The sequence below is a fragment of the Manis pentadactyla genome, chromosome 8 (genome assembly GCF_030020395.1).
Source record: "Manis pentadactyla isolate mManPen7 chromosome 8, mManPen7.hap1, whole genome shotgun sequence".
In the NCBI taxonomy this organism is placed as follows: domain Eukaryota; kingdom Metazoa; phylum Chordata; class Mammalia; order Pholidota; family Manidae; genus Manis; species Manis pentadactyla.
In genome coordinates, this window is record NC_080026.1 from 1090382 (window position 1) to 2243814 (window position 1153433).

At 45.3% G+C, this 1153433-nt stretch overlaps 1 protein-coding gene across 5 annotated transcripts; it reads left to right on the forward strand.

The window, feature by feature from the left end:
• The first annotated feature begins 221843 nt into the window (after positions 1–221843).
• Positions 221844–850824, forward strand: CNTNAP5 (contactin associated protein family member 5). 5 transcript variants are annotated; one of them, XM_036884000.2, is made up of 25 exons: positions 221844–222136; positions 368081–368185; positions 392678–392871; positions 512920–513067; positions 520378–520581; positions 524987–525171; positions 541545–541688; positions 563317–563581; positions 578320–578469; positions 581230–581401; positions 609138–609244; positions 639842–639961; positions 658388–658588; positions 723946–724102; positions 731395–731436; positions 735380–735507; positions 735686–735856; positions 744342–744560; positions 756834–757073; positions 764355–764576; positions 803371–803501; positions 814115–814202; positions 839778–839996; positions 841505–841576; positions 844000–850824. In XM_036884000.2, the coding sequence occupies exons 1-25, from the start codon at positions 222055–222057 to the stop codon at positions 844194–844196; spliced, it is 3963 nt and encodes a 1320-aa protein (XP_036739895.2). In that variant the 5' UTR covers positions 221844–222054; the 3' UTR covers positions 844197–850824. The 5 variants fall into 5 exon arrangements, with proteins under 5 accessions (XP_036739895.2, XP_036739898.2, XP_036739896.2 ...); XM_036884003.2 differs by lacking the exon at positions 744342–744560; XM_036884001.2 differs by lacking the exon at positions 731395–731436.
• Positions 850825–1153433: the final 302609 nt, after the last annotated feature.

The window sequence follows — 1153433 nt, forward strand, 5'->3', positions numbered from 1 at the left end:
TACTTTCTTTTCTGAAACCAAATGATCTTAAATCCTAACCTACCCCTCTCTTATCTACAGATGGAAGGAAATGAAATTGTCTTAAGTGATACACAAAAGATTTGTAAAATGAAATATGCAGAATATTTCCCAAATTCTGGACAGTTTTGGTAAAACAGCAAATGTATTATGAATAGCATCTTACTTTTAAATATTTTGAGCAAACTGATGAAATCTTCAAAATGGGGGAGGCTTATTCTCAAAGGGCCATTGGAGTTCTTTTCTTTGGACACCCAAGTCTGAAGAGTGTCAGAGGTGCCACCAACCACATGACATGCCTTAGACAGAAACGGTGGACGAACTGGACAGGGCAGCAAGCCAAACTGTCCTCTGCTCAGGACAGGCTGCATCTGAGGCCGTGCAGACAGACGGCATGATAAAGGGATGAGCAGCCACTGCTTTCACTAACCTGAGTGGACATAGACAAAGAATTTGCATGCACGGACACTGTGCCATGTAAAGTTACACGATTAGACATCAAGATGGTTGGAGAGCATACAGTCACATGCCCCCACAGTATCTTACATAGCAGAATCCACCAGAAAATCATCTGAAGCAGAATTCAAGCTACCTACCTCATCAGCTCATATCCCAAGTTCTTCCCTAAAGGGTTCTTCAGGAGATAGCTTGTCTACAAAAACGCATTTCATTCAAAGATGAGTAATAACCATAAGAGAACCAGGAGGAAGTCTATGGCTACAACTCAAGGAAAAAGAGAATCAATACAAGTCAAGGCATAAGGTAGATAAAGATCAAAAGAAATATCATATCATGAGGTAGATGTCAAAGAAACATTTCTATAGAATATCAGATAAAGTATGCCTTTTAAAAAGCAACTCAATGATAGAGCAGAATAATATAAATAGCAGTAGATGCAATGCAGAAAGTAATTGAATAGAAAAAAATAATCCAGTGATATGTATATCTGCCTTACAAACAAAAACCAGAAAAACCCAATGCTGGAAATAGCATTAAGGATATGAAAAAAAAAAAAAAACCTCATTAATATCTAGTAGGATACATTAGGAAAAAAAGTGTACTAAAAACAATAAGGGTGACAAATGATTGGTATTAAAAACAAAAGATGTTAACCCAAAACATATTTGTTATCCTTGAAACAGAAGAATGGAAAAAATAAAACATGGAACTATAAAAAATACACTAGAAGAAAACTTCTTGAAAAAAAACTATTTGAATCTATAGATTGAAAGCATATAACACATCAGGAAAAAAATTAGTGAACAATTACCCAAGGTATATTTATTAGAAACTATAAAAATTATGATAAGAAGATATTTTTTTCAATCCAGGTCAAAAATATATACTCTAGATAACTTAGAAGAGGGAACAATTCAGGTTGGCTATAGACTTTCCAGCACAGAAAACAATAGAAAAGTCCATAAAATTTTCATGGGAAGAAAGTGTGAGCCAAGAATTTGATACTTAAAACTTTCATGTTTAAAAGTAAAGGCAAAATAAGCATTGTCCATATGTTTGAGATTTGTTTAAAAAATGCAAGAATTCAAGAAACAGTGAATCCATGGGTCTTTTCTTAAAATTGGCTTTTTTATCTTTAAATCTAGACAATTAGGTTTTACCTAAAAAAGTGTGTGGAAAATTTAATGAATTTAAATATGTAATTAAAATACAATAAAAAGCTGAGGAAATTCTGTTGATAGAACACAATGTATTTCTTTTTAAAAACCAGTCAGACCAAGAAGGAAAAAGACAGAAGATAGACCTAGTGTAAGTTTCCTTATTTCCTCATTTTTCATTCCAAAGTCAATAAATATGACTTCAATGTAAATCAACAAAGATATGCTGAAGCATATACTTCAAAGTTATAACAGAATCAACTAAATAAGTGAAAGGAATAGATTATAAATGTTCCAAAGTTTAAAAATATGACAAAGTTTAAAGAGAAAAAAATTAAAGTATGAATAAAAATATTTAAAATACAACTGGAAATAAGGGAAGATCATTATGCAAATGAAATACAATTATGTCTTGACTGAAGCCCTGTGTTGGGCGATTGTGGAGATAGCATATAGCCCAAAGAGCCAAAAATACTTACTATCTGGCCCTTCACAGAAAATGCTAATGGCTATTACTTTACACTTGATTTCTGGTAAAACATATTATAACTATTAAAATCTAAGTGCCATGAATCTTCATTTCTCAAATATGATTGCATCAAGATGTATAAGTAAAAAGTGTTCATAAATTAAATAAAATATAGTAAAAAATACACCTCTATAATGACTAATTAGCCTACCTGTCTAACTCCATGATGGATCAAGTAGAAGAGCATAAGTGAATAGTTGATCTAAATAACATAGCTAACAATGTAAATCTAACAGTCCACCTCTAACAGGACATGAGTGCAGACACATCTTGTATTGATTGTGAATATAGGTAAAGACTCAATGGGGAGACTTTGGCATCCCATGAGCATCCTCTGCCTTCCATTGTTAAGAATCTATCCCAAATATACACCTTCATGTGATACAAAAATGTGTGTACAAGAATATCTATCTTTGAAGCATTGCTCATAATAGCAAATAAAACAAACAAAATTTAAATATAGATATAACTAGAAATAACCAAAATGTTAACCCAGGAAAAAATAGTTAATACATAAATTTCATGATAGGATTAATGTAGTCATTAAAAAGAATGAGGAGAGTCTATATACTTTTAAGAAATCTTAAGTGAGAAGTACAAGTAAGAAGAACAATAAAATATAAACAAGCACTCATATATATGTTAGTATAGGCACAGAAAATTTCTGAGAAATTGCATTAAAGATACTACATGAGCTTATCTTTCAGAATTAGACTTAGGGATCAGAGTTGGGAGGGAGACGAATTCATTCAGGTTTTTTTTATTATATGTTGATCATTTCTTATAATAATGAATATTTAATATAACATTAAAAATGTAGGTGTCCAAGAGAGGTGGTAATGGTATTGGGCTGGTTTCTATTTTTAGAAAGACATAGAATGCCTTAGAACCGAGAGTGTGACCGAGGCAAACTCTAGGATTTCACATGCCTAACCGTGGATACAGCCCCTCTTCCTAAGAATGTCTGTTTGCCATCATGAATATTAGTATAAAGGTATAAAGGAAATTTATCATCCACTGTTCTTGGAGAAGTTATGTGGACATAGTTGAAAGCTTCAATTTCCTGTTTTGCTCCTGGGATGTCATAACCAAGAACCAGAACTGCCTGCTTGTATCATTTTGCTAATATCTGAACAATTCACGCCCAGAAACAGTGGGCTGCAGGCCCTCACTGCCCTGTAATGAGATATCCAATGTTTCCCTGTAATGAGATATCCAATTTGGTATCTCATTTCACACTTGTTTTATCTCACTGCAGGTGATATGGCTCATCACATACTCATATTCCTAAATGTAAACACATCGGTACCTTCTGACTGTTCTTAAAATATTTTCTGGGTACTGATTCAATAAGAGTTTTTCATGTGTTGAGGAATTTCTTTTTTCTCTCAACTACTCCCAATTCTGCAATTCAATTTTCCCTTTTTGTCAATCTTAAAAGAACCTATAATTAGGGAAGCAAAGCCTATACTTAAAAGTCTAATGAAGAAACTACTTATTTAGTTCTCATTAAAAAGCAAAATACAGATGGAGTGTTACACCTTTTGACATATATGAAAACTCAACATTTAGAAATTATAATTTTGAAAGGTTTCTTGTGTCTCTGCACATTAGATTTCAGTACTAAAGGCATGTAGGCCACAAGTGGAATGACTTCAATCTCCTATGAGCAACTAGAGCAACGTACAAGATTAGAGCAGAAAAGACTGTTCAGTACGACTTCCCCCCCACTTGGCAGATGATGAGGGCAATCAGCACGGTGGCTTCCTGGCGTTCTGGGGTTTCTTTCCCACTCAGGCTAAAGCTTGTCCAGCAACAGGGCTAATACCGCAGAAGGGTAACTTTTTCTGGCTTTCCAGCTCGAAGCCAGGTGGACTACTGAATTAATGATATCTAATGAGATTTCATATATAGGACACTGGCAGTTGGGACTCTGAGGTTTGGGGCAGGTGGTCACTGGTTTGGAGTGTGCACGTGCTGTGAAGTCCATTTTCCAATGAGTGCATGAGAGAGCTCATAAGTTGGTGTGCAGAGAAAAGAATAAAGTGGGGTACAGTAAATAAGGAAAGAGAGAGATTGCACATCCCAGGAGAGAGAGGTTTCCTGGGGGCTTTCTCTGTAAGTATACTTCCTCAAGCCGAAGTGAGAATTACCTCCTCATGGGATGAGAGCAGCAGGGGAAGTGCTGGCATCCAGAACCCACGTAGTGTGCAGCACCATTTCGCTGTGTTTTCCTTTCTCAGCCTCTCCTTCCCTAAGATCTACTCCTCCATTCTGATACGACTCATCCCGAGTGTCACGTGGTTGCCAGTATTTCCTGATGACAAATTCAGATTAAATTCATAAGGAAATGGAGAAAATTCCTTTTTGCAGAAGTCCACTGCAATCCTCCTTGTGTCCACCAGCTCACAATGAGCCCCCAAACCCAAATTCTGCATCCAGGTCTGTTAAGCACTGAATTGTGTCCCCCACAAGTTTATATGTTGAAGCCCGAATCTCAGGTGTGATGGCACTGGGAGATGGCCTTTCGGGGGGGTGGGGGTGAGGACAGCTAGGTTAAAGGTCCTAAGGGCAGGGCCCTGACTTGGTACAACTGGCAACCTTATAAGGGGAGGAAGTGGCCCCGGATGCCATTTTCCCCTCCCCCCTCCCCATCCTCCCTCTCTCTGTGTGCACAGAGAACATGCCACACAAGGACAAGGTGGGGAGGTGGCAGTCTGCACACCGAGGACGGGCTTGAAACCACCCTGACGGCACTTTGGTCTCAGACTCCCGGCCTCCGGAACCGAGGAGGTCATTTCGGTCACTGCCCCTCCCCGCCTGCGGTGCTGTGCTACGGCGCCTGCGCAGACTAACCGGCGTATTCTGAGTCTCTGATGGAAGTAGTTCTGATTTGTGGGTTTCCTAAGATGTCATTGCATGAGTTTCAGCTTTTCATGAACTCCTGGATGTTGAATGTAATGTGGTTATTTCCTGAAGTAGTCTGACCCTGTCCTCAAGAAAGTGTATGGCTTTGGTCAAAATATCTGTGACCCCCAAATGTGCCGTAACTCGGGAGTTCTCACGCTTTCGTGTGCATCGGCGCCTCCCAGAGGGCTCACTGAGGCAGGGGTGCTGGGCTCCGCTCCGCGTCTCTGGTGCAGTGGGTCTGGGCGGGGGACAAGCACTTGCGTTTCTAACGAGACCCGGGGGCTGAGGCTGGTCCAGGCCCGCAGTGTGAGAGCCCGTTTCGTGTGTAATTTTCACACTCTCTGAATGAACGGACTGTCTCACATGATCTCCGATGTTCCAAAGACTCACGACCCGCAGATCCACCTCCGCTCCGCCCTTTCCCTAGAATCCCACCTGGCTTCCAAGCGCTCTGCGAGGCGCCCCAGATGAGCCACAGACCATGTCCGCAGTCAGGGTCACCGTGTCCCCACCCCTTCTCTATGTCCTCCCGTGCCCACCTTCCCGCCCATCTCCCAAGCCTGGTGTCTGGAGAGCAGCCCTGAGGTCTCTTTGAGGTCACACCGTCCTACCTCCTAAGTATAGTTTGACCCGATTGGTATGATCTTTATCGTCTCTGACACCATTTAAGTCCCGGTCCTCACCTGCCCACCTGGGAGCCTGTAGGACTGCAGAGGCTGCTCTCAGAGTCGGCATCAGGTGTCCAGGGACGCCCACTGCACCACTTCCCTGCCGAGAACTCCACGGTCCCTCACTGACGGCCCAAGGCGGGTCCCTGGCAGGCAGGTCGGCTCCAGAGGACGGTGTCCAGGGTGGCCTTCGGCCTCCTGCCCTGGCGCCGTTCCCGCCCCGCGCTCTGCCAGGCTGCCACGACCTCAGGACCGCTCCCCAGGACACGCGTGGCTTCCTTCTGGAGGCTTCCTTCCCGGCAGGGGTGAGTCGGCCAGGCCTCTGCTGCGCAGACACTGCTGGGGGCGCCGCGTGTCCTGCAGCAGCTGGTTCCCTTTGCCTCGCCTCCTCCGTGGATCGCAGGGCCCCAGGCCCATGACGGCTTTGGTGGCAGTTGCTGTCATTGGCATTTCAAATTTTTGTGTCCCTAGTAAATGGCGCAGAGTTTCAGGAAGAAAGGCCTCTTCCCCTCTGTCCTCAGGCTGGGATAGGGCCAGACTGTCCTGCCTGGCGGAGGCTCTGCTGCCTGCTAGCATCACGCCGCGGAGTGGGCCTGTCCTAGACGCAGGTGTGCCCGACCTGTGGCCCCCATCTCCCTGCAGCTCCCCTTCACGGCTCCCAGGGTGAACTGAGATATTCTGTGTCTAGGTCAAGTTCAGACACCAGTTTTCAAGAGAATCCAACTGAATGCGCTTAAGATCTTGCTACTGTATAATATAGAATACTTGTAACACATGCAAATTGATGACTTCCAAGTGTAAAAAAATAACCTGAATTTATGCATACTTAGTTCAATTATAGCAGCTTATTCTTGAGGCTAGTTTAGGAAGAAAGATAATCATCTGTAGACAAATGCAATTTTGCCGTGAATTAGCCTCTTAAGATTAGAGAATTAAGACTGACATTAATTATATATAAGTCATTATTGTATTTCACTTGTTGGCTAGGGAGAAAAAGACATATATAATGATGGTGAAAATTACCAGTATTTATTCAGGTTACAGTTAGAAATCTCCTTTCTCACATCCTTGAGGAATACCATCTGGCTTGAAATATTGGAGCTTGCTAAATGCTCTCTAATTACAAAAGCACATTGAATGGATTTGAAGAGTTTTTTTTCCCTGAAAACAGGAATGAAAGTGATGCCTGTGATTCTTATTGTCATATTACATTTTTGTAAAGGGACAATTGTCCTTCAGTTCTCTCTCTGGAGCCCCTGAGAACACATATTCCAGCCCTAGTGGACATTTGGCGTTGCTGCCCAAATCGCCCTTTGCCTGCCAATTTTTGTTCAGTGCTCCTGATACTTTGTCATATTTGATGTTGACACACTGATATGCCACAATCATTCCAAAATATCCACATAATTAATGGGTTAAAGGTCAGCTTCTTTCTCCAGAAGTGGTTGCAATGCAGCGGCGGAGCGTGAAGGGACTGAACGAAGAACGAAGACGTTCTCGGCATGTGTCCGTCGCTGCTGACAAGCCCCTGAGCCCCCAGGCAGGGGGGCCTCCTCGTTAGCCACAAAACAATGCAAATATTTTCCATGGCAAATTATGAACTTCGGGAAATGAAATGCACTGCATGAAATATCTCTGTTTTCCCTTCTGGGAACTTGGAACATTTTCACGTATTACATTTATGCTGTGGTTTTTCTGTACAGATGTGCGCCCCCTGCTGGCCGTGGTCCTCACGGCAGCGCCCACGTCGCGCACACGGAGCTCCCGCGTTTTGAGATAAAATGAATATTTGTTGAACAGTTGAAGGGAAATTACAATGTTAATCAACGGTCATAGACCAATGTTTGGCTCCATCAGCAGATGGAGAAAATGCCTTTAAAGTTTTCTGAGTACAGACAGTGGGAGAAATAGTGTGGTTTTGGATGAGTTCAGTAGTTATCGATGGCAGGATGCACAAATATATTAATATTTATAAGGAAAAATAGTCATTCACACTCATGGCATAGCTCAGTGCAGTAGTGTTTACTGCCTGGGAACTTCTTGAAGTAAAACCAACAGAAACGGAGCTTACTTATCCTTAAGTTGTCCTACACTGCTGTCTTTGCAATGCTGGAATATCAGACTTTTCTGTAAATGAGGTGAACTTGCGATGTTATCTGATTGAACTCTCTCCTCTCAGAGAACATTCACCCGAAGGGCTAATCCATGGAAAGATTTGCTTATTACAAAGGAGTGACTGAGACGGGCCCGGTGGTCCCAGACGCTTGGCTTCCCCAGACAGCGCTCCCTGAGACCGTCGGTCGATTCGAAATGATGTTTGAAACAGAGGAACCATGCTAAGCTGAAGTGCCAAACTGGCAGAATAAGGGGCATAGATGACACTTGCAAGGTTTCTCTGGACATAAATGTGACACCTTAACCTTGAATATCTAGCATTTTCCCCCACATTCCCTTAAAATAAAAATTAAAATAGTCTCCTCAGCTGCACAGTTCTTTATACAAACTTCTGACCCAGGACCCAGCATATAATTTTGAAAAGCTCATTCAGAATAGAGTAAAAATTTCTGAAATTTTAAAATTTTGTTTTTGGATTAAAAAGAAAAACAACAGTAAAATGTAGCTCTCTGTGGTATAGATTTCTACAAATTTTAACAGGCGTATAGCTTCTTGCAGCAGCATCATAAGCAGGGTACGGAGTGGCCCCATCACCCCAAGCCCCCGCTTGCCCCACCTCATCGTCACACCCCCACACACCCCTCTGCTGCCAACACTGGAAGCACTGATATGCTCTCTCCCACTGTAGCTTAGCTTCATGAGAATCATAAATAGCTTTATACAGTGTGCAGCCTTTTAAGCCGGCTTCTTTCACTTCCTGTAAAGCCAATGAAAATGTCTTGGAGAGGCACCCAGCTCACTCTGTAGATCAAGAATTTGCTCATGTTTATTGCTGCATAGTATTCCTGGCTGTGAATGTACCACAGTTTGCTTGTTGAATGGATTTTGCTTTTTGTTTTTTTCCAGTTTGAGCAATTATGAATCAAGCTGATGTATACTTTGATGTATACTTTTATACACAGATATTTCTGTGAACATAAATGTTCATTTCTCTAGAACAGAGATCAGAAAACTAAGGCCCAAGGGCCATATCCAGCCCATTGCCAGATGTTGTAGAAAAAAATTTTACTGGCACAAAGCCATCCTCATTGCTGTACATAGTAAATAAAATTTTATCAGAGTAAAGCCATGCTCACTGGTTTACATAGTGTCTATGGCTGCCTTCATGTACAGTGAGAATTGTAGTAGAGGCCTCGTGTCCTCAAAACCTAAAGCCTAAATTATTCACCACATGTTCTAAGGTTTTCAGTCTTGGCTCTAAGATTAATGCCCTGGGGTGGGCTTGCCAGGTCCTCTGGTGCAGTGGACAACTGTGAGGCGGGTCTGCGTGGGGCTTTCATGCCGTTGCTCAATCCCCTTGATTATCAGCACCTCTGACTTGCTTCTAACTCAGAAAATGGCAGAGATAGCACCCTGTGCCTCAGTCATGCTGAGATTCTCCTTGCTTCCTGAATGAGGGAAACAGCCATGAATGGAGATGCCAGTGGCAAGGAGGTGCCCCAGGAACCTCCAGGACCGTAGGAGGCCTTCTGCTGGTCATGAGCCACAAGCTGATCCCACTGCTTTGAGGAAATGACTTCTGCCAACAACCTTAGGGAGCTCGGCAATAAATTCTCCCCCAGGTAAACCTCCAGATCAGAACACAGTCTAATTTCAGCCTTGTAAGACACTAAGCCAAAGAACCAGTTAATTTTGTTTAGACCCTTGACCCACAGAAACTATGAGATAATGTGTGTGATTTTAAGCCAATAAGTTTGGGGTGATATGCTTTGCACCAATAGATACATATAATAAATGTATATTAGATTTCATAAGAGTCAGTCAAACTGTTTTCCAGAGCGGCAGTGCCACTTTGCATTACCATCAGTAATGCGTGGGATCTCCTTCCCTTATATGCTGTGTGTGTGTGTGTGTGTGTGTGTGTGTGTGTGTGTGTGTGCGCGTGTGCACGCGCGAGTGTGCATTTAAAGACACCCTTAATTGGTAGGTATGGATATCTAATTGTGGCAATAATTTGTTACCTTGATTCCCATCATTTCATTTGTGTATTTGACATACACATATTCTATTGATGAAATGTCCAAGTATTTTGTTCATTTTTGAATTGTGTTTTTTGTTTTTTTATAACTGAGTTTTGAGTTCTTGATACAGGCCAGATGCAAGTCTCTTAACAGATATGTGTTTTGCAAATATTTTTTCCAGTCTGAAGATTATTCTTTCTTTCTCTGAATAGTTTATTCTGTCGAGCAAACATTTGTAATTTAATGAAATATTGATTTTTTCTTTTTATATCTTACTTTGGTATTATGTTGAAAAGTTCTTTACCTAAACCCAGATGACAAAAAGTTTCTCCTATTTTCTTTTATGCATTATAATTAGATCTGTGGTCAATTCTGAGTTGGTATTTTTATGAGGTGTGGTACATACCAAAGGTTTTTGTTATTGTTTTGTGTTTGGATGTCTAATTATTCCAACACCATTTGTTAAAAGATCCCAGTGCCCCAGTGACCGGCTGTGCACCTTTGTTAAAGCCAATCGACTATATTATGCAGGACTTACTTCAATTTTTTCATTCATTTCCATCAATCCGTGTCTCTCTCTGCAAATACCACAATATCCTGATTGCTGTACTTTTATAGTAAGCCTTAAAATCCTGCAGGATAATTGCTACAATTTTATTCTTCTTTTTCAAATTTAATTTAGCTATTCTATTTGCTTTGCCATTCTGCATAAATTTAAGAACAAGCTTCTCTATATTTACAATAAATCCTTCAAGAATTTTGATTGGTATTACATTAAATGCATAGATAAATTTGGACAAAACTGACATCTTTAAAAGATTGTCTTCTAAGATATGAACATAATGTGTTCTCCAATTATTTAAGTCTCCTTTTATTTCTTCATTAGCATTTTGTAGTTTTCAGCACAAAGAATCTGAACATGTTTTCTCAGATTTATTAAGCTAGTATAAATTTTACCTTAGATTTAAAAAATACAATATTTATCAGTCTTTAAAGATATTATTTCCTCTTACCTAGCTCTTAGTGTTTATTATTAGTAAATATTAATACAATAGATTTTTGTCTATTGACTTTGAATCCTGCTGAATATTGTTTTAAGCTTTCATGAGCTATCCCATAAAATGACGTTATTGTTCACGAACAGAAACAGTTGTTTTAGTCCTTGTTGCAATCTGTATGTCTCTTGTTTTCTTTTCTTGCCTTATTTCATTGGCCAGAACTTCCTGTATCATGCCAAATGGCAGTCATAAGAGTGATCATCTTTGCCTTGCTATCTGACATGGCATAGGCAGAAGACTCTAAGCATTTGTGCTTTCTATTCATGTGTAAGTGTCAGATTCAAAATCTTTATATTATTTGCTGCTGTGGCAAATTTGACCAAGAAGCTTGGTATCTTCCTCTGCCCTCTGGAGCCAAGCCCATGGCCGGGTAACTGCTGACCCCATCTCACTCCCTTTGGGGTTGTTAGCATGACTTCTCTGAGTCATGCTCGGTTGAAGGAACAAAGACCCTTCATTAGTGCAGCAACCAGAACAGGAGAAAGATCCACCGTGAGGACCTGCTGCCTTGCCTCTTCCAGGAGGTGATCTCTAGGCGGTGATGAGGCTGTGGAGGTGGGCGCGGCGAGGACCCAGACCCTCTGAGGTGAGAGTCAGGAGGGTGGGGCATGTGACCAGCAAGCGCAGTCAACAGCCGGCAGCTCTTGCTCAGATGTCATTTTTTCTATCTGGAGCTACTTCATCTCTTTTCTTCAGTTCATTTTAGCTTTGTTGGCCATTACAGAGAATTGGTTCCTGTCTCAGCCAGCTCTACAGTTTCTTGTGAATCATTCTCCTACTGAACAAATCAATAGATAATCACTGACCAGCACTAGACCACGGCTGCACACTGGGTCACCGAGGGCTCATGGGGCCCCACTGCATGGATTCTGACTTCATGGTCATGAATGGGGCCCAAGCACTGGTATATGCTGGGAGCTTCCCAGAGGCATTTACCACGTGGACAGGGCTGGACAGCAGAGGTCCACATCATGCCTGATTCAGGTTGGCCTGCACACAGGCTCTATAATACCCACTTACGGGGTATTACCAGCTCTGTGACTGCATAGACATCCCAGAAACGCTTGCCAGCCTACAGGTTTCATGTCCCAAATGAAGCCCCTACAGTTGGTGGGGAAGGCTGCTCAGACATGAAGAGCCTGCTGGGCACAGGGCCAAATGTATTTGATTGTTTTCTGTTCTTTCCTAACAAGGTTTTCATCTGTATTTATAGTAAGATTGAGGTGATTCCTCTGATCTGACAAGTGTGTGGAGACCTGACAACTGACTTGGTAAATGTATTATAAATGCAGACTCAAGGCGCCCCAGGTGGGAGGGAGGGCTGAGGCCCTACATGGGGGAGGCTTGTCGGAGGCGGGGGCTTAGCCAGATTGGATGTGTCGGGGAGCACCTGAGAGGCAGGCGGCACAGACGTTCGGACAGCACAAGCCATTTTCCAGCGACAGAAACCCCTGGTTACCTTTGGGCTCTACCAGCCTCACGCTGGCACGGAGGACAGGAAGGCCTCCCTCTTGGTCCAGGAGCATGCTTACCACTTACAGAAGATGGAAGTTCTCCTTTCATTCTTGACATTCTCTCTAAAAAATGTACATTGAAATCTCAGTGACTCATCTTTTCTTTTTTCCAAAAGAATATGTTTGAATACCTTTATGTCAAGGTACTGTCTGGTGTTTTAACTCATCAGGTACTTTCATCTCTATTTCAAATCTATGAATTTAATATTCTTATTTCCATTTTACAAGTAAGAAAACCAGAACCCGGAAAACATATATAAATAGCTCAATACTTTGCGTTAGATTATAAGCTAAGTGAAGGTGCAGATCTTCACGTGAGTGATTCTGAAGTCAAAGGAAAGCCCCGTGCGTCCTTTAGGTGGAGAACAGCCACCTGATCACCTCCTTGGAATGTAAATGAGGTGCCAGGAGCCGATGATCCTCTTTGCATTGAAAGAACATCTTAGATTAACTTAGCAAAATGCAATTATATCAAAATACAGGAATGTGCTTAAAAATATGAATGGAGGATGTGATGAACGATGAACACATGGGGGACAAAGAGATTCTGGACTGGTAGCCCTTCCCTCCTTTTACTGCCACGGCTTGAGGCTTCACTGACCCGGTGATTCTACGAAAGAAATAGCAGCTCACTAACAGCAACAGCAAAGAACGGCTGTGCGGCTCTGTGCCCGCAGTCTGAGGAGGCCGTTAATGATGTACCCCAGGAACAAGAGACCGTAGCACAGTGGGGCTGCCACACAGGGTTAGCAAAGTTAGGGTACATGGGTACAACACTGAAGATGCCCTTTTAATATTAATGCAAGAAAATGAGCAGCCCACTTCCCACGTTTTGTTCAGGTTTTTTTCCCTCCAACTCCATGCCTTTAAGCTGTCTGACGTGCCCACTGAGGGGTTCTGCCCCCCTGCTTGGGGGCTGTGTCATTCCTGTGGACATAAAGGGCCGTGGGGTGACTGGTCCATCCAGCCTTGAAGTTTGTGGGAGGAAGTTCCCACCCTTAGGAAAGATGCCCGGTCTCCATACAGCCCCCGGGACTCAGCCCAGAGCAGACCCCGCCGAGGAGAGCACCACGGCGATCTGATGCTCAGCTTCGCGTCCATTCACGGCAGGCCTGATGGGCAGCGAGAGCAGCTGCAGCTCAGACTCCCCCCGAGGAGACTCCGGGGCCAGGAAGGACCCGCTGTGCTGGCTGTAGCTGATTTCCGACAGCCGGGTGGCTGCTATTCCACGACAAGCCTGCCCAGGGGCATTGGCCCCCCACGCCCCTCATCCTCCTAAATGAACGAAATGCCACCGTCGTCTTCAGGTCACACTCATCGGCGTCCCGTGACTGGTGACCCTGCTGGGGGACTTGTAACATGACAATTAGCTGTACATCAGGGAGAGGTCTTCTCCTCCCTGCAGAACACGCAATTCAGGTGTAATAACACTTCCAGCAACACTGCAGGGCTCCCACCCGACGCCGCTTCACCACCGTTACTTAGCGCGTCCCCTCAAGGGTGGGCGTCTTCACTCCTCAAAGTTCCCTCCGTGTCACCGTCTCCTGCAGTTGAAAGAAAATCCCTCAGCAGCGCCGTCCCCCTCGGTGCAAATGCCCTGACTCTAAACATGGGCTTGGGGTCAGTTGTTCCTGCCAGTACCGGCCACAGACCTCACAGTCGCTGTTGAATACACAGCTTAGGTCAGAACTTTTTCCCCAAATCTATCTTTGGTAGCTTGCTTTCAGTTGCAGGATAGAAGTCGATGAGGAGATGAAGTTTAATCCCACTCAGATGAGCAGCTGCTCGCTCGGGCGGCTCGCCTGCTGGGTTCTTGTGTCCCAGGCTAGGTGCACTTTTAGCAAATCCACTTTATTTGTAGTTCCTGTTTTATGCTCTGAGATACTGTAATGCAGCCCCAGAATAAAAGCTGCCCAGAATATATAAAATGTTTCCTCACCTCCAACAAAGTACTTGGGTGTGCAAACCTCTTCGGAGCTTTAGTCTCACACTGAGCTGGATCTACTGAGGTCAGGCAGTGATTCGGGGAAGGAAAATATTGTGTAAGACTTCAGAAAATGGTACGGTAACGAGATGAAAACAATAAAAAGGTTCTTGTGAATTGAAGAGTATACTTAATCTTATATAAAAAATGGAATGCTGCTAATCACTTACTAATACATTGATATTGAGAATATAGGATATCAGGATACGTTTCCTCATATCTAATATTCCTCAAGGACCCGCTCTGTCCAACACTCTGGGGGGTACTACAGAGCTAATGACCCCAAATCCTGATGAGCATTAAAATCACTCATGCCTTTAGGATTTTTTTTTGTCTGTTTGTTTCTTGGAAGAGCAGATGTCCCGGCTCCCTTCAGCCCTCATAAATCAGAACCTAAGTTCGGAGGGGTGGCAGAGATAGAACTTGTCAATATAATAATCTAGGTGATTCTGAGCAACCCACTGGGTCCTTAGAAACTCACGCTGTGCATCTGGAAGCTGGAGGCTGATAATATAAAGGCATCTTATTTTATTTATCATTTCATGAATGGGGAATAAGGATCCAGCCTAGAGCTGAGCAAAGTAAAACCTGGCTCCGTTCCCTGCTTTTTTATGTCCTGAGAATTAAGATGTTTTTACAATTTTACATGTTAACAAAAATCAACAGAAAAGCAATTATCTCACGACATATAAAATGTATGTGGATTTCAAATGTCAGTGTCTGTCAATAAAATTTTATTGGAACATAGACACACCCGTTTATTACATGTTGTCAATGGCCGATTTCACATCATGATGACTGAGTTAAATATTTTCAACAGAAACAGTTTGTAAACACAAAGTCTAAAGTAATTAATATCCAATCCTTCACAGAAAAAGTTTACCACCCTTATTTATCCTTTATTCCGAACAAAAAAAAATTTCAAATCACAGGCTTCATCAAACTATTTTAGTGAGAGACAGGAAGTGCAAATGCACCAAAAATCCAGTATGGAATTGCTGTCTTTTGAAAGAGGAAACTTGAGCACATCATCTTCTGTTTCCAGAAATCCATAGCAAGAAAGATCTGCTCCGGGACAGTGGTTCTCAGAATGTCGTCCTGGAATAACAGCAGCATTGCTCCGGAACACACGGCAAATGCACATTCTCAGGCTGCACCCCAGACCCGCCGAGTCAGACATTCAGGGCTTGAGGTCCGGCAATCTATGTTTTCAGAAGCCTTCAGGAATCTGAAACACCCTCAGGGTGGCTGAGGACCATTGTTTGAGAGCCAGTGTGCTAAGGAACATTTAGAAACAACTCAGAAAATAGTTATCGACAGGTAGAGAAAATCCTGTGCAATGAAGTGCCCACGCCTACTGTTCTGGTCATTACTCGATGTTGGCTGAATAAAGACATTGCTAGACAAATATGTGAAAAAAATGAAAAAGGGAGAAAAGTCTATTCTATGTATGGGACACAAACTTAGGAAGCCCCTTAGCTGACATTGCAGGATAACAGTGTTCCTATGGTATCAGGCAGTCCTGATAGAGATCCGACATTGACTGAAACTGAACATTTCTGACATCTGACATAATAAGTCAATTCATGGGATGTGAACTACGCTCATTCTATGTACAAAAGACAAGACAGAATTAATCTAATCATTCCTCCTCAACTGTTCTCTTATCTCACATGCTGAAGAAATTTAAATAATTCATAGTGAAGATTCTCACTTCTTCAAAGCACATTCTTAACACATCATCCTATCTCCCTTTCATAAATACAATCCTGAAAAAGATTCAAATGGGAAAAAAGTTCTGAAATATAAGATCATAACACTGAAGAGACTCTCCAGATGCCTTACAAACATTTCCAGGCAGTGACAGACCACATTTTTCCTCTGGGTTCTCGACTCTGTTATATTTTAGCTTCTCATTAAAAAGCAAAACAAATCAGGAACCAAAGAAACCCCCAGATGTGTTTCTTGGTGGCAATGATGTCACTAATCATAATGACACGAATGTATCTCACATTTGGTGAGCACGCTCTCTGGGCCACACACGTTTCCAGAAACTCTTGCAGTGTCACATTTTATCTGAACAGAAATCCAGCGAGGTGGGTACTAACAAGTCCCTCTTAGAGGTAAGAAATCTGCATTGATTTCGAGCTCCTTGGTGAAAGAGGGGATTGGAGGACGTATTCAGGAGAAGTAAGAAAGGCTCTGCTGATAAAGACATTCTTCTGGAAACCAGAGACGAACTCTGCCCCCGGTCACCCACCCCTCAAGCCCTCCAGCAGAGAGGACAGCAGGACTTCGCCCGGAGCCCCTTCTCCACCTCCATCTCCCTCTGAGGCTTGGAGAGGAAGGATCAGCAACTTGTTCTTGGCACAGATATTTCAGTGCTTGTGAACAGTTTCAGACTATACATGCATTTTCAGTGAAGAACCTACTCTGTGCCCTGTACATAAATCATTGTATTTAATCTGCAACTCAGCCCAGGAAGTATTACTGTCACTGCTTTTCACAGGAGGAAATCAAGTTCACAAAGTCAAAGCAATTTGCTCAAAATCACACCAAGGTTTGACTCTTGAGCGATGCTTATATGCTCATTATCAAAGGCCTCCTGGCTCCGATGTGTCTCTTGAAGTTGCTACTGAAATACGTGTAGCCGCCACTTCTTACTTCCACCTCACCAAATGGTGTTCCCAAAATGTCCCCAACCCGGGCCTGGCATTTGAAATGTTAAAATAAATTCCTCTGTAAGCAGACCACAGATCCAAATTATATCCAAATCAGAATGAACCACCAACACATTTTCTTGTAAGACTTTGTTGTCGTTGGGCTTTTAACTATATTATTGATTCTGGTGTTTCAAAGAAAGAAAACTCTTTAGGATTGCACCGAAATTTGAACTCTGAATGCCTAGAAATGTGCTCCTTCTCCAGACCCTCTGCAGCTACGGAGGAGGAACTCATCTTGTCTCAAGACTCATCATTTCTGCCCCAGGGCACCTTTTGGAAACAGCTATTTCATCAAAGAAATATTTGACAGACTGATTATTTAAATAAATCCAATAAAATTTTGTTGACTTTTGACCAGAGGCAAACACCGGGGCAGAGCGGCCTCGGACGAGGGTGGGGCCGTGCTGACTGCCGGTCCCGGGCCACAGCCTCCTCCAGGGTTCTGGCTTCAAAGTGGAGCTACGTTTTGTGTTATTGTGCATTAATCTCTTAAGTTAATGTTAATGTCCTCAAGATGTAAATGTTTTACAATGTGGAGATGAACTAATATAAAATATTCATTGGTTCTGAATGGAACTGGACAATTTCAGCTCCGTCCTACAAGCTTTTACAAATGAAGGATAATCTCCATGAAGAATTTAGATGCCAGTCTGAGTTATGGCTCTTGAAACAAAATAACCTCATGCATATTTAGACCTTGTATATTCATGACGGGTTTTTTTTTTTAGGAACATTTATTATTGGTTACAATAGTTTTTGGCTAACAAATCAGCTCTGAAGGGTGACTTACCAGACCCCTTGCTGTCAGTGGAAATGTTAATCTTGTGGAAGTCTTTCAGTCTTCGAGAGGCTTTAAATAGATAAGCCCTTTAGTTTAATTGTATGGTGTATACTGACTCATTGATGTTTTTGCCAAGAAATGGATCAGAAATAACATTGCTTTTTACCAATAGAAGAAAAGATCTGTAATTTTTACATATCTTTCTGTAAAATATATAATTTAGCTTATTTTCAGAACTTAAGGCCAGAAGCATCTAGTGAAATCCTTGAATCATCTTAAACTCCATTTACAGTGGTATTTTACATATATTATCATAATTATTCCCCCAAATACCTCTATGGATTAAGTAATATTGCACCTATTTTACAAAGAAGAATCTAAACCTCCAGCTCTCCTCTGCCCAGTACAGGGTTTCACACTATGGTTTCTCTAAATATCCTAGCCCCCAAAGGTGATCTTTGTGTATTTCATTTTCTAAAAGACAACCTTTTTCTTGGGTCTGTATGTCCCAGAAAGAACCCTCAGACCCAGTGGGAGGACCACAACCAGTCCTCTTTCCTAAAATGAGCCTGTTCTGTGGCTGGAGACACGTCATTCTTTCTTTTTTTTTTTTTTGTCTTAAAAAAAGTAATTATTATTTATTTTTTTAACTGAAGTATCATTGATACACAATATTATATTGGTTTCGAGTATGCAACACAGTGTTTCAACAGTCACCCATATTATTAAATCCTCACCCCCACTAGTGCAGTTACTATCTGTTAACACAGGAAGATGTTACAGAGCCACTGGCTACATCCTCTGTGCTGCACTTCCTTCCCCATGACCAGCTTATATTATATTGAGATTTTTGTGCCCTTTTATTCTCTCACCCTCCCCACTCACCCATCCCAACCCCTCCCCCATGGTAACCACCAGTCACTTCTCAGTGTCTTATGAGTCTACTGCTGTTTTGTTCATTTTTTGTTTTGTTTTGTTTTGTTTTTATATTCCACAAATAAATGAAATCATATGGTTGTTTTCCTCCACCTGGCTTATTTCACTGAGCATAATACCCTCTAGGTCTATCCATGTTATTGAAAATGGTAAGATTTCTTTTTTTATGGCTGAATAATATTCCATTGTGTATATGTACCACATCTTCTTAACCCATTTATCTACTGATGGACACTTAGGTTGCTTCCATATCTTGGCTATTGTAAATTATGTGATAAACATAGGGGTGCACATATAGTAAAGGATACCATCAACAGAAAAAAAAAGGCATCCTACATAATGGGAGAATATATTTGTAAACAATTTATCCGATAAGGGGCTAACATCCAAAATATATAAAGAACTCATATGACTCAACACCAGAAAACAAATTTCGTGATTAAAAAAATGGGTGGAGGACTGAACAGACTTTTCTCCAAAGAAGAAAGTCAGATGGCCAACAGGCACATGACAAGATGCTCCACATCGCTAGTTATCAGGGAAATGCAAATCAAAACCACACAGATATCACCTCACACACCAGTTAGGATGGCCCACTATCCATAAGGCAAGAAATAACAAGCGTTGGTGAGGATGTGGAGAAAAGGGGGGCCCTCCCACACTGTTGGTAGGGATGCAAATTGGTGCAGTCACTGTGGAAAGCAGTATGGGGGTTCTTCAGAAAACCAAATATAGAAATACCATTCAACCCAGTAACTACACTTCCAGGAATTTACCCAAAAGCAGACATGTCATTCTTAACGAAGCATCTCCAAGAGATACATGGTCATCCAAATCCTGCTAGTCACAGACCCCTCTGTCCAGCACAACTCCTATCAGACTTCAGAACACAGCCTCACTCTGTGAGCCTGTGAGAGAATCGCCAGGGAGGCTGAAAAAAACACATGATTTCCGGCAATTCGGGTTCCTTTAAAAATATTTATATGTCCTTTAAAAACAAGCGTAGTTTTCTTTTTATCTTTCATTTCTTGAAAAATGTTGAGTGAGGACATTGCCTCAATATTTAGCAAGGGATTAGCTGTCTAAATTAGTTTTAGGGTTTTATGAGGATCACTCGGCCGCTATTGATGTTTTCCAATAATCATGACTACTTATCCCAAAGAAACTGATCTAGATGCTTTTAAAAAATGAACCAAACACTTAGATTTCATGTTCCTCCTACATAACTCTGAATGATTTGACTACAGTCCCTGACAACTCGTCTGCCTCCTCATTGGTCATCGCGTAGAAATATCTCAACAGACTTTAAACAGAATCAGTGCCTCTTTATAGTTCATCGAATCTGTCTGTCTGGAAGGGACAGAAGTCCAGCTGTCATCCTTAGGCGATACTCACAGCCTGTTTCAATGGTCAGTGTGTTTAAAAAGAAAGAAAGTAGAAAAAAGAGATGGTGATAAAAATAACGAAAGACAGACTTCACAGAGTATAGAAATAGGATCCAAATATCTTCTGGAACCAGTTCCCTAATCTTAACACGAGCAGTGGCTCTGCGACTTCCCCTGGTCATGGCCTGTGAATCACACTCTCTGGTGTTGACACTCTTCAAACGCCATATGTTGGTCTCATTACTGTGGCTTGCCTGGGGCTGTTACGACAAGTGCCAGATACATGCAGAAATGGAAAGGAATAAGAATACTTAAGGATAGTTCCCCCCTAGCTATTGCTAGGTCATAATAAACATGTTAATTCTTTCCAATTTTGCTTCATAAATTATATCCTTCCAGCTTCCCCTCCATCATTTTTTGGTGTGAGTGATCATCAATGTCATTCTCACTGGATACAGACATGAGACTGCAGTTTGCTATTCAAAGGAAATTATTCATCCCACATGCATTCACCGTTCACTGTGCATTCCCACTTTGGGGGAAGCTAAGGGCAAAGCGTGCCTCTCCCAGCTGCCCTTCTCTATAAGAGAAAGACAGGCCTCCAGGGTGCAGTACAAGGCTTGGTGATGGACATGCAGCTCACTTTCTGGCCTTTAGAGTCATAGCTGGGTGGCACGGATGTGCAGGGAAACCCTTGCAACTTCCCACAGGGATTGCATTGGCTACGTCAAGTACTCAGACGTTTATTGAGCATTCACTTTTTGACTTAGAACTGCAGCTACACTACAAATGGCAAAGAGGAACTTCTCCTTCCCTAGAAGATGACACATGAGTAAAATGTGAAGCGAACCTGTGAACACTCCGATAAAAACTACACCACTTAGACATCACCCATGTTTAACTCATGATTTCGCCATTTTGGAGATGAAAAACTTAGGCTTAGAATGCTAATTAGAATGCAGCAAGTATCTCATGGTGTTAAATTATGTTTCCTCTTCATTGCTCCTGTGTGGATGACAGTTCAAGATGGTCAATAAATTAATCTTTAAAGGAGTAGAGCAGACTTTACAAATGATGTTGAAAACCAGAGGAGGGAGAAATCATAGATGGACAGAAGTTGTAAAAAGAGGAGAAAGAACCTACAGCTACCTTGAGGATACAGGGCTTAGCTCCAGAGGACGCCGGACCACAGGAGCAGCCACACAAATACGACAAGGACGAGGGCCGCACGGGAGGGGTGTGTGGTGTGATCTTTGCCGTCTGCAGAAAAGTGGCAAGGATGGGCACATAGGCCTGCTTTCCAGGTGCAAACAAGCCCTCGAGGCCGGCTCCCCTTCACAGCTGGAGAGTGTGTGTGGCTGCTGTCAGCAAAGCCTGCTGGGCAGAAAGTGGGTGATGGGATTCCACGCGTCCTGATCATTTTAGGCTTGACGTCGGTAGCTTCCCCTCTGCTTTTCAGCATCTTCAAAATTAGAAAGTAGTTTGCAGCAAATCGGTTACCCCCAAATGCCATCACACTTTGTGTGTGACCCAACTATCCCCTGCTCACCTACAAGCTCCAGAGTTCTGTGTGTGTTTCTGAGTTTGACTGGAAGCGGAGCTGGAAGACAATGAAGGTCCCTTTGTGGATCAGGACAATAAAGTAAGAACGATGCACTGAGCTGACTGCAGGCCACAAAGACGAAGTCTGCACACTGGCCGCCAGAGACCAAATCCTGAGTCTCCACAGGTGCCCACCCTCTGCCTTTCAGCCTTATGCCGCACTTTAGGTTGTCACCTGTTTGCTAAAACATTAAAGGGCTAACTCAGCTAAAATCTAGGCAGACTGAGCACTATTTCAGGAAGAGAGTAAATACTGAGGTTCTGTTGGTGAAATCGTTTATTGACCCCTCCTCCATTTGGCTAATAAGTTATCTGTGGGCCCAGGAACATAACACTCCAGGCAGTGTGATAAGGAGAGAGTGGGGGTTCTATCTTCTGAAGTCAGTGCCTACAAGTCACCTGTGACCTGTCATCACCGGCCGCTGCTCAGACAGACTCCAGTCCTGTGGGCTTAACGTTTGATATTAAAAGTCCTCCTTACTCACAGGCTAAACCTTCCTGTGGTTTCGTTCACTGACTTTGAGACGACAGAGCATAAGCGAGGAGCCCCGCTAAGGAGTAACGGTCTGGGCACCAGGATTTCCTCTAACTCCCAAGTCCTCCGTGGGTCTCTGTTTCTTCCCCTGTAAGATCTGCTCAGTTTTGAGATCCCATGGAACCCAACTTCAGTCTCAAACCACTGGAGGATGAGAGTGTACAGATGGCACATTCAGACTTACAGATAAGAAAGGAGACATTTAGTATCAAAGACTATGTTAAACTCAGTTTCTGTTTTATCCCCAACCAATCTTTTTTCTCTTCCAAAGTGTTAATTAGCAGAAACAATGACAAGTCTGAGTAATGTCTTTCTCTTCACTGCCTACACGATTTTGAAAAACTACTAGGATACCAGATTAGCCAGACTGGAAAAAAGAGAAAGAGAAAGGAGAGAGGAGCAAATAGCTACCCATCCATGAGCACCTCCTATGGGCCAGGTGTTTTACTGTATTATCACCAAACCCCACAAGGTAGCCAGGTTCCTCATTTTCTAAGAAACTGTTCAAAAGCAGCAACAGGTCTTATTTGAGTCTGGAATCTTAGTGCCCTAATGCTGGCATGTGCTGGTGCCCAAGAATGTTTTGGAATAAGGGAAGAAAGGGAGATGGATGAGTCATTAATAACTTTTCCATGACTTATTCATAAATAACAGGGTCCTAGGCTACCAAGGAGCAGAGTAGGGTACATAATCCATCCCCCACCCAGTCACCATAGCCCTCTAGCCATAGGGAGTATCTTCAGATCCATACAGAGTCAGCCAAGCAGAGCTAAGCATCGGCCTCAAACAGAGAAAGACAAAACTGTAGTGTTTAAACTTTGAGCATATTCTGTAAGCAAATGTCCCATCACGGGACAGCAGCCGAGACCACCTTTGTGCTGACAGCGGACCACGTGAAAACATGACCCGGGAAGAGCTCACACCCCGTTCCTGTTGTCCCAGCTCCATGTAGTTCTCTTGACCTATTTTTCAGTGAATTCTGCTGAAATTAAAACTCAGTTATTTAAAATGCACTGCATTTAAATGATGATAGCTGTTCTACAGGGTATGTGGGGAGACCAGTCACGGCGCTGGCGGCTGTAGGTAGCAGAGTCCCGTTGACACCAGCTGCCCATTCATCCTAAAGAAATATCTTCTGAGACCCAGTACTTGCTAATACAAGCCACTTAAAAAATGTAAACACGCAGATGCTTCAGGGCCTTGCTGGTACGTTTACGTGTGTATATGGGACAGTGGAGTGGGCAGCATATTGATGAGCCCGTTTTAAACTCTGGCAAAATTAACATCGTCCACAGGGCTGGAGAAGTGTGGGGCCGTGGCAACCGTTGCAGACACTATTACATCCCTGCAGCCAGAGAGAAAATCACAGGTTATAGTGAACCATTCACTTACTCATTATTCACCCCTATGCTTTTCCGCTTCCCCCTTCACGATGAACACCCTTTAAATATCATCACCTGTTTGTAAAACTGTGCTTATGCAAAGATGAGAAAGGTATAATCATTTTCCTTAAAAACTTAGTCTGGACACAGAAAAAAATATAAGATGCAGTGCAGCAAATGCATTGACAGAGAATATACATACAATTCTAAAGGGTCCTGAATAGATACAGCGACCCTAGACTCAGCTGGGCTTCTAGGTGTGGAGGAGTGTGCAGGCTGGGGAGGAATGGAGTGAGTGGCTGATTCGTTCAGTGTTCCATCTGGGCAGCCTTACTGGAAGCACTGATATCTGGATAAGCCTTAAATATGTGCCCAAGTTTTGAAGACAAAGGAAAATGAGAGTTAAGTTTGGCAGTGTGTGATACCACATTAGAAATATAAGGCCTGAACTTATACAAGGGAATATAAGAGGTTTCACGCTGCTTGAGCATAAACTTCAAAGCAAGGATTAATCAAAGAATTCTGGCTTCATAAGATGGAGTCAGAGGGTAGATAATCTTTTGTACAGTTTTAGGAGTTTTTATATTTATCATGTAGTAATTAGCTACCAGCTGAAGGATCAGAATCAGGGGAGGGGCAGAGCACACTAGGTTTACAGGAAAACAGATCTATAATCCCTTCAATATGCATGTTTACAAAATCAAAGAACAGTGATGTTTAAAAATCTGAAAAACATTTGCCATGAACTCATTTTAGATAATGTCTGACCTGAAATGATGCAAGTGAATCATAATCCTTATTTATCTCAGGTAGAATGCATATTAATCTGTTTTGCTGGAGAAATATGAGTAAGCCTGAATATGAGATGCTCCCCCAGACCTTATTGACTTGCCAAGAAAAAAGTGATAAACGCTCTTTCTTAAACTACTAAAATTCTGAATTCTGAAATGAGCTGGCCTATGAGTATTGGATAAAGGTAAGCATAGTCGGTTCACCTTAGAAGTTGCGCAGTTGGTGGGGGGAAACAAAATAGTCAGCTGTTAATAATATTTAAGAGGATCTTCCTCTCTTGAAAAGATTCAGAAAGGTATGGACCATACGTTACGGAATACAAAATGAATGGAGAAACAAGAAGCTTGACCTCAAGAAAGTTGGAGTATCTGGGGGGTGGGACGTCTTTCATTCCCAGACATGCACCCTCGCGTGGTGAGCGCGTCTGGGGAACTGTAGGTAGCGGAGGTCTTTTTGTAAGTCTTCTTGTCCCAAGTGAGAGAATCCTATCAGAGAACTGCCCATAGTTCAAAAATTCCAAAGTCTGCTCAAGCTATGCAGGCAAAAGGTTCTGCTTTATTATTTGTTCATATTGTGGCTTCTGAAAAGTGAACTTGAGCACCTGGCAGATGTGAATCCAAATCTTACGCACATAATTACTGAAAAACGAAGGCAGACAGCAGTGACCTGGGCTGATGGATCCACTCCTACTGCCAGCACCCCAATTGAGGGTGGCTCCAGGCCATTCCGTCTGCCTCCGAAGTGGGCTTTTCGCCTCCAGTGCCCCTCTCGACACAGCTGTTTTAGTTACAGGCAATTTGGCGACACAGTCCCGTGTGTACTGTGTCTGCTTTGATTTGATTGTGTGATTTTATCTTGCTTGCTTCTTGTGGCCTTTTTGCTCAACCCCCTTTTTTGTGATATCTTTACGTGGGTCTCACGTTGATGCATTTATGTTTCCTGTACAGTCGGGCCTTTGGGGCCTCACTCACTCGACGACAGGGACTGGTGGATTCCCGTCCAGCGTCTCTGCGCTGATCGCCAAGACTCAACCCCGTGAGCGTGGCCCCTGCTGGGCCCGCAGGAAGCCACGTGGGAGCAGGGATGCCTTAGACGTCACACGTCCTTTAGGAGGCGGTGTGGCACTCAGCTTGCTTGAGCAAAATAAGATGCTCAGCTGAACAGCTGCGCTCTGTTCTCTGTCCTGACAACATTTTCTTGAGCAAAGGGGGCTCTTGCTGGTTCCTTTACTCAGCCGCGCCTTCCGTGCTGCTCTGCAGAGTCGAGGGGGAGCTGCAGGAGCCTCTGGCCGCGCCCTCTCTTCCTGGGAACCTGTGCATCCTCACGGCCGGCGCTCCAGGACCTCTGACCCCTGGGGTCTGTCGTCAGGGCCCCTGTGACGTGTGTGTCTCCGACCTCCTTGGGTGACCAGTTTTCACGACAGCAGGCGGGATGTGAAAGATGTGGGTGCAGCTGGGCGCTTTGCCACATATTTCAAATTTTCAAGTTTTCTATTTCTCATTTTTTGTTTTTGTTTGATTTTAGGGAGAAGAGTACCTATGCAGCTACCTTTTGCTTGGAGCCCTGAGTGCCTCCTTTACTGACTCTTCTGCCTGAACCGAGCTCCTCGGGGTGGCTGTGGGTGCCCCCCGGGGTCCGAGCCCTGCCCAATGTCCAGCAGGATCGCCCAGCAGTGCTTTCATATTCTAAGCTCGAGACACCCCATGTCACAGCCACTCACAATTCCCTGCACACACCCAAATTCTGTTCAGCCTACTTCTGGGCCTCTGCCATCTGTCTGAAATTTCCTTTAAAGTGAAACAAGACAATTTCAAGTTTCTTGTGGGTAGAATGTTGAGATAATTACTCTAAATAGTAATTTCTATTTATAATGGATACGTGGTGAAATGAAAGTCATATTTTTATTCTCCAGGGACTTAGCTTCAAAAATTAATTTCCTTTTCAAAAGAAAAAGAAGATATAAAAAGAAATAAGGTCCATCTACTTTCTTCTCCCAGTAATGTTTTAATAATATAATGAACGGTGATATTTAGGAATCACTGGTGTATAAATTATTCCATCTCCATTTGATTAGCAGCTCAGTGATTAAACCCACAGGTATCAGAAGCTCACTTCTCCCTTGTGTAACAGTCCACAGCGGTGTTTCTGATCGGCGTGACTCACCACCACGGGTCTTTTAGTGACTCAGCTTTTTCCCCGTCCAGATGCAGGGTAAGAAACAGAGAGCAGAGACAGCAGGGTCTCTTCCCAGCCCCGAGACTGCAGGAGCACATGTCACTTGGGCCGTGTTCCACAGGTGAGATCTAGGTGTGGGCCAAACCCACACGCCAGGAGAGAGCTGGGAAATGGATGCCTTGACAGAACCTCCTCAGGGGTGACTCAGCCCTACAGGAGAGTCGACTTTCCAGCAGAGCTGCACATGCGGCCAAAGGTTTCCTGGGACTTCCTCTTTCAATCAGTTTTTTTCTTTGAAAATTTGTGTCCCCAAGTGAATCCTTTGTTTTATCCATCAATGTTAAAAGTTAGTCAAAAAGGAGATACATGTGTGGTGGTAAGAGCAATGCCTGCTTTTCAGCCTAGCCAAGCAGTGAGGGTGCCTGCCTCTCCAGAGCCGGGGTGCAGAGCCCTTTGCAGGCTGCAGTGTGGTGCTGGCTGTCCTGAGGCTGTCCACACACCCCGTCCTGTGATCTCTGGGCCAAAAAAGGCCAAATACCTCATCTTGGACCAATAAGGGGCAGCCATGGACTTTCATTTGACTTTGGTGAGCAGTGAGAGCTTGCTTTTTGTTGTTGTTGATCTTGAAAATGAGTAGCTCTGTGGTGTGGGACAGATGTGCATTTTCCTCTCAAAAAGGGAGACTGTATCTGAATGCCTAGGCAACACATAGAAGGTAGGGCCACAGGAAAGAGAATGAGGAAGGGAAATTGGATTCTACAGATATTTGGGGGACATGCAGATCAATTGCTCCTGAAGTCCACTCACCACTAGGACGTTTTGGGGCTGGAGAAAATGAATTTCAGTTTGCTTCTGCTAGTTCTTGGTCCTCTTATTCTATCCCTGGAAATGGAATTTTGGTGCTACACATACCAAATCAGTGTTCTGGGGTTAAAAATTCTGGCTCATATTCTGAAGTCTAATTAGGAAAAGCAAGTTACCTGCAGAACCCAAAGTAGCTCTGGGAAGCTATCAACCCTCCAGGGAGGATTCCTTAGGGACTTTGAGTCACTGACAAAGATCTTTCACTTAAGGCACTGATCAAGTTGTCCAACATCTGATTTAAAAAATGGGTATAAAGAAAACAGTGGATTGTAAGCTATTTGGATTTGAACGAAGTAAAGAAAGTATTTGATCAGTGTTTTCTGGGGTCAGAAAAATATGGCTAGATGAAACCTAGAAATTTCTTAATCCAGATTTGAAGGTGCACAGTTTGAAAAGATTAAATAAGGAATTGCACTGCTATTATGGAAGATAACAAGATATTGATTGTGTAAGTGTGCATGGATATGTGTAAATGTGCAAGGATACATTACATATTACACATACAATATAATATATATATTCCTCTCCCTCCTCTCTATATGGAGAGAGAGAGCAGGTGAGAGCAGGTGAGAGCAGGTGAGAGAGCCTCCCATGCCCATACATGCTGTCATGTCACAGTCTTTATTGACTCACATCTGGCATGGATAAAAGTTGACAGAGAAAATAAAACATTTTCTTATACTATAAAGTTTTAAAAACAAGTATTACTATGGCTATGATTATGCAAGAAAAAATTACCATCCACCAAAATTCAAGTGTGGGAATTATAACAACATTTTAAATAGACTAGGAAAAAGCAGTCATTTATAAAAAAGCACTGAAACTAACACCCAATTCCTTTTAAAAATGAAATCGTTTGTATTACATGCAAATCAAAGCTTTCAAAAGGCTCTTATGCCTGTAAAAGAAATTTGCCGAGAAGCATTGTCTTGCAGATACTGAGAAATGTAAATGTGAATATATAATAACATCATTAACATCATAATGTCTTTATTTTTAAAAAATCACCAAGCATTTATGCAAAATGCAAAAAAAAAAAAAAAGCCCTAAAACCATGCAGAAGACATGGTGCTGCCTACTCACTGCAGAAATCAGAATCAGATACCGAGAAACACCCTTTAAGAAGTATATACATTTCAACCAACTAAGGCGGAAGAAAACTGTTAGAGGGTCTCGGATTGCCTCCGTGTGATTCATATTATGTGTGAGCCCTTCAGTCATCTTGGTTTAGCACAGTTTCTGAATTTCTTTTATCTCAAACCGTTATGCTGTGCATAAGGCAATTTGGCAAGCAATTTTAGGGGTGGTTGCAACAATATCCTGCTAAATTGTCTTGTTTTTACCCACAAAACACTCAAATAGCACAAATACTTGGTCAGATCAATAGTAAAATACTCTCTAAGTGAAAGACTGAAAACCATTAATCAAACCTAAATCAAAGTGAACAACTTAAGTTTACTCCACTTGGAGATTAAACCTAAGCACTTAAATATACACACCGTAAAAATATACAGTTTATAATACTTTCCATCCATTCACTCTCTACATGACAGCAATATTGTCAAATTTGAAGCTTTATTTTATGCAAGGGCTGTCTTACAAATTCCTATATAAAGTATTTTATATACTTACAGTATACTATGAAGCAATGCCATCGACATTACAAATAATTCTAGAAGAGGTAAGGATTGAAATCTAGAGACCCGAGGGATGGAAGTCACAACCCAACTGAGGTATGTGTCTGTGGCTTCAGGAACTCCCTGGCTTCTAGGCCCCACCTTTCTGCTTAATTCAGTGACCCCGCCCTACTCCTAGGACCCCCCCACCGAGGACCAGGTCCTCTTCAGATAAGAAGCCAAGAAGGAAAACCGTGGCTCAGAAAGGCACCGTTGTTTTTGCTCGCTTGGGCCCTGCCTTCCTCTCCCTCCTGAGCAGTTTGAGACCATTACCTGCACTCCACTCTCCCTTCAGTGTTTACAGCCTTCGGCTCATCACCCTTTTCTAGCATATTCCATTTTTAGCTGATAAAGAACAGATGGCTCCTCCGCTGCCTGGACTTTCCCTCTAGCTCTGACTTGGCAAGTTGTATCTTTCTCTCTATGAACCCGTCTACTTGGGGCCAATCCACAGCCTGACCTGCTGAGCTCACTACAGGGTTCCTGCTCCAGCTTCCTTGTATTTAAAAACTACAGCTTAGAAAGAGCTCCTCGGAGTAAACCATCCCCAAGAGCATATGGGAATCATTACCTTCTACTAAAGATTCAGGCACATCCTCCCATTTCTTATTTTTTCAAATTAAAAGACCAAAAAACAGACCTCCTTTACTCAAAAATAAAGTAAAATGATAATACCTACCATCATACCATTAAAAGAAGTACCTCTATTACCAAAAATTTGTGTTGCAGACTTCCCAAATGATGTTGCTAATCATTACATAAAAGGTCTCAGCCTGAAACTATGCCTTAGGTTTTAATTGAAATATGTGTTGGCAGATTATGGTGGAGGGAAAATAGTGCCTAATAACTTTGACCAGTTTCTCTTTAGTAAGCCATAAAATTATATTTTCTCTGAGGAATTTTCCTTTATCTAGGATTGCAGCAAACTTGAAATGGATCTTTTGGTAACAAAAATGTCAAACAAGTATTTAACTACTCACTGGTATTGAGGAAAAAGATGAAGTAACCCTGAGCCCCTGCTGTTGACTGACGTGTCCAGTGTGGTCTGATAAGGAACATGGTTTTATGTGTGTCTGCTGTCACAGCTAAGTCTTGGTCTGCTTGGCAGGGATTTTTCTTCCTTTGGCCTGATGGATACACAGGGTGCAGTGTGACCTATACCCTATGCCAGGGTCTCGACACGTTTGTATGTTCTTGTTTGAGCTGTTACTCCAGGAAAGTGGAAACTGGGATGGAAATTGCTGAGCATTTTGATGAAGCTTAAAAGGCACTTCATCCCCTCTGTGACAGAAGAGGTTGTAAAGAGGAGCTCTGAAGACTTTGCCACAATTCAGCCAAGACTGAAATTTGAAGGTCCCGCACGTGGCATTGCTTAGGAAAGTAATGCTGTTGGACTGTGCATTTCAATGCTGTTGTGTTAGGTTGGTGTGGGAGGGCATGGCTTATGGACAGGGTTTTCCCTGAAGGAAAACAGTATTTGCAATATAAATACCCTAAGATGAGACTTAACTTTGGATGGGAGATGAGAAAAAAGGAAGCTGGCTTTAGATTGATGGAGGGGGAAAAACCTCCTTCTCTTGGGAATTAAAGACAGTTGGGCTCCTAGAGTGCAAGTATTTTTTAAAAAGATCCAAATTGGTGGGTATTAGTTGATTCTCCAAAAAACGGAAGTAACTTGGCCAAAAGAATTCCAGGGTTTTCCTGCTCCACCAAGTACTGAGGGTCAGTGGCAACTCGTTCCTATGATCGCTCAGGCCAAAAGTCTCAGAGGCACCCTGCATCCCTTTGGCTCACATCACACATACAATCTTCAGGGAGCTGTTTTGGCTTTAATATACCCAAAGTTAAACACTCCACACTTTCACTGACAACACGTGGGCTTCATTGCATGAACTATTACAATGGTTTGTTAACTGTTCCCACCTTACTCACCTATGGTCCATCATATCCATACGTCAGTGAGTGCATTACTGTTATTATAAGTCAGTTCATATGGTTGCACTGCTTCTGTATCCTGATGCTTTTCCATTTGTCTCAAAGTAAAAGTCACGCCCCTTATAATAGTCTAAAAAAAGACCTATATTATCTGGATCCTCATTCCCTTTATAAATTTAAATCACATTGTTCTCTTCTTCATTCATTCTATTTTTACCACTTTTGTCTGTTTGCTTTAAAAAAAAAAGTGCTAGGCCAGGAATGATGTATTCAAACAGGTAGACTAAGAAACTCCAGGCCCTTCTTCCCCTATAGAAACACTAAACAAGAAACTAGAGATTTACTAAAATACAGTAATAGGGGATTTAAGAAATTGATCAAAGAACTACAGAATGCCCAATTTAACAAATTCTAATGGCAGGAACTTTTGTCGTATTTTTACTCACTCTTGTTCTATCTCCTTCCAGGCATAGCACAGCACACTTTAAGGGGGCAGTGGGCTGATCCCCACTGCCCAGTTGTGAAGCACATAGAGCAGAAGAGATGGAATTTACAACTTTGTGACCTGTGTGCAGACTGCCTGAGAGATGTGTCTCTGTATCGCCTAACTCAGAGCTCAAGTGGCCAGAAGCCGTAGGGAGCAGTGGGTATGGGTTGTGAAAACCTGAAGGGAGCTACAGACCTGCACACAGGAGGGAAAGAGATTATACTTAACCCACAACTGCAGAATAGATATTTGTCTCAAGCAAACATGGACTATTGTTCAGTATAGACCAAATTGTAAATCCAAATTAAATGTATAAGGATTGAAGTCATACAAAATGTTTTTTCCCATCATAATAAAATGAAACTAGAAATCAGTAACAGCAGGAAAACTATGAAACCCACAAATATGTAGAAATAGACAACATACTCTTAACCAATGGTTCAAGAAGAAATCATAAAGGAAATTTAAAATATCTTGAAAAAAAGAAATGAAACATGACATATCAAAACTTAAGGAATGCAGTTAAGAAATTGTAGCTGTAAATGTTTACATTAAAAAAGAAGAAAGGTGACTTAAATCAACAACTTGACTTTACATTTTAAAGAACTAGAAAAAGAATAACAATTAAACCCAAAGCAAGTAGCAAAAAGAAAATAAAAACTAGGATAGAGGTAAATAAAATGGAGCATATGATACAGAGAAAATCATTGGAATCAAATTGGTTCTTCGAAAAGTTCAACAAACCTTTAGCTAGACTGACAAAAATACAAAAATAAAAGACTGAAGCAAATAACATCAGAAATGAGAGAGGGACATTATTATCAACTGTACAGAAATTTAAAGGATTACAGAAGAGTATTATAAACAAGTGTATGACATAAATTGTATAACTTCAATGAAATGGAAAAATTCCTTTAAAAATATATAATTCACTAAGTCTGAATCATAAAATATAAATAGATTTATAACTAGTAGATTGAATCAGTGATAAATAATCTCATAACAAAGAATAGTCTGACTTTACTGCAAATTAGGACCAGCTGGCTTTACTGGTGAGTTTCATCAAACATTTAAATAATTAACACCAATCCTCCTCAAACTCTTCTAAAAAACCATAGAGGGAATACTTACAAACACATTCTATGAAGCTAATATTATCCTGATACCAAAACCAGACGAAGTTACTGCACGAAATGAAAATTACAGACCAATCAATACCCATTATAAATACTGATGCAGAAATTCTCTGAGATAATTCTAGCAAACTGAATTCAAAACATTTTCAAAGGATCGCACACTGACAAGTGGGATTCATTCCTAGAAGGCAAGGCTAGTTCAACAAATGAAAATCAGTGTAACACGCTACATTAAAAGATTAAAGACAAAAAGAAACATGGTCATGACAACTGATGAAAAGAAGCATTTTATTGAATTCAACAGCCTTTCACGATAAAAAAAAAAAAAAACCTCCCCCATAAGAAACTACTTCAACACGCTACGGGCCACAGAAGAAAAACCCACAGCTAAAGATAATACTCGATGTTGAAAGACTGTTACTCCTTTAAGATCAGGAACAAGGAAAGGATACCTACTTTCACCACATCTAATTAACATAATACTAAAAGTCCTGACCAAAATAATTAGTCAAGAAAAAGAAATAAAAGGTATTCAAATAGGAAAAGAACAAATGAAACTATCTCTGTTCACAGATGACGTAATCTTACATCTAAAGAATCCTAAAGATTCCACTAAGAAAGAAAAATTAGATTGAATAAACAAATTCAATAAAGTCACCGGATAAAAAATCAGTTGTATTCCTTACTAAAAAAGAAAAATCTGAACAGAAGATTATGAAAGTAGTTAAACTCACAATAACATCAAAAAGTGTAAAATAGGAATAAACTTAACAAAGGAGGTAAAAACCTGTATACTAAAACTATAAAATATTATCAGAAGAAATTCAAGAAGACAAAAGTAATGGAAAAATATCTTTTATTCATAGATTGAAAGACTTTACATTATTAAGATGTCTAAACTACTCAAAGTGATCTACAAGTTTAATCCAATCTCTGTTAATACCCCAATAGTATTTTTTACAGTAATAGAAAAATTTACTCTAAAATTCAGATGGAATATCAAGGGTTCCCAAGTAGCCAAAAATGTTAAAAAAGAAGAATGTTGGATTCTAGCACTTTCTGAATTCAAAGCTTACCTCAAAGCTACAGTAATAAAAACAAAGCGGTGCTGTCATAAAGGTATGCATAGAAACCAAAGGAATAGTATAGGCAGCCAAGAAATAAGCCCTTTCATGTAGGGTCATTTTTCAACAATGGAGCCCAACCATTCAAAGAGGAAAGGATGGTCTTTTTAACAAATGGTGATGGGAAACTGAAATTTTCAAAAAAAAGAAGTCAGATGCTTATCTTGCACTATATGCAAAAATTAAATCAGAATTGAGTCAAAGAGCCTAAGACAAGAACTAACGCTGTAATAGTCTGAAAAGCAAACATATGCAAAAGATTCACCAATTAGATTTGGCAGTGATTTCTTGGATATGACACCAGAAGCATAGGCAACAAAAATAAAATATAAGTTGAATTACATGAAAATTTAAAATTTTGTGCTTCAGAAGACACTGTCAACAAGAATTCCTATGACACAGAAACCAAAGACAAACAACCTAATTAAAAAACAGGCAAAGGACTGCAGTAGTGTTTCTCAAAAAAATATATACAAATAGCCAAAGAAAACACAGGAAGATGTTTAACGTCACTGATTGTTATGGGAAAGAGATCAAAACCAAACTGAAATACTACTTTATATCCATTAGGATCACTGTTACCAAAAGAGAAGAAAACAGAAAAAAAGCAAGTGTTGGTGAGGTTGTATAAAAGTTGGAACCTTTGTGCACTGCTGGTAGAAACATAAAGTGGTGAAGCATCTATGGAAATACTATGTCCTTCCTCCAAATAATTAGAAATATAGAATTACCATATGATCCAGCAATTGCAATTCTGAGCATATCCCGAAAGAAATGAAAGCAGGTCTCGCATGGGTATCTGTGCATCCATGTTTATAATAGCAGGATTCCTCACAACGGCCAAAAGTTGGAGGCAATTCAAAAATCCATCAGCAGATGAACAATTAAACAAAACACGGTGAATACACACAATGGAACATTATTCAGTCTTAAAAAGGAAAGAAACTGACAAATGCTATAACATGGATAAGGATGGAAGACATGTTGATGAAATATAATCACAAAAGGACAGACACTGTGTGATTCCACTTACATGACTGCCTAGAGTCACCAAATTCAGAGACAAAGTAGAGTCGTGGCTCCCAGGGGCCGAGTGGAGGGGAGAGTGGGCCTGTGTTTCATGGGTGATGAGTCTCAGTTTGAGAGGATGACACGTATTCAGGAGATGGACAGTGGGGGTGGCTGCATGACAACGTGCATGTCCTTAGTTACACCCTTAAAGATATTTACAGTGGCCAGCTTAATGTTATGTGTATTTTACCACAATTTTTTCAAAAGCCAGCAAGATCCCACTTCAATGTCTGTGAGCTGTCTGTGTTTTCTGCCTGGAGCACTCTTGCCCCAATTTATCTACATGATTAATTCTCTTAGCTCTTCTGGCCTTGACTCAAATATAGTTTATCAATGAATCTAACCCTGAGCACCCATTTAAAATTACAGCACCCTACTCAGAAGTGCCCAAACTACCCGAACCCAAACTTTTTAAAAAATAATACTTATCACATTACACTGAACTAATTATTTATGTATTACATCTGCTATCTTTGTCTAGTTCCCCTCTAGAAGGTAGTCTTCATGAAACTGGGGATTCTTCCCTGTTTTCTTACACATGTATCTCCAGCATTTATGACAACACCTAGCCCATTGTAGATGCTTCATAAACCTTAATGCTGAGCGCTGAATTTGCTGCCTGGTTAACTACACGTGTAACATCATGCTGGGCCACTGGGCACTGATACACGCCAACTCTAATTATGAGCTGCCATCAAAAGGTCCACTATGATCTCAGCTGATACTTTGGGGAGATAAGCAAACAATATCCATGGAAACTTGGAAATAGTAGAGGAAAAAACAGTATCCGACAGGAAGTTCAGTACAGGAACTTGCAGATGTGACCACAATACAGCAAAATGCATTTCCAAGAGGAAATCTATCAGTGCAGAGAGATGGTCAAAGTGCACGCAAGGTCTCCCCATCTCGGGGGTGTGTTCTGAAGTGTCTGGTGTTGTGGAACCTCGTAGAAAATTGGTTTCCAGAAGTCAAAAAGGATGGGCTCCCCAAGCCACAGTGCTTTATAATATTGCCAGAAATACTCCCTCACATTCTGGTGAAGGGCAAGGTGGTTCACTTAGTCCATGCTGACGCTACTCTAAGGTATTAATGTAGTTTAACTTTATAAATAGGAAAGCTTGAGCCCAGAAATGCCCTTCAGCTTTCTTACTTATGTTGAACTCCCATCGATCAGATTCAACATAAAACCCTCCAAGAAACAAAAGAATGGCTGCTTCCATTTTTAACCATTTTTAATTTTCAAAGAGAGCACAACATTTAGTTCTTGAATTTAATTTTAAGGTGGCCAAGAATTAAAGAGGAAATTATGGGATTAATCACAACTTTCCTGGTGAATTAGTTTATATACTCTTCTGTACTGTGAATGCAAATGTTGTAACAAAACAGTTAAGAAAAGAAAAAATATATGTAAAAATAAGCAAAGATATAAAAAAAGACATAGACAGCAGGTAACATAGTTCATGACTTATATCTTTCTAATTATGAAATATTTTAATGAGCACCTTTTGAATGCAGTGAAGTAATTTTTCTAAAGCATTTCCCTTTGAAATTGCAATAAAATGCTGGTGATAACTTCAACAAATATCTATGTCTGTTGCAGAATGCAATGCATCTGGGTATAACTTAATGGTTTACATATTAATTTTCTCATCTCACTCTGATGAGCAGAAAAATGCTTTAGTATAAATGCAGTTAAGTTTGTCAATTTGTGTCTCCTCAGCATAGTTCCCCAAATTTATTATTGGTATCATCAAATTGTTCTTAGCCATTTCAAAGCATTAGGGAAAGGAAAATGTATCAAGTTGAAGAGGAAATAAAACTTTTCTCAACATAATTAATGTCCATTTTTATCTTTATTGTCTGATCAATTATTTTAAAAGATTGCAAGATAATGCAGTCAAATTTTGATTAATACACATAGCCAAGATCTTAGCACTTCAGGAGGTAAAACAAATTTCAATAAAAGCAATTATAATAAATTCTACCAGAAAGGGGAAACGAACTAGTTCCACTGAGGTTTCTCCCTGGGCTTAAAAAGCTATGAAATTAAGGGCAGAGTGAAAAGTGTTATAATCTACGGCTACAGGAGGCCCCTGATGTGAATGATTTACTTTGTTTCAGGACAGATTTTCAAGGTGACTACTTCTCGTTGTGCCACCAAAAATCATTTTATGGGAGGGTTTCTGCTGATCGTTGTAAATGGTTGTATGGAAATGTGTCTCTTCTGCCTGAAGGCTCACCCTGGACTCCTGTGTGGAAACCATCGCCTTATATTAACTTAATGCTAATTCTACTACTTGTTTGTAGTTCTGCTCTAGAATCAGGACATTGCTGTCTCATCTGAGCCCTGGGCCTTCCTAGATACAGTCATTTTTTTAAATCCTGAGTTGTTTTAAACCATTAGATGTGTGGACACATATATATACATACTCCAAGTAAATATCCCTTACAGTCAACCAAACCAGATTTGAGTAGTAAAAGGATTTCTGTTTTAAAACTTTTTAAACAACAACTACATACCATTAATTACAAAAAGTAATAAATAAATAGTCCCTGAATACTTTAGGCCCTTTTCTGGTCTCTGCAAATGTGAACGCCATCTCTGATATCAAGCTGCGATAACTAGGAGTGTCAGCAAAGTTTCCTATGGGGTCAGCCTTGCATATTAAAGGGGCAATTGGAGTTAATTGGCAAAGGGCAGGGCTACAGGGCAGTGGGTACAATTTCCCAGCAAAGCCGTCAAGAAGAGAAATGGTACAGGAGAAAGTATACACCAGGAGCTAGTTAAGTGGTTTTGAGTTGCTCACCAATAAAATGTGAGGCAGGAGATGTTCAGACAGGAGAGGCAGGAAGGAACCAGAGAATCGGACCTACAGAGAAAGCTTGAATTACATCCTGTGGGTGATGCAGACCATGAAAGGCTCTAGCCAGGGAAGTTACATCATTGGACATAGAGAATGAATTGGTTAGATGAAGCAAAACTATACCTAAGGACCAAAGCTTCCTAAAATGGCCAGTAGGGAATATCAGGGACATGTTTTATACCTTCACTTTATAATTCTTAGGATTTTTTCCTTCATGTACCTTTTGTTCAGATCATATGAATAGATTTTATAGCTGTCAACGAAATCCGCACAGAATCAGGAGAAGCTCTGTGCAGTAGGCAAGATCTCAGCTGTACCTTAAAATATGCATGGGATAAAAAGGAAGCCTACCAAGCAGTTTACCTGAGTGCATTCCTTCAGCTACTCATTTCAAACTCCCGTGAATCCATCCACCCACATACCTCCCGTCTGTCCATTGCTGAGTTCACTTAAATACCCAGCTCCTCCCATTGTCCTACCTTCAGCACGCTTCTCCTGCCATCACGTTGACAGGCACTGTCATTTTGAGGCGTAAAGGGCATTGCGTGCTCATCCAGTGCATTTCTTGCTCCAGACCTGGAACTGGCCATTAATCTGGAGGTCTTGGGAGAATGTATGTTATCTGGGTGCAAAGGATGCTCATTGCTACTGACTTCTCCTTCTGTTCAGGCCTTGTAAGTGGGCAGAGCTTATCAATATCTAGTACTTTTAGAGATAAAATACATTATAAGTCCTTCATGATATTTTAAAATGTAAATATACTTGCAGCATGACTACATTTATATAAAACTCAAGAACTTGCAAAACTAAGGAGTTTCATTTGTGGGGCCTCTTCCGGCAGTGAGCCTTTAAAAGAAAGCAAAGAGGGGTTTCCATTGCAGGCAGGATAGGGCCACCCCCAGAGGACAGGAGTCGAGACCCAGAAGGGGTTCCCAAGGCATCTGCGGGCACTGACGACGCTCCTTCCCATGGGAGGTGTCTGTTCATCTCAGTCACTTCCCATGTCACACATGTGTTCATACAATTTTCTGTATGTGTCTAAGTTCACAGTATGAAGTTGACTTGAGAGAATTGCTGTGACCTGCTCTTCCCAACTTTTCTTAAGCACCTTTGATTTTACTCTCCCCAAATTTCTTTTCCGAGCTGCTTCGGTATGGTGCTTGAATATTTCATGCTCAAAACATACAGACTCTGCAGCATGTTCGAAAGTTGGCACCAAGCTCTTCAAATAAACAAATATGTGTTGGCTTCTTAGATTAGCTGGGCTAGGACTTTTATTTTTGTTTTTTGTTTGTTTTCTGTCTGGCACCATTGGTCTACACATGGGCAATAAACAGTTCCATTTTTTCTCATTAGCTGAATGATCAAAGTCTGCTTTGCTGGCTCTATGTGTTTATGCGCAATTTATTTTAAACCAAAAATATTTGTTGTGTATTTCACAGGTGCCCAGACTGTACCTCATGCCTGAGCAGCACCACCCCATCCTTGAGGACATGATTATGTTGATGAAATATATTGGGAAGTTGCATTATTGACCCTTTTTGCTCTCAAAGTCTACAGCCAGCTAAAAGGCAAATGCTCTCTTTTTTTAATTCTCACTTGAAATGATAAGAAATGAATCTGGTTGGATATATGCCTCATTTATAATAGGTACTTGGCCCTTGAAAGTAAAGGTAATTACTTTTTATTCACATAAAATCTCAGGGGAGCAGATCTCTTTTATGTGTTTGGTTTTTGTTTGTTTTGTTGTTTAGAAATAACTAATAAATTTGTTGTTTAGAAATAACTGGTAAATTATTCAGGACTTGAACCCAGGACATGGTTCTCTTATTTAAACCCTTAAATCAATGAATTTATAAATCTCTTAAATTAATTCCAGGATTTCATTCTACCTGCCTCTGTCAGCCATGCCCGATGCACCAGCCCTGCTCATAGCACAAACACGACCCAGCCCTGTCTGCAAGCCTAGCTTTCCTGGGCATTTGCTGCCTCAGAACCTTGTGAGCACACAGCCCTGGGCAGGAGCCACGTGCAGAGGCAGGGAACGTCACTTATCTAGAAGAACGGGCAGCTCTGATGGAATTCTGTTACCACAAAAGGCAGGAGAGATGCTCACTTCAACAGTTCATGAGACAGTACAGAGTAGCAGAAAGAATCTTGATTCAAAGGTTGGAAAGTAGGGCTCTGAGTCCTGGTGCTGCCTACGTGGGTCGTAAGAGGGCCGACACGCTCTGACGCTTCCATGGTCCTAGTGTCTGGAGTGTCTGCACACCGGGTCTCGCCTGGCTTCGCAGGCTGTCCCGTCTTTCCTGTCCAACCGTTTCAGTGTTTTCTTCTTCCTTCCAGAACTCATCCTTTCTGTGCAGTGCACACGTGCACACACACACAAATACTGACAGAAACTTCTAAAACTATAAAGCAAGAGAAAAAGAGACTGAAGAAACAGAAACTTCATCAACTGAGGGCCAACTACAAAAGGTGTAATATGTACGTGATGGAAATACCAGAAGAAAAAGAAAGGCAAACCGAAGTGGTGGGAATTTGCAGCAGGTAGACCTACCCTGCATAAAATGTTAAAAATCGGTTCTACAGAGAGAAAGAAATTAATATAGGTCAGAAACTTGGAACTACATAAAGAAATGGAGAGCATGGGGAGGCAATATGTAATTTTCTTAATCTGACAGATAATAATTTGTTTGAAACAATAATAGAAACAATGTATTTGTTTATATATGCTTCAGTGTATGTTTACTTACATGGCATACAAGCATACATACAGGTGTATATATTTGTACATATTCACATAAGTGCAAAGTAAATGAATGGCAACAATGATAGAAGGGATGGGAAAGAAAAATGAGGGCTATTTTGTTATTACAAGGTACCTGAACTGCCCATGTTGGTATCGTGTTACCTGGAAGTGCGTGAAGAGGCAGAGCGCAGAGGACTTTCAGGGCAGAGAAGTCATTCTGCACGATGGTGGGGGGTGCTGATATGGTGAGAGCGGGGAAGGCTGTGCCTGTTGGGGGGGCAGGGGGTAGGGGGAACTCTGTAGTTTCTTCTCAAGTTTGCTCAGAACCTAAAACTGTCCTAAAGATGTTCTGCAGCTGCCGCCAGACATTTGGCTGGGAGCTAATCTGATTTGAGCTGCTCTAATCACAGGGGCTGTAATCAGTGCTGACATTTTAAGTTTAGACTATTTAGTTAGTCTCTTTCACAGAAAGAACAGTGACAAAGATCAGTCCCACCAGGGCCCCTGCAGAGGGTGCTGGACGGGCAGAACTGCAGCAGGAGGGCCCCCTGAGCCCAGGCCCAGCGAGGAGGCCTTGCAGCCACATTTAACAATTGGTGAGGCAGCCGGGTCGCCTCCCCACCCCCACTGTGGAGATGCTGTTAGGCTTCCTGGCCACAAACCAGACCCCAAGAAACTATGGAGATCTTTGAATAAGCTCTGTGCCTTGCTTATGGCCGCAGCCATCCCTGCAGAGACCGCAGTGCTGAGGACAGGAAATAACCTGGAAAACATGAGTGCCTGGGAAGTTCTCCCAGGGACTGCGGCCCAGGGGAAAGCTGGCTCTGTGGGATGAACACTGCTACTGACAAGTGGGACGTGGAAAAGAGCGGTTGCTGGAAGGTCCAAGGGATGCACTTCAGGAGTTGGAAATGAAGGAGAATGACCAAGAAAATCGGGAAGCCTCCACATCTCTGACCACAGACAGCTCAGAGAACTCACAGAGCTGGAAAGACCTCACTAAGGGTCTCACAGTCATTGGACAGGAGATGAGAACAGAGATGCACTGAGTTCCACCTGCATATTCATATTCCTCAGAGCACAAATATTTCTACAGACACATTCAGACACCCCCAGCTTCTGCTCGTCCTCACCAGATGTCTGCGGACCGTCCCAGACCCCCACGGGAGGACCACCAGCCAGCTGACACACGGCCACCTTTCGGGCAGACTGGGAGACTGGGGCTCAGGTGAGCATGACACTTGGGTAAACCCCAGAAGAAAGGGTCTGCAGGTGAGAGCAGGGCGCACACCTCCCCCCGTGGGGAGATCTGCAGGACACCAGGGGTAATCGCACGTCCTCTGCTTTGATTGGCAAGGACTGAGACCGGTGGTCTCCAAAGAGAAAGACCAAAGGCTACTCCCAGTGGACAGAGCAAAGGAGAAACTGCCTGTCATGATGTCAAGAAAGAGAAGCAATAGGAGGCGGCAGCATCACGCTTTCCCCACCTCGGAGGTGGCTCCAGACAAGCACCTGAAAAGCCAAGCAAATCCAGAGATCGTGGACACAGCGAAGGGGGCAGGAGAGCTGCCGTCTGGGGAGAAAAAGGTTTATAACAGCATGAAGACTCCAGACAGGATCTAAAAGTGTCTACTCTGGATAAAAAATCAGTGGGACCTGCCTGTGCAGTTGAGGAAGCAGATACGGACGACGGATGCAAGCCACTCACGGGGTCTTTTGAGTCACGCCTTGGCAGGACCAGCCCTAGAAGAAAACTAGATGGTGAAAACTGCACTCAGAGAAAAAACACCCCCCAAAAAGATTATAAAACAACTAGTGAAAACATGGACTCCAATCAGAAATTGCCTGCAGGGAAGGATGACAAGTCAGGGAAGCTACGTCCAACAGGAGCCATTTCTGCCATGCTGGGCAGCACCCCCCATCCACCAGCACACATGCAGTTGCTGACCTTTCCTGCCCCAGATTAGAGGTCGACTATTGTCTACATCCTGCCCTCAACTGATATCCCCCTTCCAGCTCAGGTAAAAGGCAACCTCTTAGCCCCAGGAAGCAGCAGCCGGACACACTGGACTCACAGTGGATTCTAAGACAGAGGGTGCTCTGGACCCACGGGGCACTCATCTCCCCAAAGTACGTAATAGCTGAAAATGGAAATGAAGTTGAATTCAGCAGATGCATAAAGAAAGCTATACTCCTGTGTATCTGAATTAGAGAAATAAGATTCATGCCAGTCACAAATAGCTGTGGGTGACCTTTCTGTGTCCTCTGTGACAGCCAGAGAGTCAACCTTCATGGGGCTCCCGTTTTTAATGAACATGGTATCGGCACCTCCAAAATGAGATGCCACATTTCCTTCAAACCTGGGAATCTATTCAGGAAGATGGTTTACATGCTAATGAAAGAACTTAACAAGTGTGATTCTTCAGTCATAACTTTTCAAAGATGTTTTGGAAAAAGTGCTTTTGGGTCCAAATTTACTTTTAATTAACAATTTTCTTTAACACCATCACTTTAAATGGCATTTCCCACACATCACTTTTAGCTTCAGCAGCACATATAGGAAATGAGCAGTAAGTGATCTTGAATTATTTTAAGGTCATATCCCATGTGTTTTCCATTTAAGGAACCCTAGATATTTTTTAGCTTAGTTATAAAGAACAGAGGTTCTAAAATTTCTAAAGCTTCAAGACATTTATTTAGACAAAAAGTCAAAGTACTTTGATCAAACCCGGATAAGAATAAAAATGTTAAGAATGTCCACACTTACTACTGATAACCCACCTGAGTTTGGAAACAGTCTGAAAATAATACACATTATAATAGGCTTTGAAAAAAATAGGTTTGAAAAGTGGTTTTTGAATGAAGAAATATATATTAATAAAAATGGTTAATATTAGGAAATGTGTTTGAGAATTGAAGTGTTGTGAGATTTAATAAATGGACTTTCCTCAGAATCAGTATTAGGAAAATGCAAATAACTCCCTACTTGCTAGTGGTGGCACACATGGCTTCCTCAAGCCTGATATTTGAATATATATTAAAATAAAAACTGGAGAAAACAGGATAGAAGAAAAGACATGAAAAAGTTATATATGGGGAGTATAGAAAAGTATGTGGCACATAACAGGTATTTTATGTTCCAGTTATTGCTATTGTTACTGCTCCTAATACTTTGAATAATTCTAAATCTTCAGATATAATAAAAATGTGGAATACCAACAACTTAAAATTGGAAGTGCTAAAACTTACTTGGAGTGTTTATTTCAATATGACATGACTATCCAAAGAATCTACAGAAACGTTACTGGGTAAGAATAGCAGGTTGCAGTATTCTTACAAGGGGAGTGTACAAAATTCAATTACTTTGCTGTATACCAGCAATGGAATTCCGGTATTTTAAATGGAATTTTTAAAAATTACAACTTACAATGGTACCAAACATTGGAGAACATTGCAAAATATGTACAGAATCTCCATGCGGAAAACTACAAGACCCTGATAGGAGATCAAAGATTTAAAGAAACGGGAACATTTTGTTCTCAGAGAGAGGAAGAGTCTGTATGACTGACTCTTCCAAATTCCAGTAGAGGACGTGCTAAAAAAATGCCTGACCATTACTGCTCAGAACTACTCGTCAGGAACAGGTGTGAGAGCCTGTCAGGGCTGGGAGGAGTCCGCGGAGCCAGGTGCCCTACAGAGCGGGGTCCTGGGGAGGACAGGGCGGCGGGTGCCCACCGAGTGAGCCTGACGGAAGCACAGACTCGCTAATAACGAGTCAATATAGTTTATCATCTGTCGCACATCTACTGCAGTGATGAAAGATAATAACTGGGTTATATGGGAACTCTCTTCACATCTCCTAAAAATCTAAACTACTCTAAAAAATGAAAAAGAGTTTACAACAACAACAAAATGCTAGAAATTGGGCTAAGTCATTTTGTGTAAACAGCCAATTCATGCACAAATATAAAAGCAGGAAAGAAAAGAAGGAAACTGAGCATTGCAGACTCTCAGTACATCCGAGGCTGGGCTCCTGGCGTGTGCAGTGTGACTTATGTACTTCATGTCTCATGATCACACAGAAGGAGAACATTGTTTCCAATTTTTAAATTAATAAACTAAGAGAAGGTCAATGACCTGTCTAATATCAAAACTGAAACAATGAATATCAAGAGTTCAAATCCAGGCTTGTTTATTTATTTAAATTTTTATTGTGATATATCTATATATCTATATAAATCACAATAAAATACATATTTTTGTCTTAGTCTACGAGGTCCCACATGATAAGATGATGAACTCCTAAGGGAATTCCTGTGTGTTCCTATTTTGCTAAAATTAATTATCAAGGAAGTGTATGTGTGCACATATGTGTATGTGTGTGTGTACACGTGTGTGTGTGTTTGTGTGCATATAATGTCAGTGCATCCTGACTTGATCTATAGATTCAATGTGATCTCAATGAATGAGCTGCTGCTGAGGATGAGTGTTGAGAATAACTGTCATTCTTTGCTGGTGAACGTGCAGGATGCATAGCCCCTTCAAAGAAACTTTTAAAGTTTCTTACAAGGTGAACCATAGTCTTACCGTATGAACCAGCAATCATGCTCCCGGGCACATACCCAAATGATTTGAAAATGCATGTCCATATAAAAACCTACATGCAAAATTTTATAACACTATTATTCATAATAGCCAAAACCTGGAAGCAATGAAGATGTCATTCAATAGTTGAATATGTAACCAAACGGTCATATCTACACAAGAGAATAATATTCAGCAATAAAAATGAATATCAATTAAGTCATACAAATACATGGATGAATTTTAAATGCATATTCTTAAATATCAATATATTTACATGAATATAACCTTTCAGTCCAACCTCATGAAATCAGTCTCCCACCATCTCTCATACATTTACCTTAAATGTAATTTCTGATGGAGGACTTATTACTCCATTGAAAATTTTTTAATATGTTTTTTTCTGTGGATAAGATTTTTGTCTCTCTTATTTACTCCAGTACTACTTTGTTTTGTGTTTTTTATTTCTTTTAGGAACCCTTTGGTTCCCCTCTCAGAGTCCCCACATATTTTTAAGATATCTTCTCTATGGTTGTCATGGGGTTATGCTTAATATCTTAAATTTATAACAATCTAGTTCAATTTGGTATCAATTTTACATCTGCAGCATACAAACCTCTCTGCCCTCCACTACAAATACTGTCGTCACACATCACATCTTTAAATTTTGTGTACCCAATTACATATTTAAAATTATTTTTATGCATTTGACTTTTAAGTCCTGTAGGAAATAAAAAGTGTAGTTATGAGCCAAAAATGAAATACTGGCTTTCATGTTTGACCATGTTTTGCCTTTCCTGGAGACATTTATTCTTCCTGTGACTCTGAATTACTATCTAGGATCACTCATTTTGATCTAAAGGACTTATAATTTATAGGGCAAGTGTAGGGGTAACTAATTCCCTTATATTTTGTTCATATGTGAATATCTTAACTTCTCACTCATTTTTGAAGATAGCTTTTGCAGGATATAGACTTCTTGGTTGCTTGTTTTTCCCTGTAGTGCTATACATATTTGATGCCACTCAAATGTACCTTCCTTGGTCTCTGATGAGAAATCAGGTGTTAATCTCATCGAGGATCCTTTGTGCCTGATGAGTTTCTTCTCTTTGTTGCTTTCAAAGATTTCTGTAAAATCCCAAAATATTGGAAACTAAATAAAATATTTCTAACTTACCCATAGGACAAACAAAAATCTAAAGGGATGTTAAAGTATGTTTTGAATAATTGAATCAAAATGAAAAGGCATGATCTCAAAAATTGTGAGCCACAGTTGAAGCAATTCATAGGAGAACTTCACATCATTAAATGACAACATATAAAGGAAGAAAGTAGAGTCAGTGTGCAGTTCATAGTGCTAAGTATACTGACGTTGTTACGGGACCAACCTCCAGAACTTTGTTATTGTACGAAATTGAAATGCTATAAAACGACTCCCAGATCCCTGCTCCCCTCAGCCTCTGGCAACCACGATCTGCCTTCTGTCTCCATGAGTTTGGCACCTCCAGACACCCCATATAAACGGAATTCTGTAGCGTTTGTCTTTCTGCAGCTGACTTATTCACTAAGCATAATGTCCTCAGGTTTCATCCACGCCATAGCATGTATCAGAATTCCCTTCTTTTTTATTACTGAATAATATTCCACTATATGTATATCCCACATTATTTTATCCATTCAGTGTTAGATGGACAACTGGCTTGCTTTTGTCTCTTGGATATTGTGAATAGTGCTGCTATGAACATGGTCATGCAAATACCCCTTTGAGGTCCTGCTTCATTTCTTCTGGCTGTGTGTATTATCAGAAGTGGAATTACTATGTCGTATTGTAGTCCCATTTTTAATTTTTTGAGTAATATACACACTGTTTTCCAGAGCAGCTGCACCACTTACATCCCCACAACAGGGAACAAGTGTTCCAATTTCTCCACATTCTCACTAACACTTGTTATTTTTTTTTTTGAAAGTAGCACTCCCTAATGCTTTTTGAGTTTTTATTTTCTTAAGCATTGAGGAGTGGTTTCTGTTTGTTTTTGTATAACACAATCTTAAGTAAATATTCAGCCTAAAACAACTATAGTCATTGATAGAAAATTATACTGGTGGAAAAAAACCTCCCTTTGCTGAAAATAATTTCTACAAAAATATTGAAACACATAATGTAAAATTTAAAAGGACATTCTCCTCTTTATATAAACATATTGGGAGTTCCATGCAGGACCATAATTTTATATCATCTACATATGACCAGGGAACTATGGAGAAAGCTCTCTGATGCATTATTCATCCATTATGGATGGATTCTTGCTTTTCTTGGCTGATCCATAAACACATGAGTCTTTAATTTAATCTGACATCACTCCCCAGAGGCAGGGCAGAGCCCTACCATTCCTGCTGTCACAGTTGGGGGGGGAGGTGGCATCCACAAGGGACGCACGAACACGAGATATATTTATGACTCAGACACAATTACCATGGTGTAGTCAAACTAATATTAGATTTATAAAAGCTATGTTCTCTAAATAAACTGTTTATTATTAAAGGAATCCCTGGGTTCTCTCAAGCCAGGAGTGCTGCTGTGGCAGGGCTGAGACATGCCAGGAAGAGAAAGCAGACAAATTGTTCAGTGAGGTTTAAATTTTTATGCATGTTTTATACATAAGTAAATTGGAACATGGAGATTAGATCACACTCCAGCTGTTTCCTTTAAAACTGTACTGTTCCTGTCACGCTCCTCTGAGATAATAGTGTGCATTTTCTTCTCTCTGGGGTTACACACGGACAGAGCACGGAGGGCATGCGCAGACATTGCCCAGGCCTCCTGCAGGCAATGGTCACCACAAACGCATCCCTTTGCTGGTGCCATCAAATGTCCTTTGGGTTTTTATGGAGACTTTATAAACGGGAGCATGAGTGAGGGTGAACCAACAACCAAAGTCACCCATGTGGTGGCATGTGAGGTGACACTGGGTCACCAAACAAGCATTTTATTCTCCTCTGCTCTTAACTAGGCCATGGTGAATGTAGTCAAAAAGGTTTTTCTCCCGGACAAATCTTTATTTTAGCTCATTAACACAGAGCCTGTCTCTTCCATGCACTTTCTGCAGATGAAATACATACTGAAAGAGATGGACGTAGAAATGTATCAGTCTCACTACAACAACTTTTTACATATTATTTCTGGAGACTGATTTATACAGGCTAAACAAACTAAATCATGTGCCAGGTGATCATTCATTGATGATTTGCTAAGGCACTGTTTGGGCAATCCTGGAGATTAAAAATATTAAGCAAATGAATGGTTTCTGGGCAGAAGGAACGTATGGTTATAGTGAGAAGACATAAAACAGCCCACATCCTCCACACACGCTAGCATCCTGTGTGAAATGTGCCTCCTTGAATATACTGTCCTTTTGAGGACCCCAAAGAGCATGCCTGGCTCGTCTTAGCTCCTGATTGCTTCTGCTTCCAGCACGTCAGCTCTGAACATGCATCCCGTTCTCACAGTGGGGGCCAGCCCAGAGAAGACGGATTGGTGCCTGACTCTGGGGTGGGGTTTCCATGTGATGCAAAAATTGCAGACTATCTCAGTTGCAGAGAGCCAGTGAGATGCAGGAACTGGATGAGCGCTGAACCGAGCTCCAGGGATGGATGGGATTCGGGATGTTTTGACATGTTATCAAAACCCAGTGAAGTGACTGTTATATGAATAATGTAGAACATTTGCATAATTTACGACTGCTCATTAGGAGGCTAACGATCGCACCCCTTACGAGAGTGAGGCAGCAGCTTAAATCCGTTCCTTCAATTTCCCTGGCATGCACAATAGTAGGCTGGCATCTTACAGGACTTTTTTCCTCTTGAAGTATTAATAGATATCTGTGTCCTCTACTTACTAAGACACTTAGTTACAGCACCTTTAATAAAGCTGCTCTATAAATAAAAGGTCATGCTTTTCTCTATTTGTAAATGCTGCTTACCCCACTCCCCACCCCCAACATCCTACCTGGTGCTTTTCACTTTGTAATCTTAATTTGTGTGGGGTTCCCTCTTTGAGTATCAGGTAATATTTGGGATATATATCCTTAAGAAATTGACATTATTACTAGACATACACTAAATTAGATATTTATCCAACACTTCTGTTCAAAGATATAAGGAATCCTCTGAAAAATGTTAGTTTTTACCTTTCAAATTGGACTTGATAAGGAGTAAAATACTTTTGAATTATTCCTGCCCTCATCCAGAAATCTTTAAATAAAGTTATTTAATTTGTCTGTGTACATTACATAGAAATAAAATATTTTCCATCATCTTTAAGTCTCTGTTACTTTAGTGGGAGAATCAAAGTATTTAAGTCACTTAGAAAAAAACTGCAAGTAGTAATAACAGTAAACAAATAACCAATAAATGTTGTAGGAAGTTCAAATTAAAGTAAGATTATTTTATATAAATGTAAAATAAATTATATTTATAAGTAATAAAAACATGTAAACCAATTATTTTATACAAACAGCTGGCTTATGTCACACTTAAATAATAAAGTAGTTAATTTTACCAAAAGTAATTACTGGGAAGCTTTCCATAATCTGGTAAGCAGTGTGCAGTGTGATGGCAATAAAATGATGGTCAGAGTCAGCCCCTGACGTCAAACTGCTCAACAGAGGTAACTGACCTACCAACAAGTAACATCAAACTTGGTAAAAAGTTAAAACTAAGACATGACCCAAACATGGGGTGATTGAAGGAGAGATTGATTAAGATTTGTCTGTGACAGTCGGGACACAGAAATGTGTGCTATTGGCTGCATTGACTAGGACCATGTCAGGAAGGACCAGCAAGTAATAGGGTGGCATAAACTGCCAAAATAAGGCAAATGAGTTTGCTATTGGTGCTGTAACAAGTTACCACAACTTTAGGGGCTTCCAACAGCAGCGATTCATTGTCTGGCCTCCGGGAGAAGGACAACACCGGTGCTGGGCTAACGCCACAGTGCAGTCAGGACTGTATTCCTTTCTGGACGTTTTGGAAAACTTTTGATCTTCCTGCCGATTCCAGCTCCTGGAAGCCGCCTGGACTCCTCGGCTCACAGTGACATCCATCCTCCATCTTCAAAGCCACCAAAGATTTTTTTTTTTCTCTGTTCTCAGCCAGGGGAAGTTCCCTACTTTCAAGGATTGGAGTGATTAAGTTGATTTATGCTGATCTCTTCATCTCAAGGTCCTAATTTTAATTACATTTGCCAAATCCCTTTTGCCATGTAAGGTGAAATATTCACAGATTCCTGGTCATCTTTGGAGAACCAGCATTGTGCTTGCCAGAGAAAATTACATGTGTGCAGAAATTTTGTTTTCTTTCTTTTATTTTATCAATCAATGTTTTCCTATTGATCATTATGTGAAAAGCTTTTTTAAAAAAAATATCTATTTTAAAGGGTAGACAAGTAGATAAATATACAAAATCAAGAAGAGACATAATCACAGATAAAGTAATGGTACAAATGTGTGTAGGTAATTTACATATACAGATGACCCTGAACATGAGGGTTAGGGTCATTAACCCTACCATAAAGTTGAAAATCCATGTATACATTTTGACTCCCCAACAACCTACTAATAGCTTACTGTTGACTGGAAGCCTAACCATAACATGAATAGTTAATTAATGCATATTTTGTATGTTCTATGTATTATATACTGCATTCTTACAATAAAGTAAGCTAGTGAAGCAAAAATGCTATTAAGAAAATCATAAGGAAGAGAAAATACTTTTATAGTAGTGTTTAGTATTTATTGAACAATATCCATGTATAAGCGGGTCCATGAGCTCAAGCCCATGCTGTTCAAGAGTCAAGTGCTCATACAGTCTTTGCACATATCTCCTTCCGCATTTCCTACAGTGTTTACAACAGGACTGTGCAAAAAAGAGATATTTGGCAAATATCTACTGATGAATAAAATGGCAGTTTCCTCTTGTTTTGCTGTTTATATTTTTTGAACTCCTAAAACTTTAGAAAGTGGCCACTGTGGGCACCCAAGCCTGTAATGAAGAGCCGGGACGGTCCTGTTTCACTGGTAGAATCAGACGGGGCCCAAAGCCACCGCTGTCCCATTACATGTCCTTCCCTCTGGTCCGCGGTGCAGGTGACTCCGTCTGCTCTTCCTGGCTGCTCGCGGGGCTGCCCCTGAGCGAAGACATTCTCCTGGCGCACCAAGGACCTCAACGGCCTGTGTCCCACCCCGACGCGGCGCGTGCATGTAGACACACGTGCTTACGTCCTCGCATCTGTAACCGTGTGGACAGCCAGTGGTTTTGGCAGTGACCCTCCCAGGCAAGAGCCCATGGAAAGGGAGGTGGCTCTGAGTGAGCAGCGTGCCACAGGGCCACCAAGGGCATCAGACCCTGCAGAGGAAAACCGGCGGAACAGATGGCTGCGGGTGGGACAGAAGGCATGATGGTCACTCGAGTCTCTCCCACTGCGGACTTACTCTCTGGAACTGTCCACAGGACGTAAAATGACCAGAGGAAGTCTGGGGACAAGTTACGGGGCTGCACTGAGTTCAGGGCCCCTCCACTGTGCAGACCCTCGGGGCAGTCGCGGCGCCAGGCCCTGTGAGCCCAGCATCAGGTGAGGCCTCAGGTGGGACTGTCCACGGAGGGCGGTGGCCCAGGCAGTGCCAGGACATGGAGGCGTGCAGTTCGCCAGCATGTGGACAGGGCATCAAGAGGGCGACAAGGAGACCCACACCCGCGGCTCTGAGAGGCCCCACGAAGGACAGGCTTCACGGGTGACTCTTATCAGATCCTGTATATCTTCACTGTTTGTCTCCTTTTGTTGTTGTCTCAAGACCCCATTTATATACTCTCTAAGTTTTATTAAGGATCCTGAAGGGTGTTTATGGGAATTGTAGCCATCAATATTATTATTATAAATTAAAAATTAAAAATTTAAATGCTTATTTAACTCATTTGAAAGTAACAGCTGTGTTTATACAGAGGATCAAAGCCTAATTGGGCTACCCCAAAAATGAACTAAGATACGATATGAAAAAGAACTTCCAACATCAGCACTCTCGGGAAGACTCATGCCAGAAGATGATCATCAAAAAACCCCAACAAAGATCCACGCACTGCTACAGCTGTAGATGCACTCATCCCACCAGCTCCTGGACTTGCCATGGGAATGAAGGAGATATCTAAGCTGGCCTGTGCATACAGTAAAACAACAAATTTGACTGGATCTATACTGTTGGAACTCAACCAAGAATTAGGAGAAATGCAAATTGTAGCGCTCCAAAATCTTACAACTACAGACTATTTACTCTTCAAAGAACATATGGGATGTGAACATTCCCCAGGAATGGGTTGCTTTAATTTGTCTGATTTCTCTCAGACTGTTCAAGTTCAGTTGGACAATATCCACCATATCATAGATAAGTTTTCACAAATGCCTAAGGTGCCTAACTGGTTTTCTTGGTTTCACTGGAGATGGCTGGTAATTACAGGTATGCTTTGGTTATGTAACTATACTCCTATTATGTTAATGTGTGTGCGCAATTTAATTAGTAGCTTAAAACCTATCCATGCTGAAGTTACTCTACAAGAAGATATGTCAAAGAAATAATCAATCTTCCCATGTTTTCTTCCGCCTGCTACTTCTATAGCTTTTCTTCTTCCTTCCTAATTACAACCCTTAAATAGAATTCGTGCCTCATATCAAATTTACCGAGTATCATAACTCCTCCAAGTGGTAAAGATACCTCAAGACAAATGCTGGGCATAGAAGCCACAGGGCATAAATCTGCAAAGAAATAAAAAGCTAACCTTTTCAAACAATAAGGCTTCTCTCTCACTTACCAACTTTACATTTCCCTGTATGGCCCCGGAAGATGACTGGTTAGCCAGAGACGGGTAAGATTCCTCAAGGGAGGAACAACCTAAGACAGGCACAGTCACAGGGGGGCCATCAGGTGAGAAATTGGGGATCAACAGAGGTGAGGCTTAGAACCTCACCCCACCGTTCTCAGAGAAATCTTCTGCATACGTGGATGTTTTATTGCCCTGGTCTAGCTTGGATTAACACATAGTCTACAGGCACACACCTGATCATCTACATTTGCTCTCTTACAACACTAAACTATGTTTTCTACCTTTATCTTGTATCTACCTACCACTTTAGCATTTTATTAAAAATAATAATAATAAAGAGAGAAATGTGGTATCCACATATAAATCAAGTATAATAATCAAATGAGTATTCATATTTGAACTGTTTATAGTTCATAATGCATGAGCAAAACCGAAGGTTTCTGTGATGACTGCCCTTGTACTGTTCACTATGTAAGAACTTGTTCGTTATGCTTCAGAAGATTGGAGACTGACGAAAATTAGGCTTGGGGTGGATTAATGATTGTGCATTGAGCATTGACTCCCCTATACAGAATTTTATCGTTGTTAACAACCATTTGATCAATAAATATGAGAGATGCCCTCACAAACAAACAAAAAAAAAAGAAAGTAACAGCTAACATATATATTATTATTTTCAGGAAAAACAGGTATGTTTTTTTTAAAAAAAGGAACCATGTATTAAAGAGTGCATCATTGCCTTACATTTTTATATCTCTTCAATGTTTGATTGTAAAAGAAGACGGTATACTGCATATATGCATTCAGCCAATGCAATATGTTCTTTGTTTAAGTATCTGAAGGAAATGATAAATATGTAGTTGGTTAATTTGACTAGGCCTCAGGTCATTGTGGATTACCTTCTTTGATACTAATTAGAACTCAATAAATGTTACTTTCTTAAGATTAGTTACAATGTACTGTTTGAAAATACTTGGAAGAACTTTTGAACTGTTACACTGAAATTAATTGGTCTGTCCTGTATTTTGAATAAATCTTTTATCCATGCATAATTTTGTTACACTGTGATGTGGGCTGTTTTATATCTTCTTCTCATAACCAGTAAATATGTTTTTTCTGCACAGAGACCATGCATTTGCTTAATATTTTTAATCTCTGCGATTGCTTTTAAACACTGCCTTAGGTATAGTAAATAATCAATGAATGATTACCTGTCACATAACTTAGTTTGTTTAGCCTATATAAATGAATCTCCAGAAATGATCCATAAAAAGTTGTAGTGAGACTCCTGGGGAAGATGCTATGAAGCTTGTTGAAAGGGCCACAGAGGATTCAGGATATTCCATAAACCTAGCTGATGGAGCAGTGGCGGGTCTGAGAGGACAGACCCCAAACGGGAAGCAAGTTCTGTGGGTGAAATGCTATCAAACAGCATCGCAAGCTGCAGAGAAATCACTCATGCCAAGAAGTCAGCCGAGGCAGCAGATTTCACTGTTGTCTTATTTAGGAAATTGCCACAGCCACCCAGCCTTCCGTCAACAGCCGTCACACGGAGCAACACCCTCCACCAGCAAAAAGGTTACCACTCACTCAAAGCTCAGGTGATGGTGAGCATTTTCTAGCAATAGAGTCTTTTCACTTTTCAGTTAAGGTATGTGCCTTGTTTTTTAGACATAATGCCAATGCACACTTAAGAGACTATGGTTATAATGTACACAAGCTTTGCATGGGAAATGTTTCAAATGTCCCCAAGGGAAATGTTAATTTTGGGAAACCAAAAAACCCATTTGACTCTTGTTATTGCAATACCATATTTTGTGGTGGTCTGGAACTGAACCCGGGCACCTCCAACGGGCCTGCCCCTTGACCACATGTACAGAAGCCTGTGTTGGCAGCTCACGGGTCCTCACCACCCTCCTGCAGCCCATGTTCTTCTGACTTTTACCCCAGTGTTGTGGAATGGTCGGTGTTTAGTGGGAGTCCTTACTGTGTGCCACATGCTGGTCCTCAGCTAGCCACAGGAGAAGGCTGAGCTTTCAGTGACATACTTCTGTTAAGGTTGAAAATATCCTCAAACTCCTTGAATGATGTCGGTCAGAGAACACGAATGCACTATTCTCTTTATTTTAGTCAAACCTAATTTTGACCCTGCATGATACACCTCAGCTGATGGTTTCCCATATCTCGCAGGCTTGTCCCCTGGGGCGGGGGCTGGAATGAAGAGATTTGCCAGAGCAATGAATCTGTCCAATCTGATGAAACATCCAGGATAGCTTCCCGCATGTGGATATTTTAAAAATTGGCCACACTCCTAAAGTCAGTGGCTTTCAAATACACACTTCCTTGGATTAGTGAAAAATATTGATTTCATGTCTCAGGATTGGTTAGAAAGGCATGTGGTTTATTCAGCATAGTTTCCCTCCAAACTGCTGAAAGAGCAAGTGGCCAGCTACCAGAACACATAACTTAAATGCTAGCTAATATTTTACTGTTTTAACACATGCTCAGTGGTATCTCTGATTCTGAAAAGAAAGTGTGTGTAACTTTATTCTCCCCGCTTTGCAACTGTCCAGGTCAAACTGATGTTTGTGTCTTCCCCAGCCTCAGCCCTTGTTTTGATGTGAAGAGCATCAGGAGAGGAGAATTAAACCAGAATGTACTGTGCGTCTATGCCAACCAAGCACTATGCTTCTGGCATTCAGGCCACGTGCCAATACTCACGAAAACATTTGAAGATTTGCACGAACATTACCATTTCACAGGAAAGAAAGAAAACCATATAGTAAATCACTTGCTCCCTACTGATGTTCCCTCCCCATCGATTACCCATTGCTAACTTGCAATTGGGAGTAGTTCTGGGGACATAACTGATATGCTTTGACTTTTCTGAGTACAAGCACCACTGGTTTCCTACCAGATGGAAGAAATGACCTTGATAACTGCAGGTGATTTTTCACATGGACTGAATATCTACCCTGGTATTGCTGCAGCAAAGCCCTGCAAGGAGAAAACCACTGTCATTATCGTATAAGCCATACCCTCTCCAAAGGAACTAGTATCTGAGAAGCACTAAAGTAGCGTCAGAGCAAAGTGATGAGTTAATGTCAGGTTGCTGAGGATAAACAAGGGAGCAAGCAGGTGAGGGTGCAGGCAGGGGGTCTCTCTGAGGTCACACTAGGGGGCCACACAGAAGGATTATGACAGGACACCTCGTGAATCCAGAATCTTAGTCAGCCAAGCTTCTCACAAAGTCAGGCAAGCTCAGGACTCCTTCCTTAACGTGGGAGAAACAATGCTAGACTTGTGCAATATCTGCATAATTGAGTCAATTTTCATTTGTGAAATATGAATAAATGTTCCAATATAACACCTTAAAGTAACAGAGAGGAATAAAATGGGTTTTTTTCTCTAAACATTGTAGAGTCATTAAGTATCATTTTAGAGCACAGTAAATCATTTGTATATTAATCAGTACTTCAGGATTTTTTTAAATTGCAATTATTAGAAAAATGGAATTTTGCATTTGTAAAAAGGTATCTTTTGACCTTTGCAAATCTTTGTTCTTTAGTTAACTAATTGTATGCAAATGAAAAATCAGCGTGATATTTAAATGTAAATTTTACATCTTTTACCATTTTACGATGTCCTGTCATTTAGCTCTAGCTCTTTCCTTCGTTGTGTGCCAAGAGCTCAAGAATGTGGTTTATTTATGTTTCTATTTCTGCCACATGCCTAAGATGTGAAAACAGTTTGCGCCATCATTAAAAAGTCATTTTAACGAATGACCAAAGAAAGCCTCCCCGTATCCACTGCCCTCCCCTCTCTCTCCGAAGGAGCCAGAGGCACCTGAGTTCACACCCCATGGAGGCCGAGTGCTAACAGCCCAGTCTTTATCACACCTCCATGGTAAAAAATGTGTAAGCCCCCCTCCTGCTGACACTGTGAGCTCAGCCGGTTTCCCCACCAGTCGAGCAGCTCTTGGGGAAGTCGGGTACTGGGCTGATGCCATGCGGTGGGCAAGAGGGCCTCTGGGAGGAAAAAATATGGACAATGCCCACTGAACAAGGGCTCTGTGCCCCCACACTGTGATGGCCTTTTCCTCTCCCATGTCATTAAATACTCATGACCCTGCAGAGTAAGCCACACTGTACTCATTTCCCAGTGACAAATATTAGCGTCAAATTGGAAGAAAAATATAGCCTGAGGTTAAACAACTAGGAAGCACAAGAGTTAGAGTTAAATCTAGGCTTTTTTTTGAGTCCAAACTCCTTGAGGTTCTATGAGTTATTTTTTTCTGTTGCATATTTGTCTCCACTTGCTCCACGTCCCCTCGTCTCTCCAAACACAGACACATGCAGCGGACCTGGAGGTTGGCTCAGCTGCCTCTCCTGTGAACTCAGGAATCACCGCTCTGGCTATGGCGGAAGCTGAGGCTCTTACCAAGTACCAAGCCACCGAGGTGTCTCTTCATGACTCTGAGATTCGGCCATCTGACATTGGAGGAGTAGAGGTGTCAGCTCTCTAACTGCCCACTCGGTCAGTCATTCCTCAGAGGCATTTGCAGGACCCTGGTTGTATGTCCTGTTCTAATGATAATCCTGAACTAGATGAACAAGAGGCATTGTGTGTGAATCACTGGACCAAACTAGTGACCTGACTTCCAATGTCACACCCAACCTAGAAGGTGGGCACAGACACACAGGGACCCGTCTCTCAGCAGGACGCAGAGGGCTGTCGGCCACACAGAGCCTCTCATCCACATGTCCCTCCCTGGTCACCTCTAGCCCTGCAGAGCTATAAGCCTCCTCACCTGGCCCAGGCCTTACCCCGGTGGGAGAACAGAGGCACAGAGTCGTGGAAAGACTGACCTGTTCCCTTCATCATTCCAAGATTCCACAAACCTGTCAATTAAGAGAAATAATACTCACCTTGGAGTGTTGTGACAATTACATAGAAAATACTTCTCTTAGAGCTCAGGGTGCATTCATGCAGTTCAGGCACTATATGGCCATTTGGGAGCAGATTCCATTCCGCTCTTAAAACCTGGCTCCCCCAGAGCTAGTAAATATCCATTGGATTCCTCAGATAATGAAAGACAGTCCCCAGGCACACGGACAGACGTCTAAAGGTTTTGGTGGTGCTTCCCATGAAGAAACCACTTTATATATACACACATATTTTTAAATAAACAGTCTACCAAAGTATCTAATTATTTACCTGTAATCTATCCATTAGACTATTTTCTGTTTCATTATACATTTATCTGTGTGGAGAGAAAAAAGAGCAAACCTATTCTGTGTGAGGTAGTTGTGAGTGACCATCAAGGAAAATGTAAACGGGTTCACGAATATGAATAAGAACTGATATTAAAATCGATATATACGAAAGGTTCAACAAATACTCAAGGGAAGAAAAAGAGAGACAGAACCAAATTTGCAATGCTGTTGAAACATGTTCCTTGTGCCCAGAAAAGGCTGAATTTCTGGGGAGGGACATCAGAATGCAGTTGGAATACGAACTTGGAAGATAAACAAGGGTGACTGAGGCTCTTAGTTGGGCGCTAAAGGCAGCTGTGGGTATTTGTACAACTTCTCTCCATTTTCCTAGCACTGTAAGGTGGGTATTATGTCGTCACTGCAAAGAGGAGGAATGTAAGGTGAAGGTCACATAGCTAGTATGAAACACCAGGTTTGGCTTTTTTTTATAATCCTTTAATCTTCATAAAAGACTGCCTCTTCGAAGAAGAAAGGAGTCCTGGGCTATTTCAGATGGAGGGAAGGATGGACCCAAGACATGGTCCACAAGGACAGGGCCAAGAAGAAGACATTTTATTAAAGTAAAAAGGAAGTTAAAGGATGCTGGGTTTTTTAAATGCTTATTTCAAAATAAAGGAAGAAAAGAAACAATAAAATCCTTATAGACTGTAGCACAATTCAGCATTCTTTGAAGTGTTTTGCACATAAGTTTTTGCTAAAACACAAATCTGATTGGCCTGGTATTTATCCTGGTTCAACTGCATCTGTGACTCACCAGCACGTGGAAGCCGTGGCCCCCACTCCTAAGCAGCATCACGAATGGGCCACGGAACACACACCACACGCACACCTGCCGTGTCTGGGCCTCTGTGGCCTCATCCATTCAGTTCCTGCGCTGACCCTGGTTCTCCAGCAAACCCTAGGAAGCTTGGAGGGTTTTCCTCTTAGAGTCTCTGTCCACACCTGTGTTCTCACACCCAAGGTTTGCCCGCCCCCCTCTCTCTGAATATGTACAGAGACCTGAAAATGAATCCTCCTCTTACTCTGCAGCTCCCGCTCGGTGCCCGTCCTTCCACAAAGTGCCCCCTGGCCCCTGTAGCCCCAGGCACGCACCCCGAGTCACTCTGGAAGCTTTCCTCCTGGCTTTTTGGTGCCTGCTTTTGTCCCAGCACTTTTGCTGCAATGTTACAATAATCTATTTCTGTAGCTTTTCTCCATCTAAGCCGTGGATGTCTGGAAGGTAAAAACCATGTGTTTTACTCATCTCTGTGTTTCCAATACGTGTCAGCAGGCTGGTCAAGAAAAGCCTTTGAAGGAGTTAATAAAAAAATTCATACCTCTCAGATTATTAGGATTTCAAAAGCCAGAGCATTTTCCACTGCTTCTCTTTGAAAGGGACACGGCTGGTGGCTGGCAGCTTCGGACGCGGCTCCCGATGGCCCCTGCTCTTCCTGCCCTCGAGCGACCTCCTCCTCTGGGGCCAGGCCGCGCCCTGCGCCTCATCTCTGCGGCCCAAGGAGCAAGGCCATGGCGACACGGCGTCCTACCGAGGACAGGCGCGGCTGGGGCCGAGAGCTGCCCGAGTCCCTCCGGCCTCCTGGCTCACTGGTCCTCAAGGACTTGGCCGCCCCAGGAGGGGCCCGTTTGGCCAGGATCCGAGGGTGCTCTTCAGCCCCAGGCAGACGAACGGGCCTCTGCCCAGGAGCCCACGAGCCCGGGCCTCCCGGCCGTCACCACCTGGGCAGGCGTGGATGTGGTCCTGGCCGGGCCCCGGGGGATGGAAGCAGCCAGGAGGCCTCTGGATCGCAGCCTGGGAGACCCTGGAACGGAGGGTCCCGGCTCAGCTGCACTGGGCCCCGACACACAGGAACCGCGGCAGGAAACGCTGGCCTCAGACCCCCGCGTTGTGGGAAATTGTAGCCGTACAGGGATGACCAACACATTGCAGCAGGGGCATAGGCTAGATTGAGCTTGCATCGCAGATGTGCACGCACAGCACACACACACAGAACACATGCACACACACACACACACACAGAACACATGCACACACACACACAGAACACATGCACACACACACAGAACACATGCACACACACAAACACACAGAACACACGTACACACACACACACACACAGAGAACACACGTACACACACACACACACACACAGAGAACACACACGCACACCCCTTAGCAGCCTCACCACTTTCCGTGGGTTGGCAGACCCAGTCCAGTCTAGGTACATCCTGCTGAAATAAGACATCCTTCATTGTTAAAATGAGCTGAATACTCTCAGGAATTAGAATGGAGCCTGGATTTAAAGTAACCCTCATTTCTCACCAGCATCGGAGACAGATGTTCATGAAATTATAATTCTCACTAGAGAGAGAACTCCTGAAAATCAGACAAATAACAAATTTTTAAAGGTGTCAGTTGACATTTAAGCAGGGACGCTGTGACCCTGTGCGGTAGCCGGTCTTGCATCCTGTCGGGGACCCCGTCAGGGTCGCCTGGTCCCAGCACCGGAAGCGAGGGAGCTTCTGAGGACAGTACGAGGCACAGTCCTGATGTCTTTTAATAACAGCGCCGCAGGCCTGGTCCATCTATCCCAGAAGGATCTGCAGGTGGTCACTCTGACTGTCCCCACCCACGGGGCGCAGGGTTGTCCTGTTTTCCTCTCAGAACGCCCAGGGAAAACATTCATTCTCTTCAATGAAGGATATTCGAGAACTACCAACTTGGCATTCCTGAAAAGTCATAAAAAGTAAGAAAAGAAACAGTAGAAAATAGTCCCACAAGACAAAGGAAGGTCAAGTGTCAGGGAAACTTCCCAACACAATATGCTGTAAACACGTTTATTTTAGCAGCCCTGACTGTTACCTCTGATTCAAGGTCCTGAGTCGAAGAGCTGAGAAAGGGACCTTGAAACCTTATAAAATACTTCAACCCGCTGATTTCTTTCCAGGCCGTGAAGCAGAGAAGGTACGAGGTGAGCTGCCCCCGTCGCACAGCAATAGCAGGGCCGCCACACAGGGATTTCCTCGCCAAAAGACAAAGGAGATGGAATTGCCGAAGCCAGGCCAGTACCTTGGAGGCATCACTCAAAAAACAGCGCATCTTCTTTGAATTTATCGGCAACTTATCGGCACAGACCAAAGTGCATCCTTCGCTCGGCTCTCAGCAAATGTGAGAAGAGGCCGTCCCCCCACGCGAGCAGCAGCACCAGGGGCGTGGAAGCAAACACGGCGGGGAGAGACCATGACGGCAGTGCCGGAGCGCGTGTGCGTGTGTGTGTGCACGCGTGTGTGCGCGTGTGTGCATGTGTGCGTGTGTGTGCGTGTGTGTGCATGCGTGTGCATGTGTGTGCGTGTGTGCATGTGTGCGTGTGTGCATGTGTGTGCTTGTGTGTGCTTGTGTGTGCATGCGTGTGCGTGTGTGTGCGTGTGTGCATGTGCACAGTGGGCTGCTGCTTTCCCTTCGGAGGGAACCACAGACACACGGCGGGGAGGCCGGAAGGGCTTCAGGAGCTCTGAGTGGAAGGAAAGGAGGGGATGCGAACCCGACGGTCCCCGCAGGCTTACGGATAAACCTGGGGGGACCCCTGTTCCGCGAGCAGAACAGAGAAGGCGTCTCTTACAGGCTGAGAGGCTTTTCATGGCCAGGAATTTTTTGGGCTTTTGAGGGGAGGAGACAGGGAGCAGGTGGGCCTGTGGCCTGCGGACGTGTCCTCTGGAGGATGCTGGTAGCCTAGGGAAGACGACACCGGGTCTCTCCGAGGTGGTGGCTGGGCTTATCCAAAAGGCGGTATCCCGTCCGGGTGTATCACTGGGCATCCCTCCCTAAAGGCCCTGCGGCGGCAGGAGGCGGGGAAGCGCCGGGCCCCAGGCTCACAGGGGCGGGTGCCATTCCCAGCACAGCCGTTTGGATGAAGTGAGCGCGGCCTGAGGAAGAGGAGGAGGCAGACAGCGTGGGCCCCCAGGTGGCCTGGCCACCCTTTGCTGCAAGGGGCTTCTGTTACCAGATCTCCTCACTTTTAAGAGAAGCTGGAAAGCTAGTTAAGGGGAATTTCCCTGATTTTTATTGGTAGTTAATTCAAATGTAAAATCCTTTTGCAAACTAAAATTCTCAAGGAAAACAAAACACATCTGCGGGCCAGGTTCAGCGGGGAAGGACTGGGTCAGTCATCCATCCCGGTGGCGACCCAACAGGCTTGGCTGGAAACAGGCTGCGGGACAAGGACGCAGGCAGGAGGGGAGGTGCAACGCTGATAGCCCGTCAGTGAAAAGCATCTGGGAAATAAATGTAGAGGCAGGGCAGGAATAAACAACACCGAAGGGTGTTGCCAAGGCCAGGAAAGTGAGATTAGAGAGATGCCAAAGCAAACAGTTGGTGTGAAGAGGAAGAATGACAAAACAGAGAACTCAAGGGTAAGGCTAAGGTCACAAAATATGAAATTAACCTTTAAATAGGGCAGGGTGCCCTTATCCAGCCTCCTGAGAAAGACTCTTAGACCGAGTAACTCACACACTCAGAGCTGCTGTTTGAACAGAAGTCTTGTGAAATCACTTTCGGATCCCTTGTTTGTGACTGACAGTTTTTCAAAAGGATGAATATTCTATGAGATGAAACAAACTTGTTAAAATCATTCTATTGTTTCTGCTTCATATGTATATCACCTATTAGTGGAATAGTTAGTGAGGTAGAGCAAAGAGAAATATTTTTAATTAAATATTTTTTCAATTAATTTTAATTTAATTCAAATAGTGATTTGAATCATGTACATTACAAAATGCTCACAGGGATAAGACTCATTATCATCTGTCCCCATACGAAGTTTTCACAATATTACTGACTACATCCCCTATGCTGTGCCTTTCATCCCATGATTTATTTATTTAATAACTGGAGGTTTGTACCTCTTTATCCCCTCACCTCTTTCGCCCATCCCCCCATACCCTTCCCCTCCGGCAACCACCAGTTTCCTTTCTGTTTTTATGAGTCTGCTTCTGTGTTTTTATTTGTTCATTTGTTTTCTTTCCAAAGAGAAAGATTTTAATCTCTCCCAAACATCTGCTACAAATGCCATTGAGATTTTGATAGGGATTGCATGGAATCCAGAGTTGGCTTTGATAGTGCCATCGTTTTAGCAATAGTAAATCTTCTGATCCATGAACATGAACTGCTTCCCCTATTATTTATGTCTTCTTTAATTTCTATGAGCAAAATTTCTTTCTTTTTTGTAATTTTCAGTGTGCAAGTTTTTCATCTGCTTGGCCAAGTTTGTTTCTGAGTATTTGATTTTTATTATTCTATTTTACAAGTATTGCTCTCTTACCCTCTGTTTTGGTTTGTTTATTTGTAGTGTATAGAAGTCCAGTGGCTTTTTCTGTGTTGATTTTGTGTCTTGCAAGTTTGCTGAACACATTTAATAGTTCTAAGAGCTTTTCTCTTCTTTGTTCACTTTGATGTGGAATCTTTAGGGTTTTCTGTGTATAAGATCATGTTGCCTGTGAACAGGGGCAGTGTTACTTCTTCCTTTCCCACTCGCCATACAGCTCTGGCCAGCACTTCCAGTCCTAGAACAGAGGTTGGAGAAGCAGGGGACAGTGGCCATCAGCAGCCACCACTGAAGTCACAGAGCAAGGATGGGGGCAGGGCCCAGGCGAGTGAAAATGCCACAAAACTTCCTGTTTTGAAAAGGCTTTTACTTGATTGGGCATTTGCTTCTATTTTCCAGACATTGAGCAAAGTTGGTTCACATGGCTTCTGCTTATTCCTTTGATGTTTCTGCTGGGGAACAAGAGCATGGAGTTTTTTAGTGTCCCATTTTGCTGACACCATTCCCCATTGCATCCATTTTTAAATCTATTATTTTTCAAAATGCTTGATTTTATTAGTGGATAATAACATGTCAAAATTACTAGTTTTTGATTGCCAGTGACCCTCCACATGTTCCATAACTTTATCAAGGAGATATAGTTTCCATTTTATAAGTATTTTTTAATTTAATTTGCCACTTTAAATACTGAAAATTTTCTATTAAATTTGGATATGCTTTATAGGGTAAAAATATGACTCATTCTTACTGTGTTTTCTTTTATTGTCTTAAATTTTCATGAGTGAGAGTGGTTTTATTGTCTGAAATTTATGCTATGGAATTTATGATTAATAGCTGATGAGAACATCACAGAAATTTGTTATCCTGAGAGTCTTTATTTTTAGGCAACAGGCTCAGACTATAATATATAGATTTTCAAGTTTTCTTCTTTCCTCCTAGAGAATATTACACTTACTCTTGTCTCTGTTTCTATTTCCTCCATTCTTCTATGGAATAAGTACACAAATCTATTTTTAAGAGTGGGAGTACATTTGCATGTTTATTGTTTCTTCGTCTCCTTTCCCTGCAAGCAGATGTGGGAGAGCAGCAGCCTCCCACCAGGGCTGGGAACTCACGTCCCTCAGAGGATTGTTCTGGGCCAGTCTGGCTGCCTAGGAGACTCACCGGATCGGACTGCCCTTCCTGACATCCTGACCTGTTTGTTGTGTTAGGGAATGTTGAAACTTCAACCCCCAAACATTAATGCATTCGGATAATGCTTGCGTGATTATACATGAACTCCTAAAGAGATCATTCCTACTGCTATTTGGATAAACAAAGGACATTTTGAGGATCCTTAGGAATTTGAAATTTGTAATTTCAAAATCTTTGTGAATCCGATTTGGGAATGAAGGAGGAAAGAAGCGTCGGAATGCTTTTACCCAGTCGGTGCTGCACAGATGCAGCGCCCGCAGAGACGGAAGGCTCGGAGAGAGGGGACAGGCAGAGGGGCTGGGGTGCTCAGGCCGCGGCCTCCGCGTGTTCCTGCAATTGCCTTATTTGCATGAATGTTTGCCGACTTATACTTTATTCATTCCCTGTGTCTGTGAGAAGGTCTCTCACTGTCACCAATGTACCCTTCTACATAATCTACTCCCCAAGACCTAGATTTTAAACAACTTCAACAAAAATGGTCTCTTCTCTCACCTACTGGAGAGACTGTGACACTAGAAATTGAACTTGTGTTACATAAATAATAATTTTTGAATTGAAGTACAGATGGGTGTGAACAGATGGGCAACTAAGGCTATGGTAGATTCTTCAACAATGCTGTACTAGTAATTACATACATGTGTTAAAATAATTTCCAGTTTACAACACATTTTAATATATATCATTTTCATCTGCATAATAGTCCTGTGGAATAGATGCTGCTAATGTTTCTGTTGTCATTCTCACTTACGACTAGGATCAGTGAATTCAGGGATTTGATCAAGATTTAGCGGCAGACCTCAAACCATACCTTCTAACTCTGAAGCTGGATTTTCTTTCTTCAAAGTAGCATAAGTCATAAGTGCCTGACAGAAGACAGGAATTACACAGGCAATCTGAGATGGGAAATACATTGTAGCTACGATAATCAACGATTTCTATAAAAATTCCTGTTCTATGTCCCTGCCTTCCTTTGATGGGTTTTGAGTAGCAAAGCTTTTTGCCATAAGCAAAAATAGGGGAGGGCAGTGAGCTGGATAAATTAAAGAAAAATTGAACTCTACTGTTCTGATTAAAATTTTCATAACCAGGATGTGTGTCATTTCTGATATATATGAAAATGTACTTTGTAATGAGGTAAATGACATGTAGGATAAAACTGGTGCCCACTTGGAGGTGGCAGTAGATTTTGTGACCTAGCTGGGAAAGTGACAAATTTCTTCTAACCACATATTCTCTGTAAATGACAAGAGTGCATAAACACACAGGAAAAACAGTGTTTAAAAAGCCAGAGTAAAATATTTGTCAGATACAGTTCACTGCAATCAATGAAATATTTATATGCAGAATGTGTTTTACTATTTGACCCTTAAGTACATATTTGTAGTGTGTATTATTTTTAATGCTCTTATTTCCTTTATTACAATTTAGGACATGCTATGCTGTTCAAAATGGCAATGTTGTGTTCTCGAATTTTTCTCTTCATCATCACTTCAAAAAATAAAATATAGAGTTTCTGATATGATATCCCTCAGGCCTTCATTTATAAATTTTCTTTAAGGAAAGAAAAGAAAAAAAATGGAGTCAAATTTTACAGAAGTGAGTACTTTTGCCCCCTAAAACCTAATTAAACAATACCGGCAATATGCATATATGAGATAATTTCTGATCTCTTAAGATGCCGTTATTCACACACTTGTTTACTATTTAAATAGATTCGTTATTCTGATTTCCAACTCCTAAAACTTGTAGACCCCTCACAGTTATATCTAACACCTTCCAATTCAGATGCTGGCACATGTTAAGAATATTTATTCATTCTGGATTAAATAAAAACCTGATAAGATATGATAACTCATGTCAAACCTCCCACTTCCCATCTCCACAAGATCACAAACCTCAACCGACATGTTTAAAGGTTAATCATTGACATTCCTTCTACCTTCAAACGAGAATTGAATGCTACAATACAAATGATTTTCATGAAAATAAGAATATTTCATATGCATATTTTATCCTTTTTCAAATGATTGTGTATCTATCTAATTCAACTCCACAATCCACTGCCTAGGAACTAGGAAATTATCTCATTTCCCATTGACACGTATGGGGACAGAGGCTCTGCAGGGAAGGGAGCCAGGTTCATGGCAAAGCAGGTGGCAAGACCCTGGTATCATGCGTTATCTATGGCATTTAGCTCATGTGTAACCTGCTAGATTGGAGAAAAAGAAGGAAGAAGAGGGAAATATTGATAGTACCAAAGGCTGGAATGGATGAAATGGTGACAATTAGTTGGAACCCTCATAAATTACTGAAGAGAAAGTAAAGCATTATAACTACCGGAAAATAGATGCCCGTTCATATAATGTGTGACTAGCAGCTAACGAGAACTCAGCAAACCCACTCTGGGTATTTACCAGGAGAAATGACCACTCACATTCACACAAAAACTTGTTGAATGAATGCTCAGAGCAGCTCTACTCATAATCATGCTGAGGTGGAAAAAAACCTAACAGGCTTTCCATGGTTCAGAAGATAAACTATGCATCTAAGCAATGGGATACTACCAAGGGATAGCATAAGAACAAACTACTGATCATACAACTTAGTTGAATCTTAAAGACAGGCTTAGCAATGTCAGTTCCAAAATGTTACATATTGTATGTTTTTAATGCTCTTATTTCCTTGATTACAAGTTAGAACATGCTCTGCCAGATCAAAATGGCAGCGTTGTGTCCTTGAATCTTTCTCTTCTGCATCATCACCTCAGAAGGACACTACCAGTGGAACGGAGACCAGACCAGTAGTCGTCAGGTCACGAGTGGGGGGGACACTGAGGCATTATGGGGATGCCGTGGAGATTTTTGAGGTGATGAAAATGGGTTGTTTCTTGATTGTGATAGTAGCTGTTTAGATAGGTGTACTGACAGTTAAGATAGGTGTACTGACACTTATCAAAGTATACAAAATAATTCAGTTTTACCCTAAGATAATTTTAAAGCTAAAATTGTAAAATAAATACACTTTTAAAAGCTATGTATAGGTCATATAGGTCAAGGCAAACTTAATTGACTTGCTAGTAGCCTTTACCAGAGTAAAATAACATCTACAATATAAATAACAAAAAAATTAAAGATTTTTGTCACATTTGGATTTTTAAAAAATGTAAAAGATTACCTGAATGGCACACTCACAGGAATATTGTTTTCAATCACAGCCAGTATTTCCCAATACCTTACATGACTCCAAAGGTGTCTTGTTCACTTAGATAGCTGTCAAAGCAGGCGTTCCACATTCAAAATATCCCACATTTGGAGGAACTATGTCTTTCACCTTTTGAAAATCCATAACTGATCAGTTTTAAGGGAATTTTATATTGTCATTGATGCCAGGGGACAAACTAGAAATGATATTCTTGAAGAAGCTGACTCAAAATAATAGTAGAAATGCTTTGAAAGATCAGGGACTGATTAGAAAGGAATTCTGTTCTCCCCTCTAGGATTCTGAAATTTGCAGCAGGTGCCCATAAATATTGAAGACAGATTCATGAATTCCTCAGGGGCTTGCATTCACAGTCCTGTATTATTTCTGATTAACATGCTAATGAAGAGTGATCTAATTCAATAGTAATATGTTAACATTCAGAAAGCAAGCTGATAATATTCTAGGGATAAATTCAGATTTCATTTACACCATTTCGTTTCTATCAGATTATTTTGGGTCAACAATTTCGGTAGAAGTTCTTTCATTTGTGGCTTTTAAATAAAAGTTTTTAAATGCACAAATAATTGGAGTGAAAAAAACCTGCATAATAATATTGGGGATTCAACAAGATAGGTGTTTAATGGATAGATTTACTAATGAATGCTAGAAAGGAGTTCTCCACCAAAGAGAAAACCTCTGGATTTAACAGTTTTATTAAAATGTAATTTATATGCCATGCAATTTACCTGTTTTAAGTGTACAATGGATCTTAGCATATTTAAGGACCACTGCTGTGGCCTAACTTTAGAACATTTTCAATACTGGTGTCACGCTGTTTTGCAATTAAGGTCCAGTCCCCACTCGAACCCCCACCTGGAGGCAATAATCGATTTACTTTCTCTACAGAGTTGCCTCTTCTGGACATTTCTTAGAAATGACTCATACAGTGTGTGGCCTTTCACAAGCGCTTCTCTTGATCATCACAGTGTATTTGAAGCTCAACCATGTTGCAGAATGTATCAGTGCCGCACTCCTGCTTAGCACTCAATAGTAAAACATTTGGGTGTCTCCACCTTTTGGCTGCACGGAATAGGGCTGCAGTGAACTCATGCACATGCGTCCTCTGTGAACACATTTTTTCATCCCAGTAGGTGGATACTTAGGAGTGGAATCACTAGGTCATATTCTAACTTCATGTTTAACATTTTAGGAAAATATCAAAGTGCTTTTCAATGTACCATTGAAAACGGTAACATCTTACCTATCTAACAGCAAATTCAGAGAATAATATTGCTCTGCATCCTGTCAACATTTACTATTTTCTTTTTCTTTTTTTTTTTAAGTTTATAGCCATCCTAGTGGGTACAAGGTGGCATCTCATTGTGGGTTTGATTTGCATTTCTCTGATAACTAGTCATGTTGAATATCATTTCATGTACTTATTGGCCATTCATTTTTGAAGTCCTTTGTCCACTTTTAAATTGTTTCCATGTTTTCATATTATTAAGTTGTAAGCATTCTTAATATATTCTGGATATAAGTCCCTTGTCAGATACATGAGGTCCAATTATTTCCTCCCAGTCTGTGGACAGACTTTTTACTTTCTCATGGTGTACTTTGGAGCACAAAAGTTTTGAATTTTTATGATCAGGAAACTTAAGATGTACACAAAAGTGCACATTTTCAGGTCAAGGGAATCTGGTAGTTACTGTAAATTCATGCGAGATTGAGTTGCAGCCACAGGCCTCTTCCGTAGCGTGAGCTGTGTGGCGAGCATGGGAATGACGGGGGTCTAGCCTAGCTTGTGGCACCTGTGATTCCGTCAGCCCGTCCCACGGCGACTCCTGAGATCAGGGCAGGGAGGAGAACAGGTGTGGAAATGTTTGCAGCCCCTCCACCAGCCCGGGCTCGCCCTCCCCGGCACATGGCGAGAATTGGCTCTCTCGTCCTCCTGAGCTTTGCCCATGCCCTGTGAGCAGAAGTGACAGCAGCATTTCAACTGTTTGCAGGGGGTAACTGTCATTTCCTTTTCCTTTAGGCACCAAGCTGGTGATGTTCTGAAGAGGGACTGCCCCGGGGGACTGGGTTCCAGGAAAAAGGAGACATGGAGCTGAGCCCAGCTCACTCTCTGGGGATGACACACGGGAAAATGACACAGGGGGAAACACACGGCCCCTGGTTATTTCAAGAAGCTGAGGTTCCATAGTTGCAAGTTTCTGCAGCAGAACCTCACCTTCCTGACTTGGCAATTGCAAAATGTTGAAGCATGCACCTCCTGTGGCCATAGATCACAGGTTGTCTTACTGTGAAATTGGCATTTCATCTCTATTTTTCCAAATAAGAAAATTGACATCCTATAGGTACAATAATTTGGGAGCTTCAGTAAATTCTCTTATGCCTCAGAATTGGGATCCAGACCCATTTCTGTCTGAACGCAAAGCTTATAGTTACTCCACAAAACTCTGCTTCCTGGACTCATGAGAACTCATGAAAAAAAGCAAGAATTATCAGAATTGCAAATTCAAGTGATATTACTAGATTTTGTTTTATCTATTTCTATCTCCTAAAATAAAACCTCTCTTACAAATTATGTAATTGACTTAGATCTAGAAGGAAAGAAAAACGATCTCACAAACAATATACTGGAGTTACGATGCTCTATTCAGAAAACAAAGCAAGAAGCAACCGAGTCGAACAGAAATTGTATTTTGCTAACTCTTAATGAGAAATATTTGTTTTAAATTCCAAACACATGAAGGCAAGAAGCTGAATATTCGTCACACTTCTGTCTCACACACATTTTTTGAAACAACAAATTCAGAAGTCAGAGGCTCCCGCGAGGAATCGGAGACGCGGAGCTTCGTAGGACGCAGGAAGCAAAGCAGAGCCGGAAATCCTGTGCGCGGGGGGCCCGGAGGCAAAACCTGAGACAAACCGCAGGAGGTTGATTGCAGGGCCTCTGGCAGCCGTGCGGTCATGCCCTGTGGTCGGAGGGAGGCAGGTTTATCGTCAGAGTAATTGTGTTACCTGGGCCATGACACTTCACTGCATCAAGAAACAATTGAAAGGCTTGTGTTCCTTGTGTGTTTTTGCTTCTTCATTTTACATTAATTGGAAGGAGAAGCTGTGTGGCTCAGATAATTGTAAATTAAATGCTCATGCCGTGCGGGAGAAAAGGAAAGCACATGTGTGCGTACATGCGTGTGCGTGTGTGTATTAGACATACTTCTGCATGCAGAAAGCGAGCATGTAAATCAGCAACTATATTTTAAGGTTTAGGGGCAGGATAGACGTGGGAAGTTTGGTGGGAGCAGCACGGAGTGCGGAAGAACACGGGTTTGGGAATCCCACTTCCTCATTTCCAACACTTTTTTTTTTGGTTTTTAATTCATTGGCAAAGTATTTAACCTCCTTTGCAAGATTGTTGTGCAAATTCAAGGTCCCTCTTGTGAGATGCCTAGAATGATGCCTGCAGGGCGCCTGGGCCCCAGAGGTTATTCTTGGAGGTGAGAGGTCAGCCGTACTCCAAGCTGGATTTCCACCTGTGGAATAGTGGTAGAAATACGCTGGTTGTAATGAGTACTTCGACTAATGCGTGTGAAGTCGCAGAGAGTTAATTTCCCGTTAGGAGAGCGTGCACGCGCGCGCGCGCGCACACACACACACACACACACACACACAGTGGTTTGTGTTTTTTCATATAGCTTGATAATTGAATTTATGCTTATCTCACTGATAGCCGCAAAGGTTTCTCATCCAATTTATGTAAAACAAATGTTTCTTTCCTAAAACAAGGAAAACTCATTTCCAAGGGTCATATTAAAATTAACATTAGAGGAAAATAAAGTTAGGTCTTCTTGGTTTATTGTTAAATTCAAAACTACTGGCAAAAACAAAACAACACAAAAACTGTGTGCCTTCTTAGAAAAATCCTGGCACGGAGGTTTTTATTCGAAATTCAGCCTTCACACTGTAGCCCCCTCACTGCACGCCGACCTCGGCCCTGAACCTTGATCCCGGGGGTGAGTCTCTCTGCCTGTTGGGTGTGAACCGCACGCTGGGCCCCTGGGGGCAAGACCTCCTGTGCCACCCTCTGCGGTCGGGAGGCTCTCGCGTGTCTGGGGCGGGTTGGGCGACCGCACCTCATCTGCCTGCAGACGGGGCACCAGCGTCGGTGCGGACCCAGCCCATGTGCCCTCAAGGAACACGACAGGGCGGCTGGCATGACCTGTGTGGCACAGGCCAGCTTTGGGGTGGCTCAGTTGCACTTCTTGGTGGGATTCCTACAGACGGGAAAGAACGAGCAACTGGTGATCAGGAAGAACCGGACCTGAGCCCCGACTCTGGCTTGTATCAGATGCGGGAGTGAAGAGACGTGTGCAAGCCCCGTGCACCCATCTGTAAGATGGGTGCTAGCGTGCGGCTCGGCAGGCTGTTACAGGATTAAACCGTGGTATTTTAAAGCGCCTTCTATGGAAACTGCCGCTCAGTGATTCAGATTTTACATCCCAGATGAAGGAACAAGGCTCAGGTGAAGCATCTGGCCAGTCACGCTCGCCAACCCCAGACCCAGGAGGGACACCGGACCTCGCTGACCAGGGTGCGTCTTGCTCTTCAGCTCTCCTCTTGTGAAGGCCAATCTGTTTTGTGCTGCAGATTCAATTTTTTATAGTCCGACCTAAAGAACCCTTATTTTAAGGTGGTTATTTACACATTCCATTCATAATATTTAGTTAATAGCATAGGCGCCAGACTCTGTGGCTGGGATTCCGCCTCATTGCCGCAGGGCGGCCTTGAACCCGTGGCCCAAAGCAGGACAGTTCTCACAGTGAAAGGCGGCGGCACTGACAGCGAGAAGCCAGGAAGCAGGACACGTGTGAGATGGAACCGTCCCCAGAAGGGGACATCGCTGCCCTGTTCGCAGAGTAAGGACCCGAGGGAGGCACCTGCCTCAGGTGATTTACCCTGGCTTAAAGTAATGTGCGTGGAAGATGTGAGAAAAAGAGACGACATGGGGGTCATTAATTAGCAGCTAAGATGATTATTCTGAGACTTGTGAAATTTCCTAACTAAAATATTTGAAAACATGGACGATTATTGCAGAACAATGTGTCAGTTTCTCAGTAACAGATGGGCAAGCTCCTTCTTCAAAATGCGTACGCGAGTCCTGCGATGTCACAAGCTCGTGCGGGTGAATTGTCTGACGTCAGTGTCGGGAGCCTGTGTCTGTGGCTTGGGGAAATCCAGCCGTGTTTGATAGGTCGGTAGAAAACTCATCTTTGTCTTTGATTATCTTCCGTTTTCCAAATCTTACAAGGTGCTTATAAAATAACCCAATCTCTCATTATTTTTCTTTCATTAAAGGAAAAACAGATCCATGCCTCTCATTGTTTGGCTTTTACAGGGCAGATGTGCCCCTGGGATCCACATCACGGGCACACCAATTGGTGTGAGAGTGAGTTTTCTGGCCCTTTCAGGGACCATATGTGGCTATTACTGACTTTGCAAAGGCTCCACACACAAAACTTTAAGTCCAATAATCAATTCAGATTTAAATCTTTGAGATTTAAAAGCTCCAAGCCTGTGCATAGTAAATTCAGCATTAATCAGGGTGATCTAAAATTCTATTAATAAGTTTAATTAACTACTACACTCACATCCACCATTGTGTGTCTTCTATCTTTTCATAGAGATTAAGTGCATCTAGATTTCTGCTTATGTTTCCAATGAGGACTGGCCCAAAGTCTATCATTCAGTGTTAACCGAGGCCTTAAGTCTTGAGGACACTTAGATGTTTGTGAATGTGTGAAGAATGAATAAAAGAGCGAGTGAAATACACAGAGGCGCACTTGGAATGGCTCAGCTGCAAGCCGGTTCCCCTCCCTGTACTCACCGCCTGCAGGGGGCCCTTCTCTGTGTCAGGCATGATGGTGTACTCACCGCCTGAAAAACCCACTAAACACAGGTTTTTATTCTCTTGAATGAGTTATACCCTGACTGTAACTATTCCCTGGCTTCTCAAGCATGATCTTCTACAGTTGGTACTGGTAACTAAGCAAAAGTACATACATACATATATGTGTGTGTGTGTAATCTGCATTCTAGATGTATTTAATTGATCATTGTTCAAGGGAAGGAGAAAAAAGGACAAAGCATTTTATGACAGTAGCTCTGTATGTGTTATTTCACGTAATCCTCACAAAATATTGTATACTCTTATAATCCTATTTCTATATTAAATATCAATATAAACTATGTGTAATAAAATAGTATTAAAATATTATAACTGTCTTTATATTACACATGAGAAAACAGGGACTCAGAAATGGCAAGTGATTTGCCTAACAAGGTTACATATGTAGTTGCATTCATCTCATTGGAAGTTTATGCTCCTGTCAAAACACCACTCTTTTTTAGGAAAGCTAGTTGTGGATTCAAAGTACTGGAAACTTTGAAAAGCAGATGTTACACTGAAACAGCGGAAGAGCAGTGTAGATTCACTGATCTGGGCCACCTGGTTCCTTACCTTGTCCCTGACAGCACAAAACTGGGAAGGTCTAAGCAAGACCACAAGAAACAATGAAAGAAAACATACACCCTCATCTAATTCTGGAAAGCAGTCTTTATAATTCTATTTCACACACATGCTTTGACAAGGTGTTTGTAGCGTCAACAGCTACAGTAATTCTAAGCTTTCACAAGTTTTGTCCCTTGGAATTGTCCATTCCTTTTCACCTTTATTGCCCTGATATTATTTGCCAGATCACCTTTTCATTAGGATATTTTTATTAAAAATTTCTATTCTGTACAATTCTTTAAAAACAGAGTTGTTGCAAGAAAGAAAGAAGAGAAAGAAAAGAAACGAAGAGAGAGAGAGAGGGAGGGAAGGAGGAAAAGAGAATGTTTTTCCTGATATTCTGTGGTTTTTTTTCCAGAGCTTGAAAGTATTTCTTTTTAGCATCTCACGAAAGATCTATATTCTTTATTTGTAAAGTGTCTAAGAACATTTGCTTATATAGAGCGTGACTTAAAGTATTAGATATTAAATATTTGCCTGGTTTAGAGAAACATGGATCTTTTACGATAAGTAGATATGCCAACAGCAAAAAACATATTGAATAATAAAAGTTCATGGGGCCTAGTATTTTTTTGTAACTCTAAATTTATTTATAGATTTTGGCTTTCTAATAGTAGTCAGTGTATCTCTGTTTTATGGCATGCAGAGGCACCCGGAGGGAGAATTCATTCTAATCATATTTAGCATCTCAGACATAACTGCACAAACAAATCAGCCAGCCCCTCACATTGTGAGCACCGGCAGACAGGGGATTACATTGCTGAGCTACTTTACCTTGAAAACAATTCTCACTGGTTGAAATGTTGATTTCTTTCCTATAAACTGCATTTCTTTCAGTGTAGAGTAAATTTTAAGAATCTACTAACTTTGAGACAAAGTTTAAATACCTTTCTGTACTTTTTACATTATTGAGTAACCTATACAATTTGTCCGAAGAAAGAACCAGAGATCTTACAATATAATTTCAGGTAAATCCAGAAAATAATACTGCAAGTAAAAATAAAAAAAATAATAAGGGAGTAGAGAAGAAAATTACACATGTATACATATATATACATATGTACTATGAATGTATATACTGTGGAAATATAAATATAATGAAAATTATATATCATGTGAAAAAATATACACATTTATATTTGCATATATTTGTATATGTGTGTGTGTGTATACATACATTTTTACATATTTTCCACGTCAAAAAAGAAACCACTGGACTACATTGCTTTGTATTAAAAATTAGATAAGCTGATGAACGGAAACCCTCACCATCTTCTCTATTTCAATATCATTTTTTATTTTGTTTTCCAAACACCTGTATTATAATCTTATTTACAATATCCAAAATTCATCATCTATTTTTTTTTTGCCTTTCTGCTCATAGATACTGTTCCCTCACCTTCCTGCTTGTCCTGAAACTTCCCACCACCTATTTATAAATAACTAATGTTCCTCTATGATTTTTCTGTTCCTCATACGGTAATAAACACTTGCATGTGTATACAGTTCATGACAAATGTGGAATTGAAGACCACAAACACACACAAAAATAGGGCAAACTTTATTTTTAGTGGTGTTAGGACCATTGGATATAATGTAAAAACTAATGAACTTGAGTCCTACCTCACACAATTCCCTGAAATCAATTTTACATGTTACTATAGATCTAAATAAAAAGGCCAAACAATAAAATTTTCTTGAACATGACTCATAAAGAAAAAGGAAGATAGTATATTTATTAATTTATGTATGTGTTTCTACTACCCCAGGTAAGGCTGAGGCTATGACCTTTTTATATGCTATTGTTATCACACTGCCAGTAAAGTTTCTTGAAGCGTGGAAACTATTACGAACCAACCCTGGAGAAGGAAATTACAGGAGAGAACTGTCTCATATAATTAGAAACTGAGGCCATAAGTAGAGTAAAGGTAAATCATGAAAACCTACAAAAGAGGAAGACAGTGAAATAAATAACCCACCTTCACTCAGCAGCTGAATTTTTACTGGCTTTGCCTACAGGTAATTAAACCTAGCGAGAAGCGGGATGGCATGGACGCTTTGGCTCTAGACCGTGGACATCAGCTCTCCAGGGTACAGAGCAGCACGACCGAGGGTGGAGGGTGGACCTGGCACAAGATGAAAATGCAAAGTTGCAAGAATAGTCAAAACGTTCACCAAGAATATCTAAGTGAAAATAGTTGTCCTATCACATATAAAGCTTTCTTATAAAGCTACAGTAATAAGACAGAATGACATTGGTATAAGTTGGCAATTAGGCAGTTGAACAGAATGAAGAGATTAAAAACAGATCCATGAATATGTAGACAAATTAAAATGAAGGTGGCTTTTCAGAGCAGAAAAAGAGCATAATCTTTTCAACAAATGGTGTTGGGATCATTGAATATAATATGGTGGAAATGGAAAGTTTATCATTACCTCACACTGTTCCCTCATGTTGAGTTGGTATTAGATTTACCTTATAAAGGCAAAACAATAAAAATTTTGAAAATAAGATACCAAAAACATGAATCATAAAACAGAAACCATATAATTTTTTATACAAATTTTTTTACATCATACTTCTGTTTATCCAAAGATACCATTTAGTGAAGTTCAATGCATAGTGTGAAAGGCCAGAAAGGCTGAAAAAATATTCATACTCATGTAAAGAACATCTATATAGCAATATTTTTTCTTTTTAATTCAAGTGAATTGCATTAAATGTATTTGCTATCTAAAAACAGATTTGCATTCTTAAGAAGACCTCAAAATCCTTAATATTAAACCAATTTTAATAATGTTTAAAATTGTTGACTAAAAAACAATTTAGTGACATTAGCAAAATGGTGGAGTGGGAACTCTAAGAGCCGGTCCCACCACAAAGGCAGAGAATAAATCAGCAAAAGCTGTCAGAATTAACTTTATCAGAACCCTGCAAACTCATAAACAAGTCTTACCAAACAAGCAAATGTCTACTCAAGAAAAACTGAAACTTGGTAAGAGATCTCTGTGGCTTTTTGATTAGCTCCAGTCCGTGGCCAGCTCCCCGTGCTGGCAGAGACCCTGCAGACAGTGGCCTGCATCTCCGGCACAGGTTTCAGGAGTAGATGTAACAGAAGGCACCCTAGCCTCAGAGGATTCTGGCCGGTTGTTTTGACGTGTGCAGTGGCTCATGGAAGGAGCCGTCAAAGAGCTCACATGATTTCACCAAGCTCACAGATGACCCAGAGAAGAGGCCGCTTCCCATGTGGTTTCTGACAGAACCACTAGAAATCAGATATGTTGGTAGCTGCTATTTGGGCAAAAGACAACTGTTGGCACATGCAGTAAACAAACTGAAATATTGGGAAGAAAAACTGGCTAATAAGATAGTTTGGAAAGTAAGGAATTTGAAAAGCTCAGCCATATCTACAGCAATCTAAAAGGATATGTGCATGTCCAGGGCTGGGAATGTGTCTGAGAACATCCCAGTCCCTCACCTCTGGATGAGCTTCTGGCTCTGCACATGCAGGAAGTGAAGGCTGATTTGAAATCGTAGAGCCTGAAGGAGTGTGGCAGGCACATCTCAGTACAAACACCTAAACTCCAGAGACTGGGGGGTTATTCTCCCTTACCTCCCTCCCTCCCTCCCTCCCTCCCTCCCTCCCTTTACTGGCCTAAGATTTTAAGGACATCTCTATCAAGTTCACTGGCCCACCACTTACCAATGGAACAGAGACTTCATTGGTCACACATGACAAAGAATATGGACTTTACTGAACTGGTTCACAGTCAACAAGCTACAACTAAAACAAGTAGCAACAATAAACCTTGACGAGTTACAAGAATCTTATTTCCAGAGTTGCATGTTATAATATTTGAAGTGTACAGTTTTCAACAGCATATTGAGGGACATGCAAAGGAACAAGGGATTATGGCCCAAAAATGGGGAAAAATAGAAACTAATAGAAACCATCCCATAGTGAACTCTGCTTTAGACTTAGCTAGACAAAGGGTTTAAGCTAACTGCTTAAAATTTGCTCTAAGAACCAGAGAAAATGAAGTACAAATAACTAAAGGAAACTATGAAAATGATGCCTCACCAAATAAAGAAAAACAAAGGGAAATAGAAATCACAAAAAAGAACCAAACATAAATTCTGCTTTTGAAAGTATAACTGAAATGAAAAATAATCACAGGAGTTGTTCAACATCAGATTCGGGCAAGCAGAAGAAAGAATCGATGAGTTTAAAGAGATATCACTTGAGGATAAGAAAGAAAAAGGAATGGAAAAAGAACAACAGAACCTAAAAGATCTATAGGACACCATCAAGCATACAAAATTCACATAAATTGGAGTCCCAGAAGAAAAAAAGGAGAAGAATTTTTGAAAAAAATAATAGCAAAAAGCTTATCACATGAAAAATATGAATCTAAACATCCAAGAAACTCAGTGAATCCTGTAAGATTAACTTAAAGAGACACACATTGCAATACTCTGTAAAATCTTAAAAACACTGGAGAAAGAGAAAATTCAGCAATAACAGTACAGACTTCAATACTGCATTTTCAATAATGTATAGAACAATTAGACAAAAAATAAGATAAAGAAGATTTGAACAACACTATAAATCAATTTGACTATAAATCAATAAACTACAGAAAGCTTCAACCAATAAAAAAATGAAGAAAACACTCTCATTTACAATAACAGCAAAAAATAAAATAATTAGGAGTGAACTTAACCAAGGAAGTGAAAGATTTGTATAGTGAAAATGTCCAAACATTATCGACATAAGTCGAAGATGACCTGAATAAGTGGGAAGACACCTCATGAGAAGTCCATGGGTCAGAAGGCATTAGATATTGTCATGATGACAACACTACTCAAATTGATCTACAGATTCAATAAAGTCCTTATAAAATGATAATGGACATTTCATAGAAATGGACAAGTTCTTCCTAAAATTCAAATGAAATTGTTAGAGTGGTGAATATTAGAAAAATTCTTTAAAAAGAAAAACAGAGTTGGAGGACTCACCCTTCTCAATTTCAAAACTTTCTAGAAAGCAACAGCAATCACAAAAGAGTGTGCCGGCCTGAGGACAGATACAGGAACAGGGGGCACGGAAGTGACTGTCCATAGACAAGCCCACACACCTATGCGCCACTGATTTCAAGTGTGCCAAGTTCATCCAACGGGGAATAAACAGTCTTTTCAACAAATCTGCTGGTATAAATGGGTGATTCTCATGAAAAAGAACCAACACCACCATCTTTTTCCAAAATGAACTTGGACCATGGCCTTATACTATATACAACAATTAACTCAAAACGTACTAGTGTCCTAAATGTAAGTTCTAAAACTATAAAACACGAGAAGAAAACATGTGGCGGTTGTCTAACATTGTAAATGTACTAAAAGTCACAAATTTGTGCAATTTTAAATAGCTAAAATGTTGTACTTTATATTGTATGAATAGTACCTCAATAAAAAGTAATATTTTCTACATAATACCCTTATTTATTTGTTATATCTGTTTCTTTGCATAATATTTTTGTATATACAATTATAAATAAGATTTGCTTTTCACTATTCCTATAGAATTTTGGTATTAAGATTATGCTAGTCTCATTGTATGAGTTGATGAATGGTCTTTCATTTTTCTACTCTCTGATGTGTGCATGATTGGAATTATTTTTTCCTTGAATATTACATGGAATTGGCCATGGCAGTCATTTGATCAAGGAGGTTGTTTGTCTGGAAATTTCTGACTATGGAATAAGGATATTTAATGGTTATGAGAAAGTTAATTTATCATAATTTTTTGTCTAATTTAATAGCTTTCATTGCTATGATTATATCTATTTTATCTGTATTTTCAAATCAAGTTAAAAATACTTATAATACGTTCTTTTTGATATTCACAGCATCTTTGTCTATGTCTTTTTTTAAAATTTCTGGCATTGCTTATTTCTGCCTAATTTTTTCTTTATTGAACAATCTTGGAATTAATGTCCCTTTTAAATATTTCTACTCTTGGCTTTGTTGATTCACTCCATTGTAGTATATTTGCTTTCTATATCATTAATTTATGTTTTTAACTTTATTAATCTCTTCTGTATAGTTTGTGTTTATATCACAATTCTTTTTATAACTTCTAGAAATGAATATTTAGTTCATTAATTTCCTTATTTCTTTTACCAATAAATACACTTGAGGCTAATTATTTTCTTTAATTATTTTTAGCTGTAACCCATGTTTCATTCATAATATTTTTCTTATTATTCACTTGAAAATACTTCCAAAACATGTTTGATGCATCATTTATTTTAAATTATGTTCTAAAATTTCCATATATATGAATCTTTTTTGTTATCTTTTAGGTTTTTTATTTCTGTGTTAATTATATTGTGACTAAACAACATGTTCTTTATGATTTAAATTAGTTGAAATTTACTAAGACTTCTTTTATGACCCAATATAATAATCAATTTTTATAAATGTTTAGTATATGCTTGAAAATAATGTGTTTTCTTCACATTTTGAACTAACAGGGCCAGTGAGAAAGCATTTAGGCCCAGCAGCAGCAAAGTGCAAATATGCAGAATTCTCTGTTACCCACCAAACTCTGGGGCCAGTTCACAGGGATTGAGTCAGATTCCAGGAAAGGAAATGCATAGTTTGTGGCGCTTTTAAGTGTTGCAGCTGATGAAGAATCAAGGCAGGGGGTCCAAAGTAACAGACCTTCAGCATAAGACAGCTAACTTTGTCCACCAATTCTGTGCCACCATGTGAGCATTCACATTCATGATCTCTCACAGGGTCAGCAGGGTGGGGGTAAAGTCATGCTTCTGTAATGCTTTGATGTGTTGAACCACTGGCTCAAAACTCTACCGGGACTGATCGCTTTAGCATTTCAGCTCTAAGTGATTTGCATGGAGCTCTGGGAAGATTAAGTACATCTCCGGAAGGCCAGCCTAAAGGGCTCAGGTTCGAATAGTCTCACCCACACGGATGCACGTACAGTAGGTCAAATTTAAACCTGTCTTCTATGTTGATTTCCATGTACTGCTAGCTGATATTTTGTCTGCTTGTTCTGTGTGTTACCCAAAGGAGTTTAACGAACTCCATTATGATAAAAGATTTGTCTTTCTCCTTTTAGTTTTGTTAAGTATTAGATTAAAATTTCCTCACTACATTATTAAGTACACACAAACTGGTATTATTTTTTACTGCTTTATCCACTCAATGTTCATTAAGATTTCATCCTAAGTTTAGCTCTTTCCCAAACCATTATTTATTTTTCTATCACGTGCATTGCATTTAGGATCACATCATATTCCTTCTGCCTAAAGGGTCTTCTTGAGCATTTCCTTCAGTGAAGGCCTGCTGTTCTCAGACTCTCCAGGTGTCTTGGTTTGAAATTGTCTTCAATTCATCACTTCCCCTAAGGACTATTTCCCCAGGAAATCCTATGTTGGCCATTCTCAGTAAGACAGTACAGGACTTTTTCTACCATTTTCTAGCTCCTGTCCAGCTGAAATTCCATGATCACCTTGAAATGCATGTGTCTTTTTATCTCCAGCTCCTTTAAGGTTTTCTCTGTCCTTACTGTTGTATCTTTATTGTTCTATTTTTGTTTCCTAGATGTTCCTCATCTGCTTTTCCTCAAATTTTTCATGGTTGGAGCATGCCATTATAACTGAAGCTCTAGACTGATTTCCTCTATTACTTCTAGAAATTTCCACCCATTGCACCTTCAGCTACTCCTCCTCCTATTCTTTCTCTGCTTCAGCCATTGTCACTTTCTCTTCCATATTCCTTCTTCCTCCCAGTGTTTTATTTTCTCTCCTTCATTCTGGAGGAATTAGAGCCCTGTGATTCATCCTCAGAAACTCTCTCAAGCAGTATTCATTCTGCTCTCCAACCCATCTATTGAGTTTTTAATATTCGCTCTTGTATTCTTCAGAAGATCAATTGGAGTTTTTTTGTGTTTTGAGTCTACCTGGTCACTTTTATAGTTTCCAGTGCCCTGAGGACAATTTCAAACTAGATTTCTATTTTTTTCTTCTCTTCTTTGAACACAGTAAGCACAGCTGGTATACAACCTGTGTCTCTGCAACACCCCTTCTACCGTCTGTTTGTGCGCAGCGACTGGTTGTCATTCTCTCTCACAGGACCTTTCCTTTGTCTGCTTAGAATTTCCCCTCATGTGTGTCCTTATCACCGAAGGATCATTTGTGTGGACCAAGGCCTAGGATGAAAGTCCCTTCCTCTAAAAATTATCTATAATTTTTAAAATACCTGAGGTTCCTGAAACTAAATTCACTGTCCGAGTTTTCGTCTCACCAGCACCTGGTGGAACGACCACATGGAATATTTTTAAATAAATTCGTGGCTTGACTTTGTTCTTTGGCTTTGGATTGTTTTGTTGTTTTTGGAGCACATGGGGTCAGGTTGGTTATAAACCCAGGGTCTCTGCTTCCCTCCTGCTCAGCACCAGGCTCAGCGTTCACACTTCCCAGTCCTCGCGGGGTGGTGCCGGGAGGCTTCCTCCTCCTCTGTGCCCGGGTGCCACCGTCTGCGGTGCCCTCAGCCTACGTGGGAGGGTCTCCCCTGCCTACCTTCCTTGGGGCTGCCCGAGATGTTTGACTTCTGGTTTTGTAAGTTTTCTGACAATCAGAAACAAATTCAGTTTGTGAAAAATGCCCTCAGAGCAGCAGTTTCCCAGGATTCTTTCTCACTCCGGATTCCACCCTATTTGTCTCCAGGCAAATCACCTAAACTATCTTTTAATCCTTTGGTGCTTTGAGTATAAATTTTAAAAATTTATCATTTAGAAAAGTTTAGCTGCTTTTTGCCTGAAGGATTGGTGCACATAGCCTGGCCTGCGTTACTACAAGGAGAGTATCGACATGACTCATTATATTCACATATTAATACCACAACGGCATTCCACGTTAGAACTGCTGTGTCTTACTTATTCTTTCTCATAAAGGGATGTAGTACATTATTTGGATTATCATAGTGTATTTAATAGGTGGAGTGGCCATGGCCAAAACCCCAGCTATTTGAAAAAGGTAAACAAAAAGAAATTCGAAGTAATTTATTTCAAGCAAACAGGAAATTAAAACTAAAAATACAGAATATGTAGAACCTAAACTAAAGCATTATATATTAAGAATCATGGAAACATCTTTCCTTAAGCGTTGAGCCAGCGCCCCAAAAACAGTGTTAGTTAAAAAAAAGTGGGGGTGGGCAGGACTTGCACTTCTGGGAAGATAGGATAGATGTACTTTTCTCTATTCCTACCCTTAAGTAACATAATCCCTTGGCTTTATAAATACATATTTTTAAAAATAGATGGAGGGAAGGCCAATTATTTAGAGATTCTGGGAGCTAAGTAACAACATAAGGTGAGTTCCCTTGTTTTTTCCTCACCCTGATGTATGGCAGGTAGGATTCTGGAGACAGTAGAAACCAAGAAACACTAGTCACAGAGGAAAAAAAAAAATCCCTCCAAAGTCTGTTCTTTGCAGCCAAAGGACCAGGAGAAATTGAAGGACGGCAGGACAGAGAGCCTTCAGACCATGACCGCTCCACCCCGAGCACTCACACTCACACACACATACACACACACACAATGTGGCCTCCGTTCCCACCCACACTGCCAAACTCAAGCAGGGAGCCCAGCCTCCCCTGGTCCCCCGGCCCAGCCTCCCTGCCGGCCTCCTGCTGTGTGTGCGGGAACCCCGCGGGGAGTCTGACGCTGATGCTGATGAGAAGCCCCCACACGTCCCTGCAGGGGTCAGCCCAGCGCAGGCCTCAGGGACACCCATGTCTTCACCACCACTCAGAGTGAGACCGACCCACCGCGCTGCCAGGAGAGGCCAGGGGAGCCCTGTGTGTCCACATCCACCCGCAGCAGCGAGGTGGCCATGCTTCCCCGCCAGGGGTGTGAGAGGGCCTGGCGGGAAGCAAGGACTTGTGCCCCTGCCTGGTGTCAAGGCTGCCCACAAACAAGGTTGGTGAGAGTCGGGGACGCAGCAGCAGGACATGGAGCCCCCACCCCGCTGAGCAGGACAGGAGCCCGCGGGAGCCAGACTCCTGCTCTGATGAGCGATGATAAGGGGCCCACCTCCTGGAGCCAGCAGAGCTGACTGGGGAGCCCGCGTTTCCACCCTCCCGTGGGAATGCCACGGTGACGTTCCGAACTCGCCTGGACGCTGCTGCGGGACACCTGCTGACACATGTGATTTGTAAAGGTGCAGCCTCAAACAATAATTCCAAAACTGTCCAGGTTTCAATGAACTACTACATTATGCAGAGAACCAGGAAAATCTTACTCTGAAGAAAAAAGAGAATCTGAAATTCTGTCACGGATGCATAGACATTAGGATTATCTAACAATATGTTAAACCAGCCACTGTAGAGTGCTACAGTGAGACATTCCAATCATGCTGGAAACAAATGAAAAACTAGGAAGTGTCAGCAACTAAATAGAATGTTTTGGGAAATAAATAGAAGGTATAAAGAAAACCACATGGACAATTGATAATCAAAAAGTAAAATGAGCAAAAAATAGTTAAATAGATAAGCTCAACAGCGAATTGGAGAAGGAAAAGGAAAGAGTCAGTGAAGTTGAGGATAATACTATAGAAACTACACAATCCAAAATAAAAACGGACTGAAAAACAAAATAAACGAAGCCTCAGGGACTGTGAGCCTACAAGAAAAGAGCTCCCACCTTAGTCCTCAGAGTGCCGGAAGTGGAGGATCAAGAAGGGACGCTGCACAAGAACTCGAAGACATAATGTCTGAAAACTTCCTAAATTTGGCAAGAGATATAAACCTACAAATACAAGATGCTGAGAAAACTCTAAACATGATAAGCTCAAATAAATATACACTAAGACACTTCATAGTCAAATTTTTGAAAACTAAAGGTGAAAATAAAAATTTGAAAGTGACCACATAAACAACACACAACCCACAGGAAAAGCAATTTCAATGACAGCAGCTTTTTACCAGAAACCATGGAGGCGAGACTGAAGTGGCATATTTTTTAATTGATGAAAGAAGAGAGCTGTCAACCCCAAATTCTGTATTCAGTGAAAATATTCCAAGGAATGTAGAAGAAATCAAGATACCTTCAAAATGAAGGAAAGCTAAGAGAATTTGTCACCTAAGTCACCCTAAAATAATGGCAAGAAGAAATTCTCTATACAGGAAGGAAGGAAATGACAGAATGAAAAATCAGAAAGAAAAAAGAGCATGGGCAAAACTGTAGGTAAATACAATAGACTTTTCTTCTCCTATTGAGTATTATAAATCGTATTTGATGATTTAAGCAAGAATTATAGCACTCTCTAATATGGTTGTCAAAAGTGTAAAGGAAATAAGACAATTGTATTATCACAGGGGGAGGGCAGATGGTCAAGTGTCAAGATTTATTATAAATCCATTCTAGGTTGAAAAATGACCTCTTCCCCACAAATATATCCATGTCCTAATTCTTGGAAATCTGTCAATTTTAGCTTAATTGGAAAAAGGTTCTTTTCAGATGTGATTAAAGGAAGGATCTTGAGAAGAGGAGATTATTCTAGATCATCTAATGGCTGGTAAATACCCCACATGTATCCTTACAAGGTCAGGCAAAGGCAGAAATAATGTAATTCTGTAGCAGTGTATGGAAACAGTGTTTCAGGATGAAGCTACAAGTCAAGGCATGCTGGCGGCCACCAGAAGGCAGGGGAGGCAAGGAGCAGATTCTCCCCTAGAGCTTCTGAAGGGAGAGTAACTTGCCTAACCTTGATTTCAGCTCAGAGATACGGACTTCTGGCCCAGAGCTGTGAGAGAATAAACTTCCGTTACTTTAAGCCATGAAGTGTGTAGTAATTTGTTACAGCAGCTGCAGAAAAGTAATTCAAAAGCTGTAGTAATCAAGATCGTGGTCTTGGCAGAGGACAGACACATAGATCAATACAACAGAAGAAAACAACTCAAAAATAGACTCACACAAATATACCCAACAAGTTGTTGACAAAAGTGCAAAAGCAAAATGTGATATACTGAGACATAAGAAATACATATTTGATCGTTCAGATGACCAAATATGTATTTCCCAGGTACATTTGTTCTGCACCCACAGTCCCTGAAAACACTGCAGAGTCTTAAAGATGAAATGGGTGTTTTGTCATGTTAATGAGAGACTTCTGGACCCCACCCAAGGGTGGGGAGCTGGAGGAGGATCAGCCAATGAGCAGTGATTTAGTCCATCATGACTGCAATGAAGCCTTCACAAAACCTGTGGTACTTGACATATTTGAAGGATTATTCTGGATAATGTGCAGAGAGAAAAATAGAAGCTCAGGTCATCATGCTCTCAATTCAAGTCACAGAGAATGAGAATTCCAAGGAAACCTTTAATTGTCCTTTTTTGTTTTTGTTGCCACAGAGATGATATTTCTGAAAATCAAAACCAAAATTTAATTAATTCTATGTGGGTTATAGAATTACATTATTTTCTGACTTTGCATCCTTCCCAGTCTTTCATGGAGAAGCAAAGTATGCTTATAATTTGGAAAAGACACTTGCGGTACGATTCAGATAAAACAAAGAATCTCGGCGCACAAGTCACTCGGAGCTTCCACTGCACATAGAAGTGCCTTTCCTGCCAAGTCTGAAAATATTAATCGTTCTTTTCTATAAAACCCTATAGTCAGTTTATCTGGGGCAGCTGGGTTATAGGGTTCTCAGTTATCGCCAAGATCGCCCTCAACCACCCGGAGTTGCTGCTGGGTCCTCACCTGTGGTCAGGCATCTGCACGATCCAGGGGTCAAGCACGAAGTCTGATCCACTAGAGGTAATTTACAAATAGCCAATGTCCTGCCAGGCTGTATTAATTTAACAGAAACCTGAGGAATATGTGCATTCATATCCAGAGGATGTTAGACCAGGGACAGAATACAACACTGGATCAGGGGTGTTTTTCTCGTCATTTTTTGTGGATATGGGCACCCTTACTGGAATCTGGAAACAGCTCCTCCATTTAATTTTGTTAGTTGATTGAACTTGAGCTTATCAATGACCATGACTTAGTTAGGTTGAGATGTCAGAACCTGTTTTTGCAAACAGAGAAACAGAGAGAAAGATATCCCACAGCTTGTGCAGAGGATTTAACACAGGCATTCTTCACCCCCCAGGACAGCCCAGCACCGCTCTTCTGTGAGGCGCTGAGAAATCTGTGAGGGAGACAGGGACGCTATGTGGCCGGCGTGAGGATGGCCAAGGCCTACGTTAACCTTCCTGATTTCAGTGGGAATGGTAGGATCCCAGAGTAGCAGAGGCCAAGTAACAGTGTTTAATTATTAAAGAAGAGGCATTTTGTTAGTCAGCTGGGACTAAATGTTTATCAGAAGGTTTGGAACTTCAGGGTCTTGATCAGTAGCTCACTTACTATAGTGCACTCAGGAATGACACAGATGGATGTTTCCTTCTGTGACAGTGAAACGCCTATCTGATGGCCTGAAACATGAGCTGATCATCACGATGGAGAGTCACACCTTCTCAGACTCTTCTCAAATTTAAGCCAATCTGCAGATGGGAGCATTCTGATTGATGGAAAGGTGGAGTTCCCTTGAACAAAAAGTCTGCATTTCTGTCACTGTGAATCATCCACCAAGCTTATGTCTAAGGAACATGTGACCAATCACTTGAGTAATATTTAGATTTTTCAGAGATTGCTAGATGCTGGTCCTATGTCGCTAATCCCTGGGTCCCAAGTCCTGGCCACTACGCAGTTAAAAATGGGGCTTATGGTGTGGTTTTGATCCAAACTCAAATAAGAGCATGGCTGGTAGGTTGGTGGGTTCACCCACCCCTCCTGTGACTATTTCCCCACTTAGAGTATGTATACTTAGAAAGGCCATTCTGAGAAGATGGCAGAATGCTCCCGTTTAATCACAAGATTTTCACACCGGGCTCATGTTCTCTTTGATAATCTATTTCCCTTAGGAGCGATGTAAGCTTCTGATCTATTTGCATCCAATCTGTTCGAAGTCCCAGGAACCTCATTAAAAGTTTACTACTCAGACCTAAACAAAGTTTTCAGAGCCCCTGGCTTTATGGAGCTTAATTAACTTAATAGGTGCTATCAGAGGGTCATCTAAAAGAAACAGGCTTTAATGAGAAAGCAGTATCCTTAATATAATCTGCCTTCCCAGTTATAATAGGCAAATATTTTACCAAATAATTTGCCTGTTTATTATAACAGGCCTGTAACCTTGACATACGTAATGCTTTTCTCCCTGAGGAGAGGGTCTGAGAAGCATTGACTTTGGGACACAACGCTTCCATTACCTCGGGCTCCTGGCTATGCTGTCGCTGCCTGGGTCAAGAGAAGAAAACGTGTAGTTTCCAAAAGCCAGAGAAAGCTGTGGCCTGCAGGAACTTAGAACTGAAGGGGGGTGTGCAGGGCAGAAAGAAGTGTGCTCTGCAGCAGCCATGTGTGAGAGTTACTTTAGAACTATGAAGAGGAATCCCTTCCCTCTTCTAGCTTCCCTCCTCTGCTTTCTGCCCCATGGCTCAACACCGTGCCACCAGCAGAGGGAAATACCTGCAGAGCCCAGCCTGGTCAGCAACCAGCAGGCACAGGTATGAGTTTATAGTTGAGAGGCAGTAAGTTGATAACTGGCACAGTGGTCATGCATCACCTGTGTTCACATAACGTTTGCAAAACCTAGTCACGTGGTAGCACTCAGATAGGTAGGTGCCAGGAAAATGTCGTTCCTGGATGGATGTCCAGCTCTCAGTAAATGCCATGTCATGGGCCTGAGAAATGGAATTTTAGTGGAAGAAATCATTTCTGCTATAGCTCAAGTTATCCACGTATTCATTAACTTGTTTGGGAATTGAGAGGGCTCTGAGGTGTGGAGGTCTTTGTTTACGTTCACTCTCCTGCAATATGGTGGAGCAGCCGTGGGTCAGCTTTTCTGATATGAAAGAGCATCAGAATCCCCTGGTATGGACGCCTGCCTGTGGTGCGAGCCAGTCATGTTGGTGAGAAGCTGAGTGAGGAAGATTCAGACTCTCCTGCCTTTCTGGTTTGAGGAGAGCATGTGTTATCCACATGCAGTGACTGTTCCTGCAAACTGAGTTGTGAATGGAGACAAAGCGGGGTTCTCACTGACAACTGGAGCGTGCTGGATGGAGTCGGGGGCATCAGGGGATGGGTTTGTGTGTGTCCCGTTCTGTGAACCGGACATGCTGGAAAGAACATTTAACTTTGTCTTTTGTCAAACCATAAACATCCTGGGCAAACACCTGCTGCCTGTGGCACAGTGGACTTCTTGGTGAATTGCCATAGCAACCCATTGTCTTTGGCTAGATGTGGGTCACAGTACCTTTGGGCAACTGTGACTTTTTCAAAACGAACTCATGTAAGTCCCTTGGCTTCACCGTTTTGCCTTTAAAGCCTAGGGTCCTCTCCCTTCTCTGGAGCACGCATTCCCGTTTTCTCCCAAATCTCCCAATTGTCTTGATTCCTAGATTGCAATCATTAAGACCCTAAAAAATACATTTATTTTTTTTCAATACAAGAATTATGATAGTGTCCTTTTAATGGAACCATCACCAGTGCCACAGCACATCTTTAATGTCCACGTGCTTGAGCTGATGTGGGCTTTGTGATATACTTTGTGCCCAGTATCAATCTGAACACCTGGTGTCAGAATTTTCTATCACGTGACATTGCAGTTGTATATCTCAGAGAGCCCCCATCTGCCGCCTTATTCGGGGGGTCACCTCATATCTGTCCTCTCATGTGCTCACTGGTATTTTTATTCCTCTCTGAGAAGTAACCAGGAAAATCAAACTTGTACTTCTGACACTGGGTGTTACTTGACTTGTTCCCTTACATGTAAGAACTTTCTGACATTTATGTAGATGCCAACGCTTCCTTTATGAAACCCTATGTAAGAACAGAACTTGCTGTGTCCTGAAAACACATAGGATACAGGGTAACCACACTGAGCTTTGTAAGCACTCATTTGCCAAGTACTCGGCAGAAATGATGACATCCAAGTATTAAAATAACCTTGAAACAGTATTAATTCAGGTATTACGGATGCTGCCTTCATACAGATGCTAACACCCAGTGGCCACAGGATAGCATAGGAACCACCAGCGTCTTTCTCCATCCCTGGGTCAGCTCCCCTGCCTGTCATTTCACTCATTAGGAATTTCTCTTGTAACCCTAGCAATTTCAGTGAGGGAATATCACCTTCTTCAGGTAGTACTGTCTCCCCAGTAAAACAAAACAACGCAAAAAAACAGTCTTAAAATTGTGTCAGTGGCTGGGTGGGCCGCCTGTGGGTTTCTCCAGGCTTTTGCTCCTGCAGCTACCTGAGGGGAAGTCTGGAAAGATGACCTCACTCAGATACCCGAAAGTCGGCATGGCTGCTGACTGGGAAGTCTTGGTTTCTCCTTCGTGGGGCCTGAGAGTCTGTGGCCTTTCATCCTCAATAGGCTAGACTGGCTTCTGTTTGTGGGCATCCAAAAACCTGAGAACAGAAGATGCTTGCAAGGCCACCTAAGTCCAAGAAATTGTGTGATCTCACTTCTGCTTTGGTTCAGTAAATCAAAATGAGACACAAGCAGCCCACACCCAAGGAATGGGGAACTTACTCCACCTCTGGAGTGGGGGGGAGGCAGCGTGAGGACCTGTCATTCAGACCTCATTGGAAAGAATCCTGGCCATATTTTGAAATCTACCTCAAACCCTCTCTGGTAACAATTATTCTTATTCCTCCTTCATTATAAACTCACTCACCCACTGGCACGTCCCCAAGAGTTAGACTCAGTCACAGCATCAGGCTCAAAATCCAGTGATCTCCTGGTCGGAATCTGGGTCCTGTCCAGACGAGGCTTCCCAGGTGTGGCTCCTCTTGACCCAGAGACTTATAACTTAGAAAATCAAGTCACCTACCCCGTCCCCCTCCCCAGCACACAGCTGTGGGAAGGGTGCAAGAAAATCATTAGACACCAGAATTAAAAAGGGGGAGGAGTATAAGAACATAGTAAACACTGGTTCGTAGCAATTCTGAAATCCCACCAGGAGCATGTTGCCACCTCCCCCTGCGGGAGCAGGGTATGGTCCTTTATAAAGAGCTGGTTTTTGTTCTCTTTGAGTGCTTTTCTAATGCAATTTTCAGAATAGCTCTTGGCTCTTTCCTCTTGCATCTTGGCTATACCTTAAAGACAGATTTCTTTTTAAACATGAAAAATAGCCTAAGTTAATCATTGCATTGTTCTCTCAGCCCACTATCTGACTATGTGAATTTGGTAAGAAAAGATCTCTTTTTATAGTGAACTATGTCTGTTTCTTTTAATCTAAATTCACACCGTTTTCACTAATGCATCTCTGCTTTAAAGTGAGTAGGTTTCCTAGGAATCTGATTATAGTTCCCTCATGCCTAAGTAGATACATCCATAACTGTGTTGGAAGGAATCATCTGTCAGTCATGTGTGATGTTGCTATGGGGTGAAACAGTGTTTCCAGTATTCTATTATTATTAGCATTCTTTAATTTTTTTTTTTTTAGCTCTATAGTCATACTAGGAATTTCTTAAATCTTTCAATGGTCTTAACAACAGCTTTTTGCTTTTTAAAATTTTTCTCAGGGGCTAATTCTTTGGGAATCTCTCCTGGGCTGACTGGAGATGAAAAAGTTTTATTTCCAATTGAAGCATATGCCAGATCTTCTTGATTTCTTTTCTACATTCTGCTTGAAAACTAAACATTTCCATCATAAGTTTGTTTCTGCTTCACATGCCTTATAATAGACATCCAAAGAAAGCCAACTGCCACATTCAGTCATCTGCCTGGAAATCTCTTTAGCTAGCTTCACATGTTCATTAAATACATGTTGATCTTGCAGTTTCTACCAATTTTCTTCCAGCCTTCCACCGCAGGAGATAATTTGCCAATTGTTCTGACGCTATTACACCCCAGTTGCCCTTTTTTCAGCCTCAGGTAAGTTTCTCGCCATCCTCTAGCCTCTCTCACCTCCTGGTCCCAACGCCAACCCTAAACATTTTAGGTTTGTTAAGACAGCACCCATCTCCAGATACCAAGTACTGGGAAAGTGTTTAAAAATACCTCAAAACTCCGTGGCATAAAACTACAACTGCCATCTACCTCTTTACAGTTTCCAGTTCACACTCAGGCTTGGCTGGGGGCTTGCCCCTCCCATTCGGCTCACTCACACATTTCATTTCTAGGAGCGGCTGGAGCATCGTGGTGGCACCGCTCACGTCCCACTCCCTCTGCCGGGAAGACCGGCACGGTCAGCACCAGGCTGCTCCTGCCTCTGCTCTGCGCCCATCCACCCTGCAGGGCCTCCCTCCGCAGGTGGCCTCCCATCCTCAGCGAGACCCCCTTCGGTGGAATCTCAGAGCAAGAGACAGAAGCAGAAGCTCCCGCCCCTCTTCACACCAAGGCTTGGAGTCCTCATAATGACATGGTTACTTTCTACTGTCCTGGGAAGGCGGGGGTCGGCCCATCTTCCCTGTGACAGGACGGCACTAGGTGGTGAATTCCGCAAGATGTGAGCCACTGATGGCGGTTTTATAACAATCCATCACATCGCCCCAGAGCAAGGGACGTTGTATGGCTCTTTAGCAAATACACAGCTTTAAATAGCTTTCTGGAGATTACTAGGAAATAAATAGCTTTACATCTTTCCAGAGTTACATAAATAGCAATGATGTCATTATAACCAATTCCCATGTACTTGGTTAAGAATGTTAACAAGTTTTCAAGTGTTTGTGGAGAAGCACAGCACAGCAGTTACAGTCACAGGCTTTAGGGACAGAAGACCGGGGTCCACACCCTGGGTTGGCTGCTTATCTGCTACACGATTATGGGTATTGCTCTTTGAGTCTGATTTTTTTATTGCACATTGGCTGGGGGAGCTGATATGGAGACCTATCTTGTAGATTAAGTGACATGCTTGTAAAGTGGTTTCTGGCACATGGTAACCTTCGGTAGCTGTACGTGTGCAGTTGCATGAATGAAACTGGAGGTAGAATGGAAAGAGTGAAAACACAGTTATGCCTGAATATTTAAGTATTTAGATAAAGGCATTTTCAACTTCTAGGTAAGCCCAGAAATAGGACGTGCAAACAGGACTGAGACGACAAGAAATACGAGTAATCGGTGGAGAAGTGGTACCACGGAATCACGGAGAAAGCCAGGCCCATGGAAAGATACGACGGGGGACGCTGACGGGGGGCCGGGTCCAGCTGCAGGGCAGGACGCGAGGCGAGGCCAAGGGCCCAAGGGGTCCTGTGCTCCAGAAGGGGTGCTGGCCCCCATTTGGATTTATGGACTTATTTTATGTGGTTGTTCCGCGCACAGATTTGTTTCCAAAGAGCACTGTCAGCAAAGTGGCGACAGTTTTAAAAGACGTTCAGAGACAGAATCACTGTAACCTGGGCCTGGTTGCGTGATGGTGTTTGCAAGAGGGAAGAAGGAGTTGACGTTTTAATGTGTAAGAAAATATTTTTATATACATACTATTTCTTAGTAACATGGCTGCTGCATAAAATGAGGTGTGTGTGCATCATGAACGCGAGAGAGTTTTCCGAGTGGTAATACAGGCCTACAACCGTCTATACAAAACTCTGAAATCCGTACAGCTCAGAAAACAACTTTTTGTTTATTTGTTTATTTGTTTGTTGGGTTTTGGCAACAGATGGACACCCTACTTGGATTCATTTGTGATAAAACTGACTGGAACTGAATGAAGTATTTTTTAAGTCTTCCCACTTAGGCAATATTTGTATTTTTTGTGATTTGGTTTTTAAAACAGGGTGGATATATTATGAAATGTATCATATATACACTGTATTACCATTCTACAACACTATATAACTATATATAACTGTGTATATATGAATTCTGAAATACTCTGGTCCCAGAAGTTTCAGATAAAAGATTATGTCTCTGTGGTATATAATTATAGGAATTTAATAACATTATTATCCAAGTCAGAGCAAGGAAAGCAGTCAAAATATCTAATTAAATGCATTTCAAATGAAGAAAAGGAATTATTTCTATACACCTTATATCATGTAGAGCCAGATACTGTTAACTTCCAGTCTGGCTGACGACACCCAGTTCTGCCTAACCTTGTTACACTCAATCACGACTCCGATGAGGCAGTTTGAATAAACAAGTTTGTTGTGACTGTCGTGTCTTGTTAAAAGGAGATAAAAGCAGCGAGCTGGGGGAGACCACCGCACACGGTCAGGAGGCTGTGAAAGCCGACGCTCCAGCCATCTGCTGACAGACTGGCCCTCCGGAATTTGGAAAGAGCCCTGTGGATTTTCACATAATTTAAAACATTAAATGTCATTAATACAGGAAAGCATTTGCCACAATTATAAGCAGAAGATCTCAGGAGAATGGATCAGAGCTGCCTTTAACTTATTTTATATTTTTCATGGCCTTCAGCACAGTATAATTTGCAATTTGGCGTCAGCAAACCTCTGTGTGGTGCATTAATCCTGAGGCCTTCTCCTAGGTCTTCTATTGATGGTTAAAGTCACATATCAGTCGACTATAAATGACATATGCTGCTCACCATCTTCATCCCTCAGTCAGCCCCGTCCCTGTGCACCCACTGTTGTCCAGTTTTCCTTGGTCCACAGGGAACATGAGGCCCACGGGTCCCTCTTGTGAGGCGCCGGAACTCCCCCACCGTCACCACCACCACAGCATAGACCGAGTCCCACCGCATCTGTGATTTCATCCAGGCACATGAAGTCTCTCTTGGGTTGTCTGGAAGAAGTTGCTCATATCTTTCACAGAGATCATTCAAACCCAAAAATCTCCTCATGCGACTTTGTCATACGAATGGCTTCCCTATGTATAACATTTTTGAGACATATCACTTTCCTCTCAAAATTTATAGATGGAATCATTGCTTTCCTGGAAATGATGCTATAAAGAAGTTTAATATCTCTGTGCTATTTTCCTGTCTCTGTTTTTTGTGTCTGAGGCTTAGAGAACCCATGAGAGTTACTCTCAGAGTCCATGGTTTGTTCCAGGATATGTGTTTTAGCATCGGGGGATGTGTACAGTGCAACAATACTCCCAAAAGATGTATTTGAAAAAAGTTGCCATGGCCCAATAATTTGGTAACATTATGTGTCACCATTCCTGAAGGACCAGAGTGGCCACAGGTATGATGAGGCTCTGAGAAGCCCCGAAGTCAAGCCATTCCCGGTGCTCCCCAGGCTCATTCACACATTCAAATACTTATTTTTCTATCACTCTACCCACCTCCACGCCAAACCATTCTTCCAGGAGATGTTTTATAAGTATTGATACCTTTTAAGTATTTTTATATGGCATCTTTTTCAATATATAAATTCCCATATTATGTTTCATTAAGAAAGCTTTGTTACATTGTGTTATCCATTACTGCTTCTATTTTGTTTTTTGTCTCTTCAGAAACATGATATCCATTTCCTTTCCTTTACTTCTGACATCATTTCCTCTTTGTATGTTGCTGTAAATTTCTGAAGACGTTATTCCCCCAATAACATGAATAGTCAAATGTTTTGATTTTAGACAACAAACTTTTACAGAATTCTTCAGAAAAGGCATTTGTAGAAAGCATATTCAGATACTCACAGTGGGAACCGCTGCCAGTGGACACTCCTGGTCTCCTCTGGGGCTCTGTTCTCCAGGCCTCTCACCGCCAGGATGCTGGATGCTGGATCTGGTAGAAATCTCTCCAAAACTCCCTGACTTTTCTGTGGAATAGCATCTCACTCGTATCTCTGAGCTGTGTGTGCTCCCTAGTGGGCCAGCTTTAGGCCATCCGACCCTAGTACATGTCAGAGAGACAAAGGGTTCGTCTGGACCCTTCCTCAAGAGGAGGAGAGCTTTGCCTCCCCCTTTTTGAGATATCCCCAAATGTAAAGGGCACTTTCTGGCTCGACAACCAAATGCACACACTCAAATACCCATTGTATCACTAACTGGCTTTTTGAATGATCCTTTTTCCTCATGTTTAATGTATATTGTTTATAATTATGTTGGTGCATATTGGCTTTTACAGCATTCTTTTTTATATTGTCTAGCTTCTTTGTTTTAAATTTCTGCTTGCCTTTCAATTAACTTTTCACCTCACACTATTATCTTATCTCTCATGTTGTAGAATCCATGCTCCATAAATTTGACTAAGATAACAGCACAGGCTGTTGAAAGTTTACTTCTCTTCCCTACAGTGAATCTGTTGGAAAATATGTGCTTCTGCCTTTTATTGTTGTGCTTTGTTTCTTTGACATAATAGAAGATTTCCTTGGGTGGAATATTATTGTTTCTCATCTTAGTTTATACTTTGAAATGATATATTGTAGATTTAGTGTCAGTTCCTAAAACAAAGTAAGAATCATCATCTTTGATACCTCGTGTTTACCACTTGGACGTGTCTTCTTGGCTCTGCAGCTGGAGTGCTGAGCCAGCGTCCCAGGACGTGTGCGAAGGGCCAGGGTCACAGGGAACGATGCAGGGGGAGCTCATGGACCCTGCCAGACGCCAAATCTCATGAGGCTTATGTGCTTCTTTCTACTGTCACCTCGGTGTCAGGGATTAACCTGCCACCTTCATGAAGAAGCTCCTGTCATTTCTTCACCCGCCCTGCCATCACATTTGTTTGGTAGCTTCCACCCTATGCCAAGACCTGTCTCAACAAGGAGGAGCCCTGTGGTGCCTACCCAGCTGCACGGCAGCCACTCCGCGGCAAAGCCTTACTGGGTCCTGGATTTCCTGGGTCATTCCACCCATGTTTTCCCAGTCCTACTCTTGATACTCCCCCGACATGTAAGGGGCAAGTACATTTCACTTCGTCTTTATCAAGAACCATAGCTGATACCTTCCTTTTAGGTGTAGCCCATTCTTGTAACTCCCAGGTACAATCCCCCTCAAATCTGATTGGCTTTGGTCCACACCCCACTGCCTGATCACCAGGGCAGCCCATTTCTGCTGGGGGGAAAATGCCCCCCTTGCTGTCATCACCCACCACTCCTGTGGCTACTTCATGCACTGGAGCCAAGTGGCAGCCTCTCCAGGTATCTCAGTTGCCTCTGCTCACTCCAGACTGGGCAGAACTCAGGAAACCCAGAATTTCTTTCAGTTACTTTCTGCCTTTGTAGAGAGGGAATTCGCTCAAAGGCAGTGGCGTCTGAGCATCCCCCTCCCTAGATGCCAGGGGTGAGCAGGACTTTGCTGGCACTGCAGAGACAGAAGGAAAGGGGGCCATCGACTCCTAGCCAAGCTCTCCCCAAGTCTGGGTCTCTGTGAACTTCTCTGTTTTCTTTGGATCTCATGACACTCTATTTCCTGACTTGTAAATTAATTGCAATTTTCAGACCTTTGCTTCTTAACTTTACCAGTTTTATACACTTAAGATAAATGTATTTGTTGATTTCTACTCCAATTTTATACCAAAGCAAATAATTACTTTCTCATTGTTGGACTTAATTATGATTCAAAGTACTTCATTGAGTTGACTTAGCTCAATCTTAAAGCTGTTGTGATATTTTTCACTCTTTATTTTGATTGCACTGATACTTGTATAAAAACCTTACCCCTGTGTTTTGCTCTTCAGACTTTCTGTACATCCTTCTAGATTTTTGATGAAAGTGTTAACGGTATGAAACTGACAAAGTGCAGACCATGTCAGAGCCTTTCTCCCGTTACTACATCTCCACTCATCGTTGTTGCAGCCTTTCTTCACCGTATTTCTAAGATTAATTTGTGAAGTGATAGGTTTTGGTTTTTAATAACTCAGGTTAAAGTGTGATAGGATTTTCCAAAAATCTCCCTAATCTAAATAAAGAATCTTCTCGTAAAGGAAAAATTTTGATGTATCTATGGTTTTCTTTTGTTAGTGTGTATAAAATTCAGTGTCAGTAATTTGTCTAGAGCTCTTTTCCAGATCTTCTCACTTTGACTATGTTTTCTTAAAAGATAGTTCTATAATGCACTCATTTCCTTGTGCTGGAACTTTATGTGAAGTAACGTAGTACAAAAATGAGTTCATACATTGAACCTGTTGCAATATGCTGTCTAGATTATTGGTTGGTTTTAATTGAACAAAACCTGATAGAGATTGGTTGGTTTTAATAGAACAAAAATCTTCCCTGAACAAAAATTTCTTCACCTAGAAATAAACATTTTTTCCCAAGAACACAATAATGATGATGAGAAGTAAATTCAGTAGTTGCTTTTCATGGCAAAATGGGGTAAATTCCAATAATTCCATATTTTAGGCTGATCACTCTGCACATACTTATATAATCAGAGATCAGTTTTTGACATTTTAGAAAATGTACAAAATGTTCTTATTCTAATAACCTTTTGTCCTTGTGTCCCAAGGCACCATTTCTATTTGGGCAGAAAGCTTCTCCCATTTTAAGTAGATGCATTCTAAAGAAATGAGCCTTTGAAAAAACCTAGTTAATTCTAGGTCACACTGGGAAGAAGGTAGAGAAATATGAGGACTGGAGAAGGCAGGTTAAGAATGGCATCATTTTTGCATAAGGAAAAATAAGCTTATACATTTGCTCATGTGGTTGATTATTCCTGCTCATTTTAAATTGTCCAGGTAAATTATTATGAGGTTTGTTATGAACCACAGGAAAACTTCATTAAACTTTGGGAGTATTCATTTTGAAAAATTATTTTTTATTGTATTTTCAGTGGAAGGGAGCCTGGAAATAGGCATGGTCACAAGAAGCAGGGACCTAGCATCAGACACCTCTGGTGCGACTTAAAGGCAGTCTGTGCTTGTCCTGCTCTCTGCAATGTCCCGAACGAAGATTGTGTTGTCTCACTGTACACAAAAGTGAGGCCTATCTCACCTTCTCATTCTTATAGAAAATTGAACATTTTAACCTATTTTGGAAAGTGCATGAGCTCTTCTAGGTTACTAGATCCATTTTCAGGTAGATGATAAATACAACTCTATGTTCTTGACCCTATACATGAAAGGGATCTAGCATGTCAGTAACAAAAGCTCAAGTATCTAAACAAAATGCTTAAAATATAAACTATGGAAAACAATTATGGAATGCAGACCATCCATCAAAACCATGGCTGAACTACTGACCACCAAATAATCAAACCTGAAAACATCTTTGGGGTCAACCTTAGCCATTAAGTGATACATATTACTGGAAACACAGCTATGGGTTTGAAGTGAGAAAGGGACAGGATGCCACACATCTGTAAGAGTGGGCTTCTCTTACAGAGGGGGCAGCGTGTGGAGGGAATGACGCAGGGCAAGGAAATGATTTTGAAGAGAGGAGAGTCCTATCTCCAGCTTTTTCACTGGTTCCAGCAGGAGGAGTCCACAACCTAAGTCAACACATCCCCAGAAAAGGATGTTTTGATATGCTATGTTCATGCACATAAATATATTTATTCAGATCAACAAATATGTGTTTAAGTCTTTTTTAAAAAATCTCACAAATATCGACAATATTTTTGGTAATAGCACAAAATTAGAAATAACCTAAATATCTAACAACAATACATGACAGCATAGACACACAATGAACTATTAGGCTGTTGACTCAAGTGACCGCTCGCCCAGGATAATAACGACATGTGGAAGTAGTTATGATGTATGATTATAAAGGTAAAGTGATTGTCATTGGATGTCAAACTACTATTATCTTTCCTGTTTTTTTGAGGGCACTTATCCAATTATTTTGACAAATATTTAATAAGGTCTATAAGAGCAATAAGAACAACATAACATATTAAGTGTACATCACTAAGTGAAAGAATTGAGTCTGAAAGGCTGCCCACTGCATGATTCCCAACATAGGACTTTCTGGAAAAAGCTCAACTGTGGAGATTGTCAAAGATCAATAGGTGTCAGGGACTCGGGGCTGGTGGGAAAGGAAGGGCGAGGAGTCGGAGCACAGAGAAGTTTGAGGGCAGTGAACCCCTGTACGATACCATGATAAACGCATGCCACAGTGGGTTTGCCCAAACCCGTAGATTGTACAACACCAAGAGGGAGCTGTGATGTGGTCGCTTTGGGTGATTCCGATGTGCCAGTGCGTAGGTTCATCAGGTGTATCAGGTGAACCTCTCTGGTGGGCAGTGTTGATAACAGAAGAGTCTGAGCATGAGGGAAGGCAGAGCATGAGTGGGAAATCATTGCACCCTGCTCCCCATTTTACTGTGAACCTAAAACTTCTCTAAAAGAAATGAAGTTTTAATTAAAAAACATAGCAAATGTTAATAAGGGTTTCATTAAAGCATGTTAAAGAAATAACTACAGGTGCTGTTCAAATAAGCCCCAAGCCCTAAGGTTTTAATATGGTAGAACTTTGTAGCAATTTCAGACTTTATTGCAATAAATAACATCATTTAAAAGACTGGTAGCACTCAACTCTATCATGTACTTAGAGCCCAACATATTACAAATGCTTTATATATATACTCTGCTTCCAGTTTCAGAAATGCATGCAGATGGATATACATCATTACATGTTCTTTGCAAATGTGGAAGCTAAGGGTTGGAAAAGTTAAGTAACTTCCCCGAGATCACACTGTAACTAAGTTGCAAAGCCTGGATTTAAATCTGATCTGCGTGACTTCAGACCCACTTCCCTCTCCCCCTGGTAGGCCTGGTTTACTGTCCACCAGTCCGTGAGCCACGGTCACCACAGTAACCACGAGGAGATGCAAAGCGACATTGATCAAGGTTTCATCCTTGAGGCTTTAGAAGGAAGACCATCCATCTTCACTTGGGCTGGTGCTGGGAACTGTTTTCAGAGAAGTTTAAGACCCTGCTGTGGGAAGGCCTCCATCTGATTAGCCATCACCATCCTTGATTTACAACAGCCATTAGTTGGGGCTAGTCACTTCCACGGGCTCCCATGTTCCAAGGAAGTGATTTGTCCATGGCCATATATAATTATAGTCCAGTTGGTTCAAGCAGGGACCATCCAATTGCTCAGACATTTGTTTTATCATCAGCCTTGATTTGAGCTTTAATTAAATAATAATTTATTCAGGACCTCCTTCAAAGAAGCTTGCTGCGATTAATACCCACACATCACTTCAAGCGCCTATACATCCCGCGGAAGCTCAATAAATGGTGCTGACTAACTTCACGCCTGGCAGGAAGAGAAATATCATTGAGGCAGACGAGGCGGAGACTAAGCTGGGTGGGCGGCGTGAGATGGGGCCAGCTTATCCCCCTCTGGTTGATGCTGGGCATCAGATGAGAGATGGGAGTTCAAAGCCTTGTGACTTCAGAGGCAGCTGCATAGCCTCAACTGTTGTGCCCACTGGCTTATGCCTCTTGTCATTTGGAAGATCAGCCACGACATTCTCACGAACATGCTGGCCCTGGCAGGGCAGTCTCCCCCAGGGGTCAGTCGTGCAGGGACCCTGAGCTGAAGCCCCCACAGCTGCTCCCAGTAGCGTTTCTTCCCCTGAAGCCTGGGCTGCATGCAGGAAAAGAAGAGTGTGTGCTGCTGTCACGAGTAACACCCACTGTTCGTTTCTAGGGAGAAGATGCATCTGCACGGACGGCGAGCACTAGCTCAGTGCACACCATCTGCATCCCACAGATAAGAATATAAACACCCAGTTATAAATAAAAGATAAATAAAACAAATGAGGTGGTCAGATCGCAAGCACACCGTGCATACGAAGGCACAAAGCATTAGCCATTATAATTGAGAAGTCTAAACGGCCATGAATATTTAAGAAGGGACTAACCTATATCACTGGGTCAGATAGACAAAGAGCCTGTGATTTATCACCAGCATTATTCTTAGGTAAATATAAAACACATAGGGTTGTATTAAAACTCTTGGGAATGGGTCATGTGCACTTTTGAATCCTTCACTTCTTGGGGACGCTGGGGTGTTTCTGCCCCCTCACTCTGCATTCCCAAGCCCTCCCTTACCCTGTAGGATTCCTCTGCCTGTGGACACACGTCTCACATGCCTTCTACTCAGGTGAGCTCCCAGCCTTCTGCAGTCACAGAGCTCCATGAACCTGAGCAGCTAAGCAAGGACAGGGGTGGCAGGGAGCACCACCGGGTTCCTTTCTTGGGTGAGGCTAGAGATCCCTGGAAAATCAGGGACTCCAGGGCCTCATCTGTGTCCTGGGTTGTCTGTTTCCACAACCTTCTCTGTGAGGATTGCCAACCATATTCCGTTCAGGATCTGCCTGGTTTCAAGTTTATCCCATAGCCTTTGCCTGGCCAACAGTCCCGGTCACCTGCGGTCACAGCTCGCTGGCACTCGCGTCCTACCAGGTGTCTGTGTCTGGCCTGCATAGGTAGTCGCATCTCATGGTCCAGCTGCACACAGGGCCTCCTCGGGACTTACATGGGCACCTCGAAAGCGACAGAAGGGCCACCCGGGCTAGTCACTTGGCACAGCTACGTGATCGTGAGCTCTCTTCTGGACTGAGCATATTCATATATGTGTGCGTGCAGTAGTTCTTCCAGAAAAGGATCCAGGTCCTGCCCACTTAGCAGCTTTTACAAGGCTCACCAGGAAGTATAAACATGACACACCCTGCCCCTTGCTCTGCCGTTTACACAGGAGCTGGGATGAGCACCAGGAGATGACACTGCCGTTGGGGGATTCTCCATACATTCTCCTTTACCAATGTTCCCCGATCTGGTAAAGGACAACTGGTTTTTTTTACCCATTGTACAAACTCACAAGCCTGGAGTCCCTTGGGTTCCTTTCCTTCTTTCGCCCCGTACATCAAAACCACAGCAAGTCCTGCCAGCTTCACTGGCACACCATGTCCGTCTGAGGGCTCTGCCCTGTCTCCTTGGCTACCAGCCTAATCGGAGCCTGTCATCCTTGCCTGGACTATTGGCAGTAACGTTCGAATTTACCCCTGTGCCCAGCACAGCGCCCTATACTCTCTTCTCGAATGTCACCTAGCACTGTTCTCTAAACTACGACTTACCATGCGGTCCATTTGCTTAAGACCCTTTGAGAACTTGTGTGGACACGAAGGCCATGGGATGGTCTAACAGACCCTGACAGAGCCGGCCCTGCCCTCCTCTCTGATGGCACTCAGGGCACTCACTCCTCCACACCGTCCTGCTCACACTGGCCTCCTGTCCCAGGCACCGTCTCACCCCAGGGCACTTTTGAATTTTATTTTCTCTATCTGGAGCTTTTCTGCAAGGGAGGTCCACATGCTCACCGTGCTGTGCAGCCCTCACTGCTGTTCCCAGTATGACCACCTCCAGGGGACGCCCTGCACTGGTTAAGCAGTGCCGTCCCACCCCCTCCCCAAGGACCACATAACATCCACTCTGCTTCCTGTCTGTGAACTTACCTCTTCTAGAAATGCCATATACCTATCCATCCTTTTCTGTCTAGCTTTTTTCACTTAGCAAATGTTTCCTAGTTCATATATGTTATTGCATGTATCAGAATTATACTCCTTTCTAAGGCTGAATACTGTCCACTTTGTGGATAGACACATTTTGTCTGTACATTCATCTGTTGATGAACGTTTGGTTATATCTGACCTTTGGCTTCGGTGAACAGCAACATGCGGGCATCTCACCACATCCCCACTTCAAGTCCCTCTGGGTAAAGGCCTACGAGTGGAGCTGTGAATCATGTAGTAATTTGACGTTTAACTTTTTGAGGAGCATCTAACCTGCTACTGAACAGAGGTGCCAATTTCTTAACATGTGCACTAGCACTTTAACTAGTTTGTGTTTTGTTGATAATAGTCATCCTAATGGTTATCACAAGGTACTGTGTTGTGATTTTTATTTGGATTTCCCTAATGATCAGTGAAGTTAAGCTTACTGGTGATTTGCATACTTTCTTTGGAGAAATGCCTTTTTAATTTCTTTGCCCATTTTTAATTTGGGTTCTTTGTTTTTTGTTGCTGAGTTTTAGGAGGTTTTGTAAAGTGTGGATAATAACCTTTATCATATATTGTCCCGTTCTGTGGATGTCTTTTCCCAATATCATCACGTCTTTGACGCACCAGAGTCTTACATTTCGGTGAGCGCCTGTCTTCTCTGTGGCTGTTGCTTGTGCTTCTGGTATCACACCAAGTCCAGTTCCAGGAACACTTTCCTCTAAGTTTGTGCAAAAGTCTTTTATACTTTAAGCTCTTCAGTTTGATCTAAGTTAGGCTGTACTGCGTTTTCATTTTCATTTGTTTCCAGGCGTATTCCAATTTTTGCTGTGGTTTCCTCTTTGACCGATTGGTTGTTTAAGGTGTGCTGTTTAATTTCCACACACTTGTGAATCATGCAGTTTCCTTCTGTTACTGAGTCGTAGTTTCATTCCATTGTGATCACAAAAGATACCTTGTAATATTTAAATATTTAAAAAATTTTTGAGACTTGTTTTCTGGCTAACATACCATCTATCTGGAGAATGTTTAATGTACACTTGAAAAAAATGTATTCTGTTGTTGGATGGAATGTTCTAGATACATCTGCTAGGGTTACTTTGCTCATAGCTTGTTCAGTTCCCTGTTTCCTTATTGGTTGTCTGCCTAGATGGCTTGTCCATTAGTCAAATCGCTGTATTGAAATTTCTGCTATTGCTGTAGAACTGCCTATTTTTCCCTTGTATTCTGCCAGTTTTGGCTTCATATGTTTTGGGGCTTCAATGTCTAATGCATATAGGCTCAAAATTGCTGTGTCTCCTTGGTGAATCGACCCTTTTTTCAAAACATAATGCTTTTTTTGTCTCTTAAAAATATATGATGTAAGGTTTACTTTGTCTGATTTTAGTATAACCATCACAACTGTTTTTTATGGTTACTGTGGGCATGGAATATCTTTTTCTCTTTTTTCACTTTTAGTTCATTTGACCTAGTCTAATCTATTTTTACCTATGTAGATCTAAAGAAGTTGCTTGCGCACAGCATATATTTAGATTATGAGTGTTTATCTTTTCTACCAATCTTTGCATTTCCATTGCAAAAATTACATTTCATTTTCAAGTAGTTACTGATATGGAATAGCTTCTGTTATTTTGCTGTTTGTTTTGTGTGCCTTTTATAGTTTCTACCCTTCATCTGCTCCATCATGACTCCTCACATTCAGTGTTTTTTAATATCGACACACTTCGATTCTGTTCTCATTTCATTCTAAGGATATTCTATAGATTTATTTCCTTTCTGGCTACTAGGGGGATTATATATAATGTTCTAATCTACTTAGATTTTTTTGTTTTTTTATTGGAATATAGTTGATATACAATAGTATATTGGTATCTCGTGTACAACAGTGATTTGACAATTATGTACATTACTAAATGCTCATCGCAGTAATTGTAGTTATCCTCTGTCACTATACCAAGATATTATAGTATTGGCTATGTTCCCTATGATGTACTTCATTCTTCTAATTTATTGTGTAATTTTAAGTTTTTACTTTTTTACACCTTTCTCCTATTGCACCTGTCTCCCCAATCCCCCCCATGTGGCAACCACCACACCAGTTTGTTCTCTGTTTATGAGTCTGTTCCTGTTGCGTTTGATTGTTCTATTTTTTTCTTAGATTTCACATGTAAATTAAATCAAATGGTATTTGTCTTTCTCTGTCTGACTTGTTTCATTTCACATACCTTCTAGGTCCATCCATGTTGTCACAAATGGCAAGATTTTATTCTTTTTTATGGCTGAGTAATATTGTGCTTATATACCACATCTGTTTTATTCATTCTCCTGTCAATGGACACTTAGGTTGCTTCCTTATATGACTATTTTAAATAATGCTGCAATCAACATAGAGGTAATACATCTTTTTGAATTAGGGATTTTGTTTTCTTTGGCTAAATTCCCAGAAGTAGGATTGCTGGGCCATATGGTATTTCTATCTTTAGTGTTTTTAGGAACCTCCATGCTGCTCTCCACAGTGGCTGCACCAGTTCACATCCCACAACAGTGTAGGAGGGTCACATTTTTCTCCACATCCTCGCCAACACTTGTTATTTCTTGTCTTGCTGATATTAGCCACATAACAATCTATTTTGAATTGATGCCAACTTAATTGCATACAAAAACTACTATTAATTCAACTATACCCTCCAAGTCTTTGCACTGTTAGAATCACAAATTACATTTTTTATATGTGAGAGCCCAGTAACAGATTTATAACTTTTTACCTATTTGTATTTAAAGTTCTATTGTAAATAAAAAGTGGAGTTATAAAATTGCAATAATATTCACATTTTTAATTTGCTCATGTATTTATTTTTACCATAGATTTTAATTTCTTCCTATAGGTTTGACTAATTGTCTAGCATCTTCTCATTTTAAGCTAAAGGACTCCCTTTAGCATTTTGATGGGGAAGTTTAGTGGTAATGAAATCACTCAACTTATGTTTACCTGGAATCATCTTAATTTCTCCTTCAGTTTTGAAGGGCAGTTTTGCTTTATATAGAATTCTCAGTGACAGCTTTTTTTTCTTTTAGCACTTCTAATACTTCATCCCATTTCCTTCTTGTTTCCCAAGTTTTTGGTGAGAAATTGACTGGAAAAAAATATTGACAATCCCACTTATGTGAGTCACTTTTCTCTTGGTGTTTTTAAGATTCTCTTTGTGTTTGACAGTTGGGTTGTAGCATGTCTTGGTGTGAGTATCTATGAGTTTGTTCTACTTTTAGTTTGTTGAGTGTGTTGAATTTATAGAATTGCATCTTTTATAAAATTTCGGAAGTTTTCAGCATTATTTTTTTGCATATTCTTCTGCCACTTTCTCTCTCTTCTTCTCCCTGGAGTCCCGCGGTGAGTATGTTGGTTGGCTTTGTAAGGTTCCTCTATTAGACCAGCGTCACTTCTCATCATTCTTTTTTCTTTCTGTTCCTCGCTTTTGTGGTTCCAGTTGCCATCCTGCCTGCACACTTGCCGTCCCTTCTCCTCCCGGCTCCGGCCTCTCCGCAACTCCTCTCAGACACCTTCCGTCGCAGTCATTGTATTTTTCAGCTCCAGAATTACCTTGTGGCTCCTTTTTAAATTTCTCTTTATTGACATTACCATTTTGTTCATACCGTCTTCTGTCTTTGTCTGTGTCTTCCTTTAGTTCTTTGAATATCTCTACAAAAGCCACTTTGAAGTCTGTGTTGAGCAAGTCCAATATCTCAGTTTCTTCAGGTACATTTTCTGTGGATTTATTCTGTTCCCTTGAATGAACCAAACTTTCTTGTTTCTTCGGCTGCATAATGATTTTACATTGAAAAGTGGACCTTTGAATCTTACACTGTGGTAACTCTATAAATCAGATTCTCTCTGTTCCTAAGGGTTTGCTGTTAGTTGATTGTTGTAGGGATCAGTCTCAGGTAAAGGCTTAAGGTCTTCACAGGCTTTTTGTGAAGCTGTATCTTTTCCTTGCCATTTTCAGTGCCTTTCTGAAACCCCTATATACATGATTGTCATGTTTGAATGTCCACTAAAGCAGGTCTGGCTCCTTGAAATCTCCTGGAAGCCACGTGGTTGGGGTAGGTGGGAGCAGTGGCAGCCAGCCTCTGTCCCTGCACCTTCATGATCAAAGGCAGGAATCTGCAGTCCAAACATGGAACTCCAATATTTAGAGGACAGCATCCCTATTGTTCACACTGGCTCCAGCAAGCCATAAAGAGACATGAGGTCCATCCCCACAGCTCCTGCCAAAAGGCTGTGGAAAAAGGGCTGGAGAACTGCTACCCCTCTGGAGATGGAAACTCACCAATATCAATCACAGTTCCCCATCGAAGATTTTCTTTCAGAAGCTGCAAGTGTTCAAATAAACTCCTGAGTTTCAAATAAACTCCTGAGAGTCACTTTGGAAAATCTCAGGTGGTACATGGATATTTTCTCATTGTTTCTGTATGAGATGAAAACTTGAAGATTTCTGGTCTGCCATTTGCTCTTTGCTTACTCCTGAGGTCCTTCAGATCTCTGCTGTAACGCCTCCTCACCAGGTACATCTCCGAGAGTCCCCCCTGCAGTGGCACGTGCCCTCCTTGACATGCACACTCACGCCGCCTTACTTTGTCCCCTCTCACTCGCCTGTCTGCTTGCGTGTGCACCGTGGCTGTGTCCTCTTGGATGGAAATCTCACGCACAGGGACATCCTCTCTTTCTTTCAACACCATGAGCACAAAACCCAGAAGAGTGGCCGACTCTCCCTGGGCCCTTAGGGAAGATTCGCTGAATAAATTTCAGGGTTTACATGTGACACATACCCTTGCCTTTTTAAAATATTTATCTTTTTAATTGCATGTGCTCAGATGAAATAAGTGATTTCCTCTTCTCTTCCCCCATTTGTTAGGCAACATATTTCACTCTTTCTTTGTCAACTGGCTCACCTATATATTGATAGGTAAGTTCAATTTGAGGGTATTAGAGGCAGAGTTTAAGCTGCTTTTAAAAATCTTGTTTGTGAGAGTTATCAGCTGTTTGCTAGTAAGTGAGTTAAGTTGTCATTGTAAACCTTATTTGGCTTGACAAAACTTAGTCTGAAACACACTAAATTTATACTAAACCAAAAGACATTAGAAACCCAAGGAAAAGATAAGGAAGATATTAAGATAGAAATACAATATTATTTGGCAGCACTAGCCAAAATAATTAGGGAAAAGGGAAATGAGGTTTGAATGTTGTAAGAGAGGCTATCAGAATGAATAGCCATCTATAAATATTCAGGACAATAAACTTTAAGCTACTTGAACTAATGGCTACTTCCTGAATTACATGGAAATAAATCTTATGAAAATCCAAAGCTCTCTACTGAAGAAATCAATAATTTTTAATTTCCAAAATTACAATTTATTGTAAATTTAAAATTAGCAAATGTTAAATGTTGCAAATTGCCTATAAATAAAATTGAAAAAGGAAATCTAAGAAACTACTAAATATTATAAAGACAAAAAATAGAAAAATAATCATGTTTGTATATGAAAACACTCAACATTAAAATATGTTAAATATCCCCAAATAATCTACGTTTATGCAATTCACATTAAAATCGTTATAGTGTTCATTTATGAAATTTGCATGATTATTTATGAAAGAATACACAAGTTTTCTTAGTAGAAGAAAAATAAAGAGACTTGCTTTTCCAAATATTACCACACAGTGTAAAGTTACATAAATTAAAATTGTGGGATATGGCTCAAATATTGATGCATGTATCATTAAAACAGTTTAAATCATCTAAAATATGCAGAATTAGTTACATGATAATGGAAGCGTTCTACGAATCAATGGAAAATAGATATATTTTCAATACTGACATTGGGATATTTGGCTAAACATTTAGAAAAAAAATTTTAATTCCTATTACTCATACTGAGAATAAATGATGGATGAATTAAAAATCTAATACAGAAAACAGAATCATAATAGCATTGAGAAAAAATTTAGTAAATTGTGCTGAGCTTCTGAATGATGAAGGCCTTAGAAAACAGGATGAAAACTCAGAAGACATACAGAGAAGATGACGATATTTGACTATAGAAAAACTACAAAATCTGATAAGCAAAAAGTACCATAAGTAAAATAAAAAGACAAGCCACAGACTACATGAAAATTATTCAGCTAACAGATATTAGACTTAGCAGCTAAAATTTATAGTACAGTTCTGCAAATAAAAAAAGAAGACAACCCAAAGATAAGCCAAAAAGAATAAAAACTGACAATTCACAAAACAAGATACACATGTACCCAAAGATGTGAAGAGGCCCAAATTTACTAGCAACTGAAGCAAAGCAAATTGAAATAATAAAGTCTACTCAGATCAGTAGAATTTTTCAGTGTTTGGTAGTACTGAGGCCTGTCATGGGAATGTGGAGATAGGGTGGCTATTTTCATAAATTATAGATGTAGAATAAAAATTAGTTCAGCCACCATGGATTTTAAATATGCATAGCCTTTAACTTGGAAATTGCATTTTTCAGAATTCACATTAGGGAAATACATATGCAGGGAACATGAGTATATGTGTATGTCGAATCACTGTTTGTTAAGAGTGAAATTGGAAATAATCTGAGTGAGAATTAACTGAGCATAGTAAAATAAATTATAGCTATTGTTAGGCGTGATGCAAACTCATTAAAAAGAAGGCATTAAGTCTGAATGTGAGGTAAGCTTTATGCTAAAGAAAAAGCAGAAGGGTAGTGCCATACAAACACCTCCATCCCACACCCGCCTAGAACAAAAACACTTGGGAAGATGCAGTGCTTTTACAATGAAAAAGCTCAATGACTGTAACTATATTACCTGATGACAGGCATGTACTGAGTATTACGAAAGGACAGAAAGAATTTCAAGCCAGCAGGGAAGAAGGTCCCAGAAAACTTGGTTTTGAGCTAAAGAGCGGAGGAAAACCTTTGTGGACGGTCTGTGTTCAGCAGTCTTAGGTCATTTTTCTATTACTGTGGTTACAAAATACACCCGGCGCAGTGTACCCTAAGCTCCTGCTTGCCTGTATCCTCACATTTTACCAGAAATTTCTGTGTGACAATCAGAATTTGTCTCTGGCAGTGTGTACATGTGTGTTCATGAATTTAAGAATTAAAGACTTAGGAAGATGTATCGCTTATTCACTGGGTGTTGTCTTAAGTCACTGATTGGGCAGAACCTGAAAGTATTGCCTCTTACCCTGTGCCTCTCCCCCTTACTATTGCCTGCGGCCTGGTGATACTTATTTGCAACTTGAATTGTGGCTATAAAACAACAAAGGAATGATGTTGTCCCTAAATATGTAGCAATTGAAAAGGCAGCTTTTTATCATTTTGGAGAAACTGAAATTTTTCAGCCTCTATTAGGTGTGTACTTTTTCTCCTCGAAGGCCTTTTACTATGTGGTTGTATGATTGACTACCAGTAACTCTCCCCAGGTGAATTTATTGCATTTAGTAGTTTTATTTTGTTGCCAGAAATGTTGTCATTGTGAAGAACGGTGAGAGATAATAAAATAGAAGCAGCCTGACCCTGTCACTCCTGGGAATGTTTCTCATGGGCCTTAAATTTGGATCCTGGCTCCATTTCGATCTGCTCAGTGTTGATGGAACGATGAAATGCAGACCTTACTAGCCGAAGAAAACACGACCTGAGCCATCAGTAGGTGTGTGGCAGGCGGCCATATAGGAATTTAAACTCAGTAAATCTGAAAGTGCATGTAAACGGTGAGGCAGGCATCCGCAGGACACTATTGCCTCAGACAGCATCTGTTCATCTTACCCACCCTCCAAAGTCAGGTTCAGAGCCCCGCCGCTCTCAAGATAGTGAATACACAAGATTTTTCATTTATATCAAATAGATCTGGCACCGAAGGGCTATTTGTCTCTTAAACTCAGTTTCTAACCAAAACTGCTGCTCTGTGGTTGGAAAAGTAATTGGTTATAGTGACGCTTTCCAGCTAAATATTTCTCAGAGTGCTAGCCTATCACAGCAGTGTGGTGTCTGGAAAGATCAATAATTTGTCTTCTTCTCCTTGGAGACGGGGACCCCAGCACACAGCACACAGCACGGCTCGGGCTTCGGGGCCCGAGCTGGGACGCACCCGGGGCGCGCGGTCTCACAGTCCAGGCCATTTTTGGAACCACACGAGGTGCTGTGATGAAGTGCGGTCCAGACACAAGTGGTAAATGGGGAGGAAGTAGGTTTTATATGAAAGGAAGGAATGAGAGCAACTCAGAGGAAAAAACAAAACCAAATCGAATACATCCACCATTAGATGCCATTAAATTAATGGATAGAATAAAAAGCTCAGGCACCATTCTGCGATCCATGATTCACCCCAGAGGCTGTACTGAGGGCCTACCTTGGTGGGTAAGAGAGATTCCAAAGAAGACAGAAAACAGTAAGACCGAGATACAAGCCACCCAGCACGAAAGACAATGATTTTCTGCCAAATCAAGGTCATTAGGCCTTTCCAAACAATTCAACCTAGTTTTTGTCATATTAAAAACTAAAAAGAAAGCAGAGAGAGAGAGGGAGAAATACAAAAGGAAAGAAAGACCTCTGCTTCTTATTGCACCTCTTTGAAATTAGTTCATGGAATGTTAATTTAAATTATGTAAAACACAAGCCCTTTGGAAGCAAGCGCATTCAGCAGGAGAAGGATGCACCAGGCGAGCAGGAGCAGGCGAGCAGGAGCAGGAGGCCCCCGGGGTTCCATCAGCCTCCACGTGTAAGGTTTATGGGGTGTGGATTAATTCGGGGCATTATGAAGTGGAAGTCAGCTCAGAGAGCCGCTACTGTAAATGACCAATAACAATATGCTAGCTTCTGGAACTGTTTTGGAAATGAATTTAGCCGGGAAGAATTCTCCTAAGTGATTTTAAAACAACAGAGCTAGAAGCCTCAGTGTATGCCAACCGTGGAGAAACCCTGGGTCCAGAGAGGATGATTTTCTCCTTCAGATAAGATTCCTGAGGGGGCACCATCTCCACCAACTGTCTGGCATCATGGGCGCACAGCTAGGGCTGCTGGCTCTGAGAACAGCAGGCTGCCGACGCTCTCTCTGAGACTGAGCTCAGCTGCCTGTGAGTCCGTCCAAGCTTAAGGCAAAGTAGCTTAGTCAGATGCAAGATAAGTTGTCCAAAATTATTTGAATCATGGTCATTCTCAGTGGTAGGACACATAGTTTCGATAGAAATTAGCTAAGAGTTTCTGAAAAAGCAGGTGAAAACCAGCATTTTTCAGAAGGTGATTATCATGGCTAAATACAAATGCATCTGTGTCCACACCCATATGTGTGCACATGTGGGTGGGTGGACACCATGTCTTCATAAAATCCCACTGCGCAACATCCCACAAAAGCTAAGCAGTAATTAGGGAAATACACATTTTACAAAAAATATCCGTTAAATATTTGCTGAAATAAAATGCTCCATATGTATACTTGCCGTTTAATGGGAACATAGCTTTCTAGGACATTAGTTTAAATAATTTGGGATTGATGCCCACCATTAATCTTGCCCAGCCAACCACAGAGAACATAATTGAAGGACAATAAAGCTGACAAGGACACGGCTCTATACAAGTATTGGCCTGGGACCCTTCCGATTTCGCTTCTAATATTTTTTCTCCTGCCGGGTTTGAATGGATCATTCAACTGTCAATCACTGAATTCCTACTATGTGTCAAATGCTCTATTGAGTACTTGAACAATACATGTGCTTTTTAAATTTTAAAGTATTTTTGAGACACACCTCATTTTCTAGATGAGAGAGAAAACAACTTCACTGGAAACACGACAAACATGACTGGAACTGATATCTACTGACTCCAGAATCCACGGTTTCCAGACCGGTCATCCAGGGACTTGGGATTTCATTCATTATTTATCTTCCCTACTGTAGATGGATATGAGTAACTTAGCTTAGTGCCAGTGTTCTGGGAAAGAAAAGCCTGGGTCTGTCTATCTTTCTTGATCTAAAAGGCCCCATCCCTGCAGAACTAGGTAGTAATGTACAGAATACATCTGCAATTTAAAAAAAAAAGACAGCACTATGCACATTTTGAGATTTCCTTAAATTCTCCACTTTTGGTGACCTTACTGTGTGTAGGAATGTGGCTTTGAAAGGCCACATCACACTGCTTGCTTGGAACAGAAGTTGCTGAGGGCTGTGCACTGGAAGGAACACCTCAGTGGTAATTTCACTGAATTGCTGGAGGCTGAGTGTGGGTTCATCTGAGAGTGAGGAACCCCTGGGGGATCCGTCTTAGGGGTCTCTACATTTCACATGTTCCCCCAGACGTCCCACCATATCTCATAGTGAACAGCTAAAGATGACATCCTCACTGGGGGAGGGGAGTGGGGAAGCCATCCCAAAACACACACACACACAACCTTCACCCCAAAAACACATGCTCTTCACTTGGAAAAGACATTGTCAGAGCCTTAGGACTCAGGTGAAGACCATTGCCCCCAACCACTAGCCCTTGTAGTCTTCCTGTCTTGCCTAGAAGAGTCAGGGGGGATGCTATCAGCAGGGGTTTGAGATTTAAGAGCCTAGACTGGAGCTGCTGCAGCAGGTAAGGGAGTACAAGGCTGGGGAGAAGTACTCTAACCCGGGGGAAAACGTGCAGCTTGTATGGCCCTGAGACACAAGCCCACTGAAAGACTAGGATTTAGTTATAGCTGGACAGAGGCCTTCTCCTCCTCCAAACAACAGCCCCTAGAACCCCAGTAAAACAACCATGGTGCAAATTGCCAAGGGACAGTGCTTAGGGAGACCAGTAAAGAGGGGAGATGCAATGAAGGGCGTTACAGGGAGTGAAGTTGCTGGCCCCTGTGAGCGTGGCAACAGCCCAGCCTAGCTTCTCGCCCATCAGCACATTGTCACCCTAAGGGCCTCAGCTCACTTCCCTTGAGATCACATGTCTGGCTTTTAACAAGAAATTGCAAGTTCTAGAGAAAGACAAGACAAATGCAGTGCAAAGAGAAAGAAGCCTGAGCATGGCAGCCGCATCATCAGACAGGATCCCAGGTGACCAACCAGTGTGCTGAGGGCTGTGCCGGTGAGAAACAGGGACTGGTGGGCAACGGACGCGGAGAGGTGGGGGCTCTAAGGGAGGGACGAAAAGAAGCTTGGGAATCAGAGCATCACCATAGAGATAAAGATGCCCTTGAGGGGGTTAGCAGGCCAAGGAAAGTCTCAGCAAACTTAAAGATCGGCCAACAGAAACTTCCCAAACTCAAATGGAAACAAATAAGCAAAAAGAGAATAGAATAAAACAAGATAACATCTAAGAACTCTGACAACCTCAAAAAGTGTAATAAGTGCTTAATTGGCTACCACAAAGTAGGGAAGAGGAAAAATAGAATAAATACTTAAATGATATTAGAGAAAAATTTTCCAAAATTAACTACAGACACCAAACCATGGGATCCAGAAATCTCTGAGAAAAAGACACAGAAAATCCTGAAAGATGCTGGTGGGGGATAGCAAGCACCTTACCTCCAGGAACAATGGTAAGGATTACAGCAGGCTTTTCGCCAAAAATATGCAAACTAGAAGAAAGGGAAGTGGGGGAACGGAATGTAGAAACAGTGAAGAAAAGCAACAATGTAGCAACCTAGTATATCCTATATCCAGCAAAAAAATGGAGGGGAAATGCATTCCCACTCTCTTCCCCTCTCACACACATACAACACATCCCAAGGAAGTAATTCGTCAGCGCCAGACCTTCCTTTCAAAATGCCAATAGGTTTTCTTCAGTCAGAGATGTTATATGAACCAGAAATTTGAATCTATATAAAGAAGAGCATCAAAGAAGAAATAAAGGGAAAATAAATCTTTTACTTTTCATATTTTTTAATTGATGCCAAAGAATTAGAAATAATGATAGTGAAAATAAACCAAATGATTACAGCTATCACTGACATGGGACTCCTTTCCCAGGGCGGCCGCCACACAACCCCACAAGACTGACTGGCTGACCGGAGGCCTGAGATCGGGGTGTCAAGGTGAGTCCCTCTGAGGCCTCCCTGGCTGGCCCCCCACGTCCTCAGGAGCCCCCCACTGTGGGTGTGCATGCCCAATATCTCTCTGTGCCCCCAAGTTACCTATTTCCATTTCTTACAAAGGACACCAGTGGGATTGGATGATGGCCCATTCTAACCACCTCATTTTAAGTCACTTACCCCTTTAATGGAACTCTCTCCAAATAGACTCACGTTCTGAGCAGTACCGAGGGTGAAGCATGGAACATATGAATTTGGGGAAATACAAGTCAGTCCAGAGCAGATGTGTGGGGTAAATGAAATCAGTAACAGGAATAAAAGGGGTGGGTGGGAGCAAGTGAGAATACTCCATTATAAGATGCTTCCACTACATGTGAAATTACTTGGTGTTGTTTGAAGACATGTTAGAGCAGCAGGTAAATGTGAGCAGGTCGGGGAGGGCAGGGGGCGGGCCGCCCAGTCTCCCCCAGGGCCGCCCAGGGCCCCTCAGACCCGCCCCTTTTGTGGTTCAGCGCAAACTGATAAGCAGAAGACACAGGTCCCTGGGACGGTCCCAGTTTGGGGCCTGCATGCTTAAGGGAAAGCTTACCGCTAATGACCCTGAGGCCATCGTAATGTCACTGTCATAGTGTCCACACTGGCGGTCGGCCCCAGCCTGGGTGCTCATGGGAAACGGCCCACACAAAGCTGCACCAAGAGGCCGAAGGGCAGGAACCCAGGTGGACCCTAGGGGCGAAGTAAGGATGACAAGGTGGGGGGAGCCAGACCAACCCCCGTGAAGACGCACTGCGACCCCAGGGCAGCTGCCCACCCTCGGGGTCACCCGCTGCTCCGTGTCTGTGGCGGTTTCCCCCCGCTTTGCTCAATTAAAAACCCTCAAACCCTCTGCGGCTTCGACTCTACTGCGCCTTCCGACTCTGCCCCTGGAGACGAGCACCGAGCGCACCCCGTCCCACTTTGAGGGTTTCCATGTGAGAAGGACACGCAGAAGGTGGGAGTGGGGGAGGGAGAGGCCGTCCTGCCGTCCGGTGATCCGGGGAGGAGCCGCAGCAGGGCGGCCGTGCAGCCCGGTCCGAGGCATGACGGCCCAGAACGGGCAGGGCCCGCGGGGCAGAGCCGGGCGGCCGCCCCTCCGGATCCGGGGGCTCGGCGTCCGCAGGGCTTGGGTTTGGTGGCTGTGGGTCACGGACCCGGCTCGGGGGTGGGGGGGGAAGGGAGCAGCAGGAGAGCCAAGCACCCAGCCTGAGAGCCAAGCACCCAGCCTGAGAGCCAAGTACCCAGCCTGAGAGCCAAGCACCCAGCCTGAGAGCCAAGCACCCAGCCTGAGAGCCAAGTACCCAGCCTGAGAGCCGAGCACCCAGCCTGAGAGCCGAGCACCCAGCCTGAGAGCCAAGCACCCAGCCTGAGAGCCAAGTACCCAGCCTGAGAACCAAGCACCCAGCCTGAGAGCCAAGCACCCGGCCTGATGAAGTTCACAGTCTATCTGAACGAGGACGTGAGGGCTGACGAGGGGCCCTCCTGGGCGGTCGGGACGCACATTGCCGAGGGTGCAGCTCTGACCGACGTCCTGCACAAAGGGAGTGGGTGGGTGAGCCGCGCGGGGGTCCGGGGGCAGGTGACCACTGCGGTGCCGCCACCACCAGCTCTGCAGGCAAAGGGCATGTGGTCCGGTCCATTCAAGGAACGGCACACATTCTAGTGCGTCTAAAATAGAGAGAAAGTGGGAGAAGGTGAGATCTCTGGGCGGGCAGATCATGCGGCACACCGCGGGCCCTGGTGAGGTTTTTGGTGTAAGTCTGGGAGGAGTGGATAACTGTGCCTGAGCTCCACAGGATGGAACAGGAGGTCGGCGGGGAGAGTGAAGGATGGGGGGTCAGGTAGAGCCTGCCCAGCAAAGGCCAGGCAGCCCGTAGTTACTCTGAATGTACACGGAAACATCTACATGGTATGATTTAGTCTCAGAAATGTCATACGGAAGGCACATGGGAGCAAGTGGGTCAGCCAGCAAGATACGTGTATGTTCTATCTCTATCTACAGACATATAGGTATATAATCATATCGATATTTATATACATATATATACATATATGTAAATAAAGTTTTAGCCTCCCAAATCTCTGAGCATTCCAAAACTATCTCTTATCAAGACAATAACGGTGGTGTTGCTACATAATTTAGCTTCAAAGCAAATATCTAGCTGCACCATCCGACTAGATGTCCACCCACTAAACTCCCCAGAAGTCCATGGGCTGGCATTGTCCTCCCGTGATTCTGAGAAATGCCACTGACTTCAAATACAGAGCAGTGTGGATAATCCATTGTCATCCGGGCACAGATGTGGGGGACCTGCTGAGGGGCACCGAAGAAATGAGGCTTCTGTCATGAGAACATCTGGGAAGACATGCTATCTTAATTTGTATTAGTCTTATTTCTATATGTTTGGATATTTGGGGTGGGCGGGCGATGCGGGGGAGGAGAGCAGGCAGGGTACCAGTCTTTTTGGCACTTGTAGCATCTACAGTTTGTCCACTGATCCAACGTGGCAACAATTGGGACGTGGAGGAACAGACTTGAGTGATAACACAAAGTGGACAAGACTCGTGTTTGAAATAAAGTGTTTTGAAGAATAGAAGGCAAAGGAGCACATTCCTCAGCATGCCAGACGGAAGGAAGAGGAAATGCCTGCTGGACCAGAAAGAGGGGTCAACCCAAGGCAGTGGGCTCAGCCGATGTCCCTGCCAGCGTCAGGATTGCTCAGGAGAATACTAAAAGCGTGTCTGAAGAAAACATTTAAAAACACATTCCCATTCGTTTGAGACATACCGAATAAAACAGAGTTATTCGGCTTTATCTCCTGCTGCTGAGGCGTCTCCGCGCTTCGGATCTGCCCATTGTCTGACCAGCAGGCTGGCTGAGGCATCTCTGGAGACCCTCACCTGATGATCGTTTCTTTTTTGAGTGTAAGAACATCTAAGTTGCTGCTCCCTCAGCAAACCTCAAGTTTATTATATGGCTTTGTAATGAAAATAATATGACATAAGTGAGTTTTCATTCCCTAAAATATATAACGAAGGGATCAATGGACCTGGAGTGTTTTCCTGGCCTTAGAAGGGCCAGCCACCAATAAAAGAAAAAAGAAAGAAAAGAAAACTGGTCAAGAGCCACTGATTCACACCTGCCACACGTGAGGCTGTAAGTCTGGGTCATTTCCAAAACGGAAGCAGCTCTTTCCCAACTGTACTAACTGTAAAACAGCCTCATCCATTTCTTCTGTCCCATCTATGTTTTTACCCCCCTTTTTTTCTTCAAAGCATGTGTCAGTGCCTGAAATTTGTTTATTTGGTTTTTGAACTAATTTATTGACTCATTTATCAGCTGTTATTTCCCTTAAGAAGGTAAACTCTGTAAGGACAAGGATGTCTGAGCTTGTTGACCACTAACTTCCCAGGGTCTGAGACAGGGGGTGAGAGAGGGCAGAAAATAATGAGGGACTGACGAGCTAGTCAGAGAGCTGGTAGATGAGAACGGTGACAGATGGATGACAGACAGACAGGGAAATAGATACATAGATAGATAGATAGATGATAGATAGATAGAGAGATTGAGATAGATAGATGATGGATAAATGTTAGATAGACAAAGAGATAGTTGGTAGACATAGATACATAGATGATTGACATATCAGGAAAGAGGAAAGAAAGGAAAAAAGAAAGAAAGAAAAGTGAGAGAAAGACAAGGAGGGAAATTAGAAGGAAGGAAGGATAGAAGGAAGGGAAGGAGAAAAGATTGAAGGGAGACAGGGACAGACATGGGAAGGACAGAGGGAAGGACAGCCTCAATCTGAGCGCCTTTTCTCCTGCACACCTGCCGCTTTCTAACTTGGTGTTTAGCGCAGGACTTTTCGTATCGAGGCCAGTGACCTGAAGACAGTCTGAAAGCAAGTCCTCAGGGCAGTGCCCTTCCAGCTCTCCTGCATCCTGTATTCATTACGTGCCAGGCCTTCAGGGCCACCAGCCCTGTGATGTCCCTGCCCTCCACCCCACTGTCACCTTCCCCAGCCCTGTTTGCACGGGGCCAGCCCTAGAGAAACAGCCTTCCAACGAGCATCCCTTCTTTGTCAAATTCCTGTCAGACTAATCTTCCTAAGCACAGGCCAATTCATGCCCACTCAAAACAATTGAAAGTCTTCAATTACATATAGAATAAGTTTGAATATTCTTATCCTCACTTTCAAATGGATTTGTCGCATAAAAGTACCCACCAGTTTTCTGACCAAAGCCATGTGGGGTTTGAATACAGACCAAAATAGTCCCACTCTGAGGCCATGTGGTTTGGGGAAAGTTAATTAGGTTGCCTCAACTTTCATATAGTAGAAATTTGTATAAGAAGAGTGCCTGTTATAGAGGTGTTCCAATAATTATATGCCATGAGGTACCTGCCTCTGTGGGTTCAGATGCCAGCCTTCCCTTGTTTATTTTGGCCAGTCGTTGAGCATCTCTGTGCCTCAATTTTTCAAATGCAAAATTAAGATACTACCTATTTCACAGTAGTCCTATTAGAATTAAATGAGTTAAAAGGTTTTCAGACTCCTAGCGCACACAAAAATGTTCATGTATGCATTTCATAATACCCTTATGCTCTTAGCTCAATTCTCCCTTTTGAAAAAGAGTTTCTTCTGGACTCTTTCTTCGCTGGCAATTTTTTTTTAAACTGAGGACCTCCTTGAAACTCGGCCAGGAAATCCTTCGTTCTTCAAGGCTTCTCCCTGAAACCTCCTCTGGTCCCTTATTAAAGTCCTAACCTACTTACCACTCCTAATTCCTCTATTCTTTAGGACTTCAGCAACGTATCACTTTCTCACAGTATTGCTCTTCATTCACTGACCTATTTAAAAATTGTTGCTAATTAATTGAGACCTACTTTTTGCAGGTACTATACTTTACTATATAGGTAAATAATTTTTTTTAAATGTAGTTACAGTGGGATATCAGCAAGGTGGTACACTTGGAAGTGCCAGGCACTCAACCCCCAGAGGAAACATAAAAACAAACAAATAACAACAAAAATGCTGACGACTGCCTCAGATAACTTCACAGTGACTCTGAAATCGGTCACAGTTCACAGCCGTACAGATAGGGCACTTTGTGACATTGCTTCTCTCTTTAACCACAAGCTGTCTGTGATGTGACATGACACAGAACAAACCGCACAGTCCCTGGTTCCCTGCCTTGCAAAGGTACCACTGTTGCTGTGACCCCCTTCACGGTACATGTAGAAATAAAGATTGCAGAGCTGGAAGGTGAAACTGCAGCTGCCAGGCCCCTGAGGAAGGCGTGGGTTCTCATGCTCTGTGGCAGCAGAGCTGCAGTTAGCGAAGCTGAAGAAGCTCTGGAGACGGATGGTGGTGACGTTGCTCGATGCTGTGAGTGTTCTTAATGCCGCTGAACAGTACATTTAAAAACTGCAAACGGGGTACACGTAACATCATGACCCAAATGTGTGACTACTGTAAAAGAGTTTACATTCTATTGGGAGGCGCCGCCCACACGCCTTGGTCAGGGACGGGGTGATGGAAGGCAACGGGATAGTAAGGGTCACGTTATAGATGAGCAGTGGGTTCCTCGCCTACGAGCACTCACACTGAAGCCAGCAAACACGGGAGCGGTCAAACAAAATAAGTCAGTGGGCTTGATTTACCTCACAAGTCTTAAATCTAAGCCCCCGTGTTCAGGCTTACATTTTTTAAAAAGGCAGAAAGGAAAAGAGATGTGAAAAATGTGTTTGTGATTAGTAACAGAAGAAAAACCGTGACAAAAATGGAATGCATTCAGAGGAGGGAAGGGAGTCCCCTGCAGGCTGGGCGCCACCACCGGGTCCTGCTGGGCGGCCCGTCCAGCACTGAGCCCGACACACCGCACAGCAGTCTTCAGCTGGGGGACCAGCGGCAGGCACTGGGTCGTCATACCAGGTCCCATCTGTGCAGTCACTTCTTGGCATCCATGCCCGATTCAGTTCCTTGACAGGTCATCCTGCTTCTCAACAGCTAAACACCTAAGCTCTAAACTGACAATTCCCCAAATCATTCTGAAATCCTTTAATGTGAAAAAGCTCAACATAAACCCTGTTCTCTCTTGCAAGCATTCTGGACTCACATGGGCAGCTCTGTGAGGTTAATAATATAACATAAAGACACATTTTTTTCCCCGTGTTTAGAGTTTAAAGGGTCATTGTGTAAAAGTATAAAAATTAAACTCATAGGGATAAAGCTCAGGCATGAACGAAGTTGTACCATTGTTCATTCAGTCCTACCATCCTTTAAGCAAAGATTTTAGACGTACATTCTGCCTATTTCTTTGTCTGTTAATAAAGGAAATTAAAGAACTCCCTCTACAGCTGAAACTTCACAATAATGACCTGTGAAATGTGCTGATCAGGCCACTGTGGGAGAGACCTTAGCAGTCCTGCCTCCCATCTGGTCCCAGAAAAAGTCAAGGCCACTGATAGGGCTGTTGGCAGTGATCTCCATGAGGTATACACAACAGTTTTCTGTTTCTTGCTCTTATTTATTTTCAGTTTAGAAATAACTTTCAGAGAAGCAGCATGCCCCCTATCCTTCCCACCCCATTTTCCCCACCAGAATTAATATAAATGCATGTTTTATTAGCTCCACACCTGTCTGGGCTCTTTTGTGTAACTTGTTGCTGTAGAAAAAGTCCTTCTTCCTCAACTCTGTGCTTTACCCCCTTCCGTCTCACGTGCCGAAACTGGGACATAAGCAGATGGTGGTTTGAGCCTGTCCACACTGCTGTGTTTGCCCCGAGTCCCTGGGCAGTTTTACAGTATCATTTGTCATCCTTCCTGTACTCTCGAGATCTAATTTGCTGATTCATAGAAATATAGGTCTTGCCAATATGATCATATTTTAAGAAGAGAAAAGGTATAGGAAATACAATCACTGAGTGTTTATGATTAAAGGCAGCATAGATTTGAAGGGGCTGAAAAGCCTTAACAAAGAAATTCTTTCCCAAAATAGTCAACACGGCTTGAGTATTAGTTCTGGAGTCAGACTCTTCGGGATCAACTACCCGAGTCAACATTTCCAGTCGGGAAGTCATTTGCTTTCTCTCCCCCTTATTTTCTTCATCTATAAACGAGGTTCATAATAATAGTAATTAGACCAAATGAATCATTACAAGAGGCAAATGAGTAATTCACATAAAATACTTAAAAGGTGTTTGATGGAAAAGCACTAAGAAAATGTCTAAGAGCAGTAATTATACTTACTTTGGAATCAGGCAGACATGCTTCAAATCCCAAGTCCACCTCCTACCTTCCTCCTGATTTAAGCCCACAGAGCCTTCGTCTCCTCACCTGTGAAACACAGACAAAAGTTCACATAAGGAGCCATGAGACAGCGCCCATGAGCATCTTATTCCCATGGTGGGTGTCCATACTTGATAAACATGATGGTCATGTCTTTAAAATAACAGGTTGATACAGTCATTTTTGAATAAATGTTCATTTTCTGTCTCTAATATTCTAACCTGCAACTCTGCAAATACCTTCAGACGGTGTAAAAGACGTTTTAGAAAACAAAAGAAGGAAAAACAAATCACTTGACCCAAAACAGCTAAAATCTTGAACTTCCAGATCAGCCCATGGTGGTAATTAACAATAATACAGTCCCCATTTCCTGATCATCATCTAAGCGCTTCACACACCCACTTGGTGCTCCCTGGGGCACTTAAACTCCATATTCCATAATAACTGTCAGTCCTGTTGTCCTGAGGGATAAACTAAGGCTCAAACAATGAACCAACCTATGCGCAGACAGTATATAGCTACATACGTGGCAGAAATTGTCTTTGAAATACAAGTGTCCAAACTCTTTTTTGGACTCCTGCCTCAGAACAAAAGTAAATGGCCTCTGACATAGATTTAAGGTTTTATAAATTCAGTGTTTGTTTTCAGGCCCCACAGCCTCTTTCTATGAATTGTTCCCTTTATTAAAAATAAAAATAGAGGCCAATTCCCTCCTGAAATACAAGCAGAATATCTAGGGAGCAGATGAGCCAGTTTAATGAAATGGCGACAGAGAAAAGATCACATAAGCACCCCAGCTGATGATAGTGTCTGGAACAGCCAGCTTCCTTTAACCGAAAGACTGGCTGGAGATTATAAAACGATGGCCAGCTCGAAGAAAATCACACCTGTCGAACAGTTAAAAGAGACCCTTTGTCAGCTCCTGTGACCGTCTGAAATGTCTGAGGGACTGGAGGAAATAGCAGTGTGGATATAGCGTCCTTGTCTTTCAATACGGAGATCTGATGATGGAGTGAGTCGTGCACGAATTGCCGACAACCCCCGTCATACACTAAGGGCTAGGCTGTGAAATGTTTAAAGTCACAAAGGATACCTGGAAACAACTGTAATCTTTTATTAAAAGTAAATTCAAAGAAAATTGAAAAACAACAGCAAAAACCAGCTTTGAGGAACGGAGTGTAGCCTGCATTTGAATAAGCTTCAAAATGGTCCTTTGAATAGAAGTGCCGGAAGAGATCAGGTGCTGGGTGTTCACACCTGGTTAAATCAAAAGGAATTTAATTCCTTTTATCACAACTGCCCTTTACATTTGTTCACTTGGCCAGTTCTACCCAATGCCAACATAATTCACTTCAACCACCATTCAGTGCCTGGTGAATGCCACCCTTCCTGGCAGTGGGGATTCCGCAGCACCCAAGGGAGCAGACAGCCTATCAGATGCAGACAGCCTGGTCTGGCAGAGTCTCTAGTCAGAGCTGAGGTGACCTACAATTCCATATTGTGTTAATAATAATATTCATTTTCTTCTAGTGCTATGGTTTTGAGACACTTGGCAGGGTGACGGGCAACTAAAGAACTTAATTCGTCTGATAAGCATTTCAAATTCATTATAGAATTTATGGAACATATTGTCAAGGTTAGAGTGAAACAGGGTAAGTCTGATGTCAAATCAATGTAGTCAACAGAACACTGTTCCTACTACCGTTCCATTCCCTGCAATGTGTTCCTAATTTGTACATGTTCCCAGCAATGTTATGTTTCCACCTTCATCCAGGTTACAGCTTATTATTTTTTCTGCTGGACCCACAACTGTGTGTCAGTGCAAGGTCATATTCCCAATGGCCCTTTCCAATCAGCCCTGCTTTGGGACTGTTTTTCTTGATTGCCACCAGACTCTACTATGTATTGGGGTGTCTGGAAAGACTATATTGCAGCAACGCAAACTTTAAGTTTAATATTAGACATTTCTACAGTTGAAAATTCAATCTTGGAGGTGGTATGAGATGGCAGCAGAGGAAGATACTGAACTCATCTCCTTCCACAGACACAAAAAATGTACAGCTACTTATGAAACAAACAAAAACCTCTGAGAACTAGCTGAGCACCTGCTTCACAACAAAAGAAAGAAAGACCTAAGATAACTAGGAGAGGTGGAGAGAGACGCCCGCCAAAATCCCACTCCTGGTGTGTCAACCCATCATCAGGAGGAATCTCAAGAACAAAACACGATGAAGCATGTAAGTGGGGCCTCTCCCTCAGGGGCAAGGGGTGCACCCCACACCAGGCACCCCGACCCTTGGAAAACCAATGGGGATTATATTCAGGGAAAATATATGAAAGAAAAGTCTAATTGGTAAAGACAAATATATAATAAAGATAGCAGATCAATCACCTATAAAGTACTTTGAAGATTAAAAGGCAAAAGTAGTAAAACCAACTATAACTCAAATAATTAGGTGAGGTATACACAAAATAAAAAGATGTAAAGTATGATGTCAAAAGCAAAACATTGGCAGGGGAAGTAAAAATATAATGCTTTTAGAATGTGGACAACTTGAGTATCAAGTTAAAATTGAACTGCTATATACAGGTTATTATATATGAACCTCATGGTACTGACATGGTACAAATGAAAAACCTATAATAGACACACACACACACAAAAGAGAAAGAGATTTAAACATAACACTAAAGAAAGCCATCAAACCAGAAAAGAGAGCAAGAGGAGAAAGGAATAGAGAAGAACTACAACACAAACAGAACTCAATTAATAAAATGGCAAAAAATATTTACCTATCAGTAATTACTTTAATGCACTAAATCCTCCAATCAAAAGACATAGGGTGGTTGAATGAATTAAAAAGCAAGATGCATTCATATGCTGCCTATGAGAGATTCATTTCAGATCTAAAGACACACACACTGAAAGTGAGGGGGTGGGTGAAGATGTTCCATGCAAAGGAAACTTTACCCATTTTTTAATTGGATTCTTTGTCTTTCTGGTGTTGAGTTGTATGAGTTCTTTATATATTTTGGATATTACCTCATGTTGGATATGTCATTGCAAATATATTCTCCCATCAGTAAGTTGTGTTTTCATTTGGTTGATGGTTTTCTTTGATGCAAAGAAACTTTTTAATTTGATGTAATTCTGCTTGTTTATTTTCACTTTGTTTCCCTTTCTTGGGGAGACATATCTAGAAAAAAATTACTGATGTTGGTGTTTAAGAGTTTACTGCCTATGTTTTCTTCTATCCAGGAATAAACTTAACCAAGGAGTTAAAAGACCTGTACTCTGAAAATTGTATTTCATTGATGGAAGAAACTGAACACAAATAAATAGAAGGATACATTATGCTCAAGGTCAGAAGAATTGACATTGTTAAAATGTTCATACTACCCAATGTCCATAAAGTGTTCATACTTAATGGATGTAATCCCTGTCAAAAAGAAAAATCCTAAAATTTTTATGGAACCCCAAAAGACATCAAATGGCCAAAGCAATCTTGAGAAAGATGAGCAAAGCTGGGGGTATCATGCTCCCTGAGCTCAAAGTACACTGCAAAGATACAGTAATAAGAATAATATGGTACTGGCACAAAAACAGACAGAGATCAGTGCAAATGAATAGAGAGCCCAGAAACAGATACCCTCATATGTTATCAGTTAATCTGTAACAAAGGAGGCAAGCATATACAATGGGGAAAATGCAGTCTCTTCAATAAAAAATGTTGGGAAAATTGGACAGCTGCATGCAAATGAATGAAACTGGACCACTATCTTATACAATATGCAAAAATTAGCTCAAAATGGATTAAGGATTTGAATGTAAGACCTGAAACCATGAAATTCCTGGAAGAAAATATAGGTGGTAATCTCTTTAACATCAGTCTAAGTGATTTTTTTTTAGACCGAAGTCCACAAGAAAGAGCAACAAAAGCAAAAATAAACAAGTGGGACTGGGTCAAACTAAAAAGCTTTTTAAAAGCAAAGAAAACTACAACAAATTGAATAAGCAACTTACTGAATGATGGAAAATACTTTCAAATAATATATTTAAGGGGCTAATATATAAAAATATAAAAAGAACTCATATAACTCAATAGCATAAAAACAAACATTCTGACTAAAAAAATTGGCAGAAGATCTGAATAGACATTTTGCCAAAGAAGACAAAGACGGACGACAGGCACGTATAAAGGCGCTCAGCGCCACTGATCATCAGGGAAATGCACACCAAGCCGCAATGAGCTGTCACCTCACACCTGCCAGAGCGGCTGATCCAAAACACAAGGTAAAGTGAACAGTGTTGGTGAGAATGTGGAGGAAAGGGGGCCCTTGTGCACCGTAGGTGGGAAGGCAAATTAGAGCAGCTGCTGCGGAAAACAGTATGGGGGTTCCTCGGAATTTTAAAATAAAACTACCATACAATCCAGCAGTTCCACTTCAGGGTATTTTTCCAAAGAAGAAAACACTAACTTAGAAAATATATGAGCCCCTCTGGTCTTTGCAGAATTATTTTCAATAGCCAAGATATGGAGACAACATGGGTGTTCACCACTAGTTGAATGGATAAAAAGGTGTGTTATATATACACCACACACACGCACACACACACGCACACACACACACACACACACACATATTTGTATACAAACACCTGTATATGAATTACATGAAATATTGCCATTTGTGACAACATTGATCTTAGGGGGTATTAGGTTGAGTGAAATAAGTCAAACAGAAAAAGGCAAATACCATATGATTTCACTGACATGTGGAATCTTAAACTCAAAACATATAAATAAACAAAACAAAACAAACCCAGGCTCATAGATACAGAGAACAGACTTGGTTGCCAGAGGAAAGAGGGGTTGGGGGATAGGCCAAATGTGTGAAAGAGGTCAAATGTACGAACTCCCAGTTATGAAGTGAGTCTTGGGGATGTAATGTCCAGCAGGCGGGTGTAGACAGTAACAGTGTGTTCACTTTGCAGGTGGTAGAAAGAACTAGACTTATCGTGGTGCTCATTCTGTGATGATATAAATATTGAATCACCACGCTGAACACTTGGAGTGAATATAATATCATGTGCACATTACACTTCAATGAGAAATAATCACTCATGCTTCCCAGATTCAGACTATATGTCCTCTTCTTTACTTCCACATTTTAATCTTCTCTCTTAAAGTCCATGCCTCAGTATCTGTTCATTTCTAATGCACATGATTTATTCTTATATTCATCTTGTTTGTTCCTTTGTCTAGACCAGAGATAATTTAGTCTCCTGGAGTTGCGCCCCCTCCTAAACACGATTTAATGATATTTCTAAAAGAAAGAAAAATTATGTGCACTAATTTCAAAATGATATATGGTTTTATTCTTCTACAATATGTGAATAAACAGATAATTTAACAATAAATGTCACATATATACCTCGCCTACCAGATGGACTCTACGTTCTTTCTGATTGAGATTCATATTTTAAACTCCTTGGAATCCTCTCTTTCAGTTAACACAGCTCTCTGAACACACTGCTCGTGGAAGGCAGAGAAAGTTCTGCACGCTAAGAGAGCATATGGTGCCCTTTGTTACAACAGCAGAATGTAGGAGGTAGAAAGCTAGGGGAAAAGACAGTGCAGGGAGGCTCTATTAACTGCTTGCTCTGTGAATTGGGGGTAATTCACTTATCTATTCTTAGCTTCAGTGTCATCATTTGCCAAATTGATTTCATATGTCACAGAAATGTTGTGAGAATTAAATAAGGTAAGAAATCAAAACACAATTGTTTCTTTCTTCTCTTCCTGGTACATAGTTTTCTGGAAAAAAAAATGCTGCCCTCATGTAGCCCGTGGTCAGTAAATACTTGAACAAAAATGAGCCAACTTTCCTGATGGCCTCTCTGCATCACTGTACTGTAACAGGCACTTCACAGACATGACTTCATTTAACGTTTGAAGGGTTTTGAGGCATTGTTTTATTGTTAGGGAAAATTTGAGACTCTAAGTGATTTGTCTACACTTGCCACTGAAATTACACGTGACCTCTGGCCTCTGAAGCGTATGCTCTTATTACTAAAATACATTCCAGATCTATAAAACCAGAATTTCTTATTTCGAGCCCTAAGACCTTGAATTCTTAACAAGGATATATGATGGCCCTAATAGACCCTAAAATCGTAGAATCACTATTTCAAAGCATAACCGGCTAGTTGCAAAGGAGTAGGAGGTGGAGTAGGCAGGTCCCCCATGGTCACCCCTGCCCTCCATCACTGCCGTGATCCTGACTGTTATTTTATTTGTATTTCAAGTACTTGGTTGTGGTCGTGTCTATAGAGCATATCTTCATATTGCTCATTACCTCACCACTAAAGAGTTGTGTCAATATAGGTAAGTCACAATCGTTCTCTGAATAAGAAAAATTATATATTCTAGATTTATTAAGATAATTATATGCAAAGTTCCCAAACACCTCTATGTATAGGTTGGTAAAAATAATTGACTTAACAAATGATACATTCATTTTGGAGGAAAAACACTTAAGTGTACAAGTCATGTCTGGTTTTGATATCCTTCCATAATAAAAAGTATTGGAGGAAAATAATATTCTGACTAATTTCAATCCAAGAATAAGAATATATTTTCATTTTTAAAAATATTAGAATTAAGGATTAACTTATAGAGAAACAAGTTCTTTTTTTTTGATGATGAGATGAGAAACAGAAGGTAATTATTACTTAAAACAGAGGAAATATATTTAGTGTTTTTATTCAAACTGCTTTGTTAATCGCTGCCTGTCTAGCACCCACTTTGCTGACTCACTGTTTGAATTAGAAAACCACGGGCCTATCTTGGCTTTAGATTTCTCTCAGCAAACAATTCAGGTAGTTTTGATAAAGTTAAGAACTTAATGAATGTCCTTTTATTATGGCCACTGATGGCAGCCCTATATTGGAGGACTGAGTGCAGTTTGTACCTGGAACCTATTCTTTAGGGTCAGTTCAAGCCTCATAAATGATCTAAGTCCTTCCCTGCACCTTATAGTTTCCACTGAGCTAGACCTTTGTTTATGTGCTGAAGTGGACTTGCCTGATCTGTGTTTTCAGGGACAATAGTTCCAGATAATGCCCTGAAGTCAAAATAATATAGGAAATATGTTTTCTCCCAGAGCATACCTCACGCTTTAGTCTGAGACATCCTGCAGTTCAACCCAATGTCACCAAACTCATTATATCATGGAACCATTTTTCACCCAACACCACTGTGAAAATAAGTATCATGAAACCCCTATGGAAAACATTGGTGCTCTCAGTGCAGTTTGTGTGCAACTCTGACCGTCAGTGTCAGCAGTGTTGCCTGAGGACACACAGCTGCCATATTGCTTCACAATTCCAGGCATGTCCTGATATTTGTTCTCAAGATTATCTTCGCCCTCCTATTCTCACTGAGCCCACTGGGTTCCAGCCACGCCGGTGGTGGGCCCTTGGAATGCAGGGGCTCTCTGAGCACCTCCCTGCACTGGGGGCTGAGCAGACATTAACAACCAAAGATCGGCCGTGGCACAGCTCCAGGGTCAACGTCTCCCCTCCCTCCCTCCCCAGGATTGGGATGTGGCCCTGCGGGGAGGTGAGCGACGGAGGCTGAGCGTGGGCCTTGCTGGAGCTCAGTACCCGCTTTCAGAAGTCTGTCTCTGGAAAATAAGCAGAGAAGAGCTCGAGCCCAGTGGTGTGCAGCATGGACTCCGGAGCGTGGATATGGGCATGCAGATTCAGCCCCCCAGAGGGTGGGAAGGGATCCCTGTGGTCCCCACCCCTGCCCACAGCGTTAGAGAAATGAGATGGCCAGTCAAGTAAATTAGTAATAACTGAAAACAGATAAGTAATTTTGTTAAAATGCAGCAATGTCCATGGGCTTAAGAACCAGGAAAGGTACTCTCCCATTCACTGAAGCAGGAGAAGATGATCCGCCTGGGTATGACCTGCCACTTTCTGAGGACAGGACTCCAAGCAGGGGGCCGAAGAGGCCCAGAAATCTCCAGGTCTCTTTCTCCAAGGCCGTCCTACTGATACTGATTTGCTAAGCATATCAGTGGCTCCAAGATCCATGTCTGTCTGGAAGAAAAAGAAAGTCAATCTGAGCCCAGAGCAATGGGCTTCAACCTTTCAGACTCTAAGCCTGACGTGGGGGTGGTGAAGGTTGTGGAGGAGTCAGGAATAAAAGCAGATGCTGTAGCCCCAGGACAGCTGCTTGGGGCTGCTCTCTGCTCTCTCTGCCTGAAGTTTATAGGCATACAGACACACAGACACATACACACACGTGCTTATGCACACAAACACACAGACATATGAACACACACACATGCTCACACACACAGACACACGGACACACACAGTCAAACACACATATCCCAAGACAAGCCTGGAGCCCACCCCTTTCCCCTGGCCAGCCTCTCTCGGCAGCCTTGAAGTGACCTGCCCCAAGCTCCCCTACATGCAGTGTCCAGCATTCGTGACCTAGTCGTGTGAAGAATCAATAGATTTTTGGCAAATTGTGTGCCTTCCACCAGAACAGAGGACCAGGCACCTCTTGATTTTCTTTTCTTCAGGACAAGTTTCTCTATCACCCAGAAGTGACCAGTAGAGAACTCTGCTAGGTTGGCGAAATAATGGTATTTGACCCTGATGCATTTCTATTATTTACTTGTCTGGCGGTTTGCTATATCCCCAGTTCAGCTTGAGGGGGTACCTAGCTGCCCCCAGCTCCCTGAATCCATCTACTTTGCTGGTCTACTCAGACGTCTTATTTTTACTGATGCGTCTGTTTTAAAAATTCTCTTCTCTTTTTCCTGTCTCAAATGTTCATTTCTTTGGTAAGGTGCTCTAAAGAAATATGGCTGATTAAACTAGTTTGTGTTAAGGTGTGAATGACTCATAACTCATTTGATGCACCAATGGATATTGCATCTTAATGAACACCGTTCTGGCAATGATAATGAAGGTAAAGAACTTCATATGAAAATACCTGCCTAGAATTTTCTAAGTGTATTAATGAACTCTATTATTTTTAAAAAAGTGTTCATCTTTACTGTAGGTCTTTACAGCTGATATGAAATTTGAAGTAACTTTAAAGGAAAAAGAGGGAGGGTAGGAAGGAAAAGAGAGAGAGGAATTTGAGTTCAGGATGATCTATGTAATTGCTTCAATTCTGTTTTATTGGCGCTCTCATAGCTGGGTTTACCAAGAAAAACTTTGGCAAGAAGCAAAAATTAACAGTTCCAATAGAGCAGTGGGACTCTAAATGGAGAAGCCACACAAGAGTAGTGAGCTCTGAGTTTCTATCCTTGTCAAGCCAATACTGCATCCTCATGACAGAAACACTCATCGGCTTGAGAACGTCCAATTCATTTCCAATTTTTTCCTGAAGTAACCAAATTAGTCACCCATACGATACTAAATCTCTTGTTCATTATCCATACAATGTTTTGTTCTATTTTGGGATAGAAGTTGCTGAAATTAAACAGAAAGTGACACATCTAGCTGTAACTAGTTTTCCTGAAATGGGTGTCTTAGAGGGGCATGTATTTTCCCTTTCTTAAATGCAGCTGGCCTCACGCACATCATAATTCCTACAGCAAATTCAATTTTGATACTGAAAACAGAAACATTCCTAAAAATTTTATTGTTTCAGATTATCTAGTATAATTATCTATCTTGCTGAAGGTTCAGTTGCTCTGCTAAAAAAGGGACCAACTGAACTGGTTATCCTCTCAGCATAAGCGTGAGTGTGCGTGTGTGTGCTGGACATGTGACGGAAGGTCAGGGTTAGGGCGGGTGCGAGTCAGGCCTGTGCATCCTCATCGCTGGAGCTGAATCAGGATAAACTTCTTTGGGCTGTTGCTGAGCAGACCAGAGATGAAGGGAAGGAGGCACAGCGGATAGCAGAGCAGGAAACCGTGTTTTTGTAATACAGGCTTTGGACAGATGAGGGAAGTTTGTAAGTCAACCTGTGCTGTGAGCAGAGAGCAGGACACTGACCCTGTCAGGGCAGGGACGCGGTGAAGGGAGGGCGCCTGCTCCGCACCCTCATGCCCTGGGCAGCTGTCCTGGAAGGATGAGAGGCCAGGTATCCATGCATGGCAGGTGGCAGGACTAAATTGCTGCCGAGTCTATGCTTCATGTTCATTTGTGAGTAAGACAAGCAAAAGAATGATACACATGCACACTGCATACCTCTGATGAGTTTCTGAGGCTGGGTTTCTGAGAGGAAGGAATCGTTAGTTGTAAGGAGAATTTCACACAGTCTGTTGTCCCAGGTCCCATCACACCTGCCTGTAGACTGGGATGCTCACACCGGCCATGTTCGGATCTCTCTTGCTCAGTATGAGACGTGCTGCTCTTGGCTTAGTTTTAATGTTTCATGCCCCTATCAGATACGTCTTTCTTTAGTTATTTCAGGTCACCATTTAAGCTCCAGCCACATAGCTGTTTCTGCCTTTCAGGGAAGCCTCTGACTTCCTGGGTACCAGGGATTTACTCTGGGGAGATGGCGACAGCATTTCCTTTACCTCCAAGAGCTTGGAAAGCACCTGCTTCCATCCCCAAATGTGGCCTCCAGTGGCCCGAAGCCTCTAGTTTCTAAACAAATTGCAGACGCTCAGATTCCCTGCACCGTCAGAGCTGCCAAATCCAGGCACAGACTAGAGGGTGGGCCGCTTTCTGGGTACCAAGGTGGAACAAGGGGTGCCAGCCGCTGCCCACTGACGATGTTAGGCTCTCACTCGGCAGCCCCTGGGCCAGGGTTGTCGCCGTGAGCAGCTCACGGAGAACCTCGGGCTGTCAGGTTGTGCGAGAACGTGTGCCCACAACTGGGCACCGCAGGACTGCACCAGCTGCGGCTGGCCCGCCCCGCCCCGCGCCCTCTGGTCATTTCCAGGCGACCTGTCACGGTGCCTCTGCCAAGGGTGGCGACCCTCCCCGCCGAGACCCTCCCAGCCCCAGCGCCTCCCCGAGGCTGCCCGGGCCTTCCTGCGTCACCTCCTACTGGGGCCCTTCGTCTTCCCCACCTCACCCTTCCTCCAGTCATTGCTTCCTTTCCCACCCTCTGCTCTCCTCCACTGTGTTCTAACAGAGAGAGATTTTAAAGTTTATTGAAAAACCTGAAAAACCTTTATTTTTTCCCTTTATTTTGTTTTATGTTTTAATATGGAATTATTAATTTTTTTGCTTCATTCCACTTTAAGTTAAATTTAGTAAGCACCTACTCTGTGCTTATTAATCCAGGGATTTATGATCTAATGCACATTTGCTCTGAGAGGAAAATGTTCCTTCTCCCTGCAGTGAGGCTTAGTGACACAGATCTGGTGTGATTTCCCCCAGGAAGTGTTCCCTGAACTCTCTAGGCTGGAACTGGGATCTCCCTCCCTAAGCGGGGGGTGGGTGGCGATCTCCGCCGGCCTCTCCCCTGGCAGCCATGCCTGTGGCCACCTCGCTCTCCGTGGCCTCTTGGAGGCCACTGTCTCTGGTCGGTCTATGCATCTCATGGCATCAGGCCCAAAGGAAGTTCTCAACAAATATTTGTCAGATCACTAAACGCACACATAGACAAAAAACATGCATTTTTGATCCACCTCTGTGCTTGTTCATGAACGATCACACCCTGCCTTGGCCTGAAATGCCATGTCCTCTTACCATCTTTTTCCTTTCAGCTTACACATGTTTAATCTTCGCCTGTGAAAAAATACTTCCTTGGCCTTCCTGAAAACTCAAAATATTCTTCCTTTCTTGGGAGAATAATTTGCATTTGTTGTCTCCAATTGATCACCTCTAAGTCACCATTCTACTACTGTGGTTCCTCAAACACCAGTGGACCCCCCGGAAACCTGTTGCATGTGCAAAATCCTGGCCTCCATCCCTGAACCACTGGATCAGAAGCCCGAGGCGGCGCCCGCCCAGGTGTGTTCAGTAGGTGCCCCCTCTGGTCCCAGTGGTGCTCATGTCCGAGGGCCACCGCTCTTGAACTGTCTGCCTGTGAGATGAGACTTGGTTGCCACATTAAAGGCCACTTCCTAGTTCTCCTCCTCACAGATATTTAGAGAATATTCCTGGAGCTCCTTAATAAGGAACATGCTGCAATGATTATGATACACAGATAAAAGAGTGCTCAGAAAAAAATGTATGTCATTAATTGAAATTATTAAAAGAAAGACTGATTTTTACTTTTCTCCATAAGTATTTAGAGTGACTTTGAGTCTCTAAAGAGTTGAAGAAAGTTGAATCATTATGATCAGAAACAAAGTATGTACAGTATTGATTCTACATCATTTTTTATATTTTCTCTGTGACCTTGAGCATAATCATTGCTCCTTTTGTGCTTGAGAAGTGTGTCTCTGTAATTGTTGGCCTCTGTGCTGTGCAAGCTCGATGGCGGAGTTGCTCAGATCTTCTGTAGCCTCACTAGTCTGTTGTCATATGGAAATTAATATTACTGAAAATAATATTAATTTCGCATTTGTTCCTTTCTATTTCAAATTCTGTCAGTCTTTGCTTTGTATATTTTGATGTTATATTATCCTGTATATGCAAGTTTAGAACGTTTATGTTATTTGGCACATGTGTTTTCATTATGTAGTCCCCCCCTTTATCTGTCATACATCTTGCCTTGCTATGTTGTCAATGTGGCTATACTGGGATCTTGGTTATTACTGGCCTGCTATATATTTGTTCATCTTGTATTTGTGTGTGTGCTTTAGAAGAAATTTTGGCAACATGAATTCAGTAAACAAGTGTTTAACATCAAAAAAATTGCATACTAAGTTTAAAAAAAGGCAGTTTCTTTTTGGTGAAGGTGATAGAAAGTGGAAAATGAACGTTATTATTTTGGGAAAAATAAAAGTGAAAAACCGTAAAGGAAGAAACGTGTGCTAAAAATGGAAATGCTGAAATAGAAGAGGCTTGAGATGATGAAAGTAAACTCAGAGGAAACGGCACAGAGGTCAATGGTAACGGGGCGCTGGTGGAGGGCAGGGAGGGGCCCGGCTCCGCATCCCGGCATCTGCTCCTCAACACAGCGAACGCGGAGAATACCTGGGGGAGGGGGGTGTCGGGGTCCGAGCTGCTCCTCTGGAGGAGGGGGTGGAGGCGGCCCTGAGGGTGGCCGTCCTGGGAGAGCAAGAAAGACGGAGACGACCTTAGTGAAATGCTGACCTTGCCAAATAGTGAAAAAAGGGTTCAAGTCATTCAGCCATAAAAGTCAGGTCACTTATAGGGAAAGCACAAGGATGTTGGTCAGAAGAAAGTGGGGTGGCAAAGAAGAGAGAAGATCATGGTGGGCAAGCAATGCTCCCAAGCTTCTACTAATGGTGAAGGACATGAAAGATATAACCAAGGTCTAAGAACTTGGAAATACAGGCTATGTGCATGCCATCTTCCCAAAACAAAATTACAAAATCCAAACCACCCACATAGTTGTGCTGATAAATGCTGTCTGAACCCCAAAAGATGTGGAGCCTCCTCTCCAAGTACCCGTGCCATTTTAAGTGACCCCAAAAGTTGTATTTAGCCAAGGTTCCTTTTTATATGAAAACAGCCTGTAGACAATCCCCACAACACAGGAGCCCAGAACACCCCGGATATGACCTGTTCTTATAAGAGCTGAATCACGCTGGCCCGGGAAACCTATGCACCACGTGAGAGAATGAGGGGGGGACGGCCTGTGCGTGCGACCACACAGTGAGTTCTTACTTCTCTGAGGCACTGAAATAAGATTAGAAGCATCTGGCAGTCACACTTTGGAAAAGAATATACATGGGCTGAATTCTAACAGAGTCATTTTTTTAATAAAAAATTGCAGACGTCAGAGGATGGGGAAAGATGAGAAATCTTATGGTGGCAAGTTCTCCAAGTTGTGAAGTAGGGAGAAACTTGCTGTATGTAAAATTGAAATGCATAGTTGACATAAAAGTGTTGTGAATGCAAAATAGTAATGTTTTTCATAATAATTTTCTTGAGTTGAAGGGATACTTTAGAAAGCTGTAGTTCTTGTTTAGATGAATATTTATGTTATGTTTATCAATTTTTGGAATTTCACCTTTATTTTCTTCTATTATTTTCAAGTTAAAATAAATGTGATTTATTTGAAGTAATATAATTTTATTTTCTTATAAAATTTTTTCTAAATATCTAGTAAACTATTTATATATATTTATAAGTCTCTTTCAGTATATACCCAAAAAAGGTTTTGGAGTATCAATAGTAATTTATGTTAGATAATGAGGATTTTTTCTCCTCTCGTTTTTGTACTTTTCAATACTGTTGAGTTCTTTTGTTGTTAATAAGAAACAGAAGTCACCTTCATAAAATTAGTCTCTTAATTAAGAAAATAATACATGTATTAAATGATAAAATTTGAAAACACAAGCAAAAGAGTGGAGGCCTATTGTAGTCGTCCCAGCCGGTCCCTGATGGATGGATGCCCCGAGCAGTCTCAGCTCCCACCCACCACCCTCAGCGTGGAGCTAAGGTGACCCTGCAGGTGAAAGCAGGGCTGGCAGGCCCACCTCATCTCTCCTGATACTGAAACGTGTCAATCTGCAGTAAGGTGTATTTATTTGTGTGCATGCATAGCTGCCTTGCTCTCTTCCACACATTTCTTTGAAAGAAAGTGGGAATTCCCTGCCATAAGACAGTCGGGAGTGGAGCTCACCTTGGCAGAGCAGAAAGAAGGATGACGTAGTTTCTGGTGCAGCGAAGCTGAAGTAGTGGTAGGGAAGTAAGGGTGTCGTGCAGGCAGTGGAAATGCAGGACTGTGTGGGAGTTCCGGGCTGGCCCTGTAAGTTGAAGACTGTGAGAGCAGTGGACTCTCCAAAGGTGTCCAAGGGGTGTGGGGTCCACAGGGGTGGGAGGAGCCCCCAAAGGCCTCCAGGATGGGCCAGTATCACGGGTGCTATTTCCTGTCAGGAGCTTCTCCCCACTGCCCTGCGAGGGCTGCACCATAGGTGTGTGCTTGCGACAGTCTGACCAAGGCTGTGATCCAGTCTTTTGTGCAACATGATAATGAGGGAGAAAGCAAATACACTGTGTAGTTACCACCTGTAAGTAAACAACAGTGTGAAACAGTTGTATTTTTACAGGAATTTTAATATTAGGGCATTCATTTCTGTTTTGTAAGGTGTATGTACAATGGTTAAATATTTCAAGTTTTGTAGATCTGTGTCAAGAGAGTAAAAGGAAAAAGCATGAATGTATTTCTTCCCAGTAAATATGCATATGGGAGTCTGAGGCATTCCTGGGTGTTGACCGTAAGTCTGTGTTTACTGCAACATCAGAACAATGGAATGAGAATCTGCAGCGGGAGTTTCCCAGATGACGCTCTTATGGGCGGGAATGTCACTAAAAATAAGGACTAGAATAAAGCACTGGTGTTGTTCGCACGTCTTCTTTTATCAGTCCCGCTTGACAGTTTGCTATACTTCACAGTGTTTGGTAATTTGGACCTCAAAATAAAGGCAGCAAATGGCAACACCATCGGTGGAGCAGACATGGACTTTGCGGGGTGTATGGGGTTCCGATTCCTCACCTAAAGGCTGCATGTCGAGCAGCAAACTCACCTTTTGTGTTACAGTTTCCTGTACAGCAGAACGGGGGTTGTGCCCACCCGCAGCATGAGGACGGCGTGGCACAATGAGGGCAAAGAGCCCGGACGCGTGGGCTGGGTGAGCAGCAGCTCTGGTGCAAACCCACAGAAGACGACACTTCCAAAGTTTGCCTCCATAAGGGGTGCATAGTTTGACATTCCAAAATCCTTACAAATTTCAACATTTTTAAAATTAGCATCCTCATTTCATTAGCAGATGTACTGTTACTGGCATATGCTGCTCTTTCTCAGGGAGGAACACTTGCTCCAGCTTACTTGGCTGGCATTCTCAGCCACGTCCCGCCTGTGCTCTCACGCTCTGTCCCTGGAGCACCAAGCACTCAAAAGCACACTCATTTATTTTTTATTTTTTTGCATGAAACTGATACGAATATGATGGCAGAGTTGTTGATGACATACAATGGCCATCAATATGGTTTGCTGATGTAACCCAAAGAAGTTACGAGGGCTGGATCAGACTCCACTAGGCACATCTCCCTTTCACGCCCAAAGCCCTCACACAGTGGGGATAGAGAATACGGCCCGGGTGGGACCATGTCCCCTGCTTGCAGTTTTCCCCCAGTTTAACTCGGCTGACACCCCAGTGTGGATGTGTCCATCCCATGATATTTTAAAATATTTATACACAGCTGTGCTTGAGGCACTGGTTACATGATTTATATGCATTAGCCTATTCAATCCTCACAATAGCCTTGAAGGATTGGTGTAAGTGTGTCTACTTATAATGAGAAAACGGAGGCTCAAAATGTTTATGTAATTTGTTAGAATTTGCAAGGCTGGAGGCCGGCAGAGCTGGACCTTAAGGTCAGGCCTTCCTCCCTCGCAGACCCCGAGGTTCCACGGCACAAAGAGCAGGACGATTACAGTTCCTACGTTGTGGTTTCTTTCCCCTATCTCTTCCCCATCAAACGCCCTTCACCGACTCCCCGCTGCTTACTGAGGAAAGGTCACATACTGAGGTCGCTAATGACCGTGACTCGCACTCTGGCTCAGCTCACCTGCCTGCCTCTGAGCCCGCCTGTCTCCCGCCCCCGCCCCAGAGGGAAGCCCTTGTGTCAGATGCATCCCAGCCAGGACGACTCAGATGGTCTCCCAAGGAAAAGGGAAGTGCTCCGGAGAGGACGCGGGGAGGCTCACAAGAAGACGACCTTAGAACGCCCATCTTCCTTTGCCTCAGGTGCCCGTCGATGTGCTTTACATCTGCAGCAGGTGGAATACCTTCTTGATAAGGAACAAGATAGAGTACAGAAAGCAAAATCTTTGGGCCTTCTTAGTTTTGATTCATTTCAAATTTTGGCAAATCACACAGGGTAGATGCCTGCCTGCTCTGGCAATGTGTGTGGGGGCATGAAATATTCCCTTCTGCTGTGTTTAAATGGCATGGCAATGCTACCACGCAGAAACACAAGCTCTTCTCTCCTTTCTCAAGCATGACCCACCCTGCTCGGTGTTAGACGCCGCGCTGAGCGACCGTGAGAGGAGGGGACACTGACCATCTGAAAGGCGGACTGGCCATGCAGACGTGGGCTTGCTTCCCGTCACCCCCTGGTGGGGCCCTACTTCCAGCGATGGGCTTCAATCTTACGATTTCATGAACTGGCTTTGTCAGATCGACTTGTGCTTGGATCCAACTGTGCTTCTGTGACCCAAATTTGCTAGGTTTTGCTTTGTAAATGGCACATGAGGGACCCTTATGACTGGGGCTGTTCCTTTCCTATGACTTAAATATCTGTCTCCGTATTAAGGCCCTTCGCTTTTGAGGTCAGGGATCCTGGACATCGAGTTCACAAGCAAAATGCTGGACAAACGTCATGTATTGGTCACTGAACTTCAGGTAGGCTTTGGTGGGAAGCCCGCCCCACTACAGGATATGCCACCACAGGGATCGGAAGCCCCAGGTCGGAGCTGTCCCCCCTTTACTCTTAGACATCATGACCTGTGTAACGGTTACACTACTTGAGAACCGTTTTATCATTTGCTTGTCATTAACATTCTTCCAAAACTTGGTTTTGAGAGCCAGATCTTGGGGGTTTGGGCCTTTCTTTCCAGATAACTTCTGCAGCTGACTGGCTCCATCCCTGTGATAGACATGTGGACGCACAAGGTGCGGGCCAACGTGGTGCCATGCCATGCAGCCGAGGCTGCCCCCAGCCTCCCCTAGGGGGCACCCAGGTAGTTCTGCCTCAGTCTCTTCCCTTTCTCCCGTCTCCGAGGTAGCTCCCTCTCCATCAAATTGACTTTAGACCTTTTGCAGTGGAGAACAGAGTGAAAATGCAGAAAGAAGCAGGTCTGTGAGGGGCACCAGAGCTGGGCTGGGAGCTGTACATGGACTTGGAGGAAAGCAGCCCAGGTGAAGGTGTATCACCTGTTCAAGCTGCTTCCTTGGCGTTTAGTATGGTTCAGATTGATGCTCAGAGGAAAGTAGTTGGAGTTTTAAAAGCTTACAAAAGAGGGTCTGGGGTGGTTGTGCAAGTATGCATCTTTTCTAGGAAGAAATATATTAGAACACATAACTTTGAAGTTGCATTTTATTGCATAGAATGCAGCAAAACTGGAGATTTATCCTCTGTTACCTTTTACCCAAAATGGCATTACCACTGCACCCCCCCCACTACAGCCTACTTTTTCAGTATGTTTAATATATATTTTGGTTTTTATGTATCGTTGCAAAATGTATACCTTGCTTGCAAACATTTTAATGCATATAAATAGTATATCGATATATAGAACACTTTTTCTTAGATGGTTTTATTAATCACTTGGATTTTAAGGTGCATCCTCATTCCCATGTGTATGCCTAATGTAATGCTTTTGCAACTCAATGCTGATGAAATGCTGCCCCAGTCTCCCCGTGTGCACCAATCTCCCTGCTGGCCACACAGGTTGTCCCTAGTTGTCAGCCTCTGTACATAATACTGAGATTAATATTTTTGTATAGATTCCTTTATGGACCTGTGTGAAAATGTATTTGAGGTATGTATGTGTATATATACATACATCATATATATATACACAGGGATATATTTGGGATACATACCCAGGAGTGGAATTGCTAAGTCAAAATATGTGCATATATTTAACATGACCAGCAGCACCTCCAGCTCACAGGCCCTGCAGCAGTGCAGGAGGGTTTCTGGATCTCCCACCACTGGAAACACCGCTTTACCCGTCTTTCTAGCTTTGTCACATTAACAGGTGTAACTTAGTGTTTCAGTAGGTATTTTAATTCTAGGTGCTTTACTTAAACTGTCTTGTTATTTTTTAACTTAATTATGTTGGCTTTAGCTTTATATGTACTGCAAACCTATACTTCCCATTTAGAGTAGAACAAAGACTATACCAGTCAAGGGGAGAATAGAAGTCTGCACTTTGCTTGCTTTGATCTGGAAGATGAAATGAAGGTAAAACTCAAAGAACTCATGCAGGCTGGGCAGCCCCCTGATGACTCTCGACCTGTAATGACCAACATACCATTTTGTGTAAATATTTCATAATTTCCCTTTACTATTTGAAATGGAATTAACAGGTAATATAACTTACCAGGACAATATTATTTTTTTTAATGTATTTCTCTAAGACTAAGTAAAGGAGAAATGAAAGGAATGTATAGTGAAACGATATGCATTTCAATGTTCAAGTGACCTGGAGGGTCTGGTAAAGAAGACGTAAAGCATGAATGCTTGTATCTGTCATAGAATCATGACGGGAGCCGCCTGAAGAGGATGTATTTTATCATCAGTTCAAATATTACCACATTGTTGCTTATGATGTGCTTTTCCAAGACAGTGAACAATTCTTGGCAGTATTAGTAACAAAAAAAGTTAAAATCTTGCCTCAATTTATAAGTTAGATGCACTCCTGGAAAATTTAGTGATATTAAAACCATGAAAAAAAAACCAAGATTTTAAAACGTGAAATGGAGTTAGATTCCAGGCTCAAAAATTTTGAACAAGTTTTTTCCCCTGTGTTAATGTCTATTAAGATATTTGAAAGTGATGCGGAAGGCAGGGCAATTCATTTGGGGGCCCTGCCTGGCTCTAATGTCTGCCTCTGCCCAGGAGACACCAGGAACACCCTAGAAGAACCCCAATATTTCCTGGATGTGCAAAACTGCTGTCTGGCTGCACAACTCTCGAAACCAAATTAAACATGCTATTGCCATTGTAAGTGTGGCAGAACCTCCTTGACCTACTAAGCCTCTAGCCAGTTACTGGTCGAGCTGAGCAAATACCAGCGTCTAAGTGCTCAGTTTAATTAAATCACACACATGAAAGAATGATGGGCATACGTAGGAGAAAGACTGAATCTGGTGAGTTTGGGGTCACTATCTCTCTCGTTATTTGTGGAAGAAGTAGCCACCAAGCATAGAGAATTCAGGTTTTTAATCTAGTCAGGCTTGGGTTCTAATCCCGATTCTCTTGCTGGGATATGAGCTCAATCAAGTCACTGTCCTCCCTGACCTGCTGACCCAGCTTAGAAGTCAGGGCTGCTGATAGTTGCCACACAGAATTGCCTGTTTAGTACAAACCAAACAATGTGGGCACCACAAACGCAAGATAGACCGTCTGTGAAGTCAGTGTCCTCCAACAGAACCTCTACAACCTCCCGTTGTAGACCAGAGAACTGTGTTTGCATGGCTTCATCTCAATTCATGCACAGTAAGTTCTGTGCATTGATCAACTTCTAACTACGGACCAACAGAATCATCCAAAGTAAAATCTGCTGCAGAATCTTAAGCTTGTGCAGAAACACACAAGAGACAAAGAGTGGTGAGAGGAAATATTTAGCAATAAGGAGACCTGATGAAACTTTCTGGTCTTTGCTCCCTGATTCTCTGCAGCATTTCTTCACCTGCAGAAGGCAGAGCCCCTGGAATTTCACCCTGGATGCTTAACACTCCTGACTCACCTCACGAGAAGGATTCTTGGAGTTGTTCTTCAGCCTCTGAAATGTCCAATGTGTGTGTGTGTGTGTGTGTGTGTGTGTGTGTGTGTGTGTGTGTAGGGGGGTGGATGTGTTTAAAGTGCATCTCTCTATTCATTAGGATGAGCTTTAGATTCTTAATGTACTCAGGTCTATGACTCCCTAATGTAGATTCTGTCATGGTGCGCTATCTTAGAATCGATTTTTTAAATAAATCACTCTATCTGTCATATATCATTTATCATGGAGAGCTGGTCCTAAAGATAATTTTCCAAATTCATTCTGAGAGACCACTTTTGCACAGAAATGACATTTTAATATTTACTCAGATGCCCTTTATCAATTAGTTCCTTTTGGAGAAGCAGGAGCCACTCTGGGGGCACGCGGGCCCTTTAAATGAACCTGCCATCCAGCGGGGCTGGTGAGACGCAGTAGCAGGAAGAGAATGCCTTGCACTCGATTTTCCCTCTGGGAATGAAGGACAACAGCAAGTTTGTAAAGCGTTTGCATGGGGGTGAAGGTGCCCAGATGGCACATGCACTAGGTGAGCGAGGCATTATAAATGGAGCACACTGGCTTTTATCTCTTGTAAGTGCAGTCTGGCCTTGGCCTTTTGCATCTCTCCAGCAGGCACAAGGGGACGGAGGAGGGCACTGGGCATGAGCGTGGGGAAGGGAGGTGGGGGCGGAGAGAGGAAAGGACAGGGGGCTCAAAAGCTTCCTCCCAAAGTAAGAAACAGGAGGCTCAGTGCCAGTGGACACAGTTTGGAATAGATTTGATGTGCTTTATCTTGCTATTGCTTTTTAACAGTTGAAAGTGTTTGGGGGCAGACACAGCTGTCTGCATGGAGACCGTCTGTTTGTTTGCACAGAGAACTGCATTCAGAGCCTGCCCAGCAGCAAGAGTTCAGGTGATCCTCCGCCTTCACCTGGAGCAGAAAACAAGGCATCTCGCGCTGCCAGGGCTGCCACAGCATGTGACTGATTGTGGCTGAGAGCTCTGAGGAGAGGCCACACATCACTCACCATGCAGAGACGTGGTATTAAGAGCCTGGAAGCTGGAAAAAGGTGCCAAGTTGCCAAAGAAATGGACTGCAGCAGGGCCAGATGGGTCTTGGGGTGAAGAATAAAAAGGGAATAGGGTTTTAGACCGGAAAAGGGGAATGTCAAATATTTAGAGGAATCCAGGTGGGCACACCTTGGACAAGGAAATTTCCACGGATCTATTCAAATAATAAGTACCATAAGCATCAGTCACACAAGGAAGGAAGAGAGAGAATCACACCCGGACTCCCTGCAGACAGCTCCACCCTCTGCTAAGCTCTCTGTGTTCACCAGACGGCGGTCCCTGGACAGGCCACATCAGCAGGGCCTGGGGCCCTGGGGGCAGCACCCTCTCTCTGGATCCTTCTGGGGATCCAGTCCGCACACAGACTCAGAAACCCCGGAGGAGGCCTGGGAATCCCGAGCTTCAGCAGGCCCCCCTGGAGTTCTGATGGGTCGCTGGACTTGAGAACCGCAGTCTGAAGGTGTGCGATCCCCTCAAGCACATCTCTGCAAGCTGGATATTATTTAGGTTGGATATCTTTTTAAGATAAGGAAGCAACCCAGTGAATTAGGGAACGTGGGAAATGTAAACACCAAGGGTCTTCTCACCCAAAAGCCCTCTGACTCCAGAACCTGCTTGTCTGATTTTTCTACTTTCCCAAAAGGAAGGAACTATTATACCAGTAGCCAAGTGGTATGAAGTAAGGGGAGGACAGGCCTTGTATATATAATCAGCCAAGGTGTGGGTCTGGGGATAGGCAGCAGTAAGGCATAGGGTTAGAAAGGTCCGGGCTGCAAGGATTTTAGATCCTGACGACAGGTTCAGCTGGAATTGGTTACCTACAGCAAACAGCTCGATACTGAGCCCAAGACGGGACCAGGTCACCCACAGCAAACAGCTGCACACTGAACCGAAAGCCCTTCTCTGGCTGGAGATATGGCTTTTAAGCGTGCCCTGGGCCACAGAGTCACTTAGAAACTTGTTATAAATGCAAATTCTGGCCCCAAGAATCAGAAACTCTAGTGGGGCCAGCAACCTTTCCTTCTGCAAACTCCCCAGGTGACTGGGATGCGCACTACAGCTAAACCACTGGCTAAAAGCAAAATTGGCCTGAGTGAGGTCATGATGGGAAGTTAGTAAGTAGCTGGCCTTAGTGTGGGCTGCAAGGCTGCGTGTACCTCAGAGCTGCAGTAAAGAAGAACAAGAACACAGAACAGCAAGAGAGGCCCGGGGAAGATGGTTGGAAGCAGATCAGTGTTTTATTCTAGATCTTTCTGCTTGATCAGTGCAATCTGTGCCCAGGGGTGATTTATTCACTGCTAGTGAAGCAGGTAACAGTCAGTGGAATTTTATTCCAAATAAGATATTATACACTTATTATTCCGTGCATTTAACAGAGCTTGAAATTACCAAGGCAGCAAACACAGAGGCTGGTGCCCCTCCAGCGCCGGGGGGAGCGTCTCCTGCAGACGGAGTAGCCTCATGTGCTTCCTCCAGGGTGAAACTCCCAGACGAGCTGTGAGGCAGACTCGGAAATCACGAGGTTCCTGGAGCCGCGACCATGTTTGCTTTCAGTGCTTATCGCCAAGGGGCACAGTGATCGTGCTTCACCATATGGGTCCATTTGCTGGTTCATGAGGTAGTTTTAGGAAAGCAGCCATGTGCCTGGCCCATCCTGCAGCAAAATGAGTTTAGAGCCCCACCTGGGAAACTTTTCTGACTTGCACCCGGGCCACTCCCCCTACAGGCCCTGGGCACACTCTTCCGCCAGGGGAGGAGACGTGAAATGTAAGGCCAGGGATGCGGCATCAGACACAGGTCGTCAGCCCACCTGGGAACCAGATGCCCTGCAAAGCTTCTGGAGCCTCTGAGCCTTTCTTTCTCATATGCAGGCTGGGAGTACTGAGCCCTAATACAGCCTTTACCTGCGGAGTCAAGCCAGATAAGCATGAAGAGCACAGAACCAGGGGACAGTCAGCTCTCCCTGAGCACCTGCTCCACATGATACACACTCACTCACGGCATCCTCTGTGCTTTACCCTACAGCTTCTCCAACGTTACCACTGTAACAGCTTTAAGACTGGAGAGGAATAAATGATGCCACAACACTGCAGAGCCCAGTGTGGCCCTCAGACAGCACTGTTCGTATGAATGCATGCATTTGTTAGTTTTTATGTGAGTTCTAAATGTAACTCTGGACTTCATTACATTTGCTTCTTCTTCTTGAGATGTTTATTTTCAATTACTTCACTCAAGTAAATAAGGAATCAGAGCTGTGCTACCTTTGTGCCATGGGTTCAATAATCACACAGTTGAAGCTAAATGCCAGCTGGGAGCCGAGCGGGCCTTCCCTGCCAGGATCGGCTCACTGCTTCATTTACATTATCCTGTTCAGTGGTCACCGTGGTCTCGTGCAGGAAGTCCTGTTATTATTTCCACTTGCTAGTTAAAAGCCACTGCATGCTAAGAGGTTAAGTAAACTTCTCAAGATTGCAGACATGACAGAGGTTAGAATTTGAATGCAGGGTGTCTGCCTGCAGCCTCAAGCTCTACTCTACATCCCAGTGGAGGTTTTCTGCTCCCTTGGTTTCTTTCCTCTCCCACATACGAGTTTTTATCACTTGACTTCTAAGTAGTTTTTCAAGTCTCTGTTTCATTTACTTCTGTGCCATCTTGCTATTCCCTTTCTTCTGCTACCATTGAGCTTAGTTTGTTTATTTTTTCTAGTTCTTTGAGGTTTAAAGTTAGGTCACTTATTTGAGATCTTTCTTATCTCTTAATAGAGGTGTTTATATAAACAAACTTCCCTCTGAGAATTGCTTTGTTGCATTTTTCGTATGACTTCTGGTATGTTATGATATGTTATGTTTCCATTTTCATTTGTCTTAAGATTTTATTTAATTTCAAAAAGACCACATTGCTTAGCTTCCACATATTTGTGCATTTTCTGATTTTTGCAAAGTTAAAGAAAATTGACAAACTCTTAGCTACACTAAGAAAAAAAGGACTCAAATAAATAAAATTACAAGTGAATAGTAGACATTACAACTGATATCACAGAAATACAAAAGGTGATGAGAGATTACTGTGAGCAATTTCACACCACAAATTGTATAACCTAGAGAAATAGATACTTTCCTGGAAACACACAACCTACCAAGATGAAAGCATAAAGAAATAGAGAATCTGAAACACCGATAACAAGTGAGATTATCAAACAAAGAAGAACCAAGGACCTGATGGCTTTCCTGGTGAATTCTAAGAAACATTTTGAAGGAATGAACACCAATCCTTCTCAAATTACTACCAAAAAATGAGCAGAGAATACTTCCAAACTCATTTTTTGAGCCCAGAATTACCAAACACAGATAAGGACATAACAAGAAGACTACATGTCAATATCTCTGGTGAATATAGGTGCAGAAGTCCTCAAAAAAAGTCCTTGCGAGCTGAACTGAACCCATTACTGTGATCATACATTATGAACCAGGGGATTTACCCCTGGGATGCAAAGATGATACAACATGCACAAATAAATGTGATATGCTACGTTAACAGAATGAGGGATAAAAACTACATGATCATCTCAATAGATGCAGAAAAAAAAATGTTTTGATAAAATTCAATACCCTTTCATGATAAAAACTCTCAAACTATTAGGTACAGGAACAATGCACCTCAACATAATAAAGGCCATATATGACAACTATAACTAACATTGTAGACAAAAGTGAAAAGCTCAGAGACTTTCCTGTAAGATCAGAAACAAGCCAATGGTGCTCAGCAACACTGCTTCTATTCAGTATAGTTCTGGAAGTCCTAGCCAGAGCAATTAGGCAATAAAAATAAATAAAGGGTATCCAAAATGGAAAGGAAGTAAAATTGTTACTGTTTGTAGATGACATGATCTTATATATAGAAAACCCTAAAGACTCCACCAAGAACTCTTAGCACTAATGAACAATTCTGGTAGTTGCAGAGTACAAAATCAACATGCAAAAGTCAGTTGCATTTCTGTATACCAACAAGAAAGTATCCAAATAAGAAATGTGGAAAATATTCCCATTTATAACAACATCAAAAATAATAAAACTAGGAGTAAATTTAACCAAGGAGGTGAAAAATCTGTGCACCAAAAACTATCAAACATTGATGGAAGAAACTGAAGATACAAATACATGGAGAGACACCTGCATTCATGTAATGGAAGAGTTAATACTATCAGAATGTCTACTACTGAGCAGTATCTACAAACTCAGAGCAATCCACATGAAAATTCTTATGGTATTTTTTACAAAAACAGAGAAATTAAACAAATTAATGTGGAACTATAAAAGATGTGGAATAACCAAAACAAATTCAAACAAAAAGAACAAAATTTGAGGCATCAGGCTACCTGATTTCAACATATACCACAAAGCCATAGTAATCAAACCAGCACAATACTGTCGTGGAAAAACATAGGCCAACAGACAGAAGAGAGAACCCAGAAACTAATTTCATACTTTCATAGTAGACTAATCTTTGGTAAACATGCCAAGAACACCCAATGGGGAAATAACAGCCTCTTCAATAAACGGTGCTGGGAAAACTGGACAGCCACAAAGAGCAGAATGAAATTGACCCTTATCTCACACCCTATACACAAATCAACTCAAAATGGATTAAAGAGTTAAAATGTAAAGACCTGAAATTTAAAATTATTAGAAGAAAACATGGGGGAAAAGCTTCATGACATTGGTCTGGGCAAAGAAAGCAAAAATAGACAAATGATGGCATTAAACTAAAATGCTTCTGCGCAGCCAAGAAAACAATAAACAGTGTGAAGAGACAACCTGTGGAATGTGGGAAATATTTGCAAACTATGCATCTGATAAGAAGTTAATACCCAAAATATATAAGGAACTCAGGCAACTCAATAGTCATAAAACAATCCAAATGAGCAAAGAAGCAAAAAAGGTATTTCTCAAAGAAGACGTGCAAATGGCCAACAGGCATGTGAAAAAGTCTTCAACATCATTAAGTCTCAGGGAAATGCAAGTTGAAACCACAATAAGATATCGCCTCATATACAGCATGATGGCTATAGTTTAATAACGCTACTTCGTATACTAAGAATTTGCCAAGAGAGTAGATCTTATATGTTCTCACCACACACAAAAATCACTGTGAAGTGGCAGATATGTTAATTAGCTTGATTGTGGTAATCATTTCATAATGTATACATATATCAAAATATCACATTTTACAGAGTAAATATAATTTTTGTCAGTTATATGTAAATAAAGCTAATAGAAAATAAACCGTTTTTCAAAACCTTTCCCTAATTCTCCATTGCACCATCCCAGCTCTGGTTTAGAATATTTTACTATGCAATGAATTACAAGTAAGCCTTCCATTATTATAAAGTCGTTATTTCTATAATTGAAGAAGGTAGAATTTGCCCTTGAATTAATAACAAATAACTTGATAATTGTACAATCCACCACCACGATAAACACTTTATGCATACAAAGAGCTCCAATATATGTTTGTTGAATTTAATAAAAGCTTGTAAGGAAAGTAAGTTAGTAAACTGATGTAGTCATCTTAGCAGAATCTACCGATAGAAATTTTGTAGTAACGTACTATAATACAAATACATTTTTTAAGATAAGATCCTAAAGTGCCTTAAATTCTTCCACTTTAATTCAAGTGTCCATTCATTTCACTGGTTCATTTGTTCAACAAACATTTGTCTTGTGCTGTTACTGACACAGACCATGCCAGGTCCGGAAAATACAAAGAAAAATCAAATATTGTCATTGCCTTTCAGGAACCACAACTTGGTGAGATTACCAATATGTTCACTTGATGCTTGCATTGTTTGAAATTACTGGAACTGCTTATCTTTACAATCATTCCACACAATGTTTTTACCAATTCAGATTGGCCAATGACCAGGTCAGTTAAATAGGCAGGATTTGATGAGTGTTGCCGGAAGTAGCAAATAAAAACAAGCATACAATTAAATTTGAATTTCCATAAAAAATGACTTTTTTTTAGTGTAAGTATGCCCCATGGGATACTTGGGATCTACTTACATATGAAATATTATTTTACATTTACCTGGAAATCAAAGGTACCTGTGCATCCTGTATTTTATTGGTGACCCTAGTCTGGGGGCTCTTAGAAGTCCGTCCCTCTTGTAGCTTGCATGGAGCTATACCAGTGAGAGGGCACAGCCTCTGGGGCCCCCTGCCCATGGGGTTCACACCACAGAGCCTCAGCACTTTAAATAAAACTAATGAGGATTCAACACCCTTGCATGAAAGGCATTTTTCTCAAGAGAAATTATATACCGCATCAGATGTATTTTTCGCTCAGAGCAATGGTTTCCTCATTTAAGTCTGCCTGTCAGGGTATATTTCCAGGGAAATGATAGTTTAACATCATATTTCACTCGAGGATTTCAAAGCACTTTAGAAATAATTGCATTATTACTGCCTTTGTGACCCCCATGAAGTAGGCAGGGGCATGTATTACTTATAATCACATTACAGGTGGGGAAACTGAGATAAAGAAAGGGTGAGCCGTTTGGTGCAGGTCACAGAGTGAATCACCAGAGAAGCTGGTGAGTTGCACAGGTGTGTGCACAGGGGCGTGGGGGGCTTCACGAGGCATGAAGCTGGAGGCGGCTGTGCCACAGAGGGGACATGATAGCCACATGCTGGAGTTGTCCTTGTCGTCTTTTCCCGCCCTGCTCATCTCCCCTGCCCACTCCTGGGGCAGCGCCCTGTGGGCAAGACAGCTGACAGCTGACTTAGGGATGAAGCACCACTGCAGGTCATGGCATGATCTGTGCTCTGGTCCTAACTCTATTCAGATGGGGTGTAAATTAGAACCAGACAAAGTCACCCCAACCCTGGGCTTGCCCTGCACTAGGTGTGCGACCTGAGCGAGCCACGCAGTCCCCACCCCAGGCTCCTGACCTCTGTGATAATGATATTTCTGTCGGTCTCACCATGTGGGACCATAAATGCTACTCCTAAAAGACTCAGCCAATGTCAGTATGCATTCTGATGAAACAGGTTACTATCTGATATTCTGTGTAATTTATTCTTTTCTCTGGTTCTCGGTTTCATCAGCAGGACAAACGATGGCATTAGGATGAGATGACCTCAGGGTGTTCTCTGGCTGTAAGGAGACATGATTTTATGAACTGAGGGCTTGGAAGCAATCACTGGAGCCCACCCTAACACAGGGCCAGGCTGATAAGGCGTCTTAAGCAGCCTGCAGCTCCGTTCTATCTTTGCTCAGCGCCGTGCTGCTGATGCGCTCACAGGGCGTGGGTACCGCTCTTACACGCAAGCACCTCTCATAGCTGAACAGGACGTTTTTCCTCTGTCTCAGAAGCCCTCAAGTTACGCTGTTTACATTCCATCCGTGGCTGTGAGAAGCAGGGCATCTCCGCCTACCGCCAATTTCTCTGCACGCTGGGTAACAGGCACAGCCCCGGACTTGGGAGTGAGACATGTATCCGACCTTGGGCAAGGCAGTGAAATTCTCTGGCTTCTCTCAGTCACTTTACATATGGAATACATGCAGTAAGGTTAAAATGATAAGTTTGTATAGGAACAAAATGACACAGTAAAATGTGTCCTCTTAGGTGACTTTCCAGCTTATTTTCCAAAAGGTTAAAGAATGCAAAGTCTCATCATGTGCCCCCTTCTCACAGGCACGTCTTTTCAGGGCACTCCACAATAAAATAAATAGAGAAGCATATTTTTAAAAAATTCATTCATTCATTCATTCACTCATTCACTCATTTGTAAGAATGCTTTCCTTTTCATTTAAAAACAATAGCAAATTGTTACAAAAGAGGACGTTATTCTCTATTCGTAACAATTCAGCATTTGAAAACATACTTACAAGATAAAGTATCCTTTATCTTCAGATACAAAAGAATTATCAGCCCACTAATCTTCCTCCCCAAATCGGAAATATCTGCTCAACATATAGCAATATGCCAAATGGAAAAAGGCAAAATGTATAAAACCGTACAAAACCGGCGGCAAGTCTGCACACACCCTCACATGCTCACACTCACGCACACACACGGGACACACTCCCCGTTAAGAGCAAACCTTCTTCTGAGCAATGGCTTCCTGGTGCGCGAGGAACGCCTCACCATCCGAACCCCGCGTCTGTGGCCGGACTGTGCCGTCGGTCATCGTCACGTCATCCCCGCACCGCCCGCTCCCGCGGAGCTCCGGCCTCTGGGGTGGGAGCCCTGCAGTCCGCAGGGGCCACAGGCGGCGTCCTCGCGCAGCACGGGGTCCCCGCCCCGCACCCTGCCCTGCCAGCTCCCCGGCCCCGCCGCCCTCCTTCCCCACGCGTGGCCCGGCACCCGCCAGCACTGCTGTCCGCTCAGGGCCCTGCTCAGCCGCTGCGGCTTCCCGGCCGCCCCCCAAAGCCTTCCGGGGCCCCTCCAGGCCGGCCTGATGCAGCTCCGCCGGTGGCCTGGGGTCGGAGCGCCTGTCCTCACGCCCACTGCCTCTGAGCTCAAGACCACCCTGCCTGTCAGGGACCGATTTTTAATTTCTGAATTCCCACTGCCTGGAAGATGGAAGACAAATATATGGGAAATGAGTGAAAAATGGGTAAATGAGAGAGCATATTCACTGATGTCTCTCTCCCACAGAGACCTCTGCTGCCGGTCTTCAGGACGAGCGGGGCTTGTGAAGAGGACCCGCATGAAGGCCGTGGCCCAAGAAAAGGCAAATCCTGTTTAAGCGAACCAAAAACCTCCTGGGAGTCTGGCTGTGAGATGCACAGTGAGGTCGAGTATTCAGTGTTGGAAGCAGAAGCCAGGAAAAAAGGAACGTGGGGAAAAAAACAAATGTGTGTCGCGGCTTATGAGAAATCATCCGTGGTGCAGATATGATAGATGCGCCGCCTCATGGGATTGTTGCAAAAAATTAGGTGCATATAAAGCACTGAGAATGGTGCCTGCTCCAGAGACCAGGCCGAGGGTGCTGATAACCGCAGTCAGTATTATATTTTCTACTTAGAGTGACGGAGAACGCAGTGTCCCCTGAGCACGACCTGCCTTTGTCTCTGAGCTTCGGGGTGCTCTGTGACCCCCCTCCTGTGTCCTTCGTGAGTGACTCACTGGTCTATTCATTAAGGAAACCTGTTCACCACGTGCATATTGGGGCCCATGATATGCCGAGCACCCTTATGGCATCTATTTCAGCCTCAGGGAGTAAGCTTCTGGTGACAGTACTTTTTAACCTCTCTAGTCTCAGGCTATGAGAGCAAGTAGGGAACATTCATCACAATTAACACATTTTTTTCCATCACATATACAGACATTATAGCTTAAATAAGGCGCAGGTTCCTTATGAGATTCTCTACGTCACTAAGACTTTCTGACACCCCCGGGTTCCTCTCTAAGAGGGAATCCAAACTTTCCCCTGCGTAGACTCAGGATCAAACTGGGTCAGAGGTGTGTGACCTTTCTTGAATATTAATTCACAAAACTTGTATTTGTAAGTGTCTACTCTCCCATTCCCAGGCATTTCCTAGGCAGAAGGGGTGAAAAGATCAATAAGAAAGAATCCCAGGCTTTCAGAGATTCAGTGACAAACATCAGTCATGGCAAAACAGTTTGCAAACGTCCCCCGCACAGCCAAGCCCGAGCTGCGAGAGAAGGGGCGGGGCTCCCCAGGCAGGGCTCCTCCCCAGGGGCCAGAAGGAATCTTGAGAAAGAGCGTTGATGAGAGTAAGAGAGAAGCTACAGGGAAAAGAACAGTGCTCTGAAAACAGGAGACAGGGATCAGCAAAAGGCACCCAGGGGGTCACATGTGCCTATTTCCAACATGTCTAACAGAGTGTGTGGCATGATGAGCTACATGCATCCACACACTTCATACGAGTCCATCTACAAGAGGTGGACTTCAGAAGAGCGCATTGTGATGCATGGAGCCCAGATTCATTCCTTGACGAAGCACGTGGCCTGTTGTGACTCGACTCCGCCACCCTCTCCAGCCTCCTAGCTCCTCTTTCCTGTTGCTAGTTGCTAATTTAGTGTTGGGATATTTTTTCCATCAAGGGCCAGGTAGAAAATCTACAAAAACCTACTGTGTTTTTCCTAACATCTTCTAAAAATACACTCTGTTTCTCATTTCAAATTACAGGTCAGCTGTATATAACGGCCTTGCAAGAACCCCGAGTGACAGGAAGGGATCCAGGCCTGTGGCCTGCAGGTGGAAAAGCTTTTGTGCAACGTTTTTTTTACCAGGAACACTGCTTCCTTTGGTGATACGGTATCTCGGTCCCCGACGTGCTTCCAAATGAATAATGGAGATTGGTTTCTACAAGTCAGCTTTATCTGTGGCAGCCGTGATTAATAGCCTCATGGACAGCCTTGCTTATAAAAAGAGAGAAAACTTGTGAGGACAATTTTGTATCTGAGTGAGATGAATCCAAATTTTGCAAATAGGATTAAAGTCAACAGAAGTAGATGCCATTGAGTTTTGAGCTGTTCTTTATTGTGCCCTATATGAGAAAGAGTGTGGGCACTGGAGTCTGAACGTCTTGGGTTAGAAACCAGGTTCCAAAATAGGCCTTTTTTTGTGGTCTCTGTCCAAGCACTGAATAGCTCTGAGCCTTCACTTCACCTCCTTGAAGTGAGCTGGGGACTTGGACAAACACCCCTCACTTGGCACGCACAGCGTCCAGAACATGGTGACGGTACACAGCATTCAATCATTTTTGTAATGATGTCTGTGGGGAAGTGTAGGTATGCATGTGTGTGTTAGAACACCCCTAAACCCAGCCCAATCCAAAAAGCTCTCATGCTTCCAAATTAGTTCTTCATTGTTGTCTAATTACCTCCGTCTCCCTGCAGCAGATTTTTTCCTTCATTTTTTACCTTACTTAACTTCCAAGCACTACCCATTATTTAAAAAATTCTCCTCCCTTGGCCTCTTGAACACCACATTTTTTGCGTCATTTCTACCTCTCTGAAGCCTTCTTTCTCTCCTTTTTTCCTTCAATAAAAGGACATTAAATGTTGGACCTTTTAGGTCCCAGTCCTAAGGTCTTATTTTCTTTTACTTTATGTTCTAACCCTCTGATAAATTATTTGTGCTCATAATTTCAAATATCACATAGTTCCAGGTGACTCAAAACATATGTCTGTAATCAGAATTCCCCTTTGTGCTCCCAAGCTAACTAACCCAAGTGATCACATGACACCTCTGCTTGGATGCCTAATCCGGCAGTTTATCCTTCAAACCAGTGCTTTTCCTGTGTCCCCCATATCCAGTCTTTTCTGTGATACAATATTCCTGACACCTGACCTCTCATCCATCATGCCCCATCCACCATCAATTGTTGATCAACTTTCCTCCTGAACTATTTCTTTGCACCAGGGTTTCTTGACCTTGACACCAGTGGCCCTTAGGGCCGGATAGTCCTCGTCCGGGAGGAAGGTGCTGTCCTGTGACTGCAGGATGCCTAGCCTCCCGCTGGGCTCTGCTCGCCAGACACCAGCTGCCTGGTACACTCCTCCCAAATTCTGACAGCCAAAAATTACTGCAGACATGGCCATATATGCTGGCGTGGGTGACAGCGAAAAATCACCCCAGTTGGAAACCATAGTCCATCCATTTCTGTGCATCTCACTTCGATCACATAGACCAAGCTGGCATCTCCTTCCTCTGGATGGGGAACAGCCTCTCCTACCGATCATCCGCCTCTCTCAGCGTCTCTCTCCCTCCTACACTGTGGGTACAGTGTTTGCTGGGGGCCGACAGTGTGAGTGCTGGGGGCAGACAGCGGGGGGCAGACAGCTGGGGTCTGCTCAGCCCCAGAGACGCTGTGTGACCTTGGGCGAGGAGCTGGCTCCTTTCCGGTGTCCACCCTCCTGCAGGAGGGAGGCAATGCCGACCTCACAGGGCTGTTGGGAGCACCCGGGGGGCATGGGCACTGTGCTCAGAACTGGGCCTGGCACAGGGTAAGCTCCACAGGTCTTTGCTGTGGTTATTGGAATGCCTTTTGGAAAGAGAAATACGAAAATGCCCACTTTTTTGCCAAAAAATGTGCTTTAATCGATGTCATGACTCTTGAAATAAGGAGAAGAGGTTACTAGCGTTGCCCGCAGGATCGCCCTCATTGTCGCTGCCCGTCTCCCAGTCTCCGATTGCAGAAGGCTCCCCCTGAGACCCTGCTGCAGAAACTTTGCTTTTGCTCAGCCCTTGGCTGATGGTGAGATGCGTCTCACGGATGCTTCCACCCACACGTCTTAGCGCCTGTTGTTTTCTGGACTTACTTTCTTCCCTAACCCTCTACTCGTCGGCTGCAAAACGTCCTCTCTTCTCAGGACTCTGTCCCATCACCACTTTTCCAGAGAAACCTCCCCTGATCTCTATGACTAGACCTGTTGTCTTCATTTTACCAGTCTATAGCCCCTTATACTTGTTTTTAGCATTTCATTCATACATTCTGTGTGGCGCTTTCTCCCTCAGGCTGTACAGCCTCGGAAAGCAGGGTCTCATGGCTTTGTTTTCCGGTTTGCACACTACCCGACTCACGCCTTGCATAATTCCGGACTTACAATAGGGCATCCTACAAATATTTCCTGTTGAATGGAGGTATACTGATCATTTTATAGTGTGCTAAATGACTTTGTAAATATGAAATGAACGTGTGTTGCTTTGTAATAAGACAGATGCCTTAGCTAAGTTCCCTGAAGGAACAAAGACTGACAACAGAGCTTATGTGCAGGGAGCTTATCCAAGGATATGTTACCCCACTGATCGGCACTGGGGTGACTGTGGCGGGATCCCACTGGGGAACACAGAGGAGGCGTTTGTAGAGAATGAAGCTCAGAATCACCTGCCCAGTTAAAGGAAAAGGGTGGACCATTTATCCACCAGTTCCGGCCCTTCATGTTTGAGTGTCCACCACATGGGTACCAACCTCTTTATTCTCCGCTTCTCACAGGCAGCAAGACGCTGAGGGATGCCTGCAGTTTTGCCACATAGCAAAATCAAAGAACCCGCAGACAGGAAGCGAAAGAGCTTAAGAGCAAATATTCATGTCTCACCACTGTCATTTGTGTTTTCAGGACTTCTAGTGAAGTGAGTCATATTCTCATATGTTATTGGTTATTTTCTTGTTCATAAAATGTGCCCACTTTTCCGGCTAAGTCACTGGTCTTGTTTATTCATGACTTAAAGGGATCTTTCACAAGGCAATAAGTAATATGTCTCTCATCTTGTTTTAGTACAATCATGTCTGGGCTTTATACTCTTTGGTACCTTGTCTGGCTCCCTGATCCCAAAGGAACAAAATAATTAGAATTGTTCTAATAACTTTATACAAGACTAGGTCTTGCATAAGGTTTTTCCCAGTCTATCCTTCTTTTCCAAGATTGTTTTAGTTACTTTAGTGACTTTCCATACGAATTTTAGAATGAACTTGTTTTGTCTACAAAAGAAAAACATCTTTTTGGGATTTTAGTATGAATTGTATTACAGATAATGCTGGGGAGAATTGTCATCTTTCAGTCCATGAACTTTGATTTGTCTTCTTTTATTTCTTTCATCAGCATTTCATGATGTTCAGCACATGAATTCTATACACGTTCTGTTAAGCATATACCTAACTATTCAATTTCCTTTGTAATAATTGTGTTCTTATTTTTGATTTCCACAAGTTTATTTTTTGTGTATAGAAATGTGACTGGTTTTTATGTGGTACTTAGATGCTGTGACCGAACCACCTCATGTATTAATTTTAAGAGTTTATGTTTGTTTCATAGATTCTTTTGGATTCTCCTGTGGACATTTATGTCGTCTGTAAATAGAAGCTGTTTGACCTTTTCCTTTCTGAACCATATGCTTTTATTTTTTACCTTAATGCAGTGCCAAGAAATGCCAGAACCATCTTGAGTAAAAGTGGTGAAAGCTGACCTCCTGCCTTTGTTCCCAGTCCCAGAGGAAAATTATTCAGTCTTTTGCTATTAAGTAGGATATTAAGAATTTTTGCAGAAACTCTTCAGAAAGTTGAGGTAATTCCTCTCTGTTCCTAATTTGTAGAGAGTTTTTAATAATAATTAGGTTTTGGAGTTTGTCAAATGCTTTTTCTGCATGAATTGATATGATCATATGAGTTGTCATCTTTGACTTGAAAATTAGTTTACTAGGCTTTTGTCTGTCATAAAATGACTTTTTATCACCTTGATTTTTGAAAGATATTCTCATGGGCTACAAAAGTATTCATTGACTGATTCTTTCCTCAAGTAAAAATTCCATCCCTTTGCGTTTTGGCTTCCAATGTTTCTAATTAGTAGTCAGACATCTTTATTTTTATTCTCCTGAATGTAATGTGTCCGGCTGGTTTTTAGATTTTACTTACATCTTTGAGTTTTGGAATTCATCTCCAATGTGCCTCAGAGTAGCTTTAATTCTATATGTCTTGTTTAGAGTTTGTTGTGGCTCTTGTATCTATGGATTTACTTCCTTCATAAAAAAAATTGTCTACCTCTATTCCTTTCACATCTCCTACTGGGACTCCAATTACATGTGTGTTAGACAATTTAACATTCTCCCCCAAGTCTTAGATGACCTCCAGTTTTCTGTTAGTTATGTCTTTGCATGCCAGTTATCTGATCCTTCTTTTTGTAACCAGTCCACTGTGAAGTCTGTCAAATAACTGCTTCTTTTTGCAGTTTCCCTTATGTTCCTGAAATTCCCCATTGATGATATATATCACTTCCTTTTGCATTTCCACTTAGTTCCTCTACATATTTGCCATGGTTATTTTAAAATCCTTTGTCAGGCTGCTGCCTGCTTACCCCCAAGGCTTTGCTGTCCAGCTGCCCAGTGACAAAGGCCCACGGAAAAGACAATGCTGATGGATTTGGACTCACTCCGTGATCGGGGAGCCTGGGGACTGATTCCTCATGCCGGGCCTCCCATGATCTGTAAGTTTGACTTAAGTTGTGCCTTTTTCCTGCGTCTTCTTTTATGATTGCTCCTTCTAGCTCTGGACTCAGTGGCAAAAGCATGCCTGCATCTCCAGACTCCTAGCAACAGCCATTCCTCTCAGCAACTGAGCTCATGTACGTTTCTCTGTGTCTTTTGCTTTCTGATTAGGTCTCTTTCTGTTTTTATAAGTGCACCAGTCTTTTGAAACTTCCTTCAAACTAATTAGAATAAAGGTCAAGAAGATCTTTTTAAACAAAAGGCTTATCACTATCCTCCTTGAAGTCTTCTACTGGTTTATCTTCCCTAAGCCAAAGCCAAAATCTTTCCAACAGCCTGGAAGAGCTGACCTGGTAACCTGGAGCCGTTTGCCCCGGTCTCCTCCCCACTCACTCATTCTGCCCCTGGCGTTAGGCACCTTCCCACCTGTGCACCTGCTGTCACTCCACTGAGAGCTGTTCCTTCCCAAGCTCAGCACGGATCACTCCTTAGCCTCCCCTTGATGTCACGAACAGGCAAAACAAACAAACAATACCAACAATAAAAAAGCAAGAGCCATTCCAATCACACTACTTAAAACCTTGCGTCTCCTCCTCAGTATAAACTTGCTCCCCTCCTTCCTTGCCTTCATTTTCTCCATCACATGTGTCACCTTCACAGCTGAGGTGGTGCATGTGTGTGTGCATGTGTGTAATTTACTAGTTCGCCATCTTGCCCCCCATAGAAAGTAAGCTACACATGTGCCGGGATTGTTGCCAATTTTCTCCACTGTTCTATCTGCAACACGTGCAACCATGTTTGATACACAACTGTGAAACGAGTAATTAAGTAGCACAAAGCTTGAAAACATGACAGTCTCTTCCATGTCCACCCTTCTCATGATAGTCTGTGTAATGGTTAGTCATTTATGGCCACTGCAGGCCTGAGTCTTAGATAAGGTGTGTGAACAAAGAAATGCCTTTGTCGACCTCACAAATCTTTTAGTAATACCACTGTTACTGAATCCATATACCTGATTTATATGTACAGCCAAATGCTGCCTTAGAGATTCTAAAAGTACTAAGGAGATTAATGAGGTAGAGTATGGAGTATTTTATTTTCTCTTAAGAAAATGTGCCATGTGTATGTCTGTGCAAACTCACATAGCAGATACTGTAACCACGTAAGCAAGCCCCATGTGGTCAAACAGAGGCATACGGTTGATTCATGGGGAGAATGTAAACAGACGTTTTTAAAAATCTGAGTAGGTAAACAGGAAAATAATCTTTCATAGTTTTTCCCCCACTTCACATTAAATCTACAGGACAACACGAACTTTTTGGGTTCAGTAGGAGAAACACCTGCCTCCACGTGTTGCTGGCTTCAATTCAATCGGTTCTGCCTCAGTTGCCCGGCCTCCCAGGCCCTCTGTGTGAGACAGGGAAGAGCTGCCCTTGATTTCAGAACTCCGTGGCGGCAGGGGGTGCTCAGAGACAGGCTGACAGGAAGTCCCGGCTCATGACCCAAGGTCCATGTGCTACCTGAGGAGCTTCCTCAAGCCTCTATTGCCTTATCTGAAAGTGAGATTGCTGACGTCATATGACTGATTCAAGGACTAGACGTAGCAGGTGTAAAGACTTGTGCACATAACAGGGGCTCGGCTGAAGGCAGAAAATGTGCTGAGTGCCTCCTAGGAAGACATGTGCTCAGACTTTGTCTCAGAGTGGTCTGTGGAGGCTGAATGTGCAAAGACTGGCTGCAAAACTTCAACTTTTGAAGGACCTCTGAGCCATGCGGGGCATGCCAGAGAGACTGTAGAGGGCAGAAGAACAAGTACCTCATGTATATTTGTTAAACAATTAAAATATGAGCTAACAACATGGGCGGAGATAATATACTTTCTTTGAGCATCTACCAGAACCCTGGACACGGTGCCCTTTGATGATACCTTGGGAAGGGCGACTTGAGGTCATTCTCAAATCAGGACCCAAGGGCGATGCTGGGAAATTTCCTCCTACGGGAAGATGCAGCATACTAATTAGCTTTGTGGCACCGGGTGATGCCTTCATTAACTTCAGACTTTCCTTGGCACGATTTCTGACATAGCCTTGATGAACATATCACTTTTTTGTGTGTTTCTTTTTTCCCAACATTGGTCAAACTAAGGAGCTTTAACTTGCATACTTTTGGTGTTATGGTAAAGTATTTCCCATTAAGTAAACCAGCTCCAGGCATTTATCAAACAGAAGTTTCCAGAAAAGATGCCAAATTAAAGCTTTACTCTTTGACATGTTTTAAGATTTCCAGTTGAAATTTTACAAAAGTAAACTTGAGCTCAAAGATAAGAAGGCTTATTTTCTAATGTGGAACAAGTGGGGTGTTTGAGGCACAGTCCAAGCTAAGTCAACAGCTTCTTTTTTCATCTTTGGACGAGTCACTTTACATCTTGGAGTGTGACTTTCTCTATGGAAGGAGACTTGAAATTCTTTAAATAGCAAGGCAGGTTCTATCGCTTTTATTTGCTGATTCTATGTCCAGCTTTATAGTTTGTTCTAGAGAACCCTTTATCTACGCATATGCCCTAATTCCTTCCAAAGATTTTTAGGCAACTTACCAAAAATACAGATAATTAAGATAAAATAAACTTTAAAAATCAAGGAAAAATCAAGATAAAGTATTAAGATGAGATGACAGCTAAAGTAAGCACGTAGAAGAGCATGTGGCAGGGATGTATATAATTCTTAAAGATGGGCTATTGGTTTAGCTCAGAACCGCTTAGAATCTAATGCCAAAGGAGAAAAAAGTAGAGGTCACAAGTGTCATACTATGCAAAGGGAGCGCTCTCTGGTGTTGACAAGCACAAAGGTGTTTTTGGTGAAGGTGGGTGAAATAAACACGGTGCGAGCACGGTCCTGACTCACACTCGTGTGGATGGGACTCCCGCCTGTGCTCTTCTACAATGTCATAAACGTATGTGGCAGCTTTGATGCATCCTCACTACTAATACCCTAGAGATGAGGCTTTCAGAACGGCTGTTTCTAATAACGTCAGTCAAAGAAGGCAGGTCTACTTTTGGTCATGATGGTTTTTCAGGGCTTCATGTCTTCGGCATGAGCCCCCTGAGCTTGTGTTAGTTGCTCAAATAAATGCACTCAGCATAGCCACTGCCAGAAAAATGCTTCTGATTTGGAGGAAAATAAATGATTGGATCTTAAACACCATTATCTGCATTTGCTGCTTGGTATGCTCTTTATTACCCTTGCTCAGTGGGGAATGCACTTTCTCCACTCCCCGTTTTAGGAGGTAATCAATCCGTAGGAGAAGGGATATTCCACCTGCTGGCCTTGGGCCTGACCTTCGCTGCTGCCATCATGGGAGGCTGACCTGTGTGGAAAGGACAATGGTGTCTGTTTGGTATATGTAGTGATAACTAATACTGAATGATTTTATCCATTTAAGAAATATTCACTGGATGGTTAAGATTCCAGTTACCAGCCCAGCCACCAAACTGGAAATGAGAAGAACACGGTAATTATCTAGTGAAAATGTACATGAAACCTGAGAAGTAGATTTTAAATGTTATTTATGCTGTCATTGTTCATGGACAATGCTTACGTTTTAACCAGAAAAGGGATATAGGAGATACTAGGTCTGAGAATGAGTAAGAGTTATGGTGATCACTAAAGTAATGTAGCCTCATCTTCCCAGCTTTGCTTATCTGCTCACTGCTATTTGGAAGATTAGAAAGCAGAGTCTCGGCCTCTACAGTTTGCTTGAAATGTAGGAATCTGTGTCAGGGACGCCTCAGAGATTTCATTTCTTGGTAAGATCTATCTGAATGGTGCACATATATTCATAAAAAATTCATGTGGCACTGTGCTACGTGATCTGATGTATACAAAAATCTACAAAACATAATCCCTATCCTAATTTGACACAACAGAAAGAATCCCTTAAAATGCTAATAATAAAGGATTATAAAATTATTCACTTATCAGAGCACTGTGTGGAATACAAGAGCTACACATTCTGGAAAGACTGTAATTGCAATGTGACTTTCTCTATGGAAGGATACTTTAAAAAAAAAGGTTGTCCCACCCTCTGGGCAGATGCAGCTTTGTGCCAGTGCACACAGCTTGGGGAGCCAGCAGGTGCCGAATGTCAGCCCCAGTCAGCCCTATGGCTGGGCAGCTTTGGACCGGTCCCCAAACAGGCGAGTATGTGCGATCCTGAGTTAGTACCACTAGAATGAATGCTGGAGTAGTAAAACATTAATTACAAAATTACTAAAGCACTATTCTCCTTAAGATATTCAAATAAGAAAAGCTCCCTTAGGCTATTTTTTCCCCCTGGAATAGGAAAGTTGAAGAAAGAGTCACTGCGTTTTGAAGAATAGTCAGGGTTTGCATAGGCAGAAAAAGTCATAGAGATACCATCACGTGGGCACCTGAAACAGACTGAAGAAAAGTACAGAATGGGAGAGGACAATTTGTGGGAACAGCTGGTGAAAGCATTTGGCTGGAACTGATGTCCTGAGATGGAGAATTAGGACAGAAGAGTGGAAATGTAGGTTGCTTCTGGCTGATAGAGGGCTTTGAATATTAGAAAAAGGAATTCAAACTCTGTCCTTTAGGCAATAGCAAATTGTTGAAGCATTTTAAGAAAATGATTGATATAGTTAAAGGAATCATTTTAGAAGGCACTAGTACAATGCATAGGAATTCTATTTCCATTTAAAAGGAATCCAAGTACTACCTGACTGTTACAGAGTCATGCAAAATTGCAGATAAGGTAAATAAAATCACCTCTAATTCAACTACAGAGCAGTAATGGTTACTAATGCTTTTGTGTAATTAAATCTAGATTCATTATATGCATATAAGTGACTTTGCACTTCCACAATATATAAGTGTCTATTATGAAATCTTGTCACACTTGTACAATATTTTAAAATATTTTGTCATTTAACATGGTATGGATTTATAATTAATATGGAGAAGTAGGCTTAAGCTTTAACACATACCTTCTACCTTCTGTTCCAACTCCATAGAAATTATATACTCAAAAATGCATGTGTCTGTGTTCAATTTAAACATAAATAATATAAACATAAACTGTCATTTGGGCCCAAGAGAGACGTGCAAGGCAAGGCAGAAAGTGAGTCACAGACTCAGGCAAACGTCTATCAGGACTGATAAAAGAAAGAAGGTAAATTAACTGCCCCAAAATAGTGTATTTAAACAATTGAAAATAATGATGGGTATAACTGATATTTAAAAATCAAAAGAAGAAATTATAAAAAACTTCAGATCAATACATAAGTAAAAAGATGAAGGGGACAGTTTCTATCAATATGTAAGCTAATTAACTTCACACACAAGAAAAGATAAAATCTGGATATATTAAAAAATAATCAAAGGTATTAGGTCAGCAAATATAAGTTAACACAAAATGTTATCAGTTCAAGATGTTATGTAAGTAAGTATTAGAAAACCTTCTAGGAAGAAATAAGTCCTACATTATATAATTCTTTTTTCAGAGAACCAAAGTATGAATATTTGTTTAATAAAATAAGGGAAATAGCTAATAAACTTTATAAAGTTAGAATAAGGTTGAAACCAAATTACAAACTTCCTGAAAAAATAATATTAGTAATAATGAATTATAATAACATCAAATAGAGAACATTTCATCTACATTAATTTATTTAGTTTTCAAAAATCCACTAAGAATTAGAGGCCATTATTTTACATTTTATAAAGGAAAGACCTGAGTCACAAGATTATATACTTCTGTTCACAGTTCAATCTATGTGTGACAGAATCAGGTAGTGTAGTCAAAAGCATCTGTTCTCTTACTCATTCCATTATAATTAACCTCCATATCGAATAAAATATTATAAATCAAACACAATAGTATATTTTAAAAAAATATTCTGTGACCATATAGAATCTATTCCAAGTGTATGATTTTGTCAAGAAAAGATAATCTCTTCATGTAACACATATTATTAATAAATTAGAGGAAAATTTAACTGTATCAACACAGGGAGATAAGCCACATGATAAAACCCAAAGCTAACACCATGCTTAATGGTGAAAGACTAAAAGTTTTCTCCGTAAAGTAAAAAACAACACCAAGGTGGCCACTCTGGCCTCTCCTATTAATATTTTACTGAAGTGCCTGGCTAATGCAGTCATTCAACAAAAGGAAAAAAATATATATTGAAATTGGAAAGGAAGAAATAAAACTATCTCTATTTTCATATTTCATGATCTTATGTATAGAAAATTCTCAGAAACATGCAGAAATATATATGAAGATTTAGAGCTAATAAATAATTAGCTCAATATACAAAAATCAATTTTAATTCCATACACTAGCATTGAATAATCTGAAAATGAAATTAAGAAAACAATTTAATTTATAATGGAAAAAAATACATAGAAATAAACTTAAAAGAAGTCCATGATTGTACAATGAAAGTACAATGAAAACTATAAAACATCATTGAAAGAAATAAAGGAAAGATTAAGTAAATGGAAAGATATACCATATTCATGGAGTAGAAGATTTAATAATGTTAAAATGGCAATTCTGTCCAAACTAATCTACAGATACAATGCAATTTCTATCAAAATCAGCTCGACTCTTTTTTTAGAAATTGACAAGCTATACAGAAATGCAAGGAATCTACAATAGCCAAAAAAATAATGAAGAAGAACAAAATTGGAAGACTCATACCTCCTGAACTCAAAATGTTGATCGCAGTGCTACAAAAATAAATTCTGCATGCTATTGGAATAAGAATAGACAAATATATTAATGAAATAGAACTGAGTGCTCTGAAATAAAACCATTCCTAAATGGGAAATTTATTTTTGACAAGATTGCCAAAACAGTTCAATAGAAGCATGAAGAGCTTTTTCAACAACTTGTGCTGGACAACCAGTGTCCTTGTGCAAAAGAATGAAGTTGGACTGCTATCAAAACTCACACCATATACAAAAATTAACTCAAAAAGTATAAAAACCTGTAAGAGCTAAAACTACAAAACTCTTGGCATAAAATACTTGTAAATATTTGTGACTTTGAATTAGATAATGATTTATTAGATATGACTCCTAAAGTCCAAGCATACAAAGAAAAAAATAGATAAATCAGATTTCTATTTGCTACTATGGAGCAGAAATAATATATTGCTGTAAAGGACATTATTGAGACAACTGGAAAAACTTGAATAAAACCTGTACTTCAGACAATAGTATTTTATCAACACTAAATTAGTTTTGCAATAATGTGGAGAGTGGCTTTCAAGCACCTAATGGGAAGGAGGTTCAGTCCTTGCTGCTTGTCTTTAACGATTCAGAGGGAAAAATTAACTAAATGTGGCAAAATGTCAGCAATTGCTGAATCTAGGTGAAATGAGTAAAGGAATTGGTATTAATTTCTTGTCATTTTTATGTAAGTTTAAGATGGTTTCAAAATTAAAATGCTTACTGTAAAGTCAAAAAACAAAACAAACAGACAGAAATAAAGAAAGAAAAGAAATCCCAGTCTATCCAGCAACCTGTTGACATGGTCCTTTCTAAAGAGGAGACATTAAATTCAAGAAGTCTTTGAGATTGCTTGAAGCTTTCTCAGCCTGCCAATGACAGTCAGTTTATAATACATCATACTAGCTGTTGGGAAAAGAATTCCCGCTATCCTGTAAGGGAAAAGAAAAGCAACACATTGACATTTATATGATGGAGTTACAAAATTAATTTTACTCTCAATATTTGAATTTATTTGTTTACATTAATAAAATTTATAAAAGGGGGGTGATGACTTTGTGATTCAGATGAACTTCAATCAAAATGCAAGATAAATTATGATAAATATAAAATATTATGATTAAATATTAATACAGAGATTATGTTTACATTTCCTGACCTTGTTTCATTTTACCTATTATTGTGGTGTTCCTACATTACCAAACATTAATATTTTATTTTCAAGTCTCAGGTTTTGTTTTTTGCTTTCCTACCTCTATGATTTATTGGATGATTGTTGACATCACTTTACATTTGAATTGTTCACTGCTAAATTATAGTAGCTGTCCTGATGGTGAACTTGTATTAAGGCTGAGAAAGAAAAAGGTGTAATGATTAAAATAATTCATTTTTATCCATCCTCAGACAAAAATAAAACCTGATCATCATTTCTCCCCATTAGTTATAGAAATGTCTAACATCAGAGGAGTGTATCAACACTAAAATGTAGGAGACTAGCATTGGCCAGCCTGCCTGGCACTTGTAAGTCCAGACCTACACTTTCTGGGTATCTGGTGCCTCAGCACGAGGCCTCTGTGACCTCACCTGTCACAGCTTCAACCTGCGCCACGCACCCCGCCTTCCTCAAACCCCACTGCCCCCATTTCTGCGCCTGTCTTTCTTGCTCCTGCACTTGTTTCTCACTGAAGGCCTTAGGAGACCATAACTGCCAACCCTCTGTGTGGCAATATGCCAGACAGTGGGGTAAGCATTACATCATCAATCCTCACAAATATCATCTTGTTTTACTCTCACCAAAAAATGGTGAGACAGGTGGGTTTCCCGTTCTTTGAGGTGGAGTAGCCACATTGCTCACAGATGTCCCCCCACACAGCTGAAAGGTCTGAACGTAAACGACACACAGAGGGAGTCCCTGAAGGGCAGGAGAGGGAGGCTCCGCACGTGGACCAGGGCACTTGAGGAAGGACAGGGCGGCAGGGCCCTGGGCGTCTTTATTCCCTGGCAGGGCAGCACAGAAGCTGCCAATTCTGACCCACCAACCCACAAACCAGGGAAGCTCCAAGAATGCCTGTTACCCACCGACAGACTCATCTGAGCCACAGCAACATAAGGGAAGCACAGAAGAAAAACCAGAAGAAACAATCAAAGACAAATGGTAACAGGCCGAATTAAGCCCTAATATGTCAATAATTACCTTTAAATACACACACACACCCTCCAAATACATAGGTTGGTAGAGGATTTTTAAAAAATACAAAAATACACTCTCTATAAAAGACTAACGTCAAATAGAGATGTTAGAGCAAAAGTAAAAGAATGGGGAATGATATACCATAAAAACTTTAATTTAAAAGAAGCAGAAATGCTGTATGTTAATTCCAGATACAGCAGACTTTAGAACAAGGAAAATTATTACAAAGAGAGACATTACATAATGATAACATTCTCAACTCACCAGGAAGACATAAAAATCATAAATACGCACCAAAATCACTCCTAAGCCTCAAAGTACATTCAGGGAAAATTGAAAGATCTGAAAAATCTAGACAAATTGACAATTATATTTGAACTTCAGCTTCTCAGTCTCAACAACTGATAAACTATGAGATAGGAAATTAGGAATGTATAAAAGAATTGAGCAATATAATAAAACAATACTATCTGAGACACGTATATAGATCATTCCACCCAAAAACAACAGAATACTCTTTTTTTTAAGGTCTTATGGAACAGTAACCAAGATAAAACATATCCCAGGCCATAAAATGGACCTTAACAATTTAAATTAATTGAAATTATACAGAATATGATATCTGGCTTACATGGAACCGAACTGGAAATGAATATGAAACCCAACAGAAAAACCTCTAAACATGAAAATTGGGCAATGCATTTCTAAATAACCCATTTATCAAAGAGGAAGTCAGTCTCAAAGCAATGCAAAATACAAAAATACATAGCATTGAATGTCAAATGAAAATACAATTAATCAAAATATGTTGGATTAGCTAGAAAGCAGTAAGAGAAAATTTTATAGCAATAAAAAAAATCACACTAGGAGATAAAACATTCTCAAATCAATAATCTAAGTTCCTACTGCAAGAAAGTAGAAAAAGAATAGAAAAACAGCAGTCATAAACAAAGTAATAAAGGTAAGAACAGAAATCAGTGAAAATTGTTCTGAAGAAATTCAATAAAAATAAACCTTTAGAAAAACTGAGAAAAGAAAATACAAATCACCAATATCAAGAATGAATTAGGGGATATCACTACAGATCTTTCAGCCACTAAAAGGAGAATAACAGAATACTATGAACAACATGCTCATAAATTCAACAACTGAGAGAAATGAACCAATTCTACAAAAACCTCAAACAACCAAAATATGACAGATACCCTGAATGGTCCTACACACATTTGAGGAATTGATATGTAATTTAAAGTTACCAAAAAAGAAATATTTAGGCCCAGATTCTTTCCCTAGAGAATTTTACCAAACATTTAAATAAGAATGAATGCCTGCACATTTTATACAATCTCTTCCAGGAAATAGAAGAGGAGGAAAACCATTTTATGAAGGTAGTATTAGTTTGGTAACAAAACCAGACTAAGACAGTACAGAAAGCAAAGGAGAACTAAACACCCTGCAGATGATATCTCTCATAAGTGCAAATCAATGGAGCAGAGACTTTTCAACAAATGGTACTGGAGTAGTTGAACACTCAAATGCAAATTTTTTCAAAGAATCTCAACCAAAACGTATACTATATTGTACATAAATTAGCTCAACATGGAGCCTGAATTTAAAAGTGACACATAAAGGTAAAAAACTCTTTTTAGAAAACTAGAAAGGTATCTTAGGATGCAAAGTCTAGGCAAAGACCTCTTCGACTTAACACCAACAGCATGATCCATTACAGTAAATACTGATCAATCATACTTCATCAAATTAAAAACATTCATTCTGTGGATGATCCTATTGACAGAAAAAGAGACAAGCTAGAGCATGGAACAAACTATTTGAAAAATCACACGTCTAACAAAGGGCTTGGCCCTAAAACACATAAAGAATTTTCAAAACTCACAATATTGAAACAAACAATCCAGTTAGAAATTGGAACACAAGAATAGACATTTCACCAAAGAAGTTACACAAGTGTAAAATAAGCACATGAATACATTCAACATCATTACCACTCATGGAAATGTAAGTGAAAATCACAATGAATTCTCACTACATGCTTATTAGCATGGCTGAAATGAAAATTGTCAGAGCAACAAATTGGTGGGGATGAAGGGAATGAGGATCGTTCATACGCTGTTGGTGGGATTATGCAAGGGGACAGCCTTTCTGGAAAACAGTTTGTCTCTTATAAAATGAGTCGTGCATACACCAATTGCACACTCGGGCATTTATCCCCAAGAAATAAAAATTTATGTTCACACAAAGAGCCTGTGCAAAACTATTCATAGATTTATTCAGAATTGCCAAACACTGGAAAAACTACAGGCATTCTTTAATGGGCTCAACCCACGGGCTGCAGCCCTGGGAGTGTCAGGGGCGGACTGTCGGTGCACACGGCAATGTGGACGCATTTCCATGTAGGCACTCTGAGTGGATGCCAATCCCAAAAGGTCATCTACCATATGATTCACGTCTAGGAGACTCTTGAAATGATAAAAGAGTAGGAATGGAGAACAGGTCAGCGGTCGCACATCTGCTGCTTCTTGCCATCAGACTCAGGCTGAAGCACGGGCTCGTCCTGCGTCTGGACCTGAGCCTTCAGACTGGAACCGTATTGTCAGCTCTCCTGGGCCTCCAGCTAGCTGATCCGCCCTGCAGGTCTGGGGACTTATCAGCCTTTACGATTCTCAGTCAAATTCTTGTAAGAAATCTATACACACACATACACACATGCTCATGTTCCACGGGCTCTGTTTGTCTAAGGGACTCTGATTAATTCAGTAGCTATAATATTCCCTCCAATGAGGAAGACCCATGTTCACATCCCGTGTCTTTGCGGTTACCCCCGTCTCACCTAAGCACGCCTGGGAACTCCAGTTCTGGAAGTCTCCCAAGCTTTGGCTGACAGGAAGTTTCTGCTGCTCTGGGGTGTCTGGCCTCCTCGGGCCCACTGTCCTCTTGGCCTTGGCATCATTTGGGCTAAAAAGCAGAACTGCCCCCACTGTTGGGCGATATCTTTGCTGTCTCCTGGATTGTCCCACTTGCTGGCTGGAATGATCATTACTGGAAATGGGTGGTTGCAGCAGAATTCCCCCCAGTCCGAGCCTTGTTTGAATGAAGTCCCCTGAGAGGAGAGAGACAGTGAACAGGTTCATGCTGCATCACCAGCGCCTAGAACAGAATCCAGCATGCGTTTAGAGGTTATTGACTAGATAGATGATAGATAGGTAGATTAGATAATAGATAGATAGATAGATAGATAGATAGATAGATAATAGATATATAGATAGATAGATAGATAGATGATAGATAGATGATAGATAGATAGATGATAGATAGATAGATAGATGATAGATAGATAGATGATATATATAGATAGATAGATGATAGATGATAGATGATAGAAAGATAGATAGATGATAGATAGATGATAGATAGATGATAGATAGATAGATGATAGATAGATGATAGATAGATAGATGATATAGATAGATGATAGATAGATGATAGATAGATAGATGATATAGATAGATAGATGATAGATAGATGATATATATAGATAGATAGATGATAGATGATAGATGATAGAAAGATAAATAGATAGATGATAGATAGAAAGATAGATAGATGATAGATAGATGATAGATAGATGATAGATAGATAGATAGATGATATAGATAGATAGATGATAGATAGATGATATATATAGATAGATAGATGATAGATGATAGATGATAGAAAGATAAATAGATAGATGATAGATAGAAAGATAGATAGATGATAGATAGATGATAGATAGATGATAGATAGATAGATGATATAGATAGATAGATGATAGATAGATGATATATATAGATAGATAGATGATAGATGATAGATGATAGAAAGATAAATAGATAGATGATAGATAGAAAGATAGATAGATGATAGATAGATGATAGATAGATGATAGATAGATAGATGATAGATAGATAGATAGATAGATGATAGATAGATGATAGATAGATAGATGATATAGATAGATAGATGATAGATAGATAGATGATAGATAGATGATAGATAGATGATAGATGATAGAAAGATAAATAGATAGATGATAGATAGAAAGATAGATAGATGATAGATAGATAGATAGGTAATGGATACATACATACATACATACATACACATCTTGGATGAATGAATAAATGTTTTTGCTTTTATAAAAAAACTCATTTCTGGAATGAGCTCATGAGTCTTATCAAACCTTGTCTAGAAGTAGACGAATCTACTTCTAGTTCGGGAAGTATACTAGCTATGAAAATAGGGCAAGGTGGCACAGGCACAGGCCACCTTGGTACTTGATGGACGCTCTCCTTCCTTAGAGATTGTTCAAGCTGACCTTTCCGGAAGTGAGCTGCCAGTATCAGCAGGCCTACGAGGAATGAGTCAGAGGCAGGGGTAGGGCCTGTGCTGGCTTCACACCCCAAAACCCAGCCCCCCATGGGGACACACGTGTGAGGTGGGGGCAGCACACACGGCCTCCCATGGTGGCTTTGGGTCACATTCCTGAGGGAGCCCCTCAATCGCCATGAGCACGTTCACATCACCCTTATGACCTTCCCCGACAAGGAGACCCACGGGCTTGCCTGCCCCGAGTTGCCACTTTCTCTTTGTTGTCCAAGCCCTAGGGGCAGAACAGCCCAGCTCTCGGGGCTGAAGGAACTGCTCGCTTTGATACTCATCTAACAAACCCAGTCAGCAATACCATTTAGGAATCTCCTGAGGCAGACAGGCAGCCTGTCAGTTGATACTTTGCTTTCCCTTAGTGATCAAAATAGCCATCATTCAAGAATTCCTTGCAACAGGGTGAGCAAATCAATATTATTGTTGCTATGGTGTCACTCCATTATTAATAATCACGTGCTGGGCACTGGGTATGGCCAAGCATGAAATCTATAAGCCGTTGTGACAGGGACACAAAATGAGGGTGGGATGAGGAGACTGTCATTTGCTTAGGAAGTGTGACTGTGCATGGTGGAGTCCTGATTATAGATTAGGAGCACAGGTTAGGATCTGGAATGGGGAGCTGTTAGGCTGTGGGAAGTGCTGGCCTTTCTCGCAGGGAGGAAGTGCGGGGAGACACTGTGTCTTCATTCCTCCTTCTGCCGAGAACGGTTAACTCCTGCAATGGCCTCCTGCTCAGTTTCTGCTCTTCAAATCTCATTGTCTCAGCCTGTAAACCTAGTGTGACCTCTACCCTCCCTGATATGGTGGCTTCCTTTAAAAAAAATGGAATTAGCCAATTACTTCAGACTCACTGTTGCAGGAAGTATTCTCACAGACACGTGTCAGGCAGGTGTAACACATGTTTGCATTTAGTGATCTTCGCCTGGGGTTCTACTTTTAAAGAACCCTTGAAAGCCTCTTCCCAGTACCCTGAATTGACGCTTCCCTATGTTGTCTACACCTAGCTTCTGACGTTGGCGTTGGCAATTCTCTGCATGCTTGACAGTTTTACTCTGTACACAGGTTTTTATAGTCAGTATCATACTGTTTGGTGCATTTTGAAACTTACAGTAGTGAGAACTTTCTATACATGTCCATTTGTCTCTTCCTTTATTTTTATAGGTGTTTACATTTTCATTTTTCTAAAATGCTAGCCCTTTCATGTAAATTCCTGGAGAAATGTTTTTGATTGTCTCCTTTCTCTCAACATAAAAATAAGTCTCTCTAACATGACATAAAATGCAAGGACAGAAATTACATAATTTATATCTACATCCTTGGTGCAGGTCTCAGAAAGTGTAAAAAGACATTGTGTAAATGGATAAATGGTCTTCTGTATCCAGTTTACATGGTTAAGTCAAAGAGTACATGAAGCAAGGGAAGTAGAATTTCTTTGAAAGGCACAGAGTTCAGTGTAAACAGGAAGTCATTCTCTTATCATCAGTGGCCAAATTAATAATATTGCCTGTTATTATTGCAGCCAAACCATCTATGGTGCTACAAAAGTGCCTCCAGGATGAGTAGCACGTCCACGATGATGGTACATAGCCGAACTGCGGTGTCTCATTCACTCTCTGATCTTGAGGGGATGCCTGGTACAGTCGGCACTGTTTTCTTGTAGTTTAAGTTAAAAAAGGTGCTAGACATCATGTAATACTGTCTAGATACAAATATATAGAACGAAGGTCCAATATTGCCTCTCACTCTGACTGGTTACAATCTTGTGGTATTCCCGTAATATTCTCATTCACTACAAAAAACAGAAGAAGAGGAAAAGCCCTTAAAGTCACAAGCTACAAACCTACCTCTGGTTATGGGCTCGTGAGAGAGCCCACACTTGCTCCATCTAATTTTATAGCTGAACCATGTTTTGAGTACTGGCAGTTTGGAAACAATCCCCTTGCAAACAACCCCTCTCCTTCGGCAGACACACCTTATTTTCCCAAAGCTTACTTTTCATTTCATACGGTTTCATTTCATTTGTTAATGATGAAGGCTTAAAGTGTGTGTTTCCTGGCCACTGCAGCCCTTTTTTCAGAGACGAGGCTGTACTTTGAATCTCTGCTTCTTTGCCCATTGGCACCTCTCCTCCAGCTCAGCCTTGAAAGGCGCTGTGCCAGTGGTTAAGCTCTTGTCTCTCAGCGTTAAACCTGCACTTTTATCCTCTGCTGTGTGATGCGGCAGCTGAGAACCCAAACCGTGCGTCCACTCTGCCCAGGGAGATCGCAGGGGAGCCAGTCAGGCCGGCGCACGGGGAGGACGTGCCCCTTCTGTCTGCCTCCCGCTCCTGCGGGGGTCGCACCAGTCTTGCTTCTTCACCTGGGAGGCTGCAGTTCACACCGGGAATGGTAGTTTAATTCAATGTTCAGGTTTTCCAACATCTGTCGGTCTAGTGTCAAAGACGTCCCCCCTCAGAGGACTCAGCCCCCCGGGAAGCTCCAGACACCAGCCCAGCCTCACCCATTCTTAGAAATCTGAGTTTCAGCCCCACAGAGCTCCACTCGGTTTAAGTTCAAATAATTCCAGCGTCACTCACTTTGTTTAGCCAGTCCTGGAGGTGCAACTACTCATTGATTCTTTATACCTAGTTAATTCTTTATATTCATTTTTTTTCTCTGCTGAAATATCCAATATTCTGTCTCCTGCCTAGACCCTACTTCACAGGGAAACTGGTAACAGGAGTTATTTCCAGTGACAGACCCACAACAATGAGGTTCAGGAAATGGTTTAATGCAGACCTAGGTAAACTATTTCTGTAAAAAGCCAGATAGTAAATTTTTTTAGCCTCATGGGCCATAAAACCAGTGTCACAATGACTCAATTCTGTCGTTATCTCATGGAAGAGGTATGACACAATATGGAAACTTCTCCACAGACTGTCATTGGGAAAACTTTGCTTAAAGGAAAAAGGTGCAGGTGGATTCCGGACACAGCGGTCCCGGACCTGGAGGTTCTGACGATGGAGAAGTTACACAGGGTCCCTTACCTCAAGCTCTTTGCACAGACCCTTAGGATCAGATACCTTAAAGCTCTTCTCCGTCTCTGCATCACCATGAATCTATGAATCATTCATGTGCCTTAAGTATGTATCCATGAGCAAAATTTGGCACAAAGAATAGCTGTGGTAATTGACTTGCAGAATGACAGCATGAGGTGCTCCATGGACCTGCCCCCCAGGAAAACTGAGAAAAGCATTGAACATCTCTGGAAATGGTCCTAAGGGCACGCGGAAAGTGAAAAGCATATCTTTTCAAGCAAACCTACTAAAATTCAGTAAGAAGAGCAAGAGTCCTGTGGTATTTGAGCCAAGACTACAAGGGCAAATTTGAGAAACTCATAAATATGTGGAAACTGAAAAACACACTCCTAAGTAGCCATGTAATTTGGAGCCTCCTGACCAACGTACGCATTTATAATGAACATTTACTCTGGACCTCCGTGAGGCAGGCAGGCAAGAGAAAGAGAAGCCCCCTTCCAAGCCAGTTTACTCACTGTATGGAAGTGGTTCTCAGTCAGCCCCACCTCAGGCTAAACGGCCACACATGCGAGTGTCTGCCACTAACAGAGAGAGCTACTCAGGGCAGACCTCATTCAGGTGATTTCGCACTCACTAGGATGGCCACAGAGTCATGTGATAACCTTCCAACTGGCAAGGGTGTGGAGGAGTCAAAACCCTTGCCCACGGCTGGTGGAGATGTGAAACGATGTAGCCTTTTGTAAGTCCTTGTCATCTCCCCAAATAATTAAACATAGAGTTACCCTGTGACCCAGTGACTCCACCCCCAGAGAAATCTACTCCCAAAAGAAATGTCTGCACAACAACTTTTATACAAGCAATTATAGCATCATGATGAATAATATCCAAAAGATGGGAACAATCAAAATGTCTGCTAACTAATGAATGGATTCTTAAAGTGTGGTGTATCCACATTGAGGAATATTATTCAGTCAGGAAAAGGAGTGGAGTGCTGATGGGCGTCATGGCATCGATGGACCTTGAAAACATCGTGCTGAGTGGAAGAAGTCAGTCACAAAAGACCATTAATGTGTGATTCCATTTATGTGAAAAGTCCAGAATAGGAAAATCCTCAAGGAAAGTACATTAGTGGTTATTTAGGACTAGGGTTGGGTGAGGTGAGGGAGGTGAACAGCTGAAGGGTAGGGCTTCTTTCTGAGGTGATGAAAAGCTTCTAAAATTGACTGTAGTGACAGCCGAACATCTCTGTGAAAAAAACAAAAATCAATGAATTGCATACTTCTAATGTGTGAATTTTATGACATGTGAATTACATCTTGATAAAGCTGTTAAAATGTAGCTGTGATGGGAATCTGGGCAGAGGCCTAGGCAGATGGAGTAACTGTAAATCCCTGCACGTCAGCTGGTGCGTGTGGCTGGTGCAGTGTGCACACAGATGGCGTCTGCAGCTCAGGAGAGCCCAGGGGAGAAGGCTGAGGGTGTCTAGAGGTGCCATTTTGATCCGCTTCGTGGGTGTTTAATATTCTTGGTGAATGACAGGGTCAGAGGTTGGGGATGGGCAAACGGTCTTCTTAACCTTAGAAGAGCTGACAGCAAGGGCTTCTCAAACTCTGCTGAGGGGAATGAAGAACCCGTGGCCCATCCGCGTGGGTCCCACTGAGACCCAGGATCAGGGGCTCTTCCCAGGGGCCTGAACACGAGGCTCTCGGAACTGCCAGAGGGCAAGCTGGCTGCTGCCCTTCAGCTTTTCTTTGTATTCAGAAAACCACCCACTGCCCCTTCCTGGAGTTACATCCTGTCAGGTTTTAATAGGCTGCAGTATTTGTGCAGGCTTGTGAATCGAGTCTTATTTCTCCCCAAGAGTTAAATAAACAGACTGTCCACTTGGCTTCCTCCCTGTTTGTGTCTCCACTGCACTGGACATTTCCATTAGCTTTGACTTACAAGACATCACCTGCTTTGCTCCAGGCTTACATCTTCCTCTGATTAGTAATGTTGGGCAGCAGCTCTTCACGGAGCCGTAGCTGGTGCATCAGATGCACTCTGAGACGCATTAACCAGAGCAGCCTGTGAGGGGGGCTGACGGGGACAGGGACTTAGCCTTAATGGTCGGCTCTGCCTCATGGCAGGGTTTGCTGAGTATCTGAGGAGCAGAACTGAGGTGGTATCAAGGGCCTGACACAAAACGTGGGGCCGCTGCTTATCCGTGCAGCAGGCATGGCCAGAGCAGGCAGGATGGTCAAGGGCCACGTCCCACATCTGTCACTGCATCACCGCCTGTGGTGTCCCTGGGTGTGAGTACAGAACAACTCCTAGGCTAAACTGTCTGCTGTGTTAATTTTTTACTCAATGTTGCATTATCTGCAACTGCAGGAATCTGTACATGAGACATTTTACTTTGTGTTATTCCTGAGCATTAATTTCTTTTCCTGTTGTGGAGTCTTGGATCACATAGCTACAGGCATTCTGAAAAATCAATCCATCAATGAATAAAAATGCTGACATTTTTTTTGTTTTTTTTTTTACCAAAATTGCTTTTATAATTAAAGGATGTGTGTTTGTCTCAAGTGTTTGCAAACTAAGGAAATAGCCTGTGGGGTAAATGGGGACATGGATTGCTTTTTCTCTACCAAATAAATGAGTATAAATGAGAAATTGATAAAGTGATTCATTAAGATTCAACTCTAAAAGTCCAAATTTCCTTGGTCTATGAATCCAAATGCTCACAGCCTATTTTCTCAGCTCGAATTTAGGCAGGGTGATTAAATTACCTCCTCTAAGCTCTGGCCCTCCAGGTCTTATGATCGTGGCTGGACAGGCAGGGCTATTTAGTGGCAAAGAGTACCCACTCTGCAATCTGACACACTTTGAGTGAAGTCCTGGCTACACTATGCTATTTATTTGTCAAGGGAACTTGAGAAGTTATCTAACTTTTCTGGATCTCAGCACCTTAGCCTGTCATACAGGAAGAATGAATAGAATCCTGGGTATAAGGCAACTATATGAATGAAACAGAGAACAAACGTGAACCACTTAGCACAAGCCCCAGCACATGTAAAGTGCTCATTAAACATTGGCTGCCATCCTTATCGTTCCTTGGAAAATGTCATGAAGGGTCCTCTCCTTAGCGCATAAGATGTCATCATATGACTAGTGTGAGAAGTGGGGCCAGAAGAGGCCAGTTCACCTGGTCTCCCTTGCTTTGGTTTTAAATACTAATTTTGATTATGAAACATATTAATTTCTTATTAAACTGCTGAATACACAAATGCAGAAGGAAATATATAGATAAACTTTTTAAAGAGCTTAACCACACAATTTGAAGACCATCACTGTTGCCATTTTGGTATGTAACTCCTTTCAGCCTTTCTCTATGTGTGCGCATGTTTTAGTTTTGTTTTGGCTTAATTTAAGACATAATTATTTTAGAGTGGTTTCAGGCTGAGAACAGCATTGAGAGAATGGTACGGAGACTTCCCAAAGAGCCCGCTCCCCACACAGGCCTCTTCCATTGCCAACATTCCCCACCAGAACAGCACTGTCGTCGTGATCGGTGAGCCTGCACTGACGCACAGTCATCACCCAAAATCCAGGGTTTCCATTAAGGGTCATTCTTCGTGCTTTACACCCCATGGGTTTGGACAAATGTATAATGGTGCGTATCCATCATCACAAAATCATAGAGTAAATACACTCTGTGCTCTGCTAGTTGCCCCTCCCGACCCACTTCCAACCCCTGGCAACCACTGATCCTTTTACTATTTTGATAGTTTTATTTTTACAGAACATCATATAGCTGGAATCATACAGTATGTAGCCTTTTCAAATTAGCTTCTTTTACCTAATAATAGGCATTTTAGGTTCCTCCATGTCTTTTCATGGCCTGACAGCTCATTTGCTTTTAGCACTGAACGAACAGCATTCCATTGTCTGGGTGAAGCACCTGTTCACCTACCACAGAGTATCTTGGTTGCTTCCCAGTTTGGGCGATTATAAATAAAGCTACTATAAACATCATTTGCAGGTTTTTATGAGGACCTAAGTTTTCAGCTCTGTTGGGCAAGTAACAAGAAGTGTGATTACTAGATTATGCAATAAGGGGATGTTCAATTTTGCAAGAAACCACAAAACTGTCCTCCAAAGCGGCAGTGCCATTTTGCATCCCCATGGCCACGAAAGACAGTTTCTGTGGCCCCGCATTGTTGTGGTGTTTGCCATTGTCCGGGTTCTGGATTTCGGCCGTTCTAAATAGGTGTGGAGTGGTATTTCACCTTTGCTCTGATTTGCGTTTTCCTGATGACATATGACGTGGACATTTTAAAGTTTTATTATATGTTATATGTTATTTTTTTATCCTGTGTTTTCCAATTGATTTCTCAGGATTTTTGCAAAGTGTTCCCTAATGCCTTTATGAACAGCTTGTGATTAGAATGGTGGGAGGGCACAGACCATTGTGACAACACTGTGATTAGGATGCTGACTTCAGAACAAGGCAAGCCTGAGGTCACACCCTGGCTCTTGAAACTTCCAGGGAACAAAGATATGTTACTGTTCATTTCTCTTACCAGTCTCCTCAGGTTAAAATTGAGTAGTATATAATTCTAAGTTTGCAGGGTTCATGGGAAAGTCAGATGAAAGTGTGCATTTCAAGCTTGTGGCATGATGTCTGATTCATAGCATGTTCCCAATAAATAGCAGTCATTACAATTATTACAGTAATTTAAAGATCTGAGCCCTGTCTCCACATCCATTGCCTCCTCCTCCTCTCCTGAGGCTTCTGCATTCTTGGATTAGCAAAGACCAGACAAGTAAGTGGTTTTATTCTTGGGGCCAGTGTGACACACAGAAATGGTAAGATATAGTCTAGAACCTGGGCCTCCAGTCTTGTATTTCTTAGCTTTTTCCACTAAACTCATTCTGTGGACCCCTTGCAGAAGGACAGGTCATTTTCCCCCCTTCTTGTATGATTCATAATAGCCAAAGTAATTCATTTTGGGGAGAATGTATTCACACATGCACACAAATATCTCACACCCACATCGATGAGTGAATAATGTAAACACTTGCCAGCTCCATTCAGAGTAAAAACACCATAATGTTGAGATTTTCGGGAGAATTCAGTGCTAATGCTGAGCTGCCCTTCCTGGTCTCCATCATGAGAATATGACTCCCTGGCTTTGTTTTGTTAGAGGCCCAGTAACAGCAGAGAACAAAACCAAAGGCAAGTCGATGAGGAAGAGAGAGGTTTCACGTTGAGAGAGAGAAGACGGTGGGAAGAGCCCAGCCTCAGGGTCCGACCACTGAGTGGGTTTTTACATTCCTAGGTGAACAACTGTTCCTCTTAGTGAAAGAACAAGTCAATTCATCTAGATTTATAACAGAAATGGTTTGGTTTTGTTTGCTTAGCAGGCAGATTGGCAGTGTGTAGTTAGAAGAGTCTCCAAAGGTGCTGGTACATCCTGAGGACCAGAGATGCGGAGTCATGGGGAGGAATCCACTGGAGAAAAACGGGGTCCTGGAACACAGACCCTACCCTGCGGGGACTGGCCAAGGTTGGACATTTATCTAACTTTTCAGTGATGAGGACTCTGCATGGGCCACATTTGATGAGCTGGTTATTTCTTCTGGAAGAGAAGCCAAGTTGGAAAACTAAAGCTCATAATTTCAAGTTCAGTTGAGCTAAGCTGTTAATCCAGTTTAAAGTGGAATTCTTATCAGAATGGCCATGAGACCTGTGTTGCTCCAACAGCTTCGACACTCAGCCTGCAGACAGGGTGGGGCAGAGACGGGCTGGACTGTGGTGTGGAGAAGACTGGCTGGTGCCCTCATGCTGAATGGGCATTTGTTCTGTCGACCAATAAATGAGAAACACGATCACCCCCTCCCAAAGGCTGCAAAAGTTAAACAGCATGCAATATATAGGTATTCCTGATGTGCAGTGTATTTTTACAAATTCTGAAGTGCAAAGTAAATTCCTTTCAGGAAATAAAAACAAAAAATGTTTTTTGAAACCTCTGTAAGGTAATTGTTTTTATACCATGGAGGCAAATTGATTTGATTTAAAACTATATTAGTAATAATAGTAATGAAATTTTTGAAGACATACTAGGTGCTTGGCACTGCTTTGAGGGTTTTACATGTATTAACACAGTTAATGTTCACAACAATCCCAAGAGGCAGATATTTTCCTCAACGTCACTTTTCATATGAGAAAGTCACCAATGTAAATTGGTGGAAAGCAATATGGAGGTTTCTTAAAAAACTAAAAATAGGAAAACCATATGACCCAGCAATTCCACTCCTGGGAATTTACCCAAAGAAAACAAAATCACTGATCTGAAAAGATATATGCACCCTATGTTCACTGCAGCATTGTTTACAATCTAGCCAAGATATGGAAGCAACCTGAGTGCCCATCAATGGGTGAGCAGGTAAAGAAGGAGTGGTGTGCACGCAAATGGGATTGTACTCAGCCATAGAAGGAATGGAATCTTGCCATTTGCAACAACATGGATGGACCTAGAGGCTGTGATGTTAAGCAAAACAAGTCAGATAAAGACAAACACCATATGATTTCACTTATATTTGGACTCTAAACAAAAACAAAAACTAAAAATCTAAAAGAAATGACCCATAAATACTGACAATACACTAGATTACCATGGGGGTGGAAATGGGTGAAATAGATGAAGTGGAGAAAAACATACAAATTTCAAATCGTAAAATAAATTAGCCATAGGAATGGAAGTACAACACAGAGAATACAGACAATTTCTTTTACTATTTTAGTGTGGTTTTGGGAGATACAGTTACTGTGATGAGCATTTAGTAATGTATGTAATTCCTGACTCACTAGCTGTACCTCTGAACCCAATGTAATACTGTATGTCAGCTATGGTCCCATAAAAACTAAGGCCTCCCAGAAGTGACCAATACTCACATTCACTGGCCAAATCAAGCCCCATGGCTGTCCCGACTTCAAAGCAGTGGCAAATGCAAATTAACCGTGCCTGTGGAGAGTAACTAAGCTTCCGTCACACAGCACACAGACCGGATGGCTTAAACAGCAGACAGCTATTCCTCACTGCTCGGACACCTGAAGTCAAAGATCAAGGGGTCACAGGTTTGGCTTCTCCTGAGGCTCCTCTCTGTGGCCAGCTGCCTCTGTGCTGCGTCCTCACATGGCCTTTTCTCTGGCAAACATCCCTGTGGGCTTTCCCACTTCTAAGAAGGACACATGTCCTCTTGGACAAGGGCCCCACCCTCATGGCCTCACTGACCCTTACTCATCTCCTCAGAGGCCCTGCTCCAAATGCCGTCAAGCAAGTAGATCAGGCCATAGCAAGTGGATCTTAGAGGCGATACAATCACATTTACACCCTGTCACCTGTCACTCCACGAGACACAGGCATGTCCTACACGCCTGCCAGAAACATGGGAAAAATGAAGAGTCTGTACATTATGGCCCCTTCAGAAAATGACACCATCTTATTTTCATTGGATTTTTGGTTTGGGTTTTGTTTCCTGCACTGAGAACAGAGCTCATGAAAAACAAACACTTATAACCAAATCTGAGACATTTAGACATTGGGTTCTTGGAAATTTCTCAGCCAGTCTTACCAGTGTGAGTTCTTGCTGGTCATATCGGCGTGCCTGGCCCTGACTGCTGCCATGTCACCTGCTTCCTTTTCTTTTCCCCCCTCCCAGTCTAGCTGTAGGTCTCCTACCTCCCTCTGTCCCTTCGTGGGCCCTGTATCTGAAGAGGAAAAACGGGGCTTCATCTTGACTTCAGCGTCTCCATCCAGGCCTTACGCTGATGAATCTCCATCTTCCATTCACTACACGGTTTCTTAGTTTCCTAAACACAGAACCAAATACTTGGGAAAAGGAATTGGCTCCTGCCCTAGCAGAGAAGAGTATAGTCCATTTTGATTTTATATAGACTTTAAATAGATAAATTGGTGATTGAAGATAATACCACTGAGGCTTAGGGCACTGTTTTATAAAAAATTGAGGAAGTCAGAAACTGAGGAATGTATCATGTTGTGTAGAAGTAAAACAGAAGCTTAGTTCTTAAAACATGTGATGAACTCTGATATATTCTATTCTGTTGCACAAGTTGCTATGAACATTAAATTGATTTCACAACCAATTTGTGACCTGCAGTTTGGAAAGCACTGGCTTAAGGAGGTTGAATTAACTCACCAAAATCCAAGAGCAACTTGGTGCTGGAAACAGAATTCTAACACTAACTTTCCAAACCACAACCTTCCACGGGCACTATTAAAGCCGTGAGAAGTTTATGTCTTCTCCCAGCAACAAACATATTCATGAGTCTGCAGGAACTCTCGGTGAAAGCCGTTCACAGGGAAGGAGAGAGTGGCTTCAGCCTCCCCCCAGAATGGCGCCCGCCCGCCTGTGCCGAGACTGGATTCCCCTGGACGTGGAAATGCAGGCTCTGGTAGGCAGCCAGATTTGAAGATGTGATCACAGCTGCTGCGTAAAGCATTCTCATGCACCTCAACACTGTCATTAAAACTGAGATCCATGCACAGTGGTGGCATGGCAGCTCATTAGGGCCGTGCAAATTTTACAAAGAGGGGAAGAGCTGTGGGGCATGCCTGGCACAGCACGTTGATGCCAGGGCACACATGTGGAGTAGACCTTTTCTTTCTATCAGAACTGCACCAATCTTGCACTAAGTACACACAGGAAACTGCCACACAGCCCATGAAATAAAAAGAAATTTTATCTCCATTATCCAAAAGCCAAATGTGAAGTAGGTGAGACAATTCAGTACTGTGAGAGAGAGGAGGCAGAGGCACAGTGGGGAGAGCGTTCAGGAAGAAAGCAGCAAACGGAAGGCGGAGGGGGCTCCTGGTTGCATCCATGCCATCAGGCTGGGCGCGGCTTCCCCGGGCCCTTCCCTCCCCGGCCGAGGAGGTGCCCACCCATGGGGGTAAACAGGCAGGAGGGCGCTGCCTCCCCCAGCTCCAGCAGCCACGTCACCAGCGCAGGAGGACCGCCTGCCCCACCTCCCCTCCTGGGTTAGACCCTGACGCGGGGTGAGATGGTGCTGAGGCCACAGGGGGCTCCAGCAGGCACGGACACTATGGCAAGAATGGGGTAACAGAGGGGTAGGCGGGGGGCATGAAGAAAAACATAGATATATAAATATTTAATACATATTTATCATGTATGATTTAATATACATTAATGTGTGTTGCAGATAATATAGAATATGACACAATTTAGTATATTATAATAAAAATGTTATATCATATTTCACATATATATATTTGTAATATTTTCAATGTCAAGAATAGACTTTTCTGTTTTCTCCTTCCTCTTCAGCAGGTCATCCCACATGACCCCTGCAGTGACGTTTGAACTTATTCCACCACATCATCCCAAGGCAACCGTCACACCGTGAGGGGGAAGGGACCCCAGCTGCTGAGAGAAGATGACTTCTGACCCTTGTGGATGGGCGCTTGTGTGTGTGTGTGTGTAAAACATAGAGCAGCAGGGACGATACATTCATTTCTATTTCTAAGAAGCATCCACACATTCGCCTCCCCTCCTGGGCTCGTCTCACCTTGAACGGGACGTGCAAGGTCACTGGCCCCACCGCTGCCGGGTGCCTGCAGCAGCCCGAGGTTTGGAGACGAGAAGGGAAGGGCTGCAGAAGGGAGGGTCCGGAGCAGACTGCAGGGAAGAACAGGGACCGGCCACGGGTACCCGGACAACACAGGCCGTTCTGAGCGGAGCGAGCAGCTGACTGCGCCCGTGCAGATATGGGTGAGTTCTCAGAGACCCGTGAGCGGTGTGGCGCGGGCAGGAGCTCCAAGTCCCCCCCCATCTCCTTCCCATCTGTCTCTCTGCAGCCTCTGCTCGCTGGTCCTGCTTCTACCTGTGGGGACCAGCTCTCAGGGACCTTAGCACCCCTACTGGCTCAGAGAGGGGAACAGAGAGGGAGGGAGGGCGGCATGGCAAATCGAATTCGCTCTAACAAGCAGAGGCCATTGCTTCAGATCCCCCACAACATGCGCTGTTCTCCAGCCCCGGAGCCCCCAGCCAGCTTCTCCTTGGTCTGACCCCACGGTGATGGGGCTCATGGAATGCGTGCTTCTCGGGTCACCGAAATGCCGTGGCTGCTAATCAGGAAAGGGTGAATGGTGGGGGCATCAGGGCCGACCGGGGCCCTTCTAACAAGGGGCAGGATTGCTAATATTTGAAGTGTTCTTTGTATTCCTTAGGGTTAAACAGACACAATTTCCTTAAACATGCCCCACATTTCAGGTTCATTCACTATCTTGGCAACAAAATCTGGGGAGAGAGAGAAACCAAAATATTTCATTTAAGGAAATGAGAGGCGAAAATTCCTCAAGCTCTTCCCAGTCGCTATTACAATCAAGTTCAGAGGGTCCGAGGTGACCCCAGAAGCACCACTGGAAGAGCTCCTGCCCCCAGGCCCAGGCTTCCTCTGCACCCAGAACGACCCGCTGCGCTGACCTCCCTGTCCCTCCCCTGCCCGGGCCTTTGCACGAGTCTCTCTCAGCTTGCAGCGCCCCTCCACCTGCCCCGGCCCTGACGCCCCACCCGGCTCGTCCTTGAGGTCCCAGAGTCATCAGCATTGTCATCAGCAGAGGGCCTCTCTCCTCAGTGTCGCTCAAGTCCTCCAGCACCGTCCTGTCCTTCCTGGGGTCCTGTCACAGAGCGGTCGGTGGGCCTGGGACTGTGTGATGGCCGCTGTCTTCCTTCCTCACCGGAGCGACAGCTGTGACAACAGGGAGCGGGTCTGTTCTGTCTTGCTGGGCGTATGTGATGCCTCCACATATTAGGTGTTTAATGAATATTTGCATGTGAGCCTGTGAATTATTCTGCTGATATTAATAATAGGAAGAACTTGCCGAGTACCTACTATGCAATGTTTAGAAACTCCTAGGAAAGAAGGAGAGCTTGGCTGACTTGTCCAAGGGGACGTGCCTGGGAAGTGGCAGAGCTGGGGGTTGACTCTTGACCCGTGGCCAAGCCCCTCCGACCCTCCGCGAGTCACTGCAGGGAGCCCCGGGCGGAGGGAAGGACGCTGTCGGAGACCCGGGGCTCTGTCCTTCTGCCCAGCCGGGGGTGCGTCCGCCCCCCACTCTGCTCCAACGCGCTTCGATCTCCCAGAGCTTTTGCCAAGAGGGGAAGGGGGTTTGCGTCCGAAGCTGGAAGCCTCTGTCCTGGGCATCTCGGTGGGGGTTCCCTGTGCAAGCAGCGGAGTCCACAGCCGCCTGGGGCCGGAGCCCGACGTCGGTGATGGAGCCCGTGAGAAAGGCCGGCTCTGTGCCAATCTGCGGGCAGGGAGGGCAGCGGGGGCGAGGCCTGCAATGTCTGGGCTGAGAGTGCAGAACCCCAAGCGTCTCATGAGGTGGAGGGGAGGAACAACAATTCCTTTAAGGTTAGTGACATTAGCCAAGAATGCTATGCTGCCACCCTCTATTCATTTTAACACAGAAAGATTTCTGAAATATTCAGATCATTGCGTAATTTTTTTTTAATTTGACAGTTTGAAGCCTATCTAACTTCTGTTTTAAAAGGCTTTGATTGTTGTGTTAAAGGGGAACAAGGTCAGAAGAACTGAGTCCGGTGCGGACGATCAGGTGGCGGCCCAGGCGGCAGCTGCTGGTGGCCCGGGGCGGAGGGAAGCCGTGGGCATGCAGCCCCGGGTGTGGGATCTGGGTACACCGTGAGGACAATCCGCAGGGTGTGTGAGGGTGGGTGTGGCACTAAGGACAGGGATGCTGGCCGAGCAGAGAGGAGCCCCGCTCACAGCTGACCCCAGCTTCTCTCCCTGGGGGCTCCCGGGCCTGAGCCCTTGTTAGCCAAGGAGCCAGATCTACACGAGGCACAGAGATCACAGAACATCACGAACAGGCCCGTAGGGACGACTTGCGCCCTTTGGCTTTAGAGATACGGCCCCTGAGGCCCAGAGAGGCCCACCCGCTCCGGGGTCCCTCCTGCCCCTTCCTCTCCGTCTGCACAGGTGTGGGCTCGAGCCGGGAGGACCGACACACAGCGGGCCTGGGCAGCAGGTGGCGTCCCCACCTGCACCCGTTCCTGTCCCAGCCCCAGACCAGGACGTCCTCTCAACCTGCTCCTGGTGACTCTCTTCCCTCGGGAGTAATGACCAACCTCACCAGTCTCCTAAAACCATGGCTTTGGCCTGACTTTTCAACTTGAATAAAATCACGTGGTATATATTTTCATTCAACATTATTTCATAAGATTCATGTGTGAAGTATGATTGTAGTTTACTTGTTCTCATTGTAACAGGCCTCCCCATAAATACCAAATGCATTAATCCAGTTGGCTGTGAACAGACGCTAGCACTGCTTCCCTCCCTCCCCCCCCAGCCCCTCTCTCTCTCCCCCACCCCCCCACCCCCTCTCTCTTTCTCTGCTATTCTGCCCACTGCTGCTGTAAACAGCTTTGCATATGTTTGGTGAACTATTTCATCCTCACCTGGATTTATAGGACATTACCAATTACAGCTTCATCTCTCTCTTTCGGTAGCACATGGCTTCTGAAATCCATTATTATTTGATGATTTGGCTTTAGCATATGATTCCCCAGAAAAATTATCAGCTACGTTTCATGAAAACAAAAGTTTGTGTCCTTCTCAAAGATGTGATTTCTGCCAACGCTCTGTTCTTACAGATGCTCTGAAAGGTGGCAGATTGCTGTTCTTACATAAGGGTAATTGGCAGCTAAAGAGCATTAAGAAAGATCTGAGTCTCATAATGAGTGATTTAGCTACTCAGGCTTGGCTACAAATTAAAGAGCATGAAAGAGTGGATACTATTATTCTGAAGGGAGATGCTGCTAGAAATAACAGAGATAATGTGATGATAAAAAACACATAATAATAAAAATAATGCAAGCTATAATTTATTGAAGTAACTAGCATAGCATACTGGTTAAAAGAATGGGATCTGGACCCAAACTGCTTGGTTAGAATCTCAACTTTGTCACTTTCTAGCTACATGAATGCATCTGCCTCAGTTCTGTCATCTGTCAAGTAGGAAGAACAATAGTACCTATTTCAGAAAGCGTTGCTTAAATGTGGTAGTGTGTGTAAAGGGCTGAAAGCTATGTTTGAATTACAGTAAATATTCAGGTATTAAGAGTTAATATTGTCATCATTTTGAGCATGTATACACATTATTTCTAATTCTTTTTATAACCTCTCAAGATAGCAATACCCATTTCTAAACCAACATGAAGTGCTTTCTTCTGATGTCATATTTAATTTTCTAGTTTTCTGTGCTTAATGTGGCTTCTTAAGTGTGTATATTGTATCATATGTCATGAACTCAGCTTTTCTGAGTGTCTCTCTTTCCTGGACACTTGCCACCTGTCTTGTCTCAGTGAATCAAGGGCAGACCTAGGTGGGATATTCTCCAGCCCATTTTACAGATCTGGTTGTGAAGGCACATGCACATCGCACAACTTACCCAAGGTTCTGCAGTTTAGTAAGCAGCCAGATTGGTGTGCTCTTTTTTGCAAGCCCTGAGGCTTAATGGAAAAATTAAGTTTTCAGTGGGTTTGGCTATGCTTAGTTCTAACACTCAGTGGGACACCAGGGTCCTCGATCACCATGTCTGGACTACATCAATGTTAAGGCTTTCCCAAACTGTCTGACCAAAGTTTGGTATCTCACCTTGGTGATCTGGAAATGCCATAACTAGTAGAGGAAAAAGAAAGAACCGAAACAAAACAAAAGGGATGCATGTAATGACATGAGTATTTCTGTCTTTTCTTGAAGGAGTTTTAGCTATATTGAAACTTATTTCATTTGTAACTTCGAAATAGCTAATAATAAATGAAGAGGCTCCAGTGCCAGCAAAGGCTGAGTAAATGAGATGCCAGTGTGTCTCCACTAGATGTAACCAAAAACCTCAACAGAATGCACCGAGAAATGCTCTGAGGACTCCAGGAGCAGGTGACAGCAGAAAGATTGGGGTTGCAAATGAGATTGTTGAGCTACTACTGGACTGGCAGCAAGTTTCTTTTTTCCTTTGGTATTTCCTAGCCTGGAATCAAAGACAGCATGAGGCTTTGAGTGTGCACAGACTGTGGGCAGAAAGAACTATAAAAAAAGTCTGTTTCTGGTACAAGCAAAGGGACGGGAGGCCCTTGTGGGGCTGAGAAAGTAGGAGAAAGCCACTCACTTGCTGTCGTCACTACTGTTCTCTCCTAACCTGGACCCCATTTCACTGGTGCACAGATGCAGCAGCGACTGGGAAGACACCTGCAATTCCTAGGGAAGAATGCCTGGGGTCTCCAGAGTGTGAGGGGATCCCTATGATTTTCTTTTCCTCTTACCTTCTTGTTTCTTAGCCCTGCAGACAGATAGAGTCATGACAGAAAGTTTATGATGGAATGGAAAGAGTAAGTTCTGGTTGTGATGTCAGAGGCTCAGAATGAGGACCCCTGATCATGAAAGTTTCAGGCAACCACAGAGGGGAAAGGTCCAAGAAAATGATCTCATAAAGCTGTGTATTAACTTCTGAGCTCATGGAAAACCTGCATCATCAGTGTATACAGCGTACCAAACACTTTGAGAATTGAAGCGTTGACAATTACTCAGGTCCTTGCCTGGCCGCTGAGTGGAGCACATGGCAAAGGTCTGGACAGAAGTGCAGGGGTTCTGAAAGCAGACTTGAGGCTGGACCTGGAGTCACTAGGGGGTGTAGAACTTTGGCCGCCGAATATGGCATGCCAATCGTCTGTTAAAGCATGGAGATCAACAATGTCCATAGGACAAGACTCACAATGTGATATCCAAACTTGCAGTTATAACCCATAACTTCTCATATGATGGAGCAGAAACCTTGACAGCTTGCAAAGAGAAAAAGTCCATTGATCTCAACTGTGAGATGGCATAGATGTTGGAATTATCAGATAATGATTTGGAAGTAGCTACTATTAACATGATCCGATAAGCAAGGTTGAATACTTAAAAACAACTGAAAAGATGAAGGTCTCAGAAGAGTAGATAGAAATATAAAAAGAAAGATAATGGAAAATTTACAAATGAAAAACATAATAGCAATTTTTTTAATCACTGGATGGGCTCAATAGCAAATGAAGATAACAGAGGAAAGAACCATAAATTTGAAGATACATCAATAGGAATTATCAAATATGAAAAGCAAAAGGAAAAAAGAATAAAATAATAAACAGAGCCTCAGGGACCTGTGAGATAAAACCAAAGATCTTACATCAATGTCCTTAACCTCCTAGAGGCAGGGTAGAAAAAGCACGGGGCTTTGGTGGCTGATGCAAAAATGCTAAGAGCACAGACACTGCTATTTCTGGGAGAAGGAGATAGTCTTTTATCTCTAACCAATATTTTTTGGGGTGTTATCGACATCTATGGAATTTTGGGAGGCTACTGTTAGCTTGTAAGAAGAATAAAGTCTCAGATACCCATGGATCTTGAGGTGAAGTGGCTATATTAGTGTTAAACAAAGTATGCTTCAGAACAAAAAAAATTATGGGTAAACAGCATAGTACATAATCACAAAGGTGTTGGTTCACCAAGAAGACATTCCAATTCTAAATGGCTAGGCTCCAAATAACAGAGCCACAAAACACATAAACAAAAACTGATAAAACTTACAGGGAAAATAGGCAGATAATGCAAGTATAGTAGGAGATATCAATATTCTTCTATAATTAATAGAACAGTAGATAAAATATTAGAAAGGATATAGAAGAACTGAAAAACACTATCAATCAGATGGAACTTAATTGTCATTCACAGAATACTTCATATAACAATGGCAACACCAATTATTTTCAAGTGTACATGGAATCTTCACAAAGATAAACCATATCCTAGGCTATAAATTATCCTTAATACACTTAAAATCATATTTCAAGTAACTTGTCTGATTATAATAAACAAGTACAACTTTTAAAAAACTAAGCTAGAAATTAATAACAAAATGAAATCCAGATGTTCTCCAAACATTTGGAAATGGAAAAACACACTTCTGAATAATCCATCAGCCTAAGGGACAGAGCTGGGGAAGGATGTGCCTAGAACCACACAGCCAAAAATATAATCAGTTTTGGTGTATAGAAACTTAAAAATGTATATTGAGAAGCTTAAAGAATGCAAATGTAAATTATCATAAACAAAGAGGCAAAAATACCTGCATTGCTGACAAATTTAGTTTTTGCTAGTAGCTGTACCATCTTGTGTGGGATTTTGTATCTCTGGAGCCCAGTATAAAGATACCAACCTCTGGGAGGTGGCCTCAGGGGCACTTCTCTGAGGGCTGGGGTGCAGCATCAGCCGATAGAAGGGCCTGAGGCCTTAGGGAAATTGAAAAGCACAATGCTAATCATAAAAATATTGGTCCACTGAAGCTCTTATGAAAGCTCCCAGAATTCCCACTGCAAAGACCTTGTTTATATATAGAATAAATAGACCAGAGGCTGGAGACAAGGGAACCCACTGCTTCCTAGCTTATGATCCTGAACTGTTACACAAAACCCCCAAACCTTAGTAACTCTTTCATGGAGTTGTACAGAAGAGGACATTAAATCTAAGTAAAGTGCTTAGAACAGTGCCTGGAACATAGTAAGAACTCAACACCCGTTAGCTGTTATGGTGATATGAATGATGGCCCCTCAAATACGCCCACATCCTTACCTCTGGTTCCTATGGATAATGCTACCTTGCAGGGCAAAAGGGGCTCTGCACATGCAGTTAAGCTAAGGACCCTGAGACTGTCCTGCATGACCAGATTGGCCCAACAGAGGGGCGACGGTCCCTCCAGATAAATAAAGAGTCAGGTGTGAGGGGGTCGGAGAGTTTGAAGGTGCTATGCTTGGCTTGAGGATAAAGCCCTCAGGTGGCCTTTCTCTGCAAGAAATGGCAAGGAAATGGAATTTCCCGCCACCTCCACAAGGCGCACAGCCTGGCTGACACCTTGACCTGAGACCGTTGAGACCCATTTCAGCCTTATGAATGGCAGACTGTAAAATAATAAAAATTTGTGCTGTTTTAAGCCCTGGTTTGTGGAAATTTGTTGCAGTGTCACCAGGAAACTCATACAATCATTTAAAGCAAATAAGGCTCTTTCTAGTTTCATTTCAATTTATGAAATTGCTCCTTTACCACTTTCCAAATACTTTCAAATTCCCTATTATTTTTGTTATAGAAAACAGATGTTTAGAGATCATCACAGGTGCATTCTATGTGGTGGATGGAAACTCATATGTGGAGCTGGTCAAATCCAGATTCAAACCCTGACTCCAGTATGCCCCAGCCCAGCGACAGAGACACATGGCCTGTGTGCCTGTTTCCCCATAACCGGAACAGGGGAGACACGCTTGCCTGCCCATAGGGTTGTTGTTGTGAAAAGTAAGCAAAATATCGTCATGAATCATTTGGCAGAACCTGGCTCTTAGTTAGTGGTTGTTAACGGGAAATAGCGACATTAGTGGTTATCCAACCTCCTCTCTTCCTAGATGAGAAAACAGAAGCCCAGAGAGGCAGGGGGCTGAACAAGTCACACAGCCGATGCCTCGCACATGCAGGACTGGGTCCCACATCTTTTTGTTTGACGACCCCTGCAAGCTCCTGGTGGGGTTGACTTGGGGAGTGTCTTCTTCCTGCTTTCTCCTTTAGGACATGCTGAAGATAAGCAGCAAGGAGGAGGCTATGGATGTTCTCAACATCTCGTGAAAGTCATGGAAAGTCTCATGGAAACTGACATTTCCCCCTTTCAATCTCCTTTACTAAGTGACAAAGCATTCCTTTCAAAGTCCCCTTTCAAATCTCAGAGACCAGCTCCGAGAAAAGCTGCTTCCTTTACACTCGTGAGAATAAAGCTGCTCTCTTTCATTCCCTTCAACTGTCTTCTTCCTAAATAAAATGAGACCCGTGGCAAATGACAGGCTCATAACCCCCCGGAATGGAGTGGCGCTGCCCCAGACCTTTCTCAGGAAAGAGGCAATAACAGCATGACAGCTCCGCCAGAGTGGACTTGGATTCTCTGCCGTTTGCCACCTGGTGGATATTTGCTTTCACTGCAAATCATGTCAAATCCCTGCTCTGAGAGGCGTCTGACTGACAACCTCAGCTCCCTGGCCGTGCTTCCTGCCAGGGAGCAGAGATCTACTGATAGGAGGGCGGCGATAAGTGTACCGCGTTATCCTCACTCTGGAAGAAAAAAGATCTCTGTTCCCAGCAGTTACACGTGTCACGGGTTGTCAGACAGGCCCCAGAGACCCCCCCCGGCACCGCTGTGTTGAAACCTGCCTTTCTCAGGGCTTCAGTGGAAATGCTACCGCTGGTCATTTTTTTCAAAAACTGCTTCACATCCTCCAGTGGTTCCATCGCCTTCAGGGTGTTTGTATTTATTTCCTCAGACAGACGCAAACAAGCCTCCCGACCTCTGTCTGCCCTCATCTTTGACCACCTGTCATACCCCAGCACACGCACCCTCCATCCTAGCCGCGGACACAACCCAGACTCACCTGCTCTGGACTGAGGCTTACAATCCCCCAAATTCATGTGCTGAAGCTCAGGCCCTGGTGGGGGGGCCCTGGGAGGTATGCGGGGCGCTGGTGACGGACTCGTGCCCTGGGAACAGCCGTGGGGGTCCCTCTGCACTCAGCCTTGCGGGGTCCGGCAGCTTGCCCACCTGCAAACCAGGACGGAGGCCCCTGGAACCTAACTGCCGGCTCTGATACGGGCCTTCCTGGTGCCCAGAGCGGCGAGGAGATTTCCCTCACTTAAGGCCCCAGCATCTTCCTGCAATGGCCCCAGACGCCTGAGACGGTGCCTGCACATGCCACGCTCTCCCCCTTCCTTGGCACGACCCGCTTCCTCTTCGCGGGGGGACCTTCCCGTCTGTCTTCAATGTCATCTTCCGTTTAGCTCAGTATGTCCTTCACACGTCATCACTAGACTGAAGAAAAAATGGGGGGGAGATACTTTACATTTGCTTTTTCAGACTAAGTTTTCAAAATTCAATGTGTATTTTATACTTACAGCATATTTTGACTCAGTTAAAATGCAGTTTCTTAGTCATCTGAGCCACATTTCAAATGCTCGATAGCTGCCCGTGGCAGGAGGCTCCCACGTGGGACAGCGGCTCTGTAGGACCCTGGGCAGGGTCCCTGGCACCGTGGGACAAGGATGGTGTTTTGTTGTCCTAAAGCAATTGGCAGTATCGGTCTCAGGGTCACCAGAATGATCACATCAGTTGAACATTTACCAGGCATTTTGGCGGACGGAGAGGCCCCCCGTCTGTGCTGAGCGGCCTGTTGCCCGGCAGCGTTCCCCACCCGAGGTCACGCTCCCCGAGGCCCGGTCCGGGCTTCCCTTCTCTGCATCTCCAGAGCCCCGGCCATTCCCGGCACAGTCGTGCTGATTCCCTAAGTGAATGGGTATGAGTCCCTCTTAATAGGTCTACATAGGTAACGGCCGGAAAAGTGTCCAACTGAATATGATTTGAGTTCGAATCACTGGGGAGAAAATAATTCTGCCTTGCCCTATCTGAAACTCTACCTCAGTCCATTTATCCACGTTTATTGTAAATACACTTTTGGAACTTTATTTTCCAATATATTTTTCAAGACATTTGCTATTTCCCCAGGTGCTTATGGATGGTAACAAACAGCTGGAGGTGAGGTGCTTTGGGATTAGAACATGGAGAGGAGGGACCCAGATATCTTAGAAAGGACAGGACATGCAAAGACAAGCAGCAGTAGGAAAGCAGGGAAAAATAAGTGTTTCTAACATCACGGCTTTGCCCGTCAATAGATCTTCCTCCTGCTCAAGGATGTGGAAAGGCTATTTTGTCAAAATACAGACATAGAGTCCATTAGATCTGAATTCAAATCCAACTTAGTGTATATCTCAAATCCGTGACTGAGGGAAAGTTATTTATTCTGTCTGAGTATCAATTTGCATAACAGAAGGTCGACACAATGTGTATCTCGTAGAGGTACCCATGCCATACTGCACGTGTGGCGCATGCCTTACATGACGCTGAAGTCACAGCAGGAGCTCATCAAATGATACAGTATAAACCCTTCTGCCTGTGCTCAAGGCTGTCCATGGTGTGTCGGCGTCTGTCCAGTATTTTGTCCAACTTCTTGCCGACAGTAGATTCCAGCAACCATTCTTACATGAGCTCCATGCATTGGCCACTGTAACTTTCCACACATGCCACGTCCAGGTCAACAGCATTGTGCAGATGAGTCCCAAGCTTCCCAGCTAACACGGGACTGGATGGATTTTAGCAAAAGCATGTACTTTGGGGTGTTCATTGAGTTTTGGGGTGAAGAAACAGGACATTTCCTTATCGACTGGATTTGGGGAACCATTTACTCTGCCGGCTAAAATGTCTGCCTAAATACATTCACAAGAAGGTAGGTGTGTTTCACACTGACTGGGTCTTCTCTATACTAGGCTCAAAGTTGCTCCATCATCTTTAACAATTCAAGGAGGGAAGCTGGTTAAAAATTATGCTATGTTTCTGATAATACCTTTCAACATCACCTGATTTAATGTCTGAATACACTTGATAGGTGCAGCCTCAGCGTGGGGTCTATCTGTTGCCTGAAAGACGCAGACCACACTCTGTGGAACTCGGACATCAACTTGCAGGAAGAAAATGTCTCAGAGCTTGAATTACAGCTGCTGGATGTAAGGCCGAAACGTGGGGATCCTGCAGGCCAGGCTTTTTTATTAAGAAATCTGCTAGTGGGGTTTGGCTTGGCCTGAGCTTGAGCTCAGAGCTCATAATATCCTGTTCCACCTCAAAATCAAATACAAGTCAATCAAAACTTATTTCGGGCCTGTGCTGTGCGCACCTGCTAGGCAGGCACGAGGGGATGCAGTTAAGTGTAATAACGTGTCTGCCAGGCCGCCTCCATCTCCACCGCACAGCTGGGAAGACGGCTCCACGCACGGTGTCTCTCTAGCCCCATGTGGGGCACTTGCCTCCTCGGGGCTGTGCACCCCAGCTGTGGGCACCACCATGTGAAATGAGGCTCTTTATTTCCCACCACCAGTTATAGTAATTAAATCAATAGTCCACTAGCAACACCGGTTTCCTAACTTCCATAGGATTTTGGCTACTACTGTCATTAGAAAAATACATTTTCAGGATTTACTGAAAGAATTTTCTAGCTTCTGATTTAATATTTCAGTGCCTTTAAGAACATCTTACAAATAGACAAATAAAACAGATGAGGAAATAATCAGTTGGGTCACACAATCTCTCTTAAAGTGTTCTGAGTTCACACAAAAAGAGATATCTACTCCCCAAACTCCAGCACATACATGTAAACACAACACCCACACACACACTCACACATTCAGAGAAATGTATGTGGAAACCCTACATGTGAGACAGTGTGGCAGTACTGGATTCATCTCTAGAAAGCGTCCCACGTCTCCTAAGTGAGCTGTTTTTATGCCAGTCCTTCCTTGGTATTATATCCTTGGTCTGTCAAAAACATCCCATTTAATATATTATTTGTTTTAGTGTAAATCTACAGAAACTCTAGGTTTTTGAGAACAGGGTTGTGTGTTATTCAGCTGAAGTTTCCCTCAGCACCTCATCCAGTATTTGGCATATAGGTTGTGCTCAAGAAATATAAGTAAAAACGTTAAGTTAAAAACACTGAGGTTGAGTAGATATTAGAGACATTAATCGCTCACAAAATTTTGAGCATGAGAGAATAGCCGTGGAGTAATGTTAGAAAGGTTTCTAGAAGCCCATGACAATAGTTTAGCTATTTAATATTGGTGAGGGATTATATTTATCCATTTTCAGTTTCAATGGCACCTGAGCTGTTTCTAAGTCCTAATTCATTCATTCACTCAAGCTCACATGGTCTGTTCCATAGCCCATCTCACAGTGAATCTTTGGGTTACATAGAGTAAATCTTTAAGGAATGTGCAATGTGACAATTCTATCTGCTAGACAAAGATGTGCTAATATAAGTGAATTCCTATAAAAGGCAAAGAATAAAAAGTGTTCTTTTCAGTGGGCAGGTGAACACATAAGGCTCAGGGATTTTAAGTAAGAAGTCATGTATCTGAAGGTCAGTCTGGCATTCACACCCAAGAACGTCCCACCCACCAGGAAGCTCTTTGTTTTTTCTCTGCACCATAGTCTTCAGAAACAGGGAGTCTCGGGCAGGTGCAGGGCGGGGGCTGTGTGTGGTGGGAACATGCCCTTCCCACGAGGAGGGGCGTGAGAGCAAGCCCCGCGTGGGCTCAGGTGCCATGCATCAGGAGTCTACTTATTGACCACTGTGCACAGGACCCCACCCGAGCAGCCAATTTAGGCGCCAACGCAGTTAAAAATAGGCTCTCTAGACATTTTCCTTTGCTCTTGCTTCAGGAGCTGACCACATTACCTCGCCTCACCCCCAATTAGTTTTTGATTCAAAAGCACTTTGGCCATCAGCCTATTTCTAGAACTCCGGAATCAAACTTCAGACCTGGCCAGAGCCAATTCCAGAAGCAGCAGCCTATGCGGAATGATGAGGCGTGGAGGGCCCGCAGCGGGGAGAGGGGCCATCTGAGGCATCCTGCCCAGCCGCCTGCATTAGTATGGAGGCCACCTGCCTTCCCGGGCCTGCTCCGACCTGCCTGCGGAGAGGAGCTCTCTGAGGACGGGGCGCCCCTCCTCCCTGCCGGGGCGGCCTCTGCAGAGGCATCTCGGGGACTGAAAGGCGGCGTCTCCCAGCAGGACCCTGCAGAGCTCCAACCCCCCACTCACACGAAGAGCCCGGCCTCCTGGCCCTCTCCTCTTCTGAATCCCTCATTAATGAGGGCATTTAATCTGTCAGCCTAGTTCTGTTCTGTTTTCCATTAAAACACTCCCTTTATTAGAGGCACAAGCAATTGATTTAATTAAAAGGTTAACACCAGAGCAATCTAATCTTTACTCCCCACCCTCCTCCTCTGATTTATCTGGGGTTGTAGCATATATTAGAACTCACAGGCGAGGAAAAGGGGAAAAGCATCAGGCTGGCTTTATAACAAGATAAATCAAAGGACAGCTGGGGAGGGCTGAGCGCAGTGAAAACACGCTGCATTTTGAATTGAGATGTTCAGATTTTTAACTCAGCAAGACCCTCATCACTAGATTATTTGGGGCAAGTCCTTTCCATTTTCTAGGGCATTTCTTCTGTTCTTGTCAATGACTGGGGTTTCCCAAGTTTGCCTAATTACACGAGATTCTTGTCAAAAATACAGGCTTCCAGGACCCACTCCAGGTGAACCAAACCTGCATCTTCAAAGATGAAGAGGTCACCAGGTGTTGCTTATGACTGGACATGTTCAGAACTCTGAGCAAGTTGGCTGTGCAGTCCTGTCCAGCTCTGACCCAATACCCACATCTGGATTCAAAGGCTTCCTTATCTTTGGGTTATAAATAGAAATAAAGTTATGGGGTCAGGATTTTCCCAAAACTCCTTTGAGGGCGCTGAAAGAGTGAGGACGCTCACCCAGGTCAGAGCAGCCCTAGGAGGATTCAGAAGCCAGAAAAGCCTATTTTCTCTCTTGTCCAAATTGTCCTTTGGACAGAGAACAGCAGGGACTCTGTCTCTGATTCTCTCCCCTTTCCTGGGATATGGCTGGCCCGGCGCCGGACCCTGTCTCGTGTAGACAGACTGCTCGTCACGTCTGCTCAAAGCACGGGTGCCCTGTTCTCCCAGGCATCTCTCCTGTTCTGTTCCCTACATGACTATTCTCAACTCTGTCTCACTGGACAGTGCCTGAGAGCCAATCAATAGGAATGTGTTAATAACTGATTTGAACATAAATGTATTTCCTCAGGCAAAGTATTTGCATTTTAACTACAGATACCACATAAACTTGAAAGAACTACTCTCTTTTGGAATTTTGAACAACATGCACAGTCTAGTACAGAGATATTGGGGGATGCTAGGTGGCTTCTGACCCACTAAATCGTATCAGACCAAGGGGAAGAAAGTGCATTAATGGGCTTTGTTTTTTAACACTTCGATGTATATAGAAGATTTACCTACCTGGCTAAAAATCTCTCTGCCTCAACCACAGGAAAAGGAAATTTGAAAACTTAATCAAAAATCCATTTAGCCCTTTCTGATGTTACCAATCAAGTCATTCTTTTCCCCAGTTAGGAGCACCCTTGCCTCTCAGCTTTTACCGACAATGAGGCCTGATTTCCCCCAGTGCAAATCTAAGAGTAAATTAGAACCTTACAAAATACTTGCATCCTTGAAAGGTTTGGGAAGGAAATATGATTGTAAGTGTCAAAACCACAGGAAACTGCGTTTGAAAATAATGTAGCACACCTCTTTTCTATAAAGCTAAGTGGACACACTTGATTTTTAAAATAATGTTTGCAACATTAAAACCAAATGCCTGAGGATTTCCCTGAGTGCAGAACAGACAACAACTGGAGGATAATGTTACCGGAAGAAAAACACTGAAAGGGAAATATTTCCATCAGTAATTCAGCTTACTCAGTGCAAATAAACCTGAATAGGAAGGCCGAGCAGTTTTGGGGTAGGGTCTCTGGTTCTGTGAAGAGACACAGGAAGGCCAGCACCCAGGGTCCCCACGTGGACTTCCTGGCCAGTGGTGGTGGTCCTGCCGCCTTTCAGTTCTGAGTCTTTGGGCAAGTGGATTAATCCCCTGTGCCTTAGTTTCTCCAAGTAAAAGTACTGAAATTTTACCTACTGAAGAGGTTTCTGTGAAAAGCACTTGAGATCATGAATACGAGCTTAGAATGGTGCCCTGGCATCCAGTTTTCACGTAATGTTAGTGGTAAGTGTCGTAATTGTTACCCGAAAGGGTTCTTACCCAGAAGGCTTATTAACTGCAGACAATCTGCAACTACAAGTCCTTACTTCTCACTGCTGTGGTCCAGATCATAGCCAACTTCCTTGTAAGTTGCTGAATAGTAAAGGCGGCCTCAGCCCCCCTTTCCACCCTAAGCATCAGACCCGCCAGAGGCTTGCCCCAAGCCACCTGCTCCAGGCTTCTCCTCACCTTAGCCTCCACCCAGGCTGGCAGGACACTTCCTGAGCCTCCTGCACCATTGCCCTGCAAGGTGAGGGGAGGCGCCCCACGGTGGGCAAGAAGTCCCTGGCTCCTCGCCCACCACACCTGCTCTCAGTGAGAGGGACAGATACTTTCATCAGTGGTACAGGTGTGACTTTCCCTCTCTGTGTGTACATTTTAATTAATTCCCTATTGCTTCTAATATGAGCAAACTACTGTGTCCCTTGATAAGTCAATAACTATTTATTGAGAGCCAGCTTTACGGCGAGCACCACCCTGGGGGCTAGAGACACACTGAGGAGAAAGATAAATGGGGTTCTTGCTCATGTAGCCCTTATGGTCTTGATATATATATATTACAATAGATTAAACAATTAAAATTATAAATACCATGGAAAGAAAGTAGTAGGAAAGGAGGCTGGGAAAGGATGTATAAATGGGACACATGGAACATGAGTGGCAGTTAAATTAATAAAAAGGAAAGGCACTCCATTCAGAAGAGAGGGCCCCTGAGAAGGAGGGTGAACAAGTAGAAGCACAGTGGGTGGGGGAGCGGGGGGTGGGCACACAGATCGCAAAGAGAAGCAGGGCCAGCTGCCTTCTAGACTGGGGACTGGGTTCAAGGTTTGAATATTTTTTGAAAGCAATGGAAAATCGTTGAAAAGTTTTTACTGGAGTGATTAAAAGTTCAGAATTATTTTTAAGAGGTCGCTTTGGTGCAATATAAAGAAGTGTCTGGCAAGACGACAGGTGCAAGTGAGTTTCCAGGAGGCTACTTAAGCAGAACATGTAAAATATCACGGTGGGTCAGGCTAAGCGGTATAGGACATGAAAAAGTCAGTAGTCTCTGACAATATACAGGGATTAGAACTGATGAGATGTGTGTGAGGAAGTGACAGAGGGAAGGAAGGTGGCGTTCCCTGCAGTGGACAGCCTCAGAGCGGGTCGCTGGGGCACGCGGAGCTGCAGGGCTCGCTAGGGCATCTCAGAGGAGGCGCCAGGAAGGTGGCTGGTCGCATGGACCTGGAGCTCAGGGCCGTGGTCTTGGCTTAGCATATAATTTTCAGCATTGAAACCATGGGAGTTCAAGAGTTCACGTAGGGAAAGATCATACAGTGAAAAAATAAAACAAGCTAAGACTGAACCTTGAGGAATCCCAAACTCAAAGACTCAACAGAAGAAAGTAAACTATACAGACACTGTCAGGGAGGCAGAAGACAGTGGATAAGCTGAAGACGCTGAGAAGGAAGAATGCTTCGAAGTGAGGAGATGGTACCGTGGGAGGTGCTCCCAAGAGGCCACGGGTGCTGAGCGGCGGCCGCGCCGAATGGTTCTCCCAAGTGGGGTCGCTGGTGACCACGCCCAGCGCCACTGTGGTGGCCGTCGCGACGGGCCGGGGACTGGGGGGTGGAGAGACCTAGATGGTAAAGGCAGGGGTTTTCCACATTCTCTGAAGAAGAGAACAAGTGTGACAGTTCGATGGAGAATCGAGGTCAAGATAATGCATGTGTAAGATTGTCCGTTTAAAAGATGAAAGAGAAGTTCTAGAATAAAGGGAAAGGAAAGAGGTTAATTTGTATCTCAGAAACCCTGGGGAAGTTTAATGAACTGGAGAAGTGGATCTTTAGCTTTAAACTGGGGAGAAAGATATCCTCAAATCCTCCAGCTAACCAGGAGGTGAGAGGATGGAGGGATACATGAAAGTCCTACTAAAATTCACACCATCCCCAGGTTCTCCACTCTCAGTTCCACTACGGTGGTTGAGGGAGCGTGCAGCACATGGCTGTCTGTCCTCCTCCTTGGCCTCTGACATGCGATGACCTGTCTAGAAGCAGCAAAGAGACAGCGCGCCTGAGACCCCAGAGTCTGACCCTGATGCTCTGGTTGGGGGTGTTCTGTGTTGTTTCATTTAATGGAGAATTGGGTGTGGTCTCTTCTGGAAAAGAGCAGCAAGGGAAAGAATTTCTGAAAGCAACACCCTCTATTTCCTAATCCTTGTGCCAGGAATTCTCTATAACATTCAGAATGGGCTAGGTTTATGTTACAAAAGCAGACAACCCCAAAAGTTTATTTCTTGCTTTTGGCATGTGTCTACTTCAGGTTGTAAGTGAGAAAGAAGTCCCAGGAACAACCTGCTGTTTTAGAGCTACACGATTTTAAACAACAGCCCCTTCATCTATGGGGTAGGGGAGAGATAAGGCTGAAACAGTTGTATGTCGGCTGTGCATGCTTGCATCCAGAAGGGAAACCTGCTATTCCTCCCACAGCAAAGGTGGTCACAGCACGGTGTTTCCCTGCCTAACTAGAGGTCAGCTGGGGCAGATGGGGACCCAGAAAACCCTGGTGAGCAACACTGCTGGCCCCACACTCCTCTCCCTTGGCCACTGAACATTTCTTTCTCTTTTTCCCACACAGGTAATATGTTCTCCCCAGAGAGTGAGACAACCCACAGTGTCATCTATCCAGGATATTAAGTTCAAAGTCTGAGATCTGGGGATGATGTTCTGCAGGGTTTGTTTTGTTTTTTACTGGTTCCAAAGATAACTCAGTTTAGACTGCAGACCTAAGAATCAAAAGACAAATCCCATCCACCAACCAAGCTCAAATCATAATATGGACCAGAGACAGGATGGCCCCAGTCAGCACTCATCTCATTCAGAAAGGAAGCAAATGAGACAGGCCACAGACGTGGACCCATGGGCACCTGAGCTCTCATTGGGCAAATACTGGGAAGGCTTCCTGCTCTGGGCCAGAGAGCATTTGTAGACAAAACCTGATTCTGTGTCCAGAACTCTGGGCCCCTAGTTCAACCCTCTGGAGTGTTCTTGCTCTTCCATTATCCTTCTTGGACACATCTGAAGTTGGTATAGAAACCTTTCTTGGGAGCTATGTAGCTCTGAGAGAAAATTGAAAGTCCTAAAAGTCTCCAAAAATCTATGATTTAGCTCAGGTTCTTTGCAATGCAATTCTCTCAGTAAATGAGTAGGTTTCTTGTCTATCTAATATCAACCAGTTTAAAGTCAGTGTCAATACTTGCTTTCTTTTCTTCCTCCCCCGTTTCCACTTGAAGAGGATATCCTGAGACTAAAGATGGTCCATTGAAAAGCTGAAGCTCTGACCATCCTGGCCAGCCAGCTAATCAATGGGAAGAGTGTGCTGTGGGACACTCCCCCCTCAGCGTTGCCCTGCAGGACCTTTCTCACTTGAGGAGTCTGACAGCAGCTGTGAATGCCATACCTGTCTGATACTTGCTGAGAAGTTGAGTCCAAATTACTTCTGTCTTTCAAAGATATCTCAATTTAATTTCCTGGTCTTTACTATCTCAAAGACATCTGCTCTTCCGGATACTTCTGGAATCCTCTGTTCTCTTTCCTTCCTGCTGTCACCTGACCAATGTTTTCCTGAGCTTTTGTCTTCCTTGTAACACCTTCCCAGATGCACTCAGTAAATAAGAGTTCCCTCTGGTGTTTATTAGCTCATAGAACAGTCATTAAAAAGGCCTCTTAACTTTTCTCCTAGCAAAAATCCCTCCTATTGTAATGCAGCTTCTATTTCCCTACCAGGCACAATTCTGATCCCAATTACTTTTTTAAAAAAGTATCTTCATATGTAACAGGAAGAGTATTTGTGTCTGAGTACTCACTCTATGCCAGACACATTTTCATGAGTTATCCCATGTAATTCTTACAGCAAAAAAATCCATAATCACCCCATTCCATGCACACTTGGTGAAGGTAAGCAACTTTTTTCCCCATCAGGTGGTATTAATTGGCAGAGCTAACCTCTCGGCTGTGGACGGCCTTGATTGCACACCGTTACGTCTCATTCCCTCCCACTCTAACCCATGAAGGAGTTCAAATGATGGATGCAATCTGTAAACTAAGCAATTACACCAGTCTGAGACCTGTGAATGGCTCAGATTTTGCACACCACAGATAACGTCTGCAGAATTAAAATGTCTGAGTCCCAGGCACCTTGATGTCCTTAAGAAGTCACTGCAATTTAACACATCTTCTAGATATATTTAGAATGTCAAATTGCAACCTTTTTTTTTTTTCACTAACATTTTTTTCATTTTCTCCTAAATAGAAATCTGGCAAGGATAAGTGTGGGTGAAATGAGGGGAACCTCTTTCGAGTGCAAAAATGACAAGGACACCTCGTCTCCAGCTTGGGGACCACTTTATCAAAAGACTTAATTTAAGGACCTGGTAGAAAGAGCACTTGGATTTTTTTTTTAATACATCAATTTTGTCTCACTCCTTTTCTCATTTCTTAATTCACACTGTGATACTTTCAGATTTTTTTTTAACAGGCAGTGCTGTTGTTTGGAGGTTCAGTTCACACTCTCTCTTTTCCAGTTCTTTTACACTTCCAGAAAAATATTGCTTAAAACTGTCATTATATGCCTTAGCTCTTATTGTGCTCCATCTTGTCTTCTGAATTTTAATTCCTTACTAGCTAACTTTCTTAAGAAGGAATAGTCTTAAATAAAAATAAAAATATATCCATTAAACTGTGCTTACAGTGTCTTAAATATAGGAGGCACATGTGATGTTTATAAATAGAACAAATGAAATAATATGAGCTCATTATTTTAGTGATCATACCATTCAACCATTCAGTCTTTTTTTTTGTTGCAACTAGTGACACTTGGTCTTTTCAGATTTTTAAAAGATTATTTTCCAGTTTAAAAATAATACATAATTATAGACAATGGGGAAAATTCAGAAAACTAGAAAATCCCATCACCAGAAGATAAATATTTTCTTATTTTTCTCAAGTTCATATATTACATACAGCTGTTCACATATACTGTGCATATAAAGTATCTTGATTTTCTTAACAATACAAAGGCATTTCTAATATCTTTGTAAATATTATAAATAAATACTGTGTTCCAATCTATCAGGCCTAAATTTATTTAATCAATCTGCTGTGGTGAAGCATTTCTCTGCCTTTTATATTCTTTGGGGACAAATACAACTCTGCCATGGACATCTTTCTAGTTCTATTTTCTTGGAACAGGACCCCAAATTCGGGATTGCTGGGTCAAAGTTCAGTGAAGTTTTCAAGACTCCAAATACACCTTATGAGGTTGTTTTCCAAAATGATCGTACAATTATTGAATTTCAAAAGCAAATGACTGGTGATCATCTCCCTCCAAAAATGACAGGATTGATTAGAGCAAAGAACATCTCTCACTGATAATGAGTTTATATTAAGCATCGCTTTATGTATTTAGCGCTTCATCAACGCTGGTATTTTTAAGTGTTTACAGGTACAATATTTCATTCAGGAAGCCTTGCAAAAAAGGTGGGATAGCTATTACTAAATTCTTTTACAGGTGGAGTATTTGAGGCCAATGACAGTCAAATAAATTGCCTAAGGTCATCAGTGGAGGAGCTGAGACTCTAGGTCACATCCGGCTCCCCTCAGCTGGTCTTGTCCTTCTGTCCTTGCCCACTTAGGCTTGTCTGAACGGTGAACCCCTCTGTACACTCGTGCAGACAGATTGGTGCCCCTACAGCACTGACGCAGGCCCAGGGCCCTGGTTACCTGCATGTCTTCTGGAAAACCCCCACTGTGATGGGTCCTTTCAGAATATGACTGGAGCCACATTGAGGTAAGTATTGCTAAAAGCTGAGATAACCCTTTAAATGAAGGTGTCATCCCTTCATTTTATAGAAGAAGAGAACTGAGGCAGGGATATGGGACAGATTCATGGTCCCCAGAAAAGCGGTTCATGCACATCACAGCTGTCAAGACAGGAAGTGTGCGAAGGCGGAATCGCTCAGGCCCTCGGGTGCGCCTGCCTGGCGCTCAGCGGAAAGCCAGCCCTATTGGTTGTCTCGGTTTTCCTCCCTCCCTTTCTGTCTCCCTTGGCCACGCACTGTTAGGGTGAGATTCTTCATCAGAAACGCATAATGAAATCTCATTCCAGCTCTCACTTCTCACAAGAGTTTATCTAATTTTCAGATTGATTTTATGTCATTAATAATGTTAATTAGAATGCTAACGTTTTAATTAATTTAGTCATCAGTGGTTTTCTTCTGTTCTCCAATGTCCATTGCTACATTTTGAAATTATCTGCTTAAACCATCAGTGGATGTAACAACACTCAAGAAAATGTTCTAAAAGGCAAGTCCTGCAGCGTTTTCATTCTAGCGTATCTGTTTAAATGTTTGCATATTCCATTATATGATTTGTCCATATCTAGATAGAATACACAGATGTTCATTAAATTTTGAATCCACATCGCACGCTAATTTCCCCTTAGTATGCTATGCAATTTTTAGGTGCACATTTTTTAAGTATGATTTGTTGAGGTTGTGCAAGATTTCATTGTACATATATACAAAGTTTATTTGCCAACCTATCATGCTGAATAGGCAGACTATATATTTTCACTCTTAAAAAGAAAGCTGCAGCAAGCATCCTTGTGCGTTTTCATGATTCCATGTTTGGGAAAACTTTCTTATAAAAAGTTCTACACTAGAGAATCATCCAGAGCAAAAAATAAGCATTTGGCAGTCCTAAGGCATGTGTTACAATCACCTTCCCAGAGGATGAGTTATTTCCACAGATTCTCAGAGAGATGGCTGGAGGTGGGGACCAGGTTAATCCACTTTATTGTATTTTAAAGTTGTGAGCTTCCTAGCATCAGAGTAATGTTGATTGAGCTCTGACCAACACCCAAGCCCAGAAGTGGTTTGGGGGAATCAGGACAGCGTGTGCTTGTTCTCCTCAGGAGGTTCTTAAGGAGGGCAGGTGAGCCAATATTCCATCTCCTTTTTCCAGGTGTAGATGCCAAAGTGGGAAAGAATCAAGTAGACCAGAGCTGTCAGTCTACACCAAGCCTCACAGACATCCCTGGTTCTCTCCCATCCCCGCTCACCCTAGACTTTCTCCAAGCTGGTTGTGACTCAGAGGAGAAAGCTGTTTCCAACAGTATGTTTCCCTAACCTCTCATGTTCTGAGCAAAATGGGAGGAGAGGATGCCTGATAAGCATGTGACTATCTTCTGAAACCATAGACACCCTCTTTATAAAGATGCTAGGAGCCAGAGCTGACCTCAGATCTTGCCAGTTTGTTCAGGGCTATGCACACGCCGCCGTTCCCTGCAGTCGGTGGTGAAGGAGACCCCCTGTGGATAGGGTCCCACTCACAAGACCCTTTAACGTTTCTATATCCAGTCTCTTTACAATTCCATGAATGTGTTAAGTCTCACAGGGCTTTAGGGACAGGAAGTGTTTTATGAGTTCTTATATTAAAGATCATGTGCTGAGTCACTTCTGGTCAAAAGAATGTTTTATGTAGATGTAAACAAAGTGAAAAGATCTATACATTATTCTTTCATTAGAGTTTAAAATCTCATCAAAATAGTGACTTGGTTGTTGGCAGAATTGTTCTCATCTTTGGCCAGTATTTCTACCTCTGATGCTTTAGGACTTTAAGAAGTTGGGGGAAACATGGCTGGGATTAGCTTGTTTTCTGGATAACTTGCTCATTAGGTCAGCAGCTCTTTTCTTTTCTCAGCTAAAACATCCATAAGCATGTTTGAAAGGGAGGAAACCAAAAATGTAATTGCACATAATTAGATGTTAGGGTATTTTTCTTCCATTTCTGTAAAAAAGGCCACTGGAATTGGATAGGGATTGACTTGAATTTGTAGATTGCTTTGAATAGTGCCTGAAAAGGGGTTAATTTCCAAAATATATAGGGAATTCCTACACTCCATAGCAAAAAAATCTAATAGCCCAGCTTTTAAAACAAGCTAAAGACCTGCTAGACATTTCTCTAAGGAAGACATACAAACGGCCAACAAGTACACGAAAAACTGCTCAGTGTCACTAATCATGAGGGAAAAGCAAATCTAAACCACAATGAGATGTCGTGTCACACCTGTAGGGGGGCTGTTTTCATAAAGAACCCCAAAGACAGTGAGTGTTGATAAGGACATAAACTGGGACCCCTGTGCAGTGTTTGTGGAAATGTCAAATGGTGAAGCCTCTATGGAAATCAGTATGGAGATTCCTCAAAAAACTAAGCAAAGAACTACCCTATGATCTAGCAACCCCGCTTCTGGGTATTTATCCCAAAGGATTTAAATTGAAATCTTGAAGAAATACTAGCACTCCCATGTTCATTGAGGTACTATTCACAATAGCCAAGATGTGGAAATAATGTAAATGTCCATGTATGGATGAATGGATAAAGAAAATGAGATATATCCATACAAGGGGATATTATTCAGCTTGAAAAAAAGCAAGAACCTTGCAAGGTGTGACAATATGGATGAACCTTACAGGACACCCTTAGAGGACATTATAAGTAAAATGAGCCAGTCACACAAGGACAGTGCTACATGATTGAACTTCTATGAGGTACTCAAAACGAACTCCAAGAATGAGACAGTGGATAACAGGGCTGGGAGGAGGGGTAGGTGGGGAGTTGTTGCTCAGTCGGCACTAGTTGTCTGTCACGCAAGATGAATAATTTCTGGAGATCTGCTGTCCAACACTGTGCCTGTGTTTAACACTAGGCTGTATTTTGCTGTGACTACAGATCTTCAAAGTGTTGTTAAAACAGCAGACCTCATGTTGAATGTTCCTACCACAATAATGTAAAAGAAAATTTTATAATTTGAAAGTACTGTCATATCTTATACTCCTGCATTCTAATAGTAATATTTATACTCTTTTCTAAACTTAAACATGAAAATGGTACTTTGGCTGACATTTTGTCTTCTGTGGACATTCTCCTTTCTTACTGACCTGAAATGCGGACTGTATTGACCCATTCGCTGTTCTTCTCGACGTGACTGTATGCAGTCCAGGTGGGTGACGATCATTCTAGGGCACTGCAGCGGTTCAAGTGTCCCCAGCACGTGGCACACAGACTCCCTCCTTGGAGCCTCTGCCTCCTCCTGGAAGTCCCTCTTGCTTCCATAACAGATGAACTTGGTAAGCAGGTGAGCAGATGAACCTCTCAACTCTGGGTTCAAAAAACTAGTCCTGCTGAGATCCGAGAAGGCCGAGTCCATTTGTTCCTGCTTCCGTGTCCTTACTTCATCCAACTTCACATGTTCAGTGGATTCGGTGTCTTCCTTACTGTCTACATGTGGAAACATTATGAAGACAGGGAGAATATAGCTGGTGCAACTGTCATGGGGCCTGGCACCTGGTAGGTGTTCAAAACGTTTGCTGAATCATAAGCTGTCCAAACTGTCTGACTCCTCTTATCCACAGACTAAACCCCACGGAAAAGGCTGTAGAATTGAAAGAGTCCAGAAAGGAAATGTGTGTGATGCTCTATCAGTCTCTTCATGATGTACTGTTGTTCAGAATTAACCCACATGGGCAGAAAAGGCTGTAATTTCATGCCAGGATTATAAGTCTTGAACACAGTAGCCACATAACCTGCATTCCTTAGCTAATCTGAGTAAGGGAATGTGATCTTTTGTGAATTAAACCAACGTTACTAAAGTCTTTAATTTTCTTCTCAGTTACAACACATTATTATGTAATGTTATCATCTTCGCTTGTTTCCCTCTGACACATCTGGTCTGATTTTGCTTTATTTTCTCTTTAAGAGCAGAACAAATGTCATATGGAGTTTTATGCAAATTGTTCAAAGACAGCTGAAATAATTAAAATTTCCCATATGAAAAGCTTGATCAAGATTAAAGTGTTTATACACTTTATTCATGTTCAGTTCTTCCCAAAAATCTAATTGAATTTTCCTCATTCTTATAAATCTAAAATCTCATACTGGTAATTCATAGGCCCAGACTGAATCTAGTTCTCATCTTCATCCCATGAAAAATTGCTAGAAAAATCAAGATGTGGATTTTGAAATCCACTAATCAGGTTTTCTGATAAATAAGGAAAAACATGGAAATAGTTTTATATAGAATTTCAAGAATTTGGCAAGAACATTCCTAAGGAATGACTGGACGTTTCTCCTTTCTCGGTGCTGCTATGGAAAATTGCTTTTCTTATAAAAGTGGCATGTCTCCTCCCTAAACTAGGAAATAGCATCTCACCAAATCAGGAGACTCGCGCACTGCGAGGTATGGGTAGAGTCCGTGAATTCTGAACATTGGAATTTCCTAGAGAAGCATTTGTCTAGTAAATTAAGCACCAAACTTTCAAATTTCAGGACCTACAAATCTGGTCTTCCCCAGTTTCTAATGTTTTTGACCATAATCACTGAGCTACAATTCTTTGCTTTTACTCAAAAGGCCTCTTTAGATAAATTGCATTCTATCTGCCTTTTTCCTGTTACAAATTTTTAAGACAGGCTTTATTATGCCAATTCCTTTTGGCTGTAGTGGAAGCAAATTCTCTTTGGGGGTGAGGTGTCATCATTCAGATTCTGAAACTGCTATTAATGCTTCAGAAATTAAGTCATTGCCCACAGAAAACAAATCACCAAACAAATGTCAAATACCTAGAAAATCTGCATCGGCCACATTCTGCAGCCTCATTTCCCCAGGGAAACAGGATTATCTCTGATAATGACACTAGCTGTGATCTTACTGCCCTGTGAAGATTTGCTGTGGCAAACACAGCACATAGTCTGAAACAGGACTCGCTGGAAGTTGAAGTGTCAGCTTTAATGACACCCAATTATGAATATCAATAACCATTTAATGGGTGCTCCAAGCACTAAGCACTGCATTTCATTTGCTTCACCTCTGATCCTCACAACCATCTTGTTATTTGGGACCGTCCCATTTTGCAGATAAAAATAATTTAAGTCATTTACCCTCTGTGCCATATTCCTGAAGTGAGATGACAATGTAATATGTGCCCAATAGCCTGAACGCCGAATCTCAAATCCATAAACTGATAATTATCTGAGTAAGGTGTCAGGGACACCTGCCAGTGAAGGGAAGTGTGCCTGCCATCTCCTCGTGGCTGCGATGCGTCGAGCAGGAATGAGCCGACGACGCATGCAGCTGTGACAGGGATGCACGTGTCAGTCCCCTCCTTAAAAAAGTAAGAAGTCCCTGCCATGCCTTTTGCTTTCTCCTAAAATAAGTATCAAATGTAAAAGTTTTCCTATAGTCTGACTCTCAGCTAAATCACCTTCCCACTGGGGGCCACTACATCGGCATCCCCTTGACTACAGTTCCTTCATTCCGGCCGTTCTGTGCCCCCCACCCATGCTCCAGGAACAGCCCATCCTCCCCACCATCTCTCTCAGCTCACCACGGAGGTACTTGCCCCAGGAACACATCCCAGCCCAAGAGGAGCTCAAGTCCTCTTCCAGGAGTGCGTCTCCAGTGCCTCGGATTTGTTTTTCCTGACGTGGAACACAATTGTAAACAGCTGTAGGATGGGAAGAAAGCAGAGCTTTTACAACTTAGGGTGGGGTTATGTCCCCGTAAACCACAAGTTGAAAATGTCATAAATATATTTCATATCCCTAACCCACCTTATCAGAGCTTAGCCTAGCCCACCTTATACATGCTCAGAACACTTACATTAGCCTACAGTTGGGCAAAATCATCTCACACAAAGCCAATTTTATAATAAAGTGTTGACTTCCTCATGCAATTTACTGAATCCTGTGCTGAAAGTGAAAACCAGAACTGCCATATGGGTGCTGAATGGTGGACAATGTACTAGGTGTCTGTCCTGGTGACCACGTGGCTGACTGGGAGCTGTGCTCACTGCCCTGCCCAGCCTCACAAGAAAGGGTGATACCACATATAAATGGCCCAGAAAAATATCAAAATTAAAAAATTCCAAAATACGGTTACTACTAAACATGTATCACTTTCCTACCATCATAAGGTAAAGAAACCAAGTCAAACTTGGTGAGTCGGGACGTGTGGGCATCATATCTGAGTGTTCAAGGGCCTCCCGGGCTGCTCTTCTCCGCCTGCCCACTTCTGGACCTTCGCTTGCATTGATCCAGGTGTCAGGTGAGTCAGAGAACTCAAGGAACTGTGGGGTGGTCTGGCCAAAGAGAGGGATCCATGAGAGAGGGGGGGAAATAAATCAGTAAGCTGGTCAAATGTGAAGGAAATGCCAAAAGTAAAAGGTATACAGGAGTCTTTAATGCCACTTTTGCAATTTTTTCTATAAGTTTGAGTGTTTTCCACAACAAATATTAAAATGTAAGCATGCATGAAAAGTGCAGTCAATAAACAGGAGTTGGTTGGAAGACAATCAGAATTGTTCAACAACATTCAAAGATCGAACAAATGAGAACCATTCAATGATATTTTATGTTTTCAGGGGTAGTGAAATGTGTAATAATGTGAAGACCCAAAGTCAGCTCATCTAGCGTCCTTGATGTTAACCATTCTGATTAGCAGCAGTGAATCTACATATCCAGTCTGTGCCTTCCAAGACTGGAGAGATTATTTAGGAAATCAACTTATCCCATGGATTCTAGCATATCAAAGGGTCTTAATAAAAGCACTGTAAGTGGGTGAGTGGGCCATGCTGTGTCCTGTTACTACTCCTGTGCCTTTAGTCTGCGTCTGAGCAGCAGGTAGCAGGGGGTCAGTGAGGGGCTATCCAGTAGATAATCTAGGCTTTGCAGTTCACACAGCTCCTGTGGGGACTTCTCAGCTCCACAGCTCTGATGCACGGGCAGCCATAGACACCATGTATGCAAATTAGCATGGCTGCATCAAAAAATAGCAAGGAGAACTGTATGGACACTGACATTTGAATTTCATGTAGTTTGCATGTATCACGATATATTAGTCTTTGATTCTTTTCAGCAATTAGAGAAGGTAGAAAACATTCATAGCTGTGTACTCCTCACACACAACAGCAGACTTGATTCAACCTATTGGCCATGGTTTTCCAACCTCTTGTCTGTATTATTATTGTTTGCTCTTTTATATCAATCGTCTTTCTTAAGGTTGTAAGATGATCCAGAGCAGGCGTAGCATCTAGTTATACATTAGCTGACTCATCGCAGGTCCCGAATAGAGATCTCGCGTGAACGGCACCAGAACACATCCCACCTAATGAGCTCACATAACTAGCTCTCACTGCGAACTTTTCTATTTAAAAATTTTTTAATTTAAATTTTCTTGTCATATTTACATATAATTTTGACTTTTTGACTTCATAACATTTCTTTTATGCTGAAACAAAGGGAAAAGTGTATTTATCATAGAGAAAATTTCCCTGACACTCAAAGGCATTTCATCTTCAGCACTATCTCACCATCTTCTTAAGAATCACAGATCAGTCCTAACTGAGCTGGTACCTATTGGCAGTGACCCACACAGGGCTAGGACAGAGAAGGTACTTACTAGATAGTGACTGAAGTGACTTATAAAGACCATGGAAATGAAGATGGAGCTGTAAAGAAAAAGTATAGAGTCAAAATGTCTCTATCATGCTATAAAAAAACCTGAAAATATTTTTATCTAAATCGTACAGCTTCAAATAATTAAAAACACTAAGTTTTCCATTGGAATAGGTAGGTGGCACATTTAATTTTTAATAAAAATGGAAACAAGATAATGGATTTGATTCATATGTTGGATTATGAATTTTTATTATTCTGGTCTAGCATGATTTCTTACTAGACACAATGTCAGGGATGTAAGGAAGAATTCAAAGTAAGTTATCAACAGATTTGTTTCTCTGTTTTGTCACCTTCTTTCACTTCTTCCCTCCACTTTCTCCCAAATGAACAATAACTCAGCCCCCCAGCAAGGTTCCCACACTGCTGCTTTCAATCTGCTCCATTTCTCCCCTTCCTGCTAGTCACACACCCCCTGCTGGCCCTAGGCTAACACTCATTCGACCTTATTAAAAATGCAAATAAAAAGCAAATCATAGATTTTTTCCCTGTGTTTTCTGTGCTGATTTAAGGCAGAAGGGTAAAAGGACATAAATGCTAAGGGTTAGGTTACATAATGAAATAATCCTTTGAAATCAACTCTTTCTCCTTTCAAGTAGTTTATCTCCTGAAAAACACACATTTGGCAAATGTTAGTATTTTGTGGGAGTTTTCATGGTAGTGGTTGTCACACACCTTCCATCCCAAGGTCAGCCTTACTGACTTCCAGGTCAGCGGTGCACCCGGAGCTGCAGAGACCCCTGGCACTGGTCATGAGTTCTCTTTCGGAAACTCACTAATAGCAGGGTGACCTCAGAGGCCACTCTTCCCCCAGAGACAGAGCAGGATCACAGTGACCCCGCAGAGGTTCTTTCTCACAGTGGGAATCCCATCAGTGTCGGTCATGTTTGAGCTCAAATGAGCAGGTAAACTTGCCCACGAGTTAGTGGATTTATCTCACACCCGTGCCTGTGGGTGCCCAGCAGTGGCGCGACGAACCGCGAGTCCAGCGTCAGAGCCTCTGCTCTTCCATGGAACACCGTGGGCTTTGAGCCCCGTCACTCACATTCCACGAGTCTCAGCATCCTTGGCTGCCAAATGCAGCTAACAATCCTTGCCTCAGAATTTCACTATGAATTCTGAAAGAGAAAACCAAGTCAAATTGCTACTGCAGTTGATATTTAAAACATGTTCCTTTTTCCTCCAGAGAGCCTGCCCAGCCATGGCTTAAACAATACGGACAGCCATTGCTCTGGAGAAGAAGTGACTTGGTATCATAAGCCCCACGAAGTGTGTCTCTTTGCTTTTCACCGTCCGCTTTGCCCCCCAGTCGGCTATGGCAAAGGTGAACTTCATGCCCCTGTGGGACGCTGCCCCAGCTGTGGGGAAATCTGTGGGGGCAACAGGACCTTACCCACACTCTTCTCCCTTTTCCCAGAGAAGAAAGTCTCTCTTGTGCCTGAGTCTATACTGGTGGGAACTGGGCCACATGGCCAGCACCAGGAGCCATCCTCGCAGGAAGTGGACGATGGAGACAGGCCAGTCACGCCGTGACTCCTCGGTTTCACAGTCAGCAAGAAGCTGGAGACGCTGTGGATCGAGGGACCAAGAATGGTGGCCAGTGTCTTGGGTATCATAGGATCGGTTGTTTCCCATACACACTCACCACCTGTGTCATGCATGCTCTGTCTGCACCTGCAGGTGGTGGGGAGTGTAAGAACCTTGACCCCAGGAGCAGGTCATCTCATCAATGGACCTATTTAACCAAAAGTAAATGGTGGGAATCCCAGCACATGAGTGTTGGTCAATAAATTAATGTTGGTTGGTTGAATTATTGTGGTACTTTTCAGTAATGAATAATGCATATTTCCCATAGAATCGGTAATCTCTTTAGGTATTTGCATGTATTTTTACTCCAGGGATGAATTGGCAAGTGAAATATATGAGAATTCCAGGGGATAGGGGCCAAATAAATTTTCTTCTTTGGGCCAGGATGTAGTATTTATAACCATGTCTGTATAACAAAAATATTTTTACATGTATAATTCTATTCACTAGGTAAAAATACCTAAGCCAGGAATTATCACAATTCATAAATTTACAGTTGTGGAAACTGAATCTCAAAGACACCAAATTATATACCCAAGGTCTGATACCTAGTAAGCTCAGAAATCCTTTCATTAAACCTCTCCAAACAGGCTTCTTCTGACACATGGCGTATATCACAAATGACTTCTCAGGGGTTGTAGGCAGTGCTTCCTTCAGAGAGCCAGAAATAAGTGGAGAAGAATGATCCTTTTTTGACATGTTTCTGGATGTAGCATGGCTGGATTTATGCTAATATAATTATATGGATACTCTGTGGGTGGACTTGCAAAAAATACAGCCACATATTTGAGAAATATAAGGCTAGAAGAATGAACTATCAAGATGTTATCCTAAATTGTATTCCCATGGATTTTCCATCTAATTAACATCTAGATTTCCAAGGTAAATAAGGATAAATACTCTCAAATGGACCTTTTCATATCTACCATTATTCATTCATCAAACATTTCTTGAAAGCTTCCATGTATGCTGAAGACTCAGAGATGCACACTAACTGATAAATTCCTCTTGAGAATCTACTCAAGAGTTAGGAAAATGTATGTGAACAGAAACGTTACACAGTTAACAATGAAGACTGCCAGACAGCGGTGCTGGCTGATTGGACTTGAATGGCAAGTGAAAAGTAGCCGAATGAAAAGCAGCTGTGTACAAGGAAGGACGAGGAGAGGTGTAAATAGCACGGCAGAGTACCAGCTAAGAAACACACATTTCACATAGAGGTACTCCAAGGTTTGCCCTGTTGGCGGGAGAGGGATGATAGAAGATAACATGTTTGGTTGCCAAGGATCACTATTGTGGTGGACAAGTTCGATGCTGAGACAGAAGGAGGTGGGGGGAGGAGTGGGAGAGGTACAAGGGAATTTTTCTGGATGTTTAGCTGAAGTCCATGTGCCTTAATAAAAACGCCCACTCTGTTGCAGGAGTAGAATCTGCCTTCATTATTTATCCTAAGATTTGGCTTTCCTGTGAAGGCGAGTACACTGACTGAACCTGACTTGAATAACAAGCTTCATGGCCCAGGTTGACTCAGATCCCTTCACCCCCAGAGACAACTTCGAGTTTTCCTTCCCAGAGGAAGCAATCTTTGCCCACTTAAAAACTCCTGTCGCGCTTATTACCTAAGCCATTTGGCACTTGGTCACATACCAATTTGTTATCTTAACTTTTTAATGTGTTTCCATCATATTTTCCCAAATCATTTTTAGTTCCATGAGGGAATGATTCCCCCCAACCCCCCCCATCCCCTACACCTACAGGTGTAGCATATCTGGCCATAAACTGGAAGGAGGGGAAGCAAAAAAGAAAATAAAAACATTTTAAACAAGAAATATAAAAAAAAAGAAAACAAACTTTCTGACACGTCAATATTTTTAAGAACTGTTTTGAAGATATGATAGACAGAAGTTTACATCCTTCAGTCATTACAACAAATTATGATATGTGAAATCGAAATGACCAGAAAGAACTGAGACACAAAACAGAGCAGCCTCCAAGGGCCCCTGTAGACTTTGCTCCTATACGTCCCGAGGGTCTGCATGTCTCAGTGACCGACTGGCTTTCTAAAGGCAAAGGCAACAGAATGGAAGGTGTTCATTTCCATGGGGCCACTCTTTCTGCAGATACTGACTGTCAAAATCTGTCTCCTCTTCGGCTCCCACGCCTCTGCACGCCTCCCAGGACGATCGCAAAACCAACGGGACGCTTGTTGACTACTGGAGGGCTGAGACTCCAGCTGATGAATGATTTTCTCCCTCGGGCTCATCAAAGGGAAGGACTTGGGAGACTTCAGGGGAGATGAAACACACCTGAAACTCAGCACTGTGCGCTTCATTCCTTTTTTAAGATCTCAGACACAACGCTGTCTAGAGCAGATGTTCGGATCCATCATGTCAACATGTAGACATTTGAGGATTTCAATCACTCCTTTCCCCTCCGCACTGTCCGTGCATCGTTTCTAAGCCTCTTCAAAGCAAGTGCTCTGGGGATATGAGTTACTTTCACTATCAAGTGAGATGGTGGGGTGGAGGGGGTGACTCAGCTTCTCCTTCAGCATTCCGAAGGTGGATTTATCAAACTGAAAGGTTTACTGAAGGATCTCAATAGGTAAATATCAGTCTGGCTGAAAACCATTTTAATAGTGATTAATATTCTACAGCTAATAAAAACTCGAGGGCAAACATGCCCCAGAAGATGGCATTGTTTACACTGTTCTCTAAGAGGAACAGCTGTTTACCCCTCGCTACATTCAGAGCAGCCATATTCTTACTGAAATGTTAGCAAATCTTAGACAAATGTCTGCTGTTTAAGGCTCAAAGTTGCTGAGAACAGGTGTGTTGGAGAGAGAATAAAAAGCTACAACTGTAAATAGGACTTTAAATTAGGTGCAATTTATATACCATACACTAGGTCTGCATACGGACATCTAAATGCAGAGTTCCAATGTTTACTAATAACTTGAAGATCATTCACAGTTCGGGGGCTTCATGTAACACATTTCCCTGATTGCCTTTCAAGATATATTCCAAGCACATCTTACTGATACAGATACATTCATTTTAAGTCATTCTGCCAGAAAATAAAGCCAACATCTTCCATAATTTTTGAAATATTCTATGTAAATATCTCTGGAGCAGTGTAGGTGGAATGATGCGGTGGAGCTGTGACCTCCGTGAACAAGGCCTGTGTTCTCAGGGAGCCGTTTTCCTGTTTGTAGGAAAAGCCTTCTAGGACTGTTGGGAAGGATGAGGAGCGAGGGGGCAGGATTTTACAGCAGGATTGGCTATAAATACCTCCTAGAGCTGAAGATAAGCATTTCCTACCATCAAGAATTCTACTCCTAAGTACGTATTTGAGAAAAACTAGGACAGGTACATGATTGTACAGTTTATACTGAGGAAAAATAAACCTGGAAATAATCTATAGATCCATAAGGGGAATAATTAATGAATACATTGTGGCATATTCATAAGGTGAAATATAATGCAGCAGTTAAAAGGAAAGTCAGGACTAAAGTATCCAAATGCATAAATTCAAAACATTGAATGCTGAATAAATTGAAAGTGTAAACTCTTATACATTGGTTAAAGACAATCTAAGCAATTCTATACATTGTTTGGGGATGTATCTATGTGTGGTAAAAGTATAAAAAATATATATGGATGAAAAGTATTTACTTGTATGTATGATGTGAGATGAACAGGTAAGCATGCAAAAGGGTCTTCAACTATATTTCTTTCTTTGAAGAATGTCTAAGTGTTAAAGAATACCCAAAGCTGGATAATGGTTCCTATTTTTTCCAAATGCTCTAGGATGACTGAACTGGCCACACTGGTGCTTTTTAAAGTTGGGCTCCTTGAAGCCCACAGCAGGCAGACGCCCCTCATGGTGGCGCCTGTCAGCACAGCAGCTTTGGTATTTTGTGATTCTCCACCTCCTGGGCGTGGCCTTTCTCTTCCATCCATCGGGTTGCACGACCATCTATTAACTAACGATTATTTTTCAGTTAGAAGCTTAGAAACAAGAGGGCCATTTATTTACAAGTGAGAGGACCCTCAGAATCCTTTCCTTTCCAGTAAAATAATGGTGTCACTGGTCCACTTGCCATTGAACTGTTGGGATCCCAAAGACGTGAGCCCAGTGCAGACGACCCCCCCCTCCCCCGAGGTGAACCTCAGGATTCATGCGGGAGCTTCCTGAGCGCCAGCTCGGCCTGAGGACCAGGGCGCGTCAGGGCCTGTAGTGCAAAGTGGGTCTGCCTGTTGGCCACCTCGGGGAAGCAGGGAGGGAAAAGGGGGCACAGCTCCCTCCGAGGTGGCTCTACCCCCATTGTAAGCTTCCCCGGAGAGAGACCAGCAGGCCCCTTCTTTCGTTTGGTTAAGGTTTGGCATCTTTCTGACGGCTTTCCAATAAAACAGAGGAAGCTGATTTACGGCAAAGCAGGGGAGCCCCCAGATGTGAACGAGAAGCCAAGGACAGAAGCGGGGTTTCCAGCAGAGCGCCTCCCCGAGGAAAGCCGACTTACTCTTCCCTCCCTTTGCAACTGAATTCCTCCTGCGGAGCCCTCAGACTTCCCATTCTAGAGGCACCGGCACCTGCCCGGCCTCTCATTCCCACCAGGCCCAGTTTGTGGGACTCTCGCTCCGGCACCGGGGACCCTCCTGGGCTCCGCAGCTGGAGCGCGGAACGCCTGACCGGACCTGCCCGCAGCCCGAGCCCGGAGCCGGGAGGGAGGCGCGGGCGTGGGGCCGGGCCTGTGCGCGCGGGGAGCAGGGGAGCGGGCAGAACGGGGCCGCTCAGTCGGAAGCCCCCGTCCCACACTGGGGGCCGCCATACGGGGGGGCAGGCGCGGGCGGTGCGATGCCCTCATTCAGGAACTCGTGCTCCGTGTCTTCTCCCCCAGCTCGTTGCAAGGCGGCCCCCCGCGAATTCCTCCTGCCAGCTCGTGGTCGCCCGACTCCGGTTAGCAGTCCCCGGCGGCGCTCTCGGCACCCTGCGGTGCCTGCCGGTATCTCCTCCGGTCCCCCAAAGCAGGGCGACGGGGGGGAGGCGGAGGGGGGCTCCCGGCCCCAGGGGCCCGGCGCGGCGCTGGGCTGGAGGTAGACGCCCGCCAGCAGGACCCGCCCAGGCCGCTACCCGAGGAGGCCGGGGGAGGGGAGGGCGCGGGGGGCGGGGCCGCGAGGCCAGGCGGGCGCGGGGAGAAGCGTGCGGGCGGCGGGCGCGGGGAGGCCCGGCCGGGGGAGGAGCGCGGGGCGGGCCTGGCCGGGGGCGGTGCCGCGCGCCCGCCGCCTATAAGGAGCCGCCCGCCGCCCGGAGTCGCGTCCAGCTCCGGCGTCCGACGCGGAGGGAGGTTCCCGCCGAGCCCGGCGCCCGCGGCCGCAGCAGCCGGGTCGGCTTCGCACCTGGGGAAGCTCGCGGGGACGGCGGGCGCGGCTGCGGGGACCGAGGCTCCGGGCGGGACGGGCCGCGGCGCGGGATGGAGTGAGGCGGCGGCGGGCGCCTGCGGAGTCGGCCTTCCGCCGGGGGAACCGCGTCCTCGGGGGCGATGGGTCCCGGGGCGCGGCCGGCCAGCGTCCTCGCCCTGCTGCTCTCCGGCCTGTGGCACCTGGCGCTCGTCGCGACGAGCTGTGAGTACCGGCGCCGGGGACGGGGTCCGCGCTGGGCACCGCGGTGCAGCCCGTGCCCGTCCCAGAAGTTAGCGGGGCCCTGCCGAGCCGGCGCGCCGGGTGTCCGCCCGCCCGCGGCCCCGGAGCTCGGCCGGGTGTTTGCCCCGCTGGCCCCGCCGGCTCCGGAGCGCCCGGCCGGGTGTTTGTCCGGGGGCCGAGCGCGCAGGGAGGGTCCGGCCTCCGCGGCGGGGGCCGCGCTGGTCCGGACGCGGCTGCCGGCTTGTGCGGCGCGCCGGAGCCTGGGGCGCGCGGCCTTCCCGCTCCCGCGGCGGACGGCTCCCGTGGGGGTGTCTCGTAGCCGGTGGGTGTCGGTTCATAGGGTTGCGAGTTTCTGGCCCGAGCGCCGTGGCCCAGGGTGGTCCAGCCACGAGATCCACGGCTGTCCGTGTTTCGGGAGGACGCTCCGATGCGCACCCCCACCCCCCGAAATCCGCCTGCCGAGACACACGGGGGATGTGCCCTCTGCCCGGTCGTCCAAGCCCTGGGCTCGGCACGGACAGGGCATTTAATTTAGAGGCAGGAAGGCTGGACACCTGGGGGTCCGCCACCTGCACTGGGATTTGAGGAGTCCGGTTCGTCAAACTTGAATCCATCGCAGGAGCCATCCGAGCTTCAAGCTCAGCTGCTCGGCTTTCTCTCTAGGCAGGGAAATGGAAGTTTTTTTCCAGCCCTGGAAACTCCCAAATGAGAAAGGATGCCATTAAGCCATCTGTGTTGTTTCCAGAGATGGTTTGTCCAGGTTCCCCAAGCTCCCGGGGTCGCCGCCCTGCCGTGTCGTGTGTGCCTTTGCCCCATCCTGCACCTGCCGGGTCCGAGGGGACCCCGAGGGAGGGAGGCGCAAGCAGGGTGAAGTCACTCAGGCAGACGGTATTTCCTGAAAACGGTGCGTGGCCAGTGTTTCTGGGATGGGAGTTTTGGAGATCCGGACTTCTAGTTGGCGGCTCGGCCTTGCAAAGATTCCCGGGTTCTGAAGGAGAGGCGGAGAGGGCAGCCTCTCTGAGGCCGGAGCCGAGGACCCCGGTGTGGAGGTATTTCAGAGGCTTTGAACCCGCCGTTCCTCTCCCCGCTCCCGCTCCCCTCCTCCTCTTTCGGAAGTGAAATCGCTCCCACGGTGCTTTAGAAAAACATCTCGGTGTTTTTGGTTGACGGAAGTTGGGCTCGGGCTGCGCTCGGCTGTTCCCGGCCGCTAGAGGTCAGTGTTGCCCAGTGATGCGCAGGTTAGCTGGGGCCCGAGCCCTCCTTTTCATTTAGCACATTTACCTCTGAAAGAAGTGTATATTTTGAAGACCCACCGGGGTGAAAGAGGGAATAAGGATGAAATAGAGCATATTCTATCACAGTAGGATTTGGGCTTCCTTATGTAGTGCCTTTTCTTAAGAGCAAGGAAAAAATATAAATTGTAGAATGGCATTTTCTGTAAATTACTTGAATTATGGTTGATACGTTATAATGTTCCTCATAAAACGTAAATGGCATGGATTTAAGGCTCACGCTTACCATTACTGATGCAGCAAAAAAGCTAATTCTGAACACTGAAAATAAAACTTTGTGATAATGAGGTTTACTATTTCATCAGGGGCAGTTGAATGTCCCTGTTTCCAATCACCGTTTCAATGGTAGGGACACTGCTTGCTGAATAATTTGGGGTCAGTGGTCTTAAAGAATAGCAGGGAATGTTTTTATTATGCTGAATAAAATGTGTTAATTCATTGAACAATAGACTAGCTGCAGAGATTACTTCTGTACTTGGTGCATCTTGCTGGGCTTCAGACCTGTGAGAAGAGCCTCTAAGGAAAAAAACCCATTAATGTTGCACAAGTCCCCCAGCTTTCCATTTTCTGCACACTTTATCCTTTAAATGTAGGGCTCTGATTTATCATTTATCTAACATACATTAGCATTTATATGCATATATAAAGAGAAACCTCCTTTCCTGTAACAAAGTTGCTTAAGTTTCTGGATTATCTGGAGAGTTTCCTTTCGAGATTGTTCTTGCTGTATTTTGAAATAAGATTTCATGTGATTTGAGACTGTGGCCTTGAACATGGATTATTTACCAGCGATGCTCCGTGGTATTTAGTATATATATCCCATGTATACCTATGAACTTGGTCAAGAAAAAAGTTATTTCCATCTTCTGATAACACTTGGTTACTGTTGTGTGTACGGTGTGTGTGTGTAAATTTTCTCATAATCTGATCAACATGGGAACAAGAGAAAAAATGAATGCTTATCCAATTACAGGTTTTAAAATTTGTAATTAAACAAAATTAAAATTAAGTCAGGTTAGAAGGCCAGCTACGTACAGCATAGATATTATGAATCTGTGCAGAGAACGTAATTAGCCACCAGTAATAAAAACTCTGCAAATCCCCACATTCCAGATTTTCAGGATATTAAACAGCTACACTTCCTTTGGGTTTATGCTGAGGGGGTTAGTTAATTTCAAATGTAGATATGATAGGCCAGTGTTAAATGAAAAACCCATTTTACATGTAATATCAACTCCTTTGACACGAGGAGAACACGTGACTTGATAGTTGGTTAAAGTGAAGCCAGGAGTTTGCAGTGCCCGGGAGCACTGGCCTAGATATGCTACAGCTGGGGAGTCAGATGCCCGTCAAGCTGTGCAACCCTCAGGGCCGCAGGTGTGGGGCTAACGCGGCCGGTGAGGTTTGTGTCTGCTCCCAAACAGATCAGCCCCCCTACCCCCACCCCATAGGTTACCAAAGGGCATCTTCAAGTACTAGCTATGGTGGAAGACTATTATCGTGGCAGAACTTGCATTCCGAAGAAAGAGGGATGCCTGGGATACTAATAGGTCACGATTCATTATTTTTAACAATAATCAGGTGTTACGTGATCATGAAGAGCCTTTATTCTGACAAGTAAGTCACTTTGAATGGTCTCCAAGCTTCTTATCTGATTTTTGCTTCATGTTAGGTTCTAACAGCAGCCTTGGGGAAGAAATCAAAGACTCCTTTTTCTGGTCCCTCATTAGAGGCAGAACTTCCCCTAAAATATACGAGCATGCCAATCATATTCATAAAAATGGTCACGTAATGAGATGTAATATACCTTGACATACCCAAGCTTATGCACAAAACTGATCAATAGATCGGCAGCATTATAAATACAGATGGGCTGGCTTCCGAGCCGGACGTGTTTGTGGCACACTGCCTTACAGCTGCAGGGGGTGTTGGCACAGCTGGATGGGTTTCTCAGGGACAGTCCCTATGACCTCCCTTCCCTTTCTCTTCATATAGACTCCGTGTACAAACCAGATTCGTTATGTCCACACATGGAAAACGTAAATAAAAACTGAGACGAGCAATTTCCAACACGGGACAGAATTGAGAAAATTGGGTTTCATAAGAGTGACCTCACCCCCATTCTAAACTGAAGTTTTCTTGTTTTGCTGATCCTCTTTCCCAAACCCTTTTCCTTCTTAGTGGGACTCCGTTTTCCTTCACCACATTGCTCTACTCTTCAGTGCCCATTCGTTACAAAACAAAGTAATGTGACGTCGTTTGAGGTGGTCTTAGCTGAACCTTCAGTTGGTGGTCAGTTAGCTTATATGCCAGAAATCAGCTGAAGCCTGGCCATGTGTCTTTGCATATGGGAGGGAAGGGAGAGGGCCGCGTTACTTGGCAGGCCAGAATGCAAGGGTCATTCATGCAACAGGGTTTTACATTTGGGGCCAATGATGACCTTTTTAATTCAAAAGGAAAGCTGTCATCATTCATCAAAACTGATGCGTCTGGCCGGGGCTCTTGGGAAGGTTGTTGATGCACTGTGACGATCTCGGTGTCTGAAATGAAGGAGTCGGATCAAACAACTGTTAAGTCCTACCAGTCCTGATACATGTTTGCCTTTTGCTGCACATGTTGCCTGCAGGTCCCTCTATTCGGATACTTTCAATGGAGGACTGGGCTCAAAATTGTTAAGCAATTCTATTTAGAATAACAGTGTAACGGGGCTTTAATTCCTCCTAAGTGTTCCGCACTTTGTCTGCCTTACTTCACATGCTATGTTTGCACACTCTGGCGAGGCCGCACAGCCAGGGAGACATTACTAAAACCAGTTTACACATGAGCAAATTTAAGGTTAATAGAAGTTAATAATTTCCCCAGGATCATAAAGCTAAGCAATGAGAAAATCAGGATCTGGACCTGGTCTACGTGTCTCCTGAAGTCAGAGTCTTTGCAGTGCATAAAAATTAGTTCTCCTGAAATCAGGTCGGGCCTGTGTGTGAGCATCTGTGGAAAGCTGCCTGGGGATCCCCATCGTTAACCTCTCCATAGCAAAGGGTGTGGATATAGCAGCTTCTGCCAGAGCCAACTCCTGGGCCACACCTTAAAAAAACCACCGAACATTTGAAATCTAGATTGGGTGCAAGATGCCAGTTATCACAAGGGTCAGAGTTGAGAGGCCTCATGTCTGGATGAGCACCAGATGCTTTAAATGTTTTCTTTCACATGTTGTGTCAGAAAGCTTGGTAAGGGTAGGACATAGACTTGATGAGGACTGTGATCCACCCCCCACCCCCCACCCCTCTGTTGGGATGACGTCTCGGAAGTCCGTAGATGTCAGATCAAATGTGCATTAAATGGCAGGTCGGAGCTCCTTTTCCCAGCACAGGCCTAACCCTCTAGATCCTAACTCCATCACCTTTCCCTTGTTCTCTGACTTCTGACTTGGGGAGCCCCACGTTCCGCGAACAAGCTGTGCTGACTCCCATCTCCCTGCATGGATCTGCATGCGCTGTCTGCCTGGTCTAGAGGACCCACTACCAGTTTTATTTTCCCGACTGCGTCCTCCCCCGCTCCCCCCATCTATTCCCCACCCCTCTACCACGTCTAGATTCAATATCTAAAACCCTGGGCTCATGTTGGATGAGAAAGTAAATGAGTGAGTTCCAGCTAAGAATTTTTATTTCTGAATTAAAATCCTTTTATGCTAGAGTTTTATTTTATTTATTGGTTTTATATTTATTTTTTAAGCTAACAAGTATTACTTAGTATTGTTTTGGAAAAGCCAGGAAGATGCTTCCTTGGGGGGCTGGTCACCTGATTGAATTCGGCAGTGCAGGGTGGGCCCCTGTGGGTACTCAGGCCTGCACGTTTCCATGACTTCATTGGTGACATTGTATTCATGTGTCAGATGACATTTGTTCTTGAAGGAGAAAGCCTCTTCATCTGTCTGACCTCAGTACCAAGTTGGAGCTAATTTTACGAACCTGCTTTTGCAATTTTGATGAGTGCTTCCTATACAGTCATATCTATACAAATACATCGTTATGGAATCCTTCATAGCTCAGTTCAGTACCAAAAGGGGAAGTGTGCATGCTGTTTGATGGGGTTTTAGTAGCAAGTTACTGGAAAGGTCTTATTTTATGGCACCTAACAGCATTGCCCTGGTAACTTCGCCCTGACTCTCTGATGTTATCTTTTTGACCTGTGATTAGGACAAGACTTAAGTATAACTAGTCTCTGTATGTTACTCATTTGAAAAACTTTTTGAAGAAATGAGTCGCAACTGAAGGTTCTCTTTCCCAAACTCAAGTTTTTCTGTGAAGCTGAAGAAGTAAAGATGAATACAAAGATACAGTGCACGACTTCACGAAGCTTTGAACAGGGACCGCCAGAAAAATACATCTTCAGTCTTGTCAAAGTAATAAAGGCTGTAATGAAGCTAAGCACAAGGTATAACATAAGGCCTAAGATGAGCGTCTCCAACTGGCTGGGGCTGCTAAGACCCGAGCAGTCAGACTCCCACTGGAGACACGCAGGGAGGGTACGCGGCGGGAATGGGCTGGCGCTGCCCACTTACAGAGGGACGACGCTAGTAGGTAAGCCTGCAAGTCTTCTGTTCTTACTGCTAATGCAGTAGAGCGTCATTGAAGGGTTTTGTATGTATAATTAGAAAATACGTAATCAGATGTTTGTTTAAAAGAAAGTCACTGATGGACAGACTAGAATGGGTCAAGATTAGTAGTAGGAAAGCCAGTGAAGAGATGTTTACAGAAGCTCAGGTGATGACTAATAAGGGCCTTAAGAAGGAAGTTTCAGAGTTGGCAACGGTTTCATACAATCAGAAAATGATGGTCAAGTCAATTCAGAACAGAAATATAGGAACCTGTGAATGCACAGAAGGTACAGCTTTGTGGTTAAAATGTATTCTATAGCTGCTCCCATTGTTTCTGACAAATGAGCGCCATAGATGCTGGGAAAGGCGCTCTGTGCTCGGAAATGAGGCTCTTCCCTGGGAATGCCAGACGACCGAGCTCCCGGTGGAGCGTATTTCATGTCGGTGTGACAGCACAGAGCACATGTCGCCTGTATCCATCATCCCGACGCATCTCCTAGTCTGTAAATCATGCTGGATTTTGTCAGCAGAGTGAGGACTAGTCATTAAGGAGGGTGTAATTAAACCTCAGCACCCCATTCTCAGCCCCTCTGGTGGGGGTGAACCCGGGGTCCCCCTGCCATCGTGGTCCTCAGTGGAAAGGGGGACCCTGGGAGGCTGGGTGCACATTGACCTGCCCTCATCGGCAGCTGATTAGCTGGTATATCCCACGCCCCTACGTGCCTAGCTGCTGTTGTGCGTGTTGCTGGGGGTTGATTAATGCCATCTGTTCACTGATGAGCGTCAGAGGATGGCAGGAATGTTGAAGACAGGAAAGCAGGGAAGGAAATGCCAGAGCACTGCTCATGGTGTGTATTATTTTTAACCAGCTACCTTTGGAAGTGAAACTGCCCCTGTGGAGACAGTCCAAGGCAGACAGTCTGCAGACACGCGCCTGAGGGACGCCTGTAGGTGTCGGTCCACCCGTTGCTGGAGGTGTTTGCTGGGCTCTCCCCGACCCTCTGACCTGTGGCTGGGTGTGTCGGGTCTGGTCATTGGCTTTTCCCAGAGCTCATGACTGTGAAGATGTGAAAGGTGGGAGAGACAAGCCAGTGGACTCCAGGGCCGCACGGGCCTGGTGTCCCAGTGTGAAGCCCTCCACATGGCTTGTCCCCAGAGCAGACCCGACGGGCTCTGCCATCCTGGGGCACTCGGCAAAAGACCACTGGATGCCAGCACCCCCACCCACCTGTCCCCAAACAGCTCTTCAGCTCTCTCGGTCCCCGACTCTGCCAATATGGGGAAAATGTATCAATTCCAACACAGCCTCACTGGGGGAGCAAAGGGCTAGATGTCGGTCTGTCCTGAACGCTGCTGGACTGAGAGACACCAGCCTTTTCCGGAAGAAGCATTTATGGAGGAGGCAGAGCCTGCTCTGGGGAGGGGAACAGGATGTTCTGAGCTGGGCAAGGGCAGAGAACGGGGGCGTTCAGGGCGTCCAGGATGAGGGCCGCCTGCATCTGCCTGCATCCGGGTTTGCCAGGCTGACTCTAGAGGGCAGAGGGCACGAGGCCAAGGGTGGTGGGAAGGCTGCATGTCTGGTTCCGGGTGGATCAATCCTCCCTCCCTCAGCAATTGTTTCCTGTGGATGCCAACTGGGACCTTATCGGGTCAGTGTAAGAGTAACACGAGTTACCCTGTAGAAAACACATGGACGTGGGGATCCACTGATTACTTCTGTTACTGTAATTACACGAGCCTCAACCTGGATCCTTAACGTCAGCTGCGATACAAATTATGATGACCACTCTCTCCCTTCGGAGGCGAAGGTGGCTTGGAGAGGGTCACGCTCCCCTGCGGGTGCAGAGAGCTGAGAGGTTTCCCAGGCGAACAGAAGCTTGTTGCCGCTTTGACTCTGATGGCCGAGGGACTGTGGGCAGAGCTGGTCTCCGCCTGGATTCCTGCCAGGGTTCCTGGGCCCCGGCAGGGTCTGACCTGCTTCCGGGCCTCGGCCGGGGAGCCGCTAGGAAGCACACACAGGGAGCCTCATAACAGCGGAAAGGGGCTCCATCTGGAATAGTGGGCACGTCCCCTCCAGAAGCCAGGCAGGCCCTGTCATTGTGGAGGGAGCGTTCCTGGACATGCCTGGAGGACGTCAGTGAGCCTGGGCAGGGGTGTGTACAAGGTGCCCATGTGTGCGGGGTCCTCAGGAGGGTGGGGTGGGACTGGGAGGTTGGGAGAACCACTCCTTCCTTGGGGTGCCTCCAGGCTGGCCATCAGTGAGGGAGCCGGATGCTCTGTGCTCCACTCTTGTCCACGTTGGGTCGGAAGTCAGGTGTTGGGCAGTGGTTGACGAGTCACAGATGCAGTTCCACCGCCAGGTGCATCATACATTTGTTCAAAGACGTTTACAGCGTGTGCACTGTGCGTCCACGTGCCTGTCCAGTCATGGAGCGCGCTGTTCCTTGAAAATCAGTGATGAGCTGAGGGGACGGGATGGCCGTGCACAGGGTGCTGGGAGCAGCGACAGGGCTGCCGGCCTCTCTCCACAAGGACGCCTGGCCCTGGGGCCCTCGTCCGTGCTCACCCCGCCGGTCAGGCCCTCTTCTTTTCTGCCTGTCCCCCTGTCCGCTCAGAGTTCCCTGAATGCCTCTGCCTTTTCTGCCCCACCCTCCCTTCCCCTGCTCTCAGACTCTCTCCCTCTGCTGTCTCCCCGTGTCTCCTTTCCATCTCCCCTGTGCCCCCTCTGTCACTCTGCCTGTTTCAATCAACATTTACTTAACGACTTGTTTTCCTGTTTATGGCCAAAGCTAAGGCTTTGCAAACTTTCCCTTTGAAGCTCTGCTCTCGGGGAACGAGAGTCCCTGAGAGCCCAGGGGAGTCCTGATTCAGCTTCTGGTGGCCGCCGAAGCGTGTAATTTCTTGAATTTTGTTTTAAACTCACAGGCGTGTTTGTATTCTGCTCCATATTATGTCCATGTTTATATAACGATAGCAAACATTTTCCCCAAATCTCCAATTAAAAGTTGATGAGCAAAGTTGATTCACTTAAGCCATGGCAGGAGGCCACCTGTCCCCGGGGGACAGGTGCTTGCACCCTACACGTGCCCTGCAGGGTCTGTGCGTGGAGGAGAACGACCTCCCCATCTGTCCTCTGGTCCTGGAACAACAGGGGCATCGTCTCCCGCCAGCTGGGATTGGCCGTGGCTGCCCCTGATGACCATCAGTGAGGGCGGGCGCCAGGGCTGCTCGGTTTGAGGGGGAAGGGAGCCCACAGGCCCCCTGTGCGCAGAAGCAAGCCTGCGAGGGCCTGTGGGTGGGAAGCCACCCGGCACCCCCCGTGCCCACCTGGCAGCTCACTGCCGCCTGCGTGAGGTTTTCCGCGGAGGGGTGAGCTCCTCCCGGGACAGGATTGGGGTTAGCCAAGGCTGGTTCCCTCTGATCGGAGACAGGCTGAGCTCACCAGGATATTAAAAGGGAGATTAATGCCTCACATTCTATGACAATCAGAAACCTCTTGACACAGTCAGAAGAAATGAAACCAGCAGCCGGCAAGCTGGAACATCAGGGATCAGAGATAGTCAAGTCCCGTGTTTTTCCTAGGTGGGGCTTCCGGACCCACGCCCGGGGTTGGGGGTGGTGCCGTGGGGTCCCCGCCTGCCCCCCCGCAGGCCGGGGACAGCCGTTCCCTCCCCGTTCTGCAGTGAGGGCGAGCCGATCCACCCGGGATCAAAGGGCCCGTAGGTGGTCACACTGGGATTAAAATTCACATTTGACTCCTTGACTCCAAAGTCTTTACTTTTGTCCCTTGACTTGCTGTTTGCTCAAAACCAAAGCTAAGACTGAGCTTAAACTAGAGATGCTCAGAGCCCTCTCTCTGACCCAGACCCAGAAACCCTCCTCAGTCTAGACCTGCAGACCCCACCCTGGGCGCCGGTCACCCTATTCTGACCTAGCAGGCAGTCCTTCCCGCATCCCCGGGTCTCGGTGGCAGACAGACCCTGTAGGCCTAACCACGTGTGCACGTCGGTGGGATGGCTCCGTGGAGCGCGTGCTGCCCGCTCTCTGGCCAGCCCTGCACCTTGGGGCCCCTGCTCAGTGTCCCCTGTTGGTGTGTCTGCTTGTTTCATGTTCTTCAGCAACCTCCCCACTTAGTACAGTGTTCTCATCATGACATCATACTGCGTCACTCCTAGACTTTGTTAGGTGGACGTCCTTTATTTTTTTTAAGGTTTACACTGATAAGAAAAACCCTATTTGTGGTATTTAGATGGTAGGTCCAAAGGGACCAAGGATTGATGGCGTTTAGATCTGCTCTCTGTCTTTAGACTGCAGAGTCCATCCCACGCCCAGCCGGTAGCCTCCCTGCGCCCAGTGGGGGTAGGCTGGAGGGCGGGCGTAGGGGGCACACACCCACCACCCTTGGCCTTCACTGCAGACCGGCGCATTGAGCTCCTGTCCTGCCAGCTTGGGGCCTCTGGTAGAGGCAGACCGGCCGCCTGCAGACTTCCTGGCATCACAAGCCACCGCAGCCGGGCCGTGGACGTCAGCCGCAGGCCCCAGCCGCCCGGCCCTTGTCCTTCAGCTTCGTCATGAGGTGGGCCGTTCTCTCTCCTCTGCGTCGTCAGCCGAGCTCCTGTCCCTGGGGACGGCTGGCTTCCCTTAGGGGCTGGGGTGCTGACGCCGCCCGCTCAGGGCTGCCTCTCCCGGGCCCCGCCCACAGCAGAGGGTCCCGGGAGGCGCACAGGGAGGCAGCCAAGTGCTGGGTTGGCTCCCGAAGAGCTGGTGTTTCCAGGAACACGGCCATAGGCATTAAAACTCATTTGAGCAGAGTTTTGGCCTCCAAAATGGAACCTTGCAAAGACTTGGTAGATAAGACGAATCACAAACCCCCTGCCTCTGGGACCACGGGGAGACGAGGGTCAGAGTCCCACCCCTCGGCCTGCGCGCGGCTGTCTGATCTGTGCGGAGGCACCATGTGAAGACTTCTGCCGTATCCGTAACTGCGGAGTCTCCACGTGCGTAGTTTCCTGCTGAAGTGACTAGACGTGACAGCCTGAGGAAGGGTTGGTGGGCGCTTGGTCTGATGCAGCAGCCAGGCCATCCCCGTGCCCGCCACCTGGGCCTGTGTCAGCCAAGACCTGCCGCTGGGTTTATTGACTATCACCTCTGACCCGGTGGTGCCCGCTTGAACGCTTTGAAAACTTTTTTATGCTTCTCTTTTTCCTAAGTCTCATTGTGCTTAATGATTCTATAAGAGAGTGGCTTGTCAACGTCTCCTCATCTCAATCTCCTTAGTTAAGTCAACAGCTATTCTTATTCTAAAGGAAAAGGATCCACTTCTACCCCGGCTGGTCCCTTGAGGCCTCCCGAGACGCGGGGATTTCATGTCAGCCACACAGTGCGTGACAAAATCAGTACTTGATCAGCCGAGTTAACACAGACGGGTCAGGTGCAGCCAAGGTGCAGGCAGAAAGCCTGGCCCAGGGACGCAGCAGGGACCTGGAATGCCTGCTACGGGCCTCAGGCCTCTAGCTGCTGGCCTCTGAGGTCCCGTCAGCGAGGCGCTGTGAGTGCCCCCCGCCCGGTGCTAGGCGCTGTGCCCAGACGTGGTGGAGGCATGCACATGAAACAGGACCTGCACATCTGGGTGCAGCCTTGGTTTCTGAGTCTGGTGTGGCTGCTCATTGTCATCGCAAGCTTGCTTGTTTGCTTATAGTGCCATCCGTCAGGACACTGGCCGCCCGAGTGGATTCAGATGCTCCTGCCTGCATTCTTAAATGAATTTAATATAACCAGTAAGTTTATCCACACACACGTATGTACACACACGCATGCATGTATACATTCTACATTTGAGTTACTAGTTTACTTTCATGACTTAATATACCAGGTAGAATTTTACACATGTATATACTCTATGCAAATGGCTTCTTCCTGTGAATGTCAAGATTTATTATCCCCCAAGGTCAATATTGACTTGGGTGTCAACTTTGTGAATATTTACCTCTCCAGATAATGAATTGAGATGGGCATTTGGATGGAAATTAATATCTGTTTATTTTCTGAAATCGAATGTGTTTTGGCAGGACGATGGATAAACACCGGTGGGAGGGGCACACGTCCCTCTGGCGGCCGTGTGTTGAGGTGGCCGTCAGCAAGCACGCTTCATGTTTTCAGTGACTGTGGTCGTTTGTTTATGGCTCTTTTACCTGATGGACAGGATGACGACTTGGAATCTGTTCAGCTTGACATTTCAGGGACCTAAGCAGGAGGTAATGGCCATGGAGCAGGTGGACAGGGTTACGTGGGGTCAAACTTACGTGTGATTGTATAAACTTAGGAGACCATACAGTGAACGCCTGGCTTGGAATTTAGTCGGGCAAACATACTGTTACCTGAGAAGCACAAGTTCCTTCTACAATGATCCAGTTAAACGAGGAATATAGGGAGACACATAAAATTACAAAGTGGACTCTTTGGCTTTGAGGTATTGATTTTTGTCTTGAAGTGATCTCTGTGGCCTGCCATGTGTTTTGGGGACGTGGTGTGGTGTCTGCGTGAGCCCGTGTGTGCCTGTGTGTATGTAGTAGTAATAGTGCACACTTCTTCATTAACAGAAGTTAACACCTCACTTTGGTCATCTTGTAGTATATCTAGCCAGGTTGAACTCCCTTCTAAAATTGTGAATCTATTGTAGAAATATTTCCTGTTCTATTTGTTGCTGTTTGATCATTTTTGAATACTAAGTTCACACACACACACACACACACACATGTACACACACACACGCACGTGCAAACTCTCTCTAAATGTATATATATAGAGAGACAGGGAGAATGCTGCACCTTAAAAATAGCTGGTAAGACTGAAGAGATGTTTAAGTGATGGTGCAGTTGTGATGGGTGCTGTGGCCGGGATGTGCACATGTAACGTGGATCTGCTTTTCCGTGTGAGTTTGCACGCACCCCACGTTCTTGGTTTTGTCCTTTGTAAACGAGGATCGCTTTAGCTGTCATGTCAGCAGATCTTTCCCAGCCGTTAGTGGTCTGATGGAAGAGCTGGTCTTGGGAACGGATGTCATAATTAAGCAGACTGTGGCTTAGTACTCAGGGGAATAAACCATTGTGAGAAGTCATTAGTGAAGTTAATCCAAGAAACATCTGAGAGGCTGAAACAAAATCAATTCAAGGGGAGGATGTGTAGCTCTACTGATGTTCTCACCCTTGTGGAAACATTGGGGTAAAGATTTCTACGTCTTCTGCATGAACATCTGTTTTTGTTGGGAAATTCTATTTGGCTCAGAGGGTTCCGGTAGCTAAGTGTTCTCTGTGTTCCTCGGGGAAAGGATGTCTTGGGATGTGGGAATACCTCACGTGATGGCCAGTGTCTTGTTGACACAGCAGCCGAGTCTCGGCCCAGGTCAGAAACCAAGGACAAGATGCCACCTCTGTGCAGGAGAGCTCGGTCCCCAGAAGCCATGGTGCTGGGAGGGTAACACATGCTGGCACACAGCACACGTGTGCTTGCTGTCGGTGAATTTGGTTGGTGCCTCTCTTTTAGGAGGTACCGACCCTGGAGGAGCTCTGCCAGTAGTTCTCAGCTGCCAGCGATTTTGCCCTGGAGGAAGTTGGCAATCACTGGAGACATTTTCAGTTGTCACAACTGGGGGCTTGCTCCTAGCATGTAGTGGGTGGGGGCCAGGATGTTAGCCAGCAACCAGAAATGCACAGGGACGCACCCAACGGGTTAGTATCTGGCCCAAAATGTCAAGATTGCCGAAGCTTGAGAAACTGTTTAGATCTGTCAGTCATTTGTGGATAATCATGTGTTACTTGGAAACACAAAGACAAACACCAAAACACCAAAAGGGCCTTTCTTCCAACATCCACTCCTGTGGAAAGATCCTTACAATGAAGAAACCAAGTCTGGTCCTGATTTTGCCACATTTCCCCCAATAAAGGTATTGATGTCTGCACTGACCACTATTGTGAGTAATCAGTGAGAGAGAGAGTGTCCCGGAGAGGCAGAGCCTTTTGATGAGGTCGCAGATGGTGTGATTTTTACTATTAGGGGGAGTAACGGCCTGGCTGTAGTGTCCTCGTGACTTTAGACGGCCAAGGGACAATGGGTGCCGCGGGCGCAGTCTGACTAGGGCCAAGGGGACATGTCTCGGACTGGGACCGGCCAAGGTGTGTTTCACACCATCGTTCAGTTCTTCTAGGCACCTTGTGTTCACTGCTCCGTCTGGGACATTATCCAGCAGGCCCCCTTGGGCAGACGCCACGTGCTGTCAGGCAGTATGTAAAGTCTTTTATAGTAAAGTATTTTCTAACTCTTTTGTCCCCATTTTATAAGCCCCCCTCTGCTGTGCATGAATGTTTGAGAAGTTCTGAGTATTTGAGAAGCTGCAGGTGCCACAGAGCCCTGTGAGAGAGCTTGCCGGCGTTCAGGAACAGCCAGGGACCAGTCTGTCCAGAAGACGTTCCTACCTCATTAGGAGCTCTGAGATGGACTGCTTATCTGCTCCAACACAGTCTTCCATTTTTAAATCCAGTTAATGCAGCAATGCAGTCTTTATTTTGTCTTTTAGGTGGAAATGGAATGGCAGGCCTTACTGGGTTTCTGCTTTTTGCAAAAGGCAGGCTACTATGAAAGTCAGAGGCTGAAGGATTGGCAAAAGGTTTGAAATCTGGCGGTCCAACCATAACTGACCGGCATAACCCATGTGGTCCTCCGCTTTCCCCACAAGCATCCCCGACAGCTGGCTGCTCTAGCCTGCTTCCTACAAGTGGAGACGTGTGACTTCGTAGGACATGTCACTTTCCTCCAGAACAATTGTAGTGGGAGGTCTTCCTTGTGCCCAGGTCTGTGTCCACGTTCCACCACCCACTGCCCTTAGCTCTGCCCCCTCCATCCTCATCATGACTTTGCTACGGGTACCTAATCCCACTGCAGACAGCAACCCCATTTCTTGGGGCTTTTCTGTCTTCTTTTTCTTTAATTATCCTACTACGTGTTCTTCCCTCTGCTTGCCACCATGGTGTTCCCTGATACTGTATGTATTCTGCTTCGTCAAAGCTGTGTTTAGAATAGAATGTCCAGAACAGGAGGTGATCACTCCTCCGGGCATGTCCTTCCTGGTCTGAGGGGCCATGGCGGGTGGCCATGGGAAGCCAGGGCTGCAGCGGGGATTCAAGAAGGTTTTACAACATCATCAACCTTCACGTGTAAAGTGAGTCCAGCTGCAAAGCACTGACGCTGCCTTGTCTGAAGGCCACTGTTGTCTCTTTTGCACACACTGTTTGCACATAACTGTGCTCCACTGGTACCAGCCGTTCTCCTCTGCCCAGGACAGCTCACAGAATTCTGCATTGCAGTTTCTCCTAACTGGACTGGGCTGGGCCCTTGCGTCTCACCGCTGTCTACACAGACCCACCCATGGTCCAGTTCTAGCAGGTTCTTCTCTGGGCTTGATCATTTCTGCTTTCCTCTGAACCCACAAAGCCTGTGTAATGTATCTAGTACATCTTTAAACTCTTAATTACATGTGACATTCATTAGCCTCTATTTTTTCCTTTCATTCAGGATTTGCCTGTTGCAATTCCGTGTGAGGAGTTACATTTTACAGTCTCTGTTCCTAGTAGCTGCCTGCTGTGTGCCGACCTCCTTGTTAACATGCACCCATCAACCTGCCCATCCCTGGGTGGTCTACATTTGTCAGGAAACGTAGCTTTAGGGAGGCTAAGAAATCCCCCCAAGCCCATCCAACCATTAGCCGTTGACCTGAAACCCAGCGCTGGGCTCTGATTCTGAGCACCGTGTTCTTCCCACCAAGGAGAGGATTCTAGATGCTGGTGGAGGTGAGCTGACAGGTTCTCAGGACATCATTCTGGTTGCTTGGAGGGAACCAGGCACTTCACACATGTTTTTGGGGTACAGTTCCGAGCTAGGGATTGATTTTAGCATTTGGTAAGGAAACACATTGAACTTCTGAGTATGAACTGTGGTCACCTTCATCCTGGGAAGTGGGGGGTCCCAGCAGCTGGGGCCCCCTTCTCAGGGCTGATCTCGGAGGGGATGGTGTATCTTGGCCCCTAGGGAGCAGTTCCCCCTGTGCTTTTGCTCTTATGTTTTCCACAAAGCCCCAGGATTATTCATGGCTCCTCAGCTGTCCTTTGGGTGCTTCCACACATCACAGCGGCTGGGGACACAGATTCAGGTGGCCATAGACAGGGAAGTGACTGGCGGTCACCAACAGGGGTGGCGAAACAGGTGAGGCGGATGAAGAGGAGCAAAATCTCAATCATAATGTAAATTAGTCACGGGGATGAAAGTACAGCATAGAGAATGTGGTCAGTACTTCCGTAACATCCTTCTGTGCTGACGGTAGCTGCACTAGTTGGGGTGAGGATTTAATAGCGTAGCTAACTGTTGAATCACTGTTATATACTTGGAACCAGTATAATATTGTATGTCAACTGTACTTCAATAAGAAAAATCCTGAAAGTGAATGAAAATTTTGAAAAGTAAAATCTGCTACACATCTGTAGTGCTTGAATTTTTACATATACATGTTAATTTTGCTGTTGGGTTAGGGGAGGAGTATTTTAAATAAAGTAAGCTACCAAAAAAAACTAATTAATGAAAGACAAGGACAGAGTAGGGGCTTGGGGATCTCAGTCAGCAGCGGCCATATATGCACACCCCGGCTGGAGTCAGTGTGGACGGGCACTGTCATCAAGGAGAATAGAGTTTTAAATAGAAATGTTCAGAGCTTGTCCTTTGTCCTCCTAACACTTATCCCGGCCTCAGATTCACAAAAGAAAAAAAGACAAGAAGAGCTTAATATCTAAAATTTGCAAGTCTCTGAATAACCACCTGGAAATGGCACCCCCCACTGAGAACCCCTGAACCCAAATCACTTCCCATTCTTCAGAGGAGGCGTCTCTTTGTTCCTTCACATGTCAGGGGCCTGCAGCAATTAGCGGATCACACCCCTGCCAGTCCAGGTCCAGGTGAGGGGCAGGACAATCGCATCTTAGGGGGCTTTGCAGACAGATGGAAAGGACTTCTCAGAGGCAGAGGCCCCGCCCGAGTGCCTTGTCAGCCTGAGCCTCTGTGCCCTGTGTAGATAGAGGGAGCGGGACAGGAAGGGGGGCTGGCTGGGGTTGGGTGCCTCTGGCCCTGGACTCACACCTGCTGTTAAGTTAATACTGCAGTGAATGGCCTTCAAGCCTGACAGGGGAGATTTCTCTGGTGCTCAAGTCTCAAAAATCCCTAATACTGGGCTGGGAGGGCAGCTGGGTCCAACACCCCTCCTCACTGTCTGCTGTGGTCTGAGAATTCAGGGTGACAGTGTGACGATGGCAATCAGTATGCGTGGGCAGAATGATGGGGAAGACCTGACGCTGTGGACGCTCACTAGAGCAGGGGCAGTTCCGTCACCGCATCTGTCGGCACCCTGACCACCTGCAGTTGTCCTGCTCCCCAGCAGAGGTGGGCCTGTTTCAGATGCCACAATGTGTGCCCAGGCAGTCAGCCGTGAGCCGTCGGGTGAGAGAGCCAGGCTCCGTCCTCGGAGCGTGCCGTCTCCACACGCCAGCCCCGTCCCTTGTGGCCTCGTGTTCCCGCGTGCGCTGGGTGTGTTTATTCAGGGCCTGTTGTGGGCAGTCGGCATGTACTAGTGGCAAAGAGCCAGTCCTCACCTTAGGACACTGTAAGGGGAGGAAAAATAATTTCCCTGTACCCTTCTCGGTTCATGGCTTAGACTCCCCTGAAATAAAAGATTAACAGGAGAAACACAACAATTTATTAACATGTCTACTCCTGTATACACGGGGGAGACCCAGGAAAACTTAGTACCTCCTCAAAGACCTAAGCCTTCACCACAAGTACTTTCTTCAGCTAAAGACAGAAGGCAGGGGCTGAGGCGAGGAGGCCCTCCTGGAGGCCAGCAGGAGGGGCACAGTGAACAGGAGAAGGTTGCCGTGGGGGTGAGTGTGCCCCTCTGTGCTGGTCACAGTCCCCAGGGTCAGTCACCCTCCTCTTCCTGACAGGTGGGAGGCGCCCTCACAAGTGGAGATTTCCCTTGTACCTGTGAACGCCGCCTTCGGGAGGTGGAGGGCGGCCACTCCCGTCAGTTTTCTGAGCTGCTCCTGTGTCTGCAGTTCTTAAAATTAACTAGCTCAAGATTACCCTTATGCCAAAGATTTTGAGGTGGCTAATTCCCCCCTTCAACACGGAGAGGCCGGGCCCGTGGAGCCGTTTCTGGTCCTCTCAGGGATTGTCACTGTCCCCTCCCTGCCTCCAGGACCCAGGGCTTCTGCACTCCCCCAGCCATGCTCGAGCCTGCGCCTGAGCCCTCGTTCCTCTGGCACACGGGGCAGTTCCTCTGGCACGAATGCGCTCTTCGGTCTGATTACTGGTTTCTCTGGGGCATGTTTTTAATCCTCCCCCAGTAGACCGTTCCTTGAGGCTAGAGCCACTTACTTATCTTACTATCTGGTGGTGGTAATTTGTTCCCCTTAAACTGGCGACATGATGGTATGAAGGCGTACTAGAGTCAGAACTGGGGTGCGCTCCTACCCCGCCCCAGAAATGCAGCCTCCCACAGCCTGTTCTCCACCCTTCGCCTACCAGGAAAATGAGAATTCTTTTCTTTTTTTTTTTTAACCCTTTTATTTATTGAGCACATTCCCGCCAGATACAAACTCATACATAATTTAAGAGTTGTCTTTTTCTCTTTATCTAGTAAGTGCTTAATAACATTTTATTGGTTTTTCCTGAGATATTAAGTGAGAGTTAGAGTCATAATACTGTTTAGGGGCTTGTTAGCTGGGTCGGAGGAGAGGGGTCCGTGGGCATCTGGGGATAACAGTATAATTCCTCAAATAATTTGCAGAATTACCTGTGTGTCCTGTTGCATTCATCATACTTTCAAATGAAAGTTAGAAAATGGCAAGGTTAATAAGCTTTATCAGTTTTGTTTATAAAGAAATAAAGTTTCTTTCTAGGCCCCGTTCTATTTCCCTTTAACCCGATTCACTTAGACACAAGCGTCGGCAGAGAGAGGCCCCAGCCGGGAGGCGACGGGGTGCAGAGCCATGGTTGTCAAGGACCCCCGACAGTCTGAGTCGGTCAGAATGGCCCAGTGAGCCTACAGCAAAGACTGAACACAGTGTTCTTAGAGCACATCACTAAGGCAGATATTTATGTGTATTTATTGTGTTAACCTTAAAATCAGAACGGTCATCTAACCAGCTAAAAGGAGGTTTATTTGGGAGCAGCATAGACTTGCAACCTGGGATGTGCAAGGGACAGCGGATCTTATCCCTGGAACAAAGAAGGGGGACACTCTTCCAGGGACGGTCCTAAGCAGAGGGCTGTTTCTGGGCAGAAAGTCCATTGGGGGAAATGGGGGTCCCACGTGTTGTGGCTGCTCGTGGGCTGGGCTCTGGGGCAGGCGGCCACTGGGTGGGGAAGGCGCTAAAACTGTGTGAGCTGCAAAGCGTCTTCTGCCACGGGACTGGGGTTCACAGAGGGGTGGGGCTCCCCAGGCCGTGCCTGTGAGGCTGTGCATCATTACTTGTCACTGTTGTGAAGAGTGTTTTGCAAGGTGTTGCTTTACATCAAATAAAAACATGGTTGTTTTTCTGTAATAGGGCTTCTCCAGCTCTTGATATGCTGACATGCCAGGGAGGGTCTCTAAACAGAGGCAGACCAGCTCTGCGCCCGCGTGCTCAGCCATGCTCCCCGTTCTGCTCTGCAGGGGCCACTGGGGAACATGGTGTGAGGGCTCCCCGATCACCACTGTTCCCGTGATCACCTTTCCCTGGTGCTCCCACAGGCCTCTGGGCTCTGTCTTCTCGTTCCCTTTGAATGACACGCAGCGACACAGACAGGCATGTGATGGACCCTCGTCTTGTCCTTCGCTCTTTGGAGACAAGGCCCAGGGGTCAAGAAGGTCGGATGTTCATTCACATGTTCGCCCTCAAGCTGGTGTCCTTGGGAAGAACAGCTTTGGTGTTTAGTCTCAACCTGAGAAGTAAGGCAGAACTTTGGAGTGTCACTTCACTTTTCAGCATACAGACCTATAGTTTTTGAGCCAGAATAAAACTTTCCAACCTGCTGTACTTTAAATTATAAAAAATACCAGCTGAGGGAGGAAGCGCATCTGTTCAAATGCAGGCTCCGTCTCTCTCAGCCTGGGACCTGCCTGAGCTTCAGTTTCCTCCTCTGTAAGACGCCAGGACTGACGTCTGTGTCTGTGGTTAAGGAGAGCACTCAAGGGCATGGCTTTTAGGTTGTGGCTGAAGTATGTTGACAGCCAGCTGTTGCACCCTCACGAGATATTCCGGCCTCCAGTCTGTGGGCTCGACCAGCCGCCTGCACTGCCTCGTGTGGTAGACACTCCTAACATCCCAACAGCACCCTCCCCACACGTGTGGTGCCCCATCTGCCCCCGACCAGGGTGTCGCTCTTCCCCGAAGGGGCCTCAGATGCTCTGCTGAGGATGTTGGGCCATTTGAGGCTGCAGGTGCCCTGGATTTCAGGGCCCAGCCCTGCTCTCAGATGGAGGCCACGTTCAGCCGAATTGCAGTTTCTCTGAAATACCCACCTCCCAGATCGTCCGCTGCGAGGCAGGGGCAGGTGCTGAAGTCCCACCGCAGGAGGGACCCACTCAGACGCAGCGCTCTTACAGGTGTGTGCTTTCTGAATGATGGGCATGGGGAGAGTGCCAGGACCTCCATCTTGGGCGGGTGGCAGGTCTCCTGGACTGTAGCGTGTCAGACGCCCGCAGCTGAAACCTGAGAACAAATGCACGCACCTGTGTGTCAGTCCAGCAGCCCAGGTCATCTGTGTGCTGTCGGGGTAGATAAAATACATGTGACAAAATGCTTCCTGGTGACGCAGTGGCCTAGGTACATGTCCACAGGGCCACGAGGCCTTAGCAATTACAAAACCTTACCATCTCTGGCCTCTTCTCAAACACACACACAGAAACACCATTCTCATAGGTAAAAACAAAATGTGCCAGAAGACATGGAGAGGTGGTCTGAAGTTGATCTATTTCTGGATAAAGATATGGTGCAAAGACCCTCCCTTTGGAAGCCCCAGCCTGCTTCTGAGAGGCCTTTGCCTGCCCTTCCAGAGGCCTGTGACCTCCATGGAAGCATGGGCCTTCATCTGCAGGGGTGACAGCAGCGAGGCAGGTGAGGGGCCTTTCTTATTTCCTGTGTGATCCAGGCTATGTAAGGTAGCACCTGCAGCCAGTTACCCAGAATCTGTTGGAAATCAGCCGCCTCTCCGGCCATGCTGTGGGCTAGGGACCCTTAAAGTGGCACGTCACGTGGCCCTGGTCTCGATGCATGCTCCGTCCCTTAAAGAAGCTAAGCCTGGTTTCAGCAATAAGTTTACATGCTTTGTACCAGGAGCAAAGCAGTATTGGAAAGGTGTTGATTCGGGGATGACACAGGTTTGCGGTTGAGTTCCTCCCTGCGTGATCTGCATACACAGCCCCAGCTCTGGCTTTCTCATTTGCAAAATGACTGTAATGATGTCCATCTCACAGAGCTGTGGGAAAGGCTGGGTGAGACACCCAGTCCACCTGCCTGGCATAGGGCCGTGACTGCCGTGCGGGGCTGTTTGTTTTGTTTCCATGTGGCATTCATTTTGCCACGCAGAGTAGAACAGGGTCCCTCAAGTGGTCCGCGAGGAAGGACCAGCCCCACCCCCGCACCACCACATACCCCTCTCCCTGGCCCCGTCCATCACAGACTAATGCTTTTATAAGCCACAGCCGAAAGCACTGGGAGAAAAGCAGAATGAAGAAGATACCAGAGATACAGAAAACACCAGCTGCAGTTCCGCACTGACTCCTTGCAGCTAGAACTGTGCAGCCGCGTCGCTCTGGTTTCTAGGTGTTCACTCCCAAGTCCCACCCCACGTTGCCCCGGCTGGTGACTGGGGCCCCCTGGGCCATGGGGGGGGTGGCCCACACCCGAGACAGCATGTGGCCATGAGAGTTAGTGTGATTAAGGGTAGAGATCACTGTTCCTCTGTGTGAAGCCTTTACCTCTTGACAGTATCTATGGAGAGACCAACCTTCCTTTGCAGGTGATAATAAAAAAATGTGGCCCAAGAAAGTGATCACACACACGTGGTGTTAAGGTCCCTAGGAGTCCGTGAGGCCCAGCACGAGGGAGGCAGCAACGAAAGGCAGATTGGACACCCACCTTCCTCCCCTTCCAACAAGGTCCTGGGGTTCATAGTAAAGAGGAAGCGCAAATTCACACATTTTGCACTATAGAACTTCAAGTGTTTATTGTAGATTTCCACTCCAAAGCGTTCATTCAATAATTACTAATAATCCTTTGTTTTCTTGAGAGGGGATCACTGGGCTGTGGTGAGCTCCCACCTCCTGCCCTCTCCGGGGTGCCCTACACATTAATTCCATTGTGTCTGCATCGTGCACACCTGCCTGGTCACTTCTATGCAGTGCCGCTCCAAGACTGACTGCCTGGTGCTGGCCAGCGTCTGAGCTCAGCTCCTCTTCCCAGCTCTGCAGTTCATGTCCTGATTGCTCTGAACTCCTGCCAGCTCCTGCCCGCACCTCACCTTGCATCCTTCATGCCCCTTGTTCACGTGTTTCCCTCCCAGCCCAGCGCCTGCCCTCCTTGCCTGGCTGACTTCTGGTTGTCCTTCCAGAAAGTCTTCCCCGACCCCGCCTTCTCCGCGTGGGTTAGCAGGCCCTGCTTTGGTGCACCATGCTTTCCTCTGCTGAAGTGCATTGTCTGGACCGCTGCACCGACCTGTGTTATTCTGAAACCATCTGCTTGTCTCATTTCTTATTCACCAGCAAATGCACAATAAATGTTTGAGAGGTGACCATAACTGAGGTGGCTGTCACAGCCTCGTGGAGAGGCACTGGAGGAGAGACCTGCATACTGATGAGCAAAAATATAACAATTATCACACAAATTTGGCTGAGGCAAAGCAGAACCAAAGATCATCAGATTCACCCATCAGTTAAACAAGAGCTATATAATCATGCAGTCTCTGTATGCAGCCCTTCTGTGTCTTTGCCCTGGTTCTCCTTTGATATAAACTAAATGCAGGGCCAATCCATCGAGCACCACCAGCCACCAGGATAAAAGTCTCCACTTTGGGGAGGCGGAGAGCGTGAGAGTCTCAAGGGCTGGTCTAGAGTCATGGACAGAGCCCCTGGTTTTGACTGAATCGTGGTCTTGCATTACGAGCTCAACAAGGTGTCGACCTTTCTGAATCTGTTCCCCCAACTGATAATAAAACATGGTAATGACTCATGTCATCAGATTATTGTGAGGGTTAAAAGGCACGATTTACATAAATACCTGGTGCAGTGTCAGGCACGATAGATGGTAGCTGTTACGATTAGAGGAAGCTATTTATATTCTGTGTAAAAGCTCGCTGTGTGTCACTCTGCTCTGTAATTTCTCACAGACTAATGTTGCCTTACCTGCAAGTTAAATCTGGGGCATAAATTCTAAGCCCACCACATGAACATACCTTTACTCATTTTAAAACTTCCATAGAAATTGTAACAAACATCTAATCTACGGATTTCCCACTTTCCCCTTTCATGATGTGGGCAGATCTGAGCTTTTCCAAATTGTGGGACCCCCCAGAACGACCGGCTAGAGGGAGGCGACTTCACATGGGCCTCAGAGGAGAGTGTCCATTAGATAGGGACCCACTCGCTGGTCGCAGACACACGGCTCGCTGGCTTGGAGGAGGCCCTGGAGGCCAGGCAGAGGGCCAGCAGGACTCCCTGTGAGCACAAGGAGGCCTGGCCCCGAGCTGCCGGAGAAGCGGCGGGTTTGGCTTTTTGTCGTGATGTGGGTCTGTGTAAGCTCTGTGCCCGGGCGAGGAGGGGCGGGCATTTGGGCATTTCCCACCGCCTTTGGCAGGGGAAGTTGCTTTGGGTCTTGGCAGGTATGATGGGGAAGAATATCAACTGGTGTCAGAGACATGAAGAACCCACCGTAGCTGATGCGCTTGGGCTCGGTGCCCAGACCCCGTCCTCCTGCCCCAGTGAAGGAGAACAGATCGTGCTTGGGGGGAGCAAGGCCTGGAGGGACCTGCCCACCTAGAGCAGCACCTGTCATCCCTCCACCTGCAGAGCCTGGTGGGAGGCTGCTGGCTACCGGGCTTGGGGAAAGGGAGGGGCAGAAAGCGCAAGGGGGCAAGGATGCAGGACGGACATGGGGTGCCGTGGGGTGGCATTGCTGCTCAAGCCCAGATTCCCCAAAGCGGGTCCTGCCCGGGTGCTTCGGCCCCACACCAGCCCCTCGCAGCCCCAGGGCCATGCAGGCGGCGGACACACAGCCTTGTACCCAGCCTTTGTCTGCCCCTGATGACACAAATGCTTGATTTGTCTGCTTTCGTCCCTGCCACTCCCTCACAACTTCTCCCTTTGTTTCCAAAAGTCATTCCTGCCGTCAGGCCAGGCAGCTCTTCCTGTTTGGGCAGAAGGGCTGTCGTTAGGAAATGAACGTCCGCGTGGTCCCCTGGTTGTGTACCTAGTCTGTGGATCGGAGCTCTCTGCTTCCCACCTGTGAGGCCTTGGCCAACATGGGCATAATCGCTGCCACATGGAGATGGGGCACGGCGTGTGGCAAGCGCCTTTCCTGCTCAGGGAGGGAGCCGACCAGCCTTCGACCTTTTCCCCTGCCATCTGAGATGCGGCTGAGTATGGGCATCTGTGACCCCGAGGAAGGTCGCTCAGTGAGCCAGTGGTGGCTTTCTGCTCTGAAAACACTTGACGAAGGATGAAGCTCACCTTCCTCAGCTAGAGGGGAGACCTTTCCAGAAACTAAGCCTCACCTGCTTCCACCTCTGACGTCTTCCAGGTGTCCCTCTCCTCCTCCAGGCAGCCCTCGGGAATGCTCTGCCTCGCTTTCTGTTGCTCGTTCCTCCTGGACCATCTTCTCTCCTCCGCCCACACTCAGCTCAGCTCCCACAGCTCGTCTCCCACCTCACGTCCTTCAAGGACCCTCCCCGGCATGTCCTAATGCCGCTGGGCCCAGCCAGTGGCGCGTGACCCTCCTGGGGTCACGGGCTGTCTCAAGTGGACATGGGCTTCTCTGTAAGTCTCTGGCGGTTCCCTGGCCCTGGGGATTGAGGCATCCCGGTCCTTTGTCCCCAGCCTCTGCCGGACCGTGTAAAGTGGCCCTGTTTCCACAGGTCCCGGTGACCCACCCCCGCTAGGGATACCCCAGCTTCATCGTACGGCATTCAACCCCCTGCTCTTACCCTCATATCTACTATTTCTGCAAACGTCTCCCACATCAGTGAGAAAATAGGAAAACAGAGGCCACCTGCCCGAGGACCGCCCTGAGCCTCCCTCTCGCCGGCGGCAGCCGCCTCCGCCCCTCGCGTGTCCGCGGCCCTGGCTGTGGGGTCACCCCGTGGCCGTGGAGAGCCCCGCACGCCTGTTTCCTCTGCACTCGGTCTTGTTCCCTCTCTGAGCTCTTTAACTTGAATCATGCTTTTTTTTTTCTTTCTCCGTTTCATGCCACCTCCTCTCGTGTCAACTTCCCTGTTTTCAGCTGTGGGGTGTGACAGGCCTGTCCTGCCTGCAGCCCGGCTCTGGGTGCGCGCCTTTCCTGGGCAAGAGCCGCCGGAACCCTCGTTCTCTCCAGCTCCTGGGGGGCAGCGTGTGAGGGAGGAAGGGGCGTCCGGGCCGGGGGGCAGTGGGCTGAGCACCTCCGCCTCTCACTAGTGTGACCCGGCAGTGTAACGGGTCTCCTTCGTGTCTCAGCATCTTCTGTGGAGCACGAGCAACTGCCGCGTGGTCGTGGTGACAGCGCAAATGACAGCGGCAGGAGGGTCACGGGCCACTGGCCCTTGGAGCCCTTGGGCACCTGGCGTCCCAGCAGGAGTTCCACGTGTGGGCCAGTCTCTGTCTTAGAATCCGTCATGCCTCACCTCGGGGCAAGTCTCCGGGCTTCCTCCTGTCTTCTTGTTGCCCTGCCTTTTCCAGCGTCTGTCTGCTCCCCGGTGCTGAGCTCTCTGGACGCCGCGGCTGCCTTTGTGTCCTTGCCTTTCTACTCTCGACTCACCCACGTTCTGGCCGTGGCTGGCCCTGACGGCTGCGAGAACTCAGTCCCCGTGCCCAGTGCTGGGCTCCTGAGCGTGCTGTGTGGCGGACACCGGTTTGGAGGGGGCCCATGTCGGCCGTTCGGAGCTCTCCTGCCCGAGTGAGCCCCCGCAGTGCCCCGTCTCCCCACACTACCCAGCTGTACCAGTTCCCGGGACTCACCCTGATCCTTTCCTCATCCTGCTGTGTCTGGGGAATCCACAAGCTCAGCTTTAATTCACACTCGTGTCCTCTGTTACCTGGGTCACCCCCAGTAACACAGCGAGCAGTCCCTCTGCTGCCTGCGTGCTTTATGCCTCGGGTTGTCGAGCACCCAGCCTGATCGATCTATTTTACCTGAGTGACTTTACAGGGACAGACATGGCCATCTCTCCCAGTTAAACCTTTCAGCAGGGCCTGCTCACCAGCGTCTGTTAGGATTGTGACCCTGGAGTAGCCAGAGTACGGGAGGTAAAATAGCCCAGAGAGTGTTTCAAAGGCTGATTCCCAGACGTCAGCTCAAACTCTGAATCGCATCTGCTGGCTGGGTGATGTGTACGCACACTCCGATTTGGGAACAACTGACTCCAGAATAAAGACCAAAGTCCATAGATTGTTGAATAATCCTTGCAAAATGTGGCTTCTGACTGCCTCTCCAACCTCATAGTCGGCCGTCCTGCCATGTGACTTACAGGCCCCGCTTCCTGGTCTGACCCTTCCTACCGCTGTGTCTGCACAGTGTCAGAGCCCTTCCACGCCTGGCTCACCCCCTGCTCACTCTTCTGAGACGAGTTCACACCGTCCCCTCTCCCTTAGGGAGGCTTCCCAGACCCACTTCTTCCACCACTCGTTCATCTGAGGTAACTGTCCATCTTCCATGTTTCTGTAAGTCCAGGGGCATCCTTAACTCATAATTCTTCTCCTCCGTGTGCTATCTGAGAATCAGCTATTTTTTGTGTATCTCTCACTGTCTGTAATTGTTTATTTTCCTGTAAGCTTTCTGGCACTTAAAAAAGATGTATCAGTGTTAAAATATTATGGCAATTGAAGAATTTTAGCTCTTTAAATCACCATGTCTACCAGCTATCTCCTGCCAGTCCTATGGGCTCAAGCCTGCCATTCAGTGGCCTTTTGAAATTCAAGTAGTGGCCTTGTATGGGTCTCATCCTGTCTGGTCCTGCTACTTCTAAGCGAGTGATTTTGCAATCTACTCCCTGCTGATGCAGTCTGCCAGGGGTATTTAATTGCCTTATGCCTATTCCCCCAGTATTGTATAAGGTGAATTATGGCCCCACCTATTCTGGTGATGGAATCACTTCTTTCTCTGCAGGGTTTTTTTTAAAGTTAAGTAAGTCACATTGTTATCAATAGTAGTATTGCCAACAATGCTACTGAAATATTAGCTGCTATTGTATTTATTGTTCCTTATTTATGTTGTAAGTTATGGAAATAAAATGCATTTTCAATAACACTGGAGCATTTTTTATTTCTTCTTTGCTCCTACCTTAAGCAGTAAAAGTGGCTCTTAGCAGTGTTATTAAAATTTTCAAAAACGAATGAACTCATTAGATTTGTTTGTATTTTAAATCCGTACCTGTAAAATGGATTCAATGCTTACTGAGGGTGTGTGCCCATCGCGTGTGTGTGAGCAGTGAGGGACATACTGAACACCTCGTGTCACATGAGCGTCCCCAGGAAACGGCTTTTGCTTTCTCTCTGCAGAGGGAGCCCTGTGCCCTCGCGTCACGCCAAGCGGGTTGGTCCTGCTGTGTGGGCATCAGTGCCGTCCTCAGGGCACCTGGGATGAGTGGCAATAGTGAGGGGAACTCTGGGATGAGGTTGTGGATGTAGAAATAACCAGGGATGCCTGCTTTGATACCTGGCACCTATTAGGCGCTCAGTTACTACATTTCCTGTCATTTCATGTGTTCTCTATCAATGCAGGAAATAGATTAGTTTCCCATAGAGCTGTTAAGGAGTTGAGAAACCCCTGTTCTATGTCTCTGCATTTTTGTCAGCCTTGATTATCTTCTGTCTGACATCACCGTAAAGTTATTCAGGATGCGTGTGACGCTGGGCTCCCAACAGGACAGCGAGGTCCTAAAGGATGAGGCCATGGAGGCCAGCACATCACTATGCTCAGGGAGAGAAAGATTTGGTGGCTGACATGCAGGCAGGGCATGTGTGAGGCAAGCAACACGCTGCTTGGAAAAGTAATTCTTGCAAACATGGCTTCCCTAAAATGAGGGAGTTACAAATGCAATGCTTCACCTCTTTCTAGTGGCCAGTGAGTTGTGAGATTTTTCTGGGATTGAGTGACGGACATCTAAGACGCAACATGTTGGAGTTGAAGAAGCCTTGTACGTTATTGCACACGGTGGCCCCTTTCCCTTTTGAACTTGGGCACAAAGTGGCATTAAGGGCTGAGAGATGCCATGCCCACATGCTGTGCCAGAATCCCCCCACCATGCAGACGTCTGTCACATTGATCGGGCTAAGCTTTCGCCAGGCGGAGAGCGTGCGTGAGTTTATGCGGCTGAGGAGGCCTGCGCTGATGCCATTAATTTGGGGGGCAGCTGGAGGTGGCTGTTTACCAGACAAAAATAGTTGGGGGACCCAGGAAATTGTTCAGATGCTCATGGGCGTCTCCTCCTGTAGGACACAGGGAAGCCGAGGCTTACGTCTGAGAGGCAAAGTTGCAGAGAAGTCCTGTTGGGAGCCGAAACCTCCCATGGTCCCAAATGTGGGAACTATAGTTGAGGACACTCCTGTGTGCAGGCCTACCCCGGGGGCCTACACGGGGGTGGAGGGCCTGCCGGGGCGGGTGAAGTGGGCAGTTGGCATGGGGCAGAATCCCTCTCTGCCAGTTCCTGGCTGTGTGAGGAGCTGCGAGTCTGGAGTTTGAAGATCTGCGTCTGTGAAACAGGAATGCGAAGCCGTTCTGGAGGTACCGTCAGGACAGAGGCCAGGTTCTCCCACATGTAGTCACTGAAAATAAAAGTCTTCACCCTACTGACTCCTATTTCTCAGTTCTTAATTTAATACACACCGAGAAGTTCTTTACAGAATTACGTCCCCCATAATCTTACAAAGTACCAGAAGTTTTCACCAGGATCGTTTTGTTCTTATAGTTAAAATAAGGAAACTCCCGTTACACAAACACTCCCCACAGAGGAGGGACGGCCTCAGGTGTCATCACGGACATTACAGTCGGATAAGCATTTTGGGGCACCCTCTACGTGCCACCTGCTGTGTTTCTGTAAATGGGCCTCTAGACATGCAGTGAGCTGCTCAGAGGCTGGACCTCAGAAGGCGAGTCTGGTGATGGGGACATAGAGGCACACAGTGGCCCAGACCTCAGAGCCACTCACCCTCGAGGCATTGGGCGCCGTGAGACTGGTCTCGGCCTCTCCGGGAGCCCCCCAGGGTGTGTGTCAGAGTCATCTCTCTATTCCGAATCCAAAGTTCATCAAGAAAACACATTTCGTCTGCGGCTTGGTATTGCCAGTGCCCAGAAGAGGACCTGACAGTAAGTTCTCAGTAAATATTTGTTTAATTTGGTCAGAGTGAGACTGAACCCAGCAGAAACCCCAGGACCTTTACCCCAGGAAATGAAAACCACCGCTGAGCACAGCAGTCCTAAGAGGTCACAGCCACAGGTTCCCAAGCAGAAATGGTGGACTTTTTCTGGTTCCTTCATGGTCTGGCTTTCTCTCATATTATTGTCATAGGGCTTCCTAATGCCTGGGGCTTAAGGTCCAAATTTTTTTCCTTGAGACTCAAGACCTTTAAATCTGCCATCCCCCACCCCGCTTGGGCAGCTCTACCTGCAGACTTGGCTCCCCTCACCCTCATGTTCCCAGGGTGCCCAGAATGGCCTTCTGCCCCTACCCTGCCCCACCTGAGCCAGCTCCTCCCCTCTGGCCATAGCGCAGCCCAGTCCCTGAGGGAGCAGCCGCCTGGCCCCACTGTCCTGACTGAGCAGGCCCCAGGCCCCCTTGCATCTCCACAGCTGCTGCAGAGTCCCACAGACCCTTCAGAGCCCCACAGCGTACCCCAGCCGCTGCTTATAAAATTCAGGTCCCAGACCTCTTACCTCCCGGGTCATTCTCTCCTCGGTGTTTACTGTATACACAGCTTTTTCATCTCAATCAGATAGCAATTTTTTTCCTAAATATAAGCAATTATTACATTGTCCAGGAGTGAATTTGGCGCTATGGTAATTCCTGACTGGTCACAGTTAATGAGCACGATGACCATTAGCGCAGACTTGGGAGCTTGGATCAGTACAAATTCGTTTTCTTTCAGTTCTGCTGTTCAGAAGCCTGAAATGAGCCTCTCAGGGCTAAAACCAAGGTGTCTGGAGGCCTGGGGTCTGTTAGGAGGCAGCAGCAGAGACTGTCTCCTCTGGAGGCCGACCACTGTCCTTTGCTCCTGGCTGTTCGCCCCAGTGTCCAGGCCGGTCATCTCACTCCTGCCATCCCTCGGTTCTCTCTCCTCCTGTGTAAAAAAGGCTCAGCACAGCGCTTAGTAAGTAAGTACTTAATAAATATAGCTTTATAATCAAGGCGATTTTATGTCATTGGTCAGCTTCAGCATTACAAGCAGACGTGCAGGATGCCCCCTCCCGTGGTCTCCAGCGTGCATGGTGCTCACTGAGCATGAATTGGGACGGAGGTCAGCTGGAGCTGGAGCACGCACAGTCGTCACTGAGGTCCACTGGGTGGTTTTCATGATCTAGGGACTGTTGGAGCACCACCTATTTGTTAACTGTTCCAATCCCCTCTATAATCTATGACATAGGAAATGTTGGTATTGTCAGTGAGCAGGTGAGAAAGACGTGGCACAGGGAGGCTAAGTAATTGACCCCAAGTTTCACACCTGATTTCCAGGCAGTGCAGGTTGTCTCTTAGATACAACTGGATGGACGCATGTGCTCATAAATGAAAGAGCGAGTGGGTGCAGGCATAAATAAAGGCACGGAAGGAGCTGTGTGCCAGGTGGCGGCCCCCGAAGTAACCTGGTGTCTTCCCGGGATGAGTGATGATTAGGACTGGGCCCGGACACTGCCAGGCACATTTGCATAACAAGCTAAACAGGCATGTCTTACAAAATAAAAAGTCCAAACTGCAGATTCACAAATAGTCTTCAGATAAAATGGGACTTTCCAGTCAAATCTCTCAGTGACGCTGGGAGTCCATGAGGCTCTCAGAGCTGTGATTTCTCACCTGACTCCGTTTCATCTACAACCTCAAGGTAGGCTCAGAAGTGTTCTCTTCATGCGTCTGTCTCTGTGTCTGATCCATGAGTGAACTGTGTGGCTCTCTTCTGTGATTCCCTGAAACTGTCTTCTGTGTGAGTCCCTCTTAAACCATCACCTTGCTGAAATCTGGGACTCTGTTTTATTCATTATTTTTCACTTGAGGTCTTAGGAGCTCCAGCACATAGTAGATGCCCAGTAAATGCTTTCTGGGTACAATTAGAAGACTTCTCGTGGTGTATGATACAACCAAGGGCAGGGTGGCCACCAGTTTAGAGTTGGAGGTGGAGAAAGTTCAGGTTGTCTCTGTGGGGAAATTCTATTGCTTAATTAGGGCCTAGTCAAGTAGGACACAAAAATATGGAGGCCCCTTTCTTCTCGGAGATTTTGGTTTTGCTTTTTTTAAGAAAGACACCGAAGATTCTTCTGGCATTTTTCCATGGGGAGCCTGCATTCATTTATATCTCTGCATTGTCAGAAAGGTCTCTGGGGGGATGTATCACATTTATCCACTTGTGAATTCATCTAATTAATGAACAAAAGTACTCTAATCTTAGGAGATGTAGGTTGTTACTGGGAATTTTTTCTTACTGTGCTTTCTTTTTCTAGGTGCTAATGAATTTCTCTTGGCAACTGTGTCATTGTAGCAAAATGATCGAGGGAAACATGGGGTCAGTACGATTGTCTTTTAAATTCCACATACTACCCACAGAAATGATAGAGCCAAATTATGCTCAGAAGTGCAAATTTATGAACTGGGAGAAATCACAACACATAATCATTTAACGCTGACTTGAAGTTCAAAGATCAGGCTATGTTGTTTGGCTCCATGATGTTCAGTCGCATCACCTTAGCCTCATTAGTGCTCATCTCCCAGGGTAACTTCCTGCTTCCATAAAATAGGACTATTTATTTAGATAACTTCTGAGATTCTTTACAACTTTGGTATCCCGTGTATCTAAGCCAACTTAAGTGATCCCAAAGGCACTTACTGGAAGTTTGTAAAGCACAAGAAGCAGTCAGGGAGAATCATGAAAGCACTTAGATTCTGTGTGACATAGAGTGCTTGACACATTTCTTACCTTCAGAAAACCCATTTTAAGCCCTTTTGTATGCCAGGCACTGCAATTAAGTGCCTGGAAAACAAGGAAAAGGCAAAATCCTTCCCGAGAGCTTAGGAGGGCAAGCAGTGACTTACCCAAGTAATTGCTAATTTCAATTTAAGCTATTTAAGTATATAATATTCATATAATATAAGGACATCATAGGATTATGAAGAAGTAGGCTTTCAGAGTTGTGCCCTATTTATGCTATAGACAGGATGGCTTCCCTTCAGAAAGATGAACTAAAAATTGCAAAAGTAATCAATTTATAACCTGTATCCCATTGACTGGCAGTTGGTCTGATGGTCACTTATAGCTCTAACGAGTATAGGAAGGGTAGACTTTAGTCGATAAGCCATGAGCCCAGATGGAGCTTGGAAGGAATCTGTTAGAGGGCTGGGGGGTCAGTCGTCTGACTGACACAGAATGCATGAGCTCGGGGGCCCCAGGATTAAAGCAGTGAGTAACTGGCAGTTCTTTGCCTCATCGGTTGGTTGTGGGCAGAGGTGGGAGATGTGCCGAGGGGTGAGTCGGAGGACAGTGTGCTAGTTAGGCCGCCCCCAAACCATCAAGCTGAGAGATGAGGGCCTTTGCTGGTATGAAGGACATTAGGTTAGAGAGCAAGGTCAAGATGCAGATTCTGCTCCAGGAAGGAGACTGAGTGGACCCAAAGAGGTTGGGCTGCGAAGGTGTGGGGGAGCCTTCATTTTCAGACTCAGTAATGGACATGGAGCCGGAGTAAGGCTCAGGTGTTGGACATGGAGCCGGAGTAAGGCTGGCAAAGCAGTGGGTACTTCCAGGCATGGGACATCCCACCTGGATGGGTGGTTTCAGGCAAGCATAGTATTTCTGTGCAAAGTGCTAGAGATTTGCTCAGGGGTGGGTAGACCTGTGCCCCTTTGGACCAAAGAGACACAAAGCAACGTCCGCCATGTCTTCTGGGAAGGAGAAGCCAGGTGCCTCCTCCTGCTGGAGGTAAGAGCCTGTGCAGCCCCACTGCTGCCGGAAACTCCTGTGAACACCTGCAGAACCAGACTGAGCCTGAAGCTGCTGTTTACACAAGGAACCACCCAACCATCGGACCAGTCGGCCTTGGGACTGTTGCCCCTTCAGACGTTGGGCACCTTGTGTAGGTGCATCTGAGTTGGGGGTATACCTGCTTAGGGCTGGAAGAAGATGCCTAATGCTGTGATGGGCCCCTACTTGATATTAACAGTCAAGAATGAAGTTGTAGGGTCACTGTAACGTGTTTCCCAGGCACGGGAGGAAGGATCAGGCAGGGATGCACAGGCCTCGCCATCCCTCACAAACCCCACAGCCCCGCTGCCTTCCTGAGCCCGCCAGTGACGCCGCCCCCGAGCGAGCTGCCATCTGTGCAGACCAGGATCTTCCCGGCCAGGCTTCCTGCTGTCTCCGACCTCCATCCACTTTGCTCCTCTATCTTGTTCTTTACTGTATGATCTGATGCTGTTCAGTTGGCTTAAGGAACATTTTCAGTGGTCCTTGATACAATCAAACTGATAAAATCAAAGCTTTCAAATCGCCTATGAAGGTGTCGGTCCTCAGGTCCCTGTGCACCCCTCCTCCCCCTCTCCGTGCCCAACGCTGCGTTCCAGCCATTCTGATTCTCTTCCTATTGGAGTAGAGCTGATACGCAACATCATACTTGTTTCAGGTGGACAACATAGTGACTTAACAACACGTGTGTTGTGAAATGCTCACCGTAAGGTGTGGGGGGCCTTGGTGGGTGTAGCCTGGACATGGGCAGAAGGTCCTGTGGTAGTCGGGAGAGAAAGGTTTTCCTTAGAAAACGTGCGGCAAGAGCCCGTGACGAGTCGGAGGAGCAGGGGTGAGGGCGTCGGGTGTGCCATTTGTTACCTAGGGCCATCTGGACTCCAAACATAAAATATTAGAAGATGTAGGGAAAAATAAAGAAAATGCCAAACAGAATCCAGAATTCTACCCTTGAGAGGGCAGCTGTTCTTTGAGTCGTGGTACAAAGCCCTCGCCTTCTATTTCCTTAGGACGATGCCCCCTGCCTCCTGCAGGCAAGAAGCTCACAGGCAGGCTCAGGGTCGTCCGCGGGAGCCGCAGCCTGTTATTTTTGTTTACCAGTATTGTGTGGACACATTTTCTGTATCTGTAAACATATTTTTATGAGGTCAACAGAGTTATTGTACATAGGCACCGTGATTTTATTTGAACACATCCTTCATTATAACATTCAGATGAACTAGAAAAAAAATGGCTGAGTTAAATTCTACAAAATTAGTCTAAGCAGCAACTGGTTATGGACTGGCCTGGGTTTGAATCTCAGTCCTCCCACTTGCTAGCAGTATGAAACTAGTTGCTAATTTCAAATTATTTTTGGCCCAAACACATGGTTTTCCGCCAGTAGATTGTGAGAATGTTCACCTAGGAGCACTTTATAATTTTTGATCATCTCTTAAATGCCAGGCATCCCACTAAAGACAGAATATACTCTGTCACTCAATCCTCAAAACCACTATTAAATCCATTTTTGTTTTAGTTCATGTTACTCTGATGGCAGAGACTGAGACAAGGGGTGAGTTTATTTATAATGTAGTTTATTTGTGAGGTGATCCCAGGGAATAATAGGACTGAGGAAATGGGGAGAGTGACCTGGAGAAGGGGGTGTCAGTGAAAAGGGCCGTTAAGCAGCCTGGTGTCTCTGCAGGCCACTGGAACTCAGCTCTGTGGGGTCTCTGGGAAGAAGAGAGAATAGCTTCCCGTTTGCTCCAAGGACAGGAAGTCGGGGATTTTCTCACTGTTGAGGGCCGCCTCCTCGGGCCTTCATTCCTCCAAACAGCTGAGGCGCCCAGAGGCCCCAGAAACGACTCGAGGCTGGGCCTGGAAATGGGATTCCTGCTCTAAGAATCTGAGCTGATGAGCCTGGACCAACCAGCAGGGTAAGGGTGTGAGATTTTCAGCAGCAAGAACAATCGCTATGTTTTCCACTACAACAAATGACTTGTTATCTCAGAGGTGCTGGTCAATTGCCTGAGGTCCCTGTACAGTGACTGGCAGCAGGCTCCGGTGTGTGGGGCTCCTGCCCTGGCACACGTGTTCTTACCCTTGCATCACGTCACCTCCAGGAGGGACAAGCACTTGATGCTTGTGTGGAAGCCCTGGTGCTCCGCTCACTGGCGTTGGACCTGCCAGAGGGGTGCCCTGCTGGCCCCCAGCCAGCCTCGGAGTCCTCTGCACCCGCCGTGCTCGCACACTTCTGCAGCCTCTCTTGCTGATGCACCCCCTGCTCCCCTTAGTGAAGATTGCGCACGTGAACATCTTGTTTCAGACAGTGGATTGCAGTATATTGGTGGTTGCAAAATCAGTTTAGGGCTCTTGATTAGAATTTTAAAAATGAAGTAGATGAGAAAGATACTGAACATGCACAGCTTCTGTAATCTCAGAAGTGCTTGTTTCTCGTGTGTATGTGTGTTGGGCATCTATGAGGAGCCTATTTTATGTAACTGGTCTTGGATAAGAAACTTTAAAAGTCACCTACTTAAGTGTTCAATAGTGTTCAAAATGCCTGGGGACAAATTCCCAATTCCACGGCCTATTAGCCAGACCTTGGTCCTCCTGTCCACAAATATTCCTGCCCCCAAGGGCTGTTGAAAAGAAATAGATTACTGTGTATCAACTGTTGAGAGCCGTATCTGGCACATGAAGATTTAATAACTGTTACTCACTATTCTTGCAAATGTTTAATCAACCCATGAAGTATAAAGCTTACATGTAATTTTTGTTCACTAGGAGATGAAAATCACCAACATTTTCAAGTGCTTGGAAAGACTTATCTTGGGACTGAGTTAAAATGAAAATGTCCTGCAATTTTCTTTGTGTTCTCACCCAACTGCTCCTCATTAGCAGATAGCTCTATATATGCAGCATATCTTCATTTAAAATGAAGGTTTAGGAAAATTAATGTAAACATTTTACATTAGTAAGGTAAACTCCATTCAAAATATGCATTTTCCAATGTCTTGGAGGATATATGATTTACATAATATGGTCTGTGCCATAAACAGCCCTGCCTTCCAACCAAATGACCCATAAAGGGCCATAAACCCAAACAGAATTTTTGTACTTTTAGCTCAGAGAGAACACTGGAATGTGGGCTTTGTGACTCTGGCAGTGCCCTTGAAATGGGCCGACCGTGTGTGTGTCCTGCCTCTGTGACCTGGAGTAGCTGTTCTGAATAAAGTGCAAGCCTGACCCATCTGGGGGGTGTTGGAAGTTGCTTTCCAATCCTGATGGACCAGGTGCATAGGAAGCCCTGGCAAGTGCCCCCAGATCCGTTCTGTGAAATGGAAAGTGACACTGGGTCCAGAGATAAGCAGTTCTAGATTGAATGTGCTGACTACTCCTTCTTTCTTGGAAATAATGTCATTACAGTTATTTTCAGTACATCTGCAATAATTACACGATAGTTGATTTCCACCGCTTCTCCAGAACCGAGCTCAGAAACAGCCAGAGACTCTAAGATGCTGACATGTGAGGAAGGCTTCTAAGACCTCGCTTTCCCAGAATGTCCACTGTGACAAGAACCCTTCTCCAGCACCTCTGATGCATTTTGTTGGATCCAACTGAAGACTTTTAGAGAGAAGTAGGCATTTGTCTCCTGAACACCCGGTTGCATTCCTATACAGGCTTCGGAGTCGGTGTGCTGCTCCTCCAGTGTTCTTCAAAAGCTAGCTGTCTTTTAAAAATTAAGCATATTTTTAATAGACAATGTGTTTACTCTAAGTGAAAATTTTGCATAAGTAGATGTACTATTTTTATTTTTTCTAATACACATTTAAATGACAGTGTAACATTTAACACAAAATGTGTTCTATGCTATCTAAGATCGTCCATGTGAACCACGCTTCGGGAAACACTCTTCATGAGTAACAGGAAATCAGCACCTTTTTGCCTCACCTACCAGCCTTTCAAGTCCACGTACCTGCTAATATTTGTCTTCTCCCGCCTCTATTTCCATAACTTAACTACTCATGTGAAATGATTTCCTGACTGCTCTCCAACCTAGAAACTTTATATGAGATGCTCTCTGGTTTGTCAAAGTAGCTTTTAAAATGTGGAAGCTTCTCTAAGGTGTTAATTTATGACCTGTCTCTGGGAAGTGTAAGCATTCCACCTACAGCTTTTTATCTTGATCCACAAACCTAAGGGACTCTCTCTAGAAGGCGCAAACGAATCAGCGATAGAATGGGGAATTTCTTACAATGAGTTAAAGGTCTCTGCAGTTCTTTGATAGGGGCCTGGGTACTGAGAATTTGTCTTTATATGAGGACTCTGGGCAAAATTTCAAACACACTTTTTTCCAAGGAGAACTAGCAGAAGACAAATGTACCAGTCACCCCCATTTTAATTAAACTTTTCATTTTGAGAGCTCGTAGATGCACATGCAGTTGTGAGAAATAACACAGAGATCCTATAAAACTTTTGCAGGTTCCCCTAATGGTAGCATCTTGCTAAATGACACTAAACATCACAACCAGGATTATGACATTAATACAGTCAAAATACAGAAAATTTTTCTCACCAGATTTCCCCAATAATGTCCTTTTATAGTCAGATTCCTCCCAAGCTCAATTACTCCTTGATCCCAGGCAACCACTGAAATGTTCCCCATTTCCATAACTTTTGCTGTATCAACAATGTTGTATAAGTGGAATCTATGCATACAACATGGCAGGGCTGGCCTTTGTCAGTCACTGTGATTCTCTGGAGATTCATCCAGGTTGTTCCGTGTATGAATAATTCCTTCCTTTTATTGCTGAGGAGACTTCCATGGTAGATACATACCTGACAACTCCACCCTGACAATCTCTTAATTGGTACATTTAAACCATTCCTATTTTATTTTAACATTGACATATTAGGGCTCAACATTTAGTATTTTGTTTTCTGTGTGTTAGCTCTGTTTTTCACTTGCTTTCCTTTGTCTTGTCTTCCTGTGGTTACTTGAACACTTTCTAGAATTCCATTTTGATTTATCTCCAGTACTTGGAGTGCATTTCTTTGTATGCCTGTTAGTGCATCTTCTGGGTATCACGTCATCTCTAAGTAATTTATCTTATTCCACTGCTGGTCTCTTTCCGGTTGCAGGGAAGTAGGGAAAGCCTACTTCCTCTTAAGCCCCTTTGTCCTCCCACAGTTATAACACCGTTGTTCTCAATATTCCCTCTGCAAACATCTAGAGCCACATCAGCCGTGTCCTGCTTTTTGTCTCGACTCTCCGCGATGATTCAGAAAACTCAGCAGAAGGAAAGCCGACTGAATCGACTCGCATTTTTGCTGACCGAGTTCTCGTCTCCATGATGTTCCCCGTGACTCTCTCCATTCTTTTCTTTGTGTTTAGACACATAATCTAGCCATTCTTTCAGGGCAGGTCTGCTGGTGACAAATCCTGGTTTTCTTTTATTTCTTCCCTCTCTGTTCTTGAATGATATTTTGCTGGGTAAAGGATTGTGGTTGAAAGTTCTTTTCTTAAGCATGTGAAAAATATTGTGCCACTTATTTCTGGCCTCTGTGGTTTCTGTCGAGAAAAACACTGTCACTCAAATGTGTGTGTGTGTGTGTGTGTGTGTTTTCCCTTAATGGCTAAGGTGCCATTTTTCTCTGGATGCTCCCAATAACTTCCCTTTGCCCTTAGTTTTCAGACACTTAGTTATGATGTGTCCGGGCATGATTCTCTGGCTCCGTCCTACCTGCGGTGTACCGACTTCTGGAATCTGTACATTTACGTCTCAGCGAATGTGTGAACTTCTCATCCATTATTTTTTTGAGTCCTTTTTCAGCCCAACCACTTCCTCCCCTTCCGAGACTCTGATTACACAAATGTTATATATTTTTTAATAGACTTTAGGCCCTCAAGCTCTCTTCCTTTTTTTTCAGTTTTTTCTCATCTGTTTTTTGGATTGGGTAATTTTTACTGTCCTCTCTTTCAATTTTCTGATCCTTTCTTCTCTCTCTTCCTTTTTTGCTTTTGAAAGCTATCCACACAGATTTTTATTCCAGTTATTGTATTTTTATATTTGCAACTTCTTCTTCTATGTCTTCTATTTACTTTTTGATCCATGTTTCTTTGCTGAGGCTCCCTTGTTTTTCATTTGTTTTAAGAGTTTTGTGATTGATCATTGAAGGACTTTTATCAGAGCTGTTTTAAAATTTTGTCAGATGATTCTAATATATTTCATCTATTAATTTTTTAAAATTTATTTTGTGTCATTAAGGTTAAGATCTTGGTATGGTGAGTGATTTTCAATTCAGACTTGGATGTTTTCATGCTATGTTATGAGACTCTGGGTCTTATTTAACTATTCTGTTTGGACTGGCTTTCTGCGACTGTTCTGCCAGTCAGAGGGAAGAGAACCACCTCATGGGATGTGGGAATCAAGATTCCCTGCCCAGCTTTCTTTGGCACTTGCCTTGAGGGCCCCTATGGCTGCTGGGCAGGGGTGAGTGAGGATCGCTCCCTATGTGCCTTGGGTGGGGGGCTCAGTGCTGCCAGGGGCTCCCTGCTTGGTCTTTTCTGATACCACCCCAGCTCCTCATTATAGTCTCATGAAGGTGGGAGAATAGGTTCTGCCCCAGCCATTGCATAGGTAGAAATGGGGCCACAATTTTTTCTGCGGTGTTTGGCATGAATGAAGCAGTTGTCTATAACTTTTCTGACTTGCTAAGTTGCTCTTTTCCTGGTCTTTTGCCAAGAGAAACAGGCTTCCTGTAGGGGCATCATTTTGTCTGTCCCCATTGACATGTCCAGGTTTCTGGCTTTTTTAGCTCTGAGATATATGAGGCAAAAAGAAAGCTCTGGTCCTGAGCCCCCTAGCCTGTCTGCCTTTCTGTCCAGCCTGCAGAGTCTTCCTGGGCTGTTTTCAGTTATAATGTCCTGGGTTTTCAGTTCTACTTGGTGGGAGATGTGAAAACATATGTCTTCCCCCTCACCTTGGAAGCTTAAGACCCCAGACTATTTTCAAGTACAAGAGGAGAAAGCAAGCCCCTTGCTGGGTCACCCAGCCCCAGGCATTTCACTGGCGGTATCTCATTCTACCTTTCCCTTCTCTCCTCATGTTTTCCCAATTCCACGTGTGAAGTATTCAGGTTCCAGACAGCTTAAGAATCTTGCTCTGGGTCACACAGATGGAATGTGAAATAGCTGGAATTCGGGGCCCTCATGTGCCGGTCCTTTGTCCACTGTGTTTGGTGCCCTCCTTCAATGCTCTCTTAATATTTTCACAGCAGCAAAGTTTTGCAAAGCAGTTGAACACAAATTGTTCTCAAATGTTGACACAACTGTATGAAGTCAGTTATAGGAGGACGTATTTATAAAAATTATGGAATTTGACAATAAAAAATGCAAAAGGTCATTTGATTTGCAGTTTGGGTTCATTGTTTAGGTTCAAAATGTAAGTCTCCTAGTCCAGATCTCCTCACTTTACAGAACAGCTTCTGCTCTGCTAAGGGTGGTGCATTAATACGTTTATTATTGAGTTGAATACAGCCTGGCTGAGCACAGTCTAAGGAGATAGTAGTGTTTACAAGGGCCTGGGTTCCTTGCATGGCCTGGGTCCTCCATTATCACAGCCTTCCTAGTCTGTCCCTGGTCATTCTTCAAACCTCAGCCTCCAGCCACAAAGCCTTCTCAGAGCTGGCTTGGCACATACGCCTTATGAAGGTCACCTCATACCGCTGTGGCTTCTCTGTAAGCCTGTCCTCCTGACGGTGGAGTTGATGAGAGAGGGACCTACATCTTTCATCTTTACAATCCGGGCACCTGTATGTCCATTACAATATAGGGCTGCAGGGGACACCATCGAGCAGTTGATGGATAAGGAAAGTGGAATCAGCCAGATCATCTTCTGTTTGTGAGAAGGTACTTGCTGATCAAGTAGAGCTTCATTTAGTGAAAGTGGACTTTCTACTTGAAAAAGAACTGGAGCTTGTTATGAAATTACAAAAGTCATCAGTCCAATCATGGATCTTTCTTACTGGATCTTTCTAAAAAAAAAAACCAAACCAAAACAAAAAAACAGCCAATTGCTTTTTGTGAGTGTATTTGTTTTCTTCCAATAAAAATATGAGTAAGAAAACCTCCTCAGGGGGCTCTATCAATTATCTTACCTTGGGAAGATAAAGACAGTGATTTCCTCCATTATCTAGGAGGCTCTACTTAATCAATATTGAATATTTATTGATTGGTTCCTTTGTGTTCAACAGAATCCTAATGATTGAGGTGACTGAGGAAGAAATACAACGTGTGGCCCTTTCTCTTGCATGATTCACACTGTGACTGAAAGAATGAGAAAACTATTAGACAGTGGAAATCAGCAGTGGTGTGTCGGGCAAATATATAAACACAATGGCAGCTTACAAAGGGAAAAAAGGCTAAAATGCATTAACTGCCTACTCTGTATTAGCTGTCATCCATGATGCTCATATGTAACCCCTCAGAAAAACCCTTCCAAATAGATGTTATCAGGGTCCTTTTATGCATAGGAGAAATCTGAGGTTTTTGGAGGCTGAATTCCTTAATGCTGAACATTATATGAAAGAACTAGGATTCAAATTAAGTTTGAGCTAAAATCTGCACTCTATAAAATGCATCAGCCCATTGAGCTGAATAACCGGTAAGAGTTTAATGAATAGTATGTGTTTTAGGAATTAGGAGCAAGTGGAGATTAAGGCCGCATGGGGTTTGGAAGCACGGAGAAAGGGTGTGGGGCCTTGCTGGGGGCACCAAGAGGCTCCCGGCAGGGAAGGGAGGGCCAGGCCCGGGAGCACAGAGATGCGGCCGGGGCTGAAGAAGGGCCCACACTTCAGGGCGAAGTGGTGAACAGAGTTGGACCTGATGTGAGAGGAGTTACAAGACCATGAGGGGCTTTGCATGGAACAGCCGTGTAGTGCCCTGTGACTTGGAGGCCCCGTGCAGCTGGGCGGGAGCCTCAGCAGAAAGGTAGTTTCCGTGAAGCCGAGCCATGGGGCAGGGGAGTGTGTCTGGGCCTGGATGCCATGAGGCTAGTGCAGTGCAGCTCAAATCGTGCCGTTGAGGGGGCACTGGATGCCCTGTGGTGGAGAAGCCTGCGCCTCCCAGGAGCCTGTGATCTGGGCACATTATGCTACCACTCTGAACCTCAGCTTCTTTATCAGTTCTTCATCATTAAAGTGGGAATGTAAGACCCATTCCAGGGTGCTAGAAAAATAAAATAAAATATGTAAAGCACCTGGCCCCTAACACGCTCTCCACAACTGCACGGCCCACTCCTCGCCCCTCTGCTCTGTGCCCCAGCCTGTCCTGCCTTCCCTTGGCGTCAGCCGCACGGCTTTGTGTGCCAGGCCATGCCCACCAGCTCCCCAGGAGGAAGGGGGAGGGTAAACCTGGGCGGAGGAGGGGCCTTCCGCAGAACAGTCCTGCCACTGGCAGAGGCCGCCCCCCGGCCTGTTAGTCCCCTTACCAAAGCTCCGTGTACACCAGCGATTGGGTTCTCACCCACTCTGCCCTGATGCGTGTCACTGCCCACTCCGGCTGAGGGTCTCCAACATTTTAGGACACTTATTGCAGAATTGAATCTGGGAGAGTCTTTCCTTCAGAGGATATTCAGTGAGCACCCTTGGGGTTCTGGGGAGAAAGCGGCCATCAAGCATGAACTGCAGCCTCTTCCCATCATGGAGGCCCCATGCCCTGAGGTCCCCGGGGGCCTGTGTGTGCAGGCACCCACCCTCCCGCCTAGTGACAAGGTGGGAATGTGACCCTCACCACTTCACCAGTCTGCTCGCCCCTCTTTGTAGGCGAGACCCCTCTGTTCCCATTAAACACCTGCTCGCCCAGCAGCCCGCTGTTGTCCTCCAGGGACAGGTGCCTGCAGCTTGGTGCCCACTCACAGCATGGAAGGCGGCATCTCTGGCTGAGTGAATCCTTGTCATCAAGGGGTGGGGGCCAGGACGAGGGAAATGGTGCCTCAGCTCAGTTCAAGTCTGGCTTATCCAGTGGCTGGATTTCACAAAGGCTTCTTCATTTGATTCATCTCTTTTATTTCATAATTATTGTCACATAAGAGGCTGAGATTTTCTACTGCCGGACCACTGCCTGGGGAACCAGGCAAGCCTGTGTTGGAACCTGGCTATGTGTCTCTGGCAGGTTCTGCGACCTTTCTGACCCTCGTGGCCTTATGGGCGGAATGGGAAGCAAGGGTAGCTACCTGAGGGCTTTTGGAGAGAAGCAGTAAGAGTATGAATTCCTCCAGGCAGGGCTGGCATTGACCAATGTTCAGTAAATGGCACCTGTTATGATTGTCTCCTTAGACTCTGACTTGCCTTTTGAAGAAGTGATGATTATTTAAGCCTCAGCAGCTCAGGGCTGCTTTGGCCTCAGACGGACCATGGTGGTTCCCTGTAGATGCCTGAGTGTAAATGGTTAGACACTAGGTGTTTCAGGTGAGTGTCGGAGATGACGGGCCTTTTCTTTTGGGGTGGGTGTGTGTCCACCTCCCCACTGAATGTTGAAGGACAGTCGTCATTGTGCATGCAGAGCCCAGCAGGCCACGGCTGACATTCACCCTGCAAATAGCCAGTGTGAGCTTCTTGTGTCCACACTCGGGTGTAAGGCAGGGAAAACGATCACGGGATTGGGCGACAATGATAAGTGCATGGTATTTGCACATCAGCCTGATGGGGGTGGACATAGATGCTTATTGCAACCGAGCAGTGTTGTCAGCATGATGCGCACCACCTGCCGCCGTGTGAGAACCACTCACCAGTGGGGGTGCCTCTGGGTTATGGGAAAAGCAAGTCACGAGGCACATTGCCTTTGATGGAGAAGTTTGCTCCTTCAGGCACCTTGGGCTCATAGCTAAGGGGTGGCAAATGTGGCTTGGAGTGGATACTCGTTGAATAATGAGTTTGAAGCACAGACTAGAGTCTGGGAAGGAAGGGAAGCCTGAAGAACCGGGAGGGCTTCGGCACAGCGAGCCAGAGAGCCCTGGGGAGGTATCAAGGGAGTGATCTGATCGTGGACACTCACGTCGTCCCTCTGCAGCGAGCGGCAGGAGCTGCCCCGGGGGGAGCGGCACTGACAGTCCAGAGACCAGGGACCTCGAGTCAGGCCTGCGTGAGTTTAACGGCTGCTACACTGTTTCCCCGCCTGCCTCATGGCTCCTCCAGGGAGTACGCCTCTACCTTTTTCAGTAGACCTGGTGTCCAGCTCAGTGCCTGGCACACAGTGGTAAATTATGCTCACATTAGACCATATTTAATATTGTTGTCAGGAGGTGAGACACCACATGGGGGATGACAGCAAAGTCTCGTTTCTGTTGTTTTTAGTTGCAGGAAGCCCTCGCGAATGTCTGGGCTGCAAGGCCACATTTAAGCTGAAAGTCAGAAAAGACAGGGCTGTGTGTATTTCCTCTGGTATAGAAAGAGAAGCTACAATTTTACCATCATCAACCCTAGAAGATCAGAAAAAAAAAATTTATATATACTCATTTGCTCCTTTATTCTCTCTAAAACTTGTTGCATAGATTCAAACTCATCAAATTGTACACATTAAGTATGTGCAGTTTTCGTGTGTCAATCACACCTTGATAACGCTGTTTAAAAAATAAGGGAACTGAAAAAGCTCTGGTTTGTATAGAAAAACCCATTAATTGCTATGAAAAATGCAAGTAAAATTTTCTCCTTCACCCAAAGAGATTTATAAACCTCTTTTAAAAGGAGAGGTTTGTGTAAATAGGACCATACGCGGAAAGGGCCCTAAGTTGAATGCAGAGAGTGACAGGTGTCTCCACTGAGCAGTAGTTAGCAGATGTGGAAATTGGGGAGGTGTGTGTGGACCAGCTTTCAGCAGGGGGATCGACATCCACATGCAGAAATTGGAAAGATGGGTGTGTGTGTGAGACTCCGTGTATGGGCCACAGAGTGAGAGGCGCGTGCATGCGAGGAGGCAGGTGTGTGTCTCTGGACAGGTGGGGCTGAGGGTCCATGGGACATAGTGACATCCAGCCAGATGCAGAGGTGGCCTGGGCTGCAGGTGGCCTCGAGGACTACATGGGGTGCATGCAGCCGGAGGACATGGAATGCCAAGGTCGTGCTGTGCACAGTGGCTGATGTGTGAGAATTCTGTGCACACATCTGCAGGTGTACAGGGGACAGCTCTGGGGGAGTGGTGGGAGGCTGGCTGGCCGCGTGCCTCTTCACAGGCTTTCAACTGTGATGACTCTGCATCAGCCTCCCCGCCCGGCAGGCCGGCTGGGCTCCGGGAGCTGGCGTCCAGGTGGCCCTGGGAGTAGCGGTTGCCCGTTACCTTCTCGTTACGCATAGTTGTTTATCATACTGGTGGCTTCATTTTGGTGGGAGCAGGGTTACTGTTGGCCTTAGTCTTACTTATTTTTAGGAAATTAATGCAATCACATCACACACAGATAGAAACATACATGAAGATATGCTGATAGAGCCTCCTGACATACGTGTCTCCTAGAAAACCAGGTCCCCTCCCTGGGCGGAATCGGTCTCCTGTCCTCTGGGTGTTTGTCAGGCATTCGGCATGTACACAAGCACATGGAGGCATTTCCTCCTTTGCAGTGCACACGTGCTGACGCACGGACTGTTCTGCACCTTTTTTTCCCACCCGCATCCCTCAGTGACCCCTCAAACCAGCTCACAGAGATTTTCATTCTTTTGAGATGCACCACATATGCTGCTGGGTGGACCATAACTCCTTAACTTACCATCTTCCACAAGTGGGCATTTAGATGGTGGCTTATCACTGCCCTGGTAGGCAGCGTCGCAGTGAAAAACCGTGCCTGCTCGACTGTTTGAGAATGTTTAAGTATGCATGTTGAGAAAGTCTAGACTGGAATTTCTGAGCCAAGACATAAAACACATTGTTTTTAGAGATAGTGTCAAACTGTCCCTGGAGAATTTGTACCAATGTGTGTTCCACTCAGCATTTGGAAGTGGCTTTTTCCAAACTCTTCTTGTGAAAATTGTTTAATCTTTCTGAGCTATTTAAGTCTAATTAATGAAAAATTTTGCTGGTTAAGTAGCATTTTCTATCAGCTTTGCTTTATCTGGATCCTTTAAAATTGAATTTTTTTTGTGTACATCATTGTCAGTTTCTGGATATTCTATTTTTTTAGTATTATTTTTCTTCCAGGAGTTTTTACAGTGTCTTCCCTTGTTTAATTTCTCAGTGGACGAGTCGATTGATTTTCTGGCATTCATACTAATTCTAGGTAGGTGCCCCATTGTGATCAGGTAATACTGTCTGCATCATTTCTGTGTTGGAGAGCACGCTGATACTTCCCTAGGTCCTTTATTTAGAATGCTTTAGAGGCATCTGATGCATGTTTACTCATGGTTACCAGGCTGCAGATCTAGGCCATCTACTTTCTAATTACATTGCTTAAGCAACCGACACACCGCCTTTATCCACTTGATCTTCATGGACCGGAAGAGATTTACACTGTATCATTTGTTTCTGTGCATTTTCCCACACACCCTCTTTTTTTTTCTATATGCATCTTACTGTTACAGTAATTAGGCCTATACGGGGTGGGAGGGGTGGGAGGTGAGGCCTGGAAGGGGGAGCATTGGAAGGTTGGGCCGTGTTTCCAGCTGTCCTGAGCCCTCTGCGTGGTGCATGTGGGGACCTGGAGACTTTCCCGGAAGCCAGTGCAGCACCTGGGCCGCCGACGGGGGGCTGTGCGGCGGGAGGTCCTGGAGCCTGGGATCGGGAGCTCGCATGTGTCCAGCACCTCGAGTCCAGGCTCTGGCCGTGGGCTGGGGCCCCCGAGGGTGAGGAGGAAGGGCTGGATGTGGGCAGGAGGAGGCCACGGAGCCACGGCGTCTGTCTTCATGTCTGACCGTGCCCACCTTCCAGGGGAGTCTGGGCCACCCAGGTCTGCCTCAGGACCCTTTTGCCCCTTGGAGCCACAGAGCAAGGGACGTCCCAGGCACAGACTTGCCGGCCCCGCAGCCGCCGCAGGGCAGCCGCCCGCCTCTGCTCCCGGTGTCGCTGCCGCCCCTGTACGCGGTTGTTCCGGGCACGTCTGTCTGGCACCCTGTGCAGCTGGCTTTGCTCTTGCCCAGTCTTGGAATGTTTTTTTCTTGTACTAAGTGAGTCCAGCTACATAGATTTTTGAGTGGCAGAGATGTTTTTTCTTAGTTCTCCAAATATTTTGTTATAATTTTGTTTCTCGTGGCTTTATGAAAGTATTTCTCCAAGAAATCTGTATTTTCTTGGTTTTGTTCTAGTGATACGTGTCTGTTATTTTGAACAATCTGGAAGGCTGAGATCTTTACCCTGCTAGCTAACGTTAGACCTGTGGCTTCACATAATGCCTTTAATCCTGTTTCCGTTACGGAGAGAGCGCCGATCATGACCTCCGGTTACCTCAGTGATCATGCTCAATTTCCTCTAACCTGCGCTTTCCTGTCACCGCCTGGTCTTAGTTTATTGTGTTCTCGCTTGGCTTGCTTTCGTGACACTAAATACTTCTTGCCTTAAATGTTAGTGTCAATGGCTGTCAATAGAGGGTGGGAGGTAACTCCTTCCCACCTGCTTTCCCCTTGGCCGCCCCCCACCTCCTGTGGCCTCCCCCTTTGACATCGACTCTGTAAGGTGGCATGGCCAGAAAGTCTGCATTTCTTATACTGTCCTTTCTGTACTTTTGTGCCATTTCTCAGAAAGGAAGGGAAAATACCTACTTGATTCTGTCACAGGCACATTTGAAATACATGGATGATTTCAATATGCTCAAAATACATGATCCCCAGTTTAATCCCTTGGAGGATGTTAAGAACAGCAGGTTGTCACATTGCATGATGCATTTACTCCCATGGCAGTGTGTGGAAAGTCCAGCGTAATAGCAATTTCCTTAATATGTTTATAAACCAAAACATAATCAGCTGTTTTCTCCAAGTTGCGATCATATAGGTCGTGCATGCACCTCACAGATGTAGTCACTCACTGAGCCTGTGCCCTCTTCACGTACTCACATTTAACAGACCTGACTGTTACCAAGCCACCATCACATTCAAAGCACAAAATCAGAATTTCTAGAAGTATTAGGTAATAGCTTATATCCTGGCAGCAGCAAGGAGACCCCAGAACACAGAGGGATATAAGGTCATTAGGGCCAGAATCTTCATGTGGGCCCCATGCTCAGGGGGCCTCTGCTTAGACACCCTTGAAATTTCTAGTTACTTTTATTTTTGAGTGTGTACTTTGTACTCACCATGGACTCTAATGGGACAGAACACATGCAGGCTGCTTACAGCCCCAGCTCTCAGATGGGTTTGAGGCCTCCAGTTTCTCCATCTGCTGCTGCCCAGGCTCCCTGTACAGGCATCCACTGAGGACAGTGCCCCCCCAGCACTCACGGCAGCAACACGGACAAGCATGGGAGCCCTGGGGTGAACGTGCTCTACGGCATCTCGGGGTGGGATATGATAGAGCTGTGCTGGCTGCAGGCACGTGACACCAGGGAGGTGACTCGGGGACCCGCCTCTTGCCCACTCTGTGCAGACACCAAGGATGTCCTGGAACAGGTGTTGCGACCCTTAGGGGTGGCCCATCCTCCACAGGCCTGGTGCAGGTCCCCGGAAGAGGAGGCTGACTTCCCATGGGTGCCTGGGCCTGGGGCATCTGTTGGGCAGCTGGCAGGCGGTAAACTGACAGCTGTGAGCCAGTGGGTCCACTGGCCAAGTTATAGGGTGGGCCCGTGAGCCTCTGAGAGTCCATGCTCCCACAGGTGGCCCCTTCTCTGTCACAGCGGGACACGGGGCAAAATCACTGCCAGGCCAGACGCACTGGGAAGCCAGGGAAGTAGGTGCGTGTGCAGGTTCGCGCTTCTCACGGAACGTTATTCTGTTAGATTTTTAAGCAGGGGCCCAGGTTTTCCCTTGACAATGGCTTCATGCAGTCCACCCCCGTGAGCACTTTCAAGTGCAAGACAGACGGCCCTCCCAGTGGCCTGGCGCTGAGGGTATGATCGCAGACTTAGAGCAGTGTGCACGTACCCTGGCGGGCCTGCAGCCTGCGCGCCGGGCCCGTGCGGGGCCGGGATCCATCCGCGTGATCTGCCTGGTGTCTGTGGCCTCCGCAGGGCAGTCAGTGCCTCCTGCTCTGGGTTCTGACTGCTGTCAGCCGCACCCCGATGTGGAGCACCGCGTGTACAGAGGCGTGGCTGCCTCCCTCACACTGAGCGCAGGGCTCCTCCGAGGGTGGGGAGAACAGGAAGAGCCGAGTCAAGCGCCCGGAAGAGATTCCATGTTTCCCCACCGACTCTTGCAGTCGCTGCGTTGAGCACGTGTGTGTCGCACTGTGTTGGGCCCTGGGAGGGGACGAGGCCAAACAGCAAAGAAGCTCGTCATGTTTCAGGGGCTGAGAATCGGAAGGGCAGCTAAGCCCACGTGCACATTAAAGGAAACAACGGACAAGCGGTCCTAACGGTCTCGATGCTGCCATGCGAACGACGCCATCGAGAGGCCACGGGAAGGGCCCCGCTGGAGGCCCGCAGGCGGGCACACTGTCCGCGTTTTACGAATGCGGCTTTGTTTCTTCCTTCCACCCGTCCTGAGGGACGGCTGCAGGCACCCTCATTCTGCAGACGTGAGCCTGGGGCTCCCGGAGCTCCGGCGGCCCCAAGTCACTCCACGGGCGGCGTTCCCAGGCAGGTCGAGGTGACCCAGCATTCTACTTCCAGGGGGTGCGTCCCAGGGACAGGCGTCTCTGCTCATTCCGTACGTCTGCCATTCACAGAGCTTCCACTCCATTGCCTCACGGGGCCTTCCCGAAGCCCCGGACAGGGGGCTCAGCACCGCTGTTCAGGGTCAGCACGAGTCTGTCCCAGCATGTTTGAGAATTGGTGGAACAGAAGTTATCAGTGTCTCCTTGCAGCTCAGACCGTGGTGCCCTCTCCTCAGGCCCTGTGACTGATGCGGTGACTGGAAGCCTTCCTCTCAGACACACTAGAGGATGGCGGGGACACCCCCGAGGGGCAGTGCCATGCTGGGTCCTGAGGGGCCGGCGACACAGAGAGGGCACCACCGGATCTCCATGGTGCATGGCCTTCTCCCCCGGCCCCCCTCGCCCCGGGATAGCAGCTCTCACCTCCAGCTTCACAGTCTCTCCAGAACTGGAGCCCTGAGTGACCGGGCTGTCTGTTCAGGCTCTCACTGCCACGTGCCCGGGGCTGCCCAGCTCCCTCCCACAGCCATCCTGTCCCCAGGGACATCCCCGGTTTGCCCCGGTGCCTACAGTGCTGTGTCCCTCATGGGACACGAGTCTGCTGGGGGCATCACTGGAATCTCATGCTATTGGGGTTCCAGCCAGAGTGTCCGAGGTGTCTTCCCAAGGAAATTGCAGACTTTCTGAAGGCTCACAGAGAGCATTTCTTTCCCACTCAGGCTTTTGTACCCAAACCAGGCTTGTCCCATTGTCAAGGTAAGTGAACAAATTTAGGCTGTCACTGGCTGGCTTCTTTAATATTTACAAGGGTCACCTGCCGTCCACTCATTTTGATTTGCCATTCCTGGATGTGATTTTCTGTGGTTCTCGAAGATTTGGGTCCTGCTCCCTGCTGAGCATCCCCAGGAGTTGACGATTTGGGCGTGGGGGCTCAGCTTGGACCCAGGGCTCGGTCTCAGATGAGGGCCACTGTTCCCTTCTGACCACAAGCCTGACGATGTCATCTAAGACGTGTTCTGACCACCTGCCTTGCTCGGAGGACGTGTGCCGGCTGTCACTCCACCTTAGAAAGGCGGATTTGGTGGGCTTCCTCTGTTTCCCATCCACTGTATCTAGTCCAGTTAGATACCATCCTCTTCCGCAAAACAAAAAGGCTTGGTATGATGAGGTATTACATGGCCATCACCCCGTGGGCACCATTCCTGTCAAGACAAAAGCATTGCCACACCTGTAAACCCCTGACGGGGCCCCCAGGCCCTCCATCTCTCTCCCAGTAGATGACAGCCGCCTCCCTCTCTGTCTCGGTGATTGTTCTCATGCTTTCCATTGCAGGTTCACCACTTCAGCAAGCAGTCCCAAACACCATGTATTTTTAACACTATATGTACACTTGTGCTTGGCTCTTTTTTTTTTTTTTTTTTTTTTAGTTTATTTCCTTTGAGATTCTTTCAACTCATTGTTTGTGACTGTAGTTCATTAATTTCCAGTTGCACTTAGGAAAACACACATTAAACAAGATTCCATACAGAACCGACAGCATGCGTAACATTTTAAAATACTGACAGTATCACGACCAATCCTGTCAGGTGTCAGCGGGCAGCTGATGCACTGTTGTTGGGAATGTAAATATATATACAGACACTTTGGGAGCCAGTTTGTTCTTATCTGCTAAAGTTTAAGATGTGCACATGTCCTGTGACCCAGCAGTTCTAGCTCATATATATGGGCAGAAAGGTAAGTACAATTTATGCTCAGAGGCACGTACAGGAATGATCATAGCAGCATTATTCACAGTATCCAAAAGCTAGAGACACGACAGTTGAATATTAACAGTAAAAAGATAAATTATTACGTTCTTACAATGAATTATAATGTGTGAGAGACCTTTGAGTTTTACTTTTTTGTGTGCATTTTTCTGTACATGTGTTAAATTTCTCGCTCAAAGGAAAAGGTTGAAAAGACCTTTATGTAACAAATTTAAATAGAAGAATATGCTGCACCCCCCTGCCGGGAGAATTAGCTGTTAGGTTGGTTCAAATCCTTAGCCTGTTTTTCTCTGGATTCCAGACCTTTTTTTTTATTTGTAGAAATTCTTCTCACGCTCTCGACTGGAGCCTTGGTTTATCATGTGTACCGAATACCCCCTCCCGTCCTGTTTGTTCACTCTCCTAATTAAGTTCAAGCTGAAGTGCTTAATTTTAATGCTTTAATTTGGCAACGTTCATCTTTATAGCATCTTGCATCTTGTTTAAGAAATCATAAAATATTCTGTTATCTAGAGGCATTATTTTATTTTTCACTTCCTATCTATAATCCTTCTGGAATTTGTTTCTGTAGATGATGTGAAATGCAGTAAGGTCACAGTTTATTTCTTCCGGTCATCCTGGTGCCACTTGAAAGGTCGTCATGTCCCCACTGCTGTTCGGCGTCACCTTGTGAATGAAGTGTCTGTCTCTCTGTCTCTGTCTGTCTGTGTCTCTCATATTTGGGTCTATTCCAGATTTCCGAATCTGTACCATTGACCTACTTGCGTAACCTTCAACCAAAATCACGTGGTTCTAATTTCTGTAGTTATAATAATTCTTGATGAGAGAAAGAGTTCCCCTTTATTTAAGAGGACCATTAGCTCTTGCTGCCTTTTGGTTTAAATTTCCATATAGATCTTAGAATGAGCTTGTCAAGCTTCAAGAGAACCGTTCTGGGGTGCCCATCAGGACCACGCTGACTCAGACCAGCCTGGGAGCCGTGGCACCGTGTGGCGCTCAGTCGTCATCAGTGGATCTGGTCTCTCCCTCTCTCCACTTGTTTAAGTCTTACTGTATATTTCTCTCAACAGTATTTCAGTTTTCCGCATAGAAAACTGTGTTTCTTCTGTTAAATTCATTCTTATCTATTTTAAATTTTGAGATTGTTAGAAATTTTACCTAATTTTCAAATATAAAGTCTTAAATCTTTGTTGCCAGTATGTAAAAGTGAATTAGTAAATTTATATTACAACGTTGATCCTGAGTCTAGCAGGCCTGCTAACAACTTCATTAATCCTAGTAGTTTATCTATGGATTCCTTCAGATTTCCTGTGTATGTAATCAGAGCATCTGTGATTGATGGTGGCTGCATTTGCCCCTTTCTGGCCCTAATGTTCGAATCCTCTTCTGCCTTCCCACATGGCATCGGCAGGCCCTTTAGTGTGGCCTTCAGGGGAATTGAGGGTAATGGGCATCCATTCCTGACCTCAGATAATATCTTTCAAAACTTCATCAGTAGATATGGCATCTGTTTAGATATGTTTGTAGATACCTTTTATTAGATAAGTTCCCTTCTTATATGCAGTAATCACTCTTTTGCTCTATAAGTATCAACTGATTTTTCTTCATCTATTTTTATTTTGCTCATATAATTACACTGATTAATATTCAAATATTAAACCAACCTTGCATTTTAAAATCCAAATTGTTCATTTTATGAATACATATTTTATTATAATTTATATTACATATTTTATATATGTAAATGGCATGTATATGTAGGAATAGCATATATATAGCATATGTATATAATGAAATAACATGTCAGTAGTATATGATTATCATGGTATGTCATGACATAAAATCAAAGATTCTGTGTATTTTGATATATTGCTAGATTCAGTTTTTAATATCTTTTAATGCTTTATCGAAGCATGTCAAATATACAGAGAGATGTGAAAATCGTAGGTGTACAACTCAGTGGGTGATCAGAGCACAGACACTCCTTGCAGCTCAGGGTGCTCACGCTTACGCCATGGGCACATTAAGACTTAAGTAATTTTTAAAAATCACCACACTTACGAATTTTAAAGCCAGAAGGTTAGGAGTAAAGATCTTTGTCATAAAGATAATCTTTCTGACATTCTAACCAGTTAAGAGTGAGCAGGCCCTCAGCCTTTGCATGGAATTGAAAAGGGCAGTGACAATTCGGAAACAAAATGCGCTAATCCTGGCCGACCCATGGGCGATGCTTCCAGAAGGAAAAGCCGAAAGGCTGACGGCAGGCAAGCCTGGGCCGATCGTGGCACTGCTATGATTTACTAACTAAGTCACCCACTTGGACACTTTATTTACCTTCTCCGGAGCTCAGATTCCTCATTGATCAAAGAAAGACAGTGCCACCTTCCTTGCAAGTCTTCAGCGACCACCCTGTGTGGTCTGTAAGGCACAGTGCTGGGTGCGGATGGATGCCAGCTGGTCACCCCCTCCGTCTGTGTCGCCCTCCATTGACAGAACCCTAAACAAGACCAAACGGGAAAGGATTTAGAGGGCCAGGATGTCATTAGGTTTAAACACCTGGGCATTCAGTTCAGTGCGGGATGGAAGGGCACCGGGTTCAAACTGGCCCACGCAGGGCAGCAGGCGGGGGCCCGTGGGGGTGAGTCCTGCCCCTCAGGTCACCGAGCGGGAGCAGAGGACCTGCCCCTTTCCAAGGGGACAGTGGGTGAGGGTCTCCTCTGCTCGACTGTCGACACGAAGGCATCAGGAGGGGACGGTGCCTGGGGCAGCGCTGTGGCTGGGCGTCAGCTCGTGTCCTCGTGTCCGTGTGCTCAGCAGCTGGACGAGCCCGCCGGTCCCTCCGCCCCGGTGCTCGGCCTGGCTCAGCACCCACGTGGGGCACCAGCGCCTGGGGCCGTCTCCTGCTGACGCAGTCTTGGAGAGGACAGGCTCCTTTGGTACACGTGCTAGAATGTGCAGCCCAGAACTACATGTCTTGGGTTGTTTCTGTGAAGAATTTTGTATCTATTAGTGACCTCCAAACTACCTACAAAAGGATGCCCTTAATGGCCAGTGCCCTCCGCGACCTCCTTCCTGCGTAGCCTTCGTAGTCTTGTACTTCAGGGAGGCCTAGTTTCACCGCCAGCCCTGGCCCTTCACTCCAGAATGGGCGACTGCCACTGAATGGGGCCGAGGTGGAATAAGACAAGCCAGGACTTTTAAGAAAATAAAACCTGGTTACAGTTTTACATGCAAGTCTGTGGCATGTTTTGCCAGTGTTCATTTTATTGCCCTTTAAACTTGAAGAGCCCTTGAATTACCTCCCCTCTTACCTCTCCCCAAAAGAGCGCTGCCAGTGAATAGTGTCCACGTAATTTTCAAAGTGCTATTTCAGCTCAAATTTTCCTTATTTCCATTTGATTTTCTGGTTTGGGTTTCAGAGGAGGCGCAGCAAATCAACAATTTCAGTCTTCCTCGGGCAGAAATCTGAGGTTTGCTCTGGCAGCCTTATCTAAACCTTCCTCTCTGCTCGGGACTTCCTCTTTGCACTTTCCCACTTGATGTTTTCCTATCGATATTTAACATACTGCATATGTTATTTAATTGACTTGTCTCTTACTGGTCTCCCTCCCAGAATATTAACTCCCTGGAGGCAGAGAATTGACTAGGTGTGTTCCCAGCACCTAGGAGATTGCATGTACTCAGTGAAGCTTTGTCGAAATCATTACCTCAGTTTATAAAATAATGAATTGAATTCTAGATTATCCAGGCCAGTCTGGGGTAAGGGAATAGGGTGGAGGGTGAGGGAAAGGACTATTCAAACCCTCAGAACCTAAGTACACTAATGCACTGGACACCTAACACGACCCTTCTGCTCATCACGTCATCCTTGCATCCAGACAGGATGCGTTCTGCAGAAGTAATCCTTCCTCTGTTAACAGCTGTTCCTTCACAAGCCCTTCCTGTTCTGCATTCAAGCACAAAACTGGGTCTTTTAGAGCTGGGCTTCTCCAATGCAAATTCCAAGGCCCCATGCAGGGCAGGTAAATCGGAAACTGGAGTGGGGTGTGACAGCATGAGTTGTAACAAGTTCTCCAAGGGATTCTGAGGTATAGCCAAGTTTGGGAACCACTGGTCTATGTCTTCTTTAAAAAAAAAAGAGACCATGGTTTTATCTTACAATCACTCTTTTTCAGTTGTGAGATAAGATGAAGAAAATGAAGTTCATGATCAGGCAACAATTCAAAACCTCTCTCCCTCTTTGTATAAATATACACACATATGTGCATGTGTAAACTGTGCATATGTGAAGTACATGTGCATACACATGTACACATGCATTTTGAAGCCAGTGAGTATCCTTCAATGTTTTGGTCACCAAGGAGCCTTGAAAGCCATAGTATCTGCCTCAGGTTGTCTTTCGGCATAAGCTCCACATCTGGTGTTCAACTTATAACACGTCACTCTGAGGCTTGTCCCTTCAGGGGAACCTCTGTCCCTGGGTTGACCGAGGGATAGTGAGGAGGATGCAGAGATAATGAGACGCATTTCCAGTGAGGCGGTGATGTGACAGGAAGCTGTTTGCTGCTTAAACCAGCAGGACCCGGTCTGCTCATGGGAAGTTTGCTTTACAGGGAACATGGAGGAGCATTTGGAGAGGAATAAAGCTAGAGGGAGGTCAGGAAAAATAGCCGTGAGGGCAGCTCATGACTCATGGTGATCTGGCATGTGCCACTTGGGGAGACTGTGAGGTGGGGAGAGCTGCCATCTGTGGGGAGCCTGCGGTGGGCTGGGGTTTTGCACACAGGGCGCACTTGGTCTTCACCATACCCCACATCCTGAAATTGCATCCCTGATTTAGAAAAGGGAATTGAACTTTGGAGAGGCCGTGACATTTGTCCAGGACTGTGTGTCGGGTGTGTGTGGGGTCATTTGTTAACAGTTACTGGGTGCTTAGTGCTGGGTGCTCTAAGGCATAGTGCTCTCAGACTTGGAGCCCCCTGGGGATCCCAAACACTCATGGCTGGGGTCCACCCCAGGGTTTCTGATTCACTCGTCCCGCAGAGGGCCTGGTACTGGGATACAGAAAGGCTCTGTGGTCACAGGCTAGGGAATCTGCTCTGGAGCAGAGCACCAGCCTTACTGGGTGTCAGCGTCTGGGGAAAGTGACCCATGCAGGGATTGTGGTTCAGGGCAAGAAGTGCCATCTGATAATGTGGTATGGGTGCACCGCAGGAGCTCTGAAGGGTGCTCCTCGGCTGGGCTACTGGCCACTCCCAGAACCCACGCAGAGCCACAAAGAACAGAGGCAAATGAGGGAGAGGACATTTGAGGAGCAGCAGAGAATGGCACAGAGGTGAGCTGCAAAGACCTGGGCTGCATCCTTGGAGTGTGAGGGGGGCAGGCGAGGGAGAGGAGGAGTTTCCACACCTGCACAAGTGTCCTTGGGTGTGAGACGTGAGCTGCACCTTAGCAGACGGACAGACAAGGAGAGAGAGAGGGTGGGTAGGGAGAAATGGAGTTGTCAGCCTGGGAGTCATCTGGACTGCCTGGCTAATTTTGCAGGGGAGGGTATTGAAGTGCAGAAGCATTGCTCAGCCTGCCCCAAACCAGTTACCAGATCGTGTCAGGGGTGGGTCTGGTCTGCAGTAGAGGCATGGAAACTCCCAGACGCCTTCATCCATTGACGTGCATTGGCAGAAGTCACGTTAACTGAAGCAAAATGAGCCTTGCATGTTTGAAAGCGTCAGAATACTGGGCTGACATGAGAGCAAAGCAGACACCAAATGAATGGAGATGAATGTCCCCCCATTCGTCTTGTTACATGACCTTGAATAGTGCCTGAGCATGCAGTCACCCACATTCAGTCTTGTTCCTAACTTTGCGCATCCTCTAAGCCAGGTGTATGTGGGTGGGAGGTTATGTGTTGTGTCGGATCTGCTCGCTGTTAAGTGGGTCCATTTTGGAGTGAGGAATGCATGGGGATCCGTCACAGTGCCACCGTGGATCTGGGCCATTCAGGCCATCCAGTGTGCCCTGGTCTCGGTCACCCCCATTGCACCAGCATCATTTCTTTTCCTGGACAGTATGGCCACTTTCAGTGTTAATGCTCCTGTCACCCCCCACCACACACACACACACACACACACACACACACACAGGTGTGCACACCCGTCGGGGGCCTTTGCTTTGAACTAAGGGTTAAAACCTTCCTTGAGCTCCTGTGATGGTCTCTTCTCAGTCTGCATGAGGCACAGGCTGACCATCTAAATCACGTTTCATCCATGCAAACCGCTGATGGAGAAGCACAACACTTCCTGCCCAGCTGGCCCTCTAGCACATGTTTTTACACTTCCTTCCCTGCTTTCCATATTATTTCCTTTCCTGAAATATCTCAGAGCCTTTCTCTGTGCTCTGATTTTGGCTCCACAGAGTCAACACTATTATTATTTATGTCTGGCTTCCAGGATGTTTATCATCCAGGAGAGATGCAAAACTGAAAGAAAGTGCATGCCTCTGTGGTCACTGCTGCATTCGCTCGCGAAGACGGGCAGCTGGGAATTTGGGCATATTTTGACTTGTGGGATGAACCATGGGAGACGAGCTGAGAAAGTCCTCGCTGCCGCCCCCCACGCCTCCGAGTTGCCCGGCGCGCTCACTGTCCCAGCCCCGCCATGACCTGGAGCCTTCCTACCACGCAAACCATTGATCTTTCCCTCCTGTGAACATCAGCTGGGTTTATAGTGTGTACCAAACAATTTAGCACTTAGTGCTAATTAAATGAGGTTAAATAAAATCACTTCCACAGAAGTGCCTGCTCTGAACTGTAGGAGACAGATGCACGGCACCATTACCACCATTAATTAGATTAATTGGCTTTCGTATGCTCGCTTTTTTCTCCTCGACGCTTTCGTAGGCTTTCTACTGGAGGTTCCATAGCAGCTACTTCCCGATGGGGAGGGAGGAGCCGCTAAACAGCTTGGATTTGTTAAAGGTGGAGTTGCTCCTGCCTGACACACACGCCTGGCGTGTCTTCTGCCGCCATTTTCTCCTTGAGATTTCTCACCCATCCCTGCAAAGGGAGCACTTGCAGAATGCCGTCCAGCTGTGTTTAGACAGCCAGGAGAGAAGTAAGTGTAACGTGATTGATAACCTTAAGTTCAGGGAAATGATATTACTAATTAAATCGTGAAACAGGCAGACTGTCAAGCAGGGATATATTTAAAGTCGTAACAGCTCTTCCTTGTTTTTAAAGTATTTGCATATTGAATGATTCTGGTAAAATTGTTCCTATTTATCAGACCAGGTATAAAGTGCTCACTCACCTCCATAGGACCTGCAAACCAAACAGCCATTCAAGATGAATCCAGGTCCGAGAGGGCAGCGTCCCCCCATCTCATGTACTCTCTCCCTCTGTGCTCCTTAGAGGGCACCTGAGCCCCACCCGGTTTTGGAAGTATTGTATTTAAAACTTTACAACCTCCAGAAGCTAAAGTGTGTGGCGAGGTAACGGTGGAAGGAAAAGACAAAGTAACGGCTATGGTCCACTGAACCCCTGTTTCGTGTCGGACTCATCTATGGATTCCTAACCTTGCTGGTCCCATTTCACAGATGAGAAAACCAAAACTCAGAGATGTGAAACAGGACCAGCCTTCCCCTGAAGGGCCCAGCTAACGAGGCGCGGACCCTGTTCTGAGCCAAGGGCCCAGGCCCACCGAGGCCGGGGTCCTGCCCTTCGAGGGCCAGTCCCCTTCCTCTAGGCCGCTTTTCCCCTGTGCTTTCTACCTTTGTATCTATCAGAACCCTCAAGTCAGCTGATAAGGAAGGCTAAGAAAACACTCCTGCGTTAAGTAGAAGGAGGTGTGGTTCTTTGGAGTGCACACATTCACAGGCTAAACACTGTCAAGGGAAAAGTCCCTAAAGCCAGAGAAGAGCCCAGAGAACCCAGTGGGCTTCGGGGGTCCTGCAGATCTTTTGTTCCCCTGGCAGGTCAGACAGAGAGCTGTGAGGCCAGGAGCACGCCACTCCTCGGCTCTAGGTGCCACCTCTGCAGGGGACCTTGATGCCCACTTGGACTTGTCGAAGATTAAATGGAGGCGATTGTAAGACATCTACAAGAAGACAGAGGCAAGGGGAGGAGGGGGCAGCAGGACCCCCCAGTATTCCCAGAACCGCATTCATGCGGTGTTTGCTTCGCCTCTGAAGATGGCCTCACACACTGCATGGTGCACACATTCTGGCAAACATAAGAGGCACCTCCTGCTCCAGCCCAAGGCATTAGACTGAGTGTAATGAAATTGTGGTTTAAGATGAAAGGCCTAAAAACCATGTCAAATAGGACAAAGAAGCCTTAATTGAAGCTCCAGAATGATTGCTTTAAAATCTCCTTATCTTGGTTTGTTATTTCCCTATCTGATTGCAGAGGGAAGGATGCCCCCAGCTGACCTGTCTTACATTCCAAAAGGCTTTCTGCCCCTGCTGCAAATGAGGGGACCGATACTGCCCCCCATCCCCAGTGGGCTGCGGGATCGGGGTCAGTTATGCGCACTGGGGTCACAGGGTCTCTGGCCTTAGACCTCAGTCCGGGGCCTCGTCTCCAATCCGTGCAGATTGTCAACTTGCCAAATTCAAGGTGACAAGCTACTGTTATAATTAGAATTTGAAAACCTTTCTCTGATTTCTGTATTTCCGTGACAAGGATTTGCTACTTAAAATTATAAATTGCAAATATATTGCCTGGATCTGTATCTGATCATCTTTCATTTCCTCCCTACACTCCAAGAAATTGCTTTTGTTTTCAGCGCTGACCTCGGGTGGCCTCAGACGGCCAGCGCTGGTGCGCACGGACAGGCGAGGGAAGAGGAACTGAGCACACACAGTGCTGTCCTTCGGCAGCCAGGGTGGCCCCTGCTCAGCACCGTGCCGCCAGCTCCCCGTGCCCACCGGACACGAGCCGCGCCCCACAGCCCTGCCCTCGGGCCTCCCACTCAGCTCCCTGTCCCCTCCTCCCATCCAAGCTGATGCTTTCAGTGAGATGACTGCCCTTTGGCCTGTCTGGGGAGTGACCACGTAGCTTTGGAGAGTGAAAGGGATGCAATTAATTATTATTCCCGGAAAAGAAGCAAAATGAGACCTACCTGAGCCGAGCAGGTTATCTGGTCCCCCACCTCTGCAAGCGCCCCCCCAATCTGTACTCTCTAAGCAATTCCAGCAATAATATGAGCCCCAGATTCTTTTTTGATATTTAATCCTTGTCATTTTGAGTGGTCCTATTTCTCTATACTTTGAATCTATGCCTTTTCTCACCAGCTGGACTTCTGCCCGGAATAGTGCGCTCTGGGGGTGCGTGGGATGGACAGACACCGTATCAACCCGGATTATGTACATCAGTTATGCCTTATGCGGCTGGCTGTTGCCCTTTCATAAATGGGAAAGAAGATAGAGGGCATTGTTATAATTGTAGCCATCTCCAGAAGTGCAAATATTCTAAGGATAATATTCCCATAAACATTAGAAGCTACAGCTGCTTTTGGAGTTCAATTTCTTCAGGAAAACCCAAAATGTAAGATACCATTTCGGTTCAGCTGAGTGGGTGTGTTTCAGTGAAAGGGGCGTCTGCCCAAGAGCGTCAGGTGGCGAGGCTGCAGTCCTGGCCCCGGCGGGGGAGCTGTGTGGTCGCGTTACCTGCAGTCGGTGGGGCCCTGCTTCTCTGATCTGTGTGTTGGGTTAAAAAAGCAGATTTGTCTGTGACTCACACTGTGACTGCACGTTTGGTCCCATGACCTCATTAGAATCCCATCACGTGGGGGTCTCCGCTGTCCGTACTGCAGAGGAGAGCTGGGAGTGCTTCCCGCATGGGGCAGCTGGGTCCTCAGCAGGGTCCTGCTGTTAGGGGCCAGCACCTGCACCGGCAGTGGATGTGGCGATGAATAGGGCCACTCACTGGGCAAGTTCCCACCTGCCAGAGCAGGGAGCCCATCTCAGGGTCACTGACTCGGTGACTGGGAAACGGGTGGTGGTGTTGCTGGGCCGATCCCACGATGTCGTGCTGGGCAGGGGACTGTGATGCGGAAGGTCGGGCATTGATCTGGGCATCTCCTGGCTGGGGTTCCACGCAGACCCAGGGCATGTGTGGCTTGCTGGTGCCTCTGTAGGACAGTGGCGTGTTTCTCCACTGAGGAGAGCAGGCGGTTCCTATGTGGGAGCCAATGAAAGGTTAGTGTGTGCAGCCCTGTGTTGATGTGCATATGTGCAGATGTGTGCATTCATATGTGTGTGGGTATGTACACCCCACAGGTATGTTATAAGCATTCCCTTGCCTGCTTTTTCCTCCCATGACATAAGTTCTGGGAGGAAATAGACCCCTCCTCTTAGGAACCTCTCTGATTAGCAAGGACAGAACAGTGTCTGGCTTCCCTGCTAGCACTGCATGTCCCGTGTAAGCACGCCGAGGCTGCATGTACGGAAGGAAGGTCAAGGGTCTGGCTGTGTCCGGGGAGGGCCATCACAGAGGCATAAGCACAAGTGTTCTTAAATATCTGTTTAGCCTACTGGATGTGTGCACGTTGTGTTCAGAGGAAAGAAGGACGCAGAGATGGTCTCTGTTACCTTGGCGGGACGCAGGAGAATATCTAAATGTGCTATACAGGCAGTGCCATTAGTGTAAACGGAGCTGGTTTTCAGATCACACCAGAGCGGGAACGATGATGCACAGTGCAGGGCACTTGGCTCTCCCGTGGCTGCTGCGGGGAAGATGCTGCCAGAGGGCTGAGGCCCGAGAGAAGACACCACCCGGTGGGTGAGGCTAAGGGACGCAGAGCAGCCGGGGTCCGCCGGAAGGACCTGGGAACTGTCCGTGATCGACCCTCAGGACCCGGGAAGGATCAGTGGTGGACCGTCAGGACTGAAGGAGGAGGTGGGCAGCCTAACTGGAGGAGCCCACAGACTGAACCTCAAGTGTGCCTTCGCTCAGACTGCTTCGCAGTCACCCCGCGCCTTGGTGGGAGGGCCTGGAGGGCTGAGCAGAGCCCGCTGTTTCTCTGCAGCTTGCTGACTGGAGAAGCCCCCACGTCTCAGGCGGTGTCCACCACAGGAGCCGGCATGGCCGCTCCCAGTACATCCTTCTGCTGGCTTCGGGAAGCCCGGAGTCCTTGGCTTGTTTTAACATAGTCACATGTGTGAGCAGATTTTCCTGCGCAGATAAGCACACCCCCCACCCCATGGAACATGCCTTCATTGTTGCTTTTGTTTGTCTAGTCATTTTACATAATATACTTCCCAGCAGGTCACCTGACTTTACCATTAGAATAATTCTGAGAGGTAAATAGAATCAACCCTGTAGCCCTATTTTATAGAGGATCAACTTGGTTAATTATTATTGCTCAAATACTCAACCTGTATGAACATCAGGTCATTGTGATAAGGTGGTAATAATGGGACGGTGGCAGTGGCAGCAGCAACTAATGTCTGATAAGCACTCACTATGTGCTAGGCACGCAGCCCAACCTCATCTCAGGTTCTCACCTGTAAATTGGAGATATGGTGACTGGCTGGCCAGTCCTGGGGTCAGTGAGGAGTGGGGGGCACTGACACATGGCCAGGACTCTGGTGTGTTAACACCGTTCAGCAGAAGTGCCTGTGTGCCAGCTGCCCACTGTGTCCACAGATGCCCGTGTGCAGCTCCGGGACCAGCCAGCCTGGCGCCCCGTCCTGTTGTTTTGCAGGCAGCCCTACTCACAGGTCTCTGCTTCATTCCTTAAAAACAATGCCCGTAACAAGCGGTGACAGCAGTGCACGTCCCCCGTTGCCCAGGCCTGGAGCGTCCTGAGAGCTCAGTCCGCAGACGCCCCTTGGAGAGGCTGGACGCACGCTGTCATCTCCTTTCCCAGAGGAGTGGCTGGGATTCAGCTCGGCCCGGCAGCAGAGTGACTCAGCCCCGAGGCCGTCGCTCTCCTGGCCGGCTGTCCACCTCCAGGCGTGGGTCTCTCCGTCTCCCGAGCTCGGGACTTCCTCAAAGGTGCCCTAGTGCTGGGAGAGGGTGCCCCCCGCAGGGACCCTCGTGGAAGCCTGGCCCTCACCTTCCCTGCCACGGCTCGCTGTGTCCTTCTGGTGCCCGGTACCCACTGTCGGTGGAGCTCCGATGCCTCCTGCCCCCAAGGCCTTCCTCTGTCCCACCCCATTGCCGGGGGTCCTGCAGAGCCGGGACCATCCCTGGCCGGCTGTGGGTCCTGTTCCAGCACCCCACAGGCTCACCCTGCCCTTCGAAATGGATAAATTGGAAAGAGCACAAGAAAAAAGAAATGAAACCCATTGCCCGGTTGGAGGGCAGAGCTCCCGTCGTCCCTGGAGGGCGGCTGTGCTCTGAGGGGCAGAGCAGCCTCGTTACTACTCGTCCGCAGCGTCACCAGGTCTCGTGCTGCCGTCACCTCCTGCCCCGACATGTTCGCTGCTGCACGTGGACCCCGATTGCAGCTCCCCTCGCTTGTCAAGGCTGAAGCCGAGGTGTCTGGGAAGTGCCACCTCGTGACAGTTCCTTTAGGGTTCATCTTATGGGGCCATTAGTCACCTGGTCCTCACCCTCATTCTCCTGGAGTGAAAAGAAGGACATTACAGGGACAGGGAGCGTCTCCACTGGAGGAAAGAGGGCTGGAATGATCGAATGGTTCCCAGGCTTATTAGCCCTGGAAAAGAGAAAAACATGGGTAAGCCTTGGTTGGCATTTGTGTTAATGAACCTGGGCTCCAGACAGAAACCAAGGGGTCTATTAGTAAGAATTCATTTGGAACAACACAGCGGTACTTTTATAGGGTGATCTCTGCTTCAGAGATGCTGTCACTGAAGTGCCCCCCTGCCCCCACCCCCGCAAGGGGCCGGCATAACGCTCTTTCTACCTCAAAAATCCATACTGTCTACTTCTAGTTAATAAAACTCAATGGCACGTGCTCCTGGGACCCGGAAATCATGCGGGTGACGGAAAGGAAAGCCACAGATACAGATAACTGGCTGCGGTCGGCCGGCCTAAGCCCTGCTCCTCAGCTGCTGCCCCTCAGTGCCCCCCTCTGGGCCTGGACCCACCCCCAAACACTGTCCCCCCGGAAGGAGGGTCCACTTACAGAGACACCCCTGAGTCTTTAATCGCACACACGAGGCTTCAGATCACGACTCCTCCTCCTGGTGGTGCGAGCTGGGGTTTTACGCCAGCATTTCAGTTTCCTTGTTTGTATAATGGGGATCAAGGTGTCTGCTGTGCAGATTATTGGGAGAAGGAAATTACAGGACCAGGACAAGGCTCACCAGGCATGACCAGCAACCCCCCCAAACTCCCATGAACCCCACTCGCTTGCCTCTGAAGCAGTGAGGTCCGCAGCAGGAAGGTAGGAGGAACAAGAGGGCAGAGCCTGAAAACCCAGAACTTGTATAATTGTTTTCTGCACAAGCAAATGCACAGCCAGGTTTTTAGCCTCTCCTGAAGGCTTATCATTGCAGGTTCTGGGAATTCACATCTGCTGGAGAGCGGGATTTCCCAAGCCGGCTCCAGGTGAATGCGGACGTGAGTGCCGGGGGCTGAGGACTCGGCTCCCCCCCAAGGCTCAGCGTTCCCACCTGTCCACGGAGGATGCCTGTGTGGTGCCCCACTTCCTGTGTCTGTTACACCTGGATGACTGGACTAGTTGAGAGGGTCTTGAAGAGAGAAGACAAACTGGGCAGCTCAAATGCTCACAAGAAGAACTTAGGTCTATCAGAGCGGTGTCTGACTCCCCCGGAAGCCTCAAGTGCTGTTTCCCCTTGTGGAGACTAAGTGTGTCTCACTGTGGGGCTGCTTCTGCTGCCTTTCCCTGCCGGGCACCAATGCGTGCGCCCAGATCCACGTCGCCTCTTCCCTGGACCAGAGATTCAGTGCAGGGACCTAGGGTTCACTTTTTGTTTTTTTCTAGGCTGTTTCCAGAGGCCGTATGTCTTGCCAGTGGGTTTCAGCCCTGGGCAAGTTCAGTGTGGATTCAGTGAGACTGAGGAATGACAATGGAACATTCTTGGGGTGAAAGGGTTTATTACCTGGCTTGTTCTTCCGGCGATAGGTCGAGCACTAGAATTACGTCTGCATCCAACAGTCTGCAGGTCGGTGATCCTCCCTTGTCTCTGCCTCTGGGCCTGTCCACCCCGCAGCCATCTCAGTCTCTGTCCTCGGTGCTGCCACCACTCCAGTCTCTGCTCTCCTCCTGCAGCCTTGCTGCTCTGCCCTGTGTCACCCAGAACCCCAGGCGGAGCTCTTTATATAGAGTGAATAGCAATATATTGCCCACGTGTCTAGTGAGCAAGCCTACCAGGGCCAGGTGAGAATCCTGGCCCAGGAACCTTCACTTTATCCACACCATGACTCCTGTGTATGTTTCATCACTCATGCTCTTTGCCACTGAGCTGTGTGGATGCCTGTTTGTTTCACCCTCCGGTGCTGGGAAGCCTGGTGATGGCCTGGACCCTGGCTGTGCGGGTGGTCCTCTGAGCTGCATAAGCTGTGGCAGCAGGGGACCCCACATCTGTAGGGACTTCCAGCCTCAGATGAGCAGCGTCGAGATGGTGCCCTCCATGCCATCTAGGGTGTGTGTCTTCACACCTGAAGACTGGGACGCCCATGTTCACTTACACGCAGCCGGCCAGTGTCTCTAAGGGAATAGCATTGTCTTGCCGTCCTCCGGGCTCCCAAGATGGGGCGATGGCTGTTCGTCACAGAGCACGCCAGAGCTGCGGCCAAATCAGAGAGGCTCAGAAAGTGACCCCAAGGCTTGTTTCGAGCTTTCCTGTCACTGCAGCCATAGAGGGACTGGAATGGGAAGAGGGACTAGCAATCAAAGAAAAGTGAGCCAGCCAGTACTGGCCGTAGGATGAAGATGTGTGTGTGTGTGTGTGTGCAGCACATGAAGGCCAGTGTACATGGAACTGGCTGGCAGGGAGCAGTGGACCCCTTTGCACACGTTGCTTAGATTGTCCTGTCCTGTAGGAAGTGTCCCTTCGTCAGGAGAGCTCTGGCCATTGTACACAGTGTGCTCCCCTTGGAACCTGCTGGATGCCCCCTTGCCATTGTGTGTGCAGTTTGACCTTTTGGGAGTGCCTGTTCCAGCTTTTTTAGGGCCTTAGGTATGATGTCCTCAGAAAGGGGTGGCCCTGGAAATGCAGGCTGAGGTGTCCTCCCCGGGCCTCCTGGCCATCACTGCTGCGTTGTACCTGACCCGTGTTGTGTGTGTTCCGTGTACACAGCTGTCTTTCCTGGCCCTGAGTTCCTCCAGGAATCCATTGCCCTTGCTGTCCGTTCACCCCCTGCCCAGTAGTGTCTGACTCAGTGCTGGGATTCCTTGGTACTGTTTGAATGTGGGGCCAAAGGGATGAATATGGGGGTAAGTCAAGCTGTATGTGATGCTGTCATGTCGTTACTTTTCCTTTGTATTTTCAAATGCTCACACATTGATTTTAACCAGATTTTACTTGTATATAAATGAAAAAGGAAAGGGAAGACAGAAAAAGCTCGATCGAGCTAGACGCACACACAGCAGGTGCACAGAAGGCCACAGAGAACCTGCAGTCCTGGCGTGGTTGCCTGACAAACAGAGCCCTTTCACTGATCGTGTAGCTTTAATATCTTAGAACCAAAGCCCACGAGTGAAGTCTAGTTCCGGAGAAATTTTCCATCCCTCAGGCTCACACTTTCCGTGCACACAAGGTATTGCTCTTAGGTCGGCTAGCGGAGAATGGAGGGTGGGGTCAGAGCTGGTGTCTGACTTTTGGGGGCTTGTGCTCTCGTGAGGGCAGTGTGACTGTGTGCAAGTAACTCCCATTGGCTGGTGGGGACAGTGTGGGGGCGGCGCAGCAGGGCGAGCTTGCACTTGCCTTGGAGAGATGGCAGGATCGCGGTGAACAGCAGGTTCTAGCCTGGGGTCTAATGTTGCTGTGGAAATAAATAGCATGTGGAGCGGGACCCTGCCCCCCAAGCCAGAAGGTGAGCTGAGGGGGTGCCCCATCTGGCCTTCTGTACCCCACTTTATCTGTATCTGGGGTAGTTTGATTTTGCTGGATTCCACAGAAAACTTCTGCAGTGAGCAGAGATTTTGTCTTGCCAATGGTTTCAGCCTTGGGCAAGTTCACTATGGATTCACTGTGACCAAAGTAGAACATTATTGGGGTGAAAGGTTTATACCCAACTTTATTTCCACGGTGGCAGGTCAGTCACTAAAATCCCATCCACTCAGAGCGAGTCTGCAGGCAGCAAGGCGGTCTCTGCCTCTGGGCCTCTGGGCCTGCACAGCCATCCTCTGGGCCTCTGTCCTTGGTGCTGCCACCACTCCAGCCTCTGCTCTGCTCTCCTGCAGCCTTGCAGCCCTGCCACCGTGTCGTGCCCAGAGCACTGGGCGGAGCTCTTTATACAGAGCCAATAGCAATGTATTGCTGACACGTGTGTAGTGAGCTAGCCAACTAGGGCCAGGTGAGAATCCTGGCCACAGGAACCTTAATTTTTGTCCACAGATTTCCTCTCTGAAAAATGAAGAATTCAAATGTGATAAATCAAAGAAAAAAAGCTAGAGGTTGCTCATTACAGATGAGGAAGATTAGGGTAAAACCCTGGGAAGTGGAGGTGTCCCCCCTCCCTCCTCCGACCCTGTGTCAGCCCAGGGCAGTTGTGATCCACGGTGGGGAAACCACACCTCTCCCCTCGTCCCGTCCATCCCCTGCCTACGCCTGCGTCTTGTCCTGTACACACAGGCAAGCAGCCTGCACACGCCCGGCCGGCTGGTCACACGGGGCCACCTTCCACCCTGGCTTCACCCAGGGCCCTCACCGCGCCCCCGCCTCCTGCCCACAGGCCCCGCAGCCCTCAAGGGGACAGGCTGGAACGAGGCCTAAGTCAGACGCTGTGGGACGACTGCTCAGGGAGGAGCTCATGGGCCTCTTCATAAAGACCTTCCACTTCCTCACCTGCGGATTTCTCCAGGATTCGCCGCTCTATCCCTCGGCTGCCAGATGCTGACGCTGCCAGGGTGCCGGCCTTGCCATCGTGTCTGGAGCCAGTGGGGAAGCTGTACTCTGCTCTCAAAACCCAATTGAAGAACTAGTCCCTGCGGTTGAAGAAAACCTATTTAACCTGATTATTGACAGAGAATAAGTGGATCTATTTCTCCTCTGTGGTCTCCTTGATATGGCGTGGAAGCGCCCACGTGACCTGTGCTCCTGGCTGACTCCCTCCAGCCTCCCTCTCTCCCCGTCTCTCTGCCTCCATCTTTCTCCTGTGTGCATACACACACACACATGCATGTGCATGCACAGAGCTGAGTGTCAGCCCTCAGGATCACACGCACTCCAGCAGCTGTGCTCTGCACACTCAGTGCTTCTCTCTGCAGCACATTTTCCCTGACTGACTAGCCCTTCAGCACCTGCTATATATGGTGTCCTGAGACCAGAATGGGCTCCCTTCCACTTACTCAACAGCTGCTCAGATTTCCTTTCATCCTGGAAATGAACCTCTTATGGTGATTATCCACTTACTTGCTGTATTTTGTTTTCTTTTCCCATAAGACTCTGAGCCACTTAGGCAAAGGCCATGATTTTTATCTTTAGTCAAGAAGTCCTAGTATATTTTAATATAATAACTGTATAGAATATTTAATGCAAAAGGTCCCTATTTGCAGATACTGCACCACCTGTGTGTATGCATACACACAGCTCCAAGAGCTGCAAACATTGTCCAAGTGCCATTTGCTCACCTTTATGCCATTGAGTAAAGAATCATTCATTCCCATTTGAAAGATACCAAAGATAAGGGCTGCAGTGCATGTGCATCTCCTAAGGTTGGCAGCAGGGGGCTGGTCTGCACGTGACACTGACCTGCTTTGGGCAGCCTCTGACCGCCCTCCACCTCCTCAAAGGAAAGAGACAGAACCTCCGAGTTAACACTTGCAACACGTGGACACTTGTGCATTTTGGAGGCTTCCATTTGCTCATGTTCACTGTCCTCCCGAGCGTGGCGGAGGGGACTCTGGTCTGTAATTATCTGCACCCTTTGGCTTCTCGTCAGCATCTTGCTGAATAGAGACAAGTCTATTTTTGAGCATTCCGGGCCCAATCATTGCTATTAATTATAGGGGGAACTTGATGTTTAAAGTATACTTAATAGGATTTTGAGCTTTGAATTTCATGGGAAGAATTGTAACGGATACGTGTCAATCGAGACTGTAAACAGTAGCCAGCTGGTGCACGTGCCAGTTGCTGGTTGTGGAATTAGTGACACCTTGCAGTTCTACGGCAGTTCTCACTGCAAAGGCCTTTCATGAGCAATACTTAACCTTCAGACCAGCCCATTCAAAGCAGGTGGGGCAGAGGCCACCATGCCCATTAACAAAGGGGCAGGGAAGTTGAGGTGCAGAGAGGAATGAGCCGGTACTGGAGGCCGGGAGGCTGGTGCCAGCTCTTCTGAGATCTGACTGGATGTCTTTTACCCGGGAAACTGCCATTTCAGTTCGGATCCCAGATACTAGATGCCCAGATTCCTGACATGCCAAAATCACTCAGATTGCAAAGTTTTGTTCCAGAATGGGACACAGGAATGCTAGACATTTTCAAGTCAAACTCAGTTTACTTCCTTTGCATTGCTGACGACTTTGACATCCTTGCCCTGCCCCCGGGGCTCTCCTCCCAGACATCTGCTCTGAATGGAGGGCTCGGTGGAGATGTGGATGCTCAGCACAGAACCCGGGAAGTAGAGATCTGAAGATGAACTCCAACGTTAGGATACTTAAATAATTTATATTGTATCCACATGCTAGGCTCTTATAAGCTTTTAAATTCCATACGTGCAAAGGATATTTCACAGGATGGGGAATGCTTGCAACTTAACCTTAAGTAAATAATAAATACGAATAAAAGAGGAGAGGCCTTTCTGTTCCTTCCTGGTAGCTCCACAGCCTCGGGGCACCTGATCTTTCTCTCTACCCTCTCTCTCCTTGTTCTTGGATCAACAAGCAGCCTGTGGGCACATTGGCAACCTGAAAAAAGAAAAGAAAAAATAAGAATAACAGGATAGATCAAACTGTTTGGCATCATGTATCATAGACTGATGGATGATCTTATTTTTTTCTTTGTTAGTTGTAAGATTCTAAAATGAACTTGAGTAATAAGGAAAACATTTTCATTTCTATTTGTAAAAAACAAGAAAAAAAAACGAATGGATTCTCACCCAGTGTGATGTGTGGCGCTCCTCTCATGGTTGGACACTCTCCTAAGGGCTGCGATACCCCCGCCTCGGTCCGGGGAGGTCACATTTGGGAGAGTGGAAGGCTGGGTATAAGACAGGTAATCAACACTAAGCATCACATAAATGACACCGCATTCCTTTAAGAGACATGCTGTCTTTCTCTGTGTCAGTTGCTACTCTTAAGTGAGATGAAAAGGGGGGAAAATGGTACCGGATACAGAGCCTGGACGGGGAGGGAGAGTCGCGATTTTAAGTAAGATGATGGGAGTGGGGCCTGCGGCCAGGAGGGACGTCTGAGCAGAGCCACGGAGGAGACCGCAGCCTTCACCAAAACACGGCCCCTTATGCAAACCCTTGCAGTCAGGTTTGTTTCCAGAATTTTTCAAAATTTAGAGAATAATTCCATGCATGTACCACTTCTTAGCACCCCGGTGAGGTCTGAGGGAGGACTTCTCATTGAACACAGTAATATTTCTGCAGGGAAACGTGGATATTCACACAAAGTGGAATAAATAAAGAGCATATGAGTCCACGTTAGTGCAGGTTGGGTTTCGCACCAAGTGAGTCCCGGGATAAAAGCTGTTTACTTTTAGCTCTTTTTGGATTTCAGAATTGCAGATGGGGCCGTAAAATGGTGAAAGGGTGCCCACCTGGCTGCTGATGCCGTCTGATAGCAGAGCGGCCCTTGGGTAGGCTTCCTACGTTTCAGATGACAGTAAAGGGGGTGGGCTGCACACAGCCTGTGCGGGTGAACTCCCCACCAGTAGAGGACTGGGGTCCAGGCTTTCCATGGGAGGGAACCCCTGCTCTGCAGAGAGGCCTGGCCCGGCGTACCCCTGAGGTCTCCTCCACTTTAAGATGGTGGCAGTCCATAAAGATACATATGTTGCATCATCTCCTGGTGGCCGTCTTAATGAGTGACTATCCCAAAGGGAGGGACTATAGCACAGATACACTGAGAGGTGTTGGGTCAGACTAGCTATTTGCATTTGTGGCCATGACTGGTAGGTGTGATGGGGTCGACGAGTAGGACCTGAAGGAATGTGTGAATCAGTGCAGGCGCCATGCTGTGCCCTGCTTACCCCCATTGCCCACGTCCTGCCCTGCTCCAGGGTCCCCCAGATAAGCCGTCTCATATTTCCAAGGGTTATAAGCTACTCTGTTAACTAAGTCACTGATAAACAGACTTTCCAAAATTCCCAGGCCATCGCATGATTTTAAATATTCTCATTTAGTGGCATGCATGTCCCAAAAGCTAGTTCAGAAAGTATTTCACCATAGAAATGCCAGACTTCCATGAAGCAGGGACTTGTGTTTCATATGTATTTATGTACACATATAATTGTGTGTGTGTGTTTACTAATAAATGGATATTAGTTTTTCTTAAACATGTTGAATTCCTGTATAATTGAAGTCAAATATGCCTTTTTAATTTTTGTATTCCAGGTTAATCATACGTATTATGTGTTTCCTTATTCCCTTTCAAGGCTGTGAGCATTTTGTTAAATTCTTCTTGATTTCCAGCTGGACCACCCGAAGCTCCTCCACTCAGTCTGCTCGGGTCTCCCTCCCCACTCCACCACTCCCCCAGTCATTATGTTATATGGGGTTCTTATGTATTCCACTTAATCTTGATAAATGAAGAAAGAACGTGGCCTGTTTAGACATTCAGTCTTGATACTTGTCCTTACAAAGAACTGAACGCAGCAAAGAGATGAGCTGGAAACTCACCATGTGATCCTAGATAGTGCCTGTCCCAGAGGAAATGAGCCCAGAACATGATGGACTCGATTCCGATGGCAGTGAAAATGGGGGTTCATGTCCCAAACAAGCTGGTGTTATGGTTGCATCATTTGGGTTCAGAGCTCTCTACAACAGGGCAAATAGCATGATTTTCTGCATTCCTTCTCCTTGGCTAAAACATTTTCTTCAAACAGAAGGAAATAGAAACAAAGAAACCGAACCCTTTTTAAGGGCCATTGTGAGTTCCGGGAGCAGGTACGGCATGAGCAGTGAGGGTCCACGGGAGAGGGTGGTGTCCAGGCTGCCGGCCCTCCTTCCCCTCCTGCGGCCCTGACTGTAAAATAAAACCCTAGAGCTTTTATGGAGCCAGCAAACCCCTGGCAGCAGACATCTGGCCAGGCCACCCGGGCCTCTCCGCTGCGGCCTGGACTCCGTGCGCAGCAAGGGGCAGCTTCCTGACTCCCTGACCGGTCGCCCCGGCGACTTAGGGTCCTGGCTCCTGGCCTTCGGGCAGGTTCTGCCGGTGTTCAGCACCCTCGGTCCCGGCAGGTGGAAAGCTAAGCTCCGTCCCTCAGGATTCCCGAGCATTACCCTAGGAAGTCTTGGGAGGAGCAGAGTGCAGAAGAAAATCCTCGATTCTGTCTACCTAAAAAAAATGTGACGGAAGCAAAGGATGGAACTGCCAGTTAGAATAACTTTTCATTCTTTCCATACAAGGGCCTATTTCAATCAGAAATTCATTTCTGAGAAAAAAAGAAAATTAGAAAGCATATGTCTGTGTTATATCAAAACTTTACAAGTTTTTGGTCTTTTTTATATTTAAGTCAGTGTGTTAAACTGAGGTTTGAAATGCAGTGACACATAATTCCAAACATGCCAGAATGCACTTCAGCTTCCGGTTATTAATGTCATGCCTTCAGTAGCTCGTGTACTCAATGGAGACACAGTCACGGCTCCGCCGGGCACTCATTCCCTGGCCCGAGGTATAGATCGTGGGGTCAGGTGATCAGGAGACCCTGCGTAAGGGGCAGCTGTGACCCGGGGCCCCTTCCTGCTCTGTGGAGCCTTCCCTCCCTTTGATACGTCCAGACTTACTCAGTCACTTCTTGAAACCCATGTGACACATCCACATGCACTACTGAGACGTGTGCTGGGGATACACGTGTGGTGACAGAGACTGGGCTGCAGGGGGTGTCCCGGCGCAGCGCCCAGGGTGGTCCGAGGAGGGGAGCTCCTCACGGTGACCGTCCCCCCGCCTGCTCTCCCTGCAGTGACCGTCCCCCACCCGGCCTCCCTCCCGCACCTCCTTTCAGGACTCGGTCAGCACGGCTCACCTTGCCAGGAGGACCTGGAAGTGTGCTGAGCCAGGTCTGGAACTCCGCTCAGGGGCCGTGTGATCTCAGACACTGCGTTCCACGCGCTTCCTCACTTGGACCCCCTAATGGGCCGCTCGTTAAGTCTGGTTTCAACACCTTAAAAGTGTTCTCCTCTGTTGTCCTTGTCATACGAAATTCAACAAAACATCCTCACCTGCTGGCCTCGGGCCCTGAAGTGGATTGGTAAGGGGAACTTAAAATATTTAAATTCGTGTACGTGCATTTCGAGAGGGCTGTGTCCTCGCCCTCTGAAGGAGCCTGTGCAGAAGACGGTGCACCTTCACCACCTCGGTCTGAGCGACGGAGGTCCATCTCCTTCTGGGGGCAAGGATGCCAGCCCCAGGGACCAGCAGCAGCCACTCTCGGTTTCACCTGAATGTGTGCACGTGTGTTTGCACTGATGCATGTGTTCCCTCAGTCATCTAACAACGATGAATCACCTGCTGAACAGCAGACCTGTACTAAGGTCATGACACCTCCTGCAGGGAGGGCTGAGAGGATGCGCAGGGCTGGGGGTAAAGGTACCGGGCACAGCGGTTCCATGCGGTGATTCATTAAGCGAAACACGACTGAAGCTGTCAGGCGGATCAAATGCTTCTTACAGATGACGCAGCGCCCAGGGGGAGCGTGGCCGCTTGGCGAACGGGCTCAGCTCGTGTGTGCCAGCGCGCATTCAGACGGCTGTGAAAGGGCCCGGACTGTGCCAGCCCTGCTCCTGACGTGGGTCCCCCCAGGACGCAACTGGCCGCAAATGTCGCTGGCTCGGCCACTCCTCCCTGAGTCCGCGCTACATGCCGGCACCGTGCTGTGTGTGTTACGGCCGTTTCCCCGAGGAATCCCCTACGAAGTGTGTGTGCAGTTTGTTATGTGGATTTTGCAGGTGAAAACCTCAGACTCTGATGGGTGGACAAGCAGCCCAAGGCCTCAGCAAGCAGGTGGCCGAGCTGATCACAGGCCTGCCCCTCGCCAACACCTTTGTTCCCGACCATTCCCTGTGTGCACGATAATCACATGCATTGTGTGAACTTAAACACTGATACATCATTCGGAGCTGATACCAGTCAATGAGGATGGAGGGAGGTTTTGTGGAGGGATGGGGACAGCAGACAGGAGATGGGCAGCTGGAGAGAATCCAGGAGGTAGAAGGTAGGGAGGAAACCGTCTGCGCCCCTCACAAGGGACAGAGCGGGTCAGAGTGCCGGACAGGAGTGTGATGGATTTGAGGGACCTCGGTGAGAACAGACAAGGGGATCTGAACTTCAGTTCTGAAGAAGAAAGCTGGCAATCCTGTCTTCTTTGAGCACAAACCCCTCTGCTTGGAAATCACATTTCTCCTCTAGTTTCCTATTCAGAGAAGGTTGTGACTCAAAGACAGGCAAACAAATGTCACCCACATTCATCAACTTGGTTTGCTATGGAAACCATTGATGGGGCTCTGTGTGGAACCCTGGAGTCCAGGTCACTTAGGCCATCCCTGGGGTTAATTCTGCTCAGAATATTCCAGAAGTGTTTAGCCAACCTCAAGCTACCCTTAGGCTAAGGCTAGAAGTTGAGGTCAGGATTATTGGCAGATTTATAAAAACTTAACCTTTCATAAAATAATGGCACAATTTAGATAATTCGTGTCACCCATTGATTTTCTGAAGAGGGGAGCAAGGATACTGACACAGATCCCAAAATAGAACAACCATAGACATAAAATGTGCGGAGGCTATGGACAATAAATGATGCTTAATAAATACTTAGAATGCTGGTCCCGAGGGAGCACCTAGGATGCTGGCTGGGAGTGTGACCCAGGCAAGAGTCTATGCAGATTCCAGCTTGGCTTCCTGACACCTGAGTGCAGTGGGGCAGATACACAAACTCTCTGACCTTCCAACCCATCTGAATGTTTGGGATACGGTCCCCTCATTACAAGCTTTGCTGTCTTGCTGCTTTCCTCATTACGGTGTGGACCCTAAGTCTGAATGAGCCAATTACACTATTGGCTGCATTTGGATTTCCTGGGACGAGACTGAGATGACTGTTCAACAGCAAGGAGTTTGTCTTGAGATAAAGGGAACAGCAGGAAGGAGGTGGAGCATGAGATACGGTATCCCGGGACGGGTGTCATCAGCTAATGGGGGTGGCCGAGGTGGGATTGGCGTCTAATTCCACTGGAGAAGCTCCCGTCCAGTGTAGAGCATGAACACCAGGTGTTAATCTTACAGAGTAAGTGAGGGCCACCCATCCTGGGGGAGGGACACTTCCAGGGAGCAGTGGTTTGTGGGCACTCCTGTCCTGCTGTGTGACGGGCAGAGGGGCTTCCCAGGGGGCAGAACACCCTGCTTCTGCCATAGCAAGTCTGCTGTGTTGGTGTTAGAGGTGAGGGGATGTGGTGGTTGGCCCGCGGGCTTCTGCCCTGCACTCTCGCTCGCAGCCGAGGATCCGGCTCCCGGGATTTGCTCCATAAATATCTGTCAAAAAGAAGCCCTGCGGGATGAGAGCATCTTCTAGCCCTGTGTCTCCTTCTGCATTTGCACATGAGAATCAGATGGGGAGCTTTCAGACATCCTGATGTCAAGGATCCAGTGCAGACCAATTGGATCGGAATCTCTGGGGTGGGGCCCGAGAAGTATCAGAACTTTTAAAACACAGGACTGAGAACCGCTGCTCTTGGTCAACTACTGTGTGGCTTCCTCCTTTAGAGTCCTCGACAGATGGCCGTGCAAGCCTCCTTCTGAGACCCTCCATGGAGAGGGACCTTGGTATTCTCAAAAGCAAACCATTCGTTTTCTTGACAGCACTAATTGTTCCAGTTTTTTGTCCTTATATTGAGCCCCAAGTGTCTCTGTACCTTCCATCAGTCCTCCCAGCTCTGTTCTTTGAAACAATGCAGAGTGAGTGTATTCCGTTTTCTGCATGAGTGCCCTTTAGATATTCAAAGGCGGAGGTGGCACCCCAAGTTGACCTTCCTGCTTACATTCTGAACACTCTCGCTGTTTCAACAACTGCCATTCAACCTCCACTAATCATATTTGAGTTTGCCAAGTACTGCTTTTATGCTGTGGAATTCTCAGCTGGACCCATGGGCAGCATCCGCGCAGGGATGTCTGAGGAGGACCATGTTTTAAATGATGTGTGCGTGAGCAGATTCTTGTGAGTGATTGGCCCCCCTAAAGCATATCCACAGTAATTGGCTTATTAGGAAAAACAGGACTTTTACTTATTCTTTTCCATCTCCCAGAATGTGTCTCTTCTGATCATGTTAATTTTTCTCTCTTGGTTACTTTGTTCGAATATGTCCATTCTCACACTGCTTTTCAAGACAATGCTGATGTTTCACCCTGCATACCATGGGGGTGGGCGGGGTCCATTGAGGGTTATCCACCGGTCAGTTTCACAAGCAGTGCGCCACAGGACTCAAGGGCTCAAAACCAAACAATAAAAGGGATACACTCACTTTTGAGAGAAGAGGGAGCACATTGCTGCAGCCCAGCAGGGAAGGCCGTCCGTGGTGCCGAGCTGGGCCTGCCACAGACCCCTGGGCAGAGTAGCAGCCTCCCACCAGGACAGCGGGCCTGTCGCTGATGAGGAGAGAGCGGCACACCTGGCCCCCCAGCCTGGCACAGGATCTCGTGTGTAGCTGGCTCTGTACATGCTTCTGGAAGAAGGTTGGGGAGAAGGTAGATTTGTACCAGTTAATGTAATGAGCTCGGAAAAAGCATATGAGCAGAACTGGCAGGTGGCTGTGATCAATCATCTTGATCTGGAAATGGGATGAAGACTTTAAAACTCATACTCAAGTCTGAGGAAACCTTAAGGGGATAGTTGTTGGGTAAATTGGCGAGGCTGGGGGCAGGCTGACAGGAGGGACAGCAAAGGTGGCTTGAGGCCTGGAGGAGAGACTGAATCAGAGAGGCACTGTGACCCCAGGCCCACCACGGGGCGTCCCAGTAACCTTCTCAACATTGCTTTGCAAGCCTCGGTTTATGTATCTCTGAAAAGAAGGCAAATTGTGAGCCTCGTCAGGCCCAGCGACTGCTCTGGGAGCGGCTCTGACTGACGTGTGCGTCAGGCCCGGAGCGTGGAGCCAGGAGGTCCGGGTCACAGCAGTGTGACCTGGGGATGTCCCTCACTCTCTCTGTGTCTCTGCTACCTCTTCTGTGAGACGGAATAAGAGCAGACACCTTGTAGGGTCACTGTAAGAACGGAGAGAGGGATACATGTATGCCAAGCCGCGGGGACAGGGCCTAGTGCAGGAGCACGCAGAAGAGTTACCTAGTGTTTAGGAATCTGTCCCCGGCTATTTTCCTTTAGTTCCAAAACCTTTGAGGCTCTGTGTCCTCAAGGGCGGAGCAGATGGCGGCGTTAGAGCCAGCCACGGCCCTGGCCTGGTCTCGGGGTCTCCCCAGGCCCTGCAGCAGCCTGCGCATCTGGGTGCAGGCCTGCCTCCCTCCAAGCCGTCCTCTGCCGCAGAGCAGAGCCTGGGGCTGAGGTTCGAGGCTCATGCTTGGATGGTATTCAGGACATGCTTCTGAATGAGTGAATGAAGAGCTGCGCATGAAGGTCCATCAGCACCTGTGCGTGTGTCCCTGGGGCTGGGCTGCCCACTGCTCTGTGGAGGCCGCTGGGTCCAGCACCACAAGTCAGAGCGAGGGGCCGATTCTGGCTTTTCCATTTCCTAGTTTTTGGTCTTTGTAGTCCTTTTGCTGAAGTCTCCCGACTTCCATTTATCTCATTACACCGAAGTAGAATTCTTACCTATGACAATTCCTTTTAGAAGGTTTTATGATTTGTAGTAAGTTATCTTACTTGCCTGAGCCATCATGTGTTTTGTAAATGGAATCTGTAGGAGGTGCTCTCAGCAAACTGTGCACAAATCCCCTCCCATCCCTCTGCCTGCCTGACCCCTGGTTGTGTTCAGGCATCTGCCCTCCACAGCTGAGTGCTGTGGGGAGACAGCCCGAACCCCACCCCCCGGCTCCGAGGTCTAGGTTGATCGTGGAAGCCTCGTACCTCAACCTCGTGGTGCCTGTGGCAGGGGAAGACGACAAAATTCCAGCAGAGTGAGATTTCTTTTCCCTAAAAGGGGGTCCTTGGAAAGAACTCATTTTCTCTCATTTTACTTTGTTCTAAGTACGTTAGTTTTGGCAGCTTTGAGATGAAGATGACGCCCTGAGGATGGCTGATGGGAAGCGAGCAAGGAGCAGGGGTTCCCAATGTCATTGCTGAGCCTCTGAGTTAATCCTGGGGCAGCTCTCCCTTTTCCTGTTGCGTGAAATGGCGAATTTCCCTGTTGGTCTAAGCCAGTCTCGCCTTTTCTATTACGCTGCCACGCACCCCATGGAGAGCATCGCCTGTGCCATGGGATAGATAAGGCATCTCTGTGCCAGTGTACCAGACCTGGCACTCACCCGTGATGCCACGCACATTAGCATGGTCAGCCAGGCCTGACGCCTTTGACAGCTGTGGGTTTTCAGCTCTAAGAGGATGTCTCAGTTATTTCTGGCCTGGTTCATAGTTAGGTGCCTGTTCTAGACATAGGTTTCTTGCTTTTCAGGCACCGGGAAGCCACACGTATTTCATTTCCACAGGGATAGGCACTTGGTGTTTCTGTTGGCAGGTGAACCCAAGGTGCCTTGGCAGGTGTGGGGCAGGTGTCCTGGAGGTATTCTTGAGGCCAGCAGATAGCTCGTATGTGGAGGAATGAATCCGTGGGCCACCTTGAAGGCCACACAGTCCAGCAGGGCTCCGCTGGGTGAGGGTTCCTGCATGGTCAGGGCAGACCTGGGGGAGGAAGCCCGTGTAGACCCTTGTGTTTCCTGGGTTCCCCACCTGCTCTCCGTGGTCGTGTGCCCTGACAGGAGCAGTTCCCTGTAACGTGGACACTGCCTTCATGACAGCGCGGATCTCTTGGGATATAAACCTCAGCCTGAGGATGAAACACGGAACAGTGTTAGCTGGCTGTTTTTTTAATGAGATAGAAAAGAAAAGATCTGGGTGGTAACTCACATCATGATTGGAGTATAGGAACTGATCGTAATTAGGGGTCCACAAACTTTCTCTAAAGGGCCTGATAGTAAACATTTCAGGCATTGCTGGCCGTAGGGTCTCTGTTGCAACCATCCAACTAGTGTGTGAGCCAGAAAGCCGCAGGCAATGTGTGAATCAGGGCCCGTGAGACAGGCTCCAGGAAAAGTATCCTTACAAAAATCTGCAGCAGGCTGGGTTTGGCTGGGGTTTCGGTTTGCTGACCCTGTGCTGAGTTGGAAGCTGTTTGAACCTCTGTCCCGGGTTGTCCCTCACCAGCCCTGAGACCAGTGAGGTCACTTAGCCGCTCTGGGTCCTGGTTTCCTCCTCTGGAAAATGAAGGCTCAGGACAAGGTGACCTCTGGTCTCCATCTGAACTAACACCTGACATCCTGTGATTTCAGTGTGACATGTAAAGGGTGTGCTAGCAACTCAGCAAAGAGGATGAGGACTGCTCTCTGAGAGCGGCACTGTGTCTCTGAGCTCCCTACTGGACACCAGCCCGCAGCAACTCCGTTGTATGGAGACTCACGCTCCAGGGGCCTGGGGCCAAGGAGAGGGCTCTTCTCAGGGGGTCCAGGGGACCTCGAGCAAAGTAAAAGGCCTCATCCAGGTTCCCAAGTGCTTGCAGGCTACCAAGGACCTGAAGGATGTTTACCTTGAGAATCAGTATGCTTGGCAGAGGTTAAGAGAGTCTGCTGCTCATTTAGAGCTCCCCGAACACTAAGCAGTGTTCCCCCTGTCCACAGATACTGTTTATCCTGCTAAGCAGCTTGGGAAGAACTTATCAGGGTTCCTGTGTGTGGACACCGAGATTGATAAAAGCAGTTAAGACACTGTCTCAAGGTCACCCGTGAAGTTAATGACAGAGCTTGGACTCCACATCTGCTCATTCCCAGAGCCCTTCCATGTTTACCATGTTAGATGCTCCTGAGCTAAGAGAGAAAAGGTGGTCCTTCCCTGTGGGAGTGGGAATGCCCGGAGCCGCCGCCGGGAGGAGCAGGTGGGCTGGGGGCCAGCGGAGGGACCGTCTGGGCCCCTCTCTTCCACACGTGCTTCTCTGTGGTGATGGTACACATTTCAGTCATGTTCTCCCAGGTTTTCTGTGTTAGACTCTTTCGTTGGGGGGTAGTGTTGAGAGCGGTTGAGCACAGCACGTAAGCAAACTGTGGAAACCGAGCACACGGGCCCAGAGAACACCAGCGTCGTCAAAACTTAGAGGGCTTAATGGGGCACACGCCTGACGGTGTGCGGGATGCTGTTTGGAGGCGCGGTGATTCGGCACGGACCCTGAGCTGCCGCCATAAAGGGCTGTGCTCAGGACTCTGCTTCTGCGCGGCCAGGGCCTGCGATAAAGGACACGAGTCTCACTCCTAGTCCTCTGGGATGTGTAAACTATCATCATTGTTGACAGCTTTGTAACTGGAAAACCCAAGGCCTTGGGAATTTGTTGCTAAAAGCTGTCATTATTTATTTAATTGTATTTGTTTGCCTGTATTGCTTGTTTTTACTATTCCCTGTGAATTCACAGAGGCTTTGGCGATCCTCTGCAATGATGCTGGGCATGTGATAGGAAATGTACCTATGCAACGATAAACCCATCGGCAGGGTCGGAGGAGGCATCAGTGAGAAGAGGAGGTTCAGACCGTAAAATACGCTGAATGTGGACTGTGTCACTGGCACGATGGCAAGATAATGTCTGTGAATTTCGTGCCTACTACATCCACTTATTTTTAATTATCTTAACTCTGTAAAGTAGATGTTTTAATTCCTATTTTGCACATAGATCAGAGAGACAAAAACTTATTTACCGAGTTCATTCAGCTAGTAAATCAGTAGACTGAGATTAATATCCCTCTGCATGATTTCAGACTCAGAGCCCAGTAGGCTGGGTAGGTGAGCATGTGAGGGGAGGAGACCACAGGGCTGGGCTTCGGAGACGATTGACTTCGAATCCCAGCACCTGGAGCAGCGAGTGGCGGAGGCAGCAGAAGTCAGCAGCCTTTGTGGCCCATGCAGACGCCCGGGAAGAGAGCCGTCGAGAGCCCACCGGCCCTCAGCAAGCCCTCAGCATTATGGGAAAGGTTTATGTCTATGAATGCAAAACGGCATTAAGTGTGCGATGCCAGCGTGCTGACATCATCACATATTGATCTTAGTTTGGACCATTTCTGTACTTTAAAAAGCCTTCTGTACTAGGAATGAAAAAGAAAATAAACCTGGCCAGTAGATCTAGGTGTCCTTGCACATGCAGGAGAAACACATGTGTGGAAACTGCCCTGGGTCAAAACGGCTGAACACCTAGGGCCGTGACCCCCGCAGGTCACAGTGTGGAGCACTTGAAACAGACCCGGGGGTGACTGCGAAATATCTCACGGTGAGATGGTATTTGAAACGCATCCTTAATTACATCTTAAGATTTCAGGAGTTAAGAAAACAAGGTGAACAAAGGGAAACGATAAATAAGTAGAAAGGAGCAGATGGACGTGGCATATGTGGGCCCTGTGCCAGCAAAGCTCGCTTCTCTGGAGTCAAATGGTCATGCTGGGCCTTGGCCTGAATGTCCTTGGGCAGGTCAAGGTCATCTACTCTTCTGTGTGTGCATTTTCCATCTTGTGTAAAAATCCCACAAGGTAAAGATAAAATAATAGGCACCTAAAGTTCACAGCACAGGTCCTGGCACATAGTAAGAGCTCATTAAATGTAGGGCATTTTAATTCTAATTACTGGATGAAGTGAAGGATATATTTACATGGGTGTTAGGAGACAGGAGTCATAAAGGGTAAATTTGTAGATAAAATTTAGTTGCTCTTGATGTCCCTCCTAATGAAGAGAATAATTCTGAACAACAACAAAAAATGCTTTAACCCGCATTAGGACTCGTGAGCCCACATTGCATGTTTAATGTGTGCTGGGTGTGCTTCATCGGTGTCACTTCATTTAACCTTTCTAACAAACTTCTGAGGCAGGTCTTCTTATCATCTGCATTTTACAGATGGTAAATCAGGACCCGGACAGGTTACCTGACTCACCAGAAGCTGCCCCGGCCAAGGTGGTAACTTTTCCCCGCACAGCCCAGGAGATGAGTGTGACTCTCGGGTAGTTTTACTCAGGTTGTCCCCAAGGGGCAGGTAAAACCCTCTTCATGGATTTGGGAATGCTGGCGCTGCTGTTAAAATCGAAGAAACCTAATTCTCTGTCTTTGTTTAAAACACTCTACCCATCATCTGTAGTTTGAACTGAAGAGAGAAAATTAGAAATCAAACAGGGTAAGATAGTGATTCTGTTTTTTGGCCAGGATTTCATCTAAAATAAAGAAGAGAAAAAAAAACCCACTAGTTCCCATTTTGGAAACTAAGCTAAGAATCAGTTAGTTCCCATGTGGCGATGCGGATCAGTAACTGCCAGTCACAGTGGCAGCGTATGCATTGTGGCGTGTGGACCCTGGCACACTCCCCAGCTGCCGCGGCCACTGGTCCTCCCTGTGCCACCCCTCAGTCCTGACTGACACTAACCAGGTCGAAATCTCAGACAGGCAGGGCACTCTGAAACCAAAGTTTCTCTAGGGTAAATGTTACCCTTCAGAGTAGAAAATAGAAAGAAGGGGGTGGGTTGACCGGGACAGGGCACCTCCAGTCTGTTATTCAGTTGGCATGTCCTTGAACCACGCCTATGACTGTTATGAACTTAGAATTATGGGATCTCAACTCTGCGAACAGGCGGGGGCTTGCTTAGGACCATCCATCCCCCCATTTCATGGGTGGGGAAACCGAAGTGTAGATACGGGAGAAGAGGAGCTAATGGCAGAACCAGATCAGAACGAACACAGCCGGGCCCCATGCCTGCCCCTCCATCCTGCCCCACAGAGTTTCATTTCCTGTACATGTGGACAGGGTGTTAGCAGGCCTGAGGAGTCGGGGTGCAGGGGTCTGAAGCTGATGTCTGTGAGGATATGTGGGGCAGGGGGCCCATCGTTCTACGTGAATGTAAACAAACCAGTTACCCATCTTTCTCCCTGGAAGGTCAGTAAGGCGACACTGACTTTGCTCGAAACTCCTGCTTTGAGAACAGTATGGCTTCATCCTTCTACCTGTGCTGCAGAAAAGCCGTCACCCCTGTGACAGTTCAGGTCACACACCTGTCCCTTCTCTCACCCTGATGCCTCCCTCTCCATCGTTCATCTCCTTTTTCCTGCCGAAGGAAAGGAGAAAAAAATAACATTTCTTCTTCTCCACAAAGAACAAATCTCCTCTTTCATTTAATTTCAAGCTACTTCCTGTGCCTGCATATTTTAAAGAATTAAAACCTCTCCTAACAACATTCACAGCTTAATCATTCTTTTTCTCTGTTCCAAGGTCCAAGACTCTATTATACTTCACTTCACTTACTTGGCTGAAGTCTAATCAGACATTCCTTGTCTTACATCTGTGTTTATCCATAGTATTTGTTTTCAGTGGATTTCAAACCACGACTGCTCTCCTCGTGTTTTGGCTCTGAAAACATTAAAGTTCATGCCAAATTTTAGCGAGTGAACCTGGTCTTGACATCATCCAGCCATTTGTGCAAAGAGATTTACTCAGTTCAAACTTACTTAGATATCGTCCTAAGTCAGGCGTAGCTCTGAACACGGCAGCCATCTACCTGCTCAGGACAAACTTTCCAGGGAGGGATGCAGGCGATGTGTGGGTCAGAGATAGTCGTGTACTTCAGATAGTGGTAAGAGATAAAAAGAGAAATAAACCGTTAGTTCAGGGACTGTATTTTAGATGACACCTTAAAGGAAGCAGTATTTGAGCATATACCCAAATACAGGAAGGGAGCACAGGTTGGAAGAAGAGAGCTCAGTGGGAGGGGCGGAGTCCGCGAGCCCAAACCACCCTCGGTGAACTGGGGAGACTGCAGGGACACTAGTGCGGCTGGAAGGGCAGAAGGGGTGTGTGAATGAGGAAGGATCACAGATTTTATTCTAAGGGGTGAGAAGCTCCTGGGGGCTTTTGAGCAGGGGGTTAAGTGCCACACTTTATTCTTAAGTCACCTGGGTAACCCTGTGGAGGGGAGACCCTGGAAGGGGAAGACGGATGCTGCAGGTTGTTCAGAGCTACGGGGCAGGTGGGGGAAGGGTGGGGCGTGAGTTCACGCCCAGTGAGGGGTGCAGGCGGAGGGGACCGCAGGCCGTCAGGCAGAGCATGGGGAGCCCAAGTCCCGGAGTCGGAGTGAGCCTGACACGTGGGTCACATCCTGTGCGTGTGCTGACCTCACATCTGCACATGCGTGGACAAGGAGCTGGGCCTCAGCCATGGAGTGTGGACCCTGCGCCCAGTCTGCAGGGGTGTTACGAGCCATCAGGAGGCCATATAAGCAGTGTCGGGCACCCGCGTTGATGGGAAACCATTTCTTCTCAGCCGGGGACCAGGACTGGAATCTCAGTTGAACTAGTCCCTTGCAGTGTGTGTTTTAGGTGAACCTTCTGAGGTGGTTTCCCTCCTCTGCAAAATGTGTGTGACGGTGTCCATCAGATGTGGTGGTTCTGAGAATTCAAACCAGAGAAGCAGTGGACGACCTTCAGTGGCTGAATTTGGGTCCGTTCCCTTAATCTCTCCTTGCCAGTTTCTCCTATGAAACAGAAAATACATCTGGTTTTCACCAGCATTTCTGTCACGCACTGTGACTGGTGTTGAGGATGTGAGGTGACAGGACCCTCATCAGCCTGGGCCTGCTTCCCTCACCCGCCCACATGGAGCAAGTTTATGTGTGGCCATCTGGTCCAGGTGGCTCCAGTGTCACCACCTTCCTGCCCACAGACAAGTGTCTTTCCCCGTCCATGCCATTACACCCACTGTTGTCTCCCATGAATTCAGTCTCATGCATTCAAGGAGAAATTCTGTTTCAGGATGCGAGATATAGGAGAGAGGCAAGAAGCAGAATAAAATTTAAAAGTAAGGATTTACAATATCTACCCTGTAAATATATATAGTTCAGAGCAGAAATCCCCAACTGATGGCCCCTGAATGGCTCATACATAAAAATGCTTAGTATTTCCCGTATTTAAAATCAGAAATACATCATTGAAAGGTCCTAGGTTATTAATTTTCTTTACAAAAGCAAGAATATTTTTCACCAGTCATAGCACCGGTCCTCTTCACGGCACATGAGCCCACATGTGGTCACAGCCCCAGGGCCCCCCTGGCTGTCACTCCCAGTCCTCTCACTGGTCCGTACTGCCTGCCAGGTACACGGAGGATTATAAGGGTAAAACCTTGGTTGATACAGGAAAGAAAGGGATCTAGACATGAGACCCTGCACATATCCAGAAATCAAAAGCCATTTTGCTGGTGGAAACATGAACACTAGTGACCCCAGCAGCCGGCTGTCCAGGGGATAATTAGCTTCTTTGCTCCACCTGTGGCTAAATATCTGGAAGACTGTAAACAGGGCATGGACTACGTTACCTGGACTGCTGTTTTGTTTAAAATCGATGTGCCAAAGATGGCGGCGTGAGAGCAGAGACAGAGGCTTCCTCCTAAAACTGGATACAATTAGAAAATTTAATTGGTGCGACTAATCCTGAGAGACCAACAGGAAAGAGGATGGCATCAGACTGCACACACCTAGAGAAAAGAGCAGACCTCAGCGAACGGGGTAACGTACCAGCTGTGGCTCCTGGGGACCCGAGCCCCCCACCCACCCCAGCTCACCGGCGGGAGGAAGAGAAACGGAGCAGGGAGGGGGTGGAAGGCCTGGGACTGCTGAGTACCTGGCTCCGGAGATCTGCGCTGGGAGCACAAACCTACATTTCATGGTGCTTTCATGAGACTCGCATGACTACGGGGTTGGAAAGTTAATACAGGCAGAGTTCCTGGGGAGACTGGGATTCCGGCTGCTTGTGGAAAGCAGGGATCCATATCCGGCTGCTATGGGACAAAAACTTATACCTGTGTGACCTGCCCACTGGCTCAGGCAGTGGAGACAGCACAGCAGCTGGGAGGCGGGGAACAGCTCTTTCCTACCCCCAGTACCGCTCCCCTGCAACCCCCGACATTGCTTCAGGGGCTCAGCAGCTCCAGAATAGAGCTTCTGGACACTAGAGGGCGCCACATACAAACATGAAACGCCAAAGGAACCTGGTCCAGAGTAAAATTGTTAATACAACTCCCAAGAAAGATCTAAATGATATGGACCTCGTGACTCTTCCTGAAAGGGAGTTCAAAATAAAAATAAACAACATTCTAATGGAGGTATGGAAAGACATCCAAGAACTCAGGAATGAATTCAGGTCGGAGATCCAATCATTGAAGAACATGATGGAGGGTATTAAAAGCAGGCTGGATAAAGTGGAGGAGATGATAAATGAAATAGAAACTAGAGAAGAGGAATACAAAGAAGCTGAGGCACAGAGAGAAAAAAGGATCTCTAAGAATGAAAGAATATTGACAGAACTGTGTGACCAATCCAAGCGGAACAATATTCTCATTATAGGGATACCAGAAGAAGAAGAGAGAGGAAAAGGGATGGAAAGTGTCTTTGAGGAGGTAGTTGCTGAAAACTTCCCCAATCTGGGGAAGGAGATAGTCTCTCAGGTCATGGAGATCCACAGATCCCCCAACACAAGGGACCCAAGGAAGACAACACCAAGACACATAGTAATTAAAATGGCAAAGATCAAAGATAAGGACAGACTGATAAAGCAGAAAGAGACAGAAATAAGATCACATACAAAGGAAAGCCCATCAGGCTAACATCAGACTTCTCAGCAGAAACCTTACAGGCCAGAAGGGAGTGGCATGATGTATTTAATGCCATGAGGCAGAAGGGCCTGGAACCAAGATTACTTTATCCGGCGAGATTATCATTTAAATTTGAAGGGGGATTAAACAATTTCCAGATAAGCAAAAGCTGAGAGAGTTTACCTCCCACAAACCATCTCTGCAGTCTATTCTGGAGGGACTGCTCTAGATGGAAGTGTTCCTAGGGTTGGACAGCTGTCACCAGAGGTAGTAAAACCATGGTAGGGAGGGTGGAGCAGCTGATTGCAAGGCAAATGCAAAATTAAATTGACTATCCCCAACGCCAATCAAGGGATAGACAAAAAGTATAGAATCTGATACCTAATATATAAAGAATGAAGGAGGAAGAAAAAGAAGGAGAAATAGAAAAGAACCTTCAGATTGTGTTTGTAACAGCATACTGAGTGAGTTAAGTTAGACTCTAAGATAGTAACGAAAGTAATCTGGAACCTTTGGTAACCACAAATCTAAAGCCCGAAATGGCAATAAGTACATACCTATCAAAAATCACCCTAAATGTAAATGGACTGAATTCACCAATCAAAAGACATAGAGTCACTGAATGGATAAAAAAACAAGACCCATCTATATGCTGCTTATAAGAGACTCACCTCAAACCGAAAGATATGCACAGACTAAAAGTCAAGGGATGGAAAAAGATATTTCATGCAAACAATAGAGAGAAAAAAGCAGGAGTTGCAGTACTAGTATCAGACAAAATAGACTTCAAAACAAAGAAAGTAACAAGAGATAAAGAAGGACATTACATAATGATAAAGGGCTCAGTCCAACAAGAGGATATAACCATTCTAAATATATATGCACCCAATACAGGAGCACCAACACATGTGAAACAAATACTAACAGAACTAAAGGAGGAAATAGAATGTAATGCATTCATTCTGGGAGACTTCAACACACCATTCACTCCAAAGGACAGATCCACCAGACAGAAAATAAGTAAGGACACAGAGGCACTGAACAACACACTAGAACAGATGGACCTAATAGACATCTACAGAACTCTACATCCAAAAGCAACAGGATACACATTCTTAAGTGCACATGGAACATTCTCCAGAATAGACCACATACTAGGCCACAAAAAGAGCCTCAGTAAATTCCAAAAGATTGAAATCCTACCAACCAACATTTCAGACCACAAAGGTATAAAACTAGAAATAAATTGTAACAAGAAAGCAAAAAGGCTCACAAACACATGGAGGCTTAACAACACGCTTCTAAATAGTCAATGGATCAACGACCAAATTAAAATGGAGATCCAGCAATATATGGAAATAAATGCCAACAACAACACAAAGCCCCAACTTCTGTGGGACGCAGCAAAAGCAGTCTTAAGAGGAAAGTATATAGCAATCCAAGCATATTTAAAAAAGGAAGAGCAATCCCAAATGAATGGTCTAATGTCACAATTACCAAAATTAGAGAAAGAAGAACAAATGAGGCCTAAGGTCAGCAGAAGGAGGGACATAATAAAGGTCAGAGAAGAAATAAATAAAATTGAGAAGAATAAAACAATAGCAAAAATTAATGAAACCAAGAGCTGGTTCTTCGAGAAAACAAACAAAATAGATAAGCCTCTAGCCAGACTTATTAAGAAGAAAAGAGAGTCAACACAAATCAACAGTATCAGAAACGAGAAAGGAAAAATCACGACGGACCCCACGGAAATGCAAAGAATTATTGGAGAATACTATGAAAACCTCTATGCTAACAAGCTGGGAAACCTAGGAGAAATGGACAACTTCCTAGAAAAATACAACCTTCCACGACTGACCCAGAAAGAAACAGAAAATCTAAACAGACCAATTACCAGCAACAAAATTGAAGCGGTAATCAAAAAACTACCAAAGAACAAAACCCCCGGGTCAGATGGATTTACCTCGGAATTTTATCATACATACAGAGAAGACATAATACCCATTCTCCTTAAAGTTTTCCAAAAAATAGAGGAGGAGGGGATACTCCCAAACTCATTCTATGAAGCTAACATCACCCTAATACCAAAACCAGGCAAAGACCCCCACCAAAAAAGAAAACTACAGACCAATATCCCTGATGAACATAGATGCAAAAATACTCAACAAAATATTAGCAAACCAAATTCAAAAATACATCAAAAGGATCATACACCATGACCAAGTGGGATTCATCCCAGGGATGCAAGGATGGTACAACATTCGAAAGTCTATCAACATCATCCACCACATCAACAAAAAGAAAGACAAAAACCACATGATCATCTCCATAGATGCTGAAAAAGCATTTGACAAAGTTCAACATCCATTCATGATAAAAACTCTCAGCAAAATGGGCAGAGAGGGCAAGTACCTCAACATAATATAGGCCATATATGATAAATCCACAGCCAGCATCATACTGAACAGCAAGAAGCTGAAAGCTTTTCCTTTGAGATCAGGAACTAGACAGGGATGCCCACTCTCCCCACTGTTATTTGACATAGTACTGGAGGTCCTAGCCACGGCAATCAGACAAAACAAAGAAATACAAGGAATCCAGATTGGTACAGAAGAAGTTAAACTCTCACTATTTGCAGATGACATGCTACTGTACATAAAAAACCCTAAAGACTCCACTCCAAAACTACTAGAACTGATATTGGAATACAGTAAAGTTGCAGGATACAAAATTAACACACAGAATCTGTGGCCTTCCTATATACTAAAAATGAGCCAATAGAAAGAGAAATCAGGAAAACAATTCCATTCACAATTGCATCAAAAAGAATAAAATACCTAGGAATAAACCTAACCAAAGAAGTGAAAGACCTATACCCTGAAAACTATAAGACACTCTTAAGAGAAATTAAAGAGGATACTAACAAATGGAAACTCATCCTATGTTCTTGGCTAGGAAGAATTAGTATCGTCAAAATGGCCATCCTGCCCAAAGCAATATACAGATTTGATGCAATCCCTATCAAATTACCAACAACATTCTTCAACGAACTGGAACAAATCATTCAAAAATTTATATGGAAACACCAAAGACCCCGAATAGCCAAAGCAATCCTGAGATAGAAGAATAAAGTGGGAGGGGGGTATCTCACTATCTCACTCCCCAACTTCAAGCTCTACTACAAAGCCTTACTAATCAAGACAATTTGGTACTGGCACAAGAACAGAGCCACAGACCAGTGGAACAGATTAGAGATTCCAGACATTAACCCAAACATATATGGTCGATTAATTTTCAATAAAGGAGCCATGGACATACGATGGGGAAATGACAGTCTTTTCAACAGATGATGCTGGCAAAACTGGACAGCTACATGTAGGAGAATGAAACTGGATCACTTTCTAACCCCATACACAAAAGTAAATTCAAAATGGATCAAAGACCTGTATGTAAGTCATGAAACCATAAAACTCTTAGAAAAAAAACACAGGCAAAAATCTCTTGGACATGAACATGAGTGACTTCTTCATGAATATATCTCCCCTGGCAAGGAAAACAAAAGCAAAAATGAACAAGTGGGACTATATGAAGCTGAAAAGCTTCTGTACAGCAAAGGACACCATCAATAGAACCAAAAGGTACCCTACAGTATGGGAGAATATATTCATAAATGACAGATCCGATAAAGGGTTGACATCCAAAATATATAAAGAGCTCACGCACCTCAACAAACAAAAAGCAAATAATCCAATTAAAAAATGGGCAGAGGACCTGAATAGACAGTTTTCCAAAGAAGAAATTCAGATGGCCAACAGACACATGAAAACATGCTCCACATTGGTAGTTATTAGAGAAATGCAAATTAAAACCAAAATGAGATATCACCTCACACCAGTAAGGATGACTACCATCCAAAAGACAAACAACAACAAATGTTGGTGAGGTTGCGGAGAAAGGGGAACCCTCCTACACTGCTGATGGGAATGTAAATTAGTTCAACCATTGTGGAAAGCAGTATGGAGGTTCCTCAAAATGCTCAAAATAGACTTACCATTTGACCCAGGAATTCCACTTCTAGGAATTTACCCTAAGAATGCAGCACTCCAGTTTGAAAAAGACAGATGCACCCCTATGTTTATCGCAGCACTATTTACAATAGCCAAGAAATGGAAGCAACCTAAGTGTCCATCCGTAGATGAATGGATAAAGAAGATGTGGTACATATACACAATGGAATATTATTCAGTCATAGGAAGAAAACAAATCCTACCATTTGCAACAACATGGATGGAGCTAGAAGGTATTATGCTCAGTGAAATAAGCCAAGCAGAGAAAGACAAGTACCAAATGATTTCACTCATCTGTGGAGTATAAGAACAAAAGAAAAACTGAAGGAGCACAACAGCAGCAGAATCACAGAATGCAAGAATGAACTAAAAGTTACCAAAGGGAAAGAGACTGGGGAGAATGGGAGGGTAGGGAGGGATAAGGGCAGGGTAGAAGAAAGGGGGTATTATGATTAGCATGTATAATGTGGGGGTTGGGGGAAAGGGGAGGGCTTTGTAACACAGAGAAGACAAGTAGTGATTCTACAACATCTTACTACGCTGATGGACAGTGACTGTAATGGGGTTTGTCGGGGGGACTTGGGGTAGGGGAGAGCCTAGTAAACACGTTCTTCATGTAATTGTAGATTAATGATGTCAAAATAAAAAAATTAATAAAAAAATATTGATGTTCCATAATCCTGATTAGAGCATTATGTGGGAGATTGTGAAAATAGTTACGTGCAGTTTCCATTAGAGCCAGTAAGAACAGAAATCAACCCAAATCACATTTAATAATCTAATGCTTGGAATGAGGTACTCTTCCTTCTGTAGCTCAGGACTTAGGTGCAGGAAGCCCAAGGATGGGCAGGTGGAGTAGCCGTCCACACCCTTGACCGGGCCTCCCACGCAGGTGGGCTTAGACCACTTCTCCGTTCCTTTGCTCTCTTCTGGGCCCCCACTGTGAGTCCATGCGTGGTGGTGGCTCTGCTGTTGTGCCCTTACCCCAAGATAATTAGCAGAGGCTCCAGAGAAAATAAATCTACCATTTTCAGTCCCTGGGGCTTCTTTCTGCACAGTGCTGGTCGCCAGGAGAAAGCTATGGGACACCAGGGTTTTACCATGAGAAGGTTCACATCGACAGAGACCACGACTTTGGGCGACAGGAGGGTGTGCAGAACCCAAGGGGTGCCGCACTCCAGCCGCAACCCTGCCCCCCTGTCCTCTGACGCAGCCCCTCCTCTCCTCTCCGGGCTCCCCGGGTCCATTCCTGCCCCTGCGCGCACTCTCTCAGCAGTGCCCTTCCAGTGTGGAGGCCATAGACTCCTGGCCCGGGTCCGGAATTCCATTTATAAGTCCTGGGCTCCGTGGGGTGGATGTCAAAGGGCGTTTCAAGCCCATTTCGTCCCCTGTATTTATGAAGATAAAAACTCTTCGCTCTTCCCTGTACATTATTTTTTTATCCCATTATGTCCTCTTACCTCCTCCAAATTAACACATTCTGTCTTGTAGTGTCCTTTTCTCTCTCTTTCAAAATGAAAGGTGTCTAATCAATACTCAGGAGCATCCCCTTAGCTTCTCCTACCCAAAGACTACCTTTAACCGAAGTTCTACAGTTGACGGAAACCACAGCAATTCAGATAAAATGTTGCTTCTGCTCTTGAAGGAAAGTATGGCCGCTGGGGCCCGTCGGTGCCCTCCCCGGCGGACTGCAGGGTGGCGGCCGCCCCCGCCCTTCAGGCCCACGTGCGCGCGGCCGTTTCAGCTCTGCTCACGGCTTGGCGCTGTCAGCCTGGAAACCAGTTTCAGAACAGTTCTCACTTTTCTGAACCCTGTGTACACGTTTTTGGAAAAACAAAATAACGTTTTTTTAAGCATGAACACGAGGTAGCAGGTGATTTCACTGCCATGCAGCCTCCCTAAGCCCCGAACGCCGTGGCGGGGTTCATCTCCTCCCTGCTCCGGCCAGGCGGGTGGAGGGGAGCCGGTCCGGGGCCTGGAGGGCCGCCGGGCGGCTGTGGTGCCGGAGGGTCTCAGCGGTGCGGAGCGGTCCCGGCCTTGCCCTCTGTGTGCTGACCGCCGACCCCGAGGCATCGCCAGGGGAAAGGAGGCCCCAGGTGCTGCGGGGCCAGTGTGGGAGCCATGGCCGCGGTGGCTGGAGGGAGGGGGGACAGGGAGGACAGGCAGCGGCCGCCCTTGGGGACAGAGCAGCCCGCGCTGCGGCCTCCCGGGGCTGCGGTCTTGGGCGACCGCGCCCTGCTCTGGAGGAGGACAGTGGCCTCCAGTGGCCGTGTGCCATCAGCGGCAGCGCCTACGTGGGTTGCAGCGGGCAGCCCTGTGCCTCCCCGCTCGTCTCCTCGAAGGGCAGAGTTCAACCAAGAGAAGGACTTAGGACGCTTTTGCTTTAACACAGCAGCTTATTAAGCAAAGTGTAAGTACACTCGGGAAACCAGAAGCAGCTGCTTTTAGGGTTCGTCCAGCTTTCTTTTCTCCTAGGATGGCAGGAAGTCCTGCCCTGCGTCTTGTATTGTTTGATTGACAGGATGACTGACAGCTCTCGGCTGTATAACCTTTTCTCAGTAAGCAGGCACCTTACCCGTAAGGACCAGAGTGAGACCACAGGGGGCCGAACCACAGTGCCCATCAGAGTTAGATGTTACTGGAATGAGGTGGGGTTACTTGCGGACAGGGTCTTGGGGCCCTGCACAGGCGCTGTGATCAGGGAGGCCCCTGTGGTCCTGGGCCTCCTGGGAAGTCAGGCGGCCCTGCCTGGGGGCCTGGGAGCTGAGGGCTCGGGGTGGCCGGGGAGCAGTCCTCCTGGGGGCGGGCTGGCTCTTCTGCTCGTGTCTGACCAGCTACCTGCTCTATCATGTAGACAGGACCCATACAGATAGAGCCCATCTCTGCGTGAGCCCATCTCTGCGTTAGTCAACATGAGGCCATGCTTTCACCTGCCCCTGAAAAGCCTTCTCCCTGAATTATTAATCACAGCAGGGAGCAGAGAGCTGGGGGGCTGTGCTTGCAGTTCTCAATGAATGTGGGTGGGACTCTGACCATTTCCTAACAGCTGGCGTGGAAGGGGGAGCAGGCCAAGGCCAGTGTCCTTGTGCCCTGGATCCTTGGAACACAGGAGGGAGAGTGCTGTGGCTAAGACATGGTTCCCGAGTTCCAGGATGTCCTTGGCTTGCTTCTGTTTGTCTGGTAGCTGTCATTAGAAACACAAGCCTCGTGTCCCCAGCACCCAAATGGATCAGTATTTTGGGCAGAATGTCCTTTTCCTTAAACTCTCAGATGAATATTGAGAGAGAAACTGTAGTCGCTCTGCCTTGAAGTGGATGGGTGGAAAGGGCAAGTTATGAAATGCTCTCTTGATTTTTTTTCAGTTGTCTGCAAGAATACCTCGTGGGGGAGAAGGTTCTACCTGCAGAGGGAGAGGCTAGGAAGGGGGGGCAGCCGGGGTTTTTGTGCAGCACCTGTATCCTCGGAACAACCGTGTAGGTCAGCAGCTGTCTCACACCCTCTGTAGGAAAAGACGGGGTGTAAGTAAATACAAATCGTTACCATGTAGTGCTGCTTACTCCTCTCCAGAAACCAAACTGAGCCTTTGCACGTTAATAAAGCCTGTGAATCGGGGATGCAGACATTGGTTGTGAATCTTCTAGGAGCACTGAACACAATGTAGGGACTGAATTTTGGGAAAATCATAACTGGTAGTGCAGGGGGTCATTTCCATCCAGACCCACTGGAAGTGGCCATTTCCAAGACCAGGAACCCTGGCCCACTAGGGTAATGCCTCACCAGTATACCCACAGTGTCCAGTCCTTAATCCCTCTTTTGTTTCTGGTTTATGTTTGAAGGAGCAGAACACAAGCGCAGTGTACTTCGAGCCCTCGGCCGGCTCTGCTCCGTGCAGCTGTGAGCTGCTGCAGCGGGAGCCACGTCCCTGAGCCAAGGTCCACACCTGCCACGTCCTAGGCACGTGTGGCTTTTTTCATGCGGGTAAAGAAAAAGTTCAAGATCCTGGTGAGGAGCAACTGATGTAAAATCTGTCCTCAGCCAGGGCCACACAGACACAGTGGCTGGTTTATATTTGAGTTTTGGAGAGAGAAGAGGCTGGGACAAGGCTGGGTGCTGGGCCTGGGGACTGGGACACGGGATGCAGAGAGGCCGGAGACAGATGGGGGGAGTTCAAGACTTTGTACGGCTTACATTTTTTCCTCAAAGGGTTTTGGGCTGACTTCTGGTTCAGTAACCAACTGAGCCTTTACTTTTCTCCCTGTGAGTCACCTTGGCAGAAGCCAAGTATGCCATCTCATTCACTGGGCACGATCTAGTCCAGGGTTAGCTCGCCAGAAATCCTGCCAGTGTTGCTGTCGTTTGCAGACGCTGTTCTAGTGAACGGTGCCCGGGGCTGTGGCGGGTGGGCGCTGTCCGGTCTTGCAGTGTGGCCTCTGCCACTCCAGGCTGAGGTGGCTGCTTGGTGCCCTCCTCTGGATGCACTCTGGGGCACCCCCATGGGTGAGCACCCTTGGGTGGGAGCGTGGTGGAGGCGGAACAGGAATCAGACGGGACAGTCAGGGGCTGCTGTGGCCCTGGGGACCTGTCTCAGCACCTCCCACCGTGTGTAGGTGCCTGTGCCCCAGGCCTGTGGAAAGGGTAACTGGGGGTCCCGGCAGACAGCGGATCACTGGGAAGAATCCAGGAGCAGGAGAAAGTCAGCAAGTGCCTGCTGAGCCTGATAACCAGAGGAGCACAGAGGTGGACAATGTGGAAAGACAGCGCCCTTGACCCCAGGGCCTGCCCCTTCCGGCTGAACGACCTTGAGCTGGTTGCCTGGACCTCCCTGGTCGCCAGTCTCACTACCGTTTCTGAGGAAACCCAACAGGCTCTTGCGGCTGGTTCTGGTCCATTAGCTGTCTGAGAAGCACTCCCTGCCTTCCTGCCTGCTCTGCCCCTGTACAGGTTGATTTTCTATTTCTAAGTTGCTGAGAACTGTAGTAACCACCCACTCAGCTGCCACTCAGACAGAGTTAAAGTCTGTCCAAAGTAGGACAGAGTTTCAGCAGGATGTGAAGTGCCGGCTTCCACGGTGTGATCTCAGCCGTGCCGTCGGCCCCTCCGCCTTCCGCCAGGATCCCCCTCGGCCCGCTGGCCCGAGCTGCCGCCTCTCCTTGAGCGAGGGTGGAAGAAGTAGCCAGCGCTTCGTTTCTGTCGTGTCTCAAGCACCCCGACTGTGCTGTCCTGGTCATCCGGCTGCAGGGTCCTTGAATGGTTCATGGTCACGGGGGGCTAGGAAACCAGATCGCCGCACCCTCAGCAACAGCCCGTCAGAGCCGTTCTCTGGACGTGCAGAGACAAGGGACTCGGGACAGCAGCTCCTGGCTGGACACCAGAGTCATCAGAAGGCAGAGGACTGACCGCCTGGCCTGCTGGGTTGGGAGGAGGCCCCCCAGAGCGGGTGGGATCTCTGTGCCTGGAGAGGCCCTCGGGGCCTGGGGTGCAGGCCACTCTGCTTCTAGCTCAGACTCTCCATCTTCTCCTATTTTTGGTTTTGGAAATTTGCTCTTTCCCAGGCGTCAAGGGCTGTCGTCCAGAGCGAAAGAAACAGTGTCTCCAGGGGGCCGGGCACCCAGCAGGGCAAGACCCCCCGCGCTGGGCATCAGGAGGACGGCGTCACATCAGCCAGCACGGCCGTGGCCCACGGCCGCCCCCAGTGAGCCGCAGCCCCTGCAGGCCAGCTTGTCAGTGCAGCGGCCCTGCTCCTTTGTCCTCGCGTGCCGGGGCCTGGCCATGGCCTCGGCCTCTGCACCAGGGTGCCCACTGGGGGCTCGCTCAGACGGACAGTCCTGTGTACTTCTGTCAGGATTTCATTAAACACAGTTTACACGTGTTTTAAGTTGTTGGATTTTCTATATTCCAAGTGCTCCTGTTTAAAAAAAAATTATCTAGCAGGAGGCTACACTTTCCCTCTCAAAACAGCAGTGAAAATGGTAGGAATTCTTTAGAATAGTGGGAAATAGATACACATTAAGATGAGCATTATCATTATTTCTCATTAATTTGGGAGAAATTGTTAACTAATGACTAAAATGTTTATATATTTTTTCTGATTATAAAAGTAGCACATACTCAGTTTAGAAACTTTATAAATTACAAAACATTTGAAAATAGGAAATGCTAGTCATTGAATTGCTGAGTAATAATAACTTTTAGCTTTTTGATATCATGGCCTTTATTTGCTGTGTTTTCAGCAAAAACAATCCCTGTCTCTCTCTAAATACACATGCATGTCTCTATAGCATTAGTTGTTGGCATTTAAATATATACTTGCATATGCGTCACACAAATGGGAATTACATATACATGTATGTGCATAAATGCTTACATACTTAAAATTTATTGCCCTGATTTTATATACTTTATCTTATATTGTGGTCTGCCCCTTGTCATTAAATGGTCCCCCAAACTATGATTTTAAAATGGTTTTAATGTATAATTCTGGGAACTCACACCCTTGAGCCCTGAAGGCTGAAGGTGCCGTATGTCTTTCCTCTTCCCTTTGCAGCATCTGCCGTTTTCCCTGGTGCCCTGCCCCTTCCCTGATGCCCCGCCCCTTCCCTGATGTCCCGCCCCCTTCCCTGATGCCCCGCCCCTTCCCTGATGTCCCGCCCCCTTCCCTGATGTCCCGCCCCCTCCCCTGATGCCCCGCCCTCCCCACCGCCCAGCCACCAGCATTGGCTCCTGGAGACTTCAGTCCCCTAAAGCCCAGCAGATGGTCACTGAGTGAGAGACGGAGCTCCTTGCTCACACCTCATTATTGGGAGGCATGAATTTATTTGTGTGGCTGAATTACGGGGAAGGAAATACCACGGACTGAGCTTAATGATGAAATAACTCAAAGCAGAAAGCTTAGAGCTCCGAGCAGCCTCCGTCTTAGGGGTTCTGTGGCCTGTCAGCCAGCAGTGCTCGTGCTTATGGCAGCAGACGCCCGTCGGCTTTCTACGGGAGGGGCCGCCGGGCCCATCAGCGCCTGTGAGAGCCCAGGCTCCGGGTCGGGTGGCCCCATGCTCACCCGCCTTCCGCCTGAGCGCGCACCTCCGCGTGCTGTTCCTTTTCCATGTCGTTTTCCTCTAGGTATTCACGTGTGTGCATGCACGTGGGCCAAACACACACGCCCCTTAGGACCGCAGCAGGGACGTGCCTGGGTGAGAGCTGTGACGTCTCTCCAGAGGGGTGGAAGCCCTCCTGCTGCCTCGGCTGGTGGGTCTTTTCCTGATGATGGACATCTTCCCTCTCACCCCGTCTTCAGCATCTGCTCGCGTCGCCGCTGGGGTATTGTGAACACGGCACATTTCCTTCCAGCTGGACCCGTTCTGCGTGTGAAAATGATCCCCTTCACCCTGCCCAGGCCTTTGCTAGGCTGCAGAGTCAACCCCGTAACTTCTCAGTGCCTAACTTCTTTACCTTTTTTGTGTGTGTGCGTTTCGGAGGTGGTAGTCCTTCTCCATTTGGGTCTGACATGTTTTGTTGTGGTGATGGTGGTTGTGGAGATTCTTAGACTCTTGGTTGTTTGCTTATTATCATCGGATTGATACACTGTACAAAGACATGTCAGAGACAGTAGCTGAGTAAGGCGAGAGCAGGTATAAAAATGCTCTCAGGACTTCAGAGGTCTCCCCAGAACACTCCCCTGCTGCCCCACGCCTGTGCCCTCTCTGCTCGCCCTGGCCCTGGCTCGCTCAGGCGTGCGCCCTGCCCCCTGCAGCTTTAATCAGGCGTCCATACTTGCACATCGCAAGAACGATTTTACTTAGGGGAATGTGTGCACATTTTTATTTCTTTCTCTTCTCTTTTTAATCACAAAACAATGATGTTCAAGTGTTTCTTAGAGTGATTACATTATTGTCAGGTAGTGAGAACCCGGAGCGATCAGCATTCAGGACGAGGCTGCTTCCTTTAATTACATGAAATGTCAGTCTGCACATCACCTGGAAGGGAAGGGGGGTTCTTCCAACTCACCCAAAAGCAAATGCACTCCAGCTTCCAACTATTAAAATCCAAATTCTGTGGCTTTAGCAGAATTAATAGGATTTTGATTCATCCCTGATAGGTTTGACTTCTAGATTTCAGTGGTTGGCCCCATTCCTGCGCTGACGCTGCCCGTCTGTTCAGTTCTGCTCCCGGAGGGCAAGGCCATTTCGGGAAACACATTTTACATTCCCATCAAACCCAGGGAGGGCGGCTCTGAAAAATAAACCTGTGGTACATTTTTTTTCTAACATTTGATTTAGATGATTCCACAGTAAATGAAAGAGATGAAAAGACATGATTTGAGAAACATTCAGACTGTAAATAAGGGAAAGAAAGTGTTTGGTTTCTGGTCTCTTATACACAATTAATTTCATGGAAGAGTATTCTTGTAGTTTACAAACAATGCATGAAGACGTGTGATGGTCTTTGATGGGACTTCAGAGAGCCTGCGGAGCTGAGATGATTTCTATCACAGAAAATCAATTTCCTGTAAATGGCGAAGAAGCCAAGATTTTAGGCCAATGGCAGATAGGGTCCTCGAGAGTCTATTTTCTGCTTGTTTTCTGGAAGGGCTCACTGGAAGCATGTACTGTCATTTAATTTCTTTTTTCCTTTCATCATCATCAGTGAAATGAAAGTTTATTTTTTATGCATATTTTTAGACCCAGTTTTCTTCCACAAAGTATTCGGTACAGTTAAATGCATATTGGGTGTCCCATGTTTGCAGTCTTGGCATAAATGCTAGCAAGAGATGAAGACAAGATAAATGTTCGGTAAGAACTCCCAATTACCTGTTTCTAAGGCCTAAATCTATATTAATTGAAAATAGAATAGAAGGTTCAGAAATATTTAGATAAGGTTAAAACTGCATATAAATTCAAGATGAGTTTTATTATCCCTCATTATAGTTAATTACAAAAATTGATAACAATCATTTAAGGAATTATATTATTCAGTTACTTTGTTACAAGAAAACGTGCAGTTAGAAAATGTTTCCATTTCCTTATCTCTGGGTCTTAGGAAATGAAGACGGCCAGTGGGAAGTCAAGCTCCCTGTGTGAGTAGCAGGAAACGCTCTGCTTGGCAGCCGGCTTCCTCTCCGGGCTCACTCCCAGGGGCCTCGGCCACTTGCGGGTGCCACCCTCTCCCTTCCGTTCTGCTAAGCCTGGAAAAGCCAGCTGCCTCCGCAGGAGGAAAGCTGGGTCAGAGACACCGATTCTCTTCTGTAAGAGACAGTGCAGGGGCTTTGAGATGAGCCAGAGATGTCCATCTAGCAAAGTCTGCTTCTTTAGACCGATACACTAACAGAAACAAAAAACAGGTCTTCTATAAAAAAAAAAGTGACTATATATTTAATTTCATTTAAATGTTAGTTTTATATTTACCTTATCTTTTAAATGTATTACTATGTCACTTACAAAACTTTTGATGTCTCTTTGAATTATCCTAGTAGTGAGTACAGTCCCTGGCTTTGCAAGTTCATGAATAATTGTAGAATGAATAAAGGTACAGGGTATAAGAATTTCTTTGTCCCTAAGAGTAATTTCATTAAGTTTCTAAGTCACAATTATATTCTATAGGAATTCTTTCCATCATTACATAAGCTGTGGCAGCATAGGATTCTTTTTACTATATTGAGCATCAGAAAGGTATTCCAGGAAATGAAGTATGTACATGCAAATTTATTTCCAGGTTTCCTTTTTCTCTTCACTCTTGTTCTTTGTATCTAGCTAGCATCTATGAATCTCCCAATATATATTCATTCTAGAAGCAGTGCAGCTCTTTGACGTAGCAAACAGGTCAGTGGGGAAGAGTGTCCAGCAAATCACCTGGAAATGGTCCTACGGGCAGTAGGGGCATCCTGGTTCCCACCCTCCTCCCAGCTTCACTGTGCGTGTACATGAGCTCTGCTGCTTCTTTATCTAATGAAAGTCATCTGTCTCCTCTCTGCATCACAACTTGGCAGTGAGGAGCACACCCAAGATTATCAATACACTCTTAAGATGTAGAAAACGCTGTATATTTATACGATGGTATTTTTATACGATGGTGGGGAAAGTGTTGGCTGTGTGCTAGACCTACACTTAGCCAACAGTCTAGGATTCTCTACCCGTTCAGTGTTGATTTAATCAGTAGCTATTATTGGCTCTAAGATATTTTATGACTCAAAGTTGGCTGTGGGACAGAAGGGCATGTCTTAATTCCAAAACCTGTTAGGAAGCAAGTCATTCAAATATCTAAGTACAGTTTTGACTTGACTCATACAAGTTTAATTATCTATAATTTAGGGAAAGTAGACATAAGATGAAGACTTTCTAAATATGGCTCCTTCCTAAAATATTCAGAGTATACTTTTTTAGTCATTACATAATGTAAATCTTCTATAGAAAAATAGATATGTGTTTGTTCCTTATCTGCAACATGGCATTTCTTAGTTGCAGGTTATTGTTTATCAGCACTGGAGATTGCCTTTACATTCTCTTGAATGGAAATATAGGAAGGTACTTATCCTAAACAGAGTGCATTCCTCATTAAATGTAATAGGAGATGCAATTATAGACAGCATCTCATTTAATTGTTAGAATATTTATAACATTGGGGATTAATTGTCCCAATTACCCACAAAGAAACCGAGATTTAGGAAGGTGAGGTAATTTGCTGAAGCTCACATGGCTGAGAGGAACCTCAGATTTGACCCCGGCTTTCTTTGCCTGCAGAACCCATGCATCTTTGCTGCTTTTATCTCAAGAAAGTGCAAAGCTTGGATCAGTCAAGTCAAGCATGTAGCCCTTGGTACAAGTGAAAGTCTGTGGCCTGCTTCATCACTGGCGAATCTGAAAATTAGTCTCAGGCTCATCTTTGCTTCTCCATAACCATATGTTTTTGCTCAAGTATTTGTCAGTTACTTAAAACTGGGTCCACGAAACTTCTCTAGTGTTTCTACCAGTCCCAAGCCTGTGCCGAGTGGCACAAACGTCACATTCTTGCCTTCAAGTCCTCCTTGCCTCTAGCTACATCCTCTCTTCCCCCGTCTTCTCCATCTTTACTGGCAAGAAGGCCGCCGTGGCTGTTTTGCCCTCTCTCCTCTCTTCCAGTCTGAGCCACGCCAGCCACATTATTTCTCGTTTATACTTCCTGATCTCCTAGGCTTAAATTTTGTCTTCCTTACTACGGAAACTCTGCATGTTGGATGCAGTGTTTGTTATTTGTTCTCATGAGCAGCAGGTAAATCCCTCAATATGGAAGACCTTCCACATTTTGCGTATTCAGTTTTTGTGATTTGTACTAGGCCTCCGGTGTTTGGCTTAGGAATCGCTTCTACCAGGACATCTATAGGACTCATCAGCATGGCCAGATTCTTCTCTATGGCCATTTATTTCTGCTGGGCATAGTGACTGGCATTTAGTGAATACCCATCAATGAAGCAGTAAGTGAGCGTTTTAATGAATGAATGAAATACGTGTCTCTAAATGAGTGGTTGCTTTAGATTTCTCTCTCTGATCCAGTTTATAATGTCATCTTCTAAAAGACACGTTCTCTGCTAATTATTTTATTGTAACCTTGAAGCCCTTGAAAGGTTTTCCTTCTTAATTATTTCCAATGAACAGTGAAAATGTCTATTTTCCTTAGAAATATGCTCAAGTCTTATGAAAGCTTAAAAACGAAACATACATTTAGTGTCTTGTAATCCAGTGGAATCAACTGATACTGAATTTATGTCACTGTGCGTCTGCTGGGTTGAATAGCTGCCTTTCAGAAACCATTATCCATCGCATTAACAAATCTAATCAAGCAGCAAATCGCAGTCAATCCTTTCTCACTTGGCAAATGTATAAAACACAGTTAATGTATTTCATTGCAACCCCCACATGGTTGCTTTCTAATTTTTTTAATGAAGGTTATAATGAAGTTGACTTCATGTATTCATACATTCATTCAAGACACATTTTTTTAGTGTAACATGCAAGGATTGCTTCTCAAAGCCTGAGGGTGAACAGATGAATGATAACACCCACCCCCTCAGATGTGCACTGTTGAGGTAGGGAGACAGATCATAGATAATTAAAACAGATAGTGTTATTAGGTCTAAGACAGACACATACGTAGGGTTGTGAGAATGGGCAGAAGGGAAAACCACGCAGATTGGACACTGGAGGGTTCAGAGGAAGCCATGCACTTGCTAAAGGGTGAGGAGGTGGACCAAGCCTGTGTGGGAGGCAGCAGTGGGTGCCAAGACAAGCAGAGGAGAGTGACAGAGACGTGTGGACCGAAGATGTGTGAGCTCGATTGTGGGAGCATTGGATTTGCATATCTGAGAGACGGGAAGGAGTAACATATGCAGGAATGACTTCAGAGAAGATCGTACATGCCTCTCCAACTTCTTTATGGGAGAGGGGGTAGTGGAGTTAAACGGAGTGACAGTGTGATCAAATTAGCCCTTGGCAGCCAGCAGTGCTGCATGTAGGGTGTTGAGGCAAAATACGGTTAAATTTCAAATCGGTAATGAACAGTTCAGTATATGCACCTTCTGTGTATTTTGTGGGACATACACTAAAAATTATTTATCACTGAGCTGAAATTCAGTTGGGTATCCCACAACCTCACTCTGGTGGATAGTGGAGAATGAACTGGCAGAACAAGCCAAGTAGGAAAGGCCAATTTGGGGATAAGTTATTCAGATCTAGACTCACTTTCTGCCGCCCAGTGTCAACGGGGAAGCATTGTGCCCGTTCCAGAAGGTGGACCCCTCGTGATAGCTACTGAGAGGCAGAGAGGTACAACTTGAAGAGAAGGCTGTTTTCAGGTCTGTACATCTCATTTGCAAGCCAGTGGATATTTTGGAATTAACCAATGATTTTACTGACAAGGTTTACATATGTTAAACTGGGGAGATGTTAGCATGTGTGCATGTCTGCTCTGAAGACTTGGGGGAGACAGATGCTGTAGTAAAGAGACCTAGGGATAAGAGACCCAGTATGTTGGTCTGGCTCTCAGAGAGACAGTCCCAAACGGGCGCCACAGTGGTTCTTATATTATGCTTTGAGCTTTCCAGAGTCCTCTCGTGCCCACTGTCTCACACCTATAGCTGGGCAGGTATTGGTGGCCCAAATGGACAGACGAGGAACTCTGTGCATACACGAGTGCTCTGCCTTAGCCCCCAATCTAACTGCTTTTTGTGCTTCAAACCCCAGTTATAACATCACTTTTCCATCAAAATTTTCACTTGTCACAGTCTACCAATGCCACTTGCAATGCCAGTGTTATTCAGTCCCACACAAGGCTGCTGACTGTGACCTTATTCGATTTTGTCTTATACATTCATGTCACAAACACTAGGCTTCAAGCTGCCAAAAGGCAAGGGCAACTTCTTGCATTCATCTGGAAACTTCCACAGTGTCTTAGTGAGTGTGGGACACATAAAAGCCTCTTAATAATGTTTGCTTATCAGACCAGCATCTGCAGAGACAGAAGTAGCAGAAGTTTCCTGGCATGTAGCCTTCTGCTCTTCTGGGCCATCCTCATACCCCTTTTTGCTCATCCCCTGTGGAACAAGGCAGAACACACAGAAACTAGGTGAATACTCTTCACATGATATTTTGTTCCTCCTATGAAATCAGTGTAGGGCTGGACCTAGACCTCACCAAAGGGACGGTCGGTGTCTGAATGAGCTGCCCCAGGATACGGTGAACAGCATGACAGGGGAGGGCTCTCCATCCGACTCACATTCACCTGCTGCAGCCTCACCCCAGTCCCTGCCCCCCTGCCGTCGCTGCTGGAGGTGTGGCTCTGGTCCTCCATCCAGCCAGTGCCTCGGTTCCAGAAGTGTGGGGGAGGGGCAGGGCATGTGAGCAGGGGCCCTTCTGCATGCCAAAGGGGCTGCCCCCCTGATCAGTGCCCCTGGCTCTGACGAAGGGCAATTGCTTCACATTTGTGAATACTTTCAAGTGTTTGTTTATTTTTGGCATAAGAGCATATGTGTCTATACCTGTAAATAAAATATGTACCAAATTAATTTACTATGTGTTTACTATGTACTGTAAAAAAACAGCCATTCTCATTCTAAAATGTAAATCAGACCCTGGAAGATTTGTTTAAACTCACCTTGCTGGGTCCCAGGGCTTCTCATTGAGTCTGGGTGAGAGCTGAGAATTGTCAGTGTAACAAGCTCCTAGGTAGTGCTCATCTCATTGCACTAATCCAGAGCCACACTTTGAGATCTGTTGATAGAGAATAGTTAGTCTCATATTTGTGCACATGTCATGCACACCTTGGTTTACATTTGCACGCTTGTCTTCTGTAATCATGTATCATGGTTAGGGACATAGTGTACATGTACTTAACTGTATGTTTAAATACACATAGATAAATACAATAACATGCATTTTCATGAAAGTTGGTTACATATAAATTTACTGTGTATAAATGAATACAGAAAGTTGTAATCCCAAGTATAATTTTATGTGCACACACACAGAAACATGTACACATATGGGAATAGTCATGAGTATGTAGGTAACGCTTAAACTGTGTGTGTACATGGGCATATTACCAACGTGCCTATTCCTTTTACAAAAAAGCCCTTAATAAGTCAAATACCAAACTGCATTTTGTTAAGCTCAGTGTGAGAAGCAATGGTTACATGTTCCAACACGAGGGCGAAGATATCGTCATGCTGGTCTGGTTCAACTTTATTAGTGGCTGATCTTTCCCATTTCTCTGGAGTCTCACACATTTGCCATATTTCATGTATGGGAGGTGTCAAGTTAAACAAGCTTCGTGGGCTTTCTGAACCACCAGGGTCCCACTGCAGCATCCAGTCGCAGTCATTTCATTGCTTTTGCCTTCCTGTCAAAAGACAGGACAGCCGTCCTGGCACTGAACTGGTGAAATTACTGAATACACAGCACAGGCTCAATGTGCTTGTACTCCTGGGTCACGTCCCCTCTGTCTGCTGGAGGTGCAGGTTTTTAGCAAAGGCAAACGCTGCCCTTGAAGGAGGAGCCGAGAACCGTGAGTTTGGGGCTGGTGTTTGGGAGGGCAGAGGGCGAAGCAGAGGTAAGAGCACCCGGGTTCCCAGATGTCATGGGGTGCGGCGGAGTAACAGCTCCTCTCCTCCCCGCCCCCACAGCCAGGCTCTGGAGAGGAGAAGCTCCCGGGAGAAGGCAGAGACGGGGAGGAGGGGTCAGTAGGGATCGCTGGCCACTGTGGCTCTCAGATGTGACGGGCTCACATGTGCTGTGATGGAGTTCACCCGCACCGCAATGGGGTTCACCCACACTGACGGGCTCACCTGCACCGTTGGGCTCACCTGTACCGTTGGGCTCACCTGCACCGATGGGCTCACCTGTGCTGTGCAATGAGTGTTGCCCTTCCTGTGGAGCTACACCCGCTGTGGCGTGGTGTCTTTCAGAGCGTGCTCGGGGACTGTCAGCCAAATTGGAAGGCCAGGAGTTAAGTGATACCTGTATCTCTTCAAAGCTTAGATCCACAAGTGTAGACGAGCTTTCCCTAACTGACCTGCAAAGAGGAGACTTGGTGAGCACCCCAAATCCCTAGGAACGCAGGGACGTGCCCACATCCCTGCGGGGCGAGAGCAGCAGGCCAGGGCCTAGTGGGACTGTGTGTCCTGGGGACATAAGGTAAAAGTGGGGTGTCAGGGACGAGGGGAGGCAAACACAGTGTGCTGTCCACATTCTCAGAGATAATACGGAGCAGAGTGGCTGCTGCCCAGCCAGCACCCTGTAGGTGGGAGACCTGAGACCCCTGTGCCCCTAAGTCCATGGCTGCGATGGGGGCATTTGGCCCATGGTAAGTTCCCAGCAGTCATCGAGTTAATTGTATGATAACTTGGTCCTGCTTAAAGTTCCCTTTGTCCCTTCCAGAAATTCTTTTAATAAGGAATGAGACCTTACCTCAAAAGATGAGATAAGGTTAAATGCAAATAATGCAGACAGAAAACATTGAGTCAGCACCTGAAATATAAATAATCAATGGTGCATCATCTTCTCAGATGGTGCCTTATTAGAGTGGTGGGGGAGGTCACGGGGAGGCAGACGATGAAAGAAGCCAGGGGTGTCAGTGACTGTGCCCTGATCTCACTAGTTCGCTGGCGTCTGATCTGAGAGGCATGGCCTTGGGTCTGGGGACACTGTGTGCAGCTGCCTGCCTGGTCCCCGGGCTTTCCAAGTGTTTGCCCTTGGGCCCTTTTCTCTTGAGCAGAAAGGACACCTGTCGTTGGCCCGTGTATATAACAGGAGATCCCATAGGTAGGGAAGGCAGTGGTCAGGGGGCTTGCGAGTCAGCTAACTCAGTGTTCCCATGATCCTTGGACATCAAATCCCCTAACGAAATCCACAGTGATTCGGGAACAAATGAATGTAAAAGTCTATTTACAGAAGAAAAAGTCAGAAGTAAAGGGAGAGAGAATTATTTCAACACAAGTCCGAGTTAAAGAGTGGTGTCTGTCAGGGTCTCCTGAAGGGTGAGATCGATCACGGCCCCGGGGATCTCACATGTGGCGTCTGGCCCAGGTGTGGGAACTCCAGGCCGCGTGGGGTGGGGCTTCAGCATCTCGAAGATTCGGCCTTCGATGTTTCCTCCATCAAGCAGTCAAACTGAAGTTATCCTGAATGTTCAGGAAATGCATACTTCAGTCGTGTGCATCCTCTAGATAATTAGGAATTATCATTTTTTATTTTAATTCCTGCTGTTCATACAGAAACCATTTATTGAGCACGTGTGTCAGCTACTCTGGTAGATGTTGGAGGTTCCAGCAGAGGGATGCAGAACAAATTGGCAAATCATGCAACATTCTGTGAACTGTGCTGCCGACGGCTTCATGAAGTCTTCTGGGCCCTGCTGTCCACGGGGCCACAGGAGCCGTCGCTGACCCTTGGGAGGGTGCAGGCTGCGCGGCCCGGGTGCCCTGCACATCTGCCCTGCTGCTGCCTCGTCCCTCCAGCCGGGAAGGTCATTAGCTGCCCTGAGCCACAGTTGTGGCAGCCTTGGGGTTGGGGTATCAGGGTTACCATCAAAGTCACTGAGAGTTTTATAGGAGATGATATGGGTGAGAGGGTGCGTGTAAATGGTGATGAGCAGAGCCCAGGGTGAGCATCGTTAACATACTTCTGTCAACATGATTAACTTCGCTTAACCAAGGAGAAAAAGCCCTTTTGTGTAGAAAGACAGCTTTTGTCTTTTGTCTTTTTTTTTATTTGTCTTGTTTTGTCTTTGTTTTTATTTAAAAGAATGGCCAGAGGTCCACATCTTAAGAGTTAGCAGTACATTTGTCATTAGACTGCTAATAAATTCCCAAACACCTTGTAGGGACCCAGGATGGCTGTTCTAGGAATATAAGTGATAGTGAATTCATCTAAGAGCCGCCAGGAACAGAGGGGGCGCCCAGACCTACTCCCAGGAAAGTTGGTGCTGTGGCCTGGAGCAGATACCACTCCCATCCCTGGCTTTCCGTCTGCCTCCCATGCCAGCTTTGAACATACCGTTTAACTTCACTGAGATTATTTGCATCTGGGAAACTGGAAAAATGACCAACTTTCCTATTTGTGGGACTTAGAATTCAGGCCTCTCTCTGGAGAGAGGAAAGAAGATACAAAACATTCGAATTAAAAATGACCACCCTCCTATGTTTGCTGGACCCCTTTCTTATGTGCCCCAAAGGGTTAGTTGTCTCTCTCTCTGTTCAATAATGTGTCCATTATTAAAAGAATTGACTGCTGTGGGTCTGAGCAGGGATATGACATGAGCCAGCATTATGCTCACCATCGGTAGCAGTGATCTCTGTGAGCAAACCTCAGGGCTGGTTAGGGAGGCCTGCATTCTAACTGTTTCCTGAGTTAGATACAACAGGGCGGTAACCAAAAAGCAAAGCTCTGCTGTGGGGAGAGGGGGTGGGTGTAGTTCTCAATAACCCACTTTCCCCATATGTGAGCTGAGGACTCAGTTGACAGGTCTTATCACTCAGCCCCACCAGACACTTCTGCTCAAGTGCCTCATCCTTAAAATCAGATACAACCCAGCCTCGCGATAACTACTCCCTAGTTAATTAGAAATGTACGTAGCAAGCGAGAAAAAGCTCAAGTCAAGGTACTTGTGCTCCTAGAAAAGAGACATGGAAGTGGAAAATCCTCACACAATGTGCACTTCTCTGAGGCTGCCTCTTCTTCCTCATTAAAACAGGAATAAGGGTATAATAACAGATATCCATTCCACTAATGAGATCATATGCTGTCCAATGATTAACATAATTATTACATATTGTGGTGTGTGTGTGTAACTCTTGGGGCAAAACCTGTCTCCCAATGCAGGGAAAATTACCTTTGAAACAGAAATCAGTCAAAGGGAGAAATAAAGTGGGACAAAACTGTTTCTTGCCTATAAGCAGTCATGCACCTCTGTTCACCCGTGTCTCTCATGACCTGGCTGAGAAAAAAGGGGGTGGGTCCACCCCCCCTACCCTCTCCCGGTCCAGATATGCCCTCCCTCCCCCTTGTGATCACCTACTGATACGGAGGTGGACTGCTTCTCTCCATCCCTTGAAAACACCTGCTGATAAGGAGATGCGCTGAGGCCAGGCGAGCGATGCTGGAAATACTGCAGTTCACCCACACTGTGTATGTGTATGTATGTGATGCATGTGTGTGTATATACGTAAATTCCGTGTCTGCGAGGACTTTGAGTATTTTCTTCAACTTCCCTCACTTATGGAAACTTGTGAACCTGCGTTATTTCTCCTGGCCCCGATTTTTCAAGTCTTCTCAGGCTCTGGGGGTGACACCATTTGAGGCAAAGGCAGGTGCCTTTTCAGCCGTTGGGTGATAATGGGACAAAGTCTGTGACATGATTTAGTGGAACCCAAAACACTGAACACATCCTTGTACTTTTGTGATTATGCTTCATTTTTGCTGTTGTCTACGAAGAAATAGTGTGATCGGAGGAAACACCAGAATGCGCCTGGGTTTTTGGACCAACAGCCTGAAAAAGAGGTGGAGTGACCACGTCGGTGCCCCCCCGGCCCCCGCCCTGCTCAGGCCAGTGGGTGCGCGGCTCGGCCCCGCTGGGGCGTGTGGAGACCTCGGAGGCTGGGCGCCTGATGCTCCTCCTGGCCGCGTGGTGCAGGCCGAGCCCGGCCTCTGGGTTTGGGGCTCCCACGTGCCCACAGACGCCTCTTTCTCTTCAGAGGCCCTACTTGTACATTTTTTTCCACCAAACAGATTTTTATAAAAATGCTTCTAGCCTTTGAAATTCTTAAAAATCTTCAAACTTATTAGCATCCACCAGTATATTAAGAACAGTTAAAACGCTGACATTCCATGTCAGTGATTTCACACCGAGATTTCCGCTGCTGTTGATCCCCACTCTCTTCCCTCCCCTCTCAGCCTGTCGGCGAGGACGTGGTGAGCTTGAGCCTCTCCCGCCGCCCTTCTCGCCCCTACAAAGCCCGGTGACTCTGGCCATTAGGCGGTTGTTCTCATCGAACTCACACTAAACTCACCTCTTAAGTTTAGTCCCTTGTCCAGCTTTAAAGCAGGAGGCTCCAGGTTCATAGTCCAAACACTGTCTTACCGGGAGGAATCCCGTGGGAGGGAGGACACGTGGCTGACGTCACAGGCTCCCAGGCAGAGCTAGAGTAAGACGGGGGTCTCTTCTTTCCGCCCTCAGTACTGTTACAGGGTCTGTAGTCTTCTTCTTGTTCCTTTCAGGGACATTACTAATAACGTATTCATTATTTTCCTTTACTTAAAAAAAAGTCAGAGTCCTCCATGACACAAAATTGTGTCTGTGTACTTTTTATGGAAATCTTATTTTTTGGCAAATGTTGGTGTTGATTGAAATACATGTCTTGGGAGAAATCTGGCTGAACAAGTTAGTGATGGGCAAGTGTAATTAGAAACATGAATTCTAATTGTATTCAAATGAAGAACAGACGCTCCTTCAAGTGCCTGGATGTCATTAAGCCTCTGGAGGGTGGACATTATTGAGAAGCTAGAGTTTCTTCTGGCCTCGCTGAAATCTGGGTAATTTGAGGCTGTATTCCTACTCGTAACCGCTGCTCAAAGCAGTTGTTTTGCCTGGATTACTTGTTCAAACTAGAAGTAGGAATGAATATAGGTCACACGGCTGGTTTAAAGGGGATTAACCAGATTTACAAGGGTGAAAAAGAAAAATTTGTGTTTTTAAAATTTATTTCATGTTATGACTCACATCTCTGATTTTTTTTCCTGAAGCGAAATAAACAAGGAAGTATTAATTAGTACTTGTAAGTCAATTACATTAGTTCATATATTTTATTGAGAATAAACTCTTTTGATGTATCCAGATTCAAAATGTAAGGTCACATTTACTGTTAAATCAATATATTTTTATAGAGTCAAAACTAGACAAATAACTTGTTCTGTTTCTTAATGCTCTAATATATCTGAATATCTCCAAATAATAATTTAACCTGTAAGTAAAATTATCCAGTCACACCCAGCATTTGAACCATGGCTGAGGTTAAATGTCAGACTTTATTTCTAGGCATGAATGCACGTATCTTTCTGGCTTTACTGTGTTGATAGGAATAGGTGTTACTCTGGTGTGTGGTTGAAATTAATTGTTTTGAAATGAGTAAAAGGAACGTAACATTTTATGTCCATACAGTGAAACCTCACAATTGGAGTCAAACGCTCATATTCATATGAAGAATAGAAATTAACAAGGAAACAGAAAGGAAAAAACACTTGCCAGCATTCAGTTTCCTCGGGTGTCTGCTATTTGAAGGGATTAGTTTAAGTCACTTCAGGTGATGTCACCTGGAGGAGAGGTTGGGGTTGTCCAGGACTGCAAGGGACAGGACATCCTGGGTAACACAGCTGTGCTCCTGGAAGAGAGGTGGAAGGTGAGCTAGATGCATCGCGGGCAGGGTGCAGATGGACAGGGTGCAGATGGACAGGGTGCAGTGCTCAGTGGGCGACCAGGCATGGCATGGTCTGATGCCTGAGATGTCCTGAGAACAAGGGGGAGGGGAAGAGCCTCTGCCTGCAGGGATTCACAGGCGGGGTGAGGACACAGATAGGTGACTTCCAATAGGATGGCCCAGTAGGTCAGGTGGCACAGGCGGTCGCAGAGCATCGGGACCGCAGAGGAGTCTCCTCTGCCACCACACCACTGGGTCTGAGCCCTGTTTGGGGTGAGGGGCTGAGGGAGTGAGGCCCCTTCCTGTGGGCGGGCGGGTGGGCATAGCGCTGGCAGGGCTCTCTGTGCGCTGCCTCCTGTTACCTGGCAGCGATGCCCTTCTGCCTGCCCTGCTTGCTACCCTGGGGAGAGAGGTCCTAATTAAGGGTCTGGGAAGACAACACCTGCTTGGCATATTGCAGAAACATGCAGGTGGGGAGGATGGCAGCGCCGTCCCGGAAGGAAGGACGCAGCATTCTGAAGCCAGGGGGGCGTGGGGGCCTGGCCCACTCGGGTGATGACGGCTGCTCGGAGGTGACTGGTGAGAAGAGGGAGAACGCGGGGAGCTCAGGTCAGAGAGGCGAGCCAGGCCACAGCTGGTACACTGCAGATACGGAGCTTCTCTAAGCCTGGGGGGGCCGTTTTAACCTGAGTTCCGTGGAGAAACACCGAGAGTGAACTGCTGACATGTCATGGAGGTGGACGCAAAGCCACCATCTTTGGGGTGCTTTAAGGGGCCCCCGTCTCCAGGTGCCTTCAGTTTGGGGCCATCCTGGGGTTGGGTAGATGGCCCGTGAGGGTCTTTCCCTGCCAGGAAGAACAGTGTGGGCGTGCAGGGGGAGGGCCCTGGTGGCCCCGCATCCGCCCCATCCCCCTTCCCTGCTGCGGGCCTGGAGCCTCCCCTCCCCAGGGATCCTTCCTCCCTGGCATCTGCCGCTGTTCCAGAGGCAGGCACAGGAGGTGCCAGGGTGGTTCACTGCACACCCTCCCCGCCCTGCTGTCCCCTGTCCTCTTCCACCCCCCCAGCTCCTCACCTGTCCCCGCATGGCAGCGACACTGACCTCTGGCCCTGGGGCTGACCCCGGCTGCTCCACCGTGCTCTGTGGGCCCCCCACTGCAAGGACAGTCCCCCTCTGTGCACATCAGAGTGCGGTCACCCAGCACCCTGCCTGCGTCAGATTGACGCTGATGACTCCCGGGTGTCATGTCTGACACGTCAAAACCAAAGTCCACAATGCTCATCTCTACTGTGGCGGTTCCCTCCCACCCGTGGCCAGACTGATGGCCTCAGAGCCCACCCCCTGGCCACCGGTTCTCCCACGTGCCATGTACCATCTGTTGGAAGGTCGCTTTGGCTCTACATTCAGAGTGCGATCTGGCCTCTTCTCATTAGGCCCTGGCTGCCGTCAGGCCCGCGTCACCACTGTGCCCAGGTGAGCACCGTGGGCCTTCCCCCTGGCAGCCACACTGGCCCTGACAGCCTGTGCCCACATAGCGATCCACAGACGCGTTATCGTGCAGGTCATGTTGCTCCGAACCTCCAGCCACCGGCGCCCCTTCACCCAGAGTGGAAGCCTGGCCCCTGCGGCGGCCAGCGAGGCCCTCGAGGTCTGCCCCTGGCCCCACGGCCTCCTGCTCCCTCTGCGCCTCCTGCTCCTCATCCTCTCTGTTTTTTCTGTTTCAGAGCATTTATCATTTCCAAGTGTTTATGGTGCGTTAGCTCTCCCGGGCTGCCGTAAGAAATCACTGAACACCGGGCGGCTTAAAACACAGGAATGTGCTGCCTCGCAGCCCCGGAGGCCCAGAGCTCTCCTCCCGGTGTGAGCGCCCCCGCTTCGTCCGAAGGCCCTGGGACATCCTTGCGCGTCTGGCTTCCCCTGGGCCTTCCTGGCTGTGGGAGCAGAGCTCCAAGCTCAGGCCTGGTCACCACAGGGCCACCCTCTCTCCCCGTGACTCTGTCCTGTGCGTCACATGGCATCTTCCCTGCGTGCCTGTGTCTGTGTCTGTGGCCTAAATCTACCTATTTTGTAAGGACACCCGTCACCTCGGCCTAAGGCCCACCCTCCCCAATCACCTTGAGACCCCATTCCCAGGAAGGCCATGTTCCCATGGGGTCAGGTCTTCAACACCTCTGCTTTTCCATGGTGGGTGGAGGGCGATTCAAGCTATGACCCATGGGTGGCTTACCTCCTGTGTCCAGGCCAATTGTCTGCCTCCACTGGTCCCAGGGAGGCCTTTGTTCTTGCCCGCCGACAGGTCCCAGTATCTAAGGCTGTGCGGCCACACAGCAGGCTTTCAGGACATACCTGTTGGTGGAAGGAAAGGCCTGAGGGACGGGCTGTTCTCAGATGAATGTGAGTGGAACTGACTCGCGTGGAAAATGAGGCTGGCTTGCAACCTTAGTTTTGAAAAGCAAACAATTTGCTGAGATTTAAAAGCACCGAACCAGTAGCCTTTGACTTGGTCTGCATTTTACTTTAACGATTTATATTTCCCAGTCTACATTCTCTTCATGAAATCTGAAACACTTATTTTTAAACCCATCCCTGTTAAGTCTTCTGAATTTCAGACCAGGGTTTGAGTCACCAGCAGATGTGACCCTGGGAAGGAAGGTGGGGGCAGAAGGGGAGGGACAGACCTCGTTCCTGAGAGGGCCCAGCAGGAGGCTGCCCCGTGGCTGCCCGCCTGCTCCCAGTCCTGAGTGGCCTCTCCAGCCATAGCCCCACATCCCTGGGGCTTGGTGCTTGTTTGCTGCACCGGCCCTGCTGCTCACCTTCCCTGGCCTGGGGGGCATCCCCGCCGCTTCTTGGCCTCCAGCGCGTGGCCGTCGCAACATCTCTTCATTTCAAATGGCCTCCCACCCGATTTGCTCTCCTCTGGCTCCTGAACCTCTTCCCAGAACTTGGTGCCTGAGCACGTGCACACGGTGCTGGATGACTCGGCAGTGGGGCCCTGGGAGCAGGCAGAGGTGTCATGTATATTCATGTAATATATATAATGTAATATAATGTATATAAATAGTACCATAATAACAGTTATATATGGTTATGCATAATATAGCATGATATTATACAATAATAGTGACAACTCCATTGAGTCACCATTAATTCTCCAATAAAGGATTTCTCTCAGCATTGGACATGATGGGCCACGTTAACAGATGGATGACAGGGCGGGAGAAGTTATTGGAAGTGTCCCAGGGATCTGGTCAGGGATCGTTGTACAGTAGGGAAGGGATCCTACTCGCCGACTGGAGCGACAAAGGGCGGACACACTGCTAGAAGCCAAATATAGGTCATGGCCACCTTCAGAGGGAAGTCAAAGCTTGAGACGCTTTCCAAAAGCAGGTCATGCACATGGATGCAGCAGTGAGACGCCACTGAGCATCTGTTAGGCCTGCAGGTGGCAGGCGGCTCAGGTCTCACTGCCGGCACCCCTCCCCACGGGGCCGACTGTGAAGTGTGGTCAGCGGCCCCAGGGCAGGCATCACAGCCTTGTTCTCTGAGGGGCCTGCAGGCAGGTATCTCCGGCTCAGTGAGCCCCAGGGCCTCTCCTGCCATGGCTCAGCACGGCCGCTGCCACAAGGAGGCGGCCCCTCAGACGCGACCAGCAAGTGGGTATGGCTGGGATCCATCCAGTAAGGTGGCCTTTACAAAAGCAGGCAGGGGCTGTGGTTTGCCCATTCCTATATGATGTAATTCTGTTTACAATTTTTTTTCAAATATGCACAGTAGATATTTTAGCAAGACTAAATGTGATAAACATATGTATTCATCACACGTGAATTGCCTGTGGGGAGTGGAGAAAGCGGGGGCTTGGGGACCATGAACCTAGAAGTAGGGAAGTTCGCTACCTCACGATTCTGCACCTATGTCGGATTTCTTCTTTCCCAAATGAGGTCAACAAGCTACAGTTTTTGGAATAAGGAACTTGAATTTGCTCAAGGATTTGTGCAAGGATGAAGGTATCGTGAAGCGCAGCCAGGCTGCCGGCTGTGAGGGAGCCTGAAACGAGGGCCTTCAGCTGCATGATGCGGGAGGGGGTCGGGCCACTGTGTGCAATGTCATTTCTAGGCTCTTCTTTTGAAAAATAAATGGCACTCAATAAAAATAGCACTTTTTCTTGTTCAGACAATAATGATTTGAAAATGCCCAAGGGGAGAAGAAAATTGTCAAGCCACAGGTACAGAGGCTTAAGGTGTTTAAGACACTACCTCTGACCATAAGGGGTGCGGCTGTTCACCCTGGCAGGCCACCTGGGTAGGGGCGGAGGGAGACGCCCGGAGGGAGACGCCGCTAAGAATGTGGAAAGCCCGGGTCCGAGTCAGCGTGGGGTTCCTGTCTTAGATCTTCTTTGTAGCTAAGTCATGGAGTGTTTCTTCATTTCTGCATGTTGTGATCGAAGGATTGTTTTGAGGGTTGAGGAGCTCAGTTTGGAAAATAGGATGGGCACCCAGGGAGGACGTAGGGACCCTCTTGTCATGAAGATGCAGTAACAGTTGTTCTGCACAGCAGCCCCAGTTCTCTGTATTTCCATGCAAAGGTAACGCACTCACGGCCACACCCACGAGCAAGATGACTGTCCCCCGAAGGGAGCTTGTCTGATGGAAGTTCTGTCAGTGTATTTATCTCTGAAACATCTAGAAAGCATCTTGGTTCCCCTGTATAACACTCAAACTATTTTAAAAAAGGATTAGTTAAAAGGTTAATCTTAGTAGAGTAAGTAATGAATGAATCATGAAAATCATAAAATGGCCAGGAAATGCCCCACCTAGGGCCCTACGTGATCGTCAGTCTCACAGGTCCTGTAACAAGCTGCAGACTGCCATCTGCACTTGTCCTCCCCAAGTCCCAGGCCTTGGGGACAAAGTTGGTTTTTCTTACCAATTTAAACAGTCTACTTCCCGGTGGCTGTTGGTGGCGTGACAGGCAGGGGTTGCCCGCCTTTCCACGGTCCCCCTGGGGAAATGGTGGGCAGCCTGGGCTCTGCCATTCATGCGCAGTCTCAAGTTCCTGAGTCGATTTTAAATAACTTACATGCTTTCATTTGCACATTGAACATTACTCTCAGCCTATAAAATTCCTTCTTATTGGGAGTTTATAAAACTAATATTTGTAAATCATGTGAAAGTTATGAATAATAGCAATGAACACACATGTATTCACTCACATCTCAATTTCAGGGAAATGTCACAGCCAGTGTGTGAGAAGCTGCCCCCGGGCCCCCCTCGGCCATTTTCTCTTCCTTCTATTTGCAGGTGCCCGTAGCCTGTGAAGTTCATGCTTATTGTCCCCCGGCTTTCTGTTAGGCAGGTCTTGCCACCACAGTTCTATATTTAGTTTTCCTGAAATTTAAAACCTCACATATATAGATTAATTCACTGTAGCTTCTAGGACTTGACTTTTTAACTCAGGTTTTGTGTTTTCTTTTTGAGTTGTGTAGATGTTTTCTTCCTGGAGCTTTAGTTTATGTTCAGTGAAGAAATCCTCTTCGTTTGCCATAACACGCACCAGTCTGTTCACCCAGCCCAGCTGGTATCTGTGTCAGGGGTGTTTCTTGGCCCTGCCGTCAGGAATAATTTTGTGCAATCCCAGTGCATTTAGCGGGTGCAGTGGGATTTGGAGGTCATAAATCATGCAATATCTTTAACTTTATTAACAATATTAAATCATTGTCCAGGATGTTTGTACCAATCCCCAAGCAATTTGTAGGCAATCCAGTTGCTATTTATCCTCATCAAGACTTTTTTATTGTCAGAAATGTTGTTTGGTCTCAAAATGGAGGGTGTGAAATGCTATTTCATTTCCATTTTAATTTTCGTTTCACCAAATACTAATTAGATTTTTTGTTGTTGTTAAATTTATTAGCCCTTTGAGTCTCTTTTTTTAAAGTTGCTTTTCAGGTTTTTTAAGCATTTTTCTACTGGACCATCTGCCTTTTAAAAATGTATTTGTAGGCATTGGTTTATATGCGCTGAATTCTAATATTTTGTTCATTACATGGTTGCCAAAATTATTTCCCAAACCATGGCTTGTATTTTTACTCTCTTTTATGTATCTCTTTTAATGAGTGGAAGTTCTTAATTTTTGTGTAGAAGAATTAATCCTTCATTTCTTTGATTGCTTGAATTTTCTGTGTTTTTTTTAAGAAATAGTTTTCTACCTCAATCTCATAAAGATATTCTCTAATATATTGCTTTGTAATGTTTTTCAAAGTTTTTCCTTTTACATTTCAAACTTTAATCTGCCTGGAATGTATTTTTCACGTATGGAGTAAGTGGAGTTTTGTCCAAGTTCATGCATCTCCATATGGATATTTTTTTCAGCACCATTAATTGTAAAGTCTATATTCCTTCCCTACCAACCCGTGGCATCAGTTCTGTAATAAATCAAGTTTCTTTATATTTCTGGACCTGTGTCAAGTTGAGTGACTGACTGATTGTTGATTTATCTGTTTCCTTTTGTATTGGTAATATTCCATCTCCTGCCAATGCTCAGGCTGCATTAATTACTACAGATTTTTAATAATTCTTTACATTTACCGAGGCATTTCCTCTCATTATTTTCTTTTTCTTCTTCAGGAATATCTTGCATATTCTTGGGTCTTTTAGTTTATACTCTTCTTAATAAACCTTAGTATCAGCTTGTCTGAGTTGCAAAAGAAAGGAAGGAAGAGAGGGGCAAAAGAGGAAGAAATTCAGATATGGGGCTTGAACTTAGGCTTCAGGAAACTTACAGATCTCTTCAGGGAGAATTACATTTGCCAATTTTACAATATTGAGCCTTCCTGTCCAGAGATAGTGAATTTTTTTTCCATTTGTTGAAGTCTTTTAAAATGTCTTTCAAACAAGTTTTATAATCTTGTCACATATTTTACTAGATTCATTCCAAGATTTTTGAGACGACTATCAACTTTGTTTTTTTTAAAAATCACATTTTCAATTATTTGCATCTGGTGTGTATAAACATAATTCTGTACATTGATTTTGTGTCTAGCGACTTGAAGAATGCTCTTATTAATTCTAATAATTTCCAAGATTGTTTAGGATTTCCTAAGTGTGCGATGGCATCTATCAGCAGCAGTCGATGGGAGCGGTGTTCCCTCCTTTCTGAGGATCAGGAGTTGTGTTTTCCTTGAGGGCCCAGCATGCTGGCCGAGCTGTGTGGAGTGACTTGTCTGTGATGGGCAAACGTGCGTTTCTGACGACCCTGTGGGAATGCCTCCCGCAGTTCCCCACCGAGGATGGAGGATGGCGTCTGCTCTGGGTTTAGCACAGGCACCTTCTGTTCCACTCCCTTCAAAGGTTTTTTCAAGAATACATGTTGACATGTTTTTATTGGATAACCAGTTCTGATATTTTGTATCTATTCAACTAATCATTTTTGTTTGTCTTTTTGTATATCTTAGCTTGGCAAATAATACTCAGCTGTTTTCTCAGTGAGACCGTCTTGTCCTGCTGTCTGTCCATCACTGAATTCCCTCTAGGACTTTCTCTCCTGATGGATCACGGTGGTCACTGTAGGAGTCGCCTGACAGGATGGTGCTGATTTTCTCTGGCACGTAGGGGGTCTGTTCAGGCCTCTTGCCTCCGCGGTGCTGAGAGGGGCCCTGAACTGTCTTCACTGCCCTTGCTGCGTTTCAGTCATTTCTTTCAGTCTCAGGGAATCAGTTGTAGGTCCCTCCCTCGTGTGGTCTGGATGGGTTGACAGAAGGCTGAAATGCTTGTTCCTTGAAAGTTTGGTGGAATTCCTGTTCACACTGGCACACACCACATACGAGTGAATCTTTCTCATTGAGGAACCACTGGTTAAAATGCTCTCAAAATATTTCCCTTTTATCTGGGCTTTCAAATTTATTGGCATGAAGTTGTTCAGAATATCCTCTTAATAACTTGAGGATCTCTTCTGCATCTTAAATTGCTCCCTGTTTTCAGTCCCAGCTTTGTTCAGAGCTCCGGCCTTTCTGCACTCTGGTGTGTTTTTTACCCCCTCTATGGGGATCCTGAGCCTCTTTTGCAGAGGCACAAATTGCCCCCACTCTGGTGCTCGTAGTCGGCCTGACACCTAAATGCTGATGGACACCAGGATGCACCTGCAGCTGGCCGCCCCCCCTGCCCTGGAGCAGGGCCACCCCAGGTCCCACTGCCTCTGAGACCCAACTGCCCCCGGGAGCCGGCCGCGCAGTATCAACACTTTTCTCAGCATCTGTTTCAGCCCCAGGAGTCAGAAATGAAATATGTTTCATCTTCTCCCTCTCCTTGGCTGCCCCCATCAAGAGTGCTGGGAGAAGGCAAACAGGGCTTGCAAATAACCCCAGTCCAGCTGCTGTCCATTCTCTGTGATTTACTGAAACGGCTCGTCCCAGGCGTGGGCCCTGAGGGCCTGCTTCCTTCTCAGCCTGGGCCGCCTGCTCTCTCCAGGTGCTGGTGGAGATGTCTTGTCTGGAAGCCTTGTGGGGCCAGTGCCCAGCCTCCCCTGCCTGTCCTGGCCTGTGGCCTCTGAGCTGCAAGCCCAGGGGCCCCTTCCCTCATCCGGCGGGCTCAGAGCAGTAGCTCTGAATTCTGGGGTTGGAATGGCCTATTTCCTGCTCCCCTCTTGGGCGTCCTCGTCCTCACCAGGGAAGTAAGTCCCCCGAAGGCCACCTTTCCCATCTCCATTCTCCCGTAGGACGACCTGTCATCCCCAGCGCCTTGCAGGACTCTGTGGAGGCCTCCTCCCAAGCTTCCTGAGGGTTCTAGCCTCCTTTCCCACCAAATACCCATTAGCTTGGGTCCCCTGTCAGGGTCCAGTCCTCCAGACACACTGGACATCTTGAGTCCCCGTGAATACCCATGACCACCTTCACTTCCTCTGATGTCCATGTCGCTCTTGCTCAGCTTTATACTTAATCAAGACACATTTAACGAGCACCTACAGGGCGCCCAACTCTGTGTTAAGCACTTGAGACACACAGACAGAGAAGAGACGGGCCTCTGGGGAGGTTTAGCACTTGGGTGTCCATGGGCATCGTGCACACTGGGTGGCGGCGCATGAGGACATGGAGGGGCGAGCAGCCCACTGGGGGGCCCCCACCTCAGACGAGGCCAAGGCGAGCCCTGAGGTGGGGAGGGGACGAATCGGAAGGAGGGGACGGCGAGCAGGGTGGTCAGCTAGCACCACTGTCGTGCTTGCAGTGGGAGACTCAGGTTAGAAGCAGAACAAACCAGATATCAGAGGATCTTGGGCTTATGGAAAGCTTAGCAAAGAAAGAGATGCCTTAACTATATAATATGCAAATACATTAGTGTCCAGAATATATCATACACTCCTAAAAATCAGCAAGAAAAGGCCATGCAACACAATTTAAAAAAAAAAAACTTGGCAAAAATAAAAAAAGGCATAAACAGTCACTTCACTCAGGAGGAAATTTAAATGACCAAGAAGACTGAAAAGACACCCCCCAACTAGGAGTCTGGGAGCCCTTACCTGACACAGAAGGCATCTGCTGTGTCAAATGTTGAGAAATCTGGAGACGAAATTAAAGTCACTTATATTGCTGGGGGCAGGTGTAAGTCGATACAGCTACTTTGAAAAGTAATGTAACGATTTCTGGTACAAATGGACATATGCATATATTATAACCCAGAAACCTTACTTCTAGATATGTTCACATGTACGCACAGGGATGTTTATTGAAATATTATTGGTAATATCAAAAAAGAAACAATCTGCATTCAATAGAAAAGTGGATAGCAGAATATTCAAATGATCAAAAACCAAAACAAGCTTTGAAAGAATGGGTTAGATGTATGCGTGGGCAGATCTAAAACAATTTTGACTGGAAAAAAATGATTTAACATTGACTCGCAGTGTTACAGTGACAAGCTTCATTTTGCTGTGTTAATGCCATGTGACTGGAATTCAAAGTTCTGAGGAAACTTACATTTGGAAAACTAGTGTTTCTTTTTCTTTTATTCTTCCCCCCGCCACCCCCCTCTTCTCCTTTCTGTCCCTCCTCCTTTCATGATTTCCTTCCTTCTGTCTTTTGGGGGCAGAGGTGGGGACCTGCAAGCGATTCGTAGCAGGGGGGTGATCAGCAGAGAGCTAGGCATAGACATTTCAGAATGACGGTTCTTTCCCATAGCCAACGTTTCAAAACGAGTAAAACAACTCACCTGTGTTAGCAGTTTTTATCTTCTTTTAAAAGCCTGCTTATGAACATAAAATTGTTTAACATCGGTTCCAGTGCCTGGCAGATAAGAAATAAGCCTTCTCAGGTTTATGAGAATTAAAGAAAAGAAAAGAAGGAAGGTCAAATTGTGATAAAATTCCAGTGATATTTGCCCAATTTTAGGTGATAGCACTTAGTTTGGTCAATTTTTAGGTTTCCTCCTGTACCAATGAATACTGTAGGCTCACCTATTTCTGGAAACATCTCCCAGCACATCCCACCTCCAGCGGGGCCACAATGGGTCTCCCATTAGCCAAGGAGGGAAGGGCCCAGGCTTGCAGCTTCCGCGGGCTGGCTGCCTGGGGAGGCGAAGTCTCAGCCTTCTGCAGGACACCAGAGTTCAGGACGGTGTCGGGAGCTGGTATAATCATCTTTAAAGAAGGCTAGATCGGGGTGACAGATCGATTCTTCAAAATCTACAGTCTGCCAAAGCCCTCTCTTATAAGGATGTGCTCCACTTACAAACCTAGCCAGGAAAGGTGCAAACAAGATTTAAAGTGTAACAGTTTATGGTGATTATGGAAATTACATTAATGAAGCAGCTCATCAGGAGGTATTTGACCAACACTGCCTTTTGGAAAAGAAAAAGAATGAGCAATTACTAAATCCTTACAATAAATGGAGTCCTTTGTATGTCACCACACTTAACGTTCCTCAAAACAATCTTATGAAAAAAAGGATAATTGTCTCATTTTATGTCAAAGAAAGCAGAGTGCAGAGGTTGGCTAGATGACCGTGGGGTGTGCGTTGGAAGCCTGCGCCTTTCCCAGCACCCTGGCCTCCCGGTGGGGCTTGCCGTTCTGAAGCATGGTGGGCACGTGGGCCTCCTCCCAGGCGTCGCAAGCCAGTGGGACAGATAGTAGGTGACAGAGCTTTTGGCTGGTGCCTCGGCCAAAGCAGGGAACAGGAATGCAGCGGGGATGTTCAGGAATGGCTGCAGGAAGAAGGCTGTATTTGCAATAGATCTGGAAGATTAAGGGTTTGTTCTCATTGTCTCTGATTAGGCTTTTACAGAGGCAATACTTCAAGACACACCCCACATCCCACAGCTTGCTGCTTCTCAGCTGTCAGAATTGGTAACAAATTAGAGACTGTTCGGTACCCTCATCATTAATATCATTTTGCTTTTCTGTTTTCTTTACCCCCAAAAGTATTTGCATAATTGAGTTCTGATCCATTGATGAAGAGAAACTTCTTGAATCATGTTTTAAAGATGGGTGCTATGTAAAGCAGTCTGATGCTAATTCAAATATTCATATAATTATGGGTATGCCTTACATTCCTGGAGAAAGCTGATATGAAAAATGCTGATATAATCATTTAATTATATTTACTAATACACACTTCTATAATCATAAAACTGCTTTTTAAAATCCAGGTAGAAGAATGTATTCTCTCATTTAGTTTTGTTCCCTGTAGTTCTGGACTGAGGCTTCCCCCAGTTTCCTATCTCAATACGACCGTTTCCATGGTGATTCAGCATTGCTGTTAGAGGTGTGCTGACAGTGGATGGTGGGGTGTCACTGCGGCCTCACCAAGGTGACTCTGGCCATTCCAAGAGCTTTCAGAGGAAGGCCTTGGTTTTTAAATGCTGATTGCACATCGGTGTCTCTGCAGTAATGTAGAGCGAGCGCTGTCCTACGGGTTTGTGAGCAGGGCCAGCCGGTCAGGTGCAGGCCAGCCATGCGAGGGACCGAGGGACGGGGCAGGACCAGCATTGGAAGTCAATCTGAGTGTCTGTGGCCAGTTGTCTAGGACGACCCTTGAAGCCAAAGTGTGACAGGACAGGGTTGAGAGAGTCCAGGAAGGCGGGGAGGCGAGGCCTTCTATTTCCAAGTCCAGGAAGAGACCTCAGATTGCAGAAAGGTGAACCAGTTAATTAGGTGGCCCCAGAGGGAGAGGCCGTGAGTCAGAGACCACCCTCCTTCCCCCTCATCACCGTGACGTGATGGCTTTGTAGACCCCAGAGATGCCACCCTGTGTGTGTTCAGGATATTTCAGATTCTGAGAAAAATCTCTGAAAGGAGCCTGGCTGACATCTCCCTTGGAAGCTGTGAGAGCGGGACTTCAGCTCCTCCTTGGTGATGTAGGTAAAGATCGGTTTATAGCTCCTAGATATTTACTAGTTCTTAGCAGAATGTATGTAGAAACCACTTGCTAAATATTGCAGGAGTAATTGGGGGACTGAGAGCAAGTGAACACGATGGCTGAAGCATCCCGGGCCCGTTTTGCAGAATGGTCAGAGGCCTGTAGACGCTAACAGGCACTGGACAGACTGCATGCCCAGCTCTGTGACCCTGGGCAGGTCACTTAAATGCCCTGACTCTATGTCCTTATAAGACCAGGACAGAAATGCCGAACTCATAATTGGTATTAGGAGGGAGCAATGAGTTAATGTATGCAAATCACCTGTCACTGTGGCCCACTGTCTGGGCTCAGTAAGTGGTGTGTGCTGTTGTAATAAGGGCGTTTATAACAAGCAGAATGGTGCACATTCGGCCTCCATTGCAGCACACACAGTGTTGGGAAGGGATTCTAGCATCCACACAGTGCCACCCTGATGGTCTTCCCTTTTCTGCTGCTGCCATCCCCTTTCCCACCACCCTGGAGCTGTGTGCAGCTTGCCAGGTCCTCTTTCTGTGCTACTTTAAGAGCCAGGTTCCAGAGGTCTGAGTGGGGCCAGTGGGGTGGCTAATGTAGAATAGTAAAATGAGAGGAAGCCAGAAAAAGACCCCCAGTGTTCTAGAGTTTTGTGGACCTCAGTGTGGCTCATGGACCAGCCGCACGGGAGATCTGGGGGCTTTATCCTCAGTCACATTGTGCATTTTAGCAACATCCCCTTGTAATTCCTGCTCTCAAGAAGGTTTGAGAGCCACTGGTCCAGGGAGCACACCAGGAGACAAAGAGCAGGTGCCTGGTCCGTGAGGAGCAGCGGAAGCTATGGGGGTGCTGGAGAGGTTAAGGCGTCCCTGGGAGGTGCCCACGTGTGTCCGCTTCTCTTGGCATCACGGGCACAGAAGGAAAGAAAAGTTCTGTCCAGTGCAAACATCAATACATGTCAAGAATGAACAAACTATGAAGTCATTTCAACTTCTCAGTCTTCATACAGAGTCAGGACAAGTCTGTTTGGCAAATATAATTCTCAGGACCACGTGGAATGCATTCACGTTTTCCTAGTACACTGAGCTTACTTCCCAATTAAAACTCCACTCAAGCAAACCAGAAGCCTCCCAAACACATTATACTGACTCTAAGGAACTAGACGCCGTGAGCCAGTCCATCAAAATGCAAAATGAAAACTTCTGTCTGGAACTCTCAGAACAATGCTGTGCATTAAAGGTTTTATTTTCTTCTATCATTTCTCTTCCAAGGCTCGACTTATAACCGCTTGAGACAGAGCTAGAGCTGACAGGGAAATGAGAATCTTCTGCCTGCTTGCCCGGAGGAATTGCCAGCAGGGGATCGTGAAGCAGTGCCGTCATCAAAGCTAAACTTAACCTTGTTCAGGAGAACTCTTAACTTTCAAACCATCTCCTTACCAGGCCCATTCAACTTGCAAAGTACAGTGTTGCGGGGGCCGGTGGGGGGGTGGATAATGGAAGAAAAAATAGCGGTGAATGCATTTCAGTGTGATATTATTGAGACTTGAAAGGGTGACTTCTCCTGTTTTGCAGTGACATTAAAGCTGAATGTCTCGGTTCACGGGCACCTATCACTCCCTCCCTCTCCATTAATCTTTGCTCACAGTTTTGGGATACACTGCTTTCTGTCTTCAGCAAGGAAATGAAATTTTCCCAGGGTTCTAATTGCTTTCCAATGTGCATTTTCTCATGGTATTTGATTGCTAAAGATTTCCTCCAAAATGGGAGATATTTATTGAACACAGTACAATGTATTTTCCTGCTATTTTTAATCTGTTCATGCATAATTTGAAGGGTTGGGTGTGAGAAAAACGGAAATTAAACTCATCTGACCATGACAGGTTTGCAAACTCTGAATACAACTCAGACTTTATTGATGCTTTTAAATTACAGCACCAAATACCTGGACATGTCCATATAATATTTATAGCGTTTTATGTCTTTATAGTGATAGCCAACATTTGCTTAAGAGTCACAGTTGCAATTTAGAATGAACAAGAAGAAGATTTTACAAGGAAAAGTAGAACACATTGAAGCATTTTGCCTGAAACAAGCTTTTATTTTTAGCCTGTCCCCAAAAAATCATTACCTAGAGGCCTAAAATGTCTCCCAAAATCATTGTGTTTGAGTGCCTGGAAGCTCCTTTTGTAGAGTCCTGCAGGATCTTACTCGCTGCCAGGTGGGCAGACTCTCTGGACCGCAGGAACAATCGGTGGAGTGTTTTCTGGTTGGATCGCACCCCTTCCTCTGTCTTCTGAGGAGCTGGCTTCTCTAAAGTACATCTTAACACACAGCACAGCACACCTGGTCCAGTAAACTAAATCCAGGATTCGTATGGAGTTTTGCTAAAGGTAGCATTTCCAAAATTGAAGTCTGATAAACTGAGGATCTCAGAATAATTAATATTTATTTGCATGCAATAAACTAAGGTCTTCTCTCTGGTGTATTACTGGGATTGGATAAATTTGGGATGAGTAATAGCATACAAAAGAATGCCAGAGACAAAGGGTCAGATTTGGGATTGCACCCTTAACTCTGCCTGGTTCCTTCCCATCAGTAAGAACATTCTTTTTAGGAGAGAATAAACACATAAGGCCGAGCCATCCACCACCAGTTAGAGGGACCTACAGTAACTGGGGACCACTGGGCCAGGCCACCCTGCCCAGTCCCATCCCTCAAATATGGGGAAGCCTCCAGGAGAGGCCTGGCAACAAAGCTGGGGTTGGTCTCTGGGAGACAAAAGCAGTTTTCATGATTTTAGGAGTCAAATTTATGCCCTGTAGACATCAGAGGCCTGTCGGACAATCCTAATGCTACCGTTAGTGTTACATGAGCATTTTCTATGTGTTAAGCACTGTTCTTTCTGTCGTTGGGTAATAATAATCCTCATTTGTCTCAAACCCCTGTAGAAAACAGACCTCATCTCTCCATTTCCTGGGGTATTGAGGGGAAGCATGCAGCCCAAGGAAAGGAATGATTTTCCCAAATTTGTGAGATTGGCTGGTAGAATGACCAGGGACAAGCTGGTGATGTGTGTCCATCTGACCTCACTCACACCTGCTGCCGCTTGCACACGTGTTGGACTTCCATGGTCAGGCTTGGAGCCAAACGTCCAGGCTTAGCCTCAGCACAGAGTCTTGGCTCCCCTGTGGACAGCATGTGGGGTGGGGGGCCAGACAAGGGCTTTGGGGTGATGGCGTCCTCGTCTTCCCAGACGGTGGTGGTGCTGACCGTTCTCCATCCATCAGACGGTCACCATTACGACCATCTACCTTCTTGAGCTTTATTTCTCAAAGATGAAGTGCAGAGGTGTTGGGAAATCACACCCATGTCAGAATGGCAGTGGCGACCTCACCAGAGTTCTGGAGAGCTGCATCCATGTCAGTCACTCCCCTCAGTGACGTGTGCAGATGAGTCTCTTTACTGTTACTCAGATGTTTCTCGCTTCAGAACGCTGCCCAGTTCCTGCCAGGGTTTTCATCCCAATTTCAGACTGCCTTCTAGTTATCTTAAAATTCGACTTAGCAGATGATCCATCCTTGAGCAACCGAGCTGTGATCCTCACTGAGCCACGTGACCACGGCAGGAAGGGAGACGCGGTCCCAAGAGCTCGAGGTCTGATGTGGCCCGACAGCCACAGAGGCCCCTGTGCACCTGTCCCCTGGTGCTGCGGAGGACGAGGTGCAGCAGACCCCGACAGGAGCTGGTGGGTCTCTGCCTGAGCTACTACAGCATGCCTCCGGGGCCCTGCATCCCAGGCAGTGGGCAGGGGTGGCTGGTGGGCCAGAGGGAGGTGATGTGGGGCCATTGAGGACAGAGTCAGACACAGGGGTGCAGAGGGGGACAGCCCAGCAAGCTGCCAGTGGTCTGGTGGTCTGAGCCCAGATGGAGAGACGGTCATCTGAGCCGGGAGTCTGACAGGCGGAGTTCTCTGCCGCGGGTGTGGGGAGCCGCCTGCCTCAGGCCGGTGCGGAGCATCCCTCCTCTGGAGCAGGGTGCGCACTGCTCGCTCCCATTGGGCAGTTAAGAAGGCAGCACTTTGTAATATTTTATGACTCATGTGTGATCAATATGTGAAAGTACATATATATAGGGGTTATGCATAATAAGGTCAACTGTATATGAGGGTTCACTATGATTTGGAGATCATTTTAATGTGTGGCTTGATTTAAATTTCTCAGCTTTGGGAAGTGATCTCTGAATGCCCCAGGTCCCTGGGAAAAGAGAATCCGGAGTCACTGACACCAGGGATCTTGAAGTCACCTGTCGTTATTACCTCCGGTCAGGTCAGCAGGCTGTGATGGTTCTGGGACACATAACTCAGCCTCCTCTTCTCCTTTCTGCCCCACTTGCTGCTGTTTTAGGCCTGTACTGTCTCTTTTACATTTCTGTGTGGCCTGCCACCAGTGGTCTACCTGCTTGGCTCTTACCCCCACCCTTACTCCAGACACGCACACATGTGCATGTGCTCGCGCACACACACACATACACACACACACATACACACACATGCTCCATTCTCCACACTGAGATCAGAACAAACTCCCTAATCACAAATTGATGTGACTCTCTCTCCCAAAGCAGAGTTTCTTACTTTTTTAAGATTATGATCTAAAAATGCAAACATGCAGGCCTCATTTTAATGTCTAATTTTTTTAAGTAAAGCGTATCTAGGACTAGAATGCAATCCCAGCATTTCCTACAGGCTCCCCCGTGTAGTGTCATGTGAGAGCTGTGCTTGCTGTGTGCTGGAGGCTCAGCGGTCGGGACCAGACGGCACGGTGCCTGGCCTGTCACGCTGGAGGACTGTCCGCTGAACACGGGAAACACGGGGGATCAAACTTACAAAGTAAACTGCGTTTGGTCTCGGATCATAAGTGATGCACACAGAGTGGCTGCTGGCTCAGTTATCCTGTCACCCTGGAGGAGCTAATAAAGTGTTCAAGCCATCTGGATGAGCAGAGTGGAAAACATAGGAGAGCCTGTAAAAAAATGTCCTTTCCAATGGCTAGAACTGGAGATGACAAGGTTGAATCTTAGGAGAAAGATGATAGAAAATGAAGGGAACTGACATGTACCCAGTTATGTGACAATCACTGGGTCAAATATGTTACACGAATTGTGTCTTTATTCTCAAGACAAGTCTGTATGCAGTTATTATCCCCGTTATACACAGGGAAGACTGGGATGGGATTGCATTCCAAAAGACCTAGAATTAGCTGCCGAGTCAGGACCTTAATTCTGACTGGGCTGGAGTCCAGTGTCTGGGCTCTTTCCAGATGTGCTGTGGTTTCCACGGGTCCAGAAAGGAGCTCTGCACAGCACCCCGCACGCTGCCCGTCTGCTCATGAATGGCTGGTGCTGACCTCACAGCTGGCTAGTCCCTAATTGAAGCCTGTCTTTTCCATCAGGCATGTTTCCCCAGTTCCAGTCAGCAGCCTGACGACCCGCAGATGGGAGTCTTCCCTTTAGGAACTCCATGCCTGTGCCCGTGAAAGATGAAGAGCATTTTAGGAATGTCTGTGGATTGAAGCTGCACTTTGAGATCATGGGTTCCTGAGTAATCAGAATTTTCAGTGTCGTTTAGAACTGCTGCATGTAGGAACGTGATTAGTTATTGGGAGTTTATCTCCACTGTCTTTTAAAAAAAGAGGATAGGTATCTACTGAGAAGGGCACAGCTCTGGGAGGGATGTGCACTGTGTGGGCAGGAGACTTCTCATGATTCTTATTTCCTTCCCTGAACGGTCTGTGCCGAATCATTGGAGCAATGCACTTTTTAAGTAAAAAAACTTTTAAGGGTTTGTGTCTTATTTTTCCCATTTTCTCAGTCTTTGTCATTTCTTGTATCCCATTCATTCATTTAGCTTTGCTTAAAAACCCCATCAAGCCTGCACCTGACTTGACACATTTATGATGTGTGTGTGTGTGTGTGTGTGTGTGTGTGTGTGTGTGTGTGTGTATGTGTGTGCATGCACGTTGGTAGGTGGGGATGGGAAGCGGGGACAGGAATGATGTGTAGGACGTAAGTTGGATCTAGGAAATTTTTAAATCGGTAAAATTGTATTTCTTCCAATATTTGCTTTTTTCTTTACCAGTCTCCTCTAAGACCCTCTAAGGTAATCGAGCCACTGCCCTCAGCTGCTCATATTCTAGAGATGTCTGATCCTTACCCAGGAACCTTACCTTTCCTACCATCAAACAGTCGGTCTGGTAGCTGGCGCTCTTGCCCTGTGGGAGCCCATCCGCGTTCTGGAGGTCGGGCTTCTGGGTACCTGGGCGCGGACCCCGTGGGACTGCTGCACGTGGAGGACGTGGTCCTTGGTCTCTGGCGGAAGCACGGCCGGCCTCTTACTGCGGAGGCTGCCTGTGGGAGCTCACCCTCTGGCTCGGCCAGCCTGCACGCCCGCCAGTGCCTCCCTGACTTCTGTCAGCTGGATCCTGCCACGTGAGGTTCCCCTCCATGTTCCTGGGTCCTCACGATGCGCCTCCAGAGGCCAAACTGGAGGCTGCCGCTCTGGGCACCTCTGGGTGCAGGAACCGTGTGGTGAGCGGGATTTTAGGAGAGATGCTTTAATCAGCACAGAGCCCAGTGGTCGACTGAGAAGACTCGCAGAGCTCATGAGCCGACACTGGAAGGGCCTGGGAGGAATCCAGCGGTGGGCAGGGGGAGAGATGACGTGAGGGTGGATCCTGGCGACCTCCCCGAGCAGCGGCAGCACCGTGGCAGCGCTGGGTGCCTCTCGCCTTTCCCTCGCCGTGTGTTCACCCAACACAGACGTGGTCCCGGATACCAAGGGCCGGGGCAGAAGGCATCCTTCTCGATGTGAGCTTCACGCCCCTCCATGATTAGTGTGTCGTGGGCCACACATAGGAAGGGCTCCAAAGATATTTGTTCAGTTAGATTAAGTCATCAATAAATTACATTTAATGTTGAAATAGAAGAATACAATAAACCAGTCAATTTGAACCCAATATTCCTAACCCGAGAATCAAAAATAAAAGGTTGTTAATGGCAGTATGGGGGAAAAGGGCTAATGTGAGAGGAAAGCCACTGGGGGAAGCATATTTTGAAGCCACTGAGTTTGGGCTGTGGACCATCCATGTAGAGATGTTCTCGAGAGTCCGAGGAGAGAATGAAATGCATGCAGACGAATGGGAGACGGGCCCTTCAGTGCACGAGGGATTCCCGCTGTCATCTGGGGCCGGAAGCAGATTTCCAGAAGACGATGTAAAATCACACTGACCTTGGCTGAAAGCCCAGTGTGGACACTGGCCGGAGTGTGATGTGGACAGAGGCCCGCCGCACCCTCATCCAGGCGGTGTGGACGCTGCCCTGCCCCTGGCCTCACCGAGACGCCCGGCCCACCACCCGGCCAGAGGGGCCCATGGAGTCTGGGCCGCTGCTCCTCCCTCGTGCCCACGCTTACCGGGTTTGATCGGAGGCCGTCCGGGCAGGCCGCTTACCCGTGGAAGTCGGTACTGCAGGTCCCTCCTTCCTAAGACTTGGAAAGAATTGCTTGAAGAGCTTGGAGAGAATTGCAGAGCCGTCTTGCCAGTCCCCAGACAGGCCCAGCCCCTCTTCCCAAGGCCGGGGCAGCCCCAGGGCCCTGGTCACCGCTGTTCTGCCGCGAGCCGTGTGTCTGTCACCATCACAATGGGGGATTTCTTATGATCGCTTTACTGTCTCTAAAGCCTGGCCGGAACTCTGACACCTAGAATGTGCTCAGTTGAAGTCTGCTGATTGAACAAAGGGACAGTCCCCCCTGCTGTTTACAGTCGAGGCATCTGAACTGCAGAAAGGTGAAGGGGAGCGTGCCTGCACGAAGGTAAAGTGGGACCCAGGATTCCTGGACCCCGAGTCCCAGGTCACCTGCTGCTGTAATGTTCCCGAACATAAGGACTTTGTGAAAAAGGCGTGAATCGCCTTTCAGCCTGAAGGCAGGTGCTGGGCTCCATGGGCTCAGGCCGGTGTGTTCGGCTCAGGCTCTGCCCTCCCACGGCGAAGAGCACAGCCGTGCGCCTTCAGCAGGTGACAGTCGCATGCTGCCTCACGCAGGACGGATGTCAGGGTGGAGAAGGCTCGGCCTTCGTTCCGTGGCTCTATTTACAGAGCCGCGTTTCTCCGTCTGCTCATCAGGAAGAAATTTATCTTCTAGGATTTCATGGTGGAAAACGGGAACAGGGTCACATTCAAGAGTACCATTAGATTATTTATTTTTATGGTTTGCTAAGTGAAATTATAGGTAACAAGGGGAAAAATAAATGAAGCTAAAAGCTCGAGTTGTCACTCCTAAGCTCCGTCATAGGCACTGCACAAAACGCAGACTTTATGTCCTTTGAACAAAGTAGGCCATTAAGTATGTGATGCTAAGAGGGATTTTATCTCATCTATAAATACAAGTGAATCTTCTAAGCTCCAAATCCCCATATACAGACAATTTACTGTGGTAATCAAGACGATGCTTACGATTTAACTTCAGGACCATCTGTAACTCTATTGGTATTTTAATAATAATGAATAAAAATATATGTCGGCAACAAAAATGTTACTTAAAGTAGAATTATCTTAAGGAGTCAACAATAAATTCTAAGAAGCTGTGTAAATATCATATTTACTCAAAACCCTCTTTTGTGCCTTTACCCTCTAAGGAATGGGACAGAAGACCTTTAGTATAACTGTGCATATATATTGAGGAGCAAATCTCATCTTCAGATTGGAAACAACGAATAAAATGTTTGAGTGCAGGGGCCATATGGATATTAGTAGGGGGATAAGTTTCTTTTCTTTTTCTCTTCTTACTGTATCTTTCCTTTCTGTTATTTTATTTATTTTTATGGTGTGTACGAGAAAATGTAGAAAGAATAAATAAGGAAGACAAGGAAAACAGATGAAATTCAAATTCTTTTTTTTTTTCTTTTGAGAGTATTTTTTAACGTGTTTTTTTTTTTTTTTTTGTAGATAATTTTTTTTTTTATTGAAGGATAGTTGACACACGGTATTACATTACATTAGTTTCAGGTGTACAACATAGTGATTCAACATTTATATACATGACAATTCTAGGTACCAGCTATCACCATACCTAGCTGTTACAATATCCTGACTATATTCATTACATCCCGGTTACTTATTATTTTACCATTGGAAGTGTATACTTTTTTTTTTTTTTTTGTGAGGGCATCTCTCATATTTATTGATCAAATGGTTGTTAACAACAATGAAATTCTGTATAGGGGAGTCAATGCTCAATGCACAATCATTAATCCACCCCAAGCCTAATTTTCGTCAGTCTCCAATCTTCTGAGGCATAACAAACAAGTTCTTACATGTAGAACAAATTCTTACATAGTGAATAAGTTACATAGTGAACAGTACAAGGGCAGTCATCACAGAAACTTTTGGTTTTGCTCATGCATTATGAACTCTAAACAGTCAGTTCAAATATGAATACTCATTTGGTTTTTATACTTGATTTATATGTGGATACCACATTTCTCTATTATTATTATTTTTAATAAAATGCTGAAGTGGTAGGTAGATACAAGATAAAGGTAGAAAACATAGTTTAGTGTTGTAAGAGAGCAAATGTAGATGATCAGGTGTGTGCCTGTCGACTATGTGTTAATCCAAGCTAGACCAGGGCAATAAAACATCCACGTATGCAGAAGATTTCTCTCAGAACAGGGGGGGTGAGGTTCTAAGCCTCACCTCTGTTGATCCCCAATTTCTCACATGATGGCCCCCCTGCGACTGTGCCTGTCTTAGGTTGTTCCTCCCTTGAGGAATCTTACCCGTCTCTGGCTCACCAGTCATCTTCCGGGCCATACAGGGAAATGTGAAGTTGGTAAGTGAGAGGGAAGCCTTATTGTTTGAAAAGGTTAGCTTTTTACTTCTTTGCATATTTATGCCCTGTAGCTTCTATGCCCAGCATTTGTCTTGAGGTATCTTTACCACTTGGAAGAATTATGATACTCGGTAAATTTGATATGAGGCATGAATTCTACTTAAGGGTTGTAATTAGGAAGGAAGAAGAAAAGCTATAGAAATAGCAGGCGGCAGAAAACATGGGAAGATTGATTATTTCTTTGACATATCTTCTTGTAGAGTAACTTCAGCATCTGTAGGTTTTAAGCTACTACTTAAATTATGCACACACATTAACATAATAGGAGTACAGTTACATAACCAAAGCATACCTGTAATTACCAGCCATCTCCAGTGAAACCAAGAAAACCAGTTAGGCACCTTAGGCATTTGTGAAAACTTATCTATGATATGGTGGATATTGTCCAACTGAACTTGAACAGTCTGAGAGAAATCAGACAAATTAAAACAACCCATTCCTGGGGAATGTTCACATCCCTTATGTTCTTTTAACAGTAAATGGTCTGTAGTTGTAAGATTTTGGAGCGCTACAATTTGCACTTCTCCTAATTCTTGATTGAGTTCCAACAGTTGTTTTACTGTATGCACAGGCCAGCTTAGATATCTCCTTCATTCCCATGGCAAGTCCAGGAACTGGTGGGATGAGTGCATCTACAGCTGTAGCAGTGCGTGGATCTTTTTTGGGGTTTTTTGATGATCATCTTCTGGCATGAGTCTTCCAGAGAGTGCTGATGTTGGAAGTTCTTTTTCATATTGTATCTTAGTTCATTTTCGGGGTAGCCCAATTAGGCTTTGATCTTCTGTATAAACACAAACAGACCCTTTGCCTACACTTTTATATGCCCTTTATACTCTTGTGTAGAACTCATTGGAGGTCACCACACAGGAACTGCCCTTTTTTTTTTTTTTTTTTGGTATCACTAATCTACACTTACATGACGAATATTATGTTTACTAGGCTCTCCCCTATACCAGGTCCCCCCTATAAACCCCTTTACAGTCACTGTACATCAGCATAGCAAAATGTTGTAGAATCACTACTTGCCTTCTCTGTGTTGTACAGCCCTCCCCTTTCTCTCACCCCCCATGCATGCTAATCTTAATACCCCCCTTTTTTCTCCCCCCCTTACCCCTCCCTACCCACCCATCCTCCCCAGTCCCTTTCCCTTTGGTACCTGTTAGTCCATTCTTGAGTTCTGTGATTCTGCTGCTGTTTTGTTCCTTCAGTTTCTCCTTTGTTCTTATATTCCACAGATAAGTGAAATCATTTGGTATTTCTCTTTCTCCGCTTGGCTTGTTTCACTGAGCATAATACCCTCCAGCTCCATCCATGTTGCTGCAAATGGTTGGATTTGCCCTTTTCTTATGGCTGAGTAGTATTCCGTTATGTATATGTACCACATCTTCTTTATCCATTCATCTATCGATGGACATTTAGGTTGCTTCCAATTCTTGGCTATTGTAAATAGTGCTGCGATAAACATAGGGGTGCACTGATCTTTCTCATACTTGATTGCTGCATTCTTAGGGTAAATTCCTAGGAGTGCAATTCCTGGGTCAAATGGTAAGTCTGTTTTGAGCATTTTGATGCACCTCCATACTGCTTTCCACAATGGTTGAACTAACTTACATTCCCACCAGCAGTGTAGGAGGGTTCCCCTTTCTCCACAGCCTCGCCAACATTTGTTGTTGTTTGTCTTTTGGATGGCAGCCATCCTTACTGGTGTGAGGTGATACCTCATTGTAGTTTTAATTTGCATTTCTCTGATAATTAGCAATGTGGAGCATCTTTTCATGTGTCTGTTGGCCATCTGTATTTCTTTTTTGGAGAACTGTCTGTTCAGTTCCTCTGCCCATTTTTTAATTGGGTTATTTGTTTTTTGTTTGTTGAGGCGTGTGAGCTCTTTATATATTCTGGACATCAAGCCTTTATCGGATGTGTCATTTTCAAATATATTCTCCCATACTGTAGGGTTCCTTTTTGTTCTATTGATGGTGTCTTTTGCTGTACAGAAGCTTTTCAGCTTAATATAGTCCCACTTATTCATTTTTGCTGTTGTTTTCCTTGCCCGGGGAGATATGTTCAAGAAGAGGTCACTCATGTTTATGTCTAAGAGGTTTGTGCCTATGTTTTCTTCCAAGAGTTTAATGGTTTCATGACTTACATTCAGGTCTTTGATCCATTTTGAGTTTACTTTTGTATATGGGGTTAGACAATGGTCCAGTTTCATTCTCCTACATGTAGCTGTTCAGTTTTGCCAGCACCATCTGTTGAAGAGACTGTCATTTCGCCATTGTATGTCCATGGCTCCTTTATCAAATATTAATTGACCATATATGTCTGGGTTAATGTCTGGATTCTCTAGTCTGTTCCATTGGTCTGTGGCTCTGCTCTTGTGCCAGTACCAAATTGTCTTGATTACTATGGCTTTATAGTAGAGCTTGAAGTTGGGGAGTGAGATCCCCCCTACTTTATTCTTCTTTCTCAGGATTGCTTTGGCTATTCGGGGTCTTTTGTGTTTCCATATGAATTTTTGAATTATTTGTTCCAGTTCATTGAAGAATGTTGCTGGTAGTTTCATAGGGATTGCATCAAATCTGTATATTGCTTTGGGCAGGATGGCCATTTTGACGATATTAATTCTTCCTAGCCACGAGCATGGGATGAGTTTCCATCTGTTAGTGTCCCCTTTAATTTCTCTTAAGAGTGACTTGTAGTTTTCAGAGTATAAGTCTTTCACTTCCTTTTTTAGGTTTATTCCTAGGTATTTTATTTTTTTTGATGCAATTGTGAATGGAGTTGTTTTCCTGATTTCTCTTTCTGTTGGTTCATTGTTAGTATATAGGAAAGCCACAGATTTCTGTGTGTTGATTTTGTATCCTGCAACTTTGCTGTATTTCAATATCAGTTCTAGTAGTTTTGGGGTGGAGTCTTTAGGGTTTTTTATGTACAGTATCATGTCATCTGCCAATAGTGACAGTTTAACTTCTTCTTTACCAATCTGGATTCCATGTATTTCTTTGTTTTGTCTGATTGCCGTGGCTAGGACCTCCAGTACTATGTTAAATAATAGTGGAGCGAGTGGGCATCCCTGTCTAGTTTCCGATCTCAGAGGAAATGCTTTCAGCTTCTCGCTGTTCAATATAATGTTGGCTGTGGGTTTATCATAGATGGCCTTTATTATGTTGAGGTACGTGTCCTCTATTCCCATTTTGCTGAGAGTTTTTATCATGAATGGATGTTGAACTTTGTCAAATGCTTTTTCAGCATCTATGGAGATGATCATGTGGTTTTTGTCTTTCTTTTTGTTGATGTGGATGATGTTGATGGACTTTCAAATGTTGTACCATCCTTGCATCCCTGGGATGAATCCCACTTGGTCATGGTGTATGATCCTTTTGATGTATTTTTGAATTCGGTTTGCTAATATTTTGTTGAGTATCTTTGCATCTACGTTCATCAGGGATATTGGTCTGTAGTTTTCTTTTTTGGTGGGGGTCTTTGCCTGGTTTTGGTATTAGGGTGATGTTAGCTTCATAGAATGAGTTTGGGAGTATCCCCTCCTCCTCTATTTTTTGGAAAACTCTAAGGAGAATGGGTATTATGTCTTCCCTGTATGTCTGATAGAATTCTGAGGTAAGTCCATCTGGTCCGGGAGTTTTGTTCTTTGGTAGTTTTTTGATTACCGCTTCAATTTCGTTGCTGGTAATTGGTCTGTTTAGATTTTCTGTTTCTTCCTGGGTCAATCTTGGAAGGTTGTATTTTTCTAGGAAGTTGTCCATTTCTCCTAGGTTTCCCAGCTTGTTAGCAGATAGGTTTTCATAGTATTCTCTAATAATTCTTTGTATTTCTGTGGGGTCCGTCGTGATTTTTCCTTTCTCCTTTCTGATACTGTTGATTTGTGTTGACTCTCTTTTCTTCTTAATAAGTCTGGCTAGAGGCCTATCTATTTTGTTTATTTTCTCGAAGAACCAGCTCTTGGTTTCATTGATTTTTGCTATTGTTTTATTCTTCTCAATTTTATTTATTTCTTCTCTGATCTTTATTATGTCCCTCCTTCTGCTGACCTTAGGCCTCATTTGTTCTTCTTTTTCCAATTTTGATAATTGTGACATTAGATCATTCATTTGGGATTGTTCTCCGTTTTTTAAATATGCTTGGATTGCTATATACTTTCCTCTTAAGACTGCTTTTGCTGTGTCCCACAGAAGTTGGGGCTTAGTGTTGTTGTTGTCATTTGTTTCCATATATTCCTGGATCTCCATTTTGATTTGGTCATTGATCCATTGATTATTTAGGAGCGTGTTGTTAAGCCTACATGAGGTTGTGAGCCTCTTTGCTTTCTTTGTACAGTTTATTTCTAGTTTTATACCTTTGTGGTCTGAAAAGTTGGTTGGTAGGATTTCAATCTTTTGGAATTTTCTGAGGCTCTTTTTGTGGCCTAGTATGTGGTCTATTCTGGAGAATGTTCCATGTGCACTTGAGAAGAATGTATATCCTGTTGCTTTTGGATGTAGAGTTCTATAGATGTCTATTAGGTCCATCTGCTCTACTGTGTTGTTCAGTGCTTCCGTGTCCTTACTTATTTTCTGCCCAGTGGATCTATCGTTTGGGGAGAGTGGTGTGTTGAAGTCTCCTAGAATGAATGCATTGTAGTCTATATCCCCCTTTAGTTCTGTTAGTATTTGTTTCACATATGCTGGTGCTCCTGTGTTGGGTGCATATATATTTAGAATGGTTATATCCTCTTGTTTGACTGAGCCCTTTATCATTATGTAGTGTCCTTCTTTATCTCTTGTTACTTTCTTTGTTTTGAAGTCTATTTTGTCTGATATTAGTACTGCAACCCCTGCTTTCTTCTCACTGTTGTTTGCTTGAAATATGTTTATCCATCCCTTGACTTTTAGTCTGTACATGTCTTTGGGTTTGAGGTGAGTTTCTTGTAAGCAGCATATAGATGGGTCTTGCTTTTTTATCCATTCTGTTACTCTGTGTCTTTTGATTGGTGCATTCAACCCATTAACATTTAGGGTGACTATTGAAAGATATGTACTTATTGCCATTGCAGGCTTTAAATTCGTGGTTACCAAAGTTTCAAGGTTAGCCTCTTTAGTATCTTACTGCCTAACTTAGCTCGCTTATTGAGCTGTTATATAAACTGTCTGGAGATTCTTTTCTTCTCTCCCTTCTTGTTCCTCCTCCTCGATTCTTCATATGTTGGGTGTTATGTGCTGTGCTCTTTCTAGGAGTGCTCCCATCTAGAGCAGTCCCTGTAAGATGTCCTGTAGAGGTGGTTTGTGGGAAGCAAACTTCCTCAGCTTTTGCTTGTCTGGGAATTGTTTAATCCCACCGTCATATTTGAATGATAGTTGTGCTGGATACAGTATCCTTGGTTAAAGGCCCTTCTGTTTCATTGTATTAAATATATCATGCCATTCTCTTCTGGCCTGTAGGGTTTCTGTCGAGAAGTCTGATGTTAGCCTGATGGGTTTACCTTTATAGGTGACCTTTTTCTCTCTAGCTGCCTTTAAAACTCTTTCTTTGTCTTTGATCTTTGCCATTTTAATTATTATGTGTCTTGGTGTTGTCCTCCTTGGATCCTTTCTGTTGGGGGTTCTGTGTATTTCCATGGTCTGTTCGATTATTTCCTCCCCCAGTTTGGGGAAGTTTTCAGCAATTATTTCTTCTAAGATACTTTCCATCTCTTTTCCTCTCTCTTCTTCTTCTGGGACCCCTATAATACGGATATTGTTCCTTTTGGATTGGTCACACAGTTCTCTTAACATTGTTTCATTCCTGGAGATCCTTTTGTCTCTCTCTATGTCAGCTTCTATGCGTTCCTGTTCTCTGATTTCAATTCCATCAATGGCCTCTTGCATTCTATCCATTCTGCTTATAAACCCTTCCAGAGTTTGTTTCATTTCTGCGATCTCCTTTCTGGCATCTGTGATCTCCTTCCGGACTTCATCCCATTTCTCTTGCGTATTTCTCTGCATCTCTGTCAGCATGTTTATGATTCTTATTTTCAATTCTTTTTCAGGAAGACTGGTTAGGTCTGTCTCCTTCTCTGGTGTTGTCTCTGTGATCTTTGTCTGCCTGTAGCTTTGCCTTTTCATGGTGATAGGAATAGTCTGCAGAACTGGGACGAGTGACGGCTGGAAGGACTTCCTTTCTTGTTGGTCTGTGGCCCTCCTCTCCTGGGAGAACAGCGGCCTCTAGTGGCTTGTGCTGCGCAGCTGCGCGCAGACAGGGTTTCTGCTTCCTGCCCGGCTGCTATGGAGTTAATCTCCGCTGTTGCTGTGGGCGTGGCCTGGCTCGGGCAGCTGCTCCAAAATGGTGGAGTCGCGTTGGAGCAGGAGCTGCTGGGAGGCTATTTATCTCCGTAAGGGGCCTCCCTGCTCCCTGCAGCCCAGGGGTTAGGGTGCCCAGAGATCCCGGATTCCCTACCTCTGGATTAAGTGTCCCGCCCTGCCCCTTTAAGACTTCCAAAAAGCACCCGCCAAAACAAAACAACGACCACAAAAAAAAGAAAAAAAAAAAATTAAATTAAAAAAAAAAAAGTGGTCGCTCGTTTTTCTTTATTCTCCGGTGCCAGCCTCAGGCCTCTGCTCCCCGGTCGGTCTTTCTGCCCTGTTTCCCTAGTATTGGGGTCCCTGTCCCTTTAAGACTTCCAAAAAGCACTCGCCAAAACAAAACAGCAAAAAAGCAAAAAAAAAAAAATGGTCGCTCACTTTTCTTATGCCCTCTGTCGCCCAGCCTCCAGTGCCCGCTCACTGTTCTTGCTGCCCTGTTTTCCCAGTATCGAGCGCCCTGCACTCTGGCCCGGATGGCTGGGGCTGGGTGTTCGGCAGTCCTGGGCTCCGTCTCCCTCCCGCTCTGCCTGCTCTTCTCCCGCCGGGAGCTGGGGGGAGGGGCGCTCGGCTCCCGCGGGGCCGGGGCTTGTATCTCACCCCCTTCGCGAGGCGCTGGGTTCTCTCAGGTGCGGATGTGGTCTGGATATTGTCCTGTGTCCTCTGGTCTTTATTCTAGGAAGGGTTGTCTTTGTTATATTTTTGTAGATATATGTGGTTTTGGGAGGAGATTTCCGCTGCTCTACTCACGCCGCCATCTTCTGCCCTCTCAAATTCTTTTGAAAATTACAGGCTACTCTTCAATGTCTCTGTTATCCAGGCTATGGAACTGTGACCTTCATTCTTCAGGAAAAAAAAGTTCTCAGTTAAAACATTATGAAAATACAACTAATTGGTACCAGACTCCTATGCGGGCAGCCGGTAGCCCTGCCCCGGTGACCACTCTCGAGTGAGGGAGCCTGAGGTTTGGTCCAGCGAGCCCGCTGAGTCACAGAGTCACCCTGAGCAGTCCCGTCATGCCCCTGCACCCTAGGGTCCTCATCTGTGAAGTGAGTGGCTTGAGGTGCACGATTTCTGAAGGTTCTTTGGGTTTTGAGGTCCTGAGTCTGTGAATGTGGGGTGTAGTCATTTGTGAACCAGTCTGAGGTTAACGGCTACTGAGAGGAAAGGGCAGGGGTGCTGGGCCCCCCCACCCCGGGTGTGGACTCCGGCCTGCCTGCAGTGGGTGTGTGGTGGGGAGCCCTTTATGAGAGGACGGGAGAGTAAAGCTGGAAGTCATTTGTTGGAGAAAGATGGAAAATAGTAAGTCACGTGTGAATCAAGGTTTGCATTTGTGAAACAGGCTTTCAGTCCCACCTGATTTTTGCAGTAGACCTTGTAGAGTCGAGGCCCACGACTGGGACTTTGGAGAGCATGCCTCTCACGCATCCTCCGGTGCTGGTGTGTCCCGAGGCGTGGTCGCCGCTGGGCTGTGCCCACTGGGAGCCTGACTTTCATCTCTCATTGTGTTTTTCCAAAGCTTGGCACGTGTCCTCTTCCTTCATGTAAATACAAGCAGTGGACCTGGCTGGGGGATCGGCCTGCGGCAGACACACTGTCAGGAGGCTGAGCGGGGCCTGGAGTCTGACAACGACTCGGGCTGACTGGTTCAAAGCCTGTAGACGTCGGCTGCTCCCTGCCCGGCTTCCGTCCACCTGGGGCCGCCCCGGGTCATGTTGACCTGACTCCCCTGGCCTAATGTCCCCATCCTGTCCTCTCCACTTGCCACTGGGTCACCGTAGACCCTTAGGGCACATCAGCCACCAGGGACACTGATTCTCAGGCAGGTACTGTGGCGCCGAAATGATATCCCAGAAAAGGAACTGTCAGAGCATTTGCCCTCGATGGCACAGGTCCAGACACGACATGCGCTGCTCCATTCTGTGCTTCAGCCTTCAAAGGGAGCCTTCTCCCCGTTACACTCACTCCATCCACAGAATGAGTCTGTGGCAGTCATGGCAGAGACAGCTCTTGATTGTGGCTGTGGGGATACCGCTCAGCGCATCTCGGCGTGTCACCCGGAGCCCCCAGGGCAGGAGGTGAACCAGGCCAGACCTCCTCTCCAGCCTTCCTCCCACCAAGGCTGTCCCAAAGCAGGAATTTTAAAAAAAGACAAAAAATGCAGTGATCATCTGTGGCAGATCATCTCTCCTATGCTTTAACAGTAGGGCACATATCTAAAAATAATACACACTCTGGATTCAGGAAGGTCATATGGACACATTCTTTTTGGGGAGCGATCTGTTGGAGGCCTGGTCTCTCGGCGGTTGAGGTGGCAGAGAGAAGGCAGAGGCGGCTGCCCGTTGGCCCGAGGAGGCGCTCCTTCCTCTCTGACTTGACATTTTCTCTTCCTTACCACGTTAGGGACAGGCAACCAGGACTTCAGACGCGCCCCTCAAGGTGCCCTGTGGCAAAGTGCAGCCTCCCTGCCCGAAGGCGTCCGACCCGCAGACTGTTTTCAGCGGGTTCAGTGACTCTGTCTGGAAACACTGGCCCCTCAAACTCATGGACATGAGGAACATTTCGGAAGAGGAAGTGGGCCATAGGGACGTGGCAGCCGGTGTCAGTGGCACATGTTTAGGAGGAGCATAAACACTGCACTGAATATGCCACTTCAGCTCCCAAGGCCCTCAGCCAGCTTGTGGGGTCGGAGGGCTGTGCGTCCTGCGTGAGGGCATCTGGCGGAGCACCGTCCGCACCACGGATGTAGGCGTGTGGGGCTGACATGGGTGTGCGGTGGTGTTTCCATGTGGTGGTGTTTCCCTGCGGCTCAGTTCCAGCTCAGTTTTCCTAATTCACCTGTTCCCTGAAGATGACGGGAATAAACTAACAAGATCTGCATTGCCTTCACCTTGTCTCATAATAAGTGAACAATGTAACAGTTGCGTTTCCAGACAAGTGCACGGAGGTGTGTGTGCCCAGCCTCACCTGCTGGGGGAGGCAGGGAGGGTAAAGTGGCCCCGAGCTGCCGTCTCTCCAGGAGGACCCATTGGTGCTGAGGTGCCCCTGCTGTGATGGGACGTTTTCTTCCTCCTGAGGACCTGGCTCAGCTTTATGTTTTGTCAAATACCCCAAAATATTTTTCAAAACATTTGTGTTTGGGAAAACCTCTAAATGCACCTTGCCAGTTGATTTCTTTTAACACATTTAACAAACAAAATTCAATCCTTATGTTTCTCATTAGTTTTCCTGCAATTACATGAAATATTACTCTCTAAGAATTTGCTAGATAAACAAGCAGCCTCGTATTCCAATGTACATTTTCTTTTAAAAAAAAAATCAAAACGAATCTTTTTCAAAGCCTGTAGGACGTGGAGTTTACCTTCAAACAGAATTACATTTCCATTTTGTTTTGAATGATGTATGTCTAGATTTCATGAAGTCATTTTGCAACATTCTGTAAGATCAATTATGTACAAAATGGAAAAATAGAAAACCAGTGTCAGTGCTGTTCTGTGGACTAACTGATTGACTGACTCCTTCCATCCTTCCCTCCCTCCCTCATACTCCCTTTCTATCAGCAACCTTTTTTGAAAGCCTATTATGAGCCACATTCTTTGCTAAGGTCTCCAAAAGAATGTGCCGCTTAGTGGAGGATGCTCACATGTGAGTGACTGGTTGCAGAAGGCGTAGGCGACCCTTATGCTCTGTGAGGAGCAGGTCCATACGTGGGAGCAGATGGGCAGGTATCAGTGTCCGTCTGGAGGCATATATCAAGACCCCATCTCTGCCCAGGACCCCACCCTGTCCCACATTTGCCCAGCGTCAGAGAGGCCTTAGAGGGGAGGCTGGAAGGGCAGCTACTGGAGATCGCGCAGGATCAGGCATCAGGGTCAAGACTGCACAAGACTGGGGACTTGTCTCTTACTTCATGGAATATAAATGAATTATTATGATTAGTAACTCATCCTCTGAAGCTTTTAACATGGCTGGATGAGAGGCATTCTAAGCCATTCTGTCCCTCCAGACACAGCTTGTACAGGAGTCCATAGGGCTGGAAAGCGGGGAGTCATTAAACAACCTCCCCTTTAATGGTCTCCATACAGCCCCATGTGGGCTTCACTTTGGTTAAAGGGCTGGGTGGACAGCGGCCTTTGCGTCAGACAAATTCTGGCCACACTAGTTTCTGGTGCCGTGACCTTGGACAGACCACTCGGTTCTAGACTTCAGATTCCGCCGCCCCAGGCAAGCCTGTGAACCCCGGGCAGGGCGGTCACGGGCGGGCGATGGGGGTGCACAGGTGCGGGAGGGGGCCCGGCCGGGCAGAGGGCACTTGGTCAATGCGGGGGGTCGAGGCCGGGGGTCCTCTCTCCGCCAGCGCCTCCTGCTGACGGATCCCCCCTCTCTCTCCTGTCCTCCAGACAGCTGCGATGACCCGCTGGCGTCCGTGCTGCCTCCCGAGGCCTTCTCCAGTTCCTCGGCCCTCGCCGGCGCTCACAGCCCAGCTCAGCTCAACCGGCGAGTCGGTGAGTAGGGGCCTGAGCCGCCCACGGCCGTGCGGATGGCACGCAGTGGGGAGGCGGACCGGGGCGGCAGGGCCGCCCGCCAGGCTTGTGCCCAAGAGCGGTGCTCAGAGGAGGGCTGGGGAGGGTGGCGGCTGACGGGGAAGGACCTGCGTTTCCCCGCAGGTGACGGGTGTTCAAAGCGCGCCGACTCCCGTTCCCCTACACGCATGATTCTTCTTCGAGTATTGTAAGAGGCTCTGTGAAAATAAGTTTTTTTAAAAGTGCGCTTTATTTTTACATTTCATATAGCTAGCAAATAGCTACCAAGATATTATGAAAAGCATTATGGACTCTATCAAAATTTTTCCTTCTGTGATTTCAATGTTTACAATGAAATAAACGTTGCTAATTTTAAAATTAGATATTATTGTAGTATTATAAATGTATAATACTCTTAAAATAGATACAATACTATTAAGTAACAGTAAAAACTATATACAAATGATGTATAATCCTACCAGCTAAATGTTGGTTGTGTATCACACTTCTAACATGTGATAGAAATACGACCAGACACCCTTAACTGATCTCTTATATGAATTTCCTTTAACAAATATGATGTTGGATATTTAGATATATCTTTAATCATATTTGGGTCTTGGCTTTTATAATAGTTACATAGACACTTTTTAAGTTTTAAAAATCAAAAGACAATATCTGATATTTGTGTATTTATATACATACAGTGAGCATTATAAACTTTTTCAAGTTGAAAAAATGGCATGCAACCTCAAGAGGTATATTTATCTGTTAAGAGTTCATGTGAATTACTCTTCACTGTATTTTCCCACTTATATATTTGGCCAGTCACGTTGGTTAAATTTTCTAATGTTGACCCATCTTTGCATTCTGGAAAAAGTTATAAATGGTGGTTGTGTTATTTATCTTGTTTTTAAAAGTGCAGAATGATTTAATTTGTTAATGTTTTAATTTATAATTTTGAATTTCCATTAGTAGTGAGATCTGCAATATTTGTTTGTATACTTCTTCCTTTTGTGGTACACTTCACAGGTACTTTGTTATAACGGGACCAGTAATTTAAAAGTTAGCAAGTCCTATAGCATAGCTGGGAAAGGAGTTTAAGGATGCGATTCTGAAGGGGAAGGATGGCCAGTGAGAGACCGACAAGAAAATATTAATGCAATTTTGTGCTCACATTGCCTTTTGCTGGATATTTTATGCCAGTGTTTTAAAGTATTTCACCTATCTTATGGTAGTTAGTTTTCTCAAAGATACCTTAAGCTGAGCATTATTACCTTGTACCTTCAGAGAGGGTTCCTGAGCCTCAGGAAGTTAGAATCACCCCATCGGGAAGAGGAATGTATGGGTTCAAATCTAAATCGTCCAAATCCAATTTCGCTTCTGACCAGCGTATCAGCAAACTGATGCACTATCTCAGGGTAAAGAGGCGTGTGTTAAAAAGAAAGGACTTGGAAACTGATCGGCAGAGGTCAGATGCTGCATAAGGCATTTACTCACAGACTCTGGGAGAGTCTGCAAGCCTCCTTCCTGCCCCCTACCTCAGTTCTGCATCTGGAACGGGGACAGTGACGCTTGCCTGGAAGCCCGTGTGCAGGCTGAGAGCAGGTGTGCACAGTCAGAAGATCTTCTCACCTCAGGGTGGAGAATCAGCCTGCAGCAGGGAGCTCTGCCGATCATTGCAGGAAGGAAGAGGGTCTGCCTCGCCCCCACCCAGCTGTGTGAGCAGAATGTCACTGTACCCCAGCCTCTCCTGGGCAGTTGCTGCTGACCCGGGCCAGCCCCTGCGCAGGGAAAGAGTTTACCACTCTTCACTCCTCCCGCACTAAGTCTCCTTCATTGAATTGAGAGCCTGCAATGGCATCTTCAGCTCATCACCGCCAGACTATTCCACAAAGTGGGCTCCCCTGAGCGTGCCCGGGGGCATTTAGAACCGCTGCACTCAGATGTGGAGTGGGAATCATATGCACCCCTGGTGCACACTGACCGTGGCAGGGAAGGGCCCCCCCCCCCACCTCCTCTGTGTACTCAGAACCCAAGCCCACACATGGGGCCTGTTCCTGGGGAGGAAGGGCGCACAGCTCGTGAGATGGTCGTGGGAGCGGCAGGGGTCAATCCCAGTGGAATGGAAGGACGTAGGAAGGGGCGCTCAGGCCACGGGAGAGCAAGTCCAGCGAGTTCTGTGGGCGGCGAGCTATCCCGAGAGAGACTCAGCCGTGGAAGAGCCCTGGGCCTCAGGCGCTGAGCCCGCCCCCAGGAGGGGAATGCGAGTGTCTCAGCTGAGGGGGGGCTTCGCCAAAGGGGATCTGCTCTGTCATTTCCACACACTCCTCGGCCCCATGTCATCCCACAGAAAGAAGCAGCAAGGAGGAGAGCTAATTGCTTTGAAAACCAATGAAAACATTAAATGGGGTGGGAGCTCCACTAACGTAGGTTGCCAGGTCAGTCTCTGTAATTGTGGCTTTAGAGGGATTTGACTTTGTCAGACGTGGTACGTTTTGTGTCAAGAAAGCTTTTGATCTGGGCATTAAAGTCGGCCGGGTGCCACAAGCACTTACTGCCGGCAGGACGTGTGGGAGCTGGGGCGCAGCTTGAAGCTGCCGAGCTCTGGGTCAGACCTGCTGGCAAGTCAGGGGAAGGTTTAAAGTCACTTTATGTGATTAACAGGCAAATAGGAGCAACGTCTTTGGCCCCGTGAGAGGCGAGGTTGGTATTTTTCTTTCCCATTCTTTTTTCCCCCAAATACAGTCTTGCAAACAATTAAACTTACCGTTTGTTCCTTGAAATTTTAATCCTTCCTCCTCGCCCAGTATATTTTTGAGATGCTTGCCGGGGTACGTTGAGATTGTGTTTCTAGCATGACAATTTTGTTGCCATGGAGAAAGTGATTTTTTTATGTCAAGGCATTTTCAGCTTCCTGGGCTCTTGGGGGAAGGAAGTGGCTGGAGGCCCTCGGCTCCCTTCTGCATGGGGTCCACATGCCCCTTTCATGGCAGCCGTGCTGGCGGCAGAACCTACGGAGCCGTGCAGGGCCGGGGTGTGGGTTTTCAGCTCGGTGTCGCTGGCCCCCCGTGGGCTGTGGTGTGGGAGCCACTCAGGGAGCAGGGTTCTCACGGTAGGCATGCAGTCAGCTGTCTGGGGACTTGTTTGGATCCCTCGGTGACCATCCTAGGACCGAGTTCACCCCTCAAGGGCCTGCCTGTGGACTTAGTGCCTGGCTCCCATCTGGACTGCTGAGTAAGACCTGCGATGATGCGACCGAATCTGCATTAAAAAGATAAAGATGCCCAGGGACTGTGTCTGGGGCTCCGGTCTCCCCTTGAAGGGCTCTTTCCTTCTCTCTGGCAACTTCCCTTCCTTCTGTCCTGGCCTCCCTGCCCCAGCTCTGGCAGGCATGCAGTCGGGTGCCTGCCATTGCAGGCTTGCAGTCCCCCTCTACTCCCAGCGTGCACTCCAGGTGGGCGCAGAGACAGAGCACGGAGCTCGTCAGAGTGCGGAATCCTGGCCCCTGCCCCAAAACTTGTGAGTCAGAGCCTGTAAGAAATGCTACATCCACACGTGCAAATTTGAGATGCATTGTCCTAGAGTGTTCCCGACACTGTTCTAGGGCCCTCCCGACACTGTTCTAGAGCATTCCGACCCTGCTCCAGAGCATTCCCGTCACTGTTCCAGAGTGTCTGCGACTCGCCCCTTCGGTCCTTACTCCTAGGCCTTTTCCACTCTGCCTTTCAGGGACGGGGGGAGGCAGAGGAAAATCAAGGTTGGCCAAGTTATTAGGAATATGGAACTGGAAATTATTATTAGTGCTAGAAACTGGAAACTACAAATTTATGTTCTATTTGGAAAGAACATGTCTTTACTGTAAGATACTTGATATTATTCACATCTTTCAAAATGAGGAAATAGAGAGATCAACTCCCCCAACTAAGGATGCACAGCTAATTATTAGGTCTTAAATCTAATCTTGTCCACCCCATATTAACTACTCTTTGTATTCATGTGGACCTGAGAGCATAATCTGAGTAAAGATGTTGGCATAATTATCAGCCTTTCAGATAACTTTGGCATTTCAGCTACGGTTGTTAGTGTTTTAACCACAAAGACTGTATTTCCAGGCATCAAGGGGGGAAAGATGTGGATACCTGTTCTCCCTCTGTGCCCCTAAAATCTCACTGTGGCCTAATGTGCCTACAGGCAGAACTAACCTTGACCTCAATATCTAAACAATGCCCTAGGCCTCTTCTCTTACCAAGACTGTTACAGATCACTGAGAGATGCAGAACAGAAATCTTCTGCTATTTAATAGGAGCCTTGGGACCCTTTCTCAAACATAGACAAATTTGATGTGATGACTCTCTCTCTGTTCAACCAGGATGACTGCAAAACAAAATGACGTTAGGAGGGACAGAGGGAATCACATGAATAGTTTTGCTCACTACTGCTATAATGCCTCACAGATCCTAAACATAAGCATTTGACACAATGACAGTGGTAGATAAATCCAGGTGAGCCTCTTTTTCCTTTTTCTTCTGAAAGGTGATCACTTCCTTTGAAAAGCCAAGTGGAGATTACCTCTCAGTAGCCCTCTTCACAGTGCTACTCAGTGAGTCACTGACCTGAAATTGCTAAGACTGCTTTGCAATGACACAAGAACTTCTTCAGACCATCAGTCGATGCATTAACGTAAAACATTGTAACTGCACAGTATCGTTCTGGAATAAAGGGCAGGATAATTAATTGCAGGCATTTGTCTAGTTGTGGGCAGTTTACTGTCGCCCAGAGGGGAACCTAAGCTGTACTTGAAAAGCATGTTGTATGGTGGACACTCCCGCTTTGGGTAACCTGAGGTGGTTAGGATAGACTCAGTCTGTCTGCAGGTCTTTCCCCTAAGACATGGTGGAAATGTCATTTAAAAATATGAGCTAAGGTTTATGGAATCTGCCATAGCAAGTGCAACTGGAAACATAAATATCTCTAAGGGTGGAGAGAACAGGAGTTGATATAAATGTGCAGTTTATCTTTCTCCAGGATCCCAGTTTGATGCACCCTGTCCTATGGTGGTCTCCTCCCTTGGGCCCTTTGAGTGTCTCAAACTCCATTTATCTTACTTATCATCATCTATGCAATCAGTTGCTAATGTCTGGACTTTATTTTCTAATGTACATGTTGGATAATCCATTTTTATTTTTAAAAAGCCTTATTATTTCTTTGATGACTCTTGTGCAAAAATATCTAGATCAATTAGATCTTACCCTGGGATATATTTGTTAGGGCAATTTTGTGTCCAAGTACCAGAAAACTTACTAGCTTGAAGTTCAGTAGCTTGAAAAAATGTTAAGTTATGGAAATGAGGGACATGGAGAATGAGAAATGCCTGTAGTTGTATTTCTTGAACAGAGGGTAGTACCAGGGTGTCCACCCTGAAATAGGGTCTTAAGCTCAGTATTTGTTTTGTGAGATTTTTCTGTATCTGTGCTCTATTTTACACTTTGCAAAGAGGATTACAAATCAGATGTATTACTGTACATGAAAGGAAGTCGTCAGTGAGGACAGGCTGCAGGACTGGCAGATTTAGTACAGCAATGCCATCCTCACGCCGGCACTATTCTTGAGCTAGTAAGCCTGTGGCTTCTCAACGCCAGTGTTCTGGAAGCAGGGACCACGGCCCCCCAGGGCTTGTTTGGAAGCATCCAAGTGTGATTCCTCAGAGCCGCAGCACGTGATGAGCATCACCTAGGAATGTGTTAGAAAATGTATGTATTCTACTTCTGGACTTATTCCAGACCTCCTGACCCAGAAACTGGGCATGGGACCCTGTCTTTCCAAGCCTCCCAGTGGTTCTGATGTACTGAGGTTCGAGGACCACTGCTTGGACCAGCAAAGCCCTTGGGGGATCAGGCCCATCGACCCTCCGCCCCATCACAGGCGGACTTTCCGTCATGGCCAGTCAGCCATGGTTTGTTCCTGCGTCCATTCCTGACCCCAATCAGGGGCGGTGGAACGACCTTGACTGGCTTTAGGCTAATGATGTGGAGTAAGAGAACCGCTGATTATGACCCTTCTCTCTCCTCCCTCTCTTTTGAGCTGATCTGCTGCCATTTTGTAGGTTAAACTGCACATCATCTGGTCAAAGGAGTGACTTCCTAATGAGGGTTTGAAATGAGAGGTCACAAATGCAGGTGGCAGAGTTCTTTTTCTGCACCCAAAATGTCATTTTTGGAGGTAATAACAATTAAACACACTTGTACTGAACACGTTTTTGTCCATAGTCATGAAACCTGTGGTTACATATACATTATCTTGATCTTTGGTCCTTGATAAAGTCGACCTTAACTATTTTTTTTTATAGGAGTAGAGCTATTACTTGTCCCAAGCTACAGAGTAGAAACTGACCCTTTCAACTCATAAGGCTTAGACTGAGCACTGCCTTCCCACAAAGCTGCCTGCATTCACTGCGGTGAACAGTGGACTGCTCCTGAGAGAGAGGGCCAGGCCGCAACGCCAAGCACATGGAGCCCGTGCTTTTGAATGACTGTCACTTCCCCTTCCCCATTTTCCTTTAAGATCTTTGGAGAGTCATTTTTCCTCCATATGCCTAAAAACAGGAAGAGCATCTTATCTTGCTGCTCAGTCCTCTGCACTGCTTTTCTCCTGGACAGAGCTCCATAATCACATACCATTAAATGAAGAGTAAATAATCCACTAAGATCTCCTAGTCCCAAGCTGCTGGTGGGTCGGGTTCAATGGCATTGATTATCAAATTAAAGCAGAGCTCAGCATGCACCATTTTAGAAGATAAATTCTAGAGCAGTCTATTTGATAGAGATTTCTGCAAGGACGGGATATTCTAGAACTGTGCTGTCTAACAAGGCACGAGCTACACATGGCTGTTGAAATGGCTAATGGTACTGAGGAATTACATTTTTAAGACAAATTAAATAGCTACATGTGACTAGTGGCTACTGTATTCAACAGTATAGTTCGAGAGTCTTTTCAAGTTGTTTATACATGACCTTCTCACCTTAGTTTCTACAAATGTCTGAATGTTTTTATGAATTTATGAATCAGTCCCTGGCCTGCAAGAGGCATAAATGTGAGATACCCTCCTTGGGACCAAACTCCAAACTTTCTGAGCCCCAGATGCTCTCCTGTTGATCTCCCTCACTTCTTATGTCACTTCTGAGCTGTGAACTGTGCGGCCGGATCCCTAAGGCCTTAATGGCTCCGTTCTTCACGAGGGAAGAGACCTGCAGGAATCACAGGGCAGCAACGAGCGTCAGACCCTCCAGGACACTAGGAGCTGACACACAGGTGTGCGGCCAAGCGCCTACCCTGCCCAGGGCATGCTGGTGCTTTATCTCCTGGATGTCACGTCAGCGTAAGGACTGCATCTGAGAAGCTGAGCTGAGAAGGGTCTCCCTGCCCAAGTTATCTGTACAGGTGGGATCTCGAGGTGGGTGGTCAGGGGGGCAGCGGGAAGGCCAGCAGGGACTGTGGGCTCAGCGGTGGTCCAGCCTCCTTCAGGTGCCAAGGGGAGTGCCTGGACCCAGGACTGCACCACGAGTATCAGCCATGCCTTGAGACCGTGGCTCAGCCTTGTAAGCCTTGTGCGGGTCCCTGCTGAGTGGGAGCTGCCCAGGCTGGGAGCCCTGTTTGGCCAAGGGCAGCTCTCTGCAGAAGGACAGATGGTCCTGGTTGTCAGCCAGCGCCTGCCGCTGGGGGTGAATCCATCTGCTGACGAGATCAGTGGGGAGCCTTGAGGACATCCCCACCGGAACCACCCGCGGCCCCAGCAGCTGCGCTGTCCCTCTGCCAGGGGCTCTCTCCTGTGCATTGACACCGCCCTGCCCTCCAGCAGCCGTCAGTCGGTGAGGACAGAGTTGGGGTACAAACACCCCAGGTTCCTCTTGCTCCAGGCAGATTTCATCCTCTCTGGGGGACTAAGCTCCCGCAGGAGTGGCTGACTCGCCGACGTGTCCTGGGTCATCTCTCCTTTCCTCCCTGTCTCCTCCCCACCACCGTCACCTGGCTTCCTGGGGTCAGTTCCCAAGTGAACCACTTAGACTCCAATCCACGTCTCATGATTGACCCAGGAACCCAAACTGGGTCCCACACAGAGAGCCAGGCCCCCATGCGTTCCTCCCAGGGCCGCCTGCATCCTGGTACCTGGTCTGAGCAGGTCTCAGCTCCTTTCCTTCACGCCAGCCTCTTCCTAGGGCCTCTCTGCTTTTTCAGTGGGGCCACCCAAGTCTCCCTACAGGCTTCCATCTTTTTGGAAACCCCCAGGGTGTTCGGATAAGGTCCCACATCCTTTGCCCCCGGGAGGCTTCTGAGTCCCTAAATAAACATGTGCATGGATGTGTAGGACACTGGCAGCCGGCCCAGGTCTCATCACCCTGCCCCGTAGTAGCACGGTGATGCGCAGAGGTCCAGCCATCAGCCCAGGAGCACCCGGACACCAGTCCTGTGGCAGGTGGATGGGTGATGACAGCGCTCTGAGTGGAGGCGCAGGACCCTGTGTGTGACGGTACCCTCACTGTATGATGTTAAATATTTATGATATTTATGGGACAGTCTGTCTGCCCTCCTCATTGCCATCACTAGGTAGCTTGTCCCTGAAAACTCTCGAATCTTTGCTTACAGAGGCACTGAATGTTTAATAATTTCAATGCAGCTAGAAATTTAAGTTAACCCCCCAGGCATTTCTGAGAACCTGGTTGTAGCTTTTTAGGGCCTTGTGTAAATCTCAGGGGAATGCATGCCTAGGAAATACTTCTTTTAGGGTTTCTTTTGGGGTTTTTCAAAATGGCCAGGGTGTGTGCTGAGAAGAGATTAGGTGTGCAGATGCTAAATGTGTGTGAGGCTTCTTAGCTCCTGTTGGTCTTGTATGAAGTGGACCATCCTTTTCTGAATGGAAGCTGTGACATACCGCTCAGCAGACCCCTGCACAGAATCTGTGTTTTGTGCCCATTTCCTGTGTGTGAGATCCATCAATCTTCCTTTCCTTTTCTGGGCTAGAAGTGGAAATAACTGTAGAAACAGAGGAATTTCTGCATTTTCTACCAGGCACTGTGTTGCAGCTCAGATCCCAGCATGTGGAGTTAGAAAGAACCTTCCCGGTTGGGGGCTGGGCAGGGGGCCGAGCTGGAGTCAGGAGACCTGGGTCTCTTGTCTTTAAACCTTGCGTGGAGTTTTCCCAAAGAGTCATTTCCTGCTTGCTTAGGACCCTGGTCTGTGTGGTCCAGGCAGGTGTGGGAACTGACCAACTGGGCCAGAGAGCCGTCCCTCAGCCTGTGACCTGGCTGAGCGAGCTGGCCCTGGAGGCTGCTTTATTCTCGAGTAAATGGAAATTAAAACTCCTGTTGCTGACTTATGTGGCAAGACAGATATGGAAGAAAATGTGCAGTGTGAATTAGGTTTCTTGTGAGAATTGCTAATATGAAGAAGAGGAAGGAACAGGAGGAGAGCACACTGTCCAGGATGAGGACACCCTGTCCTGGTGAAGGCACCCTGTCCAGGGTGAGGGCACCCTGTCCCGGTGAGGGCACCCTGTCCGGGATGAGAGCACCCTGTCCCGGTGAGGACACCCTGTCCAGGGTGAGGGCACCCTGTCCCGGTGAGGGCACCCTGTCCCGGTGAGGACACCCTGCCCAGGGTGAGGGTCCCCTGTCCCGGTGAGGACACCCTGTCCTGGTGAGGGCACCCTGTCCGGGGTGAGGGCAGCCTGTCCGGAATGAGAGCACCCTGTCCCGGTGAGGACACCCTGTCCAGGGTGAGGGCACCCTGTCCCGATGAGGACACCCTGCCCAGGGTGAGGGCCCCCTGTCCCGGTGAGGACACCCTGTCCCGGTGAGGGCACCCTGTCCAGGGTGAGGGCACCCTGTCCCGGTGAGGGCACCCTGTCCCGGTGAGGACACCCTGTCCAGGGTGAGGGCACCCTGTCCCAGTGAGGGCACCCTGTCCCGCTGAGGACACTCTGTCCAGGTGAGAGCACCCTGTCCCGGTGAGAACACCCTGTCCGGGGCGAGGGCACCCTGTCCGGGGCGAGGACACCCTGTCCGGGGCGAGGACACCCTATCCCGGTGAGGGCCCCCTGTCCCGGTGAGGACACCCTGTCCCGGTGAGGGCACCCTGTCCAGGGTGTGGGCACCCTGTCCCAGTGAGGGCACCCTGTCCCGCTGAGGACACTCTGTCCAGGTGAGGGCACCCTGTCCGGGGCGAGGACACCCTGTCCGGGGCGAGGACACCCTATCCCGGTGAGGGCACCCTGTCCTGGTGAGGACACCCTGTCCCGGTGAGGGCACCCTGTCCGGGGTGAGGGCACCCTGTCCCGGTGAGGGCACCCTGTCCGGGTGAGGACACCCTGTCACGGTGAGGACACCCTGTCCAGGGTGAGGACACCCTGTCCAAGGTGAGGGCACCCTGTCCCGGTGAGGGCACGCTGTCCGGGGTGAGGGCACCCTGTTCTGGTGAGGGCACCCTGTCCAGGCGAGGGCACCCTGTCCCGGTGAGGACACCCTGTCCCGGTGAGGACACCCTGACCCGGTGAGGCACCCTGTCCCTGTGAGGACACCCTGTCAAGGTGAGGACACCCTGTCCCGGTGAGGGCACCCTGTCCCGGTGAGGGCACCCTGTCTGGGGTGAGGACACCCTGTCCCGGTGAGGGCACCCTGTCCTGGTGAGGGCACCCTGTCTGGGGTGAGGGCACTCTCTTCCGGTGAGGGCACCCTGTCCGGGGTGAGGACACCCTGTCCCGGTGAGGGCACCCCATCCGGGTGAGGGCACCCCTTCCCGGTGAGGGCACCCCGTCCGGGTGAGGGCACCCTGTCCGGGGTGAGGACACCCTGTCCCGGTGAGGGCACCCTGTCCAGGGTCAGGGCACCCTGTTCTGGTGAGGGCACCCTGTCCCGGTGAGGACACCCTGTCCCGGTGAGGGCTCCCAGTCCCGGTGAGGGCACCCTGTCCCGGTGAGGGCACCCTGTCCTGGTGAGGGCACCCTGTCTGGGGTGAGGGCACCCTGTCCCGGTGAGGGCACCCTGTCCAGGGTGAGAGCAGCCTGTCCGGGTGAGGGCACCCTGTCCGGGGTGAGGGCACCCTGTCCCTGTGAGGGCACCCTGTCCTGGTGAGGGCACCCTGTCCGGGGTGAGAGCACCCTGTCCTGGTGAGGACACCCTGTCCAGGGTGAGGGCACCCTGTCCCGATGAGGACACCCTGCCCAGGGTGAGGGCCCCCTGTCCCGGTGAGGGCACCCTGTCCAGGGTGAGGGCACCCTGTCCCGGTGAGGGCACCCTGTCCTGGTGAGGACACCCTGTCCAGGTGAGAGCACCCTGTCCCGGTGAGGACACCCTGTCCAGGGCGAGGGCACCCTGTCCGGGGCGAGGACACCCTGTCCGGGGCGAGGACACCCTGTCCCGGTGAGGGCACCCTGTCCTGGTGAGGACACCCTGTCCCGGTGAGGGCACCCTGTCCGGGGTGAGGGCACCCTGTCCCGGTGAGGGCACCCTGTCCGGGTGAGGACACCCTGTCACGGTGAGGACACCCTGTCCAGGGTGAGGACACCCTGTCCAAGGTGAGGGCACCCTGTCCAGGGTGAGGGCACCCTGTCCCGGTGAAGGCACCCTGTCCCGGTGAGGGCACGCTGTCCAGGGTGAGGGCACCCTGTTCTGGTGAGGGCACCCTGTCCAGGTGAGGGCACCCTGTCCCAGTGAGGACACCCTGTCCCGGTGAGGACACCCTGACCCGGTGAGGCACCCTGTCCCTGTGAGGACACCCTGTCAAGGCGAGGACACCCTGTCCCGGTGAGGGCACCCTGTCCCGGTGAGGGCACCCTGTCTGGGGTGAGGACACCCTGTCCCGGTGAGGGCACCCTGTCCTGGTGAGGGCACCCTGTCTGGGGTGAGGGCACTCTCTTCCGGTGAGGGCACCCTGTCCGGGGTGAGGACACCCTGTCCCGGTGAGGGCACCCCATCCGGGTGAGGGCACCCCTTCCCGGTGAGGGCACCCCGTCCGGGTGAGGGCACCCTGTCCGGGGTGAGGACACCCTGTCCCGGTGAGGGCACCCTGTCCGGGGTGAGGGCACCCTGTTCTGGTGAGGGCACCCTGTCCCGGTGAGGACACCCTGTCCCGGTGAGGGCTCCCAGTCCCGGTGAGGGCACCCTGTCCCGGTGAGGACACCCTGACCCGGTGAGGCACCCTGTCCCTGTGAGGACACCCTGTCCAGGTGAGGACACCCTGTCCCGGTGAGGGCACCCTGTCCTGGTGAGGGCACCCTGTCTGGGGTGAGGGCACCCTGTCCCGGTGAGGGCACCCTGTCCGGGGTGAGAGCAGCCTGTCCGGGTGAGGGCACCCTGTCCGGGGTGAGAGCACCCTGTCCCGGTGAGGGCACCCTGTCCTGGTGAGGGCACCCTGTCCGGGGTGAGAGCACCCTGTCCCGGTGAGGACACCCTGTCCAGGGTGAGGGCACCCTGTCCCGATGAGGACACCCTGCCCAGGGTGAGGGCCCCCTGTCCCGGTGAGGACACCCTGTCCCGGTGAGGGCACCCTGTCCAGGGTGAGGGCACCCTGTCCCGGTGAGGGCACCCTGTCCTGGTGAGGACACCCTGTCCAGGTGAGAGCACCCTGTCCCGGTGAGGACACCCTGTCCAGGGCTAGGGCACCCTGTCCGGGGCGAGGACACCCTGTCCGGGGCGAGGACACCCTATCCCGGTGAGGGCACCCTGTCCTGGTGAGGACACCCTGTCCCGGTGAGGACACCCTGTCCAGGGTGAGGATACCTTGTCCAAGGTGAGGGCACCCTGTCCCGTTGAGGGCACGCTGTCCGGGGTGAGGGCACCCTGTTCTGGTGAGGGCACCCTGTCCAGGTGAGCGCACCCTGTCCCGGTGAGGACACCCTGTCCCGGTGAGGACACCCTGACCCGGTGAGGGCACCCTGTCCCGGTGAGGGCACCCTGTCCCGGTGAGGACACCCTGTCCAGGGTGAGGATACCTTGTCCAAGGTGAGGGCACCCTGTCCCGTTGAGGGCACGCTGTCCGGGGTGAGGGCACCCTGTTCTGGTGAGGGCACCCTGTCCAGGTGAGGGCACCCTGTCCCGGTGAGGACACCCTGTCCCGGTGAGGACACCCTGACCCGGTGAGGGCACCCTGTCCGGGTGAGGGCTCCCTGTCCTGGTGAGGACACCCCATCCGGGTGAGGGCACCCCATCCGGGTGAGGGCACCCTGTCCCGGTGAGGGCACCCTGTCCAGGATGAGAGCACCCCATCCCGGTGAGGGCACCCCATCCGGGTGAGGGCACCCTGTCCCGGTGAGGGCATCCTGTCCCGGTGAGGGCACCCTGTCCCGGTGAGGGCACCCTGTCCCGGTGAGGGCATCCTGTCCCGGTGAGGACACCCCACCCCGGTGAGGGCACCCCGTCCGGGTGAGGGCACCCCGTCCCGGTGAGGGCACCCTGTCCCGGTGAGGGCACGCTGTCCGGGGTGAGGGCACCCTGTTCTGGTGAGGGCACCCTGTCCCGGTGAGGACACCCTGTCCCGGTGAGGGCACCCTGTCCCGGTGAGGACACCCTGTCCCGGTGAGGACACCCTGTCCAGGGTGTGGGCACCCTGTCCCAGTGAGGGCACCCTGTCCCGGTGAGGGCACCCTGTCCAGGGTGAGGGCACCCTGTCCCGGTGAGGACACCCTGTCCAGGTGAGAGCACCCTGTCCCGGTGAGGACACCCTGTCCAGGGCTAGGGCACCCTGTCCGGGGCGAGGACACCCTGTCCGGGGCGAGGACACCCTATCCCGGTGAGGGCACCCTGTCCTGGTGAGGACACCCTGTCCCGGTGAGGACACCCTGTCCAGGGTGAGGATACCTTGTCCAAGGTGAGGGCACCCTGTCCCGTTGAGGGCACGCTGTCCGGGGTGAGGGCACCCTGTTCTGGTGAGGGCACCCTGTCCAGGTGAGCGCACCCTGTCCCGGTGAGGACACCCTGTCCCGGTGAGGACACCCTGACCCGGTGAGGGCACCCTGTCCCGGTGAGGGCACCCTGTCCCGGTGAGGACACCCTGTCCAGGGTGAGGATACCTTGTCCAAGGTGAGGGCACCCTGTCCCGTTGAGGGCACGCTGTCCGGGGTGAGGGCACCCTGTTCTGGTGAGGGCACCCTGTCCAGGTGAGGGCACCCTGTCCCGGTGAGGACACCCTGTCCCGGTGAGGACACCCTGACCCGGTGAGGGCACCCTGTCCGGGTGAGGGCTCCCTGTCCTGGTGAGGACACCCCATCCGGGTGAGGGCACCCCATCCGGGTGAGGGCACCCTGTCCCGGTGAGGGCACCCTGTCCAGGATGAGAGCACCCCATCCCGGTGAGGGCACCCCATCCGGGTGAGGGCACCCTGTCCCGGTGAGGGCATCCTGTCCCGGTGAGGGCACCCTGTCCCGGTGAGGGCACCCTGTCCCGGTGAGGGCATCCTGTCCCGGTGAGGACACCCCAACCCGGTGAGGGCACCCCGTCCGGGTGAGGGCACCCCGTCCCGGTGAGGGCACCCTGTCCCGGTGAGGGCACGCTGTCCGGGGTGAGGGCACCCTGTTCTGGTGAGGGCACCCTGTCCCAGTGAGGACACCCTGTCCCGGTGAGGGCACCCTGTCCCGGTGAGGACACCCTGTCCCGGTGAGGACACCCTGTCCAGGGTGTGGGCACCCTGTCCCAGTGAGGGCACCCTGTCCCGGTGAGGGCACCCTGTCCAGGGTGAGGGCACCCTGTCCCGGTGAGGACACCCTGTCCAGGTGAGAGCACCCTGTCCCGGTGAGGACACCCTGTCCAGGGTGTGGGCACCCTGTCCCAGTGAGGGCACCCTGTCCCGGTGAGGGCACCCTGTCCAGGGTGAGGGCACCCTGTCCCAGTGAGGGCACCCTGTCCCGCTGAGGACACTCTGTCCAGGTGAGAGCACCCTGTCCCGGTGAGAACACCCTGTCCGGGGCGAGGGCACCCTGTCCGGGGCGAGGACACCCTGTCCGGGGCGAGGACACCCTATCCCGGTGAGGGCCCCCTGTCCCGGTGAGGACACCCTGTCCCGGTGAGGGCACCCTGTCCAGGGTGTGGGCACCCTGTCCCAGTGAGGGCACCCTGTCCCGCTGAGGACACTCTGTCCAGGTGAGGGCACCCTGTCCGGGGCGAGGACACCCTGTCCGGGGCGAGGACACCCTATCCCGGTGAGGGCACCCTGTCCTGGTGAGGACACCCTGTCCCGGTGAGGGCACCCTGTCCGGGGTGAGGGCACCCTGTCCCGGTGAGGGCACCCTGTCCGGGTGAGGACACCCTGTCACGGTGAGGACACCCTGTCCAGGGTGAGGACACCCTGTCCAAGGTGAGGGCACCCTGTCCCGGTGAGGGCACGCTGTCCGGGGTGAGGGCACCCTGTTCTGGTGAGGGCACCCTGTCCAGGCGAGGGCACCCTGTCCCGGTGAGGACACCCTGTCCCGGTGAGGACACCCTGACCCGGTGAGGCACCCTGTCCCTGTGAGGACACCCTGTCAAGGTGAGGACACCCTGTCCCGGTGAGGGCACCCTGTCCCGGTGAGGGCACCCTGTCTGGGGTGAGGACACCCTGTCCCGGTGAGGGCACCCTGTCCTGGTGAGGGCACCCTGTCTGGGGTGAGGGCACTCTCTTCCGGTGAGGGCACCCTGTCCGGGGTGAGGACACCCTGTCCCGGTGAGGGCACCCCATCCGGGTGAGGGCACCCCTTCCCGGTGAGGGCACCCCGTCCGGGTGAGGGCACCCTGTCCGGGGTGAGGACACCCTGTCCCGGTGAGGGCACCCTGTCCAGGGTGAGGGCACCCTGTTCTGGTGAGGGCACCCTGTCCCGGTGAGGACACCCTGTCCCGGTGAGGGCTCCCAGTCCCGGTGAGGGCACCCTGTCCCGGTGAGGGCACCCTGTCCTGGTGAGGGCACCCTGTCTGGGGTGAGGGCACCCTGTCCCGGTGAGGGCACCCTGTCCAGGGTGAGAGCAGCCTGTCCGGGTGAGGGCACCCTGTCCGGGGTGAGGGCACCCTGTCCCTGTGAGGGCACCCTGTCCTGGTGAGGGCACCCTGTCCGGGGTGAGAGCACCCTGTCCTGGTGAGGACACCCTGTCCAGGGTGAGGGCACCCTGTCCCGATGAGGACACCCTGCCCAGGGTGAGGGCCCCCTGTCCCGGTGAGGGCACCCTGTCCAGGGTGAGGGCACCCTGTCCCGGTGAGGGCACCCTGTCCTGGTGAGGACACCCTGTCCAGGTGAGAGCACCCTGTCCCGGTGAGGACACCCTGTCCAGGGCGAGGGCACCCTGTCCGGGGCGAGGACACCCTGTCCGGGGCGAGGACACCCTGTCCCGGTGAGGGCACCCTGTCCTGGTGAGGACACCCTGTCCCGGTGAGGGCACCCTGTCCGGGGTGAGGGCACCCTGTCCCGGTGAGGGCACCCTGTCCGGGTGAGGACACCCTGTCACGGTGAGGACACCCTGTCCAGGGTGAGGACACCCTGTCCAAGGTGAGGGCACCCTGTCCAGGGTGAGGGCACCCTGTCCCGGTGAAGGCACCCTGTCCCGGTGAGGGCACGCTGTCCAGGGTGAGGGCACCCTGTTCTGGTGAGGGCACCCTGTCCAGGTGAGGGCACCCTGTCCCGGTGAGGACACCCTGTCCCGGTGAGGACACCCTGACCCGGTGAGGCACCCTGTCCCTGTGAGGACACCCTGTCAAGGCGAGGACACCCTGTCCCGGTGAGGGCACCCTGTCCCGGTGAGGGCACCCTGTCTGGGGTGAGGACACCCTGTCCCGGTGAGGGCACCCTGTCCTGGTGAGGGCACCCTGTCTGGGGTGAGGGCACTCTCTTCCGGTGAGGGCACCCTGTCCGGGGTGAGGACACCCTGTCCCGGTGAGGGCACCCCATCCGGGTGAGGGCACCCCTTCCCGGTGAGGGCACCCCGTCCGGGTGAGGGCACCCTGTCCGGGGTGAGGACACCCTGTCCCGGTGAGGGCACCCTGTCCGGGGTGAGGGCACCCTGTTCTGGTGAGGGCACCCTGTCCCGGTGAGGACACCCTGTCCCGGTGAGGGCTCCCAGTCCCGGTGAGGGCACCCTGTCCCGGTGAGGACACCCTGACCCGGTGAGGCACCCTGTCCCTGTGAGGACACCCTGTCCAGGTGAGGACACCCTGTCCCGGTGAGGGCACCCTGTCCTGGTGAGGGCACCCTGTCTGGGGTGAGGGCACCCTGTCCCGGTGAGGGCACCCTGTCCGGGGTGAGAGCAGCCTGTCCGGGTGAGGGCACCCTGTCCGGGGTGAGAGCACCCTGTCCCGGTGAGGGCACCCTGTCCTGGTGAGGGCACCCTGTCCGGGGTGAGAGCACCCTGTCCCGGTGAGGACACCCTGTCCAGGGTGAGGGCACCCTGTCCCGATGAGGACACCCTGCCCAGGGTGAGGGCCCCCTGTCCCGGTGAGGACACCCTGTCCCGGTGAGGGCACCCTGTCCAGGGTGAGGGCACCCTGTCCCGGTGAGGGCACCCTGTCCTGGTGAGGACACCCTGTCCAGGTGAGAGCACCCTGTCCCGGTGAGGACACCCTGTCCAGGGCTAGGGCACCCTGTCCGGGGCGAGGACACCCTGTCCGGGGCGAGGACACCCTATCCCGGTGAGGGCACCCTGTCCTGGTGAGGACACCCTGTCCCGGTGAGGACACCCTGTCCAGGGTGAGGATACCTTGTCCAAGGTGAGGGCACCCTGTCCCGTTGAGGGCACGCTGTCCGGGGTGAGGGCACCCTGTTCTGGTGAGGGCACCCTGTCCAGGTGAGCGCACCCTGTCCCGGTGAGGACACCCTGTCCCGGTGAGGACACCCTGACCCGGTGAGGGCACCCTGTCCCGGTGAGGGCACCCTGTCCCGGTGAGGACACCCTGTCCAGGGTGAGGATACCTTGTCCAAGGTGAGGGCACCCTGTCCCGTTGAGGGCACGCTGTCCGGGGTGAGGGCACCCTGTTCTGGTGAGGGCACCCTGTCCAGGTGAGGGCACCCTGTCCCGGTGAGGACACCCTGTCCCGGTGAGGACACCCTGACCCGGTGAGGGCACCCTGTCCGGGTGAGGGCTCCCTGTCCTGGTGAGGACACCCCATCCGGGTGAGGGCACCCCATCCGGGTGAGGGCACCCTGTCCCGGTGAGGGCACCCTGTCCAGGATGAGAGCACCCCATCCCGGTGAGGGCACCCCATCCGGGTGAGGGCACCCTGTCCCGGTGAGGGCATCCTGTCCCGGTGAGGGCACCCTGTCCCGGTGAGGGCACCCTGTCCCGGTGAGGGCATCCTGTCCCGGTGAGGACACCCCACCCCGGTGAGGGCACCCCGTCCGGGTGAGGGCACCCCGTCCCGGTGAGGGCACCCTGTCCCGGTGAGGGCACGCTGTCCGGGGTGAGGGCACCCTGTTCTGGTGAGGGCACCCTGTCCCGGTGAGGACACCCTGTCCCGGTGAGGGCACCCTGTCCCGGTGAGGACACCCTGTCCCGGTGAGGACACCCTGTCCAGGGTGTGGGCACCCTGTCCCAGTGAGGGCACCCTGTCCCGGTGAGGGCACCCTGTCCAGGGTGAGGGCACCCTGTCCCGGTGAGGACACCCTGTCCAGGTGAGAGCACCCTGTCCCGGTGAGGACACCCTGTCCAGGGCTAGGGCACCCTGTCCGGGGCGAGGACACCCTGTCCGGGGCGAGGACACCCTATCCCGGTGAGGGCACCCTGTCCTGGTGAGGACACCCTGTCCCGGTGAGGACACCCTGTCCAGGGTGAGGATACCTTGTCCAAGGTGAGGGCACCCTGTCCCGTTGAGGGCACGCTGTCCGGGGTGAGGGCACCCTGTTCTGGTGAGGGCACCCTGTCCAGGTGAGCGCACCCTGTCCCGGTGAGGACACCCTGTCCCGGTGAGGACACCCTGACCCGGTGAGGGCACCCTGTCCCGGTGAGGGCACCCTGTCCCGGTGAGGACACCCTGTCCAGGGTGAGGATACCTTGTCCAAGGTGAGGGCACCCTGTCCCGTTGAGGGCACGCTGTCCGGGGTGAGGGCACCCTGTTCTGGTGAGGGCACCCTGTCCAGGTGAGGGCACCCTGTCCCGGTGAGGACACCCTGTCCCGGTGAGGACACCCTGACCCGGTGAGGGCACCCTGTCCGGGTGAGGGCTCCCTGTCCTGGTGAGGACACCCCATCCGGGTGAGGGCACCCCATCCGGGTGAGGGCACCCTGTCCCGGTGAGGGCACCCTGTCCAGGATGAGAGCACCCCATCCCGGTGAGGGCACCCCATCCGGGTGAGGGCACCCTGTCCCGGTGAGGGCACCCTGTCCCGGTGAGGGCACCCTGTCCCGGTGAGGGCATCCTGTCCTGGTGAGGACACCCCAACCCGGTGAGGGCACCCCGTCCGGGTGAGGGCACCCCGTCCCGGTGAGGGCACCCTGTCCCGGTGAGGGCACGCTGTCCGGGGTGAGGGCACCCTGTTCTGGTGAGGGCACCCTGTCCCGGTGAGGACACCCTGTCCCGGTGAGGGCACCCTGTCCCGGTGAGGACACCCTGTCCAGGGTGTGGGCACCCTGTCCCAGTGAGGGCACCCTGTCCCGGTGAGGGCACCCTGTCCAGGGTGAGGGCACCCTGTCCCGGTGAGGACACCCTGTCCAGGTGAGAGCACCCTGTCCCGGTGAGGACACCCTGTCCAGGGCTAGGGCACCCTGTCCGGGGCGAGGACACCCTGTCCGGGGCGAGGACACCCTATCCCGGTGAGGGCACCCTGTCCTGGTGAGGACACCCTGTCCCGGTGAGGACACCCTGTCCAGGGTGAGGATACCTTGTCCAAGGTGAGGGCACCCTGTCCCGTTGAGGGCACGCTGTCCGGGGTGAGGGCACCCTGTCCCGGTGAGGGCACCCTGACCCAGTGAGGGCACCCTGTCCGGGTGAGGGCTCCCTGTCCTGGTGAGGACACCCCATCCGGGTGAGGGCACCCCGTCCCGGTGAGGGCTCCCTGTCCTGGTGAGGGCACCCCATCCGGGTGAGGGCACCCCGTCCCGGTGAGGGCACCCCGTCCCGGTGAGGGCTCCCTGTCCCAGTGAGGACACCCCATCCGGGGTGAGGGGCAGTGTGGCCCGGCGGCCGAGACCTCGGGCTCTGAGCCGCGGCTTCTGGTTGGGATCCCCTGCTCCCGCTTGCTGGCTGTGTGCTCCTGGGAAGGCTGCCCAGCTGCTGGGGCCTCGGTCTCCTTCCCCACCTGTAAAGTGGGGAGAAGAGCCGCCCCTGCCGCGCAGAGCTGCCGGGGAGGTGACCGAGTCGATGTCTGCCGAGCGCACAGGGCAGAGCCGAGCCCTGGGCAGGGCGAGCGGCGGTCAGCCGGGGCTGCGCGAGGCCGAGCACGCGAGGGCCGGTGGGGTCGGCGACGACACGGGGCCAGGCGCTCGCGGGGCGCGGGAAGCACTGCGCGGCGGGGGCTTGTCTGAGCTCACACATTTTCAGGGTTCCTGGACCCCTGTAGGTCTGATCTCAGGTGCTTGAAGCGCTCCTCTGTGTTTGGGTGGGCGGACTGGGGACCCAGTTGGGGAAAGGGTGCGAGGATGTCCATTTTTAGATCCAAAGGCAATTTCGTGTTGTTATTTTGGTTTGTGTACAGTTTTTAATATTCAAAAATAGCGTGTTGTATTTAAGCTACTTTGGACCATTAAATAGATCAGTTAAATATTAGAGCTGCAGCTTGAGAAGCAGTGTTTCCCAGACCACTCGGCACGTCATGAGCCCCTTTCTAAACACGCAGATTCCCAGGTTGGGCCCTGAACGCGTCACTTAGGAGCAGGCCTGGGAGTGCGTGACGTCCTTGCAAGTTCCCAGGTGCCTCCAAGGACGGAGCCCACGGAGAAGCTCTCGTGTCCAGCCTCAGCACAGCGGCGTTTGGGACCAGGTTTCCTTGTATTTAGTCCAGACACAACGTTTTCTCCCCATGTGTCAGATAACACGGTTAGAGCATAAGAGGCTTGGGGTGCGCTGGGGGCAAACTACGTCTCCGAGTCATTCAAGATCCCCTGTTTAAAAGCTATTGGAGAAGTCTGGGTGCGGTAAAAATCTAAGGTGAAGTTATTTTTCCTTTCAGATTAAAAATGTCCTGTACATTTTTTCTTTAATGAAATCCCTTTATGTTTAAGCTTCAGGGTTCACAGGAATTAAAGTTAATAATCATTGATACTGAGCTACGATTGCAGCCAGCACAGCTTAGAGAATACCTGCAACTTGCAAAGCTCAGGCATCCATGTGTACGTTATGCTCCAATTTAGAAATAATTCAGAAACAGAAAGCCGGTGTGGGCACAGGAGTCTTTAGAGCAGTGCAAATAGTGTCTTCGGGTCACTGTCATCTTTGTGAAAACACACGTGTTGTTCGGAGGAAGGAGCAAACTGTTCACTGTAGCAGCATGGCGGTGCCGGGTCTTGCTGAGGCCGTGGTGCCGGGAGCGCCTTCTACACCCGGGGGTGTGCGGGGTCCTCGGCGGTGAGCGCCCGGCCGCGTCCCTTCCTCTTCAGAGCTCCAGCTGGAGCGCCCGGGTTTGGGAAATTCTTAACCCGATGGATGAATGAGTGCTAACAAGTCCATTTTGGTTTATTTCAGGGAGATTAACAAACAGGTTTTATTGAAGGCAGAAGGGAGATGTGCTGTTTTTTAAATAAATTTGAAAAATTATTTTTAGACTTAGCCCTCCCCCCACCTTTTAAAAAAAGTTCTGTTTTGCTTCTGTTTGGTTTTACTTGGGGTCAGCCTCATGATTTTATTCTTTGCAAGGTCGTGGGGAGAATTTCCTGTTATTATATTTTCTTCCTTCTATACATGAATTGATGAGAATTAGGAGAAATGGAGGAAAAACTCTAAAGCTAAACTAGGAAATCTTGTTGTAAACCACTGGGGACAAAAGAGAGATAATTAAGGTCTGAGGACTTTGATTTCAAAAATAGAGATTGCCACACAAGAAGAGCCATGCATTCTATATTGTTCCATTGGCTGTCAGATTGCTACCTATACTCTATGTGATGAATCACATAAATGTGAGTTGTGAGAGTATCATTTTATCAAAGAAAGACACGTAGATAATAGAAAATATGTTTCATGCAAAAACACTGAAATTGCCAATACTTTCATCACTGAGAAGAAACAGCCACACACATTTGTTTTCGATCACCTTTCATATCGTTGAGATCATGCAGTTTATACAGCATCGCTTTTCTTAAGAAGAAAGAGGCCTGAAATGGGCAGCAGGAGAAATTGAGTGGAAATAAAGAGTAGGCTCGGAGTAATTTTAGACCTCTTGGAAATGGAAGATCTCCTTAAGCCTTCCTGTCAGTCTTGAGAAGTCGGGAGAGGATGGGATGGATCAGGCATGTGGTCACGGTGAGGAGGACAAGCTCACCTGATAAAGATGTGCTTCTGGGCCTGGCGTCTCAGGATTTCTGCTCAGACGCCTCCTCCCAGTGCCTTTGGTCCGTACCGGTTTCTCTGGGTCTCTAGAAACACTTGCTTCTGCTACACAGCAGTCTCAGTAGCTACGCTTGTATCCCGAGTGCCGGGTGCCCAGACTTGCTGGGTCAGGTTCCACAGCCGGTGTGGGCCTCGCACTGTGGACATCGCCCGGTTCTGCGATGGGCTAAGCTAGGGGTCGAAGGGCTCCAGCGCACCGGGGCCTCGGCACAGCAGGTGTTTGGTTCTCCTTCGTGCAACAGCTCGGGACCGGAGCCCTGTTGGGCAGAGGCTTCCCTCCGTGTGATGGTGCAGGGACCCAGGTCTTTCCAGGCTGTGTGTCTGATGTCACGGAGGCCTCGCGGCCGAGTGCATCCATCAGCAGAGGGGAGAGCAAGTGGGGAAGAGACCCGGTGGTCTCCCCACTCATTCCCACTGGGGGAGCTTGTCCAGGGGGCCATACTGACGGTCTGGACTGCTGACATGTGCCCCCTGCGGTCCTGTTGCTCCGAAGGACAGGACTGGGCCTCTGTGATGGCAGTGCCTTCCACTGTGTTCATGTCTCACAAACACTTCATGACATACATTCACGTCAGGGCTGAGCCTATCCCATCCCTTCCTTTCCCTGCACTGAATCTTCTCAGGGGAGTGAAAACATGTTATTAAAGAAAAGCCTAATAGCACAGGTATTTAGTGGGAGAAAAGAACACACAACCTGTAGGCTGTGCCTTTCGGCCACAGTGGGGCCACCTCCTTTGTCCACACGCCCGTCTGTGTGATGGGAGGTATCCTTGCAGTGGGCCCCCGGGCCTAGGAGAGTCCTCGCTGCCATGGGGAGTCCAGCTGAGCCCAGGGAGCGAGGAAGCAGACGGCACATCCCTGCGGATGGCTGCCAATGACGTGGGTTGAAGTAAACAGGAATTCATTGATTAGCTCCTCTAAATTCAAAATTCAGTTAACTCCCCGCCTGATGCCCTGAGCAAAGTGCTTCACAAAGGAGGTGCTTTCTCCCCATCTGCCCCCATGGCAGACGTCCTGTAGTAGTTTCCACTCGGGATTCAGATTTGTGAGCTCTTGGGTGAGCAAAAATGAAAATATTGACCTCCGAAATAAAACAGGAAACGTAGGCCCAAACTCTCCAAGTAAGTGACAGCTGACATTGGTCTGAGAAGTTCCGGTGGGTCAGTAGTAACGAAATCCTGGGGCCCACTTGTTCCCTGGTGGCAAATCAGCGGAGCCACACGGACACCCAGGAACGCAGTGCGCGCTCGCTCGCGCGATTCTCTGAGGTTCTGCGCGTGCTGCTCCCTTGGGCCTGGTGGGTCTCCCCAGCCTCTCCACCAATCCCGTGTGCCTGGGCATGGCCACACGGCTTCAGGTTGCGCCGCTGTCCAAGGCCTTTCTGATCCCCTCCCAGGCATTCTGTTCTCCGGGTGCCTCTGGCACCTTGTGTCTCCTCTCCTGCATCTCCTTACACATTTGTGTGTGTGTCTCCGGTGCCTACACGCCCCGTGCACAGTTAGCACCTGGAGAACAAACGGATGCCAGCGTCTTGAAGCAGAGCCAGTGATTAGCCATCTTTGTGTCTGCAGCAGAACACCTGGCCCGTGGCAGGTCCTCAGCATGTATTTGGAGAGAGAGAAGTTGCAGAGGAAAGAGAGGGAAGGAGCTACCAGGGTCAGGCAGAGATGTAAGGCATGCTGAAGTTCAGGCTGTAAGGGAGTAAAACAGAAATGAAACAAATACCACTAGGGATCCAGAAGAGGGAAGCTGTGATACCGAGGAAAGAAAGTGAGAATCATGGAGGAAACAGTGTTTTAGGTGAATTTTAAACCAAGAAAGGGAATTAGATGGGGATGGGGTAGGGAGACGGAAGGTGTGCCCGCAAGAGCACCAGGGCGTTGAGAACACAGGCAGGGGTGTATTTTGGGGTACAGAATGGTTTCACTTCTCCTGAGAGTGGGAAGGTGTGGCCATGCAGGATGACACGACAGCTCTCTCTGCTCCACTTCCAGGAGCCGGTGGTTGGTCCCCAGCAGATCCCAGCACTCGGCAGTGGCTCCAGTTGGACCTGGGAAGCAGAGTGGAGATCACAGCAGTGGCCACACAGGGCAGATCCGGGAGCTCTGACTGGGTGACGAGTTACAGCCTGATGTTCAGTGACACCGGACGCAACTGGAAGCAGTACAAGCAAGAAGACGGCATCTGGGTAGGACCTGTCTCTCCATGAATAAAGTGCGATGGGGTGGTGGCGGCCGGTGAAGTGTGTCATTTCCTAGAGCCAGATTGTTGCTACCTTAATAATGTGGAGTGTCCATTCAGAAATAATTAGACCGTCTATGAGTCCTCTCTGCAGCATGGCTCCAATTCCTGGGGAAATTAGAGTATCTGTTGCAAAAATGGTTAGTGTTTTCTTCCTTTTCTGGTAATTTGGGTAATTCGCCAAGGAGGCCTCATTTCCTACATTCACAGAAACAGAAATACACTCCCAGAGTCTGACCGTTAGTGAGAACCTACTGACGGACTGAGTATGCGGTTGTTTGCTTGCATGTTTGAGTCTTACGTACCAGGCACTTTATACCTTGCCGTGACCCCCCTCGCCCAGTTATGTTCCTTGCCCAGGGCCGTCCGGGTCGTGCCCTGTGGTCCGATCTGATTTTAAAGCCTCTGCTACGCAGCCCCTATTCAAGTTTTGAAAACAGTTAAAAGGATTAAACATACAAAACGTACAAAATTTAGAATTATTCTGTCATTATAAACAATCTTTAGCTTGTAAGTGAAGGATAACTCGTTGCAAGCTGTGAAAAAACACTTTCCTCCCTAACTTCTTGGTTTGAGCTGATGGTGTAAGTGAAAGATTGTCGCAAACCGTGAGGTGGAGAGGGAGGTGGAGGCAGAGACCAAGAGGCACGGGACGAGGCCTCAGAAACTCATGCACTAAACTGAGTGAGTTGTCAGTTTATGTCGCTTTTACTTTAGGGAAAAAAAATACCACCTAACGTTTATATTTTTAAAGTGTACATAAAATGTGATGATTCGGCAATTGGTAGCATAAGCGATCCTTCTTCGAATGTCCTTAGTTCTCCACCTCAAACCGAGGCCAAATCTGGCTTTGATGTGCTGCTGTGTGCACTGCCTTCTCCTGGGGCAGACCCACTTTGCCGGGGGAGGGGATTCCTGTTTTATATTCATCGCTGTTTGTTGTTGGATAATCACCCGTTTCTCGTTGAAAGCTATAGTGAAGTGAGGATCAAGATTCGTTATGGCAAATTGACTCATAAGGATGTTATTATTGTCATCTTTATTCTGTGTTGCTGGAAATATTAACTTGTTGAGAACATGGATTTTTCCATTAAAAAAAAAGTAGCCTTTTGGGGACTAATCTATTTTTGTTTTTTCAGTTCTGAAGCCACCCCCACCCCATAAATCTTGACAGGTTTTTGTTTTGTTTTTAGTTTGAAATGAGAAATAAGCATACCTCATGTCTTGAGAAACAATTTTAAGGTTTTATGTTGAGTTTAGACACCTGCGTGTGGGATCGTTTATTTTCTTTGGCATTTTCAGTCAGAACTGGTTGTTTCTCAGACTGAATTGGAGCTGTAAATTATATTGTCTATTTTTTAAGTGAGGTGTAATTGACATAGGATACATTAGTTTCAGGTTACAACACAGTAACACAACATGTGCCTACCAGGCAGAATGTTCACACCGTCAGTCTGGTTCCGTCTGCCCCCATATAAGTCAGTGCGTTATTGAGTATATTGCCCATGCCGTGTATTACATCCCCATGACTTAGCTCTTTCTAACCGCAAGTTTGCACTTCTCGATCTCTTTCGCTCACCTCCCCTAACCCCTGCCCCTCTGGCAACCACAGATCTGTTTTCACCGTGTCCATGATTCTGTTTCATTTTGTTTGTGTGCTGGTTGTTTGGAGTCGACATGAAAGTGAATAATGTGGTACTTGCCTTTCTGCGGTGGCTTATTTCACTCAGCATAACACCCTTTAGGTCCCTCCATGTTGTCACAAAGGGCAAGATTGCATTGTTTTTATGGCCGAGTAATGATCCGTTGTGTGTAATTACTACAGTGTCTTTACCCACTCATCCATTGATGGACACTTAGGTTGTTTCCATATTTTGGCTACTGACAATAATGCTGCCATGAACATAGGGGTGCATATGTCTTTTCCACTTAGTGATTTCATTTTCTTCAGATAGATGCCCAGTATTGGAATTGCTGGACCATATAGTAGTTCCATTTTTAATTTTTTGAGGAAATGTCACACTGTTTTCCAAAGTGGCTGCACCAATTTTCATTCCCATCAACAATGCATGAGGGTTCCCTTTCTCCACATCCTCCTCCTCAATATTATTTCTTGTATCTTTTATAATAGCCATTCTGACTGATGTGAGGTGATATTTCACTGTGGTTTGGGTTTGCATTTCCCTAATGGTTAGTGATGCAGAGCATCTTTTCATCTGTTTGTCTTCTTTGGAAAAATGTCAGGTCACATACTCTGACCAATTTTTCACGAAATTATATGTGTTGTTTTGTTTTGTTACTGAATTGAATGTGTTCCTTGTATATTTTGGATGTTTAACACTCATTAGATACATGATTTACAAATATCATCTCCAATTTAACAGATTAAATCCTTAAGACCAGATCAGGAGTTTAACCACTGATGCTTCTTCTAGGAGTTTTATGATTTTTGGTCTTGCATTGAAGCCTTTAATTCACTTTGAGTTAATTTATGTATATGCTGTGAGACACTGGTCCTGTTTTGTTGTTTTACATGTAGCTGTCCCATTTTTCCAATACCGTTTTTTAAAGAGATTGTCTATTTCCTGATGTTCTTGACTCCCGTGTCAAAAATTAGTTGACCTTACATACATAGGTTTATTTCAGGGCTCTATTCTGCTCCATTAATTTATGGGTCTATGTTTATACGAATGCCGTACTGTTCTGATTGCTACAGCTTTGTAGTATCATTTGAAGTCTGGGAGCATGCCATACTTCTGGCTTTCTTTTTCTTTCTCAGGGTTGTTTTGGCTAGGCCTTTTGAGGCTCCATATAAATTTTAGAATTATTTGTTCTAGTTCTGTGAAAATGCCATTGGAATTTTGATAAGGATGTGTTGAACCTGCTGATTGCTTTGGCTAGGATGGATGTTTTAACAATATTAATGCCTCCAATCCATGAACATGGAATACCTTTCCATTTATTTTTTATTCTTCAATTTCTGTCACAAAGTCATAGTTTTCAGTGTACAACTCTTTTACGACCATGGTTAAATTTATTCATAGGTATTTTATTCTGTTTAATGTAATTGTAAATGGGATTGTTTTCTTGGTTTCTCTTTCTGACAGTTAATAGTATATAGAAACAACAGATTTTTTGTATGTCAATTTTGTATCCTGCAACTTCACCAAAGTCATCTATTAGTTCCAACAGTTTTTTGGTCTAGTTTTTAGGATTTTCTATGTATGGTATCATGTCATCTGTAAATAGTGAGTATTACATTTCTTCCAGTTTGCATGACTTTTATTTCTTTTACTTGCCTAACTGCTGTAAGTGCAATTACATTCCTTCTATATGCAATTTTGTTGGGTCTTCATCATAAATGAATGTTGAATTTTGTCAAATGTGTTTTCTGCATCTATTGAGATGGCCATATGGTTTTATTCCTCCTTTTGTAAAAGCAATATATCACATTGATTTGCCCATGTTGAACCATCCTTGGAATCCTGGAATAAATCCCTCTTAATCATGGTGTGTGATCCTTCTATGGTATTCTTGAATTTGGCTTGCTAATATTTGCTGAGGATTACTGCATCTATATTCATCAGGGGTATTGGCCTGAAATTTTCTTTTTCTGTGAGGTTCTTGTCTGGATTTGGTATCAGGGTAATGTTGGCCTCGTAAAATGACTTTGGAAGCTTTCCCTCCTCTTTAAATTTTTTAGAAGAGTTTGAATAGGATAGGTATTAAATCTTCTTTGAATGTTTGGTAGAATTCGCTATGAAGCCATCTGTTCCTGAAATTTAATTTGTTGGGAGATATTTGATTACAGAATAATTTCTTTAGTAGTAATTGCACTATTCAGATTTTCTATTTCTTCATGATTCAGTGTTTGATGATTGCCAGTTTCTAGGAATTTACCCATTTCTTCTAGGTTGGGCATTTTGTTGGTGTAAAAGTACTTGTAGTAGTCTCTTACCATCCTTTGTATTTTTGTGTATTGGATGTGACTTCTTTTCATTTCCGATTTTATGTATTTGAGTGTTTTCTCTTTTTTAGGTGAATTTAGCTAAAGGTTTGTCAATTTTATCTGTCTTTTCAAAGAAGCATCTCTTAACTTCATTGATCTTTTCTATTGTCTTTTTGTTTCTATTTCATTTATATCTCCTCTGATCTTTATGATTGATTTCCTTCTACTAATTTTGGGCTTTGTTTATTCTACTTCTAGTTCCTTTAAGTGTAAATTTACCTTGTTCATTTGAGATTTCTCTTGTTTCTTGAGGTAAGCTTGTGTTAGGAGCTCTCCTCTTAGAACCACTTTGAGTGCACCCATGTCACATTTCTGTTTTTATTTGTTACTAAGCATTTTCTGATTTATCCTTTGATTTCTTCTATGACTCAGGAGTTTTTCAGTAATATGTTGTTTAATATCCAAGTGTTAATAGTTTTTCCAGGTTTCTTCTGATAATTTATTTTCAGTTTCATACCACTGTGGTCAGAAAAATATTCTTGATATGATTTCAGTCTTTTTATATTTATTTATTTTTGTTTTCTGGCCTAATATATGATCTGTTCTGGAGAATGTTCCATGGGAACTTGAGAAGCATGTGTATTCTGCTGTTTTGGGATGAAAGGTTCTGTATATATCTGTTAAATCCATATGGTGTAAGGTCAATTTTATGTCTGGATGATCTATCCATTGATAAAAGTGGAGTGATAAAGCCCCCTTCTATCATTGTATAGCTGTTGATTCCCCACATTGTGTTTGCTAATATTTGTTATATGTATTTTAGTGCTCTTATGTTGACTGGGTCCACATATATTTATAAATGTTATATCTTCTTTTTGGATTGGCATTTTAACATTATGTAGTGCCTCTCTGTGTCTTTCTTTATTTTTGTTTTGAAGTCTTCTTTGCCTATGACTATAGATAGCTACACCATCTTTAGTTTTGTTCCCATTTGCATGGAATATCTTTTTCATCTCTTCACTTTTAGTCTGTGTTTACCCTTACTTCTGAAGTGAATCTGTTGTAGGTGATACATACATGTGTCTTGTTATTCAGCCAGTCTATGTCATGTGATTGGAAAGTTAGTCCATTTACACTTAGAGTAATTATGTACTCACTGCTGGCACGTTCATTGCTTTCTGGGTGTTTCTGTTCTTTCTGTTCATTTCTTCTTTTCTTTCTCTTTTCCCTTATGGTTTTATTTATTTTTTTAGTGTTATGTTTACATTCTTTCCTCATTTTCTTTTGTGTATTCTCCATAAGTTATTGCTTTGAGTTTACCATGTTCACATGTGCCATTCTATGTATATCACAGTCTTATTTCAGTTGATAGCAAATAAAATTTGAATACATTTATGCTGTACATTTTTACTCCCTTCCTACATGGATTTTATGTTCTGATGTCACATTTTGCATCTTTCTAATTTAATTTTACCTAATTGTTGTAGTTTTAGTTTACGTCTTTTGTCTTTTAACCTTTGTAGTAGTTTTATAAGTGATGAATCTACTACCTTTACTATGTATTTACCATTTCCACCTAGATTTTTACTTTCACATGTTTTATTGTGATTAATCAGTGCCATTTATTTTCAGCTTAAAGAAATCCCTAATAAGGCTAGTTTAGTAGTAATAAACTCCTTTAGCTCTTGCTTCCCTAGAAAATGATCTCTCCCTTACTTCTCAGTATTAGCCTAGATACTAATTACAAGGTAGAGTATTCTTGGAATATTTTTTCCTTTCTGCACTTTGAATATGCCATAATATTCCCTTCTGACCTACAAAGTTTCTGCTGACAAATGTGCCGATAGCCTTAAGGGGTTTCTTTCTACATAACAATTTGCTTTTCTCTTGCTGTTTTTAAGATTCCCTCTTTATTTTTAATCTGTAATGTGTCTTGGTGGGTATCTCTTTGGATTCATCTTATTTGGAACTTTCTGGGCTTCCTGGAACTGGATGTCTCTTTCCTTCTACAGGTTAGGGAAGTTTTCAAACATTCTTTCTTCAAATACGTTTTGTGACCCTTCCTCTCTCTTTTTCCTCCTTCCTATCATGCAAATATTATTCTAGTTGATATTGTGCATAGGTCTTTTAGGTCATCTGTATTTTTTTAAATTATTTTTTTCTCTTTGATGCTCTATCTGGGTGAGTCCAGTGCTCTGTCCTCCATCCAGCCTGCTGGTCCATTCTACCTCACTCAGCGTGCCCTTGATTCCCTCTGGTGTATTTTTCATTCGCTATTGTATTCTTCAGCTCTGTGACTTTTGTTCGGTACTTTCTTATGTTTCATTTCTCTTTGTTGAGGTTCTCACTGTTTCTCTGTCCTTTCCTGAGTTCAGTGTCCATCTTTATGACTATTACTTTGATTCTTTATTAGGTAGATTACTTATCTCCATATCATTAAGGTCTTTTTCTGATATTTTGTCTTGTTCTTTCCTTTGTAACACATTTATCTCTCCTTTGCTTGACTCTGTGCTTGTGTCTACATGTTGGGTGAAACAGCCACCCCACCCGCTCTTGGTGGAGTGACCTTGAGAAGGTGATGATCTTTCTCCAAGCTCGCCCGGCTCTTTGTTGTCTCCCAAACCTTAGTGGTTGTCTGAACTGCAGGATTTATCCTTGGTATGTCCCATTGTTGGGGGTGTGCCAGGCCCTGTCAGCATTCCAAGGGAGGAATCTCATTTAGCACCAGCTTCAGGATGATTATAAACCAGACTCTCAGGTAGCAACTTTTAAAATATGGAAATACACACATTCCTGTGGGGCTACGATCACAATCCCTGCTGGCCTCCCGGACCTGGAGATGTCCCATGAGTGACAGTTGCAGAAAGTGGGGCTCCAGACAGGTGTATAACCTCCTTCCAGGAGGTCTTGCTTGACTCTATTACAGAGGCCAAGGGGGTACATGAGTACAATGTCTCCTCACGCAGACACGCTGGAAGCACCTCCACAGTCTCCAGATTTGTAGAAAACCCTGAGCCTGTACCTTAGTCTGAAGCTGCAGGCTAGTAAGCGGGAAGGAGGACTGGGGTTGGACCATTTTCACTTGTCTGTCTCAGCCAGGGAGTGTGCAAGTTCTGTAACCACCTGTGCCCACTGGCATCATCAAGGCAGTGGGGTGGGCATGAAGTCCAAGCTCTCTCACCTCCCACCCCCAGCTAAGCTGCCAGAGGGCACCATGTCCAGGCCCTCCCACCTATGCTAGCAGAGCAAGTGCAGAGAGCAAACAGCATCTGCTCGCACTTCCCTCTCTGCCGAGTGTCAGCTTTTCCAGCCCCTCTGCCACATGCTTTCAAATTAGCAAATGTTTCTCCTTCACATACAGTTTAGGCACTTTTCAATCTGTGGTTTTTTGGCAGAGTCTCATGGTGAGTGAGACTGTATGTGGGCCCTTTGAAAGGGGAATCTCAGTTCCCAACAGCATTTTGAGTCGCTTGAACTTCAGCCCCATGGGTTTTCTAAGCCAGGTGCTTTGGGGACCCACCTCTCTGGTGCAGCTCCCAGGGGCCGAGTGGCTGATGTGGGCACCATCCTGTGCTCCTCCAGGAGAGGCACCTCTCTGGTGAGATCCCTCTCCATGGTGTGTCTCAGCACCAGGGGGCAGTTTTTGGTGAGATGTGTTTCTGCCTCTCTTACTGGTCTTGATGTGGTCCTTTTATCCTTTGTCATGGAGAAGCCGTTCATGTAGTTTGCAGATCTTTTTCAGGGGGATATGATCCATATGTAGCTACAGAGGGGTGCACTCATGGGAGGAGGTGAGTTCAGGATCTTCCTATGGCACTATCTTGCAGAAGTTCCCTGTCTGAAAATTTTTAATACCCCAAGTTTCCTTTTCTTTAGAACCAAATAACCTGCTTTCAGCCTATCTTCTGAATTAGATTACATTTCAAGGACTGACAGTTTCTCTGGGCTTCTGAGCAGCTGGCATAAGGCCTCTTTCATTTTCTTGTACTTGTGGGTTGACCTGTGTTTCCAAATAAATCCACTCTTGAAGGCAGGGTCCATGCAACCTCCATGCCTATTATTGCTGGGCCCTAGCAGGAACTATTTGGGGATGATTATTAAAAGAACTGCAGAATTACAAGGGCTGCCAGAATTGGAGGGAGAAGACTCTTCCCTCAAAGCAGACTTGATGTTTTGGGAGGTAAAAGATGCCTCCCAAAGGTGGGCACAGGACAGTAGTCAAAATGAAGTCTTGGCCATTCAGAATTCATGCAAAGGGTTGTAGTGACTGTGGCTGCTTCCCAGGGGGTCTGGATCCCAGGCTGCCTGATGCAGTGGGGCGGCTGCTCTCTATCTGGCACTCAGTAGGAATAGGCACTGTGCAAACATTGGTATTTGGTGCCAGAGATGTTTAGTGCCTTCTGAATATCTGAGTGAGCTGTTTCCAACTTAAGGAAAAGAGAATGAGGTTCAGGAAGGCCAAGGAACTGTGCCCACGTTACACAGGTAATGCCGAGATGGGCTGAGGTGCACACGCAGCTCTGTCACTCCAGAGCCCAAGCTCCTGAGTCACTGGATGGTGCCTTAGTGAGTGGCCGATGGCATGAGAGTCAAATCCCAGTGTCCTCGGAGAAAGGGCTAGTGCGGTCTTGGCTGGGCTTCAGGACATGTTCTGGTCCCGAGGGGGAGCTAGCCTGCAAGCTAAACCGAAGAGGAAATCCAGGTCTCATCTGGGTTCAACAGAATGGTGAGCTCCATGGGAAAGCGTGGATGGAGTGCCCAGAATGGGTCCCTAATACACTGTGTCCTTGTCAACTAATTGCAGACTCTTCCTACTGGTAGCTCTCAAATTAGTGGCAGGCTCAGAATTGCTTCAGAAACAGGTGAGAACTAGCTTTCTGTTCTAAGTGTCGCGTGATCCTGTAACATAGATAGTCAGAACTAGAGAGGCTGAAACAGTGCATGTAAAGCCACAGTCTGTCTCCTCTGGAGTTTGCACATGAACCCAGTGGCTGCTCATGCAACAGGGATGTACAAAGGCCCCCCTCCTCTCTCCAGATGCTTTAGGGGAGCTGGAGGTGTTGACCCCATTCCCTCACTGACCCAGACAGCTTCCCTACTGCCAGGAAGGCTCTCACTGAGAGTCCAGCACCTACACACGGCGGGTTCACTAGCCTATCACCTCCCTCTGAATATACTGCATTTTACTAGTAGTCAATTCAACGTTTTCTCTTCTAAAAGTCATATTGCCTCTTTTCAAATACCTCAGCCACGTAGTCCCTTTACTATAGACTCCCTTGGCCTGTACGGCACCATGGCCTGGGATTGCCTGCAGCTCTGGAGGCTGTCGCCACGTGAAAGGCTCGCCTTCTGTGTCGCCGGCACTCGTAGCACCCAGAGGTTAATTGAAACAATGGATTATGCATTTAGGTCATCAGTTCTCCGATTTCATCCTTGAGTGACTTGCAAACTCTCTGGAAGATGCTCTCTGATCTTCATGATTTATACGCATTTATTCTGCCAATTTGGCCTAGAAAACCCTGAGAATTGATCACTGTTTGATATAGTAGTTTAAGCCTACCAGTTTTAGAAAACAATTTGAGAGTGAGAATCTCATTACTGCCAACATATATCTTTTAAGCTCTCATTGTATATCGAGCATTGTGCTAGGTGTTGGGCATAAAATGCGGCTTTAAGATGCGGCTAATCCCTTCCGTAAACGTGCAGAACCATTAGGCAGACAGATGAATGACACTCCTGCACAGCATGTGTGTAGCACAGCACCGAGGGGAGGTGATGCGTGAAGCTGTTGAGAAGGTGCTTAGAGCGTATGAGTGGGAGGGTCATAGACGAATCGAAAGGGCAGGGAGCATGTTTACGTTACTTTGGCTTCTCAGCAACTACAGAATGCTAGATGCCTGATAAAAACTCAGTGAATACAGGAAGGAAGGGAGAGAAAATGCTGGGAAGGGAGGGGCATCCCCAGTAGGAGAAATGCTATATATAAGCAATGTCTTAAAGGAAGATGTGTAAGATGTACCTGAGACACACAGAATTAATAAATTCATATAAAGGATTTTCCTGGTCAGTTATACAACATAAACCTCAAGACTGGAGCTGGCTAGGGATTTTAGAGCACGGCCACTCCCGTGTCTTCTTTAGCTACAGACCAAAGCAGGTGAGTCATGTGTGAATCACTTTGTTTTGATGCTTTCTTGTTAAATAACAAACTATATAAAAGAAAATGCTATCAAATATTTTTTCAGATTTTTAATAGTTCTCTCCTTTGCACTCACTCACAAACATAAACATCTAAGATTTTAATGTATTCATTTCATAGCTGGCCATTATTAAAAACTCAGTTATGTAGTTGGCATGTCCGGAATCTTGCCCCTGATTTAATGGAGACCATCAGTGCAGACGCAGTTCATCACCGTGGACCACACCAACAGGCCCGAGGGGTGAAGGCAGATGTGGAGGCCTTCGGCTGGGGTCAGAGGCTGCACCACTGTTGCTTGTGTGACCTTGAAAATGTCCCCTGATCTCACTGTAGTGATCTTTCTCCCCATCCATGGCAGGCATGTGTCTAGAACATTCGAGGTCCTCCGCATTCATTCCTCCCCACTTCTCTGCTCAGACTCCCTGGTTTGTGGGCTGCCCTGTGGGCTGGAATGGGAAACACCTGGGGACAAAGCCTGGGCTTCACTGTGGCTCCAACTGAGAGCAGAGAAGTAAAGGCCCTCAAAACTTAGGATTTCCCTTGTCTGATCCTTGCGGTTCTGTCTGATGCACTTCCATTGTCCTTACATCCTCTTATTTCTGGAGGACGCTCTGCAGAAAATGAGAGGCAACACTCGCCTGTCAGCACTGCGTTGTCAACAGCTGTCCGTACCCCATGAGGGGCAGGTTCCCCTCCAGGGCTCTGCCTCTGCAGTTGGCCTCTGACAGTGCCAGTGCCACTTTCATGCCCATCTGCTTTCCTTCTGAATGTTAGAGTTTGCTGAGACGTTTCAGAGCACTTCCCAACATGGGGTCTAGCCTCTTAAGGAGTAAATACTTCTGCACATTTACACATGTGGTATTGAAACACATCACACGGATCGGGAGTCGACATGGGCTTCTCGGGATTAATATTCATGTGGACACCGTCTAGGGGAAGCAGATGCTTGCGGTCTCCGACAACTGGTGCATTTGTAATGGGAGAGGATCCAGCCACTGATATCAAAGTGAGGAGGGCGTGGGTTCAAGTTAATTCTTCTGAATCCACAACCATTAAAGTAATATTATTTTTAACATACTTAGTAGTTCACAGGAAACCTGACTTATAATTGTATTTCCAATATGTAGAAATCAGGTTTTGGAAAAGCCCACCTTAGATTAGGTGAAGTTGGAGCTAATATTTTAAATTTAACATGTAGCAGAACATCAGATTTTTTATGTAAACATACTGAAATATGTTAATTAGGTTGAATGATAGAAGAAATCTTATTAACTATCCTTTATTCATTTAGTCTTTACCATGATTTTTATAAAATTTTTCTTTCTAAGGGATTATCTCAGGCTTTGAAGTCTGACAGCCAGGGATTCTGTGATGCTGAGAAATGACTAGGAGGCTCAGGTTCCTCCTCTGGAAAGTGGTGTAATGAGCCGACTTAGCTCATGTGGTCTGTAAAGGAGTCTCAGAAATGGTGTGCATCCGAGCACCCCGCAGGCTTGAGCCCCGGAGCGCTGAGCCCCGTCAGCAGTGCCCTGGTCCGGCGGGTCTGGGGTGGGGCGGACGATCTTCATTTATAACTGAGTCCCAGGTGCTCTGACACTGCTGGTCAGGAACTTCACTCTGAGAGCCAGGTGTAGACTACAAATGGGGCTAATGCACGCGAGCTTTACACAGGGCTAAATAACTGAGGGGCAGAATTGTCCCTGCTGCTAAAGGCAGGTGCATCACCATACCTGCTGGAGGTACCAGGGGACACTAGCTCTGTTTACTTGCTTTTGAGCTTTGCATACCAAATGGAAAGCAAGCGTAATAAGTCAGCTATTTTTTTGTTTTCAATAAGATAAATACTCAGTGGAGAAGGTCAGGTCTCCTTGTGGTTGTAGGCACAGAGAGTCCCCCACCCAGGCTCATTAAAGACAATTAGCTGAGAGTCTGGGTAGCGGACCAAGGAGCTGGAGGAGGAGCCTGGGGGGTTCCTGGCGCCTCCAGCACAGGGCCCGGGGCCAGCATGTGCAGCCCCTGGTGGCCACTTGGCGCCAGGAGATGGAAAGATTCCAGGCCTGGCACGCACCTCAGGAGGTTGAGTCTCTCAAGTGTTTTTAAAAAAGTCCAAAGGGAAACATGCTTTATTACGTTTATTATTGTGAAGCTAGCAGCTGATACTAAGGAGAAGAGCATAGTGTAGAGGCCATAAGTTTCTGTTCCTGCCGAGCATGGTTTCCAGTTCTGTCTGCCTCCACGTCCGTGACGAGAGAAGCAGGAGCAGAGGGGGATGCGAGCCCGCCTGCCGCTGTGTCTCACCTCCCAGCCGGTGTCCTGCCCCCCGTGGCACAGCCGCGGCTCCCGTGTCGTTAGGGCCCGGTGCCGACGGTGCCCGGAGCTGGTCTAGACTCTGACCTTCAAAGGAATTCTCCACTTTAGTTACTCAAGAGTCATTTGGTGATTAATCCACAAGTACGTCCACAGGAAAGGAGAGTACCTTTCTTGTTTTGTTTTTGAGTGCTGCAAGTAGAGAGACAGAGTCATAAAAATCAGCCTGGAGTTCTTTTGACCTGAACGTCATAGGCTCTTTGCTGTGCGGACAGACAGGTGCACTTGCAAACAAATCTGCACCAGAGAATGACAGGCCCTAACAGCCTGTCTTATTTGATTGTAATTTAGGATATCCAGCATCTGTTAGGCACATTCTGCATGCAATAAATGAAGGCGACTTCAGGAGCAGAGCACAGAAATCCCTAGTCAGAGGTGAGACAGTTGAACAGGAAGGTCCACAGGAGCCAGTGCGCACAGGTGGGCTGGAGGGTGGGAGCTGACCTTCCTGATTTGCTGGCAGGATAAGTGCTGTGTATTTTTTCCCAGTACCTGTTCTGATCTTGCAGTGATTCAGGCAGTTTGGTTCAAATTGTCCCCTTTTATGACGCATGGCAGGAGTGGGGGGCTAGATTCCATTAATGGAAGAAGGCAAAGAAGCCAGGCCAGTGCGCAGGGCCAGGTGGCTGTGTTCTGAACACCCGCGCTGGCTGTGGCGGCCTCCGTGAGTGTGCAGGAGTCTGGAGGGGTGAGGGAGGGAGCACGGGCAGGGGAGGGCTCGGCGAGGCACTGAACTTACCTGGGGGGCCGTCCTGCCTGCGGCCTTCCCGCCTGCCATCTCTGGGAGGGGTGGAGTGGTGCTGGAGACCTTGTGTCTATAGGGCGGCCAGACGGACATTGTATGTCAAGAATGTATGTGGGCGCACAGAGGCAGACTGAACCTGGCTTGATGGCACATCCTAAGCCACCTGAATACTGTGAGGAAAAGCCCGGTGCCTGCCCCACAGAGCTGCATCGGGAGGCCTGTCCCCCATCTCACTGCACCCACCGGCAGCCTCAGCACCTCTCACTCCTGTGAGCCCCGTGTCTCCCTTGCTGATGGAATCCTGCTCCGCTGATAACAGCTCCTCTGGACGCCGTCGGCTCCCATCTGCAGTGTGGGCCGGGCTTCTCCTTTTGGTGTGGGTCTGCCATGTAATAAACAGCTTCTGAAGCAATTAAGTGACAGCTCCCCAAATGGTTATGCCAATTTTGTGTACTGGAAATCCAGATTATCATCTAAGAAAATGCAAAATCTTTCTTCTTATAACATTGTAGAGAGGTTTTAAAAGTAACTGCAGTCACAAAACTTCTTGAGATACTGAAGTTACAAAAAGCACTTTGTAAAACGTTTTTCCTGGGAACTTGAAACCGAGTCAATGACTTTATTGAAATGCACAGATGTGAATGAAACTCCCCTTTTTGAATGCAATCCAATTATTTAAGCTACAGTTGACACTACATCTATGTATCTATGTATGTATATGTGCACACATTGATGTTATATACATTATCTCATATTCATAAAATGTAGGACCTGAGGCCTACCTTGTTTTACTGGACTTCCCTCTCTTGCACTTAGCAGATATTGAGGGTTTGTGGCAACCCTGCTTTGAGTAAATCTGTTGGTACCATCATTTTTCCATGGCATTTGATCACGTTATGTCTCCATGTCACATTTTGGTAATTCTTGCAGTGTTTCAGATTTTTCAATATTGTGTTTGTTGTGGAGTCTGTAGTCAGCAATCCTGATGTTGCTACTGTAATTGTTGAGGGTACCGTGAACTGCACCTGTGTAAGGCTGTGACCTTAGCCCATAAACGTGTGCTCTGACTGCTCCGCTGACCAGCTGTTCCCCCGTCTCTCCCTCTCCTCGGGCCTCCCTAGCCCCTGAGATGCAATAATATTGAAATCAGGCCAATTAATACCCTGCAATAGCCTCTAAGTGTTCAATTGAGAAGAGGGGCACGTCTCTCACTCTCTATCAAAGGACAGAAATGATTAAGCTCGGTGAAGAAGGCTTGTCCAAAGCTGAGAGAGGCCAAAAGCTAGAACTCTTACCGAACAGTCCGCCAAGTTGTGAACATAAAAGCAAAGGCCCTTGAAGGGAATGAAAGTGCCACTCTAGTGGACAACAAATGACAAGAAAGTGGACCAGCCTCACTGCTGATGCGGAGAGACTTACAGTGGACTGGATAGATGATCAAACCAGCCACGACCTTCCCTTAAGCCAGAGTCCCGCCCAGAGCAAGGCCCTGACTCTCTTCAATTCTGTGAAGGCTGAGAGAGGAGAGGAGGCTGCAGCAGAGAAGCCTGAAACCGGCAGAGGTTGGCCCATGAGGCTGAAGGAAGGAAACTCTCCACCATATAAAAGTGCAGGGGAAGCAGCCGGTGCTGATGGAGAAGCTGCAGCGAGTTACCCAGAAAGTCCAGCTGAGGTTCTTCACGAGGGTGCTGAGCCAAACCACAGATGCTCACTGGGGGGGAAACAGGCCTGCGTGGAAGATGCCACTGAGACTTTCATAGCCGGGGAGGGGACGTCAGCCCTGGCTTCAGAGCCTCGAAGAGCAGGCTGGCTCTCTTGTTCGTGGCTCAGGTGGCTGGTGACTTTGCACTGAAGCCAGTGCCCGCTGACCATTCTCAAACCCCAGGGCCCCTCAAAATGCTGCCTCTCCTCTGCCTGCACTCTGTGAGTGAACACCAAAGCCTGAGGACTGCACGCCTGTGTGCCACATGGTTTCCTGAGTGGTTTGAGCCCTCTGTTGAGACCTGCTCAGAAAAAAATATCCCTTTCAGATCATTCCTGCTTATTGATGATGCACCAGATCACCCAAGAGCTCTTGGTGGAGATGGACAATGAGATCATTAATCTGTAGTTATTATTAATACTTATACTACTAACTAATAAAATCATTTATTATTATTTGTTTCCATTCCTGCTAACACGACATTCTGTAGCCCATGGACCAAGTAGTAATTCAGACCTCCAAGTCCTAGTCCTCAGGAGATCCGTGTGTAAGGCTGTCGCTGCCACAGAGAGGGCCTTCTGATGGGTCTGCGTGGACTGAGACCATCCTGGAAAGGACTCACCGTCCCAGGTGCCGTTAGGAGCATCCGTGATTCGTAGGAAGTGGTCAGAATACCAGGCTGACACACGAGTTTGGGAGAAGCAGATTCCAGCCTCCCGGATGACTCTGAGGGTCCGAGACCTCAGAGGAGGACGTCCCTGCAGGTGTGGTGGGAACAGTACGAGAACTGGAACTACACGTGGGCCCGAGGATGGGACTGGGCTGCTGCATCTCATCACCACTTGAATGGACGAGTTGCTGCTCCATAGGGAAGAGCAGAGAAAAGTGGTCTCTTGAGGTAGAACCTGCTCCTGGTGAGGATGCCGTGAAGACTGTTGAAATGGCAGCAAAAGATTTGACTGTTGTGTAAACTTAGTTGTTAAAGCAGCGGCAGGTCTGAGATGACTGACTCTGATTTTGAAAGAAGTTCTCTGGGTAAAATGTCAAACAGTGTCACAAGCTACAGGGAAATCATTCCTGAAAGGAAGAGGCCATCGAGGCAGCAGATTGCACCGTTGTCTTATTTAGGAAATTGCTGCAGCCACTCAGCTTTCTGTCAGCAGCCGTCACATGGACCAAGACCGTCCACCAGCAAAAAGCCTAGGACTGGCTCAAAGCTCAGCTGATGGTCAGTGTCTTTTAGCAATAAAGTATTTTTAATTAAGGTGTGTACATGGTCTTTTTAGACATAGTGCTATTGTACGCTTAATAGACCGCAGTACAGTGCACACATGACTTTGATATGCATGGAGAAACCCACAACTTCATTTGACTCTCTTCACTGCAACATTCCCCTTGTTGTGGGGCCTGCCCTGGACCCTTGATGTCTCTGCAGTGTGCCTATGTATATGTGCTTATGTCTTTATATCTTAGCATGATTCTTCTTGATTTTTCATCAATTATATAGTCTGATCTTTCCAAAAGTTTCTGTTTCTAGCAGTTATTAGGATGTTTAGAAGATGTTTGTTCCATTTAGTTTGTATTAAAATCTTGATATTGGAATCATATGTCACAACACCTAATGGTAGTATGTAGTGATAGATAGAGGTAGTATATAAATGTAATGGTAATATATAAATGACACCAAGTTATTGTCAACATTTTTGCTAGTTTCCACATTCTTACTGAGGCATAGAAGACAGGGACAGCATCACACGTCAGTGAGGAGGTGGCCACGCTGGGTTCTGACGTCTGTCGCCTTTGACTGAGAGGCACTGTTAGATGGGATTTCAGATTGTGTTTTAACCTGAATTTACCTTTCAAACATTTTAGAAACAGTGGGGTATTGACAACGTATTTTATGTCTGTCATGGGCAGTGTTTATGTTCTTCTAAACCCTACAAAGGAGAGATTATCTCCACTTAGATGTGAGACACGAGCTCATCGAGTCAGTCAGGATGTGAGGAGCAGGGCGGAGACCTGAGGGGCTCGTGTCCTTCCCGGGGCACCCCAGATCCACGGTCAGCAAGATCATGTCTTACTGGCTAATACAGATGCGCCAACTCCCTTACGTTAGCGAACAGCCCTCACAGTTCTTTGAAACGATCGCAGTTCTTGGCTTTCTCTAGTCAGGATGTGACCCCTGGGGAAGGAACGGCACGTTACCGATTTGTTGAGTGTGTTGGGCTGATAGTTCAATGACTTGCGTAGTGTCCTTGCTTAAACATGAAAAGACGGCAAAAGGAATAAATTAACACATTGTTGGCAATAATTGGGCACCACTTGTCAGAGTTCACACAGACTGGAGACTGCAGGTAGTGATCCCCTTGATAACGGGAGGGGCTCTGAGTTAATTGCTTTCTGGTCACGGCCTCCATGGATATAGGTAAGAAGATAATGGGGGGAGGAGGGTTTTCGATTCAAACTGGATCAGCATTATGTTGTTTTACTTGAACCTCTTTGAATTTAAGAGCGCTTAATAAAATACTCCTTTACAGATGGATTTCAAATATGAACTTGGGGTTCAGGCAAATCTGAGTCTAAATCCCTGCTACCTGTGGTCCCAACCTGAGCAGCACTTTCTCTCTCTGAGACTCAAAGTTCACACCTGTAACAGTGCATAAAACCTACATAGAGTGATGCAGGAATTCCCTGAGGTGTCTATCTGCGGAGACCCCCATGTCCCTGACATTAAAGAAGTGGTCAAATCAGCCATCTTTGAATCCTTGCTTGAAGAAAATTCAAATGCTGACCAAGACTTTGTCAGAACAGCGACAGGCAGCCTCCTTCCTTGGTGTATAAACTCGGGAGCCCAGGGGTGAGCTGAAGCCGGCCACACCAGAGGGCAGAGAGGGGCTGAGGGGAGAGGAGGGCGGCGGCAGGGGTCCTAAGCACGGGACCTTACATGGGAGGCTGGTCTTGGGCAGCTGCGAGATGAGCAGATCTCCGCACCTGCCACCACATCGCAAGTTTGCCTAGAGCCTCACCTGGCCTCAGTCCCATAGACTGTCCGATGGTCTTGGCACCTCATCCCTGATGCGAGGCGGTGTCCCTGGGGCCCTGGGGCAGCCTCCAAGGACAGCAGAGGGAGAGGAGCCTCGTGTGCCTCACCTGCACTCACTGTCACTGGCCGTCACGGCCTCGGGGCGCCGTCCCCCAGTGCTTCCCCTGAACGTGCGATGATAAGTACCATCAAGATAGCCCTGCCTGTGCTCCAGTCTATTTTCTAGGCCAGTGGCATTCATGGGTCCCAGAGGCCCCGACATGCTGGGTACGTGCGGGTAGGACGGCGGGGCCCCTGTGGCTCTGAGCAGCTGAGCATTTCCAGTTGGAGCTGACGCCACTCAGAATGACGCCCGGGGTGGATGAGGCGTCTGCCAGTCTTCTGGGCAAACAGCTCACTAAGTAACAGGACAGAAAATGCACAGATCTGGACACACGGCGAGCCGCCTGGAGGGCCAGGGATTTAACACCAAGCAGATTTTGAGCCATTGACATTTTGTTTAAATCAGTTCCCAGGAAAATCATTTGAGCATAGCTTCAAAATAAAAACTGGGCTTGGCTGAGGATGGCCTCATGTCAGACATCTTGCTGGAGGCCCTGACTCTCAGGAACCATTTATCAACATCTGCTCTTGCGAGGCTGGGTAAGAGCCGCGCATCATTGGGTCACTTCTGGATGGGCTAGCCAGCCCGTCAAAACGTGGCAGCCGACACTGACTTTCAGATGTCCAGAAGCTCAGACTTGTTTTGCTATTTGTTACTGTTGATGGTTTCTTTAACCTCCTGACACTAAATCCAGATACTGTCAGAAAAGATTTCCATGGGAGCAAACAGCAGAATCATCCGTATCTGGGGAGACTTAAAGAGACTTTTAGGAGAGGTACCAAGTAGAATTAATGCAGGCTTGGAGTCAAGGAACCTGTGTCGCAGTCCTGACCCTGTCCCCAAATGATGTGTGTCTCTTCAGGGCTACTTGGACTCTCTGAGCCTCTGCGGATGCATCTTCATCAGACAGGTGTACCGTGCACACCCAGGCGCAGCGTAGGTATTCTGTAAATGCTGGCTTACAAATAAGTAAATGCTTATCATTTTCAACAAATATTAGCTCAATGTGTATGGTGACAATGGGTATGGTGACAAGATTGAGTTTTGGAAAGAAAAAATACATATAATGTCTTTTACCTGCCCAGAAAATAACAGAAACCACTTAACCTGAGAATGACAGGTTAAGCCAAACAGATGCCTCTACCTATCTGTTTGGCTGAAATAGAACCTGTGCTGGAGACGTAGGACATAACGCTGGACAGCCATATTGGCTGGTGCATCTGCTGGATTGGTTCAGGTGAATTCCTTGTGACCCGCTGTTCCAGTGAGGTTTTAGTTGAATCACTTGTCACTCTCAGAAATGTTTCAGTTTGGATGACAAGTTATATGGTCAGTGTCCTTCTATGGACTTTTAATTCAGAATAAGCAGGTTATAATTAACTCAGAAGAGAAGCGGGCTAAGGAAGGGCTGAAGCTGTGAGTGTGTGTGGCCAGAGGACGGGTGCTGATGTGAACTGGTGTGGGCGGATCCTTGCCCTGATGTTAATTCAGGAGATGGACAGTGGTATTTTAAGGTTTAAGCACGATGAAAGAGCTACCAGTGGTAACACTTGGTGATAAGCCTCTGGCGGTTTCAAAGCTCAAGGTCTGCAGGGCTCTATGACGTCAGTGTGATGACAATGCAGCGAGCATAGAAGCCCGGATTTCGGGCGAGTCCCTGCAGGAGGCTTGTGAAGATAATCAAGGAGGGCCCTTACCCACCTTGATTCATTTTTGTTAACAAAATTCTGCTGGGAGGGAGATGCCCAACAGAATGTGGGTCAGCAGGTAAGGGACAGAGGTGCTTGGTTTTAAGTCTTAGAGGAACCCAGTCACTCTCCTATTCAGTGGAAGCTTATGCAGTTAAACCATCTACCTTGGCCACTTTTTAGCTTGTACGCAGACTTATCGTGAGTTGAATAGTGCCCACTCCCAACATTCATGTCCACCTGAAACCTCAGAACGTGGAAATAAGGACTTGTGGGTGTAAGTAGGTAAGGATCTGAAGGTGAGACCATCCTGGAATTGGGGGGCTCTCCCTGCCATGGTGGGTGTCCTTATAAAGAGGGAGGGAAGGCAAGCCATGGGGAAAGTCATGTAAGGCAGAGGCAGAGGCTGGAGTGACGCCATGACGATTTTCATTTGTGGTCATGCGTGTGTCAGCGCTACATGTGCGGTTTGCAGCTGGTGGGACCACACGTGTCACCCTGAGCTCCTGTCCTGGAGCGTGGGTGCTGCGCCTGGCGGCCTGTGGTCCCCAGACCCTTGGACCCGCCCCATCCCAGCACCGAGCACAATGCCATGGCTGGTCCGGCCCAGCCGACGAGCTCTACACTGCAGCGCTCCCATCCTGGGCCTCTGCTCACAGGGACGCCGCTGCCCTGCCTCTCCTTCCATCCCCTTGTCCCCTCAACAGGGGCACCCACTTCTAGAAATTCTCTTTCTGTTAAGTTCCAGTCCAAATATAATCCAAGGGCCTCAGGGATTCACTCACTTCAAGTGATCTTCTGTGTGCCTGTGGCCCATTCGCACCTTGCTGGGCTTGCTCTCAGGGCTTGTCAGGGCTCCTCTCCATATTTTATTATAATCCCTCCAAATGTTGCTCTTTGTGAGCCAGTCTTGTCCAGAGACTGGACAGTGTGACTTTGGAAGACAGAGCCGGGTCTGGGGTGTATCTCTGTCTCTCTACTTTGCCCTGCATGGAGGGAGCGTTTAGTGGTGGAACCTTGGCTGTCTGTCCTGCCTTGCTCCACAGTGATGAAGCAGCAAGGTTCTCTAGCATTACTTCCCCATCACATAGATTTGACTTGAGAACAGTGCAGTTGGTGCTTTCCTGGGGATTATCTTTGGCCCATGGTGCATTGAAGCTGTCCTGATAGAGCCCACGTGTTCACAGAAACAGCTGTACTTCAGCCCTCTTCCAAGGGCCTCGCATGAGGAAAACGCCAGCACAGTGCAGGTCACGGGGTGGCCCTGCTGGGTGGCTGCAGATCTGGGGAGCGGTGATGAATGAGCTCACGTGTAGAGGCACCGGAGTTGTCAGGAAAGACGGGGGTGCAGAGCCTCATTAGTTCGTTTCCAGCAACACTTTGCAAGGGTTAGCCACAGAGCGATGCTCCCAGAGTATGCTTTTGCAAATACACAAGTGTGACAGGCATTTCAAAACAGTGATTGTTGGATTAATGACAATCCAACAATTGTCATTAATTGTTATTTGGGAAAAAGGGCTCATTATACCTAATTTGGATGATAGAAAATATGTTGCATTAATGGGCTACAAGGCAGCAGTTGGGCAGAGTGGCTGGGCAAATGCACGATGATGTAACAGGGCTCCTCTGAGTGTCTCAGATACACGGTGCCTTCTCTCGGGCACCGTTACTGGAAAAATATGAACCAACCCTGCGTTTGGAAGAATAATCTGAGTCGGGCTGTGGGCTGTGCTCAGGGAGGAATTGGCCCTGCGGTTGATACACGGTGTCCAGGAGACGTGAGCTTGTGGCTCTGCTGTGACAGTCACCGCTTAACCTGAGAATGACAGTAACAGTCCACGACAGTGGAGGCTCAGGCATTTCCTGCATTTGCTGGCCCTGCCCCACACGCACACCCGCCTCTCTCCCTCCGGAGCTCCGGGTCTGCACCCCTGTGGTGTGGGAGCCCCTCCTGGGAGAGGTCCCACCACCTGCCCGGTGTTCACCCCAGAAGCAGGGTGCTCTGTACTTGGGAGCTGCAGCAAGGCACTGCTTCTGCAGTGACCCTGCCTCCTTTCTTGGCTGTCAAAAGCAGAGGCCATTCCACGCCTGTCCTCATCCCCTTGAATAAGAGAAAATCGCTGTATGTGCAGTTGGAGGGATGCAGGTTTGATCTGAGCAAGCGGAAAGGGTCAGAGGAGCCCAGGACAATGGGTCAGGGCGACGCTCCCATCCAGGGATGAGTGGGGCTGCTTCCCATTTACTGAGAAGCCACCCACTCCAGGAGTAGATGACTTCTGGAAAAGCATGTGAAAGGAAAGAATCCAATCAATCAATGAGAGACTCGAGGAGAAGAAGACATAGCTGAACAGCTGCAAGATAAATCCCGCATCAGGTTAGTTCAGGTGAGGTGGGGCGCGTAGCAGGTTTCCCTGAAGTGCCACCTTTGCTAACATGGCTCTTGCACATGAATTAAAGCCAGTCTGCTCATTAAAGGAATTAAGATAGAAATTCACAATTTATCCCCTGGTCCCCTTTTACTTCTATCAGACCAGCTAAATAGTCTGCAAGTCAGTGAGCAGACTAGGGGGTAGTGGGTGGCATGAGACTCACCCCAAAGCCTTCTGAGCAGAAGAAGCAAACGCGAGGCTCCATCTGTCTGGGGCGGGCCTGGGATACCCACGCCAGGCGGGGTGCAGGACGGAGGGGCAGGGAGCAGCAGCGAGCTGTGTGATGTGATGGCCTCCTTCGGGAAGGCCCGCTGGGATCGAAGCCCTTGATCTTGGTATACAGAGTGTGGTCCATATGTATCTGTCTCATTCGCCACGAATGGGTCCCCGTGGCAACACCCAGGGACCATCCCCTTTCTCAGCTACTGCAGATACTTAACTGGCTTCGTGACCAACCAGTCTTGCTGACCCTGACCAGTTTTTCAGAGGCCATAGGTGGTTTGGATGCTCACTGCCCTCCACTGACCCTCTGTGTGTGGGAAGTGTTCCCACAGTCCTTCTGAGGGGGCTGGGCTATGCCAAAGACCTTGGGGTGCACGTCGCCAAGCCCTGGCCTTGAATCTCAGCTCCACCACCACCTCCCTGTGCCCTTAGACCAGTTATTCACACTTCCTTCCTGCCCAGTTTCCTTTTCTGTGATGCATATAACTGTGTCTCCCATGTCAGGTTACTGGAAGACTAGGGTAACATATGTAAGGGATCTGCCACACTGTAGCTGGTTCATAGCTGGGTGACATTCACCATTTTTGCTGCATGCTGACCCATGTTGCTGCCACAGAAGAGAATGTTTCCAATGCCTAGATGGCTGATTGGTGGAAACCAGCCTGCCCTTGGGAGCCACCCGGGTATGCACACCGTGGACGTTGATAGGAGACTTCAGAGTAGGTGAACAAAACAGGCTCATTTAAGCCATGTAAATATTCGAGCCTATTCTTGAGTAACTGCCTACATTGGGCTCTTTCTGCAGAACAGCATCGAAATCCTCTGGCTGATGCTTTGAGTAAACCAAATGATGCTCAGATGTTCCCAGGTGAACATGTGCACACATGGCGATTGCGAGGCCAGCGATCAACATCAGCGTGAGAGTCCAAGGTGCCTCCTTCCTGAGGCGGCCTGAGTGTGGACGGCCAGGGTCCGGCCTGTAAAGGGTCCTCGGGGAAACGCTAGTCTCGGGCTCGTGGGGGGTGGGGTGGCATGAACCCAATCTGGGCCAAGGTCAGAGGGTCCTAGATGAGCCGCAGCTCTCTCTGGTGGCTTCCTGAACATCCCAAAGGCCGGGGACGGGTCACACAGCTGGCGAGCAAAAGGCAGCATGGTCATTCGTGCTGTTGTGTCCATGCTCCTTGCTGTCCTCAAGTCCCTTTGGAGTATTTGTGCGTGCGTGTGCTTGTGTCCCAAGGGCAGCCCTTCCTTATCCGAGTTGTCTTTGTACCAAAGGCCACACGGAGTGTCGGTAACAGGGCCTCGTGGAGATCCTGGGGTCACGGCTCCGCCCATGAGCAGTGCTGCTGGGGGTCCAGCATGCCTTCTCCCTCCCGGTGCCTAGACTGGGACTCTGTGAGCTCCTGGCTTCGGGGTGCACGTTTTAGGGTGCAGACTGTGATAACCGCTTCCAGCCCCCCCTCAGTCTGCCGCCATGCAGCCCGCCTTAGCCCAGGAGGGGCCACATGAAGGCCCACTGTGCACTGTGTCCTCTGCGGCCCTGACGTGAGGGTGGCGCCTCCCCGCTGCGGCCTCTTTGTGTGTTTGCATCTTCCACAGGACTGGCTCACTTTGCACACCCAGTGGGTCCTCACGGGCACCAGGGCATGTCTGCAGGCTCCAGTGATGTGGTGGCAGCTTGCTGGCCTCCCTGATGTGCCCAGTACCCCCCTTACATTCTTGGGGAGCAAACTCACATTAACACCCACTGCTTCCATCCTAACCTGTCAGTGCCCTTCCCAGTCGCCACTCTGAGAACCCAAGGTATTCCACCTGGGAAGAAGGCTTTGAGCCTGTGCCTCCTGGAAGCACTGGGGGTACCGAGGGCAGCGAGCCCAAGAGAGCTTGTGGAAGTCAGGGAGCAGAGGGGCCCTCTGGCAGTCGCTCAGATGCAGCAGATGACATGAATTCATGGGTAAAAGACACTGACGTGGAACTGGAGCTGGCACGGGGCATGCGTCCAGGCTGCTTATCTAGGTGGCAGAGGGCGGTCTGGGAGCCTGGGGCCTGTCTTCTGCCCCAGCAGCTCTGGCTGGGTGACACAAAATTAATGGGCCTTCACATTCCCATTTACAGCCCAAGAGTGGTGGTAAGGTCAGTCAGGATTCAGGCCAGTGCAAAGTCAAAGCATCCAAGCAGGTGATCCCACAGCCACAAGGGGACAAAGGCCACAAGGTCCGCTGTGCCCATTGGTGACCTTCCCTTGGTTCCGGTGGCGCTGCCTCTGCCTCTGGGCCCCCAGGCCGGGCTCCAGCCCTCAGTGGCTGGTGGCTTGGGGCACGGTACTTAATCTCTCGCAGCCTGGGTTCCTCTTCTACCAAGAGAATCCCTGACTCCAGAAGGTCGATGTTCCTGCCGAGTCCACCTGCTGGGATCGGACGCGGGAACACCTCAGCCGGTGACTGACACGGCACTTCAGTCTCCAGGACCGGACGGTGGGCAGGGGTTCTTACTCTGAGGCGGGCCGACATCGCTCGTCTGCAAACCCGTTAGGATTTTCCAGCTATGTGACTAGATATGACCATTTTTAAAAACGGAGTTGACATGTTATTAAACTGGGTGAAATCAACCGCTTGGCACTTATGGACAGGATATCAGTTTCTCTGCAGGCTTCAGAAACCGATCTGGCTCCGTTTGGGTCTGGGAGAAAGTTGGATTTCACCTTCCAAGAAAAAGTTAGGCAGCCCTAAGAATGATTTATGAATAGGTCTCTGATGCATAAAATCTCATTTTCTTCAGTGCATTTGTCAAAAGATTTTGCTAAGTGTGTCCTGTGAGGGGCCTGGGTAGTGAGATCCCCTCAGCCTCCCAGGCAGGAGGCATGTTTCTGCTGAAACTTCTCCTGACAAGGCTTAGGTCGACCAGGTTTGATGGATGGGTTGGTGTTCCTCTAACTCCTGCTCTGTGAACGTGGTATCGGGTTTCACTTCCCTGCATATCAATGTCCAGGTCTCCATGTGCAGATGAAGCGAAGCCATAAAGCTCAGTCCCCCCGTCCAATTAGGATTCATCTGACAAGCGACGCTTTGTCTTTTGTGTGGAACCCAGGAGCGGAGAAAAGACAGCATCTTGCTTGTCTTTCCCCAAAACACACCCCCATAGAATAGAAATTACATATACTTTCTGCTGGTTTAAGCATAATACAGATTTATTAGATGGGGAAGATAGATGAGAGATTTTTTATTTTACATGCTGTAAAGGCTTTAAAATTATTTACTGTCCTCATTACCATTAGGAAGCAGGAGTAATCTGATCTCTCTCTCCAGTTTTTTATGGAGAAACTCTATTTTAAGATTCCTATTTTTAAACATAGCCAGTTCCTGCATGGAGTCTGTATGGCAGGGGAGAGAGGTGTCTGAGGGGTGTCCCCCAGCTTTCACAAACGTGGACTTGGAAAGTTGAGAAAATGCTCTCCAACAAGCTGTGAAAACTGAGTACTAAACAACGTGGATCCTGCTTAGAAGAATGTTTGGAAAGGGCTGGCGATGGGATTTATATGAAGTGGACACTTAAAGTAAATAACTCAAATCCTGACCTTTGGGGTCATGGTGATTAATTTCCATTCCAAATGTAACTCTTCTCATAGGCGAGAAATCCAGTGAATATTCCCCCGTGTCCAATAACCCCCTGAGCTATTGGCAGAATTAATAAAGCTGTCAGGATTTCTTTGGAATATTGCACTTCTTTCTGCATGTTGCTTAATTGTGAAGTGTAAATATGCGTATGGCACAGCAGGAAGACGAAATGTATTAGTCTTTAGGGCTTCAGTTCCTGTTTCCATGCTCATTTGTCAATTTTGATTAAATTAGGGGAGAGCATTTCGATACAAATATATATGAAATTTATGTTGTTTTCCAGAAGAATGACTTGCATTGTTTATACAGCCTAAGTATCTAGGGAGATATATATATTTTTTCTAACATGCAGCTTTGGAGAATATGAAATGTTCTGTATATAGGATTATATTCACAGCTTGGGAGAATTTGGGGAAAATGCTCCTGGCAAGCAAATTGTTTCTAAGAAGAAAAAGTAGGAAACTCAGGAGCAGAGGGAAAACAGAATGCAACTTATTTTCCCTCACTTTAAAAACATGCGGCTTCTGCCTCTGACTGGCGGCCCGCGTGGGGCCTCCCTCAGGAAGGTTCCGGGTGCCCAGAGGGAGCGGGTGCATGACGGAGTGAGGCAGCTTTTGGTTATGTCAAGGTCAAGCTCCGTTCGTCAAAGCAGCCCTTTCAGTGCAAATGAATCTCACTGAGGAGGAGACTGGCCTGCCCTTTGCTGGGGAGCCTGGGGGCCCTCGGCCCACCAAGTGCCCCCCACTCCAGGGAAATGACTCTGTCTTTGACATGATAGATATTGACAAAGACATAGTATAGGAATAAGTCTATTTTGTGACTATAAGTGTTTTGGCTTTGAAACAGTCAAGAAAGAGGACCACCTTTTAAAAAGAGTAGCAATAAATTTGTTAGTGGTTATAACTGAATTTTATTAAAATCCAAGTATTTAAGCATTTTGTTTTGTTCCTTCTGAGTGTGAGTTTGGAGTAGAAGATTAGCATATTTCATGTACCAACCAGTTGGTATTTGCTCTGTGTTGTTACAAATATTAAATTAACTACAAGCAAAAGCTAGGTATTATTGTCCCATTTGATAGATGAAAGAAAGGGTTGTGCTTCAAAGAGGTCAATCAATTTGCTCCAAGTCATACAGTGAGGTGGTACTGTCCCTGACAGTGGTGGGGCATGGGGCCAAATTATAAATGGGTATCATATTGTGCCGTACGCCTACACTTGTACAAACTATAAATCGCATCAACAAATGGTTAAATAACTTGTGTTCTTCCCCCTCTGTTAACAACTACATGTGCATGACTCCATGGACGTGTAGTTTCAAATCAGAACACGTGATACACACACACCGCACTGCCCCGTCCCAGCCCCGGCTCCTTCCAGTGCCTCACAAGGGGCAGAGCTCACATTTGCAAACTCCTCACATTCCTTCCGGTGCTCAGCTGGCCCTGCCCATGGCCTGGTCCTGGGGTCCCACTGGTCTGGCAGCCTGGTCTACCTTCCCTGAGGAGGATGGCCGTGTGTGTGGGGGGGACCAGGGAGTGAGGCTACGGCTACTGATCAGGGAATTCAGGGCCCAGAGACCTGAGAGAATCAGGGTCTAGACTGTGGAGGGGAACATGTGGGGGCCCCTGGCTCCTCCTGAGGTCACCCCTGCCGGGACCCAGACAGTCCTCTTCCACAGGGACAAGCTCAGGAGACAGAGGGCAGGAGCAGCATCCCTTTGAAGCAGGGAGCCCAGGCCAGGGACCCCTCCCACCTGGTCTAAGGGAGATGCTATAGCCTGGAAGTCAAGATGGAAATGAATTAACTCACACTCAGATTGTGTGACTCCAAAGCTGGTATTTTATCTATTCTACCTTAATGAATCCCTAGTGCTTTAAATGAAAACATAAAAATCTGGCTATCTGACAACTTCAGGAATCCTTTTCAGGTAAACAAAACAAAAGATTTCAAGAGTCAGCCTCAGTACAGAGTGCTCAGGTCCCTGTGCGCCCTTGAGCGGCATCCACGGGCCCCAAATCAGGGCCTCCGGTAGGCTGAGCCAAGAGTCTTTCCTTGGGGTCTCTTGAGTTGGGCCTCAGGAGCACCCCAGGACCACTCATCTGCCATCAGTGCCCAGGGTAAGACACTCAGGGCTCTGCAGAGTTCCCGACCGCACTGCCAGCGAGCAATGGGGGCTCTGGGAGGCTCAAGGTGGCGATCGCTGGGAAGGGAGGCCAGATAAGCACCAGAGGGAGGGACTTTTCTCACCCGAAGTCTGAACACAGAGGGTGATAAGAGAGGAAGGCCTCTGCAGATTGACCCAAAAGCAAAGGCAAGCTGAACAGAAGGGTGCCCTGGATATAAGAAGATAAGGCAGTTGCACAATTCCTAACTGGCTGCAAGAAATCCACCCACTTGTCACTCTGGTCCGACAATGCGCTGGAGCCAAAAATAATTACAGCAAAAAATGCCTCAAGGTCTCCACTATTAAAATAGCTCAGAACATCCCATCAGATTTAGAGAAAATAAGGCAAAACCTGATCAGTTGGAAAGCTGAAGGGGGTGTTGGGTCAGATCAATCACCTGCTTACTCCAGCCCTGTCTACAAGCATTCATGACCCGCAAGCTGCGCTGGAGTGGAGGACGCACAAGGGTGTTTCCATGAAAGATTTTATAAGTATAAGAAAGACGTCTTTAAATAACCTTTTAGGGATCATATGTTAGATGGTTAGGGCAGCGTGGTGATCCCGCATACTGAGTCCGAGTGGCGGACCGGACACACCTGCCTGTTGTAAGAGTGGGGGTGGGGAAGGGACAGAGGTTGAGCTCTAGGGTCGGGAACTGGCCGAGGCGCATGGGTGGGACTCCAGGCTTGCCCTGTATCTGCCAAGACACGGCCCAGTGCACGTGCATCCAGGTGGAATATCTGAGTTGCACATTTTGATGGGGGGAGTGAGGAGGCCTGCAGAGTCTGTGATCTGACAATAATTGCATTTATAAATTAAATGACTGTGTGTCTCTTTAGACCAAGGAAAAATGTAGCAACGTCAAAATTTCCTACCAAAAATAGACGTCACATACTGATGTTCCAAAAGGTATGTCAGTGGCCATGTCCCGACCTCAGACCCTTTTCCTCTGCCCTGATTTCCTCATTAGGAGGGGCACACTTACCACACTGTAGACCCAGTTTTCGGTTCCAGAATTATGGTCCTCAGCCCATGAAACAAAGCTGCTCACCCACCAAGCCTGGGAACGCGAGGGGCCGTTCCGTGGGTCACAGCTGGCGTTCAGCCCGGGAGCTGCGGGCAGGGCCTGGGTGGTGCCACATGGACAGTCTGATGAGTGCGGGCCTTGCGGAAGGCAGGAAGAACAGGCAGGGAGGAACTTGCGCTGACGCGGCCAGAGAAAACCCACGGAGGACGTTGCTCTGACCTGCACACATTTGGAGGGGCACCGGGTTTACCACGAGAGGGGGGAGCACAGATTCCCCAGGAGGGAATGACTCAAGGCTCGGTAACGGGCAGTCATACGGTGCGAAGGGAGCGGGGGCGACACCCTGAGGGGCCCGTTCAGGTGCCACGGTAGGAGCTGGGGCAGCTCCTGGTCCAGAAGCCCTGGGCTGGGGTGTGGCGGGGTGACAGGCGGAGGGAGGCGTTCGGGGCAGAGGTGTGACTCAGGCACCCCGTAAGTCCCGCAGGACCGATAGGAAGGGAAGAGGTGGAGTCCAGGGGAGCTGAGCAGGGTCTCCAATCTCTGATTTCTCCCATCTGAAAGTTTGACACCAAAAAGATACAGCTTTAGTTTTCACGTTTTCAAATTGACTCTGTGTACTTAAAATAATAATTTTCTGCTTGAGAATTCCATCTTGGTTTCGTGTTTAGGCTTCCGTTGTGTGTACCTGCAACAAAGACTTATTTTTTCTTGCCCTCCACATTTGGAGCTTGGCTATAGATAGCTGTCATCAAAAATTAAGCAGAGAAACTTATTGCTAAGATATTTTTAGTCTTCCCAGTCTTTCATCTGGGCTTCCAGTTTTCATTTATTTTCTTTCATTCAGACAAGATGGATTATGTTGGCTTGTAAAGTGGGCACTCTCTCTAGCAATAAACTTTACTTTTAAATACATTATGAAGTGGATTGACGTGGTCTCTACTAGGGACTAGCTGTAGCATATATATACCAGGCATTTTTGCACAGAATGTGCCTACAGAGAGGGAATTTGAAGTCTGAAAACTTTCCAGAAACCATGTGCTCTGTCCCCCACCTCCTTGGAAACGGACAAAAAAGAAAAAGAGACAGCATGTTAAATCGTAAAGTTTTAGAGTAAAATAATATAACTCTAGCTTTATCCTTACACAGAAGAGGAAAAGGAGTTGGTGAATTAATACATTTTAACACAGCCTCCTTGCCATTTATTAGCTGCATGTTGATGAGCAAATTGCTGAAGTTCCCCAAGCCTATTGCCCCATCTGAAAATTAGACAATAGCATCTCTCTTTCAAGACTGCTGGAATGATTAAGTGGCATAGTGTATGTAAAACACCAATCATGAAGTAAGTGTTCAATTATATCCATACAGTTTATTTTATTCATATTATTTTTATATAAATGAATTTGGAACATGACGGCAAAGAATCTTATATTTTATTTGGAGAAGTAAAGTGAGCAATGCATGGATCTGCTAAAGATGAGCTCTAAGTATCTGATGATTGAAAGCAAGACCCCACATATAGTTTCCTTGCGCTCCTTGGCTCTTGACCTTGTTCTCCAAAGGAAAGAATAAAACATAAAAAGACTGGTAATAGACTCAATTCTGATACTTACTCGCTGTGTTTCCTGAAGAAAGTCACTTGCATTTTCCATCTGAGAGATCAATGGGCATGGAATGCAGTGTAGTATACCTGGAATAAAGCCTCCCGCACAGTAAGTGCCCTGGGAGCATCTGCTGCCCCTGCTCAGCGCCTCCCCCCTAATGTGAAGATGCCACCAGGCTCCCTACTTCCCAGGGTTATTTTGGATTCAGAAGATATAGTGGGTGATAGAGTAGAGGACCATGGGTGACTGTACTATGTGAACTAAAATTAAAAACAGTTACAGAGATACTTAGTGTCCTGATGTGGAGCAATGGGTGAGTGATGGGTGCCTGATGGTTTGAGAAGAATGACAGACTTGAGGTTTCCCCGAGCCGATCATACATACCCTGCACTTCCTCGTTTTCATCTGTCAGTGTCTGGGCCGGAGGCGTAAAGAGCTTTTCTCAGCCCTGACCACTAAAGCTGCGGCCAGAACAACCCAAGTGCATTTCCCACACACGGAACAGGTGTACGATGTGGCTCCATGTTGGATGCCACATTTTCCTGGGCCCCGGAAGGAGCAGACGACTGGCCCTGAGCCCTTGCCTGCAGGGTGGGAGCCCTGGGGCCCCTCCTGTGATCAGAGCTGAGGGCTGTGGTGCCTCCAGAGGACCCCAGAGGGAGGGAAGTGGGGGTGCCATGTACACAATCTCCTTCACATGAAAATCTGTGCCCTTTGCAATTTACTTCTTAACTTCACATTAACTCTGAAACGTCATTTATGCTCGTATTTTGGGTGTTGATACTGAAGCTCAAAAGGGTAGGTTTTCCAAGTAAAAGTTGCAGAAGAGCTGTGTGGGTGCAAGGATCCACCAGACTCCAAAGCTCATAGGCATCTGCCCCAAGGACATGGAAAGCAAGACCCATATGCTGGTTTATATTTCCATTTTCATTTAGGAAATGAAAAAGAACAGTTGACATTATTTTTAATAATATGTTTTGTTTAACCCAATATAACTAAAATACTATTATTTCAATATATAATATGCAAAATAATTCATCAGGTATTTTGCTTTTTTTTGTATTATGTCTAAAATTCGTTGTGTATGTTATACCAAAAACACATGTTCTTTACCCACTTTTTAGGGGTATGGGTGGCATACAGAAAGAAGTATTTATTTATTTATTTATTTATTTATTTATTTATTTTAAATTTTTATTAAGGCATTATTGATATACACTCTTATGAAGGTTTCACATGAAAAGACAATGTGGTTACTACATTTACCCATATTATCAAGTCCCCACCCATACCACAATGCAGTCACTGTCCATCAGTGCAGCAAGATGCCACAGATCCACTATGTGCCTTCTCTGTGCTACACTGTTCTTCCCACGATCCCCAACACCATGTGTAGAAGTATATATTTAATGCATGCAATTTGATGAGTTTGGGAATAAGTAAACATCTGTAAAATGATCACTGCAGTCTATGCCATAAACACGTCCGCCGCCTGCAAGTTTCCTCACTGCTTCTTAGTATTATTTTGAGGTGGGGGATAAGAACACTTGCTATAAAAGTCACTCCCTTAGCACATTGTACATGAGCTGCCCAGTATTGTTAGCTAACTGCCCATTGCTGTGCACACACCATCTCTACGACTCACTTATCTTGCGTATCCGACCCTGTCCCTGTGACTAGGGCCTGCCCAGCCCCGGGCCACCACATCTGGCCTCTGGTTCTGTGAGTCTGCCTGTCTCAGAGGCCTCCTGTGAGAAGCACCCTGGGGGCGTGTCCTTCTGCATCTGGCTCTCCCCACGCGATGTCGTCCAGGTCTGTCCGTGTTGTCTCAGGGACAGACTCTCCTGTCCGGAGGCCCAGTCATGCCCCCGTGGGCCTGTGCCGCAGTCTCCCTGCCCCCTCCCACTGATGGGCACCGGTCGTTTCCTCGCGTGGTTGTTGTGAACAGTGCCGCAGTGAACATGGGCGGGAAAATCTCTGAGATCCTAATTTGAATTCCTTTGGATTTGCACCCAGAAATGGGGTTTTTGGATCATATGGTAGCTCTATTTTTAATTTTTTGAGGCGCCTCTGTGTTGTTGTCCACAGTGGCCGCCCCCGTTTGCAGTCCCACCAGCAGTGCCGCGGTTCAGTTTCCCCTACATCCTCATCACTTGCCGGCATGTGGTGTGTGTGTGTGTGTTTCCTGTGCCACACGTCTTCCTCTTTTTCCAAAGTTTGTCCTCAAAGCACAGGATATCTGCCAGATTTATCCATGTTTGGTGAGACACTGAGTCAGCTCAGTGAATCAGAATCAATCACACTGGCTATTTGCCCTCCATGGAGCGACCGGCCGACCTGAACGCTTGGCCCCAGTAACAGTTCCCGGAGGGGGTCAGAGAATCAGCCCGGGCCGGGCCTTCCGCGGAAGGACAGGAAGCCGGCACCTCGGGGCCAGGAGATGCTCCCAGGCTGTCCTTTGGGACTTCTCACCTCCCTCTCAGCATCCTGTCCCTCTTTTCCAACCCCACATTGGTCCAAGGCCAGTGTTTAAGGGAGGCAATATGATTCCTTTTCTTTTGCTGTCAGTTGGTTTATATTAGATGTTGCTGATGGAAAATAAAGATTCCTTTGAGAGAGGTTGTGTGTTGATTTGTTTTTGCCCTATTACATCAGCTGGGACACCACACAGCCTGTGTGCAGACAGGTCTATGAGCATGTGGTGTCTTTTCCTCTGTGTATTTTCCCAGATTCCTGCTAACAATGACAAATTATTCTGGGCTATCTGTCCATCTGAACCTGAGTGAAACAATATGTGGACAGCAAAAAGAGGAAATTTTACAAGAGGCCATTCAAAGGGCTTATCAAGTATATTTTGTGTTTTTGATAATACCCTCCTCACTGGTGTGAGATGGTCTCTCGTGGTTTCACTTTGCATTTCCCCAGTGATCAGTGAAGTTGAGCCCCTTTTCCTATACCTGTTTTTGTCTCCCTTGGAAAAATGTACGTTTAGTTCTTCTGCCCAATTTTTTAATTGGTTGATTTTTTCTTTTGTACTGAGTTGTAGGAGTTCCCTGTATGTTTTAGATATTAATTCTTTATCAGATATATGGTTGGCAAGTATTTTCTCTCATTCTATAGGATTGTCTTTTCATTTTGTTGATGAAAATCCTCTGTTGTGCAAAAGCTTTTTAGTTTGATGTCATCCCACTTGTCTGTTTTTCTCTTTCCTTGCTGTGCTTTTGATGTCATATCCAAGGAAACATTGCCAAGACTAATATCAAGGAGCCTTTCCCCTGTGTGTTCTTCTAGGGCATGTATTGGTTTAGGTCTTACATTTAAACCTTTAATCCATACTGAGTCAAAGTAATCGATGGATTCACTGCAATTCCTGTCAAAATCCCAATGCCATTTTCTATGAAACTAGAAAAATAATTCTAAAATTTATATGGAATCATAAAACACCCTGTTAACCAAAGCAGGTTTGACTAAGAAGAACAAAGCAGGATACAGCACACTTGCTGATTTCAAAACATATTACCAAACTGTAGTAATCAAAACAGTATGGTGCTGGCACAGAAACAACCATGTAGGCCAATGGAACAGAGCAGAGAGCCCAGAAATAAACTCATACATGTGTAGGGCCAACTGACTTGAGGTCGACTTCAATGAGGGTGCCAAGAATACACAATGGGAAAAAGATCGTCTTTCAATAAAGGGTGTTGGGGAAATGATACCCACATGCAAAAGAATAAAATGAGACTCTCACCTTACTCCACTCTTCAGTATCATCTCAACTGGGACCAGCCATATATGTCAGCAGTTCCACTGTCACTCCAGAGCCACATAGGGGACTGCCGGGTGGACACTTAAGCCATACTGCTACTTTTCTAGCCATCTCCCCTCTTGAAACACATTCTGCATAGAGCAGCTAAGTTATGCCACACTTTAATTCCTGATGCTTTGGAAGATGAAAGGGGCCAAAAGTGAAAGAAAAAATATCTTCATTGCCTGTGTCTTCCTCCAACAGAGTGTCTAAATATCATAGCAGGCTGTGCATCCTGGTACTGCCATTATCTTACACGCTCGGTCCCATCAGTCAGAAAGGCAGGCCTGCCTGTGAGCCACAGACCCTACAGAGCACCCTTTGACCTGCGCTCCTGCCTCAAATTCAGGGCACAAGGATCTCCAGCGTCAGCCCAGATCCTACCTCATTAGCTCCAGGGCTCCGCCATCTCCTGGCTGTTGATGCCTTAGATTGACATATTTCTGTCCAGTTGAATTTCCAGCCCACTGTTTTATCCTAATTGCTGGTCACTTTGGAACCCAGTATCCTTCCCCTTGGGGCTGCCTTGACCCTTGGCCCACCTCTTCCCTCATCTTCTGAGAGAAATATCTCTTCACCGTGATTCCTGACATGGCCTCAGACACTTGCTCGACCTGCCAGACCCTTCTCCAGTCTCGCCTGCCAGCTCTCGTGTCTCTGTCGTCTGCTCCCTGAGCTGCAGCCCTCTGTCCCCTGCATCCCCTGTCATTAGATGGCTTTTCCAGTGGTCTGGCCGGAACCCCTTCTCTGCCCCTGGTCGGCAGGCCTTCTCATTAGGATTCCTCCTGTAGCCCTTAGTTGCCTTGCCAGACCTGCTGCCAGTGGGACGAACATCTGCCAAGTGGAACAGTTTCTTTTATTTCTCTCCTTTCCACTGTGATGCGGTTTCTCAGAAATAATCCTAGTCTCCTTGTTTGGCAAGCTTCACCCTGAAACTCTCTGTACTCCTAGGAAGTATTTGAGCAGCCACAAAAACCAGTTATAGGGGAACAAATTCTGGAGCAAGAGATCCCATGAATCTGGGTCTGCTCCAGTGACGGACGCAGCTCTGAGGCTGGTAAGTCCCGGGAAGCAGCAAACAAAGGGAAGGAAATGGGGACCACATGCCTCAGGGCACACTAGGCGTGCTTCTGATGCGCAGTGTATCAAAAGCAAGGACCTGAACGGGAAAGATTTCTCTCCAATTTTAACCTTAAAAAAGGTTTGACTGATCAAATTAAAAACCTAATCAAGAAAAAGAAAAATGGGTCAACCTATCTCCCAGCTGCCATTTATGAAAACATGACCCTCAACTTATTTAAATTGTGCTTACATCTAGTTGGTATCAAAATGAAGACCCATCAGAATGTGCACATGTTCGAACGATGGGCCGACGCAAGGCTGGGGGATTTCTGTCCAAACTTCCAGTATCCCAAGTTCAGTCTCAGTGAAAACTGATGACCCATTTAGGGAATGTAGTGATTTTAATCAGATTTGTGGATGACTTTAGTTAAATGAGATATGCTCTTCCACCCCTCCTCCCAGTTCACCCCGTAAGAAGGGCTTTAGTTCTGTTCTCTGGGCTGGTAAGGAACAGTCTTCACTGGGGACTGTCACATGTGAAAAGAACACAGGCAAATGAATAACGCGTCGGGGTGAAGCACTGGGACCATGCGCACAGTGAAAGCAGGCCGCGTGGGCAAGGATGGAGCCCACTACAGATGTCAGTCCAGAGGCTGTTACTTGGCAGGACTGGGGTAGATGAAGCATGGCCCTCATGCCAAGAGGAAGAAGCCATAGAAACGTGGGATGCGGGAAACACCAGGCAGCCCCACCGCCTCCCACAGGCCGTGGTGCAGGCATATTGCAGGGACGTTGTAGTTTCAGCCTGAAGGGCCCCAGTGGCCTTGAGATTCTGCCACAGAACCGCCCTCTCCAGCAGCGTATAAGATGTGAATGGTGCCTCCTGAAATGGCCAGGGACGGACTCCTTTCTGTCATGTGCGCAAAGGGCGCTCCTGTTCGTGGGCGTGCGCTTGTCCCGGGCTCGCTTTCCCAGGAATAGCCAGCGATGCACTTTGCCGGCGAGCAGGGTTGGCCCAGGGCATTTTCCTGGCCTCATCTCACTGGGGAAGGGCAGGGAAACTAGGCCTTCTGTGGTCTCGGGCATGGGAGCACGTAGTGGGTGCACTTGTCATGAGTAATATGCAGCCAAAGAAGAGAAACCACAGGAGTCCCAGAAACCTAAGGGCCTTGTCTTGAATTTGCCACATTTTCAAAATAGATACAATGTATAGGAGCTATGGAGGAACCTACAGTCTGTATCCTTGTTCCTGTCCCTGCAAACCCAGTGGTGACTGGGAAAATCAGTCTTTCATGTTCAGCTTCCAAAAGGTACCGTACACCTCTCTGTTGTGTTAAAATAAGTATCTAGTCAATCGTTTTTTTCTTTATCATTATGATTGTTATGATTATTTTTATCAACAGTGACCTTAGCACATCAGTTAGGAATACGCTTATCTGTTTTAATAGGGAGGGGGTGCAGGAAGGGTGTGTGTGTACCTGTCTGCCATTATTTGCCTTTTGCAATCAGAACTCCAATGGCAGGTGATTCAGGGCTGGTAAACAAACATCCAATAACTAGTAAGTTCAGGAGCTACGTTTGGAGCCCGGGTTTGAGGTCAGAGCCCATGAATTTGCAATTATTACCATGATGATATACAGAAGGGCCAGCCTCAGGAAGCGGGTCACCCCATCACAGACTATGTCACCTCCCTGCCAAGGGTCCTTGTGCCCTCAGCGATGTCCATGCTGGGTAAAGCTGGCAGGACCAGTTCACCCTCCAGGGAATGTGTGCAGAACCTTCACTCGATGTGTTTAACCGAAAGGAAGCTGATGGAATTCTAGGGCTGAGATGGCGTATTTCACAAATGTGGATGAAGCCAATACTTAAGTTTGGTGGGATAATAAGATCATCAGATTTGCCCAAAATAAAGATTATCAGGCCTAGTAGACCCAATGCTGTATTTAAGGGAAGACATTGAAAACAAAGAGTTCATAATAAGATACAAGCAGATTCTGCTCATTTAATTAATTCCCACCAAAGGAATCACAAATTATTTTCAAAAGAAAAAAATACTGCAGAAAGATGGTAATTAAATAAAAATGTAAGGCATTTACTCCTGCAGAGAAGTAATCCAAACAGACTTTGGAAAACATTTGCCTTTGCTAATTACTCATTATGGTCAACTTTATATGGAAATGGACAACTCTTCATTCCCCAGATGGCCAGTCATGTGTTCACTTGATGTGTCCACAATCAAAACAAAGCCCTAGAGAGACAACATTTTCTGCAAATTAGAAGATATTTTGAACAAACATGCATCAAGCAGATGACACAGTACCTTTCCTGAATGATAAAAGTTTTGTAACTAAATTTATGGTGATGGAGAACAGCTTCATCAGACGCAGTGATGCTGTTCCGTGCCATAATTTTTGACTGAAGAACCGTTGACAAACAGCTCAAACTAAATGAGAAAGGTATGTATCCATATGGAATTACAGTTGGCTTCCATCCCTGGATTTTACCAATATTTTGTTTTGTTTTTATTCAGGTATAGTTGAAATACAATATTATGTTGATTTCAAGTATATAACACAGTGATTCAACAGTTACACACATTATTAAATTCTCACCCCAACTGGTGTAATTACTTCGATCAACAGAGAAAGATGTCACAGAATCACTGACTACATTCGCAGGCTGCACTTTCATCTCCATGACTAATTTATACTATGACTGAGATTTTGTGCCTTTTTCTTGCCCTCTGCCTCCCCAGCCACTCCAACCTCTTCCCCGTGGTGACCATTAGTCTCTTCTCCATGTCTGTGTGTCTATTTATGTTTTGAATGAATATTTCTTTCTTCCCTCTTTTTTCAGTCCTCTTATTCTCCTCACTTTTCCCCTTTTGACTATGTCCTCTATGAGGAAGCATAAAGCTCCTTAAAGAGTGCTTCTTCCCTAATTTTCCATGGGTCTTGTTTATGCCTCAGGTTATGATATGTGTAAGTTTGTTTCTATTCATCTCTTCAGTTTTATATTCAATAATGAATGAACACTGGCTGGGTGTTAATAATTTGGCATCATTCTCTCTGGAGAAAAAAGAGGCAGGATCTGGAAGTGCTTGTATTTGCTGCACCAAAGCCCTGATAGAGCTGAACCTACCTGGTGCATGCTTGACCATATAGTTTCTCAGGGAAGTCCTGGTTTATGCCTACTGTCTGACCATAACTATTCATAATGACTTTTTTGTCTTCAAGTGCTCCAGCTTGTAGGATAAATTATGTTTATCCTGATTAAAATTATAGTTGATGTGACTTCTTAAGTCAGCCACCATTTAGCATGTCTTCCTTTATACACCTCCAATAGGTAAGAATGCTCAGATCTCAGGATCTGATGAGCTAGTGGCATGGCTCTCATGTGGAAAGAAGAACAAAGCTGAGGTATCACACTCCCTGGTTTCAAACCATTACAAAGCTGTAGTAATTAAAACAGTGTGGTACTGGCATAAAAACAGACACTTAGATTGATGGAACAGAACAGAGAGTGCAGAAATAAACCCACACACATATGGTGAATTGAAATATAGCAGAGGAGCCAAGAATATACAATGAGAAAAGGATGTTTTTTCAATAAATGGTGTTGGGAAAACTATACAGCCACATGCAAAGAATGAAACTTGACCACCGTCTTACACCATACCCCAAAATTAACTCAAAATGGATTAAAGGCTTGAATGTAAGACCTGAAACCATAAAACCCCTAGAAGAAAACATAGGCAGTGAGCTCCGTGACATTGGTTTTGGCAATAATTTTATGATTCTGTTACCAAAAGCAAAACTAAGCAAGTGAAACTACATCAAACAAAAAAGCTTCTGCACAGCAAAGTAAACCAACGAAATGAAAAGGCAACCTGCTGAATGGGAGAAAATGTGTTTGCAAGTTATATATCTGATAAGGGGCTAATATCCAACATATATAAAGAACCCATACAACTCAATAGCCAAAGAAAAAAAAAATAAGGATAAAAACACATGAAAAGATGCTCAGCATCACTAATCATCAGGGAAATGCAAATCAAAAACAATATATCATCTCACATCTGTTAGAAAGGCTAGTGCCAAAATACAAGAAGTAATAAATGTTAGTGGGGATGTTGAGAGAACGGAACCCTCATGCACTGTTGGTTGGAATGTAAATTGTTGCAGCTGCTATGGAAAACAGTATGGATGCTCCTCAAAAAATTAAAAATTAGAATTACCATGTGATCCAGCACTTCCTCTTCTGAGTATCTGAAGAAAACAAACTCAAAAGTCATATGCATCCCTATGTTCACTGCAGCATTATTTACAGTAGCCAAGATATGGAAATAACCTAAGTGTCCATCAGTCGATGAATGGATGAAGAAATTGTGGAATACATGCAATGGAATATTATTCAGCCATAAAAAGGAATGGCACTTTGACATTTGTCAAAACAGGGGTGGACATTCAGGGCATTGTGCTAAGTGACATAAGCCAGGCAGAGAAGGACAAATACTGCCTGATCTCACTTATATGTGGAATCTAAAAACAAACAAACAAAAAATAGGCTGATAGATATGGCGCTGTAATAGGTTGATGGCTGCCTGAGGTGAGGGGTGCAGGGTGGGACCAATCTCAGATCACATGATTTGACAAGCTAATGATATTGTTCACATATGGAATTGAATCCAATACCTTCCACTAGCCAGTAGTCACCCAGGATGTTCTGTGCAGCATTAGCTTGTATAATAGCAGTAATGATCATAACATTTATTGGTGATGTGCTGTGTTCCAGGCTGTGCTAAGGGCCCTCAGCAATGATCCTATAGGCTGGGCACATTTATTTCCGTCTTCCTATTGGGGACACCGAGTTCCTAATCAGTAGGATACCTTCTAGCATTCTCCTTCACTTAATACCCAAGTGCATGGTTTGAATATCTGCCTAGAATTTCCCTGCAGGACAGAGTTCCCCGCCTGTATCAGAGGCTTCCCCTGTAGCTTTCAAGACCTAATTGTTATCCTTTCTCTTCCACTGTCTCTTCAAGATGTTTGCTTCCAGCTTCACTGAGAGATAATTGAGATACATTGTATAAGTTTAAGGTGTTCAACCTGTCAACTCGATACACACATATGATAAACTGATTGTCACCATAGCATTAGCCAACAGCCACATCACGTCACATCACCACCTCTTGTCTTTGGTGAGATCTTGTACGACTGTGCTCCTCACAGCCTTCAGTAGCTCTCTGAATGCCCCGGCACCTTCTCTGTGGTCACCACTGTAGGCTCCTCAGGAAACCCCCGGACAAGGCCGTTGATTGCCCTGAAACTTGGGTGACAAGATGGCAATCAGAGCATCAAATGCAGACAACAGCTGTGTCTTCATCAGCCCTTCCCGGGCTCTGGGTATCCTATGGGCCTCTCCCTTCATAACCCTGGGGCCCTGGAACCATCACATCTCCAAATCAAGTCTGTCACTTATCCGGTCTTTGTGCATGGCCTTGGGTCCAGGAAACAAACAAACATCTGATTTTACCTACAGCTGTTGAATAATTCTAAGAACAACAAGCAAAAAGCCCCCCTGCAGAACAACCATCTGACCTGAACAAGGAAAGTATCCTTTTCTTGTCCCTGTGCCCTGCCGCCGGGACCTTCCCGTAACCAGTGTATCCACCGAGCCGTCTTCCTAGACAGAAGAGAGGCTGTCTTTCTTTTGCTGCCACTCTAGAACAAGGAAGTGCTGAAGTCAGCTTTTAATCTGGCAATTTTTCTAATGTTAGAAATGAACTATATTTAATTAATTACTACAAATTTACTTACTGAGCACCTATAATGCTCCAGTAATGTGGGGGACACTAGGGGGCCATGAAGCAGTGTAATAGATGGATGCCCAAGGGCTTCCGGGTCGGTTCGAGCACAGATTCTCCCAGAAAAGAGGCAAAGGAGAACGAAGGTAATGGTAGATTTTCTCCTTTACTTCCTTTTGTTACCAGATTGACAAAACTGATTTGGAGATTAAAAGGGTATCATCTATGGAAAGAAATGTGCTCTCTAAACTTCAAGTAATTGAATGAAACCAATTCAATAGTTATTTATTTCCCAAACCCCCGTCCCTGAGTAAATGATGGCACCCAGAGATTTTGCAAAAAGAGATTTTTCAAAAATACTTTAAACTTCTATTTTGTGCCATCCGTTACTGAGCACGGCCAAAGTAGAAAACAGACTGATGAAAGGTACTTCAGCGCACAAAGATTAAGGTGAATAATTTCTTCTCAATGAGAGAGACTGTTTTGTTTCCATGCGTGGAGGTATTTAAAAGACTTCCATCTCTGTGAAGCCCAAGCCTTCCTGTAGGTCAGCCCCGAGGAAAAGCCAGCTGATGGGGAAGTTGGAGATGTGGATTCCCCGGGGGGCAATTAGAGAAGAAGAGGGGACGCGAGCTGCCCTGTGCTTTCTTCTGGGCTGTTCCCCGAACAGGCAGCAGGGTTGTTTCTGACCGAGGATGAAGCTGGGTGGGGCCTTTTAAGCAGGAAGGCAGAGAATGTCTTCTCCGGCTCCGCTTCCCCAGGCCCCGGGCCGACCAGTCACAGCTGCCAGCCAGGCCCTTCCCTCAGGCCGACATCCCGCCCATGTGACTGTGGGCAGGTGCCCCCTAGGCCCCACTCAGCGGCCAAGCCCTCGTCCTGTCCACTCTTCTGGGTGAATCAGCCTTCCACCAGATCAGCAAAGCAGAGATTCCAGGCAGTGGGGTTTCCAGACTCCGAGACAGAGCAGTTTTAAAGCTGAAGCAGACCACGTAAGCGGAGAGTCCCGTCAGCCCAGGAATCAGTATGGGCAGAATGTACTGTTGGTGGCAAAGCAGAGGGCTGTGAAGTTAGCTCGGCACACGTGGGTTTGAATCCTAGCTGTCCGTACACTAGCTGAGTAATTTGGGTCTGATGTTTCGCTACTGTGAGCCTCAGTACACTTACTTCTAAAACGGCAGTGAGAGTAGGTCCTGCGGTTCGTGGCCCTGCGGCTGAAATGGAAGTGACCGCCGCTGGGAGTCATTCTCCTCCGACCCCGGGCTTGGTCGTGGTGGTCAGTGTGCATCCTGCATGCAGGGGCCTGCACAGCAGTCTCCCCAGGCTGCCGTCCAGGGCACCCAGTGCCTCTCCTCACGGTACCGCACTCACAATGTTCTCTTCGTTCTTGCGTGTGGTTCGAGTAGGTCTCCTGCCAGGCTGTGAGCTCCTTCAGGGCACTGTGTCCTTGTATTTTGTTTTTGCATTGGCAGGATCATCCTCAGGGCACAGCCCATGATTGGCACACAAATATCCATCAGGTGAAATTTTAAACCCTTACAAAATAATGTCTTCCAAGTTCACAGGTGAGAAAGCTGAGTCTTTGCAAGAACAATATTCCTAAAGTCACAGAAGTGATACAAGGAGGACCTGAGATTCAGATGAAAAGTGATTCGCAAGAGTCAGTACAGTTTCTATTAAGATAGTATCTCATTACGGTCATTTTTCTTACAGATGAATAAGCAGAAGCTTTGGGGCTGTTACGTAACCTTCCCAGGCAGAGACTTGCAGAGCTGGGGCTCAAACCCAGGCCTCGTTCCGTGTGCGTGGCTCCTCCCCTCTGACCTGCTCAGCACGCGGTCCATTCTCAGGATGCCGCTGGAGTCTTAACTGTACACTCTGCCGGCTGCCCGGGATTTGCTGGGCATGGGCTGGCTCAGTCCCCCCACCAGTGACCTGCAGGGGTCTGTCCTTCCAGGCTCCTGCCCTGACGCAGGTTGGGGAGGCAGGCTCAGCCACCACCTGCTTGCTTGTTCTAGCTATTTCTGGACAACATTTTCTCTGAAGATTTGATCAGGCATGCAGGCCTCTTGTTACATGAGAGTGCGCCTTGGAGTCTGCAGTGGCATGTGGGAGTGTGGCCTGTCTGCAGGTGGGGTCAGAGAGGTAGCAGGATTCAGCAGCTTGGGAGCAGAGGGGAGAACACCTGCCCACAGGATGGGCAGGGCCCCGGAAAAGTGGTGGCCCTCTGTGGTGGTCCTGGGGAGGGCAGGGCCCCAGCTGGGGTGGTCCTGGGGAGCTCCTGCGGCCCAGCCCAGGGCACTTGCAAGCCAAGCAGTTCCGCTGGCTCAGGGACACGGTCAGACACAGCCTTTTCAGTCTGCCAAGTGAAGTAAATTCAAGAGACATCAGGAAACCAGCTCTGTCTTGGCAACATTAATTGTTGCTAGAAAGCCTTGCTTAGTCCACGGAGCACGGAATGGTTTTTCCTGCAGGCTAGCCCTGTAAGTGTAACCTCTAGTCAAGTCTCGGATGTACTTAGTGTAGCCAAATTGGTAGAAATATTGAAATACTGCCTCACCAATTGGTAAAATCCCCAAGCTATGCAAATAGCCCCCATAACTTTGTGTCCATCCTGTCTGCTCCCCAGGAAGCCCCAGGCTTCTCAGACCCAGCATATGAAACATACATCTGGGGACCTCCATGACCCTGTGGAGATTGGTTCACATGCTGTGACCCCAAAGCCCTGGTGGGCAAGGCCTCATTCAATATTTTAAATACTACTCTGCTTTTGAAATTGCTTTGGTCTATCTGGTTCTTGTGCTGGAACCAGAGCAGTCCTACGTGAAGCCAAGAACAGTACTAAACTCCCTCGTTAGCCCTAACCCCTACCACGGAGCTGGGGACATCCCACATTCCCCAGAAATTAGAGGACAGAGCAGCTTTTCAGTGCAGGTTGCTATTTTAAAACAGAAGAGTGGGTGAACTGTGCCTCTGCATCTCTGGTGTGGGCAGGTATTCTGTCCGCAGGGACCGTGACAGTGTAGTTTGTGGGATCCTGGGTAGCATTCCCTCCGCGCGTCACTCTTGTCTGAACCGTTGGGCATCACCGCTTTGCGTGTTCCCCCAAGAACGAGGCCGTGCTGGCAGCTCCTGGGAGCCTGCCTCTGGCATTCTTGGGACTATCTGGGACACAAGATGCGCCCTCCTTTCCTAGAGTTATTCCTAGGTGAAAATAACTCTACGTTACATAACAAATGCGTTCAGCGAGAGGAGGAGAGAGTGTTCGGTGTGGTGTAAAACTGCCGGCCAGCACTATGTGCTGGTTTGGACTCTGGGTCCTCTGTGCTCATCCATGGAGCCCTGGCTGGAGAGGACTTGGTAAGATCTCTTCAAAGACTCACACTTTACTTAGAGCATCTTGGTGGGTAAAATTGCAGTATTTCTAGAATCTCTCACACCTGGCCTTAGTGCATCTCCATATCAGTAGGTGCTCCCAAGGGGTGGACAGAGGGGGTCCTGCTCCTTATCAATAGGTAACTACAAGGGGGAGCAAAGGCATTGCTGGAGAGGTTGGGAGGGGCCCCACTTTTTACAACCCATCTCTAGAGACACAGACGAGCAGGAATGGGCGACTGCTTGTAGGCAATAAAAGGGTTTCTCCTACTTTATTTCTCCCTTTGACTGATTTCAGTTTCAAAAGGATTTTGCCCAGGGCTGGGAAAATATTTCCCCTCTGGAGTTACAATTATTAAATGCTGGGAGTTTGCTCATCCAGATACCTTTTCATCTAGAATAATAAAATATGTTGCTATTAATAATATTTAGTTGATGCTTTTTATTTATTGACCCCTCACCACCACCACATGTCAGGTGCTTTAAATGCATTTCCCTTTATTTTGTTCACTGTGCAAACTGAGTAGTCTCAATCCTTGCTTTACCTATGAGAACACCAACAGCCAGAAAGGTTAAACATGCTCCCGAGGCCATCCAGCTACTAATTGGCAGTTCTGGGATTCATTTTGCATCTGCCTGGCTCCAGCTCGCAAACGCCTGTCCCCGTGGAGCTATGCCTCCCAGTCCCCACTGACTGGTGCCGTCACAGGGACGCCTGCCTTCCCCAGTCTAGCACCAACTGGACCTCAGTGGCAGGGTGCCACAGTTACAGTCTGGCGCTCTGGGTCTCAAGTTCTGGGGACCTTAGAATTCCTTGGGGTGCTGCAAACACGACTCACTCCCAGCTGCCCCACACTCTGAGCTCATGGGTGTGCGGTGGGCCTCCGAGCCTAGGTTCTTAAAGTTTTCTGTAGATTTGAGTGTGCGGTGAGCTGGAAACGCTGTTCAAGTGGAGGGACCCCAGATTTAGTGTGTGTAAGAGCCCCACGGGCACTTGTTAAGGAAGAGCTGATTCTCTATAACTGGGGCTGGGACTGAGTTGCCACGTTTCCAAAAAGCCGCTGCAGCGGCATCTCCACTGGTCCGCGCAGCAGTATACTGCCGGCCAGGCCCCGAGCGGCCCAGCCCTGTGCCCGGCAGACGGGCCCCTCTGCTCCAGCGCACCCTCATCCTGGGGGAGGCTCCCCTGCCAGGGCTGGGTGCTGTGCTCTCCGCTGCTCCCTGTCAGCAGCCTCAGCGGGTGGGTGAAGCCCTGGTGTCGCCGAGTGGTGGAGAGGATGGTATGTAATGAGGCTGGGCCACAAGTCCGGTGCCCGAGTTCTTGCCCACATCAGCGCTTCTCCACTCCTGGCCACCTTCTGCAGACTGGCCCTCACACAGATGTGCATGGTCAGCCCCAAGGGATGGGGCTTCACCCCTGTGCACAGGGCATGCCCCGGAAAGCAGCCTGTGTCTGATGTCTACTTACAGAGAGGTCAACAGCATCATGGTGATAGGAAGGATTAGCTCTAACCGGCCACTTATGTGCTCTAGGCACTGTGCTGAACCCTAGAAGCGTGTGGTCCCATTGACCCCACAGTGGAGGTGAGGAAGGTGGGCTCATGGTGTGACCTGACACTCAGAAGCAGCCTATAGTGCAAGGCTTTAGGCTAGGGTGCTGCCTGCTTAGGAGCATAGGTCAGGGTGACGGATGGTCTGCTGCCTTCCAGGGTCAGGAAACTTCAAAGCACTTTCTTCTGAGGCCCTTTGCTTCTTGATTCTCCATATTCTCCTCGGTTTGTAAGGATGGTGATGGCCTCACTGTTAATGTGATTTTAGAGTCAGAAGGTGTCCATATTTACAGAAACAAAACAAAACTGATCAGCTTTGTAAAATTGGGAGTATTTTAGCTGCATGTAAGATGAACAGGACTTCTACAGATTTGAGCACCACGATATGGGCCCTGGTCCCCTTGAGGGGCCTGTCTTAGACCCTTTGGTTGTCATCAGTTTACAAGGAAATGCTTCTCGGCGGGAGCCTAGGAGTTTGTCCACTGGGCACTGGGTTTGACGCCCATGTACCTGGCTATGGGCCCTGACTGTGGGGTCTCCTTTATTTCCATATGTCAGTAAAACACTAGTTTGGACATAGAGGTTTTGTTTTTAAACAACACATTCAAGAGGAACCTGTCAACATTTTGCTTTCATGTTCAAAAGGATATGTGTTTTTTATTTTTTTTTAATTTACAATGAATTTTGAATGCTAAAATGGGAAAAAAAATCATAATTCCGGGAAGCGCTAAGAATTGTATAATGTAGTCTGGAAGCCCAGTGGCTGAGCAGGAAGAACTGGAGAACACACGTGTTTGGGGAGGTCCCGTTAGCTTCCCCTGGTCAGTTCATTGGCTGCACTCTTACCCTGAATCAGCCAATAATTAGCCCATTTTATTGACACCTCTGCCTACTGGGACTGGAGAACTGGACCAGCCAGACCTAGACCAGCCCACAGAGAGATTCCACCCTTCCTGCATTATAAGTGGAACATGTTCTTTTCTTGTTTTAAAATTAAATGTTTGCTTGCTATCCCTAGAGAGTCTTGCTTATTTTAATGGAAGGCCTGTGAATTATGACAAATACCTTGCTTTTGAGTTAGCATTTTTCAAGGTGCTTTGGGCAACAGTAAAACCATGTGGATCTTTGTTGTTTTCATTGAGACACCTCCCCAAACCTCCCTCACCCAAGTGGTTCTCCAACCCTCCTCCCATTTTATCTCCTTATTGGAATTTGCCACTTTCTGAAATTAGTTATTTCTACTTTTACACATCCTGCTCATTTTTCCTGCACTGAATGTTAAGCTCTGTGGCCACAGCAGTTTGTCTAGTTTGGTAGTAAGTCATCAAAACAGGAAAGGGACCTAGGAAATAGGAGGTATTCAGCAAATATTCCTGGGATGGATGGGTGTGTGGGTCGATGGATGAATGGATGGGTGGACAGACAGGTGGATGGGCGGGTAGGTGGATGGATGGATGGATGGATGGGTAGGTGGGTGGGTGGGTGGATGGATGGATGGGTGAAGGGATGTGTGGATGTCCACCATGGATTCAGTAGAAGAGAACTCTGCCCTGGGTGAGAGGTTGAACTTTGATCCTACTATTCAACCATAAGACTGGAGGATGGTACCACCGGCTTCCTCATGACCATCACTGACCACCACTTTGGGTTGGTATGTGATGGGCATGGTTTTACTGCTAGTTACCCAGGCACACAGGAGTCCCACCAGAGCAATACTCTGTACTGACATCTGTCTACTGTGCTCCTCTGCATTTCAGCCTTGAAATATTTCTGGCGTAAAATACATATTTTTTCTTTTTGCACCTTCTGAAGATCATTTCACAGACACCTTCCATTTTTCCCAGGGACCCAAACTTCCTATTCTCTGGATTGCTTTGATAAAGACGTTAATGAGTTTGGCGACTAGACTCTTGCTAACAAACTACAGGATGGATGTCTGGCGAGTGTCCAGGTGTCTTAAGCAGAGTGATAATAAGGTAGAAATTGGCTTCACATGGCTTAAACGCATGGCCATTACGGAGTGTGATGCGAGAGAGAGCATGAAACAGCATGAGCCTGTGTATACCTGCAACATTAAAACAAGGGCCTAATGCCTAAAGCATGAACAACCCGGTTTGGTTTTTAGAAGAAATAAAAGGAAACAAAACCCATGCATTTTTCAAGCCATTATATTATGAAAGTCCACTCCACAGCTGGACAGTGGACCACATGGGCCAGGTACTCCATGTGTGTGCTTCCCTGTAAACTTTACCGTCAGCTTGCAAGGTGGATACACCACCACCATTTACCAGATGCAGACTCGAGGGCCGGAGAGAAAGGAGAGCTCATTGGGGACTGAATCTGGATTCTGAGCCTGGTGGGCACACGGGGCCCTGCTCTTTGCTGCTGCTGTGCTGCCTCCTGTGGGCTAGGTGAGGGCACACAGTGCCCGCAGGTCAGACATACAAGGTGTGTGCTCTGTACCCTTGTACTCCGTGTGGTGCCTTTGGGAAGCTGTGTGTGTGTGTGTGTGTGTGTGTGTGTGTGTGTGTGTGTGTGTGTATGTGTGTGTGTAAACACACACACACACGTATATATATAACAGATAATTATATATAAAGGTCATTAGGATTAGGACTCCTTTATTTTCTAATTATACCCATCATTCTACATTCCTACAAAGAATCTAAGTTACCTTTTGCATTGGTAAAGCTACACGCTGGGCCATGCGGGAGGCGTCTGTAAGTCTCTGGGGCCTGTGCTAACCTGCCGTCTTATGTCCGTGTGCCCTGGAGCTGCTGCGGGCGGTGGAGTGTTGGCCGCTGGGTCTGGTCCGCCTCAGCATTGCACGCCTGAAGATCACCTGCTCCTCAAGCCAAGTCCGCCGTATCTTCCACTCCTGTGGCCCTTCCGGCAGCCCTGGGCTAACAGGAAGCCTTACTCAAGAATCAGTGAGCTATTTGTTTTTCCCAGTCCGCTGATTTTGGAAATCACTATATAACTTACTATTATAATTATTTTCCACCTTCATCTGCAAAAACAAAGGGGAATGAATTCAGCCCAGTCTTGGTTCAAGGCTGTTACAAAGATCCATTGTCTGTACCTTCGCCCAATGTGGATCTTTGAAACGGACCCAGCAATGCAGCATAGAAAAGTGATCTTCAGCTGCCAGACCAGCTGGGACTGTTGGGAACTTGGTCTGAGGACTCCATCCAGTGTCCACTCACAGGTGTCCTCTCTACCTGATGTCCTCCCTGACTGGTGCTGGCACTGCAGCAGGTCGCTTGGTTTCTCTGCATCCCTGTTCCTGGTGAAGTGAGGAGGGACGTCATGTCAGCAGTTTGCTCAGCAGGCCACTTGGGGCTATTGTGGGTGTGGTGGTGTGAGAGGGCCCGTGGGTGCAGGTTGCAGGGCCCCGGACAGAAAAATCATCGGCGTGAGCCCACTTCCCGCTCCGCTGCCTCTCCCTGCTGGTGTCGGGAAGCCCGGGCGTCCCTCAGCCTCGTCTTCCCTGTTCACGAAGTAAGAGCCATGATGTCCATCTCTCCCGGTGGCTGTGGGCAGGAAATGAAACACTGTGTGTAAAGAACCTGGCGCAGTGGCGCTCGCAGAGTGAGTTCCCGTGGACGGCAGAGGCGACTACCTGAAGATATAGATGCGAATCATTTGAATGTGGATTCTTGTGTTTTTGTTCTGTTATTTATGTTTGTTTTTGTTGTTTAGGATAAAAATTACACACATATACATATGTGTATGTATCTATTCATTATTGAAAAGTTGGTGAATAGGAAATGGGGCTGGGACCCACAATTCTGTTACTGCTATTTACTGTTATTTACAGTTGTTAACATTTTGGAGTTTCCCTTTTTCTTTTTTATTAATTTTGTTGTTTCATAGGTGTGGTCATACATAATCACACAAGTTTTATTATACCTTCTTCATCAGTAATAAAACAAAGGTACTTAATCTTGCTGTTACAAATACTAGCGATTTTTAATCAATATCTTCATTATGAAAGTAACTATACATATATAGTTTTTATTTAGAAACCTCAGGTAGTAAATCAAGAAAATTATAATCATTTGTAATACCATAGGCCAGAGATAGCTAATACTAACATTTTCATATTTTTTCTTCTGTTCCTTTTACATGTAAACATATATTATTTAATCTAAGGTACTGGTGATTGTTAAGGCCCACCATTATTTCTTAAGAAAGAAAAAAAATGTTACTAAATCAACATTAACATGATACTTCCTTAACACTTAGAACTTTTATTTTATTTTAAATGTCTTGAAATGGCCCTCTTAAATTACATAATCAGGTTTTTTTTAATCATAATACCATTTCTGTGCACACATAAAAATAAAATGGATGCAAAGTAGCACAGTATTTTAAAAAGCTCTTCCACATTGAGTCTCTCTGTCCTGGATTACCTGGGACATGCCCGTGTCTGTACGTCTGGGGCCGTGACCCCCTCTGTGGGTCTTCAGCCCTGAATCTCAGAATAATATGCCAACACCATTTTAAATAGCAATTGAACCAACCCTTGTAGAACTAACAAATACAGCTCGCAGCGTGACAGGTAAGTGCTCGAGCCTGGGTTTTCACATGTCCAGAGCCAGCCCGAGACGGCCCACCATGAGCCACCCCTGGGGAGATGCACCCTGATCTCAGGCTACAGGGTGAGGAACACTGCTTAAAACTGCTGAAAATGAGGGTTTTACATAATCTGTCTCTTAGGGTGCTTTAGTTTTATCTTTTTAAGATTTCTCATTCAATATTAAATTGGGAACATTTCCCAGTATCTTTAAAACTCTTCAGTCATTTCTTTCAAAGTATTTAACAAATGTAGAGGCAGAAAAATACCTTAGCTTTTGAGCCTCTCAGAAAATTGCCATTCTTGGAAACAAAACTTGCCACCAAGAATATATTGAAAATTATTTCTGCAAAAGCAAGGGAGGAACTGAACAAATTAAATGAAGCTGTTCCAAAGTGCACAATATTTAATTTTAAAAATCTATAATTGCATGTTGGAATATGTTGACTTCTGAGAAGAGTGTTTTGAAGGAGCTCCTTTATTTTTAATTAGGTAAGTTCATATCCTGTATCAGATGGAACTAAAACTGAGGAAGCCTATGATTTCACATAAATCTAAATCAGATAACCCATGCAAGAGAAGCATAAAGACAATTTATTTGACAAGTGTTGTTGCATAAAAACATCTACCAGAGGAAGATCCTGGGAACGGGTGCAAAAGCAGTTCATATACAGAATATTTGGGCTGAAGTGTATAAACATTTCTATACAAAAGATACTGGGACTGAGACTGTCTTTCATTTAGTAAGTTTTGTCTGAATGTATCAGAAATCTCAGCACCTACAGAAAATTTCAGTTACAAATGTTATGGTTTACTGAAGAATCAATTGGATATGTCAATGCTTTCCAGAATATAAACTGTAAATATGAAGAAAACTGTAAGAAATTTTATTTTCAAAAATAATCTATGATCATAAAGAAAAAATGAACTTTCCAGAAAAATGTTTTGATGTGGCATTGGGTGGATGGGGCAGAGGGACTGACTGAAGGATATCCAAATAACATGGATAATAATTTGGCTTATTTTGCTTTTCATACTCAACTCATCCATACCAAGCTTTTAAAAACTTACTTAGATGCACCAGTTAATTGTTATTTTTCATTCTTAGAAATAATTTTATTAGCAAACATAGTTTCTTAAGTTTAAAAACCTCACCAATAATTATATTTGTATTATCTCTTACATTTTACTGTATATTAATTTATTATTTAGTAAAGACATTTTAATTTATTTTTAAAGAATGATATTAAGTGATAGAGTTTATAAGTATTAGTGATTTTTTTTAAATGTTTGAAATCTTCCTTACACCAGAAAATCGTCCCTCGTGTGGTATCTAACCCTCCCCCTACTAGAGTGCTCGGGACATTGCGATTTCCCCTCTTCTCATCGTTACACGTATTCTCTCTATCTGCAAATCCTATCCCTTTGTTAGGAAAGAGTCCAAGTAGTGGGATTTCTGAATCTTAGGAACATTTTAAATTCAGTTGCATCAAAGCCTTTTGAAAGATTCTGTATGTTCTCTGAATGTCAGGAAATAATAGTAATAAAAATCCAATGTGCAATTTGAAGGGAAAGAAATTATTTCAGACAAGTTTTAAATAACTAATAGAATGTCAATAATGCTTTGTAGAAAGATAATGTTAAAAAATTAATGTAAATGGTGCTTGCAATATATTTTTTTAAATTATGTATTTTTTCAATCATCTATAATTTTTGATGTGAGGGAGCTGGGCATTTGGCGTTTTCCAGGCATTATGTATAAAGCTCTAGATATCAAGGTAAATAAGACAAGAGACCTTGTCCTTAAGGGAGTCTCCTGGTAGTGGATGAAGTGCAAACAGATAATTACCACAAACACGTGCAATTGTAATAAGTGAGTTCAGAGGGTGGCGGGAGCATGGAGTTGGTGACAGTCATGCCCCAGACAGATTTCATGAGAAACCTAACAAAGGAGCTGAGTCTGGAAGCTGAGTAGTTGGACAACAGGAATCATGCAGAGGAAGGACGCAGACAGAGTCCTCAGATCAGGAAGAGCAGGCGGATCTGCGGGACGGGGAGGGGGCTGTGCAGCCCGGGGTGGGCAGGGGAGAGTGCCTGGCTTTAGACCCAGATGTGGCCCCCTGTCTCCGTACAGCTGCTCTCATCGAATTGACACACTTTCTTCGCGGAGACAGCCCCTCGTGCTGCTATTCCAGTCAGTATATCCATTCAGGATGTATTCATCAATACCTGCTCTCTGTATGCTCGCCACACTGCTCATACTCAGAAACAGTGTTGGACACAACAGATAAGCACGATGGCAATAAACAGGAACGGTCATATGACCATTTAAATACTGAGAAGTGTAATGGAAAGATGGTGAAACTTAAAAGAATGTTTGGGCTGAAGGTAGGCGTGGAAATATTCTAGATTCAGAGGCAAGGAAATGCTCCTGAGGAAACAATACGTGGATTGTAGCACAATGCTTAGAAGGGGTTGGCCATCTAGTGCCAGAGGACAACCAGGCCAGGGAATGGCAATGAGAACATGGCAAATGCAAATGCCCTGGGGCCGGACCCCGCCTGGCATGTTGTGGAAAGACTGGAGGAAGGCCAGTGACTGACGTTCGGGAGCCACGTAAGAAAGGGAGGGGTACAAGAAGGTGAGGGGAGGTGGAGGATAATGTCTCCAGAGATTATAGATCGTGGCGAGGGGTTTGAATTTTATGCCAAGTTCCATGGGCAGCTACTGGAGTGTTCCAGAGGAAGTAATGTGTTCTTAAAAATCTATTTATATTCCTGTAACAACAAAGAAAAGACTTCACTCATACTGTTTCTTCAAAGTAGAAGGGAGATTTTGCTACAAGTATGTTTCAGAATAATGCATCCCTTGATTATATAGAATATTTGAAGATACAGCTTCACATAAAACTAGAGAATAGAGCTTGAACAAGGGTCTCAAATCCATTGTTTTTTCTTTCGAGGAGTGTGCAGATGATTCTGGATTGCTTTTCATCAGGAAGAACCCTGTTCTCTCCCCAGCTCAGTCACTGACTCAGGAGGTCGGCGCACTTCAGAGGCACCGACACAGGTCCGCCGGCGAGGCCTCGGCCCCGGCTTTGTGTATCAAATGTAAATGGAGCATTTCTGGCAGCTTTTCCTCAAGTACATTATTATTTCAGAAATGTAGTAATTTTCCCGCTGAGTGTCCTTACGTCACTGGTTGTTACTTCCATTTTGGCTGATTTTCGCCTCAGCCTCTTTCACAGGGGTCGTCATCTTACAAAACACGAGTGGTTGCAGGTTCCTGCAGGCCATTAAAGGGCAGCGAGGGTCTGTGCATGACCATCTCCTTGGAACTGTTACGTGTGTACGTTCATAAAAGAAAGTCTTAAAGGACAATCATACCATTTACATCACATCTTTCCCTTCTCCCATATTTTAGTCTATTTTCTTTCTGTCTTCTCTGTTTTATACAGTTTTGTTTGTATCATGCAGGCTGTTTGCTTGATTATAATGCTAGAGCACATTCCTTTCATGCATTTGTCAAAGTAATTAATGCTAGCTGCCTGCAACAGAAAAACACCCTTGAAATCTCAGAGGTTTAATGCCACGAAGATTCATTTCTCAAGCTGCCTCAGAAGTGACTGGGTGGCCGTCCACCATCTCATGTGATGTATTCAGAGCAAGCACCCCACAGCTGCCATGGCAGGGAGACGACATGCAGGGTGTGTGCACACTGGTTCTTGATTGCCTGGCATGGCACAGAACACATCACCCAGAGCCCATGGGCCAGATCTGATTCCCTGGTTCCATGACTAAGTACAATGGGGGGCACGGATGTTTGACAGGTGCTGTGTGTCACCACCTGCCCTTCACTTGCCAGATGCCTGCCACCGTCCCACACAGGCGCTCCCACTGGCTCCTGGCCTCCCACCCTTTGGACTTGTCATGCCCTCCTCAAGGAAGGCCTCCCGAGCCTCCTCCAGTCACCACACTGACTTCCACATCTGGGCTCTGGCAGAGTCGCCTGCAGTCTGCTTGCGGCTTCTCTTGGTGCAAAGATCTTGAACTGAAGAAAGACAGAAAATCAAACAAATCAGTGACGTCTTTCCCCACCATCACCTCCCGCTCCCTGCACATACACATGACTGTGTGCACATCCAGTGGGCACAGGAGGAGCAGAAACAGTATCCACAGACACTGATTCCAAGAGGTGCCAGGTGCCGCCCAGTGCCGGCGGGTTTGTGGCCCTTCTGCAGGCCTGTGCAGGCTGTGCTGCAACGCCCCCCTGCCCTGGGGGAGGCTCGACTTGCTCCTGGAGCAGTCCCTTTAGGGGTCCTCCTCTGGCCCCTTAGACTGCCCTCTCCCAGGGGCTTCCTATCCTGGGATCACCCCTGGCCTTGGCAAAACTGAGCCTTAGGGGCCGTGCCTACTTGGAGGCTCTCTGTCTTTCTCATCTCAAGTCATGTTCACAGGAAGCTGAGGCCGGGAGGAATGATTTTAAGGATTAAATACTAAAAGGCTCTTTTCTCCCAATTCATGATATGTTTATTATTTATATATTTGTGTTTGCCTCTAAAACTAAAGGACGCAGGTCAGTGTGCTCCCACTCGGTTCTGTGTGCCGGCAGCCCCACTCCAGGTCTCTCCGCTATGTTTGTCTCCTGTCTCAGGAGTCCTCGTCCCCAGCGCAGTGCCACATACCCGGCTGTAGAAATACGTGGAAGTGGTGCATCCTTAAGGTGGTCTTTGCCTTGAGTTGCTTTATCTAATGGACAAATCCTACTGGAGCTGTGTTGCTCAGTCCTCGCAAACCCTAGCATTCCCTTTGTGTGTCTAGAAGCACTCAGGTTTTTCCAATCAGGAGGACCTCTGATTTCCGGAATCTCCCAAGTCCTTCTCCTTCTGCATGTAACGTGGCGGACTCTTCCCTGAGCCCCTTTCTTTTCCTAGACCTTAACAATCACAGCTGGCGCACACTTCGCATATTCTGTCCCCAGCCTCTTCTTGTGAGGCGTTAGTCTCTCGTGTGTATTCCCTCGAAATTAACGATTTCAGTAAATATGTCACCACTGCCAAGCCTATCTCTCTAACTCTCCCACCTCTGGTGTCAGACTCCGCACCACCTATCAAAGAGCTGCTAAGCCAGGCCACCAACATATCGTTTTTACATCTTTCTTTCTTTTTTCTGTTTCTTTTCACAGAAGCTCTTCGCTTCAAGGTACTGTTTCTACACTCACCTAAGTAACTAATGCTCGCTGCTCGGTGTGAAACGCCACAGTGTGACTCTCACGCTGGAGTCGGGCGCGGGCGGTGAGGCTCCCTCCGCCCTGCAGCCCTGCTGTCCGAGGCAACTTCCACTGTGTCCTTACACTGGAAATAGTGTGATGGACCTGATCTGAATGCAAGGGTGGCTGGGAAGCTCAGGGGAACCCGTGTCATACTTGGTGGAGCATCTGTGCCACATATTTGCAAACCACTTTCATGCCCATGATTTAATATTCATTTCAACTTTCCCTTCGAGGTGACTCAGGAAAATCCTGATTCATTCCAGCTCAGTGGATGAGAAAAGCCATGTGGGCATGTACCTGACTGGTGGCACTAGTGTGCACGAGCCTTCATAGAGGTTCCTCTTTTCTAGGATTGGAGCATGCAGGAATCTGATTTTTATTCTCCAAACAGTCCCCTGGGCCCAAACACTCCTGCAGTCATGACGGCACACAGCCACAAGAAGGGAGTCACCTTGCCTAGCCTGGGCCCTGGGCAGGGCCTCCTTGAGCAAGGGGGGCTAAGGGTGATGTGCCCAGGTGGCAGAATGAGCCATGTGGAGACAGAAGCAGCGAGAGTGGTCCAGGCACAGAGCGGAGACCTGGAGGAAGGGCGGCATCTATGGCTTCATGAGCGAAGGCAGGCAGGCTGCAGGCTGAGTGTACAGGAGGTGGTGGAGGGAAGGGGACCAGCCGACAGCAGAAATAGAAGAGCTGGTGGGCTTCATGGAGGACAGAGGCTTAGGCAAACTCTGCCAGGAGCTGGTCTGTCCCTCCGCCGTCCCTCGAAGCATGGAGGGCCAGTGGCAGCTCTCAGGACTGAGGTTCCCCAGCTGCTCTACAGAGGAAACTGGATGGCCAGAGGGTTGGAATCTCCATCAGGGTTAGCCCTGAACCATGGTGGGAGGCCCTTCCCCTGCAGATTCGACTGCAGCCTTAGAACCTGGACACCGTATTCCGGATGCGTCTCTGCTCCATAGACACATGCGTCTTCAAGTGCCTTTGCACAGGGCGTGAAAGTGCCAAGTGAAGCATGTTGCGTCTTTTTAACAAAATGAGCTCCCAGATGAAGCCTGGGTATCTGTGGGCCCCTGGCTGCTTCTTGGGCATGTGACTCGGCATTCTGTGATTAGGCATTGCTGGATTCCCAAGGACGTGGGTCTGTGGTGGCCCCAGTGCCAGCCCCTCTGCCGTGCTGACGGACTGTGCAACCCCAGGACTGTGTCCGGGCCTTTGTGCTCTTTGCAGCGGCCATGGGCAGTCTCCAGTATCTGGACAGCTGCCCCTGCTGGGTGAGGTGTGGGGTGGTCACCTGCTAAACTCCCACACCTTCTGCTGTGTGTGAACTGACGTCGTACTGTTCGCTGTGCCCTCATCCATCACTCACGATGTGGCCATCATCCTCTCCCTTCCCGATCCGGCCAGATGACAGGACATCGGTAATGAAGGATGTTGGCATATTGTGGAGTATTGGTCTTATTGTGTATACTATCCTCTGAGATCATTCTGCTCAGCCTGGCTTGCTGCCCTTACTTCTGCATGACATGCGCCACCTGTTACTTGGTGACAGGAAGCACGGCTGCCCCTCATTGCCCACTCCCTGCGGGTGTCTGGAGCTTGCTCCCTGGGGATGCCACCGGTGCACCGTTTCCATCCCTTCTGGCTCTTGAAAGCTGTTCTCCTGACTCATTGCTCTTGCCGTTTGGTCTCTGATCTCTCTTTGGACTAGTTTATGGGTCCGTCTGAAGGACTCCAGGGTATCCCTAAGTGGGCAACTCCTTAAGGGAAAACTTCACTAAAGTAGACTCCTTGTTCTAAGGGGAGAAAAATAGTAATAGAATCATGGTTTCTGTAGCCCTTTGCTCTGTTTTGTATTTAAGTGGCCATTTTCTCCATCTGTCAGTTCCACCCCTTCCCTCTACCAAAGCAGTTTTAGTCCTGAGTGAGCTAAGCCTGGCGTGAGGAATACTTAGTTTAGAAAGTAATTAACTCAAAATCAAGTTCCGTTGTGCCTTGTCTCCAGCTCTCTGGCCAGGATTAGGTCCTTCAGTGTTCAGGGCTTCTGCCTAAGGAATTGAATACTTTCTTGCTCTTTTTTTTTTTTTTTTTGCATTCTGACTATATGTATTTGCTCTTTGCCTGTGTAAATGTACAAGTACCCACCTACTTGTTCTCTATTCAGCAAATCTGTCTTCTTATATCTGACTGCAGTTGAATTATCATTGCCATGAATTATGTTTTCCACCAGCATCTGCCTGTTGAAGCACCCTCAGTCCCTCCATGGGCATCGGAGCGGTGTACTTCGTTCTGTCTAGTGCCTACCTCATCGTTACCAGGATGCGGGGAGAGTGAAGCAGAATCCTAGCGTTCCTTCCCAGCATTGACTCTAACGGGGCAGGGTCTGCAAGGATGCTCAGCCAGATGGTCTGGACAACATGCGTGTAAATCTATATGTGTAATCATGGCACACATTTCCTAAATGGTGATTTTCAAAACTAGGTGGTTCCACCTTGCAAACTCTTACACAGATGTTTAGAGCGAACAGATGGGGCAGCTGTCCACCCAGGACATAGCAGCAGAAATGCCTGCTCCTTCCTCTGAGGCTAAAGGCAGCTGTGGATGTAGGTCACAACCATCAAGAACAGGTGTTCAACTTACAAACAAACAATTGCCAAAAATATTACCTGTGCCTGTTCTTATTTAAACGTCAACACATTAACGTGATTGGAGTTTGCAGTTGTTCACAGCATGAAGCATATGGGCTCTCTGAAAGAATAGAAAATGGTTTCAAGGGCATCTTCTTTGGGCTCAGCTGTTCCGATGTGGCGGGCACTGCCCGACTTACCTTATCATCATCGGTGCATCACCGTCTTCATGAGTTCTGTTTGTGCTGAGAACTCTGCTAAGCACTGGGAATAAATGGTCAACAAGACAAAAAAGCCTAGATTTATAAATTACATGTTCTAGCAACAGGCATCATTAAGAAAATAATTAAGCAAATAACTAGAAACTTAAATAATTTCAATTACTATGCTAAGAAGGATTTTGTGCAGAGAGAATTCATAGCTTCAGTGCTTAATCTCGTCTAAAGACCAGAAAGGGCTTCTCCTGACTGGTGGCATTTAGGCGAAGATCTGACATACAGGGAGGAGAAACCCTGGGGAGAAAAGTAGAGGAATAGGCCCAGACAGGGGACAGACTGTGTGAAAACCCTGAGCCATCGGAGCTTGTGGGAACTGCACCAGGGAGAGGATCTGGGCGGGAGGGGGATGGGCCCTTCGGGTCCTGTTGGCAACGGTACGAGGGGCAGCTGTCAGCGGATCTGCGGCGGGGCTTTGTACCACTGGACGCCCCCACCGCCCCCATGAAAATAACATTCTTGCTACAGTGTGGATGATAATTTGGAGGGAGGCAAGAGCAATCATGAGAAAACAAGGGAAGAAACTATTATCAGTCAAAAAGTGACAGTGGCATCTCTCACTCCACGCCTGTCTAGAAGGATGTTCAAAGACTCCGTCATTTGCTTTCTGTACTCCCCAAAGTCTCCGTAGGGCTGGGTGTTTCTATGAGGATGCCCCCAGTCACATTTACTAGTTAGCCTCCCTTTTAGGGCCATGCCACCATGAGGGGCATGGGGCTTCAGGGAGGGTGTGTGCGGCCCGGTCCCAGGAGCACTTGGGGAGGGGCAGGCGCTAGTGAGCTAGGGAACTGACAGGGGCTGCCGGGGGTCTCTGGAAGAGGAACAGTGAGCCAGGTGCCTCTGCTGGGCACTGTTTTCTGTACGTGGTTAATATGCGACATAGGAGAATTAAAGACGACACTCCTAAATATTGTTTTTTAAAATCATATCATCTTTGGAGATTAAATAAAAGAACACCATGTTTTTATCTGTGTTCCTTATTGCTTTCCACATTAATCCCTATCTGCCCTTGCTGAGGTTCCCAAATCTTGTTTTAATCAGACCTCATTTTTCCTACCCAAACTCATTTCCCTCTCCTTTTCAGCCTCTTGTCTTTCTTGTGTTTAGCTCTGTCTCCTTAATACCTTTAATTAAGGCAGAAGACAGAAGACTGCATTTGACGGAACCTCAGCTGAAAGGCCTTAATAGAAGAGGGCGCATAAGATTGCCTGGCTGGGCTCTTAGGCCCACACCGGCTCCGGCCAGCTCTGGCTGCAGAAATGGGATGATGTCCTGGAGGCGCGGTCCCTCACCTCCGGCTGCTCTCAGTCTCTCCCAGCCCCGCAGATCAGTCACTGTCTGTGGTGACCACTGCTTCGCGCCCAGGTGGGCCTGTCCGTGGAGGCAAGCTAGCCATCCACAGGCCCCGGACGGCAGCCTCTCGGTGTCAGGCATGAGGAAGGCTATGGCTTTTCTCTCCCAGTAGTTCCACCAAAGTCCAGAACTGAGTCCATATGGTCACATCCTGGCCAGAGAATTCACGACACTAGTCAGGAATAGGCCTGGGGCGGCGGCCAGGTCTCTGCACGCCTGCACCCTGAAACAGGAGCGTGGGCTCCGTCTGCCCCGCGTGGACCGAGGGGCTGGCCGTGCACATGGAGGGGCTCCTCCAGCAGTGCGGGTGGCAGTGCCCAAGGGAGGACCCATCAGGACAGCGTCTGCTGCGCACCCCCAGACCACAGCCGCTCCCTCGGAGCCCCGATCTCCCTGCCTGGCTCCTCAGCGCTCTTCGCCCCCAGTGGACGCAGGGAGAGGAGGCTCTGCTCACGGCAAGGACCCCGGCTGGCTGGCGTTGGCTCCTGGGTTGCGTCTCAGCCCTGGACTCTGCAGCCTTAAGGGCTTCGGCTCTAACCCCGGCCGTTATTTCCCCAGTGGCTGTGTCCCGAATACAGCACCGGGTGTTCTGGTTGCCTCTGGGGAGAGTGGGCACTGAGCTTCAGGGTCGTTCTGGGAAAAATAACCAGGGAGTTAGAAGGCAGGCGGGCAAGGACCTGCACCGTCGGGCTGATGCGACAACATCGAAGGGGGCTGGGTGTGTGCTGGAGGGCAGCGAGGGCTCTGCTGGTGTTTCCTGGGGAAGGAGAGGCGCTGGGGTGGAGGCAAGGGAGGCCCCTGCTGCCAGACCTCATGGTTCTTGATGGGTGCTGCTTCATTTCCCCTTCAGTCTTCCGGAGCTGCAGGAGAATCTTCTGTAAAACCTTGCTGGGAGCTGGTTAGCAATGCAGAATCTCAGCCCCATCCCAGGCCTACTGAGTCGGAGCCCTATAGAACAGGCTGCCCTGGGGGGTTGTAAGGGCCTTGTTGGTCCATAAACGTTGCTCAGAAAGTTTTAGGCTCAGGGACGCTGAGGTACAGGGAGAGATTCAGCAGTTTCACTTGACCGCGATGTTCCCGGGGTGTAAGTATTTGGCCTGCTGTCCCCACAGCGAGGTGAGTTTCAAGGGAGAAATGCTGCACCCCCAGGAATGTCCTTCCCCTACAGGAAAACTCCACTGCTGATATCAGAAGGTGCTGTGTCCAAAGTCCAATTTTCTTATGTGTAAATAAGTGTTAGTTGAGCCTTCACAAGCTGAGTGACAGTTTGGGCCACTTGGAGGCAGTTCTGACTGTGCTCCAGACCCTTTCCCCAGCCTCTGCCCTGATTTCTACCCTGATTCTTTATCACCTGCTCACCTGGGGGAGTGAATTTATTCATTTTCCATTTCCTGTGGTGCGCAGCCAACCCCACCGTTGCTAACTCAATCAAAAACCTGAGATACTAAGAATTTTATTGACTGTTTTATGTAACAACCTGAATTAGCAGAAGGCTCAACTCAAATTCATGGAAAATTAAAGCATAGGAGATCTAAGCCAGAAACCGTTTAAACAGACTTAAAAGGTTACTTCAGTAAAATAACAGGATCAGTTTGAATGTTGAAATAAGAAGTTAAACTGAATTGGGAAGAGATCACCTGCCTCTTGACCTATAGATTTATCTCCTAAATGAAGGATCAGCTGTTTTACTGTTTGGGGACTTAAAAATGAACTAATATGTAAATATAAAAGTCTTAAATTTGCAAACTTCCCTCATCTTGCACAGAAAAATCATTTTTTAGATTTGTAGAATTTGAATGCAGAGACTATGAAATAGGAAAAAAGCGTGTGTCTGTGGATGAGGCCGACTTGAACCCCAGGCACTTGGGCAGGTTGCTTTAGCTCTCGGAGTCGAGCTCCTAGTCAATAAAATGGGAAAAATAGTACAGTCTACAAAGAGCTGTCATATAGATTAAATGAGGTCATTTATCTATGGAGCCCACTGCATCATGCAGATGTTCCGGGGAGGGGAGCCAGGAATACGGGAGGGGAAGCTCATAGAAACATAATGGCGGGGCTGGGACGCTGAGTGGTGCCCCAGGACTTCACACTCCCCTTAAAAAAAAGGAAGTCCCCCTGCCTTCCTGTAGGAGGCTCATAGACAGCTCTGGTGCAGGGAAGGTAGGGGTGCAGCCGAGCAGATGCAGAAGGGCCACGGGGAGCCCTGGGGTTTGCTGACGGCCCAAGGCTCCCAGCCCGTTCGAGGCCAAGGCAGGGCTGGACCCCAGCTCCAGACAGTGATGGAGCCGTGCCTCCCGCCGGCTTCTGCTGCTCACGGGCTGCCCGTTAGGGCCGCGTCCCACGGCCCCTGCCCCTTGCCAAGCAGGTTTCCCACTGAGAAATATGAGATGGGATAGAAAGGCGCTCTGCCAAGAATGCCACAGAACGCTGGCTCCACAGAATTAAAGACAACACTCCTAAACATTGTTTTTTAAGATTATATCATCTTTGGAGATTAAAATAAAAGAACGCCATGTTTTCATCTGCGTTCCTTATTTCTTTCCACATTAATCCCTATCTGCCCTTGCTGAGGTTCCCAAATCTTTTTTTAATCAGCCCTCATTTTTCCTACCCAAACTCATTTCCCTTTCCTTTTCAGCCTCTTCTCTTTCTTGTATTTAGCTCTGTCTCCTTAGTACCTTTAATTAAGGTATTAATTTTCTAATGGACAGATTCACCCCAAGGACCTGGAACAGTGGCCCTTGTGTATGTAGTAGGCCCCCCCTACATTTGTTGGACAATCACCAATCACTTGCTGCTGTGTTACAAGGGTAGGTGGGCCGCCTGCACCCAGCCTGCTCTAGGGAGTTTTCATCTGCAGGGGGCTGGAATCTCTCCAACTTCATGAGCACTGCTTGCAGACAGATGAGGAATTCTCAGTTTATACAGAAGAACCTTCTGGGGTGCTTGTGGAAACTGGAGATTTCCAGTGCCCGCATCCCTCTGTCGGTGGGCCAGAGGGTTCCAGGACTGCCCTGGTCCCAATGCAGGCGTGTGTGGGCTATGGACTGCCATCTCAGTGAGGTCGTAGGTGAAGGGCGTGTTCACCTGTGTGTGTGTGCGTGTGCATGCATGTGCCCATGTGCCCAGGTGTGTGTGATGGTGTGCTGGTATTTGGGTGGGTGGGAAGTGGGGGAAAGTCTCCAGGGATAAAGAGAACAGCAAGCTGTGAGCAGCTCCCACCCCAGTGGCCCAGCAAGCTCTCTCCCCTGTTAATGAGGAGCCTTCTCACGTCCCTTCAGAAGGAAAGGAGGAGATGGGCGGGAATGGTGGCCTCCCAGGATAACCTGATTTCTTCCTTCCTCCACTGCCCCCTTTCCGTACCCACCACCTCACTTAACGAGCCCTTGGAGAAAGTGAGAAAAGAAAACAGGCCTCATCAATTTCGCTAATGACTCTTTCAGAAAGCCTTTTTTTTGGCCAACTTTTTATTTTTAGATCTTTTCCAACCAAGATCCTATTAGAAGGTTGTCAAAGGCCCCGTGGGATTTATGGAAACTTTCATTAAGAAAAATAGGCAGTGATTTCAAGGACAGTGTCAAGTATCCTAAGAAGAGCTGTTTTTAGAGCTGTGGGCAGGCGCAGGGCATCCAGTGGGCAGCTGCCCAGACTCGCTGGGGCCCTGGGCCACTGGGAGCGCAGTCGTCATGGCCCTCGGGTGGGGGTCTCCGAGGACAAAGCCACTTTCTTGACAGTTCCATTGTAGTTTTTAAACCTTTTGGATTAAAATGAGATAGTTTGTCTGCTGATAAAAGTCAGTGTCTGTGCCTAGTAGTTAAAAGTACACCCAGCAAGCCCTGAGCTCCTTCACTTTGATAATGTTCGGGGGCTTCAAGAGCTCCTGTTTTACTTGCGTCTCCTCATGTGAGCTTCTCTCTCGAAGGCCGTATCTAACAAACCGCCCTGTCCTCGGCTGCCTGTGCCGGTCAGCTCGGGCGGCCGAGGGAAAGTGCCGTGGACCAGGCACCAGCAGCCCACGTTTCTTCTCCCAGCTCTGGGGGCTGGAGGCTGGGCTCTGGGCGCCCTCTGGCCCGTTCCCGGGGGGAGCCTCTTCCCAGTGCAGGCAGACCTGCCCCCGGTGTGCGCTGGGGAGAGGGAGAGAGATCTTTTTTACCTTTTTATAAGGCCATCAATCCTATGAGATTAGGAACCCACCCTTTTGACCCCATCTGACTTCAATTACCTCCTAAAACCTCTGCCTCTAACTAGAGTCACATTGGGGGGTTAGAGCTTTAACATACGAGTTTTGTGGGCCATAACTCATAACCCAATCTTCAGTATCTCCGCTTTCTAATGTCCCCACAGCAGGCAGTAAGCGTTTGTACAGGGCATCTGATGGTTAACATGGCTATTCAGTCAATGAAACTTCTGTTGGTAATCTATTATATGTTGGGCTCTATTTTAAGATCTGGGACTCCCCTAATTAATAAAACATGATCTCCAGCCTTAGGAAATCTAACCAGATGAGACAGACACCTAAAAAAATAGGAGCCATAGGACATTGCTGCTGTGGTCATAGAGATAGGTTCAGAGCACCGTGGGCACAAAGGGAGCCCTCCCTCCCGGCTGTAAATGAAGATTCCGGGGCATCCTGGACTATTGGGAGAAAGGGCCGTGGAGAGGAAACAGGAAACAGAAGGCAAGAGGCAGCCTGGTGCAGGGAGGCCATAAATCATCTTCAGACAATCTGGAGGCTCAAGAAGCTGGATTGGAAGTGGGGACGTGGGGCGCCAGCCCTTCAGACAGGGACTGCTTTACAGAGACCCTCTGTCTTGCTGAAGAGCAAATCCTTTGTCCTTGAAGGCAGTAAGTGTGTTTTAACAATAAAGGGCCATGCCTGAATAAGAATTAGGTTGGAGACATGTAGAATCCGGCAAGAGGGTTTTTCAGTTGAGTAGGAATTTAACGTTATAATTGCTACTGATCTGTCCTTTCATCAAGGAACGATTGAATGAATGGGGCACAGGGCTCCGCATCGCAGGAATTACAGTGTACCCATTTGTACCATTGTATCAAGAAACCATTTATCATTGTTTCTCAATTAACCTTGTGCCATCATCAATATTTAAGAGTCACTCAGACTTGCATATTCCATTCATACTGAAAATAGGTTAGGCGGTAACTACACTCAATTATTATGTGATTACTCACCAGTCAGGGGTGGCTGGAAAAATGATTTTAGATTACTTTTAGGAATCAGATCATTAAATGTATTTGCAGCAGAAGAGAGAAAATTTCAAGATTCTCACTTACCATGAGAGAAACTTGTTCAAGATGTAATCCCTAATTTTAATATCATTTGAATCATTGAATAGAGTGAATTCCCAGCCCAGACACTGGCTTGGTGCATTAAGAAAGCCCATCCAGGAAAGATATGAGCAGCTGAAACAGAAAAATCAAGCTCCCAGGATTTTATTTCTGTTCACAGAATTGCCTAGAAACCCAAAATTTAGTTTCTCTTCTCCATGCCCCTTTCTCCATCTTAATATATTTATTTTTGTTTCTTAACTTCAAAATGTGAAAAAACACCAGGTTTGGTTGTATTTTTCCAGCCCTTCAACCCTTGGCACTTGTCAACATTTTGGGATTTTGCTGGAGTCCAGACCATCCCGTTCAAGTCTTTGTGACAACGGGGCTACTGCAGGCAGGCAAGCCCCACGAACGTGATATGCAACCTGGTGAAGTGCTGAGCAGGCACGAGGGGCCAGTGGTGGTGTTTGGGGTGAGATGGCAGGATCTTAGATCCAGATCATTCCTGTTGTCCAATCTGGGATCTTCTGTCATGGACTCAAAATTGTACTTGAAGACGATTTTGGTAATTCTCTTCATTTCGTTGGTCTTCACTGAAAGAGCTGAATCACAAACTTGAATTACTAATCTTAATTACAAAATACCTGCTAAATCATGTTCCTTACCCTTCAAAGTAGTGTTTGATTTGTTATTCCACTGGATCTTTCCAGAAGCGCTCTGGAAGGGTGACTTGTAGGAAAAGCCAAGATGTTGTGTATTTTCCAAGTACCAGATTCACAAAGAACAATGTGAGGCAGATGCCTTGTTTCCAGAAGCTTCAGACGTGAGGCCTGCGGCTGGCAACAGGCGGCCCCTTGCTGCTTCCTCTGAGGGCCTTGGATGCGACGTTCTGCCTGCGTCCTCGCTCTGACTGCCCTGTTCCACAGCCCGCAGTTCCCCAGTCTTAGAGGTGAAGGCAGCATGGCTCAGACCGTACAGGGCCTTGCTGGGGCCCGATAGAGCAGCCGCTTCTCCTTGACCTGCTCTGACTCGTCTGAATCTCTAAAGTGGGCCCTGAGGGGCCTGGATTTTGTCTTTGAAAGCAGGCAAAGCACGAGGTCATGATTTTAGCTGAGGGCACATGCTGAGGCACTGCTCGACTGAATGACTGTCAGGTGGGTGATACACTTAGTGACCTGCACTTTGTCCTACTCAGTTCCTTCCAGTCTGAGCTCAGAAGTCCCATTTTGACTTTTTAAAAATTAATACTATTCATAGATTTGCTTTTTGATACACAAATATAGTATATACTCATTTTATAAATATAATATACGTAGGAGAAAATAAAAATCTCTCATCATCTCACTGTAATTTTGGTATTTCAAATCTACCCAGATAAGTAGTTACCTACCCATTCATCCACCCACCCACTCACCTTTCCATCCATCCATCCATCCATCCATCCATCCATCCATCCATCCATCCATCCATTCATCGTCTCATGCATATCTTGCTTTGTCTGTGAATGTATTAAGACAGTTTATGTTATGAAAATACCTCCTTCAAAATATTAAAATTCATATCAAAAATTTTTTTTCATTTCTGTGTCACTTTTCCCTTTGGAAATTCAAGGAAATTAAAAGGAAGTGTATCAGAGTACATGTATGTGCATGGGTGTGAATGGCACACACAACAGGTGTCCGCCTTTGCATGGGCCACCTCGGGGTCCAGCCCCGCGTGTGCTCTCCTGGGCCAGCGAGAGGACAGCCCGGTCGTGTGAGCGCTCTGTGCACTGGGCGTGGGCTCAGAGGCTGTTGGACCCTGGGCTTTGCAGATCTCAGGGGTCCTGGAAGGTTCCTCAGGGTTTGCAGCAGGCCTCAGGGCTCCACCTCCTTTGCCAGGGCTGCTCCACTTTGTTTTATAAATAGTGCTGATTCACAAGATGATTTATTTAAGAGAGTGTGTGTGTGTGTGGTTTCTACTGCTTAAAAATGTCTTTGAAACCTGTTGATGCTGCCCCGCTTCTTACTGACAGTAGGAAGCGCCCGCAGCAGCGAGCCTGCCAGGAGTCTGTTCAGACGCTGCTTAACCGCCCGGGGTCTCTGGCTCAGAGCACAAGCACAGACGTCCTCTCTCCATGGTGGGGGTCTCCGTTCAGAGCATCCGCCACCTCATGCCAGTAACTATGCAGGTTCCCTTGGGCCAAATGCACTAACAGCCTGCACACTATTTTCCTGGGAACTTCTGAGGAAGTTGTTGCCTTGTTCTTGAGAAAAACAAAAACAAAAGCACAGAAAAGACAGGCGCTCTTCTCACCTGCTGCTGTGGGGCTGGAGAAACCCGCTGTGATGCCCAAGGCCAGCCTGAGGGTGGGCCAGGTACGCAGCAGGGAGGAGCTCAGAGAACCCAGGGACGTGCACACAGACCAGCTCCCGTCCTCCCCCAAGTCCAGTTATTTTGTTTTATTACCATGCAGAGTTCGGCCAGCGTGAACGGTGTGCTCAGCAGCTCCTGTGCTGGTGGGAGGTGCCCTCCTCGGCACGGGCACACTAACCCTCCTGGACAAGCTGAGCTACCTGCGGGGGGTGGCCCAGGACTCCCGTGTGGCTCCACATGAAATCACCCAGATTTTATTCCTTGGGAGTAGCCGATGCAGTCCTCCCATATCTCGGTGACACATCAGAGAATGGGTGATAAACATCCACGCAGCCCCTCAGCCCCAGGCCCGCTGCAAGGCACACCCCAGAGCTGTAATGCATCCTGTGAGATGCACAGTAGGGAAGGCGGCGCTCTCGGGTCTGGGAGATCTGCGCTGGGTTAGTAACAGCTGCCCTTCAGGGCGCCACACCAAGCTCCACACCAAGCGCCTCTCGATGCATTTCGAATCCCAAAGGTTCTGTGTTTGGAGGGCTGCGTGGATGATGCACCGTGTGTGATGGACCGTTATCCCCTCTGAGATCTGGACAGTGCACTGTAGCCAAACACATTCATATTTCTGTCCAAGAACATAGGACAATTTACATCAAATGGCTTCAGTTAAAGCCCCATTTCATTACAGGACAGAAAATTGGTCATATTTTACAACCACAAGAGTTAATAATAGTAGTAATATTAATAATATTTTTCAAACCTTCTGGAAGTCAGAATTGCCAACTGTGTTGTACTTATCCCCTTTTACCAATGAAAAAGGAAAGCACAGGAGAGTAGAACACATTTCCTCGCCTGACCCAGCATTTAGGTGGAGAAGCTAGGGTGGAATCTAGGCTGCTGGTCTCCAGAGCCCACTCTTGGCTGCCTGCAGCGGGGGTCATGGTCCACACAGTCTTTTTAAGATTATTGGAACATCAAAGCTGTGTTTAGGAAATCTCAGCAATTAATCTTTGGAGCAGACGAGTAAACAAATACGTTTCCCTGCTTCCATGGTTTGGTCTAATGGAAATTAGACACTTTTTACAATCTGAGAGAGAGAATACAACATAGATGTCCGTTCGGTGACTGTGAAGTCACTGTACACACACACACATGCACATATGCATCTTTATGTTTATAGGATGTGTGTGTGTGTGTGTGTGTGTTACCTATTGGGGAACCTGCGTACAGACGTGGAACTGGCCGTATGGTACAGACAGATCAACACAGGCAGCGTAATATTTGTGATGGGTTCTAGAGTGGAATGCGTGCGAGTCTTCCCAGGAGAACTGCAGAGGGCCGCGTCCCCAGTGAGGGCCTCCCGGGACACGGCATGGCCGCAGGGCTAGGATGACAGGCCAGGGCTTCCTGGGAGCTGCAGGCCATGCACAGCAGGCACACGTGTGGCCCTCAGGCTGCGGACCCCACAGCTGCAGCGCGGTTGGCTGGCAGCGAGAAGCCAACAGCCCAAATCATAAAGGCCCCCTTAGCTATGAAGAAGAGCCAGTATTTTTGTGTTAAAATTATAATCCAAACCTAAACAACATTAAGCTGGAGATGACTATTAAAATATGCTTTCAGTTCAAAGAGAATGTATATTTATGTGAACCATTTTTATAAAGTCCTGTGCTTTAAAGTATGACTTACATAAGCAGTAATTCTTTAAAGTATGGATGGACCTGTCTTACATTCCAGGTACAGAGCATAGACTTGTGATCAGGAAATAATGAGATAATTATATTACTTTATGCTCCACAGTCAGGCTTTATCGTTTTTAAAGAATGTCTAAAATTCTATTAAGTTTAATTGTTGCAGCTATTAATACACCAAGGAAAGAGTTTGGAAAACAGCTCTTACAGTTTTACTTCAATGATTCAGATCGTGTCTGGGAATAGAAAAAGGATCTTCATAAAATCCTGGGGCAGAATATTTTTATAATGTTTCAACTTATTCCAGTGTAAACAGCTGGCCACACAGACACTCTGTTCCCCAAGCAGAGACCAAGGAGTGTCCCTCACCTGCTTCCCTCACCCCCTTCCGAGGCATTTCTCGTGTTTCCTCTTACATAAGTCCCCCTGATTTCTCTCAGCCTGCTGCCACCGCTAAGTTCCAGAATCCACGTGGCCCCGCTGGGCACAAGACTCAGTCCCCCGGACAGTTTCCTGACCTCTGTCACCCGATTGCTCCTACCCGCCCCGCCCTGCCCAGGCCAGGCCAGGCCAGCTGTTTCACTGCCCGTCAGCCCCGCGCCGGGGCTCTGTGCCTTTTGGAAGCCGAGGGCACCGCGTTTGCTCTTCTGTCCCCTGGACTCGGCACCCTCCCCACTCGGTAAGTGATCAGCCAATACCTGTGGAGTGAGTGGCGAACATCATTAATGCTTTCCCAGTAATTCCTTACTTTCTGTAAGTGGTCCTTATATTAATGAACATGCTCAGTGATACGTAGGCCAAGCAGATGGCAGTTCTTTGCTCTTGGGATTTCCAGGGCATTGATGTGGTTCCTTGGCAAAAATGTGCACAAACAACTGATCTGCAAACTCGTGCCAAGAAGATGAAGAGGTCACCCAGCAAGATAACGGCATGACTTTCTCATTGGGTTTAGACTTGCTTGTAGCTGACTTCTGTCTTCATCGCAGAAAGGGTGTGTTTGGAGCATTGTGTGTGTGTGTGTGTGTGTGTGTGTTGGCGTAGACTCCTTTACAAATGCTCATTTTCCTGTTTTCACTTTGCCCACCCCATTCCCCGCATCCCTGGCCTTCATTCTCTGGGTCGGAGTCGCTCACCCGGTGCTGCTGGCCTGGCGGCCAGATGGCTCCCTGCTGGGGCCGCAGTCTCACTTTGGGTCTGGGAGCCGCCCTGGCCTCCCCCCAGGGGCGCGATGCCAGCACCGGGTCCAGGTGCTCTTGGACGGCCTCTGGTGGAGGCGCCCTCCCGTGCACACCGCTCCCTCCCAAGCACCCAGGGAGACCCTGATAACTAGTCGGACAGTCTTGTGACCATACATTTAATGGCAGGCGTAGGGTGTTTAGTCATTCCTTGTTTTATGATCAAGATTCCTTTATACCCACATCTCGGTTTCCTCCAAACCAATAGATGAGGCACCACCTTGTTCTTTTGTAACGTCCACGCCGTCTCCCAGGGCACAGCCGGCACATTTTAGCCTCACTTTCCCCTGAACACTGGCTGTTTGCACGCGGGTCCACACGCACAGTGCTGGATGAGCACCTGCGTGTGACAACCACACCTGCTGCCCCCACTCTTGCTGTGTTCTGCCCTCCCCGGACGGAGCTGTTCACAGCTAGTGTGCATGTGTTTAATGGGATGGATGCCGATAGCTTGATATCCTGAGAGACTGAGCCCATGTGCATCTCCCCTGGGGTGGGAGCCAGGACCGCCCTCCCTCCTGCCTGCACGCCGGCCTCCGCGGTCGGCGAGGCTCCAGTGCTCTCGGTCCAATAGGACCAGTGTCCCCCAGTGTCCCCGTAACTGGCGCTTCCCTGACCAGGGGTGATGCTGAAGAGCAGGCTGAGTGGGGAATCTGGGATATGTGTCATCAGACACCCACAGGCTGCACGGCCCACCACGGGCCGCCTTGACTTCCAGAGTGCTGCCCAGGACACGTGTGGTGACATGCCATGCAGGCCCCTCATCTGATAAGCTTTCCCAGGGCCAGAAACTCAGCCAACAGCTTGGATATTTTTTCCAGCATTTTGGAGAAAAAAATGACCTCCTAATTGAATAGCATTTGGGTGTCTCCACATGTTATATTTGAGGGTCTCCATGTTATGTTTGGGGCATGTGTCCTGCAAACAGAAATTGGAGATGTAGGCGCTGGTGGGCTCCGTGTCCTGATGCCGTGGCAGGTCTCTCAGTGGGCAGGAATGTGCCGTGATGGGAAACACGGTCAGTCAGGAGCGTGGCCAGCTTCAGCCGCAGGGACTGTGGGCCGCTCTGCACCATGAGGGGCCTGGTGCTGCCCTGCTTGGGGACAGGGGCTGACACGCTGAGGCTCCAGGTGACTCTCCCAGCAGCTGCGGCCACACAGCCCCGCCGAGGCCGGGCAGGAGGCGGCGGTCGTGCAGCAGAGGAGCAGGTCAGCGCCGTGGCTAAGAGAGAGGAAGGGGTCAGGGCTTCTCTTCACCCTGTACTTCTGTCCTCTAACAAAAGGAAGGCATAGTAATTCCACCTTGAATTCTTTTGAAAATATTTTTTCTCTTGTAGAAGAACACATACTCTTTAGAAGATGTTTGAAATGTAAGTTTTAGTGCACATCTCGCAGTGGTGGACTAAAGATGGTGTTTTTCAAACAAGTTGGGTTGGAAATCAGTAGACATGACACCCAAATTGTAGCATTGGGTTGATCATCAATTCTAGGCTTCAGTATGAGTTTTTATGTATTCTGGATCTCTTAAAATACAAAAAAATGGGAAGTCGGAGCAAGTTCTATGACAGCCTCCTGAGTCTAAGGCTCTCAATTAAATCTAAAATTCTTATATCACTTTTGGAAGCTGTTTTCCTGTTGATTTATGTTTCAAAACAAATCTGTAAAGACAAATTGTCCTTATTGGATGGACGAGACATGCGGGGTTTGCCAGGGCAGCCACGAGGCATAGCGGCCGTGACTGGGAGCGTCCACGGGTGGGGTCAGCTGGTGACGGCAGAGAGCTCAATGCCTTTGTCACTCATGGGGACCTCAGGACGTCCAGAGCGGCCAAACCCACGTGGGACCAGCCGGTGATGGGGCGGAATGAAGGATGAGGGGATGCAAACGGGTGCTTGACAGTCTCCTTAAGACAAAGTTAATAATAATAATGAAGAATTGGGACAAGTATGTGGGTGAGATGGTGTTTAGTAGGACTGCCTTGACCTTTGGGGTGACGCAGCTAACATATTGTCTGGTAGCTGCAGCATTTTGTTAGTGTCTTTGCAATCACCTCTCTGTGCATTTGGAGTTTTCCACACAATCTGAGTCCATGGAATGGGTGCGCAGACGACAAAAGTGTCACCAGCTCCTGGATCAGGGAAACTCTGCTGAGAGAGCTCCGTCCCGGGGCTGCAGGCCGCAGCCCAGCCAGGCTGCCCACCGTGAAAACATGAGCCCTGTGTAAGGTGGACAGGTGTGGGTGACAGGGACATACAGGGCTACGTGTCTGCAGAACGCTCCATGTGGAGAGCGGTCAGCATGAGAGCCAGACAAGGTGCAGTTCAGGCACGGCAGGGCCGGCAAGCATGTGTGTTGGCAGACTCCGTGGGGGGCTATCTGACGAAGTCACCCACAGCGAGCCTGGTCATGGAGCCTGAAGTTCCTGTGTGCTGTGACACGGCCTGTCTAAAATGCACCTCCTCTGCAAGTCATGCTGTCATTGTGAGATTTTCAGGATGGCACTAAAATTGCTGTCCTGCCAAGAATCCGTGGTGCGTGCTCGTGGGGCCCTGCGCACGTGCTGGCTGTACGCACACGCTGGGATGCAGTGTTTCCTCATATGTGGCCCCGACTATGAACATTAAGCCTTCGGCAGAGGAGAAGAGACCGTGACTGGACAAGAGTAACACCATTTTGAAGGGAAGTTTATTAACGCAATTAAAAGCGTCGGCACTGGCAGCAAATTCCTTGGGTTGAAATTCCTGCTCTGAAATCTTTTGTTAGCTGTGTGATGGAACAAATTTCTTAATTTTTGTCTGCTTCACTTTCCTCACCCATAAAAATGAGTATTGTAATAACAGCTCTCATAAGATTGCTGTAAGAATTAACTGAGCATCGCATGTTAAAAAAACAGCAAACACTTAGCACAGAGCCTAAGTTTGTGCTCAAAACTGCTGAAAGCTTTCATTTAAAACATACACCAGCCAAGTTACCGGGAGAAAGAAGTGGTACCTTTTTAAGTTATGCATAATTTCAGGTCCTACAATGTATATATTGTATTTTGAAGGACAAACACTGTTCTCATTTTTCTTGTATCATATATAAGATTTTCTCTCTTCAGAGTATAAGGTCCAAGAGGAAGAGGCAGTTTTTAAATGGCAGGTTTTATGTCGTTCTCTGATCTCCAAGCCCGTACCTTGGTTCCCGTCCACCTTCTCCAGGGGAGCCTGTGAGCTAGAAGCTCACCTGACTCACATCCTGAATCTTACTTAAAATAGGTTCCCTCTTGCTCCGAATTCTGGGAGCCCGTTCAGTTCTTGCGTTGCCCCAGAGCTCCATCCAAAATGCCACATTTTTCCCCCAAATCAGTGTCTTCTGCTTCCTCCCTCTCCAGGGGTTTCTTCTTCTTTCTGTCACGCCTTAAAATGCTTGAAGTACAGTCTTTTTGCAAGATGCTCCTCAAAGAGCATCGGTGGGTCAGGCAACCACTGTCTCCCTGCAGAGGGTAAAGAGAAGAAGGAAGGAAGTGATGTCACTCGGATGGCCACATTTTTGCCGGGCAGTTCTAGGAGCCCGGCGAAGCCAAGTCCTGGAAGGGAGCGCCAGAGAGATGCTTGGACAATGCAAGGGAAGACATGTCCACGTGGATGACGTGAGAGTCAGGATTTCTGTAGGAAAGGTGCACGCTGAGCCTGGCATGTCCTGCAGGCATGGTGGGTGGGCAGGCCCTCCCGTGGGTGGGCATCATGAGCAAGGCCCATAAAGGGGTGAATGGTCATAGGCGTGCTGTTCACAGAGGACCCCATAACCCTGCCTGCCTGGGACTCTGGGCTTGTGGACGGATTGGTGGAGATGGGGCTGGAGGGCAAGTGGGGAGACTGTCCCCTTGCTCAATCTTTGCCTTTGTTCATGATCGTCCCGTCTTGCCATGACCCTGCGAGCTCCGTTTAATGTCCATTTTACACAAAGGAAATCTTTGAGTTTTGAAACTCATGCTGAAGATTGCTAAGTTAGAGTGAGTGGCACTTGCCGGCCCCCTGCCCCCCTGCCCTGAATGCTCAGGAGTGTTCTTGTACCTTGTCAGTAAGGATTCACAGAAGGCCTTTGACGATTCGAGCAGGACTGGAAAGCAGTTGCCGTAGATGAAGACGAATCCTGTGGGAGCTTGTTGACCAGGTGGAAGAAGATGGAGAGAAGAGGCAGGGGACCAGTGCCAGAGGAGCATCACGCGCAGAGAAGACAACCTTAGTACCTTCAGGAAAGGCTGGTGGAGGATTCCTGTGGCAGCACTGGGGAGCTACGAAGGCCTTTGGATCCTGGGTGAGGAAGCCCTTGGACTTCACATCGTGGAAGGTTTTGTTACGGCCGGTGGAGTTTGAATGCACTTACCCCTATAACTATTTTACTGTGTCAGAATGTGCCTTCTAGTCTCCTCCGTCACGGGCTCATCAGGCAGGATTTAAAGAAACAATTTCTTCTTGTACATGTTTTCCTCTATCACTGTGACCCAAATAAAAACTCGGTGGAAACCAGGACAACATCATAGCAGGCTCATTATCAACTGTGTGGAGGTGGGGCCTGCTGTCATTGGCGTGGGGGTAGACAGATGGGGAGAATCTGACTTTCCCAAAGAGGAATTATACAGCGAGTTTGAACAGGGGTTTAGAACTGAACAGAAATGTGAAGAAGTACTCATGAAAATGTCGGCATGGCGAAGTAAGATAAATCAGTTTCTGTCAACAACGCAGATATAACTGCCTTCATGCAGCCTTCACATGTGCACGGTAGCCATTATTCTCCCAAGTGTTTTCAGGTCCACCTTCTCACTTACCACAAATAATTGGCACGGAGCAGAGAGAGGCGAGGACCAAGGGTGGGAATGGCTTTGCCAAGACGTGGTGGACTCTCTCTGTGCTTCAGTGTGGCCTCCTTCCCTTGCTGTTTCCAGTAAAGTTATCCTCTCCTATTCTAGCCTCTTTTCCTCCCACTCATGTTTACCCAAGTTCCAGCAGGCTTGAAGTACTTACCTGAACTGAGAAATAACAAGAAAGTACCCAGTTGTTTGACTTGCAGTTTTCTGAAAATTACTGCCTAAGAGAAGTTCCAAATATGTAAATGTAAGCTTTGGTTTTACATCCAGTTTCCACACCAGTGAGTTGAGATCAATTCCAAAGTGCACAGCAGATATTTTGCTATCATGATAATGTATTAAAGATTGTGAATGATTTACTTTTTAAAACAAACCAAGATACATTCAAGGTCACCCCAACAGCGGCCCTGGAATGAATACCTGAATCACAGTGTGTTCTTGGGGTGGGTGGAGGGAACGTGATGTCACTGTGAGCAAAGCAGGAGATGAAGGCCAGTGCTGAGCAGGTCACGGCCACCGGCAGGACTGTGAGCTGGGCGTGTCATGGTTTACTTGGTTTCTTTCCCATGTCAGCGGTAGGTGAGTTTTAAGTGAAAGGAAAGAAGCTGGGGGATGAAAGTAAAATTGTGCGTCTGCGTCACATATTAGTTCACACACCATGAACACAGCCTGTGACTTCTAAATGAAATCAAAGGGTGACGCAGGTGACCATGTAGAGGGGCTGTTGTATTCATGTTGTTCAAATGTGTAAATTCTATGGATTGCGATTTAGAAACCCCTACAAATGATTTTTCTTCAGTCCATGCTTTCCCAGTTAACACTGGATAAAGTGGAAAGCTAAGGGAAAATATCAAGACTTGTTTTTCATAACTAAAATTATATTTGTTTATTAAATGACCCATTTTGAGGTTATTTTATTACTGGTTTCATTACTGAGATGCTTGTACACAGCTTTATTAAAATCCCGTACTGTGAGGTGATGCGTCTGTGCTGTTTTAAGCCACTGAGTTGGTGGTGGCTTGTCAGGTGGCCGGGAAATGAATACAGACATATGGGCTTGGGTGTTTCCTTGGCTTTTTCCTAACAGATTCTCCAGCTCTTTGGGGGGCCCCTGGCAGAAGACAGGCTGTGGCCTCCTGAAATGTGTCCTGCTTCTCTTCCCTCTGCCTCCTCTTACTGAAGGTCACAAAGGAGTCCAGCAGAGTGGGGAGGGCGGAGGCCCCTGGTCACAGCTGAGGAGGCCGACCCCCTGGGCAGGAGGGCTCCTGGGCAGAAGGAGGGACGGTGGAGGAGGCACACAGAATTGTGCAGAAGAAACCTGAACTGCCCAGTGGGGGGTCCTTTGCATTGATTTCCCTGAATTAATTATGCGTGTGGTTTTGAGGGGGGCAGGGAAGGCCAGGAGGCTGGGCCCTGGCTGCCAGCAGCCCTCCGCTGTGGGGTCATGGGATTGCTACTGCTCAGGCCTCAGGGTTTCCTACTTGGACAGATATTTCTACTTCATATTCCATTTAACCAGGACTCATCATCAGCTGCTTATTTAAAACTAACATTGTAGAAGATGCCTGTCACTGCCATCACCTTAAGTAGCTTAAAAGGCGAATAGTGAGTGTGTGTATGTTCACGCAGACACCCAGACAGACACAAGCCACTCACACACACCCTGGCCATCTCCCCTAAAATGTTTACACTAGTTCACATGCAATTTCCATGCAATTCCTTGCAAAAGGAGAAACAGAATAAAACAGAAGTGCATAATTGTAGCTTCCAGAATTGATGATCTGTTCATTTTCCAAATGTGCTCATTGTCTAGCAGATGCTTCTTTGATTCACTTTCTCCCTCAAGAGCTTGAGACCGTATTTAAGAAGACATAAGTGTGTGTGTGTGTATGTGCGTGCGTGTGTGTGCACACATATGAATACCTGAGAAGTGCTTTTATTTGAAAAGGCAAATATCTCCCGCATTTTCATAAAACTCTACATTTCAGTTTTTTAGGAACTGGCCAACTGTTTCCCCAGGGGCTCTCCCATTATGTTCCTACCAGCAGTGCCTGATTACAACCCTCGACATCCTTGCAAACACTTTTTATATCTGTTTTTTTGTATTTAGATTTTAGTCATCCTCGTGGGTGTGAAGAGGTACCTTACTGTGGTTTTGATTGGCATTTTCTAATGACTAAGCATGCTGAGCATCTTCTCATAGGCTTGTATATCTTCTTTGAAGAAATATCTACTCAAATCCTTTGCCCATTTTTTATTAGGTTGTTTATCATTTTATTGTTGACATACTACTTCTTTATATATTCTTCATAGCAGACCCATATCAGTTACATGATTTACAAGTATTTTCTCCCATTTTGTTGGTTGTCTTTTTACTTTCTTATCGGTGCTTTATAATCCATAAATGTGTCTTTCTTTCTTTTTCCATTTTAATAAAGTCCAATTTCTCCTCTTTTTCTTTCTTTTCTCTCCTGTTCTTTTGGTGTCATGTGTGAGAAATAGTTGCCGAATCCAGGTCTTGAAGTTTCACTCCACACTTTCTTCTGAGAATTTTATGGTGTTTAGCTCCTTCCGTTAGGCCTTTTGATCTATTTGGAATAAGTTTTTGTACATGTTATGCTAGAGATCCAAATGCATTCTTTTGCATGTAAGTGTCCATTGTCCCAGCGCCATTTGTTGCAGACTATTCTTTCTCTATTTAATTGTCTTGACTTCTTTGTCAAAATCAGTATAAGGATTTATTACAAGACTCTTAAAATGCCGTTCCATTTATCTGTGTTTCTATGTCTATTCCAAGACCACACTGTCATGTGTGCAAAACTTCGTAGTAGTTTTGAAATTGAGAGGTGTGAGTTTTTCCCACTTTTTCATTATTGTTTTGACTATTTGGGGTTCTGTGTCTCTTGCATTTTCATACGAATTTTAGGATCTGCTTATGAATTTCTGAAAAAAAACCCATTTTGATAGTGACAGTATTGAATCTGTTTATCTGCTCAGGTAGTATTGCCATCCTAACAAAATTAAGTCTTTCAGCTGATAAAAAAAAGTAAGTCTTTCCACTTGTTTAGGTTTTTAATTTCTTCCAACATTGTTTTGTAGTTTTCAGCATACAAACCTTGCATTTTTTTGGAATTATTTGTACTCTTTTTGATTATATTGTAAATAATTTTCTTAATTTCATTTTCAGATTATTGCTAATATATGAAAACAAAATTGAATTTTTATGTATTGCTTTTGGCTACTATAGCCTTGCTGACATCAGCTATGGGCTTAATGTGTCTGTTCTCTAGGGTTTTCTATATATAAAGTCATGTCATCTGCAAGTGAGGATTCTACATCTCTTTCCAGTCTGGAAACATTGCATTTTATTTCCTTGCCTGATTGCTCTGGCTACAACATACAGTATAATCTTGAACAGAAGTGATGAATGGGCTATCCTTGTATTGTTCCTAAACTTAGAAGAAAGCTTTCAGTCTTTCACTATTAAATATGATGTTAATCATGGATTTTCTTGTAGATACTCTTTAAAAATTTAAGGAAATAAGAAATTTTTAAGGGTTTTTCTAATATTAAACTTTATTTTTCTAACTATTAAAAATGCAGGCATACTATATTAAATTTAGAAAATGTGGACAATGTAGAAAGACAAAACTTTCAAATCAGCCATAAACATATGACCTAAATAAATCCTTCACGAATATTAGGCCTAGCTCATACCAGTGGGAAATATTAGGCTTCAAAGTTTATTCCCTAGTTTTCACTTTTATAGATAATGTGATTAATTCCTTTGCATAATCTACTTTTTCCCTTATTATTATGGATTGTTTCCTGAGTGATTTCTAGAAATGGTGTAAAATATCAAAGGGCATAAACATTGTGTGTATTTCAATCTCTTACCTATCTCATCTCTATCTATTTATCCATCCTCTCTATCATCTATCATCTACCCATTGCTCTATCATCTGTTATCTATGTGTTTGTCTCTACCTATCTGGATATATAATTCTCTCTAAATATCTATGCATGTAAATAAATATAAAAATTAAATTTTATTTTCAGGGGTTCTTGTTTCAATCTATACTCCTCCCAGAAGTGTATTTTCATCCTTAGGTGTTTTGCAAACATTTGGTATTGTCTTTTTGTTTTTTTAGTTTATTTATTTACTTTTAATTTTTATATTGAAATACATACAATAAAATGCACAAATCTTAGCACAGCTTGATCTGTTTTGTCACGTGTGTACACTCGTGTAATTGTTGCCCCTAACAAAATATCAAACATTTTCAATGATTTTTCCTGTCCACCTGTTTCACCCCTCCCCCTCCATCTCCCGCATGTTAACCACCAGTCTGTTCTCTGTGTTCAGCAGTTTATTTCAGTTTTGTTTGTTTGCTCATTTGCTTTGTTTTTTAAATCCCACACGTAAGTGAAGTCATAGGATGTTTGTCTTTCTCTGATTTATTTAGCTTAGCATGTTGTCCTCTAAGTCCATGCATGTTGCTGCAAATGGCAAGATTTCATTCTTTTTAAGACTGAATAATATCCTATAGTATATATGCACCACATTTTTTTTAGCCATTCACCTATCCAGGGACGTTTAGGCTATTTCCACATTTTTGCTCCTGTAAGTGATGCTATGATACTTTTTTGTAGTATTTAGAGATTTAACAAGTAGAGACTGTACAGAATTGTTACTTTGATTTGACATTTCTAGCTTAAAAATTACTTTAAATTACATGTTTCCATTTGTGTGAGCCATTTGGGTTTCTTCCCGTTAATTGTTGTCCACATCTTATTTACCTATCAGCTCATTAGTGCTCCCTTTAAAATTGACTGGTTCTTGCATACCGTAAAAACTAGTCCTTTTTCTGTCATACTTGTAAGAAGACTGATTCCTTTTAATACATTAGAAATTATATTTCCGATTAAGTAGCATTTCCTTCAAAATAGTTGCAATGGGAGGCTGCACTTATTTCAGCAATGTTTCCATTTATTATAACACTGTGAGATATTTTGATCCTGGGGTGATCGTAAGATCTCTAACGCAAAGCCCAGAATCAGTGCAGCCTCCGTTCATCGTTGAGAACCCAAGTCAGTGGCCGGCTCGCTCACTCACTGAGTCCCCAGACTTGACTGTGAGATGACTTGTGGCTGTTCCTAAACTCAGATCCACCTGGAAAGGATGAACATTTGCTCCTATCAATAGTATCAAGAGGATGAGATCTTAGTTCTAAAATAAATTTGTAAGGAACAAAAAGCAAGCTTAGCATTATCAGCAAAGTATAATCTCCTCCCAGCTGTGAATAGCAATGCTAGAACATCCTGTTATACTTTCTGATATGTTTAAATACATATGCAGTTACATGTAATTTATAGAAATACAAATGATTTGTTCTTTTTTTAGTCTTTGATTTCTTCATGGCCAGTTCTTACATCTTCAAAAAATAAAAAATTGTGTTTTACATTTCTTCAACCAATTTACACAAAGCTATCGAATTTCTTCACAACTCTTACGAAATAAACTTTAATAAATCTTGTTTGTGAGGAGACATGGTTCAATAACATTTTAAAAGAAAAAAATATGATGGTATGAATTTTTTTGCTAGCTAAACTTTAAGTTTCTGAATCAAAATAACAGGACTTTATTGGGTATATTTAGATGTAAGATTCTGTATATCCCTACCCAGATACAGATGATTAAAAGTGAATTCCTGGGCCCCAGAACACAGGTGCCCACATCTTTGTGCCTCCTAAGCAGGGCCCCCTTATGGCTCTCTGTCAGCACTTTACCTGATATTTTAAAAATCCAGACAAACCAGGCTTTGTGTGTCTCCCAAAAGAGGGTCCTGACCTGAACATCACTAGAAATGTTTCCCTTGAAACCTTCCATTTTCCCAGACTTGGCTTGACACCGGCTCACGGTCTTCTGTGTTGTCCCCAGACCTCACCGTGTGTGTAGCCACAGGCAGCAGTTTCCTAGTCATATTGCTCCAAAGAGAACATGTTTTTATCATCAAACCAAGAAATGCATGCTTCCAGGGGCTGGAGAAAGGATTTGAAGAAATGTCACAGAAATGATGCTTCCTGAAACCAAAGGTGGTCCTCACATTCTCTGGGAATTAAAAGGGATTCACAGTCATCTATTTGCCAAATGTCTATTACAGTACTTAAAATTTAACTTCTGTAATTGCATTACTGAAGTGAAAACGATAAATAGCTCCAAGAGCAAACGTTTACATGGAGGAGTGAGAGGTGAACCCTGTGGTATAGCAACGGCAGCGGCAGAGCCAGGGGAGGGCACAGCCTCAGGCCTGGGTGGGTTACCATCCCGCGAGAAACCCTGCAGTCTCCCAGGCTCCGCTGCCTTTGATGTGCAGACAGGGGCTCACAGGACAGCTGCCTGCAAGAAACCCTTTCCTCACTGCACCAGTTCCATCTCAAGTACACATTGCAGAAGGTCTGTGTACCTGTGGCACGGGAGGCGTTATACTGGTCACCAGGTTGAGAAGGGATTTTTCAGGGAGAAAGGAGGAAATGAGTGTCTGGTGTCTCTTAGGTGTCCCCCACTCCCTCACCCAGGGGGCCTCAAGCACCCAGCGGGTCTCTGCATGGATTTCACATCTGAATCACAGGAGCTGTGGTGTGCGGCCCGCCATCAGCTGAGCAGCTTACCCGGGACACAGGCTTGGGCTGCAGCAGTAAAGCCCGTCTGGAGGAAGAGCTGGGGCCCTGCAGCCACGGTCGGGCATCTGCCACTCGCCGCCTGTGAGGTCCCAGACGCCGCTCGGCCCCTCTGAGCCCCTCCGGGCTTGGTAAGGCCAGGAGAGCGGCCAGACGGGCCTCAGCGTCCAAGGGTAGCAACGGTTTTGCTGCTGTTGAGGTCAGCGCCTGCCGTGGAGACGCGGTGATGGTCTGCAAGTGCTGCTCGGGATGGAGGCCGAGGCCCCGGGGCCCGGGTGTGGGCGAAGCCGCTCTGCTTCCGAGACAGGACAAAGGCTTAGCCGCTCCAGCGTGTGAGGAGGGCCAGCAGGGCGAACGCAAGGGGAAAGCCAAGAGCTGGCCCTCCTTCCAAGTCCACGAATCTTTGGCGATGCTGTTAGGCTTGGAACAAGCGGGGTCAGGAAGCCACGGCTACAGTGGAGCAGGAGCATAAGGACGCAGGGAATGAACTGGGGTGAAGAGGCACCAAGGGGAGGCGAGAGGAGCGTGGACTGAACCGGACGGAAGGAAGTCTGACCCGCCAGGCGGAAAGCATCGCCCCCCTCCCTGGAGTCCGTAAAGAACATGAGCAGCCCTGCACGTATTTCAGAGGAAGGTGAAGGTGCAAAGTAAACCGAAACTTGAACTACGAGTCCCGAGCCTGAGGGATCTGGGGAGAGGGTGGTTTTGGCTCTCAGGTCACGGGTTTCAACAGCCCCGAAGCGCCGCGGGCAATACACGTGCGAGGAAGCTCAGCGTGCTCCACGCGGGCGGGGAACGAGACGCCTTGTCGGCCAAGTGCTTGCGTGTCTCCCGGGGATGTTTCGGGAGGTTGAAGACCTGGGCTGGGTCATCGTCAGGCCGCTCTTGCAAGAAGGGGGAGCAGGCCGGGCCTGTGCCGTTTGCACCCAGCAGGCCTGAGTGGGGGGTGCGGGGAATCGGGGGCCTGAGCTGGTGGGTGGCAAGCACGTCCTGCTCAGAAGGCATCGCAGTTGGTCAGTTTGTCTCAGTAAACAAGTCTCCCCCAGGCAGGTGGGGTTGCTCACTTTTGCATATTCTCAGTATTATTTTAAATGGGCAGAAAATTAAGTTGGTTTCAGTTCTCGATAGATAATACAATTTTAAAAAAATTTCTGGATATTTTTTCCCTTTATTCTAATTTTAAAAAAATAACATGTGAGAAGATTTTGCCACATGTAGAGCGGTTGCCATTACCTTGCACAAACGCAGGCCTGCCCTTGATCACAGTAACGCAGACCCCCGTTCAGGAGGGGGCACTGCTGCTGTGACCCCGAGACGCTCCTGTCCCGTGTATGAGTTCCGTCCTTTTTGAGAACAGTTCTCCTTAAATAGGGCCTGTGTTCTCTACACTCATAATCTTTTTCCTCATCGCTTTTTTCTTTTCCATATAATTTGTTTTCTAAAAGAAGTGCGTGATACTTTCAAAAATTAAATATAGACATTTAAATATATGTGTACAAAAAAAGGATCAGAGGATAAATGCTCTAAAGCCTTTCAAAATCTGTTTTTCTGGAAAATGGGCCAAGTGGTTGAAATTTTTAAATCCATTCTCACTTTCACATCCCCCTGAGGCAGAGGTGTACCTTCTGGCCCAGGTGGAAACCGCAGTTCACTTTTAAAAAGTTCACAGTAGGACACGTGCAGGTGCTCGGGCTCTCCTTTCCTGGTCGTGGCTGCCAGCGGCTGGCGTGTGGGGACCGTGCTGGCGGGAGGACCCCGCTGGTCCGAGTGACAGCAGGTCCCTGGGGCGGCGCATTCATTCCCTGGACCGCATTCCCATGTCAGGCCTTTGTGTCGCAGGGGCCGCCTCCGTGGAAACCCTGGGGACGTTGCAGGCCTGTCCTGCTGTCCGTCTCACGCCGCTGCTGTGTGAGCTGTGCAGGCCCCCGCTCAGGAAGTGACCTGTCCCGTGCCCCACAGGAGCGGGTGAGCTCCAGGTCACAGTGGCCGAGCGCCTGCCTCAGTTCATGGTGTTTACAGCCCGGGTCCGTCTTCGTCTTTCCATCTTAAGAGAGCTAAACATAGAGGTGAAGCTTGGCGATTTGCATTCAGTAGATGTGATAAAAAGTCATGGACGTTGGGGAGGAAGGAAGACATTTCCGTGGTTGGAGAGATGTGTGCTTCCCTCAGCCTTTGGAGTATCTGTGTCAGCGAGGACGGGGGTGGCAGGACAGCAGATCTGTGGGCGAGCTGCAGTGACGTGGGCTTTATGATTCTGTGCGTGGCGAGCAGCTTTTGTCCTTGAAACACAAAGGCCCGTCTCTCTGAGCCTCGGCCGTGTGGATGAACGGGCAGAGACCAAGGAACAGCCAGGATTCGGGCTCACTGTGAAAACTGTGTTTAGTAAAAACCATTGTAAAAGTATGGTAAAATTATAACAATTCTTTAGGAGATATCTTGTTTCCATTAAAATACGTACATACGCTGTGATCTTAGGAACTCTCTTTAGAAATAGCCTCTGACAGGTGTTGACCCAGAGAATTTCAAACCCTGAAATATTAATGAGAAATGGCTAAGAAATTCCCGGAAGCAATAGGAATGACGTGTGTTCTAGGTTCTGTTCTTCCCGGACTCTTACTTGTTCCGTGTCTTATCACAAGTCCAACAGGTAGTTTGGTGTGTTTCTTCCTCACTCACTGACACCGGTGGCTGAGGCTCCCTTCCACCGGCTCGTCATCACCTGTCTCGGTGCCCTGGGGTGTCTGCTTCTGCTTCTCTGCCGTGGCCGCAGTGCAGGAAGCTAGAAAAGGGAGTCGGCCTGCCAGCCACGCTGCCTACACTGCTGGGCAATGCCTTCGCCTGGCTCTGCGTTTTCACCGTCTCGGCTTCCAGGCCCTGTCTTGGATCTGACCCTCTTTAGAGTGCCTTTTGCACCTCCCCAGATGCCCTGTAGTCCTCAGTTTTCAGAGATACTGTCAGGTCAATAGCACTGCCCTGTTTTCAAAGTACAGGCTTTGAGGCTTAAAGGAAATTCCTGAATTAGTGTCAGGTCACCCCTGTGGTCAGTGACTGAGCCAGGATGTGATTTTCCATCAGTCTGTCTCCAAAGTGCATATTCTTTGAATTCTTAATTATAGTCAACGACAGGCTGGGCATGGCCCTTCTTAAAATCTGTTCCCTCCTTCCATGGCCAGCGGGAGACCCAGAGTCGAGGGGCGGCTTGGGTGCAGACAGCGTGGTGCTGAAACCTCTATGCCTGAAGAGAAGAGAAGATTCTTGGTGGTGCAACTGACTAAAATTCATGTACTGTATTCAGGGCGTCCCCTTTATCACCGAAAGGCTGCAGAATCTCCTCTCATTGCATCAACAATAAGGGAGTGGCATGTCTCTGCTGTTTGTTTCTCACCATGATTAATTCTGAATCTACAGAACGTGGGCACTGGACACCTGTGTGATTGTGTGATGTAACCATGTAGCATGATCCTTTCTATACTAGGCATATGCTTCCATTAGAGACCAGCCCAGAGATTTTTCTGGGATTGAGGGAATAAGATACAGTGCCGTATCTAAGGGCAATGACCACACACTCATTAGGTGTCCTCTTTACCAGATATGATGCATGCAGGCTTGCATCCCTGGAGCCCTCACTCGCTGCTTCGGCTGGTGTTAATCTCTCTACTCCCAGAACCTAGTCGGTACCTGGCATGTGATGGTTTCTGGATACATACTTGATGCTGAATCGGGACAGTGAATCAGCAAGCAAATGCATGTCCAGGGGACAGGAACTCTGAATTAGGCAGTTATGCTGGGCCCTGGCCTCGTGGCCTGGGAAAGGGCTCTGGCACAAAGGTTAGTGGGAATGACTACTGGGGGCTCCGGAAGTCAGCAGCAATCGAAGAGAAGAGCAGGCAGACAGGGAGGCTGAGGCCATGATGCAGTCACAGCCGAGACCTCACACGACCTCACGCAGCTCTGGAGCTGCGAGGGCCTTTCAGAGTCGTCCACTTTGAGGAGAGGGGGCTGACCCTTGGTCCAGTCTCCCACAGACATGGAGCCATCTTAGGCTGCAGGTTCTGGGGAGCAGGCATGACCTTAGCCAAGGAGGTTCTATTCTGCCAAGAGGGATCTGAAGGCTAGCAGGTGCCCTCCCACCCCCACTGAGAAGATGGCGGCCTCAGGCCTGGGGGGATCCGGGTCGTGTAGCCTGGCGCCATCAGCATGGACATTGTACCTAAGCCGATGTCCTGTTACAGTTGGAGGGAAGAAAACAGTAATTAGAAAAGAATGACCCCAGGATGACTATTAGTTTAAGCTTGAGTCTGTTACTTCGGGCACAAGACATTCCTGTTGGAGCTGGTGAACATAAAGAGGGACAAGCAGAAACCTTTGTGCTGGGCCCCTAGCTGGCCGCCACAGTGTGAGCCTGTGCACACGGCTGGCCCCTCAGGATCCCGCTTCACACCTGGAAGCTCTGTGTGGGCATAAATTGATTTCTGAGGGCCTCAGGTTTTACACTGCACTCCATCTGAACCACAGAAAGGGCTTGGCTCCCTGATGTGAGGGAAAATTATAAAATTCACAAAACCTCCTAAAACGCTAGCTCTTTTATTATGGTCATTTAATGACCTTCATTCAAACAGCAATTACTTAGAGAAAGAAATCAATTCTTGGAAGGGGACAAGCAGGTGATTTCTGAATGCACTTGCTACTCAGCACCATGAATCTGAGCAGATACTCACTCCTCATCAAATATGTAGCTTACACATGGTGTGAAGGCAGGAAGTGTCCAGGCTTCAAGCTGCAAGCTTCTCCATGTGTGTTTATAATTCAGTTACATGGAACAGTATTGATTTTCTTCAGCCAAATTCCTTGGCTCGCCAATGAATTAAACTTTTAAACTTGTATTGAAACAAACAGTTGCAATAATAAATACCATGTTTGAATTGTGCAATGCTGGGACTAATACAGAAGAAACACACAGAAATGTAGCTTTAAAAAATTGGCTTCAAATCTTGATCATAGTAAGATATATGCAAAATAAGGCCATGCTGTAAAGCAATTCTGCTTCTCTCCCATTCACATCAAAACGTTTCATGACACACTGTTGGTGAGATATGAGGAAAGCCATCTTCTCAGACGTGCTGGTCAGAAAATTGGCGCAACCTGTGAAGAAATCAATTTGGCAACACCATGAAGGATATAGATGTGTGCACCCTGACCCAGAGATTTCATTTCTAGAAATTTATCTTAGAAATATACTTCAAGTGGGCAAACTAATGGATTGGATGAATTTAGAGCCTTTTCTAGAGTAACCCAAGATTTGAAATGAACCATCAGGAGAAGAGGGAGATAGAACTGAATGCTGAGAGACATTAAGGAAAAAAATGAGGAACAAGTTATATATTGAGATGGAAAGATATCCAAAATGCATTATTCGTTGAAAAAAGCAAGATGTGATACAGTGTCTATAGGGCACCATCATTTGTGTGGCACAGGCCGCCACCGGAAAGATACAGTAGAAACCAGACATTGTCAGTTCTGAGGAGAGAAGCCGAGCGACGTGGGGATGCGGTGCTGGGACACAAGTCTTTACTGGAAACACTTTCAATTTTTAGTTATGCAAAATCATCTATTTAAACCAAACAACAACAAAAAATTGAATAGCCTGCCAGCTGGTAGTTTGAAGAAAAGCTGATTTAATTAGAAAAGGGAAAAGAGAGAGAAAGAGAAGAGATGGGTTTAAGAAAGCTGGGGGCCCCTGCCTGGCGAGCCCTAGGGCTCCTTCAGGACCCGGGTTTGCCCAGAGCTCTGGGGCTGTTGGGACACGAGGTGATTCTCACAGAAGGGTCAGGAGATCTGGGTCCATCCCCCAGATGTTGACGAGGTAGAGACTCAAAACTGCAGTATTTTTAGAAGACTTGGCATATTTGCATTGAAAAAAGATGTGGGAGGCCACTGAGTCTAAAAGAAAGAAAACTCAGGTAGGAGCCTGGGGACTTGAGGTCCGGTTACAGCCAGTCAGTCATGTGGTTTTAGTCGTACCAGTTAATCTCATGGCTCTTAACCTTGCCACGGTGTGGATTGATTGGGGAGCTTTAAAAATATATACTCAGGTCGGGGCCTCACCACAGACCAGTTACAGGAGAATCTCCAAAGAAGGGACGTAGCATCCCAGGGGATTCCAAATGGGGACCAGGGTTAAAATACTTATTTTTATTTTCACTTTTTTGCTTCAGTTTTACGACGTGTCAGATTGTGATTTATGAGCATCAAATGAGACAGTAAGTTGGCAATGACACATTTTTACCCCATAAAGTGTCCTAAGGGTAAAGAGAAGCTTTTCAAGAGTTTCTGCTTGTATTCAGCACGTAGAAAATGTTCCACAAATGGTATGGATGCACATATCATGTATATGTTTTAAAAACCTCCATGGGACAAAAGGAGGTCCTGATTGCACCTGATTATACTCTGTGCATCAAAATACAGTAAAGGCCGTTTCCTTGGGCTTAGAAAGAGCTCCAGTTAGGATCAGAGCAAGGGGCTCGGGTTCAGTGCTTCACACTGTGTGGCTGTGGACAGGGTTCAGTCCAGCCTCTGTGCCCCCCAGTGCAGAGAGGCCAGAACAGTACTGATCTTGCAAGGTTGTTGGAAAGAAATCTTCCAAATTTTTTAATAACCAGCAGTCACTAAAACTAATGCAAGTCAGTGTGTAACGACTATGCATATGGTCCTTAGAAAGCTACAGTAAATAAATACCCTCAGAACAAAGACAAATATAAAGAATTGAGGGGAATAAAGGGGATTCAAACACTTATTAAGTGACAAAACACTCCATAAAGCAAAAGAAACTCCCAATTAAAGCTACATATGCTTGGCATGCTTTGTAGGGGCCAAATTTAGACCCTCGGTGCAAGACTTCATGCTTTCTGCAAACTTCGGTCAATGCACCGTCACAGAGAATGGGTTGTAACGGTGGATGGCGGGTTGTGTGACGCCTGGAGAAAGAGGCAGGTGTGTGACCAGGGTGTTCCCGGTCCCGGCCCCTGGCAACTTGCCCTTACGGCAGCCCAAACCCTGACTGCCCGTGTTTCTCTGAGTCCCCAGGGAGGACAAAAAGAGCTGACGGATAAACAAAACAAAACACAACACCAGGACAACTACTTTTTAAATTCGCTTTTAAGTTTCTCAAGTTTTATGGAGAAATAATTAATGTCCATCCCTGTATGAGGTTAAGGCTCACAGCATGATGGTTGAGGCACATTTGTTGTGAAATGACCAGCACATAAGCTCAGCTAGCATCCGTCTTCTCAGAGACATGCAAGAAAAAGAAAAGAAAGAAAAAAATAAATAAAAGAATTTCTTCTTATAGAAATTTATATTGTCCTTATAAAATACTGTCCTTATAATAACAGCACTGAGGATTTATTCTCTTAACCCCTTTCCTGTGTACTGCCAGCAGTGTCAGCTGTGGCCCTCGTGTTGCACATCCCAGCCCTGGTACTTATTTCTCTCTAACTGGGAGTCGGTGCCCTCTGACCACCTTCCCCCAGCTCCCTCCCCAGCCCTCCGCCTGTGGTGACCACCAGTCTGATCTCTTTTCCCATGACTTTAGTTTTTATTTTAGACCTCACATGTGAGGGAGATCATAACAGTTTTTGTCTTTCTCTGTTTGACTTAAGTCACTTAGCATAATGCCCTTGAGGTCCATCCATGTGGTTGCAAATGGCAGGATTTCTTTTTTTTTTTTTTTTATGGCTGAATAATATATATATATATACACCACAATTTTTTATGCATTCATCTACCAATGGACCCTTAAGTTGTTTCTATATCTTGGCTGTTGGAAATAATGCTGCTATAAACATGGGGGCACGGGTATCGCTTCAAGTTAGTGTTTCTGTTTCCTTTGGATATGTTCCAGAGGTGGAGTTTCTGGAAAATATTGCAGTTCTGTTTTTAATTGTTTGAGGAGCCCTCATATTGTTTTCCATAACGGCTACCCTGATGTACATTCTGACGAAGGGCACCGGGGGCTCCCTCTGCTACACATCCTCTCCAGTGTCTGTCGTCTCTCGTCTCTTTGCTGGTGGCCATTCCAACAGGTGTGAGGCAACATCTCTGTGTAACGTTGGCCTCTGTTTCCCTGGTGACTAGCGATGCTGGCAACTTTTCCGTACTCCTGTTGGCCTTCTGTGCATCTTCTCTGGAGGAATATCTATTCGGTGGACAACTCCTGAGACCATAAAGTCCCTGGAAAGACTGAACTCCTGGCGAGAGAGGACGTTTGATTTCCTCCTTCCTACCTCACATCGAGGGGGTAGGAGTCAGGGCAATATAGTCCGATAGGAAGTGCCAGATGCCGGCTGTGGATTTGACATTCGACATCACCGTTTGACTTTTCAGAACCATGTTCAGAGTCTTGAGTAGAGATTGAGTGTGCCTCATGGGGAACGGGAACAACGTATTTGCTGTGACACCTGAAATCTCAGAAATGTCTTAGTCTCCCGAAGTGTGGAATGAGTGATAACATCTCAATTAAAAATACCTCTGGTCTATAATAGAGAAGTTCTCCTGGAGTTTCCACTTTGGAAACAACGACCACCATGAGATCAAAGACATGTAACAGGAAATTCCATGGTGGAGTAAATTTGGACAAATCTGAGTTAAATATGTCTGTTTTTAGTCACAGAGGTTCATAAATTTTGGGACTTAAAGAACTGAAATACTCTTTGAGAACTAGTGCAGTAGTTGGTGAGAATAAAGCTGAGTGACAGTTAATGTGAGGGATACATAGAAGGATAAAGGGAGTCACATGTCTTACTGTAAGTTACTACACCTAATTCTCAACCTATGCATGAGAAGGAACAGGCGGACTGTGTCCACACTACCCCAGTGTCAGGGATGGTCCAGAAGTACTGGGACGCTGTGGTACTGGGGAGGGCCTATGTCCTAAGTTGTCAAATCACATTGCAAAGGATGGTTTATATTTTACTGTTGGAAGGATGTAACCTTTTCCTACTTAAGAGACCTAGGCAATAAGTTGCCTGGTACCTGTTACCAGCCAACTGCTGACGATAAAGTGAAACAACCTCAGATGACACTGGGAATGGACAGTGATGAGGGCAGCTTCAGAGAACTTAAGTTCCTGGTGGTATCGTACAACTGTTCAGTCAGACAACCCTTCTGCTCTCCTACTTCTGGACTAATGTGGGAATTATTAAATTCTCTTTATTTGAACTAATTTGACTCCAAGTTTGTATATTTGAAGATAAAATCATCCTAACTGGTACATCCACCAAGAATTAATATTATGATACTCAATGCAGGATGGGAGATTAACTGTGTCCAAAAGAATGAGCAATTTTAAAAAAGGAAGATGGGATCAAATATGCATGTGAGGAAAATATGTGATCTCCTGGAATTCCTTAGGCCTGAGGGTTTAAGCACACTTGAGTGACTGCACACATACAGGGGAGGACAGCAGTGCAGAGTCCGTCCTTGAGGGCATTTACTGCTGTTTGAAGTGGACGCAAGGGTCTGGCATCCAGAGAGGGTATCAGATGGTCACATACGGAAGGCCCCACTGGGTTGGAGGACCATCACTGTTCTTGACATTTGCTCAGAGGCTCAGTGTAGAGAGGAACATTTGAAAATTTTTTAAATTTGCTTTGAACAACCTTAAACCTTTGGGATTCATTAGAAGGACAAAGAGAAGCATCAATCTTATCCACAAAGTGTTGCTTTACAAATTAGGAACAGCAGAGGCCTCGTGAAAGCCTTGACGCTCCTCCATTTGAAGGCTTCTAGAACACGCAGCCAATGGTGACCACCGTTAGGATTCGCAGAGAGGAGAATCATGAGAGAATATACCAGGAGGACTGGGAGACAGTCCAGAAGGAAGCTGTGACAGAAAGACCAGCAGTGACCTGACAAATGAATTCACCAGGAGGAACCTCACCAGGAGGAACCAGCATATTTGAGATGGTTGCAGGAGTTCGTTGATAAACTCAGAATACAGCAAGATGTCTACAAATTCTATAAAGGAAGAAATGCTCTTAAGGATAAATAAAAAAAGCATGGAGCACGATTAAAGAAAACATTACCTAGAAGCCTGAATCCAGGAATAATTGAGGTAAAATAGTAAATTTGGTAAAATGCCATGAGCACTGCGGTGGGGTGCCCTTTTGGTGAGGGTACTGGGACCTGCAGTTGTCCCCTGGGGGTGCCTGGCTGGGCTGCACACCAGGATGGTACCCTCTGCACCATTTCTGCAGTTGGATTTAAGGTCAAAATTCTCTCAGAACAAAAAGTTGAGGGAAAGAATAGGTGCACCCAGATTAGCATGTTCTCGTACATTTGTGTAGAAGAAATGTATAAATAGAAACTCTGCTGTATTCGAAACTGTTGACGGGTGCTGCGAGTCCTTTGGGGGACTCCCTCTGAAGAGTGTTCTCGGGGAGGAAGCTCACACAGGTCCCCTTGCAGGACCCCTGCAGGGTCACGCAGACACGGCCTGATGCTCTATGTTGTGATTGGACTGTGATAACTATCAAACTTCTAAGCATTTCATAAAATATGAAGCTGAGAAGGAGGAGGAATATGGCAGACAGTAAAACCTGGGCAAGAAAGACTGATTTGAAGACGATCAAGGGGAACACTTTGCTCTTAGTGTCACAATCGCCATCCACACCAGTGTGGAAATGAAACATGCTACCAATGGAATCCAGAGGAATCGGAATGAGTGTTTGACCGCTGTCACTCATTCAGCAAAATTGAGTTCTCTATTGAAAATCCATAAGGAATAGTGTGAAGTATTCATGTTATTCCCAAAGGCAGAGGTAGGAACAATAGTAAAAGTTCCTGGGAAGCAAGTGCCAGCTCAGGATAAGAACAGCCTTGGTGACTGTGTCCAGGTAAATGTGTCCCAGGTGGACGGACATGGACTTGCTCAGGAAGAGGAGCTGGTCCCCGAGATTCCTGTGCCAGGACAACAGTTTTCCCTGATGCCCGTGAGCCTGACTGAACTGCAGCTCCAGGATTCACTCAGTGGGTGTGTCACACGGAGCTGACGGTGCAGCAGAGCTGCGGCCACACGGCTTGGCGTGTGGGTGGTGGTTTGTGGTTGCATAAATCCCCTCCATGCGCCTGCCATTCCATGTTAGCTTCCAGTTCCTCCTGTGATTAAGAAGATATTAACTTTGATGTGAGCCTTTCACAAAAGGCCCAGATGACCCAGCCTTTTTTCCTTTAAGCTTAAGAAAGTAATGAGAAATGAATGAGAGTCCCCCATGTGTCAGTCCTTCCTGCCTCCAGAGAAGTGCTGGGGAAGGCACTATTGATCTATTTTCTTCAACTTATTTCCTGTATTTAAATGGAAATATTGATAGCTGTAAACAGGTTTTTCCAGAGGTTTTGGGGAGGTGAGGCTGCGTCTTATGCTGGAATCAAAGTAAGATATAGATTGCATTAGCATTCAGGGAGGAAATGTGAGAAATTAAAATAAAAGTTCTCGGAGAGAAAGAAGCTGAGAAAAATCTTTGCTTCGTAGCCTTGAAGGAGCCTCAAAGGCCGTTAGCACCAGCTTTTAATGATCATAGGTCGGCAAACTCAGGCTCACCTAGTAGGTAACCTAGGAGGTGGTCTTTTACATTACAAACACCTTCTTCCACTTTCAAAACCATTATTTGCTTTAGTAGAAAGGAAATTTATTCTTCAAAGAGGGGCTTTACCCACGTATTTAAAGCTTAGCCTACAGGTCACCCTTTACTTGAGAGCATAGTTTGTAGAAATTGAAGGACCACAGAGAAAAATCCTATTAGGATCCACCAATAATTTCTGCAAACAAAAATAAGGACAATGCATTTTAAGAATAATAATGCAAATCACTGGAAAAGAGGGAAATTGATTTTGGAAAAGTTTATGGTTAAAGAAATGTAGTACCTACACAGTGAACCTTTTTACCCCCAGGAAAGTAGGAGTTTCTGAGTTGCCTCTGTGGATGACGCTGAAAAGAAAACTTTCATATCCCCCTACGTGCAGGTCTTAAGTACTGTCTTGATGATTCTTGGCTGAGTCAGTGGACAGCCTGCAGATCCAGCTCTTTGCTGTTAGCAATTCTAGGAGCAAGAGCTAATTTCTGGGAAGATCGCTTCAGGACTTTTACTTCTTTTGTACCCATTTTGGCACCGTCACATACCAAATGTCACAAGACTTCGTACATGTGGACCGACGCTTATCTAGAACCTTTATTAGAAGGTCTGAGAGGACTGAACTGGTCTAGGTATGTATCTATCAAAAGAACTTTTAATTCTCTAAATTAAAGCCTTCCTGATGGCAGGAAGACTGAGGTAGACCAAATTCATATTATGGAATCAACCGTGTATGGTATATTTACACAGTTATATGTATATATAATGGAGGTGGACATTTTTAGTAAGTTTGCCTGTGTTGTTCCAGATATGTCTCTAAATGTATAAATATAATCATACCCATATATGTCAAAGAATACATATTTCAATTTGTTCCTGTTACCACAGGACATATGCATTCATGTATCTGTTATTGCTGGATTTTATGCGGAGGTATTTTTTACCTGAGTTATTGTTATTTATGGACATTTGTTAATCTCCATTTACACCTTGATGGAGGGAAACAGTATTCTATCTCAGAAAGCCTAGGAACAAGCTCATGTTGCATATGAATTCCCTTGCACAGGATGCATCTTCTAATGCCCTAGGAAAAATTGCCGCTGCTAATTTTGTTATTATCTCTGTGACACTGGCGGCACACTGGTGCTGAACTGCCTGAAAATCCTACACTCAAGGCAGTGCCCTGGGTCTACACCAGGAATCTGCTCCTGTAGGTTGTAAACACAGCTTCCCGATGGGTCTATCCTGAAATGGATCCGTGGCTGCGCAGAAATGTAGATGGCATGACACACTATGGTGACATGCCCTGTGGAATAGCGCAATGATGCTCAGGGACTGCAGATGTCAAGGGCACGACAGGTTAAATGCATTGTTCTCACCCTTCGGTTGTGGACATTCCTTCCCTTAAGACTACCCATAAATAAGAATTGGAATTAGGGCCGGGGTTAACATATCTGTTTGTCCTGTGTTTTATTGTTTTTCTTAAATCTGTCATTCTGAATTCATTTGTATATCTAGACATCTTATCTTATTTATTGATTTAGTATTGGAATTAGGGCAAGTTTTATATACATTTCAATATTTGAAGATACTATTCTAGATATAATATATCATAATACCTAGAGTTTTGTGAGACTAACCACATGGCAAGAACTGCATTTTGATAGCATCTCCTTTATTCTTAAAAACGATCTTGTAAAATAAGAAGACTTTTAAGGAAAATTCAGAGCTGGTACATGGCTGAGCTAAGGTTCAAAGTCAGGTCTCTCTCCCTGCCAAGGCTCACTTTTTCACTCTATTGACCAGTTTGTACTGGATTTGTCCCTAGGGGTTCTGGGGAACATCGTATTTCTGTGCTGCGGTAGAGAGGGAGGCAGATAAATGCTGTGATTCTCTGGAATCACAGGCGGATAGACTTCAGTCCATTTCCATCTTCATCAAATAAGCATGCCCCTCACAGGTCCCGCCATACCTATCTCGTATGTTCATACTGAGTTACACACTTCATCCTGTTCGCTGTTTTCCTTTGCGTAGGTTCATATGATATCTTCACAAATTTCTAATAAAGACTGTAATGAATAAATCTTGTTTCCTCCCCTGCTACAGTTTCTGAGCTGGCAGCCTGTCAGGGAGTCACAATCTTTGGGAACCTACTGCATGTGAGGCTCTGTCATAGACTCGGGGAATAGAGCCACAGGAAGGCAGAGACTGGCCTTTATGAAATTCACATTCCACTGCAAAAAGAAAAACACACCAAAACAAGTGATTTTAGATAATTATATGCAAAGTGCAAAAAAGTGAAAACCAATCCACATGACAGAAAATGAATTAGAAACTGGAGGGAGGCCTCTTCCCTGGGGAGGTGGGTGCTGGGATCCCCAGGAGCTGGTTCAACACAGGTAGTGCTGGGGCAGGAGGGTGGACTTGGGGGGAGTGAGTTACCCCCAACTCCACCCCCGTTGAAGGATGGCATTGTGCAGAGGATGGTGTGGGAACTGGGCGGGTGTGTGCAGAGGTGAAGAGCCTGGTGCAGTTGGCGGCTGGAGACAAGCGCACGTGGCAGGGAGAAGGCCAGGGAGACGGGTGGCCACACGTCTTGTAGGGATCTCGTAGAACCTGTAAAACATTTGGGGTTTGAACTTCATCCAAGTTGGAATAGGCCGCCGCGTGATGGCCCGCCGGTGGGGGAGGCGCTGTTTGTTCCCCTGTTAGAATCATCACAGACTGTGAGGAGAGGGCTGGCAGGCAGAACAGACACAGGGCATGTCACCCCAGCCATGACACCCTGGGCATGTCACCATAGCATGTAATGCCATCTATGTGCTATGTAAGTATGTAAGTGAGACCAGTCAGGAGTCTGGTCGGATTTGGTGGAGCCCGTGGGACAGGCTGATGGGCATCTCTGGGTTCTGAGGGGAGATGGGACCAGGATGCGCCCTGAGACTGTGCATCTCGGTGGGGCCCAAAAGGTGGTGTCATCACTGAGATGAGCACACGCTGAGCAGGAGATGATTTCCTGGAAAAGCGGGTGGGGACAGAAGGGTTTGCTTCAGGTGTAGACAGTTTGTGCACCTACCAGACAGCTGGGGAGATGGGGGGCAGGGCCTGCGGGTAGGTTTGCTGGGGGCTCAGACACGCACAGGTCCCTGAGCACGCGGGTGGGTGGTTACCGCCATGGGCTTGTGGGGGCTCATCTAGAGGAAGCTGGGCTGGTGGTGAGGGACCACAGAGCGCTGGCACTCCGACAGGTAGAGGCAGGGATGGCGGGACCAGGCAGCAGACTGGGAAAGAGGGAAAGTGAAAGATTACGGGAAAGAGGAGGGTCGGGTAGCAAGGAGGCCGTGGAGGGAGGTGGAGGGGCAGAGAAGCGGGCGGGCAGCAAGGGCCGTGATCTGGGTCAGGGTCTTGGCTTTATCTTGGGGTCACTTCCTGTGTGAGATGACGGTTCTTTGCATCCCAAGTGAAGGATCTGCAGGAAGGAGAATGGATGATAAGAGGTGCAGTGGGAAGCACGGCCAGGAGGGCCGGAGAGCTGCAGGGGTGGCCAGTTGGCCTGTGCCCTCGGGGGACGTGGTCGGCTGCCGTGAGGACAGCAGCCTGTGTGCGTGGGGTCAGGAGGGGGTGGCCAGAGGGGGTAGATGAGCGCATTTTGGTCTTTCTGTTGTGTTTTAAACATACAGAGCCGTCAGGTAAGTGCGGGGACAGGAGGGGGTACAGGAGATCTGGAAAGAGAGGGGATGGCGTGAAGGATCCTCCTTGAAGAGGAGGGACTGCGTTACCTAGGGAAGCATCACTGGGTGCTTTTGAAAACCTGAATGAAAGATTGGACTTGCAGTTTATTTCCCTCTCCATGGTCACAATCCTGTAACACGTGCTTATATTTTTAACCTACCTTTTTCATCAATACAATTAAAATGATTATTATCAAGCACCTTTACATAAAAGCCCTGTGATGTTAGGTACCTCCTGACACCCTCTGATTTAATCTGCAAAATGAGTATCATGACTCCTTCTAGAAGAGAGATTATTTGCAGTGACCTTTCAAATATATATGCATACTTGAAATATTATGTATATATGAATGTATGTATGTACTTTGAAAGAGCATTGCCAGCTGTAAAAAACTAAGCACTTAAAATACTTCGCTACCATTTTTCTCACCCACAAATCCTACTTCAAACTGTTTAGTGCTTGATTGATTCTCAGGATTCCTTCTGGTTTAATTCCTGTATCTGAAGGTTGGAAATTGAGCCTGTGTTTCTTCTAAAGCAAAACAAGATATTTAAAACAGAAAAGACTGTCATTTATTTTTTTTTTCCTTTTGAAGTGTTCTTAGCATTCCTCAGAATCTGGCATTTTCTGGAAATAAAATTAGGTGCATATTTGAAATGCCAAGTTTTCAAATACGCTCCCGCAGACCAGCTGTGACGTGGGCTCCTTTGCTTGGCCACCTTCACGTGAGCTCCTGTGCCAGGAATCCCAGTGGCTCTGTGCACGTCCATGTCACTCCCTTCAAGGACTTTAAAGCACTTGGCAAGCACTCTCTCTGGAGGAGTAATGCTGGTTCCTTGGGTTCACATCGCCCCAGCCTTCCCCAGGGTCTGCTCTCTGGCTTCAGGTCACCTGATTTACTCTTGTGGCCATACTGAAGCAAGTATTAGTGTTGGGTTTGTGAAGGGAGACCAAGGGCTTGACATTGACAGGCACAGCTGTGCATCCTTCCTCCTGACACCCCCCCCAGCAGCCTCCGTGATGCCTTCCCTGATCACATGGGGCGAGTGCATCTGCTCCCCAACTGCGTGCACCGCCATGCTCACAGCCCTGCTGGTCCTGCCCTGGGACCAGATGAGGGGTGGGAACCTGCCAGGAATGCATGTCAGAACACTTGAGCTTCTAGTAAACCCCGCCATTCGCTAGCAGTTACTTAAAACCTCTGAGCCTCCATGTCCTTGTTTGTAAAAATCGCAGGGCCATTATGAAGGTCAAGACTAACTTATCTGAAGCTCTTCCCTGACACCCTTCCTTCCATGACTGGACTCAATTACAGCTCATGAGCTGTATCAGCATATATTTTACTATTTGTCAATTGTTTCATGTAAATATGCTTTTCCCTCCCTGATAATAAGTCCTACAGCATATGACTGACGGGGCATTTCAAGAACTGAGTTCTTAGGTTTCCCTTAGTTCACTGAGTCTTGTTTTCACATTTTCTAATCAATGCAGCCAAGCTACACATTTCCCTGTAAATCTGCTTTAGCTTTTCTACGTGATGCTGGGCTCTAAATGTACAGGTTCTCTTCTGATCACCCCTTTAGTCTGTGATTTATTATTAGTGAGTTACTAAGTTTTAGATGTATAATTTTTAAAATTTATTCTTTTATGGTCAGAGAATATGTGCCTGTATGTGGCTGATTCTTTGGAACTTACTGAGGTCTCTTTTGTGACATCATGTAGGGTAGATTTTTATAAATATTCTGTGTGCAGCAAAGATGGGTATCGCCAGCTATCCCGAGCTGATGTGGTGGCATTGTGTACAATCTTACCTACACATAAAACTCAGCCCGCCTCTCTATTCTCTTTCTTGTAAGAGACATATTTATATGCTACTGCAGTGGGGAATGTGAAGGTTTGCTTGAGCTGTTTCATAGAGGTTTGATTCAATGCCCAGTGTAGGAGGCTGGAAAAAGGAGGTAGGCTTTGGGCGCCAAGGCAGGAAGAAGAGGTATTGGGTGACTATTATGTGCAACAACTTTCTTTAAGTTGCATCTTTAGAAAGACACATTTTTTTTTAAAGATGAGGGAACAGAGACTTAGAAAAGGTAGGTACATTTCTATTCAAGTTCATCTGAATTCAAGACCTATATCCTTCCTCTGATTAAACAGCACAGTAAATAGACATGATAATAAGCTGCAGATTTGTTTGGGCTGCCGTAACAGCCAAGAAGGGAAGAGGAGCAGACACTCTCAGCGCAGAAGTGCCCCGTCCCTGTTCCTGCCGCCCTGCCCGGCCTGCCTTTCCCATCCGTGGCTCCGCTGCTGACAGGTGAGATGGCAGATGGGTTAAAGAACCCGGAAGCAGGCAGAGATTCCACACGGACCCCAGCATGGGGCCTGTGCTCTGGCTGGAGTATTTCTGCAGCAGCAGCGGGCTCTTAGCAAGTGAGGAGAGGTCATTTTGCAAACGGCAGGTACTCAGCCATTGGGCAGGAAGGACATCCCCTACCATACCTCATTGCTTTATATAAAAAACTTTAATTTGAGCTTGAATTAAAGATACACCTTAGCGTTGTAGATGTATAGGGGAAGTTCAGCTTGAAAAGTGGGATAACAAGGCTGAGGATGGTTGTTTTAGCAGAGGTGTTAATGGGGGAGGCGTGGGTTTCACTGTCACCAGCGGTCTGTAAACAGGGAGCGAGTCTCCATCACACCTGGTGGCAGCCACTGTGTCACTCCACCCGAGATACCTGGAGAGATAAGTGTGTTTGTCACACCTGTACCTGTGGCCAAACGAGGGTGCCTCTCACTTCTCACACGGTCCGTGCAAATTAATGTCAACTGATCATCACATGTAATATATATTATTTATATAAATATGAAGATTTAATATAACTCATGCTACTATAAATCAGTGCTGAGTAAATCAGGTGCCGTTGACGACCCCCTTGCCTGCTCTGGGGACAGGGTCTCGTCTCTCCTTGTAGCTCCATTTTCAGCGCTCTGCGTGGCGCTTGCTCCACGAATAGGCACTCAAGGGCTTTTTGGATACACGATCTGCTTTTGGATAAATGCTTAAGTCCCAAGGAAGTGTGGCAGACTCAGGGTGTGAGCCCAGGCTGCCTGAGCATCTCAAGTGCCACATTAAACAAATCTGTGCTTCCTTCTTGGGCAAGAACAGTCCTTGGCCCTCGGAGACCAGAAAAGCGGTCCTTTCCTGGGAAGTGGGGCATTCCTGGGGTGCCCTAGCCCCAGGTGGGGGAGGTGTCCTCCCACCCCCACCTCCTCCTAAGCCTGCTTGGGACAGTGCGTCCTTTCTCCCTGTCCCTTCCCTCTGGCTGTGGGCCCCTAGGGAGTCACGTCATCACCTGGACCTCCAGTGACCAGCACGGGCACAGTGTTTGTTGAATGCATGAGTGAGTGAGTAAGTGAACCTCTTGGCATGAATGCAGGGGACACGTGCCAGGCATGTGATGAGCGACCTTGATTAGAAGCCAAGGTGGGACTGCTCCCTGTCGGGGGTCTCAGCAGTCACCCCGCCTGTGGGCGCCCTCTGCTGGAGCCCCTCTCCGGCTGCATCCCCCCGGCAGCCTTCTCAGGACCGCACAGTCCTGACAGCTTCCCCGGGGCTGCTCCCCTCCTGTAGTCCACGCTACACAGAAGGTGCGCCGGTTCTCAGCAACTCTGCGGTGCCCATTCCACCCCCGTTCTCCCCGCCCCTCCGTGCTGTGCGTTCAGGTCAGCATGCCCCAGGGCCCCCTCGGCCCTCTGGGGCCATTTGCCCATGACCTCCCAGCTGGCGCCTTTTCTGACCATGCCCGGTAGACATTCCCCTGAAAAGCACCAGCTCCGCACACCCCCCCCAGATGAGGCCTGAGTCGTAGAGCCACCTCCATAGCAGACAGATGTCCCTCCTCTGGGGACAGGCAGTGGCTGTTTTAGCTGCCATATCCCACTGCTAATTTACTCGAAATCCATTACTTCCAAGGAAGGGCTTTTGTTTTGTTTTTAAATCTCTGTGTTTGTGCTCTGGGGCCCAGGAGAATGGAGGCCAGTTCTGAGTTTAGTCCACAGCCCGATCTCAGCCAGCGTTTCCTGGAAAACAAGGCCGGGGCCCCAGCTGTTGAGGAACGCGGTTACGGGGAGGGGAGAGGGCAGCGGGCGGGGAGAGGGACGGTCACCACCAGCACCGAGCGGCCAGGTCTCCTCCCGGCCTCGGGAAGCCGCGGCCGTGCTGACGGGGCACCAGGGGACTCGGGAGACAGCTGGCACGGCCACCCGTCGTCATCAGTCAGCCCCTCGCCTGGCAATTCTGCATTTCCAGCTGGTCCTTGGTGAGCGAGATGGGATCCTAAGAGACCACACCTCTAGGGCCGGAGTCCGGAGGGGCGGCGTGGGCTCGAGCCACGGGGCTGTCAGGCCGTGGCTGGGAGGCTGGGGCTGGGGGGCAGCTCTGCAGGGGCCCCTGCTCTACAGTGGCAGCACGTCTGCAGCCGCGGAGCAGTGCCGAGCGGGCTGGGCCCCCAGCACCCCCACGGGGCCCTGCAGGGACTCTGACCACAGCTCCTCACACCTCCCGTGGGCTCTGTCCTTCCCCTTCCCACGTTTAGCAGAAGCTTGGAGATCCAGTGCAGCCGCCACACCCGTTCCCCTGGAAGGACTCCCTGAGCCTGCCTTCCAGGCCAGTTGCCAGGGTTGTACAGTCTCGGGGCATATGCAGCCTCCCGTTCCAGCCTCCTCCAGTCACGGGTCTGTTTGTGATCGTTAGATCCGTGTCCTTCCCGGGCCTGACCTCAAGCTGCTAGCACAGGGCTGATGTCGTGCTTCACCTTTACCCCTCACCTCCCAGGGTGGGCTCGGGTTTCATGCAGTCAAGAGTCAAGTGAGTGAACCATGTCTCTGGGGCCTGGCAGACTAGGGAACCCCTGTGTCCCCCACACACCTCTTTCCAAAACCGTGATTCAGTAGAACCAGACTCAACATGGGTAAGCTAAAGATACAGGTGGATAAGAAACAAGAACAATCACATCTTCTGTGATGTAATGTTAAGGGCAGATAAATGCAAACAGGAAACTTGAAAATCTAATAAAGGGCTTTGCTTAAAAAACCATATTGTTACAATTTAGCAGAAAAAGATTGTCTGCTGGAAATAGTAATATTAATTTATTGTACCCCTTTCCAAGTCCACACAAAAATGAAATCCTGCAAGGTTTTCTTTCTTTCTTTTTTTTTTTTTTTTATGTTGATTGTTTACCCAGCAATAAAAAAACAGCATTTAGTGCTGCTGTCTTTACTCTTTTGGCACGTTTCCCCTGGTTCCCGACATGGTTGGTCAGCCCTCACGGTGTGTCCCCTGTCTTCCAAAACATGGCTATGCCTCTTTGTTTTATTGCAACAGGACTGGTTTTAATTTTGACAGGCAGAAGGCACACATAAACTTAACAAATTGATTAGTCACTCACGTAATGGAGATTCTGGGATCAGGTGGTTTGGGACAAAAGCCGAGGGGCTCGCTAACTTTAGGGTAGAGCAAAGACGCAAAGGGCGGCCAAGAAGGTTCTGCACCCCCTTGTTTAAAAAATAATCCGAACAACAAGTACACGGGCCGGGCACAGATGGAGGCAGCCCCAGGGCCTCTTCCAGCCAGGAAACCAGGAGCGTCGGTGCCCCTCGGCGTGGTGACAGAACAGCAGAAGGGAGACCCTTTGGGTCAGCGTCTCCAGCGAGAAACCGCGTGCTCGTCCCGCCCCTGGGCTCCATGCAGTCCAGCCGCTGACCACGTGTCTGCCTTTCCCCTAAGATCTTGAGCGTGTGTGTGTGGTTTCAGCCTCTCGTCTGCGCCCTCGCAGCCACATCTCACCACGCCCCAGTGAGTGGCTCTGGCCGCCTACATTGGTTACGTCTGTGCCCACGATGCAGCAAAGTGCCCCTGGCCGCACAGGGTTCTCTGCTGCACAGCCGGTGCCCACCAGCCGCTCCGTTCAAGGATGCGGACTCAGGAGCGAGCGGGCGCCACCTGCAGGATTCGACCGGAACACCTGGGAAATGTCTTCCTGGCAGCCGCGGTGACCTGGGCGCACCCTGTGGGCTGCATTCGCTCCATTTGTACCGATTCTGCTTAGTGGCGTATTAACTGTGTTCCCTATGATTGAACTCCAGAAGGAATTATTTGGCCAAACCCACGTGAAGGCACTGACTCTCATCACGGGCAATACATTAAATAGCAGTTTTTCGTGGGGTGCACAGAAGATGTGCCAGAAACGCAGCCTGGTGATGCTTCTGCAGAAGGTCAGAGAGGCAGAGGGCGCACGCATGGACGCAGCTCCATAGCAGTGTTTCCGTGTGGGAGGTCAGGGGTATACGGGCTGGACATGTGCTCGGAGGGAGAACTGTGCACGCTAACGTTCCTCCTGTTCCATCTTGCAGCGGGACCCGCGTGGGTTTAAGTCCTGGTCTGTGAATTGCCAGGGGTATGGCGTGACCGATTTCCTGCAGTTCTGTGGGTCTGTGTCTTCCCCTAGGGGTGGATATAAAGAGTCTATCTCACAGAGGCTATTTAAGGAACCAACTAAATAACACATTTCTAGTGTCTGAAAAAAACCCATTACATAATAGATGCATAATATTTGCTAAGAAGAATGTAGAAAGAGTAGGATATTTTAGATACTTAAGGCATTTTACATTTTAGGCTATTAACATATTTAGGTATGTTAACAAGAGTAGAACATAAAGCAAATTTAAACCGGAAGGAGACACCATTTGATCATAAAATGGAGGGAATTGATAAAGTCATCTTGCTGTGTTCAAGTCATTGACCTGCGTACGTCTCTTTGTACCTGGTTAACTCAGGGGATAAAATAGAAGAAAGCAGCCCCAGTGCGCACAGCCCTTGGTGACCCGCCACGTGCCCCCGGCAGCCCCCTGATGGCCCGCCTCGGTGCTTTGCTCTGTAAGCTCTGGGCCTTTGGTTTTGCTCTTGTGGCGAATCCCCAGCAGCCCCAGGGACAGTCCCGCTAATCCAGAGCCCTTGCTGTCCTCACCAAGAAAGGCAAGGGAGGCCAGGCACCCGGGTGACAGCCGCAGAGGGCCAGGAGCAGGAACTCCACTCCGCTCCCGGAGCAGGAGGGGCGGGGCTGAGGCTGCATGAGGGGCGCAGAGCAAAGTGACTTCCCTCATCTCTGCTTTGGGCTCGAAAATTTAAATTGAGGCATAAAAATATTTATCATGGGAACCTTTTAAAGGGCCAATTAGCATTTACTATATACCAAGATTGCTTACTGTGAAGAAATGTTAGCAGGAATGAAGAACTATAAAAGCTGACAAGGAAGAGGTCAAATAATCTAAACAAGATAAAATGCTATATACTCAGCAATTACCCCAATGATGGAAAGAAATGGCTTTGACTGCCTTTAAAAGGAACTCAGTTAAAAGCATGTAATCCTTTAAGCCAGTTGTCTTTGCAAGTCGCTAGGAATAAGTTAGTTAAATGAAATCTCTAAATAGCTCAGTAAGTAAGTTCACAACACAAAAACCTCTTTAGTGAAGACAGAGCTTTAAAGCATTTCTCACAGTCATGTTGGAAATCAGGACTGAGATCCCGTCATGAGGAAGGGAAGCGCCAGTGAGATTCATTCACGCCGCTCCGCCATCTCTGTCAGGCGCCCCAGCTCCAGTCTGAGTCATTGGCTCGGATAGGTTTCTTAAGGCAACTGTTTGAATAACTCTGTCTTTTGATTTATGTTGTGCTGTTCTTGGCCAAAAAAAAGAAGAAAAGAGAGAAAGGAAGGAAGGAGGGAGAGTGGGACGGACAAAAACAAAAACAAAAACCCATGCGTGGGTCAGTTCTGTTTGGCACTGTCAGGTGGAAAGAGGCACGCTTAATCTGTCCTGTTCAGGGCCCTTCCTCAGCGTATTCTGGGTGTACAGACGATTGAGAGGGATCTAGACTGGCCTGAGAACAGTCCTAAAAGTTACTTGATTTTCAGTTTTCTTTGTAACTAATTTCCAAAAATTCAGTTATTTTACTTGGTTAATTTTTTTTCCTAATAATTTACTCCAGACATAGGAATGGCAGAACTGAGGTGGGCATGGTGTCTGTCAGACTGACCCACACCTTCTCCTGCTTGTATTGTGATGCGTGGACGGGGGTGCAGCTTCCCCGAGGTCCCCACCTCCACACACCACGCTTCCTTAGCCCCCGGATGGCGTTCGTCATCCCCATCCGCCGGGACTGCGCCCGGCTCCGTCTCTGAGATGCTGGGGATGGCTGGCGTGCTCTGCAGACCCATCCTTCTCTCCCCTCATCTCAGCCAGGCCTTTTGAGGATTTACTTCTCCCCGATGAAGACACTACTCCCTCTGATAACCCTCGGAATGCCAGCTAAAATTTAACTGTAGGGTTTGGAGATAAGACAAAGGCTGAAGATAAACAAGTAAATAAAAGAATAAAAGAAAGAAACTGACCACATAGTAAAACACCGAGCTGCTTATCCATCGTAAAAGTGCTGGACTCCTGTGCAGTCGGTCACTCACGGCAGGCCGGCCTGTGGGGCACCCCCTCCTTCACCCTGGCTCATTGCTATGCTGCAGAGACCTATGTAATGGCTGCACAAGGTGCCTTCACCAGACCTCCTATGCTGCCAAACCCCGGGTGCCTGCTTCCTTCTCCCAGCCTGGGGGTGAGGAGTTAGGCAGTCTGCTCACTCCAGGCTTCGGCTGACTGGCTATGCACTGTTTCCCCATTTTCACTCCACCTGAGCGGGGTCGTGGTTTTACTGTGGCAAGACAAAGGGGCCCACTGAAGTGTTGTGTTTTATTTTCTGCAAAACAATTGTGTGATTTCTCTATACTTAGGAATAAAAAACTGCAGTCAGGTTTAAATTAGCAGTTTGTCCTGGTGTGTAGCCACCGAGGTTTTAAATGTTCAGAGTAAATTAGAAACCCCTCTGTGTGACATACTGGTCATACTTTATACATTCCTAATACTTAATTGTTACAGCCGTCATGCGTTTCTTTAGCCAGTAATAAAAAGAGAATAGAAACCTGGAAGCAGAAGAAACAGAAATGGTACATCACGGGGTGAGCCTCCCACACAGTCCCCGGCACAGTGGCTTGGCCCCCGGAGAGTCTGAGCCCATCCTGACCACACATTAGCGCAAAGGGGGTGGACCTGAGCACGTGTTGGTGCTTGCTGCGTGCATCGATCGCTGAGTGTCTCCCAGGGGCCACGTCTAGCTCCCTTATAACAGCCCTTGGAGATAAAACAGGGTTGTTATCCCATTTTACTGGGGGGAAACAAAGGTGCGGAGAGGGAACATGACTTACCGAGGCCTTCCAGTGGGCCGCAGCTGTTTGCCTGGCTCCCACCGTCCCTCCTGATCTCCGCTGAGACTCGCGCCTTCCACCTGCACACCAGGGGATTCTGGTGATGCTCAGGTTTAGACTCAGTGTCCATGAGTGTGCCAAGACCACTGCCGTGGCAGTTTGGTGTTTGTTTTTTAAATACATTCAACAATTACTTACTAAAATGCTTTGGATGTGCCCTGTGAGAAACACTGGAGTGAAACAGTCTTCCACAGATTAAATGCACTCAAGCAATGTAGAGTCTTGTAGGAAAGTAAACATGCATTGACAAAGCAAAGGGATGAGCCCAGGTGGGCACAGGGAGGGCAGGGTGCGGGCTCTCTGAGGCCCAGCTTTCAGCATGTTTAGTAAATGGCACTGGGCAGGCATGGAGGTCACCAGGTGGAGAATACATGTGAAAATACATATATATAAAGGTGTGTGTATATGTATAAAATCCTGCTCTGAACAAGTTGATTTTTCATAGTGCAGATCAGGTATGCACACACATCACTATAATGCAAAATAAAAAGGATTGTCAGCCATGACAGAGTTAGAAGTAACATGCAGTGGCAGGAACAGAGATTCTGGCTCCTGAGAAGCAGCAGTGTGGAGCAGAGGGCACGTCTGGGCAGATGGGCATGCCTGGGCTCCCGTCCCAGCTCCACTGGGAGCAACTCACTGGACCTCTAGGCCTGTTTCCAAGTGCCCGATGATGTACGCGGTGACAAGCGCTGACGTGGGAGCAGGTGCCTGAGTCAGCACCATGCCCAGTTCCCCTCTCTCTCTTGCCTGGAGAATCAGGGTTTGTTTAATAAAGGAATCAACATTTGATGTGTGCTTGAAGCTTAATTATGGTTTAACTAAACATGGAACTGACGGCGATGGTAATTAATGTTTATGCATGAGGGGTTAACAGGTTGGCCATGTCCAGAACCTCCTATTTCACACAAGAACTATTCTAAGCAACATCCAAGCAGCATATATGGGTGTTTACACTGCTTAGAATAGTTGGCCTGAAGTATGAAGCACATACATGTTAATGAAACTTTCCTGTATCTGCACATATAGACACACCCAGAGATACACACACAGACACACACAGACACATGCTCATGAGCTCAGGGCACACAAATACACATTCTCTCCTCTCAACAGTGCCCTGAGGAATTCACTCCTATCCCTATTTTAAAGTCAGGCAATCATTTTGAAAGAAAAGTGAAATATTACTTGTGGCCTCACATCCAGTAAGTGGTAGAGCAAGAGTTTGAACCTGGGCGGATGTTCCGGAGTCCATCCCCTAACTCCGTGCTGAAACGCCGTGGAAACCCAACACACAGGCCCTGCACCTCAACCTCGTGGAATGCCTGGGAACACAGGCTAGGGAGGCGGGGAGCTCAGTTTGGCTTAACAGTGCATACAGGGTTGGGAGCAGAAGCCTTATAAAGCAGTGGAGAGGGACTTGATGTCAAGCTTAGGAACTCGGAGGCCATTTGTCTGGGTTCCAGCTCTGCCAACAACAGAATCAGACCATGTGTAGAGTTATCAAGCCAGACAGTTTGAAAGTCACTCTTTAAATCTGGAAACGAAGCAAAGTATAAACAGGGCCTGAGTGTGCCTCCGTGCCTGGAGGTGCAAACACATCTGGGTCAGTCCTCTGTACTTGGTTTGGTGCATGCCGCCCTCGCTGGTGCACATCCCCAGAGCAGGTGGAGGACGACTGGGGTCGGCAGCAGGAGCCTCATTCTCAGGGGTTCTCCTTGGGTAAGAGGCTTCAGCATGTACCTCCTTTCATGCTCATCATGTCCATTTAGTAGATGAGGGTTCTGGAAGATGACACGATGCCCTTTGCTGTACAGGAAATAATGGTGGGTGGGGATTGGCAAGTCACCTGCCTCCCAAGCCCAGCGGCTCCCATTGCGTCCTGCAGCCGGGCATGTGGTAGAGTACCTCAGGGGCATCAGGGCAGTAAGTGGGACGCAGAATGAAAACGCCATGCACGTCCTCCGTGTGTGAGTTCAGCCTGTGTGCGCTGGTCACAGCCTGCATCAGGATACAGGTCCTCATGGGCTGCTGGGTGAGGAGAGGCCCTCGGGCTTGCGTGAGTCCAGGCCGTTTGCTGGTGTGTCCCCGTGACAGGAGGGCTGGTAGTGGTGAGCAAGCAGGTGTCATCAGCTTAAACAGAGAGGCTGGGAGAGCACAGCACAGAAGATGCTCAATGCACTTCGCCAGTGCGTGTGAGGGCACCACCAGCAGTTTGACAGCAGAAGGGCGGCACCTTGAGGAGCCAAGCGGGAGATGGTTTGGGAAGCAGCCTGGCAGGACACACTGAGAAGGCTGCCCTTGATCTTCGGGGTGCTAGACTCTTGTCCAGCTGACGCGGGGGGAGCCGCAGTGGAGGCTGAGCGGTAATCCAGGGGTGGTGGAGAGCAGAGCGGGGAGCCGCGTGCCAGACGCGTGCTTGGGCTTCCATTTACTCCGGGCAGACCTCGGAGCTTGCTGACAATATCCAGGTGTTTTCTTCCAACTTATTAGTCAAACTGGAAGCAGAAATGAATTATTTTAGCATGTAAATTTTCCCTTCCTTTCTTCTTTGTTTCTTTGTGCTTCACAAGTTCCTATGCAAAATGTGAAATTTCAAAATTCAGACTACAGTGAAATGTCGCCTCATGCCTGCTAGAATGGCCATATCATGACAAAGACAAGCGGTAACCGTGCAGGCGAGCGTATCAGAAAAGGGGCCCTTGTGTCCTGTTGGTATGGAGGTAAATTGGCACAGCCTTTGTGGAAAACAGTATGGAAGCTCCTCAACTAATACGTAGGGAACCACCATGTGATGCAGCAATGCCACTGATGGCGGTTTATCTGAAGGACATGAGAACACCACTCGAAAAGGTACCCACACCCCATGTGCCTAGCAGCATTATTTACAGTGGCCAACACGTGCAAACAATGTGAGTATCTGTCGGTGGGTGAATGGACAGGGAAGGTGTGCTGTGTGCACAGTGGAATATTTTTCCTCCATTAAAGTGAGGGGATTCTATTTGTGGCTAAATGGATGGAACACAGACGCTTTATGCAAAGTGAAATAAGTCAGACACAGAAAGACAAACACTGTGTGGCCTCACGTATATGTGGGACCTAAAAACACGAACAGAAACCCGAAATACCAAGCTTGCAGAAAAAGAGATCAGACTTGTGGTTACTGGAGGTGAGGAGTGGGAGGGGAATTGGGGGGAGGTTGTCAAAATGCACCAACTTCCCCTTATAAGTAAGTCCAGGGATCGGGTGCACAGTGGGGTGCCCCAGAAGCTCTGCTCTGAGACATGCAGGAAAGCTGCTAGGGCAGTAAATCCTGAGTTCTTATCACGAGGGTAATTTTTTTTCTTTCTTTTTATGAGATGGTGAATCTTGACTAAACTTTTGGTAATTATTTCACAGTACATGCAAATCGAAGCATAATTTTGTACACCTTAAACTTATGCAATGATATAAGTTAACTATTTCTCAATAAACCTGGAAAAAGTGTAAATGTTGATTTGCCCAGGGAAGGGTCATCACTTGAGTTACTAACGATTTAACAGAAAAAAGTTGAAAGTCAGCCAAGTGCAGAAACAGAACAAAAAGGTGAGGGGGCAGAAGCAAGTCGTGACCATCTCGGTCCATTGTTCGGTTCTGCCGAAGGCTGACACCGAGCCTAGAGCTTCTCTGCAGCGCACTAGCTTGAGATCCAAATCTCAGGAAAACAAATGGAGAGAAAGACACCTGATGTCGGCTTTTGTGTTTCCTATTGTCTGCTCTCTCCTCAAAGGCCCCCATTCAGGGAATGTAAATTATCTTAGGGAAACATCAGTTACACGGCAGGTGAGCTGGGGCTTATCTGCTGGTGTAGACATCGACTTGGAAGTGAACCTATACAGGCTGGTGGGAGTAATGGCGAGAGCACCCTGGAAGCTTCCGGTGACCCCTTGGTCCTCTGGCCAGTTAATGGTGGAGGACAGTAGGCACCAGACTCACAGTGTGTGGGTCACTTATGAGGTCACAGGGGGCCAAGTGTGGACACCGTGTGGCCCCCACTAGCTCCTCGTGGTGCTGCTCCCCCAGATGGGGTCTGATGGGCTGGGTGACACGGGGCTCCTCGGCCACGTGCGTTCAAACTGTGATCTGTCTTTGCCTTCCTGAAGTGCTCTAGTCCAGGAGTTTGGAGCGTGAAAGGAAACTGTGGTAGAAGAGGGGGCACTAATGCAAAATACCATTTCAATTTCCCCTTCAATTGGTTGCATCTCACTGAGAAAACGTCTTAACCCTCCCATCTCTGGTTCCCACCAAAGGCTGTGAACATGGAGTTCTCTCAGGGTGACTTTACACCTGCATTTCTGTGCAGCCCAGTGCCTTCCCGACACCGTGGGGAAACAGCAGGGTTCTATCGGGAGCACAGATGGGGAGACAGTGCTGCCATTGCCCCTTTCAGGAAGGAACTAGGGGTCTCACCTGTGACTTTAGGAGGGGTCCCTGCTCATTGTGGCTTGTGGTGCCATGAAAGGAGAGAGATGAGGCAGAGGAGTTCTGGAAGAAAGAAAGCCAGGGGGGAGGCGAGGAAGAGCTGGGAGGGGAGAGTCAGCCCAGTGACCTGCGGAAGCCCCTGCAGTGCCCGTGAAGGGGCCCGTCTCCTTCCTCGCTGGGCCTCAGCCTCGCAGCAGCGCCTGAACTGCAGGCCCCCAACTAGCTGGCCAGGCCGTCCTGTGGATGCCTGGGCTCCGTGCCGCCTTCCAGGAGGATTCAGAAAGCATTTCTTCAGAGGCCCGAGGGAGGGCAAGGCGCTGCTCCTCTTTGCTTGAGTGGAGTGTGAGAAGGCTGGTGTGCTAAGGGGATGTTTCAGTCTGTTCAGTCGTGCACCTGTGGTCAAGATGCCCCCACCTTGGTGTGGCAGCTCCCGGCATGGAGATGGAGGTGTAAATGCATGCCACCATTGTCAGCGGTCGTTTTATTTCCCTTTCACTTAACACGGCAGCAGCCACACCAAATTCAGAGCCTCTGAATGAGCACACAGTGGCCACAGGGTGTGGATCATGCACACAAAGTCATTTCGAAACAAATAGCATCAAATATATGCACACAGTCACTGTTAAACAAATAGCCTCTTCCCATGTATAGTGTCCTCAAGAACAATTAGTGGTCTGGGTCATCCAAGCCAGTGGGCAGAAAGCTGTGAATTTCTACTTAGCTATGAGCTGACACACGTTCTTTCTACATGATTAGTTGGTCATATTTTATATTCTCGTAAATGGTGACCTAGTCCCGATAATTGTCATAAGGAAGCCAGTATCCTAATTGTGTACAGAAAGTCCCTATTGGTCCAGGAAGAGTGTTGAGCAACTCAGTTCAGGACCTTCCTTCAAATCCGTGATGATCTGTGACTCCACGCAGGCAGAGGCCGATGGTGATTTGACAGTCCTTCAACTTCTGCTTTAGAAGAGCTTCCCCAGCTCCCTTTGCTGGAGCTGAGCTCCGGCCGTCCCGTGAACTCTCGCGGTGCTAGAGTCGCTGTCGGCAGGGTGTCAGCCACGCAGGTCATGGAGGAGCACATGCATTGTTAGACCAGGAGAGCCGGGAGGGGGCAGGGTTGACCCCTTTCCATGGGGGACATGGAGGCGGGGATCAGATGCCATGCCTGGTGGTGGGTACCTCCGAGAACCAGCTGCCTGCTGGTCGCTGAGCGCCCTGGCTTCAGGGGGAGGGTCGTTTGAATGAAGACAGTACCTGTAATGTTTGTAGGTCACTTGGGGGCTGCTGCTGGCAGATGTCCCCCATCCCTTCCCTGGGGATAAGCAGGAGTGTGCAATGTGTCAGGCAGGGGTCCTAGGGCTGTGCTTGGAGGTGCCTGTCCGATGAGATTTTCATTGCAAATAACATTAATGTGGGCCCACTGGTAATAAAGTGGCCAATCTTGGGATTTTACTTAGGATTCCATTTTCTGAACTGGATGGACAGTAAGCAAGTTGCAGGAGGATGACTGACAGTTCAGGTCAGGACAGGGGGGTGTGGACAATGTGAGAACTTGGCACTGACTGCACAGGGGCATCGGCGTGATAAAGGCTGTGTCAGGGCTGGGATGGGGGAGGAGGCGCTCCGCTCGCAGGGGCATTGCTGCTGCCAGAAACAGCCAGAAGCACATCTCTTCAGCGATGCAGTTGTGCAGCCTGGAAAGAGAAACAGTGCCAGTTTCCAGGAGAACGGAGGGTGGGGACAGGAGCTCACGCAGGAGCAAGTGGGGTCGGAAGTTTTTCTCTATTGTTGCCTTGAATCCTCGAGTTGTTCCTGCCTGGAGGCCATCCCCAGGCACCCAAGTCAGGGCGGGGAGAGGCATGGGTCAGGTCTCTTCGCCAACTATTCGGATCAAACCGGGGCGGTTATCCTGCCACAGCTGTCCAGCTCCGGGTGGCCTTCTGGCCTAACTAACTAAGTGTTCCTCTGACACTGATGGGCCACATGTGCACCTGTGATGATGTGATAATGTGACACACATTGCCCTGCAAACAAGAGAAGAAAAGACCAATATTTCATTTCTCCTTTTTACCCCTAAAGTCAGTCATTTTTGGAATTCCCATCAGCCCCCAGTCCTGTCAGTACCAATGCCTGCGTCTCTCGTTTTCCACATGTGCAGGTCTGACATCCAAGCTGAAGGTACCCAGCCCGGCAGTTTGAGACACGGAAGCCTGAGGGGGCTTATCAGCTTTAGTTTTAACTGTGTTGTTTGCATGCTAACTGCTCTCAGCCTTGTTGAACGTGTCTATGTTCATGAGCAAAACTGTATGTCCCATCAGCTTTCCCCTAGCTTTCATTTGCATGGTTTTTTGGGGAAAGCCCTTTGAAAGTTGTTCAGAAAATTGAGGAATAATTGACCAGTGTCAGGCGTGGGCTTGAGGGTGTTGGTGAGTCACCGACTCTGCATGTGTCCTCACACAAAGCCATTTGTACGCAGGAATTAGCTCCTGGGATCCCTCTCTCTCTCTGCATGTGTGTTGTGAGATTTCACAGTGCAAAATGCCATAGGACTTAATGTAAGGGTCACAACTGCCCTGAGATTTTATTTCCACTGGTTTCCTGAGGAGAAAACCAAGATTTAGCAAAGTTAGGTTCCTTTACAAATCCCTTGACTCAGTGGCTCAGGAACTCGCTGGGAGGCCTGCTGAAATCCTGTTGGCAATTCACTGTTCTGAAACAGCAGCACAGATTTGGTTTGGGTTCCTGGATGCCATTTCTACATGGCTTTAAGAAACCCCATGTTCTATGCACTGTGTAAAACAAGACAGGATCTGCGTCGCCAGGGAGTGAGGGTGCGAGCACCTTGCTGGGGGGACGGGGAGTCAGGAGGGTGACTCATCTCCTTCCCCCGTTGCTCTGCTGGGTCTTACACAGACCAGCCGGCAGCATGCCAGGTGGCAGAGCCCGGGCCTGAAATAGAAGTCCTGGGAATTCCTGCTCCTCCTGTCAGGGGCACTGAGGTGGAATGCGGCTGCTGCACCTGGTATGTGTTGCCCAGATGGCACGTAGGCAAGCAAACAATGCCTTCCCTGTGGCACCTGGATGCTTGCAGTTGGGCTGCCAGTCCAAGGCATCGGCATGAGCTGGCGCGGTGTGGCACGCTCCTTGAATTCACGTGAGGTGCCCCGGTGGCGGATCCCCCAGCCCTTTCCCCTGTCCACTCATGCCGGCGGTGGCCACCTGAGCCTCTCAGGCTGGGCCTCTCCCTTGCTGCTTGAGGGGAGTGAGAAGGAAACAAACTTCTGAGCAGTGCTTACAGCGTGGCTCCGACTTAGGCTGTGGGGTCCCCAGAGGCTCCTGGGACGGTGAGGAGCAGGGTAGTGAGTGGCTGCACATTGCAGGGGGAAGGGCCAGTGCACACAGGTCACCCGTATGGGGGTGCCTCCCTGAGCAAGGAGCCTTCCTGATGGTAACTGGAGGGCACTGGAATAGGCAGAGGGCCAGCAAGGGTCAGGGCTGGAGAACACCCTCCAAGACAGCTTTTCCTGTGCCACAGCAATTATTTTACTTCAGAAACCTGACATACAGGGGTGGTAATGGGGATGAGAGGGTCACTGGACTTTAATCAGAATCTCTATAATCCAGTCCCAGTTTGATCGTTTCTCAATTTATGATTTATGACCCACATTAAACTCTCCAAAATTGTTGTCTCATCTTTAAAATGAAGATAATACAGGTTTTTGACTTCACAAGGATGTTATGAGCCAAGGAATTCATGCGTGCTCTTTACAGTCATTCTCTGGCTCCCAGTGACAAGGAGGTCACTGACCTGCAGCCTGTCACCCGGGCCTAGTCCTGCACCTCCCAGAACTCCACGACAGGACCGTCCCGTGCGCACCGTAACGGCTGCCGCCTTTTGCTAACAGGCGTCATGCCGTGTGTGTCACTGATGTTTCTTATTGCCATACAGCATTATCAAATCTACTAATATTCTGAGTTCAGTTAACTGTTTTCTATCTTTTTGGGGGGGAAACTTAGAGTTTTAATCTTATAACTTTCTTACTATCAGGAGAAAAAGCACTTAAAACCATGTGTTTTATCCTCTGGACTGCTTTGGCTGAGGTCCACAAAATTTGATACAGTGTTTTGGTCACCATTCAATTCAAACTACGGTCCAAGTTCCTTAAGGACTTCTTCTTTGACCTATAGGTTATTTAGAAGTGTGTTGATTAGTTTCCAAGCATTTCAGCATCTTCCAAATAAGTTATCTATTCCTAATTTTATCTAATTGTGCTCAGAAAGGAAACTGTGGTCTCACCGTGACTTTATCTTAGGGTATATGGTCCATCTTAGAGAACATTCAGCCCAGTGCTGGGGAACGACGTACAATCAGATGGTAACCGCACCTGGGACGGTGAGCATTTAGTAATGTATGTAACAGGAACCACTCAGCTGTTCACCTGAAACCAGTATAATGCTGTAAATAAGCCTTATTTCAATAAAAAAAAATAATACAATGTATAATCTGCAGTTGTTCAGTGAAGTATTCTGTAAACATCAGTCAGGCCAATTTCTCTGTTTGGGGCTGTGTGAATCTTCTGTGTCCTTACTGGTATTTTCCACTCATTTAAACAATTACTGAGGGGAGATTTTAAAAACCAACTCTATTGTTGAATTGCTTCTTTTTCCCCTTTTTGTTTCTGTCAGGTGTTTCTTGCTGTACGTAGGATCTCTGTTGAACTGCATCCACGTTTAGGTTTTCATCTGTTTAATTTTGGAAAGTCTCCTATCTTGTAATGCAGCCTGCTGTGTCTAATATTAACAGACTAACTCCAGGTTTACCATGCCTGCTATTTGCATGTATTATTCCCCGTCATCTGCTTTCATCCTGCCAATGCCCTTCCTAAGAGAGGATCATGTAAAAAGCATATAGATGTGCCTTGCTTTTTCATCCAGCCCGACAATTTCTGCCTTTTAATTACAGTCTTTGCTCACTTTCTCCTCAATGTAATTACCAGTAGGGTATGTTTAAGCCTATTATATTGACATTTTTTTCTCCTCTCTTAGTCCTTTATTTCTCATTTCCTCTCGTGTGTTCACCAGGCTTTGGCTGTTTGCAGTCACTGTGATTTAGTATTCCACTCTTTCTCTCTAATAGTTTTGTGGCTCTCCCTCTTTAGTTTATATGTTTGCATCCTTCACTGATCACCATTTACCTCAAGTTGTTGTTTTATCACTTTATAAATAATGCATCCCAGTAGTGTGAGTCCATGGATCCTGTATTCCATCCTCTGGTTTTGACATTTGTTTACTTCCATGTGTGTTATAAATATCACAATGCATCCTTATTTTTCCTTTATACTGTGAACTGACTTTTGAAATGTTGAAGAAAAAAAGAAAAATAGTCCATTCTGTTCACCCACACGTTTACCACTTTATGTGCTCTTCATTTCTTCTTGAACACGGGTGTTTCTGTCTTGCTTCAATTCCTTGAGATCGTAGAACTCACCTAGCAAGTCTCAGCAGTGCATGTCTGTAGGTAATGCGTTATCTCAGCTTTTATTCACATGAAACTGTTTTTCCTTTGATTTGAAAGCTATTGCTGGGTATAGGATGCTAGGTTGACAGTTTCTTACAGCATTGGCTGGACTCTGATTTCTCATGTGAAGTCAGCTGTCATTCTTACTGTTGTTCAGTTGTGACCTTCAGCGACTGAGGTGCTCTGGGTGGGTGGTTGCTTCAGTGCCTCTCACAAGGCCGTGGAATTCAAGCACCAGGGGGCTAACGAGATTCACCCTTGCTGTTGACCCCAGCCTGCAACTTCCTGCATTGTTGTGATGATTGTCTTCGATTTTGTCATAAGATGAACTGCACTTGGTGAGAGTTTAGTCGAAGCCTCCTTTAGACTCAGTCTGCCTCTGGGTTTGAGTGTTTCCTGGGGGACTTTAGGCTGCTTGCTGCAGGGGGGCCCTGAGGCCATGCATTACATACTTTGAGATCTCAAACCTTTGAGACCTGGGTCTGCTCGGACATGAGCCAGTGAGACCAGGAAACTGCAGATGATATCACTTGGGGGTAGGAGGACTCTGAGGTGGTGTGACTGCCACACAGGGTGGTGTAGGGAGATGAAGCTCTTGCCTAGTGTGGGGGAGTCAGGCCAGACGCTGCTGCGATGAGAACCCAGGCTTCCCTCAGCAGAGCGCATAATGCCGGAGTGAAAAGATCCTATAAAGAATCCCAAGCTCACAAAATAAACTTTTATCTGAATTATACAACAGAATTTTCATATTAGTTGAAGACATAATCAGTCTACGTATTATGTAGAACTCAGAAGAGGGCATCCATTATCTTCATGTGAATAGGGTCCTATTGAAAATTTGGGTTAGATACATGACGCTCAGACCTGAGGAGGGGGTTGCAGCACACGGGTCAGAGGGCATCAGATTACGGAATGGAAGCTCCCCCGGTAGGCTGTAAAAAAAAAAAATGAAGCGCCTTCACTCCACCCAAACAAAGAGAAACCACTAGACCCTCGCCTGATGTATACAGTATATATGAACACACGTACTGAAGAAGTGGACAAAGGTAAGCTGATTTAAGAACTAAAGTCTACGGAGAAGAGCCTTTCCTGGGCGCCTGAGGAAGTTTTCTGTCTGTCCAGTTGCTGAAGTTGGGGGCAGGGTGGCTGGAAGTATTACCCTGCGAAATGGGGTCATCCTTTCCTGGGGGAAGGGGAAATGGCCAGACCTCTGAGGGGCCTGCGGGAGGAGTGTTGGAGCTGAATCTCCAGGAGTGCCTCCCCTCTCAGGCCTGCTTGTTCAGGAGAGGTTTGTGGCAGGCGCGGCTGGACCGCAGGAAGTGAGCTTCCTCCTCTTTGAGAAACACCGTGTGAGGTAGAAGAGTGGCTGAGATGAGCTGCCCGAGTTGGAGCTGTTAGCCAGTGGACGCTTTGTGCACAGCAGACACGCCAGATCGTTCAAGGTCCTGGACACACACAGGTGTTGTGAGGATACAGTCGAGGTTGAGGTTTGATCTTTTGAGTATGGATTCCATTAAACAGCTAAAATCCTTTATTTTGTTGTTCACTTTGGCTGATTGAGAAATCAGTGGATCTTCTTTTAGTTGGATGAGGTTCACAGGGTATTTGCAAGCATGCTTTATCTCAGTTCTTGAATCGGAAAAGAAGGCCGCGGATGACTCGTAATGAAGCAGGCAAACCAGTGTGCTAGCTGATGTCCTGCCTTAAAGATGAGGTCTGACTGGGGTGGTAAGAAAGATCTGGAGGTGGGTGGTCGGGATGGGTTCACGTCGATGGGAATGTACTTAATGCCAGTGAACGATACTTTAAAATAACAGTAACATTGCAAATTTTCTATTGCATATATTTTACCCCAGTGGGGAGGAATAATGGTTAGGTATGACACTTTGAATTCTATCTGCAGAAAAATTTCTACTCCAGAAGTCATTCATCCAAATGAAACTAAGAGGCATAACTTTAGTGTCAAAGAGCCAGCAGGCTGTGTGTTCCTTTACTTTAACTTCACAAGGAAATGTGGAAATGAATCACATAAACATCAGAGCCTCCTGGTCTCCCTCCTGTAACACCAGGAGAGCTGAAGAGTGTGGGGCAGAGAGAAACAGCGCTTTGGAACAGGGCAGCCTTGGCATTGAGCCTCAGACCAATTACTATCCAAGTCGATGATCTGAACGTCTTTCTCCCTTTCTTTCTCCCGGATTCAGCTTTTTATCTGCAAAATGATAATAATGATGAAAACTGCTTAGTATAGTGGTGGACCTTAATTAATGGTGGCGATCACTTGAGTAGAGCCATTCCTTCTAAGTGGGTAGCCGGTTACCTTCCCTGCCACTGTGATCGGGACCCTGGGAATATCAGAACCATTACATTATTTGCTTGTGAAACTTTGGGATGTCACGTCTCCTGACTTGTCAGGAGTGGTTTATTCATATAATTTGGGGAAGGATATTTCTTAAAGAATAATGCACGGTATTTCTGAAAAAAATATAACTCACACACAGAATTTTCACCAGAGTCAGATTTCATTTGAATTATCTGAGACATGGAGTATTTTCTCTGAAAAACTGTGGATTTCCAAGGTTGTTCTTGGAGCCGTGGCATGTGAAGGAGAGACACAGCACCCTTTGTCTCACCGGGCCCCCTTTCTCCCCACAGACCTTCTCAGGAAACACGAATGCAGACGGTGTGGTGCTTCACAGGCTCCTGCACTCGGAGAGAGCCCGCTTCATCCGCTTTGTGCCCCTGGAATGGAACCCAAGTGGGAAGATTGGCATGCGGGTCGAGGTGTACGGATGCCCCTACAGTAAGTACCCATGTACCTCGCCCTGGTGTGAGTCTGTGAGTGGCGATCCACACGGTCTCTGTGTATCTGTCATCAACATGGCAATCTCAATCGTTTTAAAATTATTTCTAGTCTTTTAATAGCTTATGCAAATTTGAAAATGAAGAATTTCAACCTGGAGGTAGAAAAACCCTTCTTCTATTTAGGGATGAAGGTGCTTGGAGGTGCCAAGATAGGTGAGAAGATGTTAACAACAAAAAATTCAAAATTATGGGCTCTTGAAGTCTGTCTTCACAGTGGATGAGTAACTCACACTCAGGTCTTTCCCAGAAGTGGGGTGGGGTATTATACAGCTCTCCCCTTCCTCAGAGCCATGAAGGGAAAATGTTCTCCCCATTCCCTGCTCCAGACGAGGAAGGACAAAAGCAGCACAGCCCGAGGACTAACTGCCCGGGCCAGCCGGCCGTCTGAGAGTTGCTTGCCCTGAATCTAAAGCCGAGCTCCCCCCGGCACACCAAAGATTCTATAAATGGGGGAACTGGCCATCAGTCCAGAGTAAGGGCAAAATAATGCAGGAAAGGCTCCCATCCCTATAATTCTACCCTGCAGGTTTTATATTTAAATCTGAAATGGCATCATAATAAGTTGTTCTCCTACCTTAGCAGTGACAGATCCTGCTTATATATAAAAACCCAGTGACCCCTAATGAATGGCTCATTGATCACTACCACTTAATGCTCATTAGTTCAAAAGATTCTGGTTTTGGTTACAGTACTGCCTGTTGGGTGCGTGCTTATACAGTGTTCCCTAGGGTGACCGACCAAATGAACACCTGCCTCAGAACCATCTGGAGTGGTCCGTGAAAACGCCCTTGCCTGCCCCAGCCCATACATCCTGCATTGTGACTTTCTGGAGAGGGGGACCCACCAAGCTGTGTGTTAACAAGTTCCCTGGGAAACTATGGAGGTAGAATGTGCACTGAAAATGAATTCCTGCACAGAGGGCATTTACTTGTGAAATGATTACCTTTCTCTGGAGCAAGGACTGTGAGAAAGAGTGTGTTTGAAACAGCTCCCTCAACACAGCGTTCAGCCGCGGAGGGGCTGCCGTCTGCTCCACCCGGAGCCGCTGCCCAGGGTCAGCCTCCCACCCCAGGGCCCTGGCCCTTCAGGTCTCCCTCCTGTGACTGCTTCCCTTGATAACAGCTGTCGCCACTAGGAGGTTTATGTTTAAGTAAAGGAAGCTTTCATGCTGAAATAAAAGGCTACTTATATCATCACCGCAGCCATCTACTGAGGGCTCTGAGGCTCTAACGCGCCCTCACTGTTTCTCTCTGCCCCGTCTGCTGACAGTGTTTTACAGGCACGTTGTTCTGAGTCCAGTGCCAGGCTGCAGGGTTGGCAGAGGCCTCTGAGCAGCATGGAGACCTTTTGCTGGAGGTGGACCCCTTTGGGAAGCTGATGGCAGCAAGGAACCTCTCTTAAGACAAGTGCCCACAGTAACATTTTCCTACAAGCAAATCTTTGTATAGTATGAGGAGGTTCCCAGACCTGCTACCCCCCGATTCTTGGCTGTGCTAGCAGCTCCTGATTTGGGGGCTGCCCGGTCCTCCACGGGGTCCCCTCCAGGCCTCCCCAGGTGAGTGACGGCATGCTCTGCACAGGGAAAGGCCCGCAGGAGGAGGCTGTGTGCGATGGCATGTTTCTGAACTCGGGGACCTCCTCTGAGGTCGCTGGAGCTGGCACTCCCAGCCCCCAGCTCTAGATGCCATGCGTGTGATTTCCCCTGGGAAAAAGGGATACGCAGTTTCTCTTAAAGCCAGAGCCTCGGCACGGCTGTGGACTTGAATCTGCCTTTCAGCAGCATCCCAGCCCTTGCTGCCCTGGGCCAACCGCACGACCGAGAGACGTGGCTGCAGGAGCATCAAATGAACAGCAGTAGAGGCTTGATGGCCCCCCAGCCCCTCCCTCTCTGGTTCCTCCGCCTCCACCTTCACACACTGGCTTCTCTCAAAACTTGTCCTTAGGGACTGTCAGCACCTGTTCACCCTTCAGGCTGCAGCTGAGCTTGTTGGGCCTCTAGAAGGTGCTGTCAGGTTGGTGCCTCGCGGCCAGGCCGTTCAGTTCTCCACCAAGGGCCATCCCGGGTGCCCGGCTGTGGTCAGCACCTGCAGTCATTTGGCCTTAAGTAAGCAGCCGGGGTGGGCGATTCAGCCAGGTGAAAGGCCTGAGGTCGGGACTGAGGGTTCCCGGGGGGAGGTCGGCCCATGCACAGCAGTGCCAGCTCCGCCTGAGTAGGTCCACCCTGCGCCCCCTGACACCTGCCCTGCACGTGGGCACAGACCTGCCCTGGCGGGCCCCCACGGCCATGCAAGTCCTCGCAATGAAGCACCCCCCTCCCTCCCTTCCTCCCTGTACTTGTCCACACGCCTTGCTGGGTTTATGGAGCTCCATGGACTCGGGTGCCTCCCTCAGGCTGACCACCCGGCATCTCCCCTCCCAGCCTGGCCACAAATTAAGTGCCAAAGAAGAGAATCCAGACTAAGTGGCTACAATAACACATAATTAGAAAACCCAGCGTGTCATGCAATAGTCTTGTTTGGAGCTGCAACAATGCAAACACCTGGGCCTTGGCTGCGGTCCTGCCGAGTCTGACCTGCCAGGTGACGTGGGGGATGTGGAGTGAGTTGCCGAGCCGGCACCTGCAGGGAGTGTCTGCCGCATGCAGCTGGGGAAGGTTGTAACACTAGAAGCATTTTGGTAACCCTCTGTTTCTCCTTCTGTGAAACCACCTGCACAGTTTGCGTGTGACTACACGTTGCAAAGGGTGTTTGCCTACGTCTCTAGGTTGCATAGTGTGGCTCTCAAGAGGGGTCGGCGGTGCAGGAGGAGACTCCCCTTCTCCCCAGGCTGTTCCCTGACCTCAAGTGCGCCTGTCCCCTGGGCCCTGGGAGGGAAGTCCTCCGGGTGTGGGTGGGCAGGGCAGCTATGCAGGGGCAGGTGGTGCAGGGAAGTCAGGACACAGTCAGGAGCTTCACCCTGGGCACAGGCACCTCCTCGGGTCACTCTTTGATTCACAGGTGTCCTGGATGGCAGGAGCTTTCGGGCCTGGTGCTGCCCTGAGCTAAGGGGGCCGTTGGAGCATTTTGGCCCCTGCCCCCAGGGACACCCTGTTTCGCTGCACAGCTGGGCTGACACAAACCAGGAGCAAAGGCCACGTGGGAGGCAGGCTGGGGCGGGCAGCGGGAGGCTGAGCAGAGGAGGAGACTGTAAGGGGCAAGGCCAAGCCCCTGGGGTCGCTGGCCATCTGAGTGTGGAGCGGCCCCTGGCGAGCCTGGCAGCCTGGTGTGGGTGGGACCTGGCTCAGCCATGTGTTGGCTGCTGCGTCGCCACCTCTTGTCCCGCGTGTCCTCGTTGTGAAGAGGAACAGCAAGGGAGTGCTCTTGGCAGGGCAGGAGGGTGAGTGCCTGCAGGAAGTCCCCCAGCATCCCAGGCAGGGGCACGCTGTGCCCGCGGTCTCCACCCCAGCCCCCGCCTGGCCCCATGGGCATCAGGTGCACCACACACACGTGCTGATGGAACTGCTGCTCAGTGCCGGCCAGGGTCCCGGAGGAGGAGGCGGGAGGTGGACGGAACAGAGCACGCGAGGACCCGGCGGTGGACTCTCAGTGCAAAGGGAGATCGGGGAGGGCTTTGACAACAGTGGCGCTACTTGTGTTTGGTGAAGAGGAGAGAACAGGTCAGAGGAGTGGAGGCCGTGATGAGGTCACTCTAAGACTGGCGGGTGGGGAATGAGGTGGCCTGACCCCAGATTTCCATCCCACCATGCTCCCCTGGCATCTTTACTCTGGGCTTTAGCTCACCGGTCAGTCACTCCTTCAGATTAGTGTCGGGACGAGGGAGCGGAACGCTGTTGAGCGCCTGCCTGTTTCCAGGTGTGGTCGTGTTCTCACGGTGACTTGTAGGACAGTTTCCCTCAGCCCTGCTGTACAGTCAGGAACACTGAGTTCAGAGAGGTCAGGACAGTTGCCTCAAGTCCTCCAGCTAGGCAGCAGCAGAGCAGACTAGAGCCCCAGGCCTGTCAGACGTCCAAGGTGTGTTGTGTCTGGTTCACTGACTGCCCAGGGGTTGGCAACGTGGAAAGGTGTTGTCTTAGAGGTAACTTAGCCATCAGCACTCATAGGCTCCATTCCGTCACTGGGTTAGCTAGACTTTGTGGGAATGGAATGGAGATCGCAAGGCCGTGTGGGTTGAGAGGGGACAGAGGGCAGGGCCTGCAGGAGATGCGGCACGGGCCCTGCAGACGGAGGCCCATGGCCCCAGCCGGGTCTTCAGGCACTAACAAGTTCCCTGCGTACTCACAGAAGCATTCGCTGCCCTCCCACAGACAGGTGAAGCGTTCTGGCTTTGTGTTGCCCTATTTAGTTCGTACCATGCCATCTTAGTACCGCTGTCCACGGACTGTACATGCCACGGGCTGTGTTCCCTCAGCACAAATGCTCCTAAGGTCCTGGCCGGGAGTCCTGCACCGGGGCAGATGGGTGATCAGAAGACAGCACACATAATGCATGTGCCCTGTACACGGGAGACCCAGCTAGAGCCGGGGAAGCTGCAATATGGCAGAACAGGGAATGGGGAGGCGGGGGGCAGCAGCATCTCCTGCAGGGACTCCTTGAGCCAGGAGGTGCCCTTGCATCATTTTGGGTGAGAAGGTGGTGTGTCAGCTGCCCGAGTGAACATGAGAACACAAGGCCCTCTGGTTCCCCAAATCGCTGCTGATACTCCTGCTCCCCATTACTGATTTAGCACACGTGTGGCGGCATGAGGGCCTCGCCTTGTCCAATTATCAGATCATCACTTTATCTGCATTAGCACATGTAGTCTGCATGGCGCTGCTCCCTGAAGGTTGTCCACCATGCCATTCCCAGATGAGGACCTTGAGGCTTGGGGAGGTGAGTGGCCCGAGGCGACCCCACTAACAGGCTATCATAGTTTAAAGTCCATGGCCTTGTCTACACGATGACCCTCAGTATTCCAAGATTGATGATGGCCGGTGGCCACAGCCTGCACCTGGAATGGGTGGAGTCCAGTTGAGGGGACAGATGTAGGGACAGGGAAGGGGTAGTGTGGGGAGGGTCCGAGAGGGCTAGGGTTTGGGAAATCTGTCTCTATGAAGACTGTTTCTTTTGGTGTCTAGGGAGTCATCAGCAACCTTTTGGTTAGAATCACTTTATTCCACCAGAACAAATTGTGAAATTGCAATTGAAAACTAATTACAGTAAAAGTATGATTTCATTTTTATTTTCATTTCAGAATTTCTGCTTTACAAAGGATATTTCTAAATCCTTGGATAAAGCAAAACAAAAAACTTAATGTATCATTGTGTGTGCTCAAGCTGAGGATTTTAATTGCTTGGTGAATAATGAAAAATTGAGTTTTCCTGTGTGCTTGATTTTAAATAAGACTAATCCCATCTCTCCATACACCCATTCACCACCGTCCCACCCACAACAATGGGATATAATGAATCTGCTTCAAGTTATATTAAATAGTCTTAATGTGTTCCATTAGAAAAGTAATAAAAGTTCTTTGTAAAAGTTTGTATAATTAAAAACAGGAAAAATAATGTGAAAATAACCTAAAATAACACCTCCTACCTAAAGTCCCTGTTAACTTATTTTTAAAGACTCAATTTTTTAAAGCATTTTCAGGTTCATAGCAAAATTAGGAGGAAGATGCAGAGATTTCCCATGTCCCTGCTGTCCCCACACATGCATAGCCCCCTCCCCACATTGTCAATATCCCCCACCAGGTGGGACATTTACTACAATTGATGGCTGAGTATTGACATGTGACAGTCACCCCAAGCTCATAATTTACATCATGTTTCACTATTGGTGATGCATTTTCAGTGGGTGTAGACAAATATGAATGATGTGAGCCCCACATTACAGAATCAGCATTTCGCTGCCCTAGAAATCCTCTGTACTCTGCCTGTTCATCCTGTCCTCCTTTCCAATCCCCAGAAAACACTGATCTTTTTTGCTGCCCCCGTAATTTTGTCTTTTCTGGAATGTCATACAGTTGGAATCACACAGTGGTCTTCCCAGATGGCGTTTTCTCACTTAGTCCTATGCATGTAAGTTTCTCGTTAGCTCATTTCTTTTTAGTGTTGAATAATATATCATTGTGTGATATACCATAGTTTATCCATCCACCTACTGAAGGGCATCTTTGTTACTTATAAGATTTGACAACTATGAATAAAGCTGCTATCAACATCCATGTGCAGATTTTCATGTCGTCATAAGCTTCCAACTCCTTTGGGTGAATGTCATGGAATGAGGTTGCTGAATAAGTATGAGTGTGTTCAGTTTTGTTAAAAAAAACAAAGCAAAATGTCTTCCACAGTGGCGGCAGCATTTCGCACCCCCACCGGCAGCGAACGAGGGCTCCCGTTGCCCACATCCTTGCTGGCATCCGGTGCGCCAGTGTTTCAGGCTCAGCCCAGCTTAACAGGTGTGCAGCGGCACCTCTGCCGTTTCCGTTTGCACTTCCTTGATCACATGTGATGTGGATCGTCTTCTCATACTTATTTTCCATCTGTATATATTCTTGGATGAGGCGAGAATCCCTATTAACTTTTTCGCAGCAAGTTTCTAGTCATGTTTATGCACATCTACCATATACGTATCTAAATCGTGAAAATGACCTCTCTCTTCTCTTTGACAATCATGAGTGAACATTTTTGTGTATAAAAACTAAATATATATCACCAGCAGGAGATAAGGCTTAGATGGTAATAAGTTCGCCTTCTCTGTCCAAACAGCAAATCTTCCTTCACTCTGTGTCCTTCCCCCTGAGCCCTGGGGAGACCTCGGAATCCTTCTCCGTAAGGCTCTAGGAAGACAGTGTTATTCAGCCAGAGTTGGAATAATAAACTGTAGTTTTCATCTCTAACCTTGAGCCTGAGATGAGGGGGTCAAATGGCTCCAAGTCTCAGAAGCAAATTAATCAGGAAGATCAATCACGTGAGATCATTACATCCAGGTATCTGACGTAGGTACTTGTGAAATTCTCACCCTGTCCCTGTGGGCAGAACATGACATACCACTAATGAGAGCTTTTACTTCAAGACCAATGACGGGCTCCCTGAGACTCAGTGCGTGGTGGCTGCGTGTAAAGGAACGATCCCCTGGTCTAGTTAGGTTGGGTCGCGCCTACATGCCTCCCTGTGCGATGAGACCTTCTCTGGACCGGACAGCGAGGACAGGAGGCGGGGGCAGTCACGAGTGTGTCCGCTTCCCCCTCTCCCTCCCTCTCTCTCCCCAGAATCGGACGTTGCCGACTTCGATGGCCGAAGCTCCCTTCTGTACCGGTTCAGCCAGAAGCTGATGAGCACCCTCAAGGACGTGATCTCTCTGAGGTTCAAGAGCATGCAGGGAGACGGGGTCCTGTTCCACGGGGAAGGCCAGCATGGAGACCACATCAGCCTGGAGCTCCAGAAGGGGAGGCTCGCCCTGCGCCTCAGCCTGGGTAGGTCCAGGCCTCTCCCCCCCGTGGGCTGTGGGGAGCACCTCTGCCAGAAGGCCGCCGTTCCCTCCCCTCCCAGTGTATCAGGCGGGAGGCACTGGAGCCCAACCTCAGGGACATAGTTCCTTTATCCAGGTTAGAAAAGAAAGATACTATATTTTGCAAAGGTTAAACCACAGGTGGTATTCTTTGAAACAAAGTAATATCGGTAGGTAGGGAGAGCTACAAGCTAATGGCTATTATTTACCTGTTTATTTATCTGCCTACTTATCTACCCAATCACTATTAAAATCTACTTATATTTAACCAGGTTTGCTATTATTTCAAAATTATAAAACACATATCAGCCTTAGAAAACCTAAAGAAGAAAGGAAAAAAAAATCAATTGAAATTTTACAAACCATTCATCCCCCCTATTAAAATTTTGTTATATTTTTCAAGTTTCTTCTTAATTATTTACATGAAAATTGTATATATAGTGTAAATGCATGTTCTTTCCCAGTTGCCACACCGTATCCAAAGTGAAAAGAGTTCATATTACCCATTTTTCTCTTTATAAATGAAGGAAGGAGAGAGAAAGGGAGAAGGAAGGAGGGAGGGAGAAAGAATCTGAAAATTTACATATTTGAGTGAGTTAATGCGTTGAAGAGGGGGCTGGGCCGGCGGGGGAGGACGCTCCGCCTTCCAGCCCCCGTGTGCTCTGCCAGGGTTCCCTTCCTCACTGTTCCTCAGGGGACGTTCCTTACCTAATCTGTGACTTTGCAATTCACATACTCAGGGTAAGGGTCAGGAAGGCTTCAGTGCCACGGCCAGCTGCTGAGGACGGCCCTTGGGGACGGAGGGCACGGTTCTTTCCCAGCAGTGGTCTTTGCTGACCCTGACATCACCTAGCTGCCCCCGCCGTGGCCGATGCGGTCAGGTCCATTCTGTGATGAAATCTAACTGGATGGTGCCCTTTGACCACTTTCTTACTGTAAAGTGATGGTTTTTCTAGAACTGCTAATGGGAAAGAGATTTCATCTCTTAATCCATACAGAGATTATAAAAAATTCTTCTTCCTACTTTGTGCACACCTCGTTCAGATCCCGTGGCAGGTTGCCCTCTGTGGAATTCCAAAGGCAGGAACCCATGCATGCAGGTGGGAGAATCAAAAAGCAGAGGTATTACATGACTGTGGAATGGTTGGAAGAACTGAACAAGACACACCGGTCACCCATCCTTACGAGAGCACAGTGCACTCGAAGTGGCCAGTGCTTGTCCCACTACCAGTCAAGTGCTGCAGGAATAGTGTAATAGTCCTTCAGCACCACGGACACGCACAGAGCAGTGTCCTTGGGGGCTGAGCACAGCGTCCTTGGGATGACGAGCACAGCGCTCAGAGGCCAAATGTTGATTGTGTAACCAACTCTTTGGGATGTCTTGAGATTTTAGGGAAGGCTTTGCAACATTCTCCAAAAAGTCAAGTGGACATTTACTTTAGCTGTTTTGAAATTCTGATATTTGAGTAAGCCAACCCACATGTATTTGTAAAATACGTATCATATTTCTAAACTTGTACTAAATTCTGTGGAAGATTTTTTAAAAGTTGCCATCTTTAGAGAGTCTGTACTTACACAGTGTGTTAGGAAAATATGTATTCCATTTAAATCATGTGAAAAGCCTACAAACTATTCACACCCATTTTAAAGATGAAGAAACTGGTGTCAGTGATGCTCTGTGAGTTGCTCAAGGTCACAGGGTTGCATGACTATAGACCTGGGACTAGAGCCCCCTCCAATCCTACCCCAGGGTCCTGACGTTTATAATTAAAATGATATAAATCCCCACAAAACAATTACATGTTAAGTTTCAGGAAGCTGACATTCCTGTGTTAAATTGTGGGGATGAAGAGATCAGGATGGGAAAGAGGGGTCCAGAAACTCTTCATGGGTTAACCTCGAGTTATCTGGATTTTATAGTAAAAAGAATAGGAAGACAGGCTCTTCAGACAACGTGGGATCACGTGTACCACTTTTCTCATAAGTCTTGCCACTTATGCAGTGAGAATTTGTTGAACCAGTACATTAATTCCGACACCAAGCGAGGCATTGGTGGTGATGAGTTAGATATACTGGTCCCTCTTTCAAGGAGCTCCCAGCTGGTAATACAATTATTTCTATTTACTTTTCTATTTTATAATATTAATCAAAATATATAATAATGTGTCATCAAAACCACACACATTAAGGCAGCAAAGCCATAGAAGGTGGTACAAATTAGGGGCCAGACTTTGTCAAGGACCCCTAAGCCTGGACAATATTTTGTTGAATAAAATGTATAGATTTCCCAACAACTAAAGACATATATTTCATTGCTATAGTGATGCACAAGGATTTCCTCTAGTTTGAGGTGAAGCACACTGGAATCACGTGGCTTCTTGTTAGTTGCTTGTTATCTTCAGAAGGTCTCTCTTGGGTATTTAGGGGAACATTCAACGGCCCTCGTATCGCCAAAGGAGGCTCTTTATGGTGTAGGAGAGGCCGTGGAGGCCAGCCATGCCTTCTCATTCTGCATCCTGCCCTCTCACGGAGGTGTTTCATTTTCGTTTTTCCTTTCTACAGCTCTCTGCTTTCTAATCCATTAAATTCTTCCGAGACCCTCCATTTCTACAGTCTCCATAGCTTACACATGTGTACGGGGGTCTACAGATGGTCAGCACAAGAAACGGGTGTGAGTGGGGACGTGATTTTGTTATGGTGCAGTGGTGAGAATATTAGCTTTGTGGCCCAGTAGAGCTGGGTCGTCTCCAGCCCTGCGTGTCCTTGGCTGTGTCCCAGGGCTTACCCGAGAGGGAGGTTTCTGCAGCCCTGTGCTCGGGAGTAACTCAAAAGGACATACGTAAGGTGCTCACCTCATGTACTAATCTGTTTATTTTTCATAGTCTTAGTTCAATCTATATTTATATTTCCTATCTGCTTTTATATATTTCAAATCAATAAGGCATAAATTATTGAAATCCTTTTTATTAAATATTACTTTTTCATTTTATCAAAAAATGGCTATCATTACTGAGCAGACTTGAAATGCATGTAAGCACTTCTTCAATATCATTTAGTTGCATATAGTATTCTGTATAATGATCCCGCCCAAGTTTATTCAAATATTTTTCTCTCTTTCAAAATGATGGAAATGAGATATTTCGATGTTTTCAAAAAACATTCATCAGGAAATATTGAGGAACTTAAAAAAAGTCTTAATTTTTACCTAGTAACCTAACTTCTGGAAATCTGTCCTAAGAAAACAAACTGAAATATGGTGTATTTTTTTCAAAATGTCTGATAAGCGGAGTGCCCCCGTCAGCTCTGTCCCCTGCATTTCCCTGTCACCTGCTGTCACCGTAACCCGTAGACAGCGGTGCCTTCTCGGGAAGGACAGGAGGGAGGGAGGGGTGCAGGGAGGGAGGGGGGGGGGAAGAAGGAAGAGGATCCGTTCATTCGTGATCATAATTTGACAGCTTGTGAGGTCTCAGAACTGGGGAGTGAGTGAGCAGTGCAGACATCAGCGAGATCCCTCCGCTCCGAGCTCACTGTTCCCATTTTACAGTCACGACACTCTGATGCCCCGACCCCACCGAAGCCACGGGTGTGACGCGGGGACAGGAGGTGTGACCTGGGGCCACGGCGGAGGCGCAGCACGCGGCCCACAGGGAGAGGCAGCTCGCCCCCCTCGGTGCCCGCCGAGGAGCAGGCTGGGGCAGCCGTCCTTGTCAGACGTATTTTAGGAGAGGAGGGACATTTATCTCTCAGTGACTAAGGACACCAAATACTAAAAATTTGAAAAATTGCAAGTTTATATATAAATCTTAATTAGTTTCATTTAAATGTTCATTTTGCCGAATCTGAAGCATTCTTCAGGAAAAAAAAAAGCTGTGATCTTTTGGACAAAAGGGCATCTGCAGGAACTTCCCTGTAACTGAAGGGCAGGCGGGAGGGAAAAGCATTAGGAAATGCACGTCTCCTCCTGAATCACTCACGTGCCCAGGGGGACGTCCTCACGCTCAGGTCGGGCACAGAGAGCCCACCGTCACAGTGAAGAGGGCCAGGAGGACCTGGATGTGAACCCTGATCGCACCTCTGGGGCGCACTTCCCCTCGCTGAGACTCGGGGTCCTATTCCTTTTATTATTGTTCAAGTCCTGCAAACGTCTCATTGCCTGGCCAGAGGGGGCGTGTCTACCAGCTGGCCTAGGATGTGGTCCTAGAATCTGTGGGCAGAACTTGGAATGTCTTTCCAAGCCCAGCATGCCCTGCTCTGCAGAGAGATGCTGGTCCTCTATCTCCAGGATGCACGGAGCGGGCCTGCTGTGCGGGACATTTCCGTGCTGCAGCCCTTGGGCGCAGACACCATCCCGTCTTCTCTGCCCTTCACAGATGACAGCAAAGCTCGCCTCGGCAGCAGCCCGCCCTCGGCCACCCTGGGCAGCGTCCTGGATGACCAGCACTGGCACTCGGTCCTCATCGAGCGGGCGGGCAAGCAGGTGAACTTCACGGTGGACAAGCACACGCTGCACCTGCGGACCAAGGGTGAGGCGGACGCCTTGGACATCGACTACGAGGTGAGCTGACTCCCCGCGGGTCTGCAGGCCCTGCTCAGCTCTAGGAAGATGAATAAACAAAAGATCAGTTGGACAGGACGTGGGGCCTCATTATTGTGACCCTGAGTGTATCTTGCCGTCCGTCCAGGTGCAGGCAGCCAACCGGGGATGTCCGGGGGCATCTGAGCAGGGAGCTTGGGGAGAATTCAGTGAGTCCTGGTGGCAGCCCTTGAGCCATTAACTCTCTGTGTGCATTGTGAAACCAGCAGGTCCTTGGGCACCGGCCAGGTGTCTTCTGCGTGTGGTCTCCATGTATCCTGGCTACACTTGGTCATTCTCTTTTTGTAAATCATCTTCAGTTAGCTGGGGTAATGAAAAATATAGAACTTATGCTCATATAATGCTTTATGTCAGTTATACCATGATAAATAAGACATTATAAACATGATCCAAAGGAATCTAACATCTGCATACATATTGTATATATATAAAATAAAGGCTGTTTTCAGCCTTTATTCCCCACACGTCTGACAACCTGTATGAGCAGTTGCTATCCTGCGGAAGAGGCGGGGGATGCCCCCTGTCTACGACACAGGAAGCTTGCCTGGAGTTCCTCAGGCTGGCAGCCGAGAGTTACCCACCCCTGCCAGCACTTCGGTTCAAGGAGCATGTACTGTGCCCCCACTGCATACCAGGCTCTGTCCTAGGCAAACAAATAGAGAGGACAGAGGCAGGGCCCTGAGCTGCAGCTCACCGTCCGATAGCAGAGGCAGGCTGGGAGAAGCTGCTCCTGTGCACGGAGGCGGGAGGTCCCCGGGGAGGGCCACCGGCGGTGCAGGGGTGCTGGGAAGAGGCCCTCGGGCCACCCGGACACAGGGTGGCTGCCGTCAGCAGGGACCCGCAGCACAAAGAAAAGGAGTGCTGAGCCCGATGGGGAAGGCGTGGAAGGCAGGCCGGGCCCTGGGGCGCCACAGGGCGCCCGCTGCCATAGCCCCGCATGTGCGGCTCACTCAGGGCCGGTGGTGGTGTGTAGGGGCCAGCTGGTGGGTTTTCAGGGACTTTGTGGACTGGCTGGTATGCTCCGCCATGATTGAAAATAAAGTTACAGAACTGTACAGTTCAGGGAAGTATTCTTAAAAGTGATGCATTCATTGATTCCTGTTATTTTACTATAATAGCTGCAACCCATGAACCTGTCATGCCTCCATCATGTATCACCCAATGCCCGCCTGTCTCCTACTCACACACTGTGGAGGGTTTCCACCTCTTCCATGTCTGTGCGGTAGGGACTCCACACCGAGCAGCTGCAGGGTGCATCGCCCCAGCTCCATGCAGGGGTCTCTTTGCGACATCTGAAGCCCACCACGATGGGAACATCGTTGCCACGACTGTGGGCAAATACTGTGTATTAGGGTTTGATTTGTTTTGTTGATTGCTGACCAGGCATGGGCAAACTACAGCCTATGGGCCAAGTCTGGCTTGGAACCTATTTTCCTCCAGCTTGGTTGTCAAAAATATTTTTACGTTTGTGCAGGCTTGATAAAAATACAAAATGAAAAATGAATATCTGACAGGATCTGTAGGTGATAGCAGGTAAAAGACCTCAGTAAAAACCAGCCAACACTTTCTACAAGAATCCGGTAGTCATGGAATTTACAACAGGACTATGTACATGTTACTAGTATTTGTAAACAGTATCTAGAATGTGTAGATCAGTAAAGTAATTTTGTTTGTACACACACATGTGAACATGGGTCACATCCTGAACAGCCAGGCTGTGAACTGTGAGAACGTACTGTCTGAGGCAGGGATGGTGAGAGAGAAAACATCAATTCTGGGCGACCCAGGTGGTGCTGGGCCATGTGAGCCACACTGGGGAACTTAGACATCGGGGACGAGGAGCCACTAATGGACGTTTTGCAGGAGAGCAGCCCGGCCAGGTTATGTTTTTGTCTGGTACTTCTCAATGTGTGTTTCAGGAGCCAGCCCCATTAGCCTGCCCTGAGATTCTTTAAAAATGAAAATATTCAGGTCCCACCTAGACTTACTGAATCAGAATCTCAGGGAGAAGGGCCCAGAAGTCTGCCCTTAGAAATCTAGCAGGTGACCGACGCACTCTAACGTCTGCACACCCCACTTTAGACCCACTACCGAGTCGCTGGGACCCACGGGCAGGTGACAGGCAGGCATGTTGGGCAGATGGCAGGAGGCTCTGTTGGGGACAGAGCCAATCACCAGTGGGACACACAGTAGGACAGTGGAGGGGAGATGAAAAATTAAAAAATTAGGATCTGACTCATTTTCCCCATCAGTGGCATGAGCTGTAATGAAGGTCTCTTTTGATCCTGACTTGTTTAGCATCCTGTTGCTAAGATATACCACCCATTAACTTCAAAAGACAATTTGTCACCCCTTGACTCAGAAAAATAGCAAGTAGGATTTTTTGAGTTGCTGATAACTGGAAATCTATGAATATCGACCACTATTCCTTGTCAATGTTGTTTAAGAGACTGAAATATAAACAAAGAATATGCACAACATTAGAATTAACTTAAAGCTAAGATCTGTCATTTAGGAACTTGAGGACATCAGAAAACACAAACTCACCTTTAAGGTTCACCATTTTTCCAAATACCTTTCTGGTCTAAGAGAGGGTCTAAACTCATCCAGTTGCCTGATTTGGAGTTTATTTCCAAGCCTGTGCCCTCCTGTCTGGGTTCCTGTGTGTAGAGAATCGCTTGGGATCTCAGCTAGTGGCATCAGTGTGAACGTCATTTAGGAAAAGGAAATCCAGTGACGTCACTCAACTTATGGAACTGGAACAACTTCCTTCAGGAAATGCCTGCATTTCACTGTGCCTCATAGGGAGTGTTTTCTAGGATCGAAGCACCTCAAAGTGTGCCTCCGCATCAAACTCAGCTTCCAAGAATCCAAGCCCCTCCCACAGTGTGCAGCCAGCTTGCTCCAGGGACCATAGACGAGGACAGACAGTGCTGTTAAGATGCTGGTGATGCTGGGAAACTAAAGTGGTCATGCCGGGAGACATCTCCAGCCCTGGAGCCCTTCAGCCACTGAAGATTCGCCTTAATGGCTGTGTGGAGATGTAGCACTGGGGCAGGCAGGGGTCCTGTGTTCTAATCACCACTTAACCACAAGCAGTGGTGTAAACCTGGAGAATGAAAACTCTGATACCCAGAAGCAGTATCATCATCCTACTGGAAGAAATGGGGCTAAATAACATATCTAGGTTTAAAGTTTATTTTATAACAACGTTGTGCATCAATCAGAACCTAGGTCATTGATCTGACTTCAACCACGGACCAGGTCTACACGTGAGCACCCTGGATGCCTACTAGAGGGGTGACAGAGTGCCAGCCCCTGCATCCCAAGACTGCCCCTCCAGAGCTGGGCGCTGCCAGGTCTCCCATCAGGGTTCACTGAGCTGTGGAAATCTACGCTCCTCTTCACATGTTAGCATTGTATGTAATATGTGGCAAGAAAATACGGTAACTTTCATCCCTCCATCGTATCCCACCTTAAGGATTTCAACCAGGCACCGTAAAGCCCTCTAGGAGGCATCTAGGGGGAAACTGGACACACTGAGGCATGGCTGTCGCCTGCTCGTCCTCCCACCTAGAAGGCAACTCAGACCAGGGCTCATAGATTATCCAACCAAACAAGTAAAAAGGAGAAGGAATGTGGATCCTGTGCTTCTTTCTCATGGGGATGCCCTCCCAGTTCACTTCACCCAGCCTGTGCGATTTTCTCCAAATGCCTGTGGAAAAGATGCTAACAATTCACTCACTCTGGCCTAGACAGGAAGGCTTTAGAAAGGGGTACCTTTAGGATCTTAGTGGGGTCCCTTTCCGTGAGATCCTTGTAATCTGAGAAGTCTTCTCTTGTCAAGTGCACTCAGGAATCTTGACCTACATAGACATCTGATGAGCACCAAAATCATTAAAAACATACTGTAAAAATACATGATTTGCAAGTTTTTGTGTCATAATACTGAAAAGGCATTCTACAAAAAATATATTTACTAACAATTCTTAGAGAAAACTAGATTAAAGTAAATCTAAGCATTTAAAAATACATGTGTATACATATATCTCCAAACATAAGTTTTATCAAAGTTATAAAGAATATCTGATATAGTATTTTTATAATTGAAGACTGGGAACTCCTTCTAAGTCTGACATAAATTTCAGAAACCGGGAGATAAAATATATGAAAAATGTCCATATTATATTTGAAAAAAAATCCACATGACCTTCTACAAAATAATACATATATAACGATACTGCCTTGCCCCAAATAATGTGGAATAGTACCTCAAAATATAATTAACAAATAAAAAACTCCTACAAATAATTTTAAAAGGTAACTCAGTGGAGAAATTGGTAAAGAACACAAATTGTTCTCAACTACATGAAAAGATATTCAACCTCACACATAAATAAAAGAATGCAAATTCATGCCACAATCATATTTTTGCTGTACATTACAAAGACCAGGGACTCTATAATGTTGGCGTGGATATGAAGAAACCAGAAGTGTTTCGTACACTGTTGGTCGGGCTGTAACTAACACGGCACAAGGACAGCATGTTCAAAGTCGGAACCGAGTTCTTTATCACAATTCTGTTTTTAGCAATTTATTCTATAATTATAAGCTAATTCCTGCAATGGGGTATATGTTAGGAACAGTGAAGACTGGAAATTTCCCCACAAATCCATCGAGGAGATGCTCATTAAAAAGTCTGCTAAGCCCCAGAGGGCATCAGCCCGGCCAGGTGCTCTGCAGGCCCTGCCCTGTCCACACAGTCCAGCAGCTGAAGCCTGAAGCCTGCCTGAGTCCTGACAGGATGCAGGTGATCTTCCCAAAAACAAGAGGATGGAGGCCTGCTGGCAGGGGCCCTCGGCCATCCCCCATCACCTCCCTGCCCCATGGAGGCTGTCCTCCCAAGTCCTCTCTGTGGCCATGTGCGCTGCCCTTTCGGCGTGGAGCTGCCGCCTGGAGCTGACCTGCAGCCACAGGGATCCCACAGCCCCCCTGTGTCATCTGTCCATCATCCCCCTGGCTGCGGGGCAGCAGCCCGGGCTGCAGCAGCATTCAGCTGTTCCTTTTGCCAGCAGGTGAGTCAGGCCATGGCCTTGGGCCCGCCTTGTTCTGTGTGGGCGCTTGACAAATCCCTTGGAAGCACATGCACCCCTAGAAAATGCGGCTGCCCCGCCTGCTCCAGTGCAGGACCGCCAACACGGATCACTACCTGGAAGGAAGGATCAGCGGGCAGTGAAGTGTTAACAGGCTCTGCGTCTAAAACGAGAAGAATGTTTAGAACTAAGAGCATGTGGATGCACAGAAACCTCTGGAAGGACACTAAAGAGATTGGCAGGGCTAATAAGAAAAGCAGGATCAATGAAGAAGGAAGCCTGATTTTTTGCTGTATGTTAAACTTTCGGATTATGTTCCACATGCACAAGACTATTTTAAGAAGAAACTGAGGCAATAGAAGTAATACATGACTTCAGAGATGTTTATTATATTGCTTCTGAAGTTGGATCCTCTGATTTATTTTTACTCAGTTATTTTCAACAACACATGTTATAATAAGTTATTCCATTCACTGATTTTTTATTGTCTGACTCATCATCCCCACTCCAGCCATGGAATTTAAGGTCATCAGAAGGGTGATTTTCTTTTTTTACCATGATTTATTGCTGTAGAATTATGTCTGGTACATAATACAAACTCAATAAATATTTGTTAAGAAATGAAAGAAGTTTCTGTGAATCATAAAGATAACAACTCATGCTCAACTTTCCTTCCCGTAAGTTCAGTAGGTCCCCAGGCCCAAAAGGGACCACCCCTTTCTGCCACCCTCACATTGTGTAATGGATGCTCCTCTTAGAGCTCAGCCATGATTAATGGACTGGCCAGACCCAGCACAACTATTTATTTGGTGATAAAAATAACTACAGATCCTGGAGAAATTCTTGTCTAGATCATGTGGCGGTGTGATTGCTATCGATCCTTTTTTCTTTGGAAACTCAGCTACAAGGCTAAGCAGAAGGCATACACGAAGGAAAGTAAATGGAAGAAAGTAAAATAAGGAAAAGGAAAATGAGTAGATGCAAAGTGGAAATAAGGTGGACAATGTGGACGGAGAAAGAAGAGCTTCTCTTCTGTGTGGCGCTTTGGATTTTGTTTTCCCCCTAAAGCAGGCAGCCCTCTGAGGGAGAAGCCTGTATCCTGCATCCAGACCTGAGACGCAGGTGAGAGGGCCTCACGGATCCCCGACCCAGTCCCCAGGAGCTCCCGAGGGGCAGCAGCAGGGTCTGAGCCCAGCTCCGGGCAGCCACCCCCTAGATCCTTCTGGCCACGAGACGCGGGCCAGGAGCAGCACCCTCGATGCCCAAAGGGCGTCTGAACAGCCCCTGGTGAACAGCCCTCCGGAGGCTGCGGCAATCGGGGCTTCTGCATTCTGCGCGGGGCTGCGTCTGGCAGGTCTCCTGCCCCCTCTGTTCCTACCAAAACAGAAATAGGACAGTCGTCCTGCAGGTATCAGGGACGCTGGGAATTTATGAAACAATAGATTATGGAGGTAATAAAGAAGAGGTAATTTTTGGCGGAAATGTCACCGATCACCTCCCCTCAATATAAGTAAGGACAGAATATATGCAAGGACCCTAAAGTAAGGACAGAAATAAGACATCATATGCACTATACGCTTTGTAAAGTAATAAAGATCAGAAGATCCAAAGACATTACACACTGAGTCACGGACCACACCAAGCAGAACAGAAGCCGTGCAGTGGGGACCCTGGAGAGATACCAGCTGCCACCATCGCCTCTGGCCTCTATGGCGCTTTCCTTTTTTTAACTATTAAACTCAGGCTCATATTTAAAAATTGAGAGACTTCACAAGAACTGGGGTTTCTGGTCTCATTTGAAATGATATATATTCATCAATCTTTGGCTACATGCTGAAGGTCAGTGATGGACGCCAAGCCAGGCCAAGTTCACGGGCTGAACAAGAAGATAGCTGTTTGGAGCCTGTCTCATACCCCTTCCATCACACAGTGGACTCTCAGAGCACAAGTGAGACACAGATTCACACATGAGAAACTTGAGAAGCATCTGAAAGCTGAGTCTGACAGCGAGAGGAATCTTCAGAGCAGGAAAGCTCCCAGATGTAAACGGGGCCGGAGAGAAAGCCGGTAAAGGGGAATGAACTCCTTGCCGTGGAATCAAGATCAAAGATTGTGAAAAAGACAGGCCAACACCGGACGAAAGAGGGAGATAAGATCAAAGGAAGCAAGAATGGCACTTTCTGGGGCCTCATACATGGAACATCAAAGCAGCTGTGTCCCAGGATTGGTCCCACTGGAATCCACCTGCGATGTGCACAAAGCCATGAGGCCACCAGTGGACTGTGTGCCCGAGACACCGAGGCTGTGAGCAAGACCTCCCAGTCTGACACCTGGTCTGCTGACCACTCAGATCGATGAAAAGCACACTTTGCAACTTGCCAAGGAACAGGAAAAAGAAGCAGGTGAATCGACAGAAAGTAGGCCAGTAAGGCAAGAGCGGTTTTAAAAAGTAAATTGCTAGTGTTCTTCTTTGATGCAATTCAACAAATATGTGTCGGGTCTGTTTATGTTTGAATCATATCTCTGGCATTCAATATTCAAAAATGAATAAGATGGTATTTGTGTCCTGGGGAAAATTTTTTAAAGGAGAAATATTCCAAAGATTCAACTGGTATTTATTCATCATCTGCTCTGTATCAGACATCATTTTAAGCGCTTGGAGTATGTCAATGACAAAACAAAGAAAGCTACCCTCATGATGCATTTTAGCAGGAGGGACAAATTATGAGCAATAAATATAACAAGATGACAAATGCTACAGGAAAATGAATGAAAATCTATCTAGGTAATGGGATTGGAAGTTCAAATACGGGGGAAACAAGCAGCAATGTTAGCTATGTTCACAGGGTAGGCATCCCTTGAGATGGTGTTATTTGAGCCAAGAGTTAAAAAGAAAAATGAAACCAAAAGCAACTGGCTTTGTCATAGCGGCTCTGGGCAGTGGCCTCCCCACACTGTGACCACCATACATGGCACCCCTGGGTTGGCTCCAGACACTGAAATAAGCGACTATCACAGTAAAGTGGGTCAAACTGATGCTTTTGTTTCTCAGTACATATCACTTATGTTTACACTAAACTGTAGTCCATTAAATATGTAATAGTATAATGTCTAAAAAAGAGATGTACATACCTCAATTAAATATTTTATTGCTAAAAATCACCATCATCTGAGCTTTCACTGACCCCAGACACCATAACAAATATAATCATAATGAAAAAGTTTGCAATATTGTTAGAATGTCCAAAATGTGGTACAGAGACACGAAGTGAGCGGCTGCTGTTGGAAAATGACACTGATAGATTCACTCAATGCAGGATTGCCACAATCTTCAGTTTGTAAAAAACATGACATGTGTGGAGCACAATAATATGGGTCAGCACTGTCTCGGGAGCCTGTGAACCAACGGCAGCAGGCTCTCCAGCCCTGTGGCCCCTGCACTGAAGGCCTTCGGGCCACCTCATCCAGGTGATACATAGTCTCTATTCAGGATCACCAACATCGGCCCTGTGATGAAATATGCCAGTCAGAATAGGAAGGCAAAACTGATCATCAGCACCATAGACAGTGAAATCAGTGCATGAAGACATTCAGGGAGCACAGCTGGGTTTGGCTTAGAAGCGAAGAGCACATCCCGAAGACTCGCTAAGGCTGACAGGCAGGACACGGCACCTGGAAACACAGCCGTGATAGTGACACATGTGGTGAGGCTGAGAAAGAACAGTTCGTGCAATGCAGCAATTGAAGTAACTGAACAAAAAGAAAACATTATTTTAGGATAAAAGTTTGGGAAATCAACTGAAAAAAGTAACCAGTACATTTTAGAATGATGACTAAGAACGCACAACATGACGTAGGAGATATTCCACCTATGTGCACAATACATGATGTAAAATTTTACACTCAACTGTGTCATTACTAGTTTTCCTAAATCTGGAAAAAAAATATTGAAAAGACACAGTGATCACAAAATTCTAGCAAGACTCTTTGCCTTCCCCTCTCAATACAAATATGAAATCACCAATGGGTCATCTCGAAGGAGCACAGATATGCTTAGTTTCAACCTTTCCAAAACCTGCAGATCAGAAGGAAGCTTTTCCAGAAACTTTAGGAACCATTTGTCTGTTTATTAATTCAGAATAGAAAAGTTACTCATGTGAGTTGATACTGATATAAAATACAATATTGCAGCCTTCAAACTACAAAAAAAAAAATATTGGGAAGGTTACTATCAGTATAGATTTTGTTCAGAAATTGTTTAAAAGAATGCCACAAAATACCATTTGGAAGAACCTCTGAACTGAGAAGTGGCTGCCAGTGAGACCCCCACCAGCCAAAGTGACAGGCAGTGTGAGCCGGGGGTCACCCGAAATGCCCCAGGTCCGGGACGTCCCTTCATTGACACATTAACCCCGTCAAGCTAAGGTATTTACGGGAGATGGTATCACCACTACCCCCGTTTTGTATAGGAGGGACGTGAATCGCACACAAGTTAGGTATTTTGCCCAAAGTCCCACAGAAGAAACAAGCAAGATCTGGGTTTGAATCCAGCTGCAGGTCCTGAGACAGGGCTTTTAACCTGCCTGAAAAAGGTGGGTGCTGGACGTGGACAGAGCTCATAAACTGATGCCGTTTCACAACAAATCATCACATCCTATAATCGCTTACAAAAGGGTTTTCAGGTGGGCAGATTGACTAATAATAACAAGTTAACTGAAATTTGGAACAAGTTGGGGTTGAAAAAAAACAAAACAAAGGAACAGTCCTGTGCTCCATAGAAGGTAGTCCGAAGCCGCTGTACCTCTGCAGCTGTAGAAGGTAATCGGAGTGATCAGCTTCCAAATCGACTTTGAACATGGGAACAGTGCGCTCTGAGTAGCCAAGGGTGTAAAAAAGACAGTGATAAAAACCTAAGATACAAAACAGAATAAAGCATTACTGACCATATCTATAACGTAGCAATAAGCTTCCAGATTGTCCACATTCTCTCAGGTGGTATTGAATTATAGCTCCTTAATAAACAAATATCAGACATACATAGTATATAAAACACAAGCTTATTGCAGAAACAAACCAAAATTTAAATTCTTATATGTAAAAAAAAACATCTGAATTGGGGACAAAGATACACCAATTAAATTTATATAAAAAGAAAGCAGAACTAGAAAAAATAGTACCATTTGAAGTTAAAAATTAAGTTCAAAAGGTAAAGACCATTATAAAATAATAATAAAAATAATGATCACATGGTTCCTAATTAAAAATACCTATTCTAAACAGATGTGTATGTCAAATAAAAAATATCAAATACAAGATTAACAACCGCCCATTTCTACTAGTGAGATACGGGTAATCACGCTCTGCCGCGAGCTGCCTGGGTGGCAGTTCCAAGATGCCGAAGCCCAGGAGCCAGGCCACGGGAAACGGCTAATGGTTTTCCAGTGGTGCCGACAGGTGTCTGCACTACAGAAGGAGCCAAGCTGGGAACTTGGGAGAGAGTCCGTCAGACCCAAGCGGGACTGAGCAGGAAACAGCTTGAGAATAATCCATATTCAGTTTCTGCAAATCAGCTATAATAATCTCTCCCCCCACCCCAGGTCATGCAGAGCCACAGTGACCCTGGTACGAATGGCCTGATGGACAGAAATACAGGTTAGAGAAAGGCTGTCATTCTGTATTCTCAGAACTTTGATGAATCAGATAAGAATATGAATGCAAATGACCTGAGGGATGTAATTATCAATGTGTAATTAATAGGCGTATACCAAGTAGAGCCTGCAAGTGTTTGTGAAATATTTAGAAAAATCAATACTTTATAAGTAGGAAAGAAAAACATCAGTGTATGGAACCAATTTTACTTTTGCATCTAACTTTTCTGATAATGAACTGTCTATAACTCAGTAGTACAACTATAACTCAAATTCTCAACTACTAGAAAAATTTAAAAATATGAAACAGGTCAGAGATTGACACTTGGCCTCAAATGTGCGGAAACACGATTTTGCTTCTCACCAGCTGAATCTGATGTGCTTCTCAGTCCCTGCTTCCCCTGAAGGTAGAAAACGCCAGCCTCGATGATGAATGATCCTAGTTCCTGCCTGTTTAAGACGCAGTGTGTCGTGTTGGGCTGTATGGCCATTTCCCCTCCCCTTCCTCCTGTCCTTGTCTCTGGGCAGATCGCCGGCCGGGGCTTGTGTGCTGTCCCGTGTCAGGGGCGACCGGCATAAGCTGTCAGTGTCCGCAGCCGCTGGCTGGGACATGCTGTGCCTCAGGCTGTGCGCTCGAGTCCCTTGGACTCTCTCGGACCTCCAGACCCAGCTGCAGGCTCTTTACACGTTCACTGAAAGCGTCAGTCCACGCATGCCCTCAACCTTCCCTCTTAGGCTGGGGTCCTTCTGCAGCCTGCCTCACACGACTAGGGTGACCAGGTCACTAGGGAGCAGCCCGTAGACGCTCCTGTACTGCCATTTCCTGTAACCATAAATGATCTGTCTCCCTTTCTCCTGAGTTTTGCTCTGGGGCCACCTGAGCTTGGGACACTTCTAATAGATGTACAGCCACCACTGCTGTGGGAGCCAGGGGGGGAGTAACTGTTCTCCAAAGTCTGTCTGACACCCTCTCTCATATGCACCCAGACCTCATCAGGTTTCAGTCACCCAGAGAAAATCAGGGCGCACGCCCCACACTACCCCCTGACTCCACTCTCACCTTCCTCAAAGTCCTCCAGACACCCTCCACCCAGACCGGAAAGAGCTCCAGCTGTTCTCACAGTGACGGGAGGTACAGTTTGGGATGTGTACGCTTCTCCATACTATGTGGCTGCCAGTGGGGCGTGGGGGGTGGGGGGCGGCTGGGGGGCAGGGAGAGGAAGAACTGGCAGAGCACAGAGGATTTTTAGCACAATGGAACTATTCCATATGATACTCTAGGAGTGGGCATATGGCATTAAGCATTTGTTCAGACCCATAGAATGTACACCACAAAGGGTGAGCTGTAAACTGTGGACCTGGCATGCTTATAATGTGTCAGTGTGGGTCCATCGCTTGTCATAATTGTCCTTTCCATGTTATGGGTGTTGATAATGGGGAAAGCCATAGTGTGAGGGCAGAGGGTGTGTGGAAAACCTTTGTAAGTTCCTCTCAATTTTACTATGAACCTAAACCTACTCTTAAAAAAATTGAGCCTTTAACAAATAATAAGTAAAAGAAACAAATATTCAATTGTATTTTTGACCACAAATTTATTAAAATGATTTACAAAAGAGAAATTGATCTTTTTTAAAGTAAATGACTCATATTGAATGTATTTGAATACTGCAATAAACCAATTAGAAAGATTTTCTCAGTTATCAAAGAAATACTTTTATAATGTGTGTGGAATTAACAATTACTTTGTGTTTTTAAGTTTTCCACAGTATTTAACAGGATTTATGAGCCATTCTTAATCAAATATAAAAGTTCCATAGAGTTTTATTAAAACTCTTATTCTCAGAGACATATCTAGACTTGATCTAAACAGTCGACAAAAGAAAAAAAAAAAACTAGAGTTTAAATTCATTTACTGTTTTAAATCCAAGCACATATATTTCAGGGCAAATGGAACACAGATGTGGTTCAATCAAGGAGAAAGTATGATTAATTTATGACCTATTAACATAACTCAGGCTATCAGTAGATTGACATAAAAATACCTTATCTTTTGTCATACAGAATGTTTTTGAAAAACAATGGATAAAGCTGAGCATTCATTTCTCATTTCAAACAAATAAGCAAATAAATGCTTTATGTACAAAATAGGACTAGAAAGATATCTCTTTAATGTGATGTGAAATCAAATCTCTGTTACACGTACTTGGGAAATATATAAAAATTACTGTCCTGTTGTCTTTCTGTGTTAAGCTCTATGCCATGATTACTTACTATTGCTTTAGGAGTTTGGTCTGATTTCAGGATGTTTTGTCCAAGACAATTAAACAAGTAAAAAATGTGAAACACATCAATATGAAGAAGGGTAAAGTGTTTCAACTATGTTATATGATTATTTCCTTCAAAAGTTAATGAAATTAGCTAAAAAGTATATTGTATAACAGAAGTATCTGGATAGAGAAAACATAGGATGGATATATAAATTACATGATAAAATGTCTAATTAATGAAAATAATTCATTTAAAATGGAATATTTTGAAATGCAGTTGACATATAACATTATATATGTTTCAGGAATAAGACAATGAGTTGCAATACATATATATTGTGAAATGATCCCCACAGTGAGTATAGTTAGCACCCATCAGCACACGTAGTTACAAATCCTTTTTACTTGTGATGAGGATTTTTAAGATCTACTCTCTTAGCAATTTTCAGATAAAATACAGAATTAACTATAGTCACCGTACTGTACATTACACCCCAGGACTGACTTATTTTGTAACTGGAAATGTGTACCTTTTGACCCTCTTTACCCATTTCACCCACTCTCCCCAGCCCCTGCCTCTGTCAACCACAAATCTGTTCTCTGTATCTATGGTTCATATTTTTTTAGATTCCATACAATGGAAATGCTTTAAAGCATGATGTTCACAGGAATCAATTTAATGATGACTGTGTGGATTAGGGAAAGAAATAATAACCTTAGATGAAGGGCCTTACCAAAAATAATTTGAAAATAGACCCTGGGCTCTGGCTTAGGAAGATGAAGTGTTTCAAAAGTATTCATTTTTTCCAAGTATATGTGTTAATGGAAATAAATTCTGAATCAAAATCCCCACATGGCTATGTTAAGTAAAATTATTCTGCAATTACACTTTAAAGTGAGATAGGCAAAAATATAAAATAATTCTCTTAACAGAGTAAGAGATGGCAAGTGAGAGTGGGCAGCAGGATTGACGATCCTTATTGCATGTCACATGCATGTCACAGTGCCTGAGGAAACGCCTTATGTACCGTAGAATGTGGGGAAGAAGGGCACGTTGACAAATAAGCTAGTGAGAGCAGCTCTTCCTCCGATGTGAAGAGATTCGGATGGAGGAACACCTCCTCTTGGAAGCACCCCCAAACACTGATATGCTGAGTGCGTGCTGAAGGGAACATTCCGCAGCAGTAAGGAAAAACTGGGTCACTCATAAAACTCTGCTGTGATAAACATGATTAGAGAAACTATCCTGTTTCTCTTGTGTAATAGGAAGAATATTCATAACAAATTAGGTTTGTATTTTATTTTGTTGTTATCATTTTTCTTTCTGTGGCCCTTGCTTTTTTTTTTTATTAAGGTATCGATATACACTCTTAAGAAGGTTTCACAAGAAAAACAATGTGGTTACTACATTGACTCTTATTATCAAATCCCCCCCATACCGCATTGCAGTCACTGTCCATCAGTGTAGAAAGATGCCAGAGTCCCTATTTGTCTTCTCTGAGCTACACTGTCTTCCCCGTGACCCCCCACATACCATGTGCACCAATCATGATACCCCACAATCCCCTTCTCCCTCCCTCCCCACCCGCCCTCCCCCGCCCCTCCCCTTTGGTAACCACTAGTTGCTTCTTGGAGTCTGTGAGTCTGCTGTTGTTTTGTTCCTTCAATTTTGCTTTGTTCTTATACTCCACATATGAGTGAAATCATTTGGTACTTGTCTTTCTCTGCCTGGCTTATTTCACTGAGCATAATACCCTCTAGTTCCATCCATGTTGTTGCAAATGGTAGGATTTGTTTTCTTTTTATGGCTGAATAATACTCCATTGTGTATATGTACCACATCTTCTTTATCCATTCATCTACTGATGGACACTTAGGTTACGTCTATACCTTGGCTATTGTAAATAATGCTGCGATAAACATAGGGGTGCATATGACTTTTTGAATCTGAAAAGTTGTTTTCTTTGGGTAAATTCCTAGGAGTGGAATTCCTGGGTCAAATGGTATTTCTATTTTTAGTTTTTTGAGGAACCTCCATATTGCTTTCCACAATGGTTGAACTAATTTACATTCCCCCCAGCAGTGTAGGAGGGTTCCGCTTTCTCTGCATCCTCACCAGCATTTGTTGTTTCTAGTCTTATCTATGTTGGCCATCCTAACTGGTGTGAGGTGATATCTCATTGTGGTTTTAATTTGCATTTCCCTGATAATTAGCAATGTGGAACATCTTTTCATGTGTCTGTTGGCCATCTGAATTTCTTCTTTGGAGAAGTGTCTGTTCATATCCTCTGCCCATTTTTTAATAGAGTTATTTGCTTTTAGAGTGTTGGGGCGTGCGAGTTCTTTATATATTTTAGATGTCAACTCCTTATTGGATATGTCATTTATACATATATTCTCCCATTCTGTAGGATGCCTTTTTGTTCTACTGATGGTGTCCTTTGCTGTACAGAAGCTTTTAGCATGATGTAGTCTCATTTGTTCATTTTTTATTTTGTTTCCCTTGCTTGAGGAGATGCATTCAGGATAGGTTTGTATTTTAAATACTATTTCCATTACAAAGGTAATGCATAGTAATCTTTACTGAAAAGAAAAGTGAAGCACACTCACTCCCATGTCCTTCTCAGGAGCAGCCACTGTTAGCAATGCAGCACATGGCCTCCAAGTCTGTAGTATATGTGCAATATTTTGTTGACACCAATTATAATTCTTGCACATTTCAGTCCATATTAAACTCATTTCCCGTCACATCATACATGTTTAATAAGCTCCGTATTTACAACCAAATATGATCCATCATATTAATTCTTGAACATTTCCTTTTAAAAATTATATGCAGTAGTTGGATTATTTCCTATCTTTCATCTTCATAGAACATTTGGGAACAATGGTGTATATAAGGCTTTTTTTGGGATAATGTTGGCCTTTAACCAAGTCTCTCTGTAGCAGAATATTGTTTTTGCCTTTTGGCTTTGGTTTGGCCACACTCTCTCAGATGTTTGCATAAGGGATCTACAGAAAGACGTTGATTTTCTTTTATTTTTCACTCCTCCTGTAAATTATTGTTGTATTTAGTATTAAAATAGGGTCAGAAAGGAAGTGAAATGGTTTTATAAAGTAAGCTCTTAAAAAGAGAGCAATTATAGTTATTTTTATGTGGGCTAATCAGTATCCCTTTAAGTGTGTAATCAACTGGCGTCTCTAATTATTCAAGCCACTTGACTCACGCGTACAGTTGAGTTGACTGGGATTGATTTGCTTGGCTTCCTTTTCTGTTCCTTCAGGGAGCATAACTAAGAGCTGATCTTTCTTTCTCCCTCCTAAAGCTTAGTTTTGGAGGAATTCCAGTACCAGGCAAGCCTGGGGCCTTTTTAAAGAAAAACTTCCATGGATGTATTGAGAACCTTTACTACAACGGAGTGAACATCATCGACCTGGCTAAAAGACGGAAGCACCAGATCTACACCGTGGTGAGTCACCCTCCGCTTCAGATCCGTGGTGTCTGACACTGGAGTAAGCCTTGCTTTCCCATCCCATCCCCTGTACCTCTTCAGAATGCGTTTATATTACCCTCTTCAAGGTCCCATCAGCCTCCTAGTGGAACTGGAGCATGAGAGGAAAGGCACGGAGTCATTGTGACTTGCATTATTGGGAAAAACAAGTGCATTAGAGTCACTTAGAGAATTACATTTTCTGGGACGTGGGCTGGGTGCCAGCTCTGGGTAGGGTTGCAGTCTAACTGAGCTAACATCAGTCTCTATTATTTCTGGTAAATGAAAGAATACAACTGCAGAATTTGTTAAATTCTCTATCTTGGGAATTATAGATTTGTCTACTTATTGCTGACATTAAAAATAGGGAATTTTGGATGAGACAGGTTAAACTTTTGGTGTTCCTGAGGTTCCCTTTACAGCATTGATCATGCTGACAAGTACGTCATTTTCTAATGAACTGATATTTGTCTTCTCCAGGAGACCACAAGGGCCAGGACTGTCCCTTTCTTTTTCACTCTTGAATTCACCATACCTAGCAGGGCGCCTTGCACATAGGAGGTGCTCCATAGCGGTGTTAATGTTTCCAATTGAAGTTGTGGATTTGTTTATTTCTCCTCCTAGCTTTGTCAGCTTTGCTTCATGTATTTTACAGCCCTGCTTTGGCTACATACACAGGATTGCAGTCTGCCTGGTGGATTGGCCCTTCTATCATTATATAATGTTCTTCTTTGTCTGTGATAATTTTCTTTGCTCTGAAGGCTACTTTACCTGATATTAATATAATCACTCCTGCTTTCTTTTGATTAATGTTCACTTGATAGATCTGTTTCTCCATTATGTTACTTTTATGCTGCCAACATCATTATACTAAAAGTGAGATTCTTATAGACAGTAAACAGTATACTCATGTTTCCTGATCCACTCTGTCAATCCTGTGTTTTTAATTAGTATGCTTAAACCATTTACATTTAGTGTATCTATTGATATGTTAGGCCTCAAAATGCCTGTTTTCTTTTTCTGCTTCTTCTGTTTTAATTTCTGTCTTTTCTCTACCTACTTGTGTGTTTCGTGCATGAATTTGTAGAATTCTGGTTTGAATGTATCTCTGTGTATAGCTTTTGTTAGCAGTTTCTTTACTTCATATTTTCTTTTCTCAAATGTGTAAGTGGTTCTGGAAGGATTTTTATTATAATGGCTGCTTAAAAATAACTTTTCAGACATTCTGACATGTCAATCATCTCACTGTTGGCATCTGTCAGTTGTCTGTTTCATTAAATTTGAGATCTTTCATGCCAAAGAATTAGATGCACAAAGTTATCTTAGTTTATTAGTACTTTATTCAATTTGAGTGAAATGTGCAAAATCTTACCTCCCCTGTGTTCTTTTACCTTTCTCTGTTTGTTATATAATTGCCTTTATTATTATATCCTCTCATATTTAGAATCATATCTGTGTTACTTTTGTTTCAATTGTCAAACATAATCCAGAAAACTCTAGAGAAGTTTACTTTATTTCCTATTTTCCTTGCTATTGTTTTTTCTTCCTTCTTGATTTTTCCAGATTCCTTCTTTTATCATTTCATTTCTGTTTAAGGAACTTCCATCAGCCATTTTTTAAGGTGTATGCTTGTGACAATTTTTCTTAGTCTTCCTTCATCTTATAACATCTTATCATTTCTCATTCTTGAGGAATATGTTCAAGATTCTGGGTGGACAGTTATTTTCTTTCAGCAGTTGAAAACTGTTGGGCCATTCTCTTCTGGCTTCAGTGGTTTCTGGTGGCAAACCCATTATTATTTGAGTTCCCCCATAGATAAGATGTCATTTCTCTCAGTGCTTTTATACCTCTGTCTTTGGTTCTCAGAAGTTTGAGTATGATGTGCTGTGTGGATTTCTTTGGGTTTCATTTGATTTCTTAAATCTGTGGGCTTATATCTTTCACCAAACTTGAGAACCATTCTGCCATTTCCTTGAATAATTTTTAGCCCTTCCCCCTCCACCATCTCCCTCCTGAATTCCACAAGTATGAATGTAGGTCTGTCGTTATAATCTCTTAGGTCCTCATCTTCTATTTATTTCTCTCTGAGTGTCTGTTTCCTTCCCCATACAGGGCACCTGTTGTGTGAATATTGTTTTGTTTGGAACTGTCACGTAGCTGTCTTAGCATCATCTCATTTTTAGAAGTTCTTTTTCTCTGTGACCTCGACTGGGTTCTTTCCCTCTTCTCTCTTGCCCATCTTGATGACTCTCTCCTCTGCTTCCGTAATCTCCTCTTCATTCCCTCCATTGTATTTTCCATTTCAGTTACTGTATTCTTCAGCTCTGAGTGGCTCTTTTTCATATTTCCTCCCTTTGTTGACATTCTCACTGAGTTCAGTTCTTTCCCCCAGGCTGTTACTTTGAAATTGATAAGACTGGTGATGTTCATTTCTTTTGTCCCTCTTTCTGGTTTCTCATCCTTTTGTTGGGAGCATACTCCGCTGCCTCCTCATTTTGTCTGGCTTTCTGTGTTTCTTCCTTTGTATCAGATGGATCTGCACTGCTTCCTGGCCTAGACAGTAGTGGCCTTATGAAGCAGGCGTCCTGCAGTGCCCAGAAGCTCAGGACTCTTTGCTCCCCTGTGCCTGGTTCTCCTCTGCAGCTGAGCCCCAGTTGCTGTGGGTGGGCTGTGGGCGGGCCCCCTTTCAGTCTGTCTGTGACCACTGACTGACTGTCGGCAGAGTCCGATAGCTCTCCTCCGCATGCCCTTTGTGAGCTGGGAGGTGCTCTGCTGGGATCATTGTGGGCAGGGCTGCCTGCAGGTCAGCAAGGGTGGCCCCCCTGGGCCGGGGAGGTCAGCAGATGAGTGTGCAGGGGGCCCTGCTGCAGGGCTGGGCCGCCAGTGAGGGAGCCGGAGAGCTTGGAGCTGGCTCCTGCAAGCACCCCACCAGCAGGCCTGAGGGATGGCCAGGAGAGCTAGAAAACCCCCTTCTGTGTGCCAGGCAGCAGAGCCTGACACTGCTGGGCCAGGCGGGTGGGCGGTGGTGCCCAGGGAGGCCAAGGGGCTGAGCTGCCAGCAGGGAGATGGAGCATTTGGGGCCGGCTCCCGAGAGCACCCAGGCAGTTGGGCTGAGGGAGGGCTTGGGTAGCGTTGCTCACCTGCTCTTTCTCCTCCATCGAGAGCTCTGTCCAACTCCTGCGCCTCTGGCATCCCTCCCGCTGCTGGTAAGAGTTTTAAACCGCTGCCTCTGTGTTTGGTCTCAGCGGGATCAGTGGAGCATGCATGTCCTCCGTGAAGAGCTGAAGTCTCAGCCCCCCTGGGTGCCCCAGCTCCCCCCGGTGTCCAGCCCTGTTAATCACCAAAACCTCATGCAGTGGGGACTCATGTTCCCAGAGCAGATCTCCAGGGACGGGTGTGCAGAGCTCCCGGGCCTCCATCACCTCCCTACGGCGTTCTGCATCTTCCCTCCTATGAGGGCTGGGCTGGGAGAGGCTTGCGTCCTGCTGAATGGTGGCTGTGCTGCTTCGCTCCCCTCTGTGTGGCGGGCTTCTGTCCTCCAGCAGGTGTAGGTGGTCTGGTCTGCAGTCCTCAGGTCACTTTCAGGGTCAGCTCTATTTCCTTGATGTTTGTGTGGGAGACGGTTTCTGCCTTGCCTTCCTACTCCACCATCTTTTCCACCCAAAGTCCAAACTATAGAATTTAAATGACCTCTATGTTTATTTTCCCCTTGATAAGTATACCCTAAAATTAATATTTTATTCCATTTGAGTTTTTGGGTCCCATATATTAACACATTTTTAAGTAGTGGCCATTGAATTACAGGGTATGAGGCAGAATTGTTTGAGGTACATCATACTTGGGATAAAGATTGTCAGTGTTTTAAAGGATTTGTGTCAAATTCTGATGCCTTAATTTTGAAGAGTAAGGATGGTGCCCAGAAGGGGTCAGTGCCCTGACCCTGGTTCTAGGCGGCCCAGTGCATTCCTTACGCACCCCTGCTCATGCACAGGCTCCTGGCAACTCTCTCACAAGCGTGTGCATAGGTTGTCCATCTCCCGATTGACCTGGGCACAGGCTTCCTGGTGGCATTTTGCTTGAGTTTGGGTCAGGAGAACTGAGCCACGTAAAACATGCCCATGCCCCTCGCTTCCGAGCATTATTCCAAGAAATATTGCTTCACATACCAGATCCATTAAGTTCAGTGTGCCTTCTGGCAGTGGCATTGAATGTTACTAGGAGTTAAGCTGAGACTGATGCCATGAACATCAACCTGAAAGGCAGGACGCTACCTGCCGTGGTGCTGGAAGCTGGCAGCGCAAGTCAGAACCCCGGGAGCTGTGAAAACATCACTGACTCCCACTCTTCATGAACTGGGGCTTGGCAATATGACAGCCTGAGCCTCAGATATAAATAGCCAGGATCCCTATGGCAACATTTGTAAAAATAAATCTCCATCCAGATCATGTGTTAGAAAATATCTGTAATGATGAGGTGTATTAACAAAGTCACTGAATATGCACAGAAAAAATGGAGAAATAAGGGAGAACAAATAGAAAAAACATGAATTCTGAATATTGTCAGCCTTCAACACCTCCTTTCCTGAGAGAATCATTGACCAAAACTATAGTGAGTGTTTTGTTGATTCCAAACTCCTGTGGCTTTTACCAAGGTGCCTAGACTTTTCATGCATGCTCTATTCCTCAGTGTAATTGGCAGTATTGTTATGATGAAGCACAAAGATCCCTTTAGCACTAATGTGCTAGGAAAATAATCCCAGGAAAACTGTTTTACTTTGCAAATAGACAACCTTTAGTTTTAACCTTCACAGTTTAAAGAAAAAAAAATACATTCTTCTTCTTTCAAATTGCTTGCATTCCCTTGCTTAAGTGAAAATTCAGATTCACACACACACACACACACACACACACACACACACACACCCCTCCTCAAGGGATTGCACGTGAGAAGAAATGGTTTGCACTGTTAGTTACAGGTACAAATTCTTTTATTCCCCTACCCAGGCTTAAAGTTGTCCCCAGAGACACGGTGTCAGCTATGAAATCAGCTGTGCCCCTGGCTCGCTGAGGCCTGACCATGCTCCGGGCGGGCTTTGGACGGAGGTGGCCCCTCTGTCTGCTTCAGTGTCCACAAACTCTCATATCCGGGACTTGGCAAGTTCAGGGTTTAGTGGGAGTTCCGAGGAATCCACAACTCCAACACCCCATGGATGGGATATGCATGGAATACAATGCACAGCGCGAGGCTGAGGGAGCAGCAGTTGTGACCTGAATCCTCCCTGGCGGGCGGGACAGGGCATCCCCATGGCAATGCCATCCCTTCTGGGGGGACTGCTCACCCCCCAGGAGACGTCACAGCTGTTCCATGGGGATAATTCAGCTTAGTTTTGTAGCTCTATTTGACTACAGGATGGTCCTCCACCTCCTGAAATGCAGTAAAACTCACAGCCTAAGGTAAGCGTAACAAACAGCTCAGCTCCTTCCTGAGATCCTCCATCCGTGTGCCACAGCATGCACCCCAAACAGTCAGAAGGCAAATGGCCTGCCAAAGTGTGTGCACAGTACCTGTAACATGGAGTATAACATACATAATATAAGGAATATATTGCCCTGCCAGCTTCCTAAAACATGATTAATTTCATACCTTGCATGTCACAAGAAAGGAGGCTTCCTTTGGGCTCACCTTAGAGCTCCATTCCCGCTTCCAGAGAAGGAGAGGAACGTGACTGGACACTCGCTGAGGTCTCACCCGCATCCTCATAGGTCTTACGGTGATTTTCCTCTCATGTTAAAGAAGAGCAAGCTAGAAATGCTCATGTTACTTTGTCTCCAGTAGAAGAGTAGGAAAAAGCAAATGGCTAATAGCACCACTATGGTTATAGAATTGGCTTTGAAGCTAATTGACCATGTCCAGTCGCTTTGTGCCTTTGCATCCAATAATTGAAATCAAAGAGTTGGTGGGGCTAGCGAAAGCTGAGCACATGCAATGATACTCCCGCCCCGAGGCTGAAATTGTGAAATAATTATGAAATGTGTTCGCACCCAGCCTCAGTCTCCTCCAGTCAGCTCCTGGTCCCACCAGCAGCAACAGTGGCCGGCAGACCACTTAGGTGCCTAATGCTGACTCTGGGCTCACCCAGCTGTGGAGCCATGGGCTAACCTCAGTGTCCTCATGTGTCAAAATGGGACATTGTACCTATCTCGAAGTGTTACTGTGAAGAGTAAACACATATTTAGTGCAATGCAGGGTCCACAGTTAAGTACACAAAAGTTGGAGCAAGTACTAAGTAAAATTTCTTCCAATCCATTCAATTGAGGTTGTCATGTAAACTGGCATTTATTTGCCATCTCAGGCAGATAGTGAATGAACCACCTGGAGTTTTTGTGTTCCATATTCCTAACAAATCATATAAGTTAAATGGAGATAGCTCCTGTTATAGTTCCTGAATCTGAAGTTTAGTTTTCTCACAAAATGAATAAATCATGAAGTAGGTTTTGAGTAAATACATTAAAAACTTATTGATCATATTCATTTGAAGAAATGTAATGACCAGTTGTAATCCATAACTAATGAAGTGATGGACTCCTTTAAAATAAGGCATTTTGAAAAGACATTGCCCAGCGTGCTTAGGTGTGAGAGCTGGGCTGCCAAGTAACAGCTGTGGGCTTCTGGAAGTTCATCATCTTTTGTTTGCTTCTCTGTTGCCATGAAACCCATCGGAGTGTGGTTGTTCCTTGGAGTCTGTAGCCAAGAAAACTCACTCAGGGATAAATGCTGGTGTTCATATGAGATCATCCCACATTCACATATGCACACACACAGACACACACACACACATGGGGGCAGCAGCCCTCTCTTACCTTTCTGGGACCCAGAAGCTCAGAGAAAACTCTGTAGTGTCTAGAGAAGCCTATAATCTCTCCAGCTTGCCCCAGGATCATGTTTCATCTCTGCAAGTGTGCTCTGTGCTAAATGATACTTTCCCATAATGGAAGGAATCACTCGAAAAAGCAACTAACATCATGTCCTCTCTCTCCATGTTCCTGCTGTCCTCTGCTGTCATTGACCAGTCTGACATTCACATCACCTGTCTCCATGTTCCATGTTTCTCATACCCTGGAAAAATGATTTCCAAACTGTTAGTGTCCAGAGAAGTTGTTTCCTTTCTTTCTTTGGGAAAATCGAAATTTCAAGGAGTTTCAAGGTCATATGAAGAATAATGTGACTTAAAATTAAAAAAAAAAGAGATAGTGGAATGCTCATCCTCTCTGAAAATTGTTTTCCCTAAATCAGCATGAAGACTTTCTTTTCTAAGTTGACCAATTTCATTAGCTCATCTGATGAAATCATTACTTGACGTTATTAAAGAAAACTTACTTAGAATGTTTAAAAATATAGGCTTCTACATATTCTGGATGAACAGAATAGAGTAACCAGACAGAGAGGAAAACACTGTTTTCATTTATATGTATTTATTTTTCATATTTTAAATGTATACTGTATATAGCATAAACCATATTTTGTTGATTTTATGTTTTTTATGACAATATTTTTCTTAAAATAGCTTCTCTCTTTAAATTTTTATTGACAAAATTAATCTCTTTATGTATAAACATCATTAAACATTAGATCAATTCACCATCATTCATTTAAAGTCCTACCCTGCTTGAATTGGAGTTGTTTGAATTTTTACTGGCAAAAATATTGAGATTACAAGTCTCATGCAAAGTCTTTCTCTGAATTTCAGAATAGATAACCAAAAATGAGGATTGTTGAGTCAATGATTATAGATTTTTGACCCGGTGGTTCAAGTCCGCACCAGTTTCCTGCCTGCGCAGTGACCCTGCCCTTCCCCCCAGGCTCGGCGCACCCTGGCTGGTCACGTGGGTGGCCGGGTGCCTCCTCCGGGTTTAAGGAGGTGGCTGAGTCCTGCATGGGGTTCGGGTGCTCCCCGAAATTCAGGCCCCTGGGGCCACCGGCCCTTGCATTCTTACGTGGCAGATGGAAATGTCGGATCTTGGATCCTTCGTGATCAGCTTTCCAAAACACCCAAGCGCATGTCCCGGTTTCTCACTGCGCCGCTGCTCCCACTGGGTCGGCTCAGGTTTCCGGAATTCGCGGCAGGCGCCGGCGCCCTACGCCTCTTCTGTTGGCATGTCTCCATGCCAGTCAAGCCGCCTTCCTCCTTCGTGCTTTCCCGACCAAGCCCCGAACTAGCCCCCTCCTCCGGGCCCCCAGGGGCCGACATCCTGAGTGCCGGCGGTGCCCAGACGGTAGCCGATGCCGGGGTGCAGCGGGGCTCCCGAGACCCCAGGCTGTGCCGACCTCGGGCCGTGACTTGCTGCCTTGCGGGGAGGCATCGTTCCAGTTCGGGGGGCCTGGAGCCCGGCAGGCAGGACTACGTACGTTCCAAGGGAGCCTCGTTGGACCTTTATCAGTAGCTCTGCAGAAAATAATCGGGTCCTTTCAAGAAGCCGCTGGGCCCCGCAGGCAGCACCACCGTGGGGGCGGGGGCGGCGGGAGCTCAGTGACCCTCTGCTGTGTAGGTACATGGGGTCCCACCTTCTGCCCGGAGGCTGTGCTTTCTTTGCTGTGGCAAGGTCATTAACCCTCTGGGTGTCACTGACAGCTGATGACACCTCCTCGTGTAGGTACAGTGACTCCTGGGCCACCAGCGGCATGGAATCTCTAATAGCTAATAACACTGTCATATTAGTGTCATTGCCCCACTGTGCTCATCATTTTTGTTGTATGTTCCCCATCGATCTCGTGGTTCTGCAGCAGTGTCTGTCCTGTTCTTTAAATGGCCCTTTACAAGCACAGTGCCCCATATCTGAGATCGGGGATTATTACTGTTTTAGGGAGCACACGCCCCTTTAAATATAATGAAAGCCATGAACACATTTTACTTTATGTGACTTTTGGAGGCACATAGATGCCCCTGAAGTCCACCCATGGACAGTAGGTCAAGGGCACCAGATGATTGGATGAGCAGAATAGTAAATAAACCGCTGTATTACCAGTTCCTAATCATCTTGCGTAAATGGTCGACGCTGAATCAGAAGGGTCCTGATAAGTGGGACTTGACACTGAATCCTTCCATGCGGGACAGCTGGGCTGGCTCCTTAGAAACTCTGACCTTTTGTCACAAGATTAGAGGACAGCCATGTCTACCAGGGTCCAGGGTGTTTGAAAAGGAAAGACTTAATATAAAAAACAGTTGGCTAGTAAAAGGTGTTACCTATGAAAATGAGTAAAAGAGGACTGTCAGGCATCTAGAAATAGCAAGTGTGAAAAATAAGGTACCTCCTCTTGGCTGAAGGAGCAGTGGAGGCACAGAGGCTAGGGAGCTGCTCTGCCCACGTCCCAGCCGCTACATCACCTCTCCAGAGAGAGCGCAGTGCCTGGAGGGATGCACAGCCTGCAGAGGGGGAACCAACCTCTCTGGACAGCAGGTCTGAGCTGCCCGTGCAGGCTGCCACCGGTGGGAGGCTGAGAGCTGACACGCAGCTGGAGCTCAGCTGTGCAGAGCGGCTGTGCTCCCTGGTTGACTAGGAGGACGAAGAGGAGGAACCCAAAGAACATCCTCCAAAGGCCATCTCCCTGCAGTGGCCCTCTGGTGCCCTTTCCTGACAGTCTACATTTGGGCAGATGACGGAAGAGGCATTTACAAGGTGCAACTTTCAGTTCTGACACTAAGCAGGACACGGAAGGGTGGCTCTGGAGCCGCCCCTGGAAATGGATGCCTGGCACAGTCTCTGGCCTCTTCCTTCCTCTGAAATCCATGTTAAAACTCGCAGGCTCTGGACATCGGGAGGGGCAGTCGGGCAGACAGAGGGAGGCACACGGTGTCATGGTTTCACGCCAGCTGAGAGCAACTTTGGATGATGACAGCCTCACGCACAACTGCAGGAAGCACAGTGGCGTGTGCAGGCCCAGGCTCTTACCAATAGCAAAGGACGAATCAACCTTGCCACTGCACACTTGCTCAATAGGAAATAGTTCTATTTTGTAGTCCTTGCAATTGGTTACATTAACAAGGAATTTTCATACTCACGAAGATCAGGCTGTGCTGTAGGTGGGATGGTGTCAGAGCCTCCAAACAGTTTGCCTTCTAGGTGAGGAAGTGCTGCAGTCCTCACGGACCTTCTCCTGTTTCCCCCAAAGCTTTCCGCGCAACTTACTCTCTGCTGCAGTTCTTTTCTGTCCTTGGCGTTTCTTTCTGCATTTGCTCTAATACCTCGTTTTGGCTCATCCCTCTGCTCAGAAGGCAGCCCTGGGGTCATCCCTTCTCCCTCGGGAGGTCGGCCACCCCTTAGTTCCTTCCCTGAAGCTGTAACAGTCTCCGTGACCTTCCTGCTCCAGCCGAAGAGCAAAACCTCTGAAGGACATTCATACTCATCCCTAGTCCATCAATACAAGCCAGCAGCTGAATAAACATCTTCTATTTTAAAAATAATAATGAGAGCTTAAAAATGGAAAATAAAAGATTGATTAGGCCTTTATGAAAGTAACTCTGAGTTCAAGAACAAGGACACGTTAGCCTCCATAAGCCACGCAAATGTGTCTGACAGATGCCTCGTGTCTGCACAGGCGAGGGGGTGAGGGCATGCCCTGACCCGCACTGCTCACCTCCGTCGTCGGCGACACACGTGGGGGAGCTCGTCCGTACAACATGTTGTCGTGACCATGCAAGAGCCACAGCGGGACTTGGGGTCTGAGGAGGGGAGTCCCTGCCAGCTTCTGAAGGCAAAGGGAAGGTCAGGCAGCCCCAGGAGATGCCCCTTTGGCCAGGCTGTGGTGAATGCTCTTCATCCCACATGTCTTGGTAAAGAGAACGATAGAAAGCCCATTCTGTATTCTACCAATCAACTAGAAAGCATGTAAATTATCTCAGACTTTTCAGTGTGATGCCTGGAAAAACCATACCTAGAGATCCTCACATGCAATTTTGAATCCTTCACACCGTCTAACTCTGCCTCCTGGAGATGGAGAATTGGAAGATGGAATTTGTGATGCCCCCGCCCCCGACTAAAGACCTCTGCTTCCCTGACTCAGCAGACCTGGCTGGGCCTGGTTAGAAAGCGCCCCGTGTGAGGCAGGTGACGCGGCCTCTCCACCCAACTGGATCACTAGGTAGCTGGTCAACTTCGCAGTTAACTTTTTCTGGTGCTGTGATTGAGAAACATTCTCCAGATTCTCTCTAAAATGCTTGTCAACTCCATGGTTTCATTAATGAGAATCGTTTGAAGTCCCTCTCTCACTGGAAGTCACAAGGGCCTCCGTAGCAGGACGCCACAGCCTGGACGGCTTGGCTTAAACCACGGAAGCCTGTTGCCCCACAGTCTGTGGCTCCGTGGAACTCTGTGGTCCGGGTGCTGCCGGGTCTGCTCCCTCCAGAGGCCTCTGTCCTTGGCTTGCTGATGGCGCCCCTCCAGCAGTCGGCCCTCTGTGCCTCACGGACCTTCTGCCCCGGGGGAAGGAGAAAGGCTGGGTCTTCAGGCTGCAGGCCTGGTGCAGGCTGTCTGCTTCCCAGGTCAGTCTGCATGGGCCGCCTGTCCTGCCAGGGCTGCACCAGGTGCCTCTGCCTGAGTGCTCCCCTAGGGCCCAGGGAGGCCCCTGCCGGGGCCTGCAGTCGGGGTGGCGGGGAGGGAAAGGTGGGTGTGCTGCTGCCAGAGGCCCAGGCTGAGGAAAGGTGGGCCGGAGGTGCCCGCCACAGATGCAGACAAGTGGGTGAGTAGCTCCCAAGACCCTGGCCCACTGAGGCCCACGCAGGGCTCTTGGGAGTAGACCTGCCCCCAGAAGCTATGCAGAGGCACAGTCTTGTCCTGGAATCGCAGCCAACTTGCTCAGCACGAGAAGTCAAGCCCTGCCTCCTGGGTCACTGTTTAACCTTGGGCACCTGGGCCTTAGGACTGGCCTCTCTGGATCGCATTATATTTCTGTTAGACAGCTTATCACCCCAAAAATAAGTATTCCAGTTTCAGCCTCAATTTTTAAAAAGTATCTATTAGGAAAACTTGACAGTGTTCATTTAGAGAGAATAGCAGTGATCAGAATTAGATATGTTTCTCTTTGTTTCATAAATCATTACTGATGTATTTGGGAGGCTGATGTTTATAATATTCTCCTTATTGAGCCATAAACGTGCTTCATTTTCCAGGCCAACTGGAGGCACTTGCCCTTCACACACACTTGCTACTTTTCCGGTCTCCACCCAAGAACCACAAAGCCATTTACATTTTTAGACCTAAGAACGTGTCCCTCAGGAAAGTAAATTTAGTCTAAAGAAGCATCATATGCATGCATGTAAAGTGGAAAGTTGCTTTGTTTGTGGGCCAAGTCAAGCAGTTTGGACAAAAAAGTTAATTCCTAAGAAGTAAACGCATACACACACACACACACACACACACACAAGTTAATTCCTAAGAAGTAAACGTGTACACACACACACACACACACACAAAAGTTAATTCCTAAGAAGTAAACATGTACACATACACACACACACACACACACACACACACACACCCCTTCTTGCAGCCTTACTACCTTAAAGACTTGTTACCTATGCCTACTCATAGATAATAGACATGACTGACGATTGCAGGACAGACAGTTCTAATATTATTCAGGGCTGGAAACCATTTGAAAAATAGCAAGTCATTGGGTTTTGAACCCAGGTGCTCCAGTCTCCACTTGGATGAACTGCTAGTCCTTCTTTCTCTCAATAATGCCCCTGGTGGAAATGACTGATCCTCAATATTGTCATGCAAACTTTCAAATAAAATAATACTTGGAAAGCTAGTTAACTGAAACTGCTATGATAAAAATTTTACTTCTTCATTATAAATAAATTGGGAACAGAAAAATTTAATTGTCTAAATAAAAATCACTGTAATTCCACAACCCAGAAAGAGCAGCTATTTAGCAAATTAGCCTCTGTTCTATACATATTTATATAGGTGCCTTTTATCTGATTCCTATGTACAAATTTGTATTCTCCTCATTCCATTTAATACTGTATTATAAGCAATTTTTATGCTTACCATGAACCTTGTTATTAGTGGTGGCAAATAGCATGTCATATAGATACACCATAATTTACTTATACATTCTTTTAATTTTATACTCAGGTTTGCATTATTATAAATAATGGTGCTTACTGTATAAATCTTGGTCCAATTTCAGATTGTTTCCTGAAAATAGATTTCTAGTACTGAAAGTAGTGTCAGAAAGGATTATTAATATTCTTAAGCTGCTTCATTCATATTTCCAAATAGCTTTGCATAATATTTGGGAACAGAAATTACAGTGGTCGAGGAGTTTGGGCATCATCTTCTGCCTTTAAGCTAAGAGGCTACCAGCTTAATGACGGGCGTGATCCCCATTCCCCCTACTCCCCAGCTCTGAAGGACCTCCTCTGGGTTTTGTGTCCAGGTGAAAGGCACCACTCTTTGCAAGAGCCATGACATAGGTGGGAGGTGTACCTCTTTGCAGTACAGAGAATAAGCCATAGATGGAGCCGGAAGCAGAGGTGCAGAGGACGGCGCCAAACTGAGTGCACGGCTGCGCCGCAGAAGTTGGGAGCCAGCAGGCTTGGGAGGGCAAACGCGGGGCACATCAAGAGGAGGTCTCTGGGCCAAGGGCAGCGTGTGGCTCTCAGAGGGTCCCTGTTTTCTGGTGCCTACAGCTTGTGGAAGGCCGGAAGGGAGGGCCATGGTGGGGGGGGCACCTGCCAGCCTGCCCATGCTCTTTGCCTGTTGTGGGGCATTCCCTCCACTATTGAAGATGCTTCTCTCCTGGGTGCCCCTCAAATGGAAACCAAGGAACATGGTCTCTATCCTTGATGACCTCCTTTGGCAGAAACAAAACATTGCCTGTGTAGACTAATGGCAAGCATCCCATTGCCCTTCATCCCCCAGATGCATCACACCTGCCCCCAGGGTGTCCTTTTCTTACTCTTCCCTGTGCTGTGCAAGCTCAGGTGGGCAGGGCCTGAGCCTGCCTGTCTCCTGGGCTGTGTGCTTGACACGAGGATAGAGCACGGCCCATACAAATGCTTAAGAAATATATGTTGAATAAACAAAATAATGAAGGTGCCTGCCTCCCCCAAACATGAAAAAGAGCCTTGACCTGGGTCGTGAACCCTGGATGTGGGAATCAGGGCGATGGCTTCAACTCACAGGGCAGCCTTCCTCCTACACACTGAGAGCATGCCAGGCAGGCCTGGTAGTTTTCAGACACATCAGATTAGAAATGGTTGTACTCATTTGGAAAAATCAAGAACTGGCTTTGAACCTTTCCCCACAAATTAGATTGAGTCAGGATCACTTTCCCCCTTACACACGCTCGACGGCGTCGTTGGGCGCCTCCTGACTGAAACTCGCTGTGCATGGCTGGCTCCGTCCATTCTCACTCACCAGAGCGTTGTGATGTCTGGGTGATGATTAAAAGCAAAACAAACACCCACAATGAAAATGCTTTGTAAATAACAGCTCAGCAGTCATACAACCCTTGGGAACGACACATTTAGGAAACCCCAGAACCAGTGTAGGTAAGCAGAATTTCAGGCTGGCCTGCTGAGTCCCCTGAGGCCTTACAAATTGCTTTTCTGCTGTGGGAAGACGCACATACCTGAGTTACCACCTCGACTGGGGACCCAAGGAGGACACAGCTGGGCTTGGTGGTAGCAAGGCCAGAGGAGTCCCGGGGGCACCGCCTGCCGCCCCCACCCTGCTCGCCCAAGCAGTCCGTGCCCTAGCTCTGCCTCTGTCCCAGGCCGGATCCAGGCTCCTCTGCCTTTGGTCAGAGTCGTCCCAGCCAAGCCCGTCTGTGACCTCGGGTCATTTGCAGCAGACAGCGACGTTCACCCTTTGAATCCCTCCACTCACCTCCTGGGCTCGCCCCTCTGGGGAACACGAACTGCAACTACACGTGGTGTACCAGGAGGCTGAAGGGTGCCGGGAGTGCTGGCCCTGGGCAGTCCACCCCATGTCCAAGGCCACGGCGCCCAGCCATGGCACATCCCATTGGCCAGCAGGTCCTCAGGCCAGGGGCTGCCAGGCATCTTCTCCCTGTCCTGCTCTTCGCGAGGGACCCAAGCCCAGGCCAGGGGCTCATTGCTGAGCCGGCGAGCAGAGCCGGGTGGGTGGGGAGTCCTAGGAGAAGAGAATCCAGGAGTGGGGGCACCTGGCCTCCTGGGAATGAGCTAGAAGCCACTGACTTGCGTGTCCATCACTCTCCTTATTTCAGATTATCATTTAAAGCAGAGCAGAGGATCAGTTTACTAGTACTTTCTACAGAATAGCCAAATGGCTCGAACGAGCATCCCAGGCAGTAGGTGACAGGAATAAACCTGGGTGAGAGGTGTCTTCAGTGACCCGGGAGGAGGGCGCTGGCCGAAGCAAGGTCACGGGAAAGGGGTCTCCCGGCGTCACTGGCCGGCGTGTGTGCACAAGTGAGGGACGCCATGAGCAGCCGTCGGCGACGTTCCCGTGGCCACAGCCCCGGTCCTCACAGCAGGCAGAGGTACGCAAGTGAGTCTTGACAGCGCGTGGGCTCCTTAGCGGAGACGCGGCACAGGCAACCTAAGCAGAGATTCAGGCGCGCCCAGCATCGCCTTCGAAAGAGTCAGGCTTGCTGTGGACCCCCGCGGCCTCCACCCAAACTAGCAGAGGATGCTGTTGAGTCATAAAGCTGTGAAATAGGCCCAGATCACACCATTTGTTAATGTCCTTCTTAGATCTGCCAGGTCCTGGTTCTGACACAGCAAATCATGGCCCTTGCTGCCAGGAGCTGCCTGGTGGCCGACATACCCGGATGCCAGCCAGAAAGCAGTGATGGATCCGTGCTTAGGAATGTCTGACGCCAGCACAGAGGCCGTTAGCTCACTGTTTAAAACACTGCAGTCCCTAACCTCTACCACAGTCACACTTACACCATGACGGGGCCGGGGTTCCCTCCACTCCATCCATAATCAGAACCCCAGCTTCCGTCTTTACGAAAGATACTCCCTGTTTATGACATGCCATCTGATCCATTCTGTTGTCTGTTGAAAAAGACACACACAGTGGAGTCCTTGCTGTCAGGCTCTCCTCACTTGGGAGTCACCAGGGACCACGGTCATTGCCCCCTTCCCATAGGGTATCTTTTGGGTGAGGCCCGCTGCCATACAAGAAAGCTTTTAGTTAGACGGGTTTTACTGGATTTCAGTCAGCATTTGACAAACTTTTGATTTGGTGACAGAATGAGCTGGGTACATTGAGAAGGAGGCCATATTCTCTTTCATTGTGTCTGATTGTCATGGTACAGCCCTCGACCTACACCCAGCTGAGTGGCTGACATGTAATTTCTCCTGTTTTATCATCTCCAGTTAAGTTTTAATCATGTGACAACCTAAGCGGAGATTCACAAATCTAAGGACAAACAGCAGGTGAGCCCAAGCATCCAGAGCTGGTGGGATGCGGGGGCCTTGAGGATGGGGGTGTCTGGAAAGGCCACAGGCTCAGGTCCAGAGGAGGAGGGTCCACCCAGCCTTGGAGGGAGCAGAGGGCGGGTGGAGGAGTCACTCCTGGCAGAGGTGGAGGGAGAAGGCAGGAAGCGCTGAGGGGGCAGGTCGCCATGGTACCTGCAGGCCGATGGACACGTGAGCTCAAGGACTCCGGCGTGTGGTCACCAGCCAAGGTGGGAGGCAGGCCACCAGCAATCGAGGGCCAGCTCTGCCCTTCCCTGCGTGAGGCCTCTGTGCAGGCGGAGGACAGTGGGGCTGCGGGGGCTGGGTTTGCCCTCCCGGCCCTTTGCCCTGCACAGCGCCTCTTGTCGACTTTACCTGCAGCGAACCTGTTTGCTGTCTCTCTCTCCCTTTGCCGTCCACAGCCTTCACCTGCCCTTGCCTGCATGGCCCTATTGCTGCCTGGAACCTGGGCCTCTGCTCCCCTTTTCCACACAATGCCCGCTGTGCTCCCGGGTGCAGGGCCTGGGGATGCATGGGGAGCACAGTATGACTTACAGCCTCACCTATGCATCAGTGCCCTGTCATCCCTTTCCTTCCCCCTTTTCCCATAGGATCAGTTCCCGTGCCTCTGCAAGGTCTCAAAGCTCCCGCCATACTGTCCCTTCCTGCCCGTCCCACCTCGCCTCACCTGCCCTCACGCTGGCCTCCGGACAGCAGTCAGCAGACCTCCTGGGTCCTGGAATGCATGGCACCCCTTCCTGCAGGGATTCACTGTGCAGATACACTGCTCTGCTCCCCCCTCCCAGTGAGCTGCCCCTGCCCTCTATGAAGTCTCTTCGCAATGTCACCTCCCTCCACAGCAGGTGAGGCCTCCCTCGTGAACAACCTCATGAACGGCTCCTTCAGAGCCATGGATGAAGTGGGGTCGTTCTCTGCCCTCTGGAGGGAAGGTCTCCCTGGGGAGGGTGAGTCGGGGAGAAAGGTGCTTCCCTCACGGGTGCAAACCTGGTTCTTTAGTTTCAAGATCCTGAGCGTCCTTAGGAGGCTCTGAAGCCTCACCAGTCAGAACAAGGACAGTATCAGCTTTTGTTTATGGTACAAAACAAAGTGTTTTTGCATAGATGTGGTGAGTCTCTCCAAGGGATTTTGAACAGATCTTGAGGGTTTCAAAGTTCTGAGCTCCATCTATAGAAATCAAATTCTTGCTTGAGAAGGTGGGAAGGGCATTTCTGTGTTTTGAGGACTGCAAAGAAAAGGCCATTGTGGATCTCAGAGAAGGAAAGTGGACATTGTTCGGGGGCCTCCAAGGAGCAAATGGCCTCCCTAACCTGGGGCCAGCCCATCCGGGCACCTTGCGTTTGGAGAATGGTGGACCTGTGTGAACACGGAAGCCCCGGGCCCGGAGAGCCACCAGCTCGGGACCGCAGGGAGGCCCTACTGAGGGCCGATGGCCACTTCGGGCAGGTCTTGCCTTAGGGAGGGATGGTCAGCATCCAAGCAGGACATGGGGCCTTGTTGGGAAAGGCACATCAGATGCCGACGACTTGGCGTCTTCCTCGTAGGGCAGCCTCCCTGGACAGTGAAGGCCCCCAGGTCATGGATGACATGGAGGGAAAGAAGGCACCAAGGGCATGGATTCTGGTTTCCTTTCCATCCCTCTGCAGACCAGGGCTGGCTGACCGTCCTCGGAGACCTGACCACGTCCACACTGTGCCCCAGGCCGTGGCCACCTTGTACCAGTCACAGTGCAAATGCACGGCTCATGGCTGCACAGCGCAAAGGGGCAGGACCGCATTCTGTGCATGACTCTTGACCCCTGTGCTTAGCATATTGCCCGACAGTGCTTGAGAAATTAATGAATGAATGCTGACACCCCTACTGAGGTAAGGCACACTGGGATGGAGAGTCTGAGGACCCCTCCCCGGGGGATGGGGTGAAAGGTGCCTGGATAGATTAACGAGATGCATAGGGTAGGAGAGTCTGTGACTTTGCGCCGCTCTGTTTTGACTCTGTTCTAAGGAAATGGTCTTGCGTGCAGTTTCCAGGTCCCAGGTGGGGACTCCCTGAAATGCTGTATCTAGAAGGGTTCTGACAACACAAACGGCTTTATTGAAAAAGATGAAATATTCCATGCTGATTCGAAAAGTGGCACTTTTTCGTTTGCTGACTGCGCCTTTGTTCTCCCTGCGTCGTGGGTGGAGGCCGGTGCCGAGGGTGCTCCGCATGCAGCGTTTATGCCGCCACGGGCCGGGGCTGGAGGGCAGGCAGACGAGACAGTAGGGAGAGCCGGGTCTGGCTTGGGCTGGACGGCATTCCCACCACTGCCCTCCCGTCTCTCCCCCTGCCCTTGGGAGAGGAGGGCAGGGACCGGCCCAGAAGACAAAGCCTAGGACAGCTCGGGACAGGGAGAAGGGAGCGTGGTGGGAGCGCGGAAGCAAGGATGCTGCCCAGAGAGGGTGCCGGCCCCGGGGGGTTCCAGAGCGTTCCTGCTCGCTGAGCACAGTGCGGCCCCCACACATGGCCTTTCCTCAGCCGGTGAGGATGCCCAAGGCATTTATGTGAATTTCTCTCCACGAGAATCGAGCAGCGACCCTCGCATGTCCCTCAAGGGATTCCGAGTTCCCTTGCCTATTTCACAAGTACTGGGGACCCGCTGGGCGTGCAGATGCATGGAGCGAGTCTAAGGGCGGAGGTCCGGGACCTCCTGTCAGATGGCGCGAACTGAACAAAGTAAGGGGAGAGCTCCATTCCTCGAGAGCCCCGCTGCCCTGAGGCCCACCCCCGTGCTTCCATCGAGGGGTGCGCAGAAAATGTCTTGGGTGGAGCAGAACATTGGGTTTTAAATCAACGGCGGGCAGGGCAGTCTGGCGACCTCTTCCGCTCGGACTCCAGCGCTGGTAATGCCTCCCGACCACGCTCCCTTCTTCTCCGCCTGGCGCTCTGGCTCCAGATTTCCTCGGCAGGAAGGGTGCCAGGCGCCCCTGCTACCTCCCCCCTTGGCTGTGGGAGCGTTTGTGATGCTCCTTCTCCCCAAAGATGGCCCCACCCCAGCCAGTCTTCCATCAGTCGGGACGTTTCACTCTTGAGAGGAAATCCACCAGAAATCAAAAATGCAAATCAAAACCACAACGGGATATCACAAGCAAGTCAGTAGGTATTTTTTAATCGGTCTGCAGTGCAGAGGAGGAAGGTATCAGAAACGGGGGCTAAAAGCAAAGTCCTCCATGTCAGACGAACGTGGGTGTGTGCCCCATCACCTCCGCTAAGGAGGCACGTGGCTGCTGTCTGCCTGGCACCTTCTCCAAGCCTGGCTTGTACGTCCTTTCAGTGGAGGCTGTGTTACTGCGCAGAATGCACGGCGTGGGCACTCTGAGCACAGAATGCAGTAAGGGCTCAGCCCCACCAGGTGCAGTGAAGGGGCATCCACTGCGTGAGATTTCTTGACGGATATCAAGGGCCTTTACCTCTGTCACATTGATTAACTTCTGGGGATCTGGCCTGCAGAGAAGAAAATGCTAAACAACTGCAGAAAGTGATAAACGCAAGAAGATGTCCATGGCAGCATTGTCAATGAGTGAACCGTCAGAAATGTACTATTGGTAGATGTTTGGAGCTGCTCTTTGTGTTCAGAAATGCAGGACTATCACAAACAAGTACGGCTCGGGCATCGGGATGTTTTTCTGGATTATGGGGTTTGGGGAGCTGAAGGATTAATGTGCTCTAGGACTGGGAGCTGTTCTAGGTTTCCAACCCCACTCCCTGGCCGTCTGGGTGGAAAGATGAGTTCAGGCAGCCAATCAACCTGTGTGTTCCCCTTTTGGAAATCCCTGATGTTTTTGCATAAGTGGCACTGGCTCTGGCAGTGTCTCTAAAGGCTGAGCCTGGCATCAGGCAAAGGCCGTTCAGTAGCCTTGAGAGAACAGACTTAGAGGGAACAAGGTGGGATTTACATGAGACCATTGTGTTGCATTCACTGGAACGAGCCGGCTGCTTTGCTGTGGCGATTAGCTTGGAGTCTCAAAGAGACAAATGGTGGGGTTGGAAAATAGGATGTGGTGGGCATGGGTCTGTGAGAAAGACTCCAGACGGTTGTCACATGTAACACCCGCCTGCCCCTGGTAGGCATCCCAGCCTCCGCCTTACTCGTCCGGCAGAGCGGCCCCATCACCTGGCTCAGGCGGGCACATGGGTACGTGTCTTCATCCTCCCGGGACGGGCTGATGTAGAAGCTCGCCCCGCCCCTCCTCACATGAACTTGGACCAGTTCTCCCTCACTCATGCAAATGTTTGTCTCCCTCTTCTTCTGGTTCCAGTCTGTGCGCGCCTGACGTTCCCCACCTCTGCTCCTCTCACCATCCCCAACACAACGCTGGAAATACTCTTCATAGATTAAAACTCCAGCTGGAGTCACGTCTCTGCTTCTGAGTTTGAATGATAACACAAGCACGCACATAAGGTCTTTTAAACTCCGCCTCTGCTCATCTCTCTGGCCTCCGGTCCCTCATGGTCCCTGGCCCTCCAGGCTCCACCTGATGTGCAGGAATGACAAGTTCCCTGTCATCCCCGGGGTTGCCATTTTGCTGGTATCTCCCCCGCTTTGCCCACGCTGTGCACACTCACTGCTCTCCTCCCCCCTTCCTTCCAGGAGAGCGTCACCTCCCTTGTGAAACCTCTGCTAGTTTACTTTGTTTTCCCTCCAGTCTCCCCTGGGAGCCGGTGCCGGCCTCTCTTCTAGGACCTTCCATGTTGTGACACAGTTTTGTCTTATGTCTCTCTTTAAAAGTTTCCCCTAACGCTTGTCACATGATTAGCCTGCAGTGCATATTTGTTCAAGGGATGGAAGTCCTTATTCTCTGTCTGGCTCTCTAGAAAATGCTGACGCCTCCACGCCCCCAGCCCCAGCCCCCGCCACCACACACCCAGGTCTTTGATGGCCGTCTTTGCAGATGTACCTTGATCCTTAAAACAGGAATGGCGGACAGTCTTGTGAGCACATCTGAACAAAGCTGGCATATTTTTTCCTTTAAGATCTTGCAGCTGAATGTAGAATGATCCTGAAATTAAGGTCAGCTCCAGGTGGTTGTTTATATCAGCTGTCAGATTGCAGAATAAAAGATGGCTTTTATATGTTTGATTTTTATTGTTTTCCAGGGCAATGTCACTTTTTCCTGCTCCGAGCCACAAATTGTTCCCATCACATTCATCAGCTCCAGCAGGAGCTACTTGCTGCTGACCGGCACTCCCCACATCGACGGGCTCTCAGTGAGTTTCCAGTTTCGCACGTGGAACAAGGATGGTCTGCTTCTGTCCACAGCGCTGTCCGGAGGCTCGGGGACCCTGCTGCTGAGCCTGGAAGGCGGGACCCTGGCGCTGGTGATTCGGAAAGCGGCAGAGCGCGCGGCTGAAACCCTCACAGGTACCTCTGCTGACGGCCCCCGGGCTGGTTTCTGGGGCAGCCGAGTCAGCGAATGCTTGAGATTCTGACCTGAACATACAGAGCCTAGCTCACTGGGGGTGCGATGACCCCGTATTCACAGATGTACTCTAAGCCTGAAGCGGCAACGTGTTTTGTCCTATTAGGAGCAACACTGAAGTCAGTTAGCTATTTATACTTCAGCAAGCGTCTTAATTTCCTTGACCCTCTGCAGCCTCATCTGAGAAACAGAGTAAGAATTCCCATCTCATTCCCTTTATTTAGCATATTATAGACCATTTGCAGAGCACTTTGCCAGGCCTGCACAGGCGTGACGTACAATTGACAGAATCCGCACCCTGCCCGTTCAAGGAAGGTAGTAGATTCTGCTTTATGGACGAGGAAACGGGGAGCCATGGAGGCTAAATAACTCCAGGAGCATATGGTGATACACAACAGAACTGCCGTTTCATCCTGCATTTGTCTGCCTGCAAAGTCTGTAGTTTCCCTGAACACCACACTATACTGGGACTTTCTGTTTCATGTAAAAATTAATGAAATGTTAAGAATTTTAAAACATGCATTTTTAAGATATTAAGTAACTGCTCTTACATATGGCATCCAGGTATGGCAAAGCTCTAAATGTCCTCAAATAGCTGAAATGTGGAAAGCACTTCTTTTATGCCAGCACGGGATAGACCGTGACATGCAGCAATGGGGAGGTGGGACGGGCCCGCGCAGGAGCCGCCCTTCCCGGTATACTGAGCACAGAACACCAGCGCCTTCTCCTTCCTTGTCCATCCGTGGTCTTTCTGATGCCCCCTGTCCTTCCAGAAACGGTGTGTTCACTTAGTTGACAGGTAGTTGCTGAGCCTAGACCACATCTGGACATTGGATTAGGGGCTGAGGCCTGCTGCCTGCTCCCCGAGTCCTTTGGGAAGCCTCCCTGGCCTTACAGCCTGAATCAAACCCCGTCCTCCATGCCTCCTGGGCCACTGCCCATCCTGGTTTACACTGCATTGCATTTGTCTTTAGTTAATATCTTTCCTACCTCACTGAACTGTGAGCTTAATCATCCAGATAAATTAGAGACAACTGAGTATTATATAGTAAAGGACATGACTTAATAGTCAAGATCAGTTCAGACTAGAGAAAACTTTAAATGCCAGTAAGTGAACAGAAAGGCCCATTGAACCCCTGGCAGGAGCAGAAGGCCTGGGTCTGGGAGTCAGACGGACAGGTTCAGAAGGCACCCCTTCTTACTGTTCTGTGGCCCTGCGAAGACTTCTGAGCTCTGTCTCATGTGTCACTGAGAGTGTATTCGTTATCTGTAGCTGCGTAACGAATGATACAGAACTTGGTGGTTGACAACAGCATTTATTATACCTCGGCATGTAGGAGTCAGGAATCCAGGGGCCCCTGGGCTGGGCGATTCCGGCAGCAGTCAAGTTCTTGGCTGGGGCTTCAGTCATCCCAGGGTTCAACATGGGGTAAACCTGCCTCCACACCAACTCGTACGGCTGTGGGCAGACCTCAGAAGAGCCATCGGGCCAGTAGTGCAGCTCCCATATAGGAAGGGCCCTCGTGGCACCTTGTTCTGAAGCATCGGGTGCCGCCCACTGTAGATGGACTGTCAGGCCTTAGAACGTGTCTGTGCCGGCAACGTTGCCGCATTACCCAGCTGAGGAGGGTAAAATCATCCGCTATTTCAGACTGTCTCTCACCAAATGAAACAGGTGAAAAGAACCTTTAGAAAATGTGCTGACTGAGTTCCTTAAGTTGGTCTTGGAAAACTCTTCTTTATTCTCTTCCCAAGATGAATTTCTGGATTTTGGAAAATTTGAACTCATTTCCTTTTTCTTTGAAACAGGTCAAGGCTTGGTGTCTTCTAGGATGTTTTACCTGGGGGGAAAAAGACAAGAAAACAAATTTAAAAAATCAAATAGAGCAGTTTTCTCCTTCCATATATTTCTATAGAAACTTGTTTTCAAAGTGTCTGAGATCATAGCGGCTCAGTTAAAGCTGACATTTCCAGATGAGACCCCAGAAGGCACTGACCACCGTCCTGAGGGCGTTGGAGGACGGGCTCCCCCTGCTCACGGTACATCGTGGAAGGCAGAGAGTAGCTCCACATTTTATTAGTGGGACAGGACATCCAGATACTTAAACTAACTGGAGGCTAGTTGAGGTGTCCCCAACATCCCAGGTCTAAGTGAGAAGATGGGCCTCATTGAAAGGGAGGCAGGTAGATGCCCGGCACATGCACTCCTATTTCCAGAGCTTTCCACAATGTGCATGGCTTTTGAGGGGGTTATTTGGGGCTTTTTTCACTGGAGATCAGGAAGAGAAGTGTAAACTTAAATGCATGCTCGGAATAGCAGGTATCTGAATTTAGCTGTTCTGGGATGTTCTAAGATTAAGGACACCATGTAATCCTTTCTGTGTATTTCTCTTAATTTTATGGTTTTGCCATGTCCTATCCTAAAGCCTCGTCCGTGTGGATAGGAGGAAAAGTGGGAGGAAAGCATATGTGATGTGGGGTTAGAATGAAGTCAGCGTGGCTCTCCCGTGGGGCAGGCACTGGTCTAGGACCCGTCATATCACGTGGCAGAATATCTCATGGCATTTATGAAGTGGTCATCACATCACTCGTGTGCACAGGAGGAACTGGGAATCATAAACTGAGTTAAAGTGGGCAGGTGGTGTTGACTTCAGGGTTCCCTTTGGGTCCCCAAGCCACGGTCTCCATCCCGTAGCTTCCTGCCACCGCCCATGTCCATTTCTCATACTGTCGGCTTGTCAATAACTCAGATGTGAAGAACTCTGCTTTAGATGATAAATTGACAGACAGATGTATGTAGGCTATTAAGGAAGTAGACTGTTTAGGACCTAAAGCTGGGTCTTCCCAGAACGCTGTGTTTGGTGCTCCCGGGTCTGATGGGACTGGCACATGTTGATGATTCTGTCATCTTTACAGATTCCCGCTCTGCTGTAGCTAAGGTTGCCAGTAAATTTTTTAAAGTACATCTCCCATGTCTCCACACATGTGCATGCACACACACACACTGATAGTCACTGAGCCCACATGACACACATTTTTCAGAACTTTGTGAATGCTCAGTGCCGACCACTTAGTGTGATGAGCCTCTGCATCTGCAGACCGAGGGAACTAAGTGACATGAGGTTCCCGTGAGGGTCTCTCTGCTTCCAGAGACCACCCTGCACTGCACGCCTGCCCCAGTCAGGTCACTGCAAAGCCCCTGTGGAGATCTGGGGGCTGCACTGCGCAGAGAGCCTTAAGGGTTCCCGTTTCAGAGCTCAGCAGGGCCAGCAAGCAGATATTAATGAAGTGAACCAGTGTTTGGTTTCCCTGCTTTGTGCACATCAGACTCTGCGCTCTTCACGGCCTCCTGTGAGGGGCTGCATGCTGCAGGGCCTGCTCTGTCCCTCAGGCCCACAGTTTGCTGAGCTCCAGGGGCCATGTCCTTTTAGTGAAGGAAGTGGCTGCCGTTTTAGAAACTCCTACAGAGATCCTTAGAGTGGAGAGTGGTGTTGGCCAGCCTGACCTGAATCGCAAGGAGAACAGGACTGCACAAGACACAGGGTGATCCCTGGGGTGTCGCTGTGGGGCGGGGAGCCAGCGTGTTTGGCATTTTTTGTTAGACATTAATGTAAAGGAAAAGCTGGCACCACTATACTTATTTTGAAAGTGATCTGACATTTCAATATAATTTTTATTTTTCTGATGGGAATGTAGAGAGAAAGGTCTGGGGGGTTCAGTCATTAACATTTGAGGTCCGTTTGTTTTTTTTTTCTCTTTTTTTACTGTAGTGATTCTCAGAATGTCAGCTGCCCACTGAAAAGTGAGTCTGAGCACAGAGCTCGACTACGGGCATCAGCGCTCCGGGCCCCAGCCTCACTGTGCCCTGCATAGATGAGAGTGAGCCTCCTAAGACCCCACTGCCCTCTTCTGCTAGAGGAGAGGATGGTCTAGAATTACGGAGGTCCCTTCTAGCCCTTTTTTGGAGTTACTAAAGGGAAAGAATAGGCTGACCCTGTTCCTTATCCTCAAGGAAATTATCAACCCAGAGTCTTCTCATGAAAATGGGGTGAGTGGCCTTTATTGGGTGTTTGTAGGACCAAGTCATTTCTCAACGCCCCAAACCTTGGTGCATTTTGTGGAGTAAGAAAGGTGACCTCCTCCTCTTTCATACATGGCTTCTGTGGGTGAGATGCTTGGACGTCCCAGAAAGGGCACACACAGGACTCTCAGTAGTGACCTGTACACCGAGCTGGGAGCCAGTGGTCCAAGGTGTTTTTTGGTAACCTTCTTTAAATCACACAATAATAGCTTTGTGTGTGTGTGTGTGTATGTGTGTGTGTGTGCACACATGCATGCACATGCACATTGCTAAAGAGTTATCAGAGTTAGAGGGCCTTCATGCTATGTTCATAGAGGAATGGTTTCAGGTACTGGGGCTAATTCATGTGCAGAGAAGAAAAGGCAGAGAAAGATAAGCGTCTCTGACTCTGAGACAGGCTTGCTCACCGATGAGGCTGTATGTGTTCACGTCGCTGCGGAAGGCCGTACAAGCACTGGTGAGGCCACAGGGCAGAGAGGCGTGTCTGGTTTTCCATCAGAGAATGTTCCAGAGCTTTCCAGTTGCACAGCATCCTACTGCCGCGCTGTGCCAGATGCGTCGAACCCAGAGTGGAATTTGTAGGATCAAGAAACGATTCTCAGGGCAGCAGAGTGAAACCCAGAGGATGGAAGAGGAGGTCTCCACGCTGAGAGGTGACAGCTGGAAAGACAGAGGGGCCGCTGGTGGCTGGGCTCAGACAGGAGATCCTGGGCAAAGGGAAACGTGATGAGCGAAGACCCGGAAGGCGTCCGGATGTCACGGGGGCGTTTTCAGTCGACTTACTGAGAGGTTGGCTCAGCTCACCCCACTTGATTCCTGGGGATGAGCAGTCATGTTCATTGTACTTCCTCGGTGACCTTGAAGGGTTCAGGAGCTCCATAGTTCCTTTAATGGCAAGAGTCAGAAGGCATCCCGCAAATGCCAATTAAGTGAGCCCGTCCAGTCAGCTGCTAATGCTCTAAGCTCAGTGGACCTCTGGGCCCGGTGTCTTCTTTCTCTAGCTGAATATGTGAGAAAATTCTATTGACATAACCTTTGATCAACAGTCATAATGGATGCCATCTGTGGTTGTTCATACTGCCTTCAAATTAAGTCATCTAGAGCTGTGGTCAAGGCCTCACCACTTTTCTTCAGGATTTATCTCAATTGGTATTTTCTTAAGAAACATTTCTAAAGCCTGAAGCCTGTCACCTAGGTGTCCAGGCTGCTAGTGACTTTCTGTAGCATTTGCTCTAAGGATTTGTAGATGTGTGTGGACTGGTTTGCTAGGACCACTGTAACTAAGCACCATGACCAGGTGACCTACACATTTATTTCCTCACAATTCACTGGCCTAATTTATTTTCTTGTAAGGACACCACCCGTCTCTTTGGATGTAACATATAAGCCCACCCAAAGGCCTCATTTTGCCTTAATTACTTCTTTTAAGGTCCAGTCTCCAAATGCAGACAGGTAATAGATACTGGGAGTTAGGACTTTGACATATGCATCTGGGGGGAGCGCAGTTCATCCCATCACAATGTGTATGGATCATACTGCTCGGGGGGTCGCCCAATGCTCATCTCACCACAGAATGGAAGGACCCGCATGGACAAGAACATGTCTGCCTGGTTCACCATGTTGTACCCAAGGCCTTGCCTGTAACAGGTTCTCAGTACCTATTTGCAGAACCTAGGAGTCACTATTGGAATGAACGAACCAGTAGGGTTGACTTCCAAAACACTCCTGAAGCAGACGATTTTAGCAGCAAAAGAAGAGTTCATAGTGATTTTTAACAAACATTCATGCAACAGTTACATGCCACAGAAGGTGTCAAAGCCAGAGTGAGTTACACTCGGGGGACCTACCAATGAGTTGGAGGCCAGCAGAGCTCCCAGGGGTGGAGAGATGGCTGGGAGGGCGCACCATGCAGGGGAGACGTGTTACCCTGATTAATACTCATGGCCAGATGGCTGCGAGCCTCAGCCCTGCAAGTAACAGAGCTGCTCCCCAAAGAGTGCCCTTTGTATACAAGCCCCTGAATTCAACCACCATGCACACAAGTAAGTACGATGACCTTGTGAACTTCATTTGCCTCCATTAAGTTGTCATTAATGCCTCTGTACTTTAGCTGTGATGCCGTTGATGAGAAAATCCTACTAGTGAGGGTGAATGCACGCACAGCCACAGGGCCAGGGCTGTCAGAACAAGCTCTCTGGCTGAGCCAGACTTCCAAAGACAGAAATAGGATTAGGCATTCCATTTTTTAGGAACCTGAGAAATGCAAGCCTTGGGACGCCCTGCGGAGGTTAGGTATTGTACTTCCTCTGACCCTGTAAGTGCTCAGTAGCTACATACATCCGAAGGGTGATGGCTGAGCTGCTGCAGCCTTTCCAGGTCTGAGCAGTGGTGACGGAGATATTTCACTTCCTCACCTGCTCTTCCTTCCTCGCACCCAGCCCGAGGAGCTGGGGAAACCAGGTTGTTATTATTGCAGTAGAATGGTCTAGATGTCAACCTGCTGTCGCTTCTTTGCTCTTTCATGTTTTCTGCTTTGATGATGCTCTTATTTCATTCATGTTGCCTCCTATACTTCAGGGAGCTTCTGCTGGGTCTGTTCTGCAGGGGCCGTACTCCCACTGAGGGTGGAAGCCCAGCCCTCCAGGACCTGCAGGCACTGTGGGAGGGGACGGTACTGAGGCACTTCTAGTGCAGCAGGACACGTGCCCAGGATCCTGGAAGGCATCGAGGGGGAGTCCCAGGATGGGCGAGAAAGGGGAGGCTCCCTAGGGGCTGGGACAGTACAGCTCGGTTTAAAGAATGAATAGAATTTGGCTACAGAGGGAAGGAAAAAATGCTGCAGTCAGAGGGGAGGGACAGGAGGAGCCCTAGAAGGGTGAGACTCCACAGGGGGCCTGTGACGGCTCTTGGGTCACAGAGGGCAGGGGCGACAGACCAACGGGGAAGCCGCCTTTGGCCACACACTTCAGAGTGCGGGCTGTGTCCTGAGGGTGGTAAGCATCTGGTTCTGTGGTGAAGCTTAATTTTTATCATGTAGCTGTTTGGGCTGAGATTCAAGTTCATAGGAGGACACGGCACCTTCACCATCGGGCACAGTGCGCCCCGCTTGCTGTCTGGCTCTGGTGGGCGGCACCCTGACTGCTCTCTGCCCCCGCACAGGCGCGGTGTTCTTGGGATCGAGGCCACCTTGCCGCAGGAGCCCGGCAACATCGAGTAGAAAAGGGGTGGTGTGTGGTTTATGGCCGGGAAGCAGAGAGGGCCCTGCGCTCAGCCTGGCACGGGATCAGCCACTGGATGCCTGGCCAGCCGAGGAGCGCGTGCAGAGGGCACGGAGTCGCCCTGTGTCTGCCGACGGGCTTCCAAGGCAGAACTCGGACTCCGCCTCCCAGGAACTTGTGGCCTCATCAGGGCACAAGGCTTAGATAGATGACTTGTTAATTCATAGTGCAAAGCGATAAGTAACAGGAGCGTAATGAGCAGATGAGACAGCAGATGTTGCAGGAATGCACAGGGAGACGTTGCCCTACTGGTCTGGCCGGGGAAAGCCCGCTCCTTTCACTGTCCGGCTTCCTCGCTTATCCATTCAGTCAGCAGTTTTTATACGTTCTGCGCTGGGCTTGGTGACAATGATAGAAAATCAGAAATATATGCTTTCTGTCCCTACAGTTTAGGAGAGGGTCTCCAGGTGAAAACTGGGCCCTGGAGGGTAGGGCAATGATTCTGGCAGGAGAATTGGGCTGCAGGCTGGGTGTGGGGGCACCAGGTAGGTGTGTGTATTCACCTGGAGCATAATGGATGCGTTAGCCTTGCTAGAGCAGGGAACTGGTGTAGGGATAGTGGGAGACAGGATTGAGGGGACACAGGGAGACTTGACTGCAGAAGGCAGAGATTGTCAGGCCAAGTGGAGAAGGCTTCCCTGAGCTCCATGACCCACTGGAGGGATATTTGCCAGGAGGTGGGTAACGACTTTGCTCTTTTGGAAGAGACTAGTGTCCTGGACCAGGAGAAGGTTGGAGGCTGGGCAAGAGGGAGGCCATCAGAAACATTCCCAGCCAGAGGGATATGGGGCAGAATAAAAGTTAGAGAGGGAACTTGAGTATGTATGTGAATTAAACATCTGTGTAGGGGAGAATTAATGGAATTTGATAATAGATGGACAAACAGGACCCAAGAAAAACAGAAACCAGGATCTAAATCATGGCATAATGGTACTAATAATTGTAATATGCTCTTTTATGGTGTGATTGACATTTTAAGATGAATTTTCAATTGTTTATATGTTCCCCACTTTGTTATCACAAAAATGGAAACTACCTTAGAACTATTAAGTAAAGGTGCGCGTATGACAGGGTATGGAAAAATAGCTGACTTGGGTGTTCTGGGGAAAGATAAGGCCTAGAAACTTCCAAGTCAAGCCAGGCAGTTCTGTCTCCATGAGGAAGCAGGCTTAGAGAGACCAACAAATGTGTCTACAGTTTGAGAAACTGTAAGTGGCAAGGCCTTGAGCGAGGGGTGACAGGCAAATAAAGGCGTCCAGCGAATCTGTGACCAGTCGTCTCCGGGGTCGGAAACAGTCTTCAGGGCTCGGCCATCACCCACACGTGGCTGCGGTCGCTGAGGCTCAGAGGCCCCAGGGCAGCCCCTTGCCGCAAGGGTTCTGCTTCCGAGCCGTGGAGAAAGCATTGAAACCAGATGAAATCTGAAACGCAGTGGTCTGTTCCGTATTGTCGGGGAACAAGAGAGACACAGAGGTGGGAGGAGGGGAGAGAGCACGCAGCCTCTGCACCCTCAAAATTATGCCTGTGGCCCAGTGGTTTCTCAGCCGAGACAGATTCCCCTAGCCACCCCAGACTCCGATCCCACCCCGGGACTTTTGGCCTTGCCTGGGGACACTCCAGGGCAGTGGGCGCTCTCACTGGCATCCAGTGAGCCAGGGAGTGCCAAACAGGCTCCACAGGAGGCTCACAGGACACCCCACCCCCAAAGAGAGCTCGCTGGCCCCAAACAGCCAGTACTGGTGTTGAGAAACTGCTTTAAGGGAAAACTTAAATCCTGTGAAAAAAGCCTGGGTCTTCAGAATATGACCCAATCACTCAGAGCCTCAGTTCCATCAGATGTGAACCAGAAGCTGTTGAGAAGGTCTCATTACAAAAAGTATAAAAGAGACACCTTAGATGTTCAGTAATATTGCTTGTCTAGAAAGATAAGGTCAGAGTAAGTACAGTCAGCCAGAATTCCAGGGTCGGACCTAAGCAGACATTCTGAGAACGCAAAGTGGGGTCGCGCTTTATTCTTCTTAGAAGCTAGAAGACCCACTAAAGGACAGAAACAGAGTTTAAACTCAGTATGTGGAACAGAGGTTGCCCAGTGAGAATGAAAATGGGCTCAGCCCCTTTGTAAAACACTGGCATCTCCTTAAAAGGTGAAGTCTGGGTTTCCTATGACACTGTAACCCCACTCCTAGTCCTGCACTTGAGAGAACTGAGCCATGGGTCCAGACAGAAACATGTGCACCACATCCATGCAGCGTCCTCCATAATCCCCCAGAGCAGAAACAGCCCAATGGCCAGTAGCTGGTGGACAGACACACAGGATGGGGTGTGTCCTTGTGGGGGTCCCATCCAGCAACGCAGACATACAGACACAGCTGCAGCAGCCGATCAGTCTTGGAAACGTTATGCTAAGCAAAAGACTTCGGTCCCATAGGAACGTGATGTATGATTTCAGCCTATGGAAGGTCCAGGATGGGCAGATCCATAGGGACAGAAAGTAGGTCAGGGCCGGAGGGGGGACGATGGCCAGAAGATTTAGCATTTCTCTTGAGGGTTATGAGATGCTTTAAATTTAATGGTGGTGATGGTTGCCTAAAAGTGAATATACTAAAAAGCATCACACTGTAATTTTAAGTAAATGAATTGTATAGTAAGTTACTTTTATCTCAATAAAGCTGTGCCAAAAATAATAATAAATAAAAGCAGAGTGGAATGCACCAGCAGGAGAAGGCTTTGCAGAGGTGCCTGGGCATCGCAGTGATTCCTGGAGGCTGGAGGGCTGGCTTTGGGGGCAGGGGCGAGAAGCAGCCCAGTCCGGGCACAGCACCCTCTTGGTGAGCCCGGCTGTAACTGAGTAGCCATAGGATCCTGGGCAGCCTCTCTGACTTTCTGTTTTAGCACCTGTGACATGAAGACAATAAAACTTGGCCTCCAGGACCATGGTGAGAATTAGAACGCACACAGTGCCTGGCACAATGTAGCTGTTCAATACTGGTAGCATGCTTTATTAGCTATTTTTATAATTAGGCTGTATTTCAAAAGTTCATTTGCAAGGATGAAACCCTTTTTTTTTTTTGGAGTGGAGAATGCCTTTTAAGTCTTGGTTTGGTCTGGTTCCTGAGCAAGCACAGAGCAACCTATGTTCTCTGCGAGGGACCCTTTACGCAAATGCCTTAGGCTGGTTCGGGGACTCTGGGGCGGCCACTCTAACAGCGAGGGCCAGACAGGACTGAAAACCACCTGCCCTTTATCTCAGCCTAAACAGTTGGTCTTAAAAAGTACTTTAAAAAGTTGTATATTTTCTTCTTAGAAACTTTCACAATTCCAGCTCTGTGTAAGAAAAGAAACAAAAATAATCTATATTTCTGTCATTTTAACATCACCCAACTTTTTTCTTATGATTTTCTTATGATCTTACCTTATGATTTTCAATGACCGCATTCTTGTTCATATTATTACATACACCCTAGTTGATTCAGCCAGCATTATTATTGGAAACACTGGGAATTGTGAATTTTGCTATTATAAATAATGGCATCATAAACTCTCTTCACCATGAACTTTGTCTGCAGCTCTGTTACTTTAGGATTAAGTCTTTAGAACAAAATGCACGGGCATGACGTGCTAAGGGTTTTCTTTGGTGCGTATTGGTGTATTACCTCCAGAGGGAATGTCCATGCATGTGCTCACCAGCGAGGCATGAACTCGACCGCCTCCTTCTGCGCCCTTTCACTCTGAAGCGATCGCTGAGGATTCTTTGCCAGTCTCGGGGGTGGCAAATATGACTTGACATCACTTTAGATTTCAGAAACTTAACATTCATCATTACACAACAGTCTTTCCAGAACCCAAATCCTACATCTGAAGGCTGGACTCCTGATCGGATGAGTGCTTCACGCCCTGAAGTGGCTCTGACCAGCCTGCCCTCCTCCCTGGAGGCCTTTCCCTCCCAGGGCAGCTCTGGACTCAGCTGCTGCATTCTCGCCAGTGGAAACATCCATTCTTCCAGAGCTGTTTATCACAGGGAGGTCTGGGGACGAGAGCAGCCTGATTAAGCTGATGCTCCCTAATTCGTGAATTAACAGCATGGAGCCTGTACCTTTAAAAGAGTGTTGCTCAGAAGTAACCCGGGTGTCCACTTGTCCTCCACGTGTGCATTCAGATACCCCTACCCCCTGTGCACCACGACCACGCTCGCATGACGTGCCCAGGTGGAGAGCTGACTTCAGAGGGAATATGCCCCTGCTGGCCTTAGGATCTGCTTCCAGGTCCACCCTGTAGCCCGTCTGGGTTCCCTACCTTCTTTCCTTCCGCTTCTGGAGCCTGTAACAAAGACGGCCTCTGCCCAGGGGCACACGTGGATCCCCAGGGACCTTTGAGCTCCCAGGCCTGGGCCACCGGGAAGTCGGCCTCACCAAGGTGGCCAGGGGCCAGGACCAGTCTCATCTCTGCCCCCAGTGGCCATCATGTGGCCTGCACCGAGAACCGCTGGCCCCGTGACTCTCCACTGAAGGACTCAGGTCTCACCCTGGCTGCCCGTGGGACCAGGTCGTGGAGGTCAAAGGGGTCAAGCCAGAAAGAGCACAGACCAGAAAGGAAATGAGGAAAGGAAGGAGAAGGAAAGAGCACCAGACCCTCAGGAAGTGGGGCCGGTGACAGGGGGTGGGGGGAACGCAGGCCCATGTGGGTGCTGGGTGCTGGCACAGGCAGACCTGTGTGAGTGACCAGACCTGGTCCTTAAAGCAGGCGGGTGCCCCAGAGCCTTGGTTCTGTGCTGCTCCTGGTCCCTGAGGCTTAGCAGGGTGGGGCTCCTCGGTGTTGCACCCCTGTGTTCATCTGGTTCTTACCCCTCCCAGCCAACGGCCCACAGTCCTCTGCAAACGCAGTTTCCTTTACTATGCAAATGTAAGCAAATTGCCATGCAAATGAAAGTAAGTGAAGGTGAAGAGCTAGCTACAGTCAGAGCTGCCCACGGAGTGCCCCAGACTGGAGTCAAATGTCAACAGGAAACACCTGAAGGAGCCCGTCCCTCGTTAGCAGAGCCCCTGCGGTGAGGCCAGACCCCAGCCCTGGGAGAAAGCAGGCTGCCAGGCTGGGCAGCCCCTGGGTTTTCTCCCCTCCACCCAGGCAGATGTTCAGGGCCGCAGTGAAGACCAGCTGCCCGGGAGCTGGCTGAGCCCCAAGGCTGGGCCTCTCCACCTGCGCCCTTGCGAGCAGCTGGGACCCAGTCGGTGCTCCGCAGCTCCCTTCGGCCTCTTCAGCCTCCCGAGGGCTGGACACCGGCTGTGCAGTCACTGTGCTGAGCGGCTCTGCAGCCCTCTGCTCGGACTCCCAGTGCTGGCTCCCCAGCTGCTTGTGCAGAGACAGCGCCAGTAGGCGCCCCCACGTCTCCTCTCGTTTCCCTCCAGAAATGGCTCCAATGCATCCCCACCTGCCTGCCTGCACTGAGGCTGCTTTGGCTGAGACCCTCCGCATTCTGTTTCCTGGGGCCACTGCAAGCGGCAGGCCACCAGTTCAGCTTCCAGCCTCACCCCCCCCACCTCTCACTGTCTGCTGCCAGAGTCTTAGACCTGCTGCTCCAGCCAGGCCATCCCATGCTCAAGACCCTCGCAGACGCCCATCTCTAACACGGTGATGCTCATTCTAGGCTGCCCATCAGAATCATCCAGGGGGCTTTTAAAAACTGCATATTCATATGGTCCCATGTCCACAGCCCCTGAGGGGACCGGCTTGAGTAGCAAGCTACCCAGCATCATGTAGCAAAGGACAGTGCTGAATCCCCTTTCTTAGCCGGCAAGTGAGGCCCCAGGGTGACCAGATCCTCTCCCCACCCTCTGTCTTGTTGTTCTCTCCTGCTTCTTGTCCCAGACCTTTGCTTCCTCACACAGGCTCTGTGTCTCCTGCAACTCCTGCTCTACAAGCACAGAGCTCTTGCTTGTCATTCAAAACTCCCCTAGGCCATCATCCCCTCTTCTGTGAAGATGCTTTGGGCCCTCCCTTGGAGTCGGTCAGGCCTTCTGTCTTCACCACCCCATGTCACAGCTCCACCCCAAGCTGTCCGTGCTATTTGCTTGCATCTCTGTCTACCCCACTAGCCTGACTCTAAGGGCAATATTTGAATCCTCTTTGCATTCTTCTCCTCCACTTAAGCATGGACTGTGGAGACCAGGGGATGGTACCGAAGTACTTCCAAATGCCAGGGACCCTGTTGTAAGGCTGTCTGTCCATTTGCCTTAGCTCAAGTCATTATCTACTTACAATGTGATGATGTGGCAGAAACTGTCCTGATGTGCTGCTGTGATCCCTGGTGTCAATTCTCACGATAGCCTCTAATTGCCATCACTGTCCCTTTCTGCAGGGGAGGGACTGAGGCAATGACAGACAAAAGGTGACTCAGACAGCAGGGCCCGGTCCATGATTTTGAGTGGATACACGTGGGCTGCATGCTCTTGTCGCAGACGGGTCATCGGGACCGAACCGGCCCATACGGCCGTGGATCTGTCAGCGGGTGCTTTGCACTGGCAGTCTTGAGGGGAAAGTCCATGGAGGGAACAGCTGAAGCTGTGTAGGCCGTGAGGTCATCTGGTGGTGTAGGGTGCCCGGAAGACCGGTGACAACAGAACAAAAGAAGAATAAAGTTGTAATGACACCCTCGCGCCCCTAAGAGTCCTAACAGCCTTCATATCCAATCTCATCCGATTCTTGAACAAGGCAGAGGTAGGAGCGGTGATGCCACGAAGGGTAAAACCGAGAGCTGAGAAAATCGGTGAGTCGAGGCCACATCATCAGTCAAGAAAGATTGGGATTGAGCTAGTCTGCCGGCTCTCCAGCAGGAGAGTGCCTGTGTCTGGCGCCATTGGAACCTCGCTTTCTTCGTCTACTTTTGCCTTTAAAATAGGTGTTCTACTTTACTAAAAAATAAATATAACCCATTTATAAAAAAATGTGAGGAACTGCCAGAGATAGAACCAGTGGGACCATTTTGAGGGTCTCTTTCAGCCTTTTACTCTGCTTTTCTAGATCAATGGGTTGATTCCCAGAGTCCAAACCTCTAGTGGGAGTATACGTACAAATTCATGTTTTGCCCTTGTGTTTTCAAGTGAAACATGCCATCATTTGTTCAGCCACTTTTAAAAGAGAAAATAATTCAGTGGTGAGAAGCGGAAGAAAATGACTTTTGTGAAGCAGCTGGGGGTTTGGTTTAAGCACAGTGGGAAGTGGGGACACTGTGAGCAAGCACTGGGCCCCCCAGGAGCGGACGGACCCTGGGCCGCTCTCTCGGAACTGCCCCACCGCAGTCACCCACACCTGGCCTCCTGTCTTGCAGGCAGCAGCCTGAACGATGGCTTGTGGCATTCGGTGAGCGTCACCGCCAGGAGGAGCCGCATCACGCTCGCTCTGGATAATGACGCCACATCTCCGGCTCAGGACCCCGCCCGGGTGCAGATTTACTCTGGAAACAGCTACTACTTTGGAGGTAAATTCTGCAGCTTTTGAGGCTGAAGATAAAGGAGGGAGGGGGAATGCAGGGGGCAGTTATTTCACTATGGTTATCCTTTGTCAATTAGACCATCCGCCACCCCACACACATGCACACACACAAACGCACACACATGCACACCCACCTCCAGGCCCAAAATAATGAGAAGCAACCTCTCACAGCTGTGCAGAAATAAATTATCTAGGTCAGTGCCGAGGGAAAAATAGCTATAAGAGCTGGCGTTACATAACACGTCCAAGGAGATTTTTGTAGCCATGCCAAGCTCTGTGATTATAGTTGAGAGGAAAAACTCGGCTGAAAACTTTAGAATCTGTTCCAACAGTCAGCAGTCCCTGCAAGAGGGAAGTCCATATGGGATGGCACAGCCAGCATGCTCAGCCATCTCAGCCACTCTGCTGTCTTAGTCCCCTGTCCCTTCTTCCTGCACACCCCTGGGGGCCATGCCCATGGAGTGGCGCAGCTAAAATAGGGGACGTCTAGCCGGTCTGTGAACCGGTAGTTCCACATGGAGCAGCCAGTATAGACCATGCCCTCTCCAACGCCAGGCCAATCCTGGAATATTTCCAGTGATCACATCACAGGGTCAAGCTGGTAAGGATAAAAGAGCTGGAGCTTGGGTGTTTTCTGCATTTTTACAGGGGCATGCATGTTTTCACTTGCATTTTTCAAAGTATTTCTTCCATTAAAAATATTTGTATCTAATTTCTTAAATGTTTACAGTATAGAAACAATCTCTAAAGAGTAGTTACTCTCAATAGCCCTCTGACCTTGAGCAACACACTTATGGTCCCTGAACTTTCTTAACTAGGACATGAGAAAACTAAACAAGATTTAAGAGACTTCAGTGAAGTCACGGACTAAATATAGAGCTTTGCACTCCCAGCATGACAGAGTGGACAACTTCAGCATTTGTAATGGGCCCAGGCTGGTCCTGTTCTTCAGTTGTTAATTTTTGGGCCATTAGGAACCCAAAGAGAAGTATTATGAAGTTATAAAGTGCAGTTTCTTAAATAGAATTTACAAATCACTTCTCTTATACCAATGGCATGTGGTTAAGACTTGAAATACAAAAGAGGCTTTCCCCAGATGCGGTGCACACACCGAGGTGCGCTGGGAGAGGAGCCATGCGGAGCAGCGTCTTGGTGGTTTGATTTTAGGGCCTTTGCCCGTCACTCCCAACCTCCTCTCATGTACAGGGTAACAAGTTCCTTTAAGAAGGGAGCACCTCCAGTCTCTTATAGTGTTTTATAGGTCTTACCTCATTTGATCCATGCAGTGACTTTGCGAAGTAGGTAGTTGTATCCCCATTTCACTGATAGGAAGCTGGTGTTGCTGAGATGAAATAATTTGTCGAAGTAATAGGACCGGGACTCATCTCGAGTCTGTGTTCTCCATGACCCCCTAGTGACGAGAAAGGGACACTAGCAACTGTGGCATAAAGGCTGCAGGAGAAGAGTCCAGAAGCCCCAGAGACACACCCCATGGGCTGCATGACTTTGCATCGTGATGCAGTGTTTCAGCAACAGAGAGAAAAGCAATCTTGTACTTACTTCTGGGGAAAACGATGTTGAATTATTATGGTACACAAGCATCTGAAATGCCTCAAAGGCAAAATGACTCCCTCCCCCATTGAAAAAGTGTTCTTGGAGGTGGGTCTGAAGGGCCCCTGGGATTGCCAGGTGAAGATGTATCTGGGATTTGAACGGTGCTTAAACAAACGCCCCACACGTAGTCTGTGTACTTAAGGAAGGTGAAAAATGAGTTTGAGTAATAATAGTCAACTTTCATAAATCCTCTCTACAGCTTCAATTAGAAGTTGTAGCATCTCTCTTCATTTTATGGTGTGCCTGTGAGCAGTTAGCCAGCTGCCGGGCTGTGCCCAGTGGTGACTATCTATTAGAGATGGCTGAAATAATTCCCAATTATTTATGGGTTAGGGCCATGTTTTCAAGCTTGCATTCCCATATGCTCAGAACCTATTAAAACCACTGGGATGGAGCTTATGAAGAGCACAGCACTCGTAGGCCTACAAGGCTCCATGCCCATCCTGAGGAGAAGTAGATATGCCCTGGTTGCAGGCTACGCTGAGTCAGTGTGGTGCAGGTTTTTCAAGAACACCCTTTATAAAGGCATGGCACCACCTTTCACACGTGCCATCACGGCTGTATCGCTATGTACATGTAAACCTGCAGCTCCTCAAGCGTCTTGGTTTGCTTTCTGCATCACTTCAAAATTCCAATGACCTTCACGTGTGTACCTTTCTCAGGAAATAAGTCTGTTAATGCTAACAATTAACCAGCCAGTGCTTCACCACCATCCTTGCCCAAAGCATAAATTCCTTTAAAGTGTAATTCAGAACTGAATTGTGCATTTAGAAGTGTGTGTCAGACAGAGCTCAGGCTCCCAAGTACTTATGATGTGTAGCTTTGTGATGAGGAGGGATGCCACGCAGAAGATCTGCAAACAGCTTGCCCAGAGGAAACAAGGAGTAAGACAGGGACACACGTTATGACCCCGTGAGCACGTTCCAGTGTTTGTCCTGTATAGCGAGAGAGTGTGCCCCACTTCATACCAACTGTGCCCCCTCTGAGGAGGCTGGGATTTACAACAAAAGCAGATGTGCCTCTGTGAGTGATAAAGCACCACGACAGACCATAAAGTCTTCCCTCGATAGGTCTCCAAAGCAATGACTGACCGTTTCAGCATTCTTCTTCATTTTTTTTCTCTGTCCCACAGGGTGCCCCGACAATCTCACCGATTCCCAATGTTTAAATCCCATTAAGGCTTTCCAAGGCTGCATGAGGCTCATCTTTATTGATAACCAGCCCAAGGACCTCATTTCAGTTCAGCAAGGTTCCCTGGGGAATTTTAGTGATTTACACATTGATCTGTGTAGCATCAAAGACAGGTAATTATTGTCTCTTCTTCTCTGTTCTCCCACCCCCTTCCCATTCTCACTGTTCTAAATATGAGTTTCCTTAAGCAAAATTCCAATCTTCTGACATTAGCCACATTAGACATAATTGAGTCGCCTAATGGAAAATATTTCTAAAAGGATTTCAGGCCCAGAGAAAAATGGTTTAAATTAGTTGAGTCTCTCTTCATGTTGACTTGTCGTAAATGGGATATGCAAATTAAATCAAAATACAAATTTGTGACAGGATTAAAATTTTATGCATAAACAACATTTGATTACTTTGAAGTTAAGAGTGAAGAAAAACAGAGGGAGCAATTCCTTCTCCCCTAAACTATTTCATTCTTTGCTGCAGAGAGCGGTGCTTCTAATACAGGCAGATGAGCACCAGGCCATCTGCAAATCCAATAACAAGGTTCTGGCAGTGCCCACCAGTCCACAGCGGCTCCCGGGGCAGCTGGCCTTTGCTGTCACTGCCCCTAAACCACTGCTTCTTTGTCTCAGAAGACATGAGAGCCTGGCAGAGAGAAGCAGCCGTTTCCTATGCAACCCACACATGTAACAAGAGCTCAGTTTCTCTCTTCACTGCTCCTGGCTCTTCTTATATTTGAAGTGTCTAGATTTAAAGACACACTGCAGAAAATTAAAGAGGATTGATGCTGGATTTTCCGCCAAGTCGATCATGTTCCCCATTTCTTCTCAAGCACTGACCTGACCTCTTTCATTCTTCCAGTTCTACTGACCCCAGTTAAAATATCATTAAAGGGTGAACAGTATATGCTAAGTGTTTGCCTATACACCAATGCTATAGCATCTCTGCTCATGGGTCTTCAGGAAATAAATTAGCTGTTACAGTAAAGTGCAATAAATGACCCAAGATATGCATTCTTATTTGTGGGTCACGTGGCAACATCAGCTTAGTGTAACCTCATAAGAATGAGGTCAAGAAGGCTCCAGGAAGGGGTGTCAACTAATCTGGAAGGACAGGCTGATCTGACTGAGGAATGGAGGTGTTTGTGTAGGATGAGTTTTCAGGATGAATTTGGGGACAGCAAGAAATCGGAGGGATCATGGCTTATCAGAATTTTACCAATTCAAGGCTCCTGTTCTTCATTTAAAACCTCTAATATTGGGATGCATTTTATAATCGATGGTATGTGACAGTTTGATTGGCAACATCTATTTTTCTTAGTTGCATTTAATATAATGGCATGTCTTAATAATGTCTTCGATGCAATAAAACGTAGGTTGATGCGATGGTAAGCCATTTCTATGGAGCATGTGATGGGATCATGGTAGAGATGTGGCCCAGGACCAATCCCCAGTACCCAGTATAAGAACTGTGTGCCTGTGGCGTGTGTCTCCATGTGCTCGGTGAGACTGAGGGGGGAGGCAGGCAGATTTGCTTAGTAGGCAGAGCACTGAGGGAACGGCAAGGAGGGTGCCCCTACCAGAGACAGAAGGCTGCCCCAGTCTGGGGAGCAGCACTGAGAACCAGCAGGTGCCTCCACTGCGTGGCACACAGATCCATGCAGAGAAGTCCGTTCATGCTCAGAATGACGCGTATGTTCCGGTGAGACCCAATGTGCATGTTTGTCTGTTAATACCACTGCACTCGGGACCAGCACCGCACACAGGCTTCCTGGCTTCTCTGCTTCATTTCTTTCGATTTGACCAGCTGGAAAAGCAGTAATAAAATGTGTGCTTTATTAGCATGTGCTAGTTTAGAGACCTCAGAATAAAAGGTACTGCTTGGAGTGGTTGTCATCCCTTGCATCTTGATGAATGACGGGGGGAGCATCTGACTTCTTCAGCCAGCACAGCCTTTTGCAAAGTGTAGATCAATAGGGGGAACATTTATCAACAGGGCTCTCTTATGATACCTTCATTTCTAATCAAGGAAGCCTTCATTATTTTCGATTACATGAAAGTCCTTGCCATCCACACTGCATCATTACTTTTGTGTAATTGTAGTCTGTATAATTGTATTACATACAATTGTGTTGTGGTTAATTGTATAATAAGGGATTGTGTTTAGTTTAGAGGGTAAATGGTACGTTTTTCTTGATTTGCCAGACAGCATCTCTTACAGAAGGCAATACTCTGGTAGAAGGCTTTGCTTGATGAATTTTTTTCTTGAACTCATATTTAACCTTTGTTGGAGAGGGACAGGGGTTAGAAAATTAGGTGGTTTCTGACTTTTATGTTTTATTTCTAATATGTTAATCATTGTAAACTTGATTTAAGGGCAAGTGCTAAGTCTTTGCTGCTTGAAGGTGGGGGCGGGAGGTGGTGGGAGAGGTGGGGGCTCAGGAAGAGTCTGGGCTGCAGTCTGGGAAGTCCACAGAGAGCAGACAGCCTTTGACCCGGCTCACGATCTGGTCTTCCTTCCCAGACCCCTTCTCGGCCTCTTTCTCTAGGCCCCCAGGTCCCCTCTGGTCCTCTGCAGAGGGGCTCCCCACCCCCTCTCAGCTCTATGAGCATCAGTTGACCTGACTGTACAGAGGGACCTGCCTTCCCAAGCTGTCCCTCCTTGTGGCCCTCCTTGGGGACCTACACACTTTGGGGCTCTAAGTGCTAGTTATGGGAGCAGCAGATGTGGGAGAGCCTGGAGGCTGCAGGTGTGGGAGAGCCAGTGGCCTTCCCAGAAGAGGAGCAGCCCTCCCAGAGCTTTTGGAGGCTCCTTGGCAGGGCGCTTTAGGCAGTGGCCCTTGAGATGGAGCCAGGGTGCTGCCAACTGGAACAAGTTCACAAGCACCCTTGAGATTGAGCCTAGGGAACACACTGACAATCTGCATCTCAATGATGGGACAACTACCACATCTTCTGGCCTTGAAGAAGGAGGCAGTGGATGCCTGGCCTGATGTTAGAACAGTGCATGCCTGAAAGTCCAAGGGCAGGTTGGGACTCAGGGTAGAGCATCCTTGCAGGAATCACAGTTGGAATCAGAATGGAGTATTCCTGACAGACCCTTGCACTTCCAAAAGCCTTCCTAAACCTCCAAAATAGGACGTGCAGCCACCATCCCTCTTCAGCAGGCTGCATCTCCAACCTCATGTTTTCCAAACCCAGCCCCCATTTTTCTTGAGCCACATTTGCCTCTTGCAAGCTATTGGCCTTGAAATAGGCAGGTCATAATGTTCTGAATGAATCAACAGAGAGAAGTTACCCTGGATAAATGTCCCATTGCCTGACCAGCTGGTTGTCACCCCTCAGCCATTCAGCCTTATGGATAGGCACTGAGTGAATGAGCAAGGTGCTCTACACTATGCATGAGTAGATGAGACGTGGTAAGAGCCATGAAAGCCATGGGAGAACAAGAGCATCAAGATCCCCATTTTTAAAGAGGGGACCTGAGAGTTAGTGATGTCTGTCCACTTTTCAGTGGTCACAGGATTGGAGATGCCATGTATAACTGAGTACTGCCAGAGCGCATTGCCCCATCTCCCAGAAGGCACTGACCTGGGAGTGGGCATTCCTCTGTGTCTGTGGCTCTAAGTATGGAACCCTGTCTTCTCACTATATAAATGTTCTTCAGGGGGGGCAATAAACTACATTCTTTGTAAATATTGGGTCCTCATGAGATTCCACTTAAAGGGGGGACATTCCAAGTGGTGTTCAATGCACAGCAGGTCTGACTGAAGTAAGGCTGCCCCGTCCTGGTGGCCCAGGTCAAGGACTTTGATGGAAGGATCCAACCACTCAACCCCAGGAGCCAGGAGCAATCCTGCAGGTTTCAAAGTCTAGGGCAGAAAAAGCAAATCACCAGGTTCTGTCTGGGAATTTGGATATAGACAGAGTACAAGGTGTGAAGCCAAACTTGGAGGGGCAAACAGGGATGCTGATGAGGCAGCTGTCTGGGGGTGGGGGCAAGTCGGAGTCACACCTGGGAAGCCACTAATCCCAGGGCAGGTAGCAGACATTTGAGAGGCAGTAGTGCCTGTTTAATTCCCAGTCCACTACTCACCTTGAGACATGATTCATATTATTTAGACATTTTGTCTAAGTTTTCTTTTGCAAAATGCGGACCATAAAACCTTCCTTTGCACTGAGAGTTGAGAGAATGTGAGACATCAGGGGCTTGTTTGCGGGTCTAGTAAGCAGAGATGCTCAGTAGATATTGGCTGTTTTAATTCCTAGAAGCCAGAGGTTTGCTGACTCTGGTTTCCATGGGCATAGGAGAAGCCTAGACCTCCCTCTGAAGTTATCCCAACCCCACCATGGCCAAGTGATTTAATGAGTTTCTGGAGTGGATCCCATACGTACACCTCTCATGTGCCCTCAAATCAGTTTGTTCAAGACTCACCAACACATGAGGAAAGTGCCCATCAGTCTGGGTGACCAGGTGTGGTCTTCGGATCCTCCTGAAACGTTGTTTTTCAGGGCCTAGATCACATGGTATGCTTAGGTGACAAAATTTAAGGTGGACCTTATTTCCAGATTTGTTCCTGTGCAGTCCCTGAATTTATGAACCTGGGAGTGGGAGCCTCAAATTTTGCAGGCAAATCCCAGCATGGTTGCATCAGAACCACAAGGAAGGTTTATTAAAACCCAAGTTGGTTGGCCCCACCCTTAGAGTGTCTGGTTTCACTGTGGTGTGCCAGAGAATTGCATCTCTAACAAATTCCAGGGTGCTGCTGTGCTAATCCTGAGAGACCTGAGAACCCCCGCCCTACAGCTCCCAGTCCTGGAGCCTATGGCCTTGTGTGGGTTCTGTAAAGGAGTGCTGGTGCAGGGTGACTGGTGTATCTGGGCCCCATGCAGCTTTCCTCCTGATCAGAGTGACATGGGGCCTCTGAAAACTTCCAGCAGCTCCTTCTCAATGTCCCTTTCCAAAGGGGTATTGAAATCAGCCCAGGAGACACTGTTGGGGTGCCAGTGAGTTCCTTCTCCCTCCAGCCTTCCCTAGAGACTCTCAGAAACTCTCCTGATTCCCACCACAGACGTAAAAGAAAACATCTTCATGTGTACCTCAGTGAAGGCATGTTTTGGCTGGAAGGGGGTCAGGATCTTAGAGTGGCTGCAGCTGCCGATGGATGTATCTCATCTTCGTGTGATTTAGACGGCTGACTGGCTGATCCCCCGGAAGGTCAGAGCTTGGTTTTCCTTCTAGACAAGCCTCACACGCTGTGAGCGGTGGCAGTGCCATTATAACGGGAGTGACTCTACCCACCAAAATCAGTGCTATCAACCTTCATAAAATTGCCAGACTGATTCCATCTGGTCTTCTGGTACCTGACAGAGGGTTTCTGTGGTCATGTGACCCATTTTCTGGGTGCCTTCCTTCTGGAGTGGTGATGTTGGGGAATTCCTTGGAGACTGCCCGATTCTGGTTTGCACGCAAGGAAATGGACGTTGAATAAAAGTGCAGCAAGGCCAGTGTGCAAGCAGGGTTCTGCCTCTGGGAGCTTTGCTATTCCATCCTAGGGAGGCTTTTTTGCCCTAACCCTTTCTCAAATTAAACCATGTGCTTGTTCTAGTGACTGAATCACACGCGGAACACTGCTTTAAGTTTCCTGCGGCCAAATAAGCTATGAAATGTAGCTACTCACTCCATGACCACTTCCCTCTCCCTAACACACACTCTTTTAAGAAAAGCATCTGCTAAACTCTCTGGTCAAGATCTGCACCATGTGGGTTCAGAGTTTGGAGTGTTGTAAATGCTGAGAGTGGGGAATTATGCTAGATGATGTCCCATAAACAAACTCATGCTAAAAACCCACCCTGTGTGTGTGGGAGTCGGTTAAAAACAGTAGGTTACATAAAAAGATTGTTTCAGGGTAATGCATATGTTTTAGATCTTCTGTAAAACTGAAAGTCTTTGCATCGAGTGCCAGAAAAGCCACTGGAAGGGCAGTGCCCACACAGTCAGAGTTTGTAACTCGCAAGTGAGAAATGCTGCAATATGGTGTTCTTCTTTAACGCGCCAAGGCAGGAGCGCGTCTGCTGCTTTTATTTATTATTTTCAGTCTATTTCATGGAGTCAAAGGGAAGGTTATATTTTATGTAACAGTTACTGAGCAAACATCCTCTGATTGTTATTTCATGTGATTCTCTCTGTGGTCCTGCAAGGCCTGCAGAGCAGTTCTGTGTGGTTCCCAGACCAGCAGTCCTGGCACCACCTGGCATCTTGTTAGAAATGCATATTCTCAGGTCTCAGCCCCGCCGTCTGGGTCAGAAACCAGGGGGAGCGGGCACCCTGAAGAATTGCAGTGCCCCCTCAGATTTGACGACCCCTGGCGTGCTCGTTATCATCACTTGGGAGAAGTGACCGCCTATGCTCAGAGAGGTTCAGGAAGCCACCCACAGCCCCAGCCTCAGTGTCTGGTGGGTCAGGGTCCCCAGCCAGGGCCACTGATTTCTCAGTCTGTGGAGATGCAGAGGCCCTTGGCCTACGGGCCAGAGACAGAGGAGAGACAGGTGTATCCAGGGCAGGGGGAGGGAGTGTCACTGAGGACATGGATTTCAGAACCTGAAAAGCAGGCTGTTTAGGGCAGTCCAGCAAGGGTGTTTCTGGTGAGGAGAGAGAGAGTAAGGCGTATGTCTGAGCATGGTGAGCTGGTGAGCTGCCGGATGTGGAAGACTGCATTGGCTGCAGTAGGTGACAGAGAACTTAAAGTCAAGGCCATGGGAGTTTGCAGCTCAGAAACACAATCTGAGTGACAGGCCATATGAAGAGCTGATCCTTAAATAATACTCACCTTGTGCCAGAGCATCTCATAAGTGTGCGTGCATGTGTGTGAGTGTGCCTACATGTGGATCCTCACCGTGACCCTGTGGGGTAGGTAATAGTCACTCCATTTCACAGCACCAACGCGCTGCCCAGGGTCACACAGCCAGGATGAAGCAGAGCCTGGCTGCAAACCCAGGAGTCTGGCTGAAGAGATCAGGCCTGTCCCCGCCCGCTGCTGCTTCTGACATCGCAGTTAGGAGGCATCAGCCCTGCAAAGTAGAAAATGACGTCTTTTCATCTTGTGTTCAAAGCATGAAGCAGGTTGTGTTAATGCGGGAAGAGAAGGGCTCATGGGCCACACAGATAGGCCACCAAGCCTGAGGGTGTCCTTGCACACGGCTCACTCCCATGACCTTGGGAGAGAGTCAGAGAGGATAAAGCTCCCGCAGGAGATTGCCCCGCATCCCCCTCCTCAGGCTGACAGGGGAATAGGGCCCCCCACAACTAACTTGGAAGGACTGTCTTGAGGAGTCTGACTGTGAGCTGCTCTGCTAGGAGCCTTCTGTCTGGAACCCCAGAAGAAGCCCTGGCTCTCCGGTCTGCTTCTCAGCTGAGCACGTCCCCCCACCTGCGGGTGCCTCTCGGAACACCAGTGGGGGGCTTGTCGGGGGTTTGAGAGGATACGAAACCCGATCAGATGTGAACAGGGTCCCTGGTGGTGCGTCTGTGTTCTACACCAACCTCATCTCTCTCCTCACTTGTTTTCTCAAGAAAAGTGGGTCGTTTCCTTGATGAAATGGGTCTTCCCTACCTGGGCAGGAGGAAGGGCACCGAGGGCCCTCAATTCACCGAAACCACAGAGTGTGGGCGAGCGGAGGGCAGCACTGCATGCAGTCCCATCAGAGACAGCAAGACTCTGCCCCCCAGCTGGTGGCCTGACATACTGATGCAGAAAACCGCCCCACAGGGCGCTGGGCGGCTCATCATGACACCCTCGTGGTGGGGGAGCTGCCCCAGCGCTGCCGCTGGGCTGAGGGGTTCCCACAACAGCGGGACCGTGTTGTCAGGATCAGTAGGCGCCGTGTTCCCTCACCTGAGAAACACCAGCCAGGAAGTCTGGATGCTTCGGACAACAAAGAAGCCACGGAAAACCCTCAGTCTTGATCAAAACATGAAGAAAAGCTTTTTTCAGATTCTAAAGTCACTTCTGCCCCACAGTGCTTGTGTTTAAGTCTGTGGAAACATTTCTTATTCAAGAATAGAAAGGGTCTTCCTCCTTGCCCACTTCACACAGTCATCACCTCAGTGAACCTTCTCCACCCCAGTTAGGCCCCTCTGTTTTCCACATTTTGCAAAAGGTAAGCCCTTCCCTCGGCCAGGGTCACACCCCAGTGATGTCCACGTTCTGGGCCGCAAAGCAAAGCCCCGCAGCCATCCGTGCTGTGTTTCTCTAGCCCCAAGGCATCACGCTGGCTCGCTGCAAGCTCACTTATGGTCACAGTATGTCTTTAGTTGGGGAAAAGGTGGGTCTGACCTGCCATAAGATGCCCTCATCTGTGTTCACAGTGAAGCCCGAATTTCAAATTAGCTCTACATTATTTCTATCATGAATTCACATACATCCCAGGAAGTTCATAGACTAGAACCCGGCCTCCCGTGGACTTCAGAGTGCCGAGGGACCCCCGTGCCACTTCACACACGTGGTCAGCACAATGCGACGCTTCCCTGCTCAGCAGATGAAAAACCAACTTTACCCGGAGTCAGGTAATTTGCCTCCAAACAGAACCAAATTCAGGATGTGGAGGTGGTCTCGTTTGAGCCTAATTTGGACCCAACCAGCCACGCAAGCTCGTCCTGCCTCAGCACCCGCAGGCCTCAGCAGGGCCCGGTTCCATCCCATCGCCACGGGGTGTAGACAGGAGCCGGGCGACAAGGCCGCTCCCTCTCGGAGTCGCGACCAAGACTGACCGAGAGCAGGAAGACGGAAGTTCCTCAGGTTAAAAGCAAGAGAGACAGAAATGGATGGGCTGAGTGTGTCTCAGCAAAGCAGGTCTTAGGAAACCTGCACACAGCAGCAAAGGATGACACTTTTCTGAATAATTTACCCACATACATGACCTATTTTAGTTTTTGGACAAGTGATGAATGTTTTTACTTGGTTCAAGTTACAGATTTGAAATCTTCCCTCAGGTGTAGCTTCATCTTACAAAGTTCCCTTCTACGTGGTTCACTAGGCCGGCCACAGAGCCTTTCTCCCTAACACTGGGGTGCCCTGGGGGCCTCAGGCGACGCCTCAACACCTGGGCCATGCAGGGGAACAGACGGTCCCAAGCAGACAGTCGCACGAGAGGACTTCGTGCACCAGACGTCACAGTGTAAACTCGGGTGCTGCCCGGGGCGTCCAGAGCACCCCTCGCTTTATTACGGCGAAGTATCGCTTTCGCCTTCCTGCCCGCCCCCCAGGCAGGAAAAGGATGCCTCACTGTAAAGATTAGGCCGGGCGATCCCTGATTTAAATGTAAAGTAATCCAAGATGTGGCTCTGAAGCAGCTCAAGGTTTATGGACTAACCAAATAATGCTATCAAGAATTATAGAACCTCACGGTCTGACAGGAGATCACGTGTTCCAGCATTCGTGTGCGCACACGTGAACACGCGGTACACACAGCGTGACACTGTCCGTGAGTCCTGACACACCTCCCAGTTCTATTTGCTGAAGACGCTGCCTGAGCTCTGCTGATCGTCCTCTGTGGCCGCAGCATGTCTTTTCTGAGGTCCTATCATGTGCCAGGTGCATTTCTTTGCCCCGGGGAGCCGGGAGTGAGTGATGCCAAGCAGCTGCTCCCCCCCCGGCCTCCCGTGCCCTGGGCGGGGTCTGTGCTCTGCTGTGCCGGGCCACCTGCCCACCATTTGGCCCTCCCTACCGGGCGCATCCCTACTGGGCGCAGGTGCTGCATAGGAGCTGAGGATGTAGGTGAGGCCCGGACATAGGTCATCCCCGACTTCTGAAAGCTCCATGGAGAGAGACCGATCTGGCCAAGTAACTGTGGAGATGAACACGTATGTTTCCAAAAACGATGAGCAGCATAAAGCATATGGAGTGCTGGAAGAGAGCCTGAGAGGAAGGCGGGCTTCCCGGGGGCAGGACCGCGCTTCCGGAAGGGGCTCAGTGGCGTCACTGCCCCTGACTCCACAAATGAACCCTTCTGAGGCACAGCCCGTCGCCGTCCGTGAGCTCTCAGAGGTCTGCTCTTCCCAGTGCCTCCCACAAAAGCTCCGGCTGGCAGCTGTGATCACAGCATCCTGCCTGTGTGGGCTGTGAGCTGTGGGCACAGAGAGCGCACAGTTCTGCTTTCTGCAGTGGGAAGAGACTGTCTAAGGGGCTGTTTAGCTGAAAACATATTCCCCACATGTTCCCAAACCATGAGTGTGCTGGGAATTCCTCTGTCCGCATTAAAGCATCCCCTGGCTGCCCCCCACCAGACCCCAACCCTGCCATGACCTTGTGGCTCCCATGCATAAAGAGTTTACCTTCTAGGAACTCCCCTCTGTTATCATATAAGCTAGACCTACACTTAGCAAAATAGAAAAGATAGACCGAGTCTGCCCATCCAGAGTAAACACCAGTGTACAGGTGGGAGTGATATTTCAGCTGGAAGTTTGGTAAAGCCTGGGATCCATAAGTGACAGGAGGAATATGCATTTTAAAGGTCATCCCAGTTACCCAGCTCACCCCTGTTAAGTTGCAGCTCCTGAGTTTATATGAGACCCAGGGGCTGGGGGAAACGAGGACATGCAGTTGGCAGTGGCTTGAGCAAATAGCGAGGAGAGTAATACAAATTACTATTGTTTCCGGGGATATTAAATAATTCTTCAACATCTGAGACATCTGAAAGGAGCCGAGCGTCTGTAAGGAGCTGGGCGAACCCTCGCAGCTCTAAAAGCCAATGATTCCATGATATACTTTCTTCAAATCCACATCTTCACAGGCACACAGGGACCCGTAAGAGCCTAGAGGACAAGCTCCGACTGCTTTAAATTTTCCATTTGCACCCACTTTGTTCTCCACATCACAGTGAATTTGTAACACAACTTTTCTTGATAGAATTACCCTAAACATAGAACCACTTTTTAGATAGGGAAATAAAATAGTGGAGAACTATTCTCTTAGTGGCAATTTGCTTCAGATTTTTCTCCCATTTCCCAAAATATGTATTTTATTACAACTCTAGCTGTGCTGAAATTCAGCTTCTGTGCATGCAAGTCACGTGCTCTCCAGCACATGATGGAGGGAGGCAGTAAACACAAGGACCCAAATGCCCCCGCTTACGGTTCAGGGGCCCCCACGGCCTCCCCCCTCCCTTCCTGTGCACCCTTACCTTCTCCTATGTCAATTCCCATTCCATCTGTACACATTTACTGAGCATCTGCTGTTCCAGAATATACGTATGTGCATGTATAGGTGTATATATCCAGAATGTATGCTTATACATTATACTCTGCAAGAAGCTCAAGAGCAAGGGAGCAAGACAAGAAAGCAGACGTTTCACATAGGGAAGCTCATGGCATGAGCCGCATGAAGTTACATGCAAGCTACATTGGGACAGGAAAGCAGGAGGGACGGCAGGAGTGGCAGGGACGTGCCCCAGTGGCCCATGGCCTGACCCAGCAGCCTGTCTCCTTCCACCACCAGACACTGGCTGCCCTTTTACTTGTCTGGAATTCCCTTCCTTTCTGTGTTTTCTTCCCCTAAATTCTACCTGTCTTTCAAAGACTAGTTCAGGTCTTACTCCATGAGGTCTCTCTGAGTGCCCTGATGTTCACAGTGACCTTTTCTTATTCGGATGTCTCTAGCAAGCTCCTTTTCCTTTTTCATTTAGCTCTCAGTCGTGCTGTTTACCTGCTTTGTACCTGTATTTTGCCTTCCCAGAGAAAGTTCTAGAAGCCTACCGATGCCTTGTGTGGAGAGCACAGGCGTTGCAATTATTTCTTGGATGATTCGAACCTTAACAGCATTTGCTCTTAATAGCTGGGGGCCCTTGTAAAGCATTTGAGCCTCCACCTGGCCTTGGAGTTGGGTACAGTGCTGCTCAAGATATGGAGGGAACTTGACGATCTCTCATGTCTTTGCATATTTCATCCTCTGGAGACTGCTGTCCAAGGTTTGGGAATTAAAGCCCTTCCCCCCTTTCTCATCCTGAAAACTTCCCAATGTGCTTCACACCCGTATCACCCTATTTGATAGCAGAGTGCCTAATACAAGCAGCCGGTGCCCGCTGTCATCGCCAAACGGTGCGAAGTGCTCCTTCTGTGAGCCCCAGTGAGAAGAGTATTTTTGTTTAGCAAGGCCATCATAAAATTAGACAAGCAAACCGTAGTGATGTATTTGAGAAACGTGGTCTATAAATATTGCAGTGGAAGGAAGCATGTGGGCGCATCACCCTTATCACCGTCTGGGGCTTTCAGGGAAACAGGGTGCGGCTCTGCCGGAGAAGGTGAGGCAGAGGAGAAGGCTGCTCCAGAGAAGCATGCAGAATGTTTCTGGTGGTTGTCAGTGGATGTCACCCGTCTCCTGGTGCCAGGATGGGGGAGTGCACCTTCTGGAGAGAGAGCTCCGAGCAGCTTCCTGGAGGCGGAGCTGCGGACTGTGGTGAGACAGGGGTGTTTACCTAGGAGGAACGGGATAAAAACACGGCTGCTGGTGGTGGTGTGTCTGTGACCCTGCAACCGTTCATCTCAAACTGGAGCCGCTGGAGAAGGTTTCCCACTAGCCAGAGAGCCGCACGAAACAGACATGCCCCAGACTCCATCACTGCCTTCACTTTCTCTCTCTCTCTCTCTTTCTTGGAAGTGTCTGGCGGAGACTTAAGCCACATCGTTATTATTCACTGGACTGGGCCAAATTCTCTAGTGTCTCCTAACATACAGACCTACTTCCAACTTTTGCCAAAGGCCATCTAAAATGGCTTTGTTAAGAAAAGGTATATAGATGTATGATTTTCCTCCTATGAGGATTTCCCCTTACTTGTTTCGACACTGTAACAAGAGTCACCCAGATTTAGCAGCATTCTGTGATGGGCCAGGGGCCATGCTAGGACTTTTCCTCTGCTAATTATCATGTTCAAAGCTGTAGAGACCTACATTAAGATGCTTAAAGTAAACTGTTCTCATTCTACAAAGCAGGCAGCCGAGGCTTGTGGGTGTTAAATGATTTTTCCAAGATTATATGGCTAGGAAGTATTTTCATTAGACGTTAATGGGCCCCCCAAACAATTTGGAAATAAAAGAAATAATGTTGCCCTTTGAAAGTTAAGATAAACATCTAATAGGTCTTAATGGAATACTGAAGATAACGCATAGCATCTATGCCAGGCTGGATTATGTCCGCCTTAATGTTTATTCCTAGAGGAGGAATGTGTCAGATAAAAATAGGTTGGTAGGAAACTAGGTCATAAATAAGGAAAATCAAAGAGATAAAGCTAATTGTAGTGAGGAGACAAATTGAGACCTCGTGAACCTCAGGCACCTAAAAAAGAAGCTCACGTCTCAGTGTGGCATCAGGTGGGAAGAGAGCAATGATGCCGAATCCATACCCCGGCAATTGTGGCCTCCCGGCCTCAGCGCAGGACCCCCGGGGCCGGGGTCTGCACCTCCCACTCTGCTCCTCCTTCCCCAGAAGAGGCAGGCTCATCACTCTCAGCCTTCATTTCTCTCAAGAGCCCGGCAGACAAGGGGTTTAACTATGATTAGTTCAAAATGCCAAAAACTTCATATACTTAATAAGAGAACTTTCTTCTAGTAAAAAGAATACTTTATTTCATGTAAAAAGATGCTGCATCTGTTGACCAGTTCAAAGCTGCCTTCAAAATAAGGCCATACTCTGAGCAAATACGCACTTGTAATCTAGTTATAAACCATCAGTGAGGATTTAGGTTTCTTTTTTCTTTTTAATAAAAAAATTCCTCACTTTTTTCCCACCCCAAATATCATAGTCCATGCTAGAGCTGTTGCTAGATCTCTAAAAACTGTCTACTCAAATCCAAGCAACTCGGAGTGACCTGGCAGCCTGGCGGGCCAGGAAATTCAGTGTGCGTCCGCTCACTAGTGTGGGTTCCGATCCCTCTGACCGTCCGAAGCAGGGGCATTAGACCAGGAATCCTGGAACTACCCTTGTTCTGTTTTCAAGCTTAACAGACAGGCTCCTAATAGTTGGCAGCTCCAAGAAGCTTACCTCAAGGAAGAGGGTGTGCTGGTCACTCGGGGGACCTGGAAATAGTGGGGGGATGTACATTGCAGCTCTCAGTGTAAATTGATGAGCTGGGCTTCTCGTGCACACCGTTCGTTCGTGAGGTTTGCCTGCATGGCTCAGGGTCCTGACGACCGACGTCCAGGGAATCTGGCGAGGTCGGCTTTCCGTGTGTGTCAGGAGGAGAGCACAGCCCTGGGGTGGGAAGCTGTGCGAGGTAAGGGCTCCCCGGTGGGGTCTCCGTGGCCAGGTGGTTGGCCCTGCCTGAGCCGCTGTACTGCTGTCCCTGGCCTTGAAGAAGGACGCGCCCCACAGCAGGCGTTTCAGGGAGCCCAGCAGGATTTTCAGTGCTACTGGTGACTACGGGTAATCTTCAGGTTTGACCCCAAACTATTTAGATATTAGCTTCAAATTGTAGGAAGCTTGAAAGTCACTAGAAATCTTTAAAATGCAGATTTCTGGGCCCTCGATTCTGATGAATTCCATCTGTGTTGGAAAATTAGAATCTGAATTTTATCAAATACCCTAGGATGTCGTGAGTTGGTCTTCCAGAAATGCTATGTCAGCGGGTTAAACACAGAAATTTCCTTATTCAGCTCAACCTCATACAGTCTCATCTGAATTTTCCCTGCACAGTGGGGAGCTAGATTCCTGCCTCGGCCTGATGATAGTGGTTTTCTGTGGAAAATGGTTGCTTTGTTCAAACAAGTTTGAGATGAACTGGAGTCTGTGAAGCTAAATGGGTTTCTTTACTGCAGTTTTTCACTGTGTGTGTGTGTGTGTGTGTGTGTGTGTGTGTGTGTGTGTGTGTGTGGCCCCACATGTATAAACTGTGCAAGAGGAGAATTAATTAGAAGTTTCCACAGACGGCCCATCCTTATGAGACACTCCAGGCAATGCCGCCCTGGGTGTAATAAATCAGATAAATACCAGGGAGCGGTCAGCTGTGTAGACAAAGTGGCTTCAAAAGCCAGCACTAGGGAGAACGAGAAGATCATGAGCCAGCATTCTCTTTACCTCCTTTCTCAACAAACGTTTATCTGCCCAGGTAACTCTTGGGCCTCGTTTTCCTTTCCGACTCCGAGGCCAGAGCTCCTCTTCCGGTCTGAGCCTTTGGGTTCACACCCTGCATTTGCACTGCTGATCTTGGCTGAGCTGTGTAAGTTGTGCCCCTCACTTTCCAAGACAGCCGTGACTGTCTACAGGGTTGTCTGGCCGATTAGCTGCAGTGATTATTGTGCCAGCCTAGCAGTAATCTCGCACAAGGTAACATTCAGCAAATGGGGGAGGGGTTAACATTATTTCACACGGGTATTTTGGGGAAATTCAGGAAGAGAGGGTTCACAATGCATGATTTATTTCCTAAGCCCCTAGAGATGATAGAGGCTGCGGCTTTTGTACCCACCACGGTGCTCCCAGTGGCGGCTTCAGACAGTGTTCCACGAGGATCCGCAGAGGAGGCGGGGCTCAGGGTGGCACCTCGGTGGTTGTCTGGTGATACCTGCCCTAGGAGGAGGAGGAAGTGAAAACAGGGTGGTTCCCCCTTTTTTCATAGTTCTGCAGGGAAAAATCAGAAGCAAAATGAGAGGGACCTTGGCCATCTAAGAGCTGACTGTCCCCGTGTTGTCCAGTCCCACTGAACAGAAGCGCAGTCGATGTGTCCTTAAGGACTGGACTTTATGTCTGGGTGGTTAATTCTGGGAGGAGATGGATCCATGCAGACCTGGAACAAGTGTTCATTTTGGGGTGGAACCCGGGCTGAGTCTCATGGGACCAGGAGGACTTTCATACAAAGGGGAAGACAATGAGTACAGGGGATTGGTAAGCTGGGAGCCGGGGAAAGCCTTCAGAAGCCACCTGTCATTCATCTGGGACGTGTTGACCTGCCCTTATCTGTGTGGCTCCATCTCCTAACTCCCCCACCACACATTTCTGTGGACTTCTGTAGGCTACGGGGCTCCTGGCACTGGACCAGGGTGGACTCACCAATCAAACTGGGCCAGACTGGCCTCTTCCAGGATGTCCCAAACTTGAGAAGGTTCTTTCCCAGCAGAGGAAGCCTTAGGCTGTGTATCTGAGCAGTTGGCAGCCATGTCCCCTGCCACATAGAGGGTGATGGGCCAGAGGGAGGGCGAGCGAAGCTGCCCGCAGCACTGAGGCTGGGGCAGTGGCCCCTGCGTGTGGTCAGAGGCCCCGGTGCAGCTCCTTCTGAGGCCTGGCTGCATCCCTGCCCCTCTGCCATTTAGAGTTCAGCTTTCATTGGCACGTGAGCCGCTGTCTCCTTGACCTAAGATGGTCATTTTGAACATTTACAGCTACATTTCTTATTAATATGACATATTTTTTTACACTTTTAAGTCAGGTAATTTAGGATCTGCACAAGTTGAGAGGGAAAGATATAATTACAGAAGGAATTAGTATATTCTTTTCTTGTGTGTGGTCTCCATAGTTTCCAGTAGCTTTTTATCTCCCAGGTGATACGGAGCCTCGTCCCAGAACAGACACCGGGTCGGGGGCCAGTGCGGACTGGCTGTAGCTGGAATCCTTGTCCACAGCCTGCGCTGTCCACAGCCCTGTGACGAGGCAACACGGGCCACAAGCTTGGGTCCTGCCTCTGCCGCTTCACCCCTCCAGCCCCAGATGCAGATCTTAACCTCGGCAGAGCGGTAGCTGCTCAGGTCCCTCCAGGCACGCAGGTTGGCTTCCCCAGCGAGCAGGACACCCATCAAAGTGAACGGAGATGGGAGTGACCTTTCTCGGCGGCTCCTGGGGTTCGCAGTGGAGAATGAAAGTGCCAGCTCTGTGTGGTGGGGCCGGGTGGCAAGCTGAACCTGGCGATGTAGACTGAGCCTCCCATGAACGGGGGAGAACGTACTTGCTGCAAAACAGAAGAAAAGGAAAAACACAGTCCGTGTCTGTGTGACAAACCCCCACAGGTAGAGATGAAAGTGACCACACACAGTCACGCTCCACGAGACCTTAACTAATTCCCCACGTGAGTCAGAGATTGTTTCTGTCTTGATTTTACTAAAGGGGAAATCAAAGCCTGGAAAGGCATAAATAATTACAAATGTCATGGAAGCTAGAAAGTGTCAGAGCTAAGATTTGAGCCTGGGCCTCTCTCATCTGAAGTCGGTTATCTGAGTACCTGGTTCCTGCGGGGCAGCCGGCACCACACCTCAGCCAGACGCAGGGGACAGGCCTGGACCTGCCCTCACCTTGTCATTGCAGAGGCTCCGTGCGGGCGGGAGCCCCCATGCAGGCCCTGTGTCTCTGGTTCCCAAACACCAGCTCATGTTTGATTTTTTTGCATGGCCTTTAAAGGGAAAATAAAAGGGCCTGAGGGCACACCCAAATGGACCAGTGTCCTGGGTGACCCGGGCCTGCCGGGCTGTGTCTGCTCACTCTGTTTGTGGTTCTAGAAGCCAGGGCAGGACCGTCGCGGCCAGGGCCCGCCTGAACTGTGCCAGTCCCCACTGGGAGCTTAGACCTTGGCGCAGTCTGGTAATAAGACCTGCAGGGTGATTGATGAACCCAGTCATAGGCTGGGTCCTGCTTGGCTTGTATTGTATGAGTGGTTTTCTCTTTTTCTTCTTTTTTTATTTTCTCAATGAAATCCTTTTATTCTACCAAGTAAGATCATAGCACTACCCACAGTGCAGTCTACACTTTAACCCAAATCTGAGAAGCACCAAACCAGATGATAGAATTGTTCCCATTCCTGTTGGGAGCTGAATCATGTCCTAAAATCGGACAGTGAGAACATTCTAATAATCCTGAGAGCGCTACCTTTTGCGTTTCCTAATTGGCCTCAACATAACAATCGCGATACCATCTACAGGATGCTAAACAAAGTCCATTCTTCTGTGAAGCACACGAACCTTTTACCTAACTGATAGGAAGTAGAAGACCCAGACCCGGTTTCTCTCCCGTAACATTCTGAGCCCATGTGGAGGTTGTGTGGTGCGTTTCAATTGCAATGAGCCACTTCCAGGCCATTGAGACAAATGGATACGTTACAGAAATCCGATTCTATCTTATTTTGTCAAAATAGCTCACATCAAGCTAATTGGGAGTTCTTGCCCTTTGATTTTTAAAAACATATATCATTTTATTGTTTGGAGAAAAGTGGGTACGTATCTTTGCTTCAAACATAGCCAGGAAGCAATTATTTACTATTACTTTCATGGTCTCAGGTTGCTTCTCATAAATGGTGTTGGAATGGGCAATGCCAATAAATTCTTCTGAATCAGAATATCCTCTGCTTTGAAGAAATGCTTTGAAAGAGCGCTGAGCATCTCTTGGTCGTAAACTTTGGGTTTGTAGACTGGAGGGAGGACCGTGCATTTGGCTGTCCACTGGCCGTCCAAGGCAGGTGTAAGGAGCACGCATGCTCGGTGGGGGTCTGGTACCGGCTCACCTCCGAGCGCTGCAAACTCTTTGCAACCTTACTGCTTTGTCCATTATCTGGGGATCATCTCAGCAACAATGGACAGTTGATTTCCTGCTGTGAGCTAGCCCCTGAAAATTTAGAAAACTGACTCCTGACCCTTTTCCTTTTATTCATTTAATTCCTTAATGTCTACATCTGCTGTAATTACAACAGATTTCAATTATAATGAAGATTCAACTGCAGGGGTAAAATGGGATTATGGTAATTGTTGGAATGGAGAGGCATAGAAATAGGTTTCAAAAGCTTTCAGAAAAGCTATCTGACCAAAATAAGATCAATGCAGTTGGCTGCTAATTAAAGCAAACAGACAAAGAAATGCTACCTGGCTGATTTTTAATGTATGAGCTTCGTTAAAAGGCTTACATCAGTCAGCTTGCATTTTGAGGACTATTGAAGTGTTTTGTTCTTTTGTCTCTAAGGAAAGCATATAGAAATTGAAACTGACCTTCAACCGCATGAAGGGATGAGAATCTTAAAAAGAGAAGCAGCTCCGTGGAGCGTAAATACATTCAGACTCATTTGTAGATAGAAACCCGTTTATCTGGACATTCGGGAATTTCAAAGGCCTGTCAATAAATGTGCTATTCATTTCAAGCCTTATGGGAAATGGAGGGAAGGGAAATTTAGTACTGAGGAAAAAAATATTTCTATAGGTGTTCATATCAATGCGCTGAGTATTTTTTGAGGCTGATTTGTTTTTCAACAGACGACTTCCTCTAGATGCCTTCCAGGTGGGGAGCTCTTGGTGTGCATGTGTCTGAACAATTACGATAGAAGGATAGACACCCAGGTGCACGCAGTAAACCATTGTGCTTATGACAAAAGACCCTTTTCTTTTAATTTTTACAAGTGACTTTTAAAATCTGCATGGATCAGTCGAGGGCTGTAATGAATGGCGATCACGAGGAGTGATCAGCCTATTACCAGCTAGGCTTCATTCCGAAGGAACAGACGTCACCCATTGAATTTTATTTCCAGAGGTTAAGGAGGGAGGTGTTGGTGAGGGCAGCCGGTTAGACCTGGGTCTGAACACCCACCGTTCTCCAGGTCCGGTGACCTGGCAGCTGACTGAGCCTCTGTAGCTCCATGCATGAAACAAGCCTCATTCACCCCAATATATTCTCTTGTCCAGGGGCATGGTACTTTCATCCCCGTAGTTAACTGCTACTAACAGATGGCCAATTTAGTCTATTTCCTTCCAGACCATATTCTGTCTACATAACAGCAAGAACAGTAAGAGAGGAAACTACACATTATTCTTCAGTGTGCTTTTTATACTTAATTGTATATCACACCGGGAGAACCTTCTAATATCCCAACACACAGATGCTCCTTCTCATTTTGATTGCCCCATGGCTTTCCCTAGGATGGACGTACCTCATTTAAGTAATTGTTCCCAAACTAGTGGAATATGTTTCCATTTTTTTAACTGTTGATAATAATTTTGCATGTATCTTTGTGCATATGAGAAAGTGTTTCTGGGGCACTATTGCAAGAAGTGGAATTGCTAGGTCAAAGCGGACACATTATTTAAGTTTTAGAAATGCCATTATGCCAACAGCAATAGCCCTCACGGATTGCAGGATCAGCTAGGTGCATACCAGGGAAACACTGCAAAGGCCTTGGAGGGACAACATATAAAACAAGAAGACAGGGAGCAAAAGAGTAGAGAATGGCTACCCACTGTTAAGAAATAATGGACATAAAAGGAGGGAACTCTTTCCCCTAATACTTGTAAATTAAGAAAAATAAAAAAAATTCAAAGTTGGCTAGTTTTGAAGAAACAATTTACCCATTTAGGGACATTTAAGGCATTTTGCAGGAGAATTTGGCTAACAGGTTAAAACTAAAATCTGCTATTCTCACCAAAAAGTACCCACTAAGGTGACAAAGAGACACACAGAAGTGCTTCGGGTTCAAGAAATGAAAGTGGCCCCCAGAGTGAGGCCAGGGGCACCATGCAGAGCCTGATGCAGGGGTGAGGTGCTCCCCAAGGACTGGGCGGCCAAGGCGGGGTTTGAGGTCTGAATTATAAGCCAACAGAGGGACTGAAGAAAACGTGGTGGTGCTTGCAGAATAGGATCTCGGGATGCAGGCAAGATGGTTGCAAGATTTGTTTATTTTTGTTTTCAAAGAGTGATACTGAATTTTTTGAAATTAAAGATTCAGTTCATAAAATCATATTTGGAAGGCCTTTAAATAATGCTTAATCCCATTTATGAATTTACTTATTTAAATGCCTTCAACTATTTTAAACTATATTTATAATGTTTTATTTACTTTCCAAGTAAATTTTACTTCAATTTTAGTTCAATTTACTGCTTTAAAATACAGAATGCCACAATTATTTATAACACTTAAACATCCAGAAAATGAACATTTAACTTAGGTGAACTTAATTTATCTTAAGCACAACTTATAATATCTAAATCAGTTATCTTACACTTTTTAAGTTGGAGTTTACAAGCCCCATTCTTGAACAGGCCAAATTGCCTTAAGAATTAGGAATACCAGAATATATTAAAATATTTTCAAAGTTTTATTGAAATCTTGCTGCAACAGAAAATACCCATTTTAAAAGAAGTCAGTGACCTGCTCTTACAGGGACCTTTTTAGGAAGAAGAATTAGACAATCCTTGTCAGACTGAATTTTTTTTAAAAGTCAATTAATGATAACTAAACTCCCTGACTTAATGTAAGACTGTTTAAGGCTTCTTTCAGGGATGACCACTGACATTGGTCCAATCCTATGAAAATCCATTATAAATATGCTTCAGCATATTTTCAGAGTCAAGAAAGCTAGTTTCTTAATCACTGTGTTGTACACCCAAAGCCAACATAATATTATAGATGAACTATATTTCAATGAAAAGTAAAAGAATACTACTTTCCTCCCAGAAAGATGTAAATCGCATCATACAGAAGTTTCTGACTGAGATCAGCTTTGGGACCATTTTTTCTCTTTCAGTACCGCATTCCTTTTTAACTCAAATATATTGATACTAAGGTTTTGATTATCTTAAACCTTTGATAACGAGTTCAGAACTTTCTGGAATTACAGCTTTCGTACCTGAAGAAGACCCTTACTGTGCTAAGTGGGGAAGATGTGGGCAGGGCCCTTGATGATGATGCTCCTCGCACACCACGGCCACTGTGTGTGTGCCCAGCCAAGGGCTCCTGACACCTGTCGTGGGCTGGCCACGAGGCCCGTAGCCTTGCTTTCAAAGACCAAACATGGACCCTGAATGTATTATGATTTTGCCTAATAGAACTTGATGGGCTTCTGCATTTTTCTCTATGTGTAGGATTCTTTAATTCTTTAAGTTTATTGTCAATAATATGCCCTCAATTTGGGGATAGGTTGATGGTTTTGTCTGGCTTGTGATAATAACTTATAAGGCCCTTCTGCAGAATGCAAGCAGTCTGGAAGCAATCACATTAACTCAGATAGGCTTAGGAAATGTCAGAAAAGTCCCTGTCATCCTAAAGTAAATAAATAAAAACAAGCAGAGTGGGGAAGGGCTATCTCCTCAGCTACTTATTTTAAGGATTTCACTTATTAGTAGTGAAGGTAGATGGAAAATAAAATCACAAGTTCCTTTCCTAACCCTTCACCACTGTAGAGAATTTATAGAATGTATTACATGTCATTATGCTATCAGATAATAAACATATATGTTATTCTCTAGTGTGGGTTTATTTATTCCCAGTTCACCCGTTTGTTACTGTCATTAATTCTTCTTTTCCCACCAAAAATATCTTTGAGGACTCTGCCCTGACAGCTCCAAGTCTGAAACCAGGGAGCCAGTGTACAGACCCCTCCCCAGCCTTCCCTGACATAAGCCCTAATGGCCGCTTAGGGTTCACGTTCCAGAGGCGGAGCATCCGGTGTTGGGTGGCGGAGGGCCCAATGCAGGCGCCCAGGACGAGTACATGACGCAGTCTGTGCTCTTCACGTCACGCTCAGACAGGCTGCTCACCCTCGTGTCATCTTCCTTTCTTCATCTACACAACGGGGGAAATAATACCGCTGGTGCAACATCTCAGACTGACTGCGCACGTGTCGCAGCTTCGTTCCATGCCTGTGGGAAAGGGAGGCGTCCTTAGGAAAGCCAAGTCTTGGTCGCCCCTGGGTGGAGATACTCTGTAGGAGACCGACCGGGAAAACGGCGGTGGGTTAAACCTTGTTAGCACAGCCGCAAGGCTGGTAAAGGTCATTTCAGTTTTGACTATCTGGTCCAAGGTAACGAGAATCAAAGGCAAATTGAATTTCTCAAACAGACTTCTCAGCTCATTAAAATCTGTCAAAAGCTGTACACAGACTTATCAGGAATGCTGACTATTTCCTCGAAGGAGTTCTAAGTTGCATCATTCAAAAGCATTCTGTTTCTTCTGAGTCTGGAGCTAATTGTCTAAGTGTTTAAGGGGCAGAGCTGGTAAGGCCCTACATTAAGGACCCCTTGAGAAGGTGCCGTTCGAGCAGAGACAGGAGGAGCCGATGAAGAGAGGGTCGTGTGGACACCTGGGGAAGAGCATTCTGAGCAGAGGGAACCTCAGAGCAATGTCTCTGAGCAAGGAGCGTTCCCGGTGTGCTTCAGGGACCACGAGGTGGGTGGTGTGCCTGGGGCAGAGGGAGAAGACGGCGGGGAGGGAGGGGTGAGGTCAGAGATTGACTGGGGTGCAGGTCAGCAGGGGGTGGCAGTTCATTTTAAGGATTCTGCTTTTAGCCTGAAGAAACAGAAAGCCCCCGGAGGGTTTCAGTGTGATCTGCCTTATGTGTCAAGAGGATCCCTTTCGCTCGTGAGCTGGGAACTGACTGAAGGGGTCAAGGGTAGATGGAACCTGGGAGACCAGTTAGCTGATACTTGCAGTGTTAAGTCAGAGAAGCCGGCAGCTCCGACGAGGTAGCCGTGCCGGTCATGAGAAGTGGTCAGGGGCTGGACAGATCCAATGGCAGAGCGCCTCACTCGCAGAGGTGGGCTGCAGGGGGCGAGGGGAGCCTCTGTCGCAGGGTCTGGACGGCGGGGCGCGCACAGTGGCCATCATCTGGGAGTGAGGGGTGTGGGTGGAGAGGTGGGGTGGGGCGAGGTACGAGAGCAGCAGTTCAGGTTGGGATGTGCAAAGCTTGAACTGTCTGTTAGACATGGAGTGGAGCCGGGCAGCAGGCAGCTGGGTCATGAGTGTGCAATTAGGGGAGAAGACGGAGCTCGAGCAGAAGCCTGGGGTCGCTGGCATGAAAGGTCATGAGATTCGCTATGGCTGTTGCTCAGTAGTTTGGTTTTTGTTTGGGAAAGCCAGAAATTCCTATGTCCTCCAGGAAAACTGTTATAAGCAAATGGACAGACTGCATCTTCCCAAACCACCTTGACCCCCTGCTCTCCTAACCCCTTTCCTGGTTCCCACCCACGGCAGCTGAATGCTGGGGCTTGACCTCAGCTGCAGCTGACCCAGGGAAGTCAGCACTCCCGTGCTTCTCAGGGGGAGCTCCAGGGGCCCATGTTCTTCCCGATGCCAGTGGACAGAACGCGTGGTGTGCAGAAAACGTGCCATGATGCTCGAAACTGGGCTCGGGCTTCAATCCTGAGAAACGTCTGCCTCTAGTCTTCCGAGTGGCTCCATCCCCAACATCCTGGGAACTCCTGACCCTTCTCTGGAGCAGCTTCCTGGCTGCCTCTCCTCCCGGGCATCAGCCCTTAAAGGGAAACATCCTCACACGTCCTTGTGCACGACCCAGCGTACCACAGGCCAAGAGGCTAGAGCCGTGCCCCTGTGCAGGCTGGATGCAGACCAGTGGGGGCCGGGCCGCTCTGCATGCCTGCCCCCCGTCATCTCGCACCTGGGCTGTCCACAGCCCCACCTGCAGATGACCTTCCTCTTTGGCAAGGAGTTTTGATTTGGTGGAAAATTACAAATCCTCATACAAATCTCACCTTTGACATTCCTCCAACGCTGTTTTCCTCCGCCCGTCCCTCATCTCCCTCCGGCCCACGCACGCTCTGACCCATGCAGAGGTGGACAGCTCCAGCTGTCTGTCCCTCCCGAAGTCTTTGTGGACACATGTCCCTGCGCCTCAGCCTTATCTGGGCTCCTGAAGGGTATGAGGAAGGTTTTTTTTGTTGGACATCATACACTAAAGGTGTATCCGTCTAGGTCCGGTTCCGTATGAAGTATTAGGATTTTAGAAGACAGGTGTTTGGAGTGATTGTGTCCCACCAATTTGAATTAAGGGGCTCACACTTAAGACTGGCTCTCCACACCTTCAGGGGGCCCCCTGCTCTTCCTTCTAGCTTCATGTCTTAAATGCTCAGTTTATGCCAAGATGAGTCAAAAGGAAAACACCAGTTAAAATGAACTGATGAAAGGATATGGGCATTATGCTCCTGCAGCCACCCCTTCTAAGTAAGAAAATCGAAGTTGTGCGTCTTTTCAGTGTCCGTTTTCCAGATGTGTGTGTCTGACCTCAGTATGTGTGGGATCATCATGAGCCCAGCCGGGAGGCAGCCCTCTAAGCATCTGCTCACATTTCCCCTCAGTCTAGGAATAGTAGGCTTTTCCTTAACAAGTGCTCTCTTCCCCTCTCAAAAATACATCATTTTTTTTGTGAGGAACCATAAACAACTGAATTTCTAACCTGCATTTTCATCAGAAATTGAATTTATTAACACTACAATATAAGGTCCATGGGAGGCTTATTAAGATGCGCTCGAAGTGCCCCATTATTTTATAATTTTCCCCAAGATCCCTCCCCCTACATGCCCAACTGAATGTGTCAATCTTGAGTTTTGAAAATATTTTGAAATGTAGATTATACAGAAAAATGTGTTTTCATTTATTTTTGCATTTATAGAAACTTATTTTACAAAATATTAAGACTCTGTTAGCTGAGCGTAATGGGATCCTAGCTGGAGCTGGCCTGCACGAGATGGAGGTTTCCCTAGGAGTTTGGGGAGAGAGCACAGACCCTAACTTAGACGGACACGGCCAGCCCCGCAAAGGTCCGTGTGTAGCCTAGGCGTGAGGACAGCAGGGCGCAGCCGCAGGAACGTGCCAGGACTCCCCAGCCTCCCAGGCTGCTGTGCGCTGCGCCCCAGGCCTTCGTTCCCTTTCCTGCAGACAAGCTTTCTTATGGCTGAAAACGGCCACGGAGAACCTCTGAGTTTTGTATTTGACAGCTTCAGCCACAAAAAAGGGGCTGAACTGAACTTTCTTGGTTCTAAAACCAAAAGAACTTTAGAATAAATACCTATTGACCTGGTTTTGCTCAGCTTTCCAGTTCTGAAGCAATTGACTTTTTGCTGGGGGAGTGAAGGAGGGCAACAATAATAATACCACTTATGCAGATCATGGAGTGTTGGGGGTAAGGGGGGCTGGGTGGGGTTACAGAGAATTCATACAAGCACTGGACAGTTGCAGGGGGGAAAAGTGGGGAGAAAAAACTACAGGAGAAGCAGGGAGATGCTGGGATGTGAAAAGGAAAAGAAAAAGCCGTGGGGCAGGTGGGTGAGCACAGGCCAGCTCCCCTGCCCTCCACCTGAGTACCCCATGGGCCCTGGTCTTGCTGGGATGCTGTAGATGAGCGCCTGATGCTTCAGGTTTATGCACAAGGTCAGTGGGATCAGGGACTTAGTGGGGTTCATTGAAGTGACAAGCCTGTGTCTCCCTTTCCTCCAAGAGCAGGAGCTGGGAGTCAAGGCAAAGAGTAAAATTTGGAGTAGGGAAGGGACCGCTTTTTGTGGCTGATTGATTGTTTTTTGTGACCATGTTCCACAGGAAAAGTACCTAGGCCCCTTGTTTACCTCTGTTCTTTATTCTTTCTTGGGTACCCTGGAGGCAGCCAGGACTTTTCCCAAACATAAGCCCTGTCAGCACGATTGTACGTTTGCTGTGCTGAGCAGAAAATTTCTACCGATGCGTCAGAACATATGCAGGAATATTAGTTTCCGGGCTCTGAAACGATTGTTGCTGGAGGGCTTCTTACCGACATAGGACATTGAGGCTAAATCATCTTATTTTTGCTGGCCTCACATTCTCAACAGCCCCGCGATGAACACTTGTGTGGTATTACATCACTTCTGTACCTTCACTGCTTACACCCTCTTCCCTTTTAAATTCATGACATATTTTTTCCTGTAAAGATAGTTTTCAAGAATTCCAGTATTCGTTACTTTTACTCTTAAGTATATTCATCAGAAATGTCCAGCACTTGCCAGGTTATCTCTCAGTAGACATAGTGCCTGCAGTGTGGAGATTTTAAATTGTGGGTGTAAGAGGTGCACAGATTTACCCAAAGCCACCATGTACTAAATGGCTGAGGGGAATCTGAAGTCAGGTATGTGTGACCCTAAAGTCCAAGATCTCTGTCCAGAAGAAATGGACATTGCATTCATTCCTGTTAACCCAAGTGATGCTTAACATTAGTCCTTCCTATCATTTCTGCAATAAGAAGTGTGTGTGTGTTTGACTTTGTGGCCACGCCTCTTATCTTGAGTTTTCCCTTAATCCAGTCCCAGTCTGTTGTAATCCTTCCTGCTGGCCATTTGTAGGAGGTTTGTGATGGCCCGTTAATTTTATGTTCTTCATCTTCCCTAAGAAATGTTCTAATGTTGGACACTTACACTGATTCATCATGGCACATTATGAACAATAATTAGCATACATAGTTTTCATGTTGTGAAATGTCTCCATGAGGCACAGCCATGTAAGTGTGGTCACTGGGCAGCACTGTGTGACTGCTTCAGTGAAATTGTGATGTGTATGGTGAAAATATTTTTCAAAATACTCATACTGTTTCATCATAAGTGGTAAAGGCCTTGTGGTAAGGCTGGTGTTAGCAATTTTAGAAATGATAGAATCTTCTTGCATGCTAAATAATCAGTTACCATCATTTGAAATTTCATGTGTAGTTTAAAACAGATTCCTGGCTCTCACCCAAAAGAGAAGCACAAGGTCAGTGACCCCAATTATCTGCCCCTTTCTCTGTTCCTTTGAAAATGTAAAACCCTTCCAAACTGTAAAATTACTATTTCGTACATCCTGTTCTGTGGTAAACGAAAAACCTTGCAGATCATGACCATGCCAAATTAACTTTAATTCAATGAGAATGTGCCCTGATGTTGGAATGATTAACTTAAGTGCCTACATCACCTCAGCCTTTCAGTGCCCAGAAGTGCCAAGTAGACCCACATCTTGGGGTAAGCCCATCATATTGTTAGTGTCCATGGAGTCCAGCGTGGGTGTAGGAGCAGAGCAGACCCAGGGGCACTGCCCCTGCTCACACTTGGATGTGAGGCGATTTGTTTTCTGGGGTGCATCTCCACAGGTTGGCTGATTTTGTAGCTCTCGCCTTCTCGCCCACTAGGTGTCTGCCGAACTCCTGCGAGCACGGAGGCCGCTGCTCCCAGTCCTGGACCACCTTCCTCTGCGACTGCAGTGGCACAGGCTACACGGGGGCCACCTGCCACAACTGTGAGTAGGTCGTGGTCCACCCACAGGGTGCGGGGCAGGGCCAGAGGCGCCAGTGTGAGCTGGGGACGTGCCCTGGGGGCGGGTGCCTCTTGTTCATCCCACATCAGTGTGAGCTGGGGATGTGCCCAGGGATGGTGCCGCTTGTGCATCCTGGGAAGGGTACTAGAGGCCAAGCACTGGCAGGCATGAAGGGTGCATAGAAACAAGCCATGTCCTCATGGAAGCTGTGGACCCCCAGGAAGACAAACAGGAAGTGGGGCAAGTGGAGGTACAGACAACCTGTGCTCTGGGCACACACAAGGGGCTGCCAAATCAGCCGCGGTGTCTCGGTGGGGGAGCTGGGTGTTATGAGCATCCTAGCGTCTCAGGGCCTGTGATTGCCGTCGTGTCATGACCGACTTACGTTGGCAAGGGGCCCTCGTCCACCTGCCTGTGGCTTGCAGAGGCTCCGTCATTTGCAGTATTGCCGTGGCGGAAAGCAGGAAGCACAGGGAAGCATATGCTAGCTTTTGAAATCTCCACCTGGGAGTGGCAGAGATTACCTCTTAAAACCACACGGGCTCTCCGAGACCCTCGGCACGGGGGGAGTGTGCTCTGACCCTGCGGAAGGGGCGTATCTGCAGTGAGCGCCATGGCTGCCTGTCGGTGTTGGAGAAGCCTCCAGGGGGAGGCCTGAGCTGAGCTTGGGGCAAGAATGTGGCAAGGGAGAAAAAGAACACGCGGAAGCTGAGCGTGCAGGGAGTCCCTGGGCCTGGGGCATGCTGACCAGCAGATGTGCGGCGGGAGGGGCAGTGGCGCTGGAGCAGAGTCCGGGAAGGGGTGAAGCTGAGTGGGTCTCGTGGGCCCCATGGCCGTGATGCCAAGTGCCGCCAGAATCACCCCACAAAAACATGACAGCCTGGAGAAGGTTTGCCATTTAGAGAATTTTAGGTCACACTATGTGAAATGAACTTTAACTTAGAAAAACATAATCCGAAGGCTCTGGCCATACTTGTAGGAGATTTCACAGAACCTGTGAAATCTGAAATTGACTTAGAAGGTGGAGAGACCAGAGGAGGACCTTCCCAGAGAATGGGGGAGCCAGGCCCAGGCGGGGCTGCTCAGAGAGGCACGGTGGGCCCCCCCCAGGGCAGGTCTCTCCGGCTACCCTGGGCCCCTGCGTGTGGGGCGGCCCTTGGCGAGGGCGGTGGTCGGTGCCAGCTGGGCTGGGACCAGGCCCTGACCCAGGACGGCGACGCCGGAGCTCCCTTCTCTGAGGGCCTGGGAGCCCCTGCGCGGCCTCCCTGCCGCTCTGGGGTGTCGCAGCCCTGACGGAGCCCACAGAGGGAGAGAGTCAGGGAGCACCTCCGTCGTCCTGGGGGCGTGTTTCTGTTACTGGCCTGTGTAATAAAAAGAAGTGCTGATCGGTAATGAAATACCTGCTTTAAAATCTCTATTTTTCGGAACAGTGAAGACAGCACCGATCTGAAAGAGATTCGGTTTGAAGTTTCCCTGCTTTTTGTGCTTGAACAAGTACAGGTATCTGTAAGGACTGAGTCTGGCGCCAGAAATGCTGTCCCCGGGTACCCAGGGCTAGCACACACTTGCGCGGAAGCCCTGCAGGGCGTATACGGGGCTGTCCAGATCGTGATGTCAGGGCTCCTAAGATGCTCAGCGGCCCCTGGGATGAGCACGAGTCCAGCAGTGAGACAAGAGGACCCTGAAGAAGAGCTAAGTCCGAGCTGCCTGGATACCGGCCCACTCACACGGTGGTGCCCTGTGATTCTTATAGCTGGCTCTTCACTTCCTCCTAAAAACAGACCAGTATTTTGAGTAGTTCACCCCAACGGACGCTCTTCTCGGTTGCTTTTCTCCATCCATCATGCTAAAAATAGACTTCCAGCCTTAAAAGCCTGTGAGGTTGAAAACCGATAGAGGAAAGGTGCTGATTTTTAAGGAACACGTCAAGGCTGATAAGCAGGAGACTCCACACACCAAGCCTCAAAAATATACATTGTTTTTTAACACCTTCTCATTCCCCTCTCTGTGACACCCTCAGCACCTCTGCTCGGGTGCCAACATTGTCAGCCTCTTCTGCCCTCCCGGGGACCCAGGACAAAGCAGAGGTGGGTGCCTGTGCAGTGAGAGAATCCATCTCCCTCCAACCAGCCCCTCCCTCTGTCCTGACTGGGTGAGGAGCCTCGGTTGAGTCTGATTGTAAACTGAGTGACTCAAGCCGAGGGTCAACGCCTTTGAAACGCCTGTGCCCTGTCCACGGGCATCCGAGAGGAGAGCTGCCGAATCAGAATGTGCCACAGGCGGTGCCCTCGGGACGGAGCAAGTTCCCAGGCCTGCTCTTGTGGAAAGGGCGGCGTCCGTGGTTTTCTTGAGCAGTCGTCTGCCATCGGGACAGTAAATCCAAGGTCTTCAGATTCATAAGACATGTTTAACAATACTAAAAACTGAGCATTTCTTGAGTATTAGTCTTTTGTATTTTCAAGCTCTTTTTCTTTTTTTTTTTTGTCATCGGTGCTTTCTAGTAAGTGTGAAATAACGGCTGGCATAGGGCAGATGGGATTAACTTCTGTCATCCTGTGTGAACGAGAGCAGGGGCGGTGAGGGGAGAGTGCGGAGGGCTCTCAGGAACGGCAAAACGGGGATCTCTGGTCTCCAGACACAGCAGGTGTGCTTAAAGGGGATGTGGCGCCATTCCATTTCGGTTTTCTTTCCTTCTTACCTGATGACACGAGAACTCGAGTGCACATATTATATTATTTTTCAAACGCGCTTTGTCAAAACCCCCTGTTTGAGGAGGAGGTGGGAGGGGATGCTGACCCCTGCCTGGTCTGTGGCGGTCTGCCCTGAGGAGGGGAGGCTGTGAGCCTGTCGCTTACCCACCAAAGGCCATTGAACGCATCATGTCACGTCTGTAAGTTGTTGGCCGTAGGAATTTTCTCCTCTAAGCTGGATTCTGTTAACCAGGAGAACAACTGAAGGTAAAACAATGTTTGCGTTCCAGACCAAGACCTGGCAGCCTGGGGTCAGGGCCTTCAGACCACCAGAGGTGGTTCTCGTGGTCCCTGGCTTTAGGCGATGTGAGGGTGTGGAAGGTTGTGTAATCTGAAGTCAAACTTGTAAGTACTCAGGGCGTATCTTGGTATTGGTATATGATCAGTCCAAGTTAAGATTTAAAGACAGACATTTAGACTATGGGCGCTTACTGCATAGATCAGTGTACAATGTGATGATAAAGTGAGGTGGGTGTCGGCTCCGTCTTATAGATGAGCACCTTGCAGCCCAGAAAGGTCTCTTACCTACCTCAAGGTCATGCCGCCGGGAAATGATGAAACTGCGACTTGAACAGAGGAATCTGGCTGCAGATTCCATACACTTAAGCCCTGCATCTGATTTCCTTTCACAAACAAGTGAGACATTTGTGAACCTCTGTTCATGGACTCAGTGGTGGGAACTGGTGGCGTCCCTCGGGTGGCCTGAGACACACTGGGGCATTGTGAACGGCAGTTCTAGAAGCCTGAGAGATGAGCACACTTTGAATTCTAGAATAATAATGAAATCCTCACGGCAGGCGGCAGGATGAATAGCACTTGAAAGACAGCTAAAATTAAAATAAATGTAAGCAGGGGTAAGCAAGGCTACTGAAAACAGAGCCTGGCAAGCCTCGAGGCTCAGCGACACCAGCCTCTGTGCTGCGTTGTGGGGTGATCCATGGGTTTGCCAGGCTCAAGAAAGGAAAAACAAGTCTATTCATTCCTTCCTGAAGCTCACAAGGTATTCCTATAAAGCTCTTTTCCCTGGGGGAAATCTGAGCTCACGTCCCATCACAACCAAAGCTATTGCAGTATCTATAAATCTTCTTTAATAATTACATAATAAATAGGCTCTTCAATTAGGTTTTTTTTTTTTTTTTTGCTTTAAAGCATTTCAATCTTTTTCTTCCTTTTTTGGGGGGAAGGGGCCCACTGTTGTTTTCAAGTGTTTATTATTGTAACTAGTACAGTGAGTGTCTTCATGCTTAAATAATTTTTAACCTACTGTTTTACTGTTTTCTTGAACTAACCTTAGAGATGGTATTGAGTCGAAGATTATGAATAATTTTAAGGATCTTGATTCATACTTACAATTTGTTTTCCCAAAGTTTTGGTACAGTTTATACTCTGATCACTATTTTCTGAGATTTTGTTTTTGTTTCTCTGCCAGAATTGTGTAGTATGATTTTGAAAAACTGTTTGACATGCTTTTTTATTAAAGTATCATTGATATACTTAAATAATCTTATGAAGGTTTCATGTGAACAATTGTGGTTTCAACAGTCACCCATATTATCAAATCCCCTTCCCCCCAATGCAATCACTGTCCACCAGCGTAGTAAGATGCAAGAGTCATTACTTGTGTTTGACATGTATTTTTACTAAAACTTTTGCTTATTGAAATGGAATTTACTGTTGACCCTCATGGAGAGTTCCAGATGAAGAAAAGGTTTTCTTTACATGACTTTTGCAATAGGAATAAGACTGTGTCTCCAGAATCTTCCTTTCTCACTCAACAAGTACCTTCTGAAAGCCCACCTCGCGTCAGGAACTGCGTTTTATGATGGTCTCACAGTGAATGGGCACAGTGAGGGATATAGGTGCTCACTCACCGTAGTCTGAATGTCTGTTGAGTAGGGCAGCCCTTGATCTCCTTGATATCCAGGTCTGATGACACCCTCACAGTGTCACCACTTCCCAGCCTTTGCTGATGCTTTTCGCAGCGTGGTCTCTCTGACATCCTAAGTATGCCTTTGAGCTCACTTCTCAGTGAGAGGCTGTCAGCTCTCTTCTCTCCCAAGCCTGATATAATGCTTCTCCCATGGGCAGTCAGTAGCCAGGTATTGACTGGGAGCCTCTCAAGTTGTCTGGCTGTCACACTCCCCAGCTGTCATCACTGCTGTCTAAACAGTGGGTACAGTGGTCCTCTGCCTGCATGGCCTTTCATGGGCAGAATGTAAAGTTGGACAGGGCGGGGAATTCTGGTAGTGAGAGGTTTATTTAAAAGCATTGCTCCTATGTCGCAGCCCAGGTTAACTCATATTCTAGTGCCTTTCTCTGGGTTTCCTATCAGGATCTAAAGAAAATCCAGTCATGAGTTGTTGAATCCGTACCCTGCTTCATTTCATGGCATTAACCACATATTTTGTGTCATCATTATTTGTTTTTACGTAAATTCCCTACTGAAACTATGGATTCCCTTAGAGGGGGAAGTAAGCTTGTTTGTATTTATACCGACCACATCCAAAGACGCGGTGACATGAGGGCATGCGGTGTGATTGGCGAGACAGACACTCAGGCAGAAAAGATAATTCCAGGTGTCATTAGCTGGGGACTCCATAAGGACAGGAAGGTGTCGAATCTTCTCTGTCTCCAGCCCCTTGTCTAATCCCGGACATGTCATAGATGCCTGCTGTATACACAAATACATAAAGGACACGTGTGCACACATCGGTGCCACCTCACTGAGGAGGGGACACTCTCACTTTCTGGGGGAAGTGAGAACATTTTTACAATGTGCGACCTTTGAGCAGAGACTGGCTGGGTGAGACCAGGAGTGAGGAGCAGGAAGAATGAGCAATGCAGGCAAATGCAGAGGGAAATGACGGGCCGCCCAGCGGGGACTGTGAGCCGACTAGCGTAAGTGGGGGTGACGGAGGGAATGGAGAGGCAGGTCACGCAGGCAGGGCAGAAGATGGGTGACGGCTGGAGAAGCACACCTCTCCCTGGAGCATCTCGGAATGAGCCACACTTGGTTTTATTTTAGTTCTGGGAGTTGATTTACTAACGTTTATTTTGTTGCTGTTTGCTTTTTGTTATTTTTTATTTGGAAATACATCCCTATTGGTGCTATAAAGTATTTAGTAAAGTTGGAAGATGTAGATGCAAAGAGAGGTACCAGATTCTACTTGCAATGGTACAGAGAGCCAGTGATGAGAGCAAAGCCAGGAGGAAGGTGCCTGCTTTGAAAGACGTGTCTCAGATCAGATCGAACAGAATCAACAGACTGAATGCAGCAGGGAGAAAGATGGCTTTTAGCTTTTTACTTGGGAGACATCATAAATGAAGAATGCAGTGACTGAGTCCACAGATCTGACTGGGTCTGACAGCCTCGTGTCTACCCCAGGCCCTACCGCCTACAAGACACATCTTTTTGTGGCCAAAATGCTCACAGCTGCAGAGCTGGTGGAAGTGGGATTTGAACTCAGTTCTAGATGGCTTGAAAGCACTTCCTCTTCACATTACAATACCTCTAAGCTGCAGAAAGAACACTCGTAAATATTTTATAGAACATGGCAGGATTTAAAAACAAAACTGACAACGGTAGACTTCTTATCAGAGAGGAGGAAGGATGAAGGTGGTATATTCACTTTGGATTGATTTTTTTTCCTTTTGAACACATCTCAGTGATTTAAGAGTTTCCCACAGTCATTTCCTCCACGTTAATTTGTTCTATTTGCTCCTCCTTTCTCCCCACCCCCCTTCCCCTCATTAATGGAGGCTACAGTAAAGCTTACTTCAAATACTTATGTTGAATTGACAATGTGCAAAAAATGTAATCACAAGTGTTGGCCCTATTCCAAACCCTTCAAAGCAACAAAAGATCCCAAAAATAAAGTAAGATAATTAGCTGGAGATAATTTAATTGTTGACATTGACTTCTTTTGGTGCACCACTGATATTTACTTTGAATACTGAGCAGGAACAATGGCATTTATTTTGAGTGTATTTCTATCCATGGAAGGCCAGTCACCATGGACATGTAAGGCTCTGGCCCCAAGAGTCATCAGTAACCTGGCCTGGATACACATGCATGGCACTGTGTATATGAGGACACATTTCCCAGGCAGATATAGGTTATATTTATAGCTTTCTACTAACTTTTTGCAGCCTTGAGTTTTTGATTTTTAAAATAAAATCACTTAAACAGTAATTATGTGGATTTGAGGTAAGGAATGAAAAACATTTAGCAAAATATCCAAATTTTGGCATTTCTATGTTAAATGGTCTCTATTATGCATTTAAAATTATGTGTATACAAGTTTTGGTGTATTTTTCATGTAAGATGCATGCAATAATTTAGCTTCCTTAGCTACCAAGTCACATGGCTGTTGGAACACTTCTTAAAATGCAGATCATCAACTTGATATGAGGCTCTGACATACACATGCTCTCATTTGTGGGAAGACCCAGCAGTGCAGTGTCGCTGAGAGAAACTCAGCCAGGGGCTTACAGGCCTGAGTATGGTCCACCTCCACAGCAAGTGACCTTAGGCAAATCACATGCTTCTCAGAACCTATCTTTCTCAGGGGCACAATGTGGACTATACACAGGTTATACATGATCACTGAGATTATTTTGATTTGCTCCAGTGCTATGACTCAAAATGAGCATGCTGACTCCCTGCAGTGTATTGTAACATCCCACACAAAGTGCCTGTCATCACACTGTCCAGTTGCTATTTCCCATCTTAGCCATTTTCTGATGTTCTAGCTCAGCCCAGTTCTTGACTATGGTTTAGAAAACACTAAGCACCCTCTCACACTGTTACATCAGATAACCTTTAAAAGCAAAACAAGTTAAAACATGAGGGGTGAAGAGGAATGTGCGCTTAAAGCTCTTGCATCTTGCCCTTGAAGCCCCTGGTGCCCTGGAACCACAGAGCTTTGCACTTGGAATGGATCGGCTCGAAGAATGGTAGGAATGATAACACAACAGAAGAATAAGAGAGTGTGATTGTGTAATACAGTTTATCAATTCTGTTTTAAATAACAGAGAAGAGACTTGACTATTTAAATTGTCATGAAACAAAGGAATTCACAGCATGTTCAGTTTGAAACATGCACAAATATTCTGCCTGCGTAAATCAAAGACAAAATTCAGAAAATAATTCTTCATCTATTAAAATTCTATAACACAATAACACCATGACCTATGGCAAGTTATTTCACCAATTTGTGCCTCCCTGGCACCATAAAGGAAGGGAAAATAATAGAATCTGTCCCTTATTGCTACAGGGATAAATCCATGAGTCAGTGGGCATGAAATGCCTTTGACAAGCATGATTCTAACCCTTCTCTTTAGATTCCTCCTCCTTATTTATTTATGCCGTTTCATTCCCACTACAACCTTGATGAGGGACATGGCCAGTGTGCAGAGGAAGGACCCGAGGCTCAGAGCCGTGCGGACCAAGAGCCTGGGGATGTTCAGTTTCAAGACCTGGGTATGGCTGAAGTCTGGGTTTTCCTGTTGTCTCTGGCCTCGTCAGTGTCCGTGTCCTGCAAAGGGTCCTTCATCTGGATCGCGCTCTGGGCAAGTCTGGCGGCTGTCCGTGGAATTCTAGGGTTATGTTTAGTTTTTGTTGCCTGTTTTCTAAAAGAAACTCCAAGCGTGTCCTGTTCAGCTGCTGTTTTCAGCGGCTCCCATCACCTGCACGATGCAGGCCTGCTTCTCAGCTCGGTGTCATGTGGACCCCGCCTCCGTCACAGCAGTTTCTGCTGTGGCCCCACGCGCCTGTTACAGCTCCACCGACTTGTCATTCTTTGAGCACACCCAGTGCCTGTTACCGCCCCATTCTTCTCGCCATGAGTGTCCCTCTGCACCCCCGCCCCGACCCTCTGCTCGGGCAGCCCCCTCATGCGCATGGGGCTGTGGTGACTGGTCTTCCTATCTTTCTTTGGCATCAGTTTGACTTTGCACGTGTGTGTCCCCACTGCCCTCCCAATTCTGGGCACCACGCATGCAAAGCAGGTGCTGGGGGAGCAGAGCTCCAGTTTGCAACTCACGACACTCCTTGAAGTGTGCTTGTCTTCCCCGAGAGAAGGTTGAGATGACAGGCCGTGGGGCCCCCACAGCACACTGAGGCCTTCTCTCCCCTCATCTGAGAAGAAACTTCTCGTTTCTGATTTGACTAAAGAACTGAGACTCGTGCATTGAACTCAAGCTTCTTTCTTAACGAGCCACACCCCAGGGCCCCCAGGAGCCCTCACACCGGCCCATAAATCATCTCTCAGTCGGCATAGCTGTGCCCCATTTTAAGAATAAGATACTTGCGCAAGTAGGGCTTTCCAATAAGCAAATGTCTGTGGAGACATGAAAAGGAAATACACCTGTCCCCCGTCACAGCAGGACGTGCCCCGGGGTTATCAGTCTGTTAACAGAGCAGCTATAGCAGTCAGGCTGTGGCAGTGCAGACCCCCTGCCGGCGGCAGGCTGGGTGGCGACAGGCCTCTGGAGTGCACCCTGGCTCGGTCCCTCGAGCTGCTGCCAGGACTGAGAGGGCGTGAGTGGGTCCATCTGCTGGCAAGTGGTTCTGTCGCTGCCTGCTGTCCAGTGGGTGCCCACAGGCAGCGTAATTCACATGCGGGGATGCGCGGAGCTCACAGGCCAGCAGAGGAAGGACCTGTGCTCCTCAGCTCCTTCCTAAAGGGAGTCTTCAGTCCAGTGACACCACGAGGGGATTCTCAACATAAGAAAATGACTGTTGTTTGATTGTTTTGCTTTTACAGAGGTGGAGCGTAGAAAGAGAGCTGTTTGTGGGAATTGGACCGCCCAGGTCTCAGCGCCAGGCTCCAGCAGTCACGGACCGAGGGGTCCAGCGATGACTGCTTAGTGCCTCTGGGCCTTGGTTTTCCATCCCTAAATATAGGAAGGACACTGTGTGTCTTAGGGTTTCTGATGATGGAATGACATTTCACTCAGAGCCTCAGGTGTAGTGTTGATACAGGAGGCGTTGTTTATTACTCTGTTTCATCAACACCTCTACACATTTACCTCTGCCAGCCTCCGTGGATAACTCAGATTAGTAACAGAGGCCGGTTTCTGTTTGGAAGGGGCTTTTTACTACAAATAAGTCGTTTGCGTTCTTCTGCAAGCTGATGCGTGAGAAGTGGACTGATTAATACCTCCTGTTATTATTGTACCTCTCTGGTGGCGAGAGATTTGTTTCTCTGAGAAGCTGAAATCTCCCTCCTTCTGGCTTTTCTCTGCCTAGTCTTGTTATGTCCTCAGTGAGCTGACCGTGGGCAGCCTGCCTGCCACGGAAGCCCTCCTTGCAGAGTTTTGAGAAACCCCCCAAAGACAGGAGTCCTGCATGCTGGTGCCGCAGCCTAGAACAAAGTACAATGCTGGTGGGCTTCAAGGTTCTTGCAATGACTGGATTCAGAAAGTACTTGGCTAATAATAATCAGGGCGAGAAATTGCTTTTACTTGCATTAATTAATATATAGTTGGTTTATCATCATCATGTTATAATAATCACAACTTATCCTCAAGTCAGTGAACATGGATTATTCCACACTTTACTTTGGTTGCTGTTATGTTAGGATTTAATTCAGATGTTAATTTTCACTTAGCACCAATGTTTGTAAATCTCTCCTTTCAGATCACTTTTCCACACATTGTATGTTTATGTCAGGCATGTATAAATAAGCATCTACTCTGCGTCCAACAGCAAGCAGTATGGGTGATAGCCAAGCAATTCGAGATTTTATTCCCGTTTGTGAGGACTTTAAAATTAATAAGAATGTCAGGGGTAGAATCTGTGTCATACACTAAGAAAATAATGCAGGACCATACATGGTCAAAAAATAAATTGCATATAGGTAAACATGAAAATACAGGTACCGAGCATGTAGGATGAGAAGAGCAGTGCGGGTGGGAAGTGCTAAGGGATTCTGGATTCGTGATAGACCGGGTAGGTAAATGTGACCTGACAGCACGGAAGTGGTGGAGGGTCAAGAAGGCAGGGAAACCTGTTCTGAGAGAAATCTTCCGCATCCATGGATGTTTTGTTGCCCTTGTCTAGCTTGGATTAATACTTAGTCTACAGGCACACACCTGATCATCTACATTTGCCCTCTTACAGCACTAAACTGTTTTCTACCTTTATCTTGTATCTACCTACCACTTCAGCATTTTATTTAAAAAATAATAATAATAATAAGGGAGAAATGTGGGATTCACATATAAATCAAGTATAAAAATCAAACGAATATTCATATTTGACCTGATTGTTTATAGTTCATAATGCGTGATCAAAACCGAAAGTTTCTGTGATGACTGCCCTTGTACTGTTCACCATGTAAGAACTTATTCACTATGTAAGACCTTGTTCACCATGTAAGAACGTGTTCGTTATGCTTCAGAAGATTGGAGACTGTTGAGAATTAGGCTTGGGGTGGATTAATGATTGTGCATTGAGTCCCCTATACAGAATTTTATTGTTGTTAACAACCACATGATCGATAAATATGAGAGATGCCCTCTCAAAAAAAAAAAGAACGCAGGGAAACATCAACTTGGTTGGAGTCGGGCATAGGGAGGCTGACTTGTATCTTGTATAGACTGGGGTTCTTACTGAGAGAGAGGGATAATAATGATAAACAAAGTTGGCGTCAGGCAGGCAGGGTCCAGTCAGAGAACAACCAAGAGGAGGCATATACAGTAAGAGATTCTTGCCAAACGTAGGCGTACGTGACTGTGGGAGCAGGCCAGGCGGCAGGCAGGCACGAAGGGCAGGGCAGGCAGACATGGAGGGCATGAACTGCAGCGCCGCCCACAGGGACAGCTTCTCCTTCTGGGAAGCCTCAGCTCTGCTCGTGCGGCCTTCCAGCTGACTGAAGCAGGCCCACCAGACTGTCACTAAAAGCCAACTGATTATGGACTTCAGTCACATCTACAAAATACTTTCACGACAATACCCAGATTAGGGTTCGACGGCATAACTGGGGGTTCTAGTGTCGCCACGCTGACTCATGCCATCTACCATTGCAGTCTTCCCGGCCCCGAGGTTCATCTCCTTCAGACACATTTAGTGATACTTCTGACCAAAGCATCAAAGTCCTGCTTGACACGGCACAGATCCCCTGGGCTCCCTGATCTCATCCAGGTCTGGGCAGCGCCTTGATGATGATGGTCCCAATGCTGTCCCAATGGCCTGGTGCAACTGAGATGCTGAGCACGAGGTGCTCTGTGCCATCAGAACCCAGCTCTGTTTCTTTCCTGTCCTTGCCTTACATTTTGTTTAACTGCCTTTGGCTGTAATCTTGGTCTAGATTCAGAGATTTCTTTCTCATTCTTAGTTAACAGACAGTCTTATGACTCCTTTATGTGACAAAACATTCACCCAATGCAAGAATCATAAGGTCCAGAGTAAGAGAGGCCCCAGTGCTTCCATTCTCACCAAAGGCGGGACTTTAGAAGACCAGTGTCAAGCGAAGACAGTGGCAGGCAGCTGGAGTGACTCCCCTCACTCAGCACGATGCCCTGGACGTTTGCCCGGGTTGTCTCTCTCTTTGCCCCAGAGTACTTGCCGTATGTAACATGTACCATGTGATGTGCTTCTGGACGGAGCTGCTCATTCCTGTGCTCCCCCAGGCTGCTTTGTTTGTGGCTCTTGCCATTGCCTGGCTTCCCCAGCACCTGCTGGTGTGGGAGGTGAGGCCAGCTCTGGGGGTGAGGGGAGCCCCTTCCTCTGGCCACTTACTACTAATGCAGTTCCCAACAGGCCCCCTTGCTGGCCCTGCCAGGCTCACCTGGTGTTATCAGAGGTAGTTTCTTTCCATTCAGCTGGGTGGGTGGGTCAGGGGAGGATGATGCCACCTGGGCCGCCTTCTGGGCTGGATCAGGGGACGTGGGCTATCGTCTTGGACCAGGAGGCCGTGGAGAAGCATTGCTCCTGTGTGAGCCTGTCAGAGCCGGGGCCCTAAACCATGCCTCCTCAGTGTTCCTACATTGCAGAGTCCTCCCTGGCCACTTCTCATGCTATTTTCTAAGGTGACAGTTGTAACTGACAGGAAAGATCAGGGACAAACAAGTCTAAGCCATCTGTGTGAACGAGGAGGATCTCCATAGATTTCAAGAGTGATTTTGAATATATACAAACAACGCTTGAACTTTTTATTTAAGTCTTGAATAGGTAATATGTTCACAGGGATTACAAATCAATCCATGTAGAGATACTCCATGAAACCCTGCTTTCCATCCGCGTCTTCCCTCTGCCTAGGCCTGTCCTGAGGCCGGCACAGGCAGGATGTGTCTTCTACCCAAGTTTCCTTGCAGGAATACAAGCAAAGATGAATGCACGTCATGCAGGACTCTGCTTTTCTCAGGTAGCTCATCGTTTCGCATCTGCACACAGAGTGTCATCATTCTTTTTCAATTGCCCAGACTCACTGTAGAGTTGAGCCATAACTCATTTCTTAAGGCACAAAGTGACAGGTTTGTTAGGATTTTTTTCTAATCCCACACAAATAAAACCACAATGAATAAACTTGAACATAGGCCATTTCACACACTTGCAAGTGTATCTGCAGGTTAAATTCCCAGAAGAGGGGTTGCTGGCCCCAAGGATTTGTGTGATTTCTCTGCGTAGTGCTGAGTCGGCTTCCACAGCAGGGCCCAGCCTCATGCCCACTAGCCCTGAGGGTGCCAGCTTCCCCACAGGTACTGGCACAGGGTCGTCAGAGGCCTGGGTTTTTGCCATCGGGACCATGATCTCCTGAGGAGGTAGAAGTGACACCTTCTCAGGCCTGGTGGTGTTTACAAATGAGAGGTGTGCCCTCCTCACAGCCTTCAGTGTGCCTGGTAGTTTCAATCGCTTAATCACTAATGATGCTATAAAGGGCATCTGTACATATCTGTACCTCTATCAGGATCTGTGGCTCCATAACTGTCTACATCTATTATCTGTATCTGCCTATACCTCTATCTATATACTGTATATATAGGTATGTCTGCATACATACACACATGCATATGTACCTACATCCATATACACACATATATATGCTCCTTCATATTATATATGCTATATGCTTTCATATATTCAGTTTATATATTCTATATACATAGTTATAACTATACATGTTTCTATATAGTTTTTGCATTTAAGAAGTTTATAGGACAAAATTATGACATGAACGGATTTATAAGGCAGCATGATTCCATGTGAAATAAGGGGAATATGTAAGATTCAGAAATCAGAATATGAGTGTTCCAAGGCGGGGCATCTTATAGTGCCAGGGTAACGAGTGCCCAGGGGCCGCAGGAACTCGTGCAGGCAGGGAGGGCGCAGGGAAGGGGCGTCGTGTGTGCAGGGAAGGGGCGTCGTGTGTGCAGAGCATGTCTGGCTCCGCAGGACTCACTGACGATCCTGGAGTGGCCGTGGGGAGGAGGGGGCAGCACCCGTGCTGCTCTGGGGGCCAGTGAGGGGGCCAGACAGACCCCGCAGGGCGGCAGCGGGTCACCGGACTGAAAGTCACTTCCAGTTTGGGGCAGGAATAACCTCTTTCACACTTTCCGGTTCTTCCACACTCTTCTCTGGACAACATGGATCTTTTTATTTCTCTATTAGCAGCAATCACTCCAGGTTTCCTAATTGTAAGTCAAAATCATGTTAAGGTGGGAATAAAAGTAAAAGAGGGGAAAAAAAAAGAAGGTTGAAATAATGTCTTTGTGAGTCTTCTCTGGCCGCCTCATTCTTCCTACTTAAAAAAACTCCCATCTTCTAATTAGAAGATACAGAATAAAAGTGCACAGACTCCCTTATGTGATTCCTCTAGAAATCAAAGCTCTTTCATTTTCAATTTTCTAGCTTGACAACATAAAACAGTCTCATTAAGGACGCCGTGGAATATCGGCAAGGGTCAGGCGGAGGGCAGGTGGCCGTGACTGAGAAGAAGCGCTTGAGGTCCGTCCAGAAAGTGGGTGACTGCAGGCTTCGTTTCGGGGGGCTGAAACGGAACGGGAAGGGGAAGCTCGCCGGTGGTGATCAGTCCGGAGATGTTGCCCCAGACCCAAAGGCCCAGCAGGCTCCGGGGGGAACACATGCGCCGAAATGCAAGGAACGGAGGTGTGAGCGGCCCCAGCGCCCGCGGGAAGCTGCCCTGACGCACGTGCCCATAAACGGGCTCCGAGGAGAAAGACCACCTCCGAGGTGGCAGAGACCCTCGCCCCCAAAGGTGACCGTCCAACTCCAGCCACCCATTCCCAGAAGCCCAAGTACCTTCTGCAGCCAGGCCCTCTTTACAGGCACAGGGGCAGGGGCCTAGAGTAGGTTTCTAAGTTACTGATTAAAGCAGATGGCGAAATCTCTTGGCCTTACATCTTCCCAAAATGAGTCTTGAAAGACTGACATGCCAGATCTGGGAAGACCGTCGGTTGGGTTGCGGTATAAATCTGGTGCCACTGTATAAATTCCAGTGTCACGGACGCTGCCTGCCCCAGGTCAGCTTGTTCTCAGGTTTGACGCCTGAGTGGCTGACTGGTCTGCAGGCTTGCGGGCTCGTGGGTGGGGAGTCAGGTGCAAGCAGCCCCTCGGGCTCGCTGGGACATTCTCCTGGGGCGCCTGCCTCCTCTGGGAACCAGCATTTGACTGTAGCTGTGGGGAGCTTTTCCCACCGAGCCATCCATCATAGCAGCTTCATAAGGGGCTTTCTGTCCAGGGGTGCAACCAGGACAAAAGGACAAAGGAAGACATGCCCAGCCTGGGGTGCACATTAAGCCGGGACATGTGCACCCTGATGAGGCAGGAAACAGATTCAGGGCATGGGAGCTCAGGCGCCACAGCAGCCTTGCTGGGAAGTTGTTGAGACCACTTAAAACCAAACGATGTTTCTCCCCGGCCCCTCTTCTCCTGGGTCCCCAAGGGGTCCCACTGCCCTGCCCTGCATCTGGCCCTCACTGTCAGTCCAGGAATGGATCTTCTTTCTCCAGGCATGTGCAGAATTCCCACTTGGGGTTATGCGCGTGCTCAGAGGTTGTTCACGCAGAGGGCCGCGGCCCATGTGGGTGGAAGCTCAAGGCTCTGATTCCTGCTGGGCCACGGCCCCAGATGCCCCTGCCCCCGCTGCCCAGGGAAGGTCGGGCCTCCTTCCAGGACCGCCTCAGACCGCACTTGGGGACCATGAGGGACTCTCCCAGGGCATTTCCTGCGTTCCACTGAGAGCTTCTCTCCACTTCCTGCCTTCCCTCTGGGTAAGGCCAACACTGATCAGGCCTCCTCCGACCCCATTGATCTGCAGACCAAGTCCACCAGGTAAGGAGTATTATATTCCACAGAAGAGGAAGTTGCAGTGCAGCGACAAGCGGGCAGCCTCCCTGTCTGTGCCTGGCCCTAGTGAACTCTCCGCTTTGCAGTTTCCTACGAGCCTGCTGTGCTCAGCACTCTACCTAAGAGGGGGGTCAAAGGCAGGGCGGAGGTCGTGGACGCCACGCAAAGGCCAATTCTAATTCGAGGCTCCTGCCCACTCAGACACATCCCGCCAAGGGCCGGCTTCCGGCTCTGCTTGGTGACTCTGGAAATACCGACTGCTGAGCTGGGTCCCGTCCATGCTGACCAGGGGCAGAAGGAAGGGTCAGGAGCCCCAAAACATGCATAATTGTTCGGCTCCCATTCAAGAATTTTGTTCCTAAATCATTTTTAGAATGAGTAAATAATTCACTAAAAGAACAGTTCTTTAAGAAGTGTACACATGTTTCCAAGTTACAAAAATCATATTTTTATTAATATCTTGACATAATTTTATAGTATCTTTATGTCACTGTCTTTTAGCTACCTTCTCTTATTGCCTACGTATATATATAACAGAGAATAAAATAATTCACTTTTTCCCTTTAATGTAGTTGTTCACAAAAGTAGTTTTCTCATCTTTGCATTTTGTTATTGGTAAAGCCACATACCCTTTCAAAATATCTATCACTTATTCACTTTAATGTAAAATATGTGACAACAAGATTGAAAAATTTAAAATATCCCATTTTCTTATCTGATTACCTAATAAACAAAATTTGATACAATGGATGCTAAATAGTAACATTTTTAAGGCATGTCTACTACAAGTATCTCTATTTCTATTTTTAGGAATATCTTCAGATATTTAAAGGCAAGCATTTAAACTTGTTTCCCCCATCACTAAGTATTTTAATGGTAAAATACACACAATTTAAAATTTACCATTTTGGCCATCTTTAAGTGGTATCAAACGCATTCACGGCATGCCACAGCCCCCACCACCCCTCCCCAGAACTCTTTCATCTTGTAAAACTGAAACTCTGTACACGTCGAGTAATTACTCCCATCCGCCGCCCCTTTTGTGCCATGTAAACTTTTGTGAATGGGGTTGAATCGGGGAAATCCTTGCCACGTTTAGCGAGCGAGATGTGAGGGTCGGAGTTCCCCGCAGACCAGCTTCTGCCCGTGTGCCCGTCAGCCCGGCTTCTCCAGGAAAATACACCTTCAGGTGCCGGGTGATGCACACGGCTTTCCTGTGGAGACGTGACCTCCATCCCCCATCACCTGGTTAAGGTGCTGCGTGACTTTGTACAGGGGCAGCAGGGGCGTCCACGGGGCTGCTCCTAAGTCAGTGCCTGGCGATACCTGCAGTGCCAGTGGCTGCAAACCATGTGGTGCCACGCTGCCCGCCAAATGAATATGTTTGCGCAGTGTGCCTGCCCCTCAACTGGGTCTGAGAGGCTTCTGGGGCTTCTCCAGTGCCACCTGGCACCAGAAGGGTGACAGTAGGAAGGGCCAGAGAAGGACAATGGTGCTCAACCTTTGCAGTTAAATATTTTATTTTAACCGACTGCAGTGAAGATATCTCACTTTTGCCAAATTCGTGGCTTTACAATGTTTTCAGTTTGGTTCAGCTGGACTGTATTCTCCAGAATTTTCTTCCCTATAGATTTCTCCGTAAGGCAGACCGCCCGGAAATCCTCACAGGCTGACAGGCGGGCAGGAAGCAGCGGCTTCTGCAGGACGCCCACTGCTGCGGTTGGGGAGGCGCCGCGCCCGCTCCGTCTGCCTCTGCGGCTGCTGCTGCACCTCCGGCCCTGGGCCGGGTGTGTGTGTAGCTTGGTGATGACGGGCGGCTGCTGCAGGATACTCATGACGAAAGGCAGACGCAAGCAAGCAATCCCTGGCCTTCAGCCCGCCCTGGGCTCTGCGCACCCTTAGGACGCCCCCACCCCGCACGCATCCTCCCTTCCCCACTGGGGACTTCAGGCTCCAGCCTCCGACCCAGACAACAGCCTCACGGACGGCTGTTTCGTCAGCTGCCATGAGCCCGGTAACTGGTCCCTCCGGCAGATCCCTAAGTATCTTCCAGCGGTCGTCTTCTCTAATTGAACCCCGATGGACGCACAGTGTGTACACAAATGCATAACCACCAAAACAAGATGCTAAGACACCACTTCCAGCTTTGCAGGGGGGCCCTGAAGCACCGGCTCCTTTAGCTTTACACTGAATTCGCCTGCGGCCCAGAGTGGCTCGGCGGCCGCTTCGGTGTCCGTGTCATTTCGTCCGAGCAGTGCTCAGTGACTGATGACGATAAGGGTGTAAGCATACTGGAGAATTCCTACACGGATTTATTTGAATTTAATGTGGCTAGAAGTGGGCTTCCCATGTTGCCGGGACAGATATGAGATATCCTGAGTAACAAAATTAAATACCCTCTCACTAGGAGTAGCTCCGGGCATTTTTGTCCAGCTCTTTGTGTCAAATAACACGTGGACCGCACATACTAAAAGACATAAATTTTTCATCTTAAAGTGTCTTTCTCACTGCTTAAAATAATAGTCATTCATCAGTTCATACAGCAAGATGTGCAAATGCAAACTATTAATTTGTTTTACCAGTGTGGCCTTTACACAAAGGATTCTGGACTTGTTAACGATAATGATGAAATACAGACAGGTAAATATTGTGTAAGTATTTCCAAGGATGCCTGCAAGGAACTTTCACTAGGATTGCTGTTATTACTCTGTCTATTTGAGACCAGTTTTAGAAACTTACAACCGCAGTGTAATTATTTTATGAGTCGTGTCTGTCTTCAGCATTTAGAGGAGAGAGCAAGGAATTTAGAGTCGGGAGGTGGTGTCGGATTCCAGGCCCACCTCCCACCAGCCAGGATGGCTTTGGGCAGGGAACGTGCATGGAAGGAACTCTGGCGTCGTCCTTAAGTGGGAATGCTTGTTACCAGGCTGGGCACTCAGAGATCCCCAGGAATGGGGCTGAAGGCCAAGGAGCAAGGGAAAGGTGGGCCAGCTAGACAGTGGACAGCCCCCAAGCCCCAGAGGCTTAGGAGATGAAGGCTCCCTGCGGGCCCTCCCTGCGCTGCCCGTGGCTGGTCAGGGCGGCCACCTACGGCCCCTTTCTGCTTCTGCCTTGTAGTCCACCCCCTTCCAGGTGCTTGGGAGCCTCGTTCAGCTGGAAGATGGGAGAACATGAGAGCCACTCACAGAAGCTTCTGAGGGTCCCTCTGGGGAGTGGCACAGATGCCCCAGCCCCCCTTCTGCTGGAGCACCACTCAGCCGCCCCCAGTCACCCACGTGTGCCGGGCCATCCTGCCTCCGCTCTTACGATGTACCCTCACCTCCGCCAGGGAGGCTCACCAGGTTGCTTGTCCGCCTGGGACACGTGTAACCCCCTTTCCAGGCTGAGTTCAAGCGCTGTCACACTAATGCCTTTGGTGCCTGGCTATTCTTTTTGTCAGACTTACACTAGATTTTGTACATTTCCTCATCACAAACTGTGTTGTAATACGTCATATATGGTGACACATCCATCTCTTCCTGACTCTGATGGAGGACAGAAGTTGCTCTTCCATCTCATTGTCCCCAACAGCCAGTGTGGTTATTACGCGGTTCTCAGCAATCGCAGAGCAGAAGGGGCATGTGGTCCACACCAGCAGTGGTGCCAGAGGTTGCTCACTGACCAGAGATGCTCCTCCTACCGGATGCGTGGATGTCGGCCACCGCGGGATGTACTCAGCCAGTATTGGTGGGCGCACGTGGGAGGGACAGACGTTCCTGTGCAGCAGGGGGAAGGGCAGGAACAGGCGCTGACAAGTTCTGAGCATGCACGTGTTTGCTTGGAAATTCATTTCAAACCTGAAGTTTGATAAGATGGAAACTCAGAGCAGTAATAAGGCTAGTTTATGCAACTCATAAGCAGCAAAGCTAGGATTTTACCTCAACACTCCTTGCTTAAAAGCTTCTCTTTTTCATCATGCCCTGTGAGCTCTCCTCTGGGGTCAATTGCCATTGGTTGTGAAGTCCAGGTGTACTCCCGTGAAACATCAGGTAAACAGAAAGTGTAACTTGACCTACTCTCCTTCACCCGACTTAAAATTTGGGAGCAGGACAATCCTCTTCATCCTTGTATCGCCACCACTCTCTGTCTACCTAGCACGTGGCTGGGGTGCAGTGCACATCTGAGGAAGCCCCTGAAGGGCCGTGTGAATGTGCTCAGTCCTCTTTGTGTGTTTGTTTTAGAAGACTTACAAATGGTAACAATTGCATAGCTTTGGTTTATTGAATCCCTACTGTGGGTAAAGCACCATGACAGCCAATTTCCATACATTACCTCATCTAAATCTCATAGAAATCTTTCAAGGAAAATAAAACTGAGGAGATTAAGCAACTTGTGAAGTCTTTGTACATCAATAGTGGTGTTTGAGTTCAGAGCCATCAGCTTCCAAAGCCTTTCTAGAAAAACCAAGTGCTAAAATGAAAAAAAGAAAAAATCAAATCGGAGTAGGATCTCTAATGGCTCCTGATTTACACAGAAACATGAGGAGTATTACTCACCAGAGAAGTACAGTATCATGAGGGGAGATAACAGAAGGAGGAGGAGAATGCACAGAGGCTTGGAGCTCTGGGCAAAAGTTGGAATTGTTTCTACTGTAGGTGAGTCAATACTTACTGGGAACTTGAGTTTTCAGCAAATGGCACAGAATAGAAAAACAAAAACAACAAAAAACTCGTGTTATCTATCACTGTTTAATAAGTGTGGTTTTTAAGTTTCTTTTTGGAACAAGGCTTCTTAAGCTTTAACTTGCAAAAGAATCACTTGAAGATCTTGTTAAAATGCAGTTCGTACAACTCAAAACCCAGGGATGCTGATTCAGGATGGAATCCATGAACTTGCGCGGCTACTACGCTCAGAGCGGTGCCGGGTGCTGCTGGGCGAGGAGCAGGCTCAGACCCTTGCTCTAGAAGCCATGCGCCCTCTGAGGATCATGCGGCGCGGGCCTCGAGGTGCCACTGCTGTGCGTCCATGCGCACGAAGAGCTAGACGTGTGGCTCACAGGAGGGTTTCCATCAAGCAGGTTTACATAGATCTATTTTAAATATAACACATTATTAGGGATAATTACTGTATGTTTTATAGATGAGTGGATCACAGATGGTCATGATGTTGTGATATGTGACAGGCATGTGGGATACATATACTTCATATTTAGCAACTGTTGATTCTATTTATCTTTATTTTCATGAAATATGCTGTGTTTCTAAGAACATGGCAAATCGATGTGGTCCTGGGTGGGTGTTAAGTGGAACGCAGACATCTAGCAGGTACATTGCTCTGTTCAGACACTGTGGGTCACGTGTAAGCAAAACCAGGGCTCTGGTGCCGGGTGTCCTAGGAACCTAGGACCCTCCTGAGACCTGTCCTGCGACCTAATCCCCTGCCTCCTGACCTCTTTTTCCGGGTTCATTGACGTGTATTTTTACATCATAAATTCACCTACTTAACAGGTACAGGTGGCGGTTTTGGTATATCAGCGTAACTATGCAGCCATCATCAGTACCTAGTTACAGAACGTTTCAGCTTCCCCAAGGGAAACCCCTGCCCTGAGCAGTCATTCCCCATCCTGCAGGCCCACCTCCCAACCCCTCCCTGGGGCCCCTGGCATCCACCAACACGCTCGCTGACTCGTCTTCTTTGGACATTTCCTAGAAGTGCATTGTACAGTATATGATCTGCTGTGACTGGCTTCTTTCCCTTAGCCCAGTGTTTTCAAGGTTCACAGCCCCTCTGCATTGCAATGCGCATCCCACTTCACTCCTCAACCTTGCCTGATTTGACTGTATGCCACACCCCGCCTGTTTCCCCAGCCTGGCTGTTGGGCATGTGGGTTGTTGCCATGTTTTGTCTGGTACAGTAATGCTCCATGAACATCCTGCACAGGGTTTTGGGGATGTATGTTTCCATTACTTCAGAGTGTAAACCTAGGATTGGAATTTTGGATCATGTTTCCCTTTGAAAAATCTTTTATTTTGAAAGAATTCACATTACACTGCAGAAAAATGAAAAGATGTACCAGGAAGCCCTGCGTACCCTTCACCCAGTTTCCCCCACCAGTAACATCTTGCATACACGTGGTGCAATATCAAACCCAGGACAGTGGCATTGAGAAAATACACCAAGATTATTCTGATTGCTGCATTCTGACAGGGACCCATGTGGTGTGTGTGTATGTGTGGTTCTGTGCAGTTTTGCAGCATGTATAGATTTGTGTGGTCACCGCCATAATCAGTATGTTCCCCTCACAAGTCCTCAGCTGCGCCCACCCTGCCATCCCCCACCCTAGCCTCCAGCCGCACTGATCTCTTTCTACCTACAAATTCCTTTAAAGTAATGAAAATGTTACTGAATCTGCTTTTGTTTTCAACCTGTGCCAGCTGCATGCAGGATGGACATCAAAAGATCTGTTTTCTAATTGAATCCCCTGACACATTTTTGAACTAATTTCAGCAATCCCATCATTTTTAACATATTATTTTGTTTCTTTTCTTCACTGAAACCAGGTCAAAGTCCCACAAACCTACTGCATAAGGGGTTTGATAAACTTAATTAAATAAATGGCTGTTAAATGCAAAATGCTTCACAGGCGTTGATTTAATTACTATGATTAATTTGATCTTATTTATGTCTGTAGGCTATGTATGTAGATCTGTAACTAAATATGTCATCATGTGGTAAATATTAGGGGACACAGGGAATAAGGAAGGGAATAGAACTAAAACCTTTTTAAAGGCTTAGACATACGTACTTGTCTTGTAAGTAAGTTTCCTGTCAGGTTCTATAGTTTTACAGTGGGAATATAAACAGTGGGGCAGAAAAGCTCTGACCTTGGTGCTTGAAAAGGTGAGGCCCAAATAAAACTATTTTGCTGTCTGAACACTGTCATTATCTTTAATGAGAATGGGCATTACAAGGACGTTTCAAATTGTACCTTAGGCAGTAAATTAGCTGCCAGAACTAGATTCAGACTATTGTCCTTAAATGTGAAAACAGTGGTCCATCTGCCCTGTCCAGCTGCATTGCACGTCTGTTCATATGAATATAAAAACCTGTTCTAAAGGGTCTTAGTTTGTCCGTCAAGATGCTGGTCTTTGATGAGCACATGTCTTTATGTGCAGCCATAATATTAGGCCTTAACACGCAGCCCCCTGTTTATGAGTTGCTGATCGATGGAGACAGAGCTTGTCGTGGATAGAGCTGCTTCTGTTTTCCCATCAGGAACGGTGATGGCTCTGCCACAGACAACCTCCAGTGGCAATTTAGAACTTGTGTAAGACACATCAATCTTTTTAAAAGTGGAGATGATCACATAATTTTTCTCCTCAGCTTTATTATTACTATGATATATATATATATATATGCTGTATATATATATGCTAATAAATTTCCTAATATTGAACCTCTCTTATCTAATTTTTGGATTAAGCCCCTAACTTGGTCGTTGTGTCCTTTTAAAATATGCTGTCGGGTTCTATTTGCCCAATTTTATGTGCATATTTATTGATATGCATCGATGAGTATGTAGTTCCGTTTTCATGAGATATTTGGTAGATTTAGGGGGGTCACCGTTATCTGTACCCCATAAAACACACTTGGAATATTTCTTTTTCTGTGCTTTGGGAAAGTAGCATTTGGATTATCTACTCTTTATGAGACTCCCTAGAGAAACCATATAATCCTGCTGTTTTTTAGGAGGCAGTTTAAGGACCTTTTTCTTTAATTGAAATTGGTCTTTTAAATCCTTTGGTCTGTATTGGGGTTCATGTTTGAAAGTTTAAGACCCTGGATTATGTGAGATCCAGAGCCACGCCTTTCTTGCTTAGTTTTCTGAGAGCCTAGGCTGCAGTTACTGAAGAATTACTCGGTTCTCAGTAAATGTGTGCGGAGAGCTTGGTATGCGGTGTATCAGGCGAGCAGTGTAGGGAGAACAATTAAACAAGTAGCTGGAAGAGTTGGTAGACTGAACAAACGTATTCACATGTACTTCTTGCTACAACTCCACATAGATGACAGTAAATCGTACTCCTGTTTTTAAATGGCTCTCGGTCAGTGGCTTGTCAGAGAAGCCCCTGGACTCCTACCACAGCCAGACCTTCACAGCTGGTAATGGGGTGAGCAGAAGAGATCTAAACATGCACATGGACAGGATTTAGGGACACCGAAGGAGGAGGTGGCCCGTCTGGAGTAGCCACGGGCTGGGTGGGCTGCCGCATGCTGACAGTGTAAGTCGGAAGACAATGGACAAGTGCGATCTACAGGAGCATCCCGTGCCCGGTGCTGACCTTACAGGCTTACAATGAGTGTGAGAGCTGTTTGCCTCCACCTTCCAGATCCTGTGGAGAATATTCCCTACATCACAGAATCTAACAAGACCAAGAGAAAATACCTCAAGGCACTACATGTCTTGAAGGATTTCTCACAAAATGTGTAGGGCAGACAGTTTGCTTAGAGCAATCAGTGTTTTAGAGACCACTGTTAAATATGAGAGGGCTGCAGAAGATGCCCTGACATCCCAGGAAAGGGTCCAACATTAAAGGTAAGGAAGAGACCAAAACAAGCACAAAATAAATAAACCAACTACACACACACACACACACGCGCGCGCGCACATTAACACAGACAACAAACCACACCAGGAGACTATATTATAACTAATATTCTTGGAAAACTAGAGATATATGGCATCAATGAATGAAGAGTTGCATGGTATTTAAAAAAGAATATTCAGAAGGGAAAAAATGCATTGTAGAGAATTTAGAAATGCTATGACTGAGATAGTCCAGAACTAGAAATAACCCAAAATCCTTCAAGGTATTGGCTGACAGTTAGTGGTTAAACGGACTGTGGTGTATCCGTACCACGGAATACTATGCCCCAATGAAGTGGATGAACTGTTGACACATGAAACATGGGTTTCAAGGGGACTAGCTGAGTGAGAAAGCTGGTTTCCAGGGGGAATGGCAGCCTGGTGGTCAGGGGAGACCAGGAGACGGCCAAGCAGCAGATGGGGACTCGTGTCCATACCGCAGGCAGTCAGAAGGATACAGAAGGTCATTTTTCAAAGAGGTTGAAACCCACAGAATACCTGAAATGCCTAAATATTAAGACAAATATTTATTATTAGAGACATTTTTTAATGTCTAAACATTAAAAGACAACAAACATAGATGAAAAGACAGAATAGTACAATTTCCCCCCATGTACCCATCTGTAAAGTTCAGGCTTACCAATATCTGCTGTTTGTTCCTACTCTCTCCCTTAAATTTTTTTTTTGATGGATCATTTTCCCTAAAAATGTCTCAGTATATTCTTCTAACAAAGAAGAGCCCTTCAGCTTTTGAAACGAAACCACATTACCATGATCATAACCAATGAAATTTAAAATCCCTTATTGATATAATCTGATATTAAATCTGATTTTATTTTTTATGGTTGTCTTAGTTTCTTATTGTTTATTTTGTTTTTATTTCTCTGTGTTGCTTTATCTGAATCAGGATCCAATGTCCACACATAGTGTTTGATATGCCTCCTGAATCCCTGTCCCTTTTTGGCATTTATTTGTTGAAGAAACTGAGTGAGATGTTCCCATGTTATGGACTTCATTGTGTCCTTAGAGTGTCGGGAAGCATGTTTCTTGGCCTTGTATGGTAATTTAGTGTGTAAATCTCAGGGCTTAATTAGATTCAGCTTCAAATGCCGGGCAGGTGGTAGACAGTGCTGTTTTTCTTAACACATCACATTATAGGAACCTTAACAGTCACTTTGGGGGTTGCTGAGATTGATCCATGAGTTTGGATATTTTTAACTTAATCTGTGCACTACAAAGTCCTCCATCCATTTATATTTTTCATGGAATATTAGGTCACCATCAAATACAGTCCATACTAAAAAGACAGAATATGAGCTAATTCTTGCCAATTTTCAGAGTATGATTCTATTCCTAGCAACCTGCAGAGGTGACCAATGGCCTTAAACAGGTAGATGATAGAAGATGCACAGATACATACATATATATATACACATACATGTAGACAGTGAACTAGTATATTGTATATATTTGCATATATAAATGCATCACACTGACCAGTTGTTTTGATACCCAGATTGTTCTATCATATTGGCTCATGTGTCATTTTGACATAACTCCAATTTTTGATAGCTTTCTTATTTTCAGGCAAAACAAAGCATTCTAATTGCATCCTGTTCCAAACATAGGCTCAGTAAAACCTTTCTTTCTAGTGGACAACTGTGGAGACCCCTGTCCATGCACTAGTGTGCATCTAGCATCTCAGAAGTCCAATCATGGAAATATGTCAATAAAATATTAAGTAATGAGTTCATACTGATAAGACCAACTCAAATTAAGATTGAATAATTTTCCAGAATTTTTTTACACTTTACAGTCTATCTGTAAATTTTGGTTTCTGTTGCCAATAACATAATTAGTTATTAGCTTTTTCTTGTAATATATGTATATCAACTTATGAAATCACTAATAACATTATTTAAAAATAAGTCTATTTAATGTATTTTTTAATTATGTTTTCTCTTTTTCTGATAGGTATATCCTATTGTTTCCTACAAGTCAAATTACTGTTTTAATTTCAAATATGTCTAAACTTATGAATTCATAACAAAATTAAAAATATTCTCATTGGCCACAGTTAGAAGAATCTAGGGAACATCTTCAGTGTTTTGAAATCAATGCATGAAAGAGAAAGCTTTTCCCATACAATCTTGTAGTTTAGGTAACACAAATAATTGATGAGAGATGTTTATTTTTATCAAGTATTCCTGCTAATAAATGAAAAAGGGGTTATAGAATTAGATCAAACATTTACTGGCTGGTGTGTCTTTAGACAAAGTCCTTATGTTTTATGAGCTTATTTACAGTATCCATATATAAGAACACTTGTTACCAGGCTTTGCCCTCAGGGACTCCCCAGTTGATGAACCAAAGTTTAAGGAGAAAGTACATTGGGAATGGTAGGCTACCTGAGTTAGCGAGCAGCCCCAAATCGCAGTGTCTTAGCAAAACAAACCCTCTTAGAGGCTCGCATTACACTCATTGTTACCCTGCGCCATGAAGCCAACACAGTCTGCTTCTGCCCTACAGCCCGTTTCCTGTTAGGTCCTCGGCGGGCTCTGCTTGGGGTCTGGCTGGCTCAGTTCCTGGCTTCAGCCAGACGCCTGACAGGTGCTTGCTTCCTGGTGACCATGGTGCCTTGGACAAGGAAGTCGTTCAAGGCGAGGGGATGAGACCCCACGGCGGGAGAACCTAAGCATGCCAGCAGGGTCTGCAAGCGCCAGGACCTGCAGCTGCCTGGAGGAATGGGCAGCCCCCGCAGGACCCCCTGGGCTGGACAGGGCCGCCCAGCTAGGCCTAAACTGCTGATCTGCACAATCAGGGAACGACTGTCATTTTAAGTCACTTGTGAAGGATTTTGTCGCCCGCCAAGGGTAACTGAGATTAGCCAAGTATCGATAATTTGGTGGCTCTTGTAGTAAAATCGGGTCCCTTTTATTACTCTCTATCCTTTGCACATATCTGAAATTCTCTTATTTTAAGAAGTTAAAAAGAAAATACTGAATTTTAATATCACTGAAAGAATTCCTAGTTAAATTAATTTGGTTTAATTTCCTTTCAATGTTTAGGAATTGCTCTTCTTCTTCTATTAGATTTAATTTTGTGTTTAATAATTTAAAACATCTGTATTGTTTCAAAGTTAAAAATATAAATACCCATACCAGCTGACATCCTGGTCCCCTCCCCCATTCTTTCTTTCTCTCTCTCCCAACAGGTATCATTTATATGAGATTTTACCTGAATATTTTGGAAGATATTTTAGAGAAGTGTTAATGAATTCAGAATTAACTTGGTGGTATACGCATAGAAAATTAGACAAATGAGGGAACAGGGTGATTATTAATTGTAAGAAATCTGTTTATTTCGGAAAGAAAAGTAATCACATTATAAAGTTTGGTATCAGCGAATAGTACGTGTGCTGTCCTGTCACCGTAAACATAATCATGATCTGACTGAAATTACAATCCGATTGGACGTGTGGCGGACGGGAAGTTCTCCGAGTGGGGGAATGGTGGCAACCTACATCCTCCTCTTCCGCATTGGTGAGCGGTAGACAAGTTGGAACAGCAACACTTAAGATGTGGATATGCTCGCTAGATACAGTAGGCACCCCAAAGTGAACTAAGAATTAAATTAAAAAGCATCACCCTCGCACAGAAGGGAGGTAGGGCCTATAGGTTTTTCATAACAAGCCTTGCGATTCATTACAAAAACTTACAAAAAAAGAAACAAGTAGAGAAAAAACTGACAGAGGCGATGTGGCATGAACAAGGTAATAATAACAGCAGTGGTAATGGTTACTGCTTACCAAGGACGTGCTCTGCAGCGAGCACTGTGCCTAATACGGAACACGGGTATGTTCTGAATCCTCACTATTGCCTGAGGTAAGCTTTTTTTATACCTATGGCCACATGAGAAAATGAGTGCTTTGAGAATTTGTCAGCCGGCTCTTTCTGCACGATGAATTATAGCATCTGGAAATGACGGGCACTATCCCGTGGTAGTTTCTCTGTGTCTGGAGCAGCCTAGCTGGGTGGTTCTGGCTCCGTCTCTCCTGAGCTGCAGTAAGGATGTCAGCCAGGGCCGGGGTCCTCTGAGTTTAACTGTGGAGGCTTCTTTGGGGCTCACTCAGTGGCCTGCCTCCAAGCTCCAAGCCCGCGCACGGGCCTCTCTGCAGGGCTGCTGGGGCACAGCAGTGGGCTTCTCCCGGTCGAGGAATCCAGGAGCACCACCTCCCCCCCAGATGGAAGCCTCAGCCTTGCAGTGACCTAGTCTAGGAAGTGACATCCCTCACTTTGGTCCTGTTCTCTTAGGAGCAGGTCCATGCATGCAGCCCACACTCTAGAGAGGGCGTGAACCCGCGATCAGGGTGTGAATGCCAGGGGGCGTGGATCAGAGGAGCAGCCTCAAAGGCTGCTGAGCGTGCAGGAAGAACTGCCGCCGAGCCCCCACAGGGCTCCAAGGGGCGCTGCGGTGCACAGCCACCTTGTCCGATCCCAGGGTCACGTCTGACCCCCACAAGCTGCCTGGGTGATCTTCCCCTGTGAGGTCAGCAGCGACTCCTTTCCATGGATCACCCTGGGCGTGTGCGAGGCATCGGGCGGTGGAGTGGGCAAGGCACATGGAGCCGACTTCCATGCGTAGCACACGCCCAAGTCGGGCAGAATGAGCTGAAAGCCGTGCTCAGTCCCTGGGTGCAGACTGACTCCGCTCCAGAAAGTGTGTACGGCTGCAGGAGAGAATCGCATGGCTCCGAGGATAGCCTTGAATTCTCTCTAATTTATGAAATGTCAAGCCCTCTCGAGCTCTAGGCCTGGTAGTGAGTTACTTGAGGCGCCCCTCACACTTGATCATGACAAACTGCAGCTTCGTCCCCCCTGGGATGGGGCATTCGTCACAGGCATGCTGGCCAAGGCGAGGATCTGGTGCCATGTCTGTAAACCTGTTGGGAGCCACGGAAGCATTTTAAGCGGGGGAGGGTGACATAACTGGATGTGTACCCGCTGTTCCGAGTGGCACCGTTTTGTCTCAAGATCAGACCAGGTTCTGCATTCTCATGTGTGAGACAGCAGATGCCTCCTTTACACCCGGCCCAGCTCATTCAAGCTGGTGTCGGGAGGCTTATGTAGATCATACCTGTAGATCAGCCAGAGAGCGCTATCTCAGGGCACCTGGGTCTGCCTACGAGCCCATAAAGACTTTGTGGCTAAAGCCAGGCCGTGAGCTTTGCAAGGGACAGACCGATGGCCTCGTTCACGGTCTGACATCTGGTCACCCCTGCACTGCTGACACATGCTAGGAGCTCGGAAGATGCTTGTTAAGTCAGAGTGGACTGCACTTGACGGGGCACCTACCATATGTTAGCTGCAGTGCTCTGGGTGTATAGAGATAAGATATAGTCATTTACTTTAGTTGATAAAAAGTCGTGGCCATATATTTGTGCACTTTTTCATCCCCTATCCAAACAGGGCTGAACCCTTGCTGTGAGCATGGCACTGTGCTGGAACATAGCGTCGGACAGCGCGTGTTCCCTGCTCTTACGGTTCTGTGACCACTGGGGAGACAGGGCCGTGTGGGATGACCCCAGCTCAGTACACCTGTGGGCACCCCGGACTCGCGTCCGTGTAGGGAAGGGCCAAGAGGAGGCAAGGGGGCTCTTTTTGGAGGCTGTAGCCTCTGAGCCATTTAGAAGAGTCTTGTGAGGACGGGCAGGGGGCATGACTGTGTCAAGTACTGGGACACTGGTCTGTTGTGGTTTGGGGGCAAAGTCATAGCCGTAGGGGAAGGGAGAGAAATCAGCCTTGGAAGTAAATACAAGCAGGAGTCGCTGGTCCCTCCGCAGCTACATGCAGAGCCAAGGAAAGCTTCCTGTCTCCTGTTCTGTGTCTCTCCAGCCCTCTACGAGCAGTCCTGCGAGGTGTACAGGCACCAAGGGCACACGGCTGGCTTCTTCCACATCGACTCGGACGGCAGCGGGCCGCTGGGACCTCTCCAGGTGTACTGCGACGTCACAGGTAAGGGGCCAGAGTCCTGCGCTTGCCCGACCTGGCTGTGCGACAGTGCCCGGCAAGGTAGGGCCTCCTCAAGGGGACACGTGTCGCTAGAAGTTTAAAGGGAGGGGAAAACAGTATTTAACAATCAAATTAGCAGCCATGTTATTTTCATGACAGTAGAGAACTTGCCAATGGCCTTGATGACGTCCCTCCAAACCAAGAATTAACTACCAAACAGTTTCTGTAGAACTCGGCCACGGATATGCTGTCTCTTAAAACTTAAAAACAGAGAAAAGGGGACAAGCAGATGAACAAGAAAATGAAGCTCCATGTCAATGGGAAGCCCTGACAGGAAGTGGGGAAATGATTCATGGCCCCAAGAACAGAGTGACCCCAGATTCTCTCTGGGCTTCTGCTCATCAGTGAAGTGGGAATAGCAGTTCCTACCTCCTAGAATTGAACGTTAGACACAAACACATACTGGAGGAACTATAACCAGTTAACCAGTAGATGCCTCACAGAAAAGTTAGCCATTTCCATCTTCCCATCAATCTCATAAATGTCTTTCCACTTCTCTCTCAAGCAGAGAAGGGCATCGGAAGAGCCCATTGTAATGGGGTTTAGCAACACTGTATGATCACTGATTTGTTCTGAAAGCTAGCTCTTCAAAGCACAAACCTGTGTCATATTTATTTAAAACTACAGCAATGCCAGCCCTCCCTCCACTGTGAAGGTCACTAATTGCCACACACACACATTTTTGTTGTTAGTCTGTGTCAAGCACTGGCCTTCTGAAACACCAGCAGAATCATAAAATGAAGCAGAAAAGTAGAGGCCTGTCAAGGCTCATGGAGTCCTCAAGGCCACCACAGCCACAGAGCCCTCTCCATGGCCACACAGAGCCCTGGGCAGAAGTGAGGCATAGGCGCATGAGTCGGGAGGAGCACCAGGCAGTGTCCCTGCAGGAATGCAAGCAGGTCATTGCTGAAGGAATGATTATGAGCGCTGAGCAACTTGCCCATCTGAATAAAAAGGGCCTCTCTTGTCTGCAGTAAATGCTAGATGCCGTTTCATTGCCTTTCCAGAATATGTCTCTCCACAATGCACGTGCTGCTGCCTCTCAGCAGCCCTTCAGCATCATTAGAAACTGCTTCCTTTTTGTGGGTGGGGTCACCTATAATGTGTATCAACCAGCTCAAGAACTGGGCTTCTCAGTGGATCTCAGTTATTTTCAAAATATAGCCATGGCTCTCCAGTGATGTTTGCTAAAACTGTAGATTCCCGAGCCCCAGAAATCCTAATGCAGTCAATGCACTTTTACTGAGGTCTCCCCATGGTGCTGATGCAAATCGCCCCTGTCCACATTTTACCAATAAACGGAGGAAGCGACGTGGCTCCAGCTTCAGGTGGAGGAGATGAGTGCCTGCTGAGGAGGAACCGCGTGTAATCACTCAGCTCCTACCAGCTCTGGGGCCTCAGCTGAGAATTTGCAAATATCTTCTCTTTGAATCCTCACAACAAAAATCTGAGGTGGGCATGTTCATCTCTATGGTACGTAGGCAGGAGCTCACTGCTGCTCAGGGCAGCAGTCCTGGGACTGACGGTCAGGGCTCCGAGCAAACAAGACCATCAGGCACTTCAGACTTTGTGTCACTCAGGTTTTGTTTTTATTTTTGCTCTAAGAGAAACTGATACTGATTATTGAAAATTTACGGAAAAAAAGAAAAGTGTAAAGATCCTGTTGAAGGCACCTTAAACCACAGTCCAGAGATGACCGTTGTCACTCGTTTGGGTTAGATTTGCCTTGGCACTTTCTGCAATGAATGCATATGTGTTTTTCCTATGAATGTGTGTTTTTTAAATACATATTTTAAAATCTTGAATAGATAAGCATAGAACTTGTCCTTATACCTTTGAAATTGAAATATATGGTAATTACAGGTGATTCCCATTGACCCAGAACTCTGCCTCCTGCAGGATAGACACCTGTCAGGATTGATATTTTCTCAGGAATGGCTCATGATGAATCTTCACCTGTACGTAAAGGCTGCTGTCTTGCTGACGTGGTCGTGGAGGAATTGCAAGGGTTGAAAGGCTTTGTTATGTGTGATAGGGCATTCCTTTGAAATATGTTACTTTGGTTACAGGCAGTTGTAAAATATGTAGATTTTTGGTTTTTCTAAAATACATATGGACATAAAAGCAAACCTTTGTGTAGCCTGAATTATATAATTATCATATTTAATTGAAAAACATGTCTAATACATACATATAATGATAATCAAATACATAGTTTTATATTTGTAAAAGTTAAAAGTTCTCCAGGATGGGTCACTTTTGACACCAATTAAAATGCGGCCAAGTGGCTCAGGGACGAGAGGGAGGAAACCGACAAGGGTGTGTTGTCTGGGGAGGGCGTGAGGCTTGTTTTGTACCGTGCTTGACCCCAGTTTCTGGAAACGCAAAGCCGCTCTTCTCCCAGTGGCACCCCTAGGGTACTGGCCCAAGGAGAGCAGGCAGCGCAGGACCGGGAGGCGGGGTTCTCCTCCTGTACCTTGTATCACCTTGAATGTGAGGGCAGAGGGCTCCTGGCCAGGCTGCACATCCAATGTCAGATAAGGACCTGAGGCCAGGGTGCCTCACAGCCGTCCGTTTACAATCCCTTGGGAGGTCCAGTTGAACAGAAAATGGGGAAGTTTCTCCCACAAAGTCATAGAGACTTGCAAACAAATGCCATGTGGGCAGGACAGGGTCTAGCTGTGGAAACAGTCCATTTGAATCCCCACTGTGTCTCTCTTCCCAGCATGTCCTGGGGAACATCAGCTCCCCATTCTCATGGGCAAGGCAGCACCTTACCCCTCCGGGCAGATCTGCATCTGCATCTCGCCTGCCACAGGGTGATCCTGGGGAGAGCAGGTCCCCTACAGTGAGCAGCAACTGTCCCTTCAGTGAAAGGCAGTGTGGCCTCTGCAGGGCGCAAGGTGGCCAGTAAGTAGGAGCGGCCAGCCAGCAACTGGGCTCCTGACAAGAGGAACCCGACCTAGGCCTCCGCAGACAGAGCGCCCCACCCCCGGCTGTGTGCTGAGCCACTTCATGCCGACACAGGGTGGCAAAAGGGAGGCTCCGGCTTCCTCGGGCGCCTGAGTGGATTATGGATGAGGAAGACGGAGAGGAAGCTTTTGCAGAACACCCATTTAACATCTCTATAAATGATTGACTGTTCAGTTCAGCTCAGCGTGAATTTGTGCATTTCAGGCACTGGGCAGACTGCTGAGGGCACTGTCTGCGTTAGCGTCTTCGGGCTGCAGTAACAAACCCTGCAAGCTGAGTGGCTTATAAATCCCCAGAAGCACCTGTCTCATGGTTCTTGAGGCTGGCAGTCCAATACCAAGGTGCCCACGGGGCCACACTCACTCCAAAACCCAAAGGGGGGTATCCCTCCTGGCCTCACCCAGCTTCTAGTTTTCTGGGGACTGTCTGGCCCGTGGGCATCCCCAGGCGTGTGGCAGCATTTCCAGCTCTGTCCCCCAGAGGTCATCACGCTGCCTCCATGAGACATAGTCTCATGTGACCTTCTCTTCTGTCTGTGTGTCCGTCTCCCTCTTCTCATAAGGACACTGTCCTGTTGAATTAGGACCTGCCTCAGTGCAGTATGACCTCAGCCTAACTTGGTTACATTTGCAAAGAAGCTATTTCTAATTTTAAGGTCACATTCACAGGGACCAAGGTCAGGACAGCAACATGTCTTTGTGGGGACACAGTTCAACCCATGACCCTATTATTTCAGTCTCCTTCACAGTTCATCACATAGCAGACGTGGCAGCAATTAAAATAGAACATAGGGACAATGACAGGGTGTGCACAGCGTGTTGGGAGCCCCTGAGGGGACACCTATCCCACTCCTGTGGAGTGGAAGGGCCACCAGGGGGACAGGCGACGTCTCTGAACCTGGATGGGGAGCAGGAGGTGGCCTGCTTCCAGCCAGAAGAAGGGTCAGAGGAAGGCGCTCCCAGGGGAGCAGATGGATGCTGGGGTCTAAGTCCCAGGGACCCACGAGCCTGCTTATTCGTGGTCACAAACTCGCCAAATGAGTGGCTGGTTTAGCACACGGGGCAGCTCACGAAACTGATGAACTCACCCTCACCCTCATGAGCAGAAGAGAAAAGGGTCGAGCTGGCTTGACCAGGGGCAGCAAGAGCTGCCGAAGGCCCAGGGCCTGAACTCCCCTGGGAGGAGATCTGCCGCCTCCGACCGGGAAGGGAGGGCGTGGTTTCATCACAGACAGCTGTGGAGCATGCAGACGGCTTCTGCGTCTCCGCATGAAAGAGGAGCAGCTCCCTGGGCCCTAGCAACATGTCGTATCAGCCTTGTCGCCTGTAGACGTCAGCACTGTCCCCTGCCTTGAGGACATCGGGTCTGTGAGATCAGCTCCAGTTAGGGACTGTTTGCAAAGGTCTGGGCGTACGGAAGGAAGTCACAGGAGGTGGACCCTTCTCCTGAGCTGGCCCCCACCACCATCAGGCCCACAGATAGGAGGAGGGAGGGGCCGGCCTTGGAGACCTGTGACCCCCATGTGGGCACAGCCAGCAAGGAGCGTGGCAATGGCCGCAGCCTGCCTTGCCCCTTCCAGGCCCTGCCTGCGCCTCCGCTGAGCAAACCCAGCCGGAACTCCGAAGGCAGGAGCACCTGCGAGTGCCGCGCTTCAGGCAGGCACCCTGGCCTCTGAGAAGCTGCAGAAGGGGAAGTGCATCTCGGGGGCAACTGGAAAATAGCCCTGTTAGTCTGTTTAAAGATGTGTCCGAAGAAGGCGGGGGAAAATGACTGGACTCTATCCAGGCTTCCGGATGGTGGGAGGTGGGAGCTGTGAGGGCGGTGTGCGCAGAGCGTGAGCACATGTGAAGCAGGGCCTTACTCCACAGGTTCTGGCCAGAGGAACAACGGACCCCTCTGCAGGTTCCCTGCTATGAGGCTAGGCCTGTGGCAGGAGAAGAGCTCTGCTGCGTCTCCAGCCTGCTGGCCTGCCCTGCAGATTTGGGGTTCACCATGCCTCCACAGTCATGTGAGACCATTCCTGAAATCAGCCTCTCTCATATGTATACATATATTTCATCCCTTGGTTCTGTCTCTCTGGACAACACTGCCTGGTAAATTTGGGATCCCTGCAGTTCGGGGAGATCCCTCTGTGCTCTCATTTTATTTTCAGTTTCCACCATGACACTCGTCATGGCATTTCCTGGATGTCCCAGTGGGGCTGTGAGTTCCTTGGTGAAAAATGGGGGACAGGTTGTGATGAGCCCCTAGACCTCTCTTACACACACACCCCAGTATGTTCACAGTAACTGGGGCACTGAGAAATCACAGCCCAATCACAGATTAATTCCTTCCTTTCTCCTTTTGTCTTCCCACTCCCCGTAATATATCTTAGACTATTAAATCAGTAAGCTGGAACCGTGGGTGCTGCGCCCACGTCTAAGCTTACCTGGGCTTGAGCATCCCTGCCTCGCACAACCTCCCGCTGCTCCTCGTGGCCGCCAGCCTTCTGCCTGCCCAGCCTTCCCCAGATGTCTCTTTTCATCCAACACAGGGATGACTAGTGGGCACAGGACATGCTCTGGAGCCAGATCCTAGTGCTGGCACATGCTGGCTGTGTGACCCCAGACAGCTACTTGGCACTTCTGGATCTATGTTCCCTTATCAGTAAAAAGGAGGTGATGAGAGTGGCTGCCTTTCAAGATTAATGTGAGAATCAGCATATGTGTGCAAAGCTCCAGCTCAGAAAAGCAGGCGCCATGAAGTAGGGTGAGCGGGTGTCACCCCCATCCTGGTGCAGATGGTCTGTATGCAGTTCATCCCAGCCGGAAAAGGTGACTGTCACCTCTTGCCAGCGATAATGTCACACTCCTTCTGCTCTAGGAACTCTAGGAGACTGAAAGAAGATTTCTGAGCAGAAACCTCCAGTATTAATAAAGCAGAATTAGAAGAGTGAGGCCTCTGACTAGATTGTCCTTAGAACCTGACATTTAGCTCATTCTATTCCGTTTACATGCTGCTATTTTTAATGTTAACAGGACACCTTGTCAATCCTTTCAAATGATGCTTCCCAGCCACCCAGGTTTCCTCTGTAGGTACAATTGCATATTGATATGCAAAATTGTTTGTCTAGGACCACTAACAAAAACGCATTTATTTCCATCTTGATGATACAAAGCCAATTTCATGCATCTAGGTCTGTTCAGTGATCATCAGGCATTGCAGAGAGTTTACAAGAAATGTTTCTAAACCAAAACTTGTTTTTCATTCCCAAGCAGCTCATAATCCATTTGCAAACCACTTTGCAAGTCTCCTTGTCTTATCACTCTTGCTATTATTATGCTGTTTCTCACTTCTTTGGCAGCAGGCTCTGTTTTCATTCAAACTCATCAAAGCATGCATAATGGAGTAGGTGGGGAAGCTGCAATGAAGCCTCTCTAACGTTCTTGCACGTAACTGTGCAGTATGACTGCAGGAGGTGATTATCGTCCCAACTATTGACAGAAAGAAGGACTGTGTCTGTTCCGTTAGGTCTGATAGTGGTGGACCTGGTTTCCCAAAGTTAGAGCAAAAGCAGTGAGTTCATGATTCGTGGATGGGCTGCCTGAGGGTCTGGCAGTGTGGGGACACGAGTTACCCAGGACAGCATGGAGCCACCTTATGGCACATCTATTTCTTCCCCAACTTCTTAGTATGTTGTTCATTTTCGTAGCAATTTTGTACACCAATTGGTGTCACGTGCGTCTGAGATAGTGCTCTGTCCTCCTCCTAGTGGCAGCTCCCTGCAGATTTCTACCACACACACTTCACCTCCAGCACAAGCACGAACACCCACACACAGAAGGGAAGTGTTAACGCCCATTGCCAGAGGCTTCCACAAGACCAGGGGGGCTCCGGCTCTCAAGTCTGCCTTTTGTCACAAGCTAGGAAGCCAGTCACTGCAGAGGGATGGTTGCTCCAAAATTGTCGCTTAATTACAGACCACATAAAATTGTGCTGAGTGTCTGCAGGATAGCAGGCTGGTTCAAGACGCCTCACTGGGAAGTAGCCAGAGTCATTTTTATTTTACACATACGCTAATGAGGCCAGTAAGTGTCCTAAGAGGATTGCAGTGCCGTTCTGGTATGTGCAGACGTAAGCTGGGGGTGGAGGCTTACCCAAGGGTCCTGATACCTGGGCGCCGCCCTCCTCTCTGACTGGAACCATATGCACTGGCTGTCTGCTCCGGCCAGGTACGGACAAGGCACTGAGAACACAGACATGACCAAGACGTGACACGATAAGATGATCATCATGTGGTCCCCAAGTCCACAGAGTCTGTCGCCTCACATCCTTGTGCTGAAAAGATGCCCAAGTTTTGACCTTCCCACTGTGATCCATGATTCACACACCAGCCATGGGGGATCTTTTAGCACGGAGCTGGCTGGGCTTCCCCGCCCCTCACCCTCCACACCCCTTACTTGGCTTATGATGTGTAAAGGGCGTGGTTGTGAGGATATATGAGTTCATATGCATGAATTAAAAGTCTCAGAACAATGCCTGTTACTTCTTACATCCTTCGATTATTATGATCAATATCGATTATAATGAGTCTGTCGGGCTGGGAGCAAGGTCCTACATCTCTGCATCAGTTTCTCTCTCTTAAATGGAGGCGGAGGGTTATAGCTTTATAGGATTGGGAGTTAATTTAGAGAGTTAACATGTACATAGTGCTGGGGGTCCGACACAGAGCACAAGGAAAACTTGGGTCCCTCCTGCCCTTCCGCCCCCGCCCCGGAAGCCTGTCTGCTGTGTTTATGGGCAGAGGGCTCCCCCTGCCCTGGGGAGGGACCCAGCCACCTCTGGAGGGGGCCCAGGTGTCGTTTCCTGGTCGAGACTCACTCATGGGTGACGCGTATTGTGTATTGTGGCTCACTAGCCATTTAATCAGCTGGAATAATACATCGTTGCTTCTATTTCAGAGGGACTATTTGCTTTATGTAAACGCGGTGTTTTCCAGAGGACTGTCTGATGCTGAGGGATGGTAATTCAGCAGTTCAGAAGCGGGAAGCTTTTTTTCAGTTTCTGTCTGTTTAATACCTGATGCTGTCAGCTGAGGCGTGGTGACCACCCGGGGCTTCCAGAAGGCTGCTCTCCATCCCCTTGTGTGGAAGGCCTGGGCTGTAAAGTGGTCTCTCTGGGCTAGTGGCAGACGGCATAATCTCCTGCTAAATTGGGCCATTAAACAGAACCACTAAGTCATAAAGCTGTAGCATTACCCTGAAATTAAAGCATTGTCACCTTTGAATTGCCAGGAATTTTAACGGGCGCTTACAGAAATTCCTGTCACACACCGTTTAGCACGGCCAGTGGACTCCAGCCTTGGGGATGGGAGCAGAAGGCTCAGAACCGAGGTGGGGGTGGGTAGGGGTGGGTGGTGATCCCGATGTGATTCTCACTCGAGTACCTGCTTATTCATCCATTCATTGCCTCCTTACCAACTCAGTCACTGATTCCTTGAATTCCTTTACGAGTCTCTCATTTTCACTCATTCGTATTTCTCTCACTTGTTTACTTTCTCACAAAGTTTTTCATGTGCTCAGTTACTATTTTGTCATTCATTCACCCATTGTGCTGGGCAGCCTCTCAGTCTTGCATCGGTCATTCAGAAAGTAAGCCGTTCAGATGAGCTCAGGAGGACTGACTGAGGCAGGGACCAGGGTTATGGAAGGAATGTCTGTCTTCTCCTCGAGGAGCTCACAGTCCAGGGAGGGCGATGGGTGCCGTAAGTGGACATTCTGCACAGGGTGTGGGAGATCAAACAGAAGCCAGTAGGTGGCCTGGAAGCAGTACAGAGGGCTGCACTGTGCTTGGGCCCTGAGGCACAAGGGGCCTGGGGATGGTGGCCCGAGAAGGCTCCCTGCAGAGCTGCCCTCTGGGCTGAATTTGCAGCGGGGGCAGCTGACGCGCATAATCGAGCATCTGCTAGCGTGAGGCACCGAGTTAGGCACTTTCTGTTCATCACTCAGTTCTCCTGGCAACGATGTTGAGAAGGCACCGCTCCTTTTTACAGGGGATGGCACCTGTCAAGGTTTTCTGAGCATTAGATGAGAATTACATAAAGTAAAAGTTCTTACATTTTAGTTCTCCAGAGAAAGGCTGGGATGAATGTTTAGAATGCCATTTCCTAGACTTTTCCCAGCAATGATTTAGTAGGTGTGAATTGTAAGTCAGGACAGTGATCAGAAGTAGCATTTCAATAAGGACCTGACAACATTGGACTTTGGAAAAGTATCTCCGCAATGTGGTGAGCACAGGGCTTAGCACCGAAGGGGTCCCCTTCTCTCTCCATCTCACCTCCAAGAGGACCCGCCCAGTGACCCAGGTATGCTCTTCCTGGCATGTAAGCACAGGGTCCTCCTGACACCCTCCACACGGACCTCTCAAAGCGCATCTCCGTCGCCGATACCTGATGCCCCGTCCCTTTTGGCTGCACGGGAACCAAGGCCCAGTCCGGTGTTCACTGAGGCTGCCTGTGCTCTGGGGGTACAAGCTACCATGAACCTCTGTGTTCAAGCCACTGATCTCGGGGCCCAGGGCCTCACTGACTTTCAGCACCTTCTAGGCCAGGCTGTTTTTAATTCATAAACTTTCCTGTAGACACTTGACAGCCACGGACTCCTGGGCAAGGTAACTTCTGTGGGGCTCAAGTCCGTCTCTGTATAATGGGCACGATTGGTCGCTCTCCCCTCAGTGGGTGGATGTGCAGATTGAGCAAAATTAAACGAGCCGTGTGCCTAATCCCCTCAAATGATGCCCGGCATTCTCTAAGAGCTCTCTCTCCTCCCCTTTCCCACTCTCCCCTCTCCTTCCCTCCCTCCTCTCTCTTCCTTCTCAGAGAAAATGCTTTCCTTTCCCTGAACTATTTGAATGTAAGTTGCGGACCTACTGGTAATTTAAACCTAAGGACTTGCGCTCACCTCTCCTAAGAACAAAGATATTGCCCTATATAACCGCGAACACTAAAGCCACACATAAGAAAATTAACTGATTCCGTGAATATTACCCAATATTTAGTGTATCTTGCCTCTACAGTGTCTGTCTGTTTTTATTCAGGATTCCAGCAGTTGGACCTGATCAACATGTCCTTTCAGTTCTTTTGCCCAGAAGGGCCCCCAACCCCTGACCCATCTTGGTGCTTGCTTTTCATGACATTAACTTTTTTGAAGAATACAAGCCATCTGTGAAGTAAAACACTGCACATTTTGGATTGTTTCTGATGATTTCTTCATCGTTAGAATACTTTGGCAGGGAAACCCTGTGATGTCCATCCCTCCGATGCGTCCGTCCGGAGGTCGTGGAGTCAGGCTGTGGCACGCTGGGGACACTCAGCGCCGCCGCTTGGCAGGTCTCCACATGCTGAAGGTGATCCGTGCACTGTGCGTGATCCTGGGGGGTTCCATGCAGACGCAGTGTGAATATCCTGTTCCCCAGCGTTTCCTCCCAACCCATTAGGATCCTGACCTGTAGCTCTTACAGGGGAGTTTATCCACCGTTGTTTTTCTAGTTCTGTGATTCCTACATTTGTAGCTTCACTTAGCATTTTTCTCCACAAAGAAGTTTAAAATTTTTCATCCTGCCTTCCTTTACATCATGGTAGACTCATAGATCATTTCATTTTAAAATGGTGTTACTATTAGCATTGTATTTTTTAATGTTCAGGTGGTCCCAAATATGGTTAGTCAGGGTCCATGTAAGTCTGTCCCTATATCTTTCTTCCCCTCCTCTCTTAATCTTAATCTTGGAATATTTCTTGCTTTCTAGCCCAAGATGCTCCCAGATTGTTACCTTGAACTTCTTTGCCCACACCCGGACTCAGCTATTTTCTCAAAGAAGCCTACTTCCTTTTTGTAGCAAATGATACTTGAAAATTAAGATATAGGTTAGGTTTGCTATTGCTTCTAGGCGCTTCTTCGGGGCAGAGCTGCAAAGTGTAAGCATGTTGTAGGGTGTGACCACGAGCTCCTGGGGTTCTCTCTCCCACAGACCCAGCACCCTGCGATTCCCCTTCACTCTCTCCCACACTCAGTCCTCTTCTCCCCCAGTGGGAACTTGACCCAACACCGCCAATATATTTGTTCATTTGTTCTGCCCTGCCATACACACACGCACAATAACATCAGAATCACATTGAATTAGTATGTTCTTATTGGTGGTTATTTTATTATTTAATATCTAGGCTTTCTTTTTATTCTGCTTAATATTCAATTTTAGGGTTTGTCTCTTTTCATCATTTTAATTTTATGTTTTGACTATGTAAAACATTTGTTCGTTACAAAAGTTAAATATGTATGTAACTTTGATATAATTTATATACCTTTATATAATATATATATCACTTTTATATAAATTACATATATCTTTTATATAATTTACATACGTGCATGTATATAAGGTGGGTGGGCAGACACGCCTGGATCCCACCCAAGTTGCCGCAGCCTGTTCCTATCCACCTCCTCTGGATGGCAGTGCCACTGACATCGTGTTGTGCCCGGAGCAGGGGTGGCAGCTGAGAGATGACGATAATCACCCTCCTCTTCAGGTCTCTTTCATCAAACACCTCCAGACCCAGAATATAAGACCCGGGAAAGCAGAGTCAGTGGACACCCTTACATGCCCAGAAGGCCAGTCTTGGTGCACGACCTTGAAAAGGGGGTGTGGCTGCTGACCCGGGAGGCCCCTGCCTAGGACTAAGGCCCTGGGCAGGCAGCTCAGCAGCTCACGGGCTCTTGAGCTCAGCCTTGGCTGACCTCAGCTCTTCTCAGTGAAGGGACGGGGACTGTTAGCTTGTCCTGGGGACCCGGGCACCGGCGTATGTCAGAGCTCAGCTCATGTGATTCACACGAGACAGTGGGAGGTAGATGGAGGTCACTTACCACTTGAATCTTGAGGAAACAGAGCATCAGACAGGTTGAAGAGTGTGCCCAGCGTCCCTCAGCCAGTAAGTGGCAAATGTAGGAATTGCATTTGGTTCCCAGTGAGTGCCCCACATTTTCCCTAAAATGTGCCAAAATGTTGCCCGTCACAGCAACACTGTGCAAGACCCTGTGGAAACCTGCAAGAGCAGAAAAAGCCCACAGCCCTCAGTGATATCCACGGCCCCACCCCCACCTGCCCACGCAGCCCTGCAACCCCCCGTGTCTCGGCTCCCCTGTGTCCCCTGCCCCTGCGTCTCTGTGTCCCCCACTGTGGTGTCCACAATCCCGCTGGTGCACTGACTGCGGGGCCACACCAGGGCCAAACAGCTGTAACCCTGGCTCCCTGCAAACAGCTCACGGTACCCCTGAGGGTGGGCGGAAGGGGCGCTGACCCTCAAGTTCCCATAGCCTCGTCTGATGAATTGGCCACACCTGAGCCTCCAGGATGGCTTCCCCAGTGTGCCGGGAAGTAGGTAACCTTAGGGGCCAGCCAGGTGCCCTGAGCCCCACAGTGGGCCCAGCAGATGTCTGGGACCCGCCCGTGCCCTTACACAGCGCTCCTGGCATCACTGCACTGGGGACCCACCTGGCATCCAGATGGAACGCCCAGGGCCGTGTCCCTGCCATGGTCTGTTCCAGTTGGTGGCCATGCTGGGGCTGCAGCCGGGCCTGCCCATCCCAGAGCACCTCCCATCCAGCGTCACATTCCGCCTCCTTCAGCACAGAAGCCCTTTCCAAGCCCATGTTTACTCAACAGTCATCGCCTGTGATTTACAGGAGGAGATAAAGTACAAACATATGAAAAATTAAATAACTATCAATGCAAAATGGCAAGAGGTGTCACTAGGCTGTACATGTGTAAATAGCAAATGAGTGATAGAGACAGTGTGTTGAGGGTTATTTAAGCTGCCTTTACTCTTGGCATAGAAAACTCACTTTGTCAACAGAGATAACTCCCCCAGAAATGACCCCGGGGACCTTAACATGGACTTGCTTTATTACAATAGGAGCATAAGTGAATTGGCACACTTTTCAAAGGACTATAAACAGCTCCCCACAGTGATTCAAGTCCAATTAAGCTGGTTATTGACAGTCTGTAGACTTCCTTTCCTTCCCAGCATTGTGATCGAAAAATTACAGATTTTTTTCTGTCTCTGCAGAGAGACAGATGTGTGTGCAGAACAAGCTCCTATTAATCAGAGGTGTTTCTCGTCTCGCTCTCCTTTTCTACTTTCCTTTTGTTCGCTCTCCTGCATGGCGATCTCCATGGTAACAGATGGCACAGCTTTAGCATCTGTAATTACTACTATTAATAATAATAATGATCATCACAATAATAATACCAATTAGATAGAATAAGAGAGAAAATATGAAAGAAAATTAAATTGTGGCTGTGTCTGTAAACAGTTTATAGTTTCTGAAATGTGAGCCCGAGGGATCAGCACATCACCTAAACACCCTGGAAAGGGGCTCATGTGGGGCCTCCTGGGGGACAAGCGGGAAGGATTTCACAACTGAGATGATGCTATAGAATGTTCCAGAATCTGCCATCTTTCCGACCATATAGAACTTGGTGCACCTTCTTTTTTTTGTGTGGCTCACTTGGTTGATTGTGTGTGGTTTGATTTTCTCACTTGAATCTTCTTTTTAATTTGGACCATCATGTAACACCTGCATGCACAACAAGCTGCTTTGCAAACTCCAGAACAAAGACACTGGTGGGAAACAAAAGGTGGTGATGAGCTAGTCTTGTCACCAGGCAGGATTCCCCGAATGCCCAGTGCTCAAGGCCCTGCTGGTCCCAGGCTGAGTCTCCTGTCAGCCCTTCTATTCTCAAGGGAAACCACAGTGTCCGCTTGGGGGTCTTCTCCAGCATCCCTGCCAGTCCTGCCCCCAGCAGACCCCCAGCAGCCCCGTGCTTTCTGGTCAGCAGGAGACAGACACCACCGTTGAGTACATTTTCCCCCCAGATGACGGTGCAGTTGGAGAACTCAGCGCGTCACTGTCCTGCGTGTGGACCCTGTGGGTGAGTGCAGCCCTAACTGGGCATGTGTGTAGACACAGGATGGAAACTGCACCTCCCATCCTGGGAGATGGCATAGCTTTATGGGGAGGCATTCACAGCGCGATTCAAGAAACGCTTTGCCCGCTTACATAACAACCCATTGTTATGTCCTTGAAATGGGGCTTTGAAGCTTTACCACATGTGCTGTTTGACGGCTGAGGACCTATAAGTCCTTTGTGCATAAAGGTGGCATAGAAGCTGGTGTAGATCCATGTCATGAGGTCATTCACTCTCATGCCAGCGCACTGAGCCAAGTGCTGCTTTTAGGGAACAAATATTTTGTTCACTGTTAATTTTTAGTTGAGATCTAATTATCATAAATAACATTATGTAAGTTTAAGGTACACACTGTGCAGTATAAATGCCACAGTCGAGTGAGCTGACGCCCCCATCATGTCACGTGATCACCATCTCTTTTTTTGTAGTCAGGATAATGAAGATCTGGTTTCTTAGCAACTTTGAAGTTTATAATATACTATTGTTGTTATAATCACGATGCTATGCATTAGATTTCCAGCACGTTTATCATTTATCTGCTAATTGCAAGTTAAACGACATCTCTCCACAGTTCCAGTAATTAAAATTGTGCAGCACTGACATAGAAAACAGACACATAGACCAGTGGAACCGAATAGAGAGCCCACGAGTTAACCCGCACATGGACACACACAGCGCATCAATATTTGACGCGGGGCCAAGAACACTTCCTGGGGAAGGAGAGGCTCTTCAGCAAATGGTGTTGGGAAAATCAGACGGCCACTCGCAGAAGAATGAAACGAAGCCCCTGTCTACACCACTCACAGAAATTAACTCGACGTGGATTAGAGTTGTAAATGTAAGACCTGGTACCATAAGAATCCTAGAAGGAAACAAAGGGAAGGACCTCCTTGATACTGGTTGGCAGTGATTTTCTAGATATGACACAAAAGCACAAAGAGCAAAAGCAAAGATCGGCTGGTGGGACAACAGGGAACTGAGACGCTCTGGCAGGTGGGATGCAGCATCGACAAAGTGAAAAGGCAGCTACAGAAGGAGAGAAAACATCTGCAAGCCATGTAAAGATAAAAAGCAAATGTGATGCATATGTCACGGTCCCTGTGAGCTCAGGTAGTTCCCTGACCCCTCAGGCGGCCCTGTCAGAGGCAGAGAATTTGTGTTGGTCACTCAACACATACATTCCTCTGAGTGAGTTGGAAAGATGGGAGGGTTTCTCCTTATGGGAAATGCCAGTACGGGCCTTCTGAACCACGGCCCAGCTACCCGCGTACTGAACTGCCCGTCTGAACACTGAGCTTCCTGGTTCTGGTTGTAGATGAAGGACACGTGGGCCCCGGAATGAGCCTCCTCCTCCCCCGTCACCGCCTAGAGGACAGTGGGTCTCAGCTGTTGGAATCAGAGCCCACCTTCACACAGACGTTCTCGAGCTAAGAACGCCTGTCCCCACGCTAGCAGGCATCAGGAGCTCGGGCACCCAGGCCAGCTTTCCTGACTGGCACTGACCCCTGGCTGTGATGTTGTGTCAGAGTTCAGTCTGTACTGCTACCAACCATGCTGAGGGGACAGGAGAGAAAGCAAGAAAAGTAACATCCGATTACCTCCTTGCCTACGGGCCTTATTCTGCTTTATTCTGCTGTCTTCTAGGGGGATAGTATTCCGAGGTCAAGGACATTTGAAATGAAGGCCAGCCAAGATCGTTCCAAGCAGTCGCTCCTCTTCCTGCCCCTCACTCTGTTTGCAGCCAGAGCTGCTGAGGCCTGAGTGACATGCGAGGAAACCTCTGGAGCTCTTGGTTGTTGCTTTGTGTCTTCTGCATGTCACACATGTCAAAAAGTGCCAGCAACTGAGTTATTAGAAACTCACTTCACCCTCAGAGTTCCGAAGGCGGGAGTGGTAATGTTCACGGCTGTGAGATGGGAGACTGTCTCGCACAGCTTCCTGTCCATCTTGCCAAAGATGGAACATAATTTAGGCAAAGTGAGCCACTGAGTCAGTGAAAGAGGAGGTCAGACAATGACTGTATAAGCAACCAGAGGGATGGGTATGTGGCTGTGAAGAGCTGGGTGCATCTCTAGGGCAGTGATTCACAGGACTTAGTGATGCTGTGGGGACCACTTTTGGAATCAGACAGATCAGACACACGGAGACAGGGGGCAGGGTCACTTTCTCTCCTGAACCTTCATGTGTCTGTCTTTTCATGTCTATGTCTGTGTGTGTCTGTGCCTCTACCTCCCTTCCTGCATGTCTGTCTATCTTTCTATCATCTGTCTACCTATCATCTATCTATATATCAACCATCTGTCATCTGTCTATCATCTGCCCATCATCTGTCTGTCCATCCAGATGTCTGCCATGGTGGGTGCTCATGGGTACTGGAGATGATGTATATAGAGTGTCTTCATATGACACAGTAATAGCATCTTATCTTTTATTATAGATTAGCCAGGTCTCCCTTTTCCTCTCCTAAGGACCGGGGGTGTTTCACGACAGTCAGCCTCTATTTCACCCTCTACAGTATCGCCTTACTGAGCCACTGCTTTTCCTGGGCTATTTCAGTAGCATTTGTCTATATTGGCACCAGCATTTTTTTAGGGGTTTCAGGTTAATTGTGCAACATTGTTATTTTTATAAATCGTGTCCTATTTTTTCTTTCAAAGTAAAAACCCAACAACCTTCATTCCAATTTGCTTTTTTAGACTTGATAGAAAATGGAATCCTGCCTCAGACCCTGAGGACAAGCCAGTTACCAGTGGTCTGGTTTCAGGAAACAGTCTTAAGATGAATCAGAATGTTTGAGTACAATTTTATATTACTGCAAGAAACACCTCTTTTTAGAGCTGGAACACACTTAACATGTAACTGGGGCCAAGCTCTCTTTCACTTCCTCCTCCTTCTAACATTGAGGCTGAAATGCAGGGTGGGGCGGCCACTCATCCCCAGTGATGCACAGAGTTGGTGGGGAGAAAATACCAAACCCGGGGTCCCTGCTTGCCTCGTTTTCTTTTTTCAGCTAAATCATCCAACAGCCATGATACTGATTCTTAGCAGTGCTGAGAATAGTGAGGCCGTGGTTTACTGTAATGATGGAGGGCACTTGCAGGATGCCAGCCCATCGCCGCTGTCTGGCAGAGGTGCCTCGGCCCGTCCTTCACTTCCTGGGCCTGGGCTTCTCGTTTGTAAACCGAGGACAAAGCAAGAAGGACGCCACATGGTGTCCGTGCTGGGGTGTGTTTCAGCCTGAGAACAGTAATGACGTTGTTATGTGGGCAAGATGCTCAGAAGACAAAAGCTTTTCAAGTCTTCCTATTTCCTCTCTTGCTTTACCTGTGAGCATGTTCAAAATTAAATTCTATCTCCAATTGCAGAAAATGTTCTAGTCCAGGGTGTTAGCACGGATGTCTGCTCCACCCTGAGAGGGCCCCGTGACCCCTGCGCAGGGTCGCTGCTCCGTGCTAACCCTGCTGGTGTTGCTCTATTGCTGTTCTGTTTTGTTTTTAACCTGATGGTAAAACTGAGTCCCAGAAAGGTGCAGTGACATGTCCGGCTTGCTGCGGGCAGAAATATGTTTCAGGTACAGATCTCTGAGGCTCAAAAAATCCAGATTCCTCTCCTCTCTTCTCAGCCTCTTTCCTTACCTATTGTAAGTAAAACATGTTCTCCTACTCTGATTTAAAGGTCCTCATCTCTGCGTGTTCTTTTAATCTAAACCTCTTAGAATAATTCTGGCAAATAGAGACAACACAGAGAATAAGGATTTTTTTAAAAAACATTCTATTTAAAGTCCCTGCGTGTACCGTGTGGGTCACACAATCTCATTTATATTGATAACATGTATTTTACAGATACTTTGTGTGCACAGGTCTTATTTTCAACATGATGCCTGTGGCCATCACATCGTTATCTGCACTAGTGTTTTCATTCTGAGGCAGGGGGTGCCCGTCTCTAGGATGGGCTCTTTAGGCTGACATCCTGGGCCCCAGTCCTTGCTCGATTGTTTGCTGACTGTGTGATCTTGGGGAGGCTGCCTGGTCATCCTCTTTGACTCCCCCCATTTCTCACATGGCAGTGCGAGCACCCTTCTGTCCTAAGTGAAGTCCGTTTCAAGGAGATCGGGGCCCTTCAGTACTGAGCAAAAGGCCTGTGGCATGGGGGCTGCACAAAGTTAGCTCTTGAAATACCAGCACTTGTGTTAACTCTGCCGGAGCCCAATGAGGAGCCCGAGGTGTCCGGTCAAGCCCCGTGCCTGACGGGAGTACTCAAGCGGCGGCTCTCGCACACTGAGCCACCGTCACACTGTGTGCACGACCCCCTTCCCTTCAGCTTTCTGGAGGTATGCAAGCGTGGCTGTCTTCCGACCTCCCTTCTAATGTGCCCCTCCTTGCTTGTGTGTCTGGGCAGAGGACAAGATCTGGACATCAGTGCAGCACAACAGCACCGAGCTGACCCGTGTGGGGGGCGCCCACCCCGGGAAGCCCTATGCCGTGGCCTTGGACTACGGGGGCAGCGCGGAGCAGCTCGCGGCCGTGATCGAGGGCTCGGAGCACTGCGAGCAGGAGGTGGCCTACCGCTGCAGGAGCGCCCGGATGCACGACACGCCCGGTAAGCCTCGGCCCTCCGCACCTCTGCAGGGCCACGCAGGGTGGCCGCAGGGCACCAGGTGGGTGCACAGGAGGCAGTGTTTGCTGGCAAGGGGCTGCAGGCACGGCTGTTCACTATATGGTGGGGAGAAACCCGGCCGGGAGGGGCCTGCTGCTGTGCTAGCCCTGCTTCCCATGTCCGGCTCTGCCCCGGAGGGAGCTCTGGGGCCTCTCAGGGTCTCTCCAAATCATCAGAAAGGGAAGGATGACCACACCCATCCTTTAGCCGCTGTGAAAGTAAAGTTTCTTGGGAGTAACAGCACTTGAAGAGAGCATTTGGGCAAGACACGGAAAGCGTGGAGGGGGGAGGCGGCCCTTCGGGCAGAGGGATGCGAATGGGAAAGCGCCAAGGAGCCGCAAATTCACCAGAGAGCGCCGAGCTGTGTGCAGGGAAAAGCAGGAAGGGAGCTGCCTTAGGCAGGGGGCGGGAGCCGCGGGCAGGGAGAAGGCCTGGGTCTGCCATACTGTTGCTACCTAAGACGTGCAGGCCTTACTGGAGATGGCTCTTTTTTAAAGTAGTTTATTTTTAGAAAAAAAATGGATTAACCCTATTTGTTCCCTACAGTTATGTTTCACAGGGAATGGTTGATTTAGTGATAAACATGCTTGTAAAAGAAAAATTCTAGGGCTGCTTACCAGCACCCCAAAGGGTTTTGGCAAAATGTCAAGAGGGCTTTTTCAAAGTTTACAGGTTCCTTGGGAGGCAGTCATTGTTGTGAATTTCAGTTCATCCTCTGTTTCATGGCAGAAAAATAAAAAAAGCTGAGAACCACGGGGCTGTGTGAATCCAGGAGGGTGTCAGAATCTTGAGCCCCAAGAAACTTACCTTTCAGTGCTTAAAGTTAGGGACTTTGAAAGGCTTGAGAGAATTAGACAATGAAATGTCAACGGAAAAGTGATAGAAACTTGAGTGTGACTCACCTCGCGGGCCCAGAATCTTTAGGAAAGACATTGTTCTACATAAAACGTTTTTCCAGATTAACTGTCACTTATGCCTGTAAGAACAAAGAAAGCTTTCTGAGGTTTTTTTAACTATTTGCAATGAAAATCTTTCTCAAAGGGATCACACGCTTCCTTGCCTTCCTAAGCAGAGAATTCTGCACATCCCATCTAAGCTTTCTCATGGCTCAGGAGGGTCGCTGGGTGCTCCCTGGGCTCAGGCGCACCTCCGGGGCCAACTAGACCCAAGGCAGCTCCTGGTGCCCCTCGTCCCGCGTCTGCAGGCACTGCCGCCCTGCGAGATGCACCCCCTTGCTGTCTGTCCACATGTCTCTTCGCCGCCAAGCCTGCGCCCCTCTCAGCACCATTCTCAGGGCTCACGTTGGGGGAACCAACCCACCTTTCCATTGCACCGCTTCTTGTTTTCTAAGGATTGGGCTTGGTGGGGTTTCAGGAAAAACAGGACCGTGTTCACTGACAGTGGGATGTCCTTTAGGACACACATTCTGTGATAAATTGGGCTGCACCATTACCTTTCTCAGGTTCATGCATTTCTGACTCGACTGTCCTGAGTTCCCTGAGCATATCTGAGGGGAGGGCGTGGGCTGGGGAGCAGGCTGTCCTGGAAAGGACGTCTTGTCTCTGCTGTTCACTAGTTGGGAAGCCTCGTGCAGCGTGTTAAATTTGCACAGCTGCCATTGTACCACCTGAACATTTTCCGCCGGAGTCCAGGACTGAGACCCTGGTGGGAGGGCCGAGGGAGCCTGCAATCCGTGCCTCTTGTGCCATGCCTGGCATGTATCACGTTCCACAGATGCCTGTGCCCTGTTTCTTTCCTTTGTCATGGCCTCCATCCCAGCAGGGATCCAACATTTGCACTGTAATGGGAAACAAGTGCAGAGGAGCGTTTTGTTTCTATTTTAATGGTATAAAGAGAATAATTATAATAATTATGATGCGTGCATGCAGATCATCTCATCACGCAGTGAGAACCGATGTTGCATTGAATGTGTACACTTCCTGGTGTGTACCACTGCTGGCCAGCCACCCCCTCAGCACATGCAGGAAACAGTGAGGACATAGGACATACCACTCCTGTGCCAGAGCTGGTGCTCGTCCATCCTGTTCTCCCCACGGGCTACAAATCAAATGAGGCAGATGAAGGAAGGAGGTGGGTGTGTGCGCAGCCCCTCCATGCCTCTACTGAGCCGGCCTGCAGGACAGCATAGACCTGGCGGGTCCTCCTTGCCCCTCAGCCCCCACCTGCAGACCGGGCACTCCTAGTGGCTGCGGTAGGTCTGCAGACAGCCAGCTCCCTGCCGCGTGGCCCCAGCCTCACTCCCCTCAGTGCAGGGACAGAGCCCAGTCAGGCCTGCTCACCTCTTAGAAGCAGGGGTGGGGACAATAATCAGTGATATAAATATAAAATAATAAATAAGCAAGGTGGGGACCGTCATGGGTGCCCGCGTCGGAGAGCCCCACCTAGGGTCCTCCTGTGGCTGAGCTGCTGCAACAAAACGCTGTAGACCGGTCAGCTTATAAGGAGCCAAACCTTACGTCTCACAGTTCTGGAGGCTGGAGCCCACCCTCAGTGTGCCAGCCCCTTCCGGCTCACAGGCAGCTCACTGTCATTGTGCCCTCACAAGGGAGCGAGGAGTGAGTGAGCTCTCTGGGGTCCCCTTCATAAGGGGGCTCATCCATGCAGGGGCTCCGCCCTCCAGACATCATCACCTCCCCAGAGCCTTACCTCCAAGCACTGTCACACTGGGGGTTAGGGTTCCGACATAGGAATTTGCATACATTCAGGCCATAGCAGGCATATACTGGCACAGATGGTTCCCTAATCTCCCTAGTGGTCCAGCCACCCGCCTCCCCCCGAGGAAGGCCGGAGACACAGGGTGAGGGGAGAGGCTGTCCTCTCCTCATCCACCTGCCGGCTGCAGGAGTTGGGCAAGTGTCCCCCTTATGTGCTGAAACCAGGCCCCCCGCCGTGACCCTGTTTTACTGCCGTATTTGTGACACACATGCATTGTAGACTATCTTCCCATTTCAATAAAGTCTACAGTACAGACTTTGTGCTATAATGTTTATTAACAGTGGAGGCTTCCTCTACATGGATTCACCGCCATGAATATATGAAATTCACTCATCAATTTTGGTCATTTAGATTGTCCTTATTTTTTTTACCATTGCAAATACTCCAAGAACATTTTGGCACGTAGGTATTTGTGGTGCAGTTAGCTGTGCAGCTCACGGCCCCCAGAAGAAGGACCAGATGAAAGGGGTGTAGGAAGGTGATCGCGGGGAAGCCAGTGCCCAGGTCCCTGTGGGGTGGGATCGGGAGCCCCACCTGCCCCCAGATTCTCCCCGGCCCCTGGATGTCTCTCCTTGGGCTTACTCACTGGGACCCTAATGTCTGCTGGATAATCTGTTGGCACTTAGCGCTCTGTGTAGGGACTGTTCATTTGGGAACATCCTTCCCAATAAGGCTGTGACCTCCTAAGGTGGAGGTAAGAGGCCAAAGCCCAGAAACTGAGGCACCATTCCTTTGAGATCCAGAGGCCACGCCAGCTGGAGTTTGCCTGGTTCTGAACAGAAGGCGTTTGCCCAGCAAGTCAGCCACGCAGGCACATTTGCCGTGAGGACCGTATCAGTGCCCAGGAGAACTGAAGGCCCAGGGCCCTGACGCCGTCGGTCCCCATTTCCCTGCAAGAATGGGGAAAGGCATTCCCATCCAGCCCCCCACGCAGGTGTGGAATGGTTTCTACGTGGGCCAGCTGTTCACCTAGTTCTGCCCCAAGGACTTTGAAAGTGATAAAATCCTATTTCCTTCAGGTATTCTAAAATTCTGATTTTCCTATTTTCCCTTAATTAGTGCTATTCTGCTGAGCATAGAGCTAACTGGCTATATATATAGTAGGTGTATATACATACTATGGATGAATATACACAGAACACTACACATTCTAGGATGTACTCCAAATAATACATTATGCAGTGGTTTATATGCTCTTCATATACTCTTTGTGTGTCTGAATAAATCTATAAATGCACATGGATGTGTAAATTTTCACATTCCATTTTTAATATTAGACCTCAGATGTGGTGCTTCTGTGCTTCGATCAGGAGGCAGCCTCTCAGGCCAGTCCCCCTTCCAGGGAGGCACGTTTGGTCCACCTTCTAATGGGGAGAATGTCCAGGCCTGTTCCAAAGCTACCGGATCACCTCCCAGTCCTGCTGGGTAGCCAGCCAGCCCCCGGAAGACGGCAGGTGCAGGGCGGGGCGGGAGTCAGCCCCGTGGCTCCGGCGCACGGCTGTCACCCCCATGTCCTGCCAGCCGTGACTCGTCGACTCTAATTCAGGCTGGAAACGAGCCTGACTTTCCATTTTTCACTCTCAGGGGCTGTTTGTAAGAGTCTGTCACAGGTCCTGAAACACAGCGAGAGGCTATCCCGTGCGTCAGCCAGGGCATTTTACTGTCTGCGAAACCCACCTTTCCTGAAGTCCTAGTAACTCATTTTCTATGCTTTGCTGGGGACATAAAGCCGCACTTGGAGAGGGGTGGCTTTCACAACGAGGACATACCCCTTAAGACATACACACGGAGGTAAAGATGTGGGTGTGTATCTGAGGGAAACGAAAACTAGCCCACGTACATTAGGACCAAAATGAGCTGGAATTTGGCTGCAGATGAATTTCAGACCGTTATTACTTAAATAATCAATGTGGACTGCCCATGAATCAACATTTGGACCCTGTATAAGATAATGTTTTTTATTTTTCTCACCACTTTATGTAAGACCATGTACACTTACTTTATCTCGATTGTACTTCAGAAGAAGAATCCTATTTTCTAATCTTCAGTGCATACAGTGGCAGGAACATGAAAATAGTGAGAATTTTGGGTGATAACAACAGATCTTCACTGTTTTTTACTTCTTGGCTGTAAGATCCTGAACAATTTCATAGGCTCTCTGAGCCTCAGTGTCCTCACCTCTAAGCTGTGACGGGACAGGGCTGTGTCCTGCCTATTACGGACACCCAAGGTCCTGCTGTTATTTCAGCCAGCATGTATCACCTTCTCCAAAGCATGAGGGGCACTGTTTCCCTCGCTACAGGAGAGGGTCTCACAATCCCTTTGGGGTCTGGTGAAGAGTCCAGTTTTGGGGTTTGGCTCTTTTTGACCCCTGCGCATCCTTACGTCCTAAATTGCAGTTCGCTTACTTGTCACCTGGTCACACATTGAGAGTATTAGATCGAAGTCCATGTCCCCTCCCCACCTCTGCCACCCATCAGATCCGTCATCTGTCCATCTTTCTCATCCCAGTGTGTGCTGCCGTCAGCTACCCCGTATCTTAAGGCCAGGACTCATCCGTCCTCAGCAAGTCCGCCTCCCGGTCAGTAGACCAGCACAGACTCAGACTCGCCGGTCACGCCCGTGTCCACTCCCACATCTTCTCCACACTTCCACTGCTGCCTCTAAATGTGACTCCATTATCTCCAGACTGGGCGAGGGCACCTCTCCTCTCTCATCCTGCACCCACATCCCTACAGTGCATGACACACAGCCAAAGAGATGATCTTTCCAAAACAGGACCCCAGACCCCTTCCTGAGTCCCTCAGGGCTCTGCAGGCTGAAGCCCCTCACCGGCTCCTGCTGCCCGACCTCCCTCTAACCTTGGTCCTGTCCCTTGCCCAGCTGCCCTGCACAGCTCAGTCCTGGCATTCTTGCTGTTCCCTCTGCTCAGAAGCTCTGATCTTCTTCCCAGGCTTAGTGCTCACCTCAAATTCTGTGCACAGCTGAAGAACCCGCCCCATCACCTTTTTCATTTCATCCTGTCCTACATTCCCCACCGAGCGTTTTGCGACCTGATGCACTCTTCCGGTTTGTTTGTTTACTGTCTACCCCTGGAGTAGAGCGTGAGCTCCACAATAGAGAGAGTTGCTTTGTCTCATTCGCCATTTTATCCCCAAAATGCCCAGAACAGGACTGGCACCCAATAAACACTGAGCAAGTAGCCGCTGAGTGAACAGGAGATTGCGCCCCAGCTCATAGAAGCATCACTGCTGTTATCAGCATGCACATATGTCAGAGGACCCGTGAGGAGCCACGTGCGGCTGGGCAGGTGGCTGGGGAGACCCTGGCGGGCAGGGGCTGGCATCTGATCTTCCAGTGACCCCCTGTGACCTTGAGCAAGTTACTTACATTTCAGTTTCTCATGCTGAGGCCTAGTGGGCTATATCTGATGTTTCCATGTGTCCTTTCTGCCCCGACCCTTCATGACTCTACTAGCCAGGTGCAAAGTGAGCTAAAGGATGAAGCGAGTTAAAAGTCAGAGTTTATGACCTTCTTCTCATAATAAGGAACTGGAGAGGTTGGTAAACAGGTAAAACACAAAAGGACTTTTCCGAGACTCGTAAGTCCATGACGTATGATGATTATTTACATAGTAGGTAACACTTTCTTGACACCTCCGTACATCTGATCTTCTCTGCAGACCGTAGTCTCCATATGGTAGCACTGATGGTGTAGAGAGGTAGGTAATTTCCCCAAGGTCAAAACAAATCAAGAGTAGCATGAGTAACCATTTCTCACCGTAGGGCCTCCTCTGTGTGCATGACCTATGCATGCGTCTCTTACGGGATTTACTCTGTGAACGTATTTGTTAGGTCGTGTGTACATGTGGAATTGTGACGGTACCAGCTGCAGACGAGGTGCACCAGGCCACACAGACACACAGACTGGGCTGTGAGAATGACACATGCTTGTGGTCCGGGGTCAGGGCTCCCTCGGAGTCCTCATCGCAGCCACGCAGAAGGGAGGCAGCAGAGCCAGCAAAGAGCCCAGGGTGTGGCGTCGCTCGCCTGGGCTCAAGCTCCTGGTCACTGTGTGTCAGCCATGTGGCCTGACACGCAGCGCTCAGCACCCCCCCACATCACCACGAATGAGCAAAAAGATAATTCCATGCTAACTAATGGGAGGGCTAAATGGTAGGAAAGTTGCATTCTTTATAATGTAAGTTCTCAATTTACCAAGTTCTTTTGAAATAACAGAAATTTTTCAGACATAATTTTCATTGTCCTCCCACTTTTGCTGAGAGGCAGGTGTATATTATGTCATTTTTATTCCTCTGGAATGTCCTCTGCATGCGCGTGTAGGATATGATGAGAAATCCCGAGCCATGTGCTATGTGTTGTAGAGACTGTGAAGCCATAATCTCAGCATGGCACAGTGGAAACGTTTAGGCCCTGAATCAAAAAGCAAACACAAAACAAAACCTGAATTCCTCCAGTCTGCCACTCGTTTGCAGAACGGCCACCGCCAGGACGTAGAACCTAAGTCTAAGTCTCTTAGTCACATTCTCTCATCTGCAAGAGAGGTATGTGCACACACGCATCCATGTGCCTGCAGGTATGTCAGTGCATGCATCTGTGTGTATGCATGTTTGTGCACATGTGATTATATTCTTCCCCGAACCATGAATAAGGCATTATTACTCAGTTGTACAAAGGAGGAAATGGAGACTCAGGGTGAAGTGACTCATTCTAGGTCTCATGGGGGGTCTGAATCCAAGCAGGTCTGACTCTGAAGCCCATGCTCATGTGTCGAGAATGGCTAAGGGAAAAGCAGGAAGCAGGACTGAGATGCCGCGTCCAGGGGCCGTGTTCTGCAGATGGTCCTACCCAGTAGGGAATATGTTCACTGAGGGGAGCACGGTTATGTATGATATACGCAGCTGGTTACAGTATGTCCTATGTATGTAAAAAATCCCTCATTTATATCTGCACATATCAAGTGAGAACCGCACGGCCCTGCCGTTATCTGTGGGTGATGCAGGAGCCCAGTCACACCTACTACAACTCAGTTCCATTTCATGCACAAGGAGCAACAATCCTAGCTTTCGCCCGCCAGGCCGCCAGTTACCCCAGTGCCAGGCGTGCACATGCTCCTGAACTGAGTCAAGCCAAGACTGGATTTTGTGCGCTGAACCAGTATTATACAGATAGAGGCAGAAGCCACCCCATGATCTGTCTGGGCAGTGATTTCATAACATGTCCCTCAGAATAGGAAACAGATTCTCTCTGTAAACATGTCACTGACAGGAAAATAAGCCAGATAAGGAGAAAATCAGTTGCTGACATTTAACAATCCACCTGTATATTTAGCGGTGTTTCTGGATTGAGTTTAGAAAGGATAAGAGGTCAGAATATTGGAGTAGTTGCAGAAACTACCTTGGAAGGATAAAGAAGGGAGAGAAAAGAAAGGAGAGAAAGAAAAACAACCTTTTCTGGAATTGTCACTGAATTACGGCCCTGTGTCTTGTCTCATTTTGTATCTGGGGTCCTGTTGAGCAGATTCTCAGCATGGCAGCGACCTTCCCTAGGTCCTGTAGTTATGATGCTGAAAAATGAAGAGACCGTGGAAACGCATGACTCTTCACAACACCCCATCCCACAGTGAGCGTCTCAGGGGAGGACAAGGGATGACAGCGCTGGGGGCTCAGGTGGGCACTTTTGGGCAGCTGAGAGGCACTGAGGACATGCCTTTACTCCACGGTAAACTTAAAATTCCTTTTCTAGGAGAGATTTTTCCAACTCTTGATTTTTCTAGAACAACACTGGTCTTACACTTTTCTGAATACTTCCAGAGCCTGGCTTGGAGCCTGATTCAAAGTAGGTGCTCAAAAAACCTTTCTTGTATGTAAACCATCATGTAAGAGTATGTTTTTTTAAAAAAGCACTGTGAAAAACAACAACTGGTGTTGCTGTATCACCCAGGACAGGTTAGATTATGCTGCAGTAACAATAATGAGACAAAACCCAGAACACCTCAAGGGCTGAAACAGCCAGGTTGCATTTTCCAAGTAGACCAGATACTCAATAGGGACTGGCTGGGGGCTCTGCCCTGTCTTCTCCCTCCAGGATCCGGAGTGACAGAGCAGCTCCCCCTCAAGTGTCGCTGGCGCCCCTGGAAGAGGGAAAGGGGGCCCTGCAGGGCCGCGTCCCACTGCTGCCTGGAGTGACTCATGCCGCTTCTGCTTACAGACCATTGCCCAGAATGAAATATGTAGCAGAGGCAAAGCAGTTCTTCCTCTAAACTTCTGAGTTCTTGGCTGAGGCACCTGTACTAAAAGACAGATTAACAAGGGAAAAACAAGCAAATATTTATTAACATGTGTATCTGTGTATATATGGGAGATATCATGGAGGAATGAGTAATTCAAAAAGGTGGCTTTGAAGTCCAGCTTATGTAGCCCCTTCAACAAAAATGAATAAATGTGTGGAGACATGGTAAGACAGAGGAAAGCAACTGCAGTCTTCCAAGGGCCGAGAAAAGGCTAGTTAGTAAAATCTGTAAATGTAGGTTCACTGTGCAGCCCCAGACTGATAGGGGCCGAAGTTGTCCCCAGTGATTAACTTCTGTCCCGTGGAGAGAGGGGAAGGCACACATCTCTAATGTAAGTCCTGCTCTGAGCAGCCGTGGGGGGGCAGGGGCTCCACTGTCTCTGCTGCTTCTCCACTGCCTTCAGCTCAAAGGAATCCTTAGGCCAAGGGGCATATTTTGAGGTGGTATATTGCACTTAGCCTTTAAAAACCTACACCCAAGGGGACCAGGAAGTACAATTCCACCGTATGCCAGGAAGGACGAACAGAAATAAGTGGCTCAAAACCCATCATACAATGAGAAAAAAACAAAACAAAACAGGAAGACAAGAAGAAAAAAAAACTCATACCTCAATTAGAATTGAAATAAAAGGGCATGTTTGGAATACTGCTTTCCCTTACCCTCTGTGAGGTATATCATTTTCCTAGCATGAGGCGCACACAAAAAGTGTGTATCAACCTCTAATCTACTCCAAGCCATTTTTGAGCCTGCAGGTCTGTAGTTTTCTCCCGTAAGCATACGTACATAGCCTGAGTTAGTTTTGGCTAAAATCAAATATTTGATTCATATCAAAATTAGTTTTAGTGTTTAGTTAATATTGTAGTTTCTGTGTTGGTTCATACTAACGTCAACATAAATCGGAGAGCTAATATTTGGGAAGTACTATTTTATTCCAATTTTAAAAATTAATTTTGTGATTAGTCATGAAGCCCTAACATCTACATGGATAAAACTGTTTCCCTATATGCGGTATTGGTGTGTAACTTACAAATATTATATATTTTTGATTCTGGCAAATGGTACTCCTACAGATGTTTGCCTCTGAAATATTGTCCGTACGTGTGCGTATTTGTGTGTATGTATAAAGCAGGGCAGTGCAGGGCGGTGCTGGCACGGTACCCCTCACCCTCATGCCCTGGACGCCAGCCTCCTCAGCCTCAGGCGGAGAGCTGGCTGTGACAAGACAACGGGCCGCCGTGCGCCAAGGGCATTCCGTGTGTGGGGTCCTGCTGTCCCACGGCGGCTTCTGCTGCTCCACGTTTTATGTTGGGGGGATTTGTTCTGACCTTTCAGGACTTTGAGAGGTTGTCCAGGGCATGGCGGGTGAACTCCAGCAAAGAGCTAAAGGGAAATTATTACACTGGCTGTTCAGATTTACGTTTTGTGGCAACCAGAGGTGTTTTCTGAAAAAGATGCGGGAAACATTTAAAATAACCGGGTGGCTACAGATTGGAGAAATCCTTTGATATTATGAAGGACTTTAAACATCCTGGCAGCTGGAGATTAATCAGTGACGGAAGAGAGCAGGAGAAAGCTGGCCTGGGGCGGCCGTGCTGCAGGCCATTCAAACGCATGTCTGCGGGCCTGCTAAGAACGTTCTAGGGCTGGCTGATGGGGCCGGAAAGGCAGTCCTACCTTTGCTGGACGAAGCCTGAAGGACCCAGGCTCTGTGCTCCCGCAGGGCTCCCCAAGCAGAGGTGTGCTCTGGGTGCCGGAGCTGGGCGTCCTTGGGGACCCAGGCCTCTGGAGTCTTGGTGGTGCCTGGATTGTCACAGCTTCACTGTGAGGGTGTCTTTGTCACTGAGCAGCAGGGTGATCACACCCCAAAGCCTGCTCATCACGCCTGCTCCCCTGCCCCTGTTCATCACACCTGCTCCACGGTGCTCTTTTGGTTGAGCCAGTATGATGCCTCCCCCAGTCACTCACCCGTGCCCATGGGTCTTCCGTGGATGGGTTCTTCCCTGCCTCAGAGCCACGGTATCATGTCTCATCCTCCATCATGCCTGAATACACAGTTTACCTAAAGGTTAAGAATTATGAGTCCAATTAAGAGGATGGAGCTATTCCACTCCATTAACATTAACAGTGCGCGGAAAGCACTCCCCGTGGCTTCATTTTTTAAGCAGCAGCCGTTTCCAAGTCTATTCTCTCTCTCCTATTTTTTCTTCCTGTACCGCTTAATGAAAAGCTAATGGAAGCAATGGCACCTACGTGGATGAAAGAGAAAAGGCGTAATCGTTCCAGCTTGTCTCTCTCATTTCCCGCTCTGAGGGCAGCGTCCCTTAGGCAGGATCGAAGGCGGTCCTTGGACAGGAGGCCAAGGACCTGAGCTGTCAAGGAGGCTCTGCTGCGGGTGCACGTGACGGGACTCGTTCATCAAACCATAAGATGTGACTGACCTCTTCTTTCATCCTGGAACTGAAAGGTCATTTCGGCAGACAGTGGATTTATAAAGGTTAGAAGTAAGTGACTGATGGGGAGGGCGCCGGAGTCCCCTGGCCGTGTGACACTGCCCACATCAGGCCCACTGGCCCTACTTCAGCTTGCACCCAACATCAGGACCTCCAAGCCAAAGGAGGAGGCGTGCGTGGGTCGTGTTCACCTGGAAAATGCCCTGGCCTGGGAGCCCCCACAGCGAGCAGGCCTCCACTGTGCCGGGGCCTCCCTGTGGGCTGCGGGGGATGCCCCTGAAGGAGGCCCAGGGTCTGAGGAAGGCCCAGAGGCACGTATTCAGCATGGCGTGCGTTCCAAAGGCATCAAGAGGAAAGAGCAATGTGAGCATATGATTGAATCATTACTAGGCAGAAAGAAATTGCCCAGCAAATGGGAGCATGTAGAATGAGGCCTTCAGAAATACTTCTTTACCAAGCCTTAGCAAGTTCCATGTTATAGTCCCTCCGTGGGTCCTTTATTTCTTTCTTTATTTCTCCTTATTTGTTGTCCCTGTAGATTATTTGTTAAATAATTAATCATTATTTTAACATCCCGGATTATATCCCCCCCACCCCGTGGGCCCATCGGATACTGTATGCTGGGGCTCAGGGATTCCCAAGGCATGGGACTCAGGAAGTCTTTATGTGGCATATGGGTGGACTTACAAAAAATAGAAGGCATATTTTTATTTTAGTATTTAAATTTAAATTAATTGTTAATGAAAAGGTAATAATTAATTTGTTTTCATATTTTAATATATGTTGGAAAGAATACAATCAGTGCTTCAAACACACGATTCCAAATCTCTTGTTACTAAGAATTGTTGAAAAAAGAAATTGGTAAATTTGAGGTCAGTTAAATTCGTTTTAAAAAGATGTGACATAGCAGTACAGGAAAGCATGGTGAGGAACTCAGAGCTGGTCGTGTGGTGCCGGAAGGTGGGGGTCCCGGGCACCCGGCCTGCCCAGCTCTGTGGGCCCCAGGCCTTGGCACCTACTCGCCCGCCCGACCGCCCCAGGGCCTCCCTTGGGCAGCGCCTCTGGTAAGCTTTTCCATCTTTCCCTCCCAGGCCGCCTCCCCTGGGAAGCCCGCCCTGACTCAGGCAGGCAGAGCGAGTGCCCACTCGGTAGCCTGTCTCCTGGCTCCTGCTCCTGCTCTGTTAAGCATCCGCTTCGTCGTGACCGGTTGTGCACTAGAGCTGGTAGGCAAAGGGAGTGGTTCTTGCATGCTCAGCACCTGGACCACGTTTGGTAGCGAAGTCATCAGTGCTGCACACGCCATTTCTCCAGCACTTCTCTTAGGACAGCCACCACCAAGCCCCACCACCGGCAAACCCCGTGGTGGTACCAGGAGACCATCTCTGGATGCAGCAGGGTTTGCACAGGGGCGCTTCCTCTTTGCCTGGCATGAGGACCCTCCTCTCTCCAGGGGGCACCTCCTGCCCACAGTACTTCCACCGTCTTCTTCGCTGGGTCCTCCTTCTCGCCACACCATGAAAACGGGGTGTCATCCTGGGGCCCCATCCCTGGCCCTTGTTCGTCTGTGCACCTACCTCTCTGCAATTCAGTCACATGCTGGAGACTCTCAAATTTAGATCTTTAGCCAGGATTTCTTTTCTGAACAAACGATTCACATGCCCACCTGCCTACTGACCTTACAATGTCCAAAAACAGCTTCCCGACCTCCCTTCTCCAGCATTGTCTCTCCCAACTTTGTAAATGGCAACTCACCCCATCAGATGCTTGGCCCAAGAGCCCTTGGAGTCACCCTCAATTCTTCTTTTTCCAGTGCCTTCTCATTATGCTCTTAATCGTGCTGGCTAAGATCAAATGTATCCAGAATGTAACCCACAGGCGCACCATCTCCCGTTCGGGTTACCATGATTGCCCTCTGAAGGGGCTTTCTTTCTTCTGTCCATCACACCCTTCAGTTTGTTGCCAGCGTAGGAGCCTGGTGCCTTCCTTCCTGACCGCAGGCATCCAGCATCTCCCCCAACAACCAGAGAGACTAGGGCTTCTCGGCTCCGGATCCTCTGGACCACCCAGTCTCTCTGCATCTCACCCAGGCTTGCTGTCTTCTCTTTGAGTATGGCCATCCTAGCAGGTGTGAGGTGATAGTTCATAATGGTTTTGATTTGAGTTCTTTAATAATGAATGATGCCCACCGTCTTCTCACGTGCCCACTGATCATTTGTATGTCTTCTCTGGAGAAATGTACGGGATCCTCTGCCCATTCTTTAAATGGCTTGCTTGTCTTTTTGTTGTTTATATAGTGTTCCTTACATACCCTGGGTCCTAGACTCCTGTCAGACATCTGATTGCCAATATTTTCACCCATTTTCTAGGTTGCATTTTCAGTATCGATAGTGCCCTTCAATGTAAGTTTTTAATGAAGTCCAGGTGACCTGTTTGCTTTTGGTATCAAGTCTAAAAGCCACCTTAGAGCATTTGTACTTGTTTATCTGCTGCTTGCAAGGCTCTTTTCCAATTTGCCACGTGCCTTTTTCCCTTTACCTCTTTAAGAACTTTGCATAAATTTAACCTTAGCATGGCCTTAGCCATTCGCCCTGTTTAAAATTGCAACCCTTCCTGGCCCGAGCACTCCCTGCCCCTCTCTCCCGTTTGGGTTTCCTTCATCAGTTATTTTCATGTGATACAACTTACTTCCACGTGCACGCTTCCAGACTTGAGCTAGAGTCAGCAGGGGCTGGTTGAGCTACAGTGCTCATCACGTTCCCCAAGCTAGGGGCAGTACACCTGCCTGGCAGGGAGATGGCCTGTCACCGGGAGCCTGTGTGCGAGCAGTTCCATGTCCCCTCCCGTACCCATCCTTGCCTGCAAGGGCTACTTCCTCGTTCGAGTAATTATCCGCATAATCGTCAGGATCAAGCAATATTTAGAAAGGCTCCTCTCTTAATGGTGCCAAGCTAAGTCTAGCTACAGAAGCATACATCTAGAATTTTCCAGGACAATCTTGATTTCAAAATCAGTTTGTTGGACAATGTAACCCAATTTTTGCCCCAATAATCATGGGCATCAGAGATAGCAATTCTGCATCCCTGCCAATGAGCTGAGCTTGCGACCTTGCATCGGGACCACAGTCTCCTCATCTGTAAGGAGGAGGAAAGGATTGTGAGGATTAAGGAAAATCATTCCTGAGAGGCCACTCACCCTGTGAAGCGTGTGCCGGCAAGCTGGGCAGAGGATGTTTAGTAGCTGTTGTAAGGGGTACTGAGCTTTTTAGGAATAATCACTGCACTGTCTTAGCTGGAGACCTGGAGTGCCCAGTCCTCAAACCCTCCATCATCTTTAAAGAGTTTGGCATGTGCTCAGACTTTTTAGTGGATTTAATTCAGTGACTGCAGCTGAGCTGATAATCCCAACGATGATTAAAATGAGAGTTAGTGAATTAAGAATCCACAATTCCTGAAAGGGTAGCAGTAACACAATGTCATAAATAATGTCAAGGTATGTGTGAGCTACTTTTTTTTTTGCCTCTCAGCCTGATTTTCTAAACATTTTAGCTAACTTTTGTTTCCTTGCAGCCTCAAGTATAGGGGTGCATGTTTACATCCCCAGGAGGCTATCTGCTGGGACCTGCTTGTATGCAAAATAAAGTATCTACCAGGATAATAAAAACAGCATCCGTCTGTTGAATACTAGTCTGTGCTGGGACACCAGGCTCATTTCCTTGGGTATTAGATGGTTTAATCATCCAATGGACCATTTCTCCGATTTTAGAGAGAAGAGCCTGAGGTCTCAAGAGAACAAGGAATTGCTACAATCACACAGCTGCAACAGGAAATGTGGAGATTTCAACTCAGATTTGTTTTTCAGTATTTTAAAGCCCTAAAATATGTTCACACTGGAGAGGTGCTGACTTTTTTTTTACCACTTTATTAAAATACATTTAACATGCCATAAAATTTGCCCAAAGTCTAGATTTTGTGGTGTTCGGTGTATCCACAGAGTTGCACATATCACCACAGTCTAATTTTAGAACACTTTTAACATCTCCACAATAATACCCCCTACATATTTACAGTTATCCCTGCTCCCCACCTGCCTGGTCTGCCGCAACACCCCACCTCCAGGCAAATATGTGTACTTCCTGTACATATGTTTTCTGATTCTAGACACTCCACATAAATGTAGTCATATAATACGTAGTCTTTAGTAACTGGATATTTTTTGCTTAGCATGATGTTCTTAAAGTTCATCCTTTTCTATTGCCAATTTATATTAATTGTTAATTAATATATGCATATACCACACTGTTTATCCATTCATCAGTTCATGAACATTTAAAGTTGTTCCCACATTTTTGGCTATTTTGAATAATGCTTTTGTAAACTTTAGTGTCCATTTTTGTGAGGAAATTGTTTTCCTTTCTCTTCAACATGTACCTGGAATGGAATAAATGTGTCATATGGAAGCTCTGTGCTTAGAACTCTGTGGGACTGACAAACTATTTCCCAAGTTTTCTCTGCCATTTTCCATTCCCATCAGCCATGTGTGAGGGTTTCGATTTCAACACATCCTTGTCACCTTTTATTACTGTCCTTCTCAGATTAGCTGTATGAGTGGGTGTGAAGTGGCGTTTCATGGCACCTCTGACTGTCATTTTCCTAAGAAGCACTAATATTCTTGGCCACCTTTTCATGTGCTTACTGGGAACGTCTGTCTTTTTCAGAGAAATATCTCTTTAAATCATTTATCCATTTTTAAGTTGGATTATTTGTCTGTTTTGTATTGACTTTAAGAGTTTTTTTATATATTCTGGATAATAGTGTCTTATCAGATATATAATTCAAAAGTGTTCTCTCCCATTCTGTGGGTTGTCTTTTCACATCTTGAGTGTGTCCTTTGAGGCTGTTATTTTTTTTAATGACGCTTATTTTGTATATTGATTTTGTATCCTGCCACATTCCTGACCTTGTTAACCAATTCCAAAACTTTTTATTGGGTTCCTTAGGATTTTCTATACTTGTGATTATGCCATCTGCTAACAGTCAGAGTTTTCATTTTTCCTGTCTAATATGGGTGACTTTATTTCTTCTCCCTGCCTATTTCCCTGGCTGGAACCTCCAGTGTGATATTGACAAGAAGTAGAATAAGTGGACATCCTTGACTTGTTTCTGATCTTAGGAGGGAAGTGTTCAGTCTTTCTGGATTGTATATAATGGCAGCTGAAGGTGTTTTATAGGTATTCATTCTGCAAGTGTCCTAATCCTAGTGTTTTGTTTGTTTTTAATCACTGAAAGGTGTTGAGTTTTAGAATCTACTTTATATGAGTTTATTAAGGTCTTTTTTGAAATGATCATTTTATGCCATATTTTATTAATACCATGTGTTATTGCATTTACTGATTTTCATGTATTGCACCAACCTACTTGCCATATATAATCCTTTTTATATGTTGTTGGATTTGGTTTCCTAATCCTTTGTTGAATATTTTTGCATCAATATTTATCAGCATATTGGCCTACAGAGTAATTAGATTTTCCAATTAGAAAAGAAAAATAAAAACTCCCACTATTTTCAGACAGCATGATCTTGAATTTAGGAAGGCCTAAGGAAGCCAATCGTCTTTCCTTCCTTCATTTTATTTTCTTGTGGTACCTTTGCTTCCTGTCAGCATCAGCGTAAGGCTGGCCTTGTAGAATAGACTGGGAAATGCCCCTTCACCTATTTTTTGGAAAATTTTGGGAAAGATTGCTAATTCTTTAAACATTTGGTAGAATTCATCAGTAGAGCCCTCTGGACCTGAGATTATGTATGTTTTTGTGGTTGGGGGAGGGGAGGGGAACTGCTTTTTGATTAGTAATTCAATTTCTTATAAATCTCAAATTTCATATTTTTTTTCAAGTCAATTTCAGTTGCTTGTTTATCTCTAGAAATTTTTCCATTTCATCTAGGATATCTAATCTGTTTCTCTACAATTGTTTATTACCATTATTATCTGTATATTTCTGTAAGGTCCGTAGTGATACATCTTCTTCCATTACAAATTGTAGTCATTTTAGTCTTTTTCTGTGCTCAATATAGCTAAATTTTTGCCAAATTTGTTAATCTTTTCAAAGAATATCTTGATTTCATGCATTTTTTTCTATCATTTTGCTGTTACCTGTTTGGCAAATTTAGCTCTAGTCCTGTTTTCATTCTATTTCTACTTGATTTTTGTTTGGTTCATTCTTTTTCTAGTATCTTAAGGTGGAAGATAAGATTGTTCATTTGCGGTTTTTCTTTCTCTCTCTGTCTCTTTTAATATAGACATTTGTAGCTGTAGGTTCCCCTCTGTGCTCCAGCTGCCTCCCGTAAGTTTTGTTGCTTTTTTGCGCTTTTGTTTTTGTTTGTCTTAAAGTTTTTCTTATTTCCTTTGTCAGTACTTTCTTTACTTACTGGTTATTTAGGAGTGCGTGCAATGTCTCTTTGTGACTTTCCCAAGTACTATGGATTTTTAATTGAAATTAAACACCTTTGGGTCACATTCTTTGTATACCACTAACTTTCGATGTATAGAGTCTTGTTTATTTATTAACATGATCTATCCTGGGGACTAGCCCTCTGTGATTGAGAGATTTTGTGCCCTGACATGACTGTTGAGTGTTCACGTGGGGTCTTTTAGGTCTGGCAATGTGTGTTTCTGCTTTCTTGTTGATCTTCCACCTAATTCTATCTGTTATTAACCCTGGGATATTGAATTATCCGACCATTATCATCAAATTGTGCATCTCTTCAGCTTTTTCTGTTTTTGCATAGTTCATGATTTTGGCACTCTGTTATTAGTTGTATATAGGTTTATAACAATTGTGTCTTTCTGATGATTTGATACTCTTATTGTTATAAAATGTCCTTTTTTGTCTTTAATTTGTCTTTAAATTTGATCAATTTCTTAAAATTTGTTTTCTCCAATTTTAGTGTAGCTATTTCTCTTTTAATTATGCTTACATGGTCTATCTTTTCTCACCCCATTGTTTTCAACATATCTGTGTTTCTGAATATGACATGTAACTATTACTGACAGCATTTACATAAATCATGTTTTTTATCAGCATTCTCTTTTGTGTTTATCTCTGCCTATTTAATCTATTTAAGTATAATGTGATTACTTATGATAGGATATATATCTGCCATTTTTCTATTTGTTTCTAAATATTTTATGACTTTTCTCCCCGTTCTTGATTCTTATCTTCTTTTTTTTTTTAATGGGATTTTCTACTTTATCTTCTAAAATTCCTTTGCTATTTCTCTTACTGTATTTTTATGTCATTTTCTTACTGGTTATCCAATGAATCACAATATTCGTGTAAACTTAAAACACTCTACGTTAATACTAACTTAATTTCAATATTACGCAAAAACTTTTCTGCAGTACACTTGCACTCCCTCTCCCCTGTACTGTTGTGACACTAATGAAATCTGTACATGTTATAAACCCATCCTTAATGTTTTACATTTATTGCTTTATTTGGATACCTTAATTCTTTAGATATGGATTCCTTTATTTCTTTGAAAATATTTATAAAAGCTGATTTAGAGCCTTGTCTAATTAGTCCAATATTTGGAATTCCTCAAGGACAGTCCTTATTTCCTGCCTTTTTTATAAGTATATAGGCCATAATTTCCTATTTATCTCATGTGCTTTCTTAAAAATTGTATATTTTAGATACTATAATGTAGCAACCCTGACATCCAGATATCCCCTTCCAGATTGTTTTGTTGTTATTTTGTTGTTTTATCATTATCACTGATGGGTGTCCTAATTTCCTGGACTAATTTTGCCAAGTCTCTACTCCTTTCACTTTTGGTGTGTGGTCATGAGATATCTGGTCAGTTAGCATTGTTTATAGCAAATGCTATGACAGCTTCCTGTAAATCCCCCAAGCCAGTGAGTCTTCCAGGCTCTGCTGAGGGGCTCTGAATGTGGGGTGGTCTTTCTTCAATGTAGGCAGTTTATAGCTCTTCCTTAACCTTTACATCCTGCTTCTGCAAATCCTTAAAGTCAGCCAGATGTGAGAAATTTGGGCCTTTTCTTGGGTCATTTCTGAGCAGGGCACAGCCCTGTTCATGTGCACAGCCTTCTAGAGTCCCAGAAGTTTGTCGACCCTTTCCTCAGCCCTCTGTAAACATCTCATTCCCCAGTTTTTCCCATGACCCACCTTCAGTCACCCTCTTGGTAGTTCTGCCCGTCACCACTGCTTCTAGTAGCTGTAATAGTGAACAACCGTGAGTGACCGCTCTCAACAAGCACCCGGGGACACGATGGTTCACACAGAGTGAACGCTGAGTCAGGTCATGTGCAGACAGACCTGAGGGTGGGTCACTTCAGGGAGCTTTCAGAAACATCAACTAGTGGCAGTTCTCTGGGGTGGGGCTTTGAGGATCAGCAAAGTCATGCCACCCCCTTGAATGGCTGTTGGTTACTGCAGTTGTGACACTGTTAGCTTTCAATGCCACCCCAGTGCTGGGGAGTAGGGGATGGAAATAGGGCAAGCTAAAAACACTGTCAAACTTGCTCTTTACCAAAATTCAGCTATATTTCTCAAATGAATGCCCCTCATAGTATTGTAAGCCTCTGGTTAGTTTCCAGAGTTTGAGGAAGTTGATTTTTGAAGATGTCCTCATGGCTCTTAGAAGTCCGTGCTGCACTGTTCTGAAAGCGTTTCCCACCACGCGGTGCTAGCGGGAGATCTGATGCTCAGCCTTGTGAGCTGTCATCTCTGTGATGGGGGCCGAATGGTCCAGCAAGCACTCCCAACGTGAGGGTAGGGAAGTGAAAATCACAGCAAAACTAACCCTCTGCTAAGCTAAGGAGAGGCTGGGAAGGGAATGTGCCGTATTTTGTCAGGCGTCTTCCTCTGAGTGTGCTTGGGCTGGTACTGCGTCTCTTGCTCCTTCCCTGATGGCACTCGCCTTTACTCCAGCTCTGACCACAGCCTTAACTTGATTAACTGTACCTTAACTGTTGCTTTTCTCTTCCTTTGCACCCTCACAGATGAAGACAATGTCTGTCTGTCTTTTTGCATCCCCTTGGCTAAGATCAGTGCTTGGTACACAGTAGGCATTTGGTAAATGTTTATGAAATAAAGTAACCTGCATACACCTTTCATTTCAGAATCACAAACCTATGACAGGCAGGGCATATTAAAATGTCTGCTGAAAACCCATTTCAATCAAGAAAGCAAAGAAGGGTGAATTGTCTGCAATACCACATCCTCCTTATTAGAGGGATGGACGACCAGAAATAAAAGTCACCCAACAGGCAGGCACTGGCCAGGCATTCAGGACGCAGCACCTTCTGGTTAAGTGGCACCTCTGTGAGGTACCAGGAAGACAAACCTGGTAAGAGACAGGTCTCCCCAGGGCCCCGAGCTGAGCTCAGAACTGGCCCTCCCTGTGGAGTCCACACTGGGAAAAGCAGTGTCTAAGGCTCAGGAATCTTACCTTTCTCAACAGAAACAACTTGCCGCACTACCTCAGTGTCCCATGGCTATTGAAAACCATCACTACCACCATTATATCTCATTCCTTCTGATTCTAAAGCACTTCATGGTTTACAAAACAATAATCTTTTCATTGCTTCTCTTTGGTTCAAAGCACGCTTCATGATTTTACTAATTCCTTTGAGTTCATAGCTGTTCACATTCTCAAGTTTTCTATATTGGTCCAAATCTGCAGCTAGTCCTGCCTGTCTCCATCGTCTCTTTAGTCCATGGACACAATAGTTCCTGTAATCTTCAACTTTGAAATTTTGAAGGAATATAAATTTGATCTGATCCTCAGATAGGCATCCAGAAAAAAAAAAAAAAATATATATATATATATATATATATATATATATATATATATATATCAGTTCTAGTCAGATTCCCTCCAGGATTTTTGTCAAATTTCTCATTTGTATGAGGGTCAGCCTAGCTCCTCTTTGTCCTTCAAGATCTGCTGGCATATTATGTCCTCTGGGAAGTTTTTTGGACAACCTAGGCGGGCTGAGGTTCTGCTCCCCCAGCTACGACAGCACCGGTGATTTCCTCTGCAGGAACACTGACGTCACCCTCTGCCATCATTCCCCCTAACACTGCTGTCCCCTTAGCCTCACTGCTCTGAGTCAGCAGCAAGGGTCAGAGCCCAGGAGCGCTAGGTGACCTACTCCTCCCAGCAGTCCTCCTGAGCCTCACGGAAGCCCGACACAGTGGGCTCCTGGAGCGGACATTTTAGAGAATAAGTCGTAACGTTAGCAGATTCCCTTGCCCTGCAGGGTCCGCTCGTGCTAGCCTTTTGTTGTCTGTCTTGTTTGTCTTGGTGCTGCTTCTATAAGTTCAGGGCCCTTCCTGCGTGACCTCTGCACGCAGTGTGATCCCTGCAGTGTGAGCCCCTGAGCTCTCTGATGTGTGTGTATTTGTTTTAAAGTTCTTGTTTGTATTTTTAAACATGGTTCCCTGGGGTCTAAAGCTGATGCATCTGGCTTGGTCAGGATAGTCAGCGGTCAGTCGGTGACCCATCAGAGGATGTCCTTAAACACCTTGCTTTAGAGCTCCTGCTCTTCACCGAGGGCAGCTGTGTGAAAAGGCACACCTGTGAACTTCAGGTGTGTTACAGGCCCCGAGGCCCTCACTTCCTGCTCCTGCAGGGTCTCAGGGTCAGCCTGAGGTAAGTGGGCGGTGTCTTCTCTCCCCCAGGTCTTTTCTGGGATGTGCATAGAAGAGCGGCCTTTGAGTTCACAAGGGACATGTGCTAGCTTTTCAGTCTCTGCGGTCTGGTTCTCCAAGATTCCCTATTAAATTCCATACTATGCTCTTAGCCCAACAGAAATCATGGCTTTGCGCAGCTGAGATGTTGCCATCATTTTGTTGTTGTTTTGGTGGACGTCTTAGAGTCGACCCCTGGCCTCTCCACCCAGCTAGCTCAGAGCTCAGTACTCACCCCACTGTGAAAGCAGAGATTTCCTGGAAAGTGCAAATCTGGGCAAAATATTGACTGTTGCCCTATGCTGCTGCTCTTAATGGAGCCCCAAGTCTCCCCACCATCTGCATGGTGCAAGGTCTAGGCTGCTGAGCCCCTGAGCTGGGGAGGGAGAGAAAACAGGAACATCACCCACCTGCTATCTTCCTGAGGTTCAGTAGCTTCAGTTGGATTATAATTTCCAGTTGGTTCTGTGGCTTGTGTGAATGACTAGAGTTCCGATACGGTCGGTTTTCGTAGTGTTGCCTGCATTTTTTTCTAGAGGGAGAAGGAGTTCGCCAAGGTCCTCACTGCCATTTCAGAAGAGATGTTGATTTGGGAAGCTTGAACTTTCGTGAGCGGGTAGGGCTGGTTTTGGAATGAATTGTACCTTGTTATCAGCTACAGAAAAGGATGTTGGCTAATTAGCAGTGTAAAAGTGGATGCAAGCCATTTCGGCATTTGATGAGACAAACTGCCTCGATCGCTCCATAAATATTTACCTCCAGGCAAACAACTACAGTGATCATCATAAACGGCTTCATCTATTTAAAATGATTTCACAGGTTTTTATTGTGGCAGTTGGTGGTAGTGGTAGAGCGGGAAGGTGAATGAGTGTATACCTGGGGTATTTGTTTCGGCTTGACAACATGTACTGGGGTGAGGTCAAGTATTTTAAGGAACTGAAAGCAATGATTTGGGTGTTTCCTCCAGTTAGTCTGAATTTGTACAGAGTCTCTGTGAACACAGGGTGGCTGGGGTGTGAATATCAGCTATTGGGGGACTGGTGTGCCCCACTCTTCCCCAAGCACTGTGTAGGTGGGTACTTCAGACCTCTCGGTTAGCCCACTGCGGGTCCGTAAAACAACGAAGTCTGTGGAGCATCTTCCAACCATGTCACTTATGTTTTCCTGTTCCATTAATCACCAGAAGGAAGGGGGCATTTGTGGGACTGCTCATTTTAAGCTCTGCTTCCCACTGAATTCTGGGCATGCTAGGCTATATATGTATTCCTTTTTTTCCCTACCATTTTTGTGATAGAAAAAGAAAAACAAAATGGTCCTGTAGTCAGTCCTCCAAAATTTAGTCAGTTAACATGGACTGACTGACAGATCACCTTACTCTGTGGAGGGAGTCTTTCATCCTTTTATGTATGTGATGCCACTGGGGAGGGAGCGGGTTTGAAATGCCACCTTGGGCAATTCATCTTCTCTCTCTGCACAAAGCCCGAGGCTCTTTCCAGCCAGATCGTACTGAAGAATGTCATGTTTCTAAAGGATAAGGTTTATCTTCCATGAAACAGACCATTTGCAAAATTAATAGGTAAATTAGCAAAGTGTAACAGCCCATTAGACCCTCTGTAAGAGTTTAGAATCTGGGCTGGAAAAGGAAGCAAAAGCTAAGTGTGTCAACACAAGCTCTGTGAGATGGCAGGAACTGCCTGTGTGTGGTGGGAGCTGTGGCCACTCAACTCAGATGCAGCCTACAAGCTGTTGTTAACACGTGGCCACCTCAGCACTTCACACCCACCCAGCAGGGCACACACGTGGCTGCAGACTGAAGCCCCCGATCTGTGCTACAGGCGACACTGCCCAGAGAACAGAGCTTGTTTCCACCAGCCATTCTCCATTTATTCAGAGTAGCTATTGAATACGTGTGGAGCTGAAATTTTAATACCCCTTTTTCTATGTACCAAGGCCTGGGCTTGGTCACTTTGTCCACGTGGAGAACTAACTTCCTTATGTAGAGACTGAAAACGGCAGCCTTGCTACAAGAAGGACTGTCGGCCACCCTGGCTGGAAGCTTGGACCTTGCAGCCACATAGAGTGGCTGCTGTTCAACCTCAGGAGGTTTTTCTTTCTCTTTTTTATGCTTTCATCATGGGTAAAGAGAGGGTAATATCACCTTGTGGACTTAGTTTTAGTTATAGTGATTAAATGAATCTGCACCAATTATAATCGCAGACAGCTCTTCCTGAACCCTGAGTATATGCCCGGCAGGGTGCTAAGGCATTTGCATGCATTACGACGTTCAATTCTCACAACAAGCCTGTAAGGTGGGAACTGTTATCATGTACATCTTCCATTTGGGGAAACTGAGGTTAGTGAGATCAAACCACTTGCCCACGGTCACTAGGCAGGTGAGAGGTGAAGACGGGTCTCAGGTCTACACCGTCTGGCCCCAGGGCCAGGACCACATTGACAAGGTCTCACCAGGCATTCTGCATTTGTTCGTGGCAGGTTCTGTCCTATGTTCCTATTAGCACTTCCATCTCTCCTATCTGCCACTGGGATTAAAACTCTATTTGAGTATCTTTCTAGCTAACCTCTGAGGTACACAATCTTCAAATTGGTTAATAAAGCCTCTTGATCTTCAAAATGTAAATTACTCAAGCGCCAAGGTGCATCTGGATGAAAATCCCCTCGGATGCTTCTTTTAATTCCAACTGCCAAAGTGTAAGAGGTTCATTTCCCTTTTGCCTCTCCTATAAATTAAAGAAGACACATTATTTCTATTTTCCTGTCTCCATTCTCATCAGCTTCACTATTTTGGAGGCTGTGTAGAATAAATACTGTAAAATGGCTCATTTCTGCTTACACTTTATTTCTTAGTACACACATAGATCATTTCAATCACCTATAGAAATATTTGTGTCAAAGGCTAAGGCAGCTGATAAAAATTTTCTCCTTGTAGGTTATGAGTCTGAGTGGCCCAGCATCTCAGCGTTGAAAGAAAAATACTTACATTTGGTGTTTTTGATGATTTGAGGTAGTGAAAATATTTTTACTGCCAGCAAAAGCAGTTTTATAGTGCTCAATCCTGAGTCACTGAAATCTAGATTTTCAGTAGAGCAAATTGCTCTGCTTACAACTGAGGTTTTTTCAAAGAAGTGCAATTTATTATCTAGGCGGTCTCCATTGGCAAGTTTGTCCATTTGGTCAATGCCTTTAAAGAGCCCAGCGGCTCTCATCACCTAGAATAAATGTTGCGTGTGTGTGTGTGTGTGTGGACTGAGTGTTCTTGTGAGAAGGAGAATTGCATAAAACAAATACTGAACTGCTAAGTAATATATGGTCCAGAAGTCTCATTTCTGTCTCCTCTAAGTTCTCATGTTTGTTATTGTTTCCTTGTACTGGTTTGTACTTTTTATTCAATCATCAGCTTTTCATGAACTTAAGTCATCTCCATGATTACATTATGAAGATTCAACGATTGTTTTTGGAGCAATATGGTGGAACGGGGCACCAGGTCTGGGATTTAAACCTTCGTCTGTCTCCCTCCCAGTCAGACTGCCCTGCAGAGAAATGGGCTCATGTTCTCCTGCTGTGGAACAGACAGTGGTGTCTGGGATGGGTGGCTATGGAGGGTGGGTGGATTCAATGCATTCTGTTAATTTATTAAAGGCTTAATGTGTCTCTGACATTTAGCTCAGTGCTGGAAGTCTGGGAGAGGTATGCAGATACTAGATATTTAGGACCCAATTCCTTTGCTTAAAAAGACTAACATACATTCTGGTGGAATGGGGTGGAGAGGAAAGCATGAACCCAGAAACAATTTGAAGGATAATGTGACACTTGTGGGAATAGCAGAAGGCTGGAGCAAAGTAGTCCTGTGGAAATTTAAGGAACCGTGCACTGAAAGGGCAGGATACCTTGCAGACGACTGTGAATTAGTGGGCGTACTGAATGTTCTCCAAAGAGGGCCCACCTGCAGAGGGAGAGGACTTGGGACTAATGGGGGGGCAGGGGGACACAGAGAGAAAGAGAGAGAGAAAGAGAATACCCAGCTTTCCCGGCACTCCAGACAAGCTCAGCCTTCCCCAAATGCCAGGATGACAGTCCCAGGGCAAAGCCAGCCGCCTCTTCCCACACTTTAGTCACAGGGGTGATATCACCCTGGACATGCCACCTCCAGCTGCCGTCTCATCACAGACAGAGAAACTCCCAGGGAGCAAGGAAAACAATCGTGCAGCTGAGACCTAGGCAACCCACAGAACTGTGAGAAATACTGAAATATTTCTTTAGAGACACGCAATCTGAGGGGCAGAATGAATAAGCGATATAGCCGAGCTCTCAAGCTCGGATCATCTGTATGCACAGGTAAGAATCTCAGGCACCGTAAGTTACGATAAATAACTCGATACTTACTGAGCTCTTTTTCATTCTCCGTTGAATTATTTAAGATTTTAAATACATTCTCTAAGTCAGCACTGTCCAATGGAACTGTTTGGGATGGTGGAATGTTCTAGAGCTCTACTCTCCAAAGTGGGGGACTCTTGCCACAGGTGACAATAGAGCCCTTGAACTGTAGAAATTGTGCATGAGGAATTGAATTTTCAACCAACTTAAATTCAAGTATAAGTACCTACATGGGACGGCTGTACTGGGCAGTACAGCTCGGAAGCTTTGGAGGCGGTGCGTGTGAGTGACAGACAGTGCCCTCCCTGGCTTCTGCGACCCAGAGGTCGAGGTGATGGGATAGAAATGAACTGACTTGGTGACTGTGTTCCTTCTAGGCTCTGCAGGTGGCCAGCTGGGTCAGGAGGGTTTGGGGGCAGGCAGGAAGGAGTGGCTCCTTGGTACCAGAAGACTCTGTAGTGGTGCATCTCAGATCAGACTGTATACATAGATGGGGGTGCTCACTAACAAGGCCCTGCCCTCGCTGTGTGACAGGCCCACAAACCATGCGGTAAGACCACCCTGGCTGGTCTGGGCACAGGGGCAATCCATGGACCTAGTCCATCATTTAATGGTCATTCAATTTACCAAGATGTCTGTGGGTGGTGTTCAAAGCTAGGCTTTCTTAAACAGTTATGAAGCCTTTCATTAGATATGTTTAACATTCTTCAGAACCCTTTAAATATTATCTTTTATAAAATAACTGAAATGAACATTCCCTGGGCTCATGGCTTTCCTTTTCAAGCAGAAGTACATTTTTCTTGAGTTCCTCCCTTGAGTGCTTAGAGAATATTGATGTGAGACATAGTTGATAATCAGAGGAAGCAATTTCTATATTCAGAAAGGATGGTATTTCCTGTACATGAAACTACAGAGAAACCTATAAGTGGCAGACAGGAAGATTGGATTGAATTTTAAAAGTCTGTCATGAAAACCTGCAGTTTTTCTTTAGAGCTTATATTCTCTTCTGCAAATGTATTCCTGATTTTAGTGAATAAGAGAATCATGCATAGTTCCTAGTAGCCACATACATACAATTAAAGTATTAGGAAATATGATATTCCCTTAGTAAGCTAATTTTGCCTGTTTTCTTGTACTGATTTAGACATTTACTTATCAAAATATTTATTCAAAAATTGAGGAAATTGATCAAGCTCATTTTACTGGCACCAATTCTGAATTAATGGGACCCACATATGTGAAACTGCTGTATTTATGAAAAATGCTCTGGGTTCCCAGATCACAGGCTCTGCAGACCTTAGTTTTGTATGTATTGGAGGAACCGCCTCTATCTGTAAGATACTCATGCCGGGACCCGTGTATGCATCTCAACGCCGGACCTCATTCTGTAAGGACACTCTGTTTTGGCTACCAACAAAAGCGAAAATTCTCCAATTGGTCTTTATTTTGCTAAAATGTGATTATGATCTAGCCTTTCGGTAGTGAGATTTTTGGAGCTAGTGGTTTATTTACTTTTTGAGCAAGCAGAGTCCTGAGAGCACTGGGCGGGGGTGGTGTCTGGAATGGTCGATGCAACCATAGTCTGGTTTCTGCTTCAGGATCCTCAGCAGAGGGCAGCTGAGGGGAGGGGTTGAGGGGGGGTCAGAAGCCCAGGTCTGTGGTCTGAGTCAGAGATGTGGCCTCAGCCAGAGGCCAGTGGAGACAGAGGGGGCAGATTTCAGGAAAACAGTCAGCAGCTTTGATGATGATGTAAAGAGAATGCAGAGAAGTGAGGCATTAGGGTGGTCTGCAGCTCCAGGACGACTACGTTTTGGCTTTTGGAAGAAGTAATGATAATGCAGTTAATTCAGAAGGGAGGAGGACTCCCTGATGTGATGGGAAATACATGGAGCTCCTTTGGGAACGTGCAGTCATCTATCAAGTATTACATCGCGGGGGGAATTTAAAAAGCAAAAGTGTGCAGTGGAGAATCAGATGGGCTTGTTCAGCAAAAATGCATTGCCAAACTGATGAAAAGTCATTACCTTAAATAATGGCGCACATCAGAGAGTTAATTATTACAGGGTGCGAACCCATTTAAAATGTATTATGAATAATTCACAGGTAAATGTTAGCTGTGAAAATGTTAAAAAATAAAAAGTGGGGCAAACACTGAACTCAGTGGCAATTTGATAAAAGGAAGCTAATTATATGTGGATAATACCCATACTTAGGATATAAGGATGGCTCATCAGGTCTTCCTAAATGAGCACACCCAACCCTGCCCCTAGGGTCCCTGCTTCTGGGAGCTGTGACATTGCTGCCCCTGCTGTCAGCATGTAAGCTTTGCAGCCCACAGTGCCCAGCCAATGCCACTCAACAGGCATCCTCTCGCTGCCCAGCTTTGTGTGAACTCCCGGATATAGCAGAGAGTAACACAAGAGTGTGGCCCCTCAAAGCTCTCCACCTACCCAAGGAGATAAATTGGCAAACAGACAGTTTCAAACAAAATAATCCTTGTTGTGCTGGAGGCAGTCTTAGAGGTCTGGCCCTGGGAATAGATCCTAGAGGAAGATTAGACCTCAGTCTTGGAGAGTGAGTGGGAATTCGCCGAGGTAAATGAGCACAGGGGACATGTGTGGCTCTGGGGAGTGAAGCTGGGTTCTCAGCGAAGGCTCTGCAATACAAAAGAGCATTGTGCACATCTGCATGTGTGTGTGTGCATGTGTGCATCCGTATGTGTGCTTGGGCGTGTGTGCTTATGCAGGTGTGTTTATGTGCACAGGCATGTGTATGTATTCCTATGTGCGTGTGTGCATGCGTGTGTGTGTGTGTGTGTGTGACTACCAGGACAGTACTGGCACCGGAGGCGGCTGAATATCTCTAGAGAATAGGTCAAAATATTTCAGTCTCAATTTGTGATCTCTATGGCGTTTGTATTCTTAGTTCAGTTGTTTTGCTCTAGGAGAGAGAGTGCTTTAGGAGAGACAGCTGTATGAAGTGAATTCGCACTATTATTACTTCTTTTCTCTTCCATTTTGCCTGCTTGTGTCCCTTTAGGACAACAATCTTCCCTTGTTGGGGAGAGGAGGCAGCCAGTGAGAGGCCGAGGGGGCTTCCGGCCTCCGCTCTCGCCCGCCCTCCCTTCACTGCTGGGAAAATGTCCTGTGCGTCCCTGATGTAACTAGAGAGGAAACAAGAGATGCATGTAAAGCCTTGTAGTCAGCCCAGATGTGAATACTTGCTTGGAGTTCATACACACCGTGGTCTGTATCTCTATCTGCGGACTAGTGTCAGCTCACGGCCCAGAACCGAGTGTGAAATGACGTAGTTCTTGAAGGCCAGGCTCACTGTGGATGCCCCCCGGGATGAGCCTCTCCCCGGCTCTCTTCCCATGAGACAGCCTGCCCCGCACCCTTCATCTGCCCCTGCCTGCGCTGTTCCTTGGGTACTACTCCTCTGAGCGGGTCCCTGAGTGGCGTGCATGCCCCTCACTCAGCAGCACAGACACGCCACAGGCACTGAGATGTGTTTTCTCCCAGTGGGCATCAACTCCTGCCTGCAGTACTGTGGCAACCTCCCAACAGAGGCCCCGTCCCTCTCCGTTTGCCCATTTGCTCTACGCGGTCTCTCAGAATCCTCATGATCCTGGAGTCCTGTGTCCGTCACCTCTGCCTGCAGGGTGAACCCAGGGGCTGGGCGCACATTGCTCCTGGCATCTGTGACGGCCCCGCCACTCTCCAGCCCCTTCCTCACCGCTTGTCTGTGGCTCCCTGAGCAGCCTCCTCACATGCCCACACTGGGCCTTCTGTCTGGAGTACCCAGCTCTGCTCCTTCACAGCTATATCCTTCGTCATTAGGACTTTGTTCTAACAGGGCCTCTTCTGCAAAACCGTCCTTAACATCTCCAGGTGTAACCCCTCAGTGTGTCCCGCGGTCCTCTGTGTGTCTGCTCCCTGGCATCCTGGCACAGACTGACAGCTCCGTCATAGAGGGATGAACCCCCCTGCCATACCCTCAGTGGCCCCACTTCTCTTCATCCAGGCCGGGAACTTCCTGAGCTGGTGTCTCTGCGCACACCAGTATCTTATGACAGATCATGCAATAAAGCATGATGTGCTGGGGTGGCTTGTGTATAAGGTGTGCACTCTGGGAGTTTGGACAAGAGCCTCGTTACTTGTGCCCCTCATTATAACATCACACAGTTATTTTCACCATGCAGAAAATCCCCTGTGCACCCCCTCTTCATGCCTCTCCCATCCCCAGACCCCGGCAGCCGCTTGTCTCTTTGGTCTCCATACGTTTGTCGTCTCCAGAATGTCACATGTTGGAACCACGCAGCCTTTCAAACTGGCTGCTTTCGCTTAATAACATGCATGTAACGTTCCTACATGTCTGAGTCATGGCCTGATAGTCATTTCTTTTTGACACCAAATTAACATTCCATGGTCTGCATGAACCAGTTGACTTACCCACTCATCTGCTGAAGGGCATCTTGGTTCTTTCCGCATGGTTTATGGGCTCTAGGTTTAGAACAGTTTTAGATTTTCAGAAAGATTGGGAAGATAGGAACAGAGAGTCCACATACCCTGTCCCCGTTTTCCCTGTTTTGAGCATCTTGCATTAGGATGAGGCATTTGTTTTCCTTAATGAGCCCATATGGGTACATTAGGCACCAAAGTCCATGTGTGTTCAGATTTTCTCAGTGTCTACCTCACGTCTCTCTGGGCCTCAGCGTCCCACCCGGAACGCCCCCAGCAGGTCCTTGTCATGTCCCCTTCAGCTCCTCGCCGCCTGGTTTTGATGACCTTGATGGTTTGGAGGGGTCCTGCCCAGGGGGCTTGAATCCAATGTTATCTCTCCATTTATTGAATACTGACTTTTTTTAAATGGCAACTTCCACAAGGCTTATCTTATCTTAAGTGAGCAAAGTTAATGAACAATTTGATGGATAGATTGGAAAGTCTCCCTTAATTAAAAAAGAAAGAAAAATGAAAAGAAAAGAAGGGTCTGGCTTTCCGGAAGCTGCCAGGAGGCCGGTGCACCACCCCTGCCCCCGCAGGGGCCCCTGTGGAGCCAGGCTCTGGGGCAGGTGCCTTCCCAGCAGATGGCGCATCAGCCTCGCCAGGTCAGCACCCGAGCACCACTGGGTTTTTTCCCGTCTCCCTCCTGTATGCCAGATACTGCTCTGTGCTCTCGAGTTAGTACACCAGCATTGTTTGAAGGGTCCAATCTTTTATGTTCTTGCCAGCATTTGTCTTTTTCATTACAATCATCCTGGTGGCTGTGAACTGCCATCTCATTGTTTGGATTAACATTTTCCTAATGACCAGCAATTTTCATGGCAAAAGATTTGCCAGTTTTTAATTGGGTTATTTTTCTCTGTATTGTTGAGTTACAAGAATTCTTTATATATTCTGGATACTAGACCCTTGTAGATGTATGATTTGAAAATATTTTCTCCCATTCTATGGGTTGTCTTTTCATGTTCTTGTATGATTAATTCAAGGGGAGCTTCTGATCCTAATTTTTCCAACAATGTATTGTAAACTTGTCAAATACATAAAAAATTTAAAAATCGTATAGCAAACAACTCATATTACATCCTCGATTCTGCAGTGGATCTGTGTTCCTTTTACTCTATCACAGTCTATAATCTCTGGAGTCACTTTCACTTCTCTGTCCTTTCTGGACATTGCTGACACAGCCCTTCTCCTCCTCCCTAGACTTTAACACTCTTCTCAATACCCACCAAGACCTTTTTCATTCAAGATTAGGGGAAAAGGAACAACAATAATAACAAAACCTTATTGTCCTGCTCAAAATGAGGATATTAACTTTCAAGATCTGAATGTAAGGGGTCCAATTAGTTGTAATAAGAATGATGTTTGGCACAAGCATGTCTGTCCTTCAAAGCAGGTGGGGCTCAGAACCACGATGTCCGTCTGGGGGCCTATTTGCAGGGACTTTTCAGGTGAAAAAAGACTTAATCCCGCCCTCCACTGGGTGTGTCCTCCGACAGCTAAGACAGCCGCTTAGGGACGTGGACTTGTGTCTGGGGTCTGTATGCGCGGGAAGCTGTCTCCTCCAAAGCCTCACTTTAAGTCCCTGAATTTAACAGTGTCAGTTCATGGATGTTGAGTTTACCTGCTTTATTTGCTCTAAAGAGAAACTTCAGCAGAATTTCAGAAGGGACTGGGGAATTCAATGTCAAGTAGCGTCTGCCCTATATCAATTTCCCACAGCACTGGGGAAAGAGAATTGAAATGGAGTTTTGCATGATGTAAAGGCAGCCATTAAGGAGGGGCACCTGAATTTGAGATGATTGGCAATGGAATGGACAACAGCATTAGAGCTGGGGCACAGCTAAGGGATGGGTTTGCCCCTTTCCGCATTCTCTCTTCCTGATTTTGTCATCTACCTCAGAGACTGTCACAAAGCACTATTTTAAGGCCAATCTGAATTTTGGAACATTACCATCCAATGTGTTCATTTCTACATATGAACATAAACAGATGTTTATGTTATAATGTTAAATGTGCCAGATGCTCTATGCAAGAATAAGTATCCATGCATTTTATTTAAAAGTAAAGCAAAGCTTCTAAACCTCTTTCTCTCAAATATCTATATAAGTAACACTTTCCTTCCTTTCTTTCTTTCTCTTTTCTTTCGAAAAAAAAAAATCAAGTTTTCTTGGAAAAATACTTTTTTTATTTCTGGATGTATCACAGAAGATCAGTGCCCAGTGGCATCAGACAAGTCAGTGAATACCATTCTCTTTACGTTCACAGGAAAAAGTCAAGTTAGAGAATTTGACCCAGATTTAGGTTTGAGTTTTTAAAGTTCCTCCCACACCTGGGAAAGGTTGGTCCCATCTCTGCAGGCAGATGTCCATAAATTTTGATAGTTGTCACCATTTGAATAGCCTTGCCTATCAATATGTTTTTTTTTTCTGGTTGTAGTATAAGAACAAGAATTACCCTTATTAAACTGCTTAAGTTATATTCCTTATTGAGATAAAGATATGGCGATTTCAGCCTCTACCCTGAGAAATGCACTGGAGATAATTTCACTCCCAGGGACAGGACTGGTGATCCAGCCCAGCAGTTTCAAGCGCAGGCACTCCCCACCAGGCCTTCTGAAGAGCTTCTCCAGCCAGAGAAGCAGAAGATACACACTGAGAGATCATTAATGCCCAAGTGAAGGGTTCTTAATTTTTTTCCTGAATTCCTCAAAGCGTTAAACAAAATGAGATTGTTCGGACATGAAGTGTGAAACTAGTTATATCATTATTCCATAGATGTGCCAGGAGGTATATTTTCTTAAGCCTGTCCACTGGAAAGATACATGGAATATTACACAGTCCTTACATGTAATTATATAGAATGTGTGCGTGTGTGTTTGTGTTTTTACTTTATGGGGAATTAATTTTAAAGGATCATTAATTGATAGGGCAGAGTAACTCTTGTATGTCTAATGATTTTGCATTCATACCATTTTAAATGTTTATGTATAAACAGAAAAAAATAATCAGGAAAACACCATAATGTTTACAGGTGTCTTCTGGTCACAGGATTCTTTTCGGTGACCTACATCATGGCTGCCTCCCTCTGCACGCCCACCCCAGCTCCTCCGGCTCCCTCCTCACTCCCCCTTGCCCCCCAGTTCAACTGGTGTGTTTGTTCTCCCAGCTCCCCACTTAACCCTCTCTGTTCCAGCTGGTCCCACTGCCTGAAACCCTGTCCTCACATGCAGCTGTCTCATGCACTCCCTCCCCTCTTCCAAGTTTGACTCAAATACCACTTTGCTACGGAGTGAATACTTAGGTGCCCCAATTCATGTGGGGCCTGTGTCCCTAGTGGGATGGTATCTGGAGGCGGGGTCTTTGGAGGTAATCAGATCACTAGGTGGGGATCTCGTAAATCGGTTCAGTGCCTTTAGAGACACTCCAGAGATGACCTGTTTTTGCAGTGCGGGGACACAGCCAGACACAGGCTCTGCCAGCTTCTTGGTCTTGGACTTCCAGGCCTCCGGAAGTGAGAATAAAGGAGATACAGACATTCTTTGTCTAAGCTCCCCCACCCACCATGGTGCTTCGTGTGGCAGCCTGCACGGGCTGAAGCACACCTCGTCTGGGAGATCCTTCTATGTAGTAGCACGTGCTGCTTCCTGTCCGCATAATCTGTCCTATTTAGTGTTTTCAACTTCTGTTTCTTTTTCTTCAGTGCTTCCTGCTTGATTGTATACAATGTCATGTTATGTAATACGTAATACGTGTGATGATACATTACACACACGTACACACCACGTGCTCTACAGAGTGGTGTGTGCACGTGTGTGTGTGGCAATTCCCACTTCCAGAACGCACTAGGGCAGGTTATGTTTGCTCCATGTGAATCTAGTGTGGCCCTTGGGGCAGCCTCGGGCGGGCAGGAGGCCTTCTGTGAGGGACTGCTGAGTGGGCGGTGCTGGCGTTATGGGTGACTTGTCAGAAGAATAGAGCAATACAACTGGATAACAGTTCTTGGAGAATGCTGGAGGCTGTAGTGAAATGGGTAGTGTAAATATCAGGGCAGACTTTCACAATGTTCGGCTTCATGATTAATAACACAGCTCCGAGTAAAACATGCTTTGCTACCCTGTCCCGTCTCAGGATCCTTCTCCGCCTGGGAATGCTGTGGACTCTCCATACAGCCTTCCCTCCAGGCCACTGGTTTCCCAGGCAAGGGGAAAATCTAAGACCTCACCCTGCCCAGGTCTGCCCTCTCCTGCCTGCGCAGGTGCCGGGCCCAGGGGACCCTGCGCAGCCTGTAGGTTTGGCCTGGAAACGAGAATCGTGAAGTGCTGGCTCTGGTTCTAGGCTCCTGCCCCCCATCATGTGAGATTTCCTCTGGGAGCTGCCCCCTTTCCAGATGAGAGAAATCATGTGACTGCAGTTTTCATGTGATTTGAGTCGATGCCCGTCAGTTAGAAAGAAGGAAGAAGTGGAGTGTAAAGTACCGTGTGGTTTCGGCCCTTTAGTTCCTCTCAGCCGCAGCTAAAGCCCAGGGCTGATGACTAACTTCTGGGTAATTTTATTTTAGGAGAATTCACGCCGGTATGGAAATATGATAAGTGTTTTCTCCCAAAACATAGTTTGTTAGTCCATTGCTTATTTTTCATGACTTTTCTGGCCCTTAAAGTATCCTGGAGGGAAGAAGGGACCTACAGCCGTCCAGTGACCCTGCGGAGGGGGCACAGCAGCGTCTGCCCAGGGCTGGCCTGGGGGTGACCTGGTGGTGGGCTGAGGGCAGAGGCTGGGGGAAGGGCTTCGAACCACCCAAGAATCTCCATCAAAATTCGAAAAACTAAGTTTTATTTTTGATATGGATGAATGGCATTTTCTCAAATGAGTGGGGATAAAAGTACCCGGAGAACGAATAGCTTTTTGTTCAGCCGCGTCGCACATCACATCACACCACCTGAAGAAGTCCAAGGTGCAAAGAATGTCAACGCGGCGTGAGGACAACGTCTCCAACTCCCTCCACCTACCCCGGCTCTGTGATCTCCCGCCGTTTATGGAGGCTGGCGATGCAGCCGGAACGCTCACACTCAGACAGCGGCCCGGAGCTGCGGGCGGCCGCGGGGATGGGGAGGCCGCGGAGGGGCGGGCGCTGGTGTCCAGGGTCCGCTCCGCGGTGGCCCGGCCCACGGCCCTGAGGATTCCTGACCCTGGTCTCACTTTCCATTCTATCCAGTGAGCATCTCCTCCTTCATCTTTCTGGATTTTTAAAAATCCAGTTATAAAAGAGAGGGTTCTCTCATAAGCCTCAACGATTGTAAATTTCCTTTCTGTGCAGGCAAGATTACACATGTTATTATTCCAATTTTGGTGTCTTAAAGTGTAAGTGAGGATGAGTGACTTTTCATGCGCTTGCCAATGCTGGGAGGAGACATTCAAAATAGAAATTATATCAATGATGTAAACCGAATCTACTCAGTTGAGTTGAGAGGGATTGATATGCCCAGTGACCTGTTGGACCCATGCGGTATTTCAGTTGTCCTTATTTTTAAATCATCCAAGTATTTACAGCTACGCTTATAATGTCTTTTTTGAGTTCATGGTTGGTTACTGAGCTGGAAAACCAGCCGCACTTTTCTTTCCCATTTATTGCTGCATAATCTAGACTTCCACTCAGTCGCCCCTAAAGGAGCTGTGTATGGAGGCGACAGCTGGAGGGAGACCCCAGGGTGCAAAGTGAAGGCGCTCAGGCAGCGGCAGAGGCAGGCCGCCCTCCCCGCCCCTGCAGCTGAGGAGGACACAGGGCTGCAGTGGCGGACAGAGCTGCGGGGCTCAGCCGGGCTCGGCTCTGAGCAGGGAGGGAGGACGCCAGACAGAAACGCCCTGGGCTCCCTCCCTCTCGGCTTCCTGCCTGCCCATCCCCGGCCAGCAGACGGGGGGGACCTGGCCCGCGGGGGCACCAAGAAGGGCAGACAGGAGACAACGCGTCCTGCAGAGCGGAGGCCCCGGGAGAGGGCCTGGGGCGAGAGGTGCGTGACCTGCCAGGCTCTTCGTGTCTTTACTGGAACTGCGGCTGCAGAAAGCTTCCTGGGGTCCCCGGCGGGAGGATGCGGCCGCCAGTTTCCTGGTTCCCGGCCTGTCTGTTCCCGGGGGCAGCGCGTCCCCCCACCGTCGCTTAGCGGTCCTTAGCGATCGGCGTGAATTGCTGGGTTCTCTAAGCCGGGACTGCCCGCTAGTTGACAAGCGGGGTGAGTCAGCAATCACCCCTGCGCAGCGTCTCTTTAATGTGGTCCTACCTGACTGCGGAGAAGCTTCGGAAATGTGTTCTTTCTGTTCTGCCTCCTGGGCAGAGCCCAGCTCCGGGCATCCTCCTCCTGACACTGAACTGCAGCCATGACCTGCTCGCTGTGTCCTATGCCCGGTTCAACGAGTGTGGAGAAGGGTGTCTTCTGGGCAGCGCTGTGGGGGGGGGGGGGACAGGGGGGCAGCATATAGCATCCTTTTCATTTGATATTTTTCCACCCAGGAAGAGTAGCAAGTTTTCCAGGGAAATCCGTACTTTAATCATTCACACTGAGATGTAAGCAGAGATAACAGTTTAAGGAAAGACTTCCAACTCCACAAGGGTGTGTGTGTGTGTGTGTGTGTGTGTGTGTGTGTGTGTGTGGTGTGTGTTCATTTGAACAGTGTTTACAGATAAAAGTGTCTACAGAGGCCAAACAGCTAACACACTTGGAAACATTATTTCTACAAAATATAATGTCTATTGCACAAGACTCACTTTGTTTGAGCAGTAAATATTTAGGAAAAGTTCTGTCTTTTTCAAAGATGTCAAATTCCAATTTCTATGAAGTTAAAAACATGACTTGCATACACTTATAGAAAGGGGACATGTTGAAGATTCATATAAATTGTTAATGTGGGAGACCAGGGTGATAAAGTCAATTCAAAGACCACTTGAGAAACACAAATTTACATAGTCAGGAAAATATGTGAAAATAAATTTGCTAGAGACGAAACTGGCTAATGTCTCATCAGGCAGTAAAACCAGACCTTTGGAGTAGGAAATTATTTTTATCTCTACTGCACAAAAATATGCAAGTTCACATGTATTGTGGCACTAATCAATAATAGAGAGAAAGGCAAACAAAGATAAATCCCTTAAAGAAATCATTAATCTCCTAGGTAATTAAGTAATCGTTCAGAGAACTAAGTGTTGGGTAGGCCTGTCACTCAGTGTTTTAATGGGACCCTGAAAGGTTATCAGCCATCCTTTCTCTTATTTCCAAGTTTCAAGTAAGTTTTCGTAACAAAAGAATATGCTGTCTTCTTATGCCACACAACCAACCTAGTCTGCTTTGGTTTTACAATTCATTAGACGTAAGAGTAGAATATATAGTTACTTTCTTTTGAATTTTTCTATAAAATAACAAAAAAGATGAGCAGATGCAGGTCCTTTATTCGCATCCACAGTGAGTGAATGGGCGTCAGGTGCCGCGTGACGCTCGGTGCGCAAGATGACGCGTGTGCTGGAGGTGGAAGCAGAATCAGCAGCCCAGCCCCCCCTCAGTGGACAGCCTGGCGGGTGGGCATGGGGCCCGGTCTGCCAGCGTCTGGTTGTCTAGGCAGGCCCAGCAACCCTGACTTGTTATGTTAAATCTCCTCTTTACAAATGTTGGCAAATGTATTTGGAAAGTTAAACACAGTGCAGGTCAACAATGGTAGGACCTCTGCTCGGGTGGCCTCCGTGGTGCAACCTCTTCCTTATGTTCAATAGAACAAGCTCTGGGTGGGGGGTGGGGATTTGAGTTTATTAGGTGCCTGTACATGACCCATGATACTAAATCCGTGGATTTGCCCTACAAGAATGTGGGTCTTTCAGCCTGGAATGCTGAAGTATGCTCAGTTCAACAAGAGAATTTAAGGTCCAGCATTCATCCATCCATCCATCCATCCACCCGGCAGCAGATGGCTGCTGTGTGTAGATGGAACGCCAAGTGCCCTGCTGAATATGGAGATGGATATGGTCCCTTCTGTCTTTGAACCTCTGCAGCCAGATGTCCCCGTCTCCAGCTTTCGAGCCCCACTGCCCCCTCAATCCGCTGCGGAACAGCTGCTCCCCTTAGGGCTGTCCTGAGACTCTTCTGTGCAGGGAGATCTGGGACCGCGGCATCGTGAGCTCACGCAGGCCCTCCTTAGTCCTTCTCCAGCCTCGATTTTCTGTGCCAAGAGCCTGTTCAGATTTTCTTGAAAATCTTCCTTTTGGTATCATCAAAGTGCGTGCACCCTGCTGCTTCTCTTCCTACTGCTACCACACACTTGTCACCTAGAGGTCACCCTTCTGTCCCTTCCCAAGTCCTGTGGGCTTGTCATTCCTTCATGTTACAATTTCCATTTCTCCATCAGATTTATCACCGAGGGAGCGATGGATCCTGCCTCCCTTTACCCTTGCCCCCGAACATCCAAATGGTGTCCCTTCTAGTCTATAGCCATAGTATTCTCAAAACCACCTCCTTTCTCCTAGTTTATGTGCTTTATTCAGGCTCTTCTTACCTTGTATTAATTGTAGCAGTCAACATGCTGTGGCTGCAAGTAACAGAAAACTCAGTGCAAAATGATTTACACAACAAAGAGATGTATTATCTCACTTACAAAAAGTTTTACATTTGGGCAGTTCTAGGATTGATTGAATTCAGCATCTCATCACAGACAAGTTTCTTTCAGTTTTCTGATGTCTTGCGCGAGCCCCACCCTCACAGTCCCCAGGCACGTGTGCGAGGTCCAACACCTCAACAGGAAATGTCCCAACATCTCTTGCATTTGCAGAAGACAACCATCCTCAGAACTCATTTTCAGCCCCTTAGTGGCCAGAATTGTGTAATATGTCCCTGTCCAAACCATTGCTGAAAAAGATCGAGTCGCACTGATCAGTTCCAGCCACTTGCAATTTCCTTTTCTTCTGGGACCCACCTCCTTTGAGGCCACATAGGGTCGGTCCACAAGCCAAAGAACAGCCACGGGAGGATGACGGCAGCTGAAGTGGGGCACTCGGAGGCTGTTTTGAGCTTCTGCTGATGTTTCCCATTGAATCCTCAACAACCATATTTGGCAGATGGTGTCAACATCATTCTTCAGAAGTGAAAACAAGCTTCAGGGTTTGAGCGAGTTTCCATAGCTACCAGGGTCTGTACCCAAGCTCCCTGTTCCGGAGCCTTGCTCCTTACCCACTTAAATTCTTTGAGAAACAGGTTTTGTGAGCACAGGAGAAAGGTCTGTGGGAGGGACCCTGCAGTCAGCCTCAAGGGCATCCGATGATGTCTCGTGTTCTAGTCTTGTTCCTGGTCTCGCCTCCTCTCAAACCAGCCTCTGTTCTGCTACCAGAGGGCCCCTTCTAAAACACAGATCCGGTCTGCTGACTTCTCCAGTAAACTGATCTTCCAACCCCTTATATTGCCTTAGGAGAAGTAGTCAGAGCACGTGGACGGTCACTGTCTGACCCCCTGTCCCTCCACCTTAGTTCAGAAAAGCACCCCTCCTTGTGTCTGTGCTGAAATGCTGAGGAGTTAGCTGCAGTTTCCAGGCCACACCATGATCTCTCGCCTCCCCTCGATTTGGCATATATTCTTCCTCTCCCTCTTGTTGGCTGGGAAGTCCTTGGACTTTTCCAAGATTAATATGTTGGGTCCTCCAGGTTTTCTTCCCTTGCATCATGTCCAGCCTGAACTTGCCAAGCCCACTGTGGCTTCCACAGCCTCCCATGTGTTATGACGTAGTTCAGTTGTGTCCTGAATCATCCGTCTCTCCCAGGGCAGTGGAAGATCCTGAAGGGTGGTCACCCTGCCTTATTCATCTCGTATCCACAGAGCATCTTGGTATGGAGTAAACATCTAATGCATTTCCACTAAATAAACATGCAGAGCTACCCTCTAGGAACTCAGAATTAATAAGATAAGGCAGAAATTTGAATTAGGTATTTATATAGTTGGGGGATGGTAGAGTAAGCCATTTGTTCAAAAACAGAACCTCATTGCAGCGGAATACAGTCCCTTAATTTATCCTGTAATAATCCACGTCCATTTCTTCGATGAGCTGTGGCACACAGTTGGTAAAATGTCAGGACTCCACGTGGAGTGGGAGAAGGGATGGACAGATGCATTCACCATTTTATTTGATGAGCCTCAATCGGGCACAGACCATGGGTAGACACTCGAGACACGGGAGTTACAAAACAAAACAACTACTAATCACGCCCACTGTCCTGTGATACACTGTGTCTCAGGGCCAGAGACACAAGCAGGTGGGCAGCAGGGTGTGAGCCATTCGTGGTCACCACTAACACACGGTGGGGCCAGCATTCCTAGGTGTGACCGCAGGGCCTGTTGTTGACCCCTCTGGGGCCAGAGGGCGAGGGCCATGTGACATGTTCGTCCTTGGCACTGGGCATCTCCTTCAACTCTTTATTTCAGGCTAACGCCGCCACGGACAACAAGGATTGGTTTCAAGTGGAACACAGCAATCTTTAGGAAAATACAGTCTAAAGAAAGCTCAAACTGCCAGAGAGAAAGCCAGAACTTCAGCTCTGAGTGTTGTGAGCTCTACATGAGGCCAAGTTTCAGACATGGTGTTATTTCCAAGACAAGGATAATACCTTCAAGCTGGTATTCAGGACTATTACTGGGTATTTATAAAGAGCTTCTATTTCTCCAAAGTAAGCCCAGAAGTTATCCATTTAGGGAATTTTGAATACACTACTGCTTGTGAGTTTAAGAAATACACATATATAGTAATATGTGCCATGTGTGCATTATATTTATGCAGTACACTATGTATTGTATAATAATTAAATACATGGTTATATTTATATGGGCCCACCCAAATGTTAAATATTTAGATATATTTTACTAGAACCATATATAGATAGTTTTTAATTCTTTAAATACAACTAGTAATCCAGAATGTAGAAACAATCTGGAAAAACCTCTTATCTATGACGATTTGCAAAGGCATGTTCTTGATTTGTAGAAAATACTCCATCGACCTTGTAGGCATAATCCAGCTCATTCAGTTTGTAAACTTTGAAGAAAAATTATGAAATACAATTTCACAGAGATGAAGAAAGATAAGACTCCTAGATGCAAAATAAAACAAGGCAATAGGAAACTAATAAGAGGCAAAAATATTCAGCTTCTTGCTCCAGAAATGCAGAGTGGATTCCATATTTGGTCAAATACACAGGACGCTGAGCTCATTGGGCACTTCACGGAGGAGGGAGCTGTCTGAGCTCCGAGCCCTCGGCCTCAGTTCGAGCACCTGCTGTCCTTTCAGGCACTGGACCAGCTGCGGAGAACAGAGATGGGAGGGAGACATTAGAAATGCCCTCGACATTTAGATCCTCTTGGAAAACACATCTGACTGCTGAAGTAAAGAGTCAAAACAGCAATGTCTTGAGCATGAGATGCATTTATGTCTCTCACAGTGATCCCGGGGTGTTTTAGTTCGGGCTCCTTTCTCAATGCTGGGCCTTCCCCGAGAAGCCAGACTTCTCTGCATGAACCTGGGTCCCTCACCACCGTGTCCGCACAGAGGCTGCAGGGCAGAGGAGGCGAGGGGTGGCCCCGCCCTTTAAAGGATGCGCCCCATTTCTACTCACATTCTGACAGCTAGAGCTCAGTCACAGGGCTTTGTATAGCTGTAAAGAAGCATTAGACAGACAACATCTGGGTGACTGTTCTCTCCTAAAAATGCCATTTTTTATAGGAAAGGAAGAATATATATGGGGGAACAGTTAACCAGTCTCTGTCTGATAGGGGAAGATAGACATGCGCATAAGTAAGCAGATTCAAAAAATGACTTCCAAGTCCTCTTCTCAAAATACAGATTTTATGAGCTTAATTCTAACCAATCCAAGGTGATCTCTCATTTAAATATATAAGAACCTATCAGGAATACAAGTTTGTGACTCATCTAAAACCAATCCTATGAGATGTATGTTTACAAAAGTCCTGTGATCAGTCCCAGGCTCAGGTATGCTTTGATTTAACTCCTGTGATTTCTTAGCTTTTTAAAGATTGCACTGGAAAAAAAAACTGTACTCTTCCATTTATTCTCTTCTTTTTTCTCTTCCCAATGCACAGTTCTTCATTTTTAAATCACCCTCCCATTACTGCTAAGCCCCTTTCATGACCACCACAAGGAAAATGATAAAAATAATGTGGAAAATGAAAGTAACTCTAAATATTTAAACAAACCCCAGTACATACATTTCTTGCTCATAGTAATGACCCTGAATCTTTTGGGCCACATTCTACTTAAGAAAGCTTGACACAGTTTAGAAGTTGCTATAAAAATATTACTATAATGATTATTTCTTGAAATTGCATGATAAAATATCTACCTCTATCATTTGGAAAATTTACTTATGGAATACCTGAAAACTCTAGGCTATTTTCTTATCAATCTGTGTTAGTTCTTAATTACATTAGACTATAAACCACTTAAGAGAAGTGATAACTCTCATATTCGCTCTATTCCTTCCATACTTAAACAGCAGTTGAGTACCTGCTGTGTAAAGACCCACGTTAGATCTCGGGGATGCCTAGGGCAAGAGAAAATACAAACATATACACATTTTTTTAGAATAAGCAGCTACAAGATGAAGAGTAAATAGGTATTGATGAGCTGATAGATTTTTCTGGGATGGTACCTAGTTAGGATGAGAGGAAGTGAAATTAGGCTGTTGGTCTCTGCAATTTCCAACAACGTGTGGATAAATGTTCCTCTCCTGGGAAATCATCCCCTGTAAAATAGGGCCACTCTGGCAAAGCTCCTGCAGTATGCAGTAGGCTCTCCTTTGTCTGGTCTCTCCCTGTTACTCATAACCAGCCCCTGCCTGAATGCCCTGGTGTTTATCTCTTCTACAGTTCCAAATCTCTCCGTGACCATCCCCCACACTTTATTTTCATTTGGCCAAGCTCCCGCTATATAATTACTTTAAACAAAGAGCACCATCTCCTTTAACCAGGATAGCGAGTGATGCCATCTCCAGAGGAGGGTGGAAAATTAAAATGGTTGGAATCCAACTTGATTTGCTATAGGACTGCGGTTCACAGGGGCCCAGAGGGGGAGGCTGTGAGCCGAGCCTGCCATCGTGGAGCTCAGAGGCCGCACACTGCCCAATTGGCATCATTCTACCCTAGGAGAGGGTTTCATTTCTGAAAGGAATTATGGAATTTGAATCATTCAGACATTTAGGGGAATCTGAGTAGTGTGGAATGTCAATGTTAGTGTGTACATAGTGGGACTGGAGGCACTCAATGGACACAGAACAACACATCTAAGTCGTCTCCAGAAATACTGCCTCCAAAGACGATAACAGAGGTGATTGTGAACAAAAGCATTTACTTGACAGTGTCCCCCAAACTGTGGTATGGAATCATTTGGGGAGCTTGCTAAAATGCTGATTTCTAGACCATACCCGCAAATTCCGATTCAGTCATTGTGACATAAGGCCCTGGAATCTGCAGTTCACATCACCGGACGACACCTATGCATAATGCTGTTGTAGCTCACACGGAGACGCAACCTCTGCAGAATACTGGGGAATCTGGTACAACAACATAGGCCGTGCTGATTTAAGTGGACTGTGAAACTTAAGGGAGAATGAGGACGGGGTTTCCACAGGTCACCCTTACCTTCAACACGGGTGGCCACTTTGTTCCTCTTGACACTCATGTTTGTTTGGCCAATGGATACAAATGCAAATATGTTAACACAAGATTTGACAGAGTAAATAAGGATGGACCGTCCCATGGTAGAAGTTAGCTCCTCCCTGTAGCGTGGGTGCCCGAGGTCCCGAATCACCTGCCGAGTCCTGGATACAGCGCTGCAGTTTGCATCTCCGCTTATCCACATGGCGTGATGATGCCACTAATCACGTGGTGTTATTACAGTCTCTCCACACCATTTTTTCATACTCTGTACCAAACAAGTTAGAAGATGAGCAGATGTAAAGCAGACAGCTGTTTAGTTTCACCTCAATGCGCACACTTCCAGCCCTGCCTCATTCTGACCAGATGAGATGTGGAATATACAAACTTTAAAAATTAGACAAATGTAAAGATACAGAGATAAAATACTGTTCATTAAGCTTCCCCTGTGTGACTAAGGAAACTATCCTATCTGGGTTTGGTATTGGGGAAAAGATGACTTTTTCTACTTTCACTTCATAAGCTCACCATTCCACCTAGAAAAAATAATAGAAATCAATCCAGCAAACTCCCGTTTTTCAGTAGAAGTTACTGTCGGTGAGTTTCCCTGACCCTTGTTCTCCCTGTTTCTTTTTCTGTGGCATTTTCCAGCCGGCTGTGTCACCATGTGTCAGTGTATAAACCATGCAAGGGAAAAAAGGAAAGAGCCCAAACTGTCCATTTATTGGAAAACAAACAAAAAACCTACTACTGCGTTTAATATGCTGCTGCTTCTACTGAGAAAAAGTATCGGTGATTATTTGTGCTGAAAATAGCCTTCTTGTGTGTGATGGATTTTCATACTGTTTCCTTTGGGACCAAGCATACACATTTGCTAGACCCTGGGGACATTAAGGGAGTGACATGAGGTCAGCGGCTTAAAGGAAGGACAGGGACTTACTAAAGGTCAAGCCGGTGGCTTCATGGAGCACATGGTGCTGACTGTCCCTCAGCAAGAGACCAGAGGGCCTGTCATGGGTACGAGGACCGGTAGACTCTGGCCCGGCCAGATTCTTCTCTTCTTAGCTTGGGTAAATTACTAAACCTCCCTGAACCTCAGTCTTGCCAGCTATAAAGTAATGAAACTCCCTTTATAGGATATGAAGAGGGTTAAAAAGAATGATGTATCGAAACACCTCCTACAATTGCTAGCAAATGATACATGTCCAAGTGGGGTTTAAGTCCTCATTGTCTCCTGTGATGTGCACACACCATAGGAGATGCAAAGATTTTTAACACTATGCTTGACAGAAAGGAATGTTCAACACATGAATTAATCAAAATCTCTGTCTCTGAGCGCGTATGATCTACGAGGAAATGTAACACACACCTAAGGAGTAGCCTGACCAGGCAGTGAGCCTAGCGTGGGCCTGGAAGTGGACGGGATACCTTTGTTCTGCTTCCTGGCTCATCAAAAGGGATTTTCAAATTGTATGTTCTTTTAATTTCCTTTCCAAATTGCAATTTTACAATAGAAATTTGGGGAAATTCTTGCATATAGTGATTTTCTGTGTCTGCATAGTGTTTTATCATGTGATTATACCAGTTCATTTAATCATCCCTCTAGTGAAGGAACTTCAATTACATCTCATTTTTTTACTCTGAATAATAATACCATGATGGATATTTCTATCAAGAAATTATTGAAAAGATCCTTAGAAGCACATTTGTTAAGACTTAAAACTATTGCCAATGAAAGTTTGTTTCATTTGGCATTTCTATCAAGTATTTAGGAGAATACATGGCTAAGATTTAGGGGTTGGTCTTCGAAGTGAAGGCCCAGTGGTCAGGATTCTGGTGCAGGGCTGCTGGTGGTTTTCTTTGCCTGAAACAGATGATTTGGGGGGTGGGGGGGAAGTGCTGGGGAAAGAAGACAGAGTGGATTCTCAGTCCAGGGAGACTGTCAGGGATTGCCAAAGCAGCCATGGGGAGGACGTGGGAGGGAGGCTTTCAAAACTGAAGGCCAGTTCTGAATTACCTGCGGACAGTGTTGCGTCTGTCCTTCCGCGATCCCAGGATGTCTGGGTTGTGCTGACACCAGGCCGTCCCTAGGACTGAGCTTCTCTCCTTCAGCTGTGAGGAGGGCTTTGGGCTGCTTGGATGTCTTATGTTGACTAATATATTGTTTTCAGAGTGTGTATCTGAAGCATTTTGGCTGCTAAATACTGTCACTAAAGCTGTTGACAAACCTAGTGGTTTCCTCCTTTGCATATTTCCTGAAAACATGTGTCCCGGTTTCCCCGGCAGAAGCTGGAGTCGCATCTGCTTGTCCTCCCAGTTCCCGTTCAGCTCTCCTGAATTTAAAGGCTGCAACTGACGAACCAGAAATGACTCAGCAGCCGCTGGTGATTCAGGAAGCAACTATTTTTTTTCAATCCACAATTTTTAAATAACACACAAAATGAATATTTAAAATGTATTTTAAATTTTCAGGTAACTCTACTACTCTTAGAGCTATTTTTAGTAGAAACCATAGGACATGGAGAGAGAATCGGTAGAGCCAAAAATTTCGTTTGTCCTGGACAAAGCTTGCTACATCCTTAAAAATACAGAATACAACAAAATTCAGAAATTAAAATGTCAACTTTAAGTCAATTTGCTATAGAAGATACATTTGTGGGGATTTCCCCCCCCCAAAATGATGAATTGTATCCATTTTTGTGCCTACACCCCTTTGGCTATGAAAATAAGATACTTAATTTCTTTGAAGGCTAATGATGAATCTACATTTTACCAGATCATATTGAGAATGGAATTACTGAACCCTTACATATTTTTCTTTTTTGATATACTCTAAGTTGGCAAAATGTTTTCTTTACTACCAACCTAAATAGTGACGTGGCACATCCTGTGGGACATTTGCCTGCTCCTGTCCCCATCCTTTCCCGGCACTGACCTCCTGACCAGGGTCCAGATCCGGTCAGGCGGAGGGAAGAGCATGCGCCCCACACCCATCTCTGCCCCCGCCGGCTCCCTGCCCCACTGGGGTCCACACCTCAGTACTCAGGATTGCCAGGCGCATTTCCACTTAGCTTGCCTGTAAGATTCCAGCAAAGGGTGCTGGGAACACACAGGCAGACCGAACAAAAGCAAAAACACAGAGGACATCACAGTTATTACTAGCTCTTAAACACAAACTGGCTGACCACATTCATCTCCCCTCTTTGCTGTCCGTGATACCACTGTGCCCATTAATAATTAAGGGCCATTGGTATTTTCCTTCAGTGTATCAGGGGCTTTAAAATCCAAAAAACTCAAAACCTGGGGGGATTTCTCAATGGCCCTGATTTTGTTTTCTGGGGCTGCTACAGAAAAGTATCACAGATGGGGTGGCCTAAAATCAGAAATTACCCTCTCACAGTTCTCAAGACCACAAGGCCAAGATGAAGGCGGGGGCAGGGTGGGGTTCCCGCAGAGGTCTCCCCTCTTGGCTTGAAGACGCCCCCCTCAGGGTCCTCACGTGGCCTTTGCTCTCTGCATGCACATCCCTGGTGTGTCTTCAGTGGGAGGGGCCTTATGAAGGCACCAGTCCCATTGGTCTAGGCACCCCCAAACAGCCTCATTTTAACTTAATCGCCTCTTTAGAGACCTTATCTCCAAATATGAAGATCCCCTGAGGAGCTCAGAGTTGTCACTTCAACATATGAATTTGGGGAAGAGGACGCAGTGCAGCCCTAACACTACAGAGAGTCGGAAATAATTACACGTATCGTCGGTCAGTTAATGTTTTCTGAGATCCTGTCTTGCTCACCTCGTTTGGACAGTGATGTGTGGGGATGTGTAGGGTGGTGACTGAATGGAGAGTCCGGCCCTCCCCCGACGCCAGCCCAGCTGGAACGCACAGGTGGATTGTGGCTCTGTTGCCTCCTCTGATTTCTAAATGCTGGGGCCTAATTCACAGGCACATTGCATATCACAGGCCCTTGTCAGAGGACATATCCTCACCCTGTCCTCCCGCCAAGCCCTTACCCACAGCCCAGCTCTGCAAAGTGGTGCTGGGGGAGGGGGCTCATGGGAAGGCCGTGCAGCCAGCTGCCCTGTGGTGTCATTCTCTAGAACTACCCGTGAAGGCTACTTCTCCTCTGTGGGCCATTGTCTTATCCACATGAGCCCCTCAGCTTTTCCCAAGGGTCTCCCAGAAGTACCTCCACATAAAGTCCTCCAAGAAATTCCTCCATGTGAAGTTCAAAGTCTTTCCTGTATGGTGGGAATGCTATCGAGGACATTTTCCAGTAGATTCCTTGTGTGTCTTTCAGAGGATCTCATGTGAGAACTAACGTTCCAGGTTCAGTGTTCAAAAACATTTTTATCTCCCTTGGGGACTGTTGAGAATCCTTTCTTGTGTGAGAAAAAAGTATAAAATCATGGCATCTTGTTTTTCTCTTTTACTGCCAAAATCTAATTTGGAAAGTAATTATTTCCATAATTTTGTTTTCTGTTCTTATTAGGACAGTCCTAACCTATACTTTATCATGAATATTGACCATGTTCTTTTTGAAAGCCATCTGAAATCAAAGAAATGAACAGATACAAATAATCTTTCTCCTTCTTTCCAGGAACTTGAAGTATGTTTAGAATCCAGAAATTTATTACATACACATTTTTTCCCACCAAAGTGCTATATACCTGGCCGATCTCTATGCTGACTTGATCGAAGGAAGCTCCACGGAAGGAGCAGAGTTCTAGCAAAATGCGAGACATGGAAATCTTGGGTTAGAAACTCTGAGATGACTCTAAGTCCTTCTGAATCTTCTGGGAAACTGGTCTTTTCTGGAACCCTGGTAGCTAGACAAGAAGAGTTGAATGTTTTTTATAATTTGCATGTTAAACTAAGCTAAATGATATTTATAATCCAATTTTAAAGTTAGCTATTTTCTGTTACCCTGTGTCAAATTCCAAATAGAAGGGTGTCCCTAGGCTACTGGATGGGCCCCTCACGTCTTTGGCATACAGCAGGGGAGCACTGCAGCCCTCCAGGTAGTAGTCAGCAAGGAGAGCCCATTCCGGGAGCCAGGGGACATGGCACTGCTGAGACATCGCCTGCGAGTCACCCAGTGACTGGTGTCCTCTTTCACTGCAGTCACAAGCCCACCTCGAGTTAAAAGGAGGGGAGTGTCAGAGAATTTTCAGGCCCTCTTTTGAAGTCACCACATGTATCCCCATTTCTTATTTGAGAACCCTGATCTTCAAATATTTTAATAAAATGCTTGTGTTAAATGTCTAATTTAAGCTAAACAGTGGTTATTGTTCATAAGAAAACCATTAGAATTCTGATTGTTACCTATTATAGACATTACTCTTTATACTTGTGCAACATTAAAAATATAAATCCTGAGATGAAAATGAGCATTAATGTAGGTGGAATGAGTCCTGGGCAGCTTGATGTGACACATACTTGGAACCAACTTTCTGTTTTCATTTTTCAATATCCCTGAAATTGGAATGAGTGTTACAATCAGTGGTGTGTTTTAGTGGAGCTGAGGGCAGTTTTCTTTCTTGGTGGTACATAAAGTAGTGGCATATCTTCTGATCTATGGCAGCTAACATTTGATAAAATACAATAGTTGTTATTCACAAATTCAGAACAACTAGAGACCCTTAGGGAACAATCAGACCTCTATTTTGAGGGATTTTCCATATAACAGAAACGAGTCCTAAATCTTAGATCTTGTTTGACTTGCAGTGTCCTAGAAACAGGTTAATTCTCACAAGTTTTTAATTTTAATTTTTTGCTTTGGTTATGTACTCATTTCTCTAATTTGATTCTAAGCTTCTAAGAGCAGTGAGCCATGCATTAGCTGTCCCTGTCACTTAAAAGACCCTTTAATTGACTTGTTCCTAGTGACTGAGACCCTACAAGCCAGCCTCTGTTCATGGTGTGTCCTGGCGGGAGACGAGAAGTAGGTCTGCCAGCCTGAGGCTGAGTCCTAGATGGAGGTATCAGGTTATCTTCCAATCGCTCAGCTTTTCCTTGTCACAGCAACAAAGTGACTTCTCGGAGGACAGAGCGCTGCATCCCGTTATCTGATAAAACATACCTGGCTGTGAGCAACAGAGCTAAAGATTTCCTGGTAATGATCCTGTCTCCGATCTTAGGTAAAATAGTCCATCTTTTGAGGAATTGTATCAGAGTTATCATTAAGGGCACTGCTATCCCTACAAGTGGAAAGTACTCTGAGTTGTGCACTAGACATTGTGTGAGCATGTACATATATATTTACAAATATATGTATTTATTCAATTCTTATTTGAAGAGTTATTGAGTATCTAGTATGTGCACCAGACACTGTGTGTATGCAGACGTATACATCTACAAATACATACATTCAATTGTTACTTAAAGGATGACCAGGTAATCCTTTATTTAAATAATTAGCGTATCTTTAAGTAACCCTTTACTGAGTAATCTAATCTAATCTCGGCTCATAATGATGGGTAACCACCCCTGAATTTAGGGAGGTTACTGCCAACCTCTTGTGACCTGTTTCTTGCTCTCCTGTCAGGGTGTGGAAACATAGCAACCAGTACATTGTGAGCCCTGAGTAAACACTAGCAAATGTTTTTGTTTTATCATTTACAAAAATTTCCTTGGATTGACACACATAGTTAATCAGTTTTTCAAACTGGTCATTTTGTCTAGTTTTTAAAAATATACAGTCTTCTTTTAAATAGCATATTTCTCTCAGAAACCAAAATTACCACTTTCATATATTTTTCAGATTGTAGAGTATCTTTCAGAATAATTAAATGACCTTCGTGGGCTATCATGGAACAGAAAATCCTTGAAGGCAGGAAATTCATAGCCTTGTTTTATTTTTTGTTATATAACCTGCAAATAACCAAAAAACAGGAGAGTGGTTAATAAATGTTATTCAGATTTGAGGATGTGAAATAGGAGATGCAGGCATGAAATCCTATTTTTATTACTATCATTATGCTGATGATCCTCTGGCCACTTCTCTCTGGTCTGCGTAATTGCAAAGTTCTTCATATTTTATTCATCAGAAGGGCTGCTCTGTGCGCATTCCATCTTCTGCTGCTGCCTTGCACGGTCCCAGCACTTCCTAACGGGCATTATCTGTGGGCTCCATCACCTTTCTGCCTGTGCCTGGTTTGGCCTCTAATGAATCTGAGACTTACAGACGTAAGTTACGTTCCAAGGGCAGAAATAGATGAACAGGAGTTCTGTTTCTTCATTAGAACTGTGCAAAGCAGACTCACTCTGCATGCTTCATGCTCTTTCCTGCATTTGCTCACCTGTTAAAATATGATGGAAAACTTGATTCATGGGCTCTTTCTTTCCTTTCTTTTTTTTTTCCAACTGTAACCAGGTAATAATGTCTATTAACCATCAGTGAACATTGTTGATAGAATTATGGTCCTTTCTTCTTGTATCTAAAATTGTGTTTATGCTCTTAAAAAAAAAGAAATTAAGAGTTAGTGTTGGGGACAGATCTAAACAGAAGAAGGGACAGGAGAAGTAAAAACAATGTTGGGAAGAGAGGCATGGACGTTAGAGAAAGGAAGGGAGAGAGAGGGAAAGAGGAAGGGAGGGAGATGGACAGAAAGACAGAGAGCAGAGAGAAGGGCAAGAAGACGGGACACTCCGGCACCAAAGGGCATGAGGGGTGCGTTCTTATTTCTGACCTTCTGCGGTTTGCACTTGGGTCTGTCAGTAGCTGATCGAATGAGGAAATACTGAGCACCTCATGTAAACATTCTCCCCTTCTGTTACATCTTTTCAACAGCAAGATTCCCACAAAATATGTGATCGTCAAGGGGAATTTACAATGTGGTTGAAAGACTTGCGCTGTAAATAAACCCTTGTGAGGGTGTTCTATCATGAATGATCACAATGGCATTTTGATTAGCAATGCAACATTTACTCCTTTCTCATTTTATTTAACACACAATTTATTGACTGATTGAATGCCTTTTTAATAAAAGTTGAGCAGCTATTGGGGAATATGCATGTATGACTACTTTGTGTGTATATGTTTGTATACATACATATCGAATAACAATAATTCCTTCAGGCTTTGTGAAGTACTGGAAAATACTGCTGGATCGGGCGTGCCCACCAAGCAGTTCAGGAAGGATGTCGAGCTGAGGAGTCTTGACTTTCTGGGCATTTGTGTGTAAGTATAGATGACAAAGCTTCGAGGAAGGACAACGGAAAACACACAAGTGCTAGGCCCCCTGAAGGGCTGTGCGTGGGACCAGTCCTGGCCCTGAGGGCTCAGGGGGTGGGCGAGCGGTGGGCAGTGAGCGGACAGGTGGAGGACTGGAACGGGTGGAGGAGCACCTTCACTGTCTTCCCATCAGCAAGAGAAAAGGGGACGTGGGGGCCATTTGACACAGGAAGCGGGAAGTGTGACTTTTTTTTGAGTCAGAGTAGAAAAATGTTCAGAGAACTTGAACTGGCCCTTCCTAAATCTTTCCGAAACATGGCTGAGTTTTCTGGAGAAATGAATGGCAGTGGGATGAGGATAGACACCTGTGGGGGAGACCTGTCTAGGGAGCCTTCTAGGGCACCACATGAAGGCCGGCACCCTCAGAGGCACGCCCGCTGGATTTACATTGGACCAGGCAGAAGGGATGAAACTGGTATAAACTCAGTGACCTTTTCCTCAGTTACAACTTAAACTTAATTTTTCCTAGGTATTTTACTCTTCTCCTCCTATCATTGTATCTTTGTTTAGCTGGAACTGATATAACCTATTGCATGTGTTTTGATAATAGGATTAAAACTAAAACTGTATAGATCATTTGTATTTAGCAATATGTAGTTTCATTAAGTCAGAATTCTTCAAAAACAGAAGGTGTCATTTCAACATTTTGAGGAAGGTTCACACCTTCTAACCAATGAGTCCACAATTTTAGTGTGTGACATTCCAACATCATTTGGTAAGGATGGTAAGGTGAGAATCTTCAGCTCCACTACCTGTCTGGGGGAAGGCTCTGTGAACCCGTGTTCTTACAAGCACGCCAGATCATTCCTATTAATGTCAGAAACGACACATCCAGAAATACTGATCGAAGATCTCTAGAGGGGAACTGCAGTTGGTTTCTTGTATGATTAGACCTCCCTTAGGTGGCTGCTGAGCAGAGTTATAGGAGTTCAGGCAAATTAGCCTTCTGAGAAACAATGGTAAATATTAAAACATTTATTTTTGAAGGCAATTTTGTTTGTCTGACTGATGGTTAGAAAAATCCATACATATACCAGTATAGTAGGGGAGACACTACAGTTTAGAATATCCTCAAGAAGGTTGGGGAAATACTTAAAAAAGGCCGTCAGTTATTCTAACTTGTTTTAAAGATAATGATTCACTTTTTTTTTCTCTTCTATTACTTTACAACATAAAGTATTCATTTTTTTTTTTTTTGTAGATAATTATTTTTTATTGAAGGGTATTTGACACACAGTATTACATTACATTAGTTTCAGGTGTACAACATAGTGATTCAACATTTATATACATGATAATTCTAGGTACCAGCTATCACCATACCAAGCTGTTACAATATCTTGACTGTATTCATTACATAGTGCTTACTTATTATTTTACCATTGGAAGGGTGTACTTTTTTTTTTTTTTTTGTGAGGGCATCTCTCATATTCATTGATCAAATGGTTGTAAACAACAATAAAATTCTGTATAGGGGAGTCAATGCTCAATGCACAATCATTAATCCACCCCAAGCCTAATTTTCATCGGTGTCCAATCTTCTGAGGCATAATAAACAAGTTCTTACATGGAGAACGAATTCTTACATAGTGAATAAGTTACATGGTGAACAGTACAAGGGCAGCCATCACAGAAACTTTCGGTTTTGCTCATGCATTATGAACTATAAAGAGTCAGCTCAAATATGAATACTCATTTGATTTTTATACTTGATTTATATGTGGATACCACATTTCTTTATTATTATTATTTTTAATAAAATGCTGAAGTGGTAGGTAGATACAAGATAAAGGTAGAAAACATAGTTTAGTGTTGTAAGAGAGCAAACGTAGATGATCAGGTGTGTGCCTGTAGACTATGTGTTAATCCAAGCTAGACAAGGGCAATAAAACATCCACGTATGCAGAAGATTTCTCTCAGAACAGGGGGGGAGAGGTTCTAAGCCTCACCTCTGTTGATCCCCAATTTCTCACCTGATGGACCCCCTGCGACTGTGCCTGTCTTAGGTTGTTCCTCCCTTGAGGAATCTTACCCGTCTCTGGCTAACCAGTCATCTTCCGGGGCCATACAGGGAAATGTGAAGTTGGTAAGTGAGAGAGAAGCCTTATTGTTTGAAAAGGTTAGCTTTTTATTTCTTTGCATATTTATGCCCTGTAGCTTCTATGCCCAGCATTTGTCTTGAGGTATCTTTACCACTTGGAAGAATTATGATACTCGGTAAATTTGATATGAGGCACGATTTCTATTTAAGGGTTGTAATTAGGAAGGAAGAAGAAAAGCTATAGGAGTAGCAGGCGGAAGAAAACATAGGAAGATTGATTATTTCTTTGACATATCTTCTTGTAGAGTAACTTCAGCATGTATAGGTTTTAAGCTACTACTTAAATTGCGCACACACATTAACATAATAGGAGTATAGTTACACAACCAAAGCATATCTGTAATTACCAGCCATCTCCAGTGAAACCAAGAAAACCAGTTAGGCACCTTAGGCATTTGTGAAAACTTATCTATGATATGGTGGATATTGTCCAACTGAACTTGAACAGTCTGAGAGAAATCAGACAAATTAAAACAACCCATTCCTGGGGACTATTCACATCCCATATGTTCTTTTAACAGTAAATAGTCTGTAGTTGTAAGACTTTGGAGCGCTACAATTTGCACTTCTCCTAATTCTTGGTTGAGTTCCAACAGTGTAGATCCAGTCAAATTTGTTGTTTTACCGTATGCACAGGCCAGCTTAGATATCTCCTTCCTCATTCCCATGGCAAGTCCAGGAACTGGTGGGATGAGTGCATCTACAGCTGTAGCAGTGCGTGGATCTTTGTTGGGGTTTTTTGATGATCATCTTCTGGCATGAGTCCTCCCGAGAGTGCTGATGTTGGAAGTTCTTTTTCATATCGTATCTTAGTTCATTTTCGGGGTAGCCCAATTAGGCTTTGATCCTCTGTATAAACACAAACAGACCCTTTGCCTACACTTTTATATGCCCTTTATACCCTTGTGTAGAACTCATTGGAGGTTACCACACAGGAACTGCCCTTTTTTTTTGGTATCACTAATCTACACTTACATGACGAATATTATGTTTACTAGGCTCTCCCCTATGCCAGGTCCCCCTATAAACCCCTTTACAGTCACTGTCCATCAGCATAGCAAAATGTTGTAGAATCACTACTTGCCTTCTCTGTGTTGTACAGCCCTCCCCTTTCTCCCACCCCCCCATGCATGCTAACCTTAATACCCCCCTACTTCTCCCCTCCCCTTACCCCTCCCTACCCACCCATCCTCCCCAGTCCCTTTCCCTTTGGTACCTGTTAGTCCATTCTTGAGTTCTGTGATTCTGCTGCTGTTTTGTTCCTTCAGTTTTTCCTTTGTTCTTATATTCCACAGATGAGTGAAATCATTTGGTATTTCTCTTTCTCCACTTGGCTTGTTTCACTGAGCATAATACCCTCCAGCTCCATCCATGTTGCTGCAAATGGTTGGATTTTCCCTTTTCTTATGGCTGAGTAGTATTCCATTGTGTATATGTACCACATCTTCTTTATCCATTCATCTATCGATGGACATTTAGGTTGCTTCCAATTCTTGGCTATTGTAAATAGTGCTGCGATAAACATAGGGGTGCACTGATCTTTCTCATACTTGATTGCTGCATTCTTAGGGTAAATTCCTAGGAGTGCAATTCCTGGGTCAAATGGTAGGTCTGTTTTGAGCATTTTGATGTACCTCCATACTGCTTTCCACAATGGTTGAACTAATTTACATTCCCACCAGCAGTGTAGGAGGGTTCCCCTTTCTCCACAGCCTCGCCAACATTTGTTGTTGTTTGTCTTTTGGATGGCAGCCATCCTTACTGGTGTGAGGTGATACCTCATTGTAGTTTTAATTTGCATTTCTCTGATAATTAGCGATGTGGAGCATCTTTTCATGTGTCTGTTGGCCATCTGTATTTCTTTTTTGGAGAACTGTCTGTTCAGTTCCTCTGCCCATTTTTTAATTGGGATATTTGTTTTTTGTTTGTTGAGGCGTGTGAGCTCTTTATATATTCTGGACGTCAAGCCTTTATCGGATGTGTCATTTTCAAATATATTCTCCCACACTGTAGGGTTCCTTTTTGTTCTATTGATGGTGTCTTTTGCTGTACAGAAGCTTTTCAGCTTAATATAGTCCCACTTATTCATTTTGCTGTTGTTTTCCTTGCCCGGGAGATATGTTCAAGAAGAGGTCACTCATGTTTATGTCTAAGAGGTTTTTGCCTGTTTTCTTCCAAGAGTTTAATGGTTTCATGACTTACATTCAGGTCTTTGATCCATTTGGAGTTTACTTTTGTATATGGGGTTAGACAATAGTCCAGTTTCATTCTCCTACATGTAGCTGTCCAGTTTTGCCAGCACCATCTGTTGAAGAGACTGTCATTTCGCCATTGTATGTCCATGGCTCCTTTATCAAATATTAATTGACCATATATGTCTGGGTTAATGTCTGGATTCTCTAGTCTGTTCCATTGGTCTGTGGCTCTGCTCTTGTGCCAGTACCAAATTGTCTTGATTACTATGGCTTTATAGTAGAGCATGAAGTTGGGGAGTGAGATCCCCCCTACTTTATTCTTCTTTCTCAGGATTGCTTTGGCTATTCGGGGTCTTTGGTGTTTCCATATGAATTTTTGAATTATTTGTTCCAGTTTATTGAAGAATGTTGCTGGTAGTTTCATAGGGATTGCATCAAATCTGTATATTGCTTTGGGCAGGATGGCCATTTTGACGATATTAATTCTTCCTAGCCACGAGCATGGGATGAGTTTCCATCTGTTAGTGTCCCCTTTAATTTCTCTTAAGAGTGACTTGTAGTTTTCAGAGTATAAGTCTTTCACTTCTTTGGTTAGGTTTATTCCTAGGTATTTTATTCTTTTTGATGCAATTGTGAATGGAGTTGTTTTCCTGATTTCTCTTTCTGTTGGTTCATTGTTAGTGTATAGGAAAGCCACAGATTTCTGTGTGTTGATTTTGTATCCTGCAACTTTGCTGTATTCCAATATCAGTTCTAGTAGTTCTGGGGTGGAGTCTTTAGGGTTTTTTATGTACAATATCATGTCATCTGCAAATAGTGACAGTTCAACTTCTTCTTTACCAATCTGGATTCCTTGTATGTTTTTGTTTTGTCTGATTGCCGTGGCCAGGACCTCCAGTACTATGTTGAATAACAGTGGGGAGAGTGGGCATCCCTGTCTAGTTCCCGATCTCAGAGGAAATGCTTTCAGCTTCTCGCTGTTCAATGTAATGTTGGCTGTGAGTTTATCATAGATGGCCTTTATTCTGTTGAGGTACTTGCCCTCTCTGCCCATTTTGCTGAGAGTTTTTATCATGAATGGATGTTGAACTTTGTCAAATGCTTTTTCAGCATCTATGGAGATGATCATGTGGTTTTTGTCTTTCTTTTTGTTGATGTGGTGGATGATGTTGATGGACTTTCGAATGTTGTACCATCCTTGCATCCCTGGGATGAATCCCACTTGGTCATGGTGTATGATCCTTTTGATGTATTTTTGAATTCGGTTTGCTAATATTTTGTTGAGTATTTTTGCATCTACGTTCATCAGGGATATTGGTCTGTAGTTTTCTTTTTTGGTGGGGTCTTTTCCTGGTTTTGGTATTAGGGTGATGTTAGCTTCATAGAATGAGTTTGGGAGTATTCCCTCCTCCTCTATTTTTTGGAAAACTTTAAGGAGAATGGGTATTATGTCTTCCCTGTATGTCTGATAAAATTCCGAGGTAAATCCATCTGGCCCGGGGGTTTTGTTCTTTGGCAGTTTTTTTATTACCGCTTCAATTTCGTTGCTGGTAATTGGTCTGTTTAGATTTTCTGTTTCTTTCTGGGTCAATCGTGGAAGGTTGTATTTTTCTAGGAAGTTGTCCATTTCTCCTAGGTTTTCCAGCTTGTTAGCATATAGGTTTTCATAGTATTCTCTAATAATTCTTTGTATTTCTGTGGGGTCTGTCGTGATTTTTCCTTTCTCGTTTCTGATACTGTTGATTTGTGTTGACTCTCTTTTCTTCTTAATAAGTCTGGCTAGAGGCCTATCTATTTTGTTTATTTTCTTGAAGAACCAGCTCTTGGTTTCATTGATTTTTGCTATTGTTTTATTCTTCTCAATTTTATTTATTTCTTCTCTGATCTTTATTATGTCCCTCCTTCTGCTGACCTTAGGCCTCATCTGTTCTTCTTTTTCCAATTTCGATAATTGTGACATTAGACCATTCATTTGGGATTGTTCTTCCTTTTTTAAATATGCTTGGATTGCTATATACTTTCCTCTTAAGACTGCTTTTGCTGGGTCCCACAGAAGTTTGGACTTAGTGTTGTTGTTGTCATTTGTTTCCATATTTTGCTGGATCTCCATTTTGATTTGGTCATTGATCCATTGATTATTTAGGAGCATGTTGTTAAGCCTCCATGTGTTTGTGAACCTCTTTGCTTTCTTTGTACAGTTTATTTCTAGTTTTATGCCTTTGTGGTCTGAAAAGTTGGTTGGTAGGATTTCAATCTTTTGGAATTTACTGAGGCTCTTTTTGTGGCCTAGTATGTGGTCTATTCTGGAGAATGTTCCATGTGCACTTGAGAAGAATGTATATCCTGTTGCTTTTTGATGTAGAGTTCTATAGATGTCTATTAGGTCCATCTGCTCTACTGTGTTGTTCAGTGCTTCCATGTCCTTACTTATTTTCTGCCCAGTGGATCTATCCTTTGGGGTGAGTGGTGTGTTGAAGTCTCCTAGAATGAATGCATTGCAGTCTATTTCCCCCTTTAGTTCTGTTAGTATTTGTTTCACATATGCTGGTGCTCCTGTGTTGGGTGCATATATATTTAGAATGGTTATATCCTCTTGTTGGACTGAGCCCTTTTTCATTATGTAGTGTCCTTCTTTATCTCTTGTTACTTTCTTTGTTTTGAAGTCTATTTTGTCTGAGATTAGTACTGCAACCCCTGCTTTCTTCTCACTGTTGATTGCTTGAAATATGTTTTTCCATCCCTTGACTTTTAGTCTGTACATGTCTTTGGGTTTGAGGTGAGTTTCTTGTAAGCAGCATATAGATGGATCTTGCTTTTTTATCCATTCTATTACTCTTTGTCTTTTGATTGGTGCATTCAGCCCATTAACATTTAGGGTGACTATTGAAAGATACGTACTTATTACCATTGCAGGCTTTAAATTCGTGGTTACCAAAGGTTCAAGGTTAGCCTCTTTAGTATCTTACTGCCTAACTTAGCTCGCTTATTGAGCTGTTATATACACTGTCTGGAGATTCTTTTCTTCTCTCCCTTCTTGTTCCTCCTCCTCGATTCTTCATATGTTGGGTGTTATGTGCTGTGCTCTTTCTAGAAGTGCTCCCATCTAGAGCAGTCCCTGTAAGATGTTCTGCAGAGGTGGTTTGTGGGAAGCAAATTCCCTCAGCTTTTGTTTGTCTGGGAATTGTTTAATCCCACCGTCATATTTGAATGATAGTCATGCTGGATACAGTATCCTTGGTTCAAGGCCCTTCTGTTTCATTGTATTAAATATATCATGCCATTCTCTTCTGGCCTGTAGGGTTTCTGTCGAGAAGTCTGATGTTAGCCTGATGGGTTTTCCTTTATAGGTGACCTTTTTCTCTCTAGCTGCCTTTAAAACTCTTTCCTTGTCCTTGATCTTTGCCATTTTAATTATTATGTGTCTTGGTGTTGTCTTCCTTGAATCCTTTCTGTTGGGGGTTCTGTGTATTTCCATGGTCTGTTTCATTATTTCCTCACCCAGTTTTCAGCAATGATTTCTTCCAAGATACTTTCCATCCCTTTTCCTCTCTCTTCTTCTTCTGGTACCCCTATAGTACGGATATTGTTCCTTTTGGATTGGTCACACAGTTCTCTTAATGTTGTTTCATTCCTGGAGATCCTTTTGTCTCTCTCTATGTCAGCTTCTATGCGTTCCTGTTCTCTGATTTCAATTCCATCAATGGCCTCTTGCATTCTATCCATTCTGCTTATAAACCCTTCCAGAGTTTGTTTCATTTCTGCGATCTCCTTTCTGGCATCTGTGATCTCCCTCCGGACTTCATCCCATTTCTCTTGCGTATTCTCTACATCTCTGTCAGCATGTTTATGATTCTTATTTTGAATTCTTTTTCAGGAAGACTGGTTAGGTCTGTCTCCTTCTCTGGTGTTGTCTCTGTGATCTTTGTCTGCCTGTAGCTTTGCCTTTTCATGGTGATAGGAATAGTCTGCAGAGCTGGGACGAGTGATGGCTGGAAGGACTTCCCTTCTTGTTGGTTTGTGGCCCTCCTCTCCTGGGAGAACAGCGGCCTCTAGTGGCTTGTGCTGCGCAGCTGCGCGCAGACAGGGCTTCTGCTTCCTGCCCGGCTGCTATGGAGTTAATCTCCGCTGTTGCTGTGGGCGTGGCCTGGCTCGGGCAGCTGCTCCAAAGTGGTGGAGTCGCGTTGGAGCAGGAGCGGCTGGGAGGCTATTTATCTCCGTAAGGGGCCTCCCTGCTCCCTGCAGCCCAGGGGTTAGGGTGCCCAGAGATCCCCGATTCCCTACCTCTGGATTAAGTGACCCGCCCTGCCCCTTTAAGACTTCCAAAAAGCACCCGCCAAAACAAAACAACGACCACAAAAAAAAAAAAAAAAAAATTTTAAATTAAAAAAAAAAATTTTTTTTAATTAAAAAAAAAATGGCCGCTCACTTTTCTTATGTCCTCCGGCGCCCGGCCTCCGGTGCCCGCTCACCGTTCTTGCTGCCCTGTTTCCCTAGCATCCAGGGCCCCCTGGGCACGCAATGTGTCTGCACTCTGGCCCGGATGGCTGGGGCTGGGTGTTCGGCAGCCCTGGGCTCCGTCTCCCTCCCGCTCTGCCTGCTCTTATCCCGCCGGGAGCTGGGGGGAGGGGCGCTCGGCTCCCGCGGGGCCGGGGCTTGTATCTTACCCCCTTCGCGAGGCGCTGGGTTCTCTCAGGTGCGGATGTGGTCTGGATATTGTCCTGTGTCCTCTGGTCTTTATTCTGGGAAGGGTTGTCTTTGTTATATTTTCATAGATATATGTTGTTTTGGGAGGAGATTTCCGCTGCTCTACTCACGCCGCCATCTTCCGCCCATCTCAAGTATTCATTTTGAATGAATTCATTTTGAATGCATAAACGCATTCATATTTCTTTTGCATTTTTATATTCTAACCAGACAAGGATCTTGTCCACTGGAGATGTTTTGTGTCATTTTATTATATAAGAAATGAACTGGTGTGTGAACACCTGCATGTGTCATGACATGTTCCAAGCCACATTTATGGTAAGCACACTTATCCAGAGGTTTGCCGTGTCATCTCTGGGCCCATCACTGAAATACAAAACATACTTGGTATCTTCAGTGATGGCATAAAATGCCGAAGATGAATATGCCTATATAAAGACTGAAGGCCTCAAGTTTTTTTTTTAATGTCATCTGTGGGAATGCTGTACTGATTTTTTTGCTTGGCATTTAGTCATTTGCGTATTTATGCATGAAATGTGTATTAGGTTCCTAACACAAACCAGGCACTTTTGAAAAAGACTTTCTATCAGGAGACAATAAATCCCATTTCTCCAGAGGCCGGAGAGCTCAGCCAGGTGGTGGGTTCTCTTCCTGATGACATCATCCCTCCTGAATTCAGGCAAACCCGTCACCTCTTTGGTCCTCGGTTTCCTCGGTTGTCAGCCAGGACTCCCCTGGGAAGGAAGCACAGGCAGGACCCCGAGAGGCCCGCCCAGCAGCGACGCTCCTGCTTGCGCCCGTGCCCGTGGGCATCTGCGACCTCGCTCCGCCCTCCCTTCCTCCCTGCTCACTGCCCGTTAGAACCGTGGGCATCCCTGATGCTAACTGGCCGACACACGGGGACCGACCCAAGGCCCAGTGGTTCCAGACACTGCCGGGTCCAAAACAAGGCAAAGGCTTCGGCTGCCGGCGGGTCTCCTAGGGGCTTAGGACCATGAGTAAGACTTGGTGGAGCTCCTAAATGCAGCGTTTGGCCCGCAAGTGTGCACAAATGGGTTGTTCAGAACTCGTACCATTAAAACCGACGCCATTAGTAAGATCACAGCCCAGTTCAACTCATACACAGAAGGAATCCGCGATGGCCTCTGGCTTTACTATTCGGTCTGGATTTTAGGTTGGGTGGGCGAGCTGGGTAGGGCTGGGGGCGTGGGGGGAGGTGGAGAGATTTCTTCCCGTTTTTTGGACCCAAAACCAACATTGGCAAACATATTAAAATCCACCATATTTTGCCCTTGTGTTGCCTGGACACACACTCTGGGAAAGTCCAGCCAAGCCACCCCAGGCTCCAGAGTGCCTCTTGCTCTGCAGAAACCCACCCACCCTCAAGGCCCCTTGAGGGGAGCTTTTCTGGGCCAGGATTTAGAAAGAAAGCAATTCATTTGAACAAGTGTGCAGTGACTCACAGCTGTTAGAAACTAGGGAAAATGGATTTATACCATTTAGAATTATTCTTTAAAGAAGAAGACACTGGTTATCAGATAAATCTGACTGGAATTCTAGCTTAGAAGCTAATAAAGAGGCCTGAAACATGTTTGGCAGAGTGAAGAGTAGTTTGACGGGGTGGGTGTGCCCCTGGCCCAGCTCCCCTAAGATTCTTGCTTTTTGTAATATCTGCCCCATGTTTTACTCATGACCTGCAGATCTGGAAGATCCGTACTGTCGTTTCTCACCCTACCTGCCTCAGTGACTCCGATAAGGACAGTAGCAGTGAGAACAATTCAGAGAAGGTTGTTGCTGTTTGTGTTCACATGAATAATTTGTAAATTATATGTTTGTAAATCAGGAGTTGCATGCAAAATTAAATCTTGGCTAGGCAAAATTCCAACCTGATGGCATAGTGAGACAGCTCTTATTATTCTCCTTATAAAAAATGGCTTCTAATAAATATTTATTTCATTTTTCAAATAAATACATATTAAATGCCTGTTGTATGCTAAACAGGAACAGGACAGCAATTTCCAAAGGGAAACTGGGACTAAGTCATTCAGCCTGACAAGAGAGAGCATCTCCATGTCTGCCTACTCCTGTTGTATTGGGGATATTATCACCCCCTGACTAATTATCTTCATCTACTGAAATATTCCCAACCGTATAAGAAATCTACAACAGAATTGACTACACTTTGCAGAGAGAGAAATTGACAAGGCCAAGCCTTGAAGAGTCAGGAGCTACGTGACCAGAAGTCGGAGGCTGGACACCAGATCTGTGTGGTCAGATACTGTGTTCAAGAGGATTTCTTTGGCCCTTAATTTTTCCTCCAAGTATTTAAATTTTAGATGTGTGTCTTAATTTATCATTTCAGAAGATATGGTAGCCCTGGGGCTTGTCTTTGTCATGGTAGAAATAAATGGGAGGCAGGTCAGGCTGCCCTCCTGTCTGAACCAACTCCTTCCCCGTGCCTTAGGGTCCGGCCGTCCTCCTAGGCTACCAGGAGCTGGGGCTAAGGTCCGTCGGGCTAACACTGGCCCTCATACTGTTGTATTTTCATTGGTAGTTTTAAAGGGAAACTAACTTTTGTATGCACATATTAACTTGTTTTGGTCCAAAATCTGTCCCAATTTACCCAACTGTAATTTGTGTAGTTGGGTAAGCATTTAAGTCTGTGAGCCTGCCTCTGAACATTGTGACTGATCAATATCCTACTATATAAATATTTTTCATGCAAGTGTTGTTTATGTGTTCATGGATGTATATATATATATATATCTACCCATATATATGTGTGTTTAGATATGTAAATATGTACGTATACAAATATGTACACCTGCATATATAGATATATATGCACAGAGAGACAGAAAGAAAGAAAGGACAGTCAAGAAGAAAGGAAATAGGGAAGGAAGGGAGGAAGGGAGGGTGGCAGGATATATTTTTATCTATATATAATCTATATCTACATGTATATCTATAGCTAATCTATATGTACACCTATATGTATATCTATGTATATGCACATCTATAGTCTATATAATCTATATCTATATGTATATCTCTAGCTAATCTGTATCCATATGTATATCTATAGTTACATGTATGTGCACATCTACGTATCTATCTATATCTATATGTATATGCACATCTATGATCTATATCCATCTATATCCAATCTATATCCATATCTATCTGAGCATTATTCACAGCCTCTGCTTCTCAGCTTCTGCGCACCCTGTGTGCTGTTCCCAGCATGCCCGCTCTGACCTGTGCAACACCCTGTCTTGCAGATGGAGTGCCGTTCAGCTGGTGGGTCGGGCGGTCTGGTGAGAGGCACCCTTCCTGGACAGGTGCCCCCGCTGGAGCTCAGCAGTGTGGATGCGGCCTGGACCAGAGTTGCCTGGACGTGGGACACTTGTGCAGCTGTGGCTTTGACACGGATGGATGGTAATGGGGGTCAGGATCTTCCTGCAGGCATGCAGGACACACATTAATGGGTGCATACTTTTCCCTCCAGGGAAAAGGCAGGGGGAAATTCAAAATGAAGGAGGGCTCCCTAATGACTGTGATTGTTTGTAACTGAAAATTGCCAGTTCCAGTGCTTTAGGGCCATTACTGAGGTTTGTCGCAGCACATGCCACATCATCAAGTCCCTATATTCTCAGCATTCTGTTAAAAAAGACTGAAATATAATATGGAGCTTTGAGATTTAGAAAGCATTTCTGAAATGTGTGGGATACAGGTTTCAGGAGAGAGGGGGGAGGTAGGGACATGCATTTTCACAGACTGTCTTCATTCTCCCATCTCCCAAGGATGTTTCGTCACCAGCTCCCCTATTACTTCCAACAAAAGTACAGAAAAGGAAATTTGTATTTACCGAGGATGTATTTAATCCTCACGACAAGCGATAATTCCTTATAGTTTTCTCATTTTTGCATCTTAAGTTTGAGGAATGTGTATCACAGAGATGTTAAATAATTTTCCCAAGTTGCCACACATCTATTAAGCAGCCAGTCCAGCATTTGAGCTTCAGTAGAGCTGGACAGGTGGACAGGAGTCTGTCTTACTGCACCACACCAAGTTACTCGTGTAAGTACAGTTGTGTCTGTAGGTCCTGTGCCCCTAACGTCTACTTTTCCCTTGTCCTCAGCTGACATACCTCCATCTCACTGTATTGATTATGAAAATATGCACAGAACATTTCCGCCTCCACTTCTGTTTTAACTAAACCGAAGGCATTCTTGGGTTGGCTTTGTAATCATTCCCGCATCATCAAATTCTGCTCCGTTGTGATTAAGAATTCCTATCTCCTACTGCACTCAACCCAGTTGAAATTTATTTTAAGTAATTTTCCTTCACTGTTTGGATTGATAACAGCAGATACTCTCCCAAATGAAATTTAAGTTGAGTTAAAACCTCAGGTCAGTGGGGAAGCATCTGGCCCCATCAGGTTCTATCAGAATGCACAGGGCCAGTTACCACGAAGCAGGGTGCCTCACCCCCAAAACTCACGGTGGTGAGAGCAGGCCAAGGGGACTGGTGGCGGAGGGACCTCCCCACTCCTTAGGCCTGCAGGGACCTCGGCCTGAGCATCATGGACACCTGGACATCAGATAGAACTCATGCTTCAGATGGAGCCTGTATCTTCCTCAAAACACTGTATCCCTCCAGACCTACTCCTTGTGAAATAGGGGCTCAGTCTTACTTAGCTGTGTGGATGAATTTAGAACTTTGAGGAGAAGGGGTGATCATGCATAACAGCTTCACAATCTGGGAGATGTGTGTGGAAGGTCAATGGTTTTGTGCCCTGGAAAACACTCAAAATCCTCTGTAACCAGTGGCTGAGAGTCACTCTTTCTTTTCCCTTATTTTAAATTCTTTAATTCCTCTTCACTTTGCATAGCATTAACCTTCATGGCTTTGTAGGCTTGCATAGAAACACCTTACTGTAGTTGTGCAGGAGAGGAACTGAGGAGGGAAGGAGAATGTACAGCCTGAGTGGGCAGGGGAGGTTTCTCCCGATTACCTGCCACGCTCGTTCCCTTTTTGACCGAATTATTGATGCTTGCTCACTGTTTGCCTTCTCCTTCCCATAATAACCACGGCCTCAGTGTCTCCCCTTCCCAGGGAACAAGGGGGCAGGGCCGGGACTAGAGCCGCACACGAGGGGGCGTGGTGGGGGGCACTGCACCCCTTAGAGGTGGAGAATCAGACCATCCTGTCCGAACTTCTACACGCTCCCCTCCAGGACCTTCACCCCGTCTTCTCCTCCTCTCCGATTCCGGCGTCTCCCTCCTCTGACCTGCCCACTGGCTCGCTGACCTTTGAACCCCCATATGCTGACATGGCTTCATCAGCTGGGCTGCACTCAGGAGCTCCCCAAACTGCCCTTTCCCTCGGCCAGTGCCGTCACCCCTCCGTCAGCACAGGGACTCCGCGCCTCACAGCCCTGCTCCCCTGGAGCCAGGAAAAGCCCGTGAGCTGCGGCTCCCTGGGCAGGCCGCCTCCGTTAGGGCACCTGTGCGGCTCCTGCCTTTAGTTTCAGATACAAAGTTATGTTCAACCAACCTATCAAGGTTCAAAATAAATGATCTGAGCTTCCCTTTGTAAGGATACCGACCTCACCCAGGGCAAAATGCAGGTGCGATCGGGCTGTTCCTTCTGCCATGCTCATGAAGGAACAGGGGCTGAGATTCTGGTTTAATTCTTATGGATTTCAACATTGTCTCAGGACGTGACATAGATGGGCATGAATGACTCTGGGAAAAAGTGTCACAGAAGCCACTGTAGGTGCTATTCCTCCGGCCTTTGCTCACTGATTCTGTGCCAGTCAGGGGGTCTGCTGCACAGAGTCTAGGGCACAAATCCTGCCCTTGAGGAACACACAGAGTGGACAGGAAGCTCATCGGCGTGATTAATCTGGCAATTGAAATAAGCACAGATGTGCCCAGACCTGGGGTGGATATGAGCTGGTGTAGTTAGATTTCACGGAAACTGGTAGGTCGGCTTGGAAGGACCAGAAGATGTAGCTAGTGGCTGAGCAGTGCCGGTAGGGGGGCCGCCACATGCTGGGACAGGGACAGGTGGCACATCACAGAAACCACTCCTTCCCCTAAACACAAGTGTGTTGGTGTGGTTCTTGCAGTGTTTGTGCGGGGAACCTACAGGGATGAGGCAGGGACTAGAGTACAGTTAGAACCGGACCATGAGGCTCCTCGGACATGAAGGGACCGGTCAGCTCTGTCTGTGGTGAGGACTGGGGACACAGAACATAGTCTCAGACGTGATACTGGCAGAGCCTTGTGGAAATGCATTCGGTGCATCTGTTCAACTCTGTGATTTTCAGCCGAAGGGAGAAGTTCAAAGGCTGCCACAGGTGGAATATAGTTGCTCACGCTTCTCGGGGATCTTCCACCCGTGTTCTCGGCTCACATGTGGTCAAGCTGGCTTCCCACGTATTCCCAGCGTTTCAGGCAATTAACACTGGTGTTCTGGACTCCTAAGAAACCGCAAATACGCATTTACCTTGTAAAATTCCCTCAAGTTTCTGCGCTTGGTAAAGTAAATCATAAAATGGGTTTGGGCCAGCATAGCATCTAGCAGACAGCAGTTTAATATATAATTAAATACATTTAATAATGTATGTATATTATATATATTATACCTCCTAGATCATATTGTCACTTAAACATTCCCTGCCATTTACTGAAGTGTTCTTAGTCTTTCTTATACTGTATCTCATGTCTTCAGACCAACAATCCTCGAGGTTGGTCTTATTATTTCCTTTCCCCAGAAGAGGAGACTGAGGCTCTTAGAGGGTAAGTGGCTTGAAGTGACACGACTTCAGTGGCAGACGCAGATTGTAGCAGAGCGCAAGGTGGCTCCCACTGGGGGCATCGGAGGGGCTGCTCGGGCGGGGGTGCAATCAGGGCACCCTGGGAGGTGGCCGGATCCCTGCTCTCAGGGGCTCCCGACTCACACCCTGGCCTCACGCACCTCCTGGCACCACGTCAGTCTGCTAGAGACGGCCGGCTTCCAGCCTCCGGTCACTGGTAAGAGATTATTCTGTTCTGGTGAACCTGCACCTGAGGTCATTGCTACCATACATCAGGGGGACCCAAGAGACTGAGGAAAAGGAGCCACAGGTGTGGTCAGAGTCCCGCGGCTCAGCGGGAGGAGGTGGGTGGAGGGATTGAAAAAGTAGGTGTGCGCACCAAAGACCCTTCCGAGGGTGCAGGGAAGCCTCAGCCCAACATGCGGCCCAGGTGTTCTGCAGACTGACTTCTGGGGTTTCCATCCCAGCCAAAGAAATAAACAGGAAGAAAAAGAAAAAGGAATGAGAAACTTGTAATGAATAACAATTGTGCAGTTAGCAATTGTTGGCAAAGGAACTTGTCTTGAAGGAATGATCCGACCTAAGGGAGCCCAGCCCCCCAGCTGGCTGTTTCCGGCGTCCTGCTCCAGACCCACAGACTCCTGAGAGTCAGATAGAAAGCCGGTGGCAGCTCCAGCCTGGGGACCGCACAGGGCAGTGCGGGGCTGTGTGGCAGGTGGAAAACCAGCCACCCAGACATAGGGATGCAAGTGGGATGCAGGGACGGTGGAGGCGGCAGATTGGAGGAGGCAGGGGGGTGGTGCAAAGGTGCTTCTTGGTGGTGACCCATCTGAAGGAGTTTTCTTATCCACGTAACTGGGTAGAAAATAAAGCAAAGTTCTCCAACTTTACCCTAAGTTTAAGCGGGACTTCTGTTGTAGATCGATTGCTCCCAGCCGTCTGTGAGGAGTGAGAAATGCTGACTCTGCTCCAAGGGTTACCTTTTCTCTTTGGTAAATACATGTCTGACCTAGTCCCAGGCCCTTGGCCTACGCAAGGCCCTCCACCTCTTTCCCGTGAGATTTGAGGCAATCGCCTTTAGTAGGAGGATGGTGGATACACCCAAGGGTTTAGGGCTTTGCTCTTTTTAAACATAGGCTGTTCTTCGATCTTGCAGATCTCCTTCCCTCAAAGCCTCCCCTTCTGAGATTCCCAGACATGGTGCAGAGAGGATGCCTCTTCTTGTTAGTGTCTCAGGATGGGGCTGGGGTCTGGGATCCCAAGAGAAAGGCAAGGATCACTTCAGGGCACCAAGGCTCTATGTCTTATCACACATAATACAGAGCAGCCTGCACTGGTTGAACTGTATTATTCATGAATCTGTTGATGAGCTATTTCATGCTTATTGAGTTCTGGAAGTGCCTTTGCTCCAAGCCAGAAGTTATGAAGGATTTACTGGGTTTGACTCCTCCAGCCCCCGAATCCCCACAGGCACCAGCAGTACAAGCAGAATGAGTACCCTGTGTCGGAGAGAAGGATGCTTGGCACATAGTGGGTCCTTGGGCATTATCTGCTGAGCGACTGAATGACAGCATGAGCAGAGGGGACATTCCTGCCTGCCCATGCTCTCTGCCCGGCCACAGCCATATATGCCCAACACTCGCCAGCTATAGTCTGCTCTTTTATTCACAGACTCGTCACTTAAAGCGTATATCCTGGGGCATCTTGCTCCTGACTTGTACACCAATGACCCCATAGCTGGGTTCCACATTGTTTTCAGGTAGAATGTTTTGAGGTGTGTCCAGCTGGAGAGAACAGAAAGCATCACCGCTCAAGAAAGGAAGGAACAATACAAAAATGGGCAAAAGAACCTGTGGCCAGAGGTTGAGAATTCACGTCCACCACATCACATCTTTATCATACAGAATTTCAGATGCAGTGAAACAGCTGACAGTTTGCCAAGGGTGCCAGTAAGGAGTGTTTTTTGTTTGTTTTCTTATTCCATGATGCCACCATTCTAGCATAGATTGGGACAATGCCCGCAATAAACAGTTTGTTCCAGAAAACAAAATATGACTATGAAATACTCCTCTTGTGCTTATAGGAAACAATTGAAGATTAGACTGAGCCTCCCATCAGTTAGCTGTCAAGCTGTACAAATATCTCTAAATTGTCTGTGGAATCACATTACATGGGTATTTGCAGAACTGTAAGTATCAGAAATAGATCAACTCAAAGTTAATATCAAGATCAAGAGTTTGCATTTAGATAGTTTATTTTATACAATGTTTTGATTTGGACTTTTAAAGAACCTGAGATAATATAATTCCACTTAAAAACGCCATGCCTTTGGCCTCTGTTTTAATCTGCCCCATTTATGTCCAAGTGCCCAGCATTGCTCACCTAGCAGTAACGTTTGCTCAGATCCAAATCAGATGAACCTCTAAACTCTTTTGTCCACTCTGGAAGTTTCCTTCCGTTTTCAGCCTGGCCAACTAAATTTTGGTGTCTATATTGAATGATGTATAAGGGTAATACTTTTCCTGATTTTTTTAATTTTAGGGTTTTTTAATTACAAAATAAGTATATTCTATTATATCCTTATTGTAAAAAGTTCAAATATTTCAGAAGTATTTAAACAAAAAAGTAGAAATTCCTCCTTCACCAGTACTTGGAATTCCCTTACTTCTACACCCCACGTGTGACACCTTGACCTAGAGAGAGTGGTTGGCACGTAGGCTGTTTCCACATACAAATATCTTCCTATGTGTATTCCGTATTTGCTGATATGTAGGTTTGTTCACTTTTTACTAAATGCAAGATCATATTAAACATATTATTCTGCAACTTGCCTTTTCCACGTAAATGGTGTCTTGGAGAGCTTTTACTTGGCATCATCAAATAAGCATGAAAATGAGTCCATCCTGCCCACTGTAGTGTCTGCAGAGCATTCCCTAGTGTGGTTATGACTTATTCTGCCAGTCCTGTATGGCATTCTACTTGTGGATGAATTTTCATGATTAGAGAAAATATTGTAATGAAAACTTGAGTCTTGCTTTATATTTTATTCAACTTTGAAAATTGTTATTCATATTGTATACCTTCCTAGTATAGAACTGTAAAATCATCCATCTTTCTGTTTTGATAGTAGGGGCCACATTGCTGAAGGGACTTGGACTTGACACAGCCCCCAAGGGAACCAGTTCCGGACTGGCTTTCCTGACTCTGTGGTGTGAAACGGTCCCCTCCTTAGGGGGGGGCCTTGCTGAAGGGACATGCAGGGCACACTAGAGTCAGAACTCAGCCACCAGGGACACATCAGTGACGGCCTCTTCTCCTTTTGCTCTGAACTTGCCGGGGCCCTCGGCCAGACGAGGACAGCGCCGACAGGCCCCTGGGAATGCTGCTCCTCCTTGGCCATTCCCACCGTGCCTCATGCTCCCGAGGGCCGTCAGCACTCTAGCTAAGTGGACACACAAGCCCCTGTGTCTCTGCGCTGTGTTTCAAAGTGTACAGACTTGATCATTAAGACAAAAGAAATGGAGGAAGAGGAGGAGAAGAAATGGTTCTGTCTCTTTGACAAGTCGATCTTGTAGGATTTTAGTGAAAATAGTGTATGCATGTGTAACCAAACACAACTCTGGCTACTTCTGAGGCAGCACCCACATTTTCTGGATGTGAAATGCAGTTTACCCCTAAGTAATATTTAGTTATGTAATGGGATGATCAAATCCTGGACTTGTCACTTATGAAGCATTCAGCCTCTTTGGGTTCAAGTTTCTATTTTACTACAAAAAAGGATATCCGTCTCTGGGAATTACGGGCTGAGTTAGCAGTAACTTGTGCAGCTCACAGATGTGTCATGCATTTAGATCCCAGAATTTGTTAGTCATCATTTTTATTATCATTTTCTCTATTTTTATAGCATCCTAAATAAACTGCAAGAGGCAACATTGCCTTACAAAAGGTAATTTAAGAAAAGTACACACATACATATATGTATATATAACCAAATAAATAAGATAATTAGCACACCAGAGCAATCTATCATTCAGCCATCAAACTCTAGATGAAATAAGAAAAGAACTATGACAGCACCTCTCCCCCAAATGGGGCCCCCCTCTGAGAGCTTCCCAGTAAAATCTACCATGTAATGGGGGGGCCTGCCCACAATAGAAGTAAACCGAGTGACTGTTGGTAAACGTGTAAGGGAAGAGTTTGTGGGTGCTCAGAACTCCCATCAAGGTGACCCACATGCAGCCACAGGGAAGGCAGGGTGGAAAATGATTGCAAATTAGTGAACTGAAACCTAATCGATTGAGTTGCATCTTGTGTAGAGAGAGCGTGTGAAAGGAATGGGGATGGTCAGCCCGGACCCCAGAGGACAGATCAAGGACCGGGGCCTGCTGTCCCAGCACCACCTGGGGAAGGTGCAGACTGGATGTGGGGACAGCAGCGTGCACACAGGAGGAGCAGCTCCCTGCAGGAGTGGGGCCCCGAGAACAGGAGCACGTGGTTCCCGCAAGGGCTTTGCGCCCAAACACAGGCCCTGGGGCTGCTCTCCTTGCCGCAGATGCGCCCTGGGAAGTTTTGTCACCTCTCTGAACCTCATTTCCTCTCTTGTGCAAGGCAGGCAATGACTGTGACACCAGCCTAGGCTGTTCTGAGGATTGCCTGAGCATGTATAGAACTGCCGTTATGCTCCCATGGCCGTGGAAGGAAAGGGGCGCCCCCAGGCTCTGCTCCAGGAGTGTGGGGGCGGGGCTCGGCTCAGCCCCAAAGCCAAGGGCAGTTCTCAGAAGCTCCAAACTGGAGCACTGCCTCTAACCTGCCGATCATTTCCTTTAGAAAGAACTCCTCTCTGTGAAAGGCAGTTGTGGTTTTAAACAGCCTCTTTTTTGCCCAGTCCTGTGCCCTCTGCCCTCAGCAAGACCCCGGCATGTTCCCAAGGCGCGAAGTCTGTGAAGTGTTCGCTCTTGAGGAGGCGCATTCAAACAAAGGGAAGTGGAACAAGTTAACATGTGGAGAGTCCAACCTACAGCTGACGACTCCAGCCTGTCAGGAGGCGCCTCCGTAACATGGCACATTTTCTTACAGCTAAACCCCACTGCCACCACCCTCCCTCCAAACAACTGAGCCACCAGTGCCCTGAAGAGTCGGAGTCCTGCCTGTCACTCACAGACTGAGTTAAATACAGTCTTATTCTTAACATGACCTTAAGAACGAACGTGCATATGCAAAGTCCCCCTGATGCCTCGGCCACCTGTGGGCTGCACGGCCTTCACCTGCATTATGCTGGCTTGTGGGGTGCGGTTCCCACCACACTTTTTTGAAAAGAAATTCAAATCCATTGCCAAGATTTAAAAGTGGAGAATTTTGCATTAATGTTCCATCTGGCCCACTGGTCTCACATTCGTAAACAGCACAGTTATCTATTGCTAAAGGATATCACTTGCTCCTTCCGACAGAATACCTCCTTGCTAGCACTCTCCCCTGTCTCCTCTTTCAGTCGCCCTCTTTCCCCCGGCACTGAAGCTGTGTGTCAGGTTCCATTTATCACCTAACACAGAGCTGGCTTTACTCATTTTTATTCGTTGCCTGGCCCCATATGCATTTCAGTCCGTATCTGTTTCTATTGTATTAAATAACTTTAAAGAGCAGATTTTTTTCTTTCTTTTTTCAGATAAAAAATACTTTTGGTAATGTCCCTTGCATTATCAAACTAAATATGAAGGCTTTTTTTCTCATTACTTGGAAAAGATATTTGTTCCTAGAGTGCTGTTTGTATATTCCAACTTTGACACAAGGGCATCTAACTGATAGACAAGAGTGTGTAAGAGACGCAGGAGTCACCATTGATGGACACGCTTCAGAATCCACTGGTTTCACCTGGGAAGTGGAAAATGGAGAGAAATAAAATCCTGTAGCAATACAGAATTTCTTCAAGAGAGAATATTGGTCTGGTCTTTATTCTACTTCAGCAACTCAGAATTTGCTTTGAAATCTCTGAGAAGATACTGGAAAATGAAGACTCAAATTTTGTTCTGTGTCTATGTGACACTCATAGATGTACTTTAAAATGGAAACTAAAGTCTTATTTCAGATCCTTTAAATGACCTCTTAATTCAAGCACTCAAATTTCAGATGATAGTACATTTATTTACATTTTTGGTTAATAGACCTATAGGGGTATATGTGCAGGTGAATATTTGATCTATTTATAACCAAGATGATTGCTAAGTTTTTTTCCCCCAAATCTCATGAGCTGGATGCCAAATCTTAACATTTAATTTCCCACCATGCTCCATATAGTATGTAATCTGTAATACAGAGCCATAGCTGGGCTCCTGGAAAGATGGAAAACCTGCCTGAGGCTGCACAGCGGGTCCGGGGCACAGATGAGAACGAAGAGGAACGTTCCCGCTACCATCTCCGAACAGTTACCGCAGTTCAGACGCCAGGCTAGGTGGCTGTGTCCTCTCATTTAATCCTCTCTCTAACTCTGTCCTATAGACAATATCTCCACTCTCAAACAGGGGACACTGGGGAATCTCAGAAATAAAGTAATTTGCCCAAGCTAGGAGCTGGGGACCAACAATACAGAAAAATCTCTGTGCTTCTATAATTGTCCTTAAAACACTTCATCACACTACTTGGTTCTTGCCATTAATAATTTGGGACAGTATTTTCCTCGCCTCTAAATGCAGGCTTGTAAACAATCTGTAAATGATCATGAAATACAGTGTCGATTTTGAGTGTTTTTGAGCATTTTATTGACATCCTGGTGGCTGTAGAGAGTCAATAACAATCTGCTCTTTTTTGCTCTTGTCATAAAATCATTACCTCGTGCACTGTTCCCTGTGCAGGGGGCGTGGAGCTGGTCTCCCAGGTCCCCTGTGCAGGCAGGGTGCCCTGTCCTGTGCCTGATTGAGGCTCTGGGGGCGGGAGGACATGCATGTCGTTCTCAGACCACCTCATCTAGTTCAGCTAAGCTCAGATGAACGTGTGTTCCCAGAACTCGTGTTAATTCAGGCATAGAAGAGATATCGAGCATGTGACCAGGTGTTACCTGGAATCTCTGAGCCTCGGTTTCCTCATTTTTGAATGGAAGCAAAGGCACCCACCGCATAGGGGTGTTGTGTGGGAAAAAATATATACTTATCCTCAGTGTATTTCTGTCTCAAAATAGTTATTCCTTCAACCCCAGTTTCTTACCTACCTTCTGTTCCTCAGATTAAACAGTGTACCATGACTCCCAAAACACAAGTTAGAGGGAAAGAGCAATAGCTTGACCTTGTTCATTTTTAACTTTTCTTGCCAAAGGGTGACTCATCAGTTCCTTATTTGCATAACTAACACAAACAGAGCTTGCGTTCTTAACTACCAAGATCTCTAGAACAGAACAAAAGGAGAGACTACCAACCCTTAACTCTAAAGACTTGCTCTTTCCTAGAGTTAAAAGGTGATAAGAAACACCCTAGGCTGATGAAAGCCTGTTGGCAGGGGCCCGAAAAGCCCTTGGAGGGATTTTGAGTGGGATTCATGAAGCCGCTTTCAAGGCAGTTATAGAGATCTCTGGTCTCTGTGGAAAGGCAGGCGGTGGACACTGGCCGCCAGCCCTGCCCGGGCCGGGTGGGGGTCGCTCCTAGCTTCCCCGGGAAGCCCAAGCTCTGAATGTCTGCATCTCTGGACAGACTTGGGAATGCTGCAGAATCTCCGTGACTTTGGAAGCCGTCCGTGGGTCTTCTGGTAGGCATCCCAGCCCTCCACACACACTCCTGAGACGAGAGGCCCTCTGTCACTGCCTATCTGCCGCAGTACACCTCAATCGCTTTTGAAAAGATGAGTCTTGGTAAAGAGTCCTTACATTACTCACCTGTTCTCTGTTTTCTGAACTTTATGTTTTGCAGGACAAACGATACTGGCTTGCTTTCCTTCAGAGACCACTTGCCCGTCACTCAGATAGTTATCACTGGTACCAACAGATCAGACTCAGAAGCTGCCTGGAGAATCGGTCCCTTGCGTTGCTATGGTGACCGTGAGTACCAAAGTGAAAGAAGCTTTTTGTCTGCACTGCATAAGCACAAGCTGTTTTTATCACCCCATCCCTTTTCCCTGCAGAGTCCTCTAGTCTTGAAATCTACCCGCATGCCCAGTGTCTTGCTGTGCCCCATTGTGCCACAGTGAACCGTGCTGAATGACGTTTTCATCCGCAGGACACTTCTGGAACGCGGTATCGTTTTCTACAGAAGCCTCTTACCTCCACTTCCCTACCTTCCATGCAGAAATGAGTGTTGATATTTCCTTCTTTTTTAAAACCACGGCTTTATCTGGAGTTTTCCTAGAAAACCTCGGCATTAAAGACTTCATCCGACTTGAAATAAGCTGTAAGTGCCCTCATTTATGAATTTTATGTAACTGGCAAACATTGCATATAACTTCTCTCTGCCATCAACAACTAGTGCCTATTTGGGCTGGCAAATGAATCTCCCTGGACATCTGTGGAATTAGAATGGTAATTTCTGGCTCCGCTAATGCTTTCTGTGTTATTATTTCCCATCAGTATTTAGTTAGCCATTCTGTTTTCAAACTAGTGTATTGGCAAATTCCTGTAGACACTTATTTCAGCCTCCTTTATCTGAGCCGTCAGTATTTTCTATCTGTGACTTTGAGTGTCCACATCACAGAACTTTTCCATTACAATTTCCATGGATTCTATTCTGTGATGCATTCAATTCATATTTTGGGTCGACTTCTTTATGGAATTTGCTTTGAAAGTCATTTCCTGACTTATTTCTCACTACCAGGGCCAAGTAACTACCCAGTCAGAATCCCCATAGTTTGTCCCCAACTTCACCTGAGCAGTGTTGTCTCTAATGAATTTGATGCCAGGACTTGAATCATTTTTAACATCCTATCGCTCTATGCAAGTTATACTAAGGAATAATCATCAAGTTAAATGAAAAATAATAGAAATACACATGGTGAAACATTCTATTATTTAACTTTTATATGTAATCATGCCAATAAAAAAATGTTAGTACATAAAAACAAAGACAGTATAATAAAATACTTTTTAATTACATTAACTGATTTTTTTACAGAGGGAGAAACATTTTACCTACATATTGATTTGTTCAAGTAGCAGTTACAGCATTTTAATTTCTGTTCCTTAGTCTTCACTTCTGCAATTTGTGAATAATTTTATCAAAATTGACTTTCCTCTCATGTTCATGTTCAAAAGAGAGTATAATCAGGTTTGTCAATCTGTTCTTACTAGGATATTATTATTAAGTTTAAATCAGTTTGTTAATTTTAAATTTAAAATAACTTTTCACTTTATGCACCAGGTACATAAATTTTAGGAAAGATTTTAAACATAAGGATGATTTTGGTAGAGATTCATAGAAATTCCATTTTATAATAAATTATAGAAATTGCAACACTTTCCATGAATATTTTTCAGTATTAATCTGGCTACTTTCAAATGTCCCTGCAATAAAAAACAAACAAAACCCAAATATTGTCAATGTAAAATTCATCGTAAATTATTATTCTTTTAGCTAAAACTTCATAGAGTTCCTGAGGGTGTAGAAGTGCGTGAGCTCTTTGGGAGCAGTTTGTGCCCACGACCCCTGTGGTGCTATACATCCAGCCATTTCAACAGTAGATGAAACAATGATAGCACAGTAAATTGTAACAATGAAAAATCAGACTTGAGTTTTTACTCTTTAAAACAAACATATGAGTCTGCATATTCTGGTGTATATGGAGTTCTCTGTATTAACTTCCCTCTTCAATAGAATATATATTAAGTGACAAGCAATAAAATGTACTATTTGTAGCTTATAAATACATTATTAAAATTAATACCAACATCAGCATTTGTTAGAATCAGACCAACAAAGGTTTTTGTGATGGAGGAAATGTTTTATTACTGACATTGTTTAGAATTACTGGTACATGGTCATAATAACAAACAGATCTACTCTGTGTTGCCTTGTTTCCAGTTCTCTGCATACACTGTACCCCTTATTTCTTACACACAGGGTGGATGCCCCCAGCATCTTGCCCTCATTATATCCATGACCATAAAGCTTCCTGCTCACCGTTAGGGATTTAATTTATTGAATGTTTACTATAGTTTGACTAAGGCGATTGGCCATATTACAATAATGATGTGACTGCGTGAAATACCCTTGAAGCGTAAGTAATGTCTTAGCAGGAGAAACTCGGAAATTTGAGAGCTCCATAAAAAGACCCAAGTGCTGGCTGGGGGAGATGGCTGAGGCGTTTGTACCAGTCTCTTGCTAATCACCAAGGGGCTAAGTGTTTCTTTTGCTGCTACAGGACAATACATACAAGGAAGGAGATCTCTTTAATTGGGAGTTTTAACCTCCTTTTACTCCAACCATTTAGAGAATTAATGGGAGGAAGTTCTTGTGGCTTTCGTGTGGAGTAAGATCCCTCATACCTAACTTGGCAGGGCTCTGAAAATGTGGTGCTGAGTACCAACCATTTCCTAACACGGATATAATAAACTCAATGTAAATTTAATAAAAATCAAGCCCCAAGGCCTTTTGATTCATTACAGCAGCCACAAATGTCATGGCATATTATCACAAGGTAATGAGTGATGATTTAGTGTTAATTACATTTCAATGTCCAATTTGTTTTTGTACTTTCTGGTACAACATTTTGTCCTTCGGTTGTACAAAAATGTTTGAAATGCAGGTGGTATTGAATGTGATGAAAATTTAAAATCTATTGATAAAATTGTTTGATATACACTTTTTCACCAGATCAGAAAACATATGCTTTCAAAATAGGAAGAGTTTATGTAAAAATTTTTTAAATATAAAGGCTCATATTTTCCAAAGTATTTTATTTTGTTATTATTATTTAAAAGAAAAAAAAACTTAGAGGGGAGTTCGCATTTCATATTAACTGCCACACTTTTCGTATTCCTTTCCTGCAGATGGAATTTTTACCCTGAAGGGTTCATAGTGAGATACCTGTACAAATTAGCTACTTAGAAAGGAAATAGCCTTTAAACAGATGTAGGTCAGGCTAGATTTTACTCCCATCCCCAAGAAGTGTTCCTCTATAACTCTCTGAGCAGAATCTTCCAAAATTGATATATCCAAATTGTTGGACAGGGAAAAGGAATTTTCACAAAATTTTCAAACTAGTTTCTTCTGGGTCATTTCCAACTAAGACATTTCAATTTTCTAGCCTTGAGATGAGCCCACATTCTATGAAAAGCAAGATGTTTCACTATGTCCTCAAGTCATAGCAGATGTGTTTCAAACGATACTGAGAAATAAAATAGTCATTTTGACAATTATTTCACAATGGCTGTGACATAGAAGTAGATATTTAGGAGTGGATGACAGGGGACAGAAGGAAATGGCTGTTGAGAGTCAGGATGGCCTTGGAAAGAGCCTATTACTTACAACCCACTGTGGATTCAAATTTCTGTCCCTCTAATTCTAATTGTTAGCAAATTCTTCATCCCTTCAGTGCTTATTTATGCAGAATGGACAGTCAGATGTATTTGGCTGCAATTAAAAGAAAACTTTCGGATTGATAGACTGAAGGATGGGAATTCACTCATTCTATGGCATGTGACTAAATACAAAATTGGTGCAACACTTCATTTCTGGTTGGATTCAGCAGTTTAATGTTTCTAATTAATTTTTCTCCTTGCTCTGACTCCTGAATATCTACTTCGGTCTAACACTAGCTCTCCCTCAAAACAGCTGTGTTTCGGCTGGTGAAAAAAAAATCAGCTCTTTGGCAGCTGTCCCAGCAATAGACCAATGCCTCTGGCCATGAAAGTAAAGATTACAGTTTTTCTCTGCTAGGGTCCACGCTTACACCTGGTGAGGGAGAGGGGCAGCTTTCCTTAGAGCCTGTAGGAGGGGAAAATAATCTTCCATCCAAATTCTTGGCTGAGATACTGTAATAAAATGCAGATTAACAAGAATAAAAGAAACAAGTTTATTAACACATAGAACTCGTGTATACATGGGAGATACACAGATGAAAGTGAGTAACTCGAAGAGATGGTGTAGAACTCCAGCTTAGATAGCATCTTCAACAAAGAATAATACATTTATGGAGAAGTAATAGGAAAAAGGAAAGCAGTTTGGGTTTCCAATATCAGAGATAAAAGCTAGTTACCAAGATTCCATATGTAGATTCCTCCGTGCCATTTCCAGGCCGACACGGTCGAGCTGTCTCCAGGTGATTAACTTCTGCCTTCTTCACAGACAGCAGGAGAGGGATGTCTCTGGAAGTGTATGTCCTGCTGTTAGACAAATAAGGGGAGCGGAGGGGAGGGCAGGGGGCTTTCCTTGTCTCTGCATCTTCTCAATTGCCTTCAGGCAAAATTATCCTTATGCTAAAGTGACGTATATTGGGGTAGCATATTCTGCTAGCCATATATATATATGTATAAGGAAGGTATATGACATAGAGATTGAGAACAGAGTTCTCATTTTCAGTGGTAATCATATCAAGAATATTACCAAATGTGATGTTAACATGCAGTATAATCCTCAGATCCTCATAGAATAGTAGACATAATACTAATAATAACATTTATACTAAATTATTGAGTGTTTACTCTGAGTAGACACTGTACTAAATGCTTTACATTCATAATTTCATTTCATTTTCAAACAATCCTATCTACAATCATCAAGGTGTTATACTCTGGTTTTCATTGTCAACTCATAGTCCAATATGCAAATGACAGCATGAGCCCAGGGAGGGAAAGCAATACACCCAGAGTCACACAGCTAGTAAAACTGAGGATGCAGAACTCGAACTGCCTCTCTGTTCCTTAGAGTAACCCCCACCTGCTTTGCAAAACTACCTTAAGAACCAAGAAAGTTAGAACTTAAAATAGAATTATTTCCCTCCATGTTTCAAGGTATAGAACATTCAGGAAGTCCTTGAGATTTTTAAGCAGAAGTATGTCTGCTTTTCATCTGGAGATGGGAACCACAGCCGCCATCAGACCCTTGAAGAGTCCATGTATCCAAAACGCTTAATGATATTTCACTTAGTTCTTACTTCTCATTTGACTGACAAATACTGGGAAGTCAGAGGGGTTAAGTGACTGCACTAAGGCCTTGCAACTGTCTTATTCCATAAGTGGTTTCTGAGATGTTTCACATGCCGGATATCAGGTAGGTAGGAGTTAGGGACATAGAGATGGAGTCAAATTTCAAGGAAGGAAGAACATTATTTGGAGCCTGTCCTTAGAAGGCTCCTTCACAGCTCCCAGAAATATGTGGAAGATGCTATGCTGTGGTCATGGCAATTTCCTCTACCTAACACACCCCTTCTTTGTCAGTCTTCTCAAAAGTGCACCATGAGCCCATTTTCTCCTCCATCTCTGCATTCTCGGTGCCTGTCACAGGGCCTGGCTCGTCAAAAGCCCACTGAAAGGCTAAGGTGCCCTCAGCTGTGTCTTGAGTCCTGAAGGAGTAAAGAGTGAGAGAAGATATTTTCCAGACAGTTGGGGGAAGGAAAGGCCAGAGGGTAGATTTACAAAAGAGCTGATTCTGCCACAGCACAGAGTTCAGCTTCCCCACCCAGGGCCCTTGGGTTGCGTCCATCCCGCTAGCAAATGGGAGCTAGCTTATATTTGTCCCACCCACAAAGTCACTAGTCAAGCTGGACATAGTATCCATTTACTTAACATTTTTTTTCAGTCAGTTGTTTCTAATCTCCTGAAATTATATATCCTAGGTTTTACTGCCCAGAGAGGTTGCATACATTTTGGGGATGAAAGTTCTGTCATAAAAAAAGTGGATAAATGGTGAGCTCCAGAGACACAGCACCTGGGCTGGAGCAACTTAGCAGCTGTCTGTGACTCACTTCCTCTGTGAAATAGCACCTGTCTCAGAAGATTGTAGTAGACTTAAGTGACTTGAATCGTGAAACATTCCTAGCAGAGTGCTAGCTTGTTTCAAGCACTCAATAAACATTAGTTTATCTTTGCATCTCACTAATTCTCCCCAGTCTTAGGAAGAATGGGTTGAGCAAAGTAGGTCTTTAATAGTGACTTGAATAAAGTTAAATAGTAATAATTTTAAAATATTTTCCAAGGAACCTGTATCTTGGTATAAAACTAAAAATAATTCTAAATAAAATTGCAAAATTGCATTTAGTATGTGCAGTGTAACATTTCAATGAATGAACCTTTGATATGATGAGTGCTTCCTGTGTACGAGGCCTGGTGCTGGTTCTGGGTGCCCAGTAGGTGAGGTGTCCTCTAGAGTTTACAGACTAGCTGGGCAGACAGACCATAAACAGATCATTGTGCAACAGGGGGGTAATGTTTGAGCAGAGATGAGCACAGACAGGAGACCTAGCGTGGAGGTGGGGGTGGCAGGGGGCCGTGGGCACAGTGGGGCAGAAAGCCCTCCGCAAAGACGTGCTGTCTGCAGAGAACGTGACATCTACAAGACCAGCCTTGCAGAGAGGCTTTTGGCAAAACCTTTAGCTTCCCTCCCCTCCATTTCTCACTGACCTTTGCCTGTGTTCAACAGAGAGAAGTAAATTTAGGTTCCAGTCATCCTCACGAAAGTGTTTATTTGATCTCAAGATGTGCAGGGCTGCAACATGGCATCAGTGACCTGGATAAGAAACAGGAAGTGGCTCAAAGAGCCAACCTCACTCTTATGTAATCTTTTAATTGCTGAGCTCAATTCATTCTTTGTATTCTGTTTCCTTTAGTGAGTGGGTTTATGAGCCAAGGCCAGTGTACCTGGGCTGGTGAACTGTGCCACCACGGCGACAGTAACACCCACTGCCACTCGTTGAGAACATCCTGTGCACCAGGCACAGTTCCAAGAACTTCCTCAGGATTAATTCATAAACAACCTGACAGATAGGCACTGTTTTATTTCCATTTCACAAATGAGAAAACTGAGCGGTGGCAAGATAGAAAACTTGCCTTAGGTCATGGTGACCCCAGAGTCTGTGTTTTCACACCCCATTTTTATTTAGGGCCTCTGCCTGATCGTCTCTCCTGTGTGTCAGGCCTCATGTTTGCTGGAATGTAAGACAATTCAAGCTCTCAGTTACTTAAAATTTCACATCTGAACATCTGAGGGCCTCCTTATACTGAGGATGGCTTTGTGTTAGGGTTTATTTAGGCTGAGTTGGGAGGGGATGTCCAGGGTGATGTTTGGCCTCTGGTGTCACTGATAATTCAGACCTGGCAGGTGACAACTTTGTCAGGGAGATGCATCCTGACTGGGGGCCAAGGGGCGGGGCCGCCGCAAGAGCTGAGAGGGAGGGGACGGCCCAGCGTGCGGAGGTCCACGTCCTGAAAGGGGGCTGCCATCTCCTCAGACCCAGTTTCAAGTTCACCTCTTACATCCTTCAGGTTTGGAAGACTCTTAGCTAATAATGGTAAATACAGGAAGATATACTAAATAGAGGAAAATGGTGAAAAATTCTACTTTTCAAGTTGTATTCTACTTACTATGTGGAACACGAGCGAATTGTGGATACATCTCTCAATTTTCGTTTTCTCACTCACAAAATGAGAATAAACATGAGGCCTTTCTCCCAGGATCATTCTGAAGAGTAAAATGAGAGAATCCATGTCAGTGCTCAGTACAGTGATCGGCAGAGTTCACAGTACCTACGTGCTGCCACGTGTCTCGGTCTTAATGGCCACATCACCACCACCACCACCACCTTCACCATCAACACCACTATCACCACCACCACCCTCACCACCACCACCTTCACCACCACCACCTTCACCAACATCACCTTCACCACCACCACCTTCACCACCATCTTCACCAACACCACCTTCACCACCACCACATTCAACATCACCTACACCACCACCACTATCATCACCACCACCTTCACCAAAACCTTCACCATCAACACCACTATCACCACCACCACCTTCACCACCACCATCTTCACCAACACCACCTTCACCACCCCCACCTTCACCACCATCATCACCACCACCACCTTCACTACCACCTACGCCACCAGCGTCTTCACCACCACCACCTTCACCACTACCATCACCACCACCACCATCTTCACCACCACCACCACCTTCATAACCACCTTCATTTCAACACCACCACGACCTTCAACAATACCACCTACACCACCACCACCTTCACCATCACCACCACCACCACCATTATCCCCACTACCACCATCATCTCCACCATAGGTATCCTTGCCCCTGACTGGCTGACCCTGGGTTGTAGGATATGCAGATCTTTTAACAGCAGAAAGACTCGTAGCAGTAGCCCAGCATCAGGGTGGGATGGGGCCTGTGTGAGGCCCAGGCACTGCCCTTGTGCTTACATCTCCTCACAAAGCACTTCAACCTTCTGCGTCTCCTTAAGTAAAATAGAATACCAAGGTCACTGGAGCAGCATGAAGGCTGTGTCACATGTGTTAGTGGAACATCACAGAAGAGAACACTGGGCTTGCACAGCATGAGTCTTCTCCCCGCAGGAGGTGAGCTGCCCAGCTAACCCAGTATCTACGTACATCGAGGAGGGCACATTTGAAGCTAGAATAAACCCCAAAACCCAGAACCTTGGCCCGATGCATGTTGACCAGATGGTCATCAGTGACCCTGGTTCCCATCCTATTTCCTGTATTCAAAATGGTACCAGCTGGGCCAAGGAAAGAGCTTGGGGCTTGGCATTTGGGAGTTCTTACTACTGATGGCGATTTCAGCCGCAGGCCTCTGAGCACAGTGGCTGAATCACAGTGGTGCGCACCCGTCGTCAGGACTCGCTTGTGCCCTAAATGCACTGACAACGCCTTCATCTCTACCATCTCCCTTCCTGGTTTCAGCTCCTTCTGAGATCATGTTTGCCATCGATGTGGGGACTGGCCCCGTAGAGCTCGTAGCCCAGTCTCCTGCTCTTCTGAATGACAACCAGTGGCACTACGTCCGGGCCGAGAGGAACCTCAAGGAGACCTCACTGCAGGTGGACAGCCTCCCGAGGGTCTCCAGGGAGACTTCAGATGAAGGCCATTTCCAGTTGCAGCTGAACAGCCAGTTGTTTGTAGGTAGGGGACGTCTGAAGGCATCCTTTGTGCTAAAAACCCCGAGACCACTGGGGGGCCAGGCTCAAAGAAAATTGGTTCTATTTTAGGTCTGGGAAATGATTCAAATGTGTCATAAAGCATTTATGATTATAAATTTAAGTTTATAATTTCTTTCTGAATTCATTAGCAATAACAATACAAGATTATAAGCCACTCTTTAGCAAATTCTGAGGTGGTCTCAGACCCTTCCTGTATCTTTTTTCCTTGTACATATTAACTTTAGATGTCCAGAGACCCCTATTATTTGTCATTCTTATAAATCAAAATCTACTCTTAGAAAATGGGTACATCAGCTATTTATACCTTAGCAGGTATCAGCTCTAAGTCACTGGGCCACCCTCCTGACCCCTGCCCCTGATAATCACTGCTAACAATGGAATGAAATATAGCAGGTCAAAGGCATTTCAGCCGTAAGGAAAATGGTGGGGAAACGGCCTATTACTTCTTAAACAAGGGGCCTCTGTGATACTCCCTGAAATCATCACGTAGGTGGTGCCTGCGCTGCACCGAAAGCAGCCCAGGTCCCTGAGCAGACAGCACTCCCCTGCTCTTTTCCTCCGTGAGACTCAGAACCAGGCTGTAGACGAGCGGTTTATCAGAAGTGGCTGCCGCTGTTGGTAGTGGGCCTGGGACGGCTCAGCCATCACCACTGAGCCATTTGTCGGTTCATTCATTCATTCATTCATTCATCCATTCCACCTCTTGTCACTGAGCACCTGAACACAGGATGGGCCCCTTGTTGGACAGGGGACATTGAAAGATGAATTGTGCAGTGACACTACTTTTCAAAGAACTCACAGTTTTGTGAGTGTGTGTGTGTCCATGTGTATGTCTGTGCATGAGACAGACAAACAGAGAGGGAAAGAGAGAATTTAGCCACATTAGTCCAGGTGAGAAAGGTCAGCCTCATAGCCATAATTCAGAAAGGTTTTTTTTAAAGTAAGCTGGGCAGGGCTTGAAAAGAGTTGAAGTACAAAACAGATCTGTGAATATTAGGACTGTTGTAATATCAGAGCCAAGAGGCTCTTATTAGAACTTGAAGTTCTGATGCTTGAACAGTGATAAAATAAGTTCCAAAATTTGCCAGTTGACCCAGATTTAATTTCCTTTCCTTATTTATTTTCACAACACTCACACTCCATAGCTTTACTGGATTAGTGACGTGCCATCAGCAGTCAGTGGCTGCTTCCTACTTGTGTCCTTTAAATTTGGGTTTGTGCAACTTCTGACTCAGAAAAGTACCCCCTGGAACCATGCCAACTAAAGGAAAGAAGTCACAGAATATGTCATATTCTCTCTTTTCAACAGAAATCATATTTCTGTCTTTATCTGTTCTTCTACATATCTAGCAGAAGCTAAGATATAAATGATCAAAAGCATTTTTATGATTACAAGGCATTTACTTAATTAACAACTTACACAAGTGACATGATTTACTCTTAAAATATTTTTTTAAATTTATATTGCCGTTTTAATTCTATTTAAACATCATCAAGATTTAATGTCTTTTTTGATGGAATCAATTCAAGTAGTTTGCAATTTTCATAAATCATAATCATGCCAAAGTTTATCTTCAGGCAGCATTTATGAATCTTTCTAGCTGAAAGGTATGTATAAAAATGGAATAATTTTTATCCTTTCATGCAAATTTCATGTAGCTATGAAGTTATCATATAGGCTGAATATGTGGTGAACTCTGTACAAGTCAAGAGGGAAAAGAGAGCTGTATTTCAGGGCAGGTTTCCATATCCAGACATTTCGGAACACTGATCACAAATGCAGCGGGCCGTGAGAGCGCGTCAGGGGGCCTGGGGGGGCCCCAGGGGCTGCAGCCAGGGTTGGCTGTGGCAAGAACACCAGCTTCTCCTGTAGCTCCCGCCGTAGGTTCCATCTCAGCTGTTACTCGCTTGATTGACTTTGTATTTATGTATGTGAAGAAGAAAAAAAATTGCTATTGCAGGTAATTTTTGCCTGTTGGTTTAAATTTTGTTGTTCAGTGTTCAAAGATATGCCCATTTAGAAATGTCACGCAGCCAAAAAGCTGAACTCCCAATATTTTCACTTTGCATAATCTAATGCCCTCTCCCCCAAATAAAAAACAAAACACACACACACAAAAAAAAAAACTCAAGAAACTCTATTTGGCTATAGCAGCTAAAGTGAAAATTTACATTCCCTGTCATTCAGAAATGTAGAGACACCGGGTATTTATATTTGGTGGTCAGGAAAAGATATCATTGGTATGGACTTCTTTCCTGGGATAGACTGAATGTGGCAGCTGTTACATATTAATTTGCATATGTCCATCTGGACACCTTTAGCCACTGAAAGATCTGTCAATCAAAGCAGTGTCACTCAGCCTTGTGATCACTGGCCTGGCTTCTGGGCCCTTGAGTGCTTCCTGGGTGTCAGGAATGAGTGGGATTTTATAGGAGAGAATGTGCCTCTCAGCACTGCCCCTGTCACTGGGATGTGACAAGTTGAAGTGTTTATACATGAGTCAGTGCATGTTGGATTCCCAGAATCACTCCTGCACCTTCAGGCCTCCATCCCCAGGCGGGTAAGGGACATGTGCAGCCGTCCATCTCACTGGCCACTTTTCCTTAACAGAGTAGGAAAAACTTTGTAACACAGAGCTTCCGAAATGCATGCTGCAAGCTTCACGTTGTCTCCTCTCTGAAATGCTTGGTTTGGCCCCAGCACTTTGCTGTTTGCTACGAATGTGCCAGTCCATAGGAGAATGAGCAAGAGAAATCCAAGAACCAGCACCCATTGCCAGAAGTGAAATGAAGGGACCTGGGTGTGTGTGACCAGGTTAACTGCCAAGAAGCCATGGGACCTTGCTAGGAAAACTGCTAACCTAAGTGACCTCATGGTCTTTATCTGCAGAGTAAAAATGAAGAGTAGTAACTGATCGTGCATGACTTAAGGATCTCCTATCTCCAGGTGTATATTAGGAATGACAATCACCCTTATCTACATGCCCATGTGAATGTAACAGCAAGGAAAATGTCTCATTCTCCCCAGATCTGACATCACATCTTTACAAATGTGCTACAATTACAGAGGGCACATTTTGCAAAGAGGTGGGACCGTGAGTCTCATTTTTGTGTTACTGTACTTCTTTTTCTCTTCTTTTGTCTTGATTTCTGAAGTCCCATAATGGTTAAATAAGACTAATTGCCCTGATTAGTTTGAGAAATTGGGGAGAGACCTCTCAATGCTAGAAGGCAAGTTCCATGGGGCTTTGATTTGTGCCTCATACCAAGTACCCAGAGGAGCACCCGGTAGTCACTCAATAGCTGCTCTGCAATGAAGAAAACAGTGCAGGCCACCTGGTTCCTCATGGATTGTTCTTCCACAGCACCAATGCTCCACAAAATCCGATTGCTACAGATTAGAAGTGTTTTGAAAGAACATTAGTTCTGTTTGATTTTGAGAGAAGTAAATGATTAAATCATCCCTTTTGCAAAATGGTATCTCTTCTTGAGCAGGTTGAGAATTGAATATATTTACCCAATCTCAACAGTCCATTTAGTGTTTTCTGCCTCATAATATTCCAGAAACTTTCTTTTGAAGTCTTTATCGGCTACCTCTTCTGTTTTAGCTGAAGCTCAGTGCACCATATTCCCAGTCCACATGGGATTGATAATGAGCAACTGAAGGAAAATGCAGTTTTCTTGTTGTTATTTATTTATTTATTGCTTGCCTTGGCAAAACCTACCATGAATCATACTGTCTTTTTTTAAAGGAAGATGCCATATGGCACTGAATTTTCCTGCATCGCAGGGACATGGACCACGCAGATCCTCAGCATCAGAGGCAGCCATTCCAGCTCCTCTGGCCAGTCACCCGAATTTATAACTCAGGAAAGAAATAGAAAATTAGAACAGAACTATTTATGTATAGCTGGAGTGACAATTATAAAAAGAAATTCAAGCCAGATCTTTTTGGACAATAAAACAGCGCTCTGTGGGTGCTCAAGGACCCAGTCTGAGGAGTGGGAAGTTGCACCTTTTCCAAGGGCAAGAGGCCCTTGCGCCCATGTGGCCAGGACAAGTGGGATCAACTCCAGGCTGGAAAGCAGAGCACCCAAGGGGCAGGGCGATGCCGGGAGCTTACCTGAAGCCCGCCGCACCTGCCTCCATTTCCCCAGGGGTTCAGGACAGAGCCACCAGGGGGATTCAGGGAGGAGCTGAGAAAGCTCTTGAGCAGAGGGACGGGGGAGAAGGCATATGATGAAAATTCTCGGCCAAGCGTGACTGGCAGATTGGCACTCTGCTCTCGTTTTGTCACCACGTTCCTCTGATCCAGGGGACAGGGATTTGGCTGCAGAGCCTCTTGGGGAGGGAAGGTGGGTCGTAGAAGAGGAGAGAAGCGCTACGTTAATTCAGCTCCCTGCTTCTTGGTCCACATCTCAGGCTGAAGGGTCAGGGGCTGCCTTGGTGTATGGAGGCTTGGGAACCTGTGACAGGCGGTGGGATTGCTGCCCGGGGTCCCTCTCCAGACAGACTTGTCACCCTGCTGCTGGGAGTCTGTGGGAGGCTCTCTGCCCCCCTGGATGGAGCAGAGCCTCACAGCCAGACCCTCCCCAGGGTCGCATGCAGTGCCAGCAGACCCCAGGGCATGCGGGCCGGCATTTGGGCCCAGCTCAGGTAGTGGTCCTGGCTCCCAAGCTCCCATGGGCTGCGCAGCTGTGGTCTAGCCTGTGCCCAGCTCACCCTCCTCTCTCGCCCTCTTCCCCCCTCCAAGCTCAGGGCGCATTCCCAAGGCTCCCCTCCAAACCTCCTGCCCTTGAACTCCATCCCATAGCCTGCTTTCTGGGGAACACAACCTGAGGCCAAATCAGGTGGGTTGTTTTACAACATACACACGTGCACACACACACACACACACACATTTTTTTAAATCAAAGTAACTTTCTTAAATGAAATTTCTTCTTCCTCCTTCCTGAGGAAAGGCCATAGAAGAATGCCTCCTCTTCTCCCACCTTGTCCTCCAGGACCCTCTGTAAAGTCAGTAGGTTCCTTGGGGTTGGGTCTGCCCTGCTCGGCTCAGCCCCTTCCGGGGGTCCTCCCCCACTGACTGGGATGGGAGCCCCAGACTGGCAGACCATGTTCCTTGAGGATACAGCCTTTTGCTCGTTCAGATGAGCTGTGTTTCCGCAGGGGTGTTGTTCCCCAGCCCAGCCCTCCGCCCTTGAGAGGAGACCCATCGTGCTGGATGGTGACCCCCTGATCATGCCTCTTGGCCCTCCACTGGTTTCCTAGTGGGCACACACAGCCTCCCGTTGTAGGTTCTCTGGTGTATTTAGTGTTCAATAAATGTCCAGTCAGTTAATGAAAGTGATCAGATGCAGAGCTCCAAGCACTGGCCCTTCCCTTACCAGATAATTCATAGTCCAAGTCATGTCCATTACCTTTTCTGGGCCTCAGATTTTCCATCTGCCCTTGGGCTTCATACTCAGCGCCTCCCAAATCAGCTGAAAGTTGACTGTGGCCAAGGACGTTTCTCCTCCCAGCTGGAATTTCCTATGAGGGGTCATTAGAGCGGAGTTGCAAGCAAAAGGCCCTTTCAAATGGGAAATTGTGTTTCTAGCTTGGTGGGGTAACGAAGCACTCCCTCCCCTAGAAATCTGTGATATTTGACATTCACAAACACAGTCACCTGCTGCAATAGCTCTCGGGGGAGGCATCCCGCCCCACCCTGGACGCTGTCCCTTTGCACAAGTCAGAGGAGCGGCCCCCACGGCGGCGCGTCGGATGCGGGAGGTGCCGCAGCCGCAGCCCAGAGGCAGAGGTTCCCCCACCACAGTTCCGGGTGGCACACGGCACCCCGGGCCTGCTAACGAGCTGCCCCTGCGGACTCAGCACCCGCCCCACTCAGCCCCCGGCCCCGGCTCAGGACGGCGGGCTCCCTCTACGCGGATGGCGGAGGTGGCCTGGCAGTGACGGCCTTGCCCAGACCGGGGAGGGCACCCCACGGCCGCCAGCGCCAGGGCGCGCACGGATGCTGGCCGCCCCGTCCCCGCAGCGCGGTGCCCCCTGCGCGCCCAGTGCCCTCCCCGCCTGGCCCTCCCTCGGTCAAACGGCCTCGCAGCCTTCCTGACCGAAGGGCTGTGCTCGGGTAGGACGCCCCTTCTTTAGGGTAAGGGTCTCCCTAAGGCCGGGAGTGGGCCCCTCACAGCCCAGCCTGCACCATTTTGCTGGACTGGCAACTGCACGTGGGCCCGGACGGCTCAGGGGGAGGCCGCTGCCCGCTGGCCAGGCCGGTGCAGGCCTGGGAGGGCTCGCCACGCAGGCCTGGGCAGGAAGCGGCTCGCGCACGGAGGAGCCCCGCCCCGGGAGTGGGGTGCGGACGGGGACCGAGGACCCCGTGCACGCGAGCGTCCGTTCCTTGTCACAGCCCCTCGGTGGGCTGGAGTCCCCGGCCTGGGAGCTCCCCTCCCCTCCAGAGCCGCTGCACCTCATGTTCCCTCTGGATCCATCGCTTTTGTGCCTTGTGTGCTCGCTCTCATTTTTCACCTCCTTCCTTTTCTGCAATGTCACCTCCCTTCCTTCCCCTTCGTCCTGAAGGCCCTTTAAGCTCTGTGGGCACCTGGCGTTCCCAGCAGGAAAATGTAGAGGAAAATGTGTCAGGCCTGCTTCGGTTCATGTTTACGAAGGACTAAACACTTCTGTTTTTACTGTTGTTATCATTGTCTCTGTAATGGTGCATATGGAATCAAGAGGTTTCCATCACAGTTTTATACTTTCTCTAATAATAAGAAACACTATTTTAACTGATACCGACAGTCTGTATTCAACTATAATCTTCAAAAAGGCGAAATCATGAGTCTCAGGCAAACAGAAAATGAACATGTGTTGAAGATTTTATATAACTCGTTCAGTAATGAGGGCATCTGTAAGATGTTATGACCAGTCCAGAGAGCATCTGAAAAACTAGGTATGTAGAGGCACTTTAACAACAATGAAAACGTTAGGATTCAGTTGTCAGGTTAAACATAAAACTGCTGTTCAACAGGCCATCTTTAGAATTATAAATTATTTTCATCTTTAATGGAAAAATTATCCTTTTATTTTCCTGCTTTGTTTCTAAGTTGTAGGTAATTTTTCTGACTAGAGTTGCTTCTCACATTTGACTATGTGTCCCTGGTCACACTGCAGCCATCAGTGGCATGAAGAAAGCTCAGAATAAGAAAAGCTGCCAAGTGGCTGTGGCATAAATGCATCCCAACGTCATGAGGGCACTAATAGACTGGACTGTGAGACCTGGCCAGCCCTGGCCTGCCACTGATGTTTCCTTTTAGTGAATTGTAGGCTCTTCTTACAGTTCAGGGTCTCCTGCGTTCATCTGTAAAATCAGTCTGGGTCATGTCGACTGTTAGGGAAAATTCTTTAAAGCTTATAATTAGAGGCTTTTACTTTTGTCTGGTTGTTTCTTTGAATGAGTCTCTGGGTTAGCTGCTGGGGCAATACCTTTGATCAGCAGGGCCACCCTGAGGAAAACTAATCAGAGTGTCTGTCAGGACCCCAGCGCCCAGGAGACGCTGGCACCCCTGCCCACTGGGCAGCGAGCTGGCAAGGCAGCCAGCCCAGAAGGTGGCAGGTCTTCTCCTGATGCCAGAAAGGACCTGCGGCTCAGCTGTATTTCTCACCCAATCGCTCTTGCAGGCACCACAGTCTCTCCTCTTTCACAGGAGTTTGTCTTTTGCCCTTTAAGGCTGTTTGGTCATCACGCAGTTTCATCCCATCCTCGTGACCGTCGGCGGGAGGGAGCACCCGGGAATCACTGTGCATGGACGGTGGCTTCTACGCAGGAAGCTCCTGGCTCACACTGACTGTCGCTGTCATCACTTTGCCTCTTAAACATCCCATGAGTGTCATCTGTGTTGTCGGACATTGTGTGTTTGTTGATTCATAAGTAAGAATCACTCTGTATGGTGACACTCATCAGATGCGTACTTTGTCCTTAAGGAAATCACATTTTGAACCAAAGTTTCCACTAGAATTTCCTTCTGGTTAAAGGCTGCCGGTCAGAGAGGCCAGGCAAAAACAGAAGGTAACGGATGGTGAGGGTGTCTGTCTTTATCCCTTGTATACATGCCAAGCCTGCTGCCACTTCAGAATTGGAAATCTAGGTGGCAAATATGCCTGTACTTCAGCTGGCTGAAGACTTCAAAATAGTTCATGTAGAAAACAGTTACTGACTGTTAAATGAGGAAGCAATAGGCAAGCAACAGAAAGAAAGAAAAAAAGAGGACGGGAGGGAGGAAGGAGAGAAGGGAAGGGAAGGAAGAGGACAGAGGGGAGGGGAGGGAAGAAAGGAAGTCACACTGCTCGTTTCTGTGCAACAGTGGCCCGAGGTGGCCCATTCAGTGTTTTCCAGGGAAAGGGCCCTCCACCTAAAAAGTCTGGCTTGCGCATGGCCAGGAAGGCAGGCAGGCCCACAGCAGAGAAATACGGGCTCTTGCACTTGTGCTCAAGAAGGGCCCAAGGAACTGAGATGTTCTCTGGAAGCAATGAGCGTGTGTCAAGCTGACGCGTGGAGGTTTCCTGAGACGGGCGCAGAATGATGATAGTGATGATTTTAAGAGTTGATTCATACTCAGTCCAAGGAAACATCATCATCATAAACACGCTGGGTGCCAAGGGCCAGCGGAAGAGCTTCATGCAGAATTGCTTCTGGCTGGGCGAGCCGACTAGTGGTGTGAGTTGTCAGGAAGAGTGATGGGGAGCTGAGGGGATAAACGCACACGTGCCCGTTGCCTGGCGGGAGAAACCATCTGAGGCCAGAGGAGGGAGGCGGAGCATCCATGCTGACGGCGCCGTGTCGCCAGATCGTTTGCTTGAGGGTTTTAGGGCTCCGAAGGTGTGCACGCTTGGAAGGCCAAGAGATCCCGGCCTGACTCCCCGCTGAGTCTGATTCTCAGCCTTGGAGAAGCAATCTTTCTGATGCTGCTTCCTCATTCTGCAGCATGAGTAATATGAACGACACCTTTCCCGCTGAGTATTCAGTGCAGAATTAGCAAGTTTCGGCATACCAATATTTTTTTAGAATTAGAGGTACAGTTCTGATTTTCAAGCAGCTTGCAGATTAAGTAGGAGCCTCAAAAAACATGACTTCCAGTTGCTCTAAGAATAATGTTACATTTTTGTTGTTGCTTTTCCAGCCTTACGGTGAACTCTGGACAAGATGCAGACAAGTAAGGAGAAAAGCCATTCTATTAGGGCAGCAGTTGTAAAGTCACAGGAAGGCCATGTCCACTGGTTAAGTGGTCCTGGTGGGGATGTGGCCAAGCATGGCGCACACCTGTCACCCCAGCTGACCCTGCTGCAGCTGAGGCTGAGCTCTGCCATGCAGGACAGCAGCGTGAGCAGTGGAGGGCTGGGGGGAGACAGCACGCCACCTAAGTGGGGCACAGGAAGAGCCCAAAGCCAAGGCTGATCTGGGGCTTGGTGGGGCCATTAGTTCAGGGTGCCCGGGGCACTGAGGTCAGAGCAGAGAGTGTGGGAGGAGGCCAGATCTGTCACGCTCCATCAGCTCTGCTGAGAAAGCTGAACTCACTGCTCCGGACAAGGACTAGTCACTCCAGGACATTAAACAGGAAGGACAGAATCAAATGTTCACATTCAGTTGGTTTTCTGATTGCAAAGTGGTGCATGAGGAGAAGTCAGGGTAGAAGATGGTTTACAGGGTTGCTGAGGGCTCCAAGGAGGCCTGAGGGGGTTGCACTTTGACCTCACCTCTGGGTGTGGAAGGAAGCAGAGATACCCCAGAAAGCACATGCCCAGGCTGGGCAGGCCGGGGAGAGGGGCTGTAAGTCAGGGGGAGGGAAGACCGTGGCTGCCCTGCTCCGCAGAATTCAAGTTTCCGACAGAGTCATGCCTCCAACTACAAGTAGTAGGTAGCGTCAGGAAGTGGAGACCGGGCGTGAGTGTGGGCACCAGGGGCACCTTTTCAGAATTATTCTAGCCTCAGTCACGTGCTGCCTTTCCATAAAGATAAAGGAGCTGGACCTCTAATTTCTCCTTGGTAACAAATAAAAAACAGCCTGGTGAAAACTGAAATATAATTCATTGTGCAGTTTAGTTCATAGTTCGTTGTGTCACGGTGTTTTGTCAGCATCTGGGATTGAAAGGATCCCCTAGTTTGGGGTCATTCTCACTGTACTTGATATGTCTCAGACCTCAAGGGGTACATCGCTGCCTTAGAAAACGCCCCAGCCACCTTCTGCTCCTTTTCTAAACGTGTTGACTGTCACCTGTGAGAAAATGTGCAGTGGAGTTTGCATTTTCCACATCTGCTGGAAGAAAAATGCCACTAACAAGATATATGAAGAGCTATTCAAATCTGAAAGACTGAAAAATAAGGGAAAAAATATTTAAAAAAACATTTGGCTCCATAAATCCTCCCCTCTTTATTCTACACAGTCTCTGGAAAAGAAATAATGAACCTTACTTTATGATCTGCTTGTATTTGTAATTGATTTATCTTGTGGTTAAAAGGAGATTTACTCACCAAAACTGAGACAGACAGGATAATATAATTTGGGTTTGACCTCCTGGCCTGCTTGGGTATCACTCATCAGAACAGAAAATTCAGTGGTGTTTTAGCATTACTTTAGAATAAGGGACTCGATTAATTCTTTAGGAATGTCCTTTCTCTGTTTTTTGGTGCAGACCGTAACTGTTATACATATATGCACAGGTCCAATGACCTGGTATGATTCAGGGCAGACAGAACACCTCCTGACCCCCTAATATCCACCCTATGCCCTCACCATCCCCATTTCCAGTTATTTCCTTGTCCACGTTGCTAGGTTGACTGATGGCGGAAATCTTTTGGTCGCCTATTTATTTCTTTAACTTAGACTTAGTTTCCTGTTTAGCATGGAGACTCCTGGTCTCATATAAACCCTTCGGAATTCTCATCTGTTCCCACCTTGCTAGGACTGTATTTTTATCTGGTAGTTTTCTAGACCAGGATTTAATAAAGTTTCAGGCTGATGAGCTAGAAATGGCTGAGGCTAATAAAGGCCTGAGGAAGGCGATGATAAATGACAAGAGGGTCCTGCTCCAGACATCTTCCAGCACATCTCTCCAGGGGTGCCCTTTGCAGCCTTTAGGACCACAGTGTGTCCCTCAGTTCTTCAGGAATGTGGACCTGAACCCACACCATTGGGTTTGGAATAGAACTTAAAGGCAGGCTGGACCTGTCTTCTCTGGATCACTCAGCACTCCCAGAACCCAGTAAATATCTGCAGATGGGATTCAGCTTAATTTCTTGGCTGTCATTTCTCAGTACACATCATTTTACCAAAGGGCTAACCTGGTGGGGTCCTGGCTTTCTAACAGTTATGGCTTCGAGCCTCCACTATTCTTGAATAATTTGCTATGGGCTTTGTGAATCTCTCTGGAAACTTCAAGGTGTGCCCTGGGCAGAAAGTTGGGTTACAGTCCTATTCTGTGTTCCAGAAGGAGAACCTTCCCTTCTAAATAAACATTTGGAGCAATTCATCTGCACAGCTACATTGACAACCTCTGGTCCCAGCTGTTGGGAGGGCTCAGGAGAAGGGGCGTGTAGAGCGGTGGTTGAGCATACACGGTAGTCACGGTCTAACCGAATCTGTAGCATAAACACACTAGGCAGACTCATTCTTATTTTACATCTCGAGTAGCTGAGGCTTGGGGATGTGGTGGCCGATGTGGCTAGTCAGCCAGTGACATGGAACTTGACTCCCCGCTCTTTGGCCGTGAGGTCCGCCCTCTGCACAGCACACTGCCTTGCGCTCCATGAGCTTTGCAGAACTTGTCACAGTCTCCTGACTTGGTGCCCCGAATAGCTTGCTTCTGACTTTGCCATGAGGGACAATCTGCATGCGTGTTCCACTACCAAAGAGTCTGTGACAGACTGTGCAAGAGCATATTTTATCTCATTTGCAAGGGACATGGCCATCTGAAGTTTCATTCTTAACCAAGTAGAGTTCAGGATTCTGCATGAACTATATAGTCTTTTATTATTTTTTCAGTAGCAGGATGAAGAGGGGGTTTTCCAGCCTAGAAAGACATACTCTTTCCAGGCCCCCTGAATTCCTAATTCTCACTGGGAACTTTAATAGAAAAGTTCAATACAGCATGACAACAGAACACTAATTAGCTGTTACCAGTGTCAACGTTGAGCTAAAGGCATCAAACCCTGTGAGTCCTGACGTGTATTCCTTGTATTTTTCAGGGGGAACATCATCAAGACAGAAAGGCTTCCTAGGGTGCATACGCTCCCTGCACTTGAATGGGCAGAAACTGGACCTGGAGGAGAGGGCAAAGGTCACACCCGGCGTGCGGCCAGGATGCCCAGGCCACTGCAGCAGTTACGGCCACACCTGCCACAACGGGGGCAAGTGTGTGGAGAAGCTCAGTGGGTACTTCTGCGATTGCACCAACTCACCCTATGAAGGGCCCTTCTGCAAAACAGGTACGATAGGCGCTATGGTTTCCGCACGTGCTGTAGTGTGGTGCCTGCAGGCCACGGTCAGGCTGTGCCCTTAGTCCCATGATGCATCACCTCCCTCAGTCTCCTGGGTGAGACGGGCAGAGCTCTCTGCCAGGATGACAGACACTCATCACAGTTGTCAGGCATGGCACTGCCTCTGAGGTGGATGGAGGGTAACAGGACGCCATCCTAGTGCCAGGAGCCAGCTGCCCACTGGGAGAGTGGACTCATTTCTGTCAGCCAGGAAGTGAGGGTTGATCTTTTATTTCCAGTTCCATGACTCAGTCCACAAGAGCAATCACAGAGTCAAGACTACAGCCCTGGAGGGGCCTTAGAGACACGTAAGCCACCTTAAATCCTTTTTGCTAGGGAGTATATAGTTAAGTTAGTAACACGTATCATGCATCTAGTAAAATCTGTCATGCAGGTGACACAGGTGGGGTCGGAAGATTTGAAAGCCCTGCCCAGTGATTCACTTCAGGTCATGGGGGGCTGGAATGGAACAAAGAGCCAAAATTCCTGCCCCAGTGTCTTTCCACACCCCTCCTGACCGTATGACTTTGTTGCCTTGACCAAAGCTGACCCTGAGGGTATCTTCCTTGGACCAGGCGTGATGGTCATGGTGTGAATTCTCTAGATAATTTCAGGATGACTCTGTAAACTATAAAATCTCATCATTCAGTATAAATACTTAGTGTTTCTCAAATAGAAGGGCAAAGGTCTACTATCAATCTTTGCAGAATTTTCAAGTTTACTTTGTTGATGTAAAAAAAAAAATGTTTGTTGACCAAAAAATGTAAATGGTATTTCAAAAGCAGCATTTAAACTATCAAAATGTTTTCATCACTTTGGAACACCATTTACATACAAACAATGATGGCAGTTATACATAACTCCTCTCAGTCCACTAAAACACATTTCCCAACACCTCTCCTAGATGCTTCATTTAGTCCACGTTGCTGTTGGAACTTTAAAGCACTGGGGAAAAAAGAGCCCCAAAAAAAGTGTTCACCTTGGAGGGCGCATAATCAAAGCTCTTCGTTCATTCATGCTGGTCTTCTCCCCAGTTAGACTGAATCACTTGCTGCTTATTGCGGAGAAGCATTGTGCTTCTTGGAAGGAAGCCGCACAAATTCTAGGGCCAGTTGTGTGTTGGTCCCCATGTAGGAGCTCAAAATAAAGTCGCCCCACCCCAGTAGGCTCTTAAAATGAGCTAAGACCAGCAAAGCACGACTTGATTTTCACACGGGGAGGTCTGAATAACTTTCCCTGAAAACATTAAATGCCACCCTTAGTCTGGTCCCACAACCCAGGAGGGGCAAATGCAGAAATAAACCCAACCAGGCCCGTCACTGAAGGAAGGACGCTAGCATTGTTTTGCAGGATCTATACCCAGCTCTTCTGTTTGGCAAAAACAAAAACAAAAAAAGAACAGTGGACCTCTGCATTTCTCCAGGGACATGATTCAAACATCTCATAGATCATGTTGTTGTAAGTTTAGCCTAATTTTTCACTGGCTCCTTTCTCTGCACCAACCCCTATGAATTATTTTCTGTCCCTGCCCCCGTGTCCTCTGATTGCTGTGTTGAAGTATCCTCTGTGCCCTCTCCCCACTTTTTATTTTGATCTATATGTGACACAGACAGATATGTGCTTAACCTTTTCAGCTTGCTTCATGATTCACAGTTTCCAAACTTCTCCCTCTTCCTCCTAACCCTAGGACACCATTCTCTTTATATTCAGCAGCTATCGAGTTTATAAGATGAACCTGTTAACCAGGTCTTCTGGCCATGCCAGCTGCCGCTGGGAAACATACTTTGGAGCACAGTGGGAGACCTTAGTCACAGGCCGGCCCTGGACAGGCACGCTCTCTGGTGGGGCAGCCTTCCCTGTTAACTTGCTGTGGCACGGGCGCTTGAGGGTGTGCAGGTACCGGAAACATCTGGAGTGGAATTAGGGACATACGCCCGTTACCAGTGCCTGGGCCAGAACCACGGCCCAGAGAGGTGATCCACATTCTTTTGATTATGGTACAAAGGAATAATGATCACCAAATTCTCTAGTAATTATTGACTGCATCAAATAACCCCTAACCCCAGCGAAGTAGGGAAAATATTAATATCTGCATTTAACATGTGAAAACACTGACATTCACAGAGGCTTAGGGACTTGCTAGTAAATGTCAGGCCTGGGGATCCATCCAGCAACTGTCTGGTTCCTTTTTCCCCTTAGGACCCTAATTTAAGTCTATACAGGAATATAGTGATAGGATTCAAATAGGTATTTTTTGTTGTTTTCTGTGTTTCCTCTTTGTTTTATTATTGAAATGTAATTTACATACCATAAAATCCACCCTTTTAAAATGTATAGGTCAGTGGTTTTTAGCATATAAATATAGATGCACAACCATCACCACTAATTTCAGAATATTTTCCTCATACCCAGAAGAAATCTCATGCCCATCAACAGGGACTCCCCGTTCGCCCCTCTCCCCCAGTCCCTGGAAACCACTGATCTACCTCCTCTCACTGTGGGTTTGCCTCTGAGGACATTTCATATACATCAAGTCATATACTATGTGGTCTTTTGTGTCTGGTTTCTTTCACTTTGCATAATGTTTTCAAGGTAGCATTTTTCATAATTTATTCCTTTGTATTTCCAAAGAATATTCCATTGTGTGGATGCAATATATTTTGTTTGTTCATTCATCTGTTGATGGACACTGGGATCGATCCTCTGGTTTTTATGAATAATGCCAACACTCTTGTGCGTGTTTTTGTGAGGACCAGTGTCTTCTGTTCCCCTGGGTGTACCCCTGGGAGCGGGACTGCCGGGTCGAGCGGTACCTGTGTGTTTACTTTTGGAGGAAACTAGCAAATTGCTTTCCCAGTGGCTGCTCTGTTTTACATCCTCGCCAGCAAAGCAGGAGGATTCCAGCTTCACCACATGGCCGCCGGCACTTGTTCTCTGTCTGCCCGACCCATCTTCCCGTGGGTGTGCACTCTGGGCTTCCACTTCTCTGACGACTAAGGGCCTTGCATGTCTTCTCATGTACCTGTTGGCAGTTCATATGCCTTCTTTGGTGAAGTGACTATCTCAATATTTGCCCATTTTTTGGTTGAGTTATTTTTTTTCCTTTTGTTGTCCCATTGTAGGAATTCTTTGCATATTCTGAATATAATTCCCATATTAGGTATATGCTTTGTAAATATTTTCTGTCCTTTTCACTTTCTTGTAGTATCTTTTGAAACACTAAAGTGTTCACTTTTGGTGATGTCTTATTTCCTATTGATTCCTTTCTGTCCTGCTCTTGGTGTTGTGTCTAAGAAATCCTTGCCTAGCCAAAGGTCATGAATATTTATTGCCAATGTTCTCTTCTAAGAGTTTTGTAGTTTTAGCTCTTACATTTAGTTTTAAGCCATTTTGAGGTAATTGTTGTGTACGGTGTGAGGTAGGGGACCAGCTTCATTCTCGTGCAGGTGGACATCCACTACCCTGACACCGTTTGTCTTTAGCCCACCTCCACCTTCACCACTATACAAAGAATCTGGGTAGGACTGTCATGGTGTTAGCATTTAAATTACTTTCTAATTAAATGTTAGATAATAAATTTGGAATTATATTTGGAAATACAACTGGAAGTCTAGAAAAGTAAAAACCCAATCCAATTACTCAATGACAAGCATTAAAAAGAAAATCTGATTTCCTTCTTCCTCTTTTCTTTCCATTTAGTAGAGTTGAGGTAATTCTGTTGGCTACATCTCATAACCTGAATTGTCTTTATTTCAATGCATAGACATTCCTATTTAGCTCACCAGTTGTAATGATTGCAATATATTCCATCTGGTGGAGTTGCCTACTGTTTAACCCATTCTATCACCAGAACACTGAAGCTCGGTAGGGTGGTGGGACTCGGCCTGAGTTCAGACCCTGGCTCACCCATAGTCTCCAGCGTGTGACACTGATTATGTAACTAAGCCTCATGATCCCTTCATTTTCTCATGTATAAAATTTGAACAATTCAGGAGTATTTCACAAAAGGATTATGGTGGGCATCCAGTGAGCACTTCACAAAGATCTTGGGAGAATGTCTGCCAAGGTTATGATTGCTCTAATTATTGCTTTGGAATTTTAGATTGGCGCAAATTTTGCATTGCATGCAAGTAATGTGGTCATAGACACATGCATTGTTTATTTCCTTAGCAATGAAATACCTGTGAAAAAGATATATTGTATATTTAAGTACTCTTTGCCAATTGCCAAATCCTGTCAAAAACTCTTTAATATTTTCTGAGAGAGAAGGACCTCAGAAGCCCCATGGATCTACTATCTGCTTCAAAAATTACCAGCTTATGACACTCATGTTATACTGACAGTAACCCTCTCCTCTCCTTTATTACTTTGAAGTAAATTTGAAATATCACAACATTTCACCTATAGATATTTCAATATATATTGGTAAAAGATAAAGAGCCACTAAAAACACATACCACAGGAATAACACTCTAAGAACAATTTAATAACAATTCTTAAACTATTATAAAATGTCCACTCAGCATTCAAATTTCCAATTGTTCCATTTAGTTTTAATGGATGTTTTCCTAAATTAATAACATCCTGTCTGATTCTAGGCAGCCAGTGTCCTCATCACCCAGGCCTGCCTAAACCCTTACTCTAATTCCAAATCTAATTCTACTGTTGTTATTAAGACCAGCTTTGTTTACTGCGTCCCTCCTACACCCCACGATTTGACATAACTTCTTCCTGTCCTCCTGCCTACAAGACCGACTTCATTTCTGCCTTCCCTGGAATGGCCTGTGGCTCAGTGGCACGTGCGAGGAGGCTGGAGGCTGAGACATCACCCCTGCAGTGTCACCGTGTTTCTTAGCGACGCCTCCTCCTTCCTGCTGGTGGGAGGCCCGGCCAAGCCCTCCGCCGGGTGTTCTGGCTCCTTGAGCCCCTGGAGACATGGCTGCCCAGTGGCTCACACATCACACCCCGGGGCTCTTCCACTGGGTTGTTAGCATTATTTTTGATGTGTGTCCTGTCTCCTCAGACTACCCAGCCAGCCCCTCCGCTGGGCAGGCCCTCAGGGGATACTGCTGGTACTGGTCCCAGCCCTGCGGTAGCTTCACGGTCCTGCAAGATCACCTCCATGCTAAGGTTTTCTCCCATTTAGCCCAGTGGTTCTGGATGTTCTGAAAAAAATCAGTCAGGAACCTTAAATATGATCAGTGAGCTTAACCTCTTAAATTATGAAATGTAAGAAATCGAGAGAATAAAAGAATGCAGGTGTTTTGCAGAATTGAGCTTCTTAAAATTTACAACATCCAAGCATTAAAAATAATTATAACTGGGACTAAGGACGGAGGGAAGACAGGGATTCTGTAGAACATTTCTAGTTTAAATATGCCTTTCATTTTAATTTCCTGTCCAAAGTATAAAGAAGAAAATACAATATATATGCCCATATCTAATATGCTATTCATAATAGAATGCTCTGAACTATAGTCACATTTGAACACACACCAACCTCAAATAAAAGCCATTATTCTGTTAACTGGGAGATAGTGTGGCTCAAAATGCAGACCAGAAGGCGGCAAGGAAATCCACATGTAGAAAGTGCTTGAATCAAACTGACGATCAACGGGAATCGTCGGTCAGGAGTCTCTGCATATCTCTGTAATCAGGAGCTCTGATGCTGGAACCTGAATGATAAATGCAGAACACTTTCTCTGAAATGTTAGTAGAAAGCAGCTGGTATTCCCAAACTGCTGAGCAATATGCATGAATATGCAACGTTAATTGTTTTGGCCTTGGTGCAGGCTGTTACAGAATTTTCACAAAAGTAGAACCAATTCGCAATGGAATTAGGGAGCTAAAGCCTCCTCTGGTTATGTGCTGGGGGCCACCAACTCAATAGAGGATTTCCTAGGGAATGAGGAACATTGCCTGTATCATTCGGGACAAAGAGGGACTGTGGCAGAGCGGCCTCATGATTACTGCCCGGCCTTGATGTCAGAGGTCCTCAGCGTGTTGCTGGCAGAAGCAGCTCCCCCTACCCTGACACTGTACGGCGATAAAGCTGAAGGTGAACTTAGGGGCAGCCTTGATTGAACGAGAGCAGCTTAGCATTTGGACAGATGTGCGTCATTAAACAGATATATTTTGTGAAGAAAATTGGGATGGGTTCAGGGCAAATTCTCCTCCAATCTGGAAAGTGTGTGACTTCAAACTTGCGACTAACCCTCGTAAGCGCTGCGTGCGCATCTTCTCATCTGTCCGCATGGAAGCACTACTGAGGCGAGTGTCTTCTCTCCATCTGTCAGATGAGGAAACGGTCCCCACAGGCCCTGTCACTTGCCTGGGACCACACAGACAGGGAGAGATCGAGTGAGGCTTCCGAACTAGTGCCTCTGGTCTAGTGGCATGGAATTAAAATGATGACAGCTGGAGTGAGGACATTACCCAGGTGGGCTGGGTGATGCGCATGCTCCTGAAGATCGAACGGCATCGGCTTGCAGGTGCCACCTGTCTTCCCGGGGGCGGCAGAACCCTATCTGTTGTTGCCCTAAAGGCATTGTTACTCTCCATAGAAAGGCCGATTTGCCCAAGTCTTGGCTTTTTTTTTTTTTTCTTGGAAACAGTATCAATTCCTAGACCTCTAAAAACTTGAGTACCAAAACGTTTCCTAATGTTTCCACAGATTCTCTCTCTTCTGTTTCCATGAGCCCTCACCCTTTGCCTAACACCACAGGGAAGTGCTGCTGGCCCCAAGGGTCCTGTGCTCAGGAGTTTAGGGACCACTCACAGTCCTAACGCACCAGGCAAACACAGAGCTGTTAGGACTGCAGTTTGGAAAGTAAAAGGCTGTAGTAAAATTCTCTATACTATCCTGGAGGCAGGGACATTTTCTCTTTGCATCTCAAGAAATCAGCCTGTCCCATGATGGTTATTCTGCAAATGTATATTAAACTGGATGTGAACTTCTAGATACAAATCTGAGCTCTTTTACCAGCTGTGCAAGGTACTTAACCTCTGCAAGCCCCATGCTTTGTCATTTGTAAATAATAATAACATCTTCTGCTTCAAAATGATCGTGGGAGGCATGTGATTCCTGCAGTTGCATAGTGGGGGAAGCCTATAATTCAGGTGCAAACTCTCATACAGGGCTCCATGGGTCGCCAGCAATACACAGTCTCAGCTCTCTCGAATGACCCACTGAAGGGTTCAGGGTGCACTTCCCCCTCTTGTGTTTTGCAGAGGTTTCTGCTGCATTTGAGGCTGGCACCTCAGTTACTTACATGTTTCAAGAACCGTACCCGGTGACCAAGAATGCAAGCCTCCCATCCTCAGCGATGTATGCGGATGCAGCTCTGTCCAAGGAACACATCGCAGTTACCTTCGTGACAGCCCAGGCGCCCAGCCTTCTGCTTTACATCAATTCTTCTCAGGATGCCCTGGCCGCCCTGCTCTGCGATAATGGTGAGTGCCGATAGCAAGAAGCCCTGGCATTTCAGGTGGGCTGGGGGACAGTGCGAGTGCCCTGGAGCCCCGCGTGACTGCCACCTAGATTGGATCCCACTGGGCAGCTTCTCTCACACCTCCAGCCAAACCGTAGATTGTCCTTACCGTTGGGAGTTGGGATTGGTGTTCAGAGCCAGTGTCAAGTCATGGCCAGTCTCAGACGCACGGACTTGAACTTGCCTCACTGTGTAGCAGTAACTCTTTGCTATTTATTTGGTGCTGGAATCCACAAGTATAAGGGAGACGATCGCCAGCCACCTGGATTTCAGAAGGACATTTGTCCCATGTATCGTGTCACCTTGCTGCGGTCTCTTTCCCAAGGGCTGTTGAACCAACCCTCCTAAACCCAGGCTTCTTTAGCAGAAGCTGACTGCCTGGGTCTTAGATGTGTATGTGAGTTGTAACCTTGCAGAATATGGGGCTTGCTTCTGCAAGTCAGATTTTGAAAGGACTGTGCAAAAATGGACCATGGGGAGGTTAAGAGTGATACAGGGCGTCCAGGACACAGAGAATGGGGAGGGCTCCTCATTAGACAGCTGTTGGGAGGAGCTGGGGCTTCTTCCTCACTGCTTAATTCCTTCCTGCAATGGTCAGCTGTTGGTGCAGTCACGGCCACGAGCTCTGAAACGGAAACCCAGGGGATGGAACAACGTCTGACAGGCAGAGAGGGCACAGAGGGGCACGGTCTGGTCCCAAGGACCCTTGCCTGTGATCAAGGATATGTGATTTCCTGATAGGATGGGGTGAGTCTGGGCTTTGGAAGCATCCACCGCAGGCTGGACTGTGGGGGTGCCCAGGAGAAAGGGGCCCGGATGCCCACGCACACTGTGCCGCCCCTGGGCCTCAGGCAGACTTCGCCACTGCCCCTGCCCTACCTGTCCTCGAGGTTGTTCTTCCTGGCTTCATCTTGCTTTCTGACCTCTTACAGCACTGAAATTAAGGAATGATAGGAAGGCCTAAATCAAGCATCAAAATTAGTGGGTTTGGGAGTGGAGTCACAGATAATCATCAAAGTACAGTAATAATAGTGCAGTAACAATAGTGACGTCCCATTGGGCAGAGAGAGAGCCTGGGATGATGACTGGTCACTCCCAGACGCTCTGGTGGTGAAGAGCCTGCAAGAGAGAAAGGCTGCATTATGGGTCATCAGACCTCGTATTTATCAGCAGATATTTGTATGATTGGCACTGTTATAGCGCCGTGTCAGTCCCTGAGCTCTGCCCTGGCACTGCCTCTGCAAGGCTGGTAAGGCCGCCTGAGGGCTCTGAGACATTAATGAACTCACCAACACGGGCCAGCGGCCAGTTCATGACCCGGCTGGGGCTGGACACTCAGCCCAGCAATCTTCCCCTGCAGTGGTGCAGTCCGACTCCGATCAGGTGGACCACGGAGGTGAGAGCGATTCCCGGCAGCCCCTTGTGGGCATGGCCCCTGCCAGGCTGTGCGGGCAGATGCGGTCAGCGCGTGGGAGTGGCTTCGTCAGACTGTGTGTATGTTAATTACTCCGTATGCTGTTATTATGTATAATTATATTAATATATCTATATATATTAATGTATCTCTCTAGATAGATATATTACTCTGTGCTGGGCACTGTTCTAATTAATGTACACAGCACTTAATCCTCACAACAGCCCTGTGTCATCAGTGATATTAATATATACCCAGTATCTTACAGTTGTAGGAATTAAGACCTTAAATATGGAAGTTAAATAACTTGCTTAAAATCCCACAGCGAGTAAGGCAAAGAGCTGGAATTCAGTCCTCCCCGCAGAGACTGGTGGCTTATTCTGTATTCTTGCCTAACTAAGAGTGGTCCTGACTTCTGCCCTCCCCCCAGTTTTTATGCACTGCCCACTTGGTGACCCCGCAGGCACCTGCACCTGAAACTCCAGCCCGGTGCAGAAGATTCTTGTGCCTTGTTTGTTCATCTTTGTGAAGCTTGGATCTCAAGGCAGGTGCAAAAGGGCAGGCCTTGCAGCTGCTGTAACTCTTGGGAACCTGGTGTCCAAGCCGTGGTGAGCAAGGGGGGACCGTCCCTCCCCCTAGTGGCCCCAGGGGATCAGCACCTCGCCCCTGGCTCTGGGGACCTCTCATTGCAGTGGGCAGGGCTGGTGACAGGGTCTGGGGCCCTGGGCATTGCCTGCCACCTCCTGAGACCACAGGAACACAACTAAGGGGCCTGCCGTTGAGTCATTCTCTCGCTGACTCACTGCGCGTTTACTGAACCCACTTCACAGTATCCGGAACTGTGGGGACATCAAAGAAAAGTAGGATGCAGTTCTGTCTAAACATGAAAAGAAAAAGACTCAGAAAATGCCCTCTCCATTTTTGAAAGACAATCTAGACACATTAGGACATCAGGTTGCCCAGATTTCTCAAGCAGTCTAACCAGCGGTTAGACTTTGCCTAACTTTAAGGATGAGTCTCCTAGGAACTCAGGGGTCATAACAATAGAGGAAAATAGCATGAGTGACAGTCCTTGCGCTGGAGGTCATCAAGTAGTAGTTAAATGATGATTTTCAGAGAAGTTGTAACTAAGAATTCTAGAAGTGGACAGTGGAGAAAAATAAGGTCCAAGTTCTTCCCAGGCTATGGACCTCATGATTCTCTAGCCCTTTCCTGGCAGTGTCCTCTGCTGGGGCTCTGGTTGCACACGTGGAGATGCTTCCCTGGGGAATTAGGAACTGCTGTCTCCTTAGGTTGTTGCCAGCAGGTTCGGAGCATAAGGCCACTGGCCTGCCTGCCAGTGAGTAGCACAGGGACACTGCATCACCAGGAGGTAGGAGTGTTGTTAGTGTGACTTTGATGCATTTACCGCTGAAATGAAACATATGCCACTGAAAATACTAATGGGAGTTTAGAAGACTTACAGATTGAGACAAAATTTGGTGAGCAAAGATGGTAAAGGTTTGACTGAGGAGAGTTTCTCCGGAAGGATTTTATAAGATTGGTTCACCTCCCTGAAATGGAGTTAGGAATCTTCTGTTCATACAAGTTTCTTAACTTTTCTTTGATTTACAACATCTTTGGGGATCTGGAAATGTGATGAGAGGGTCACTTTTCGAAAGAATCCTGGTTATCCCCAGGAGAAGGAAAATGCCCCAGCCAGCCATGTCACACGGCTCGGCTCCAGGCTCCGCACTCCGGGTTCGGACGCCTCGGGGAGGACCTGGCTGGGTGAACGCTATGAACACTGAACAAAACTCTTGGCTTGCAAATGTGTCTGATATGGGTGTCCAGGCCAGGGGAGAAGAGCAATGTGATTCCAAGTCATGCCTCCAAGTCTCTCCCTGGCAGGGCTTTGATTTGCCAGGTCTGCTGTTCTTTGTCCTTCATTATTTTTCATGAAATTTCTCCAATTGGAGACTTATTCAGGTTAAGCTGCTCCTGTCTTTTCAATGTTTTCAAAGGAAAAATGGTCCCTTTTCCTAAAGGAAGAAAAGGGATTTCATTTCGGGGATGGAAGATGAGAGGCAGGAAGGCATTTGGGGTCAGAGAGTCCTTGGGTAAGAGAAGGCCTGTGTTTCCATGGCCTGGGGTGGTGTCTCAGAAGGGAGCTGGAGGAGCAGGGGCATCTGGGGGAGCTGCTGAGAGTACCCCAAAGAAACACCTGGCTTGCATGGCACTTGCTGGTGGGTGGCTCTGCCTTCTCCACAGTACAGTGAGCTCTCAACAGTCTTGCCCTTTGACACGTAGTCAGAGCATACACCCTGTGTCAGGACCACTTCCCCTCTGAGAGACAGAGATAGACAGGATCCTGCCTGCCCCCAAGAATGTAGGCTGGGGACAGACACAAGATCATAAGTAGATTCACAGCAGGTCCTAGACACTAGGATAGGGTCTGTTCTGGGTGGAAAGAGGCAAAGAAACAAATAGTGACCAGTTCCTTCTAGGAGGGAGGGTGTGGAAGGCCTCATGGAGCTGGTGACCCTGGAGTCAGGCCACGAAAGAGGTCAGTATTCTCCAGGCAGAAATTTTTTTTTTTAATAAAATGTGTCTTTGATTGGTCCTCATTTTCTCCATTTTATTCCCATTGCATATGAAATACATATTTTCCCCAGTGAATTTCCTTCTCTATTCTTTCATCATCTGCCTTTCTTGTCTCCTTGACGGTAGACGTAGAAGAGTCAAATTTAGACCCGTACTGACTCTGCGGCCGTCAGTCTATGCCGGAGTCATTTGGGGCCAGAGTCGGCACAGGGTCTGCAGGTCACCTTCCACAGTGGCTGCTCGGCTGCCCTCCAGCACCAAACGGTTTGCCCCATTTGCTTCAGGATTTCCTTTAATCTGTCTTTTCTTAAACATACGCATTCATAAGATGCACTGCGATTGCACACACCTTGGAGGGAATATGGATGAGCTCAGACACCACATTCCCAGCTGCCCGACTCCAGGGAGAAAGCAAGAAGCAGGAAACCAGAAGGGGAGCGTCTTCAGTGGGCAGACCTTGTGCTAGCCAGGGTGGGGGGCCCTCAGACACGGGCCACCTCCGCTGCTTCCTCACAGAGGACCCTCACACTTCAACTCTGTCCCCTGACATCCCCTCTCTAACCCCACCATACGCTGGGGTCCCTCAGAGCAGCAGGAACCCCACTAAACAGCCAGAGAGAAGCCAGGAGAAATGCCCCATGTCCCCTGCCTTATGCACCCTGACCCCTTCAGTCTCCAGTCTTGTGTCAGGCAACATTTTGGTGCTTTGGAATGACTGACCTCTGTGGGAGACCCCAGGCTCTGCTGGGTGCCGCCCTCCGTCCCACAGTCATGTGGTGGTGACCCACCGTGGCCTCAGGGGGCAGCCAGGAGGACTCCCTCCTGCCTCCTCCCTCTGGGGAAGGACGGTGAGATGGGCGGGAACAAATGGCTTCTCCAGTGTCACACAGTCAGTCCACTGCGGGGCTGGGGCGGGGGAGGGCTGGGAGGAAAGGGGGAGGCGTGATGAGTGACACGGGGTCTGGGCCGCCTCTCCGGTTTCTCTTTGTCGTCCATTCCTTGGCATGGTGTGCCCGCGGGTCCGGGATCGCTGTGGGCTGGGCTGGGCCCCCTCACATCCCGATGTTGAAGGCCTGACTGAGTGAGGCTGTGTTTAGACCAGGAAGGTAATCCAAGCTAAGTGAGGTCACGGCGGGGGAGCCCTGATCTGACGGAGTCCTTGCTAAAGGGGACTCTGAGCGTGCTCTGTCCCCCCAGGGACACGGCTGGCCGGCCCCCGGATCTCACCGGCGTCCAGAGCACTGGGGACGTCTGCCATTTGGGCTGCCCAATTCATAGTAATTTGTTCTAGCGGCTCAGTCAGCTGCCACAAAGATCCAATGAGATAATGCAAGGAGACCAGCTTCGCAGACTGTAACATACTGAACAGTGCGTGTTGTTATTGACAATAACATGAATTATCTGCATGCTTGGGTTATCAGAACACAGATGTGAAGATGAGGATTCAGGTTAATGAGATTAAAATGAATACAAAGGGTACGACAACTGCCCATTGCTATAGGCAGAGTCCCTATGGGTTGGACATGACCTCCGGAAGGAGGAAAATGAGGCACAGGCGGCCGCACTGCATATGCCAAAGCATGAAAACAAGACTGTAAGAATGCTGTTCTCAAACCTGATGTGCAGCAGGCCTTTGGGGAGCTAGAGTGATGTCCCTGAAAGGCAGACACACGGGAATATGAAACGAGCTGATGAGCCGACTCTGCAGGACTAATGCCGAGCTCTGCTCCCTGCCCGGCCCAGCCAGAGCGGGGCCAACGCCGCTGCATCCTGCACACTCGGGCTGCGGAGCTGGCATGTGCCGCCACCAGGGAGACCAAGGATGGGTGCCAAGGACACCAGAATGGGGACTGGCAGCTCCTGAGTCGGCTAGGCCCCTGGGCGAGGAGCAGTCATCAAAGGCTGGTGTGAAAATGAGACCAGAAGATAACAGACCACAATGAACTCTACCAACAGCTATGTCATACCTGCTGAGTCGTCTGCCGGGGCTGCCATAACAAACTACCACAGCCTCAGGGGTTTGGTCTGCAGAAACGTGTTTTCTCATGGATGTGGAGGCTGGAGGTTGGTGGTCAGTGTGGGGCAGGGCTGGTGGCAGCAGAGGTGCCCGCCTTGGGTTGCAGCTGGCCCCTTCCCGCCGTGCACTCACGCGGCCCTCCCGCGCTGCCTGTGCAGACAGGGAAGGCACTCTCTCCTCTTGTCCTCTCTGCAAAGGCCATGCATCCTGTCGGCTCAGAGCTTCACCCTTCGCGCTTATTTAGCCATAACCACTTCCTTAGAGGCTCTGTGTCCACGTGGAGCCACAGTGGGGGCCCAGGCATCAACATAAGGCTTTGAGGGGGACAAAAACATCCTCGCCGTGGTGCCTGCCATGTGGCAGGTACTGGGCTACATGCTCACAACTGGAGAATGGAAGTCAGGTAGGAGCATCTTATGGCGATGTTCCCTATGCATTTCCCCTCTGAAATGTCAGCATGTGGCAGAGTTCCCAGAGCACAGTGGGCCCTGGTGCTCTTGGGCTATAGGAGGAGGTCCTCACCCAGCAAGTGTGGGATCAGCCCACGCTGTCCGTGGGAAGACTCCCTAGGATTAGTGGGGTCTGCTGGGAGAGATGGCAGCCCCTCTCAGCACATCGCAAAGGGCTTCCCAGTGAAGGTGGGCAGGCAAGTAAGTTCCCCTGCTGAGGATGAATGGTCTTAACTCTTCCTGAGGACCATCATATTATCACCTTTAAGGTGCATGTGGGAGGCAGTACGCTTTGGAAAGAGGGACTCTGTGGAGCTGGCATTCTTCAGTTTTATTTTCTGAGGGCCTTTGAGGTCGGCTCACTTTGTACTTCTCCAGTTTAAACAACTCTTGAGAAATTTTCCAAGAATTGAGCAGCTGCTTGTGTTCTCAAAGGGGCTGCTCTCGTGCAGCGGTAGCATGACAATCAGTTGCCACCCATTCGTGTGTCTGTAAACACGGGAGAGGCGTGTATGGGCCTGTGTTTCTCCCTCTGTAAATCTGGCATAATCACGATGCTTGAGGGCGTCACAGGAGTGCTAAGGATTAATGAGATCCTATTTGAAGGAACTTGATGAAAGATGTGGGTAAATACAAAAAAAAAAAAAATGGTTATTACAAAACAGAGCAGAGAGCCGGCTGGGTACCGAGCTGCCTTGATTTCTTTTTTTTAAGCCAGGGGTGGAGAAAATGGGGTCCGAATATAGCTTTTGGCCTAGAACTCTAATTAGAGGCTTAAGGATTAAGAAAGTAGTCGAAGTCTGTGTGAAGAAAGCTTTCCTCAGAGAAAAGACGTGGTTTTATTCTTCTTAGACCACTTGATCTTATAAATACTCAGAGCCTGAGATGTGGCGCCGAGTCAGCAGAGCCCTGGGCTCAGGGTCTGTTCTGCTCTCCGTGTAGTTAATCACCTTTTGTGCAACAAGGAGGCCTTTGTTATTGTGGGTTCTCCTCATTCACATTTACTGAAGGTGTGTTTCCACCTTAATAAGTAGTCTGACCTCTCAGTGCTTAGACATGAGGGCTGAAAACTGAACCCCCTCAATTCTAAAGCTGCGGCAGGGAGAGGGCAAAGGGCTCCCAGCCTTACTCCAACCTGAGTCCTGTTCAGGTTCCTGCCCCTACGGCGGGAGACCCTCCTCGGTCTCCCAGTGGGCTGGTGGGGGCTGACTCCTGGAGGTGCTTCCCACGTGCCGAGGTGCAGGTGAGCGCTTTGTGCATTCGCTCATTCAGTGCTCGCAGGCACGGTGGCTGTGGGGGTAGAATGGGCAGGTCAGGAGACAGGCTGGCTGGCAAGTCCACGAACACAGCAAGGAACCGTGTGGCCATGGTCAAAACCCACGACTCACTCTGTCGCTCGCAGGCTGTCTGGCTCTGGTGTCCAGCCTCTTGTGTCATTCATACTACCTGGTGAGCGCCTGTCGTTTCCCTCCATTCGCTTCCATGGAGGGTGTGCGCTCTGTCGTGGCCGTTAGTCCCCAGCAGTACCTTTCTGCAGAGCTGCCTAACGGTGGGCCGTGTGAAATGATGGGGTGCTGAGGAGCGCCAGAGCCCCACCGGGCACCAGAAGGCATTGCCAAGGAGAGGGGCAGCCAGCTATCTCCTATTTGGCCAGTTGTTTGGTGCACAGAGAAGCCCACAAACTGCCGAGCGGGAAAACCCTGTTGCTGCCAGTGTCTGCGATGCCAGTCGCAGGGTACAGTGAGATCCCCCACCTCAGAGGCCGGCCGGTGTCAACTGAAATTTCAGAGTGAAATAAATAGCACTGGGGAAGGGCTACTTTCTCAGACAAGTAATTTTAATATTATTAATAGGGCTCAAAGAATGTTTCAGGGGTTCAGAAAAATCCCATGTAGTAAATGCATGCTCTTATTTAAACATGGAGGATGGGTATGCAAGGATGTTGTCACTGTTCTTCAACTCCTCACAATGACATAAAGAAACCAGGGAAAGGAGAGTAGAAACTCAAAAAGACAAAGAGGGGAGCACCGAGCGTGGGTCAGGTAAGCATCCACACGTTTGAAGTCTGGCCGCAGGCGAGGAGCGGAGTTGGCCCCGATCAGGGCTCTGCATGGCGTGCCAAGGGGAAGGCATCCAGGAGGGGCTCAGCCTGGGCGCTCCGTGCACCGTGGCATCTGGATGGAGCAGGAGGCAGAGGCACAGGTGGTAACATTCTTACAGGAGGCCGTTTGCTGTGTCTGCTGCACCCAGACCCACCATCCCCTCTCCAGGCAGATAAGCCAGTTCCTTTCCGCCCCGGCCCAGAAGACCAGAGCACGAAGAGATGGAGCCAGCGCCCGAGGCTGGACAGGAAAGGGGTGACACCTGCCCACCCTCTGGCCTGTGGTGTCCCAGCCTGTTTCCCTGCCCTCCTTCAAGAGCTCGTACAGGGAGCCTTGCCGCTCCTCATGCCGGAGACAAGAGGGTTTTCCCAGAGAAGAACTGAATAGCCCCACAAAAAATATACCTGATAACTAGACTTTTAGAGGTGCCCCGCTGAAAAAAATTGTTTTACCCCTATGATCAGCAGTACATCCCTTCTGTCGACAAAGTCAGCCTACACATGGGATCTCAGTCCAGTCTGTAGGGTCTCAGTGGTGTGAACAGGGAACCAGGCCCACCAGATAATCCCAAAAAACTCCAGAGTGAAAGGTAAGGATCGAAGCAAATGAGCAAATCAAGTGGATAGAACCCAGATAATGTAGGAGGCAGGAGAAGCATTGCAACTATAAACTTCAGAGAGGGAGGAGAATATATCAATGCATGGAACAAAGACACGGTTCTTCACTAAACTCCCAAACAATAGCAAAGGACTCTTGGAAATGCAGTAGAGGAAATTATTGAAAATCTACAAAGTTGGAAGACAAAATGTGAGAAATCTAGAAAGTCGAACAAAAATGCAAAAAACTGGACAAAGAAGAGAAAATCAGAGGGTTGAAACATGATATACAACATGGAGCAGGATTCATAGAAGAAGAAAACAGATGGGAGAGGATATGATCAAATATATAATAGAAAATTCTTCATAGAATAAAGGAAATGTGACATAAGTATGTCCCTGCCTAGCACAGTGAGCAGAAAAAGATGCGTTCAGCAACAAAGGCAAAATCCTGACTCTGCTACCGATGGGGCCAGGACGTGGGCTAGCAGAGAACCTATCAGAAGCGCTGGAAGTTTGAAGATCATGGGAGCATCTTGACAATTCCAAGGGAAAGTGGTTCTAAATTAGAGTTCTGTGCTCAGCCAAATTATTGGTCATGTGTGATGGAGGAACAAAAGCAGTGTCCTACATAAGGAGCAGAGGTATCTCAGGTCATCATTTAAGGTCCTAAACACCTTTATTAGGATGCTGCTTGGTGTGCATGCATTGTTGACTTAATGGTGTATTTAAAATTACCCTAAGAGTTAGCACCTTAAAAGAACATTCTCACCTACACAATTCTGTGAGAGTTCAGGATTCTGGGGTGGGTTTGCATGCATGATTTCAGGCTCTTGGAGAAGGTCACACTCTCAGCCTGGGCTGCAGTCACCTGAGGGGACTCGATCACCTGCTCCAAGCTCCATGCAGCTGTTGACAGGAACTTCCAGCCTTTTATCCTTTGACGTCCAACAGGGCTGCACAGACAGCATGTCAGTTGGCTTTCCCCAGAGATGGGGTGAGAAAGGCGGGGAGGAAGGACAAGAAAGGGACAGAGGGAGAGAGATACACATAATAGAGAGTGCCCAAGACAGAAATCAGAATCTTTTAGAACCTGAACTCAGCAGGGACACCTGGTGCAATGTTGGGTGGGAGGAAATTAAACAGTGTTATGCATAGAAGGCAGGGGGCTTCCTAGAGCCCCCCTGCCACAGTGTGCATCACCCAAAGACACGTATAAAAAGGAAAGACAGAGTACCCAGGACACTGTTTCCCACTGCAGATCAGGCCAGATAACCGCAGGATAATGGCAATGCAGAAGTCCCCAGGAGCAGCCAGTCTAGGCCGGTGGCCCTCAGCCGGGCGTGGTCCCCCAACCCACTGCAGGGGACAGTTGGCAACCTCTGGAGACTTTTTTTTGTTATCAAGATGAAAAGTACTACTTTTAAGTAGTGGATAGAAGCTAGGGATGCTGCTAAACATCACAGGGACCCCTGGCCGCTCCCCCCCCCCGCCCACACACACAGAGAATTACCTGGCCCAGAATGTCAGCAGCGTTGAGGTTGAGAAAACCTGGCCTAGGAGGCGGCACACTGACAAGGGGTAGATGCCTGAAAAGGCGGCCGTTTACAAGGGGCGTGGCAATATGGTCTTTGGAAACCATCCTCACCAGGACTGCCCTGCACTCCTGTTGGAGGCACAGGGAGGGTGGCCATGTGTGACGGGGTCCCAGGAAGGTAATCCTTCACCTGTCATGGTGGGGAGGCAAAGCAGAATACCTACACTTGATAAATTAGGAAACAGCAACATATTTAATAAAGCTGAAGGGAAATGACAGAAAGACTAATAGGACTAGATGTAATACACATGAAGAGGAGGGTCCTGTGGGGGGAGGCTCACAGTGGGGGGGTTGCTTTCTCCTGTTAAGTTTTTCTATAGTATTTGACTTTCAAAATGTATTGTTTTTAAAAGCAATAATTAAGCACATGAAATAAGTCCACTGTTTGAATACGCAGTAGAAAATGTATGATTCTGTTAGTAGAAAACTCACTCCTGCCCCACCAGTGAGCTCACACAAGCAGGTGAGGGACGTTCACTGAGGAGCTTTAGGGGTTTGCGCCAAGTCGCACACCTACCCAGTGGCCGTGTCCTCGGGCAGTGTATCGAGTCCCTCCATGAATGAATGGAGAAACCATGGGATGAAACAGTTTAGTTGGGAATATTCAATATAACAAATAGATATTCTACTTCCTCAGCACTTTGTGCACGTTATTCAAACAGTCCGTGTGGAGCCCGCCAGGACACGGCGCCACTGGCAGGTCTGCCTGGCCTGGGCCCCGGGGCCTGTCACACTGCTGGCTGCTGCCGCTCAGCCCTCCCTCGGGCACCATGTCCTCAGCCTGCTGGCTTTCTCGGGGCGCTTCTAGCTCTTCCGGGGGAAAGATACACCCGCCCTGAGGTGCATCACCCATTCCCATGACTGCACTTGGTGACTAGGTAGACCTGTGCCGCCTTGAGGAACCTGTCCTGTGTGAGGGGACAGCTGCACTTCACTGCACGTCTCAGGTTGGCCTCAAGCTTCACACACACACACACACACACACTCACACACTCTCACATACATCCACACACACACACACACACACACACATGCTCTCACACACTCACATACACACATACACACACACACACGCACATTCAGAGCCAGATCCTCCCTTGCTTGGGTCCTCCTCACCCAGGGCAGGACTCTGTGCCCACCCAGATGCCCACGTCAGAAGCATATGTCAGCGCGTCTCCCTGACCCTCCGGGGTCCATCTGTCCCCTGATTTCATCAGGCCTCCTTCCCCTGCGTCGCGTCCGCTTCCTCCGTCTCTCCTGTCTATACAAATGTTTATGCGCCCAGGTCGGTTCTTTGTCCTGGAATCTGAGTCTCAGCAGATTAGTGCAATGGCGCCCAGTATTCTCCTGACCTCCCGGCCTGTGCCCTTTAACTCATTCTCTCTTCTGACCAGGGCCATTTTTATAGAATTCAAATGCATTCAAATGCATTCTTTAATACATTCTTGTACTTGCATTTTCCGATAGCTCCCATGGCTCTTGGGCTGATTTCCAAATTCTCTTCAATCCTGGTTGCTTGCTTCCCTGTGAAGCTTCAGTGCTTATTTGCACATCCCACTGTCCCTCACCCACGCTGAGTCATGTTCAGACCGTTGAACACATCACTCATCTCTGGCGCTCTGTGCATTTTGTTACCCTGGCTTGAAACATTCTTTCCCTTCCTAACATCACTTCTTCTTCACTGACAGAATCTGACTTCTTCAAGTCTAAGTTTAATATCATTTCTGGGAAGCGTTCCCCGGGCCCCTCCCAGCGGGCTCCTGCGGCAGCCTATGCAGAAATGGTCCCAGTCTGTGCCGGCCTGGTGGACGCACAGCTATGATGCTGATTTGGAGACTCAGCACTGGTCTAGCGCCATTTGGGGGGCCGGTGTCTACGCATGATGAATACTCCACCATTATAGACAACGTTTTCTAGTGAAATTGCTTAGAAGCTTTTAACAGCAACAAGACACTTTTTTTTAAGCAAAAGAACCTTTTTAGAAGCATATTCTAGTGGTTCATCTTTAAAAGAGTTAGTTCACTGTCATATCTTTGTGTTGCACTAAAGCACAGCTAAGAATCAGGGAGAAGAAATTAAAGTGGATAACAACTTAACAGCGTGGAAGCTAACATGAGAAACTTTAAGAAGTAGCATATAATAAAAATGGATCACTCTTATCCTCTTATCTCTAATTTTGTTAGGCATTTTTCCCTCTCAAAGTATTTTAAGAGTCTGAGGAAAAATATCTTCAAAGAGAGGCAATCTGAAACAGATAAATCACTGCGTTTACAAAAGGGAGGGAAAAAAATGTTACGGAGTCATCAGCTCCGTAAAGGAAACCTAGTGGGTGTCGGCTGTTTGCGTTGCTATCTTGAGGCGGGGCCTCTAAAAAGGCAAAGGAGAGTAAAGATGAGTCCCTGGTGGTTCAGACGAAAGCCCGGCAATGGAAATCAAAGAGACAGCGCACGTGAAACCCCCCTGCAAGGTCCCGCTCTCCAGCTCCCTGCAGCGATCGCTGAGTAAGCCTGGGCGTCCTGTACCATAGGCCCCCGGCGTTTCTCAGGCTGTCTGATAAATTGGCAATGAAGGGCCAAAATCCATGCAAGGTGGGAGATAAATTAGCACCCCGCCAAAGGTACTGAAGAAAAATGCACTAGTTTCATAGTGGAAATATTTTTTGATAAAGTAATAATCCCCCATAATCTCTCTCCAGCTCTAAATAACAGCCGGTCTTCGTGCCGGCAGTTTAATTTTCTTGGCTGCTCTTGTCTTACAAATATATTTAGTGGCGTCTGGAATGCCATTTTGTGCTCAGAGCTAAAGCCTCTGTCATGCTGACGCTGGGCAAAGGCAATAAATCAAGGACAGAGTGAAAAGGAATAGAAATGGGCTCCCGGGGACTCACCTCCCGGAGGCAGCAGGCTTTCTCCGGGGCGGGCGGGCGGCCTCAGCCGTGTCTGCCCGGGAGGTGCCTGCCCCGGGATGACCCTGACTCGGGTCTGCACCGCACCCCGCGCGGCACAGCTCCAAGGTGTGTCCGCGGGAAACACGTGACGCAAATGGCATCGTGAAGATATACGACCCCAGTTTTCTTTTCTTTTTTTTTCCTTTTCTCCTCTAAGATGGTTCTTCCCAGGAAACTGCCCTGACATGTCCAAACTCAGCTTCTCCCCCTTGCTTCCCATTCGTGTCTGACCAGTCAACAGATGACTTTTTAAAGGTTTATACATTTAAAATGATTAAAACTTGCCTGACAAACTTCATCATCTCCGTTCGCCCAAGTGGTTGTTGCTGAGAATGGATCGCAGAGGCGGTGGGACGGGGAGTGTGCAGGGAGTTTGTTCAGCCTTCAGCAAAGTGAGGAACAAAAGTCCCTGTTCCTGGGAGGCCTGAGAGCCGGTCCCTGCACGGGCGGCCCTCTGCCGAGGGACCCCTTCCCCCCGACTCCGTGGGCTGGGCTGAAGGGGCGCACGCTCTCACCGCGCGGTGACCGGGGTCCGGGAGCCCAGGCACTCGCTCTGCGTCTGCACCTTCTGCTCAAGGTGTCCAGAGGGCTGTGGTCTCCTCAGGGCCCCACTGGGGAAGGATCAGCTTCGGAGCTGCCTCGGCTTGGTGGCTGAACTCAGTGCCTCCTGGTTTTAGAACTGAGGTCTGGGTTCTTGCTGGCTGTCCACCAGGTACTGCTGTCAGCCCCTGACAGCGGCCCACCATTCCTGGCCACATGGGACCCTCCACAGGCCGCACAGCTTACTCCTTCAAAGGAGCAGGGGAGCACCCGCAGGTGTCTGCTGGATCGATCCGGACCTGCAGTTACAGGAGCGCCAGCCCATCACCTTTGCCACGTTCTGTTTGTTAGAAGCGGGTCGCAGGTGCCCCTGCCCTCCAGGATGGGGGCTGTGCATACGTGGGTGTGAACATCCCAGCCTAGAGGCCCCTGCTGCGTCTCTAGGGCTTCTCAGTCATGAGAAACTTGGCCCTCGTACACATCCACTCAGTGCACAAGAACGAGTGGTTCACATACACATAAAACAAAGGGAAACATCCCACAGACTTGAGACCAGACATAGAAAGTGTATTCTCCATAATTCCAATTTTTATAAATTTCAAAAACATGCAAAATGGAGCAATGCTATTAGAAATCGTAGCAGTGATTACCCTAAATAGGGGGTCACTAGATATGGGGGAGTGACATTACAGAGACCTGAGGGAGCCCCTGAAATACCATCTCCTGAGCTAGGTACATCCCATTTGTGAAGATGTGTGGAGCATGATGCCATATGAAACGCGTGCCAAGTGTCTACACACAGCACAGTTATATGTTATACTTCAAAACAAGCTAAAATAGAACCAAACAGAAGTCCTGAGTGACCTTGGTCTACTCACTCAATGTCTGTGGGCCTCAGTTTTCTGATCCTGACTGTGAGGTTGGCCTTGATGATTTTTAAGGCCTTCTGAGTACAGTGTAGTTACAGTTGTATGAAAGATTGAGGGGCTATAAACTCACGGGATGATTGTGAAGTGCACAGAATTCCTATTGTCTCAAATACGGTTCTTTTACTGCAGGAAAATAGCATTCAGTGTCCGCATACTTCCACTTACAAAGTATTGGCCTTGGAATGAAAGCTAATCCCAACGAAGTTGTGTTTTCTTAAAGTCTCTCTTTTAGCTCAGGAAATACCTGTGGCCCTTCGATTTGGCAGTTTCCTCAGACCTGGCATAGTTAGCTATAGTGGGTGTGGGGAGCATGGCTAGCATGGGGCGTGGACCACGGGAGGTCCCTCTTGTGGGGGCAGGCATAACGGGGGTGCCTTGTAGAGAACTTGAAAGAATAATGCAGCTGCGTGGAAACCGGTCTGTTTGCACTGGCAACCTCCCCCTGCCATGCCAGGGGATGCCACTGATCCCACACCCCCCTCACCTCCAGGGACCACCCCTCCCCACCCCCAGCTGGGCGGGCCACTGCCAGGAATCAACGCTAAGTGCTGCGCTGCAGGAATAGCTGAGGCACGACTCTCTGGGATGAAAACTGGGACCAAGCAGCGGAGCAGATGCTATGCACCAGTCAGAACTGATCTACTCCAAAGCCCCTTTGCAAAGGGGGGGCTGGATTTTCAAACAGGGCAGGACGCTCACTGTGTGGCAGCCCCATTTGTCCCTGGGCTTCCTCCTCCAAACCCCACTGACCAGCCATGACCTCTGAGCTGTTAGGTGCCTGGCTCCCCGAGGTGCGTAAATTAAAATTAACGTGAACTCATATAGTGCATTTTCACTTTGGCCATTCCCTCACAATTCCCTGTCTGTGGCTGCAGAAGAGATTCGGAGTCAAACACTGCGGACCACTTGCACCCCACCCGGCTCATCCATGTTCCCTGCACCTCCCGTCTGCTCAGCCGCCGTGCCCACCTTACAGTCCTTCCTCCTGGGCTCTTCTCTGCGGCAGCCCATCCTCTACACGGCGCCCAGAGAGGCCTCCCCCTCCCTGGAGGCTGCAGGCCATTCGCCGTCTGGCCCCGGCTCCGTCCTTGACCCCCCACCTTGTCTCCCAGGCCTGCCCACCTGCCCCTCAGGGTCCCTGGAGGGTGCCCACAGGCTGAAGCCTCAGGCTTCATGTTAACCTTCGCTCAGCCTGCAGCCCTCTCTCACCGGACGCCAAGTGGCTGTTCATTGAGGCCGCATGCAGATGCTGCCTTCTCTTGAGAGTCCTCCCCTGACCCTGGGAACGAGGGGTGCACATGCCTGGCTCTACCCCAGACCCACTACCTCCTGATTTCTGGGGACAGGGCTGAGGGTCCTATGTTCTAACCTGTGACCCAGGGGATGGTGGAATGTGCTAACTTGGAGTACCCAAGGTTTGGTGCTCCAGGACGCTGTGGCCACACAGCAGTGCCACAGCAGGGGTCCGGGGCTTGTTCGCCTGTCTCCTGCTCTTCCACGTGCTGTCCACAGACCAGTGGTGTCTATGCAGGGGCCTTGTGAGAAACGCAGGCCCCCTCCAGACCTACTGATTCCTTCTCACGTTCTGGGTTTTCTTCTCCTTGGGGAAGACCTGGCTTCTGTCTTATCACCCAGCCATCCAGTCTGTGACAGGTGACTGTCTACCTGACTTTCAGTTATGCCTTTACCCTCATGATCATTGGTTCTGCGCTCTATAGCCTCAGGGAGAGCCCTGACTCATCTTCCTGGCTGATCTGGTTCTCAGAACCTTAGCCTAGGTACAGTTTCCAGCCCTGTCCCTGCTAGGCTGGTGCTGTGGGGCTGGGAGAGGGGTTCTCGCTATGAGAGCCTCTGAGACTCCTGATTTTTATTTTTCCCGTGAAGTCCTTCACCTGTCGTTCCTGTATTGTCCTACTTAACTCTTCTCCTCATCCTTTGAGAGCAGCGTTATGGGCAATTCAACTGATCTGTTAAGCAAGCAATTATGTTATTGTGTATTTACAGACACAAATAATCTCAACAAGGAACATGACTTATTTTGCATGAATTTGTTCATGAATGTTCATGTAACATTATGTGATTAGCAGCCCCTTTCTAGCTAGATGCATTAGTGCCATTTTGAAACATATGTATTTGTGTTTCCAGAAGTTATTTAGTTTTTGTTTTAGACAAGGCTGCAGACAATGAAATCACAGGAACAACACAGATCAATAACTCAAACGATTTCTAGGCTGAGTCATTTCACTCCATATATGTGATGTTTATACAGCCAATGCAAATGTGTTTACTCACTTCTAGAGCATTTGCTAAAAGTATTGGCTTGTATGGGAAACTTCTGTGGGATATTCTGTTAGATTGTGCATGTCTTCCCTGCTGAGAGAAATTTTACATTAAAACTAGGTCTCTGGCAGAAATTGAGCTAGGTGCATCTCAGGTGAGAACTTGAGGTAATCTTGAGTAACAGGTTGAAATTCACTGAGCCCAAACTGCACCTGTGTGCCCAGCATAGTGCTGAAATGGGTGGGTACAGGGCAGGTGGGCATGGAGCACTCTTTCTGTCCTTGAGGAGCCCATGGTCTTGCAGAATGAAAATAACTCAGAGAAAGAAAATGCAATCTTTTATTATAATTACTGCCCTAATTAGTGCAATCAATACATTATCACCAGTACAGGGATACTTCTGACAGTAGGAAGGAGTGTTAATTATAACCTCACCACTGTAACTGTGTCATTCAGGGCTGTCCTGGCATGCCAGTCACATGGCCACCCAGCCACAATGGGCAGGCTCTATGGAGTAAGCTTGGAAACACCCCTTCTTGGAGAACGATTGAGGACCCAGGGCCTGAGACAGCAGATGGGGCGCTAAAGGAACCAGCTCTCTTCAGTGCCACACGGGTCTCCAGAGGACTCTGGCTGCCTGCTTAGGAGCTGCTGTGCTGGGTGTGGGTACCCCTTTCTAAAGCGGATCCATTACCAAATGCTTAGTGTCCCAGACCCACCAGCAGCCCCTGCAGCTCCCATCACCACTCCACCTTCACCACGCTAACATGTCCTGTCGATGAAATGCAGGAATTGCCGAATAAGAGTCACAAGGGTCTGGGTTGTAACTCTGACTTCACTGCAAACTAGTCCTGCTGCTTTTTGCAAGTCAGTGAACCTCTCCATGTCCACAAGCGTCCTCGCTCGCATTGCTCTTTGCTGACCCATCAGAGAAGAGAAGCAAGTGGATAGAAATGGGGGCTTAGGGACGAATCCCAGCTCTGCCACTTATTGGGTGACCTTGGGTAAATCCCTGGACACGTCTGAAGCTGGACCCCCATTCATTGTCCAGCAGAGCCACAGAGGACGCTTGTGGAGACAGCAGTGATGAGTGCAGCTTGCCCCACACCTAGCACAGTGGCTCCCGCATGGGGAGGGCCCAGTGACACGGTGACCAGCTGCCGTCGTTACCACCAAGGAGGCTGCTGACTGCGCCGGGCTGGCAACGGGCCGCAGGGCCAGTGTGCCTGCACACAGGCGATGATGATGCCCTTTCCCAGACCATCTGTGGGTTGTCATTCCTTTTCCTCCATCTTTGTGGGTCACTTTCAGTTTTCTTGCTAAAATGCCAGGAACAGTGTTCTGCTTATCCCTGCTGTGTTCCCAAATGGGAGGCGGCCTGCTTGCTGGCAGCTGCTGCTGCTGGACTGAAAGGAAAAGCACAAGGCTGTGATGGCAAGTCTGCCGGGCCGTGCCGTCCATCATGGGCAGCAGAAAGGCCTCATGCATCACCAGCGTATGCAGCAGGGTGCCCGAGGCAGGGCACTCATGAGTACTGGGGCCTGAGAGGGTGGGTGCGTGTCCGTGACCTGAAACTGAGTCCAGGCATGGCCACTTTCCTGGCAGCCCCATCGATTAGTGGCTGTCCTGGGAACAGCTGGGAGATGCTTGGCCCTGGCTTGAGAGAGGACGTGATGAGCGGTGCCTGCCTGGGATGGAGTGTGGAGGGCACAGACGTGCCTCCGGGCGAGCCAGCCCTCATCCCTGAAGGAACCGCCTGCCTGCAGGCTGTCGTGCAGGCAGCAGAGCTGGTGCTTCCTTACTAATGTATCTGCTTTCCCGGAGTTCCTGTATTCCTGGACTTCACACACTTTTACAAGATCTCAGAGATGAAAAAAAGGGCAACTTCAATTCATGGTGTAATGCTCCTTAGCCACCCACCCCTTTTCTTCTTAGAAATAATAGGCTGCTGCTCATGCAGACATCATAGTCGCTCATGTGTTCTTACCCATTGTAAAAACGGGAGAGTGGCCAGCAAAGAAGGAAATGACAAGAGCCGAATCTTATTAGATAAATGAAGATAGTAATTATTTAAACCACTGATATTTAGAGCTCTTCATAAACGCCATGTTCTGCTAATAAGGTCTACCTAGTACCCACTTTCACACAGAGCATAGGATATGTGTCTCTTCTCCTTAACCAGAGTTAGGGTAGTAAATGTATACTCTTAAAATCATTGGAAAACAGTAATTTATTTGCCTCCAATAGGAGTTACTTCCTATATTTTTCTCACCTCCAACAAATACTTGCCTTTGTCCACAGACAGGTATGTCAGCATTGCACATGCTTCCATGTCACTGTTGATGTGAAATCCATTTAAGCCGACTCTTCTCAGGAAGGGCCCCAGAGGTAAGAAGGCGAAGCTGTGAGAAGCCGCCACAGCTGTTTGATGCAGACGCTAGAAGAGCTGCTTGCCCTGTGGTAGAGCAGACAGAGTAAGGACATCGGAGGACCTGAGGCGGAGGGTTCCGGGGCGAAGCAAATCTGTCATAAAGGCTCTTCCTTGTTCTAATGCCAGCCTCTTCCAAACAGGACAGTCTGAGAGATGGAAACGCTTTGGGGAGTTAGGTTCCAGGGTGGCTGCTGGGCAGAGGTCTCCTGTTGTTCTGGAACCTGGGGCAGAGGAGGAGAGGAGCTGTGTTTTCTGCAGAGGACCTGCTGTGCTCTCTGTGCTGGGAGTTTCTGGAGTGGGGCCCGGATGGCGATCTGTGGGCAATGTGTGGGAGAGTTCTCGGTGGACAGGATGCCTAGCTTTCATTAGAACCTCTAAAGTGTCTTTAAATGTAGAAAAGTAAGAAGGCTCATGAATCTTTCTAAATCACATTGGCTCATTTAATAAAAGACAGTGAATTAAGGGATTTAAATCTCTATTTTGGGTGTACTTGTCTTTTAGTATACTTTGCTATTTTTACATAACCAAAATACTTGCATAATTATGTTAATTTAGCCAACATGTTATTTTCAAATGATATTTTTTAAAATCTGAATCATTTGGGTTTTTGGACATTTTACCCAGAGGTTATGACTGTATTAAATATTAACTGAAAGAGGTACCTTCATTCAGAAAACCCTTTTCCTACCCTGTTCAGAACATTTCCAAAGTATTTGATAGTGTTTCATCTCATTTCCTGAGTTAATAGTCAAGCTAAATATCTTAAGTTAGTTGGCTGGCTATTTCTCAGGGTCATTTCGAGCCCCTTAGGTGTTCAGATTTGTTGATGGAGGAGGCTTAGACTTGGGAGCTGGGGAGGCTGAGGAAAACAAGAAAGGTGTGTGTGTCTGTTTGGAAGAGGCTGGCATTAGAGCAAGGAAGAGCCTTTATGACAGATTAGCTTCGCCCCGGAACCCTCCGCCTCAGGTCCTCCGATGTCCTTACTCTGTCTGCTCTACCACAGGGCAAGCAGCTCTTCTAGCGTCCGCATCAAACAGCTGTGGCGGCTTCTCACAGCTTCGCCTTCTTACCTCTGGGGCCCTTCCTGAGAAGAGTCGGCTTAAATGGATTTCACATCAACAGGTGTGTGACAAGAGAAGTCGGGGGGATTAGCTGGTGAGCAGAGCTCCAGGTCCGAACCCCAGCCGCTCCCCAGACCCTGGCCCTTCCTTCATGAATGCAGCCAGGTCTCCTGCTTCTCTTCTCCCATGTTTTGCTCCAGGGTTAAATTAACCCCATAGGTTCTCAAAGCGTGTGCTCTGCAACAGCCCAGGTCAGCATCACTTGGAAATTTGTTAGAAATTCAAATTCGATGCCCCCCAGGGCATACTGGAGACTTTGGGGTGGCGCCCCGCCTAGTAATCCCCTTTAACAGGCCTCCTGGTGATTCTGATGTGGACTCCAGTTTGCAAACCCTACCTTAACTGGATAATATTTAACAGCCCCTTGTGATAGGACTCACCTGGGCAGGTGGTTAAACGCATACCTTCCCAGGTCTCTTCCTGAAGACTTGGATTGAGTGGGTCTGGAATGAGACTCTGGAAATGTTCCTGTTAATGAGAATCTAAGGGGTTTTTTCTCATCAGGAAGCTGTGACACCATCAGACACGGTTCCCTGCCATGTCCACAGCTCTGAGTCCGGGCAGGTCCAGGGCGGCTGATGTCCCTGGTCCAGTCATCTCGGAGCAGGCCCATGGGGCACCTCAGCATCTCTCCCAGATCTGGCCCGTCGGCCCAGGACAAGTCACCCACAGTGGCCAGGCTGCCCCTCATGTTTCTGGGCTAGGCTGAAGCCCCTGGATGGCAGCACCTCAGTCCTGGGTCTCCCGCAGATGGAGCGGTATCTGAAGATGAAGGGAGGAAGCCCACTTACATCCAGATTTGATTTGCAAATAAAACCGCCACTATTTCAGTATCTGTTTTGTTTAATACACTTTGGTTCTTTATTGCGATTATCCCCTGCATGGAATACATCCCTTTGCAAGTGATCGGGATGGTGAACACTGACGTGCCTTGTACGCCGTCACCCAGCATCCTGCAGGCGGCCAAACTGTGTGGCCCGTCTCCTGCCTTCCCTGCTGTCGCCCGTCCCAGATGAAGGGTCTCCCTGTGCAGGTGGCCTCTCGCTGGGTGAGCCACGCCCTGTGTGTCGGAACAGACGTGAAGTAGAGCAAAATAGTTTCCAACCCTTAAGTCTGACGATGCTCTCCCCGTCTCGTTTAAAGAAATACTGTGATGAGAAAGGAGGAACACACAAGGCACCTAAAACCGTGCCTGCCGCAGCACAGATGGCACAGATACAGGCCCCTGTCGGGCTCTTCTCAGCCGCTTTTCTGTAGCTGGGGCTGAGAAGGGGCTTCTCTGTACCGTGTGAGTGTTTGCTTAACAGATGTTCACCGAAGACAGGACCCACTATGTGCCTCGCCCCGAGACTCAGGGATAAAGGAGGACAGGAAAGGAGCCGGCCTGGGCTGCACTCCCCACGCCTTGGGCGCCTCCGGCCTGCAGCCCTGCGGGGTCGGCGCTCAGAGCATTGTCCCACACTGCAGGTCGTGAGGCTGACGCTGCGTCGGGGGACGCACATTGCTGACAAGGGGAAGAGTCCAAGGCTGGCACCAGATACCCTGCCCTAGAACCTGTGTTCTCCACCACGAGGGCCCTGAACCCGCTTTGAGGGGCTCTCGGTTGGGAGCCTCAAGTCTAATGTTGTTATACAAAGGCTACCCCTCCACACACACACATCACAAATGACGCTTCCCTTAAAAACAAGTCCTTAGACCATTGACTCTATTGTTGCATCTCACCAGCTGTGCTGTCCTGGAGGAGTGAGTTCTCCGAGCACACAGCTAATTGTGGCACAGGCTTCCTGGCCAGCTGTCCGCGCAGAGATGCACGCAGTTCATGCTCAGACACCCAGGCCATCAGCCCAGGTGCCTCTGCGGGTGGCCTCAAGGTCTTCTTGCCCAGTGGCACTGGAGGCAAGGCTGGCACAGCGTGATGTGTAAGTGACAGGGCAGTGGGCTCCCCAAAGTCACGTCAAGGAGGGGAGAGGGGAGAACCAAAACCCTGGACTGAAGTGCCCGGGGCAGAAGGGGCTGCTGACAGCCAGCACTGCCCTCGTGCCCTCTGCACAACCAGCCCCGACGTCCTTCAGGTGACTCACGGTGCACCTCTGAGGGGCAATCACAAGGGTCGAGACAGGAGGCCCAGGGAGGCGGTGGACAGCGCCTTATGTGCAGTTAGCAGGGGCTTCACACCCACCCACTGCTCATCAATGCAAATACGACCAGGCTACACACGTGGTTTTAGAATCATCTTCATTTGCATCGTGGAAACTTTCCGTATCATCATATACCTGGAGGTACATTGTATTAGCTTGTAATCTGGTCACATTTTCCTGTTAGATATTTAGGTTGATTTTCAATGTGCCTCTGCTTTCTTTCCAATGATATGACGAGTTCCTTCCTGCCGAGTCTCTGGGCCTCGGTTACTGCTCTGGGTAATTCCTGGATGGGGAATTGCTGCCTCCAGGTGTGTGGGCACATTCTCAGTCCTGGATGTGCAGGGCCTCGTCACCCGGGCTGCTGCCGCGTTTGTCCAGGGTCCTGCTGAGCTCCCAGAATGCAGGACTTTACCTGGGGGTGAGCGTCCTCTGGGGCAGCAACATCAGATCTGCCCCAGAAACTGTCATGTGGTGCAAATGAGGCCTGAGCCATAGAACCGGACCCTGACATGGCATGAGTTTCACCCTGCCCCCTGGCTCAGTAGCGGGTGTCTGGCCTCTGGACAATTCTTATTTGTTGAATGTTATGTGCTGTGCAAATCTGGAACATACTGCTTTTTTTTTTTTTTTTCAAAATCTAACAAAACATCTGTGAAGTAGATATTCATATTTTTATTTTGCTCCACGGGACAGAGAGGCAACCTGTCAAAGTTCACACCAAGAATGGCTGCCTAACTCTCCATCCTGGCTGGCCTGGCCCAGACACACAGAGCCGCACATGCTGCTGTGAGCCAGGGGGCGCAGATGCCACGGCGGGCACACTGCCCCTTCTGCTCTCCGGTTGGAAGAGTGGCACCTTCTTGCCCCCTCTGGCCCAGACTGAAAGCCTGTCACAGGGAGAAAGGCTGCAGGCACCACGGTCGTAGCACAGTGAGGACCTTCAGCTTGCTTCTCCCATGAGCTGGAGAAAGATACAGGCACTAGGCGAGTGGAGAGAAGATCAGAGAGATGTTGTGAAAAATATAGCATTTTCCAAGGGATGATTGTAGGGGTAAAAAGAAGCAGATTTAAGAAAGTTACTCATCTCAGCACACGTGCCTGATTCCGAAGTCAACGCCGGGCCAACCACATGCTTGGGAAGCACAGAGCCGCGCAAACACGGTGTGTGTTTGAAGTACCGGTCAGAGGCAGGCAACTAAATCAGAATGTGAATCTAAAGGTGAAGGTGGCCTCTCGAATGGAATCGTCCTGGCCTCAGACGGTGCGCCGCCTTTGCTCACGACTCTTCAGGAGAGGAGCGGGTTCTCGGCCAGCCCTGGGGACTCCTGCAGCCCCCTCCTTGCCCCGGGGAGCGTGGGCTGTGGTCAGGCTGAGCGCTGGCTGAAACCTGCTGGCTCTGTGGTCACTGCCATCCAGGCTCTTGAGATGAATTCTCCGCACATCCACGGGGAATATGCCTCGGCTTGTTAGGAAACTGTTTAACCATCTTCCATGAGTGTCAGTGTGTAAGTACGCTCTTGCTGGGAGAGGCCATCCCCCCTCCTGAAGATTCAATAATTATGCACGCACCTCGTGTTTGCATTCCAGCTTTCCCTAGGGAGTGCAAAGCACTTTGCAAATATGAATTGCAGACAGTAAATAATGCCCTCGATTTCTGAGACACCTATCGCTAAGGACTTCAGTTCATGCCTCCCTCAGCGCTCTGCCAGGAGCAAAGCCATCGCCGCCCAGGGATGAGAATAACCACCTCCCGTCTTCTCCTGGAAGAAAGGACTGCCGACTGTGAACACACCCAGTTTTACCAACGCTAAATTACATGAGCAAATGACTGTAACTGGGTTCTAAAAACAGACAGATGGCATTGAATGGTTTGGGAGGTAAATCCATGTCTTTATATTAACTGTGGGCCATCAGAAGTTTTCATTCATCAACAATGAAGACGAAGGGAAAGTGTATAAAGCATGGGTTACATTTTTACCATCCTGAGCTCATTATTGGCCTTGAAGCACCTTAGTGACTAAACCTCACCTTTGGCTAATGTAACTCATGTCTTGTCTTACTGAAGAGAGGTTCGTGATGTAGATACATCATCTAGATGAAACATATGCGGACAGGAGAGACCTGTTCCACAGCGTGCTCTGTTTTTAGTCCCTCACTTAAGGGAAAGCAGTGGAAGAATTATTCGGACCCTTTTTTGGTTTAACAGACAATTCAACTGCGATTGAATTAGCATCTCACAAATGTGATGTTTCACGCACAGTTTTGTTTACGAAACAGTAAGTAAATAAGAACCACTGCTTACTTTCTATCCTAACCTGCTTTTCCCAGGAAACGTCTACTGCAGCGTCTCCCTTCCTGTAGGCAGGGGTTCAATGAGGATCATGTCTTAAAGAATTCTTCTAGGCTGCTGCCCACCTAGCAAACTGTGCATGTCCAGCTGACGTTGACTGGTCATGAGACGGGCGCTGTCTCACCGTTCACCAGTGCACTTGGCTCTTTGCCATTCCCTGGTGCATAAACAGAGCTCCAAAATACAGTGCTGCATTAACAGAGCTCTTACCAGAATCATCTCAGCAGTAACACAGATGAGGACACGCGCCGTCAAGCCCAAGTTAACTAGCGATAATGACGGTGAAGCTCATGATGCACTTTTTAATCCTGATTCCTCACAGAATTCCTGCGAATGCAGCTTCAGAGAGACTACGTAATGGTCAGAGCAATCACCTCAGTACCAGGTAACATCTGTGGCTGTCACGCGCCAGACCCTCCACAGACCCTCCTCAGGTGTTCGGCTAGCACAGCGCCTCACAACATCAGGAAGGACAGCGATGGTGACCCCATTCTGCACACGGGGAGGTGGGGCTCTGCAGCCACCCACCCTCCCCAGGCCCACCCTGGTGACATGTAGAGAGGCCTTGGGGTCTGACTCAGGCAGACTGCAGAGTCAGTAAGGACTGCTCTGACCTGCCACTCAGGGCATATGTTGGAAGCCCACAGGCTCAGGGTTTGAACTGGGCCGCATGTCATAGACTCGGCACCACTTCTGTTGAAAAGGGGTGAAGCGCATCTCAGGAAAGAATGTGTGTTCTGTTCCCATCCATCACACCTGGTCTTGGAGCTGGAAGCTGAGAAGAACTAACTGGAAAGTAACATCCCTAACTTAATATATTGCTACGTCTGACTGCACGTGGCTGCCCACCGACAGGGCTCGTAGTCCCCACCGCCTCCTGCCCATGGACGGCTTAGTTCTCCTTTTCCAGCCTCCACTTCCCTCTGAAATTCCAACCCCCACATATCTTGCTGTTTGTTTACCATCTTGAACTGGCATCCCACATAAATTTTCATAGTTAAAACCTTTTTTCCTGTATTCTAAAATGTATTTTTTCTTCCCATGTTGCCTGCCTTTTTAAAAGCTATTGACTAATTAATTAATTCCTTCCTTTATCCATTAGATGATATTTATTAACTACCACATGCCAGATGCCTTTGTTACATACCTGGGGACCTGAGCTTCCTGTCAGCGAGGTTTCCACTTAACCTCTTTTTGTCTGAACCAGCAGGTATTGTCAGCCACGACAGGCTGTGTGCGGAGTTCTGAAGGTCCTTGGTACATGTTGGGGAAACACAAATGCAATTACCTTCTATTTTTCTTTTCAAGAAAAGCACCATTGTCTCTTTTTCAACTTTTCTGTAGTTGAACAAATATATTTGACATAGTGAACAAGGAACATTAGTTTTCTTGCTCTGCACAGGTTTTCTGCAGCCCATTATTCTTCCATTTGGCAGGTCAGTAGGCTGCACGTAGAACATACAGGGGAGAGCTGCAAGGACACCAGCCTCTTCCGGCTCGAGTCTGGGGCGCTGGGGGTGGCCTGTGGGGATGTGGGAGCTGACAGGTTGAAAGAAGGGATGAAAGAAGGTAGGCTCGTGATTGGACTCATTGGGTGGACAGGTAGGGGGTCCTTCACGGAGGTGTGACACTGTCGGGCTTGGTGAGGGGAGGCGGCTGTGCTGATGATGCGGGACAAGGGGACCATGTTAGTGGAAAGGACGGTCAGGCCTGGAGAATTTGGGGGGCTCTCCTTGAATCAGGTGGCCCCTTTCCGCCATCACCTGCCCCCTGGAGCCCCTGGAGCCTGGGATGTGTCCTCTGAGTTAAGACGTTTGCTCCGGTTGTTGATGGTTCACTCCACCCTCACGGGGAGGCGCCCGGGAGAGCAGCCGCCTTGCTGGGGACAGAAGGGGCTGGTAGGCACCGGATAAGCGCTCGCTGCCGGAGGGCGCCCCTCACACCACTGCGCGCTGCACTGCCGACTTCGAATCCAGCCTCTCTCATCTGTAGAAGAATGGGAACTCTCCTGCTTTTCCTCCAAGGACTGTTACTAATGTTTGCTCCGTTTTTCCCATCTCAGCAGAGAGCAAGGCCTCCTGCCATTTCTCTTCCATGTATATGTAAGGCCTGCATCTTCTCTGAGCAGTTATGCAGAGTGATCAGGCCGGCCCCTTGTGCATGGGAGTGCACACATGTGCAGGTGTGCAAGTGGGGAGCGCAGTGTGTCAGCGTGTTGCCGGGGGAGGTGCTCTTTGTTGTCGTTCCCAGTGTGCTGTGCCCTGTGCTCAGGACCAAGGAGGAGGACGGGAGGCAGTGCACTGTGCTGCTTTGTGTCCTCTCTGTCCGTCTCTGATCAGCAGGTGGACCCCCAGGTTCTTATCTACCTGACGTCTGTGGTGGTGTGCAACGAGTGTAGCATAGGCATTGGGTTCAAATCTCTTGTTATGACTGAGACTTTAGGCAGAGTTTTGGCTTCCCGGAGCTTCATTTCTTTCTCATTTATTACAGGAAATAATAACTACTCCACATTGTTGTCATGTCACAGCCTCTGGCCCAGGGAAGTGTCTGGTTCCTCTGAGGGGTGGGGGAAAGAATCTTAGCATCTTGGGGCCCTGCACCTAGGCCACCGCCAGCGCCACCTTACTCCATCATCAGGGGAATGTCATCCATAAATACAAAGGAACTTCCACTGGGTTGGTCAAGCTAGGCGGCCAGCAAACCTCCCTCCCATCCTCTCCTCCGGGTGCATCTTTCAGACACAAACCATGTCCATTTCCAAGGCCCACTCTGGAATAACAAAGAGCACGGGATCCAGGAGGGACCACATCCTGGACAGGGGAACTCCGCCAGCAGGCCGCGAAGGAGCCCCACCCCTCAGGGCGGACCTCTCTCTGATGGGCTGTGTGCCATTAAACAGGGTCTCGTGGCCATGGCTTGATGACTTTGCAATGTGAACAGTGCCTGAACTTGTTCTTGAGCTACTCACACTATTTGTTAATGATTTTAGAAACGGTTCAGGAAATCATCTCTAATTGACCATCATTTATATTTTCATTTGTGCCAGTGCCTGAAGCCGGCACTAACTACTCTGTAATCCCGGTACTTTGCAGGCTGCGGGGGGCTGACTTTAGGGAAACACAAAGGCCCAGGCTTGTGGGGACCGTTCTGGCCATGCTCCTCCTTTCACATCTTTCAGCTTTGTAAAAGATCATCACCCTATGCTCAAGAGATATTTCTTTTTAAATCTATGGCTTCACCTCTTCTGTTCGGTGGTGCATACAGCAGTAGATGCTGAGAACTTTCAGATGGGATTATTAAACGTGGGGTGGCTCAGTGCCTCATATGCGGATGTGGGTCTAACCACCTGCCTGATCTCATCTGTGTATCAGAGAAGAGACGAAAGCAGCCGCCGAGTCCTGTGTGCTGTGGGTCTAAGCACCTGCCCCTGTGCGTAGAATGACACCATGAGAAAAGGTGTCAGAGCTGTAATCCAAGCAGGACTCTTGAAGTTATCTTTGTAAATAGTGTTTGGGAAAAACAGTGAGAGGAAAATTATGGCCCCACAGGGAGTGTCTTCCTTAGGGCACACGCTTTGGTTCCCTTACCCACATTTGTATGAAATATTGCCCCCTATTTATTTTCCAGGCACCTAGTACCTTCCACCCAACCACAGACATGCACTCCATCCTCTTCTGCAAAGCCTCCCTGCCTCTGACACACCATCTCCTCTAAAAAAACCTCTTCTTCCTCTTGTCTGTGTGGCTAATTTTATGTGTTCTTCACGACTCTGGTTCAGGGTTAATCGCCCCTGCAAAGTCTTCCCCGGACCTGATGACCCAGTTTCCTTACCTGTGTGCGTCCTCTTCCATGTTTCTCGGTACTGGGATGGTCTTAGTGCTCTGGGCCACTCGGCTGGGCTGAGTGTGTTTCTGTTCTCCACACCGGTGTCCACAGTCCCGTTCCCAGCACATCTTGGGTGGGCCACCCGCCAGCCGCATGTGGATCGTATTGTCGGAGGGGCCGCTCTGGCTGAGCCCTGCCTGGGCACCGCAGGGCGGTGGGAAAGTGGGCTGGGCTCCTGATTAGAGAAGCACTGGCTCTCAGCGGCACTTGGCCAACCAGGGACACGTTGCGAACTGAAGCCCAGGAATTCTGTGCCTTTGCGCTGCTTTATCCTCTCAGTATCTGTGGTCCTCAAAGCTCAAAAAAATTGTTCAAACACATACAACTAACTTTAGCTCCAAATATTTGGAAGTTGTGTCATGATCAAAAAGATCTATATTCAAAAGCAGTTGAATCATAAAAAGTAAGTATAAAATTTACAAAGCCCACTTTACAAAGACTAATTACTACCTTGAGTTCTAGTGACTATTGCTACAAACCCCATAAATCATATGCACACAAGAGACGAGAGTTTTTAAATGTGAGTGAACTCTAGTGGGGTCTCAGAAGAAAGGGAAATCGGTGTTTAGTAGCTCAGGGTAACATCTCAGCACATGAAACCCCAGCCGGGCTCCCCACAGCTTTTGTGGACAGCCCTGTAAACATGCTGCAAAGCCCAAAACAGAAGACCAGCCTGGGCCATGGGCATCTGTTTGGTTGCATTCATACATATCAACTGAAGATGTTTAAAAATGTAAAGTTCCTAATTCCCTAAGTCAAGGTATTTTTCTCTTGTTGGAAAAAAGTCTGCCATTCCCCATGGCAGATCATAAGGAAGCAACGCAATCTGGGAATCTGGACAGAGTACCGTGGAATGGGGGCCCTTAATCTCCATTTACCCCCAGTGATGGGACTCTTTCTCTATGCAAATGACTTTTGGGTTAAAGGTAAGACAGGTTGTGGAATGTTTTGTGCAAACAGAAACAGAAGCACTGGTATAGAAGATCATTGTTGCCTATTAAGGTAGGCAGAGAGGCTGAATGAAGTCGCCCAGAACCCAGCACCAAACAGGCTGGAGGATTTGCTATGCTGATTACTACCCCTGAGAGTTTTCAAGATTGTTTTGGAATAAGAAATGAATCGAGCCCTAGAGAACCAGCATAGCTGAGCGAATCTGGGGATGCTCAGTGCGCTGCGGTTACTGACGCAGGAGAAATTCTCAAATCGCTCAGGGTATTTTCTTTAGGACAGTGGATTCCTTTCAGTTCTGATCTGCCCTCACCTTGCCCAAGATTGAAACTCGGACAGCTTTAATGTTTAACTTTATCATGAAAATTGGCTGTATCTTCCACGGAGTTTGCAGTTATTTTAAGTGTAAACTGTCTCTCTGTGTCCCAGAGAGCTTGAAATATATAGTATTATTTTAAAATTTGGTGCTATCTCATTAAATTTAGCATTCAGTTGTTCAGGCAATGACTTGAGGGCACATTGTGGGCAAATGAATTTAGCCTCAGAATCATCACAAATTGGAGTTTAGTGTTTTCTCTGTGAAGTCTGGCTACATGGAATTATCATGCAGACATATGCCTTCACCCAAGGGCTTTGATTAAATGCCTTATCTTTATATGGTTGGCGCTAAGGAGGAGATGCTATTCTTTAGGGAAATGCAGGTCATAGATAAGAGGGAAGATCTGTGGGAAAAGACAGACATGTAACCAGATTTGTCCAACAGATTTGACAAACTTTAATTTCTTCATATGTAAAATTAGCATAAAATAGCAATGTGTCTGTCATAAATTTTTGAGGTCTAAAGATGAAATATGAGAAAAACACTTAAGATAGTCCCTAGAACAAAATGGGCAACTGTTATTTTAATTATACTGATTATAACAATAACAGTGTTAACATTTATAACTGTAACAATGATAATTATTAAAATTATCATCAACCCTTAAATAATTGCTTGCATTATATATGTCTAAGCATGGGTAAGATAAGAGAAATATTTTTCATATATCACTGAAACTACCTATTCACCCATTGATTCTGTAGAAAAATTAGAAATACTTATTGACCCCATCCTATATACTACACATCTTTCTTGAGGCTGGGAGTCCCCAGGAGAAGATAAAGGTAAAAGTTTGTTTTCATGGAGCTTACAATTAAATGGGGGATGAAAATCACTGAACACATTTAAAAACACAAAAATTAAAAAATGACCACGTTGGTGACAAGTACTATAAAAACTAGTTATTTGGAAGACCAGACCTTTCCAACAATGTCTGACTAAAATATATATAAAGAAGTGTTTTTACACAGTGGCACACCATGAGTTTGTATGACTAAAACAGTATTTTCCCCAAGTATGGTAGAGCATATTCATGTTTTCCTTTCCAGTCTCTTGCATTTTATTAAATCTCTGCCATTATGAAGCTTACCTTCTAGTGAAGGGTGATGGGCAATAAATAATCAACATAATAATAAGGAAAATTTTACAAGATTATGAGTTCCTTTGGGAAAAAGAGCAGGGTGAAGGCTTAGGAGTGTGTATGAATGCAGTGGGGATCTTGCAGTTTTTAACATGATCATCAGAGAACTCTTTTAAAAAGTAACATTTGAGCAAAGAATTGAAGGAGTTGGAAGGAGGATGCATTCCAGGCAGAGAAAACAGGAAATGCAAAATCCTGCAATAGATCTGTGCTTATTGTTTGAGAACTGGTGAGGGAAGCCTTGTGGCTGAAGCCCAAGACAAGGGGGGAATGTAGTAGGTGATGAGGTGACAGGTAATGAGAGCCTTAGGACCCTAAAATCACAACAAAATAGTGCCATCTGCTCTGGGTAGGATGGGGAGCCCCTGGTGGGCTTTGAGCAGAGAAGTGAGTGATCAGATTACTTTAAGAGGATTTCTCTAGATGCCCTGGTGAGAATAGCCTATAAAGGACTAAGGGTAGAAGAAAATTGGTTAGGAATCTATTGAAATAACCTGTATGAGAAATGTGGGTGTTTGATGATGGCTGTAGTACTGGAAATGGTGGGAAGTGAAAGAAATGTTTGGACTCAAGATGTGTTTTGAAGGGGGGGTGGTTGAAAGTATGTCCTTTCTATTGTACATAGGGTATGAGAAAAAGAGAGCCGTCAGGGACGATTCCAAGGTTTCTTTTACTGAGCACTTGCTGGTATAGGATTTCCAACACTTGAGATGGGAAAAGTTATGAAAGGAACAAGTTTATAAGAGATCACGAGTTCAGTCTTGGACATATCAACTTCGAGGTTATCAGGGCAGCCAGATAGAGGTGTTGGGAAGGACATTGTACAGAGGAGTCTGAAATGGAGGTAAGAGAAACCTGGAGATACAAATTTGGAAACTGCTCTGCATTTAGACAGTATACTGGATTCAAAATGTGCATCCACTCAGAACCTCAGAATATGGTCGTATTTGTAAATAAGGTCATAACAGATATAATTAGTTAAGATGAAGTCATGCGAAACCCAGTGAATGGAGTCCTTGTAAGAAGAGGGAGATAGTGATACAGAGACTCGGAGGCACACAGACACACAGAAGGCAGGAGGCCATGTGACCTTGTGGAGCAAAGGTTGGGGTGATGAGGCTACAGGCCACAGGGCAGCGAGGATGGGCAGGAGCTCCCCAACCCTGAAGAGACCAGGGAAGGTTCCCCTAGAGTCATGAATGGGCATGTGGACTGGCTCATACCTTGGTGCCAGACCCTGAGCCTCCAGCCCGCGTCACAGCAGCCCCAGGAGACCCCTGTGGGCGGGGGGCCACAATGCTGATGAGCCTGTCAGGGCAGCGGGTGTGGACAGTTAATCCCTAGGCTGAGCCTCGGGCTACAGCATTAGGAGGAGAGGAGAAGTGGGGCCGACAGCGAAGCAGAGAAACTAGGAGAGAGAGGTTCTGGAAGCTAAGCAAAACCTTTCATAAAGAGCAGAGAGTGACCTGTGGAATACTGACGTGTGGGTGCTCACTGAGTAGAAAACCAGACGTAGCAGGATGGCCTTGGGGACAGACACTTGGTGGGGACCCGGAGCTGAGATCTTACTGGCAGGCATTTAGGAGAAAATGGGAAAGAGGGCCCTGGAAGGAAACACAGGTGATCCCTCGGGGGGTTAGCATGGGGCCAGCGGGAGCAGATACGGCCGTCGCGAGGGCTAAGGAAGCCGAGGCACTTCCCTTTTTCATTCCTTTAAAACAGGAAAAGTGTCAATCAGAATAATGCAGATGTGGGATGAAGTGACCCACAGTAAGGAAGGGGGCATTGTCTGAGGGGTGTCTGCCAAGAGGCAGGAAGTGGGGGGACAGATGCAAGACTGACGTCAGGTGGGAGCAGGGCAGCTCATCTGAGTTAGTGAAAGGAAGGAGGAACATCTGGGCTCAGAAATTAACAGGCCAGTAAATACGGTGGCAGGCGTTTGTAGCTCTTTTCTGATTGCTTTCGTTTTCTTAGGGAGGCAGAAGGCAAGGTCATTAGCAGAGAGTGGGGAGGAAGGCGCAGTTGGAGGCCTGGGCAGAGAAGAGGAGGCAGTAAGTGGGTGTCTGCCCCAGTGGGTGGATGGGCGTAGGAAATGCACTGAGGCGGAGCAGGCGGAACAAAGGCCCGCCTGAAGTTGGTGGTGATGAACTCCAAGCATCTTGCTAGCGGGCTGCACAGCTTGCATTTTCTTCTGCCAGTGAACCTGTGCAGAAGGCAGGAAGTGTCGGCTGGATCTGAGCGCTCAGGGTTCTGCCAAGCAACTCGCTTCACTCAGTGAAGGGAGAACGGGTCACGGGAAGTAAGGCTGCACAGGAGAGTCCACAGGCCCGGGGCGGGCAGCCTGAGCTGTCAGACGGGGAGGACCGAGGGCATGAGGGGGTTGAGGAACGTTGCTTGGCAAGATCGATTCTTACACTAAGGACTGTGGGAGTCTGGGCATCAGAAGAAGAGGACCAGAGAGGAAGGAGGGTGCTGTCAGAAAAGGTGGTGCTTGTAACTGGAATTACAGAGGAGCTACGTTGATTTGCAATGACAAATACTGACTTCCTACACCAACTCCCCGACACACCAACAAGCCATTGTTTCCTGGAGGAACCGAGGCAGGTGTGCATGCATGGGAGGCATCAGTGCATGGATCACATCTGATGCATGCAGCAGAGGGGCTTCTGGCACATTCCAGGGGAGAGGGAAGCTGGGCCAGGGCTCGCGGGCAGCAGTGAACTCGGCTTATCGGGGTAACACAGCGGCTGGAGCCCAGTAAGTGAGGCAACTGTGCAGTGGAAGGAGGTCGAGGAGGTGCAGGGGAAGATGGCACCAGACCGTACCAGCCACGGAAGAGAATTTGGGCTTTATTCCGAGTGCACCAGGAAGCTGTTAAATCATATCACTCTGTGGCATCGGATCGTAAAGGCTTATTCTGACTGCTGGGGAGAGAACGGATGGGTGCGGGGCAGAGGGCAGGACCGAGGCCAGGTCAGATGTGCTGTCCTGTCCCCAGGGGACGGTGGTGATTGGCTGGTTGAGCTGGGAAGACAGGCAGCAAGGCAGGACTTTGGAGCCCAGGGGCTGGTGACTTGGATATGCACCTGTGTGCAGGGGTCCTGGTGCAGGAAATGGACAAAACCGGGACAACGCCTGGAGTTTGACCTGAGCATCCAGTGGAGCTGGGAGAGCAGCTAGTTGGTGGGGACAGTCGGTTAGTGGCAACTTAAGGGTGCGTGGGGGGCGGCCTGTGTGGGGACGGATGTGGACGGGTACTGTGTGGGCCAGGGTTCCACGGGAAGAAGAGATCCTTTTCCAACATAAGATGATTAACAAGCAGCTGCCAAACCCTGTCACCTGGAATGCGAGCTGGTGAGCCAGTGCCTTCCCTGCCTTCCCTCGCCTGTGGGGGTTGGGAGCCCTCCACGGCTCCCCGTTTGCTCTGACATGTGCACTGGGTCCCCAGAGTCATTTTCTTAAAATACCACTGTGTGCGGCAAAGCCCAGTCATGCATGTCTTTAAAAATCCTTATGAGATCCCTTTTGTTTTTACCTGTGGAGTTTTTTACCTCTCTGAACTTCTATTTCCTCCTCTGAGGATTTAATGGAAGACATTTTATTCCCAGGTTAAATTCCTGCACAGGTCAGGCTTATGGTAGTAGGCCAGTATGACATCGATTCACCCACTTCAACTAGATCATAAAGTCTTTGAAGACAGAACTTCAGGATTGGAACTGGGTTTTTTTGTATCTGACACACCATAGGCATTGAGTAATTATTAGCTCATAATTTTGGTGAGGTGGTGATAACATTCTCCGTGGGTGTTATATTCCACAAATGTCCCTGGAGCCTGAAGATAGCAGCCCTTTGCTGTTCATTGCAGACACAGGATGAATAAGCCGCTGTTCCTCCCAGGGGAGCCGAAATTCAAGAAAGACAAAGATAATGATAAATAGACCTGGTCACCAGAAGTGAGCATGGTGACTATACAGTAAGAGGAAAGATCATGTCAGCCTAAGAGGCAGGTGGGGACGCTGGTCCCCAGCTAGGTCTGGATGAATGAGGAGAGGCTTACCAGGCAGGTACGGAGGCAGGGGGTTGCTTCCTGCTCAGGAAGGAAAACACACAGAGGCAAGGAGGAGCATTATTTGGGGGTACTCTGAGTGTTCAGATATTATTAACATATGAAGAATATGTCTGTGATAAGGCTGGAAAGGTGAGACAAGGGCTTTCTGGGTGAGGCTGAGAAGCTGGGATGCATGATGGAGAGTCACGGACCTGGGAAGTGCTCAAGGGCCGGGGTCACGTGGCCAGAACTCCAGGGGCCACGTGGAAGGCAGGTAGAGCAGCATGGCTGGAAGGTGGGAGCACGTGAAATGAGACAAAACAAAACGATGTTCTTGAACAACCTTGGTGCAAGAAGTCACTGAACTGGATATTATTGGAACATTTCAATTCTGAGTGTCTAGTCCACACTTCCCTCATTCTCATGAGCAGGGGACTGTCAGGCAGGAGGAGAACAGTAAAATGTCTTGCTAAATGAAATTTGGTTATCGTCTGTTGAGTGCAGAGCAGCCTGAGCACAGGACCAACAGACGCACCCGGGGAGACGGCCTTGCGGAGACAGAGAAGGGCTTGCGGGGCACCAGGACGCAGCCACCAGCAGCTGAGAGGAGGCCAGGAACGCTCCTAGCCTCGAGCCTCTGAGAGAGCACTTTGGGTCTCTAGCCTTCAGAACTATTGTCCAGAACAACACATTTCTGTTAAGAAAATAGGAAGGGAAGAAAAGAGAGAGATGGAGGGGGGTGGGCAGGGAAGGCAAGGAAGGAGGAAGCAAGTGCTGTCTCTCCAAAGGAGAGCTTGGCTCCTCCTAAGCCCGAAGAAGATGCCTTCCCTGGGCAGTCACATCTACACAGGCACCCAGAGAGGGTCTAGGGCTGATCGCTGAAAGCCACATGCAGGGGCCAGCTTGTCAGATGCCATCTCCGGGCACGTGGCGTGTGGGGTCCCCAGGGCCAGGACGGCAGGAGGACACTGCTGTATGGGCTGATGGGCCACCATCCAGGAGATGTGACCGAACCCTGGAGGCTGAGCTGTCACTTTGCGGGGCAAGGGTTCCCACTACGCTCCTGGGAGTCCGAGGGTTTTGCTGGCCAGTGTGAGGCTGTGGGGAGAAGGTGGGGGGAGGAGGGCAGAGTCCAGAGAGGGCCTCCCTCTCCTAGGTCACTTCAGGCAGCTCCACGTTTTCCTCTTCTCTAGAATAGCCTTTGCTGTAGGTGTCATTTGGGCAGAGCAGTCTAATTGAAAACCCCTGGGCCAGGCATATAAGGCAAACGGAAATGGAAAAGAGATGATCCCTGAACACTAACAAGCAGCAGAAGGTTCAAGGCAGTAGGTGGAAACCCAGACCTGAGCGCATCCCCTGGGGCATCCCTGACGTGAGCCCGGCAGTGAGAACCTAAGGGTGGGTAAGGCATTTCCAGATCCTCAAGTAGTTTACGGATGTGTGAGACAGTCAGCAAGCAGGCGGCACAACCCCGTTCGCGTTGGGATAGAGGTGGGCCCAGGGCAGCGGGAGGAGGGGGCACCTTAGAGAAGCCACGGAGGGCTGCCTAGAGCGGGCGACCGAGTTCTGGAGGGGGAGGACTAGGCTCGCTGACAAAGGCTGGAGGAGAACTTTCTGGGCTGAGATGATCGCCTGGGGTCCCTGTGGCCCACAGGGAAGCCGTCCTCCCTGGAGCGAGCCGGACTGCGTCTGTGGAGGCGGGGTCTGTACTTCCATGGCTCTGGAAGAGATGGTTGAGGCATAAAGTGGGATGTTGAGGAAGCTTCTGGAAACTTTCACAGACAGGGTCCCTGTTGAGATTACATCTAAGAATCGGGATGGTCGTGAGGCCGGTGTTAGTAAAGGTGTATAAAGTAGAAATGATTTCTAAAATGGACAAATACATACAGAATATGTACACAGAAAATGCACGTGTGTCAGAATTACCCCAACAGTGAGCAGACAGCAAGGCTGTCAGCCCCTCAAGGAAGGGGAGCTCACCACCGTGCATGGGGCCCGGTTGCCACACACTGACTCGGTTGCTGGGTTGAATCAAATGTTACATGGAGGATTGGAGAGGGTGCCACGCTGGGCCCCCCAGGGCATGGGATGGGCCTTTCCCGCCCACAGCCAGCGGGGCTCCTGGCCTCGTCCATACTTCTGCAGCGCCGCCCTGCCCAGCCCCTCTCAGCACCAGCCCTGCTAGGCTGGAGAGCTGGTAGGAAGTTTTAAGTGACAAAATAAACATTTGGGAATCTGTAATGGTCACACCCAAAGGAAGAATGAGTCAGGACAACCAGGGTCCACTGTAGGGAGTTCCTTCTGTTTCCTGACTGTTGAATAAAGGCCTTACAGTCCACTCACAGTCCGACTGTTGTCTCCTCCCAAACTGTGTTCTTCTGTTCTGGCTTAGATATTACATTATGATCTTATTTCACTTCCGTATTCTGAAATTCCGTGAAGGCAATTAGGAAGAAAGGCAGATGTGGAAAGCAGTAGGGAACGAAGTGAGAATGGCAAAGTATTCAACTCTATATTGGTAAAGTTTTCAGAATCCAATTACAAAATCGACTTGTGGTGGTTTTATTTTCCAGGCTGGTATCTTGGTTCTGCTAACACACATACACACTCACACATGCATGTATGTATGCATATATACATGTGCATGCACACACACACTAATTTTGCAACTACTCAGGGTTTTCTGCAGAGAACCAGATGCTTTAATAACAGCGTATCTGTTAAACTTTTACCTGATGGAAGGGTCGAGACAGACTTAGGTTCCTAGAACACAGTAGGAATCAAAAGACAACTTAATCATATTTTTGCATTTTATGGTTCCTATTTTTAATTCTAATTTCTGATATTTTTGTTTAAAGGAAGCTTACAAGTCCGTTATCAGCTAAACAAGGAAGAAACCCAGGTGCTCACCATCAACGCCGAGAACTTTGCCAACAGAAGGATGCACCACTTGAAGATTATCCGAGAGGGAAGAGAGCTTAGCATTCAGGTACCCTACTTCCCTTCTTCTCCATCGGCCAAATGTGCCCTGGGTGCACAACAAAACGTTCTTGGGCTTCTACCCGAAGCCAAGTGTGGTGCTGAGATCAGGGGATAGACATGAACTGAACTTGGCTGCAGCCTTTGGGTGCTAGACAAGGTGAACTGAAGGGTGCTCCCCTCTACCCTCTGGCATCACCATCTCCTGGGACCTTCTGAGAAACGAAGATTCCCGCATCTGACCTACTGAATCAGCAGTCCTTTTTGTGGGGAGTTAGCAGGTGGTCCTGATGCCTGCTCAGGTTTGATAACCCCTGGGCTGGTGTATGACAAGGGAGACACACAGCTGGGGAGGAAATCATGAGAGGCTGGCCAGGGCTCGGGGGGAAGTGTGCCCAGGTAGTGCAGGGGCACAGGTGGAGGGGACGCCAATCTCACCGGGGCATCCGTGCTTGGTTCTCAGACGAAGCTGGGAGTCACCCGAGTGTGGAAGTGGAGGAGGAGCTGGCTCAGTGGGGAAGAGAGGCAAGTGGGCAGGGGGTGGGTCCGTGTGAGCGTCAGCCCAGCCGTGGAGGAGCACGGCAGGTGCCCCGTGGGACTCCGGTGGTCCTGAGCAAAGGGCAGGCAGCAGGCGCGGGCACATCTCGGTAGGGAACTGGCAGAGGTCGGCTCATCCTCTCACAGCACGACCCCGATCGAGTCAGCCCTTACGGGGCAGGCGCTCAGTGAATATTTATGAACTGAGCGAACGGCTTCCATGGGCTTAGTGTTCCCTGTGGGGAAGGTAAACCAGCTCTGCGGCGAGTGAACGGAAACCTTTGGCTTTTGGGCAGGGCAGAAGCGTGGGCAGATCTTCATTTTTCAGGGGTGCTCTGTGACCCCTGCCCGGAGATGCGCACCTGGGGGGTGAGATGTCAGACAGGGGCCACTCGCGAAGAGCTGAGGAAGCTCGCGGGCGCCGTGGGGCAGCCGTGGCGGGGGCTCAGAAATGGTTCGGAGGTAACATCAGTAGCTGTGGGTGACCTTTTGGATGTGGGCTATGGGCAAGTGAAGATTGATTTCTAGTTTTTTTTTTTAATTGGGTGGAATTCAGAAATAATTCTCAACTATATGGGACAAATAACAATTTCTGAGTGATTATAATTTAATGGCCTTATCTCTAAAATTTACTCTTGATATAAGAGGAAAATCTTTGGAGCAAGAGTGGGCTGGGCCGGAGTGGAGGGTGGAAGGGATGGGGGGACGGCTTCCCGTCTGCGCAGGTTCTGCTAATGGCCCATCTGGACGCACTCAGGTGAGCGTCTGCACATGGCCCTCCTTTCTCTCCCACTGTGGTCCCTCCTTCCCCATCTAAAGGGTTCCCAGCAGTCAGTCCATAGCACTGGTGAGCATGTATTGCCTGAAAACAGGCCGTTTCCAGAGCACCGCAGCATGCAGGCACACTTTTTTATTTATTAACTTTAAATCAGTTTATGGAGACAGCCACATAGCATGGTTGCTTCCCTGACACGCCCATCCCCTCACCCTATCTAGAGCTTTCCTCCCTCCCCACCCCCAACTTGAGAAAAGCCATTCAGTTCAAACAGAAAAGGGTTGGCTACAACTCCATCCGCAGCACCCCTGGCCCCCGGGAGCAGGGTCTCAGGACCAGGGAGAGAGAGAGGTGGGCAGTGACCCCTGCACTCAGCCAGTGGGGGCTCTGGGACCTGAGAACAGATCCCTCTCACCCATGGCTTGAATTACTTTCTCTGCTTCTCTTTTCTTTGTGGCTCTAGGAAGGAGACCCTGGGGGACTGACCTGTAGCCAGGGGCAAAGACTCCGGGTGATGATTTGAGAATTGAATCTTGGTTTGTGCTTTTTAAGGCCCAGGTGTCTCCAGAAATGTCCAGGTGGTGGGGGTGAACTTCAGTGTCCTATGTCAAATGCATTGATGACGTTAAACCGATTAAGCCAGTTTACCAAAATGCAAGCATAACAACAAACTATAAAGAAGGAGGTTCTGCGCATTTTTGAAATTAAGTTAATTATGTCCTTGGAGATGGCTTTGGGTGTGAATCTTGGCTCTCCTACTTACACTGTGCCAAGTCACTCACATTTCTGAGCTTCAGTCTACTTGATTAATACCAAATGCAGCTGAGCCCAGACAGTTCTTGCAAAGATCATAGAAAGGAACACAGCTGAAGGAACACGTGTAAAGCCTGGCATCTAGGGCTCTCTCAAAACAGCTGTGGGAAAGAAGGGGAAGATGGCGGCGTGAGTAGTTCAGAGGAAATCTCCTCCCCAAAACATCTATATTTATGAAAATACAATAAATACAACTATTCCTAAAAGAGACACCAGTGGATGCAGTACAACAGCCAGGATACATCTACATCTGCAAGAACTCAGCATCACACGAAGATACAAGCCGCAGCCAGGCGGGACCCAAACGCTCCCCCGCCCCAAAACCCGGCAGGAAGAAAGGAGTCGGAACGGGGAGGGAGTGAAAGCCCAGGACTGCTAAACAACCAGCTCTAGAAATCCGCACCCGGTACACAGACACAAGGTGCACGGAGTGCTGGATATTAGAGAAACGGAAAAGCAAAACCTGCGGGTAGGTCCCCACAACCGGAGCCCCTGAGACAAAAGAAAAGCGAGTGCTTTCTGCAAGTCTTAAAGAGACAGGGACCCCATAGCTGGGCGAAGTTGTCCCAGCAGCTGGGAATATAGGGGAAACTTAGGCGCCCTAAATGGAGGCAGTGCAGCTATGAAGCCCCTCACAGGACTAGGCAGCCTGCCAGTCGTTCCTCCAACTGGCGTGGACCCTGACACACGGGCTCAGTAGCAGGAGAGTGGGAGCGCGCCGGGGGCAGAAGCGCTAGAAGGAACAGAGAGCAGATCCATGCACCACAGGGCTAGTCCGCAGCGGCGCAACTGAACAGCCCAGGCGCGGCTCGCGTGCACCGACGGCAGTGAAGCCAGAGCCCAGTAGAAGCCTGTGCGGAAAAGCCCTGCGCGCACAGGCAGCGGAGCCACAGGGAGCAGGCGCACTCCCAGAAGCCAACCGGAATCCCAGCCCAACGCACAGCCGCCCGGGCCAGACCCAAAGGCCGCTGCTGCCACACAGCTGCCCGGCAGGGTCACCACTAGCATGGAGCAGCGCACCTGGCGGGCCTGCCACTCCCCGCAGGGCTCCGCGCTGCTCTGACGGACACCCCGCCCACAGCAGCTTAGGAGACTAACCCGGTGGCTGCTCCAGGAGTGCAGGTAGCCGTCACAGGCAGCGGAGAAGGGCAAGGCATCCAGCAAGCAGGAAAGGACTTTCTTCTCCCAGCTGACACACCTGCAACCTGCCTACAGCCACTGCTATCACCATGAAAAGGCAAAAAATTCTGAACCAGACCAAGATAGTTACACCTGAGAAAGGATCTGCAGAGGCAGACCTAACCAGTCTCCCTGAAAAAGAATTCAAAATAAAAATCATAAACATGCTGACAGAGCTGCAGAGAAATATGCAAGAGCTAAGGGATGAAGTCCGGAGAGAGATCACAGATGTCCGGAGGGAGATTACAGATGCCAGAAAGGAGATTACAGAAATGAAACAAACTCTGGAAGGATTTATGAGCAGAGTGGATAAGATGCAAGAGGCCATTGATGGAATAGAAACCAGAGAACAGGAACGCATAGAAGCTGACATAGAGATAAAAGGATCTCCAGGAATGAAACAATATTAAGAGAACTGTGTGACTAATCCAAAAGGAACAATATCTGCATTATAGGGGTTCCAGAAGAAGAAGAGAGAGGAAAAGGGATGGAAAGTGTCTTCGAAGAAATAATTGCTGAGAACTTCCCCAAACTGGGGGAGGAAATAGTTGCTCACACTACGGAGGCACACAGAACTCCCGAGAAACGGGATCCAAAGACGTCAACACCAAGACACATAATAATTAAAATGGCAAAGATCAAGGACAGGGACAGAGTTTTAAAAGCAGCTAGAGAGAAAAAGGTCACCTATAAAGGAAAACCCATCAGGCTATCATCAGACTTCTCGACAGAAACCATACAGGCCAGAAGAGAATGGCATGATATATTTAATGCAATGAAACAAAAGGGCCTTGAACCAAGGATACTGTATCCAGCACAATTATCATTTAAATATGAAGGAGGGATTAAACAATTCCCAGACAAGCAAAATTTGAGGGAATTTGCCTCCCACAAACCACCTCTATAGGGAATCTTAGAGGGACTGCTCTAGATGGGAGCACTCCTAGAAAGAGCACAGAACAAAACACCCAACATATGAAGAATGGAGGAGGAGGAAAAAGAAGGGAAAGAAATAATCATCAGACTGTGTTTATAACAGCTCAATAAGTGAGTGAAGTCAGAGAGTAAGGTAGTAAACAAGCTAACCTTGAACCTTTGGTAACCACAAATCTAAAGCCTGCAATGGCAATAAGTACATATCTTTCAATAATCACCCTAAATGTAAATGGACTGAATGCACCAGTCAAAAGACACAGAGTAATAGAATGGATAAAAAAGCAAGACCCATCTATATGCTGCTTACAAGAGACTCACCTCAAACCCAAAGACATGCACAGATTAAAAGTCAAGGGTTGGAGAAAGATATTTCATGCAAACAACAGAAAGAAAAAAGCAGGTGTTGCAATACTAGTTCAGATAAAATAGACCTCAAAATAAAGAAAGTAACAAGAGATAAAGAAGGACATTACATAATAATAAAGGGCTCAGTCCAACAAGAGGATATAACTATTATAAACATATATGCACCCAATACAGGAGCACCAATATATGTGAAACAAATACTAACAGAATTAAAGGAGGAAAACAGAATGCAATTCATTCATTTTGGGAGACTTTAACACACCACTCAATCCAAAGGACAGATCCACCAGACAGAAAATAAGAAAGGACACAGAGGCACTGAACAACACGCTAGAACAGATGGACCTAATAGACATCTATAGAACTCTACATCCAAAAGCAACAGGATATACATTCTTCTCAAGTGCACATGGAACATTCTCCAGAATAGACCACATACGAGGCCACAAAAAGAACCTCAGTAAATTCCAAAAGATTGAAATCCTACCAACCAACTTTTCAGACCACAAAGGTATAAAACTAGAAATAAATTGTACAAAGAAAGCAAAAAGGCTCACAAACACATGGAGGCTTAACAACATGCTCCTAAATAATCAATGGATCAATGAACAAATCAAAATGGAGATCCAGCAATATATGGAAACAAATGACAACAACAACACAAAGCCCCAGCTTCTGTGGGACGCAGCAAAAGCAGTCTTAAGAGGAAAGTATATAGCAATCCAGGCATATTTAAAGAAGGAAGAACAATCCCAAATGAATAGTCTAAGGTCACAATTATCAAAATTGGAAAAAGAAGAACAAATGAGGCCTAAGGTCAGCAGAAGGAGGGACATAATAAAGATCAGAGAAGAAATAAATAAAATTGAGAAGAATAAAACAATAGCAAAAATCAATGAAACCAAGAGCTGGTTCTTTGAGAAAATAAACGAAATAGATAAGCCTCTAGCCAGACTTATTAAGAGGAAAAGAGAGTCAACACACATCAACAGAATTAGAAATGAGAAAGGAAAATTCATGACGGACCCCACAGAAATACAAAGAATTATTAGAGAATACTACGAAAACTTATATGCTAACAAGCTGGGAAACCTAGGAGAAATGGACAACTTCCTAGAAAAATACAACTTTCCAAGACTGACCCAGAAACAGAAAATCTAAACAGACCAATTACCAGCAACGAAATTGAAGCGGTAATCAAAAAACTACCAAAGAACAAAACCCCTGGGCCAGATGGATTTACCTCAGAATTTTATCAGACATACAGAGAAGACATAATACCCATTCTCCTTAAAGTTTTCCAGAAAACAGAAGAGGAGGGAATACTCCCAAACTCATTCTATGAAGCCAACATCACCCTAATACCAAAACCAGGCAAAGACCCCCCCAAAAAAGAAAACTACAGACCAATATCCCTGATGAACATAGATGCAAAAATACTCAACAAAATATTAGCAAACCGAATTCAAAAATACATCAAGAGGATCGTACACCATGACCAAGTGGGATTCATCCCAGGGATGCAAGGATGGTACAACATTTGAAAATCCATCAACATCATCACCACATCAACAAAAAGAAGGACAAAACCACATGATCATCTCCATAGATGCTGAAAAAGCATTTGACAAAATTCAACATCCATTCATGATTAAAACTCTCAACAAAATGGGCCTAGAGGGCAAGTACCTCAACATAATAAAAGCCATATATGATAAACCCACAGCCGACATCATACAGAATAGCAAGAGGCTGAAAGCTTTTCCTCTGAGATCGGGAACTAGACAGGGATGCCCACTCTCCCCACTGTTATTCAACATAGTACTGGAGGTCCTAGCCACGGCAATCAGACAAAACAAAGAAATACAAGGAATCCAGATTGGTAAAGAAGAAGTCAAACTGTCACTATTTGCAGATGACATGATATTGTACATAAAAAACCCTAAAGACTCCACTTCAAAACTACTAGAACTAATATCAGAATTCAGCAAAGTTGCAGGATACAAAATTAACACACAGAAATCTGTAGCTTTCCTATACACTAACAATGAACTAATAGAAAGAGAAATCAGGAAAACAATTCCATTCACAATAGCATCAAAAAGAATAAAATACCTAGGAATAAACCTAACCAAGGAAGTGAAAGACCTATACCCTGAAAACTACAAGACACTCTTGAGAGAAATTAAAGAGGACATTAACAAATGGAAACTCATCCCATGCTCCTGGCTAGGAAGAATTAATATCGTCAAAATGGCAATCCTGCCCAAAGCAATATACAGATTCGATACAATCCCTATCAAATTACCAACAGCATTCTTCAATGAACTGGAACAAATAGTTCAAAAATTCATATGGAACCGTCAAAGACCCTGAATAGCCAACACAATCCTGAGAAGAAAGAATAAAGTGGGGGGGATCTCTCTCCTCAACTTTAAGCTCTACTACAAAGCCACAGTAATAAAGACAATTTGGTACTGGCACAAGAACAGAGCCACAGACCAGTGGAACAGAATAGAGACCCCAGACATTAACCCAAACATATATGACCAATTAATATTTGATAAAGGAGCCATGGACATACAATGGGGAAATGACAGTCTCTTCAACAGATGGTGCTGGCAAAACTGGACAGCTATATGTAGGAGAATGAAACTGGATCACTGTCTAACCCTATACACAAGAGTAAACCCATACACAAAATTGGATCAAAGACCTGAATGTAAGTCATGAAACCATAAAACTCTTAGATAAAAGCATAGGCAAAAATCTCATGGACATAAACATGAGTGACTTCTTCATGAACATATCTCCCCGGGCAAGGGAAACAAAGGCAAAAATGAACAAGTGGGACTATATCAAGCTAAAAAGCTTCTTTACAGCAAAGGATACCATCAATAGAACAAAAAGGTACCCTACAGTATGGGAGAACATATTCATAAATGACAGATCCGATAAAGGGTTGACATCCAAAATATATAAAGAGCTCACGTACCTCAACAAACAAAAAGCAAATAATCCAATTAAAATATGGACAGAGGAGCTGAATAGACAGTTCTCCAAAGAAGAAATTCAGATGGCCAACAGACACATGAAAAGATGCTCCACATTGCTAGTCATCAGAGAAATGCAAATTAAAACCACAATGAGATATCACCTCACACCAGTAAGTATCGCCATCATTGAAAAGACAAACAACAACAAATGTTGGCAAGGTTGTGGAGAAAGGGGAACCCTCCTACACTGCTGGTGGGAATGTAAACTAGTTCAACCTTTGTGGAAAGCAGTATGGAGGTTCCTCAAAAAGCTCAAAATAGAAATACCATTTGACCCAGGAATCCCACTTCTAGGAATTTACCTTAAGAATGCAGCACTCCAGTTTGAAAAAGACAGATGCACCCCTATGTTTATCGCTGCACTGTTTACAATAGCCAAGAATTGGAAGCAACCTAAGTGTCCATCAGTAGATGAATGGATAAAGAAGAGGTGGTACATATACACAATGGAATATTATTCAGCCATAAGAAGAAAACAAATCCTACCATTTGCAGCAACATGGATGGAGCTAGAGGGTATTATGCTCAGTGAAATAAGCCAAGCGGAGAAGGACAAGTACCAAATGATTTCACTCATATGTGGAGTATAAGAACAAAGGAAAACTGAAGGAACAAAACAGCTGCAGAATCACAGAACCCGAGAATGGACTAACAGTTACCAAAGGGAAAGGGACTGGGGAGGATGGGTGGGAAGGAAGGGATAAGGGCAGGGAAAAAGAAAAGGGGCATTACGATTAGCATGTATAGTGTAGGGGGGCTACAGGGAGGGCTGCGCAACACAGAGAAGACAAGTAGTGATTTTACAGCATCTTACTACATAGATGGACAGTGACTGTGAAGGGGTATGTGGGGGGGACTTGGTGAAGGGGGGAACCTAGTGAACATAATGTTCTTTCTGTAATTGTAGATTAGTGATACCAAAATTAAAAAAAATTAAAAAAAACAGCTGTGTTCTGTTTTCTTCTTTTCCATCTCATTTATTGACTTGACAAGACGAGTGGGAATCGTAGATTCTGAGGTCAGCAAAGTCTGTTTAAGGCTCAGAGCAGACATGCTCTTAGAGGGCTATGGGCAGCTGGGGCATGGGCTAGGCCAGATTACGAACTTCACACATCCGGAAGGTTTAAAGGACTATGGTGCTTCACCTGGAGCACCTCACTCACTGTAATTGAAAACAAAAACAATACTAAACCACAAAACTAACTTAAGTCTAGTAACCAAATGAATCTCTCACTGAATACTTGATTGATTGTGTAGCCCATATCATAAATACAGAAGTCCTAAAAATAAATATTTATGCTACCCCCATATTCTTTCTGTTTTGTTCTATGCCTTTGCTAAGATGTCCTCATTGGCAAGCCAGCCCCTGAACCAATAGTGGTGCGCCTCTGTCAGGCCAGAGCCCATGCCCCAGCTGCCCATAGCCCTCTAAGAGCATGTCTCCTCTGAGGCTTAAACAGACTGTGCACGGGGATCCAAGGCCCAAAACCCTATGTTATACCTGCAGGTGTGGGACCCTCCAGGGCAGCCGAGGCACCCTGGGCATGCGACGGCCATGCCTTCACAGTCACAGAAAGGAAGGGACTCTGTGCAAGACGTGCACGCATTCATTTGGCAAACCTACAAGAGGAGTTACTTTGCCAGTTTCTATAGTAGGCCCTACAGAAAACATATATTCGTAAGATGTCCATGTTCTCAAAAAGACAATAGTTTTGTGGCAGGGGGAGAGAAAAGCACGTCATCATTTTGAGGCATTTTAAATGCAACTTTAGAGGTAGGAAAAGAGGACTGGGAGAGCAGTGAAGAGGGCCAGCTGACCTGCCCAAGCCGTCTGGGGGCATCCTGGAGGCGGGGGCTCCGGGGCCATGGGACAGGGCCAGGCACGCCATAGAAACTCAAACAACTGTTGAAGGAGTTTTCTAGACATTCAAATTAAAGCGTAAGTGATTTATTTATTCATAAGTGAAATAGTCATAAAGTGTATGATTACGCTCCACCAGTCACGGCCAGGGACTTGTCCCCCAGTGGAAGCCCCTCCAGGCTGGGGTTTCCAGAGGAGGGTCGGTCTGTGGAGGTGCAGAGGGAGGCGTGGAGAGTGGGTGTCTCCCAGGGCCCGGGCTGGGCGCACAGCCGAAGGGGTCTTGGCCTCCTGTCCTTCCAGGTGAAACTGTGTGATAACGAGGATCCTTTCCAAGGACAGCCTCGCATGAATATGCAGAGTAGAGCCTGGAAGAAACTGGTTTGACTGGATTGAAGAATGTGGGCACGGAGGGAGGACTGGGCCTTGGAGTGAAGAGGAGGGGCTAGAGAGGGCACAGGCACTAGCAGTGGGCGGGAGAAGGGTGCTCCCTGGAGGAAGGGCCTGGAAAGGAAGCCTGGGGAGCCCCGGGGGTGGCTTTTACTCCCGCTGAGAGGCAGGGTGCCAGCCACTTGGGTGGGTGGCAGCTGTGAGGTGGCCTGTCCTCCTGAGGCTCGGACCGAAATACTCGCTCGGGAACGGCCTCCCGGGGCCACGCCTGAGTGAGACCAGGTCAGGGTGGGCATTGCTGTGGCAGGGGGGCCAGTGATGGCTCTGCGGACGCCTGGGAGGAGGGGAAGATGGGAAGATGGGAGCCGGCGTCTGCTTCCCATTTAATGCTCATCCTCGGGGGCAGTTCCAGAGAAGGCTTCATTTGTTTTCTTGTTCCCGGCAAAGAGTTTGGTGAGATGTCAGTAGGGAGATAAACACCGTCGAAAGCGGTACAGAATTTCCTAGGGAGAAGACTTGTGTGAAGCCTTTATTTCACCAAGAGGAAAGAAAAGGGTTTTTAATGTGCATTGTGGGAAAATTAGCAAGCCATCTCCCATCTCCCTGGAGAGAGGACCACAGAGAGGGGCCTGCTTGCGTGCACTTCCCAGCTGTTTCCAGGTGGGGGGCTTTGGGGGCTCCGCTGACACTCTGTGTTTTCTGTTTTCCTGCAGGTGGACCAGCAGCTACGACTCAGTTACAACTTCTCCCCGGAGGTCGACTTCAGGGCTGTCAGGTCGCTCACCTTGGGCAGAGTCACAGGTGTGTCCCTCTAGTCCGTTCCTTTCCTGTGGGCAATGTTAGAATAAAAGACATTTCTGGAGCCACTTGCTCCCATCTCATCCAAGGTCTAGAACCAAGAGTTCTGGTGCAGGGGACACTGGGACGCATGCCTGGCAGGGTCGAGAACCAGCATTTACGTCTACATTACAGAAGCTTGAGTCAGGTACATTAACCAAGAAATGAAGAAAATAAGTTTTAACATATTTTCTAATTAATTTCAAAGGCTTCCTTGATTTATTTTTTCTTAAATTTACTTACTTTTTACTTATAGACATTAGGATTTGAAAAACCCAATTACTGGATTGCTCAAATCCTTAATGCCTTCATTCATTCATCAACAATTGAAAAAGGATCAACTGTGGAGTTTCCCCTCCTCTAATGGTGATTTTCTTTTTTTTCTAACTGCAAGTTCAATGAGTTTTCATTTTATATATGATGAAGGTATTTATCAGGTGCAGGCTAGGTTGAAATGCTTGTACCTTCTTGATGAATTGAAAGATTTTTTTTATACCGAAGTGATATTCTAACTTTTTAATATCTGTGCTCTAATCTATTTTGCCTGTTATTAACACAGCTAATTTAGTTTTGCCTTAGTTATTATTTACCAGGTCTGCCTTTTCCCATATTTTTCCTTTCAATGTTTCTGTCTCTTTAAGCCTTATGTAGGATCTCGTGAAAAGCATGCTGCTGAATCTTGCACAGATTATCCGATCCGGCATCTCTGTTTTATGAAGTGGTGACTGTGAAACCCCTTACGTTGTTGGGTTACTTGGACAGCTGGGTGGGTTTCTGCCTCCTTATTTACTATTCAGCGTTTCCTGTGATTCCGTCTTGTCCCTCCCTGAGCTCTCAATCCCAGTACACGCAGGAAACAGCACCTGGAGGTGTTTTAAGCAGGAATGGATTTCACGTGGGGAAGTGAGTTGCTCACAGAAAAGTGCCAACACTTGTGGTGTGTAATTGTTAGTGTTTCCAATGACTCCCCAGGCGCCAGTGCTGATGATTCGGGAGCCCCCACCGTCAAGGTCCGCACGGACGCTAGGCTGGGGTCAGAGGGCGCAGGGCCCCAGGACTGCACGGTGACTCGGAAGCAGGGGAATCTGAAACACGGGTAGAGGGCACACCCTGTTGCCAGGGCCGTGCCTGCCAGTGGGAGGCTGCAGGCTCACTAGAGCCTTTCACATTCGGGAGCAGTTTCTAATTCCCAGAGCCCAGTGTGCACCCAGAAACCTAACTGCAGTCAGGTTGGGACGTCTAGTTTAGTGGCGTGAGCCAACCAACGGCCACCACCTTCTAGATGGGCTTTTATGTTTCTTATTCCATCCTGCCTGCCACTAATAACCACTCTGTGTAGACGCTGCTATTTTCAGTTAACCAACAGGGTCACTAATTCACATGTGCCTCATTGCTATACCTTCCATCAGGTGTGATGTTCTTCTAGCGATAAGTCCTTTTGCGTTTCTTCTGTGTAAGGGGCCCTTTATCTGAAATAGGTCTTTATTTCCTCTTTATTCTTGGGAGATAATTTTGCTAGATGTACAAGCCAATGTGAAGGAGACCTTCCCTCAGATCCTGAAAGAATCCTTCAGGCGGGTGATGGAGCCAGCTCACCCTGGCTCATAAGGGCCTACGGTGCACACCGCTGCCCAGGCCTGCGTTCAGCGACGCAGTGGTCGTGTGAAATCGGCCAAGCTCAGAGCTTGCACGGAAGCCAGAAGTTCTAGGGCTGCCCTGCTGCTGGCGAGCCAGGCAAACCCTCCCAGGCCCGGCTGCATGCCACCCTCTGTCTGCTGCTGTTGAGCTGGTCGTCGGTCTGCACTGCCTTCGAATGTGTTCTGACCACCCCCACCCCTCCAGCCACCAGATGCTTTTATGGGTTATCTCTTTGATTTCAGTGTTTCACAGTTTTATTTGGTTTGTGTCTGCTTGTCAATTTCTTTTTAAATATTTTATTGGATATGTTTCTGTCTCCTGTGTCTATTTATTAGTTCCTATGTATCTGTGTATCGAGTTTATATGTTTCCATTAGTTCTCAAGAATTCCCAGCATATCAAAGAATGATTCTTACTCTCCATTCAATCCTGATAGCTCTGTACTACCTGAATCTTAAATTTTCTACCTCCACCCTCAGGCCTCTTACTCTCTTTATAATACGTTTTATTCTTTCTCTCACTGTCTGCAACCTGGAAATTTTATTGGGTTTCTTTTTATTTCTGAAAGAAATGTTTTGTACTTTTTCAAACATACTTGTTAAGATAGTCTGTTGTTCCCTTTTATATGCTCTTGTTTCTTATTTTTTATGCCTTTAAGATTCCATCAGTGGTCACTAGACCTTTTGTCCCTATCAATCCCAGCACCTGAAGTCAGCAGGGATCTAACCCTGTTGTCTGTCCTGCAGCTGTTCCCTAGGGTGCTTTGTCATCCTGTGCATGCACGTGTGCAGATGAGCTCATATTTGGTTGAGTTTAATTCTTAGACACCTTGATGACCCTGAATTAGGGAGCTTTCCTCCAGGCAAGATTTCTGTCTGCTTCTGCCAGGTGTCAGGAGGTGCTGCAGAGTTAATGTCATTTTAGTTCCTCCCTTTGGCTTTTTCCTGAGCAGAAAGTGAGTATAAATTTGAGCTCCAGGCCTAAAGGGGAGCAAGCCTGTCCTTGAAGTCTCAGCAGCAATGTTGTTATTACTAATATCATAATAGGTCATTTTATTATTACTTTTGATCCTTTTTTCAATGCAGCACCACATCTGAGGTGGACGGGTTTGATGTTGATCCCCTTTGCTGTCAGGTGAAGCTCTTTCTGGTCACTTTGACCAAGGCATAATGTGAGAGTCTCATGTTCACTTTGTTCACGAGGCAGGGACTTGAGGCTGGGGTCCCCACTCTGCAGGGCGATCCTGATGGTGGCTTCTGTCCCACGGCCTTGGCTTTATCATCCCTTCCCTCAGAAGGCACCCCCACCATAAAACATTTAAGATTCTTGTTTCCTGAAACTCAACAAGATGCTAAAAATATGTTTGTTGGTGTTTGGAGTATCTAGTCTATAATATGTCCTACACTACCCAAGTGTGTCTTGACTGTTTAACCCGTACTTCAACCAAATCAAAAAATTCTTGGGAGGAAACATAATAGGGGCTGAAGAGTCACAAAGGCCAGGGTTGGTTGGTTGCTTTGTTTGTTTGTTTATTAATAGTACCCACATTGTGCAGTGGAAGCTCTAGAAACATCCTCTTGTTTAAACAATTTCCCTCCATTACTCCTGTCGCTATAAGACATTCCTGTGGCCTTTCCATCTTCGGAATTAAACCCAATAAACACAAGATTGAAACGATGACACTGTGAGGAAAGGCGCTTGGATCCCGAGTGACACCCTGTGTCTGTTTCACCTTCTCTGTGCATCCCTTCCATTTAGTGACGTGGCTTCTCTGTGTGTCTCTGAGTCTTCCTCTAAGGTGGCCCTGGCTCGGGAACATGGACATGCAGAGAGACTTAGCAACTCTAAAACCTTGAAACTTCTAACAGAAACTGTGCCTATTTTTTTTTTCTTTTTAATTTATTTTTTCTGGTTCTGGTTTCTGCTAATTTACTTACCAGAATATATCATTAAATTCTATTTAAAACACAAAACTGCTTTTGGTGGAACTAAGAATTAAGGAGGAGTAATACTAATTATTACTGTTTTCTTCCTGAGAGGGGCCTTCTTGCTGTACTGCATATTTAGGAGTCCATAGTTACTTTCTGAAATATGGAGACATGTTAAACTTTAGGTTGAAAGGAATTGGTATTGCTTTGAAGCTGAAGCTACCAGATTTTGAACAGACATTAAAATGAGATTTGCACTCAGAGAATGTTTCCCAGATTATTTGCATATGCAGCCAGCATTTATTAATTCCCTGCCTGCTTGCCAGGTTGATAGGCCAAAGCTCATACCTGGCAGGGACGTTATTCTTCTGCTCTGAGGGCTGTTTGCCCACATAGCTGCAGAATTCACAGGGCCTGAGAAACAATAAAGAATTGGAAGAATTCCTCCTCAACCCGCATAAGCCCAGCTAATCTGGAAGTTGCAGAGCTTGCTGTGAGTGCTTGCATATGCTCTTGGCCTATTAAAAGGGAGTGAGTCCTGATTGCATCTATAGAACAGGTTCTTAGGTCTCCCAAATCCTTCAGTTTTGAATCTCAAGGCTACTGTGCCTTCAGCAACACAGAGCATTGCAGAATGAATACCCTGATTGTTTCCAAGCTAAATCATTTCTCAAGCATCTTGTAGAAGATAAGTGATGGCTGCCATGTCTAGAAACCTCAGCAGAATTTATGCATATCCACAGACCAGTGGAACAGAATAGAGACCCCAGACATTAACCCAAACATATATGACCAATTAATATTTGATAAAGGAGCCATGGACATACAATGGGGAAATGACAGTCTCTTTGAGAGGTGGGTACTTCCAAGTACTCATTTGGCAGTCTGTACTCTGATTTCCTCTTGATTTTGGACACAAGTGGGCCTTCCTTATGATTCAAATGCGGTGCTGTTGTTAATAAACTGAGAAGCAGCATTACAGAGAGAAAGATGCTCAGCTTCTTAAAGGCAAGCTGATTCACATTTGGCTCTCCTGGAATCACTGTTGTGTGCTGATGGTGAAGCCATCTAACCTGTCTGTAGCTCCTCATTGCTAAAATTAGGACAACAGCTATTCATTTAATCCACAGAGCTGTGTAAGGATTCCAGAAGACACCATATGCACACTAGTTGGTATTTACCAAACAATTAATATTAACTTAGACTTCTGAAGATTGTGGGGGCACCAGGAACTGTTTCTGTTGTTATTTTATCATTGTTTTTATAACTCTGGAAGGTGACTGTCAAAGAGGTCCTCCACTGCGTGCTGCGACCAGCCCTGAATGACAGCGAGTCCTGGAGATGATAGTGTGACCCCTGTCACTTAGAGCCCTGTCACGGGCACAGGAATCTCAAGCCAGCTTGAACAGTGACAACAGAGACTAGAGTAGTTGGTAAAATTGGAGGGTCAGGTGCAGGCTTTGCTTCAGGCACAGCTGGGCTCAGGAGCTCGAGTCCGACCGAGATTCAGGCTTTGCCAGTCTGCCTGTTTCTCCTCCACTTTTGCCTCTGCTTATGTCTTTGTCAGGCTTCATTCTCAGGCAGGAGTTCCATAGTAATAAAAGCAGAATCCACAACTCCATACTTAAATATGACCATTTCAGCACCTCTGGTCAAAAGAAGGCCTCGTTTCTAAAATTTCCAGAAAAGTCCTGGATTGAGTCTCAAAGGACCACTTTGCATCAAGTGACAATCCCAGATGATGACAAAGTCCAAGTCATTGGACTACACTGAATGGCCACGCCTGGATATGGATGGAGGTGTGGCTCTGGGGGCAGGGGGTTGGGGTATGGGAGGGCGGTGAAGGTTGTCATCGCAGCATCAACGAGCTGAGAACAGGGCAGTGCTGTTTCCCAAGGAGCCAATGTGTTTTCACAGAGAGGGGGATGGATGGAGAGGATGAGAAGTCAGTGGTAACTCAGGGCTACCGTGGCACGCTCTCAGTGGCACCCACTGCCTCTGTCAAGCAGAGAGAGAGAAGGGGGTGCGGCGATGGGGACAGGCTGGGGATCGTGTGCAGCTGTGGGACTGCAGGGCGCTGGTGACCATCACCATCCAAGTGTATTGTGACAGTTAAAATATAATAGTGGGGAGATGCTCCTTTAAGAAATGCAGGTTATCATCTTTGGAACAAGTTTACAGCTTCCCAACAGGCTTCTTTAAAGAATTATTCATTTTGAATGCACAGGTTTCTTAAATCATGTTTCACTTTGTTAACATCCCTAGCCCTTCGGTAAATAAAAGATCTCTAAACCACAGCCCCTTCCTGATTCAGATTCTAATAATTATTTCATATTATATCCAAAATTTCTTAATGATACTGTTTCTCTGAATATTAAAATATTTCAGATTAACTAAACGAATCTGACCTCGTGCAATGAACAATATGTTTTTCCGCATCCTGAAGTGTCAAGCAGCAGTAATCCTCCCACTCCTACACACACAGGTCGGTGGTACCCTCTGCGTGGAAGGTTACCCACACTGCACTGCAGCTTGGTTATGTGGGATTTGTTACTGTTTCTTTTAAAAATAATGGACTGCATTTCTCCCCATGGGGAATTTCAATAGGTGGTTTAGTTTCTCCTCCTGCAAAAGACAGGTGTGTTATCTTCTGGTTTAAAATGCAACTTTATTTTGTATTTTAAATGAATCACTTCAGAACTGAGCCAGACCTACTCCATGCTTTTCTTCGCTGTGAGTCGCTCATTCAAAATAGTCACTTCCTGCTCTAAACTAGTGGGTAATAAATGAATGAAGCAAAAGTATCTTTGATAAGTTATTTCCAAACAGACTTTCCTCAGGGGAAGGTGCTGTTACTAGTCTTATTTCAAAGAGGGGCGACCTTCCAGGCAAGGACCAGGCTCTTTGTACAGCTTTGCCCGGCTGTCGTAGCAAAGGGTTCTTCGTGGCATCTGCCAGAAGCCACGTGGCATGACTGCTATTAGTAAAAAGTTCACATTAGTTCCCATGATATAAAAATTACTTAGTATTACTATGAACCAGGCCATGTACTGGGTCATATGGATGCACAAGACAAATGAACAAAGTGCCCCTGTTTTAAAGGCCTTGCTTGCTTAAAGCTCTTCATCTTTCAAAGGAAGATTATCAGGGTGAGGTCAGGAGGATTAAAGGTTTTCAAGGTTTTGGAGTATCTCCTTTAGGCTATGTTTCCCTCACTGATCATACTAATACTAACAATAGTATAATACTTATAGCATATTAAAAGTGTAACAATTACAGGTAGTATTAATTAATAATGTCCTGCTCTGTGGTAGGTCTAAGCTCTTGTGTTAACGCACTTTTCTTTCACAACAACCCAGGAAGTTAAGTACTATTGTTAGTCCTATTTTATAGATGGGGAAACTGAGTCACAGAGGATAAGTGACCCTAACACCAGCCAGGGGCAGGCCTGGCGTTTAAAGTCAGACACTGGGTCTGGATTCCACAATCCCAATCAGGCCTCATGTATTTTGTTTTTTATGGAGTAACATGAAATTTTCCAGACAATGTACATTTTTTTTTTCTGTTGAGAACTCCTGAATTAAAGCCTTGTCTCCTTAGTCACAGTGGGCTTAACAGTGGAGTGTAGGGCCGGGCTTTAATCTGGGGCGGGAATATCGTGTTTATCACGCATCAGGCTTTGGACTCAGAACTGGGTTGACAGCACGTCTCTAGCCCTGACTGACCTGGACACACTACCCTGACGCTGGGTGACCAGCCAGGTCTTAGTTTCTGATGATGTCATCTTAAAGGAGTTAAACCAGGCCAGACCCACTTGGCATTATTTAAATGACATTCTCAGGAGTGAAGTGGGCTCTGATGGACTGTAACCACGTGATACTTAGTGAACCAACTAAGCAGAAAAGCATAAGATGCAGTATGACTTTCACAGCTGTCAAGCGCCCCCTCCATCCCTCGCGCATTCTCAGCTTGGGGCCGTCATGGGGTCCCAGAGACAGGCCCTGAGTCTCAGGTGTGGTTTTGATTCTTGCTGCCTTAGTGGCAGGCATACATTGCGGTTGATAATGCTGCTTGAAAGAGAGAATGTATGATGTTTAAATATTAACACAGTAGGAGCTGAAAGGCCATCCTATGACACGTTAGTGGACTCGGTGTCATACAGTTAGCTGTAGCTAGATCATGGATGAGGACAACCTGCTCCCTCTACACTGTTTTTTCTTTTCTTGCAATGGTGCCTGGCAGTGAGGCAGAAAATGAATGCGTTTGAAATCAAAGTTCAGAGCTTAACTCCTATAATGGTCACTTACAAGATATGTCACTGCAAAAGTCGCCGCTCTGAGCCCTGGTTTCCTCGTCTGCAAAGGAATAGTAAGCCTTGTGTTATTGATTTGTTATGAAGATAAGAGGTCATGTGTGTAAAGCACCTGGCAGATAGCGGCATTTGGAAACAGCAGCTGTGTGCACAGTCACCCTGCCTATTGATTTTCCTTGGCTGATATCCCTTTTCCTGTCATTGGCACTGCTATTGATCTGTGTACCTTTGCCTGGAGATCTGGCAGAGGGCTGTAAATGTCAGTGCAGACAAGGTAACGCAGGAAAGAGGGACCAAGGGAAGAGTACTGAGCTCTGTCAAGGCCTTTTAGTCACCTCGGCCCTGCCTGGTGGGAGTGGAAGCCCCTGATTGGACGGCAGCTGACAGGAACAGTGGACTGAGCACAGATTGTGATTCTAGAAGCTTCCCCAGGGAAGGGAGAGGAAGCCAAAGCCCCAAGAGGGTCACGTGACCACAGGTGACTCATTCAGTCAGCTGGGGGTTAATTTTGGAGGATGCCATTAATGCAAATAAATTGAGTATTAAAACGGGTCAAAGTGCATGAAGTTCATTTCCACTTAGGAGTGATTATGAAATACCCAATTCTAGGAGAGATTTGATCTGAATCCGTGGATTTGTCCATTTCACTTCCACAAGGTATTGCCAGTGATCAGTGTCAGGACTTGATGCCTGCAGCTTATAGTCCTTCTCCTTGGCCAAGAGCACAGTGCCTGCTTTACCACGGGGAGGATGAATAAGTGAATCATTTTGCCTAGAGCTCTTCTGGTTTGAGTTCATCTCCTAAGACGAACTGCTGCCTGTTCCAATCTACCAAAAATGTGCACAGGCACTTTATCCTCCCATTTATTTCTTGACCTTTTCCAAAATGTTTCTGTAAAATATAAGCTTCATAGGCCACGCCTCTCTTAAAAGACAATACTATGTAAATGCTTGGAATTAGGAAAATAACTTCCCAGCTTTATTCATGGATAATTCACTGAATGTGTAACTTTTGAGCACCTATTATGTTCAAGGCGAGATGTTAAGTGAAACAGAGACAATTTTAAAGTGGCAAAGCGTAGAGAGCCTTGTTCCCAAAGTGATAAAGCATGTATCCATGGAGATAAGGCATTTATTTCATAATTACAACGTGAGTAATTTTGTTAAGTGTCACACAGATCAGGTGGCTTAGGACTCCTATTTGGGATGATTCCCGGGCGTCGTGGAAGAGGCCCCCTCACCCTGGGCGCGAAGCGCAGGCGGTCTCGGTGGGTGGAGTCCATTCTGTGAAGGAGGAACGGTGTGGAGCAGACAGAGTAGGAGGCCAGGAGAGGGACAGGAAGGGGCCGCCTGCAGGTGGTCCCCTCCACGCAAGGGAGCGGAGGGTGCGAGGAGGACGGGGAGGCCAGCGGGGGGGTGTTCTGCAGGCCTCCGGGGCTCGGGAGGGAGCGCAGACGTCATCGTCGGACGGGAGAAGCCGGTGAAGGGCGCTCGTGGTCAGAGCTGCTGTGTGACTCTCTTGTGGGTGACAGGCAGGAGGAACGACAGAGACCGTGTGGGGGTCGTGCCAGTACCTCTCCTGCAGGCAGGGAAGGATGAGCCTGGCCCGGGGGGGCATGGGGGCCAGCGGCGAAGGTGATGCCGTAGGAATGGGAAGGCCTGCGTGCCTCACGGCGGGTGGGTAGACGTGTGAGGGGGGCTGCGAGGGAGGCCGGGGGCGTGGGGAGACGGCCGCCGCGTCGGCCTGCACTGCGGACGGAAATGACAGCCCCGGCCAGGCCTGAGCCCGTGTCTGCGAGCGTGCGGTGCCCCCTGCCATGACCGCAGTTCACACCCCTCCTTGAAGCCGGCGCCCAGGCCGGCTGGGCCGCTTCTGGATTCGGAGCCCCTGTCCTCAGGGGCAGGAAGAGCCGCAGAGCGGGCCGTGTGGGGCAGGCCCAGCGGTTGTCGGCCCGGAGCTGATGTCCCCGCCAGTCCGCTGCCGCCTGGGACCCAGTTACCCAGTTCCGGGCTTGTGTTTCTCACCAGGGTGTGAAGCTGTTTCCCTGGGAAAGATCGCGGGCTCTGAAGGTGGGGCTTTTGTGGGCTGTTGCCTGTTGCTCCCCTGGCAGCACAGGCCTCCGTGCTCTGCCTGCATCTGCATTCACAGTGCGGCCTTTTGATCCGTGTATCACAGGACAGAGCCCCTGTTTTCAGTCGAGAGGGAGACGCCTGTGCTCGTATTCCTGACCCTACAATGCACGCCGGGGTGGGCAGCCATTCTGCCTGGCCAGAAACAGGAGTGTCCAGGGACGTGGGATGATCAGTGCTGAACTGGAAGCAGTCAGTCGCCGTGAGCCTCGTGTAGCTCAGGGATGTTGAACAGACTAAGGGGCCTAGACTCAGTGTAGCCATCAGAGGTGCCATGGTCGCACGGTGTGCACAGCCACCCGGAAGGTGCTGTCGGCCGACCCTGGTGAGACAGACATGCCTGGGTGGACCAGTGGGCCAGCCAGCTGGCACCGCCTGAGCCCTGTGGGTGCCGCAGGCATGGCCGGTGTGCGGTGACGACTGCAGAAGGGAGGTGAGGTTGTGTCCACCCTTAAAACCCAGTGGGCTGAGGGGACACAAACAGTGCACAGGCAGCAGCTGGAGAACGACTGGTTTCTGACCCCCGGAAAGTGGGTTCTGGGTGTTAAGAGGCCAGAGAAAGGAGAAACCAGAAGTAAAACCACGCGTAGCCATGTTCCCTGCTGACCCTGGGCCTCCAGCTCACTCACAGGCTGCGGGTCCCGGGACTGGTCAGCGTCCGTGGTCATGCAGGCCCACTCCTCATGGTGAATCTTATGTGCATGTGTACTGTGTGTGTGCATGTATATTACATATGTATTAAATGTGTATATTTATTATATGTGCATATCTTATATATGTATACGTGTGTGTGTGTGTGTATTATATATGTATATAAAATCTGTTGCTTCTGTTTCTCTGGAGAACCATGACTAATTGTGGGGGTTCCAGTTCCAGTACCGCACTTAGTCGTCTGGCTGTCAATCAGAAAACTTGCTCCGTCGTATGTAAATGAGATATGAAACCCAAACCCCTCCTTCCCTGGCTCTGGGGCTCTGCTCCTGAAGCCTCTAGAATCTGACAAGTCACATCTAAGTTGTTAGCACCGACAGTTTGCCCTTCAGCGTGCCAGCGACACTGAGAAGCACTGAATTCAAACTCCCAGTTGCCATCCTTCAGCTCACAGACAGCTGCCTTCAGTCGTCATAAGCCGTGTAGGGACCCCTTCTGTCCAGGGCCTCCGTAGGCAGCGAGGGCTGGGCTCAGCGTACTGCACGTCTCGATTAGTGGTCCCCCATCCCAAAACAGTGTCTCCAAATCCGTCCCTCATTCTGAAGAGAACTGCTTATTGATGGTCACCAGCGAGGAGCTCTGTGCAGCGGGACTCTCCAGACTGAGTCGTGGTAGTGGTGGGAGGTTAGGGAGCATCCGTGAGCTCTGGCGCCGCCACACTGAGCCCGGGGTCTGCCTCAGCTGCTGACTACCTGAGACCCTGGCAGTTTCCTCATTTAATTGAGCCTCACTTTTCTTATCTGTGGAATAGGAGTAAACATTACTACCTATCAAGATTGTTTTAATATTCAATAAGAGTGTGTGTGTCATGTAAGAGTTTGTATGTATTACGCATTTGTACACTTACTGCGTAGCGCACAGTGACAGCCTAGGATGCAGGCGCCATGTGAAGGCATGAAGGCACACTACAGATGGGGACTCTGAACATGGAAATGGTAGAAAGGGTTCCTGTGAAATCCAGGCCAGAAGGAGCCCAGCAGCAGGGACACTCTCTGCCTCTGGGCACGCCCCCGCACACCTTCAGTGTCACATGTGGGGAGGCCCCGTGGAAAGGTGCAGCTCAAGGATGGGGGATGGGGTATGCAGACTCCCCAGGTCCTCAGACTCAGGGTGGTCTGTTCCACCTTGTCTATAAAATAATGGGACACCAGGGCTAGTTTGAAACAGGAAGCAGACAGAAGTCTTTAAAAATAGCATTTTCTTTGTCGTCTCTATCTGGAGAGCTCTCTCCTGGGCTGTGGCATGTGTTTTATCAGTGTGGAGAATGTTGATGGTCATGGATGCCAGTGCTCCTATAGGATGCAGCTGGGGTCTATGGATTAAATTAAAATGCATTGATCTCATCTGCCGCTGCTGTTGCCAATAGCTGCCAGGTCCAAATATAGCAGGTGCTCTGCTTTTCTAGAAGCATTATGTCATAGAAGTCCTCCTCCTGCTCAGCAGACTATTTTTTTATTTTATTAAATAATTTGAGTGATTTAAATGGATAGTATTGTTTCCACTATTGTCTTTAGTGTTTCTGGGAAGACAGGAATAAGTATCTTAAAGAGAGTTATGTACTGCTATTTTTATAGAATGGCTGAGTTTTAGTTACCTGGGGTTATCTGTTGACCCCAGTTATTTCTCCAACTTTATTCTGTGATATCTATGAATTCCACATAAGCAGGACTTGGTGGGTATTAGAGATAATATCCACAGAGTTCAGTGCACTCACTTTTTTCTTTGGCTATTTTTATCCTAATTTGAGAGTTGGAGAAACTAAGGCTTAGTAACTTGTTAAGGTTGCTCTGGAAGATATTACTGGGGAGCTCCATCCTTTTCGCTTGCCTTTACCACTTCAGTGCCAGGTTTTGCAATGTACAGAAACTGAAAGCATTTTCCTGGGGCTTCCTTGGGCCACTGAAGCCTGCTTCACCTGTTTTTACGGTAAAGCACAGGTGTCCATGATTCACTGCTTCTGGAAACAACCTCAGTCAGTGATAACCTTTGGCCCTCCTTCAATGTTGGCAAAACATCTGCTGGTGGCAAAGACCGCAGCTCTTTGCCATTGGTTGAGATAAAGCTGATATGTGTGTGTACATGCATGCATGTGCGTGTGTGTGTGTATGTGCATGTGTACATGCACCTACTCCCCATTGGCTCCTAGAGTTTCTCCAGTTGGATCATGTTTTGGGTGCCCTCAGTGTTGGTTGGTATGACAAAGCATAATTTACTAGTTTCCTCGCCATCCTTATTGCTTATTTTCCTATACCACCCAACCCATGCTGCCTTCACTTCCTACCTAAAGTACTTGCACTCTGATTCCTGCCTTAGAGGCTGCTTTGGGGGGAATTCAAATGATTACGCTCATCCATCCGTTCATTAATTGGCTGAAGTGGAATGCAAAGCCAGATTTGCCTGCCTCCAGAGATCATAGCTATTTCCCTATGCATACAGCCTTAATAACAGGCATATAAAACTTAAACCCCATTTCGCAGAGCTTAAAATCTTAGTGAGACAAGAAATCAGCGCATGAGGAGTGAGCATCATGAAATGGGTGAATCAAAGTAAAACAGTAGCTTAAAGGCTAATAAAACTTAGTGCTGGGGTGCTGAGACCTGCTCTGGAGGGGGAGCCGCTTCTGCAGGCAGGTGCAGGGCATGCAGGGGACGATCCACAGGCGGAACATCGCTGGGTGTTCACCATGTGTGTTTACCATAAGCCAAGAGCTTTACCTTCATTATTACATTCAACTTCACAACAAATGTGTGAGAGAGAATCTTACATGTTCCCTGCCATGTATAAAACTCCTCTGTCACTTAGTAGTTGAACCCCGCATATCTCATGATTTTACGTGTGTGGAATGTGGGTGGAGCTTGCCTGGTGAGTTCCTGAGCTCCTGTGGAGCTGCCAAGAGTCTCCTGTTATGTTTGGCTGTGGCTGGGCCAGCCTGGGGCCCCTGAGACAGGCTTGCTGATGCCTCGGAGGGACACCCGGAGGCCGAGCTGAGCTGGGCCCCTCCCTCTCTATACTTGGTCTCAAGGTCTCTCCACACAGTCTCTCTGTCCCGACATTAGAGCATCTCACATAGCAGCTTGGGTTTCACACCCCGAGGCTTCTAGAAGGTTCCAGCATTCTAGAAGGCTAGTCCTAAAACTGGCAGTGTCATTTGCAATGTGTTCTGTCGATCAAGCAGTCAGCAATCCACTTACATTCAAGGGGAGGGTGAACAGATGCTGCCTCTCGATGGAAGGCATGACTAAGATTGCACCCTCCTCAGTGTACCACCTGCAGGCACCACATCCATTCCCATTCTGTGGACGAGGCGACAGCCCGAAATATATTATGTGAGTTTCCTGAAGATACAAAGTTAACAAGTAGAAGAACTGGATGTTCAACCCAGGGAGGAGTCTGAATCATTGGGGGTGAAAACCTATCTAGAGATGAAGTTGCAAAGCTGTTAAATTGAAGAAAAATATAGAAAAGGAGGTTTGTCAGAAGGGAGTTCAGCCAGAGTGTGTTAATAGCCTGTCTAATAGTCAGCCTGGCTTTTCCTCTCCTTAGTGGGATGCGGTAGCGCTTCTGTTCGTGTTTGTATTTGAGGACTGTCCCCAGGACATGCCCAGCCTTCCTGAATTGGGAATGACCGTGCATCATTCTCTTGGACAGCGGGTTCCAAGCAGAAATCGCCAGGGTTCCCCACAAGGCCTGACTCAGGAAGGACGTACTCTCTGCCCTCGGCTCTCTACTTCCTTCTGTCCGGGCCATCCGGGTGGTCGCAGAGCTCCTGAAGCTCTCTTCTGAGAAGACAAAGGCTATATCGTATATAACTTTGGAAAAAGGGGGGAGTACAACTCTACAAAATATTCTGGGTCTTTGATGATATGAACTATCGTACCAATTAGAGTAGCTCACAACATACTTCTTGTTAAAATATTATTACTTTATTTAAACTACTGCTATTTCTTTTTCTTTATTTTCTGACACTTATAATCAAATGCAAATCATAAGTAACAGGGATAATTTGTGACTTTTGTACTTCCTGAATCAGATGGAGAAAGAGGGGAGGGGATGCTATTGTTTTCTCCAAATCCAAATCTCTGTAGAACAGTTACGAATGTTACCGAGACCTGATGGCTGAGAGCTGGCGCCATCCCTAATGGCTCCTCACCTACAAAGAAGTGGGTGGGTGAAAGTGTTTTCTCACATCCAGATCGCTGAGTCCGGTTTGATCTCCATCATGCTGGGGTCACTGTGACTTGGGCAGGCTGTGGAGGAGGGAAGGTGGCAGGTGGGAGGCTGCCTGTAGGAAGAGGCTTCTGGGCTGGTGCCATTTCCTGCCCTGTTTAGAGCATGCCAGCTCTAAAAACCAAGCAGACTCAGCCTTTGTGCAGGCAACATAGCCAATGCTTTGTGCAGTTTTTCCTTGATTAGTATTTACTGAGTTAAATGTGTGGTGTGATCTGAAGCATATGCTGTGAAACACACTAGCTCCTAAATACTTTTTATAATGAAATTTCATAAATATGCCATATCTTTTCATGGAGCCTTTGAAGAATCATTTTGAAATATAAGTATGCTATCTTGTGGAAGATTGCAGTAACCAATTGTCAAACATTATTGCCTCATGAGGTTGCCAGTCAATTAACTCTCCTTTCGTCACGAAGGGAGAGATTTTTGGCCCTCTGGGCTGAGCCACAGTCTGCTCAAGAAGGTTATTGAGCTCATGGAAAATATTTACCAAGTTCTGAGAAAAAACTATGCAGAATAGAATTTAAAGATCCAATCACTGAACACATTTATTCCCCAAAATATATTGTGCCTCTACATTTGTCACACCTGGGCTCTTTGTCTGGTTTCCAGCCCCACCACTCACCGAGATACCGTGGGAAGGTTAGTTCACTTCACTAAACCTTAATTTTGTTAACTGTAGCATGGAAATGAACACAGTTTCTATTTTACAGGGTGGTTGTGGTGCAATCAGCATAACAGCTGCTTGTGTGCCTTGTGCAGCATAAAGCCTGGTACCTAACAAGAGCCCTCGAGCCCTAGTGTCACGGGAGGCAGCCAGGCTGTTGGCCGCCCCCTGGGACGGAGACCACACAGGCTGGCTTCAATCCAGCCCACCACATACTGGCTGCTGCTTTGGACAAATTGCTTCTTTGTTTGCTAACCTTTAAAATGGGCACAATGCAGAAGAGGCTTAATTGTCCTAAGACACAACAGCATCTGGTGCATTTAAGCCAGCCCTTCATGGTTGGTATTATGCAGGCAGCCCATGCCTCACACGGCACCTAGGAACAGTAGGTGGCCGCACGAGCTGGGACTGAGGAAGATCTTAATAATTCAGGAGAAAAATTACTGTAGTTCTAGGACCTTTAGTTTTTCTTTTTTTATTGTTTTTTTTTTGTTTCTTTTTGTTTGTTTTTATTTTTGCCAAAGCACTGAACACTTTTGGAGAAGTGGAAAAATAGCACAGCTAATATTTATACACTGCGATTGGAAAAATGAGAAATGCTGAGAATCAGAGTGTCTTGTCTGTAAAGCACCGATAAAGGCCTTGTCTTCGCACGCCCGACGACACACGGGCAGGAGCACGCTTCCCGCCCTCTGCCGAGCCCTGTGTGGGCCAGCCCCTCGCACTGTGTCCCCCCTGCTCCCAGTGTCGTGAAGTGAAAAGTTCTCTGAGGAGCAGATGTCTGCTGGTGTCACGGCCTCTGGGACACTGTCATCCTCTTTGTCATAAGTGAACTTTCTTCATTCATATCAATGTGTGTCACCCTCATGGGTTGTAATTATCAACCTCACTGAAATGAAAATTTACACCAAAAAATTAACATTATCATAATGCCACTAAAACATTAATATCTGGGCATATTTTAAACGTAGACACATAGAACCACTTCAGCATTCACAAAGTGGGTTCCCATGCACATAGTTTCCCAAGCACGGATGTGTTTCAGTTTCCCAGACAGCTTAGCTGTCCGGCCCGATAGCTTAAAGTTTTATGGGCTGCCCGGAGGGCTGGGTTGTTACTCCCTGGCCCATGGGTTCCGAGGGAGTGTACGATACGTAAGAGCAACGTAATGGAAGAGCTGGACATGCCAGCTGCACTGCCCCTGAACCCTATGGATTTCTTTTCTTCATCTGCAGAACAAGATGCTCACCGGTCTGCTGTTCACATGTCTTAAAGCTGGTGAGCGCTGTCTGTCATTGTGACGCTTCACCACTGAATCCAATAGATGTTCAGCAGTTAGGATCCCCTTGTACTACCAGGAAGCAGTACTCCCAGGGTCATCCTGAGGGGTGTAGGACCTTGTCTAGCAGCACAAGTTACGAGACACAGACTAGCACAGAATAGAGAATAACAGGAATGCATGCAAAGGCAGCATGAAATACAACCACCACCAGCCAGCCATTCACCTGTGGCTGGTCCCCACTCTGTCCCCAGAGGACAGCTCTACTTTTCTGTATTTAGAGCAGCAAAATTTAGGTCATTCAACCTAGACATCATGATCTTATAAAAGGTCAATATGCAACTCATTAAAAATAGCTTCCTTTTCAACTGAAGGTGTGGGTGTGGGGAGAGGGGGTTATGTGCACACACATCCGGTTTGATCCAGTTTGATTTATGTGTATATACACAATCATAAACTCTTGCCTGGCTTCCAGAGGTGGCCTTGCACATGCAGCTGACAGTGTTGGCTGCCTGAACAATGCTTGACTTCTTCCCCCTTCCTAACAAAATTCTAATTTTATTCAAATATTCCTGCTCTTCCATATAGTTATGTGCTCCTGGGAAGGTTTCTGCCATTGCAGTCCCAGCAGACTCCTCATAGTTGGTCTGAGCCCGTGGTTCTTACAGTTTGATCCAGGGAGTCTTTGGGAGGGGGGCCCCTTTAGGGAATCTGCAAAGTTAAAACTGTCTTCGTGCTTATAACAGGCATTACTTATCATGGCCACGCTCTCCTGCACAGGTCAAATGGAGCTTTCTGGAGGCTCCAAAATGTGTGATGATATCACCACTCAGGCAGCTAGTGGGATGTGTGCTGTGGGCTCATGTTTTACCATTTCCTCAGTTTTAATTTCTAATACAGTAGATATTGATAGATACAAAACAGATACAGATGTCTAGATTCTCTTCAGAATTTTTAAGTGGAAAATGTGTCTTGAGACCAAAGATGAGTCGAGAACCACTGGTCCAAGCACATGACTACGGTCCATTTCCCTGGCCAGTGACTGAGGTCTGCATACATAGGTGACCCAGGGTGGTCGTCTGGAGGAAGTCTGAGAAAGGATCTCCATTCTTAAAAAGAAACACAGGATGAGGATGCCACCCTTTTTCTTTTTGTTTCCGGATATTGTTGCATCTGGATGTGCTGTACAGCCTGGAGCCGCCCGACCAGCCGGAGTGGGGCAGCCATGGGCAGGAGCCCAGGCCTTCCATGCCCAGAGCTCTCCTTGCCTCTGAACACCTTGTTATTTGGTGATTAATCCCACTATCTTTTAAATCTCTGCAAATTGTATTTCACATCCACTGCGGTAGAAAATCTCCTAACGAAGTCTGCATCATGCCTGTGACCAGCACGCAGGACCCTGAGCCGCGGGGGGTGCTCAGGCTCGCCGTTCACCTCCCTCTGTGCTTCTAAGGCCACGGTTGCTAGGTCCTCATCGCTGTTGAATATATTTGTGCAGGTTAGTTTGGACCTGTTAAAAGATTCTGCGTTGGGACATTCGGGATCCTGCTTTTGCTCATCTCCTTTGGGAGAACGAACAATAAACAGTGTAGGTTTAAACCTACATGTGAGCTGCATGGCTCTGACCCCCACCGAATGAGTCATCATCACCTTAGAAGGGGTGACCCAGTCTGAAGTCAGAAGAGTGACTTTCTTTGGAAAATAAGCAGAACTGGCATTGGAAGTATGAGATCTAGAATTTGTAAGTTTGCAAACATGGCTAAGATTTTACTCATGTCCCTGACTTCTATCTGGAGAGGTGTCTCTACGTAATATATATAACTAAGGAACCCAATTCAAAAGTGCAAAATATTCTTCAGCTAGCAAGTTGTTTAGCTGAAATAATGAATTCTGAAAGGGTGGGTCCTTTATTTTATGAACTGACTTGGTTGTATTCCAGGCTTCTTGCATTGTGTCATTGCTATCTATTTGCCTGTCATCGTCTCTATTTACGTATAGATGCTCATATTACTATCTATCTACCATTCATCTTCTCTGGGTACATATATATGTTCATATTTTTACTTATGGAAGATCCATTATGTGTGGTGCTGTCCAATGCAAACTCATGCAGCCATGCAGAAATGTTTATTTAGGGGCTTCTGTGCCCAGCATCCAAGTTAAGAAGTAGGTAGTAGTGGTAAGCAGGTGGCACACCTCCTTTGTGGAGCCTGTGGTCTGGAGTGGCACATGCAGGTGGCAGCGATCACACATGGACAGGCTGGGAGGAAGTGGCTAGAAAGGAAAGAAAGTAGCTTCCAAGCTAGAGGCTAAGAGTGAGGGAGGGTGGGTGTGCCTGAAGCTAAGGAGCCCAGAGGAGCACCCCTGACCTGGGGGGTCTCAGCTGAGACCTGCAAGGGAAGGAGGCTGTCAGGCAGCATCCTGGGTGTCCTTGGCAGTGGCAGGAGCACAGAGGAGTCCTTGTGCACAGAACAGACACTGATGTGTAGAAACTAAACTTACATGGCCACGCAGATTCCTTATAAACAGTTCATTTAGCTTTAGGCACAGAATACTAAGAATAGTAAAGAGAACATTCCATGGGCCCTCTTGGCCTCCCTGGGCAAATATGAATGCTCTTGGGCAGCTTCGTCAAATGGAGTTTCAGAAAACATGTTGTGAGTGGGAACATCAAAGTGGAAAAGAATGTGTGCTCCTAAAGGCTCAGAATGAAGATGTGTAAAATATATGTAAATGCCCTGATTAGCTGCATGAATATTGATATCAGGAAACATGTATTTTTTCATTAATTCCCTTGATTGTTTACTAAAACACTGTCAGTGTGTCGGGCACTGCGTCCTAGTTGAAGAGGTTGGAAATCTGGAAAGGACATGGGTCCTGAAAGTAGGAAGCTTCCAATTGAATCAAGGGAGTGGGTTAGGGACTTGTAAGTATTATCACAAAACAAAAGAAACATAATAGACATAGCAAAACATCTTAGGAGTATGAAAAAGTGGGTCCTTGCCTCTGCCTGATTCCTGCCTATCTTTTCATCATCATATTTGCCTTATTTTAAGGCAGAGTTGACCTGTCTTTTCAGTGTTTTAAATGTGGTGGACATTGTCTCTCGGCATGATTTTTATCTCGCAACTTGGTAAATATTTCCCATGAGCTCACTAACCTTCAGCAGGAATGCGCTCAGCCCAGAGGGCCAAATGTCTCTCCCTCCCTGATGGAAGGAGAGTTAATTGACTGGCAACCTCATGAGGCAGTAATGTTTGATGATTGGTTACTGCAATCTTCCACAAGATAGCATATTTATATTTTAAAATTTGTTTCTGGAATACTCAGCCCACCCTCTCATGCATGATTATTGTCTAATCATCACTTAAGTATTCATTTAAATATATTTATTCCAAGCTCTCTTTCCTAAATCAACATCTCTCAGTGTGTGGTTCATGAACTATCCATATCACAATTGGCTAAGAATATGCTTTAAGAATACAAGCTCTTGGTCACCTCCCGTCAGGCCCATTGAATGAGTAGAGATCCAGAAATACGCATTTCTGTGCATGGCCCTGGAAATCTTGTGCACTCTCAGTTGGATCACCACTGTCCTAGGTGCTGCCAGGGGTCTCTTCTGTGCTCCCACAGCCACAGTGACCTCTCTCTACTGTGAGACTTTATCACCTAAAAACATTACTGGGCTGTTGAATCAATTCCCTCAAAAAGGCTGAAAACTCAGAGATGGAAGAGATGTCTGCTTGCCAGAGATTGAAAGCGCCCACTGTGTCACACCGCATGGCTGTCACAGGTGGCCAACAACTGAAGTCAGGCCTCCAAAGAAGAGCAGATGCAGGCCAAGGGGTGTAAGCGGAGTGTGTGGCAATGCAGGGCAGACCAGGCGGGTCGGGCTGTGTGCACCTGGGTGGGTGCCAGTCAGCTAGGGAGGATGCGCCAAGCCGCAGGGGTGGCGTTCCTTCTGTCTCATCAGCAGTCAGTACCTGCAGGAAGGCGCTAAGCTTGGCAGAGAGAAGAACGGGGGGATCAGGGCCAAGACACCTAGGGTCTGGGCCTGGACTGGCCAGGGGCTGGTTAGGTTTCTTCAAGCAATTTAGGGATCTTATGTCATTAGCTCCCCCCTTCTCATTTCAGAAAGGTGACTATTTACATAGGACCGATAAGTGAGCACACCACAAAAAGCATAAAAGCACCAACTGCATGCTGACTGGTTTAAAAATACGATGAATATTCTCCTTTCAGGATTAAAGGCTTTACCCCGAACCTCTGAGTTGGATTCTTCTGGTGGTTAAATGTTCACAGTGCTTGTGTCTTACCACAGAGCCACCACGGGCTCTCGAGGGAAACCCCTTTACGTGTATACACCGCCCGTACATTCCATTAACACCGCCTTCCTTTACTCATATTTTATGTTGGTACAAGGCTTAACTCTTATAAACCTGGTTTGGATGGATCTACATGGCCTGTGTTTTGACACTTCAGGTTTCAAAAGTCATAAATGGCTTCTGACATACTGAAAAAAAAAAACTGCCTTTATCAAATTAACCTCTATCACTCAGTGTCAAATAATTGTGACTGTGTGAAGTGTTGCACATTTGGGGAGTAAATTTGGTTTTGTGCTGTTTTCCATGCATCATGAAATCCCCTTGGTTTTTAGTAAAGGGTCATAGCTTTGCTTTGAAGATATGAGTGCTTGCAAATTAATGTAAAAGTCAAGTTTTAAGGTGTTTGAAGAAGTTAGTCCATGTTAACTAGGCAACTGAGGCATTCACAATTTCAGGACTATGTTATTCATTTCAAAGTGTGAAGGGGAAATTCAGTGTCGAGACTTCGCAGCAAATACATCAGCGTTCACATCTTAGTCCACCGGAGGTTTGCTTCCAGACCACCACATACAGCAAGTATCATGATAAAGCAAGTCTACTGAAGTTTTTGGTTTTCCAGTGCATATCAAAGTTAAGTTTACACTGTAACGTAGCCTATTGAATATGCAACAGCAGTATGTCTAAAAAAGATACACACCGGAATTAAAAAATGCTCTATTTCTAAAAAATACTCATCATGATCTGAGCTTTCAGTGAGTCATAATCTCTTTGCTGGGGAGGGTCCTTCCTCCACGTTGGTGGCTGCTGACTGATGAGGGTAGTGGCAGCTGCAGGCTGGGGCGGCTGGGGCAGTTTCTTAAGATAAGAACAATGAGCTTCACCGAATCTATTGGCTCTGCCTTTCACAGATGACGCCTCTGTAGCACGTGGTGCTGTTTGATAGCATTTTACGCACAGTAGAGATTCTTTCTACTTGAAGCCAGTCTTCACAAACCCTGCCGCTGCCTCATAAACTAAGTTTATGGAATATTATGGTTTTCCAAGGTGTGGTACACATTACGAGGAGAAACCTTATATTTCTCCTTGATGGGATGGGCCATGCTAGCAGAAAATACTGGGGAGAGTGAGAAGGTGTGACCCTTCCCAGGGGTGGGCCCTTTGTTTGCATGTCATTCTCCTGCTTCTAAGTAGTCACAGTTTGTCTCCCAAATTCATTCTGTAGCCCAGCATATACAATGGTCCCCTTACCTAGTTCCTTGTGACTCCAATGCCATTGTCGCCTGAAAACTGAATGACAGGAATCAAGAATTGCATTATGCCAGTAATCCAATACAAAGTTCTGTGAGTCCTGAGAAATGAATGGGACCAAAATGACCCGGGCTTTCCTTCCTCTTTGCGCCTGTTTCTTCTTTGCTAATTTATGCAGACTCCTTACTCTACTGGCTATGGTGGGGAGTTTCCTAGGGAGGCAGTGTGGCTTAAGGATTTGGCCTTTCAGGTCATAAAGTCTTTGGTTTAAATCTCAGATCTGCCATACGATCAATCTCCTGTACATCTTTTAACTTTACTGAGTGTCAGTTTCTTCTTCTGTAAAGTTTGGATGATGCGAATCCATACAGAAGAATTTTTGAGAGGAATAAAAACAATTCTTTAAAACAAGTACTGCCTAACAGGTACCCAACAGGTGGTAGTTATTGAGTATTTATAGATTTTCATATATTCAGATATAACAAGGTTATAAAAAGGAAAAATAACCTGGAACCATCCTAACATTATTTCCGGCTCTCCATATATACAAGACTGAGAAATGGTTCTCAGACTGAGAGTATTTTCCATTATTAGGAGTTTTGTTCTCTTCATTTCTTCTCAGAAACATCTCAAGTTTCCACTCTTATTATAGATCTAGAATAAATACATTTCCCTAGGGGATAAGGAATAAGACCTTATTCAAAACATTTCTTTCTTTAAGGAGAGAATGTCATTTGTTGTCGTTTCCCCTGATTTATCCTCACATCTTTATTGTATGCATGGCAGTCAGTGCAGTGGTGCCCTTCAAAGACCTTGGCCCAGCAGAGGCTTCTTAACTATGTTCTGGGAATGAGATCTGCCACTTTTGACTTAGACCCTTAAGGCATGTCTTCATAGCTGCAATGACATGTCACTTCCCACTGCTTTGAAATCCCACAGTGGAAACACTTCAGGCTGATCTATGATTTCCTTCTCTTGTCTCCCGTCTCTCCCTCTAAATACTTCTGACCTCCAATTCTAAGCCTTGATGACTACCCACCAGTAGGTATTATGTATTCTGAATCACAACTGGCACATTGAGTTCGGGTGCCACTGGGCAGATAGCCCCCAGTTTTAATTAAAGTGTTTTGGTATGGAAAGCTGCTGCATAACAATGTCTGAGCAGCCCTGATGAGACAAAGTCTTTTTAAGCTCATAATAAGAAATAAACCTGCGTGCTCCTCTCATGAGTGAGTAACAGATGCAAACCACCGCGGGAGGACACTCACCGGAATATGTGGAAGCCTGCTGACTCCCTCACTTCAATGTTCTTTTACACTTGAAGCAGGTGACTTCATATCTGCTGGATTTTCATCACCATCACCTAGCCAGTCCCCAGGGAATCTTAGACATGGAGTGGGAGGAAGAATAATGACCCACAAAGGTATCCAAGTCCTAAGTGCTCAGGATCTGTGAACATGTTAGATCATGTGTCACAAAGGAAGTGAGGTTGCAAAATCAATTAATAACGCTAATCAGCAGGCCTTAAAATCGAGAGTTTCTCCTGGAGCATCTGAGTGAGCCCACTGTAATCCCGGGCATCATTAAAAGTAAAAAGGGGGACAAAAGAATGGAATTCAAAGTACATGTGACTGTGGAAGAAAGGCACCAGGGAATGCAACATTGCTGACTTTGGAAAGAGGAAGGGGCTGTAAGCCAAGGAGACTTGGTGGCTTAGAGAAACTAGAAAAGGCAAAGAAAATGAATCCCCCAGATTCCCTACAACGTCTACAGGACATTCAGCTGTGCTCACATCTTGATTTTTGCCCAGTGAGATCTGTGTCAGTTTTCTACAGGACCATAAGACAATAAATTCTGTGCTGTTTAATTTTAGTTGTTTAAGTTGTTTAGTTGTTTAAGTTTGTAGTAATTTGCTACAATGGCCACATAAAACTAACACATTGTTTCCTTCTTTCCCTGTAAGAATAGAGGTATGACAAAGTACTTTGGTTTACAGAGGTATTGAGGAGGGAGAGTATAATAAGGGAAAAACCAGAAAAAGCATTATTAAGGGTGCTAATTGCTCATTTTTCTTCCTTTTCTTATTGCATCTATTCCTAAGTGCAGCTAACACAATACTTGCTTGGAGAGACATGGAAGCACTCTGATCATTTGTGAATCAAAATAAATTATAATCTACACTCATAGAGAAGACATTCCCTGCTTTCTCCCAGAAAAGAAACAGATTAATGTAATAAAATATCTATTTGAACAATCTAGGCATATTGAAATATTAAATCTTAAGAAAAAAATAACAGTAACAGTGCATTGTGTATTTCAGTTCTGTGTAATTGCATCAGAACAAATTGTTCAGATAATCTGTGTCAAAAGAAAGAAATGAGCTTCTGAGTCATCTTACTACAAATCTTAGAGAAAATCAGACATTTGATCTTGCTGTGAATCTTAAATGATTGTCTCCTCATCTTTTATAAAGACTCAATGATAATTTGGGAGGTCAAGTGCTGTGACAGAGAAGTCTGTGCTCACCAGTCAGTACCATGGACAGAACTAAGCAGGTGAAAATAGGCAGTCTGATTATACAGGCCACTTAGAAGTGCTGAACTTCTGGGAGGGTCCCCTGACTTCTAATCTCTCTGGCTGCCTCTTTTCTTTTCCTTTTTTATTCTTGCTACATTTTTGAGTGAAAATGTTGTCATGAGCACTGTAGTGTGCTTGAGCTAATCACCAGTGTCCAGATAAAGGGTGATAGAGATAATGATGTACATTCTATAAAACATCTGGAGGGCAGAGCTGATTTATTAAGTCTTCATTACAGTTTGTAAAACACATGAATGACAATGTAGAAGTTTGAAACATTATCACCAAGCAGAGATGGCCGAGGCAGTTTTCACTGATACATTGATGTATTGATACTTACAGTAGGGGTGGAGTTTGGAAAAAGGAGATGAAGAGAGGTAGGGGATGGTTTCCCTTACTCAGGGAATAACAAGGTAATTTCTGTAGTTTTAGATTTTATTTAAGGAGGATATGGAGCATAGTTTGAAAAAAACCTGCTTCTGTTTCATGTTGGAGAGCCCCTTGGGTGGGATGCTGACGTCGCTAAAGCAAACAGCCTGGGTTTCGTCGGGTGCCTGTCGTCAGTGCAGTACAACCACATAGCCCCGCTGAAGGCCGCCTTGCGCCACGCCGCCACCGCCCCCGTAACCGTTCAGGGCACCTTGACAGAATCCAGCTGCAGCCCCGCCGAGGACTCGAGCATGGACACAGTGACCACAGTGCCCTCCTCCTCAGGTACTCGGGGTGGCCATGCGCCTTCCCACTGGCACTGCTGCTGGCCTTTGGGACACGCATAGGCTGAGGCTCATAGTACTCAGCCTCACATGTACAGTTACGGGTGGCTAAGAACTATACTGGCTTCTCAGGGGTGATTTTATATGCATTTAAAGTGTGATGAATGGTTAAAGCTAAATGCATATTCACATGGGTTACATATTACAAATATGTAATGTATACATTATATACATGTATGTATATGTGTATGTATTACATATATATATATGTATATTCACTACTGTTTAAGGCTACTGCTCTGAGGATAGAAGACTTTAGGGTCAGGGAGGCAGGCTGGTTGTTGAAATTAATATAATCCATGTGATTAAAATCAGCGTTTCTTAAAAATAGCACTATTGTTAAGCACAGCGCTATAATCTATATCTTCTCTCATTGTACCACTGTCTAAAATACCTTTTCTGTCTTTTCTTAGTCATTGTCATCCGGCATGTCTTGAAATGTGCCCGGTGTTTGTTTTACTCTGGTGCAGTGACCAACTGCCAATTAGCCGTTAATTATGAGCAAAGAAGGGGGCTGAGTTTCTCTGCTGCCTGCTTGTCCTCGATCCTCGGCAGCAGAATGTGTGTTTCAGAACCTGAAAATGACATCTGGCTAACTTGGACTCAAATTCTGAATCTGCCATGAATAAATGATATAGAACTTTGGACAAGTCTTTTAATGGCTTCAATCTAATTTCCTTATCTGTAAAACGGGAAAATGATGCCATGGTGCAATCATTCCCTGAGGACTAAATGATACAGTGATAATAATGATAGCCAGTATTGGTCCTGAAAATTGTTTGTGCGCTACATGCATGCACATACCTGTCTTCACCCCCTTTTGATACAATGGCAGATCTATTTTTTTTTAAAAAAGCATCTAGCCCAATGCACCCCAGTAGAGCAGGGATTCAAACCCGGATCTGCATGCCTTCAAACACAAGGCTCTTTTTCCTGTACCATATATGCTAAGGTACATACAGTGAAATTCTTCTCTGATTAGTGAGGGTTTTGGGGGTGTTGGCTGCCCAACGCTTTTGTCATCCCCTGTGAATGGGCTTAGAATCTGCTTGCAGCTGACTACAGAAACCTCCAAAGCAGAAAGGACCAGAGGCAGGGGGCCACTGGCATGCCAGGAACAGCAGCAGAGCAGAGAGGGGCTTCCCGGGCAGGCGGGTGGGAGGCTGTGGGCCACGGCAGCCACGGGTGGGCCCCACAATCCTCTGTTTCAACCCCTTACCTTAGGGCTGACGTAGAAGCCGCGGGGGGGGGGGTGGACCTGCAGGGTGTAAGCAGTGCCCTTCCCACGCCTTCTTTGTGTATGTTTGTTTGTGTTCCTTCCAAAATGCCGACACACAGCTGTGTGGGAGCACCTGTTCTGACCCCAGATAAATCACCTGGGCGCCGTGTTGTGGAGCTCCTTCCGGGTGTCTGAGTGAGGGGCGACGTGTCATGTGTTCCTCCTTTCAGATCCCTTCGGGAAGACAGACGAGAGGGAACCCCTCACCCACGCAGTTCGCAGTGACTCAGCGGTGATCGGAGGTAAACCATTGCTTGTTGCTGAAAGCAGGAGAGTCACAAATGCTTGTGTACCTTAGAGAAGCTCCTCCGAATCCCTCCGTAATCACAGCCAGCTAGCATCCAGAGCACCCACGATCGGCCATACCGCGAGCCTCTCCATGAATAGTCCCTGTGCCCTGTGGCAAAGGCCACCTGCCCCCAGCACCAGGAGCTCCATGGATGCATTCTGCCCCTGCCCCCCAGGCAGCTGGGTGCCGGGTCAGCAGCTGGGGGATTCGCTGAGGCAGGCAGTGTGCACCCTGCGTGCTTCCTCCAGTCGTCAGTTATCCTGAACACCAGCCCGGCGCACCAGTAGAGCACACGGGGAGAACCTCCTTTGGGCAGACAGCTGGGCAAGGCTGCCAGCCTGGTGGTCCCTCTGCCGGTCGATCTGGGTGGGATGGCACGAGTGGGCTGAAGCCCGCAGGATGGCCGTTCGCGTGCAGGAGCACATGTGGTCCTGGACACAGACCTTGGCTGCTGTGCTGTGAGCCCCGCACCCCGTCTCGCCTCCCTCGCTTCCCCGGTTCCTCACTGCCTGTCGGCCTCGCTCCTCTTTATCCTGCCTCAGTGGGGCTGCCGCCTGCAGTAGCTGCACCTTGACTTCTCCATCTGGGCTTTGTAATACTAAATGGTCCCTGAGCCTTGTTTAATGCAAGGTGCCTGTGAGAGACGAAACCCGTTTCCATTCGAGAACCAGAGGCCACACGGCTGCGCCATCCCCACCTCCTGGCAGCTGCGTGTACTGACTCTCACTGTGTGGCACCCTCCCCATTTGATGTGTATTTGTGAGCCCCGACATTGGGTCAAGTGCACAGCTGGGTGGGGAAGGGGCCAGGGAAGTAGAGCCCAGCCAGGCAGTGGTACAGGTGACCCAGCGCAGCACGGCTGTGGGCTGGCAGCCCACCTTTCCTTAGGAAGCTCTCCTGTGTCTCACCTGAATTTCTGCCCCAGGACAGAGTCCTGCTTCATCTTTGCTTGGCATCAAGAAATGTAGGAAAGAATTTGATGTGTGTGTCTCTTCCTATAAATTATCATCAGACAAGTGGAGAAAAGACTTTCGGGCCTGCTGAATTTCCTCCGCTCATTTATGTGCATCTGCAAGTCTCTGTGACAGCAGGAGATCCATCCCAGCCCCTTGGGAGGGCCACCGAGGCTTGCACAGTGTCCAGCTCCGAGCAGTGCTCACACCGAGGGTGTAGAAACGGATTCTGGGCCCCCTCCCCGGAAGCTGCAGCCCAGTCGTAGCCCCCACTCCCTACCACCCAGTTATTCGTATGTTTGTTAGCACAGGGGGTTTTCCGTTGCCTTAATCTCAAATGGTTGGGGGAAAGTGCCCCATAATCATTTAGGAAAATTTTTATAAAAGTAAGCAGTTGTAATCATGGCCCCAGCTCTGATACAAATCTGTGGAAGATATGCATTCAATATGTTTACCTCTCAAATGTCCATATTGCTGTAAGTCATAATACAGCGTGTTCAAAATGACTTCTAAAATAAACATTTTTCTCACTATCCATTCTACTTAGAAAGAAATACAAGAGAGCAGAAGATACACTTTATTAAGATACACTTACCTTTGAATATTAGAACTAGTTTTCAAATATTTTAATGTGAAAAGCTACATTCATGCAAAGATGCATTCTCCCTATAAAAGGTCAGCAGTCTCACGTTTCCACCATCCCTTTGCCAGCTTTGATCTTCATACCCCAGGAGGCTCCCTGGCAAACGTAGGGACGAGACCTCAGGGTCAATGAGGTCAGCTTGCCGGTCGGTCCGTGCAACCAAGGTCAGGGGCTGGCAGGACCGGGCAGCAGCTTGCCGTGTCCAGGGACTCCCGCTCTGGAGGGCGGAGGTGTGCCATCCATGAGGCAGCCCGTGCCCTGCGCAGCACAGAGCAGGTGGCCATCCCTGGGTGCTTGGGTGCCCATTTCATTATTAATGAGCATATAGCAAGGCAGGCATATACCGTAAACAAATTCACATAAGGAGAGCGTGTATTGGGATGGGACATATTTAATATTATTTTCTAGGATGCTGAAGGAGTTCTAAATTACTTTGTTGCAAGGGGACAAAGAAATACGCTGATTTCACACGATTCTGACACATTTGTTTCAGCAGGTCTTGAAGAAATTTACTAAGATAGCCTTTGCTAGTCTAACTATTTATGTGACGGCGTTCATCGCCCATTAAATAGAACCGTCTTGATCGAACTGGCTTCCTTCCTCGCTAGTCTGAAGGAGGTGGTTTGCTGGGAACCGAGACTGAACGCATTCCAGCAGGTCTTCCCAGGCTCGCGGCCGTTTGCTGCGTTCTGTTCTCTGCTCCCCTGAGGGTCCCCCCGCGGGGAATGCCAGCCCACGGGCACGCGCGGGGTGACCCCTCCTCTGCTTCCTCGCCCACAGGAGTCATAGCGGTGGTGATCTTCCTCATCTTCTCTGTCGTCGGCGTCATGACCCGGTTCCTTTACCAACATAAGCAGTCGCATCGAACCAGCCAGATGGAGGAGAAAGACTACGCAGAAAACGTGGGCAGTTCCTTTCGAAATGACATCGACTTGCAAAACACAGTGAGCGAGTGTAAGCGGGAGTATTTCATCTGAAAAAACAATATTTTAGCAGGGTACCTAATACTCCCTTTCTGGTTGTTCAGTGTTCCCTCCTCCTCCCCTTGCTCCTGTCTTTTAATTTTGGTCACTCTCTCTGTGGCATTTGTTTGCCATTTATTTCCGGAACGCACCTGCGCCCACACGCATCCATCCCCTGGCGCAGCCCAGTCCGGCCAGGTCTGTTGCGGCCGCCGCCCTCCTTGTCAGTGACCTGTCATGGTGGCAGCGACTGCCCGAGAGGCAGGCCAGCGCCCGTGGTTCCCATTGCTCGGGCACCAGTCATTCCCGCAGCCAGGTGGTCCTGCGGGCTTGCTCTGCAGCTGAGCGCTGTCGCGGTCACCCCTGGCACCCCCATGCCCAGTCCTTCCCACCGGGGACCGCAGGGTGCGCCAAGGTGCTGGAGGCCTGGTTTGCCCCACCGCCTTGATGAAGGACCGAGAGGGGTTCATGCGTGTCGGCTCCCTCCCCCTCGGAGGCCCGCTGCCCAAGTCCAGCACTGCTTCCCCCTGACTCTCGTCGCCTGAGTATTTTCAAATCTAGGATTCCTGATAGTGAGTGGGCTGTTTTCTTGGTCCTTTCCCACCAGTCTCTCCAGGGGCCGACACTTCAGAACAGCGCACAATAGCAAAAACCTAGGGGAAGCATGGAAAATAGTAGCTTGAAATCAGGAGGTAAAGAGAAAGCTGCTAGGTAGATGTGCTATAACTCCCAAACTGTCTCTTCCAATTTTGTAAGAAATGTTAGGTAGGTCATTCCTGGGATCATCATGCTAAGGTATATGAATCTACTTATCTGTCTACATCTATGTAAGTTGCTGCAGCATATGTCACTTTTTTAAAAAGTCTGAAATAGTATCTGATTCCATGAAAGAGCTTAAGCCATCTCAACTCAGCTTAAAAACAAAACAAAAACAAAAGACAAAGGGCAGAACTGCGTGAAAGAAGAGAAACACCAGACAGAATTCTTCCCTTCCATCCACAACTAAAGGTCTGGGGAAGAAAGGGGGGGATGTCGCATCTCACACAGACACAACGGCCCGCCTAGGTCCCTCAGGCCACTTCCCGGGGGGTTTAGGACGCGCTGACACAGAAGACATCACGATCAGCCCCAGAGAAAAACCCCTACTTAATTCAGAGGAGCCCTTGGGTTCTGTAACGCATCACGTTCTCAAATCTGCCACATCCCACATGCCCAAAGCCCAGCTTCCCACACCTTTGGGTAGAAGTGAACTCCCGGAGGAAATAACGACAAATATCAGGGTCTCTGCCCCTTTCGATAGCAAAGCACTGAGAAATAGAGTCATCCCTTCAAGAAGGCGCCTGGAGCTCACCCACGAGGTAGTGGGAAGGGTGATGATTCTGCGTGGCTCGGCTGCAGGCCATCCTGGAGAAGAAGTGGGGGAAAACAATATGAATATTTCTGTTTGCCAGAATGCCAATATAATGCTAGGCAGGTGCAGGACACACTTGCCGATTCCCTTTACAGGCTGTGTGCCATTCCTGGCCACTGGCGGGCACTTAGCACCCTTCTGCACAATGGCTCTCAGCAAGGAACCATCCGCTTCACCCCATTTCAGGCTTTTCTTTCAGTGGCAGAGCACCTGGGGTGCACATTCCATCTGTGATCCTATTTCTCAACTCTAAGATGTTCTGAGTACACATTCTCTCCTTATAGTTTTCCACGGATTCTTTATCCCTTCATCATTTCCATTCTGTCCTTTTGCTAGCTAATATATTTTAAAGAGATTCTAATAAGGACACCTTTTTCCCCCATCCAGATTTAATAAGATGAATGATCCATTAAGAAGAGGAAAGATCTTTAAACACTGTTTTCTCCTGCCCTGTCCTCCCTATTTTCCAATTTTCACTTTTGAATGTTCTATTTCTGCAAAAAAGGCTTTATAAGTTATCCTTTTGCTTGGCTACATGGTCCTCTGTCCCCTGAACTAAAAGCCAGCATGAAATGCAGTGGTTTTCGCCCAAAGCATGGCTGACGAGGGAAGGCAAAGGGAGGTGTAACAGGCTGGAGCTCTCATGACTCGAGCCTCTGAGAAGCAAGGACTCCGTGTTGCTGACACAGCACTGACGGGAGGATGGGAGATGAGCGAAGGCCAGCTCAGAGCACTTGCCTTCTCAGAGTATGTATGTGCTCGTAGGTCTGTAAGGTGAAGAATGTGGGAAGCCCCTCCCTGCCTTGTAGCCCCTGTTCAGTGCACCACGGATGCCCCCAGCATCCCTCCTGCACACGGACACTAACTGTGCTTGCCCACCACCACCAAGACCTAAAGGCGGATGCCGAGACGCGGCAGCTGCAGACACTCTTACATGTAGAGTCTCAGGGTTCAACCAGAATTATTTTTACAGGGTTGGATATGTCATGACCCCAGAGAACACTCTGTCACTAGATGTATACGAAAAGCAAGCAAACTGCTCCCTCCAAAGAAAAACCCGATTTTCAGTTCAAAATAAGTGCTAACTCTGCCTGTCTTTCCTCAGTGGTACCAAAATCCATACAGTTTTGTGCAAATGTTCAATTGTGTGAGTGTTTCAATCCTTGGGAAATTGTAATCTAAGACAAATCATCTTTGAAAGCTTCCTAAGCTCCCCTTAGCCACATTCGTGCTCCAGCAATCAGGTTTCCCGGCTGTAGGGACCCTCCAGCGTGACCCTCAGGCTCTCATACCTGCCCTTTACAAAACCATCTCACAGGATGTGGCCTATTTACAGTAAAACTAAAAATACCTTTGCAATTTCACATTCTAAGGGATCTGTTTCATTCATACACTTTTCACAAAACAAATCTATTTATGCAAACAACAGTGCATTTGCTCACCCTAAAATATGTTCCCACTCAGTCCCTCATTTATTGTGTGTATAGGTTGGATTGCCATGGTTTCTATGAGAATTCGTCTAGAGAATTAGACATTTGTCACTTTTCTAGGTACATTTTTATGAATAGCTTGGCCTCTTCTATTCACGCTCAACTACATATGGGAGATTTATTTTGAGGGTCCTAGGGCTGCTGTTTAAAAACAGTCTCTGTTCTGTGCAGTAGTAACAGACGGTACTAACCTGACTTCCACCCTTGGTCAGACCCATGCCCGCCACTGGGTAAAGGGGCCGGGGCAGACAGGAGAAGCTGACTGTTCTCCTCTTTCTCCATTCCATCATGGAGTATTTTTTGAAGACCCAGTACTCCAAGGGTATAGTAGACATTGGGTGTGCTGCCCCTGGGAGTCCCAATCTCAGCAGCGTTAATAGGGGTGATAAGTAGGGTAATGGGACATAAAGTGCTATAGGATGTGGAGCAAAGGTTCTGCACAATTATCTTTGTAAAGCCCTTGCTAGAGACTTAAAGAAACAGAGAAAATTCCAGAAATTATTTACATTTTTTTTCTTGTTTATTGCTTCCACCTTCAATAAACTGCTTTGTTTCTCCTCCTCAGAGTAAATACCTGTCTATGCAGATAAACTTCTTTAGAGGGAGGTGGACTGACTCTTTAGGGACAGCAGGAATAAATGGCCCCCATGTCTAAAGTCCATTTTGGGAGTAGAATTCTCTCCTCTTTTGTTTCAGTTTGGTCGGGGGATTCTGAAAGTCCTTCTTCCCATCAGTCAGCCCTCAGTGATGACCTGGGGACTCTCTTTGGGGCAGGAAACAAGGGTGAGAAATCTCTCCTCTGCCCCCTCCTGCTCTCCCCTCGGTTCTCTTATCTCCATCTATTCATGGCCTGGTACCTGCCGGTGGTCTTCCAAACACTCCTTAAGGAGTCTTTGTTGTACCCCAGCCCCATAACACCCTTCTTTGCCCTGTGGAGCCATTTGACTGTATTAGGAGGATCTCTGAGAGCTCACTGTAGTATATCTTTCAGTAAATGACTGACTAAAAGCTGCTGTCCATCTAAGTGAGGTCTCACATGTGTGCCCTGGGTGAGCGTAGTCACGCATCTCTGCAGGAAGCCCATTCAGTTAGAGGAACCTTACTGGGAAGCTGCAAGCAGAGCGTCTTTGTGATATTCAGGGAGACAGAAATCAGGCATCTGCATCCTTTCTTATAAAAAGGCTTTACAGTTTGACCACCAACCCCTGGCTTCCTTGGAATTCTCCAATAGCTACAATCCATCAAAACTACACTGTGACACCAGCCAGCTGAAGGGAATGTGAGTTGTAGTGGACTGCTCTGCTGCTCGTTGTTCCTCGACCCAAAGGCCTGGACGTGCTGTGTCTTTCATCACCCTTCAGGTCACAGGTCGACCAAATAAGTAAGAGGCTGCCCTGTTCCTGTGGATGCAAAGGGGGCCACGGAAGAAGGTGCAGGGAAACTTCCGGAATGCTTGCAGGGTGGCTGAGCTCTCTGCCACATCTCTCACGTAGCTTGAAAATGTGTTCTTTAAAAGACACGTCGTGTGGTCATCACTTCCACGGTGTCTGTGCGTCTTTCCCTCCCACCATCCTCTCACCCACACCCTTACTTGTTAAGTCATTGCGTTTGCAGATTTTAATTGTCCCTGGTTTTTATCTCTGCTTTCAAAATTTCCGAATAGTTGAACCTCCTAAAGAGGAAAAAAGTGTAAACAGATATACAGAAACACTTTGTAAAACAGGGCTGTTCTTCAAGGTTTCTTCTGGACATTCTCCATTCACGCCGTTTAGTTGGGGGAGAGACATTTCGTTTCGACATTACAGTTATTTGAAAGCTTCATATAAGGTCTTAATATTTAACACCGGCCATGTTTGAGTGATTTTTCTCTTATTTTGCACTAAGGTACTCCGAGGAAGAACAGAAAAGCACATTTTTTAGTGATATATTGTAATTTATAAGCTAGTTGTCTGTCTTTTGTAATATTTATAGTCTACAAAATGGCTAAGCAAACATGAGCAAAAATTAAGGCAAACGCTGGTTTCGGTGTTTTGACCACAACTGGGGGAACGTGTCAGGGAGAAGGGAACTGTGGCAACAACTGGTGTCCGACCCAGGTGAAGAGGGTCGGTGCTTCCACCACGAAGCAGCCACCTGGTGGCTCCTGACTCAGGAGTCTCTGCGGTGGCTTGGATCATCCGACACATCAGGGAAAGAGGCAATATCATGGGCTTTGCACGAGCAATTCTTCTCCCACCTTTGCATAACATTTTTGACCCTTTCCAGCCTTCTTTAGTAGCATTAGCCACATCTTATTTTTTCAAGACTGTTGTTTCACTGGAATTTTCCCAGGGAGCTTCAGGGCTATCACTACAGTGATCTAACCTGCACTGAGCACAAGATATAACTTTAAGGAAGAGAACCTGTCAGGAACCTCTTTAGGTCCACGGTCCTGGATTGAAACCCCATGGGTTGAAGCCCTGAGGTCCTGAGACCTGTCCAGTGATATTTCTCCCCCCTTCATTGGCCCTGCCATCCCCAGAGGTGCCAAGTGATTTTCATACCCCTGACAATGAAAACTCCCAGGGCTCACCAAGTAACTCTAGTAAGGATTAATCCTTAATCCTGCCTGGGGACACAGGGAAACGTTTATAAATCAGCAGGACAAAATTAAGACAGCAGTCCTAGGCCACCACCACAGGTGCAGCTACTGTTTTAGTGATTAAGCCCTGGTCTTTCTTGCTCTCATTAGCATCCTATTCTTCCATGTTTAGACGCCAGCCGTAGCCTCACAGGATGTGGAAAGGGTGCAGGTGTGCACCAGGGTCATTGTACTACTGCACAGACTCTTTGGAAGGCCCATAAGTAGGAATTCAAGGGATAATTCTAATGGGCGTCTGCCTAGTCACAGCTTTGCATCATGTCAACCCCATCCCAAAGGCTTTACTCAAAATATTAACACAGTTTTTCTTCTCTTGGAATGGCAGCGCCAACCTGTATAACCGTGTCCTGCCTTAAATAGCCATGCAAAAACTAGCAGACCTCGCTTAAAGCAGTACTGTTATATTGTGAGAGGGACTTTATATTTAGTGAGGTCCAACACCAAGAACTTTCTCCTCTGAAGCTGGTGGTTGACAGGCCTCCTGATATCCTGACTTAAGGCCATCACTTCCAGCATACAGGTCACCTCTGCTATTACAGCATGAAAGGGGGGCCATATGTGGAAAAAGAGGCATGGCAGTGCCCCAATAAAACTTTATTTACACAACAGGCAACAGGTCGAGTTTGCTGATCCCTGCGAGAGAGCATCCCTCCGACAGTGTGCATTTCAGATGGGAAGTCAGTCTCTCTAGCAGGTGGGAGACCTCCTTTTGGAGAAATGAGGAGGAGTGGAGAGATTATTTTTAACAAGTAAACAATGAAATGCACAATAACCTCCCTTACGAAATATATCTGTCAGGCCCTTCATTATGGCAAAAGCACAAAGCAGGTCCCTCTCTTTGCAGATCTGCCAGAGTCTAGCTAGTCCTCTGACCTTCTCATTTTTGTTCTCAAAGCAGAATCCCAATTGACGTTGCCTCGTTCCAAGCCAGGTTTGTAGACCATGTAACATGTCTTAATACACTGTATGGGGAAAAAAAATAAGTTAGCCTTAGATTTCTTTGTTTTCTATGATTACTGTTGTACAGAAGAAAGACTTAAACTGTAAATAATGTATATTTAATAAAGAGAGAATTTTGTATGATTTTGTGTGGAAGACAAATGTGTCTTGCTGTGTTTTCTTGGGTTAATGAAGAGTCAAACAATTAATCACTCAGCTCCTGTTTCCATTCCTTCGACAATTTATGCCTAGACCACATGGCCTTGGGTCTCTGGAGAAACACAACCTCGCCCTCCCTGGGTTTATTGATTTCTTCGGGCTAACAGTGCTGGCCGGGGGCTCTCAGTATACTCACCTGCATCCTGGCTCAGACGTGAAAGGCAAGCTCACCAACACGGGCCTCCAGCACATGCAGGGTTCTGGGGCCCTCTGGTTCCCACTGCCCCCTGGAAGCCCCGGGCCTCCCCTAAGCCTCCATCGTGCCCACTGGCAGCGGCCACAGCTCTTATCTGACTTTGCCTCCCCCTTATCTCAAGAGAGTCTTACCCCCAGTGGACTTTGTGTTTGAGACACTAAGTTGTCATGAACTAGAACTCACCTCAAAAGGGTATTTCTTAAGGTTTCTTTGTATGGGTGAACATACAGAAATAACAAACTGACATGGATTTTAAACAGGAATATGACACCATCAGATTTTCCTTTTAAAAAATTATCTACCTGCTCAGAGGAAAATGGACCATAGAGAAAAAAGAGGGGAGGAGGCAAACATAGGCTCCATTTCAAGATCCTGGGGAGGGGAGGGTGGCCTGGACCAGGGCTGTTGAGGCAGAGATTGTCACACCAGGTGGGTCCGGATGGAGCAGGGAGGGCTCACTGATGGACTGGGAGGGGAGACGAGGATCAGGAAAGTGCACATTTTTGGCTTAAGAAATTGAATGGGTGGAAGCAAGTCGTTTTGTTTTGGGGAAAGGTGTCTGTGATGTTGGAGGGGATGAGGAGAATGAATTCAATGTGGATTCGGTTAAGTTTGAGATCCCAGCTAGGCAGTGCGTGCGGATGTGAGCAGGCGTCTGGGTTCGGGAACGCAGTCTGGTACATGTGTGATTATATCTTATATGTACATGAAGAAACAGGCTCACAGGCAGACTGGTTGAGACCACCCAGAACATGAGGGTAACTGGAGCAGAGGGATGTCAGAGGAGGAGGAGCCAGACACCGTGGAGAGAAGAGGACAAGGGGCCCAGGGCAGTACACTGGGTTACGTCATGTTCCAGAAAGCATTACGTGGTATTTGAGGTTAAAAGATTTCCGTTCTGAACCAACACTTTCCTTCCTGGCCAGGTATACAGACAACTATGTCTCTAGTTTGGCCCTACGGTGCCTAATTTGTAATAAGAGTACAAATACACTTACTGAATAGTTAATAAAATAAGAAATGTGAAAATATTTTTTAATGATACAGAGCAACACAAATATTAGTTATTATTGTACCTGCATGCTTGGCGTGGGGGAGAAAATCCAACTGTCACAGCAGGGCCAGATAGTAAGTACTGGAGGCTGCCTCCATTGCAACTGCATAACTTGGCTTTTTTAGTGCCAAAGCAGCCACAAACATTGCACAAACAAGTGAGTTTGGCTGTGTTCCAAGAGGACTTTACCTATGAAAAATAAGATTTAAATTTCATGTACCTTTCACCTATCATAAAGTATGAGTACTCTTCTAATTATTTTTCAGCCACTTAGAAATGCAAAAAATCTTGCTTAGTTTGCACACTGTACAAAGTCAGGCAGCTGACCAGATCTGAATCACGGGCCGGACGTAGTTGCTAGCCCTTTAGACAATTATTCTTTGAAAGTGAAGTCTAGCCTCTTTAAGTGTGAAGAGTGGAAAATAAAATATATGATCATCTTCTGGAAATGAATGCCATTAAAATGTATATGGAACGCAGAAAATCAAACTGAAAATGCTGAGAGCTCTCTCAGGGGTGTGAAGCTCAAAAGAGATCCGGACGCTCTTGAGTTAGTTGAACGCAGGAGGATAAAAAGCGAGGGGCCCCTTGGACCACAGCTGTGACAGGCGTGGGCCCATGGGAATCAAAACACCGAAGAGGCTGTGAACGTGAAGATGCCTGTTATCGGTACACCTCACTCAGGTGTGGCTTGGGAGAAAGGTACTCGATTCTTTGTTGTAATCTTGCTTGTTCAGTTTGGAAGACCCAGAGGAAGCCAGAAACTTGCAGAAGCCATCGGCTAGGACTGGATTATACATTTAAGTGTCTGAGCAAGTTAATTAGGTTGAATCACTTCAAAGAAAATGAAAATTATTGTGCAGAAAAGGGGTTTTGTGTGCTCAGCGTAATGATGTCTGTGTAGGAAGATTAATAGAGCAATTCAAGGCTTCTAAACCTGGCTGTCGTGCATGGGTGATGGGCATGAGTAAGATGGTCCTTACCTGAGCCCTTAGTGAGGAATGGCAGGACCTTGGGTGGCTGGGACACGCACGTTGGTGACCTCGCCTGAAGATCCTGAAATTAGGGCTTGTTCACGGTGGATTTGCTGGGATAGGGCATCAAATCTGTATCTCAGGCCTCCATTTGAGTGTTGAGATAGACAATACAAACTAACTGGCTAAGCAGAAAGCATAAATTCTACTTAAAGATTAAATTAGGAGGATTAGAACAAGACAATGCTAAATATTAAGCAGAAGTAAAAAAAAAAAAAAAAAGATGAAAATTTACATGTGGCAACAGGCCAAAAGCTTTGTGCTCCCCTAGGAAAGAAGAGCTCCTAGGCGGATGCCAGAGAAGTCCCGAGGGCTGGTGTGGTTTCCTTTCTTCTCGCTTTCAGCAAAGCTGGATGTGAATTTTGAGCTGAGTAACAGTCACTTTGGTTGCAAGGTCAGATCTAAATGCTGAAAGATAAAGAAGAACCAGGGACAGCATTCTATTTAAACGAGAACACCTGAATGCTGCGTCCTTCAGGCTTGCAGTGGGTTTGGCCGTGATCCCTGGCATTGACCCCAGGTACCTGTGCCCTCCAAAAAGTTACAGGCCACTCAGAACCGAAAAGAAAAAAAAGAAGATCCTAGCAAACCGTCAAATAATCCATCTGGGGTAACCTAAAATGGGATACTATCATATTAGAACGTAAGATTCTAAAAAGCAACTCATGCCAGAACAATTTAATTTCTGTCAACAGGAAGGTACAAGAAAGAAAGAACCAGAAGGAACCAGTGACCACGTGATTGACCTTTTCAGGAAGGTTGTCATCAGCTCTATCTTAGGACATTCTTCTCAATAAGTGACGACAGTGCAGAGTTCAGTACAATATTTCGATACAGAAACAAGTGACTTTAAGAGTGACTACTTGTAACTCAATCTCAACTGGAGCCATAATTAATTTAATAATAATTTAATAATTTAACAATTATAACTCATTAATAATAATGAGTCTTAGAATATATTATATTTTATGATTTATGATAACTCCTTATAATAAACAGAGTATGATTATCAAATATTTAGATAAACCTCACTAGGCATAAATATAAAAAATAAACTTATTTCAAGATGACATTGGACACTGGCCGAAGTATACTACTGAAAAAAAGAAAAGGCAATGAAATTTGATGAACATGAGGGACTATAACAAACTCACTTATGTTCAGAAAGGGGAAGCATTTGTATAGGGGAAAATAAACTCGGGTCAAAGACCACACTTTCAGTGTCAAGTAGGGACTTACTCCTCCATTGTGTGTATCTACAATCCCATCACATCTGCCCCTCAGGTTCTCCAATCACAACATACGGATGCCTCTGTCGTTAGCACTTTCCTTGCCAATGATCTGTTTCCATGCTAGCCTGTCAGTCTGTGAGCTTCTTGAGGGCTGTTCCCCTCCTTATATTCTCCAGAAAGCAGATGGCTTTAGGACGTCTCCATTAAAATTTTTGATTGAATCAATGGTCAAATGTCAGACTAAAATACCATGATAACTTTGGTGTGAAATGTATGACGGAGCAAGTCCTGTCATGAATGTTCAGAAAGCTATATAAGGTATTTGAAAATGTTTTGGGGATTCAATGAAGACAAAAATGAAGTAGAGCATAAATCCCTAAAAACCTTAAGGGAAATTGAATCATTTACTCATCCCAGAAAACTTAGCTATCATGTCCAGTTTCTTGTCATTGAACGTTTATTGAATTTCCTTACATTGTGTTTCATAAACATCCTTTAAATATTAACTTCACTTTAAGGAATGTATTTAAAACATTCTAGTTGATTATTTCTAACTGTGAGACAGATAAGACTTCCAGCCAATTTATTAAAATACAATTCCAGTAGGTGCAGGGCAGGCCTTCACAGAAACACCAGTTACATTTACTTTCATGTATAGGGTAACTGGGCCTGGGCATCATTCTCATGATGGAAATAAAAATAGGCAGTAATATTGAAAACACATAATACGCAGTACACGCAGGTCTTCCACAGCCTCAGAGGCACAGGGTGACCGATGCTGGCCCTGCCTTAAGGTCAGGCTGAGTTAAGGTCGTGGGTGGTTAATGCAGTGCCGCTGACCCTGTGGTCTGCCAGGGAGTTCCCGTAGCTGGGCATACATAGGAAATTTATAAAAATAGTTATAGGGCTACGTATGTAAGTAATGTACGAGGAGTAAAGTGTGTCATCCAAGTCTGGCACCTCAGTGTATGCGGACGAGAGGTAAGACTGCAGTAAAGAAATGCAGGGATCGTTTATCCCACATACACCAGTATTTTGGGGGCAGGGAACATTTTCTCTCAACCGCACTAGGTGATGCTTGTGATGAAGGTGCTCAGTATACTGGCCCGGCCACCAAAGCCTGGCAGGCTCGCAGCCTCATCCGCCCCTGACACACCGACCTGGGTGAGGACATCTCAGGCCTCAGCGGGGCCACTTCTGCTCGTGTGAGTGGAGGGTGCTCGCCAGACGCGCCTCGGCCTTCCCGGCTCCAGGGCTGGGCCCCAGCCACGGACCCAGCAGCGGTGCCCTGCGTCTTCCGCGCTCATTTCTCACCATGGGTCACATCAGCCCTGGGGACACATAAGAATATTGATGGAGGGTGACAGTGAGGACTGACAAAATAAGCTACCTCTGAAAGAAAATAGTGTTTGCGAAAACATTAAGGACTTTCAAATCATGTCCTGAATGGGAGAATGACCTGAAGATAGGGGAGTCTGAGGGGGTGAACCAGACAACCGGGGAGCAGTTATGGGGGATGCCCGGCTCAGGCCCACCAGGCCCGGGAGGGCAGCACCATGAACGCCGTGGCAGACACGGGAACAGACCGTGTTAGGGAAGCTCCCTCGGCTGCCGTGACCTCATCCCCCAGGCGGAGTGCACTGCCTCCCTGCCCCTCTCACCACGTCACTGTGGGGGGGGTCTCCCCAGAATCTGCTGTCTGGGGCTCAGTCCACCCTTCCTCCACCCACAGCTCCAACTGCCTGGAGAGTGAAGGAAACCTCATCTCCCCCAATATTTTGGGATGAATACTGTCTTTTCCCCCTTCCCCATCAAAAGCAGGGCCAGCATCTTCCCTACAAAATGCCAAGTGACACCTTCAGATTTGCACAGAATGAATATGAGACATTCTCATCCCCATTTCCCAGACACAGAAAATGAAGATACGGAAGCTGAAGGCAGAAGGTCGCACCGTTAAAGGTGGAAAGGAGCCGGGGAGAGTCCGAAGGGGTGAGCGGGAAACAGGAGCGCCCTACAGAGAGCGCAAGGTTCAGACGCGGCACCTAGGCTTCCTCCAGCTCTGCCTGCCCTCTCCACCACACCTGGGCGCAAGGAAAGGCCCAGTCGTGGGCCATGCCCGAGCCCTGGCCTCACCTGGCGCCTCTTGGCTCTTGTCTCCTCCTGCCCCACAGACAGACACTAAACAGACGGCACTGTCTCCGCCTTCCTCACCCGTTGGTCAGGCAGAAGATCCCGCCGAGTCTATTCAGATGAACGAAATGCCCTCCATCCTGGCAACCTCCCCCTGAGGGTTAGAGGAAGAGGGGGCAGAGGATGGATGGGCGAATGGACCTCAAGAAGACGTGAGGAGCAGTACTCAGATGAAAATCAAGAAGGACTTAGGAAACGTGCTGGTTTCCAGCTTCAGAAGTTTGAATGTGGGGTGTCAAGTCCAAGGAGGGCCGGACTGCGGTTTCAGGACACCCTTTTCTGCATGGCTCTGGGGAAACGAGTGAGCCACCATGTGTCCCGGTCCCCGAGGCTGGTTTCTGAGGCGGTTGGAGCCGCCACCGCCTGGCCCATCTGGACGGCCGTCTGCACAGAGAGGACAGCTGAGCAGGAGGAAAGTCGGAACAACGTCGGGACTGTCGGCGTCTACACGGTCCAACAACAGCCGGTGCGAGAGAGACTTCTGCAGGCCCAGCGCGAGGCGGACCTCGGGGAGAGCAGACAGGGAGCGTGCCCGGCGGGCTTCTCAGGGGCTGGACGGCGCAGGCCCGTCCTCGGCGAGTCGGAGGCTTGGTGTCCTGCCCTCAAAATGATGGCAATAGACAAAACGTGACCCGGGGTTCCTTCCCACTCAGCTTATGATTTCATGATTCTATTCTGAGAAAAATAAGCCCTTTGAGATTTCAGAAATATTTTCAGATTTGGGGAAGAATCACAGGATAAGATGTAATCACCTCCCTATAAGAAAACATGACAAAAAACTTTAGTGTCTATCGTGTGGTCAAATTTGGAAGTGAAAGTGGTGCTGGGCGGGCGTTTCCGTCAGCCAGTGGCAGTGACTGGGGACAGCCCTGCGCATCATGCATGTCCTCTGATTCCCACAATACCGCTCGCTACACAGTGAGCCCTGGTGTTCCCGGTTTGCTGATGAGGAAATTTGGTGTCCAGAGATCACATAACTGCCCCAGTTACTGCTCTGGCAGGTCGGGCGAGGTTGGGTGCTGGGTGATCTGATTCCGAATGCCTTGTTCTTCAGCGTAATCGATGCCAGTGTATTCACCCCCTTGTGCCATCTCGAAAGGCGAGTCTTAAGAGTAGAAAGAACAACATCCGGACATGTAAGTTCAGGAATCTTGAACCCAAACCCCAGGGTCTCCGCCACTGTGTCCTTCAATTCCTAGTCCACAGTGGCTACCCACAGCTGACTTTTAATTGAATCATTAACTTTCAAAATTATTCAATCAACTTAAACCCCACATCCATTTTAAAAGGCAAACTAGTTTGATAAGGCTTGTAACTAAGAGAAAATTCTCTGCCTCACCCAGTCCCTGATTTTTACTCCCCCCAAAGAAAAGACTTTAATCTATTTCAGTTCTTTGCTCTGGTTACACTCTCTCTTTGTCTAAATAACATGTTTATGTTGCTGACTTTTGACTTTTCAATTTTAGATAGCACTGTGATTTTCCTACTGCTGAAAACAAGGACTTAGGTCTCTCACACCCACTGCCATCTGGACCAAGGGCATTAGCGTGCGGCTGGTAACACCAGTATCAGTGCCGGTGTGATCGTGACTCATGCATATCAGGCAACCTAGGCCGGTTGCAGTGCAGTAATTGCACTTATTCTCTTGTAAATCTGCACTTGCTTCAGCTGTGGCTGGCTTGGTTGCCTCCATGCCCATCAAGTTTGTCGTTAAACTACCTGCAGGGTGGGTCTCCTTTTGATATGCTCACACAGGTCAGGTGTGCGGTTTCATTCATCCTTGCCCTTGGAGCCTTTGACCTGCCTGCTCTGCTCAGGCCGTCTGCTCTCCAGGCCTGCTGCTGAGCTGCTCTCGCAGGGCTTCCCTGCACCGTCACCCAGGAAACAACGCACTGTGCTTTATTTCGCATTATACTCCATTTGCCTGCATCCTGTGACTTCTGGCTTTCTAGTTCTCTGCCTCATTTTGGAAGAGTGTATTCTGCAGAAAACATGAGGTAATGAAAACTTTAAAACCTTTCTTATATGTAAAGTTCTCACTTTTTTCCACACTTGATTACTAGCTAGATGAGGTACAGAATTCTTAGCTTGGAAATGTTTCCCCTTCGAATTTTAAAGGCATTGCTCTACTGCAATTTTCACTTCTGATACAGGGACAGAGGAGTCACCTTACATACCGGCTCCTCATTCATCAGGATGTCTGCCTTTGACACTTCCTGAGGCTTTTCAGCATTTCCGCTTTGCTGCTGGTCTGGGATTCCATGATGGCATCACCTGGCATGGTGTTGTCCCACTCATGGCACTGCGCACACAGCGAGGACGCTAGGCTGTAGTTTGAAAGGCTCAAGCTTTCTTTGAAAAATTCCTCCTTTTTGAGTTCCCTTTGTGGAGCAAAATGATTTTGGACATCTAGACCTGATTCTCTTTATTTTCTATCTAATCCTCCATCATTTTACTCTTCTTTCAGAGAATCGTCCTTCCCGCCTTCAGACCATGGGTCATGCAATATCTTCTAAGTGGATTTTCTATTCCAGATGCGCATCCCTTGTGAATCCTTATAAGGCATTAAAGATTAGAGGTCATTTCACCTTCTTCATGAAACCTTTCCTGCCACTACCCCAGAAATGTTGTTCAGTCCCACATCTGAGCCCTGTTGCCCTCCATAAATACCTCTCTAGTGACACCTGCTTAACTTGCTCCTTTTCTGTGAAATATTTCAACTATAAAGACAAGTACAGTAAAAAACAAACTCCCATGTATCAACCAACTAGGTTAAAAAAATGGTAACATTTTGCCATTTGGGGTCATTTTTCAATTATTATTGATATTTAATAATAATATTACTATGAAGGACATAAAATATAATATATTCCATTGAAGGCCATATTTTTCTCATTTCCGTTCCCACCCATCCATTGGGAAAGGTAACTAATATTCTGAAGCTGATTCATATTCTTCTGAATGACCTTCTATACACTTACTAGATATGTGTGTGGCCATCAAAATATATCACCTATATGTGCATATTAATTTATATAAATATACATATTAGACAAATTACGGTATTTATATACTTTTTTTAATTTTAAAATTTCTTTTTCAAATTAAAATAAACAGTATCACAGTCTTCACATCCTTCTACTTTTTGTTTATTTCTACTCAGCACTGTGTTCAAGGTTTATTCAGGTGGATCAGATTTATTACAGGAAGCTGCTATATAAAATGTTCTATTGCATGTGCCACAATTTACCGATCTGTCTAGAGAAGAAAATCTCCAAAACTCTTCTCCTTACATGTTCAGAACACACAGTGCCTGCATCTCCACATTTTCGTCAACACTTATAATATGTGGTCTTTTAAACACCTGTGACTTGGTGGGTGTGAAACTAAATCTTAATGTCTTGCTTTGCTTTCCTTCCCTAATTACTGGTAAAGTTAATTTATTGCATCAAGAGTCTGCTATGTGACATTCTGGGATACCTCCGTGAGCAAATCAGAGAAAGATGTTTGCTTGTAGGAGTGGATGTCTGGCAAGGGATACAGGACACAAATGTTAAGCTGTATCAATAATGCATGAGTAAATTAGTGAGTATGTAAGACCTCAGAAGTACATTACACACCTATTATAGTCACAAAATGTGAAACACACTAATTCAATATTAGGTGGAAAAAGACTTAATCAGATATACTGCTTACTATTTCTACCCAGGACAATTGGGAAATAGATCTCTCTGCCTGATCAGTTGCTTCCCTCTGCAAAACCACCCATATAGGTTTGAAAAATGTTAAATCATAACTTTGGCTGGTCTCCATACTCTGGGATTATAACCTTAGACTAAGCAGAAGATCACTGCTTTTCCTCATGGCTGCACAGTTGTTTCTGCTCTGTGTCGCTGCTGTGCAAACCACTATAAAACCATAGCTTAAACATTGGCAGTCTGTTCTGCTCACCAGCTGGGGGTGGACCGGGTGCAGTTGGCTTCTCATGCCACTCGGTCTGATGGACACTGAGGCTGGAACCCCCTCGGAGGTGCCTGTCTTGTATGCCTTGCTTCTGGGTTGGAGAGGCTCAAACAGCTAGAGGCCATGAGGGCGCAGCTCCCTGGGTGTCTGCGTCTCTAGGAGGGCTTCCTGCTCTGCCTTCCCACACGGTGGTCTCAAGGTACTAGGACATCTGACATGTTGACTGAGGGATCCCAAGGGAAATGAGCATAAGCTGCACATCCTTTTAAAAATTAACTGTGGAAGTCACACCACATCCTTTTCACCAACTCCTGTTCATCGAGGCTGTCCCAAGGCCTATCAGATTCATGGAGAGGGAGTGTAGACTCTGTCTTTTGATGTCAAGAGTGTCAGATAGTTTGCAATTTTATTTAAGCCACTACAAAAGCATGCCATGATCACACATCAAAACAAACCACAGTCCTACTTAAGCTACTCTTTCGGAAATACCCACAAAATCTGTCTCAGAAGATCTACCAGACGCATGTACAATGACAGCAGATAATTTTGTTGAAAATCCTTTTCTAAGAGTGTGCTTAACAAAGAGAACCTGTCCACCCTAAAATAATCTCTTATGAAGAGCAATTTTTTTTCCTGCTGAATCATTTTCCTGTCAGAGTTTTATCTCGGTAGGATAAGAAAAAGAAAAAGAAAGAGCCCGTTGTTTCATAGACTGTACAGTTGCAAGGCTAGACTTCTATGGACACGGGCCCTTGAAAAATGTATCTGGGACAAAACAATTTCAGAAAAGACAAGAAATCGATCAAAAAACTGATAAATATTTTACTAAAAAGATACCTCTCTACCAGCATATACTATTTTCTGCTTGAAAGTCTCCACTGTGTAAATCTCCCTCAGCACATGATGGGAACTGGGGATATTAGATCAAAATCACTGAATGTCCTGGATCTTCCAGGCATTGTGGTAGATGCTACGGATACAAAAAAACTTTGGTACAGATTCTCTGTCCTCAAAATTTTACAATTTTGTGAAGTGACAGTATATGCTTAAACATAGCTCGTGATAATAATTAAATAATGACGATTGCAGGCGGAACTTCTGCAATGGTCGATGCGTCTGAACACACTGCTCCTGCTCTCTCTTCATCCCCATTGGGTTTATGATGTGTGCATTTTCTACTCATGTCTCAGCCAAGAACAATTAAGGTGGGAGATGATGTCACAAACTAAATTGACACAATTCTTTTAGCCACTCTGCTCAGCTAAGGACGACATTCACCGGCCTGTGTATGTTACGGGCGGCACTCAGTGATTGGCAAGCACCCTACATCTCATCTCAACTCAGAGACCCGAGGCTTGAACTTCACCTTTGGGATAGTCAGAAAGTCCTTAAAGGAGGCAGTTTGAGCTGCTGACTCTTTTAAGACACTAGGTAAGATTCAGATGAATGGTGAAGGGGTAAGGAACCGGCTTTAGCAAAAAGGAACGGTTTTTAAGTGTTCATGACAAGATGGAGAGAAACGTTAAAGAAGTGATTTTGTATGTTAGCATATTCTCTGGCTGAAAGAGAAAAAAAGTAACAAAAACACTTTGTTTAGTATTTATGGAAAATGCTTCAGAAAAAAATTTTCATTATATATGTCATTCACATAAGAATTTGTAGATTCCTTAAGAATTCTTTCTGGATTTTTGAAGTGATTGTGTATTGAATGGAAATCGATAGTTTCTGCGAAATAAAGACCTTGATGGACAAGTAGGGGAAACATCCAAGCCTCAGCAACTTGTGTCTCTCTCAGAACCATGTCTGTGCCCACGGAGAACAGGAGTGCTGCGCTTCCTCTCCTGGATCAGGACCTGGGAGGACATTCCCTGGGGCCTGTGGGCAGCCAACTTGGGGCCTCAAGGGAGAGACCTCAGTGGAGAAGAGCAGGGGAGAGGCGAGGGGAGAGATGAATCAAAGAGTCACATTCATCTCAGATTGCCTACATTAAAGCCAGTCTCATCACTGAGCTTTTCATTATGTGAGTCTTTTGCTAAGGTATTTTTGGGTTGTTTTTTTCATGTTTATTTGCAACAAAGATTCCTTAATGATACACATTCCTAAGATGTGGTATCGGATAATACATCCAATCAAACTCTACACACAAACAAATTAGCCAATAAAATCCATTCTTTCATTCATCACTGATTGACCAAGTAATTAATTTTACTTCCACCTTGTTAGTATATCTGTCATCTAGCTGAAATGCAGAGATGAAAAGTGCAAGGTGCTTTAATGGGTCCATAGTCCAGTAAGAAGTTCTGTTTGACAGGCAAGTAGGGGAAGCATCCAAGCCACAGCGATCTGTATCTCCCAGAACCGTGGCTGTGCATGCAGAGAGCGGGTCATGCACTTCCTCCGCTTGATCAGGGCCTGGCAGGATAGTCCCTGGGGCCCGTGAATGGCTGTAATACAGTGGATACAGGTTACAATGTAAAGAAAAATAATGCTAAGACAAATGTTACTTAGACCTAGTGCATCTAGTCCTGTTTTGCCAAATTACTGGAAGGCCTCAGATGGGAAAAGTTGCCCAAAATGAGACAAAGCATGTCCATTATGTAATCCTTACCCCTTGCTTTGCAATATTTGCATCATGGAGCATTAATTCTTAGAAGACTTACAGTCGTGTTTTTGTTTCCAAACTATCTTCAGAACAGTAGTGTTCGAACTAAATTCAATGAAGCATGCTTGAAATCCTTGGTAGTAATAAAACACCAAAACTCCAGGCATCAGGTTCATGGTATTGATTTGCCCACAGGAGCACAATCGTTGCTGAAAACTTTCATAAGACAGGAACTGGGCCAGCCTCACTGGGGTCACCGGCCTGTGCTCCATGGTCTTGGACCAGGATTTCATCTTTGACATTTAAATGGAATTTCCTCAGAAAACATATTTTTGCTGCATCTCTCAAAGGCAAGGGAAAGAGAAATGTGCCTGTTTGGGGCCTGGTTATCTCTGCATTAACGGATCTTGAGAGCAAGGCAGGCCTGTGCAGCCATAGCCAGCATTCAGGTCCAGGCAACGGGGGGTCTGTAACATACATGTCTGTTTTCTGCCACGACTTCTTGAACACTCAAAGCTTCGAAGCACAACCAGAGAACAAGTGCTTAAGGTGCCTGAAACACATACAGTCTCTTGGATTCTTTGATTTGCTTTTTGTTCTCATTTTGGCTTTTTCCAACAAGTTATCATGAAAATTCTCAATAAAACAAAACTGAATAAATTTTGCCATGGAGACCCTCCAGATTCTACATGGACATTTTATAATGTTTGCTGAATCTCACGTCTGTCTTTCGATCCACCCCGTCTCCATGTATTAATCCTCCTTTTGAAGTACTTTAAAGTGAATTAAAGAGATGTGTGTGCTGAATACCATGTACTCATTAACTTGAATTCTGTTATGTGCATGGTGTCTCCCCGCTTTGAGGTCACATTTAGAAATCACGTATTTCATTTCTTTTTCCAAAGTTTTGACAAATAAATGTACTTTGTAACCAAACCCCTATCAAGATAGTAAACTTTACCACCACCTCAGAATGTCTCCTCATGATTTCTCCCAGTCATTCTCCAGGCAATCACAATGTGGAATTTCTTTTTTATAACCATCAATTATACTTGCGTATTTCAGGAATTTATATGCGGGGAACCATACAGTGTGGAGGCTCTCATATAAGACTTTGTTTCCTCAGCACAAAATGTTTGAGATTCACCCATATGTAGTACACAGTTCTTTCCTTTCTAATGCTGACTAATATTCTTTTATCTGAATATACCAGTTTATTTATCTATTCCTGTACACCCGGCCAATTCCATTGTTTAGCTTTCATGACAAAACTTGTGTGAATATTTTACTTAAATGCTTTGTGGATATGTATTTTCATTTCTTTTAGGCAAACATGGGGTATTAGAATTGCTTGAAAGTGTGTGTTTAGTGTCATTTGATATTCATACCAACACTAAGAACGTCACTGTTCCATAACACTGCTAACATTTGTCATTATCCATCTCTACTTTTGGCCATGTTAGTGGGGGATAGTTGTATCTCCTGCTGGTTTTCATAGTTTTTTTCTCTGTTGTCTAATGATTTTGAGCAATTTTTCATGTGTTTATTGGCTATTTTTATATCTTCTTTTGTGAGGTATCTGTTAAAACTCTGTTCATTTTTTGATTGGATTGGTTATTTTTTTATTAAAATGTAGTTCTTTACAAGCCCTTTGCCAAATACAGGTTTTTCCCTTTTTAAGAAGTATAGTCTCACTGTTTATGGCTTATTCATTCATTTTCTTAATGATGTGTTTAATGAGTGAAAGTTTCTATGTTAACGTAAGTCTATTTTTCTCACTTCTTTTCTATGATGCTGCTCTATATTATTAATACAGGCCTACCTTGTTGAGTTGCAGCTAACTATCATACTTCACGTTAAGTTAAAATAACGCATTTTTTACCAACTGAAGGCTTGTGCTGATCAAATCTATCGGCACCGTTTTCCCAACAGTATCTGCTCACCTCATGTCTCTGTGTCGCGTTTTGGTAATTCTCACAATATTTCAAACATTTTCACTATTATTACATTTGTCATGGTGATCTGTGGTCACTGATCTTTGATGTTACTGTTGTAATTGTATGGGCGCCACGAGCCACGGCCGTAAGACAGCGAACTTGATCAATAAGCACTATTTGTATTCAGACGGTTCCATTGACGAGCATCCCCATCTGTCTCCTTCCCCTTGGGCCCCCTACTCACTAAGGCGCAGCAATACTGACACCTGCCCATCAACAGCCCTCCAGTGGCCTCTGAGTGCTCGAGTGGAAGGAGGAGCCGCACGTCCCTCACTTCAAATCCAAAGCTGGAAACGACCCAGCTCAGCGAGGAGGGCAGCCTGAAGCCCAGACAGACTGAAATCTAAGCCTCTTGCACTTGTTGGCCAAGTTGTGAAGAAAAGGAAACCATCTTGAAGGAAATTAAAAGTGCTTCTCCAGGGAACACGCGAATGATGAGAATGTGAAACCACCTTACTGCTGATGTGGAGAAAATACAGGTGGTCTGATAGAAGATCAAACCAGCCACAACATCCCTTCGAGCTGAAGCCTCATCCGGAGAAAGGCCCCCACTCTCTTCAATTCCGTGAGGGCTGAGAGGTGAGGAGGCAGAATAAAAGCTGGAAGCTGGCAGAGGTTCACGAGGTTTAAGGAAAGAAGTTCCTCCATAACAGAAAGTGCAAGACGGGCAGCAGGTGCTGGTGGAGAAGCTGCAGCGAGTTACCCAGAAGACGCAGCTGAGGTCACTGATGAAGGTGCTGCGCCAAACAACACTTTCCACGTAAAAGGAACAGCCTTATGTTGGAATATGATGCCAGCTAGGAATTTCATAGCTGGAGAGGTCAAGTCAGTGCCTGATTTCAAAGCCTCAAAGAGCAGGCTGACTCTCTTGCTGGTGGCTCAGGTGGCTCAGGCAGTGGCGGCTGTCTGTTGAGGCCAGTGCTCGCTGACCATTCTGAAATCCCCGGGCCCTTCAAAATGCTGCATCCCCTCTGCCTGTGCTCTACGAATAAACACCAAAGCCTGAGGACAGCACAACTGTTTACCACATGGTTTACTGAATATTTTAAGCCCACTGTTAAGACCTACTGCTCAGAAAAAAATACTCCTTTCAAAATATCCCTGCTCCCTGACAATTCACCTGGTCACTGATGAGCTTACATGGAAATGGACAACAAAATTCACGTTGTTTTCATGCCTGGAACACATCCTTTCTGCAGCCATGGATCAAGGAGTAATTCTGTCTTTCAGAAATACATTTCATAAGGCTATAGCTGTGTTACTGATTTCTCTGATGGACCTGGACAAAGTAAACTGAAAACCTTCCGGAAAGGACTCAGCATCCCAGATGCCACTAAGAACATTTGTGATTCATGGGAAGAGGTCAAAATACCAACATAAACAGGAGTTTGGGAGAAGCAGATTCCAGCCTCCCGGATGACTGTGAGGGTTCGAGACCTCAGAGGAGGACGTCCCTGCAGGTGTGGTGGGAACAGTACGAGAACAAGAACTAGAAGCAGGGCCTGAGGGTGGGACTGAGCTGCTGCACCTCCGGATCAGACTTGAAGAGATGAGGAGCTCCTCAGGGATGAGCAGAGAAACTGTCATGTGACAAACTTCGTTTTTGTCTTATTTTGAGAAATGGCTGCGCCCCAGCCTTCAGCAGCCACCACCCTGCCCAGGGAGCAGCTGTGGACATGGAGGCAGACCCTCCCCCAGCAGAAAGATCATGACTTGCTCAACACTCAGATGACGGTGAACATTTTTGAGCAATAAAGTATTTTTTAATTATGGTGTGTACATTTTTTTAGACGTAATGCTGTTGTACACTTAATTGACCATAACATAGCATAAAGCTAACTCTTATACACACTGGGAAACAAAAAAATTCATTTGACTGGCTTTAACGTGATCTCCACGTGATGGTGGCGGTCTAGGCCTGAACCCGCTCTTCTCCAGGGGAGCCTGCGGCTGGTCGTGTTCTGCGCAGTCCTGAAAAATGACCCTCCTCCCTGGGGAGGTATAATCGGGGGACGGGCGGTCGAAGTGGCGGGAGTAAGTATCTGCCTTCTGTGGTTTTGATAAGCCATTTATTCCTTTCCTTTCTCTCTCTTTTTTCAGTTGAATTCCTCTCCCAGGCACCTTGCAGAAATGCAGTGGTGAACCAGACGGAGGCGTTCTGTCCTCGGGGAGCCGCGCAGCGGGCGGGGGGGCGGCAGGGGCTGCGTGGGGGGCGGGGATGGTATTCGTACTGAAGGGCAGGAAGGGCCTCCCGGAAGAGCTGAGGTTCCCATGAAGCCTGTGCTGCCCTTGGATGGAAGGGCACGTTCCGGGGTCCTCACTGAGCCACGAAGGCTCCTGTGCCTCCTGTGCGTCATCCTCGCATGCTTCACACGGCTTTATAGAGCCTCGCTCCCCTTCGACGTGCGTAATAGCATCCGCCTCATCAGGAAGAAAGAGGTGGGGGAGGACAGGGAGGGAGGGAAGGAGGGGCAGAAAGTGAATTCAAGGTGAGATAAGTTAAATCTTGGTATTTCTGAGTCGAGGTCTGAGCGCTTAGTCTCCACATTTCAAGGAGAGGACAAGTCTGGTGACGGTGCACATACACATCCCTTGCTCGTGTCGTGCGCTGGCTGATTCTATCGCCCCGCCCGCCTGTGACACGAGGCCCAGGTACTTGGTCACACGTTATGCTGCGTGTTTCCGTGGAAGCACTTCCGGATGAAATTGACCTTTAAATTTGGTAGGCCTTGAATAAAGGTGACTATTCTCCATCGTGTGGGCAAACCTCCGTCCACCAGGCCGGAACAGAGCGAACTGTGACGTCCCCCCAGCGGGACGGAGTCCCGAGACGGACCGGCTCTGCCTGGAGCCACAGCTGGGCTCCTGCCTGGGCCTCCAGCCTGCAGGCCTGCCTTGCGGAGTTTGCATATTCTGACTGACGCTGCCTGTTGCAATGTGTGTGCCTGTGTGTGTGTGTGTGTCCTGGGGGCCTCTCCCTGTGTGAGAAAACCTGAGCATTTCCATATTCAGAGGCCTGTCTGAGGGTAGATTAAATTTGCCCAAGGGACCTGTTCAGGTCTATTAGAAAGTAGTTCAAGAGCGTTTTTGTCAGTGATAATAAGCCCACAAACAGGCAGGGAAACAGAGTCACGGACTGTGAGGGCCTGAGAGCGGTAGCCGCAGGGGGCCGTTCACAGAGCCAGCCTGCGAATCGTGTGCGGGCGGCTGTGAGGGCGGCTGTGAGGGGCGTGGACTGAACAGCAGCATGATTTTTATCACAGTATCTCCAGTATGCTCAGGGATTGGTGCAAAATGTACCCCTTGAGATGGGCGTGATGGGGCGGTTAGGTGAGAAAGATAAAGGACGGCTGGGGAGACGCTGTTGAGAAGCAGTTAGATCCTGATTCTTTCTCTCACTTCTCTTCCCAGACTAGTGTCCTCCCTGACTCCAGCCTAAACTCCAAGTTGTTCTTTGAGGAACGTAAAAGGGGAGGCCCAGGTGTTTTAGGGCAGGGAAGGAAAGCTGAAACCGCAGTGCTCCTGCGGAGAGAAGCCCGCACTCTAACTCAGCGCAGTTGCCGGTGCTCGTCGCCAGGCCTTCACCCTTTTCTCTGGAGGGCAGACATGGTGCCTCTGGGGGCTCTTGGCAGCCCAGCCAAACGGACCAGCCCTGTGGCCATCAGGGAGGCGTGCAGCACGGAAGCTCTGAGCTCTCAATGATGTTTTAGTTGGGAGACGCTTACATAAGAATAGACAGCCTCTATCTGGCATGAGAGAGGAAGACTAGAATCAGCATAAAGAAGCAGATTTGCACAGCCTTTTCAAGAAGAACAAGGCTTCAAATAAATAACTATCAATAAATATCCTTAGAGAAAAAAGAAAAGACTTTTTAATTATGAGGCAGGAAAAGAACATTGAAAGGACAAAAGAACACTTAGAAATTATTTGCTGAAGAGCTCGGCAGAAGTTTGGAAGACATAATTCAACAACTGGTGAGTGCTGGAATTTTCCAGGATGTAAGGTAGAATAAAAATGAAATGGGTAACAGGGAAATGAAGACGAAAAGTAGAGAAACAACCCAGAAATGATGATGTATGCGTACGACGTATTTCACAATGATTGGGAAAGTAATCATCCACAGAAGTATTGAAACCCTCGGGTATGCGGGCTGTGCGCCGACAGCGGAATATCTCAGCGAGCAGCTGCCCGTGTGGATGGGCAGAGAGCCTTGCAGGGAGCATCAGCAGATGCACCTGGATGCTGAGAATGAAGAGCCAAGCTTGGAAAGGGAAAAAGGAAACACCAAGTCACTTTTTTTAAAAGAAATCAGGAGTCAGTCAGAGTATCTTGAGACTTCCCTACCCTGCAAAAAGGAACAGGATTTGAAAACTTGAAGGAGAAATTAATTTTTATCTGTATTTCTATTCCAAGCAAAATTAGTAATGGAATGACAGGTATAATAAGCACTTTTTAAAAGCTATAACATCTCCACACATGTGCCCATCATGCTCCACTTTTATGAAGAAGTTGTGGAACAATGCGCCGCACCATAAAGGGACAGAGAAGAGGAGACCGAGGGCCTGGTGGCCAGGACACGCAGAGGAAGCCACTCCTGGGGCTGGAGGAAGCCCAGGTGACGGCTTTGTACCACAATCAGAGGTCTTCCATCCATTTTTAAACTGGCCAGAGTTTAAGGAAAGATTTCTCCAAGATGACATTCTCCAAGAAGATGACATGGACAAATGACTCATACGTCAATGCCCTAAAATGTTTTGAAGTAAGAGATTAGTAATAAGTCTATAGAAAGAAAAAGTAACACACAGAGCAAAACAAAACAATGGAGCATGACTATTATTCATTCCAGAAAAAGTTAGGTGCATAAAAGCAATCAGCTTACTGCACGGCTTACCTGCGAACAGCCTTTAACTTGTAAAAGTGGTGTAGACACCACTAACCCGAATTACAATCTATCTTGTGGAAAGGTGAGGGGAGAGAAGAAAAGGCAGGCAGGTGAAGTGGTGCGGGCGGGGCCACGAGAATCACAGGCAGGTGCTCTTCCATGGTGGGACATGAACGGCTGATCCTGAGGAGTGCAAATCACATCAGCAAGAAGAAATGTTCTTCGGAGCTGCTGAGGTAAACAGGACAGAGTCAGGAAAAGGTCACAGGATGGACTTAGGTGGGAGAAGGGGACAGGAGGACAGCAGATGCCACTTTTTGGCAGGAAATCATAGAGAACAACATCGCATCTTTACAGCACCAAAATATTGCTAGCAATTAACATTTAAAACAAATAAAAATTAACCTGGTGCTCGTCTGCTTTTCCAAGCAGTCTCTCCAAATGCGAAGTTCTTACTCCTTCCAGACGGCCTGGGAGCTCCTGTGCTCTTGCTCAGTGCTGCCTGGCAGCTGTTTGCCTTAATGCGCCGGAGGCACTCTGAGTCCTGACGCTTTGCCCGGTCTGGATTTGCCATATATGGGAGTTCTTTCCTTCACTTGCCTTTTCTCCCCACCATATGTTTCCTTTTTATTTGCAAATCTCATAAAAACACTGCTTACCTTTTCCCACACAGTACTGCAGCCCTTGCAGGCCCTCAGAAGAAGGAGCTCACCAGTGAATCTTAAACATGAGCAGAAACATAAATGAACAAGGCCTAAGAAATTCCATATTAGGCCTGGCAGAACACCCAGCTAGCTTCAGCCTCTTGAGAGGTCACAGGCATGATTTAATGCTGAAGGAGAAACATTTTGCTCTGCAAAAGACACTTTCAAGGAGATGGAAAGACATTATGTTTGATGTCAATGTTTTCAAAGGACACTTCTCATAAAGAATTACATACAAAGAACTTCTAAAACTCAACAATAAGAAAAGGAACAACCAGATTTTAAAAAATGGGTAAAAGAACTGAACAGATACATCACAAAACAAGATAGACAGATGACAAATTTATGCTTAACAAATGTCATTATGGAATTGCAAATTAAAGCAAAAATGAGATATCGCTACACACCTATTGGAATGGCAAAAATTCCAGACACTGACAAGACCAAATGCTGGTGAGGATGTGCAGGAGAGGGAGCTCACACTCACTTCTGGTGGGAATGCAAAAGGCTGCTGCCACTTTCAAAGACATTTTGAAGGCTTTTTCACAAAACTAAATAGAGTCTTGGCATACTATATAGCAATCACATTCCTTGGTATCTACTCAAATGAGTTGAAAACTATGTCCTCTGAAACACCTGCATATGGATATTTACAATAGCTTTAATCATGCAAAACTTAGAAGCAACAAAGACAATCTTTACTAGGGGAATGGATAAGGAGTTGGAGGTACATTCATACAGTGAATACTCTAGTTAGCTTAATAAGTGGGGTCATACAGTATTTGTCCTTTTGTGTCTGGGTCATTTCACTTAGTGTAATAGCTTCAAAGTGCATTCATGTTGCAGCATATGTTAAACTGTCTTCTGTTTTGAACCTTTATGCAGTATTGGTGGGAATGCAAATTGGTGCAGCCACTGTGGAAAAGAATATGGAAGTTCCTTAATAGATTAAAAATAGAAATATGATCCAACAGTTCCCTTTGTGCTTGCTTTTCCAAAGAAGTCAAGAACACGAATTTGAAATGTTATCTGTACCCCCATGTTCATTGCAACATTACTTATAATAGTCAAACAATAGAAACAACCTGAATGTCCACTGATGAATAAATGGATGGAACCATGAATATTATTCAGTCACAAAAATGGATGGACCACAAGATTAAGGTACAAAAGCCAGTTGTATTTCTATATACTGCCACTGAGCACATGGACACTGAAAGTAAAAACTCAATAGTTACATGTAAATCTTATACATCGTGCACAGGATCACATGCTGAAAACTATGTGACACTGAAATACACCAAGAATAAAAGACATACCATGCCCATGGATTGGAAGAGTAATCCTGTTAAAGACACTGATTTTCCCCAAATTAAAATGCAGGCTTAACACACTTTCTATCAAAATCATAATAATATATTTCTGTAGATATAAACAATATTGTTCTAAAATGTATATGCAAAGACAAAGGAACTAAAAGAATTGAAACAATTTTGAATAAAAGAAAAGAAAAGAAGAATACAGTGGGCAGGAATGGCCTACTGCCTTTCCAGACTGATCATACAGCCGTAGTCATGACTTCGGCAAAAAAGGTAGATCTGTAGCCCAGTGGAGCAGGATAAAGGGCCCAGGGTCACTCATAAACATGCCCCAACTATTGTTGACAAAGGTACAAAAGCAATGAATAAAAATAAATATATTTTAAACAAATGGTTCAGGAGCCATGAGACATCCATAGGCAAAACAAGAAAATCTCGACTTAAATCTCACATCTTACAAAGAATTTACTAAAAATAAATTACGGGATTAGATGTAAAAAGTAAACCTACAAAACTTTTAAAGAAATAGGAGGAAATCTTTAGAATTCAAGGCTAGCCAAAGAGTTCTTGATGATCTCAGAAGCACAAATCATAAAAGGGAAAATTTGATAAATCGACTTAACAAAAATTTTTTAAATTTGCTCTGTGGCAAACCTTGTAAAAGGAACAAAAATATAAATTAATGAGTGGGAGACAACATTTGCAAACCACATATCTGAGAAAGGACAAGGGTTTAGACTATACAAAGAATTGTCAAAGTTCAAGAGTAAAATAACACGTCCAATTAGAAAATGGGCAAAAGATGTGGGTGATGTACCAGTGGCAAATAAGCACATGGTAAGATGCACATCATTGGCCACGATGGGTTGCAAATTACAACCACAGTGAGCGACCACTGCACACCTATCAAAGTGCTGTGTGAGCAGCAGGGACAGCAGTGTGCCATAGTGTGGCAGGAATGGCTCTCCTGGACATTGGGGGGGATGACACATGGCACAGCCACTGTGGAGAACAAACTGGAAGTTTCTTAACAACAAGGCAAAACCAAGAAATTAAATAAAAAACAACTGAGCAGGTGGCTACCATATGACCCAGCCGTTGTACTCCTGGGCTCTGATCCCAGAGAAATAAAGGTATTCACACAAAAACCTGTACACCAATGTTTAAAGCAGCTTTATTTGAAATGTCCCAAAGCTGGAGAAACCCAGATGTCCTTCAGTGAATGAGCCGATAAACTGATGGTGGTGTAGCCACGTTGCAGGGCACCAGTCAGCAATAAAAAGGACAAAATGCTGCAGGCAGTGATTTGGGAGAATCTCCGGAGAGCTGTGCTGAGTGGGAAAGGCCAGCCCAGAAAAACGCGCACCGTGTGAGGCATTCATTCAACAGTCCTTAAGCACCCCGGCTGCAGAGTGGGGAACAGGTTAGCAGCCAGCAAGCCCAAGGGAGCAGAGCGGGAGAGAAGAGGAGCTGTGGCCCCACAGGGCGGCATGAGGCAGCCCCACGGCAATGCCGCCCTTCTGTGTGGTGGCCCATCACCGGCCACCCCTGGGTGTGAGTGTCCTATGGTTGTGACCCTACCACAGGGGGGACCTGGGTCTTTATCTCATCATGTCTTATAACTGTATGTGGACCTGCAGTTACCTAAAACAAAGCTTAATTAAAAATAAAAGAGAACCATATCTATGACTGTTTGATGATAAAACAGCTCATAAAGAGAAAATAAATGTATCAAAATGAAGATCTCAAAACTCTAGAAGTTATAATAGAGGCAGTAATGGTGAGCATTAAATCCATTTAACTTTATGAGTCATTATGTTTTAGATGCTTCTTTGGTAGACAACAAATTTAATGACAAAATCAAGCAAAATGCTATGTTTTACTTGGTGAATTTCCACCACTTAAAAGACAAATATAGTCTTTCATTTATTGCAAATGTTGATAAACTGGATTTGTTCCTCATATAACTTTTATTTTTTATTATACTGCTAGTTATTAAAAAAATTTATTTCCATCTTTCCATTTAACTTACCCTGTTTTTATTATTATTATTATTATTACTTTTTTCTCTCTCCTCTCCCCTATCTTGGAAGCCTTTCCTTTATTTGCACTGTTTTCATGATTTTCCTTAAAATGCATGCACAAAAAGCTTAGAGCTAACGTGACCCTCCTTACCAACAACAGAGGAAACATATAAGGTTTTATTCATGTACCGTGTGTGCTAGAATTTTAGTTCTGCCTTGTTTTAAAATCCAAAATCAGTCATTATTTCTGTTTTTCAGTAGATGCCTAGTTTCTCACGTAGGTTTATTTATTCGCTGTCCACAGTTGCATCTCGTATTCCCTTCTTGTTGCAGTCCCCTTTTCTCCTGAACTTGTTTCCATGAGCCCCTGCGAACTGTAAAGTCCTTCTGGCCAAAGTACCTTAAATTCAAGCTCGCTGTGAGTGACAGGTTGCAGTGCAGAGAATTCTAGGTTGACAGTTTTCCCCATGAGCATAGTGAGAATGATATGATTCCATTTTTTTTGTAGGTTTATCCTCAATATTTGGTGTTCTATTATTTCCCAAAGAATTTCTGAGTTGGGATTTAATTTTGTTCATCTTGCTCAGGACCTGGCATGCTCCTTCAGTCCAAGGGTTCACGCCTTTCGTGCACCCTCAGCCACCGCCTAATTTATGTCACATTCTTCTCGTTCTTCACCCTCTCAGCTCACTTCCATTCCATATGCCCTTCCGGGTATTTGATCAATCCTATTATTTTGTTACCCTTGTTTCCTTATTGCTCATTCATTCATTTACTTCTTTCACCTCTGCCTCTGTACTGCATTTCAGAGAGCTCCCAGTTGTGAAACGTACTGGTAATATTTTAATTGAAATGGTTACATTTTAGTACATTTAAAAGCTGCCCTATTTTATTTTTATAGTACCTTTCTCTTCCATTTTGATTTTGATCTCTGTTCCTACTTTTATTCCTCTAATAATTTACATGCATTTGCAGCATCTCCCAGACTGATCATCCCAGGCCCTTGGGACTATTAATCCTTCTGACTTCTGTTTGTCTTTCTCTCAGGTCCCGCGTGGTTGGCAGGCCTTCTGTGAGGGCCCAGTAAACCTGAGGATGAGTTTCTCTGAAATATCCCTTCACCTCGGTGTGCGCGGGTGTCTCCAGCAAGCTAGTGCCCTGTTCCCAGGCCGATTTCGTGGCAGAGTCTTGGTCTGGAGATTCGTGATCCATGCAGGGCATGTCAGCTCTGCTCTGCAGCTGAAGGCGCCCTGGGCTTAGTCTCACTGTCTCCCAGGAGATGCTAACTGGACTTGACATTTCCTCAGGCCTTCGCATGAGGTGTTTTTAGTCCCTGTCAGCAAACAGGCAGAGGCCCCAGAGTTTCCTGTGTTAGAGCTTTAGAGGCAACCTCCTCTCCACACAGGCTGTGTCTCTTGCCCAAATACGATGTTACGCCCTTTCCCCTGCCTGTGAGAGCGACGTCCTCACGGGACGTCCCTCCCGCTAAAGCAGCAGCAGAGGGTGGTAGGAACCCACAGCACTGCACTACCTCATGGCTGCGAACTCCCACTCTGTGGCTGGGGGAGTACCTACTGTGCACTCAGGCAGCCCTGACTCTGTCCAGGGATATCAATCCATAACATGTGAGAGACTTCTGAATAATGTGTTCTCACTTGACAGCCAGATGTTTTGCCTCGTCATTAACATAAATGTCACAGAGAATGTCCATTGCAATATTTTTAATGACCTTTTTTGGCTGGTGGACACTTAATTATTCCTAATCATCTTGGAAATTTTCTGCTTAGCATTTTGTTAAAGTTGTAGGCACCCAACATCCAACAGCAGGCTCTATCTCACTTCCCTGTAATTTTGTTGTTGTTGTTCTGTTTTTGTTTTCACCCTAAGCTCAGTTATGACTCATTAGCAGTTATCTATTGTTTTAAATAAAGGAAAGTTAGTCAACTTTAGAAATCTCCTATTTTGATTTCTATTTGTTTTTCCCATGCTTTTAAAGTGATACCTGTATTTTCAGTTTTCTAAACTAATCTGCTGTTTACATAACTTGGAGATAAATAGAGTAAATGTTAACATCAGTGTCATAGCATCAAAACTGAGGTTTATGTCAACAACTCTGGAATAGGTAATTGTATGCAGGAGATTGGGCATTTAACAGTAGATAAGGCATTGACTTGTTTCAGCTTGTTGATTAAAAATTATTATTACATATATGTTGCAACAAAGAATTGAAATATGATAATTACCTCCTACTCATCAACAGCTAGAGCCAGGGGAAAGCTGGAGCTATGTTCCAGAGACATTAGAATCAGGGGCTGTTTTCTCATCTTTCACGGGATAAAAAGAACAACCACATTATAGTTCTTCTGATGAATAGCATGAATCTGCATAGAACATTACCCCCCAAACTTGCAAGCCGTTTTATGATGCTTCATGCTCGATTCTTAGAAGGAGATCCGGGCTCTAGAATCTCGTGTGGCATGTGAGGAGGGTGCAGCCAGAGAAGACAGGGCCTCCTCAGATGGCACCTTGTCCAGCAGAGAAGGTGGGGCTGATGGAGACGTGGCCCCGGATGTGACAAGGGTGCTGTGCAAACAGGAATAACAGTGATTTCAGTAGCATAGCTGGGGAAAAAAAACAATGCTCAACAGGTAGATCATTGTGTCTGGTAAATCTGCTTTCCAGATAACAGGTAAGACTTAGATCAGAAATAGGAGAAAAATTTCAAACACAAGGCACTGGTTTAAACTTTCAGCGTTTGTGAGTTCTGTTTCAGAGCTACTACGATTCACCGAGAATTAAAACAAGGCAATACTAGCAACGAGGTGGACGACATTGTGATTCGCTTAATCCTTCCAGCAACCCCACATGGTCTGTAACAATACTTCTTTACACACAGAGAAATGGAGGCCCCCAGGTTAGACAGCCTGCCCCAGACCACAGAGGGAGGCGTGAAGACAGACTGTCACCACACTTCTGTAGCACAATGACCTGTATTGGTCTAAGGACATTGCACAGTAAGGAAATTCTTTTGTCTGAATGGGTTTTTTTTTGAAAAAATAACTAGAGATAACACAAGGAGTAGAAAACCTATTACAGAATGGCATGGGGACAGTTCCCAAAGTGTGATGGAAATACAGCTTATTAAAGCAGAATTGTGTGAACAAGACTGATTTCTTGGTTTATCCACTGCAGGGAGAACATGTACTCTGATGGTCAGAGGGGCCACGAAGTCCGCACACCCATCTCTATGAATATTGCAGAACCCAGCACCTTAAAAAGATAACAAGGTTTTATTAGGAGTGTCTGAATCGCTTTATAATTTTGGAATAAACTGTGCACAGATGTCATCAATCAACTGTAAGTGGCATAGTTCTGATACAAACCAATTACGCCTGTGTTTAGGTCTTTCTTAGACCCTCTTCTCATATTTGTTGCTTTTTGCTTTAGTTTCACAATGGTGGCCAGTAAACAGGATCACTGTGGTGCATCAGCCTCTCCCTGTGACCGGCCACTCACTCTTGGTTTTTGTGGTAACGTCTACACACAGAGTTTTTTCTGCTATACGATTCCCCATAACTTGGATGCAGCCCAGTGTGAGTGTTCCTTTTGTTAAAGTGTTTTCTGGCTGGTTGGAACAAAAGAGGGAATTTTGACCCTCTTTCTTGGGCAAGTGCTTTGTACTCAGGTCAACTGTGGAAGCACTTCTGTATGGGAAAGTGTGCAGAGACCACTGCATTTCCTGTCCCTGAAGTGTGCTTATCTTCACAAGCAGCCTCATGCTTTTGACTGGAACTGCGAATGACACTCCTGCTTCAAGCTAAGAACCACATGCAAGTAAAACAACCACTCCCTCGCATTTTACTATGGCTTCAAGCAAAGCTATTAAATGATTAAATGGGGCTCAGCAAACATTCAGGAACCGTGTGCAAAGGCATTACCCTGAGTTAATCCAGAACGAAAGAGGACAGGGCTCCAGGGTTGACTTACTGAGCTGACACAGAGCAGAGATACCGCTTCATGTAAGCAGGGGTCATATCACTGTGTGTGTGTGTGTGTGTGTGTGTGTGTGTGTGTGTGTGTGTGTGAGTGTGTGTGTGTGCGCCACACTCATAGGGAGAAAGGTTTGATAATGACTCTCAACCAATAAGCAGAGGATTATTGAGGGGCAGAATTGTATTCTCCATTATGAAGCCAAGATTTTTATGGGGAGCATTGTTTTAAGTCTCTGTATTTCAATTCTGTCTCTCTAATCTCACTGAATCAAACTTATAATTGCTCTGGAACTGGGGAGAAGTAAGCCTCAAAAGCCTACCAATGTATCCCCATCCGTGGAGTAATTTAAGATGGGCTTTTGTATTACCTGAACTGTAAAATATTGCGGTTTACATTTTATTTATGGAATTATAAGCGTGCTAGAAATTTTCTTTTCATAAAACAGATGTGTTTGAGGAAAATATATACTTCCCGTGTATCCATTTATAGATATGTGGTTTCTCTTAGAAGCTGAAAATTTTTCCACTTTTTTTCTTTTCTCTCTGCTTATAGGCTGTATTTCCTTTTATAACAAAATAGAAACATGCGCTACAGGTTATTGACTCAATTTAGACACTTGGCTTCCCAACTTGAATCATCTGGTTACTAGTAACTAGGGTTTTCAGACTTTACTTTTCATCTTCTGATAGACCGGTGTCTCAGAGAAGTTTCAACTTCTCTCACATTTGAGGACTGAAACTCTATGTGCCTACTTTTAATCATATATATGTGCAGGCACTCATACATGCGAAGTGACACAGACCCTAATGCATGTATAAAAATAAATGAAAATGCCCTTATTTCTCTTATTAGTGCTCCATGATTTAATTATCAAACATGTGAACGTTATATGGGTTTTTGTTAGAGATTTCAAAGTCTTCCGATTCGTTGAGGAGAGGTGAGTTCTGAGTGTATAAATCACACATGGTGATCCCCCTGGCTTACGGCTTCGTGCCGCAGGCCTGGCAGACACCCGTGGTCACCCCGCCGGTCAGAGCTGGGAATGCGGGCAAGAAGGGGGAGCGGGCGAGGTCAGCACACGGATTTTCCCTTTGGAATTCACGGGTTGCCATCGGCTTCCTGTTGGGAAGTGTGCTCAGCAGCTTGCCTCCTCCCTCTGCCCTGGAGGCAGGGTTTCCCTCTTACCTGCAGCGTCTTGTTCCCAGACTGGCCGTGCTAGACCACCGGCTGGTCCCTGAAGGAGAAGCGCCTGTGGGTGGCAGGGGGACAGAGAGCTGCCCCTCCCGGGACTCACCCCCCTCCTAGTCGTCTGAGTTCCGCTGGACTCGAACTCAGAACCCGTTTGTAAGGTCAGTCCACCCGCGCTCTGTGCCCGCCTCCCTCCTTCCTTGCTTGCCTTCAATTTCCCCTTTCCCTTCTCTTCCTTTCTTCTCTTCTCCTCCCAAAATACGCACCACGGGCTTTGTCTGTAACAAACGAGACATGCCCCCTCCTCCTAGACTCTCTCTCTCCTCCAAGCCCCCAAAATAAATGTGTTCAGCCAGTCGGTTCAGCTCCGGAAGACAAGGAGAAAAGTCGGGCCCATTTCCTCCCTGGTCTCAGACCGCGGGAGCCCCCACCCCTCTGGGGGAGAAGGGTGCCACTCTCAGACACCCTGTGCGAAGGAGAGGTGTGTCATATAGAGGCGGAGCGGGGTGCACCCTTCAGGCTCCTCCGCCCTGTGGAGGAATGGAATGGCGGTGCTTCTGTTTTCCCACCCTTTACGCTAAGGACTCTTCGTTTCAGTCCATGGGAATCTTTAGAAACGTCAGTTTTCCATAGACCTGAATCACCCAAAAGCTGGCATTCTGTGCAGACAGACCCTAAATAATGAACGGCGGGGGATCCCTGCCCAACCCCATCTGCACGCCTGCCCTCCCGCAGAGCGCTCCGCCTCCCACCCCCGTTCTTCTGAGGCAGAACATAAAAGGCTTCATTTCTTTTCAGTGCCTGGTTGTGGAAACTGTCTTGGGTTTAAGGGGTGACCCGCAGGCCGTGGCAGCTGCACAGAAGTCGATCCCGGGGAGCTGGATGAGACTCGCTTTCTGGGAGCGCGTAAGGCGAGCTCTGTGTGGCTGCAGAACCCCAGGACCCCAGAGGGAGGGCAGGAACGCCATCACCCTGATTCCAGCTGCCTGGCTCTGTCCCTGCTGAACGAGACTGGACACGAACGAGCCGGTCTCCTCGTAGCTTCCGGGTGGAATGCGGTGCTTATTTGCTGTCTCCGTCCCTCCCTGCAGGAACTGCTCTCAGATGAATCGTGTGTCTCTCCTCGCACCATTTCAGAGTCTTGTTGTCAGCTCCACTCTTCTACATCCAGAGAAATATTCACAGGCTGAAAAGCCTGGAGGTAGGATGGAAGGAAAGTTCTAGAATTATACGGGGAATCTGAGCAGGATTTTGAGACAGGCTGCTCCTAGATGACAACGAACTCGGCTGCAAGGTGAGCCGCCCCGGGTCCGGCCACCGTCACACCGGAACCCGAGCCACAGGCTAAGGAATGCTTCTGTGTGGGCAGGTGGAGAGCCCACTGCCCATGAAATTCCACAGCCGCGGCCATTTGTCTGCTCCTTTTTCTCTGCCAGCACCCCCCACCCCCCCACAGGAGCTTTTAAAAATCCCACTGCCCCACAATTACATCAGAGTCTCTGAGGATGAAATCAGGCACAAATCGAGGCATGTGGGAAATGCTGTTCAGGAATGTCAGGCATTGGGCTTACAAGGGCTACTGTGGGGGACACGGGGAACGTGCTGGAGGCCAACCCCTATTACTTCAACAAATGCTTATCCCATTTAGGGTAAAGCAGACAGCCCTCCGTCCACAGGGGCTTGTTAAAATTTCCACATTTAGAATCCTGCCCTCTTCCTTGTAGACCGTAAGCCGGACTTCACGGGGACCTTGAGAAAAGAGGACAGGGGTCATTCCATCAGTGTGTTATTAGTGTGTCAATGTCCTTGCTAGTCCCCCGTGCTAGTGCTGGTTCAGTATGAAATCGTACTGTACAGAGGGAGACAGTTTTCTGATGACTTTGGTCCAAGGGATGATGAGGCTCAGTGCTCCAGGGCTGCCTTATCCAGAGAGCAGCTTGGAAGGTCCACATGACTGGCTGTCAGGTAACCTCTTTCCATTGAGCCATCAGGATAGATTTTGCACATTTTTCCCAGGGCAGGCATATCAGTTATTGCCCCCCTGCTCACATAACTTGAGAAGAATGTGTATCCTGCTGCTTTTGGGTGGAGAGTTCTGTAGATGTCTGCTAGGTCCATCTGTTCTAATGTGTTGTTCAATGTCTCTGTCTCTTTTACTTATTTTCTGTCTGGTTGATCTGTCCTTTGGAGTGGAGTGTTGAAGTCTCCTGGAATGAATGCATTGCATTCTATTTCCCCTTTTAATTCTGTTAGTATTTGTTTCACATATGTACTACTCCTGTGTTGGATGAATAGATATTAATAATAGTTATATCCTCTTATTGGATTGACCCCTTTATCATTATGTAATGTCCAACTTTGTCTCTTGTGACTTTCTTTTTTTTATAGTCTATTTTATCTGATACAAGTACTGCAACACCTGCTTTTTTCTCCCTATTAGTTGCATGAAATATCTTTTTCCATCCCTTCCCTTTTACTCTGTGTATGTCTTTAGGTTTGAAGTAAGTCTCTTGCAGGCAGCATATAGATGGGTCTTGTTGCTTTTTTATTCATTCAGTGACTCTATGTCTTTTGATTGGTACCTTCAGACCATTTATATTTAGGATGATTATCGAAAGGTATGTACTTATTGCCATTGCAGGCTTTAGATTCATGGTTACCAAAGGTTCAAGGGTAACTTCCTTACTGTCTAAGAGTCTAACTTAACTCCCTTAGTATGCTGTTACAAACACAATCTAAGGGTTCTTTTTTATTCCCCTCCTTTCTTCCTCCTCCATTGTTTATATATTAGGGATCATATCCTGGACTCTTTGTCTCTCCCTTTTCATTACCTCTGGTGACAGCTATTTTACCTTAGGAACACTTCCATCTATAGCAGTCCCTCCAAAATACAGTGTAGAGGTGATTTGTAGGAGCTGAATTCTCCCAGCTTTTGCTTATCTGGAAATTGTTTAATCCCTTCTTCAAATTTAAATGATAATCTTGCTGGATACAGTATTCTTGATTCTAGGCCCTTTTGCTTCATTGCATTAAATACATCATACCACTCCCTTCTGGCCTGTAAGGTTTCTGCTTAGAGGTCTGATGATAGTCTGATGGGTTTTCCTTTGTATGTGATCTTATTTCTCTCTCTGGCTACTTTTAATAGTCTGTCTTTATCCTTCATCTTTGCCATTTTAATTATTATGTCTTGATGTTGTCCTCCTTGGGTCCCTTGTGTTGGGAAATCTGTACACCTCCGTGGCCTGAGAGACTATCTCCTTCCCCAGATTGGGGATGTTTTCAGCAATTACTTCCTCAAAGACACTTTCTATCCCTTTTCTCTCTTCTTCTACTGGTACCCCAATAATGCAAATATTGTTCCATTTGGATACTGAGTTCTCTCAGTAGTCTTTCATTCCTAGAGATCCTTTTTTCTCTCTGTGCCTCAGCTTCTTTGTATTCCTCTTTTCTAGTTTCTATTTCATTTATCGTCTCCTCAACTGTATCTAATCTGCTTTTAATACCTTCCATTGTGCTCTTCAATGATTGGATCTCCATCCTAAATTCATCACTGAGTTCTTGAATGTTTTTCTTTACATCCATGAGCATGTTTATGATTTTTATTTTGAAATCTCTTTTAGGAAGATTTATTAATTCATTCTCAGTCCTTACTCTGGTGTTGAGATTTTGCTTTGAACCAGGTTCCTTTGATGTTTCATATTTGTATGTGGCACCCCCTAGTGCCCAGAAGCTCTACTCTCTGGAGCTGCTCAGTCCCTGGAGCAATGTCAGGGTTCGCAGGGGAGCGGTACTGGTGCCTGGGGGGAGGAAAGAGCTGTTTCCTGCTTCCCGGCTGCTATGCCCATCTCCACTGCCAGAACCAGTGGGCTGAACACACAGATGTAAGCCTCTATGCTTTGTGTTTGTAGCTGCCGTAGATGGGGCTTCCCTCTGGCTGATCTGATGCCAGGGCAGGGGCTGCCAGTTTGCAAGCCAGGTGCTGGCTAGCCAGGAGGGAGACACCACAGGCTACGTAGCCAGCCAGGGGGATGGAGCACCTGAAGATCATTTAAGTTCCCAACCTGCTGGGCAGAGTGCCACCTGACAATTTTGTCTACCTGTCCTTTCTTCTGAGCAGTAAGCTCTGTGCAATCCTTGCCCCTTTAGCAGCCCTCTTGCTGTTAGGAAGTCTCCCAGACTGCCTGCCCAGTTCAGCCGGATACGAATTCCTGTTTTCCATAAGCAGCTAGAATCTCTGTCTCTCCAGGTATTCTGCTTGTCTTAGCTTTCCAACCCCACTACTCACCAGAGCACCATGCAATGTAGGTTCCTGCTCCCAGAGCAGACCTCCAGGGCTAGGTGTTCAGCAGTCCCACGCTTCCACTCCCTCCCTGCTCTGTTTTTCTTCCTCCCGCTGGTGAGCTGGGGTAGGGGAAGGGCTTGGGTCCTGCTGGGTCACAGCTTTGGTATTTCACCCTGTTCGGTGAGGTCTGCTCTGTTCTCCAGGAGTATGCAGTCTGGTGCAGCCTTCTTTCCTGTTGCTCTTTCAGGATTAGTTGTGTTAATTATATTTTTGTATTATATGTGGCTTTGGGAGGAGGTCTCTCTCTCATCTCTCATGCCACCATCTTTAATCCAATTCCTCTCACAATAACTTTATTCTCTCACAATCCTGGAGTGGAAAAGTCCATAATGTTGGCAGAGTCACGGTCCCTCTGAAGGCTTTAGGAACAAATCCCTCCTTCCCTCTTCTATCTCTTGGCAAATGCTGGAGTTCTTGGCATTCTTTATCTTGTAGACACATAACCCCAGATCCATGTCTCCTTCATACGATGGTCTCATCTAAGTTCCCGTATGTGTCTGTTTTCCTTCTTAAGAAGTCTTTGTATTAGGATCCACACTGATCCAATGTGACCTCTTTTTAATTTAATTACATCTTCAGAGACTCTGTTTCCAAATAAGGTTACATTCTGAGGTTCTCATGGAAGTAAATTTTGGGGAGACACTATTCATCCCAATATAATGACATAGTTTATGAAATGTTCCTTCATGGAACCTGGGCATCATTCTATTTCAAGCAAGCTGCACATGGGGTGCCTGCGTTGCAGAATTAAGTGAATCCCAGACACGCTCATTCGCACCACAATAGTCAGCTGGAGAGAAAAGCATTTGAGGATGAAGGAAAAAAAAAAAACTAGTTAATTACCCCTTGTGGCCAAGGATATAATATGGAACTACTAGAGCCTGGATGTTAAAGATCACACACAAAATAAAGATAAACTATGGAGGATTTTCTCAGAGGTTATGAAAAGGTGAAACTGTGGTCCGAAGCATTTAGGAAACTGCAGTAAACTTTCTCTGACAGATTGAATTTAATCAGATGGTGGTGCATTTGATGGTGGTGTATAGAGAGCACCCTGTCCTCTCTATACACCACTTTTTGTATACTATCCTGACTCCAGAGAGCAAGGGGTAAACTTCTGCCTCAGTATTTAAACAAGCTGCTCTTCCTGTCATGGGCTTTATGGCACATGTGTTCCAGGCAGCCTCTGGCCATTTCTGTGTGACCCCTTTGCCATTTGCCCAACTACCTAAACATGAAGACAGATGACCATAAGGAAACCTAAGCAGAACCAAATTTCCTTTCTGGACCCATCCCTTAGTCTGATGCATGTACTCTTACCTATGTTGGGATTTGGATCACAATTCAATGATGATAAATTCTCTTGTTACAATGATCTTTTTTTATATGCCCAGTCTTTCCAAAGCCTGTCAGTGTCTTGTCAAAGCCTGGGACCTTGTTAAGCTTGCACTGACTTGGTGATTGACAGACAGTGAGATGAAGACCCTCTGGGGTCACTGAGTATTAGGAACTTGATCAAGTCATTGATTAGCCCCAAATCCTTGCTCTGAGGGGGCCAAATGCAACATCAACCACACATACACATGCAAAGAGGGACTGGCTCCAGCTCCTTTCTACTGGACCATGTGACCCGAAGCAAATCAGTTCACATCTTGATTTCAGTTGCTTTTTTATAACAGTTGAATCAAGAGACCACAATGAAACATGATAAAATACAATAACTTATCACTAAAGAGTGGTTATAACTATATATTATTGAAGGTTTATTATAGGAGAGCCTTGTGCTAGGCATATTTACCCAAAATATTTCATTGAATCTTCAGGTGTTTTTATCAACAATTTTAGGACAAGAAAACTGGGATTAATGTAAATTGAGTAGCTTGTCTAAAGTGAACAAGGCAGTAAATAGCTCATCCAGGTCGCTGAGCTACAGAAGCTGACTCCTGAATTCATTTTCCTTTAGCCCGCAATGCCGCATGTACAGAACTCGGGGTAGATGGTCTCTTGAGGTCCTTTCTCATCATGGAACCTATTATATTCCATTATGAGCTCTGGAACATCAGGGTGAGTTGATCATTGGCGCATGCCTGGGGACAGTTTGCAATGGGCACAGTGTATTTTTATTACCTCTGTTTCCTTGGAGAAAATAGTTGCAGAGATGCAGCATGTCCTCATAGGTTTTGGCTCCCTGTAACATTAAGGTTTATTTTCTACTGTTTTTACCTGAATTCCCTCTACCCTCCACCTCATTCCCCAAGTATGAAAACAGAAGCTCTCAGCTGTTGGGTGATGGTCTAGAAAAATCAGGGGAATAGTAGATTTTGTGTAATGTCTTACAGAGTAAAGAAAATAATATCCACCAAGTGCCAACTCATCAGGGGTTGTGTGAGAATCGTTTCCTGGGTAGCCTCCCCTAATTCGCAGCCCCACAGGCACCAGCCGGCTTCATGTCCTGCACCTTCTGATGCAATGCCCACCTGCACGCCTGTAGACAGTGCCCTCATCTGAGTGCCAGGGGCAGAGCTGCAGAGAACACTGAGTACCTGCTTTCAGGGATCTGATACCTGGTGGGAAGTGACTGGCAGTAAACGAGGGAACTGATGTGCAGCAGCAGATGGCTGTGTGGCACCAGGCATCACGACGAATATAACTGCAGGGTGTGTGAGAGAGCGAGGAGCTTGGAGTTTGCAGTTTAGATTGGGCAATTTCAAAGGAGACCCATGTGCTAGAAAGAAGCAGACTTACTACAACCTGCAGGACAGTGTTCCAGGTAGAGGAAGAGCAAGGTCAGAGGACCTGATGCAGGAGCTGGCTGGCATGTTTGATGTACAGATAGGAGGCATGTTCCCAAACATGGAGAGCCTTCCTCTGCTGTCCATTTGACACTAAGGGGAGCCGCTGTAGCTCAGACCAGGAGGGAAGCTAGTGTCTTGGACCAGCAAAAGGACGCACATTCTGCCTGGGAGCCAGAGCACGTTCATCACTCCTGGAGGGCGGCTGCATGGCCTCTGTGGGGCAGGGGTCAGTCCTGCACGCCCAGACCAGTGCAGGCCCTCTCTCCCCGGGGGGATCTCCACAACCCACAAAGCAATTTGCTGTGTTTTTAAATTATAGAAGTGGCCTTTCATTTTAATAGATTCTAAGCAAAAGTCATGAAATTTCACAAGGAATTGCCACAGCGACTTACAGAAAGTTTCAAAGGGAAGAAGAAATAAACACAAGGACTGAAGGAAGAGAACAAGGCATTTCAGTGGCTGTTAAGCTGACTTTTCTTCATTTCCCAGAAGGTCACATTCAAAACTGTCTGCATTTGGATGGCTTAGGGTGGTGGCGTGTTTATTACAGGAAACTGGTCAGCTTTTCTGGGGCTCCTGCGGCTGAGTCGGCACAATGGGTGACAGCAAGTGCTGAGAGCAGTCAGGTGGCGCTTGCTCCCTGGCAGGCCATGGGTCTGGTGATAACACAAACAGAAAGCACAGAGGGTGCCCCCTGGGCCGGATGCCATGGCCTCTCCCTCCCTCTCCCTCAGTCTCTCCCGCCCCCGCCTTTGCAGGAGGATGGTGGCTAGAACATATCTGACGGAGTTCAGAGCAACAGAACTCAGAGCATTTCAGGCAGTATTTACTGCTGGGGATCTATACTCCTCAGATCGGAAAGAGCCGATGGGTTGGGGGAGAGGTCAGGGGGTGCTGTTGGCAGTGGGCTGGTTCTGTTTCTGCTTGGGCGTGCTTCCCCGTTGAGGAGGCTCCGGTTTCCCCTGTAATGCCAGAGACGCCCTCCCAGACAGCCGCCCAGGACAGTGCCCAGCACGCCCACCCTGATCCTGCGGCCTGTCGGGGTCTGGCCAGTGTGCAGGTACCAGGGAGCAAAATCAGCATCTCGGCTTGTTCCCACCGAGGAAGGGCTCCTGCAAGGCAGAGCTGAGTGCCGCCCAGGAGGTGGGAGGTGGAGGAGAGAATCACGCGCGGTTGCTCAATGCCTGTGCTCATCGTCTTTTTGCCCTGAAAAATTGTGTAGTTTCGGTATTTTGAGTGCACACAATCCACCAATTAACTGTCTCCCAGTTGGCCTCCTGCATCATCCCTGGTTCACACTTGCCATCAGACAGCTCCCCCTGGCTCAGGTAGGGGCTGGGATGCAGAGGACCAGGACTGCCTGTTGTCCTGGGGCTCACATCTCCATCGGCGAACGGGGCAGGCCCTGGTGGGTGCAGGCACGTGTCTGCTCCCGCCTGATGGTCCCTGAGCTGCCCCGGGGTAGATGGAGAGCGGTGGTCCAAGCAGCTGGGCCCACAGTCGAGTCTGAGCTGGGGCAGTCATTCTGCCGCAGAGTAGGAGGGAGGATGGGAGGGAGGCAAACGAAAAGGTCCTGCTACTGCGGAGTTCCCAGGAATGTGAGCGAGGGTGCGGGACTGGAAGTGAGGAAGGCGTGCGACGCCTGGAGCGGCCGAGGAGACAGACCTCCTGGTTGACTGTGAGCAGACGCCCCAGCAGCTCCCCATGCCAGGCGGCCCCCAGACAGTAAACCAGAGCCCATGGGGCCAGGCTGCTCAGCGGGCTCGGGGATTCCACTGTGCAGCCGCCACTGAGCCTGTGGTGAGCCTGGTGGTGGTGGAGCCCCACACAGAGGCCTGCGTGGCAGCCAGGTGGCCTGTTCCCGCCTTCTCGCCCCAAGACACAGGGACGTGGCCAGATGTCCTCCCCTCCTGGAAGCGGCTCTTCCCTCTCTAACTGGGGGGTTCCTTTTCTCTTCAAACCTGGGTTCCTCCTCCTGTTCTTGAAGAAGCAAGCACACCAGCTCTTCTCGGTCCCACGGATGCAGGCGGTGAGCCTGGCAAGCCAACAGATGTCCCTACAGGACGAGGCTCTGGCATCCACGAGCCGCCCTGGGCACCGTCCAGGAGGCGTTCTGGGCGGGATTCTGCTGAATCCTCGCAACCATTCTATGAAAAAGAAAACTGTTAATTCCTTTTAACAGGTGGGCAAACAGAAGCTTAAATAGTTAGTAACTTGGCATAGATAGTTTGGTGTTTCTGTGATGAGACTCGGGCGAGTCCGGCCCCCGTGTCGGAAGCCCAACCGTAACTGCACCAGGACGCGGCTGCAGGGGGGCCGCCGCAGGGCGCAGAACGGCCATCGCTGCTCGCTGTCGTCCTTCTGACGCTGGGGCTCAAGCCCCAGCCCAACACGAACGCCTGGAGGCCCCGTGGTCCCTCTCTGCCCTGGTCACTCATCCCGGGACCATGTCCCTGGGGCCGAAAGCTTGGATCCCAGCAGAGCAGGATGAGCATAAGGTCTACACTGTGTGACCTGGAGTGAGTTACTGTATCTCTCTGAGCTTCCCTGCTCCCCTACACAATGAGACTGTTTTTTAAAGTTTTAACAAGGACTAAAGGTGAAAGCATATAAAATGTCTGTTAACATGCAGATGCATCCCGTATTCCTCACAGATGGTGGTGGGTGGCCTGTGTTTCTGAGACACTGTCCGCCCAGGACACTCGGGGGACACTGTCCACCCAGGAGCTCTGCCCACTTGCCTGCTTCTCAGGGGCCTTGGGTCTGGACCGGAAGCTTGCACGTGCCTCAGTCCCGGCCGGAGAAGGGATGAGTCCCCACAGCCCTGCCCCAGTCCATGTGGGGGCCGTTTCTCATGGCTGCCCCTGGGGCCTTGCTGCTCCCTGTTGGGGTCACCCTGGCCACTTCCTCACTTGTTAAACTGGGTTACCAAGTATGGAGCATTGTTTGTCAAAAGGATCCACCCTGAATGAACATCCCAGGGAATCACACCCCGGGTCGAGAGCAGAGCTTCGATGCAGGATCCCTGGCACCTTCCCAACACCTCAGAGGCCTGCCTGCTGCAGAGGGGAGGGGCCCGCAGGCTCCAGAACGGATGGCGACTTCTCCCCCTGCAGGTGTCCTGGGCCTGAACAGGCACAAGGCAGCAGGCGCACTTGGGCTGCCTTCATGTATGCAGTGTTTAGTGGGAATTAACAGTATTGTTCTTATTTAAAGTAAACATGGGCACACACCCCACACACACCCTACACAGACACACAACACGTCATGAATATTTAAGACAGAACAAGAGGCTCCAAGTGTACTTGGTGTTTGGGGTGGGTTGTTTATGATGAAGACCCTGTGCCCAACCTGGGTTTACACTCAATCACCTTGGACTTCAGGCGTGTTTGGAGAGCAGCCTGGAAGGCTTGGGACACGTGTGTAGACAGGGAGGCCCAGGGGGCAGAGAAAGGTGGTGGGTCCTCTTAGTTCAGACTCTGACTCTGCCAGGCAGGAACCTACAAGATTTGCATTAGCTGCCATGGGCTGCAGCTGCCCTGCCTGTGGAAAGGAGGCTGGGCTGATGGTCAGGGTGTCCTGCCTACCTGCCCCCCATCCATGTTCACACCTCCTCTGCCCGGCTCAGGGCTCTTGAAGGCTGGCCTTGTGGAGGGTGACCCGGGGAGGTCTCGGCAGGGCAGCTCGGGAAGAAGAGGGACATCACAGCATGTCACCACCCACTCCTGCCTGCCCCAGGTGTCCTGCAGGGCTGCACTTCCCTATGGCCTGAGCTCTGCCTGGGGGCCCCTTCTGAGCTGTCAGCCCTGCTGGTTCCAGGGACAGCCTTCTCTCTGCCCCCTCTCACGGGGGTAAGGGCTCCCCTGCCACCTGTCCCATGGCTTGGTTGCTTCCTCCTCGTGCATGCCCAGCGTCGGCACATGGCCCTTCGCAAAGCTCATCTGGGTCTCAGGCCTACGAACCACGGACCACAGTGCACTGTCCGGCCCTGACGATTCCAGTTCCAACAGGTCAGAGTGCTGGGTCGTCGCGGTTACCGATACGCCTGCAAGGCCAGCTGCGTTTGGTAAGTGCCGATCGGGGAGTGACCGTTACAGTCTTATTGACTCCCTGGTAAGAGAGAGGCTCTGGGACCTGTGCTAGACTGTCCTCACCCTTCCCGGAGATTCGGCCCCCCAGGAGATTCACAGCCCATGCAGGGGAACCGGGGTGTCGCGCAGGCATTTCTCCGGGTTTCCCTTGCTCCAGCTTCTGCACCGTGGGGTGTGGGGGCCATCGTTGCAGAACCGGACCCATCCCCTTCCTGACCTCTAGGCCGCCCGCACCCCCGGTTACTGAGACAGTAGTTGACAGGGGTCCGACTGGGCCCGAACAAAGGTCAGAAGAGGGGGCGCAGCCTGACAGAGGTCTCAGGGGGGCCCGGGACAAAGAGGAGGAGGGATGCACACCCAGAGGGGTGAGCAGAGAAAACTGCTGCACAAGCAGGGCCTCCCGTGGCTGTTGGTGCCGGATGCTAATTAGGCTTCTGCGATCTTTTCTCTTGCTGGTTAAAGATGTATATATTTCATGAATTTCATGCTTTAATTAATGATTTTATGTTCTATATATTACCTTGGCTTATAAATTCAAATGGGTTCTTGGAGCTTCTTCAAGTAGGAAATGCATTCTATAAATGTAAGATTGTTATTAATCTTGATTATTAATATTTAATTTTAAAATGAATAATTAACCTCATTCTAATTCCACCTTTTTATGGTGTTTCTGGAACTCGCTTTCTTTCCTCTTGCTCTTCTGGGGCTGTCATTCCCTTTGAAATGTCAAAATTTATGTCATCGATGCATTTAGCTTGTGTCTTAGCAAGTCAGAGACACAGATGAGCAAAACTGGCATTATTGAGTGGATGTCAGGCAAAACAGTGGAGGGTGGAAAACCTGGCTTGTTGGTGGGCAGGAGCCAAGAGGGGCCACGGGCCAGACCACCTCCCGGGCTCTGGCACCGTGAGAGTGAGGGACGCCTCTGTCCTCGTCGCTGAACCAGGCCACCACCAAGAGCGTCGCCTCAACTCGGGCTCCAACCCCACCCCTGGCCCCACAGCTAGATAGGCTGCCCCCACCCTGGACCCCTGCGGTCTCCACTGCAGCTGTTCACCTCCGTCCCCAGCTCCTAGTCCCAGGCGGAGGCACACCCACTGTCTCATTGAGCCTGGGTGCTGCCCATGCTCGGGTGCAAGGGAGACTGAAGAAGAGCTTCTGGATCCCCAGCAGGCTTGTATTGCAAAATAGATGCATCTGAATAGGAGTTTCTGCCATTGGGACCCAGAGGACAGGGCCCAGCTCATCTCCTTGCTTGCTGTTTTCCCCAGAGAGCAGCCCAGCCCGGCTGCCCACACTGCAGGGCCCTCTCAGTGAGCACCATGCTCCCTTCTGGTTGCAAAGAACCAATTCCTTTTCTCTGTTAGGGAATTTTTTCCTTTCTCCTCTTCTGCTTTGGCAACACTGGATATGTAATAATTTCCCAAAATTTCCCTTGCTTAGCCTTTGGCTAAGAATCTGGGCTTTAGAGCCAGATTGCCTGGCTTATGATTTGCCGGCGCCCTGACCAGCCACATGAGCCTCACCTTCGCCTCCTGAGACTGCAGACAACAGCCGTCAGCATCTCATGGGGGGGTGCGAGAACTCGGTGTGTTGGTACAAATGAAAGCAAGGGGCCCCTTGTTCAACAGTTATTCAGAGGTGGTGACACAGAGCATTAGCCTAAGCCTGCACCCTTCAGAGTGTGTCCTATGTGACCTCACAGGTGACACACCCCCAAGGGGGTGTGTCTGTGGGGCATAGTTAGTTGCTTGTCTGGAAAAGTGCAAAAATTAAGAGGAAGCATTTGTACACTTTACAGCTCTGTGACCTTGCCCTTACATCTGAGTGTGTGGCTGGAGGGTGGCCAGTGGAGCAGGGAGAGACTGGTTTGGACACTCTTAGAATGACGTGTCGAGGAGCATGTGGTATTGGCTTTGCACTAGTACACCCCGTACGATCATCCCCTAAGTGAGATGGATGAAACTAAGGGAAGAATGGCTCTTTGGGATAGAGGTCTGAGTGGCACCCAGCTAAAACACACAGGAAGCTGAGACAGCATGTGACACATGACAGCGTGTGTCAGCTATCATTACCTGTGATCGCCAATATGCATTTTTTTGTTCGTGCTGTATGTGTGTGGGTGTGAGCTGTGCTTTTCCAGAAATTGTTATTCCGACCTTTAGCTCACACATGCTGCCTGATTCTTGGCGCCTCCACCTCCCACTGGACGTCCCCCACCTGCTCACTCTCTTCCCAGTCAGCTGCCCCCCATCTGTGTTCCTCGCCCCTGTGAGTGTCTGCAGGCCAGTACCTCACACCTTACTCACCTCCTTTTCCTGGTGTGTCCTCCTTCTCAAACACTTCCCTCTGTTTCTGGGAGGTCCTTGAGGTTGAAGATAGTGTTTTCTGTTTATTTTGAGCCTACACAAAGCAGCCTCACTAAGATCTCTTCCTGCCAAGAAGTAACACAGACCGATTTCTGTTTGTCAGAGTGAAGGGGCTGAGCCTCAGCTCCACCCCGTGCACCTCTTCCTTTGGCTGATTTTGGTCTATCTTCTCACTGTCCACAGCTCTGCTGAAGGGCAGAGTGGCTTTCAGGAAGGTCTGTGAGTCCTTCAACAGAATGACCAAGCCTGAACTCCTCAAACCACCAACTGATGAGCCTGCGGGACCCGGAGCCCCCCGAGGCAGCCCCCACTTCTGACAGAAACTGCTCTTCCAGGTAACTTGGAGATAAGCAGTCATCTGAACTTTACCCACCATGGGGGGTGTAGGGAAAATGGGAGTTACCATGGCCACGACCCTCACCTGATCCTAATCTACTTGCCCGCTGTGCACAGGCGATGATGTAACACTTACCCACTGTGCAGGCGCTGCTTGCATGCCTGTCGGCAATAAGCTGTTACTGCCTGTGTTGCTATGAAGAAAGCTCAGCCCTGAGCTAGGAAGAGCGCAGAGGCTGGAGGGACTGGAGACAGAGCCTGGGCTGGAGTGAGATGGGGGCAGACAGGATTCTAGTGTTCAACCTACCTCCATGAGAATAAAGCTTGGTAGAAGCCCCTTTTTACCCCCAAATTCCATTGTCATTTTTCTGTCTCACTGAATCCAGTGAACTTGCCGGGAGCTGAAACCCTCTTTGGCCCAAAGCTACTGGGGCTTGTAATTAGCCTGGTTGGTCTACCAGAGTGCTTCACGTAGGAATACACATTTCTACCAAAGGGAAATGTATGGGAATAATTTATTTACCCTTAACAAAGTGTTTTGTCTCCATTTTCTTTTATGTTTTTGTTTTCTGTTCTAGGACTCTATTCTAAATATAGAGTAACAAATATTTATTTTTAAAATGGTTTTCAAAGATTTGTTTATAACAGAGGATATCGCGAAATAATTTAAATTGCCAACAATAGAGGTATTATCAAATAAATTATGGTATAAATTTTAAACAGAATAATAGGCAGCCATTTAATACTGTATAGTGAGAATTTTTACATACGTGTCAAATAGAAAAAGCAGGGTGCCAAGTTTTATTGACAATATGTTCTTAACTCTGATTTTTACTTTACTGAAGTTTCTAAACTATTACTAGAATGTCTCTTGTTGCAATAAAATCAAGTAAACTTTATTATAGTAGGGTGGGAGATTTGGCAATAAGTCATACTGAGTTTTGGGAAACAGGGATATAATCTAAAAGTATTTGAAAAGCACTTGCAGTACTGTATTAAGGTTTTTACTCTATTATAAATGTATGTGTGGAATATCTCATTATATTCATATTTATGTTTCTTTCAATAAAAATTAAATTCCTTACCTTCAGGAAAATAATTACAGTTGAAAATACCACAACTCGCATTTTCCAATCATTTATTGTGAGGGCAAGTTTTCTACTCTCCAGCTTTCAAAAAATCCAGCACAAAAATTCTATTACATTTGGTGCATGTGTTGCAGGATCTTTTTAAAATTAGAAATGTAAAAAGCCCTCGCCCAGTGTTTCATTCGGATGAGAGCATTTCTCTGGGAGGATTCCCCGTGCCCCTCCCGTGGCAGTGTGTGCCCTTTGCCCTGTGGGGAGGGGCCCTGGGGGGGCCGGGGGTACCCACCCCTTCTGCGGGGTGCGGCTGCCTTTGAATTCCACATTTTAAAGGTGACACACAGAAGAGTGAGCATCGTCTTTCCTTCAGTTTCTGGCTTTTTATGTTTTTTTCCTGAAAGTAGAGAACAGAGCTTGTCAGCTGGTTTGTGATAGCTGTAGGAAGATTTTGCATCAGGAAAAGAAGAAAAAATAGCCAATCTAACAGCTTTCCTTAGACATGAAAGGGCCGGACTTCCCGTGCCCGGTGGGATGGAGTGTGGTCGAGATGACCCCTGAGTCTCGTTCTGAATCTGGAATCACCCAGAGGACGCCCCAGAGCTGTAGAAAGATGCCTGGGGGGTGTGGGCGTCACACCTTCATCATCACATCTGCATCTTTGCCCCACTGCTTTTACTTCCCCAAAGAGCCCCTCCTCCTTTCATGCTGAAGCTTGCCCTGCGGTGCTCAGTCCCCCAGGAGGCCGGCCCGGGCTCCCCCATACTCCCTGCCTGGCACCTGACGCCCCTGGGACAGCTGCTCGGCTCCACACGTTCGCCCCCGGGTCTCTCTGGAGCGGCACTCGGCCGGGCGGCCTGGTGCCCTCACCCACAGCACCTTGGCATGCCCTTTCAAATGCCTCCCCCACCTGCAACTCAGTCAGATAATTGACTTTTGTAATTTGATTTTTCACTACAGCATAAATTTTACTCCTTCAAAGAAGGTGATGCCGGCTGGTTTTAAATGAGTAAGGGATTGTAATGCCAAGCGCTCTTCCTTGAGGGCCACACGGGTGAATAGGGGGGAGTAGCGATTCCTGTGTCTGTGAACGAGGTGGAAGAGAGTGGTCCAGAGGGAGTCACTTAGGATGGGCACTCCCAGGCACCTTCTGAGAGCAGAAGACGTGGGACTCAGATGACAAAGAGAAGGTGGGGAATGCAATTCCTGGGGCATGAGACAGGTGCACAGCAGAATTCCCAGGAACTAACAAGCAAGTGAAGGAGGCGGTAAGGAGTCCGGGAGGCGACAGGGCTGGGTGTGTCCAGCACTGCCTCTTATTTGCCCTGTAATGTTGAGCAAGGCTGGGCACTGGAGCTCTGGGTTGGTGGGAATGAATGGCAGGGTGGGGGGAGGGGGAGGAGATGAGTCTGCAGGCAGCGTGTAGTGTTAGATTATGAAGAGCTCTGTGAGTTAACACAAGTGTAAGTCCATTAATGACCAAAAATCATTTTGTCAGAGACACCTAGACCATATAACACAGAAAGGGACTGGGCAGCAAAAGGCTAATGCAACAACTGAGGGGCTGGAATAAGACAACGACTGGGAGTCACATACAGCACCTGCTAAGGAAAATCCGTTAGATTAGTTGTTTAGGACAAGTACTACTCTTGATTTCTGGTTTAGCAACTGGAAGCGCCGATCATAACATCAGGGAAGGACGAGAGCTGATGGAAGAAAATAAAAAGTTCTCCTGAGGTCATTTTGACTCAGAGAGGGTATCATCTGGGGGACGTGCCCTGCAGATGGTCACATTTGCATCTGGAACTTGGATGCAAGTAGCAACTGGAAGTCACCTCTTGTGCAAGAATGGGGAATGTGAGATGTGTGTGAGGCAGGAGGCCACTGCTGATGGTGGTTGAGGTGACAAATACCTGTCTGCACTGTACAGTGTGCCTTTCTTTCCATGTGCATTCCTTTCATTCCACCACCAGAGGAGTGATGAGCAATCATGTCACTGCCTGCATTTGCCCAAGGCTAACAGCAAGCCCTGAAGGGCTCATGATCACGGTGAAACCACAGCACAAAGTAACAGGTTTGCTTCCCGTCTGCTGTCCTGAGCCTCGCTTGCCGCCTGTCAGTGAGCCACGCGGTGCTGTGAATTATGGCTCCATCTTCTACTCACATTTGAGTTCCTCTGCCTCTGTTAAGAAGTTAATTTTACAGACCCTATTTTAGAAATATTTGGTTCCCCATGTTCTGCAAACACCATTACCACCTCTTGGTCCCTAGGCAGAGCCCATATGGCCATATTTCACCTCCCTTCTTGAGCAAGCGGTAGAAGGCTCTAGGGCTTTGTCCCTCAAAAATAAAATCCACTCACCCCAAAACATTCTAGTTTAAACTGTGAAAATATTCTAATTACAGCCTCGCTTGGCTTCTTCACCCAGAAGAGACAACAAAGTCTTTCCTCAAGAGGAAAAAGTTGGGATCAAGGCAAAGAGGTGAGGGTGGGATCATGGAAGTTCAGTGGTGGTGAGTAGCCATGTTCCCATCTGTGGACACCAGGTGCTGTGGAGGTTCTGATTGGCAGCCTCAGTCAGGTGTCCACCCACTGAGCAATCAACTGTGCCCAGGGCGGGGCACAATTATACTGAATGGTGTATCTGCAGGTGCTCCATCAGTGTGACCAGAGATGGGAGAGAGAGGACCTATTCTTGGGAGTTCAGTATGTGGGCATGCATGTTTAATATGACCTATTGCTGTCCTTCGCAAAGGCACCCTTTTATACCAATATAGTGGTGTCTATATCAAGAAGGAAAGGAAGTTAGCATTGTAAAGCTAAACTGCATGCTCATTATTTTCCAAAGACTGTTGTATTTTATTAAATTTCAGGAAACTATTCAAGAAATACTTGCAGGGCACCTAACGTGTCCTAGGAATTGCACGCTGCACCTCCTGTCTTCTGAGTCCCTCGGGAGCCCATGGTGCTGAAAATGTCAACAAAAGCCAACACTCCCCTAAGGCTGACAGGAATAAAGAGAAGGGAATGGGGAGGCCAGAGAGAGCCACCAGGACCTTTGTCTACAGTGCATTGTTTCATAGGCCTCACATGTTTTCTAATTAGGCTACTTTCTGGAGGATGAGAGAGAAATGTTGAGCCTATAGAGATCCAGAGTTAAAGGAAAGACAACCCAGAATGGAAGGAGAAAGCAACAGGCTTGCCCACTATGCTTTGAGAAGCAAATACCTAGATGATCAGGAATTTCCAAGATAGAAAATCGGTCCTTGGAGTGATGGAGTGGAGGAGATACATCATAGGCAAAATCATGACACCTTTTCCCCAGAATTCCACACCACACCTGGTCATTCGGGTTAGAACCTCATCTTCCTTTCTCCTGGGGTGCATTGCTTTGCAGGGAGCTTAGCTGTTAAATTGTGAGACACTCTACTTCCGGGGCTGTATGGGCTACAATACGAATTTCATTAGCCTCTTCAGAGAAGTAACCCTGCTATGCATTGTTTCTATGGGGAAATGTGTCCAGGGTCCCACATGTACAGCCTGTCCTACACTGGGGGACCCCTTGGAAGTCCATACATGTCCGGTGATCACAGGGTAGTTCCCAGTCCTCTTGGCAGAGATTCCCTCTCATTTAGTTTAGATCTTGTCAGTGCTCCAAAACCATCTCTTCATGTGTGGGTGCTCAAAGGGCAAAAAAGAGAGTGAAACTGAGGCTATCAGATAAATTCCAGGGAAAGAAAAGGAGCCCCCAGTCGTTGTTGGAGGTGTGCTGTGAGGATACAGGGGCACCGCTTGCAGCCCTTTACTGCTGCCCAATCCACAAAGACTCGTTAAGTTCTGGGCTGCAGATGATGCATTTTTTTCCCAATTCATATTAGATTAGTATTTCCCATTTCTAAACTACTGCAGTATTTACTGTCTGGGCTCAGAATCAGTCACATACCATATGGTGAATTGCAAGAACCTGTGTATAAGTGTCTCTTTGATTGGCTGTAACCTTCTGGAAGGCCAAGCCCGACCTTGGACTTTGCCTCTTCACCCGTGGAGCCCAGCTCTGTGTCCGGCACACATGCCCAGGCATTGAGTTCAACAGGAATGAACATACTTGCCAGAAGCCACTTTGATATTTTCCAGTCATTTCAAAGGTGTTTTCCAAATTCCACAGCTTGTACTGAAATCGCATACCTGATACCATCAGCCAGTTGGTGAAAACTGCTACTACTGTGAATCAGCCAGCAGATCGGAGGCTCTTGTGGTTGGAAAGGACAAGTAAATTTGTTCCACATTAGAAAAGACTCCACCTTGCATTCCGTTTTTTTTTTAATGACCAAAAACTGTAGCACTCCAAGGGAGAATGAAGGAGGGAAACATTTTGGGGAAAGGAGTGATTCTGGAAAAAGCGTAAGGGAAGAAATGGTACAGATGGGACTGAGGAAGCTAGACGGGGTCTGCTTGTCTTTTTATGCCTTAAGAGCAAAATGAAGTGGGGATAAAGCTAAGGTACTGGCATGGCTTCGGGTTCCTGGTAGGCAGAGTGGTTGCTGTGGAAACAGTCAGGAATGAGGAGCAGAGTTACCACCCTCTGCATTCTTACTTTCAAGGGGAGTGAGCCTCTTCTGATGCCAAAAATCAGGGCAGCAAGAAAGAGAAGACTTTTGCCAGCTTTGTCTCAGCCTCTGTCACAGCAAGTGGTATGTTTGGTGATCACACACACACTCATTTCCATCTGTGACAATCGGACACCTAAGATGTCTGCTCTGAATGCAACTACCTCTTTGCTCTCTAAAATGCGAGACCCCACATACAGCACACGCGCACAGTGCAGAATCAGTCACACACACTGAACACGACTAGGCACAGATGTGTATGAGGAGGTAACGGGCTCCTCACCTGAGGCCGGTTATTCTCAAGCAGTGGGAGGACACAGCCCTCCCGAAGGGAGACCCGCATTCCAGGGGAGACAGGGCCCCAGAGCGGTGCCAAATGGCATAGTCAGTACTTTTCTGTGATTTCATATGCAGATAATAAACACGTATCATTTCATAATAAAACCTGCAGAACCTAAGTCCCTTAGAATGGGTGCGATTTGAGAAACAAGGGATAAGGATACTCGAGAAGCACTAGACCGACCAGGTCCTGCATGCAGAGCGCATCTCGGATTCCTCCTCTCCCTACTCCCACCCTCCTCTCCTTCAAAGGACCTAACAGGCTCGTGGGCCTGCACCCTGGGCTCTGTCCGGTGACTTAGGATCATCTGGGCTCCCCGGGCTTTGTGCTTATGATCTAGGCAACTGGGGACATGAAGATCAACGAATACAAAGCCTCTGGCCTCAAGATGCTCACACTCTAGCGGAAAAGAGTCTGAGTTGAAAGGTAGTTAATCAGAGTTTGCGGATGGTATGTGGGCACTCAACCCACACTTGTGTTAAACAGAGAAATAAAAAGCTGATAAAGTATGTCTACAAACACTCCTCAGGATGGCTACCTCAGCAAACCAATCAGTGGAGACCACCTGTCCTCAGAGATTGTCTCACAACGGGGTGGAGATCAAGTTTATATGCTTTCTTTGCCCACCTTTCACCAGAAACAAACACTTTGTGCCCAATCCATACATTAACTTCTGTGGAATTTATTGCTGGAAATTAGGCAAAATAATTTATGGGTGAAATGTTTCCAAGTGTTTAATTGGAAATAACTTCCCTTCTGCCTCCATTACATAGAATATAGGGGGATTATTCAGAGCCCTTTCAAGGAAAAATACTTCTAAATCAAATTATTTGTAATGCAGTGAATTTTTTTTCAGTGAGTTTTTCCACATGAATAAATATCTCACTTGAGATGCAGAAAACCAGTTAGGTCCTTATTTATCTCTGCTTTGCAACTGGGTACAGACTTCCCAGCATGAGGGAGAGAAGGGCGGTGCGTGGTGGGAGCCACCCCCTGGGATGAGGGGCCACAACATCCGCCTCATCACTTGTCCTCAGCAGTGGTCAGTGGTCCCCAGAAGCATGAGCTCAAAAACAGTAGTGTCTCATCAGATATGATTTCCAGGAATGAGTCATTTTCCTTTGCTCCTTTAAGGATGTTAGCTCTCTAGTCAAACAGGGCGGTGGGACATCATGGGGGTGTCCAGGCTCAGACGCTCGGCCCTCCTGACCCACAGGGCTGCATGCACGTTCCCTGGCTCCTCTGAAAGGCCCTCTCCTCCTCCGTGAAATGGCAGCCATGACTTCCCCCCGTACAGGTGGCAATGGGGGATTGAACAATGCGAGGCCAGGGCTGAGACCAGCACCCAGCAAAGGAACAGTGGGTTTTGTGCCAATTGCTGGAAATTAGAGATAACAATAATACTTGAAAAGATTGTGGCAATTAAGTTAATATGCACAAAGAGGTCAGAGCAGAACCTAGCCTATCACGAGCATTAGGTAAATGTTTTTTGAAAATATAACACAAATGTTAGACTATTACATTTAGTATATTTCTTGAGTTCCTAGTATGAGCCATACACTGTACATTGGTTATCTTCCCTGTCATTTTATTTTCATAATGACCTTAGGAAATGTTAGCGTTCATTTTAGAGCCGGGAAGACTGAGGCTGAAGCTCGGCAGAGCACCGCCGGGCCAGTGGCTGACGCAGGATTTCCTGCGCTGACTGACGTCCAAGGTCGTGACTTACGTGGACCACCAGCCAGAGTAATTCCAGAACATGTTGTTTCCAGTAGAAAAGAATGAAACTCTTAGCCAGTGCTGGGAAAACATGCCTTTAAATTAAAGTTTTAATCAAGCGCTTCTTCATCTAAAGCTGACACGGCCAATGGAAGCGACAGGCGAATGCGGGGTGACCGGGGCCCCCCAAGGTCACCAGCCGCAGCGGCTCGCCTCATTCTGACCTCGAAGGTGGTAGGCTTGAGGGTTCTACCAGAGCGATTCCCCTTTAGGGACCCGGGGCCTGCCTGTCTGTCGCTAAATGACCTTTATTTGTGCTGAAACACTTGGTATGTTGGTTTTCATGGGTTCCATTTGTAAACAGGACCTTGAAGCTAAGCCATGATGGTCACTTTTGATGAATGATGAATAATAAGTGGAGGAGGGAAACATGGAGAGGAAAAAATTTGTGAATTCATAAAGCTCCAATTACATGAAATGAAATAAGTCTCTCTTGATTTAAGTAAACACTTTGTCCAGAATTTAATAGTTATCAAATTGGCAGAGTCATAATAAAAAAGATAAATGCTCCCATATATTGATTTCCTGTGCTGAGCAGGGTCCTGTACCTGTCATCTCCCACATTTTTCTCACGTACCCCTCACAACAGTCACAGGGACAGACAATTCTTTCATTTTGCAGATGTCAAACTAGAAAATTAGAGAGATTAAGTGACCAAAAAAAGCCACATAGCAAGTAATAATAACCATGCCTACTATTTTTTGAGCTCTTAGCATGCATCAGGTACTGTTTAATGTGAGTTTTAGATATTACTCACCACTAACTTATTAAATAGATATTTATGCCATGTCTGCTGTGTGCCAGGCAGTCTTGTACGCCATGGGGACGCAGCAGGGTGCAGACGGAGATGCCCTCGGAGAGCTCATGTTCCAGATGAGCGGGGGCAGGGGGTAATATGCCCTACAGCACTGTATCTGAAATATACCCGCTATGGAGGGTCATCAGGGGATGGGGGCGGCTGGGGGGTGGTTTGAAATGGGTTGGAGGGGATCCCTGGAGAGGAAGGGGACCAGAATGCACTTCTTCCTAGTACTTTATGCCCAGATGAAGCATGACGGGGTTGCACTTATGTAGACCTGACACCCATCACTGCACCAGGATGAAGTAAGGACCGGGGTGGAGAGCAAAGGGGAGGCCCACAGGGGTCTTTCCCAGACACTCCAGGGCTCACCCAGAACAGGGCTGCTCTGCTGCTCCCACCATGCACTCCAACCACATGGGCTGCCAGTTTCCTAAAGTCGCAAATCACAGGGCATGATAGCTTGTAGCTCAGAAGGTGTTTCCAGGGGCCAGTGGGGTCTCACCTCACTCCCATCCTCCCCTTCTCAGGACCCTTCTGCACGCACACAGCCCAGCCCCACACCCCCATGGGGGTCTGCCCGCTGCACCCCTGTCCCGGTGATTTCTCCCTCTAGTTCTCTGTCCCTGGTGTCTCATTCAATCGCCTTTCTTGTATTTGTCTGTGTCACGTTCCCAGCGATGCCTGTGGGGACGTCCTGAGAACAAGTCCTTGCCAGGAGATGCGCATCCTTCTGAAGGTCCCCTCCTCCAGCCCTTTATCACCTGCAGGCTGATCAGAAGGGTCGGGCCCAGCACGGTGCAAATAGGGACATACAGTTCAGTATCCAGAAGGAAGTGACCCTAATCAGAGAAAAGCAGCACCTGCATATTAAGACTTCAGCAAGACCCCAGGGGAGATGGGTGGGGTGGGTCCTGAGGAGCAGGAGCGGGTAGGGAACTGAGCTGTAATTTTGGACGGGCAAGACTGGATTGACACGGGGCAGTGCCCTGGGCCTGAAGGTCAGCGTCCTGGCAAGGCCAGCTGGCAGCAGTCTCCCTGTGCTGCAGGGACAGCTCCTTGAAGGGCTGATGTAATGATGGTCAATAGCAGATGCCACAGAGATGGCGAGACTGCAGGGCCCAGTGCTGAAGGAACAGATAGAAGCCTTAGGGAAGGGGAAATGTGGGCATGGATGTATCACAGAAAGCTGGAGAAACCACCACTTGGCAATGTTTTCAAGGCAGGCCAATAGGGTACCACTTTAACTAAGATAAGGGAGTGTGACCCAGAGAGGAGCCCTGAGCATCTTCACAGCACTGGTGCCGGCTCTCTGGGTGGTGCTGAGGGCAGGGACGCTGCTGGACCTGGCCTCCCTGGCCACAGGCATACGATGGGCAGGTGGTACTGATGGGGCTTCTACAACAGCAGAGACAGGTGGTGGCATCTGACAGTCCAGGGGGGGGTGTAGTCACCGAGATACACGGGCAGGACCCAGTGATAGTGGGAATGCTGTGTCCCTGGAGATCAGCGGTGATGGAGGATAGATCACGGTGTTCAGTGAGGTCAAAACCCCACAGACAGAGAGAGAAAGAAATCTGCTAAGCAGAACGCATATGGCAGAGCTCCTGGAAAACGGCAGCCCTTGATGGCAGACAGGCCCAGAGCTCATCCAGGGATGTGGAGACCAGAGGAAGGGTTCTGTAATGCCATCAGAAGTATTCATGCTGAATATCCCCCAGACCTTACTGATCAGTAAGAAACCTGTGGTAGTATATCTGACTCAACCTGAGAAAAAGACTGCTCAGACTCTTCAAGAATTATTAGCTGTGAACTCTGATCTAGGACTGATTCCCGAGCACCGAAAGGCCCTCGGACTCTCTCAGCCAGGAAAAGCCCCGGTGAGGCCACTCCACTGACACATGTAGCTTTGGGCCAAGCCACCTCCCAGCGGCTTCAGTCTCTCTGCAGACCCTTCCTGTTACCATTTCCCTCGTCTCCAAGTGTGTAGTTGGGATAAATACAGTTAGTAGCCGGCAGAACCTCATTTCGGTTCCTCGGCATATCGATTGAAAGCCATAATGATAGTTAAGGATCAAGTTAAGTCCCTGAAACGGCCCTTTGTGACATGCTTCCCCCTCAGTGACAGTGGTCAGTCAGAAGGAATAATGCGTCCTACAGGACCTGCAGAGATGAAAGCCAGCATTAAAGATTTAAAGCCCTACGGGCTGCTGCTTGCCGTGCCGCCGTCCAGGACCACACTCGGCTGGCTTGAGTGGCCCCTGCAAACGAAGATCCCTCTTGGGCAGCAGGGGTCTGCTGTGAACTTAGCCAAAGGAGAGCCGCAGTCGTCGCTGCGTTTCTGCTCACACAGAGGAACGCAGCCCCTGGGACTGGGGGGACTGGGGTGTGTCTGTGTGTCTGGTGAGCAGATTCTCCTCAAAACACATCAGTAAGGAGGAACCCAAGGAGCCTCCCCCGCCAGCCTTACTGAGATGTGACTGACGTGCAACGTCGTGTTGGTTTAAGGTGTTCAGTGGGATGATTTGATACATGTTTCAAGAAGGTTTACCACAATCATCACAATTTATGTTGATTTTTGTTTCTATGCTTGAGCTTTTGGTGTCATATGCATAAAACCATTGCCAAGACCAAGGACAAGGAGCATTTTCCCTGTTTCCTTCTATGATCTTCATTGTTTCATGTCTTATATTTAGGTCCTTAATCCATTTCAATTTAATTCTTCAAGTGGAGTTAAATAGGGGCTAACCAGAGTCTTTTATGGTTTGTCATGAATTTTCAAGTTGTTTTTTTCAATTTTCTGTGAAAAATACCATTGGAATTCAAGTAAGGATTGCATTAAATCTATAGATAACTTTGGATACTATCAACGTTTTAATAATGACTTTTCTAATCCAAGACTGGAGGATATCTTTCCATGTGTTCCTGTCTTCTTCAGCTTCTTGGTCAGTGTCCTGTAGTTTTTAGTGTACAGATCTTTCGCTTGCTTGGTTAAGTATATTCCTATGTATTTTATTATTTTTGATGCCACTGTAAATGTGATTGTTCCTTTTTTCCTTTTCAGATAGTTCATGTTATTGAACAGAAGTGCAACTGATTTTGAATATTGATATTGTATCTGGTAACTTTATTAAATTTGTTTATTAGCTCTAACAGGTTTTGGGAGTAGTCTTTAGGATTTTTTAGACATAAATACATGTTATGAACAGAGATAATTTTACTTCATCCTTGTAGATTCGAAAGATTTTATATATTTTTCTTGCATAATTGCTCTGCTTAGGAATTCCAGTACTGTGTCAGATAGGACGGTGAGAGTGAGCACACATGCATTGTTCCTGAACTTAAAGGGAACCTTTGCCACTGAATATGATGTTAGCTGTGGGTTTGTCTTGGACTTTATTAGGATGAAGTATGTTCCTTCTGTACTCAATTTATTGGAAGTCATTATCATGAAAGGATGTTAAATTTTATATTTTTTGGATCTATTGAGATAATCACATGATTTTGTCTTTATTCTCTTAACATGGTACATCACATTTATTGATTTGCATATGTTGAACCATCCTTATATTCCAGGGATAAAGTCCACTCAGTCACTGTGTATAATCCTTTTAATGTAGTATTGAATTCTGTTTGCTAGCATTTTGTTGAGTATTTTTGCATCTGAGTTTATTAAGGATATTGGCCTATGGTTTTCTTTTCTGTCATATCCTTATTTGGCTTTGGAATCAGGATAGTGTTGACCTCATAAAATGAGTTTGTGAGGGTTCCCTACTCTTCAAGTTTTTAAAAGATTTTGAGAGGGATTGCCACTAATTCATCTTTAAATGTTAATACAATTTATCCATGAAGATATTTGGTCCTGAACTTTTCTGTTTGAGAGGTTTTTGATTGCTGATTCAGTCTTCTGACTTATTATTGGTTTGTTTGCATTCCTGCTTCTTCATGATTCAGACATGGTAGGTTGTCTAGGAATATAACCATTTTCCCTAGATTTTTTAATTTGTTGGCATATAATGGCTCATAGCAGTCTCTTATTATCCTTTGCATTTGTGTGGTATCAGTTGTAATATCTCTGCCTCCATTTATAATTTCATTTATTTGAATCCTCTGTTTCCTTGGTTAAACTAAATACAGATCTGGAAGGAGTGACACACAGTACAATAACAGTAACTTCAACGCCCCATTTGCAACAGTAATAGACCCTCCAGACAGAAAATCAGTAAGGACATGTTGGACTTGAACTACAACTTTATACCAAATGAACCTGACACATAACAGCATTCCCTCCCATAGTGGCAGAAAACACATTCTTCTCAACTGCACAGGAACCTTCTCCAGGACAGATCATGGGTTAGGTCATGACGCAAGTCTTAGGAAATTTTAAAAGACTGAAATTCTACCAAGTGTTTTTTATGAACAGTGATATGAAACTATTTCGAAATCAGAAACAGGAGAAAACTCGAAAAGTCACAAAAACAAATGTGGAAAAGAAACAACAGACACCTGAACAATCAATGGGTTAAAGATGAAATCACAAGAGTGACCAAAAAAATAACTTAACAAACAAAAATGGAAACACAACATGTCAAAACTTTACAGGATGCAGCAAAAACAGTGGTAAGAGGGGTTCATGGTGGAAAATGCCTACATTAAAAAAAGTTCTCAAATAACCGAACTTTACACCTCAAAGAACTAGGAAAGGAACAAAGTACAAAGTGAGTAGAAGGAAGAAGAAATAAAGATCAAAACATGAATAAATGAAATAGGCTATATAAAAATGATAGAAAAGGTCAACAAAATTAAGAGTTGGCTCTTTGAAGAGTTAAACCAACTTGACAGTAGCAGCTTCAGTCTGTGCGGGAAGAACTTCTGTGCCGACTGCCCCTCGACATGGTCAGTTCTACTCCTCCACAGTGTGGCCCCAAGGGTCTTGGTGGGGCTGGACACTGTCCTTCGGACAAGCTGCGGGATGTCTTCCTAGGGCGCTATAGTGGCGGCCTCGGCAGCAAGTGGTTGTTTTTTAGTATTCTGGCTGCTTATGTACTTATGTTGACGGAAAGTCAAAGAGATGCTGACATCACATTGATCAGGTTGGTTCAGACACAGATGAGGAAATCAAAAGCAAATTATCATGTGGCATAATTTAGGAAATAAGTTGAAGAATGGCCCTAACACCTGCCAACGAGACCGAGAGCAGGAAGTGCGAACAGGCGCCCTGCGTGCTGAGGTCTTCTGGCAAAGCCAGGCTGTGGGCTGCTGAGCTCGGCCTGCACAACTGCCCCCTCAGGGCGAAGAGGCTGTGCTCCACCCGCGAAAGTATGACGGGAGCGTATCTGGAGGCAGACATCAACCTTACCTGCCAAGGTCTTCTCTTCTTTCATGACATCCAGATGAATTACGACGCTCAGGGATGAACAGTTCCCAACATTCATGCTGCTATTCTCTCTTCCTCTGGCCATGGAAGTCTTTAAAAATCAGCCACAACACCCTTTTCAAGAGTTTCGATGTGGTTTCAGAATAGCCACATTAACTGTAGGGAGATAAAATCATTTATCACTTTGGAGAATCATCACAGTGTTGTGGTTAAGAACATAACAGATACTCTGGCAGTGTCTCTGGTTTATATTGAAGCACTGACAGGAAAAATAAAATATCTAGCCTAGCTGTGTTTTTTTTTTTATAGATGCTATAAAAAATAAGATGAAAAAAGATTTGAGAAAATAAAATCTCTTAGAGGCTATCTATCAATCACAAGTTCTGGATTGGTAAGTAGATGCTATTGGAATTTTAGAAAATAGATGAGGAGGATTTTAATAGAAAAATCTGCACCAGAAATTGTGCTAAATGCCTTCATATATCAATTTTCAAACAGCTCTGTGAGTTAAGAATCACTATGTATAATCAAAGATTAAGAAAAGTGAAGTGGAGTTTAAATAATTTGCCTAAGGTGCACACTCATATAAGGGAAGACCATGAATTCAACCATAATGCAAGATACTTAATTTATAAGGAAGAAATTAACAGGAAGATGGGGAAGTTTTTAAAAAGGGTTTTATTCATCATTTCTTTAATTGTATTCTCAATTCAGTTTTCTTTTGCACTGGGAATACAATTTACGCATAAACAACTATTAATCCCATCCAGCCGTGGGGATTTGAATCTTCCCTCCAGGAAGTAAGTCTAGGTGGAGAACAGACAGGTATGAAAATTACTGTAACACAGAAATTAATGTAGTTTTAGCCATGTCATAACATCAGGTGCTTCAGAAAGCAGGAGATGTTGAGGGGTTATGCTAGGACGTAGTGAGGTTAGGGAAGCCGGCGGTAATGGGATGGTGGGAAACCGACTGAAGAGGCATCGGCTACATGGGGGGGGAATACAGTGTCCTGGAAGGACCCTGTGAGTTGTAATGCAACCCTTCACTCACTAGCTGTGTAACTACTGGCAAATTGTGAAAGGTTTTGAGCCTGTTTTCTAACTAAAATAGATACAATAATACTAAGAGAAATAACTAATTTTTAAGAGGTTTTTATATTAGGGGAATGTTATTAAAGGTTTTAAATGTATTATCTGATAAAATCTTCTCTGTCCTTTTAGAGTTAAGGAAACAGGCCCAGAAAGTTTTAGCAGGTTTCCTGGATCACAGAAATAGTGAGCAGTAGTCAGGTTCGATCCCACAACCATCTGGCCTTCAAGGTCATGTTTTTCCCTCCGCACTGCTCTCTGCTTCTAAATGCAAACATTTGTTTGGCCTTCCCACAATACAGTACGTGGAAAATGCCCAGACAAACCAGCTCAACTTAGCTGGCTGCTAAATTCGCATTGTTCCCTCCTCCTCCAGCCCAAACTCAGGAAACGGCACAGAATATACCACGGTGAGAATTAATGTCTGTTCAGCACAGCAGCAAACACAGGAAAAGGACTCTTTTAGGAGAAGGAATCTGTATGTTCTTTGTGGGCTGGAAATGTATATAATTTATTTCTGTGTCCCCATACCAACCAGAGTGCTTTGGCAAATTAGAAAGAAAATAGCAGGGGAAAAAATAAATAATCACATCCCCACATTCCATCCCAGGCAGGGAAGAGCATTTTCAGTTTTGCTTCAAAATCTCTTTCCTGATGACAAAAGGTCTTTCAATTGTGGAAGTTCAGGTACATTCTGAATATCTTCAGGGAACTGGACTCTAACTCATGATGATTTCCTAGGCCTCAGCATAATAAGTGCTGATTCTCCTTTTAGCAAGAAGACCGAATAGACTAAAATGATCCATATTTGACTAAATCATCACTTTATTGTGAACTGATTAACTGAGAAGCTTAACCACATGTACTGGAGGGTGAGCCGAGTTAATTTCACAAGAAATTTGCAGTCTTAAGTCACACCTTCTCAGTGATATTTTAAATTTCTGAAAACAGTTGAAAATTTACCTTATATAGACACTTTCAATTTCAGACAGCTAAAAATTTTTTGTCCTATATCATAATCAACCAATACAATCCAAAATGCCTGTCTCATCACGGCTTCTATGAAAACTTTGGCTTTTCTCCTTCATCTGGAATTTGGATTAGAGCCCTTTTCCTCCTGACCAATGATAGCCTGAAAAAGCAGGGGTTTCTTGAAAGCATAAGGTCATATGAAGGGCTTTGGCCCTGGACGTTAGAGACCTGGGTCCCAACTATGGGTCTGTGAACACTGAGATAAGGTCCTTTGAGACATCAGCCTTTCAAATCCTCCTAAAAATCTGTGGGGAAGGAACTGCTATGCATGGACCCAGGTCTTTCAGAAGTCAGGAGTGTGTGCAGAAGGAAGAACACAGCACCATCCTGGCGATCTTATACTTTATATCCATCCTGGCGAAGGAGAGGAAGAGGTCATGGCAGGTCTCAGACACCCTGGTGTTGATGGAGTCGTGTCAGATGCCACACACAAGCTGTGTGGCTTCGGCTTTCATGTCCCAGTGGGGAATCATCTGGGCCCAGACATACACTCGTAATTCTGAAGTCTACTCACCGCTCCTGTCATTTTACCAGCTTCTCTGCATGTAGGCCAAGAGACTTCTCAAACACCAGCAGCCACTGAAATTACACTTAGTCTCTAAATCTTTCCAACTAAATTACTCCAGTCTTAAATAAAACATTTTCAATTGCCTTTTTTTCTCCTTGGATATACTGAAGGAGTTTTATACGCTAGAAGATGCAGGTCCCGATGTCCGATTCAGGCGAGCCAAGCCCGTGATCGTCTCTGATCGTCCTCATTCCCTTCCCTTCCCTTTCCTCCCCTCGTACCTCCTCTCCTTCCTCATTTGCACCTCTTCCACATCTTCCTTTCTCTTCTCTTTACTTCTATTTACAAAATCAACCGTGAGGATCGTCATACCTATCCTATGTGACCCAAGGGTGCAGATCAAATTAAATATTGCACATAGAATCTGGAATGGGGAGCAGACTTCGCCAGCTCAGGCTGCTGTAGGTAGATACTGCTGACTTGGTGGCCGAAGCAATGGCAAATGATTCTTCATGATTCTGGATGCTGGGGAGACCAAGGCCAAGGTGTCAGCTGACTTGGCTCCTGGTGAGAACCCCCTCCCTGGCCTCTCTCATGGCCAGGAGGTTGAGGGTGGCCTCTCCTGCGTCTCCTCTTCTAAGGACACCAGTCCCATCATGAGGCTTCACTCCCCAGACCTACTTAATTCGCAAAGTCCCCACCTCCAAATACTATGACACGGGGAGTTAGGGATTCAACACAGGACTTCTGGGGGGACACAAATATTCAGTTTGCAACGGGAAGTGAGAATCTTCCACAAAAGCAACAAAAACACTGACAAAAAAGAAAATGTCAAAATCAGTGGATTCAGACCCTTGAAATTACTCAGGGGCTAGCAACAGTATGAGGAGTATTTGTTCAAGAAGAAATGCTGAACCTTAGTAAGAACAGGAGGCTCCGTGCCTTTCCACTTGACAGTCGTGTCTCCTTCTCCCCGGCTCCATGGCAGCCTTACCACCACTGTGGGAGAAAGCCCACTTTAGGAGACTGGATTTAGTTCTGTTCTGCTCATTTATGAAGCACTTTCTATGTGCATCTCCCTTCTAGGGCACAGCAAGGGGGCCGAAGCTTTTAGTAGCTGTAATCACAGATTTGACACTCTAGATTTTTCCTAAGATAAAACTTCACCTTTGCAGTGTGGCAGAATCTATTGCCTGCCCAAATTGGTTATTTCCCTTTGATGACTGTGGCTGGCACAAGAATTTAATTCAGTCCTTCCTCAGAAAATTCTGGCCCTTACAATGGGGAATAGGCTTTGATGGAAACTCAGTTGCTCATCCCCCATAACTCACAGAGCCACTCAATCTGCCAATCAGTGTCAAATTCTCTTGACCCTCGCTTCATGGGACCCCTGAATGTCAGCCTCTCTCGCTCACCCCTGACTCTCCATTTTTCTGCCTCTGCACCTGGGAAACTCCTCCGGAGTTGTACCCAGTCCCACATCCCCATCTCCCCCTATTATAGTCATACAGGTAAGTTCAGCAATGACCTCTAGTGTCACCTTTCACCTAAGGCTGACCTTGTCTTTCACCGCAGCCATATTTACATAGGGGTTGCTACCTCCTGCTTTAAACCCATAAGGAACCTAGTCAAAATCACTTCATTTACTTAATGTGTGTGTTTTGCCTCAATCCACAGAACAAACGCAGGTGTACATAGTCCACTAGGAAAGGCAGCCTGTGTCCCAGTAGCTCTCTTGTTCCAGTGTGCCCTGTACTTTCTCACACATCACTGATGAAGACCAAGTATGTCCAAATGGTCCCCAGCATCACAGGGTGACCTTCTCCTCTCTCTGCCCTGGTGGCCATGGCTCTTGGTCTGTCGGGCTTTCCTGTGGTTACCATCACTGCCATCGCTGGTCACATGCCCTACGCACTGTCTGTGTTGCTGGGAGGGGCGTTCTTCTAACTGGGTCGGGTCACACTCCACAGAGGCGGAAACCTCCTCCAAGCAGGACTTCACTCTCAAGCATAACACCCCATTTATGAGGATCCCAGTTCAAGTGCAACTGGCTGAGAGACTGCCATTGTTCAAAGTGCAAATCCAAGCGGGATGAAGTGAGACAGGGGTCTGTTGTGGTGTTCTCTAACTTCCCACCTCCACCGCCTTGGTCCAGGCCGCTTTGCCAAAGAGCATCGCCAAAGCCATCTAACTGCTCCCCCTATTGCTAATCTAATCCACTCTGATCTGTCTTCCTAATTATGGCAAAATAGATAACTACTTAAAATATTTCCTCTGATCCTCTTTTGTTTCAGGATAAAGAAATGATGAGTTTTCTCATCCATTCCATGTAGTTGGAAATCACACGCTGTATTATTCCTAAACTTTTAAATTTATAGGGATTTGGTTTATGGTCCAGGACATGATTTATCCTTGAGAAAGTTCCATCTGCAGTTGGGAAGTAGGCATTTTCTGTTTGGGTGGAATGCCTTACAGATGTCTATTGGGACCTGGGAATTCACAGTCTTGCGGAAATCTTCTATTTTCTAGCTGATCTTCTGTCTAGCTTTTCTAACCATTATTGAAAGTGCTGTATCAAATGTTCCAATTATTATGGTTAAATTATCCATTTCTCCTTTCATTGTCATTAGCTTTGCTTTGTGCATTTTGGTGCCCTGTTTTAAGTACATGTATATTTATGTTTACTACATCTTCCTGGCAGATTGGCCTTTTTATCACTATTAAGAGGTGTTTTTTATATCATTTCAAACAAAATCTGTTTTAAATTATATATATTTTTGTTATAACTTCTATTTTATCTGATATGAACATAGCTGCTCCAGGTTTCCTACTGTTGCTGTTTGTATGACAAATGCTTTTCTGTCCTGTTATCCTCAATCTATGTGCTTTGAACTTAAGTGTATCTCCTATAGACACCATATAGTTGGATCACTTTATTTTTTCACTATCTGGCAATCTCTCCATTTTGGTTAGATTATTTAACCCATTCACATTTAGTGTTATTGATATAGTTGAGTGTATGTGTTCCATTTATATTTTTATTTTCTATATGTCTCATAGTTTTGTCTTTTTTCTACCTCCCATGAGGGACTGAATTACTTACCTTTGAATTATTTTATACTGTTATTTGAAGGAAAGATAATTGTTATCTGTAATAAAGAAGTGGGAGTACTTCTTAGTTGCAATCAAATGATTCTTTAAATCTTGGGATATTATAAATTATGTTGACCTGGGATTTAAGACCTGAGTTCTTATCTTGGTTCTGTCATCTAATATAAACCATGTTCTTTCCTTTGGACTCTGTAACCATTTTTAAATGAAGAAATTCAACTAAATGGTGCCCTGGAAGCTTTCAGCTCTATTGATTATGACTTTGGGCTTAGAAGAATACATTCTGGAGCCTATTTGCCTGACAACACATACAAAATTATTTAAAGTAAAAAGCCTGGCTCATGTCTCTTAAGGGAACAGAGATTGGCCTATATTGATACAACCGTGTTCCTTCTAGGCAGACATAGTTATCTATACAGGTAAGAGGAGTTTTTTTCATGGTTTTCAATGCCTTGAATATTTTCTTCAAACCCAACATTTCACCAGCCTTTTGCCTAAGTTAATCTTAATGCCTTTGAAAGTATTTTGATATCCACACCTTCTCCTTTTCTTCATATGCCTCCTCTGCAGATGGCCTGAATCAATCTGATCTGACTGCGATTATAAGAACGGGTCATCACTTACTCTCCAGTGTTCACTATCTCAATTTTTATTGTCATTCCCAATTTCTTTTTATTTCCCTATTTTTGCATTTGTATAAAGACTTTGCAGAAGATAATGGTCAATTCATTCATTTGTTTCTGCTTACCCACTGAGGCCGAGCGATGTTTCCTTTGGCTGTGTGGGTGAGGAGACTGGCCCATGGCAAAGTCAGAGGTGGCACTGGTCTTCATCTCTCTCCCTCATTTCTGATGGTGACCGTGATGAGGACAGCAGCAAACAGCAATCATAGGCACCATTTATTGAGTTCTAATGTGTGCAAAGCCTTGTCTCCGGGCATCATGCTATCAGCCCGTTCCCCACCTGAGCAGGGGCTGTTTCACCCCCTGACTGTCCCCAGTCTGGACCTTCACACATTCCAAGGAAAAGCCAGTTTCCCAGCCTTGCTGTCCTGTGGGCCTCCTCTGCTTCAGAGCTTCCCAGTCCCTCCTCCTCCAAGCAAACTCCCCCCCACCAGCCCTTCAACACCTGATCTCAGCTGCCTCTCACCCAAAGGATCTGGCATACTAGTGGGAAGTTTGGTAAAAGATACTTTAAGTCACTATAGGGGAGTTTTTATTCAAGGGAGATTGAATAAGTCTAAAAACAAAAACAATATCCCGTTACGGGTACTTTCCCCCAGGGCATAACATAGCTAACAGGCGGCCGACCATCCATCCCCCCTGCTCCAGTGTGGGCTTTTCCAGAGGCAACACAGAACCTGAAGTGTAAGGTGTCCATAGGGATCAAAGTGATAATGGAAAAGCTGAATTGTAATGCCGGCCCCTCCAAGCCTGAGACACGCTGGCACAGAGCTCTGGTGAATTTGGGCTGATGTAGTTATCTTATTTAGGTCAAAGGGCTGGATGTTGAGATCTCTGCCCTGCTCACGTGGGCCACCCCGGGAAGCCCGTGTCCTCAGGGGAGGCCGCCCTGCAGCCAATGCGCAGCCCAGCACGGCTGACAGCTGCCTGCCCCCTGCTGGTGGTTCCTCCGCAGCTGGGCAGAAACCCCTCCTGGCATGGGGGTCAGGTGGTGCATCTGCACACTGACCACATCTCGTATACATCTGTTACCAACAATTTCCTTGGATAGATGACAGGAAAAAGAAATCTGAGTACTTTAAGATCCAATCTATCTTCAGGAGAGTGATACATTTAAAAGTTTACAATTCTCTCAAACGTTGACATTTTACATCTCTGAGTGTTTGCAATGCTCGTCTGTCTTTCTGGAATTTCTGAAATCTGCACCCCCTCCAGCCATCCCCTTCAAACCAAATACAGAATGAAGGTGCCTGCTGGATACCTGCTTGATGCTGAGATGGTGGCTGACTTGCTCCACTGTGGAACTCTAAGGCTTCAGCTTTCTCCTGGCTCGGCTGTCCTGGGACAACTCACAGCCTGGCTACCGATGTTGTCACTAGGCTGTGAGCCCCTCAAAGCTGAGACCATGCCTGAAATGTCGGCATCCATCTGTGTCTACAGGATTGAATAGGCAGCAATTATGCAGCACAAATCTGAGGTTATTAAAGAAAAAGTCTGTGATTCTTAGTTTTGCAATTCTCAGTGATATCTTCACATTTTCTAATTTTCTACAGACATGTGGCCCTGGCCTCTCCTCCTGTGTCCCTGCCCTTTGTGGATTCCTCCAAAGCATAGCAGCTGGTGGCTTCTGGGGGTGCCAGGTTGTGTGGGACGGCACTCACAGCCTGAGGAAAGTCACACCAGGAACCCAGGGTGCCGACTGCGTTCCAAACTGTCCTGATAGACGAGCTGTTGGCATGCAACAAGCCATGTGGAGCAACACATGCTGTTTCTCCTCCAGCAAGGCTTTCTACTGTTGCCAGTAAAATAAACTGCAGTGAGGGTGGTGTGGTGTGCAGGAGTTGTTGGCTCAGGGCAGAGAAAAAGTCCCTGGCAACAGTCTGACAGAAAACGGTCATCGCACCTTGCGTCTGGAAGACTCTCTTGAACTATTGGAGCTACCTGGCACCTCGCCTTCCTGGGTCCCTGTAGCATGGTAAGCATCGTGCGAAGGCACATGGTGCAGCACGCATTTGGCAGAAGGAGGAACCAGAGGCCTGCAGGGCTCAGTGTTTAATCCAAGTCACTGTCCTCCGATGACTCTGCCTACCCTTAGCACAGGCAGGTGATCGGCCCTCCACGCAGTGTGAAGAGGGTTATTTATGCACCAAAAGCAGCATTGTTCCTACTTCTCAAGACCCAGCCACCAAAGCACTGGTGGGAGCATTGGAGGGCCAGTGCCTCTAAAATCCCACCGAAAGGACCATGTCTTTGTCGGTTTAATCACGATCACGGCCTATACCCGTCTCACAATCCTAAGGCTGTCTTCAAACATCAGCCATATCAGAGCTCTCCTGCATAGCTGCAAACCTAAGTCAGTGAAAACATTTACAGGAGAAAAACAGAAGTACATTATTTATCTGAGACATTTAGCCTGATTTCCAGGAGGCACGCAGCTTGAGAACTGCTAGATCTAGGGTACATGGAACAAGATTTATTCTTCAGCTTGTTGCAAACAGTAGTTGAAAATTTCTATTTGTTCTCCTGTTTGGAGTGTATATGTGTGTTTTCAGAGTGAATCTTGGGTGAATTTGCTCAACTGTCAGAATCTTAACCTATTACCAGGCTTATGTTGGGATGAGCAGCGACAGATGACAAAACAAAGAAGGGAAACAAATAACAAGGTGCTCTCAAACAAGCTTCCTTTCTTCTCATTAGTGTATTACCATGATTTTTCTCACAAGTATGATACTGAGAGCTGGCTAAGGCAGAAGCACCTTCTTAGACTGAAGAAATTGTGATCTTATTTTTTGGAATTGTGTACAGAGGAGGAAATTCCTTAAGAGGAATCTCCCCCCACGTTCATCTCCGGCAGTCTGACTCTGTGATGAACCTGCTCGGTGGCTGTCAGCTCCGCGATGCCCCACCTGCCAGGACGAGGTACGTGGGCTCCCACGTCAGCAGAGCCACGCCTGCAGCACATCCAATCTGCCCCATTTTCCCGTGATTCTGATAGAAATGGCTCTTTCCCCTCATTGGACTCTTGCCTCGGTACAGGCTTATGTTTGCTTTAGGTAAGCCCTGTGTCAAAAAGGGCCTAAACACTTTGAAAAATGAAAACAAAACAGAATAACCTGGGGACTTACTGAAAATGAAAAGCTCCTCCTAAAGTCAAGTCGACCCACCTATGAAGCCTAGTATTCAGTATTGATACGGGGATCAACCGGGGCAGTGGTTAAACTCATTAGGTCTGATGCTGGTGATGGAGAACACAGTAACAGCTGCCATGTATTAAACAACTACTATGGGTTTAGATTTGTACAAGGAGTTTTACACGCAATATCAATCACCCCATCATCAGTACCACTTATCAAGAGCCTCCTGTGCATAGGGTCCTGACTGGGATGCACTCACCTACCCCATCCATCTGCAAACAGTCCTTAGTTAGCCCATGTCATGCTGTCACTTGCTCTGTATCAGTTATATGTACTGTATTCTATCTGATGTTCTGTGCCTGAGACAAAGATAAAAGTAATAATAACTATAATACTAGATACTATTTGTTAAATATTACCTATGTATGAGGAACTATGCTAAGTTCTTCATATGTATGGATGACGATAATATTGGCCACTATGTGATATGCACCTTTTATTCAAACTAGTACAGTAAATGTGTAAATTTTTGCAGGCAAGGAAACTGAGGTTCTGGAACATTAAAGGTATCACCCAAGGTCACATGGCTAACAAGTTCAGGGCTTTTAGTAGAATCTGGGCTCGGCTGCCCCTGAAGCATGATCTCATTGCATTCTCATACACAGTGTGTAGGCATTTGTGTACGTGTGTGAGTGAGTGTACGTGCTCGTGAACACAGTGAGGTCATTGTGTGCCTTTACATCTGAAATACGGCTCTTGACAAAGGATTCATAACTCACAGCTGACCTTTTTCAAGACAGCCTTTTAAGAACTAACTAAAATTGTACATTATTTAGAGCAAAATGAGTTCTTACGAACTAAATCTGATGTATTCAAAGAACGATTAAGGAAAAGGATTTGATTTGTTAAAAAATATATTTTAAAGAGTCTCCTAATTCAAGAAAAGGATATTGTTGTCACCTAGTTCATTAATGGGTAATATAAACCGGAATTCAGATGCCGAGAACATAGTATAGTAATCATATCTATTTGCAGGTCACAAAAACGTTCCAACAGTGACATAAGAAAACAAAGTGAGTTTCTCTAAAGCATGACAGGTGAACCAGGGCCACTGTTATCTGAGGTCAGAATTAAAACAAGAGATCACACACCCCTGCTTCCGGCTCAAGCACTAATCACTGCCCTCTGCCTTATGGGCCCAAAGCCTTTATTATTCATGGTTAACATGCCTGCGGTAATTGGGGTGGTGGAATTTCAGCCCGGCCGTGCATATTATCACATTCCCAGCACTTCCAAGTCGTGATAAAAGGACTTAGTGAGAGGATAGAATAAACTTAACCAGCACCTTGCTTTGCGCACAGCCGGCAGGGCGTCTAGTTAAAAGTTACCGTCTGTCCTGACTCAGAAAACCCCGCCCCCACACCGCCACCCAGAGGCCATCGTCCGCTGGTCGCGAAGCCCAGCGCCCCCGCTCTGCGCCCCCATCGCGCACGTACTTCTGCTTCCGGGCTCCTTGCCTGACGCGTGGCTCGTGGAGCCTGATTCTCGCCAATGCCTGACTCTTATTATTGCTATTTTGGTAATATCTAAAAAATCTTTCTTTTGCTTTGGGTCAGCTCTCTTCTGTCCGCTTTGGACTGCCTCTCCTGACGGGATCCAGTCATTTCTAGAAGGTAAATATTGCAGACACCGAAGAGCCCCTTTTCCCCATTGCCACGGAGAAGCATCTTTCCCGAGCTGACCTCCCTGGGACATCCACGGCTCGCACCCTGATCCTAGCGCTGTCTACGTCATTCACCGTCCCCCACACTTCCTGGCCATTCGGCTCTCAGAGAGGAGAGAGGTTTGGGAAATACTAGCGGGGAGTAAAGCCCGCAAGGCAGTGAGGTGGAGGGAGTGGCTGTGCTTCCCTCAGATCGCAATCTCTAAAGCAAGGCACCCGGGCCAGGACCACCGTGACCTGTAGTCAGAATGAAAACAAAGCCACAGTGTAAGAGACCAGCTGAAGCAGTGACCACACCCTCTGCTTTGTGGCCCACGATCCCCAGGCATCATCAGGCCAGGGTGGGAACTAGGCAATGAGAGTCATTCCAGACTCATCTGAAGACTTACAATCTTGAAGACTTACAATCTTTCGTAAGTCATACCTCAGCTAAAGGGAGGCAGAGGAGGCCACAGCACACAGGTAGAGAGCCTGCTCAATTACATCCTCAGTTTAGTACATGATTTTACTTAATTCTCATTCTAAACCTTTAAAATTAATGTTAGAATTATCTTGACTTTATAAAGGAGAAAACTGAGTGTTAGATAAATTCTGTAATCATTTAAGTTCGGATAACAAGTAGGTGGTAAGCACAGATTCATGTTCAGGTGTATATGCCTTCAAGGATGGCACATCTATCTTATCACACATTTCTTAGAAATCATTTTAGGAAAAATGTGTAAGTTAGCAAAGTATTTTCTGTTACAGTTGCACATTGTCTTAGCCCCCATCCTTCTCTGTACAAAACTACCCTTTAGCTTATGTTCCTCATTCACTCAATAATCTAATAATAAGCATCTACACCTTCATGTAATTGATTTTAAAGCACTGAATGAATGCCCTCCACCAAGAGATTAGAGATGAGAAATTACAGGTTTTCTTCACTATCATTAATGCACCAATAATGATCTTTCAATGAAAAAAAGAGATTTGAGAGGAGAAGGGACAAAAATTACCCTATGTAGGGAACCAACCATCATGAGTGAACAGAGGTTCTAGAAAAGCTGGTCTTGGCTTTGACATTAGGATAAACTCTGTCCAACACCACATAGTGATGGTACCATGGTGCTTCATGCTAACTGCCTCACAATTTATAGAGTAGAGGCAATTTAAATATTGGATAAAACCCTTTAAAACAACCAATATAAACTGGAGATGAACCAATCGAGAGAGACCAGGGAAGTGGTGGGCATGCAATTCAGAAAATACGAAGAAAAGGGTTTGAAAAAAAAAGAAGACAACAGTATTTAGCAGGTGCAAAGACATGTACTGACATGATTGCTGTCTTCAAATATTTAGTGGCCTTTATTAAGGAGGAATTGTTGTGCTTCTATCTACTTTGTAGCCACAGAAAGAACTGAGATCTACAAGAGGAAATTTTTAGGAGCTACATTTGGACTTAATGGAAGAAAGGACTTTCAAATAATTAAAGTTGTCCTGAAATGGAATGAACTGTCTGGAGAGGCAGTGAATTCCCCAGCACTGGAAACGTGTAATAAGAGGATGCATGACCACTTATATGGAATTTATGCATCTTGTTATGGGGTTAATATAAATGACCTGATCTCACTTTGCATTCTGGGAGCCTACGATTTGATACGTGGCTGCGTCTGCTCCGAGAATGGTTTAATGCGATTACTATAGCCTGAGCCAAAACAATTTGGTGGATCTATGACCAACTCAGCAGGCTATTGAATTTTTAGTATTTTCTTAATTGTTGTATGCCTTCTTTAAGTCTGTTACAGTTGGAGTCAATAAATTGGCTCTCTTATATTGATAAGTGGGCATAGACCCAGCTCAGCTTCTTTTTCACAGAGAGAGAGAAGAAGAGAGAAATCAGCCATCATGGTATTGAGGCAAAAGCCAATCATTATTCTGAAGGAGGTTTTTCTGCACATGGTCCTGACTACCTACTTTCTCATCCACTATTCACTATTTGTTAAATCATGAAAATGTTGTATAGGCCAAAGAGTTAAAAGATACTGAGGATGAGGGTCCCCTAGAAGGGAATGGTGTGATGGGTTATATAGCATTGTAAGGTCTTGAATTGGTGAGAAGTGACCACACACATGTACAATAAAGTTCAGTTTATTTAGTCAACAAATAACTAAATCTTGTGAGGTTCCACATATAAGCAAAGATGGAGCATATTTCAGGAGGCATTTAACTTGCCCCTCATGTCCACAGACCTGGTAGGGTCCAGAAGAAAAACTGAAAAAGGAGTGGAGTTTTTGCTAAGCCACTGTCCTTTTTACTTTAGAAAGTATACTAACAATCTATATTTTCCTTGAAGTAAACATTTACAGTGAACATTAATACATTAACTTGACATTACAACTATAATGAATTAACAAAGGAGAAGAAAGTATAACTCCAACATATAAAAACACGTACATGATTTACTCTGGATCATTCAAGTCTTAATTATTTTAACTTGATGTTTTCAATTTCCCTGGATTGAAGTATCTTATTTGTTTTTATGTGCATTTTGTTATTTTTAATTTATTTGTTTTAGTTTAAATACTGCTTTGTCATCTCCTGGGTGTATTATAGATTTCCAACTGGCTTTGGACCTCATCATTGTATTGCATTGACATGCAACTTTTCCCAATCTTCTATTGCCTGCTCATTTAATTTATCTGTTGTTTATTCTCTATTCCATATCATTAATAACAATGACAGATTAAATCAGCCGATTCTCATCTCCATAGCATCGTGTAGGAAAAATCTCTGGCTGAATAAGCTTCTATTTATCATTTGACTTTAGATCTAGCCTGTTGGCCATTCTTCCATCCATTAGACAGTTCTTCAAATATAAGCCACCCTGAATTCATGGTTTCCAATTATCTAATAGAGTTCTGATATTTTGAATCTTTTTTTTATTGCCAATGTTAATCATAAGACATAAGGAATGAGGCAGTTTAAATTTGATCTGCAGCAATCTGCATGTTCTTAATCACAAGTGTATTATGTTCTTGAAGCAAATACATTTATTTGATTTTATACATTTCAAATAATGGGTCTAATGGTTGATATTAAATATTATAGATGATTAGGGTGAGGACCAGATGTTATTTCTAAAACTAGACAGCAGGTACCCCAATAGACTTCCTATGCCATCTTTTTATTGCTTTTTAATTCAGAGATAGTCCAGATGTAAATAACAGTGGCTTGAGGAATGAATGCATTACTTGCAGCCTTTAAAAATACTTAGTCACCTTGTCGAGCTTTCTAAGGAAAATCTATCTGCAATTTATTGGTATATTTGCTCAAAGAGTCTTAATTATTCATAAACTGCCAAATACTTACAGGAAGCAAATATATCTTGTAAAAGATAGTCTTTTTTAAGATATCTTCCTGAAAAAATATTATTTATTTTCTATTCCTTAATAAATAAAAATGATAGATGTCCATGAAAGATTTTTCTTTTTTCAACATTCTTTGGAAAATCTTTCTACAATTCACTGATTTGGCAATTTATATTTTAAATATATTTTTTCCAATCTCAGATAAAATTGTAATTGACTTGGGGGATGGTTTTGATTATGTTTTCAAAATTAAGACCATATGACTCATGATACAGAATTTTATAACAGTTCAAGATGCCTAGAAAATGCAAAGAAAATGTTAATAAATGCAGCATCATTTGTTTATAATGTAAGCTCTAATCTGAATGTTAAAGAGGAAATTTGTTTGAATCTTATGAAATAGTGAAATAAGCGATCCTGAGAGTTAAAAGATGACCAGAAATAATTATAAATCATTCATTTTTAAAATATATTGTTCTGGGTAAAACTGGCCAGAAGATAAGATCAGGCCCTCTGTGAATTTTTCAATGATTCGATGATTAAGTAGTTTATTCATATCAATATGTGAAGACTTTGCTTATTCTCATAGAATATTAGAAGGATGTGGCTATACACAACATGCTTCAAGAAAAAAAATCGTATTTTCTACAAAGAAATAAGAAATAATGTAATTCATTCTAAGATTATCCATAACTGACATATTATTTGGAGCCCTGCAATGGGAAGTGGATTATTCTGGATGGCCACAGTGTCCACATACTTAAAAAAATAATGATGATATGTTTGGTTAGTTTCTTATGCATTCCTATGCTTAAAATTCTTTTCAATATTATGTAACATTTAGCTGTGCTCTGTAATAACAATACTTGTATCCTAAACATAACCAGTTTGAAAGGTCAAAGCTGAAAGAGTGTCATGTATACCAGGAAAAAACTATGATGAACTACAATTTACCAAGGCACATGTTTAAATCAGCAAATGTTATTTTATGGCACATTCAGGAGAATCTACTTGGAAAATACACTTTTCTTGTTAGTGAAAAATGAGGTCAGATAAGTTAGTGAGGTTTAGTCTTTAGGTGCCGTGACACCAAAGGCTGAGGTGTGGGGACCATTGTACTGTGAAATATGGAGCCTTGGCTGACTTTTGATGAGAGATACCCAGAGTTTATGAGTTTATGAAAAATGAGTTTAGAATAGTCAGTCAGCTTGGAAGAATTTGTGTGTGAGTGATGTATGACAGCCTGAGGGGGTGACTCATGGCCACAGAGCTGCCTCTGGTACGTGTTCTTATATTTGCTGTCCGGCGGGAGTGGTGACCCCACTGAGATGCTGTGAAGTGCACATAAAGGCTGACCCTCCCGCCATCACGATTTCATCAGTTACGTGATGGCCAAGACACCATATGAAAAAAGGAAAGGGTAAAGGGATATTAGAACCAAAAAATTTATCAAAACGGGTTGAAGGAAGGCAGCAGTTCAAGGATTATTTTAAACTTACATGTAAGTCAAATAATGTGAGTACTATTACCAGGAGTGGAGAAACTCAAAGGAAGTATTATTTTAGTTTTTGACCGAAGTCCAATTTCACTTATTATATAAATTATGATGATGAGAAGGCATACAATGATATGAAATAATTGCAATGGAGAATGTTAACAGCCAACATTACTTGTTTATATTACAGGAAATGTTTTAAGGTCATTATTTTCATCAGTTTATTTAACACTACCCCATTTAATAGGTGGCAAACCTACCATAAAGAGTTAAAATCATCCCATCGACATTGCTTATCAATGGTAAATTGGGGATTCAAACCCAGAGGGTCAAACTCATGAGCCTGTTCATTTTCTCATGGAATCACAGATACAGGATGAGGAATTTAGCAGGGAAATACACCTAGAGAGGGATTAACGGCCAGGGTTCAGGCGAGGCAGGCAAGATGCCTGTGGTCCGAATTTAAGGAGACATTTGTATGAACCAGACAGCAGGAGTCATCTTAAACTTTGATCCTTAGAAACCTGCCCCAAAGGGTTGTGTTCCTGAGACAAAAGCTTGGAGACATTGAGCGTGGACTTGTGCTCTGCAGGAGGGCAGTGTGGGGCCGACAGGAGAGACTTAAAGGGAAAATCTCGGGATCAATGCAGGGCAGCAGGCACACGCAGGTCAGAAGAGACCTGGCATCCCTTGAGTATTGGGTTAAAAGCCGAGGGCATTCAAGTTCCAGCACTCAATAGGAGACAATTTCCAGGAGTGGTTTTAAGGAGTGTGTTCCAGTTACCAAGTCTGTGTAACAAATTACTGCAAACTTAGTGATGAATAATTTTATGATTTACAGAATCTACAAGGTCAGGAGTTCAGACAAGGCCCAGTCAGGGAAGACTGCTGCACAATGCTTGTGGCTTCTCTTGGGAAGAAGCCAAGTCTGCAGGGACTTAGCTGCTAAACGCTGGTATCACCTGGATGCTATTCACTCATGCCTGGTGGCCAAACTGTCTGCCAGCTGGTATTTCAGCCGGGCCTGGAGTCTGGAAGCCCACATAGCCTTGCTCCATGGCCTGACTTCTTCACTGCATGGTGGCTGAGCCCACAGGGCAGAGGCCCCAATGGGGAAAGCCAGGGAGGAGCTATGTCCTCCTTGTGACCTGGCTTAGGAAGCCCCATGGCATGGGCTCCGGCACTCTCTCTTGGTAAGAGTGGTTACAGGCCTGCCCAGAGGGAGGGGAAGTAGATAGACTCTTGATGGGGAACAACAGTGTTCTCAAAGAGCACGGAGAACTAGAAATATTGCTGTGGCTGTATTTGGAAAGTGTAATTTCTCATAAAGTATGGATGACACATGTTCAAAAGAATGGCCAGGGTGGGTGGTTTGGCATTGGATTTGGACTGATTTATGTCAAGATTATGGTGCGTAGAGGCGTGGCTCATGCAAAGAAAATTATTTAAAAAGTGATAGACACTGAGCCCTCCTTTGAGAATTCTGGCAGCTAGAGGAAGAAAGAAACAGAACAGCAGTTGCCACAAAGCACAAGATCCACGAGTGTTTCTCCGGTGTGACTAGGAAGACCTCAAGTACTTAGTAAAAAGAAGTATTTTCCATATAAATAATTAGATAGAAGGAAGAGGTAACAAAGATCTTAGAGGAGGAAAGCGAAGTTTTCTTGTTCATCTACAATGCAGTGTTAGGGGTTTCACTCTTGATCTCATTCAATCAGTACAACAGGATAGATCCATAATCTTAAAATAATTTGGCCATAAGGCTTATGATACAATGTGTGTGCATTTTGTGCCTATAAAAATACTGCTCCAGATCATAGCTCCCATTTGTTTTTCCAGATTTGACTAGTCAGAGAGTAAATTGAAAGTAAATAGCAGACAGGTAAGCTCTTTTCATGAATATTTAGAACCAGTGAGAAGGTGAGTAAGCTTTATTCATGAGAGTGAACCCGCAGTGAGACGCAGACACGTGCGGAAATTGCCTTCAGTACTGGAGGTATCGTGCCGGGAGGTCAGGACCTCAGACAGGCTGTCTTCCCCTGCAGTTCCTGTGAGCTGAGGTGCAGACAGGTAAGGGGTTCAGCCCAGAATCCATCCAGGTGCAGCTGATGCACCATCAAATCCATGGCTTTTCAACTCCAGAGCCCTTTTCATGCTGCCTTCATCAAGGCATGTGGTGACTTTTCATTGTGGCAGCTGCTCAAAAAGAATTTTAAAGATATCCTTTTACATTTGCTAAGTCGTTGCTGATGTTTTGAGTCTTAAAGCACAGAGAGGCATTTGTAAATGCTGGGAGACAGTCGTCTGGGTCTCTCACGGGCCTCCACCTCTTTCAGGCAGCAGCACCGACAGCTTTTCTGGTCGACTCTTTTCAAGGACGTTTCAAGGATGTTTGTAGAGTGAACAGCCTAGAAAAGTAGAGACAGTGTCTCCTATCGCAGAGGACAGATTTGTTCACTATGCAGGATAATAGCAATAAGTGACAGACACCAAGCCCTCATTTCAGAATTCAGTGCCCCTCCTGGGTAAGAGGGAAGGTCTGCTTGCCGCCTGTTATACAGAGTCGGATTCCTGAAGCTCGGTGTTCCTCAGCCAAGACACAAACTCACGCACGGGCAGCGTCCGTCTGGGACAACAGGGAAGCCAGCAGGAGCTCCAGGCGCAGGCTGCCTCCTGTGAAAGGAGTGAATGTCCTTTGTTTCTCACCCCAGAGTCTTGTATCTTCTCTCAGGACACAAAACGGTAGCAGGGAAATTGTTAGCTTGGAAGTAGAAGAAAATCCTTGATCCTTCACAGTTTTTGACAATAGGACTAATGGATGATTTTCATTTTTTAAAAAAGATTTCATTGTTTTTCTTCCTTTCATTTAAAATTCATTTAAAAATTAGACATCTAATTTTTTTAAAGAGAAACATGGAGGGTATTGAGAGTAAGCAAATTGCCCAGATAAGGCTGGGAAAAGGGTCCAAAAGATGAGAAAGAATAAACATGAAGGAGGTAGAAATAACAGTCACAGGTGAGCCTAAGAAAATATATCACAATTACATCAAACTTCTGTACATACGGAACTCTTGCAAATCATGCACAAAGTTCACATCAGATGAAGAAAGAGTGCCTTTAGGGAAGAACATGACCCAACTGACAAAAATACAAGTTTTTCAGATATTTTCTTTTTTCTTTTGTTCTTGTGTTTAGAAAATGAATGCCCAGTAACTCTACCCTGAAACCAATGACCAAATGCAGCAGCAATAAGCGTGCCACTGGGAGAAGATGTAGATACATAGGAACCCTGCTCACCGACACATTGATTCTCAAATGCGTTTGGACAGGAGAGCTGCTAAAGTGCCTTCAGCCATGTCAGCACAGAGGCTGGGAAGGAACATTTGTCTGCACAGCATCCCCAGGTTGGAGTAAAATGAATCCTGCAGGGACAAGAAGAAGGCTTTATGATTTTGTTACCTGTAATTATATTTCTATTAGAGAAAATCCACTGGACATATGACCTCATGAAACAGGTACTTACCTGAAGAAGGGAAGCCTGTCCGTGAGCATGTCTGTGGTCCATTTGGGAGAGTAACGTAGAGGACACCCTTACATAGAGCCAGCCACTGAGTCTGTGTGTGTGCAGGTCAGGCACATGACCGGTCAGGAAACCACCTAGTTAAGACACTAAAGAGAAGAACAGCAGCAGCTGCCCTCTAAGGTTCAGGCACTCATCCTCTCACAGGGCCAGAAAAATGTCCCTCCATCTCTTCTTATTCAAAGTGCTGCCCACGGAAGAGCTGACTGCTGGAAATGTTAGAAATGCAGAGACTCGGGCTCTGCGCAGACCCATTGAATCGGTCTGTGTTTTTTTTTTTTTAGATAATTATTTTTTATTGAAGGGTAGTTGACACACAGTATTACATTACATTAGTTTCAGGTGTACAACACAGTGATTCAACATTTATATACATGATAATTCTAAGTACCAGCTATCACCATACCAAGTTGTTACAATATTTTGACTACATTCCTTATGCTATACATTACATCCCGGTTGCTTATTTATTTTACAATTGGAAGTGTGTACTTTTTCTTGGTTGTTGTTGTTAGGGCATCTCTCATATTTATTGATCAAATGGTTGTTAACGACAATAAAATTCTGTATAGGGGAGTCAATGCTCAATGCACAATCATTAATCCACCCCAAGCCTAATTTTCGTCAGTCTCCAATCTTCTGAAGCATAACGAACAAGTTCTTACATGGAGAACAAATTCTTACATAGTGAATAAGTTACATGGTGAACAGTACAAGGGCAGTCATCACAGAAACTTTTGGTTTTGCTCATGCATTATGAACTATAAACAGTCAGTTCAAATATGAATACACATTTGATTTTCATACTTGATTTATATGTGGATACCACATTCCTCTCTTTATTATTTTTAATAAGATGCTGAAGTGGTAGGTAGATACAAGATAAAGGTAGAAAACATAGTTTAGTGTTGTAAGAGAGCAAATGTAGATGATCAGGTGTGTGCCTGTAGACTATGTGTTAATCCAAGCTAGACAAGGGCAATAAAACATCCACATATGCAGAAGATTTCTCTCAGAACAGGGGGGGTGAGGTTCTAAGCCTCACCTCTGTTGATCCCCAATTTCTCACCTGATGACCCCCCTGCGACTGTGCCTGTCTTAGGTTGTTCCTCCCTTGAGGAATCTTACCCGTCTCTGGCTCGGTCTGTGTTTTGACAAGATCCTCAGGTGATTGATATGCACAATAGATGTGGAGACTCAATGGGAAAAACAGCAGGACGTGATTCCGTCTTCCTCTGCCTCCCCTCAATGTCCCCTGCAAGGCAAGATCTTTCACAACTGCAAACCTCATCACAGATCTTCCTAAACACATGACATTGTAAATAAAGCCCCAACTACGTGGTTGCCTATGGGAGACCATCTGAGATTCAGCTCCTGCCTTCTCTAACCTCACACCCCCTCTACCTCTTGAATTCCTCCAACAAATGAGCAGTATCATCTTCTCAGCTCCCTAGCCCAAACACGCACGTGGGCACACACACACGTGCTCCATCATCCCAGCGTGCCCGCTCACTTACAGCCCCAGAAACGTACCCTGCCACTTTCTGCTCATCTGCCCCCATGTCTGGCCTTTCCTCTGTCTTTCCCTGATGGACCTCAGCTCGACTATTAAATGCATCTCTTCCATCCATCCTGCTCTCAGAGACCCTCCCAACCAGTCAGCTCCCAGCTCTCCTGGAATTTCCTGCCAGCCACTCACAGCCAGCCTGCTTTTCTTCACAGGCCACTCCATTTAGCTCATTTTACCCCATTCTAATGTCAAATGATTTCTTAAGCCAACCTGCTTTCAGTTCCTTCTGCTTCTCTACTCATAAACAAAGACCAGCAGCTCCTCGAGAGGAAGCCGCCTGTCCTCCCTGCGTGGCACCCCACACTCGGTCCTGCCGGTGCGGGCTTGTCTGTCCAGCCGGTCTCACCTTCCTGCCATCCCGAGCCCAAGTCAAACTCAGTCCGACCTCATCACCCTGATCCGTTTGTTCCCCACAGCTGAGAGCCCACCTTTCCCTTTTCTGGGGAGCTAGGTGTTACTTGTTTTTAAACATGCAATAAAAATTTCACCTTTTCTAAAGCAAGTGTTTCTTAAATACATTAGCCTTATAAAAAATGCTAACATTTAGGAAATGGGGCTGTTGGAATATTGAGCACACAGAAAAGCCCTCTGATGTGATCATGCGCTTTCAGATTTTTCCATACCTTTCTGTGTATCTTCTGTATATGTATATATTTGCATAAACACACACATTTTTTTTCTCTTCCTGATTTTAAGGTTGAAAGTACTTGGAGGAAATTATATTTCCCTGGCTTATACCTGCCTATATCCTTGGAACTGAACTTCCATATTTTCTCTCGAGTCCATCTTGCTATTTTTTTAACTCCCTTGTCTGTCCTCGGATCTCTCATTGCTTCTTTCCGGGCGTTAGAATCACCTGATTTTTCCTGTAACTGCCAACTTCCAAATTCCTCCTCCACGCTGGTCTTGCTACTTTCCTGCCCAAAAGCTCCTGGTCCAGAATTTAGCACCGACTACTTGGCAAGAAGCACAAAGCCCAGTGTGGTATGGCTCATGTCCTAGGTCTCAGCTCCTCTTCGTGTATGTCACCACCATCTCAGCCACACCGACTGAATCCACACACTCACTCAAACTCTTTTTTTCCAGGCTTCTTTTCCCCCGCAGATCATTTTTTTTTTTTTTTTGCTTTTTTAAATCTGATGCAGCTATCTCCTTCTGATCCTGTAGCTGAGCTCCTATTCTTCCTTCGAGATTCAGCTAAGTCTTCTCTTGGAGATACTGTCCTGGCCTCCCAGGCTGTTAGGTAGCCTTTCTCTGTTCTCTGATGTCACAGTGAGCTCTGGGTTTTCTGACACTTGTCATTCTGAAGAAGTCATTGATTTCTCTGCTGTGAGTTCTTGCCAGCTCAGAGCATGTGTTTCATTCTTAATGTAGAAAACAGAACAAAATGTTTGCTGAATGAATGAAAGAATAAATGAGTTATATTCCTTTCTTACATTCTTAGCCGTTCCCCCTCTCAGGTAAGGCATTCAGCCTGGGGAACTTTGCTGCCCTAGTATGAATGCGAGGCAAAGGACTATTTACAGTTACCTTCTGGTGTCAGTCAGTTCAGCTGATTAAGTTTCCAAGCAGAATTCTGCTGTCTCATAAGTGCACGAGTCAGCTTCTCTGTGTACTATTTTTTCTCAGTCTCTCTCTCTCATTCTACGTCTACATTCTGTTGCCATTCTACAATAACAGTACTGCCCTGAATTTCTCACTGGACTCAAACTATGTGTTTGCATTTTGCTCCATTTATCTATTTTCTGAGTATTATATTTGAACTCTTCTCATCATATCATTTCTCTTTGAATCAGGGAATTCTAAAATGTAAAAGAAATAACTCAGCAATAATTGAATCCTACTCTTTGACATGAGGATGGCATTGAAAACAGAAAATGGAAATATACCCCAGAATCCCCCCTGATTCTCTTACCCACCACAGTGGCTGTTTGCCATCTATTGGTGCCTGGATATCTGAAACCCTTCTATGTTTCAGAAATTCTGGATTAAAAGCTCAGAGTTTGCCTCGTACTCTCAAACTGAAAATGCTCCATCCTTTTACAGTCCTCCCGGCCACTAGGAAGGCCACAGGTCTGCCCCTGATGCGCCCACCTTGGGCTTTCAGCCGTGACTGGTGCTGCACCTGAGGCGGGCTACCTCGTCTCCTGAGGAGGCGGCCACGTCGACATTCCCACAGCCACAGCAGCAGGGACTCCCGGGGGTGTCTGGTGACGAACGGGAATGTGCCTGGCACCCTGGGTAACAGCCCTGGTTTCCACGCTGTGCTGATTTTGTGTCTTGATGTTGCTCGTGGTCCTTGTCAATGGAGCCATAAATGCCTGATTCTACAGCCTCCCTTAACTTTTTGTAATAATGTTGTTTTCCACATTTCGTTTCTTCATTTATTTATTTCTGTGTTGTTGAGACTTTTGTTTTTCCCAAAGGTTTGGGGATCTTTGGGTATAATTTTGTGGTATGGGTGAAAAGCAACAGCAATTGGCATAAGAAGCTGCCGCGAGCCTCCTCTGCTCCTCAACAGGTCTGTTTGCCCAGTCGGTCCTGTGCATGAAGGAGATGGGGGCTGACTGTAAGGCTGTGTGGAGGGAAGGGCTATCTGGAATAAAAGATTTCACTGTAGGTACTTAAAAATGGAGAGGTGTCAACCTACCTGCCCCACACTTCCAAAGACTAAGTCATTATGTTAGATACAAACCAGGAGTGCTGACCCTCCTCAGGCAGACGGTAAGTACCCTGGGTGAGGGCTTCTCACTGTGGGTCGGGGTAAATCTGTGGAGCCTGGGACTGTGCACGAGGCGCAGTGGGATGCCACTGATCAATCATCGTCTGATGCCTGGCTCTCCCTGCCCTGGTTGTCTGCAGCCAGCGAGGTCCACCTGTCCTCCCCGTGGGAAGGGTGCCTATGGCCCTCAAGCCCCTTCGCTCCTGTGGGCTGAGTTCCCACCACTGTGGTAAGGTCTCTTCCCATCCTGCCTGCCAGAGTGTCACCAAATCCCCACCCCCCACCTCCCTACTCTGTTGCTTGTGTGTCATCCTTTCTTTATTTTCTCTGTTTTACTAAACTGTGGACAGAGCGATAAGTAAATGTGCAAATCAGTTTGCCTCTGAGCAAAAACTGTTGATATTACATATCCCTAGATTTCACACAATCATGGTAAGTGTAATTGCTGAATTAACTGCTGTTGCAGCGCTGGGGGTGGTGGGCTCTTCGGGTCTGTGGGTCGGCATTCAGGATCATGTGCCTTAGAGAGGATCTGGGTCAAGCTTTTGTTCAAAAGCCTGTCCCTTTCTCTAACACTTGTGAATAGGAACGCAACCTTCGCTTATACACATTTCTGATTGATTCACCAGTAAATGCTCAATAAACATGCATTAGAGGAAGGTAAAAAAAAAAGGAGAAAGGAAAGAAAAAAAGAAAGAGTAGTGGTTCTTTGATTACATAATAAATAAGTTGAGTGCAAGTGAGTGTCGAGCACTGTATAAGTACTGGGGCTAGAATGGATTTCATCTCTTGTAGGTGAATCTTTCTGATTTCTTTTGCCTTATCAATAAAAAGAATAACAGGGGTTCCAGTCCAAGATGGTGACAGAGGAGCTCCTCCTGTGGACACACTAAATGTACAGCTGGACACAGAGAAATTCCCTCTAAAAGAAGCCCAGAAACTAGATGAGTGACTCCTATACATCAGACAAAGGGGAAAATACTCACACTGAAATGGGCAGGAATGAGTGAGAAACACTCCTTCATACACCCCACCCCAGCACAGAGACATAAAAATGGAAGGGAACCTGCAATTCCTAGCTTTACCCTGGGGTGAGAGGTTTTGGACTCAGTACTTCATGCCCAATCTTTTAAGACGTCCGACTGAGGGGTGGGCCCACAAAACACCCAGCTGAAAGCCAATAGCTCTTTCATCCCCGAGCTTCACAAGATGATAGCAAACAGAAAAAAACAGTTCTTAGCAAGCTGGTGAGGACTCCCACGGTCTCTACAGTGCTCAGCACAGAGGGAATGGACAGAAAAACCCAGCTCCCAGTCTTTCCCTGAGAGAGGCCTGTGCATGCTTTAGAAGCACCTGCCCAAGTGCCGGCTTCTGATTAAGCAAACGTCTGGGGATTGGCAGCAAGCCTGCTGGAGACAAGGGCCCCACCACTGTCTCCACACTCTCCCTCTGGCTCCAGGCTGCAGTGCCTCCTTGGGAGGAGCTTATGCACATGTCTGGCATCTGGACTTTATGGCTGCTGCCCACAGGACATAGCCCTTGATTACCTGCTAGACAGTAGGACTTGTGGTCACAGGTCTCACAGGACTGTAGCAAACAGAGAACAATTCTTAACTGGCTGTCCCCACAGGGCCCTGTGAGAAGGGAGCAGACAGAAACTCCTGGCTCCCAGTCCAGCCCTGAAGGTGTCTGTTTGCATACTTTGAATGCTGTTGCCTAGGGGTCCAGCTTCCCATCAGCCTGTGTCTGGTGCTGACTGGATATCCTCCCCTTTGGGACACCTTCAAGTTCTAGGAGCCACTAAGAACTAACAAAGGCTACTTGCACAATCACAGAGACATGGGAGACAGCCAGGAACTCAGGCCTAGCTGAATGGTGAGCTTCATCCTTTCAGGGCACCACTCCAGAAAGTCAAGAGAGGCGGCTAATTTATCTAATGTGCAGAAACCAACACAAAGGGTCAAAGAAAAGGAAGAAACTGATGATTATGCTCCAAAGAAAGAAAGAAACATAAAACTCCAGAAATAATCCTTAATGACATAGAGATGGACAAGTGATTTACCTGGTAAATAGTACAAAATAATGGTCATAATGATACATACTGAGTTCTGGAGGTCAATGAGTGAATAAAGTGAGAATTTCAACAAAGAGAGAAAATGTAAGAAAAACAAACAGACATCATAGAGCTGAAGAATGCGATAACGGAGCTGAAAAAAATTCAATACAGAGTTTCAACAGCAGATTAAATCCAGCAGAAAGAAGCATCAGCAAACTCCAAGACGGGCCAGTGGAATTGTTCACTCCGAGGAGAAAATGAGAAAATGAGTGAAGATTTATTCTGAGCCTTGTGGGACCATCTAGGGGACCAATATAGGCATTATAAGGGTCCCAGAATGAGAAAAGGAAACAGAAAGGGACAGAATGTTTATTCAAGTAAACAATGGCTGAAAATTTCCATAACATGAGAAAAGACACCGACAGCCAGATCCAGAAGCCCAAGGAGTTTCCTAATAAGATGAATCCACAGAGATCCACCAGGGCACAGTACAGTTAAGTTGTCAAAAGGTAAGACAAAGTAAAAACCTAAAGTAAATATTCAAAAGATAAGAAAAAAGGAATAAAGGAATTATAAAACAGTCAGAAATCAAATACCACATCCAGGCCCATGTGGTTTCACTGGTGAATTATTCCAAACATTTAAAGGAGAATTAATACCAGTTATCTCAACCTTTTCCAAGAAATACAGGTGGAGGGAACATTCCCAAACTTCTTTTCCAAGGCCATCATTACCCTGATAACAAAACCAATCAAGAGCACCACCAGAAAAGAAAATTATAGACCAATATCCCTGATGATCATAGATGAAAAATACTCAAGAAAATGTTAACAGACTAAATTCAACAATACAAAGGATCATATACCATGATCAAGAGGAATTTATTTCAAGGATGAAAGGGTGGTTCAACAGCCACAAATCATCAGTGTTATACACCATATTAATTAAATGACTGAAAATGGGCAAAGAAAAAGATGTAGAATTTTTCCAAAGTAGACTTAGAAATGGCAACATAGCTGGAAGCATCACACTTCCTGATTTCAAACCTTATTATAAAGTTACAATAATCAAAACAGCATGGTATTGACATAAATAAACACATAGATCAATAAAGGAGAATAGAGAGCCATGCATATATATAAAATTAATTTTTACACATACCCATGCATATATATAAAATTAATTTAACACAAAGAAGCAAATAATTTACAATGGGGAAATGATAGTCTCTTCCATAAATGGTGCTGGAAAAGCTGCATATGCACATGCAAAAGAATGAAACTGCATCCTTATACCATACACAAAAATCAACTCAAAATGGATCAAACTTGAACATGAAATCTGAAACCACAAAACTCCTGGAAGAAAACAGGGTGTAAACTACTGGATATTGGTCTTGGCAATGAGTTTTCAGATTCCTACAGAAAGTGCAAACAACAAAAGCAAAAATCAACTGGGACTACATTGAATTAAAAAGCTTCTGCACACAAAGGGGACTGTCAACAAACTGCAAGACAGCTTATGGGATGGGAGAAAGTATTTGTAAATCATGTATCATATAAGCGGTTAATATCCAAAACATATAATCGATTCATACAACTTAATAGCAAAAAGCAAACAAAGAAAAACACTTGATATGACTAAAAATGGGCAAAGAAAAAGATGTAGAATTTTTCCAAAGTAGACTTAGAAATGGCAACTGGTACATGAAGAGGTTCTCACATCACAAAACATTAGGAGAATGCAGATTAAAAAAACAAACAAACCAAACTTAGATATCACCTCACACCTGTTAGGATGGCATTATCAGAAAGATAATGGATAAAAATTACTGTCATGGCTGTGGAGCCAAGGGACCTCTTGTGACCTGTTGGTGGGAATGTAAATTGGTGCAGGCACTTATAAAGCAATCTGTAGTTCTTCAGGAAATTCAGTATGGACCTGCCATAGGATCCAGCAATCTCACCTTTGGGTATATATCCAAAGGACATGTAAACAGGATGTTGAAGAGATAGGCACTCCCAGGTTCACAGTAGCCAAGATACGGGAACAAACTGAGTGCCCATCAAAGGATGAATGAATAAAGAAGATGTACATACACACAACAGAATATTATTCACCCTTGAGAAAGAAGGAAATCTTGCTTTTTGTGACATGAATGCACCTTGAAGTCACTATGCTAAGTGAAATGAACCACACAGAGAAAGACAGATGCTGCAGGGGCTCATTTATTCATAGAATAAAGAGAAAGTCAAACTCATAGAACCAGAGAGTAGAAAAATGGTTCGGTCAGGGGTGTGGGGAGGTGAGAAATAAAGGGAGGTTGGTAAAAGCATATGAACTTTCAGCTATAAGATGAATAAGTCTGGGGTCCAATATAAAACATAGTGACATAAATTGATGACACTGTATCGTATAATTGAAATTTACTAACAGGGTAGAACTTAAATGTTCTCAGATACACAACAAAATATAAAATATGTGAGGTGATAAATTTTTAATTGACTAGATGGGGGGATTCTTTCACAACATACATATCAAACCACCTAATGTACACTTTAAATATCTTACAATTTAATTTGTCAATTGTATGTCAATAAAGCTGAAATTTAAAAATTAATAAAGTATGTAAGGTGACACTATATTATTTGTGATTACTTTCAGCTCCTCCTCTCATAATATACATAATTAATTTGTTTTCCTAAATTGGAAACTTTTTGCAACTCATGATACTTAACACTAGTTAATTCAAAAAGTAATTGTCTCTGCAAGATGAACTGTCATAATCTCACCTTGAATATCAAAATTCAACAGGAAGCTGAATGTTGGAATCAAAAGACCCAAAGGCATTCAGTGTCACTGCGGCAAACATCAAATGCAACCCCAGGAACGTATTTGATCATGAGTCATAAAGATCTGTTCTGAGCCATGAATTATATTTAGAGGGAGACAGTAAACACAATTTGCTTTCAAGTTTTATATCTCCAGCACACTCATTTTCTCAGGTGCTAATATGAAGAGATGTAAACAGCCCAGGAACTACTTTTCAAAACACAAGCTATAAAATTAACGATCTCTGCCAAAGATTTTCACATTTCTCATCACGATAAACAAATTGGACATAAAACAGCCTGACTGGATGTGCTCGGGAGGCAGAGGAGTGTGTGGAGGGGGTATTGAGTGCTGCTAGGATATAACCTTTATTTAGGAAGGGGAGGGAGAGGAGAGGAAAATAAACCGTGCTTTAAATTATATTGGTCCCCAAATGACAGGTGTTCATTAGTGTGCCTGGACTGGTGTACATACCCAGACAACCAAACTCACGGCTTCACTACAAGGTGGACGTGTGAAGGGCTGGTTTGGAAAACATACCGTTGGTGAGATAGAGAGCCGAGTAAGGGACGTGAGGCTGTGGCCCGTCAGCCTGGAGCTGGTTGCTCGCTGTGGTGGGGTCTGCCAGGGTAAAGCCACTGAAAATGTGTTTCTCTGCTTTGCAAAATACCAACTGTGCAGAATGATAGAACATAGCAGGGCTGCATAGATTCTACTAGAAGCAAAAGTCAGGGACAAGCATCCTTTATAAGCAGAGATATGTTAAAGAAATATAAAAATTGAATTTATTTTTCCTTCCTGCAAAAAATAAAATATGTTAGACAAAACTTAAATTTGCTAACATTTATTATACTAGGAAGGGATGTACACAAAGATAGTGTGTATACATAGGTACTTTTTTTAATACACACATAGTCATAGATAAGAATTTCATTTTCCCATGGGATTCAGTTCAGTCTGTGTTTATTTTTACACAGATGTCTATCGTTTATTGTAGGAAAACCATCTATAAAATAGATTAGGCCTATCTAAACTGTGGAACTGCATGTGGGTAATTATATGTGCAAGTGAATTTTCCTGTGGCAATAAATAAGGTGGAAAATTTCTAAATGAATGAATAAACAAATAACAGAAAATTCCCCCAGTAACAAACTACACCTGAATGAATATTAATTTTGATAGGCAATCTAAAAGCTTATTAGTATACGTGAGGGAAAACATCTATCCTCTGTTTAGTGCTTGCCATGCACCAGACGTGGGTCCAAGCGTCTTTATACACACTGACTTCTCAGAAATAAGTATTATCATCATCCTTGTTCTGTAAGTGGTACAAATGTGGGAGAGACACGTTATTCAACCTTTCCAAAGTTCTTCAGTTGCCAAGAAGTAGAGCCTACGTTTGAACCAAAACAGTCTGGTCCCCAGTCCTGAGCACGGGAAAGGGTGTGCTCAGCTGAACGCTCCGTGTGCCATGAGCACACAGATGCGTGCACAGCGAAGTGGGGCCCACATGCGAGGACTCCCCCACCGCTCAGCCTCCATGTCCCCCGTCTTTGACGACCACGTGACTGCTTCGGAGGAGCCAGGTAGAAAGGGACGCATGGATAAACCCACTCCTCTCCTTGACAGATTCCATCTTGCAAAAGACTTGAGGTATAAGGTGGACGACATCAAAGAAACAGAGGCAGATCTGAATCCGTATCCATAAAATTCTTAATTCTTCCATCCTCTATTAGGAAAAATAGCGTACACCTGTGAGCTGTCTAGTGCACACCAGCCCTGAGTGACGCAGGCACAGCTTGGACCAGGGCTGGGGTGTGGGCGCCCCCGCCGCTCTTGCCAGGCTGTGCCCAGGTGGGACTCCCGGGCGCACGCTGCGGTGGGCGGGGGAGGGGAGGACCGGCTTCTCTCTGGCCGCAGCCTTGGGACTCCCGTCCCTCCCCCTGGACTGGGAGCGCCGGGCACGGGAAGGACGCGGAAGGTCTCATCTCAGCGCTGCGTGTGTCACACACACTCCCCAACCCTCTCTGCTCTGAAGTTCCGGGCGGCCTGCTGCGCACCCCGGATGCTGAGCGCTCCTCCTCGGCTTCACGGCTGCCCGAGCTCCCTGAAGGTGCAGCTTCTCAGGCGGCTGCCAACGGCCCCCCCTCCTGGAAGCCCCCCTCAATAGGCAGACCACTTCTGCTGAGGTTACCTGTCAGGAGATCCCCTTTTTGGAATATGGCCCAATTATTGTCCAAATGGGAGTTCTTTTCAAAATCACCAAGAAAGCCTCCATCTGTGGGATCCTAAACCCCCACTGTAAACCTCTGTGCCCCCAATAGTTAGAAGTACCACGTGCTCCCCATAAGTCCGCTTCAGACACATGAGCCATCCTCTCAAAAACAAACTTCTTCAGGCATCAGTACGGCATTACCTTCACTCCGAAAGTCCAAGGGGAAAGGGGAAGCTCTGTGGGGATTTTCCTGAAAGTCTCCGCAGGTGCATCAGGGTGATGAAAAATCACCCCTCCTGCCCCTCAGGAGGGCTTGTGGGAGGTGCAGAGCCATTGTATAGAAACAACTCCGAAAAAACTAACGCTTGTATCTGCCCATCTTCCATAAAAAGCAAAGTCAGACAAATGAAAAATTGGGAAACATCTTCCAAGTAAATAGCACAGATGAGTATTAGCAGCTTTAATAAATAAGCAGCCGTATACATTACTGTGCCTCTGCGGTCTAGCACTTTGCTTTGGAATGTGGGAATGTTTGGGAACTCTAATTTTGTTCTTAATTTATTAGTTGTAATCAAAACAATAGACTAAGAGTCCTAGTCTGTTATCCATCCTGCATGTTTTTAAATTGACATCTTAGGTAAGTCACACATGGACATATTATGAAACTGATACTATTCAGATAGGTACACAGTGAAAGTTGTGTATCCTTCCATGACCCTTGAGCAGCCCCACCTCCCCATCCTACCAAGAGAGCCCTTGCTACCAGAGTCAGGGGGCCTTCCAGGGATAGTCTGTGGCGAGACTATGAGACAGCTTTGTGTGTTTTTAAAACCAGTGCAGCATAATTGTTCTATCCCTTGTTTTATTTTTAGTTTGTATTATATACTGTGTAGCAGTACATAGATTTTGCATTATTTTCTATAACAGCATGGCATTTAGTTATATATATTTACCATGCAATCTTTAGTATTCTGTTGATGGACATTGTTTTCATCTTTTGCAAATAAACACAGAACCACACTAATATGTAAACTTGTCCCTTTGCATGTATCTACACGACACATTCACAGAAACTGAAATTCTGTACCAAAGTTTATGTGCATTTTAAATGTTGATAAGGGTTGTTAAGTTACCCCAATGGGCAGCTACCATTTTATACTTCAGGAGAGTAAGAGAATTTCTGTTTCTTTATCAAACCATGAAGTGTACTGTAGACTTATTTTAAATATACTCGTCTAAGTGAAACTGAAGACCATTATAATTTTAATTTGAACATTTCTTGTTTGGAGTGAAATTTTGCATCTTTGAAGCTGCCTAAAGCCATTTATATTTCATTGTCTAAACTATTTGTTCATATCTTGCGATTTTATTGGGGTTCATTGACATGTTCTAATAACTCATATGACTGTTTATTTATTAAATATATTATCTTTCTATCTGTACTGTGCAGTACAAAGTGTTTTCTTACCTTTTAATTTGTCTTTTGACTTCGTGTTTTTTTAACATGCAGAATCCTTCTTAAAATTCAAATTGATAAAATTTCAATTGTTTTTCATTTCTATCATTTTGAAAGGACTTTTCATGTTAAGATAATAAAAAAACTCATATTACCTAAAATATTTTATGATTTTACTTTTCACATTTAAATATTTGTTTCAGCTGATAATTAATTTTTCTGTGAAAATTTATTTCGTGAATGTCCACTCAGTGTCTCAACATCATTTATTTAATAAAGTATCTTTAAGCAACTAACATTTCACTGTCATTTTCATACACTAAACTTCTAAACTCATATATGTATATTTCTGGCTTCCCATTTTGTTCCTCAAATACTGTATTTATTTCTATATTAACATCCTATTTTTAATTACTGCAACTATATGATTGGCTTTGGTATCAGCTAAAGATAGTTTCTGCTCACAACTCTCCTATTCAGAATTTTGCTGACTATTAATGAACTGAGCTTCTATTTAGTTCTATTAATGAGAAATCTAGTTATTTAAAAATCTTGTTGATTTAATTGGAATATATTACATTTATGGATGAGCTTAGGGAAAACTGGAGACTTGAATATATTATTTTCTTATGTAAGGAAAGGGCACGCCTTCAATTTTTTTGTTTTCCCTTTTTTATTCTTCAAATTTGAATTATAAGGTTTTATTCACATAATGCTAGTATACTTTTTATGTTTTTTCCTATTTAAATATAGTATGAAATGCTTTAAACAAAATGGTGTATTGGAAAACACATTGAACGGCCAGGTACCCATTCCACTCAGTTCAGGAAATTATCCCATATCAATAAGTTGGGCTTCATATCAACTCTTTTGGGTCCTTTTTCATTTATGATATTTTTGGAACTTATCTCTATCATAGCCTACATCTGTAGCTGGTTCGTTTTTATTGCTGAATAGCATTCCATCGTATGAATGTACCACTGCATTTATGCACGTACCAGCTGACCAGTGTCCTAGTGTTTTCTAGTTTTTGACTATGAATAACACTGCTGGCAAATACGTACATGAGCCTTTGTACAGACATACATATTCCCCAGAATAAATTCCCAAAAGTGGAACTGATGGGTCATATGAAAAATGTATGTTTAGCCTTTTGTAAAAAATTGTGAAATGTCTTCCAATGTAGTTATACCATTTTTGGGTCCTCCCAGCTGTGAAAAGATTTCAGTTTCTCCACACCTTGACCAGAACTATCTGTATGTTCTGTCTTCTTTACTATACCCATTATAGATGATATATAGCAGTAACTCATTACAGCTTTAATTAACATTTCTCTAATTAATATTGATTTGGATTGATTTGGAACATCATTTCATATGCTCATTAGCCATCTGTGGTACCTACATTGACAAAATGTCTGTTAAAATCTTTTGTTCTTTGTTTAATTAGGTTGTTTTCATGTTACTGAATTGTAAGTTTTTATATACTCTGCATGCAAATCAGACATGTGATTTGAAAATATTTTTCCCCCAGTCTAAGTAGACTATAGTTTAGTTTTTCATTTTTCTACTGTTCTTTTGAAACACAAATTTTTTCATTATGATGCAGTGTGATTAAATTTTTTTCTCTTATAAATCATGCTTCTAGTGTTTTATCTAAGAAATCTTGGTCAAACCCAAGGTTAGAACATTATCCCTTTTATTGTCTTCTGAAGATTTATATTTTCCCTGGTCTATGATTCATGCTTAACCAATTTGGTTACATAAAGACCTAAGTGGATGCTTTTGCATGTATGTATGTGTAATTGTCCCAAAACGATTTGTTAAAAATACTGTTCTTTTACCATTGCATTGTCTTAGCACTTATGTCACCAATCAATTAACTATAAATGCATGAGTTTAACTCTTGACTTTAATTTTGTCACATTGATCTGACTAGTCTTATACCAAGATGACATTATTTTGAATACAATTATTTTTTAAATTATTTCAAATCATTTAATTTACTTTCTCAGATAGTTTTGGCTCTTTTAAGTGACTTGCATTGCTTTATACATTTTAGGATCATTTTATCAGTTTTAGCAAAAGGCTTGTTAAAATTTTGACATATAGTTGTTTTTGCAGAGAATTGCTGATTTGAAATTTTTTAGTTTTCCCAACCCATGAATGCAAAATATTTTTCATTTACATAGACATTGTTTTACATTTCTTTCAGGTTGTTGTTAAATTTATTCTCAAGTATTTTATTTTTCTTCATTGAGGGGACATTTTTTTCAGCCTGAAGAACTTTGTTTATTATTTCTTATAAGGCAAGTCTGTAGCAATAAATTCTATAAGTTTTTCTATTTTCTTGAAAATGTCTTTACTTCATGTTAATTTTTGAGGAATGATTTTGCTGTATATAAATTTCTTGGTTGGCAACCCTCACCTCACCCAACACTCAGCATATGTCTTTCCACTGCCATGTACCCTCCATTGTTACAAATGAGAAGTCAGCTGTTAATTGTATTGGCGCTTTCTTGGATATGAGGGATTTTTCTCTAGCTTTTTCAGGATTTTCTCTGTCATTGATTTTTCAGTTTGACTCAATAGCTCTATTTGTGAATCTCTTTGTATTTATTCTACATAAGATTCATTGAGCTTCATTTGGATGAGCAAAAAAAAACATGAAATATACAGACACTTATGTTATAATTGTATCTGCTGCCAGTATCCCAAAACCTGTGGCAGACCAATCTGTTAGCCTGTGGGAAGTATAAAATCTCAGAAGCTTCCTTGTTAACCATTGTATCTGCCTTGCCTTCATGTATATTTTCCTGACCTGGTTTACTCTGTGCTGAGAGTTGGGCTAATGTTTCCTACTTGGGTTAAAAATTCTTAATTTGAATCACTTTTTACTTCTTTAATTTTAGTTAATGGATTTAGATGTTATATTATCTGAAGGGTACTCATTACCATTAAATATTAACTATTGATTGAACACTTGTTCATTCTTCAAAAGTCTTTTTGCCCTAATCCAATCCAGTGTTATATTAATACAATATTTTTGCATAGAATGAGTATGCTTCAATCCTTCCCTTTATTTTAAATATTTCTGTAACAAAAAAAGAAGAACTTTTCACAGTTTCTCTTATATATAAGATACAGCATTGTTTCATTTTGTGAACCAATCTGCCATTCTTCTAAATAAAGGGTCAACAAATTATGGCCCTTAGATCATATCTGTTGCATATGTTAATTTATTATGTATTTTCTATGGCTTTTTTTATACTAAGTTGACAGATCTGAACAGTTGCACCTATTGGGCTTTTATATTTTGTTTCTTATTTTTCAGGATATGCTGTATACTTCTTTTACATGTTTGTCATGTGTTTTTTCCTCATAATTAAAATTATTGTAAGCTTTTCTAACCTTTACTGCTTTAACCATAATTTTCTATAATATATTTAATCTTCTTCCACCTTAGATGTAACCCTGGACTTTCTAATCTGACAATGTTCTGTATCTCCACAGCCTTTCTTCTCAGAATCACCAAGAATTTTAGTTAATTATTTTATTTTTTTGATCTTTATATTTTACCTTAGTATATTTAATCTTTGGATTTTGTCTTATATATTTTGTTTTCATGCCCCTGATATTGAACTTGAGGAAGTCATTGTAGTTTATAATAATTCCAGTATTTCTTTTTCCCTTTTCTCCTGCCTATATTGATCCTTTTATTTCTGCATCCATGTAGGTAATAATTTTTGTGTTCTGTTTTATAACTATAAATCACACACAATTTTTTATGTAGTCATAACTTTAAGTCAATTTATTGCTCCCTGAGAGATACTGTTAATCAGTCACCCTGTGTTTCTGTTAATTAAATTGTGCTCTATAGTAATTTTTTAAGGGAAGGGTTCATGCCAAATATACTGTCTGAGCTCTCATATATTCATATATATCATTTGACTTGTGGCAGTTTGATTAGTTATAAAATTCTTGTGCCACTCTGTTCCCCAGAACTTTGAAGTCATTGTATAAATGACCCCTACATTTTAATATCACTGTGTAAGACTTGCCTCAGACTTTTTTTATCTTACATATAGCTTGATATTGTGTTTTGCCTTTAATTCCCTGGCACTAGTTTGCTAAGGCTGCCATAATAAAACATCACAGACCACGTGGCTTATATAATAGATATTTCTTTAGTACAGCTCAAGAGGCTGTAATTTCGAGTCAGCCTTGGTACTGGAGGGTTGACGTCTCCTGAGGCCTCCCTCCTTCCCTTGTGGGTGGCCACCCTCTCGCTGCCTCTCCAGGTGACACCCCCTCTGTGAATGCACATCCTTTAAAGACTTATCTTCAAATACAGTCACATTCAGAGTTGCTGGGGGTTAAGGCTTTAACACCCTACAAAAGTTAGTGATTTTAAAGATCCATTGATTATTCAAGGATCTATTATGTTAATGATCATTTTTCTACCCTTATTTTTCTTTGGTAAACTGACATTTCCTTCAACCCTTAGATTTAAGTCTTCTTTTAATTTTGGAAAATTATTTTTAATTATGTCTTGAAATTTTTTTCAAATTTGATAGTTTTATTTCAAAGAACAGTAAGAATGCCAGTGTGGCATCTCCTTGGTCTTTCCTAATGGATATTTCTTTCAAATTTCTTTTGGTGCTCTGTTTCCCCTTAATTTTTCCCACATTCTGTTCTGTATATCCTTAACTGTTTGCATCAGTGTCTACTTTTTCTTTGAGTTACTTCTTAAATTGGATTTGTTTCTTTCATGGTTTTATTTTTTAAACTGAAGTGTTAGGTTCTGAATCCTCTCTCGCTGTTATTTCCCAAATGGTGAACACCTCTGATAATATCTCATTGTTGATCAAGTTTCCTCTGAATTTGTGTGTGGTCATCACTCTAACCTGCCAGGTGGTGATTTCTTTTTCTCTTTTCTGGTGAGTGTTCTTTCTGTCATTCATTATACTGCCCCTAACCTCCTGTTTCCTTTTAGTATTACTGGCAGAATCTTTGTACATTATGTTGTTGATTATTTTAGTAAATAAATTAAATTTACTTTTCTAGCATCAATTATTTATGTAGCAGGTTTATAGGAATAAATTAGGGAAGCCAGAAGGAATTCTCTCTAAATAGTCTTACAGCTGCATAAGACATACAGTTGTCTTGCCTATGCTGAGTGGCCTCTAATGTCTCCCTAATTAATGATCAGCTGATGGTCACACAAAATGAAAATGTCTCTTTCATAGCCTGTTTCACAGACTGCTTCCTACCAAAATGGCTCACCTGTGTGTTTCCTCACTTGGGTCTGACTCTGCTTCCTGGTGATGTGAAACAGGCTTGAAGAAAAATTGTACCATTGAAACAAACATGCACCGTCATTGTTCTAAGAGTATTAACATGGCTGCTCAAGGCAGCTTCCTGCTCTGGGAGCTGCTCAGCCTCCAGCTGTGAGCCCGCCAGCTTCAGGTGCTATGAGGTGAGGTCTTTCTGTTCTTCATGTCCTTTTCTGTGCATTTCGAAGCTCTTCCTTGAACATTATGAGGATGTGATGTGTGATCCATTGGTTCACTGAAGTTTCAACTCGAGTTTGTTTCAATCTAATTTGGGGGGAGGAATTTTTCATGAGAAGAATGTGGCAGAAATGCCTTTACACACACTTTCTTAAACATGAAATGATCATTACTGTGTAACATTTGATGCCTTTACTGTGTTCTAGACATTATTTCAAGTGTCATCTCTCTTAACTCATGTAAGTGAAAGTGCCAGAATATCAAATTTTGTTTATGTTCATGTTTATGCATTTTTTATGGTGAGGAGCATTATTTTATCTGACTTACAAAAGGATGCGTGAGTCCAAAAAGATTTAAAAACAGTGATTTCAAGTCTTGTGGTCAGCAGATTAAAAGGTCTTGACTGTAACCATGCCAGATCCATGGACTCTAAAGCCCATGGGACCAGAAATAGATTGATATCAATCTGCAAACCCAGACGTGCACCTAACAACTGCATACTATTTAAATATCTCACATGTCATTGCTATTGTTTCCTTGTTTTAAATTTATGCAGATGCATCTGTGGTAAACACATACAAACTTACATTGCCTTATGTCAGTGCATGTTCTCTCAATCAATGATATAATACTTAATATTTACTGAGCACTTAAAATGAGTCAACTTCTAAATGTGCTTCTTTGTTGTTGTTTCACTTAGATTTTTAAAACAACCCTATGAAGTAGGTCCTGTTGTAATTACCCTGTTTCAGAGATTATGAAATCAAGGTATAAGAAGTTAAGTAGCTTGTCCAAGGACATGAAGCTCGTGAATGGTGGGGTGAAACCCAGTCCCAGGCTATCAATTTCCAGAGACTTACTCTTGACTACTACAATAAAATGACTTTCATTATACTCTGAAAGAAATAATTTCATATTTGAGAACTATGAAGTTGTGTTTATTTATTTAAAATACTGAAATAGGTTCCTCTTTACATGAAAATAACGAGAATGTCTGAAACTGAGTTTGAACTTGCTGGTCTGTGCATCGCCCCTGGGGGTTTATTAGCTCTACAGGGCAGTGAGTTGAGGTTTAGGGAATAGCCTGACAGCTTGTAGCAAACGGACACCGGTCAGAATCTTTGCTAAAATGCAGCAAAGACGGACAATAATATTTTAAGAAAGTGTTTTGACAAGATCCTAAACAGAAGAATAAATGTGTTATCTTTAAGATTTCACTTAGTGGAAGATGGGGGGATGTGAGGGTGACAACCCGTGGCGGGCTCTGAGGACGTGTGACATTTGTCTGGAACCCAGCTGCAGGTTGGCCCTGACTTTCTCTCTCTCTGCCATCTCTCTCCCAACCTCCATCATCTCCGTGGCTTGTCACTGGCTCAGCCATCCTGTTGGCCCTGCCGGGGGACCAATGGCTTCTTCAGCTTTCTAGGCCATTCTTCAACCACACCACGTGTCCCACTTTCTGGATGTGTACTTGTTTTGGAGTGTCTGCTAGGAAACTGCCTCAACACACCAGCTTGCACAAGCAGCGCTTGCATCTCTGCTCTGCTTCCCTCCCAGTTATGGTACCTGGAACACGGAATCAGAAAGGTGTCTATGGATTTTCTATTAAGCACACTGAGAAGAAATGAACAATGAAATGGTATGCAAACAGGAGATTTCAGTCTCATTTAGAGACTCCATAGTTATTTTTAAAAATTCCTAGACTCACCAAACGTTTTTTCCTTTCTGTTGTAATTGGCCTGAGTTCAATCTGTCTATACAGCATAGTACAAACTATTAATACCATAGTACAAGTGAAAAAAAATGACATACTGAGGTTAAAAAGGAAAAGAAAATTATAATTATATTTAAGTTCAATTGGGAAAGAGAAGTTTAGGTGTCACTATAATACTTCTGACATTATCTGATTCTATTTCTACTCTGTCATATTCTTAAGAAATTTGAGATATTAATTTCATTTACTTTTATGGAGTTCCTAGGTGATGGATATTGTTCCAGGAAAACATTGTCTCTCAATCTTCATAACAGCTGTGCAAGGTAGCCATTATTATCTCCACTTTAAAGATGAGAAATAAGGTTTCAAAAAGTAATTGGAGGACGTTTTTAGTTAAGCTAGTAGGTAAAACATCATGTTTATACCCAAATCTGCTCCCAAATCTCATGAGAACTACATTAAAAGGAAGGAAGGAGGAAAGGGAACTGAAAATGTCCATTCCTTGGCGCTAGTAGGTACTCAGGATGGTAGGGAGAAGGCAGGGCTAAGAACATGGTAATTTCTTATAACTGCAGACATTTGTTTCCTCTCCAGTTCTGCTTAGTCAGACAGCTGCTTGACAGGAGAGAGAGGAAAGATGTATTGTCTGTAGGAGACAGAACAGAGCGGTTCTAGTCTTGGGGACGCCAGGCATAGGTACAGATAGTGGCGCTGAAGAGGAAGTTTAAATGAATACTAATAGATGGAAAGGCAGGCGGAAAACTCCCAGGACGAGCTTCCTTGGGGCAGCACAACATGCACACGGACTTATTCAGAAAGTCAGGGCATCAGCAAGATCTCGCATCCTCAACAGCTGCCCCGAGGGCTACAAGACAATGAAGTCGAATTTAAAGCTGAGGACCTCCCTCCCAATCTGCTTTCCTACCCAGCCAGTTCATCGGTTTGCTTGGTGGGCAATGTAAACGTGTGAAAGTCTATAAAATTTACTCTCCATGTAATCTTTTCTCAGGGAGATCCCAGGAGATTTCCTCTACCTACCAACACATGGGAGAAGAACAGAAGAGGAAGAAAAAGAATAGAGGGCAAGGCTATAGGCCCCGAGGTAAGACACGGAAATGTCCAAGTTCGTGGGGGAAAAGAAGTCCAGCGAGCTGCCTATGGCGACGGAGCTCTTGACATGAGGTCAGTCCAGACTGAGATGTGCTTCAAGTCATGGGTCAGCAAAATTCTTCTATAAAAAACCAGGCAGTAAGCATGTAGCCTCTGTGGGCAGCACCAACCTGCACACAGTGACACAAAGCAGCAGCTGTTGACAATAAATATCATCGGTGGAGGCCTTGTTCCAATAAAACTGCACTTACAAAATCGGGTGGCAAGCAGGATTCAGCCAACAGGGGCACTCACCCCTTTTTAAGTATATAAAATACACTGTGGATCTCAAAATAAATTACAAACAAATGGAATATATGATATCTCAAATTTACATATTGATTATATGCTGAAATGATACTTTTTGAATATGTTGGGTTACATAGGTACATTGTAAAATTGTGTTTCCTTAGACAACTATTTCATGTTTCCGCTGTATCTCTGGCCACGGGAACTTTAAACTTGCCTCTGCAGGGCCCGCGCTGGTCCCGCTGGGCGGTGCTGCCCGGCGTTGGCATTGCCTCGCCCGTGCTGCGGGAGACCAGAGCCCGTGGATCATTCATTCGAAGACTCAAAAGTAGTGGAACATCAAATGTGACGGGACGAACTGACAGGGTTACACGAACGAGAGATGGTGTAGGAAAGAATGAAAAGTTTATAGAAAACTAGGCAAAGGGAGAATACAAAGTTACAACAGTAAATCTCAAGTCCAGAAAAACAAAAAAAAAAACTGCAGGAGAAGACAAGCGACGATAGCAGCTGTCATACGACCACAAACCTGTGAGGGCTGAGCTCCCTGTGATTCGGCTGCCCTGGCAAACGGAGGGGACGGCGGCAGACGGGGGTGTGTGCCGGGCGGGGGCAGACGCCACGTACTAGGTGGATCTAAATCCTCATATTTCACAGGGGAATACCATTCAAAAATACGTTTTTAATGAAAAGTAAGAACAATGAATATTACCAAGGTGTTTATATAAATACCAAGAGTCAGCTAAAAAATAAAAATGAGTACTTTCCTTGGGGAAAAGGAATCTGGGTGTGGGAGGTGGGGGTCTGCTGGATTCTATAGCAATTTAAATAGCATTGATTCTTTATATGCATATGCACAGCTGATAAAAATAAAGTAGCTTATGTAAATGAGTGCATAGGAATAGACTTTTCAATCTGGAAAGAGGACGAAGGAGGGCGGGCGGGAGGGAAATGGGTTACAGAATTTGCCTGCATCACGTGGGTGGGTCTGGGTAGCGACCCACCCGGCCCAAGCCTGATGTGAGTGGACCTGTCTGACTTCACTCCAAGACGCTGCCTGCACGAGCGATGGCACACAAATCCCACGCCGGCTTGTTACACGGCATCACCAGACGTTGCGTGGCCTCGTGCCCATGCCTCCCACTTGCCAAACATCCTGCTTCTCCCAGATTCTTGGCTTCAGCTGGGGTGGGCATAGCGTTCCGATAGGCACTGGGGTCTGCGCGGAGGTGAGCTGGGACTGGGGACATCAGCCACATCACTCGCCTAGTGCTCTGTGTCATGTCAAGGGCACAGAACTAATTCAGTTGCTTGATCGTGTGAAATGATGCAATGCTATATTGCATGTGTAGTCATAGTTCTTCTCTTACTGTTTTCAAAGTTAAGGTCACATACTTGGTTATTCAAGATGGGTTCCTCAATGACAGGAGTACATCTTCTGCATGTCTTACTGTAGGTACTGGTGAATTTCCTGTCTGCTCGCATTTCCTCCAAGTTAACCACACAGCCTTCAGAAGCAGCTATCTTCATTGGGATGTCTAAATCAAAGTCAAAAGGAAAGTTGAAGTAACTAAAGCCTTTTGTTTTAGGGACAATAAATAGGTTCTTTCTGTTATTTTGCTTTTCTGAGATACACTGAGTAAACATGGCCCACAAAGCTTTGACGTCTCAACCTCCATGGTTAACAATCTTTGGCTGAGAAAAAAAAAAAAAAACCTCTTTCAAAATTATGGCAAAAGCCAGAAGAGAAATGGCCAGGGTACAAAGTTCATAGAAAACTTGCTGCCCGTTTCTCCATACATGGGCTGTGAATACAAGGGTGTCACCGATTCCTGTGAACATGTTTCTGTTCATGATTTTGACATTTAGAATGCATGGTTTATTTCTTTTCCCTCTTGTGGATATATGTTTTTTTAATTCTTGAAAAATAGCAAGTTGTATGATATTTGAGTTTTCTTTTTGGCATAAATAGATGCAGTAGCCAGTTGTGTCAACCTTTGTTAGTTCTTTTAGAAGCACAGCTCAAAGACATGAACAGAAAGTTGTTCCTTTATGACGGTACAGACACAGGGACGTGCCCACATACTCCCTGGCATCTATAACATTCAGAGCACACCTTGCGATTCTTCATGGTTTTTCTTCCCTTTACTCATTCCCCCTGTAGACATCTCTCTTACCTCCAGAAATTGTTTACCTGCTCCTTATCCCCTCTCAGAATAACATCCAGTTTCTTTATTTTTCTTATTCTAGTGAAGTGTTGACAGTACTCACCTCCTGCCTCTGCATGATCACCCCCCACCCCGTACCTCACATTCGTCCTGTTTCTGCCCCCCCCCCCAACAACTCCTTAAGGAAGGACCTGTACCTTTGGTTCACACATCTTTCTGCTCTCCTGTCAGGGCTTGGGATCCTAACTTGCCAGAATACTGAAGCTGATTTTTGCCCTCCTTGGAAGTTCTTTTCCTTTTCACTGTTGCCATGGAGTCCTTACCAACCCGGTACTCCCCGGACCTGCCCCTGCTTTCTCCCTCCTCGGTGCCAGAGCACCTTCTTCTCCAGCTCCTTGAAACACGCCTGAGACATCTGTTCTCCCAGCTAGACAGGCAGTTCCTTTTTCATAAGGATGTTTAAAAATAATCTTATTCCTCTTTCTCTTCATGAGGCTTTCATATGGCCACCATGCCACACAGCAATGCCCCCTCTCCTGTCCCGCCGGGAATGTGAGCCCTCGCTGGAAGACCTGGTCCTCTGGGGAAAACCACGAGCCTCCAAAGCCCAGTGCTGCCCCCAGAAAGTATCCTACATGTCTGGACAGAACCCACCTGGGGCACTTAAAGTGCTAGGCAGCTCTCACTGGGGGTGTTCAATGGGATCAAAGCGCACTCTGCTCAGTTCTTGGATGGAGGGAGCCCTGAATCTGCTTTAGCCTTTCTTCTCTCCATGAAGCCTAATGGCCCATTTCAGCTCCTTTTTTTTCCTTACGAAAGTCTTCAAGGTGGAGACCTATGCCAACTCACGTGGCTCTAAGGAGATTTCATTTAGGGCTCAGGAGTACTTAGACTTTTAGAGATTAGCACACAGAGAGGCAACCTTTTTTCCCACCTAACATTTATGGTGTCTGTGACTTAGGGTTTAGGATGCCAGAAATTGCAACAGGGCATCTAATGGACCATCAGACTTAATGGCTAACAATCATGATCCTGAATGAATCAGGAAAGTGTTTTATAATATAAGTTTTTATTCATTATTCTATCAGGACTTTTTTTTTTTTTTCTAATTCTCAAAGGAAAAAAAGTAGGAAAACAAATGGTAGGGTGGAGGAATGCCACAGACCAAGCAGTTTTAGACATGTTAAGATTGTATTTCTCATTTGATTATCCATAGTATCCCTTAGCATGTCATAGACTTGTGGTGCCCAGGGTCTGAGCAAAACATGACAAAACAAAAGCAATAAAGTTTAAACTACTGGAGGGTCCCCACTCTAGAGAGCAGACTGAACGGGTAAGAACACCTCCCTGCACAGGAAGGAGCCTGTCCAAGTGGGAAACATGCTCTTCTGGGTCTTAGGAAGAGAGACCAAAAGACAAAGGGAGATTGGAGAAGCAAATCCGAAACGGGACAGTAACAGAAAAGTAGCACAGAGTGAAGGTCCAGCTGTGGTTGGAGAACTTTATGGCCAAACGGTTGGTGGTTATGACTTCTGAAAAAAGATGATCCCAAAAAGGAATCCTGAGCCTAAGTGGCATTGAAAACATCTAATCAGTTAAGATGGGCCTATTGCAAGAATGTGGAACAGTGGGACTGACAAGTCTGTATGCCAGAAATACAGGAGGAGATCTTTAAGACATACAGATGTTCATAACTTACAGCTGATCAGCTGAAGCAGGTTCTCTGCAGGGGGTGACTAGGCAGATGCATTTTTTAAAGACTTTTTACTGACAACTGTAGTGTGAGTCAGAACGAAAGTCACTGCCACATGAAGTTCATGGAATGAGATGGAAGTGTGGCTTAAAAAACCGAGTGGAATAAAGTACCTGGAATGACACAAGGTAGTAGGAGAAACTGAGATGTTTGCATGTGAGCTTTGTTAGTGGAGCAGCCTGAGGTCGCAGAAATTGAAAAGTGAAGCAAACGGCAGACTGGTGTGTGGGATGGTGAACACACCACTTTCATGACAAGGAGAGAGAGTGGCTTGTGCAAGATGACCTGTAGAATGAAGTGCATATAAAAAAATCCAACAGTTTTTAAAAGCTGTGGGACATAAGAGAACAAGTATTAACTATTTTCATATGGTTCCTGAGAGTGGTGACAGCCTGGAGTTCCAGAGGGCTCCCATACAGATGAGGTGTTCATGCACCAGGGAAATGGATTTTGGAGAGTGTGTAGAAAAGACTTTGCTGCTATACTTGGTTGTGTAGTTGGTCTGAGGCACCTAAGTTTGGATGCGTCAGTCACCCCAGGACCAACATACGCATGCTTGGAACACTGTTAACGGTCAGCCAGCATTCTCTGTCACACTGTGAAACTGTGGACAAATCACTTAACCTCTCTGTGCCTCAGCGATCTCATTTGCAAGATGGAGATAGTTTTAATCATGCCCAACTCACAGGGTTTTGCTGGAGTTAATGGGTTAAAATGTTAAACTAAAGCCTGCAACACAGCAGGAAATAAATACGTTACTATTAGTATTAAGGATACATGACATAGTGGTATCAGCTGCCATGTTCAGGGCACCAAGTGTAGGGCTTTGTGCTGAGAATGTTGATGTGCTGTTTATATGGCCCAGAGTGTCTCTATAAGGCAGACTTCCTGACTGCCTCCCATAACTGAAGAAGCAGGTGCTAAGACCGCACAGCCAGTCAATGCTCATGCTGGGAAAGGGCCTCAGGGCCCTCGGACTCTAGCCCCCAATCCAGCATTCTAGGTTGTTCTGCGGCCAGTGCTGTCACAGTTACGAGAAGCCAAGGGAGTGTGAGCGCGCGTGTGTGTGCGCACGCGCACAGGAAAAAGAGTCTGTACCCCTCCACAAATATTATAAAATTGCTACCCAATATTCTACATCCAAAGAATGATGTGCATGCCCAGCTGGACTTCTGCCAAACATTCTTATATTATAATTGTAATGAGCAAATGCATTCATCATTTCAGATTGTGTAGAATGATAGTGGAAATACCTCTAAAACAAAATTCATTTAAGCTTAAACAATATGACCAGAAATATATATATATATAAAACTACTGAGGAAAATAATTTAGTCAACTACAGTGAGTGTTCCTACAAAGGAAAATCTGAAGGGCATCAGTGTTAATACTCCAAATATTCTAATTTAAACGAAAAGAGCAATTCTAAAAAGCTTTGAACACAAAACACTGCTATAAAAATGTAAGAGCACTTTGAGCTTCTAGATCACCCAAAGGGAATGACTAATTCGCTTGAGGGTACTGTGTACATGGACAAGGGAAGGACAGAAATGCTGGCCTCTCCGTCTCTTTCTTGCTCTGTCTCTCTCTCTCACACACACATGAACACAGCATTCTGGATTTTAGAAACATCCTGCATCTACATACGGACCATGCTATTTCCTTTCTGCTATGGCTGATCTCTTCTACCTACAAGTCTGTCCTAAGCCCTGCTCCTCTGAAGAGTCCACGCCTGACCCCTGTCACGTGTTAGGTAACCAGCTAACTGGTTGTAGAGGCCAAGAAGTTGACCTCAGCCTGGAAGCTCCCAGGCAGCGGTGGGTGCAGCTGTAACTCCGCCCCACTAACCCAGTGTGTCATATAAATGTGATTATTTTCTAAAGAAGGCTTCATCTGAGAAACATGGTGGGCGCTGATGTTTCCCACACCGGTCACTGGATTATACATTTTTTAATATGTGTACTTTCATTTTTATTAATTTGTATGTTTTTAGCTTGATGGGTAGAGGAAATGTTTGTATATAGGTATAGAAATATACATGTCGGCTGTATACCCAACAGTTAATTGAACAATTTATAATTGGGAAATAATCCTTTTGGTCCTGTGAGTGTCTCCATCTTTAATTTTAGTATTGACACATCTACTTTTTTACTGTTTATTTCATATTTCCCAAATTTGTACTTTTATTTTGGTGCCTTCAATTTTTGAGTTTGTTTTTAAAATAGGGGATGTGACTGTGATGAATTTTCTGATCTCTTGAATGCATGAACTTTTTGTTTAATTAATTTACATTTTACTTTAATGCTATTATTTCTGGGTATGATACTCTAAATCACACAGTAATTTCCATATAGAGTTGAAAGTTTTGCTCAATTGTCTTATTATAATAGATAACAGAGTTTTTTCCTTTAGAAGCTACATATTTTTCCACTATACATAAATTTTCAAAATTTCACTACAGTACATCTAGATATTGGTCTTTGTGTATTAATGTTGCTCTGTACCACCAGGTGAAAAACTTTTGTAATCTGATAACTAAAGTATGTTTTTCAATTCAAAGAAATGGTTAGGTTAATGTTTCTGATTCTATCCTTATCTCTTGAATTTTCTTTCCCAAATGACCTCTTTGCCCTTTGCTGCCATGTTTCAGGATAATCTAAAGATTAACCATTTATCAGCACTTTCTTTTACTCATCTATTTTGTGTGTGTGCAGTCATGCTTCAGATTCAAAATGTCCCACTGAGTCTCTTCACAGCTGTGTGCGCATGACACTGTATTCTATTTCAACTCTGAGGAGAGGCATTACTCTTATTTTTAAATATTTTTATTTGGCTTACTGACTCATTTTTCTCACATACTTGTTCTTCCACTAATTTTCCTTTTCTCTTGGGTTTAATTGTCTCCCATGTTGGCTGTTTTGGCTATGATTGCTGTCTCTTGGGTTCTAGATTTCCTTTTACCTTCACTGTAGGGACAAGCTTTGATTAAACATGACTGCCTCTGGTGGTGGTAAGCAGTCAGGCCTAAGAGCTATCACCAAAAATGGGGAGTCCCAGGGGCTTGTCCCCTCAGGGCACAGTCCCTGCCTGCCGGTCACTAGGACCTATGTGGAGATATGCCTCTGGCTCTGGGGAGGCGAGCCACCTTCTACCTGCCCCACATCTCCATTCTGACTATTGGCCCCGGGGTCTTTTCTGTGTTTTCATCTACTACCTATGACCTCAACCTCGGCAGGAACAATGGCCTCTGCCAGAAGTGTCATTTTTCTGTTTCACTTCCAAAGCTTTTTAAGAATAGGAAATACTTCATTCTCCTGGTGTGCTAATGGCATTGCTCACTGTCTTTCAGAACATTATGTATCATGTTTTCACGTGTTCAAGGAATTTTTCTTTACAGGAAACAATTATAGACTTAGGCCTTCAGTTTACACCTTGATTCCATTATAAATGTTTCTTGAAGTCTTTTGTGTGCTGTTTTTTACTTTACCCCCAAAACAATGCCTTCAAATATCAGGTCTTTTACATCTGCATTAATTCCACAAATTACTTCACTTTTGAATCTTCCACTTCCGCACTTATAAAATGGGGATAATAACACAGACTTCACGGTGGGTGGGGGCAAATTTCAAGTTATCGTGCCATGTGAAACACCTGCCGCTGTTGGTCTGTCCAATTGTAGCTCTCAACAGATGTCAGTCCTGACTGACTTTTCCCTATTTTGTATGCATGAACGACCCACTACAGAGCGGTTTGTAATTCTTTTAAGAGAGAGGAATCGTTATTCTGTGTTATAAATCCATTGCACTTAGTGTAGGACATCTCCTTAAAAAGAGCTAGATGAATAAGTGCATTATGTGGAGTGTTGCAGAGAGGGGCTGCAAGCGCGCAGCTCCCAGCACTCAGGAGACACAGGCCCGGATGAGCTTAGCTGCTTCTTGACAGGCTCTTGACAGGTTCTTGTGCAAACGCCTATTGCTGCCTTTTCCATTTTGCCCTCTTGTCATGATCTCTTTTCTTTAAGTAAAAAAAAAGAAGATATAATCAGACTTCTAACTTCTATACCCTTTCATTTCTGGCAAGTAATAAAAGTACATAGGAAAGATGAGGAATTTTCAGGAAAAAAAGGCAGATCACAGGGAAGACGGCAAGTTGATTTTCATCGCCTGCCCTCAGGAAAGGTTGCCCCAGAAACAGAGCTCCTAAAAGAAATCTCACAGGTTGAATGTCAGAGAGCAAATTTAACCATAGCTATTTCTAGAACTCTCTGCAATAGTTAAAATGTTTGGCTTTAAACAGCAGGCAACCTGTTCCAAACTACTTTCTGTAATGGTGAATTAATCAGTGCACATAATAGGTAGCATAAAGCTAACACAGGCTTCAGGATCCACTGAAAAATCTAGAATTTCTACCTCCTTTTCTGCAACCTACACCATTGGCTGTATAGCACAAAGCATGTTCTTCCATTGCTCATGATTATTCAGAATGATGCAAATTACTTCAGTGATGTCCTGATGGAACTAAAGCCTGTATTCATTTAATCTTTCTTTAGCACAAGAAAAATTCTCAGATCTTCCAGCAACCTTGTCTTGCATGTCATCTGTTAGCATGTGGTCTCTCGCGTATTCCTAAACCAGTTGCAGTTGTAGAGTTCCCTGAAGACTCCGGCTCCCTTCTGAGCTGCTTTCCAAATGGCACCGAGCGACGTCATGACACGGTCCACTGCACTCATGATGATGTCTTACTTTTAAATCTGTGGCACATTTCCCTACCTGTAATTTGAATGCCCTTATTTCTCTTCCTTCTGAGATGTACAACATAAATGTACATTAATAGTTAACCAAACTTCAGAATGTAGCAGGAGAATTTTGGATACTTGATAATCCTGAATACTTAAAAACCCATGAGATCACAGATGCCAGTATTTTTATTTAAAATTTAAAAGCTGTGCAATTGCAAAAACTCTTTTTATTATATATTACCATAACAAATGTTAACTATAGATAGTGTCATTAGGATCAAGTAAATAGTCTAATTTTAGGCAACAAATTAATAACCATCAAATTCTACTCTCCCATGGAATGTAAAAATTGAACCTCATTAATACCATATTGTTGCTCAATGCCTGCATATTTTGGGAGCAGGGAATTTAAATTCCATAGCAGTAATGTAAGCACAGAAGTATATTTTGGTTTATTTGAGGTGGAGAAATGTTAAGATCTTTAGGGATTTGATGCCTATATAATGGTAAATCTAATATATCCCTTAATCTCTTGGGATTCTCAAAAATACAATAAAGTATAACAAGAGGTTCTTGGATGCTATAATCCCCAGTGTTTCTTAATCTTTTATTACTTCTTTCCAGAAGTAAAACTGCTTGATATTTTATGTGCTAGTTGTCAGTCAAAAAGTGGAAGAAGTAATTTGTTCTGTGACCACAGTTTTCTGATGGTCCAAAAAAGTCACTGAGTTTTAGTTTTCCACCATTCTTATTGTTGTAATGATGAAGATGATTTACATGATTTTTGCACAACAGCGCTCAACATGAAAGCCCTCAATGATGTTTTCCCAATTTATTGAAAATATAACAAAAAAGAACAGTGTAAACATACATTTTGAGAAATGTGACCAAGAATACCTAATTTAATAAGTATGAGAGAGTTTAATAATTATAAATATAGAGTATGTTACACTACTATTTAAACATTCTTAGCAAAATTTTAAAAATTTATATCAATGGATGATTTCTAAGGATAAGTATATTTGTACATCACAAAGGTTAATCTGGAAAAGGCAGACATATAATTGTTCCAATAAGTATAAAATACCCTAAGCTGACACTCTATCCATATAAATAAGATACACTTTTTATGGTTTTATAAGTGATGACTGTCAATATTAGAGTACTAAATAATTCTCATACAATATAAACTCTTCCAATTTTGAGAAATCCTCCCACTCATTTTAACTTTATATACAAATCAGACATGAATACCATGTGTCTATCTGTATACGTACATAAGTTAACTCACAAACATTATTCTGATAATCTTGTTAAATCCTGTTAAAAATCTTATCAATCAATACTGGATGGGAAATGCTAATATAACAAAGTAAAATAAATCAGACATGTAATATTAGGAAAGCAGGTGAAATTATCCTCACAGTATATCATCACAAACCACATAAATAATCAGTTGACCATATTATTAGTATACAGCATTATACGATATTTTACTGTAGATAACAATCAGCATAGGAAAAGCTACTTTTTCAATGTGTTACCAGAATGCAGTAGAAAATGTAACTGGAAAGCAATTCTATTTTAAAACAATCAAATTCTAGAAAATACCTACTGGGTGACTATAATCTATATGAAATGAAAATAAGCATAGAATCAAACACTGTCAATCAGAGATCACAGAACTGCCAGCCCATTGGTTTGAAGACTTCTTTGAATGTTAGGATGTTAAGAAAAAGACAATGAATTTGTGTAACAGAAATGCACATAGTACACAGTCCAGTTTCCACATCTACTGCTTCCTATTTCTTTACTCCTGTTCAGCGTCTGTTTTTTTCATGTCACTTCCCTCGTCATTAAAGGCGTTGGCATTCCTGATAGAAATCTTTTCGAGATGCCCTAACTGACGGCAATGTTATGTCATGTGTTCTTTGCAGAAAAGACTCTGTATTCTTAAAATAACAATTCACCTTTGAATTAATCTTCAAATTAAATGGAATATAATCACAAATACAAAATTCCTAAATACAATAAATGCAACCCCAGTCAATAACCAAATTCGGTTTTTCATGTCCCTTTACAATCTGATCCTGAACATCTCCTGGAAGAGAAAAATATTCATGTGGAGTTATGACGATTTTGAAGATGGGTGATGTAGAATTTGGCATTCATGTAATAAATATACCATCTTAAAGATCTTGGGGCAATGATGTCCTTTTCAATAAAATTTAGAATCATTGACTATATGTATTTGATAAAACATACAACTACTCTACTCATAAAAACAAAGGTATGAGGAATATTTAAATGTAAAAAGCCACCTCAATGCCTAACACCAAAAACTAAAAACCAGTATTTGAAGAAAATTTAGAATTTATTTGTAAGCTTGGGAATAGATAATATGTTTAACACAACATAAAAGGAAAAGCCAGAGTTGGCTAACATTACTACATTTAAATTTAAACATTGTATTGAAACACAATGGATAGGTTGGAAAACCTTATTCCCAACATAGATAAATGACAAATAATCAGTATCCAGAATATATGGAAGATTCTTCCACAAACAAATCATTCAAAAAATACTATGAAACCTTCACATATAACAATAAGGTAAAAGGTTCACATACATATAATATCAATTGAAACAGTAAATTACATGAATGTATAGCATTACTTCTATACATATTTTAATATGTATTTGATAATTGGGCTAATATAAAACATTGTCATGTATATTTGAGTAATATTTTTGTGATTTTAATTTTCTTGATATCTTTTGTTTTTGAAATATTCTTAAATTTCAGTGTGGTAACTTTTATGTATAAATGTATTATAAAAAACAAGAAGAGAGAGAAAAACTCTAGCATGAAAAAGTTGGACATGCATTCTGATTTTGTCCCTTCCTAGCTGTGTTAGACTTGAGGATCCTGAGTGTTCTGATCTGGGCCGCGGAGACAGTACCGTCCGCCTTGTCCGATTCATATGAGATACGACACCGATCATTTAAAAGCCCCATTTCCTTCTCCTCCCAAGTCAGGTGCCCCATCTCAGCCAGCGTTTGGGCTCTGATCGGGGCTCTGTAGCTTCACTCAGCACCAGTTCCCTCAGCCTTTCTCCTTTTCCAGGGAGAGTGAACGTGAGTGTTCACAAGCCAATCAAAGGTCAGGGGCCTGTTAACCTTTTTAAGTCTCTTTCAGCTCCTTTCCACATGACAGAAAACAAACACGAAAAAGCAGTCAGCTTTTTGACGCCCGGTGCCCTGCCCCCAGGGACGGAAGTTCGAGGGGGGTTTTGCTGTCAGTGGTAACGGTGGATGTTTCACTGCATGTTTAGAAATTTCCACTAAAATTAGGTCATCTTTTTTTTCTGATGAGAAAAGAAACAAAGCCTCCATACTTATCATTATTAACAGATACTTAACATAAAGAAGAAATTAAAATGTACTTTTTTTACTCACAGAGATCACATTATTTGAGAAGTTTATAAGGATTCTTTCCAGAAATTATTTTTATATGAATATGTTAATATAAATACACACATACACATATATGCATTCATATGTACCCACGTATTTGTGTATGTAAGTATGTGTGTATATACATAAACTCTTTTTTTTCTTCTTGATTTGTCTTCTCACCGGGGGAATGTTACATTTCTATGAACATTGGTATGGATATCATGTACTTGGTAGCTTTTAATTAATAAAGTTTTGGATCTAGGAAAACTATGAACTTACTGCAACTCTGTGCAAATTAGTCCATGAAGTTGATGAGGAAATGGTTTATATTTAGTGAGAAATTACCATCTTCTGAGTAATGAAATGGTTACATGCATTAGCTTCCCCAGCTCACACATCTCTAGGAAGTACCTATCTTTTTATCTGTGTGATACAGGTTGCGAATAAGACACTTCGGGAGGTGAAGCAATTTGCCTGAGGTCAGGCAGCCAGCGAGTGGTGAGCTGGGATATAAAGACAGACACTGTGGCTCATAGCCTGTGCTCCCAGCCACAGTGCTTTCTGTTACTCACCAGTAGATGAGAATACAAAAGCATTTTCAAAGGGAACCAATAAACAAATGTACAATTCCACGCCTATTGTTCATTAATAAAGTTTTACTATATTAAGAAAACACTTTTTATAAAGATGTATGTCTAGAATCACGTCACTGTTTTTTTCTTTTTTATTATTTTACATTTAAAATTATGAACATTAGAGTTATTTCAGGTTCATATTAAAATTGAAGAGAAGGCACAGAGATTCAGATCCTTTTTAAAATCATTATTAGAGAAAAATGGGAACAAATTACATATCTAAAAAGCTAACAAATTCTATCTTGAAAATATATAATAATTAAAATTAAATTTAGGTTTAATGGAGGTTTTATTTATATGACTAATTATACTCAGTGGGCTGGTGTTTTCTTCATAAATTTACATTGTCCTGTGTCTTCCGTGTATTAAAGTCATAAAATTGTTAAGGATTTGCTGGATGCCAGTCGCTGGAGGAGATTCTGGGATTCCAGAGATGAACAGGTGGCTTAAAGGATTCAGAATAAGGCAAGAGTTAGGGAAATCCAGAGATGAGTACACAGTGGCCATGGCTGAGGGGAAGGGCTAGACATGCTGACAATAGCTTATTGAAATCAATGTTAGTGGTTATCAATTTTTAGTGTGTTGACTCAAGTGAGTTTTGAACAGTCCAAAGTGGTCTTTGCAATGGGACAGCGCTGTTTTTGACCCACCTCTGCAATATCGGTCGGTATGATGCAAAGGTGTAGCAAGACCCCGTCTGTCTGCATGGCCAGGTAACAGCCTGCCCTGCTGTGTACCCGGGAGACATGAGAACGGCTCTGGGAGAAAGAGCCCCACCTAGGCTTTATGGGAAATGGTGGTGTTTTGTATTCTAGACTCTGTGTGAAGAGAGTATGTTTGGCACACAGTGGCTCTGTGAAACTTCAAACCTGATCCGATTGCTGTTTGGACGGCAGAAGCTGGACAGCTGATGTCAATGGCGGAGTGTTTTTCATTTTAGTGACTAAATTAATTTTGTCCTGACCTTTTGCACCTGTGTACACATACGAAGGTGGGCAGGAAATGAAATACGGAGAGAAAAAACAAAGCTCAAGAGTAAATAAATCGATTAAAAGCCATTTAAAGTTCTGTGAGATATTTCCTTTGACTCAAGTTGCTCCCTGTAGGCATTACGTTATTTATTTATTTGTTTACTTGATTTGAGCAGCAGTACCGTATAGCCGATGCCCTGTAAAGCTTGTGGTGTGCAAGATTATAGATGTGTCTCATCAGCGCCCCTGCAAGCAGAATGCCCACCCCAGCTCTCAGCCTCCACCACCGACTTCCTTTCCCCCACCCCACTTTTAACTTGCTCAGCCCCAGCCCCCAGCCACTGTGACCTTTCTGCTTCTGGAACATGAAAGGCTTCTCCTTTTGCAATCTTTGCTCTTTCTGATCCCCCCGCCTGAGACAGCTCTTCCCCGTTTTCCGCTCACTCCTTCTCATTACCCACGTCTGCAGCTCAAACGCCCCCTCTGCAGCGAGGGACCCTAATTCCCTGCGTGGGAGCTACCTGCCTTCCCCTCTGTCTTCCTGCCCCCGTTTCCTGTCCCATCATCTTTACTGTTAGCTATTATCAATATATAAAATTATGCTATCTTTTGACTCTATCTATATATTTTTTACTAAGGCCTCACTTCTTCCCACTGCACTCGACAGTCCTGACAAGGTCTCATCTCTCCAGGCCCTGAATGTCCGTCTGGTCCTGGGAGGAGAACCATTCCGGCCCTCTGAGACGACTCCCTTTCCTGTTCTCCCTCGCACCTGAGGAACCTCTACCTCTTGAACACCTTACCTCTGTGTGTGTCTCAGTCATGTCTACGCAGGTGGCTTCCGATTCTCTGATTCCCCTCTTCCTCCTGAGAATCAGACTCGGCACCCACACCCCGTGGCCCACCCCGTCTTCGTCGTAAGGTCACACGCACTCAGCCTCCGAGGCCCCTTTGCACGTGCAGAGCAGCCTCAGGGCTCCCAGGCCTTCCTTGCCCTGCTCGCTTCCTCGTGAGTTACTGTTTCCTTCTGGACATGCAGGTCTCCTAGCGCATTGCCTGCCAGGAGCCCCTTCTTTCATTCCAGCCCTCACACGACAACTGGAGTCTCTTTAGCACAATAAAAATGTGACTGCAGTGATTATTTGCAAAAGAGGCAATCTGTGGTCCCTTTGGGCAGAGACAATAACAGCCGAGCGCTTCTGTGCCTGTGAAGTCGCCCTAAGAGCTCCCCAGCGAGAATGTCCGGGTCCGGCCCTGCCCGCCTCCCTTAGGCAGGGGCAGAGCGCATCTCCCACAGCCCCCCTGCCAGCCAGGCCCGTCCTGCCCCCGGCCCCATGCTGGACCCTCCTGCTCCATTTGGTGACACCGTTCTCTGCGTGAGGCCAACCCAGTTCAAATATAACAAACCCTGAGAAGCTTCCCTGATTTCTCGTTTAGACTTAGAACTCCCTCCATTTTCATCACTGAAGGTGCTCTTTGGAAATTAAATGTCTTCTTGCGCCAATCAGAGGTAACTCATTAAAAGAAAAACAGACCTGAAGGAAGATCCCTCTCTCTGGAATGGGGAGTCCCGAGGCCGGGGCATCCTAGTTTACTCTGAACACCCAGAATATTTTATTTACTTCTTCTGTGACTTTCGTCATATTGTTCTGTATAAATTCCTGTCTGGAAGATTTAATGTTATTTTGAGCATATAACAGTATTTCTCATTTTGTTTTTCTCTTGTTATTTAAATATACGTATTACATATAATCACTGAACACACAGTTTCAGTCACTGAAATATATACAGGACCAAATGATAGGTACACTGAACAGGAAAAATATGAAACAACAATAGAAATAAACATTTATTCATAGCTTCTAAGTAGCATGTTGCACATTATCATTAATTTTACTCACACACCTTTTATTTTTGAATTCCTGGACACTCCCACGGCCTATTTCTTTCCCCCTTAGCCTGAGCTGGCCCGTGGGTGTTTTAACTAACAGAGGCTCCAGAGGTGATGCTCAGATATTTCCGGGCTTGGCCATAAAAAACCTACAACTTCTATACTGATGTCTTTGAATCTTGAACCAGCAAAAAGAAGCCACCGGTAAGAAAGCCGATCCCCGGGCTGGGGAGAAACTGGAGGTGGAGAGAGGTCCCGCTGGGCATCTGGAAGCACCGCGACGACAGGCGAGAGGGGAGCCCTGTCTTCACCCTCCAGGCTGGCGGGCGGCCTGCGGGCAGCCGCTGACACGTGGGGTCCAGCCACCTGCGCGCTTCCTCCCCGCACCCCCATCCCTCCTCACGTGACCGCCCACAGACCACTGATGCGTTGTTCGTTAAGCCACTTATTTTTTAGAGAGTTTGTTTTGGTCAATTGTACAGAACAATTCTCGTTTTATAGTAAATGAAGTGGGTGTCAGCTTCTCAGAGCTCAGCCAGCCAGCAGCCAGGAGGCTGGAAGCTTCCTCTTCTGCCTGCAAACTCCGTGCGTTCTCCATTCCTGCTGTGTCTGCAGTAAGTGTCTGTTTCAATTTGCCTAAATTACTGGGCAAGGAGTGGAACTAGAGGGGCATTCTAGTGAAAGGATCTGGGAATAATCATGAACAAAAATATACATACTTTTCAGTGTAAGTATGGTCCTGTATGTGCCATGCAGTATATTTGGTACTTACTCATACCAAAAAGAAAAAAAGGTAATTTATCTGATTCAAATTGTAAGGATGCCCTACATTTTATCTAGCAAATATAAAGAAAATACTTAGCATGACTTTGGAAAGAATCCTTGAGCTCTGAAACTCAATTATCTAATCCATAAATGAGAACAATATCATTTGTCACATGATGGTAAAAATGAGGAGAAATGAGGAGATAAAGAGAAATAGTCCTTATGTCTATCATAACTTAGATGTTCAGGAGATGTTAGTGTGATTTAAGCAGTTTTATTCTGATTCTGTATATTACCCTATATTCTGTTGAACTTGCTTAAAAACATGTACTGTGTTTGGTAAAATTATATTGAATAATATAAACATGTTCATATGTTCACTCAATTTCATATAGTGATATTTAATACTATTTAATTTGAACCTTTTGAACTAGTTCTTGGCATTATCATCATTCTGACATGAGAAAACAGAGGCTCATTAAACCTAAGCTACTTGATATGATCCTACAGGTAGTAAACACACTTTGAGGAATAAGTAAAACAAAAAGATGGTCTTTTGAAATCTGTGCAATACCCAAAAAGGTAACAAATGCCCATCTTCACACTATTACCTCCTTTTCTCCTAAAGAACTCCTTTTGAGTGTTCAACTTTTAAACTTCTGTTACCAAAAATGTATTTTCCAACTGTATTCTATTCTCTGAGACATAATAGGTGAAAAGTCACACACACACACTCATGAAAGTCACCTCAAAGAATTTGTCCCCTATAGATAAGACAGGATGAAACATTTAGTGCTATTTTTTCAGTAAGAAAAGTGATCCCTTGAACCAAATATACTTCCCAGCCATATAGACTTTTGGACAATAAAATTATTTTTAGGGCATAAGTTAGTACCTTCTTTGCTGACCCAGAATGAAACCCAGGACATCTCACTTCATCTTGGACTTTTGAAGATTCATCTACAAGCATTTAATGAGCAACAAGCAAGAGATATGTATCATATAATTCAACAACTTATAAAATCAGAGCTTCAGACTTGGCAGGAACAGGACACTTGGTCTAGCTTGGACCCCAAATTAATAGACAATAAAATTAAAACCCATAGAAGGTTGAATGAAGCAGGTTGTATAGCTTGTTAGTGTCAGAACAAAGAGCATAACGCGTACTTACTGATGACGGCCTCCTGGCAAGCAGTGTAGGTCTGGTTTCTCAGACACTTTGTTAAGAAGCTGATAATCTACTCAAAGCACCCATGCAGTAAATGAACCTGGCAGCATTTAACTATAAGTGCAATGGGATAGTTTCACATATTACTTATATACGGGTACCTTTAACATGCTTAGCTCCATAGCACCTTTAGGAGTCCCCGAATCATAAACTCAGTTCTCAGAATTTGGCATCTCCACTTTAATGCACCACAGGTGTTTCAATCTAAGTATGCTCAAAGTTTGACTGGTAATCTCACTCTTTAGGTTTTCTGACTACATTAGTGAATTTCCTTTGCCTTCCTTTCCCAGGACTCTTGGGAAAAAAAACATAATAAATTGGGTTTACACAGGATAACATTTACAACCTGCTGTGTAGGCTATTTTTCTGTCCAGTTTGAAGCCTCAGCTTACCTAGTAACTAACTATTGTTAGAGGGAATATCTCTGAGCTCCTGTTGGCATATTCATATATTTTTGCTGTTTCCCAGCCTGATCTTCACAAAAAAACCATTAGGATCTGGTTCATGGCCCCAGAGAAGAGGAGAAAAGTGGAGAAGAAAGGTCTACGAACATCAAAGGAAGGTTGGGGGTCCCTGCCCAATCAGATGCTGGCAGCCCTCCTGCCTTCTGTGGATTTGCTGAGCTGCATTTGATCAGTTTAGTATTTCTTCCAGTGTCTTCTTCCCAGGCAGTGTAAGGAAAAACAAACTTCTTGCTGGAAACAAAACGAAGCAAAAGAAATCCCTCTGATATGACACTGCCCTGAGGGGCTGATGTGTTTTTGGGCTACAGGTGAACACCTGCACCCTCATTTGCCCAGAGGGTAATGAAAGAGCCTGTGGATGTTCTCTCTCTAACCAATTAATTGTGTTGATTAATAACTCTGGAGGGATTAGGTTTGGGATTCAGATGCTCTTTCTGGTAGAACGTCCAAACCAAATATGTATCACTTGTTGAGTCCCTAAAGTCTACTTGATACTTTACCTGGGTTTGTACCATTTAATTCACTCTGAGGGGAAGATACTGTCGTCCACCGAGATGAGGAGGCGGAGATGGAGTTGGTGACCAGAGATCACGTAGCCAGGAAACTGCAGTTAGGAATCTACTCCCAGTCGGTCATCTTAAGGCGGTTATTGACGATGGCCTCACGAACAAGTGGGAAGGTCATGTTCCAAGGTTGAGGAAACGCAGGTACCAACTTCGGTGATTTCAGTGACCAGATTTGGTAGCAGAATAACTGTGGACACCGAGGAGGTGACGAGGGGAAAAGAGGACCACGGCTGAAGTCAGAGCTCAGCAGGCTGGTGACTCGGGGGCAGCCTAGAGGCCAGTCATGCGAGAGGGAGAATATAGCTGGGGCCTTCGTGGAGAAAGAAGCCTGTCTTGCTTCTTTAGAATTTCTAGGGGCCAGTGGCGTCTGATCTTAAAGCCATCCCGCTGCTTGGGCTGAGACAGTCAGGAACTCGCCAGGAACTGCCTGCTGTAAACAGTGTCTTATTTGCATTGGACATATGGAGACATCTGTCACCAAAGTTACTTCTTCCTGCTGTGTATGAACTAACACGAGGGACTTGAGCTTAGGAAGATACGATCTGACAATCGGGAAATACACTCCACGTTCCCTGCAAACTTTGACCCACCATAGGTATTCCCACTACGATACCTGTCGTGAGTTGACGTCCATTCTAAGCTAAAACACTTTGATGTTAATATGCTAACTCAGAAGGTAGTCTTTCCTGCCATGAGATGGTTGAATGTCAACAGCGCTTCCTTATTTTGTCATATCCATCCATTACCTTTTCGCATCGTGTCAAGCGTTTCCTTCTGGTGATAGAGAGGGAGCTGCAGCTTTTAAATTGTTTGGACTTCAAAACTGTTTTCATAAATATATAACTGCTTTTAAAAAGATCTCCTGGGCCTTAGCTTGATAAATACCAAACAAAGGGGACTCAGGCAAGTCCAGGAACATGCATGTCAAAAACTCACAGAGGATTCTGGGCTCAGCTGGTTTGAAGAGTGGTTGCCGGTCCTCTTGCCCTGCCCGCACCTGCTCTGACAAACTGCTCCCTCATAATTTCATCATCTCATGGCACTGAACCAGGAGGGTTTATTTGGCTGCTGGGGCGTGATGACAATTATCAGCTGGAAATTGATTTACTGCTACAAATAAAGGAAATGAGGTATGGTTACCGCTTCCATATCCTATGCCTAAGGTCAGAGGAAATACATAGTGATTCAGTAAACATGGGACCACTAAGTACTCACATCCATTAAAAACAGAAGTTTGAATAAGCCTAGTAGGAAAGAAGCCCATTCAGTTGATGTACTGATTGGGGACATGAACAAAACATAATGAAATGTGGAAAAACAAGCGATCATTGCAAACCACATCCTCATGGACCATCACAGATACATGTATTTTTTTATGTATCAGCAACTGATTTTTCCTGTCCATTTTAACAAATACTGTCTATATGGAGCATTAACGGTACTTACACATGTAATTTAGTTCAAGAGTATTCAGACTACGAGGAGTCTTGGACTTACTAAGAGTAGAGAACTGGTCAACCACAGCTTGTTTTGGCTTATAATGCTAAGTAATGCACTGGAATTAAATTAGCTTCAAAGGAATAGAAGAAAAAGAGATGGGCAAAAGGGATGTTAAAACAAAGAAAATAGCTGAGAAATTTAAAAGAACAGATTAAAGACATTAATTAACAGATTCAGAAAGCCCAGAAAATCTCAAGGATATTAAAAAAAACAACAACCCACGGTTAACCATATAATTGTGAGAGTAAAAAATCACAGACAAGAGAAAGAATTTTCAATTACAAAAAGGCGAGAGACTAAAGACAGACTCACACTGACTTCCCAACAGCAGTGATGGGAATCGTGGGACAATGAGATGATGCCAGTAACATGGAAGGAGAAACATCTTCCAGAATTAGAACTGCACCACAAATGAAAGAAAAAAATCTCTCTTAGGTGAGAGAATGAAGTCCTCACCAAGCAATAGAAACTGTGAGCGTTTGCCACCAGCAGAATAACACAGAATCGAATTCTAAAGGTTAGTCTTCAGGCAAAACATAATGAATCCAGAAGGGAAGTCAGAGCTGCAAGAGGAAATGAAGATCAAACAAATATGTGGTTATATTGAAATGAACTTTGGCTGTGCAAAGCGATAACAACATGATATTGGCTTTACAAATGCAGAGATGGAATTGAAATACACTACCACCCCAAGTCATGAGGGGTAGACTCACCTAGGGGGTGAGAAGGCCCTGCCTTTCAGGGGGGAGGGCAGACAAACCGTTACCCAACTTATGTATGTGTTTTGAAATCTCTAAGCTATCTACTAAACTGATTGAAAAGTAAATTACATTCCCATCAAGAAAGAGAGGAAAGCAAAAACAAACACAAAATAACAAGACAAATCAGGAAGAAGTGAGAGAGTCAAAGAATAAAGACAAAGGAAACTGCAAGCTTGTAATTAATTAAATAGAGTATAAATGGATAAACTTCCCTGTTGGAAAAATGAATCTTGGCAGACTGGATGAAAATCAAACCGTTATATGCTATTGAGAAGAGACTAGTGTACAGTATAATTATACAAAAAGTGATGCTGTGACCATTGGACAAAAGCATGGAAGTGCAGCTATACTGACACCAGACAAAGCAGGCTTTCTGAGGAGAACAGCCCTGGAAATGACAAACGCTTCACAGTGATCAGTGTGCTCACATGTGTGGTGGTACAGACATTCAGATAAAAGATGTTTGCCATAAATGAATTGACTCAAATGGTATATTTGGAGAATGAAAACCACTACAATTGCAAAACACACCGGCTTCAGAGGTGGAGGCAGTGTTTCTGGTTAGAGGCGATTACACAGTGTCTGCGCCTGAGTATTTGAGCCCCTTTCCCACCCTCCCACGTGACTTCAGAAGCATCGTAGACAGGGACACATAGTTTCTCCCTTAATAATCCACAATGTGTGAAGCTACGGATCCATCTCTCGGAGAGGTGCTTCATGTATGCACAAACCACAGAAAGAGACTTTCACAGACAATCTGTTCACACCCTTAATAACTTAAATATGAATGAGTTTGTAAAAAGTCACTTGGAAAAGCTCTTGTAGAAACAGGGCCGCAAATGAAGCATGTGTGTTGTAGGCAAGGCGGGAAGAAGAGTGGGAAGGCTGTGGGGTCGGAAGAGCCGAGGCCCTACTGTGCACAGCCTGTGGGGCGGGGGGGTGTCCCAGGTCAGCCATGGTGAAGCGCTGCGGAGTCAACAGACACGTTATGGCGGTACTGGTTCTGGTCTCGGTATTGGATTATAGGAGGTGGTATTGAAGGTCAATATTATGTAGGTAAGGAAATTATCACTGGTTGAGCGCTTACTCTCTGAGTCACCATGTGTGGTGGGTTACATGCATTATTTAATTAAATCTTCAGAATGACACTGGCTGTTCATATTTTACAGGCAAGGAGCCCAAGTCTCAGAAAGATCTTCTGACATGTCCAAGATCACAGTTTTATAGCCAGCACAGCTGGGATTTCAAACCAGGTCTCTCTGTATCACGGCCTGGATTTGGACCTCTACCAGAAAACTTGATCCCACCTGGCAAGGAAGAAGGGCTATTTGGTGGGGATGGACAGCTTCTCTGGGTAACCATGGCTACTGCTTTGCTGTGGGTTGTTAGTTAAAATTCATGTCTACATTTTCTCATTTGTGATAATGGGGTCACTGGTCCCAGCCCTTTCTACACACAGGTATTAACAAGGCTGATCAGATACTTTTATAAAACCCGTTTAGTCCCTTGGAGAAGGTTTTATATAAATCTCACGCATTATTATTCAAGCAATATTGCAGCTCGATGCAGATTAATTTTGAAGACTCTCGCACAACAGTTTACTGCCTGAACAGACAAACAAAAGCAGTATGTTTGCTTATCTTTCATTCTTATCTCAACTCCTATCTTAATCATGTAACCCTCCAGGAAAGGAAAATGTAGCCCCACTCCTGAATATTAAATTCATTTGCATGCTTGACTTCTTCTAGCACTTGCTTGGAAAGCACTTCTTAAAAATTAAATAGCTAAATTACTTGGGGTTGGTTAAGATCAGCAACTTCTATCTAAGGTGAAAAAATGGTTAATCAGAAAAATGTCTTCTGCCATCTTTTCCCATTTTATTCCCCTGTAAAAATCCTGCCCATCTCTAAGTTTTGTTCAGAGCCTTTTGTGTCTACCCCAAGCACCTCCGAGTTCTGTTTCTTCTGAACTCAAGCACAGTGGTGAGTTCCTTCAGATACTCCAGTGAGTAATTACTGCACAATGATAAAGAATTGAACAAAAGGACAATGGGAAGAACACTTTTTGTTTATTTCCTTCTGTGCAGGGATGTGGGGTGTGACCATTTGTCTGTATAACTTGCTGGCTCCCAAAGCCTATAAGGGATGATTATCTTCTGTTAATAGATTTATCCAATTAATATGCATAATCTTCTATGCAAAAAAAAAAACCAAAACAAAACAAAAAGCAAGAAAGTACAAGGTAAAAATGGCAGTAATTGATCACTGACACTTACTGGAGGGCAGGAGGAATGCCCTGTGAAAGTTCCTGATGGAAGCCCAGAGAACAGAATTCCCTGCTATTCTCGAGGCAGTGGTCCAGAGGCGGGTTTTCCCCATCCTACCGAGTTCTGGGGGAGAGGCCGAGGTCTTTAGCAGGCTCTCCTTGTCATTGTGGAGGTGTGTTACTCAAGGCAGGGAGAGAGGATATATTTTCTTTAACAATTTATTTTTTTACACTTTAATTTATGACTTTCAAATATTTAGACACAGGGTATGTAGACTTTCATTTCTGCAATTGCCGTGTGTCCCACAGTCGTTAGAGCTGAGCCTATAGTTTCAGAGCAGGCAGTGAATAAAGGAGAAAAAACAAATTACCAGCACCTGAATAGCTCTGGCAAGGACTCAGAGATATGGTTGCTTTTACATATACCTCCAATAGTGGGGTGATGGATTTCTATCCTATTTTTTGGAAAGGAATATTCCAATATCTATTAAAATAAAAACACACATAGCCTTTGACCCAGCGGTCTCACTTTTGTGCATCTCTTCTCAGAGGGTTTAGAAGTGAGAGCATAGGTAAGTTTTATGTTCAGGAATGTTCAATCCATCATTATTTATACTAACCAAAACCCTGGAAGCAACCTGGAATCCTTTTTTTAGAAGGATACATTTGGTGAATTCATATCATAAAGTAATGAGCAGTTATGCCAAAGCATATATGACATTTTTCTTAATTTACATGGTGAGCTTTGAGTGAGAAAGCAAAGCAGTGGAGAAATGCACAAATATGTATTCCTCCTCACGTATGCTAATATTTTCATATGTTTCCTCACAGAGGAAGACCTGGAGGTGTACAGACTGGGTTGTTGATATTTATCTCAGAGGCGGCAAGAGGGAATGGCGATACTATACAGTTAGAAATCTAAACTGGTGCTTTTCTTGACTTTTGGAGAGTATTTTATGATGACATTTTTAGGACAATGACTAATTATATACATCTTGTCCTCTACTTCTGGGAATTTAAAGTAAATAAACTTTTAAGAAGGTTTATGTACATGAAATTTGCTTACTACAAGATAATATACAATAAGAGAAAGAAAAAAATAAAAGATCGGGAGGTGTATTAACAAATTCTCAGCCATGGGAGAAGGATTAAGAACATCACAGTGGGGTCATCGCCCAATGGTACCATGAAACCATTAAGTATGTTCACACAAGACCATGAAGCGATATGGAAAAATACTCGAATTAGAATGCTAAGGCCTCAAATCAAGCCGAATATAGAATTATGTTTATATGATTAAAATAAAGATCAACTTGTAAACGGTGCTTAGTGATTAGAAGAGTATGTAGAAAGCAAAAACATTTATTCTTTTTCATTCTGACTTTGAATAAACATCTTAGAGTAACAATCTAATTAAACACTCAGCAGGCTGATTTGATTGCCTACCTTGTAACATACATTTTGTTAAAAATGCAGTGGTGAAAATGGCCCAGATGGGCTCTAGCCTTGTAGGGCCTATAGAGAGAAAGCCTGGCATCAAACAAATAGCTGCACATGTAACTATAAATTTTAAAAAAAGCTTAAATGCTGTTGAAGAAAAGGACTGGACCCATGAAAGGAAGCCGTGGATCAGGGGAACCTCCCAAAGCTGGTGACAGAACCTCAGGTACCAGCTGCCTTGCCCAGGTGGGGGCCAGGTTGGTAGGGGGGCACTCGGGGGTGGCACTGATGCAGTGAACGTACTCCAGGCCGTTTCTGCAAAACACTGGAGAGACAGGCAGACAGAGACAGAGACAGAGAGAGGGGGAGAGAGGCAGAGAATATGTTAGTAATGCTGCAGCTCAGCCATCCAGCAGGTCTTCAGTACGCTGCATCTTTTCTGCTTAAGAGAGTAAGGGATATTATAATATGTACCTCATTTGGGGGAGCTTTTCTCCAGTTTGCTGTGGTCACTCAGGAGGAAAGTCAGGGATATCTGGGGAAATTCCCTGATTAGTCATATCAGACCCTGTTTTGCTCTCTGACCTTGATTATCTCTTCTGTATGACATCATATATATGTGACCGTGGGGACAGAGAGGGAAATTTCGCCGAGTTTAGAAGTGCTCACAGGAGCGCCCACAGGCACAGGACGTATATTCCAGAAAAGAAAACCTCAGCTGGTCCCTGCCTGGCTTCTGTCCAAGGAGAATGCTCCCCAAAGTGGAGGCAACCCCCACCCCCACCAGGGACCAGACCCCCAGTGGGAAAACCAGGGCCAGACATACATCGGACCAGCCACGGCTCCCGCCTGGAGGTGACTCTGCCAGGCCCGGTGCCCAGACGCCCGGAGGGTAAGAAATGCCGGGGCCGCAGCGTCCAGGTCGTCATCTCACCGCAGCAAGGACCTCGGGCTGCACCCGCGAGGTGGCGGCTGGGGTGCGAGCTGCCGCGGGATGCAGGGAGGACTGAGTCACTCACCTCGTCTCACTGTGTCCGTGGGGACAGCCACCCAGAGGCTTCGGTAAGCGTCTAAGAGCAGGGCTCCCCCACAGCCATTTGGAAGTGTCAAAATTCTGGAACAATGGGAGAGTTTTTATAATAAGAGTCTTAAAAAAAAAAAATTATCCTGTAAAAAAGTAGTAAAGTAAAGGATATATGGTCATGGAAGATCAGAAGCCCTGTGGGGCCTCCCCTTCAAGGCAAATCTCAAAGCCTCTAAGAGCATCGACATCCTTGTATGGAAGGTGGAGGGGGCGCCGCCTCATAGGGTCGCAGCACCCACGCTCAGGGCCCCAGTGTCCCCCCTCGGCCTGCTTGCGGGTGCGTCTGCCCCCTGCATGCCCGGAACCAACCTCATCCAGCGAGGCAGAGAAGCTGGTGGGTGCACCGCCCTCCTTGTTGTCTACAGGACATTGAAGGCGCAGGATGCGCAGGTCCTGGGCGGGCCCACAAGGACTCCGGCTCTGATCGCCCCAGTGGCAAACTTCTGGCTTTTCTCTCCTCCCTGCCCTGCTTCCCCAACCTCTCATAACATTTTCTGGGGTCATTTCTGAAGGGAACTATTTGCACCTAAATCCTCACTCAGAGGTGTTTTGGGGGATCGTCTAGTTTTGAGTTGTGACTCAAACTAGGGCCTTTTTGGGAATAGATGTTACATGATACCCGTCGAGCATGACATGCTGCTCTGTTTGCCAAGCCCAGGGTCTGTGCAGCCGTCCTCAGCACCACGGCGCCCTGGAGCTCAGGGAGAACTCAGCAACAGGAAAAGAAAGGAAACGATCATCTGAATGTCCTATCCTGCTTGTCCTACAGTGCTGCTGAGCACATGGCTGCCGTGTGTGGATGTCACGTTTCCCAGCTCCACCTCGCCTTGCTGTGCACACGACCCCAGGAGGGAGCTGTGCCCTGGCTGTGTCGCCTCTCGAACCCTTGAATGGAAAGAGTTGTGCCTTCCCTGTGTCTCCGCCCTTCTCTCTTGGAGGACTGTGGAAACGCTGGGGAGTCGCTCTGGGCCTGCAGTACAAGCAACGCAGTCAGAACACGGACGCTGACACGGGGAACTGCCCCGTCTTTACGTCCCTGCAGTTTTGTGTCTCAGTCACAACAGCTCAACCTATAACCGAGCTAATATTCACCAAAAGCTCAGATGGCAGACATTTAGGATGTCCAAGTGAACATACACGTTGAATGGATGGGATGAACGCACGTGAAGGAACAAAATTATGGCAGCACGTGTCTTTACTGATTTCGCTCATAAAGTATGAGACATTCTGTATGCATTTGCCTTTTTTTCCTCTACAGAACAGTGGTTCACCTTGAGGTTAAACAGTTTCAAACTAAATTGTGATTGAAGCCCCCATTTTTATTGAGTTTTCCTTCATGTCTATATTGCAAATTGTATATTTGCAAAATCAAAATATTTAGGCTGTACACTCCATTTCTGAAAGTATTCTGTACCTTCCAACTAAAATAAAATCTAGATTCTATGTAAAAGATAAATTTTGACATATTAGCAGTAGGGGAAATCATGATTGATCCTCAGAGCAAACAGAACATAAGAAATTATGAAAACCCAAAATAAAACAACATACAGTGGTCTAATATGGAAGACACAAAGGGATGCCAAGCCCCCGTGCTTACGTGAGCAGCGCTACCTGGGAAGGAAACATTGGGCCAGAGACAGAGATTAAGCCTGGAGCCTGGGGTCCTGGGAAGGAGACCACAGTGATCTCAGGTCTGTTGCATTTACTGATTTCCAAGCACTCAACAGTGTCTGGAATCATCATTTCTGCCACTCAGGATTTCTACAGGTTAATACGGCAAATATGGGCTCAAAAATGAAAGCACCAGATGCAAAAGAAAAAAAAAAACACCATGACACGAGTCAGCAGCGAAAACTAAAGTTAGCATCTTAGAATTCAGAAGTGTTCAGATACGGAATTATTTGACACATTTTTGAAACTGGTTTATGAAATTAGTAAGTAACATATTCTTCAAATAGCAATGCCAATTTCAAAAGGAAACACAATTTTAAAAAAGAATAAAGATATGTAATCTAAAAATGAGTTAAGTAGCAATTTAGACATGGCTTAATAAAAAGTAAAACAAAAAAGTACTGAAAAAACTCACAACTTTTAATTTTGGTAGCTTATATGTTTGTCTACATGGAAAACTTTAAATTATTTCCTGATAAATTACTGAAACTTCAATAAGGTGAATGCATATAAAATCAAAATAATAGTGTGTATTTCTATTCAATAACTAAAATTAGGGAAAGATGATTTATAAGATATTATTTGCAATAGCAGCAAACCATAAAGTAAGAAGGAATAAATTTAATAAGGTATGTGGAAAGAAACAGAGATAATCACATTACTTTATTGAACAACATTAACAAAAGCCTAGATAACTAAGGAAGAATCCTGTGTTCTTGGATAAAATCATTCGTATTATAAATATGTCAACTCCCTTCAATTTTATCCATAAATCTTTGTGATTATAATCAACATTTCAATTCTTATTTTTGTGAGAAACTGACAAGCTGACTCTAAGATTTGTGTAGTAGAGCGAAGTCTATGGATAAGGTGTTTGAGGTCACCTGCCACATACTAGGTCACGTTATGGTGTACTAGTTAACATGCTTGATACAGGCACAGACATTCATAAATGGAACAGGAAGGAAAACAGACTCAGACCCACAAGTAATATGAAAATATCAAATTATGGACATGGCTAAGAATGTCACTAAGAAGAATGGCTGCTCCAGAAATGGAATTTTTCACATGGAAAAATTAATTGAATGATAACCTTATACGACACACACGCTGAAAACTTTCTTGATGCTGTTCTAGATCTTAATGTGTGGAGACTCATCAATTCTTTCTGTTTTTATACCTCCTAACTTAGATATGCACTATATACAGCCTTCATTTATATTACATATAAGCTACACTGAAAACCCATTTTAGTGAGATGCTATCATATCCAGTGGGAGTGGCACGCACACCCCAGGTCTCACCCGGCCTCTCCGTGGCCAGTGGGGTGGCTGGGAAGGAAGTGTGGAAAATCCCTTTCATTATTTGTAAAAGGAAGACAGTGACACATTCTGACTGGGAGGACATGTGTGTGTCCTGTGGCATCATCACGGCAAGGGGTGCTGGTTGTTACACCCACAATGTGCTCCACGAGCTGGCCTCTGGGGGTGCACTGTCTTCCCAGGGTCTGCACGGTGAGGAGCCGCTCAGAAATGACAGCAAAAGCATCGGAGAAAATGCATATAAGTGGGGTTTATTTCCTTTTTTTTTTCTTTTTTAAAAGACATGGGTAGTTTTGATGTTTTCCAAAGTTAATCATTAATATCTGGACTTATAATCCTTGAACTGTCAGAATATACATATGTATATACACACACACATAAATATATATACTAAATAAAGAGGGATTAGTCTGGCCATCTCAGTAATCTCATTTCCTGAGAAAGTGCCTAGCATCTTTTTTTTTCTTAATGTAATAAACATCCGTCAAGTCTCTACTATCCACCAAGCAACATACTAGGCATTTAGCAGGCACTTAGACATGTTATTGAATAAATAAATGAATAAATACATCCTCAAGAATACCACAGAGCCAATATTTGTCATTGAAACTTCTCAATTTAGTTCAGCTAGGGAGGTTTTGTTAATTCTTATATGAATGCAGAACTTTTATAATACAAAGCAATAGGGAATTTGATCTAAAATATATTTTACAGTGTACAGCTTTTATAGTAAGTTTTTCTATTATTACAAAACCTAGTCACTTAACAAACGAATTAGAACTACAAGCAGGAAAAAATCACATTCCAATACTTATAAAAGCAACCAGTGTTAATATTTCAAGTATGTTTCTAGTCTAGTTTCAAATGCCCATGACTTTTTGGGAAGCACATTTTCTGTTGAATGAAAGAGAACACTTTCAGACATAGTAAAAATGTACCTGGGTTTTAAAAATTGGTGCAGAAAGACATAGTGCACTTTTTATATACCTAATAAGTTCTCAACATCCATAATCAGATAGAGCCCATCTATTTTTCCTACTTTAGTCTCACCCTTATTTTATATTAGGGGAATGGGCTGATAAGCTCCTGAGGTTCCTGGCAGCCTGCAGATTCGGCACTGGCCAGGGGTGCTAGTGTTGGTCACACACATCGGTAAACAGACCTCCTGCTCGACGCCCAGGAAACCTTCAGGAAATCCGAGGTGGCTGTCAATTTTTAGAGGATGTCTAGCCTTGGGTTTCAGGGCGGCTGATCTTTTAGTGAAGAATCCATTATGCCAAGTATGAACTGATTAACATTGATGAAGACGGACCATGAGAAGAAATGCTGACCAGCAGTTTATTGTTTTCTGGCGTAGGAATAACAGCACAATAAAAGCAGGGAAGATGCAATGAGACCTGATTTGAAAACGGACGGCTTTTAAATGAAGAGACAAGTGCAGAGGAGCAGCCTGGGCTGTGAGGACAGGCCAGGTTCTCCTTTGATGGCTCCCCTTACATTCTACCGAGAAAAGTCAATTGCTCTGGGCTCTGTTCCCTTCCCCCACATACCCTCTCCGTCTCTGTTGTTATAGTCAAAGTGATGAATATAAAAAGAAGGGGAAAAAGCCACAATTCACATAATACACCAAACTAATTTCATTTTGAGGGTGAATTGAATTGGAAAAAATCTCATTTTCTTAAGAAAACTTTGTATCTCATAAAGCCTTTGTGTGCTTTGGAGGAACCTGCCTTTGCCTGCAGGAGATGCCTGCGCCTTGTCGTGGGGGAAACGGGAGAGAAAGGACAACGAAGGAAGAAAACAGCCTTTCCACAAACAAAGCCCGATGGCCTGGACACTTTGATTCCACCTCCCCCTTGTTCCTTGGTGGATGAATGTTTCTCCCCAAGAAAGTCTTCATCTTTTCCTGTGCATCTGCCTGTGCAAATTATAAGCTGCTTTTAATTATACCAGGCGAACGCTCCCCACCTGATGATATTGGGGTGAAAATAAAAAGTGCATTAAGCAGCTTCTGTGGGATTTTATCTGCACTGTAATGACCTTTCAATATGAATTCCTAGCGAGGAAAGAAGGATTTATATTTTTCATATTTTATAGGACGTTGTTCTTTGTTATAAGATGTCACTCGCAATCTCTAATGACATTTGACTAGAGGTGTAAAAATGTCATATTTTACCGTTGGTAGATCCAGTCTGTTCCCTCTTGTCATGGGACAGGGGGCCTTTTCATGCATATATGTGACAGCTCAAGATTTCTTCCAGTTGGGTTTTCTTTCCTTCAGTTATTAAATATTCACGATGTTCATTATGCACCAGAGCCTGAATAATATAAGATTAGTGGGAAACTTTTGTGGGAGCTTTTATTATCATTATTAATATTAATAATGTATGCTGGATTATTTCTGTACTTTGCAAACTCAAATGTCAATAGAATAAGCAAATCTACCCCACACCCTCCAGTAGGTAAGGACAGAAAGCTTCAGAGTGAAAACAAGAAAATATTTTATCTTAGTTTTTAAACAATACAAGAGAGAATGAGACCCTACCTTTATGATTTCTCCTCTGAAGAGAACAGTTTGACAGGTGGAAAAAAATAAAGTGTAAGTAATGAAAAAAAACATTCCCAAAGTAAAACAGGTTAGAAGTGGAAGAGAAAGACTAAAACCCGAGACTTTCTGTTTTTTCCAGCTTTATTGAGATATACATCCCAAAACCTTATTCTGAAGACGAGGTAATTCCCACCGCTTCACACTGTCTTGACTGAGCCGCATGAATAGTATTGCTGAGCCAGCTGCTCATTTCCAGTTGAATTCTGGAATTCCAGTGGCCATTCTGATTACTGATAGTAACCAGAAAACTTACTGCCTTTCATCTTTCCATTAACCCCACCACATTTTATAATCTCCGTTTGGCTGATTAGTGGACAGAGCCTATTAGTTACACAACACAGTTGGTCACAACACTAGTGCAGCAGCGTCTCTGTGCTGTTCCCCAGACACCATCCTTTCCACCGCACCACACTGGGCATCGCGAGGTCCAGCCCATGTCGCTCAGGATCCGAACCAGGGCTCTATCCTGTACCTGGAAGTCGCAGCCAGAACAGCAGTAATACCCCCCTTACGTAGCGTCCTCTGCAGCTTGTCGAGGTTCTCATGTTTAATCTTTACTGCAGCATCTTCCCCATGCATGTATGAGCAAAGGAACGGGGGACCTAACTTCTTCATTGTCAAACTTCTTTGTGAGCGACGGGCTTACTGTGCAGTGCACAGTGACGACAACCTGTGCCTCCCAGCAGGGCACAGCGGAGCTTTCTCCATCTGTACCCTTGTCTCTGCCCTCTCCTCTCTATCCCCTTTTCCACACGACCATGCAGCCACAGTGCACTACTTTATGGGCCACAAAGACATGGATTCAGTCGTGTTGTGCCTTCGCTCATCTTGTTGCATATTCTAGGAACATTTTTCTTGTGACTCGTAGTGAATAATTTGCCCCCTTTTCCCATCCACACTTAAGTTCACAGATTAGGTTTCAGCTCCTTCAGAAAGGTGGCTCTGACGCCTCCCGAATATGATTTGTGACCTTCCTGAGAGCTCTTAACACCTTATTTTAAAACTAGCTACCTATTCACTCCGTAAGTACTAGAGAATGGAGCCTTTACTCGTCATTTTATCCCAAACATCTAGTAGATTCTCTAGTGTCTACCGAAATGAAATAAGAAGTTTCTGGAATAAATACAAATTAAATTACTTGCCCAGATATAACTAATAACAAAGGTATTAAAACTCATGAAAATTTTTATTTTAAATCTCTGTGTTGTGCACAGTGTAGTGTGGTGAGGCAGTGTCTGTGGAACAGCACAGACACTGATTCATTAGCGTGGTGACCTAACTATGTTGTGTAATTAATAGGATCTGTCCCTTAATCAGCCAAATGGACATTATAAAATGTGATGGAGTAAATGATAAGATGGAATGAAATAATGCTTGAAGTTTCCTGGCACAGGGAATGTGCCACACACATTAACTATTGCAGATCCATTGCTTCCCAAAAATCTCATGCTTACGGTGCTGTCCTCCGGCCAGAGCTCCCATATCCCCTTCTGAATCTCCAAACTGTGCATTTCACTTTCTTCTGGATACCCTAAAAGAGCTTCCAGCTGTTCAGGTTATATAACCTAGAGGCTAGGGGCCCCTCTTTCACACTCAGTGTAAGTATGCTTATATATTCCTTAAAAACGTTAATACAGTTATGAGTGGGGCACCGCCCTGACTCCGAGGGGAAAGTACTGTGATAAATGACACTGGGCTATACGCACAATGGTGAGAAGAATTTTGAAAAGACATCATGAACTTAATACCTTTTTATTAGGTTGTTATGACGATTAAATTGAGTTAATATATGAAAAGTAATTAAAACTAAGATTAACACTTTATGAGTGAATAAATTTAAGTTTTTATTATGATATCCAAAACTGAGCTAATTCTGTGCCTTCCCAAACCAACTGTTTCTCATCTGCTCCCTAACTCAGATTTTGGAACTGCCATCTTGGCTTCTTAGGCCACACATCTGTAGGTCATGATCAATGTTCCCTTCCCCCAAAAACCCACCCCTGTGATCCATCACCCTCAGGCCAAATCTGCATGATAAGTAAGCTTTCACGCAATCTTGTTATATGATTATTTCCCATGGCTGTCCTTTCTCTATGACTCCCATCTCTAAGTTTTGATCACATTGCAGTTGTATTTTTTTCAATACTTCTCCACATTAAAAATTTAATGCACACATATGTTAAAAAATTAAAGACAGACAGAAAAGTGAGAACATGTATTTCTTCCATCCTAGACCTCCAGCCCCCCTTTCCAGAACCCATGAAGCCTTTCCTGGAATACCATTCTATAGGTTGCCACACATAAATGCACATACACAGTATATCTGTTTACTTTTTACACAGGGACGGGCTTATTTCTTTTTTACACTTAAAATAATGCCGTTTTTTTCCTACTAGTACATGTAAGCTCCTCATTCTTTCTATATCTGTGGAGAACTCCCTTGAATTGAATCCCATGTTTACTTAGTACACCCCTACTTCTGGACAATTAGAATGTTTAATTCTTTTGCTTTTGCAAACAGATACTTTACTGAATATCCATTCATAAAATAATTATGCACAAAGGAAAGGAGAGTTATAAGGTAATTCTGTAAAAATAGAAAGTTAGTATCAAAAGATGCATACAGTTAAATTTTTGATAAATTGTTAAACTGTCTAGTGTAATAATTTATTCTGCTCAGTACATAAAATACTTATTTTCCAAAACAGATCCAAATTTTTTATTTAGAAATATTTATTTTTGATATGTCAAGTGGGTAAATGATATTACATCATTTTGCTGTTAAAATTATTTTGCATTTTTGTTATTATGCTTATGGTTGTGCATCCAGGCTTAGATTTATATAACATTTTAAACATTGTTTCTTATTAATGTAATGAAGTTCTTTATATCTTCAATGAATTGTTCATTTTTGTCATGTGTACTTTAATTTTTCACTAACTGATAAGTTGTTCTCAGCTTTGTGTAATTTTTTCATGTGGAAATTATACATTTTATGTTGTTAAACTTACTTACCTTCCCCTTTTCACTCTCCATATTTTGCATTTTAGAAAGTTCTTATGTTCCTATATATTAACAATGAACTAGCAGAAAGAGAAATCAAGAAAACAATTCCTTTAGAATTTCATCAAGAAGAATAAAATACCTAGGTATAAACCAACCAAGGAGGTGAAAACCTGAACTCTGAAAACTGTAAGACACTGATGAAAGAAACTGAAAAAGACACAACTAAATAGAAATCTACCCATGCTCATGGATAAAAAGAGTTAATATTGTCCAAATGGCCATCCTTCCCAAAGCAGTTTACAGATTCAATGCAATCCATATCAAAACACCAATAGCAGTTTTCAATGAACTAGAGCAAAAAATCCTAAACTTTGTATGGGACCACAAAGGACCCAAACAGCCAAAGCAACCTTGAGAAAGAAGAACAAAACTGGAGATATCATATTCCCTGATTTAAGCTACACTACAAAGCTACAACAATCAAAACAGTATTGGCACAAGAATAGACACATAGATCAATGCAACAGAAAAAGAGCCCAGAAATAAACCAACATATATATGGTTAATCAATCAATGACAAAGGAGTCATGAATATACAATGGGGAAAAGACAGTCTCTTCAATAAATGGTGTTGGGAAAACTGGACAGCTACATGCATGAGAATGAAACTAGGTCACTCCTAAATACCATATGCAAAAGTAAATTTGAAATGAATTAAAGACCTAAATGTTAGACTTGAAATCATAAAACTCTTAGAAGAAAATATAAGCAAAAATATCTTGAACATAAGAATGAGCAATTTCTTTCTGGATATATCTCTCTGGGAAAGGGAAACAAAAGTGAAAATAAGCAAATGGGACTACATCAAACAAAAAATCTTCTGCACAGCAAAGGACACCACCAACAAAAAAAGGCATCCTACAGTATGGGAGAGTATATTTGCAAATGATTTATCTAATAAGAAGATACTATCCAAAACATATAAAGAACTCATACAACTCAATATCAAAAACAAAATAATCTAATTAAAAAAATGGGCAGAGGACCTGAATAGGCATTTTCCCAAAAAAGACATAAAGATGGCCAAAAGGCACATGACAGGATTGTCCACATCACTAATCATCAGGGAAATGCAAATCAACGCACAATGAGGTATCCTCTCACACCAGTCAGAATGGCCACTATCCACAAGACAAGGAATGACAAGGTTTGGCCAGGACACGGAAAAGGGAACCCTATTGCACTATTGGTGAGAATGTAAACTGGTGCAACCACTGTGGAAAACAATATAGAGGTTTCTCAAAATACTAAAAACAGAAACGCCATATGACAAAACAATTCTACTTTTGGGAGTTCACCCAAAGAAAACAATTGCTAATTCAAAAAGATATATGCACCCTGTGTTTATTGAAGCATTATTTAGGATAGCAAAGATATGGAGGCAACCCAAATGCCCATCAACAGATGGATGGATAAAGATGTGGTACTTATATACTACGGAATATTACGCAGCCATAGAAAGAAGGGAATCTTGCCATTTGTGACAGTATGGATGGACCTAGAGAGCATTATGCTAAGTGAATTAAGCCAGACAGAGAAAGACAAATACCATATGATTTCACATATATGTGGAATCTAAAAAAAGAAAACAAACAATCAAGAAACAGACACACAAATATAGACAACAGACTGTTGGTTATCACAGGGAGGGGGATGGAGGACAGGTGGAATAGGTGAGGGGATAAAGAGGTATAAACTGCAAATTGTAAAGTAAGTTAGTCATAGGAATAGAAGTACAATGTATAGAATATAACCAATAATACTGTAATATTTTGGTATGGTAATGGGGAACTACACTTACCATGGCAAGCATCTAATCTAGTAATATATATAATTATCGAGTCACTATAATCAATAGAACAAGTATTATGATATAAATCTTCAAATGCAATGTATTTTAATTTGTTGAATCTAAACCCATGGCAAATCATATGTACATATTGTGCTCAGTACCCACTCATCTTTTTAAATAATTCAACTTCTTTCCTTCATGATCTGATCCTTTTGCAAGTGCCACAAATCCTTCTCGAATGCCTCTTCAGATTTCTCTCCAATATGGCATTTCTAGAGTATGTCTTGCTCTGCTTCAAATAAGTTTATTTCTTATCATAAAACAATTATCATAAGGTGAGATATTGCCACTGGGATGGGGAGGAAGCATGCATAATTTAGCCTTAATTTAAGTACAACATTAATTATTTTTAAGATGATTCTTCAAGGTGGATCCTCTCACTTCTGAAGTTGAAATAATGTAAATATTCTGCAACCTCCATGGCTCTTCCTCTCTATTTTGTTTGTTTTGATATAGTTTCAATCTTTACGCTCTTCCCTAATTTATTAGCAGCTCCCAGTTAATGTATTTTAATTAGCATTACTAGCAACTACACCGATGCAATATATACTTCCTCTGATAATTATTATTCAGTAAACATTTTAAGTTGGAAGACTTATAATCTCTTGGAATATCATTACATCATCTTCAGTTTTTAAAAAAGTGAAATAGATGTATTGGAAGCTAGGAAGAAGAAGTAATGAAATATTCTAACACATTCTTTTCACAAATGGAACATCCTCCAGGATATGTCATATGTTAGGCCACACAAGTGTTCTAAGTAAATTTAAGAAGATTGAAATTGAATCAAGTTTCTTTTTTGATAAAATGGTATAAAAACTGTTTGGAAACAATGTTAAAAAATCAGTTACAATAAGAAAGTTTGAAAATTTACAGATATGTGAAGATTGAAAAAACATGCTATTGACCACCCAATGGTTCAAAGAAGAAAACAAAAAGAAATTAAAAAAAAAAACTTGAGACAAGTTAAAAGGTAATGAAACATATGAAAATTTATGGGATACAGCAAAAGAAGTTCTAAGAGGAAAACTCATGGCAATAAATGCCACAACCTGTCTCTACAGCACAAGGAACTTGAATAAGAACAAATGAGTTAGTGAAAGGAAAGAAATAATAAAGATCACAATGGAAATAATGGAAATAAGATAATAGAACAGGTTGATTGAACTGAAAGTTGGTTTTTTGAAAATATAAATTTGAAAAACCTTTACATAGACTCACTAACAGAGAAATGACTCAAGTAAATAGTTATAAATGACAGAGGAGTCATTACAATTGGTATCACAGAAGTACAAAGGATCAAAGAGACTACTATAAACAATTACATAATGACAAGTTTGACAACCTAGAAGAAATGGATAAATTTCTAGAAACATACAATATCCCAAGACTGAATCATTAATGAATAGAAAATAGAAAATAGAAAATCTAGGAAATGATCCAAAGACAAATAACATAAATTCACCTATATGTGGAATCTAAAAAGAAAATGTAAAAACTGAATTCACAGATATAGAAAACAGACTGGTGGTTGCTATAGATGGATGGGGGAAGGTGAAATGGGTGAAAGTGGTTAAAAGGAGCACACTTCCATTTATAAATAAGCTCTGGACATGTATAGCATGTTGTTAACCATAGTTAATACTGTATCATATATTTGAAAGTTGCTAAAAGAGTAGATCGTAAAACTTGTCATCACAAGAAGAAAAAATCTGTACTATCTATGGTGATGGATGTTAACTAGACTTTTTGTGGTGATCATTTCACAATATATGCAGATATTGAAAATTACACCTGAATGAACATCATATATACTTCAATTGAGACTCATTTTTTTTTTAAGTGATCCATGAAAAACATATCTAAAAGTCTTTGAATTCTGGACTAAAATGTTCTAAATTTATGGAGTTTTTGCTCAGGTAGCATAGTCAAAGGAGCAAGAATAACCTAGCGGCAGTGTGGAGGATGAGCAAAGACCCAGAGAGAAAAGAATGGTCCCATTATACAAAGATAAAGAGAATAGAGTTTTGGAAGAGCCAAATCAATATAAAAGAATGTCTTTGTGTATTTTTTTTTTTTTTTTGCAAATTAAGAACAAAAGTTTCCACAGAACAAAACCCTAACTCACCTTGAATAAAGTTCCCATTGTATATTTAGTCACTTCATTCACATAATAATGATAAGGCTCCCTTTTCTATGAAGAAACTTGAAAAAAAACAGAATTTTACCCTTTTTTGAATTATAATTACTCAGGAAATGGTGACTGAAAGAAAAGGATTCTTCACCTACTTAACTCTGCATTTTTCACAATCCCAAACATTGGGAAGGAGGGCAGATTGAGGAAAAAGACAAGAAGAAAATGTGGTTAAGTTGATATTTTTATGAGTCCTAAATACAGACTATGAACTATTGAACTTTATTTTCTAAACTATTTATTCCTCCTCTTCCTCCTATGCGGACTGTGTTTTTAAAATATTTTGCTGGATTCAGTAATACATTTAAATGAAGACTTAACAGTGAATTTGGAATTGAAGAACCTTTGAGTCCTGGCTCTCTCACTGCTAACTCTGTGACTTAGCCCGATTCATTTGGAACTTTTCTTAAACAAGACTTTAAAAATAAAAGTTAACTATCCATACTATAAGCACAATACAGAGTTATTATATGTGTCAAATTAAATAAAATTAATCATAATTCAATTCAATACCATGAAGTGCAAAAAACAAACATTAATGATACCCTATAGCAAAAAGGAATATAAATTTAAGTAAAAACTGGCATTCATTACCACCACAGCCACAAAATCTCACACCCTGTGATCCAGGTAAACAAGGCAGATCTAACCAACTGACTTTCAGGATTAGCTCACCATTTTATTATAACTATGGATCTTTTAGAATTGCCTTTAAGTCTGGATGCTAATTTACACTTACAAAACTCACACTAAGAATACTCACAAGAGAGTGAACCTTGAATGTACATGTCAAAATATTAATTTATTTTGGGTAACATAACAATAGAGTCAGAATCTTGTGTCAATCTTACCTGAGTCCAATTATCAAAAAACAAACATAAATGCAGGGTAAAAACATCAAGCACTGACTTACTTTGGATTACATGACAACAATTAAATTCCAAGATTAATGGAGTAAAAATGAAATCAATCCTATTGATAAATATAGCTGAAAATCTTCCCATACTCCATGAGCAGCAAGAAAAAAAAAGTATGCAGGACAATTCTCCTTTGGCTTTCCCCATGTGATTAGGGTGTTGCTGGGGAATCTAAGCTGGAAATGATATAGGCAGTAAGATAAGAAGAAACCCCATTCATCACTCTGACAGGCGTCTCACTTTGTGTGTGTGTGTGCTTCAGTGATAGAGTAGGCTGCCTCTCTCTTTTCAGCCCTAAAACCAACGCTTCAATTGAACTGAAGTTCTTGTTTTCTGTAATCGAGTTTCAGGGAAGTGCATTGCTATTCATGTATTCCTGCACAGGTAAGGTTTCCCATTCAGCAGTGCAATTTTATTGTCTCCAAAAGTAAGTGGCATAGCACCCCAGTGGGCTAGTTACCAGAACCTTTCATTGTTAGAATCTAGCACCTATTTATTAGCATATAAAGTATGTTAATATATTCATTCATGTGAATGCATACACATGCACATTTGAACAATATTGAATATTTGATACTCCAGGGCAATGTCGCCCACTGAACTTTCTGCTACAATGAAAATGTTCTATAACTATAACTATATATATCTATCTATATCTAATATGGTAGCCACTAGCCATATGTGGCTATAAGACTTGAAACATAGCTAGTGTAACTAGGGAAGGGCAATTTAGGTTCATCTGATTTAATTAATTTAAATATAAATAGCCACATGTGGCCAGTGACTACCATATATAGCTCAGTGTGCATTTCTAGAGAAATCACTAATTGGCCTGACCTCAGATTAAACTTTCTCTTCCTATAGAGATGGATATGTCTTCTCTTATCCTTATAAATAATTGATGTTTTAATGTAAAAGCTGAAGGATACATTGCATAATTTATCAGCGGTACATCAGTGGGTATACTCATGTTTAGGAAGGAACATATCAAATTGAGGGTTATATTTGAGATGCTGATTTTTGTTCTGTTTCATTTCTGATTCTCAAGTTTTCAATGAAGAAAGAGTCAAATTAAAAAAAGAAAAAAAGAACAGAACTTACTTGACTCCTTATAGAGAACTCATAAAACTTCACTCCTTCCTAAATGAAGCCCTGAATATTTAGAGTTTTAGAAAAGATGTATTTTCATCCCATTAGGTGACATGCAGAAACTATAACTGGTCTGGGGTTTCCATTCAATGTCTCATCCACATCCCAGTCCACATTCTGAGGTTTTATCATGTCCTTGTCTTTTCTTTTGACTTTAAACCTTTGAAAGGCTGACTAAATTGCTGAATTCTCACTGGTGGTATCATTTCATTTACTTAGGCTGCCAACAAACCTAATCAGTGTTAATAGGATCAGTCATATCCTCAAGGTTTGTCATTCATATGCATTTTTAATCTGAATTTCTTCAAAATAGAGGGAAGTATTCTAAATATAACTCAAAATGAAGTTTTCCAGTTTTCTTTTATCGACATTATAACTTAGTTGAACTATTTATATGTGTATATATATATATATAACTTTATTTATTTAAAGTAAAACCCAATATAGTAATTTATTGTTATAAAAGCTGCCAATTTCACACACAGTAGTTATTAACATACTTCACAGAGTGTAGTAAGTTGAACAGTGACCCCCTGAAATTCACATCAATCTGGACCCTCAAAATGTGATTTTATTTGGAAATCGAGTCTTGGCAGATGTAATTACGATAAGGATCAAGATAAGACCATGTTGATTTAGAGTGAGTGCTGAAGTTAATGAGTGTCCTTATGAGAAACAGTAAAGTACACGGTCATAAGTAAACAGTCATACACGGAAGAAAGGGATGTAACTGCAGGGGCTGGAGTGACGTGTCCACAAGCCAAGGACAGCCAAAGACTGTTGGCAACAGAAACTGCAGGAGATGCACTGGGCGAGCTCTCCTCTGGAGCTCCCCCAGGAGTCAGCCCTCTTGTTGCTGGATTTGGGACTTCAGGCTCCAAACGGGAGAAAGCTAACCTCTGTTGTTTTAGGCCACAGAGTTGATGGTAATTTGGTGTGGCATCTGTTTGGGTTAATTTTATGTGTCAGCTTGACTAGGCTAAATGATGCTTGGTGAATAAAGGATGTCTCTGGAAGAGACGAACGTTTGAATTGGTGCACCGAGTGAGACCCCTCCTGCCTACATGGGAAGGCGTCGTAAACCCTTTGGAAGCCTGGAAAGAGTGAAAAGGCAGAAGGCAAATTTGCTCTGGGCTTGAGCTGAGACATGTGTCTTCTGCCCTCCAGCATCGGCGCTCCTGGTTCTCAATCTTGTAAACTCAGGCCTGGACTTATGGCACAGCCCCCTACCCCTCCCTGATTCCCAGGCCTTCAGACTCAGACCCAACTGCACCACCTACTTCCTTGGCTCTCCAGGTTGCAGATGGCGGACTGGGGGACTTCTCAGCCTCTAGAACCGTGTGAGGCTGTATATATGTGTGTGTCTTCTATAGGTTCTTTTGGTTGTTTATCAGGAGAACCCTAACGAATAGATTTTGGAATAGGGAAGAGGGGTGCTGTTGTAATAAATAATTAGGGTGGACTCTAAATCCACTGAGAAATGTCTTTACCAGTGAAGAAGGGGCTACAGAGAAACCTAGACAATAACACAATGTGAGGATGGAGGAAGAAATGTGAATCCACGTGCCAAAGAATGACAAGGATTGTCAGCGACCTCCAGAGGTGGGACAGACAGACGGGGAGGATTTCACACACAGAGTCTCTGGAAGGAACCACCCTGAAGACAGTGGCATTTTGAACTGCTGGCCTCCAGAACTGTGAAATAACAAATGTTTGCTATTTTAAGCTACCACATTTTAGATAATTTATTGTGGCAGCCTTAGGAAACAAATGCATGTTTAAAAATAGGTAACTATTTTTGGAATAATGTCAATATTACAAAACAGTGCATTATTTAATTCACATTACTATAAGAATTATACACTTAAGAAAAAACATTTAAAATTTCACAAGGCAAAAATATGTAAAATTATATTACCTGTATTTCTTGTAGAGTTGAACTGTGTGTTAGCTAATACTTATGGAATTCAAGAAAAATAAGTTAAAAATATGTTCAGTCAGTAGTCAGTTGCTTCCATTTAGACCTAGAGGTTTTCATTAAAATAATCCAATGTGAAAATTCATCATATATTTTACAGATATATTGGTATCTACATAATATAAGGAAAAGAAAGCTGCCAATTTTGACACTTCAAAATTTCATGAGAACAAAAAATTTTGGTTGAACAATACTCCTGATTAAACATATTAAATTAATACAATATAAAGAGTGTAAAGAAAATAAAATATATTAGACAATAATATCATCTCCACACAATATCATCTCCATGAAATTTAGGTGAAATGACATAGTTTATGATGGCAGGAACCACTGACTATGGAGATGCCAAGGAAGTGGTGTCCCTGGGCACACATGGAAATGTTACAATGTGACTACAAAACCTATACTAATAAAATGCCATAGCAATTGCTGCTAACTTTTATGTTATTTTAAGCCTATTTATTAATTTCATGAAATTCATACTTAGCTCCAACCTTGGATTTAGTCAAATATTAATTGAAAGTCATTGATGTTTGAGTAAAATATGTATTTCCTACAACTCTATTATATGTGATATGTGAAATTTCAAGAGAACTTGACTTTAACTGTTTAAACAGTTGATTTAAGTCTTTCTTTTAAAAAGTATACAATGTTTTAACATCTTAAACACAGCAATTGATATAGATTTTTCTCTAATATTATGCATTTTCTGGTTACCCTTAACAAAGAATGCTCAATATTAAACAAGGAAGCATATTAAATAATATTATTTAATTTTCACTTGATGGTCATCTAAATTTTAATTGATTTTTCATTATAAAGTTTAATATTTGTACTGTGTGGGAGGTAGTAAATGGAATACAAGAGTAAATGAATACCGATGACTGTCCCGTCCAGCGGGACCTAGTTATTTGTGGGGACGAGGGGGATCCGACCTGAAAGAAAATGGGGGCGAGAGAAGAGCGAAGGCAAGACAGTATTCTGATCAAGCCTTCAAATTTTATTGTAAGACGGGGGTAGATATACACCAGTGTTCAGGGGCAGAGTGGGCCATAGGATACTTGTAGGCAGGGGATTGGCTGCATAGCAGGGATGGCGCAGCGAGTTACATTCTGATTGGTATATGATAATGGGGAAGGAGGGGGAGAAGAGTATCTCTTGGCGCGCGCGGGCTTCTTTGTTGGCGCGCGCGGGCTCGTAGCTAATCTCCAGGAAGTGAAGCAGGAACCTCATGAACTGTGGCCATCTTGTTGTCTTTGTGTGGCTCCCAACATCTCCTCCCTTTCTATTTATTTCAGAAAGGTGGGCCTTAATCGAGTGAGGGAATAGAGGCCTGGCTCCTCCAGCAGGGTAACATTTCGCAAATGCTCTCGGTATCTTTTAGGGAGGAGAGGCAGAGCTGAAAGCCAAATTGATCTTAATATATCAAGGCTTTATGTACATATGGATACCAACCTCTATGCAAGCCAGGCGTATTCTCAGGGAGGACCAGAGAGGTTCTAGGAAGAACCCTCCCTTGCGGTACTTTTGTCTCGCACTCATCTCGATGCCCATACCCTCATAGTTAGGGGTATGTCTGGTTCTGGCTGACCAGCATATGGGCCACATTAAGTACGGTGCCAGAATCGATGGTACCATGGTTGAGGCGCCTGTAAAGTTGAAAACTGGAGACCGGGAGCATTGGTTGGCTCGGTGTAAGACTCTTCATCACAGGCTGTAAGTCTGTGATAATGAACAGCAACCGCTGGCTTGACGAGCTGGTCAACCTGCTCTCGAATAAAAACTGTCAGTTTTCTTAAGGCCCAAGGGCCAAGAGACACTAAAAGGAAGAATCCTGCCAAGGGTCCAAGGATGGTGGGGATCAGAGTAGTTAACCAAGGGGTGGCAGAGGTCCAGTTTTTATACCAGGCCTCATCCTTTTCTCTTTGTTTTTGCCTGGCTTCTAGGTTTTTCTTAACTTTATCAATGCTATCTTGCACTAACCCTGTTTTGTCTTTATAGAAGCAACATTCTTCTTTAAGAGCAGCGCAGAGGCCTCCTTCTTTCAGGAAAAGGAGGTCTAACCCTCGGCGATTTTGGAGCACTACCTCAGAGAGAGAGACAACAGATTCTTTCAGGCTGTCTAAACCTTCTTGCAGATTTTGTATGTCTTTATCAATAGCCTGACTAAGAGCATAATATTGTTGTTTAGAAGTAATTATGGAGGCAATGCCTGTTCCAGCCCCAGCTGCTCCTAATCCTAATATTACAGATAAGGTAATGGCGGTTACTGGCTCACGCTTAGTGCGAGTAGAGCCCGAGTAATATGGAAGGAGGTCTTCGGTGGGATGTATGGAAATCTTGGGCATGAGCATGACTAAAACACAATATTCATTGTTAGATATTAGCAAGCGCGGGTTAACAGAGGGCGTTATGCCAAAGGAGCAAGCAAAATAAGTACCGTTGGGCGCGACAAGGAATTCATAGGACAGCGGGGGTGAGAAGGAGCTGTTACAAATGGGTACTAGCTGAGGGGGTAGACGCAAGAGGGGGCTATGTATACAGAGGCCTATTCCCGAAAGCTGCGTCAATGTGAGACCCGGAGAGGTCTCTGAAAAACGGGAGGGGTCTGACCAGCGAGTCTTGCTGGAGTCATTGGTAAGTATGAGGTCTGCTGAGGTGTTTACTAAAACTGCTATCCCTTCGTAAAACGGGGGAACGGGGGAGAAACATAACCAGCACTCGCTATATCCAGTGGAGTTAAGGGATTCTGCAGTCACATTAGCCAGGCCTTTAAGGATTTCGCCTGTAGAGGGTAAAACTGGGGGGAGCAAGGCCTGGAAAACAGTACTAGTAGACAGGGGAGAAGGGTTAGAAGGTCTTGGGTCTCTTGCCTTAGGGGCAATAGGGCCAAGGACAACGTGCTTGTTGGCGTTTGGAATGGATCGAATTAATTTGATTTTAAAAGTGAGCCCAGGGTCCTTTCCTGAAACATAAAGCCTTAGCCCCCATTCATGTCCCCTGAGCCATCCATCAATAGGGGCCCTTTTTCCCTTGTCAGTAAAGGCAATGGAGAGCGGTGTACATCGCCCCCTTGTGGATTGGGTGCTTTGACATTCTGGGGTAACAGTTGAGTTAGGCTTGGGATTCCAAGCCCTACTTACAGTTATATAATCCCAGGTGGAGCTAGGCTTCCAACTAGCATCTCCTGTAGTCTCACACCCCCAGGAGTCACAGAAATAGGAGTCTCTATATCCACATTTATAGTTAAGGGCTCGATCTCTATGAGCTCCCGGGCAAACATAAAATTCTGTTTCTCTGAGGTAGGTTCTCCTAGGGGTGTTGTTACACCCAGGAGAGGTGGTAGATTGTCCCTCAGGGTAGGTCTCAGGGGAGGTGGAAAAAGGAAAGTAAATGTCTGGGGTCCCCCAGGCCGCAGAAGCTCCAGCGGCCAAGTCACAGAGGTCAGGGGCAAGAACAGGCCATGGGGGGGAACTTGCTAAGGTGGAAGAACTGAAAACGACGTCTCCTGCTTCACTGGTGACTGTCCAGGTGAAATTGAAAATCTGATGGGTCCAAACGGGGCGAAAGGTCATGACGAGGGTCAATAGTGTACATATCTTCATTTTTGCCTCCTGAAAATAAACAGAAAGGGAAGGCTTCTCAGGGGTTAATATGCCCTGGACTGGAATTATTATTGTTTTTGCCTCTATTTGTGTCTAGGAGTTTAATGAGCCTATCTGGGAGCCATCGGGCATTTTGTGCCTTAGCATCATATATACAAGCATGTCCTTTCCCCCATATGAGCACAGGGTCAGGCCCGTGCCATGTGTTGGTCATCGGATCTCTCCACATAGCCTGTGCATAATTATCTGCCGTGGAGGGATGCCAAAGGCGATCAGCAGCGGTTTTACCCGCGGAGTCATAAGTAAGGAAATTAAGAACAAACAGTGCATGATTTAGGAGTGTCTTTGCATTACCTATTTTCGGATAGAGTACTTCTCCCCCCGACTGAAGTTTGAATAACATGTTTTTAAGGGTTAAGTGGGCTCTTTCAACAATGCCTTGGCCTTGGGGATTATAGGGAATTCCTGTTATGTGCTTAATACCTAACTGCGCACAGAACTGTTTAAAGCCAGAGCTGGCGTATCCAGGCCCATTGTCAGTTTTTAAGATTTTAGGTTGTGGTAGATATGCTAGGCATGAGAGAACATGGGTAATAACATTTTTAGTTGCCTCTCCCGTTTGCAAGGATGCACATAGGAAACCACTACATGTGTCAATAGACACATGGATATATTTTAATTTACTAAAGGGAGGGTAATGAGTGACATCCATTTGCCATATCTCTCCTGGAACCAACCCCCGGGGGTTGATTCCGTTATGAGGCTCTGGGAGGAGAGTTAGACATCCTTGACATTGCCGAACTATTTGGCGGGCCTGTTCTCGGGTGATTGAAAATTTGAGTCTAAGAGTGTGAGCATTGAGATGATGTAGTTCATGAGCTCGTTGGGCTGCAGCCAAGGGTGAGTCTGACGTGACAGAGGCTACTAATTGAGTCGCCAGATCAACTCTGTCATTGCCTTTGGCAAGCGGCCCTGGAAGGCCAGTGTGAGCGCGTATGTGCCCGATGAAAAAAGGGGCATCGCGGTTTAGAATTAATTTTTGCAATTTTGCGAATAGGGGGGAAGCATTTGTAGAGGGACGTATGTAAGGCACTGTCTCTAATAGGGGAACAGAGGTTGCTACATAGGCACTATCAGTGTAAAGGTTAAAGGGGGCATCTATTAAAAACTCAAAAACTTTAATTATTGCGGTTAGTTCAACAAGTTGTGCAGAAGAGAGGTCTGTCTGTATTCGAGTAACTTGCCCATTAATACTGAAAGCGGCTATACCGGAGGAGGACCCATCAGAGAACACTATTACGGCCCCAGCAATTGGCGTGGTTTTAGTCCTTTTGGGAAAGACAACCGGGGTCTTTTGAAGGAACTGGACTAATCTGTCTGCAGGGTAATGATTGTCTATTGTCCCCTGGAAGGAGGTGCAGCTAATTGCCCAATCATCATCATGTTGAATGAGCCATTGTAATTGAGATGTATTGTATGGGAGGGTTATAACTTCAGGGTCTCTCCCAAACAACTTGAGAGCTGCCTCTCGGCCTAAACGTAAGAGGGCAGCAACTAATTGAGGATAGGTAGCTAAGACTCTAGGGGGGGAGGCTGGCAAATGAACCCAAAATAGTGGATGGTTTTGCCAAAGGACTCCTGTAGGGGAGAAGGGGGTAGGGAAAATGAGCAGCCACAAACTTAGATGTGGAGAGAAGTAGCTAATGGTCTGTTCAGAAATAGCCCGCTCTACAATGGTTAATGCCCTTTGTGCTTCTGATGAAAGCGAGCGGGGGGAGGAAGGATCAGGGTCTCCACGTAGGACATCAAACAAGGGCTTTAACTCTCCGGTGGTCAGCTTTAAATAAGGCCTGAGCCAGTTGATGTCTCCTAGCAGACGCTGAAAATCATTAAGAGTGTTTAAGGAGCTTCTCTTTAACTGAATTTTTTGAGTGAGGATTTTATTAGAAAATAATTCAAAGCCTAAAAATAGTTGGGGGGGGTGGACCTGGACCTTTTCTGGGGAAATTTGTAGTCCTCGATCTCGGAGGGCAGTGACTAGCTGTTGACTGGCCGCATAGAGCTGTTGCTGGTCAGGACCGGCAAGAAGAATATCATCCATATAATGGATAATATACAAAGTGGGGAAGAGCAACCTAAAGGGGTCTATAGTCTGGGCTACAAACTTTTGGCAAAGAGTAGGGCTGTTGGCCATTCCTTGTGGGAGAACTCTCCACTGAAACCGGGGAGAAGGCCCTACACAATTGGTAATGGGTATACTAAAGGCAAAACGTTTGCAATCATCAGGATGCAAAGGTATGGAGAAAAAGCAATCTTTTAGATCAATTACTAATTTGACATACCCTTTAGGGATGGCTATTGGAGAGGGAATTCCTGGTTGTAATGCGCCCATAGAGACCATAGTCTTATTAACCGCCCTGAGGTCTTGTAGGAGCCTCCACTTGCCTGATTTCTTTTGGATTACAAAGATTGGGGTGTTCCAAGGGGATGTAGAAGGTTCAATATGTCCAGCAGCCAGCTGTTCCTGCACTAACTCTATGGCTGCATTTAATTTTGTAGTGGTAAGGGGCCATTGATCGATCCAGACAGGAACATCACTTTTCCAAGTAATCTTGTCTGCCTGGAGTGCAGGAGGAGCAACGGCCCTTACGAAAAATGTTTTTCAAACCCTAAACCTGAGCGGTCTATCTTAGGCGTGGCCAGTATCGGGTTGGGATCTCCCTGTTTTAGTTTGCCCAACCCCTGACCAGGGAGGTAACCCTGTGAAAGCATCTGCTGTGTTACAACTTCATTAGGGCTACACATGATGACCTTCATTTGAGAAAGGATATCTCTTCCCCAAAGATTTACCGGCAACCCAGGAACTACGAAGGGTTGAATGAATCCGGTATTTCCTTCTTCATCTTCCCAGTTTAATAACTGTGAGCTCTGTAAGGTGTTTCTTGACTGCCCAATTCCTTGTAGATGGGTCAAGGAAGCGTGTAAGGGCCAGCTGGAGGGCCATGAAGCCTGAGATATGACCGTAGAGTCGGCCCCCGAATCTAAAATTCCTTCAAATACTTTTCCTTGGATCTTAAGTTTAAGAGTGGGGCGTTCTTTAGTAATAGCTTGGATCCAATATAAGTCTGAAGAACCTGGGGTAGAGGAGCCTCGCTGCTTATGAATAGCAGGGTGAGATGTACTTAAAGGGAGGGGGAGCGCCTGCGCAAGACGCTGACCTTTCATAATGCTGATAGGGCACTGGGGGGCACTAGCAAGAATTTTTATTTCTCCAGTATAGTCATTGTCAACTAAGGAAGGGTGGACAATAAGGCCGTTTATTGTGGTGGAAGCTCGCCCTAAAATTAGAAAATAAGTATCTTTGGGAGGTGGGCCATAAATTCCTGTGGAAATAATTGTAACTCCCTCTTCAGGCGTTAATATTGTTGAGGAGGAGGCACAGAGGTCAAGTCCTGCACTCCCGGGTGTGGCCCGATAGAGGGCGGGAGTGCTACAGCTAGGCTGTTCCCCGAGGCCGGCTGAAATGGAATTGGCTGGGGGGCCCGGGGCTGGCCCCTCAGCCCGTTTCCCTGAAAAGGGGGGGTGAAAGGATTTGTGGTACTGTAAAAAGGATTTGTTGGATTGTTACGGCACTCTTTGGCCCAGTGCCGCCCCTTATGGCAGCGAGGGCAAATACCGGGGACTGACCCAACTCTAGGAGGAGGAGCTGTGGTAGGGCATTGGCGAGCGAAATGGCCTGGCTGTCCACATTTAAAGCAGTTACGCATAGGCGGTGCGCCCCTGGGGAAGGAAGGAGGATAAGAAACCGGGGGAGTCTGAACAGCGGCACCTACAGCTAAAAGGGCTTGGACTTTGGATGTAAAAGGATCGACATCTCTACACATTCTCAGCATTTCATCAAGAGTTTTGTCTCGAGTCTTACCGCGGAGGACGGCTCGACATGCCGAATTGGCGTTTTCATAGGCTAGCTGTTTTACAATCTTATCATTGGCAGCCGCGGAACCAAGGGTCCTTTCGGCGGCCTCTAACAGTCTGCTAACAAATTCGCTATAGTCTTCTTGCGAGCTTTGAGTGATCTTAGTTAGAGGAGTGTTAGCAGTCCCGGAAGCAGGGAGTGATATCCAAGCGCCCAAAGCGGCATCTTTCACTTGAGATAAAAGACCAAGGGGAAGGCGCTGCTGCCTGGTTTCAGAGATATATCTGCCCTGTCCCGTAAGCTTATCAAAAGTCCAGGACGCTGTTGGGGAATGAGGGTCTTTTACATTGGCAGCAGCGATGGTCTGACAGCGGTCAGCAAAATCTGCCTTCCACGTTAAAAACTGACCACGGGTAAGCACAGCCTGGACTATACGCAGCCATTCACCTGGGAGTAAATGTCCTCCTCGAGACAGCGAATCAAGAACAGAAAGGGTAAAAGGGGCATTGGGGCCATAAGCTTTAACGGCCGCGTTCAGCTCTTTTAAGCTTTTGAAATGGATTTTGTGAAATTCTCTAGGGCCATCGGCAGGCTCGGCCGGCTCTGGCTCAGCCTGCTCCTCTCCCTCACTTTCTATTTCCTGAGCAGCAGGGGCGTCTTCGCCGTCGCTTTCAAGATCGCCCTCTTCCGGGCTATGTGTTGTGGAGGTGGGGCCAGAGCGGGCGGAGGCCCGGGTAAGAACAGGAAAGAGCAGTTTTTTAGGTTGTTTATTAGGTTTTGTGGCTGTAAGCGGTTTCTTAGAGAGGCCCCTTTGCGAATATAACGCGGGACGAACTGGTTGGGAGACAACTAATTTTTGGAGATGGCAAGTTATTCTTTGTTCTACTATCTGTGCTATTAGGTCTTCAGTGCTGGTAGGGGGGCCAACAGGACCGGGAGCCGGAGGGGGTAGCGGAGGGGCCGACGGGGGCAAAAAGGCCGGGGCGCAAACATTGGGAGGCCGAATAGGGGGAGTGTAAGAGGCTCCTTTCAAAACTGGGGGTGTGTAAGAAGGGGGGTTAAGCGACGGGGCGGCAAGGGGCCAATCTGGGTTGTGATACTTGGCCGCCTCGTCTTCTAGTTCGGCCGCGTCTCCCGGATCTAAAGGCTCGCCATTTTGGCTCTTAGTCACGACTGGAAAAACCTTTTGTGTATCGACAAAGTCCGAATCTCGAGGGAGAGGCGGATAAATGCAACATTTGGGAGGGGTATCATGGAGGGCACCGAGCAAAGATGGTGTCGGGCTAGGGGAGGGGGATTTAGCTGATTTTGGGGCAGGGGGATCACTCGAAAGAGACGATTTTGAGGCCGCCCGAGATAGGGGGCGGAGGCAATATTCTGCCACTGACAAGAGTTGACGTTTATCAGGGTCAGTATTTTCAACAATATCTCTGATAAGACCCCAATAGGAAAATACTGAAACAGGAACAGAGTCAGGGCCGTTTTTGATAAGATAATCATTTAAATCTCTACCTACTTTCTGCCATTTTTTAGGATGAATTTCGGGGCCATTAATGATAAACCACGGACAGACTTCATCAACAAAAATAAAAAACTTTACCAAGTCTTTCTTTTTAACTCGAACTCCTCTCTCCCTAAGTGAACTTTTTAGGTCTCTTATGAAGACCGCTTCTTTACTTAATCTAGTTCCCATTTTCTTGTAAGGCGGCCGGTACTCACCAGGGACGACGACCTCCGTGAGCGGCGAAAGGCGTCTCCTATTGTTTCATCAAGAAGGGGTCTGGCCAGACGATATCTTACTCGGGGGTCCGCCTGCGAAGGATCCGCACCTCGAGCCCCACGTTGGGCGCCACTTGTCCCGTCCAGCGGGACCTAGTTATTTGTGGGGACGAGGGGGATCCGACCTGAAAGAAAATGGGGGCGAGAGAAGAGCGAAGGCAAGACAGTATTCTGATCAAGCCTTCAAATTTTATTGTAAGACGGGGGTAGATATACACCAGTGTTCAGGGGCAGAGTGGGCCATAGGATACTTGTAGGCAGGGGATTGGCTGCATAGCAGGGATGGCGCAGCGAGTTACATTCTGATTGGTATATGATAATGGGGAAGGAGGGGGAGAAGAGTATCTCTTGGCGCGCGCGGGCTTCTTTGTTGGCGCGCGCGGGCTCGTAGCTAATCTCCAGGAAGTGAAGCAGGAACCTCATGAACTGTGGCCATCTTGTTGTCTTTGTGTGGCTCCCAACAGATGACTAGCTGGGAATTTACTTTTAAAAATAAAGAAACAATTACATATATTACAAAATGCTCACTGCAATAAATGTAATTACCATCTGTTGCCATACAAAGTTATTACAATATTATTGATTACATTCCCTATGCTTCAATAATCACTATATTGTACATCTGAAACTACTATAATATTTATATTTTTCAACTAAAAATAAAATAATAAAATAAAACAGATGCACTTTTTTATTGACAGAATTACACTACTAAGAAAAGACAAAATATTAAAAAGTAAATAAATGAACAAACCTTTTGGTGTTAGTTGGGTATTATTTGATTCTCTACACTTGATGTAAAGGTAAGGACTCAGAATCTGGTAATACAAATGCATATATATATATATATATCTGTGAATAATACGTTGGTCTGCAATATCTTCATCCATATTTACACTGATTCTAAATGTTTCTTCAAGAACATTGGTGGGAATTTCTTGCTGAACATTTATAAAACTAAAACCCATTTAGTGGTGATGTTCCCACCATCAAAACAAACAAACAAAAACATGCCAACAAAAAACAATAATAATGTATTTTATAGTGAAATACATGTTTCTACAGCTTCAGTCAGACAACTAGTGGCAATTTTTAAACTACTAGAATCCCTTTTAGAAAAACTTCAAAGGCTCAACTCCTCATTGTAACCAGTTTTGTAACATAAGGAAAAAGTAAAAGCAGGGGTAGACAATTGTACAGGATGACAGTAATACATATTTATTAACATTTAGAGAACGTGCATAGTCCATTCCATGGCCAAAAGCATGGTAAGTCCTTTTGTAGCCTAAACACATTGAACATGAAGAAATAAAGCAGTCTTGCCTGTGGCATTGTTTCAAGAGGACTGTTTCAGTTTTTTAGTCTCAGATTATCTGGGTTTTGCTCAATGGGGAAGTCACTTTCAATTTAACCTGCAAGAAGGCAAAGACTTCCTTTCAAAGCATTTCTTCAAAAACTCCAATAATTGCTACTGCAGGCAGAGAATTCTGACTTGTGAAGAAGAGAGATATAAGGTTTTCACATTATTGGGGAAGAGAGTTCGAAGGTTAGAGTTGCAGATAGCATTTGACAACATGGCAAAGGGGAGCCAAAACTTTGTAGAAATCATTTTAGAGAGTTTTGGGTTCCACATCTGTATCTTGAGTAAGCAAACAAATTTAGCATGACACAAAAGGAATCAGTGGTTAAAACTACATATATAAAAGGGAAAGGGACTGGGGAGAATGGCAGGGTAGGGAGGGATAAGGGTGGGGAAGAAGAAAGGGGGTATTATGATTAGCATGTATAGTGTGGGGGGTGGGGGAAAGGGGAGGGCTGTGCAACACAGAGAAGACAAGTAGTGATTCTACAGCATCTTACTATGCTGATGGACAGTGACCGTGATGGGGTTTGTCGGGGGGACTTGGTGAAGCGGAGAGCCTAGTAAACATAATGTTCTTCATGTAATTGTAGATTAATGATAACAAACAAACAAACAAAATCAAAAAGACAAAGTGAATGCGGGTTTCCAGGGGCTACGGGGACAGGAAAAATGGGGAGTTACTGTGTAATGGGTATACAGCTTCATGTTTACAAGATGAAAAGTTGTGGGGATGGTGGTGGTGATGGCTGTGCAACTATGTGAATGTATTTAATACCACTTGACTTAAAAAATGGATTAAGAACATAAATTTTGTGTATTTTATTGCAATTAAAAAAAGTGATATATAAATATATATGAAATGTATGTGCCTATGATGCATGAACTATATAAGCTCCAGCTGTACTTTTATTTTGTGTGTATTATGAAACACACACAATATACTAGAAATGTTTTAAATATGCAAAAATAAATATAAACGGGAAAAAACTGCATATATAGAAGCTATCTGCACCTTCAAACACATAAATAATAATTCAGTTGTCAGTGTTTGATCATAGGAATGATCTTTTCTTTAATCTAAGTTATTGACTGAGTTTGCAAATTTCATTTATTTTTCATAAACTGAATTCACGATGAGACTTCTGCTGTTTTCACTTTTGTCTTCTTTAAAATAAGACCATAAAGTGGAAGCAAAAAATGCAGACTTGTCCTTATAAATTTGTGTTTTTTTGTGTACTCATCTTAATTATTTCCAAAACATATTTCTTATGGATTATGGAATAGAAATCATTTTTCACTCATGACAACTGGTTTACATGATAATTTAATTATGCTATTGAATTAACACATAAAACTGAAATAAATAGGGGGACAAATAAACTGACTCTTGAAAAACACACAACATGAATAGTGAAAGCCTATGTTTAAGAGCAGTAAACACGCAGCCAGGAGCACATACAGTGTACGTTCCAGAATCATGGCTACAAACAGTTCTTTCGCCAATGGGTAAATTAGACATCATTTAAAAGCGCTTAAGTGACACTGAACATTGGAAATAAAGGATATAAAGGCTGATCACTGCATAGATCACTGTCAGGGACTATTGCCTAGGTGTCTGTAGCTACAGAGAACGACTTGCCTCCTAGTTTCTCAAATAAAAGGGAATGTTTTTCTTGCTTAGCTTTTCTTAAAAAAAATGGTAGGACATCTCGCATTATGAATTCTCAAAGAACCCATTGCTTCCCTCTTCCCAAAGTATGAGCTGGATACTGACTTAAAATGTGACCATTTAAGAAGAGTAACATATAATTGATGTTCGCTGACTTAAGGTTGATTTGACTTAGAAGTTTTTGACTCTGAGATGGTGTCAAAGTGGCACACGTTCAGTAGAAACCATACTTGACTTTGAATTCGGGTATCTTCCCGCTAGCAATGGGCAGTCTGATACTCTTTATCAGGCTGCAAAGACAGGGAGCTGTAGCTCCCCATCAGCCACGCGATCAGAAGAGTGAACAACTGACGCACCGTGACTGTTCTGCACCCAGACACCCTTCCCTTTTCCCTCTCAATGCACTAGTCAATAATCTGCATGAGATAGCTCTTGCTTTGTTATAAAGCAAGCTTTGTGTTAGATGATTTTGCCCAACTGTAGGCCCATATAAATGTTCTAAGCACATTTTGGAAGACTAGGCTAAGTGGGTTAGGTATATTCAATGTATTTTTCAACTTACGTGTTTTCAATTTACAATGGATTTATTGGTACATAATCCTATCCTAAGTTGAGGAAGATCTGTACCATGTTAGGGAATTTGAAAGAAAATGCAATGAAATGTGTCTTCTTCCCAATAGCGTAAAAGTACCCACTCTAACCAAATTAATTCATAAACTTAATGAATTCCTAATGAACACCTAAGAGAATATTTTACTTCTAGAATTGACAAGTTGATCCTAAAATTCATATGAGGGTGCCACAGCTACATGTAACTAAAGCGAATTTAAAGAGCTTGGAGGATGCCTTAGCAGACTTCACAATTTACAAAGTTCTCTGAATTAAAACAGCATGGTATTATAACTGGGCTGGATGAGTAGTGCAGTAGAATTGGATAAACCAGAAAAAAACTCTTATTAGGAATCCTTAAATATGAAGGAAATGGCAAAACTAAGTAGTGCACACAATTCAATAAATTGTGGTGAAGCAAGAGATAATTTATGAGGAAGAAGCAATTTTTAAAAAAATTACAAAACTCCTATCCTACTTCTGCTCGATGCCCCAGCCTACACACACACACACACACACACGCACGCACACACACACGCACACACACACACACATTCCATGGGAATAAAAAGCCTAAGTGAAGAAAACAAATATTTTAAAAATTAAAAGAAAATAGAGGTGTAGGAAATATTTCTCTAAGAAGGAAATATTTCTCTAGAACAAAATGCCTGATGTTTGACTACATTAAAATTTAAAACATTGAATCAATAAAAGTCACTATAAAAAATTTTAAATGACAAGCCACAACCTGAGAGGATATTTGCAATGCACATTTCTCAGAGAGGTTCAGTATCCAAAATATATGTAGAACCCATAAAAATCAGGAAAGACAAGCAATCTAATAGAAAAATTGGCAGTGACTTTAAACAGACAGTTCAGACAAGAGGAAACCAAATAGCCAATAAACATTTGAAAAGATACACAGCCTCAGTAGTAATAGGATAAATACATGATAAAACCATAAGGAGATGCTGTTGCATGTCCATTACACTGCAGGTTTAAGAAGGCTGCCAGCGCCATCAGTGAGCAGGAAGACCAGCACCACTATGAGGATGTAGATTTATGCAACCACTTTGTAGAGCAGTTTTGCAATGTGAAGTAAAATCGAAGATGCACTTCCCCTTTGCCCCAGCAATTTCTTCTTCAGGTATAAGCCTGGACACTTTCTTGCTCACGTATTCAGGGAAGTATATAAGGAATACTCCCCACAGCTATAGGGGGTCACAGACAAAGGCTGAGAACACTTCAGTGCTCATCCAGAAAAGAATGAATAAGTACGTTATGGCAGGTTTTTAGGTATGGAAAACTGTAGAGCAATTATCACTAATGAAATAGAGCACTGCATATTAACGTGGATAATCATTCAAAATATAATTCCAAAAAGTGAAAGCAAGTTAATTGACGATAGAAGATGATGTCATTCACTGAAAATGTAAAACCTTCCAAACAATATATTGTTTGGAAAATACCAACTTAGCAACATAATTATTTAAGATGCACACAGGAATAATAATTGCCCAATTCTATATATGGCTGCAGGCATTCTTCAGACATATCGCAGGTCAGGTTCTAGACCACTGCAATTAAGCAAATCAAATGAAGTTTTTGGTTTCCCAGAGTATAAAAAAGTTAGATTTGCACTATACTATAGTCTATTAAGTTTGCATTAATCTTATGTCTAAAAACTAATGTACATATGGTAATTAAAATACTTTATTGTTGAAAAATGCTTACCATCATCTGAGCCTTCAGAAAGTCACAGTCTTGCTGGGGGCAGGTCCTGCTTCCATGTTGATGGCTTCTGACTGATCAGGTGGTGGCTGCTGACGGCTGGAGCGGCTGGGCTATTTCTCAAAATAAGAACAATGACGTTTCTCACATTGACGGGCTCTTCTTTTCATGAAGGATTTCTCTGCAGCATGTGATGCTGTTTGATAGCATTTCAACTGCAGTAGATATTCTTTCTACTTAGAGTCAATCCTCTCAAACAAACCCTGCCGATATTTACCAACCAAGTGTGCCATATTCTGTCTTTTGCTGTTATCTCAACATCTTCACAGAATCTTCACAGGCACAGGTTCCATCGCAAGAAACCACTTTCTTTGCTCATCTGTAAGAAGCAAGTCTTCATACATTCAAGTTTTGTCATGAGATTGAGGTTCAGACAAATCTTCAGGCTCCATTTCTAATTCTGATTCTCTTGCCGTTTCCATACGTCTGAAGTGATGTCCTCTGAACCCCCCAGAGTCATCCACGAGGGTTAAAATCCACTTCTTCCAAACTTCTGTCAATATTGATATTTTGACCTCTTCCCATGAATCATGAATGTTTTTAATGACATCTAGAATGTTGAATCCTTTCCAGGATGTTTTCAATTTACTTTGCCCAGATTATTAGAGGAATCACTTGCTATGGCTGCTAAAGCCTTATGAAATTTATTTCTTAAAATATAAGACTTGAAAGCCAAAATTACTCCTTGATTCATGGGCTGCAGAATGGATGGTGTTGAGAGGCATGAAAACAACATGAATCTCTTTGCACATCTTCATCAGAGCTCTTGAGTGACCAGGTACACTGTCAATGAGCAGGAACATTAATTGATTTAATTTCAATATTGCTGTGTTTCAGTGAATAGGGAGGCCTAAGGAGAGGAGAGAAACCAGGGAACTGTTGGCCAGTGGAGAAGTCAGAATACATACAACAGTTTTGGATAAGTTTGCCATCGTCTATGGGCATGACTCATGTTCCCCTCCCCCATTACAATAGGAACATCAAAGATCACCAATCACAGATCACCATAGTAAACGCAATAATAATGGAAAAGTTTAAAGTTTGAGAAATTTGCTGGAAAATGACACAGAGACTCAAAATGAGCAAATGCTTTTGGAGAAATGAAGCTGATAGGCTTGCTGGAAGTAGGGTTGTCACAATCCTTCAATTTGTAAAATGCACAATATTTATAAAGCACGGTAAAGCAAAGTTTGTTTAAGCAAGATATGCCTGTACTCTGAAGATATTGGAAGGCGGGCTTCAGGAGATGTACGTGAGTGGCTTCAGTCAACTGGTTAGTTTTGTTTTTTTCTTTAAACAGCAAGTTTAAATTTTTAAAAGGGAAACAAATGAGTTAATCTACCCCCTATCTTCACAGTCAGATCTCCTAAGCCAGATGAAATCATCTGAATAATTGGTGGAGCACCCCTGCTAGTTTATGTTTACATACATACGTGAAGTAGGACATTGAAGGGGGAGCATGGCCAGCACTGAGCATCTGCTATGCTCCACGTCAGCTCGCCTGTCTTTCTCCAGCTATTGCATCTGCGGCATAACCAACTTCACACAGAGGAGAACCCTAACTCCTTTCTTAGGCAATCAGGTGCTTCCTGCCCTTTGTCTTTTGTATGGATGCCTTTGCGTGAGAAATACAGTTAGTGTCCTTCGGTTAAAATCCCACAGTGAAAATTCTGACCAGCTGGGCACTGAAGCATGCTGCATGGTTTATCATCTATTCCCACAGGATAAAGCAACCAGTAGCCTGCAGTAGTGATAAATTCCATTATGCATCCTTGTGTGAATTCTCCCCCTCTTTCCTTTTATCCTTCTGTTTCTCAGATCGACCCCCTGGAGCACAGGCCAGCACAATATTTCCTCAAAAGCCTATGTTTCGGGCTCTCCATTCTGGAGAAGTGAGTCTCAGATAGAAAAATGATAAAATATTCACGCAGATAAATATCATAAAATTTCATTGCAAAACAGCCAGTGCAAAATCTATGAAAGAAATAGCTTCTAAAATCAGGTCTTTAGATCTCATCCCTTCAACCAGATCAGGGTATATGAGATCTACTCAGAGGGTGGAGAAGATTTATGAAGAAATTTCTTTGTAGAAAGCTGCTGTCTTGCCCTCCCAAGAAGAGCATGTTTGGGGCTGTTTCTACATTCTAACATTAGCCTGGGAGCTTGGAACTTAAACAAGTCTCATTGGAGAACCTTGGTGTGCTTCTCTGCAGTTTGTGACATTAGGTCTGGCCTCATCTTCCCCACAGAAATCAAGAAGGGGAGACCCTCCCTGAGTGCACTCACATTAGTGATGAGAACTCACAGTTAGAGTTGGTTTCACCCCAGGGATTTCTCTTGGGCTAAAGATGCAGGAGTCCTTCCAGGTCCAGAGGTGTGCCTTGAGGAACAGGAGCACAGAGGTCTGCAAGCCAACAGCATGGAGTCCTCTTGGGCCCTGTCAAGATATGACTACCTAGAGAGGCAGAAGAATGCAGCAGTGCAAAGCTTCAAGTTACTAACAGAGGAAGAGAACAAATCCAACCTCCGGAGAGAGAAATACCTGCCCCAGGGCAGAGGAGCGTCAAAGAGGGTGAAACTTCTCAGAAGACCCACTGTAGGAAAGCCATGTAAAAGTTCTCCCATGTCCAAAGAACATGAAGCTGGGTACTATGGCTCCAGTTCCAGGAAGGCCTCTTATTTCTTCCCTAAACTCTCCGCTCATAGCCAACCCAGAGGAATAGTGCAGCAGATGCTGAGACTTGAATGATAGTGGCCGTCAGGTTTTCTGACATTTATAAATGCAGAGTTCTGGATCCTGGACAGTTTAGGCTCTGCAATGAGTTTGCACTTCAACTTACGAAAGAGTGAAGTCATTTACCTGAGAAGAGGGAAAAAGTAAAAGTCATGGAGCCTGAAGTAACTCTATCCAAGGGCATTTTGAGAGATTATTATCACACAGCAGATTGTGAAAGGAAAGTGGGAAAATTAAAACTGCAGGTTGCATAACATGTATACACACATAAAATGAGAATGCATTGAGAAAACTGGCTCCTAGGCACCTTAATTTAAAAATCTTTATCTGTATCTATATTCAGATCCATATTCATATATCCATCTCTATTTGTATGATGATTTTCCCAGGATTAACACAGTTAAGTTTATCACATTTATAATTTCTGTATAATTATTACATAACAAATATATTAACTCCCAATAAATGTAGAAACTGTTTCAAGCAGAATAAATTAAAAATAAAGCCACCCCTGACTCTCTATAATCCTGTTTCCAACCTTAGAGGAACTGTATTACTTTTGGTATGTATCCTTCTGGTAAAGAAAAATAGAGCTTCACTTCATTTTTTTTAAACCAAAATGTTATATTTCATTTATTAGTAGAAACTTTCATTATTTTCAAATAAAAGATGTCTTGGGGAACATTATAAGCTAGTAACTACGTAATTATAGAAACGCCTCATTGTTTCAAGATGTAATATTTTGTTTCATAGTATATATGTCTCATGGTTGATTTATACAATTCATTTTAAAATGAAGTTCTAAACGTTAACTGGGGTGCAGCACCTATCAAACTTCTGGTCAGTGTACAAAAGTATTTATTGGTTTGATTGATGCTTTTGGTCAAGGACAGTTTTGATATTAAATTCCTTTCCAGCTTTCAATTTTAGTAATATTTCAGCCTCACAAAACTCACAAAACATTCTTCTACTTGTACCCCAGATTCAAACCCCGACACAGAAATTTTGAGAGCTTTCTTTTCCTTGTAATCAAAGACTTAATATAAGGTGGCTTTAGTGAGGGCTCATGTCCCTAAGAATTCATTACAACAAGAAAATGTATTGAGCGATGCAATCACAGGTAATGAAAATCAAAAGATGATCAGATTAGATGAGCAAGGAATTATTGGAGGAAGAGAATTGTTTTTCATTTAATTAAACTAAACAATGAGGTTACTCATACATAATTTATTATGTGTTCTTATTGATGGATTTTTGACAAAATGGATTGTATTATTTTCCTGTTTTTCCATCTCTAAGTACATTTCTTATGCCCTTTCTCCTGCTAAACTACCACCTGGGGAAACTGAGGTTCATGGAAGTTAAAGTGCCACTGTAGTCCAGTGAGTTCAGGGGAAAAAGTCTATCCTTGAGAATCGAAAATTAAAAAGTTTAGAACTCTGAAAAACTCTGATAGTTGTCAATTCTAAACTTTTTGCTTTATTACAGTAATAAGGAGGCTGAGACCCAGAGATGTGGATCACGCAGAAAACTCGAGTCCCACTGTAGACACACATGCACACCTGGTACTGTGCACAGTATACTTCCGCCATGTCTGCCCCTCCCGAGCTGTCTCCTTGCAGCCAATCCCAGTGGTACTAACTTTCTCAGATGCTCAGGCTGCAAGGAGAGGAGCGAGGGCCCATTTCTACAGCCTGGACGCAGGTTTAAGACCCCTATTCTCCTTTGGTCTTCAAAGACTCTGTTTCATGAAATGTAGACCATGAGATTTTACCACTCTCAACCGTCCTCTTGTTATTTATTAGCTTTTAGGTCACTATTCCGCTTCCATTAGTAAGAGAAGTAGAGGCCCCAGTTTCCTTCTCCCTTGACACACTCGCCTTGGCAATGCCTGCACCCTTCCGGTCAGTCATTCTAACCTAGGGCATTTCTCACCTTCATCCCTACCCCAGGCTGTCCACACAAGCATCGTTACACCTTGGGAGCTGTAAACATTCATTCATCTCTTTTCAGATGTTCATGACTAACTCACTTCTCATTGAAACTCTGGATATTTTGGTCATAGTGCAGTCTTTATAATTACCCTACTACGTTCACTTTACTAATCAGCCTTAACCTCATGATTGACCCAACTCCTGACTTCCCTTATCAGAATTATTAACACCTTGTGACTTGGCCTTTGCTACTTGGCTTAAAACACATAACCCCTACTCACTGCTAAATATCACTTCTCTAGTGCTATTTGGGATCATTGGACAATTTTGAATAAAATCCTATGAGTATTTACTGTCCCATGATCAACACAAGTAGGCATACAACACTGCCCAGCAATCTTTCTACATGTCTGAAGTTAGTTCTCTCTTCATTTATGATGTGAACCATTGTCAGCCAATACCCCTTGATTGTATATAATATCCATATATGCTAATTTTTCATGTACTCACAGCAGGCAGTGAGTACACACTTTATACTTTGTGAGTTTTGTTCGGCTTGGCAGTTTATGTTATAATAAGAAAATACTCTTAAGAAAAGGAAATACACTGTTGTAGCTGAGATAGACCTTAGAGATAATCAAATCCAACATTCCCAGAGTAATGGAAATAATGTTCTTAGCACTAATGTGTCATGCCTAAAATTTCACAGCTTTGTATAGTTAGAGGCAAGATATAACTCAGTTATCTTTATGCCTAGGAGCCAATAATCTCTACCACATACTGAGCTACCATATTATGCTCTATATGAGCATTTTCTCTTAGCTGTTTAGGGAATGCTAACAGTTATAACTAACATAACCCCTAAAACCTAATGACTAAATACAATCAACACTGTATCTCCTTCAAAAGAAAATTCCAGTGCAGGTAGTCCTGCCATGACCATTCATCTGGCAAATGAGAAAGAGAATGGAGAGAATCCCAAGCCTGGAGATGATACATTTTCATCTCTTTGCCATGTCCACTCACAGTTGGTGAGAGCTCATTTAGTCCCACCTGAATGTGTGGAGTTGGCATGCATGGCCCTTGATGGGACAGCTGTTTCCCAGCAGTCAGTCACTGGATGGGGGGCATGAACCTCTTTTAGTCTGTTCTCTGCCAAACTCCCATTTAATCTTCTCTCCAATCCCATGTGGTAAAACTCTTATTATCCATATCTTTAAAAGAAAGGAACGCTGGGCTTTAGAGGTCATTTGTCAAACATTATTCACTGTGCAGTGGAAGAAAGCATCAAACCAGAGACTATATGAATTCAAACGCCAGGCCTTTATTGCTGCACCACCACCTCTTCACAGATGTGCCACTTGGGATCCTCTTGATTGGCACAAACACAACTTTCCCATGTGACTGGCTACTTGGCACAGACTAGTGTCATTGTAGCTTCACAGGTTTCTATCTCTTCAAAGACAGACTCCCTAAAAGTCTAGTCCTTCAACTTGAAAATCTAACCTGCTATTTACCCTTCCTAATTGTTTCAACCTATGGGAAACTCAGAAAGATAAAACCACATGATTAAACCGATTCTCTTCGGCTTTGGAATACATTTGTGATTTTATTTGTAAATTTCTTCTTCTGTGTATCCTTTAAGTCATTATTAAAATGAGCTTGTTTTGAGAAAGTCCCAAGCTGTCACTCCAGTTCAACAAACACAGATTTTTCCTACTGTGTGCCAAGATTGTGCTTGATGCCAAGAACAGAAAGATAAAATACATAAAATACACAGTCCTCACCCTAAATTGGCACATGCTAAAGACAAAGAGAGACATAGCAACAAAAGTTTTAGTGTATTTTCATAAGGGAGTGACAGAAATCAGTTCGAGTCACTACGTGATCTGAGAGCCAGCCTGGTGAAGGGGGATGATATCTGAGCTGAGTCACAATAAGGTTGCCAGGCAAAGAGAAACTGTGTGGCCACATTGCCACAGGCGGACAGAGACCATGCTTATTGTTTTAAGCATCAAAATCTCTTTAATCTTCTCTTCTCATAAAGAAACAGAGCACTATTTGGCAGTAGATAGAATTTAAGATATTAAGACTTTCATTCTCCTACTTTTAAACTGACGGTAGGGACACAAATCCTGCTCTGTCTGATAATGCAGTTTCCTCATTAGTAAAATGGAGATGATGATATGTAATAAGAATTTTGTGATGATCAAATATGTAGAATAAAAACTAACTGTGACTGTCAATTTTGGCCAAGTTCAAGCAATTGAGATTGGATTTCCTCTTCCAGCTGAAACAACTGAAAATTGAATATACAAAATATTATATTATATATATATATATATATATATATATATACACACACACACACATATGTAAAATAACTTATATGCATAATATACAGATCTTAGGATAATCAGACAAGTGCATTAAAAGTTATATAGCTGATCTCTACACTTTCAAATGATCAAGTAAATACAGAATAATATATAAACAAATTAAACTCATAATAAAATCTACAAGGTTAGAGTTGAAGCATAAACTAGATGGTCTTGATGGCAGATCAGTCACTACAAAAGAAAGCTTAGTGAACTTTAAGACATCAATAGAAACTATCCAAGAAAAAAAAGAAAGAGGAAAATAATTTTAACAAATGAATAGAGCATTGGTGGGACAAATCACGCAGGCCGGTTTAGGTACCAATGGAGTCCCAAAGGAGTCTAGGGGGGATGGGAGGCTGTAGAATGAAATCAAATCTGAATAAAACAATTTATAAATCTGCTGAAAACTATAAACCCAAATATCTAAAAGGCTCACTGAAACCTAAGCCCAAGGTAAATGAGAAAAGTAGAGCTAGTTCTTTACATTCCTGAAAGAAAATTAAAAAACAGTACAAACAAAAACCTGTTAGTTTTGAATTTTACGTCTAGTGAACACATTTTCAAAACACAAGTTGAAATACAGACGTTTTATTCAGTCAGAGCTAAAGGAATTCATCACCAGCAGACCCCTATTGTAAGAAAAGTCAAATCAAGCACTTGAGACAGAAGGGCAATACCATGGGGAGGAGGGGGTGGCCGAACGTTGTATCCGATCTGAGGGCAGAGGTGAGCCCCTGCCTGCCTCAGGTGAAGAGGGTTTAGGGCCTGCACTGAGGGTATCGCCCTTAAGAGGGTAGACTGGTGATTATCGAGAGGTTTCAGCAGATACTGGGTTCTTCAAGAGGTGAGAAGGAAAGGCGGCCCAGGCTTCAGGGGAGACCATGGCTGCAGGTCTGTGCATGTTTCCAGGTCCCCATCCCACCCAGCATTCACGGAATGCCCCCCGAGGGGCTGAAGGGGCTGGGAACTAAGCAGGGAAAACCGGAGCCAAGGTCGGGAAGCCCTGTGGCGCGTCTCAGAGTGTGACATTTTCTTCCCATAATGACCGCGATGACTGAGTAGCGATCTGGAATAACCGCAGGAGGGCTTCGTTATCATTTCTAGGCCAGTTTCCATCAGCGACCTTAAGATAGAGAAAAACCTCTCTAAGTCACAATCTGAGGCGACTTCCGTGTTCTTCTGATTAAATCACAACAGATGTAAACTCTGATCCCAGATTTTTGACAATTCTATAGGAGAGAGGGGATGTGAAGCCTTCTGATAATACCACTCATACATTTTTAAGGGAAATGTTATCGAATTATTTGTAGAGGTGCATGAAATTGTAATAAATAATACAAGCGCCTCATCATAGTAGCATTTTGCAAAGCTGTTGCAGTCACAATCACAATATCGTCATTAGTACAATCCACCAATTTTATTCAGATATCCTCTGTTCAGCTTATTCTCACTTGGTGTACTCATTTCTTAAGTGTACTTATTCCTACAAAATTTTATCACATGTGTTAGTTCTTATAGGTAATTATTTATATCTTAGAACTTATCTTTTTCATTTTATTTATTTACTTTTTCTTCCCTTGGCTCTTGTACCTGCATTTCTCTTTATTGCCTTCCTGTATATCACTCGAACTTGTTTTTAAAGATTACATTTTTATTTATTTATAGTGTTCTTGGAGTATCTCTTTGTATAGTGTTCTAGTGGCTGCACTGATATTAGGATATAAATATAAGATTTAAAACAATCCACAGGTTTCAAAATTTTACCACTTTGAGTGACATTTCAGAAACTTCATTTCCATTTATTTATCTACTTTCCTCATCATTGAATATCATTCATTTATTAGATGGTGTCATAATATTTGTTTCAATCACATAATATAATTTGTAAAACAGGCAAAGAGCACCTATTGTGTGTGTCTTCAGTTCTTCTCTTTTTATTGTCTTATCTTCCTTTCTGATGTTCCAAGATTATTTCTTTTCACCATTGCCTTTGTGATGAGGGTCTTCTTTAGGCAATATTTGAGGGTGTTCCTAGTAGTAAAAAAATTTACTTAGTTTTGCTTAGTCTGAGAATGTCTTCATTTTCCCTTCCTTCCCGAGTAGAAGGAAAGCTTTATTGGCTATAGAATTTATGATTGACAGTTCTTTTCTTTCAGCTTTTAAAACTTTTTTCTACTCCCTCTGTTCTCTATGATTTTGAGAGAAAAATCTGTTGAAATTCACACTTGTGTTCACCTGCATACATAAAATCTGTTGTTTCTCTCTAGCTGCTGTGACAATTCTTTCTTTGTCTTTAGTTTTCATTAGTTTCATTACGAGCATGATTGATTTATTTCAGTGTATCCTATTTGGGGTTGGCTAGAATTCTTAAATATGTAGATTTGTATGTTTTTCCCATTTTGGAAGGTTGTCAGTCATTTCACATTAGATCTCTTTATGAAGATCTCACTCCTTTTATTTTCTCTGAGGACTCAAAAAAACAAATTTGAATTTTTGTTATTTTTCCCACAGGCTCTTGGTGTTCCATTCATTTGGTTTTTCAGTCTGTTTTCTCTGTTTTTTAGATTTGGGTTTTTATTCATTTGTCTTCACATTTACTAAACATATTATTTTATTCAACTTGAGCAGATTTCTCTATGCTTTTGTATTTTTCATTTCTATAGTTTTCATTAGTTTATTTAAATAAATAACTTCTAATTATTTGCTGAGGTTCTACTTTTTACAAAAGGATGTATCATTTACCCTTGAAGCATTTATATAACGACTGCTTTACAATTATTATCACATAATTCCATCATCCAATTCATCTCATGAAGTATTCATGTATTTTCTCACTGAAGCACTTTATTGTACTTCATTCATTCATAGTCTGCATGATAATTTTCAATTTTCTTTTTGTACCTTAGGTCAATATCTTGAGCTTCAGGGTTTTGAATTTTTCCATTTTTAGAAATAAACTGCATTTTTTAAAGCTGTGTTAGGTTCACAGCAAAATTGAGCAGAAGGTACAGAGGTTACCCCTGCACACCTGCCTTCACACTTGCAGAGACCTTCCCATTTCAACATTCCAAACCGGTGATTTATTTGTTACCTTGGATGAAGCTACACTGACACGTTGTCATCACCCCAAGTCCACAATGTTGGTGGCGTGCAGTCCATGGGGTTGCACAAAATTACAATGAAATTTATTTGTCATTGTATTATCATATAGAATTGTTTCACTCCCCTAAAATGTCTCAGTCCTCTGTGTTTTCATCTCTCTTTCTTTCTCTTCATTTCTGGAAGCCACTAACTTTCTCCATATTTACATTTTAAAGAGTGCCATACAGTATGAAGCTTTTTAAACTTGCTTCTTTCACTTATTAGTATGTTTCTGAGATTCTCCATGTCTCTTCATGGCTTGAGGGTTCATTTATTTGTAACACTGACAGTATTCCATTGTCTGGATGTGCCGTGGTTTATATACCCATTTATCTACTAAAGGAGAACTTGATTCTTTCCAAGTCGTGGCAATTATGAACAAAGCTGTGATAGGCGTTCTGCTGGCAGGCTCTTGTGTGGATATGTTTTCTACACTTTGGGGTAAATACCAAGGAGTACCATCGCTGAATCATATGTAAGAGTATATTTAGTTTAGTAAGAAATTGCCAAATTGTCCTCCAAAGTGGCGGTACCATTCCAGAATCCCACCAGCAGTGACTGAGAGCTCCTGTTACTCCACATCCTCATCAGCATTTGGAACCATCACTGCTACGGATTTGTTCCTAAAATCCCTTGTATCCTTTTAACATCCACGGGGTCTGTAGTGATGTTCCCTCCTTCCTTTGTTCCTTTTTCCTTTTCTTTTTTTATTGGGGTATAATTGACATACCACATTACATTGGTTTCAGGTGTATGACGTAGTGATTCCATATTTGTAAGTATTGTGAAAAGATCACCAATAAGTCAAGTTAGCTTCATTTATGATATTATAGTTTGTGTCCTCTCCCTCCTTTTGTTAGATAGCCTGGCTATTGGCTTATCGATTTATTGATCTTATTAAATAATTGAATTTTTGGTTTTATTTTCTCTATGATTTCCTATTTTATTTTCAAATATGACAGTTCTTATTTTTATTATTTTTTCTCATTTTTGTTTTCTATTATTTTATTCTTTTTTTCTGCTTACTTTGAATTTTACGAAGTTGAATATATACATACCCTACATCCTAGCAGTAACATTCCAAATTATATGCCTAAGACTTCCAATATTTACCAAGGAGTCTGTGCAAGAATGCTTATAACAGCAAAAACTGGGCATAACCCAAATGCCCATGGTTAGGAGAGCAAACCTCTTGTGGTATATTGACAGAATAGGTTCCATCACACCAGTTACACTGAGTAAACTACAGTGACATATAATAATATATGGATGAGTCTTGTTAAAATAATTTTGAATGAAAAGTAGTACCAGAAAACTATTTACAATATAATACCTTCCCAAAAGTGAAGTGGGAAAACAAGCAACACTAAGCGATGTATTTTTCATGGTCTGGTGACCGAGGACCCAAAGGCAAGTCCTTTCCTCCCCCAGAATGCACAGTGGGGCTGGGTGTCCCGAGGAAAGGCCCACACTTGATATGGAGAGATCTGTCTATTCATATGTCTATGGATATGTACATATCTATCTACATCTATCTATCATCTATCTAATGTATCTATTTATCTACCCAATCTTTATATACATAATTCCCATCCCCTGGTCTTTATACTCCAGTTTAGTGAAGTTGGAGCCCATCTGGCTTTAGTAATAATATTAAAACATTCTTTGCTGCACGGCTATGGCTTTCAAAGGAACTGTGTTGTTCAAAGGCTTTTTTTTAAATCTTAGTTTTCTTCCCTGTTTTATATCTAGAAACATTTGGCTTTTCCAACCAGTGACGGCCCCACATTTATTGACTTTTTCTATTCTTTTTCATTTCTGCCCTTGACACAGCCAGTTGCTTAAAGCTTCTCTCTTACTTCTAATATCTCACTAATGCAGCCAGTTAAAACCACAGAGCCAACTAAAGCTGTTTTCCAGATCCTTCTGCTAGAGCCATAGCCTCAGCAGACACCTGACCGCCTTCTCAGATACTGCAGACAGCAGCTGTGCTTTCTGCAAGTCATAACATGAGACTCCAGCTTTCCAGCCTCACATATTACTCTTTTTGCTACCTACCTCTGAGTTACATAGTTCAAGCTATTTTTATGGTGGGACCCTACTTAAGTAGGTAGGACAATGCTAGATGCTACATAAAAACACTAGATATCTGTAGCTTAGCAAAAGAGTAGTTTACTTCTTACCGAAGTAAATTCCAAAATGAGTGTTCCTAATAGGCATGTGGCTTTGCCCCAAGTTATGGTTCAGGGCCATCCTCTAAAAACTTGTGACTCTACCATATTCAACACATGGCTTCCACGTTCAGAGCAGAAGGGGAAAGATCAGTGAAGGTTGCATGCGGTGGGTTTTTTTGGTCCAGCTGTGGACATGGCATGATCAATTCTGCTCATATCCAGTTGCAGAGAAACCATTACATAGCCACAACGAGCTGAATAGGAGGCTGAAAGCAGTTGTGCATCCAGGTCACACGGGAAATATGATGAGCAACCAGCAAGACATTGATACTCATGTTCACTGTTTTTTATTTTTGTTATTTTAAAATTTTATTTGATTTGATTATTCTCCCCCATTAGATAATGAGCTCCTTGGAACAAATCTTTATCCTTTTCATCTTTGTATCCTAAGTATCACTCTTCTGGGACATGAAAAGTATTAAATGAATGCTTAATCAGTAATCTTCATTCTTTGTCAACATGATAGTGGTAATGATAGAAACCAAATCGCAGCAATCACTTCAAAATGTGAGTTTGTGAAAACCTCCTACAGCCTTAAACTGTTGTCATGGATATATTCTGTATGATCTTTCTAACCCACACAATAGGAAAATTAAATGAGAAACACCCATAAATGGATGGCTTTTCACTTTCTTAAACTTTTTAAATTATAAGAAGCACAAACCCGGAGAAGCTTACAGAAATCGTGTAATTTAGTGAATGAACAGAAGGCAAATGCCCTGTAACTGTCACCTAGATCAAGAAGTAGAGATTCGTCAGCTCCTTCCTCAGCTCCTCTATATCCACCCAGTCGGCTCCTCCCACAGAATAAACACTATCCGATTATTTCTACAAAAATGCCTTTTTGTGTTTCTTTAGTCCTAGTAACTGACTGCATACCCCTTTACACAATACTTTAATCTTGCCCATTTTTACTTAAGGTGCATGTGTGTGTGTTTAATCCATGACTTCATTTCTCATCTTTCCATTTTCAGTGTGACTTACTTATTGAAGAACCCAGGCCATTTGACCTGTAGAGTTTCTCACAGCCTGGATTATGCTGGATGCATGTTCACAGTGAGGTTCAGCTATTTCTTTGTCCTTTCTATTTCCTGCACAGCCCTAGTCTGATGCTTTTGTTGTTTGAAGTTCAATCCCATTGACAAAACTAAAGGACGTGTATGTCTTCTTACCAGGAATTCTGCACTATCCTCTCTTTGTAAACTTAGCACTGAACACTTCTCAGTGCCTAAATCCATGACTTCATTAAGGATTACAAACCGGGCATATTTTCATTCTATCTTTGCTTCCCACTTATTACTAAAAATGCTTTTATAAGGAAACACTTTTCCCTGTTTATTCATTCTATAGTGCAGTTCATTAAAAAATAATAATGAATCAGATATATGCTTGACAAGTTTTCAAGATGGCAGATTGGATCTCCAGCAGTCTCTGAAAGTAATTATTTTTTAGTTATTATTATGAACTCATGGGTTTTAAATGTGTTTAAAGAGCTTCCATTCATTGCAACCACTGTCTTATTCGAAACTCAAATTGTCCCATCGTTGGACAGCAGGAGCTAATAAAAGTGGCTTTGGGGACTTTGGCATGCCTGGTGTGACACAAGATATTCCCAGCTCCTCTTGAATATAATTTTCTCTAGACATTCATCTTGGCTGAACAAATTCTGCCTTCTTTCAGTGGGACTGGTACTTTTTGGCACTAGGAATGCTTATTTCTATTGGGTGAGTCATTTTATGTGTTCCTCTTCCACGATCACAGCTATGACAAACACACACACACACACACACACACACACACACACTTTAACATAAGATATCTCAAACTGATACCACCTATCCAAGTATGGAGCCAACAGTATTTTTACTTCACTTCTGTACTATACATATATTTTCTTTTTTATACTAAGAATCCTCATTCTCAAGAATGTGGAGGATGATAATCACTCGCTTGTTGTATCCAATAATATGAGCATAGTAGCCTTAGAAAAATATTATTAATACTGTCACCACATATATTTACAGAATATAGGTATTTTTGAATATTGAATATGCTCTTCCTACTCCCACTCTATTTTTATGTACACTGTCATATCATACAGACATATGGTCCTGGCATGTCATTCTTTCTTATAATCTCAGTCTTAGTTCTGTAGGTAATTACATAACTAATGCTCACCAGTCCTTTTTCAATGTTTCTCTAGTTTGGGAGCGTTAATGTATTAAACATGTATACATTTTTAAATGGTTAAATTTTAACAGTTAAACAAAAAAGTGTGCCTTTCTTTGGTAGAGATGCCAAAGGATTTGGATCTTTTCTATAAATCAGATTCATGTCTGCTGGGCTATTCTTGGTTTTATTTTTCTGGTTCGGTATTATCAGGAATGTGGTATCCTCTTCTAATGTACAATCACAAATGCGTATTTTTTAACTTCATGTTTTTTGCAGGGGTTTGTAAAATCTGAGTATTTGTACCCCTCGGGTTGCTTTTCTTCCTGATGGAAGCCTACCCATCTGTCGGCTCTTGGTGCCTGTTTGCCATAGTCATCACACTTTCTGTGAGACAGAAATCCTGTTGATCACTTTCATCATTTGTGTTTTACTTTTAGCTTTTGTTACTTTTCACCTGTTTATCTTAAAGTATGATCTGCTGCATTTGTTCCTGCTAGTGTTCTATTCAATTTTGTCTTTATATCAGAACCAACTTTGGCTTTATTTTCAATTAGTTTTCCTGAGCTGTGTCGCTGAGAATTTCCGACTTTGGCTTTGTTGTTCCTTTATGTCACACCTGATTCTTCCCGCCTCTCAGCTGCTTTTGAAGAGCCCACCACAGCTTTGAACCGTCCTGTCGGCGTGTCCTTCCTCCCGGCAGAAGCCTCACTGCCCCCGAGGTCCTTTCTCATGATGTAAATTAGAGGATTTCATCTCGGTTCATCTTGTTCTTCATTTTTTATAGGAAATCAGTTTCCCTGAACTGTTACAATAGTGCTTGGTTTAGTAGCTTGTATCAATTCATAGAGATTTTTCTTCTGTTATTTTCATGAAAAATACGGTAGTTTGTTTTCTGAGGTTTTCTGGCTCTTTCCCCTCTACCTTTACCTGAACCCCTCCCCTTGTCCTCTGTCTCCCGCATACCCCTCCACTGTTACCCCATTCCGGGCCGTGTCTCCTCAGCCAGGACCCGGCCGCAGGGAGCCCGTGGCTGATGGTCAGCAGGGTCCGTGGGCTGCCTCCCTGCCCCTTCAGGGGTTCCCACGCGCCCCGCACCCTCCTCCCCGCCGGAGCACCCCCGCCTCCCTACCCCAGCTGCGACCCTCAGACTGCTGGCCGTGCGTCCAAGGAGACCTGCGGGCTCTGTCGTGTTTCCCGTCCCGGCTCCGTCCTGCGCCCGCTTCCCTCCTCAGAGATGCGAACACAGCTCGTGCAGCCGCTGGGGGAACTGGGAGTTTATTACTACTTGCACAGGTTTCACGTTTGTGGGAAAATGTCCTCTTAATTGTGTGGTAAATGGTGTCCATGGATATCGGTTTAGGTATCTACTTATTATGTTCATTTTTATTAAGGATTTAGAGAAATCCAAACCCTATGCCCCACTGCCTCAACTTTAACAGAATGTGTGTGTGTGTGTGTGTGTGTGTGTGTATGTATACATATTTCACACTGAACATGTTTCTGCATCTTCCAATATTTCTTTTAATATTATGTTTCAGTATTATATGTATATTTACTTATTTTATATATTATACATATGTATATACTGCAGCTAAAATGAATAAATAAATTATATATATATATATATATATACTTTATTATACATAATGTAGATTGCATTTTATGTCATACCTATATGATTTACTTATTCCTCTAGCTGCCGTATAATACTTTGTTGTATGACTAATACATGTTCACCTACCCCTTTTGTCTTTTGGAAACTGACAACACGGACCTTACATCCTTTTCCCTCGTACTACATCCCAGTGCATTATTTCATCAGAAATTCCACATTTTTAAAGGGAAATTTGCCTGGTGTTTTGGAAAAAAGCGATAAAAATTCAAGGCTTCTTCAGTGAGCCCCATCTACCTTTTACAGTAGTGAGGAGGCACTGCTTTCATCCCTCCTGTCTGTGTGACATGACCAATTGCCTTGAGGCATACGCTGGCCGAGCCATGTGGAGGGCCCTGAGGGCAGGCGAGGAAAACGAGATCCACCCACTGGGATTCACTGAACGTCACCTGGCTGGCTTTGTAATTAAGGAACTAAAATGGAAAGTTCCTTTAGCAAAGGTCACATTGATCTTCCATTAGTGAGCAGGAGAATATTTGACAAGTCACGGACCTTGATCATTAATCTTTTCACCACTGTATCTGGGGTTAGCATGATCTTAGTTTCCTTCTGGGTTCCTTGTTTTTCTAACAATTGATATTTGTGTACCATCTGAGCTACAGGCTGATGATCTATAAAATGGGGGTGATCATATTGACTTAATCCCGACATGTAGAAATTGGAGGTTTCATCCGGAAGTCCTGGGTGCACAGCCGAGCCTCGTTTAATGATGCCGCTGCCCTCTCCGGGCAGCACGAGCCCTCGCGTACACCAACTGTAAGTCACAGGCTAATAGCCCGGCTATTGTCCAGATTGGAACCAAATTGCCTTCTGTTAATCATCCTGGCTTTGCTAGCATAAAGAATCTTATTTTATAACTCCACTGTAGCATTATGTGTTCATAGAAATCTAGAAATCTGGAAATTTTTCACTTCCTGTTCTCAACAGCTGGGCAAGAAAACTAATGATAGAATCCTACATGAGTAAATGACGGAATCATAAACTCTTTCCATTCTAGTTAAGTGTCTGCTTCATAAGGTGACATAATGTGACAAAATCATGTTGAATTGAAGAAAATGTTAGGATATTAGAAGATCAGTGGCTTTATGGCAGTCTGATAGAAAAACAAACTAAATCATTTAGATAAGATGATATAATGCGCCTTAAATGCGACGAGGACCGATGTCTTTCAGAGGGCTCAGCGGGGCGCTGCCTGGGGAGGACGGACGCGGTCAGGGCGGCGCTTGCTGCGAGGGAAATTAAGCATTGGTGACAAATAGAAGTCTTTTTCACCATGTCTGCTCATGAGTGTTAGATGGGCTCCAGCAGACTGACATGGGGTTGGGACAATTCTATACTCTGATTTGGCAGAATTGAGTAGTTGGAAAGTTTTAAGTTCTGGGTTCCAAGCTACTTGTCATTTTGCTTTGAATGTTTTCATCACTACCTTTTCAACATTTTTCTGTTAGTGTGTGTGCTTGTGTTTGTATATATTTATATATACATTTATCTTTTTAGTTTTTTTCTATATTGTTATGCAGTTTTCTTTTTTTATTTATTGTTACATGACTCCTTTTTTTTCCGTGTTATGGAATGCCTCCTTCCTCCACTAATCTGTGAACATGGAAAGGCATTTTGTGGTTCGCAGACCTGTAACTCCAGGAGAAGAATAGAGCCTCATGGGAGGCTAGTGGCTCCATTTTGCTCTGGTTCCTTTAAATTTATTGTCTTTTCTGTGAGTGTCTTCTCAGGGGGGCTTTGTTTATTTACTTATATTCCTCCTGAGTACCTGCTCTGGTTGGTGATGCTTCTAGGTACTAAGGAAACATCGGTGAACAAAACAGCAAAAGTCATTATTTTCATGGAATTTATATTTTAGTGAGAGACCCAGAAAATGCACATCATCGAATAAACACGTTTAATATTAGGTGGTCAAAAAAAAGCAAAGTGGAACAGCAACCTCAGGCTACCTAGCTGAATTGTACACTGTCTAAAAGAAGAGGAAAAGATTTCTTTTCTATAGAAGAATGAGATACTGCCTGTAGATCATTGCCTGCACACAGGTGATTGATTGGAACTGAGTTTCAAATCCGCCTGCTTTGGCAGGAGAATGACGTGAGTCAATGGACACAGGCTTGCATCTCCTGAACCAATCAGGGTGCTAAGGAGTATGGTCTTAGCTTGATAGACCTAAAGCGATTAGAGTTCATCAACAGCAGGTGAATCCCAGGGCTCTGGGAAAACGGGGAGGCTCTCTGAAGAATATCTGTGAGAAAACCACTTTGTTCACCTAAATATGTTTTCAGGACTCCAAAGTTGATACATAATAGAAGAGTTTAATTCTTTTTAACTGTTGAATAGTATTCCATTTGGAATTGTGACAATTCATTTTACGTTTCTCTTCTTCGTAAATGTTTAGATTGTTTCCATTATTGTGCTGTTATAAACAATGTTATAAAATATATCCTCTTATATACGATATAACATACCAGCAAACATAACGTAGAAGTCTTTTCAAGTACATAAATGACTAGATTCACTGACACTGTATGTGCATTTTAAATGTTAGCTTATTGTGTTAAATTGCTTGACAAAATTGTTCTGCAGATTTAAACATCTGTCACTAATGTGTTCCCTTCACCTACAACAATATTTGATAATATTGTTAAATAAATCTTAGCTGTAAGAATAGAAGAATTCTTTAACATTATGTTTTAATATGTATTTTTTGTGTTGCTAGTGAGAATCTTTTCATGAGTTATTAACTATTTCCTGTGTAAATTGCTTGTTCATATTATTTCTCTAGTTTTTGTTCAATCTTTGCTTTCATATTTTTAGACATTTTATGTACTCCAGATATTAAAATTTTATCTAGAGAACAAACTGTGAACATTTTATCATTCTCTTATTTTATCTTTATTTTTCACTGTTAAAGCATTTTCTTTCTGGCTACTCACAAAGTCTCACATTTTAATCTTTATAAATTTATGCACTTTTCTTCAATATCCTTCTCTATGCTGATATTAAAACACATTATCCTATATTTTCCTTAAATATTTAAAGGGTTTATTTTTATGCATTCAGTCTATATGGATTCAATGTGTGTGTGTGTGTGTGTGTGTGTGTGTGTATGAAATAGTATGGGAGAATACATAAGCACCTGATTTATTTCACAAATAACCAGCTGTTTAAATATATTTTATTGACTAGTTAGCCTTTTCCCACTGATTTGAAATGTCACACTTAATGCACATTGAATTGTCCTACATGCATAGATTTCTTTCTATTTTTAAATATGTTTGCTCAGTTTTGCACTAATCCCACCCTGACCTGTGTCTTTGTCATATGCATTTGCACAGTTGTGCTTGTGGCTCTGTGTTCTTCATTCCCAAGATGTTACTCTCCTTCTTGTGCATTTTCTCTTCCACAAGCATTTTCCAAAAAACCTCCTTCCTTGCATGCACTGTTTGGCTGGAGTTTTGACGGGGGGTCTCAGGGATTTGGAGATAATTGATGATACATTTTTGAGTCTTCTTATCCAGGAATATGTTACATTTCTATGTTTATCAAGATTTTATCAGGCTTTTCATTACAATTCTATAACTTTTTTTCAATTTAAAATACTAGAATACTCAGGTTAGCATGGTGTGTGGGCAATTTATGAGACATTATGTTTATTCCATTAAATGTGTATGTCCTTCTTTGATTGATTAAATACAGGTAATCCTTTCAACCTCCCTGGATAATACCAGGAAAGAAAGAACTGTGACATAATGAAGGTCTTAGTATAAATTAAACAATGTGTTAGAAGCTGAGAAAGAGAGAGCCTCAGCCTCTGGGCTCAGGAGCTGTTGATCTAGTGGGGGAGGCACACATGCAACAGCAGACACATCACGATGGCAGGTCGCCACAAGGCGACGCACTTAAATCACCAAACCTTGGCTGGCAAGTGACTAGAAAGGTTTCTTGGGGTAGGAGATGCCTGAGTTTTGAGGGACATGCACAAAAGAGGATTTTAAAAATGAATTAAATGAGATTGAGAGGTCATGTAGGTAGTCTGAATCACATAATTCATACAAGGTGGGTCCACGCTGCATACCCAGGACTATGCGGCTTTGGAGGCACCCTCATATTTTTATTATATTTTTAATCACTGTGGTTTGCAATTTAAGTGACTTAATAGCCAATAGAGCAAATGCTGTTTTATTTATTTTAATGCCCTCTCTTTGTTAGGTCAGTGAAAGTGAAGATCTATACACTTAAATATTTGGAAGCATTTAAGGATGTTGGCACCTTTAAGTATTGCTAGATCCTAAAACGAGTGAGATATTGCTTCCTCCTGGGTTTAGGAACAAAATTAATTTAATCTGGGAGTCAGACATTTGCAGAAACAGAATGAAAATTCCACTTGCCATCAGACCCAACTCCTATTTAATTAAGGAAAAATCAGAAACAGAATTAGACATTATAACAATACTGACAATTAGGATTTTAAGGAGAAAAAAACCCCCAAATTCCCAACATTGACCAGGGATAAGACACTGTCAAAGAGTATTAATCAACAATACTTAGAAAAGGTGTGTCTTTTTTTCATGTTTAATACCATAAGGGTTGATGAAAACTGCAAAAGTCAGCCACATGATCCCCCATCCACATGTAAACAGCTGAGGCTGTCCCCAGGGCTTGGTTCCCAGCTTAATCAAAGAAGACTGGTCCATTCAGATGTGAGGCCTGTTCCTTGGCAAGAATATTGATTATAGCACATGGAGCAAAATCAAAAGAATACTGTGTATATTTCTTCTTACTGACTCCTCCCAATGCTCGTGTCCTGAGGCATTTTAAACCAACGCATCTTCATTCACCTTGCCTTTGTCCTGTCCAAAAGAATTCTCCTGCTATATAGAAGAAAATAAATATCCATTTAGAAAGAAATTGACTCATTCACAGCAGAACATTTGGAAAACTAGCTATAGTCGATACACCTAGGATTGTTTTTCCTGAAACTATGGTTCTCTTTGTTAATCAAAGTCTTCCAATAGGTTGAGAGTATGCAGCTAATACTGGCTAAATACTTGAAGATCTGTTTTACATGAAATATTAAAACCACATGGGAGAAGATGGAAAAATTAATAGGTTAAATTTTTTCCTGCTGGTTATTTCTTGCATATTCATGATTGCTTATTAGGGACTTATTCTTTTCTTTGACTTTTACAAAATATAATGAAATTGTTAGGATATGGTGAATCAAAGCAATTGTTCAGACCCCATAATTATAACTCTCAACAATTTGCTAGACACAGTCTAGGTTTATAAAAATGAATTGGAAAAAAAGTTCTAATCCAGAGTAAAGAAATCAGAATGTAACATAATAGCCCTAAGACATTGAAACTTCTGAAATAGGAGCAGGATTTTTTTTTTATGGGATCTTGTCTTGAAAGGAATCCTACTGAAAAAATACCGAGAACTTTGAAACTCAGTATTAGATCTCAATTCCTAAAAATTGAATTAAATGCAGAAAAATAGATTTGAGAACTGCAGTAAATGAAAATAATTCCTGGTCCTAAGCAAATAATCAGTATTTCCAAACTTTCACTGTAAGAAATATAAATTCTATTTTGCTGTGTTCACTTGATTTTAGGAGATTCATTGTAAGGATCCCAGTGTTCCCACAGCAAACCATTATCACTGATACCATTTGGGGTATTATTTGGACTTGCCTTGGTAAGAAGCAGCCCAACTCCCAAGTTCTGGCTGCTTCTTGCTCCGTCATTGTGGCTTTGACTTTGGGGTCCCGTGGAACATCAGGTGCCATCCGCCCTCGGTACCCTGCTGTGCACAGAACAATGTCTCCCCCATCCTGCAGGGGTCGATTCTCAGTTTCTACTTCTATGCAGCTATCTCTTTAAGGTGCCTCTCACAATTCCTCAAAACGAACTTTATAAATACCATATGGCCTGGACTTTAACATCTCTAAACATCCCTAAATGTTCTCCAATGTGGAGAAATTCAGATGAGTTATTTTAAAAGAGGTGGTAACAGGGAGACAAAAATGTGAATTTATTTCAGTAAATTGTCTTTTATAATACACTCTGTATACTTTGTACCTATGAATGCTTTGTAATATCAATGTTATACTGTTTAGTAATATACTGTAGGTAGAATCTGTGCTACTCTATTCTCACCTTCATCTGGGGCCAAACTAGAGAACCTGTCCAAGGCTGAGCGAGTGGATCTGACCAACACGGGCAGGCGGATTCCAGTCCCTCGAGTAAGCAGACTAGATAAACAGGGGTCCTTCATTAATTTTAGCCTATGTATATATACTGTACTTTTACTCTTAATATACCAATCCATGCTTTTTAAAAATGTGAAATAAGTCTTTACAAAATCATGGTGACTCAATGAGGTATGCAGTTGAAGGACTTGGTTAAAGTGATCACCACCAAAAGTATTAAATGTTACGTACTCTCAGGTTATACACACCAAACCCAGCACATTTCAGTTGCTTTTCTATGTACACAGTTTCAGACTCATCAAAAATTACACCATTTCTCCTATTTACACAATTTCAGTTCTTTTAGGTTTATTAATTACCACTTCTCACAGACATAAAATTAACTTCTAAAAGGAATTCAAAAGTAAAATCTGTGCCCCTAATATTTCAATCAGATTCATGATAAAATACTTCTAACTTCATTTGTGATTTGGGAAGGTATCACTCTATTGCCTGATATCAAAGTTAGAGATTTGGTTTCTTTCCTATCATTCTGTCATTAAGTTTGTTCAAAATCTTCTGAATCTACAAAGTTATACTTCCCTCTTCCCAAAAGTTCTCTCTTCTACATCATCTTGCACAGAAAACAATCTTCAGAATAACGAGCATCATCTAAGAGCAAAAAGGTAACTTGGTTCACATGGACATTGACTATATATATACATTTTGCAGGTCTAAAGAAAAATTCTAAATATTGAGAATTTGGGAAAATATCTGAGTCATACAAACTTGCAACAATAATATGAGAAAATATCAATGTTAAATTATTAGGAAACTACTAAGAAAGCTGAAAGTTTGGTCTAAAAAAGTTATCTAAAGTTTTAAAATCAGCAAAAATCCCCACTACTTTCCTGTGGTTCCCTAAGCAAGTGTTTTCATATGCTATTCCATATCAATGGTGATTATAAGTGAATAGTTACACTCAATGTATTAGGGTTTATGGCAATAGTGATTATAATTGGATAGTTACTTATATTCAATTTCTTGGTGTCAAATGGTGCATAAATACATTTCCTGAACAACATGGAAATAAATGAGTGAAGGCTGTTTATTCAAAGAATGGCTGCCTCAATTTGTTCTGCTAAATAAAAAGTGTATTAAGCCAATTAATTGACCAATTGATTAATATGCTTTCCATTGTTCAATATCTATTTTGGTATCATGGTACACATGAGCTTATGGTTTTCACTCAGAGGTTCTTAACAATAACAACAATAATAATAACAGCAATCCACTGCAAATGTGAGGTGAGACTGGGAAACAGTCTGAGGGAAGTGACGTAAGCCGTGCTGGTTTCCCTCTGAGACCAGAGGATCCAGCGGAAGGAGCCGGTCGGGAAGGAGCCTGGCTGGAGCGGTGACTGACAGGGGAGAGGCGGCGGGGTGTGCAGGCCCTGCGGGACCCAGGCAGGACGGCAGAAGGAGGGGGAAGAAGGAAGATTCCGAGTAGGGAAACGACGGCGAATGATTTATATTTTAACGAACTACATTTGGATGTTATGTTGGAATCGGACGGACCGAAGGCACACGTGGGGGTGAGGCACCAGCACTCAGATGTTCAAAGCACAGCAGGTGGGGATGGTGGCGTTTCACACCGCAGAGGAGGCTGCGCGAGGGAGAGAAGGCATCGCAGTCGATACGTATTTTGAATGTAAACTTGAGAGAATTTACTGATGGTTTAGAACTGGAGTGAAAGAGAAATCGGAGTCCATACTGGCTGTAAGTCTTCTGTCTGGAGCATGAAGACCGAACTACAATGAAATGACCTGCTAAAGGCTGTAGGAAGGGCTTATCTGAGTTTGGGACAGACGGCATGACGTCAGTTTTAGATACGTTATATAGATACATTGAGTGAGGATTTAGACATAGGGTCTGGAGGTCAAGGGGCAACCTGGATTGGAGACAAACATGTAGAAACTATGCACATACACACTGCATTTACAATCATAACATCATCCAGAGGTGACTCGAATTCCAACATTTAATGATCAAAGACAGGAAGACACTGAACAGGGGTAGCCAGGTATTGGCAGGGGGTGGCAGGGGACCAGCACATTACCCTATCCTGGAGATCCGGTAAGGAAAGTGTTTTGGTCAGGGAGAGAATGACAAATAAACACTGAATTTGCTTTGTGGAAATCATGGGCATCTTGACAAGGGCAGTTTTGGTGAAGTCTTATAGATGGTGGCCTGACAGGGGTTTTGGGGGGTGTTCATTAGAGAATGCAGGATTAAAATTGGAGGCAGTGCCATGGGCATGTCCTCAAAGAAACTTCTGGAAAGGAAGGAGAAAAATAGAGTGGCCACTGAAAAGAGTGAGATAAAGAGGAGGTCATCTTTAAAAGACTGGAGCAATTAAAACATCTTCCTATGCTTATCAACATTGCTATTATTTTGATACATGTAAATAAAATGACTCTAATTTCCTTGTTGCCCGTTTAACAATCCCAGTGATTAGTTGCAACAGTGATAAATTATGTCTGACCTCTTGTTCCATCTTCTCATTTATATCAAGTCATTTACTTTTCATCAGGCCTCTTGAATTTCAGGTTCCCAAGATATGTGCTGCTGAAATTTTAATTAACAACTAAATTTTAGCATACTAAAAATAAGAAGGTTTTTTATGACAAATAGGCGTTAAACATTAATATGAATCTGCCCCTTGGATATGAGTACAAAGCTTGCCCTTTCTCAAGTGTTACAATCAAATATTCTTCTTCTAAAATAAAAATGGAGAGGTTACTTTTAAATACGAGTGCACATATATTCACATAAAATTGGGCATGACTGGGCATAATGGAAGAAATTAATGAAAGGAAAATTTAAGATGGGGATCAGGAGGAAAAAGATTTTAATGAGAACTAGTGAGTGGTTCAGTGACCTCCTGTGAAAGTCAGCAGATGCTGTATTTCATGTTATTCCGCAGACTGTTCCTGATGAAGACTTTCTAGAGGGGCCAACCTTGTGGCCGGCCCCAGGCTGCTGAGCACGCTGACTCAGTGTGGAATTCAGGTGCTTCTTTTGAAAAGCCCATTGTTTTGCAACTTAGAACAAGAGGATAAAAGGGTTTTGTGTGTGTGCCTGCAGTCCCTAAGGAAAAAAAAAAAAGGTATTCTCTTCAATTGGCTTTGTTGTCTGCTTTGTAGCATAGGTTGAACCATATGAAATCATCAGTGTTGAATGTCAAAAGCGATTGATTTGACTGTTCACATGTCTTTTCATTTAACCTCATACTTTGGTCTCTTTAAACATGCTCACCTACTTGATCTCCAAGAAGTCTGCGGGCTGGTGCAGAGGAGCTGTGCCCAGGCCGAAAGGTCCTCTCCTTGCCGCGGCCTCTCGGCCCCTCGCCCTGGCATCCTGGAGTCCACCGCTCTCATCGCCTCTCCCAGGAGGATCCTCCTAACAGGCACCATGAGCTCCTTGTCTGGTGCCCGAACCGACTCCCCCTAACTAAGTCTTCCTGCCTTTGTGGTGAGGGAGGTCGAGGGTTGCCAGCACGGTCCTTTGCTTAACAGAGGCCAAATGCTCTGTGTCAGCAAAAAAAAAATGCAGTTTATGGAAAGTTGTTTCAAATTTCATGATGTCAGATTCAAAATCCGAGGGCCCTAACTCCAAAATACCTCTGGCTTCCCCCACTAACACCATCACTACTGTGTGGCCACTGTTTATTAATTTATGCCATGCTTCTCCATCATTTTCCTATATCCAAACACAGCCTGTTTTAGAAATTTCAAGTCCCAAACGTTTATCTGGTTCATTCTGTTCTTCACTGGGGGTCGGCTTATTCTAGAAAATAAAAATAGAATGAACCTGAGTTAAAGGCGGTGCTTCTCTCTGAGGACTTTACAAAACCCCTTTCTGTCTCATTCTTTTCTTTCTTTCCTCTCTCCTTGTAAACGATATGCTGAATTTTGGAATTAAAGCATTCAATTCCTTTTTCTTCCCCCTTTAAATCTGTGTTTGGTAATATATTAGCATACATTTTTGAAACTGTTCCAACAGGTTTCAATCCTAATTTTTTGTCACACTTTTGACCAAAGATAACACTAAGGTGGAGCCTTCTGTGGCTCTCGGTGGGGGGTGGGGGGCCGTTCCCTGTCAGTCACTCATTCGGACCACGAAGTACCTGTGTGACTGGGCAGGCCTCTGCCACTGGGTGAATTGCAGTGGAAGATAGAACCCAGTTGCCAGCCTGCAGAAACCTGTCTTCCTTGGGGAAAATATGTGAAAACCGAATGGATGTCATATGAGAAGACTCTCCTTGAAAATTGTTTCTATCCATGGATCTCAGTATCATAGAATTCCTCATAAAAATTCCATTTAGACCTGGTTAGTGTTGGGGAACTTTGTGAGGACCTTTTAAAAGTCATTAAATAACAAAGAGAAAGGTTACTCTGAGCTAGTTGGGTGTTTTTTATGAACAAATGCAATATTCTAATGTCAGCCCCAACTATTTTCACCTAAGCCCAGCTGCGTAAGAAATTTATGGGGCCAATGAACTGCTCATAAAGATCTTCTTTCTCCCGACCTTTGCTCTGGGGGAGGAAGAGACAAACCCATCTGCATAGTGCCAAGGCCCTGGGGTTCTACGGATCTGCATGCATCCCAGTCCCCCCGCATTACCCTTATTTCTCTCTGCTGGTCTCCACAGGCAATGATCGGTCAGAGGAGGGTCCTCTGCCCATGGTCTTGTGTTCAGGGTGAACCTGTGATCCTAGGCAAGCCATTTCCCTTCTCTGGGGTTCAGATGCCTTGTCTGTAGTCTGAGTGCATTGATAACAACAGGGATTAAATTATGTGCCACAGTCCCAGGGCCTCCCAGGGCCTTCCAACAAGGGCTGGCCTCTAGCCTGGGAGTCCTGTCTGTTGCTGAATTGCACAGCTCTGAGATGAAGCCAGCTTTGGATTCTTCTTACTTGAGACTTACCAAAGAATGAGTATGTCTAGGTTGTAATAGGCTGTGTGTTTCTGTTTTTTTTTTCTAACTTTTGAAGTAACTACAGATTCAGAGGAAGCTGAAAAAACACTTGGAGTCCAGCTTGCCCTTTGCCCAGCTTACCAGTGGTAACATCTCACGTAACTATAGTTCAATATGGAACCTGGAAACTGATATTGGGGCAATACCATCCTACAGTAGACAGTAGATTTTAATTTTCACCATAACCTATATGAACCCACTCATGTGTGTGTGCATGCGAGTGTGTTTCCTTCCATGCAGGTTTTCCCACATATACATTTGTGTAGCCACCACTACCATCAAGATGCAGAACCGTTCCATCCTCAAGAGGGAACCTTCATGCCGCCCCTTTATATCTGCATCATCCCTGTCACCTGGCAACCACGGACACATTCTCCATGTCTAGAGTTTTGCATGAGGAGAGTGTATGCAAATGGACTCTTTATACATCCCATATTTATCTCTTTTCTTTGTCTTTTCCTTTGATTTTCACTCTTGCTGTAATCCTCTACCCCTTTCAGCATCAAAGGTCACTTTCCAGTAGAGTCTAATGCCTACGAAAAAAAGCTAATGTTCTCGTTTTATTTTAAAAGCACTAAATCACTCTTAGGCAGTGGGAAGCTGCCAATCAGTGCGAAGTCCCTGGAGGTGACGTCACTCAGTCTCATTTTGAAGACAAGTTGTCTTTCTATTGTGAGAAGACCCCTGTCTTAATTGCCCCTGGATTAATTTTCTATTGTTGTGCAGCAAATTGCCACAAACGTGTGGGCCTAAAGCAGCAAGGTCCAGGCACGGTACGGCTCAGTCGGGTTCTGTGTCAGGTTCTCAGAGGCTGAGGTCAAGGTGCAGACTGCTGCTGCGTCTTACCCGCCCCCGGGCTGACTCAGGAGAACTCAGCACCCTTTGGCTGCAGGACTGAGATCCCATTGCTTTCCTGGCCTGCTGCTGCTCTGATTCTGCAAGCCCGGCCCACGACCCCGGAACTTGTTCCCCGTCTGCTTTCAGAGCCATCAGTGATGAGTCCTTCTTGCTTTTTGGGTTTCTCTGATTTGTTCTTTTGTGCCACTTATACAGACCCATCTGATTAGATCAGGCTCACTGGATTTTTTTTGACAAAATAATACAAGCAGGGGAGTAACTCGAGGGGGCAGGCGTGACGGCAGCCAGGATGCTACCTGTCATACTTCCATTGCCTGTGTTTTGTGGGTGGATTTGTGTGTGTGTGTGTGTGTGTGTATGTGTGTGTGTGTGTGTGTCTGTGTGCACCTAGATTACAGGAAGATCATTTGTCTGAAGGAGTTTTAAATTTTAAACCGTGAATCATTAGCCCTAACTTTCCATCTTACACTTAACAAAAAAAGTCTAACAGAAGGATGTATGTGTGCATGTGTGTGTTTTGATGGACTCTTGTGTTCTTTCCATATCACAACAATGGAGTATTTTATTTTATTTTTCAATTTATATTTTATGCATACTGCCACTGGTGGCTAGCCTATGTGAGATATAGTTTAGGGAGAAATATGCACATCTCCTGATAATGGTTCCAACAGTAGAATTCTTTCTTGCTTTGTAAAATAGTATTAATCTTACTTTACACAACGTTTTGTTGGTAGGAATGATAACATGCATAAAATTGGATTGGCAGGCTTTTGAGACTTTAAAAAAAGGTCTGCTTTAAAAACATATTGAGATTAAGCAGTTTCGACTATTTTTGTTGTTAGAACAAAATGCCCAATCATGGCCTCCTCTTTTCCAAATACCAGTGAACAATGAAGTTGTGCCTTTATGGTACCTCTTGCCCCACAGCAGGGGAGCCCCAGTATTGAGTGGGAATGAAAGATGAGTTGGACGTAGCATTCCTTAACTGGAGGGTCCAACATGAAGCTCAACTGGTCTTCAGTGAAACCAGATACTCATGAAGCCTGCAGGGAGCGGCGTGTGGGCAGGAGGTACAGAGTGACAGTAACTGACCAGGACCAGGTAATTTTTCTAAGAAAAATGAGTTTGAGTCTATATTGTATTGCTCCTGATGGTTGTATTTTTGGACCAGCACTTCACAAGGAAATAGAGTTCATACCAGTTCCCTCCACAACCAGGAGCAACACTGGAAAACTGCTCTCTGTGGGTAAAAGCCAAAATTACATTTTCTGGAGTTAAATAGAAACATTCTTCTCTGTGATCAAATTTTAATGAAACAATTCAGAGGAAAACCATCATCTTACTTCAACAATTGTTTTCACTGAAAATATAATAAATCCCGGCCTTCAGGCCCAACCACAGCTTCTCGGCCTGGCTCTCTGCTGCCTGCTGACTCAGATTGATGGAGACCTGCTTCCAGAGGCTGGCCACAAATCCAAGGTCAATTTAATGTTCACTGGGCACTGATTAAAGTGCAAATCTTAGGTTCTTTCAATCAGTATAATAATATACATTTTGGAACTTGGCCAGAAAGTTTCATTTAAGCTCCATTTTTTGTCTTCCATAATTTCCAAAGAATACTTTCTCTTTATTATTTTCACCATGATTTAACTCTCCAAGTCCCTGGAATCTAGTTAGAACTACAGAGCCAGAGAACAGAATTCCTAGGAGTGTGTCAGATGGTTAGAAGTCAGAGGCATGGTGCTCACCTTCTGAATCCATTTTTCCCTTGATTCGGAGAATACCCCCTGAACCAGCAAACAGGATTCCTCATTTAGGAATGATTTAATTACTGTGTTTTTCTCTTCACTTGTGTTTGTTCTTTTTATCAAAAGTGCTAATTATAAATATTTTAAACATCCTTTTTCTGTCTTTCATATATTTTTTTTCTCTAATACTAATTTTATATATTTCATCATTTTTCATTTCCACTAGGCCTCTCCGTATACTATCTATCCACTGTACCTATTCTGGTGTTACTTTGTTCCTCGCAATATTAAATTCCAGGCTCTCTGCCCTGCACTCTGACCATCAGTATCCCTCCTTGTTTCCCATCAGGTTGCTTGTCTGCCATTCTCCCTAAGACTGAGGGTCTAGGTCACAGTGAAATATGGTATCTTCTGGTTCCATGACTCATGAGCCATTCCACTGTATTTAGAGAGGGCTCTCTTTCTTTCCTGACTTATAAACCTACTCAAATACTGCCTATCATAAATAGTCAGTGACTTGACTTTAGAAAAGTAGGATTTACTTGTTGAGTACTGTGTAGCTTGGAGTTGTAGCCAAGTGTTTGGCTTAACTTTTAAAAATATCATTAACTTCCTTGTTTGTCAGAATATTTCAAGACAAAGAAAATAAAAATGTCTCATTTTGCCCATTTTTGAGTAGGAATCACAAAGGTATTTTCTTAAAAGATTTACATTTTTCCTGGGCTGGTCAAATGAACTGAAGTCCGTGGTGCGCTTGGACCTTGGTTAGCTTTCACTTTATTATACTCTGGTTACCAGTCACCCTAAAAGTTCATTGACTTTCCAAAACAAGTTCATTTATTTCTCACGTCACATCTCCACCGTAGTGACCTCATTTTGAAAGCTAGGCTAATGAAACCAGCCCCTGTGGAACTTCTACTACAAGAACACAAGATACCGTAGAAGGGTCCTTAACAATTTCTCTTGCAAGAGGACTGGGTCTCTTCTGATCCTGATTCCCGGACCCAAAGAAGGCACATGCTTAAGACTGACAGTAACAGTGTAGTGAACAATGGTGATGCACCTTTAACGAGAAGCAAAGGGTACTTGGGACTTGTCACAAAACCTAAGGCTACCATCTCCTGGATCACAAGTATCCACCTTCCACAAGGGAATTTTACTCACTCACCTTCCCAAGTGAAAATATCCAACAGCCTCATCCAAGCGCAGTCAGGCTCCAAGCACAGCCGGTGTGGTCCTGGTTTTAGGTCCTCACCCATCCAGCACAGCGTGGGGAATAGAGGGAACCCATTACACTTGCCACACTTGTTATCAAGATAAAGGAAGTGAGCCACATGGAAATCACTGTATTTATGAAATCTTGATATGGAGATGGTGAGAGGTCACATGTTTCTTGATTAAGTCTCAGTTCTTCCCTCCAATCCACTGTAGGTCACAGGTCTTGGCCCTGCTCTCAGAGGACATCCCTTCTGTCTTTGCTGGCCCATCCGAGCGGACATGGACAAATAGGTCGATCAGCATTCTGAGACTGCTGCTTCTCCTAAGAAAATTGGTGACTGCAGTCAGTGTCCTATATTGTCATGTGTCTTCCGGTTCACACGTGCTGCTCCTTGAGTAAATCAGGACCCAACAATTAGTTGCTCTTTGCCTCCTTTATTCTATGATAATTACTTCCCAGACATGCCTCTCACTCCAGATTTAGTCACAATGGTCATGATCATAATAATGCACATGATCTGTTCTTTACATAAGGCTGCACTTTCTTCCTTAAAGGCGGATATCCCTACTTTTATCTTTTACCAAATCGTAAATGAAAATCAGCTGCCTCCCAAGTCTACAAGTCGGCAGTCTGTGTTCACTGTCATTTTGCCTTGACTATGTGCCAGCTTTTGCCTGAGTTTTTCTATTTCTTGAAAAATATTATGAAAAGAAGCCTAAATAGAACACAAGTTGTGTCAATAATTCCTCCAACTCTTTTCCAAAAGCCACACATGCATTTAATACATTGAATGGTTTCCACAGTACTGTTAGTGATGCCCAGTATTTTGCCACTAAATAAAGTGAGTCTTCTGTTTTCCAGTCTCCAGTAACGGTTTCCTTGGCATGCATTTTCCGGTCTTGAAACAGGAGTTACATTTTTCTTTGATGTTTTTATCATGGAACCCAACCTAAGACACTAATTTCTGTATTGGGTTCCCCAGTTACAAAACAAATGAAACAAAAACAAACTCTGAGTGACATAAAACAATACATTTCTTTCTTTCTCACAGCACATGTCCATCAAGGTTTAACTGTCTGTTTTCTTCATTTGGGGGTGTAGTCTAATAATACCACCCAAACCTGGGATACATTACTAGGGTAAGAGAAGCAATATGCAATATTGTATCTACGCAATGGAACGTGGATCTTCTGCTCAGAAGTGGTATACGTTACTTCTATTCACTTTACTGACCACAGACCTAAGGGCATCCCCATGGGTGATTTAATCAAGGTGAGGAAATAGAATTCTTGGAGAATTTCTATAGTATATGTATCAAGGACATCAATGCAAAACAAAACAAGCATTATCTGTGATCAAAGCCCATGTGAAATCAGTGTATCTGAGAAAACAAAGAAAGATACAAGTCTTATGGATAGAGCGGAATTCCTTTAAGAAATTATACTTATTATGTCCCTTCTCAAAATATTCTCCCAACTTTAAACCAGAATACCAAATCCACTTTGGGATGGAATTGAAAGATTCCCTTATTGGAGAGATACTGTAACAATGTAAACATTGCAAACACTTTCTGAGATTTTTTTTTTGATGGGGGGAGGATGTTGAACTTGATTTTTCACATTGTTCTTCCCTAAAATGCCAACAAATACCTGTATTAGCCATGATACCCTGTGTGGTGTTTCACCTGTTACAAAGTGAGTTCCTGCAGTGGAATTGTTGATTTTGTTCTGTTTTTAGTAGCCCAGGTATTCATGGGAGCCGGGACTGCACATTGTCATGACTCTTGTGTTTTCTGACTGAAGCACATCTGGGGAACATTTGAAATAAGTTAATTTATGTACTTTTTCCTAGTATTATATCAAAAATAAAAGATGATAAAAGACAAAGGATGGGGAAATCCATCAAATGAAGCTGAACAACAAAATGCTCAAAACAAGGATGAAAATGGATGGCATAAATTGTTAAAACACAGAGAGGTTTATTTTATATTAATAAAAGTTAGAAAACACAAAGAAAATATAACTCATAAATCTTTGTGTGTCAAGCAACATGGTAATTAGATTTGTAAAGCAAAAATTGGTTGAAATGCAAAGAAAAATCAACAAGATTGCCACGCAGTGGAGTGTTTAATATACAACCTTTAGTTCATGACAAACCAAGTGGGCAAACTCTACACACAGTCTCAGAGTATTTGTATAACATCAATAATATTAAAGCATGGACATTTTAACATTTTATATCTCATCAACAAAAGTCAGTTTTCAAGAATCTGAGGAACTTTTAGTACAAGCTATCTCCCAAGCAACTGCTCATTCGTTTTAGAGTCAGAATGACACAGGCCATATTTCATGACCATCTGCACCTTTCAGCTTAACCCAGAACCTCCTCTTCATCCAGATGCCGTGGCCTCGAGGGCCCCCAGCCCCCGCCTGGATGACTGTATGCTCACCAGCACACCCGGTTTCTCGCCTTCTAAGGGTGCATTTCCGACACAGTATTCTGGCCAGGGATACCTTCCTGACACAGCAGTAAAAGCCATTGGTACAGCGTGGCCTCATGTCCTTGCAGGAGCTGCCCCCACGTGCCCCGGGCCCTCCCCTGACTCCGGCCGGCTCTCCCCCACACTCCAGCACCTGGGGCTGGCTGCCTCTGGACACACCTGCCTCTTTGCTGCCCTTTGTTCCCTGGAACCCCTCCTGCTGTACAGCCGTCTGGGTGACTCCATGGCTTCCTTTGCTGTTTCACTGAAATTCCGACCACTGCCACTCAAGCTGGGCCTCACCCAACCCTGGGCTCACTCTGCTACGTGGTTTCTTTTGTTCCTTGTGTGTCACTGTCTAATCTGTCCTTTTTATTATTATTGAGACTGCTTATTTTTTATTCTATTGTCTGCCTCTTGCCATGAGAATGCATGCTCTTACCTACTTTGGAAGGAGTTACATAAAAACTGAATATTTAATAATATGCTACTTAGCAAAGAACAAGAGTGATGTATTATATATAACATAATATATGATATGTGACATACAATATAGAATACTATAAATAATATTTTATCATATCAATATGATATTAATTTATAATATATAATGTGTAAATTTCAGTATATATTTCTCAAAGCCTGGCTCAGAGGCAAATTTAGAGCCTTAAATGCTCTTGTTATTTTTATGAAATGGACAAAAATTCAAAAATATGCACTCTACATTTAGGTAATAGAGAAAGAATAAATATCTTCAATACATCTGTATCAAACACAAAAAGAAAATATTATTTAATCAGAAGAAAAGCAGAATTAATGAATATATCTTACAGTCAACTATTGTACATTTCACCTGCAAAAGGACCAGGCACAGCAAAATAATTCAGGGTGATTAAACAGTAAAGTGTAGCAAGGTGATTTAATAATTGATGGATAAAAGAAATTAAATCAAAAAGTCAAAAGAATGTTATAACAATTCTCACTCATAAAGATATACATACTTTCAAACATTTATTCTGTGAGTAAATGCGTGCAGACCCACGTAAGTGTGTCTTTGAATGCAGTTTGCATATTTACTGCCACCAATAGGAGGCACAGCGTCATGGAGCAGATTTACAGCAGTTGTGAATCATTTCTAAAAAGGAAGGGAGAAAGGGAGAAAGAAAATAAAGGTTTAGTTTCATAAATTTGGCCATACCATATTTTCAACCTTTTCCATGTCTTTTTATGTTATTGTGACACTTCATAAGCACTTCTGCCAGCTGTGTGGTTTCATATTAAACACAAGAGCTATGGGTCAATGACATTTTTAAAATTATGAATAACGACAATCACATACTTTAGTACATATTTTATATACTAAATTACAACACCTTGGTACCTCTAGTGTTTCACCTGTGCTTAATACTATACAGAAGTCCTAGCCAAAAGTCTGAATTAAAATACGGTGTTAGTGCAAAATACATACCAGATTTGGAAGAATTAATATGAAAAGGAAAATGTATAATACCTCATTTATTTGATGTTGAAAAAGTAACACTTTAGGTTTATGGGTTTAAATAAATACAACAATAAAATTAGCTACATCTCACTCTTGTTACTTATTTTTTTAAATGTTGCTGCCAAAACATTTAAAAATTATATAGGTATTTCACAACGTTGACTCATAGTACATGTATTTGGGACTGCACCGGACTCAACAAAGTGTTATGTGGCCAGGGAAAAGGGAAGTGAATTATTAGGACTTGAATATTTAGGAAAGACTTGTCAGAAGACACAGCATTTCAGCAAGCTTTTTTTGATGGAGTTGGTACTGATTAGCACTTCACTTTGAGTGTATCCTTTAGAATATATACTAAAATAGTCTTTTTTAAATACATGCATTTATCAGCCATTTTGTTTTAATTTACATACTCATTACTCTAGAACAACTATACTTGTTACAATCATAAAGATTTCTTCCTGTTTATATAAAACCACATAGATAATATTTAAAAACATAAGGAATACACACGAGGCTAGTAGTCATTCACTCTTTCATTTTCCTTTCCCTCTTAAGAATATTTCTCCTGATATCAAAGTCTGACTTGCCTCAAACTACCTTAGTCCCAAAAAATAATCTGTTATAGACCCTGTAGACCCATCACAATTAACCCTGCATATGTTAAACATCTTTCAAAATTGTTCATCAGCTTAATTTTGCCACTTTGCATAATTTTATAAAACCATACATTTATTAATGTATACTGGTACAAATGTTGGGGTTTTTTAAACTTTTTATTGAGGTGGTACTTGTATAACAGAAAATTAGTCACTTCAAGATGAGCAATTCAGTAAAATGACAGTGTTGTGCGACTACTACTTCATCTAATTCTGAAGTATTTTCACTAACCAATGAAGGAAACCCGTGCCAGTCAGGCAGCTGCTGCCCACGCCCACTGTTCCCCAGGCCATGGCGACCATTAGTCTGCACGTACCTATTCCGGATATTCTATGTAAGTAGGACCACACAATGTGTGGCTTTTCTGTCTAGCTTCTTTCACTTAGCATGTTTTTGTGAGGTTCACTGTAGCGTGTCTTACTGCTCTATTCCTTTTACGGGCGGGATAATGTTTCATTGTGCATCCATGCAACATTTGGTGTATCCCCTCCTTCACCAAAGGGCATTTGGGCTGCTTCCGTCATTTGACTGCTATGAATAGTGCTGCTATGCATATGCGTGCACCTGATTTTGGGGGCACATGTTGAGTTTTGCACGTGGTGTGAGGTGGGGATACAACTTTGCTCTTTTGCGTGTGGCTATCCGTTGCCCCATCATAACCTGCTGATGAGACTTCTCCCTCCAGCAAATAGTCACCACACCCTTGTGAAAAATCCACTGGCCTGCAATGTCCTTTAGCATTTTGAGCATGTGTAAGGTACTTACCTGAGAATATTTGTCTAGTGATGTCAAAGTCTATGCTTCCTTAGGGATAGTTTTTTTTTTCTCGTCTGTGAATGGGCCTTACTTTCTTGTTTCTTTGCGTGTTTCATAATTTTTGTTGAAAACAGAAAATTTTGGATATTGTATGTAGTTGTTCTGGAATTCCAATTCTTCCCCTTCTTCAGGGGTTGTTGTTTTTGGTTTCTGTAGGCTGTTTGCTCTGTCATATTTCTAAACTATTTTTTTTAAGTCTGTATTCTTTATGTATTTGGTCTGCCGTGTCTGTTCCTCTGTGAAAGGTTTCTTTAAACATGAAGAGCCAAAAAACAAATAACAACAGAGAGAGAAAGAAATTACCAAGAAAACAGAAAGAAGAAAGGAAGGAAGAGAGAAAGAAAGAAATGGAGAAAGAAAGAAAACACAAGCAAAATCCCCTTCCAGTCCTGACAGATTTGTTCTCTGCCGGAACGTGCCTTCCACGCCTAGCCAGACTTTTCATGAGTCCGCCGTAGCCTTTGCTTCCTGCTTGACCTGAGCCGGAAAATGTCATGGATGAAAGTTTAGGGTCTCAGGTGTTTTCTAAGCATGCATCCTGCCCTGGGCATGCCTGTGTTCTCCTTGCTTGTTCTTGTTTTTTTCATTTTCCAGTAGTTGTGGGTGCTGTGGATGATGTAAATAAAATCTCTCGTCCGTTCTTTCTCCCAGGCTGTGGCATTCTATTGCACACTTCACCCATAATCTTGTGCCCCAGGAATCTATGGGTGGCTTGTTTACCTTACAATGTTTTCTACCTGCTGCTTTCCTGCCCTGGGTGGGTTCTGAGTCATGTGAAAACTTCTGTGAAGGTCATGTGAGTTTTGTGAAACAGAGTTAAGCACCTTGCATCAGTCCTACAGGTAGTTGTCATATGGGTCAGAATAGAAAAAAACACAGTAAAACAGAACTTAATTCTTTGTAAATAAAGTCGGCTTCATTACCTTCAGAACCAGTGACCAGATGCCACTTGTGGAAATGTGGTTTGCCTTCTTCCCATTCCCTCTGAGCCTGAGGGACACTGTGAACCTTTGTTTTCCAGAGTGGTGACAAAGTTCTGTAAGTTATTATTATTTTTTGGTGGGGGACAGATGCTTGGAACTGCCTATTCCACCTTGTCCTCTGATTCCAGCATAAATGTTTAAAAATCTCCCTTAACTCCCAGATTATGTCTCTTTTCTCCTCTTTCTTCCCATGCAATGTTCCCGCTTTGGAGAATGTGCTTCTCTTACGTCATCCCATGGTGAGGAATCAGAAAGTCTTCTTGCAGTAAGTCTTCCTCCCCTGGGCCCCTAAGGCTCTCAATGTTCCTCTTAAATATAAACTTACAATCTTTATTGTAATCACCTATTTTATGTTCCCTAATGCGGTGAGCAGAGGCTGAAAATTTGGATGAAACAGCCGTGTGTAATGTGCCCATGTGTTAATCAAATATACACCAATTGGAAACCTACTTTGCAGCAGGAATTGAGCTAAATACTAAGGCTTCAGTGTGGAAAGGAACACTTGGCTCTATTCTCATTAATGTGCTCTTGGTTCCGCCAGGCCCCCCCCCAAGGCCTGACATTTTGCATTAATTCAGTAATGTATTAATAGGCAAACATACTATGTGTTTGCATATCTCTAATTACTATTTATTGAGCCATTAGGGGTCAGTCAATAAATAATGAGTATTATTATATCTCTTCATTTATCTCATTTATTATAAAAAATACCAATGAGAAAGATATTAATATAGTTATGTGTTAGATGAGAAAACAGGTTCAGATTAAATCACCGCTGAGTAGCAGAGGCCAGGTCCAACCTAGATGTGTCTCTCCACTCAAACTCATTATTTGACATAAAACAACAGCAAAATTTGTTGAAAATAGTAGCTTCTTGGTAACCCTGATATTTTGGATAGAAACTTGATTTACATCATGTTTATTATAATCACCTTTTTGGAAAAAAATTTACATGAAATCTTTTGAAGTAATGCATAACTTTTCTGTTCAAAAATTGAACAAAGACAGTAAAGTCTCATTTGTATAAAACACTCAAATCACATATTCCTTTCCCCTGCAAATACTTCACAAATTGTAAAGTAGCTTGACAAACTAAAATTGGAAATGAATTTCCATGTTAGTGATTATAATTGCCAAGGAGGCCCAATGGATGTACCTTAAAATCCGTACTTCGCATATTTCAAATGGCATGTCTACGAGGATCTTCTTGATAAATTTCATTACAAATGTCCCTCTGTTAAGTGTGCACTTAGGCTTCAGTGGTACACACGTGTGCCTTCCTTTTCTCTTTTTCAGGATTCCCTTCTCTCTTTAAGGCCCTTATCTCCCAAGCCCGTCTTCGTTCCGCCATTGGACACCGTCTGCGCACACCTCCTGACCCAGCCTCTGTGGCAGCGGCAGTGAAGGACCCCCAGGGTTCCACATCAATCCCCAGAAAGAGACTTGCAGATGCAATTAGGTTACAGATCTTCAATGATCTTCATGTGGAAGAGATTATCATGGGTTACCCAGGTTGACCCCAAATAATGAGATGGGAAGCAGAAGGATCAGAGTCAATGTGCGGATGTGACTTGGGGATGGGGGAAGGGGCCACAACCCAGGGGATGTGAGTCTCTTTAAAAGCTGGGAAAAGCAAGGCAACAGATTCTCCCCTGCAGATTCTAGTAAGAATGTTTTGGTGAGTTATCAGGTGCTGCTTTACCTCTGTAAATGTATTTTTTAAATTAATAAACTGTTTTTTAAAAGCAGCCTTAGGTTTATAGAATATTGAGCAGAGAGAACAAACAATTCCTGTATACCCTCTCTCCCAGCTTTTGTTAGTATTTTGCGCTGGTCTGGTATTTCTGTCACAACTGATGGATCAATATTGGTCCATTGTTATTAAATAGAATCCATAGTTCATATTAAGTTTTACTCTGTACAGTTCTATGGTTTTGATGAATGCATGAGGTCATGTAGCAACCATGATAGCATCATATAATACAGTTCTACTGCCCAAAAAAGCCTAGTTACTTTTTTTAATGCACTGCTATGCTAATATTTAATTTCTCTTCCTCCATTTTACAACTCATTTTTTGCTTATTTGCAATAAATTCTCTTGCTCGGCCTGCAGAGCCCCTCTACGGTGTCATGCTAGCCTGCCCCTCTCCGCTGTGGTCCCTCAAGCCTGCTTCTCCTAAAGGCAGACCTGCTCACTCGGCACCACCGAGGCCTGTTCTTTCTCGCTCCTGTAGCGTCGTCCATGCGGTTTTCCCGGCTCGGAGGACTCCCCACTTCCCTCCGCTCTGCGAACAGTCCGAAAGCTCTTCCTCCAGCGCCGCCTGTCCTGACCGGTCTGCGCCCCGTCAGGCCGCCTAGGGTTCCTGGAGCGAGTCTGTCTCCGCCCCAGCTGCCCAACGGCTGGCCTCGGATCGCCGTGCCCCCCTCGTGTTACAGCATCTGATACTGTTACTTTTTTTGTTGTGTGTACGTCCTGAGCAGGTGGAGCCATCCCTGAAGGTGAGGATTTCACCTCGGCTTTTCGTGGAGGCTGGCACAGAGCAGTCAGTCCCTCGAAATGGTTGTAACTGAAGACTGTCTGCTCCATTCTTCCCGAGTTCTGCTTTCCGATGCTGAGTGCGAGGACCCCCGTCGCCCTCTCACTGAGGAAACAGCCCAGGTGCGGATTGTTTTATAAGAAGACAACAGATGCGGGCTAGAGGGAAGGAGGTTTCAGAGAAGAAACACAGGGGAGGCTGGGGCGGACCGCGGAGGGGCACCGACGGCACCCCCGGGACCGAGCGGGCGCTGTGGCCGGAGGAGCAGCCAGGGTGCGGGGGGTGGGCCCCCTCTGCAGACCCCGCTTCTCTAGCGCCTCTCCCGCCCCTCCCCTGGGCCCTCACACACCCCCGGCCCCCCGCGGCACCCCTCCTGCGCGCTGGTTCGCCTCCTGCCCTGCAGGGTGCGGGGGCCGGGTGGCTGTGCTTGTGAGCACCCATGTCCCTCCTGGGGAAGATGCATCTTCTCGTCACAGTGAGATCTTCCTTCACAAAAATACTACCTACAGCGGTTATCTCAGATCCAGGCACAGAAAAGACCCTTAGCTGCCGGGGACCCCCCCACTGGGTGCGGACAGGGGACCCCAGGACCCGGGGCGGCAGTCTCCGCTGGCCTCCGCCCTCTGTCGCAGGCCGCTCCCTGGGGTCGTGGGGGGCGGGCGGGGGATGTGGGGGGCGCAGAGCGGGCGTGACCAGTGCTGCGTGTGTGTTCAGAGTGGCCACCGGGGGCCCGTCCCGGGCCCCCTCCTTTTATTTGCTGCCCGCAGCAGGCTTGCCGGTCCGAGGTCTCCTTCTACCACGGTGGCTCCGGAGCATGTCAATTCCCACGGGACTCGGTGGACAGGCTTCACTCGGCCTGATTGAAGGGCAGTTCCCCTCTGTTCCCCGCTGTTCCCCTCTGTTCCCCGCTGTTCCTCACTGTTCCCTGCTGTTCCCTGCCATTCCCGGTTAGACACCGAAGAGGCCCAGGAGGGAGATGCTCTTCAAGACAGCCCAGGTCGGGCTGCTGTGAAGTCCTGTCTCCTAACTGGAAACCAGTCTCACGTGACAAAATCCCAGGCTGCCCTTACTAGGGGTTAGTTATTAGGGACTTTCTTTTCCACTCGGTAAAGTATTTTAAAAGTTAATGAAAGTTACTTCAAAAAGACACCCTCTAATTTCCTTCCTGAGTTACAATCTTGCAAAGGAAGAAATAGAAAAATTAGAAGAAAAATACACAGGAACAAAACCAAATAATAATTGGACTTCCAGTGCCAAAAATCATGAGTGGGTGTTTGCACCCTGAGAAGGGCGGGGATGTGCCTTGAATCACACCTGCTGCCGCTGGCCTTTAAATCTACACAGGAGAAATTTGATGCTTCATTATTCTACTTTTTGTTGCTATGATCACCTATCTTTTGGGTTTGTATTAACAGGATTCTTCAATTTCTGTCTTCATCTAAGTGCAAAATAGGACCATTTCTGCACCGCTCTCCCCCCAAACTACTGCCGTCTGCTTCTGTAAAGAGGCTATTTTGAGTTTGGATTTACTAGAGAGCTCAGAACTTAACAGATGTTTTACACATATTCAACTACAGTTGTGCATGGAGCAAACCCAGTTCTGGAGCCATTTCTGTCACACCATAAGCTGGAGCCGACATCCAGTTACTCCCACCCCAGGCCCAAATGATCACAGGGGGTTCCTTTTTTTTTTCCCTTCAGATGTCAGCAGGATCGAACTGAATTTTTTCAGTAGATATGTGTGTGTGGAGAGTTTTTGACGAGGTAGAGCATCCCTGCGTTATTTAGCTTCTGTGGGTTTTATGCATAAGAACATTGGATTACATCTGAGGGTAAGAACTGTAAACAGATCATTGAAAACAAGCAGAAAGAGCCATTAGGGAGCCGGACACAAGGCATGAGAAGGTGCTAAGCAAGCTTGGTGTGGGTGCTTCAATGTTCCCAAAGCTGGGTGACTAAGGGAAAGAGCACAGAGTAGTCATAGAGGTGGAGGGGTCAGAGAGGGACAAGCAGAGGGGCAGTTAGTGGGGGATTCTGGAAAGCCCTTGGGCTTGATTAACAGCCACAGACTGAAGCTAATTAAGGAAAATGTGATGCTTCGGTATCAGCCCTTGTCCCTGATGATCAATGGGTTTATTGATCTTCATCATTATTGCTTATAAGGCAGATCTTGTCTGACTTTTTTACCCCAGAAGAAGCAGACAAATGCAGAGTAACAGACTTAGTAAGTAAATAATTGGGGTTCATATGCAGCCTCATCTTAAAAGCCTTCTCTTTACTCTGTCATGTGTCACAGCGTAGAAACACAGCAGCCAGATGGTCTGGAGCTTCCTGGCGGCTGTCCTTCGATCAGCATATTATTGCGCACAGATACTGGAACTGTTTAAGCACATCAGTGAGACATCATTTCAGTTTGAATGTGGCGACCAGCCACATAATACTGAGAAAAACAAGAGCAAAGTCCAAGTACCAGCGACAGCAATACCCATCACTCACTGGACACGCACAATTTGCCAAGCAAAACACAATGGTAAAATTGATACTCATGCTTTATAGATGAGGCAACAGTCTCTGAGACCTTAACCAGCTCCGGAATCAGTAGTCCTGGTGCACACACTCGCTCTGTTTACCACTGCAAAATGCTCTACAAATGTTTTTATTGGTGCCCACCACGCAGGCATTTTTATGATCCATAAGGCAGCTGTTTTTTTAAAATGCAAAATTAAAAAATAAGCATGTTTATCTGCATATAAAATACCTCCACTGATTCTCAAAATGTTTATTTCTGTCTATAGGGTCATTTTAGATCTCGTTTGCTGCCTTCTCTCATTTTCTTTTGCAAATCTGCATGTTGTTTGCTTAACAAATCAATCTCCTAAAAGACCAAAACTCTCTGGGAACACAGAAAATTAGGATGGCTTAGCCTGTGGTCTAGTGAGTCATCACGAAACCCTCCAGTCACGTGTCTACGTAAAGAGACAAGAATGGTCCACATCAAATGTTTCCACAGTAAAAAGATACCATACTCTCTTTAGGTGCTCACATCAAGACAATTCCAACTTTGAAACATAATCCAAGCTGGAAGAAAGTTCTGTCTCAGCAGAGAAAGCTTACTAAGAATGAAAGGAAGGAAGTGTAGCGGTAAGAGGAAACTATGGTGTGCCTTGGGCTAGGGGAGAAGCCGCCTGGCAACGGGAGTCAGGGCCGTCAGAGGTCATTGTTGGGAGTATTCCTTTGTCTTCCTGATGTATTTGTAATGCCTTGTGAGTGAGGCTCACACTGCACGTGAGTTTTCAGCAGCCCACCCGGCCCAGGGAGCTGTACGTGTACCAAGGGGAGTGGAGTCAGCGCACTCTGTTCCTGGGGCACATCAGGGCTCGCTCCCCAGGAAGGGGACGAACACCAAACTGCAGGTGTCAGTGCGTATGTGCGTCTGTTTCAAGCCGCTTAAACCTCGGCTACTTGTCATGCTTCTACTTGGGTTACTTAGAAGAACTCCTCAAATACGGCCTCCTGATCTTACGTTGGACTGCAATGTGCCCACGGCACACATTTACTTCTGTATCTCAGACTGGCCCATTTGCGGCGATTAGTCACTTTTTTTGTTTTCTTCCGCTACCTGTTGACTTCCAGCCCATTGGCTCTCCGGTTCCACCTGTTGATCTGCCGTTTCTGCCACGCCCTTGGGTTACTCGTGCTTCAGGTGGACCATCAGAAATGTAAGTTCAGTAGTTTTACCTCATAAAAAAGGGCTTGTACATTTTCATGTTTGGTCCAAAATATATCCAGTATTGCATGATTTCCAGAAGGTTCTTGATTTATATTGAAGAATGGAACTATTCAAATTGAAATTTCATTTTTAGGAGAAATGTAAAATCAGTGTTGGCAAGGTGTGTGTGTGTGTGTGTGTGTGTGTGTGTGTGTATGTGCAGAGTTGAAAATATACATGCAAAAGCTAAATCTTTGGTAGAGAAGCTGCAGGGGAAGGAGACTGCGTACTGTTTCCGTCAAACACCTTCTTGGAAACCACAGACACTCACCTTCCCAAGTCAGCACATCATCTTCCTATTCAACACGTGCCTCTTCATTTTGATGCCTACCCTGAGCAGAGTTGCTGAAGCCAGTCTAGGTCACAGTTAGAAGTCATCTTGCCGAAACATAGGAAGCCTCTGGAAATATCAACACAATGTTGGAAGATCTCCCTCCCACAGGCATGTTTGATTTAGGCGAGGCAAGTTCCTGTGGTGTGAAATTGTGTGGCCTTGGTCTCCAGGGCCCAGAGGCTGATGTGCCCGGCAGCACTGGCTTTCTGAGAAGACGTCCTTAAAGAGCTAATGTGGCATGTGGTATCTATAGGGATGAATTGATTAAGACATATTTCCCCGAGGCAGGTGGAGGAGAATTACCCATTCTGGGTATTGAAATCATTGACCATAACAGTCACTGTATTTACTGTGCTCAGTCTGTGCCAGCCACTGATTCAGGGGTTTCTATGTATTGACTCACACACAATCACAGCATCTAAAAGGCAGGGACCATTGTTCTTAGTTTGCAGATAAGGAAATTGAGACCTAAAATCAAATAGCTGATACCCTGTTGTGTATTTACAGGAGCCTGACTCCTAACTTCTGTGCTGTGCGATCTCTTGGGTCATTCGCCCAGATCATAGACACAGAGTGCCTCGTACGGGTCCCCATGCCCACCTAATGCAGGGTATCAGAAATGAGACAATGTTAATAGTTGTGTCCCACGCCCTGGAAGGAAAACTGTGTTTTCCTCATAACTGTGTGAAGTCCCATGAAGGATGCTGAGCATCCTCTCCTGTACGCTTCGGTCCTTGCACCCACCCCTCACAGTGTGTAAACCATAATGTGCTTCTCACCAGGCCGCACAGTCCTTCACCCTGCCAGCTGCTCACCCCGAGAGCCGAGGAGAGAAGCTCCTTCCGTGGGGTCTTAGAATCTCATCTGCATCTTTGCTTAGTACCCCAAAATGTGGCCACAGAAGTGGTGCTGTCTTTGCTCTAGGTCAGGACACTTACTAATTAGTGTCACAGCCTTAGGTAGCTCATCTGTCCATGGGTAGGAATAACAGTGATGCCTCTCACGTGGCTTTGTGGTCACTAAGGGACTGGTGACAGCAGATGTCAGTTATGGGCTGGGCACTGCTAGACATTTTTTGTCACTCCGCAAAGCCACCACGGGGAAGTGCTCAGGAAGGCCATGTTCTGACGAGGGTCTGAGCCAGAAATGAATCCATTTCAGGGCTGCACAGGTTCCCTGTGCTGCCCCACTGCTCTGCTTGACTCCAGCAGAAGAGGACAAACAGCTCAGAGTGGAACACTGTATTATACACAACCTGCTGACACTCTTGGGCATCAGTCATATAAAGAGGACCAAAGCTTCATGTCTTAATACTAAATCCCTGCAGAGCTATTCTCTGACTTCCTTTGAGTTTGGAAGTATTGGTATAATGTCAGGATACAGTATTTATCCATCATTTCTAAGAAACCCGTTTAGGAAATAGTTACCACCTCTCCTTCTTGTCCACCTCTCAAAACTTCGCCAGCCTACTCCTTTCCTTTGGTATCAGGCACATTCGTTTAAGGGCTATTCTGGGTGGGACCCCCTTTCTACATGACATTTTGCTCTGCACCCCGAGTCCGCATCTGTTCTCCGACGGAGCTGAAGGGGACTGGGCACATGGAAGTGCCTGGATCCGTGCGCGGTGCCAGCTGTCCATATGAGGGCTGGTCCCACGGGCCGGCCCTGTTCCCCTTCAGCCTTGCTCAGCAGGACATGCCCTGGGGCGGGAAGTCCCCTGCCAGTGTGAGCGAGGGGGCCATGCCACTGTAAGGCGTAGCTTTGGCCCCTCATGACCTCCTGTGCTCCCCAGAAGCTCTCCAAATTCTATTTAAAATGCTGAGTTTGCTTTGCAATGCCATTTCAAGGGAAACCGGGAAACAGGACTGCTTCTGTGCGTCAAGCTTGATGAGGCAAAGGTTAGTAGGTGTGACTATGGCTTCTCCTAACCTGAACTTCTCCAGGCCAGTGGTAGTTACTTAAACCCACTAATAAAATCGGCATGTTTAGGAATGCATCACCAGAAGAGAGGATGGTCTCAACAGAACACAGACTGGAGGATCCCGTGGAGGCAAAGGTCAGCTTTGACTGAGGCACCAGTCACTGAGGCAGAGGGCAGACACTCAGGCTCTAGGGACGCATGCACTCCGAGGGCCCCAGGGGCCCAGGGGGGTTCATTGGATCTCTTCACAGTGGGAGGGAAAGAGGCCCCAGGACCATTGACCATCTTTTCCTGGCATTCCCAGGAATGCCAAGCAGCTTTCGCACTGCCAGATGGCTTGGTGAGCTTAGCAGGATGCATGGAGAGGCCGCACCCGTGGGACGTTCCCTGCGAGTAACACACCTCCGACACTTCTGGGGGAGGTTTCCGTCTTAAACCAGACTCTCAGGTAAACCCCGCTGCTAGGGTCCCGTTGTCAAATCTGATCTTTTCTAGATGTGTCATGGTGTGTGGACCTCAAGCAAAGTACATGCATCTAAGAAGAGCCCTGGCAGACCTGGGGCAAGCCAGCTTCGTCTCTTAGGCTGTGTGCCATGTACGTGGTGTGATTTCTGAGCCACCAGGAAATCCTGCTGCCCAAAACGTATTCCACCACTGCCTGTCACAGTGACTGAAATTTTACCATTATAAGTTACAATTTGGCCCAATCAACTCTTGTCAAGATTATTGACAGGGTAAATATGATATGCTTTGTTCGGGTCAGGCAGGAAGCTAGCTGGTAATAAGCATTCAGTGTGTACTTTGTCTCAGTTCGGTAAAGTTCAGGGGTGATTACCATCTTGGTGAGGCACAGCCAGTTTCTTGTACAAGATGATTTATGGCTCTAAACAGGCCAGAATGACTGGTGGAACTGACCATCACAGGTCCTAAAGGGAAGCTTGAAATAGGCTGAAATTATGATCTTAGCACAAGCACTTGATGATTATAGTTTAAGGATCAAGACATGGCGGTTATTAAAACACTTCGTCTCTTCGATGCTTTTGTGACCTGCACACAGCACCCTTTGCAGAAGGACTAACATTTATGAAAAGGCCGTTCCTGTACCAAGGACTCTGCTTGTCTCTCTGCTCATGCATGTCGTATAAACGTTGCCCAGACTCGGGCAGATTTTATCCCTATTTTGGAAATGGGGAGATCTGGGGCTTTAACAGGTCAGAGATGGATCAAGCGATGATACACCAAAGACAGTGACCTGATGAAGACACAAATTTCCCGGGGCTGACCTACATTTCTCCTACTGGGTTCTTTTTTCACTGAATTATCATAGTTGAGATAAGAATGAATCAGATCAAAATGTGTTAACTGGTGTTTTTCCAAAGCAAGTCCTACTTTGCATGGTGCCCTCCCACTCCAATACTGTCTCTTATGCAAAGACAGGTGTTCGAGCAGAGGTGGAGAGACTAGGAAGCATGGGATGGGAACAGACTGTTGAAGCGTGTCAATCTCCTCTTTTTATTTAAAACATATACATTTCACACAAAAATAGATTATATTGGGGTGGCATTCTATGATTTACGCAGCTGGCTTCATGCATTTTGACTGTCAGATTGCAACATATGTATTTCCTCCTCTTGGAAAATTGGTGGATGCTGATAAGTTGTGTACCTCTACTCCTGTCACGTGCCTGCAGTTTATCTCCAGATGTTTCAAATATGTTTACATGTAACAGAGAGAATGTTGGTATCAGAGACTCTGATCTGTAGTCATGAAAACATTGCACAGTTAAATATTTAAGGAACAGGTCTACATCACGTAACAGAACATAAACTAGGAAGACCCCAGAAGCAAACCTTAACTTTGTTTGGGGCACCAGTTACTGCCATCAACAAAGGATGGTTGTAGTTTGATCAATCTAAATATTTGCCTTTATCCGTCTTTCTGTCTATCTGTCATCTATCTATCTTCTATCTATCCATCTATCACCTTCATCATCTATAATCTAACTGTTATCATCTATCTAGAAATTGCAAAATAACATTTGGTCTATGCTTCTTGTAGTTCATACTCTTCCCTTTTCTATATGACAATTCTCCGTTGGTGACGTTTTTGATGAAAGTGCAAACATTTGAGGGAGCCTCAGAATGAACACCCTTTCTGGAAACAATTTCATATTTCATTGTTGCTGCCTATTATTCAGTGTCTTCCCTGTCCCAGGCCAGTCGACCTGCTCAACTCCATCTACCGGGAGAGACTGTTCTCCCCTCCATCTGTCTCCTACCTTACACTCCCTTCTGCCTCATAGAGTCACACCTTACACCTCCATCTGGAGCAAGTGGAACCTCTCTCCACCTATCCAGAACGTGTCCATCTTTTGTGACTCACAGATCCTATTCCTTCAAGAAGATGAGTTCATTAGATACTGAACTCTCACCTTTCTGAATTGTATAGCTTTTCAGCCCCAACATGGGTGTGGAAATCCCCCCCAGGAAAAGCCACATGAATGCTGCTGCTCAGACTGGAAGCAACGGTGGTGCTCTGGGTCATGCTAGGCTGGGAGTATGCCCCGCGCGGTGCGGAATTCAGTCTGAAAGCCTTTTGTAGACAACAAAACTGATTACGGGTAAGCAGGCTTTTCTCTCTAACACACTAGAACGATAGCTTGGATACTTTCATTTATCAAGTGTATGAATTTGTCTCAGACTGCAAGCTGCTTTAGAAAGGGGCAGGTCATTTTTCTACAATAACACTCCACCCCCAGTGCATGAATCATGGTAAACTACTTGCCAAATAATTAAATCCACAGCATTAAACCTATTTCAAAGGTATAGAACATGATGTAGTCATGCTTTTATTTAGTGTGCAGAAGACATTAAATATTTAATAAAATAGTGAGTCAAATTTAATTTATATTTATATACATATATATTAATACTTCACTTGTATATAGGTTATTAATAGTGCAAAGGTGTGTCAGTGTGCATGGGAGGCTCATGCAGATGTCTGTCCCACCTCTTACCACTAACACTGACTTTATAATCTGCATATGTCCCATGTGTTAGGCTTTGTTAGAAATACAATCATAAGTACGGAGAGATCTAGAAATCTTGGAAGTTACATAACATGGAAATTTTCACCCAGAACTTCGATTCTCCTAATAGCATGTCTGAGTTCAGAGCAGCTATCATAAACAACCACTACAAACATCAGTCACTAAAACCAAAACTGGGAGACCAGCTGGGCAAATAAAAATAAAGATACCATGAAATTTCCAGAGGAGAGATGCAGTATGAACTTAATACCGCTTATCCGCTTATTCCAACATGCTGCCCTCCTCCCGGTGGTATCCTCAGCTGGGGAGGGTTGGACCAGCGGCTGGTGTCCATTATTAGTCCCACCCTTAGTCCCATCGTTTCTCTTCTTGGAGGCGGGAGATGGGAGTGAGACTGTCCCATGTGTCCTGTTAAGTCAGGCTGAGTGATAGTAATAACAGTAATAATTCACCCATCAGCACCGACGATTGGCACGTCTAGAAACATTTGACATTTTTCTTTGGAATGTGTTAATACCTGGGACAAAGCACGCCGGGACTCAGGCCAGCGCCTCCAAACACTTCCACGGATCCTGGACTCCAGTTCCCTCGCGGACTCTCTTGCTGCCTCCAGAGCCCTACGGAGGGAGGTTACTTGCTGTCAGGCCCCTTGCTGGCTGTGTTGTACTTTCCTGCCCTACAGCCTATATCCCGTTTCTCCTGTTTTCCTGGGGGCCGCCGCCCTCGCACTCTGACCCGCTCACCGTGCCATCCGCTCAGGCTGCCAGCCAAGCGACAGCAATGGTTGGCATCAGCGATGCTTGGAGCGGGCAGCCCGCGCACCCTCCCAGGATGGATTCACCGCGGCAGGGCACGTTTGCACGCTGCAGACGAGAAGCCCAAAGGGAGCCGAGAGGCTGAGAGACGGACCATCGCTCCTCATCCGGGTCCACCTGTGAATCTCCGCTGTCCTTAGGATTCTTTAGTTGAGAAACCTTTTGACCCTCAACAACAGCCGACACTGAAGCTCAGGTGAGAAGCTGCTGGAAGCAGGGGTCTCTGCAAGGGCCCCCCTGGTAGGCGGGAGTATCCGGGGCCGCTCGGCTCAAGAATCTGAGCTGCCATAGCCTTTGAAGTTCAGATGACCCTCCCTGGTCTCACCCATTTGAACATGCTCTCCTTCTCCCCTGCCTCTCTTTCTTTTTCATCACAGTGATTCTTTCCTCATCAGCGAGCCTCGGTCTCAGAGAAACACCCCCGTTGTCTCACGCTCTGCTTACGGCCTTGAGTGCATCGTTGATGCCGGCCGGCCTGTCCCCTGCCTTGGCCCAGACTATGCGCTCCAGGGCGGTGCAGACCCGGGGGCGAGCTCAGGGATCGCCATCTGTGAATGTTGACCAACTAAGTGAAAAGTGACCTCGTAAATCCTCCGCTCCATTATAAATGACAACCGATTTTAAATGTTTATCTCCAGATCCTTTCTTGAACTGATTCTAATGAAGCTGATGCCAGAAACATTCTTTCAAAATAAAGCCACCTCCACGTCAAAACGAAGCCTCTCCTCCCCCATTTCCCTCTATTTTCTAAGGTCCTTTAAATCCAAACTCCGTTTCTTACAACTGGAAGGGGGGGTGCGGTAAAGGAGCAATGAATGATTTGATTAATGTAAAAACTAAAGATTAAACTCAGGAATCACTTGCTGATGAACAGGTGGCAAACCGGGTTTGGGAAGGAAATGAAAAATGGATTCATATGCAAATCTAGCATTGTGCATCATCAGCTCACTTAATGAAAGGTGGTATTGATTTAATTTGGTTAATAATTTTGGATAATTCCCGATTAAAATAGTACAGCTCAAGGGAAAAAGTGGTATTTTAAATAGACAAGTCATCAAGGTTGAAGGCTTCCCCTGACTGGAGAGTCGCTCCGCCCAGCTGGTGGTGATTACAGCCTATCAGTCACGGTAATAGTTCAAATTTTCAGTAAGCATGAGTCCAAATATTTCTCTTCCTTCCCGATTGCCTACTCAGAAGACATTTATCAGGAAGTCTCCACCTGAAATCCATGGAGTATTGGGAAGAGAAGGGAACTTGCAGTTTATTTTGTCCAGAACTACTCACCCGACGTACATCCGGTGCCTTCCTCAACGTTACCCGCAGCCGACTCTATTCCCGGGCTCACCCCCACCCAGACATGAGGAGTTCACTTCCTCAGGAGCCAGGATCCGAGGCTGGACAGATCCAAGTGGTTCAAACTTGCTCATTCTGAACTCAATCCAGCCTTTCTTTTCAGCCATGCATTCTACCCCCTGGAGTCTAGAACAAATGCTTGTAATATATTTGTTAACACCTAATAACCTTCAATGTATGGCTGTGGTTATCATGCGCCCCATGAGACCTTTCAGTTTAGCTTCTGAAAGCAACATGTACTGCATTACCTTTAAGAGGTCAAGTTCAGGCATGATCTGAATATTCCACATACATCTACTGAATGCATATTCCATGGCAATGTTACTTAAAAACATCCAATGTTACTTAAAAATATTCATGCAAACACATTTTCCATTAAATAATAAAAAGATCACCTAATTTAAAAATATTATTCCTCTATTAAGCATCCTATATTTTTTATCTTTCCTATGTCCAAGAACACTTTGTGTGTTTCTTGTAGAAAATGTAAATGACAGGTATCTTACAGAACCACATTTAAAAATTTTTTTTAATCCAATGACTCCCAAATGCTGTTCCTCATCTGCCTTCACAGAGTCTGTGGCCATCAACACTGGGGCTCAAAAGTAGGAGAAAGATACTGGCTTCCTCAAATTGGAAGGATCTCTCCAAAATCCCTTAAAAATAGGTTTGTTCAATACTGTTTTGATTAAATTTCCTGATCAGTTAACACAATTACATCTTAAATGGATTTCTTTTGGACATTTTGACCAAGGGCTTTAAAGAATGTACAGGACCCTTTGCCATCTTGGCCTGTGAAAATACAGAAAGATTCAGGAAAAGACTAGCTGAGAATTCCAACACAGCAAACTGATAGCTCTGTGACCTTGGACAGGAAGCTAGTCTCCACATTCCACTTTCCTCATGTGGGAAGTCGGCTGGTTTGTTAATATTTTGCAAGATTTGTGTGGATGAAAAGCAGAAAGAAAGCATGTGTACCACATAATACAGGAGCCACATCAAGACGGATGGAAGAAAACATTACCCATCATTATTTTTACAGAGCCTAAAGCTAAATTAGCAGGGTGTTTTATGTTCGACCGTTTTGTTTTTGACTTAAGGAGCAAGTATTTCAGAGGAATATTTCTTTCTTACATATATGTATGTAAGATTTGTCACATATATGAAGACAGAACGACTGAGCAGGTAACGCAGAGGCACGTGGACGAGGAGACATTTTGATGCAGCCGTTTGGGTGTGCCTGTTTAGTACACAAACATTTTACAAACTACAGCAACGTTTTAGAATTTTTAGTACCACCTGGTCTGGGCAACAGACATCCTGACCTCACATCTGACCCCCCAGATTCTTTAGCCCATTTCAACTTGGGTAGGGTAGAGTCCACTTTGGGGTGATGCTCCGGGGCAGCTCTGGATTGGATGCCCTGAAAGGTGAGCAAATTTGCCTTCTGGAGGCACACGTGGACAGTGGGGGTCCCCTCCCATCCTGCCAGAGCAACTGAAAGCACAGATCAAAAGGTTGCCAGGTGTCTCAGCCAGCTCTTTGTCCCCGACCTCAAGTTCAGGATGATGCTATAGTTTTCAAAGTATTGCAGATGTAGGCTAAAATATGCACTGCTTTCAGAGACTATTTGGGATTATGTTGGGGCAGTTGTGGACCATCTTTAGTGTGCTACTCTCACAGGAAGTCAGGGGTAGTCTTCCAGAAATGATCTGGATCAATAAAGGTAGATTTCTGAGTCCAGAAATTATACTTGTAGCCTAAACTATGAACTTTACTATGGTAGAGTGAAGGGTAGCAGGATATGCCACCCCAAACCATCTCACTTGGGCATAAGGATCATTTTGACCTGAAGGCACTCAAAAAACAGGAGGGGCAAAAAAAGTGTTCTAATCTCCCCATTTCTCCTGGAATGGGAGATAAAACTTTCACATGAGAGGTGCCCACCCTGTGCCCCAAAAAAAGAAACATTCTTCAACAGAGAGTCAAAGCTGAGAAAATTCTACACAGAAATTATTAGAATATTTTTTTCCTTTAGCATCTCCATATATTTTTGTTACTTCTCCACAATTCCCTCTCTTTGTTGAACCAGGTACAGAAGCACGTAGATTTTACCACTTTTTGGAGTCTTCCTTATAAGGGCTCCAGTGTCATGTTAACTTGTATTCAATAAATGCATATTTTTTTCTCCTGTTAATCTGTCTTATGTCAACTTAATTTTGCAGGCCCAATCAAAAACCCAAAGAAGGTACAGGTAAAGTTTTCGTCTTACTTACAATAATTTCAGACTCCCCCAGAGTTGAAATTATGTTTCTGCTTCTGTCCTTTTACTGTCCCTGTTCTATGACTTAAGGGGCCCTGAATTTTGTTATTTTTTCATTTTCAGGATGCCAGGAACAGTTCATTGTGTGATAGGTGACACATTTTTAATGTTGGGAGATGAGAAGAGAAGAATCAAAATGTGATGTAAATGGAAGTTACTGAGCATCTACTATGTATCAGTGACCACCCTAAGTCCCTCCCATTTACTATCTCACTTAATATCTTCAACATCGTTCAAGATAATCATTATTTATCTTTTAAAAAATGGAGAAACCAAGGCCTTGAAGAAGTTGAGCAACTTACCAAATACATAAAGTTGATATGTAGAAAAACTGGAAAAAATATTCACATGTAATTAACTTTAAGTCCTTTTGCTTTTTGTAATTATTAGCTGCCTTCCTAGAAAAAAATAGTTTAAGGCAGAGAGATAAGAAATGCATTCATAAATATTTTCATCAAAAATAATGAAAATATCAACAACTCTTTTGCTTAAAATATGAATCTTCAGTTACCTAAAAAAATTAACTTTATGGAATGCATCATTTTCTAACACTGAGGGATAAATAAGGCATTGTCATGACTGAAAATGATGAATGAATCACCAAATGTCACATGAACTTGTTTTGAAACTTGTGACTATTCCGCATTTGATAAAGATTCCTATCAACTGCATTTTACATCTGGAAACAGTCATTTCAGCTGACTCTTATTTTAAAAGGATGAATACAACATTGACAGCATTGAGAGAATGTCTGCATCTGTGTCTTTCTACACTGAATTCTGTATTTACTTAAATTCAATTCAGTCTAATTGGAATAAAGACTGTCCTATACTGGCTGAAATACACATAGCAGTATACCTGGAAGATAAATACAGTGTTCCTCAAGATATGCTGTCATAACAAACACACAATACTTAGAAATAGATTCCGAAAATAAAAAGGAAGAAGAACAAAGTGAAAACTTGGAAAGAAAGTGAAAAAAGTGGCAATATGGCCATCATAGCAGTCCTGATGGATCTACAGTCTCTCTCTAGGTATCTATCTCTCCTGGAATCTTTCTCCAGTTTTTAAGACCTTAGAAATATACATACAAGATTTTTTTTTTCACATACGGCATGCACACTTAAAAAAATTCTAGCATGTTTACTGTGAAAGTAACATTCTCATAGTCTGCTCATGGTAATGGACATTGGTGTAAATGCATTGCTTATAATTTAGATAGATTATAGGTAGTACAACTATAAACATTTGAATTAACTGTTCCCCCAAATTCCTCTTCTGAGATTCTATGCAAAAGATGTACAGTTACTTTATTCTAAATTATTTATGATAATAAAAATGTATCACATTCTAATTGTTCCATCTGTATTGTTCTTAAAGAGGATACATAACTGGGAGAGTCAAGTAGAATAAGCTTTGACTAAATGTTGATTATATATGCGTGTGCACACGCACAGATTTAAATAGGCTAAAATACATACAGAAAAAGATATAAAATAAAACCTGATAATAATATTGTAGTTTTGGGTAATATTTTCTTATTCATTTACATTTTCAATATCTACATTTTTCTTAATAAACATGTATTACTCTTACAGTCAAAACCAAAAACTTATTTGCCCCTGAATTCTATACTCTTCTGAGAAACTGTCATTCATTCATCCACACTTATATGTGAGAACTGACAATGTGTTTGTAAATGTATTAGGGTCTGGGATGAACAGGGAACACAGAAAACTAGTAACTCTAGTTCTGCAGTATCTTGCTATCTATTCATAATGTCTACAGAAAGAAGAGTATTGTAGCCATCAGTTAAATACAGTATTAGGTTTGACTTGTTTTTGTTTTGTCTGTTCATTGATAGATTGTTTCGTTAGTTTGTTGATAGACTTTTGTTCCCAGGAATTCAGATTTTGTGAAAGAATGAAACAGTAAAAATATATTGGCCTGGTTAACATAGAGTTATCAAGATTTTTTTCAGAATACAAAGAGACTAAAATAAATTATTTACATGCACAAAGCCATCTATTATTAAATTTCTTTAATTGATATAAAATTTAACAGAATTGCTTTCTTTTGGTGAAATTTGTTAAGCTGGAGATTTATACTCACCATGAAACACAGAGAATAACTCAAATGACTTTTTCTGGATCTTTATTTTGATCATTGCTATTAAAAAATCTTGTTTCACATGGAGATAATGACCCAGACGGAAACCATGGTCTTACTGCTGCTTCCTTAAGTTTGGTGCATTCGGAGCCAATTGTTTTGAGCCCACTTATGTCTAAGTCTGAACATTTTGGGACCCTGATTGCTTAAGTCAATAGTTTGTTCCTAATAAGGTTCTACTTCACTTTCGAGCAGCGGCCTTCAACCCGGAAGCCACGTGGTTGGCTGTCGTCACGATTCCACCTTTTTTCCTCATTATCGTCACCATGTATCATCTGCCTCACCGTCGTCACCACCTCCAGAAGCAGCTGGGTTGCCAGGATCCAGCTACGGTCTTTGCCATCATGACCACAGTCATCATCCATCATACTTATTGATTCCAATTTGTGGGTCATGACTTATGCAGAAGGGATGCACATGGATTTTTCTCAATTAATGTTCACTCTAACAGTAAGAAATTTCTATTACTAATTACCACCACTCACAGATGGGTAGCAGGGGCTTACAGGAATTATCTAGGATCACATAGCAAATAAATGTCAGAGGGTTCCAGTCGCCTGTCCCTGGATCCTGCTTCTGTCCTTGTGCTTTAGGGCATTGGAAGAACATCTGGTTGAACACGTTTTCTACCTCACCTTTCCCATGTGTCTGTTGTGACATTAAAGCAAACGAGTTCCAAAGAACCATCAAATATAGATAAATGTGAAACATAAAGACATCTTAGCATATTCTCATTAATTGGAAATTCAGGGGTAAATTGCTGAAGTTTAGGTCATGAAGGAATTGCTGTTTAAATGTATGAAACAGCATTGTCCAAATGCTATGCTGTAACTTTTCTTTTTGAGCATGGATCAATTTCAGAAGCTATAGTTAATTACAATTCTCTTTTCTTCCACCTGATATGTAAAGCCTTCTCATTCCTAAGATTTTCACAGTGTGTAAGATTTACCAGGGATTCTGAAAGGAAAGAAGGAAGGTTTCTGGTACATTCCTTCATCAGCAAGTCAGGAGTCCAAGAACAGATTTCTATAGATGCTACCAAAGTTTACAATATAGATCTTATATGAATGTACATACAGAAACTGAATTTTTTTCAATAGCTATGATAAAGTGAAGTATTAGTACTGTAACAATTGAAACAATAAGTAGTATAATTAATTAATTAGCATTATCAATTTCACTTTAAGTTTCATTAGAAAATACAGATTATCTATGGAATTTCAGTTGAATATAATAAAATTACATATCATGGTGTTATTTTTATACATGAAAAACGTAAAAACATCTTTTGTTGTATCTTTAGTGTTATTTCTAAATACACTATAATGAAGCAGTTGCCCAACAAATGTAGTAATTGTGTTCAAGAATGGGCTATTACTGGCAGGTAATATATGTATTAATGGGACCTGGAGGCTATGTGAGGTTAGTCAATAAGCACGGAGAGGAAAGGTAAAGTGGAATTGTGCATTAAAACTGATTAGCTCTGTGACATTGGGCAAATAAATGCCTTGCACATATGTTTTCTCAAATGTAAAGGAAGGAATAGAACCCACTCCGCCATTGTCTGGCTTTATTATGAGGATCAAATAAGAGGCTATGTGACTTTGTAAGGATATCAGTTTCTCCTTCTTGTCTGTATTTTTGGATGCTGTCTGCAACTTTTTCCCTTTTTTATAAAAGTTTGTTTTTAAAATATTTGTGCTTTTGTCATCCTGTACAGATGTTTTCTTATAAGGAAATAGTCACATATTCTTTAGGTGAGTATAACACAGTTTTAAAATTTATCTGATACATGACAACAGTGTTTCCATTACAAATGCGAACTGTTTGAGAATAGGGTTCATGCATGATGTGTATCTGAAGGCTAGAATGCTTTCGCTGGTGTGTGGAAGGCATTTGGCAAAATAAAACCCTACTAAATGGCTCCGTATTTTTAATCAGATGGTTTGCTAAGATGGAGATACAGTTTTATGTACAACAGACTGAAAGAAGCTGTGAATTCATCTACTGAATTAAATCCATGAGTTTTAATAACATATCATTGTCATGGTTTGCATCCATTTTGTCATGTTCCTAATAAATTTCCTTCAAGATGAGATGAAACACTCTGAAAAGCTCACAAACAGAAGAGCAAGATGTTCATATCACTAGAACCTTTTAGAATTCTTTGGCAAAACATAGTCATGCTTCACAATTTGAGGTCTAATATCTTCATAATAACTTAAATGTGTGTAGGAGCACATTGTGCCTAAGAATCTTCACATGGCCTCTCATTTGATCCTCATAATAAAGCCAGACAATGGCGGAGTGGGTTCTATTCCTTCCTTTACATTTGAAAAAACATATGTGCAAGGCATTTATTTGCCCAATGTCACAGCGCTAATCAGTTTTAATGCACAATTCCACTTTACCTTTCATCTCCGTGCTTATTGACTAACCTCACATAGCCTCCAGGTCCTATTAATACATATATTACCTGCCAGTAATAGCCCATTCTTGAACACAATTACTACATTTGTTGAGCAACTGCTTCATTATAGACTGCATATGCACTGCCTTATTTAAATATCACAACTAGATAGAGTTGATACTATGATCTGTGAATTAACATGAGGAAATTATACGGCAATTGGTGGGTTCACCCATAACCTCTATCATTAGCAATCACTTACAGACAGAGAAGGTTATAACTCTGTGCATAACAATCAGTACAGTATTATGTGTCCACTGAATAAAGATTACTATTTCATGCTGTGGAAATTACAGTGGTTAAACCATCACATAGAGTTTGTTAACTACTTAATATTATTACTGACTATAGAGAGGCCACCTTTAAAAGATGACAATGAATCCCAGAGAACATAGTGATCTGAAGCAGTCCATGGTCATCAGGTTCTTGAATTTCCTGTTAACTAAACACATTTCATTTAAAATAAGGCAAATCACACAGAGGGTTTGCTCTTTCTTCTTGGATTCAGGTAATTACCTTGAGAAGTGGGGGCTGGTGCCATTCGTTTATGGTCCCTAAAGATCCCGGTGTTTCTGCTCTCAGTATTTGCTATGCTGGAGATGACACCTGGCCAATTGTATAGGAAAGAAGATGAACTTTTTGAATACTGCTGTTATTTATTTCAAGTAAGCAGGCAAGCCATTTTCTCAGACACAGACCTGTAGTTAACCTTACATGTGTATTTTCTTGTAAAGAGATGAAACAATTCCAGAGAGTGGCCAGGAGGGAGCTTCCAGCAACGCTGATGCCTGAATCTTTCAGTTGAAAGGTTGTGGAAGGCTGTTACACATCTGTTAAGTCAAGCGTATTTTGTGAAATTTAAGAGAATGAAGAGCTTGCATCACTTATGATATGGGAACCTATCCTCAATTTGCTTCTCCTCTTAACTTTCTTATCTTGTAGTTAATTTTCCTCTTGTAGCAGGATTGCAGGGCTGAGTTGCTGAACGCTGCCTCTGACCTCCAATCTCCCAAGAAATGCTTTCTATTTCTGTTCAGAAGAGCAAAACACAGTCATATGCATCTCTATGGGGGATAATATAGTAAAGTGGCTCCCAAACTTCAAAATAGATAAAAATGACCTGGAAAGTATGATTACAGTGCAATTTCCTGGACCTTATCCTCCTATTCTGAATCAGGTATTCAGTACGGTATCCAGGGACCTTTCAGCTCAGACGACGTTCACATCCTGTCAATGGGAGGAACTCTGAATCGATAGTCTAAAGCGGGGGCTCACAAACCACGCACGGCCAATGAGCCTAATCTAGCCTGATGTTTGTTTTCTTAAGTCCAGTTTCATTGGAACACAGCCAAGGTTTGTTTGTTGACATGTTTTCTATGGCTTCATTTATGCTGCAAGGCAGAGTTTGAGTAGTTATGACCCAGACCGTATGCATTGCAGAGCCTTAAATATTTACTCCCTGGTACTTCATAGGAAAAGTTTGCTGACCCCCTGTTTAAAGTCTCGAAACATATTTGCATTATGTGTTCAGGCTCTTGTACTAAATATCATCAAATACTACCAACTATCAAAAATGAAATGTCACCATCTCAGATACTTATGTCCGTCTGAGCCTTCAAATTCTCAGAGAAGCTTCCCCAGCCGCGAGCCCTCATCCACTCCCGATGTGACCCTGGAGGCAGCCTCCCTGCGTAGAATGTGCTGTGGTAACTGACCGCACGAGGCGGTGTACAGAGGGTCTGCTGCCTCTCACAGGGAGAGGCATGCCCGGGAACTCTTTCTTTCTTTCCCAGAGTTCCCAGGCATGGAGAGCGCTGGCTCTGTGCCCCTCTCCCAGGGCGATCTTGATGCCCAGAGATAGTAAACCATGGCCAGGACAGGTGTTTCACACTCCACCCATGAGCTGGGACACAAAATGGTATAAAATCACTCATCTGGGACAGCTACATATTGTCGATTATTGTAACGATTACTCCAATTTCTGAAAGGTTTTAATTATTTAATTGAAATGTCCTTCCTGACCTCTAAACATAGGAATGTGTAAGTTAAAGCTTCAAACCCCATCCTTTACACACTGCTTACCTTACAACCACCTGAAATGTTTCTATGAACCATGATCGCACATAGGAAACTTACTTATCTATCTATCTTTACAATGTTATGATTATCTTTCACCAGACAATTGGATCCATACCACCATTAAATATATTTTTTAAATAAGCAAAATGGTAGACTAGGAATCTCCAATCTCTTGTTCCTCCACAGAAATATCAAAAGAGCACCTAGAAGATGTTCTTAACTCTGAGCTCTAAAAACGGTCAGTATTTTGTAACAACCAATCAAATGCCCAGTCAAGATTTTTTTCTTCAAAATGAAAGGAAAGTATTGTGGTGTTTTCCCTTTCTTTGCCTCGTCCCCTCTAGGGCACGGCGGTGCTCTTCATCTGGGGCAGACGCCAGCCCAGACCTAAGTCCCATCCCCCACAAAAGTCCCCAAATTGGAGATAATAGAGATGATGTTATTTGAAAATTACTGTGCACAACTGTTCTGACCTGTCTGGAGGACACCTAAATGACTGATACAGGACACGCCTCTGTTCGGTGTAACTTAAAAGACAGGGAAGAAAAGTGGTGGTTGCTACTTTGAAAGCTACAGGGGAACTACAAAGCCAGAAAAGCTTGTGGCAAGAGATTTTTGGTGGAAAAATATAGTAGACCATAAAAAGACTTGATGGAGAAGCTGGGGTGAGATTCTGCAGGAAATCAAATACTAAAGCAGCTCTGTATATGGGAGACATTGGGAAGCCACTCACGTACCTGGGGAAGTGCACGCTCCCGGAGCCCTGAGAGGTGCCTGAGCCTTCACCGCGGCCAGTCCCTAGGCTCCTGGAGAGGGGAGCCAAGAGACGACTGCTTCGCACACCGGTGGTTTTGCTGGATGCACATCTGCAGACACTGGGAGGAGGGGCTGTTCTCGGTTGTGTAATATATTGGGTGTTCTGTTTGTATGTTTATTTGTTTCATCTCTTGTCATTAGAAAAAAATTGCTTCCAAAAGCTCAACTGAACACAAGCTAAAGGAACAGACTTAAGCAATTACACATGACAGGGGGAGTCTTTTTCTAAATTATTTGGAAAAGTCTGAAAAAGGACAGAGTTTTACAGCCTTCAGAAACAGAAGAAGAAGGAATCACAAAGGAAGAAGAAAAAGACCCAACCCCTTTCCCCCAACCAAAAAAAGCAAAAAACAAATAAACCTGGGGGAAGAGGGAAAATCTGATTTCTAGAGTTTTCATGTTATAATAATCAAATACCCAATTCTCAACAATAAAAATCACAAAGCATTCAAAAAAAGGGCCAAAATTCTAATTCAAAGGAAAACATAAATGGGAAAAAAAAATCTACAACAAGAGGACCAACAAATTACAGATAATGAGCTTACTAGTCAAATACTTTAAAACGAGTGTCTTAAATATGCTCAAAGAACTGAAGGAAATAAAGGACAAATAAATGAGGAAATCAGGGAAAAAAATCATGAAAAAAGTGAGAATGTTACCAGATAGACAGAAATTCCCAAAAAGATCCATACAGACATTCTGGAGTTGAAAAATACAGCAGAACCAAACAAACTAAGAAAAAATTCACTATGGTAATTTGACAGCAGATTTCAACAAGCAGAAGAGAGAATCTGAAAACTTGAAGTTCACACAATTGAAATTACTGAGTTGGAGGATAAAAAAATGAAGAAAAATACTTTTGTGGGAAACCATCAAACAGACCAATATACACATTATGGGAGAAGAGAGAAGAGGTGAGTGATTACTTAAACAGTAGACAAAACCTACCAAAATTTGATGAAAAAATAAATCTATAAATCTAAGACATGGAATGAAGTCTGAGAAGAAAATCCCCCAAAAGACCACAGAGGGATACACTGTAATCAAATGGCCAAAAAAATAAATAAATAAAAACACTTTTGAAAGCATAAGGTGAGCAACTTGTCACATACTCTCAATAAGAGTGTTAGCTGATTTCTCATCCGAAACCTTAGTGTTAAGAAGGTAGTAAGGTGATCTATTTGAAGTGCTTAGAGAAAAAAAAAGCAGGAAAAAAATTCTATAGCCAACAAAACTTCCCTTCAAAACTGAGGAAGAAATTAAAATATTCCAATACAAAAAACAAGCGGAGAGTATTCATTGCGAACAGATCTGACTTACAAGAAATAAAAAGGGAATCCTTTAGGTTGAAATAAAAGGATTCTAGAAAGTGACCCCAAGAAATATGAAGATGTAAAATTTCCAGTGAAGGTAAATACATGAGAAAATACAAAAAATGTATTATAATTAAGGCTTGTCACTCACCTTTTATTTTCTAAAGAATTTAAAAGACAAATGCATACAAATATTTATATATCTATGACATTAAGCACATACTGTACAAAGATATAATTTGTAGCACCAGTAACAATAAAAAGGGGAACAGAGCTGTATAGAAGTATGGGTTTTGTATGAAGTTGAACTAACACTGATATCATTTCAAATTAGATTGTTTTACTTGAGAATGTTATATGCAATTCCTGGGGGACCACAAAGAAAATATCTACAGAGTGCTCATGAAAGAAGGGGAGAAGGGGACATCCCAACAGGGCGTCAGCAAGACGGTGATCTAGAAGCTCCTGATCTTAGAGGCAATGCTTTTAGTCTCACATCATTGACAAAATGATGTTTAGTGTGAACTTTTCATATATGGACATTAAAATGTTGAGGTGGTTTTGATCTACTACTAATTTATTGAGTATTTTTTGTTTCCATTAAAGATTATTGAATTTTTCTCAAATTCTTTTGCTGCATCAACTGAGATAATCATATTTGGATTTTTATCCTTCATTCTGTTAATGTAATTTTACATTGATTGATTTTCACATATTGAACCAACCTTGCAATACAGGCATAAATCACACTTGCTTATGGTGTATAATTCTTTTAATGTGAAGTTGTAGTTTCTTTGCTAGTTTTTTGTTGAGGACTTTGCACCAATATTCAGCAGGGATAACGTTCTCCAGCTGTATATCCTGGTGACATCTTCAGCTTCTGGTGTCAGGCAAATGGTGACCTCGCAGAATGAGTATTGAAGTTTTCCTCACCATCAAATTTTTGAGTAAATTTGAAGAGGATTGGTGTTTATTCTTTTGTCTTTCTTTTCTTTTGTTTTCACCTTCCTTTGTATTCAGATTATTTTTTGTGACATATTCTATATATATTAATTTGTGGTTACTGTGTCATTTACATAAAACCTTCTAAAGTTATAGCAATATATATTTTAATTGATTATAATTTAATTTCAATCACACAAAAGAATCCCTAAACTTTACAGCCCTGCTTCCTCCCCACTTTATGGCATTTATATCACAAAGTATATAGTCTTTATTAGTGTGTTCCCCTTAACATAGACTTAAGATTATTGTGTATATTTTTGTATTTTAATTTCTATGAATAATGAAGAAGGAATTTATAATACAGATTTTTATATTTGTCCATATGTTTAACTTTACCAGAGAAATTTACATTTTCATATGATGTCTAGGTCCTGTCTATTTATTGTTTCAACTTCAAGAACTCCAGATATTGAATTTAACAAAAATCATAATGAATTCCCTCCTGTTTTATTCATCTGGGAAATTCTTAAAGTATCCATCATTTTGAAAGGCAGTTTTGCTGGATATAGAATTATTGGTTTTCTGTTACTCTTTCATTTATTTTATTTTATTTATTTTCGTATCATTAATATACAATCACATGAGCAACACTGTGGTTACTAGATTCCCCCCATTATCAAGTCCCCCCCACATACCCCATTACAGTCACTGTCCATCAGTGTAGTAAGATGCCATAGAGTCACTACTTGACTTCTCTGTGCTGCACTGCCTTCCCCATGCCTGCCCCCCCATGTTATGTGTGCTAATCAAAATGCTCTTATTCCCCTTCTCCCTCCCTTCCCACCCATCCTCCCCAGTCCCTTTCCCTTTGGTAACTGTTAGTCCATTCTTGGGTTCTGTGAATCTGCTGCTGTTTTGTTCCTTCAGTTTTTCTTTGTTGTTATACTCCACAGATGAGTAAAATCATTTGGTATTTGTCTTTCTCTGCTTGGCTTATTTCACTGAGCATAATACCCTCTAGCTCCATCCATGTCCTAATCCCTCACTGGTGACCACATGGCAGTGGTTGAAGTTGCACATGCCTGAAGGGGTTCAGAAGCCAGCAGAAGTGGTTTAAGCAGCCCAAGAATATATGACTAGGTGGATGTGGGAGGAAACCTTTGAGAGCTCTGGGTAACCAGGCAGGACTCACCCTGTTTAAAAGACAGAACTGCTTCTCAGCTCCTGCCCATTGTTACCTTGCTGGTGAGTCAGCCCACATTCCAGAGACTCAGGTGCTTTCTTTTGCAGTATGTCAGAAATTTTAAATTTTATAATAAATATTCTAAAATTCCAAGCCAGAGGGTGATGCAGCCTGGGTGGTACAGGGGGAGGGAAGAGTCCTCATGGGCATGGAGCAGGATAAAGAACAGCACAGGATGTATTGCTGTGGGGGTGGAGGGTGGTGTGGGGGGGCAACAGGCACAGGGAGAAAGCCCAGGCTGCTCTCTCCACCCCTGCAATGGTGGTGTGCACCTTCAGTCTCCTTGGCGCACATCTGTGCTTATTTCTCCGTCCATGCCACAATTCCAACACATGTGATTCCCTTCTTTTTTGTAAGGTATACACTTCATCTGGATCTAGGATGTCCCCTCTTGGGCTTTCCTCTGGCCACTGGCTCTCCTTCCTGGTGTGGCATCCAGGATCCCCGTCTTCAGGCTCAGTTCCATCTGTCATGTTTTCTCTCTACCCCTCAAGTCCCATAGCCTGAAATATCATCTATCTGCTTGCAGTCCCAGATATGCGCCTCCCTTCACCAATGGTGTCCCAAAATGCTAGGTTCTGAATTACTGTCTACTCAGTAATTCTATTGATCATTTCCAATGATAATCTCAAACTTAACATGTTCAAAACCAAATTTTTAGGTTTTACTCTAAGTTGCTTTTTAGGATTTCAGTAAATGCTATCACTACACACACACACACACACACACACACTTTTCAGTATCCTCTCAGCAGCAGAAGCTAAGCTATGTGTAGGCAGGTAGCTCGATGAGCCACACCTCTCAGCAGCACCTCACAGCCAGTTACTCGCCTCTCGTCCGTCTGCTCTACCGCTTCCCTTCGATGCGCAGAATTCAGCGTGGCCTCACCTTCACTGGTGTGTGCTCCCTCCCCTCAGAGATAAAGCAATATTTATTTGCTCCTAAATATATTTCTATCACTTAGTGCCAAATTTCTTTGCATTTCTTTATGTTTCTATCTCTTCCAACATGGCATGCTGATACAGGGCCTGGCCTATATTAGTTAGTCAATAATTCCCTATCAAATGAGTAACTTCACAGATGCGTGGCTAAAACATCTGCTGATAACACGAGCAAACACAAAGGGCACAGACATGAAGTTAAACTCACAGGACGGCTCTGATGGATGGAGACAGCTCCCTGCAGAGGTCGGCACAGGATGGAGCCATCTCAGTAGGAACGAATCAAGGGCAGATTAGTGGAGGCTGTCATGTGCCCAAGGATAGAGCACAAACACACATGGGCAAATATTTCTCTTTCTTCCTCCCTCTGGAGTCTCCCAGTAGAGAAGATCACTATTTGAGATGTGGCCCTTGTGCTCCCCAGACTACAGGACCTGATTCTGTGTTAATTATTCACCCCCTAAAATGCAACCCCAGACATCTTCTGTGAGTGCGGTCTGTTCCCACCCATGCAGCAAGTTTAACAAGCGGCACTAGCATAGTGTTAGTGGGAAAGGCACAGACTTTGATGACTAGACTGGCTTGAAATGCCAGTTCAGCTGCTTTCTCATTGTAGAATTTGGAAAAGTTGACTAGAATTTCTATGCTCCAGTTCTCTTTCTATGAAAAGAGGGATAATGGTGATTACTAACAGGCTTAATATGAGCATTAACTAAACACATGCATGTAAATGGCTTATTATGAAGAAAGCACTATACAATTTAACAAATCAAACCAGAATTTACTGCAGGATATGGGCCGTGATCATGAAGATGCTCACCTGGCTGGTCTTACCCCACAGGTGGAAACCCATTGGCCCTCAGAGCCCGACAATCTGGTCAGGAGATAGACCTAAGCCAACTATGCCACTGGTGTTTTCCTGGCACCTATCAGGTACCAGGTACACGATCCAGGATGCTGGTGGCATGAGCAGGGGCCTGGTCACTGCTGGGAGAGGTCCCAGGTGCTGTAAGCAGCACACAGACAGACACATAAAAATACCATGGTCAATAAACTTTATTTTATAATTGTTGGCTGTGTCATATAAGATGAATACTATAACATTTTATGTGACATGTAAAATTAATAATATAAATTGTTTTATCAGTAATTTCTGTGTACCTGCATTGTGCCAGACACTATGCTAACAGCTAAGGATGCACAAGTCATCAGAGCAATTAGAACATTTAAAGAAAGAAATCTGGAAGAGAATAAATATGTGGGTAAAAAAAAACTACTTGCAGGTAAATTGGGGGTAGGGGGGAGAATAAAATTACTGAAAACAAAAGCTAAGAAAGACATGGACTGTGAGATGATACTTAAAATTTATATATTCAGCCCAGTAGTCCCAACCTCCTTCTGCAAGGAGTTCCATAGCAAGAAGCCAGAAAAAAGGGAGAAAGAAAATATCGAACAAGTAATATGAGAACGTTTCCCAGAGCAGAAGCAGCACATGAGGTTTCACATGGCGAGGTCCCAGCGAGTACCAGACAGGATGGTTGAAGACCCCTACGTACACCACGATCCCATGAATGTCCAGGCAAATCAGGCAGGAGAGGAGAGTGAGAAGAGAAAGGAGACAGAGAGACAGAGGGGGGGAGGAAAGGAAAGGAAGGTATATTAAACCCCTCAGTTAACATGAATTCTTCTACTTAACGTGAATTAAAAATTCACGTTAAGTAGAAAAAATCTGGGTTCCCGTGAGGCGGGGTCATGGGGTTTCTGAGTCCATGTTCCCTGTTGAGGAAGCTGTATCTGAGCTTCTTGTTATGTCAGAAAATGAATGATCTGCTCTTTGATACAGATTAACTAGAATTCATACTTGATAAATTTGATGATAATAAGGAAAGTTTGCAGAGATATACTTCTGAAAACAGACTGGACCAATTTATACTTAAAATAATGTCACTCTCACTTAAATTTATGTGAAAGTATGGTTTGAATTTTACTAAGCACAAAGAAATTGTCTATGATCGTAAGAGCATGTTGCCTATTCTATTATCATCACCAACTGTGCCACAACAGAAAAAATATAGCATTTATGTTTTGCAAAAATAAATTCTCAAAAAATTTTACATAGAATAGCATATTCTATTATTGCAGAAATATCTCTAGAGGAGACCATCTCAAAAGACATACATTATTATAACATAACTGCTAAAGTCTAACAATTAATCTACTATGAAAGCTTGGAGGCAATTAGTAATTAAAGGCTAAAACATGAAAACGATTTCTTTTTTCTTGAAATGGGAAGTTGATGGTGGCAGAGTGAGTAAAAATAACATGGTTTATAGATTGAGAAAATCAAGGTAATTTGATTAATTTTTATATTTTGGTTTCTCCATAAAATAAAACATATGTTTTTATTGCTTAAATTAAAGAATATAATAATATGTACATGTAACTACTGAATGAGAATGAAATGAGATATGTATTTTGCATATAAACGGGTGTTAAAGAAGTGTTGTTATTATGTGGATGTTTTGTTTTTTAAATAAATGATAAACAATATTGAGGAATAACGTTAAATGATTAGACTATTTAATGGACTGCTTTTTTAAAGCCATACGTCCATCCATACCAACTTATGTTCCTGTTTTGAATTCTAGACAGTAGTTGGTTTAGAGAGAAAATACTAAAATTTCTCAACTGTATCAATAGAAAGGATTGGTTTCCAACTTTTCCAGCAAAATTTGATGTTGGAACTATTTGAGGTACTATTATTTCCATAAAGTAATGGAGTCATTTTAGGATAGAAATCATAATTTTTCCAGCAAAGTTCGGATCCACTTTAAAACTACAGTGTCAGTTTTCTTTGTTACAGTTTAATCCATAAGATGAAAAAGAATAAGGGAAAGGCTGGTTCATAGGAACACCTGATTCATAGTAGATGCTGAATAATTTTCATTCCCCGTTCTATTCCTCTGTCTTCTATTGAAAGGTGTGCCATTCTCCATGGCTCTTTAGTATGCGTGGCACCCCGCCTGGCACTCACATGATCAGAATGTCATTACACGTCTGGAGCCGCCACCTAGCTGAGTGAGGCTGGACAAGTCCTGCAAGCAGAGATTCTTGTTCTAACTGTCCATAAAACAGAGGTAAATGAAATAATATGAAATAAAACTGCAGAATTAGCAGAATCTTAGCAACTATATCCAGCCTCACCCTGCAACCCTCCACTGTTACCACCTCTCCCATCTGCAACCATCTCCATGTCCATAGGAACTAAGTTTAACCAGCTGGTGGGGTAATTAGTTTCCTTGTTGCATGCTAGCTACTTCCTTGTTTTGTTTTGTTTTTTTTTACAGATGATTTGTTATTTTTCTGCTAAAATGTAAAGGCCACGAGAAAATCATTCACATGGTAAGGATTTCTGACGCCAATCCGCAATGCTGAAAGGGGTGGAGGGAGTATGTGCAGGAGCACAGACTGGTGGGTGACTGGGCGGTGTGGCCTCCTGGCCGTACTTCTCCATCCTCTCCAGGGAAGGTTATCCACCCTCTGCAAATCCGTGTGCTATGACGTGACTGAAAGAGCGAGGCCTTGAGGGTCACGGCGGCCGTGCCCGACGCCGTGCCTCACCCTGTGTGTCCTTGGTCAGGTCGAAACCTCTGAGGTATGAACCACTGAGAATAAAATCGAGCTGGTCAGCAGGCTGCGGCTCCAGAGGTCCTGCCACAGAAGGTGGAGGCTGGTGTCCGTTGCAGCCTCTCCCTTGGGGGAAAGAGCTGGGAATGGACATGCGCCTCATGTTCTGGTCTAACAGGGACGTCCCAGAGACTGTGTCCGAGATGAAAGACCTTGCATGATCTGCAGGTTGGAGCTGCTGAGGAAAATACATGAAGAGCTGAGAGGAACTGCCGCTGCTTGGATGACCCAGCACAGAGCAAACGCCAGAGGGACCCAAAGGCTATGTTCCTGGAAATGAGAAAGTGGAGAACCCCTCTCATCAGGTACCTACAGGCCACAAGCCCAGAAAAGACACATCTACAAAAACGATCTGAGAGGCCCTGGGAATCTCTAGCCGAGCTGACCGGTGAGGGTTATTCCCTGTACAAAGCTAGCTCATAAGGAGTGGTGGAGATGGCTGGTTTTTTCCAAGGCACTCATACCAACACAAAGTTACAAAGAACATGAAGAAACTGGAAAAAAATCGTCCAAGCAAAGAAATAAATTAATCTCCAGACACCCTAAAAAACAAGGAGGCATATGAATTTACCTGATAAAGTATTCAAAACAGCAGTCAAAAGATGCTCAATAACCTCAGAAAAACATCACACAGACAAAATGAGAATTTCACCAAAGAGCTGGAACATAAAAGTACCAAAGAGAAATTCTGGAGCTGAGGAGCAAGACAATCAAACTGACGTGTCCGCCCTAAGGATTTAACAACAGACTTGATGAAGCAGAAGGAGGAGTCAGTAAACTTCAATTCAGGTCATTTGAAATCACCAAGTTAGAAGAGCAAAATGTGAAAGAGTGAAGCAATAATAAGGTATTTAAGGGACTCAATCATGAGCACCGATATGTGCTCTGTGATTTCCAAGGGAAGAGACAGAAGCAGGCAGAAGGCTTTTTTTAATGAAATAATGACTGAAAACTTCCAAATCTGATGAAGAAAGTGGACATCCAGATTTAAGAAGCCCAACTGATTTCAAATAAGATGGATTCAACGAAGTACATACAAAGACACATTTTATTCAAGTGGTCAAACGTTGGAAGCAAAGAAAAAGTTTTCGAAGCATCAACAGAAAAGTGACTTGTCAAAAGTACAAAAGAATCCTCTTAACAACCAATATTTCTCAGCAGAAACCTTACATTCCAGAGGGAGCTGGAAAATATAATCAAAATGCTTAAAGAAACAAGAACAGCATTTCTAACAAAACTGTCCTGCAATGCAGGAGAGAGAAGGACTTTCTCAGATAAACAGAAGTGGAGGCAGATCATCACCATAGACCTGCCTGATAAGAAATGCTATTTCTGTTAAAAGGACTCCCTTAAGCTATAAAAGGGATCCACATTGAAGTGGAAGATGGCAGAGCAGCAACATGAAGGCAACTGAAAGTATAAACTTTTTGTTAAACATAAATATATAGACAAATAGAGCATACGCTAATTCTGCAGAGGTGGTGCTCAAATCACTTCTACTTCTGAGAGGCGTTAAAAACAAAAGCATGAGAAACAACAATAAAATATAATTATAGACACACAATATGAAAAGGTGTAATATGTGACATCAATAACAAGATGGGTGTGAAGGGGAAAAGTAAAAGTGTAGTTTTTTTGTATGTTGTTCAAATTGTTATCTTAAAACAGATTGTTATAACTGTAATATGATTTATGTAACACCCTAAATAGCCACAAAGAAAAAAATCTAGAAATATAGAAAGGAAAATGCGAAAGCACATGAAGCCTGCTGCTAAGGAAAAATCAACAAAACGCGAAGGAAGACCACAGAGGAAAGAAGGGGAAAGTGCTGCAAGGCAGGAGAAAACAATTAAAATGGCACTAGTAAGATTTTCCCTTCTAACCACTAAGAAGACTCAGCCCTGAATAACAGGACGCTTGGGACACAACACATATTTACAGGTTTGGGAACCTCTAGCCTCATCTTTTTCTCACGTGCCAAGGAAGGGGGCTGAATCTCACTCATTTTTACATTTCAAAGTCTGGCACAATGTCTCCCACCCAAAAAGTAATTTTTAATGGAAATTAAACAGGAGGCTCTGCTTTGTTAAAAATCACTTCTCTTACCTATGGAATGATTTTGGGCCTGATTATGGAAGGAAAGGGAAACGACTTTGCAAATTCATTTCCTGTGCCAAACCCTCTGCTGGATGCTTTACAGACACTGTATCATGTCATCCTTAGAACAGGCTCTTGTGGTGGACATCAAAGGGCTCTTCTGCTTATACACACTCAGAATCTATCTTATAATTTTTTATTAATGTGTCAGCTAAACCTTAGCTCCAACATCAGGAAAAGAATTTGCAACAAGTGCCTTATGCGCAGGGGTTGTTCCTCTCTTGAGTTTTGCCTTTCATCGTCTCAAGTTCATTCAATCCATTCTTCTTGATCATTTTCCTCTAAAGATTTCACAAACCGTCTCCCTTTTCTTCCATCTCATTACCCATCAGCTGATCCAGACTTGGTCGTCTCTTCCCCGCACATACCTGAGATGGCCCGCATCTCCTGACCTCCGTACACAGAGGCCCATTCTCTCTAACTCATTTCCACACTTTTCCCCTAGTGTTTTATATAATACAACCTCTGAATGGCCCTCTTCCTTTGGGAATAAGTACTCTTGTCTTTGGAAAACACCTCCTCTAAGTTAGATAGCGAACTGTTTGAGCAGGTATTTTGTTCAGTCGGGGAGATGCTCCTGAAGGATTGAAGGTCATATTTGGGATCTGGAAGCCGATAAACTGAATGTAAGCTTGACGTCACCTATTCAGCACCACAGCAGCTGAGCCATCCTGAAGGAGTCGCAAAATGTCTGTGGGCCTCACTCTCCCCCTTTATAAGCAGAGAGGCTAAGAGACCCCTGTTGAGAGTTTAGCCAAGTTACCCCAAGGCATTGCCACCTCCACATCCCTGTGGTTTGGTCATGCGGCTGCTGGGACCCTCAAAGGGCCTGCCCTGGATAACACCCCACAGAGATACCTACAGAGACATAGATGAATAGCACAGGGCTTAGGGGTGCCCACCCCGGGCATGGACAAAAAGTTGCGTGTTAACTTTTGACTCACTTAACTACTAACAGCCTATTGTTGACTAGAAGCCTTACCGATAAAATAAAGTCAGTCAGCACATATTTGAAGGTCATGTGTGTCAGACGCTGTATTGTCGCCGTCACCGGCTGAGTGTGTTCCCCTTGACTCTGGTCTCTGACACAACGAGCCGCTGAAAGGCAGAGACACAGAGTGAAGCCGAGAGAGTTTTATCTGCATACACTCCAAGGGAGGAGCAGGCCAGGGTCAGTGCCCCCCCTGCCCCACCCCCCACCCCCCAACCCCCATACCTCTTAGGCAGGACTCCTGCAGAGCTCAGCCAAGCCCCCTTTTTGGTTTAAATCGACCCATCTGACTTGAACCTGAACATCCTTAAGCACCCTTCTCAGGGACCCTAACACAGGCAGGCACCCCAGATCCTGCAGCTCCCCCTGTCTGCAGGGCCTGACCCTTCCAGACAAGCCATGGGCTTCCCTGAGGGCCTGTGAGGAATGAACTCCCCTAACTCCCTTGGGGCGTTGGTGAACCAGTGCCCCTTATCTGACACCCTGGGGCCCTACTTAACAAATATTCAGTTAACCAAGTCGCAACCCTACCTAATACAATTTTTAATGCTCATTAAGATGATTTCCATATGACCTTGGCAGGGTGTCTGACACCTTAGAGAAATTAAACGGATACTAGCTGTTCAACAGTAATTCTGGTTAGTAGGATAGTGCGTCCCATAGGGTTTTCGAGTGGCTCAGCTTTGGGATACAATGAGTACTTGAAATTATGAATATGCATACAAATGATAGCCTTCAAAACAAAAAACATGATCATGCCTACTTTGTTAAGGTACCTGAGCACCAGCCAGATCATTGTCTGAGGGTCTAGAGAAGGGTCCCCAATTACCCACTCTTTTCCCTTTTTTTTTTCATTCTATGGAAATAAGCTAAAGTGGGTAAGAATTAAGAGGATAGGAAATTGTTTCCTGGAACATTGTACCACTACTGGCTATTCAAGAGTGTTATTCATGAGTGCATGATTTACAAAGGAGTTTTTTAAATGATTAAATATTTCATATTTGTTTATTAAACTGAAGACCAAAACATTCTTGATTTTTTCCAGGTAAAAGAAGAAGTAATAGAAACAAAAATGATGAGGTTAAGCATTGAAGAATCCTGATGTGCATAGTGGAAATATATCACAGTAGGAGACAGGCACATAAATCATTAGGGTTGAATGCAGACTTCTATTAAGTCTCAAAAATATGGCAATTACTATGCACTTAAAAAAATCATGCCATTCTCATTGTGTGATTATTTTTGTTCCTGTTCCATAACTATTATCTCTCTGCTCTTTAACAAGTAAATCAAACCTTTGAGGTCTGACTTTGTAATCATCCTCTCTAGAACTTCATTAGATTCACTGTTTTGTGCCTGTCCTGAAAATAGTACTTTTAAAAAGTGATGTCTCCTACCTCCTGAAGATCAAATATAGAAAAACTCTCTGACCTTTGAAATTGTGGGTGTAATAGTTAGATCGAAGGACAGAAATCTAACAGGAGATGGATGAAATAAACTTTTTTTTTTATGACAAGCATTGATCTTTTCTGTAGCCACAAATTCCCAGGAAAGTTTTTCTTCATTTCCAAGGTCATTAAAAAACTGAATAGCTACAAAGTGCAACTAACTCTATCTGCCATTCTGGGTGAGGACTTTCCATGAGTCTGGCATCTCAATTACCAGGTACCTGACACTGGGAAAGTCTCTCCTTTCTCCCTGGAATGTGTGACTATTCAGCTTGGTGATTTTTTTCAAAGGTATTTCTGTTCTAGGATTACATTTGAGGAGGTGCCTTATGGAAAGGGTTCCAGGCATGAATTATATCCATTTGGATACTAGGTCCGTATTGGAGAAGAGGAAAATCTGGGGTGCAGTAGACAGATGGAGGCTGATCAATAAGCATGAAGAGTTGGTCTGTGTCTCCTACTCCTCCTTTCAATCTTAGAGATTGATTTTATGGCTTGTGCGTGTTATTTTTTCAAAGCATTTATAACTCCCTTGCATGAGCAGAATCCTGTGAAGATGTTCTTGAGAGGTTCACAAGTATTTCATGAAGATGATAAGTGTCTCCCTACTATGCCCAGCTCCTGTCCTGGGAACAAGTCTTCGTGGGGGGCGGTGGGCAGGCCATGACTCAGGGCCCGTGAAGGGGACTATGGAGACCTGGGTCCCAGTGTGTATTGTGGGGAGGGTGTGCTGAGTAGTACTGGGGTGGGTGGACAAATGGTGATAGTAGGGAAAGGGGCATCATGTGAGCATTATAAGCTTGGGCACAGAGCCAAGTGGGGATTGGAAACCCAAGAAAGATAATATCCAAGGGTCACAGCTAAGCTCGTAGCTGTATGACTGCTTGAGGGGATAAAGTGGTTGCATGAATACAAACTGATTTTATTGATATAAAGTTATTCTGTACTTACTTATAAAATATTTCTTTATGTCTGCAAAAATAATTGTCTGAGACGTTGTCTGGCTTTTCTGGAGGCTCCTTATTTAAAATGCAAATTTTCTAGTGTATCTAGTCATTTTTATCTTTATGAGATCAGAGCACAGAGGAAGTATTCCTGTGGGAAAATCACTAGATGTGGGTAAAAAAGAACATGAGCTCTACCAGCCACTGGCTATTTGACACTGAGCAAGTTAATTCACTTCTGTTAACTTATACAAAAATGGATATTGCAGTGTCTTCTATTCAATACTACATATTAAAAGCTACTACTATGTTTACTAGTACAGAACTGGCATTCAAAATGCTATGTGAAACTTTTCATGACAGCAGCTAAGATTGCACAGGGCACAGCATTATTTGGGGGAAAAGACTGTCCTATTGTAGCCAGTAGCAAGAGGATGCTGGCCAGAGAGGCTGGGCAGGCCAGGAGCAGGGGGAAGGTGTCTTACAAACAGCACAGTGTAACTTCCAAAGTCACATGCACCCAGTCACATATTTCTTTCCGGGACCACGTCTGTCCCGTAGAATGACCTTGAAGAACTGAGTCACGCCGTCCCTTGGTTACCATGGGGCTCAAATCTTTGACATTATGGTGAAACCTGCATCCTGTGTGCTAATCTAATGGTCTCACTGAAAAAAAAATGGAATCCAATGTCTAGCTCTGCACTGACCTTGAGGATATGTATTAGGAGTTAAGCTATATATTGTTTTGGAAAGTTGGTAATAAATAAGGAGAGAAGAGTAAGATAATGTAGTTAGAGAGAAAGTAACGAATGAGCAATAAAGTAATTTCACTCTACAGTTCACTCCCCCATATATCCTTCAAACACTAATTAACAAAAGCCATAGATTTACCTGGCTTGATGAAACAGTTCAATTAAGGTTCAGCTATGATTATATATATATTTTTTTCTGCTAGATTCTGCATGCTGTACTTTTCATCCCCATAACAATAATTACATTGAATAATTTAAGACTCAGAAATTTGGTGACATGACATTGTCTTAATATTGAGGAAAAAGAAATAAAGGGCAACTAATTCTCTGTCTTGATGGGCTTATTTAAAATAAATCCTAGGGAACCTCACTAGAGGTTCTCTCCATTAATAACGAACAAGCATATTTTTCTAAGGCCATATTACTGGAATCATTCACTTTCTTCCAATGTCATTTGACATTTCAAGATATCTGTACCTAGAATGTTCACAAGAAATAGTGAAAGAGACCACTTGGGGCTCATGTAAAAATACCTAGTATTCTCGGGAGCTTTACCGATACTTTGAAGGGTCTCTGCAAGGCAGTCATAAATGGTCTCTGTTAGATGATATCAAGTGCTCCCACGCGCCGTCACAGGATAGCATCATGAAAGCCGACCCAGATGAGCAAATACCTGAAAAACATGCATTAGCTCCAGTAACTGGCACCGTATATACAATTTGATCGCATGTAATTGGAAAAGCTTCATGAAATGAGCGCTCAGAGAACTAAGACCTAGTCCTACAGTGAAAGCTGGTGAACGTACCGGCGACAGGTCTCTCGTGCATTCCGCATCCCATAGGGTCACTGTGTGAAGGGAGAGGAAAGAGAGAGAGAGGAAACGCCATGCCTGCTTGGGGAGGAATGGACCAAGCAGAGAATAACGGGAGCATCTTGGTGGAAATTGACGAAGCTGGTCCGTCTTCCTGCGCATGCGCCTCAGCACACGGGGCCCTGAGCACGGTCAGAGATGGGCGTCCACGTGCCACGGGGATGGGTGTCCAGGCGCTTATGTACTTTGATCATTTTATCTCAATATACGATTCTTTTTATTAAGAAAGAGAGCTCCTGTGGATACTATTTTAGTTTTTACAACTCAAAACATTTATAGTTTTATGGGCTCTGGTCTACATACACCACACTATATAAGTATCAACCCAGTCAGCTATTTAATTACTGAAAATTCACAAATAAAGGAAAAACAAGCAGATTTAAGGAAGTCACTATGTGACTTGTAGGTGCCTCAGGAAAGGCGGGTTTCCTCGCCGGCTCCTACAGCGCCCCTCCCTTTTGCCTCCTTGATGTCAATACCTTTTCTGACAAGGATACTGTCAAATGTTCTTAATAATATACCACAATCAAAGAATTGAAATAATGTCAAATAAAATCTCCTTTGAAGCCTTGATCTAATAAACAGTCCATTTTATTCTTCAGAGAGGTTTTGTAAATGTTTGTAGATTGCATCTAGCAATGCTTTTTCACTCAGGAACCAGTGAGGGCTAATGGCTCCTTTGAACTAGAATTTATATTCACTCAGCCCTGGTATTGTGCCAAAGGACATTTAACTGACCTGTGAGGGTCATAGATTAATTATTGATGTCAGACCACATCAGGCCCCAGAGGCATAGGAAATGCCTTTTCATAGACCTTAGTTATATTAATTAAAGACTAATATACACGGTAAATGTCTTGAGGGTAATACCATTTGAAATCTTGGCAGTGGAGTCTTTCTCAATACCTGGATACTGTGCAGTTTTGCGGCACTTCGCCAGCAATATCATATCCTAAGTTGCAAGCGGTAATAGATATCCCATGTGGAAGACTGAATGGGACCATTGTCATTCAAAATTTATGATTCCTTATCAAAAATATTCACCTACAAACTCTTTCACCTAACACCAGACCAAAGCATTTTAGAGTAAATTTCATAAGCCTTCCTGACGAACAACCCCTGCATTAGTAAAATAACTCTTCCAGAGGCCTGGGGAGGGAGTACAATTCCAAATTAATTTTACAAAGAAATATAATTTTATAAAAATGGTCTACAACATACTAAATTTAAAGGCCAACTGTGTTTTTTAAGTTGTAAAAATTTGCAAAATACATGCTGAGTAAAATCATAGTAGCCCAGACAAGATTAAACTTTCCCCAAAAAATTATCTCTCAGAACGGGACATAACAGCTTGAATGTTCTGGAGAACAAACAAAAGCAGGTGGGAACAGAAGAGGATTCCTTCCTGAGAGGCAGGAACTACAGTGGCTGCCCTCTGACTCGCCTGCCTTTGACCCTGGCTGCACTGTCCACACCAGTACAGCCAGAGGCTGTAGAGCTTAGAAACAGAAGAACCAGTCGATCCCAAATAAGTTAAAGGAAGGAGATAACAACGGTAAGAGCAGAAATCAGTGGAATAAAAAACAAAACTGAGGATAAGTAAAAAATGGTTCATGAAGCAACGATCAATGAAACTGATAAATTCCTCCAAGGCTGCAAGAGAGACCAGAGGCAGCACATTGCCCAGAGTGAGAGGGAGGGAGGGAGCGGCCCGTAGCGCCGTGCGCATTAAAAGGCAATAAGGGACTTTCATTAAAACCTCAGTAGCAGTAAAGTTGACCATTTAGAAAAGTAGATGAGGTTTAGGGGTGGCGAAAAGCAAGCTAGTAAATGCAAGGAAGTGGAAATGAACAAATAATAAAATAAGGGACAAATTGAGACACAAAACAATTGATAAGAATAAAAAACAACAAAATTTTGTTGTTTGAAAATGTTAAGGATAGTTACATCTCTATCAAGGCTGAACAAGACACAAAACAGCAAAAAAGAAACAAATAAACACTAAGTGCTAAAAAGGAAATATTTGGAAATACACTGTGGAGCCCAAAAGAGTAATAATAAAAATATTAGTCACTATATAACAATATAGTTTTTTAAATCTATGAAATGACCAGCTCTCTGTAAGCTATAAAAGCCAAAATTGTAGGAAGAACAATTTTGAAAAGGAACATTTTCTATTATAAACAAAGGTCTATGTGATAATCAGATTTAGAAAGTTAAAACATTTATTTAATTCAAGTTCGTTAAAAGTGCCATCAAGAGTGAGAAAGTAAATTTATTTCAGAAGCTAAACTTCTGACTTGTATTTGTTTTCCTTTTACTATGTTGTTGTTATTATTATATTTTTTAATAAACAGCCAAGAGAAGGACAGGCAGGCAGCACATTAACAAATCTATAGAACTACCTTTGTGAGGTAAGTTACACTGAATTAATAATAATATAATTTTGGCATCTCTCCAGCTGCTACACCACTCCTGTTATGACTTCTCATGATTTTATAAAGTATAAATGTTAAACAAAGCTTCAGATAATTAGTGGGTATAAACACTTATGTCAAAAGCATTTTTTCCGCTGTTGAGTCTTCAGCTCTCAAAGAAAAACATGCATAGAAATCCTCGGCTGCACCAGGGGCGGCAGGAGGGGGAACCCGGCTGATGGGACCACCACCTGTTCATCAGTAGCCGGGGCTCTTCACTCGGTGCAGACGCTTCCTCGCCTGGCTCCCTTAGTGGTCCACCAGGGATTTATGGCCCAGAGACTGAAGAATAAGCCTTTTAGTTACATAACTAACTAAACTAAACTACTTAACTAAATTATTTTCTTTAAAAGCATTAAAAACAGACAACACGTAAGTTATTATGTTATGAAAATTAGCCAATATAAACCGCTTAAGCACAGGACATCCCCAAGACACCACGCCGGTGGCCCTGACACTTTCTCCTCCCAGATGCACGCACTATGCAGAGGTTTGCTCCCGTCACCCTTCTGATTCTGTCTGTGTCTGTCCCTCTTTGTCTCCGTCTCTGTCTTTGCCTCTGCTTCTCTGTCTCTCCACCCCCCCATTTATATATGCATTTTATATTTCTCTATGTACATATACGCATCCTTTGCTTTCAATATAAAAGTGAAATCTATTTAAATTTTATGTTGGTGAATCATGCTGTATTTTCATCTCTGAGTTTAAATATCTCCGTAAGAAATGTATTTATGCACTTTAAGAAGGTATTTGGTGAGTTTGGTTCCAAGATACTTTACATTTTTGTTATTATGATAAATTGTACTATAAAAATTGCAGTTTCTGTTCTTGGTTCTGTATATAAATGAATTGGTATTTGTGCTGTGATGTTGAACCTAACACACTTGCTAAACTCTCGTATAATTTCTTGCAGTTTATCTGCAGATACTTTTTTGGTTTTTATTATGAAAATAAAATCAGTTTTGAAGAAGGAAAGTTTTGCTTCATCTTTTCCAGTTCATATACTTTCTTTCCCACCCCCTTTCACCCTTCCTCCCTCCCTTCTTTCCTCTGTAGTAATTGACCTAAGTCCTATGGCTTCATCTTCGATATGACTCTGAAATTTAGAAGTAATGAACTTCCCTGGGGCTCCTTGCTCTTCTACAGAATAAAATGAGCATTTGCATTTCTACCTAGACTGGCTGTTGTATTCTATGGGGAACAAATGTAACAAAGTATGTGAACACACGCACTGTGAACACCAGAAAGTACTCAGTAAAAGTAACTTATGATTTAAGTTTAAAAAATACACAGCACATGAATTAACTGGTCTATGATATTTGATGTCTACTGAATGTTTAAGTAATTGTGTGAGATAGTCACTTAGTTAAACTTGTCTCCTTCTGGTTACTTTTCAGATTATGAACACATTGAAGATTAGTTTTTCATTAAATTTTAGCCCTCTTATAACTAGTCAAACAATTTGCCTAGTGTTTTTAAAGATAATCTAGAGGTTTTATATTTTGCCCATATTTCATTTCTGTACTTTAGCAACACCTTAAATACTAGCAACTTTTATTAAGAAATGTTTGATTTTTGGAAAGAGCATTTGCAAGCATTTTGTTTTCTGACTGATTACACTGCTCTGTCCTCCATGCCTGGAACATGGTGTGTGTTCAGTCAACATTTCTTGAATGTTTAAATGGAAATCCCAGTTTCCTATTTAGGTGCTATTTCCTTCAGGGCCAGATCTCAAGTCAAGTAAACTACTAACAGAAACTCACCACATAAGACAATTGACACCCAGTAGGACAGCATCAATATAGAAAATCAGTCTCAATAAAGAGGAAAGGGATATCATGACAGCTAATTGTGAGAAAACAAATCATTTCACTGAGTACAGTTCACAAATGTTATTGCTGGCTTTACAACTAATGAAAACTTATAGTTCAGGTGGCCTGGATTGAAGAAACTTCCCCTGGGGCAGGTTTCCCAACCAGAGACCCTGAGAATGCCCCGGGGCATTTGGGAATATCTCCAGCCTCTTTGGGTGGCTATAACCCTGACTACAAGCACTGATCACAGACAGCTCAGTTCTTAGGTGATTAGTCCCATGACCTGTTCCCCCGACTCACACCCTCCCATTTGGCAAACATCTGATACGTCAATCAACAGTCTGGTTGCTGGAGACACAGAAGTGAAAGGAGTTTGTACCTTTAATGACATCAGACACACTATGGGAGAGACACACTATGCGCAGAACACTATCACATGGATTCCAAATAAACATAAAGGAAATCCACTTAGAGCCTGTTAGTGAAAAACACATTTTTGAGCATTTTAATGGATAATAATACAGGTGTAGAAAAACAAAATGCAAAGCAGTCCAAATGATCAAATAAAGAAAATTAAAAGAAATGAGCAAATGTATTTTGAGAGAGAAAAATGTTATTAATGTTACTCTATGTCAAGTGCCATTCTAATTGCTGTTCATGGAGTGATTATTTAAGCCTAACAACTCAGTAAAGGAGGTACTATTGCAGGCCTCCTCATAGGGTAAACTAAGGCACAGAGCAGCTCAGTCAGTGTGGGTCCCACAGCTTGTAAGAGGAAGCGTCTGGATCTCTGCTTGGCTGTCCTGCTCAGAGGTGGGGGCGTGGTCCACATTCTCCACGCTATGCGCCTCTCCACGGCAAACCCGAAATGCATGCCCACTTCCTCCCAACACTCGTTAGTCCTTGTTTTTTTGACACTAGTCATTCTGACAGGGGCGAGCTGATGTCTCATTGTGGTTTTGATTTGAATTTCCCTGACCATAAACGTTGTTGAGAACCTTTCCTCATGCCTGTTGGCCATTTGTATGTGGTCTTTGGAAAAAACGTCTATTCAGGAACACTGCCCATTTTTTAATCAGATTTTTTTTTTCCGTTTGACGTTGTGAGTTCTTTATATATTTTAGGCATTAACGCCATATCAAGCATATGATTTGAAAATATTTCTCCCATTCGGTAGTTGCCTTTACATTCTGCTCGTGGAGTCCCTTGCTGTGCAGAAGCCTGTATTTTGATGTCATCCCACTCGTTTCTGTTGTCTTTGCTTTTGGTGTCAGATCCAAAGTCTTTGCTACGACCTGCATCAAGAAACTCACTCCTATGTTTTCTTCTGTTGTATAGTTTCAGTTCTTATGTTCAAGCCTTTAATACATCTTGAGTAGATTTCTGTGTGTGTGTTAGTGGTCCAGTTTCATTCATTTGCATGTAGCTGTTCACTGTTCCCAACACCATTTATTGAAAACATTATCCTCTCCCTGTTGTATATCCTCAGCTCCTTCGTCATAAATTGACCACATATGAGTGGGTTTATTTTGGGGCTTGTGATGCTGTTCCCCTGACGTAGTTCAGTTTTTATGCCAGTATCATACTGTTTGGATTGCTAAAGCTTTAAGCCTGACGCCTCCAATGTTGATCTGATTGTTAAGAGGCTTTTGTGGCTCCACACACATTTTAAATTGTTTTATTTCAGTGAAAAATGTCATTGAAATTTTAGTAGGGATTGTATTGGATATCTGTATCACTTTGGGTAATACGGACATTTTAATAATATCAATTCTTCAAATTCATGAACATGGAATCTTTCTGTTTATTTCTGTCTTCTTCAATTTTTTATAATTTTCAATGCACATGACTTTCATCTCCTTGGTGAAATTTATTCCTACGTAATTTATTAATTTTGATGCAAGTATAAATAAGTTTATGACTTATGTTTTTGATTTTGATTGGAAATTTTTTCAATCTTTACATTGATGTGTGGACAGTTACGTCTTACACGATTGAATCTTCAGCTCCATTTATGCACACTTCTTAATTTAATCTCAATAGTGTTTTAAAGTTTTCTATTTTGAGGGGTTGGGTCATTTTTTGGTTTTGCTTGTTTTCTGTTATGCTAATCTTTAAGTATTTGATAGTATATTTGACTTTGCATTTTTTTTTTTGTGTGTGTGTGCATGCTTATGTCATCTAAGAACAGTGACATTTTTCTTCTTTCCTGTCCTTCACTCTTACTTTTTACTTCCTTAATGCATTGCCTAGGAACTCTAGTCTAATATTGAACAGAGCTTTGAAAATGAACCTCCTGTTTTCTCCCAAGGAAACAGATAAGTTTCAATGTTTCACCAATAATGTTTGTTGTAGATGAGATAAAAACTAGATACCTTTTCAGAATAGGAAAGTCTCTTTCTATTCCAAGTCTGCTTTTTTAAAGTGAATGGATATTGAATTGTATCAATACTTTCTCCACATACTAAGAGAGTATCAGATTTTCCCTCTATTGTGGTGGTACAGTGAATTATATTAATAGAATTTGAATGATAAATTTTTGTTTTTAACTTATCTTGATTTCACTTTATTACCCTTATTTATTTGTTGCCAAATTCATTGTATTAGGATTTTATTTTACTATGAATACGTGTATTCTGTAATTTGATTTTTGTTAAAATACCAGATTTTGATATCAAGGTTTTTGTTGGCATTATAAAGTGACCTGGTAATATTATAACTTCCTTAAATATTTAGTGAAAAAATGCACTGGGAATGGTCTCTGGGCCTGGAAATGTGAGGAGATTTTAAATACATTAATTTAATAGAAGTAAAATTCCTCATGCTTTTGCTTCTTCATTCTAAAACTGTGCCTTCACAGTCGCAGGGGGCCATCTGGTGAGAAAATGGGGAGCAGCAGAGGTGAGGCTTAGAACCTCCCCCCTCATGTTCTGAGAGAAATCTTCTGCATACATGGATGTTTATTGCCCTCGTCTAGCTCGGATTAACACATAGTCTACAGGCACACACCTGATCATCTACGTTTGCTCTCTTACAACACTAAACTCTGTTTTCTACCTTTATCTCGTATCTACCTACCACTTCAGCATTTTATTAAAAATAATAATAATAGAGAAATGTGGTATCCACATATAAATCAAGTTTAAAAATCAAATGAGTATTCATATTTGAACTGACTGTCTATAGTTCATAATGCATGAACAAAACCGAAAGCTTCTGTGATGACTGCCCTTGCACTGTTCACCATGTAACTTATTCACTATGTAAGAATTTGTTCTCCATGTAAGAATTTGTTCGTTATGCATCAGAAGATTGGAGACTGACGAAAAGTAGGCTTGGGGTGGATTGATGATTGTGCATTGAGTATTGACCCCCCTATACAGAAATTTATTGTGGTTAACAACTATTTGATCAATAAATATGAGAGATGCCCTCACAAAATATATATATATATATATATATATATATATATATATATATATAAACACACTTCCAATTGTAAAATAAATAAGTAACCGGGATGTAATGTATAGCATAAGGAATATAGTCAAAATATTGTAACAACTTGGTATGGTGATACCTGGTACCTAGAATTATCATGTATATAAATGTTGAATCACTGTGTTGTACACCTGAAACTAATGTAATGTAATACTGTTGTCAACTACCCTTCAATAAAAAAATAAAAAATAAAAAAATAAAAAAAATAAATAAATAAATAAAAATAAAACTGTGCCTTCAGATCCCTGGATCTGTTTGTGTGGTGTTGCTTATCGTATCGTCCCACCACCTTTTTGGTGTTGCTGAGAAATGCCATTAAGTCCCATCTCACTCTTCATTCTGATTACTTTTTGTCTGCTGTATTATTACTGAGGGGGATTTGTTCTAATCCGACCATGATCGTGAGCCCCTCACCACTGCACAGCCAGCTTATGACAACGGTGTTCACGGCAAACACCTGCACATCTCTGGCTGGGGTTCCACGTCAGCCGCCACGAGCGGCGAGCTGTGAGCATATTCACAGCCACCAAGTCTGAGCCGCTCGTGCAAGATACCCGCTGCAGGCTCCTTAGCCCTCCGACTGAGTGGTTGTGGGCACCCTGTTTGCTGGAGCCCCCTGGGGGCACAGAGCCTCCGAAGCCCAGGAAGGACCTACACAGACCTTCTGGTCTCGCGTTCCCACCTGGTCAGGGTCTCCTCAGCTCATCTCGCAAATACACTACTTTTGCTCAAATGTATTTCTCATGACCTTTTTCCAGAGAAAACCAACTTAAAGGAATTCTTGCAGCATTTTTCACATTCCATCAATCATAGGGCATTGTTATTAAGGATGTGCATATTTAGAACTCTGCCTCTGGATAAACTGAAACATCTGATTTTATAGGGTCAACTGCCCTATTGATAGTAAACTGTTTGCCTCAGAATCTCTTTGCTCAAGGGTGAACACAGCTTCACCAGCTATATTGACTTATACAGCAATCTATTTTTATTTTTATATTTTCAATCTTTTAAATTTATATTCAGATTTTTTTTTGTTAGCAATATATCATTATTTTTAAATCCAGTCTAAAAGCATTTCCTCTTAATTACAGCATTTATTCGATTTGTGCTTGGGATAGTACTGATTCTGTTTTCTTCAGGTAAATTCCTAGAAGTGGCATTACTGGGTCATATGGTATTTTTATGTTAATTTTGAGGAAACCCTATACTGTTTTCTACAGTGGCTGCACCAATTTGTAGTCCCAAAACCAAACCTAAACAAAATGAACAAAACAGCAATAGACTCACAGACACGGAGAAGTGGTGGTTACCATGGGGAAAGGGGGTGGGATCGGGGGTGGGGAGGGGGAAAGTGCAGCATGGAGAACATAGCCAATGATTCTGTACCATCTTCCTGTGTTGACAGACAGTAACTGCGCTAGAGGGGGTGAGAATTTAATAATAGGGGTCACTACTGACCCACTGTGTTGTACACATGAAACCAATACAAAGTTGTATATCAATCATGCTTCAAAAAAGAATTTTTAAACAGAATGCTGATCCATTTGGTTTAAATCTATGATTACATCCTAAGATTTCTACATGGTGGCTTCCTCTATGGTAATTTTTCCTTCTTTTGTTACTTTTTTGGATAGTTATTTTTAAACCATTTTTCTATAAATTTATAATATATGCACTCAGTTTTCTATTCTCTTAGTGATTATTCTAAGAATGCTAAGAATTAATTTTAAGAATTCATGCATGAAGCCTTGATAATGCCTTTTCAATATCCAAAATTACCTGGTACTTTTTTCCCTCTTTTCAGATAATGTAAAAACCTTAAAATATGCAATTTTATTAAATTAGCTACAGAATTCTGGAATATACTTATACATTTGTTCTTCAGAGATACCAGAAAGCAAGATTATTATTGTTGTTGCTGTATTGCTGTTATTATTATGCCTATGTTCATTTAAATTCACCTACATATTTATTATTTGCTTATCTTTCTTCCATAATACAGTCATGACCTTTGATCTGGGATTATTAGTTTTTTCAGAAGATCATCCTTTAGCTTGTCTTTTACAGTGGATCTGCCTGTAGGAATACCCATTTTTTGATGTTTTAGATTGTATTCTCATGAAATACTTTTGCTGAATAGGATGTAGAACTCTAATCTGTCAAGTTTTATCATTGTTGTTTTATTTCTGACTGGGTCAAACATCGGTATTTGAGAAGTAATTTTCTGGTCATTCTGTTACTTCTTTGAAGATGATCTGTCTTATCTATACTGCCTTTAAGATTTTCTATTTGCTGTATTTTCTCCAGTTCCACACGAATGTTTTGGGTATGGATTTTTAAAATCTTTTTTCTGCTTAGGATTTACCGAGCTGATGGATTTTGTGGATTGATGCTTTTCATCTGTAATGGGAGATTTTTATCCCTTAAAACTTCAAATATCACTAACCTACTCTTTGTCTATTTTCTCTATGACTCCAATTTAACCTTTATTAGGCTTTCTTTTTATTTATTTTTCCATCTTTTTTTAGATATATTTGACATATTACATTGTGTCAGTTTAAGGTATACAGCACACTGGTGTTTTATATATATATATGTGTGTGTGTGTATATATATATATACACACACACACATACACTTACACATATACATATAAAATAAAACAATTACAGTTGCCAAACCATTACCACAGTAAGTGTAGTTACATTCAATTGCCTCACATAGTTGTATTTTTTTTGTGTGTGATGTGAACTTTTAAAATCTACTTTCTTAGCAACTTTTAACTACATAACACAATATTAACTTAGTCACCGTGTACCCTGAACTTATTTAACTTATAACTGGGAGTTTGTACCTCTGACCCATTTCGTCCATTCCCTCCGCATTCCTGCCATACCCCTCAGCCTGGCAAACACCATCTGTTCTTTGTTCCTGGGAGTTCGGCTGTTTATGGTCCGCATATGATGAGATCATACAGTATTTGTCTTTCTCTGTCTGACTTATATTGCACTTTGTCCCCATTTGTTTTTTTTAAATCTTCTTTTTTTTTATAGCTTTTTGTCTTTCCTTGATTTATTCTAGGTGCATTCATCTGATTTGTAATAGGTGACTGATTCTCTCTTGAACTGTGACTAAGCAGTTAATGAATTTGACTGTTAAGTTTCTTATTTTGTCTTTTTATATTTCTATTTCTGCAATATTGATGTTTCCTTTTAAAATAGAATAGCAATCCTTATTTCCTGATAATATTACAATGGTTGTTGATTTCTAGGAATGCCTTCAAAATCCCCACCTCCTGGTGTGATGATCCCTCATTGTCCACAGAATCGTGAAGATGACGGATTTCACTAGGTGGTTAGGTTATGCTGTGCGCACGGCACTATGGACGGTAATGTGCAGAGATTCCATTACAGGCCTGAATCAGTCACATAAGCCCTTCATACCCGGGTCCAGAGGTAAGGAAGCATGAGCCGGACGCACTGAGAAGGCAGTGCCCCCTCTGGCACTGAAGTCAGAGACCCCGAGGGGGCCTGCAGGAGCTGAGCGTGACATCTGGCTAACCGCGAACGCAATTACAAAGACCTTAGCACAGCAACCGCAATGACATAAGACCTGCCTGCAGTGTGAACCACCTCAGATGGAGAGCGCAGCCTGCCCGTGCCTAGACTCGGATCATGAGCCCTGGGGCCAAGAGCCCAGCTTGGCCGTGGGGCGGGGGGCTGACTTCTGACTTACACAAGTGTGAGAGAATAAATAAATGTTCAGAGCCACTCTGCTTGTGGGTTTTTTTTGGCTACAAATACAATTCAAGCACAATTAAGCTTCACTTTATCTCCCTCAGGAAGTCTGTTAGGTCAACATACGTGTCTGATCATCCCAGTATTTCTGTTGTTGGACTCAAGCCAAATAGAAGCTTCAAAAGCAACTTGAAAGAAAAGTCTTATTAGTTACAAATCAATAGCCACTCCAATAGCCCCGTTAAATATTATCAGCAATTATTTCAGAAGAAAGTAGAGCGAACAAGGTAATTTCTGAGCTAAAATTATTTAAAATGTAGAATTTAATGCAAAGTTAAATGATCAAGCATGAAAGAAAACATGACAAACAAACAGAAAGTGCAATTAGACTGTGAGTTCAAAAATAGAAAACTTATACAATTGTTTTTTCAGAGTAAACTACTGAAAAAACAGAGGGAAAGGCTGAAAAGAAGAAATTAAGTAACACTGAATAAAATTGCTACCCCAGAATCAATTACAGAGCAAAATACAGAAACTTGAATTCTCAGTAATCCAGTTATGCAAGATTCTTACATGACACCTGTAAAGTCTGAAAGAGATAGTCCAAGGACTTCCATAGAAAAGATTCTGAGTTAAAAAGGAAATTTGGTGACCAGATTGTATAAATAGGAGGCTTTAAATATGAATATCTGGTGAAAACATCCACCTTGGGATACAGAGGTGCATTTTAGAGGGTTAGAGTGGTGACTATTGAGGATCAACAACTCCCAAATATGTCCATGTTCTAATCTCTGGGACCTGGTTTATGCTATGATACATGACAAAGAGAACTACTGTTGCAGATGGAAAAAAAATAGAACATTGGATTACATAAAAATAAAAGCTCTTGTGCTGCAAATGATAGTATTAAGAAAGTGAGAAGACAATTCACAGACAAGGAAAATTAATTGCAAATCATTTATCTAAGAATGGACTTGTTTCCAGAAGATATAAATAATTCTTCCTAATCAATAATAGGAAGAAAAATGGCCCAGTTAAAGAAAAAAAACTAGGCAAAGGATTTGAATAGACATTCTTCAAAAAAAGACATGCAAGTGGACAGTAAGGACATGAGGAGATGCTCAACATCTTCAGTCATTAAGAAATGCAAACCAAACCACAGTGGTATGCCAGTTCACAACCAGTAAAATGGCTTTAATAAAAAAGACAGAAAATAACAAGGATTGGTAAGGAAGAGAAGTCAAACTCCTATAATAATGCTGATGGGAGTATGAAATGTCCACTCACTTACCCAAGTTGCTTGACAGCTTCTCAAACTGTTGGCAACTCCTCAACTGACACAGAGAGTACTATCTGACCTGGTAGTTTTACTCCCAAGTATATACCCACGAGAAGTGAAAACATACATTCCCATAAAAATTGTATGCAAATGTTCAAAGAAGTATTATTCTTAGTAGACAAAGAATATAACAACCCAAATCTCATTTGAGGTCTGAATAAACAAAATGTAGTATGGGCATATCGTGCATTATAATTTGGCAAAAAGAAGGGTGTGCTACGACCCAGAAGAACCCTGAAAACACTATCTAAATGAAAGAAGCCAGTCCCAACAGACTAAATATTGTATAATTCTATTTCTAAGAAGAGGCCAGAGTAAGAAATCACACAGCGATACAAAGATCAGGGCTTGCCCAGGAAGAGGAAGGAGGGCAAACGGACTGATTCCTAGTGGGTGGCACTCTTTTGAGTGGCATGTTCTATAGTTAGATTTCATTCTAGTTGCATAAGTCTCTGAAAATACTAAAAATCTTTGAATCATTCACAGTACATGTGTAAAAATTACTGTATGTGACACCTGAATCTCTGGCAACAAAAGAAAATTAAACTTCATCAAAAGTAAGACCTTTTGTGCATGAAATGACACTACCAGGAAAACAAAGAAGGAACCTACAATCTAGGAGAAAATATTTACAAATCATAATATGCAAGTGCTTAATATCCTGAACATGTAAAAACTCTTCCAACTCAACAACAAACAAAAAAAACCAATTTAAAAGAAGCAAAGGACTTGAATAGACCTTTCTCTACAGAAGATACACAAATGGTCACTAAGTATGTGAAAAGATGTTTAACATCATTAGTCATTAGAGAATACACATAAAAACCACAATGAAATGAAATTTACACCTACTGGCACACCTATGAAAAATAAATCATTGTTGGTGATGTGGAGAAACGGAGCATGTGCATGGAGGGTGGAAATGTGAAATGGTAGGGGTGCTTTGGAAAACTGCCCGATCCTCAGAAGGTTATGCGTGGAACTACCACCTGACCCAGCAGTGCCAGGCCTGGGTAAATATCTGAAAGAACTGAAAGCAGGGACTTACACACGTGTTTCACACCACTGTTTATGGCAATGTTATTTATAATTGCCAAAGGCACAAACAAGCCAAATGGCTGTCAATGGATGCATGGATAAAGAAAATTTGGTATATAATGTAAAGGAATATTGTTACTCAGCCATAAAAAAGAATGGAACTTTGATATAAATTATGACATGGATAAACATTGAAAATGTGCTCAGTGAAATAAGCCAGACGCATAAGGACACATCCTATATGATTGCACCTACACAGGGTGCCTAGAATAAGCAGACTCACAGAGCAGAAAGCAGAATAGAAGTTGGGGGAGGGGGAGGGGAGATATTTTTTAGTGTGCACAGAGTTTATATTGGAGGTGGTGACAAAGTCTGGGGAATAGGAATGATGATGGTTACACAACATTGTGAATGTGTTCAGTGGCATTGAATCACACACGTCTAAATGATAAATATACACATAAGATACATATAAAATATATAGAATAATTTTTTGAAAAGACAACTGACAATTTGAAAGAAAATATTTTAACTGATATACAAGGCAATAATTATTATCAAATTATATAATCAATTCTATATGAGTAAGAAGTAAAAATATAAAAATGTAAAAAGTACATAAATACATTTAAACTAGAAGAAATATCAGTGGCCAATAAATATATGATACGATGTTCGATCTCTTTAGTAACTGAGGCATAGAATGAAAACAATGACCTGATTAAAGATTAATAAACAAAAGAATAAATCCAGCATTTTTAAGTGTAGGAGAAGTAGTACATTTATAGGTAGTTCATTGTAGCATAGCCTGGAATTGCACTTTTGAAGGCAATTGGCAGTAGTTCTAAAAGGAATCAATAAATAATGAAGGAAAGCAAGACATCAGACACTTTGACTCAGTATTTCTGCATAAGCATCTTATGAATATATGTCTACACGAGAAAATGTTACATTAAAAGTGTTCCTTGTAGTATTCTTTACAATGACAAACTGAAAATTCCATTGACAGGAAACACTGTGAAAGATTCTTTAACTGGCATGAAAGATAAATTTTATGGGGGCTTGTCTTGTACACCCTCCAAGTTATCTCTGCCTGTCACTGTCTTTGAAGAGTCCTATAAATCATAGAAAACTGATAGTAATGTAAATGATTCATTTACATATAAATGCAAATGAGTTGCATCCCCTGGAGCTGCGAATACTGACCAATGTTCCAGTTGACTGGAACATTTGACTGTGTGTGTGTGTGTTTAAATGTTGAATTATGAACCAGTTCTAATATCTTAGTGGTCTCATTAATTCATGAGCTAAGGAAAGTCTTTAACAAGTTTTCACTTTATATTTATGTAAGTCATTATAGAACCTTTTAAAAATTATCCTTTAACATTATAATTAGGAAATTATTAATCTGAATTAATAAAATTTTGTTCATCTATATTTAGGAATACCACAGAAGTTAAAAAGAATGAGTCTGAGCCATGTATTCTGTTACGGAAATTTCTTTGAGAAATGTCATTATTAAATAAGTCACCAAAATATGTACAGTAACTTGTCTTAAAATGTGCATATACGGAAAATATATAGATGAAAATATGTCGAAGAAATACATATCTACAAGCAAATTGTTAACTAAGGTGATTACATGATTTGTCATTCAAACTGATATATTTCTATGAATTTAAAATGTTGCCATTACATTAACAACTACAGCAGATCAGCAGGTATACATTGGCAAGTATGGACACTCAATTTCTAAGAATTGTTACTCTAGGAAAGATAATGCAGTCAATTTTTTAGTCATCACAGTATTTTAAAAAAATATAAAGATGTAGTCATTTATTCTACATTTTTTATTAAAATGAAATACAAAAATATCTTTAATTGGTTAAATATAAAAAATAATCTGAAACACAGGTTTGATTACATTGCGGGTTAGTAGGTCAATCCTTAGCAATGGGGATTGATTAAATGAACTATGATACAAATGTAGGAGAAACTATTGTACAGCTTTTAAAAATACTTATTTCAGTGGTACTTAATTATAGAGAAGATGTCCAGCATGTAATATAAAATTAAAAAATATATATATATATATAAACATATAGAAACTAAGGTAGGTCGAAATTAAAGTGCATATCCCAGAAGAAAGTAACTGATGACTGGGACGAAAAAGGATCATTTTCATGTGCATTATACTTTTTCTACTTCCGACATTTTTCTGCAGTTCTCACTTACCTCTGTTTCATTCATTAAATTAAACAACGTATTTTTTATTTGATACAGCTATTAATTGTCTTCTTTCCGAAAGTTTGTTTTGCCCAACTAAAATAATCACCAATTTTCATAATCTAGACAAATTTATTAGAGCGAAAGAGAAGTAGGGAAGAAATGCAAATATACATTGCATTATCTGGGCCAAAGTCAAGGTTTTTACATATCTGAAAAGGAGTTTAAATATATGACAGGATGTTCAAAGATTTCTTGCAAGTGGATACTGAAAATTCTACGGGGAAAAGGAGCTGTCCGAGGGCTTCCACTGGGGACTCTCACTGCCCTAAAGGCGACTTTCAGTGGCTGATTCTCCCTTTCGAACATCCCGCTAGATTCAGAGGCAGGTAGACTGCTCGGCTGGAACCCCCACCGACGTCCCAGAAACGTCACTCAACGCCTGAACGACTTCATCAATAAGGAGCTCATAGACTTCGGGAAAAATGTTACTTTTTGAAAGCATATACAGAAAGAGCTACTTTAATCTCCTGGTAGATTCATCATCTCTTTATTATTTGAAGGTTAACTCACGTGCAAATAATTGAAAGACACGGGCTGCCTCCCTTCCCGTTAGCCATCCCGAGCGCCTCCCGTCCGGGCAAACAGCCTCCGTTCTGTGCGACATGCTGCGATCGTCCCGCAACCCCGCTCGGAAACACCTTCACCTTCCTTGTCCGAGACGACCCTCCTGTACCGGCCCCGGGAGGACACACCCCAGATGCCACCACCTGACTCGCTTAGATGCCTCGTGACTTACCTGGCGTCCAGCTCTTATGCTTTGCCTGGCATTCTGAAGGGCGATGGCCATGAGTTTGCTTTTACATTCTCAGGGCAAGAACACCTCACAGACGTTTCAACTTCTGGTGCTGGACTGAATGGGCCCTTGAAATGGACGGCAAACCTTGGAAAGCAAACCATGAATGCAGTTTCATAGTTTAATGCCTCAATGAAAGTGATGTGCGTCTCCATCTGGAAATGCCTTCCTCCCGGAGAGAGCTTTTAATGATGAAGATCTCGTCTGAAGCCTCCTTATGAATATCCCCAGTGGACAGAGGTGGCCTTGAGCATAAAAGATTGTACCCAAATTCTGACAGCGGCTTCTCTTCCCAAGCCTGCCCCCAAAGAACGAGGCAGTTGCCTTTGACCCCTCCGATTGCCTTGTCCTGACCACTGCGGCGACCTGCCCCATGCGCCTGCCACATCCCGCCCCTCCCGCCGGGTATACCAATAACCAAAGTGAAAGTGGATTGACTTAGCCTATCATTTCCATTCTGGTGTGTATTTTCAGCTTCGATATTTCTAGCAACAGGTTTCAAAGAAAATATTTAAAATTACTTTTGAGGTGAATGTGGCTCTAAAAAACAGGCTTAGGAAAAAGAAATCTCATTTTTGGAATCAAAAGAAATCTGAGCAATGCCAGTTAAAGGTATAAGTTTATATTCAAGGCTTTAACCAGTGTTCATATTCCGAGACTCCTCAGGGACTTAGCATTTGTGGTTTCACAGGGATCCTCATTTAGGAAGATGCCCAATCAGTGGCCAGTGTGAGTTCTCAGCATGCCCGGGAAACACTGCATCTGAGGATGGCGCTTTTTAATCGGGGCTTGTAATTTATCAATACAGCCTAAACAAATTCTTTATTAATGCAGAAGGTGTCATGACTTTAATTTATTTCATATCATTTACTGCTCAAGCCAAATACCTTACTAATCATCACTTGTGTTTCCACGATTGAGGCATACATTAAGATACTTGACAGACTACCCATTAATCCACACGTTGTGGCCCACTGTGCACTTTGCTGATGGAATTTCACATTTTATAGGCCCGTCTTTGAATTTTGATGACTTGGTTCAATATTGTTAGCACAGAACTTGCCTTCTTGGGAATGTATTGCCCATTAAAAGCGACATGCTAGGGTGATCGGGATGTGCTTTGGTTTAACGATTGAGTTTATAATTGTATACACTCCAGTAATCACAAAGCTTTCTCTGCTAAAAGGGACTTTGCCTCCTGTGTAGTTATGTTGTAATAGAACTTTCTGTCATCCATTTTTGGATTCCAAACTGATGTAAAACCTTCTTAATGACCTCATGAACAATATTTATAGATCTTTTAGAATATACTTTTTCTTTTTAAAAATATACTTCCTCAAATCTTAGAAAGCTATTCTAAAGAAAGCAGTCTTCACAAACTGTAAATCATGAAAGAAAGAAAAATTCAGAATAAAATCCTCAGAACAGGCTCTAGAAGATTGTGGGTGCTAGATGTGTGCCACCAATGACATTATTAGCTGTCTTCAATATATTGCCAGGTATATTCAGGAACTACACAGCAACGAAAAAAAATGTTGTCTTTGACCTTTTGTTTTCCTGTTGTGATGCCTTATCAAAATTTTGAATTTTCCTTAATCATTTTGGTCTGGAATCAACATAGCCTTAATCTTGCCTATGAACCAACCATTCAGGGAAGAACCCCCACAGTGTGCATAAAAAACATTTATTCAAAAGCTACACCTTGAGCTCCTGACTGTGGTTTAATCACTTGGTGGAATACGCTGTCCTCAAGGCGGTGGTTGGGAGACCCACAGGAGAAGTCGAGAAATGTAAACAATCTATCACAAGTCAGAGTATAAATTTTTCAGTCAATTTAATTTAGAGGAAAAAAACAACACAGAGCTTGAGGGAAATTAGCATCAGCAAAGTGTTATTAAATGTTATCAGCTGTAGTCTCTGAGTTCAGGGTACACTGTGCTGTAATCCCAGCCTTGAAATCACAGTCATGTGATCCACAGATGGTGGTAAGTCTCTCCACACCTGGGTTTCCTCATCTAAGCATTGGACCAACTCATGCTGAGCAGGAGATTGTCATTAAGAGTAAAGGATGAGAGATACTGGGTATATAGTGCCCGTTAAATACTGGGTACCTAGAGTAACCATGATAATTGCTATGGGATTTTATTAATGCTCATTAAGAGCACAGAGAAAATTTATAGTATATTAGTATAGACGAATGAGGCTCCACTGAGGAGATGGTCCTGATTGGGGCCCATTATCTGTGCCAAAAACAAGGTTTTTGCATATCTGACAAGGAGTTTAACTATATGACAGGATGTTTACATATTGCTTATATGTTTACATATTTACATGTTACATATGTATATATATAAACAATATTTTAAGTATTCATATTACAAAATAGTGGACTTAGGCTAATGTGGGCACACGGAAAGTAGGGGTCTAAGCAGTACTGAGTCAATTCTGTAGTTTATCAGTTATCATTTCTAAACCTGGACTCAACATGCTGTTGTATTATCAGGTTTCAGATGAATCACAAACCTTTAATTGTTAAGAACAATTAACGTACTGAACATTCAATGATTCACTTAAAAAGTGAGAAAGTTATGATCATGATGTAGAACGTTGTCATACAATCTTTCCAATTTGCTCTTGAAATCATAGCAGTGGAAGTAAAAAATAATAAATCAATAACAGATATTTGAATGTAATTGACTCTTTACACAGAAAAATGGGGAACATGGAGGTGTGGGCATGGGCCACTACATTTTATTATTAAAAATTCTATTTCATTTGAGCATCAAATGAACATATCATTTTTATGAACAACTAAGTGTAGATATATCACAGATGATAGATAAATACATAGATAGATAGATACATAGATAGATACATAGATAGGTAGATAGATAGATAGATAGATAGATAGATAGATAGATAGATAGACAGACAGTCAGATAGATAGATAGATAGACACACAGATCGATAGATGATAGATGATGATAGATAAATAGATGATAGATAGATTATAGATAGATAGATTAGATAGATAGATAGATAGATAGATAGATAGATAGATAGATAGATAGATAGATAGATAGATAGATAGATGATAGATGATGATAGATAGATAGATAGATAGATAGATAGATAGATAGATAGATAGATAGATAGATAGATAGTTAAACAAGTTTTTTCCACTATAAAGTGACTCTCAGGAATGCATACTTTATAGATTCTTGGAGGAAAAGTTGCATGTAGCTAGTTATAAGATGTAGTGCATAAACCGAAATACGTCCTTGGAAGAGGGAGGGTCTGACATTTGCTTACATTTTCTTGTGTTACAGAAGGAAAAAGAAAGGCAACCAAGACACTGGTTTGCAGCAACATCTCATACGGTTGACATCTGTACTGAAAGCATGAAGAATGCATTTTCTTTAGTATATGAAGACTTTTCCTCCATAGCCATGAAGTGCATTATGTAAGGATATTGTTGGTAGGCAAATTCCAGGACTTCATGGTCTTATCTTGCTTCTTAAGAACAGAATCACTTACATGTCACTGTTCTTAGGTCTGGAAAGTTATTTTCTCTTCATACTTTTCTATATCCACAACATGATATTAGTGAAGATCTACACACACACACACACACCAGTTCTCTTTTAAATGGAAACATAGCCTAAGTCCCTAGAATTATGGAGACATTGTTACTATCACTATTGCACCATACCTCCCAGGCCATGGCTTCACCAATATTGTGAAAATCCACAGTAATCTGCTGAGTCTGTAAGCACGCCCAAAATCCTTTAAGTGATTGCCCAAACGTGCGGCCACGTGCTTCACTTTTGACCAGATATGGTTGATGATAGACCACAGGGAGCGTAAGTATTAGGTCCATTAAAGAATAACTGGAGGAGTCCTAGGACAGGGGCCTGTAAGGCTGGGTGGGACCCAGTGCTGCTCCACCAGGCAAGGTGCACGGAGGGTCACACATACTGTTTTTTAAGGTATGGAAATGGATATGCATGCAATGGGTACATATAACCTCCATCACCTGCTATAAATGGAGTAGAGCTGGGGGGAACTGTGCCTCTGTGACCCCAGGCTTCTGTGCTCCGGCCCAGTCCCTGGGCACAGGCTTCCCCTCAAGCCACAGAGAACCTTTCGGCATGCACGGATTCTAGCACAACGGGCACAGGGTTCCCACCAGTACTGTGCGTAATAAGGAAGGAGCCCCCACCTAAGAGGAGCAGCCCGCTGGTGTAATGATGAGCTGATAAGCGAATTAGCTCACTAGGGCTCCCCTGACGTGCACATGACTTCATGGCCCCCCATGTGTTCCTGATGAGGCGCATCTCCTCTGCTTGCCCGGTGCGCCTCTATCCGCCATAGTCACAGTTGATGTCTCCACTCTGTCTTCCCACATAGCTTCAGACTCCGAGTTCCAGAATCAAATAAGTTTATGTTTTCATTCTAAGAGAAAAGTCTTTCTTCTAAATTTTTTTGGGGGGCAGATTTCATTTTTGTTCCCACAAACCACGTCAAAGACAGACATTCTGGAAACCCTGCCATAAAAGCTATGTTATTTTATTTATTATGATAAATGCCCCTCAAAACACTTTCTCACTGATGTAAAAAAGGGGCTAATTTTTTCCTCAAACAGTTTTAAACTTCTAACTACTGTTTAAATTAAACTGCACATAAAAGGACATTTTAAGTTCACCATTTGAGTACAGAATTGGTTATATTTTAAAATGACATACTCAATGAAATTTATTGGACAGTGACATATTGTTCAGCTTCAATTAATGTCTTTAATATTTTTCTAATCATATCACTTAATTTTCCTTTTAATAATATCAGTTAAATTTCCATATGTGAGAAATTGGTAGAGAGTTTTAATAAACATTAAGCCAGAAGCAAATGAAGATTCTTTCCAAAGCAGTAAGATCATCGGTACCAGCACCAATCATTTCTTACCTGGCAATAAGTCAAGTGGGGGATGAGCCTGTGAGGTCATAGGGAAAGCGAACACCTATTAGTTTAGGAAAAGAGACACTAGGCCCCAAGCAGACATGCTGGAAAGCTTGAGCGCTGCACTCAGCTCTTAGTTGACTCTCAGTGAGATGAATTCAAAGGTGTTCCACTAGGGAGAAAGAGCCATGACTGCAGAGGGCGGTATTTTTAGATCCAAGGGAGCATTTCCAGGTCTGGAGCTGAATGAGCAGAGATACGCAGAGTGAGAATCAGTTGCCTGATCCTCATTGCCATTGTACTCTCTGCGCTATTTCATCTTCAGCCTCAAGTGAAGGACATTGAAAAGTTCTGTTGTTTTCAGCTGAGACTTTTCTAGATACACTAACAAAAACAAAAAAGAAAAAGAAAACTTCTGCAAAGGAGTTAATTATTCTTCCACCTTCTCAGAATTCCCTGTCTACCTCTGTTAACCCAGTTATTTTCTTATGCTTTATAGCATAGTAGTTAAAATTCTGACCCAATCATATTTTCTGACAATTCCTTCTCTATTAAGTGAAGATAGCAATCCTAACTTCATAGAGTTTGGGTGAGATCAACTTTGGTGCTATGTGTAAAGCGCTCAGCACAGAACACTGCTCATTATTACAGGCCTGCGAGTCTCTCTCCATCCTTCTACCTCCTATGCAAACTTCTTCATAGAAAATAGAAGATCGTATGCTGTCATCTTTCCTTTGCAGGAATATAAATAGCATTTCACTGATTGGAGGAATTCCAATCTGTAACAATACCCAAATTTTATAAGTGAAGAATTTGAGGCCCAAAGGCATAAACTAACTCATCTAAAATGACTTGACAATCTAATGAACAGAACTAAGCCCTGCGCATGTGATTTTTCTGGCATCTAATTAATTATTTTTAATTAATAAGTCGACTTATTTAAAACATTACAAAATGCTATAGAAATCTTTCTTTTCCTTGCCATCTCAGCAATACTCTGTGCACATAAGGGAATTCAGGATCCTTGCCAAGAATTATCCATTACATTAGGAGTACTCATGGGCCTCAGCACGCAGTGAAGCCGTTCATCCTGTCCTCCACTGGTTGACAAATTTAGATGTTTGTTTCTACAATTCATACATAGGTCACCAAGATAATATCAGGAATAATGAGCAGTTGTGGATATTAAGCAGGAAGTTACAAAATCCCCTTGTGACAGTGTTGCATGATTAAATATCAGTGTTTCTCTTGATAATTGTCAAGTAATAGCCAAGGTCTTGTTTATATAATGATATTTATCTGCTTAACAAAATTATTTAAGCATTTTGGAATTTGTCTCTTCTTCTGCACCTAAAAACAGACTTATCATAATTCCATCAGATGGTTGAAAAGAAACATGTTTAAAGAGTATGTTTCAAGCCCTTGCTCCGTGGCATGGAGCTCTGCACATAGTCAACGATCATGTCCTTCCTCCCACGGAGCCTCATCAGGCTGGGGAGACATCCTGTCTTTCCAGAGAGGTTGGAAGAGTTTAGGGCTGAGCTGCAAAGTAATTGTGACTTGAGGACCCATTTCCTAAATGGCATGAGGCCAAAGTGAGTCCTTTTCTGGACGAGGTGTCTGCAGCATGTTTGCACACACTTGATATACGCTAACTTCTCTGGGGCACCTGTCTGCCTGTTCTGCGCCGTATTCCACAGGGTCCAGGAGAAAAGCACAGTAAATGTTTCTACATGTGATACTTTCCTTATCCATTACTAGAAAAAAAGAGAAACCATCACAATTAACTCAAGAATAATAGGTTAATTTTGTAAAGTCAGTAATAAAGTGATGATTTAAGTGGTAAATGAAGAATATATAGAAACAATAACACCACTGAGATCAAAGGAATAGAAAATCCCTTCATTCTAGGAGGTCTTTGTCAATTCTACAGAAAAGGCTGTAGGGCTGGTGTTAAACGGCGGACAGACAGTGATCCGGCCCTGGCCAAAGCCATCATCTTCCTTGTCCAGCCAAGAATTCCATCAGCCCAAACGCAATGGCAAACACACGTCAATGTCTGTGTTACAAATTAACACGATCCATCACTGCACCTTAACGGCAAATGTGTCACAGACCTGCTCACGGATGCGTCATGCTGAGGTGGGACTGGGTGCGGTCTGTCGAAAGCATGACTGGCAGGAGACTGAAGATGAAATGTTTGTGGTGATTATTCCCTGTGAAGAATCCCGAGGGGCTTGGAGGAGAACGGGGCTTCCCTTCACGCATGGAAGTTAAAGTAGAAATATTTTTAGAAAATCTCGGCATTTCTTAAAAATCCCATAATTTACTTTTAAAGGAACATCTTAGTAATATATGAATTTTCTTTTCTCCACAATCCTTTTCCATTCTGTCAAATATTTAATAGGCAAATTTATTTTTACAATGTGCACATCAAAATCTTGGGGAAAACAACTTAAATATCTTACAAAAATGTACCAGCTAAACAAAATGCTGACATGTCCCCTTGAAGGCATAGCATAAACTGCTGGAAAAGGTTCAGAGGAAGAAAACACCGGGCCATGAAGAGATGCCGAGGCGCGGTGAGGGAGGGGCCGTAGCTGCTCATGCTCACCGACCACAGCTGCACAGGAAAAATAAATGTGCCAAAATTGGTAATAACAAGAGAAAGATTTTTTAAACATACTTAAAGTATATAAAATTTCTTTCTTTCTTTGTACTCATTTTTTAGCATTTTCCAATTAAGTGTTATTAGAATTGAGAAATGATTGTTTTATTCCAAAACAGAAAACATGGTCCTGCATTTTTTAAAGAAAATCAACAACTTTTTTTTTATAACTGACCCACCCCATTCCTGAGTTCAAATCTCCTACTTTTATATTTATGCAATATATTTTTTTTTACCAGTTATTTTTTTAAGGTGTAGGTGTGTAATAATCACTGGATTTTACAAGTCACCAAATAGTTATTCTAAGGTACTCTTAGACATATTTAGATGTGAGACAAAGTTTCACCTATGAGATTAAAACTTCAATTTTTCATGCTAAACAACAATAGCTTCTACCAGATTCCCTCACAAAGACCAGTGTACAGGCCTGAGAACCTGAGTTAAGGGCCAATTCTTTTCGGTCTCTCTTGTTTCTAGATTCATCTCCGTCTGTCTCTCATTAAGGCCGAGCCCTCCAGAGAGACGGAGAGAAGTGGTAATGATGGTAATAGTGACGAGGACCTCCCGTATTACCTGTGCCAGGCATTATCCCAAGGATTTCACATATTAGCACAGTTATTGCTGTTATTCTCCCAGTTTCAGGAGCAGGAAACTGAGGCACAGGTATGTAACTTGGACTCAAGGATTCATCCACTCAGACTCAACACAAACTGGCTTGGGTTTCGCCTTTCGTTTTTTGAAATTAAAAAAGGAAAGTTTGCTTTCACACGGCCTTGCCCACAGGGTGCTCTCAGGGCGTGGAGCCGCGTGTCTTCAAGAAGAGCAAAGCCAGCTGGACCAGGTACTGCTCATAATTGGGATTTTTGTGCAAAGAAATAAAAACAAAAACACAAATCCAGGTCACTTCACTGGGATGGATGTAGGGGATGCTGTTTGCTCGTGGCCTGTCACATGGCCTTTGAAGGGTACAGCCCTCCCCACAAGCAAGAAGACAGAAACTTCCTTCTGCGCCCACGTGTGGAATCTTGCTTGCCCCTCACTACGGCTTCTGAAAGAGCATTTTGCATTAAAATCCCCCCTATTACGGCCATGGTTCAGCAGAGCCTTGCTGAAGAAACGCGGGGCTTGTTTATAAAGTGAGCTGCACCTGCCCAGGCTCTTTGCCAGACTCCTGCCGGGAGAGTCCCGCGAAGGGAAGAGGAGAGAGTCGCTGCGAGGCCCGGGTTTGAAGGCTGACTGTCCATGGCGGGTGTGGACTGTCACGCTGCTTCTCGGAGGGACATGTCAGAAAAACACATGCTTCATATGAAAAAAAAGAAACTGCAGGGAATAAATAAAAGTGGCGTTTTGGGTCCGGGTTTTGTGGCCCGCAGGGACGGCCAGAACCCCTGCAGTTCCATGGAAGGTGACCTCCTACTCAGTCCCCAGCTGTGCCCGTGCCGGGCCCTGGCACTGGGGCTCTTGGCTTTTTGGGGGCAGCCCGCCCTCGCCCAGCACGTGGCCAGATTTATTTTGTTGCAGTGAACGACTCTCCTCTCGGCTCCTCCGCCGGCTGCCACAGTCCCACATTTCACCGACGCTTGTCACATCGAAGTCATGGGAGGTTTTCCCCCTGGCAGGTGGCGGTGGTCACTGCTCAGGCTTCACCTCGGGGACCCGCCTGCGGCCTCCGACAGTCCGCGCGTGGCCCCTTCTTAGAGCAGCTTACCCGACTCCCCGGGCACGCGACCCGCTTCCACTTCTGCCTCACTGGCTGTGGCTTCCACGTCTCTCGTTGCAGACCCCTAAGTGGTCGAATGTCTGGGGAACCCTTTTTTGGAATCCCAAGCTTTGCCCACTGAGGCACGCCCTTCCCACAGTCCTAAACTCCTGGAAGCAACAAATACTGCGAAGTCAAGCTTCAAAGCATCTTTTTCTGACGTCACTTTGTTGGAGATTCTGGAACACAGGCCATCTAGGGGAGAGCACGTCACCCCATCCAGATGCACACACGGCAGCTCGGACACTGCAAACGAAGCCATGAAACTGGCCTGTGGTGAGCGCGGAGGTGGGCTGAGTCGCCTTGGAGGCAGAATAGTCCTGGGCTCACAGCTGATGAGCCCAGGGCGTGATCATCCCAGGGAGAGCTCTGCCGCCCGTAGGGGCTCTGAAGGAAGAAGAGCCCAAGAGACAATGTGGGCGCCACCTGTCCAGCAGTTCCCAGGAACACTGGCCTTGGAGTAGCGCTGCGTCCCTTCTCAGCCTTACAGCAACGCAGGAGGACACGGCGCTGGCCTCTCCGAGGCCTTCAGGGGGAGAAGGCTCTAGGCCCTGCCCCCTGCTCTAGTTCACGGGCCGTGGCAGTCCTCACTACAGCCTACCCACTTCTTACACCTTTAGGTTTGTGTCTTATGTGATGATCCTTATGCATGAACAGCCCTCAACTGCTCTCCATTTTAAGATACTTATGGATCCAATTTCTGTACCTGCAAAGGGCTATACAGCTTCTCTGGGAGACAAGGTGCACTTGACCAGCCAGCATTTTCCTGGTGACATCTTCAGCTGTTGAGAGTTTACTGAAAAGTTTTTGAGTTAGTATCAAGACATATTATCTGATTCTACTCCTATCATTGTGCATAATTATGTTTTATGTATTATATATAGCTACATACAAAATTTTGGTGCATAGTATACACACATATATGAATGTATTTATGTGCATATATATGTATATATTTATGTGTATATCATACATCTGTGTTTATGTTCGTGTATCACATATTTATATATATATATATATATATATATATATATATATATAGCTTTGATGTTTTTATTTATTATGTTACTACTTAGCACATCAAAAACTTAGCATCTTAAAGCAGCACACCCCTATTATCTCATAGTCATTTCTGGGGTCAGTTATGCGGGCATGGTTTAACTGAATCCTCTCCACAAGGCCTCCCACAGGCTACAGTCAAGGTATCAGACAGGGCTTTGATCTCAGCACCACACTCAACCGGAGAAAGATCTTCCAAGCTCGCCCATGTGGCTGTTGGCGAGATGTAAGTCCTTGCAGGGTGTTGGACTGTTGACCTCAGTGGCTTGCTCGCGGTTGGCCGGAAGCTGCCCTTAGCTCCTTCCCGGGGGCACTCCCCAGCATGCCAGCCCACTTTATCAAAGCTAGCGAGACAGTCAGCTAATGAGGCAGGTATCACAGTCTTTTGTAATCCAAACACAAAAGTGATACGTCTATTACTCTTCCCATATTCTGTTGCCCAGAAACAAGTCACTCAACAAGAGGGGACTACTCATGGCTGGGAACCCAGGACCAGGGGAGCAGCGGGGGCGGGGTCTGCAGGAGTGCCCCTGCTACAGGACGGCCTCTCACATCCATTATTTTGTTTGTATGTTTCTCACAATAATCCTCTGTATCGATTATTGGTGCTCCTATTTTAAAGACGAAGAGAATGAGGTCCTTAGACTAGTGATTTATTCCAAGGACAACACCAATAAAACACAGAACCGGGGTTTGGCTCCAAGGCCCAGCCATCCCCTGTCCCCTGCAGGTGTGCCTCGTTTCCCGGGCTTGGTTGTGTGACTGTCCAGGAAATGTCACCTGATGAAGAGCCTTAAGGAACAGAGACAAGTCGTATTTATCTACAACCCCACCTGTGCCATCCTGGGGTTTTTCTTCTTTTGGCCTCTAGCTGCTTTCAGCTTTTCGCACTGGGAAATTACGACTGGAAGAGGAAGACCTGGCTGATTTGGGATGGTCATTTGCACGATCAGTGCAGATCACTAGAGAAAAGGCACTGGGCGCACTTGGGCGCGCCGTGTTCCAGCAAGCCTTGGACTGAAGGATCATGAGCCCCAGAGGAGGATTACCGTCTGGTCAGTAGCGGTAAATGGGCAGGCGTTCACTGCTAGTACTTGGATCTAGTTAGAGAAGGCAATGCAATTAGATTCAGCCAAATTTTGTTCAGATCAGCTATGTGCCAGGCACTATGTTAAGGGTGAAAGATGAAAAATGAGTGGTAAACAACAACTCCTGCCCTTGGGATGCTCAATATTACAGGACCTTTTAAAGGAAGGGACGTTCATTGGTTCCTGAATCCATCCTCTATGAACACCTAACTTTTGAGACTAATATTAGTTTCCAGTAGAAACAGGAAGTCCAGAAAAAAAATCTTATCTGTCTGATGATGGACAGAATTCAGAAGGCTCTGCTCAGGTCCTTCCAACCTGTTATCTCCCTCTCACTTCATCTCAGGTATCATTTTATATTTCAACTTCTCTTTTGTACTCAAGCACTTAATGAAAATAGTGAAGAGATTTTAACACTGGATTTGCTAACATTTCTCAAAGGAGATGGTAAAAACAAGGGTCAAAGGGAACCTCTATAGAAACTCAAAAATTGTGATCAAGTACACATGTACTTATATTACCTAAACCTCTCCTGATTATGAGAGTGGAGTGATTGATGTCAGATGTGTTTGGTGGAGGCCATTTCTCAACTGCAACCCTCCACTTAAAGAAAAATAAAAAGTAAAAGATGATTTGGAGTATTTTTTGTAGAAATGCTTTTATGTGTGTGTGTATATATATGTATATATTGTATATATGTATGTGTGTGTGTGTATATAAACACACATACATATATACAATGTTTGTCATCTGAATTAGCAAAGATAAATATAAAGAAACAGAAAACATAAATATAATGAAATAAATGATTTAATAGTGATCCTTAATTCAAAGGCTTTTGAAGGTGAGTTGTAACTTTTTATTTAAAAAGCACTTCCAAAAATTATAGATTTCTTCATAAAGATGTCCCTAATAGGACATAAAAAGTTAAATTAATAATATTCATCATCATTACACTGAGGTGACAGGATTAATTAGAAAATGTGTTTAATCACATACACACACAAATATTATCAACTTTCTTCCTGTTTCCCATGATGAATTTAAATATGCTCTTGATAAAGGACAGCAAAAAGGGAGAAGAAAATTATGCATGCCATTTTTTGAGAGTGTTACAAGAATGAGAATAATTTACTGCCCATTTATTAAGAAATCCTTCATATTTTCTTATTTTTTTATGTATGACAAATGTGGCTTTATGTTTTTAAAACAAAGGCATTGTTAGATTTACATAATTGAAGAAGAAAATGAAATTCCATCTATGAGATTAAATGAAATAGCATATTCACCTCTTGATATCCACTTGGTTCTAATTTCTATAATACATAACTCAAAGTCACTTAGCTTGGGCTGGGCAGAGATAGAGTTTGGTGAGAAAAGTATATGAATATTGATACTTACTGTGAAGTCAACCATAAAGCCATCATCTGTGGGGGACAATTTACTGATCACCTTATGTGCTCTGGTAGCTTCTAAGCACAGGATAAAACCCACATAGTTCAATTATAAATGGGTTTGATGGAGATGATGGTGGAACAGAGACTGCTATTTAACAAGTGTTATTGCTTACAGATAGCATGGCTATTTAAAGACACACTTTATCCTTCACAGCTATTTATAGAATCATACAAACATAGAAGGTCAGGGCAGGAGTAGGGGTTCTGATATAAGAGACTAGAACATCCATTTGATAAAGGACCTCGAGGATATAAGGAACTGCCCAAAGACATAAGATGGCTATTGTCAGTGATGCTGATCATACATTCAAATATGTTCTTTCTGTGATGATGTCTTTCCTTAGCTCATCTTTATGGGGCATCCCCTGTCTTATCTATTCAAAACTACACATGCAATGAATTAATCTTCATGAAAAATTAGAAATTGAAATTAAAAACACAATACCATTTATAATAGCATCCAAAACATGAAATATTTAGGTACAAATATAACAAACTAGGAACAGTATTTATGAGGAAAACTAAATCTCCAATGAAAGACATTAAAGAACTAAGTAAATGAAGTAATAGTCCATGCTGTTGGATAGGAAGACTAGATATTACTAAAATGTCAGTTCTTCACAACTAGACCTATAAATTCCACACAATCTCAGTCAAAATCTCGGCAAGTTATCTTGAGGAGATCCACAAACGATCCTAAAGGTTCTATGGAGAGCAAAAGCTCCAAGTAGCCGACACAATATTGAAAGAGAAGAACAAAGTTGGAGAACTGGCTCTATGCACCTTCAAGACTTCTTATAAAGCTGTCATATAAAGCAATGCGGCATTGACAAAAATAAAGTTAAAAAAGGCAAATAGCTAAACAGGTCAGAATAGAGAGCCCAAAATAGATCCACAAAAATATAGTCAATTATCATTACCAAAGAAACAAAAACAATATAATGAAAGGATATTTTCTTTTCAAAAAATGGTACTGAGAAAACTGGATATTACATGGGAAAAAACAAAGAAATCTAGACATGGACTTTATACCCTTACAAAAATCATCTCAAGAAGGATCACACACCTACACATAAAACATAAAACTATGAAACTATCAGAAGATAACATGAGAGAAAATCTAGATGACCTTGGTTTGGGTGATTATCTTTTAAATATAACACCAAAAGCACAATTCATGAAGGAAATAATAGACAAATTAGACTTCATTAAAATTAAGAACTTCTACTCCACAAAAGGCACTGTTAAGAAAATGAAAAAATGAGACACAGCCTGGGAGAAATATTTACAAAAGACATATCAGATAAAGAACTGTTTTCCAAAACATAGGAAGAACATGAAATTTCAACAATAAGAAAATAAACAGCCTACTAGCAGACCAAATTAAATAATATATTCAAGGGATTATACACATTGATCAAATAAGGGAGTTATTATAGGGATGCAAGAATGGTTTAACATTTACAAATCAACCACTGTAAAACACCATTTTAACAAAACGAAGGGTTAAAACCATATGATCATCTCAACAGATGTGGATAAGGCATTCGACAAAGTTCATGTATGATACAAATTCTCAACAAAGTAAAGAGAAAACATATCTCAATATACTAATTACCATATATGACAGCTAACGTCATACTTAAGGGTGAAAAGCCAGAAGCTTTTCCTCTAAGATCAGGAAAAAGACAAGGACACCCTCTCTTGCCACTTTTATTGAACATACAATTGGAAATCCTAGCTAAAGTAATCAGACAAGAAAAAGACATAAAAGGCATCCCAATTGGAAAGGAAGAATTAAAATTGTAACTGTTTGCAAATGACATGATACTACATATAGAAAACCCTAGACTTTGCCTGAAAACTGTTTGTACTAATACATAAATTCAGCACATTTTCAGGATACAGAATCAACATACAGAAATTAAGCTTCTCTACAGTAATAATGAACTATCAGAAATAAAAATTAAGAAAACAGCCCCATTTTCAAAAAAGAAAAAAATACCTTGCAATTAATTTAACCAAAGATATGAAAGATTTTTCCACTGAAAACTGTAAGACTTTGTGAAAGAAATTGAAAGACACTAATAAATTGAAAGATATTCTGTGTTCATGAATTGGAGAACTGATACTATTAAAATAACTACACTACCCAAAAAAATCTACAGAGCCAATACAAAACTTCTTAAAATTCAAATAGCATTTTTCACAGCAACAGAACAAATAACTCTAAAATGTGTATGCAAACACAAGACCCAAATAGCCAAAGCAATCTTTAAGAATAGGAATAAAGCTGGAGGCATCACATTGATTTTAAACTCTATTACAAAGTTATAGCAATCAAAAGCAACATAGTATTGGCATAAGAATAGATACATAAATCAGTGAAACAGAGTCGAACGTTCAAAAATAAAGCCAAGCAGACATGGTCAGTTAATACAAAAGAGCCAAGAATATACAATGAGGAAAGCGCTCAATAAATGGTGCCGGGAGCACTGGACAGCCATGTGCAAAAGAATGAAACTAGACTCTTGTCTAAAGCCATATAAAAAAATCAACTGAAAATGGATTAAAGATATAAGATCTGAAATCATAAAACTAAAAGAAAACCAGCAGAAATCTCCTTGACATTGGTCTTGGCAATGGCTTTTTGGAGTTTACATCAAAAGCAAAGGTTAACAAAAGAAAAAATAAACAAGTTTGACTACATCAAACTAAAATGCTTCTGCACAGTGAAGGAAAACATCAACAAAATGAAAACATAACCTACCACATGGGAGAAAATATTTGCAGATCACATATCTGAAAAGGGGTTAATATCTAAAATATATAAATAAATCATAGAATTCAATAGGAAAATAATCCAATTAAAAATGGGCAGAGGATCTGAACAGACATTTTTCCAAAGACTTGCAGATGGCCAACAAGTACATGAAGAGGTGCCAGCATCTCTAATCATCAGGAAATGCCAATCAAATGCACAATGATATGTCACCTCATACCTGTTAGAATGGCTCTTATCAAAAAAACAAGAACTAAGTATAGGCAAGAATATGGAGAAAAGGAAGCCCTTGTGCACATGATGGAATATCACGAAATAGCCACAAAAAAGAGTAGGCTCTTGCCATTTGCAACAACATAGCTGGATCTTGAGGTCATTATGCTAAGTGAAATAAGTGAGGCAGAGAAAGACAAATACCATATGGCCTCACTTTTTTGTGAAATCAGAGACAAAAAAGCAAAAAACAACCAAGCTCATAGGTACAGAGACCAGATGAATGGATTGGTGGTTGCAAGAGGTGAGGGGATGTGGCGTGGTCAGAACTGGTAAACGCAGTAAAAAATTACAAACTTTCAAATTTTAAATAAGTCATGGGAATATGATGTAAAAAATACAATGATACTGTATTGCATATTTGAAAGTTGCTTAAAGAATAGATCTCACATGTTCTCACCACAAGAAAAAATATTGTAACTATATGTGGTGACTGATGTTAAGTTGATGATAATTTTGCAGTATATATACATATAGATAGATAATCATTATGTTGTACACCTAAAACTAATACAGTGCTGTATGTTGATTATATCACAATTTTTAAAATGACAGGCTAACATCCCTAACTGGATTCAAACATTCAAAAGTGAGCATACCTATACATGTCAATAAATATGGGTGTATTAATTTATTAAACATTTGATCAAAATTTGATATGAGCTAAATGTCTGACAAGTAATATGTTTCAGATCAACATTTTCCATGGGCGTCTGACACAGATCTACATCTGTCCATAGTAATGCTTTTGATTCATGGGACAATTCAACAGAAAAAAAAATGGTTCACTTGTCACTTTAGTTGTTTCTTCCTTAGCTTTCTTCTGTATGCAGGGCATGGTGTTTGCAGAGTCTCAAGGTAACCTAAAAAGGGCAATTAATAACCCATTTATAAGTTCTTGAAAAACTTGTTATCTTTCACAAGTCAAGTTTCTTCATGCATATAATGACTCAAGACCATATTAAGTAAGCACATTGTGGCCCAGGTTTATATAAATCCCAGAAACTCATTTACCCAATCTAATGAAGAGTGGAAAGTGTGGCTTTTAATGTCAGTCTTTTCAGTAATGGCAAACACGTCTTGACATTTTCAAGCTACCTCAGAATCTATGGAATCACAAAAGACATCTAATTTTTAGAGTCCAAGTTATTTAGCTTTTAAAATAATAGGAAAATCTATTATGGTTTTAAAAGGACATTAGCAAGAAGAATATCAAGGATGCCTTATAAAAGAATGTCTTATAAGGTGATGAGAGATACCAACAGATAGAACAAAAGAAAATCTATGAGCAAATGTATGGTCATCAAGCAATTTTTATGTTGGTCTAAACCCATACAATTCACATCAAAAGTGAACTCAAACCTAAGCAATGTATTTGGGTGATAATGATATGTCAATGTAGGTTCATCAGTTTTAATAAATGTCCCACTGGTGGGAATGTTGATAACAGAGGAGACTATACACGTGTGGGGACAGGCGTATGTGGGAAATCCCTTTACCTTCTGCCCAATTTTGGTTTGAACCCAATACTGACTTCAACTCCACACTATTATGAATGATAAATTTCAGGTATATTAGAAAACTACATATGACATATAAGTGTTTAACTTAAAGTGTTTTTAAAAACTTAAGTATCGATGTTATAGTCATAGTGAAGTATTCCTTAAGCAAGACAGAAAATGCACACATCTGAAAGGATTCAAGACCTTGAATTCTTGATATTTAAAAATATCTTTGATACAAACAACAGCATAAAACATCTAAAAATAAGCCACCGACTGGAAAAAGGTGTATATATTCAAAATGTGTCATGTTTTATAATACAGTGCATTTATGTAATAAAACAATGCTTGCAATAAATTAGTGTTAAATATGTTTTAAAATCCTATAAATAAATAGGAAAAACAGAATATCATAAATAATTTGTTCACTATGAGGAGTTTGAAATGACCATAACCAAGAAAAATGTTCTGCCTCTGCAGTAATTTGAGAAATGTAAGTAAAACACCATCATGAGATACCATCTGATCCCGTTCACAATGACAGAATTAAGTCTGACTGTTCACCATGTTGCCGAAGTTAACAATGAAAACTCAGATACCTCACTGTGGGACTTTAAATGTGTGGATGACACATTGAACAATCATATTTCACAAAATCTAACACAGTTGAAGATAAACTAATCCTAAGACTTATCAATTCCACTCCTAAGAGAAATTCTCATGTTTGTACAAAGGAGGTAGGCACAAGGAAGCCTAATTCCATTATTACCTTTAAAAACTACAATGTTCCATGGGGATATTATTTGGCTACCATATGTTTCTAGAAGAACAGCGTGACAGCATGATACATAATTTTAAAAAATCCCTTACTGCAAATACTGCAATCTCTTGCCTTAGTTCCTGTGCCATGATTCTCTTTTGTCATCTAGCCCTCAAATGGAAAACAAAATTCACACATGATTCTGTCTGTAAGGCCTGCTTTCTGTTGCAGAAGCACCCAAGGCGCCTGAAGTTAGACTCGCCTGCGGCCTTTGGTGGAAGCCGCCGGTGTCCTCCGTCATTATTACGGCACCAGAGATTCCTGGCTGGAACCTCAACGAGCTGCTCGGGTGACTTCCTCCGCTGACCTCAGGGATTACCTTGTACCCCGTCCTTCTCTGACAGGTACCCAACCTAGGTGGTGGATATTCTACGGAAGCCAGTCGGCTCATTCCTGGGTCAGTGATGTACCCCCACTGACTCCAGACCTGCTCACAGAGCCTGGTGATGGTGGCAGCGTCAAGCCGGGTGCACCTGCCAGCACTAGAGAAGTGCCACCAGCTATTGGAACCCCATTCCCTGCTGCTGGCCGAACAGAAAGGAGCTGCCCCAAAAGTCAGCAGAGGCAGGAGAAGGGGTGGAAAAGCGGGCTCGGCTAGCAGGTAGTGCTGGAAGGAAAGCGGAGGCCGCTACCTCGCTTCTGATTTCCTGAAGGTGTCCTACCCTCCCGCCTTCAGAGACAATTCAGCAGTTGCCTTTCTTACACGCACCTCATGTCCCACTCCTTCCCCATATCAGCCCTGCCTTTACATTTTGCTTCCTAAAGTCAGGACTGTCCATTATTTTGTAAACGGTAGTATCTGTACTATTTTTTTTTAATATGTTAAATATGCCTGAGGCAGAGGCACAATTAAGCTTAATTTACTGGGCAGGCTGTCAGTGATAAAACTACAAGAACACAACCTCCTTAATCCCATGGGGACAAGGACTCAGGAAGACAAACACAGAGAAAGTGCACCTCAGCGCTGAGCGTGATTTGAGGGGTCATGTCAGCAATGGCTAAAACACACACACACACACACACACACACACACACACACACACACACACACACCACACACACAGGTGCTCTTCAAGATTGGCTCAGTCGTTAAGGGTCCTGTGAGACGAGAAGACTGCTACTGTCTCTAGGGAACAGATACTTTAAAAAATTCTTGGGGTTCTGTAGTGGAAATAGACTTTGCAGCCGTAGAGAAATTTGTTCAAGTCGTGCAGGCTCCACTGTTTCCCGGTTCCGTGGTGCTGGGCAAGCCAGCTGCGCGCCGCGTCTCAATTTTTCCACGTGGGTGTGTACATCGTAGAGCACTTATGAAAACTGGAGAGAACACACAGAAATTACTTAGCAAGATGTTATGAAGGCGTCTGGAAGTGGAAGGTGCAGTCATGACACGGAAATTACGCCAGCCTCCAAATCACAAGAATTGAGTATTTGTCCTTATGTTGTATATGTGTCCTTGGAATATGTCCCATCCCTGGATGCGTTTTCTCTCTGAAAAGGAAGAACGGTTTAGGTACATGCATACAAAAGCCAGTGTGACAAACAGCAGGGAAATCTGGCTTCAGAACAACCACCCAGGGGACTTGAAAACTACGGAGTGCTGGCTGTGGGTGCTGATTTGTCTGCCAGCTTGTCTTTCTTAGATTCAAGTAGCTCCTGACCCTGATGGATACCATTCATTGTCTCCAAATAAGTCAATGCCGTGCTTTTGTCTCAACTAATTTGCCTGAATCTTCCTGAGACAGTGTCACCCCCATCGGAGGGAAGGGGGGCCTCTATCCCAAACTGAGAAAGAAGCACTGCAGATCTACCGCCACCTGGTGATTCTGCTGCAGTCCAGAAATCAGCCTAGGAACTGGCGTGTCAGTCGGCTCTGGACCTGGACTGCGGGGTGGAGACTGGGGGGTAAAAATGTTCAGGGAAATATTTTCACCTCAGGTAAAAAGGGAGTCCTGTGGGGGGGTTTAGTGCCACCTTTTCGTTTTCCTCAGCACTGGTAACGGTGCTAGACGATGCCTGGTATGGTGCAGCCATGTTGTCAGCAAGAGGTGACGAGGCAAAAGACCGAGGACGGCAGGACAATGTAATAGAGACGGTTGCTGCGTCAGACCCGGATCCTGCATTCGGACTTACTATTTGAGATGACTCACCCTCTTATTTCTCAGTCTAGACCTACTAGGCAGTTCTGCTGCAGGATCCTAGACCTCCCCGTACAGCACCAGAGAGGACAGGTAGGTGGTTGTTTCCAAGTGCCCCTGGCTGGGAGGGCACAGGCACGCGGCCTCGTCTCAGCCACTGACCAGATGAGCCACCTGATTTGGACCTGGGGAAGCTGTCACAGAGAAGCAGGGGGCGGGAGGAGCTGCAGCCTGGGCGTCAGGAGCAGGCCTCTCAGGACGGCTGCAGGCGGCCTTCCCTGCAGCCCTGGTCGCCCTTCTGCTCGGTCCCTGCATTCTTCTCCAGCTGCGTTCTTCAGCTCCCGGGAATCTCGGAGCTTCTCCTTTTCCTTTGAGCACAGGCCTTCTTGCTGACGTCAGCCTCAGCTGGTTTCAGTCACCTGGAACTGAGAACCATAGTTGATACATAAGTGTTCTTGTGCCCAGTTCAGGAAGGGTTAGGGTGGAATTTAGGAACATGCATTCTGAAAAGACTTCCCCCAGAGGCCCAGATTATTAGCTAAATTTGGAGCTTACCAGGCAGATAACTCGTCAAGGCCTTTTCAGTATTAAAATTGTTTCCATTTCTGTTCCATGCTTCTTAGATACAGAGAATATAGGCATTTTCAAGCTCCCTAGAGCAGAACTAGACTTTGGTGAAACTCTGCAGTTCCCTAAATTTCCTTTAAAAGCCCCTTCACCCCACCTGTCTCTCACCATGTCCTCAGCCGTCTTTCACTGAGGGCTCCCTGCACCCTGCTTTTTCCCAGGGCTCGGAGCCTCCCGCTCTCCCACCCTGGCCAGAAGCCTCCCTGAGGATGGAAGGACCCGACGGCCACCATTCCCTCCTTGGCAGGAATGCACGCCATTTCCTCTTCTCCCTTAAAAATATTTACATTTTGCTTTCTGTCTAAATATGGAAAAAAAAATACTTTATCTCTGGGAGAATGTAACAATCACAAACATAAAATGAATATTTTTATGAATAAAAGTTTTATTCAAAAATCCAGGAAGACAAGATGTTTACTTACCCTACTAAATATACATGGAAAGTAAGATTTTCCTAAGATGGGGTATGTCAATGACACAGCCTGAAACTTTTCTGAGATGTTTCCATAGCTGCTTATGAAGTAAAAAATTAGTTGCTTGTATTTGGAAACTAGATCAATGAATAAACACAACAAGGTCACATATTTGGCTGCAACAAAAAAGGGAAAAAATTAGCTTTTATGGAATGTATCCAATGTGACACTGATAAAAATATGACTTGCCAGGAGGAGCCCATCCATGCTGCCCTTAATCGAAGGGCCTCGTGCCTGGAGGGATCCTGAAGCATCCCTGGATTACCCCCCACTCACTCAGACACTTGTTCTGTTTTGTTTTATACAGGAACTGTCAACTAGTGGATCCAGCTTCTGTGTAGATATTTTCATACCCCATTTCTTCATATTCTTGCAGTGATCTTGTGAGGTCAGTGGTAGCTGGGACTTACCCAGATGAGAACCCCGAGGTTCAGAGAGTTTAATTAGTTTGTGAGGATACAACTGGAACGTACCAGGGCTGGCAATCAAACATGTGTTCCGAAACCAAGTGCTTTCTACTAACACTTACAGTCACACTTCAAGAGCAAAAATGTCCAGAAGGCACCTCTGGAGGTGATGTGTTTCATGGAGTAAGGGATTTGTAGATACAGACTTCATGTATGTAATGATCTACGGTCCTGCTGAGAAATTAACCTGTTTTTAAGGACCAGGTTGTGACCGGACTTTGCCATGACACCCTGAGCCTCCAGGCAGAGCCTGGGGAGAACCCCATGTGTCTGCACTGCTGCTTGCCTGGGACGAGTGTGGAGGTGGCTTTAGGAGAGGGCTGCATCTTGTCCATTTGCTTCCCAATATATATCTCAGTTTATTTATAAATTTATATATATTTTACAAATATATATATTTCCCAATATATATATAATATATATTGACACAGAGACACTGCTCAGTACGTGTTGACAGAGTCTTGCAGCCAAAGGCAGATTTCCAAATAGGAAAATGCAAACCGGGAGGGTGGTCTGCCGGTGTCTTCCTGTCCCGTGCTTTCCTGGTGCTGAAAGAATCTGGATCAGGACAAATTCTTCATCTGCAGAATTTCAACTGTGCTGGACTTCCCTGTTCAGCCTGAGGAGATATGTAGAGTTTTGCAAATGGACACCACTTAAATAAAGTTGGAAATTAGGAGAGAAACTGAATCATTCCTTTTACCCAGAGTAGAAATCTGACAATCCTTGAAGAGTTGAGAGATGCTTGAAACCCAATAAACTGAAGTAAGTTATTAGGAAATGAATATGTCTGCAATCCTCTTGACTTGGTGAACAATTACATTTCATTCTTGTTTTGAAATCGCAGAAGTGAGTGAGCCCAACTGCTCTGCGCTTCCCTCTTTGGAGTATTTTCTAGGCAATAATTTAGTAGGAAAGTAATTGTACCTTATTGTTGGGGGATTTCTGCCTTGGTGGACTATCAACATGTTTCCTGGAACATTAACCACCGGACAATAAAGACCATTTATAGAGTGACTTCCCTTGAGGAGTTAGGGGAGGGCCACAGGCTTTCCAGACAGGCAAGCCACTGCTCAAATCTCCTGCTCATGCAAGCTGGGTGGTCTTTTCAGGCAGTATAACCTTTCTGCAACTTACTTTTTTATATCTGTAAAGCTACAATAATGACTGACCTTGCCAGTACGTTACAAAGATCCAGTGGGGTTGTGCGCATGTACAGTTGCTAGTATGGTGCCTAAGACCTATGCAAACCTGGGCAATATTGCTCCATCACAGCCTTATCAAATGACATCAATTTGGTGGTGCTGCTTGGTGGTTAGATAGAGATGACTGGACAGAGGGACTCCAACTGGACTGTGTGGCCGTGGGAAGGTCATCTGACCTCTTAGAACCTCAGGTTTCTCATCTGTTAATGACCAGAACTCTTGCAAATGTTCATGGTTGTAAAGGCAATAAAATCGTTGTGTGAAGATGTGCTCCAAGCGAGCTCGCAGGGATGGCGAAGACATTGCTGGGAACACTGGAAGCTCATTTGAAGTGCACCTGATTTTTCTAAGAAAGCAAGTACAGTTGGAAGGAAAGGGTCCTGGTCAGGAAGCCCGCTGTCTTCCATAGTCATTGACTCTGCTCCTTACTGGTGCTTGTTGGGACTGTCTCGCCACACAGGCCATGGTCTGTAACTGTGGTTATGGAGTATGGCTTACTCAGCATTTCATAACTGGGAGTTGTGCCCCTTGAAAACTTAAGAACCTGAGCTTACCTCCCTTGTGCTACCTCTTTAATTATGTTGTATCAGATGTCCCCACCACATGAAGATAATGCGTTAAGGAACTCTTCTTACTGGATAATTAAATGTCCATTTTATTAGCTTATTTCAAAGCCAAATAGAATTCAGAGTGGTGGCTGCCCTAAAATGTCTGAGCTGAATATTCCTCTCCATGACCATCTGCATAAGCGTCCCCCCTATTTCCTTCAAGCCACATATAGGTTGAAACTGAGGGTCAACCGTAATTGATGGTCCCAAATGATCATCACTGAACTAATGTCTTATGTAAGAATGTTGTCAGTTTATAAATACAGCTGCAAAAAGCCTTGGTGCCTTAAATATAAACGTAAAAACATCAGATTTTTGAGTTTTTAAACTTAAGAAACTTTTCAAAAAGGCCCTGTTGTAGTTTCAACCAAGCACTCTACCTACACTCTCCAATCCAGCACAGACAGGCAGGGCAGCTTTTAGTGCTTTTCTTTTCAGTTCTTCTGTTGTTGTTGTTGTTGTCTGTTTGCTTAATCTCAGATCTAACCTTATCTCTGGCTATGGAAGAGAAGCAAGAATAATAGCAGTTACAAGAGCAGTTTCAGAGTCAGTCTGATATATTCTGAAATCTTGAGCCGTCACCTGGAAATTGAAGCCCGTTTCTCATCTGTACAATCAGAAGAGTAGTGATTACTAAAGAGGATTTCTGTGAGGATCAAGTGAGATAACATATTTATATTTCTAGTTCAGTGTGAGAATATAATAACTGCCAAGCTGATGGTATTATTGCTGTTATTATCATTATTATTACAAAGTTTATCATTATGCAGCCACTGATAGTGGAGCAAACGGAAGGGAGAGAGGCAGACAGCTCCTCGGGCCCTCCTGAGGGCCGTCCCACCTCCTGAAACAGGTGCCAGTCAAAGATTACCTTACCACAGGCCTGTGAACCCTGTGCATGCGAGGCTATTGGGTCTGTGACAGATGCACAGATGGACCATTTCCATCTAACTTGTGCAATGCACCTGTTAAATGTTCTCACTCTGTTATCAAATCTTTGATTCCCATTGATATTATAAACATCAAATAACAGTAGACAAACAACCTAAAGGAACTTTGTAGAATAACTCCCCCCTCAAATTCCTAGTACAATCGCTCAAGAAAGGGCCACTGTCTCAGAATGCTGACTCCCCACCCATCAGGTGGCAGTGCCTTGGGGCGCCATGTCCCATCTGCCGTGCTGACACGGGTAAACTCTTGAGCAGGTTTTAGGAGGAGAAGGAAGGATAAATCCTCAATTAAAAAATGTATGGGGACTTAGACTTGGCCGAACGCAATTACTCAAGTTGGAAAAAGGCCAAAATTTCAAGGTTAACCGTCATGCCTGCAAAAACTGTATATGTCCTGGGACATTTTTAATGATCACTTTTTTCAGAACAGCAACATACACTTGCGATCCCCACGTCCCCGAAGCGGGAATGCTGGATGGAGCGAGCAGCCACTGGGACTTCCCCACAGACCCGGTACCTGCAAGAAAGTGAAAGCTGCAACCTCTGAGACATGAGACATCTTCTGGAAACGTCCTCTCAGGTGTCTGGACAGCATTATTGGCTATTCCCATCACTACAGGTGCGCCCAGCAAGATGGTGCCGTGTCTGCTTTGTGCCTCCCCTGGGCTCCGCTGGGGAGGGGAGGGGGTTGAGGTAGAGCCAGACTGTCAGGCTCTGCTGTGCATTCACGCAGATCCACAGTGACCTCCTTCTGCACCCTGTCACCTTGTCATGGAGGTCACATGACTAGACTTTGAAAGGCCACCTTGAGTTAGTTATTCATCATAAGCTATATGAGGACAGTTCCATCGGATAGAAGTAAAGGTCCTCAGGGATGCCAGGGGCCAGGCTGAGAGCTATAATTAATCAGGAAGGGGATTGGTAGGTACATTTCATCTAGCAAATTCTATCTTGGGAGGATTATACTTGGCAGTCATGACGTTAGAGTCTGTGCAGGGCAAAGGGTGGCTGCTGTGTGACTCTGGGTGACTTCATGCGGTAGTTGTAGAAGTGAGCACCACCAGTTAGCCAAAAAGAATAAGAAAAAGAAATATTGTTTGCCTTGATTATATCCATTGATTCATGTGAGGAGTTCATAATATTTTCCCCAAATTGTTATAAAGGGGTGTGACAGCTGGTGCCAGGACGGGACCCGAGAGGCCTGAACACTCACAGATTCTCAGAGGGGCCTCTGCTGAGACAAGGAAAGTCACGAAGTTTGAGAAATAGGAACGTGCACGTGCACTATGCCAGCATCCTGGGAGGGTCAGACGGCAGCTGACCCAGAGGGGCCGGAGCTGAGGGCGCAGCCCAGGACGCACAGCCAAGAGCCTGGAGACATGACAGTGGACACGTTGGCACCCAGAGGTCGTGACACAAACTGGTCCCGAGGGGACTTGTCTCTCAGAGACACATGACTGCTGAGCTGTTCTTTTCAAGGATGAAAGGAGTGGGAACTGTGGGCCCTTTAACTTGGCTTAATGTAAGAGCTCAAGGATGAAATAAGGTGACTGGACTCCGCCCAGTGTGGTACGGAAGTAGATAGGAGTTATTTGCTATAGGTTTGCTGATGTTTATTTTTCATATACTGCATTGTTTTTAAAATTTCCAATTCCAGAAATAATAAAAATCCTGGTAAGTATTACAGAGTATGAACATCTTATTAGAAGCAAATAAAAATGTACTAAAATTTTTCATACAGTTTCACAGAAAGTAGGAGATTAATTTAATCATATCTGACCCCAAATTATTTCAAAACCCTCATGTTTTCATTTCCTTTAATAAACATGTATTTTCATTAATAAACATGTATTACTTTCATGTTTTTAAAGTCATCATAACCATTATTGTCTAAAAGAAAATCTCAGTTATCATATGAACCAGACACCCAATTTTTAGATTCAACATTTTCTTCTATTTTAAATGGTCACAAATTTGGTTAGAAGAAAAATTTTAGAATCTATCTGTCTTCCATGTATATTAACACAAATATATCCACATTACATTACCTAGTATATTATTCACTCTCTTCTCTGATTTCTGTACTATGCTTTAAACTAAGATTTGTATTATCCATTCAGTTGTGTAGACTGGTTTGACAATAAATCAACCTAAAGAGAAAAGATTTTGGATCTTTCCTCTCAGCTCCATGTTATGAATATAAAGGACAAGTTGTATTTCAAGTTTCAACTAGATAATAGTTCTTGACCAAAAGGTGGGAAAAACACACAGATTGATGTCATACATAGTAATAAGATAATTTTGCATAGAAAAATGCTGTGGCATAATGCTTACTATAAGGATAGAAAATAATGCATACAATGTAGTGTTAATCAAGTAAATATCTTATGGATAGAGAATATATGTAAAGCAATTAATAGCTATACCTAAGGACAGGATAATGGTTGGTAGGATTTCTTTCTTCAACTTCTACATGAACCTTTTTTATTTTTTACTATTATAGCAAACAGCAAAAGTACAATTTATAAAAATCACAACTTGTGAAAATATTGAGTTGGGCCATGAACCTTTGGACTTTGGACAAGACACATCTAAGAATAGTAGATCTCAGATTTCTTAGATTAAATGAAATTATTTATGATAAGGGCTTGACACATGATATGACCTCAATATATCCTTATTTAGTCCCTATCATGTTGTAATTACATTCTCAAAAAATAGTAATAAAGCATTTCAAAATGCCCAAATGATAATTAGACCTATTCCTGGAATGCTACTCAATTCTATGGAGCTACAAGAGAAAAAAGAAATTCTAGATCACATCTTTCTTCTCATAACTCAGCACTTAGAAATCGTTCTGGGAAAAAAAAAGCAAAAATCTATTAGGGCCATTCTGACACAAATTTACGTGCTAATGGAACCCATTTGCAGTTGTCAATTTAGAATTCACATCTATTCAGACTAGATTCAGATGACTGAAAGAACCTTACTTAAGTGTGAAGGACTGTGAAACTAAGTGGCAGGTAGATGAAAAATGAGGACTAATCCAAAGATTTACAGATCAAATCCATTCTCTCAGTAATATGCTCATTACTAAAGGCTTGAGCATCCCCACTAAGTGCTCCTCAGAGGTGTGTGCTCCCCACCAAGACCCCAAACCCCCGATTAATAAACAAATAGGAGTTGCTTCTTATATTGACATTTCTGAGTATCAGGCTACTTACTTGATTGTCCTAACATTGAGCGACTGGAACATTAGCAATTACATTAACTACTCACTGAACGCCTACTTTTGTGCCCAATGTTGCCAACGATTTAGAATACAGAAGCATAAGGCACAATTACTAGCATTAAAGCACTTTCAATCTATGTGCAACGACAAAATGATCTCCCTGACAGATTACACAGCTTGATGTTAGTTTCCATCAAGAAATTCCTGATGCTATCATTTGGGACCCTGGAAAGATCCCTGGAATGTTCAGTTAAGTGACCCATTTTCATCTAAACCAATTTTTTGAGCGGTTTCTTGCAATCGAATGACTGCTTGGTAACTCAAGGTGGCTGTCCCCACCCCAAGCTCTCAACTTAGTGTCTTAATTCAGTGGTCAGCCTCTACCAGGTACTGGAAAAAATGTCCTGAGCTGCCCTGAGAATATAAGCAAACATCAAAAGCATGATTCCAAACACAGGGACAGCAGATGCTCAGACCCGGGAGCAACGACTCAGTGTTTGCACAGTTTGCACAAAGGGAGGGAACCAGTGTGCATGGAAGAGAACAGGTGGAGCTTTTGGGCTGAGAAAGTTTCTATGGACTTGAGGAGGTTTAAACTATGAGCAGTTGAAAGATGAACAGAAATTACAGCCTAACAAAGAATGGAGGAAGCATCCCATCCCTGCAGTCTATGGGAGTGGACTCAGCCCAGCAGCTGAGGGAGCCTGGGGGACCAGAGGGAGAGGCACGGGGCGGACGAGGGCACAACGTCAGCAGCTTTAACGACCACCACTAGAGAGGGATGCGGAGGGAGTTGGGGGAACCCAGAAGACTCGTGCAGGCGGCGTCTCCGAAGGCCTGGGTTCAACCAAACAAAATCAGGCCTGGGATTTCTAAGAACTATGGATTTGTGACTAAATCCTTCTTACTGAAAGTGTTTTTTAGTTACAGGTCTTTGCCAGAATGGAAGCCCACTGAGGGTGCAGGTGTCTCCTCATCAAACTTCTCTCCAAGAAGGTAAAGGTGCCTCGGTCGGCTACCAGTCCAGAGCAATAAGATGTCAAAAAAAATAAACAAATCACAGCCTGAATCTTACCTTTAACACATGTATTAAATACACTGGGATATGCCGATGCCTCTTTCTGCAATCTGTGATTAAGTAAGTAAATAGGGTCAGAATGACAAATGGCCACCCCTGAGCAGGGTCCGTACTGACCGACACTGCTGGGCTCACCATCTTCAAGCACATGAGATGAACAAATTGGCCAATATAAATTTTCTGATATATACCTGGCGGTGAACCAAGCTTCACCCACTCACCCTCTGGGGAAATACACTGAAGCCGTGGCAAGGGCCTGCTGCAGAAAACGAGAGATGCTCAGACCGTTACTGACAAAAGTAAACAGGAATAAGGAGAAAAGGCAGAGAGGATGAGGAGGTAAATGAAACAGGATGTGAAATCACTCTAAATACAGCTAATATTGAACAGATGTCGTGAAACAAGCAGAGCCACAAGGGATTTCTTAACATACTGTGCCACAAACAGGACCTATCACATGAACATATTAGGAAAAAATAAATAAAAATGGTGGGTTTTGTTGTTTTTGTTTCAAAGTCACAACCAGCGGTCTAATATGGCAACAGGATAGTCTTCCTATGTTTCTTTCTCTACCTGGGAACTTGACAAAAATAAACAAAAAACACATAGACATATTGATGAACATAGAAAATGAAACATAGCGCCCATCCTATTTTCAGTGGAAGGTTGCCAAGTTAAAAGTCCTGTAAAAGCAGGACTTGGCAGAAGCCCCGAGGGGAGAGGGACAAGAAAAGCTAGGGGGTCCTGGGGTGGCAGATTTCAGCTCCCTTCGTTACAGTCCCAAAGTTGGGGCTCACACAGCCACACAAGCTCTCGAGCTCGGAGCTGAAGTACCTGGAGCCAGAGCAGAAACTGGCCACCTAGAAATGGGGCGGAGGCCACGCTCCGCAGGTTGAGGGGACGCGGAGGGTGGGAACCCCCGTGGCCCTCCGGCAGAAGGACCCCACGGTGGCGGGAGGTCTCCTGAAGGGCTCGGCCGCGTCTCTCGCAAGGCCCCGGCTGGACAGGCCAGGACAGGGCGGCGCGGGTGGGTGGCGGGGACCGGGGCCGTCCCACCGGGGAGCTGCTGGCGAGCGGCAGATGCTCCCCGGGCAGCGGAGAGAGACCTGGGGGCTGGGAACCTGCGGCGCCCCCACCTCCCCAGCTCTGCCCCGTAGGCAGAGAGCGCACGACAGCGCACCAGCCGGGGAAGAGAACGCATCTGAATTTCAAAGTATCGGTACTAAGATATTATGGAAAAAATGTAAAAGCATAGCTGAATCGACAACGAGATGAACGTCATCAAGAAGAATGTCTGCGGTCGTGCACACGCGACGAGGCCACGGTGCCACCGACGGGCCGAGGAGGGCGGGAAGGAAGAGGCCGTGGGGGCAACGACTGAAGGGAGGGCAAGGGGCCTGGGAAGGACGCGGGGAGGTCGGCGCAGCGAGGGAGACAAAAGGGGGGTTTGCAAGGAGGGCCACTTGCAGACGCCATACGAGATGGAGAATGTGAAATTGAAGAACACGAAAAATAAGGTTTTTAAAAGTTTAAAATAGACAGTATATATATTTTCTCTCTCTCCCTCATCTGTCCGTCTACTGTGGTCATGTTCAGTTTGTTTTCTGTCGAGTTCCCAGGAAGAGGTGGGAAAAAACAGAAAAAAACAAGCAACGAAAAATCCAATACAGGCATAACTGAAATTTCTAAAAGATACACATATCCCAATGGGAAAAATATATAGCGTGAATAAAAGAAGGGAGCGTAAATATTAGAAAGGAAAAAAAAAACCTGCCCTGATTAGCAGATTAAGTGATTTAGATGTGGTAAGCCTGAAAGGATAAGTTTCATTTTTTTAATTAATCAGAATTTAGCAGCTCTGATGAATAAAAATCAAAGTGCAAAAAATAATCTTATTGGTATATACCAGCCCTCAGGTACTAGATAATAAAATATTTCATATATGTGTGTGTATTTATGTGTATTACCTATAATGGCATAAAAATGTCAAGTACCCAGTAACACAGTTCATTAAAAATAGCAATACTACTGAGAGGACCATGATAGACAGTGAACATCAAATACTAACCATAACCTTGATAAGTAAGAGATATACACTATTGCTGGCTTGCTTAAATCATTATTGAATAGAAGGCAACTTTCTTTACATGATTTATTGACTCAATGAAGTTCCAATAAAATGCAATAAGGATATTTTATTTACACAAGTGTGAGTATCTGTAGAGCAGATTCTACAATTTATATGGAAATGCAAAAATTCAAAATAAACATAACATTCTTAATGGGATAATTGCTCTATCAAATATTAACATCCAAAACAAAGCCATAGTAATTAAGAGATAATAATATTAGCAAGAGAATAAGTAAATTAACCAATGTACAGATGGAAAAGAGCCCTGAACAGAGAAACGCACATAAACACTGAAATATGCAGAAGTGACCGTATATGGCAGTAGAAATGGAGAAACTAAGTATCTCTATTTTTTTAATAAAATGAAATTTAATCCTTCTCCTTAAATGCTCAAAAGCCGATGTCAGGTAAATTATAGACTTAACTATGAAAAAGACAATAATAAAGATTTTAACAAAACAATGAAGGAGAGTATCTCTATCTTATGACTCCTGTGCTGCAGACAGTAATATATGAAAAGGTGTTCAGCCACACTAATAATTAGAGAAATGAAAATACAAGGAAATATCACTGCAGGACAGACTGGAAAAATATTTTAAAAGTAAGAAAATAAAGTAAATTCTGATAATATTAATTATTGAAGAAGATATATGGCAATTGAAACTCCCATGCACTTCTAGTAGAAGTATAAATTGATTCAACCATTATAAATTATAATTTGGCACTATATAGTATGATTGTATGTACATACACTCTATAACACAAAATTTCAATTGCTAAGTAATATGCTAAGGAAAGTTATGACCCTCCACACCAAGACATATGCACAAAAATGTGGATAAGGGTGTAATGTCCAGAGCTTGAAACACTCATCTACATGTCCTCTAAAAACATAATGAATAAATTGTGATGTATACATACAAATAAAATTATAAAGGAAAGAAAAATATAAGTGAATCAAAGCTACCTGAAAAAATATGGATGGATCTTGCCAATATAATAAATAAATAAGACACAGAAAATCACATGAAGTATTTATATAAAGTTAACAAACATGTTAAACTAAGTTACATTTGTTTGGAGGTGGGCAAATAAGTGGAAAATTCTAAGGAAAAGCAAGAAATAATTAAATGAATTATGTGAAACTGTATCTTTAGTAGTTATTTTATCAGGTCCTAAACGACAAAAGCTACATCTGCTAGGACCCCTTTTATTTCTTGTTTGGAAACCTTTTTAATACTCTGAATTTCCCCAGCCTGCCCATGTCTGTAACCTTTCCCAGGTTAATAGTGAGTTAGTGTAATTGTTTTAAGTTGACGAGAATAATCAGTAAGCAAACTATAATAATAATACTGGGGTTAACATATTGTTATATCATAACATAATATTTTATAATAGTCTTATGTCATAACATTGTCTTTTAAATCCAAGTCAATAGGTATTTTCACATGTTAACAATTAAGAAATAGAGACATAAGCTTGTAATTTAGATCCAAAATGATTGCCACCAGAATTAAACACACACACACAGATACATATATCTATATAAATATATACCTCACATACATACACAATCAAAATAATTTGCCTGTGGAGGTTGAATGGCTATCTGTTCTTTTTGTCAAAAGATGTTCTGATTCACTGACTTGATATTTTGTGTGGGATCAACTTTGATGACTTTTTACAAGTTTAAAGAAAAATAAACAGAGGAAATAAGTTCTGGAGATACGCTCTACAGTTTAGCACGTATAAGTAACAATATTATATTGTGCACTTAAAATATGCTTGGACAGTATATCTCATGGTATGTGTTCTTACCACAAACACTCAATAATAGTAAAAGGCACCAGAGGAAACATCAGTAGGTGATGGATGTTTATGACCTCGACGGTGGTGACGGTGTCATGTCTGGATACTTATTTCCAAACTCATTGACTTGTGTACATTAAATATGTATAACTTTTTACATGCCAGTCATTATCAATAAAGGGTTAAGACATAAAGCACCAAACCAAAATAATTTGGAAGGCTTCAGACAAATGGAATATATGAGAATGACTTAAATTCAATGACTAAGTCTCAGAGTGACAAGTTCACTCTGTCTGTCTGCTATCATGGCAACCAGCCTTACTTCTCTCAAGAGTACTGACGCTCCATCAATCCCACATCCTAGTGTATTTGAACAAACTGAGCATTAGGAACATGTGTGCCTAGAAATGTGCTCTATCAACACTTTAAGGTCATGATAGACATTCAAATGCATCTGCTGATTTATGAGTCTCCTCAGTTTCTCTTATATGTTCACTATGCCAAGAAGAGTTGAATTAGATGTCTGTATTATCTCCAGATTCTGTGGGCCACAGGCCAGTGGGCACAGCTTGGCTAAGTGCCTCTGGCTCAGGGAGTCTCACGAGGCTGCTGTGAAGGTGTTACCTGAGGCTCTCATCATCCCAAAGCATGTTTCTGAGAAGGTTCATCTCCCTAAGTTGCTGACTTTGTTCTTGGTTGGATTTGATTCTTCACAGATAATTAGGTGGCAGCCTCATTTCCTCACTGGCTATTGATCAGAGGGCGCCTCAATCCATTGTAATGAAGGCCTCACTATGGGGCTGCTCGTAACAGGACACCTGGCTTCCCTTTAGAGAACCAGCTGGAGAGTGAAAGAGGGCAAGCAAGACAGAAACCAGTCTTCTGTGAGTGAGACCCCGTCACCCTCACTGTGTTCCATTCATCAGGTGACAGTCACTAGGAACAGCCCATGCTCGAGGGAAGGGATGGGCCAGGGCATGGATACCGGTGACTGGGAGTCACTGGCACTATCTTAGAGGCTGTTTCTAAAACACTATGGAGCCCCTAACATCACCCCAAAGGAGAGCAGCCTTGAACGGGAGACTGAGGATCTGACGTGTTCCAGCACTGATACCGAGGTGTTATTGTTCTGACACCTCCCCACCACTGAGAAGAAAAAACATTGGCACGGTTGAACACCCATTATGGGCCAGTTTCCCATGTGTTAATTCACTGGCTCCTCACAGCCTTCTAGAAAGCATTATTTCCCCCATATTACAGATAACAATACTGAGACTCTAAGAAATGCACTCAACAGCCCATAAGCAACAATGAATAGGTGTGGGTGATTTTTCAGCTTCAAAATTTTTGCACTGTGCACAGTTCTCTCTCTTCCCCTCTTACCATAGACATGATCCCGAGATGAGAACAACCGGAAGTACTATTTCTCTCTTCTGTTCCTCAGAGTTACACATCCAGATGTTTCCACCTCTGAAAGTCAAAATGAGACGAATGAGAAGATGCCAGCACTTTGCTGTAGTATATGTTCTCAGATAAATATATTAGCACATCTCTCCCTCTACTTATTTCTATACAAATGTATTCTGTTTCTGGCCGCATTTACGCTGAGGTGAATGAAGCCTTTCATGGGAGGCACCTTTTATTGCCGCCATATGTCTTCACTCTGCTAGCTCTTCTTCCCCTCCAGGAATAAATATCTTACTCGCTTGGCCATCTGAGCAAATATTTTCTGCCTGGAACAATATTTATACATATATATATATATTTTCAAATAGCATCATAAGTGTGAATTTCATGTACGGTAGTATATTTTGGTGCATTATGTCGCTCCTCGAGGAGGAAGCAGGTGTCTGGTGACAAATGAAGACAAGGATGATCTCGAGAAAACTACTAATAACTCGGAGGTAAGAGTTGTCTTGACAGCAGATCCCAGGTTAGTAAATGAAGCACATTCTTTGCCAACTGTGGCCTCTTTATAAAATCTGTGCATGTAAACTGATTAATTAATAGCGGGTTTGATGATGGATGTCTGTCTAATCATGACCTTGTGAGCAACCTTTCAGCATCTAGGAGCAAATCTGGTGCAAATGCCAGTTTGATCTTTGTAGGCCTAAAAAAATCCTACAGTGGCTCCTGGTCTGAAGGTTACAAGCTGTGAGCACTTGCCAGTTTTCATAACATTTGTAAAGCTTACATTCCTAGACTACTTTTTGGAAGGGTTTTGTGTTTTAACTGTAATGCATTTAGGCCACTAGCACAGTGTGTGTATATAGTAAGTGTTTATTTTAAAATGTTATTATTATTGTTATTAATGTTGATCCTCATTTCCCATTTTATTTGTGTTACCTTCTTCACACTATTGCACAGCAGTTATTCTTCAAATATGCATTTCTCATTCAACAAATACTTATTAAGAACTTTCTAACTGACAAGCACTCAGCTAAGCACCACTGGTATTTGAGCAATCCAGGCACCTGCCACCCATGAAGTTCCCAGGTGAGTAGAAGAGACAGATTTGCAAATCATCAGTTACAACAGCATATGATACAGAAAAAAAAAAACTCTGTCCCATTCTCATCAACAGAAATTAACATACTGAATTTTTTAGCATAATTATTAACAATTTTATCTGTAAGAAATCAACCCTTTAGTAGTTATATTGATTTCTAGTTCAGAACAAGAAAGGTTGTAGGGAACAAAGAGAGGGGTTACATAACAATAAATAAATAAGTTCATTTTCCAAGAAGACATAAAACTCTAAACATTTATGCACTTCCCAAGAGTATCAAACACATGAGGCAGAAACAAAGGAGAAATAAATAAATCCACTATTATAGCTAAAGACCTCAAGACATCTCTGTCAGCAATTGACAGATCAAATGAGCAGAAAAATCAGTAAAAAAGGTCATGTAGATGACCTGAACAGCACTGGTTATCAATATAGAATATTCCAGCCAAACCCAGCAGAATACACATTCTTCTCAAGCTCACAAGGAACATTAATTAAAATAGACCATATTCTAGTCCAACACACACCTGAACATATGCAGAAGAATGTATATAATAGTAAGTGTGTTCTTAGACCACAGCGGAATTAAACTAGAAATCTGTAACAGAAAGATACCTGGAAAATTCCCAACTGTTTAGAATTAGACACACTTTAAATAATGCATTGGTTGAGGGAGAGTCTTAGGAGAAATTTAAACCATATTTTGAACTAGATTAAAATAAAACACAGCTTATCAAACTTTGTGGTATGCATCTAAAGCAGTGCTCAGAGGGAGATGTATAGCATCGACTGCACGTATTAGAAAACAAGGAAGATCTAAAAATCAAAATCCCAAGACTTCATTATAGAAAACTAAAGAATGAAGGGCAAATGAGACCTACAGCAAGCAGAATAAAAAAAAAAAATAGTGCAGAAATCAGTGGAATTGAAAACAAGAAAACAGTAGAGAAAATCAATGAAACATCAGTTTCTTTGAAAAGATCAATAAAATTGATAGATGGTTCACAAATCCTTCCAAGGAAAAAAGGGAAAATACAAAATTACTTTTATTTTGTCACCTGCTAGGGACAAATGGCATGTCGGGCATGTGAACTGTGTATCTAGGTTGCACAGATACGATCTCTGCAGAAAGAACGAACGCCCCCAGGGCTCTGCTAGTTGCTGTCACCTGCATAGCTGTGCAGCCAGCACAGAGTCTGTACTGAGACCGGCTCATGTTCCCATTCCAAATGGCTACATGGTGGTAAGTTTACTGTATGGGCCATTTCAGCTGAGGACTTATTCTCCCTGGAATAGACCCTTGTCATGGTGCAGGTTTGCTGTGCACACCTGTAGAATCTGGGTTGTTATCACTATTTGACTGACGAAGTTCCTGGTTTATAGGTAAATCGGACACAACACAGCTTCTGACTAGAGACCCACTTTAAGGTGCAGGAGCTGCAAGCGGGGCCCTCACCCATGGGTGCCATGGTTGTACTGCTGAGTGGGTTGTCCAAAGACAGCCCCAGAGCATGTTGGGATTGTCAGTGGGAGCCATGGCCGATGGGGGAACCAAGAGGCAATACTCTGAAGAATGGGGACCCATCTTCCAGTATGCACTACACCCATTGTATCCGACTTCCATGGGTCACTGCGTCCCAGTGGGAAGAACACGTGCGTCCAAGAAGCAGGTGGCTGGGAGCACACTCACCATCACTCCCAGGGGCCCTGTGTGGGGCTTCTGCTTCCTGTCTCCACAGCCCTGCACTCGGCCGAGTCACAGGTCCCGGTCCCCAGCAGGAGTGAACTCATGACAAGGGACAGGACTGGAGTCTTACAGACCATAAAGGGCCCTGACAGGGCCCTTTGACATCCTTTTGTCCAGGAAGCAGCAGGCAGGGAGTGGGGTTGCCGTCACGACAGGACAATGGGCACTGCCTGGCTGGGGGTGGGGCTGTCCTCACTCAGTGGGGGGGTAGGAAGGGTGTGTGGGGAGCCAGGCCATGCCCTTGAGGGCCTCTTGCACGCCCATGGCCCACTGGGAGAACTGGAGAGGGAAATGGTACCAGGGACTCAGGCCGCCCCCACGTGAGGGTGTGGGTCACACCACTAGGCAAGCCTCTGACGCAGTGAGAGGCCATGTGCCAGGGCAGGGGAAGCAGGGGCTGCATGGGGAGGGGTGTGAATGAGCTGTTCCGGGAGGCCCACTGAGGTGCTGGGGAGTCTGCTCCCCAGACACGGTCGCTGATGCGGACCCACAAGCACGTATAGCAGAAGTCAAGGAGCAACTTGTGCAGATCTCCCTCCAGAGCAAGAATCCTCATGGGCGCTGACCTGGGGGACACCCTCCTGGGCACCCCTGGAACCAGCACCCAGCCCTTGCTGCCCTGATCAGACTCTCCACAGCCCGACTTCCTGCCTTCCTTAGCCCCCTGTTCTCTTCCACAGATATCAGGCCTACATGGCGTTTTGAAAGCTTGCAATGCCGAATTACGACTCTTCCCAATGTATTTTTTTTACCAATAAATCTCCTGCTCTCTAAACTCTATGTCAGCATCTGCCTCCCAGGAGATACAAACTAGCACAGCCTTTAAAGTAAATATCAATAAATATATAAACTATCACTAAAGAGATCAATAATGAGCAAGAACCCTCCATGCTTTATAAATGGCCTACATCTTTGTTGGAATTTTCTGGAAAACATATTTCTAAAAAACAGGAAGGGAGAAATATTCAAATAACTAAGATAAAAACTACCAAAGCCTCTGAAACGTCACATTATCAAGGAACAGTAAATCTTAAGGCCTGTGTTCCAGTGCTTAAAACTGGTCACAATGCCTGTTACAATTGTATTTTTGTTTGAGGGGAAATAAAGAAAAGCTATACATCAGAGATAGACGACAGACAGATGGATAGCTAGACAGGGGATAGTAGAGTTTCAAGTCAGAAATACGCACATGTACATATATGTATATACGTATGACTTCAGAGGATGAGAGAAGCACAGCACCTTGAGAATCATGCTCTATGGGTAGAAATTTATTTTTTAAAAAGAGTCACGGCAGTGGTGATGCTGTCCCATTAAATCAGCTCCACGGGAAGCACCGAGTCGGCTTGGCCATGAACTCTCACCTTCCCACAGCGGTAAAGGCGGCCCAGCCAGTCATCATGGAAACCGTTCTTGAACCCGCCCCTTCGGCATCCCTCCTCACGCCTGGGTCCTTGAAATAGCCTTCTATCTGCTCCCTGCCTCAAATATTCTTTCTTTCAAAACAAATTCCATATAACAGCAAGTGATTTATTGTAACACGAAGGTGACTGTGTCCTTCAACTGCCAGGAACCTACAAGACTTCAGTTCCTCCCGCCCAGTCCGTACGCAGAGCTGCTGTTTCACCACATTCCCCAGGGCCGGTCATGTTTTTACCCTCATGCTGTTTCTTCTGTCTGGAAGCTACCCTCTGCTTTCCCTTCCCTCCAAATACCCCATTCTCTTTTCCTGTCTAAATTTCATTAAATAATCAGTACTCATCTGAGATACCATCCTTTTAGAAGACTGTCTGTCCCCATTCTGCGTGACCTCTCAGGTCAAGGAGTTTATAGGTAAAGTTGCTGGACCCCTGAGCCCAACGTGCAGTTCTCAGTCAGGGCACCACCATGCTGCACGCTGCCGCTGTGTGACGTGTCTCCGTCCCCTCTCTGACCTCCGGGAGGGCAGGCACTAGGTCTTGCATATCAGTGTCTGACATAAGGGGGAGATTCACCACATGTTTACTGAGTTGAGTTATGACTTTCACTGAACCTCAGTAAGTTGCCAAACAGAAAATTCATCAACATCCACTCCTTATAAATATTCTAAAACATTAAGAGCCATTTTAGAGCAATCTTTTGTCCTGAAAAGGTTAACTCTTTCTCCACTCCACAGAGCATTACTCTCTCCCACATGACCTCTGTCATAACTCATGCCTCAGCTGTCAGAAAAATCAAAGTTACATTCTAATCCATATGTTCACATAACTATCTACCTGCTATATATGATGAGAGGAACAATTTCTTATTCACTCCTCCATATTCACAAATTAGCACCATATTTTACATATACTAAACTCTTAATAATTTATTTGTTTAAATTGGTAAATTTCAGTCATTTTAACTCTCCTAATAGAAACCATTTCAATACATAAGAGATAGTATAATACACGGGACACTTCACTAGTGTCAGATTTTAGGTTTTATTTCTGGCCTTTGGTAAATTGATTTACCTAGAATAATTTGTTTGGAATTACCTCCCAAATAGAACTGTTAGAAAGTGAAATAAGAGTATAAACTTAAAAATTGTCTTGAATGCCAAAAGTTCTATTACAAAGTCAAATTTTGAGTGGCACCACACTAAATTTCGTCAGCATCAGCGCCCTCATTCGCGGCGTCATGTAATATTTAAACAGCTGTGCTGAGTTCAATGACCCGGGTTTCTGTGAACAGTCTTGAGAATCTCACAGATCATCGCACAGGAGAACAGGAGAGACTGCCTGGGACTCAGTCATTCGGAAGGTATCTGTTATCTTCCTCCACCACTTCGCTTTATCCTCTGTGTGCTCGGCCAATTTCCTTCTCAGTCCAGGCGTTTAACTTTTGTGACCTCAAAGCTTCCTTTGAATGGGAAATTTGGCGTGGGAAATTCTAGACCTGAACCTAAACTGAAGGGTGGGGCCGGACCTCAAATTAATTGCACGCCAGTGAGTGCTTTGAATGGGGGGAGTCAATTTCCCTGCCGCCTGAATTAGGCATTAGGTCCTAGGGGGGCTGGGGCATTGTATCCAGACTCTGTTATGGTGTTTCTCTTTTCTCTCATCCTATCAATTTGAAGCTAATCAAACCTTGAGGTTAAATTCATCATTTCCCATCTTAGAGTGCACACTCCTTGAATTTTTACTGTGATGTTGATACGCTTTTACACAGTTCATAGGTCCAGTACTGTAGACTTTCCTTCCCTCTGGAGTTCACTCCATTACTACTAATATTTCTATTCTGAAATAAAAATATAGAAGTACCAAAAAAAAAAAAATAAGAAAACTCTCTTGGCATTTACAGTTTCCAAATGCACAAGTCTATTAAGACTCTCATCATGTTTTTTATCTATCAACATAATTTATTCTATTCTCGATTTTCTCTTGGCTGCTGCTGTATTTTCACTGTTTACCTAGAATATATATTTTATTACAGCCATATTTCTTTGACCACTTTAAGTTCCTCCCACCTTAGAAATAAAATTTTTCATTGGGATGCCCATCAGATAAAATATTTCCCACCAGACATATATTTACTCAAGTTGCATTAGAAAAGTAAATTTGTGTCATATTGTGCACCATAAGAGATACTCATAGCAGTAAATTCATGTCAAGAAACTTGCAGTTTTTGTGTTAAATGGAAAAATATATGGTAGAGTATCTCCCTCCTATTAGTGGATTACTAGATAGCCTTTAAAGCAAAGGAAAGCATTATTCTCTTAAGGGAAGATGCCCTATGCAAAAGCAAGATAGCCTTTGATTGGCACCTACTTGCCCACCCTTTTAAATGAAGATGGCTTTGGGGGACAGATGAAAGCCAGCCGTGGGGAGCTGGTGTTCATTCACCCTGACACTTCCTTCTGGCTCCTTTGCTCTTATGCTTTCTCATACAGTCTTAAAAAAAATATGAACTATCAAACATTTTTTAAATCTACATGACTTCATAGTTGTGTATTAAAATAGTCCCATAATAATTGCTTTCATTACATCCTTATGTAACAGTATAACTCACTTGACTATGGTCTTCCTAGAGCCATATGAAATTTAACAGTAAGTTATGGCTGTAAGCTGTTGATTGTTTGGAAATTGCTATCAATTAAACATAATTTAGTTTGAAGTCTCTAAGCTTTAGATGTCTTTTTTCTTCAAGACCTCTATGCTCTGGGGTGAACCATTTTTCTAATAATATTTTTATGTTTATAAACTCAAGTCTCTGAGCTTTCTGGTTGCCTGGACAGACCCAGGAGCATTCCCCCCCCCTTTTCTTGAGCACTGCCTTTGACTCTCTCAGTTGCCGTACAACCACTCTCGGATCTCTAGACCTGAGGGAGCCCAGTAACATTTCCTGGGATGCAATGAATATGATCACATCCCAAATAATTTACAAAACTTAATAATCAGAGAAGTCGACTTATTATGTAATTTAGTCAAATAGTGGTCTGCTCAGGAAATCCAAATGTTCCTTTTTAGACTCAAGATTTATGGATTATGTTTTTAAAGGGAAACACATGATAAGGTTATGGTACCTCAGCTTCTGATAGTTTAACAATCTGTTGAGAAAGACATGATTTCCCTAGACAAACATTTCTTCTGCTTTTCAGAAATAAATTACATGTAGTGATAAATCTCAAACCAATGGACTAACAAAAATCTGTGTCACACAGTCACCACGGACAAGTAAAACATTACCTGATGTCAGGCATGGATTATATTACTGTCTCCATCAACTCTGAGGCCTGAACCAAAATCTCATCCCACCAGCACTCAGTTTTTGAATCTGTAAAATGGATACATTGTATGGACCACAGCTTAAGTTCATAGCAATTAGGTTTCTTGTCTCTATTGTAGCCATTAGTTTTTTCCCTTTAGGAATTACCATAAAATAGAATCACTTCCAGAAATAAATATGCAATGGCCAAGAATAGAATTTCATTCTCACAAGCTTTGCCTCCCCAACACATAGGTCCCAGACCATTGTTCTCTCAATGTTGCATCTGTGTTTACATGTGGTGCAGTCCGGAATGAGGAGCTCCCAGTTGTTAATGACAGTTATTCCTGAATAGTGGAATTTGGGGACAATGTGCTTTTTCCAAGTTCTTATTTGAACGTCTCTATTTTAATTTATTTTTTAGAATATGCATTCCCTCTTTGCAGAGTGAAAAAAGAGAATGGAAGAAACTCCTACAGACCCCTCAAGGATCATATTCTTTTTTTAAAATTGTTTTTGAAGAGATGTATTCTATCTGCTGATTTTTCAGAATTCTGTTTCATTCTCTCATTAATTTAACAGTTATAGAACCCACAAATATGTGTATGTGTGTGTTTGGTTATTATCAATTTGTTTTTTCATGACTAAAGAAATAAAAACCTGAGTATGTGTTGGTCCTCAGTAAGTGAATTACCCCTATGGGTACTGGACTGACATTAATTCATTGCAAAGATTTGATCATGTAAGTTGCTGCTCTACATTCCCACGTGGACTTGACAAATTAGCAATAAACAGCAGAATCCATCTTAACAGAGCTTCAGGGATCCCCTGCAAATCTGTCATGGGTGGCAGCCAACACAGTGCCTACCAACCAACACAAACCTAGGAATCAAAACCAACACCCGTGGGCGAGTGCGAAGGCCCCCACGATCTGGGGCATGCCTGCCGCTCTAATTCATCTCTGATGACTGTCCTTTATTTCAGCCATACCAGAAATCCCTGCCCAAGAAGGCTGTTCCCTCCCTGACACCACTGCATGCGTCCTTCTGGCGGCTTTGGCCCGGCAGGTGGATTCACAGCCACCTCTTCTTCGGTCCGCGTGTCGACTTGTCCCTAAAGCCGTGGTGACTTCCCAGGGAGAATTCAGCCCTCTCTTCCTGGTTCACCCAGAGCGCTCGGAACATGCCTCACTTTTACCATCCGTCTCTCCACCGCGTTTGTTTGCTTTCTTTACCACACAGTGAGACGCTGTGGGTCAAAGCTGGGTTCTGCTCATCTCAAGGTTCACAGTGCTGAGCAAAATGCCTGGGATCAATAGATGTCATTCACGAGTGACAAGATAAAAAAAATGACCAAATTTTGCTCTCTCAAGTTTAAATATTAGAACATCTTGGAAAAAGATTAAGTATTCCGACTGAAGCCCTTTAGTCAGAATAACCTAAATAAAGAAACTCTAATTCTCAAAGCTCTACTTGCACTCATGCAAAGCCTGCTATAGGTTGGAGCAATGTGGACCACCCGCCTTCTCAGACCCAGGCAGATAAAACCCCCATCACCCTGGACTTCACCATCAGGAACCCGTGGTCCCTTGGTGGACAGACGACAATAGGGTAGAAAGGTACCATAGAGGCTATGAAGTGCTTGCATCCAGAAATGATACAGCACACGCCCACTCCCCTCCATCAGCTGGAAGCAGTCACACAGCTACCCCAGACCACAGCGGCTGGAAAGGAAGGGGAAAGTGTGGTATGGCCTTGGCCCAGGGGCGGATAGTCCTGTGTGTGTGATTGCTCTCAGTCCTCATCACTGTGGACATGGCACAGGGGTGATTCTCTTAACCTGGGATACAAGACAAAGACAGAGGTGAATATAAACAGCAAATATACTACTATAAATCCATCATGGGCAAAGAGAATCTGCCCTGTGGGATATCAACTGTATTGAGCAAGAGGAGAAACTGTTTTTGTAATATAAAATATAGGACATTGAGGTTTACATAGAATGAGGAAAAGGAACAAATACAGCTGCTGCTGGTGGCGATGGTTATTGGGGTAACTCAGCTCAAAGAAGAGGTGAGTGATTAAGAAACTGAAACTCCTTTTACGTTACTAATGCTGTTTCATAGGAGTGGAGCCCTATCAGACAGGACTGAGCACCGGCTCGGTAAAGGAGCTCATCATTTCTGCAAGTGTTGCCGAATATCCCAACAAGGGAAGATAGAAAACTATTTAGTGGTTCACCAATTTTTTTCTGCTTCACATGGAATGCGGGATGTGGAAAAAAGACATATTAAGTCTTCAAGGTTCTAGACATGGTTCTGTCAGAAAATGCCTGAATTATCTTTTATAAGTTATCCAAGCACTCTTGTGCCATGATTTATTAATCCATAAAATGCAGAAAAATTTGAAGATGTGAACTGTCAGAAGTCCTCCTGCTCCAAAAGTCTACAGTTGCTGTAAGTCACATATTCACTCACATACTCTGCCACTGAGATCCGGGGCCATGATTTGGTTTCAAACATTTAACAAAATCACTTCCTGTTGCTGCCCCAGCCTCACCTCTGCCCTGGCTCCTGGGTCCACACCGCCGTTCCATGATACCTTCTCCCTGTAAAAGCAGATCTCCAGGTGTTGAGCAGGCTCGTTAAAATCATTAGTGCCCAATTGAAACTTTCTCCTTGGTAATCAGGAGAAATGAAAGGACATTTAAATAAGAAGAAATTGAAAGTGTGCAGCTGTCCAAACACTGCTGGCATGAAATACTACCTTACACGCACAGCCTGCAGAGGTACAGTCTGCGAAGGCCAAAGGCTTCCCTTTGTCATGCTTTAATACTAAAAATATCGAAAATGATTCAAGGTGGACATTATTTAGCTCTGATTTTACATGAATTTTCAAAATACCAAGTTGATTTATTCCACAGAAGGCCATCAGGAAACCAAGCAATAGTGACAGGGCCTTTTCCTATCTTCCCGTAGCCTATAGTCATTCAATTCATGAAGACGAGATTCGACATCTTCATGTTGCTATAGAAACTTATAGAGGCTTTTCTGCTTTCTTCTTGTAATATGTATTTTTTTTAACTCATAAATATTGGCTCCTGAAAGGAAGACAAAAATGCCAAAATTCAAGAAAACAGTTTAAAGCGTGTTGTCATCTAAGGTCTCGCCTCATGGAGTCTTAATTGATGCAACTGCAACTTGAGACTTTCGAAGGCTAACCAGGAAGGACGAGACAGCCACTGGCACCCCCCAAGATACAATGGGACCTCTAACAGCTGGTTGGTTGGAACTAAAAGGCCACATGGGGGCCCAGAGAAAGTGACGTGTGCTCCTGAGGACATGAGTGACCCTCTAGCCTTCCTTCGGATTGTTCTGACCTTGTGTATCAGTCAATTTGAGCTGCTAGAACAAACACACCATAGACTGGGCAGCTTAAACAACAGATACTTATTTCTCACAGTTCTAAAGGCTGAGAAGCCCACGAGAAAGGCTAATGGTGCCAGCCAGTCAGCCCTGGTGAGGGCTTCTGGGTTTGTAGACGGACACCTTCCCACTTCGTGTCGCACGGCCTGCCTTTTCTTACCAGAGAACTCACCCTATCATGAGGACTTCACCCTAAGACCTAATTACCTCTTCATCCCTTCTAATGCCATCACAGAGGGTGAGATTTCAACAGAGGATGCAAACACTCACTTTAGAGCATATGGTTGTCCATAAAATGCTCTGTTCTCTCTCAAACGGGGCCAGAAACTCAAAGTACTGATCCAGGGGCTCTCTCAGAGGTTCTCACCTTTTTGTGTCCTATGCATTAAACACTGCTTCCACCTCTTCTTCCATTCTGTTGTCCTGCTGTTTAGAACTGTGTCGAGACTCAGTTCATGACTTAGAAGAGGCCAACCTTTTGCTCTTTACACATGAGGTAGAAAATAGTATCCGGTAGCAGAATGAGGAAGAGCTTCATGAAAAAAAAACCAGCATCTGCGGTGTGACTGTCTGCAGATGAGTTGTATAATCTTAGATGCTAATTTTGCACGCTTTGCAAAGTTGTGTCATGTTTCAGTCCCAGTGTGACCGTATCCAGCTCCGAGGTGAGTCGTGGTTGGCGCGGGCTGTCACATTTCCCTAGCAACACACGAACGATGAGCACACAACCCGCCCTGGACGGAAGAGGTAAGGTGAGTCCCCTGACAAGCTTCTGGGGAAGGACTTTCCTCTATCCTTCCCTCGTGCAGAGCTGCTAAGGGAACAGGGGAGGCAGGTATCGCCAGCAGCCTCCTTGAGGGCACAAGACAGTCAGCCTAGAAACAAAGAGCCGGCAATGCTCTGGCAGCTGAGCAGGGGGAGGGGGAGGCCAGGCCCCTGCGGGCATTGCGTCACCGCTGAGCCCATCCGGAGAAGGCCGACCTCAGGCCCGGGGCGGACTGCACAGACCGGACCGTAACTGACTGTGAGTTTGCTTCTCTTGGGCCCATGTGCCCATGTTTGTGCACCCACCCATCACAGTTTTTACCCCAGTCTCTCAGATTATCATATTATCTTTATTATTATCTGGGTGCTTATGCCCAGATCTGGAGCCCATGGCCCTTAAGATTAAGTCAAGCTCAGTCTTCCTCCAGCATTGTCTTCTGGAAGGGAATGGGGAATGGAGAGGGGTTCTGCGGCCATGAGAGCCCCTTGATCCCCCTCCCTCCCTCCCAAGGGGACCCAGGACCGTTTCTATCTTCTTTCTCTGATGGGTGATCAGCCAAAATTCAGTGGAGAGTTGGGCTGTATGTATATAATTAAGTCCCACATCAAAACTCATCCCAAACAAAGCCCTCATATCCACAAGGTAATTTTTCAAAACCTCTAATATATCTTCATCTAATTATTAATCTATGTGGTATCAGTCAATTTTCTCACACAGATGGTGATGTAAGAGCAATATATCCATCTGGGCCAAGCAGATGGGCAAATGGGATTAAACTTATGCAGATGGAAATTATGAGCTTTAGGAAAAATTTTCTGACTTTTTTACTTTTTTTTCTTTTTAATGACAACATAGCCACTCATCAGTGGTAACATCCATCTTCTGATATAAGAACATTAAGGTAAAGAAACCTAGCTTCTGTCACTGAACAGATTCTCAATTTTAGAGTAGCAAAAATTAAAGTGTTCCACTATAATAATACTATTACAAGTTTAGGGGTGTAGAAACCTGTATCGGTTAGATATATAGATATTTATTAAGCTTAGGGCTATAAATTCTGTGCAATTTGAAGTCTAGATAAATAAAATTAGATATATTGATATCTCTATGTTTAAGAGTGTTGATATTTAAGATAGAAGCATAGCTACCTATATAAATTTAGGGGTGTAGATATCTATATAACTGAGATTGTGGATTGCTATGTAAGTTAGAGGTACAAATATCTATTTAAGCTATAGGTATAAATATATGTATAAGTTTAGGGAAATAGGTAACTGCATAGATAGGGGCATAGATATTTATGTGTTAGAATGTAGTTATCTACATAAGTTTAAAGATGGTGATATCTATATAAGCTTATAAGTGTAGATAGCTATTTAAATTAGATGTGTAAATATCTGTTTAAGCTAGTGTGTCGATGTCTATGTAATTCCTGCTCTATTCCTACAATTCATGAATCACATCAGAGCACTGACTGAAAAGATGTAACAGTTTTTATTTTTATTTTTATTAATCTAACTATTAGGAACCCTGACAAGCAAAACTGATTTCCTCACGGGCAATGTACTGATTATAATTTCTTAGAATCTAAGGAAGTTTGTCTTTCCAGTACAGACACAGTTTAGTGTTAGATATGGTCTGTTCCTGTGGACCTTGTAATCAGAGTGAGTTGGCTTCAAATCTTCTTCCTGCATCGTATATGTAACTTGCTTTAGAAATCAGTGGAACAAAAATAACTGGATAATTTTAAGGCTGAAGGAGTATGACAGCTGAGAATTTCTAGCAGGTTCTGCCATGTGCGTGTCTTCCTCCCACAGACCCTTGGTGCTCTGAGCTTCTCCTGTCGAAGTCACGGAGGTATTTTGAAGATGGGGAGGCCCAAGGTGCCACCAGACACAGAACACAGAGAGCCCCCTGTGAGGGAGAGCTAACAAGTCTCTGCTGTTCTCAGAGGGTCCAAGGTGAGAACCGAAATCATTCTCATCATAAATTCAAACTCATTATATCCAGTAGCACCCCTAAGTTTCTGTTTCCTCATCCAGGGTGACGGTAAATGTCATACGATCTTACCGACTAAGACTGTCAGAGCTCTGCAAGGGTGTTAAGCAAACCAATACGCAGCAGGAGGCGGCAGTCTTGAGCCCGACCCTGGGTGGCTTGGGCTTGAGCAGGGAGGGCACAGATACAGTCTGTTCTCTGTGGCACCACTGTGAATGCCGAATCTCTGCATACACTGCCTTATTCCATCTTTATAATAATGAGATGTGTTAGATGGTGCGCAGTACATGGCACCTGTTGTCATAGCACAATAATGAGACAAAGTGATCTTTGCCCATTTTGCAAATGAGAAACTGAGTCAGAGAGATTGAGTGACCAGTCCTTGTTTGCACAATTATCAAGTAGAAAAGGCAGAGAGGTAAAGCCAGCCAGTCAGCCTCCAATTCCTACGTTTTGTGTGTAATATTTCAAAACCTGCTTCACCATATGCTTCTCCTCAGGAAAAACTATTCAAATATTCTCTTGACTACATTTATCATTTTTTTCTTTGCTGAACAACCCTATTTGGGGTCAACTTCCCCAGAGTCCTAACATAAGAATGGACTAGATCTAAGTAGTGTATTTTGCTCATCAATTAGGGAACACATACATTTTTTACCAAATATAATTGATTTACATAGTCTTCTAATCTTGTGTAATATTATTAAGTTTTGAGCTCTTTTTTTTCCAGTCTTAATTTTGGCTCTTGTTCTTTCTCAATTAGATTTTTTTTTATTGAATAAGTTTGATAGGTAAATGGTGTCAATTTAAGGTGTACATGTTACTTTGATATGTCTATATATTGCAATATGATAAATACCACTTAGATTTTTTACTAGATCCTTTGCCCCCATGTTTTGCCCCTTCTTTCCTTGCAAGCCATGCTCTAAGTGGCTTTAAAAGTGAGGTCTTTGATAGGCAAATGCTAAATATCATTTCTGCAGGTAATTCTTGAACACTTTCTGGTTCTCTGCAAGATAAAATTGACATTATGGACAAGACCTTTACAGAACCTCCCTGATGAGCACCACACGTCCCCAGACCACCCTGTGCTCTCTGCCAGCTGTGCTCAGTCACCACATGCTCTCTGAGCTTCCTGGCAATTGCACTTCCCTAGCCCTACTGAATTTACATATTCTTCCCTTCCTTTTCCATGTGAATAAGTCTTGCATGCCTTCCCACAGCTGTCATGCTCATGGTGAAACCTGCTGCCCTCCAAACTCTGCACCGAGTGTCTGAGCTCTGTGTCCTGGTGGACCTTTGCTTTGTTGTCTTGAGGGCTGACATTCAGTCAGTCGGCCCTGGAAGAGACACACTGATTGAAAAACTACCAAGAGAATGATACAGAGGCTGGAGAGAGACAGCCGTTGCCTTGATCCCTGCAAGGGCCTCACTTCTACAGCCTGGGCCTCCTTGGCCAAGTGAGGGCGGAGACCCCTCTCCAGGGTTTGCCAGGCTGCCCTCAGGTCCAGCAGCCAAATGAGGCGAGGACTCCATGGCCTTGCTGCGGGGCTCCAGCTGGGAGTCACTCTGCATGGCCAATCCCTGTCCCATACTGTTAGTTATTTATCACCCCTGCCTCGATCAAGCACGTAGGTGTGATTGTACAGGGGCTCATTTGTTCACCACCCCTAAGGAGCTGTAACTACTCTGAGGGAAGGAACTCTATCATGCCCACCATTTTATGACCAGCATCTAGAGATCTAGTCGTGGATGGCAAAATATAGGTAGTTAATGAGTATTCATTAATGATTAAATGAATGAATGAAATTTATGTACAGCACAAGTACCAAGGTGCCGGCTCCCCTAAAAGGTCCTCCAGCAAAATGCAATCGTGCAGTGCACAGAGCAGAGGATGCTTATCCCGAAGCAGACACCTTAACTGTGGACATTCTGAGTTCCTCGTTAGTCAAAATAGAGAAGACGTCTTGTGTCAGTCCTCCAAGAAGTCCTCAGAGAGGTGAGAGTAGACACAGAAAGTAATTTGCAGATGAGCTCTGCTCTGCTTCCTCTGCGAACAGAGAGGGTCCCACACTAGGAACACAGGTTGAGGTGACGGAAGCAATGCCACTGGGACCTGGGGGGAAAGTAGGTGAGGGCAAGTAAAGCCCCACAGAGCTTTCTAGCCATTCTCAAGCTGCCTGTTGCTTGACGCAGCCTTCACGTAGATGCTGCAAACCTTTGGCTAGTGTCCAGGGATCTGACAGAGTTGGTTCTGACGTTCTCTGCTTGTGTTCCTGTCCTGCAGGGCACAAGGGCTTGGACCTGCCCCTCTGCCGTTTTGCTGGCATCCCTCCACACCCCATAGTCACCACCTATGAAGCACACAGCACTCTGCTCCTCATCACCGTCACTGTCCTGAGTCAGCGTTTGTGGTAACTTCACACCGTTAAGAAATGGAAAATCACTGGGAGCCATCATTTCCTCTGCAGTGGTATCTATGCACAGTCCATTAAGGGAACATTTCATACAGTCTGCGGAGAAATCTGCTAGAAAGGGGAGATGACAGCGTGAACCACAGCCAGCCACCTCAGTGACCACAGGCCACTGATCACAGAGAAGGAGTGTGGGTGGGACACACTCAGAAACCCTTCCATAGAAATAAAATGGACGGGTTTCAAAATATTATGAAATTATGATACAACACACAAATCCTTGAGAATAAGTACACATAATTTGAATTGAATATTTACCCACATGTAGAAATACAGTATTTGAATTATTCATAGTGTGACTACATCGCCAAAAGGGACCTATGAATATTTATTTGTTGCCGATTTCTGGAAACAAGTTGTAGGCACTCCCTGAAAAGAGCCCCACGGTACTCATTTCTGTCTTGTTTCACTGTCCCTTTACAGATGTCCTGAAGAAGGTGCTGACCTGAAAGCTAGTCCTTCCTAATTTTCTGTAAACCTCGAGAGGCCAGGGTCGTTTCCCCCTTGCACATGCTTCGTTACCACGATCGTGCGGAGGCCAACAGGAGACCCTCAAGGAGTCTTTGTGGCGTGAATGGAGGGATGGATGAATAGAAAAATAAGGGCCCTGAAAGGGCTAGTTTGTAACCACATTTTAGCGACCTCCTGTCCGCTGGAGCGGCCGGCGACAATGCGCAAGGGCCTGGCCCTCTAAGTCCGCGCTGGTCGGCCGCTCTCGGGGGCGCCCCGGCAGCAGGTGTCAGCTGGACCCAGGAGGAGGAAGAGCTGGGGGACCCTCCCCTGCGGCAGGTGTGCGGGGCCTCGCCACGGGCAGGGCTCCAGATAAGGACAGAGGGGGGCAGGCCGACTGGAAAGACGCCCGTCAGAGGCTCTTCTGCTCTTGGCTGATGACACCTGGAGGTCGGACGTGGGAGCTGGGGACCTCCTGGCCTCCAGTGCTCCGTCCTGAAGGGGGAATGTGGGACCAAAGAGGGCAAGAACCCCTCCATGTGCCTCAAAACCCAAGGAGCCCGTGACGTGTGCCGTCTGCCTTCCGAAGGCTGTGCGGGGAGAACCAGAGGTCACCTGGGGCGTGCACGCAGTGAGACTGGAAATGGAGTGTATCTGATGCTCTGAAATTCTTGAAAATCAAAGGAAAAATAAAATCAGTCTCAGAGAGTCAAAATCTGAGAGTAGGTTTTTCAAGCAGACTTTCCCTGCACAGAATATTAATGAATTTCTTTTTTTTTTTTTTTTTTTTTTTTTTTAGGCTGGAAGGAAATGATACCAGGAAGAAATCAAGATACTCAGGAAAAGAAATGAAGAACCAGAGAAACTATGTATCTTTTGGCAAATACGAAATGCCCTTTGTAACTGTCTCTCCATGTTTGCAAATGACCACCAAGTAAGTAAGGCAAAAATGGCAAAAGATATTTAAGGTGACACAAGTGACAGGACGGCAGGGGGGGACCCACAAAGCTGCCCGTGTGGGATTTTCCGTGTTGCTCACGGGACAGCAGTTGAAGCTTGAACAACACAGGGGTGAGGTGTGCAGAGCCACTGTGCAGCCTGAAGTCCCTCTACCCCAAAACTTAACTACTGTCAGCTTATATTGATCAGAAACCTCAACTGTCAAGTAACATGTATTTTATGCTGTCTGTACTACATACCGCGTTCTTGTAGTATAAGCTCGAGAAAAGATTTTTCTTCAAGTTACCACAACTCTCTGAAAATTTCTGCAGTATATGTACTGAAAAAAAATCAGTATATAAGTGGGTCTGTGAAGTTCTAACCCATGTAGTTCAAGTGTCAACTGTATATTATTTAAAGACATATTTTCATACTTTTAGGTATTCCTAAAGCAACTGATAAAATAATAATGCAAAAAAGATATAGCAAAAGAAACTCAATAGAAAATATTGACATAGAATCATAAAATGCATACTTAACCCAAAACACAGTAGAAATGGAGGGACAAAGAAATAGAAGAAAAGGGACAAATACAAAACAAATAAAAATATGAATATAAATGTAAATTCATCACACCAATGATTACATTAACTGTAGTTATCTTAACACTTAAAAGGCAGAAATTATCAGCTGTATTATACAGAACTAAAGGAGAAAACAAATCAAAACAAAAAGCATAAACCCAAACTGTGTACCCAGACAAGTTGAAAGAATAAAGATGGTGAAAGTTTCACCATGTAAACATAAAAAAAAAGGATGGAAAGTGTCTGTGAATAACAAACAAAAATTTTAAGAAAACCTGATTATATTAAGATATAAAGAATATAATGTAATGTATATTTTTCAATTATTCAAAAGCATATATTAATACTAACTACACTTGCAAATTAATAAGTAAAAAATGATGAATGTTGAGTTAGAAAGAAAAACCACACTCGCAGTTGGAGATTTTGACAAATATTTCTCAATAATTAAAATCAAGGGACAAAACTCAGTAGAAGAGGTGATTTGAACAGTCTCACCACACTTGACTGAGGGAAAAATAATAATACAAGTCTGTGAAGCACAGTATTTCAAGTGCACATGCAGTGTTCACCAAGATCCAGGGCTGCCAGATAAGGGTCAATAAACACCAAGAAATTGAAATCATGCAGATTATACTCTCTGATCATAACAATATTACTGATCAGTAACAATAAGATATATTTAAATTTCTCCAATATTTGGAAATTAAACTTCTAAGTTATTCATATGTGAAAGAGTGGTAAAAAATGACAAAATTAAAGGACAATACAAATATAAAATGGCACAATTTGTAGGATGTAGTAAAATGGTACATAGGGAGATATTTATCAATTTAAGTATTATATTAGAAAGAAGACAGATATAAAATTAATTATCTAAGCTTCCAACTTAAAATGGTAGAAAACTGAAGTTCATATTACTCTAAAAGTTCATATTACTCTTCCCACTAAAGTGAATAGAGGGAAGGGAATAATAAAAACGAAAGTAGAAATCAGTGTAATAAATGACAAACATTAGACAAAAATCAACAAATGAAAATTTGATTCCTTGAAAAAACTAAAAACATTGGTATAACTCAATAACACTGACATAGGAAAAAAATTACATTAAATTACCAATATAAGAAATACACAGAGCATTATTACAAATACTGTTTATTAAAATGATAGGAAAGATTTATGAACAAGTTCATGCCTATAAATAAAATTTATAGCATAAAGGAGAAATCCCTAAAACAAACAAAAAATAAACTACCCAAACTGACATAGCAAAAATAGAACAAGCCCAGAGCTCATGTATACTAAGGGAATTCATTTGGTAATGAAACTTTTCTGAAAGAAAATTTGGTCCAATCGGCTTCACTGAAGAATTCTACCAAAGCATGAAGGTGAAGGTACTTCTGTCCTAGTAAACATTTTGGGTTCCTGGCACTTTCCAGTTTGTTTATGGAGCAAGTGGCAGTATAACCTACATTTAAAAAATCTCTTTAACTCTTTTTTGTTAAAATTGAAATATTAT

Excerpts from the sequence above, each read along its gene's own strand:
- CNTNAP5 (XM_036884000.2), top strand. The coding sequence starts at position 222,055 with ATGGGTCCCGGGGCGCGGCCGGCCAGCGTCCTCGCCCTGCTGCTCTCC. Across the intron at positions 222,137-368,080 it reads GGCGCTCGTCGCGACGAGCT|ACAGCTGCGATGACCCGCTG; the intron begins GTGAGTACCGGC and ends CCTGTCCTCCAG. Across the intron at positions 814,203-839,777 it reads CACCTTGGGCAGAGTCACAG|AGCCCCTTGGGTGGGATGCT; the intron begins GTGTGTCCCTCT and ends TTCATGTTGGAG.